Source organism: Aquarana catesbeiana, linkage group LG02 (assembly GCF_042186555.1).
Source record: "Aquarana catesbeiana isolate 2022-GZ linkage group LG02, ASM4218655v1, whole genome shotgun sequence".
NCBI classification, from domain to species: Eukaryota; Metazoa; Chordata; class Amphibia; order Anura; family Ranidae; genus Aquarana; species Aquarana catesbeiana.
The window spans coordinates 385,239,493-386,175,752 of NC_133325.1; the positions used below are offsets into that span (position 1 = coordinate 385,239,493).

Here is a 936,260-nt window from a genome sequence, read left to right on the forward strand (position 1 = left end):
AAGGGGCAAGTATATGTGGCTGGCTGTCGGCTTTGACAGCTTACTGGCAGGATAGCTCAGACAGGTTCAGACTTGTGGCCAAACATGCCCAGGCACATCACTTGTACTGAGGTACAGATCTACTATTATGGGGGTGAAAGAAGTAACAATGGACTATACATATGCTGTTGTTACCGCACTTGTGCTGCATTGAGATCTGTGAGTTGGGCAAAATGCAGAACCTTCTGCAGAGACCCAAGGTGGGCAAAGCCAGTGAGTACACCTACCTACCATTCAATCTATCCAGTGACCGATATACCTACCTACTGTGATGATAATCGGTTTAATAGGGTCAATCGTTAGATCAGATTATACTGGGCAGGAAAGGGGGGATCAGGACAGGCTGGGGGAAGGGGTGGACTGACCATTTTGGCACCCTGGCACTGCACAAGGGCCTGGGGCCAGTAGGGGGCCCCACTCCTGCAGAACCAGGTTGGAGACCCAGGACCCAGTCCTAAAACAGGTTCCAGCACTTGGATCCGCTAATTCACCTCCCACTACAGTGCAGGGGAGAATACGCTGCTGGGGATTACACTTGGGAGATTAACACGGGGTAGGGGGGTTTACAATGGGGGGATTCAACTGCGGGAAACATGCTGGGGGGGAGTTACATGGGGGGGGAACTACACTTGGGGGATTACACTATGGGGAAAGGACGAGTTGCAGAGAAAGGGGGGGAGGGGTTGTGATAGGAGATTTGAGGAAGAGGAGCGGTGCACACTTGCTGTGTTTTTCCATTTGAGGGTGGGGGTTTGTGGTAGAGGGAGAAGAGCATTTGGAAGGAATGAAGAAGGAAGGAAGATTTAGGGGGGAGATTTGTGCTAGAAGTGGGGAAAAAAATTTTGCTGGGAGGAGGATTATTTTTTCTGCTGGAAAATTGTGATGGAAACTTGGGGTGAAGTAAGATTTGTGCTAGGGGGGATGAGAGAGAAGGTATGTGCCGGGAGGGGGATTTAGGAGGTGGAAAAGGATTTGTACTGGGATTGTGCTGGGAGGACGGATCTGGGGTGAGAGGAAGGATTTGTGCTGGGAGGGGGGATTAGGGGCAAGAGGATTTGTTCTGGGGGGGATTGTTAGGGAAGGAGGATTTCTGTTGGGGGATATTTGGGGGGGAGAGAATTTGTACAAGAAAGGGGATTTGGAGTGGTTGTGGGGGGAAATTTAGGGTTTGTGCTGGGAGGGGTGAGTGCACAAAATGGAAGTGGGGACTTTTGCTGAAAGGGTAAAGTTGGGAAGAGTATTGCTTGAGGAGAGCATTTTGTTCTCTCCTGTCTCCTACACAGTATGTTACACTACCTTGATTTCTGTACTCTTTTTGTTGTGTAATCCCAACCCCTACTGTCCATTACATACTCCTGTTATGTACTCCCAGGGCTTTTTTTCAGCTGAAACTTGGTGGAACTCAGTTCCACCACCTCTGGCTCAGGTCCTCTGCTCCCTGCTCACCACTATTACTTGTAAACATTGAAGTCCAGCTTCTGTGTTTACAAGGGACAGCTTGTCTCTCAATGGCTCCCACTGATCTGATCTCCTGAGTGGACAAGGAAGATACAGGTGCAGAGCAGATCCCAACTCCCCCCCTGGATCATCTCCCTACAAGTGAGAGAGGAGCTACCTACAGTGTGTGAGGAGGTACTAGAACCAACAGGGTGCTTCAGTTTAATACAGCAACACAAGTAAGACAAGTAGAAAATGGTAGAGTTTTTAAGGACGGAGGGAGAAGATGGGGGCAGTAGAAGGGGAGTTGCATGCAGAGGTCAGAGCTGAAGAGGGGTGAATGTGAGCTGTGGATGGGGGATGCAGAGGTAAGCAGCTTCGGAAGCGACGGTGCGCGGGTTAAAATATTACCTGACTTATCAAAAGCTACCTTACAGCGTAGAGCCCTACTTCGTCCAATCCTAGACCAGATAAGACAATCGGGTTGCACATACCGATGGAGGTTCCCATTTGTGGTCACAATACAGAAAAACTCACCCTTTTTCACACTTAGATCACAAGCAGATCTTCCGGAACTTTTCACCTTTTTGGAAATTGAACCTTTTCCGGTACCGGACTGGCGGCATTTACTCCCACAGACAGGAGGTCGCAGGGGAGCAGTGCCCTTGTAGCCGGACATATCTATCCAATAAATAGAGATAGGGTAGGACTTGGTAGTTGCCATACTAAATGGACCGGAGCGAGTCCTAAAACAGTATATTGGTATAGATTGGTCACTTTAGATAGACCAACACATCTTATAAAAGCACACAAGAATAGAATAGGACACTAAGACTCTGAAGCATTAAGGATTGAGGGTATAATTTATCATTTGTTGTGTTTTTTTTTGTGCTTTTTGGATATTTGGATATTAGGGTATTGATTCTAGACGGTGATGGGGACTGATTAAATGACACATCAAGCAACTTAACAATCCCTTCACTCTGGATATGTGGACTATCAGGGAGGAAAACTTGGGTATAAGGTATACACTTGCTTTGATTTTTTTTTTTCCTCGTAACCAATTATACTCTGCCGTTGAAGCCACTATCGGTTCGATCACAAGGTCAGATCATGCGCCAATCTTTTTAAAATATAAGCTCTCAGATACTAATCGACCGGGTCCAGTTATGTGGATCCTAATGAGAGCCTCCTACAGGACCCGGTGGTTCTAGAGGAGGCCCAGAGAGAGGCAACATGGTTTTTCCAAATTAACGATACACGTGAATGTACCCCATGGGTGATTTGGGAGGTGCATAAAGCAGTGATTCGAGGGGTCCTGCTTAAACATGGTGCTAGGATAAAACGTGAAAGGGAAGCAAAGTTAACATCTTTATTAGCAGATATATATCGCTTAGAATCACTCCACAAACATGCCCCTACTCTGGATATAGAACGAGATCTGCTGACGGCCCGAAGGCATGTCACGAATCTGTGGCGCTATAAAGCTAAAAAGGTAATACAGAAAGGGCGTAAACAGACCTATGAGTCCGGTGATAAGTGTGGCAAGCTACTTGCTAGAGCTCTGCGGGAGTAACAATCAAGGACTCATTGATTATAGGCGCTGATGGAGAAAAATTTACTTTGCCTAGACAAATAGCCCAGAAATTTGGTGATTTCTATTACACATTGTACAACTCACACCTAGATGAACCCGAACAGTCTGTAATGGACTATTACCTGGAAACTTCAGGAATGGCCAGTCTAACCACTATTGCTCAACAGGAATTGGAATCACCAATTACATTAGAGGAAATACAGGCGGTAGTGAATTTGGCAAAGGCGGGTAAGGCACCTGGTCCAGATGGCCTCACCGTCTGCTATTACAAACTCCTGTTTCCTATTCTGTGGCCATATCTGGAGAAGATGTTTAATGGACTAGGCGACTCAATTTCCTTCCATACAGAAACTTTGAAAGCTCTTATCAAGGTAATACCTAAAGAAGGGAAAGACCCCACACAATGTGGGAGTTATACGCCAATCTCACTCAAACAACAGACCTGAAACTCTTCTCTAAAGTCCTAGCTTTATGACTACAACAATTGTCTTCGCGAATTAATCTTGACCAAGTAGGGTTTGTCCCGAAACTGGAAGCACGGGACAATACCATTAAGGCACTGAACTTAATCCATGTGGCCAATGCAACTAAAACCCTTTGTGTGTTCCTCGGAACAGATGCAGAGAAGGCATTTGACTGGGTCAATTGGAAGTTTATATTCAGGGTTCTGCGATATATAGGTCTGGGAGATAATATGCCCCGATGGATCTCAAGTATTTATACCTCCCCAGCCACACAGGTTAAAATAAATGGAGCGATGTCCTCTCCCTTTAAGGTTACAAATGGAACCAGGCAAGGATGCCCACTATCACCAATCCTTTTCGCCCTCTCCCTGGAGCCCCTTCGATGCAAGAGCTGGCAAAACCCAGATATTCAAGGACTTATGGTGGAAAGAACTCAATATAAGATCTCGATTTATACCCATGATATTCTTTTCTCATTAGCAAATCCCTCCCTAATATTTTTCAGGAGATGGAGATTAACAGTACCTTATCTTATTTCAAGATCAACCTTTCTAAATCGGAAGCGATGTGAATAGCGATCCCTGCCAATCTAATGAGAACATTGAAATATAGCTTTAAATTCAAGTGGACGGATCAGGCTTTGATGTATTTAGGGACCTTGATCCCAGTAGACCTCTCGCGTACATTTCGGATCCTCCTGAGATGGCATAAGGGATTCCAGTCTTGGTTCAGGAGATGTAATATTATTAAAATGAACATTCTACCAAAGTTCTTATACCTATTCCAGGCTATACCTATTGGTATACCTATGCAATACTTTAAACGGATACATGCACGTTTTACCAGATTTATCTGGGCACATAAAACCCAAGGATCAGCAGACCTCTGCTGATCCTTTATAAGCAACACAGTAGATTGTCGTAGCTGACCTATACAAATACTGCCCATTTGGGTCGCCTGATAGACTGGTGCCGGCATGGAGACATAAAAACCTGGCCTAATCTGGAACAGGCACAGAGCAGTGTATTGTTACACAGAGCCCCATGGTGCCTGGCCTAATCTGGATCAGGCACAGAGCAGTGTATTGTTACACAGAGCCCCATGGTGCTTTAGAGGCCTTACATTCAATATTAAGACTCATTGTTAGATAGGACCCACATTGCGGCAATGCACAGGGCTCTTCTCCAAGGGCAAGCTCTCATCACTAGATTCTCCACAATTTGCTCCGGGCCTGAGGGGGGGGGGTGTCGAAACTTCGATAGACTGATGGACCAGGGGCTTTATTAGGTTTCTCATCTTATATCATCTGGGGAATGGCCTACGTTTTAAATGTTGACCTCTGGAACTGGTCAATATCAATTGGATTTCTGGCGAGCAGCTCAACTGAGACATTTTTTACATACTTTAAACACTCCTGATGTGTTTGAGCACAATTTATCTCCTCTCGAAGACTACTGTACTGAGAGAGGACCACTCTCTCATACTATTTCAAAGATATACACTTTATTGGTAACACCTCCTGAAAACTTCCAATTGCATTTCTTTCGAAAATGGAAGTTGGATTTGGATATAACTTTTACAGAGGAAAAGCCTGCTAATATAATTCAGTCCATATTTGAATTCTCAATTTGTACAAAAATGCGGGAAACAAACTACAAGATCTTTTCCCAATGGTATCGAACTCCGGCCCTTCTTCATAGATATTTTCCAAATGCCTCTGATCGTTGCTGGCGTTGCCTGTAGGAGCGAAGGCCACTACTACATGTCTTCCGGTCATGTTCCAGACTTGAGGACTATTGGAGAGAGGTCCGAAGAATCACTCAAAAATTCAGTGATCATAAGATTCCAGAATATCCAACTTTTTTCCTTCTGCGTGACTTTAAAATACTGGGTAAGACTCACAAAAATGCCATTATATGTCACGTATTGAATGTGGCTAAATCTTGCATCCCCCTTATCTGGAAGCAGACTCGATCACCCTCAGTGGGATTATGTCTTAAAAAGGTGGAAGAATTGAATTGACTGGTAGACTTATTTTGGACAAGGCAGAAGCGAGAGATATATATCAAAACATGGAACCTTTTTATCAACTCAGAGGAGGGAAGGACTCTTATTGATGTGAATTCTATTAGTTAAGGATAGAAGGCAACGTCCCCCTTAATTTAGTCTGGTTCCTTGTAGGAGTGTAATTCTACTTGCTGGCTTTTGAGGGCAATGGGGAGGGGAGGAGGAAAATGTATTGGTCCCTGTCACCTCCCTATTTTCCCTTCTTTTCTCCTCTAATTTTTTTTTTGTTTGTTTGTTTTTTTTAGTAGGAAAAGGATAAGAGGGAAGGGAGGAGAAGGTTCAGAATTCTATTTATTACATATAGATACCCATAGATACCCTGATGGAGGTGTTACTCTAGAACTATGATTCTGGAATTAGGTTATGTTAGTTCTTGAGTTCGTGACCGAGAAGGGTAAGACATTTTGATATGGAATATAATGTTGTTGAATAAATTAGTCTTAGATATGATAGATATGAATGTATTATCTAATATTGAGGTCATTAATATCCAAAATATGCATGTTCTAATGATTGGAGCCTTTCTTTTAAAATACTGTGGGCACGCACCCACTGCATGAAGGGGGAGCCAATCCATGGGTGCGGCAGGCCCGATGTCTGCTGGTCATCAGCGATAACTCCACAGAGAGGCAGAACGGGTATCTGCCAATGTAAACAAGGCAGATCCCCGTTCTGACAGGGAAGTACACAGAGATTGTCTGTTCCTAGTAAACAGGAACGGTGATCTCTGTGTTGTTCCTGTCAGTCTGTCCCCCACACAGTTAGAAAACACTTGCAGGAAACACACTTAATCCTTTGATCGCCCCTGATGTTAACCCCTTCCCTGCCAGTGTCATTTATACAGTGATCAGTGCATTTTTTTATCACTGATCACATTATTGGTGTCACTGGTACCCAAAAAGTGTCACTTAGGGTCAGATTTGTGTTGCAGTTCCGGTAAAAATTTTTGATTGCTGCCATTACCAGTAAAAACAATGAAAAAAAGAAAAATCCATAAATCTATCCCATAGTTTGTAAACGCTATAACTTTTGCGCAAATTAGCATTTTTTTACCAAAAATATATAGTGGAATACATATTGGCTTAGCCTTAAATTGATGAAGAAATGTGTTTTTTAACATTTTTTTTGGATATGTATTATAAAAAAAAAGTAAAAATATTACTTTTTTTTCAAAATTGACGGTCTTTTTTGTTTAAAGCGCAAAAAATAAAAACCACAGAGGTGATCAAATTTAACCAAAAGAAAGCTCCATTTGTGGGTAAATAAGGACGTCGTTTTAATTTGGGTACAGCGTTACTCGACCGCGTAATTGTCAATTAAAACTACGCAGTGCCGTATCGCAAAAAATGGCCTGGTCATTAAGGGGGTAAAACCTTCTGGGGCAATTGTTTTTTTATCAGGACAAGTAGATTGTCATGAGGGACAAGTAGATTAGGACCCCGATTTAGTCCCTTGGACAAGTAGTAAATGCTCACATCCCTGATGAGGACAATCCCCGGTAGTCTCCACAACTATTGTCCCCCAGTGGAAGATTCCCATCTATTAGTGTTCTGAAGTCTACTCAAAGTTTGGGATCCCCTTTTATTTTCAATAATAGTAAACAGAACAAAGAGAGAAGGAGAATCTCCGTAACAGGGACACAGACAGCAATAAAAACCTGGCAGAGGTATTAATTCCTCTCCGCTTTGTCCAAACTTCAAAAAAGGTTTGCCAAATTTTTCCTACTCTATCCAAAAATCATTTTTAAAAAGGTGTACATAGCAGGCGAGAATAATTCTACACACATTGATGGTATTTGCTGTGGTGGAGGTCAGTCGGTATTGGTCACTAGAAAGGGAAATTTCTGGGGGGTTACCCAAATGCTGCGTGAGAATAGTTTCCAACATGTCACTTTATTCTGCTCTAGGCAGATAGCAACTTCTAGCATCCCTCCATCTCTTTACCGTTACCTCAGCCACCAACACCCTTCTTCACCGTCGTCACACCTTTGGAAGGCGCGGGTACATCTCCTGTCACTAGAGAACGTCATCTCATTCCATCGTGTCTGCGTGTACCTGGCCGAGGCGGCCATTTTGCCGAAGACCCGCCTAAAGATAATAGCAGAACACGCCACAGCCAGCAATGTAACATTGTGACAATGATAAAGCTACTTCTTCTGTTAGAATGAGGGTTTCCATACTTTAATGCGAACTTAAAAAACGGTCAGAACAGAATTGCTCGAACTACAGTCACGTCTTTGTATTCAAGTGTCGCTGTATTGGGAAGCGCCGGCCCCGCCCTCTAGTGGGCGTGGCTTGGTGATTTGGCGGCGGTTTGCAGGGAAGATCGGTGCAGGGTATGCAGCGGGAGGTGGGCAGCTTTCCTATCGCTCCATCCATCAGAGCGAGATTGGTGGCTGCAGGCTTCCATACACTGCACGATGTCATAGACTTGGCAGTCAGTGAAGTGGCTGGAGGTAAATGCTGCTGTCACCTGTATGGACGCTTGTCTGCAACTTTTCTCATCAGGACTTGTCATGGGGAACGTGGGGGTTGCCTTAGCTGGGCTACTTCTTTGGCTTAAGCAGACATTACCTCTCCCCAGCCATTTGTAGCCATCTCAACCATTATCCAACCTCTCTTTCTCAGAATAGCAACTTGCTTAACTATTGAATCCCCTTCTGGGGAATTCTTCCTGTGTTCTTGTCTAGGTGAGAAGGACATCTACTCCCCGCAGCCTCCTGGGATATCTGGCACTTGTTCCAGGGGCTGCGGGTATTCTAATGGGTATCATGTCTGCCTGTCTCTTAGGCCTCGTTTACAGGGGGTGGGGCGCAGCTGCCCCCCTCTTGAAGTGGTTGCATACCCTTTTTTTTTTTTACCTACAGGTAAGCCTATAATAAGGCTTACCTGTAGGTAAAATGAATATCTCCTAAACCTGTACAGAGGAGACCTGTACGGTGAAGGAGATTTGCATGCTGACATCAGCGGCGCATGCGCTGTGAAGGTCTGGCAGACGCTGCCGAACCTCGCCAGGAAGAAGTGACGTAATCGCGTCTCTGGCCACTGACAGCGCCGGAGCTGCAAACCCGGAAGAAATGCTGAGAAAACACGTCAGCTCCCTCGACATGGAGCGGGATCAGATGCCAAGGCCTCATTCTAAGGTATTTCATAATGAGCTAGTATGTGCTGCATGCTAGCACATTATGCCTTTGCCTTACAGGTTTTTTTGTTTTTAAAAAGTTTTCTGTGCGGGTATACAACCGCTTTAAGCTGCAAAGGAAGTACATTTGCTGTGACAGTGATGCTTTGCATTACATTGTTTCTGCTGTCACATTTAGCTTGCAGTGCTGCCTTCTGTACACTCACCGGCCACTTTATTAGGTACACCTTGCTAATACCGGGTTGGACCCACTTTTGCCTTCAGAACTGCCCTAATTCTTCGTGGCATAGAATCAACAAGGTGTTGGAAACATTCCTCAGAGATTTTGGTCCATATTGACATGATGGCATCACGCAGTTGGTGCAGATTTGTCGGCTGCACATCCATGATGTGAATCTCCCGTTCCACCAGATCCCAAAAGTACTCTATTGGATTGAGATCTGGTGACTGTGGAGGCCATTGGAGTACAGTGATCTCATTGTCATGTTCCAGAAACCAGTGGTGAGATGATGTGAGCTTTGTGACATGATGCATTATCTTGCTGGAAGTAGCCATCAGAAGATAGGTACAGTGTAGTCATAAAGGGATGGACATAGTCAGCAACAATACTCAGGCTGTGGTGTTTAAACGATGCTCAATTGGTACTAAGGGGCCCAAAGTGTGCCAAGTAAGTATCGCCTACACCAGGGATATGCAATTAGCGGACCTCCAGCTGTTGCAAAACTACAAGTCCCATCATGCCTCTGCCTCTGGGTGTCATGCTTGTGGCTGTCAGTGTCTTGGGACTTGTAGTTCTGCAACAGCTGGAAGTCCGCTAATTGCATATCCCTGCCCTACACTATTACACCACCAGCCTGATCCATTGATACAAGGCAGGATGGATCCATACTTTCATGTTGTTTATGCCAGATTTTGACCCTACCATCTGAATGTTGCAGCTGAAATCGAGACTCCTCAGACCAGGCAATGTTTTTCCAATCTTCTATTGTCCAATATTGGTGAGCCTGTGCAAATTATAGCCTCAGTTTCCTGTTCTTAGCTGACAGGAGTGACACCCTGTGATTGATCACATGATACAGACAGGACCAATCACAGCTAATCACAACAATATTTGATTCAGTAAAAAATGGTTGTTTATATTCACTGTCATAAACAATAATGGTGTGTAAAAAAAAAAAAATCCTGATCACCTCCCCAGAGTAGTACAGTGTTACTATGGTAACACTATATTGCTCTGGTCACAGTATGTGAAAAGAAAAATTTGTAAAAGAGAGGGAAAAAAATGTTGAAATAAGTGATTACATTTTTTTTTTTTTTTTTTCATATTCTCACCAGTCAGTGTCCCTGATCACCGCCACACCAATTATATGACGAGGCTGTACTGCACTGGTGACGGTATGCAAAAAATGTTTTAAAAACGTAAAAAGAAAACAACCACCTTTTAATGTGACCTATAAACTGTATACCTCGGTTGAACAACAAACTGAAATCTTTTAGGTGGAGGGAAGTAAAAATAAAATATGATTGCAGAATTAATACTTTGTTGAAGCACCTTTTTGATTTTTTTACAGCACTCAGTCTTTTTGGGTATTAGTCTATCACAGCATGGCACATCTTGCCTTGGCAATATTTGCCCACTCTTTTTTGCAAAAACACTCCAAATCTGTCAGATTTCAAGGGTATCTACTGTGCACAGCCCTCTTCAGATCAAGCCACAGATTTTCAATCGGATTCAGGTCTGGGCTTTGGCTGGGTCATTCCAAAACGTTAATCTTCTTTTGGTGAAGCCATTCCTTTGTTGGCTTGGATGTATGCTTTGGGTCATTGTCATACTGAAAGATGAAGTTCCTCTTCATGTTCAGCTTTCTAGCAGAAGCCTGAAGGTTTTGTGTCAATATTGACTGGTATTTGGAACTGTTTATAATTCCCTCTACCTTGACTAAGGCCCCTGTTCCAGGTAAAGAAAAACAGCCCCAAAGCATGATGCTGCCACCACCATGCTTCACTGTGGGTATGGTGTTATTTTGGTGATGTGCGGTGTTTTTGCGCCAAACATATCTTTTGAAATCATGGCCAAAAAGTTCAACCTTTCATCAGACCATATCACATGCTTTTTGGAGACTTCAGATGTGTTTTTGCAAAATTTAGCCATGCCTGAATGTTTTTCTTCATAAGAAAAGGTTTTCCGTCTTGCCACTCTACCCCATAGCCCAGACATATGAAGAATACGGTAGATTGTTGTCACATGTACCACACAGCCAGTACTTGCCAGATATTTCTTTAAAGCAATTGTATGCCCACAAAAAAAAAACCTGTAAGGCAAAGACATAATGAGCTAGTATTCACCGCTAGGATGACGTTATTCACGGGCATGCGTGTGGGAGTCCGGACCTTCAGAGCGCATGCGCTGCTGATGTCAGCGGCTGCATGCAAGGTCACTATCTCCTAAACCATACAGGTTTAGGAGATATTAATTTTACCTACAGGTACACTTTATTATAGGCTTACCTGTAGGTAAAAATGTGAAAGCGGGATATACAACCACTTTAATGTTGCTGTAGGCCTCTTGGCAGCCTCCCTAATCAATTTTCTTCTCATCAATTTTGGAGGGACGTCCAGTTCTTGGTAATGTCACTGTTGTTCCATTGTATATCTAATACCTTGGAAATTATTTTGTACCCTTCTCCTGACTGATACCTTTGAACAATGAGATCCCTCTGTTGCTTTGGAAGCTCTCTGCGGACCATGGCTTTTGCTGTAGGATACGACTAAGAAAATGTCAGGAAAGACCTACTAGAGCAGCTGAACTTTATTTGGGGTTAATGAGAGGCACTTTAAATGATGGCAGGTGTGTAGTGACTCCTATTTAACAAGAGTTTGAGGCCGAGTTCACTTCTATGTGAATTAGATGCGGTTTTCCCCGCATCCAATTCGCATAGCAGGAGAATGTGACTGGCTCCCTATGGAGCCGGTTCACATATCTCCGTTGCGGCTGCAGAGTGCACTGCACAGAAAGGCTGTGCGTCTTTGGCTCAGTTTCAGGGCTAAATTCAGGGATAGAATCAGCCCTGATTCGTCCCTGAAACGGGGAACAGGGACGCACAGCAATCCTGTGCGATCCGCAGCGGGTTACAGGTTGAACCCGGCCTGAATGTGATTGCTTAATTCTGAACATTACTACAGCCCCAGTTATAAGAGGGTGTGCACACTTATGCAGCCACATTATTTTAGTTTTTATTCCCCCCCCAAAAGATTTCAGTTGGTTTTTCAATTGAGTTGTACAGTTTATAGGTCATATTAAAGGTGGAAAAAGTTCTGAAATTATTTCTTTGTCTCATTTTTTTTTTTTTTTTACATCACAGAAACCTGACATTTTAACAGTTTGTAGACTTGTTATATCCACTGTACTGTATATACCATAGTCTGTGGACTCTATAACTTCCTACAGACTAATATACAGTGATTTGGGTTACTTTCACCAAAGAAATGTAGCAGAATGGATTTTGGCCTAAATTAATCAAAGATTATTTTTTAAAAATTTCTGTCTTTGTTTTGTTTAGCAAAAAATAATAAACCCGGCGGTCATTAACTGCCACCAAAAGAAGGCTCTATTTGTGTGAAAAAAAAATTATAAAAATGTATTTTGGGTACAGTGTTGCATGACCGCACAATTGTCAATTAAAGTGTGACAGCACTGGAAGCTGAAAATTGGCCTGGGCAGGAAAAGGGTGAAAGTGCCCTGTATTGAAGTGTATAAAAGCCAACCCTACATGGCATGATAATTAGTAACAACTGCTCATGTGTGTCTTATGATTTGCTGACTGGGTTGTGGTTCAGCTTCATTGTTGACCTCAAAGATCCTTAGAAAGTGTAGCTGAGAGCCAAAAGATCATTCCTTGCTGTATCCAGAATTCACCCATGACAATGAACAATATGAACACACTTGATTCTTCAAGACAATACAGATGTAATAGAACTATATAAATGACAGTATAGTATTAACAGCAGGGATGGGCGAATGGTTCGGCCCGAGCATGAGTTTGGGCTGAACTTTGGTTGTTTGGATGTTCTGCGAACACCGAACGATATGCGCTGTTCGGGGCAAATTCGAAAGCCGTCGGAACACCGTTAAAGTCTATGGGACATTAAAATGAAAAATCAAGTGTGTTCATTTTAAAGGCTTATATGCAAGTTATTGTCATAAAAAGTGTTTGGGGACCCAGGTCCTGCCCCAGGGGACATTTATCAGTGCAAAAAAAGTTTTAAAAATGGCCATTTTTTCGGGAGCAGTGATTTTAATAATGCTTAAAGTAAAACAATCAAAATTAAATATTACTTTAAATTTCGTACCTGGGGGGTGTCCATAATATGCCTGTAAAGTGGCGCATTTTTCCCGTGTTTAGAACAGTCCCTGCACAAAATGACATTTCTAAAGGAAAAAAGTCATTTAAAAGTACTAGCGGCTATAATGAATTGTTGGTCCCGGCAATACAGATAAAAGTCATTGAAAAAAATGGCATGGGATCCCCCCAGTCCATTGCCAGGCCCTTTGGGTCTGGTATGAATATTAAGGGGAACCCCGAACCAAAATTTAAAAAAAAATATTGCGTGGGGTTCCGTCCAAATTCCATACCAGGCCCTTCAGGTCTGGTATGGATATTAAGGGGAACCCTGCGCCAATTTTTTTTAAGAATGGCGTAGGGGTCCCCCTTAAATCCTGAAGGGTCTTGTATGGATTTTGAGGGGGGCCCCTACTCCATTTTTTTTTTTTTTTTTTAATTGGCACAGGGTTCCCCTTAATATCCATACCAGACCTGAAGGGCCTGATATGGAATTTGGGAGGACCCCCACGCAATTTTTTAATTTTTTTTTGGTTGGGGGTTCCCCTTAATATTCATACCAGACCCAAAGGGCCTGGTAATGGACCCGGGGGGGGGAGGGATTCCATGCCGTTTTTTTCAATGACTTTCATCTGTATTGCCGGACCCGACAATTCATTATAGCCGCGAGTACTTTTAAATGACTTTTTTCCTTTAGAAATGTCATTTTGTGCAGGGACTGTTCTAAACACGGGAAAGATGCGCCACTTTACAGGCATACTATAGACACCCCCCAGGTACAAAATTTAAAGTAATATTTCGCTTTTATTGTTTCACTTTAAGCATTATTAAAATCACTGCTCCCGAAAAAATGGCCGTTTTAAGACTTTTTTTTGCATTGATATATGTCCCCTGGGGCAGGACCCAGGTCCCCAAACACTTTTTATGACAATAACTTGCATATAAGCCTTTAAAATGAGCACTTTTGATATTCATGTTCGTGTCCCATAGACTTTAACGGTGTTCGTGTGTCGAATTTTTTGCCTGTTCGGTATGTTCTGGTGCATATCGAACCGGGGGGTGTTCGGCCCATCCCTAATTAACAGTACCAATTATTCCACTTCCCTGTAATACAGTACTAGATGTGTGGTAAAGATACGTTTTTACTTAACTGTTTCCTGATTCTGAAATGACTGTATGATCTATCATATTACTGTTTTCCTAACTAGCATTTATTTGTTTTTTTCTGGCCAACAGAAGCTGGGATATCTGAAGAAGCTGCTCAGGAAGCACTGCAGATTTTGAAAAGACAAGGCAGTGATTCACAGATACTAAAGCATACCACTTTGGAACTGCTTGAACAGGAACAAGCTCAGGGGTGTATCATCACATTCTGCTCAGCCTTGGATGAAATCCTTGGGGGAGGCGTGCCACTGGGAAAGATCACTGAGATTTGTGGGCCCCCTGGTGTTGGAAAGACACAGTTATGGTAAATGAGCTTGATCTGTCACACTGGTTCCATACTGTAGCGTGCAACATATTTTCCCTTACGTCTTTCAGGACAGCACCTTGAGAGCGTGGCTCCACCCACTTGACAGGAAACACACCTCCACCAAACTTTAAAAGGAGGCTCCTTCCCACTTATCATCAGTTTATGTGTTTCCTCCGGCGGGAACACATGTGGGAGTTTGGAGCTCTCAAGGTTCTGTCCTGAGAGAACAGGCTCCCTACTCCACTATTTTTACCTACCTCAGGAGAGCCAATTCCTCCCATTTTCCACAGGCTTACGGGTGCCGGGTGGATGGGCTCCTTCTCCCTCGTCAGTGCTCGGGGAGAGCCAGGACTGCTCCGGGTATTGCTGCTCCCAGGCAGAGGCGTCAGGCATGTCAGGCATTTCTGTTTGTTTTTTTCTTGCCTGCACATGTTTTTTCCCTGACGCCGCCGCCATCTTGGGAAGGGCAGTCAGAGGACTGCATCCGCCGGATGTGAGGTATCCGGAAGTGGGGCGGCATCCATGGAGCAGGCGCCAGGCGTCATTTCCGCCGGAAGCGCAGGGGGAGGAGGGAGGAATAGGTCTGGTGCTTATTTATTGCTGGTTCCGGTCCGGCGCACAGGTGCTATTGGAGTCCGGAACCGGCGTTTTCGCCACAGACATCACGCTGCTGCCTCAGCATGGATTCAGGAACCGCAGCGAGTGGCACAGGCACCAGCAAGGCCCAGGTAAGGAGCAGACTGTAGTTTCTGCTCAGCTTTACTGTGGGGTCTCTCTCTAGCCCTCTTCTCTCTAAATGTTAGTGAAGTTTGAGGGTATTTTTTCCCCCTGGTGGCGGAGGGGCCTGTCAGGGCACATGAGTCTGATAGCTTTTCTCACTGTGCACCTGTGGTGAGCAACCTTGAGTAATCAGGCTGACTCTAAAAGATGGTTTGTCTTTTTTCTCTCTCTTTTTTCCCTTATCATGGCAGGCCAAGAGCTCTGACCCTGGGATTAGAAAGAAATGTCCTTCATGCAAAATTAAGTTAAATGAAGGCTGGAAAAAGGCTTTATGTCAAGCATGTATTGACTCCTTGGTGAGGGAAGAAACCACTTCCGCATGCAGTGATCTAATCGCATCTGCCAAAAAGGAATTGGATGCTACCATTCAATCCTTCAGATCCTCACTCACCTATCCATCTGCAAGTCAGCCCACTACCTCACAGTCCTCTCAAGGCTCACTGTTAGTCCCGGCAGTAGAGGCGGAAATGGGTCCTCTGAACCGGGAAGGGCTTTCCCCATCCCATTCTAATGAATCGAATGAGGATAGTGATGAGCTGGAAAATATGTCTTCTAAGTATAAATTGTCTTTGGATCAAGTGGATGGCCTTTTAAAGGCTATTTATGCTACTCTAGGCCTTGAGGAAGAGCATAAGGAGATGTCTTTACATGACAAGATGTATGCAGGGCTTAGTGAGTCTAAGTCCCGTACCTTTCCAGTCCATGCAGTGATTTCTGAAACAATCAGAAAAGAATGGGCTGACCCTGATAGGAAACCATTTTTCTCTAGGGCTCATAAGAGAAGGTTCCCTTTTGATGAAGACCCAGCAGCTCTTTGGAATAAGGTTCCAAAACTTGATGCAGCCTTTTCTCAAGTGTCAAGATCTACTGATCTAGCATTTGAGGACATGGGGATCTTAAAAGACCCCATGGATAAAAAAATGGATCAACAGCTCAAGCGGACTCCCAAAGATTCCTAAGATTGGCGATAAATTTGGGAAAAGAGGTTCTGCACTTGCAATTCAGGGCCCTCCCCTTTGGCCTGTCTTCTACCCCACGAATATTCACAAAAATAATGGCAGAAGCGCTTGCACCTCTTCGCATGCAGGGGATTGCGGTAATTCCGTACTTGGACGACCTACTCCTTTTTGCCCCCTCCAGGGAAAGACTGCTAGACAACCTCGGAAAGACCCGAGGTCATCTAGAAACCCTGGGTTGGATCATAAATATGCAGAAGTCAAATTTCGTTCCAGCCCAGAAAATACTATTCCTGGGATATCAGATCTGTTCAAGGGAACAAAAGATTTTTCTCCCAGAAGAGAAGAAGGGGAAAGTCCTGAAGGTGGTAGCGTCCTTGCAGGCAAGCCAGCAATTATCAGTCCGACAAGTGATGTCATGCCTAGGAACCCTAACCGCAACCATACCAGCCATTCAATGGGCAAGGTTACATTTCAGGCCTCTCCAGAGCTTTCTCCTGAGAATATGGAATCACAGGTCAGAATCTCTGGAAGCAAAGATAAAGATACCCACCAAAGTCAAGAGATCACTTTGGTGGTGGAGAAGACAGGAGAATCTGTCAGAAGGCCTGCTCTGGTCATTTCCAATAGAAAAAGTGGTAACGACAGATGCCAGTGTATGGGGTTGGGGAGCTCACTTAGACCAAGACTTCGCGCAAGGAATGTGGTCTCGGACAGAGGCAAAGAGGTCCTCAAATTGGAGGGAACTAAAGGCAGTCGCCTTAGCTTTAGATGCCTTCTCTCCTATCCTTCAAGGTTCTCATGTCCGGGTCCTCTCAGACAATGCCACTACCATAGCCTACCTAAACAAACAGGGGGGTACAAGAAGCAAAACACTTCGGTTGCTAGCTTCAAAGATCCTGGTTTGGGCAGAAAAGCATGTTCGGTCCTTATCAGCAGTCCACCTCAAAGGCACCTTAAATGTAGTGGCAGATTATCTAAGCAGAAGGCGGATTCAGGAGTCAGAATGGAGCCTGAATCCGGAAATCTTTGCAATGATTACCAGGGCCTGGGGTCAACCGCAAATAGACCTATTTGCGTCACAGGAAAATACACAACTCCCAGTATTTTTCTCTATTCACAGAAACGACAAGGCCCAGGGGACAGATGCATTAATCCAGCCCTGGAACTTCCATCTGGGTTACGCATTTCCTCCTTTCCAACTTATCCCGTTGGTGTTAAGGAAGATACAGAGGGAGAAGGTGGCAGTAATCCTAATTACTCCATTTTGGCCAAAGAGGGCATGGTTTTCCACCATTCTACAGATGGCAGTCAAACCATTTTGGCGGCTGCCTCTCCGGCAGGACCTGCTCCTACAGGGTCCAATACAGCATCCGGGAGTGGCCAGTCTAAGCCTCACGGCCTGGTTTCTGAGGAGCAGTTGTTAAGAAACAAAGGTCTGTCACAACCCTTGGTAACTACCTTACTTTCCAGTAGGAAAATAGTGACCAGAAAAATCTATGCTAAATATTGGAAGGTCTTCAACTCTTTTTGTCATTTGACTAAGAGAAAAGTAAAAAATTTAGTGTCAATTTTGGAATTTCTTCAAGAGGGGGCAGACAAGGGATTGTCAGTCAGCACCCTTAAAGTTCAAGTAGCTGCTTTGGGAGTATTTCTAGAAAGACCAATCTCTTCTGAGCCCTTGGTTATAAGATTTTTCAAGGCACTTACCAGATCTAGACCAGCTCCGGCTAAGCACTTTCCCAATTGGGATCTATCAGTGGTCCTGCAAGCCCTTACAAAGGAACCTTTTGAACCACTACAAAGAATCTCTCTAAGGAATCTTACTCTTAAGACCTTGTTCTTAGTTGCAATAACGTCAGCAAGGAGAATTGGTGAGCTGCACGCCCTATCTGTTAAGAGACCCTTTTTAACTATCTACACAGATAGGATTGTACTTAAAACCGATCCGGGTTTTTTGCCAAAGGTAGCGTCAGCACACAATAGGTCGCAGGAGATCATCCTGCCAACCTTTTGCTCTAACCCTTCGGGGGAAAAAGAAGGCAAATTCCACAATTTGGATGTAAGAAGGACTTTATTACAGTATCTGGAGGTAACAAGTAACTTTAGATCCTCGGATTCTCTATTTATACTTTTTTCGGGTAAAAAGAAGGGCCAACAAGCTTCTAAGGGGTCTATAGCTAGATGGCTTAAATCAGCTATTCTAGCAGCATACTCTCAGTCGGGGCTCTCTCCCCCGCTGGGAATTAAAGCGCATTCTACCAGGGCTCAGGCCACTACATGGGCAGAAATGGCTGGTGCCACCCCAGATCAGATTTGTAGGGCGGCTACGTGGTCAAGTTACCTTACGTTTGTCCGTCATTACAGGCTGGATCTTCTGTCAGCCAGTGAACAGGCCTTTGGCAGAAAGGTCTTGCAGGCTGTGGTCCCTCCCTAAGTGGGTAAGTCTCTGTTATCCTCTCAAGGTGCTGTCCTGAAAGACGTTAAGGGAAAAATCAAGTTAGACTTACCGGTAACTTGTTTTCCAGGAGTCTTTCAGGACAGCAGCAACCCGCCCTTATTGTATTAAATTACTATGCTGTGACTAACCATATTCTGATTATGTGTTCCAGCTTGGGCCGGAGGTTCTCTACTACTACTGATGATAAGTGGGAAGGAGCCTCCTTTTAAAGTTTGGTGGAGGTGTGTTTCCTGTCAAGTGGGTGGAGCCACGCTCTCAAGGTGCTGTCCTGAAAGACTCCTGGAAAACAAGTTACCGGTAAGTCTAACTTGATTTTTTTCTTTACATAGGGGCTGATTTATAGGACAGAAGCTGATTGCCGGATCAAGCCACAGCACATCTTAATTTCCCATTCTTCTATGGGAAATCCAGGCCTCAATAACGTTTAGCACACTTACAATATAATAGCATTTGATTTGATCAGTAAGATGCTATTAATGCCTGGAACACCCCCACCTTTCCAACACACACTACTGTAGACATTCAAACTCCTTCAGAGAGGTAAAAAAGTTTTTTGTCTTTAATTCTCTACATCCTCTTCAAGGTCACCATATAAATAAACCTGCTGGACAAATGTGGACAGATCTAGGCCCCTCAAAGGATTTATCTTCTCTATAGTGTAGTTACAGTACAAAACATCAAAGAGATGTCTTGAACAAAAAAAAAAACTACCGGTAGTATATGGCTGCTCTGGTCCAAGAATTCCTATGCCGTGTGTGCTTGAATGGAAGTACCTGTTCCCTAATTATTGAAAAATAACCAATTTTCCCTTAGGGTTCGTTCACATTATATGTTATGACCTGCATTTTACTGCACAAGGACAACACGGGTCGCTTTATTCACACCACAACAGAGCAATGATGTGCTGTGCAGGCAAGTTTAATAAGGTACCATTTATGACACTTTAAAAATGTAAACCATGTGATGTGCTAAAGCACTTTTCTTCATGGTTGGCATACAACAGACCCCAATCCGTATACGGAAACGCTGCAGGCTGGTGTTAATAAAGCGTTATATTGGATGCAATATTTTTTCAGCGCTTCACTAGTTGAAATGGTTTCTGTATCACTTTCATTCCATTCTTAGAGCATGCTTTTATTTTTACTATCTCTTTATTTGGAAATAAAGAGATAGTAGCCCTAAGAAATACCATATTGTATAATAACCATTTAATGCATTTGTTACCCCAACACTTCACATTCTTGGTATGAGCCTGCTGTACCATATCATGTATGAGAAAGTGTCCTGTTCTCTTTGTATTGCTTTCCTTTGTGTGAAATCCCTGGTGTTCCTGCCAGTCCCTCCTGCTTTCCTCCTAAAAACTGACCACGCTAAGCAGGAGAGCACAACCTGCTCAGTTTTCTAGCTATGCTGGGAACTCAGCCTGCTCTCCTCCAATGATCAGACTTGTCCTGAAATGACCCTCACCTGCACAGCCTTTCACTGGGAAGCTCAGTGTACTGTTGCTTCTCCAGCTCCTCTGCAGCAGAGAACAGAAGAAATGTGATCACTTATAAAAAAAAAAAAAAAAAAAAAAACATTACAAATAACTTTTTTTTTTTTTTTATACAAACATGTTTCATTTCCATTTTAAACTGAATGGGTTGTGTTATAAAGTGATCGTTTCCAATCACTTTAAGAGTTTTGTCTATTTATGAAGACTAGGATGCTAATATGCAATAGAGATTTTAACCTACAATATTCACTCTGTTTTAAACATGTACATTTTTGCTTTCCCTCAGTTGTATACACAAAGGGCTAATTCACACAGGTGTCAACCGGATGGTAAAAATTGGTCTGCATTTATACTACCCCTGACCACCTTGCATTCCATTCCACTGTGGATCGTTTTTCAGAAGGTGGTAGTGAAACTGTGTGAAAAAGCCTTAATTCTATAATATACAATATATCACAAAAGTGAGTACACCCCTCAAATTTTTGCAAATATTTTATATCTTTTCATGTGACAACACTGAAGAAATGATACTTTGCTACAATCTAAAGTAGTGAGTGTACAACTTATATAACAGTGTAAATTTGCTGCCCCCTCAAAATAACTCAACACACAGCCATTAATGTCTAAACCGCTGGCAACAAAAGTGAGTACACCCCTAAGTGAAAATGTCCAAATTGGGCCCAATTAGCCATTTTCTCTCCCCGGTGTCATGTGACTCATTGGTGTTACAAGGTCGCAGGTGTGTTAAATTTGGTGTCATCGCTCTCTCTCATACTGGTCACTGGTAGTTCAACATGGTACCTCATGGCAAAGAACTCTGAGGATCTGAAAAAAAAAATTTTTGCTCTGTATAAAGATGGCTTAGGCTATAAGAAGATTGCCAATACCCTGAAACTGAGCTGCAGGACAGTGGCCAAGACCATACAGCAGTTTAACAGGCCTCGCTATGGTCGACCAAAGGGGTTGAGCGCACGTGCTCTGCGTAATATCCAGAGGTTGTCTTTGGCAAATTGATGTATGAGTGCTGCCAGCATTGCTGCAGAGGTTGAAGGAGTGGGGGGTCAGCCTGTCAGTGCTGACCCCCCCAATCAAATTGGTCTGCATTGCTGTTGTCCCACAAGAAAGCCCACAAATAGTTTGCTGAAGACAAGCAGACTAAGGACATGGATTACTGGAACCTTGTCCTGTGGTCGAATGAGACCAAGATAAACTTATATGGTTCAGATGGTGTCAAGCGCATGTGGCGTCAACCAGGTGAGGAGTACAAAGACAAGTGTGTCTTGCCTACAGTCAAGCACTGGGGAGCAACAGTTCATTGAGGAAACCATGAATGCCAACTTGTACTGTAACATACTGAAGCAGAGCATGATGCCCTCCCTTCAAAGACTGGGCCACAGGGCAGTATTCCAACATAACGACCCCAATTACACCTCCAAGACGATCGCTGCCTTGCTAAAGAAGCTAAGGGTAAAGGTGATGGACTGGTCAAGCATTTCTCCAGACCTAAACCCTATTGAGCATCTGTGGGGCATCCTCAAACGGAAGGTGGCAGAGTGCAAAGTCTCTAACATCCACCAGCCCTGTCATGTAGGAGTGGAAGAGTACTCCAGTGGCAACCTGTGAAGCTCTGGTGAACTCCATGCCCAAGAGGGTTAAGGCAGTGCTGGAAAATAATGGTGGCCACACAAAATATTGACACTTTGGGCCCAGTTTGGACATTTTTCACTTAGGGATATACTCACTTTTGTTGCCAGCGGTTGAGACATTAATGGATGTGTGTTAAGTTATTTTGAGGGGACAGCAAATTTACACTCCACAGACAGAAAGTAAGGATTAAGGAGCACATTCAAAATATTAAGAAAGGCAATCCCAAACATAATGTATCAAAACACTTTGCGATAGCACATAATCAAGATCCTTCGCAACTGCAATTTTGGGGGATCGAGAAATACAAAGGTTCATGGAGAGGTAGCCACAAAATCAGAAGTATAAGTCAAAGGGAGTCATATTGGATACACACTCTACGTACACGAACACCTAGAGGAATGAACGTAGAGTTCGAATAATTTTTAATAATTTTTGATAATTCTTGATGATTTTAACAATTATTGAATATTTTTTATATAATTTTTTATTTTTAGTATGTTTATTAGAAGAAGATATTTATTCCAATTAGAGAACATTGATATATACCGATTTTTATCCCAATTTTAAGGAGATGAACATAGTTATAACATGAATGATATTAATTACACACCTATATATTTGTGAGATTGAAAGTATAAATGTAGAGACATCTTCTTGGGGACTCAGGTTACGACTGGTGCCCCCGTTGTGATTTACCCTTATAGTTTACACATAGAATATAGACCTATAGTCTAACACCATTGTGTACAGTAACATGGCGGATCATAAATATATTTAACCACCCAAAAATGGCTGCCGTTCATATGAATCCGTTGCCATAGAGGAGACCACACGTTGAGAAAATATAAGTAACTACAAAAAAATGACCGACACATAACATTGCAAATATTTTTATATATTGTCCATATACCAATTGAGCAGTCCTAAATTCCATCAATGCTTCCCTCGTACCAAACGGGACTGATCTATATCATATTTATAAATGAAAGCACCGTTAGAGATTATAGATACTAGTGCGCATCATTTAGCTTGACCCTCCAAAATATGGCCGCCATCCCACACAAATTGCCACCTGCAAGATCGCCGCGGTAATAGAAATACATCAACCACAATAAAAATGGCCGCTATAGCATTTCCGGAAACACCATATAAATGACATCCCTCTCGGGCCAATCCGGTTCCCCAGATGAAGTCACGAGCGGTGACGTAACGCGTAGGGCGTGGCAGAGAGCAGACGTAACCGGAAGTCAGTAAGGAGGCGCCTCAGACGCCGCTTCTCAGTTTTTATGCTGTTTTAAAATATTTTAAATGTAAGAGACCACTTGAATCACTGAATAAATTTAATTTAAAATTACTACACTATTGGAGGCCTCTCTCTCTCTTTCCCTTTCCCGTTTATTCCACCGGATCGGTGGAGCCCAGTTGGGCAACCCCTTCTTCCTTTTTTTTTTTTTGATAGGGATTTGTATACCGGGATGATAATCCAACCATCAGAAAAGCCCTACCTGGATAACCGATAAGCGACATCACACAGTACCCACTAAAGCAACCATTTGATGCTCGCATTTGCTTCTCCTAAAGTGAGAGTTTAGAGAGCCCGGGTTTACCGGATCCCTCCATATAAAGATCATCACCATCATCTCCCCACACATTTGATCCCAGCTGATGTTACACATCATTATGAACTTTTTTTTTACCTATGAAGAGAATATTTTCACTAGCACACTTGGACTATTTTGTTTAAATTGTTTGTGTATATTCACGGTTTATATTCACATTTCTACAGCCATTGTAGCTGTACGTATATGGTCACATTAATGTCAGTATATATTTATATGTGATAGATTTGAAGCGCAAAGTCCTTTTATTGTTTAAAGCAAATTTACACTATTATACAAGCTGTACACTCACTACTTAACATTGTAGCAAAGTGTAATTTCTTCAATGTTGTCATATGAAAAGTTATAATAACATGATTACAAAAACGTGAGGGGTGTACTCACTTTTGTGGGATGCTATATAATTTTTCACCTGTAATATAATATTTTTAACTTCATATCATTTGTTTCAATGTATTTAGCTGTGATGTGGTGTTGTATTTTATTTCTTTTGTTTAAGTTCCCCCCTCTGATCTCCAGTTTTTTTCTTTAGTATGCAGCTGGCAGTGGATGTACAGATACCAGAGTGCTTTGGAGGCAATGATGGTGAAACTGTTTACTTTGATACCGAGAGTAGCTTCAGAGTGGAAAGACTGGTGGAAATTGCAAATGCTTGTGTTTTGCACTGTAGTCTTATTACTCAAGCGCACCAAGAAGAAGGTGTGTGTGTAATCTAATTGGCTTGATTTTTTTTTTTTTTTTTTTATCTTCTAGTGTTTATTTTTATTTTTTTAATGTACTTTGAACAGTAAAGCCGGCCATAGACTGTTCGAATCTCAGCTGGTTAAGCAGAGACTGTCTGAGAATCAAACCAAGTATGGACAGCCTGAATGTACCCAAGCTGATCGAACGAACAACTTTAGTACAACCAGCCTGTAAGATTTTTTTTTTTTTCCAAATAACATTTTATTGTAATATTTGTATTACAAGCATACATAATATGTTGAAAATGACAAGAGAAAAGAAGGAACATATAGCGGTGTACATGAATACAACAAATTCTCTCATTTTTCCCTGTTAAGTTACTCAAAATTGTGCGAGTCATTAGAATACTTGGGGTGTAGAAAAATAGAAAGAGAGAAAAGAAAATGAAGGAAGAGGAGGGGGGAGGGAGGGGGGAGGGGATTGTTGATGGTAGGGACTTATGTACTTATCATGGTGGATCCTCTCGAAGATGCCACAGCCCCCATACTTTGTCATGTACTTCCAGCCTGTCCTGGATCCTGGCCGTCATCTTCTCCATCAACTCCACATCCTTGATTCTGGCGTATAAAGCTTCAGAAGTGGGGGGGAGGGTTTTTTTCCAGTGTAGGGCGATGAGACATCGTGCTGCTGTGAGTATGTGGCGCATTAATTTTTTGCTGGGTGTGGGGATTTTTAGTCGCTGGACTCCCAAGAGAAATGACTTGGGGGTCATGGGGATCTGTACCTCTAAAAGACTTGCCAGCAGCTGCTGGACCTCAGCCCAGAAAGGGGTAATCAGTGGGCAGCTCCAAAAAAGGTGAAGGAGGGTCCCTCTTTCTTTTTGACACCGCCAACAGCGATCAAAGCTAGAAGGATATATGGTGTGAAGGATGTCTGGAGTCATATACCAATAGAGGAGGAGTTTATAGGTGTTTTCCTTGTATAGAGTACATAGGGAACTTTTGGCTGCCTGGGTCCATATCGTCTGCCATTCCTCCAAAGGGAGTTCCTCTTCGAGGGCTTTTTCCCATTTGATCATATATGCATGTTTACCTTTAGTTTCCAGGGGATAGGCATTTATTATTTTGTACATATCGGAGATTAAGCCCTTTTGGGCCGTGCCTCCCAGGATTATGTTTTCAAAAGATGTTGGTGTGGAGAATTGTAGGTCAGGCGATATGGACAAGGCGTAGTGGCGTATCTGCAGGTAACTGTAGAAAACTTGATGTGGCAGGCCATGTTTAGTCTGAAGATCAGCGAAGGACAATAGCCTACGGGATCTAGGATCTACTACGTGTCCATAGTGAAAAAGGTTCCGTGACGACCATGGGTGAGACATCTGGTGGGTGAGGCTATCTGGAATTTTGGGGTTGCAGACGAAGGACGTTAGTACTGATTTTTCTGAGGACAGTTCATGTAAGCGGGATAGTTTGATCCATAATTGACGAAGCTGGGACATAGTTCCCAGTAAGCGCTCCGGGGGGACGTCTGCCCTCGTGTTCCATAGTAAGCTATTTGGGTGGATGGGGGCTAGCCATAACTTTTCAATTTCCGTCCATCTATTGTAGGACTTTTGAGTGAACCACGAGGTTATTGCTCGTAGTTGGGTGGCTTGGTGATATTTAATAAGGTTGGGGAAGGCTAGGCCTCCATCTGAGCGCGCTGACATCATTACCGACTGGGGAATTCTATGACGTTTATAATTCCAGGTGAATTTAAAGAGCCTGTAAGATTTTACATGCGATTATCACTAGTGAAAGAAAATCGCTCCATCTATGGCAGGCTTTACATTATCAAAATGTATTTCCAATTAATGGGTTTGGTAATTAAAAAGAGAGCTCCACTAAACAAAAACTGTCGTTCGCTACTGTTATTATTATTATTCAGGATTTATATAGCGCCAACAGTTTATGCAGCGCTTTACAATATAAAAGGGAGACAATACAGTTATAATACAATACAATAGGATTAAGAGGGCCCTGCTCAGAAGAGCTTACAATCTAATAGGGTGGGGCAGGTGGTACAAAAGGTTGTAACTGTGGGGAATGAGCTGGTGGAAGTGGTAGGAGATTAGTTGGAGACGAGATAGGCTTTCCTGAAGAGATGAGTTTTCAGGGATTGCCTGAAGGTAGCAAGAGTAGGGGATAGCCGGATAGATGGAGGTAGCGAGTTCCAGAGGATGGGAGAGGCTCTGGAGAAATCCTGGAGACGAGCATGGGAGGAGGAGATGAGCTTGAAAGCAGGAGGTCTTGAGAAGAGCGGAGAGGTCGATTTGGGTGATATTTGGAGACAAGATTAGTGATGTAGCTTGGGGCAGAGTTGTGAATGGCTTTGTATGTTGTGGTTAGAATTTTGAATTTAATTCGCTGGGTGATTGGGAGCCAGTGTAGGGATTGAAGTAGAGGGTTGGCAGACACTGAGCGGTTGGTAAGGTGAATAAGTCTGCCAGCAGCATTCATGATAGACTGAAGAGGGGATAGCCTATGGAGAGGTAGGCCAATGAGAAGGGAGTTGCAATAGTCAAGGCGAGAGATAACAAGGGAGTGAATGAGGAGATTGGTGGTTTCATTTGTTAAGAAAGGGCGAATTTTAGAGATATTACGGAGGTGAATTCTACAAACTTTTGACAGCGATTGGATTTGAGGCTGAAATGACAAGTCAGAGTCTAGGATTACACCTAGTACCCTGGCGTGAGGGGAGGGACTGATGGTTGCATTGTTGATTTTGATGGAAAAGTCAGGAAGGGGGGCACGGCGGGGGGGAATATTAATAGCTCAGTTTTAGAGAGATTTAGTTTAAGGAAGTGGTGCGACATCCATGCTGATATGTCAGTTAGTAAGTTAGTAATGCGAGAGGAGACTGAAGGAGTGAGGTGAGGAGTAGACAGACAGATTTGGGTGTCATCAGCGTATAAGTGGTATTGGAAGCCGTGGGCAGTTAAGTGACCAAGGGAGGAGGTGTAGATAGAGAAGAGAAGGGGTCCAAGAACCGAGCCTTGGGGGACCCCCACAGAAAGGGGCAATGGAGAGGAGGAGACAGAGTTGTAGGTGACACTGAAGGAGCGCTGTGATAAATAGCCAGAGAACCAGGATAGAGCAGAATCTCGGAGGCCAAGGGAATGTAGTTTATTGAGAAGGAGCGGGTGGTCAACAGTATCAAAGGCCGCAGAGAGGTCAAGTAGTAGGAGTATGGAGTACTGGCTGTTGGTTTTAGCAGTTAGTAAATCGTTAGTGAGTTTTAGTAAGATAGTTTCCGTGGAGTGCTGCGAGCGAAAGCCAGACTGTAAGGGGTCAAGAAGGTTATTTTCCTTTGAGGTAGGAGCTAAGACGGTTGTAGACTAAGCGTTCTAGAAGTTTAGAGGTGAATGGGAGTAATGAGATGGGTCTTAAGTTGTTCAGGTCGGTAGGGTCCAGTGAGGGCTTTTTAAGAATGGGAGTGATCTGCGCATGTTTTAGAGGGGAGGGGAAAATGCCACTAGAAAGGGAGAGATTGAAGATGTGGGTGAGGGAGCATAGGATAGAAGAAGAGGGTGACCGTAGTAGTTGTGAGGGAACAGGATCCAAGGGACAATTGGTTAGGTGGGCATCCGAGAAAATTTTTGTAACCTCTTCCATAGTTGCCAATTCAAAAGAGGAGAGTGTTGAATGTGCTGCTGGGCAAGGTATGATGGGTGGGGAAGACGTACGCACAGTGGAGATGTCCTCAAGAATTGCATCGATCTTGTCTTTGAAGTGATTGGCAATCTCTTGGGCAGTGAGTGAGTTAGTGGGTAGAGGGGGTGGTGGACGAAGCAGAGAGTTAAAGGTTGAGAAGAGCCGACGGGGACTGGATGACAAGGAATTAATAAGAGAGACAAAGTAGGTTTGTTTGGCAGCATGGAGGCATGAATTGTATTTTAGAAGGGCAGATTTATATAGGGTGAAGTCTTGCAGGCATTTGGTTTTACGCCACAGTCGTTCAAGAGCACGGCAATGTCTCTTGAGATTTCTAGTGTTGTCAGTTTGCCAGGGTTGTAACGGTCGGGGCCTAATTCTGCGTGTGGTTAGAGGAGCAAGTGCATCTAGTGATGATGAGAGTGAACGGTTGTAGACAGAAGTGGCCAGGTCAGGACAGGACAGGGGAGAGATTATGTCATATAGGTGGTCAGTAGCAGAATAGAGAAGAGAAGGGTTAAAGAGGCGAAGGTTTCTACAAGTAATTGTTTGCTGCTTGGAGGGATGGGTGGTTGGAGGCAAGGATACCGTGAAAGTAATGAGGTTGTGATCAGATAGAGGAAAGGGGGTGTTGGTGAGGTTGCCAGGGTTGCAGAGATGGGAGAATACAAGGTCAAGGGTATTACCATTGGAGTGAGTGGAAGTATGTGTCCATTGGGTTAGGTCAAAAGATGAGGTTAAGTTGAGAAGTTTAGCTGTAGTTGGGCTGTTAACATTGACAGGAATGTTAAAGTCACCAAGAATAATGGTGGGTATTTCAGAGGAGAGAAAGTAGGGTAGCCAGGCAAGTCATCAAGAAAGCGCGATACCGGTCCTGGAGGCCTATAAATTGCTGCAATCCTCAGAGAAATGGGAGAAAACAGACGAATACAGTGCATCTCGAAAGAAGAGAGGGAGGGACAGGAAGGACTTGGAAGGTGCTTTGTGGGGACAGAAGGAAGCCAACTCCACCTCCTTTCTGTCTGTTGGGTCTGGAGGAGTGAGTCCAATGGAGACCACCATGGGAGAGGGCAGCAGGAGAAGCGGAGTCAAAATTTTGAAGCCAGGTTTCTGTTATGGCGAGTATATTCAAGCCATGAGAGATGAAGAGGTCATGTACAGATGTTAGCTTGTTACAGATGGAGCGGGCGTTCCAAAGGGCACATGAGATTGGTGGGCTGCTTTGAGGAAGCAGGGGGATAGAAATTAAACTGAGTGGATTGCGGTGGTTGCCAGAGGGGGAGGGGTATTGGATATGTGGCTTGCATTTGGAAAATGGCGGCCCAGGATTAGGAGAAATGTCACCTGAGACTAGGAGAAGGAGGAGGGTGAGGAAGGCAAGGTGGGAGTGGGATGTGCACGTGTCTAGTGGCCCTGGTGTTTATGTCAGCATGTGGGTGCAGCAACTGCAGGAGATGATGGGTGCCATAGTAGGGAGAGGGTAGGAGTGAGGGTGATATGTGCATGCTGCAGGGAAGAGAGGAGGGGTAAAGTAAAGATAATTTGAGGATAGAAGACACCAATGTGAGAAGGAAGAGAATAAGGAGCATGTTAGTGGATAGAGAGTGGGAAACTAACCTAATATAAAATAAATTTCAAAGGTTCTTTGCTTGTCGTCTTGCAGAGTGGAGCAGAGTTCCTGTTGTTCATGCAGCTTTAGTTATCCTGCTTTCGTTAAACTGCGTCTGTGAAACTGCGCATCACTCAGGACAGAGCCATGATGTCTGCGCCACCCCATAAGCTGCCATAAATTTATAGAGAGACTAAGCTGGGATGCATTTCTCAGTTGGTCATTATTGGGTCTGATGTGAAACACCTGAATATGGGGAGGAGATGGCCAGGGCCAGGCCAGCTACAGACACAGGCTAGGGTCGTAAAGCTAATTACCTCTCTTGATCACTCAAGCCACATGGAGTTGAGAATCAATCACCAGTAATATTGCTATTGCACTGTGTTTGTTATAGAGCTAGCAGGCAATATGGAAGTTTAAAGATATGGCAGCAGGAGACAATTACCAAAAATATTAATAGCAGACTCAGCAAAGTCCGTTCAGTAGGGATGTACAATTGGATCAATGTCAAAGCTGATCCGATATGATAGTAAAAAGGAGACATTTTCTTTTATTCTAGCTGCAGGGATTCACCATTGCAGCTTACTGTAAAAAAAGAAAAAAAAAATTATTACACTTCTAGTTTTTCTTTGAAGCTGTATTACACGCAGTACTCTACAGACAGCTTGTATTGTTCAGAGTAAATTGCAATGTGCTTATTTAGCAACACTTTGGGGACAGATTGGATTAAAAGTACATACTACCCAAGCCATGAGATCTTTAACCCTTTGTAAAGGCAGACAGTGTTAAAATATAGTTTACAACTGATAAGTAAGATCTGCCAGCACAGTACAGACAGGGTTACCTATGTTAAAAATAAGTCTTAACATTACATAGATGGAGAAGGCTGAAGCAGGAACCAACCAAATTCAATTCAGTGTGTGACCATTTCTGATCTGTTTGATCAATTTCTGTTGAAGGGACATGCTGGAAAACTTTTGTCGATCAGTAGCTGTAGCCAATGTTCAGTGGTAACTGTCAGAATACAATATCCCAGTGGGGGGGAGGGGGGATTTCTCTGTGCACCGTCTATGGCCAGCTTAGTTGAAATTTTTTTCTGCAACTAAAGAGGTAAACAGCAGTCCTAACCGTCCTCACCTCCCAGGTTCTGACTTTTCTTGGTAGTGTCAAAGCTTGCCTGCATCCCAGATGTTTTAATAGCCAGGGATACAGCCTGTCATAGTAATGCCAAACAGGCTGCTGCAGGAAAGTTCACCTCAAGGATAAAGTCTCTTTAACCACTTGCCGACCGCCTCACGCAGATATAATGATCGGACCGCACCCCCCGGTGCCCGAGGCGGTCGGCATCTGTCCCCGAGCGATCAGAGGTGAGGGGGAGGCCATCCATTCGTGGTCACCCCCTCGCGATCGCTCCCAGCCAATGAGAATCTTCCTCTGCTGCTGTATAGTAAACAGCGGCAGAGGAAGTGATGTCATCGCTCCTCGGCTCGGTATTTTCCTTTCCGGCGCCGTGGAGAGAGGACATCTGAGTAAGTGCACAACACACACACTTACAGTAAAACACACCAGACACACAGTGACACCAAGCAGTTTATTTATTTTTTTTTTTTTTGTGATTACTTCATTGGTGTCAGTTTGTGACAGCAGTTAGTGTTAGGCCCCCTTTAGGTCTAGGGTACCCCCTACTAAAGTTTTAACCCCTTGATCACCCCCCGTCGCCAGTGTCACTAAGCGATCATTTTTCTGATCGCTGTATTAGTGTCACTAGTGAGGCTAGTTAGGGAGGTAAATATATAGGTTCGCCGTCAGCTTTTTAAAGCGTCAGGGACCCCCATATACTACCTAATAAAGGCTTTAACCCCCTGATTGCCCCCTAGTTAACCCTTTCACCAGTGATCACCGTATAACTGTTACGGATGACGCTGATTAGTTTGGTTTATTTTTTATAGTGTCAGGGCACCCGCCGTTTATTACCTAATAAAGGTTTAGCCCCCTGATAGCCCGGCGGTGATATAACTTAAGTTTTAGGGTCTGCGTCACCCCAGGCAGCGTCAGGTTAGTGCCAGTAGCGCTAACACCCACGCACGCAGCATACGCCTCCCTTAGTGGTATAGTATCTGAACGGATCAATATCCGATCGGATCTATACTAGCGTCCCCAGCAGTTTAGAGTTCCCAAAAACGCTGTGTTAGCGGGATCAGCCCAGATACCTGCTAGCACCTGCGTTTTGCCCCTCCGCCTGGCCCAGCCCACCCAAGTGCAGTATCGATCGATTACTGTCACTTACAAAACACTAAACGCATAACTGCAGCGTTCGCAGAGTCAGGCCTGATCCCTGAGATCGCTAACAGTTTTTTTGGTAGCGTTTTGGTGAACTGGCAAGCACCAGCGGCCTAGTACACCCCGGTTGTGGTCAAACCAACACTGCAGTAACACTTGGTGATGTGGCAAGTCCCATAAGTGCAGTTCAAGCTGGTGAGGTGGCAAGCACAAGTAGTGTCCCGCTGCCACCAAGAAGAAGACAAACACAGGACCGTTGTACCCATAGTGCTCTTCTTGCTGCATTCGCCAATCCTAATTGGGAACCCACCACTTCTGCAGCACCCGTACTTCCCCCATTCACATCCCCAACCAAATGCAGTCGGCTGCATGAGAGGCATTTTCTTTATGTCCTCCCGAGTACCCCTACCCAACGAACCCCCCCCCCCCCAAAAAAGATGTTGTGTCTGCAGCAAGCGTGGATATAAGCGTGAAACCCGCTATTATTGTCTCTCCTGTCCTGACAATCCTGGTCTTTGCATTGGTGAATGTTTTGAACGCTACCATTCACTAGTTGAGTATTAGCGTAGGTTACAGCATTGCACAGACTAGGCACACTTTCACAGGGTCTCCCAAGATGCTATCGCATTGTGAGAGACCCGAACCTGGAACCGGTTACAGTTATAAAAGTTACAGTTACAAAAAAAAGTGTAAAAAAAAAACGCAAAATATATAAAACAAAAAAAATTGTTTTATTGTTCTCTCTCTCTCTATTCTCTCTCTATTGTTCTGCTCTTTTTTACTGTATTCTATTCTGCAATGTTTTATTGTTATTATGTTTTATCATGTTTGCTTTTCAGGTATGCAATTTTTTATACTTTACTGTTTACTGTGTTTTATTGTTAACCATTTTTTTGTCTTCAGGTACACCATTCAGCTGCAGCGCGGATTTATTTATCTTGACAGCAACAGCGTTTTCTCCCTCGATATATAAAGCCGTGACTCCAGCGGAGGTGATATATGCCGAAGCATGGGGGCAGCAGGGGCGGAGGAGCGATTTGCTCCTAACTTTTGGGGCGGATGCCCCCATGCTTCAGCATATATAAATGGTGCATGTATGCCCATCATTAGAAGTGGGTGGATGAAGGGAGGTATTCTAATGGTGGGCATACCCACCGATCAATCTCTTTTTTTTTTTTTTTTTTTTTTTTTTTTTTTTTTTTTTTGTTCAGCCCACAGGCTGCATGAGAAAAAAAGATTACAATATATGCCCAACAAGGACCAGCAACGTACTGGTATGTTGCTGGACTTTGAGTGGTTATACCAGAATGATGCCTGCAGGTTTAGGTATCATCTTGGTATCATTCTTTTCAGCCAGCGGGAACCTGAGAATGCAGCCGGTGATTCAGCCAGCTGACCATAGAGCTGATCAGAGACCAGAGTGGCTCCAAACATCTCTATGGCCTAAGAAACCGGAAGCTATGAGCATTTCATGACTTAGATTTCGCCGGATGTAAACAGCGCCATTGGGAAAGCATTTTATCACACCGATCTTGGTGTGGTCAGATGCTTTGAGGGCAGAGGAGAGATCTAGGGTCTAATAGACCCCAATTTTTTCAAAAAAGAGTACCTGTCACTACCTATTGCTATCATAGGGGATATTTACATTCCCTGAGATAACAATAAAAATGATTAAAAAAAAAAAAATGAAAGGAACAGTTTAAAAATAAGATAAAAAAGCATAAAAATAATAAAGAAAAAAAGCACCCCTGTCCCCCCCTGCTCTCGCGCAAAGGCGAATGCAAGCGTCGGTCTGGCATCAAATGTAAACAGCAATTGCACAATGCATGTGAGGTATCACCGCGAAGGTCAGATCGAGGGCAGTCATTTTAGCAGTAGACCTCCTCTGTAAATCTAAAGTGGTAACCTTTAAAGGCTTTTAAAAATGTATTTAGTTTGTCGCCACTGCACGTTTGTGCGCAATTTTAAAGCATGTCATGTTTGGTATCAATGTACTCGGCCTAGGAGCATTTTTTTTTATTTCATCAAACATTTGGGCAATATAGTGTGTTTTAGTGCATTAAAATTTTAAAAAGTGTGTTTTTTCCCCAAAAAATGCGTTTGAAAAATCGTTGCGCAAATACTGTGTGGAAAAAAAAAAAAAAAAAAAAAAAATGAAACACCCACCATTTTAATCTGTAGGGCATTTTGCTTTAAAAAAATTTATAATGTTTGGGGGTTCAAAGTAATTTTCTTGCAAAAAAAATAAATAATTTTTTCATGTAAACAAAGTGTCAGGGCTTTGTCTTCAAGTGGTTAGAAGAGTGGGTGATGTGTGACATAAGCTTCTAAATGTTGTGCATAAAATGCCAGGACAGTTCAAAACCCCCCCAAATGACCCCATTTTGGAAAGTAGACACCCAAAGCTATTTGCTGAGAGGCATGTCGAGTCCCTGGTATTTTGCTTTAAATGGAAAAAGTCCCTAGTTAAGGAAATCGGTTACTGAAAATGTTCAGACTTTTTCATCACCATAACATCCTGGCAACAACATCCTAGCCTTAGTAAAAAGATAGGAAGGTATATTATATTTATTTGTTTTAAACATTATTTATGCATTTCTTCAGTTGCTTCCTGGTTTCTGGCCTAGGCCAAAGTGTTATCATACATCCCAGCAGGAGCAGCCTGTCCATTAAGAGCGCACGGGCACCGTCCCCTTTATTTATGTGTCCGACCCCTTTCCGGACGCCGGATTCATGGATTCCAAAGCAGCGGGGTGTTTTTTTGAAGCACCTGATTAGAGCCAGAGGCTCTAATAGGCTTCAAAATAGGGTGGCCTTGGGGTGCAGAAAATGTAGGTATGTTACAATAGCGAATAAATATTTGCTATTAAAACACTGATCCTCCTCCCAGACAATCAGGAAGCGGGTCATGAGACTCATCACTCGGTTTGGATGAAAGGAGAGGCAATCCTATTGGACGCCTAGGAGGATGGGAGGAGACGCACAGCCGCTGAGATGGAGGTGATGCCCGATCCCGTTCCCCCCCAGGGCCCACTGCCGATGCCCACCACCTAGATGGGGTAAGACAGCGGGCTGGGGGGGGGGGTTGTTAGACCTTTGTTTTTCTTCCACTTTAATCTCTTAGGGAACTCTCTACGCTTCTGTTGCCTGTAGAAAAAGGAGTCCTAATAAATGAAATGTAATCGTAGTGAAATTTTTACTCCACAGTTAAAGCAGAAGTAAACCCAGTTTTATTTCCGGCATGAGCCGGAAATGTAACACTCCCATTGGTTGTGCTCTCAATTGTCAAACCATCCGATGGCTGGTGTCATAACTGATCACATGTGCAGCATCATGGCAGTTGTAGATTAAACAGAGGCAAAGATGGCAGCTTCCTTGGCTGAAAATAAGGGGGTTTACTTACACTTTAATAGTCATGCCTACACCCTATATACACATGCTTACGAACTGTGGAGCAATATTTTGTTCCGTTTTGTCCTAAATTATTTTTTTATAATGTATTTTTCAGGTCACAGACTAGCTATGCAAAGATTTACTGCTAATAACATCCTATCACAGATTTATTACTTTTCTTGTCAAGACTACATTGAGCTACTTGCTCATATACATACCCTCAAAGACTTCCTAGCAAAGCACTTAAAGGTTAGTAAGTTTATTTTATTTTAATCAAGTGTACTAAAACATCCTCTTTATAATACAGTCGTGAAAAATTAGGGACACCCCTTGGAAGTTGTTGACTTTGTCAACATATATGAAAAGGCAGACATTAAAGGAGAAGTCCAGCCTGAGCTTGTTTGGCTGGGCTTCTCCTATGGGTCACAGGAGTGCACTTAGTTTTGCACTCCTGTGACACGTTTTCAGTAGAGCGCAGCCTGAAGTCCACTCTCTGCTGATGTCACTGGAATCAGTCTAGACACCGCGTCATCACGACAAAGTCTGGATCCGCCAGGTGCCTGGACTTATGCCTGTCTCAGCGAGCCACTGAAAGACTGAGACTGCCTCTCCACAGCTCAGCGCTGTAGTGAGCATGGAAGAGCAGAGAGAAGAGCTGCTGATTGACCATCAGCAGCTCTCTGGTCGGGGATCTGTGAGAACCGAGCCATCAGCGGCGTTTGATCGCTCGGTTCTCAGTGCAGAGGCGGTAGGGGGCAGATGCAGCATCGGACCAATGCTTCATCCACCTAGGTAAATATAAATGGGCCAAAAGAAAACCATACTTTTCTTTTAATCCTTCATTCAACAGTGCTCAGATTAAGGTGATACTTGAATAAAAACTTGTCTTTTCAATAATTTTTTCTGTTTCAATATTTTTAGAGAAAGTTCACAAGAATAGGTTCCACAACGCAGGTGGAACATATTAAAACATTAAGAGCAGGCATGAAATGGGAATAAATATTATACCACCAGTTATTTCTGACACAAAGAGTTGCCATATAAAGTAGAAATTCAACACAAAAAAAGGTTCCTTTAAAGCAAACAGCAATCCCACTCAGAAAACACCCACTAGGGGAAATATTAGAACTCATGCTTCACCACCACCCATTGGCACGGGCTTTGAGTATACATAATGCGCAACAACAAGCGTAAGTAACACAACTAAATGAAAAAGGAAGTGCGAATTCAAAAAAAAAAAAAAAAAAGAGGGGGGAGAAGTGAGAATTAAAAGGGGGGGGGGGGGGGAGAAGAAACAAAGCGAAAGGAGAAAAAAGGACTGCCCGAATGCCCGCCTCTCAGTGGTGTCTGTAGCTTTCATATTTAGAGGGGGCACATGGGGGGACAGGGACAAAAGTAGGGGGGCAACTATAAAATGCAATTATATATATATCCTGGGGCCCTTTCACATGTTCTGCAGTGAGTTCCTTTCCTACTGTATTGGGGCCCCCCAGGGTGGCAGAAAACAAGAGATATATGTCACCAGCATACCAAGAAAATATAAGGGTCCAAAGCAGTGGGAGAACTATCAGGGTTGCAAAGGTTGTCTTGCCACCGGGCCCTGGTGTTCTGCCACTGTGGGGTTCCCCAGCCTCCTCTTGCTTTCCTGCCCCTGCTATTGACAGCGCTGGTCTGGCATCTCTTGGAATTTACAGGCTGGTTCTCCTGTCCTAAGGACGGGAGAAATCAGTCTGTTTTTTCAGTAACTGAGAGTCCTGGTGGAGTCCTTCCTGCAACTCGCTCTTCTCCCTGCCAATGAGGATGCAGGGGAAGGAGCAGATCGGGCAGCTGTGGTTGTGTGAGTGCTCGCATTATGCAGTGTCAGCAAGCAGAGGGAGGCGGGAGGAATCACCCGCAGGAGCTGACTGGGGACGCTCTCCCTCTCAATAGAGACTGTTACTCCAGCGGCGGCCCGAGTAAGATGTGGTGCACCTGCTACGAATGCAAACAAAAAGACATTGCCTTTTTGAAAAAAAAAAAAATGTTTTTTTTAATTGGGGGGGGGGGGGGCATATGTGGGGTACAGCATAATGTTGGGGGGGTCAGGGGGCCTCCCCCCAGGGATGCCATTGCCGCCTCCACTGACCACACTACTCAGTCAGCTGGAAGTTGGAGGTACTTAATCCATGGATCACAAACATGGTCAAACTTGGTAGTCTTATCCTTCAAGATACTGACCAGCTTTTCGTTGAGCATGATCCATGTTAGTTTATTTTTTATAATAGCTACCACTGGTTTCTTCCAAGTGGTCGCTATGTCTTTTCAATTATTTTTCCAACAAAAACGTCAATAGATCTAATGAGTGCTGTGAAAAAAGTAAGTATACACTTGCATTCAAAAGCTGGCATTGCCCCCTGTAACAGAAATTTTTGAACTGTTATTCAAAATTCTTTCAGTTGCAAGATGCTTGTGGGTCTCCTTGTATTGTCCATAAACCTAACATTCTCCTTTTTTGAGCCATTCCTTCATTCTTTGGATCAATATTTTGTAAAAAGACTCATTTCCAGTTCAGTTTCAACTTTTGGACAGATGGCCTTGCATTCCCGTTAACCGCTTGCAGACCAGGCCATAGCCGAATGACGGCTACAGCACGATCGGATAATTCTGGGAGGGCGTACAATGATGTCCTCCTAAAATCGCGCCCCCTAGGGGGCGCACACGGAAGTGTTCGTACTCACTGGGTTCTTGGGACCCAACACAGATCGGTGTAAAGTGCCAATCCCAGCGGACCTTTGCCATGTGATCGCTTCGTCCAATGATGGAGCGAACACTGTCAACAAACCGGCGTCATGTCTGGTTCTCTCCTCTCCTTACACTGTTCGTGTGAGCAGAGGAAGGAGAAGCTTGAGGGTTTTTTTATATATATATATTCCAAGTGCCCAGCAGTGGCACATCTGACACATATGTTCAATAGACTCATTATGCCTCATAGAATATATGTTGGGGTGTTTTCTTTCCAAAATGGTGTCATTTTGTAGGCGTTTCCATTGTCCTGGTGCTCCAGGGCCTTCAAATCTGTGGTAGGGTGTCAGGAAATTATATGTGTAATCTATGTCCCTAGAACGTCTGACGGCGTTCCCTGCATGTTGGGCCTCTGTATGTAGCCAGGCTGTGTAAAAGTCTCACACGTGTGATATCACCATACTTAGGAGGAGTAGCAGAATGTGTTTTGGGGTGTAGTAAGTATGCATATGCCATGTGAGAGAAATAACCTGTTAATTATGACAGTTTTGTGAACAAAAAAAAAAAATCTTCATTTTGCAAAGAAATGTGGGAAAAAATAAAAATGTGAAAAAACTCACCATGCCTTTTTACTAAATACCTTGTACTGTCTACTTTCCAAAAAGGGGTTATTTGGGGGATATTTGTACTTTCCTGGCTTGTTAGTGTCTCAAGAAATTAGATGGGCCGTCAGGTGTGATCAATTTTCAGTGATTGGCACCATAGCTTGTAGACTCTATAAAGTTCACAAAGACCAAGTAATATGCGCTGATTTGGGTAATTGTTACCAAAGATATGTAGCGATATAAATTTTACCCAAAATTTATGAAGAAAATGTACTAATTTGCAAAATTGTATAACAGAAACAAAGAAAAATGCATTTTTTTCTTTTTTATTTATAGCACAAAAAAAAAAACCCAGAGGTGATTAATTACCATAAAAAGAAAGTTCGACTTGCATGAAAAAAAAGGACGAAAAATGCATATGGGTACAGTGTTGCATGACTGAGTAATTATCAAAGTGTGACAGCGCTGAAAGTTGAAAATTGGCCTGGTTAGGAAGGGGGTTTAAGTGCCCAGTGGGCAAGTGCTTAATCACACTTTGATTATGATGCAGAATGTATAAGAAGTTTGTAATTTTAGCCCAATATGATTCATGACTAAGTACAATGATACCTCGGTTTGCGAGTAGCATGGTATATGAGCGTTTTGTAAGACGAGCTATATTTTTTTAAAATCCTGACATGATTTGTGAGCACTGTCTCACAAGATGAGCAGGACTCAAGCCGCTGGTGTATGTTTTATGGTATGTGGCCAGAGGTCCCGGGGCGTTGGAGAACTCGGAGACACACCCAGCTGGGTGGGGTGAGCGTAACGTGTGTCCGAACACCCGAAACTGTCAGCAGTTCCTGAGCGTCACCAGCGCCTCTGGCCACATACATTACTGCATACACGAGCAGCGTTCGTGGAATGAATGAGTTTACATTATTTCTTATGGGGAAACTCGCTTTGATATACGAGTGCTTTGGATTACAAGCATGCTTCTGGAACGAATTATGCTCGTAATCCAAGGTATTAATGTATAATTTTTGTTTGGGATAAAACTTTAAATGCTACTAACATTATAGTCTTTTCCTGTTGCTGATTCCTTTATTTAATAAATGAAGTGTTGTGAAAAGTGTATTGACCTATAGCAATCAATAAACGTTCAAACTGATTAAGAGGTAGTTTGCCTTTTAAAATGAAGCGCTGGGGATTTCTTTAACATTAAGGAGACCCTGCTGACTTAACCAAGGCAGTCTTTTAAATTAATTTACAGAAGCACTCTTCTGCAGCATTTGAGCTACCTAAGCAGGGGATATCAGTCCTGCAATTGTGACAGAAATTCAAAAGTACTGTCCTGTCATATCCTCAGACTTAATTTTTCCTCATATTGCAGAGATTTCCTCTTCCTATTGTGTTTCAGGGACAGGACCTAAGAGGACATCTCTTCAAAAAGACGTAGACAGCCCAAATTGATGGTATTTAACCCTACTTATCTAAAACAAAAATAAGGGCTTTGGATATATCATAAAAATGATTTGGGCTGAAGTTCAACTCTTGGCTACACCCTTTATGATGGCCCATATGTCAGTAAAATAAAGGAAAGAAGTAGGGATGCACCGAATGGGTTTTTTGGTGCCGAAACCGATACCGAAAATAAGTCTTCCTTGATCCAGAAAACCGAAACAACACCGATCCTGAAAGTGACTGTTTTTAAAAATATTTTTATACAGGAGATGGTCAGCGACTGGGGACATGGTACAGGAGATGGTCAGAGACTGAGGACATGGTACAGGAGATGGTCAGAGACTGAGGACATGGTACAGGAGATGGTCAGAGACTGAGGACATGGTACAGGAGATGGTCAGAGACTGGGGACATGGTACAGGAGATGGTCAGAGACTGGGGACATGGTACAGGAGATGGTCAGAGACTGGGGACATGGTACAGGAGATGGTCAGAGACTGGGGACATGGTACAGGAGATGGTCAGAGACTGGGGACATGGTACAGGAGATGGTCAGAGACTGGGGACATGGTACAGGAGATCAATGCAGCCTCACCAGTGCCCGTCAAATGCAGCCAGCCAGTGTCCCCGTTGCAGGGCAGCCAGTGTCCCCGTTGCAGCATAGCCAGTGTCCCCATTGCAGCCAGTGAAGGGAGAGGAGAGCCGCCGCCTGTTTGATTACAGTGCCAGGAACTTTACAGCTTTCATTTGAATAGCTGTGTGTTCCCCTCTGCGCGCCGTCACATACAGGCCCTCCCCCTTGTCCGGGGAACTTTGATAGACAGATCACCCGTCCCAGGATTGGACGGGTAATCTGTCTATCAAAGTGCCCGGACAGGGGGGAGGGGCTGTATGTGACGGCGCGCAGCGGGGAACACACAGCTATTGAAATGAAAGCTGTGATATTCCCGACGCTGTAATCAAACAGGCGGCGGCGGCTCTCCCCCCCTTTCAATGAGATAGGAAGTCCCCCTGATAGGCAGCACCAGGGACGGGGGCCCCGCCCCCCGCTCAGGCCCTGCCCCATTTTCGGCGCCAGTATCAGCAAAAATTCTCTTTCGGCTTTTTGCCGAAAAGGGCCATTTTCGGCCGATATGTTTCGCTGACCGAAGTTTCGGTGCATCCCTAGAAAGAGGTAAACATGTATATTGCAGGGGGCGTGTCCAAGATGGCGGCGTGAGCAGTCGCATGCTTCTGAGCTCCGCCGGAGTCCGCACTAATATCCGAGCCATCTGGGTTTAATTTCCCAGCAAACAGTGGACGGAGGTAGCCCAGGAAATCGCCTACCTGAGGGACTGTCCGGAGAGCCCTCCAGGGAAGATCACCCCTTCGTTCTTCCGAGGCCCGGTCCCGGACCGGTATCTCCCGGGCCTATAGCGGGACCGAGAGGCTAGCCTGACTGCCTGAGCGGGATCTCTGCTGAATGCTGCCGGCGCGAGTGGGCTCCCTCCTGCCTCATACAGCGGCCGCTGGCCACCTCCTCTCTTCCCGATCAGTATCCCCCATACCGCGGGGCGTGGAGGTCTGCAATCTCCACTAGGCCTCAGGTGAAGCCGCGGCCTCGCCTAAACAGATGGCCGGAGAACACTGGCGGACATTGCAGAACCGGCTGAAAGACCCAGAGCGCTCTCTCCCATCCTGCTCCAGCATCATCAGAGGCACACTGCCCGGACCCTGAAGTGTAGAGGACCACGGTTGTGCTGCGGCGGATCCTGAATGAGGCGCCGCCAGTCGGGCGCAACGGCCGGTAAGGGGAAAAAATATAAATTTCCTCCCTCCCCAGAGATCACCCCCCCACTGCCAGCACCCCCACAGGCCCCCAGGTCCACCCGCAGTGTACACAGGGCCTCATAAACTGCACTGATGGTGGTTGACGAGGCAAGACCCCCCCTGGCTAGCGGAGGTCATGGCGGCCATTGCCACCTGTCAATCCACACTCACTGCAAAAATAGATGCAGTCCAAATGGATGTGGGCCTTTTAAGACAAGACATGGATAAGCTCCAATCCAGAGTGACAGAAACAGAGCAGAGGGTCAGCAATACAGAGGACACGGTCGCAGAATACAGTGCAACACTCCAAACCAAGGTCAAGTCCTTGGAGTACAGAGCAGAAGACGCCGAGAATAGGAACAGGCGCAACAAGTTGCGCATAGTGGGTCTGGCGGAGGGGGCTGAGGGTAACAACCCCACATGCTTTGTGGAGGACATGCTACGTAATCTTTTGCCGGAGGCTCGCCTGTCCCCCCACTATGCGAAGGAAAGGGCTCACAGAATCCCACCCAAACCTGGGCCCCATGGAGCCCCCCTTCGCACTTTCATTTTAAGACTTCTTAATTTCCGGGATAGAGACGAGATTCTTCGCGCCTCTAGAATTGTGGGTGACTTAAGGCACCAGAACAACAAACTGATGATCTTTCCTGACTATTCGATAGAAACACAGAAACTTAGGAAGCCGTTCGACCATGTGAAAGCTGCATTGAGGGCGCGCAGCATCCGCTACAGTGTCCTATTTCCAGCGCGCTTGAGGGTTCAAGATGGAGAATCTTTTCGCTTCTTCACCTCCCCCAGGGAGGCATCCGCATGGCTGGAAACACTGCCCCACGATCGACAGCCGAGAGCTTGACATGTGAGTACTGATCACTTATGATTGAAACACATTGGGCCCTGAGTACAATCTCCTGTAATGACTAATATATCTCTTGACTCATTTCTCATTACGTTTCAGTTGCACCTGTTGTGGCTATTTCTAAAGTGACTGTCTCCATGAGAGGCCCACAGGCATCAAAACAGTGCCCCTGGACTGGTGATCCAGGAGACTTCTAAAATTGAAATGACGAGTACTATTCCCTCTCATATAGGGACTACAGGGAACCGGATTGCCGCACATAGTTCCAGATGGCTGTATTTCCCCTCCTTTTTTTTAAATTTTTACCCCTTTTTTCTTCTTTTTATTTTTTATTATTATTTTTCTCCTTTTTCATTTTATACGTAAGGGATAGGCCCAGCTCTATGCTCAATTATTTTTGTTCCATTTACCCTCCTTGTTGCGGGCCCTCTGGCGGGAGGAGATCGACTCGGCTCGGCTCACCTGAGATCCCCAAGGACTCTTGAGGGGTTGGAACGCCTCTTGCACAGGACCCCCCTTTTGCAGCCGGCGTGCTGATTTTTGTTGGGATGGATACCTGCCTCAGTTTCAAGGGGTTGGGTGGGGTGGGGGGGAGGGTTAGTTGCCCCATAAAGGCAGGTTTATTGTTTGGGGTTAAACTTTTTTTTTTTTGGAAAGTTTGATTTTACTATTATGTTTTATGAATGCATTGCAAATGTCAGTACTGTATGGCTTCACATGTATCCTCCGGGTTAGGTTGGCAGTCTCAGAAGGAGAGCATCTCTCAAATCCGATTTTTCCCATTCTAAAACACAATTATGGCATCCCTTAACACACCGTCCTGGAACACCAGGGGTCTGAACTCTCCAGTCAAGAGATCACTGGTGTTCCAATTTATCAAGGCCCCCAGCCCACACATCTGCATTTTCCAGGAAACCCACCTAGTGGGTAGTAAAACTATGGCCCTAAAGAAACCCTGGATTGGACATCATTATCACTCTACATATTCTAACTTTGCAAGGGGCGTTAGCGTCCTGGTCCATAAATCGCTCCCCTTTAGGCTGCTAGACCTAGTACTGGACTCGGAGTGAAGATATGTAGTGGTTCACGCTCAGATACTTTCCATGAGATGGGTTATAGCGGGTGTGTACTTGCCTCCCCCCCCCCAGCATCAATACCTCTCCTACATCAAATAGCCTCAAAGATAGCAGATTTTCAGAGCGACAACATAGCCATTTTAGGCGACTTTAGAGTTGAAAATGTTTTTATTGTGATAAACAACAGAAAAAATAATACAGTTTACATGAGATATGGTACATTGAGAGAACAATCAGCGAGCAAAATGGCTATCGCCCACAGCTAGGCTGATGGTTATTAAGTAAATTATAATATAAATAAATCATGTCAAGTATCTAGATAGAAAATCAGAAAAAAGAAGGAAGTAAGAAAGGAGAAAGAAACAGATAAGAGAAAGGGGGAAGGGAGGGGTGGAATAGTAGGGGGGATTCCGCTGGCTGGGACGGAAAAGGAGAGACCCCAAATCCTCAGACATGGTCAAGGGATCAGTGGATATTCAAATTTGTTGGGGAAGCTATAATCTGGGAGGAGGGAAGCAATGAAGACAGCGCATCTGAGGAGGAGAAGCGTCGCCACACCGACCACAATATCGTGAATTTCTCGTAGGTGTCATTGTCAAGCGCTAGCATCTCCTCCATGCGCATAATATCATTCATGGTGGAAGTCCAGAGAGTAAATGGGGGGATAGTCGTTGTCTTCCAGAAAAGGGGTATGAGTTGGCGAGCAGCAGACAGGAAGAAACGTAAAAGATTGCGTTTTTGAGAGGCTATTGAACCTGGTAAGATCGATAGGAGAGCTATTTCGGGGGTCAAGTGTAAAGGGTCATCGTAAATTTTTTCATACACCTGGGATACCTGATTCCATAAGGGCTGGATCCGATCACACTCCCACCAGATATGTAGGTACGACCCTGTTGTGAGAGAACAACGCCAACAAATAGATGAAGTTGAGGGGAAAATTTTTCGTAGTGAGACGGGGTCCCTATACCACCTCGCCATTACCTTATAGTTTTTTTCTTGAGAGTAGCATGAGATTGAGGACTTATGAGCAAAGTGGAATGCGGTTTGCCAATCCACTCTGGAAATGGTCTTTCCCAGGTCTGCCGACCATGCTCTAGTGTAGGTGGGTAGGTCTGTCTGTGTGAGAGATTGAATAAGACTATATATATGTGATAGCAAGTGCCTAGGTAATTCTTGCAGTGAACTGAGATGTTCAAAGTCAGTCAACGGGCGATGAACCTGGGAGGAAGTGAAAAGATGTTTGGTAAAGGTGGAAAGGTGGATGGAAGTGAGCCAGTCTCGATTTCCCGGAGGAATATTTGGTGTTTCATTGTCCGACCGAACGAAGAAGTGTGCTTGAGGCCATGAAGAGCGGGAGAAAGAGCCAATAGCATGAGCCCCTATGCCTTGTGGAAAGGCAGGATTATCGAAGAGTGGTGATAAGGGAGATGGGTCCGAAGATAGGATCTCGCATAAACCTCTCTTATACCAAAGTACAAGGGCAGCTGTAGTTAAAGGTGATGAATCAACCAAGGCTGATAAGTTACGTTTATAGCCCCAGAGTAGGGCCCTGAGGTCCACGGGGGACAAATCCTGTTCAACCATGACCGAAGCTTTTTGGGAAGGTCGTGGGAACCAGTCAAGGATACGAGCCATTAATGTGGCTTTATAGTAAAGCTCAAAGTCAGGTAGACCTGTGCCCCCTTGCAATTTTGGCCGGGTGAGTAACTTGAATTTGATTCTCGATAATCCTTTATTCCACAGGAAGCGGATGAAAAGAGAGCGCAAAGTAGAGAAAAAGGATTTGGGTATTACAGTCGGGATGGTCTGAAATAGGTAGAGCAATTTAGGTAAGATGTCCATCTTGAGGGTGTTTATGCGTCCAAACCAGGGTATGGGTCTGTCCCCCCAAGAGGCAAGATCTTTACGTAGTCGGGAGAGGAGGGGGATGTAGTTCAGTGTAAAGAGAAGTGATAGGTTAGTCGGTATGATTACGCCTAAATACTTAATGCCTTTGGACTGCCAATGAAAAGAATAATTGGATTTGAGGGAGGACAGAGTGAGAGCAGGGAGAGAGATATTAAGTGCCTCCGTTTTGGAGATATTGAGTTTAAAATTACTTAAACTTCCAAAACGTTGAAACTCCAAGAACAAGGAAGGGAGGGTAATATGTGGTTGGCGCGCGTAGATGAGTAAATCATCGGCGTATAGTGCAAGCTTGTGGTGTGCAGATGGAGTGTGTATACCTTGTATGGAGTCATTTTGGCGAATGGCACAGGCAAGGTGTTCCATTACTATAACAAAAAGGAGGGGTGAAAGGGGACAGCCCTGACGAGTCCCGTTGGAGATATCGAATGCTGCTGAAGAAGTACCATTAACCAGAACCGAAGCAGAAGGATGAGAATATAGTGACATAATTTTGGAGATGAATGGGGATCCCAACCCGATTTGCTCAAGGGAGAGTTTTAGGAAACGCCAGTTAACCCGATCGAAAGCCTTCTCGGCATCAAAGGAGAGAAGGCAGATCTGTTGATGGTAGCGTTGGGCATAAGAAATGAGGTTGATGGTTTTGGTAGTGTTGTCCCGTGCCTCTCTACCCGGGACAAAACCCACCTGATCCCTATGTATGATCCCGGGTAGAGAGGGAGAGAGGCGATTAGCCAGGATTTTGGCGAAGAGCTTCAGGTCAATGTTTAATAGAGATATCGGGCGATAACTGCTGCATTGGGAAGGGTCTTTGTTGGGTTTCGGTAGAATGGAGACATTAGCTGATAGGAGTGTTTTGGAGGGGAGCATGGTGTTGTTTATGGAGTTGAAAGCCTTAGTGAGATACGGTACCAACAATGGTGCAAAGGTTTTATAAAACCGCGGAGAGTAGCCATCGGGGCCTGGGCATTTACCCGGTTTTAGTTCCTTGATGGCGCCCAGGAACTCCGGTTCCAGTAGGGGGCCATCCAAGTCCGCGGACACCTGGGGGTCAATCATAGGTAGTGCCGTTTCCATTATGTAGGTCTGCATTGGGTCTTGGGATGGAGGCAAAGAACTATGAGGGGAGGTTTGAGGGAGATTATATAACTGAGCGTAGTATTCTTTAAATGTGGTGGATATGTCTTTGCAACTGTAAACTTTAGTCTGGTCCGATTTAGTGATAAAAGGGATAGGGAGGCGTGGAGCCCTGGGATGGATAACCCGTGCCAAATGTTGACCCCATTTATTTGCTATGGAGTAGTAGGATTTCCGAGCTCGGTCCCTAGCTATGAGAGAGGGGGAGTCTAATAATTGGAGTAGGTCCCTACGGGAGTTGGAAAGGGCAACAAAAATGGAGGGGTCTAGGTTTGACTTGTGTAGGGATTCTAGGTCTGAAATGTTGGTCAGGAGGCGCCGGATGTCATCAGACCTGATTTTTTTCAAACGAGAACCGTTTTGGATCAGAACGCCCCTGACCACACACTTCAGGGTCTCCCATTGATTCAGTGGAGAAGTTGTATCTGCTACGTGATCAGTTCCAAAGTTATGGATGGCTTTAGTAACTTCAGCGATGCATACCGAGTCCCGTAAGAGATTATCATTAAGGCGCCAGGAGCGCCCCCTTCGTGAGTGTGGGGGTCGGGCGAAAGACAGATAAACAGGGGCATGGTCAGAAAAGAGGGCATGTCCTAGGGAGGTTTGTAAAGGTGTATCTAAGAGAGATTGGGAAATGAGAAAATAGTCTAGTCTGCTATATGAGTTGTGTGCTATAGAAAAGTATGTGTAATCTCTGTCTGTAGGATGATGTATACGCCACACGTCCACTAGATGATAAGAATGTAATAGAGATTTTATGTGAGAAAGTGAGGTCGTGGACATGGAAGACTTACCAGTAGAGGTGTCGGCAGACGGGGAGAGAGCCACATTGAAGTCGCCTCCAACGATAACACTAGAACCTCCAAAAGAGGTCAGTCTGGTGAGGGTGGATGATAGGAAGCGCGCCTGATCTGTGTTTGGAGCATAGATATTGGCGACTGTAAAGAGAAAGTTATTAAATTTTAATTTGAGAAATATAAAGCGACCATGATCGTCAACATATGAGTCAATAACCTCAGGGTGAAAGGACTTATGGAATGCAATCGAAACCCCTTTGGATTTTGCAGCGGGGTTGGTACTATGAAACCAGGTGGTGTAGTATCAACTGCGCAGCATGGGTATGGAATCAGTCCTGAAATTAGTTTCTTGTAAGAGGAGAATATTAGTTTTCTGTTTGTGGAAGTGATAGAGGATCTGACTACGTTTCTGTGGGGTATTAAAGCCTCTACAATTGTAGGAGGCTAGACTGAGAGGTGGAGTAGTGGCCATATCAAGGAGGGTATAATGGGGGAAGGGAAAAAAGAAGAAACCATGGGAGTCCCTTGTAAGACTGCCCCAGCCAGCAGAGGAGGGGAAAAGGGGGGGGAAGTGGGAGGGGAAGGGATAGGTGTAGGGGAGTGAGCAGAGGGAGATGTGAGAGGTATAGAATTAATACTAGAAAGGAGTAAGGGAGGAGAAAGAAAGGGGAGAGAGAGTGAGGAGAGGAAGAGGGTCCCAGAATCCATAATTGTTAGGTCAGTATCACAATCTGTCCTTGAAAGATCAGAGAAGGGAGACTGGGACCCCGATCCTTGCAAATTAGACAATATACTGATGGAAGTAGGGTAAACCACAGGGTGGTACCAGTTAATCAAAAATTGAAAAAAAGAAAATGAAATACAATACAAAGAACTGTAAAGTATAAAACATCTAGAAACCATGGTACGGTGCAAAGTAAAAGCACCGAGTATTCCTAAGGGGGGGTTAGTGTTTAGCATGGAGAGAGCTCCCGGAGCCCCGGGGACCACAGGGCCAATAATATGTGGGAGAAATAAAAAAGAATCTAGGCTGTACATATGAATGTGATAGACAGTAGTAGGTATAAATAATGAAATAACATATTCATAATCAGGATGGAGGAAGGCAAAGGTTAATACAACATTATAAAACTGTTGAGTGTGCCATGAAAGCAATGGTAGGATGCAAACAGGTGTACCAGTCCCTGGTTAGAAAAGAAAGAAAAAAAAAAAAGGAAAAATGATAGTTCAAAGGTAGCAAGCCGGGATCACTGGTGTAGAGAAACAGGAGAATCTGCGGGGGCAGTTTCACGGCGGGTGGAGACCGCAACAGTACCAGGAGGCCGGGGTGAATCTTCCTTACATAGCTTGTGAGCCATTAAGCAATTTTTTGCAGAGGAACCTGGTATCTTCTAAAATATGAGAAAAAAAAAAATCCACAGAACGTGTATAACCATAACATGAGAGAAAAGGTTAACATCTTCCAGGTGAAGAAAGGCCGGTAACAGGAGCTGCTTGCTAGAAGAGGCGTGGGAGAGTGAAGGCCTTCAACAGAGGCTCAATATAAGAAAATCTTCAGAGATCCAAGGTGGTGCAGGAGGTATTCCTGCTCATGTAGACAGGCAAAAGAGTGAATACCCAGCAGGACCATAAGGCTTCAATCATCAGGATCTATGCGAGGTGAAGATCCAGGACGGCGTTTGTGGCTTTGTTTCTGCCACTGAGGGATATACGGCAGGCCTGGTGTAGTTGGGGAGAAGGGCCAGTCTGGCAAAGACACCTGTGGCAGCTCCAGGGTGCCCAGGAATGCAGGGAGGTCACCCAGCGTGCGGAAAGTGGCAGTCTTACCATCATGGAACACTCGCAGCTGAAAGGGGAAGCGCCATTGGTATTTCATCTGGCGTGATTGAAGGAGCTGTGTGAGAGGCTTCAGGGCCTTCCGCATGGTTAAGGTTAGACGTGAAAGGTCAGGAAGCAGCATCACTGGAGTGGTATTGAAAAGAATTGAGTCCTGCGTGCTGGCGGCTCGCATGATGGATTCCTTAATGTTGTAGAAATGCACTCTGCAGAGCGTGTCACGAACAAATGAGGGATCAGGGTTTCTGGGTCCTGAGGTTCTGTGAACCCGGTCCAATTCAAGTGGGTTATCTTTGGGTAATTGTAAGAGCTGATTGAAAATGGCTGTCACTGCCGCCCTCAAGTCCTTAGGTTCTACTGATTCAGGAATGCCGCGTATGCGGATATTATTACGCCTGTTTCTGTTTTCGATGTCATCTTGCTGGAACGCAAGGTGCTGTAGCATGGTAGTGTGAGAGTTAAGTATTTCCTCATGCTTCTGAACAGAAGTATGGAGTGTCTCTGCTGTGGCTTCAATATCCTCAATACGTACTCCAATATCCCTTTTAAGCTCTGATATCTCCTGTTTGTAGGTTTTCTCAATGCGGTGTACACACTGCTCAAAATCAGCTTTGGTAGGGAGAGACCGCATGTAGCTGTGCAGGGATCTCATCTGAGATTCTAGGTCCCAGCCATCCTCAGAGCCCACGGATGCGGTGGAACGGCACCTAGAGAGTCTGGGAGGGGAGGCTTGAGTCACAGGGGGAGTGTGGGATGCCTGGGAGCAGGCCATAGAGTCCAGGGCTGACTCGGAGCGGGCTGGGGATGGAGGCGCCGACGCCATCTTGGATCTCGGCTGGCGCTGGGCCGCGGCCGAAGATCGGGTAAAAAAGTTCCCCAAATCCCCTCCAGGACGAGATCCCCCCATTCCCTGCTGGTCCCGGTACTTAGCTTTACCCATTGGAGTCCTTATAACAGCCGGATTCGGGTCAGAAACGCCCTGTAGAGCCGAGGGGTCCGGGAGCTGAGGCGAAGCACGTCCTCTCACTCCATGCGTCAGGCCACGCCCCCCTCCATTTTAGGCGACTTTAACATGGCCCCCAACCCAGACGTGGATAGGATATCCAGTACTGGGCACTCCCTCCCCAGATCATTATAGCCAGGGTCCGTAGGGAGAGGAGAGCCGACTTGGATACTGCGGAAAGAAAGGCTGATCTGCAGCAAGCACAATTTCTTAGAACTAGGGACCCCAGAGACTATGACGCGCTTCAGCTTCTGAGTGGAGAGGTTGCTCGTATCCGCACCTCTCTCACTCAGAAACGCCTTCTTGCCCAGGCACACTGCATATTTGAGCAGGGGGAAAGGTCCGGGAAGCCATTGGCATGGCTGTCTAGGGAACAACAGGGAGGAATGTGCATTCCACACATACGAGGACCTGATGGTAATCTCAGTTACGCCCCAGATGAGATAAATGACTGTTTTGTTTCCTTTTATAGAAATCTCTACAGCTCTAAGGCCACGTACACAAGGGACGAACTGACCTCATACTTGGACCCCATTGACTTCCCAGTTCTGACTGCAAAATACCGTGACAACCTTGACGCCGCTATCACTACAATTACTGAAAGCCCTTAAGACTCTCCAATCAGGCAAATCTCCGGGTCCGGACGGCATACCTGTCGAGTTTTATAAGCAATATGCAGAGGAACTGACGGGCAAGCTGCATGCTATGTTAGCGGCGGCGCAAAGGCTGGGGACACTTCCAAACTCCTTGAGCGAGGCGGTGGTAGTTGTGATCCCCAAGCCAGGTAAAGATTTGTCCCTATGTTCCTCCTACCGCCAGATCTCCCGCATTAATGTGGATGCAAAGCTCCTGGCCAAAGTACTGAGACTTAACACGGTAATAACAGCCCTGGTACACCCAGACCAAACAGGGTTCATACCAGGGAGGGGAAGGAATATCAACATCAGAAGGCTTTTTACTCATATGGATAGGGCGCAGACGGACTCGGCGGGAGTGGTGGTCTCTCTCGACGCCGAGAAGGCCTTCGACTCCATCCCGTGGGGGGTCCTCTTGAAATTCGGATTTGGACCGAAATTCTTAACATGGTTGCGGATGCTATATGCCGACCCCAAAGCGAGGGTCCACATGAATGGCACCCTCTCTGAGACCTTCCCCTTGGGCAGGGGCACCCGTCAGGGTTGCCCCTTGTCTCCGGGGCTTTTCGCCTTGGCGCTAGAGCCCCTTGCCATTGCCCTGAGGGCGGAGGTAGGGGTGAAAGGCATATCAGTAGGTACAATTGAAGAAAAAGTGTCCCTATATGTGGACGACACCATACTTTATCTCGCTGACCCCCTCCAGTCATTGCAGAAGGCTCTGGACCTATTTGAGGTCTTTGTCCGTTTTTCAGGAATCCGTATAAATTGGGACAAGTCAGTCCTGTTCCCGCTTCACCCCTTGCTTCCCAAGGTGGACACTGCCACCCCACTGCAGTGGGTGGACGAGTTCACCTATCTAGGCATCAAAATTAGCAACACCACACATGAGTTCTTAGAAAAGAATGTGCAGCCTCTCATCTCCCAGCTTACAGTAAAATGTACAGCTTGGCGCACCTTACCGCTCACCCCAGTGGGCAGAATTAACTTGCTCAAAATGGTGTTCCTTCCTAAATTCCTATACTTTTTCCACAACACACCCTCCCATGTACCCAAGTCCTTTTTTAGACGACTAGAGGGGATCTTGACTTCTTTCATCTGGGCTGGGAGGCCCCCTAGAGTGGCGAAGAGGGTGCTATACCTTCCTCTGTCAGGAGGGGGTCTTGCCCTTCCAAACTTTTTGATATATTACTGAACTGCCGTACTGGTCACGGTACGTTGGTGGTTCTCCCAGCCCAGACAAAATCCTGTAGTGAGACTGGAGGCTGCCATCTTAGGCTCGTACGCTGCTCTGGCTAACTTAGTGTATAGGAGTCCTAGGGCCCCCCATCTCCTTACGACCCCTATGAAAACCACCATTAGAGCATGGAGGGAGGCCAGAGCAATATATGTTGAGCCGAATTGCATATCCCCACACACCCCGCTTTGGGGTAACCCCACTCTCCCCCATCTCTACGAAGTACCAGATCCCTCTCAATGGGCCAAGCGGGGAATAACCACCCTAAAACACAGTATAGCCGATGGTAAGATTATGCCCTTCCAGGACATTAAACGACAGCATTCCCTCCCCCAATCCTTTGAGTTCAAATACTGGCAATTGCGACATGCGATGAGGGCGCAATTCCTAGATAGGCTGACCCTGGAACCGGACTCAATCGAGCGACTTCTGACTTCAAGCGTGATGGGGAAACCCCTATCCACTCTGTACCTATACCTGACGGTAGCACACGACGTCAAACCCACCCGCTCGCTCGAAAAATGGAGGGAGGATATCCCGACGCTGGGGGAGGAAGAGTGGGAAAACTGCGTCTCGACTTGCATCCCAACCGTGATAGCAGCTAAGGACAGGTTCATACAGCTTAAATTCCTTCACAGGGCTTAATTTACGCCACACAGATTGGCCAGAATATACCCTCCTGTTGACCCCCTTTGTCCCCGGGGCAGGACCGGTGAAGGGACGTTCTGGCACATGGTATGGGCATGTCCGAAACTTGGATCATATTGGGAGGGAGTGACGGAGGTGCTTAACGACATTTGGGGAACCAGGTTGACACTTGACCCCATGCTACTTCTGAGCTATTTGGGTGATGTGGAGGGAGGTAGATACCCTAAACTCTCTATTACAATTCTGCTGTTCTACGCTAGGAGGGAGATAATGCTACATTGGAAGTCAGCCGAGCCCCCTACCCTCAGCTCCTGGAAGAAGGCAGTAGATTCAGTGCTGCCACTGTACAAACTCGCATATGAGAGCAGACAGTGCCCTGCCAAATTCGACAAAGTGTGGTCGACCTGGATGGCTGCGCGTGGCTGAGTGGCTGGGAATGGGGGACCTATTGATGGAATCCCCTCTGCTCAGTTAGGGACATTGTCCCCCCCCTCGGACATGCGGCACCGTCGGGTCACACTGGAAGATGATTGATCTCAATCTGGAGAGCTTGTCACACAAATATTGGCCCTCTGGGGGATGGCAGATGCGTAACCTGTTGATGTTCTGGGTAGGTTTCAAATGGAAATATCCTCAGATCCCCCTGGGTAAGAGAGACAGGGACTATGTAGTTATGGACTAGTGGGTAACTACAATAACTGTTAGACGCTTTGATTTAATGCTGTACCCAATATGTTACCTCATGTTGAATGCTGAATCTACAATACTGCTGATTTGTTAATTAACTATCCTTCTTTTTTTTTTTTTTTTTTTTTTTTTTTTTTGTTATAAAAGATATACAAGGAGTACGCTGATATGGACTTGTGAGATCTTGCATCTCTGAATAGATGCTTTACTATAGTGCTGTAATGTATGAGACACTTTATGTCGTATACTGACTGTTTTGTAATTTGTTAAATAAAAACCTTTTTCTGTAAAAAAAAAAAAAAAACATGTATATTGCAGACTTGCTTTATTTGCATAGTGAAGGCGCTAATGTGTTTTTAAATTTCACTTATGTGTTTTATGAGGAATGGTATTTTGTCATTGTACTAAATCATACTGTTTAAAAATACTTTAATATACTTTAATTAAATTTTAGTTTAATATAATTTAGCAAATTCTGTATGCAATTTAAGCACATATTTTACGCAAAATGTGAATAAGCCCTTAAAGTGTGACCTAAAAGACTTTGAAAAAAGCATCCCAAATACCAAAAAATAATAATGCGCCAATCCAAAGTGTAAGAAGCAGCCAACACAACAATCAGACAAATTGTGAATAGATAGTGTAAGTAAAGTGTGGCGCTAGAAAAAACTTGTTCTTTATTGGGCAAGACCCACCAAAATGGCAATCTGGGGGTCAAGTTTTGCACAATAAGGTGTTTGGTGAAACAGGACTTTTACTGATCCTGTATGTGATCAATAGCTATTCTAACAGAATATGTGTATCTGTGAAATGATCACCAATGTGATCACAACTATAGGGTGTCTATTTATACATAAACAAAAACTCAATAAAACATAAAATAAGAGTCAAATGTGTGAACCACAAAGAATGTGTCTCTGGGGGATGATCACCTGTATGATCACATCTATGGGATATCTATTTTTACATAAGAAGAAACCCAATGGAACGTAAAAAAATCAAATGTGTAGAACATAAAAAATGTGAACAAACATATAATACGTTCATAGACAAATCTGCGTGTCTGTTCCACTATCAGAAGTATATATCTAATTACCCTTAACAGGAAACATAATAGTGCATAAACCCCGAGTCAATAGGTGCGACTCTGTAAAAAAAAAAAGGAGAGACAGCATTCATACCAATAGTGTTGCTACCACAACTTAAAGTAAAAAGATATATGCAATAATGAAGTAAAAGTCTATAGAAAGTCTTCAAGACATGTATCTGAAGACTTGACTGATAAAGCTTCCACTGAAATATATTGTATGGGACCCCTGAATCCGAGAGTGGTTCCTGTGTAGTCTGATGATCAAATTTGTAATGTAGATAGGGATAGGTAAAAAAATACCCTTACCGGAGATGGTGGACTCACGGACGAAACGCGTCGGGTTTGATATGCCTGTCTTGCCACGATCGAATTAAGCGCTTATTTTTATCCATTTTGTACCTGGTCTCTAGTGTTGTCTATGAGCCAGAGTGCTTTTTATTGCAAAACTTTTCATTAAAGTTTTTGAAAGCGGATTCACACTATGTGGAGGTTTTTTCTTTAATTCTTCCATTTGAGGACCTACACCCATCCCATGAAGGATCGAGCACTGAATAACGGTATAATTCTATACCGTGAAGCCCGGTGACTTGTGGGATCGTAGGAGGTCGTTTTTTGAGTGATTCCACCGTCTGCTGTTCTAACCTACGGAGGATGCAGTACTACATCCACCATTTTCTGCTCCACCGTAAGCTCGTTTGACTCCTAAGCCGCTGGCTGGTGAGTCCACCATCTCCGGTAAGGGTATTTTTTACCTATCCCTATCTACATTACAAGTTTGATCATCAGACTACACAGGAACCACTCTCGGATTCAGGGGTCCCATACAATATATTTCAGTGGAAGCTTTATCAGTCAAGTCTTCAGATACATGTCTTGAAGCCTTTCTATGGACTTTTACTTCACTTCACTTTTTTTTCACTTTTTTTCACTTTACTTTTACTTGACCCCCAGATTGCCATTTTGGTGGGTCTTGCCCAATAAAGAACAAGTTTTTTCTAGCGCCACACTTTACTTACACTTTGAAAAAAGCATGACTATTGGAGCCAGAGCGTCTTTGAACAGCAATTTTTAGGTCTTGCCACAGATTCTCAATTGGATTTAGGTCTGGACTTTAGTCCATTCTAACACATGAACAATGGCTTTCTTCTTGCCACTCTTCCATAAAGGACAGATTTGAGGAGTGCACAACTAATAGTTGTCCTGTGGACAGATTCTCTCACCTGAGCTGTGGACCTCTGCAGCTCTTCCAGAGTTACCATGAACCTCTTGGCTGCTTCTCTGATTAATGCTCTCCTAGCCCGGCCTGTCAGTTTAGGTGGATGGCCATGTCTTGGTGGGTTTGCAGTTGTGCCATACTCTTTCCGTTTTCAGATGGTAGATTGTGCTCTGTGAGATGTTCAAAGCTTGGGATATTTTTTTATAACCCAACCCTGCTTTAAACTTATCCCTGAACTATCTGGTGTGTTCCTTGGCCTTCGTGATGCTGTGTGTTCACTAAGGTTCTCTAACAAACCTCTGAGAATTTCACAGAACAGCTATATTTATACTGAGATTAAATTACACACAGGTGGACTCTATTTACTAATTAAAGCGGAGTTCCACCCAAATTTTGAACAATATCTGTATGTATTCTCTTCCTTGCCTAGATGCTGACATGCCGTTTAAAAAAATTTAAATCGCCGTAATTACCTTTTATTTTTCTATTCTTCTTTGCACTTCCTGGTTCTCCTCCCGTGGGAGTAGGAGTGTTTCTAGCCTCTCCCAGACTCCTGGGAGCTAGTCTCAGGCTTCCCAGGATGCCACTGAGCATGTGCGGGAACGAGCGGTGAATGCTGGGAGCACAGCATTCACCACATCCAGGAAATAAATGCTTGTGGGCTTCAAATGCCCACAATGAAGATGGAAACCGCCTGCAGTGAATAATATAAGTTATTCTTTCTGACGAAATCTGACACAGGCGGACATATTACACACAATATGTGAGTATGTAATGCTGAGAAGAAAAGTTTGTGAATGAACTAAAAAAAAAAAAAAAAAAAGATAGATAGGTGGACCCCTGCTTTAAGTGACTTCTGAAGGCAGTTGGTTCCACTAGAATTTTAGTTGGGTTAGGGGGGTGTATTGGAGTAAAGGGAGCTGAATACAAATGAACATCACACTTTTGAGATATTTATTTGTAAAAAATTGTGAAAACCATTTATCATTTTTCTTAGACCAACACAAAGTGGCACATAATTGTGTAGTGTATCACATAAAATCCCAATAAAACACATTTAGGTTTTTGGTTGTAGAATGACAAAATGTAGAAAATTTCAAGAGGTATGAATACTTTTTCAAGGCACTGTGTGTGTATGTGTATATACAGTGTGTGTGTATATATATATCTATATATAGATATATATATATAGATATATAGAGAGAGAGAGAGAGAGAGATCTCTATCTATCAGTACTTTGTTTATTTTCATCAAATTACAAGATGCAAAGTGAGCAAAAAGAATGGAAAATCAAATCAATATTTGCTGTGACTACCCTTTGGCTTTAAACCAGCACCAATTCTTACACTTGCACAAAGTCAAGGATTTTGTCATTTCATGTGTAATTTATGTATGTACATGGACGCGTCTGAAATCGCATAGTATCCCATGGAAGTAACTAGTATAAAAAGCCAATGTTTATTGAGGAGTGGCTACAAATGGGTTATAGGATGCAAATAAATCAGAGTTGAGGTCAAGCTATGTGGGAACATGATGACATTGATGGACTTGACGCGTTTCGTGGCCAGTTGCCATTCATCAGGAACAAAAGCATAGCATATCTGGAAAAAGGTACCAAATAGGAACTAATGTTTTGCCCAGATAGTGAGAAAGAAGGTAGGGGCAAAGGGAAACAAGGTGTGTATCTCCTTGGCATACTTGCGTATAAAAAGTTCTAAATAAGCAGTGTTGCAGGTCAGGATCTGCAAGGCTATCCCGGGAGCTGAGGGAATGAACCCAAGGAGGAAGGGAGCGCACTGACACACCCCAGGAGCACCCTCTAAATGTAATAGGCAAAGGTGAAAAAATTCAGATATGTCTGTAGAGTAAATGATATTGGACCAATATGTGTGAATAGTACCAGTATATACATACAGTATTCATGAACTATGAACTAACACCCATTATTGCCTGAAAAGGTAAAAAGCATAGTAGGTACGAAGTGAAGAGAATCCTATATATCACAAAGAGAAAAGAACAAAAAGAAAAAAACTGAAAAATTGCATGAAAATCATGCAATAACCCAAAGGGGAAATGGTGAAGAAAAACAGAGGTATGAAGTCTTGATAGGAAATCACAGGGATAGTTACCTGGTGATATTGCACAGAGACATGCTCTGAGACATGATATGCATGTGTAAGGAAAAAAGCCAGAGTGTGAACAAGACTCTCAATAGGAGTATAAGTAACACCCGACACTCCCTGGGCTCCTCCCGTACGTAATCATGGATAAGAAGCCAACACCCATTGTTGCCTGGAAAAGTAAAAAGTGTAGTGGATATAAAGTAAAAGAAAACATATACCCCAAAAAAGAAAAGAGAATAAAAAGGTGAAAAGTCGCCTGAAGATCATGCAGTTTCCTAAAGAGGGGAAGGGTGAGGAAAAACAAAAAGGTGTGCAATAAACAGGAAATCACAGGGATAGTTACCTGGTGACATTGCACAGAGATGTGTTCTGACACATGATGTGCATGTGTGAGGAGAAAGCCAGAGTGTGAACAAGACTCCCAAGGCAGTATAAGTGACGCCCGATATTCCCCGGCTCCTCCCAGTGTCACGCTAAGCGTGGAAGATTGCCTCTCCACAGCGGCAACACCATCCGCTGGTGGCACTCAACCACTCCCCTTGTGTACCAGCTAGATAATTAACGCGTCGGCATCATAACGTCTGCCAAGACGCACAACACACAGCGATGGGTGTGGCGTCGATGCTTGTCAGGAAACCCGCCTGCCCCCCGTGTGAAACACAGCAAAGGGGGAAGGCACCTGACGTGCATCGCAGCCGGGTATATAGACAGAGACGCAGCCCAACAAGCAAAAACCACCTAAAATAGAAACTAGTATCCGGTGCATACTATCACATTATGACATTCCATTGCAGGGGGGCGGGAAGGTGTGTTTTTAATAGGATTTACCGTATTTATCGGCGTATAACACGCACCCCAATTTAGGAGGGAATTTTAAGGAAAAAAAAACTTTTAGGAGGGAAGTTGAAGGGAAAAAAACTTACATTTAAATGCCCATCATTGCAGCCTTGTCAGTGCAGCCTTGTCAGTGCAGCCTTCCCCAGTGCAGCCTTCCTATTGCAGCCTTCCCCAGTGCAGCCTTCCCCAGTGCAGCCTTCCCCAGTGCAGCCTTCCCCAGTGCAGCCTTGCCCCAGTGCAGCCTTATCCCAGTGATCCCTGCCATTCTGGGCTTCAAAATCGCCGACCGCGATTTGAAAATGGAGCCGCCGGCGCCGAAATACACAGAGCCGGTCCTCGGCTCTTCCCGGCGGCTCTCGTTCACTTTCGGCTCCACTCGTAGTCCCGAGCGGAGCTATCCGAACCTAGCCGAGTAGGTTCGGATAGCTCCGCTCAGGACTACGAGTGGAGCCGAAAGTGAACGAGAGCCGAGGACCAGCTTTGTGTATTTCGGCGCCGGTGGCGCCATTTTCAAATCGCGGTCGGCGATTTTGAAAATGTGACAGCTCGGGATCGCAGGGGATCGGCGTATAACATGCACCTGCGATTTTCCCCTGACTTTAAGGGGAAAAAAGTGCGTGTTATACGCCGATAAATACGGTACTTTAAGGTTAATTTGCTATAGTCTTCTTGCTTGTTTGCTCTTGTGTGCATATTTTGCCTGTCATATCGGAGTTCTGTTTTTTGCTAATAATTAAAAATAATAGTTGCACACCTCACTAGTATTTCAAAGATTTGAGCCAGATTGTAACTTATAAAGAAACTGGTGGCATGATGAGATGTGTAGCTCTCTGTATGCATGAACATGTGTGCTTCTATTACCCAAGTGTGCATATTTACAGTTGTGCTCATAAGTTAGTGTTTGGCTGAAGCCATTTATTATCAATCAACTGTGTTGACTCTTTTTAAATCACAATTACAACAAACTACCTAAATGACCCTGATCAAAAGTTTATGTACCCCAGTTCTTAATACCATGTATTGCCCCCTTTAACATCAATTACAGCTTGAAGTCTTTTGTGGTATTTGTGGGTGAGGCCTCCACTTCCTGTAAATTATTGGGCTGTCTTGCACGAACTGCACTTTGAGATCTCCCCAGAGTGGCTCAATGATATTGAGGTCAGGAAACTGAGATGGCCACTCCAGAACCTTCACTTTATTCTGCTGTATCCAATGACAGGTTGACTTGGCCTTGTGTTTTGGATCATTGTCATTTTGGAATGTCTAAGTACGTCCCATGCGCAGCTTCCTGGCTGATGAATGCAAATGTTCCTCCAGTAATTTTTTATAACATACTGCATTCATCTTGCCATCAATTTTGACCTAATTTCCTGTGCCTTTGTAGTTCACACATCCCCAAAATATCAGCGATCCACCTCCGTGTTTCACTGTAGGAATGGTGTACCTTTCATCATAAGCCTTGTTGACTCCTCTCCAAATGAAGTGTTTATGGTTGTGGCCAAAAAATTAGGTTGTGGCTAAATTTTGGTCCCATCACTCCAAATGACTTTGTGCCAGATAGTTGGAGGCTTGTCTCTGTGCTGTTTGGCATATTGTAAGCGGGATACTTTGTGGCATTTGCGTAGTAATGGCTTTCTTCTGGCGACTCGACCATGCAGCCCATTTTTCTTCAAGTGCCTCCTTATTGTGCATCTTAAAACAGCCACACCACTTGTTTTCAGAGAGTCCTGTATTTCACTTGAAGTTATTTGTGGGTTTTTCTTTGCATCCCAAACAATTTTCCTGGCAGTTGTGGCTGAAAATTTAGTTGGTCTACCTGACCTGGGTTTGGTTTCAACAGAACCCTTAATTTTCCACTTCTTGATTTAGAGTTTGAACACTGCTGATTGCATTCTCAATTTCTTGGATATCTTTTTATATCCCTTTCGTGTTTTATACAGTTCAACTACCTTTTCCCGCAGATCCTTTGACAATTCTTTTACTTTCCCTATGGCTCAGATTCCAGAAACGTCAGTGCAGCACTGGATGAAAGATGCAAGGGTCTGTCAGGTTTCCAGAAACTCATTGACCTTTTATACACACACACCAATTACAAGCAAACAGATCACAGGTGAGGATGGTTACCTTTTAATATCTATTCATCAGGCCAAAATCACCAGGGTATGTAAACTTTTGATCAGGGGCATTTGGGTAGTTTCTGTTGTGATTGTGATTTAAAAAGAGTAAACACAGATGATTGCTAATAAATGGCTTCAGCCAAACACTAACCAGGAGTGAAAAAAGTTGAAAAAAATGTGTTATCATTCATATTCTCTGAAAAATGGCCAAGAAATCATAAATTCTGCCAGGGTATGTAAACTTATGAGCACAACTGTATATCATGAGCTGTCATACTTCACTGCAAGCTAATCTGAGGAGTGTAATTTGGACTTGGACAAGAAACTCTAACCTGGCCTATTGACATTTTCCCTTGATATCAATCGCTCTGCAGTTTCTAATTACAGCAAAATGTACCCGTGGAAGTTGTGATCGTTCCCTGAGCCTGTTTGATCAGGAGATAATCATCTAAGTTGTATAAACAGAGTATTTATTACCGCTAAAATGTTACACTAAGGCTCGATTCACACCTATGCATGTTGCTTTTGGGCGTTTTTGGAGGTTTTTTTTTCATGCTTGCCACGTTTTTGAGCAGCGTTTTTGCCGCGATTTGCGTTTTGCGTTTTGCGTTTTTTTTTTTTACAGTCTAAAAAAAAATGTAAAAAAAATAAAAAAAAAAAAAACGGCAAAAACGCATCAAAAACGCTGCAAAAACGGTGCACTTGCGTTTTGATGCTTGTCCATTGAATTTTATTACATGCAAAACGCTGCATTTTGCATGAAAAAAGTCCCTGACCCTTTCCAAAAATGCAGAGAAACAAAAAGGCATTGATGTGAACATGTTGCATAGGAACCCATGTTAAAAAATTTCCGTGCATTTCTGCAAAATGCATCAAAAAACGCGCTAGTGTGAATGGAGCCTAACACCTCTGCCAGTCCTTTTATCTCCTGTTCTCAGAGGGTAGACTGAGGTAATACACCTGCCCGTAGTTGATGGTGAATATTATTCTTCCAAGTTTCTCCTCTCTGGTCTGCGTACAGTCACTTAACTGCAGAAGTGCATTTTTAGAATTAAAATGGACCTGTACCCTTTTGACTATCCTGAACGGCAGAAAAAGTACTTTTAAACATGCCCTCATTCTCCCTGGGCCCATAAAGAATCATAAAAAGATATTACATAATTTCCTTACAACTGCCAACCAGTACTCTTCTCCCCACTTACCATTATGGGTGAGTACTGTTGGGCCTCATTTAGACATGTGGTTTGGTAAAAATGTGTAGTTGAACCGATTAAACTACATGGCTCCATTCACGCCTATACAAGCATGCACATTTTTTTTGCTAATTTTGGTGCGTCATGTTTAGACTGCCCTACCAACGACAATCGCAGAAGTGCAAGCACTTTTGTTTTTAAATCGCACAACTGTAAACTGCATGCCTAGAAAAACTACATAAAATCTGGATCAAAAAACAGATGTGTGGATTTAATCTGGTTTATGGTCATGATTTTTATGTAATTTATATAGTTTGGTATTAGATCAATTATTTGGATAATTCTAGAGAAAGTGGTGTACTATTTGCATTTTGGTTAGTGGTGCACCAAAAACTGTGTCTTTGGTATTCGGGCGAAAGAAGAAAAATGCAGATAATGGAGCCAAAAAGGGGGCAGGGTCCGCCCCGGAGGCCGCCCATTGCGGGGTGTCATCCTGGTGTTGCCTCAGTCCTCCCCTCCCTCCCTCCTCTCCTCGCAAAGCCACGATCTCTGTGTGTCACGAAGCTGATTGTCCGGGCGTCCGTGGCAACAATGTCCCGCCTCCTGTGATAGACGGCATGCTGATCCAATGGCGGGACATTTAAATCAGTGTGATGTGATCACAGGAGGTGGGACATTGTTACTGTGGCCGGGAAATTCAAATCCAGCTCCGTGACACAGCAGGAGATCGCCGCTCTAATCCGGGCACAGGCAGCCTGCATCTGACGGGCACTGGTGAGGCTGCATCTGACGGGCACTGGTGAGGCTGCATCTGACAGGCACTGGTGAGACTGCATTTGATGGGCAATGGCGAGGCTGCAATGATCTCTTGTATCATATCTGCAGTCTCTGACCATTTCCTGTAGATATGATACAAGAGATGGTTAGAGACTGCAGACTGCATTTTTCTTGAACTTTCTTGCACTAAAGGTGCCAATAATGGCCAACAATAAATTCATAATAATTTAAATGAATGATATTACTTAAAAAGTTGAATATAATACAATTATATATAAAAATATAAATATTTTTTTAAAACTGTCGTTTTCGGCATAATGCATCCTGCTTTTTTGGTTTCGGCACCAAAATTTCCATTCAGTGCACCCCTAATTTTGGTAGTTTGGTATTCTCAATATATTTGGTTATTTTTCAATATATTATTGTTTCTATGTTGTATTTTATTAGTATGGATGGTTTATTAGAGTATAGTTTTAATTTTAGTTTTATTTGGTACTAATTGGTAATTTTATTGTGTCTTGTTCCGTTCGTTTTTGTGATCTTGTGTTGTCTTTGTTGAATGTGTACAGTGGGTAAAGAAAATAATCGCCCCCCCCCCCCCCCCTTTTAAAATAATTACATTTTGTTGCTTTGCATCCTGAAATGAAGACGGAAAAAGTTTTCATTTTATCCAGCTGTATTTACTGTATTTAAGTACTGCTTGGACCTTGAAGAAGGGGACATACCCCGAAAGCTTTCCTGAAAAATTGTATGTTAGTGCAAATAAAAAAAGTATCACGGACAGTACTCAATTTTCTCTGTATTTAAGCGAAACTTATAACATCCAAGTGAAAGGTATAACCAGGGCCGTCTTTAATTTTGATTGGGCCCTGGGCAAACATTTTCTTGGGGCCCCACCCCTCCATTCTGAGACATACAAAAAATAGCAGGTAGACTCAAAATCAGTTTACTGCAGCAGATCACGCAGCAATTGCAATTGTTTGCCAGAGGTTACAGCCTATCCTTACTGCTCACTGGCTGGTTTCTAGAGGTTACAACACATAATTTCTGCTTGCCGATTGGTTGCTAGAGGTTGATGTACATTATTAGCCCTCACTTGCTTGCTAGGGGTTACAGTACATCATTATCACTTACTGATTGGTTGCTAGAGATTAAAGCAGATCACTACTGTTCGCTGATTGGTTGCTAGAGGTTAATGCACATCATTACCTCTCACTGAGCAGTGGAGCAATCCCAAATAATTGAGCAAGTAAAGGGGCACATTAATACACATATTACAGGAGAGTGTCAGAGAGTGCAGACATACTGCAGGAGACAATCAGAGACTGTGGACATACTGCAGGAGACAATCAGAGACTGCGGACATACTGCAGGAGATTACCAGAGACTGCGGACTTACTGCAGGAGATTACCAGATACTGCGGACATACTGCAGGAGACAATCAGAGACTGCGGACATACTGCAGGAGATTACCAGAGACTGCGGACTTACTGCAGGAGATTACCAGATACTGCGGACATACTGCAGGAGACAATCAGAGACTGTGGACATACTGCAGGAGATTACCAGAGACTGCGGACTTACTGCAGGAGATTACCAGAGACTGCGGACATACTGCAGGAGACAATCAGAGACTGCGGACATACTGCAGGAGACAATCAGAGACTGCGGACATACTGCAGGAGACAATCAGAGACTGCGGACATACTGCAGGAGACAATCAGAGACTGCGGACATACTGAAGGAGACAATCAGAGAATGCGGACATACTGAAGGAGACAATCAGAGACTGCGGACTTACTGCAGGAGATTACCAGAGACTGCAAACATACTGCAGGAGATTACCAGAGACTGCGGACATACTGCAGGAGATTACCAGAGACTGCGGACATACTGCAGGAGATTACCAGAGACTGCGGACATACTGCAGGAGACAATCAGAGACTGTGGACATACTGCAGGAGACAATCAGAGACTGCGGACATACTGCAGGAGACAATCAGAGACTGCGGACATACTGAAGGAGACAATCAGAGAATGCGGACATACTGAAGGAGACAATCAGAGACTGCGGACTTTCTGCAGGAGATTACCAGAGACTGCAAACATACTGCAGGAGATTACCAGAGACTGCGGACATACTGCAGGAGACAATCAGAGATCGCGGACATACTGCAGGAGACAATCAGAGATCGCGGACATACTGCAGGAGACAATCAGAGACTGCGGACATACTGCAGGAGACAATCAGAGACTGCAGACATTATACAGGAGATGGTCAAAGAACTTTCAGCAATGCACAGCTTTACAGTTGAATAACACAGCTCAGGGTTTCAGCAGTCAGGCATTTTATGGGTGTAAAGACATACCTGGCCAGCCAAACTCACTACATACATTCAGGTGTGTGGGCGGGGCTTCCACTCTCTGCTCTCACTACAACAGTTCCACTGATGCTTTGTGTTGGGGGCTGCATCACCTATGAATTGGGGCCCCGATGACAGCTTTGCAGAGCGCACAGAGGATACAGGAGGATGTATTCCCGCGCTAGTCAGCTGAGAGGGGCGGGGCTGGGAGCTCCACTGACGCCGCCCACGTGCAGCCTGTGTACTCGCATCTGTAGTGAGAGCCAGTGATCGGAGTGGGAGTGTCATTGGAGCTCCCGGCCCCGCCCCCGGACCTCTGTATTCACCAGCCAGTATAGAGGAGGCGGGGCCGGGAACTCCAATGACACTCCCACTCCGATCACTGGCTCTCACTACAAGCCGTCACGTAGGCGGGGTCAGAGCGTCAGTGGAGCTCCCGGCCACACCCCCTCTCAGCTGGTTAGCACGGAATACATCCTCCCGTGTCCTCTGCGCACTCTGCAAAGCTGTCATCGGGGCCCCAATTCACGGCTAGCGCGGGCCCCCCAACAAAGATTGGGCCCAGGGCAAGTGCCCCGTTTGCCCTGCGCTAAAGACGGCCCTGGGTATAACACCAACAGGTCAGAAAAAATATAAAAAAATCAAAAATTGAATCACTGAGTTGAAAAAAGGATCACCCCCTTGTGTCAGTAATTTGTTGAACCACCTTTTGTTTTAATTGCAGCCTTTATTTTGTTGGGATATGTATCTACTTACTTTGCACATCTAGACTTTACAATATCTGCCCACTCTTCTATGTCTCTACTAACTTTGCAAATCTAGACTTTGCAATATTTGCCCACTCTTCTTTGCAGAACTGCTCAAGTTCAGTTAAATTTGATGGTGACAGTTTGTGAACTGCAGTCTTCATGTCATTCCACAGATTTTGAATAGTAATTTCACTTGGATCCTTCCTGATCCCCCGAGAGGCGATTGGATTTTCCCTGGATCAACTTTACCTGTAAATGTTAGTATTTAAGAAAGAATCCAGGCCTTTTTAAAGCAATCTACTGAGCTTGCCAGAACCACCTCTGGAGGGAGTCTATTCCACATTTTCACAGCTCTTACTGTGAAGAAACCTTTCCGTATTTGGAGATCAAATCTTTTTTTCTCTAGACGTAAAGAGTGCCCCCTTGTCCTCTGTGATGACCTTAAAGCGGAGTTACACCCAAAAATGGAACTTCCGCTTTAAGTACTGGTGACCCCCTGACATGCCACATTTGGCATATCATTTTTTTGGGGGGAGGAGCAGGTACCCAGTTTTGACAGGCACCCAGCTCCCACTTCCTCCCCTGACGCCGCAGTGCCGGAAGGAAGTTCACCTCTGCCTCCTCCCTCCCTGCAATCTTCTGGGACACGTCACAGGTCCCAGAAGATTGACCGGCCATTCGCAGAGCGGGCACCCACAGTTACAATGCCAGCTCTGCGGAGAGGGAGAGGAGCGAGGCTTTGTGTGCCTGCATCGCTGTACCATGGAACAGGTTTGTGTTTGTTTATTAAAAGTCAGCAGCTACGCTATTTGTAATTGCTGAATTTTAAATGGGTGGAACTCTGCTTTAAAGTGAATAACTCAACACTAAGTTCACGATATGGACCACTTATGTATTTGTACATGTTGATCATATCCACCCTTAATCCATTCCCTTCTCAAGAGGGAATGGATTTAGTTCCTCTAATCTTTCCTCATACCTGAGCCCCTCCATGCCTCTTATCAGTTTGGTTACCCTTCTCTGCACTTTCTCCAGTTCCCTGATATCCTTTTTGAGAACTGGTGCCCAAAACTGAACTGCATATTCCAGATGAGGTCTTACTAATGATTTGTACAGGGGAAAATGATATTGCTTTCTCTGGAGTCCATACCTCTCTTAATACAAGAAAGGACTTTGCTCGCTTTGGAAAACGCAGCTTGGCATTGCATGCAAATATTGAGCTTATGATCTACTAACACCCCCGATCCTTCTCCACCATTGATCCCTATTATGTATGATGCATGCATATTCTTAGCCCCCAAGTGCATAACTTTACATTTATCAGTATTAAACCTTATTTGCCACTTAGTTGCCCAATTGGACAGTGCATTGAGGTCAGCTTGTAAATTGGAGACATCCTGTAAGGACGTTATTCCATCACATAGCTTAGTGTCATCTGCAAAGACAGAAATGGTACTTTTAATCCCAGACCCTATATCATTTATAAAGATATTAAAAAGTAAGGCTCCCAACATTGAACCTTGGGGTACACCACTGATAACCTTAGACCATTCAGAGTAAGGGCTCTTTCACACGGGGAATCCGTATGTCCGTTTTTCATCCTTCCGTTTTCGGATGAAAAACGGACATACATGTATCCCTATGGAGCGTCGATGTCAGCGGTGACATGTCTGCTGACATCCGACCCGCTCCGATCCGAAAAGTGTAACGGAGGAAAACCCTACTTTTCCATCCGTTTTCGGATCGGGTGACGACGGACTCTACGGTCCGTCATCATCCGATCCCCCATAGGGGAGAGCGGCGCTCTGGAAATTCCGATCGTGTGTAAACAAATCCAATGGACAAAGTGCCACGCATGCTCAGAATAAAGAGATGAAAGCTATTGGCCACTGCCCCGTTTATAGTCCCGATGTATGTGTTTTACGTCACCGCGTTTAGAACGATCGGATTTTCCGACAACTTTGTGTGACCGTGTGTATGCAAGACAAGTCTGAGCCAACATCTGTTGGAAAAAATCCATGGATTTTGTTGGAATGTCCGAACAAAGTCCGACCGTGTGTACGGGGCATTAGAGTCATTAACCACTACTCTCTGAATTCTGTCTTAGCCAGTTTTCTATCCATTTACAAATTGATCTTTCCAAGCCTGTAGACTTTACCTTACACATAAGCCGGGAAACTGTGTCAAACACTTTGCAAAATCCAAGTTTACCACGTCCACAGCCACCCCTTTGTCCAAGGTTTTACTTGCCTCCTCCTTTGAGGTATGGCTGTATCACATTGTTCTATTGTTTGTCTGCCTTGAGAGCAACCTATTATGGGATGTGTATATGTTTCTAACATGTGGAGGGAGGCGGGAATACCTCCAACAGCCCTCCCTGCTGATAAGACGGTCTACTGCTAGAAAGTTGAATACACCTGTGTGTCTCTTGTTACTGAATGTAGTTTACCCCATTATGCAAAGCAGGGGGGTTGTCCCCTGAGTGTATATCTCTTTGTGTCTGTGTTTGAATAAACAGCCTTATGTTTGTTACCACCCTACACTGATGCTTCGACAAGTGACTGGGTGGACTAAGCGATCTTGGATCGCGCTGGTACCGGGCAAAGGAAGCTTATACGGCGGACAGACTCTTGAGTACGGGGGTCCGTGACACCGCTCTTTGTCATAAATTTCTGCAACTGCTTCAGAGTTGCTGTAGGCCTCTTGGTAGCCTCTCTGACCAGTTTCCTCCTGGCTCTTTCATTCAGTGGCAGTGTTACCTGCCAAATGCAACTGGGTGTAGCCTTTGCTATGGCATATGTAAACCCCTGTCCAGCTTTTGCAGCTTAAGGGGGGGTCAGTTAAAGGGCAGTAAAAATGCAGCTTAACCATATATTTTTTACTGCCTTCAACCGCAAATGTAAGCAAGCTCTACAACTCCTTAGTCTGAGCACAGGTGCACCTAAAGGACTTGTTCACACTAAGTGCGGTGACTGACATTTTTTCTGCAGTGGATAAACGCCAGTCACCACACAGGCTCAAAGAAATCATTGGTTTTCTATGTGCCCTATTCACCCCACAATGCCGACGTGATATGCAGTACAGAAAAATAAAGGAATGCTGCATTTTTCTGCATGGCACTGCACTGTGGGAGCCATTATTTAAGTGTCACTTTGTGCATTTAAAATACAGTTAAAAACATAAAATGAAGCGGAGCATTATATACCAGGAATCTAGTCATGCAGCCTGGTTTATCTACCTTACATATTGTTCTTCTGAGTTATTATAACACTGTCTAAAAGATTTCATAAATTGACTACTGTATTTGTAATGGTGGTGCTCTTTACACCATTGGTGCTGCTTTTTAAAACCTTGCAGGCTAAAAATGCAAAATTGGCATGCACACTGTACTCGAACTTAATTTTTATTTGTTACTATTTAAAAATACGTTTATCATGTAATCACTTCTGCCAGCAGAGAGCAGTAATACATCATTTATACTCTTGCAGCTTTGTCACGATTTTTATTTGCTGCGTTATAGTTGAAATATTTGAAATCTGGTAAGCCAAGAATGCAAGGATCATGTCAGTCTGTTAGATGTCAGACTTCTAGCTATTTTAACTTCTCAGCTATGCTCAGCTAATTTAGCAATTATCTTGCCATTTTTATGGTACAGAAGTGATGCATATAATTTGTTTTTGTTTTGTTTTTTGCAGTTGGGGCAGACAAACTTTGTTTTTGTTGGATTTATTTTTGTGTTTTTTATTATTATTATTATTATTTTTATTATTTGTATTATTGTATATATTTAAAAAAACATTTTTTTTTTCTTTTAAACACTTGTACTTTAAATGTAGCCTTTTTCAACCAGAGTGTCTTGAGGTTTCTTTAGGGGTGCTCTGCCTAAAAAATTGCCCAAAAATTGTATACAAGCCAGCGGGTGGCGCAAGCCTGCCTTTTAGTTGCACAAAACCACAGGTTTTTATTGTGCATCATTACAACCTTCTAGCCGACAGTGTCCTAACAACCAATGACATCATGGGTCGTCAAGGAGAACATTGTGCGCCTGCACAGCATCCTTGTTTGCCCCCTCTGTCTGCACTGGGGTCACATTAGCAGAGTGAGGGAGAAGAGAAACATTGGAATACTAGTCGGTACTAGGGTGCCAAGGTGTATTTACTTTAGAAGACTAAATCGCCTATAATGTAGGGTGTCCTACATGTGTTGAACTGCTTCGATATGTAAAATGATTTAGTTTATTTTCCTACATTTTAGAATGGGGTGCCTCAGGACTGTGCAGGTTTTTAAAAAGGTGCCTTGACTGAAAAAGGCAAGAAAACAAAAAACTTTTCAGCAGTGGCGGAATTACTGGGGTCGCAACAGTCGCACTTGCGACGGGGCCCGCCGGCATTCCGCCACTGTCGGGGGGCCCAGCGGGGTTGCTATTTACGTCTCTGAGCGGAGATCATGTCTGTCCTCTCTGGCAGGGGATAAGGGAGGACACACAGGCACAGCTGATCTTACGGCTCCCCCTTCTCCCCCCTCCTCCCTCCTATGTGCTCCGCGGGCAGTCAAGTGTGAAGCTAAAGAGCTCACATTTCCTGCGGAGCACAGAGGAGAGGGGAGGGGGGAGAAGGGGGAGCCGTAAGATCAGCTGTGCCTGTGTGTCCTCCCTTATCCCCTGCCAGAAAGCAGGGCCGTCTTTAACGCGGGGCAAACAGGGCATCTACCCCGGGCCTTGTCTTTGCTGCCCTGTTTGCCCCGAACTGTCCGCAAATTGTGGCCCCAATGATGGCACCGCAGAGTGCACTGGGGACACGGGCAGCAGAGCTGTATTAGCGAGCAGAGAGGGGGTGGGGCCAGGAGCTCCACTGACACGCTGCTGTGCCCTATGCAGCCTGTGTATTTGGGAGGGAGCGGCCTTAGTAGGAGCTGAGAGCCCCACCCCCCTGTATTCCTCAGCCAGCAGAGAGGGGCGGGGCCAGGAGCTCCACTGAAGCTCTGACCCCGCCCCATGCAGTCTGTGTACTCAGGAAGGAGCGGCTATAGAAGGAGATTTGAGTGGGAGTCCCGCCCCAGACCTCTAAAAGTGTATAAAGAGCCCAGCTGGCCAGGTATGTCCTTCCCCCATAGACTGCCTGAATGCTATCCTAAACCCTGAGCTGTTGTACAACTGCAAAGCTGTGCATTTCTGAAAGTTCTCTGACCGTCTCTTGTAGTATGTTCGCCGTCTCCTTTAATATGTCCGCCGTCTCCTTTAGTATGTCCGCCGTCTCCTGTAGTATGTCCGCCGTCTCCTGTAGTATGTCCGCCGTCTCCTGTAGTATGTCCGCCATCTCCTGTAGTATGTCCGCCGTCTCCTGTAGTATGTCCGCCGTCTCCTGTAGTATGTCCGCCGTCTCCTGTAGTATGTCCGCCGTCTCCTGTAGTATGTCCGCCGTCTCCTGTAGTATGTCCGCCGTCTCCTGTAGTATGTCCGCCGTCTCCTGTAGTATGTCTGCAGTCTCTGACCATCTCCTGTAGTATGTCCGCCGTCTCCTGTAGTATGTCCGCCGTCTCCTGTAGTATGTCTGCCGTCTGGCCGTCTCCTGTAGTATGTCCGCCGTCTCCTGTAGTATGTCTGCAGTCTGACCATCTCCTGTAGTATGTCCGTCGTCTCCTGTAGTATGTCCGCCGTCTCCTGTAGTATGTCCGCCGTCTCCTGTAGTATGTCTGCCGTCTGACCATCTCCTGTAGTATGTCCGCCGTCTCCTGTAGTATGTCCGCCATCTCCTGTAGTATGTCCGCCGTCTCCTGTAGTATGTCTGCAGTCTGACCGTCTCCTGTAGTATGTCTGCAGTCTGACCGTCTCCTGTAGTATGTCCGCCGTCTCCTGTAGTATGTCTGCAGTCTGACCATCTCCTGTAGTATGTCCGCCGTCTCCTGTAGTATGTCTGCAGTCTGACCGTCTCCTGTAGTATGTCCGCCGTCTCCTGTAGTATGTCTGCCGTCTCCTGTAGTATGTCTGCAGTCTGACCATCTCCTGTAGTATGTCCGCCGTCTCCTGTAGTATGTCCGCCGTCTCCTGTAGTATGTCTGCCGTCTCCTGTAGTATGTCTGCAGTCTGACCATCTCCTGTATTATGTCCACCGTCTCCTGTAGTATGTCTGCAGTCTGACCGTCTCCTGTAGTATGTCCGCCGTCTCCTGTAGTATGTCCGCCGTCTCCTGTACTGTCTCTGCAGTCTGACCGTCTTCTGTACTATCTCTGCAGTCTCTGACCATCTCCTGTAGTATGTCTGCAGTCTCTGACGTCTCCTGCAGTATGTGTATCAATGTGCTGCTTTTCTTGCTCAATTATTTGGGATTGCTCAGTGAGTGGTAATGATGTGCAATAACCTGTAGCAACCAATCAGTAAACAATAGTGATTTGCTGTAATCTCTAGCAACCAGTTAGCAGTAATGATGTGCTGTGACCTTCTTTCAACCAATCAACAAGCAGAAATTATGTGTTGTAACCTCTAGCAACCAGTCAGTAAGTGGTAATGATAGGCTGTGACCTCTCGCAACCAATTGCAATCACTGGGTGATCTGCTGCAGTAAACTGATTTTGAGTCTACCTGCTATTTTTTTTTGTATGCCTCAGAATGGAGGGCCCAAGAAAATTTTTGCCCGGTCCAATCAATATTAAAGATGGCCCTGCCAGAGAGGACGGACAGGCAAATAGAACATTAATGCCGGTGTCTCTGTGCTACTGTTCCATGACAGACACCGATCTCCGCTCAGAGCCGTGCTGTCCTGAGAAGGCAGACGGCACTGATGGAAATTAATAGCATTCACTGAAGAGCACTGATAGGAGGCACTGATGGGCACTGATAGAAGGCACTGATGGGCACTGATAGAAGGCACTGATGAGCACTGATAGAATGCACTGATGGGCACTGATAGAAGGCACTGATAGAAGGCACTGATGGGCACTGATAGAAGGCACTGATGGGCACTGATAGAAGGAACTGATGGGCACTGATAGGAGGCATTTATGGGCACTGATAGAAGGCACTAATGGGCACTGATAGGAGGAATTTATGGGCACTGATGAGCACTGATGGGAGGCACTGATGGGTACTGATAGAAGGCACTAACGGGCCCTGATAGAAGGCACTAATGGGCACTGATAGGAGGCACTGATAAAAAGCACTGATGGGCACTGATAGAAGGCACTAATGGTCAATGATAGAAGGCACTGATGGGCACTGATAGGAGGCACTAATAGGCACTGATAGGAGGCATTTATGGGCACTGATAGGAGGCACTGATTGGCACTGATAGGAGGCACTTATGTGCACTGATAGGCTGCACTGATAGCTGGCATTGATGGGCACTGATAGGTGGTACCGATGGGCACTGGGGAACACTGATAGGCAGAACTCAGGCAGTATTGATGGGCTTTGATAGGCAGAATTGAAGAGTACTGATAGGTGGCACTGATGGACGCTGTTTGGCAGCATTGATGAGCACTGATTAGCAGCATTGATGGGCACTGATAGATGGCACTGATGCTTGAGGCACTAATTATCAGTGTAAACTATTTACTGTCATTCTTGACAGTTAACGGCAGTCCTTTTCTAGCACAGACACAGCGTGGGAGGAAAGGGCTGCGGATAACTGGCAAGTCTGTTTACATTTGATCAGCGGATCACATGGTAAAAGGCCGCTGTGATTGTGCTGGATGTACGTCCCAGGAGTCATGCGGGAAGCACGGTTTTGGGAGGATGTCCATGGACACCCCCCCAAAATTGGAAGCCCGGGGCTCGGATGGAAGAGGGGCAGGGGGGCCCATCATGGTTTCTTGCACCGGGGCCCTGAAGGTTCTAGTTACGCCTCTGCTTTTCAGCTTTACTTTGGCAACTATAAAAAAAAATGTAATTGGTTGTATCTGAAAGCTGTAGTTGGCTACTGCGCATTTTTGTTTCAAATTTAACATGTGCTGCATTAGTCAGCTCAGAATTAACTTCTGTGGGCATCCACCTACAAGGGAGGGACTGCAGGACATACAAATAATGTCCTATATGCTTAACTAGCTAACTACTTATACAGTAGTCTGATGAATTATTTGCCTTTTTTCTTTTTAGATTTCTCTCCAGGGCTGATTTTAAGACCCCTTTCACACTGAGGCGTTTTTGCAGCGTTTTAGCGCTAAAAATAGCGCTATTAAAACGCTCATAAAACACTCCCCATGCATCTCAATGGACCCTTTCACACTGAGGCGTTGCGCTGGCGGAGCGTTGAGAAAAGTCCTGCAAGCAGCATCTTTGGAGCAGCTTTTGGGCGTTGAAAAAAGCAATTCAAAAACGCCCCTCTCCATTCAAATGATTTGAAAGCGCTGTAAAAACGCCTGAATCCGCCATGAGCTGTAAAAAAGTCACATGATCTCACAAAAAGGTAAACATGCAAGCAGAAAAGAGAGCATCCACATGTAGGGAGGTGGGGTTGTTCTTTGACGCCCATGCTTCAATAACGTTGTAAAAACGCTAAGGCTTTTTAGGGCATTTTTGAAGCGCCTCAGTGTGAAAGGGCTCTAAATCCAGATATTAATTAAATGTAGCCCTTATTAACCTGTCACAAACCAGGGATTAAAAACCATCAGATGGTTTTGGGTGCGCCTACCCATTAAGAGAATCTAGCGCCACACTGAAACTATTTGGAAGAGAACCACTGTAGAGAGACTGTCTCCAATGTGTGTTGCCAACATCCCTTAATTACATATATGAAACAAAAAGTACCCCCCTGTATTGTGGGACTTTATGGGCAGACTGTAATAGACACTTGTACTAATTAAAATATTTCAACAAAGTTTATTAACGTGTTAAAAACAGGAGTATTGGTGCCAACATTAACCATAGAAATACAGAGTATTTAGTACAATTGGAAAATACCAAGCTCATAAAGAGCTAATGCAAAAATACCAAGCTCATAAGGAGCTAATGCAGGGCATGAAAGTTGCTTCTCATGAGGCCCAGCGCGTTTCGGGAATGGGACATAGAAAAAATGCGCGTTTCGTTTTCAGGGACATAGAAAAAATTAAACATTTTGAAGACATTCATTGTCGTATCAAAAACAAAAATATAAGAGAGAAAGATGTAGCTGCATCGAATGGGGATCCCTATTGATATGACACCTAAATGAGTGGGGGACCCCTAAGGCCCGAGATGTCCCACACAAGGATCCAAAAAGGGGTATCAGCCAACCCAGACAGGGAGAGATGAGACTTCACAGAGGGAGCCTGTAGTTGCCAATGGGAGATCTTAAATCTGGAGATGCTGCTGATTTGAGGCCCGTGCACCGACGGGATTCTACTCATTCAGGACCCACTAACAAGGTTGAGCAAATCCACCTACCTACTTATCCAGATATAAGATCTCCCATTGGCAACTACAGGCTCCCTCTGAAGTCTCATCTCTTGCTGTCTGCGTTGGCCGCTACCCCTTTTTGGATTCTTGTGTGGGACATCTTGGACCTTAGGGGAGGCTAGTGTCCTAGTGTGTTTTTTTTTTTTTTCAGCTCTGCTATAAAAAGGCTTAGGTGTTTTTGTTTTGTTTTTTATCTAGCTTTCTTCTTTTTTTTTTTTTTTTTTGATGAAGACTCTTCCCTACATTGCTGCTGGAGTTCACCTCCAATTGCAGCTATCTGGCTTGGTTGTCTTTGGCCTAGCTCTTGGAATGTTACATCTGGTCCCCATTGGACATTGCAAAGATATCTTAGAATGGGCCTTCGGCACTGAGTTCCACACGGGTTACTCTGTTCTGGTACAGTCTGTTCTGGTACAGTTTAGTTGCAGACCACTTTCCACCTCCATGGGGATCTGTGCATTTTCTCCCTTGAAACGTCTTTCTCATTTGCGTCGCACAATCAAGCAGTCTGGTGATCCTCTGGTAGCCACACTGTCGGGGGGAGGGGGAAGGTTCTCTTAGTCCTCCTAGTTCCCCTTTAAATCAGATTCTGCAGGATTTCTCCTTACAGTGCAAGGGGGAACTCTGTGGACCCTGATGTAAAGGGGAATGCTGCAGACACTGATGTAGGGGGGAACTCTATGAACTCTAATGTAAAGGGGTGACCAGAGACCGCCTTACATTAGAGTTCCCTTTCACATCAGGGTCTGCAGAGTTCCCCTTCACATCAGGGTCTGCAGAGTTCCCCTTGCACTGTAAGGGGGGAATCCTGCAGACTCTGATGTAGAGGGAACTCTGTAGACTTTTGTGTAAGGTGGGGGGGTGACCAGCGAGTCGTACATCAGAGTCCACAGTGTTCCCCTTTTACATTTGGGTCTGCGATGGGGAACCCTGTGGACTGTAATGTAAAGGGGGAACCCTGTGGACTGTGATGTAACGAGGAATTTGAGACTCTCATGCAAGGGGGTCTCTGGTCACCAGAGCCCCCCCTTTGCACAAGAGTTTCCCTTTACAGCAGAGTCCAACAGTTGCTTGTTTTAACCACTTGCTTACTGGGCACTTAACCTCCCTGGCGGTTTTCCCGAGTGTGGCTCGGGGTTAAAATTCAGGACCATTAGCGGTAACCCCGATCCACACTCGGGATTACATCGCAGGATCCTGGTGTGTCTTTACTTACCTTGTCCCCGGGATCCTGCGATGTCCCCCGCTGTGTCTGCGGGCTCCGAGCTCCTCCGAAGCCTCTCCGTGCCAGGCTCCGTTCCCTGCGAGCGTCGCAACGCACGGGGGCGGAGCCTGGCGGCAAATTCAAAAAATTGTAAGAACATAACACAGTACTGTAATCTTACAGATTACAGTACTGTATGAAATTATTTCACATCCCTTTTGTCCCCAGTGCTTTGTCCTATGCCCTGCATGCAGTTTTATGTTATATATACTGTTCTTTCTGCCTGGAAACTGGAGATTGTCCATAGCAACCAAAAAGTGTCCCTTTACGTCAAAAGTGGCTTTAGACCAGCTAGAAAACAGCGATAGTAAATTAGAACACTTGCAGAATTGAACGATAGTGAATCGTGGGGAAATTTATTTAATTTTTCTTTTTTAATTTTTTTTTTTATTTATTATATTATAATTTATGTTTTTGTGTTTCAAACTTTATCATACCCGGGATATCTACTAGACTCTTGTTTGGACAGATTTAAGTGTGTTATTGTTAAGAATTACAGACCTACAATATGAAACGCCAAATTTCCATGCAAAATAATTGTACCGCTTTCAGCACCTAAAATCCAAAATAATCATACCGCCAGGGAGGATAAACCCCCCCTCCTGCCCAGACCAATTTTCAGCTTTCAGCGCTGGCGCACTTTGAATGACAATTGCGCGGTCATACAACACTGTACCCAAATGAAATTTTTATCATTTTTTTCCCACAAATAGAGCTTTCTTTTGGTGGTATTTAATCACAGCTGGGGGTTTTATTTTTTGCTAAACAAACAAAAAAAGATGGAAATTTTTGAAAAAAAAAAAATCATGTTAAATAGTTTGTTATAAAATTTAGCAAACAGGTAATTTTTCTCCTTCATTGATATGCGCTGATGAGGCGGCACTGGTGGGCACTGATAGGCTGCACTGATGGGCACTGATGGGCACGGATAGGCACAGTTAAGGCGGCACTGATAGGCACAGTTAAGGCGGTACTGATGGGGACAGATAAGGCGGTACTGATGGGGACAGATAAGGCGGTACTGATGGGCACAGATAAGGCGGCACTGATGGCCACTGATGGGCGTTGATGGGTGGCACGGATGGGAGGCATGGATAGGTGGGACTGATGGGCACTGATAGGTACCACTGATGGGCGGCACTGATGGGTGGCAGTGATGGGCGGCACTGATGGGCACTGGTAGGTGACACTGATAGGTGGCACTGATGTGCAGCACTGATATGGGCGCTGATGGGTGGCACTGATGGGTACTGATGGATGGCACTGATTGATGGCACTGTGGGCACTGATGGGTGACGCTGGCGGGCACTGGTAGGCGGCACTGCTGCCTATTGCTTTGTCACAGATGATCGCTGTGATCGGGACTGATGTCCCGATCACGGCCGCCGGTGATCGGGTTTTTTTTTTCCTCCTCACGCTGTCAGCGCGAGGAGGAAAAATAGCCGATTACCGGCTCTGTTTACATCACATGATCAGCTGTCATTGGCTGACAGCTGATAATGTGGTAAGGGGTCGGGACCGACCCCTTACTCTGATCTGTGATCAGGCGAGTCTCATAGACTCGCTGATCACCGAGCGCGCCGCGCGCGTCCAGCAGGGGGCGCGCAGGCCGCTCGTGCACGGGACGACGTCAATAGACGTCGTCCCGGCAATGTAGATCCGCGCTGTTGCTGTCATTTGGCAATGGCCCGGATCTCAAGAGGTTAATGAAGTTCCTCTTTAAGGTCGGCTTAGTCAGTCAGTCCTTTTTGTGTGCATGAAAGCTAGAGCTGAAACAACTAATCGATTAATCGACAACTAATCGATTATGAAATTAATCGATTACTATTTTCATAATCGATTAATCGGCCAGTAACATAATGGGGTTAAAAAAACCTAAAATGAGCCCTTTATAGTACAAAAAGAGCAAATAATCGCTACTGTAAATATTACTTTCACAGTTCTACAGTAAAAAAAAATGAACCCCTTACAGTAGTGTATATCTGCTTTTTTGTACTATAAAGGGCTTTTTTTTTTTTTTTTTAACCCCATTATGTTACTAAACATCTTAGACCTGGTTCACATCTATGTTTTTGCAGAAACGCACTACAGTTCATTTACATGGTTTCTATGGGACAAGTTCACACCTATGCTTTTTTCAGCCGTTGTGTATTTGGAAAGGGTCAGGGATTTTTTTTTTAACCCAAACTGTGCTTTTTTTGGTTCAATATACTTCAATGGAGAATCTGCAGAAAAGCATGTAATGCGTTTTTGCAGCAATTTGTGTTTTTTTAATCTGCCCAACAACAAATTGGCCAAAAAAAATGCTAAAACGCAAATTGCAGCAAAATCACGTGAGCAAAAATCAAAACGCACTGCAGAAACAGATCAAAAGCAAACTGCATAGGTGTGTACAGAGCCTTATGCTGGCCACACGGTCAATTTTCAGACGAGAATATTCAGACGAAAAATCTTTGTACATTCGCTGAATGAAAGAATGTTTGAAATTTTCACTTGTTTTTAACATTCTGTTTTTAAAACGAATGTCATTTCTGAACGAAAACCACATACACTGTCTGAAAATTCCTTTCACCAAGAAGTTTTCTATTTCCAAATTTTCCCATCACTGTGGTTGAAAATGAACCTCGATTTTGACCCCACTAATGATTAGAAAATCGAACGAATGTTCTTAAAATTAAATTTTTTTTGAAGGAAGACATGGTTTGTTCTTTAAATAAAAAAAAAATGATCTGAGTCTGATGATGATATATACCAGATTCACCCTTTAATAGTATATATCCTCTAATAGTATATACAGTATATCTCTCCTCTAATAGTATATACACAGTATATCTCTCCTCTAATAGTATATACACAATATATCTCTCCTCTAATAGTATATCTCCTCTAATAGTATATACAGTATATCTCTTCTGTCTGTTATTCTCAGAGTGGATTAGATATTTTGCTCCCTAACCATATAGTTGGTTATTTATATTTACCACTGCACAGAGATATTTAAGAATAAATTGCCTTTTCAAACTTTACATATTAAGTAAATTATACACCACACTTTTTTTTTAAGGTTATTAATCGATTCATCGAAACAATCGGCCAACTAATCGATTATGAAAATAATCGTTAGTTGCAGCCCTAATGAAAGCATATGCACTGGAAATGTTTACATTTTTAAAAAAATTATCTATTGTCCTGAGGTTTCTTTGTGAGGCTTTCAGTTGTGGTACAGTAATTAGGAATATCTTGTATAAGCACTGTTATATGTGTGCTGTGTAACGAGCGACTAGGCACAGATTTTGTTTAATAATCCCACTTTGCTGGTGGGGCGTGACCGGATGCTCTAGAGCAGGGGTCTCAAACTGGTGGCCCTCCAGCTGTTGTGAAACTACAAGTCCCATCATGCCTCTGCCTGTGGGAGTCATGCTTGTAACTATCAGCCTTGCAATGCCTCATGGGACTTGTAGTTTTGCAACAGCTGGAGGGCCGCCAGTTTGAGACCCCTGCTCTAGAGTGAGGGTTCCCCCGGGACCGCTGTGGTGGGTATCGTTGGGTGCTATTCTCTGCCTCCCCTTCTTTTCTTCTTAGCCTTGAGGTGCAAATGTTGTCCTGCCCTAAGTAGGGGAGGAGGTGCTGGGCTACCATAATATTTTGCCATGACTAGGAAGAGGGGCAGACCCAGCGCAACAGGATGGCACCAGCTCTAGTACACAGCCACAACGTACTGTGAAGGGGAACCAGCGAGATTTGCGCATACCCCGGGCCAGACACCCACAAAAGAAGGGCAACAGAACCCGCAAACACAACCTAAGTCACAGTCTGGGGCCCCAGACGCGAGAAAAAGCCAAGGCCAAGCAGTAAGAGCACCAGAGGCAAACCATACAGGAGGGAAACCTGCAGGGGAGGATATCCAGGATACCCCAGAGTCCCCATCTGGGGCTGGAGCCCCAACAGAAAGAACCATCGCTGAAGGAGGTCCTGGAAGCAATCAACTTCTGTAGGTTTTCTCCAACAGAATTGTCTGACCAGCTTAAAACCATCAGGGAAGAGCTATCCTTTGTTAGGCATGACTTACAAAAAGTGCAAAAAAGGACTGCTGCCTTTGAGGGGAGAGTTAGTCTAGTGGAGGATGACTTAAATCCCCTTAAGCAGGAAATATGAACTGTAAGAGAATAAATGGTTAACTATGAGCCAAAAATGGATGACATGGAAAACAGAATGCAAAGAAAAAATGTGAGGATTGTGGGGCTTCCTAAGCGAAGTGAGGGCCCAGACCCTGTAGCATTTCTGTAAAAGTGGTTTAACCTCTTCGGCGGTATTCCCGAGTGTGGCTCGGGGTGAGATTTCAGTACCATTAGCGGTAACCCCAATCCACACTCGGGATTGCTTCGCTGTATCCTGGAAGAGATGACTTACCTTGTCCCCGGGATCCTGCGATGTACTCCCGCTGTGTACGGCCGCCAGATCTTCCACTCGATCCTCTGTGTGTTCTGGCTTCCCTTCCCTGCGAGCGGGCGACAGATTCAAAAAGTGTGAGACACAACACACACCATACATTGTAATCTGCTTGGATTACATTACTGTATCTAATAAATTGACCTCAGTTTGCCCCCCAGTGCTTTATCCAGTGCCCTTGCCTGCAGTTTTACTGTACTTTCTGACTGGAAACTAGAGAATGGCCATGGCATCAAAAAAGCGTGCCTCTACCTTTAAAAGCAGTTTGACATGCTGGAAAACAGCAATAGGGATACAGAATCACTTGCAGAATTGAGTGATAGCGATTCGTGGGGAAGTTCGTCATCAGACACAGAGTGATTTCTGCGACGGTCCTGCGACTGACCTCAGTGATGTGCGGACTTGGTGCTCTGTTGACTGCGGTACAGATCACGTAGCGCCCCCAAGATTCCTGGAGCACCTGGTATCAAAGTGCATGTTGAAAATGACAACCCCTTGGCATACCTCCAACTATTTTTGACCGATGAGGTTTTTGAAAAAAATAGAGACAAACCGGTACCAAGAGCAAGAAGCTGCTACACATCAGAGGTTTTCAAGGAGCAGAAAGTGGGAACCAGTGACCAAAGAGGACATCTGGAAATTTCTGAGCCTAATAATTCTTCGGGGGGGGCGTGTCCGGATGTAGTGGGAACAAGATGTGTTCCAGAGGAGCTCCGCCGGTCCTGACTAAATCCGCAGCAATCTTGCCTTAAAAATCCTTTATTCTTCCATATACTGCTCCCTTGTGTTGCCAGGCACCATCTGCAGCAGGGACGGGGGTTATTGTGGAGGCCGGCCGACTGACGGAGCTGTTATAGGCCCTCGGCTGGCTCCACATTCCGTAGGCCATCTGCCATCTTGAGGCCTACGGAGCCTTCGCGATCCCCGGCCTCAGGTGCCGCAATCGGTGGGAGGAGGGCCACAGCACGCCACACATCAGCGCCATCCAGCTGAGGGACAAGGCGGGACCCGGAGGAGACAAGTGGGGACATCGACCGCACTACAGCGGCCTTCGGCTGGCTCCACACTCCAGAGGTAATCCGCCATCTTGAAGCCTATGGAGCCTCCGCGATCCCCGGCCTCGGGTGCCGCAATCGGCGGGAGGAGGGCCGCCACACGCCACACATCAGTGCCATCCGACTGCGAGACGAAGCGGGACCCGAAGGAGACAAGAGGGGACACCGAACACATTATAGCGGCCCTCGGCTGGCTCCACATTCCGGCCGCCATCTTACGGCCTTCAGCAAAAGTAATAATCCCTGAACTCAGGTGCCGTGGTCCACGAGAGGGGAGCCGCCACCCGGCCTGTGACTTATAAAGTGACTAAGAGGGGGCAACATTCAGCTTGCGGCCTAAAGGACAGACTACAGCATTTACAAAAAGGTACTGGCCTTTGGGGGTGTTGTATAGCTGCAGATTTAAACGCCCGAGCCCTTGCTGAGTGCTGCCCAACACTATAGTTTATCCCATCCAGCAGTGGAGGGCATCTGGGCATGAGAAGAGGCAGGTCTGGTTCCGCGAAGACAGGTGGGCATACCCCTAAAGCTTCCTCACAACGGAGGTCACAGGCCCCAGTGGGCCTGATCAGCTACACGCACATGGCGTCTCAGACCATCCCCGCAGATCCGGGTTCGGAGGAGGATCGCTTCCAAGCTCCAATGCTGGCTATTTCTGGCTGTCAGAACACCTTAACGGCCAAAATTGACACCCTGCAAATGGAATTCGGGCTCATGCGCAGGGATATGGACAAGATGCGGGATCACATGAATGAAGCGGAGCGGCGTATCCGTGACTCGGAGGATGCCGTTCGAGACAATCGGGCCTCTATCCATACCCTACAAGCCAAGGTAAAGATCCTCGAATCGCGGGCGGAGGACAGTGAGAAACGTAGTCGTAGAAACAATCTGTGGCTGGTGGGCCTTCCGGAGGGCTCTGAGGGTCGCGATCCTATGGCTTTCACGGAGACCCTTCTCCGCACCCTACTTCCACAAGCCCCATTCTCCCCGCATTTTGTGGTGGGGCCCCACCGCATACCTTCATCTTCTGGTTGTTGAATTTCCGTGACAGAGACTTGGCCCTCAGGGAGGCCCGGAAGATCCCGGAGCTTCGCTTCGAAAACACCAAGATCATGATGTTTCCGGACTACTCCGTCGACACCCAGCGGCTCTGCAGAACCTTCGACCACGTCAAGGCACAGCTCCGCCTGAAAGGGCTAAAGTATAACATGTTGTTCCCAACTCGCCTTAGAGTGATCGATGGAGAATCCTCTAGATACTTCACTTCGCCGGAGGAGGCTTCCCGATGGTTGGATACCCTACCCCAAGATCGAAGGGGACAGGAGTAGTATGTACAGAAATGCTTGTGTAAGTGCCCAGCGATGTATCCTAGTGCCTTAGAAGTAACTTTCCTGGACACAAATGCCTTTCACCTTCAATACTTACCAAGATGAACGTTTTTGTTCCTACTGTTGCTCACACAGCTTTAATGCCACCCCCCCCCCCCCTTGTTATCGGTTCTGGTTCACTAGAATGTGCCTGATGGGGCTGGGGGGGTGGATGGCTCCCTTGTTGGTTTTCCCTCTTCTTTTGCCACTGAGCTCTACATGGAGGCTTTACCCTCTACCCCCTTCAAGTAAGTTGTCGCTATGGCAAAACAGACACACTATACTTTTTGACTGAAGGGAATGGTGACCGATGGAGGAGAGCATTACTCCCCAGGGCCTCATTAAAAGGTCTATGGGGGTTTTATGTCACAGGTCTGACCAAAGTATGTGCCCCTAGCTGCGGCTAGGTGTTTTTCTTTTCAATGTTTCTTACCACGTATACTCTTCTAGTTTACAGCCTGCATGGATCCCTATTACGTTTCTTTTATCCTCAGGATACGGACGGATGTCTCTGGACTGCACCGAACTCTGACCGCCCCTGTGTTGTTTGGTGCGGTTGTCTCTCTGCCTTATTGGAGACTTTCCTAGAACTTAATGGGTTTTGTTTGGGGTTTGGGCATGCCGAGTTCCACAGTGGTTGTGCGGGGTGGGAGGGGCTTGGGTTTTTGTTCTTGTTTTTCAGTGTTACTTTTTACTACATTAGACAGATGAGTGACAATGTATGTTATACAAGGGTGCTGTGGATTTGGGCCCTGCCACCGCTCTGCCTAGCTCCGTGACGGACCCATATGTACAGTGTATTGATGATGATGCCGGCCTCTCAGGGTCCAGCTGACTGTAACTTAATCCTTGCATATTTATGTCCTCCCATGCTATGGCCCCCTTGAGAATTCTTTCCTGGAATGTCCGGGGCCTTGGCGATAAAATAAAGCGCTCCCTAGTGTTCGATTATATTAAGAGATATAACCCCCACATCTGCATATTGCAAGAAACGCATCTAGTGGGGAGTAAGATAATGAGTCTCAAACGCCCCTGGGTGGGGCGGCATTTTCATGCCACCCACTCTGGATACTCCCGTGGAGTTAGTATTTTGACTCATAAGTCCCTCCAATTCGAGTTGCTGGATGTTAAGCTGGACCCTGGGGGTAGGTACGTACTAATTCATGCACTTATTGACACGGTTGAGATGGTTGTGGTGGGCATTTACTTACCTCCCCCGGCTGACATTTCCCTTCTACATAATCTTATACCCCTCCTAGCTCAATACCCCACAGATAATGTCCTTCTGGCAAGGGATTTCAATATAGCGCCGGGTCCGTCCCGGGATAGACTCACCCCTGACCCAGCCACGGACTCTTCCTTATCCAGATGGGCGGGTATTTTTGGTTTTGAGGATGTGTGGAGATGGAAACACCCTAATGAACGCTCATACACATGCTGCTCCCTTTCACACAATACGCTATCTCGCATTGATCTCATCTATGCCAGTGGCAGTCTTCTGCCTAGGCTTAGAGAGATCAAGATCCTCCCCAGAGGAATATCGGACCATTCACTGATGTTCTGTGTTATACAGGCGGTGACACCCCCTACTGACGGAATCTGGTGTCTAGATTTTGGATAAATCACCCGACTATAGGGTTTGAGATGGCCACCTTGATTAAACAATACTGGTTGATAAATGCTGACTCTACTTCACCGGGTAACGACTGGGACGCATTTAAGGCCTCTATCAGAGGATGTTATATGTCTTCCATAGCTACGGAACGTAAAAATAACCAGATTATACTTGAGGAGGTGGAGGCCAAGGCTCAGACTCTTGAATCTGACTTTGCCCTTACTGCTAACCCCATCACAGGACAAGATATGAAAGCAGCGTACAGGGAGGTTTTGCTTCTTAGGGTGGCCAAAGTTAATAAAAGACAGTTGGTTCAATCACAAAAAATCTTTGAACAGGGGGAGAAGACAGGGAGACTGTTAGCCTGGCTTGCTAAAGAACAATCCACGACCCCTACTATAGCGAGAATCGAGGCGACAGACGGAATAGTAAAGACAGACCCATCAGACATAAACACATGCTTTATGGAATTCTACTCCAATCTGTACTCATCAAGAGCAGGATACTCTGAGGAAGAGCTATCTGGGTTCTTAGATGAAGTGGAATTTCCTACTCTTACCCCGGAGGCAAGGCAGTCCCTGGATAGCCCGATCACATTAGAAGAGGTCCAAATAGCCTTGGGTTTTCTACAACCAGGTAAGACTCCTGGGGCGGATGGATTCCCTCCTGAGTTTTATCAGCAATATACTGAGGAAATGGCTCCAAGAATACACAACATGTTTGTTAAGACGCTAAAAGAGGAAGTCCTCCCCCCTTCTATGGCACAAGCAATAATAGTCATGGTACCCAAACCAGGGAAAGATACCCAATTATGTTCGTCCTATAGGCCCATTTCCCTCTTGAATTCTGATGCAAAAATTTTAACCAAAATTCTCGCCAGACGTCTCAATGAGGTAATACTGTCATTAGTGCATGAAGATCAATCGGGGTTTATGCCGGGCAAGGGCACAGACATCAACCTGCGGAGACTGTGTGCGGTCTTGTCCTCGGGAGTTGGAGACGTTGACCAAGCGGTAGTGGCCTCCCTGGATGCGGAAAAAGCTTTCGATTCCGTGGAATGGAAATATCTATGGGAGGTCCTCCGCAGATTTGGATTTGGTCCCGTCTTCATCTCCTGGGTTGAGGCGGTGTACAGATCCCCGACGGCCAGGGTACACACTGGAATGGTCCTCTTTCCGTCTTTTCCCCTTCGTAGGGGAACGAGACAGGGATGCCCATTATCCCCGGGGCTCTTTGCGCTGGCGATAGAGCCCATGGCTATCCTTATTAGGTCCACCTCACAAATACAGGGTATAACTATAGGCCCACTACAGGAAAAGGTGTCATTGTATGCGGATGACACCTTGTTATATCTTAAAGATGACGGACAATCATTGACACAAGCGCTTCAGGTTATAGATAGATGCGGGCGATATTCAGGATATTGTATTAACTGGGGAAAATCAGTATTGTTCCCACTGCACTCTGAGGTTGCTCCCTTGCATTTGGACGCACAGCTTCGCCGGGTATCACAGTTCAGATACCTTGGCGTAGAGATACATAGAGACCTTCGCCAATTCATTGACCTGAATTTGGCCCCGGTGATGTCTCGGGTGACCCACCAATTTTCCTCATGGAAGTCTCTTCCCCTTAGTTCAGTGGGCCACGTAAATTTAATTAAGATGTCCATCCTGCCTAGATTCACCTATCTATTCAGACAAACTCCTGTACCCATACCTATTTCCTTCTTTAACAAACTGGACAGTATGGCCATCTCCTTTGTATGGAATGGAAAGGCCCCTAGAATCGCAAAAACAACCTTACAACTACCGGTTACATTGGGAGGCTTGGCACTCCCATGTTTCTTAAAATATTATTGGGCGGCAGTCCTAGTGACGTTAAAGTGGTGGTTGGCGGAGGAGCCCTCTAACCCGGCATCTGCTGTGGAGGCCACGTTGCTTGGTTCCTACTTGGAGCTACGAAATCTCATACATAGAGGGCCCCGCTCCAATCCAAAGATGTCTTTGCCCATGAAAACGACCATCAAGGTGTGGGATACGGTGATCACGAAACTAGGGAAACAAAATACGTGGTCCCCTGTGATACCACTTTGGGGTAACCCACGGTTGAGTCATTTTCAGTCGATACCAGATCCCATCATATGGGCTAGATAGGGAATAGTTGCCCTTAGTGATATCGTATCGCAGGGACCACTGATAACGTTCGATGATGTGAAGAGTAGAACAGGCCTCCCAAACCAGATGTTTTTTAGATGTCTCCAGATAAGACATGCTTTTCGCTCCCAGTTTCCCAATCCGGTAATCTTGCAGATGTCAGATTTGGAAACTGAACTTCGTGCACCTGAAGGCACTAGACTGCTCTCGACTATTTATAATAAACTTGCTCTGTTGGACACATCTAGAGTCTCACAATTAATGACAACCTGGCAGCGTGACATCCCTGACCTGACTGATGACTGGGAGGAGGGGGTGCAGAAATACCTAACTCTGACCACCTCCTCCAGGGATAGATTTACCCAATTAAAATTTCTACACCGGGCTTATTACTCCCCATCGCGCCTTGCCAAAATTTATACAAATAGAACAGCCACCTGCCCAGATGTGGCTCAGACGATGCAGATTTTTATCATACTGTGTGGACATGTCCAAGGATAGTGGTTTTTTGGAAGACAGTCCTGGATGATATTAACTTGGTGGGCAAAATCGGGGTCCCCTACAGTCCTATCCCCCTTCTGTTGGGCATATGTGACTCTCTTGAGGCCCCCAAAGGGAAAAAATTATTTGTTTTCTACAGAGCGATGTATGCCAGAAAGGCGATTCTCCTCAACTGGAACCAGCCTCAACCACCCACTAAACAACTATGGCTCTCTCTCATCAATGCAGCCCTGCCCCTATACAAACTAACATATATGTGAAGAAACTGTCCGAAGAAATTTGATAGAATCTGGGCGGGTTGGGTGGAGGCCAAACACATTCCATAGATAAACTAAGTACCCTACCTTACACTCTTGGCTATCCACTCATCCCTGCTTCATGTAATTTTGCCCCGGACATGGCCTGCACGATACACAGTTAATATATAACTAGGATTGGAGGATCCCTGCTGGGAATTCTGTCCTATATAAAGGAACCAAATTCAACCAAAAATACAGTCATTATGGAATGCCAACCTCTTCATTGCTGAATCAGGGCTATTGTGTAACTACAGACAATTTTTACACATCATCTGAACGCTATGATTTCCTTCTACAGAACAAAACGGATGCCTATGGAACTGTTAGGGCTTACCGGCGTGACATGCCGCCAACCTTTGGCAATAAGAAGCTCAAGACGGGAGAAATGGTTGCCTGGCAGAAAGGCAAAATGATGGCACTGCGATGGCATGACAAAAAAAGATGTGTGCCTAATGAGTACAATCCATAACACCTCCGCTGTCATGGTACACACAAAAGGTAGAAAAGACATCATGTAACCACAAGTGGTTATAGACTACAACAACACTATGGGAGGTGTCGACAGAGCCAACCAGGCAATGACATTTTATCCAGCCATGAGAAAACAACAAAAAAAGTATTCTAAGAAGAACTTCAGGCATCTTCTTGAGCAATGCCTATGGAATGCTTCATTCTACTAAAAAAAAAAAAAAAAAAAGAGTGACAAGCCTGTGGTTCATGCTGACTTTGTTTGGAAAGTTGCAGAACGTATCTTTCTGAACCACCAAACACCAACGGATGCAAACAGAGCTGGACGTCGTGCTGCTGGTGTTGTCAACGCCTGACTGGTCGTCACTTTATGGACCACATCCCACCAACTGAAAAAAAAGCAGCACCCACAAGGATTTGTTGCTCAAAGCGTGATGACACTGGAAGGAAATTCTGAACGAAAACCAGGTTCTATTGTCCTGATTGTGACGTTGTACTTTGTGCAGTCCCATGTTTCAAAATTTACCATACCTGGGATATTTACTGAAGCAATATGACTAGTAATATTGCACCCTTGTTTGGCCCAAAAAAATTTCAGTGTTTTTGATTCGATTATATTATTGACTAAAATTTATTGAATAAAATGTATTATTATTATATTATATTATTTGTTATTATTTATGGTTATTTTATTCTAATTTTATGATTTTGTGTTCCAAACTTTATCATACCCGGGATGTCTACTAGACTCTGGTTTGGACAGATTTAAGTGAGTTATTCCTAAGAATTACAGGCCTACAATATAAATGGTTAAATGGTGAACTGTATGCAGGTAAAAGAGTTAATTATATGCTCCTGGAATGTTCAGGGTCTGGAAGAAACCCGTGGAAAAAAAACGCAGTTCTCTCTGTAGCAAAAATGTATGGGGCGGGATTACTCTGCCTGCAGGAGACGCACCTTACCAACGTTTCTATACCCCAGTTGGGGTGGGGAAATTTCCAGACTCAATATCACTCTGTTCATAACTCCTATTCCAGGTGGGTGAGCATTTTGATTAGATCTGGGGTGATGTTCACTTGCAGGCAGATTAAGATTGTTGAACTGGGGCGATATATTTTTCTATATTGCATGATAGAGAATAGAACCTATGTGTTAATCTATATATCCCTCCACCTTTTAACACTTTAATTCTGTATAAACAAATGGAGTTTTTTCTGGACAAACTGGGTGTGCCGGTCATTATTATTGGTGATTTCAATACAGTCATGGACCGAAAAGCTGATAGGTTCCCTTTTGGGACACAGACGGACACCACAGTCGATAACCCACTGTCCCTATTCTTGGGTGAGGCTAATGGATATATGGAGAGTGCGGAATCCAGAAGCCCGACAATACTCCTTTTTTCTCCAGAACACACTCCACACTTTCCAGAATCGATTTGGTACTGGGGAATGGGGAAGCACTACATGTAATAAAGACTGTAAGCTACATGCCAAGAGGTCTTTCGGACCACTCTCTGGTGACATTGTCAGTAGAATTGAGGGAGGGCTATCGCTCTGGGGTATGGAAAATAAGTCCCTTTTGGATGGAACTGATAGGTGAGCTGGATGTGGTGTTAATAGCCCTAAGAGAATTTGTTGTTCTAAATAGAGGTACCACTTCGGTAGGGGTGATCTGGGACACTTTGAAGGCTTTCCTTCGTGGTATAAGGATACAAGTGTCAAAAATAAAAAAAAACAGACTAAGGATTGGGAAAAGGCGGCAGGTGAGAGGGTGGCAACAATGGAAGAACAATATGTGAATGACCCGACACCTGATACACTCAGGGCTTGGTCAGAGGAACAACAGATCTATAGGACAATGATGATTAGGAAAGCAGAGAATAAACAACTCTTTCAGAGGCAGAACACCTTTGGAAAGGGGAAAGGATGGGCGAATGTTGGCACACCTGGTTAAGACAAATTCATCTCCATCTGTGGTCCCCACAATTAGCATAGGGGAGGGTAGGGTTTCTTCTCGCACTCCAGAAATCGTAGATAATTTTTAAGAATATTATGAGGATCTGTATAGCTCCCGGGGGGAGGAAATGGATATTTTCTTCAGGCATTTGGTGATCCCGGCTCTCCCTGAAACCAACAGGGAGGAACTGGACTCACCTATAACAAAAGAAGGCCTACAGCAGGCTACAAGGGAGATGGCAAGTCAGAAGTCCCCAGGACCTGATGGCCTTCCAGCAGAGACTTTCAGGCGCTAATGGAAGGTCCTACTCCCGGAGTTGTTGGGGGTCTTAAACTGGTCACGGCAGAGGGGGAGCTTCCCTCATCTATGATGGAATCTACCATAGTAATGATACATAAGGAAGGCAAAGACCCACTTGATACATCCTCATATAGACCTATCTCTTTATTGAGTACAGATATAAAAATCCTGGCGAAAGTCTTGGCGGCCAGGTTAAATAAAATTATTCAGAAACTTGTCCACCCCGATCAGTCGGGATTTAAACCTGGAAGATCTACTAGTATACATATTAGACATATGTATCTGAATCTGCAGGCTCCGACGGATGGGGAGGGTTCAAGGGCAATTTTGTCTTTGGACGCCGCCAAGGCCTTTGATAGCCTTGAATGGCAATATCTGTAGAGGGTCTTGGCGGGGTTCCAATTTGGCCCTATTTTCATCAACTGGTTAAAAATGCTATATAAAACACCAGAAGCAAAAGGAAGAGTGAACAGTGAATATAGTTAATATTCCGGTTTGATGAGGGGGATGAGACAGGGGTGCCCTTTGTTGCCCCTGCTCTTCGCCCTCGCAATCAAATCTCTGGCATTAGCCCTTAGGTCGTCCCCTGAGATAAGAGGATTTAGAAGGGGAGTAGTGGAAGAAAAAGTGGCACTATATGCGGACAACCTTTTACTATTTTTAGGAGATACGCAGACCTCCCTGTTGAGGGCAATGGAAATAATTACAAACTTCGGCCGATTTGTTCCTAAACAGTACATCATAAATAATCTTGCCCCGCTCCTAGTTAAATTTAGGGGAAAAATTTAAATATGGACGCGTCTCCCATTATCGATAGAAGGTCGATGCAATCTAATTAAAATGCTATGGATGCCGCAGCTCCTGTATGCATTCTATAATTCCCCAGTGTGGGTATATAAAAAGTGGTTCCAAAAGATAGACGTTCCTTTTAGGGAATTAATCAGGAAGGGTGGTCCAGCAAGAATTTGCTTGCGTACCCTACATTTACAAAAACAGGAAGGAGGGGATGCACTTCCACACCCTCAGAGCTATTTCTTGGCGGCACAACTACAGTATATGGGGGGGTGTAATAGGTCAGAAGGGGGAAATGCAGGGAGGGAAATGTTGCTACAAAACACTCCACATAGATCAATGGTGGAAGCCATGGAGGCAGGTTCCTTTCCCTCTAGGCTCCCCACATTAAATTTGATGGTAAGAGTATGTGATACAGCGAAGATATTGCTGGGGTACAGAGGATTTACAGAGTACACCCCACTCTGGGGGAACAGAAACCTGGGAGAAATCCAGAAGATGGGGACAGTTAAGGAATGGGAACGGTGTGGAATAAATTTCATTAACCAGCTATACAAAGATGGTACTCTGAAATCTTTCCAGGAACTGAGAGAACAATATGCTATACCGAATAAGTCCTTCTTTAAGTACTTGCATGCATGCTTTGGGAGAACAGTTTAGAGAGAGGACACCTGAATGGAGCAAGATTACATTACTCCTGAAGGTAATTAATGCAATAACTTTAAAAGGCCTAATTTCGAGTCTATACCCACATATATAAATATATAAGGGGAGTTTGGAGGGGATAGAGGTCCCACCAAGTAGGAGGAGATGGGAACAAGATGTAGGAACCATAACTGAAGCGCAGTGGAGAAGAATCCTGAACTGGGCCCGTTGGTCTCACTCCCCCCCTCCCAGAAGATGTTGCATCTGTTCTTGTTATTTAGAGCTTATTACACCCCACAAAAGATTTTTCTGTTTAGCTGTAGATCAGATGCCAGTTGCCCCAGGTGCGGGGAAAAAGAAGGGGACTTAATCCACATGTTTTGGAGGTGCCCGAGGTATCTGGAATTAGAGGTCAGGTATTTAGAGGGCTCCCAAATCTGGACGTAAGACTATGCGTACTGGGTTTTGTAGAGGGGGAGGGAAGCTCTGGATGCACCCAGGTCACAATCCTTAGGTGCTTATTCCAAGCAAGGAAACTGATAGCACAAAGATGACAGTAGGTCCTACCCCCATTCAGCAGAGAGTGGGAACATGGCATGAATGAGACAATATTGAAGGAAAATACAGACGGCTGTATAAAGAAATATGAAGAGATCTGGAAACCCTGGTGGAACGTGAAGGGATACCCCCCTTATTAAGAAAGGAGGATAAGGAGGGAAGAGGAGATGGCAGGGGCAGAGGCACCAATATCTGGTAAAGGTGGAGATAAGGATAATAAAGATAGGATGTGACATACTGAGATGGCAGGGAAGCATGACTGAGAGTGAAAGGTGTGAAGTCGGGTAATTGGGATGGCTGAGAGAGGGTACTAGGATTGTGACCAAGGAGATGGAATGGAAATTTTCCATATGTTGTCATTTAAAAAAAAAAAGTTGTGGGAGGTTGACAACCCTGATCTAGACTATGAAATATGTTACTTGTCACAATCTCTAAACCAGCCTTTATCAACCAGTGTGTCGGAGCATACTGGTGTGCTGCCAGGGGTCCTTGGGTGTGATCATGGGAGAGAAGGGCTGTCACAAACTGTACATCGGAAAAATAAATAAAATGGGGTAAACGGTGCTACCCTGAGCTATACTCCTATAGTGATGGTCTAAAGTGTATAAATCACATATACCAACATATAATGTGACATATAATGATTGATTTAAGGTGCAAAAAACACAAACCATAAAACCTCTGCTTACACATTAATTAGGTGATTAGTACTTAATACCCTACACAAATAGCTGTATTCCACCTGTGAAAAATGGCACCATAAAAAAACTCAAAAGCAAATTGTGTATAACTATAAATAAAAAAGTTAGCACTGAGTTATCAAAACACGATTCTGATAATCAAAAATAAGTAAATATATAATTAATTGTCCATCAAAACATTAATATGTATGTTGGCATAAATAGTCCCAAAGAAGTGATGTGCATGCTGGCATAAATAGTCCCAAAGAAGTGATGTGCAATCTTGCTGTAACAAATGCCAAAATTTCCGAAGTGACCAAGTGCTCAGCAGATCAGGTGACTCTTGTGCTCCCCCTTAAGGGTCCCCACTCACCAGCTCCTCTTACCCCTGCAGGGGTAATTCGCGTGTATGGATAACCGGTGTGATGTCCCTTGGTGGCTTCTCCAACCGATTTACCAAACCAAGATGTCCAAGCGGTCTCCTGTTCAGCAATTCCCAATGGCAGTTTTCCAGAGAATACTTCAGTGAGATCCCGGGGTTAGATACTGCACAGCACTCAGGTGTGCAGGATTAAGATTTCCGGAGGGAAGAGTTCTCTACTTCCTGTGAAGAAAAGCACCAAATGTCCCTTGTTTAAAAACCCAGGGACTGCTTTCTCAAATGTCTCAGCGTCAGGGCGGTTCCGCTGCCAACTGGGCGCTAGGGCCAGGGGCAAGCCAGAAAAGGCCCTGGTTCCAAAATTCTTCTAAACCCAGCACCAAGCCCTCCTTTTGAGGGGACACCCCCACTCCATCGGGTGGGGGGAAGGCTGCTGCACTTTGCTGACATTGGGAAAACAACAATTCAGGACGAGTGGGTCACCTCAATTATATCTCGCGGTTACAAGCTGAAGTTAAGAGGGGTTCCCTCTCAGAGGTTTCTAAGATCCACCGTTCCCTCGGATCCTCCAAAAAAGAAAATTGTTTCAGACAGTACATCAAGGAGTGATTGAAGAGGTTCCTGTATTTGAAAGGGGCACAGGCTTTTACTCAAACCTGTTTACGTTTCAGAAACCAAACTGGGACACAAGGCCCATTTTGGACCTAAGGTCCCTGAACAAGTATCTTGATACAGTCCTTTTCGGATGGAGTCTGTCGGCTCAGTAGTAACCTCACTCCAGAGTGGAGACTTTTTAGCCTCCATCGATTATAAAGGACACGTACTCACACGTACCTATCTTTCAGCCTCATCAGAGGTTTCTATGTTTTGCAGTAGAGGAACGTCACTTTCAGTTTGTGGCTCTACCCTTCGGGCTTGCTACAGCTCCCCGGCTGTTCACAAAGGTCCTAGCACCAGTACTGGGTCTTTTGAGGGCCCATGGGATCCTGGTGCTCTGGTATCTGGACGACCTTCTGCTCAGAGATGACTCAGTACAGGCTCTAAAACATAATATACACAGTGAGGTATTTGAGAAGCTTAGGCTGGATCATAAATACTGAAAAGTCAATCTTGAGACCAGCTCAAAGTCTAAGATATGTAGGTCTGATTGTAAACACGGTCCAAGCAAGAGTATTCTTGCCACCCACAAGGATCTTTGCACTGAAGGATCAGGTGCGCCAGACAAAGGACAGCAGACAGCCCTCCATTCAGCTCTGTATGAGTCTTCTAGGGAGGATGGTATCTTCCTTCGAGGCAGTGCCCTATGATCAGTTCCCTTCCAGGCCTTTACAACAAGACATCTTGTCGGCTTGGAACAGAGGAAGAAAAGCCCTGGATTATCCAATGTGCTTCTCTCCTCAGGCATGCTTAAGCCTAAACTGGTGGTTGCAGGATCAGAACCTGTGAAAGGGAAAATCCTTCCTTTCTCCCGGTAACTTGGAGAGTATTGACTACAGATGCCAGTCTTTCACGCTGAGGAGCGACCCTAGACGGGCTCACAGCTCAGGGAAATTGGTCAGGGACAGAGCAGACCCTGCCCATCAATGTCCTAGAATTACGGGCAGTAAGTCTGGCCCTACGGTCCTGGACAGTGGAGCTTCAGGACTGCCCCATCAGGGTTCAGTCTGACAATGCCACTAAAGTGGCTTATATAAACCATCAAGGCGTTCTCAGGAGTCGTTCAGCTCTGAAGTAGTAGCCTGGGCAGAGGGACATGTGCCAATGATATCGGCAGTCCATATCCCAGGAATAAAGAACTGGAAGGCAGATTATCTCAGCCGCCAGCATATCTGCCCAGGGGAATGGTCCCTACACCCAGAGGTGTTCCAGGAAATTTGCCAACGTTGGGGCTGGCCAGAGGTCGCCCTACTGGCATCCAGGTTCAACAACAAGCTACAGCAGTTTGTGTCTTGAACGAGAGATCCTCTGGTAATTGGAGCAGATGCTCTGATAGTTCCATGGAGCCAGTACTCCCTGGTTTATGCTTTCCTTCTGATCCCTCCCCTTCCACATTTGTTGCGCAGGATTCAGAGAGAGGGGGTTCCTGCCATTCTGGTGGCACCAGCCTGGCCCAGAAGGCCCTGATTTCCGGAGATTGTGAGACTGACGATAGACGGGCCATGGACGCTTCCACGTCGCCCCGATCTACTGTCTCAAGATCCTATATTTCACCCCAATTTACAGTCTCTAAATTTGACAGCATGGGTATTGAAGCCAGGGTGTTAAAGGACCGTGGCATCTTGGTACCAGTGATGTCTACTCTAGTGAATCCTAGAAAAGCTGTCACTAGGAAGATTTATCATAAGGTCTGGAAGACTTTTATATTGCTTGGTGTGAAGCCAGAAAATGGCATCCTCAGAAATACGTGATTGGGAGAATTCTCTCTTTTCTACAGTCAGCTGTGAAACAACCATTTGAACCTATTAAAGAAATTCCATCAGACTTGCTGTCACGCAAGCTACCCCTCTTGATGGCTATCGCCTCAGCTAGAAGGGTGTCAGACTTGGCGGCCCTTTCATGCAGGGAACCCTACTTCATCCTTCACCATGACAGAGTCGTGTTACAATCTGTTTCATCCTTTTTGCCAAAGGTGGTGTCGGCCTTTTCTCTCAGCCTCGTTCGGCAGAAGAGAGACGACTGCATTCTTTGGACGTTGTCTGGGCAGTCAAGGTTTATCTGTCTAGATCTGCGGAGATCCGAGGATAAGACTGTTTTTTTGTTTTGTTTTTTGTTTTACCAAAAGAAGGGGCAGGCAGCTTCCAAAGCCTCCATTGCCAATTGGGTCCGTCAATTGGTCTTTCAGGCCTACGGTCTGAAACGTAAAGCTCCTCCCTTTAGGGTGAGAGCTCATTCTACTAGGGGTGTAGGAACCTCCTGGGCTTTTCACCATCAGGTATCTGTGGCTCAGATTTGTAAGGCTGCCACCTGGTCTTCAGTGCATACGTTCACAAAATTTTATCAAGTGGATGTTCGAGCAGCCGAGGATTCGGCTTTCAGCCACAGTGTACTGCAGGCTGCCGTATAAGTTCTGATGGCTATTGTTTGGTAGGGTGTTTCCCTCCCCTCAAGGCTATTGCTCTGGGACGTCCCAGCAGGTAATGAATATTAGCCTGACTGTCCCATGATGTATGAAAAAGAAAATAGGATTTTTACATCATACCTACTTGTAAAATCCTTTTCTTTGAGTACATCATGGGACACCGAGATCCCTCCCCTCTTTTTTGAGGATTTAGTGCTTGCTGCAAAACTAAAGTACTTCCTGTATGGAGGGGTTATATAGGGGATCACTTCCTGTCTGGTCTACCAGTGTCTGTTCACCTAATGATAGAGTATAACCCAGCAGGTAATGAATATTAGCCTGACTCTGTGTCCCATGATGTACTCATAGAAAAGGATTTCACAGATAAATATGACGTAAAATGACGTAAAAATCCTTTTTTTGTGCGTGTTGCGTGACGCACAGTAACGTGGACTAAGCCTAGCACAGGGGTGCCTCAAGACTGAAAATGCTATACAAGGGCACCCCAACAGGAAAAAGGTTGAGAAGCACTGCTTTAGTCCCAGTTCACACTGGTGCGCTGTGCCAAATTGCTTGTGATTCGCACTGCAAATCACATGCAATGTCTGTGCGATGCGATTTTAGCCATACCGATTGTATGGCTGAATTCACATTGGATTCGGACCAAAGTCATGCAGGACACTTTTTTTGGTCCGCACCAGAATTGGATCACATGGGTGTTCACACTCATGCGATCTGATTTATGTCTGAACTGACAGTTCGCACTGCGATATGCATACCGATCTGAGGGTGTCATTACCTTTGTATTGACACTCCCAGAGGTTCGCATAAGGTAGTGTGAACCACTGTGCAATTCAGGTACCCACACTGGATTTGCAGGGTTCTCGCATCGCACCAATGTGAACCAAACCTTAAACTGATACATGTTCATAGGAAAATCCACCAGGTCTTTTGTTTTAAGTTGCATCTATTTTGTCAGCAAAGGATTGAGAGGATTGGTGACCTATTGCAGTGTACTTTCCCTTTGTGGACATTGCAATCAGCTGAATTCATAGTATTGGGTTTTTCATTTACAAATATTTGCTTATGGATATATACTGTGTATATATAGATGTATTTGAACCATTTAAGAGAACAGTTGTTTTTGGATTACATCTTTGAGCTGCATAGTTGACAAAGCAGTGTGATAATATATCTGCACTCCGATATTGTAGTGGAGAGTTGAATAGTGCTGCAATCATGAGATAATCATTCTTTGAGAATTAAACACTATAGAAGCAGTTTTGGGGAGCACTGGCTTTTCTTTTGATTGTTTGATTAGGTAGTAGGATGGGCTATCAGGGGCTGGTCTACTATTTTATTATTTGCCAATTCTCCAGTAGGCAGCAGTATAAACCAAAGGTTAAAGGCTTCTTGTGTCCATCAATTAATTTCTAACCAAAGGATTTTATGGTGAGTATTAAATTCCTATTACTTACCACTTATGCAGTTGTTCCTTAGGTATTTACAGTGGAAACTCATAGATTTCCTTATGTCCTCTTTAAGTTTCTGACACTATTGCAGAAAGCTGGGGCCAGCTTTTAATGTTGTTCTCTGCGTAAATACTGCAGATAATTATATATAGCAGCACACCGAATCTAGTATAAAGTATAACATGGATTTGGACACTGAAAGCTTGGGTGGGTAAAATGTAATTAAACGATAAGTGCACTTTCAGGAACATGTTCTCACGTTCCACCCTTTTTTATAGTGGAACATGTAACCGCCCTCAATTAAAGAGTTCTATGAATGAATAGACTGCAAGTTCCAACAGGCTTTGCGACTGACCACTTGTAGTTCTCAATGAACTATGAGGGTGCTGGTGAGCATCCTCATAGTTCACTGAATCTTCCTGGACTGAAATAACTGCCTGCCTGTATTAAAAGTACAGGCAGGCAGCTACACTGACTGTCTGCAAGAGCCTGCAAGTGAGTATACCTGCAAAAAAATGTGCATTTATTTTATTTTTTTTAAAAGATGTACAATGGGGACGGAAAGTATTCAGACCCCCTTAAATTTTTCACTTTTGTTATATTGCAGCCATTTGTTAAAATCATTTGAGTTCATTTTTTTTCATCATTAATGTACATGCAACACAGGATTGTTGACATTTTTGCAGATTTATTAAAAAAGAAAAACTGAAATATCACATGGTCCTAAGTATTCAAACCCTTTGCTGTGACACTCATATATTTAACTCAGGTGCTGTCCATTTCTTCTGATCAACCTTGAGATAGTTCTACACCTTCGAGTCCAGCTGTGTTTGATTATAATGATCGGACTTGATTAGAAAAGCCACACACCTGTCTATATAAGACCTTTACGGCTCACAGTGCATGTCAGAGCAAATGAGAATCATGAGGTCAAAGGAACTGCCTGAAGAGCTCAGAGACAGAATTGTGGCAAGGCACAGATCTGGCCAAGGTTACAAAAAAATTTCTGCTGCACTTAAGGTTCCTAAGAGCACAGTGGCCTCCATAATCCTTAAATGGAAGACGTTTGGGACGACCAGAACCCTTCCTAGAGCTGGCCGTCCAGCCAAACTGAGCTATCGGGGGAGAAGAGCCTTGGTGAGAGAGGTAAAGACGAACCCAAAGATCACTGTGGCTGAGCTCCAGAGATGCAGTCGGGAGATGGGGCGGCACAGTGGTGTAGTGGGTAGCACTTTTGCCTAGCAGTAAGAAGGGTCGCTGGTTCGAAATCCCAACCACGACACTACCTGCCTGGAGTTTGCATGTTCTCCCTGTGCCTGCGTGGGTTTCCTCCGGGTACTCCCACACTCCAAAGACATGCTGGGAGGTTAATTGGATCCTGTCTAAATTGACCCTAGTATGTATGAATGTGAGTTAGGGACCTTGGATTGTAAGCTCCTTGAGGGTAGGGACTGATGTGAATGTACAATGTATATGTAAAGCTCTGCATAAACTGACGGTGCTATATAAGTACCTGAAATAAATAAAATAAATAAATGGGAGAAAGTTGTAGACAGTCAACCATCACTGCAGCCCTCCACCAGTCGGGGCTTTATGGCAGAGTGGCCCGACGGAAGCCTCTCCTCAGTGAAAGCCCGCATGGAATTTGCTAAAAAAAACACCTGAAGGACTCCAAGATGGTGAGAAATAAGATTCTCTGGTCTGATGAGACCAAGATGGAACTTTTTGGCCTTAATTCTAAGCGGTATGTGGGGAGAAAACCAGGCACTGCTCATCACCTGTCCAATACAGTCCTAAAAGTGAAGCATGGTGGTGGCAGCATTATGCTGTGGGTGTGTTTTTCAGCTGCAGGGACAGGACGATTGGTTGCAATCGAGGGAAAGATGAATGCGGCCAAGTACAGGGATATCCTGGACGAAAACCTTCTCCAGAGTGCTCACGACCTCAGATCAGGGCCGAAGGTTTACCTTCCAACAAGACAATGACCCTAAGCACACAGCTAAAATAACGAAGGAGTGGCTTCACAACAACTCCGTGACTGTTCTTGAATGGCCCAGCCAGAGCCCTGACTTAAACCCAATTGAGCATCTCTGGGAGACCTAAAAATGGCTGTCCACCAACGTTTACCATCCAACCTGACAGAACTGGAGAGGATCTGCAAAGAGGAATGGCAGAGGATCCCCAAATCCAGGTGTGAAAAACTTGTTGCATCTTTCACAAAAAGACTCATGGCTGTATTAGATCAAAGGGGTGCTTGTACTAAATACTGAGCAAAGGGTCTGAATACTTAGGACCATGTGATATTTCAGTTTTTCTTTTCTTAATAAATCTGCAAAAATGTCAACAATTCTGTGTTTTTCTGTCAATATGGGGTGCTGTGTGTATATTAATGAGGGGAAAAAATGAACTTAAATGATTTTAGCAAATGGCTGCAATATAACAAAGAGTGAAAAATGTAAGTTCAGTATAGCAAGGTAAATTAAATATTACCATAGCTCTCTCTCTTTCTCCCCCTCTCCTGGATAAGCAAATTTGATCCATGGAGGTGCAACCTCAAAACTTACAGGACTTAAAGTGGAGGTCCACCCTAAAAAAGGAAATGGCATTAAAATTCATTAAAAAATAAAAACATTTGAGAACATTTTTTTTTTTTAACTTACCTGAAACCCCTGTTGCTAGGCAGTCTTCCTAATCTGCCTCTTCCTATTCCGCGGCGCTTCTTCCTCCTAAGGTGAGCAGCCCCATTGCCTTCTGGGACATGTGTGTGTCCCAGGAAACAACGGGGCCATTCACAGAGCGCCGCAAGGCTCCACTGCCTGTTTCCCTTAGTTAGGATGGAGGCGCCGCTGGACGGCTCGGCCTGGGGGGGGGGGGGGGGGGGTGACATCGCGGGCACGCTGGACAGGAAAGTGTCCTTATTAAAAGTCAGCAGCTACAGTGTTTGTAGCTGCTGACTTAAACAAAAAAAAAAAACGGCCGGAACGCCCCATTAAAAGAGGGGTTCTGGATTAAAAAAAAAACTTACATACTCATCTAGGTGGATGCTGCATCTGTCCCCTGCTGAATCTAAGACTGAAAACTGAGTGATCAAAGACTGTTGATCCCTCGGTTCTTGGTCTTCAGTGAGCATCCGCCCCTCCAGCTCTCACTGGAGTCAGGCTATGCAGAGGGCAGGAGCAGCATGCTTAGTTTGAGCCAGCTGCCAGTCAGGCATCTTGGTTGATCCTGACATTTAAGTCAGGATCCCTTGAGAGCCTAGACCCACTGAATTAGGGTCACAGGGGTGCATAAGCAGGTACACTCCTTTGACCCACAGGAGAAGTAGGGCCAAAAGAGCTTTGGCCATATCTCTTTAAAGGATCTGCTACTAACAGCTTGATGCCAGATAGCACAAAATACCTTGGGTGGGGGGGTCTTGATGGGTCAGATCTGTTTTTGTGGAAATAGGGACCGTGTTGGCGGCTAAAGGGGGATTTACTTAATATTAGGTGGGTGGTCATAAAGTTATGGCAGAAAGGTGTATAAATTTACAATACTGGCTATCAGACCAACAAATTATGCAATACATTGGGCAATAATGTAAAAGTTAAGCATGCCTAGAATTGCCCTTATTGATTCTTGTTTTTCAGGCATAAAGTTTCTTAGTGGCAGGTTCATAGTACAAATGTTGGTATGTGTGTGTGTGTGTGTATATATATAGATATATATATATATCTATATATCTATAGATATATATATCTATAGATATATAGATATATATATCTATAGATATATATATAATGAGAAAATTGCGGGGTTTTTTTTTGTGGAATGCCAGGCTCTTAATGGCTCCCTCTAGCTCCTATTCGAACTACCCTTTAGAAGGAATATGCAAATACGTACCTGTTCCCAGGGCACTCCACTCCAGTCACGTGATCTCCCTAACGGCCAGCATCAGGAGAAAAGTGAGAAGGTTGACAACGGCAGAAGTGCCTGGTGATGACATCACTCATAAGTTTACTATGGGTCATCCGTTGTTGGTAATCCCTTCTCTTCACTGAATGCGTCACAGAGAGCTGATCACCTGACCAGACCAGAACTCGATGAGAACAGGTAAGTATAAGCATCTTTAAATGTACCTTTGCAGTGAAATGGACTATATGTTGGAATTATGCATGAAGTTAGTATTTTCTTTTGTTATCTGTTGCAATCCTCTAAATAAAAAAAAGTATAAGCATCTTCTTTCTACAGGGTAGTTCAAATAGGTGTTGGGAGGAGAGTGGGGTCCTTTTTAAGCTTACGTAAAGGAGAAGTACAGCCAAAGCTCGTGTCCATGTCCAGACCTGCACCCGACTCAGCCTCTCAGTGAACTGCTGAGAGCCTGAGTCGGCCACTCCCGCCCCCTCCACAGCCCAGCACTCCAGTGAGCAAGTGGGGTGGGGCAGAGCAGAGAGTGGTGACTGACCAATGCTGCATCCACCTAGGTAAGTATGTTTGTGGGGGAAAAAAACACATACATCTCTTTTAGTTAGAGCCAAGATTTCTACTTTTAATATGTCCAATGTGTTATTTGAAAGTGTTAAAGCAATTTGCTATATTTTATATTGATTTTGCGTCTACATGAAAACGTATACTTTTGTAGTGAGCTTGTTTAAAGTGGTACTAAACCCAAAAGCAAACACTGATTATATTGCAGCTTGCCAATTCTTAGATGTGATGGCTGCATTCACTTTTTTTGTTTTTTAAGGCTTTCTTTCTTGTATCTTATAACAAATGCCCCAAAAATAACAATAATGTACCAAGTTCCCAAAATTCATAAAAATAAACATAAGGCTGTTATCAGCAGACCTGTTATCAGCGTTGTAGACTCCCTATGCAAATAATAGGAGAGTATGCACTATTACTAAAAGTGGTTGTAAACCCTCACATATACCCAGTGAAGTGAATAGCCTCAGATGATACACAGAGATGAAACAACTCCTCCTACATAGGGTTTATCTGCATTCTTCTCCTCTCTACACTCCTTCAAAAGGACAGAAAAGTGTTAAAATCTTTCTTCATCTGTCAGGGGCAGAGAGGAGGGAGTGGAGAGGCTGCAGTAACAGCATGTGAGAGCTGATTGAAGAAAAAACACCCCCACCCCCCCCCCCCACACACACACACACACACAGGAGCTGTGTTCTGAATAGAAAAGCTGTCTGCTGAGCTCTCCGTCCCCTCCCGACAGGTTTATCTTGTGTCAGGAAAACTTGTCAGAAGGGACTCTTGCTGATAAAAAAAGGAATGAAGCACCAGAGAGAAATGACACTTAGTGCTATGTAGAGAGACAAGTAAACACTACAGATATACAGTATCTTACAAAAGTGAGTACACCCCTCACATTTTTGTAAATATTTTATTATATGTTTTCATGTGACAACACTGAAGAAATGACACTTTGCTACAATGTAAAGTAGTGAGTGTACAGCTTGTATAACAGTGTAAATTTGCTGTCCCCACAAAATAACTCCACACACATGTCCAAAATGTCCAAATTGGGCCCAAAGTGTCAATATTTTGTGTGTCCACCATTATTTTCCAACACTGCCTTAACCCTTTTGAGCATGGAGTTCACCAGAGCTTCACAGGTTGCCACTGGACTCCTCTTCCATGACGACATCACGGAGCTGGTGGATGTAAGACCTTGCACTCCTCCACCTTCCATTTAAAGATACCCTACAGCTGCTCAATAGGGTTTAGGTCTGGAGACATGCTTGGCTACTCCATCACCTTTACCCTCAGCTTCTTTAGCAAGGCAGTGGTCCTCTTGGAGGTGTGCTTGGGTTCATTATCATGTTGGTATACTGTCCTGCGGCCCAGTCTCTGCAGGGAGGGGATCATGCTCTGCTTCAGTATGTCACAGTACATGTTGGCATTCGTGGTTCCCTCAATGAACTGTAGCTCCCCACTGCCGGCAGCACTCATGCAGCCCCCACACCATGACAATCCCACCATGCTTGACTGTAGGCAAGACACACTTGTCTTTGTACTCCTCACCTGGTTGCCACCACACACGCTTGACACCATCTGAACCAAATAAGTTTATTTTGGTCTTGTCAGACCACAGGACACGGTTCCAGTAATCCATGTCCTTAGTCTGCTTGTCTTCAGCAAACTGTTTGCAGGCTTCCTTGTGCATCATCTTTAGAAGAGGCTTCCTCCTGGGATGACAGCCATGAAGACCAATTTTACGCAGTGTATGGCGTATGGTCTGAGCACTGACTGGCTGACCCCCCACCCCTTCAACCTCTGCAGCAATGCTGGCAGCCCTCATATGTCTATTTCTCAAAGAAAACCTCTGGATATGACGCTGAGCACGTGCACTCAGCTTTTTTGGTCAACCATGGCGAGGCCTGTGCTGAGTGGAACCTGTCCTGGTAAACCATTGTTTGGTCTTGGTCACCGTGCTGCAGCTCAGTTTCAGGGTATTGGCAATCTTCTTATAGCCTAGGCCATCTTTGTGTAAAGCAACAATTCTTTTTTTCAGATCCTCAGAGTTGTTTGCCATGAGGTGCCATTTTGAACATCCAGTGACCAGTATAAGAGAGTGAGAGCGATAACGCCAAATTTAACACATCTGCTCCCTATTCACAACTCGTAACACCAGGGAGGGAAAATGGCTAATTGGGCCCAATTGCCAATTTGGACATTTTCACTTAGGGGTGTACTCTTATTGTCAGCGGTTTGCCACACACTGCAAAAAATGGCTGTGTGTTGAGTTATTTTGAGGTGACAGCAAATTGACACTATTATACAAGCTGTACACTCACTACTTTACATTGTAGCAAAGCATCAATTCTTCAGTGTTGTCAAAAGATATAATTATTTACAAAAATGTGAGGGGTGTTATTACTTTTGTGAGATATAGTATGTACTTTGCTCAGATTCCATTACTGAGCTTTACAACCACTTAATATATAATTTATTTTTACACTTTATCTTTGGAGAGACCGTTTGTGTTTTTTTTTTGCATTAGGACTTTCATATTTTCTTTACGAAGGTTCTGACCATCATTCACTATATGATATACTGTGTGTATCGCCTTCCAGCCGAGTGTATGCGGCCTCCGATCTCGGGGGTTATACCGGGATGATGCCCGCAGCTGCAGGCATCATCCCGGTACCGTTTTTTTTTTTTAGAGCGCACGATTGGCTATCCAGGTATAACAACCGATGCGGCTAGAAGCCGCTCCATTGTTATCCCGGAGGAGCGGGAGGGGACGTCCCCCCCCTCCCGCTGCTCTGACCGGGCCTCTCGTCCCACCGGGAGACACGATCCTTGATCCGCCACTTCCGGCGGCTAGAGAGAGACTGGCACGAAGCCGGAAACTGCTTCGTGCCAGTCTCCTGAATGTAAACACGGAAGCGACGTCACAACGTCACTTCCTGTTTACTCGGCTGCCAATGGCGCCGGATTTTAAAAAATATACAGTATTCAGAATCGCCGTTTTCAGCGATCTGAATACTTTGAAGTGCAAAGAAGGGATTGGAGGTCTTTTAGAAAACTCAGACGGAAGTAGCGCACGCATATGTAAACGGTGTTCAAATCACACACATGAGGTATCACCGCGATCGTCAGAGCGAGAGCAATAATTCTAGCACTAGACCTCCTTTGTAACTCGAACCTGGTAACCGTAAAAAAATTGAAAGCATCGCCTATGGAGATTTTTAGGTACCGTAGTTTGTTGCCACTCCACGAGTGCGTGCAATTATAAAGCGTGACATGTTTGGTATCTATTTACCCGGCATAACATCATCTTTCACATTATACAAAAAAATTGGGCTAACTTTACTGTTTTGTTTTTTTAAATTCATAAAAGTGTCCCTTTTCCCAAAAAGTTGCATTTAAAACCGCTGCACAAATACCGTGTGACATAAAATATTGCAACAATCACCATTTTTTTCTCTAGGGTCTCTGCTAAAAAATATATATATAATGTTTGGGGGTTCTAAGTCATTTTCTAGCAAAAAATATGGATTTTAACTTTTAAACACCAAATGTCAGAAATAGGCTTAGGCGTGAAAGGATTAAATAATATATTTATATACACACACATACATACAGGGAACCTTTTTCAGCCATATGGTGTTTTCTAGGCACGATATATAATTGTATATTGTATATATATTACACATTTTCTTAATTTTTTTTTTTTTTTATACAGTGAGTAATTTTGTTTGGTGTAATACTAGTGCTAGGAGTATAAATAAGATAGTTTCCTGATGATTCACATAGGGGGGTTTCCACCACTATTTACACATATAAGCTGTTTATTATTTTTATTATTATACAGGATTTATATAGCGCCAACAGTTTACGCAGCACTTTACAACATTAGGGCAGACAGTACAAGTACAATACAATTCAATACAGGAGGAATCAGAGGCCCCTGCTCGTTAGAGCTTACAATCTAGGAGGGAGAGTCAAGTTATACATAGGGGTAATAGCTGTGGGGGATAAGCTCATGGAGAAAATAGTGCAGTTGTTAGATGGAGGCAGGATAGGCTTCTCTGAAGAGGAAAGTTTTCAGGGATCACCTAAAAGTGGATAAATTTGGAGACAGTCTGACAGATTGGGGTAGGGAATTCCAGAGGATGGGCGAGGCTCGGGAGAAGTCCTGGAGGCGGATATGGGAGTAGGTGATGAGGGAGCTAGAGAGCAGGAGGTCTTGGGAGGAACGGAGATGGCGATTAGGTTGGTATTTTGAGACTAGGTTAGTGATGTAGCTGGGGGCAGAGTTGTGGATGGCTTTGTAACTTATTGTTAGTATTTTGAATTTAATTCGTTGGGTTAATAATAGCCAATGGAAGGATTGTCAGAGAGGGGTAGCAGACACTGAGCGGTTTGTAAGGTGGATGAGTCTGGCAGCAGCATTCATGATGGACTGAAGGGGGGATAGTCTGTTTAAAGGTAAGCCAATGAGGAATGAGTTGCGGTAGTCAAGGCAAGAGATAACCAGGGAGTGAATCAGGAGCTTTGTGGTTTCATTGGTTAGAAAGGGACGTAGTTTAGAGATGTTGCGGAGGTTGAGGCGGCAAGCTTTGGAAAGTGATTGGATGTGGGGCCGAAAGGAGAGTTCAGAATCCAGGATAACACCTAGCACCCTGACATGTGGGGACGGGTGGATGGTTTTGCCATTGCTCTTGACAGAGAAGTCAGGGGAAGAGGCACGTGGGGGAGGAAATATTATAAGCTCGCTTTTGGACAAGTTGTGTTTGAGGAAGTGGTGTGACATCCATACAGATATGTCGGTTAGTAAGTTAGTGATGCGTGAGGAGACTGATGGAGTGAGTTGAGGGGTGGAGAGATAGATTTGTGTGTCATCAGCATAGAAATGATATTGAAAGCCATGAGAGGCTATCAGCTGACCCAGGGAAGAGGTGTAGATTGAAAATAAAAGAGGTCCAAGAACAGAACCTTGGGGGACCCCGACAGAGAAGGGAAGAGGAGTGGAGCAAGTAGAATTGTAAGTGACACTGAAGGTGCGTTGGGATAGGTAGGATGAGAGCCACTGAAGAGCAGTCACAGAGACCGAGGGAGTAAAGTTTTTTGAGGAGGAGGGGGTGGTCAACCGTGTCAAAGGCAGCTGAAAGATCCAGAAGTAGGAGTACAGAATAGTGTCCGTTGGTTTTTGCAGTTAGTAGGTCATTTGTGAGTTTTAAAAGAGCAGTTTCTGTGGAGTGTTGAGGGCGAAATCCAGATTGAAGGTGATCAAGAAGGTTGTTTTTAATGAGGTGGTCACTCAGTTGGTTGTAAACCAGGCATTCAAGGAGTTTAGAGGAAAAGGGGAGCAAGGAGATAGGGCGTAGGTTGTTAAGATTGGTAGGGTCCAAGGACGGCTTTTTGAGTATGGGGGTGACCAGTGCATGTTTTAGAGCATCGGGGAAGATGCCAGAGGTGAGGGAGAGATTGAAGATGTGGGTTAGAGAGTGTAGGATGGAGTCAGAGGGTGACCGTAGCATTTGAGAGGGAATAGGGTCCAGGGGACAGGTGGTTAGGTGGGCGATAGAAAGGAGTTTAGCAACTTCATCTGTAGTAGCAGATTTGAATAGGGGGAGTGTCAGTTGTACCTGTTGACATGGGGTCTTAGCTGGGGGAGATACCTGTAGAATGGAGATTTCATCACGGATTGTATCAATCTTGTTTTTGAAGTGATTAGCGATTTCCTGGGCAGTGAGTAAGTCAGTGGGTGGAGGCGGTGGAGGACAAAGTAGAGAGTTGAAGGTAGAGAAGAGTTTACGGGGATTGGATGAAAAGGTGTTAATAAGAGTTGTAAAATAGGTTTGCTTGGCAGTGTGGAGGAATAGTATTTTTGGAGGGCAGATTTGTATTGGTTGAAGTCTTGGAGAGACTTAGTCTTGTGCCACAGACGCTCAAGAGCGCGACTACGTTTTTTGAGAATTTTAGTGTCATCTGTTTGCCAGGGTTGTAGGGGTCGAGGCCTGATTCTGCGTGTAGTGAGGGGAAGGAGCTTGTCCAGGGTGGAGGACAGAGATTTATTGTAGATGGACGTGGCTTGATTGGGGCAGGACAGGGGAGAGATTTTGTCATAGAGGTGGTCAGTAGCAGAATAGAGGAGAGAGGAGTTGAAGTTGCGAAAGTTTCTACGGGTGATGGTTAGGCGATTGGAGGGAAAGGTGGTGGAAGACAGGGGGATAGAGAAACTAATAAGGTGGTGGTCGGCGAGAGGAAAAGGATTGTTTGAGAAGTTGCATGGAGAGCATAGGTAGGAGAATACAAGGTCAAGGGTGTTGCCATCAGAGTGAGTAGAAGCCTGTACCCATTGCTTCAGGTCAAATGAAGAGGTTAGGCTAAGAAGTTTAGAAGTGGCAGGAGTGTTTGTATTAGCAGGGATGTTGAAATCACCGAGAAGGATTGTGGGAATTTCCGAAGAGAGAAAGTAGGGTAGCCAGGCAGAAAACTCATCAAGGAAAGTTGATAATGGTCCAGGGGGCCGGTAGATCACAGCAATTCTTAGGGAAGTAGCAGAGAATAGAAGTATACAGTGGGCTTCGAATGATGAGAGGGAAAACGAGGGAGGAGGGTGAATAACCTGGAAGGTGCTCTGGGGGGATAGGAAGAATCCCACTCCACCTCCCTTGCGTCCATTAGGCCTAGGGGAGTGAGTCCAGTGAAGGCCACCCTGGGAGAGGGGGTGTCATAATCGTGGAGCCAGGTTTCGGTGAGAGCAGGTAGATTAAAGGAAGTAGTGACAAAGAGGTCATGAACAGCAGTGAATTTGTTGCAGACAGAGCTGGCGTTCCAGAGGGCACAGGAGAGAGGGAGGCTGGTGTTGGGAAAAGAGGAATGGAGACTAAATTGTGTAGATTGCAACTACTGCCAGAGGGTGTAGGGTGATGGTGATGGGTGTGTTGGGCACAGTTAAATAAGGGAGGCCCAGGGTTTGGGGAAATATCTCCAGCGATTAGGAGAAGCAGAAGAGTAAGGGAGGTAATATGGGGGAACATGCTTCAGTATCCTGGGGGGTTTGTTAGCAAGTGAGCTTAGAGTTAGAAAGAGGTGATGAGTGCAGTAATAGGGGGAGGGGAGAAGTGAGGTTGATATGTACAGATTGTGTGGTGGAGCAGAGGGATGTAGAAAAGAGAGCTTGAGGAGAGAGGCAGCAAATGTGAAGAGGAGGAGAGGTAAAGAGTGCATGTTTCAGAGAAGGTGAGATAATATGAAATTGAGGTCACCTGCAGTCATTTAGCAGAAAGTAAAAAATAGTGTGGTTTTTTTTTTTTTTGTTTTTTTTTTCAAAGTTGTCGGTCTTTTTTTGTTTATAGTGCAAAAAAAAAAAAAAACCGCATAAGTGATCAATTACCACCAAAAGAAAGCTCTATTTGTGGGAAAAAAGGGATATCAATTTTGTTTGGGTATAACGTCGCACGACCGCACAATTGTCAGTTAAAGCGACGCAGTGCCGTATCGCAAAAAAATGGCCTGGTCATAAGGGGGTAAAACCTTCCGGGGCTGAAGTGGTTAAACTAGATACATTAACTCTTATGAAATGAACATTGATATAGATCTTAATTGTTTCATCACGGACTATTGATATTTATTAATTCCTTGTATCCATAGACAAATTTTAGCTTTCCGTTACCTTTGGTCACATATATAGGGGTTGGACAAAAATATAGACTACATGATTTGCAGGTGTGAAAGTGATGACATGTTTTGTGTTGAAAGTGGAAGTGATGTAACAAGGGGACGGTAGGTGGGATAAACTCCACTCCTGGAATGGTCTGAGGGATCAGGTGACCTTAAATGACCTATCCTAGAGGACCCCCCCCTTAACATTCCCAATCAGCTGACCTTTTTTGACCTATCACAAATCCTCCCCCATTGAAATCAATCAACTGGGGAGGGCTTGAAACTCCTACTGCCACCATCCTATTAGGGGAAAGGGGGCCTTAAAAAAATGAAATCCCCTTTTCCTCAGTTTTTTTTGCTTCCAATGTGTAATGAGACACTTAACAAACAGGTGGGAAGCCTTTCTTTCATCATTAACTGGGTGTACTGCTAGTGATATGGAGTCATGTCAGAGCTTACTGAGTTTCAAAGAGGGCAAATTGTTGGTGCCCGCTAAGCTGGTGCCTCTGTGACTGAAGTTGTCAATTTATATGTGGTGTCGTGAGGTACAGTATCAATAGTTGTGATGGCATATACAGTTTCCAGGAAAACGTCTAATAAGCATAAGCGTGGTTGACATGGTCAGCTGGTATTAGATTCCATTATCCACCATCCAAGACTTTTATCTTCGTCAATTCCCAGTAGAATTCAGACCATCTTGCATGCCAAAGGTGGTCCAACACCATATTGGGTAACACTCCTACCTGGTGTTTCCATAGTTTTGTCCAACCCCTGTACCTTGATTTTATATTGATTTTATGTATTGTTTTTTTTTGGGAAATCATTATTATATAGTGACTATATTCTTAATGGCTATTTATGGGTTTTTAGCAGTAATAATTGTATATTAATAAAAGTTGGATATTTAGCTCTTTTTAATCTAAATAATGTTAGCGTAACCTGCAGAGAAAATGGTTATAAGGATGTGTCGCAGTATTTATATTTTTGATTTGGCGTCTTTCGAAATTTGTACAACAAAAGTTAAACAGGGTAAAAGTATATAAAGGGCGTAAGAGATGGCAGCCGACACGCCTCTTGATGACGTCCTGGATGTGACAAAATGCATAGGGACGGGAACTTCCTTCATTTGGAACGCAATCTGGCTCCACAATGGTCTGGAGTAGCGGCAGTTCGTTGGCTGGTCATTCCAGGTGCCAGGAGGGCACTCTACTTGTAAGTTTAATGTGGTTTCATTAAATAAGGTTTTTGTTTTGTTTTTTTTAAATAAACGGTGCTACACTATGATGGCTTCCCTGGTGTCTCTTTCATAATGCTATATGGGCATATCAAGTGTATCAAAGCGGTAAAAAAACATAAGGCTAAAAAGTTGGACGTTATGATTCAACATTAAAGTGGAACTTAAGTCAGAAAATGAAGTCCTTTGTCATATCTTGGTGGTTATGTGTGGAGAGGATTGTGTTTCTTCTGAGGAGGCGTTGTGGGTCAAGTTGGCAAGCTTCACAGGCACTGTTCATGTACAGATTTAATGTAATGCACTTCTCTTTTGTGTAATACTTGTTTTGTTTTACTTTTTTTTGGGACAGCCTACAGTATTGTGGTGGGCGGTCCTTAACTACTTGCCTACCAGGCCAATTCTGACATTTCTCTCCTACATGTAAAAATCATCATTTTTTTGCTAGAAAATTACATAGAACCCCCAAACATGTTTTTTTAGCAAAGACCCTAGAGAATACAATGGCGGTCATTGCAACTTTGTATCTCGCACGGTATTTGCACAGCAATTTTTCAAATGCGTTTTTTTGGAAGAAAAAACAGTTTTGTACTTAAAAAAAAAAAAAACAGTAAAGTTAGCCCAATGTTTTTGCATAATGTGAAAGATGAAGTTACACTGAGTAAATAGATACCTAACATGTCACGCTTCAAAATTGCACACGCTCGTGGAATGGCGCCAAACTTCGCTACTTAAAAATCAAAATTAGGCGACGCTTTAAAAATTTTTACTGGTTACATGTTTTGAGTTAGACGAGGTCTAGGGCCAAAATGATTGCTCTCGCTCTAAGGTTTGCGGCGATACGTGTGGTTTGAACACCGTTTTCATATGTGGGCGGGACTTACGTAAGCGTTCGCTTCTGCGTGCGAGCTCACGGGGACAGGGGCGCGGTAAAAATTTGTTTTGTTTTTTTTTATTGTTAATTTTACATTATTTCTTTTAGCTTGACACTTTTTTTTCCCAAAATTTTTTTTTTGACAACTTTTATTTCTATTACAAGGAATGTATACATTCCTTGTAATAGGAATATGGCATGACAGGTGCTCTTTACAGTGAGATATGCGGTCAATAAGACCCCATATCTCACCTCTAGGCTGGGAAGCCAGAAATGATTAAAAAAAAATGATCACTGTTTCCCAGCCGAATCGGCGGCATTTCTTTTAATACAGAGGCCAGGCGTGACGTCATAACATCGCGCCCGGCCTCCGAACGATCATAGAGACTCCGGCGACCATCTGGTCCGCCGGCAATCTCTATTCTGAACATCCGGGGTCGGCAGATCCTGTGTCCGACTCACCGATTGTAGCGGTGAGTCGGTAGAAGCACCGGAGGGCGGCGGGGGGCGTCCCCTCTCGCCTCCCGTAAGAATGATCAAGCAGCGGAAAAGCCGCTATGATCGTTCCTATGGTGCACAGATTAGCCGGCTCTAAAAGACAATATCTGAATTATATCTGTAGCTACAGGCATCATTCAGATATCCTTGCTCAAAGCCGAGGACGTCATTTGGCGTACGGCGGGCGGGAAGCGGTTAATGATTTGATTTATTGTATACTTGTTTTTTGAAAATATTAGAATTTTCCCCAAAAAAAAAAAAGGAAAATCTAGTCCTGCTTGATCACATCAGGGTGACCCCTTTTGCAGGTATAGCGATGTTAAACATAAAAAATAAGTTCCTATACAGTTTAAAATCCAGTAATATACTCTCACCCTGCTCTGCACATGCTCAGTTGCTCAGTTTTTAGGCACTGCCTAATTTATAGAGGCCGATCCGCTGACAGCCTTAAAGAGGAATTAAACCCCCCTATCCTTTACAGCCAAGGAAGCTGCTTCTGTTTGATCTGCAACTTGCTATGGTGCCGCACGTTATGACTACCAGCCATTTGATGGTTTGACAGTTTGGTTGAGGACACAAGAAAATGTGACAGTTAGCAACCCTGCATTCCAGGAATGTAACTGTATTTTGAATCCAAGGGTTTAGTTCCACTTTATAATTTACTGCTGTTAAGAGGCTCTGGGCTTCAACAAAATGGCAGCCCCCGGCAAGAAGAAACCGGAGCACTGCTAGAGGCAATTTACAGCACACACAAAGGGTCCATGCACACTGGGCTTAAAAAAATGCCAGTTCCATTGGCAGCAAAAAAAAAGCTCATATGGAGCATTTTTGTACACAGTTTAGATGCATTTAAGAGAGTTGAGCATTTTTTCTGCCAGTAAGCTCCAATCAGAAACGCAAACCAGAAGGTTTTTTTTTTCCTGCCTCTAAATGCTGAGCTTAAAAAATGTCTCTAATCATCATAATGTGCATGGATATATAGGATAACATTGAGTAGCTTCTACAGGCAAAACACAAAACTTCTATAACAGCAGCATTTTTTAAGCCAGTGTACATTGAGCCTTATTTTGGTAGCATAACTGTTAATGTGGAATGTATGTTCCTTACTACAGTACTAGTGAGTGCAGTCCAGTGTGGGAATGTTGTCTGATGATTTGCACAGAGCACTATTTACTTTAATGAAGGTTTCTCAAGATTTCAGCACTAATTCACTTTGAAGATTTCTTGCACTTTGAGGACATTTGCACATTTTGTAACATTGAATGAAGTTGTATATGAATTTTGACACTTTTTTTTTTATTGCTGTAAGAGGATTATCATTTGTAAGGGCCCTTTCACACGATCAGTTTTTCATTTTAAAAAAAGCGGAAGAAAAATAGGTACATCCTTTTAAACTTTATGGAACTCTACACACGTCATTTGCATTTCATTTGCATTTTTTAAAGGTCCTGCTTGCTGCATTTTTGGTGTATGTTGGGGCCCTTTCACATTAATCAGTTTTTGATTTTGTTTTTTCAGTTTAAAAAAAAGCAGAAGATCCTTCATTTTTGTAAGGGATTAGCGTGAAAGCAGCCTGAAACACAGCTGACCACTATGAAGAATTCCATAGGATTTAAAAGGATGCACTTTTCTTCTTTATTTTTTAACTGAAAAACTTATCAAAAACTCATCAGTGTTAAAGGGCCCTTTTATATTTATATAATATATAATTTTTTTTTTTTTTTTTGATTGGTCAAGCATGTATTTTTGACACTATAGCACTTTGCTTGTATATATTATAGGGTAAGCGCAGCTCTACTTGTATATGTTTAGTGCTTTTCAACAGCAGTCCTGCAGATTAGGGGTCGAGACAAACCATTTAATACTGACAGAGGTGCTTTCAGTTATTACCTTTTTTTTTATTTATTTATGTAAAACCTTTATCCCAAAAGGAAAAAAAAAAGTGTTAGCTAGGGTTTGGCTTCAATTTGTTGGTGTATTCAAATCTGCTAGTACATCCAACACTATCCTCCTCCCAGGCTGACAATGCTGTTGTCTAAAGGTAGGTGTTCCTCTCCTCCTTCATCTAGACCAGTGTTTCTCAACCTTTTTTCAGTCAAGGCACCCTTTAAAATTCCACACACTCTCAAGGCATCCTTAAAGTTATGGACAATCCCAATGCACCCTCTAAAATGATGGAGAGTCTTGAGGCACCCCATTCTAAAATATAAAAAACTATTCTAATCATTTTACAGAATACATCAACCTCCACACACATAGGACACACAGCATTAGAGGTGATTTATTCTTCCGAATCTAATACACTTTTGTACACTGGTAATAGGCTATATGGGTAGAGATCAGTGTTTATTAACTTTTTTTATGTATGTACCAACATCCCTGAAGTAGTAAACCAAAAAATATGTAGAAAATGGGATTTTAAAGGTACCCCTGATATAGGAAAAGACATTATCTACTAAAAATATATCAAATATTTATTAAAGCAGTTTTACAAAAAAAATACGATAAAATGTGAGAACAGTTTTACATTCACAGTCAAAGGTATACATCCTCAACCTAATATTGACAATGAAAAAAACTGTGGTCACCAAGAGTTCAAAGCATAACCACGTCCACATAATTTCAACATGTTTCGCCCAGAAGGCTTCATCAGGAAAATGGACGAGGCTTTTCAATTATTCAACAACAATATTCACGATAAAAACAACCTTGGATGTTCAAAAGAGAAAGAGAAAAAAGGTAAATACACAGAAAAAAAATACATAAAACATTAACATTTATGTAACTTGAAAACTCTTTAGCTTGTGCAACCATAACTCCACCAAAACCACCCTCCAGAAACAAAAACAAAAAAAAAAAACCAACAACCCCCATCACACAGGCTCACACCCAACCCTCCCCTAATACTCCCACCCAACACAACCACCGCGTCAACTCCATACCTTTGTAATAGAGTTCTGGGGAAGTCGCAACTGAGAGAAGAGGGGAGGAGGGGTGCCCCCAGAAGTGACTCCCCCCTGTGTAGTCCAGATGGGTGCTCTACACAGGGGGGAGTCACTTCTGGGGGCACCCCTCCTCCCCTCTTCTCTCAGTTGACGCCTTGTATCCTGCGACTTCCCCAGAACTCTATTACAGAGGTATGGAGTTGACGCGGTGGTTGTGTTGGGTAGGAGTATTAGGGGAGGGTTGGGTGTGAGCCTGTGTGATGGGGGTTGTTGGGTTTTTTTTTTGTTTTTTTTTGGGGGGGGGAGTGGGATGGGGGGGTGGGATGGTTTTTGTTCCTGTTTTTGTTTTTTGTTTCTGGAGGGTGGTTTTGGTGGAGTTATGGTTGCACAAGCTAAAGAGTTTTCAAGTTACATAAATGTTAATGTTTTATGTATTTTTTTTCTGTGTATTTACCTTTTTTCTCTTTCTCTTTTGAACATCCAAGGTTGTTTTTATCGTGAATATTGTTGTTGAATAATTGAAAAGCCTCGTCCATTTTCCTGATGAAGCCTTCTGGGCGAAACATGTTGAAATTATGTGGACGTGGTTATGCTTTGAACTCTTGGTGACCACAGTTTTTTTCATTGTCAATATTAGGTTGAGGATGTATACCTTTGACTGTGAATGTAAAACTGTTCTCACATTTTATCGTATATTTTTTTGTAAAACTGCTTTAATAAATATTTGATATATTTTTAGTAGATAATGTCTTTTCCTATATCAGGGGTACCTTTAAAATCCCATTTTCTACATATTTTTTGTTTTGCACACTGGTACTGACTAGTATTCCAGTGTTTATCTTCTCCCTCAGTTTTTCTCCATCACTCAGCTAATGTGACCCCAGTTCTGACAGAGAGGGGCAGGGGAGGGTCTTTGGTTGTTAGGATTCCGATGGCTAGATGGTCGTAATGGTGCACAATGAAAATCTGAGGCTTTGTGTAACTAAAAGGCAGGCTTCATCCACCTGCTGGCTTGTATACAATTCTGGGGAAATTTTTAGGAATTTTTGCCAAGGCACCCTTGAAACCTCAAGGCACCCTGGTTGAAAAAGGCTGATCTAGACTTTAGGCTCTCTGATACAGGCGAAGTGTTACTGGCCAGATCACCAAGTAAATACAGAGGGGAATCAAGCCTAAAAAGGAAGACTAATCCAGCCACCACATCTAATGATTGGTAAGCTGCAATATATTACATTTTTGGTTTTGGGTTTAATACTGCTTTAAATTGATTGTAACCGATCAACTTGTAAAACAAGTAGAAATGAAAGGCAAACCATTTTTGTATAGATATAAAAACACATTATAAATCCTTTTTTTTCCCCTTTTTTATAAGTGATCACATCCCTTCTGTTCTCAGCTGCGTAAGAGCTGGGGGAGGAGCTTCCCAGTGAATGGCTGTGGGGGGGAGCATGTCAGGACAAGTCTGATCATTGGAGGAGAGTATGCAGGGTTCCCTACATAGCTAGAGAACTGACCATGATGTGTTCTCCTGTTTAGTGTGGTCAGTTTTTAATAGGAAAACCGAGGGACTGGCAGGGACATCAGGGATTTCACACATAGGGAGCAACACAAAGAGAACAGGATACGTTCTCATACAAGTACATGGTACAGCAGGCACATATCAGTAATATGAAGTGTTGGGGTAACAAACGCTTTAAGGAACACGAACCTTATTTCATGCTGTAAATATAATCGCGCAAGTGCCAACAATGTTTGCACGCCTATGTATTTTTGCAATGCATTTACTGTTTTCAAGCTGTGATGTTTATTCCTTATTTTCAAGTGGCATTTTTCTACTAAAGGACATGTGTGTTTGTTACATTACCTATATGGTTACATAAACAAAACTGAAAGACTGATTTGGTCCATCTGATGGTTTCTTTGCTAATATACCAAAATAATATAGAAGTTCTATCATCTTTTTAAGAACTTTATTTATTTTTTAGGGCCAGTTCATACCATAGAAACCCAGTCCGGATACGTTCCAGATGCTTTTCTGCATGAGTTTTTTTTTTATGCCATCCAGTACGTTTTTGGTGTGTTTTTGATGCAGTCCAGTGCATCCCCCCCCCTTTTTTTTTCTTAACCTTAAATAAGGACATGTGGAGTCCAGTGCGTTTGCGTTTTACAGCGTTCCAGTGCAGGAAAAATGCAGCATGTTCTACTTTTTTTTTTTCTGGAACTGCAAGCACTGGTGTGAACTATGCCATTGAAAACTATATAACCTACTTTCCATGCGTTTTTGATGCAGAAAAAAAAAACGCACTGGACTGCATGTGGTGTGAACTTGCTCTAAGAGTTTGCTAGGTTTTACCTGTGGTGCATTGCTTCCTATACAATTTGACTATCACTATCAAGTGACAAACATATCTTATAATCGGATAATCAATAATGACCAGTAAAGTTCATGTCTTGTTCTCTGAGAAAATTAAGGAATCTAATTACTATGGGTAACTACTATGATGTGTTTCCCCTGTTATTGTTTATAAATGGGCATCTAAAATCAATTTTTGCATGACTTGTGGGTAGTCTTCTCAGTATTATATTTATCTCAATCTGAATATATGCTATTATAAGAGTGTAGCGCTAACTCACGGTGGAGCTGCTGATTTTTAGTGGGCTGTTACCATCACCTTGTTACCTGTAATTTCACCAATTCCGGGTCTAGGGTTCCTGTTGAGTTTACTATCAAACAATGTAGGCACCAGTCACTTGAGTACTTTTCCAATGCTTTAATGGGATATAACTGGAAGAAGTAGCAGGAAAGAGGTAGAAGAAGAGTTGCAGGGAAGCTCAAATACCTTTTCTTGATATAGCACTGAGTAATTGGAATCTTAAGGATGAATATACTTTCTTTTCAGGAGTAAATCTTTGCCCGTCCGGATAGGTCTTTCTCACCAACCTAGCAGCTGGTACGCAGCACGAACAAAAAGTCTCTGCCACAGACTTGAGTGAAATAAAACCCGTACGATCCTCTGCCACAGGATGTATTAGTTTTGATGAACAGCAAACACAGTACCAGAACCTTTAAGCTGACACGGCAGTACTTGTGCGGTAGGGTAGTTGGATACGTCCTCCAATCGAGTCACCAGGCCCTTCTTAAGACCAGCCTTGCATGGTCCCTTCCAAGATGGGTCCTCCCCTGGATCTTCCCGATTGTCCGGCTTCTTCCCGCAGGACAGACAGCACAGAACCATCCCAATGATAGCAGACCCCAGACAGGCCTCTGGGTACTACCTGCCCGGCTGCAGCAGCGCAACCCTCCAGGCCGGAGGGCCGCGAAGTAGAACTCACTGACACATACCTCTAGGCCAGGAGTTCCACAAGGCGGAAAAACAAAAAAAAAACCCTAAACATGGCGTCTGTCCCATAAATACCCTCTCCCAGAATGCAGCTCGGAGGACCACCTCCGCCAAGTTATCTCCGGGACAGAAGAGCACTAATTCACTTCAGCCTGTTGCCTTTCCAACACCGACCAATGGTGACGACACCCACAGGCACAGTGTGAAACTATACGCAACACAGCCAAACTGGAACAGAGGCCAAATCTGACAATAAACTGAATCTGAACTATGCTCAAAACATATGGCCCACTAAATGTACCTATAAGCGGTAGATTGAAAAATCTACCAGCGCTACAAAAGGGAGGCAATAACAATAGATAGTATGAGTCATTTGATCACCTTGCAATAATTTTGCTATAAACTATCACAGTTAGTAGAGAATTTGTAGATTATCTTCTGAAATATAACCCAGAGCCAACACTGTCATAAATTATTCTGAAGTTATTGTCAGAGGTCATTGCTCTTGCCCTCTGTAATTAATGCATGACAAAATGTCAATGCTTTGTTGGGGGGGGGCATGCTTGTTTGAATACAGTAAAGCCTTAAAGTGATTGTAAACGATCATCTTGTAGAACAACCCATTCAGTTTAAAATAGAAATGAATGACAAAGCATTTATGTATTGATATAAATAAAACTTTATAAATACCATTTTGTCTTCTTTTTTTTTATAAGTTATCGCATAATCTCTGTTCTCAGCTGCATAAGAGCTGCAACAGTACACTAATATTCCCAGTGAATGGCTGTGCAGGGGGAGACATGTCAGCACAAGCTTTAATTATTGGAGGAGAGCAGGCTGAGTTCCCAGCTCAGCTAAAGTACTGACTATGGTGTGTTCTCCTGCTTAGTGTGGTCAGTTTTTAATGGGAAAGCAGAGGTACTGGCAAGAGAACCAGGGATTTCACACAAAGCAAGCAATACAAAGAGAACAGGATACTTTTCCGTACAAGTACATGGTACAGCAGGCACATAACAGGAATATGAAATGTTGGGTTCACATATTCTTTAACCACTTCCCGCCCGCCATATAGCAATATGACCTCGTGAAAATGGTTCTGTTATCCTGACCGGACGTCATATGAAGCGTTTAGGAAGCCGGCGCGCGTCCGGGGGGGCACTCAGCGCAGCGATCGTGGTGCGGCGTATCAGTCTGACACACCACATCTCCGATCTGAGTAAAGAGCCTCTGATGGAGGCTCTTTTTTTTTAACAGAAAAGTTTTTATTTTCTCCAGAAGGAGAGTATTTGAACATATAACATAACAATAAAGAGCAACAGAGTGCTGCTACATAATATGCATATACAGTTGTGGTGAATAATTTCAAATCAGACTAACTTAAGTCATTCTAATACAGAGTTGTGTATAATTCTTAATAAATGAATTATGAATAATACATTCATAAATACACATCTTTAGGTTAATGACTTTTCAAGTATCTAGTGTAAGATGGCAATACCTTCGGTTGAGAATCAGGTGGTGGTGCTAATCATATTTATTTTATTTTATTAGAGGGGGGGGGAGAGAAAGAAAGGAAGGGGGGAGACACTTCAAATAAAGTATATAGATCTTACTTGTGAGCCCAGGCACCCCAAACCTTTGAGAACTTTTTTGGGCATTTGCGGTTAATATAGGTAAGTTTGTAAAGTGGTAGTGTGGAATTAACTAAGGCTTTCCATTGAGCAACCGTGGGGGGGGGGGGGGGGGGGTCAGGCTGCTTCCATTTAAGCAGTATAATTTTCCTAGCATAGAACGAGGCGTAGAACACAAACAATCTTTTATGGGTATTGGTTATGAGGTTATCACATATTCCCAAAAGTAAGACAATCGGGTTCACTTGTATATGCAGGTTACCCACCGAATTAATAACATTCACAACTTCTAACCAAAACTGTTGTATGACAGGGCACGACCAGACAACATGCATAAAGGTACCTAGGTCTCCACTACATTTCTGGCATCTGTCAGATAATGTTGGATATATTCTCTGCAGCATATAGTACGCTCTGTGGAGAAATTTGAGCTGAATATAGCGATCTCTTGCAGAAACCATGAGGGGAATGTACTGCTGCAGTCCTTCCTCCCAATCGTCAGCTGCAAGGGCAGACAAGTCCTCTTTCCATTTGTCAAAAAGCTTAGTCCCCCCAGATGGCTCCTCACTTAGTATCTGCAAATATAGGGAGGATAAAATGCGGTCCACGTTTCTGGAAATCGGGAAAGTCTCAAAACCATGTGAATGTAAAGGATGGAGGCTCTTTACCATGTGATCAGCTGTGTCCAATCACAGCTGATCACGGTATAAACAGGAAAAGCCTTGTATCTGCTTTTCCTCACTCGCGTCTGACAGACGTGAGTAGATTATCAGTGCAGCCCCATCCAGGACCACCAGGGATGCCACCCATGGCCACCAGGGATGCCAATCAGTGCCCATTAGCAATGCCTGCAAGTGCCTCCATAGCAGTGATGCCCATCAGTGCAGCCTTTCAATGCCCATCATTGCCACGTATAAGTGCCCATCAGTGTCGCTCATCGGTCCCACCTCATCAGTGCCCATCAGTGGAGGAGAAAACTTATTTACAAAATTTTATAACAAATGAAGAAAACCTTTTTTTTTTTTTTTTTTTTTTTTTTTTTCAGTCTTTTATTTGTTTAGCAAAAAATAAAAACCCCAGAGGTGATCAAATACCACCGAAAGAAAGCTCTATTTGTGGGAACAAAATTATAAAAATTTTGTTTGGGTACAGTGTTTACTGCACAATTGTAATTTAATCACTTCCATACCAGGCATTTTGACTCCCTTCCTGCCCAGGCCAATTTTCAGCTTTCAGCTCTGTCACACTTTGAATGAGAATTGTGCGGTCATGCGACGTTGTACCCAAATTAATTTTGATCATTTTTTTTTTCCCCACAAATAGAGCCTTCTTTTGGTGGTATTTGATCACTTCTGCGGTTTTTATTTTTTGCGTTATAAACAAAAAAAAAAGCGACAATTTAGAAAAAAAGAACACAATATTTATTACTTTTTGCTATAATAAATATCCCATTTAAAAAAAAAAAAAAAAATTTTTCCTCAGTTTAGGCTGATATATTTTCTACATATTTTTGGTAAAAGAAAAAAAAAATCGCAATAAGCGTATATTGATTGGATTGCGCAAAAGTTATAGCATCTACAAAAAAGGGGATAGATTTATGGCATTTTTATTTTTTATTTTTTTTTACTAGTAATGGCGGCGATCTGTGATTTTTATCATGACTGTGATATTGTGGCGGACATATCAGACACTTTTGACACTATTTTGGGAGCATTGACATTGACAAAAGGAAACGGGTTTAGCTTGTCAGGGGGTCTTTAACCTGAGTGATACTATTCTCACCCAGGAAGAGAAAACCATTTTAAATAAGGGTCTCAAGTTTGCCCCCCCGTACAAGCTTAATAAGTTCGATACATTTATAGACATTCAGAAGTTTATCAGGAAAATTAATGTTCAGAGGTATATCATTTCATATCCCTCTAGAAATGTAGCCAGGGCAGCAACATCTGGTACAGTTCATTCAGGTCTATCCAACCCTTCCCTTTTCAGTCCCCCAACACAGCTCCCACCAGCTATAAAACTGTTTAAATAGTTAGTGTTGAAAGACTTAACAAATATTCCATTAAAACGAAGATACTATAATCCCTTACCCCCAACAGGCCTAAAGAGTTTATGCGATAATAAAAATCTGGTTATTCGCCCCGCCGACAAAGGCGGTGGCATCGTTTTATTAAACAAATCAGATTATATCAATGAGATGTATCGTATTTTAGGAGATCAAGAGACATATATCGAACTATTTAGTAATCCCACACAGAAATATAAAAAGGATTTACAATGTCTGGTTTCTAAAGGTTTTAATTCTTGTATTTTAAATAAAAAAGAGAGATCGTTTCTAGTTCCCCTCGCTCCACGCATACCTGTTATGTACTACCTGCCTAAAGTCCGTAAGGACCCCCTACATCCTCCAGGTCGGCCAATAATTAGTGGCATCGACTCGGTTACTTCGAAAATCGGGAGATACATTGACTTTTTCCTCCAGCCATCTGTGTCAAAGATGCCGTCTTATCTAAAAGACACCAGAGATGTCATCAGAGTGCTTTCTAATGTTTCGTACTCTGGTGGCCTCATCATGGCAACTGCGGACGTTACATCCCTCTACACCTGTATCCCACACCGTCAGGGTATAGACGCTGTTAAATGTTTTCTTGATAGGGATGTCTCCCTCGCTTCACCCCAGGTGGATTATATCATCGAACTAATTGAGTTCGCAACTCAACACAATTACTTTTGGTTCGATGGTCGATTCTACCGGCAACACAAGGGGGTCGCGATGGGAGCCAAGTTCGCTCCCAGTCTAGCCAATTTATTTATGGCCAAGTGGGAGGAGGATGTCGTCTATGCCATTAACAACCCACACCTCTTGTTGTGGGCTCGGTACATAGACGACATCCTCCTCCTATGGACTGGTAGTCTAGATGATTTGGCTGATTTCATTGCGACTCTTAATAATAACAACAGGAATATTGTTCTGTCATTTGAATCAAGTACTACCTCAGTCCATTTTTTGGACTTGGTCATTGAAAGAAAAGAAAACCAATTTGTATTCAGCACTTACTTCAAATCCACCGATCGGAATGGGTATATACCCACCGATAGTTGCCATCACGCACCTTGGATCAGATCAATTCCTAAAAGTCAATTCCTACGATTACGTAGGAACTGTACTGATCTTAACACCTTTATGATCCAAGCTGCGTGTCTTAAGGATAGGTTCCTAGAGAAGGGGTACAACCCCTCCGATTTGGATAAGGAGATTTATAATGCCAGTCTGATAGACCGCCAATCACTACTTGAGGATAAACCTCGACACATAAATGAGGACTTTAAATGGTCTTTTCTGACGTCCTTCTCCATCCAACATAAGCATGTCAAAAAAATTTTTGAACACCATTGGGATGTCCTTAAAACTGACAAAGTTTTGGGCCCGTTGTTGCCTGAAACCCCCAAGGTTGTTTTTAGAGGCGTTCCATCTCTTCTAAATAAGCTTGCACCCAACGTTATCAACCCTCCAAGTAAACCTTCCTTTTTTCATAATTTGATCGGTTTCTTTCCTTGTAAAAAGTGTTTGGTTTGTCAATTTAACATCAGTGGTAGGAGGGCGAGTCACAGTTTCTCTTCCACTGTGACTGGCCGTTCCTATGAGATCAAGCGATTCTGTACTTGCGCTACCACTGGTGTTGTCTATCTTTTGACCTGCCCATGTGGTAAACAATATGTGGGACGTACTATTAGATCTTTTACCACACGAGTGTCTGAACATATTAACCTTATTAAAGCAGGTAGCACCAAGCACACCGTACCTCGACATTACAGGGAATTCCATAACAGAAATCCTGAGGGTACGCAATTTCTTATCATTGATAAATACGTTGCCCCCTGGCGTGGTGGTTCGACCCTTAGGGGTGTCTCCCGCCTTGAAACTTATTGGATTTATGAATTGGGGTCCCACTTTCCGCAAGGTATTAACGTGGAGTGGGACATTAATTCTTTTATCAATCGAGCGTAGTTATTTAGCTTTTAGTCTCTCTTTTTTAAATTAACAACTTTTTCCTATTTTTAGTCATTTTTTACAAATAAATTTATACATCCAATTACTATTATTGGTACCACTATTAAATCTGGATTTACCCATAGATATATTTAGATCAACACTTTGTATATTAATGTGAATTTATCTAATATTATGAGTTTTTTTTTTTTGTCAGGTTTTTGGTCCTTATGGTCCATAAATCATGCACGTGGTGCCCCTCATTGGCGGTGTCACTCCTAAATTTCATTTATTCATTATCTTCATTTATTGTTTGCCGTCCCCTTTATCACTCTAATTAGTTATGTCATCTAATTTACGTTGTTTCATTACCATTTAAACATTATTTTATTTGTTTTCCCCTCTGCTGACACTTGTATTATAGTCCTGTATCATCATGACCTCTTTCCGGGTCTCTTCAGCCTATCAGCGCCCTGGTTTCCCATTCCAGGAAGTGTTGTGGTGGCTGACACGAAAGAGAGGTCTGGTTCTAAGAGTGGAGCGCACTGGCGCCGCATTTACATAGCGGATGACGTCATCGCGCATACGCTGGATCTATTGGTCGGCGCGGGACGGCGCTTTGGCCAATGAGATCTGGCTATACCGAAATAGAGGCTTGGAACGCATTCGGTTCATTTCCGAACCTGTATACCTAGCGTCCGGCCTTTATTTCATAATTTACAACACAGAATTCATATTTTCTTCTGCTAATGATAGCAGTATTATACCGCTTATTGCTTCACTCTGCATATACAGATAGTTAATTATCACTGTCCTGTCTTATCAGGAAGTGACATCAATTGCATCACTTCCGGTATCGTGACACCCCCAGAGGGGGTCACTTCTTGTTTAAATAGCGGTGATGTGGGGGGGCTCCACACCCCAGATGAAGGCTTTGTACGCCGAAACATGTCGGGTGGACCCCTTATGATTACCGCAATTGATTCTATATAAGCTGTTTCTGATCTTCTACCATGTGAGTGTTTTATTTTTACCATTTTAATAAATTGTTGTTTTTAAACGATATCATGCCATGTGAGTTTTTCTTCTCGCATGATCTTTAAAACATCTACTGGGCCTGTTGGACTGTCTTGGGGACGATCAAAACTGTGGTGAGACCCCTTCCCCCTCCCTCCCTTTGGAAGCTGAGGATTATTTGACGATTCTTCTCGCCAGACCTGGTGGTCATCACGCTTTCTGAGACTTGTAAGACGTATGTCTTCTCAAGTCATCTGATTCTGGTAAGCCTCTTTTTGATGCTCCGGTGATGGTCCTGTCACTTATTTTGATCTTCCACCCATTTGCGATTTCCTTCTTATCCATCTGCCAGAAGTGAACTATTCCGTTTACGTAGAAATCCCAGGAGTTTTTTCTATTTTTTGGCACTTTAATATATATAGACTTTTTGGTGGTGGTTTTCTATCCCACTATTTTATCATCAATATAATTGTCAATTTTTTATGGACTATATCATTTGATTTATCACACATGTATGTTTTTTAAAAAAAACTCATTTTCTGATTTCATATTTGTCATATTTTTCACCGTAGTCACTTTTTACGTTATTTGCATCACTTATTGTTACAACATTGTTTGTGTGTTAAGGTAAAACTGACACATTATTTATATGTGCACATAGCGCTACACTATATTTGTATTATTTGTTGCCTTTGCCTGTGTCTAGAGGTGTGTTAGCTGCTTATTGTACACTATATAATTTGTTTTCTCTTTTCTTCAATACTATTTGGTGCAGCGCTGCACTTATTTCCATATAAAAAGCTTAGTCCCCCCAGATGGCTCCTCACTTAGTATCTGCAAATATAGGGAGGATAAAATGCGGTCCACGTTTCTGGAAATCAGGAAAGGCTCAACCCCATGTGAATGTAAAGGATGGAGGCTCTTTACCATGTGATCAGCTGTGTCCAATCACAGCTGATCACGGTATAAACAGAAAAAGCCTTGTATCTGCTTTTCCTCACTCGCGTCTGACAGACGTATCAGTGCAGCCCCATCCAGTACCACCAGGGATGCCACCCATGGCCACCAGGGATGCCAATCAGTGCCCATTAGCAATGCCTGCAAGTGCCTCCATAGCAGTGATGCCCATCAGTGCAGCCTTTCAGTGCCCATCATTGCCACGTATAAGTGCCCATCAGTGTCGCTCATCGGTCCCAACTCATCAGTGCCCATCAGTGGAGGAGAAAACTTATTTACAAAATTTTATAACAAATGAAGAAAACCTTTTTTTTTTTTTTCAGTCTTTTATTTGTTTAGCAAAAAATAAAAACCCCAGAGGTGATCAAATACCACCGAAAGAAAGCTCTATTTGTGGGAACAAAATTATAAAAATTTTGTTTGGGTACAGTGTTTACTGCACAATTGTAATTTAACCACTTCCATACCAGGCATTTTGACTCCCTTCCTGCCCAGGCCAATTTTCAGCTTTCAGCTCTGTCACATTTTGAATGAGAATTGTGTGGTCATGCGACGTTGTACCCAAATTAATTTTGATCATTTTTTTCCCCACAAATAGAGCCTTCTTTTGGTGGTATTTGATCACTTCTGCGGTTTTTATTTTTTGCGTTTATAAACAAAAAAAAAGCGACAATTTAGAAAAAAAAACACAATATTTATTACTTTTTGCTATAATAAATATCCCATTTAAAAAAAAAAAAAAAAAATTTTTTCCTCAGTTTAGGCTGATATATTTTCTACATATTTTTGGTAAAAGAAAGAAAAAAATCGCAATAAGCGTATATTGATTGGATTGCGCAAAAGTTATAGCATCTACAAAAAAGGGGATAGATTTATGGCATTTTTATTTTTTATTTTTTTTACTAGTAATGGCGGCGATCTGTGATTTTTATCATGACTGTGATATTGTGGCGGACATATCAGACACTTTTGACACTATTTTGGGAGCATTGACATTTATACAGCGATCCGTGCTATAAAATGCATTGATTACTGTATAAATGTCACTGGCAGGGAAAGGGTTAACACTAGGGGGTGATCAAGGGGTTAACTGTGTGTCCTAGGGAGGTGATTCTAACTGTAGGGGGAGGGGACTCACTAGGGGAGGAGACCGATCGGTGTTCCTCTGTAATGGGAACACACAGATCAGTCTCCTCACCTGACAGGACGTGGATCTGTGTGTTTACACACACAGATCCACTGTCCTGCTCGGTTAATGGGCAATCGCGGGTGCCCGGCGGACATCGTGGCCGCCGGGTATGCGCATTGGGTCCCAAGTGATGCGGCGGGAGCGGGCGCGCTTTTCACAATGCAGGGAATCCCAGAACGTCATATGATGCCCGCCCGGAGGGACAAAGGGTTCCTACGGGCGTCATTTGACAATAGAGCGGTAGAGTAGTGGTTAAACAGAGCTGAAAGCTGAAAATTGGCTTAGGCAGGAAGGGCCGAAAGTGCTTGGTATTGAAGTGGTTAAACTTTTATTTTTTTTATTGATTTTTTTTTTGGTTTGTGGATTTTTTTTGTTTAGATCTCACCAGTGGATCTTTGAAGTTTTTTATTTTTTTGTTATAGTACAAATAATCATGAACGTAAACCTAAGGTCTAGGAGATTTAAGAAAATAAATGTAATCATTAACTCCATTCAGAACTAAGCTTTTGCCTTTGGTTAGTTAGAGAGGTGGTAAACTTATAGACATTAAAACTGAACTACACAGCATCTGATCACCACAAACCTAAAACCCTATATAAATGAGAAGTAGGGCCACATTTCTTTCATAGTCTCCCACACGCATTAGTACTACCACACATTGGATAGAAAATAAAACCAATGCAATGGGAAAGACACATATGAAAGAGACCAAAGGAGCTGCACACCCCGAGAATGGTTTATCTAAAAAAAGCTTTGTTCCCCACTGGGGCTTTAAAACAGCAATGTACAGCATCACAGAGATTATTTCTAGATGGTATTGGAGAGACAATTTATTAACAAGATGTCCAATAAAATCATTTGGTTGAATACAGTATGTACATATAACAGTCTGATCCAATGATAGAGTTCATATTCCATAAAACGGTAGGAAACACATTCGACGCATCATTACATTAAATGGTGTTGTATAATATGCAAGCCCCGACGCGTTTCGACATAGATATGGTCTCTTCAGGGGGCATATTTGGAAAAAAACTTATCGTCATTCATCACATTAAATAAATCATAGTGGTGAATTTTACCGTTAAAGGATGAAATGAGTGTTTCAAATTCTAAGATGGTCGGAGCCATTGGAGAATCCGAAGGGTGCGCAGGCTGCCCCCACCTCCTCAGGAAAGAGGAGCCAACCCCAAGGGGCTTACAAGGAGCCACACTAGTACATGCCTCCCGGGGGGTGAAAGAGTACACACCTGCAACAAACACCCATTAATAGCCATTAATAATTAAATCATCATTGTAAGTGTTTCTAGTTGTATATATTGAGACTGACGGTATATGAAAATGTCAATGTATGGGTATTTCAACGTATTGTTTGCGTCCCATGAAATTAAAAATAGAATAAATAAGTAATCAAAGTAAAATAGTAATTTGTTAATGTATATATAAAAGTGTACTAATGTGAGAAGATGGTAGTACATAAATAGTAGTATTCAATAATACTACAAATAAAAAATAAGGTGCAAGGAAAAATGCGAAGTGTGTGTGTAAAGACGCGCACTGTGGATAAAATCATGAAGTGACTAAGGAAGTGCATCGTGTGATGGAAAGCATGGTGTATGCCAACCAAACACTGGCAGAACGTGAAAAAGTAACAATAAAAAATGAAAAACAAAAAGTGAAAAATAAGATGTGAAAAATAAGTAAAAAAGCAACCGAATGTGAAAGTGTGTGAGTGATGATGTGATGTGCTAAGTGAAATAGTGTGGTTCAAAAAAATATAGTTTACCTTATACTGTGTCGTGATTCGTATAAGCTGTAGATTGTATGAGGTTTGTGGAACTTGTTTGATGTTGAAAACCTGACTGCGGTTATACAAAAAAAGGTAAGAACTCAAATGCCAAAGGAAGGTGGATGTGTTTCCTACCGTTTTATGGAATATGAACTCTATCTGTTCAACCAAATGATTTTATTGGACATCTTGTTAATAAATTGTCTCTCCAATACCATCTAGAAATAATTTCTGTGATCTTGTACATTGCTGTTTTAAAGCCCCACTGGGGAACAAACCTTTTTTTTAGAAAATAAAACCAATAACCAGCCAAAATGTATATGTATTTTATCAAAGCGTATTTTATTTGTTCTATTAAGATGTCGTCATTGCTTTTTTTGCAGCTGGCAGTGATGAAAGCCAGTAATTCCCCACAAACATCAATTTTTAGAAGGTGTGGTTTAGCAACATATGTTAGCATGCTAGAATAATTTCTCTCTTTAAAAATGCAAAATATTTATTATATGTTAAAATGAAATGAAGCCAGAACTTTAACGTGGATGTATTTACGTTTACAAATTTTAATTACCTTGTTGACACTGTTATTTTTGTATATTATGGTGTTTTAAAAGAGATATGTTTTATCTGCTTTCCCCCCCCCCCCCCCCTTTAGGTAAAACTTGTAGTTATTGACAGTCTTGCATATCCTTTTCGGCATGACCTTGAAGACCTGTCTTTACGGACACGTTTGCTAAACACTTTAGCTCAGCAGTTGATCAGCATTGCTACTCATCGGAAATTAGCAGTAAGTGCATCTTTTTGAACTGGTACAGATTGATTAGCAATTATAATCAAATATAGGGGCAAAGGGCAAAACTTTTTTTCTTCCCATTTTGGCTAAAGTAAGGAAGGGTTATAATCCCCATTTATTTATTTATTTATTGCCATCTGTTTCTTATTGGGGAAATATCCCTTAACTTCCTGTCCCATATCCAAAACAGAAAGTGACAGGAAATAAATCCAAAGGTGTGTAATTTCTTATTGTCACCAGAGTTAGCAGAACTAGTGTCCCCATTGAGAGGTTTCCCTTCTATTCCTTTTCTGGGGACAACCCAAAATCTGGGATTTTCTTTTACTTTCAAAAAAAGAAAGAGAGAATCTTTGTAACGGGGGTACAGACAGCAATAAAAACCTGACTACTGTTCTAATCCCTCTCCACTATGTCTGAAGTGTTTTTAAAAAAGTTTTTTTCCTTTAGTATTACTTTACGATAGGGTATGATAACCATGTGACACTGGATATCAATACCAGAACCTATGTGCCCATAACCTACAGCATGGATACATACAGGACCCCATAACTTAGAACATAAGTACATACAAGTGCAAACATGTACAGAATCTCACAAAAGTGAGTACACCCCTCACATTTTTGTAAATATTTTGTTATATCTTTTCATGTGACAACACTGAAGAAATGACACTTTGGGGAGCTTTGACTTTACTCCCTGTCCATAGCCCAAACAGGAAGTGATAGGAAATCCCTCCAAACTGAGGGGATCCTAGTGTCACCAAAACTGTTGCCCCCATTGAAACATTTCCCTTATATTAGTGTTCTGTCAATGATGTCACTCCTGCACATGCAAACAGCTGCATAGGTTTATTACTACTGACAGACAGGGAGAAGCAGTTATGACAGTAAAGACAGGGTCTCTTCTGTCATTAAAAAAAATCCTTCCTATCAGCGGTTTGTTTTATTTTGTACCGCTTTAATTCTTAAATCATTTAGCTAATTGTTGAGTGAGTACAAAAAAAAGTGCTGATTAATGAACCTGGAGGCTTCATATTGATGGAGACATGTATATTTACTATTCACTAGACTTTGGGATAGAGGTTTATGGCTTGCTTATTGTCAGGTGAAATGTTTGTTTCTCAGCTTGCTCAACTTACTGTGCACATTATAAATTATTTAAAGGAAACAGTACAGGCTGCCATATCTGAATGTCTTCTAAGAATAATTGTTGCTTCTGTCTCTCTTTGACTTTTTGATACTTTAAATCACTGACCTGGAAAAAAAACTTGCAGATTAGAGAATCAAAGTAAAAGAAAAAACTGTGCTAAAGTGCCCAGGACTGATATAAATGTAAGACAGCAGCATTCACTATTGTTTGAAAAGCAGCAATGCAAAGCATATGAATCAAAATGTGTTGCACTATTTCTTTACCTACTTCAATACCGGACACTTTCACCCCCTTCCTGCCCAGGCTAATTTTCAGATTTCAGCGCTTTCACACTCGAATGACAATGTCATGCAACATTGTGCCCAAATATTTTTTTTTTATTATTTGTTTGAGAGAGAGCTTTCTTTTTGTGGTATTTAATCACCACTGGATTTTATCACCACTGGATTTTTTATTTTTAACTAAATAAATGAAAGAAGGTGGGAGGAATAGTGCCCCATCATTGGTGGGAGGAATGGTGCCCCATAATTAGTGTCAGTGGGAGGAATAGTGCCCCATCATTGGTGTCAGTGGAAGGAATGGTGCCCTATAATTAGTGTCAGTGGGGGGAATAGTGCCTCATAATTAGTGTCAGTGGGAGGAATAGTGCCCCATCATTGATCTCACAGGGAGGAATAGTGCCCCATCATTGGTCTCACAGGGAGGAATAGTGCCCCATCATTGGTCTCACAGGGAGGAATAGTGCCCCATCATTGGTGTCAGTAGGAGGAATAGTGCCCCATCATTGGTGTCAGTGGGAGGAATAGTGCCCCATCAATGGCCTTAGTGGTAAGAATAGTGCCCCATCATTAGTGTAAGTGGAAGGAATAGTGCCCCATCATTGATGTCAGTGGGAGGAATAGTTTGAATACCAGCAATGCAAAGCATATGAATCAAAATGTGTTGCACTATTTCTTTACCCACTTCAATGCCATACACTTTCACCCCCTTCCTGCCCAGGCTAATTTTTCAGTTTTCAGCGCTTTCACACTTGAATGACAATGTCATGCAACACTGTACCCAAATAAAGTTTTTTTTTATCTTAGAGCTTTCTTTTTGTGGTATTTAATCACCACTGGGTTTTTTTATTTTTAACTAAATAAATGAAAAAAGGTGGGAGGAATAGTGCCCCATAATAGGTGTCAGTGGGAGGAGTAGTGCCTCATCATTGGTCTCACAGGGAGGAATAGTACCCCATAATTAGTGTCAGTGGGAGGAATATTTCCCCATCATTGGTGTCAGTAGAAGGAATGGTGCCAGTGGGAAGAATAGTGCCCTATCATTGGTGCCAGTAGGAGGAATAGTGCTCCATCATTGGTGTTAGTTGGAGGAATAGTTCCCCATAATTGGTGTCAGTGGGAGGAATAGTGCCCCATCATCAGTGTCAGTGGGAGGAATAGTGCCCCATCATCTATGTCAGTGGGAGGAATAGTGCCCCATCATTGCTGTCCATAGGAGGAATAGTGCCCCATCATTGCTGTCCGTAGGAGGAATAGTGCCCCATCATTGGTGGTAGTGGGAGGAATAGTGCCCTATCAATGGCGTTAGTGGGAGGAAAAGAACCCCATCGTTAGTATAAGTGGAAGGAATGGTGCCCCATCATTGGTGTCAGTGGGAGAGATAGTGCCCCATCAATGGTGTAACTGGGAGGAATAGCGCCCCATTGTTGGTGTCAGTGGGAGGAATAGTGCTTCATTGTTGTCAGTGGGAGGAATAATGTCAGTGGCAGAAACTATGCCCCACTGTTACTGACAGTGGGGGGGGGGATGCCTCAAGGAACAGATAAAAGCAAGGAAAGGGCCACATTCGGCCCTCAGGCCACAGTTTGGAGGCCACTGATCTATAGTATATGCACTATATTTGAAAGTCTATTAGTCCTGAGGTATTGACTGCTTATCTCATTTCTTGAGGCCCTAAATGCCAGGACAGTACCAATACTCCCCAAATGACCTTTTTTTGGAAAGTAGACAGTCCAAGGTATTTAGTAGGAGGCAAGGTGAATTTTTTTGTCCTAATTTTTTGTCACATTTTTTTTTTTGAAAAGTGAAGAGAATTAAATAAAATTTGTGTTTTTTTTCACAATTTTTTTTTTTTTTTCACACTGTCACCAGAGCAGTACAGCATCACCATATGACTGTTGATCAGGGACACTGAATGATGGCAGTATGTAAAAAATATATACATTTTATTTTTTAGATTATAAAAAAATAATACAATTTTATTTTAAAATATTGTTTTTTGTGTGTTTTTTTTTTTTTTTATTTTGTTTTTGTTTTGTTTTTTTGTTTTTTTACAGAGCAGTACAGTGTTGTCGTAGTGACACACTACTACTCTGGGAAAGTGATCAGGATTTTCTTTTTAAACACTGTGATTGCTTTGAACAGTGATGATCAAAGCAATCATTTTTATGAATATCATCCATTCCATTCATTGTCTACTATTGTGAAGCTATGACTGGCCACAGCTATCACATAGAGCCAATCACAGCGTATCTGTACTATCTGTACCATGTGATCACTGTGACCAATCACAATGATTAACATATCAGTATACAATGGCCATGAATGAAAGCCATTTCTTGTCTACAACTGTCATGTACCAGCCAGGTAGAATGATCTGTCCATACTTAACAATTTAGCTATGTTGCAGGAAAAAAACAAAAACACAGAAAGAGGCTTCATAGTACAGTATTTAGGTTGAAGCATTCATTTTAAAAAAAGGATTGGTACTAAAAAAAAAATTATTACATAAAGTTTTTATTGAAAATTGAGAAACAGTTTGTACAAGACATGGCAGGAGTACAATCATCATAATATATTACAATCACAGCTCACATGAGTTTCCAGAAGAATATGCGATTGGAACAGAAGGCAATCTGACAGTAATGTAATGACATTAACAACCGATTGACATGTACTCGTGTTATTTCGAGCAGTGTATGGAAGAAAACAAAAAAAGCAATAAACTTACGAATATCATTAATGACATTAATACACAAAAACTTTTCTTTCACTCATGGTTTGTGTTTGGCTGAAGCCATTTATTATCAATCAACTGTGTTTACTCTTTTTAAATCATAACAACAACAGAAACTACCCAAATGGCCGTGATCAAAAGTTTACATACCCCAGTTCTTAATACAGTGTATTGCCCCCTTTAACATCAATGACAGCTTGAAGTCTTTTGTGGTATTTGTGGATGAGGGGTGGGTTTTTCTTTGCATCCCGAACAATTTTCCAGGCAGTTGTGACTGAAATTTTAGTTGCTCTACCTGACCGTGGTTTGGTTTCAACAGAACCCCTCATTTTCCACTTCTTGATTAGAGTTTGAACACTGCTGATTGGCAGTCTCAATTCCTTTGATATCTTTTTATATCCCTTTCCTGTTTTATACAGTTCAACTACCTTTTCCCACAGATCTTTTGACAATTCTTTTGCTTTCCCCATGACTCAGAATCCAGAAACGTCACATTCTGCACTGGATGAAAGATGCAAGGGTCTGTCAGGAGTCCAGAAACTCATTGACCTTTATATACACACACTAATTACAAGCAAACAGATCACAGATGAGGATGGTTACCTTTAAATAGCCATTCAAACCCCTTTGTGTCAACGTGGGTGATGTTATTAGGCCAAAATCACCAGGGTATGTAAACTTTTGATCAGGGTCATTTGGGTAGTTTCTGTTGTCCTTATGATTTAAAAAGAGTAAACACAGTTGATTGATAATAAATGGCTTCAGCCAAACACAAACCATGAGTGAAAGAAAAGTTTTTGTGTTTTCATTCATATTCTCTGAAAAATGGCCAAGAAATCATACATTCTGCCAATGTATGTAAACTTATGAACACAACTATGTGTGTGTGTGTGTGTGTGTATATATATATATATATATTTTTTTATAATGAAGTACCCCTTTCTGAGAGACATCTCCATCATCTATATGATATGTTGGGTGACATAGAGTGAAGGCATGTTCATTTGTGGTACTGTCTACATCTAAGCTTGTAAGTTTGTCTCTTGAATGTTTGTTGACTGAGCCTTTGAGTTCACGTTCATGTGTGACCAGTCCTCCTCTGAGAGTGGCAAATTTAGATATTTAGCCCAGGTTTAGCAGCTCTGTCATTAGGTTTGTGGGTGTGGAAGAGAATGGAGCAGATCTTTGAGGTAACATGTCATTGAGGGGTGTGTGAGTTACTGTTTTTCAAATTCTGTATGATGTCTGAGATTGTGTGAGCATTGCGTAGGGTTCTTCAGGAATTGTCCAAAAGGGAAAGGACACATTCAGGTTATAGTTTAGTAGTAATTGATATGTGCAGAGATTATTCCATCCAAAAAATATGAGTGCGGGGAGTAAGGGCTTTTCCTACCACATATGCAAAAACATTGGCAAACCAGGGTCCTCACAAAACTTTTGTGTACACCAAGGTGTACAAATGAGCATTGCATGAAAACGCTCCACCTCTCACCTCTCTGCACACGTGCATGATGATGTCACCACTACGTTCCACCCATCTTTCTCTTTGGATCACATATTGAGTGCTGTGATACCTCTTGATCTGTTGGGTCCATTGGTCTTGGTAAGAAGTTTAATGTGATGGTGGAGAAGCACCCGGAGGATTAATCTCTTAACAGAAGCCACAAGTTTTGAAGCATGGTGTGTGTCGACACTTATGGACTTTGTCACTGATTTAAAGCACTATATATGTTTGTGTGTGTTTTTATGACACTGTATGTGTGATTTCATATTTCTTTATTGTCAATTTCTGATTGTTATTCACACATGATTTTTCATACTTAAGAGTTTAAGGTGAGAGTGCAACTCATTTTTTAGATTAGAAAGTTCATTGTAAAGTCAGAAGCTTTGATCTGCTTACTTGTTTCACGTCAGTGCTCCAAAAGTGTTAAAGCCACTGAATTTGAATTAAGGCCAGGCAACTAGCATTCTCAGGTGGAGAAGAGAGCAACAGCAGCCTCTATTGTCTTAGTAAAGGTTTATTTTTTTTAAGATCATATGACTTTCTTATTAGCAGCTTTCAAAGCTTACATGGACAGCAAGATTTGAACCAATACATCTATCTCATAGGGTAATGTATTGGCAACCTACCATATATACTCGAGTATAAGCCGAGTTTTACAGCACCTTTTTTTGTGCTGAAAGTGCCCCCTTCGGCTTATACTCGAGTCACTGCCGTCGGCTACCTAATCAGCGTGTCATGCAGTCAGACGGTGGCCATTCCAGTGTACAAAAGCCACGCCTCCTCCTCGTCTGTTATAGGGGAACACTCAGTTTCCCAGCAGTGAGTCAGTGTTCCGCCTATCACGGACATCCTCTCATCCTCATCCCACGGACGAGGATGAGAGGATGCCCGTGATGGGCTGAACATTGACTGCTGGGAAACTGAGTGTTCCGCCTATCACAGACGAGGACAAGGAGGAGGTACAGCTTTTGTACGCTGGAATGGCTGCCGTCTGACTGCATGACATGCTGATCAGGTATGCAGATTGGCACAGGAAGGCTGCAATGGATGGACACAGAGAGGTTGCAGATCGGCACAGGAAGGCTCCAATGGACACAGAAGGTTGCAGATCGGCACAAGAAGGCTGCAATGGATACAGTGAGGTAGGCAGATCTGCACAGGGAGGCTGCAATGGATACAGTGAGGTAGGCAGATCTGCACAGGGAGGCTGCAATGGATACAGTGAGGTAGGCAGATCTGCACAGGGAGGCTGCAATGGACACAGTGAGGTAGGCAGATCTGCACAGGGAGGCTGGAATGGACACAGTGAGATAGGAAGATCGACACAATGAGGTATGCAATGGACACAGGAAGGCATGCAGCTGCAGATGGGCATTGTTGACCCTCTTTTCCACTTACAGTAGCTGCTGCTGCTGAGTATATACAATATATGGAGTTTGTTGGAAATCCTTGTTGAATCCATATCAAGTCTGTGACCAGGGGACCACAAAATATGATTGTTTATAATGGATCTCTCAAAAGTGTAAAAAATATTGTTCTAAATCAGGTCTGTTATTGGCAACCCCTACTAGAAGTCCTCAAACTAGCCGCCACATTACACACAAAAAAAAGCATTAACTTTTTGATGAAAAGGTGATTGTTAGCACTTGTGGAGAATGTTACAGAAATATTTGTACAGCATATTAAAGGGACCAATAAAGGAGATGTATGAGTTTTAAATATCTATACTAAACTCCATAAATACAGAAAGCCAGGTGCAAAAAAATTAAAACCAAGGAAGCCTTTATAATGGTGCTAGGCCGCTGCACCCAGACTCAAATGACCAAATGAGGAAAAGCAGAAAAAAACAAATAGTGGCGTGCTAATTCAAAGAGTGGAAAACAGTCAATAAAGGATAAAATCCATGTTACCATATGCACTTTATTGGTGAGATAAAAATAAGAGGTACAAATGTCATAGGCAATGATAATCAATGAAACAATTAAAAGTGCCTAAAGAGCACATGGGCTCACAGTAGCTGCGCCAAGCATAGACGCCAGAGGGGATGGAAGAATGGCTGTTTCACCTCAAAGGCTGTCTGGGGGAGGGGACGGGCACACCAGGAGACAGGGTTGCCAGATGGAATCCTTCCAGAGCGTGGTTACAAGGATCCTGGCCAAATCTCCAGGGAGTGTCAGAGGAGGGAGACTACTGCATCAGGCCGAGGCTCCAGATGACAGAACGCCCAGGAAGAGGAAGGAAGTAGCTGGTATCGTACCCAGAGGATAAGGGAGATGGTACATTAATTGAATAAATATATATACATATATAGCCTGATGAGTAAAAATGTATAAATTAATCATTGACTATCACATAGACGAACCAATCAATGATTACCAGCAATACCATAGACCAAAAAGTATAAACAAACAACATAAACAAATAGAAGAGAACAAGAAGACCTGGACAGCCGCACATCGGAATGGATAAATCCGTCTTTTTATTCAAAATACAGGATCATGGGGTACACAACACTAAGAAAAAGAAAACAAAACAAAAAAAAAACTGCGCTAAGAAATATGTGAATAAGTGATTCAAAATTAACATAAACTAATGACTGTGAAAAGCAGCAATTCAAAATGTATGACACCCATATACCAAATAAATAAGAAAACACCTGAATTGCGCTATTAATACGAATATTTGAAAATCTCAACCCAAATTAGAAATACCATATATCCAAGACTGAATTACTGAACTGCATAGAGTCATATGGATATATGAACCATATTAAATATCATAAAACTCAGTGATAGCTATTAGGGTGATCTATAACCCAATGGAATAGCAAATAAAAGTCTCTAAAATAGGTGATGAAAAATTGTCCACCCATGCAAAAATTGAAACAGCATAAAAGTCCACACAAAGAGGAATCTTCAACTGTTGTATACCAAGAAGTTGTGTGATCAGCCACCAGTGTGCCATCACAGTTGACATGCCTTCTATGATCCTCTGTAATGGGGGATCATCTCTGTCTGGTAAGGAGTAACCCCTTCTACACTGGTGGCTTATCACACAACTTCTTGGTATACAACAGTTAAAGATTCCTCTTTGTGTGGACTTTTATGCTGTTTCAATTTTTGCACGGGTGGACAATTTTTCATCACCTATTTTAGAGACTTTTATTTGCTATTCTATTGGGTTATAGATCACCCTAATAGCTATCACTGAGTTTTATGATATTTAATATCGTTCATATATCCATATGACTCTATGCAGTTCAGTAATTTAGTCTTGGATATATGGTAGTTCTAATTTGGGTTGAGATTTTCAAATATTCTTATTAATAGCGCGATTCAGGTGTTTTCTTACACAACACTAAGCTATGAGTAAGCACCTGGTGTAAGTGCGAAACGGGCCAGCTATTTTTGTACCACCCCACAGTCGTGTTGTGTACCCCATGATCCTGTATTTTGAATAAAAAGACAGATTTATCCATTCCGGTGTGCGGCTGTCCAGGTCTTCTTGTTCTCTTTTACTTGCATCAGCATTTAGCCAGAACCTGGGGCTCTTCTCTTCCTGGAGGTAATGAGACACAAGCACTCTGGTTTAAGCCCCTCTTTGAGCGGAGGATCCCATATCATCTCGTTTAATTTCTGAACATAAACAAATACTCAAGGGAACCATTCATAATCCTATTAGAAAATATTGGAGACCAAACAGGGGGGTGAGAACCAGAACTCATGAGTCAGAGGGTATGAGTATCCTTATCTTCATTCTTTTTTATGCTAACCTCCATCCTGCAGCATCTGTCCCACATTAGCCCTAAGACTGAAAACAGAGCAATCACATGACAGCCGATTGCTCATCTCTCAGTGCTCTCTACGCTTTCACTGCTTGCTGGGGAGGAGGCAGAAGCGGCTGGGTCCAGCTCTCAGCTGAATACTGGAAAGTGAAGCCAGCTGTCAATTCGGTATCCGGATGGGCTGCAACAATATTGTCGGCTTCCTGAGCCTGGAGCAGCTCTGTCTCATCACTTGATAGCGGGCTATAGCTAGGACTGTGGCCAAGTGAGCATTCAAGTATTGACATGTTCCTATTAAACAGTAAATGCAAGCTCTCACTGATCGCAGTAGCATCATGAAGATTATTCCTAATGTTCCCAGTAGAAGTCCTTTATTCTAGTCATTTTCTCAGCAGCTCAGCTTACTCTAGTTCTCTTCCCTGAGCACCTAGTGTGTGCTTGTATTAGAGATTAACCTAGCCACTGCTGGGAGGAGGAGCAGGGTGATCAGAGCTCTTGCAGAACAAATTGAGAGCAGTTACGTAGTGGGAAAACAAAGCAACAACACACTAATGAGATCATCATTTAGCTCACTTTGCTTTTATGTCAGCATGTTTATTTTATAGTCTGTGCTTGCAGCAGAACCTGATTGGCTGGTTCCCTGTTTGCACCTAGGGTCACCAGACCTAGTGTCCTAATTAGAAAATTTCCCATCTATTCGTGTTCTGGGTAATTTGGTTCTACGTTCACGCTTTGTCATATCAGTAAACAGGTCAAATAGAGAGGAGAGGGTGAGTCTCCCTAATGGGGCACAGAACCGTAATGAAGAAAAACTGGTGTTCTAATCCCTCTCCAATCTATCCAAAACCAAAAAACATTTTGCCTTTATACATTAACAAACCGTAAATGAGCAGTAAAACAAACTTAACCTGAAACACATTAGAGCAATTCATTCTCAAAGGTCACAAGAGAAGAAGCACAGTCCTTTGAGTCTGTTCTCCGCACTATGGTCCCCTCTCCTAGAGCACCTTCTTCATGTTTATAATCCGATTAGAAGGCTGGAAGGTTGTCAAGTCACTGCTGGGAGGCCTGGCAAAAAGAGGGGAGCTGCTGAAATGAAAATAAAAGTATTTCTGCCGTAAACTTGGAGGATGAACTTCATAGTGCCTTCAGCTACAGATGCAAGAGAGGGCTTTTTTTTTTTTTTTTTTTTTTTTTTTTTTAAAGCTCATTTACTGGTTGTTTTAAATATGTAAGTATCTGAGTGCCCACAGACTGGCTCACATTTCTACATGAAAGTAAAGTGTTCCTTACAAACAACTGTACAAAAGCCATTTTTAGAGATAGTTCTTGGCACCACTTTGTGTGTGTGTTTCAACCTGGTTTTCAATCTAATGCACCCATGGTGTTTTTGCCTAGTGTACCCAACCATCAATCTAGATTTTGACTTGCTTATGGACCTCACTCAACCTTGCTGTGTTAGATTACTGTTTGTGAGTCAATAATTGGTGGCACCCATCTTGAACTCTTTTCCTCCTGTAATCACACCTGAGTACCCCTCTCTCCTTCCCATCAAATGACATTGCCAACCCTCTCCTCCAATCCCTACACTGGCTCCCATTCACCCAGCGAATTAAATTCAAAATACTAACCACAATATACAAAGCCATTCACAACTCTCCCCCGAGCTACATCACCAACCTTCTCTCCAAATATCATCCAAACCGTCCTCTCTGCTCTTCTCAAGACCTCCTACTCTCAAGCGCTCTCGTCTCCTCCTCCCATGCTCGTCTCCAGGATTTCTCCAGAGCCTCTCCCATCCTCTGGAACTCACTACCTCAACCTGTCCGGCTATCCACTACTCTTGCTACCTTCAGGCGATCCCTGAAAACTCATCTCTTCAGGGAAGCTTATCACGTCGCCAGCTAAACTTTTACCACTTCCATCAGCTCATTCCCCACAGCTACAACCTATTGTACCACCTGCCCCACCCTATTGGATTGTAAGCTCTTCTGAGCAGGGCCCTCTTAATCCTCTTGTATTTTATTGTATTATAACTGTATTGTCTCCCTTTTATATTGTAAAGTGCTGCATGAACTGTTTGCGCTATATATATCCTGTATAATAATAATAATTGCACTCATAAATAGCCTGATTTCAGTTTTTAGTTTTTGGGTTAATGCAGTGTTAAGGCAAAGTTTGTATATTACATTAGCTGATTTTAGAATGTTTTTAAAACCTTAGAAGTAACATAAAGCAAGCGACAGGGTTTTTGTTTTGTTTTTTTACATCTAATTGCTTTTTTGGGGTAATTATCTTTGCATGTTGCTCTGGATGAATTATATTTTAAAAGAATCACTGATCCTGTTGATGGAAAACATTGACAGCAATAGTTCAGCATATTCTACTTCAATTTTTACAATTGTAACAGAAAAATTTTAGCTCAAGCCATTTGCAGAACGCTAAATGTTGTTGAAAAGGGTATAGTTGTGGCTTAATTACACAGTGCTTACTGATCAAATAGAAGACCCCTCTCTAAATCCTTCCTCCCTAAGTAAAACCCTTAGTTTTGCCTGCTGCAGTGCTGTACATGTATAAATAAATTGTACTTTCTGCTTTCATCCAAGCCTCCTAGGCTCTGATCAACTGAATTGCTGCTCTAACAGCAGCCTAAATATAGCTAAGATCTACCAGCAGGCAATGTAATGGCTTCAGTGCTGGAGGAGTTAACAGCATGATAAGCCTGATTAGCTAGTTAATGTGGAAGATATAAAAGGGGCCATGCTTATGCATAGTTTCTGTCATTGCGCCAGTTCAAATACATTTTAGCTGGAAACAACATGCAAGTCGCCTTGCTTGATTGGGCTTTTTGGATTCAGCAGATGCCTGCTTTATTCCATTACTCTTCGACCCTCAGATTCTATTTTATTTGTATAATGTATTTATTGTTCCAGAGATAATAACCTGGCAGGCTTTCAAATGAATAGTGCTGAGGTCTGAGCTGTTTTAGCTGAGACTCAAAGAAATAATGCAAAATTGCATTCTCATAATGCCGTCTGCTGAAAGGAACCACTCGCCCCTTGCTTCAACGTTTTACATGCTATTTGCACCAAAGAAAGGATTTGCATGATTGACATGATCCTTGTAGACATTTGCTCACAGAATGTTAACGTTAAAACAGCAGTACAATCATAGGAAGAAATAACAGCCTAATGGCTCCTTATTGAGATCTGTGCTGCAGCTACACTTCACAAATTTATCTAAATATTGAAGTGTTATAGAATCCCTTTTCTGTAAATATCTATGTATATCTGTTGTGATTCTTATATCAAGCGAACCTGTCACATTTATAGCCTTGTAGAGCAAAATAAGGGATACTGAAGCCATTTTTCCAAATGCTGACATTAAATAATCAGAATAAGTTGCTCCTTATATTTAGTAGATATAAGTAATCTTCTCCAGGACTTTTCCAGAGCTTTTCCAATTCTATGGAACTCCTTACCCCAATCTGTCCGATTATCTCCTACTCTATTAGCTTTTAGACGATCTCTGAAAACCCCCCTCTTTAAAGAAGCCTATCCTACCCCCACCTAACAACTTTATTTTCATTTTCTCCATCTGATCATCCCCCACAGCTGTTACCTTTTGTTCCACTTGACCCTCCCTTCTAGACTGTAAGCTCTAACGAGCAGGGCCCTCTGATCCCTCCTGTACTTAATTTTATTGTAACTGTACTGTTTGCCCCATGTTGTAAACCGCTGTGCAAACTGTTGGCGCTATATAAACCCTGTATAATAATAATGTAATGACATTTAATTTCCTAAAGCACAGTACTGTATATCATAAAATATATATGCTTGCCAAACAGCAATGGCTGCTTGGCATTTCTTAGGGCAAGCTCCTAATGGTGATAACCGTGGACCATGTCATCACTGGTTTTAGTGATGGCTGCAGAAAAAAAAAGCGCACATTATTTTTGAAGATTGAGTTATGTAAGAAGGCTGGCCAAAGGGAGGAGTCTGAGGGTTACATATCCCCCCTCCTCTGCGTATTCTTGGGTCGGCTCACATTCGGGGATGACGCGGCCGACGCACGTCACTTCCGGCTTCCCACAGATCGGCGGTCACCCGCCCGCTTCCCCCGGTGATCACGCCGGGGGGCTGTCCGTCCACCTACCTGCTTCTCCTGGACTCAATCCCGAATGGTCGGGGGGCCACTGTCCGCTTCTCCCGGTGCTCATGCCGGGGAGAGGGGCTGTCCATCCACCTACCTACTTCTCCTGGGCTCAATCCTGCATGGTCGGGGGCCGCCGCCCCCTTCTCCCTATGCTCAGAGCAGCAGCATGGTCGACCTGGAGTCTGGTGGTGGTTCACCTCTCCAGTTCCATGTTTCTGGTTTAGCGGGGGGGCACCAGATTCCTCTCTTTTCATCCTTTCCTGGGGCATCAGGGTAAGAGGAGTGGGACACCATAATTGTTCAGGTGTCAGCATTCCTAGTTGTTCTGACAACATGGGTCATTACCTTCAGGCATCAGGTGGGGAGCTCGAAGATCCCAAGTCCACCAATGGTAGGGGGGTGTCTGAGATTTCCGAGGGGAGCTGGGCAGTTTCACATGCATGAGGGTTTGCTTGCGTTCATCTTTGCAGTCCAGGTCGTGGTAGGTTTGGGGGTCTGATTGTCTGATGTTCAAGCTGGGGGGGTCTGGTTGACGATTCAGCTCCATTGTCAGTCATTTCTTGCGATAAATGCGATTTGTCATAGCATCCTGTTCAACATTTCAGTCTTTGCGTTTCTGTCATAACGTTTTGGTCATAGTGTTTCTGCCATTAGAGTGTCTGTCATAGCATTTCTGTCATTGGTGTGTCTGTCATAGCGTTTCTTTTTTTTTTTGTATATTCTCTTTTTATTGGTATAGGTTATTCAGGTTAAACAGCCTTGTTATTTATTACATTTTTATCTACTAAACTTTGAAATTTTCTTTTTAGGTTTTGTGATGAGGGCTAGTATGTCTAATATAGATTAATGTATTGAAAATGTAAGGCGGTCATAACATTTTCTGTCACAGCGTTTCTGCCATTAGCATTTCTGTCCCAGCGTTTCTGCCATTAGCGTTTCTGTCATAGTGTTTGTCCCAGCTTTTTCTGCCATTAGCGTTTCTGTCATAGTGTTTCTGTCATAGTGTTTCTGTCAGTGTTTCTGTCATAGCGTTTCTGTCATACTGTTTCTGCCATGAGCGTTTTGGTCATAGCGTTTCTGCCATAGCATTTCTGTCTCTGCCATAGCATCTCTGTCACAACGTTTATCATATTGTTTCTGCCATTGCGGTTCTGCCACAGCGTGGACCATGTCACCACTGGTTTTAGTGATGGCTGCAGAAAAAAAAAAAGCGCACATTATTTTTAAAGATTGGGTTGTTGGGATATAAGAAGGCTGACCGAAGGCTAGCCTGCACTTGTGGGAGGAGTCTGAGGGGTACATATCCCTCCTCCTCTGCGTGTTCCTGGGTCGGCTCGCATTTGGGGATGACGCGGCCGACGCTGTCTTAGCGTTTCTGTTCAGCGTTTCTTTCATAGCGTCTCTGCCATAGCGTTCTGTCCCAGCATTTCTGCCATAGCGTTTTGTCATAGCGTTTCTGTCATATCGGTTCTGCCACAACGTTCTGTCACGGTGTTTCTGTCATATACGTTTCTGTCGTATGCAACTACCCTATCAGACGGTTCGTTGCCTAACTTTCATCTAGCTTTCATCACACCTACTTCGTGTCTTTTTGCCCTCTTTTTCAGGTGTACTGACCAGCTAGGCCAAGGCACACCTCAAGCCTGGGTAGTTAGGGTATCGCATTTCCAATTGAAGACTCTGAGTACAAGTAAGAATGCTGGCCGAAGGCTAGCCTGCATTTGTGGGAGGAGTCTGAGGGGTACATATCCCTCCTCCTCTGCGTGTTCCTGGGTCGGCTCGCATTCGGGGTTCCCACTCACCCGTTTCCCCCAAATCTTCATTATTTACACATCATACATTTTTCATACTCCTACATTCAGGGTATGCCCTCTTTTTCAGGCGTACTGACCAGCTAGGCCAAGGCACACCTCAGGCCTTGGTAGTTAGGGTATCACATTTCCAATTGAAGACTCTGACTACAAATATACTTTAACCACTTGACAACTGGGCACTTAAACCCCCTTCCTAACCAGACCAATTTTCAGCTTTTGGTGCTCTCACATTTTGAATGACAATTACTCAGTCATGCAACACTGTACCTATATGAAATTTTTGTCCTTTTTTTCACACAAATGGAGCTTTCTTTTGGTGGTATTTAATCACCGCTGGGTTCTTTATTTTTTGCGCCGTAAAAGAAAAAAGACCGAAAAATCTGTAAAAAAAAATAAAATTTCCTTCATTTCTGTTATAATATTTTGCAAATTAGTAATTTTTCTTCATATATTTTGGCCAAAATTTATACCGCTACATATCTTTGGTAAAATTAACCCAAATCGGTGGATATTATTTGGTCTTTGTGAAAGTTATAGAGTCCAAAAGCTATGGTGCGAATATCTGAAAATTGATCACACCTGAAGTACTGACGGCCTATCTAATTTCTTGAGACCCTAACATTCCAGAAAAGTACAAATACCCCCCAAATGACCCCTTTTTGGAAAGAAGACATTCCAAGGTATTTAGAAAGATGCATGGTGAGTTTTTTGAAGTTGTAATTTTTTCCCACAATTCTTTGCAAAATCATGGTTTTTTTTTTACTTTTTTTTTTTCCCACAAAATTGTCATATTAGCAGGTTATTTCTCACACACCGCATATGCATACCACAAATTACACCCCAAAACACATTCTGCTATTACTCCTGAGTACGGCGATACCACATGTGTGAGACTTTTACACAGCATGGCCACATACAGAGGCCCAACATGCAGGGGAGCACCTTCAGGCATTCTGGAGCACCCAGGCCAATTCTGACGTTTCTCTCCTACATGTAAAAATCATCATTTATTAGCTAGAAAATTACATAGAACCCCAAAACATTATATATGTTTTTTTAGCAAAGACCCTAGAGAATACAATGGCGGTCGTTGCAACTTTTTATCTCGCACGGTATTTGCGCAGCAATTTATTTAACGCGTTTTTTTTGGAGAAAAAACTGTTTTGTGCTTTACAAAAACCAAAACAGTAAAGTTCGCCTAATGTTTTTGCATAATGTGAAAGATGAAGTTATGCCGAGTAAATAGATACCCAACATGTCACCTTTCAAAATTGCACGCGCTTGTGGAATGGCGCCAAACTTTGCTACTCAAAAATCCCCATAGGTGACGCTTTAAAATTTTTTACTGGTTACATGTTTTGAGTTACAGAGGAGGTCTGGGGCCAAAATTATTGCTCTCGCTCTACCGATCGCAGCGATACCTCACATGTGTGGTTTGAACACCGTTTTCATATGTGGGCGGGACTTACATATGCGTTCGCTTCTGCATGCGAGCACACAGAGACAGGGGCACTTTAAAATTTTTTTTTTTTTTTTTATTGTTCATTTTACTTTATTTATTTTAGTTTGATGCTTTTTTCCAGAAAAAAAAAAAAATTGACCACTTTTATTCCTATTACAAGGAATGTAAACATCCTTGTAATAGGAATATGGCATGACAGGTCCTCTTTACAGTGAGATATGGGGTCAATAAGACCCCACATTTCACCTCTAGGCTGGGAAGCCTGAAATTAAAAAAAAAAAAAAACGATCCTGGCTTCGATCGTAGCGGTGAGTCGGTAGAAGCGCGGGAGGGGGGGACATCCCCTCTCGCCTCCTGTAAGAACGATCAAGCAGTGGAACAGCTGCTATGATCATTCTCATGGTGTAGGGAATCGCCGGCTGAAAAAGCTGATATCTGAATGATGCCTGTAGCTGCAACCATCATTCAGATATCTCCGCACAAAGTCAAGGACGTTGTATGACGGCCAGCGGGCGGGAAGTGGTTAAAACGCTTTTTTTTTTTTTTTTAACACAAAGTTGTCCATTTTATACAATATTTCTACCACATAACATGTACATACCAAAAATGACACCCCAAAATATATTCTCCTGCTCCTCCTGAGTACGGCGATACCACATGTGTGAGACTTCCACAGCCTGGCCACATACAGAGGGCGAGTACAGCTGAGCATGGCTCAGCATGGCAGGGTATGGCAGGGTATGGCGGGGTATTGCGGAGTATGGCGGGGGCATGGCAGGGGCATGGCAGAGTATTGGGGGGCATGGCAGAGTATTGGGGGGGCATTGCAGAGTATTGCAGAGTATTGTGGGGGCATTGCAGAGTATTGTGGGGGCATTGCAGAGTATTGTGGGGGCATTGCAGAGTATTGTGGGGGCATTGCAGAGTATTACACAGCATTGCAGAGTATTACACAGCATTGCAGAGAATTACACAGCATTGCAGAGTATTGTGGGGGTATTGCAGAGTATTGCACAGCATTGCAGAGTATTGTGGGGGTATTGCAGAGTATTGCACAGCATTGCAGAATATTGCACAGCATTGCAGAGTATTGCACAGCATTGCAGAGTATTGTGGGGGTATTGCAGAGTATTGCACAGCATTGCAGAGTATTGTGGGGGTATTGCAGAGTATTGCACAGCATTGCATAGTAATGAGGGATGGCTGAGCATGGATGGATGGATGGCTGGATGTCTCTGTGCAGCACTGTGGGCACTACACATACAGCCCACAGCGCTGCAGACATCCATCCATCCCCCTCCCCGCTCACTGTGTACCGATCGGTACACAGGAGGGGAGGAGAGGAACCGGCATCATCAGATGACGTCGGTCTGTTTACATGTGATCGCGCCGTCATTTGACGGCGCAATCACATGGTAAACGGCCGCGATCAGCGGCCATTTCCCGGGATCCGTGATGCGCCGGGTCCTCTGGACCCGGCGGTCACAGATGTGTTCGGGTGCGCGCCCCAGGGGACGCACGAGAGGGGAATTCTGGGAGGACGTCATAGTACGTCCTCCCAGAGTTATCCAACCGCCCTGCAGCCGTCATTCGGCTATGGGCCGGTTGGTAAGTGGTTAAATCACCAACTCTACACGAGAAAGCTGCATGGAGTCAGGATTTCTAGTCCCTACTGTGCTTAGACTCTTTACATGATTATTAAGCATGGCTTCACCCACCATTAATTTAGTATGTTGTAGTAATTTTGGTATCAAACCGTTAATGGATATAAATTTTAGGCACTCTTTTCTGGTGAAATATTCTCTTTCAATTCCACTTCCGTTTAAATTTTTTCATATGTACAACTTTTTTTATGGTTTTAAAAATGAAACAAATGTTGGCGATGAGACATATCCCTCCTCCTCTGCGTGTTCCTGGGTCGGCTCGCATTCGGGGTTCCCACTCACCCGTTTCCCCCAAATCTTCATTATTTACACATCATACATTTTTCATACTCCTACATTCAGGGTATGCCCTCTTTTTCAGGCGTACACTTTGTAATAATGTAGGAGTGTATGGGTAATAGCTGGGTAATAACAAGTATCATATTCTTGTAAGAAATTTTCCAGTATGCTGCATCATATCTGTTGTTCAAGCTTAAATATAGAAATACATGACTCAGTGGCTGGCATTTACTGCTACAATAGGCAGCAATCATATCGTACCACTTAATTGTATGAATGACTTTTAATTTTTTAGCAAAGGTAGGTACATTTTCACTGTGGTGATCTCCCCTCCATACTACATCAGGATGTGTTGTAACATCTACTCCTACTTGGCCCATAGATATGTAAAAATCTATAAAAGCAATGGATCCCTTCCATTTCTCTGTGGAAAGAGATACATTATGTAGCGCTGACCCCCGAAGGAGCGGCTGATTTTATTCGGGTCTTTGCCATCACCCTCTTACCTGTATTTCCACCATATACAGGACTTAGAGTCTATATTAGGCCTTACGCCCACCAATGTATGCACCAGTCACTTTGTTCTGCTTCCAATGCTTTATTGCAAAACTTATTTTAGGAAGTAGCAGTAAAGAGGTAGAAATGAAGTTGCAGGAGAATTCAAATACCTTATGCAGATCACTGAGGAATTTAAGATCCTGAGGACAAACACACTTTCAGTCTACAGATCTTTGCCCACCCGGATAGGTCTCTCTTACTGACCTAGCAGCCGGAATGGCGCACGGACGAAAAGTTTCTGCCACAGACTTGAGCAGAACAAAATGGTTGTACGATCCTCTGCCACAGGATGTAGTATTAGATGAACAATCCTCTGCCACAGGATGTAGTATTAGATGAATAGCAACACAGTAACAGAACATTTAAGCCGACCCGGCAGTACTGTGTGGTAGGTTAGTTAAGATGCATCCTCCAATTGAGTCACCAGGCTCTTCCTGAGTTACCAGCTTTACGCACGGTCCTCTCCAAGATGAGTCCCCCCCTGGATCTTTCAATTGCTTGGCTTCTTCCCGCAGGACAGACAGTACAGGACCACCTCTGAACCAGTAGGCCCCAGACAACAGCAACATAGCCTCTGGCCAGCGTGGTCCCGAGACAGGAAAGAAGTTGTCACATACCTTAGGCCAGGAGAGCCAGAAGGCAAGAGAGCCCTGCACCTGGCGTCTGCACCTTAAGTACCCTTTCCCAGAATGCACAGCGGTGGACCACCTTTGCTGTGTTACTTCTGAGAAAAAAGAGCACTCAATACACTTCAGCCTGTTGCTCTTCCAACACTGACCTGTGGTGACGACACCTACAGACAACAGTGTGGAACTACACGCAACACAGCCAATGCTGGAATAGAAGCTAATTTAGCCACAGATTAAATCTAAACTATATACAGAACAGATAACCCCCTAAATTTACATGCAAGCGCCTGATCAACAGGAGCAGGGCGCTACACTATATTACCAAAAGTATTGGGACGCCTGACATTACACGCACATGAACTTTAATAGCATCCCAGTCTTAGTCTGTAGGGTTCAGTACTGAGTTGGCCCACCCTTTACAGCTATAGCCGCTTCAACTATTCTGGGAAGGCTGTCCACAAGGTTTATGAGTGTGTTTATGGGAATGTTTGACTGTTCTAGAAGTTAATTTGTTAGGTCAGGCACTGTTGTAGACAAGAAGGCCTGGCTTGCAGTCTCTGTTCTAGTTTATCCTAAAGGTGTTCTGTTGGATTGAGGTCAGGAGCCAAAAGGACTCAGAAACAGGCCAAGGCTGAGATTTATCCCTAATGGTACTCAAAGACAAATGCTGGTCCAGACCAGTTTAGAAAAAGGATAGAATATGTTCTGCTGAGTACTTTTCTAGGATGAAAATTCCTTGACTTGCTCCAAGCAAGATAGGTCTTTCAGGTGCGATGGTGGACTTTATGAAACTTTACAGCCATGCCAAGAAAGCCAATTACCAAGAGGCTGAACCAGAAGGACCCATGGAGTTTTTCCCAGGAGCTAGAATATGTAATCTTTACCATTTCCTCCCAGGCCAAAGGTGTTCTATCTGGTTGAGGCCAGGACTCTGTGCAGGCCAGTCAAGTTCCTCCAGCCCAAACTCGCTCATCCTGTCTTTATGGACCTTGCTTTGTGCACTGGTCCAAATCATTCGGTGGAGGGGGGATTAGAGGCTGGGGTTGTTTTTCAGTGGTTAGGCTTGGCCCCTTAGTTCCAGTGAAGGGAATTCTAAAGGCATCAGCATTCCAAGACATTTTGGACAATTTCATGCTCCCAACTTTGTGGGAACAGTTTGGGGATGGCCCCTTCCTGTTCAAACATGACTGCGCACCAGTGCACAATCAAGGACCATAAAGACATAAATGAGATAGTTTGGGGTGGAGGAACTAGACTGGCCTGCACAGAGTCCTGACCTTAACCCTGTAGAACACCTTTGGGATGAATTTGAGCTGAGACTGTGAGCCGGGCCTTCTTGTCCACATCAGTGCCTGACCTCACAGGTGTGCTTCTGGAAGAATGGTCAAACATTTTCATAGACATACTCCTAAACCTTGTAGACAGCCTTCCCAGCTCAAAATTGAACCCTACAGACTAAAGCCTCATACGCACGCTCAGATTTTCGAACGACCGAACGTCTGTTTTTTGTGGCATGCTAGTCTCATGTCGAAAGTGAAGAGGTTACTTACAATACAAACATTTTCGTACGACAGAATACGTCAGAAGTGATGTAATGTGTTGAATAGTTTTGTATGTATTCTTTCGTTTCTGAGCATGCGTAGTCTTGCTCTTATGTTTGTTTTTTGTATGAAAACCGCACTAATGAAACGAAAATCAGACGTTGAGTTCACATCCAACAAAAATTTTATAGTCTGCACATCCAGCTTTTTTCTGCCGAAAAAGCAAAACAGGCTGTCCCAACCAATCTATTCACACTACTTTACCAGAGACCTGATGCCGGAGTTAAAGTTTCTGTCAGAACAGAAAGTACATAGTACATATATTAGCAAAGGGCTTACTCATTAGTCATATTATAAATAACTGCCACTTTTTCATTATTTTAAGAATGTGTGCATCTGCTTTCCCTTTGATATTCTGTAAGGGGTTAACCAGTTTGACAGATGGTATTTCCCCACTGATTCTTTTAAAAGACTCAGCAGTTTGTGCCATAGAGCCCATGTTATAAAAAATAGTAAGCACAATTGACATCAGCACTGTCTCAGCTTATATCATCATTTCTGCAACAATTAAGATATTATAGAACTGGTAGGAGAGCAGTGTTTCTGACTTAATATGTGTTTTAAATTCACAGAGCATCATTTCTATTTTGACAAAAAAAATCAATTTCTACATATAATTACCCTGCACTGATATAACTTGCTAAACTGTGGACATAGAGGTGCTTGCATATTTAATGCAAGGGTATACATTTATACAAATCTTTACTTCAGCTAACAAAGTTAATGTGTTTGTTACCCCAACATGTCATATTCCTGATATGTGCCTGCTGTACCATGTACTTCTTTGAAAAAGTATCCTGTTCTCCTTGTATTACTTCATTTGTGTGAAATCCCGGGCATTCCTGACAGTCCCTCTGCTTTCCTTTTAAAAACTGACCATGCTATGTAGGAGAACACAGCGTGGTCAGTCCCATAGCTATGCTGGAAACTTAGTGTGCTCTCCTCAAATGATCAGACTTATCCTGATACACACCCCCTTCACAGCCTTTCATTGCAAAGTTCAGTGTGCTGCTGCTTCTCCTCCCCCAGCTCTTATGCAGCTGAGAACAAAGAATGATTATCACTTGTATAAAAAAGGGAAAAAAGGTATTTATAATGTTTTGTTATGTATACACAAATGTTGTGCCTTTTTGTTTCAATTTTAAACCGAATGGGTTGTTTTACAAGGTGATCGTTTACAATCACTTTAAGCTCTGGCATGCCCCCCTTCTTCCTTTCTAACGCACAGTCCCTGTATTTTATCAGTGCTAGCAGTTTAGTAAGTTTTGCTTTTATATACTTTAAACATCATACAAACAGGTAGAATCAGAAGAAAACTCAGTCAGTACAGTTCATAGGGTCAGCCCATAACATAAGGATTGGAAAACCATATAAGTTGAACATGGGTGTGAGCCGCTAACCCCCTGAGTTGGATACAATAAAATTGACCTAATCAGCACACATATTTTTGCAAGTCGTACCTAAATGATGGCTGGATCTGGATGTGTTGACTTTGTATTTTCTGGAGAAACAAATAAGAAAGATCTCAGACTTTACAGGTCACACATAGAGTCAACAATTATAATAAAAATACACAATTTTATTGATATCAAAGTTAAAAAATGTATCTATTGTACATCCAAAATTAAAAAAACACAAAATTGTTAGTGCTGATAGATCATGTGCACAATATGGATGATGGCCATTAGTAGCACTTAAAGTGGATGTTAAGCCACTCTAACTTGTATACACCATCAGCACTGCCTCCTATTGTAGTATCCCCCTCCTGTGTATGGTTTATAAAAATAAATGCTGCAAATACCTAATTTCACTGCTGAGATTGTGATCACATGACTGGCCAGCGTTTCTTCTTTTCTACTCTGAGAGATGCAGGGGGCTGAGATTCCTCTGTTGACGTCGTTTTTTAGTGGTAGGAATTCGGGGACCAGTCAGGATCGAGGGAAATATGAATGGGGAGGAGGAGAGAGCTGGCTGTTCATGTGATCTCAATCTTAGCTCTTAAATGAGGTATTTACAGCATTTATATTTATAAATCATTCACAGAGGGGGACACTGGAATAGGAGGTAGTGCTGATTGTGTATACAGGTTAGTGTTATGAGAGCAGAAGGAAGGGGGGAGGGGCGGCTCACACACAAGACAGAGAGGGGAGGGGGAGGAGGACACAGGAGCAGAGAGGAAAGCAGATAGCAGGCTGCTGATGACAGAGGCACAAATGACCACGGTGTCTGGTCTCAGCAGCCATGATACACTGTGGTCAGCTTACAGAGGGTTGGAGAGAAACTGTTAGGATGAGCCAGGTTTTTTAGGTGTTATAGGGGGACAAATGACACAGGACAAGCACTGTGAAATATAACATGCTTTAAAGAAGCAGGGTCCATTTTTTTTTGGGAGGGGTTAATTTATTTTAAAAAATTTAGTTTTTTCTGCTTTACAGTACCATTGCAGCATAGGGAAAGAAGAAATATATATGTGTGTGCGTGTATGTATAAAATATATATATATATATATATATATATATATATATATATATATATATATATATATATATATATATATATACCGTGTTTCCCCGAAAATAAGACATCCTCCGAAAATAAGACCTACTTACAGTTTCGCCTCTCGTTGTAATATAAGGCATCCCCCCGATAATAAGACCTCCCCGATAATAAGACCTCCCCGATAATAAGGCATCCACCGATAATAGGGCATCCACCGATAATAAGGCATCCACCGAACATAGCGTAAGGTACCCCCCGAACATAAGGCATCTGACTCTAGACTCTCGTACGGTAGCGGCAGGCACCGCCACACAGCTCACTGGCCGCAGCTGTTCAGGTCTCTTCAAATCAGTGAGCTGCGGCGGGCTCTCTGGATGACGAGCAACGTCCCTGATGTTGCGCAGGGGAACGTCGCCCGTCAGAGAGCCCGCGCCGCCGCTGCCAGACACAGGAGACACATTGTGTGTATCTCGCCGTGACTGAGGTGTGGGGGGGATGTCTGGTGAAGGTGGGAGGGGGGAGAGACTAAACTGTCCACTGGCACAGGGGTGGGGGGAGGGGGACTTAAAATGACACATGGTGGATTTGAGGGGGGGAATCAAATCGGCACAGGGGTGACTGAGGTGTGGGGGGGATGTCTGGTGAAGGTGGGAGGATGGAGAGACTAAACTGTCCACTGGCACAGGGGTGGGGGGAGGGGGGCTTAAAATGACTTAAAATGATACATGGTGGATTTGAGGGGGGGGAATCAAATCAGCACAGGAGGATCAGAAGGGGGGAATCAAAATGGCACAGGAGGTTCTAAAATGGTAATCCCCCCTCTGATCCTCCTGTGCCATTTTTATTGATTCCCCCCTCTGATCACCCCTGTGTCATTTTAAGTGATCCCCCAATTTCAATCCCCACTCTGATCCAGTGTGTCACTTTAGGGGGTGACTGCTTTTCTGCTGATACAAGAAATACTGGTAAACAGTGCTGGTACCGTATATTTTTACCCCTAGACATGAGCGCAAAAAGAAAGAGCTACTCCATGGAGTACAAGCAAGGAATCGTGGAAGACTCTTGGGGCCAAAATCTTACTGCTTTCTGCAAAGAGAAGATGTTGAATATCCGATTGGTCCGAAAATGGCGAGCAGAGTACGGTAACCTCATTGAACAAGTGGACAAGGGAAATGCTAAAAAGCGCAAGTGTGGATCAGGTCGGCAACCATTATTTTCTGAGCTGGAAGACCTAATCTGTGAATGGGTTGTTGACAGGAGAGCAAAGGCTTTGGTTGTGAATAGGGCTCAGATTCAAGAATTTGCTCTTGCAATGGCACCACAGTTTGACATAGCCCCCGAAGACTTCAAAGCATCACAACACTGGCTGGATAATTTCCTTCAGCGAAGTGAACTGTCTTTAAGAAGATCCACAACACTGTTTAGGCTGGAAGATGCTCAAGTTATTCAGCGAGCACTTGCATTTAAGTCCTTTATTGATGATGCTGACTTCTCTAAATACAATCTTTCCAACATGATTGCTATGGATGAAACTGCAGTGTTTATGGGCCAATCCTCTCAAACAACAATTGAACAGCGGGGTGTCTCCTCAGTGTACATTCCCTCCACTGCTTACGAAAGTGCACGTGTTACCTGTATTTTGGCAATTCGTCTGGATGGCACTAAAATCCCACCTTTAATCATTTCTAAGGGCAAGAAGGAAAAGATTGAACGTGTTTCGGGCATTTTTATTCTTGAAACTGAAAAAGCCTGGGCCACACAAGCAGTTATAACGAAGTGGGTCGATTTAATGCTGCCGCTTGTTATGCGAGGGAGCCAAAGAGGTCTGCTAGTCTGGGATGCAGCCAGCACTCACCGCGCTAAAGACATGAAGAAATTTCTTCACGAAAGAAAAATAGATCAAATAATGATTCCCGCAGGAATGATGGCCTATCTCCAGACTCTTGATATTGCAATAAACAAGCCATTCAAGGACAATTTGCGCATGGAAATTAACGACTACATTGAAAATAGAATGGAGAGAAATCAGCGTGGAAACTTTGTGAAACCTAAACTGCAAGAGGTTCATGGGAGAAAATCACTGACAGTTGCATTGCAAATGCGCTACGAGCAGGCTACCTTGACAAGAAGTACTCATTTAAGGACAGTGCTATTGCTAAACATGAGAGATTTGGTCCACTGATTCTGAAAGAAATGGAGTCACAAGAAATTCACCAGGAAATTCAGGGTTTGGATTGTTATGATGATGTTCCAGAAGATGATGACATGACTGTCGTTGAATAAATCTTACTTTGTGTTCATACGGTACCAGTAAATATCAGTATCAGTAAATGTACCATAGATTGCTGTACATGGAAATGGTAGTAACAAGAAATTCTTGATACCGTAGGATTCACAGTTTGTCTGGTTATGCTGGTTTGTGATGACCACTACTACCGTACCGTATACAGGTAATAAATTTACTTTTTTTTGTTCAACAAAAAATGTGTACCGTATTCTTCTTCATTGAAAAATAAGACATCCCCTGAAAATAAGACCTAGCGCATCTTTGGGAGCAAAAAATAATATAAGACACTGTGTTATTTTCGGGGAAACAGGGTATATATACATAATATACACACACAGTTGTGCTCATGAGTTTACATACCCTGGCAGAAATGTATGATTTCTTGGGCAATTTTCAGAGAATATGAATGTTAACACAAAAACATATTTCTTTCACTCATGGTTTAGTGTTTGTCTGAAGCCATTTATTAACAGTCAACATAAACAGAATAGAAACTACCCAAATGACCCTGATCAAAAGTTTACATGCCCTGGAATGTTTGGCCTTGGTATAGACACAAAAGGTGGCACAAACAGGTTAAAATTGCAATTAAAGGTTAATTTCCCACATTTGTGGCTTTTTAAATCATAATTAGTGACTGTGTCTAAATAGTCAATGAGTTTGTTAGCTCTCACATGGATGCACTAAGCAGACTAGACACTAAGCCATGAGGAGGTAGAAAAAGAACAGTTAAAAGATCTGCGTGACAAGGTAATGAAACTTTACAAAGATGGAAAAGGATATACAAAGATAAACAAAAACTTGAATATGCCAGTCAGTACTGTTCAATCACTTAATAAGAAGTGGAAAATTTGGGGATCTCTTGCTACCAAGCCAAGGTCAGGTAGATCAAGAAACATTTCAGCCACAACTGCCAGAGGAACTGTTCGGGATATGAAGAAAAACCCACAGGTAACCTCAGGAGAAATACTGGCTGCTCTGGAAAAAGATGGTGTGGTTGTTTTTAAGCACAATACGATGATACTTGAACAAAAGAGAGCTGCATGGTCAAGTTGCCAGAAAGAAGCCTTTACTGTACAAGTTCCACAAAAATGCCTGGTTACAATATGCCCAACAACATCTTAACATGCCTCATTGGCTTTTTTGTGGCATTGGCGCAGTAAAGGCTTCTTCTGGCAGCCTCACCATGTAGCTCTTTTTTGTTCAAGTATCGTTGAATTGTGCGCCTTAAAAACAACCACACCGTCTTTTTGGAGAGCAGCCTGTATTTCTCCCGAGGTTACCTGTGGGTTTTTCTTTGTATCCTGGGAAATTATTCTGCCAGTTGTGGCTGCAATCTTTCCTGGTCTACCTGACCTTGGCTTGGTATCAAAAGAGCCTATCATTTTCAACCTACGTGATTAAAAAGTACTGGCTGGCATATTCAAGGCTTTGGATATCTTTTTATATCCTTTTCCATGTTTGTAAAGTTTAATTACCTTGTTCCACAGGTCTTTTGACTGTTCTTTTCTACCTCCTTGTGTCTAGCTTGCTTAGTGCATTCGTGTGAGAGCTAACAAACTCATTGACTTTTTATACACAGACACTAATGGTGATTTAAAAGCCACAAATGTGGGAAATTGGCCTTTAATTGACAATTTTAAACTGTGTCACCTTCTGTGTCTGTACCAAGGCCAAACATTCCAGGGTATGTAAACTTTCTGTTGTCATTATAATTTAAAAAGAGTAAACACAGTTGATTTATAATAAATGACTTCAGCCAAACACTAACCATGAGTAAAAGAAATGTGTTTGTATTGTTCATATTCTCTGAAAAATGCCCAAGAAATCATAAATTCTGCCAGGGTATGTAAACTTATGAGCACAACTGTATATGTGTATATATACATACACGCCGTATGTGTGTGTGTGTGTGACAGTACCTACATTTTTTTTTAATTGCCAGCCAAATCAAATTCGCAGCCATATAAAAACGAGACATATACCTTGTAAGATTCAGGTTTTTTTATAGCAAGCAACCCTTACAATTTCATTGTAATGGTTCACCCAATACTTGATGTATTACCATAATTATCCAAACTGTTTGTTTAAAGGAATATTCTAGTCAAAAAGTAAATTTACCTTGAGAGGCATACATGGAATAAGTTTTTCCATTCAGTATTTTAGTCCTTCATCGAGAGATTGCTGGTTGTCCATCCCCAGTTCAATTTTCCTGTAATCTGGTGGTATTGGAACACAACTGCTAGTGATATTTATGTGGGTTTTTTTTCCCCTACAGGTAATCTTAACAAACCAGATGACTACAAGAATTGGACCCAGAGAGTCCTGTTTGGTACCCGCTTTAGGTATGTTGTGGTTATAAACAAAACTCTATATAAGCAACTGTATAAATGCACATTTCAATATAGTAGCATATGCAATAAATAATCTAAGCTAAATGTGGTAGCTGTTTTTGTAAAAATGTATTCCTGTCAGTAACAACTGCTACTCATAATATGATTCACATAGTCTACTGGGGTCCTCGGTTTGAATCCCCATCATGACACTTTTCTGCATGGAGTTAGCATGTTTTCTATGTGCCTTCAGGCAAACCGTTTCCTCCCACATTCCAAAGACATAAAATCTGAATTAGGGGATTGGCGCTGTTCACTAGTATGAGATAAAGAGATCCACTATAAACAAACTGCTACTCCAAGGAAAACATTTTACCCCAATTATAAATGAATGAAAAATGTAGCACAGTGTAAATGCTGTTAGAAAAAGAAAAATAAGTGCTAGGAATGGTCACCAAAATGTGCAGACTACCCAAAGTAAAAAAGAATATAATACATAAAAGATATGTAAAAAATGGAACTCCAAACAATGAGTGATCGGTCAAGTGTGTGTAGAAAGTGGTTGTCAGAGTCCACTGAGAATGAATGATGTTTATGCAATAAAAAGTGCGATAAAAAATATAAGTGAGTTATACCTAAGAGTGGGGGCAAACACACTGTTGCCCACTATAAATAAGTGTGTATACTGGTGTAGCCAAATATTAAAAAATTATATTGTTTGGAAAAAATGTGTTGAAAAAAATGCAAAACAAAAATAAAAAACAAAAAAACAAAAAAACATAGGAAAAAAACAAAGTCCAGGTAACCACAAAATTGTTATCAAAAAGCAACACAAAAACAACAAGTGCCGTGAATATTAGTTCTGTCGTTCAGTAAAACAGTTCTAGTGCAACAGGCTAGTGCATCTTCAGAGGTTACGGGTAAGTCCGTCCCAATAGTTGTATACTGTCCAGGGTGGAGTCCCCTCTAGTGCCCCCACTCACCAGAGTGCCCAACCCCTGCAGGGGTAATGAGCATGTAGATCCAAATCTGATGATCCAATCGGTCGGTGTCCCCCTCACCACCTTTTATCACTTGTGTCACCAGATCGTTCTCAGAGGACATCCATCCGGAACAGTTATCATGTGCAGGGAGAAGAGAAGAGCCTCATAGTGTAATTCCGAAAGTAAATTTATTAAACTTAAGCTCACAACAGGAATAAATAAAATCCAAAGATTAAAACAAATAGAAACAAATGGCACTCTGCCGGCTGACTCCACGTGAGAAGCCGCAGACAGAGCAGTGTGAGCGGCGTGCGTTCCACAGCCGTCTGCCGATGGGAACGCACGCCGCTCACACTGCTCTGTCTGCGGCTTCTCACGTGGAGTCAGCCGGCAGAGTGCCATTTGTTTCTATTTGTTTTAATCTTTGGATTTTATTTATTCCTGTTGTGAGCTTAAGTTTAATAAATTTACTTTCGGAATTACACTATGAGGCTCTTCTCTTCTCCCTGCACATGATAACTGTTCCGGATGGATGTCCTCTGAGAACGATCTGGTGACACAAGTGATAAAAGGTGGTGAGGGGGACACCGACCGATTGGATCATCAGATTTGGATCTACATGCTCATTACCCCTGCAGGGGTTGGGCACTCTGGTGAGTGGGGGCACTAGAGGGGACTCCACCCTGGACAGTATACAACTATTGGGACGGACTTACCCGTAACCTCTGAAGATGCACTAGCCTGTTGCACTAGAACTGTTTTACTGAACGACAGAACTAATATTCACGGCACTTGTTGTTTTTGTGTTGCTTTTTGATAACAATTTTGTGGTTACCTGGACTTTGTTTTTTTCCTTTGTTTTTTTGTTTTTTATTTTTGTTTTGCATTTTTTCAACACATTTTTTCCAAACAATATAATTTTTTAATATTTGGCTACACCAGTATACACACTTATTTATAGTGGGCAACAGTGTGTTTGCCCCCACTCTTAGGTATAACTCACTTATATTTTTTATCGCACTTTTTATTGCATAAACATCATTCATTCTCAGTGGACTCTGACAACCACTTTCTACACACACTTGACCGATCACTCATTGTTTGGAGTTCCATTTTTTACATATCTTTTATGTATTATATTCTTTTTTACTTTGGGTAGTCTGCACATTTTGGTGACCATTCCTAGCACTTATTTTTATTTTTCTAACAGCATTTACACTGTGCTACATTTTTCATTCATTTATAATTGGGGTAAAATGTTTTCCTTGGAGTAGCAGTTTGTTTATAGTGGATCTCTTTATCTCATACTAGTGAACAGCGCCAATCCCCTAATTCAGATTTTATAACTACTGGATCGCACCTTTGGGGCTTTCTTTATCTGGGGGGCTGCAGTTCAGTCACAAGCCCGTCCTAAGCGCAGAACACCACCATATACGTATTCCAAAGACATGTTAATTGGTTCCTTTCTATATTGGCCCTAGTATGTGTGGGTGCCTTGGTATATGAGAAAAGGGCTTGCGTTACATAGTAAGCTTCTTGAGGGCAGGGACTGATATGACTGTACAGTATATAAAGTGTAAAGTGCTGCATAATTGTTGGTGCTATATAAATACCTGTAATAAATGCTTTGCGTCCTAGAATGCATATCATCCCATCTAAATTCTAATTAATATATGGATAAGAGGTGGACAAAATAACATGTTTGTTACATCATTACAAAGATATTAACTGTGAAGTACCGCTCAAAATAAATCTACAGCTGAAAAACATATTGGTGTTGATTTACTAAAACTGGAGAGTGCAAAATCTAGTGCAGCTGTGCATGGTAATCAGCTTCTAACTTCAGCTTGGTCAATTACGCTTTGACCAAAAAAACCTGGAAGCTGATTGGTTTCTGTGCAGCGCTTCACAAGATTTTGCACTCTCCAGTTTTAGTAAATCTCTCTGTGCGGTGGCTGCCTTTTTTCTGCAGTAGATAAACGCCATTCACCACAAGGGCACAAAGAAAACATTGGTTTTCTATGTGCCAGTTCACCCCACAATGCTGGCCTGATACGCAGTGCAGCTGCATTTTTCTGCAGAACTCCGGATGTGCATGAGACATGGTTGCAATGCAGCCCTTTTTACTTGAATGGGTTGCATTTGGTGGCAGTACTGCCCACCAAATGCAACTGGGTATAACTTTTGCTATGGAATATATAAACCACTGTCCTGCTTTTGCAGCTTAAAGAGGAGTTCCACCCAGGGGGGCCGTCAAAAAAAAAAAAATTAAAAGTCAGCAGCTACAAATACTGCAGCTGCTGACTTTTAATTGGACACTCACCTGTCCCTGGGTCCAGCGATGCGAGGGATCGAGGCCCCGCTCGTCCCCCCCCTCCGCTCGTCGGCGCCGGCATTTCAACTGTGGGCGCCGGGCTGTGGCTTCACAGCCTGGCACCCACTGCGCATGCGCGAGCGGCGCCGCGTGCCGTGATTGGCCGCTCAATCACCTGGGACCTGTAATGGGTCCCAGATGATTGACAGGAGGGAGGGAGCAGAGCGGAGCCCTTCCTGTGCCTGGGGGGAAGTGATGTCACCAGCCCAGGCAAAGGAACAGGCAGACTATGAGGGACCACCTAGCAACAGGCATTTAGAGGTAAGTGAAAAAAAAAAAATATCCAAATTTTTTTTGTTTTGTTTTTTAGATTTTTTCCAGGTATTTTTGTTTTTTGGGTGGAACCCCACTTTAAGGGGGGTCAGTTGAGGGGCAGTAAAATTGCCGCTCAACCGTTTGTTTTTACTGCCTTCAACCACAAATATAAGCAAGCTTTACAACTCCACAGTCTGAGCACAGGTGCACCTGAAGGACATATTCACACTATAGGGTTAATTTATGAAAACTGGTGCTTCTAACTTCAGCTTGTTCAATTAAGCTTTGACAAAAAAAAAAATCTGGAATTTGATTGGTTTCTATGCAGAACTGCACCAGATTTTGCACTCTCCAGTTTTAGTAAACCATTCCATTGCCTTGGTTGCCATTAGTAGCATATCTCACCTATAAAGGTGGTGTGTCAACACTTTGATATATTTTCAAGGCAATAATGCCTCCATAAGATATATGTATACGAGTGGTGCACCGAAAATGATCGGCCAAAAACTGCGTTTTTTGTAATTCGGCCGAATGACAAAAACAGCCGATACCGGAAAAGGGGCGTGGTCCACACCGGGTGCCGCCCATTGCGGGAGTGTCCCTCTGGCGCACCCAGTCCTCCACTCCCTTCTCCTTGATCTCTGTGTGTGTTACAGGGCAGGCACTCTATTCCTCCCTGCGGCGGAAGTCAGGGCTGTCTGTGGTGAGAGTCGGGCGGGAGGAGGCCGCGGTGCATTGTGGGCAGTGTAGTCCGGAGGTGAGAAATGTTTGCCTGAATCTCACACCTCAGAGTCCATGAGAAGGATGAATTACATTCTTAACCACAAGGTGAGGGTGGTATATAGTATGAAAAGAGCAAGCTTTTGACAAGGATCAATTATATACATACCTGTCTGTCCAGTAAGCCAAAGAGCTATGTGCAAAGTGTAGTAATCCATAGCAAATAAGCAGAATTAAGTTTTCACTGAACTGACTTCAGTAAGCTGAAATCTGATCTTGCTGTTATTTCTGCTCTTTGCATTTTCCAAGTGTCCTTTGTGTTGTCTTACTGAAAAGGTCCCTTTTGTTCCATTTTGTAACTTACAGCAGAAAAATTACACCTGGAATGTAGTAGGTCAGTGAAAGCATCTTCACTTTCCTGTGAAGTTATACTGTATACTGCTGATTACCTGGCACTTTCACACACACAGCCATATATGTATGAGTCTCCAATGGATAGTCTCTGACCGTCTCCTGTACCACGTCTGCAGCCTCTGACCGTCTCCTGTACCACGTCTGCAGTCTCTGACCATCTCCTGCATCATATCTGCTAGGGGTGCATTGCATGGAAATTTTGCTAATACCATTAGCAATGTGTTATATAAAAATGTATATAAGTTTTATTTAAAAGATAAAAATACATTTTATTTAAAGTATATAAAATTAACAGTATTTATTAAAAACCGTCATTTTTGGTTTCGGTTTTCGGCCTAGTGTATTTTTCATTATCGGTTTCGGCACCAAAAAACCCATTCGGTGCACCCCTAATATACAGTTTAATAACTTCTGCCATAGGAATTCCCATATTTAGACACCTGGGACATGGATCTCCTGCCCAGTGCTCCAGGCCTAGCATCATCTTGGGCAGAGTGATATACTATTCCTTGTTGCCTGCATAGTCAGCGTGCCAATGTCACTCTGCTTAGATGCTGTAGACCACAATGAAGGACCTCCCATCTTCTTCTAGGAAAATATTTACTGAAAGCCAGTGTTTCTTACAGAGTTCACACTGACCTCTAACAAAAATGGACACCGACTGGACACCTGTGTTTCAGGGTGGATTGAACACTAGTTCCCTGGTTGCAATGCTGATGAAACAACTTCACTACCTTCAGAGTCTTTGATCCTGAACAAGTATGCAGATTGTGAATTCTGACTTTACTGCCTAAATGCTTGCTTTGGGTCACTGACTGAGAAATGGTTGAATACAGAGACAACCAGATAGATAGCATTTTCAATAGGTCAGCAGTGTCAGCCCGCATATTTCTCTCATAACAGGTTAGAGTCAGAGTGGAGTGATCTTCCTGGTTGTGCAGTGTGGCAGAGATCTGTGAATTGCAACAAAGGCTGAGAAATGAATAAATAATTGTGGCCTGGACATGAGACGGTGAAGACGTACATTGTGTGAGCTCCGGCGCCGGCACTTATTACCCCTGCTTTTATACATAATCCTCGGCGCCTAAGCAGACATGACGGGCACGGGCAAGAGGTCGGGTAAATCCCACTCCAAGAAGGCCACTCTAGCAAGCTCTATCAAGCGGTATCTCGCTATGGAACCCGAGGATCCCGGTGAGTCAGATGGCCTAGGCCACTCGCCTCGTGGGATGAATGTCAGCTCCGCCTCCCGCCACAGGCCCAAGACGAGGCACCGGTCTCCAGTATCCTCGTGCGGATCAGAGAGAGAAAGAAGCCCGAGGGAGGGCTCGAGGGTGTCGGACCTAGTGAGCGGACTCCCCACTAAATCTGACCTTGCCCTGATGCTGTCGGGCCTTGAAAAGGTGATTAAAAAGGAACTTTCAGCTGTGCGCACAGACTTAGCTCAAGTTCTCGAGCGAGTGAAAGAGACAGAGCAGCGGCTTGATAGACACGCCACCGCCATTAGAGACCTGCAAACCTCTACACGTAATCTCTTTATTGCTCACAGAATGGCATTATATAAGCTGGAAGACCAGGAGAATAGAAACAGGAGGAACAACATACACATCAGAGGGCTTCCAGAGGCAACAAGAGATGACGACTTGGCAGCATCTATTCGTGGCATCTTTAATACCCTTCTGAGAAACCCGGCAGATCACCCACTGAAGATAGATAGGGTGCATAGAGCACTTCGCCCGCGCAATCTATCTAACGATACGCCGAGAGATGTCATATGCAGACTGCATTATTTTGAGGAAAAGGAGATTATCATGAAGAAAGCAAGAGAGGCAGAAACTTTGGACTTTGATGGAGTAATTTTGTCCTTTTTCCCAGACCTGGCCAGGGAAACATTGGAAAGACGCAGGGCACTAAAACCCCTCACAGAAAGGCTGCGTAAAGCCTCCATTAACTACAGATGGGGGTTTCCATCCGCACTGATAGCAAATAGAGATGGGAAGACGGCTGTTTTGCGATTCCCAGAAGACTTGCCAGCATTTTGTATGGATCTCAACATGGAACCACCTGAACTCCCAGGATGGCAAGATGGTATCCCTGGGACATCGCCACACACACCTGAAGATCAGTGGCAGAAAGTCTCCCGTAAACGCTGCCCGGCTCACCTGGACTCTATTAACGGAGCAGACTGAATTCCTCAGGTCTTTAAACACTTACAGGAGGTCACAGTAAGCTATGTAACGAGTTCAGCAAATCTCTCTAATTATTATACATGCACTTTTGTTATACCTGTTTAGAGGTCTGGTCATAGCTCTAGTTTTACATGTTATGTGCAAGGTATAGCATTTACTAGAGATGTAAAAGCTGAAAGACATGACTTACTTGAAGCATGGGTTATATAACTTGTTTTTGTTAAGTTTGCTGGCGCTGGATCGCGCAAATGGATCCGAGTAGACCACACGTGTTTTGCTACCTAAGATGGGTACTCCCCTCCCCCCCCCCCCCCCCCCACAAGGGGCGACGGGGGGATCTCCTCAGTGGTATGGACGACCCCTAGGGGGAGTTTGTGTTGCTGGGGAGGTCCCATTGGGGCCCCTGTTTTTACACCGCAAGATTTTGCGTGCAAATCTTTGTCACTTTTATGCAAAAATTACTCAGGATTTTCTTTCCTGTGTCTCTTTACTTTTTCTCATGTTCTTAATTTCACACTCTGTTTCTCCTTCTTTACCCCCTTCCCCTCCTGTTTTTCTCTTTTTTTTTGGTTACTCCCACCAGCCTTGCAGATCTTGTTCACATGTTGGGACTCCCCAAAGAACCCGATGGCCAACACTAAGCTAATTTCACTTAATGTGAAAGGACTGCATGCTGCGGGCAAAAGACACTCGTTGTACAGGGAACTCCGACGCATGCAGGGAGATATTATTTTCTTGCAGGAAACTCACCTAACATACACTACGCCTGTTAACTTATTTGATAACCAATATCCAACATGGTATTATAGTCTATCAGACGTGTGAAAGGTGTGGCCATTGGGTTTCGAAGGGGTACTCCATTTGCAGTTGAGGATTTCCTTGCAGACCCTTCAGGTAGATTTCTCTTTATAAAGGACAGCCTGGGTGATTTTTCATGTACACTCGCTAATTTGTATGCCCCGAATCAGGGACAAGCCGACTTCATGACAACAACTTTAACTAAACTACAGGAATTTGCGCGCGGATGTATTATTCTAGGGGGAGATTTAAATATTCCCCTAGAACCACTAGTAGACGCATCTCAGGGGAAGTCATGCATCCCGCACAGACGCCTAGCATATATCCGTAAGTTACTGCATAACTCCCAACTTATAGACGTATGGAGGATGATGCATCCAGGCGCAAAAGACTACACACATTATTCACACGTCCATGACACCCATTCGCGGATAGACTATTCCCACATCCAGGATCACTATCTAGACATTTTGGTAAGATCACATATCGAAATCTCGACGATATCTGATCACTCCCCGATTAGCATGACGATTCAATCCCCGTCCTTACCCATAAAATCCACGAACTGGAAACTGAATGATTCACTTTTAATCGATGAAATCGATGTAAAAGAAATTGAGCAGAGTCTCTCCCTCTATTTCAGAGACAATGTTTCCCCAAAAACTTCACCAGGAACTCTTTGGGAAGTCCATAGGGCTCTTATTAGAGGTAAACTTATGGAATTGGGGGCTAGGAAGAAGAGGGAGAGAACGCACTTGCAATCTACCTTAATTAAAGAAATTGGAACCCTTGAACAGACCCACAAATTTAGTAACTTTAAATCAGTTTTCCATTCCCTCACCAAAAAGAGAGAAGAATTGAAAGCTCTTTTCCATTCTGAGTATATTTCCCACCGTAGAATTGTTGATCAACAGTACTACGAATGGAGTAATAAACCGAGTCGAATTTTAGCCCGATCTTTACAACAAAAGAAAACAGCATCATTTATTGCTAAGATCAAATCGACCTCAGACATAATGGTACACAAAACTAGGGATATAGCTAAGGAATTTTGCTCCTTCTACCAACAGCTATATCAGGTTAGCAGCGCACACTCTGACGATGGCACTAGAAAATCACAAATTGAGGAATACATATCAGGAGCCAAGTTGCCAAAACTCCCATCTTCCATTCTGGAAGCACTGGAAGATGATCTCACCACTGCGGAACTCAGGGGAGCACTTAAAGTGGGGTTCCAGCCAAAAAAACCAAAATACCTAAAAAATTCTAAAAAAAAAAACAAAAAAAATTTGGATTTTTTTTTTTTTTTTTTCACTTACCTCTAAATGCCTGTTGCTAGGTGGCTAGTCTGCCTCTTCCTTTGCCTAGGCTGGTGACATCACTTCCCCCTCGGCACAGGAAGGGCTCGGCTCTGCTCCCTCCCTCCTGTCAATCATCTGGGACCCATTACAGGTCCCAGGTGATGGAGCGGCCAATCACGGCGCGCGGCGCCGCTCGCGCATGCGCAGTGGGTGCCAGGCTGTGAAGCCACAGCCCGGCGCCCACAGTTGAAATGCCGGCGCCGACAAGCGGAGGGGGGGCGAGCGGGGCTTCGTCCCCCCGCATCGTTGGACCCTGGGAGAGGTAAGTGTCCAATTAAAAGTCAGCAGCTGCAGTATTTGTAGCTGCTGACTTTTAATTTTTTTTTTTTTTTAATGGACCCCCTGGGTGGAACCCCACTTTAAGACGATGGCCAACGGTAAGGCTCCCGGCCCTGATGGGCTGACAGTGGCCTACAACCGCGCTTTCGCAGATGTCTTGCTTCCATATCTGACAGTGTACGCTAATTCAGCACCTAATAATGGAGGTTTCAGGTTGGAAACTCTCCACGCACACATCACTGTAATCCCTAAACCAGGGAAAGATCCTACCTTGTGCGGTAGCTATCGCCCAATATCGCTGTTGAATTTGGATGCTAAGTTATACGCCAAGGCGCTGGCCATTAGGCTTCTACCCTTGATTCCGCAGTGGGTCTCTAGGGATCAAACTGGATTTATTCCGGGGAGGGAAGCGAGAGACAATTCGCTCAGAACACTTTCTCTAATATCCTATGTTCGTGGGTGCTCCCAGCCCACCCTTCTTCTGTCTACAGATGCGGAGAAAGCGTTTGATAGGGTGGACTGGGAGTACCTCATGGCCACGTTATCGCATTTCGGCTTGGGTCCAAATATGCTGGCAAAGATCTCTGCTTTATATCGAACACCATCAGCCCAATTAAGAATTAATGGTACGTTAAGCGATCCTTTTTTTCTTTATAATGGTACACGACAGGGATGCCCTCTCTCCCCCATCCTATTCGCCCTTTCCCTAGAACCCTTCCTAACAACAATACGCCACAATCCCAACATACATGGAATTACAGTGGGTACGACGGAACACAAATATGCGGCATACGCTGATGACGTCCTCTTTTATGTACAACAACCACTCATAACCTTACCCAACCTTATGACGGCCTTTACGCAATTTAGTAAAATATCTAACTTTAAAATTAACTTGTCTAAATCGGAAATCTTAAATATATCAATCCCTCACGCAACAGTGACTAGTTTACAAATGTCCTTCCCTTTCTATTGGCAACCATCCGCTATGAAATACTTAGGAATATACCTGACCCCAGACCCGGCCTCTTTTTTCCGTAAAAATTATATCCCCTTGCTGAATGCCATTCGATCGGACCTGCAAAAATGGTCGCAGATGGCGCATTCCTGGTTAGGAATAATTAATATTGTGAAAATGTATTACCCCGGCTGCTCTTTTTATATCAAATGCTTCCTTATAAGGTTCCTGTTGGGTTCTTTAAGATAATACAATCTGCTATAGGTAAATTTATCTGGAATCGTAGAAAACCTCGTATTGCTCACAGATGTTTAATTAGACCCAAAACGGAAGGCAGTCTGGCACTTCCGGACTTTAAAAAATATTATTTAGCCACGATTCTTAATAGGATTTCGGATTGGAAATACAACAAATCATCCAAGCTATGGGTGCAACTGGAAATAGACCTGAGTGGAGTTGACCTTTTCCCCCTCATATGGATACCTAACAAGTTTCGCAAGTTAGCTCCTTCTACCTCCCTACTAACCAAATCTTCCTTGGCTTCCTGCGACTCGTTATGCCACAGAATTGCTCCTATAACTCTCGGCTAATGCAACTTACAGGTCATAACTTCTTTCCCCCAGGGAATATGGACTCAAAATATGGTGATTGGATCGCGGACACGTCTTTCCTACTCGGCAAGGTAGTAAAGAACAAAGAGATCTTGCCTATATCTGCTTTTACAACAACTACACCATTTATGCAACAATGGCAATACCATCAACTATCTCAATTCATAAAATCTCTACCTCAACCTTTAAGGTCAGAAGAAGAAATGAATCCCGTAGAATTCTTGTTGGCAGGAGACCTCCCTTCAGACAAACCTCTGTTTAACTTTTATCACACTTTGATATCAATATCGTCAACGGAACACTCACCCTTCTTATCTAAGTGGGAACAGGATCTCCAAAAACCGCTTTCTGACCAACAACGCTCTGTGATACTCCGCCTGGCTCATGTCTCATCAATTGCATCAAAGGCAGCGGAGGTAAACTATAAAATGCTAACCAAATGGCATTATACACCAGCCACACTTCATAAGTTCTTCCCAACCACCTCAGATCTATGTTGGAGGGGCTGTGGTTATACGGGAACCCACGCCCATATTTGGTGGTCTTGCCCTTTTATAAGACCATATTGGTCCACTATCTTATTTTGGATCGAAAAAATACAAGGCAGTAAATTTTCAAATGACCCGTGGTTGTTATTGTTTCATTGTACAGATGAACCAATCGGATCATACAGAAAGTCAATTACACCCCATTTGTTGAATGCTGCTAAGGCTTTTATACCAAAATTATGGAAACCGCAAAAGATCCCCTCATTACGCCAATGGCTAATGGAAGTAGACAGAATATATCACATGGAAGATAGCACTTTAAAACTTAGAAACAAATCTGAATTGGCATCTAAGATATGGTCCTGTTGGTTCATCTTTAAATTTTCGTCATCATATGCTGAGATTATGGATGGTAAGGATGCTTGAAGGGTGAAGAAGAATAATAATTATAATAATGTGCCTGTGAGCGACATACTGTAATGGCTGGAAATGTCTCCTTCCCCCTCCCCTCTCTTTCCTTTTCCCTACTGCTCTCTCTTTTTCCACTTATTTCTTCTTTTTTCTCAAATTTTTTTTTTTTCTCTCGATTTAATTTATATGTGTTGTTAAAGATATGACATTTAGGAATTAGCCATCAGAGGTTCCTGGACCCTAGGAATCGTTTCCTATATGCGTGCCATTTAAGGTATGCAGGGAAACATCCCATATGCCAAATGTAAGGTGTACCATATGATTATTAACCACCTACCATTTGCTCTTTGTGGTTACTACAGACGAGATAAGTTCGGGACCAGAAGTATATAACAGAGGGTCAGTTTAGATAGTTTGACATTGTATAACTGTATAGAGATTCTCATTTCCTGATGTCTGTATCGTGATTGTTATCTGTTTAATATTTTTCAATAAAAACTTATTGAACAAAATGAATTAATAATTGGCAAATAAAATAGTTAAAGCTGGATTATTTCAGTTATATAGTTTTTGTTTGCACAGTGTTTTACTTTAAATCAACTTTAGAAACAACACATTCACTCAGAAGTCCATGTTAGCCTTGCCAATTATTTGCCATTTTATGTTTTTTCACCACAACTGTAATATTTGAGATTCTGCTTTTGTACTTGTCCATGCTGCCTGTAGTACATAACAAAGGCTACAAGCTGCCTCATACATTCATGTCTGTCATACTGTCAGGGAAATCTCAGCAGATCTCCACATCATACTTATTCAGAGAATTTATATTCACAGTCACATTGTCCTCAGGGATTTCCTCCCTTACGTACTAAATGGCGCTTTATTGACTGGGTGCAAGATGCAGTCCCCAGTGGAAACATTAATCTTTGCTCGCCTATTTAATTTGCCTGAAGTGGAAATCCTTTAATTATAAAATAGGGTTGCCTTGAGCTGACTAACTAGATGTTTTACAGGAGACACAATTACTTCCTGATATTTATTTAAATGCAAAATTAAATCACTGGGCTGGATATGTTTGCAGTTTTACTTCTGCTTGCTCGCTTTATTTTCCTGCTTGGCTTTGGCAGTGCCCATGAAAAAAAACAATATCAGATAAATCATCTGAACAATTACAGTAACCTTACAGAAGTTAAATCGTGTACCAGTGAGGTTGCCTGACATAACGAGGGTTTGTGTACTGTATAAAAATATAATTATGGGCATTTTAACTATGTTTGGTTATCCATTTTCATTTAACTGCTTATCGGGTAGAGTGTTAAGACTTCTTTTTCTTAAAAGACAAATACCGTTTTTGTAAATAATTCCCCAGCCGCCCAATCTAACCTAGAACTCCCCACCCTGGTGCATACCTGTCCAAGGCAGCCTGCCATGGTGTTTACATCTATGCAAAAAGCCGCTCTCGAGCTGGCCACGTCGGCGCTGAAACTTCTCATAGATATGAATGGAGCCATATATTTACAGTGGAGATGCTAAACACGTGTGGATTTTCAAACCAACGTTCATATGAACATTCATACTTTAAAGGGTGGCCCAAACAAACTATTTACTACTCTAACAGGTGCGCTTGCTGGGCTCGCTGCATTAACTGTAATGTACAGTAGTTTCAGCCACATACTTGTATATATTGCGCTGTGTTCCAGCACTGGGACAAGAATTTCCCATCTCACTCCCAGAACAGTACAGAGTCGGGCTGGCCCCTGCTCAGCCATTCACAGGCTACATACAGTTAATACAGTGTGCCCAGCAAGCTCTTCTGTTAGCGCAGTAAATAGTTTGTTTGGGCCAGCTTGGCTTAAACAATAAACAAGGGACATTAAATGTTAAGGCAGCCTTTTCATTTGAAAGGTCTACCTAATGTACCACAACAGACCAAAAATAGTGCATGCGACATTCTCCACAATGTACAGTAGTGCATTACACTAGCTTGTTGCATTCTAAAACTCAGGTGCGCTTGAAGGTTGTGTTGGAATTCCATTGTCATTGAAAGGCACTGTGGTGCACCAACGATACCATAGCGCAATGATGCAAACCCAAACTAGATTATAAGCATGTGATATACAGTGCGGCAAAAAAGTATTTAGTCAGCCACCAATTGTGCAAGTTCTCCCACTTAAAAAGATGAGAGAGGCCTGTAATTGTCATCATAGGTATACCTCAACTATGAGAGACAAAATGTGGAAAAAAATCCAGACAATCACATTGTCTGATTTTTGAAAGAATTTATTTGCAAATTATGGTGGAAAATAAGTATTTGGTCACCTACAAACAAGCAAGATTTCTGGCTCTCACAGACCTGTATCTTCTTCTTTAAGAGGCTCCTCTTGTCCTCCACTCATTACCTGTATTAATGGCACCTGTTTGAACTTGTTATCAGTATAAAAGACACCTGTCCACAACCTCAAACAGTCACACTCCAAACTCCACTATGGTGAAGACCAAAGAGCTGTCGAAGGACACCAGAAACAAAATTGTAGACCTGCAATAGGCTGGGAAGACTGAATCTGCAATAGGCAAGCAGCTTGGTGTGAAGAAATCAACTGTGGGAGCAATAAATTAGAAAATGGAAGACATACAAGACCACTGATAATCTCCCTCGATCTGGGGCTCCATGCAAGATCTCACCCCGTGGGGTCAAAATGATCACAAGAACGGGGAGCAAAAATTCCAGAACCACACGGGGGGTCTAGTGAATGACCTGCAGAGAGCTGGGACCAACGTAACAAAGTCTACCATCAGTAACACACTACGTCGACAGGAACTCAGATCCTGCAGTGCCAGACGTGTCCCCCTGCTTAAGCCAGTACATGTCCGGGCCCGTCTGAGGTTTGCTAGAGAGCATTTGGATGATCCAGAAGAGGATTGGGAGAATGTCATATGGTCACATGAAACCAAAGTAGAATTGTTTGGTAGAAACACAACTCGTGTTTGGAGGAGAGAGAATGCTGAGTTGCAACCAAAAAACACCATATCTACTGTGAAGCATGGGGGTGGCAACATCATGCTTTGGGGCTGTTTCTCTGCAAAGGGAACAGGACGACTGATCCGTGTACATGAAAGAATGAATGGGCCATGTATCGTGAGATTTTGAGTGCAAACCTCCTCCCATCAGCAAGGGCGTTGAAGCTGAAACGTGGCTGGGTCTTTCAGCATGACAATGATCCCAAACACACCACCCGGGCAATGAAGGAGTGGCTTTGTAAGAAGCATTTCAAGGTCCTGGAGTGGCCTAGCCAGTCTCCAGATCTCAACCCCATAGAAAACCTTTGGAGGGAGTTGAAAGTCCGTGTTGCCCAGCGACAGCCCCAAAACATCATTGCTCTAGAGGAGATCTGCATGGAGGAATGGGCCAACATGCCAGCAACAGTGTGTGACAACCTTGTGAAGACATACAGAAAACGTTTGACCTCTGTCATTGCCAACAAAGTATATATAACAAAGTATTGAGATGAACTTTTGATATTGACAAAATACTTATTTTCCACCATAATTTGCAAATAAATTCTTTCCAAATCAGACAATGTGATTGTCTGCATTTGTTTCCACATTTTGTCTCTCGTAGCTGAGGTATACCTATGATGACAATTACAGGCCTCTCTCATCTTTTTAAGTGGGAGAACTTGCACAATTGGTGGCTGACTAAATACTTTTTTGCCGCACTGTATATGAAAAGTCTAGTTGACCTATCAGTTTAAATCTGCTAAATACACTCCTGGTGCATCAAAATAAAAGGTATTCCAGGTATTTTAGGTAATTTTCCATTATAAAAGAGGCATACCCTGAGTCTAAAAGCTTACCCACTGATAGCATGCTGAAAAGAACCACCTTTGCTCTCTGTGTGGAAGCAGCAGCCTCTCTGCAGAGGTCAAATTTGCCCTCTATGAAGTCAGAGCTAGAGCTCCTCAGTCAGCTGGGAGCATGACTATTGCTGTTTGCAGAGCTGTATGTCTAAATCAGCAGGGGTTGTTGGACCTCAGCAGAGAGATCACTGTTTCCACACAGAAAGCATAGTTCCTTCTTTGCAGCATGAATGCAGGAGGCAGGTTTTTCTACTTGAGCTGTGGATGCTTTCTAATGCAAACAAGCTATATGTCTTGTAATACCCTATGTTTGGATACACCTAGAATGTACTTAGCCTATTCAAACTGAAAGTTCAATTGGGCTTTAATAAATATAATTTCTTAAATAAAAGGCCATGATTCCTACTCAGAAAGTATAAAATGAACATGGCAGTTCATTGGACTGGGTTTAAAGGAGAATAAATATGTTAATGATTGCATGCAAATACTATACATTAGATGGCTGTCAGTGATTGCTATGTTTTCTGGGTACTTAAATGTCTGTAGGCTCCCTAACTGATTGTTGGGAATAAGGAAAACTGGCTACTTTGGATCTTCCTGGGCTGGCTGCTTTTGTTCCCGCAATTTAAGTTATTTGAAAGAACAAACTATTCCTTCCTCTAATGTTTCATTTACAAGTTTAAATCCCCTCATGGCGCAATCTGAGTTCTGGTGTCACACACACCAACCAACTCCTTATGTACTTTCAAACACTAGGTGTTCCTCCTGTTATGGCTGTTGTCCTCTTAATTATACTTAAAAATAAATGGGTAATTTACTTAGTTCCAGTAAAGCTAAAGCACACTGTTGGGTGGGGGGTGGGGTAGTTCTAGTAGAGTGATCTTGGTACCAGTGTACCAGAGCATGTAGCAAACATTGCTTGCTTGAAGATGAGCTCCAGCCCACCCCCACCACAAATTAAGTCAGCAGCTGCAAATACTGTATTTTCAATTGGCTCTCAGGTGCTGCACCCCCCACCCCGAAAGGTGCCAAATGTGGCAGTGAAGTGGGGAAGGCAAATGAGTGGAGCTTCCCCTTTTGGGTGAAGATCCACTTTACACGCATCAGATTCTTCTCAAACTAACTTTTTCGCATTAGGTGGAGTTATCCATGAACACTGCCACAATTTGAACTCATATTTTATGTTTCTTCTTTTCCAGGGGACAGTTGGGCACATGCAGCAACCAGTCGTTTAACACTTCACTGGGATGGTATGCAAAGGTGTGTATATGTGTGTGTGCGCATGTGTATATACTGTATATATTCTATCATACAGTATGGTCACACTGTTTAGTTCTCTTTACCTGTTAGGTTAAATGTCTGGTCAAAGTTTAAATGTGAAACAGCAGTTCCGAAAATGAGGTAAAAAAATTATTATTTTTACGCAAAAGCTCTGCCTAATAGTAAACCTATTTTTCAGATGAAAAGAACTTCTGTGTAATTAAGCCAGATAATTCAGCCTGGGTTCACACTACTGCGCACACAGACACCGCATGTAATTCGCGCTGTGCAGATCACATGCGATGTCTGTGCAATGCAAATTCAGCCATACAGTTTGTATGGCTGAACTCGCATTGGATTTGCACGAAAATGCTGCAGAAACCTTTTGTTTCCCGCACTGGAATCAGATCGCATGGGTGTGAATTCCTGTCCGAATTCACAGTTCGCACTGCGATCTGCGAACCAATCTGGGTGTGTCATTAACTTTGTATTGACACCCTCAGCAGCACTGGAATCGTGCTGGTTCCCACATCGCAATACTTTGAACCCAGACTAAAGGAAAAAATTTTTTTTTTTTTTTTTGTTCAACTTGGGGAAAAAAAAGACTACGCTTTTTACTAGTCCACCCGCTATCCCCACTCACAAACCCCACCCCCAGCAAGAAGTGGCAAGGGAGCGAACTGCAGTCTTTTGCCACCTCCCCACTATGTCACCTTGCATCATTGCTCCAACAGTGCAGGGCTTCCTGGTATGGTTAGAGCTGGTTACAGTGCTTGGGCCTAAACGGCCAATCTTTAGAGCCCCCTGGTAAATAGGGTAGCAGGGCATGATGTCATTCACTTGGGGAGGTTTTGACACTACTTGGGGTTGACTTCTGTAGCGGTAGGCTGGGAGCTTGGATCCATGAATATACCTTTCTGGCAGCAGAGGCTATCAGGAGGCACTGCCACTTTGCCCTGAATAGACAGGTGACAGTGTCTCTTAAGGTACATTTCACATTTTAGTTTTGTGCACTCAAAACAAATTCTGCCTTTTTTGGTGCTCGTCCCAGCAAATGCATCCACCATAGAGACTGATGGTTCTGCATGTATAGCACATGAGTAGATTAGGGATTGTTGCCACTTCAATATCCCTGTGTATTTTTTATTACAGTATGATTTCCTTCTTTTCACCTATTCAGCTATGTATATTATTCCAAGCAAATTATTCCCAGAGTTTTTTCTTTTTGTAGTTTTTAATGCATACACTCTTCTTTTAAATTTACCGCTGTTTATGGTTTCTTATTCATTATGCATGGACTGTGGGATTTTGCCTCTTTTTGAAATGTAAATAGAATTTACCGAAGGTGTTTGTGCTCATTGAAGCACATAAACAACAGATCCAGTGTTTCTGTCTTGCTGTAGTCAGAGCATAACACTTGGTCCATTATTTGTTTGTTTCTAATTCAGTGATTTTAAAATGCACAAAACATCTTTCATCCTGACTTTCTTCTGGATTAGTACGTCTTTGTCAGCAATAAGTTGCCATGGAGTCCGCAAAAGAGGAAAGCTGTGAAAATGCTTTAACAATACATAATTTGTTCAGCTGAGTAGAATGCCACTCTCTAAGATTACATTTACAAAAATACTGTGCCTTCTTAACACGGTTCTCATAGGAAAGATGTTTAGCTCTTTACAATGATGAGTGGCGTCACTATATTAAAGAATTTCCATATTTTTTAAACAATTTGAGTCATGTAATTCTAAAATGGCAGCGTCTTTGCCAGTACATAGTACTTGAAAGTTGGCAACTCGGCTGTGAGTACACATAGGTACTGTGTTACATCTACAGGTGGAATAGTTACTATTATGATGCATATTTTTAAAGGTAGGCCAGAGGTTTATGTGTTGGCCATAGCAACCAATGAAGTGTCAAACTTCTTTTATTTAAAATGAAGCTTTTGTATATTCTCCCATCATGCATTGCCATTTTCAACTGCAGCTGGTTCAGACAGGACCACCACCTTGGGTAAAAGGCTGGATGAAAAACACTTCTACAATTAGTGCAGCGCTTACTCATACTCAAATAATTCCCATATTTGTTCATATCTGCATTAGTCTGAACAAACAAACTATATATATATATATATATATATATATATATATATATACACCATTTACATCTCTCCCTGTAAGTCCACACAGAAAAAAACAAGTGATCCTTATCACTGCAATAAATTATATTTTTTGATTGTAGAAAATATCATATATATATATATATATATATATATATATATATAATGTGTGTGTGTATGTGCATATATATATATAAATATATATATATATCAGTGGTTGCCTTCTGTATTGTCATTAGGTTCCCCAGTTTGATGCATCTGCAGTAGTCTGTGTTGAATTGTAAAAAAAAAAAGACTTGTGTTTGGCACCTTATATCTCAGCTTTACAAAAACAAATAAAAACTGACATTTCTTCCTAAACTCATTTACCATTTTCAAGTGCTACCAATTAGAAGTCCCAAGTTCTTCCCCCAGTCTCTACAAAACCAGATACTAAAATTTATATGTGGCTCCACAATCCCTAGAGTGAAGAGAACTACTCCATATTGCCATAAATTACAGAGGGGTGTGGGAATTATGCTCTTATGGAGTCTGTACCTTAATCTATACATTTTTGGGCTGTAACCCATGCAAGGAAACAATAGAGGCCTCCCTGAATAACCCCCCCCCCCCACCAAGATACCCCCAACTTTCTCTGATACCCATGAAAAATTATTTTAAAAATATAGTCCCTAGTTATACCGCATGTTTCAAATACCATGAGGTTCTATGCGGCCACGTTTAACCACTTCCAGACCTCCCCACATACTTTTACTGTGACAGGTTGGCCGCTCTGCAGAGGATCACGTACCTAGTACGTGATCTCGCATATCTGGGTAGGGGGCACGCGATTAGACACAGCGCAAGCCGATCAGTGGCTGCCGGCCAATGTATGTCTGCCAGCACACGCTGATCGGCAAGGAGAGACACAGAAAATAGCTCTGTGTGTAAACAAGGCATAGCTCTATTCTGTGAGCAGCCCTAGTAAACACAGCACACATAGTACACAAAAACACTGGTTAGATACACATTTAACCCTTTGATCGCTCTAGATGTTTTACCCCTTCCCAGCCAGTGTCATTAGGACAGTGAATGTGCATATTTTTCACGGTGATCACTGTATTAGTCTCACTGATTCCAACAAAGTGTCAGTGTCAATGGCCGCCACAATATCACAGTCCAGCTAGAATTCGCTGATCGCTGCCATTACTAGTATAAAATTAAATAAATACAAATTCTAGTATATATATCATAGTTTGTAGGCACTAAAACTTTTGCGCAAACCAATCAATATATGCTTTTAGGATTTTTTTTACGAAAATTATGTAGCAGAATACATATTGTCCTAAGTTTATGAAGAAATTAGATTTTTTTATTTTTTATTGGATATGTTTTATAGCAGAAAGTAATATAAAATTATATATATTATATATAATATATATAATCAATTTTTTTTTTTTTTTTAATCTTTTTTGGTTATAGCACACAAAAAATGCAATGGTGATCAAATACCACCAAAAGAAAGATCTATTTGTGGGGAAAAATACATAAATTTCATTTGGGTACAGCGTTGCAAGACCACGCAGTTGTCCAATAAAGTAACGCAGTGCTGTATCGCAATAAATGGCCTGGTCATGAAGGGGGGTAAATCTTCTGGAGGTCAAGTGGTTGAAAAAAGGGTCAGGGACAGCCCATTCACATGAATGGAATGCTGTGCCCATGCAAATGTGGCACGCACCAACCGTAACAGTGTGAACCTAACCTAACACTGTGCATTCCTAAGATATTAACCTACACTAAGATATATCACCTACAATTACATAATGTGTGCAATATATTTGTAACTGATATCTGTATACTTTCATAATACCATAAGCTTACAATACATCTTATGTATACTTGTCTTTGGATGTACCATATTAGGGCTTTCCCTCCTTTGCATTTGTATTGAAAACGTTTAATAAAAAATAACTGAAAGCGGAGGTCCACCCCAAAATAAAAAATTCATTAACATTCTCCAAAAAATCTATAAAAAAACATTTGAGAAAAAAATTTTTTTTTTACTTACCAGAAATGCCTGTTGCTAGGCAGTCTTCCTAATCTGACTCTTCCTATTCCGTGGCGCTGTTCCGTCACTTCCTCCTCTTCGGCGAGCTGCCCCGTTGTCTTCTGTGACCTGTGTGTGTCCCAGAAATTGACAGGGCCATTCACAAAGCACCACGCGACAGGAAACAGGCAGTGAAGCCACAAGGCTCCGCTGCCTGTTTCCCTTCGTTAAGATGGCAGCTCCGGCACCTGCTCCTATGGACAGATCGGCCTCAGGGGGGCCGACATCATGGGCTCTCTGGACAGGTAAGTGTCCTTATTAAAAGTCAGCAGCTACAGTGTTTGTAGCTGCTGACTTAAAAAAAAAAAAAAAAAAAATCGCGGCTGGAACACCGCTTGAACAAGAAAAATGACTCTTGTGTTTTGGTACTTTAATATATTTTTAGTGTAAAACCACGGCTGAAAGCTGACCTAATGTAATGCGTGCTGCAGATATTTAAAGCCCTTCTCAGAGATAGAATATGCTATATATTCATGATGTGATTACATGGTTACAGTCACATAAATGAATTAAAAAGAAATTATATAAGTAAAATTGATGAGTAGTGTAATTTTAGATAGATTAAATGAACAAGCAACGAGAATAGCTACATGATGATATTATTCAGCCACTACTGACTATCGTATCACACTTGGGGACAATTAGTTTAAATATGAATATAGCTGAGTGTGTACTCTTATGTAAACAGCGTAACTACGCAGGCAGCTTTTCTACAAAATCTCCATAAGGCTTTTATAATGAAGGTCCTCTGTGTGTGTCAACTGAATTTTAAAATGGTGCTTCACTGCTAGACCCATAACTGAATATGATGTGGAAATTGCACACTCTTAGCTTATCTCAGTAATTTCATTAATTGGTTTGAAAGCACAGTTCATTACGTTTCTCTCCATTTTTCAATTATGAGTTTGCTTTAAATCTCTTCACATTTTTGCGCTGTAAAACAATATTAACAGTGGAGGAATTAATCTTTTACATTGTATTCAGTGTTAAAGAATATAAGTATTCTTCTATTACTTATGCGTTTTTATTTATAACTATTTTAGTAAAATAAGGAGACATTTGTTCCTGCAGGGTCACAATAAAGTCATTAGGCATCTGGGGGGGCGTGGGGAGGCTGCACACATCATTCCTGCACATTTTAACTTAGATGGTGCCTGCATTCACTGCTACAGTGTGCAGTGACCCCCGGTCTTTGCTCAGTGATGGGAAAATAGTGGTTGCAGCCAAAGCACCAATCTCTAGTTAGATTGTAGCTGTACTGTATTCAGTCCTAGAACTGTATCAAATGTTTAAAAAAATCTACAGTTATATTTATGTTGTAGCTTGCCATGCTCCTCCTCCCCTTGTCAGTCCTTTGCATCAACATGATCATTCAGTCTATCCACTGAGGTGACTAAAATTACGCAATTGAATAAGAATCATAAACCTCAGACCCTCTATTCGAACAATTTATTGAGCTTTTGATCAATTTCAATGCTGACAAGTCATTCAGCCGCATCAGGCAACTGATCTTAATACAGATCGATTTAAATGATCATTTTCAGTTGATCACTTCTAATAGATTTGCTTCTGACACCATATGCATTGCATCATTTATTATTTTAAACAATGACAAATTGTGTCTTGTTTATGATCACACTTGCCTAGATCAATTACAGATTAGCTATGGCCACCTTTACACGTACTTGTCCTCAATCCACAGATATCGTCCGCAAAACTGCAGAGCTGGTTGTCAAAATGTGCTGGGTCTGGCTCTAAGGCTTTGTTGGCAATGTTTTGCTGGATCAGAGAGTATAAGAATAGCTGGGGGCATGGGAAGCTACAGAATACCAGCAACTGCACTAAAGGTGCAATTTTACTTTACTTAGCTTACATAAATCAGTGATGGTGTATGATCTCTCCATTATGGACTATTTTTTTTTATATACACTATATTACCAAAAGTATGGGACGCCTGCCTTTACACGCACGTGAACTTTGATGGCGTCTTAGTCCATAGGGTTCAATATTGAGTTGGCCCACCCTTTTCAGCTATAACAGCTTCAACTCTTTTGGGAAGGCTGTCTACAAGGTTTAGGAATGTGTCTATGGGAATGTTTGACCATTCTTCTAGAAGTACATTTGTGAGGTGAGGCACTGATGTTGATGAGAAGGCCTGGCTTGAAGTCTTTGCTCTAATTCATCCCAAAGGTGTTCTATCGGGTTGAAATAAGGACTCTGTGCAGGCCAGTCAAGTTCCTCCACCCCAAACTCGCTTATCCATATCTATATGAACCTTGATTTGTGCACTGGTGCGCAGTCATTTTGGAACAGGAAGGGGCCATCCCCAAACTATTCCCACAAAGTTGGGAGCATGAAATTGTCCAAAATGTTTTGGTATGCTGACACCTTAAAAGTTCCCTGGAACTAAAGGGCCAAGCCCAACCCATGTAAAACAACCCCACACCATAATCCCCCCTCCACCAAATGATTTGGACCAGTATACAAAGCAAGGTCCATAAAGACATGGATGAGTGAGTTTGGGGTAGAAGAACTTGACTGGTCTGCAGAGAGTCCTTGCCTCAACCCGATAGAACACCTTTGGCCTGGGAGGAAATGGTATTCATTACATATTCTAGCTCCTGGGAAACACTCCATGGGTTCTTCTGGTCCAGACTCTTGGTAAATGGCTTTCTTGGCATGGCTGTAATGTTTTATAAAGTCCACCATCGCACCTGAAAGACCTATCTTGCTTGGAGAATTTTCATCCTGGAAAGTACTCAGCAGAACATTGTCCAGTCTGGTCTGGACCAGCATTTGTCTTCGAGTACCATTGGGGACAAATCTCAGCCTTGGCCTTTCTGTTTGAGTCCTTTGGCTTTTCACTTTCAGGTTAATTGTAGAATAGACATAGAAGTCAGTATAAGTAGGAAGAAATGTGTTTATTATCCACCCCAGCTCCTGAAGGTTTTACCCCCTTCATGACCAGGCCATTTTTTTGCGATTTAGCAAAGCGCTACCTTAACTGACAATTGCGCTGTCATGCAACGCTGTACCCAAACCAAATGTATATCTTTTTTTTCACACAAATAGAGCTTGCTTTTTATACATTTTTTTTATTATTATTATTATTATATAAATGAAAAAAGGACCAAAAAAAATAAACAATATTTTTTACTTTTTGCTATGAAACATATCAAATCAAATTTCTTCATAAATTTAGGCAAAATGTATTCTGCTGCGTCTTTTGGTAAAAAAAAAAAAACAAAAAAAACAAAAGTGTATATTTATTGGTTTATGTGAAAGTTATAGCATCTACAAACTATGATATATATTTTTACTGGAATTTTTTTTATATACAGGGATTTATAATGGGACTGCGATAGTGCTGCGGGTAATCTGCCACTGACATCACCAGTGGCAGTAATACAGTGATCAGTGCTAATACTATACACTGTCCCTGTACTAATGACACTGGCTGGGAAGGTCTTAACATCTTGGGTAATCAAGGGTTTAAATGTGTGCCTAACAATGTATAATGTGTGCTGATTTTTACTAAAGATCTCTTTGTTTCTTATGAGAGATTGTTCCCTCTGTACAGAGCCCTTTGTTGATTGTCAACATGGGGCTCTGGGCTGTGATTGGACACCGTCGATCAGCAGGTCCGGGCCATGAATCATTGGCCGGCACCTGCTGACAGACACATGCGCACGAACTGGATTTTATTGCCAAAAATCATATTTTATTTTGTCTCTCCTCTAAATGTTTCTATGCTAAGCTGCCTGTGCTGTATTATTTACACTTTATATATGGCCATAAGATCTTCTTTTCTTAATTGTACATCCAGGACATAAGGCTCTACAGTGCATCCAGAAAGTATTCACTGCGCTTCACTTTTTCCACATTTTTTTATGTTACAGCCTTATTCCAAAAGGGATTAAATTCATAATTTTCCTCATAATTCTACAAACAATACTCCATAATGACAGAAGTTTGTTTGAAATCTTTGCAAATTTATTAAGATAAAAAACGCCTTTGCTCAATACTTTGTTGAAGCACCTTTGGCACCAATTACAGCCTCAAGTCTTTTTGAGTATGATGCTACAAGCTTGCCACACCTATTTTTGGGCAGTTTCTCCCATTCTTCTTTGCAGGACCTCTCAAGCTCCATCAGGTTGGATGGGTAGCGTCGGTGCTCAGCCATTTTTAAACTTCTCCAGAAATGTTCAATCGGGTTCAAGTATGGGCTCTGTCTGGGCCATTCAAGGACATTCACAGAGTTGTCCCGTAGCCACTGTTATTTTGGCTGTGTGTTTAGGGTCATTGTCCTGTTGGAGTTTGAACCTTCGCTCCAATCTGAGGTCCAGAGCACTCTGGAGCAGGTTATCATCAAGGATGTCTCTGTACATTGCTGCATTCATCTTTCCCTCGATCCTGACTGGTCCCCGAATTCCTACCGCTAAAAAAACATCCCCACAGCATGATGCTGCCACCACCATGCTTCACTGTAGGGATGGTATTGGTCAGGTTATGAGCAGTGCTGGTTTTCTCCAGACATGACGCTTGCCATTCAGGCCAAAGAGTTCAATCTTTGTTTCATCAGACCAGAGAATTTTGTTTCTTATGGTCTGAGAGTCCTTCAGGTGCCTTTTGGCAAGCACCAAGTGGGCTGTCATGTTCCTTTTACTGAGGAATGGCTTCCATCTGGCCACTCTACCATACAGGCCTACCATACGGGCCTGATTGGTGGAGTGCTGCAGAGATGGTTGTTCTTCTAGAAGGTTCTACTCTCTCCACAATTAAACGCTGGAGCTCTGAGGGAGATCCGCATGAGTTTTGACTCATCTGGGAGGCGAGCGCGCATTTTTACTGGTGGTGGAATTGTGTGGATACACTGATCACATGAAGAGTTTCATGTTTTATTTCTTCATTTTTGTATTTTATGGACTATTCATTTATATATAGGATTTATTTATTTTAGAGATTTGCACTTTATATTTATAATTTTACACATAGCGCTACATTTATTTATTTACTAGCCCAGGGAGAATGGTCTGCAACAGAAGCTAAAGCATCTTCAAACCTGAGAGAGTTGTTGGCGGTTGAGAGGGCTCTGTTAGCCTTTCAGCTGGAGGTGAAATGGCACCATCTTCAGATTTGTTCAGACAACTGTACCACTGTCTTGTATCAACAGGCGGGGGGTACAAGGAGCCTGGCCCTGCAAGCAATGGCATAAAACATCCTGAGTTGGGTGGAGTTAAACCTTTCCTCCATTACAGCCATTCACCTGAAGGACACACAAAATGCTTTGGTTGATTATCTCAGCCCTCACAGGGTGAGGCAAGATGATGCGCAATCCAAAGGTGGTGTTAACTCTTACTCTGATTTGGGGGGAGCTGGAGGCAGATCTCTTCTGCTCCCAAAACAATAAGACAAGTTTTTTCTCATTTCTCCATTAGATTCAGCGATAGGGATAGATGTGCTAGCAACTCCCTGAACATTCAGGCTCATTCCAGACATGCTCCGGAAATTTCAGGTGGAAAAATACAACCAAGTTCTAATCGTGCCTTTATGGCCCAAGAGAGCAAGGAAGGACCTAGTGTTTGAGGGTCCAGTTCTGCATCCGCAGATCACTTCCTTGAACTTAGTAGCTTGGTATCTGAATAACAGTTATTGAAGCCCCGGGGGGAGTTGCGGATAGAGTCGCTAAGACTTTGATCAAATGTCACAAGGGCAATCTACTCAAAAGTCTGGAAAACTTTTAATGCTTGGGATGTTGCAGTATCAAAGAATGTCCCCAGATATTACTTCTGTTTTGGAGTTCTTTCCGGATGGTGCAAGACCACTGGCTTTCCCTCAGCATGTTAAACATTTAGGCCACTGCTCTCAGTGTTTTCTTGCAGGATTCTCTTTTAGAAAATCTGGCAATAGCTAGGCTTTTTAAAGCAGATGCTGAAATGAGGCCAGCCACAATTAGTCAAGACCAGATATTCAGAAGAAAAGTCCTCCAGGCAGTCGTCCCTCCCTAGGCTGGTAAGTTCTTGCTTATTGTCTCTGGCTTTTCTGGAAGGCGACATGGGAGAACCGGAGTTAGGCTTATTGGTAACTCCATTTCCAGTAGTCTTCCAGGACAGTCCAATTCCCACCTTATCTGTTGTTGGTTTTTGCCTGTGTTTATTTTTTTAGTGCAGTCCTGCGGTTCTTGAGTATACTGAGGTGGAGGCCTTGAGGACTGCCTTTTACCTCTTGGGGGTAACTTGTTTCCTGTCACAATGGGAAGAGCTTTATGTTTCAGGGGCTCTGGTTTTCCACCATTTTAGGGGCACAATGCTCCAGTTCCTTTTTGTCTAGGGTGGAATTCTCTCCACCCATTTCTAGTTTGCAGGATCAGCTCTTAGGGGTTCACACTGGTTTGGGACACACGTATGGGTGCTCTCCTTCCCCCTCCTCCTCTTTCCTGGAGGGTAAACTGTCAGAGAATCATCCCTAGGAAGAGGAGGAAGCTGTCAATTCTCTGTAAACAAGTCCTCCCAGGAGGAATTTCAGGGTCTGGTGCTGTCTCAGTCAGAGAAGACAACAGTGGGCTTCCTGGCAGATGTGGTGTGTACTAACTTGAAATTCTCCTTTACGGAATTCTTTTCTCCAAAAGCTACTGGGTTCTGGCAGCTGCCAAAACATATTGAATCCTTCCCTGTGCACCCTCAATTGCAGAAAGTCATGTATACCAACTAGATACACCCAGAGAAGGTGTTTCTAACTCCAAAGAAACAAAAGTAATTTGTAGGTTTAGAAGAAGATGAGGGCAATAGAGTACTTTTTTTAATTAAGTATACATACTTGAATAGAATTTTCTTTTTTTTTAAGCCAGAGTTTAGTGTCACTTTAACGTTTCATAAATGGAGGCAAAATAAAGTTAATCCCTTCACGCCTAATGTTAATGCCTAAGCAAAATTTTGCAACTTTGTTTTAGTAAAAACCGTACATATCATCACAACTACTTTGTGGATTATACCTTGTTTTTTCAGGACAAATTGGGCTTTCATTTGGTGGTAAATGGTAATTGATATCTCCTGTTTTTTTTTACTTTAATTACCAAAGGAAAACTGGCCCAAAATAGTTTTAAAAAAATCTATAAAATGTACCTGTGTATTTCTTGTTACTACCATTACCTAACACCGAAGAACAACTCAAAATAAATTCTCCTGCTCCTGGCAATCACAGCGATACCACATATGTCTGTTATTTGTTGTTTGTACCTGTAGTACAGGCCAGAAACAATAGTGTACATTTTTATCCAATATATACTGACCATGACCTTTGACCCTGGCATTGACCTTTGACCCAAAAACTAACCCTGGCACTGACCTAGATAAAACCTTGATCTATGTATTTTTTATTATTATTATTTTACACACAGTTGTTCGTTTCTCGCTTTCTGCAAGGAGAGCGAGAGAGATACAATGTATCTTTCCTGTCCATTCACAGAGAGAGAGAAATGCAGGGGCGGGCTTCACAGTGACTGATCACTATGTAGCCAATCAGAGGCTATTACAGCGATCAGGTTATCTGAAACCGGGAGTTCCGGGTCCCAACCATTCGTATAGGACCCGGGGCTCCCGCTGAGACCCCAGACTCTGTGCTGGGATTGCACTGTAAAAAATAGTTTATAGGGCTAATAAGTAGTGGATGTTATTTTTGGAGAGTAAGAACATTTAGTGTCACCTAAAGTGATTGTAAAGTCTTGTTTTTTTTTCTATAAAAATAAAAAACATGTTATACTTACCTGCCCTGTTGCAGTGGATTTACACAGAGCAGCCCAGATCCTCCTCTTCTCGGGTCACCCGCTGGTGCTCCTAGCCCTTCGTTCCTGTCGAGTGCCCCCACAGCAAGCAGCTTGCTATGGGGGTCACTTGAGCCGAGTCACAGCTCCGTGTGTCTATTCAGACACAGAGCCACGGCCCGGCTCAGCCCCCCTCTCTCTCTCCCCTGATTGGCTAACTGACTTTTTTTTTTTTTTTTTTAAGATTTTACGGTCAAAGAAATAAAATACAAAGTCATAGCAAAGTGACAAGAAAAGTGCCACTCAGAATTTCACATTTTCATATATTGATTATTGTTTGCTACTATAAAAACTTGGGGGGGGGGGGGGGGGACGACACCGCTATGAATTACAGTATGTTAAAGATATACAAAATATACCAACAAGGTTGAAAAAAGATTGGATCTTGATTGTAAAGATAATGTCGGGGCAGGGGGAGGGAGCAGTGGAGGGGAAGTTGCACATCTATCTAGTCAGGTCGAACATGGGCTATTTGAGAGTTGCTAAAGACACTCCAGATAGCAAGTCTCTTAAAGGGTATCTTACTTGTCATAAAGTTTTTGGAGATAGGAAAATTATTCCTTTCTGACTGACTTTGATTGTCAGCAGCTAGAGCCAAAGGCGCCACTGCTGTGTCTCAGCCAATCAGGAGGGAGAGTCTCAGACGGCCGAGTGACCGACGTGACATCGCTGGACAGAGAGGGGGCTCAGGTAAGTTTTAGGGGGGCCGAGGGGGGCTGCTGCACACAGATGGCTTTTTATCTTAAAGCATAGAATGCATTAGGATAAAAAACCTTCTGACTTTACAACCCCTTTTTAATAGCCTACTAAAATCGTGATGCTATATCAGTGGGGTTGCACATATAAAATGTTTTAGATGTTTATTTAAAAAACAAACATTTTAAGAGGTGTTTTAGTTACCTTTTGTGTGTCAGTCAACTAGTTCTTAATTTTGTTGGCTGTTCCTAAAGTAACATATCTGTTAATGTAAGACGCTGTTAGTTTATAAATTAGCTGACACAGTTATCATTACAGATATGCAACACTCTGCAAGTCACCAAACCAGAAAGAAAGCACCGTACAATATCAAATCACGGTAAGCAGAAATATGTCGCTGACTTAAGTGTAAGCTGTACAATGTCTGTGCATCTAAAATCTATAATGCTGAGCTTAAAGTAGAACTATAGCCAATTCTTTTTCATTTTGGATAGAATAGGTAATTCCAGCTCACCCCCCCCAGCCTGACCACCAACATTCCCCATAGCTTGCCTATGGGCCATCCTAACGAATCCGCATGACCGTCCACTTCACCTGTACGCACTCAGCCCCCCCTCAATCCTGTATGTATGTCAGCCCCCCACACACTTCCCCCACACACTTGTATATTTGTAAACCCCCAAACCTGTATATTTGTAAGCCCCCCAAACCTGTATATTTGTTAGCCCCCCTCACACCTGTATATATGTCAGCCCCCCCCACATACACATACACCTGTATATATGGGCAGCCCCCCTCACACACACACCTGTATATATGGCAGCCCCCCTCACACGCCTGTATATTTGTCCGCCCCTCCAAACCTGTATATATGTCAAGCCCCACACACACTTCTGTATATATGGCAGCCCCCCTCACACACACCTGTATATATATGTCACCCCCACACGCACCTGTATATATGTCAGCCCCCCCTCACACTACTGGATATATATCAGCCCCCCCCACACACACACACACACACCTGTATATATATCAGCGGCCCCCACACACACCCCTGTATATATGTCAGCGCCCCCCCACACAGAGATTACAGATTACAGATATGCAACACTCTGCAAGTCACCAAACCAGAAAGAAAGCACCGTACAATATCAAAATCACGGTAAGCAGAAATATGTCGCTGACTTAAGTGTAAGGCTGTACAATGTCTGTGCATCTAAAATCTATAATGCTGAGCTTAAAGTAGAACTATAGCCAATTCATTTTTCATTTTGGATAGAATAACGTAATTCCAGGCTCACCCCCCCCCCCCCCCCCCGCCTGACCACCAACATTCCCCATAGCTTGCCTATGGGCCATCCTAATGAATCCGCATACCGTCCACCTCACCTGTATGCACTCAGCCCCCCCTCAATCCTGTATGTATGTCAGGCCCCCCCACACACTTGTATATTTGTAAGCCCCCCAAACCTGTATATTTGTAAGCCCCCCAAACCTGTATATTTGTTAGCCCCCCTCACACCTGTATATATGGCAGCCCCCCTCACACACACACCTGTATATATGGCAGCCCCCTCACACGTTTGTATATTTGTCCGCCCCTCCAAACCTGTATATATGTCAGCCCCACACACACTTCTGTATATATGGCAGCCCCCCTCACACACACCTGTATATATATGTCACCCCCCACGCACCTGTATATATGTCAGCCCCCCCTCACACTACTGGATATATATCAGCCCCCCCCCCACACACACACCTGTATATATATCAGCGGCCCCCACACACACACCTGTATATATGTCAGCGCCCCCCCACACACACACACCTGTATATATGTCAGTGCCCCCCCACACACACCTGTATATATGTCAGCCACCCCTACACACACACACCCCTGTATATATGTCAGCGCCCCCACACACTTGTATATTTGTAAGCCCCCCAAACATGTATATTTGTCAGCCCCCCTCACACCTGTATATATGTCAGCCCCCCCCCACACACAACACACACCTGTATATATGGCAGCCCCCCCTCACACACACCTGTATACAGTGGGGACTGGAAAGTATTCAGACTCCCTTAAATTTTCCACTCTTTGTTATATTGCAGCCATTTGCTAAAATCATTTAAGTTCATTTTTTTCCTCATTAATGTACACACAGCACCCCCATATTGACAGAAAAATACAGAATTGTTTTTGCAGATTTATTAAAAAAGAAAAACTGAAATATTACATGGTCCTAAGTATTCAGACCCTTTGCTCAGTATTTAGTAGAAGCACCCTTTTGATCTAATACAGCCATGAGTCTTTTTGGGAAAGATGCAACAAGTTTTTCACACCTGGATTTGGGGATCCTCTGCCATTCCCCCTTGCAGATCCTCTCCAGTTCTGTCAGGTTGGATGGTAAACGTTGGTGGACAGACATTTTTAGGTCCCTCCAGAGATGCTCAATTGGGTTTAAGTCAGGCTCTGGCTAGCCCATTCAAGAACAGTCATGGAGTTGTTGTGAAGCCACTCTTTCGTTATTTTAGCTGTGTGCTTAGGGTCATTGTCTTGTTGGAAGGTAAACCTTCGGCCCAGTCAGAGGTCCTGAGCACTCTGGAGAAGGTTTTAGTCCAGGATATCCTGTACTTGGCCGCATTCATCTTTCCCCCAATTGTAACCAGTCGTCCTGTCCCTGCAGCTGAAAAACACCCCACAGCATGATGCTGCCACCACCATGCTTCACTGTTGGGACTATATTGGACAGGTGATGAGCAGTGCCAGGTTTGTCTCTACACATACCGCTTAGAATTAAGGCCAAAAAGTTCTATCTTTGTCTCATCAGACCAGAGAATCTTATTTCTCACCATCTTGGAGTCCTTCAGGTGTTTTTTTTTTAGCAAACTCCATGTGGGCTTTCATGTGTCTTGCACTGAGGAGAGGCTTCCGTCGGGCCACTCTGCCATGAAGCCCCGACTGGTGGAAGGTTGCAGTGATGGTTGACTTTCTACAACTTTCTCCCATCTCCCGACTGCATCTCTTTAGCACAGCCACAGTGATCTTTGGGTTCTTCTTTACCTCTCTTACCAAGGCTCTTCTCCCCCATTAGCTCAGTTTGGCCGGACGGCCAGCTCTAGGAAGGGTTCTAGTCGTCCCAAACGTCTTCCATTTAAGGATTATGGAGCCCACTGTGCTCTTAGGAACCTTAAGTGCAGCAAAATTTTTTTTGTAACCTTGGCCAGATCTGTGCCTTGCCACAATTCTGTCTCTGAGCTCTTCACGCAGTTTCTTTGACCTCATGATTCTCATTTGCTCTGACATGCACTGTGAGCTGTAAGGTCTTATATAGACAGGTTGTGTAGCTTTCCTAATCAAGTCCAATCAGTATAATCAAACACAGCTGGACTCAAATGAAAGTGTAGAACCATCTCAAGGATGATCAGAAGAAATGGACAGCACCTGAGTTAAATATATTAGTGTCACAGCAAAGGGTCTGAATACTTAGGACCATGTGATATTTCAGTTTTTCTTTTTTAATAAATCTGCAAAAATGTCAACAATTCTGTGTTTTTCTGTCAATATGATGTGCTTTGTGTACATTAATGAGGAAAAAAATGAACTTAAATGATTTAGCAAATGGCTGCAATATAACAAAGCGTGAAAAATTTAAGGGGGTCTGAATACTTTCCGTCCCCACTGTATATGGCAGCCCCCCTCACACACACCTGTATATTTGTCCGCCCCTCCAAACCTGTATATATGTCAGCCCCACACATACTCCTGTATATATGGCAGCCCCCCTCAAACACACCTGTATATATATGTCACCCCCCTCCCCACACACCTGTATATATGTCAGCCCCCTCACACACCTGTATATATATCAGCAGCCCCACACACACACACCTGTATATATGTCGGCGCCCCCCCCACACAGCCACCTGTATATATGTCAGCCACCCCTCCACACACCTGTATATATTGTCAGCACCCCCCCACATACCTGTATATATGTCAGCGCCCCCACACACACACCTGTATATATGGCAGCCCCCCTCACACACACACCTGTATATTTGGCAGCCCCCCTCACACACCTGTATATATGTCAGCCCCCCACACCTGTATATATGTCAGTGCCTCCCCCCACACACACACACACACCTGTATATATGTCAGCGCCCCTCCACACACACACCCCTGTATATATGTCAGCGCCCCCCCCCACACACACACCTGTATATATGTCAGCCCCCCCCACACCACACTTGTAATATATGTCAGTACCCCCCCCCCCCCCACACACACACACACCTGTATATATGTCAGCCCCCCACCTGTATATATTTCAGCGCCCCCCCCCACACACACACCTGTATATATGTCAGCGCCCCTCCACACACACCCCTGTATATATGTCAGCCCCCACCCAACACCTGTATATATGTTGGCGCCCCCCCCCACACACACCTGTTTATATGTCAGCCCCCCACACACCTGTATATATGTCAGCGCCCACACACACACACCTGTATATATGTCAACCACCCCTCCACACACCTGTATATATCTCAGCCCCCCCCCCCCCCCACACACACACACACACACACACACACACACACACACACACACACACACACACACCTGTATATATGGCAGCCCCACATACACAAATCTGTATACACACAAGCCTTTGGCCCCTCCCTGTACACAAACAGCCCCCTCCCTTTCCTTCACAGCCCCTACTTGTAATTTCCTACCTGGTCCCAGCTCATTTCACAAAGCTGACATGTTGTTGAGATGCATAGTACAGGCAGATCACTGTCACACGAGGGTACACATGCACATAGTAGCCAGAGGTGGCAGTATTGAGCTCTATGTCTAAAATCAATGACACGAGAACTGCAGAAACTGTGAGATTGTTCCTATACTGCACAGCACGGATCCCCTTCACCTGTCCTACCTTCTTCTGCCCCGGGGCTCCTTACAGTTGTAACGGCTGTACCCCCCTGATGGCGGCCCTGAGGCCAAGCACACTCAGTATCTTCAACTTGGTATAGTGTAAAGTGCATACAGAATCCGCGTACTTTGAATGTAGGAAATATCCCTTAATTCAACCTGGGAAGTTCGCCCTGTGAAACATCTTTAAGGCAGCTTCCCAGCAGTGCGGACTCTGGGAGCAGTCCATCTGTTCAGCGGGGAATCTGTACACTGGTCCCCGCTGAGCAGGCAGATGGCTGGTCCATGTCTTCTCTGCTTACGCAGAGCGGACACAGACACAGCCTGCTCTCCAATCACCAGCCCTGTTGTCCATGTGGATGTATCAGGAAAGACTCTTCCAGGTGCATAATAATTTTGAGTTTGAATCCGAGAATCCTGTGTATAGAGATGTGCCTGTCTTAATCAAAAGAAATCCGGAATTCGCTGCAACACCACCTTTATTGATCCTTCATGCAAAAGACATCACAGACAGTGTGGGGTACAGTAAAAGTTGACTAGCTTGTCATCAATCCTGGGCACCAGGGCAGTTCCATTGATGTCTGTTGGGACACAAAAAACACCCATGTGGGTGCTTGTCCCCAAACTTACACTGTCTGCATTCAGGGACACGCACCCACAGGGATTTTATATTAGGACACAGCTGCGGTGTCCCAATAGCTATCAATTTGACTGTCTGCATGGGGATGTACGGAACACTTGCGCTTTGCAGTGCGAGTAAACCCAGGCATACGGTATAATATGTGTGGTGTGAACAAGGTCATAGTTGCTTTTCTATACCATGTAACTTGAGTGTTCACAGCTCTGGATGGGGTTTTGTTTACCAGCAGGGGCCACCTCCTAAACTGTCTTTTGTTTTGTTTTTTGTTAGCACAGCTAGTGTCCTGCTCCTGCAGGTGGGTGGTAATTATCTAACGCAGAGCTGTGTCCTGCAGAGAAAATTATTTTAAACTGAGTAAAACAAAACCCCACTTCTCCCAACAATCACATTTTGGTGTCTGACTTTTCAAAATTGCATTAAGAATTCAAAGATATTAAAGAGGAACTGAACTCTGCAATCTGTGCCCACAAAGAGGGAGGCAGAGAGAAAAGGACAAGTTTCCAGTATTGCCTATGGTCTCTCTGCAGTTGATCTTGTATGTCTTGTTCTGCACTGTGCCTGTGTGTGAAGGTGGCTATTTTGGTAGAGGCAGATCTTTGCTTGCTTTTATCAAAGCCCCCAACTAGAAAATGGGGAGGGGGGGCAGCCCCATGGTGATCATTAAAAATCAAATCTCACTCTATATCACCTGGGACTAGCAGCAAGTGGCAGCAATGCCTTAGGTCCACTTTAGATCACTTTTTTTTTTTTTTTTTTGGAGGGTCAGGTCCATTTTAACAGCATATATATGAAATGTTACAGCACACTTCGCGTAGACTTTAACCACTTCCCGCCCGGCCTATAGCAGATTGACGTCTGGGAGGTGGTTCCGTTATCCTGACTGGGCGTCATATGACATCCAGCAGGATAACATGCCGCCGCAGGGGTGCGCATCGCGGCGATCGGTGGAGCAGTGTATCAGTCTGACACACCGCTACACCGATGTTGGTAAAGAGCCTCCGGTGGAGGCTCTTTACCACGTGATCAGCCGTGTCCAATCACGGCTGATCACGATGTCAATAGGAAGAGCCGCTGATTGTTTATCAGCGTAGCCCCCCTCAGATGACCACACTGGACCACCAGGGAAGGGGGGCAACATGTGGATGACCAGGTATGTACCCCTTGGCCATCCACATGTGCCCAATCAGTGCCCACAAATGGGCACTGATTGGCACCATTATATTTCAGTGATGTCCAGCAGTGCCACCCATTAGTGTCATCAGTGCCACCCATCAGTGTCCATCGGTGCCACCTGTCAGTGCTCATCTGTGCCCACCTATCAGTGCCCATCCGTGCCACCTATCAATGCCACCTACGAGTGCCCATCAGTGCCACCTATCAGTACCCGTCAGTGCCACCTCATCGGTGCCCATCAGTTCCCGTCAGTGCAGCCATATCAGTGCCCGTCATTGAAGAAAAAAAACGTACTTATTTACAAAAATTTTTAACAGAAACAAAGAAAAACTTGTTTTTTTTCAAACTTTTCAGTCTTTTTTTATTTGTTGCGCAAAAAATAAAAACCGCAGAGGTGATCAAATACCACCAAAAGAAAGCTCTATTTGTGGGAACAAAATGATAAAAAATGTGTTTGGGTACAGTGTAGCATGACTGCGCAATTGTCATTCAAATTGTGACAGCGCTGAAAACTGAAAATTGGCCTGGGCGGGAAGGTGTCAAAGTGCCTGGTATTGAAGTGGTTAATGTTAAGGGCCACCTTGCTTGCTTTTTGTATTGCCTGTACACCCTCAAGAAATAGTAAAAACGAAAAAAAATGATAGTTTTTAAAAGTGGAAGTATTTAACCATTTATTGACTGCGCTATAGCCAAAAGACGGCTACGGCACGGTCGTCTAGTTTTGGGAGGACGTCCTGCAGCACACATCAGGCACACTCTGTGAGACAGATGGGGGTAAATGGCCAATCACAGCCGCCCCTTTACCATGTGATCAGCTGTGTCTATAGAAGTAAAGGAAAGCCGATAACTGCAAGACTGTCAGCATATCTTTTACACTAATAATCAGGGCCTATCAGTGCAGCCTTATCAGTGAAGAAGAAAAATTACTTAGTTGCTAAATTTTATAACAGAAACTAAGAAAAACTGAAAATATATATATATTTTTTACTTTTTGCTATAATAAATATCCCCCAAAATGCTTTAAAAAACTTTTCTTCATCAGTTTAGGCCAATATATATTCTTCTACATATTTTTAGTAAAAAAAATTGCAATAAGCGTATATTGATTGGTTTGCGCAAAAGTTATAGTGTCTTCAATCTATGGGAAAGATTTATGGCATTTTTATTTATTTATTTATTTATTTTACTAGTAAGCGGCAATTTGCAATTTTTAGCGTTACTGCAACATTGCCACAGACAGATCGGACACTTTTGACACATGTAACAAATGTAAAGTTATGCACTTTGGGGCTAAGAATATGCATGCATCATACATACTAGAAGGAGTGCAACTGGGGGAATCCATAGTGGAGAAGGATCTGGGGGTTTTGGTAGGTCAATAATAGCTCAAAAAAAGCTCAATAATAGCGTGCAATGCCAAGCTGCGGTTTCCAAAGCGAGCAAAGTCCTTTCTTGTATTAAGAGAGATATGGACTCCAGAGAGAGCGATATAATTTTGCCCCTGTGCAAATCATTAGTAAGACCTAATCTGGAATATTCAGTTCACTTTTGGGCACCAGTTCTCAAAAAGGATAACGAGGAACTGGAGAAAGTGCAGAGAAGGGCAACCAAACTGATAAGAGGCATGGAGGAGCTTCGTTACGAGGAAAGATTAGAGGAACTAAATTTATTCTTTCTTGAGAAGAGGAGATCAAGGGAGGATATGATCGACATGTACAAATATATAAGGGGTCCATATAGTGAATTTGGTGTTGAGTTATTCACTTTACGGTCAACGCAGTGGACACGGGGGTACTCTACGCCTAGAGGAAAAGAGATTTCATCTCCAAATACGGAAAGGTTTCTTCACAGTAAGAGGTGTGAAATTGTGGAATAGACTCCCTCCAGAGGTGGTTCTGGCCAGCTCAGTAGATTTATTTAAGAAAGGCCTGGATTCTTTCCTAAATGCACATAATATAACTGGGTACTAACATTTTATTGGTAAAGTTGATCCAGGGAAAATCCAATTGCCTCTTGGGGGTCAGGAAGGAATTTTTTCCCCTTCTGTAACAAATTGGATCATGCTTTGCTGGGGTTTTTCGCCTTCCTCTGGATCAACTGTGGGTATAGGATTGGGTGGGTATATGGGATTGTTTGATATTTTTTTATTTTTTTTTATTTTTTTTATTGTTGAACTAGATGGACTTGTGTCTTTTTTCAACGTAACTATGTAACATTGTTGGGACCACTGACATTTATACAGCGATCATTGCTATAAAAATGCACTGATTACTGTGTAAATGTCACTGGTAGTGAAGAGGTTAACACTAGGGGGCGATCAAGGGGTTAAATGTGTCTTCCCTCAGTGTGTTCTAACTGTATGGGGATAGAACTGAGTAGGAAAGGAGACATATCGTTCTACCTACTTACTAGGAACAAACGACATGTCTCCTCTCCTCCGACAACACAGGGATTTGTGTGTTTACACACACAAATCCCCTTGCTGGGGCTCGTTCACGCCCATGGCCGGTGGCGATCGCCGGCCCACCCCCACCCCCCCGTGCCGCGGGCATGCACGCCCTCTGGTGGCCGAAAAGGGGAAGGATGTAACCGTACGGGATTTTGCATAGGAAAGCCATTGTTCTGCAGTATATCTGCGTGAGCTGGTTAAATTCCACCAAAAGAAAGCTCTACATGTCTCAAAAAAAGGATAAAAATTAAGTACAGTGTTGCATGACTGTACAATTGTCATTCAAAGTGCAACAGCACTGAAAGCTGAAAATTGGCCTGGGCAGGAAGGGGGAAAAATGCCCAGTATTGAAGTGTTAAATACTAGGTAATCACAAAATATAGTTTTATCTTTATAGGGTTTATCATATAAAAACAGCAAACAAAGGAAATGTTACAGCACACTTTGTGTAGTCTCAAAGGTGACTGGCTACCTTAGTTGTTTTTTTATATGTTCTGTACACCCTCTATAAATAGTACAAAGCTGTGTTAAAAGAGGAAGTATTTAAATACTGAATGATCATAAAATATAGTTTTATCTTGAATGTGTTTACCATATAAAAAGTTTTTTTTATTAGCACTTTTACATGAAGTTACTTGATATTTTGCAGCACCAAGGGTTCCGTGATGTGCAAGCTGCTCATCCTGAGATGGACTCCTCAAAACCTGAAATAAATCCACGTAAGCGCCCTAGAGAAGACGACACAGAATAAGATAAAGCTCCATTTTGCTGACTGTCCAAACACATGGATTTTATCAATAACAAATGACTATATTTTGTAATCGAATAAATATTTTTGAAGTATTTATATACTGAAGGATCCTTTCTTCCGCCGATGCTCTAACAGACTGCTGTTCACTGTTGTTAATTAACTCTGTCACTACCAGGTGTAATTTTCTTAAGTGTGAAAGCAGGTTCCTTCAAATAGGACAATGAATGTGGTTGAATCAATAGGAATAATTCACATATATCTTTAAAAAATTACATGTAAAGCCATCATATGTCTTTGGCATTATATCCATTCAACTTGATGACCTGCCACCCCGGGGTCAGCTACATGAATGTAAAGTATTTTCTGTTAACATTGATTCCCAACTCATTTGAACCCACTCAAAAGGCTCTGGAGATCTGAGGCTAGTGATAAGTCATCTTTTCAGACATTCTGATATTGAAGCCCAAGTTATTTTTATGGTTTAGGAAAGAGGAAAAGGCTAAGCAGATCATGGTGCACTTATCCTGTTTGCCCCCTCTTCATCCTACCCAGCTCTTCAGAGATGCTTACTTTTTCCTACAGGGCACTACTGCCAGTTGCCTTGGCTATCTGCTCAGGGTAAGTATGCACAAAGGAGAGGGGCAAAAAGTATAAGTATATATCCTTTAAATCTCTGACTGTCTTCAGTTTTTGTCTAAGACAGCAATGGGGAGATTTTTTTTCCCCACTTCCTGCCCCTATGACATCCATACATGAAAAGGAGAGCTGTTGTACTCCCCAGGACAAGAAAGCATGGACAGCACTAAAAATGGTGAGAATTAATAATCCTTCCCTACTCAAATTAACAATGTGCTTCTCTTTGTGCCTTTGTTTTTACATCATATCTAGTCCTGACTAGGCTAGTGAGGAGAAATCTCCAATAAGGACACCAGAAGGCAAAAAAACTGACAGAGGCGTTTAACCTTCCCCTGCTTTTTAAAATCTGAAATAAAAAGTTTTGCTGAAGTTAGCCTTCAAATAATAAAGTAATATTTCAGACAGATTTTTATTTTTTTTTTACAACTAAGAAATATGTGAAGCCTGGTAACCCAGGGAAACCAATGAGCTATTTTTAATAGTTCTCGCTACGCAAATCAGTAGACTGAAATCTGATTGCTTACCTTGGATTACAACTGACTTGTCGTCCATGCTTTTTATAGTGCTTTATTTAGTAAGCCTGCTAATGTTCATGTAAACAATCATAACAAAATGTGTCAAATGTCTGTTCCATTATATCTCCTGTCTAAAACTAGCAAGTTTTACAAATCTGTTCCTGAAATTGTTTCATTTTTAAACTGATTTAAAAGTCTGTTTTTAAAAATAGTTTTAATTCAGCTGGCTTATTAATTACACGATTGGCTTTCAAAAATCTGTTGGTAAATAGAATGCTATGCTATTTTATTCTCTAATGCCGCATACACACGATCGGAATTTCCATCAGAAAAAACTTGGATGGTTTTTCCGACGGAATTCCGCTCAAGCTTGCCTTGCATACACACAGTCACACAAAAATTCCCTGAACTTTCGACCATCAAGAACGCAATGACATACAACACTACGACGAGCCAAGAAAATAAAGTTCAGTGCTTCCGAGCATGCTTCAAATTGTTTTCGAGCATGCGTGATTTTTTGCGCTTCCGAATTGCATACAGACGACCGCATTTTCGGATAGGAACTTTTCCCAACCGAAAAATAGAGAACATGCTCTCAATCTTTTGCTGGCTGGAATTCCAGCAAAAGACCGATGGAGCATACACAAGGTCCAAGAAAGAGCTCTGATCGGAGTATTGCTGGCGGCATTTCTGATCGTGTTTACGCGGCATTAGAGTATGTACTTATTACTCTCTAAGCATAAAGTGTTTCTAAAGCCATTTAGTTTTGTTTTTTTTTTTTTATAGAGTATGGATTAGGAGATGTACCCTTTTTCTTCCTGTCCTATAGACAAAAAAGCAACTGAAAATACATATCTCTAAATTGAGGAAAATCTGGAACAAGCGTCACCACATTTTAAATGCGTGCAAAAAGTGGCTTAAATTTACCTATATGAACCTAGATATAACTTTTTATTATTTTTTTGCTCTTGATTCTTGTTGTGCCCTTCACTTTACCTCAGCTGTTTGCCAAGCCCCCACTCAATCTTTCAGTGAGTTGGCTATCAGGCAGCAGTTAGGCCACATTAGGCATTGCTGTCTTGGGGGCAACACTGTCATCTGTGCAGTCATCCCGTTTTGTATTAGTACTAGGTTTTCTATAAATTTTTTTAAATTTTAAAAGCTTTGCGCAGTGGCAGTATCATAGCCAATGAGGTTCAACTGAGGCGTGATTATTGCTAATTGCTTCTCGGCCTTTTGGCTAAGATCAAGTGTAGTATCTGTTCTTATCAGTTTCCAGGAGGTGGCGCTTGCTTCTGTCCCTGATCTATGGCGAAATAGAGACGGGATTGCGGTTGCTATGCAAAGCCTGCTGGAGTGAAGGTGACCTGGAGCGGTTTGTAGCCGAAAGGGAAGCCTTCTGATGTGGATGGAGAACCACGGGGTCTGAACCGGAGGGTCGGGATCCTGGCCTTCTGGCCTGGATTGGGGCGGATCTAGCCCCGGGCAGTTATTCGGGAGAGAACGCTTACTTCCCTCTTACGGGGGGAGGGGAGTGGTTAGTACTTCCCGAATGTAATTAGGAGGGAGTGATGGGAGCGACGGCAGAGCCTGATAAAGGACTCTTTCTGGCTTCCTGATCTCCATATCCTTTCTGCCTGTGGTGGGGTCTGCTGTGGTCTGGGCTGGGGGGTCGGGGCTTTTTCGAAAAGCCAGTGGTGAATGTGCCCCTGAAGTGGCAGTTCAGGGGTGCCGTATAGTCACGGTGTGAAAGCACTTGATTTTATGGCACCATGGTCACTTCACCACAACACACGTTTTTCGCACCTGCCTCTTGGGCCGGGCCTTTTGGCCAGGACCAGGGGAAATTTTTATGCCTGGCCGGAGGGCCGGCCATTGTATAGCACAATGGCCACTTTCACTCTCCCATCTCACTATCTTCCCCACTCTTTCTTTTACCCCTGTTTGTCACCTTTTTGTCTTTTTTTTGGTTGTCTTTGCATACACGTTTTGTCACTGTGTGGCGAGTAGGGTGTGGGTCCTCGGGCCTACTCTGAAAGTCTTGGGAGGGGGTGGACATAGGCCTTTTGGCTTGGTTCGCCCTCTCCTTTGAGGGGTCTCTCTTCGGGAGAGCCCCACTGTACTTGGGTTGGTCTGCTTCGGCAGTCCTTCCAGTTGTGGGGTTCCGCCTGGTTTCGGCCGGATGGACCCTTTGTCTGAGTACCTCAGTCCCTGTCTGGAGCCTAACGCCCCGGGGGATCAGGGTAAGGTCCTTCCCTAGTGGAGGACTCTGTACACCCGTTGCACTTTTTTGTGTTTCACTCTCTATGTGTGGGCACTTTTTTTTGGCACCGGGTGGAAGTTTTTGAGGTGTGTTTTGCACGCCACTGGCTTTTCGGAAAAAAAAAAAAAAAAAAAACTAGGTTTTCTATAAATGGTATCTTTATGTATAAATAATATGTATAAAAAATGGACTAAGAACCTGCCATAAACATTTAATGACTGGCTGACCACAGTTGGATCAAGGCGCAGATATATGTGTGCCAGCAGGCTGCAACCACTCCCTGGCTGAGAGATCTCAAGAAATTACTTTATTGAAATGGATTTTCCTTATTAATCATCCTAAGACATAAGGCTAGAGGTTTCTTACACAAACACAAAAGCTGAGTCAAGCATGCATGTTTATGTCATTTTCATACTAAAGTATGATCATTTCATGGAGTTCAGATATTTCAGCCGTGATTTCATCTCTTTGCGCAGCTTCAGACCAGAGACTATAATCTTTCCCGACAGCAAATCTAATAGTCTGACAAATTTGCTTGCAACAGTTTGGGACTGCACACGCAACATGCACATTGAAATGTAAATTTCCTAGTTAACATTTTAGTGACCAATTTGGTGTTTAGAAATGTCTATTACTGAAATTTCCTTAGAGCAGAAGCCATTGGTATGTAAATAACTAGCGCTTTCACTCTTTAAAAACATTGGCAAAAGCCGATGCCTTTTGTTGCAAATGGTACAAAAGTAATTTCGATGCAAGACACGACACAGCTTCTGCTCCTGCACTTCTACCCTACTGAAATGCAATCTAATAGGGCATTTTCCATATAGATATAACTATATATTCCAAAACTGGTATAGAGGCACTCAAAGGTCTTGCAGAGGAGATAGATCCAAACAGCAGTATTTTTATTGTCGATGTTTAGATGAAGCGCAGTCCATCTTTCTCATGACACTACAACATGGAGGTTAAAAGACCAATAAACCCAAAGTCCCACCCACCAACAATACCCCCTAGTGATGACATCACAAAGTGCATAATTAGTAACATAATGATAAAACAACAAGTGATGTGCTAGGACAACATAGCAACAAATGAAAAATAGCCACAAATAAAATACAATGCAAAACCAAGAAACCACATGTGCCACAAGTAAATAAGTGTAAGAGTGTGAATAGCACCCCACAAAAGACAGACAATAGATCCACAAAAAACACAGTGCACAAAGATGGGAATACATACTGTAGAAATGTACATAATGTAAATCAATACTTCATAACCAGTTAAAGCGGGAGACCAATCTTTTTTTTTTTATTTAGGTCATTGAGACACTTTGCTAACCCCAAAATAATACTCACAGTTTGGGTGTAATATTTCCGCCTCTGTCTGTTTTTGTACTGAAGATTAACTTAAAAAATGTGATGCTGGCTGTTTCCATCTTGCTTGTGGGCATGTGAAGCCCACAAGCATTGATTTCCTGGATGCAGCGAATGCGGTTAATTCACAGCTTGTTCACACGCATGATCATTGTTTCCGCACTGAATCTTGGGAAGCCTGACACTAAGCTCCAAGGAGACAGTGCGGCGCTGGGGAAAGGCAATAAACATGCCTACTCCCATGGAAGGAGAGACAGGAAGTGCCACAATAAAGTACAATATAAAGGTAATTACAGCGATAAAAAAAAAATTTCGTGCGGCATTTGAACATCTATGCAATTAACTGAAGGGGGTAAGATTAAGTTAAAAATTTGAGTGGAAGGGGGGCGTGGTCTGGAGCTTCATGGAGTAGGATGTGCAGAGTGAGAGCTCCGCTCGAGACAGATCCTGTACACTGATCCTTGGGGTTATTTCCCCTGCTTACAGGCGCTGGAGAGCTGCAGATCGTCCTGTGAGACCGCCCTGTACTGTCATGTCCCCCACCAATGATCCGGTGCCATTGCTAAGCTGGACAAGTATCGCCATGAGGAGCGGGATTCGGGGGAGGAAGATGGTGCCGACCCGCTCCCTGAAGAGGAGGACTGGACCTCCGGAGACACAGCCAGAGTGCTGGAGGCCATCGCCCTGTGTCAATCCACCCTCACCTCCAGGATTGAGGAGGTGAAGGTAGACATATCCTTGATTAGGCAAGATATGCACAAACTAAGAGAGCGGGTGTCCGAGACTGAGCGTCGGGTCGGCCTTGTGGAGGAGGGCCTTCACCCACTTCAAGTCACCACTGAACAACTACAGTACCAGCTAAACGCAGTCCTCTCCAAGCAAGACGACATGGAGAATCGCCTTCGGAGGTGCAACCTGCGTTTTGTGGGTCTCCCTGAAAGATCTGAGGGTGCGGACCCCCCCACTTACCTAGAAAACCTCCTCATCAAAACGTATGGCAGAGAGGCCTTCTCCTCCACATTTGTCGTGGAAAGAGCGCACCGCCTCGCTGGGAAGCCCCCCCTGTTGGTGCGCCGCCGCGTACTTTCATCGCTAAGTTCCTGAATTAAAGAGACACCATCCTTAGACTCACCCGGGAACGAGGCAACATCCCCCTCGGCAACGTGACCATTGCGGTGTTCCTGGACTTCTCGGCTGAGGTCCAGAAAAAAAGAGCGAGATTCACGGATGTGAAAAGGCAACTCCGCGTGCAACACCTGCCATATGCGATGCTCTTCCCGGCGAGGCTCCGTGTGACGAGTGACGGCAAGGCACACTTCTTTGAAGACCCACAGGCCGCTTTTACCTGGCTTGAACAACGCCAAGCGGCTGGCCCACCTCGCACCTGAATATCCAGCTTAGAACCCGGACATCACGCACAGCGTTGAACGCCACACATCCTCCAGGACCCGGCCACCTGCCAACAACCCGAGAACCGTGAGTCAAACATGCACTGTGTATATTTTGCTAATTCCCCTTTATCACTGCCCTGCACAGGAGCCTTGCACCTGTTTTTCACCCCTTGCATCTCCCAGGCACAACACTGCATACCCCGCACAACTTGTTAGAGCTACGAATCTCGGGCGGTCCGCCTGCACCTGTTTCCCCTTAAGACTGGAAACCTCTCCTGCACCGTTGTGCGCTCTCCAGTTTGACCACCTCATTGACCTTGAGGGTCACCCCAAGACACTGGCATCTGTGCCACCCCTGTTTGTCACCTCACCGAAGATGTTTCCCTGGCCAGCCTCTGCCCCTGTTTTTGCAGCGGTTAACAGAGTGTTGAATCTGCCTTGCTGGACCAGTGTTTTTGCAGTTTACTTGCTCCCTTTTGTTTTTTCTTTGTGTTTTTTTCTGTTTTTTGAATCCACATTGATATACTGCATATACAATGCCGCTTTTCTCTTGAATCTATTGCATAACTGTATACTTCATGTATGTGGGCTTGCTCACCCCTCTCATGTCATAACTAGTGTACAATTCTACTGTGTTGGGCTGTGGGATATGACAATTCCAATGTATAATGTTGTTTGCCGCTATCTGGGAATCCGACTGCATATGCTAACTCCCCTATACACTATGGTGTCCCTAAAGATAATCACCTGGAATGTCCGGGGCCTCGGGGATAGGGCTAAACCCAATGCGGTCCTGTCCCATCTTAAATTTCTGAAGGCGGACATATCCATCCTTGTTGAGACTCACCTGGTGGGCCAGAAGCAAATGAGCCTCAAGAAACCGTGGGTGGGGTGGCTGTACCAGGCCCCACACACCTCCTACTCCCGCGGGGTTGCGATCCTTATCACCAAAACAACGCAATTCCAACTCCACACAATGCAGTCGGATCCCCTGGGCCGATCATTGTTTCTACATGCCACGATCGGAGGCCTGGAGGTTTTCCTTCTTGCTTTTTATATCCCCCCTCCATTTAACGTTGAGGTATTGCAGATGGGGATTGCCTTTATGACTCAGTACCCGATGGTGCCAGCTATATGGGCCGGGGACTTTAATACGGTCATCACACATAACCTAGATAGACAGAGCCTAACCACCCTCCCTACCCCCACACCCAGCACCACCAGGTTTGGGCGATTCCTAACGGAATTCAGCATCACAGACATATGAAGATACCAGCACCCGACTTCCCCACGATTCTCCTGATTTACACCCTCAAGATTAGTTATGTCCCGCATAGATTTTATTCTACTCACCCCTCCCCTCCTTTCTCACCTCCTAGATACAGGTTTTGACGCCAGAGTGTTATCTGACCATTCCCCATACTGGATCAGGCTTCGCCTGCCATCCCCCCCTGCGGTCCAGATCTGGAAGCTGATCCCTTTCTGGCTCACCACCCTGTCCGGCTTGGACGCCGTCCAGGTGGAGTGGGAGCACTTCTTTCGCACAAATGAGAGTTCGGCCCCGGTCAGTTCCGTATGGGAGGCCTTCAAACTACACGCTCACATGATCCTATCTACACGCATAACTAGGCATAAGGCCTCCTCCTAACTAGTGCTCCGCCAGGCGGAGGAACGCTTACAAACCCTCGAGCGGGACTTCCAGACCGAGCCAACAGCTGCCAACGCTTCCCTTGTGCGAGTGCAGGCTAGGCTCACAAACCAACTGCATACGGAGAAGGCCAAGCAGGGCATTTTTTTTTCACTAAACAACGTGTATATGAGCACGGCGAACGAGCTGGCAAGCTCCTAGCTTATATGGCCCACCTGGACCACAGACCCCCAGTAGTGGTTTCTCTCCAAACTGCCTCTGGATGCAAGATCACTGACCCTGCTCAAGTGGCTGAGGAGTTCAGGAGCTTTTACTCTGACCTGTACGCCTCCACCACACAATACTCTCAGGACTAGCTGACGGCTCTCTTACAAACTGTCACCCTCCCCATACTCACGGCGTCGCAGGTTGAACAGTTAGAGGCGCCCATCACAACTGACTGTATAACAGAAGCTCTGGCACAGTTCCCTACATCTAAGGCGCCTGGTTCGGATGGGCTCCTGCTCAAATTCTATAAGCAATTCAGTGAGACCCTCACCCCCAAACTCTGCACGCTCTACACACACATATTTAACTCTAATGCACTCCCGCCATCTATGAACGAAGCCCTTATTGTCCTCATACCCAAGCCGGACAAAAACCCATTATTCCCCTAATCTTACAGGCCCATCTCCCTTCTCCAATTGGACGTAAAAATATTAGCCAAGATAGTCGCCTTACGCCTTAATAAAGTAATTACCAGTCTTATACATCCGGACCGGGTTCATGCCAGGTAAAAACACAGCTTTCAATCTCAGGCGGCTCCACATGAACCTCCAATCCCAGCACACAGATGTGGGCTCAAGAGTAGTGGTCAGTCTCGACACCGCTAAGGTGTTCGATTCTGTGGAGTGGAGATACTTGTGGGAATGCCTTCACAGGTTTGGATTCGGGCCAAAATTTATTAAATGGTTACAGATACTATACCAAGCCCCCACGGCACGTATCCAGGTGGAGTGGAGATACTTGTGGGAATGCCTTCACAGGTTTGGATTCGGGCCAAAATTTATTAAATGGTTACAGATGCTATACCAAGCTCCCACGGCACGTATCCAGGTGAACGGTAGGATCTCCTCCCCATTTCCACTATCTCGTGGTACACGTCAAGGTTGCCCTATCTCACCCCTACTGTATGCTCTGGCGGTCCAACCTCTGCCCGCGGCTCTCAGGAACCACCCAGGTATTAGGGGCCTCCAATGTAATCAGCTAACAGAGGTGATCAGTTTGTACGCAGATGATATGCTCCTGTACCTGGCAGACGCCGGCCCCTCTCTCCATACAGCTCTCCAAATTATCACAACTTTTGGATCCTTTTCAGGGCTTCAAATAAACTGGTCCAAGTTCCAAATCCTCCCAATAGACCTAGGTGTCCCCAGTGCTGACGAGGCTGGGCTCCCCCTGGTTAGAGCTAGCAAAATTAAATACCTGGGCATCCACATTTCCAGATCCCTACTGGATTACGTCTCCCTCAACATTGAGCCCCTTTATGCAGTCCTGAAAGCCAAAACACAAGTATGGTCCCGTCTCCCCCTTGGGGTCATAGGCCGAATAAATTTAGTCAAGATGATTCTCCTCCCCAAGCTCCTGTATGCCTTCTGGCATGCCCCACTATATCTCCCTCCACGTATATTTAAGTCCATGAAATCCATCCTCAATACATTTGTATGGGGCACCTCCCGTCATAAACTGTCATGGCGAGCTCTGAAATGCCCGACCAGCCTGGGCGGCGTCACACTCCCTGACCTCTCCCTATACTACATAGCGTTCCAAATCTCCCATTTTTTCCACTTTAACCACACCGACAATGAACGCTACTCCACTATAGTATGCTCTCAGGCCCCAGGCCCGTTGTCCCACCCATTCCAGATTTTGTTCTGTGGACCCCGTGGTTCACCCCATACTGGAGACAGGAAACATATGCTATTCCATCACTGCAAGATTTGGCAGTTGGCCATGCAACTCGGGGAGGCACCATCTCCCCACTCCCACACACCCCTATGGGACAATCCACACATGCCTGAACTCGCCTCAATCGCCGACCATGGAATATGGATAAATAAAGGCGTTATATACCTATCTCAAGTCGTAGCTAACAGAATGGTTAAATCCTTCCAACTTTTCCCTGCCCAATCACATGTTTTACCGGTACCTCCAGCTCCCACACGCACTCAACACGCAGTTCAGGAACTCCATCCCAGCCCTCGAGGTGCCCTTGTTGGTGGACATCGTGATGGGAGAAGACCCCAAAAAGTTAATCTCCTACATCTATATGTACCTCATAACACCTTCAGCCACTGCCACCGCCCACCACCTCAAAACCAAATGGGAGACTGATCTGGACACGGTGTCGGAGGAGGCCTGGGATGAGGCCCTCGCCAACTGCAAATCTGTATCTCCAAAACTCTCTGACCGCCTTACTCATTTATATATTCTTCATAGATCATATCTTACACCACACCGCATATCTAAATACAGACCAGGACAGGACCCCAAATGCCCAAGATGTAGCCACCCTGAGGCCTCCTTTTTTCACCTGCTATGGACATGCCCCTCAATACAGGGATTCTGGACCCAAGTGGTCCAATTCCTCCATGACCGAATGGGCTCCCCACTTTCCCTATGCCCTCGCCAATGTGTGCTGGGACTCTTCTCGCTTCCAGAAGGCGAGAAATACCTCAACACATTCCTACAAGAGACATTGTTCCTTGCTAGGCTGCAGATAACCAGAAAATGGATGAGGGAACTTCCCCCCACACTACAGCAGTGGATCAGGGAGGTTAACAACACCCTCCCGTATAAAAAACTACTTTATACCCACAGGAACTGTCCCAATAAATATCATAAGGCCTGGGACCGATGGTTGGAAGACTCAGCCACATGTACAGCGGAGGATTAGGTGCACATCTCCTCGATGACACCACTGACCCCACTTGGATCCCCCAGGACCCACCCCCCTAACCCGCACGGTATATTGCTACCCACTAGAAAATGTTGCAAATGCTCCCCTAATAATGTACAGTATGCATATATGTATATCAATTGGATTGATTTGTATTTGTAGTGCCTGTTGCACTGTCTACACGTATGTTCAAATACTTTATATGTTCAATAAACGTCGTTTTGATTTAAAAAAAAAAAAATTTGAGTGGAACCCCGCTTTAAGAAACCTGAGGACTAGACAAGATATATGAATAGTTACAGAGGAGGAATAACAATGAGAACCCCAAGACTAACCACTGGAAAAAGAACATGCCATTCCAACCAAAAGGAGTGGGTATGGAAACCTAGTGAGGCTTCCGGTTAAAAAGGGTATAGACACCCAGAACACCACACAGAAGAATCAGTCTTTTATGAAACATGAATGGCAAAAAGTCAAAACATAGAAATTAGCACATATATGTCAGAGTTTGCCAAAGAGATCAGGATCAGAACACATACGTGTAAAGAAGACCATGAACTGGATATCCATCCAGTCGGGGAACATATATACCACTAACTGTTAATCCCATAATTTCTCCATGAATCAGGGTGCCAAAAGCACCAACAGGTAATCGCCCAGAACTTCCAAAGGATCATAGAAAGCAATTGAGGCTTAGCTGTTCATTAAGCCCCTTAGCGACCAATGTTTGTAATTCATGGATCCATTGTCTCCTTTTCAAACAGCAAGTGTTTTCCATCCATGATTAACATTGTTGGCCACTTTTGAACCAGTCCTAAACTCCTATTTTTTTTTTTGTTTTGTTTTTTATGTGTCCTAGATTTGGACCCTATGTATATTAGATATGACCTTAAAAGTGTTATACAAAATTACATTTCTTAATCTAACTTTTTATACAATTCAAGATTGTGTTTTCTTTTTCTTCTGCTGATTGCCATTGAATTCTGCCGCAAAGACATTGTCTAACTTTCCACCAATCTTTTCTTCTTTTTTTTTTTTTTTTTTATAGGGGTAATGCTAGTCCTGTGATATGTTCATTTCTAACTTAGCCGCTCATGTTGCCTTTTTTCTTAAGATGAATTTTCATTGGTTTTGAGGGGTCATGGTTGAGTTCCTGCACCTATTTTCTGAGAAAACAATTCCTGGTTTTACCTTTTATTTTGTAGCTGACAGGTATTGTTTAATAATTAGACTCTGTTGAACAACAGGACAATATACAAAACTCTTTCAAAAGATAGATACAGCTTTAATCTACTTTCGTCATTATGCTTTTTCCAAAAAAAAAATGCAACGCACAAGAAAACAGACCATAATTTTTGGCCTGGTGCAGACACTACTGTACTATTGAGAGACCCTAGTTTTTAGGAAGATTAAGCTAATAAATGGTCTTCTGGGTTGGATATCGATTGGATATCGGGCACCTTCCTTTGACTGCCCATAGAAAATTAAAACCAGAGTTTGCTTAGTCCTTGTGTATCTCACCTCCACTGTCACCTACTCATTCCAGAAGGCATCAAGGGGCTAAATAGTGGGACTTTGAGGGCACAACCATAATAGACTACAAAAAGTATAAAAAACTTAATTTTTATTAATAGCGTACAAAAACACAGAGAATAGACAAGGAAGTTTAAAAACGCATCTGATATAGGCATACAACTCAGTTACATACACCATAATGAATCCTATCCTGCAGTCTCCTAGATAATTCTCTATAACTATGTATAGACAATATAACCAGTAATTACGGGTAGAAGAAAGGGTACACTTCCCCTGTAAAGTTGAGTTTAAGAGAGTACTGCAGGTCTGGTGTTCCAAGGTGGTGTAGTCTCTAATTGCTCTACATGTTTCACGTTGACAAGGAACGCTTCTTCAGGAGCTAGAGGTTCAAATGGATATGAAGAAAAGGAAAATGCTCACAATAGTGAATTTGATCAATGCATCGCTGACAGCGATCAAAGGTAAATATATATATCTGAAAGGAGGTCGAATGGACAGCAAACAAGGAGCAGAGGCCTCCCAAATGTATATCACATCAGATGGTTATAGGTAAGCAGATTAGCTTGTATGGGCTGTAGTTCCCACAGTAACAAAAAAAAATAAATAAAAGCAGTCAGTGTAAAAAAATATCTGATCAACAAGTATAAAAAATGTATATATGCAGTGTCACTATGGTAAGATTGTACTGCTATGGCAGTGATTATGTACAATGGCACACTGCTCTCATATCACTATGGGGTAGATTTACTAAAACTGGTGCCCTCAGAATCTGGTGCAGCTGTGCATGGCAGCTAATCGGGTTCTACCCTCAGCTGGTTCAATTAAGCTTTGGCAATAAAACCTAGAAGCTGATTTGTTTCTATGCAAAGGGGAGCCTGATTTTGCACTCTACAGCATTAGTAAATAAATCCCTATTAGGTGTCCGTAATTACCACCACACCAGTGCAATGTTGCCTCTGTCTGTACTGACACTGACCTGGTTACTGACCATGTCTCTGCCTGCTGCCTATGGTTGCCACCTCATCCCTTTAAAACCGAACAGATATTAATTACACAGGTTCTCTGGCTGATTAGGGGGTAATTAAACTCACTTGGTGCCTTATCAGCATTAAATTAGCCTTAGAACCTGTGTAATTACTATGTGTTAGGGTTTAAAGGGATGAGGTGGCAACCCTACTGCTGCCTGAACTGACTCATCTGTCCAACTGACTATGTTCCTGTGAGACACCAGTCCCAGCCATCCCCAATGTCCAACCGCACCCCTGGAACTACAAGAACGCTTTTGTTCTTCCTTTCTTCAGCCTCCTGTACTTCCTGGCCAGTGGACATGGCATTCCTGGGGGCAGCAACGTACCAGTAGGCTAGGCCTGCTTGGCTTATGGAAACAGAGACTGCTATAGTGTCGTTACACTAAGCTATTTTCCCTGACTACTCGTATGAGGGTAAATGGAGAATTGATCCTCTTGTGGGACTTTAAAGGGAACAACCACTCATGAGTAGTGAAAGAGTATAAGAAATATGGGAGATGTTGGAATGAATTTAGGTGTTTATTGTGGTATAGATCTGAATAGGTCTATAGTACATAGGGTAAATATACACAGGATACAGTATACATGACATATACAAAAAGTAGCAATACAATATGCAGAAATCCACAATCATAAACTCCAGTGCACATGGAACACATATGCGGGGAGTATCCAACGCGTTTCGAGATATACTCTTCCTCAGGGGTATCAGATTGGAATCAGCAAACAAAAGATATGTCATATAGTATTGCTTGGGGGGGGCATGTGTCTGGTACTGCATCCATTAAAAACTCTCAAGGGGAAAGAGATGTTGGGGGGACATGACACCACTGAACATGAAGGTATGGCCTGCTCTCGGTCTACATCCGGCAAGGCTTGTGTGCCCAATCCCGGCAGGGCCACCAGGGAGATGCTCCCCAACAGAGGTGTCAAAAAGCCACCAATGACAGAGATGGTCCTGGAGGGGGGCTCCAATCTGGGTAGACCCTTTAGTATAGTGCTGGCGGATATCTGAGGGGTGTGTGGGGAGAGTTGCACGGATGAGCCTTAGCACGATCCTGTGTGGTAAGATGTGACACCCCAGCCGGGTGACCCCCAGGGTCAGGAGGTCCCTGGTGCAGCAAGCAGGGAGATAGTGTGGTGCCGGCCGGTGGGTTATCCAGGGCACTGGAGGATAAGTGCCCAACCAAAGTTCCAGGCCAGGGGATGCTTGGGGGGTCCGGTCTGGTGTAGTCTGGTACAGGGATTGGGATCGGCTAGGCTAGGCCGGATGATCGCAATCCATGGACTAACACTGCCCCCCAGAGGCCAGTTAGGGCAAGACGGTCCATATGATAGCCTGTTGAGGGAACGCCCCAGAAGTTCAATGTGGCCTGCGAGCTAAGGGGTTTAAAAATCAGTGGTAATATGGTAAGGCATTCACTAAGAGTGTGCCTGGTGTCTTGTAGGCTGTAGAGCTGCAAGGAACAAAGTTGTTTTTAAACGGCTTTTGAATTTGTTTTTTGTTTTTTGTTTGCTCTTGGTTGTGGAACTACAAATGAAAGTTTGCTTTCAAACAGTTTTATCTGTGTATGTTTTGTTGTCTAGCTGTGGGCATTGTGTAAGCAACTTCAGTGTAGCTAGGTGCAACTTAGCATATCAATGGAAGCCATTGAAGAATTTGTTAACAAGTATGGCTGTGTTAGATTTGAGTCTATACAAAAGAATGCATTAACAGGCCAATACAATGATCTATTAAAACAATGCAGTACTTATAATGATGCCATAGTGTATAAAAAGTCTTCCAAAAAAGGCAAGAAACAGAGAATTGCCAATGCCATATGCATGTTGGTGAAGATGAAAGACATTGCGGAACAAAAAGAATTAGAATGGTATAGTGAGAGGAAACAATTATTTGAACAGGTACAAAGTGTAACGGAGAATATATTGGCAATGGTTGCAAAAGCAGATGCAAATGTTGCTGATCACATTCAACAATTAGTGACTGAGAAGTGTGTATTGGAATAGAGATTAGATGAGTTAGAAAAAACATGTATGTTGAAGGAACAATGTATCGCATCATTGAATCAAAAAGAGGCTGAGAGTTTGCGTGTTATCACACTGCTTAGGGAGGAATTACAGGGTGCACAGGCAGCCATAATGGAGTTATCCTCCAAACATGCAAAAGCTGAATGTGCAATGGTGGAGGTACCCTCCGCACATGCACAGTGCTCAGCAAAGATAGAAGTGAAGCATGCAGAAAAAAGAGACGCTCTTATTGCTGCAAGTGATGTCGCTATGACAGAAATCAATGGTGGAGATGTAGATAAAAGTGCGATAACTGTGCTTGAAAGTGATTCAGGAGTTGAAACTTCTGATGACTCAGACAATGAAAGTGTAAAGTCTGCTTATTCCAAGCATAGTAATCGTAGTAATAATGTCCAGCAATGTGAGTTTCCACTGCCGTATGCTCAAAGAAGGGCCTATACAGAGAGACCAGCCCTCAAATGTTTTTTGTGTAAAAGGGGGGGGGTCACATCGCTAAGTATTGTTGGGCGGCGAATAATGGTATCAAAAGAAGATCGCAGTACCCCAAAACGACCCCAAGGCATTATGAAGGGTATTCTGCCCGATGGGGTAGCAACCCAAAGCATGGAGGCCATAGTAATCAAACCCATTTCCCTTTAAAGACCCAAATGCGGAGACTACAAACTGAAAATAACCAGTATGTAGAACAGTTACGTAAAGTCAAAATGGAGGTAGCTGCATGGTTATTCAAAGGTTGATGGAAAGGATAAGTACAGCGCTGCGCTGAAAAAAAGGGGGGAAAGCACCGGTAATGGTGGGAGGACGCTCCCCCATATAAGCTCATCACTTTGTAATAATGTTTTTATATTCCAAATTTTTTTGTAAACGTAACCTTTTATTTTTAACATTTTTTATTTTCCTTATTTCTTTTTACCAATTTATTTTCAATAATTTGAGCAATCCTCGCCCCCATACACTCTGCCATCTCCGCTCCCACTGCTGTCCACCTCTGCTGATACTTCAGTCTTTGAGGCCGGCCCCTTACTGAGGATGGGTTCTACTTCCTGAGGTGCAGCGGTGTCCCTATAGGGCATGATGGACAGCTGGCTGAGAGTGAGGCTCGGCTCTCGAGTCGGAGCGCATCGCCGCCGCTCTTGAGACACGGCAATGACGTCACCGCGCTATAAGGAAGTGAGGCTTGGATTCGTGTGTGGAGCGCGGCGGTGTCATTGCGCTCACGCCCACTCACACAGAGACTTTGAAAATGAGGCTTGGTTTCCGGACGGGCGATCCGGACCAATGCCTACTAAAATATACGAAATTACAATATTATTTGTGACTATTCATAAACTGTGTTGATTAATAAATAAAGTCTGATCCCTATAGCATATATATATATTTTTAAATACAAATGTCATAGCGACATATGACCCCTACAACCGGAAGTAATGGTCATTTGGTGTGTTTCCGGTATTTGGACACTCCCAGTGGGGGTCATTATTTGTTTTATAGAGCGGTGGGGTGAGAGGGTTCCACACCCCAGATGATGACTGTTTAGTTGAAACATGTCGGGTGGATCCCTCACTACTGCCGTTATATGATTTTTATGCTGTTCCATATCTTCTGAAAATGTGAGTTTGTTTTTTAATACTTTTTAATAAATCCAAGTTAAACGTTATCACGCTATGTGAGTATTTTTATTTCCATGCAATACGAATTTGGCCTATGGTGGTGTATCTATTGATGTGGATGCTGTGCGGATTTTCCTTTTTACCGAGAGGAGATGACATCTGACCAGACAAGCTACCTAGACCTGTTGGTCATCAAGCTTTTTTGACCTGTATGGCGTATGCCACTTCAGGCCATTTAACTCTGGTAAGCCTCCACACTCTCCTGGTGATGGTCCTGGCACTGATTTCAGCTTTTCGTGCACCTTCGGTTCTACCACGGTCCACTTACCTGCCTGATTGGGTCTAATCATCCCCCTGTGCATTTGGGAGGCATTCGCCCATCACCGCTTTTGCACTATCACCATAGACTTCTTTGATCTTTTTCACTTATATGATATGGACTATTATATTTTTTGATGTTATTCACCAATTATTTGAGGTGTTATATACACATATGTGTTATAGCTGTCACTGTTATATTTGTGTATCTAATACACCACAGTTTTATTTAGTAGTTGCATTAATTGTATAAGGTTTTTCATTTTTCACATTATTTTGATAGATTTATTTATCATACACATTTACTGAGCTTATAGCACTACACTTTTAATTTATTTTAGCTGCATGGTTATTCAAATGTAGCACTGGGGGAAACAAAGTTAGCAGCACTTAGTGAACTGCATGGATGCTAAGAATTTTATGGTCAATGTTTCCTTGCCATATTTTATTTAGAGTCAAATATGTTTTTATTAAGTTTGCAAGGTTATACAGAGCCATTAAACATTGGCAAAACGTAATATAAAACGATTAGCATGGTAGAAATCAGTCCGCCTGTGCACAAACTATACATATAAAAGAGCAGAGTATATTAAATTGAGTGAATATTAGTTTGGTTTAGTTTCGATCCCATGAGTAATATATAAACCATGTAACAGAACAGCTACAGTTCGTTAATTTCAACGTCTGCTGTTTATATCATAAGAAAGCGAGGAAGGAGAGAGTGGTGGAAAAGAGAGAAGTAGAGAGGAGAGGATAGAAGGTAGGGAACAGGTAAGGGTAGGAGGGTCAAGTCGAGCTGGCAGGCCCTGGGGCAACACATTGGGAGCTCTGGATGGGATTTATTGAGTCAGGTGGCTTTAGCAGATTTTTCAGAGCATTTGAGGTGGCATAATCAATCCAGATTAGCCACATAGTTTTGAATTTATCGTAGGTGTCATTGTCTAAGGCGATCATCTCCTCCATTCGCATGATATCGTTAACAATGGAGACCCAGGAGGACAGCGTTGGGTTGGTAGTAGTCTTCCAGTAGAGTGGTATGAGTTGCCTAACTGCTGAGAGAAAAAAACAAAGCAGGGTTCGTTTCTGAGAGGGTATTGAACCTGGTAACATGGACAACAGCGCCACTTCAGGCGTGGGCGTCGTAGGTCTATCGTAGAGGCTACTGTATACGGCAAAAACCTGTGACCATAATGGCTGGATGGCGTTGCAGTTCCACCATATGTGAAGATAACTTCCCTCTGGGTCACCACATCTCCAACAAGTCGTGACGGTAGAGGGAAAAAATTTTTGTAACGATTGGGGGTCACTGTACCATCGTGCCAAGAGCTTAAAATTTTTGTCTTGTATATAGCAAGAGATGGAGGACTTGTGTGTAAAGTGAAAAGACTTTTGCCAGTCATCTGGTGAAAGATCCTTGCCTAGGTCAGTGGCCCATCTCCTCGTGTAGGGTGGAAGTTGATTGTGAGTCAGTGAGTGTAATAATTTGTAAATGGTGGATAGTAGATGTCTGGGTGTTTCCGAGAGAGAACACAGCTGCTCGAAGTCTGTTAGGGGTCTATGAGTGTGGGTGGAAGAAAATAAGTCAGAGCAGAAGGAGGAGATGCGTAGGGCTGTGAGCCAATTACCCTTGTCACCAGGGAGAACCGGTGTACCTGTGTTAGGGTGTATGAATGAGTTGGCTGTAGGCCAGGCATCTCGTGAATATGGGCCCACTAAATTGGAGCCCATACCCTGGGGGAGGTCTGGGTGATCGAAGAGCAAGGTAAGCGGCGAGGGGTCAGTAGATAAAATTGTTAATAAACCCTTTCTATACCACAGGTGTAGTGCTGCAGTCATTAATGGAGAGCAATAAGCTAGGGTGGAAAGCCCTCGACCATAACCCCAGAGCAGAGCTCGAAGGTCAGAAGTGGAGAGGTCTTGTTCTATGGCAGTGGATGCCTTGGGGAATGGGCATGGGAACCACTCGAGGATCCTAGATAGGACTGCAGCCCTGTGATACATTTCGAAGTCTGGGAGGCCAACCCCAACCCGAGTTTTAGGGTATGTCAGCAGGGCATGTCGGATACGAGACATCCCCTGTTGCCAGACAAAGCGTATAGACTTAGATCGTAAGGAAGCAAAGAACCGCTGGGGGATAAGTATCGGGATCAGTTGGAAAACGTATAGAAGTTTAGGGAGTGTATCCATTTTTAATGTATTGATACGGCCGAACCAGGGTAGTGGGGTCTGATTTCATGTATCTAATTCTTTCCGAATTCGGGATAGGAGAGGAGGGTAATTGAGGTTGTAAAGGTTGGATGGGATGATGACTCCAAGGTAGGAGATGCCCTTTGTTGCCCACTGGAATGGGAAATTAGTCCGTAATTGTGTGAGGGTAGAGGGAGTTAGGGATATATTAAGGGCTTCTGTCTTAGACATATTGAGCTTAAAATTACTGAAGTCTCCAAATCTGCGGAACTCTTGCATTAAGGAGGGTAGGGAGGTATGGGGTTGTTGAGTGTAGACAAGAAGGTCATCTGCATAAAGGGAAAGTTTAACTTCAGATGATGGCGTCGGTATTCCCATAATGTTGTTGTTTTGCCTAATGGCCGTAGCCAAGTGCTCCATCACTAGAACAAAGAGCAAGGGAGACAACGGGCAGCCCTGCCTTGTTCCATTGGATATCACGAATGGGGTGGATGCGTGCGGAACCATTGACCAGCACAGAGGCTGTGGGATGAGAATAGAGCGCCATCACCTTGGATATAAATGAGGGACCAAGTCCAATCTGTTCTAGCGAAAGGCGTAGAAATTGCCAGTTAACCCGGTCAAACGCCTTTTCAGCGTCGAAAGAGAGGATGCAGGCCTTCAGGTTGTGTTTGCATATATAAGAAATCAGGTGGATCGTTTTTGTGGTATTGTCCCTGGCCTCCCTACCAGGGACAAAGCCCACTTGATCTCTGTGTATAATGGAGGGTAGGAGGGGTGAGAGGCGATTGGCTAGGATCTTGGCAAAGAGTTTAACGTCCACGTTATGGAGGGAAATAGGCCTATAACTAGTACATTGAGAGGGGTCTTTTCCGGGTTTAGGTATTACTGAGATGGTGGCAGACAGGAGGGATTTGGAGAGGGGATGATCATAATCTAGATAGTTAAACGCTGCTGCGAGAAGTGGAGCTAATGAGTGGGCAAATAATTTGTAGAATCTGGGTGAGAAGCCATCAGGCCCCAGGGCATTTACTGGATTTCAATCCTTTAATAGCCAATAGGAAGTCCGAAGACGTCAGGACTTCCTCTAAAGCTGTGGAAGTGGGGGGGTCTATTCGCAGGAGAGCAGTTTCTGAGATGTAATTTTCCATGTCAGGGAGTTGTGAGTCTTGCCGTGGGGATTGTTGAGGTCGTGTGGGGAGATTATATAATTGAGAATAATAATGTTGGAAAGCGTCAGCAATGCCCCTAGGAGTTCTGATCTTTTGTTGGTTTGTGTTGCAAATGAACAGTATGGGGCGTCGGGGGGGACGAGGGTGCTGGACCTTAGCTAGATGTTGTCCGCATTTATTAGCTAGCATGTAATGACGATTTCGTCCTTTGTCTCTGGCTATAAGAGTGTTTGCATCAAGGATGCGGAGTAGGTCTCTGCGGGCATTGGAGAGATCTACAAAGGTACTATGCGCAAGGTCTTTCTTATGTGTGCTTTCTAAGGTGTGAATAGAAGATAGTAGTTTGACGATGTCGGCCGATCTAGCCTTCTTTAATCGCACCCCGTGTTGGATGAAATTTCCCCGTAGCACACATTTCAGGGCCTCCCACTTGGTAAGGGGGTTAGTGTCATCTGAGCGGTGGTCATGAACAAAGTTCCGAATTGCCTGCTGAGTGTCTGACACACAAAGGCTATCTTTTAGTAAATTGTCATTTAGACACCAGGAAAATGTTTTGTGTGCTTTAGGTGGGTGGGCTAAACATAAATGGGCGGGGCGTGATCTGACCAAAGGATGTTTCCCAGGGAAGCTTGTATAGGGACATCAAGTAGGGATTGGGATACTAGGAAATAGTCAATGCGACTATATGAGTTATGAGCGGCCGAATAACAGCTATAGCCTCTCTCGAATGGGTGCTGAACCCACCAGACATCCACTAATTGGGCAGAGTGTAAGAGCGATTTGATATGTGTGAGGGCGGAGTGTGATATAGCAGACTTACCCGAGGAGGTGTCCACGGCTGGCGAAAGGGTCACGTTGAGGTCTCCTCCTACAACATAACAGGGGCCCCCAAACGAGATTAATTTGTCTATAAGCATGGAGAAAAAACTCCCTTGGTCCTGGTTTGGTCCGTACACATTAGCAACTGTAAAAATAGAGAGGTTAGATTTTAGTTTGAGAAAGATAAAACGACCCTCAGGGTCTATCAAAGTATCCAACACTTCTGGGTGAAAGGATTTGTGGAAAGCTATAGACACTCCTTTGGATTTAGTAAGTGGGTTAGTGCTATGGAACCATTTATGGAAATGGGGGTTATTCAAGGCTGGGATGGCCGAGCCCTTAAAATGCGTTTCTTGAATGAGTAAGATTTGAGTTTTGGCTTTGTGGAAATGATCTAACACTTGGCTCCTTTTCTCAGGGTTGTTAAAACCTCTGCAATTAAAGGAGGCTAAGGTAATGTGATCTAGTGGAGACATGAGAGCAATGGGGCGGAGGCAAGCCCAAAATCTCTTGCCAGAACTCCAATGATCCCTACTTGACCCAAGGCCTGCCCTGCATGGGGGGAGAGGGAGAGAGAAGGGGAAAGAACGAAGGTTAGGTAAAGAGAAGGAGTGGGAATAGATGAAGGTGGGCAGAAACCGTCTCAGACATGCGAAAACAAAACACATCCACCAGGTAGACGGAAAGAGCCACCATGAGAAACAAAGGTGGAAAAGGAGGTTGAAACCACGGAGTGGTAACCTAGAACAAATCATGGGGTATAATCGCATGTTAACTGGATAGAAATTACTAAATAACGTAAACAGTGCAGTAATAAGCACTATTGGTCCTAAGTGGGGTTCAAACGTGGTAAGCGCACAAAGCGCCCCCCGGTCCCGGGATCCCCACCGTATAGAAAGCACAAATAACCTGAGGACAACGCTCACAAACATCTCTAGCCATGGGCGTAATGTGGCGGTCCTAATATGACACGTCTGCCTTTCTTCCGCACCACTTTAAAAATGCTTTATGAAGCCCGGGAGTCCTCCGTGCACTCAAACAGCGCACGGGGAGTCACATTGGTGGAAGGAGGGGGAGGGGGGCGAAAACCACCCTCATGCTGGGAAGAATGGGATAAAGCCTAGTGTGGAAGGAAGGCACCAGTGCAACATTGTAATTATAGTAAATCAGAGGTTATCGTAAGCAGTACCAGAACAAATATATACTTCCCTCGTCCCTGCCAGTCCCCCCCCCACCCCACAGCAACAACAATTAACTTTAGGCATGAGGAGCGAGGAAAAAAAAGAAAAAATATTAAAGAAAAAGCTGGCGTGTACATGGGGATGCGCTACAAGGCCAATAAACAAAGAAACTGGAGAAAAAATTAGAAAAATTTGTGCGCATCGTCTGCAAACAATGTTGTGTTGGTAAATCTGGAAGTCCAGACATAAATTCGTCTCTTGTCGACGGAGCAAGAGGGAGGGAAAAAAAATGAGTGGTAACAGGTAGCACCCTGTTTCATGAGGGAACATCAGCCATCAGGTGATTTATGGGGTGAGGATCTGGGGCGCTTCTGCCTGCCGGTCTTCTGCCATTGCGTGCTGAATGGAAGACCAGGTGTGGTAGTTGGGAGAGGCCAGTCTGGTAGGGAAACCTGCGGAAGTTCCAGGGTACTCAGGAATCTCGGTAAGTCTCCTAGGGTATGAAAGATGGCCGTCTTGCCCTGTGCTGAACTCGTAGTTGAAACGGAAAGCGCCATTGGTATCTGATTTGTCTCTCTTGCAGGATTGAAGTAAGGGCTTTCAGAGAGCACCTCATGGCTAGCGTTTGGCGGGAGAGGTCTGGGAGTAGCATGACAAGGGGTGTTGTTTAGCCTGATGGAGTCTTGGGTGCTTGCCACTCGCATGATGTTTTCTTTTACCTTATAAAAATGCACTCTGCACAGGGTGTCACGGACATAAGCAGAGTCTGAATTGCGGGGACCGGAGGTCCTATGTACTCGGTCCAATTCAATGTGAGTGTCTTTGGGTTACTGAAGTAATTGATTAAAGATAGAGGTTACAGCCCCTGCCAGGTCTTTATGCTCAATGGTTTCAGGGATGCCGCGTATTCTAATATTGTTCCGTCTGTTACGGTTTTCAATATCGTCCTGGTGGTACATGAGCTGTTGGATTAGGACAGTGTGAGAGCTCAAAATTTCCTCATGGGATTGCAGGGTAGTACATATGCCCTCCGTGTTATTTTCCACATCCTCAATACGGATTCCCATGTCCCTTTTAAGCTCCGCAATCTCCTGCCTGTATGCTTTTTCCATGCGAGCGGTATAATGCTCAAAGTCAGCTTTTGTTGGGAGGGAGCGTATATATGTATGGAGGGATCGCATCTGCGATTCTAAGTCCCATCCGTCGCCCGAGTTCAGGTATGTCTGTGAATGATTGTAGGGGCTGTGTGGGCTGTGCTGGCTCTGTAGTGTGGGTTCAAGATCAGCTAGTGAGGCAGAGCGAGCCCTGGAGCGTACCTGTGTAATGTCTGAAGGCTCAGAGTGGGCGGGGGACAGAGGTGCCGGCGCCATCTTAGGCTGTCCCTGTGAGCTGTAGGCCGCAGAAGCTCTGGTCACAAATCTGCCCAGATCGCTCTGTGTACGATCGCCGATGGGCTTGGGGTGCTCCTTGGGCTTTCCTTTGCCCATCTGTGCGGTTTAGGAGCGGTGTGAGCCGGGATGTCCTTGTTGTAGGCTTCGTGGAGATCCGTAGGACCGGGAGCCGCTGTAAAGTGCGACCTACGGCTCCATGCACTAGGCCACGCCCCGCCATATTTTATTTAAATATGACGCTCACATCTAAACCTTATTAATAGCCATTGTTCCCCTGGCATTGCAATTAATGGGAAAAGGCTTGGGGGACTCAAAAAGTCAATTGTCATGATAATTATGTGTAATCACTGTCTTTGTTTTCCTTTTTCCAGAGACCTTGGAAGGAGATAAAACTGGTTTGGATACTAATGTCTGTGTTTGTTTGCAGGTCCTTTAAAGAGAGAACAGTGCGCACATTTAGCAGAACAAGGGGTTAGGTTATTGTAAATGCATAATCGATTATCAAATGGTACCATGAGCTCATTAATTAGTAATTGTTTGCAAACAATGAAAAAATAAGATAAACAATAGCCAGGCATTAATGAATTCAAGAGTTCAAGAGTTACAAGTGACGTTACAAATGTTGTGGTGAGGTACAGATGTTTTGTTTTTTGTTTTTCCCATTAACTAATTGTCTTTCAGATGGAAATGAGCACTTACTCTTCTCAGGAGGAAAATCCATGGATGTGTTTAGTTAAAAGTTGTGTGTTTGTCATTGTTTTATGGTGGTTGTCTTGTCATGTTGTTTTTGTGTGATGATGGCCAGAATTTTAATTTTTTTGTTATTAATTTTTTTTTAATTGTTTTATTTTTTTGGGGTTTTTTTTGGTATTTGTTTAGTCATCTATTTTATTTTTGTTTTGTTCAGGTGGAGAAATTATTGTTTAGTCCACCTGAAAGGGGAGTAATTGGCTATTCAGTCAATTAGCAGCTGAATAGATGGTCATGGGAATATGTCCTGCAGCTGAATACATTTTGTTGATTTAAGACAAGAGTTGGTAGGAAGCCATTCTAGCCTCTGGAGTTCATTTTTTTTTCTCTTTGTTTTATGTTCATTCAGCTGGAAAAAGTTACAAGGTGTACGCTTTGTCCACCTGAAAGGGAAGTTAGTGCATAGGTCTGAAAGTACAGATAATGCATAGTCTTTTTGAGGCTTAAAATTTTGAATTCTTGAGAAGCAACGTTCACGTTAATTTTTTTTTTTTTTTTAATTTTGATCAAACCATGGGAATCCATTTTAGAGTGGGTTCAGCGTAAAGAGGTCATGGTTGTTTTGATAGTTTGGTCAGAGTTGCAGAAACCAGGAATACTAAGTTCCTGGGTTCCAAGGAAGGAACTGTAAATAAACGTAGCAAGCGAGCAGATATTATGGATAAGAATTTGGTTCTGCTCTTGTTTTCACTTCCAGAGTCCTGGTGAAGCGTGATTGGAGAGGTCTCTGGAACATGGATGACAGATGTTCATCTGGTTGGCAGTTTGTCTGTGCCATACCACACCGCAAATTTGTTCTGATAAACATCAGGAGAGAAGGGACAAACGAAAAGATTCAGTTTACTACGTCTTTTTTTCTTATGGACAATTTAGTGCTAATCCTGAATCTGAAGGACTATGCCTATCAACAAGATTTGTGAAACATTTTTGCCGGAGTCTCTCCTGATGAATGCAAACGTGCTATTAATACATGTGCAATGGGTTGGAGGTTAGGGAAGGAATATACACATCCAATCTGTCAGAACCTGAAATGTAAAATATGTTTTTTTTTTTCGTTGAAGGGAGAAATTGAAAGAAGAAAAGGTCTTTAATGTATGACATGTATTTATGTAATGGAAGTAACATGGTGCAGGTACAAAGGAGACTGGCACTTATACATAATAAGGTGTCGGTTGGCCAGACTAGAGGTTGGCCAGGTGGCACATCAATGGGGTGAACATTTCCTTGTATGGGGGGATACGCCTGGTTGATGTCTCACCGGAGAGGTTGAAACCCTGCACAGGTAATGCTAGTGAACACACACAGGAGCATGCTCCATTAGATAAAGGGAACAAACGCTGGCTACCAGGGTACAATATGCCTTCACCACATGGCACAGCAACATCTCACAGTGGTTGATAAAAACCTATTACCCTATATGTGCTGAATATACACTGAATCAAGTGCGGTCATTGTACCAGTGACTTACTCCCAGAGATGCGCAGACACAGAATGAGGTCCTTGCAGGATGCTTATTTCTGAGGAGTAACCCAAAAGAGGAGGGATGTATTCAGCACTATATTGGGGGAATAGGAGCTGGGATGGGTGTTGTTCATGGAATGGACATCGGCCTCCTGAGGAACAAACTCGCAGCCATAGCTTCAGAGAATAAGCGGGGCTTTGTTGCTCAGAGAGATTGGTGACATCCATGATAGCATTCAACAAAGTCACATAAACACCCAGGTTAAAGTAGCTCAAGATTTTATCCGCCATTTTAAGAGGTTGGTAGATAGTGTGGTGGCACAGGGCAAAAATATGTTGTGGGCTCTGGCGTGCACGCAGGAACAGGCGGAGTTATCAACCAATATCAAGCTGATTGTACAGTCTCTGTATGGGGGGCAGTGGCCTTATGAGTTGGCATCACAGCTCAGTATGATTTTACCAAAGCACATCTCTTACACTAATCCAAGTTGGTGGTCGAATGCCTGGATGGGCTGTACTAATTTGGATTATGAGAGATGTTATGCTTCCTCATTGATCCCATATACAGAAGTGCAGACTCAATCTGTGTATTCGGTGATATCGATGGGCTTGCTGACTGGGGATTCTACTTTGTTGCATCTGAGGCTAACTTACCCACATGTGATCAGAGAGGACGGGAGCTGGAGGCACCCAGTAGGTGTATTATTTGGGACATAGGAGAGTTTGTTTCTTTGTCCTAAAGGATACTAATGTATCGTTAGTCATGGAACTAGGATGTTCTGTGAATCTGACAATAGCTAGAGGAGCATGGTGTACCCTTGGCGGTGTCTCTGAAATCCAGACACAGGAATGAAATTATGTGGTACCGCATATTGCCAATCTGTCTGTGGATGTCAACCAGAACCGCCCTGTTAATCTGAGAACCCTGAACCTTGGTATGGGAAGGAAGATACAGGAATGGTTAACAGATTGGGATAGAGATGAGAGCCTTATGAGGATGCTGCAGCAAGAGAGAGCTAATGCTACTATAGCCATCTACCATGACCAGAATGTAATAAAGGAGGTAGTACATCAACTAGAAAATGATGTGGGAGGGTCTTGGTGGGAGGTAATATTCGGACATTCCAGTAAGGCCAACAGTATTTTGAATTATTTGATACATCCCGTTGTAGTATTACTCATTATTGCTGCAGTTTCATCATTGGTTCGAGTTGGTATGTGTTGTTGGACTCGACATTAGTATAGGAAGGTCTCGCATTTATCTATACAAGTGGAGGGACGAATTGATGGTAAGGTCTCTTCATACATGGTAGAGGCTTTGCTGCCAGTTCAGAACCCTGAAATGCCACTGACGTGCCAGAATTGCGGTAGGAAAGGCCATTGTGAGCGAACCTGCCTAATCCCGGCCCGTATCTACAGTGAGGGGGTATAGGAGGTTGGGAATGGGATGTGTAGTCTGATGGATCATAGGTATATATGTATATATTATGGTAATGGGTTGATTTCATGTTATGGTATAGTGTGATAAAGGTGTATTTTAGACTAATAACATGGACAAAAGGCCCTCCTCGAGACTCTATATCGGAAAGCTGGTTGATAGGTTGCTCTGAATGTGTGGTGGTGAATGGTGAGTGAATGGACACCCCTTGCCTGTACTGCACCCCGTCCTGAAGATATCGGAGAGAAGAAGACACAGAGTGGTGACATGGAAGCTGTCACGGAAGAATGATGTTGGTGTGTCACCCAATAGCAAAGCGGCACGTGTTGGGAAACACAGCACGTTAAGACTGTTATGGACTGTTCCACAGGAGCTGGTTCTGAGGCCTATGTTGAGAGGCGCAACATGCAGTAAGACCCTTATGGACTGTTCCATAGATGTTCCTGTTGAAAAACGCAATACGTTACCACAGTTAAGGACCTTTCCATAGGTACTGGTTCAGAAACACATGTTGGGGAGCAGCACACGTTAAGACAGTTATGGCTGTTCAATAGGAGCCGTGTCTGAAGAAGGCTGGTATGCGCCCTTTAGGCGCAAAGCGGCATATGTTGGAACTTAACATGAATATCATATTTCTGGATGTTGTATACATATTTCTTTACTTCCAAGAGAAGCTAGACTTTGAAAGAATGAAGGTTTTACACTCCCGGGAGGACAGGATGCTGCCACCCAGGTGGGAATGTAACCTGTTAAGCTTCCATTGCGCATGACAATGCTGGCTCCGATCTGTCTATGGGAATTTCCTGATTAGCTACTATACACCCAGGCTTCAAAGACAACTAAACTGACAGGGATGATGGATGAGGTGAGATACAGAAAAGCAAGGGAAAAGGTATTTGTGGAATTTGACATCGGTCGGATGATGGCAATCCATGGACTAACACTGCCCCCCAGAGGCCAGTTAGGGCAAGACGGTCCATATGATAGCCTGTTGAGGGAACGCCCCAGAGACACTGTGATTCGTCCAAAGGCAAAGTTGGGCAGGCAAAAGGGGGGGGTCTGGATGAGGTATGTTTGTTAAAGGAAATGTTTGCCAGAGAAACGTTCTCTTTAAAACCTGAGGACCAGCCTGAGAGGATGTGCTAAGTATCAATCTTGTATTGTGTTATGATTGTAGGCCTTGTAATATTGCAATTTCTTGTAGTACCTTTATGTTAGTTTTCCTAATTCTGCTGTTTTAGTACATTCCTATTTTATTGGGAAATAAATGTAACTTGTTTACTAAGCAGAGGTGTTTGTTATATCATTGTGCTTATCAGACTCATACAGAATATCAACTATAGGGATTAGACAAATTAATACATGGGTGCAATAGTTATATAGGATATATTAGATTGTATAATATTGCACAGATTACTTCAACTCTGTAAAAAAAAAAAAAAAAATTTTTCTTTTTGCATTTTCCAAAAACTTGTGGCAAAAAATGGTCTCAAAAAGACTCACCATGCCACTTAAAAAATACCTCTTGAAAATGTGGCACTTTTGTGGGTGTTTCTGTTCTGGTTTCACACATGTGGTATTGCCACACTTGGGAGGAGTAGCAGAATGTGTTTTTGGGTGTGATTCCAAGTATGACTATAATGTGTGTTAGAAATTTCTTATTAATGGACAGCTTTTTGTATAAAAAATAAATTATTTTGTTTCCTACATTCTCACACGTGGTATCCCCATAATCAGGAGGCGTAGCAGAATGTGTCTTGAGGTGTCATTGGGTTATAACTTTCACAGAGCCTAAATAATTGGTTGTTTATAGTAAAGAAGTATAGCAGAATACATTGTAGCCTAAATTAATGAAGAAAGATTGCAAAACCTTATAACAAAAACTGTATTTTTTATTTTTGACCTTTTTTCCTTATATAGAAACAAATAAAAAACACAGTGGTGATTAAATACCATCAAAAGAAAGCTCTATCTGTCTTTAAAAAAATGATATAAAATTGAGATTATTTGGGTAAAGTGTTGCATGACTAATTGTCATTCGAAGTGTGACAGCGTCAAAATCTGCAAAATGGCCTGGGCAGGAAGGGAGTGAAACAGTCTGATCTTGAAATTGTTAAACATCAGCACAAAAGGGGAGTGTGAATGCATGTTCTAAAGTTAAGGTAAGGCTGGCTTTAAGAATTCATTATGGGATGGGACAATGAAAAAAGACCCCAGAGGATTTTACTTTTAGATTTTACCCCCCTTTCTTTATCTCCCCCTTTTTCCCTCCATCCCCCCCCCCCCCCCCCCCCATATTTTTTTATTGTTATTTTTTTTTGTCCTTATTTTGGTCTCGTAATGTTCTGTTTTGGTGTTGTATTGTTGGAATATGCACTGAAAATTGAAGGTACAGTAATGCCCTGTACACACGGTCGGATTTTCCGACGGAAAATGTGTGATAGGACCTTGTTGTCGGAAATTCCGACCGTGTGTGGGCTCCATCACACATTTTCCATCGGAATTTCCGACACAAAGTTTGAGAGCTTGCTATAAAATTTTCCGACAACAAAATCCGTTGTCGGAAATTCCGATCGTTTGTACACAAATCCGACGCACAAAGTGCCACACATGCTCAGAATAAATTAAGAGACGAAAGCTATTGGCTACTGCCCCGTTTATAGTCCCGACGTACGTCACCGCGTTCAGAAGGATCGGATTTTCCGACAACTTTGTGTGACTGTGTGTATGCAAGACAAGTTTGAGCCAACATCAGTCGTAAAAAATCCATGGATTTTGTTGTCGGAATGTCCGATCAATGTCCGATCGTGTGTACGGGGCATTAGAGTGGTAAGGACTTCAAAAGTTATACATATGCGTCGAGTCTGACTTTTTGTTCTCTCACAATGTGGTGTATAACATGGGTTGTATTTCTCAGTCAACTCTGATTACTGTTTTTCCCATGTCTGTCTGTACAAAATTTACTTAAATACAGAATAAAGCTTTATTTGAATTATTCTTGTGCCACAATGAACTGATAAAGGACTTTTACTAGTTCATAGGGGAAAGGTTCAGCAAATCTATCTCCTCCTAGTCTGTATCATCAGCATGACTATTTATGGAACAAGGTGGTGCACAATACATTAACCCTTTGTTCTCATTATTTTGTAGGACATACATCTCCCCCACACACTCTGGTGGTATACGTCATAAAGGCAGATAGCACTTTAGTTTCGTACTGCTCTCCAGCCCTCTTCTTGTAAAATACCAGCTTCATGCCTGCTTTACCTGGCTGATATCTCTTCAAGGAAGAGGGAAGGCAGACATGAATTATTAAAATATTTTTAAAGAAAAAAAAAAGTTAATGCAAGCTCACTGCTCAGATTATTACATCAATTTTAGCCTTATCCTAATCTAACTCCCCATTTTACACTTTGTATCTGAATACATTGATTGTGTTGCTTATTGTAAGGCCTGGTTCACACTAGTGCAAATTCTGATGTGACTTGAGTCGCACAGAATCGCAAGACAATGGAAATCACATTGTTTTCAATGGTGCTCGTTCACATTAATGCGAGTCAGCTCACAATGTGCAGTGAAATCAGAGTAAGCAATATTAGTACAGGAGAGGAGCCTGAGAGACTACAGGTAAAGCTGGAGGCTAACTTTAACAGTCTACTCATTCACCTATATAGGGGGTCAGCCCATGGATGCAGCTGTTGTACCTGCACCCATAAAAGAAAAATGGAATCCAGCCTGATCCACTGTCACCACCCCTCTCTGTGTGCCTGCTACTCATTCCTGTCAGGGCTGGCTCAGCCCTTCCTTCTCTGAGCTGGCTGCTCAGCTGTCGGCTAATTGCCAGCTCTCATCTCTCTCCACAGTTAACCAGCTGTTGTGGATCTGCTCGTCAGTCCCACCTACTTAAAGATCTCCAGCTCACTTCATTCCTGCCTTCGCCTTGGTCACATCACAAGGAACCATCTCCTGCGTTCCTGTTTAAAGACTGGCTTTGCTGACATCCCTTCTGGCTCCTTATCCTGCTTGCTGTTCCTCTACTTGAATCCTTGACTTCTGGCTTGGCTGTTTACCCGATCTGGTTACTGAACTCTGGCTTGGCTGTCTACCCGATCTGGTTACTGGACTCTGGCTATGCTTTGACTACGCTTACTGTATTTACCTTTTTATTTTTATTAATAAACAAGTGTGATTTTACTGTACTTCTGTCTCGGTCTGGTTCATGGTTTCTGACAATTCCATTATATATTTACTTCTCATTGATAGCAGCATGGTCAGACGGTGGTGGGGGGCAAGCTGTAACCATACTAGCTTAGCAAATGCATCACAAATCAGAATGGGATCATAATGTATTAGGCCCACATGGGGATTCGATCAGATTTAAAATCTATAGTGATACTTCTTTAAACATACGAGCAGAGCAAAACCTTGAAATGTTGCCCTTCGTACCAATTTGAATTTAAAGATAACTTAGACGGCATTGTAGGAGCAAATCCTCATTTTGACTTTGGAACAGCTTCATAAAGTGTCATCAAATATGGAAAACAAATGTTATCTATTATGCATCCATATTGTAACTTTAAGACCATTTGATTTCTCAAAATGTTTAGATAATTTTAGTAGTATAGAAATACATCTGCCAACAATAAGAATATGTACATATAAATGAAGAAAAAAAAGTGTGCTAACATCTAATTGTATTCCAGGAGTAAAACTTGTAATAAAGCGACAGCTAAATGTCAAGGTTGTAATGTTTACATGAATCAAGAATGAGAATAATACTGTGCATCTGCTTCCTGCTCACAAAGCCAGGAAGTGAAGGATGAAAAAACACAATGGTATATTTCGAAAAAAAAAAAAAATTGATGCAGAGGAAAACATTGCTGTCTTTTCTTGTTTTAAAGTGTCGTGTATAAATAATGCATGGAATGTATGTTATATTTGATGACTCTAATGCCCCGTACACACGATCGGATTTTCCAACAACAAAACCATGGATTTTTTTCACAAATGTTGTCCCAAAATGCCAATTGTGGGAACACGGTGATGTACGAGACGTATGACGAGCGAGAAAAAGGAGGTTCAATAGCCAGTGCTGCTCCTTCTCCTTGATTCAGAGCATGAGTGAACTTTTTTGTGACGGACTTTTGTACACACGATCATTTGACTCACCACTTCTTTAGGCGTTGGCTGAGCATTTCTAGGAGTGCTACCAGCCTAGTCTTTGAGTGCCATATTTCTGGCACATATTTAAGATCTTTCTAGACAAGGAATCACTATTCAAAAATAATGTGTCTGACCCAAAACCTTTGCCTGTATGTGCCTTAAGACTGGAATTTAAGTAAAATGAATGCAAAACTTTTGTTGTTTTGAATGATTATTAGAACAGTTGCACAATTTTGCCACTATATTGCCAAAAGTATTGAGACACCTGCCTGTACATGCACATGAAATTTAATGGCATCCCAATCTTAGTCCGTAGGGTTAAATATTGAGTTGGCCCATCCTTTGCAGCTATAACAGCTTCAACTCTTCTGGGAAGGCTGTCCACAAGGTTTAGGAGTGTGTCTATGGTAATGTTTGACCATTCTTCCAGAAGCGCATTTGTGAGGTCAGGCACTGATTTTGGACAAGAAGGCCTGGCTCGCAGTCCCCTCTTGAATTCATCCCAAAGGTGTTTTATCTGGTTGAGGTCAGGCCCTTCCATGTCTTTATGGACCTCTTGTTGGAAAACTCTGTGATCGAGATGATGGTCTGTTAGGTGAAGAGTGATGAAGTGTGATCCTGGAAGAGTGATGATGATCTCTTTCTTCTCTGAACTTTCCCTTTTTATTTCCAAAATTCCCTTATCTAAGAACAAGCCTATAGGGTGTAGTTCAGAATATTTATCTACATCTGATTGGAAGGCACATCTATAAATTAACACAATGTTTCTTTAGGCATTAACTGTACCTGTCCACCAGATGGCGCTCTAAGATTAGCTAGGAATTCCTATTTTAGGTCTTCTGGAAATAAAATTGGGGCTATTCAACTCAACCCTATTTGGGACATTAATATTTTTATCCCTGGATTAAATTTAAATATGTTAACCTTATTATAGGATGTTCTATCATTTCAATCATGTGATATTTGTTAAAGATGTGTGATTTATCCAGAGATCATTATTATTATTTTTTTGGTAATATTAATCCACAAAGGAGATCTGAATAAATATATGTCTTCATTTCCCATCTTACTTCTGAATCTATATTATGAAAACACACATAATTTTTTATTTTAGGTATTCTGATAATACATACATATGGTACTATAATTGTTGTCATCATTGAGTCCTTTAGATAGTAGGTTGTCCTACTGAAAAGTATATAAACACTTTATAGTTATTATTTTCCAATAGATATAAACTGTTTTGCCTTATAAAATATTGAAATACATTCATTTTACTGCCTTTTGATCACTCTTTTTTAAGTCACTTGTGGAAAGATTTCATAAGGTTGTACTTTGTTAATGACTCCTTGTGTCCCCTTCTCAGTTTATTACCAGTTTTGTCAACAGAATCACAATGAGACCAGCTGAACAGGCAGTGAGTATTGTTACTTGCTAGTTTAGCTAAATAGAGTCATAGACTTATCTTTCTCAGTTTGTTGGCATTTCTCAATGCTTCCATAATGCAAGAAACTGGCACTATGCAACAAGTGTGGTTTTGCCAGTTGGACAACAGACTTTGTGTATTCCCAGTAATAAACCAGTTGGTTTTCTGTCTGGATATCCCATCTATATATTGTCCCAGGGATTGGTGTGTCTTTGACCTAAACTTTCTACATGTCTCAAACTCTGGTCCTTCAAGGCCTTAGTTTTGAGGTTAGTGTAACACTGGGTTCATCGGAAGTTTAGTCTGCATGTGACATATTATTGATAGTTTTATATCAGAGAAACCCTAAAATTATGAACGGCACCCCAACACAATGTACTATACATTAGACAGCAACACCCAACACAGCGCACCATATGGTATGTTTGTTGAGTTGCTATAAATGGCCATGTTTGTTTTCTTGTTCTTTGGGGTGTGCTGGCAGCCCACTCATAATCCTGGTGCTTCGTTAACGCTTCCATATTGTAATACATAATAATGCATTGCAACAGAATGATTGTGAATTAGCCCTCTGAAAAAAGGGCATTTGTCTTGAGCCACTGGAAAAGAGGTACAACAGGCCTGTCACTAAAAGCCTGAGTAACAATTTATTTTTAGCCACCCAGCCTTAAGCAGAAGCGTCTTCCTAAATTTAGTAGTGCATGACTGTATTCAGCTAGAGCTCATTTGAAATATTTGTCTTTGGTTTTCCCTAAACCCAGCATAATGGTCTACTTCTGCCTTCCGATAGAAAGTGCCCCTGGTATGAGTGGAAAGAGACAATAGGGCTAGATTATGAATATGTATGTCCTTCCCTGGTTAACCATTAAGTTTTGTTACCAGTGGTTAGTGCTGGCAGAGGATAGTATTCCTTGGGGTGACCTTGTGAGTTCTCTCTTCCCCCAGGGCTCCTGCCTGGGGATGAGTGTGTTCTCGAAGTCTGGTCCTTCTAGGTCTGCTGACTGTCAAGAGCATCCGTGTGTTTACAAGACTAGGGCCAAAACTCACTCTGTCTTACCAGAAGAGACTTTCCCAGAAGGAATAGAGGCAGTCCTGTGAAGAAGCACAAGGCAGGAACTTCAGAGGTGGCCAAGAAAAACAGGAAATTGGCTTTGACCTCACAGTGAGTCTGGCGAAATGTATAGTAGTGATTAAAAACTCAACTTTACATTAAGTATAGCATACCAAGTGTAATGATCAGGCAACAGGTTAAACCAGCAGAATATTAACCGGATTATCCTGGAAACAGAGAGGTGAAAGTCAGAGGACTATAGATCCAGGGGTGCCAAATCTTATCAAAAGTTAAGTTCAAAGGTTAGTTTAAGGTTCAATACCTTTAATACATTTCTATTGAGTTTTATGGTAACAAGATATGAAATGCAAATGGTCCCTGAGAAATCCAAGACATGACATAAACAAAACAGAGGTGGTGAATAGGTTGAGCATACAGTCCTATTGTCCAACAGCAGATTAAGCTGCAACAAGGAGATTTAAAAAACCTGTGAATGTGCAGTGGCTCAAAGGATAATAATTCAACATAGGTAGTGGTCAATACAAATAGAATCAGCAGTGGATTCAGTCCCATTTTATGCAATTTTATGTTTGTGGTTACTATGATGAAAAACTTTTAAATTAATAATTTTGTCCTTAGAGGAGATTACCGATTTTTGGTAGGATCCCTGACAAAAAAAAGTTTTGCACTCCTTTTACTTTAATTTCAGTCTTTTTGTGAGTCATAAACAGACCAAGGTTTTGGGTCAGACACATTAATTTTGAACAGCAATTCTTTGTCTATTAAATCTTAAGAATCATGACACTCAAAGACTAAGCTGGCAGCACTCCTAGAAAAGCTCAGCCAATGCCTGAGAAATAAGTGAGTCTTAGGATTTCTAAGGACTTTTCAAATATAACATACAGAGCATGCATCCTTGTATACTTAGCATTTCAAAAACAAGGAATGAGCAATGTTTTCTCTGCATTCATGCAAGAAACATTTTCCAATCTGCTCCTTCGAACTTTCTCATCCCTGCAGACAATTTGCTAAGATCTGTGTTTTAATATAAATTATATACAGTAAATAAAAATAAATTCTGAACACTTCACAAGAATACAGTATATAATGTAATATATTCCTCTTGCTTCTTATAAAGAAGACAAATATTTGTTGTCTGCTGCTCACTTGACACATGTAATCACTTCTGATAACCAATGCTTTTCAGTTTATAATTGTGAGTCCCCTTATGAACTGTGGCCTATACAGATTTCTAGATGTAGCATTACAACACATTGGGTGCATTTCTGAAGCTGTGCAGATGCTGATAATTATGTTATCTGATCTACTAACCAGACACCTAGAATTCGTTGCTACCATGACTTAAAGCTCATCTCCAGGTATCATTTTTAGTGCAATGCATTCAAGAGCTTAATTTAGATTTTGCCTTTGTTTTGTAGTAACATTCCCTCTGGCTTCCAGTCTCTCTTCAGTGGATCCAGCAGGGCAACTCTGGGTGTCAACTGGTGGATAAGTGGAATCAGAATAAAAAATGGGTGTCCCCTGGGGTTTCTCAATGTCCATAATCATGGAAAACAGCTGCAACATAAATGTGTATAGGTAGGTAAGTAATTGCTACAAGATAGCATGGTACTTGTAGCTAAAAAAAAAAAGGTATCAAGTACAATGCAGCCTGATGAAACATGACATGGACAGAGAGATCAAAGGGGATAAGGTGGGGTAGGTGAAGATGCCAGCAAGAAAGTGACTAACATAAAATCAACCAAAAGAGACCAAGATGAAACGATGAAAAAAGTGATTCCAAACAGAATTGCGTTGGAGTGAAGGAGTCTAGAAGTATGGGCATCATACCAAGACATTAGTAGGTGCTTACCATAGGGGAGTGACCTCCAAATGTGCAATGAAGGAGCCAGAGAAAGGAGTACCCATGACACAATTCCTCCAATATATACCTCTCGGTGGACAAAGCGGGCTCCACCCCAAACGCCATGTGTGGATGGCTGGACATGCAGACGCTGGCGGCGTCCGCCGGTGTGAGGGGATGCAATGATGCATCCCCTCACGGTGTGGATGGCTGGGCCTGCGGTCGCTGACGGTGTCTGCTGCCATGAGGGGATGCAATGATGCAACCTCCATCCATCTATGATGACTTAATGCGTCCAAACGTAATGGCGTCACCGCGTTGCGGCAGTCATACAAGGAGCGCAAACCATGGCGCCGATGTACGGGTGGCCCCGCCTGTCAAAAAAGACAGAAGGGGACAGCAAGGGAAGTGGACCTCCCCAATAGTACATTGCAGCTCCCTAAGCTGTACAAAGGACCACGACCACCAGGGGGACCGGCACAAAAAAGCAACCTGAAGTATAAGCCTAGAAAAATTGGTTTCCACTATTGGAAAACACAACACATTTGTGCATAGGTAAACAGTGGGGACGGAAAGTATTCAGACCCCCTTAAAATTTTCACTCTTTGTTATATTGCAGCCATTTGCTAAAATCATTTAAGTTCATTTTTTTTCCTCATTAATGTACACACAGCACCCCATATTGACAGAAAAACACAGAATTGTTGACATTTTTGCCGATTTATTAAAAAAGAGAAACTGAAATATCACATGGTCCTAAGTATTCAGACCCTTTGCTTAGTATTTAATAGAAGAACCCTTTTGATCTAATACAGCCATGAGTCTTTTTGGGAAAGATGCGTCAAGTTTTTCACACCTGGATTTGGGGATCCTCTGCCATTCCTCCTTGCAGATTCTCTCCAGTTCTGTCAGGTTGGATGGTAAACGTTGGTGGACAGCCATTTTTAGGTCTCTCCAGAGATGCTCAATTGGGTTTAAGTCAGGGCTCTGGCTGGGCCATTCAAGAACAGTCACGGTGTTGTTGTGAAGCCACTTCTTCGTTATTTTAGCTGTGTGCTTAGGGTCATTGTCTTGTTGGAAGGTAAACCTTCGGCCCAGTCTGAGGTCCTGAGCACTCTGGAGAAGGTTTTTGTCCAGGATATCCCTTGGCCGCATTCATCTTTCCCTCGATTGCAACCAGTCGTCCTGTCCCTGCAGCTGAAAAACACCCCCACAGCATGATGCTGCCACCACCATGCTTCACTGTTGGGACTGTATTGGACAGGTGATGAGCAGTGCCAGGTTTTCTTCACACATACCACTTAGAATTAAGGCCAAAAAGTTCTATCTTGGTCTCATCAGACCAGAGAATCTTATTTCTCACCATCTTGGAGTCCTTCAGGTGTTTTTTAGCAAACTCCATGCGGGCTTTCATGTGTCTTGCACTGAGGAGAGGCTTCCGTCGGGCCGCTCTGCCATAAAGCCCCGACTGGTGGAGGGCTGCATTGATGGTTGACTTTCTACAACTTTCTCCCATCTCCCGACTGCATCTCTGGAACTCAGCCACAGTGATCTTTGGGTTCTTCTTTACCTCTCTCACCAAGGCTCTTCTCCCCCGATCGCTCAGTTTGGCCGGACGGCCAGCTCTAGGAAGGGTTCTGGTTGTCCCAAATGTCTTCCATTTAAGGATTATGGAGGCCACTGTGCTCTTAGGAACCTTAAGTGCAGCAGAAATTTTTTTGGAACCTTGGCCAGGTCTGTGCCTTGCCACAATTCTGTCTCTGAGCTCTTCACGCAGTTTCATTGACACCTTGATTCTCATTTGCTCTGACATGCACTGTGAGCTGTAAGGTCTTATATAGACAGGTTTGTGGCTTTCCTAATAAAGTCCAATCAGTATAATCAAACACAGCTGGACTCAAATGAAGGTGTAGAACCATCTCAAGGATGATCAGAAGAAATGGGGACAGCACCTGAGTTAAATATATGAGTGTCACAGCAAAGGGTCTGAATACTTAGGACCATGTGATATTTCAGTTTTTCTTTTTTAATAAATCTGCAAAAATGTCAACAATTCTGTTTTTCTGTCAATATGGGGTGCTGTGTGTATATTAATGAGGAAAAAAATGAACTTAAATGATTTTAGCAAATGGCTGCAATATAACAAAGAGTGAAATATTTAAGGGGTCTGAATACTTTCCGTCCCCACTGTATGCATAAAAGTGTGGCCAAGGGTAGCATGAGACCAGATTTGGGCATGTAGGTGTCTTCCACTGGGTTAATAGCAAAGCAAAGAATATGTCTAGAATAGGTCTTGCTGCCCCCTCCTGTCTTTTTTGACAGACCGGGCCACCTGCACATCGGCGCCATGGTTTGAGCTCCTCGTATGACTGCCGCAACGCGGTGATGCCATTACGTTTGGATGCATTACATCATCATAGATGTACGGAGGTTGCATCATTGCATCCCCTCATGGCAGCAGACACTGTCAGCGACCGCATGCCCAGCCATCCACACATGGCATTTGGGGTGGAGCACGCTTTGTCCACCGGGAGGTATATATTGGAGAAATTGTGTCATGAGTACTCTTATGGCAGCACCATCTTGGATTTAAACGCATTGTATGGTGTGCCCCCCAAATATGTTTTGTATATTGTAATAGGCCCAGACCAGGTCTTTTGGGCTGGAGCACCCCCCCCTCCTTATTACCTCTTATTTAGTGGCCACCAGTGTATAGGATGTATCCCCTTCAGTTCTCCCACATAGAGGAGTTCAGCTCCCATGGTTGAGACAAAGGATCTTCCATTCTATTACTAGAGTAGGACCCACTAATTCGGGGTACTTTGTCGCAGTAAGTGGGCTTAGCACTATATGACCATATAGTGTGACCAAACCCTCGTTTTTTTTAATATGTTCAGGTTTTTAACTAGCCCTGCAGGAAATGTCATTCTTGTATGTGTGCGCTGTAAAATATTTTGTCATGAGTACTCCTTTCTCTGGCTCCTTCATTGCACAATTGGAGGTCACTCCCCTATGGTAAGCACCTACTCACATTTTGGTATGATGCCCATGCTTCTAGACTCCTTCACTCCAACACAATTCTGTTTGGAATCACTTTTTTCATCGTTCCATCTTGGTCTCTTTTGGTTGATTTTATGTTAGTCACTTCTCACTGGCATCTTCACATACCTCACCTTATCCCCTTGGATCTTTCTGTCTATGTCATGTTTCATCAGGCTGCATTGTACTTGATACCTTTTTTATTAGCTACAAGTACCATGCTATCTTGTAGCAATTACTTACCTACCTACACACATTTATGTTGCAGCTGTTTTCCATGATTATGGACATTGTGAAACCCCAGGGGACACCCATTTTTGATTCTGATTCCACCTATCTTCCAGTTGACACCAAGAGGGGCCCCGCTGGATCTACTACCTCAGCTCCCATGCTATGCTCAAGCCACTGCCATTGTTTGGGAAGCCAGCCTGTTGCACCTTGGCATTGCCTATTGGTAAGTGTGGGACCTTCTACTCACAAGGTCCCCCTTCCTCACCATGTTGTCTAATGATTCCCATCATAACATATATGTACAATTGATGTTTTTCTATTTTGGATACACTGCTAATGTACTTACTCCTGAAGAAGCGAGCATTGACTTGCGAAACGTGTCGAGTTTTAGATGTGTATCATATTACATGAATCTTTGCAACAGATGTGTTTACATCATATTATTTATCCTACCGATTACCAACTGTTTTTTTTATTGATGTTAACCATGTATGATTACCTTTGTATACTCAATAAAGTTACTTTTCACATATGTTGGCCTCTCAGTGTTCACCTCAACAAAGTCCCGGGGCAAAAAATTGGTTTCTGTTGTGTAATTTTTAGGTGTATTTTAAATGATAGAGACAGAATATCAACCAAAAATCCAAATTAACACATGATACAAATGTTATAAATTAAGTTGCAGTTCAGTGGGTAAAATAAGTTTTTGATGCCCAAGCAAAACATGACTTAGTACTTGGTGCAGAAATCCTTGTTGGCAAGCACAGTGATATAGAGGTAAGATGTTTCTTGTAGTTGGTTACCAGATTTGCACACATCTCAGGAGGGATTTTGGTCCACTCCTCTTTACAGATCTTTTCTAAATCCTTAAGGTTTCTTGGCTGTCGCTTGGCAACTCGAAGTTTCAGCTCCCTCCATAAATGTTCTATAGGATTAGGTCTGGAGACTGGCTAGGCCACTCCATGACCTTAATGTGCTTCTTCTTGAGCCACTCCTGTGTTGTCTTGGTGGTATGTTTTGGGTTACTGCTATGTTGGAAGACCCATCCACAATCCATCTTCAGTGTTGTGGCTGAGGAAAGAAGGTCTCATCCAAGATTTCAAAATCCATTGGCCCCTCAATGCAGGAAATTTGGCCTGTACCTTAAGCAGAGAAACAGCCCCAAAGCATAATGTTTCCACCTCCGTGCTTGACTGTAGGGATGGGATTCTTAGGGTCATAGTCAGCATTTTTCTGCCTCCAAACACAGCAAGTCGAGGTAATGTCAAAGAGCTACATTTTGGCCTCATCTGACCACATCACTTTCTTCCAATCCTTCTCTGAATGATTTAGATGTTCATTGGAAAACTTCAAATGGGCCTATACTGGACATGTACCTTCTTGAGGAGGGGGGCCTCATGGGAGCTGCAGGATTTCAATCCATGATGGCGTATTGTGTTACCAATGGTTTGTTTGGACTGAGCCTTGCCTTGAGATTATTTACAAGCTCCTTCCGTGTATGTGTGGGCTGATCCCTCACTTTTCTCATGATCGTCCTTACCCCATGAGGCGAAATCTTGCATAGAGCTCCAGACCAAAGGGAAATGATGGTTGTTTTGTATTTCTTCCATTTGCGAATAATCGCTCCAAAAGTTGTCTCCTTCTCAAGCTTCTTGCTGATGGTCTTGTAGCCCATTTCAGCCTTGTGCAGGTCTAAAATCTTGTCCCTGACGTCCTTTGACAGCTCTTTGGTCTTGCCCATGATGGTGAGATTTGAATTGAGGAAAGAGATTCTGTGGACAGGTGTCTTTTATACACCTAACGAATTGTCGTTTGGAGCACCTTCTTAAACTTACAAGACTAATCTGTGAACCACATGAGCACATACTGTAGCCAGTCTGTGGGAGCCAGAATTATTGTTGGTTGGAAGGGGATCAAATATTTATTTTACTCACTGTACTGCAACTGCTATCACTTAAAATACACCTATGATAACAATTATAGACCCCTAATTTCTTTGTAAGTGGGCAAACTTACAAAATCTGCAGGAGATCAAATAACTATTTTCCCCACTGTAAAAAGGGAAAAAACTGTCCTTTAAGAAATACAAAGCCGAGGGGATGTTATCAGCATTTCAACACTACAAAGAATGTAATATGAAATGTAAGAGCGCAATCAGGGCAGGGAAACTAGACCATGAAAGATACACAGTGGAGGAGAGAAGAAAAGTATACCAAACATTTTTTAAAATATATAAATCGTGAGACCTGGTTCACATTTATGCGATTTGGCATGCAATTTGACATGTCAAATTGCATGCCAAATAGGTGGCAATTACCGGTAATGGCAGCGTCTGAATCACATTTGCGGCACCACACCGATTTCCAAAATTAGTTCCTGCACTACTCTTGGCGATTTCAGGGTGCGATTTCCATTGGCATCTGTGCAGAAATCCCCACAGATGTCTCTGAAATCGCCCCCGAAGTCGGGACTGACATGCGGGAATTAAATCGTGCGAGTTCAGCTGAACTTGCGCAATTTTATTCCTGCAGTCAGTGTGAACCTAGGCTAAAAGGGCAAAGTCAGAGCATGTCCAAGCATAGGCCCCATAAAAGATCAAGGAATGTTGGTTACATTACCAGTGACAGGGAGAAGGCAACTGAGTTAAATGCATTTTTCTCCCCTGTCTTTATTATGAAAAAGAAGGGGTATAATAGACAAGGCAGTATTGATAGTGACAGAGCAAGAAGTGCGCCCTTGTGGCTAACAGAAGTCAGTGTTCTAAAAAAAAACTTGAGAAACTTAATGGAACTGCAGTCTGCTCACATAATTTGTAATAAAAACATCTTTGCCATTCTGAAGCTTCCCTCCAACCACTTTGCATATTATATTATATATACTGTGATTCTGTACTTGCCAAATATGCTGCAGAAATATCCCTCCACTAAGTCTGGCTGCAGCCATTTTAACTGTGGGCAGCTGAAGCTGCTCCCTGTTCACTTTCATTGGCCCTCTTATGACTCATCCCCCCTCCTTTCCTGACAAACTCACAAGAGAGAGAGAGCTGTGCATGATGTCATAAGCCTAGGCTAAGAAACAGGAAGTGGGCTGTATGTTATTTAGTGGCAGAAAAAAAATGTTTTACTATCCAAAGTTAAAACAAGGGCAAAAGATTTAATAGATGAAAATTTGAAAAAATGACTGAAGGTCCGCTTTAATGTGAACAAAATTTTTAGGACCAGATGACTTACATCTGAGAGTCCTCAAAGAACTTAGCCGGGTCATTGCCAGACTGTTATACCTAATCTTTAAGGACATCTTAGTGACTAGAATAGTATCAGCAGATTGGCAAAATGCAAATGTGGTACCAATATTCAAGAAAGGGCTGAGATACGTACCCTAAAACTACAGGACAGTCAGCCTAACATCAATTGTTTGTAATCTACTGCAAGGAATGATAAGGGACCATATCATTATAAGAATAGTGTTATTAGCAGTAATCAGCATGGATTAATGAAAAATCGTTCTTGCCAGACCAACCTGTTAACATTCTATGAGGAAGTGAGCTATAATCTGGATAAGGGAAGGCCTGTAGTATATCTAGACTTCGCCAGAGCATTTGACACAGTACCCCATAAATGCATAATCCATAAATTGAGGTCTGCTGTCATTGACTAGTGCATGCATCTGAATAGAAAACCGGTTGCAGGAGAAGGTACAAAGGGTTGTGGTTGTGGTAGCGTATATTCTGAATGGTCTGGAGCTGCAAGATCCAAATCCAGGGCTCTGTCCTGGGACTAATCCTGTTTAACTTGTTCATAAACAATATATACATTGGGTTAAATGGTTCAGTCCCAGTGTTTGCTGATGATACAGCTATGCAGGGTAATAACCTCAGAACAGGATATAGCAACCTTACAAGTGGACCTCAGTAAAATAGAGGAAGCAACTACGTGACAAATGACATTCAATGTAAGAAAATGAACATGGATCCTTGTCCCTGCTTTGCAGGAACACAGGATCCATATCTCCCCTACTGACAGAATGGTGATTTGCCTTGTTTATATAGGCAGATCACCATTCCGCCTCTGTGCTGGATGATCGCAGGTGTCGGTGGACATTGAGTCCACGCTACCCGCAGATCAGCTCCCACTGTGTATAATCACAGTGGGAGCGGGTGGCCAGCAGCATGCGTCTGTGCCCCAGATGCGGATTGTGTACTAGGTACGTGATCTGGCACAGAGAGGCCACCCTGCCACAGTATATCCACAGTGGACGGTCCACAAGTGGTTAGAGATGGTTGTCTTCATGTCAAAAATAGCCAATCAGCTCCCAAAAAGCTGGTAGCCTTAGCTTCTTAATACTGTTAGGGCCTGTGTCAATGGACTTTTGTTCACTTCAAGCTGGTTTTCCATTACCATACAAGTCTATTAGAATGGAAAACCTGCTTGAAGAAGGCCAAATTCAGGTCAGTGGAAGATCAGTTGTAGGTCAAATGCACTTGTTAATAATCTGCACATGATCTCAGAACTGTTTCAAACTGAAGACAGTAACACAAGCATAAAACCCCTCAACACAAGTCCTTACAAGAGCTGACAATCAGCAGTTCTGAACAAGCAGACCCCTGCATATTGCCAGCAAGCAGAGGATATTTTCAGTAGAGTTTTTCTTTAAACCATCTACAAACATTCAAGTTTAAGACTAATTACTATGCTTTGCTATATGTGATTGCAGTGGTGACCCATCCATTGGGGGGCGCTGTAACCACCCCCCCACCTAGCAGTCACAAAAAAAAAACAGTTTTCTTTAAAAAAAAAAAAAAAATGAAAATGTTCAGGTACCAGACGCAGTGCACTATGGGAAGCGCCACGTCAATGCAATCATGAGATTGCAGACGAGGCGTTTCATTTACAGGCTTTTGACCTGCTTTGTAGCGCATCCCAAAGCACAGAGCAGCTTCCGCCCGTAGTGTTACTACAGGCGGGAGCTTTGTTGTTCAAGTTAAGAGGTTACTTCCAGTTTCCCTGTTCTAGAGGGAAACCCGAAGTGACGTCAGCAGCTCTGTGGAATGCACGGCCCGAGCAGAGATGCCTGTAAGGTAAGTGAGGCTGCATTTGATGGGGCACAGTGAGGCTGCATATGATGGGGCACAGTGAGACTGCATTTTATAGGGCACAGTGAGGCTGCATATGATGGGGCACAGTGAGGTTACATATGATGGGGCACAGTGAGGCTGCATATGATGGGGCACAGTGAGTCTGCATTTGATGGGGCACAGTCAGGCTGCATTTGATGGGGCACAGTGGCTGCATTCGATGCTGCACAGTGGCTGCATTCGATGGGGCACAGTGGCTGCATAAGATGGGCACAGTAGCTGCATTTGATGTGGCACAGTGGGAGCATTTGATGTGGCACAGTGGCTGCATTTGATGGGCAGAGTAGCTGCGTTTGATGGCACAGTGTCTGTGTTTGATGGTACAGTGGTGGCAATTGATGGGCACAGTGGCTGCGTTTGATGGCACAGTGACTGTGTTTGATGGTACAGTGGCGGTAATTGATGGGCACAGTGGCTGCATTTGATGGGCCCAATGGCGGCAATTGATGGGCACAGTGGCGGCAATTGATGGGCACAGTGGCTGCATTTGATGGCACAGTGGCTGCGATTGATGGTTTTTTTTTCAGAATTTTTCAGTTTGTTTGCGCCCCCCAAAAAATTTTGAGCACCAGCGCCACTGCATGATTGCCTGTAATTGCAAGTAAATAGACGTTTGTTATTCTCAGGTCATAGTTGTAGAAGTAGTAGCAGGAAATACTCGTTTTATGGTACTACACATGCTGTATTTGATCATTTTAACACTTTATCCAAGTGTTATGTTTTACAATTGCAGAAAAAGGTGTTGAGTTATTTCTGAATGTTTCCCATTAAACGCTAATGTATTGAATTCTTTACAGAGTATTTACTGTGTCATGGGATGAGAAAACTGCTATTGTGAAACATAGCAAATTAAAACATTCTAGCATTTTACAACAACCGAGTATCATAAAAATAAAGTTGTGATATGAAACATGTCTAGTACACACCATTTGTTAGAACTACAGCTTGACTATCTGGGCAATTTTTAAAGCATGTCCACATAAGTCAATGTAAATCTGTTTTGTATATCTGTATAGTCACAATTGCTAATGAAAACATGAATATACATTTTCATTTGTGTTTTATACCTACGTATGCTGCACCTCTAATGCCACGTACACACGATCGCACATTCCGACAACAAAATCCATGTTTTTTATCTGACGGATGTTGGCTCAAACTTGTCTTGCATACACAAGGTCACACAAATCTTGTCGAAAATTCCAAACGTCAAGAACGTGATGACGTGCAACACGTACGTTGGCACTAGAAAAGGGAAGTTCAATAGCCAGTGCGACTCCGTTTGGGCTCCTTCTGCTAATCTCGTGTTAGTAGAAGTTTGGTGAGAGATGATTCGCGCTTTTCAGCCTCGTGCTTTTCCAATCTTTACTACTCTTCAGTTTGCGCTTGTGGGTTCGTATCTGGTTTTCAGTGCGTGTAGTCAGTTCGCATTTGTTTTTCAGTGCGTATTATTATAGTACATATTTGATTTCTAGTGTGTTCTTGTCCGCTCGTTTCTGATTTTCAGCTCGCTCTTCTCAGGCCTTTCTGATTTTCAGTGCGTTCTGTTCGTTCCGAAAAGCCGACCCTTTTGAAGCCATGTTGCAGGTACGTACTCATCGTAGAGTTCGTGCTGTACTAGGGGCTTGGTGTTGGGGTTCTTACTTTTACCCAAGCCCAGTCCATGAACAGGGCCGGGAGGAGTTCATGGACCAAGAATTGGTTACTCCAACGTGACCAATTTTCTCATATGCCTTTGTTGCGGAAGATCCGTGAGAATAATCCTGATGATTTCAGGAATTATCTCCGGATGATGGACGCTGTTTTTCACCATTTGTTGGCTTTGCTGTCCCCTTATATTACCAAGAAGGACACCTGCATGTGGCAAGCCATCACTCCCGAGCAGAAGCTAGTCGCCACGTTGCGGTACTTGGCGACAGGAAGAAGTCTGCAGGACATCAAGTTCTTGACAGGCATCTCCCCCCAGGCTCTGGGGATCATTATTCCAGAGACCTGTTCTGCCATCATTCAGGTCCTGCGGAAGGACTATATTAGGGTAAGTTTTCTCCTTTAACATCACATTCTATGTATTTAATGTTTGCTAATGTATTGTATTTCTTTCATCATTCCCTAAATACCATGATTGTAAGATGCTGTGAATGTCCCCTTGTCCTCATGCATGCTTGAATTTTTTAAACTTCCTTTTGTCTCCTTCATGCATATTTGCCTTCACTAACCTCCCCAGCATGCTATCCTGGGCCCATACACACCTAGCCTAGTCACTTAACAATGTATTTTGTCAGCTCAATAGTACTGCTTTACCCTAAAAACCCCCTAAAATGTGTTTAAATGTTATTTGTGTCCTTAAATTCAGTGTGTTTGAGTGCCAGAGGCTTTTTTTGGGACCCAAAATCATTTGGAACCCTCCCTCCCCCCCAACTGCTAAGTCAACCGATACCAATCCTCTGCTGACTTTGCCAAACCCATACACAATATACCTACCTCTTTTGTGGTCAGATTTCTGTATGAATTCCCCAAAGCATGTAGTAAAAGGGCCTTCCAAAATACTTTCAAATGGTTTAAAGTTTTGTTCTCCTATTATCTTGATAAGTATTTGCAGAATGTAAAAAAGTGCTTCAATTTGTACAGTGTGTATTTATATTTTTGTATTATGACACTTCTTACCTGTCCAGTGGGCTGCCAATAGTAGTAACACACATTATTTATGCATTCAGCTCTCAATGAAGTCTGGAGAGGGTTACCTGTCCAAAACATACCCCCCCCTCAATTTTTTACACTGGGCCATCAGAGGGGGTGAGGAATCTGATAAGTGAACCTTATATTTTTTTTTTAAATACTCCTTAAAATAAATGTTATACTGATGTTGGCCAAGAATGTTTGTGTCTAATCTGCTTGCAATGTTTATGTGCAAAATTACTAATTTTTTTTTCTTGTTTGACTACACAGTTTCCTTCAGTGCCACAGGAATGGCAGACTGCGGCTTCTCAATTTGCCAGGCGGTGGGACTTTCCAAACTGCGGAGGGGCAATTGATGGGAAACACGTCCACATAGTCCCACCCCCCAACTCGGGGTCATACTATTACAACTCTAAGGGGTTTAATAGTAGTGTGATGTTGGCAGTGGTGTCAGCGACATATGATTTTGTCTATTTGGACGTGGGGAAGAATGGCCGGATGTCGGATGGTGGAGTCATCGTCCAGACGGAGTTTTACAGACGGCTCCAGAATGGTGGCTTGGGATTGCCATCTGCTGAAGAGACCGTGGAAGGACTCTTTTCGTCTTTGTCGCTGATGAAGCGTTTGGGCTGGATGATCACCTGATGCGGCCGTTCCCCATGAGGACCCTCACCCCGGACCAGAGGGTTTTTAACTACCGGCTGGCCAGAGCCAGGAGAGTGGTGGAGAACGTTTTTGGGATAATGGCCAGCCGGTTCCGCCTATTTCTTATACCCATACACATTGCGGAATATAAACTTAACTATATAATGCTTGCATGCTGCATTCTCCACAACTTTTTAGGAGAAATTCTATGAACTATGTTGCCTCAGTTGGGCCTGAGGCTGGACTTAACGAACAAACACTGACGGCGCTTGAAGCTGGCCGTCCTGGCTTGCCCCCCCAAAGTGCCCGCGAGTTCCGTATAAAATACATGGAGTACTTTGCGGGTAGGGGGGCTATTGATATGCCAGAAAAGGTTTAATAAACATTTTAAAAATAAATTTTAAGTTAAACTGAAATAATATTTCCTTTGATTTACTGCTTGTGTTTTTTTTACTGTCTCCTAGGTTCTCCAATGGGCTTTTTCTTTTTGGCCATTTTCTTCAATAATGCAAACGTAATTTATTTGATACACGAGGTGACAATCTCTTCTTCAGCGAACTATTATTATGTTGTGGGTCTGCTACACACACACACACCTTGTTTTTGTTGTTAATGTATGTAATGCATTACTGTTCAAAATATACATCATTTTCAGCACCATGAATGAATTTTGGTGAGTCACGAAAATGGCATGATTGTGGCAAATTATAAAGCACTGTGGGAGTTATTTACTAAAGGAAAATCCACTTTGCATTCCAAGTGCACTGCAAAAGTGCACATGAAACTGCACTGAAAGTGCACTTGTAGTGCAAAGTGGATTTGCCTTTAGTAAATAACCCCCATTTCAGTGTAAACACCATCTTAGTACAAAAAATGATATTGAGCATTGAAAGAAGAAGCCACACATTGTTGAGTAGAAAACTTTTTACTCTGTGCACATTCACATGTGCATTAGAAAAGGGTTTTTGAACAAACCAACATATTTTAGTAATAATATTTTTGTTTTTGACAGTACAAATAGCCTTTTTTTGTGTTAAAACAGGCATGTTTAAAACTATAAAACAATACACAACTCAGTAACTTACAAAGTACAAAGTTCAAGGCGATATCAGACATTAGTATGTCCAAACTGTGTTGATATTGCCCTCATCAGATTGGGTGATGTCACCCCTGTGAAAGCCAAATTTTGAAGATGCACACAAATTGAGAGTCAAAATGGGGATTTTCCTCCTGATCCCATGCCTAATGTCAACATGTTCTAGCTCCCATAATTGGTGATCAATGGACGTGTTTCGGGGGTGCAACCCCTTCCTCTCATCTACTTTAGTTGCAAGGAAGGAGTTGCACCCCCAAAACATGTACCTTGATATCCCGTGATGACCAATAGCACATGTTGACACACTGTGTGCATCTTCAAAATTTGGCTTTCTAAAAAATATTTAAAATGTGTGAAAATAATCAAAATACGAACAAACTAGAAGAATTTTGGGGTGTTTTAGATTCTGCCTAAAACATCAACGATGTTTTTGAGTCTTTTTTCCACATCATTGATGTCTTCCTTGATCTTCTATAAATCACGATTGCACACCATGATCTCCCCAATGAGGACATGTGCACCTGCACTTGTGAAATGAGATTCTTCTTCCACAACATCCACATCACCTAAAATAAAAGAACACACTATGTATTATAAATATGTAGGCATCCATCTATTACCTGAAGCTGTGGTCTCAGACACTCACCTGTTGTGGTCACTTCATAAACCTCTCCTTCCTCCACATCTTCTGGTTGTGGTGTGGGGATTTCCTTTTCTTTAGGAGGTGGGGGGTCCCTGGTGTCCTCAGATGTCCCGAGTTTTTTCTCCCCTATGTGAATAAAAAAAGGTATACTTCGCACACAGATATTTGATGCGAGAAATAGTAATATGAAACATTGCTTGAAAGAGTTCCAAGCTGAAGACATTATTTTTTTCCCTTTATAAAGCTGGAATACTTACCTTTTTGTACAATTTTCACACATGGAGACACCCCTAGTATCCACTGGAGCACCTGTGTGGGACACCCTAAAAAGGGTGTGCTGGTGTCCAACACTAGTGCTCCTGCGTCCAGATATGTAAACAGCTGCTGAGTGCCCTCTCCTTACACTGAATCAAGTTTGCATTTCATTCTAGTTACAAACCCATCTAGACAACAAACTTCTTTTAATAGAAACAGGGATGAACAAATGTAGTTAACCTGCATCTGCCAAAAATACTTATACCTCCATGCAGAGGGTTGTTTTTATGCCTCCTGTGAATGACAGGTCTTCCGAGCAGCCAGTTTGTTAAAATCAATGACACACTGGAAAATGCAGTGGCTGTACATATCTTAACGCATGTGCCAGTGTTTACATCTGTACAGGGACTGTCACACAGCTCTAGATGCAAATAATCCAGAAATGTGTGTCTATCCTCACAGCCAATCCATGTCTCAGCATGTCATGGATTTTGACAAGGTGCCTGCACAAAGATGCATGAAACACCTGTAATTCCCCAAGCACATAGAAAGAACTCTCTGCATGGAGGTATGGTTCTATGAGCCTGAGTGAATGAAGCCTTAGGATCTCATAGCTCCCAACTGTCCCTGATTTCGAGGGACTATGCCAGATCTGGAACACAGTCCCTCTGTCCGTCTTTCCTCCTCATTTGTCCCTCATTTTGGTCTGATCTATATAGTTGTAAAAAAATGCATCTTTCAAAAAGTGCTTCACAATGCTAAACCTTTCATCTAAATTGCTGCATTTGTAAACATCAAAAGCCACTATAAAGCAATAATAGTGATTCAAAAAGTAATAATAATTTGTGGATTTAACCAATCTTTTTGAATTTTAGAATTCTCCTTTAAGGGGGGCGTGGCAGAGGGTGTGTTCTATGTCTACATACTTTTGCTAATAGGTGTCCCTCGTTCCCATCTCAAAAATTTGAGAGGTATGGGATCTCTGTGATGATTTTATTGCTGTTTGTATCCTACTTGGGAAAATCACGCTCTCTATTTATTATTTCAGTTACTACTGTCACCGGGAGTGAAAGTGAAAATGTAAAATTTTGTATTGTTGCTGAAAAGGGAATAGAGGGGAAATCTTTAAATGGATAAACTTGTGCCAGGTATAATTGTCTGTGAGTTTTTTTTTTCCTTTTTAAAGACACCTATTATTCCTGTTGTGTCTGGTGATAGGAAGAAATCCAATAGGACACAGTTGGCAAAAAAAAATTCAAAGGGATCTTTACCTTTCCTTAGTCTTTCCAGAACTAACAAAAAATGTTTAGATATCTTTAGATATACTTTAATAGTTAACTGAAATGGAAAATAGAGCAAACTTTAACGGCACAAGGCCTTTTCTTCAGATGATGAGATAATATGAATGAACATGTGTCTAAAGAAAAGTAAGAGACCATATGCTGGACCAAATAATAGTTTTTGTACTGTACTACACTTTTATGTTGTTATTGAAAAATTCCAATTAAAACCATTGGAAAAGAAAAGTAAGAGACCGGGCTGACTTACCAGTGATTTCATAACACTTTAAGTTGGCCTTTTTGGACCGATTAGTGCATTGGCTACATGCAACAGAGACAGCCAGTATTGTCAAAGGGCTGGGGTGGCAATCAGTACAGTGGAAACCCTGCCATACAGTATGATACACTAACTAAATATCAGAGCCAAGTGTGTTTAAGGTTTACTTAAATCACAATGATTTTCAGTTAGCAGATATTGGGGAACATAACTGACCCATTGACTTAATCTCCAGTCTACCCTGTTTTTTTTTTCAAATATTTTTATTAACATGCATTGAATAAATGTACTCCTTTCCCTACCATGTGCTTGAGCTAAGGGCGGAGAGAGTGAAGGAGACAGTTTGCCCACTTTGTGTCAGGACACCCTGAAACCTCAAGATAAATAAAGGCAATCTGTGACTCTACTATTCCAACAGTTCATTTCAAGGTGTATGGACCCAGAGAGAGTGAACTATAAGTACAAAGTACACTATTTTGCCTAAAAAAGGAACAAACTATGGAGGGGCAGCCGGATGGCATTGTCTGGCAGAGAGGCAATTCGGAACCTTTGTTTCTTCGTGGGACAATTTTACTAATATGATGTGTAGGTAGCTGCGTGCTGCCCCTGGCAACCCTAACGCCCTATGGCATGACCTATTTTGGTTATGCTGGAATCTGGCTTGCATATTACACTAATGGGTGAGCTAAGGATATCATCAAGCAAGCACTGTAGTTTTATCTTTGTCTTAATTTTTCATAATCCACTGCACTGTGTGAACTTCTCACATGTGGATTGCATGGGTTCACTTCATGAAGGATTTTCTGTGAAGTTCTCTCTTCCTCTGCTTGCTGTATCACTATTGAGATTTTGATTTCCAAGGCAAGTCTGAATTTGTGGCTGTGAGAAACTTCTTAATAGGAACATCAAGCTTTCTGAGGGTAGGGGCAGCAATAATTCCGCAGTGAGTCTATATGGGAATACCTCTCCTGCTGTACAGGAGAGAGGTATTCCTGTATTGCTGTACAGGAAGCTAAGCCATAGCTCCCAACTGTCCCTGTTTTCAAACAAAGTCCCTCTGTCCCTTTTTTCTCTCCCTATTTGTCCTTCATTTTCGTCTGATATATACAGTGGGGACGGCCACTGTGCTCTTAGAGACCTTAAGTGCAGCAGAAATTTTTTTGTAACCTTGGCCAGATCTGTGCCTTGTCACAGTTCTGTCTCTGAGCTCTTCAGGCAGTTCCTTTGACCTCATGATTCCCATTTGCTCTGACATGCACTGTGAGCTGTAAGGTCTTATATAGACAGGTGTGTGGCTTTCCTAATCAACTCCAATCAGTATAATCAAACACAGCTGGACTCAAATGAAGGTGTATAACCATCTCAAGGATGATCAGAAGCAATGGACAGCACCTGAGTTAAATATATGAGTGTCACAGCAAAGGGTCTGAATACTTAGGACCATGTGATATTTCAATTTTTCTTTTTTAATAAATCTGCAAAATTGTCAACAATTCTGTGTTTTTCTGTCAATATGGGGCGCTGTGTGTACATTAATGAGGAAAAAAATGAACTCAAATGATTTTAGCAAATGGCTGCAATATAACAAAGAGTGAAAAATGTAAGGAGGTCTGAATACTTTCCGTCCCCACTGTATATGGTTGTATATAAAAAGAACTATTTATCTTTCAAAAAGTGTTTCACAGTGCTAAACCTTTCATCCGATATCTAAATTGCTGCGTTTGTAAATGTCAAAAGCCAATATAAAGGAATAGTAATTGTAAAAAAAAAAAAAACTTGTGGTTTAAACTAATATATTTTTTTTTTTATCTCCCAAGCCAACATGTTTTTGCTAATAGGTGACTTTTTTTTCCCATCTCAAAAAGTTGGGAGGTATGGCTAAGCTAAAGAGGTTCAGATCACCAACAAAAGGGAGTGAGGGAACTTGAGCATTACAGCTATGGATGAGAAATCAAAGTGCTAAACATGTTGGATGTGATACTGAAGGCTTCATTTTTAATTTTGACTGTTATCTATTTTAAAGTACTGTCTTCATAATTTCCACATTAGGATTAGCAAATGCCTGCATGCTTGAAACTACAAACTAGTACAGGCTGTGTAATGTTAATCTTTATTGAGGAACTGCAAAAAGCAGAGATAGTGGGAAAAGTAGAGTAACCCATATAAACCAATCACATTTGAATGTACTTCAGTGATCTCTATAAAAACACAACTGCTAGGGTTTATGACACTTTGTACATTGCTCTGTCCCATCAAGCCAGTTTGACATCTATATTGCTGCAATGTTTTGCATTTATACTATGTGACATTGCAGGCTATGTAAAATATTCAAACAGGCATATGTATACAGTACATTGTTCCACAAAAACCTTATCCCTTGCTAAGACAAATGGGTAATGTCTGAATTCTTTCGCTCCCTTTCACACTTGTAGTTTCCATGTCACCTGTCTCTATGGTTTCTAGACGCACAATCTCTTTTTTCCACCTCTAACAAGACAATTTGGCAGTAAAACAAAAAAATAATCTTTAGAACAGAAGGATTTATCTGCTAACATTTATCAGCAATGTGTTACAATGCTGAATACATTGCGTACCTCCAAGATACTGTCACTGAAGTAACCAGATCAGATGTAGTTATATATTTTTTAGATGTGTAAATGGTTTATCATTTTTATCATTTTTACTGAATGCTTTGTGCAAGAAAACATTAAAATAGCATTGTGATAAAAACAGTAAATTTCCTTTCTATTTTAATTATAGGTTTATCCAGATACCCAGCTGAACTGTTTAAAGGCTAAGAAATTAATGGTGGCAATTTGTACAGGTTTTGGATTTTATGTTATCACTCATCTTATGCCCCCATCCTTTTTAGATTTTTTTTTTTTTTACAGTGTTGGGCAGAGCCCTGCCTGTCCATGAACTGTATCTGTTGGCAAAACATTTTCTTTTCCATTTTGGTTGTAGGGATGGGTTAGAACTAGGGGTGAGCAAATGTGTCTGGATATGGTTCACAAACAGTTTAATGAATCTTGCTCAAAGTTCGAAGTTCATATCCTCTAGATAAAGTACAGTGTATGGAGGGTTGAGGGGGTAATCTTGTAATCCAATTCTGACAATTTGTAGGACTAATAAGCATGCAACTGGATGGCCTAGGGCGATGATCATGGGATTGTGTTTGTTTTTACGTCACACACTAAATATTTCCTATACCACCTCAAAGGTTGCAGGCTTGCAGTCTTTGTGTACATGTGTGATTGATGTGATTGGTGATTTTCGTTGTTCCTGTACCCGGTCATGTGATCTGCTGTGTCTGAGGAACACAGTGATCACCATGTTTGTCAGTGCATGCTCTAGGAGCTGCACATGAGCCACTGACTTATTGATACATCTACCTGCATTGTTGATGCTCTCATTTGGCAGTTATCTACATAGCCCAGACAGAAGGCGGCTAAATTGATTATGTCAGATTTTATCAAACGTCAAAGGCATTGTATATCAGCCAGGCCTTGTAAAACTATACTTGAGCTGGGCATAGATGGATCTAAAATTGGTCGTTCAGCAAGAACCGGATTATTATTTTCGACTCATCTATGGCCGTTCCTGCTCAAGAGAAGTCGATCATATTCGAAAGAAGACAAGTGTTCGAAAATCTTCTTTGTCTTTACACATGCAGCCAATCAGTTGCAGTGCTTATCAGCATAGTCTAACAACAGAAGAGAGCCCACTGTGAGAATACAATAGCACAGCTGGGAGGATTCCTACATCCACCTCGCTTGTGTGGATAGGGGCAATTGTGTTTTTTTCGGATCAGCCTGAAAAATTATCCACATATGGCCAGCTTTACTCTCCAAAGAAATGAAGGCAGGATAGGTTTTCCAGATCCCTTCTCTATCACACAGCTATAGGCTTAACCAGAATTGTTAATTTGTCCATACATAAGAATTACAAATTCCAAATCGCCAACAACAAACACATTTTCAGCTTTTCCATCAGAGGAATACCATGGACACCTGTCCAAATTCTATGTTCTATACAGTCTTGTTGTATAAAAATGTGTTGCGTTTATTTATGTCACCAACGTGACATAAATAAATGTACAGGTATCTTGACCGTTGAATCACTGACAGAATCCTCCACTTGTGATAAAACCACCACCAATCTAAGGATGTGCTCTTACCAGAGAGCATTGACCACCTATTACGGGGGGGTCAAAGAAGGCTCTTGTATCTCAAATGCTCCATCACCATTTGTTAATCAGCATATGGAAGACGGGGGAGATCACTCCAGGCAGCCAGTAGAGAAATCACAAATCCTCTTGTTCCAAGCGGAAGCACCAAATGGCATACCCCAACAAGAGATAAAACGCCACAATAGTGTAAAATCTTAACAACAGGACTTTTATTGAAAGTAATGCACTTACATGCCAGCAGATAAAAAACAGTGAGTGTGTAATGGGCACATTAGCATCCATGTGCTCTCATCCAAACCTGATGACCGTAAACGACACCTCAGCCCTTTTTCTTTCTTGACCAGCACAACCTCCTCTCCATAAATAATATATTTTAGATTTTGATTAGATTAATTATCTCTATGAATGCCTTTTTTTTATTCCTTCTCCCTTTGCTTTTCCTAGTGTTCTAGTTGTTCCTTCCTTCTAGTTATCATTTAATGCACGAACATGTTTTGTCCACACTCACAATTGATTTAATCACACTGCACCACACAGAAACACACAGTAGTAAAGACAGTTTTAGAGTCACCAAATAACAGAATGTAATCATTGCAGTGGCCCTTTCAATGCCATAACAGACATGCCTTTGCTAGATGATGATAAAGAACAGAAGGGTTAAAACCTATGTACAGACTTTTTTATATCAGTGTTACCAAATTATAGATGCTCTTTATCTCCTGACATGCCATTGGCACAAAGAATTAAGATTAAAGTGGTTGTATACCCTATAATAAAAAGTATGACTAATCCCAGCGATCAATGAATTAAAGTTTGTATACTGCAGCAGCTATTATAGACAATACAGAATATATAAAAATATGCAAAGATAAACTCAGCATTAACAGCGCTAATACATATCTAAAATAAATACATATATGCAGTTATATAGTTTGCAGTGGGCTATAAACAATATACACACATCTAGTGAGCTAAATGAACAAGTCCATGCAGAAATGTTGTAATAGTGTGAGGTGCCACATATCATCCGAAATATGAAACAGCAAAGAGTTCATGTACTGAATCCCGTCACCAATCCACCTCATGAGCACCCCTTTGGTGATGCACTCAACGAAATGCTGAAAAAGATGAGCCTGATAAATGCAAAAGGTAAATGGAACACTCTTCCAAGGGTTACCAAAGATGACTCCTATGCCAGCTCAGATTGATCGTTTCACCATAAAAAACCACAAGGGAATGCTCTGCATAGCGTAGTACTTTATCTATTTGGAGACTCAGCTCCCGCATATAAAATGTACCGTATTTATCGGCGTATAACACGCACAAGTGTATAACATGCACATTCATTTTAAGAGGGAAGTTTCAGGAAAAAAACTTAAATTTTAAATAAGGAACTTTGAAGCAAAATAAGGGTCAGTGCCAATCTGCAGCCTCACCATTGCCATCAATGCAGCCTGATCAATGCCCATCTGCAGCCTCACAAGTGCCATCAATGCAGCCTCATCAGCTCACATCAATGCAGCCTCACCATTGCCATCAGTGCAGCTTGATCGATGCCCATCTGCAGCCCAGAGGCGACAGGAAGGGGGACAGGACGAGCGCCGTCAGAGTACATACAGTGAGAATCTCCTATGATAGACAGAGCAGTGGTCCAAAGGCGGCCCAAGAGACGGGACTTCTTATTACAGATGCCGCCAAGTAAACAGGAGATTCTCGCTGTATGTAATCTGACGGCGCTCAATCTGCACCCCCTCCCTGTCCCCTCCGAGGCAGCTAAAATTAAAGTATTGGCGAATAACACGCACACGCTATTTGCACCCGATTTTAATGGTGAAAAAGTGAGTGTTATACGCCAATAAATACAGTACTTGCACAATAAACAAATAAAAGCCAGCATGTTTGAATTAAGCCTGTACACCAGAATCGTATCATCAGCTCACCGCTTCCTGGAATACCCTGATTCGCTGATCGCGGTGAGTCCCGGGATGAAGCACGATGTGATTGACAAGAGAGCCACGTGGTCACGCCCTAATGCTTTCGTCATCACGTCTTCCTTGTAGGCCCTCCGATGAAAACGTGATGATGAAACGCGAATTAGGGTATTTCCAGGAAGCAGTGAGCTGATGATACGATTGTGGTGTACAGGCTTAATTCAAACACGCTGTTTTTATCTGTTTATTGTGTAAGTACATTTTATATGAGGGAGCTGAGTCTCCAAATAAATACAGTATTACGCTATGCAGAGCATTCCCTTGTGTTTTTTATGGTGAAACGATCAATCTGAGCTGGCATAGGAGTCATCTTTGGTAACCCTTGGAAGAGTGTTCCATTTACCTTTTGGATTTATCAGGCTCATCTTTTTCAGCATTGTGGTGAGTGCATCACCAAAGGGGTGCTCATGAGGTGAATTGGTGATGGGATTCAGTACATGAACTCTTTGCTGTTTCATATTTCGGATGATATGTGGCACCTCACACTATTACAACATTTCTGCATGGACTTGTTCATTTAGCTCACTTGATGTGTGTATATTGTTTATAGCCCACTGCAAACTATATAACTGCATATATGTATTTATTTTAGATATGTATTAGCGTTGTTAATGCTGAGTTTATCTTTGCATATTTTTATATAGGTTGTATACCCTAATTATTAATTTTTACCTAAAGGTCAGCCTTTAAAAAGGCTGACCTGCAGGTAAAATGAATATCATCTAAACCTGTATGGTTAAGGAGATATTCACTTTGCATGCAGCTGCTGATGTCAGGAGCGCATGCACTGTGAATGCCTGGCTGGAGCTCCAGTAGATGCTGCCGGACCTTGCTGGGAAGAAAACTACTGTGCGCATGTGCGGGAGTGATGTCATCGCGGCTCCGGACACTCACAGCGTTGGACCTGCGAACCTGGAAGACACGCCGAGGGCAAAATGTCAGCTTCCTCAGCGTGGACCGGGATTAGATACTGACGCCTCGTTCTAAGGTATTTCATAATGAGCTAGTATGCGCTGCATTATGCCTTTGCATTACAGGTTTTTTATTTTTATTTTATTTTTATTTATTTTCCTGCGAGTATACAACCGCTTTAATCCTTCCAATGGGGACCTAGAAGTATATGCAGCATTTTAAAATGGTGGTGAAGGGTTACAATCTTTGTCTTTTTTTTTTATTTTATTATCTTTATTTTTTTATACTACATAGACGGTAAGGGAACACACAGTAATCAAAAACCTGACCCATGTTTCTAACCTTTTCCCATGCTATTCAAAACTAAATGAAGGTTTGTCTGGATCCTCTATTTGTCTGTTTGTGTTGCTGTCCGGTCCAGTGTACATTTAGTCACATTAGTCAGATGTCACTTGTTCTCTTTATGTGAATCAAGTAGATCATGTGGGTCAAGTCTCACTATAATCAAATGTGTCATGTGGATTAGCTGTCACTACAGTTGAGTAGCTCAGGTGTCACTAAAATTAAGTAGCCCAGTTGGGCCAGGTGTTGTCATGCTATGTAACAAGGGAGCACATCCATTTTTTACCTATTTCTGCCTGGCCCCCATTTATTGGCAAATTGGAAGTTTAATTCACCATTAATCCTATTAAGTTAAACAATGTACTTTTCACCTGGGAAAAGGAGACTATTCAGGAGTGGATAAAAGATGAAAATGCACAGTTGAAAGATATAATGAAAATGGGGAAATATGCACACTACAGGATCTAAAGCACAAAAAAGAATTGTTGGTGATTGATGATTGGCAGTATTTCAGTTGAGGCATTTTGTAGCAATGTTGCCACAACCAATAAGATTGGGAGATCATTTATTACCCTTAGCTAACAGCTGTGTATATCATCGAATACTAGACACAGCATCTCCGGATCTATAAGCTACTGATGACGTTAGCCCAACCAAAAATGCTGCCATACATCCAAAAATGGGAAAAGGAATTGGGAGCACGTATGAATGATCAACAACTCAAATTATAAAAATGGTACATAGCTCTGCTGTAGATATAAACACCATTGAAACAAGTTATAAATGTCTTTCTAGATGGTATATAACACCAAAAAAAGCACATAAATATCAAATAGGGAAATCCCCAAACTGTTGGAAAGGCTGTGAAAAAATGGGGAAATTGGCCCACATACTGTGGGAATGGCCAAAAATAAAGCAATATTGGAGAGAAGTGTTATTATAGATAAAGACGATTACAAGAATGGCGATTCCAGAAGATCCGTGGGTCTGTTTATTCCATGGTACAGAGAATGCAATAAAACATTAGTAGTGAGAGAGACTAGACTGAAAAATTTTCAGTTATATGAAAATGTTGAATTGAATTTAAAAGAACAAGGAAATATGCGGAAATGATTGGAGTTTGACAGAATGTGGTTGAAGGAAGAGAAGAGAGACACCGGAATAAAAGAGGGAATTGAGAGGGGAGGGGAGGAGAGGGCGAGGGAGGGGATTTGTACAATGATAATTTTGGATGACAAATAATTTTAATGTTTTGTATGTGAATTCATTGAAAATTAATAAATATATATTAAAAATAAAAGGAAACTTTCCACTAAGAAAACAGTTGTGGTAGTGTTTTTTTTTTATATAAATACTACAGAAAACAATATTTATAAGTTAGCACTAGTAAAGAAAGCAATATTCATATTTCTCAGCTGACAGGTCCTTTTTAAAGCAGTAGCCAGTAGCTGTGTATTACATTTATGCATAACTTAAGAAAATGAAGTACTATATTATTGATTTGGCTAAATCGCCTTTAACACGTTTTCTATCTCTGTTGATAGTCAGTGACATATCTGCTAATGGTTGCCTGGTACATGTTCTGTTTTAATGGTATAATATTTGTGTATTATGTTAACTGAAGTAGAATGAACATGCTTTATTTAATCCGACTATTCAGATCAGTCCATGCTTACAATCTAATGTCCTCAACAAAATAACCCCCATACTCACCAGGGACAGTTTGTGTTGCAGCCAATTAAGGCTAAAGCTACATGGGCAATTTTAATCGCTTGCTACTGAGAGATTTAACCACTTGTTGACAATCCTCTCATTAGCAGCATATTGATTTCAGTGTATAGCAAATTAGATGACTGGCAAACATTGTTTAAATCTCTTAGTAGCTAGAGATTAAAGAATATGTAAACCCAACTATTCATATTTCTGATATGTGCCTGCTGTACCATGTACTTGTATGAAAAAGCTTCCTGTTCTCTTTGTATTGCTTCCTTTGTTTAAAATGCCTGGTGTTTCTACCAGTCCCTCTGCTTTCCTATTAAAAACTGACTAATTTTGGCATGAGAGCACAGCGTGGTCATTTTTTTTGGTTGTACTGGGAACTCAGCCTGCTCTCCTCCAATGATCAGAGTTGTCCTGATATGCCTCCCCCCTTCCAAGCCATTTACAGGGAAGATCAGTGTACTGCAGTTTCTGCTACCCCAGCTCTCTGAGCATCGTATCCTTTTGCAGCTGAGAACAGAGGGTATGTGATCACTTACCAAAAAAGGGCTAAAAAAGCTTTTTATAATGTTTTGCCATTCATTTCTATTTTAAACTGAATGGGTTGTTTTACAATGTGAGGGTTTATATGTACTTTAAAACTGCCCATGCAGCCCTAACTTTGGGGCATAAATATGATTTTGTACTATAAAGGGAATCAGGGCAGCAGAAGGTAACACAGGTAGAACAAACTGCATTCCAAAGTCTTTCAAGGGAACCACATGTTATCTCCAGGGTCACAAGAACACCAGGCATAGCAGTAAAAAACAGTTTATCCAAATGATACAGTAAATATTTTGCACATAAATTGCCAGCTTGCCAAATTGGAACAATTTAATCACATACCCTAATACAGCGGAGTTAGGGGTGTATCCAAACCTGGTCTCATGGTATCGGGACAGGCTAGTGTAGTCTAGAGGCAGGCTAGGGTATATACAGACAGGCTAGGGTATATACAGACAGGCAAGGGTAGTATATAGACAGGCTAAGACATATACGAAAGGCTAGGATATACACAGACAGGCTAGGGTATATACAGACAGGCTAGGTTATACACAGACAGGCTAGGGTATACACAGACAGGCTAGGGTATACACAGACCAGCTATGATATATACAGACAGGCTAGGGTATACAGACAGGCTAGGCTAGGGTATATACAGACAGGCTAGGATATATACAGACAGGCTAGGGTATACACAGACAGGCTAGGATATATACAGACAGGCTAGGGTATATACAGACAGGCTAGGTTATACACAGACAGGCTAGGGTATACACAGACAGGCTACGGTATACACAGACCAGCTATGATATATACAGACAGGCTAGGGTATACACAGACAGGCTAGGGTATACAGACAGGCTAGGCTAGGATATATACAGACAGGCTAGGGTATACACAGACAGGCTAGGATATATACAGACAGGCTAGGGTATATACAGACAGACTCACTTGGCGCCACCCTTGCTCAGGAGCTCATGTGAGAAATTTCCTCCCAGCTCTATCAGATGGGCAAAGCAAGGAAGGAGACTCTCTCTCACACTGATCTCTAGCGTCTGGCTGTCACTGAAGTATCAGGTGCAGACTCAGTGCTGTGGCTGTGCGGAACAGTGCTGTGTCAGGTAGCCCACAACACTCTCATTGAGTCTGCACTCGGTGCAGATTGTGTAGGTAGCGGTGGACCTGCTCTGCCGCCCCTCCCCAACTTGCTGCCTGGGACCCATGGTAGGGCCGGCCCTGCCCTGCCCAGATGTGATGTCACAAGTTTGCGGAAACACTCCAATGGAAAGCCAATGGAAGGGTAATTTGCTGGACGGTCTGGCAGTAATCAATAACAAGTAAATGGAACGATAAGAACAGCCGGTTGTCTTGACTACATATTTCTGAGCATGCCACTTCATCATGTTTTCTGCATACAAAACAAACTGCATGCAGATGATATGCTCAGTAGAAATTAAGCCCATCTGTGATAAATAACTCATTCCTGGCTTTACTTTGTACCCTGTGGTATTTTATTTTTATGATGAGTAGCTTTGGGGAGGTGGCACCGCTGTGCCCCCTATGAGCGGGCCGCCACTGGTGGTACCCTGGTGAACGAGAAATTGACGGCGATGCCAACGGATACACATGATAAATTCTTATGTATCTGGCATCTTTGGCTAGATTTCTTGCCAATGAGGCAACCGCCTACATGCTTCCTGGAACTGTAATCTACACAATGTCTTGACATACCTATAGTGAGCCTCCGGAACAGAAAGAGATGGCCTCCTCTTCCCTTCCAAACCCCCCCTTTTTTTTTTACCCTCTTCCCTCTTTCTTATTTCCCTTTTCTCATCTTATTCTCTTACCTTTTTACCCTTATCCTCTTATCCTACCTGCCTAAGTATTGTCTTTAAGGCCATGAGTAAGAGTGTTAAAACCCCCCCACATTTTTTTTTTTTAACAACTGTATTGTTTTTGCTAACTCTAGGACCCTCAGTTGAAGAGCCTTCTTTAAAAACAAAGTGCATCGCGTTTTAAAGGAGGGCTCTGATAACTAATTATCTAACGATTCAATGTTGTATTGATCAATAATTTTTCATGTAACACAAGTAATCTGCGCTAACCCTGACTTACTATCATGTTTAGACAGTGATGTGAATGTAAAAGTGAACAACGAAATGTGACCACAGCGTTTTGACAATAAAAAGAAAAAAGAAAAGAACAAATTCAAAACAATTTTAAAAAATGACTAATAGTGCTGCAACCCTAACAAAACCGGAATTTTCAGTTTTAGCAATATGAAAGGTACACTACTACTGTCAAACCAACCAGACTGAGGGAACTCCCTTAGCCTGGGTGTGCATATGAGTCTTACTTAACACAATACTAATATCAAATATCAACTGAAGTGCCATCTAAAGAACTCCAAACAAGCAATAAATAAATGGTTACAGTATGGTACAGTCCACTTAAGGGATAAGTAGTTAAAAAAGGCAATTAGAAAACGTCCTGTAACTCAATGTGTGCTTTCTTAGGTGTACGGTCCTTTCTCTGAAAGCCAGGATCTTGTGAGAAATTGAAAAAAGGGGGCCGCTTACCGGATCTGTTGGACCCCTATCACAGGGGTCTTAAGGGCTCAAATGTATCGAATCCCGCAGGCAGGAACCGCTGATGGTGTTTTCCTATTCAGACTTCCATCCGCCTAAGATCCTCCACTGGCGCTGGGACAGCGGTATGATGTGGTCCCGTGGACTGAAACAGCTGATCGGATGGAACAGCTGATCAGATTGCACAAACTCCGATCCTTCACAAACGCTGTTGTGTCTGTATAGCCTGACAGGTCGCGGTAGTATCACTTGCCGTATGTAAAAGGGATTAAAAAAGCAGAAAATCCTCCATAGTGTAGTCAATCATTTTTCATGCCTTCATCATTGTTTAAAGTTCAATATCTGCGGAGGAAAACTTTTCTCGTTCTTGTTTAATAAATTAATTAATTATAACATCAAAATTTTATTTTCATCAAATCATTTTTTTAAACCAAAAATACTCAGCAATCAACCATACTTAAGCCCAGCCACTAAGACTCAAGCTGACTCAGCTTTTTATCATTAAACATTTTCTTAAATCTCCCCTTTGATTATCTTACCAAAGGGAGCCACCACATAAACTGGCTACAACGAGGGGGGGGGGGGTGCGGGGAGCTCTTTACGCTGTATCTTCTTTGGTGACTGGCAAAAACCCAATTGAGACAGCTCTTTAAATAGGCCCAAAATTACCTTTCAGAATGTTCTGGGAGGTCATCTGACATTAACTGACCAATCTTAGCCTGACCCACTGACCTTCTAGACCCTTCTATGACACCTGACCTTAACTAGCTGAACTCTGCCTGACCCATTGACCTTTCAGAACCCTCCATACCACCTGACCTAGACTAGCCAATCAGATTAAAAATTACCTCCAAACCCTTTTAATGTCCCTAAACCGCTGATGCCGCAGTCCCATGAGGCAAAGGGTGCCTAAAAAAGGCTTCCTCTTTTACCCCCCATGGGACCACAGGCATCAGGCAAAGACCAGCAAACATGCATAGAACAAGAATAAAAACACCAGACCATAAATTGGAATAAAATTGGCCACGGCCTGCTTTATTGGTTTAATAAATTAATTATAACATCAACATTTTATTTTCATCAAATCATTTTTCAACCAAAAAATACTCAGCAATCAACCATACTTCAGCCCAGCCATTAAGACTCGAGCTGACCCAGCCTTTTATCATTAAATATTTTCTTAAATCTCCCAACCAACAGAAGGGTTGCCAAAACAACCCTTCTGTCCACAGATAAAGAGTATTCCTGCGCTACCATATACGGGGAAAGGAGAAGAAAGAGTCAATTTGGGAAAAGCCGCCTACACCAGATGGGATACAACCTGCCCCAATATATTAGATAAATAGGTAAAAGTGTGGTGCTGCGCTAATCCTTGAAACGTATGCAAGTGTGTGAAAAATCTAAGTAAAATACCAGTATAAGTGTGACACAATCTTTGTAGTGACTCTGATGTATTAATAATAATCCTGGTCCCGGTCTATATAGATGCCTTCCCCCAACCGATCGTTTTTTTATACTGGTTCACCGATCTTACCACTTTTCAACATTTTTAATCATTTATTATGGCCAATTGTGGATAACCAGCTAGCCTGTCTAATCATCACTATTATAAAGTAAACGTTATTAACATGTCCGGATTTATATCAGTCTGTGTGTTGTTGCGCCTTTCGCTCCAACACACAGTATATTAAGTATGCCATTTCGCTGATGCAGCTACGTTCCCCCTCTGCTGACAGTGGTTACCAGTGTCAGAACTGATTGGCTAAGTCTATCATGGCCGTCAGAGACTGGCACCCGCCTCTGTCTGTGTCATTGGATTACCTACAACACGGCCGCGCCCATCCGCCTCTGGAAATATGGCCGCTATAGCACTTCCTTAAGGCCGCCCATTATAGCCTATGGGAGAGCTATTTAAGGACACTTACAATGCCTCCCTGCATCCCCTGATGAAGTCACCTGGGTCGTGATGTCAAGCGTAGGGACGGGACAGGCACTCTGTTTGACTAGTGTTACGAGCTCGCCGCTCGTCGGATCTCCACTCAGTACTAATGTTTTTAATGTGAGTATTTTGTTTTGCTTTAATAAAATCCGATTTTATGCCAGACGATATTACACTATTGTGGGATCTTCCTTTGATGTTTTTATCTTTGTGACCCCAGGACACTACTTGGAGAGACGTATGTCCCCAGAGGAGACAAGCCAGGAAAAGACTTAAATATTGCCGCCCCCACTACTGGTTGATGCTGTGGTTCCATTAGTTAAGGGCTGCCATGCCCAAAATTGGCTAACGCGAGTACCCCATTACCTTCAGGTAAGGGGCCACTGCCCACCATTGTGTGCTGTGTTGCATGAAGAAAGAATATAGATCACCATTGTATTTAGTCACTTTAATCAGCTCCAAATGGATCACTCTTACACACATTTTTTGGACTCTATGATTAGTTTTAAGTGGATCACTTCCCTATGCATGTTTATTTGTGGACTTTATTTGCTTAAATATCACACAGTTCTAGTGAAACTGTCACTTTTATTATGTTTTCATGAGCACCAGTCACTTTTAATGTACACTTGTCTGTTGTGTGCCTATCTATTTATGACTACTCTGCACAAGGTTCTTAATTATATATTGATTTATCACGTAATTTATTATTAATACGTCAGAGTCACTACAAAGATTGTGTCACACTTATATTGGTATTTTACTTAGATTTTTCACACACTTGCATACGTTTCAAGGATTAGCGCAGCGCCACACTTTTACCTATTTATCTAATATATTGGGGCAGGTTGTACCCCATCCGGTGTAGGCGGCTTTTCCCAAATTTACTCTTTCTTCTCCTTTCCCCGTATATGGTAGAGCAGGAATACTCTTTATCTGTTTATACATATACCTTCCACCAATTCCCACAGCAATCATGGATGTGTTTTCCTATATGGAGAAAAGGAAAGTTAACTTAGATGAAGTCTTTAGTACCACAAATGTAAATACTAATAGAAACCTAGATTTGGAGAGTCTGATGAGGAAGTTGGGACACAACATGGAAAAGAAGGTGAGCCTGTGGTGGGACATATGCACCTTTGAAACCTATTTGAAAGAAAATATAGTCCCAAGAAGACTAAGATGGGACGTCCCCCCGAACGATGGCCTAATGGATCAAGAATCAAATGAAGAATGGTTTAAATTCTTCAATGATAAAGGCCTAGAACTATTGACTTTCCTTCTAGAAAGAAAGCAAAGAAAGAACAAGAAGATTGACCAGAATATCCTAGAAATAAGAGAAGAACTGGAACCATACAAAGAAACGACTGAATTTAAAAATCTAACCACACAACTGAATAAAGACCTTATAAAAAAGGACAAAGAAGTCCAACAAAGGAAGAGTAAGAAACACATCAGGGATGCGAATGATTTTTGGAATAACCAAGTTTTTAAATGGCAAAGCCAAATAGGGAAAACCGATATATGTTCTACATACTCCACACCAGAGAAAGTGGTGAGGGTATACTCACAACAGGCTTATGCCCCATGTGGGCCAGATATTACATATCCAGACTATCAGGCTCAGAGAAACAAGAGTGTAGGTCCGACTCCAAGATACACAGATTATGTCGAGAGAAACACAGAATAACATCCACATACTCCATGCAGAGGTGATAGGAGACCTCAATATAATAACCAGACACCACTGAATGGAGGGAGGAGACCGCATAATTGGAAAAATAACAAGAAGCCTCCATACAGGAACAATTGGTATAGACCCCCGCACGATCAGAGGGACCAGCGTGGACCGCCATATGAATATAGAGATCAGAGAAGATCTACTCATGACCATAGAGACAATAGGGCACCACCCTATTATTACTATAGACCAAGGGATAGGAGCCCCTTCCAGGACTATGGTCAAAGTCAAAGGAGAGGATCACAACACAATAACTATTGGCAGTATGAACAGAGTCCAGTACCGACGTACAATTATTATGCCCCTCTAATGAATAGAGAAGAAGAAGAGAGACAAGGGAGACATTACCCCACACACTATGGAGACTCCGACCACAACAGGCCTTTTTTAGACAGGGACAGGCCAAACCATCCACCGAGAAACTCGGACAAGACAAGAAATCCCAGAAGGAGCCCAGAAAGAAGAGAGGACGGAGAGCCGGGAAGAGAGAGCAAAAGAAAAAGAGAATGAAGGGAAAAGGCATCTTCAATCTGAGTGGCCAGGTACTTACCCCGGAAGAGATTGGGGTTTTAGATAAAGGCTTAAAATATGCGCCGACTAAGAACCTGGATAAATTCGAAACGTACATTGGGATTCAAAAATTTGTGAGGAAACTAAACATTCAGAAATACATCGCAGGAAACCCTATTAGATACACAGAAATGGAAAATAGCAATATTTTACATAGTACATTGAGGAACAGTTCAGTTTTTAATCCACCGATTAAAGATAATAAATACATTGAGGTTTTTAAAAGAATTGTTGTAGATGAGATCAAAGATTTGAAGATCAAGAAGAGAGAAGACTCGAAACACACGAATGCCCCGTACACACGGTCGGATTTTCCGATGGAAAATGTCCGATCGGAGCATGTTGTCGGACATTCCGACCGTGTGTGGGCTCCATCGGACATTTTGCATCAGATTTTCCGACACACAAAGTTTGAGAGCAGGCTATAGAATTTTCCGACAACAAAATCCGATTGCGACAATTCTGACCGTGTGTGGCCTGATCCGACGCACAAAGTGCCACGCATACTCAGAAGACATTCCGAGACGGAACAGCTCGGTCTGGTAAACTTAGCGTTCACAATGGATACAACACTTTTCGTCATGGTGCAATGTTAAAAATGGTTTAATACAGCGCACTCTCTTCTTCTTTATAATGTGAGAAGAATGAAGTCGTTTTGCTGCTCATATTCACACAGACTTCTCACAAACTTATTTCTTTATTATTTATCGGGATTCCCTTAATATATTTTGATTTGTCACATCTGACAAAAATATATATATATTTTTTTTTTTTAAAGGCAGATTTTTTTTTTATTTTAGGTTTGTATTTTTTCCAAGGCTGATCTTTGTTTTATTTTATTTTTAGTTTTACTTCAGAATATTTTTGTGTGTCAAGTTACCACAACACCATTATTATCTTGTATTATTTAATCTCAAGGAGATTGTTTGTTGTTGGTGTCCCTTGTTAATTTCACATTGTATTTTTGAAATGTACTTCCTTTTTGAAGGAAAACACACATAGGCAAGTATAATTGAAACCAAAAATCCTTTATTAAGGGCTCAGAACCAAACAAAGAGGGAGGCAACGCTGGATAAACAGCAGACATTAGCAAAGCCTTGGACCCCCAGGGCAGACATCAATTCTTGAACATCAAAATTGGTGGCCTGAGGAGTCCATATGTAAGGGAGTGCAGTCTGGTCCAGAAGTCCCAGAGATCCGGAAAGCAGCAGATGACATCTGTGTCCCCAGGTTGTGGTATTACAAGAGGCTGCATCTTTTGCCAGACCAGACGGGATCCAGGGTCATCACTTTCTGGTCTTCCTTCCACGCTTCCTTCCTGGCTGTGGCTCTGCTGTTGGAGATGTGGCAGGAGGAGTAGGACCTGGAGGAGGAGGAAGACTAGTAGGACCTGGAGGAGGAGTAGTAGGACCTGGAGGAGGAGGAGGAGGAGGACCATGTGTGAGGTCACAAATGTGGGTATCAGATGTTATTTGGGCCCTCAACCCCTTATTGAGAGCTTCCAACATTAATGACTCACACATGAGTTGTTGGCCCTCCTCCATCCGCTGCATTTTACAGGCAATTATGGCAGCAAAGTCCTCCTCCACAGTGTGGGGGGCTGTCAGGACCTCTGTAGCCTCCCAAAAGAGGCCTATGGCAGCCTCCTCTAGGGTACTCCTCTTCCTGCCACTTTCTCTTTGCGGGTGTAGGGGAGGGACCTGCATATCAGGCAGCCTGCTCGGCCCAGCCACCTCCTGGCTGAGACTTCCCTGTGTATGAAAAAGGGACATGGTTTTAGTTTCTGCATCATCAATCACAATCATAAATTAGTACTCCAAACTAACATCTATTTAACATCATTGATTGGACAAGCAGAAATATTTAGAGGAATGCTATACCTGGCTCAAGCTGGGCTCCTCCACATGTTGCTGCCTGGAAGGCCCAGGGTGGGCGTCAGAAGCCTCAGCTGGGGGGTAAGGAAGCGTGGAAGGAAGACTGGAGAGTGTTGGCCTGGGTTCAGTCTGACCTGCCAGAAAATGCAGTCTGTCATAGTACCACATCCTGGGGACATAGATGTCATCTGCTGCTCCGGATCTCTGCGAATCCTGGACTTTCTTGCGCTCCCTTACATATGTGCTCCTCAGGCCACCAATTAGGATCTTCAAATAGGTGATGTCTGCCGTGGGGATCACCTGCTTCACAATTTCCAACAATTGATCCAGCGCTGCCTTCCTCTTTGTTTGGTTCTTATAATGTGGGTAGTTTATCTCCCACAGACAAGGCAGCTCCCTGAACATGTCAATGAACATTGCCATGAAGTCGGTATCGTTCAAGATATCCATTTTCGCTGCAAGACACAACACAAGACAAACCCTAATGTCAGCCAAAACTCTCCTAATCTTGTTACAATATAGGCCTCTAGAAGCAGTATAGGCCCAAGTTTGTCTCTTACCTTCGTTCTTGCGATCGGCGCCTCCGATGCTCCTTCCTCCGCTCACAGATCGTACGTAATACGCACGCGTGTTACGCTTTATACACACTGCGCATGCGTGTAACTCTGCCCACCCCTGACGTTCTTTCTAGTCTATTCCCCGCCCCTTTTCGTTCTGCTCAGTGGGGGAAGAAAGAGCACATGGCGGATACACAGCAGGTGCGTGCTAATTACAGGAACGAGGGGGAGGAGGAGGAAAGCCCGGATCCGAACACGTCCCGATCCAGAAGGAGATTTAAGGCCTCAAATATGTCCTTTGGGGAGATGTTGGAGATAGTGGACATCCTGAAGAAGGCCGACTATGATGGAAAGTATGGACCTTACCCCAACCCCAATGTCAGAAAGGCCAAGATCATGGCGAAAGTGGTCAGGAGTCTGCACCGGAATTTCGGGGTACGATGATCGAAAGATCAGCTCAGAAAACGGGGGTCGGACCTCAAATTATGAGAACATGAGCAGTACAGAAAGATCTGGAGAGTGCTGCAAAAAAGTAAGTAGTTGTGCTGTGTTCCTATTCTTTATGTTTATTACGTTCGTGCTGCTCCATGTGCTTTTCTTAAAAGTGTACATTTCAAAATGGCAACTTTCATGTTCATGGGCACATTATTCGTTCGTATCAAACATTTTTCTTTCGGCCTATAAAACACCATTGTTTTGGCCATATGCATTTGGCCACATTTTTTACGCCCTACTTGTATGAAACTAATTTGGTTGTGTAGATGGCTTTGTTACTAGAATGAAATGCAAACTAGATTCTGTGTAAGGAGAGGACACTGAGCAGCTGTTTTCACATATGGACACTGGAGCACTAGTGTGGGACACCAGAACACCATTTTTATTAGGGGGGGCACACAGGTGCTCCAGTGTATACTATAGGGGGGTCTCCATCTGTGAAGCTTGTACTAAACAGGTAAAGTATTGCAGCTTGACAAAGGACACTGAAAATGCTACATTTTGGAACTCTGCCAAAATTGACAATTGTACCCCACTTCCAAGCAATGTTTCCTATTTATAGTTCTGCCATCAAATATCTGATGGAACAGCCCCTCCTTAGTTACACTATTGGCAGCCCACTGGACAGGTAAGAAGTGTCAGAATACAAAGATAAATACACACTGTACACATTTGAGCACATTTGGACATTCTGCTATTACCTATCAAGATAATAATAGGATACAAAAACTTTAAACAGTACCATTTGAAAGTATACAGGCAGGCCCTTGCACTACATGCTTTGGGGAATTCATCCATACATCTGACCACAAATCTGATCCATGTGCTTTTCTGAACTGCTGTACAGTTTAAAATGGCAACTTTCATGTTCATGGGCACATTATTCGTTCGTATCAAACATTTTTCTTTCGGCCTATAAAACACCATTGTTTTGGCCATATGCATTTGGCCACATTTTTTACGCCCTGCTTGTATGAAACTAATTTGGTTGTGTAGATGGCTTTGTTTACTAGAATGAAATGCAAACTAGATTCTGTGTAAGGAGAGGACACTGAGCAGCTGTTTTCACATCTGGACACTGGAGCACTAGTGTGGGACACCAGAACACCATTTTTATTAGGGGGGGCACACAGGTGCTCCAGTGTATACTATAGGGGGGTCTCCATCTGTGAAGCTTGTACTAAACAGGTAAAGTATTGCAGCTTGACAAAGGACACTGAAAATGCTACATTTTGGAACTCTGCCAAAATTGACAATTGTACCCCACTTCCAAGCAATGTTTCCTATTTATAGTTCTGCCATCAAATATCTGTGTGCTAAGTATAGCATTTTTGTTTTACATAGGGGAGAAAAGACTCGGAGGACACCCCTCATCCGAGGAGACCACAGACGCCCCACCTCTGGAAGAAGGTGAAATCCCACCAACCCAAGAAGAGCAGGAGGAAGAAGATGTGGTGGAACTAGTCACCACAACAGGTGAGTGTCTGCGACCACAGGCTCAGGTAAGAGATGGATGCCGGCATATTTTTGATACCTGTTTTTGTTTGGTTTCTCTCTTTTTAGGTGATCGTGATGTTGTGGATCCAGATCCTTTCACATCAGAAAGTGCCCAGATCCTGATCGGGGAGATCATGGGGTATAATTTAGAATTGGAAAACCTCAAGAAAAACATCAATGATGTTATTCAAAAAAATAAAAACATCATTGATGTTTTGGGGCGAGTTTAAAACCCCTCCAAATCACTTTCTTCTTTTGTGTGCTACAAAGTTCAAAATGTTTTAGCAATTTTTAGAAAAGCCAAATTTGGAGGATGCACACAGTGTGCCAACATGTGCTATCTGCCATCACGGGAGATCAATGTAGGCGTTTTGGGGGTGCAACCCCTTCCTCAATAATAAAGTAGCTGAGAGGAAGGGGTTTCTCCCCCAAAACACGTCCCTTGATCCCCCGTGATGGCAGCTAGCTCATGTTGACATTGGCAAATTTGTGTGCATCTTCCAAATTTGGCTTTTCCTGGGGTGACTTCACCCCATCTGAACGCAATATCAAACACAGTTCCTAAATACTCATGTCTGATATTGCCTTCAAGTTCTACCAAATATGAACTTTGTAAGTTCAAGATTTGTGTCTTTCTTGTTGGTTTTACACATGCCTGTTTTATCTTAAATGGACATTTCTATTTTTGATAATGCCACCCCAAAAATTGTTATACAACAAACATGTTGGTTTGTTTTAAAAACCTTTTCTAAATGCACATGTGATTGTGCAGGTATTAAAACGATTGTTAATCAAGAATGTGTGGATTATTGTCTCAACGCTACAACACTTTTGCGGTGATGTAATTGCTGCTTTCTGTGAAAATGGGGGTTATTTCCTAAGGGCAAATCCTCTTTGCACTACAAGTGCAGTTTCAGTGCAGTTTCAAGTGCACTTGTAGTGCAAAGTGTCTTTGCCTTTAGTAAATAACACCCAACAGTGCTTTGTATAAGGATACACTATCACGCCATTTTCAGGACTCCCCACATTTCTGTCAGGGTCAGCTAAAACAAACACAAGCAGTAAATGTCACCAAAGATTTGTTTTTTTTTTGGATTTTATTTGATAAAGGCTTCACAAATTGTCTGGCATATTGATGGCCCCCCTACCCGCAAAGAACTCAAGGTATCTTAACTGGACATCACGGGCACTCAGGGAGGGCAAGCCAGGACGGCCACTTTCAAGCGCCGTCAGGGTTGTTTCATTTATCATTCCGGCCTCAGGCCCAACTGAGCCAGCATAGTTGGCAGAATGTTGGCGTAAAAAGTTATGTAGAACACAGCACGCCAGGATTATATGATTAAGTTTATACTCCGCCATATGGATGGGTGTCAGAAATAGGCGGAACCGGCTGGCCATGATTCCAAATGTGTTCTCCACCACTCTTCTGGCTCTCTGTTCCGGGGTGAGGGTCCTCATCGGGAATGACCGCATAAGATGGTCCCCCAGCGCAAATGCTTCATCCACAACGAAGACGAATGGGAATCCTTCCACATTCTCTTCTGGAGGTGGCAAGTCCAAGCTGCCATTCTGGAGACGCCTGTAAAACTCCATCTGGGCAATGACTCCACCATCGGACATCCGTCATTCTTCCCCACGTCCACATACAGGAAGTCGTAATTAGCTGACACCACCGCCAACATCACAATACTATTGAACCCCTTGTAATTATAATAGTACGACCCCGAGTTGGGTGGTGGGACGATGTGGACGTGTTTCCCATCAATTGTCCCTCCGCAGTTAGGAAAGTCCCACCGCTGGGCAAAGTGGGAGGCCACAGTCTGCCATTCCTGTGGCGTGGAAGGAAACTGTTGAGGAAAACAAAAAAAACTTAGTATTTTTTGCACATAAACATGGAAAGCAGATTAGACACAAACATTCTTGGCCAACATCCAGATAACATTTATTAAGGGGAATTTTACAACACCAAAGTATAAGGTACACCTATCATATTCCTCCTCCCCCCCTCTCATGGGCCATTTCTAACATTATGGGGGGGAGGGATCTTGGACAGGTAACCCTCTTCACTTCATTGAATGCCTAAATACAGGGTATTACTTGGAACAGCCCCTCCTTAGTTACACTATTGGCAGCCCACTGGACAGGTAAGAAGTGTCAGAATACAAAGATAAATACACACTGCACACATTTGAGCACATTTGGACATTCTGCTATTACCTATCAAGATGATAATAGGATACAAAAACTTTAAACAGTACCATTTGAAAGTATACAGGCAGGCCCTTGCACTACATGCTTTGGGGAATTCATCCATACATCTGACCACAAAAGAGGTGGGTATAGTGTGTATGGGTTTGGCAGATAGAGGATTGAGGATAGATAGAGAATTGGGATCAGCTGACTTAGCAGTTGGGGAGAGGGAGGGTTAATAAAAATGATTTGGGGACACTACAAAAAAAAGCCTCTGGCACTCTGCCTGAATTTAAAGCACAAATCAGATTTCTAAACATTTTAGGGGGTGTTTGGGGTAAAGCACTACTATGGAGCTGATAAAATACATTGTTAAGTGAATACATGAGGTGAATATAGAGCCAGGAGAGCATGCTGGGGAGGTTAGTGAAGGCAAATATGTACGAAGGACTAAAAAAATAATTACATAAAAATCCAGCATGCATGAGAACAAAGGGGACAATCACAGCATATTACAATCATGGTAATTAGGGAATGAGGAAAGAAATACAATATATTAGCAAACATTCAATACAATAAAATGTGATATTAAAGGATAAAAATCTTACCTTCATATACTCCTTCTGCAGGACCTGGATGAAGGCAGAACAGGTCTCTGGGATAATGATCCCCAGAGCCTGGGGGGAGATGCCTGTCGAGAACTTCAAGTCCTGCAGGCTTCTCCCTGTCGCCAAGTACCGCAGGGTAGCGACGAGCCTCTGCTCCGGAGTGATGGCTTGCCTCATGCAGGTATCCTGCCTGCTGATATAGGGGGTGAGCGAAGCTAACAAACGGTGAAATACAGGGTCCGTCATCCTGAGAAATTTCCTGAAATCATCAGGATTATTCTCACAGATCTCACGGAGCAAAGGCATATGAGAGAACTGGTCACGCTGAAGCAACCAATTCTTGGTCCATAAACTCCTCCCCACCCTGTTCATGGACTGGACTTGTGTCAAGGTCAGGACCCCAACACCAAGCCCACACAGCACGAACTCTACGAGGAGTACGTATACACAACATGGCTAGAAAACAGTCGGCTGCTCAGAACGAAGTAACAGAACGCACTGAAGAACAGCAAGGCCTGTAAAGAGCGACCTGAAAAACAGTAACGAATGAACAAGAACACAATGACAAAGTCACGCGTAGCTTGCTTGCACGCACTGAAGAGCAGATACAAACCCACAAGCACAAACTGAACCGCACAAAACGATCTGAAAGCCACGAGTCTGAAAAAGCGCGAATAGTCTCTCACCAAACTTTTACTAACACGAGATTAGCAAAAGGAGCCCAAAGGGTGCCGCGCTTGGTTCTGAACTGGCCTTTTCTAGTCTCGTCGTACGTGGTTGACGTCACCGCGTTGTTGGCGATCAGAAATTCCGACAACTTTGTGCGGCTGTGTGTACGCAAAGCAAGTTTGAGCCAACATCCGTTGGAAAAAATCCTAGGATTTTGTTGTCGGAATGTCCGATCAATGTCCGACCGTGTGTACGGGGCATAAGAGTGGAATATGCAAACTGATGAAAAGGAAAGAAATTGTGATCCGACCAGCGGACAAGGGTGGAGGTATCGTTATTCTGTCCAAAGAACAATACCATAAATCGATGATGAATATGCTAAATGACGTGAATACTTATACGAAATTATTAAGTAACCCTATGTTCAGGTGCAGGAAAGCGCTCGAACAAGTAGTACACTTAGGGACGAAGAAGAACATTTTAAGTAAGAAAGAAGCAAGCTTTCTTGTACCTGACTCATGTCGCACCCCCATTATATATTCACTACCGAAAGTTCATAAAAACAGAATAGACCCACCCCCGAGACCAATAGTGAACGGAATTGATTCACTGACATCGAGGATAGGTCAATACATAGATTTTTTTCTGCAACCTGTGGTCCAGAGCACAAAGGCGTATCTGCGGGATACCAAACACATTTTACAAATTTTGGATGAGATTCCACAAAGAGGCAAGACGTGCATTATGGCCACCTCAGACGTCGCATCTCTATATACGATCATACCCCATCACTTGGCGTGTGAAGCTGCCAAATGGGGTCTGAGGAAATACTCTAAGTTGTCATGCTTGCAGAGGAGGTTTCTGGTAAAATGCCTGGACTTCAGTTTAAAAAACAATTACATCTGGTATAACAATACGTATTACCATCAGCAAACCGGAGTAGCCATGGGAGCCAAATTCGCCCCCAGCATAGCTGGGCTTTTCATGGCTCAATGGGAAGAAGAATATGTTTTTAATAACCAACAAGGAAGAATTACTTATCTATAAAAGATACATCGACGATATTTTTATATTATGGGAAGGGGATGCCAATCAGTTGAATAACTTTCTCGAGAAACTCAATACAAATGAGAGGAATATTCGACTCTCATGGGACACAAGTGAGAAGAAGGTAACTTTCCTAGATCTGGACATTTTACAAGAAGAATTAATATTTAGCACACGAATGCACTTTAAAAAAGTCGACAGGAATAGTTATCTTCCAATAGAGAGCTGTCACCATAAAAATTGGCTCTACAATGTCACTAAAGGCCAACTGATGCGACTCAGGAGAAATTGCACCAAACTTCAAGTTTTTCTTGAACAGGCAGAGAAAATTGGAGCCAGGTTCACCGCTAAAGGGTACGATCAAGGTCATATAGATAAGAAAACTGCAGAAGTATCAGTAATGGATCGGAAAGCATTAATTGAGGATAAAGTGTTACAAAAACGCCCAATGGAGGGACCAGCACTTATCCTCGATTACAGTGTGCATCATAAGAAAATAGAAAAGATCATCAGACGTCATTGGCATATTTTGCTGGCAGACACACAACTACGGGGGAGTTTACCAAAAAATCCCAAATTTATCTATAAAAGAGCACCGTCGATTCAGGACAAATTGGTGAAAAGCGTGATAGACCCACCAAAGAAGACCTTCACGTTCTTTTCGGGCAAAGGATTCTTCCCATGTAAAAGATGCTTCACATGCGTAAGAACTAGACGTCCCAATGAATCAGTGTTTCACTTTTCATCTACAACCACGGGGGATACTTATGAAGTTCAAAATTTCATCTGCTGCAATACGGAGGGGGCAGTATATGCCCTACAATGCAGCTGCGGTCTGCAATATATTGGCCGGACAAAAAGACCGTTAAAAGTATGAATTAAAGGGGGCAGGAGGCGGAGCCTAGCGGAGCAGACATGCATTGTTAGAGCTCCACACCGCTGAGGAGAGAAGAGAAGGACAAAGCGGAGCCTGCAGACTCAAAAGGTATCCATTTGAACCTTTTTGCCCCTGGGAACAAACTGTGAAAGTTTGGGCAGGAAATATGGTACTGGGAGGAAACCGTGGCAGAAATAAAAATCACCTCACAAAGAGCTCACAGGCACTCACTGCAGCTGAAGCAGCTCCAGTTACCTCACAAGATACAGCATCAGGGCTCTCTCACAGACAGAAAATGTCACAGCAAGACTCTCCATTTGAGTCAGATACAGAACAAATCCTCTCACAAACTTCTCCACAAGCCTCCTCAGTATCCCCAGTAATATTATTACAATTTGAAAAGATGCTTCATAAGGCTTTAAAACAAACCTCAGACCAAATAACAAAAAGCCTAACCAAAGAAATAAGAGAGCTGGGAAACCGCACCGCAGCCTTAGAAATAAAAATGGATGAAATTGAAATTACAACCCAAGAAAATATAACAGAATTGGAACAATTAAAAAAAGAGAATTTAATACTTCAAACTAAGCTTGAAGATTACGAAAATAGAGCCAGACGTTCAAACTTGCGCATAAGGGGAATACCTGAAACTGTGACAGACCTGCAATCTACTATTACTGCTCTATTACAAGAACTAAAGCCAGATATCCCTATTGAACGTTTAGAACTGGACAGAGTACACAGAGCCCTCACAGCCAAAAAGAAAGATGGACCCCCACATGATATAATCACAAAATTTCATTATTACAGAACGAAAGAACAAATACTAATTGCTGCAAGAGAAAAAAAGGAACTTAATTTTCAAGGACACAATTATCAAATTTTTGCTGACCTATCCCAACTTACTATTACTAAAAGACGATCCATGAAACCCCAACTAATGGAACTGCAACGCCACAACATTATGTATCAATGGGGCTTCCCCTTTTCAGTCAGATTTAACTACCAAGGTACAATTTACAGAAGCAGATCAGCAGATGAACTACAACAAACCCTTTTAAAATTAAATCTGACAGAACCCACAAGCAGCAACACTCCCACACGCAGAAGAATGGCATCATCTTCACCTTCAGGCAGCACCCAGAAAATTTCAGAACAAAATGGGAATCATCATTCTCACAAAAGAGGCCGTTATGCCACATCATCCATGGACCAAGAAGATTCAATGGACTGACATCCTAATTCCTGATATCTCTTTATTTATTATACTAAGAGATGGTTCTCTATAAAAAACCTGTATTTATAACTGAATGTAACTGCATTCTGATAGTCACACACTGTGTGGGATCATGTTACATTCCAGTTATATTTCTTATTACTTCTGATTCATATAGCCTAATGCCGCGTACACACGGTCGGACTTTTCGTCTACAAAAGTCCAACGGACGCTGACGGACTAAAGCTGGCTGGTAATCCGATCGTGTGTGGGCTTCTCCGGACTTTCAACGTACTTTTTTAGCCTCAAATCCGACGTACTTTAGATTTGAAACATGCTTCAAATCTTTACGTCGTAACTACGACGGACCCCGAAATCCGCTCGTCTGTGTGCTAGTCCGACGGACAAAAACCCACGCTAGGGCAGCTATTGGCTACTGGCTATCAACTTCCTTATTTTAGTCTGGTGTACGTCATCACGTACGAATCCGTCGGACTTTTGTGTGGTCGTGTGTAGGCAAGTCCGTTCGTTAGAAAGTCTGCCACAAGTCCGCCGCAAGTCTGCCGAAAGTCCGCCGGAAGTATGTCGGACAGGCTGTCGGACTTTTGTAGACGAAAAGTCCGACCGTGTGTACGCGGCATTAGAATATATAAGTGAAATAAGGAAATTCTTGTTCAGTTATATATTATCAGGTAATAACAATAGATTTATTACTTTTTAGGACAAATATGTTCAATAATCCAGAAGTAATGGAAGCTTTTTCTTTCTTTTCTTAAAACAAATATATTATTACCTAACTAGTTCCTAGAATTATGTTTTTGTTTATTCTAATCTGAAGCAATACAACCTCAATTTTATGAGTTAACATATCTAAACAGTTACATATGAATAAAATATGTAATTGTTTACTCTAAAAGGGTTAAAATCCCAAAATAATTCAAACTATCTTCATCAATACCAAAGTTATTAACAGTACCTTTCTAACCTAATTATTTAGCCTAGGGCAAGACTAACCATATACAACCACCCTGGAATAAATAATTTCAACAAAAACTATATTCTGCACTCCAATTAATGAAACATCATTTTGATGTCTTTTGACATAGCACTTCTCTCCTGTAAGCGGAAGATCCGTGTACCCCCATTAGCCCTCCTCATTCTCCCAACCATATTATGTGGGAGTGTGACGAAGGCACTTATTCCCCTGAGAGAGATATTTATTCTCTTTCACGGGTAAATTGTGATTACTTGCAAAAATAATTTATACAATGTATCATCTAATCTCATATGTTTTTTGTTTACTCTTTACTCCAGAATTCACTGGTTTCTTTTCTATCTATTCATCTCTTCAGTCCACACAGGTTGATCTGCGCAGTCAGCTCTGCATAACAAAAAGTAAGTCAAAACTATTTGATCTATTGCCATGGCACCACTGAACATACTTTCCCTGAATGTTCAGGGAATAAATGTCCCTCAAAAAAGGACCAAAGCCTTCCGTACTTTCCATAACAAGAGGGCTCACATAGTATGCCTCCAAGAAACACACTTCACCAAAGATTCTACTCCAAAATATATTTCTCCTTTTTATCAACAAATTTACACGGCTTCTGCCTGTACCAAGCAAAGGGGAACTCTAATTGCATTTCACCGATCCACACCATTCACCTTATCATCAGAAATTAAAGACCCAGAAGGTAGATACCTGATACTCATGGGTTATATAATGGATACAGCAATCACGGTGATTTCCTACTACGCTCCTAACAAACAACCTACACCATTCCTCTCACATATATTACAAGTGATTAATACACACAAAATAGGAACAGTGATAATGTGTGGGGATTCGAACCAGGTCCTCCTCCCATTTCTAGATAAAGCACCTTTTACACCATCCAAAATAACCTCTAGATTACCTTTTTCTCAACTTCTTTCCAAATACAATCTGGTAGATTCATGGAGAGAAAGTAACCCAATGAAAAAGAAATTCACTTATTTCTCGCACCCTCATCAAACCTTCACCAGAATAGATCATATTTTTCTAACAATAGGAATGATACCAGAAATTATTGCATCAGATATAATTCCGATTCCGTGGTCTGACCATAATGCAGTATACACTACTATAGCCTCAGCCATACCAAAAGCGCATGACCCAACGTGGTACTTACCGGACATAATGCTCAAACACCCACTACATCAGATGGCCATTGAACAAGCTTTAAAGGAATACATATCAATTAATAATACAACAGACATCTCCCCAATAACACTGTGGGAAGCTCATAAGCCTGTCTTGCGTGGTACAATACAAAGACAAATGGCACTATTTAAACGGGAACGCAAAAATCTAGCAAAAAAACTAGAACTCAATTTTAATGCAGCCTACATATCATTTCAAGATAATCCATCTCAGAGTACAAAATCTCATCTGGAAAAATCTAGATTGGAATACGATCTATTTCTCACTGAGTCAGTTGATAAATCCCTCAAACGCTCCAAACACAATTTCTACATGAATACAAACAAACCAGGTACATATTTGGCTCGGGCATTAAATTCAACTAACAAATCTTTCAAACCAATACGTTTGAAATTATCAAAAAATGTTTACACTTGTAATCCAGTTAAAATAGTCCATAAATTTCACTCACATCTCGCAACTTTATACAAGACAAACAATGAATTTATTCCTACAGAGGCTGAATCCTTCTTCTCAAAAATAACCTTACCTAAGTTATCTCAGAATCAAAAAAGCAGTTTGGATGAGCCTATAACTATAGATGAAGTTGCTAACGCCATAAAAGACCTAAAACTTAACAAAAGACCAGGCCCAGACGGCTACTCGGCTTTATACTATAAAACATTCTCAGAAATACTCTCTCCCATTCTCACTGAAACTTTTAGCAAACTTCTAGATGGACATTCTTTTCGGCAAGAAACACTAATGGCAATTGTTTGTATGATCCCAAAACCCCTTTCTGATGATACTTCCTGTGTGAATTATCGGCCTATCTCTCTGTTAAACCTCGATATTAAATTATTAGCAAAAATAATAGCAAAACGCCTCAATAGCATTATAGGAAAATTAATACATAGAGATCAAGTAGGCTTCATGCCAAATAGACAGGCAGGCGATAATATATGCAGGGCAGTGTTATTGGCACATATTGCTAAAAAACGGAAAATCCCTTTATGTTTTCTATCTCTCGATATTAAGAGGGCATTTGACACAGTATCCTGGCAATATATGCAATATTCATTACAAAAATGGGGTTTTGGACCCCACTTTTTAACATGGATCAAAGCATTATATAATAAACCCAAAGCCTATATAAAATATGCTGGATACAAATCTGAAGCCTTTAATATCGAAAGAGGTACCCGACAGGGTTGCCCATTATCTCCCTTATTATTTGCCCTTATACTCGAACCCATGGCCCAATACATCAGAACAAACCAAACTATAACTGGCATTGAAGTAGGAGGTATTACACACAAATGATGTATATTTAGAGACGATATATTACTTTTTCTATCATCACCACAGGTCTCTGGTCCTAACTTAATACCAGCTCTTGATGGATTTGCAGCCCTATCCGGCCTTATGATTAATCCTAAGAAATGCCTAGTGCTTAATATTTCACTCACAAACATGGAATTGATCCCGGCTAGGGCTGCACTCCCATTCACATGGGCAGAAAAATCAATCCCATATCTTGGAATTCATTTAACAGCATCTCATTCTGACTTATTCTCAACCAATTATCCTCTTGTATTAAGACAGATCACAAATCTAATAAAACAATGGTCGCAACTTCCTTTATCCTGTATGGGGAAGATTAATGCAATCAAAATGACTATTCTACCCAAATTGCTTTATCTATTCAGAGTCCTCCCTATTCCAATTCCTTCCTATTTTTTGAGAATAGTACAAAAAAGAGCAACTTCGTTTATATGGGGCTCTTCTAAACCACGTATACCTATACACACACTACATCTTCCCAAAAATAAAGGAGGCCTGGGATACCCTAATTTTACTAACTACTACAGAGCAGCACATTTGGCCAGTCTGTCCAAATACCATGCAAAACAGGAAATCCCATTATGGGTATTTATAGAGGCTTCAGAAAATGACCCTCTATTAATATCAAATTTATTATGGCTTGATCCTAAAGACCGCTTTAAAATTCATAATCCCATAACTAAACACTTCTTATCTCTCTGGGATAAACTAAAAACCAAATATCAGTTACAATCTCCACACAATCCTCTCCTTTCTTTTATCCAAAATCCGGCCTTTTATCCGGCATAGATCTACCCAAATTCTTTTAAAGCTTGGACAACATCAGGCATTCAGACACTAAATGACTTCATAGCATCTAAATCATTCCTTTCATTCCCATCGCTTAGAGAAAAATATGATCTACCAAACTCTGAGATATTTAGATATCTCCAAATCAAAAATTTCTATACACCATTCCTAAAGGGGGATACACCATTATCCCAATTATCCATTTTTGAATCAATCTGTACAAAAAATCCATTTGCTAAAGGTACAATTTCATCACTTTATAATCAATTATATGGAGTAGCAAATCTTAATAGACCCTCTTACGTTCAGAGGTGGGAGGAGGACCTGGGACGAACTTTAGAAGACACGGACTGGTCTAACATATGGCTCACATCTAAGTCATCTTCACCCAACATCTTAGCACTGGAGACAAATTATAAAGTCCTAACTCGCTGGTACCTTGTACCCGCTAGAGTGGCAAAATATTCACCTAATACCTCAGCTCTTTGTTTTCGAGGATGCCCAGAAATAGGCACATATTTACACATATGGTGGACGTGCCCAGTAATCCAAACCTTCTGGAAGGAAGTCTTCGTGATTGCATCTAAAATATTTAAAAAAAATAATACAACCAGATCCATATTTAACTTTACTTAATCTAAAACCGGAATGGTTAACACTCTCTCAATTCAAACTAATGATCCAACTAATAACGGCTGCAAAACAAACAGTGGCCAAGGCATGGAAATCTCCTACATTGGTACTAGCAGAAACAATTCACAGAATGAATAATACAATGTCCCATGCTAAGATGGTAGCCATCGATCAAAATCAAATTCCAAAATTTGAAAAACTTTGGCATCCTTGGATAAAACAACAGTTCCTGTCAAACTTCAATGACTCTGTCCTGTTGCCATGGTAACAGATTAAATGACTTACAGAGACACCCATTCTAAGGCTTCAAAGAGAACTAAAAAGAATAATAAACTGACGAGCGGGACAACCTTGTGGACCATACCTCTACCTTTCAACCCTTTTTCTTCTTTCTCTTTCCTTTTCTCCACCTTACGATTAAAGCTCATTATCAGAATTTATTTGACCTATATACACTCTACTTGTAAACAATATGTATAGTAGGTATAAATCATTTAAATACCTACAAAAGTAACTAAGGAAATTATATATATCTTTAATTTAGGTTTACGTGAACCCAATGTTTAATATTTGAAATTTCATGATATTTACCTATATAAACCCTACTGTAAGCTTACTTTATAGATCCTTGTAAACTTACTTTATGTATCTTTATAACATTGTATACTCAATAAACTTCTTTTGACAAGAAAAGTATGAATTAAAGAGCATGTGAATAACATTATAAACGGATACGATAAACATTGCGTATCTAAACACTTCTTGCTGTGTCATAATAAAAATCCCTCCCATCTGAAGTTCTGGGGTATTGAACCATATATTAGACACTGGCGGGGGGACACAAGGTTAGGACCCTCAGCCAGTTGGAATCCAAATGGATTTTTACCCTGGATACTTTTTCGCCAAGAGGCCTGAACATAGAATTTGACTTGAACTGTTTTCTTTTTAATATTACTATTATTAATATTTTTTTAATATTTAGAAATTTTTAAATAATTTTTAATTTTTAACATTTCTATTCTGTAAACCTGTTAACACCCCCCGCATGAGCTCCGTGAGGTTATACATGCCCATATTTCTACGGTCGAGGTTTAGCTTACAGTTATCATATTTTATTTAGATTGTACCACTTTTCACAGATTAGTATCTGTTTCCACGATTATACGATAGATATACAATTTTCCCACATAGGATGTTTTTAAATATTATATTTTATGTTTATTTTTTATGTCTAATTGTATTTCTATGCTGTATACAGAGTACCTATCGCTTGATTTTGTATGGTAATGTATGTGTACTATGCACTAGCACTTTGGCGATTTGGTTTCCTAAGCGATAGATGTTATATCTGTGCTCTTCAGATCCCGGTCTATATAGATGCCTTCCCCCAACCGATCGTTTTTTTATACTGGTTCACTGATCTTACCACTTTTCAACATTTTTAATCATTTATTATGGCCAATTGTGGATAACCAGCTAGCCTGTCTAATCATCACTATTATAAAGTAAACGTTTTTAACATGTCTCGGATTTATATCGGTCTGTGTGTTGTTGCGCCTTTCGCTCCAACACACAGTATATTAAGTATGCCATTCTGCTGATGCAGCTACGTTCCCCCTCTGCTGACAGTGGTTACCAGTATCAGAACTGATTGGCTAAGTCTATCACAGCTGTCAGAGACTGGCACCCGCCCCTGTCTGTGTCATTGGATAACCTACAACACGGCCGCGCCCATCCGCCTCTGGCAATATGCCTGCTATAGCACTTCCTTAAGGCTTCGGGAAAATGGCCGCCCATTATAACCTATGGGAGAGCTATTTAAGGACACTTACACTGCCTCCCTGCATCCCCTGATGAAGTGACGTGGGTCATGACGTCACGCGTAGGGACGGGACACGCACTCTATGTTTGACTAGTGTTACGAGCTCGCCGCTCGTCGGATCTCCACTCAGTACTAATGTTTTTAATGTGAGTATTTTGTTTTGCTTTAATAAAATCCGATTTTATGCCAGACGATATTACACTATTGTGGGATCTTCCTTTGATGTTTTTATCTTGGTGACCCCGGGACACTACTTGGAGAGACGTATGTCCCCAGAGGAGACAAGCCAGGATAAGACTTAAATATTGCCGCCCCCACTACTGGTTGATGCTGTGGTTCTATTAGTTAAGGGCTGCTATGCCCAAAATTGGCTAACGTGAGTACGCCATTACTTTCAGGTAAGGGGCCACTGCCCACCATTGTGTGCTGTGTTGCATAAAGAAAGAATATAGATCACCATTGTATTCAGTCACTTTAATCAGCTCCAAGTGGATCACTCTTACACACATTTTTTGGACTTTATGATTAGTTTTAAGTGGATCACTTCCCTATGCACATTTATTTGTGGACTTTATTTGCTTAAATATCACACGGTTCTAGTGAAACTGTCACTTTTATTATGTTTTCATGAGCATCAGTCACTTTTAATGTACACTTGTCTGTTGTGTGCCTGGCTGCATGTATATATATAATTTTATGTTATTTTATCTATTTATGATTACTCTGCACAAGGTTCTTAATTATATGTTGATTTATCACGTAATTTATTATTAATACGTCAGTGTCACTACAAAGATTGTGTCACACTTATACTGGTATTTTACTTAGAGTTTTCACACACTTGCATACGTTTCAAGGATTAGTGCAGCACCACACTTTTACCTAATTAACTCTTCTGTCCACACACCCCCAAACCGCAGCTGACTTTATGCATGTTTGCAAATCTAAATTAAAAATCTAAACCTATGTCGGAGAGATGTATACCGTCATGCCTATACATACCTTGTACTCCCCCTTCCAGCTCGAAATGACGAAACGAGATTCCTAAACCGGGAACAAGAAATTCTTCCAATGCTCTATTGATCCTCTTACAAACCTTTTTAAGGGGTTTAAATACAACAGACTCCAACCATTGTAAACGGGGCACTATTTGGGAAAAAAAAACAAAACTGTATGTGTATAAGCCAATATAAGGAATCTAAACGTATCCTTCATATTAGAAATTAACTCAAAAGTTTTAATTTTTCCCAATGTCATTTCCCCCATGGTGAAATAATAAAAAAATGTAAAAAAAATGTTGCGCTAAACATGAGAAATCACAATTGAAGTGACATAAAATACAAATAAAAATGAATATTAAAAAAGTGAGCATTCGGGGGGCGTGTCCAACCTAGCTACAGAGAGGACGTGTGGAAGCTGAGCTCCGTCCTAAACATCAAAATCCACAGCCATCTCAGCTCATCTCAGGCTTTTCCAGCTTGCTGTCATCGCCTCGAGTGCCTGGCTCCCCTATCCAGCTGGTTTTGGAGGATATTTTATATATTTGGAGCACTTTCTGGGTCACGGCCTATAGACAGACTCAAACCCTGTATCTCAGCCACCATCTTGAGGCCTACTAGGAGGCCGAGGTCTGCCGCTTTTATCTCCCGCGGATCAAGGGATCGGAGGTGTCTTTCTCCCCTGTCCACCAGACCGGACCGCTGTGGGCTACAGGGAAGGCCTGTGTGCCGGCGCTGTATCGCTTGAGGCCCGTCGCTGCTGCCGCCAGCTCCCCTCATCTAGACGCCATTTTGCGGCCGGCTGCTCCGGCCTTGGAAGTTCTGGGACACTGTGAGTACTGCCCCATCCACACATCCATCCCCCTGACGGCTCTAGTGGTGGTGCCTACGGACTGCCTTACTAGAGGAGCTTTAATCTCTGGGCCCTATAACAGCGTTCTAGGCATATCTATGGCGGCGCTCACCTGGCCAGACACGGCCATTAGGAAAGTCCGCGGCTTCGGCCTACTACTGGAGCCCGGCGGCCATCTTGGTGCTCCAAGGACTCTCCTTTTCACTCTGCTTCACTGTCTGCCTTATTAGAGCCCTCTCACAGCACTCCTTCATTAGTAAGATCCTTCTATTATTGCACTGTGAACTATTCCTGCTGCTGTGACTCTGCACTGGTTCTTTTTACTGTTTGCTGAGACCTGCACAGTACTAATACTCCCAGCTGGCCATTACAGCTAGGAGAACCCACAGCTTCAGCCCAATCCTGGAAGCCAGCGGCCACCCTTCTGCTCCCAGTGCTACCTAACCCACTATTAGGTAACATATCAGCTACGCAGCTCCCTACACCGGGAAAAAAAAAAATCTACTCAAGATAATTTTTCTTGTTCCTCTCCGAGGCTGCTGGAGAATACTTAAAGATATCCGCTTCCAATGTATAAGAGATTTCCTCTACATGCTAGCAACAGTATGATGTCACAATATTGATTGGATGTGAGTAGGAGGTGCCCTTTGCAGTTATCGGCCATTTAGTTCCAGATATGCCCACCAAAACGCAGAAACTCCGGTCTGCCACAGTTAAACGTCCAAACAAGAGACCACCATCTACTCCAGCTTCTGCAGGCTCCATTCAACAATACTTAGCTAACACACGCGACAACCAAGCCCGAACCTCGAGAACAAGTGTTTCTCCATCGTCTCACGCTGCTTCGGTGAGAGAGAGCTCTCCGGCATCCTCTTATGGTTCGGACCTTGTTGACGATCCCGGTTCTCCCGCGGGTTCTGAAATGTCTACACTCATGAGCGGTCTTAAAAAAGAACTGGCTGGCATGTTTCATAGTTTGGAGAAATCCATCAAAAAAGAAATTACTGCTGTTAGATCTGATATGTCACATATCCTGGTCAGAGTGGAGGAAACGGAACAACGGCAAGACACACAGGCGGTAGCCATTAAAGAACTACAGGATACTGTTACCCAACTGGCATTTGCCCATCGGGCATCTTTGTACAAGCTTGAAGACCTCGAGAACCGTAACCGTAGAAATAATATACGTGTTAGAGGTCTGCCGGAAGCAACTGGAGATTCGGATCTTGAACCTTCCATAAGAGGCATTTTTAATTCCATTCTGGGTAACCCTGTCACTGCACCGCTACGTTTTGACCGTGTACACCGTGCTCTGAGACCCCGTAATGCCAACTCTGACCTGCCCAGAGCTGTGATCTGTCGCCTACACTACTTTGAAGATAAAAATGCTATCATGACGAAGATGCGGGGTCTGCCTAATATTGACTTCGACGGGGCTACCATCACCATATATCCAGATCTCTCTAAAGATACTCTGGATCGGCGTCGAACCCTAAAGCCGCTTCTTGACCACCTACGCTCTGATGGGATCACATACAGATGGGGCTTTCCTGCCTGCCTAATCGCCACGAAAAATGGCCGCTCCCATACACTACGGTTTCCTGAGGAACTCCCAACTTTCTTGAAGGATCTTCATCTCTCGCCCATAGAGCTTCCAGGCTGGCAGGATCCAATCCCTAAATTCTCATGCCCAATGGATCCTCTCTGGAAAAAGACCCCCTCAAAGAAAGGGCGTCCTTCCCTTCCGGGATCTGCACAAAAGCATGGTTGAAACATTTAATCTTTCACCCATACCAATGTCAATAATGTAAACAATCTCTCTCCTACAAGAACTTTAATTTAGAGTCCAGCTTTGGTTGCAGGTTTTTTCTACTTTTAGTTACATTTATATGCTCAAAGCGGACCTATCATTATACCGACCACTGTTCAAATTTTTTTTTCTTTTTCTTTTGTTTTTTTGGTTCACGTTCCCAGTTGGTCTACTTATATGTTTTCTTGTAGGATGTATACTGTTTATATTGATCCTGGATATATATGAATAGTGTCTCACACTTCTAACTGGAACTAATTATTTACTTGTAGTTACAAATGAATTGTTTTTTTTTACAGGCTGTGTGCTGTAGAGGTGCACCTCCCTTTCTGCCTCTCCCCTACAGCGCAACCCCGTCCCCATTTCCTTCTGGGGCTGGTGAGAGTGGGAGGCCCAGTAGTTATCCTATTTAATCCCTGATCAGGGAGTGGGATGGCCTCTCGCTCTCTCTTTCCCCAATGGGACCACTGCAGGTTTCTGCGTGATATTTATATGTTGCCCACAAGTTTTCTGATTTGTGTGTATACTCTATGTATACGCTTATTTTTTTATTTCTTTCTTCATCTCTCTCTCTCTATTTTTCCTCTCTCTCCCCTTCTCTTCCCCCTCCCTGCTGGCATGCATGGTAGGATAGGCTGAAAACCTACATTTTATTCTATTAATGGCTACGGTAAAGATTGTATCATATAATGTTAGGGGTCTTAATGTCGCTGCTAAAAGACATCAAATTTTTCGGGAACTGAAAAAAGCCACATGTTCCATTGCCTTCCTCCAAGAAACGCATCTAACCCACACGACACCCGTTAAACTAACATCACCTAATTTTCCGCAGTGGTATTATAGCCTATCAGACACCAATAAGGCCAAGGGTGTATCCATTGGTTTTTGTAGAAATGTGTCCTTTAGGCTGTCTGATATGCTGGCGGATGATTATGGCCGCTTTCTTTTTCTTAGAGGATTTATTGGAAATAATCAATGCACTCTTGCAAATATTTATTGTCCAAATTATAATCAACCCGCTTTTTTCTCCCAAATACTGACTAAATTGTCACACTTTGCCAAGGGACTAGAACACGTCACTAGACCCCACTATTGATACGTCATTGGGCCGCTCTAACATTTCTTTTAAACGACTGAAGTTTGTAAAAAAAAAGGCTTCTGGATCTTCAGTTAATGGATGTCTGGCGTCTCCTTCACCCCAAAGAGAAAGATTTTTCACATTTTTCCTCAACACACCAATCTTACTCTAGAATAGACAACATATTCTTAGACCATTTTCATCTCCCCCTTCTACAATCTACTCACATTGGCACTGCATCTGTTTCAGATCATGCTCCTGTGTCGATGACATTGACCATGCCTTCCCTACCGCGTCATATCACCAATTGGAAACTTAATGACTCCCTTCTTACTAATGAAGCAGAGGTTTCCATGTTGGCCTCTCACCTGTCGCAATACTTTAAGGAAAACAAACCCTCTGACACCTCCCCCTCTATTATATGGGAAGCTCATAAGGCTACTATTAGAGGCCGACTTATTGAGCTTGGTGCTCGGAGGAAAAGGGAACATGGTCAACAAATTGACCGGGTGCTACAACAGATAGCGGTTCTTGACAAGCAACATAAACTCTCTTTGCATATTGAACACCTCCAGTCCCTCACACTTAAGCGAGAGGAATTAAAATCTCTCCTTAATTTAGACACCAAGAGAAAGTTTCAACGTTTGTCACAGAAATTCTATGAGTGGGGGAACAAACCAAGTAGATTATTAGCTAGATCATTAAAGACTAAACAGTTGCAGTCATTCATCCCCAAAATCAAACTCTCAACAGGTGAATTGGCCCATGCAACTCAGGACATTGCTAAAGCCTTTAGAGAATATTATTCAGACCTATATAATGTCAAAAACGACTTATCAAATCTTCCTCACAAGGAGAAAAGAAACCGCATGCTTTCCTACTTAAAAGACGCCAATCTTCCTAAATTGCCCATCTCTGCCCTTAAAGAACTGGAGGAAGACTTTTCGGTTGAGGAATTCCAGGCAGCATTAAAGTCCTCCCCATCTGGTAAAGCCCCTGGACCTGACGGGTTCACTATTTTATATTATAAAACATTCAGCGACATCCTACTCCCTCGTTTTTCTGCATATGCAAATTCTATTTCTCAATCCTCCGGACTACGCCCGGAGTCGCTTTCAACTCACATTACTGTCATTCCCAAACCAGATAAGGACCCTACTCTGTGTAACAGTTTCAGGCCAATATCACTAATAAATGTTGACATTAAATTATTCGCCAAAGTAATGGCAAACCGGTTACTCCCCCTCATACCCAGATGGATCTCAGCTGATCAGTCAGGTTTCATACCCCACAGAGAAGCAAAAGATAATTCCCTTTGTGCAATCTCTCTAATCCAATATGTTCGGCGGTGCTCCCAGCCCACCCTACTCCTTTCCACTGATGCAGAGAAGGCTTTTGATAGGGTGGACTGGGAGTATCTTAAGCTGACTTTACGACACTTAGGGCTGGGTCCTAAAATGTTTCATCGTATCTCATCCCTGTATTCCAATCCCTCAGCACAAATTAGAATTAATGGTACGCTAAGTGACCCCTTTGTGTTACACAATGGTACTAGGCAGGGCTGCCCCCTCTCCCCTCTTCTCTTTTCTATTACATTAGAATCCCTCTTAGCTACAATTAGGAATAATGATAATATTAAAGGTATACAAATAGGCAACAGATCCCATAAATATGCAGCTTACGCAGATGATGTACTATTTTTCATCCAACAACCACGCATTTTGATCCCCAATTTAATGTCTGCATTTTCCACGTATCATTCAATTTCTAACTTCAAAATAAACTTATCCAAATCCAAAATCTTAAACATTAACATTCCTAAGTCCGAGGCTCTCTCTCTCAAGCCCCTCTTTCCCTTTAAGTGGGAAACAAAATGTTTGAAATATTTAGGTATTTATCTCACCTCTAACCTCCAATCCCTCTTTCGATATAATTATATTCCCTTGCTAAACAAGATTAGAGGTGACCTGCGAAAATGGTCTAGCCTGTCCCACACATGGTTAGGGAAGGTAAATATAATCAAAATGAACATACTACCTCGAGTCCTCTTTTTCTTTCAAATGCTCCCACTATGTGTCCCAGTGGGGTTTTTTACTATTCTACAATCCATGATTTCCCGCTTCATTTGGAGAAACGGTCACGCCAGAATATCCGGGGAGCTATTGTTTCGATCCAAATGCTCAGGTGGTCTGGCACTTCCTAGTTTTAAAGCGTATTACCAAGCAACAGTTTTAGCCAGTCTAGCTGATTGGAAGTACGCTCTTAACTCGAAGCTATGGGTACAAATAGAATATTTCCTGAGCGGAGTGGCTCTTTCAGTGGCTCCTTGGATACCCCGTTCTCACAGGAACCTCGATCGTAATACCTCAGTTCTTACCATGTCTTCTTTGGATGTGTGGGACGCCATACATAAAAAATTTTCCTGGAACTATGATTCCCCCCTACTACCTCTCCTTAATCACAAATATTTTCTTCCAGGCCTTCTTGACCCAGGCTTTAAAACATGGAGGCCGGAAGAGCCTCTCTTACTACATCATATTTTAGATGGCAATATACTTAAACCATTTCATATGATCCTCGCACCTAACCATGCCACGTTTCTAGATAAATGGAGATACCACCAACTACAACACTTCGTAAGATCTCTTCCTACTCCACTTAGGGGTGTCAGCGACTTAAATGATATAGAGATAATATTTCATCCAAAGGACCCTCCTTTACATAGTATTTCCTTATTTTATAAAGCTCTCATTGCTCTTCAAACTCCCGACTTCCCACCTTTCTTGACTAAATGGGAAACCGATCTAGATCTTCCTTTGACTGATAACCAAAAGGATAGGATTCTACAATTAGCCCACACTTCATCCGTAGCCTCAAAAATGTCAGAGGTAAACTATAAATTGCTCACTAATTGGCATTACACACCAGTTAAATTGCACCAAATGTTCCCCGCCAGTTCCCCATTGTGCTGGAGGAACTGTGGGAACAAAGCTACTCATGCACACATATGGTGGTTCTGTCCACTTATTCGATCATATTGGGATGGCATACGTGCTCTAATTGTCCAGATTGCTGAAGTCGATATACCTAATGACCCCTGGGCTATCCTTTTTCATGTTACAACAACTCCTATAAGGGTGTATAAACGCTCACTCATCCCTCATCTGTTGAACACTGCCAGTATCTCCTTCTATAAAAGTGTGGCTACATACAGTTGACAATGTTCACCTCATGGAGAGCATCACTCACAATATTAGAGGGACCTCCCAGAAACATTCGTTAATATGGGATCCATGGAAAAAATTTCAAACCTCCTCCTCATATAGAGACCTCATTGCACAAACCCCTTAAAACCTGTTATTCAAACTCAGCTATCATACATCTGACCTCTGATACCTTCCCCACCTTTTTAATATGTGGCTATGCATGCCGGCAACCCACCTTCCCCCTCTTCCTTCCTTATTCTATCTCTCCCTTCACTTCTCCTTTCTCTGCCCTTCCCTCTTCTTTATTTTTTCTTTCTCTCTACTTTCTCTCCACTATCCTTTTATACTCAGTACTTTCATTAAACCAAAGTTACATCTTTCTTTTTTCTGGTTTTAAAAGCTTTTGGATTATAATGCTCACATAGTAAAAATCCTCTTCCTAATTAGGTTGAACGTTAATTCTCTGTATATATATATATATATATATATAGAGATAAATACTGTATAACTGACTTACATGTATTCGCTGTCATCCATGAGTACTATAATCTATGTTTTTTTTTTCTAATATGAAAATGTTACCTACGTTGAGTTGTAATTTATATTTTTGCTATATTTTCCTTTAATAAAAATGTATTAAACAAAAAAAAAAAAAGTGAGCATTCAGAAATTGTCCATAAGCACAGATAAATAAGTGTAACAAAAATTAAAATAAATACAAAAACAGAAAAAGAAAATATTGAATGGATAAAAGGATGAAAAAGTGAACAACTAAGTCCAATGAAAATGATAATTTCCAAAGACCATCCACCTTCAACGAGAGGGAGGGATGAGGGAGGAAGAGAGAGGGTCTCAATCTGAAGAGAAGGAGCTCTGTAAGTGGGAACCCTTACCAGAACAGGTGGACCCCTTCAAGAGCGAGGTCTGATTTGCAAGCAGATTACGCCCTCTGCGGGGACTGATGGGCTTCCGACACCTCAGAGATCCTCCAATTACGAGTAGGAATCACTTCAGCGGGATACGGTAATGAACAAGCAGAGACTCCAATCTGGAAACATACACTTATGCCCCGTACACGGTCGGACATTGATCAGACATTCCGACAACAAAATCCATGGATTTTTTCAGACGGATGTTGGCTCAAACTTGTCTTGCAGACACACGGTCACACAAAGTTGTCGGAAAATCCGATCGTTCTGAATGCGGTGGCGCAAAACACGTACATCGGGACTATAAACGGGCAGTAGCCAATAGCTTTCGTCTCTTAATTTATTCTGAGCATGCGTGGCACTTTGTGCGTCGGATTCGTGTACACATGATCGGAATTTCCGACAACTGATTTTGTTGCCGGAAAATTTTATAGCAAGCTCTTAAACTTTGTGTGTTGGAAATTCCTATGGAAAATGTGTGATGGAGCCTACACATGGTCGGAATTTCCGACAACAAGGTACTATCACACATTTTCCATCAGAAAATCCTATCGTGTGTACAGGGCATTAGACTCAAAGCTGCAAGTGTAGAAGAGAGAAGGACTCCAATTGTGAAGTAACGTTTAAAAAGGGAAGCCTTTAATGCTTATAAAAACAAGCGGTAACAACCACAATGTAACAAATACAAATAAAACAGCAACACGGAAAACGGAACACGGGTGTTTGTCTGTTTTTAGCTTGTCGGCTGTTTTATTTGTATTTGTTACATTGCAGTTGTTACCGCTTGTTTTTATAAGCATTAAAGGCTTCCCTTTTTTTTTTTTTTTTTTTTAAATCATTATTTTATTGTTATTTGACATAAACAAACACATAAAAAGAAAAAAGGGAGAGAACAAAACATATCCATATAAAAAATAAACGTTTGTGCAATCGACCTCGCAGGGTCAAGTGAAGACATTTGAACCACTTGATTTGTTTAAGGCAAAATATGGTCATACTGTTACAGTCTCAGACCACATATCAAGTAGTCTAATAATGTGTGTCGGACATGGAGACCCTCCAGTATTTTTAAGGCTACTAAAGCCTCCATTTAATCTATCAGCTCACCAGGACCCTTTTTGAGAGCCTGAGTTAGTTTTGAGCTGGAAAGGTAAGTCTTTTATCTGAACATCAAATAACTTAACCTTCGGCCCACGGGTGAGGCGAAGGGGGGGGGGCCCTAAGGCTTCCATCATACCACCCTCCACCCCCATCCCGCATAAAAGGGGCCGTTAAGTGATAACAGTATGCTTGTCAGATAGGGACTACTGTAATTACGCTACCCATGGGGCAGCTTCACGTGGAGGTCTCACCGTCCATCAACGTAGAATCAATAACACAATCCACTATTATAAAATAAACCAGGTAAACAGAAAAGAAAGATGAAAAGAAAGTGGGGGGGAGGGAAAGGGGGGGAGCAGGATGGAACAAGCTAGACATACCCATGCTCTTTAGGGATGTGTCGTCCGTGTCCACGCCAGGCGCACCACAGCACAGGCATCCGTCACAACAATCAGGGCCAATCCACAGCAGCTACTCAAATTCCGGTATCTCTACCTTTCAGCATTTATTGATCTACGAGCTTTTAGTGAGGTATCTGCTAACTCTAATAAAGCTGCATCTAAGCTGGATGGGATCCAACGTGGGTCTGGGGAAAAGTCATTCCAGGGTGCCCATATTGCTAGGTGTTTCTCTTGCAAACCTCGGCAGGTCGCTATCCACTCCTCAGCCTCGCGTATTGCATTCACCCCTGCAATCCATTGTTCCCTTGTAGGGATGTTGGACTTCTTCCAGTAAATTGGGAGTAGTCGTCTGGCTGCATTCAGCAGGTGTGGTAATACACTTTTTTTATATTGTCTAAGTGAAGATGCGGGTATATGCAATATGAAGTGCTCGGGAGAGAAAGGAACCTCCAGTCCTAATATAGTTTTTATCTGCTCTTTTACATCTTCCCAAAAGGGCTTAATTATGGGGCAGGTCCACCATATGTGCAAAAGAGTTCCCCGGTGCCCACATCCCCGCCAACAGCGATCCGAAACCGAGGGAAAAATGCGAGCTAAATCTGCTGGCACACGGTACCAGCGAGACATTATTTTATAATTTGTTTCTTGGGTACGGGAGTCTACGGAGGATGAATGTGTCATATAATAAAGATGGTGTAGTTGTGTATCTGTAAGTTCGTATCCTAGATCAGCTTCCCACTTACGAATGTATGTGGGCTTCAGATGGGGATCCGCCTCTCCCAAAAGTTGGTACAGCTCCGACACCATGTGAGGAACTGGCTCTTCATCTGTGAAGAGGCGTTCATAAGAAGTGGGTGTAGACGGGTCTCTAATCAGATGGATATGTTTCTCAAAGAAGTGGTGCAACTGCCTGTATCTCCAAAAATTGAGTTGTGGGCCCTTGTGTCCTACTGGTAAACTTTCATAACTCATGAGCTTACCATCCTTCATGAATTTACCACAGCTAGCGTTCCCATCCTCTAGCCATGGCTCAAAAAATGCCATTTGTTCACCTGGAGGGAACCATTGGAATCCACCCAGCGGTGCCAGCGGGGATATAGGGGGAGCTAGTTTCAGCAATAAATTTGTTTTCTCCCAGACCGACAGAACCTGAGTCATCAGCGGGGAAGTTGATTCAGAAAGCCCCCTACACTCCCGCGGCAACCACGGAGCGTAAGCCAAATTTCTACCAGCCAGGCACTTCTCTAAGTTAACCCAAAGTTTGGATTCTGTATGGAAACGCCAGTTCAGAATTCTCTGAAGGGCTACAGCGCGATAATAGCGTTTTATGTCTGGGATACCTAAACCACCTGTTCGCTTAGGATGATTTAACAGACGCAAAGCTATCCTGGGCTTTCGTGAGTTCCAGATGAAATTTGAGAGCATTTTGGCCAGCTGATCAAAAAATGTTCTGGGTAGGGGGATCGGTAGCATCTGTAAGAAAAACAGTATGCGGGGTAAAACATTCATTTTTATAATATTTACGTGACCGAGCCACGTAAAGGCAGTCAGCGTCCACCGCGAGAGGTCGTCCCTCACCGTGGACAATAATTGTGGGTAGTTGGTCATATACAGGGTGTCAAAACGATCAGTTAGTCGTATGCCTAAGTATTTTAAGTGGGACGAGGTCTAAGTAAAGGGGAAGGCCGCCTGAAGGTTTGTTGTCAGTTGGGGAGATAAGCATATAGGTAGAATCTCCGATTTAGAGAGGTTAATTTTAAAATTGGATATTGATCCAAAGATCTTCAGTTCCTGCATTAGGTTAGGCAACGAGATCAGGGGATCTGATAAGTGGAATAAAATGTCATCGGCATAAGCCGATAGCTTGTGCTCCATATTTAGTCCCCTGATGTTCTGATTGGATCTCACAGTTCGGAGAAGTGGTTCCAATACCAAGGCGAACAGTAGTGGTGAAAGAGGGCATCCTTGCCTCGTGCCATTGCCAATGGGGAAGCGAGATGAGAGAGTCCCATTAACTTTGATCTGTGTGCAAGGTGTAGCTTATAATGCTAATATGGATGTCAGCATTCGTGGGCCTAATCCTAATGATGTAAGTACTGCTGTCAGATATGACCAATCAACACGGTCGAATGCTTTTTCTGCGTCAGTGGATAAAATCAAGTAAGGTTGAGGATCTGGACGGGTGCGTGCCCAATGTATAAGTTGTATTGCTCTAAGGGAGTTGTCTCTGGACTCTCTACCGGTTATGAAGCCTGTCTGGTCGGGATGGACAATGTTTGGTACAATGTGTTTGAGCCTATTGGCTAAAATTTTAGCTAGGAGTTTTATGTCTAAATTGAGAAGGGAGATGGGGCGGTAGCTCTGGGGCACGGTGGGATCCTTGCCCTCCTTTGGTATCACCATAATGTGTGCCAGTAACGCTTCCGAAGGGATTACAGCCCCTCCTGCTATGGCGTTAAAGTATTTACACATAGGTGTAGCTAATAAGGAAAAGAAGGTCTTATAGTAGTCTTTAGTGAACCCATCTGGGCCAGGACTTCTCTCATTGGGCAAGGACTCCACCATTGCCCCAATCTCCGCAAGGCTTCCCTTTTTAAACGTTACTTCACGATTGGAGTCCTTCTCTCTTCTATACTTGCGGCTTCAAGTCTAAGTGTATGTTTCCAGATTGGAGTCTCTGCTTGTTCTTTACCGAATCCCACTGAAGTGATTCCTGCTCGTAATTGGAGGATCTCGGAGGTGTCGGAAACCCATCCGTCCCCGCAGAGGGTGTAACCTGCCTGCGTATCAGACCTCGCTCTTGAGGGGGTTCACCTGTTCTGGTAAGGGTTCCCACTTACAGAGCTCCCTCTCTTCAGATTGAGACCCTCTCTCTTCCTCCCTCGTCCCTCCCTCTCGGATCTCCCATCCTTTCATCCATTCATCAATATTTTCTTTTTCGTTTTTTGTATTCATTTTCATTTTTGTTACACTTATTTATCTGTGCTTATGACAATTTCTTAATGCTCACTTTTTTAATATTAATTTTTATTTGCATTTTATGTCACTTCAGTTGTGATTTCTCGTGTTTAGCGCAACAAATTTTTGTATAAAATTTTTTTTTATCAAATTTTTTTATTATTTTATTTGCACCATACGGATATTTGATGGTTTTTATTGCAGCTTTTCTTTATTTATGTAGTGCTCTAGCGCGGTATTTTTCTGCTTTTTATCCTAGGTGAACTATAAGAATATCAGGTGCAGAAAACATGGCACAGAGTCTGCCTAATGCCGCGTACACACGAGCGGACTTTCCCGCAGAAAAGGTTCGACAGAACTAATCTGTCGGACATTCCGATCATGTGTGGGCTTCATCGGACCTTTTCTGTTGAAAAATCTAATAGACCTTAGAAATAGAACATGTTTCAAATCTTTCCGACTCGATTCCTATCGAAAAAACATTTGTCTGTATGCTAGTCCGACAGACCGAAAATGATGCAAGGGCAGCTATTGGCTACTAGCTATTGAACTTCCTTTTCTAGTCCGGTCGTACGTCATCACGTTAGAAACAATCAGACTTTGGTGGGATCGTGTTTAGGCAAGTCCGTTTCGTCGGAAATCCGTCGGAACTCCGTTGAAAAGTCCTTCGGAGTTCAATTCGACGAGAAGTCCGCTAGTGTGTACGTGGCATTATTCAAAAACCAAATCTTCTCAAACCATGCCCCTACGACCATGCCAATGGATGTGGAAAGAAGAATCCATTATGATGAGTACCTGAAACAAGACAACAAAAGTTAACAAGGACGAATATATAATTTTTTTTTTCAAATATAACTTTTATTGAACACTCGCAAGGGGCGAGATCCCATCATTTACAACAGAAACAGAAATATCACTGAGGCTACATTTTTTAAATTACCAAATGTAGTAACTGCGTACAAATAGTGCAACATCATCTTATGTGATAGTATATCACAGAAAACAACATAATCTAGGTTTACATATTGTAAATTCGCAAAATCTGGTCTCCTGCTCTCCTAATGTAATATAGAGTAAGAGGATCTTCCCCTTGTCTTTTCACCTTTTTCCTTAAAAAAAAAAAAAAAACATATAGGATTGTAGAAAGAAGTAGAATAGTGGAGACTAGGTAAGAAGAAGAAAGTAACAGGGAAGGGGGGGAGGCGACAGGCGTAGGAAAGGGACTGCGGTTTCAGGGTCCATGTAGTTTATGATTGTAGCAGAGATTGCCCCTCATCAGAAAAGATAAAGTTGTTGCAATGACTCCAGGTTTTTGTGTATTTCTCATGTTCATGTCTTGCAGTAAGGACTAAGTCCTCCATCTTGTTTATCTCTCCCACCTTCCACAGCCAACACGCAATGGTCGATGGGCACTGTTGTTTCCAGTAAAGAGGTATACATGCTTTAGCGGCATTTAGCAAGTGGTGTACTAGTTTTTTTTGTTTTTTTTTTTTTATTGAAATTTCTGAAAGATGTAGCAGGAAAAATGCTGCATCTTCCGGGATGTTGTAATTCGTAAATTTCTGTGTTATGTGTCTAATCTCACCCCAGAAATTACCCAGCTTAGGACATGACCAAAAAATGTGTAAAAGTGATCCCTCGTCTTTTCCGTATCGCCAGAAGCGGTCTGAGTTGTTTGGAAAACATTTGTGCAACCTAGTGGGTGTAAGATACGATCTAGATAATATTTTAAAATGTGGTTCTTGTATTTTGGTGCATAGGGATGATTTGGTGGCCAAGTTGATAATGTGTTGTTTTTGTGTCTCGGAAAACATACGGTTGAGGTCTGTCTCCCATCTTTCCAGGCAGGGTAGGTTAGGTTGTTTTGGTGGCGTATTCAGGAGGGAGTACATTTTGGATAATGTTTGAGATAAATGTTCAGACCCGAGCAGTATTCTTCAAAGGTTTCAGTTGGCAAGAGAAGTTTTGAGGTTCAGGGATGGAATGTAGAATGTGATGTAATTATGCCGATTTCCAAAAGGGGAGTCGGTAGTTACCTGTTGGCTCTGTCATTTCTGTAATCGACAGCCATCGTCCTGACATGACAAATTTGGATGCTTGGTCAAAACCCGACTCTCTCAGAATCAAGTATTCAGCTGGGTGTGGGCCTGGCGTGAAATTTAGGTGGCCTAGTATTGGGTATAGTGGTGCATCTTTCATCGTGAGGGATGTATGCATAGCGACATCGGTGCCAAGTCTTAAAGTGGCCCCAATCTGTGGGTGTGATTTCAGTCTTTGGGGTAGGTCATTATAGCACCATATCGCGCTCCTTAGAGGTATAATGGTTTGGGATTGCTCTATCTGTACCCAGAGTTTAGATGGCGTATTCCGTCTCTAGTCAAGTATGCGGCCCAGGTGAGTGGCCTGATAATATTGCCTAACATCAGGCAGGGCTACTCCTCCATATTGTCTCAGGAGCGACATTTGTATCCGGCGTAAGCAAGGTTTTTTATGGGCCCAGAAAAGCAGGTAAAGAGGGTCTGTACTAAGTTAAAAAAGAGGGAGGAATCTGTATGGGAAGGGCTTGGAAGAGATAGAGAAGTTTAGGAAGAATGCACATTTTTATAAGGTTACATCTACCAAACCAGGAGTAGAGTCCTTTCTTCCAGCTGCCTAGTAGGGTGCGGATTTTGATGGGTGGGAAGTTGAGGTCATATGTGTGTGAAATGTCGGGGACATGGGGGCGTGGTCATACCAGGTAATGTGGCCAATCGTAGATTCAACTACTAAGTGCAGTTGGCTGTGAGGGGTCAGGAAAAAGTCTATCCTGGTGTATACTTTGTGTGGGGAGGAATAGAACCTATAACCATGTTCTCCCGAGTGTTGCAAACACCATATGTGAATCAGTTGGGCTGTATGTAGGGAGTGAGCTATTAGTTTTCTGGACATTGGGGGAACCGCAGAGTGCCCGGAGGAAGTGTCTGTTGAAGGAATCAAAGGGACATTCAAATCTCCTCCCAGGATCAACTGCCCCTCCAAAAACTCTAGGAGTTTGTCTAAGGCATGTTTAAAGAATTTATCTTGGTTTTCACTAGGAGCATATAATGTCGCTAGCTTTAGTTGTGTTTCACCCACCAGGCCCTTGAGAAATACAAAGCATCCCTCAGGGTCTTTGCTCACTGCTTGGCATTGCCATGGAAGCTTATTGGATAACAGTATGGATACTCCGCTAGATTTGGCTGCGGGGTTAGTGGAGTGATACGTCAAGGGATAAAACCTGTTTTTGAGAATTGGAAGTTTATCATCCTTGAAATTAGTTTCTTGTATAAAGGCAACATCAGCATGCACACTCTTCAGGTCGTTTAAAAACATACAGGCATACCCCACTTTTAAGTACACAATGGGATTTATTTACTAAAGCTGGAAAGTGCAAAATCAGGCTCACTGCTGCATAGAAACCAATAAACTTCTAACCCCAGCTTGTTCAATTAAGCTTTGGTAATAAAACCTGGAAGCTCATTGGTTTATATGCAGACGTGAGCCTGATTTTGCACTTTCCAGCTTTAGTAAATAAACCCCATTGTGTACTTAAAAGTGGGGTATGCCTGTATGTCTCTTTTCAGGGATATTTAGACCTTTAGCATTCAGTGATACTACTTTTATAGATTCCAGTGCCATGTCGCAGAGAGGAGGGGGGTGGGAAGAGGGGAGTGGGGAAAGGAAGGAAAGGACGAGGGGGGGAGGGGTTGATGGACACACAAGGATAGGTAAAGATAAAATAAGGAGGTTAAGATAAAAGAAGAGTCAGGTCAGCAGAACCCAAGGAAGGAAAAAAACAAAAAAATAAAAGGGGGGAAAACCAGATAAAACTGAATCAGCACGTAATTTATTTGAAATAGCGCACCTTAAACCGGTTGTGTGCGTAGGTTTACGTGGGGGAGGGGTTAGGCAGTGACCAAAAAGAGAGGGCCCGGCCTTCCTGTCCACCCCAGCCCAACCAAAAAAGTAGCTAGAAGCGTGAAAATTTGAACAACTTAATCCAACTACTTAGCAGTTTATAAACAATAAACAGCATAACATTTGGTGTATATAGCACCACCATGCCACCCCACTCCGGCGAGGAATCATCTCTTCAGCACAAAAAGGCATCCCGGAGTCACCTATTCCTCAGTTCCGCCCAGTCACCCCACTCTAATGCCAAGCAAAGTGTCAGCTCTGGCCACTAATGACCTGCAACTCTTTATTACTGGCCGCATGGGGGTACATGTGCACTGCTCATGATCCAATTGAAAAAACTGCCCTTGGACCGTTTTAGGAGTGGTAGCAATGTTGCAAGTCTGTAAACGAGCTGAGTCTTATGCTTGGATCCAGGTTGTGTCCTAGTCCCTTTAGACGCTATGTTGCACAAGTAGTTCTTCGTCTCAGAGCTAGTGCCTCCTTTAAGTGTCTCTTCTCTGTGGCCTCATTGTCATGCCCTAGGATAAAGGGTCCCAAATTCCCCAAGGGGGGTCTTTCAGAAAAAAAGGTTGTACATCTATCGGGTTGAAAGTCATCCCCTGACCCCTAGTGGTTCATTTGTATTATTGAACTCTCCCAGATCATCGTCTAGGCAGCGATTCCAGTGAGTGGATTCTGTGTCTGATTCAACTCCGGACCATAAACATAATACTCCCCGGTCTAATAGCCACAATAGTTTGTCCCAGTAACAGCGGCTCCCAATACAGCCCAGCGGTGCACCTCTTGTTTTACCAGCATTATTAACATTTGTCTCTACTCTGGGGCCATAGTGGTCAAGTTGAAGCCAGTCAGACACAGATCTAGAGGCTTTTATGTACCAGGGAGGCAAGCCCTTTGAGGCTAAAGTGTGGTGGTATCCTGTGATGAGGTCTGTGGGAGCGGGGGGGGTCCATTTAACAACGGGGGAACTTGGCGAGGGAAGAACCTGGTAGTGCGAAGCTGCAGGGTAAGAAAGGGTTTGATCCTGGGGGTGGTATTTGGCCTTAGTGTTGAGGGAGAAGCGAACAGCGAAGCACACTGGGGAAAGTCAAGCTTCCTGTGTGAGGTCTCCTGTAGGCAAAGGGGGTGATCCCCTGTTGGGTGAACTGAGTCATGAAGCGTCAGTGTGGTACCTTTTATGGGGGCTACTCACGATTCTCTAGCTTCCTCGGGGATGGTGCTCTGGAGCGGCGGTGGCCTCCTTGGTATCTGGAGCGGGTGCCTCCATTCGGTGCCGCAGAACTCCTACGACCCTGGAGTCGCAGGAGAAAAATCAGCCAGTCTGGGAATTCAATCAGGCCTGCCACCAGGAAGGTGAAGAGTGCTGGAAGGGATTCCGGTGAGCATAATGTGAAAGACTGCTGATCCTTACAGAAGGTCACTGGTTCAGGAAAGCCCCAACGGTAGGTACAATTGTGTCTCCCGGGTAGGTCTAGCAGCTGTTTGAGGGGGGCTCGGCGCTGCACTGTTGCTCTGTATACATCTGGTAAAATCTTAATTTGCTCCCCGTCAAAGTTCAGGTCTCCCGCTTCCCAAGGCCTGCGGGCTATTATGTCCTTGTGGATATAGTGGTGGAGTCAGCAAATTATGTCTCGCGGCCTGGAGGGATGGTTCGATCTTGGGCCTAAAGCCCTGTGAATCCAGTAGGGTTGTCCCGATACCACTTTTTTAAGACCGGGTACAAGTACCGATACTTTTTTCCAAGTACTCGCCGATACCGATTACGATACTTTTTTTAATGTCATGTGACAGTGGCACGTAGTTTTTTGTTTTTGTGTTTACAATTTTATTATTTTATTTTTTACAATTATTTTTCTTTTATTATTTTTTACAATTTATTTTGTTATGTGTTTTTTACAATGCGTTATTTTTATAAGGGGGGGGGGGGGAGTGGACAGTGTCAGTGTGGTTTTTTTGTTTTTTTTTAATTATTTTTTACAATTAATTTCTTTTTATTATTTATTGCAATTTTTATTATTATTATTATTATTATTATTGGCCCTGTTGGGGGGCTTTGGTAAGATATCAGGGGTCTTAACAGACCCCTGACATCTCCCCTTTGAGACAGGGAAAGGGACTGAGGACACATGTTTCCGAGTCCCCTTCTCAGCAGCTTCAGCTGCACTGAAAATTAATGGAGAGGAGACATTCATAAACTGAGACATCGTAATCACAGGTTACGATGTCTCAGTTAATGGACAGAGTCAGTTATCACTGACTGTTCATTTGCAAAATGAAGGAGCCAGATTTACTGCCTCCTATCTCCGCTCCCCATCCTAAAGATCGAGGGGGACAAGGAGGGGGACAGAAAGGAGGGGGACACGGAGGAGAACGGCGGGGGACAGAAAGGAGGGGGACACGGAGGAGAACGAAGGGGCACAGAAAGGAAGAGAACGAAGGGGGACACGGAGGAGAAGGGAGGGGGGCAGCAGCACGGAGGGGGACATTGAGGGGGACAGCAGCAGAACAGAGGGGGACTGAAGGAGGATACAGGGATAGTCAGCGGTGATCGGTGCAGCTTTGGGGGCAGTTACAAGCACTGATCACTGCTGTGTAGATTTCACTATAGCAGCTGAAAGCCGGGGGGGGGGGGGAGAGAAGCAGAGAAACTGCTGTCAAGCTTTATTGAAATCTATACAGGGTGATCGGTGCTTGTAACTCCCCCTCCGCACCGATCACCCTGACTGTCCAGGTATCGGGTGAAGTATCGGAGCATTTGCCCGAGTACAAGTACTCGGGCAAATGCTCGGTATCGGTACCGATACCGATACTAGTATCGGTATCGGGACAACCCTAGAATCCAGTCCAGTTCTACCCATTCTGGTAACTGCTCACCCGCCACTCTCCTGAATATGGCTATGACTGTGTCAGCCAGATCGGCTGATCCTGTAGCCTCCCGTAAGCCACGGAGTGGCAAATTATTTATTCGGCTCTGGTCCTCCATCTCCTCATGTGTAGCTGTTGATCCACTGTTGCCCCAGAGTGGGAGCTCTGTTGTTTTTCCAAAGTGGCCACTCTCTGGTCCATAGATGAAAGGGAGGACTCACCCGCGATGAGTCTAGTGGTTAGCATTTGTATATCTTGTTTGACGGCCTTCAGTTCCTTTCTATGCACGGCCTCCACTCGTCCCACTAGAGCCTCTATGTCGGCTTTTGTTGGTAAGTCCTGTAAGATGGAGCTTAATTCCTCGTCTGCCCTGTAGGTTAAGAGTGAGTTCGGGAGGGAACAAAGGTCTTGTAGTGGAGCTTGTGAGGTGGAAGAATAAATATCCAGGCTCAGGGATCCTGTAGGAGAGGACGGTGCCGCTCGAGGCTCCAGGCCTGATGAGTGCGGCGCATGTGTGTCCGCCATGTTGAATTCCAGCGATCCCAATTGTGAGAGCCGGAAAAATCGTTGTATTTCACCCGGGGAGGGAGCAGCTGGTGTCAGATTAGTGTTTTTTCTATTTCGCTTAGCTGCACGCTTCTTAGATAAGAGCATTATAATCCAATGGAGCTGGATACGCTGGGGTAGATAGGGTTCAGCCAGGAGCTCAACTCACACACGTCTCCTCTCGGCCATGTCCAGACCACTCCCCCCCACGAATGTATAATTTATATGAGTTTGAACTCCATCCCCCTTTTTTTTTAATGGTGCTCTTCTCTAAACCAATCCGAGCAGCTTCTGTAGCTGCACTGATTCGAAAGGAATGAGTCGTTAGCTTTAAATGATCCAACTGTAGATGTGCCAAACATTTTTTTAATACTACTGAAAATTGATAAACCGTAACTGGCGAACCATATCCATGAATAAATAATAGATTTTAAGTTTAAGGCCTTATACCAATATATGACCGAAAAGCTTTAACTGGCCAAATGGTCATATCCTGGCACTCCTTTACATTTATCCAAGAACCAATACCTAAAACATCAGTCTTGCTAGATTGAAGAAAGATCCTTAAACCATCTTTAACCACTTCAATACAGGGCACTTATACACCTTCCTGCCCAGACCAGTTTTCAGCTTTCAGCGCTGTCGCAGTTTGAATGACAATTGCGCGGTCATCCATCACTGTACCCAAACTAAATTTTTATCATTTTGTTCCCACAAATAGAGCTTTCTTTTGGTGGTATTTGATCATCTCTGCGGTTTTTATTTTTTGCGAAACAAATAAAAAAAGACCGAAAATTTTGAAAAAAATAAAAGTTTTGCTTTTGTTTCTGTTAAAAATTTTTGTAAATAAGTAAGTTTTCTCTTTCACTGATGGACACTGATAAGGCGGCACTGACAGGCACTGATAAGGCGGCACCGATGAGGTGGCACCAATGAGCGGGCACTGACAGGCACTGATGATGGGCACTGATATGCGGCACTGGTAGGCGGCACTGATGGGTGGCACTGATATGCAGCACTGATGGGCATTGATAGGCAGGACTGATGGGCACTCATGGGTGGCACTGGTGGGCACTGATAGGCGACACTGATGGGAACTGAAAGGCTGCAAAGATGGGTTCTTATGGGTGGCACTGATGGGCACTGATAGGCGGCACTGCTGAGCACTGATGGGCAATGATAGGTGGCACTGCTGGGCACTGATGAGCACTGATACACGGCACTGATAGGCATCCCTGGTGGCACTGGCAGTGGTAGGCATTGTGAGTGGGCACTGATTGGCAGCTGCCTGGGCATTGATTGGCAGCTGCCTGGGCACAGATTAATATTTCCCTGTGGGTCTAGGGGGCATACCTTGTGGTCCATTGTGGATGGCTTCCCTGGTGGTCCTGGGCGGCTTCCCTGGTGGTCCTGGATGGGATCAGAGGGGGGCTGTGCTAAAAAACAATCAGCGCAAACCCCCCCCCGTCAGGAGAGCACCTGATCAGCTCTCCTCTACTCGCGTCTGTCAGTCGCGAGTGAAGAAAAGCCGATCACCGATTGGACACGGCTGATCACATGGTAAAGAGTCTCCGTCAGAGACTCTTTACCTTGATCGGTGTTGCAGTGTGGCAGACTGACACCTCGCAACAACGATCGCCGTGATGCGTGCCCCCGCCGTCATTCTGCTATATGGCCGTCATTCTGCTATATGGCGGGCGGCAGTAGTTAAGAACTACCACGTTGGACAACAAAATACCTGATTCCCTAGCCTTTGAAGTGGGTAAGATTTTGGAGACGCTAAATGCAGCAAAAAATGCCATTTAAAAAACAGAATTGAAAAGGATGGCTTCATAATTTGAAGAGCAAATCTGAAATGTAGCAACACAAAGCCTTGCTAAAATATTGGGCGTAATAGGGAACCTATTATCTCTTATCAAAGTGACCCTCCTATACCCCTTTAAAGCCTGTCGTACTAAGAAAAAACTGTGACACGAGGGCAGACTATAAAGGCACAAGTAAAAGGAGACACCTGATAAAATTTTACGAATATGAGACCAAGCATATTTCTGTTCCATTAAAATTTGAAGAAATGCAAGCACCATACTCTCATTCGAAACCATAACTTGTAATGAGGTTAAAAAAGTTGACCACAGTAGCCACTCAGATGTGTAATTCTTCCAAGTAGAAGTAGCCATAGAATTCTTAATGTTCTGAAAAATCAAATCAGATCCCATAAATGAGGCGGGCAAGGTGCCCCAATTATCTCTGCCTCTGGCATTAGTGTGAAAAATTGGTCCATCTGCAGGCAAGAGAGAGCATCAGCTATTATGTTGGTCTTACCTTGTTTTTAGTTAGCCTCTACCCAGATGTTCCACTTCAGGCATAGAAAAAACAAATATTGTAAATAGGAAACCACTGGAGGAGACTTGGAGGAAAGAAATTTTAACCGCGAATGACACACCTTTATTATCAGTGCTAAATAACCTTCTATTAGCAAAAGAAGAACCCCAGATCTCTATTGAAACAATAATAGGGAATAATTCTAAAAGCACTATGTTTTTGCAAAAACCACTAGCTATCCAGCGGTATGGCCAAGAAGCAGCACACCAATGGTTACTCCAAAACCAACTGAGCCAGCCGCATCAGTTGCTAGTTGAAATTCGCTATCCGTAATAAATTCCTGCTGCCACAACGTCCTTCCGTTAAAATGCACTACAAAAATTTTATCCAAACCAGCAAATCACTCTTTATATCTGATGTAATTCTGATATGTGCCGATGGATTTTTTAGACCGGAAATTGACATATATAATCTTCTGGAAAAAATTCTTCCCATGTGAAGTACCCTGGATACAAAGGCTAATTGACCCACAAGAGATTGCATCTCCTTTAAAGTCCTACTTTTTCTCTTGATAAATAATATTAACAACTGCATAAGTCCATATATATTTTTTCTCTAGGCAACCTAAATTCCATATTGACAGTATCCAATGTTATCCCTAAAAATTCCATACATGGTGTTGGAACGATTGTTTTATTCTCTGCCAAAGGAATCCCAAAATAATTGCATACTAAAATAAACGACTGCAGCAAGTCAAAACAATCACTTGACCCATCTGAACCCATAAATAAAAAATCATCCAAATAATGGATAGAAAATTGAGAATTTCCTTCCTGACTTACCACCCATTCTATGAAATTGCTTCAAAATAAAAGCAAGAAACAGTGCAGCCCATTGGCAGCGATTTATCAAAGTAGTACTGCTCCTCAAAAAAGATACCTAACGAATTAAAACAATTTGGATTCAACGGTAGAAGTCTAAAGGCTTCTGAACAGCTGATTCAAAAGATGCATATGTCACTGAAGCTAAATAAGGGTCTATCTGATCATTCAACGAATTGCCAAATGGAAAAGATGGATGAGACTGAATTCATTCGGTCCTTTTTTGGGGACTAAACCCAACAGGGAAACCCTGAAGTTCGTAAAAGGAGGGGAAGCAAAAGGGTCTTCCATCCTCCCTAATGACACTTCTTTAAGTCATTTTTGTCTTACCACCTGTGGAAATTCCCTAACTGAATTTTAATTACTAACAGTGTACAACCGGAACCTTCAAAAATTGGCAATTGAAAATCCTCTGAAAAACCTTCAATTAGTAGTGAAGCCATCTGCTGGTTTGGATAAATTTGCAACCACGGGAGCATTGTTTGAAAAATCACTGGTGTTGCCTTTTGAAAAACTGTTTTTTTGATTTGCTTGCAGCTTACGAAAACATTTAGAAATTGAGCCCTGGAACAAAAGGCACATTCATGCCTATATTTGCATGCCTTCATCCATTTACACTGGCTATCACTGAACGCAAAGCACAAACCTTTTTTTATAAATAGACTCTGAAGCATGAGTAGTAATAGTAGTAGCAGGATGCACATAAGGCTGTTTTTGTGGCAGAAATAAATTTAACCAAAGACCGACGTCCTGGGCCCCCCACTGCAGTGAAGGTTGGACTGCCAATTTTTGTCGAAAAGCCTCATCATAAGCCAACCATGATAAACCACTAAAACTCCGGTATGTTTCCAGGACTATATCAATATGCTGGAATAAGGATGACCTTTTTCCCCGAAATTTTTCACACAACACGCTAACGTAAATGCAAAATGCTTGCAACCAGCCATAGAAAGATTTAAGCACTGGCTTCTGTTCATCATCATCTGTTTTATCATCTTTTTTTCTCATATTTATTAGAAAACTCCCTTGAAAGAGGAAGCATCCTGCTTAAATCTATATACTCCTCATTACAGATTTTTCTTTTAAAGCTGCATTTAAATGAAAACCCAGAGGTGAAAGAAAACAGGGCATGCATTCTTTAAAACCTTTATCCTGTACTTTTAAGCTTGGAGCCTGAGGTGGAATAGCAGAACTCTGAGAGAAAGACGTTGGATCTGTCAGAACCGCTGACCAAACCCCCACTGCGCTGCTATCCATACTTCCAGAAACCCCAGCTTCTGAAACAGACTGCTCCCCAATAGCACTAATAATTTGCTCCAAAGATGAGGAAAGAGCAGAGAGCTGTGATAAAGTATTACACTCACCAGTATTATTAGGAGTGCTGATGGTCACTGGAGAAGGCACAGGTGAAGCACACCACACAGGTATCTGACCGCCGGCTTGCTCTTCCCTTGCTCCTTGAGGGAATACCAGTGGAGAAAAATGAGAGAAGATTGCCCCAGGGATTTTTTGGATGGGGGGGAGGGAGGTGAATAAATATGCAAGGTATTTGATTGGTATGGAGTGACTAGTGAATATTTGTAGTAAAAAAATATATACTTTATTCAAAAAATTACACAAAATGTTAAGTTAAAAACAATGAATAGCTAATACAGATCTTTCACTAACATCATGTTATTGTGGGTACTCAAAACAGAAGTACATACAGGCATGATATATTAAAGACCCAACATGTTTCGTAACATTATAAGCATAATTCCTTCTTCAGGGGTTTCCTGTGAAGATACACTGTATGATCTAAAAAGGATGCATGGATAAGATATACCAATCATGATTACAGATATAGGTCGATTGTATTATAATAGAATGATAATGAGAGTAAAGAGCAAGAGTTTTGGGAGAAAAGAGCAGAACAAAAAAAAGACAATGAATTCATAACACAAAAAACACGGGTGAAAAAGGCTTACTAATGCACGCAGCTGTATTCGTATCTTAGACCAATGCTGAATGGTAATTCAGCAGATGATACTTCCAGCTCTGATCTCCATAACGCAAGTTTAGGATTGCCTCTTTAGAAATGGAACAATATATAGGTATAGACATCCGATATGGGATGATTGGAGTATGTATACGATTGCTTCAATACGCTTGGATGGACAACAGCATCACACTATATGTGCACCGGGCACAGCAAACCAGCGGAGTCCACAAGGAGCAGTACAGAGCGAATGAAGAGGGCGCAGGTCCCTAGATGTAAATATGTAGTATAACATGTAGTATGAGTTTAGCTAAGAGGTCAAATGGTATTCTATATCATAGATAACAGTTGACTAAATAAAAAGACATGGGGGAGGCGAGAGAAGGAGGGCCAATGTATGTAATTATGAGCACAATAAGAGAGTTACTCAATATAAAATAATTGTGGATAAATATCCAGTTCATAGGCTATAATGAGTTATCTATACACTGACAAAAAACAGTTCATGTATAGACTAAGACATGGTAGCAAGAGGCACGTTCCATCATTAAGGTGGAATGGGGTAGGTGCAGCAATGGTTGAATTGCTGCACACACAGTGTCGGAGCAGCGTATCTGTAATGCCTTCAAGTATTGCTGTGTATACCACAATTATTAATAAATGACAATGAAAAAGACCAAAGATTTAGAACTCACTTGTTCTTAAATCAACATTGGGATGGCCTCATTTTCAGATATGGAGTCTGGGTGTGCAGCAAAAAGTTGCTAACAGACCCAGATTTAAATAGCAGCTGATTAGGGGAGAGGCCCCGCCCGATAAGGGCGGGGAATCTCAGGTGTTAATGATATGAGTAGGAGTGGAGAGAGAGGAGGAAGGTGCACCAACAGGACGAGTACGGTGGCATGCCTCCAACAGCTGACAAGTGTCAGCAGGGAGGTAATCAAGCCGCCGAGTGTTGCGTTATGGAGATCGGAGCTGGAAGTATCATCTGCTGAATTACCATTCAACATTGGTCTAAGATACGAATACAGCTGCCTGCATTAGTAAGCCTTTTTCACCCGTGTTTTTTGTATTATGAATTAATTGTCTTTTTTTTTTTGTTCTGCTCTTTTCTCCCAAAACTCTTGCTCTTTACTCTCATTATCATTCTATTATAATACAATCAACCTATATCTGTAATAATGATTGGTATATCTTATCCATGCATCCTTTTTAGATCATACAGTGTATCTTCACAGGAAACCCCTGAAGAAGGAATTATACTTATAATGTTCCGAAACATGTTGGGTCTTTAATATATCATGCCTGTATGTACTTCTGTTTTGAGTACCCACAATAACATGATGTTAGTGAAAGATCTGTATGAGCTATTCATTGTTTTTAACTTAACATTTTGTGTAATTTTTTGAATAAAGTATATATATTTTTACTACAAATATTCACTAGTCACTCCATACCAATCAAATACCTTGCATATTTATTCACCTCCCTCCCCCCCACCTAAAAAATCCCTGGGGCAATCTTCTCTTATTTTTTTCTATTATTATTTTGGGGATGTGGTGAGGGGTCGAATATACTCAGATTAAATCAATTGATATATTTGGCAGTCCGCCATTTTATTAAACTTGAGGGAATACCAGACCTGGTTCCCTATCTGGTCTGGCTCTATTTGCTTGCGTTCCCGGCTGAATGCCAGGCGTTCTTCATTATCTAGGCGACGCTGCTTCGTTCGTTGATGATGTAGTCAAGTTCCTCCCTTGTCTTCTCTCATTCGACAATGCCGCGCATGCGCCCTGGCCACCTATCGAACGTGCCGACCTCTCATGCCCACCGACGTCACTCGTTGGACTGAAGCTCCTCCTCTGCTGGTGCTTCCTCTTGCTCACTCTTCGCCCTTCTTCTACCCGAATGATGCCTTCCTGTCTCTCGTCCTACGGAACTACCTCCACCGGAAACTCCACCTCCTCTGCATCCTGACATGGCCGCCACTGTGCTCCACCATCTCTGCTTGTTCCCGACGCCGACCCCGATCCTCCTCCGAGATCTTCGGCATGTTGGCCCGCAGGTAAGGCAAGGCATTGCCGGATCCAATCTTCTCCTCCTGCCACCTCCGCACCTCCACCTGACCTAAACTTGCCGATCAGATTAAAAATTACCTCAAAACCCTTTTAATGTCCCTAAACCACCAATGCCACAGTCCCATGAGGCAAAGGGGGGCCTAAAAAAGGCTTCCTCCTTTTTCCCCCCATTCTTTTTAACCTCCCTGGCGGTATGATTATTTTGGATTTTAGGTGCTGAAAGCGGTACAATTATTTTGCATGGAAATTTGGCGTTTTATATTGTAGGTCTGTAATTCTTAACAATAACACACTTAAATCTGTCCAAACAAGAGTCTAGTAGATATCCCGGGTATGATAAAGTTTGAAACACAAAAACATAAATTATAATATAATAAATAAAAATAAATAATTAAAAAAAAATAAAATACATTTCCCCACGATTCACTATCGTCCAATTCTGCAAGTGTTCTAATTTACTATCGCTATTTTCTAGCTGGTCTAAAGCCACTTTTGACGTAAAGGGACACTTTTTGGTTGCTATGGACAATCTCCAGTTTCCAGGCAGAAAGAACAGTATATATAACATAAAACTGCATGCAGGGCATGGGCCAAAGCACTGGGAACAAAAGGGATGTGAAATCATTTCATACAGTACTGTAATCTGTAAGATTACAGTACTGTATGTGTTATGATTTTTACAATTTTTTGAATTTGCCGCCAGGCTCCGCCCCCGTGCGTTGCGGCGCTCGCAGGGAACGGAGCCTGGCAAGGAGAGGCTTCGGAGGAGGACGGAGCCCACAGACACAGCGGGGGACATCGCAGGATCCCAGGGACAAGGTAAGTAAAGCCACACCAGGATCCTGTGATGTAATCCCAAGTGTGGCTCGGGGTTACCGCTAATGGTCCTGAATTTTAACCCCGAGCCACACTCGGGAAAACCGCCAGGGAGGCTACCATTGCTATCTCTCTAAATTTTTTGCAGTCTTTAACATCAGATTCTATATAATGTAGCAATCTGTAACACTGCATTATCTCCAATCCCCTCCTTCCATTATACCCTGCAAGAATGAAGAACTTTCAAGACCTCTACACCTCAGTTGAACTGATGCCATGACAACAACTCAACTGGCTAACCTTAATAAAATCCTTCTGGATGCTCTATATATTTCCTATTGCTTGCAAAAATAGATAATATACCACTGCCACTGACATCCTTCCTGATGCCCATATTGTAATGCTCCTGTTTTCGAGGTTGGTGACACCTCTTTTCCCTAACACCTTGTCATAATTAATGGTTACACCAATTTCTATGTGCAGTAATACCGAATGTATATGTGTATTAAGGCAGTGATATTATCTGTATTACTGACTGACCATTTTTGCTATACCTTTTGTATATTTTTGGAAAAAAAACTATAAAAAAAATCTAAAATCCATCTTCCTTTATATTATAGGCACAAAATTTGTCTGACTGAATAGGTTAGGCTTCCAGGCAATGGATATAGTTTTATAGTACAACCTGTGCATAAATTCAGTGCTTGTGATGCTCTCTTTTATGCTCTTTATTCCCTAGCTGTCAAGCTAGCCTACACAACAGTAATGGAAAGTGGAGGATTTAATGGTACTCTGCCCATAATCCAAGTGAAAATGGGGTTTCACATGTTTTTAGACTATTAAACGCCTTCCTAAACTCTAGGATAAAACCTAGAAAAAATATTTTCAAATATAAAAAGAAGACACTCGTTACCCTTCCTACTTGTAACTAATACTATGACATTATATATTAAAAGTGTAGCGCTAAAGTGGAAAAATAAGTGTAAAGGTATAGGACAGAAAGGATATCTTTTTGAATTGAAAAAGCAAATGACCTTATCTGATCCCAAACCTGAAAGGTATGTGTGCTAAATGGTGCAGTGAATAAGGATATGACATCCAATAACAACACACCTGTGACCAAATGAAAAAGCTCTATCTTGTCAGAAAGAGCACAAAAAACGAAAAACATAAATATACTAATAAGCAATCAAAACTCATCTGTGGTGGAAAAGATTATATAATGTCAAAAAAACGTCCACAGTGCAAATGAGGAGATGTGCCTCCCAAATGAACCATAAAAACATAATACATTAGTCCATATTATGTATGGCGTGATCGACTCAAATTGAATCCCAGGCGGGTATACTATGACATACATTCTTTGCAGGAAGCACTGCTCCAGTCAATTTATACCTGCTACCTTGGTCTGGTCCCTGACACTAAATTAAACCATTAAAGAGTACACTTATGTTATCAGGTACTTTAGCCGTCATTGCAAAAGCCTTACAATCCTGTTGTCACAGATCTGCAACTTTGCTGCAGATCTGTTTCTTCTATTCCCATTGACCAACAGGCATGCTGGTACATGTAGTTCTATAACTTTACCTTGCAAGGTTCTGCTGCTACCTGTTATCTCAGACTGTGGGACACAGTTTCCATGTTTTAGGATATTGTCACTCAAGTTGCTCCTCAGCATTATAAACATAGATTGGAGTTGATTTACTAAAAGCCAAAAGACTGTCCACTTTGCAAAGTGCAATTGCATTATGCAAGAACAGTTGCTCCAGTGCTTAGTAAATGAGCAGAAGCTCTGCTGACTTCTACCATCCAATAATATGCAAGCAAAAATGCTGTTTTTTTTTTTCCTTGCACGTGATTGGGTATTCGTTGCAAAGTGAAGAGTTACCTTATTTATAAGCTCTGGAGCATCTGCACTTGCAGAGTGCAATTGCACTTTGCAAAGTGCACAGTCTATTTTCCTTTAGTAAATAACCCCATTGTCTTTCTGAAAACAAAACCAATCCAGTGAAAGTCTATACAATCGGATCATCTTCATTCTATCACGGTCTCTGTGATCAGAATTAAATCTGATTTGTAGGAATGCAAGATCATGTCATGTTGACTTTTTTCACAGAGTATTCAGTAAAACTCCATTGACTTAATGAATTAAATGATGTGTGCATAAAAAAACATTGGAACTAGGATGTGATGTGCATGGAACATATTATGCAGAGTTACAATTTTATAATACAGAGTTAACAGGATGTTTATAATCTATTTGTACAGTCTGTATGCGTTAAAACTTAATTGCTAAGTGTTTTTCAAATGCAAAGTAATGTAAAAGTCCTTGAAAAAAATTCTCTGTTTAATCGAAACTAATGTAAATACGGAGTGCATATATATTTTGCTGTTAATTTGTGTTAGGGAATAATTTACTTAGTAATTAATGTACATTTATGTTGTAAATTAAAATTAACAAACTCTCTTTGGGATTGACTTACTAAAGTCAAATCCACTCTGCACTACAAGTGCACTGCAAGTGCTCTTGAAATTGCACTTGGAAGTGCAGTCGCTGTAAATCTTAAGGGAAGATCTGAAATCAGGGGAAGCTCTGCTGATTTTATCATCCAATCATGTACAAGCAAAAATGCTGTTTTTTATTTTCCTTGCATATTCCCCTCAGATCTACAGAATCTGCACTTCCAAGAGCACTTGTAGTGCAAAGTGGATTTGCCTTTAGTAAATAAACCCCTACACACACTTTGCATACACATTTCAATTCCACTATGTAGACGAACAGTAAAAATTGTATTTTCTCAGCTGTGTTTTGAAAGTCCTTAAAAAGAGCCTAATTTCAGAGTCAGAGCTTCTTTCATAGCCTACACCTAGCCCCGGTCAGGTGTTTTTTGGTTGTCTACTTGCATTGGCTACCTCCCTTCAAGTTGTTTTTTTCTGTAGCTACTCCTTAGGACAGCAAGAACCTGGAATTTGATTTACTAAAGCCTTTTAACTGCTATCATAAAATAGACTTCCCAGTCTCTACAGTTACAGAATCTGTACTCAGAGCTTTCTTCATAACACTAGTCTCTTACATGACCTTATCGCCACAGCAACGTAAAATTAGCATGCAGTGGATCCATATACCCTTAGTAGTAGTCACTCCTTCAACAAGACTACATCCCATCAACAAGATAATATTTCCCACTAACATGACCTTATGGCCCCCAGTAGTTTTTAAAAAATGAATTTTTGCACCTGCCAACACCTGTGATGCCTCTCCTTCGCTGCATGCTCCTTCTGGTCAGTTCTCTGGATGGGGTGTCATGGATAATAGTATCTTAGCATCATCCTGCTAGTGTTGGGTTCCCTTGTCCTCTGTTCATGAAGGTCAAAGGGTGCACTGAGTGGCAAATTTATTTTTAGCAATTAGCTGATGTAGTAGTGCATATGCTTTCTCTCCCGGTCATTATCTTTCTGGCTGACACATGTGGTGAAAAACAGAAGAAAAAGACAGAATCATATGATGCAGTACAGTGTAAAAAATATTGTTGACCTCATTATGCCATCACAATATGGTTAGATTATGCTACATAGCCAATGCAGGTGCACACATGGCTGATACTGTAGGTGTGGCAAAATCTATAAAGTAAGGGGTTAAGTTGGGATGGCCACACTGGTCTCCGCTGAGCCCGCCAAATTTCCATCAGTGCATGGCCAACTTTAGAAAGTGTTCAACACAGAGAAAGCAGCCAACATATTTCTCTCAGCACAGGTTTTTCTTTAATATTAATATACAATTGTAACTAGGGTTGCACCGATACTAGCCACCGATACTAGCCATTTTCGCGAGTATCAGTACTCGCGAAAATGCTTCCATACTGGAAACCGTTACTGGAAGTGATGTCACTAGGGAGTGGACTGCCTCCTCCTCCCCTCTGGACAGTGCCATCCTCGCCTCCTCCCTGTCCTAACAGCCCAACAGCCCACCAGCGGCAGAGAGGAGGAGGTACAGGCTCTCTCCCAGCCTGTTAGGTGAGTGCTCCACTATAGAATACCTGTACAATGCCTGCAGTCTCTGGCTCTCTTCTGTACCATGCAGTCTCTGGCTGTCTCCTGTATGCCTGCAGTCTCTGGCTGTGTCTTGTACCATGCAGTCTCTGGTTGTCTCCTGTACCATGCAGTCTCTGGTTGTCTCCTGTACCATGCAGTCTCTGGCTGTCTCCTGTACCATGCCTGCAATCTCTGATGGTCTCCTGTACCATGCCTGCAATCTCTGACTGTCTCCTGTACCATGCCTGCAGTCTCTGACGGTCTCCTGCACCATGCCTGCAGTCACTGCTGTCACTTCTGCCTGTTGCCTCCTCCTTCCCTGTACCAGCTGCCACCTCTTCCCCCATGTCTCCCAATAACCCCCCCCAGCGATCACAGCCTTTTTCATCCCAACTCTCCCACCCCACAATCTCTATTTCACCCCACCCTCAACTACCTTGCCCTCACTTATCCTCTACTCCCACCCTGCCGTCACCCAACTCCCTAACAACAACCCACCTCCCAAACCACCCGTCTTCCTAGGCGATAGGTATCGGTAATTGGTATCGGCGAGTACCTGCAAAAAAGTGTCATACTCGGTCTTATAAAAATGGTATTGGTGCATTCCTAATTGTAACATATCATAATATGGTCTTATATGCCCTTTAAATGTCCCAGAACAATTTTCCATTTTAGTGTGGCAGTATAAAGATTTGGCTTTATAGCTAATGTTGAATAAAAAATAAGAAAACCTATAATAAGCATTACAAAGTTTTTTCTAAAACTTCTCTTAGTGTTCCTGGTGCCGCATTAAATCTAGAACAATCACTAACAAGCATATGCTACTTTTAGCCTTCACCCAACTGTGCCTTAAACACCACTGCCCAGCATGTACCATATGCTTGAGAGTAGCTTTATATGAAAAATTAATTATTGTTATATAAAAAATTTACTTGAAAAATGCTAGAATTACTGATATTCACACAAGAATTATTACATTCATTAGGTTCAAGATTAAAATATGATAAAAAATCCTAATTTGATTTAAATGTAAATCTTTACTTTTATAAATGCCTAAAAGTACAGTTGAACTAAGGATCAAAATTGCAGTATAAGGCAGTTTTTCTGTTTTTCGATGAGGTAGCTGCATTAACTTTTTTCAAGCTTTTCTCCCTTAATTTTCACTTGGTGATCCTACCAGTAACATACTTCCTATCCTAGGATTGACAATGCTCACTCACTATACTGTATTTTTGGAGGAGCAGCATTGTTACCAGGGGTGTTACTAGGATGGTGAAAGATGTGGGGCACCTTTGGGCACACCAAGGAGAGCTATAATGAACACTGAGTTTGGCCAAATTGCATTAACAGTGGGAGGGGCTTAAAGGAGCCAGTTTTAAGAAAGACAGAGCCCACCATTGTATGCACAGCACACGTATGCACACGTCTTTGTGCCCATAAAATACACAAAATACATAAAATAGCTGTGCCACAAGTGAGAGTCTCATGGACACATGTAAACCTCAGCACAGTCATTTTTTTTTAATGAAATGTGTTTTTTTACATATGCTTCATTTCCCCCGACAGACAGACAAACAGACAAATAGAGAGCCTACTTTTATTAATTTGCTGCCACAATGCACCCATGTTTAACCCCTTCATAGCCAGGCTCAAAACAAACCCTAATGCCCAAGTCCAATTTTGCAACATATATTTGTAAAACTGTATTTATCATTGCAACTACTTAGTATATCCATGTGGATTACACCTTGTATTACACCTTGTTTTTTTTTTCAGGACAGATTGGGCTTCCATTCGGTGGGAAATGTTAATGGATACTGTGTTTTGAAAGGAAATTTCATTATGAGAGGAAAACTGACCCAAAATAGTAAAAACTATTTTTACTTTTTTATTTTAGGTGTATATTTTTTATACTATTACCATGACCCACCACCAAAAAAAACCCTACAAAATAATTTCTCCTACTCCTGACAATTGTGGCGATACCACATATGTGTATGTGATTTGTTGTTTGTACTTGTAGTAGGGCCAAGAATCAATAGTAGGTATTTTTTGTCCTATCTAAATACACTGACACTAACACTAAATACAAAACCTTTTTTTTAATTTTACATTTAAAAAAATCTGACCCTAATACTTCCGCTAACTCCCACTATCACTGCCACTCACAGTTGTACTGCACTGACACACTGCCACTAACTGTCAGTAGATGACATTTAACACTGCCACTGACAGCAACTGATATCACCACGTTGTTCTAGAAGAGGACGGACTCCTGTGTTTGCCGGCTGGCATTTGTTTTTATATGCAATTTCTATCTACTATTATCTAAGTGCAATACTAATTTTTTATTAAATGTTTAAAACTGTATCACGCTATGCTCAGTTTTTCTTTCCTCTGAGCCCACTCTGAGTATACCATTGAAGTACGGCTACAAATTCTGTGAGACGCCTAGGATGGTTTTCAACTATAAGGTCCGGTTCCTGTGTGTTTCCAGTGGTCAACATTGCAAGCTAAAGGCCGAGGCTGGGTTACAGCCAAACGTCCCTTTTTGCTTGCTATCTGGTAAGCAGGCTTATGATACGGTGGTTGGGCACTCTTTTCTGTGTGTGGAGTCACTGTGGTGTCATCGGGGAACTGATCTATATGGACTATTCGTCTATCAATATTAATACACATATTGTATATTTTGGCGCAGCTCTCCCTTTCATTTTTCCTGTTTATTTATGTGTGTATCCCACATTTGAGCTGCTGTCTGTGTCGCTTTTTATTATTTATCAATGTTAGTCTAGCGCAGTTTCTTCTTTATCTACTGACAGCAACTGACTGCCACTGCCAATAACAGTAAATCACACACTGACACTAACTGACACAATGCCATCATATACCACTAACAATGACACCTACACTGTCACTGACACTGAGGCCTCATTCACACCATGGTGCAGAAACATCAGTTTTTCTGCATGCATTCTGCAAGGGCACAAAAAAAAGCAATTGTTCTCTATGTGCTCTGTTCACACCACAACACTGGAATCACATGCAGATTTTTTCTGTGCAGAAAAAAACTAACATGACATTAACATTGGTGTGAATAGGGCACATAGTGTAACTGACGCACATGAAAACTGATGTAAACTGATGTCTCTGCAAGTGAAATCTGAGCGGTTTTCCCTTCAGTTCCCATCAGTTTTCATGCATGTATGGTGTGAACGAACCCTGATGCCTACATTCACTAAGCTAGATCAAGCACTGAAGGAGTTAATCTTTATTTATTTTTTTCATCAACAGATTACTTTTTCAGAGATGCCCTCTAGCAGGAAGGAAAAGATGCAATGGGGTTGATTTACTAAAGGCAAATAAACTGTGCACTTTTGAAAGTGCAGTTGCCCTCTGCAAGTGCAGCTGCTCCAGAACATAGTAAATGAGGAAAAACTCTGCTGACTTCCAATCATCCAATCATGTGCAAGCAAAAATACAGTTTTTTGTTATTTTGCTTGCATGTGATTGGTTGTTCTTTGTAAAGTGAACCTTTACCTCATTTACTAAGCTCTGGAGCAACTGCACTTGCAGAGTGCAACTGCACTTTCAAAAGTGCACAGTCTATTTGCCTTCAGTAAATCAATACCAATGCATCTTTTCCTCCTCCCTAGAGGGATAGTGGGGGTTATTTACTAAAGACAAATCCACTTCGCACTACAATTGCACTGCAAGTGCACTTGGAAGTGCATTCGCTGTAGATCTGGGGGGACATGCAAGGAAAATAAAAAACAGCGTTTTAGTTTGGACATGATTGGATGATAAAAATCAGCAGAGCTCTCCCTTATTTCAGACCTTCCCCTCAGATCTACAGTGACTGCACTTCCAAGTGCACTTTCAGTGCACTTGTAGTGCAGAGTGTATTTGCTTTTACTAAATAAACCCCAATGTGTTGTTTATCCTCTTCACAGATGAAAACCAACACTGGGGTGGGCTACAGATTGAATGATTACTGTGACAGCCAATCAGAGGCTATCACAGCGAGCTTAAGATTGGGATTCAGTTCTCCTGGGTCCCAATTGTTAGTGGGAGACCTGGGGCTGTCACCAGCCCAATCTCTGTGCTCGGAGCGCATGATCGAGTGCGATTGCAACACAAACACAAAAACATGCATATGCGGCGCCCACTTTTAAAACTCACTTCCTGGGCGCTGCATATATATGTTACTGTGTTGTAAAAAGGTTCAACAATAATTTCAGGCCTTGTTAACTTTGACTTTGTAAATAACACACGACTCACCCCTGCACTCGGTACTTTACATACTCCTGACCCCTGCTCCACAGTGCTATTCACAGAATGGCAGAGACAGAGAATATTCAGCTAAAAGGTTCTACGATGATATTAAGCACTTTTGGATCCACATGAAACCTAAGTGGCAGACCAAGTGCTGCGCAGAGGCATTGAGACAGGTGCAATGGCATCTCGGAGTGGGATCCCACCTGCAGAAGATGATCATACACACGCATTACAGGGGACACAGACAGGGGCGGCTCCAGCCCAAATTTTTTGGGGGTGCTGTGCAGGTGCTGGAAGAAAAAGCGAGGGTGCTGATGTGGCACGCGCCGCAAAATTTGCATGTGTGGGCATGGTCAAAGGGTGGGTGTGGCTAAAATGTGAGTGGCCAAATGTGAGTGATTTTTCCCAATCTATAGCTTGTAGCGTGCCACCTTTCCCTCTTTCTATAGGCTAAAAAGACCCTGGAGGTACACTGCAGAGATTGTGAAGTAAAATAAGTTCCATTGAGGCCAACAATTATAGCCCCCAGCATATGTCAGGGCCAGCAATAACCTCAAGTCAGTGGGATAGTTAAAGAGGAGGGCCAGTCAAAAAAAAAAAATTAAAAGTCAGCAGCTACAAATACTGCAGCTGCTGACTTTTAATTGGACACTTACCTGTCCCAGGGTCCAGCGATGCAGGGGATCGAAGCCCCGCTCATCTCCCGTTCAGCGGCGCCGGCACTGCAACTGTGGGCGCCGGGCTGTGGATTCACAGCCTGGCACCCACTGCGCATGCTCGAGCGGCGCCGCGCGCCGTGATTGGCGCTCAGTCACCTGGGACCTGTAATGGGTCCCAGATGATTGACAGGAGGGAGGGAGCAGAGCTGAGCCCTTCCTGTGCCGAGACGGAAGTGATGTCACCAGCTCAGGCACTGAAAGAGGCAGACTACGAGGGACCCCCTAGCAACAGGCATTTAGAGGTTAGTAAAAAAAAAAAAAAATATCCACATTTTTTTTGTATTTTTTTTTTTTTTAGGATTTTTCATGTAGTTTTTTTTTTTTTTGGGTGGAACCCCACTTTAAGTATAAAAAGTCTACAGCCACAAAGAAGCCAGAGAACCATCTAAAGACTCACACATTGAAAACAGACCATGCAGTCAGGCACATTGTCCCATACTCCAAAAAAAACCCAAAATGTGCTAAAGGTAATTATCACACAATATACGCCACAATAATTCAAAGAAAGCAGTAAAAGCATAAAAAATATCAATAAATAATATATAAATTAAATATGTGATAAAAACAATAAAAATTTAATCTGTGCATACATCTAAAGTGCAACGTGCAGCACAAGTGACCCCTATTAGAATTTCACATCAACAAATCCTTTACAACCTATTAGCAGCTACCACCATCACCCACTGGGTGAGTTCAGCCTGCTTACTAGAGGATAAGGCCTTAGATAGCAGGCCCAACAATGCATGGTCATGTCCCACGGGCAATCAGCGTACCACCAACCGGACCTCAGATAGTTAATCTTCCTCCAGCATTACCTGCATCAGGGATTGTTACCACAATAACTCACAGCAGCCAGGCGAGCAATTGTACACGTACAAATACAAGAGCTGCCAAACAATTTCTAATACTGTTCAGCTAGCCTTATGATCCAGGCACCCCTGCCGGAGAGCAAAATCGGGTTGTGACCTTACTGATCTCCACTGCAGTTGAAGAAAACCTACCACCTCCTCCTCCTCCTCCTCAAATGTAAATGAGCCATTATATTGATTGGTGGCATATATATTTATCAGGTTAGAATTTTTTTTTTTTTTAATGGTAACATGAGGGAGAGTGTTCAGAGGGAAAGTTCACTTTTCTTATAATGAGGTATACTGTGACACCACACCAGCAATGTTGGGGCTCATTTGCACTAGCAGTTAGGCAATTGAATCAGCCTTTTCACAACCTGTCAAACATGCTTAGATCACTTTTTAGAGGAACAGTGGTGCCTGTTCCACCTGTAACACAGCCCTTAGCTGCATTTGACGGTGGTACGTGAGACTGGGGTTGGTAAAACCCTGTGATGAGTCACACTTTTACCTTCCCCAATCCCTACTCCCTTTAGCTGCAGAGGTAGCAGCCAAAGGTGTACACATGCCATGTTGTGCCAATATAGCTGATATTGTGCATCTGTATGGGCTCAATAGTATCTTTATGGGCTCAATAGCATCTTTATGCTATTGTGCCTATATAGCTGCTATTGTGCCCACATAGCTTTTACTGTGCCCTATCATGCCCACTGACCTTAACTTCTTGCAGAACTTCCAGCTGCTGTGGATCCCGCTACCAAGAATGAGAGGCGGACTGTTATTGGTATCACTCCACCCCACATTGCAGCAGGAACTATGGACAAGGCATTGGCTCATGAGGCAGGCTTAATGCCCCCGCGGCCGCTTGCTCCCTCCTGCCCTGCTTTTCTTGTTCTGTGGCTGGCCGCGGCCTTCATCCACAATCTGTGCCAGAAGGTCGGTAAGCCCAGGACCAATCTACCAGTCACCTGGATGCGATCGACTGGTAGATCGTGGTCCATGGGTTGCCGACCTGGGCTCTATAGTAAACATGATTTCTTCTGGGAGAAAGGAATACTAAGTGTCTGTGCTCCCTCTGACAACGCCCTTGAGCATTTTGTAACAACAGCCTCCCGGTGTGTAAATATATACAATATACAGTATATAGGGAATGCTTTCCTCTGCTTCCTTCACTGCCTACACTAAACCAAGGAGCTGTGACTGTCCAGGCTATTGCAGAATTTGGTTCTCCCCTCCCTGAAGCAATGTACAGAAAAAAAAAAAGACTCACATGGGTGTTTAAGAGCTGAGTGGTCATTTTGACTTCTTCTTGCTCTGGCATTGAAAATCATTTTTGGAGTGTGCTGCGAGTATAGGTGTATGGAAAACGCATGGAGTGTGTAGCGAGCATAGGAGGTGTATAGGAAATGCATGGAGTGTGCAGCGAGCATAGGAGGTGTATGTGAAATGCATGGAGTGTGCAGCGAGCATAGGAGGTGTATGTGAAATGCATGGAGTGTGCAGCGAGCATAGGAGGTGTATGGGAAATGCATGAAGTGTGCAGCGAGCATAGGGGGTGTATGGGGATGCATGGAGTGCGCCACGTTAAGAGTGCACAGCGGAGGGGTGCGCTTATTACATAAATTTACAAAGTGCAAGATTCAGGCTTGTGCTACTCACAAAGTGCAGGGTTCAGGAGTGCGCTACACACAATGCAGGGTTCAGGAAAGAGATGCGTACATAGCGCAGAGATCAGGAATGCACTGCGTATGCAATGCAGAGATCAGCAGTGTGCCACCTATGCAATGTAGAGTTCAGGAATGCCCTACGCACACAATGCAGAGATCAGGAGTGCCCTACGCACAGGATGCAGAGATCAGGAGTGCCCTATGCACACAAAGCAGAGATCAGGAGTGCCTTACGCACGCAATGCAGAGATCAGGAGTGCCCTACGCACACGATGCAGAGATCAGGAGTGCCCTACGCACACGATGCAGAGATCAGGAGTGCCCTACGCACACGATGCAGAGATCAGGAGTGCCCTACGCACACGATGCAGAGATCAGGAGTGCCCTACGCACACGATGCAGAGATCAGGAGTGCCCTACGCACACGATGCAGAGATCAGGAGTGCCCTACGCACACGATGCAGAGATCAGGAGTGCCCTACGCACACAATGCAGAGATCAGGAGTGCACTATGCACACGATGCAGGAATCAGTAGTGCGCTATGTACACAATGTGGGGATCAGGAGTGCGCTACAGAAACAATGCGGGGATCAAGAGTGTGCTAAGCACACAATGCGGGGATCATGAGTGCGCTACGCACACAATGCAGGGATCAGGAGTGCGCTATGCACACAATGCAGGGATCAGGAGTGCGCTATGCACACAATGCGGGGATCAGGAGTGCGCTATGCACACAATGCGGGGATCAGGAGTGCGCTATGCACACAATGCGGGGATCAAGAGTGCGCTACACACACAGTGCGGGGATCAGGAGTACGCTATGCACACAATGCAGGGATCAGGAGTGCGCTATGCACACAATGCAGGGATCAGGAGTGCGCTATGCACACAATGCGGGGATCAGGAGTGCGTTACGCACACAATGCGGGGATCAAGAGTGCGCTATGTACAAGAGCTCCGGTCTGTTATTAAAGTGTGGGAAATATAGGGTTAGTATAATGCCATCAGAATATCTTTAATTTGTCAATCTATTCTTCTTGTAGTGTGACACCAGCGATGAGGAATGGGTGGTCTGATGGATGAATGAATGGATAGATGAATAAATGGATGAATAAACAGATGAATGGATGAATAAATAGATGAATGGATGAGTGAATGGACAGATGCATGGATAAGTAAATGAAAGGCTAGATGAATGGATAGATGAGTGAATAGATGGATAGATGTTCAGAAATCCTGCATTTTCTACTTGTCAGTCTCTATAAGAACCATATGACTTGTGCTGGCAGGGAGGAATGCAGGTGTCAGAATACAGGATGGATACATAAACCATCTTGCTCTCCTCTGCTAACCTTCCCACACTGTAGAAACCAGCTTGTTCTCTCCATGCTGGCAGCAGTGCAGACAAACACAAGTCACTGTTTCTCAGTGCTGGGCTGAGGAATGTGTCCCCCATAGCAGGCTGTGTTCTCTCCTCTCCCCTCTTTCTCTCCAGCTGCCGAATCTCCTCTTCTCAGAAATCATAGAAGGCGGGCTGGGGGAAGGGGGCGGGTACAGTCTTTACCATTGGCTGAGGAGGCAGCAGAGAGGTGGATATCCATCCGCCTTTTAAAATTAGTCTGTGCCGGGTCTAGCTAAAGATTTTCGGCTTCTGCAGCCGCAGCTGTTGTATCCTTCCACAACAAAAAAAGAGTCCCCAGCTTCCAGGCAGCAGTAGAGAACATGCAGTTAAGGAAAAAACAAAGAAAAAACACTAACATCTGCAAATACAACCATGTGGATTTTGGGGGTGCTATGGGGGTAAATAATTTTTGGGGAGGCTTGAGCACCCCCAAGCACCCACCTGGCGCCGCCCCTGGACACAGAGCAGTTTGCATCTCCTTCTGGACACTTTACAACCTTGTCCCAGCACTGACAATACTGGTGACTAGTCCTTTGCCGTCTGCCTGGGCACAATTTCAAGAGTTTGACTTTTCAGAAAAGTAGCTTGCCCAGAAGCTTGCTGAGGGGCACCCGCAGGAAAGGAGGAGCAGACAACGCTGGTGGGAGCTCCAGAAAAGGATGTAAGGTATCACTCTGTCCAATGGTATAACAACTTTTTTATTTCAATTAAAAAAAAAATGCCTTTACAATCACTTTAAAATTTCTTATTGTTAAAATGTGCATGAACACCGTTTCAGCACCATGGAGAGCAGTTGCAGGCATTATTCCCTGCAGGGTCAATGCTACTCTCTACAGAAACTGCATAGTGAGACATTCGCTGGCTGCTGCATTCGCCTGGCACACATTTATCCTTTTGTAAAAGCGTTACTGGGCAATTTTTCCAGTGACTCCTTTAAAAATCTACCCTAATGTGTTTTTCTTGTCTTATTTGTGCTTGAAAAGCAACAGAACATCTCCCTCCCTTCAGTGTTAGAACTTTTAAAGGAAAAAAAGGTACAATGATTGCAGTATTTGCTGCCCCATCACAGTACTTTTTATCTATTTATTAGATAAAGTGTGCCTTGCAGATTTTATGATAGGTCTGACTGAGAAACTGCAAAAATAATACTTATTTGATTCCCTCCCTAAGGCTCGGTTCACACAGGGGCAACCTGACTTACAGTGCGACTTTGTAAGGCGACTTGGAGGCGACTTCAGCTCAACTTCAGCGCAACTTTGAGCGACTTACAACTCGACTTCAAGTCGCCTCCAGGACAGGCGACTTTGCCTGTGGCCAGCCAGAGCTAATCAGCTCTTGTGACATCTTTGTTGTTCCTGTTCTCTTCCTGGTTCCCTGTTCCCTGTCTGTGTCCTGTGACCACAATGTCCTGTGTGGCAGTATTGATGGAAGAAGAAGAGAGGATGAGAAGAATACGTCGCTACTGGATCCATCCAATTATTGCTAATAGAGATAACAGAGGCCAGTTCTGGGCCATGTATGAGAATTTGCGTGTTTTTGAGGACAAGTTTTTCAACTATACCCGGATGTCGATCGCAAGGCAAGTACATATGCTATATGTGGATCTACACATATGAACTAGCCTATTTTTCATATGTTTTTTTTTACTCCGTATCTTTTGCTATATAAAGTCTTTTTCAGCACCAAATTTTAGGTATATATTTTGTAGCATTGACCCTAGAGAATAAAATGGCGAACGTTGTTATTTAGCTGAATTGGTTGTTATCTACCTAATGCAAACCATCCACTGTAATCAATGTTACTGGGGTGGTTGGTTAAACTTGCATGCATCACCCCAGCAGAACCCCTTCAATTAGAGGCCTCGTATTTGCATATGGTAGGCTTAAAGCGGTAATGTGTGCGTGTAGCTACAAATTGCTGATATTTCTTTCATATTTTCAATATTTCAATATAGTAAATTACCTTTTTTATTCATTTTACAGTTTTGACGAATTGCTTCGTCTGGTTTACATCCATCTGGAGCGACAGAATACATTATATAGGAGGAGTATCTCACCTACTGAAAGACTGATTATTACACTAAGGTAAACTATCTATTTTTTGATGCACATTAGTATTATATTTGCAACATTATAGTAAAGTCCAGCCTGAGCTCAATTGTCTTGGCTTCTCCAAGGGGTCACACGAGTGCAATTCTTTTGCACTCCTGCGCCCCCTTTTCAGTGGAGAGTCAGCAGAAGTCCGCTTTGTGCAGACATCACCAAGATCAGTTGAGGCAGCGCATCATCCTCACTTCCGAAGTTCTTTAGCCACCAGCTGCTTGGACTGATGGCAGTCCTAACCTCTCAGCAAGCTGCTCTCAGCCCCTCCACATCTCAGCGCTCCAATGAGCGTGGGGGAGCAGAGCAGGAGAGCAGCTGACTAACAGTCAGCAGCTCTCATCTTGGGGAGGGGAGAGAACCGAGCCATCGACGATGTTTGTTGACTCAGTTCTGTGTCAAGAAGCAGCAGTGGACAGATGTAGCATTGGTGCGATAATGCATCCACCTAGGTAAGTATGATTCTTTAAAAAAAAAAAATACCGTAGAATAAATATTGCAAAATTTAGCACACAAACAACCATTAATTTTTGAAAAACCGAAAATGTTTAATCTTATATTGTATATTTAAGAAATATATCTAAAATAGAAACACTTTTTATTTTTAAATTTACAATTCTTGGTAAATTGGTTCGTATCCGGAGGTTGCAGAGCTGGTGGAAGGCCTTGGGGATGGTGTTGGTGGGAAATTGTTATTATGAGGAAGCAATGGTTGGTTCCGTGGTGCGCCAATTGTTGATGGAATTGGGGACGGAGACGGATAGGGGATTGGTGAATGGGCAGGATTCATCGCATTGCCATACTCATCAGAGTATGGACAGAAGCAAGGGGGATAGTAGGGGTGGGTTCTGGGTGGTGGAGGGTTTGGGTATGTATAGTAGGGACCGGATGGTGGTGGTGGTCCAAACATGGGTGAGGAGGGAATTGATGGCTCATTGCGCATACTGGGTTCAAGGAGGTCCATCACTGCCTTATTGACATCATGCTTCCGCTCCTGGGGAATTTTTTTAAGCATTCCTGCGACCATTAGACCAAATTTATGATCTTCGGACTGTAGATCTTCTAATTTTTGGTTCATTCGTTCTACAAGGTCCGCAAATCTGTCCATATTCTGACCGTGCCTTCCCCTTGGTGGTCTCTTTCTACGCTGGCTTCTGAGCCAGATAGGCTCAGCCGGCTGCTGTATATTTGATGAAGCCTCTCCTTGCTTGCTCTCCTGTGCTGCTTCAGAATCTTCCAGTAGAGAATGATCCAGCGACAGCGAATCTCCTGCTTCTTGGGATGCTGTTTCTTAAGATGCAGCTTCTTGCAATGCCTCCTGCCCTTCTTCACGCACTTCCAAACTGGATTGTGTTCTGCATTAAACATATAATACAGTTAAGGTACAGTTAAGGCACCCCCTTCATTAAAGAATTGTATAGTATCACTTTACAAATATGAAAGATGTTATCTCACTCTCTCAGATCCATGAAAAGCCTCAGAAACTCCAGTTCGTCTGTGTGTACGTAGGGTACCACCCTTTTTGTTTCTGATCCACTCCTGGCATCATTAATTTTTCGGAGGTACCGCTTGAAGCAGTAGCGCAATCCCTTCCATATATTTTGTAATATCGATACTGCAAAACATAAATAGGAACATAATGAATTATGTATTTTGTCTTTCAGATACCTGGCAACCGGTCATTCCCTAGTTAGCCTACATTATGAGTTCATGGTGGGCAGGTCGACAATCAGCTACATCATCCAAGAAACCTGCCAAATCTTATGGGATGTGCTTAACCGCATAGTTATGAAGAGGCCTACATAAGAGAATTGGCGGGATATTGCAAAGCTATTTTGGAGTCGGAGCAATTTCCCCAATTGCATTGGAGCTATAGATGGGAAGCATGTGCATGTCATTAAGCCTGTTAGTAGCGGAAGTATGTTCTTCAAATACAAAAAATATTGCTCCTTTGTACTGCTTGCCGTGGCCGATGCAAACTACTGCTTCACCTATATAGATATAGGATCCTATGGTAGTAGCTGCGAATCACGTATTTTTTCTAATTCCTTCTTTGGTGAAAGGCTATGAGATGATAGGCTAGATATTCCTGAGAACTGTTTTCTTCCTGGCACAACTGAACCCCCAATACCCTATGTGTTCATCGCAGATGAGGCTTTTGCATTGGGGGAACAACTAATGAGGCCTTACTTCATTAGAAACCTGACTACTCCTAAGAAAGTCTTTAACTATCGACTAACAAGGGCAAGAAGGGTGGCTGAGTGCAGTTTTGGAATTCTTGCCAATAAATGGCGTTTGTTACATACGCCTATTGCATTAAACATTGAAAATGCAATTACTGCTGTCAAAGCAGCTTGCGTGCTGCACAATTATGTGATGGGTACCGTTTTGAGGGTTCCCTTATGCATGAGATGGAAAGTGCACACCTCATTGCTACAAGGGGATCCTGCGATGGTGTCACTGTTCGAGAGCAATTTGCTTCGTACTTCCTTTCACCGGCTGGTGAATTATGCCCCGTACACACGGTCGGACTTTGTTCGGACATTCCGACAACAAAATCCTAGGATTTTTTCCGACGGATGTTGGCTCAAACTTGTTTTGTCTACACACGGTCGCACAAAGTTGTCACAATTTCCGATCGCCAACCACGCGGTCACGTACACCACGTACGACGAGACTAGAAAAGGCCAGTTCAGAACCAAGCGCGGCACCCTTTGGGCTCCTTTTGCTAATCTCGTGTTAGTAAAAGTTTGGTGAGAGACGATTCGCGCTTTTTCAGACTCGTGGCTTTCAGATCGTTTTCTGCCGTTCAGTTTGTGCTTGTGGGTTTGTATCTGCTCTTCAGTGCGTGCAGCAAGTTCCGCGTGACTTTAATTAGTCATTGTATTCTTCTTCGTTCGTTACTGTTTTTCAGGTCGCTCTTCACAGGCCTTGCTGTTCTTCAGTGCTTTCTGTTACTTCGTTCTGAGCAGCCGACCATTTTCTAGCCATGTTGCGTATGCGTACTCCTCTTGGGTTGGTGCTGTGCGGGGGCTTGGGGTCCTGACCTTGACACAAGTCCAGTCCATGAACAGGGTGGGGAGGAGTTCATGGACCAAGAATTGGTTGCTTCAGCGTGACCAGTTCTCTCATATGCCTTTGCTCCGTGAGATCCGTGAGAATAATCCTGATGATTTCAGGAACTTTCTCAGGATGACGGACCCCGTGTTTCACCGTCTGTTGGCTTCGCTGACCCCTTATATTAGCAGGCAGGATACCTGCATGAGGCAAGCCATCACTCCGGAGCAGAGGCTCGTCGCTACCCTGCAGTATTTGGCGACAGGGAGAAGCCTGCAGGACTACAGGACTACAGTTCTCGACAGGCATCTCCCCCAGGCTCTGGGTATCATTATCCCAGAGACCTGTTCTGCCATCATACAGGTCCTGCAGAAGGAGTATATGAAGGTAAGATTTTTATCCTTTAATATCACATTTTATTGTATTGAATGTTTGCTAATATATTGTATTTCTTTCCTCATTCCCTAATTACCATGATTGGAATATGCTGTGAATGTCCCCTTTGTTCTCATGCATGCTGGATTTTAATGTAATTATTATTTTAGGTCCTTCATACATATTTGCCCTTCAATAACCTCCCCAGCATGGTGTCTCCTGGCCTATATTCACCTCATGTAGTCACTTAACAATGTATTTTTTCTGCTCCATAGTAGTGCTTTACCCCAAACACCCCCTAAAATGTTTTGAAATGTTATTTTTGCTTTAAATTCTGGCAGAGTGCCAGAGGCTTTTTTTTGGTGGTGTCCCCAAATAATTTTTAGTAACCCTCCCTCCCCCCAACTGCTAAGTCAGCTGATCCCAATTCTCTATCTATCCTCAATCATCTATCTGCTGACTTTGCCAAACCCATACACACTATACCCATCTCTTTAGTGCTCAGATTTATGGATGAATTCCCCAAAGCATGTAGTGCAAGGGCCTACCTGTATACTTTCAAATGGTACTGTTTAAAGTTTTTGTATCCTATTATTATCTTGCTAGGTAATAGCAGAATGTCCAAAAGTGCTCAAATGTGTACAGTGTGTATTTATATCTTTGTATTATGACACTTCTTACCTGTCCAGTGGGCTGCCAATAGTGTAACTAAGGAGGGGCTGTTCAAAGTAATACCCTGTATTTAGGCATTCATCTCTCAATGAAGTGAAGATGGTTACCTGTCCAAGATTTCCACACACCCCCTATAATGTTAGAAATGGCCCATGAGAGGGGGGGAGGGGGAATATGATAGGTGTACCTTATACTTTGGCGTTGTTAAATTCCCCTTAATAAATGCTATCTGGAGGTTGCCCCATAATGTTTGTGCCTAATCTGCTTGCCATGTTTCTGAGCAAAAATAGTAATGTTTTATTTTTTCCCTCAACAGTTTCCTTCCAGGCCACAGGAATGGCAGACTGTGGCCTCCCACTTTGCCCAGCGGTGGGACTTTCCTAACTGCGGAGGGGCAATTGATTGGAAACACATCCACATCGTCCCACCACCCAACTTGGGGTCGTACTATTTCAACTATAAGGGGTTCAATAGTATAGTGATGTTGGCGGTGGTGTCGGCTACTTACGACTTCCTGTATGTGGACGTGGGGAAGGATGGCCGGATGTCCGATGGTGGAGTCATCGCCCAGGCGGAGTTCTACAGGCATCTCCAGAATGGCAGCTTGGACTTGCCAGCTCCAGAGGACAATGTGGAAGGACTCCCATTCGTGTTCGTTGCTGATGAAGCGTTTGCGCTGGGGGACCACCTGATGCGGCCATTCCCGATGAGGACCCTCACCCCGGAACAGAGGGTTTTTAATTACCAGCTGGCCAGAGCCCGAAGAGTGGTGGAGAACACATTTCGAATCCTGGCCAGCCGGTTCCGCCTATTTATGACACCCATCCATATGGCGGAGTATAAACTGAACCATATTATACTTGCGTGCTGTATTCTCCATAACTTTTTAAGGAAACATTCGGCCAACTATGCTGGCTCAGTTGGGCCTGAGGCCAGAGTGATACCTGAAACACTGACGGCGCTTGAAAGCGGCCGTCCTGGCTTGCCCTCCCTGAGTGCCCGTGATGTCCGGTTACGCTACCTGGAGTTCTTTGCGGGTAGGGGGGCCATCAATATGCCAGCAAATATGTGAAGCCTTTTTCTATTAAAAAAAAAAAAAGAAATTCTTTGTGGACATTTACTGCTTGTGTTTGTTTTAGCTGACCCTGACAGAAATGTGTTGAGTCCAGAAAATGGCGTGATTGTGTAACCTTATACAAAGCACTGTTGGCTGTTATTTACTAAATGCAAAAACACATTTCACTACAAGTGCAGTTGCAACTGCATTGCAACTGCACTTGTAGTGCCAAGAGGATTTGCCCTTAGTAAATAACCCCCATTTTCTCTGAAAACACCAATGACATCACCCCAAAAGTGTTGTAGCGTTGAGACAATAATCCACACATTCTTGCTTAACAAACTTTTTTATACATGCACTATCACATGTGCATTTACCAAAGGTTTTTCTAACAAACCAACATGTTTGTTGTATAACAATTTTGGGGTAGCATTATCAAAAATAGAAATGTCCATTTACGAGAAAACAGGCCTGTGTAAAACCAACAAGAAAGACACAAATCTTGAACTTACAAACGTCACATTTGGTAGAACCTGAAGGCAATATCAGACATGAGTATTTAGGAACTGTGTTTGATATTGCGTTCATATGGGGTGAAGTCACCCCAGGAAAAGCCAAATTTGGAAGATGCACACCAATTTACCAATGTCAACATGTGCGACCTGCCATCACGGGGGATCAAGGGACGTGTTTTGGGGGAGCAAGCCCTTCCTCTCAGCTACTTTATTATTGAGGAAGGGGTTGCACCCCCAAAACGCGTCCATTGATCTCCCATGATGGCAGATAGCACATGTTGGCACACTGTGTGCATCCTCCAAATTTGGCTTTGTGAAAAATCACAAAAACATTTTGCACATTGTAGCACACAAAAGAAGAAAGTGATTTGGAGGGGTTTTAAACTCGCCCCAAAACATCAATGATGTTTTTATTTTTTGGAATAACATCATTGATGTTTTTCTTGATGTTTTCCAATTGTAAATTACACCCCATGATCTCCCCGATCACGATCTGGGCACTTTCGGATGTGAAAGGATCTGGATCCACAACATCATGATCACCTTAAAAGAGAGGAACCCCCCAAAAAAATTAGGTCTCAAAAATATGACGGCATCCATCTCTTGCCTGAGCCTGTGGTCGCAGATACTCACCTGTTGTGGTGACTAGTTCCACCACGTCTTCTTCCTCCTGCTCAGTTTGTGTTGGGGGGATTTCCCCTTCTTCCAGGGGGGCTCTGGTCTCCTCGAATGAGGGGTGTCCTCCTAGTCTTTTCTCCCCTATGTAAAACAAAATGGTATAATTAGCACACAGATATTTGATGGCAGAACTAGAAATAGGAAACATTGCTTGGAAGTGGGGTACAATTGTCAATTTAAGCAGAGTTAAAAAATGTAGCATTTTCAGTGTCCTTTGTCAAGCTGCAATACTTTACCTGTTTGGTACAAGCTTCACAGATGTAGCCCCCCCCCCCTATAGTATACACTGGAGCACCTGTGTGGCCCCCTAATAAAAATGGTGTTCTTGTGTCCCACACTAGTGCTCCAGTGTCCAGATGTGAAAACAGCTGCTCAGTGTCCTCTCCTTACACAGAATCTAGTTTGCATTTCATTCTAGTAACAAAGCCATCTACACAACCCAATTATTGTAAGACAAGTATAGGGCGTAAAAATGGTGGCCAAATGCATATGGCCTAAACAATGGTATTTTATAGTCCGAAAGAAAAATGTTTGATATGAACGAATAATGTGCCCATGAACCTGAAAGTTGCCATTTAAAACTGTACAACAGTTCCTAAAAGCACATGGAGCAGCATGAACGTAATAAACATAAAGAATAGGAACACAGCACAACTACTTACTTTTTTGCAGCACTCTCCGGATCTTTCTGTACTGCTCATGTTCTCGTAATTTGAGGTCCGACCACCGCTTCCTGAGCTGATCTTTCGATCGTCGTACCCCGAAATTCCGGTGCAGACTTTTGACCACTTTCGCCATTATCTTGGCCTTTCTGACATTGGGGTTGGGGTAAGGCCCATACTTTCCATCATAGTTGGCCTTCTTCAGGATGTCGACCATCTCCAAATCTCCCCAAAGGACATATTTGAGTCCTTAAATCTCCTTCTGGATTGGGACGTGTCCGGATCCGGCCTTTCCTCCTCCTCCTCGTCGAGCTACAATTAGCACGCACCTGCTGTGTCTCCGCCATGTGCTCTTCCCCCACTGCGCCGAACGAAAAGGGGCGGGGAATAGACTAGAAAGAACGTCAGGGGCGGGCGGAGTTACACGCATGCGCAGTGTGTATAAAGCTTAACACGCTTGCGTCTTACGTACGATCTGTGAGCGGAGGAAGGAGCATCGGAGGCGCCGATTGTGATAACGAAGGTAGGATCTAAACTTGGGCCTATACTGCTTCGAAATGGAAGCCTATATTGCAACAAGATTAATGGAGTTTGGCCTGACATTAGGGTTTGTCTTGTGTTGTGTCTTGCAGAGAAAATGGATGGGTTCAATGACCACAATTTCCTCCCCCTGTTCATTGACAAATACAGGGAGCTGCCCTGTCTGTGGCAAGTGAGACATCCTCATTACAACCATAAACAAAAGAGGCAGGCAGCACTGGAGAAACTGCTGGAGTTGGTGACGCCGGTGGTCCCCACAGCAACCATCCCTTATTTAAAAGCAAAAATTGGTGGCCTGAGGAGCACTTATCTTAGGGAGCGCAAGAAGGTCACAGATTCCCAGAGGTCCGGAGCTGCAGCAGATGACGTTTATGTCCCCAGGCTCTGGTACTATGAGAGACTGTGATTTCTGTCAGACCACACTGAAGTCAGGGAATCCCTCTCCACCCTTCCTTCCACCCCAGCTGAGGCTTCCGATGTCCAACCTGGGCCTTCCAGCCAGGAAGAAGTGGAGGAGCCCAGCTGGAGTCAGGTATAGCATTCTTCTACAGATTTCTGGGCAATAAAGAAATGATGTTTACTATAGATGTTATTATTAATCACTAATTGCTGATTGAAAAAAGTGTTTTACATATCAATAGACAGTAGTGGGCACTCAAATTTGGGACAAGAATGAAAAATGCTGGGCTCAGAAGGATAGTCTGTTATATTTGTTAACATTCAATTTGCAACAGTCAGGAGGTGAAAATTGTGTGTGATTGATGAAAACAATACTAAAACTATGTCCCTTTTTCATACACAGGAAGACCTCAGCCAGGAGGAGGTTGTGGAATGTGGCAGTCAGGAGGAGGCGGGGATTAGTGGCAGCCAGGAGGAGGCGGGGCTAAGTGTCAGCCAGGAGAAGCCTGGGACAAGTCGCAGCCTGACTGAATCTCAGGTTCCTCCCCTCCCCCTTCCATATAAAAGAGCCAGGAAGACCACTCCGAGTCCCGTGCAGGATTCTGCGTTCAGGCTCATTCAGGAGGCTTTGGCGTCCCTACGAGCCTTACCCACTCCTGAAGAGGCCTTTGCCTGCATGGCTGCCACAAAACTGCAGGCCATGCAGGAGGGTCAACGCAAGCTCTGTGAGGACCTTCTGTATAAAGTCCTACGTAAGGGGGTGAGTGGGGAACTAACACCCAAGACCGACGTCATTGAGTTGGACATCCTCCTCCTCCTCCTCCTCCTGCTGCCACAACTCCACCACCACAGCCACCGCGTGGAAGGAAGACAAGAGAGTGATGACCCTGGGTTCAGTCTGGTCTGACAGAAGCTGCAGTCTCTTGTATGACCACAGCCTGGGGACATAGATGTCATCTGCTGCTTTCCGGATCTCTGGGACTTCTGGACCAGACTGCCCTCCCTTAGATAAGGACTCCTCAGGCCACCAATTTTGCTTTTAAATAATTGATGTCTGCCCTGGGGGTCCAAGGCTTCACCCACTTCTGCAGTTTCTCCAGCGTTGCCTCCCTCTTTGTTTAGTTGTGACCCCTTAATAAAATTTTTTTGGGGAAATTATACTCTCCTGTGTGTGTTTTCATCCAAAAAGGACAGTTTGTTGGTGACGATTCAGGTACATTTCTAACATAAAATGTGAAATTAACAAGGGACAACAACACCAAACAATCTCCTACAGATTAAATAGAACAACATATCAATGGTGTTGTGGGAACTTGTCACAAAAAACACACACAAACATTTTTCGGGAGTACAAATAAAAATCCCCCCAAAAAAATAACACCCTTCAAAAAAATACAAACACAAAAAAAAATCTACAATAAAGCCAAAAAAAAAAAAAACACAACAAAAATATGTTGTCAGATGTGAGAAATCAAAATATATTGAGGGAATCCCGATAAATAGTAACGAAATAAGTTTGTGAGAAGTGTGTGTGAATATGAGCAGCAAAATTACTATATTCTTGTCACATTATAAAGAAGAAGAGATTGCGCTGTATTAAACCATTTTTAACATTGCAGCGTGACGAAAATGCTGTATCCATTGCGAACGCTAAGTTTACCAGAACGAGCTGTTCCGTGTCGGAATTTCTTCTGAGCATGCGTGGCACTTTGTGCGTCGGAACAGGCCACACACGGTCAGAATTGACGCGATCGGATTTTGTTGTCGGAAAATTTTATCTCCTGCTCTCCAACTTTGTGTGTCGGAAAATCCGAGGGAAAATGTCCGATGGAGCCCACACACGGTCGGAATTTCCGACAACGCGCTCCAATCGGACATTTTCCATCGGATGGACTTCCCAGTGGGCTCTGGTCGACATTGTGTATACAGGTTGTTCACTAGTATACAGAGATCACTAGTATACAGAGATAACAGCATCCAGGAAGTACTCTGTGGGAAGGAGGGGGTTGCCTGCAGTGGGGAGTACCTGGGTAAATTATTTTCTTCTTCCTGTTAAGTCGCTTCACTATAGACCACGATCCGACTTGTAGGCTACTTCAATTGAAATCTATGGGTACAAGTCGCCTAGAAGTCGCCTTGAAGTAGTACAGGAACCTTTTCTGAAGTCGGAGCGACTTCAGTAGCGTACATTAAGACGGCTCCCGTTAACTAGAATGCATTTTCTGATGTCAAGTGACTTGGGGCGACTTGAGGTCTGACAAGTCGGATCCCAAGTCGTGGTAGTGTGAACCGAGCCTGAAATATGTAGAGGCAAATTCTTTACATTTTGTAGATGTTCTTTGAGATAAAACTAAAGTGCAACAAAAACACAAGTGGTTGCTTCCCCCCCCCCCCACAACAGTAATCTTTTCTCTTTTGTTTTTTACTATTAAGTATGTGTGTTTATTGTATACCTGAAAATATAGCCAACACCCAACAACCCTACTCGGACCCTCACTAACTAACAGACCTTAAAACTGGCCATTCTAACCTAGTTGCATGCACAATTCCAAATTCTCTATTGCTGAGTCACTTCTAGAAGTAAGGTAAAGTGATAATAGGGACAAAAGTTTGTGACACCGCAGTGGTCTGTTGACGCAGTGAAGATATTCATACGCAAGAAGTTCTGTGGTGGTCAAAAGTGAGAGGACCCAAACTTTACTAATCTAATGGCACAACTGAGAGCAGTAGGGAGGCAGGTGGTTGAGAGAAAGGACATTATTTGCATGGAGTTTGGACTTTATGCACATGTTTAGGTGGATATTCTCCATATGATTTGGTTTCCTTTCTACAATCCAAAAACATACAGCTAGATTAAGTATCTTCCACCTTAAATTGTGAGTTCCTTTGGGGACAAGGACTGATGCAAATGTTTGTATGTACATTGTGCTATAAAATATGTTGGAGCTATATATACAATAGAGGAGAACTATGTGTATATAATATATATATATGTGTATATTTAGACTCAAGGTATGCTCGTAGTGTATTCACTGTTAGGTCAGCGGCATGCACTTAAATATTTCTTTCTATCAATAACATGCCTATTTTACCATTCTGAAAGAATCAATACATGAATTCTTGGCTTGTGATGCATAAGTTAATTATTCAATAGTTGAATCATCTTCTTTTTTCATTTAATATATCTTAATTCTTTTTTCAAATACAGTTTAGGTCAACGCAAGTATGAAGATATAACCTTGTTAAGTGCAGTAAAATTTAACAACAATACAGTGAGCCAGAGTATTGATTTTTCTTTATTCAGTTTGCTCAACAAAGATTAAAAGAATACACAGTATATTTATCAAGTGCTGTATGTGCCACAATGCAATAATTGAAAAACACACACAGGATGGCACAAATTTTGGGTTGAATTTGGACCTGAAATTAACCAAAAAATGCACAGCGGTTTTCTGCAAAACGCAACAGACCTGCTGCAGACATATGTGAACTGGCTCCATAGAGAGCCAGTCAAAATCTCCTGCTATTGCGAATTTGGATGCGGTGATTCTGCATCCAATTCCCAATGGTGTGAACCCAACCTAAGCCCTGTGGGCAAGTCAAAACTTGTCGAGGGTGTGGCTGGGACAAAGATAGACTGAGGCTGCTATTATTTCTTTGATGTACAGGATTGCTTGGTGTGTGTCTCATGATTCACTACCCTTGTTTTCATATACAATATTGTAAGTAGTTTGGACGGACTTCTCACCCAGACTGCACCCTGGTTGGAATCCACTAGACATGGCTGTACAATCTGGAAGGGAGACCCAAAGCTTTCATTAGGTGGACAATCCATTTTTTAGTTGGAGATCTCCATTGGCAAGCAAAACATTAGTTCAGCATAAACCATGTTTGCAGTATATGTGCTACAATGCAATAGATAGTCAGGTGGACATTCAATTGGGTTATTAGCTTAAATTTGTCTTGAATGTTTACATTTTCCCCAAATTCCTAAAAAAAAAAATCAGATTTCAGTGAAATTTTCCTGTTTTGGTGAAATCCATGCACTTTCAATAAAACATTTTATGATAGCAACTTGGAGGCTGGCATTCTAAAAGTGAAACTTGCCCCTCCAACAGCAAAAATCAGTGCCACATGCAGCTCTGTATGCCAATATCAGAGGTTAAAAAAGGCATTTAGCAGCTGCACACATAAAATGAAATTGCACTTCCTAGTTTAAAAAGGCACTGCTGACATACTGCAGCACAGGGGTTGATTTACTAAAACTGCAGAGTGTCAAATTAGGTGCACTTCTGCCTATAAACCAATTAGCTTCCAGGTTTCATTGCCAAAGCTTGAAGGGTAACTCCACTTTTGTGGGGGAAAAAAATAGCAAATAAAGAAAAATTAGTATAGCGTGTACAATTGCGATACAAGTCATATTGTAATTGAATGTTATTAAATAATACCTTTTCTTTTCAATCTGCAGCCCCTGTAATTTTCTGTAAATGCAAAGCACTATGGCTACATGGAGTTGTTCTGTACACAGAATGTGTACTGACCACCCTCCAGAAACATAATTTCCTGCTTGTGTGATTGGCTCACCAATTTTCCCATAAGTCTGCGTAAGATACAAGTCAGATTTCAGGCATCCCCTGCAACAAAAAGGCCATTTTTGGTGAGATATTTCCAATAGGAACATGTCTAAAGGGATGCAGGCCCAGCAGCTTTACTCATTAGTGCCCTGCAGCTGCCATAGCTGACTGATAATTATGAAACCACTCCCATTAGACTCATTCAGCTCAGAGGCACAGACAAACACATGGATTTCTTCAGAATAACAAAAGGTAGGAATCTGCAAAAAGGTTGTTATAATCCCTGTAATGCACATAGATCACCAGATCACCCAGGGGGGAATGTTTTTTTATCAACAAAAATGGGCTTATGCTTTAACTGAACAAGCTGAGGTTAGAAGCTGATTGGCAACCATGCACAGCTGTACCAGATTCTGTGTGCACCAGTTTTAGTAAATCAACCCCACAGTGTCCCTTTTTCCAAAAGATGGCAATTGTACAGATAGACATGAATACATATCCATGTGTCATTTAGAACAGTGGTCATCAACCCTGTCCTTGGGGCCTACTAACAGGCCAGGTTTGCAAGATAACTTAAATACATCACAGGTCATATCATTTGCTGCTCAGCGATTGCAGTATTCTAGTCTGCATCTCCCCAAGGTAATACATAAAACCTGGCCTGTTAGTGGGCCCTGAGGACAGGGTTGATGACCACTGATTTAGAAGACAAGGGGCAGTATTGCAAGGTAAAATAACGTGGAAATCAGAACATGTTAAACTATATATTGGAACAAGATAACAGTGGCAACAACAATAGACAGCTGTTCTTTATCACTCGGGATTAGGAGAGCAATAGGAGAAATAAAACAATGGAATGAGAAGAAAGTTGAGGAGGGGGTGGAATGTCAAAAATTACAGGTGCACTGCTTCCCAACACAGCAGGTCTCCTTCTAGTCTCAAAATATATAATGTATCCATGGTTCCCATATTTTTCACTCACAGTGTCCCTTACCACCACCACCCACTCACAGTGTCCCTAATCACTGCCATCCACTCAGTGTCCCTAATCACCGACACCCACCCACAGCATCCCTAATTACCACCACATCAGTGATATAGCCTCTGATCACCACCACACTGGTCATATTGCCCCTGATCACCACCACACCAGTTACAGTGTGCCTGATCATTACTACACCAGTCATATTGTCCATAATCACCACCACACCAGTTACAGTGTCTGTGATCTATATAGTGATCTATAAGGAAACCCATTATATGGGTCCAGCACCCGTATTCATGCACTTAACTCTTTATGCACTGCTGTTATGAGTTTAATGTGCATTAGCTTACCTTTTGTTATACTAATTACTTTGTTCCTGATCAGGCACACTGTAACTGGTTTGGTGGTGATCAGGCACACTGTAACTGGTGTGGTGGTGATCGGGGACACTGTAACTGGCGTGGTGGTGATCAGGAACAATATGACTGGTGTGGTGATGATCAGGTACATACAATATGACCGGTGTGGTGGTTATTAGGACCACTGAGTGGGCAGTGGTGATTAGGGACACTGACTGGTGCAATGGTGATCAAAGACACAGTGGCTGGCGGCGGTGATCATGGACATTGTAACTGGTGTGGTGATGATCAGGCACACTGTAACCGGTGTGGTGGTGATCAGTGTTTCTGATCACTGCCGCCCCGGTTACAGTGTCCCTGATCACCACTACACCAGTTATTGTGTCCCTGATATATAAAAAAAGAACCCAATATATGGGTCCAACACCGTATTTATGCATTTAATCCTGTATGCACTAATGTTGTGTGTTTGGTTTGCATTAGCTTACCTTTTGTAATACTAATTACTGTGTCCCCGATTAACACCACACCAGTTACAGTGTTCCTGATCACCGCCAACCCAGTTACAGTGTCCCTGATCACCGCCACACAAGTTACAGTGTCCCTGATATATAAAAAGAACCCAATATATGGTCCAGCACCGTATTTAGGCATTTAACCCTGTATGCAGAGAAAATTGAGTACTGTCCGTGATACTTTTTTTATTTGCACTAACATACAATTTTTCAGGACAAGCTTTCGGGGTATGTCCCCTTCTTCAAGGTCCAAGCAGTACTGATTCACAATTTTTTAAGCAGCATGTTGAAGAAAAAAACAAAAAACAAAAAAAGGGAAAGCCAAACACATACAAATCAACGGTAATAAAGATAGCAGCAGAATTAGTGAGCTAAGACAGAGGGAGAGAGAGCTATAGAATGCAGTGGGGGATACTAGTCACAGAGGGGTAGTAAAACTTTAGCATAATGTGTAAGGAAACCAATATCTAAATTCAGGCCGTTATTTTTCGTGTCAAAAAGAACTAAAACATTGAGGTCTTCTATAGTGTGGTCTGGCTGTAAGAAATGATGTCCCACAGGTGTGCATAAACTGTCTTCTTTATGTTCTTTGATGGTATGTCTGTGCAAATTCATCCTTTCATGTTTTGCCTACACACGGTCGCACAAAGTTGTCGGAATTTCCGATCGACAACCACGCGGTCACGTACACCACGTACGACGAGACTAGAAAAGGCCGGTTCAGAACCAAGCGCGGCACCCTTTGGGCTCCTTTTGCTAATCTCGTGTTAGTAAAAGTTTGGTGAGAGACGATTCGCGCTTTTTCAGACTCGTGGCTTTCAGATCGTTTTCTGCCGTTCAGTTTGTGCTTGTGGGTTTGTATCTGCTCTTCAGTGCGTGCAGCAAGTTCCGCGTGACTTTAGGTAGTCATTGTATTCTTGTTCGTTCGTTGCTGTTTTTCAGGTCGCTCTTCACAGGCCTTGCTGTTCTTCAGTGCGTTCTGTTACTTCGCTCTGAGCAGCCGACCGTTTTCTAGCCATGTTTCGTATGCGTACTCCTCGTAGAGTTCGTGCTGTGCGGTGGCTTGGTGTTGGGGTCCTGACCTTGACACAAGTCCAGTCCATGAACAGGGTGGAGAGGAGTTCATGGACCAAGAATTGGTTGCTTCAGCGTGACCAGTTCTCTCATATGCCTTTGCTCCGTGAGATCCGTGAGAATAATCCTGATGATTTCAGGAACTTTCTCAGGATGACGGACCCCGTGTTTCACCGTTTGTTGGCTTTGCTGACCCCCTATATTAGCAGGCAGGATACCTGCATGAGGCAAGCCATCACTCCAGAGCAGAGGTTGGTCGCTACCCTGCGGTATTTGGCCACAGGGAGAAGTCTGCAGGACTTGAAGTTCTCGACAGGCATCTTCCCCCAGGCTCTTCTTTGTGGACATTTACTGCTTGTGTTTGTTTGAGCTGACCCTGACAGAAATGTGTGGAGTCCAGAAAATGTCGTGATTGTGTAACCTTACAAAGCACTGTTGGCTGTTATTTACTAAATGCAAAGACACTTTTCACTACAAGTGCACTTGCAACTGCACTGAAACTACACTTGTAGTGCAAAGTGGATTTGCCCTTAGGAAATTACCCCCATTTTCTCATAAAACAACAATTACATCACCCCAAAAGTGTTGTAGCGTTGAGACAATAATCCACACATTCTTGATGAACAATCTTTTTAATACCTGCACAATCACATGTGCATTTACCAAAGGTTTTTCTGACAAACCAACATGTTTGTTGTATAACAATTTTTGTGGTGTCATTAAAATCCAATGGTGTCCAAAATCAAAATGTGCATTTTATAGAAAACAGGCCTGTGTAAAACCAACAAGAAAGACACAAATCTTGATCTTACAAAGTTCACATTTGGTAGAACTTGAAGGCAATATCAGACATGAGTATTTAGGAACTGTGTTTGATATTGCGTTCAGAATGGGGGGAAATCACCCCTGGAAAAGCCAAATTTGGAAGATGCACACAAATTTCACAATGTCAACATGTGCTAGTTGCCATCATGGGGGATCAAGGGACGTGTTTTGGGGGAGCAAGCCCTTCCTCACCGCTACTTTATTATTGAGGAAGGGGTTGCACCCCCAAAACGCGTCCATTGATCTCCCGTGATGGCAGATAGCACATGTTGGCACACTGTGTGCATCCTCCAAATTTGGCTTTGTGAAAAATCACAAAAACATTTTGCACATTGTAGCACACAAAAGAAGAAAGTGATTTGGAGGGGTTTTAAACTCGCCCCAAAACATCAATGATGTTTTTATATTTTGGAATAACATCATTGATGTTTTGCTTGATGATTTCCAATTGTAAATTACACCCCATAATCTCCCCGATCAGGATCTGGGCACTTTCGGATGTGAAAGGATCTTCATCCATAACCTCACGATCACCTAAAAAGAGAGGAACCCCAAAATAAATTAGGTTTCAAAAAAATGCCGCCATCCATCTCTTATCTGAGCCTGTGGTTGCAGACACTCACCTGTTGTGGTGACTAGTTCCACCACGTCTTCTTCCTCCTGCTCATCTTGTGTTGGGGGGATTTCCCCTTCTTCCAGAGGGGGGGGGCTCTGGTCTCCTCGGATGAGGGGTGTCCTCCGAGTCTTTTCTCCCCTATGTAAAACAAAAATGGTATAATTAGCACACAGATATTTAATGTCAGAACTATAAAGATGAAACATTGCTTGGAATTGGGGTACAATGATCTATTTTAGCCGAGTTCCAAGATGTAGCTTTTTTAGTGTCCTTTGTCAAGCTTAAATACTTTACCTGTTTAGTACAAGCTTCACAGATGTAGCCCCCCCTATAGTATACACTGGAGCACCTGTGTGCCCCCCCCTAATAAAAATGGTGTTCTTTTGTCCCACACTAGTGCTGCAGTGTCCAGATGTGAAAACAGCTGCTGAGTGTCCTCTCCTTACACACAATCTAGTTTGCATTTCATTCTAGTAACAAAGCCATCTACACAACCCAATTCTTTGAAGCCAAGTATAGGGCGTCAAAATGGTGGCCAAATGCATATGGGCTAAACAATGGTATTTTATAGTCCGAAATAAAAATGTGTGATCTGAACGAATAATGTGCCCATGAACATGAAAGCTGCCATTTTAAACTGTACAACAGTTCCTAAAAGAACATGGAGCAGCACGAACGTAATAAACACAAAAAGAATAGGAACACAGCACAAATACTTACTTTTTTGCAGCACTCTCCGGATCTTTCTGTACTGCTCGTGTTCTCGTAATTTCAGGTCCGACCACCGCTTCCTGAGCTGATCTTTCGATCGTTGTACCCCGAATTTCCGGTGCAGACTCCTGACCACTTTCGCCATGATCTTGGCCTTTCTGACATTAGGGTTGGGGTAAGGCCCATACTTTCCATCATAGTCGGCCCTCTTCAGGATGTCCACCATCTCCAACATCTCCCCAAAGGACATATTTGAGTCCTTTAATCTCCTTCTGGATCGGGACGTTTCAGGCTCCGGCCTTTCCTCCCCCTCCTCCTCGTTGCTACAATTAGCACGATCCTGCTGTATATCCGCCATGTGCTCTTCCCCCACTGCGGGGAATAGACTAGAAAGAACGTCAGGGGCGGGCGGAGTTATACGCATGCGCAGTGTGTATAAATCGTAACACGCGCGCGTCTTACGTACGATCGGTGAGCGGAGGAAGGAGCATCGGAGACGCCGATCGTGCTAACGAAGGTAGGATCTAAACTTGGGCCTATACTGCTTCGAAATGGAAGCCTATATTGTAACAAGATTAGGGGAGTTTGGCCTGACATTAGGGTTTGTCTTGTGTTGTGTCTTGCAGAGAAAATGGATGGGTTCAACGACCACAATTTCCTGCCCCTGTTTATTGACAAATACAGGGAGCTGCCCTGTCTGTGGCAGGTGAGACACCCCCATTATAACCACAAACAGAAGAGGCAGGCAGCGCTGGAGAAACTGCTGGAGTTGGTGAAGCCGGTGGTCCCCACAGCAACCATCACCTATTTAAAAGCTAAAATTGGTGGCCTGAGGAGCACTTATCTTAGGGAGCGCAAGAAGGTCACAGATTCCCAGAGGTCCGGAGCTGCAGCAGATGACGTTTATGTCCCCAGGCTGTGGTACTATGAGAGACTGCGATTTCTGTCAGACCCCACTGAAGTAAGGGAATCCCTCTCCACTCTTCCTTCCACTCTTCCTTCCACCCCAGCTGAGGCTTTCGAAGTCCAACCTGGGCCTTCCATCCAGGAAGAAGTGGAGGAGCCCAGCTGGAGTCAGGTATCGCATTCTTCTACAGATTTCTGGGCAATAAATAAATGATGTTTACTAGATGTTATTATTGATCATTAATTGCTGATTAAAAAAAGTGTTTTACATATCAATAGACAGTAGTGGTCACCCAAAATTGGGACAAGAATGCTAAATGCTGAGCTCAGAAGGATAGTCTGTTATATTTGTTAACATTCAATTTGCAGCAGTCAGGAGGTGAAAATTGTGTGTGATTGATGTAAAAAATACTAAAACTATGTCCCTTTTTCATACACAGGAAGACCTCAGCCAAGAGGAGGTTGTGGAATGTGGCAGCCAGGAGGAGGCTGTGGAATGTGGCAGCCAGGACGAGGCGGGGCTAAGTGTCAGCCAAGAGAAGCCTGGGACAAGTTGCAGCCTGACTGAGTCTCAGGTTCCTCCCCTCCGCCTGCCATACAAAAGGGCCAGGAAGGCCACTCCCAGTCCTGTGCAGGATTCAGCATACAGGCTGATCCAGGAGGCTTCTGCGTCCCTCAGAGCCTTCCCCAGTCCTGCAGAGGCCTTTGCCTGCATGGCTGCCACAAAATTGCAGGGCATGCAGGAGGGCCAACGCAAGCTCTCTGAGGACCTGATTTATAAAGTCCTACGTAAGGGGGAGAGTGGGGAACTGACACCCAAGACGGATGTCATTGAGATCGACGATCCTCCTCCTCCTCCTCCTCCTGCTGCCACAACTCCACCACCACAGCCAAAGCCTGTAAGGAAGCGTGGAAGGAAGACCAAAGAGTGATTGCCCTGGGTTCAGTCTGGTCTGACAGAAGATGCAGTCTCTCGTATGACCACAGCCTGGGGACATAGATGTCATCTGCTGCTTTCCGGATCTCTGGGACTTCTGGACCGGACTGCCCTCCCTTAGATAAGGACTCCTCAGGCCACCAATTTTGCTTTTAAATAATTGATGTCTGCCCTGGGGGTCCAAGGCTTCACCCACTTCTGCAGTTTCTCCAGCGTTGCCTCCCTCTTTGTTTTTTTATAGTTGTGACCCCTTAATAAAATTGTTTTAGGTAAATTCTACTCTCCTGTTTGTGTTTTCATCCAAAAAGGACAGTTTGTTGGTGACGATTCAGGTACATTTCTAAAGTACAATGTGAAATTAACAAGGGACAACAACACCAAACAATCTCCTACAGATTAAATAGAACAACATATTAGTGGTGTTGTGGGAACTTGTCACCAAAAACACACAAACATTTTCGGGAGTACAAATCAAAATCACCAAAAAAAAAAAAAAAAAAAAAAAAAAGAGAAACACAAAAAAAGATTCTACATTAATTAAAGCCAAAAAAAAAAAATAAAATATACAAAAATATGTTGTCAGATGTAAGAAATCAAAATATATTGAGGGAATCCCGATAAATAGTAACGAAAGAAGTTTGTGAGAAGTGTGTGTGAATATGAGCAGCAAAACTACATAATTCTTGTCACATTATAAAGAAGAAGAGAGTGCGCTGTATTAAACCATTTTTAACATTGCAGCGTGACGAAAGTGCTGTATCCATTGCGAACGCTAAGTTTACCAGAACGAGCTGTCCCATTTCGGAATTTCTTCTGAGCATGCGTGGCACTTTGTGCGTCGGAACAGGCCACACACGGTCGGAATTGACACGATCGGATTTTGTTGTCGGAAAATTTTATCTCCTGCTGTCCAACTTTGTGTGTCGGAAAATCCGATGGAAAATGTCCGATGGCGCCCACACACGGTCGGAATTTCCGACAACACGCTCCGATCGGACATTGTCCATCGGAAAATCCGACCGTGTGTACGGGGCATTAGAGTTTCATCCTCTGTTATAATGGGTTGTAAATCTTTGATTATCTTTTTGATCCCTTCTAGTGCTGGGTTGTATGTGGTGACTAGAGGTACTCGGTTGTTTGTTTTTTTCTCTCTTGGCTTTCCCTTTTTTTGTTTTTTTGTTTTTTGTTTTTTTGTTTTTTTCTTTTACATGCTGCTTAAAAATTTGTGAATCAGTACTGCTTGGACCTTGAAGAAGGGGACATACCCCGAAAGCTTGTCCTGAGAAATTGTATGTTAGTGCAAATAAAAAAGTATCACGGACAGTACTCAATTTTCTCTGTCACAATTGCACTAATACGGCTACAATCAAATCAAGTATGATGTAACCCTGTATGCACTAATGCTGTGAGTTTGGTTTGCATTAGCTTACCTTTTGTTATACTAATTACTGTGTCCCTGATCACCGCCACACAAGTTACAATGTCCCTGATCACTGCCACAGCAGTGCAGTGTTCCCTCTGCCTTCCACCTGTACTAACTCTGGCCTGTTTATTGACCACATTTCTGCCTTCTGCCTGGGCTGATCCTTTGCCTGTTTGCTGACCATGTCTCAGCCAGCAACCTGAACTGACCCATCTGCACATCCCACTGACTACATTCATGTAAGACACCAGGCCAGTGGACATGGTATACCTGGGGGGCAGCCATGTATTAGTAGACTAGGCTTGACTAGGATTATAGAAACTGGAACTGCTATAGGTGATGCTATACTAAGTGATATTCCCTGACCACTCATATAGAGGCGACCATTACAGTACATTGGTTTTGACACAATTGATTTGAAGATACAATGTCCAGTACACAATCAGTCAAGACAGTTAAAAAGTCTAACGTGATGTCCCCAAACTCGGGAGGAGTAGCAGAATGTGTTTTGAGGTGTAATTCTAAGTTTGCTGATGCTGTGTGTGAGAAATATCTTATTAGATTGACAGCTTTGTGTAAAAAAAAATGCAATTTCATTTTCTTTCTGCATTTTCTAAAAACTTAAAAATATACTTAAAATTAAGTCTTAAAAGACTCACCAAGCCACTTAAAAAATATTTTGGGTGTTTGTCAAATGTAGTAATTTTGTGGGTGTTTCTACTGTCCGTGTGCCCCAGGGCCTTCATAAATGTGGTAGGTAGTCAGGAAATTAGATGCATAATTTATGTCTCTAGAACCCCTGAAGGTGCTTCCTTAGATTAGATGTGTAATTTATGTTCCTTGAAAGCCCAGATGTGCTCCTTGGATTTTGGGCCCCTCTATGCATCTAGGCCATGAAAACGTCTAATACATGTGGTATACCCATACTCAGGAGGAGTAGCAGAATATGTTTTGGGGTGAAATTATAAGTATGCCTATGCTGGGTGTGAGAAATAACTTGTTAGAATGACCACTTTGTGAAAAAAAGGCATTTTATTTTAATGTCTTAATTTCCCCAAAAATCGTGACAAAAAATGAACACTTCAAAAAACTTATCACGCCTCTTACTAAATACCTTGGATTGTCTACTTTTCTAAAATGGGTCATTAGGGGGTATTTGTTCTGTCCTGGAATTTCAGGGCCTCGGGAAATTAGATAGGCACTCAGTACATCAGGATTGATCAGTTTCAGATATACAGCGCCTTAAAAAAGTATTCCTACCCCTTGAAATTTTCCACATTTTGTCATGTTACAACAAAAAACTTAAATGTATTTTATTGGGATTTTATGTGATAGACCAACACAAAGTGGCACATAATTGTGAATTGGAAGGAAAATGATAAATGGTTTTCAACATTTTTTACAAATAAATATCTGAAAAGTGCGGCGTGCATTTGTATTCAGCTCAATACTTTGTAGAACTACCTTTCTCTGCAATTACAACTGCAAGTCTTTTTGGGTATGTCTCATATACATCTAAAGAGTGAAATTTTTGCCCATTCTTCTTTGCAAAATATCTCAAGCTCTGTCAGGTTGGATGGAGAATGTTTGTGAACAGCAATTTTTAAGTCTTGCCACAGATTCTCAATTGGATTTAGGTCTGGACTTTGACTGGGCCATTCTAACACATGAATATACTTTGATCTAAACCATTCCATTGTAGCTCTGGCTGTATGTTTAGGGTCATTGTCCTGCTTGAAGGTGAACCTCTGCCCCGGTCTCAAGTCTTTTGCAGATTCCAACAGGTGTTCTTCTAAGATTGCCCTGTATTTGGCTCCATCTATCTTCCCATCAACTCTGACCAGCTTCCCTGTCCCTGCTGAAGAAAAGCATACCCACAGCACGATGCTGCCACGACCATGTTTCAAGGTGGGGATGGCGTGTTCAGGGTGATGTGCAGTGTTAGTTTTCCACCACATATGGCATTTTCCTTTTAGACCAAAAAGTTCAATTTGGTCTCATCTGACCAGAGCACCTTCTTCCACATGTTTGCTGTGTCCCCCACATGGCTTCTCGCAAACTGCAAACAGGACTTCTTATGGCTTTTTTTCAACAATGGCTTTCTTCTTGCCACTCTTTCATAAATGCCAGATATGTGGAATGCACGATTAATAGTTGTCCTGTGGACAGATTCTCCCACCTGAGCTGTGGATCTCTGCAGCTCCTTCAGAGTTACCATGGGCCTCTTTGCTGCTTCTCTGATTAATGCTCTACTTGCCCGGCCTGTCAGTTTAGGTGGGTGGCCATGTCTTGGTAGGTTTGAAGTTGTGCCATACTCTTTCTATTTTCCGATGATGGATTGAACAGTGCTCCGTGAGATGTTCAAAGCTTGGAATACTTTTTCATAGCCTAACTATGTTTTAAACTTCTCCACAACTTTACCCCTGACCTGTCTGGTGTGTTCCTTGGCCTTCATGACTTAGGTGACTTCTGAAGGCAATTGGTCCCACTATATTTTAGTTGGGGGTATCAGAGTAAAGGGGGGTGAATTCAAATGCACGCCACACTTTTCACATATTTATCTGTAAAAGATTTCAAAACCCTGTAGCATTTTCCTTCCACTCCACACTTATGTGCCACTTTGTGTTGGTCTATCACATAAAATTCCAATAAAATAAATGTGTTTTTGGTTATAACATGACAAAATATGGAAAATTTCAAGGGGTATGAGTACTTTTTCAAGGCACTGTACACTCTCCAGCCACTTTATTAGGTACACTTTGCTAGTACCAGGTTGGACCGACTTTTGCCTTCAGAACTGCCTGAATTCTTAGTGGCATAAATTCAACAAGGTGTTGAAAACATTTCTCAGAGATTTTGGTCCATATTGACATAGCATCATGCAGTTGCTGTAGATTTGTCGGCTGCACATCCATGATGCAAACCTTGGTTGTAATGAGTGGTTATTCGAGTTACTGTACTGCCTTTCTATCATCTCAAACCTGCCCATTCTCCTCTGACATCAACAAGGCATTTTCATTCACACAACTGCTACTCACTGGATATTTCCTCTTTTTCGGACCAATCTCTGTAGTAGAGATGGTTGTGTGTGAAAATCCCAGTAGATCAGCAGTTTTTGAAATACTCAAACCAGGCCGTCTGGCACCAACAACCATGTCACGTTCAAAGTCACATAAATCCCATTTCTACCCCATTCTGATGCTCGGTTTGAACTTCAGGAAGTCATCTTTGTGACGGGAGGGCCCGTGGAACTCAGAATACATCTTATGTCTAAGTCACCCTGTGCCATCCTGGCACAGGGTGAGTGAGAAAATATATCTTGGACTACTTAAAATGGGACAGTAATATTTGTCCACAATATCTCCCAGGATGTATGTTAATTGAATGAGCTGATCACATTGTCCTCTATACAATGTAGGAGACGGGACGACTCCTATTGGAGTGCATGTTAATTAGGTTTTGTTTGTATTGTTAATTGTAATTAGCTCCAGCTATTGTGTTTATATTACTGTGTGAAGCTCGGTGCCCACAAGTCTGTCATCTAGTCTGGGTAAATTTTGTAGTAAATTAGCTCATGTTAATTAGGTTAGCTTTGAGTCATCCTGGTGTATAAATGTGTGTGATATCTCAAATAAAGAGTTAGTTCTGATGTACTCCAAGACTGGTGTTGTCTAGTTCTTGGGGTTCCTATAGCCAGATCCATTGGACTCGTGTTCCAGAACTTAGGAAGCGGTATATGACGGAAGCACTCAAGCGGAGTGTGGGACGTTCCGTGCCATTGGTGGCAAGCAGCGGGAAAGCTTCCTGCAGTCTGGGAAATCTAAACCTCCACCTGGATCCAAGATCAGGATAGCAGACTTCAGTCACCCCAGCGGAGATATGGACCTGGCATCAGAATTCCCGGGACTGCTGCGGATCATCCTTTCAACATACACCAGGATTGTGTCTGAGGATGAATACCTGGAGCTTAGGCAGCAAATTCGGGTGGAGCTCTGGATTGCAGCCCTCCGTTTCGCTGGTATAAAACAGGGCAAGTGCTTTCCAACCCAAGAGCAACGAGCCAGTGACCAACGGGCATTGCGGATGGCATTCCTGGGAGAGCAGCCCCAGGAGCAATGGGTGACTGAGTTGGACAGGTTGGTCCAGCAGGAGATAGAGCTGGACAATCGTTATTGGGCTCTGCAATGGCACGCAGAGGAGGGATATTTAGGGGAGACAACAGAATGCTCTCCAGAGGGATATGACTTTGGCGGCCCTGGATTGCTGTGGGAGAGCCTTACAGATCTTTTTATGTTTGGCGATGAAGGGGAACCTGACCTTGAGGACCTGAGAGAATATAGAGAGTCTATGCTCGGTTTTGCAGGGGTCTCAGAGCTCAAACCTGATCTGGACCATTTGCTAAGGAAGGAACAGCATCTGGAAAGGGCATATAGGAAACTGCTAGAACAAGTTCAGCAGCATGCCAGAGAACCGGCAGTGGAAAATCCGGAGATTGCCATCCCCAAACCTGAAGTGCTGACAACAGGGCAGAGCTCTGCTAACCTCTGCCCAGAAATGATAGCATCTTCTGGGTTCCATGGAGAGGAGATGGTGAACCTCTATCCCCAGACATCAGTTGCAGAGACATGGGATTTGATAGACTTTTCTGCTGAGGAAGAACATCCTGATGAGCCTCCAGCAGAAGAGCTGCTATCAGGGCCAAAGTTCACTGTGTTCTGCCCAGCACCAACAGTGGCTTCGGCCTTCTTGAGAGAAGAGGTAGTCGGCCTTTCTCCCACAACACTGACAGGGACATGTGATTTTCTGCCAGCAGCATCTATGGAGTTAAAACAAACTTCTCCAGCTGAAGATCTGGTAACTGAACAGAGGGTCCAAGACCTCTGTCCCACACTTTTACCAATTCCAGAGACTGGGGATTTCATAGATGTTTCTGTAGAGGAGGAACCACCTGGCAAACCCCCAGCAGAAGTGCTGGCAACCGGACAGAGGGTCCAAGACCTCTGCCCCACACCTGCAGCAATTGTGGAGGCTCAGGGTGAGAAGATGGCAATCACTTCCCAGCAGCAGATACAGGGGGAGAAGGGAGAGGAGGTGTGTGTTGTCCCTCCCCAACAGTTGGCCAGGGTGGAGGAAGCGGGCTTTCCTCCCCTGCAAAGATCCGTGTACCTGGGAGACAGTACCATCGACATGTCGTCCCAGCAGCCAGATGAGGAAATGGAAAAGGAAGCAGCCGGCTCACCTCCCCAATGGCAGGTACACAGTTTGGGAGTGGAGGAAGCCAGCCTCCTGCCCCAACGGTTAGCCGGAGCGGAGGATGCGGAGTCCCCAGCAGAAGTGCTGGCAACAGGGCAGAGTGCTACCAACCTCTGCCCAGCACCGGCAACAACTACAGAGTTCCAGGGAGGCAGGGCAGTCGGCCTCCCTCTCCAACAGTTAGCCGGAACAGATGGTGTGGGGTTTCCAGCAGAAGGGCTGGCAACAGGGCCGAGGACTGCTGGACTCTGCCCTCAACTAACAGAGGATGGATTTCCTGTGAAGGTGGATGGGACTTCAGTCTCCACCTGTATACCCCAGGGATTCTGGGCAGTGGGCCCAGATCCCCAACAGCATGACAGAGTGAGCCCAGACACCCTGTCTTCTCTCCAGCGGCAGAAAGGATTCCAGGGAGAAGGGCCAGTCCAGGCCTCTCCCCAGCGGCAGATATGTTCTCTGAGAGAGGCAGAGGTTGGCTGGGTGAGTAATGCTTTGTTTGGAACAATTTATTTAGGGTACTGTGTGGGTACAGGCAGTAGAGAACTGGAACTACTTACTAACTTCGGAGTCAACCCGTCTGGGGTCTCCTCCTGTGTTAGTCTTCTGCCGAAAGGGGAGAGATGTGACGGGAGGGCCCGTGGAACTCAGAATACATCTTATGTCTAAGTCACCCTGTGCCATCCTGGCACAGGGTGAGCGAGAAAATATATCTTGGACTACTTAAAATGGGACAGTAATATTTGTCCACAATATCTCCCAGGATGTATGTTAATTGAATGAGCTGATCACATTGTCCTCTATACAATGTAGGAGACGGGACGACTCCTATTGGAGCTCATGTTAATTAGGTTTTGTTTGTATTGTTAATTGTAATTAGCTCCAGCTATTGTGTTTATATTACTGTGTGAAGCTCGGTGACCACAAGTCTGTCATCTAGTCTGGGTAAATTTTGTAGTAAATTAGCTCATGTTAATTAGGTTAGCTTTGAGTCATCCTGGTGTATAAATGTGTGTGAGATCTCAAATAAAGAGTTAGTTCTGATGTGCTCCAAGACTGGTGTTGTCTAGTTCTTGGGGTTCCTATAGCCAGATCCATTGGACTCGTGTTCCAGAACTTGGGAAGCGGTATATGACGGAAGCACTCAAGCGGAGTGTGGGACGTTCCGTGACAATCTTCACCATGTCTAGATGCCTAAATGCATTAAGTTGGTGACATGTGATTGGCTGATTAGCAATTTGTGTTGCCAAGCAATCTGCCAAAAGTGTCTGGTGAGCGTATTATAGACCATAGTTTGTGGACTCTATGGCAAAATAATATACACTGATTTGGGTTATTTTTACCAGAGAAATTAAGCAGAATACATTTTAACCTACATTTTTGAAGAAATACTATTTATTGGCAAATTTTTATATGAGAAACATATTTTTTTGTTACGTTTTTTGTATTTTCTCATTTATATAGCAACAAATAAAAAAACCCAACTGTGAAAAAATATCAGCAAAAAAAACTGTTTTAAAAAATGATCAAAATGTCATGTGGGTACAGTGTCGCATGACTGAGTAATTGTCGTTTATAGTGTGAGAGTGCGGAAAGATGAAAATTGGCCTGGGCAGGAGGGGGGAGAACGTGTCTGGTACTGAGGTGGTTAAGCATGTACAATGGTAAGCAGCAGCTCTGAAATAAATATCATTTTTATTATGTAAGGTTATGTGAATGGGAATATGTAACAAGTATACAAGCAGGTGTTCTTCCATTTTGGCTGCAATGTGATTGGTCGTCACAGAGAAGAACTGTACATCTTCTCCCCCAGTATGGAGAGGTCGGGAATTTCTGAATGGAGCTCACTATGCCTACAATGCACGCTGTCCTCCTCATCCCCGGACTAGTCTGCACATCCACCTCCTCACAGATCAGCTCGACTCCCGCTGCGTGCGGTCACGCCCCCGGAGTCACGTGTAAAGGGCTGCTGTCGTCAGAGCTGTTCTCTGTACTAGGATGTGTGAGGAGAGCGCTCTCCGCCAGTACTAGTGCTGCCGCTACTCCTGTCAGCTGTCCGTCCTTTTCTCCAGTATCCCTCCAGCCAGGAATGAGAAGCGATGTCCGGGTCATCCAACGAGGAGAAAAACTGCCGCCGTTTTCTGGAGCTTTTCCTGGGGGAGTTCCGGGGACCGTTCGGGGAGGAGGACCCCATCTCGTTCCGTCCGCTGTCCGACCATATCACCCCGGAGGAGGTGGAAGGGGAATGCCTGGACCTGTGCCTGCAACAACTCTGCAAATAGTTAAGTCGTTCACTGTTCTCCCTTTCCTTCCCTTGTTTCCTTCCCTCCATCTCTTTCCTTCCCTCATTTCCTTCCCTGTATCCATTTCCTTCCCTCTTTCCTTCCCTCATTTCCTTCTCTGTATCCCTTTCCTTCCCTCTTTCCTTCCCTCATTTTCTTCTCTGTATCCCTTTCCTTCCCTCTTTCCTTCCCTCATTTCCTTCTCTGTATCCCTTTCCTTCCCTCTTTCCCTCTCTCATTTCATTTCCTTCCCTGTATCCCTTTCCTTCCCTCTTTCATTCCCTCATTTCATTTCCTTCCCTGTATCCCTTTCCTTTCCTCTTCTCTTTCATTCCCTCATTTCATTTCCTTCCCTGTATCCCTTTCCTTCCCTCTTTCCTTCTCTCATTTCATTTCCTTCTCTGTATCCCTTTCCTTCCCTCTTTCCTTCTCTCATTTCATTTCCTTCCCTGTATCCCTTTCCTTCCCTCTTTCCTTCTCTCATTTCATTTCCTTCCCTGTATCCCTTTCCTTCCCTCTTTCCTTCCCTCATTTCATTTCCTTCCCTGTATCCCTTTCCTTCCCTCATTTCATTTCCTTCCCTGTATCCCTTTCCTTCCCTCTTTCCTTCCCTGTATCCCTTTCCTTCCCTCTTTCCTTCCCTCATTTCATTTCCTCATTTCATTTCCTTTCCTGTATCCCTTTCCTTCCCTCTTTCCTTCCCTCATTTCATTTCCTTCCCTGTATCCCTTTCCTTCCCTCTTTCCTTCCCTCATTTCATTTCCTTCCCTGTATCCCTTTCCTTCCCTCTTTCCTTCCCTCATTTCATTTCCTTCCCTGTATCCCTTTCCTTCCCTCTTTCCTTCCCTCATTTCATTTCCTTCCCTGTATCCCTTTCCTTCCCTCTTTCCTTCCCTCATTTCATTTCCTTCCCTGTATCCCTTTCCTTCCCTCTTTCCTTCCCTCATTTCATTTCCTTCCCTGTATCCCTTTCCTTCCCTCTTTCCTTCCCTCATTTCATTTCCTTCCCTGTATCCCTTTCCTTCCCTCTTTCCTTCCCTCATTTCATTTCCTTCCCTGTATCCCTTTCCTTCCCTCTTTCCTTCCCTCATTTCATTTCCTTCCCTGTGTCCCTTTCCTTCCCTCTTTCCTTCTCTCATTTCATTTCCTTCCCTGTATCCCTTTCCTTCCCTCTTTCCTTCCCTCATTTCATTCCCTCCATCCCTTTCCTTACCTCATTTCCTTCCCTCCATCTATTTCCTTCCCTCATTTCATTTCTTTCTCTCATTTCCTTCCCTGTATCCCTTTTCTTCCCTCATTTCCTTCCCTTTCCTTCCCTCCATCCCTTTCCTCTTTCCTTCCCTCATTTTCTCCCCTCTATCCCTTTCCTCTATCATTTCCTTTTCTCTATCATTCCTTCCCTCCACCCCTTACCTTCCCTCTTTCCTGCCCTCATTTCCTCCCCTCCATCCCTTTCCTTCCCTCATTTCCTTCCCTCTATCCCTATTCTTCTTTCTATCCCTTTCCTTCCCTCTATCCCTTTCCCTCCCTCTTTCTTTCCTTCCCTCTATCCATTTCCTTTCCTCTTTCCTTCCCTCTATCCCTTCCCTTACCTCTTTCCTTCCCTCTATCACTTTTCTTCCCTCTTTCCTTTCCTTCTTTCCACCCTCTTTCCTTTCCTTCTTTCCACCCTCTTCCATCCCTCTATCCCTTTCCTTCCATTACTCCATCCCATACCTCCCTTTCCATCCTTCCCTCCCTTTCCTTCCTTCCCTCCCTTTCCTTCCTTCCATCTCTTCCCCCCCCCTTTCCTTCCCTCCATCCCTTTTCTTCCCTCCATTCCTTTCCTGGTGCTGGGCTCGGGGCTGGCCGGGACTTAGGGGAAAGTAGCACATGCCTGCACAGGGATTTCATGAGGACCTATAAATAGACAATAAAGAGCTCTCAGCGAATGACGGACTTTGCATGTATTATTACACTGTGTCATTGCAAGGATGGCGGTGGGACTGAGTGATGGGTAGGTAGGTGCTGGACAGGTGCACCCTTCTCCATTCCTCATATCATTCCTCTGCCAAGGCTGTTCTCCTTCCAGGAGGATGGGAGTAATGGGTAGGTGCTGGACAAGTGCACCCTCTATACTTACTCTGCCAGAGTTGCTCTCCTTGCATGAGAATGTTATTGGGAGTAATGGGTAGGTGCTGGACAGGTGCACCTTCTTCACTTCCTTTGAGATCATTCCTCAGCCAGCCCTGGGTTCCTCTCATTCCAGGAGGAAGGGAGTGATGAGTAGGCACTGCACAGGTGCACCCTCCATCATTCCTCGGCCAGCCCTGGGCTGCTCTCCTTTCATGAGAATGTCTTTGGGAGTGATGGGTAGGTGCTGGACAGGTGTACCTTACTCTCATCCTTTTGATATCATTCCTCAGCCAGCCCTGGGCTCCTCTCATCTTAGAAGGATGGGAATGATGGGTAGATGCATGACAGGTGCACCCTCCACCATTACTCTGATATCAATCCTTGGCCAATCTTGGGCGCCTCTCATCTTAGGAGGATGGGAGTGATGAGTAGGTGCTCCCTCCATCCTTCCTCTGATATCATTCTTCTGCCAGGGCTGCTCTCCTTCCAGGAGGATGTCATTGGGAGTGATGGGTAGGTGCTGGACAGGTGCACCCCCCATCCTTCCTCAGGCAGCCCTGGGCTTTTTTCATTTTAGTAGTGATAGCCAACCCGAAGCCTCGTCATCACTGGATGTGTGTCACCTTCTACAAGGTGCCACATTTTCTTCCCCATCAATTAACCTTCCTGTCCTTGCTCCTTGCATACCCAATGTCCATTCATCACAGAATACACATAGATAACAATGCTTCTCTGTATGCTCTCTTTTCACACAGTACAGGTTTACTGCTTAAAAATGCACCATGTCTATATTTCTAGGGCTGGTTCACATCACAGCACATGTGCTATGGCACCTGCATTGAGACATATTAAAATGCATTATTGTAACACCTTGCTGAATGTTTCCAATGCTGTGCTGCGTTATCTTGCATTGTGTAGGGATGATCTCAGGCATGTTCTGATCCTAGTCCAAACTGAGTGAGCCCACCAGGAAGCTTGTAATTATCTAAAACAGAGGCATTCCCCACCCCACAGCTGCACATAAACAAGGAACAGGGAATGCTTTTGTCGCAGATGATTGGCCCAATACAGTGACCGCTTCCTGGTGGGCTTACTCACATGGGTTTGGATTAGGGATTAACTCAAGTGTGTCCAGATTCTTATCCAAACTGTCACGATCTGGAGTCAGACTCTGAGGCCAGTAGCTATAGCAGTAGCGAGGCACTCACCGACCAGCTGGATAAGTACAGAAGCACGTCACCCTGAAGATTGACACAGGCTTACCTGAGGTGCAGAGTCTAGTACTAACCGGTGTTCACCAGAGCTCCTGATGGTGGAGATGGGTTTTGATGCATGTTAGTACCAGGTCGTGGTCCTCGGGATCGCCCCACCAGAGGGTGAGCAAGCCGGGGTCCAGTAGCAGATACAGCAGGTAGGAGGGATAAGCAGAAGCAGAGTAAGTAAACAAGCCAAAGGTCAGTAACAAGTGGTTGCAGGTTGGGATCAAGCAGAGGCGTAGACAAGGAACAAGAAAAAGGTCAGTAGCAAAGAAACAGACGGCAGCAAGAGTGACAGAAGTGAGATATTGGCTGGTTGGAGCATAATAATATGGCAATCAGGAAGTGCAAAGGCATGGCTTTATTAGGAAGTTCATGGGAGGAGCAAAGGGTTCAAAGTTCAAGACAAAAAAGGTTCAAGGTAGGATCATTCGAGGAATTGTCCAGGGAGCTGTCTAGCATTCCAGGTGGCTCAGCAAGAAAAGAAGTCACCAGACAACAGAGTTCACAGGTTCAGATCTGGGCCCTGACACAAACCTACCTGAGCTATGCTGTCGGGAAGCTGTCACTGCACACAGCCAATCATAACCAACCAAGGTATTTCCTGCCCCACAGCTGCATATTATACAAGGGTTGGGTAATGCCTCAGCTGCAGATGATTTGCCCAGTACAGTGACAGCTTCACTCACATGGGTTCAGGTTAGCGATGAGCCCAGGTGTGTTTGGATCCTCATCCAAACCCATCTGATCTATTCTGTTGGAAAGCTGTCACTGCACACAGCCAATCATAACCAGCTGAGTCATTCCCCACCCCACAGCCACACATATACAAGAGGCAGGGAATGCCTCTGTCGTCTGTTGCAGATGATTGGCCCAGTAGAGGGGACTCCCCAGTTGGGTGCTTTTTTCCTGTTGCCTCGGTTCCTTTGTGGTTGTTGATTTAGTGTAGTGTATAAAACCTGTGCTGTATAGAATAGCTGACAGGAATGAAGGACTCGCCGCTCCAGGTGGATTGATTAGTGCCTGATAGGAATATTCAACCAAGTGCTAGCCCCGGCCCGCCTCCGTGGGTATATGAATAGAAGAAGAAATGGCTGCACATCGATTGAAATCCAAAATGTTGTTTATTAATCACCAAGATGACACCAAAGGACACCAACACACAAGTCTTGTAGACATGTTTCACACAGTACAGTTGTGCTTTATTAGTCATCATCACTAAGTGAGGATAGTGTTATTTCCCTTGCTATGGGATTATAGTTGTTTTGGGCAATGCTGCCCAGCATTTTGATTTAGCTCTTATGCAACACTCAAAAACACATTTCAAGACTATGCACCTATCATAATGGAAAAAAAAATCTGACCTCCCCCACCCTTTACAACTGAACATTTTTTAACTTGTTTCCTTATCCCTGACTACACTCAACATTTGGAATATCATTATTTCTAATTGTTCCTGTTCACACTTGTACGCTGTGTACCCTATGTGTAAAAAAAAAAAAAAAAAAAAAAAAATAAGGTAAATGTTTTTTCTTTTAGTGTATGTTCGGCTGTTTTTGCCCCCCATAGACTTCAAAGAGTGCCACATGTGTTTTCACCTGAAAAACTCCTCTACACTCCTCCCCTTGCCCGGCCCAGGAAACAAACACCTGAAGCTTGATACACAAGCAAAAACGCTGTCACAAGGCTTGTAACACTCAAAATCAGTAGGGTTACCTCCCACTAAGGTGTATGCAGGTTTAGATAACCCTTGATGTAGCCTGTACAGAAAAAAGTAGGTAAACATGTAAATCAGCACAATGCATTAAAAAAGTCAATGTGCTTGCATTTTTTTGTGCATTGTTATGCATGTTTTGGTGCGAATCATCAGGCTTTCTAAAGCTAGGTCAATATCTTGCATAAGTGTTAAAAATGTGTCTGTTTTTGTGGATATGGGAGATTTATTGCAATTATAATTTGCATAAATATTGTATTGTCAGATTGTAATGTGTGTAGTAACAGTACAGTATTCCTAATTATACCTTTTCTAATAATAAGTTTCACAACTACATTTTTATATAGTCCTTAAACTACTGATTGTCAGTTGGGTTGGCTTTGAATATTATCTTCACTTGTGTACAGAGCCCTCTGTGTTTGCTGGCCCATAACATTTGCATGTGATGCTATTGCTAAGGTTATGCCCTTGCAAACAAAGCCATGAACAAAATTTGTACAATCAATACCTTGATACAAATCAAACTCAGGACCTCTCTGCTGCAAGTTGGCGGTATTGGTGTTGTTCATTTCAATCACGTAAGTAAAAAAGAAATGAACATTGCTTGATGTTTTTAAATTCAGCGTTACACACTTCACGAAGAATGCAAGAAGCATGTTGGCTGGTTATCTCTCTATTTCTCTGTGCCTTAAATAGCTGCGCAACCCTTTTTTTTTTTTATACAAAAGTGGCACCACAGAGAAACATACTGTTCTCTGTCCGTCAGCTCTTCTGGCATTTGCTTGGTGCATGTATGCTCGCTTAGCTGTTTCTTTCCAATATTATGCAAAGGCATGCTGTAAAATTCGGTAGAATTTTCGATGCTGTTATGTCATGACTTGTTGGTGAGAGGTGCTACTCTACCATGTAGTAAAAGCATTTGCAAGTATTGTTATTGGAGGTGTTAAACATGTATTCTGTTGCTTACATTGGACCTTCTTAAGTGCATAAATGCATGCAAATAACTGGCGTAGCACAGAGTCATCCTGTGTACCTTGGATTCATTTGGCTTGTGTTTTTTTTTCCTTTAACAGGTAACCCATTTGGCCTGGTTACTTTTGCAAGATAGTTATATAGTGTGTGTAAAACCTAAAAGAAAGTCAGCTGATGTATCAGTGATGCAACAAGAAAAAGTAGTGCCCAATGCTGGGGTTTTAGAGCACCTGACTGACATTGAGGATGTTTTTAATGGTGACAATGTAAAGGGCTCTCCTTCTCTACTCAACTGTGTGATAACACTTCAGTGATTTCACTGCAGGGGAATCTGCTTTGTCACCCTGTTGAAGACAGAAGTTGAAATTCTCAACTGAAAGTATGATGTTTGCTGTTTTTTCAACATGTTTCAGTAAGAATTTTTTTTTTCATATAATATCTGTCTAATCTGTCTAGTCCTCTGCATACGTTTTAGGAAGTGTGAAGAAATGCTGTAAAGTAAGAATGCTTTCAAAATTATATATTTTATTTTTATATTTTAATCAATTTACAAAATGCAAAGTGAGTGAACATAAGAAGAATCCAAATCAAATCAATATTTGGTGTGACTACCATAATTTCTTCTAGATACACTTGCACACAGTTTTTAAGGAATTTGGCAGGTAGGTTGTTCCAAACATCTTGGAGGACTAACCACAGATCTTCTGTGAATATAGGCTGCCTCAGATTCCTCTGTTTCTTCATGTAATCCCAGACAGACTCGATGATGTTGAGATCGGAGCTCTGTGGGGGCCAAACCATCACTTCCAGGACTTTACACAGAAGATAATTCTTAATGACATTGGCTGTATGTTTGGGCCATTGTTCTGCTGCAGAATAAATGTGGGGCCAATCATACCCATCAATGATTGATAGTATAGTAAAGGGTGATACGCTGGCTGAGCTGGGGTGTTTTTTTTTTTTTTAACTTAAAGCAGGAAACGCATTAAGGTTAAAAAAATGTATTGCCTTTAGAACCACTTTCATAACTGTTAAAAAAAGAAATGCCTCTATTTTTTACGCCCATATGCTTGAGGCCTAATTTGGCTTCAATTATGTGTATGTATGCATATGAGGTAGGGACCTGAGATTGTAGGCACCTTGAGGGCAGGGACTGATGTGAATGCACAGTATGTAGAGCACTGCATAAACTGTTGGCTCTATATAATTGTTATATATTTTAATGTCATTACAAATCTATAGCTATCATCTAAACCTATTATGATTGTCTGTAAAGCAGAGGGAACTTTTCTTACCGTGTCATACCCACCGTTTCAACAGATTGTCTTGATAGAAATTGGCAACAGAACTTAAAGGACTGCACAGAACAACAGATTTTATTCTTGCTTAAACACTACTTTAGAACCATGGTTGACTGTTTTAGGGCCTGTTCACACTGGAACATGGTTGGGGAAAGGCACACTCTGTGCGCGTTTTCCACATTGCATGTAAACACACTGCATTGCGAGACGCTCGCAGGTGCCAATTATTTGTTAATGGCACCAAAAGCACAATTTGCAAACGCAGCGAGTTTGCAATCTGACAAATGAATGGGCTGTCAAAACCAGGCTGCGTGGGAATGCATACATTTCAGTGTGAACCGGCTCTCATAGTAGAAGTCTCGTAACATATTTAAACTATAATTTAATCCCTTAGAGGACCAAGTGGTACATGTTGTTTGGATCCATTCTGCCTTTGCTAAGCAGCGTGATAGGACAGTTTGCCTGGCTGCTAGAAAGGAGATGGACTTGTGAGTGACAGTGCTGGTCTCTAGTAGCCAGGGTCACTTTGAAGAGTGCTGCCCTTCACAAAACTCACACAGTCTGTGGCATTTTGCGATCTGTTTGCTGTTCTTCTAATCCTTTACCGCCTTAATGAACAATCAGCTCTGTGGCAGTGTTCTACACCGCACTGGCCTGACATCACTGATTGTTAATTCAGAAAAGTGACTGATCACTTAACACTGTGGTGCTGTGTAATCCATAGACTTGGGCTGTGTATGTTAACAAGTAGCCACAGATAGATTACACAGCCTTGCAGCTCTGTGTGATCTTTTACTTTTATGAATGAACAGGTGCTATATCCATCTAGTTCACTTCAGGATGAAATGAGTTTAGAGTTCTTTAAGGCCCCTTGCACATGGCACCATCCAGCTGCAATTCATCCCTCCTGTCATTTTAGTGTACTCAGAAGGGCAGGTGAGGTGTCCAGCCCTGTTGCAGACAGCCTATCACAGTCTATGGTAGGCTGTGGCTGGAAGGGCTGAACACTGTACCGGTCCATTCCAGGAGAGACTCAGTACAGCTGATTGTCCCTGTGTGCAAGGGGTCTTAAAGTGGCTGTAAACCTCAGACATGAAATATGAACAAAGCATATCCCTCTATTGTGTGTACTTGTCTCACTTAAGAGCACTAAGTGTAATTTTTGTCTGCTGCTTTATTCCTCTATCAGCACAAGTCACTTCTAAAAGTTTTCCAGAAACTAAGCAAAACATGGTGACAGGGGAGGGAGTTCCAGCTGATTGACAGCCTCCACTTTATTCCTGTGTAAAAAGGGTAGAGCTGCGCGATTAATCGTTAAGAATCAAAATCGCGATCTTTTTCCCTTCCCGATCTTCAAAACAGCAAGTCACAATTTTTTCTAACAAGTGCAGAGTGTTCTCACAGCTGGAAAAAAAAATCCAGGCAGCCTGCCAAGATTTATCACAACAAGTGGATAAAAAGTATACAGATACAAAGTATCTTTTCATTCTTTTATTAAAGAAAAGAACTCCAGCGTGTAAATGAGGGAAGTTTAACCATTTAAAGACCAAACCTTTTCTGACATTTATTGCTTACAAGTAAGGCCTCATGCACACGAGACGCCGGTGCAAACTCTGCTGAACACATGTTTTTAAAAGCGGAAAACGGCGTTTAGAAACACCTGTTTTGCTGTGTTTGCATGCCGCGTTTAGCCGCGTTTTACTACGTTTGCGTCTAGAAGTGTCTGCAGAGCAGAGAATGACATTTTGCAACTCAAATTTGGGGCCCCATATCTCGGGGCCACTTGGTGCTAGGAACCCCAAATTTGGTGTGCGACCACACTACAACATATCCAAATTTGGGGTTCCTAGCACCAAGTGGCCCCGAGATAAGGGGCCCCAAATTTGGGTCGCAAAATGTCAACCACTTTTCTGCAGCAGAGAATGACATTTTGTGACCCGAATTTGGGGCCCTGTATCTCGGGGCCACTTGGTGCTAGGAACCCCAAATTTGGATATGTTGTAGTGTGGTCGCACACCAAATTTGGGGTTCCTAGCACCAAGTGGCCCCGAGATATGGGGCCCCAAAGTCGGGTTGTAAAAAATACTTATAAACGCAAACGCGGCTAAACGCGATACCGGCATTTAGCTGCGTTTAGCCGCGTTTGGCGTCTGAAACGTGGAAAACTTTCGTGTCTGAACCCATTTTTTTGTTTCTGGAAAAACAAGGTTAAACGCAACTGCCTAAAAATGCCAAAAAACGAGACACATAGGATAACATTGAATGAGTTCAGGGGCAGTTGAAAAAACTGTCCAACTGCCTCTGAATGCAAGTTGAACAGCGTCTCATGTGCATGAGGCCTAAAAATCATTATTTTCTGATAGAAAATTTCTTGGAACACCCATCTCATCTTATGAATTAGATCACCTAAAGGAAAACTTTATTTATTTTTCTTCTCCAAATTAAGGTTTGTTTTTGTTTTTTGTTTTTTTTTTTACTTGTATGAGATGCTTTTCTCTTCTTTTTATTAATTTCTCTGCCCCCCTTTTTAAACCCATTCTAGATCTCTTGTCAGGAAATCATCTCACAACAGTGCAAAAAAAAACGGGGAGAGGCAAGGGTGGATTTGATTTAAATCAACTCGATTTAAATCAACGGGATTTAAATCCTCATTTTTAATGAGCAACTGTCATCGCTGTCCTGCAGCCGCTCCTTCTCGGACCCACTGTTGACTTGCCGACAGTCCCATTAACATTAATGGGACAGCTGGTGATGCGGCAGTGACACAGGGACGTGGGCGGCAGCAGGTGAGTGGATGCCCGCTAACAGGCACTGCCATGATGAATCTGAAATGACAGGTGCTGTGTAAGTTCACCATACAGATTTTTCTTTATGTTTTACACTTTACGTTTTCTATTTAATATACATTTCTTTAGATCAATTTTTACTTCAAAAGCATTTTATTAAAATAAATTTGATAAAAATCAATAAATCTGATTAAAATAAAATCAGATTTTTTATTTATTTATTTTTTGATTCATTGATTTTTATCCACCCTGGGAGAGGCTGAGAGCAATAGAAAGTACTTTTTAAGTTAAAGTAGAACTAAAGACAACTTTTTTTTTTTTTTTTTTTTCAGTTTAGGTTCGAGTAGTGGGGAGGTATTAGAACATCTATTAGGTTTTTATTGCTGTATGTGTATTTTTTACTTAAACTTTGTGTTTCCTAAACCGTTGCGCTAATATTGTGATATAAAAATTACAAACTACCAATATTTTAATCTCTATGGTGTCCGCTTATATATATTATTAGTGGTGGAATATTGAATCTGAGCCAAGCTTTACATGTAATTTTGCTGTGCAATACTGTGTAGTACCAGCAACTCCTCCTCACCTACTGATTTGTACATTTTGTTATGGTTGGGGTTTTTAGGGTTTTTTTTTCATACTTTTTGCTGGCCACCATTACAATGGATTTATATTTGCCCAATGGCAGGTTAACATTTCCCCTGCAGGCTACAGTTCTTAATATTGCCAAAGAATACTCTTTCATCTCCAATGTCTAACTTGTCTGTAAGCAAAAATTTTTATTTCAGAGGCATTCTATACTTTGCATGCCTGCATGAAGGGTAACACTTTCCCCCCAGGAATCCTAAATTTATACTTGCTCTCCTCATATTCTTGTGTTGATATGCAAGCACCAAAGTAATGCATTTGTGCTTTTTGTGGCATCCCTATTTTCCCGATAGTGACTTAATTTTTGTCTGTAAATGCATATTTTGCCTATGAGGTATTCATGTGTGTTTTTTTTTTTTTAATGGGGCTTCTGTCCTCAGCTAATTGCAGGTATCTCCTGCTGGGTGTCCCGCATCTAATCACAAACGGCCCCTTCGCAAGGGTGAATAGGACCATACAGCTGATGGTTTAAGAAAGGTAAAATTCACCCAAATTTCACCTTTTCACCTTGACAAGTTTCCTTGTAAACCATGGTGGGACCAGAATGGGAATTACAACACCCCTAGAATGGGAATTACACTTGATAGACTTTTACTAAACCCAGGTCCCTGCATTTACTATATCTGGTCTCCCATGGTACACAGAACATGGAACATGCAATTATTTTAGTAAATATAAACTGCCAAATACCTTTTTTCATCAGCAGTTAGAGCAGTCTTGTGACTTCTATTAGTGTCTGGTTAAAGCTTGTAGGAGGAGTTTTCCTTCTCCTCTGACTGTCCTATGAGGCTGTAGGACCCCTGACTCTCTGTCTGGACAGTGCTGATTGGCCCTGTGATGATCACATGTATTTTCGTAAGAAATGAAAAACTCTCTAGCACCAAGATGGCGAACCTTGGCACCCCAGATGTTTTTTAACTACATTTCCCATGATGCTTAACTACACTGCAGAGTGCATGAGCATCATGGGAAATGTAGTTCCAAAACATCTGGGGTGCCAAGGTTCACCATCACTGCTCTAGCAATACACACCAAACTGAGCATGTGCAGCTGGTCCCCTAGCCTCTATTCTATCAGGAGATGGATTGGGGATAGTGGAAGAAGGGGAGGAACAGAGAAGACAGAATCAAACAGCCCTTTTACACAATGCAGAGGATTAACCCCTTGGATTCCACAGTGAGGATAACAAGCCTGCTTTACTGCATATACAGACTGATTCTACTGTTGTGGGTTTAGTAACTCTTTAAAGACTGATCAGTAGAATGTGATAGCACACATGTGAAGTTAGCATCAGTCCCTAAATACAGATGTAAGTTTAGTCTAGTCACTAAACACCGATGCAAAATGAACTTTACACAGACCATCGAAGCAAGACCAAGATTGACATTTAGGGCTCATGCGCAAATGCACATTCCTTGCTACAGTGTAAACATGCTGGCATATTTTGGTGGCCAAAAGCCCCTGGTGCTGTGCCCAGCCTTCCATAGGCATGAATGGGCGTGGGTGGCTGTACACAGGTATGCACCTCTAATTGGATAAAGTGTTGTATACTGCGTTTGGAAATGTACAGCTGCACAAATGTGCCACTTTACGCAAATAGCAGCCCATACCTGTGTACAGGCGGTCCCCTACTTACAAACATCCGACTTACAAAGGACTCCTACTTACAAACGGAACGAGACAACAGGAAGTGAGAGGAAATATCCCCCTAGGAAGGGAAATTCACTTCTGAAAGAGTTAAAATGGGGAAAAGGTGTCTCCACTGATGCTTTATCATCAGTCCATGTTCCCCTAACAGCCCAAAATTTTCAAAATCCAATTGTCATTGGGACAGAAAGTGAGGTGAAATCTTCTGAACAGGGACACAGACAGCTAAACAAATGTTACAGAGGTGATAATCCTTCTCTATGCTATCCAAAAAGCTTAAAAATTGATTTTTTGGCTGGAGCTACACTTAAAAAATGGACCTGTTCCGACTTACAAACAGATTCAACTTAACCTCCCTGGCGGTATGATTATTTCGGATTTTAGGTGCTGAAAGCGGTACAATTATTTTGCATGGAAATTTGGCGTTTTATATTGTAGGTCTGTAAATCTTAACAATAACACACTTAAATCTGTTCAAACCAGAGTCTAGTAGATATCCCGGGTATGATAAAGTTTGAAACACAAAAACATAAATTATAATATAATAAATAAAAATAAATAATTAAAAAAAATTAAAAAAAATAGTAATAAAATAAATTTCCCCACAATTCACTATCGCTCAATTCTGCAAGTGTTCTAATTTACTATCGCTGTTTTCTAGCTGGTCTAAAGCCACTTTTGACGTAAAGGGACACTTTTTGGTTGCTATGGACAATCTCCAGTTTCCAGGCAGAAAGAACAGTATATATCACATAAAACTGCATGCAGGGCATGGGCCAGAGCACTGGGGACAAATGGGATGTGAAATCATTTCATACAGTACTGTAATCTGTAAGATTGTATGTGTTATGATTTTGACATTTTTTTGAATTTGCCGCCAGGCTCCGCCCCCGTGCGTCGCGCCGCTCGCAGGGAACGGAGCCTGGCACGGAGAGGCTTCGGAGGAGGACGGAGTCCTCGGACACTGCGGGGGACATCGCAGGATCCCGGGGACAAGGTAAGTAACGCCGCCCCAGGATCCTGCAATGCGATCCCGAGTGTGGCTCGGGGTTACCGCTAATGGTACTGAATTTTAACCCCGAGCCACACTCGGGAATACCGCCAGGGAGGCTACGAACAAACTTACAGACCCTATCTTGTTTGTAACCCGGGGACTGCCTGTATGTCTATTTAAGTCTGTATGACTGTGCGCAGGACCAGGGATTCCAAAACTCCAAAATATGGCAGTGTGTGTACACTGTAAGGTGAAACGCCCCGTGTACATAAGCCATAGAGGTAAACTTTATTCATTTATTTAATATCTCTACAACTCTTTGATGTAGCTTAAGTTGGGTGAAAAGGTTGAAAGAGGCTGGCTAAGGCCCTGTTCACACATGCGTGATTTTCTGCTTGCAGCTTGTAGCTCTAAAACGCTCAACAAGCCAAATCCCATTCATTTTAATGGCCCCGTTCACATCTGAGCGTTCTGCAGCCTGAAGCAAAACACCTGAAGCTCAAAGTACATGAGCTTCTATTTGGCAGATTACGAGTGTTTTTGGCTCCATAGACTTCAATCGAAACGCTTGACTTGAGCATTTTACAAGTGTTTTTTGCTTAAATAGCAGCTCTCCACCCTAAATCTCCTCTCCCTCTTCTCCCCCCAGTGCTTTCTATTGGCTAAACAAAAATGCCTGAAGCTGTAAAACGCTTCTAATACACTTCTAAAACACTTTAAAAAAGCTGCAAAAAAAAGCTTAAAAAAAAAGAAAAAGCCAGAAAAACGCCAGTAAATTGAAACGCTCAGGTGTGAATGGAGCTTTAATGTGTTGTTAGACAACATAGAGCAAAGGGAAAAAATCTACCAGTTTTATCTCGGACTAAAAGTATTACTGCTCTGACAGTTGGATACCGAATGTATGTCTAAATTCTTAACAGATATTTTTGAACATTTTCCCCATGGAAACTCTGGTGAAACAAACATAGATTTGAAAGAGATTCTACCCAATACACAATATAAAATGTAAGCATGCACACAGTTTTTTCGTACACTCAACTTTGATCTTTCATGTGTCATTTTGACAGGTCTGTCGGTATAGTTTCATATTGCTGTCATTTCACTATGTAGCTAGCGAATTCAAAATAAAAGATCTTTACTGATGCCTTTTTTCATATTCTGAAGCTTCTAAGTACTGGCTAAAGAATGTCAGGAAATCATCGACTTTTTAAAAAAAAATTTTATCCTAGCACAGCATGTATAATTATAAGGCATATTTATAAAGATTAGCAAAATAATTGATCTTCATTGTGCTATGTTTTTGCCAAATTTTGCCATCAAATCTATTTTTCCTGTATGCTACACAATGTTCACAAAAGGAATGGGCAGACTTTGTCATCTGCAAATGTACAAAGCAATTTTTATTTAGCAATTGTTTTAAGATTGTTTTTAAACCTGGGTTTTTCTTTTATAACCTCCAATCTTAATCTGATTGGGTTATTAAAGTGTATTTAAAACCAATAATGTAGTTTACACCTTCTTCTGCTTAATTTTCAGCTGGTAATCCTGAAAATAACACTCTTCCTGCCCCCGGGTGGCTACTCCACTCCTCCACATTATCTATGGAGGAAGCCATTGTTGTCACCCTAGGCTGCTCATTATTTGGACTACAATGCATGCATAAATGGGTTACCACACTTCAATAAAACCAACTTCTTTATTGTAATATATTCAGATAGACACTACAGCCAGAATGCGTTTCATGCTATAGAACACCTAATTATAGCATACCCACCATGCTGCTCTCCCTCCATTTTAACAAACAAAATTAACTAGAGTATTATTTGCCACAGCTGAGTATCATTCATGGGTATTATATCTCAACAACATAAAAATATTTTTAACAGTGCACAGGACTTCACATTGAGCGGGACAAAATGTTATTTTCAAACAACTTAAAATGAAGATGCACAAAATGGTGATCGGTACAATAGTATAGCCCACATATAGCATAAGAACACCAAATAAATCCCAAGAAGAGATGCATGAAAACACATATTAACACATATCAACACTATTTTATACCATCAAATAGAGGTACACTGGTTCATTCATAAAGATGGGTCATATCCCACTCAAAATTAAACCTCTTGGAATTCAAGTGTGTAAATTTAATATCTAACATACCTTTCTTAAGAAGTAGAACACATCCCTACCTCTCCTGGGAGTTATAACTCTTTTTATTTATTGAATACATATAATAGAAACAACCCCCACATGACCTTTATTGATTTTTTTTTTTTTGCTACATTCGTAGAATGATTCTTTTCAATGTCATAGAGGTCATAGGGACTTCAAGCAGGCCTTGCCCCCAACACGTTTCGCTCTGCCCCCCGAAGCTTAATTATGGGGATCCCCTTGAATAAGCTCCGGGGGGCAGAGCGAAACACGTTGAGGATGTGGCCTGCTTGGAGTCCAGGCTGAGGTTGCCACTCTTATACTGACCATAGGAACACAGTGATGTGCAGGTACAGGGATCGCCCCCTTTTCCTTCTTTGAGTTATAGCAGGAGCTGGGACAAGCTCCATCCCATGCCGGAACTCCTGGCAGTGGATGAAAAGGGTTCCACACACCCCACAGCAATAGAGCCTGAGTGGCACACCAAGGTGTAATTGGTCGCAGCTTTCTGCTCTCTGAGTGGCTGCTGCTAATTGCATGTCCTGGCCATACCAAACCCAAGAATCCACAGATTCTTGTCGTTGGTGTCCAGAGGCTACAGGTAACTGGCCGTGTGAAAGAGGCCTTCATTATTGTTTGTCACAGTGTGGGGGGGGGGGGGTGGCATCTTTAGAGTTGTAGGCATGTTGTATACATCACATGATACAAAGCAACAAATGTCACCAGTTTGTTGTAGCAGAGGACTTTGAAAGCATACATATAGTGGCGCCATCAAATGATCAAATTAAAAACACACATGAATACTATGTCATATAACAATGGGTTAACCTAAATGTTCCGCATCAATGAAGATTCAAGCCATAATTTAGCTTGACACATTTTGAATAGTAATATAACTTCATCAGGAGAATTTGTGAAAGAAATCAAAAAAAAAAAAAAATAGACCTAATGGTTTTATAACTAGCTAAAAACATAGCTCACATATATAATCTGCTTAATACCAATATGCAAATCCTCATACCTATGCGGTCAAACCCCAATCATTAAAACAAACAGAGTGTGTGATAGCTTCTATACATCATCCTTTCCCAGCAGGGGATGGAACTTTCACAATAACTGTGGTCGGGAAATTTCAACTATCTTTAGGTAAGTGTTATGTTGCCATAACTGTTGATATCAACACCCATGATAAACTATAGGTTTTGGTGGATACACCAACATAGTGGGGGAGTACACTATTTGTCTATATACTGCACAACAAAGGATGCAAAATAGGGGCAGAATTAGATCTTGTGAGATAGTGTTAGAATTCATGTTTCCCACTTAGCAGTGGTGCTTCACCCATAAAATACATGTCCTTAGTCAATTCTTATGTGTGCAAGTTTTCCTTTAAAAGTTGTTGCAAGAACACAGGTAGAGTACAAATAGTTGTGACAAACCGTGTTGGATCTCACCGTGCTGCAAACAATATGGGGGAGATTTACTAAAACTGGTGCACACTGTATTTGATGCAGCTGCCCATGGTAACCAATCAGTTTCTAGGTTTTATTGTCAAAGCTTAATTGACTAAGATGAAGTTGGAAGCTGGTTGGTAACTATGTGCAGCTGCATCAGATTCTGTGTGCACCAGTTTTAGTAAACCCCCCCCCCATGTGACAAACGTGGTGTCAGATTCCACCATGCTGCCATCAACATGTGATGAACACAGTGTCAATTCATACTGAGCTGTCCTGATTACATGACAATGACAATCTTGCTCTGCACAAAAAGTTTCCAGCTTGCGGGACCACAATTTAGGTGCCAGCAGACTGAGGGCGATTGACAGTGGGTTTAGTTAACTATACAGTTAGCCTGTTATTCAGCCAACAGGTAACTTATTGGAAATCTCAACCTTTCACATTATCTGCAATAAGAATTTTGACTTTTAATAAATGTGTGCAGTACCCACTGTTATGGCAGATAGGAGTATTCCAGAGATTTACAATATAGTAGTGCTCTTCAAAAAAACAGGGATTCTTTAAGTTCTGCCTTAAAGCGTTTTTTATGATTTATTAAGTAAAAAAGGTTAAATGATGTAAACAAAACATTTCAGGCATTACAAAAGAAAATAGACCCCAATATAGCAGAAAACTAAAAAAGATCAAGAATGTAAGTACTTGACAAAAATCTTGGGTTCCTCGGCTCTTAAAAAGTTCATTTAATAGTTATAGGATGGCTCAGAGTGTTGGCTCTCAAAAAACAGACTCACTGATGTGCACTGGTCCAAATCATTTGCTGGAGGGGAGATTATGGTGTGGGGTTGTTCTTCAGGGGTTGGGCTTGGCCCCTTAGCTACAGTGAAGGGAACTCTTAAGGCATCAGTCTATCAAGACATTCTGGACAATTTGATGCTCCCAACTTTGTGGGAATATTTTGGGGATGGCCCCTTCCTGTTCCAACATTACTGCACACCAGTGCACAAAGCAAGGTTCATGAAGACATGGATGAGCCAGTTTGGGGTGAAAGAACTTGACTGGCCTGCACAGAGTCCTGACCTCCACCCGGTGGAACACCTTTGGGGTGAATTAAAGCGGAGACTGTGAGCCAGGCCTTTTTGGCCAGTGCCAGTGCCTGACCTCACAAATGCACTTCTGGAAGAATGGTCAAACATTCCTATAAACACACTCCTAAACCTTGTGGGCAGCCTTCCCAGAAGAGTTGAAGCTGTTATAGCTGCAAAGGGTGGGCCAACTCAAAATTGAACCCTACAGACGAAGACTGGGATGCCATTCAAGTTCATGTGTGTGTAAAGGCAGGCGTCCCAATGCTTTTTGTAATTTGGTGTGTGTGTATATGTATATTCACAAGAATGGCTGGCCAAAAATACAAAACTCTTTGCCAGATCAAACAGTTAAACAGTAAAATGGGATATATGTATTTCAATTGTTTAGCTTTTTGCCTGGAATTCCACCTAAATTCATGTGGTTTAAACAATAATTTTGATCCTATACAGATTGAAACAATGGCAGTTTTAAAACCACAAATTGTATAGTGTTAAACTACATTGTATTATTAAATTCACGCCCTCCTTGTGTGTCATTTCTAGACTAGGTTAGTGAGCTCATGCGTGGCCTGAGTTCTACATTTCTTGCGTGCTCTGAGGCTGTCTCAAAGCATTCATGCATGTTCTGAGAATCCCCCAGAGTGTCCAGGCTCCACATATTCAAGATTCACCTCCTGTCCTGGAATGGGGGAGCTCATGTTGAAGCTTTGAACTGCGTCTTTGAAATGTGTATCATGCACTATGACTGTACACAGATTTGGCCAGTCAAAGTCTTACTTTCTGCTTCTTGCACAGCAAGAGCCATTTCATGAATTTTCCTCCCACACTGAGTGCTGTAACATTTTCCTTGCAACAGGAAAAACATAAAGGTTATAACAAAATATGTTTTGTTTTGAATTTGGCTTGTATTCACCCATGCATTTTTAAATTTCTGTCATTTATCTCCCACTCCATTACTTTGTTTAAAAGTATGTACAGGATTTATGCAAAATTGAGGCACCAATAACAACATTTGTATTTATGTTTTGGTTGCAATTACACATGTTTGGCTGCTAGGAAGGATAAGACAGCAGGTGTTTGTATGTGGTCTGCGTAAGTAAAAATCCTCATCTTTCCCTCCTACCTTCCTTTTTTTTTTTTTTATTAATATAGTTTTTGGTGTGTAAGATTTATTCATTGGATCCTGGTTGATTAGTAATAGTGTATTAAGTGATTTTGTATAAAATCCATGCATTCTTGTTAAACATTTATGGTATCCAGAATTGCATAAACTGTCCAGTGACTTTTAAATCCTTTTTTAACCGGTTCCTGACCGACTCAAGCAGATATATTACGGCAGAATGGCTCTCCTGGGTGAAACCTCGGGTATGTCCTTCCCTTTTTTGGCCACCAGAGTGTGCGCCCGCTGTACAGCGGGGGACCTGATTTGCGTGGTCAGCAGTCGGGGTCGTCGCCGGCCACGCATGATAGCGTGCACGAGCGCCAGCACGTATGCAAGGCATTTCCCTGTTCTGCCTAACAAAATGACAGGGATCTACTGCTCCCTGTCATCGGGAACAGTGATCTCTGTCATGTTGTAGTGAGCCCATCCCCCCTACAGTTAGAACACATCCAGGGAACACATTTAACCCCTTGATCGCCCCCCCCCCCCCCCAGTGTTTAACCCCTTCCCTGCTAGTGTCATTTATACAGTAATCAGTGGCTATTTGTAGCTCTGATTGCTGTATAAATGTCAGTGGTCCCAAAATAGTGTCAAAAGTGTCCGATATGTTCGCCATAATGTCGCAGTCCTGATAAAAATGGCAGATCGCCGCCATTATTAGTTAAAAAAAAAATAAATAGAAATGCCGTAAATCTATCCCCTATTTTGTAGATGCTATATTGCTTACTTTTTTTTTTTTTTTTTTTTTACCAAAAATATGTAGAAGAATACATATCGGCCTAAAATTTGGAAGAAACTTGTTTTTTTATATATTTATTGGGGATATTTATTATAGCAAAAAGTAAAAAATATTGCTTTTTTTCCCTAAATTGTCTGTCTTTTTTTGTTTATAACGCAAAAAATAAAAAACGCAGAGATGATCAAATACCACCAAAAGAAAGCTCTATTTGTGGAAAAAAAGGACGCAAATTTTGTTTAGATACAACATCGCACGACCGTGCAATTGTCAGCTAAAGCGACGCAGTGCTCAGTCGCAAAAAATGCTCTGGTCCTTAAGGGGGTAAATTCTTCCGGGCTGAAGTGGTTAAAAAATAGATCCCCCTGAAGGGGGTTTCAGGGAAAGGTGAGGGGGATGTGATAAGGACAAGCTAGAATTCTTCTTTTATCCTTTTTTATAAAGACAAACCGCAGTCCAAACTGAAAAGGAAGATTGTGGCTTTAGGTTTTCATACAGTAGCTGTAGTGCACCAGGCAAACCTAGTCTTTTGTTGCTTATCTGGGAAACCTTTTTATTAACATGTTTTAAGGCTCTAATAGAACATGCACTGTAGGACTTACAGCAGCATTAAAGTAGAATTCCATGCAAAACTAACTACTAACCCCCCCCCCCCTCCTCCTACTCCTAACATCTATTCTGACTAAGCTGTCTAAGAAAGATTTGTATATATACTTATTTTCAGGCTGCTCCAGTCCAGTCACGTGATCCAGCTCCCCTGTGTCAGCCAGTGGGTGCTGCAGGGGAGAGGAGGGAGCAGGAGCAGGCTGCCCATTTTTTTCTTTTACATGAATGAATCTAGACTCGTGAAGGGGGTTGAATCGAGATCACGATTTTTTAACGATTAATCGTACAGCTCTACTCCTGTCTAGGGCTGCAACTAACGATTATTGTCATAATCGATTAGTTGGCCGATTATTGTTTCGATTAATCGATTAATCGGTTAATAACCTTAAAAATAAGTGTGGTGTATAATTTAGTTAATATGTAAAGTTTTAAAAAAAGGCAATTTATTCTTAAATATCTCTATGCAGTGGTGAATATAAGTAACCAACTATATGGTTAGGGAGCAAAATATCTAATCCACTCTGAGAATAACAGACAGAAGAGATATTCTGTACATACTATTAGAGGAGATATACTGTATATACTATTAGAGGAGAGATATACTGTATATACTATTAGAGGAGAGATATACTGTATATACTATTAGAGGAGATATACTGTATATGCTATTAAAGGGTGAATCTGGTAAATATCATCAGACTCAGAGATCTATTTTTTATTTAAAAAAACAAACAATGTCTTCCCCGACAAATGACAAAAAATGTCATTTTAAGAACGTTTGTTCGATTTTCTAATTGTTAGTGTGGTCAAAATCGAATTGTCAAAGGATCTGCGGGAAAAGGTAGTTGAACTGTAAAAAAAACAGGAAAGGGATATAAAAAGATATCCAAGGAATTGAGAATGCCAATCAGCAGTGTTCAAACTCTAATCAAGAAGTGGAAAATGAGGGGTTCTGTTGAAACCAAACCACGGTCAGGTAGACCAACTAAATTTATTTATTTAATTTATTTACAGTAGCGATTATTTGCTCTATTTGTACTATAAAGAGCTCATTTTAGTTTTTTTTTAACCCCATTATGTTACTGGCCGATTAATCGATTATGAAAATCGTAATCGATTAATTTCATAATCGATTAGTTGTCGATTAATCGATTAGTTGTTTCAGCCCTACTCCTGTCCATTCATCTTTAGTGCATCTGAGGCTGCTGAGAAAGGGACTGGGGAATATGTGTCCTCAGTCCCTTTCCCTGCCTCAAAGGGGAGATGTCAGGGGTCTATTTAGACCCGTGATATCTCACCAAAGCTGCCCAGCCCCCTCTCCCCCCCCAAACAGGGTTGAATAAAATAAAAAATTGTAATAAATATTTAAGAGTAAATTGTAAAAATAATAAAAAATAAAATTTAAACCCCCCTCCCCCCCAAATAAAAAGAAATTGTAAAAAAAAAAAAAAAAAAAAAAAATATATATCAAAAAATATATAAATTGTAAAAAAAATTATAATAAAAAAAAAAAATACTGACACAGTCCACGCCCCATTAAATAAAAGAATTGGTATCATTGAGTACTTGAAAAAAGTATCGGTATTTGTACTCGGTCTTAAAGTGGTATTGGTGCATCCCTATTTATAACCCTCCCTTATTCTATACAAAATGAAAAAAATGTTTTGCCTATACAGTGGACAGTGCTGCTGTCCAAGGGTGTCCCCATTGCTCCTTCATCAAGAATGGAGACCCCCTAAGATAGGAAATGTTTTACTGACCAGTTCACCAGGTGAAAATCAAGGCAAAGCCTTAGAAAACTAATACAGCCACTACATTTAGGCAAAAGCTTCAATATATAATATTTTTAGTTTAATACTGGTTTGCTTGTTGCTGTGTCTTATATGTACAGCCTGATATATATAAAAGTGTTGTTAAAGAGTATATCTAGTGAAAATTTTAAATCATGTATTTATTGGCACATTGTGAATTATTTGTAACCAATTCCTAATCCCTTAAAGTTTGTAAACTTGCATTGTAAAGATCCTCCCATATTTTACCTCTTGGAATTCTGTGACATGTATCCACCTTACCCTGCAACGTTTCAGAGCCTGACTTCTGAACTACAGAGGTGCTCAGACGAGAAGTTTGAGGTGCTGGAGTAAGTATAGGAATCACTGCTTGCAGGCAGCAAAGTACCATGGGATATGAAGCCTTTTAAAATTGAAAGTAAACAGCAGAGGAGAATCTGCAAAGCATACAGGGAATCCAGGAAGTTGTAGAAAGAGATGGGCAGCAGACAGGCAGCACTCACAACATGAAAGGAGATTTTTCATTTAAGTTTATACTGGATTGTCAAATATAACTATTGTTTGTATTGCTATTAAAATGTTGATGTTCTAAAAGGAAAGTGTATGATGTGACCATAGATCTCCTTTTTAAAGCAATTTTATGGTTGTCAGTCATATTCAACCTTGTCTTAGAAATGTGGATATATTGGTTATGAAACAGAGAGAGATGAAGTTGGACTGCACTGACTGAAGAAGTAGGCCAGCTCTTACACATGTGTGCAGCTGGTTGAAATTCTGGTTGAAATTCTTTACATAGAACTGTCTTTAATCATTTGCACTGATTGATTTTGTTTGATGCCTGCTTTAACGATGTCTTTCATTAAGAAGAATAGCTATAAGAGAAGCTTTACGTGGAAACTACAACAGATTATTGCAGCTTTTTACAAGATCTTTGGTAAATATGGATTCTAATAAACCAGGGAAAGAGACCTTAGAAGTGTGGATTGCTGCTATATTCTTTACTGTAGCTGTTAATATTTAATAAAAGTCCCATGATCCCTTTACTTGTTACATGTCATTGCATCTGAAAATATTAAAGCTGAAGTTTTAGGTAAACATTTTTTTTTCTCTACAGCTCTAGTTACTTATCTGTGATGAAGTATGTCGCACAACATGTGGGATGCTGGATTCTGAACAAAATCTTCACTGCAGGGCTGCCCTGTCCTCTTCTTGCTACTGAACTTCTAACAATGTTGCGGTTAACAGCTTCAGGTCTCCGGGCTCAGCTGCACTAAAGATGATACAATGGGGATACTCCCCCTTCTGCCCTCTCCTCCATTGGAAAAAGTTATTTCATTGATGGCACTGCCTTTAACACAATCTGTGAATGCAGTACAGTCAGATTAGTAGCAGGATTCTCTCTGGAGACCCAGAGCTGATAAGTCCCATATTGCCGGGGGTTCAGCAGCAGGATAAGGACAGGGCAGCCCTGCAGTAAACATTTCTGTAGAATCCAGCAGCCTGCACATCATGGGATGTGCTTTATTACAGGTAAGTAATTTATTCTCCAAGGTGGCATCCTCTGTTGGCACAAATATGCAGAATATTTATGTTTTTACAGAGCAACATGAAGACATTTCTGTTTCAAATCTAAATAGTACTGCGCTACAGTAACGGAACGATTATAATAACAATAATTATAAAACATTAAGGATCACAGTGCTGGATGCATCAAAATATGCATACATTAATCCAATATGAGTAGATAGTTTAAGTCAGTGCAAACAATAGATAGTCAATGCAAAAAAACTGTATAAATAATAAAAGTGAAATTGTTATGAAAAAACAAAGATGCAATATCATGCTGCAATATTCCACAGAGTGGATCCCAACTAGTGCTCAGACGAGTATTCCATTTCTCATTAGTGCTCAAAGATCACTCAACAGATCACCTCCGAGTGCTCCCCTCCAGGTATAATCTCACCTGAGGGAGTGTGATTTCTACAATTAAGTGAGATCAATACAGGCCTTTTAGCCTCCCAGGCTTTGAAATTCCTTGCTGTTGTCCTCTCAAATGTGGCTCATGGTGATTCATAATATCCAAAGTCCATGTATAAAGAACAACTAATAGTGCTTATATACTCCATAAAACTTAAATTTATTAAAGAAGTACAGGTTACTCACATTGCTCAGGTGCTTCCAGCGCACCAGGCTCTGACCAGCATTAAAATCCATGTTTTGATCACACCGCTCTCTCCACACAAGCCTCGCAGACAACGATCCGACTCACATCTCCACACTGGATGCAGATGTCGTCACTGTCCTGCCCCTCTCCATGTGCGTGTTGACACGCATAGGGGAGGAGCCAGACACGTGACCCTGTGTCGACATGTGCAGGGGATGGGCCAGGGTGGTGATGACCTCTGCATCCAGCGTGGAGCTGTGAGTCTGATTGTTGTCTACGAGGCTTGTGTGGAGAGAGCGGTGTGTTCATAACACAGATTTTAATGCTTGTCAGAACCTGGTGTGCTGGAAGCACCTGAGTGAGTACAGTGAGTAACCTGTATTTAATGAATTGAAGTTTTATGGAGGATATAAGCACAATTAGTTTTTCTTTGTATATGCACTTTGGATACTACGAATCACCATGAGCCACATCTGAGAGGAAAACAAGGAATTTCAAAGCTTGGGAGGCTAAAAGGCCTGTATTGATCTCACTTAATTGTAGAGATCACACTCCCTCAGGTGAGATTATTCCTGGAGGGGGAGCACTTGGAGGTGATCTGTTGAGTGATCTCTGAGCACTAATGAGAAATGGAACCCTCATCTGAGCACTAGTTGGGATGCACTCAGTGGGGTATTGCAGCATGATATTGCATCTTTGTTTTTTCAGCACTATTTCACTTTAATTATTTATAAAGTTTTTTTTTTCGCATGGACTTTCCATTGTTTGCACTGATTTACATTATCCACTGATATTGAATTCATTTATGCATATTTTGATGTATCGAGCACTGTGATCCTTAAAATGGTTGTGAACTCAAAAAAAAAAACCCTGCAAGACATAGGCATAATGAGCTAGTATGCATTGCATGCTAGCTCATTATGAAACACTCATAGCTCATTAGATTAAAGCTGTTGCAGCCCCCCCAGCACACCACTGTGACCGGCAACATGTCTCCCGGAGTTAATTCCGGGCTCGTGGGCTCTGGTGCTGTGATTGGCCGGAGCCACGTGACGTCATGCCGCCATGCACGGCTCCCGAAGAAACAGCACGAGCGGGCCGTTTCTTCAGTGCGCATGTGCTGATGATGTTGGCACATGAGGATATAGTGAATATCTCCTACACTGTGCAAGTTTAAGAGATATTCTCGGTACCTACAGGTAAACCTTATTATAGGTGTTTACAACCACTTTAATTTTTTATAATTATTGTTATTATAATTGTTTCATTACTTTAGTTACTGTAGCACGGTACTATTTAAATTTGAAATATACTTGGTACATTTATGAGAGTGTGAACAGTACCAGCAGCATAGGCAGCCTACCTTTTGGTTGTTGTTTAGTAGCTTGCGGGATTTTTACAATATATGAAGATATGCTAGTAATTGCAAACTTTTTGGAACATCAACAATTTTAAGCAATACATTTGCTTTTCTTTATGCACTGAAAACTTAGAAATGTAGCCATTGCAAGTGTTTATAAGGTCAGTTGAGCAGTAAGTTTGCAATGAGTCATTAACAAATCCTGGCAAATTAAACAGCAGCTTGGGCAGGACTTGAAACTTGTAGCTGAAGGTGTACAGTATGTGTGGGAAGAATGGATGTAAAGTCCGTACATGCTAACTTCAATTCAGAAAACAAACCTTCTTTAATGTGTCAGGGTTTTCCTAAACTAACATGTACTTCCTGGGGGGTCCTAAATATGGTAGATACACTGATGCAACATTGATATCAAATCAGATTTTAAATAAGCAAAATTCTGATCTAATTTGAAACTGTGTAAAGATCACAATTGCAAGAGCTTTTGTGTGATTAGCCTATGCCATTTGATATTTTACTATAATGGCTACTGACTGCTTGTATGAAGGTCTGTTCACATTTGCATACTTAAAACACAATATACATACAGTATAAACATATCCTAAGGGGAGTATATTGCCACTTTTTACTGTGTTAAAGAATTGAAAACTGACAGACAGCTGCTACTGCAAAGATTAGCCTTAGGGCTAATTTATGATTGGCAGAATAAAGTGATAATGACTAAAATAGTGAACTTAAGGGTACTTATATATTTCAGTAACTTAAGGTGGTTGTAAACCTCAGAAATGAAAAATGAACAAAGCATATCCTTCTAGTGTGTACTTGCCTTGATCCAAAGCACCTAGGATGATTTCTGTCTGCTGTACCATTCCTCTGTTATCTACATGAATCATTTTTTGACAGTCTAAGGCCCCATACACACTATTAGATTTTCTGCAGATTTTTGTCTTCAGATTTACCAAAACCATGTAGTGCAAGGGCCTGCCTGATTGCATACAAATTAAAACTCTTAAAGGTTTGACCTCATATTATGGTTTTGGTAAATCTGAAGACAAACATCTGCAGAAAATCTAATAGTGTGTATGGGGCTTTAGGGTGCATTCACACCTGCAAATGCACTCTGCCTGCAAATAAATAACAAAACCTCAACGGGGATTCCCAGGATAATTTGCTTGTAGGCCGCCACATTGAAAGAAATGGGAGGCTGCCGATTCTAGCAGCTAATCAAGCCCACTTGCATTTAATCACTCATGCAATGATTACATGTGAGTGGGCTTGATTAGCTGCAAGAGCTGGCAGCCTCCTATTTCTTTCAATTGGGCTGCCTTCTTGCAGCTAATCATGGGAACCCCCGCTGGGGTTTTCGTGTCTAATCGCAGGCAGGGTGCATTCTTAGGTTTGAATGCACAATAACGCCACACCAAGTAATCCCAAGAGATGGGCCCACCCCTGTCCAGCACACAGCAGGTGTTTGACAGCCTCAGCAGTGCATGTTTTCCTGTGTGTGTCTGTGTCTGTGTGCTTTCCCTCCACTCAGTCTTAGATTACACTTAGCTTTCCTTTCTGTGTTGTGCAGCGTGTGACATCATATCACTGTCCCCTGCCACTGGGAGCTTAGAAGTGGTGTGTAAATTCTGGATTTTAAATAGATCTTGAAAAGAACGGGTTACAAATAAATAGGTACATCTTATGTAGGAGGATTTGTTTAATCTCTGGGTATCACCTAAGGCTTGTGCTTGTCCCTTCAGTGGGTATATGTAAGTGTTTACAATCACTTCTAATAAACTTATTTACAATAAGCTTCTTTTATTTGCTACATTTTTGTCTGTTAGGCTCCTTTCACACATGCTGTCCGTTTGTCCATTTTTCTCCCATACGTTGACAGATGAAAAACGCACATCAATACATATCTATTGGTAGTGAATGTAAAAAAAACTGATGAGCACGGATGAAAAACTGATGAATACTTCATCCGTTTTGACGTGACTGAACTGATGAAATGAACGGTCCGCATGTGTGAAAGGGGACTTAAAGAGGAGTTCCACCCAGGGGGCCCATGAAAAAAAAAAAAAAAAATTAAAAGTCAGCAGCTACAAATACTGCAGCTGCTGACTTGTAATTGGACACTTACCTGTCCCAGGGTCCAGCGATGCGGGGGATCGAAGCCCCGCTCGTCTCCCCCTCCGTTCAGCGGCGCCGGCATTGCAACTGTGGGTGCCGGGCTGTGGTTTCACAGCCTGGCACCCACTGCGCATGCGCGAGCGGCGCATGCGCGAGCGGCGCCGCGCGCCGCGATTGGCCGCTCAGTCACCTGGGACCTGTAATGGGTCCCAGATGATTGACAGGAGGGAGGAATCAGAGCGGAGCCCTTCCTGTGCCGAGGGGGAAGTGATTTCACCAGCCCAGGCACTGGAAGGGGCAGACTACGAGGGACCCCCCCATATCCAAATTTTTTTTTTTTTTTTTTTTTTTTTTTTTTTTTAGGATTTTTTATGTATTTTTGTTTTTTTGGGTGGAACCCCACTTTAAATTTGCCATTGAAAATGTTTTGCCATATCTGGCTAATAAGTCCCATATACACCTGTTGATCCTACTAGAAATCCAGTGCTGTCCTGTGTCTTGTGCACTTTGCAGTGTAGTGCCAATAGTTTGCACAGCGCTTTGCAAAATAAATACGAAATAAATAAATACGAAAACAAGCTTACATTTTTTTATTTTTTTAATCTTTCCATACAAGCCCACTTTTCTTTTTATCTCTTTTAGACCAAAACCTTTTGGGTTAATATGTGGAGATAAGGAAAACTATGTCTTAGCAACATCCCCTTGACCCCAAACAAATATGATCAAAGCTCACTATTTCCCTGAACATGCCTCATGTACATGTGCGGTATTCCTTTGTCTATGGCTTTAAGGACATCTCTGTCCATAGAGACAACCATGGTAGTCTTATTATTTAATGACTTTTACACTGCTGCCTTTTATAGCTAGTCATTCACATCTGCAAAGAATAAATGGATGACCTTTGGTGATAGATGCAGGTAAGAATATGGAGGGGGGGAGGGATGGACTGCTGCCAGCTTTATCTACTAATTTACAGTCATTCACAAGCAAACTGTAAACATCTTCTAAATAGGCCTTGCATTTTGACTAGATGAGTGTGAAAAGTGTTTTAATTGATTTACAGAACCAGATGTGTACCTTGCTTTGGCTTGGCCACAGGGTGAAATCATTACATCAACATGCTTCGGAATGTCTGGAATAATCTGCAGGAAAATAATTAGGCTCTCATTTCAGTACTATGGGTGTGTAAAGTGTTCAGCAGTACATTGAGAATGCTAAAATAGGATGTACTGAAAAATGACATGCAAGACAAAGTCCATGTATAATATGTTTGCACAAGTATAGTTCTTTAACAGTGGCAAATGGTAATAATTTTTTAGCTTCACCAATTCTACTTGCATTAGCTATGTACTGCAACATGCAGGGAGCCCCTGGCCTGGTATTCCTACGCCTGCCAGATCAAGCGATCACTGAACTTGCAGCTTTACCTGCTCGTGAACCTGCTGCAAAAGCTAATAAAGGGAAGGGGTTCAGACACATTAAAGACTAAAACCAGTAATACATGGATTGAAGTTCTTCTGGTTTAGCAGGGCCCAAATGAATTTCAGTCCTTGTATGGGCAGAGAAGTCGATCTACTTCTGTAAAAGCGCCCTGTCAGATTTTCCCTGCTTGATCAACGCTGCTGTCAGAATACCATAGCTCAATGGGGAGGATTCCCTCATCCACATCCGGTGTGTGGGTGGGGGAATTGAGTCATTTTTTTTTTATTATTCCGTTCAGCGTGCTGGTTACTGGTGTTGCCTTAGCAGCACCAGTATTTTCATCACTACTTCAAGAGGAACTTTACCCTTATTTTAAAACGACAACAAAGGCACCTTTAGAAATGTTTAGTAATCTGCAAACAAATATTTACAAATAATTGCAGGATTTTTATTATTTGCTTACCCTATTTTTCCTTTCCTCCTTATTCTCCTCAGGGTGGGCTTTTTTTTTAAATAAGGATAAGCTAAGGTAAGCCTTAGCTCTTAAAGTGTTACTAAACCCACAACAGTAAAATCAATCTGTATATACAGTAAAGCATGCTTGTTATAATCATTGTGGAACCTAAGGGGTTAATCCTCTGTATTGTGTAAAAAGGCTGTTTGATCCTGTCTTCTCTGATCCTCTCCTTAATCCAGAGTCTCCAATCCATCTCCAGATAGTACAGACGCCAGGGGACCAGCTGCACATGCTCAGTTTAGTGTGTATTTTTTTTTTCCAGACAGAGGGTCAGGGGTCCTGCATCCTCATAGAACAATCATGGGAGAATGAAACTCCTCCTACAAGCTTTAACCAGGCACTGATAGAAGTCACAAGACTGCTCTAACTGCTGATGAGAAAAGGTATTTAGCAGTTTATATTTACTAAAACCGTTGCATTTCCATGGTCTGTGTACTGTGGGAGACCAGATATAGTGAATGCAGGCTCCTGGGTTTAGTAACACTTTAAGCTTACTTTGCTTATTACGAATAAGCCTTTTTCAGCACCCACAGTTTCTGTGTTTTTGTGCATAGTTGAGTCACTTAGTCTTGTTTCCATGTCCTATGCGTGAAAACCTAGAAACTGGGGTACAGAAAAATGGTAGCAGGTGCTCTGGGCTTTTGATTCAAAATATTTGTAGCAGGGGACAATTTGTTCACTGAAGGGCTGGAGAGCAGTACACTACTGTCTGCAGGCAACAGTGAAGCATGTGGAGTTGGACATTTGGTCAGGATCAATGGTGTCCTCGATGCTGAGAAATGCAGGCAGATACTTATCCATTATGCCATACCATAAGGGTTCGACTGGCCCCGAATGTATTATGCAGCAGGACAGTCACCTCAAACATGTAGCCAATGCCATAAAGAAGAAAGGAGTCCTGGAAGTGATGAATTGGCCCTCACTGATCTCAACATCGTCGAGTCTTTCTAGAAGTACATGAAGAGCCAGAGGGATTTGAGGCAGCCTACATCCACAGAAGATCTGTGGTTAGTTCTCCAAGATGTTTGGAACAACCTACCTGCCGAGTTCCTTCAAAAACTGTGTGCATTTTTTGTATCTAGAAGAATTAATTCTGTTTTGAAAGCAAAGGGTGGTCACGGCAAATTTTGATTTGAATTCCTCTTCTGTTCGTTTACTTTCCATGTTGTTAATTTGATAAAAATAAACTATTAAGGCTGGCCATGCATGGTGAAATTTTGAAATAATTTTCTTTTGAAAATCAGATATTTTGTGATCTGATGGTGCCACCATTGATTTCGAAATTCGACTAACCAAGCCTTCAATTTTACCTCATGTTGCTACAGAAAAGAATTTGTGGCTGGGAATCTTCTTTTCTTGCACTCATGCGCATTTATTTTTCGATTACATTTCTTGCACGATTTTACCATCATTGATTAGAAAATTCTTAATTTTTGAAAACATTTCCAACATGCCCAATTACTCAAATTTGATGGACACACAAAATTATTCTTCTTTCTTCTCCTCATTTTTTGGGCAGCTAATGACTCATTGGTTGTTAAGGATGCAGCGGCCAGCTTCCCGGCCCGCTCCTTATCAACCGGTTATATACAGTGAATGTAAAAAAAACCCCGCAAATTGTGGCAAACTCGCAGTAATACCACAGTACTTGCGCTTTGGATGTGAGTCCATTGAAGTCTATTACATGCAAAACGCTGCATTTTGTGGGAAAAAAGGCCCCAACCCTTTCCAAAAACGCAGGGGCACAAAAAATGCATTGATGTGAACTTGTTCCATAGGAACCAATGTTAAAAAAAATCCCTGGGGGTGTGGCCAAGATGGCGATGTGAGAGGCTGCTTTTTAGAGAGCTCCGCAGATCGCAAATACCAAATCCGGATCCATCGGCTTTAAAAATCCCACTGCCGCATACCTGTTGCCTGTGGGGGCTCTACAGATTTACTGCCTCTTGAAGGGGAAGGACAATTTTTGTTCTGGGGCTGCGATCAGGGCCCGTCGGACACTCCCGGCCTACGCCGTGATACTAGGCCGCAGCCGCGGCCTTTCCTGGCGGGCCGCGCCGAGCCTCGAGGGACCCCCGGTGCGATCGGCGCTCCGGTGGAGCATCACAGCCCGCTGCAGACCGCGGATGAAGGCCTATCAACAGAATCAGGCCTGGCCATAACTGCTGACTCGGCCCTGCTCTTCTCCTCACCCCCCACGGACAGCTAGGCCGCAACCGCGGCCTTTCCTGAGGATCCGGGGCTGACGGACAGGCCAGAAGAGTGACTGACACCAGAGGCCTAGAGGAGGGGACCCTGAGAAGGCAGGAGGCTTCTACCAGGTCAGTGCTGCAGACCCCAAACCTTCTCTACCCCTGATACCCTGGGTGGGACACACTGAGGATAAACTACAAGATCCTGTGGGCCTGTGGAAGTCAGAGGAGGATACCCCCGGTCTTACTAATTCTGCAGGTGAGGGGGTAGATTCTCTGGGGGGTACGTATCGCTCTACACAGACTGCCTGCATACCCCTGAACCCCCCCCCCCGGACGGGCTCCCCCAACCACCCACTGACTACTGCCCGGACCAGGGCTTTGACATTCTGAATGAGGCGCAGGTCTTCTTGTGCAAAATACAGCAAAGGGGGCAAAAGGTTGGCCTTTCCGCCACAGTCGGACTTCCCTCAGACCCCCACCTCTCCCACTCCGGGGGCTCACACTATACGTAGCGCACATAGAGCTTCACAGACAAGCATCATGGAGACTGACGACTCTCGTCCCCCCTGGTTGGCGGACGTCATGGCGGCCATTGCAACTTGCCAATCCACGTTAACTACAAAAATTGAGGCTGTCCACCTAGATATGCGTCTAATCTGCCAAGATATAGACAAAATTAGGTCACGAGTTACCGAAACGGAACAAAGACTGAGCACCACTGAAGACATCACGGCGGAACATGGAGTAACACTCCGTACGCTTCAAACCAAAGTAAAAGCCCTAGAATACAGAGCCGAAGATGCGGAGAACAGAAACCAGCGCAATAATCTTCACATTATCGGTTTACCGGAGGGGGCGGAGGGAAACAATCCTACCTCCTTTATAGAAGGCCCGATGGTCACCCTACTACACAGTCGAGAGGGCACACCGAATACCGCCTAAACCAGGGCCTCCTGGATCCCCTCCTCGCACCTTCATACTCCGTCTCCTTGATTTTAGAGATAGGGATGAAGTTCTTCGCGCCTCCAGAAATGTTGGGGACCTAAGATTCCAGAATACTAAATTGATGATTTTTCCTGACTACTCGGTGGAGACCCAAAAACTCAGGAAATTGTTTGACCAAGTTAAGGCGGCACTGAGATCACGCAGCATCCGCTATAGTGTACTTTTCCCTGCTCGCTTGAGGGTCCAAGACGGCGAGACGACACGATTTTTCACCACACCGAGAGAGGCCTCTGCCTGGCTGGACTCTCTGCCACGGATCCGCTGACCGACTAACTGGAATATGCCGAATGTCCTCTTCATTGTTTAATCATAACAACCTGGGACCAGGTCTGAGTTCACGTACGAACTGCTCCATGGATGAATTAGTTTTGTTGCACAGGTTGTGCCCAGTTTAACCCCATGGTGTGCTCAGACTTGAGGGGGGTAACTAACTATCCCCTATCAGGAAACTCTAAGTTAATGCCCCTGCCAAAGACTTTGGTCAGGAGACTGTTGAGATATGAAGCTTCTTGACGCCTACATATCCCCTTGGGGTTTACTAAAGTTCCTGTTCTTGGTATCCTTTTCACGATGGATCGACTTTACTGTGGGGTCGCAATATGGTTTACTTTTTCCCTGTTTGACTTTTAACACCTCACAGCCTGTTATAACCCATTAGCGGAGTTCTCACATTTGAAGGACCGCTTGAACTGCTGCTTACCCCCCCTTGAGAAGTCTCGGGGGGGCTGGGCTCGCCTCTTCCATGGACCCCTCGTTGGGGACCCCTCCATGGACCCCTGAATTGGTTTGGGATTGAAACCCACCTCAGTTTGGGGGGGGGTTGGGTGGGGTAGGGGGTGGGGAAAGTTCCCCATAAGGGGCTATTTTAATCTACGTTAAATGTTGGGCTGTTTTCAGTTTGGTTTTGTTTTGTTTTTGTTTTACATTTGTTTTTTTTTAAAAATTGACTCATCAGCATTGCAATGTTTTCAGGTGTGTCCGTTATGGGTCTGGGGTCCAATTCAGGTGCCGTGACCTACACTGATCCTAACATTATTATTACTCTGAGTAACCATGTCCTCCCTTAACATCATTTCCTGGAACACTAGGGGACTGAATTCCCCGGTCAAGTGTTCCCTGGTGTTCCAATTTATTAAAGCTTATAACCCTCATATATGTGTAGGTAGTAGGGTCCTGGCCCTCAAGAAACCATGGGTGGGCTATCACTACCACTCTACACATTCCAGTTTTTCCAGGGGTGTCACTATCTTGGTACTGAAGTCTCTTCCTTTCCGGCTCCTGGATTTGGCCCTGGACCCTGATGGTCGTTATGTCATCATCCATGCTAAAATATACTCTCTGACGTGGACTATTGTGGGTTTATACTTGCCTCCTCCGGCCTCCTTGCTGGTGCTCAATCAGATCACCGGTAAGATAGCCGAATTTGCATCAGATAACAATATAATATTGGGTGATTTTAATATGGTCCCTGATCCGGATCTTGATAGATTGGCTTCTGCGGGATATCATTACCCTGGGTTGATTGAGTGGGCGGATACGTATGGCCTGACTGATGTCTGGAGGTGGAGACACCCCCAGACCAGGGCATACACATGCCATTCGGCCTCCCATAGGACGTTCTCCCGAATAGATTTAGTCTTTTCGGGAGGCCCGGTCCTCCCGCGGGTCACGGATAGACGAATACTCCCTAGAGGAATCTCTGACCACGCTCTTCTGTTGTTGTCACTGGACCTTTCACTGGATCCTGTAGGCAAGATATGGAAGCTCTCGAGGTTTTGGATTTCAGACACAGATGTGGACTCCCAATTCAGAACAGAATTGCTTTAGTAAATGTAGGCTCGGCTGACCCCACAGTTGTCTGGGATGCCTTCAAGGCCACGACGAGGGGACACTATCAGACCATCATAGCCAAAGTCCGTAGGGAGCGCAGGGCAGAGTTGGTAAGGGCTGAGAGGGAGGCGAGTAGCGCAGAGGCACTCTTTGTTCATACCCGTGACCCGATACATTATTCACAATTACAACATATGACGTCGGAGGTGGTTTGTCTTCGTACTTCTCTTACCCAGAAAAAAATGTTGGCTCAATCCCAACGGATTTTTGAGCAGGGGGAGCGGGCGGGCCGTCTGTTGGCATGGCTCTCCAGGGAACAGGCGGGAGGGTTGAGCATTTCCCACATCAGGGATTCCTCGGGACAGATAGTCCACACACCGGAGGAGATCAATAGCTGTTTTGCGGAGTTTTACAAATCCCTCTATACGTCTAGGGCAGAATATAGGGAGGAGGATCTGGTAACATACTTAGATAATATTGATATCCCAACCCTTACGGTGACGTATTGTGATAAACTTGACGCCCCAATCACATCCTTAGAAATACTTCAGGCACTCAAATCAATGCAGACGGGGAAAACACCGGGACCTGATGGTGTCCCTGTAGAATTTTATAAACAATACGCTGCAGAGCTAGTGGATAAGCTTCAGGACCTCTTCTCTGCGTCGACGCGCCTCGAGAAACTCCTGGATACAATGAGTGAGGCGATCATAGTGGTGATCCCCAAGCCAGGGAAAGATCCTACTTTATGCTCCTCGTATCGCCCCATATCCCTCCTGAATGTGGATGCAAAAGTCCTGGCAAAAGTATTGGCCAATAGGCTTAATCTAGTTATCACTGCCCTGATTCACAGGGATCAAACAGGCTTTATGCCCGGGAGAGGTACCGACATTAATATCAGACGTCTCTATACTTATATAGACAGGGCAGATGTCGAGTGGGGCTACTTATGGGAGGTGCTCTCGCGATTTGGGTTTCGCCCGGGTTTTACGAAATGGCTCCGCATGCTATATCATAGTCCTTCAGCCAGAATACGCACCGGTTGTCTATCAGAGAAGTTTAAATTGTTTCGGGGTACGAGACAGGGGTGTCCCCTCTCCCCGGGCTTATTTGCCCTGGCGATGGAGCCCCTGGCTATACTGCTGCGAGCTGACCCCGATGTGAGGGGTCTTCAGGTGGGCCCAATCGAGGAGAAGATTTCGCTGTATGCGGACGACGCTCTGCTCTACTTGGCGGATGCGTCGTCCTCCCTACAGGCGGCACTAGGTCAGATCAACCAATTCGGTGGGTATTCGGGGATCCGTGTCAACTGGGATAAGTCGATATTTTTTCCGCTCCACCAGTCGACCCCTAGGGTCCCTCACGCGCAGCTTAAATGGGTGGAGGACTTCAAGTACCTAGGAATTAAAATTAGTGGTAAAGTCCAGGATTATATGGACAACAATCTGCAATCTAATGAACGACTTTTCACAAATGGGCTTGTTGGAAAATTTTGACAAAGATCAGCCCTGCAGCCGATTGGACTCCAGCTAACACTTTATAAGCAGTTACAGCAACAGTTTTGTTTTTTTTTCCTTTTGGGGTGAAGGTTTTACATAAGTGAATAAAAGCCAAACATTGCACTCACCCCTGTCAGTATTCAGTGGTTTGTCTCAACCCTCTAACTGCTACTTTGTCTGAACAGCTTGATCCATTGTGATAGCTTTGGACAGTACCGGGTATTCTTTATGGAGAGATCAGGAGTCTGTTAGTCCTCTGCCCTTCCAAGGCAGCTGATCAAACAGATCAAATGGCTGAAATTGGAAGTGACAAAATCCTTGTCACTTCTGGCTTCATTCATCACAGAGGAAATTGAGGAACAAATGTTCTTTTAAACTCCTCTGCGGTAAACTGACCCCAACAACTTGCAGTGGTCCTGAGCTCCTCGATCGAACAGCAGAGCCCTGAAAGGACAGCAGGTGGTGGAGGGAAAGGGGGGGACCCCTTTCGAGCCATTTAAAAGTGATCAGGTGGCTGTACAAAAGAAAAAGATCCTGATATAAGCACTTCCAGACCAGGGTGTGTGTGTGTATGTATGTATATATATATATATATATATATGGCCGTCTGGCCAAACTGAGCTATCAGGGAAGAAGAGCATTGGTGAGAGAGGTAAAGAAGAACCCAAAGATCACTGTGGCTGAGCTCCAGAGATGCAGTCGGGAGATGGGAGAAAGTTGTAGAAAGTCAACCATCACTGCAGCCCTCCACCAGTTGGGGGTTTATGGCAGAGTGGCCCGACGGAAGCCTCTCTTCAGTGCAAGACACAGGAAAGCCCGCATGGAGTTGCTAAAAAACACCTGAAGGACTCCAAGATGGTGAGAAATAAGATTCTCTGGTCTGATGATACCAAGATAGAACTTTTTGGCCTTAATTCTAAGCGGTATGTGTGGAGAAAACCAGGCACTGCTCATCACGTGTCCAATACAGTCCCAACAGTGAAGCATGGTGGTGGCAGCATCATGCTGTCTGGGTGTTTTTCAGCTGCAGGGACAGGACGACTGGTTGCAATTGAGGGAAAGATGGATGCGGCCAAGTACAGGGATATTCTGGAAGAAAACCTTCTCCAGAGTGCTCAGGAACTCAGACTGGGCCGAAGGTTTACCTTCCAACAAGACAATGACCCTAAGCATGCAGCTAAAATAAGAGTGGCTTCACAACAACTCCGTGACTGTTCTTGAATGGCCCAGCCAGAGCCCTGACTTAAACCCAATTGAGCATCTCTGGAGAGACCTAAAAATGGCTGTCCACCAACGTTTACCATCCAACCTGACAGAACTGGAGAGGATCTGCAAGGAGGAATGGCAGAGGATCCCCAAATCCAGGTGTGAAAAACTTGTTGCATCTTTCCCAAAAAGACTCATGGCTGTATTAGATCAAAAGGGTGCTTCTACTAAATACTGAGCAAAGGGTCTGAATACTTAGGACCATGTGATATTTCAGTTTTTCTTTTTTAATAAAGCTGCAAAAATGTCAACAATTCTGTGTTTTTCTGTCAATATGGGGTGCTGTGTGTACATTAACCACTTGCCGACCGGGCCATAGCCGAAAGACGGCTGCAGCGCGGTCGGCTAGTTCTGGGTGGACGTCCTCCCAGAATACTGCTCTTGCGCGCCCCCCTGGGGCGCGCACCCGAGAACTTCCGTGACCGCATCATGGATCACGGTAAACGACCGCTGATTGCGGCCGTTTACCATGTGATCGCTCCGTCAAATGACGGAGCGATCACATGTCAACAGACCGGCGTCATGTCATGATGCCGGTTCGTCCCTCCCCTCTCTGTACAGATCGGTACAGTGCGAGGGGAGAGGGGGAGGGATCGGATGGCAGCACCGCTGTGGGCTGCATGTGTAGTGTCCACAGCGGTGCTCAGTGACAATTACAGTCACATCCATCCATCCCTCCATGCTCAGCCATCCCTGCAATACTTTGCATAATACCCTGCAATACTCTGCATAATACTCTGCTATGCTCTGCATAATACCCTGCAATACTCTGCATAATACCCTGCAATACTCTGCATTATACCCTGCAATACTCTGCATTATACCCGGCAATACTCTGCATTATACCCGGCAATACTCTGCAATATACCCGGCAATACTCTGCAATATACCCGGCACTACTCTGCAATATACCCCGCAATACTCTGCAATATGCCCAGCAATACTCTGCAATATACCCTGCAATATACCCTGCACTACTCTGCAATACCCTGCAATACTCCGCAATTTTTAACCAGTTCCCGCCCACAGTCATATGACGTCCTTGACTTTGAGCGGGGATATCTGAATGATGCCTGCAGCTACAGGCATCATTCAGATATCAGCTTTTTCAGCCGGCGATTTCCTACACCATAAAAATGATCATAGCGGCTGTTCCACTGCTTGATCGTTCTTATGGAAGGCAAGAGGGGACACCCCCCCCCTTCCTGCCACCCTCCGGTGCTTCTACCGACTCACCGCTACGATCGAAGCCAAGATCGTTTTTTTTTTTTTTTTATTTCAGGCTTCCCAGCCTAGAGGTGAGATGTGGGGTCTTATTGACCCCATATCTCACTGTAAAGAGGACCTGTCATGCCATATTCCTATTACAAGGATGTTTACATTCCTTGTAATAGAAATAAAAGTGATCAAAATTTTTTTTGGGGGGAAAAAAGTGTCAAACTAAAATAAATAAAGTAAAATAAACAGTAAAAAAAAAAAAAAAATTTTTAAAGCGCCCATGTCCGTGTGCTCGCATGCAGAAGCGAACACATACATAAGTCCCGCCCACATATGAAAACAGTGTTCAAACCACACATGTGAGGTATCACTGCGAACGTTGGAGCGAGAGCAATAATTTTGCCCTAGACCTCCTCTGTAACTCAAAACATGTAACCAGTAAAAAATTTTAAAGCGTCACCTATGGAGATTTTTAAGTAGCGATGTTTGGCACCATTCCACGAGCGTGTGCAATTTTGAAGGGTGACATGTTAGGTATCTATTTACTTGGCGTAACTTCATCTTTCACATTATGCAAAAACATTGGGCTAACTTTACTGTTTTTTGTTTTTTTTTAAAGCACAAAACTGTTTTTTTTCCCAAAAAAACACATTCGAAAAATTGCTGCGCAAATACCGTGCGAGATAAAAAGCTGCAACAACCGCCATTGTATTCTCTAGGGTCTTTGCTAAAAAAAATATATATAATGTTTTGGGGTTCTATGTAATTTTCTAGCAAATAAATTATTATTTTTACATGTAGGAGAGAAATATAAGAATTGGCCTGGGTGCTCCAGAACGCCTGGAGGTGCTCCGTGCATGTTGGGCCTCTGTATGTGGCCACGCTGTGTAAAAGTCTCACACATGTGGTATCGCCATACTCCAGAGTAATAGCAGAATGTGTTTTGGGGTGTAATTTGTGGTATGCATATGCTGTGTGTGAGAAATAACCTTCTAATATGACAATTTTGTGAAAAAAAAAAATCTTGATTTTGCAAAGAATTGTGGGAAAAGATGACAATTTCAAAAAACTCACCATGCATCTTTCTAAATACCTTGGAATGTCTTCTTTCCAAATAGGGGTCATTTGGGGGGTATTTGTACTTTTCTGGCATGTTAGGGTCTCAAGAAATTAGATAGGCCGTCAGTACTTCAGGTGTGATCAATTTTCAGATATTGGCACCATAGCTTTTGGACTCTCTAACATTCACAAAGACCAAATAATATACACCAAGTTGTACTTATTTTTACCAAAGATATGTTGCAGTATAAATTTTGGCCAAAATTTCCGAAGAAAAATTACTGATTTGCTAAATTTTATAACAGAAACAAAGAAAAATTCATTTTTTTACCAAATTTTCAGTCTTTTTTTCTTTTATAGCGCAAAAAATAAAAAACCCAACGGTGATTAAATACCACCAAAAGAAAGCTCTATTTGTGTGAAAAAAAGTACAAAAATTTCATATGGGTAAAGTGTTGTATGACTGAGTAATTGTCATTCAAAGTGTGAGAACACCGAAAGCTGAAAATTGGTCTGGTTAGGAAGGGGGTTTAAGTGCCCAGTGGTCAAGTGGTTAATGAGGAAAAAAATGAACTTAAATGATTTTAGCAAATGGCTGCAATATAACAAAGAGTGAAACATTTTAGGGGGTCTGAATACTTTCTGTCCCCACTGTATATATACACACACACACACACAGTATCTCACAAAAGTGAGTACTCACATTTTTGTAAATCTTTTATTATATCTTTTCATGTGACAACACTGAAGAAATGACACTTTGCTACAATGTAATGTAGTGAGTGTACAGCTTGTATAACAGTGTAAATTTGCTGCCCCCTCAAAATAACTCGACACACAGCCATTAATGTTTAAACGGCTGGCAACAAAAGTGTGTACACACATAAGTGAAAATGTCCAAATTGGGCCCAAAGTGTCAATATTTTGTGTGGCCACCATTCTTTTCCAGCACTGCCTTAACCCTTTTGGGCATGGAGTTCACCAGAGCTTCACAGGTTGCCAGTGGAGTCCTGTTCCACTCCTCCATGACAACATCACGGAGCTGGTGGATGTTAGAGACCTTGCGCTCATCCACCTTCCGTTTGCAAATGCCCCACAGATGCTCAAAAGAGTTTAGGTCTGGAGACATGCTTGGCCAGTCCATCACCTTATGCTCAGCTTCTTTAGCAGGGCAGTGGTCATCTTGGAGGTGTGTTTGGGGTCGTTATCATGTTGGAATACTGCCCAGTCTCCGAAGGGAAGGGGATCATGCTCTGCTTCAGTATGTCATAGTACATGTTGGCATTCATAGTTCCCTCCAAGAACTGTAGCTCCCCAGTGCCGGCAGCACTCATGCAGCCCCAGAAAGTGTAATTTCTTCAGTGTGAGGGTTGTAATCACTTTTGTGAGTTACTATATAATATAATATATATATATATATTGGACAGGACGTGGTCAAAGTGATATTACGCACTTTCAGTAGCTGATTTAATCACTCTTCCTGAATATTCAGCTTCCTTAGGGTGGCTCTTTGTTTTTCTTGCGAAATCCTATGGAGACACTTTTGCATGCAGGGACTAGATTTGTCTCCCTACAGTGTGTACATCAATAGAAGCACAACAGCACCATAGCCTAGGGTGGCAAGGCACTTCTTGCTCTTCCCTTCTCCTTTAAAAAAACAAAATGTCATACTTGCTCTATGCAATGGTTTTGCACAGAGCAGTCTCTATCCTCTTCTTTTTGGGTCCTCCACTGATGGTCCTGGCTTTCTCCTGCCAAGTGCCCCCAATAGCAAGCAATAGCCTTTGAGGGGATATTTATTTTGTGTTCAATGTGTTAAGTTAAAAATGCTGAGGGTTTAATACCATTTTAAAAACTTCTCTTAACTGGTTAATCACCAGTTTCGAACAGGTTTGATGTTTTGACTCACACCCACCTGGTGCGTGGCCTTTTTTCTGTACACCTATATACTTTCCATTGTTGAGCTCTTGCCCTGTCCATCCAGAAGTCATGATGCCATTGGGGAGTGCCATTGTCCTCTTCTGGAGCTAAGCCTGAAGGCACCATTGTTATCCATAAACATGGCTGGACTGGGACAAAAATTTGGCCCACTTTAATTTTGCAAACGCACAAAAACAGTATATAAACTATACGCAATTGAGCAAAAAAAAAAGAAGTAAAAACATTCCACTGTAAGTATAAAACTATTTAGAGAAAAAGATGCATTCCAACATTAGACGCCTTTGGAATGACATGTGTAAGTTAGACTCCGTTCAGTGCACGGTGATTAGAGAGAAGAGCCACTGGATTACACAGAGCGGGGTTCTCCCGCTTACACGGCATGGCCGATGTGTGCAATCTATCATAGGAGCCTGTCCAGGAGGCGGGACTTCATATGACAGTGGCCTCCGTGTAAGTGGGAGATCCCCGCTCTGTGTAATCTGATGGCGCTCGCCCCCCTTCCTATCCGAGGCAGCCCAATGGGCCCAGTGGTAGGGTCTGCTCTGGGGGCCCCTCTCTGCCCCAGCTTGCGGTCAGTGGCCAGCAGGACCCACAGATCCGCAGCCAACTTCCAGCAAGACCCACAAACATATCTTGCTGTAGACCTGTGGGTCCTGCTGGCCGCTGACCTATGGATCCTGCTGGGAGCGGACAATAGCCTATGAGTCCTGCTGGCCAGGGCCTATGGGTCCTGCTGGGAGCTGGCCATGGACCTGTGGGTCCTGCTGGCCTGTAGGTCATGGCCAGCGGCCAGCAGGACCCACAGGTCCACGGCCAGCTCCCAGCAGAACCCATATTCCCTGGCCAGCTCCCAGCAGGACCTATGGGCTATTGGACAGGTCCATGGCCAGCTCCCAGCAGGGATCACAGTTGACTTGCCAGGAGGACCCACAATTCAGCGGCCAGCTCCTAGCAGGATTCACAGGCCATGTGCACTGGGGCAGGGTAAATGAGGTGTATGGGGGGAGATAAATGAGATGATCATGTGGGGGTGTCAGGGTCTCTCACAGGACCCACAGATCCACAGCCAACTTCCAGCAGGACCCACAATCATATCTTGCTGTAGACCTGTGGGTCCTGCTGGCCGCTGACCTATGGATCCTGCTGGGAGCGGACAATAGCCTATGAGTCCTGCTGGCCAGGGCCTATGGGTCCTGCTGGGAGCTGGCCATGGACCTGTGGGTCCTGCTGGCCTGTAGGTCATGGCCAGCGGCCAGCAGGACCCACAGGTCACTGGCCAGCAGGACCCACAGGTCCACGGCCAGCTCCCAGCAGAACCCATATTCCCTGGCAAGCTCCCAGCAGGACCTATGGGCTATTGGACAGGTCCATGGCCAGCTCCCAGCAGGGATCACAGTTGACTTGCCAGGAGGACCCACAATTCATCGGCCAGCTCCTAGCAGGATTCACAGGCCATGTGCACTGGGGCAGGATAAATGAGGTGTATGGGGGGAGATAAATGAGATGATCATGTGGGGGTGTCAGGGTCTCTCACCTCTCACCAGCTATGGGCCGATGGCAGCTGTCAGCTTAGGCTCGGAGCTTAGCAGGACAGGTCCTCCTCCTTGCACAGCCTCTGTCTCCTCCAGTCCTGGAGAGATAGGTGATGCTCCTGTCTCTTGGGGTCAACTTCTGGTGCCTGCAGCGTGCACAGTGTACTGCAGCCAACGATGTGCCCAGGCCAGCCATGTGTGTGTCCAGTCCAACTCTCCAAGATACGACCGCGGCGACCAGGAGTTGTAGCTATCTCACTAGGCTCAGGCTGGCTGCTCTCCAGACTCCACCCATCGGGAGCAGGGAGCTTGAGCATGCCACGGACTACAACTCCCATAAACAACAGCGGCGGCTGTCACGTGATGTCAGCTAGCCCTGACTTCCTCAAAGCTCCGAGACTGACAGACAAGTGACAAGTCAGCCAGACAGCCGCAGCGCCTGCCATTATATGAATGAGTTATACTTGGGGGGGACACTATAATATGGGGGGTCGTGGTCCCCTTAGCCCCCCTAGTGACGCCACTGCACAGCGGTGCTCAAATGAATGGCTGTGCGAGCCACTGAGCCATCAACCCACTGGGAAACTTCCAGTAGTCCCGATGGCCAGTACATGCCTGTCCATGGATGGTACTTTAATATACATTCAAAGGCAGAGCTTGTACAAATGGTTCTGCCTGTGCATTATTTGTAACCTTTTTGCTCTGTTCGTTGCTAGGCAAGGCTGTACATCGTAATAAAGGTTTGTTTTTCTTCACATGAATGCCTGCTAGCAAGAATGAGGATATGGGAAGCTATTTAGGGAAAAGTCAACAATCCACACAGTGTATATATTTATAGATCATGGCAGGTATTGCTTTTTGTTCTTGAATGCTGCTGTTACACAGTCAGATGCTATTTTAATTTCTGGACAATTCGTATTATGTACTTTAGATAAATGACATCACCGTTTTATTTTAAAAGAAAAATGAACTGCAGAAATGTATGTATTGATGTTGTTTAACCTTGATGTGCATGTGATACAGCTGTGAATCTTGTTTTATTGTATATTTAAGAAAATGTGATTATATATTGTACACAATACATCTGCCTGCATTTGGGCATCATATTGTAAAGAGACTATTTATGCAGTAAGGTAGTACACATAGCTGTGAGAGTGTGTCTTATCCAACAACAAGTGTGGGATACTACACATTCTGTAAGTAGTTGTTTGCCCCTGACAACCTATATTAGGAGCTGTTCCCCTGCTTCCTGAGCGCAACCTTTAAAGTGCAGACAGTGTTTATCATTACTCCTTTTCCTATTGCCTAGCCTCCTAAAAAGTATAGACCCCTACAATTAAAAGAAAAAATGGGTGGTCCAAAAAACAGGGGGGCCAGAGGAGGTATAAATCAGAAATCAGACCTGACAGTCATTGTTTTGTCACTTTTACTTGGTGTGGCTGTTGGATTATGAAAGAAAATCAACCAGCCCAACAAAAATACCTAATTACAGCAGCTGAAATACTGAGGGCCAAAATATCAAATCCCAAAATAGACAATAGAGAAAGGCAGTACAGCGCGAACAAATTACACAAAACTAACAAAAAACAATAAAATTAGCACCAAAAATGGATAAAGTACAAAATAAAAACAGTCCTTAAAAATTTCTTCATAAAGCAAGTTGATTGCAAGAGCGCTAGCAGGTATCCAGTGAAATGAGTGATGAGTAAAACGTGTACGGTGACTTATGTGACACCCTCCGCCAACAAGCGAAATGGCCCCTCACCTCATGCGGTGGACCCCTGAGTTAATCAGTCAGGTCAAAACAGCAATTCCCTCATGGGTAATTGGGTCAGCAAGCTTTCACAGCATGTAAAGTGCAGTGCCGGTATAGGTAGCTAGACATGGATTCCTCATAAACTCCGAGATTGGTACATGGAATAGAAGCAACAATATCTAGTGCTCTCTGGTTGATCAAAATGGTATTTATTTATTTAAAAAGATAAATTACACTCACAAATCACGCACTGTACCCCAGTGCTAGGATGAATGGCATCAGAAAACAGAGTATGTCCACGAAGATCAGCGTTGTGGGACGCGGGTGACGTCACGAACAAGGTCATGTGGTATCCGGGATACCCAGACAACTGCTGAAATCTGAAGGAACATCTGGAGATGTACTAAAGGCTAACATAGATGCTGATGTTGGAACATTTCATGGCAATGCTACTGGCTCTGGTCATGTACAAACCATATCTACCTTTGGCACTCTTAGAAAACAAGAAGTTGACATGTACCATCTCATGAAAGCTGTGCAAAACAGATCTGTGCTGTAATCCAGTGTGAAGTGTTGTCTCTGTGCAGGAGCATCCTGTAATAAAGACCAGTCACTGCTTCTCTCCTTTTGCAAGGTGACAGGTCATGTTTCCACCTCCTTCTCCTGCAGTTTTACTCTGCACAGGAAACACACTTAACTAAGGATACTGTTAGTTTATTACAGAATAAAAGGTACCCTTGCGTATGCAAGAGGAGCAAGTGTATTAATTTCTTCAAATCTTCAGTTTTCCTGTAGCATTATTGGGAGATCTTGGTGAATAGATTTCGTGTTTCATTGCACATGGAACTACTCCAAGTAATACTGATGAAGTGGAATCTATAATTAATACAACTAAGAACGGCTATCAACTAACCTATAATTGGGAAATTCTGTTAAACCTTTTAACTATATTTATCATAATGATACTGGACTACATATAATGGTTATATTCTATTTTTCATTCTAATTAGTATCACAGATGACATTCGGGACTTTATTATGTTTTGAGCACTACTGTATAGGTTTTAGTGTTAATGACTCAATCACATTCACAAGTTAATCAATTGGATGGATTTATATACACACTGAGTTTAATTGATTGGAAGGTTAATATTTAGCACAACACATTATTTTTCACTTGTTACTTTGTTTTAGGTGTCTGAACACTTTTAAGTTTTGCAGCTTTTATTATTTGGTTTTCTTCCCAGTCAAAATATTTGCACAGGGACACTACTAATCCCGTTAATTAGTGGTTTCATTTATATCCATTTCAGCGCTTTAGTATTTTTTTGTATTTTCCGCCTCAAGTGCTGCCACCCTCTCCTCAGCCCTTTGGGTTTCCTCCCTTAGATCCCTCCGGATCCTATGGATATGTGTTTGCAGGCTGCCCCTAGTGAAAGCCTTAAATGCATCCCAAGATGTGGTCAGAGTCACAGATTGGTCCAGGTCCCGCCAATAATGTATCGCCTCTCGGTTCAGAGATCCTTGAATCGGACAGCCAAAACCTGGACAGTCTCCACAGACTCTCCCCCGGTGCATTGGACACGCACAGCTTCAAGGCGAGCGGAGCATGGTCAGATATGCCACGGGGAGAATAGAGATGTCCTGAACCCTGGAGAGGACAGACGCGTAGGCAAGGTCTATACGTGAGAAGGTTTTGTGAGGCTGAATGACATGTGTAGGCCCGCCGAGAAGGGTGACGCCACCTTCATATGTCAGTCAGATTGAAGGCTTCGGCCCAAGAGAGCAGCTCTGAAGATGAGCCCATTCCAGGTGAGAGTCTGTCCACCCCAGAATTCGGAACCAGGTTAAAGACCCCCAGTATCACCACATTGTCTGTACCAAAGGCGCCAATTTTAGAGATAAGCTGGTTAAGTATTCTCATGGAGGCCGGGGGGGTAGGTACAGTCCCACCACCACCAGCTCCAATCTGTCCACCATGGCATGTAGCACAACATAACGGCCATCCGGGTCAAGTTTCAGCGACAGTAGTCTAAACGGTAGGGATTTATGTACAAGGATACTGACCCCTCTAGAGTAATTGGTATATGTGGAGTGGTACTGATGTCCCACCCAGGGCCGTCTAAGACTCAAAAGTTTACCACCCGTCAGGTGAGTCTCCTGCAGTATACCAATTTGGGGATGGTATGTTTTAAGAAATGGAAACGCCAGTGACCTCTTTACAGAGAAGTTCAAACCCCTGGTGTTCCATGAGATTATAGTACAATCAGCCATTTGCGCCTAGTGTTATATTTTCAAGCCACTGACTATCTTCCAAGGATAGGTGCAAGATCTGGACCACTATATAGGTCGAGACATGACATCCCAAATACCTCATAACATACATGGATACATCACTTGTGAAAAAATAGTAAGAAAACAAGTTATAACAAAACATTCCCAACCAACCCCGCCAGCCCCAACTGTGGGGAGGCTTAGGATCCCAACTCGGAACTGAGGCGAACACGCCTGTAGTGGGGAAAAGTGCGCGGAACGGCATTCACAGTTTAGCAGTCAGATGATGAACATCTAGTCTCTTGCAGGAGACCGGATCAAAAATGCGGGTGCAGTCTCCAGGCAGCTGACAGGGGTACAAACTTGAACATCAACGTTACAGAAGTAGTCATATTTTCCGGCCATGGCCAAAGGAGAAGAAAAGGAAAGGGGGGGAGAATGTAGCAAAGAATCAGTATTCACATGCTCCCCTGTGTGGGATGCCTCATCAAGCCATGGGAAGAACTGGGGAACAGTGGCCCACGGGCCCCTTGCCGTCTATGAGGTTAGGTGTTTAGTAACACATGGGGAATCTCCGGGGTCAAGGAGGAATGCTTAGGCCAGTGTGTAAAGGCATCTTTAGGGCAACAGATGGCCATGACACGTACAAAACATTTTCCCAGCTACAAGGATACTTATCTGCGTGGAAGCGTGTCGATCCACATGGAGTTGTAAAGAATCTCACTGATTCACTATCCAACACTCGCAATCTTGCCGGTAACAGCATGCTATACTTGTTATGTTTGGCTCAGAGTCTGGCCCTCACTGCGTCATAGGATTTCCGCTGCTTCTGAGTTTCCAGCGAATAATCTGGAAAGATCAGGAGTTTGGCGTATTCAAATCGCAGCTCACCTTGGGCCCTCGATTCTTTCATCACCTTGTCACGATCTCGAAAATGGAGCAGTTTGAATATGAAGGTGCGGGGCGGTGCTCCATGTGGGCCCCTGGTGGAGGGTATGAGATGTGCTCTTTCCACAGTGAAAAATGGGGAAAAGCGTGCTGAGGGGAGAAACTGTTTTAATAAACGTTCAGCAAATGCGGTGGGGTCAGTACCCTCTGCCCCTTCTGGAAGGCCCAGAACTCACAAGTTGTTTCCTCTGTTGAGATTTTCGACGTCTTCGACCCTGGCCTCCAGTACTTTAACTTTAGTTTTCAGCGTATGTAGATCAGCCCCCTGGTCACGTACCGTGTCTTCATTCTGTGAGACCCTCTGTTCCACTTCATGCATGCGACCACGTAGGGTATCAAAATCCTTTCTGATAAATTCCACATGCGTCTGTATATGATCCACTTTTTCTGATAGGGAGGTTATGGCCTGCATCACTGCTTTAAAATCGGCTGCCAGGCCTGGCAGCCACTCTGAACCCTCGGCCTGGTTCTTCATCTGGGCAGGAAATTTAGGCGAGGCTGCGGCTGCAGCCTTGTTCACGATGTTAGCCGTCGCAGCCTTTTTGCGTGATTTTTGCTGGGATTTCCTCCTGTGCATGCCCCAGGGGTGCTGCAGAGGCTGGGGGTGCACAGGAGGGTCGTTATATATGTCTCTGCACCCAAGAAAAGTAGGATTCGGCACGATCCGTGGGAGCTCAGACACTACATGCCTACTCCCTGCGCCATTCCAGACATGCCCCGGTGACAAACTTTTACCCTTAAAAATGTCCATATGCGACGTTTAAAAAATAATTCTACAGGTTGCATGTTTTGAGTTACAGAGGAGGTCTAGGGCTAGAATTATAGCTCTCGCTCTGCCGATCACAGCGATACCTCACATGTGTGGTTTGAACACCTTTTTTTATATGTGGGCGCTACTCACGTATGCTTTAGCTTCTGCACGTTAGCTCGCCAGGACGGGGCGCGTTTAGAAATTTTTATTATTTATTCATTTTATCTTTTATTTTTTATTTTTACGCTGTTTTTAAAAAAAAAAAAAAAAATGTGTCACTTTTATTCCTATTACAAGGAATGTAAACATCCCTTGTAATAGAAAATAAGCATGACAGGACCTCGTAAATTTGAGATCTGGGGTCAAAAAGACCCCAGATCTCATATTTACATTAAAATGCAATTAAACAAAAAAAACAAAAAAAAAAGTTAAAAAAATAATTTAAAAAAGTGGCCCTTTAAGAGCTATGGGCGAAAGTGACGGCTTGACGTCGCTTCCACCCAACATTGTTATGGAGACAGGTGGGGGCAATCTTCACCTCACTTGTCTCCATGCCCAACAAGGGTGAAGATCCGATCGCCTCTGCCGCTGCCGACAGATCCGGTAAGCAGCGGAGGGCACCGCGAATCCGCTGCAGAGACCACTTTTATATGAAACCGGACCACTCACTGAAGAAGAGGATACCGGGGTTATGGCAGCTAGCTGCTGCCATAACAACGATCTCCCTCTTCAAACAGCTGACGTATAACGACGACGGGCAGTCGGCAAGTGGTTAAATTGACACATTACTCGTCCGGCAACCAAGCTGACAAATTCTGGCCCGGAGGCTGACGGAACATATATCCCAATCAAAAATTCCTTACTTAATTCGTCCAACGGATAAGAGTAAATTTCTTAATCCAAAGGACATAGCTAATTTCCTTTGCTGAATATTACTCCTCCCTGTATAACCTCAAAGATGACACCACCACCCCTCAACCTACAGATGAAGCCATACAAATCTTTCCAGCAGATATTAAGCTACCCTCCTTATCACAGACACAATTGGAGTCCTTAAGTGCACCAATTACTGAGACTGAGATCCAAAAAGCGATCAAAACTCTTCCTTCTGGCAAGTCACCGGGCCCAGATGGACTAACAAATGACTACAATAAGATATTTCAAAACATCCTTTCTCCAACCTTACAATCAGTCTACTCTCAAGCCATGTTCTCTGCCTCATTCCCCTCTGAAATGCTGAATGCATATGTGGTTACAATCCCCAAACCAGGTAAAGAACTTACCACTCCACCTAATTTTAGACCCATATCGCTACTAAACATGGACGTCAAACTCTACGCTAAGATCCTCGCCCATAGACTCCTTCCTATCCTCCCTACGCTGATTATTCTTGACCAAGCAGGCTTTACTTCGAGGAGACAAGCATCAGATGCCACAGGCAGAGTTATTGACATCATTCACTATGCAAGGTCTTGTCGAATTTCTTCTCTGCTCCCATTTTTGGATGCGGAAAATGGCGTTTGACAGGATCCATTGGGGATATATGACACAGACTCTCAAAAAATTTGGATTTGATGGACCCATCCTTTCCGCAATCCTAGCCCTATACTTATCTCCCTGTGCACAGGTCTACACATCAAATATGCCATCCCAACCCTTCTACATATCTAATCGCACAAGACAAGGGTGCCACTTGTCCCCCTCAATCTTTTCTTCCCATAGAGCCCTTAGCGGAGAAAATCAGAGCACATCCCAGTATTTCTGGATTCTCTATTCAAGGCAAATCTCATGATATACATTTATTTGCCGATAATATCATCCTGTTTGTAACCTTACTGTCTCAATCCCTCCCTGAAGCAGATGATATACTCATAAACTTCAGCCAGATTTCATATTACAAAGTGAATTTTACAAAATCCCTTTTTCTAGGGATGGGAATATCTCCCTACCTCAAGTCTCAGCTGCAATCCTCCTTTTTCATATACCTGGACTAAATCTAGTATCCCATACTTGGGTCTACAATTAACAGCTGATCCCTTGAAATTAGCTGATGCCAACTATCCACCCTTAAAAGACAAAATAAACAAAGAAACGAAAAGACTAGCCAAAGTTGAGCTATCCTGGTCTGGACGACTGGCCTAGTTTAAAATGCTACTACTTCCCCAAGTCCTGTATATCTTCCGTACACTCCCCATCCCGCTTAAAACCTCTTACCTCAGAATCCTTAAACTCTCTACTTAAACAGTATATTTGGTGCTCCAACTGACCCAAATGCTCTAAAGCCCCTCTGACTAAAACACAGAAGAGCAGGAGGTATGGGACTTATCGATATACAAAACTACTACCATGCCTCTCTACTCCCCAGACATCCCCTGGTGTAACATTGAGCAAGCTCAGATTCCAACTTTGGACTTGTGATACATACCTATTAATATACTGATGAACGTGATATCAAACATTACATTCCTGTAATGGAGTAACAAGGGTATTGCCTATATTGCTGACCTATACAAAAACAACCACCTCAAAACATTTTCAACACTCAAAAAGGAATATAAACTAGACCCCACAGATTACTATAAATATTGTCAAGTTTCACACTTCCTAAGATCACTAGAGACCCATCATATATATCTCAATGACCTAATATGTCAATTCTACACATCAGCACCAGTGCCATCCAAAGGCACATCTCTTTTTTATAACCTCTTTCAACACAAACTCACCTTCATTAAAATTCCTCCCTATCAAAAATGGGAAGCAGATCTAGGTAAAAACTACACAACCTCTCAATGGCAATCCGCATATACAGCAATATACAAAGCTTCTAAATGTGTTAACCATTGGGAACTGTCTCAAAAAATAGCCCTGAGGTGGTATCTCACTCCATACCAAATATCCAAATTCTCCCAGACTAACTCCTGGAGAGAGTGCAGTGATGTAGGGAATATCATGCATGTGTTCTGGTCCTGTAAGCACTTAACCAGCTTTTGGAATAGCATATTTCGGCAAGTTTCAAGCATTACAGGAATCCTTACACCTCTGGATCCTGGGATGGCTGTATTAAATCTGGGTGTTGAGATATTCCCTCTGTGTTTTCTCACTGTGGTCACACATGTCAGCTAGGTCACTAATAACAAGAAACTGGAAATCCAACAGAGTACCTAACATAACTGAAGTTCTTGAAATCACACAGTCCCATTACATGTATGAATCCTTATTGGCCAATAATAGTAGCACTAGAAAGAAATTTGACACGCAGTGGAAAGTATGGAAGTGTAGCCTAGCAATTTGCTTATTCTCATAACAATCTATTGCTGATAACCATACCTCATAACAGTTGCCTTTCCCTATCCTACTGATAGGTTATAATGTCCATCTCCCCACTTTTTATTGTATTTTCACTCTAATTTATTTTTACTCTAATTTCCTTTCTACTTTCATCTTTTTATTCTTCCTAATTATCCCACCCTGTACCATCAGTTTATTACGATGTTGTTACTAATATAGCTCCATTCCTGTGTTGAATATGAATACATTTTGCATTTTATGTCCTTTGAAGTCCATTCCTTCTTTCTGTATCTCTGGTACAGTTTTGTACTTTGTATTTTGTACTCTGTATTATGAAAAATTTCTCAATAAAAACAATATAAGAAATGCCCAACTGCTCCTAAAAGTCCATTTTATCAGCTGCAGTCTACAAGAGGCCTAAAAGAAAAGCTATTTTTTTCCTTTTAAAAAAAATAAATAAAAAAGGTCCTAATAAAACCAATCCTATTAAATGAAATCTTCCTCCATTGTTATGCAAATTCCTAAAGTCTTGTTTTTTTTAATAGCATGCCTGTGATGCCTAGAATGGGTATGAAAATATATGTAACTAGCCATTGTAAAAAGGAGCTCATTGGAAGTCAGAACTATTGACTGTTAGAAAACGACATTCTATAATTGTGGAGATGCTCTTTGTATACAGTATTTTGTCAAATTCTGACCAAATTACAGTAAAGTGAATTACCGTACTCATCACTGAGCTTTGCAAACATGCTCTAAAGGGGAAAAAATGCAACAGGTCTTGGAGCACAAATAATAAACCAACCCAGATAAAATAAATAGCCATAATCAGTTATAGCTGAGGAGTAATTAAGGCAGGTTCACCCACATAATGTTCATGCTCAGCTTTTAGGAAGCTGGAAACATTTCTCAAATGTACAAAGTGGGGCTCTTCATGCAACATAAAATGAGTAGCATAACTTTACTTGAAGGACACTGTAATGAGTCAGTCATTTTATTTATCAAGTTACACAAAGGTATAGAATCTCAAACTAGAAGCCATTATCCATCATTTTCTAAAATGTGGGAACATGAAGTGACCTGATAGTCAGACATTTCCTGCTAAAAAGTACCGTACAGTAATTTTTTTCAAGTTTCTTATTTGGAAGAATTATTTAAAAATGATCAGCTCAATGTAACTAATCTTATCTATACATGTTAATGTTTTAAAACCATTGTTTGTGTGTAATTGGTAACTATATATATACATGGGGGGGGGGGGGGGGTGGAGTCATACGTGTTCATTAAATATACAAACTCTGCCTCCTGCCTTCAGTGATGCACAGTGGTTTTGCTTTACTGCTTCATCTCATAATATAAGCTTGTGAATCAGCTGACTCATTAAAAACAATGAGGTTTGCCACTGTTTTATTTCTTCCTGTGTGCACAGAGAATGAAACACATTTATAGAAAAAAAAGTACATTGTTAAAAAAAATACTAATTTTGATAAAAGTTTTAACAAAAAAGTTTACATTTTTGTCCATATGTTTGTTTGTAATAATGGATCTTGTCAGGGTATTTCTTTTTAAACAGAGTGGCAAATAAAAATCTTTTTGTCCTAAAAAAAAACAAAACAAAACAAAAAAAACAGTGTAGGTAAGGTTCATTAATTTTATACACCTAATTTTGCATTTATAACCTTTTTTTTTTTTATATATTTTTTTAAGAGGAGCAAAAAATGGCAGAACTGTAAACTGATGCTGGGTTCAAAATTTTCACAGGTGTTTAATAAAACTGTGTCAGTTTGCTTACTTTTTAAACACTAAGATCAGAGCAGTTTGCAGCTGAAGCTTATTGTAAGGTCTAAATAATGAACCTGGTGGACAGGTATGTTCTCCTACATAGAAGCATTTTACTGCCAAAAGCTGGGAGATTGGAAAGCTTAATTTTTTTTTTATCTGTAGGCTTTCTACAAAAATGTTTATGTAAATCTAGTTAACCTTATTTAAATTAACAATTTTTTTTTAGATGCAGTAAACCGCTTGACAGAGACAAGCACAGCAGGTAAATGTCAATATCCCAGTGCACCTCATGGAAGGAGCTTTGAGAAAATGTTATAACTACAGTTTTTGAAATAACTGTTAACATCTTATGTAATCAAAGTTAGATTCAAGGCATTCTCTACAAATCTATTCTAGATACACAAAACATTAGGTTTATTTAATTGTCAGTGTTCCCAAAAGGAATATTTTGTTTTTAGTAGATGCTAGAGAGAGATAAATCCTCTGACACTTTCCTATATCTTGTGAGGACTGATAAGTGAGTATTGTTGAGATATGTGTTTTTAAAGTGTTATTAAAACTTCTTATGTAAAAAGGATATTAAATACAAAGCTAAGGAAAATGATTTATTGAGAACTGGATTTGCATGATGATAGATTAGATAAGTTCACCTTTTGTAACATGTTACCATGTCACACCCCTATTTAGGGTGTAACGTGTTACAGATGCACCAGCCTCCGCATCCCCCAGATCCCCTGTTTTGATAGCATCTCCCCCCACTTGATGTCACAATCTAAAAAATCACATGGCTGGGCGGAGCTCTGCCTGCCCAGCTGCGTCATTCATTGACAGTGTTCCGTAAATGTGAAAACTACAAGTACCAACAGCTTTTACGGCTGACTGCTTTTAGTTCTCAATTAACTACCAAGGCAAGATTGAGCACTCTAGGTAGTTAACTGAGCTTCCTGTCATTGTGTAAATGCCTGCCTTTACCTGAGGTATGGGCAGAGAGTTACACACAGTCTGCAGGACCATGGCATTACACCCATGATCTGCTGATTATGGGTGCATTGCTTACAGGCTCCTAACCAAAAATATAATAAATGTATATTTTTTTACCTGAAAAAAAAAAGTGCACTTATTAGCCTATCCTTTTTAAAGTAAAAAAAAAAGAGATTTTGTTACTACGTTAAATATCTGGGTCTACACACCTGCTTTGACTATTGGGACAGAGGAGGTCCCAATCTCCCAGTTGGACTTTATTCATATTCATACTCACTTTTGTTGCCAGTGGTTTAGACATTAATGGCTGTGTGTTGAGTTGGACAGCAAATTTACACTGTTATACAAGCTGTACACTCACTACTTTACATTTTAGCAAAGTGTCATTTCTTCAGTGTTGTCACATGAAAAGATATAATAAATTATTTACAAAAATGTGAGGGGTGTACTCACTTTTGTGAGATACTGTATATATACACACACACATATATACTATATTCTCAAAAGTATTGGGACACCTGCCTTTACACGCACATGAACTCTAATGGCATCCCAGTCTTATGCTCCGTACACACGGTCGGATTTTCCGACGGAAAATGTGTGATAGGATCTTGTTGTCGGAAATTCCGACCGTGTGTAGGCTCCATCGGATTTTCCGACACACAAAGTTTGAGAGCAGGCTATAAAATTTTCCGACAACAAAATCCATTGTCGGAATTTCCGATCATGTGTACACAAATCCGATGCACAAAGTGCCACGCTTGCTCAGAATAAATAAAGAGATGAAAGCTATTGGCTACTGCCCCATTTATAGTCCCAACGTACCTGTTTTACGTCACCGCGTTCAGAACGATCGGATTTTCCGACAACTTTGTGTGACCGTGTGTATGCAAGACAAGTTTGAGCCAACATCCGTCGGAAAAAATCCATGGATTTTGTTGACGGAATGTCCAATCAATGTCCGACCGTGTGTATGGGGCATTAGTCCGTAGGGTTCAATATTGATTGATTGTTTGCCCACCCTTTGCAGCTATAACATCTTCAACTCTTCTAGGAAGGCTGTCCACAAGGTTTAGGAGTATGTCTATGGGAATGTTTGACCATTTTTCCAGAAGCTCATTTGTGAGGTCAGGCACTGATGTTGGATGAGAAGGCCTGGCTCACAGTCTTCACTCTTATTCATCCCAAAGGTGTCCTATCGGGTTGAGGTCAGCACTCTGTGCAGGCCAGTCAAGTTCCTCCACCCCAAACCCACTCATCCATGTCTTTATGGACCTTTGGCTGAATTAGAGCGGAGACTGCGAGCCAGGCCTTCTCGTCCATCATCAGTAGCTGACCTCCCGTCCCAATACTTTTGACAATATTGTGTGTGTATGGGTGTATGTATATATTTTTTTTGTGCATTTGATTGGGTAATTGAAGAGTAAATCTTAAAGCTATCTTGGACACTGCAAAAACAGTTTTGAATAAGGTCAACCATTTGCAGACAACTTTTTATGTTTATTTTTGGTACAAATATCTAACTCGTTAAGACAACTCTAGACAAGACAAATAGTGCATTGAGCTTAGTGGATATTGTGACCCTAAAGAGGGGAGATTGTAGTAAAGAAGCCACAGTAATAGTAGAACGCAAATGAATAAAAAAGGGGATGGAGTGTTGGGTGGGGTTATAGCTAAAGGCAAAACTTTTTTTTATTTTATTTTTATTTTTTTTAAGTTGTTTGAATATAATGGAGAGGTATTCAAACCTATCAGTTGCTGTTTATGTCCCCTTTAAGGAAATTTACCCTCCCTATTTGTCATGTCTACAGTTATCACTGAAAGTGAAATAAAATCCCAAATTTTGGGTTGTCCTCACAACAGGAATAGAGAGGAAATCTTCCAATGGGTACACTAGTTTTGGTGACCCTGGTGACAACCAGGCATGTCCTCTACTTGTTTTGGCTATGGGAGAGTATTTGAAATGAAATCTCCCCAGTGGGACAGAAGGCAAAAAACCTGAGGGATTATAACTCTCCCTTACTCTATCCAAATTGGAAATAAAAATTGGATTTAGTTCTGCTTTGAGGAAAGAGATGTAGTCCTTGAAAGCTCAGTTAATACTGACAAGCTCAGATGCATTCAGTGATAGTTGTTGGTACCACTACAGTGTTAAGTATCTTGTTTTGTTATAAATCTTTGTATATTTTTGTTTTACGTAGTTCATAATTCAGACAGAGGATTTACAGGTCCCAGCTAGTGTCTGTTTTGGTGCTTTGAATATAAAAGTTATAACTTTTAACTGATTTAATGCATCCTTCAGGCTTATTTAAGGGCCTTGTGTGGGATTTGTTAATACCCTTAGCCTTGCCCAAAATATCATGAATTATCTGGTATCTATTTCATAGAAGTTGATGGAGAGGGCTGTAGCTTCATATATTCTATTCCATTTTGCAGGTCACAAGGTACCCCATATCTAACTTCCAATTAGAAAACCAAAGGGAATTGGGGGGTTGGAGACGTTGTCTCTCCAATAATGGTTCCTAAATAAATTATATAAGGCAGACTAAAGCAAGATTATAGCCCTATTTAAGGTACTTCAATGACAGGGATATGGAGTAGTAGGACAAATGCTTGGATATTTTCTGTGATCTGCAAGACGGGAAGGTTCCGAACCATTTCTTAATATGTGCCAGGTAAAGATATCTGCCACACAGAATATTGTTTCAAGTGTATCATCAGAATTATATACCTACATTCTGAGAGGTGGATAACTGTGTAGCAACTACAGTGCAGAACCTGCACATGTAATGATAGTTGCCTCACAGTATATATAAAGTGACAGGCCATATATAGCAATTACTCACAGGGTTGTGCACCACCTACAGGTGATTGATAATCGCTCCCATACCGGAAGTACCTCAGTTTTTTGTCTGTGTCTGATGGTGATGGGCACTGCTATACAGTTTTCTGCACAACGTTACTAGATTCTCAATGGTTCCAACTCAGATCAGGAGATTGGTACTATCTTTCCTTTGTCTGGGAGCCAGGACAGTGTTTGCTTGTTATCTGCCCAGTCGCTCTGGTAAGGTAAAAGGAGAAATAGTGATGCACTCCACTTCTTCTCTAGTAGATACAAATATCTTATAAACTGATAATAAACCATCAATATATATATAATATTGCAGAAATATATAGAGAATAAATATCCTCTCAGTTAAAATGTGTCCAGTGAATAGTGCCAATAATTTCTACGTGAATCACACCCAACCTGCTGTGTATAAGTGATATCCACCATAGAAATAATGAATTAGCAATCATGTGAGGAGTATCAAACATACCACCTACATGCACCAATGGCTGTGTCCTCACCACCTGCACTGGACCTCACAACTAAGAGGTCTAATATCGCTTTAAAAGACAAGGCTCAATAGATCTCTTCCTGTGGGTAAAATCACAGTAGAGGTCTAGTATCACTTTCAGAAGCTGAATTCCACACATCTCCTGCAAATACCTTCATTCTTTCAGGAACTTGGGCATACACTTAGGAACACAGAAAAGACTTCACAGTGCATAACAATATGTTTATTATAAAAAACCTTAAAAACAGATTCACTCACATTAAGATATATAGATCCAAGCACGTATACACCAGTCAGTCTGCAACCATTACCAGCTTAGGAGATTAAATAATGCTGGCACGGCCAGCTTGATGACATCAGTACAACCAAGTCCACACATGTGCTGTCCTACACTTCCTGAGTTCTTTCCTCCTTATCAGAAGTTTTTAAGGTTTGTGATCAAGGACCATAATTTTTAATTCATGTGCCTATTGTTTGGTCTGTCCATGGCCCCCCATGCGGTGTCTGTACTGGGGCAACTAGATGATCTGCTACTGAGGGAACAATCCATTTATTGTCTGGAGCACAGCGTGTCTCTCAGGGTATACACTCTGGAAAGGTTTTGTTGGGTCTTCAATCTCCAGAAATCAGCAGTGGTTGGAATATCTGGGCCTGCTCCTGGACACTGGCAAACGTGATTCTCCCTCCAGGGAAGTGCATTGCACTAGGAATCAGGTGCTCTCTATTAGGGCCCTGAGCTATCTCTTAATTTGTCTCTGCCTGAGGGTTTTGGGGAAGATGGTTGCCTTGTTCAAGGTGATTGCCTTTTCTTTCTTTCTCTGCTCAGTTATATTAAATACCTCAGCAGCAGAATTTTCTGATGGCATAGCACAGGGAGGCACAGTCGTTGGACTCTCCATTGTACTTGTATCCCCACACTTTTTGGTCCTTGGACTAGTAGGCGGCTCCCCGTAGGTTGGAGGCAGGGAAGTCTTTTCTCCCCTTTTCTTGAAAGGTGTTGACAGTGGACACCAGCTTGACAAGTGGAGGGTAGGGAGCTCTGGATCACTTTTGGTGCAGGGAACTTGGTCTCTGCAGGAGAGGTCCCTGCCTATCAATGTTTTGAAGCTTCGGGTGGTCCAATTGGTTCTCCTGCATTGGTCAGATCCTGGTAAGTATTCAGTCCTCAGACAATGCCACAGCTGTGGCATATATAATTCATCAAGGGGGCACCAGGAGCTAGGTGGCCCAGAAGGAGGTGGAACTTCATCTTGTCATGGGCAGAGCTTCATGTCCCCACTCTTTCACAGTTCACATTCTGGGAGTGGAAAATTGGCAGGTGGACTTCCTCAGCCAACAGCAGTTGTTACCAAGGGTGGGCTCTCCACTTGGATGTTTTCAAGGCTCTCTGTTAACAGTGGAGTATGTTGGATGTGGATCTGTTGGCATCCTGGTTCAATGCAAAACTAGACAGGTTCATTTCCAGGACCAGTGATTCTCAGGTGTTTGCAGTTGATGCATTGGTGCAGCATGGGGCCGATTCTCTGTGATGTATACCTTACTTGCATTACAGCTTTTTCTGTGTCCACTTCACAATACTCAGAGTGAGGAAACACCGTGATTCTAAACACACTAGCTAGAGCCAGGCAAACATGGTATTCTGACATCGTCAGCATGTCGATAGACTTTCCTTGGGCGCTTCCCAGATAACCTTTCGCAAAGTCTGATCTTCCATCCTTCTTTACGGTTGATGGCTTTGACAGCATGGCTCTTGAAGGATAGGGAGTATCTGTTGCTATTATTCCCACACTTTTGTGCGCCAGGAAGGCTCCTTCAAGGAAGATTTATCACAGGACCTGGAAAACCTATGTGACCCGGTGTGAGTAAAGGAAGTTTCAGGTATGTTGTGGGCCATATTTTGCTTTTTCTCCAGTCTGGATTTGATATGCGACCAGCCTTGAATGCAATCAAGGGGCAGATTTCTGCCTGGCAGTTTTAAAAATTTTTTTTCAAAGGACAATTGCCTCTCATTCTTTAGTGCGTGACTGTGTTCAGGGTGTCAGGCATATTGTTCCTCTGGTCAGGTTGCTTTGACTCTGTAAGATCTTAATTTGGTGCTTTCAGTTTTTTATAGAATGCCATTTGAGCCAATTTAGGACCTTCCTTTTGACACAAAATATTGTGTTCCTGGTTGACATTACTTCAGCATGAACGGTTCCGCAACTGGCCCCTCTTTGTATTAAGGAGTTGTTTCTGGTACTTCACCATGAAGGTGGTTCTTTTTTTTCCAATAGATTTTTATTGGGTTTTACAAATTACAGGTTATGTGGTCACAGTGAGGAACAAAAACATGCAAGTATAAGCATACAGATTGGTTATTGCAAGTGTGGTCTGATTAGAGAGTATATGAACAACGTTCCTAAAGAAGAAATAAATTGTTAACAAAGTGTGTATAAAACATAAGTCAGAACAGTTAACCTGGTATGGTAGGAGGAGGGGTAGGGTAGGGAGGGGAGGGAAGGGGCACAAGGAAAAAGGAGCAGGAAGGGATAAGGAGGGGGGGGGAGAGAGCCCCAAGTGGATGTTTAGATGTGGAGCAAAACATTCAGTTCTTACATCATTTTAGTTTTGTACCAGAGAATCCATGGATTCCAACGGACCAGTGTCTTTGTGTGAGATTGTTTGCTGCGTGACAGGAGGGTTTCATACGTGAAATGAGTTTGAACTAAGTTGGTTTCTTCAGTGAGGGTAGGGATGTAGTCTGATTTCCAGTTTCTAGTGATCAAGAGTTTGGTAGCTAGGAGAACATGTGTGATCATTGATCTCTGGTATGGTGGAAAATCGTCTATGTTTAGATTAAGAATGGCTAGCTGTGGGGTAATTGTTATCGAGCAATTGAGTATTTCACGGAGCATTGTTTCCACATTTTTCCATAGTTGTGTTACATGTGGGCATGACCAAAGAATGTGGAGGAGTGTGCCTGAGTGGCCACAGTTTCTCCAGCATTCCTGTGGGGTGTGTTTGTGGAATTTGGCCAGTCTGATCGGAGTTAGGTACCATCTCATTAAGGTTTTTTGTGTGAGTTCCCATAGGGAGGTGCAGTTTGTTGCTTTGTAAATAGATGTGATTGCTGTTTGCCATTGGGCGTCTGTGAATTGTGTTTGTAGGTCATTTTCCCAGTCAAGGAGGGGTTTGGATTTGATGAACATACTTTTTTCTTGTAGATGTGAGTATATAAGGGAGGTCCCCCTTGTGTTAGAGTGTTCTGTAAAGCAGTAGTTCCAAAGTTTTAGGGGCAGTGCTCCTTCTATAGATGCGTGTGCCGTTAAACATTTTTGTAGTCGGAAGTAAGTGAGGAAGTCTTTGGAGGGTGCCTTTAGGTCTTTGCTGATTTGCGAAAAGGATTTGCAGGTTGTGAGGTCGCGAAGTTCTTGTGTGTGTTTTACCCGGTCTGTAATCCAAGATGGGATTGATAAATCAGGTGTAAGAAGCTTCAGGGTATTTAAAGGAATGTGTAATGGTTTTGTCGTCAGTCGTGCCCATTTTGTAATGTGCAGTGCATTCCAGACTTTAACTGAGGCTTGGACTGTCGGTGAGTAATGGAAAAGGTGAGTATTGTGTGTAGAGGTACTAAATAGCCAATTGGCGAGGTTTGTGCCCGGCATCATGTGATTTTCTATATCGCTCCAGAGAGTTGTGGGTGATGTATTCATCCATTCTTTTATTTGTGATAGAATAGTGGCATAGTAGTAATCTTTGATGTCTATATATCCCATCCCACCTGTGGATCTGTGTTTAATAAGTTTAGTGTGACTACATCTGGATTTTTTCCCTTGCCACACAAATTGGCTTAGGACGGATTGGAGAGATTTCAGGTAGGACAATGAGAGTGGTATTGGAAGTGTGTGAAAGATGTAAAGCAACCGGGGCAACACCATCATTTTAAAGGCTGCTAGGCGGCCTGCCCATGAGAATTCATGTTTAGAGAGTCTTGTGGTTTCAGTAATCATCATTTGTTTGGCGCCCGTATAGTTGTGTGCGAAAAGCCCTCTAGTGGATTTGGTAAGAGTAATGCCTAGGTAGGGAATACCATCATCCGCATACGGATAGGAATATTGGGTCTGAAGTAGATTACTAGTGGTTGCATCAATGCCTAGGTCTAGGATGTAGGATTTATGTTCATTAACCTTGTAGTAAGATAGAGTACTAAACCTTTTCAACAACAGTTGGACTGAAGCCAGGGAAGAGTGTGGGTGTGTGATCATCATTATCACATCGTTTGCAAAGAGGTTTATTTTATGTTCTATGGTGCCAATGGTGAATCCTGATATGTTGGAGTGGGATCTGACATGTTCTGCTAAGGGTTCCATGATTAGGTTAAAGATGATCGGTGAGAGTGGACAACCTTGTCGGGTGCCATTAGTGATGGGAAATGGCTTGGATAGCATCTCCGAGGTATATACCTGCGCTGATGGGGCGGAGTATAGGGCCATTATGGACGTCAGAATTGAACCTTGGAAGCCAAATTTGCCTAGGGTTGCTTCAAGGTATTTCCAGTGAACTCTGTCGAACGCCTTCTCTGCATCCAAGGATAGGAGCAGAGAAGGCGTTCGAGACATTTCAGCATGGTGGATTATGTTGATAATTCTGCGAGTAGCATCAGTTGTCTGTCTCCCTTTTGTGAAACCCGATTGGTTTTTGTGTATTAGAAGGGGCATTAGGTTAAGTAATCTGTGGGCTATTAACTTGGCATAAATTTTTGTGTCCACATTGAGAAGAGATATGGGCCGAAAGTTTTGTGGAGAGGTAGGTTCTTTCCCTGGCTTCGGTAATGTAACGATTAGGGCATTCAGCATTTCTGGGGGGAGAGAGGAGGATGAAGCAGCGTCATTGCACACCTTGGTCAGATAGGGTGCTAGTATAGTTCCGAATTGTTTGTAGTACTCTCCTGTAAGACCATCTGGTCCTGGAGATTTGTTAGTGGGTAGTGAAGAAATTATATTTCTGATTTCTAGATCTGTAAATGGGGTGTTCAGAAAGTGTCTAGTTGTTCTGCAGTTAGTTTGGGGAGGTTAATCTCGCTAAGGAATGCTTCTATGTCAGGTAATGACGGCTGGGTGACAGATACGTCATCTTTTAGATTGTAAAGTGTATTGTAATAGTAACAGAAATAGCTTGTGGTTCTATCAATTTCTGCTTAGTAGCTGGGTGGAATAGATGGGTAATTTTAGTTTTGGAATAGTGACCTTTGATTCTGTTGGCCATTGCCTTTCCGGCTTTGTTGCCCGTGGAGTAGTGTTGTGCTCTAAAATGTTTGTGTGCTTTCTCAAAGGATTCTAAAAGGAGAGATTTTAATTTTTGTCTAAGGGAGTCTAGTTTAGTCTTAGTTAAGGGATCAGGATTAGTTTGATTTTGGTGGTCTAATGTTTTGATATCTGAAGTGAGTGTGTCTAGACCCTGTGATTTCATCCTCCTCTCTCTAGCATTAAGTTGTATAAGGATCCCCCTTATGAATGCCTTATGGGCATTCCAAAGAAGAGTGTCATTGCTAACAGTCCCTGTATTAGTATCAAAGTACTCTGTTAAACGGTCCTTAATATAAGCAGAGTGGGCCGGTGAGTGGAGAATAGCAGCATTCACCCTCCAAATCCGTGTTCGAGAAGTCTTCGGTGAATCTTCTATGGTCATTGTGACCGGGGCGTGATCCGACCATGTAATGGTCGATATCTCCGTGGAAGAGATTTTGGGCAGAGTCCATTTATCCACTAGGAAGTAGTCAATCCGAGTATAAGAGTTGTGTCTAGGGGAGAAATAGGAATAATCCCTTTCGGTGGTGTGATGGCATCTCCACACATCAAAAAGATCGTGAGATCGGAGAAACGGTCCCATAGGAGATGTGAATCTGCTAGAGTGGGAGGAAGAGTCAATGGAGTTGTCAGGTACTATATTAAAATCGCCACAGATGACAAGATGACCCTGTTAAAAGCAATTGATTTTCTTCATCAATTTGGATAGGAAGTGGATCTGTTTCTTGTTGGGGGCGTATACTGATACAATGGTATATTGAACGTTATTTAATGAGCATTTCAATGCCAGATATCTTCCCGCAACATCTTGAAGACTGTCATGTAGGGTGAATGAACATGTATTTCTGACGGCTATCATGACTCCATTTTTTTTGTCAGGGCCTGAGGCTCTAAAGATATTAGAGAAATTTTTGTTGGAGCATTGAGGTTCAGCATTTGTCTGAAAGTGTGTTTCCTGGATGCACATGATGATTCAGGCCTTTCACGTTCAGTGACAGAAATTTAGGCATTTTGAGGGTGGTGTGTAAGTAAAGTGGAGTAATGTGTTACTTACAGTTCCACAGGTGGGTGAATTGCTCGAGGAGGTTGAGGTCAGCTATAAGTCTTGGATCCGATGTACTGGAGCTCCCGTGGATGAGGAAGGGAGAGAAACAATAGGGTGGTTAGTGGTAGACAAGAGGGTAGAGGAAAACAGGTGTCAGCAGTGTGTTAGGGACTGCTGAATGAAGATGAGGGTAAAGTTTGTAAACTAACTGCAACGAGCAGGCACTGAACCGGAGTGCTTTCTGATTTTATATTGACAGCATCACTGATTTGGAAGTCATTTGTGATGGTGAGGCGAATGACCAGAGTGGAAAGATTGCGAGTGTGAATTGTGGGTCACTGGGGTTGGAGTGTCACCATCAGGCATAATACCCCAATTTTTGAGCAATTGTATGCCTTCTTCTGCGGTGTGGATGTTGTGACGCACTCCATTTCTGGTAACCATCAGCTTGGTGGGGAAGCCCCATTGGTATGGGATCTTGTGATTGTTGAGGGGTTTTGTGATCGTTTGCAGTTGACATCTCTGTTGCCGGGTGTATTGGGAGATGTCAGCAAAAAGTTGCAGCTTTGCGTATGGATGTGGGAGCTGTCCCAGGCGTCTGGATTGTGTAAGGAGCATTTCCTTGGTGTGGTAGAAGTGGATGCGCATCAGAGTGTCGCGTGGTACTTCTGCGGGTAGATGAGGAGGTTTTGGTAGACGGTGGATGCGATCGATGATCGTCTCAATCAGTGGGAGATCTGGGAGGAGTGTTGAGATCAATTTCCTAGCATAGGAATTTAGATCTGCAGGCAGGATAGTCTCAGGGATTCCTCTGATTTTAACATTTTGACGCCATGAGCGATCCTCGAGATCCTCCATTTTGGCACGCACCCAGCAGTGCTCTTCTCTGGTATGATCATGTGCGTCTACTAGGTCATTAACTGTTTCTGTCATGACGCTCATTTGTTTTTCCATAATCCCCATTTTCTGCCCTGTGTGCAGCATTTCTGTTTTAAATGCTGTAAACATTGAGGAAATGTCAGAATGGAGGGAGCTGTGAAGGGACATCAGCATCTCTTTCATCATAGTGTCTATGACAGGCTGATTAGTAGTGGGGAAGGCTGCTATGGGGGAAGATGCAGGTGGATGTGTGAGGAGGTTTTCTAAAGCAGGCCTTACCTCCTGTAGCTGATCAGTTGTATCCAGTCGCATCCTTGCTTTAGCAGGGCTGTTGGAGGTGGATGAGGGGCCTGAGGATAGCTGGGAGCCTGAGGAGTTGTGCTGAGGTGAAATGGAGGATTCCTCATCATCAGGCAGGTCAGTGTAGGAATCCTCTGTGTGCTGTGCAGTGCTGCGGCGGCCATCTTGGATTTTATCTCCCTGAGGGAAGATGAGGAAATCTGTGATTTTCATGGGAATCCTGTATTCTTTTCTTTTCCTAGAGGTTCCGGTCTGGTTCCCCAGGTTGTGGGGGTCTGAGGGCTGCATTTTTGAGGGTCAGATGCTGTGATTTGGGGTCCTTTTCTCCGTTCAGTGCAGGAGCTGTGAGATCAGGCTTCCATTCAGCTCGGCTGTTAGCCACGCCCCAAGATGGTTCTTTTTTTTACCTCAGCCGTTGTTTTTGCCAAAGGTGGTTTCAGCCTGCCATCTCAAACTGGACATTTTTTTTTTTGCTTTTGGCTTTTTTTTTTCCCCAGGCCTCAGTTGCAGAGGGACATAGCCATCCAAACTTCAGATGTGGTTCCGGCTGTCAAAACGTATCTGAGATTGACTGACTGACTGACTGACAGACAAAATCGGGCAATGAAATTCTCTATTTGTCCTGTCCGAGCGTTAATTTCAATGGCCAATAAATTAAATTATTATTCTGGCCAATTACGTGAATTTACACCCAAGTACTTGACATGCCTAAATGAGTTACACAAATTTAAAGCGTCAGTCGTTTTTTTCTGCCAAAACCCTGCTGCCAGAAGGAAAGGATTCTAGGAAAGTTAGCTAAACATCCAGTGTGCACGAGGCCTTAGGCCCCTTTCATACTAGGGGACCAATCAGGGTTTTAGGTGGACCCAATCAGACTCTCCAGTCTCCTCTATGGAACGGTGGGTGTAAATAGATATGTGTCTGGTTTACACCTTCTGACATCCGACATCCGATCCTATCCGCTAAAAACAGACGGATGGTGATCTGTTCTCTATCTTTCTGGTGGTCCAAGTCAGATGGCAGTTGGGTGTAAATGGACAGGCAGTCTGTTTACATCCAACCACCCATAGAGGATAGTGGTCGGTGTCTGTGTCTGCTCTGTATAAGCAGAACAACACAGACCAGCAATCTGCCTGCTTAGCGGGGATCAACAGACAGGTTCCCCGCTGAGCAGGCGAACTCCAACGGAGCCCTCCATATGGAAGGGGCCCCAAACTTACATTATAGTGTCTTATCCTATTTCCCGGATATTCTTTCCTTTCTACTTTAGCAGTGGCAGCCTGTGAACTTCAGCACTGTAGCTTCTGTCATGCTTCCTCTCTAGTTGAGCCAAGACATACAATCAAGGCTGAAAATGCACACATTTTAATTTACAGGAAGTGACATGTAGTTTTTGAGACTAAGGCGGGCCATACATGAGCCATTTTCTTAAAAATAAATTGATTTCCGCCTGCTGAACCAGCTAAATTTCAATCCATTTATTGCCAGCTTAAGAAGGGGGGGGGGGGGTTCCCAATAAGGAAGTGACTGCTCTGGGAGTGGCCTCCAGCAAAAAGAAACTGGTGTAAAGCTGGAGGCAATTTACAGCACACTCTCATTTTGGTAGCATAATTATTGTGAAATGTATGTTCTTTTGTTAAAGAACATGAATTGTTCTGGACCTTGAATAACTTTCATTGTTTCTGTTTGGGCACCAGAATGTGTGGAATCTACAGTAACCTACAGTAATAGTCACAATTTCCCATAATTCATGTGATGATGATATAGTAGGTGTTGAGCATGATGGATGTTTTTAGGCTGCACAAAACTACTGGGATCACCTGTTGCTTGTAAAACTGTCTAATATAAAAGTGGTCTTATTTTTGTTAATGGCTGCTTAATACTTCTTAAGATAAAATCTTAATTGAACCAACATGTATGTAGTTGTATTCAGGATGCACAGTGTTTGGTGTCCCAAGGTGCAGTGACCTGTACAAAAACAGGACATGCTTTTTTTTTTTTTTTTTTTTTTTTTGTATTGTCACGCATAGATTCTGACCAAATGTTAGTCCTTGAAAATTGAGGTTGTTTCTAATATTTTGGAAGGACATTCTTCTTAGTGCTCAAAGATATTCAACCTTGGGTGTACCAGGTTAATTTAGACCAAGTATCTGCTGTCTCCTTGAGGATCCAGAGGCCAATAGATAAATAGAATTAGCGTTTTTCTCTGGTGAAAATTATGCAGCGGTGCATTTAAAGATTGAAGAGTGGAATCAACAGATTAGTGTGTACTGTAGAAAGAGGAGGGGTATACATCAGCCTTTTTAGTTTCTACCTGATATGGCTACAGTTGAAAAGTCTACATCACAGCAGGTTTTTGTTTATAATTTTGTAATCCATTTTGCTTACCTTTTTATTGTATATAGTAATAAAAAAGAGGTATATTCTTAAAGGAGAGTGTGGGAATTGCAAAAAAGTAAATAATAAATCATACTCTCCTAGATGGATGCAGCACCGATTGCAGCTGTCCCCTGCTGCCTCTAAGATTGAGAACTAAGCGATCAAACACTGCTGTTTGCTCAGCTCTCGGTTCTCAGCCTGCAGAAATCTGGTGACTGCCAGTCACTGTTCTCTGCTCTGCCCCTCCTGCACTCACTGGATTGCTGGCCTGTGGAGGGGGCAGGAGCGGCTGTCTCAGGCTGTCAGCAGCTTGCTGAGAGATTAAGCCAGCTGTTTGTCCAGGCTTCTTGGCAGATATTTTCAGAGCCAGGGTCAGCTCTCTGGCATCAGCCGACAGCAGACGTTAGCCTGCTGTTGGCTGAAAATGGGTCAGAGGAGTGCAGAACTAAAAAAGCTTTGGCCATACTTCTCCTTTACTCATTATCCCAAATGTATAAAATGTTCGATGTATCAAAGTATTCCTAGGAATCTTTTAGGTTTCCATATTTACTATATATTTTTTTTTTATTTTAAAGCCTTGATGAAGGGGGTTATTTTTTTTTTTAACCCTTAAAACATGTTGGAGCCAGACCTGCTTTATACAGTCAAATGGACATTTACATTGGAAATGTTTGTTTAGCTTTCTTGTGATTAAAAAGCGAATACTTCTCTCTCCTGTTGTCCAATTGCAGCTTAGATCCAGGAATTCCAGCTGAAGTCTTCCGTAAGGTTTACCACTTTCAGGAGTGTGTTTCCTGGAACCCCTCACAGCTCACTGGTTCCTCATGTCAAACTCCATGTCACTACCAGACAGTGATGTGGAGATCAGAAGGAGTTTGTGGCTCTCCTTTTGGGGTTGTCATTGTTTTGTTTTTTTTTTTAATTTTTTTATTTATAACAGAAAAGGAGGCCCACATGGACCGATACAGTACAACATACAAGAAACTGTCAACAAACAAATTACATAGCACACCAATATGCATTGTTCTTGAAAGATAGGTGTATACTTAATACATAATGACATTCGGCTCTCCCCCCTGGAGAGGAACCAATATGCTTCCTATTGTGCGCTATGTTAGGTTAGTACAGTCCCGTGAGCTCCTTCCCTTCCTTTTTTTTCATTTTCCAAGAGTTGTAGGAGCATCCTATGGATAGGAGGAGAGAGAGAATAATGAAAGAGGGGAAGTGAGGGGAGAGGGGGTAAGTGTGGGAAGGGGGGGGGGTAAGGGGAAGCATTCACCGCGGTCATGGAGTGTTCCAATAAGGTGCATCTGAGATGTAACTGTAGTGTCGTTATCTGCCCTGTGTGTATAGGTTAGGAATTGAGTTTACCTAATAAAAAATCAGTTAGTTAATGAAGCCTCTCGCATAGCTTGGCCTTCGCTTGAGTATATAAACACGTTCCACAGCTGCCATGTTTTGGAGAACTTCTCCTGTTTGTTTTGTGCCGTGTGGATGAGGTCTTCCATTCTTTTGCTTTCCTCTACCTTTTTCATCCAGAGGTCTATGGTTGGTGGAATTGTGGATTTCCAATGCAGTGGGATACAGGCTTTAGCTGCGTCCAGAAGGTGTCGGGTCACTGAATTTTTGTACGTCTTTATAGGGATGTCTGATGCGTGTAGGAGAAAGAATGCTGGGTCATCGTCCCTGATGTTGTAGTCTGTGAATTTTCGTACTGTTTCCTGTATTGTTTGCCAAAAGTTTGCCAGTCTGGGACACGACCAGAAAATATGCAGTAGTGTCCCCTGTTCTGTCTGGCATCGCCAACAGAGGTCAGATGTCGTCGGGAAGAATTTGTGTAACAGTGCTGGAGTTCTGTACCAATGAGTGAGAATTTTGTAGTTTGTCTCTTGAGTTTTGGCGCAGATAGAAGACTTGTGTGTAAATCTGAGGATTTGTTGTCTCTTGGTTATGTTAAAGTTGCAGTCTAGTGCTTTTTCCCATTTAAGTAAGCCCGGTGCGACAAAGTCCGTCGGTGGTGTATTTAAAAGGTTGTATGTCAAAGAGAGCGTGTGTGGTACTACCTCCGAGGTGGAACATAATTCTTCAAATGTGGTAAGAATTTGGACATTCGTGGGAGGTTGGATAGATTTTAGGAAATGGCTCAACTGAGACGCCCTCAGGAAGTCTAGGCGAAACAGGCCCATGCGGTCAGAGAGTTCTGTGGCTGTTTTCCAGCGCCCTCCAGAGTTAAAGTGAGATGCTTGATGTAGACCTGACTCTGCCAGACTCCCAAAGATCGCATCCTGCAAGCCTGGTGTAAATAATGGGTTCCCCAGTATTGGGTATAGAGGAGAGTTTGGCGAGGTTAGGTGAGATAAGCCTGGCACAGATTTGTGTAGTTGTCCCTATTAGTGGGTGTCTCTTAATCCCTAGTGGCATGTCTGAGTAACACCATGGAGCCCTCCGGAGAGGTACTGTACTTTGATCTTGTTCCATTTGGGCCCATAGTTTGGTTTCACGGTGACGACACCAATCCACCATTCTTCCTAAATTAACTGCCTGGTAGTAAGTACGAACATCCGGCAGTGCCAGGCCACCATATTGTTTGGGGAGGACGAGTATTTTGTTTGTAAGTCGTGGTCTTTGTTTGGCCCATGCGAATTCGGTGAATGTCGACTGTACTTGCCTGAAATAGGTTGTGGGTATGGTTACTGGCAGGGCCTGCATGAGATAGAGGAACTTTGGGAGTATGGACATTTTTAGTATGTTACACCGTCCCAACCAGGAGTGTAGTCCCTTGCCCCAGTTATTTAAAAGTCATTTGACTGACTTTAATAGTGGCGGGAAATTTACTGTATAAAGCTTCGAAAGTGTTTGGGGGATCCGTGTACCTAGGTATTTCAGTGCTGTATTGGTCCAATTCAGGTGGAAGCTAGATTGGAGATGTATAAGCCTTGAGTGTGGTATTCCCACCCCCATGGCTTCTGATTTGGTGAGATTGATCTTCAGATTGGAGAGGGTACCATATATGTCAAATTCCCTAAGCAGGTTCGGGAGTGATGTTTTTGGCTTCGTAATGGAGAACATAAGGTCGTCCGCGTAAGCAGACACATTATATTGGGTTTGGTTTATCATTACTCCCGAGATGTTGGGGTTTAGTCTAACGTGGCACAGGAAGGGCTCGATAGATAGTGCAAAGAGGAGGGGAGAGAGAGGGCACCCCTGCCTCGTCCCATTGGTAATTGGGAACAGGTCTGATGTTACTCCGTTTGACCTGACCCTAGCTGTCGGTGTGGTATAAACTGCTTTTATCCATCTCATCATGGAATTGCCGATACCTACATGTCGAAGTGTTTCAAACATAAAAGACCAGTTTACGCGGTCAAACGCCTTTTCGGCGTCAGTGCTGATGAAGACGCTCGGAGTGTTTGTGATGTTGGCCGTGTGGAGCAGGTTCAGAACCTTAATGGTGTTGTCCCGTGCTTCCCTGGTTGGTACAAACCGCACCTGGTCTAAATGTATTAACTGGGGCAGATGTAGTTGTAGCCTGGTAGCTATTATTTTGGTGAATAATTTGAGGTCTGTATTAAGTAGTGAGATTGGGCGGTAACTCCCGCATTGTGTCTGGTCTTTCCCTTCCTTAGGAATGACCGATATCTGGGCCTGTAGTGTGGAACTATGAAACATGTCCCCCTCACTATGATTATTAAACAGTTTTAGCAAGTGGTTTCCCAGGGATGGTAATAATGCTTTGTAATATTGAATTGTGAGGCCATCTGGGCTTGGAGCTTTCCCTGATTTTGTGTTACTTATTGCTAGTTGCACTTCAGGCAATGTAATAGGTTCTTCTAAAATGTCTCGTGTTTCAGTTGGTAATGTGGGCATTAGCGAGTTAGTTAGGTATTCTGTCATCTGATCCGGTGTCCGTGGCGTTGTGGATACGTTGTATAGTTTCTCATAGTAAGATTTGAATTTGTTTGTAATTTGTTGGGGTAGATTCATTTTTTGGCCTTCGGGGGAAGTCACGTATGGTATATAGGATGCTAACTTTTGTGTTCATAGGAATTGTGCTAGCAATCTACCACATTTGTTTCCTGATTCATACACTTTTTTTCCGGGAAATTTGCAGTGCCGCTTTAGCTTTAAAGTGAAGTAAGTCCGTGATCTGCATACGAATCGTGTCAAGCTCGGCTCCTATTTGTCTAGTCTAGTTCTGTTTATGTGTGGTTTCGAGCGTCTGTAGCCTGTTAATTAGTAAGGTCATTTGTGCAGTCCTCATTTTTTTAAGTCTCGCCCCATGTTTTATGAGAATACCCCGAATCACTGCCTTGTGGGCTTCCCAAACTAGGCCCGTGTTACCGTCTGAGAAATTGTTGGCTTGAAAATAATGTGTGATTTCCCTCGCTATATCAGTATAGTATCTCCGGGTCCTGTAGTAGGCTCTCATTAAGTCTCCAAGGTTTCCTTTGTCCCCTGTGAAAGTCCGTCAAAGCATATCGCATCATGACTGGGGCATGGTCTGACCACGTGATGGATCCTATAGTGGCGCCCCTGACTGCCTGTAACTGTCTATGTGGCACGAAGAGGTAGTCTGTGCGTGAGTAAGAATGGTGTGGGCGGGAATAAAATGTATAATCCCGTTCCCCAGGGTGCAAGAGGCGCCAGACGTCTATCAATTGTGCGGTATGCAAAGCTGCATGTATCATTTTACTTGCTCCTCGGGATGTGGAAGAAATCCCCGTCGAGGTGTCTTCTGAGGGGATCAGGGCGGTATTAAGATCACCACCCATAATGAGTTGGCCTTCTGAGAAAGTTTGGAGTAGTTTAAGATGTTTCCTGGTGAAGACATCTTGTTGGCAATTTGGAGCATACAGATTGGCTATAGTTACTTTCACTTCTCCTATCATGCCTTTAAGGAAGAGATACCTTCTCATGGGGTCTGTTTTTATAGCAAGCAGAGACCATGGGACTCTAGCTGAAATCTGGATGGACACAACTCTAGACTTGGTCTCTGAGTATGTGGAGTGGTACACTGTCGGGTAGAATCTATTTTTTAAAATAGGAAAAGCATTTTCTCTAAAGTGTGTCTCTTGTAGCAAGACGATGTCCGCTTTTATGCGTTTCATGGTGTTTTGTAGCATTCGACGTTTTTCAGGGACGTTAAGTCCTTTTACATTCAAAGTGACAATGTGGAGTTCGTCCATGACCGCAGCGGGGGTTGTCATTGTACCATGAGTATTCACAAAGGTGCTGGCTCCAGTTTTGGCTCTTTTGTGAGCCAGCTGAATTACCATTCTAAGGTATCTGGACAATCTGCTCCTGCAGTAGCAGTCTGGAGATGGCCCTAGGGCCAATGTGCAACAGACCGTGCAGGTATTGCAGGTACTGCATGATTTCAGCTGGTCCTTCAATATGACGAAGTTCACCCTAGAGCCACTGCCCCACCTTGAATATCTGGGCCTTGTCCTTGACACAGCCCGGGCATGAGTTTTTCTTCCACAGGAAAAGCTGTGGAACTGTCAGTATAAGATATGGGAGGTGAGCTCTTTTGAACACCCCTCCATTCATTTCTGAGGGTGCTGAGGTTGATAGTAGGGAGGCAGTCACATACACTCAATTTAATTTAAGACCAGAGCTGGATTAGTTTTAATCCTTTCTCTCTGTGGTGGGGAAAGTACGCACAAGGACGCCAGCCTGTCAGGCTGGGGAGTAGTCATGATCTCCTTGTCTTTTCGAGGGACGTGGTCATCGAAGTAAGCCTGGATGTAGGTTAACAACATCCTGGAGCTTTGGGAGATTTGGCTTGCCTTTGGCACTGTACCCCCTGCTCTGAGAAATTCCAGTCAGGGTCCAATCTGACAAATTCATGACAGCAGCATACATAAATCATCAAAGTGATACCAGAAGTTAGGCCGCTCTTCGAGAAACCGAGACCATTCTGATTTGGGCAGAACTACATGCTCCAGTCCTGTCCGTGGTGAATACTCAGTGTCAAAAGTTGGCAAGCGGACCTAAGCTGCCAACATCTTAATCCCGAAGAGTGGTCCTTCTATCAGAATGTGTTTCACCAACTGTCTTCTTTGAGATATGCCAGACATACATATATTTATCTTGCGGCAAGTCCCAACTTTTGAATTCCAGCACTGATTCACTCCATACTATTCACTACTACTGCTTTAAGAAAGGGATTGTGTTAAGAAATATTTTCCTTAAAGTTGAACTAAACGTTCCTTCAATATATTAAAGAGCTGCATGGAATTCTCCCTTTAGTGCAATTGCTAAACAATAAAGTAAACAAACATTCTGCAAATAGGATTTTAACTGCTCAAATCTTACCTGCATGCACAGTGAAATTTGTACTTCCTGTTCTGGGTCGAGTGAGGTTGCACTCTCAAAGTTACACACATCTTTGGATCGTATTACATTACCTATCTACCATAGAACATAGGCAAAAAAACGAAGAGGGTGTGGTGTAAGTGATGGGGTCACCCAGGGAAAGGGAATATGGATGGGCCTTGATATTTAGTCACAATTTGAACAAAATCAGACATTTATAATGTGTGTGCCATTGCGCAATTTTATATGTGCTTTAATGTAAAAATACAATAAACAAAAATTAAATAAACAAAACTTAAAATTTAAATTGAATTAAGGGCCCTGGTTGCTGCAGTAAAAAAAAACTATTCCTCCCACATGTGAAGAAATGTGTAAAATGTGTATATACCTGGTGTTGACTGCGCTACCTCCAATAATGTGATATCAAAACCACCACTTATCTAAATCAATCATCTACAGATACATCAGTGATTGTTCATTATCACTTAGTATCACCACTCAAAACTACCAATCTATACGTAAAAAAATAAAAAGTTGAAATGAATACAGTTCAGTTATAGTCCACTTGTGCTGGTGTGCCAATAAAAACGTGGATCCCTGGATGGGCTTTCCACTACAGTTGTGCTGTTGTTGTGCTTTAATTTCTCTTTAGTGATTATAGTGACTTCCAGTTCCAAAACCACCACCGCATAAAAATTGGCCACTCACCAAGATACTAATACATACAGGCCCCCTCGGTTCATTAAGGAATAACCAATCCGCTTTGTGCTGTCCCCAGTGCTGTGTAGCAAGTAAATCCGTCCTCATGGGAAACAAACAGCGTTCATAGCGCAATATGCTTAAACCGTTTATTTAAAATCATGCAAAAAAAGGTTATAAAACGCACATGTTACCGGTGCCCATGGGCCGGCACCAAGCTTATCCAGCAGTTTAAATGAATGAATGGAAGGGGTCGCCGTCTGTATCGTTCGCCGGCGTGCGGAGCAAGCCTCGTTCCCGCTCGTCTTCCGATTTGCGGCCCAAGCCTCACTTTCGCCCGACAGGAGATGACGTAGTGGCGTCGCGTGTGAATTCCCAGCAGCCTCTACGCGTTTCGCAATGGTAATTGCGTCATCAGGAAGCACTCTCAAAGTTACACACATCTTTGGATCGTATTACATTACCTATCTACCATAGAACATAGGCACAAGAACGAAGAGGGTGTGGTGTAAGTGATGGGGTCACCCAGGGAAAGGGAATATGGATGGGCCTTGGTATTTAGCCACAATTTGAACAAAAACAGACATTGACTGTAGGGATATAAAAGAGCAGGTAAGACAGTAAGGTTGGCAACACAGCAGAATGAAAAAATTGCCTTTACATACACTTTTAATATTTTTTTTACAAAATAATTCAATATGTTTTTCAGGAAAAGATTGATTATACAGGTCATTTGTTGTTCAGCAAGACATAACGAATTCTGGCTGTCTGCCTTTGAAATAAAACACTAGACATTGGTTTGCTTGCTTTATACTACATAACCACATCAGATGACAATTTTTCCCTGTCTACATAGTGTTGTGCCTTTTTCAGAGATAAAGGCAGGAACACCTGCTGGAAACACAAAAGAGCTTGCAGATGTACATAACAAAGAGAGTGTCTGTCATCTGCAAATGTTTCTCACAAAAGCAGCCCTGTAGAATTGAACCCTCACTAAGGGTAAGTGTTATGGGTCTTTGCACATGGCATAAAACACATGGCCCGAATAAGAATTTTTATATATTTAATTCTGCCTAACAACAAAAATACTGTTCTACGCCTACAACCCTGCTCATACAAACCATGACCAAAAATGTACTGCACACCTAATGTCTTTTTTTATCACTATTTAAAGTGATCAAACCTCCACACCTTCTAATTGCTGGTATTCTATCTTGTTAACAATGTTTCACTGCAACTAAAAGAACCAGGGAGGTTCTGTAAAGTGAAAGCAAGTCACAAAGCTCCCCGGTGGGTGGGGCAAAACAGGTCTGGGAGCATGGCCCAAGGAGCGGCATTGACGAATGCCGCGTACACACAACCGTTTTTTCCCTTAGAATAAACTCTGACGGAGTTCGGCTGAAACAGACTTGCCTACACACGATCACACCAAAGTTCGATTGTCGTTTTTGGTCGGAATAGCATACAGACAAACAGTTGTCCCGGAATTGATTCCGTCGGAAAGATTTAAAACATGTTCTATTTCTAGGTCTGTCAGAATTTTCGAAAGGAAAAGTCAGATGAAGCCCACACAATATCAGAATATCCGATGGAATGATTCTGTCGGACCTTTTCTGCCACAAAGTCTGGTCGTGTGTACGTGGCATAAGGCTTTCACATGTATACATCCATACTAGGAACGGCCACGGTGAGCTAAAATGTTCATTGCTCACTGGATGAGTTTTTCTTATGCTGGTGTGCCTACATCCTGGGTGCCAATGGGACTCTACACCTCAGCCTGGAGCAGCACCACCAAGTACTTATGGCCTTATCGCAAGTCACAAAGAGGACTAAATTGAGCTGATCTACATTCAGATTAGCTGCATCCTGTTCATTCTGTGTTTTTCTTTTGAATTTTAGCTTACGTGCAGTGTATGAATATTTTTTTCTGTTTTTCCTAAGGCTTGTTTTTACCAGTTCTTCACTCCTGGTATTATACAGACACTGGCTGTCGTGTGAAATTATTCGTTAAAAATTCGTATTCAGCATGTCACAGCCTCTTGAAAAATACATGTTTTTCATATTTACCTTTTTATGTGTTTATAGCTTATGTGTTTATAGTTTATAGTCAGTATTCTGACTTGTGCAGTATCTTGCATTCACTTCTGACTGGACAATTAATGACGAGTTATTGTGATGTGGTCTAATATAGTGTAGTACATCACCCCAGAAAGTTTTTAACTTCTGTCAACAACCAATAACCGTAGACCATTTTGTGGCTGATCTGAACAGTTTGACTTTTCTCCACTTGCAACCAGATATAAAGGAAGAGCAAATATGATTTACAGTGGATATAAAAAGTCACCCCTGTTAAAATGTCAGGTTTCTATGATGTAAAAAAATGAGACAAAGATAAATCATTTCAGAACTTTCTCCACCTTTTAATATGACCTATAAACTGTACAACTCAATTATAAAACAAATGCAAATCTTTTTGGGTGGGGTAGTAAAAAAAAATAATAATGTGGTTGCATAAGAGTGCAATACTTATAACTGTGGATGTAGCTGTGTTCAGAATTAAGCAATCACATTCAAACTCGTGTTAAATATGAGTAAGTACACACCTGCCATCATTTAAAGTGCCTCTGATTAAACACAAATAAAGGTCAGCTGTTTTAGTAGGTCTTTCATGACATTTTCTTAGTCGCATACTACAGCAAAAGCCATGGTCCACAGAGAGCTTCCAAAGCATAAGAGGGATCTCATTGTTAAAAGGTATCAGTCAGAAGAAGGGTACAAAAAAAATTCCAAGGCATTAGATATACCATGGAACACAGTAAAGACAGTCATCATCAAGTGGAGAAGATATGGCACAACAGTGACATTACCAAGAATTGGATGTCCCTCCAAAATTGATAAAAAGACGAGAAGAAAACTGGTCAGGAAGGCTGCCAAGAGGCCTAAAGCAACATTAATGGAGCTGCAGGAATATCTGGCAAGTACTGGCTGTGTGGTACATGTAACAACAATCTCCCGTGTTCTTATGTGTGGGCTATGGGGTAGAGTGGCAAGACGGAAGCCTTTTCTTACTAAGAAAAACATCCAAGCCCAGGTCATTTTGCAAAAACACATCTGAAGTCTCCCAAAAGCATGTGGGAAAATGTGTTCTGGTCTGATGAACCCAAGGTTGAACTTTTTGGCCATAATTCCAAAAGATATGTTTGGCACAAAAACACTGCACATCACCAAAAGAACACCATACCCACAGTGAAGTATGGTGGTGGCAGCATCATGGTTTAGGGCGTTTTTCTTCATCTGGAACAGGGGCCTTAGTCAAGGTAGACCCAATGACCCAAAGCATATATATAAATCAACAAAGGAATGGCTTCACCAGAAGAAGAAGATTTAAAGTTTGGGAATGGCCCAGACCTGAATCTGATTGAAAATCTGTGGGATGATCTGAAGAGGGCTGTGCACAGGAGATGCCCCCCGCAATCTTACAGATTTGGAGTGTTTTTGCAAAGAAGAGTGGGCAAATTTTGCCAAGTCAAGATGTGCCATGATGATAGACTCATACCCAAAAAAACTGAGTGCTGTAATAAAATCAAAAGGTTGTTCAACTGAGTTGTACAGTTTATAGGTCACATTAAAGGTGGAAAGTTCTGAAATGATTTATCTTTGTTTCATTTTTTTTTATTATTTATAAAAAAGAATTATTTATTTTTATTTTATTATTTTTTTATCACAGAAACCTGACATTTTAAACAGGGGTGTGTAGACTTGTTTTTTTATTTTGCTTCTTTTATCTCACTCTCTTTTTTCAGGCAAATAAATAATATCAGTCTCATTAACCAATACCCACTCTTCACCATTTGATAGGGGCAGATCAGCAATGAAACACAGATCACAAACTACGGGTGAAAAGTTGTATACTGTACAAAGAATTATTCATGGACCGCTTAGTTACTGGTCAGAAAATAATATGCAAAACGTACAAACAATCCAATTCTACCAAGTTTTTACTCAAGGGGGCTGAATACAAATGCACGCCACACTTTTCAGATATTTATTTAATATAAAATGATGTAAAATATTTTGAAAACCATGTATCATCTTCTTTCCACTTCACAGTTATGTGCCACCTTGTGTTGGTCTGTCACATAAATCCCCAATAAAATGCATTTACATTTTTAGTTGTAACATGACAAAATGTGAAAAATTTCAAGGGGTATGAATTCCTATTTCAAGGCACTGTATTTAATAATAAAACCCCTGCCCTATAGAAAACAAATACCTATAGAACTAAGGATTAAACACTTTACACCATCATAAACTGGATAGATAACTAGCTAACAAGCATATCACTTTTTACCAATCCCAGATGATTGAAAAATGCTGCTCTCTCTCTCAGGTTCCCCCTATGTTCCTGACCTCTACATCTTCCCCAAGTGCCTGTACCTGTCAGGTCCCCCTCTTAGTGCTTCTCCCATTCTTATGCTAGTTTCCATTTGCTATTAAAGAATCTCTGATTGGTCCAAAGTGCACAATCATATCTTAGTCATGAAAGTGATTGGATGGTAACTCAAGCTCCCTTTGATGTGTTAAGAGACCCATTTTTGAAGGATTAGCAGTTGAATAATCTTCAGCATGGCACATTTTTTATTTTAGCACACCACTCACCAAAACTCATCTCTTCAGGGAAGCCTATCCTGCCTCCACCTAACACCTGAACTTTTAACTCCTTCTAATGCCCTGTACACACGATAGGATTTTCCGATCGAAAATGTTCGATGGGAGCTTTTTGTAGGAAATTCCGACCGTGTGTAGGCTCCATCTTACTTAATTCATCGGAATTTCCGTCACACAAAATTTGAGAGCTGGTTCTCAGATTTTCCGACAACAAAATCCGTTGTCGTAAATTCCGATCGTGTTTAAACAATTCCGATGCACAAAGTTCCACGCATGCTCAGAATCGAACAGAAGAGCCGCACTGGAATTTTAAGTTCATTTTTCTCGTCTCGTCGTACGTGTTGTACGTCACCGCGTTCTTGACGTTTGGAATTTACGACAAGATTTGTGTGACCGTGTGTATGCAAGATAAGTTTGAGCCAACATCCGTCAGAAAAAACATAACAGTTCATCCCTCACAGTTATACATTTTTTTGTACCACTTTCCCCGCCCCATTAGATTGTAAGCTCTTATGACCCGGACCCGCCTAACCCTCTTGTATTGTATTATAACTGTATTGTATCCCTTTATGTTGTAAAGTTCTGTAAAAAACTGTTGGCTTTATATAAATCTGTATAATTAATAATAATTTTACCTGTGAATTGTTCACACTCATTCTGTCAAGGCATAGTTTAATTAACCCAAAGATAGTGGTCACTTACATAGCATAACTAAATAAAAATTTTAAAAAAAAGGACTTTTTACTTGCCTAAGGCTGGGTTCTCATTGTTGCGAATTGGATGCGGGTTTCCCCGTCTTCAATTTGCATAGCAGGAGATTGTGACCAGCTCTCTATGAAGCCGGTTCGCACATCTCCGCAGCGGCTCCGGTATGAATTGCACAGGAGTACTGTGCATCTTTTGGTCAGTTTCAGGTCTGAATTCAGCCAAAAATTTGGGCTGAAATCGGACATGAAACGGTGAATGGAGACGCAACAGGCTCCTACTGTGAGCCAAAGCGTGTTGCAGTGTGAACCCAGCCTGAAAGTCCTTCCATGCTCACCCCGCTTTGTAATGTGTAGGAGGGGCTATGGAGTAATGCTTAACATAATTAACCCTCTCTGTACAGTGTTTGCAGTTTTTCATTATCAGCTGTAAACCAGGTTTGAACACTGTGCTCACAAAAAGTAAAAAATGTAAAACCGCTATATATATATTTTTTTTAGCGTAACAGTTTGCTAAGACCAGCAAATAGTACTTCTAAATGTCACATAGGAACAACACAATGTTATATTAAGGGGTCAAAATAACCCCCTATCTTCATTTTTAAATCATATTGCACTTGTAGTGATCAGCTAGTCAAAATTGTTTCCAATTTCCCAGATACAGTGCTTCAGGAAAGTGTTCACAGCGCTTCAGTTTTTCCACATTTCGTTATGTTACAGCCTCATTCAAAAATGAATTAAATTCATAATTTTGCTCAAAATTATACAAACAATACCCCATAATGACAAGTTTGTTTGAAATCCTTGCAAATTTATTAAAAATAAAAAAACAAATAAAATCACATGTACATAAGTATTCACAGCCTTTGCCATGACACTAAAAATTGACCTCAGGTACATCCTGTTTCCACTGATCATCCTTGAGATGTTTCTACAACTTGTTTGGAGTCTACCTGTGGTAAATTCAGTTGATTGGACATGATTTGGAAAGGCACACTCACGTCTATATAAGGTCCCACAGTTAACGGTGCATATCAGAGCACAAACCAAGGCATGAAATCCCAGGAATTGTCTGTAGACCTCTGAGACAGGATTGTATAGAGACACAGATCTGGGGAAGGGTAAAGAAAAATTTCTGCAGCATTGAAGGTCCCAATGAGCACAGTGGCCTCCATCTGTAAATGGAAGAAGTTTGGAACCACCAGGACTCTTCCTAGAGCGGGCCACCGGGCCAAACTCAGCAATCGGGGAAGGCCATAGTCAGGGAGGTCACCAAGAACCTGATGGTCACTCTGACAGAGCTCCAGCATTTCTCTGTGGAGATAGGAGAACCTTCCAAAAGAAAAACCATCTCAGCAGCACTCCACCAATCAGGCCTGTATGGGAGAGTGGCCAGATGGAAGCCACTCAGTAAAAGGCACATGACAGCCCACCTGGAGTTTGCCAAAGGGCACCTGAAGGACTCTCACACCATGAGAAACTAAATTCTCTGGCCTGATTAAACAAAGATTGAATGCTTTGGCCTGAATGGCAACATCTTGTCTGGAGGAAACCTAGTTATGTTATGTACATTTTTTTATTTTTATTTTTTTTTATTTTTAATACATTTGCAAAGATTTCAAACTAACTTCTTTGACGTCATTATGGGGTATTGTTTGTAGAATTTTGAGACAAATAATTTAGTTAATTTTGGCATAAGGCTGTAACATAACAAAATGTGGAAAGTGAAGCACTGTGAATACTTTCAGGATGTACTGTATTTATGTACTATATATACCGTGTATATGTCATTCTGTGATATATTCATAAATGCGTTGGGGTTTATAGGAAATCAAATAAATAACTGATATTTGAAGATGGCTGCATGAATCTTCTCACTAAAAAAGCCAAGCAGGTTAAAGCTGCACTCTGCGCAGACTTTTTTTTTTCATTACTATAAATGTAATTTCTTGCCTTTCAGAAATTCCTGTGTTTCCAAATATAGGTTTTCCTCCACTGAAAAATCCTCCCTGAAAGCAGTCATAAGAAGGGCAGTGTCATAATTTCATTTTGTAAGGCCGTTCGCTGCTATGTCCATTATTTCTTCAGCCAACAATCTTGTAAAATTCCCTGTGTGGTAGGGGAGGGCACTGAAGAGTCACCTGGCCCTCTAGGTATACATTACTGTGTTAAGGTGGGGCTGTTTGTCCTATGCTGAAGTATAGTTATGTTAAACCAGCCTTTGCCAACCTTTTCAACACAGAGGAACCCTTGAAATAACTTTCTGGTCTCCGGGGAACCCTTACTAAAAATGACTGCATCTATAACTCATGATAGAATAATGTGATGGTCAGTGGGAAGAATGCTCCTTACACTTGAGGAGATTGGAAAGAGATCCCCCCTTAGCTAAAAAGATCAATGGTGTCAATGGGAACTTATCTGAGAGGCAGAAATTGATCATTGCTCAAGGAACCCCTAGTAACCTCTGGAGGAACCCTAGTTGAGGAACCCTGTGTTAAACTAACAACTTTGTAGAGACTGAGAAAGCAATAATTCACTGAGCTTGTTGATGTAATACAGCATCTGACATTCAGTGTAAAACTGGGCTTGTTAATAGTATAACATTTGTGTCAGTTTTTCCCACTGTGCTCCAATGGATCAGGGGTGACTACCAATGAAACTGGCCAGGAGCTCTTGCAATCAGCTCATTTATGTATTACGTTAATAGATTTTGTAGATTATTGCTCTCATATAACCAAGTGTTAAATTTGTTGAGTTTTTCAGTAAGCCTGTCTCAGTATTGATTCTATAGGTTTGACATTTTTAGATTAATAAACTCCATCTAAGAATAGTACTGCAGCACACCTGTATTAAGGATGGATAGACTTTAAATTCACCTTAAAGCGGTTGTATACCCCTCTTGCACATGTTTAACTAAAGGTAAGCCTAATAAGGCTTAACAGTAGGTAAAATGAATATCTCCTTAACCACCTCAATACAGGGCACTTACACCCCCTTCCTGCCCAAGCCATTTTTCAGTTTTCAGCGCTGTCGCACTTTGAATGACAATTGCGCGGTCATGTTACACTGCACCTTAATTAAATTTTTATCATTTTTTTCCCCACAAATAGAGCTTTCTTTTGGTGGTATTTGATCACCTCTGCGGTTTTTATTTATTGCGCTATAAACAAAAGAAGAGGGACAATTTTGAAAAAACACAATATTTTTTACTTTTTGCTATAATAAATATCCAATTTTTTTTTTTTTTTTAACAAATTTTTTCCTCAGTTTAGGCCGATACGTATTCTTCTACATATTTTTGGTAAAAAAAAATTGCGATAAGCGTATATTGATTGGTTTGCGCAAAAGTTATAGCGTCTACAAAATACGGGATAGATTTATAGTATTTTTATTATTTATTTATTTTTTACTAGTAATGGCGGCGATCTGCAATTTTTATTGTGACTACGATATTGCGGCGGACACATCGGACACTTTTGACACATTTTTGGGACCATTCACATTTATACAGCGATCAATGCTATAAAATTGCATTGATTACTGTGTAAATGTGACTGGCAGGGAAGGGGTTAACACTAGGGGGCGCTCGAGGGGTTAATGTATGACCTAAGGAGGTGATTCTAACTGTGGGGGGAGGGGACTGACTGGGGGAGGTGACCGATCGCTGTCCCTATGTATAAGGGACACGCCATCGGTCTCCTCTCCTCTCTGACAGGACGTGGATCTGTGTTTACATGCACAGATCCACGCTCCTGCTCTGTTACCCGGCAATCGCGGGTGCCAGGCGGACATCGCGGCCGCCAGGCACGCGCACCGGGTCCCGAGTGACGCAGTGGGCGCGCGTGCCGCCGGCGGCGCGCGCGCGCCCCCCCTAGTGGCTCGGGAGGGCGAGGACGTCATATGACGTCCTCCCAGAACAATAGAAGCCTCGTCCAGCCGTCATATGACGGTGGGCGGTGGCTTAGTGGTTAACCTGTACAATTTAGGAGATATTCACCTTGCATGCAGCCACTGACGTCAGTGGCGCATGTGCTCTGAAGGTCCAGCGGATGCTGCCGGTCTGGAGGATTCCCACGCGAGTGATGTCATTGCGGTTCCGGCCATTCACAGCACCGGAGCCGCGAACCCAGAAGAAATGTAGAGGGAATATGTCAGCTCCCTTAGCGGTGACTAGGAGGTGGTGTGGGCGCTTCGTTCTAAGGTATTATATGCGGTGCATACTAGCTCATTATGCCTTTGCCTTACAGGTGTTTTTTTTTTTTTGTCCCCAGGGCATACCACCGCTTTAATTTTTTTAAAATTGCATTATTCCCATAATATACTTGCTGATAGTTCATTTTAAAGGAGCACTCATTGATAACAGCAGTGTACGATACTGCTGGTTCTGTGATCAATATGACACAGCTGTGCATTTGTAAATAATTTCCATGTGTTTCTCAGCCCACACTTCACACCAAGCTTTCTGACAAGGTAATAAACAATTGGATAAATCTGATGTTGATTGCAACTTTTAAGAAGTCACTTGTTAAAAAAGACATGTTAAAATATTTTTGGGAAATTGGCTAAATAAAACGCTACATAGAATCAACTTTTACAGTGGTTGGTAGAGAAGTTAGTTGTCTTTAGGCCTGGTTCACACTGACTTACAGAATTGCATAAGAATGGAAATAAGGCCTGGTTCACATTAGTGCAAAGAGTTTTGAATATGATTTGAAGTGTGATTATGGCAATTTTGGTGCCAGTGCTTTAGGATTGTGATGCGGTTTTATTGCTGTGAGTGTTTGGACTCGATTTTCATGGATGACTACTACTACTACTCTTCGAAAAACACATGTACATGCATTTCCATTGAAGTCTATGGACACATAATTGCACTGCATCACACCAAAGTAGCATAGAACCCTTCAATATCGAATCGTATGAGAATAGAAATTCAATAGTGGCCATTCACATCAATGCAATGCAGCTGTGATGTGACTTTGGGGAAGGGGCCTGTGCTACTTTGGTGCAATGCAGTGTGATTTATTTTTTTATATCTATAGACTTTAGTGGAAGCATCAGAAACGCACGAACATGCTTTTTGATGCAATTTTGTTGAGTTTTTCCACGTAGTAGTATCAAGCCATGAAAATTGTGTCAAGACACACAGCAATAAAATCGGCAGTCACAAAGCACTAACACAAAAGTCGTACAGCATCTGCACTGCATAATTGCACCTCAAATCGCATTAAAAACTGATCGCACTAATACGAACCAGTCCTTAAAGTAAATAATTTTTCAGCACCTTTCCTTTTCATGAAATCTTTTGGGTAATTCTTTTTATTTCCTACAGAAGACATTAAAGATGCATACTTTAGTAAACATGCTATTTGGAAGGTGAGACCACACAAAGCTCATGCTGGGTTAATCCTATTCCTCTATTGATGCAAGTCATTACTGTTGAAAAGGTTACGGAAATAGATTAAAGATACCAACCTAATGGATAAACCAATTGATATAATAATGAAATAGTAGAGCGCTGATTTTTATTCCTTCAGAATGTTCTAACGCTGGGCAATGGCAGCTCCTGTATTTCCGTGCTGACAGGCTCTTACTAAGGATATTTTAAAGATGCAGACCTTTTTGTCAGTAATATTTCATTTTAGATAAAAAGTAAAAAAATGCTAAAATATTAGGAGTAATACAAGTTATTTTCAAGTATGGTTAAATTTTAGTCCAAGTACTTGTGGTTGATCATGGACTATTTTAAGCCTATTAACTTACCGCGTGAGTGCAAGAGTTATATACAGTCAGGGCCATAAATATTGGGACATCGACACAATTCTAATCTTTTTGGCTCTATACACCACCACAATGGATTTGAAATGAAACAAACAAGATGTGCTTTAACTGCAGACTTTCAGCTTTAATTTGAGGGTATTTACATCCAAATCAGGTGAACTGTGTAGGAATTACAGCAGTTTGTATATGTGCCTCCCACTTTTTAAGGGACCAAAAGTAATGGGACAATTGGCTGCTCAGCTGTTCCATGGCCAGGTGTGTGTTATTCCCTCATTTTCCCATTTACAAGGAGCAGATAAAAGGTCCAGCGTTCATTTCAAGTGTGCTATTTGCATTTGGAATCTTTTGCTGTCAACTCTCAATATGAGATCGAAAAGAGCTGTCACTATCATTGAAGCAAGCAATCATTAGGCTGAAAAAACAAAACAAACCAATCAGAGAGATAGCAAAAACATTAGGTGTCAACTGTTTGGAACATCCTTAAAAAGAAAGATCGCTCAGCAACACCAAAAGACCCGTAAGACCACGGAAAACAGCTGTGGTGGATGACCGAAGAATTCTTTCCCTGGTGAAGAAAAGACCCTTCACAACAGTTGGCCAGATCAAAAACATTCTCCAGGAGGTAGGTGTATGTGTGTCAAAGTCAACAATCAAGAGAAGACTTTACCAGAGTGAATACAGAGGGTTCACCACAAGATGTAAACCATTGGCGAGCCTCAAAAACAGGAAGGCCAGATTAGAGTTTGCCAAACAACATCTAAAAAAGCCTTCACAGTTCTGGAACAACATCCTATGGACAGATGAAGAGTATGGAGAAGGAAAGGAACTGCTCATGATCCAAAGCATACCACCTCATCAGTGAAGCATGGTGGTGGTAGTGCCATGGCGTGGGCATTTATAGCTGCCAATGGAACTGGTTCTCTTCTATTTATTGATGATGTGACTGCTGACAAAAGCAGCAGGATGAATTCTGAAGTGTTTCGGGCAATATTATCTGCTCATATTCAGCAAAATGCTTCAGAACTCATTTGACGGCGCTTCACAGTGCAGATGGACAATGACCGAAGCATACTGCGAAAGCAACCAAAGAGTTTTTTAAGGGAAAGAAGTGGAATGTTATGCAATGGCCAAGTCAATCACCTGACCTGAATCCGATTGAGCATGCATTTAACTTGCTGAAGACAAAACTGAAGGGAAAATGCCCCAAGAACAAGCAGGAACTGAAGACAGTTGCAGTAGAGGTCCGGCAGAGCATCACCAGGGATGAAACCCAGCGTCTGGTGATGTCTATGCGTTCCAGACTTCAGGCTGTAATTGACTGCAAAGGATTTGCAACCAAGTATTAAAAAGTGAAAGTTTGATGGATGATTGTTAATCTGTCCCATTACATTTGGTCCCTTAAAAAGTGGGAGGCACATATACAAACTGTTGTAATTCCTACACCGTTCACCTGATTTGGATGTAAATACCCTCAAATTAAAGCTGAAAGTCTGCAGTTAAAGCACATCTTGTTTGCTTCATTTTAAATCCCTTGTGGTGGCGTATAGAGCCAAGAAGATTAGAATTGTGTTGGTGTCCCAATATTTATGGACCTGACTGTACAAGCACTTTTCTTGTTCATATTGTAAGAGTTGCTTGCCCGATACATGGCTATTGCTGTACATTTTTTTTTTTTTATGTTAAAGTGGATGTAAACCCTCCATATACCCAGTGAAGTGAACAGCCTCAGATGATACACAGGGATGAAACAAATCTCCCTACATAAAAGTTTTTACATGTATATCTTCTGTCTTCACCTTGATATACTGTTTAGAAAGTGCACATCGTTTTAGAATTTTCTCTTCCAGATTCCCCTGTAGGAGGGGAGTATTGTTAGACACTGGGGGTTATTTACAAAGGCAAATCCACTTTGCACTACAAAGTGCACTTGAAATTGCACTGAAAGTGCACTTGGAAGTGCAGTCGCTGTAAATCTGAGGGGTAGATCTGAAATGAGGGGAAGCTCTGCTGATTTTATCATCCAATCATGTGCAAGCTAAAATGCTGTTTTTTATTTTCCTTGCATGTCTCCCTCAGATCTACAGCGACTGCACTTCCAAGTGCACTCTCAGTGCAATTTCAAGTGCACTTTGCACTTGTAGTTTGCACCTGTAGTGCAAAGTGGATTTGCCTTTCGTCAACAGCCCCCACTATGTCAGTAACTGGTGTAACCAGAAATGTGTGGCCTGCCACAGAGAATTACAGGCACAAATAGTGTAAAATAATATCATTTATTTAATAGATAAGTGAATAACAAAGATGTAAACGCACCTCCAACATACCAAACTGGGTAAAACAAACCAAATAGCAACACACAATGAACAACTGCCTAAACTAAGTTTATACAGCAGCTAGGGAGCGCAAAATCATAATCGTAGCCGAGCCAGGGTCATACACAGGAGATCAAGCAGAGGGAGCTGGGAGCACGACACGGCAGGAAAAGGGTAACAGGAGATGGAGAGAGCAGGTGGGAAGAGATCAGGCTGTAGGGCAGGTGTGTAGGAACAGATGCAGGATCACAGGTCAGGGGCACATGGAGACCAAAACACCAAGGCAACCAGAGCAGGACAGACAGGATTTAAATATACTTCCTGCGACGAGCAGCAGGTGATGACTAATGAGCTTCTGGCTGCTGGAAAACACCCGCTGGTGGACACTAACTACAGCCTATGAATCTGGGAGCCACAGTGCCACCAGCAGGTGAGTCCCTTCCTGACACACTGTGAGACAGCTGATTGGAGGAAAAGGCACACAACCCCTCCCCACACACGCAGAGGTTGCCTGTGTATAGATTAGCAGTTTGCTAATCTATTTATAGCAACCTCCCACAACATACATGTTGATAACAGAGGACAAAGCTACAGGAGTTAGTGCTTTGAAGAGATATAAAAAAACCACTGTAGATATATGTGCCCAGCTCAAATTTCATGAGTCGGGCTTACATCCACTTTAACCACTTGCCGACCAGCTGCCGTCATTATACTGCGGCAGGTGGGCGAGTTCCCGCAAATTGCTGTAGCTGTACATTGGTCCGTTTTACAGCTATAGCAGGCACGCGCACCCGCACCCGCTGAACGGTGGGGGAGCTGATGCGCATGGCCAGCGGCTGCGATGTCCACCGGTCACCCGCGATCGCTCCACAGAGAGCCAGAATGGGGATCTGTCAATGTAAACAAACAGATCCCCGTTCTGTCAGGCGAGTAGCAAGAGATCCTCTGTTCCTGGTGATCAGGAACAGCGATCTCTCTCCTCCTCCAGTCAGTCTCCTCCCCCCACAGTTAGAAACACCTCTCAGGGAACACATTTAACCACTAGTGTTAACCCCTGCCCTGCCACTATTTATTTATACAGTAATCAGTGCATTTTTATAGCACTGATCACTGTATAAATGTCACTGGTCCCAAAAAAGTGTCTGATCTGTCTGCCGCAATGTCGCAGTCCCGCTAAAAATCGCTGACCATTACTAGTAAAAAATAAATAAATAATAAAAATGCCATAAATCTATCCCCACTTTTGTAGACATTATAACTTTTGCACAAACCAATCAATATACCCTTTTTATTTTTTTATTTAGTTTTTTTATACCAAAAATATGTACAAGAATACATATTGGCCTAAACTGATGATGAAATTATTTTTTAAAATTTATTTTTGGATATTTATTTTAACAAAAAGTAAAAAATAAATATATATATATATATATATATATATATATATATATATATATATATATATATATATATATATATATATATATATATATGTGTATATATATATATATATATATATATATATATATATATATATATATATATAGTCTATAAAAAAAATTTTTTTTTTTTTTTCTAAAATTGTCGGTCTTTTTTTGTTTATAGCGCAAAAAATAAAAACTGCAGAGGTGATCAAATACCACCAAAAGAAAGCTCTATTTGTGGGAAAAAAAGGAACGTCAATTTTATTTGAGTACAGCATCGCATGACTGCGCAATTGTCAGTTAAAGCGACGCAGTGCTGTATCGCAAAAATGCCTGGTCATTAAGGGGAAAATCTTCCGGTCTTAAGTGGTTAAGTAAGCATAGACTTCGCAAGGAAGGCAGACAATCTGGTTGTGGGTAAAGTCTGAGTTTTAGTTTAAGATCCGTTTATAGGTGCTGTATCAAATTTTATTGCACACAACTGTTTTGAAATAAGGTTTGCCACCTGCCTCCAATAAAGGAAAGGGAGAATATAGTATTTCTGGCTATTTTAGGGTCTGTCCTATGATGTTGCCTGATATGGAGCTAGATGTACACCTGTCTGTAAAATGTTTCCTGCTTTCCTTGTCGGGAAAGAAAAAAAAAAATTGAAGTTTTGAAGATGATGATTTTATTCTAGTAAAAAATTTTTTTGTACATAATTTGATGAACTCTATTTGTTTTTCTCTTTAATGTTTTGAACTATTTGTATAAATGAGTGACACAAAATCCTAATTATTTCTAGGTTTTAACACAACAAAATGTGGTTGGGCTATTACTTATGCATGCACTTCAAATAAAAATAAAAATTATTTGTACTTGCTGCGGTCTGCCCAATTTCTTAATATGCTTACAGGTTTTCTTTGCAAACCACATATCCAGATGATTAGTTATTAATTGTGGCTGCTCTCTGTAGAAAATGGGGAGGTGCTATGTTCTTATTGGTGCTGCAGATTATGCACTTGGTGTATACAGCACCATCTAGAGGCTGAATTTGAGATTCAGTTCATATCAGTAGGGATGAAGGCGTTAATTTGCTTTGTTTGATTTAGACATACAAAAATGGAATAATGCATATATAAGTTCTTCTGCACCTCAGGGACCCTTGGAGCTATGTGGGTTCCAAAAAAGAGAAATGATTAAGATTAGCAAGGAGCTTGTAAAGAAAACAGAAATATTGCTCTTGGTCACAAGTCAAAATGAATTTATTTATCCTCTGGCAAAACTAAACAAAAATTCTGGTCACTCTGGACAGCATCCCACTTTTTCTACATTTCCTTTTTACCATATGGGTTGTCAGGTCTATGAAACTTCAGGTGACGGCATAGACATACATGGCTCTTTGTAGAATTCTTTCATTTGCTACAAACGGACTGTCAGGATTACTACATTATAGGTGAAAGAAAATGAAGCATTTAAAGGAGATATTGGAAATGAAGGTGCCGATACTTTTCAGTGCTGTGGGCATTCTGTACTTAAAAAAAAAAAAATAGCGTTTGATGAGTGGCACATGTGTGACCTGAAATATTTTGGCGTAATCAGAAACTCTTTACTCAGGGCAGTGTTTTATGTTAACTATGTGTATCATGGTTTGTCTTCTACCAAAGGACAATTTCAGGCTCAGTCATGTATTCTATAATTACATTGCCTTGGTCTCCAAACAGGATGATCTATTCTACAGGAAATTTAATGTATGTCTTGTGTTTTACGACTGTGAAAATATCCATAGAAACAGCTGTGAGGGGTATCTATATCTTCTATGTTTGATGCATACAATGGCAATGACAACTGTACATTAAATCCACAATATCATGTCACTTTCTAAATTATTTCAAAGTGCTTTATGTAATACATTTGTTACATATTCTAGAGTCTTTGCATTATGAAGGTATATATATCAGGGTGTTTTTTTTTTGTTTTTTGTTTTTATTTTTCTGAGGAGCACTGTTAGTCTGGAGAATAAAGGAACCATCTGTAGAGAACTTCACAAGAATCATTACTGCAAGTGTAGCTTCTGATTCACACAAAAGTTTATCAAGGATCAAGAGTGCTTCTATATTTAGTCCTGCAATCACTGGTTTGAGAGACAGGAGGATTGTAACATTTAAGAGTTTGGTGTTCTCTATAAGAAAGACAGCATGTGTAGATCAAGTACATTATCTTTTATGTAAAGTATAGAATAGTGTGACTGTCACAAATGCACAGTGCATCTGCTAATACCATAAATTCAGCTATTGTAAATTGCAGACCTTTTTATGGTGACGTTGAAAATACTGTAGAAGCCAAACTAAACACATAAAGAAAAATAAAAGCAATATTACAAAAATGATTATTAAATCGATCACTACCCAGTAAATTGTTTTGAAATAAAATAGTCATTGGAAAAATTAAGCAGACTCAATTTTGGTGTAATTATTGGGGCTTTTGCTGTCTTTAATTTTTAAATTGCAAGCTTTGGGCTTACCCATTTTTCACCACTTAGTGAGTCACTTACCGGGTACAAGTTTGTGTTTTATGTGTGTATGTATATTTACAGTGTGTGTGTATATATACATATTATAAAGTCTGAGATGTTCTAATACACTACTGTTTATTGATTGTTGCAGGTCAATGATTCATTATGTAATCTAGGAAAAAAAATGAAAGATTGGCTGCTTTACCCATACACGTTAAAGAATAAAGCTAGCCATAGACAGACCGAAGTTCGGCCAGTCCCTGCTGAGCTGAGCAAATTTCAGTCAGTGTGTGGCCGTCCCTGTTCAAAAGAATTCAATCATTGGATTGAATCCTGTAGGACAGACAAGTTGGCAAATGTTTGTCGATCAGCGGCTGCTGATCGGTGTATTCTGACAGCTCTGGGTCGGGATTCCTCCATCTACCTCGCTTGTGTGGATAGAAGAATTTGTTATTTTTTTATTTTTCATTCAACCTGCTGGCTGAACAAAAAAAAATCTTATCTATGGTCAGCTAAAGTGGCTTTAAAAAAAAACATAAATTATGTTGGCCCCCTCTTTAAAGAATACCGGTTATACATAGCCAATGATCCTCATCCAATGCTGAAGGTTAACATTTTCCTCCCAGATTTAATTCCTGATCAGTGGGAGGGCACATAACTTGCAGTGCACAGGTCTACACTGCCTTGGAACTATCACCACTTTGGAAAATAGAAAATTGGCAGGTTTCACTTCTGGGATGGGGCACCTTGGCAGTGACCATGAACAGTTTACTGGACAGGTTCACTTGAGATTTTGATCCCTGCTTTCCTAACAACTCGGTTTAGAAATGGACAGGGAATTTTAATAACCCTGAGAGTCTTATGCCCTGTACACATGACCGGTTTTCCCATCGGAATAAACTCTGAAGGTTTTTCCGACAGAGTTCCGACGGAATTCCGCTGAAACTGTCTTGCATACACATGATCACACCAAAGTCCGACCGTCAAGAACGCGGTGACGTACAACACGTACGATGGGACTAGAAAAAGGAAGTTCAATAGCCAGTAGCCAATAGCTTCCGTCTCGTACTTGCTTCAGAGCATGCGTCGTTTTTGGTACGTCGGAACAGCATACAGATGAGCGGTTTTCCCGATAGGAATTAGTTCCGTCGGAAATATTTAGAACATGTTCTCTTTCTAGGTCCGTCAGAATTTATGACGGAAAAAGTCCGATGAGGCATACACACGATCAGAATATACGATGAAAAGCTCCCATCGGACTTTTTCTGATGGACATCCCGCTCGTGTGTACGCGGCATTATTGCAGATTCTGAGACCATGATGGACTTTCAAAAGATTTTCTTAAGACCACTAGACATTGCTGGCTTTGACAACACACTACAATGTGAATTGGTTACAAGATAGAATTTAGGAATGCTAGCAACATAAGGATTAAAAATAGTGTTGATTGAGAGAGTGAAGTTCCACTTTAAGCAAACCATAGATTATACAACGGATGAAGGAAAGAAAACTGCTAGATTCCCCCAAGAATAGTCAGTGTTGAAGGGGGAATCACTCCCGCAGTGCTATCGTGTTCTGCCAGCGGGGAGCCTTTTTGGTTGTCAGCAGAACACAATGATCACTGCTAACGGATATTGCCATCAGCAGTAATCGCATGCAAAAAATCAGACAGGCTGATTGTACTGATGTATTGATGGATTGACTTCAGCACAACCAGCTTGTCTATAGATGGATCAAATCTTGGCTGGTCCCTGCTGGATTGGCTGAGATTCCATCCATCTATGGCCGGCTTTAGGTTTTACAAATGTGACTGGAGGTGTTTTCAGCCAGTACTGGCTTTATGTGAACATTTTCTAAATCCTGAGCATATCAGATCAACCACTTAATACTTTGGCAAGTTAAAATCTGCATTAAAACCTTATCTCATTACATGACGAGTTATCCTGCTATGTGTAAAGCAAGAGTGCTTAACTGTCAGTGTACTTGCAGCTTTCGTGACAGTAGATAGTTGATATTTTGAATACTTTCTGTAGAGCCAAAGGCAAGCGTCAACAGCACTGCACTTGGATGTTACTGAACACTACATCTGATCATCTATTGTGTTATGGCCCAGATGCACCTACTGTGAAATCCTTAAAAATCTCCAGGTTTGATTTAAAGTGGAATTAAACTTGGATGTATATTTATTTTTTAAGGTTGAATATATTTTCATTAACCATTTTTGGAAAAGCAGTTGTGGGTACAGAATAAAGAAAAACAGGTGGTATAAGTGGTAGTGATTGAAAGCCGCCACCACACTTGCGGTACATAGAATTGATTTATGGAATGCAGGTATCACATTGTAGTAGTTGCAGTCAATATCTCAAGCATTTAATATATCTAAGCAGTTGGGTATACAAAGTTAAACATAAACCTGAGGTGTGGTGGGAGGGGGTAAAGTAGGAAAGAGAAGAGAAAGTGGGGTGGGGGAGAGGCTATAGATATACATTCAGTGCGACTGTAGCTGTTTTAAACAACATGGATTGGCTCGGGTGGTTAGGAGGCCATTTACTAGTGTGAGGTCATCAAGACATCTGGACCATCTACACTGGTGTTGTTCCGGCCATTAATTCTAGGGTGCTGTTCAGCTCATCCTCTAGTAATTCTATTCAATAGTCTATCTGATGTAGAATAATGCACCCAGACATACCACATTTTCTTGTGTTTATCCCAGTCGTCTCCCACTCTGGCACGCATCTCCTCCATTAACATAATCTCATTGAGAATGGAGAGCTACCTATGGGGGGGGGTGTTTACCTCAGATTTCCAATATTTCGTGATCAGCTGTCGGGCTGCCAGTAGAAAAAAAATCTAAGGAGATTGGTTTTGTAGAATTTTATTGATCCCGGTAGTATCGGCAATAGGGCTATTTTAGGGGAGAGGGCCATGGAGACATCATACATTTCATTATAAATCGCAAATATACCTTTCCAGAAGGGGTGAACTTGAGCGCATTCATACCAGATATGAAGGTATGTTCCTTGTCCCCCGTGACAGCGCCAACAGATATCAGAAGCACTGGGAAACATCCTGCGAACCAAGACCAGATCCCTGTACCACCTGGAGAGTAGCTTATAGTTTTTCTCCTGCGTGAAGCTGGAGATTGAGGATTTGTGGGTGAATGTGAAAGAGGTCTGCCACTCCCCTGGAGAAATGTCCATGTCCAAATCTCTGGACCATTTTTGTGTGAAGGTGGGGGGGACGTTGTGTGTGTGGGAGAGGATTTCCTTGTAAATTATAGAGAGGGTGTGTCTGGTGACCTGATAAGTGCAAGTTCGAGCAGAAGGTTTTGAGGGATATCGTGGATAGCCAATTGGTTCGGGAGGATTGACTTCTATCCTGTGGTGTGAATCCGCCTGTTGTGTAGACAAATGAGCGTGCCGTTGGCCAGTCTGTCCTATCGTAGCCTCCTCTTCGGCCAGAGGCTTCATAGTCAGCGAGTGTCGGGTTATGTAAAAGCGATGTGAGAGGACTGGGATTGGTGGACAAAGCGTAGGTGGAATGACAGCATTACCACAGTGACAACGCTGCTGTGGTCAATGGGGAGAGCATGGGCATGGAGCGGTGTTTTAAGGTGGTATCCCCAGAGCGGAGCTCGTAAGTCTACTTGTGCCATGTCTTGTTCTACTATTGTTGTTGGGTTGGTTGGTGGTGCCATATGAATTTAATTGCAAGGGACCGTAATGTGAGGTAGAAGGAGGTTGCCTGGAACAGGTACAATAGTTTGGGGATGAGATCCATCTTAAGTATGTCTGAGCCATGGTAGTTTGAGGTGGTGCCACAAGTCTAGGGATCGTCGTATTTTAGTCAGTAAAGGGCTGAAGTTTAGGGGATAGATGTCTTTGAAATTACTTGGGATCTCGGTCCCCAGATATTTGATTGATTTAGCTTGCCAATGGAAGGGGAAGTTTTGTTGGATAAGTGAAAGGGTGTGGGTGGATAAGGATATGTTTAGGGCTTCTGTTTTAGACATGTTCAATTTAAAATTACTGTGGGAGCTGAATCGAGCTAGTTCATGGAGAAAGGAGGGGATGCTGATGTGCAGTTGTGTCACATAAAGTAATAGGTCATCGGCGTAGAGGGAAAGCTTACAGTGGGCTGAGGGGGTGTGGATACTATGTATGGATTTGTTACTACGTACTGCCTGGGCTAAGTGTTCTATGCTATGGTGATGGCGAAGAGGAGTGGGGACAGGGGGCAGCCTTGTCTAGTTCAGTTTTTAATCGGAAATGCCGCTGAGTGTTCACCGTTCGCCGTAACTTTCGCTGATGGGTTGGAATAGAGGGACATTATATTTGCTAAGAGTCTGGGTCCTAACCCTATCTGCTGAAGCATTAGTTTGAGAAACGGCCAGCTGACCTTGTCAAATGCTTTTTCTGCGTTGCATGCTAACAGGCATGCAGGGATGTGTTTACGCTGTGCTTAGGTGATCAAATGGAGAGTCTTTGGTGTTATCTCTGGCCTCACGGCCCGGGACAGAGCCTACCTGGTCACTATTTATTAAGTCGGGTAGTATGGGGCTAAGACGGTTCGCTTTTTTTTCTAGAACAGTTTGAGGTCTACGTTAAGTAGGGAGATGGGTTTGTAATTACCACAATTAGCTTGGTCCTTTCCTGATTTGGGGATGACCACTATTTGGGCCTGTAATATATGGGAGGATAAGGGATTGGAGTCATCCACTTCCTCAAAGGCTCGTGCCATGAACAGGGTTGGTTGCTGGGCAAATGTCTTATAAAAGCGTGGCGTGTAGCCGTCTGGTCCGGGGCTTTTACCGTATTTGAGGTTTTTAATCGCGAGTAAATATTCAGATGTGGTGATGGGTGCTTCAGGGTCCTCCATAGTGGCCGTAGGGATTGTGGGGTGGGCTGTTTCTAGGACGTATGCTGACATGTCAGTGTCCTCTGCTCTGGGAGGTGTGTGCGGCATCGAGGTGGAGGGTAGATTGTATAGCGAAGAGTAATAGCTATAGCTCTGGAATTCAGAGACTACTTCTGAGTTCTTATATAATTTACGGTTAGGGTGTGCCAGTATGTGTGGGATGGTCTGTCTACGTTATCTGGGGTGGAGGGTTTGCGCCAGGTGTTTGCCACATTTGTTAGACTGGGCGTAATGTAAATGTCTTCCCTTGTAAGGAGCCACCAAAGAGCGTTCTGTTATGAGGCGAAGTAGGTCCCGCCGCGCGTTAGATAGTTCTACCATTGTTTTAGGGTCGAGAGTGCGTTTGTGAGTTGCTTCAAGTGAGGCAATGAGGGCAAACAGACGCTTAATGTCTGCAGTGTGGGCCTTTTTTAACCATGCTGTATAAATATTCCTCTCAACACACTTTAGTGTTTCCCACTTGTTCATGTTTGAGGTCTCGTCTGTGGCATGGGTGTGTGTAAAGTCCTTAATTGCTGCAGAGATCACTGACGTGCAAGCCAGGTCAGATAGTAGGTTGTCGTTTATTCGCCATATGCGACGTGTGGGGGTCTGGGTAGTCTGCCTATTGTGAGGTGTACCGGGGCATGGTCTGACCAAAGTCTGATCCCTATACGGCACTCCTGGTCATAGACAAGCAGTGATTGGGATAGTAGGATGTAATCTATTCTGCTGTATGACTCGTGTGCCGAGGAGAAAAATGTGTAGTCTCTACCAGAGGGATTAAGTATTTTCCAAGTATCCACCAAGGACAGGTTGGTGAGTATGGAGCATATTTTGGTTAAGGTGGACGGTGTTATGTGGGACTTACCGGGAGAGGAGTCCAGTCTTTGCACCAACGGGGCGTTCAGGTCACCACCCAGTATCAAATTAATGGTTCCAAATGCTTCTAGGCGCGCTGTCACGGAGGATAGAAATGCAAGTTGATCCTGGTTAGGGAGATAAACGTTAGCCAACGTGAACATAGTTTGCATATGTTTCATTTTCAAAAAATATATAGCCCCCTAAGGGGTCAATATATGAGTCTAGGATCTCTGGGGTGAAGGAGTTATGGAAGGCTATTGATACACCCTTCGACTTAGCAGTCGGGTTTGTACTGTGATACCAGGTGGTGAAGTATTTATTTGGGAGAGAAGGTATGGAATGTGATCGAAAGGGAGTTTCCTGGTGGAAGAGTATCTGGGTGTGGGCTCTGTGGAAGTCGTATAGTAGCTGTCTGTGTTTCTCTGGGATGTTGAGTCCTCCGCAATTAAACAAGGAAAATTGAAGGGCTAAGGTGGATTCCATGGGTTAGTGAGTATGTGATGGTTGGCCATGAGAGGGAGACGACTACTGTATATCGGGTTAGCTGAATGTAGTATATCAGGCGGGGGGGTAAAGGATAGGGGGGAGAGGAGGGAGAGGGGGTGCAAAGAGCGGAAAAGAAAAAAAAGAGATGTTCCCAGCACTGATGATGTAGACCCGCATCTGGGGCCATCTTTCTGCTCAGACAGGGAGGTGAGGAAATATTGCAGAGTTGTCCAGATTGTCTGTAGACTGAGAGCTGAGCTCTGAGAGGAGGGAGAACAGTGCCCTCTAGTGAGTAGGAAAACAACGACGGTCCCCGAGAAAGGCCTAACTAAATCTAGCATTGGCAAAAAAATAGAAAAAAAGGACACTCCTATGGCCACATCCGTATAAATTGTATGTCATAGAAAAGAAAAAAGGAGGTTCAACAAGGACCCCCTAAGCAGACTTTAGAGGCACTATTTATTGGCTTTTTACTTGTTGGAACTGAACAGTTGATGGTCATCCATCTCTATTGTTAAGACCTTGACGTCTATATTTGAATAAATTTGAACTACCGTTTTTGAACTTGTTAAAGCCTCTTTACAAGTGAAACCCTCTTGTGTATTAACTGAAACCTGAATGTGTCCTGAAGAAGTTCTATACGAAACGCGTAGACACATCTGGGCTTGTATCATGTATATTTCTATATAGATGATTTTTTATTATCTTTTGTCAATGTCTTTGTATTTTATCTATTTATATTTAATTAAATTGATTTATATTGTTATTTTGATTATGCTTTCTCAGGTTTGTTGTGCCTCTAAAGTCCGCTTAGGGGGTCCTTGTTGAACCTTCTAAATCTAGCATTGAGAACAGAATCAATAAAGACTCTGTGGTTCCTAATGTGGGGAATGTGGCGGCACACGCAGGGGGGGCTCCCTGCTCCGGCCAAAGGGTAATGTAAACAGATGAAACAAAACGTATATGTCAACATATATATCTATGGAGACCCCCCGGCACCCCCAAAGAGGCCCCAAGGGGGGTGTCCCGGGCAGACCAGGGTAGATGGCCCCCATCAGGAGGGTCCCCCTCGTCCACTCGTGTGAGTTGCCATCTGGGTCTAGTGCAGTGCTGCATCAGACACAACGGTTTCGGCAGCACACTCAGCACGTCCCAGGGGACCCTGTCTAACCGAGGTCAGGAAACCATATGTGGGTTGCTAAAACAAACACACAGGGTCCCTGGAGTCAGGAGAAAATAGGGAGGCAGTCCCACCAGCTGGCGGGGTAATTATTGATATTATTAAACAGGATTTATATAGCGCCAACAGTTTACGCAGCACTTTACAACATGAGGGCAGACAGTACACTTACAATACAAATCAATACCAGCGGTATCAGGGGGCCCTGCTCGTTAAAGCTTACAATCTAGGAGTCCATCCAGCTGGGGATTTGGAGGTGGTGGAGCGGGAGCACTTTTGCTTTGTGAAGGTAGTCCATCCAGTTGAAAGTGGTAGGCCAGGTGTTGCTGCTTGCAGGGGCCAGTCAGGGATGCGGATTTAGCGGAGTCTAAAGGTCCCCAGAACATTAGCCAGGTCCCCAACGTGCAAAAGGTTGCTGTCTTGCCTTCATGGGTATGCCATGAGCTAGAAGGGGAATCCCCATCGGTACTTGATCTTTTTTGATTGCAGATCATCTGTGACCGGTTTAAGGGCCTTTCTCATCAGCAAGGTTTGTTTGGATAAATCTGTGAGCAGCATGACTGGGGTGTCATTGAACAAAATAGTGTCCTGTGTGCGTGCTGCTTGCATAATATCAGCCTTAACCTTTAAGAAGTGGATCCTGCAGATGATATACTTCGGGTATGCCGGGTTTGGATTGCGGGGTCCTAATGATCTGTGAACTCGGTCGATTTCAATCGGGTTATCATTAGTTTCAGCCAGGATTTGATTAAATATTGCTGACACTGCAGTGGCTAAGTCCTTTGGTTCGATCATTTCTGGGAGGCCGCAAATCCGTGTATTATTACATCTGCTCCTGTTCTCTTAGTCATCAAGACCATAGAACAATTGCTGGATTTGTACAATGTGCTTGTGGAGGATCTTCTCATGTTCTGTGAGTTTTGCAACTGAGCTCTCCACAGTGTGCTCTATGTCCTCTATGTGGTGGCCAATGTCCCTGGGCAGGTCGGTTCGCTCCTGCTTGTATGATCTCTCCAGTCTGCTAATGTATCATTCAATGTCATTTTTTGTGGGAAGTGCTTTGATATAAGCTTCCATATCCCATCCACCCCTGGAGCTGTGAGGGGAGGGTGAGGGGCTGTCAGAGTGTTGGGAGCCATGTTCTGAGCCCTGTGGGGAATGCTGTGTCTGTCGGGGGAGTACCTGTGAGGCAGCCCATGCTGTGGCTGCACGTGTCGCCACCACAGCACAGGCAAATTTGAAGTTTCTCCCGTTTTTTGCGCCCCGGTGGGACGAGCCTCTCCTGTTCATGAGGTGAGGTGTGTGCGGAGGATGGCGCTGGATTTGCGGTGATTAATGTGGCCGGAGCGGGAGCTCAGAGGAAACACGTCCTAATCCTTCATCTGCCAGGCCACGCCCCCATATATATTTATTTTTTTAATGGGCCCCCAGTTGGTTAATGCTGTAATGTACTGGTATGCACCACATATTCTCATACTATGCCAGATTTACCTGTCAAACAAATCCCTCCAGGAACGTGCTGTCAGCAATCCAGCTAGTCCTTGGTGCTTCCATTTTCTCCCGGTCTTCCATCTGGGTTTCCTATGTTTGGCTGCTTGAATAGCTGGGCCACAACAATGTCACTCCTGCACATGCATTTGAGAGTCATTTCAACATGGCACATGACGGTGGCAAAAATTTACTATGAGCTGCTCATGCGCAGTGTACATTGCTGCTGACATTCAGGGATAAGCATTTATGACCAAAGAAACCACTAGGGTCTCTTTGGTCATAAAAACCCTGCCTGTTAGTGTTTTTCTCCCTAATCACGTTATAAACCACAGTAAAAGTTACAGAATCACATCTACAATCACATACATAAATACTTTAAACATTCCAATACACTTTTAAAGCATTATACAAAAACATATGTCATCTAAGTGAATCAGATCAGAAGGGGAAAAAAATAAAAAGGGAGGGAAAGAGAAAGAAGGGAGGAAGCCTACCCATCAGTGTTCTCTCTTGCTGATTACATAAAGGCCTGTTCTCCGTTAGGAGGTACAAAAGAAGCAAGAAACAATATTGCTGCTCTCAATGAGTAATATATAACAACTTGCCAAACATCAGGTGTAGTGGCTGCATTCGTTTTCTTTTTTAGGCTTTTGTTCCTACGTATTTTCACCTGATGATCATTCCAGTAATGCACCCATTGCATGAGAGTCACTACAATCTGGATTAAGGAGCACCAGAGACACTTTTGGACAGCATCTGAGGTGTGGTGGTCAAACGGGGTCCAAAAGGTACAGTCGTAAAGAGCTTGCCAGAGACCTCTGGTATTGCTTGGAGTGTTCACTGAAAAAATAAATAAAAAGGAGGCAGAAAGAAATATAAAATGACTAGGAGTTTAAGACAAACCATTTATCACTGACAGGGCTGCTTACAATGGCCAGCTTGTATTTTATTTATGTAAAACCTTTATCCTAAAGGAACAAAACTGTTGCTGCAACTGTTTAAAATGTTCACCTTTACAGAAAATCTGTAAAGGTGACTTAACACTAGACCTCAAAAAATGAACCACCATGGAAAGCCATAAAATATTGCCAACATCCCCAAATCATGGGAAAAATAGGAGAATGAGTAACCCCCCTCGGTACTGATGGGGCTCTAAGGGCAACTTCGATCAGAAGGAGATAGACTGTATTGTATAAAACATGCAGCTTTATTTGTTACAATAATAAAAAAGGTGTATACATCACCAATAGTTTAAAAACAAACCAAATTATGAAACCACTGGTTTGTATGGGTACGTACAATATGATGATCCTTGTTTTCTCTGTAAATCTGATGCGTTTCAGGAAGGGTTCAATCCTTTCTTCAGGGGTTTAAGAGAAGGTCACATAACGTATCGAATTCTATAACAGAGCATAGCAGTTTATCAAAAAATGAGGCAAGGAGATAACCTTATGTCAATACAGAAAAACTTCCAAGAGTTTGTAATAGCATACCATCCACATGAACAGCAAGTCTAGGTCATCACAGATGTATGGAGAGGTTTCACCATGCCACAACTTGAGGTGTCCCTGGTGCCCCCCCAAAGAAACGACCGGGGCCCCACACACTAGACCTCCCCTCATCCCAGTACCCCCCTGTACTTGCCACCTATGATCCTGAGCTGTCAAGGCTTCCGTAAGCTGCTCCACCAGTCCAGGGATTTGAAATCCCCACTGCTCTCTCCTCTCCATCCAGTGCTGTCACTACAGACCAGTCGGATTCCGATTGGTCAGCTCTGTTCACCTGTAAAGGTGAGCTGACACTTTAAAAAGTCTTAGCTGGAGTATGGCTTCAATTTGTTGATAAACCTAAATCTGCTAATACATCCAACACTATTCTCCCCTTAGGGGAAAAAGCCTAAGAAAATTAAGACTAATGCAGCCACCACATCTAATGATTAGTAAGCTGCAATATATTATATGTTTGGTTTTGGGTTTATTATCATTTCAAATCATACGTGGATTTCAGCTTTAATGCGTGTGATTTTTATCTATGATATCAGAGTTTTACTACACTAAATGATTTTCCTTTATTATTTAATATGCACAGGGACTAGATCTGCAGAACTTTGTGGTTTCTGGTTGCCCTCTACCGATGTGTAAGGTCCATTGTGGCTGTACAGGGCTTACGTTTTTTTTTTATTTTTCATATTACCCTAATAATAGAGAAGAATCATGTGCCAGCATATGGGCATTCAAAGTAAAAGGTTTGGAAGTCTCCATTTCTTTGGAAAATTATTATTTTTTAAGATTACTGGGTCCAAGGAAAAGATAGGATTTAACGTTTCAGAAGGCTTCGGAGAATATGGCTGTATGTTATGGTTACGTAAACATGCCCTGTATAACTCTTTATGTTGCAGTTTGAAGATGACTTTCATTTTCACCTTGTCTGGTAGAAAAATTGGAGTTTTGGGGAAGTGCCAAATTTCAAGTGATATGTCTTCCAGCAAAATACAGGAAGCTGGTGTATTATGTGACCTTCTCAGAAGTTTACCCTTGCTTGGTCATTGCTTCCTAGTTTGCAAAACACCAATACTAATTCCTGACCTTGTTTAGTAAACAAACTAATGGTGGTCTTAACCTAATATCTTTACTGCTAAATAAAATAAATTTGTTCCAAGAGTAGCTGTGGTCAAAATTTGAAATTATATTCATTTCCACATTGAATTTCATAATATTTTGAGACTACTAATAATCTGAATGATACTAAATTTTGTAAACTAACTTTGTGAATAATCCCACAAATGTAATGCTTTGAATTCTGTGATGAGCATCCATGCCCTATGGATAGGCACTGCTGTATCACACATTTCACAGAGCCTACCTGCTTAACTACAGATGTGCTGAGAGGAGGAATATCAGAAGGTGGAGTCAGTACAGGAATTTGTGCAGGCAACAAGGTACCATGGGATATGTAGTCATTAGAAATTGAAAGTAAACAGCAAAGGAGAAGCTCTAAAACATGAGGGAATCCAGGAAGTTGTGGAATGAGATGACCAGCAGACAGGCAGAACTCACAACATTAAAGGAGATTTTTCAAGTAAGCTTATATTGGATAGTCAATAATAACTATTGTTTATACTATTAGAATGCAGATGTTAAATTAAAGTGTATGTTATGACCATAAGCACAGTGGCCAATGTTTGTGCAATTTGTTTGGTGAAAGCAGAACATACACACCTGCACATACCACCTTACAGTGGGGAAAATAATTATTTGATCCCCTGCAGATTTTGTAAGTTTGCCCACTTACAAAGAAATGAAGGGTCTATCATTTTTATCATAGGTGTATTTTAAATGATAGAGACTGAATATCCACCAAAAATCCAGAAAGAACACATGATACAAATGTTATACATTGCAGTTCGGTGAGTGAAAATAAGTATTTGATCCCCTACCAACCAACAATAGAGAAGGAGACAACTGTTGGAGCGATTATTAACAAATGCAAGAAATACAACCATCAAATGTCCTCAGTCTGGAGCTTCATGCAAGATTTTGCCTTATGGGGTAAGGATGATCATGAGAAAAGTGAGGGATCAGCCCAGAATTACATGGGAAGAGCTTGTGAATAATCTCAAGGCAGTTGGGACCACAATCACCAATCACAACAAACCATTGGTAACATAATACACCACCATGGATTGAAATCCTGCAGTGCCCGCAAGGTCCCCCTCCTCAAGAAGATGCATGTACGGGCCCGTCTGAAGTTTGCCAATGAACATCTAAATGATTCAGAGAAGGATTGGGAGAATGTGCTGTGGTCAGATGAGACCAAAATTGAACTCTTTGGCATTAACTTGACTCGCCGTGTTTGAAGGAAGAGAAATGCTGATTATGACTTTAAGAACACCATCCCTACAATCAAGCATGGAGGTGGAACCATTATGTTTTGGGGCTGTTTCTCTGCTAAATGTACAGGCCGACTTTAATGCATTGAGGGGCCAATGGATGGGGACATGTATTGTAAAATCTTGGATGAGTACCTTCTTTCCTCAGCCAGAACACTGAAGATGGGTCGTGGATGGGTCCTCTAGCATGACAGTGACCCAAAACATACTGCCAAGGCAGCAAGGGACTGGCTCGAAAAGAAGCACATTAAGGTCATACCAGTCGCCTAGCCGGTCTCCAGACCTTAATCCTATAGAAAATGTATGGAGGAAGCTGACACTTCGAGTTGCCAAGCGACAGCCAAGAAACCTGAAGTATTTAGAGAAGATCTGTAAAGAAGAGTGGACCAAAATCCCTCCTGAGATGTGTGCAAACCTGGTAACCAATTACAAGAAACATCTTACCTCTGTGCTTGCCAGCAAGGGTTTCTCCACCAAGTACTATGTCATGTTTTGCTTGAGAATTTTATTTATTTTGCTTATTTTACTCACTGAGCAGCAACTCAATTTATGACATTTTGTATCATGTGTTTTTTCTGGATTTTTGGTTGATATTCTGTCTCTACCATTTAAAATACACCTATGATAAAAATTATAGACCCTTTATTTCTTTGTAGGTGGGCAAACTTCCAAAACCTGCAGGGGATCAAATAATAATTTTCCTCACTGTACCTTAGCTTCAAAAAACATGCAGATATGGGCAAATGTCAAGCCATTCTGACAGGCAATCTTTTGTTATTATTGTATCTTGTCACTAAACCCTGGAAAGTGACACTGGGACTTGGAAATTACATTTTTGCATGTTGCTTCCAGGTCAGCAAGAAAAAGGGAAAGCAGACGCATATCCACTCAGCTCCCTCCGCTCTTCTTAGTGGCACCCGCTATGCCAGTCCCAGACGCATGCAGCGCTAGATACATGGTGGGGGAGCGGCCTTTACCATGGGTGTTTGAAAGCAGTCGGGCAGCTTCATAATCTCTCCAAGGGGGGAATCAGGCAGTCAAAGTTTTGGCTAAAGTTAGGCTTTCAGTACTGTACTCCAGCTATTATATTTTACAAGATAGAAATACTACTCCTAGCTTTAAATGAAACCACACTTGATGGAGACCACACTACCTTAACCGCAGTTGTACTGCGGTAACATGGCTCGCCGTCATGGTATGTCGGTGCCATAGGGGGCCCAGAGGTCGCGATCACGGCCAGGGTCCCGCGATCGCTCGGGGCACACCGAGAACTGGGATCTGTGTGTGTGTAAACACACAGTTTCCGGTTATCTGAGGGGAGAACAGACAGATCGTCTGTTCATACAGAGTATGAACAGACGATCTGTCATGTACCCTGCACAGTCCCCTCCCCTCTTCAGTTAGAACACGTACTAGGGTACACTTAACCCCTTCACTGCCCCCTAGTGGTTAACCCCTTCACTGCCAGTGCCATTTTTACAGTAATCAATGCAATTTTATAGCAATTATATATTGCTGAAAAAATGCCAATGGTTCCAAAAATGTGTCAAAATTGTCTGACGTGTCCACCATAATGTCGTAGTCCTGATAAAAATCGCAGATCGCCGCCATTACTTGTAAAAAAAACTAATAATAAAAAAGCCATAAAACTATCCCCTATTTTGTAGACGCTATAACTTTTGCGCAAACCAATCAATATACGCTTATTGCGATTTTTTTTTCTACTAAAAATATGTAGAAGAATCAGCCTAAACTGAAGAAAAAAAATGTTTTTTTTAAATATTTTTTGGGGATATTTATTATAGCAAAAAGTAAAAAATATTGCGTTTTTTTCAAAATTGTCGCTCTCTTTTTGTTTATAGTGCAAAAAATAAAAACCGCAGAGGCGATCAAATACCACCAAAAGAAAGGTCTATTTGTGGGAAAAAAAGGGCATCAATTTTGTTTGGGTACAACGTCGCACGGCCGCGCAATTGTCAGTTAAAGTGACGCAGTGCCGAATCGCAAAAAGTGCTCTGGTCTTTGGCCAGCCAAATGGTCCGGGGCTTAAGTGGTTAAAGAGTTGAAATCAACACAAAAATACTGTCAGATTGTCAGCAGCAGTTCTAGGAAAGCTAAAAATTGCCAGTGTAAAAGGTGTCCCTAAACGTTAGATCACAGTCTCCTGATAAAGCCTATCTATAGGGCAGCATTTGACGGCCTTGAAGTAGCTTTTCTGGGGAACAGATTGCCTTTGTTTTTCCTTGCTGCAGCACTCTCTGGGTCAGACCACCAACAATGTTATAAACTGGAGCACTCGTGCAGCTAAAGCTTGACTTGCACTTTGGGGGAAAAACTGGACAAAAATACATTTTGAGACTGCGGGATCATGCATACATTTCCAACAGTTCTCTCATGTATATGGTTAGCTTTAGTTGGGTTTATACTGTATGTTTACTCTGGTAAATTACATTATTCTTTATTTGTTCTTTATTATTTGAAAATGATTGTACATTTTAGTGTATTTAGGCTTCATTTTATTTTTCTTCAAATAGCTTAAAAAATTGCATGACTTATTTGTTAGCCTTGAACGCTTTTGTATTCTTCAGGAACACATTGCTTTTTGTTTGCTAAAAATAAACCGGTCAATATCACTCCAGTGTAAATACAGACAATCATCTGGGATAGTTAATCGCATCTTGGCTCTCAAGAATAGTTATACATTTTTAATTTTTAGTGTGTGTTTTGTATAGTTAAAAGGGTGTTTTCTTGAGGATGCTCTTATTGACAAACACAGTAATTCCATGAACCACTATATGTCACTCCCAACCTGTCAATAAGATACTGCAGTGTTTAACTGTGAAGGAAATTGGGTATTGGCTCATTAACTGTGAAGAATATAATCTTTTTTACCATATTTAATTGACATAGAATCAACAATCATCTCAGCCTCCTGGAAGACAAGCATTTCAAACAAGCTCATGATGGGAGGACTACAGTGGTTGGTCATATTGTAATAATATACCCTTCATTTGTTATTGAATTGCTTACTATATGGGATTTCCACATCTGACAGTCAGTCAGAAAGTATTGACCTAAATTCAGGGACATAATTTACCTACATCAATAAATTTTTCATTTAATGGAACTGAAGGCTGGGCATTTTTTACCCTGTGTTTTCCAGAATGGTTTATTTGGTTAGCTTAATAGTACAGTACAGGACACAGGCTAAGCATTCATAAACCCAGGGTTATAGGCTGGTACCTTCCCATGATTGGACACTGGCACGCTTAGAAGGGAATCCCCCCTATAACCCTACCAAACTCTGTGGGTCCTCCGTTTTTTTTCTCTAGTGTTTTGGACCTCTTCCATCCCCATGGAAAAATCACTCTTGGCTTAACTAGTTTATTATTTTCTTTTCGGATTCTTCAGTCAACTTTTTGTCTTCCAAAACAACAATAGAAGCAGTGCATCCGGAGTGTTGTAACCTTTGTAAAAACTTTGAAAACCATGCCTGGACCCCACACTGTGGAGACGCCCTGCAATCTTGCTTCGGACACTGGATCCTGCATGGGCCCTCACCTTGGCACTTTGTGCAAAATGTCCCTATACAGGGACCAGCGACATGGACAAGTAAGACAGGGTAATACAGCACCTCTGACCATTATTGTTACTGTAAAAGCCAGGACTGTTTGGAAGGTGTCCACTTTACAGTGTAAAGGTTTCAAACTTGGAGCTTATAATTCAACCTTTTGGAGCTCTTTCTCATGTGATCAACCACCCATGGAGTGATGGATTGAACAGATGGAATCCTGGACAGGCGGATGCCCTTGAGCTTTTTTAAGACTTCCATTATTTAGCAGTTTGGTGAGTGTATACCCTTAAGGGGAGAGTGACTCACGAGGTGCGGACTCTGGTGGCTGCTTTTTTATAATATATATTTATAATTTTCTTATTTATTTATTTACCTGCATAAGATTGCAGTTGTTTCCAGCAATAAGGGGTACTTCAAGGCACCATAGCGCTGAGTGTTGCGTGAAGGCCGTTTGTTAATTTATGCTTTATGCTTTATGATTGGTTTAATTCAGAAAATATGTTTACCCCTCTGAAAGTCATTGCTGAACTATCCAGTGGAAAAAGAAGACCATACCTTAATGGAGCAATTACCTCTTCTTCTCTTTTGTGTAAATGCCCTATAACAATTAATGACACAATTTTCCATTCACATGCGTAGAATTTTTTGGCTCAAAGCCTCAAAGGCTCAAAGACTGGTCAGCTGAAGCTGCCTGTCAAAGATGCCTCATATGTATGCCCTTTGAATGAAAACATCTGTTTGGTGAGGCACATGGTAAATTCATTAAAGATTTCACAGGAGAAAATGTTCTTACTCCACAGCGGAAAGTTCAAAAATCCTATTCATCATTAGGAGCTTAAACTCAAAACGCAAAGCAGCTCAGTGCTCTACCTCAGGCTTCAACTTCTAAGCCCTAAGTTCAGCCCTACCTTTTGGAGCAAGACTTGGCTCAAAGCCCATGTTTTTAACAAAGCTCTCTTCTCAGTGAAGGGGCGTCCTCAGGTATAAGAGTCGAAAGATGCCTGTTTGCTTCTCTCTGGGTCACAGACAACCCAGAACTTTGGGTTCAATTTTAGGTACAAAATAGAGCTCAAGACTCTACCCCTTGCTGCTTTCTTCTCAGACAAACCAAAATCTGCCTGAGAACTGTCAGGTTTGCAGAATGCCCTGAACTAGTTCTTGTCCCAGAAAGTCATTCCAGTACCCCCTAACAGCACAGATTCAAAAGATTTTATTAAAACCTGTTCATGGTACAAAACCTCAACAGGGTATTTATCTTATATTGGACCTTCATGGACTCCTCAAGGTCTGTTATAGCAAATAACGGCATATCTGAGATTATCTGAAAATGTTTTCAGTATTATTGGACTTGAGACCTTCTTTTCCAGGGCTAACTTCCCAATGTTCTGCAGTTACTACTGTACATCTGTTGCATGCATAGAAACTAGGGATGCACTGATACCATTTTTTTTAAGACCGAGTATGAGTACCAATACCATTTCTCAAGTACTCGCTGATATCAATTACCAATACCTATTTTTACAGTCATGTGACAGTGGGGTTTTTTTGTTTTTTTATGCCTTGTTCACACCATACATGCATGAAAACTGATGAAAACCACACAAATTTCACTTGCAGAGACATCAGTTTCACATCAGTTTTCATGTGCGAGTTCAGTTCAGGAGCAATTTCTAATCTTATACACTACAATTCGCATTGAAATCACACCTGAACCGCTGAACGAAATTGCACCGGACCGGGTTTTGAAGTCCATATTGCAAACTGGTCCACACATATGTGAACCGTGTCTGAAGGTATCGGTTTCCAGTATCGGAGCATTTGCACGATTACTATTACTCATGCAAATGCTTAGTATCAGTACTAGTATCAGTATCTGTGCAACGCTAATAGAAACCTTTCCTATCTAAAAAGGATGGACCAATATTTCTTCAAAATCCCCTCCACTTTTCTATAGTTACTATTAAAGTCTGTAATAAATGCAAATTATAAAAACTTTCCCTACCTACTCTGCCTTCATTCTTTTTAGTTATCATACTAGTTAACGGACTTGAAAAACCCCCTCTGATAATCTTTTTTTAGAAACTGTTTTATTAAAGCAGAACTAAAGGCAGAGATACTCCCCTTTCAAATGGTCCCTCCGGGGCTAGCATCTTTGGGCCTCTTCATTGGCTGGTGCAGAATGATGTCACCCTGGCAAACCTGATCAGGCTGTCGCTACAAGCTGAGCTGCAAATGCACAGCTCAGTTTACATTCTGGATATGACTGTGATCAGGCAAACAGGTGTAGTTTATTGTAAAGGAAACTTTACATGTCTTTTCTGAAATAAAAGCCTGTTTGCTCACAGTGAGTTATAGGAGAACTCCCGCTTTCAAATATCTGTCTGAGTAAAAATCAACTGAATCGTTGCAGTTCCTCCTAATCCTAACCATCTGGCCTTATAGGATTCAATTAGAGTGGGGGCAACTTAAAGCTGGTATAAAGCTATTTCTGTCTGTATCCATAAAATATGTTTTGGTACACATTTTGCTAATAAATACTGTTAAATCTAGAAAATTTGTAGATTTGTTTATTCCATACAATAGAAAAACTAATATTATAAACAACGTTATCTCTCTTAGCTCTCTAACTGCCCTCAGGCCCTCGCCAAATAATGAAAATATCCTCAATAAAGTACTGTACCAATAAAACATATGCCATGCTGGGAGCATATTTCACTCCCATCTAAACTCTGTTAAGTAGGGTATACAAATGCATTTTTATTTTTTTGGGTTGAACTCCCTTTACCCACAAGGGAAATCTTTTTTAGTGTCTTATTCCCTTTAATAATATCCCCATTCTCCCCTATACTCAAAGTTCTTACTATTGTCTTAACCACTTCAATACTGGGCACTTTCACCCCCTTCCTTCCCAGGCCAATTTTCCACTTTCAGCGCTCTTGCACTTTCAATAAGAATCGCGCGGTCATGCAACACTGTACCCAAATTAAATTTTTAGCATTTTGTTCACACAAATAGAGCTTTCTTTTGGTGGCATTTATTCACAAATCAGTTTTTTATTTTTTGCGAGATAAGCGAAAAAAAGTGGAAATTATGAAAAAAAAAAAAATTCTACTTTGTTTTAAAAGAAATTCAATAAAATCTAATTTTGTCATAAATTTAAGCCAAAATGTATTCTGCTACATATCTTTGGTAAAAAAAAATCCTGTTAAGTGTATAATAATTGGTTTGTGTGATCATGGACAGATGTACGTAGATGATCATATACAGATGTGCGCAGATGATCACTGACATATGTGTGCAGATGATCATTGGGACATATGATTTTACGGTTACATATGTGGGGGACAGGTATTTTTAATGTGTGGGGACGTGTGTGGGGACAGTGTTTTGGGGACATTGTGTGTTTACATTGTGTGGGAACACTGGGCCGGTGATCAGTGTGTAAAAAGCTGTAAAATGTAAAATGTGGGTCCCATGTTCGTAATAAAATATTTTTTGAATATTAAGTTTCCTAGCACGCTTTTAGGTGCATATTTCAATCCTAAATCTAGAACTTTACCCTCATCCTTAGTCAAAAATCCTCTGCATCCCCTCTTCCTGGTACCGCTCTCCAGCCATTGGTAAGTTCTCTGTTCTTGCCCCATGGTTTGTCTTTTGGGCTCCCACAATAATCCTGCAACCCCACTTGAAATCTCCTGTTCCACTGCCTTTATAGTCCAAACCTGTGGTTTTCTGCTAATTATATCCCTTTTAAAAAAAATGAGTGTCCTTAGAATTTTTTATTAAGTATTTTTTTCAACCCCCAATCCACCTTCTCATTTCCCCACTTACTGTTACTATCTTTATCGGATATTGACTGAGGTTTTAGCTGGTCCCAGTAAGCCCCTGGAGAGGAGGGTGTAGAACCCATAACTTCTGAGGCATCCCATAAATATTTCTTTATCTTTCTATTTATAGTCTCCAGATCTGCTTTGATAAGAAAATTCTGTAGTCTTTTGAATAGATCCGCACAATCAATTATCTACTTCTATAGGGCCAATGAAACACACTGGTCAGAGTTGGGACCTTTTGAGGTCATCACGCTCTGGAGGCTGCGTGCACACATCCTTAAGAAGTGGTGCAGACATCTCTGCATCCAATACAAGTCTTTCCTACTGGCTCTAGGGTTGGCACATGGATATGTGAGTGCATTTTTATGTTTTTAGGTTCTTTAATAAAAATTGTTGCACAGCGAATATGTACATATCTTGTCCCCTTCTTTCATGACTCCTGGGATGGAGTTTTATTTGGAAGCTGTATAAGGGGTCACAGGATGTGTACAGGAAGGAGGATTGGAGACTAATACATTTATGCTGTTTTGACTAACTTATTCAGCAAAGGGGTCCTTGTTTGGAGCATATTTGTTTTGGTATTACTATTAGTAATGTAGATAGTATTCAGTTTAAGTTACAAACTATATGGGTAACCTAAATTGTCTTGGTGTTGGTTTTTTGCTATCCCATGTACAGCAGACTCAGACTAGGAGAGGGAAAAGCAGTCAAAGGAGCCAGTCAGTTGTGCCCATGTACTATTAAAGAGCATGTTGATAGGGTTAGAGAGCAGAGTGACATGGGATAAACTTCTCATTCTTCTGCTTTTCCTTTTACTGTCCAGCCAGAGACCGAGGGAAAACACCTATGGCACCTTTCACACGGGCTTGTCCGTTTGACGGACTCAGCTTGCTCAGCAGAGGTCGATCCGCTGATCCCCCCTGAGTAGCCGGATGACAGGACTGTCTACGCTCACTGTGCTGAGATGGACCCATCAGAGTCCCAGTCTCCTCTATGGGGAGATAAGATGAAAATGGACCGCCTGTCCGTTTTCATCTGATCCCATCCGATCCGCCAGACGGATGGAAAATAGGGTCACCATACGTCTGGATTTGGCAGACAGGATCGGGTTGGATGTCAGCGTACATGTCACCGCTGATATCTGCTGCTCCATAGGGGTAAATGGAGTGTCCCATCAAGTCCGCCTAAAAAACAGACAGGCGGACCTGATTGGAAAGCCCTTGTGAAAGGGCCCGATCAGAATTACTGAACTGCAGCAGAAAAAAATCAGGCCTACTGTCCTGCCAGACAAGACTGTGGAATATGGTAAGACACAATGAATCTCGGAACTGAATGAACAGAAATAGTTTGTCAGGTACAAGAGCTCCGATATACAGTTGTGCTCATAAGTTTACATACCCTGGCAGAATTTATGATTTCTTGGCCATTTTTCAGAGAATATGAATGGTAACACAAAAAATTTCTTTCACTCATGGTTAGTGTTTGGCTGAAGCTATTTATTATCAATCAACTGTGTTTACTCTTTTTAAATCATAATGACAACAGAAACTACTCAGATGACCCTGATCAAAAGTTTACTGACACCAGTTCCTAATACCGTGTATTGCCACCTTTAACATCAATGACAGCAATATTTGACATCCAATATTTGTGGATGAGGCTGTTTATCTTCTCAGATGGTAAAGCTGCCCATTCCCCTCTTGGCAAAAAGCCTCAAGTTCCTGTAAATTCCTGGGCTGTCTTGCATTGAACTGCACGTTTGAGATCTCCTCAGAGTGGCTCAATGATATTGTGGTAAGGAGACTGAGATGGCCACTCCAGAACCTTCACTTTATTCTGCTGTAGCCAATGACAGGTCGACTTGGCCTTGTGTTTTGGATCATTGTCATGTTGGAATCTCCAAGTACATCCCATGCACAACTTTCTGACTGATAAATGCAAATGTTCCTCCAGTATTTTTTGATCAAATTTCCTGTTCCTTTGTAGCTCACACATCCCCTTAACATCAGCGATCCACCTCCGTGTTTCACAGTAGGAATAGTGTACCTTTCATCATAGGCCTTGTTGACTCCTCTCCAAATGTAGTGTTTATGGTTGTGGCCAAAAAGCTCAATTTTGGTCTCATCACTCCAAATGACTTTGTGCCAGAAGGTTTGAGGCTTGTCTCTGTGCTGTTTGGCGTATTGTAAGCGGGATAATTTGTGGCATTTGCGTAGCAATGGCTTTCTTCTGGCGACTCGACCATGCAGTCCATCTTTCTTCAAGTGCCTCCTTATTGTGCATACCATACCATACCATGTGTTTTCAGAGAGTCCTGTATTTCGCCTGAAGTTATTTGTGGGTTTTTCTTTGCATCCAGAGCAATTTTACTGGCAGTTGTGGCTGAAATTCTAGTTGGTCTACCTGACCGTGGTCTGGTTTCCACTTCTTGATTAGAGTTTGAACACTGCTGATTGGCATTCTCAATTCCTTGGATATCTTTTTATATCCCTTTCCTGTTTTATACAGTTCAACTACCCTTTCCCGCAGATCCTTTGACAATTCTTTTGCTTTCCCCATGACTCAGAATCCAGAAACGTCAGTGCAGCACTGGATGAAAGATGCAAGGGTCTGTCAGGAGTCCAGGAATTGACCTTTTTATACACGCACACTAATTACAAGCAAACAGATCACAGGTGAGGATGGTTACCTTTAATAGCCATTCAAACCCCTTTTTGTCAACTTGTGTGCATGTTATCAGACTAAAATCACCAGGGTATGTAAACTTTTGATCAGGGTCATTTGGGTAGTTTCTGTTGCCATTATGATTTAAAAAGAGTAAGCACAGTTGATTGATAATAAATGGCTTCTGCCAAACACTAACCATGAAAATTTTTTGTTATCATTCATATTCTCTGAAAAATGGCCAATAAATTATTAAATTCTGCCAGGGTATGTAAACTTATGAGCACAGCTGCAGTTAGGCCACGGTTCCCATGTTTGAAAGATGTTATATTTTTAAACATTCACTGCCCTGATTTCCATGGGGGCAATGGGGCAATTGCTATGTGCACAGGATCCCCTGGGGGATTTAACAAACTTTTTGATGATAGATTTTTAATATAACATGGTTTGAGCCAAATGCAAGTTCTTATTCCACAACACAAGTTAAAGTGTTTCTAAAGGAAAGATTTTTAAAAAAAAAATAACAAACATGTTATACTTACCTGCCCTGTGCAATGATTCTATTATTTTTGGGTCCCCTGATGGTGGTACTGGCTCTTCCCCTGCCGAGTGCACCCAATAGCAAGCCTCTTGCTGCGGGGGCATTCAAACAGGTTCACTACCTGAGCTGTGCTCTGTGTGTCCATTCACACACGGAGTGTGGCTTGCTCCCGCTCTCTCCTCATTGGCACACTGGCTGTGATTGAAAGCGGTGGAAGCCAGCAAGGAGTGAGAGACAACAGAGAGCCACTTATCTTGCGCACATCGCTGAATTGAGATGGAGCTCAGGTAAGTATAAGAGGGGGTTGGGGGGAGCTGCACCAGAAGGTTTTTTACCTTAATGCAGTAAGGTAAAAAATCTTGAGTCTTTAGAAACACTTTAATATAACCATGCAGTTGTGAGGCATAAAAGGACAGTATTGAAGAGCAAGATGCACCTTTAGATGTAAAGAGTAAAAAAGTGGTTACACAGACTGTATTCTGTTAGGAAACTCTCTAAACTTATCAATCAGGCTTACCTGTAGGTAAAATTATTATCTCCTAACAGTGCACCGTTTGGGAGACATTCACATCGACAAAAGCCGATGACGTCACCTGCACATGTGCAGTGATGCTCTACATTCAGGGCACACAGTATGCTGTGAAATGCAGAACATGGTGCTGCGGCTACCGAGGACATGTGCAGGAGTAACATCATTGCTGCCCCGGCCATTCAAATGGCCGGAGCCTGCGAACCTGAAAGGAAAACCGGGTGAAGATGGAAGCACCAGTGACAGCGCGCCGCTTGAGGGCTTTGTTTGAAAGAAAAGTATGTCATAATGTGCTGGCATGTGGTGCATTACTAGCATGTTATGGCATAAACCTGCACGGATCCAATTTTTTTGGATCTGAACTTCTGCTATTACATGGGGTAGCTGCTATCAGGGTAAAAAGATGGTCCAGCGTGATGTTTATTTAGGAGCTGTATTTTTCTAGCACAGGGTGTATATGTTCTGAACGGAATCGTGATTGTCAGCTAATGTGATAGCATATTTTGTGCATTAGGACATAAGGTTCTACATTGATGTTGGAGCTGATGTAAAGCTGTTTTCAAGGCAACCAGAAGTATCATCTGCATGATGAAGAACAGAATACTTTTCAAACAGTGTAACCTTGGCTGCCTTTATTTTTTTTCCTAGTCTTTTTAACCCTTTCAGGATATGTAAAGACTGATATGAAGTAGGAATGCACCGAATGGTCTGTCCTCCCTCCCTTTACAATATACCTGTGTGATCTCTGCCCCCTCCCCTCTCCTTGGTGTGCAGCCATTGCTGGAGCTCTGATTACTTACATTTGCAGTGTCCCGTCTAGATTGCAAAGTCTCCTCAGACTCCATGCCCTTCTGTTGTCAGTGGAAAGTCGGTGGAGGTGGCGCAGCTCAGGAGGAGGTTATATTTTCCTCCTCTGAATGCCGGGGCCTTCATGCACCTGATTGCCACTGGGAGGAGGAGGCGGCAGAAGATACAGCCAGTCAGAGGAGGAGGAGGCATTCTGCTTCCAAGCTGACCTTGCTTCAGGTATCCGCTTCGGGTATCGGAGCATTTTCACGAGGATGATACTCGCAAAAATACCTAGTATTGGTACTGGTATCGATACCAGTGCAACCCTAGTACATATGTTTACACACACACACACACACATACATTCATAATACAGGTGATACTCAAAAATTAGAATATCATGCAAAAGTTAATTTATTTCACTAATGAAACCAGCAGATGACTCTGAAACCAGCAGATGACATGGCTCCCCAAGTCAACACAGACTGTGGAAACTTCAGTGCTGTATCGCAAAAAATTGCCTGGTCATTAAGCGGGTAAATCCTTTTGGGGCAGAAGTGGTTAAAGGAGCTTTGGCTGGACTTCTCCTATGGGTCACAGAAGTGCAGTTCGTTTTGAAGTCCGTTATCTGCTGACGTCACAGATATCAGTCCAGGCACCAAGTCATCCTGACCATGGGAGTCTGGACCCGCCAGGTGCCTGGACTGACTCCTGTCTCAGCCTTTAAGCGAGCCGCTGAGAGCCTTAGACGGCCTCTCTGCCCCCTCCAGAGCTCAGCGCTTCAATGAGCAATCGCTTGGTTTTCAGTGCCGAAGCGCCGGGGGACAGACGCGCGGAAGTATGAATCTAAAAAATAAATAAATAAAAAAAAGGATTACTCTTACTCTTTTAACAACCAGCTATTATTTGTTAAATAGTGCGTGGCTTGAAGGTTTACCTTTCTTTTCTATGAATTTTACTTTTGTTTAACAAGGGTTAGGCAGTATTTACTAAATGTTTCTTATTTTTCGGTAAATTATATATATATATATATATATATATATATATATATATATATATATATATATATATATATATATATTACACATACACACCTACCTACCTACTTGAGCTTTTCAATATCAGATGCGATATTTGGATTGGATACATGACCCAAATATCGCTCCTTTAGCGAACCTAGTAACAATGTCAAATAATGTATGCTAGGAAGTATATTAGTATATGTAAAATATATAAATAATGCTAGGCAGTATTTTTTGTGGTGCATGTCCTTTTTAAACACATTTATAGACTAAAGAAATCCTTTTTGTGTTTAGTATGAATACAGTGGGAAAGAACAGATGACACGTAGGAGGTCAAGCAGAATTGAGAATTTAGCCCTTATGCTGTACACAGTATTATTAATTCCAGAGGAAAGCACACACAATGACTGCTTTATATACAGTGACCAATACTTATAAATGATACCTCATATATTATCTGGTTAGTTATGCAGGAAAGATGATGGCAACACATTGTAAATGCTGAATGATTTTAAAATGAACAATTATTTTTGGCTGCCGCTGTTTTTTCTTGTGGATTCAGAGTTTAGATTTTTTTGCATCCAATAAATACAAATAGTAGCATATGGAAATATTAGATAGGAATATTATACAGCTGTGGAAAAAGGTTTATGATTTCTTAATCATTTTATGGATTCCTGACTGTAAGCAGAAACCCCTGAGACTATCACCTTGCTTCAATAGGTAAATTCAATAAGGCAGTGCAAAATATGTAACCTACCAGAATTCAGTTTGGTTGTGATGCAATGTACTGCACTAAGGTTGTCCCGATACCACTTTTTTAAGACCGAGTACAAGTACCGATACTTTTTTCCAAGTACTCGCCGATACCGATTACCGATATTTTTTTTTAATGTCATGTGACAGTGGCACGTAGTTTTTTGTTTTTGTGTTTACAATTTTATTATTTTATTTTTTACAATTATTTTTCTTTTATTATTTTTTACAATTTATTTTGTTATGTGTTTTTTACAATGCGTTATTTTTATAAGGGGGGGGGGGGAGTGGACAGTGTCAGTGTGTTTTTTTTTTTTTTATTATTATTTTTTACAATTAATTTCTTTTTATTATGTATTGCAATTTTTTTTATTATTATTATTATTATTATTGGCCCTGTTGGGGGGCTTTGGTAAGATATCAGGGGTCTTAACATCTTAACAGACCCCTGACATCTCCCCTTTGAGACAGGGAAAGGGACTGAGGACACATGTTTCCCAGTCCCCTTCTCAGCAGCCTCAGCTGCAATGAAAATTAATGGAGAGGAGACAGAGGCTCCTTCCATTCATAAACTGAGACATCGTAATCACAGGTTACGATGTTTCAGTTATGTGAATGGACAGAGTCAGTTATCACTGACTGTTCATTCGCAAAAGGAAGGAGCCAGATTTACTGCCTCCTATCTCCGCTCTCCATCCTAAAGATCGAGGGGGACAAGGAGGGGGACAGAAAGGAGGGGGACATGGAGGAGAACGGAGGGGGACAGAAAGGAGGGGGACACGGAAGAGAACGAAGGGGCACAGAAAGGAGGAGAACGGAGGGGGACACAGAGGAGAATGAAGGGGGACAGAAAGTAGGAGAACGAAGGGGGACACGGGGGAGAAGGGAGGGGGGCAGCAGCACGGAGGGGGACAGCGGCAGAACAGAGGGGGACTGAAGGAGGATACAGGGATAGTCAGCGGTGATCGGTGCAGCTTTGGGGGCAGTTACAAGCACTGATCACTGTTGTGTAGATTTCACTATAGCAGCTGAAAGCTGGGGGGGGGGGGGGGGAGAGAGAAGCGGAGAAACGGCTGTCAAGCTTTATTGAAATCTATACAGGGTGATCGGTGCTTGTAACTCCCCCTCCGCACCGATCATCCTGACTGTCCAGGTATCGGGTGAAGTATCGGAGCATTTGCCCGAGTACAAGTAGTCGGGCAAATGCTCGGTATCGGTACCGATACCGATACTAGGATCGGTATCGGGACAACCCTATACTGCACTATGGTGTAATATGGGAGATGTTTAATTCAGTGGTAGATGCTTTTTATTGAGTTCCTTTCAGTCTGAAAAGTGGGCTGCCTAGCCCTTCTAGACAGCCCACTTTTTTGGGAAAAATTAAAAGCCCACAAATAATTGCCCACGCAGGGGTGTATTCATTAGTAACACACAATGGAAAATGCTAAGCCACCTGGCTCTCTCAGCAGCAGCACCGCTGCTCTTGATACCGTCTCTCTGAACTCTCCTGGCTCGTTTAACCTTTGTAGATTGCAGCTTCCTGCTGCACAGGCCCTTTCCTGGTCTCTCCGTAGGGGATTACAAAACCTGAAGTACACTGACAAGCCAGTCTTTTCTGCTCAGACATAATACTCTAGCGCTCCACACTCTGTATTAATGCAAACCCTGTGTGTCTCTTTCCTGTACTCATGCAGTCACAGGGCCTAGCGCTGTCACAATGGTTTCAGAGTGGTTGTTAAGGACCATTGCAAATTTAGAAAGGCTATCTTTCACTTTTCTAGCCACATACTTTGTAAAGTATTATTATACTGAAGTAACTGAAAGGAGAGAATCATAACATTCATAATGGCAGGTGGCTGACCTCAGAACTCAGTTGATGTCTAGCTGTTAAAGCTTAACTCCAGCTAATTTGTAAAAAGTCTAGGCATATTATGAGTTGAGTCCAGCAAGGTGCATGCCACCTCCTGGACTTATCTTTTTTTTTTACATCTGACAGGTTAATGGAGCTCCCAGAAGACAGCTATTCCTCTCCTTTTCCTGCCCAATCACAGAAGCCTTTGTACTATGTGAACTCATTTACCAAAAACAAAGGGTTCTGTGAATGGGCAGCAGAGGAGAGGGCTGGGCTGAGCTGCTGTGTGTGCTTCTCTCCTCTTAGAGCTCCAAGTGTCTGCTTCGAGAGCACCATAAACCTGTCAGATGCAAATATTTATTACAGGTACTTTTATAGCTGTGTCAATTTAGCAGCGCTTTACATATACAACGTATATATTGTATATTCACATCAGTTCCTCCCTCAAGAAGCTTACAATCTTAAGGTCCCTAACTCACATTCATACACACACACACACACAAACAAATATGCTAGGATCAATTTAGGGAGGAGTCAATTACCTACCAGCAGGTAGTGCCGTCCAGGCAGGAATCCAAACTCCAGGCAGGTAGTTTGCTTAACCACTTGACCACTGGGCACTTAAACCCCCTTAATAACCAGGCCAATTTTCAGCTTTCAGTGCTCTCACATTTTGCATGACAATTACTCAGTCATGCAACACTGTACCTATATGAAATTGTTGTCCTTTTTTCACACAAATAGAGCTTTCTTTTGGTGGTATTTAATCACTGCTGGGTTCTTTATTTTTTGTGCTATGAAAAAAAAAAGACCGAAAATGTTGTAAATAAAATGCATTTTTCTTAGTTTCTGTTATAAAATTTTGCAAATTAGTCATTTTTCTTCATATATTTTGGCCCAAATTTATACCGCTACATATCTTTGGTAAAACTAACCCAAATCGGTGGATATTATTTGGTCTTTGTGAAAGTTATAGAGTCCAAAAGCTATGGTGCCAATATCTGAAAATTGATCACACCTGAAGTACTGACGGCCTATCTAATTTCTTGAGACCCTAACATGCCAGAAAAGTACAAATATCCCCCAAATGACCCCTTTTGGAAAGAAGACATTCCAAGGTATTTAGAAGGATGCATGATGAGTTTTTTGAAGTTGTCATTTTTTCCCACAATTCTTTGCAAAATCAAGATTTTTTTTTTCTTTTTTTTTTTCACAAAATTGTCATATTAGCAAGTTATTTCTCACACACAGCATATGCATACCACAAATTACACCCCAAAACACATTCTGCTATTACTCCCGAGTATGGCGATACCACATGTGTGAGACTTTTACACAGTGTGGCCACATACAGAGGCCCAACATGCACGGAGCACCTTCAGGCGTTCTGGAGCACCCAGGCCAATTCTGACATTTCTTTCCTACATGTAAAAATCATCATTTATTGCAGAGTATGGCTTGGTATTGTAGAGTATGGCTGGGTATTGTAGAGTATGGCTGGGTATTGTAGAGTATGGCTGGGTATTGCAGAGTATGGCTGGGTATTGCAGGGTATTGCAGAGTATGGCAGAGTATTGCAGAGTATGGCACGGTATTGCAGAGTATGGCACGGTATTGCAGAGTATGGCACGGTATTGTGGAGTATTGCGGGGTATTGTGGAGTATTGCGGGGTATTGTGGAGTATTGCAGGGTATTGCGGGGTATTGCGGGGTATTGCAGGGTATTGCAGAGTATGGTAGAGTATGGCAGGGTATTGCAAAGTATTGCAGTGCATTGAAGAGTATTGCAGAGTATTGCGGGGGAATGCAGAGTAGTGTAGGGCATTGCAGAGTATTGCAGGGCATTGCAGAGTATTGCGTGGGAATGCAGAGTAGTGCAGAGCAGTGCAGGGTATTGCTGAGCATGGAGGGATGGCTGAGCATGGATGGATGGATGGATGGCTGGATGTGACTGCATTTGTCACAGAGCAGCGCTGTGGGCACTACACATCCATCCCACAGCGCTGCTGCCATCCGATCCCTCCCCCTCTGTACCAATCGGTACACAGAGGGGAGGGAGGAACCAGCATCATGACATGACGCCGGTTTGTTTACATGTGATCGCTCCGTCATTTGACGGAGCAATCACATGGTAAACGCCCGCGATCAGCGGCCGTTTACCATGTTCCGTAATGCGCCGGGGGGGGGGGGGGCATGAGAGTGGAATTCTGGGAGGACGTCATAGTACGCCCTCCCAGAGTTAAGCAACTGCCCTGTAGCTGTCATTCGGCTATGGGCCTGTTGCTAAGTGGTTAAGCAAGCTGGGTGTCATCTAGTTTACAATGTACCAAAAGCAGTTTTATTTTTAGGTTTTCTATCACTCTCTTTTTTGCAATTAGTAAACAGTTGCTCCCATAATATATCTTCCAATACTTAGTTATTGATTTGAAGTGCTTAATAATGTGTCTGTTGCTTTAGACATTGATACACCCAAGGTATTTTATAAGTCTTAAATGCTAAGAAAACTTTCCCACAATTTTTTTTTTTAAATCAAATAGTTGTTTTTATAGAAGTTTTAACATGGTTTACAAAAAGAGAGACCAACATTATTATTCCCCCACCCCCCGACAAACACCCCCCAATACTGTGGTAATAGTGTGGTTTTGTGGTACAAAAAATAATTACAAACATGTGCTTGTAGAACTTAAAGTGTTCCTGAAGGCTGAAAAACCTTCTGTTTGCAGCAGCTCCCAGAATGCTTACCTGCGCCCCATCTCGATCCAGAGATGTGCACAACAGCAGCGGCTCTCCCCGGTCTCTTCCTCCTCATTGGCTAATATAGCAGCAGAAAGTGGGTGGAAATAAAAATAAATAAATAAATAAATAAAGTTGGTGTAGTGCTAAGGGTGGTGTGGTCCAGAGTGGTAAAACACACCCTTTTATGTGATGTAGTAAGGCAGTGCATGATGGGATATGAAATTTCCTAAATGGTCACATGATGATACAAGAAGTGATGGGCTCAGAATGCATTTTTTTTAATTATACCAGTGAGGTGCAAATTCAAAGCTGCCATGGACCAGGTAAATGAGAAATACGCACATCGGGATGGCTCAGGCAGAAAAGACCACCGTTTAGGTGGAGTGGATTGGAGATGGCACAGTGTAAACAAACAGCAGAGTTTGTTTAATCCCTGCCACCCATAGAGCAGAGCAGGGTCTGCCCATATCCGCTCTGCAGATACTGAGCAGATGTTGATGTGTCATCCACCTGCTCTGCTCCAATCCGCTCACAGATCCCCTGCTGATTGCAGTGGAATCCACCCCGTGTGAAAGGGGCCTTACTAAGTAGTAAAGTAAGGATAAGAATGACAGCTTCTTGGCTTGCACAGTATACAGGTTTCCATAAAAGTTCTATAAACAAGACATGATGGAAAGTACAGTACTTTGCCAAAGCCTAAAATATGGTGTGCATTTCTTTTCTCCCAGCAGTTATTTTTGCATAATATTTACCTGGAATATTTCTCTTCATTACTGCAAAAAAAAAAAAAAAGTTTACTTTTTAATGTAAAAAAAACCCAAACTTTTTTGTTTTAGCATTTACCTAAAACCAGCATTCAAATAATTTTAATACACAGTATACTTAATCAATGAATGATAGTGAAGATTGTGAAAAGTTTAGCTACAGCCATTAGTGGAACACCTTACAGTACTGGCTTACTGCATAAAATGGCTTGCTTTGCTAAGCTTGGGTTAGTTTTAAAAATAGCCTTCGTTAATGTGAGCACGGGACTTCCCCTTTTAAAAGGATTAATTAGGCAAGCATTCTGACATACATTTCACTTTAATCTCCCTCTAGCATTATCACAATCCTAGCAGCATTACCATGATGTGTTCCCTTTTTGTGTGCAGTATTTAATCCAAGTACAATTTGAAAAGTGGCTTTAGGAAGATGAACACAATATGCACACTGTATTTGACATGTCAGTCACATAAATATTATGCTACATTCTACATTGCTATTTGCAGTTAGCAACAGAGATTTACTCTTATACAAGGCTGATTTGCAGAAGCTGAGAAAAATAGGGATATACGGCCTAATTCAGGGCCCCTTTACACCAAAACGCTGTGTGGGAAAGGTGCGTTCTGTGCGCATTTACTGCACGTGAAAGTGCTGCCCTTGCAAGATGCACACTGATGCCAATTTGTTAATGGCACCCGAAACACATCTCTGCATTTGCGCCCACCAAATCTCATGGGTACCACAGGACTATGTGGTTTGGTCCAGTGGAATCTAAAAAAAGTAGTGCTTGCACTACTTCTGTGTTCCCCTGCATTTTGCAGCCCATTTAAATGCAGGGGCTGTCAAAATTGGACTGCTGGGAAAAGCACGTGTTTCAGTATGAACCGACCCTCACACCATATGTGCATAAAAACTGATTAAAAAAAAACGCACAAATTTTACTTACATAGAATATTTTGGGCTTGTTCATGCGATGTGCAGAGACATGCGTTTTTCCAATGCAGGTCTCTGCAAAACAGATGAGCAGAAAAATGCATACATGTTGCATACTTCCACACAGAAAAAAAAAAAACTACACATGACACTAGTTTTGAGAAAAAGGAAGGTGGGACTTTGAATGAGGCTATTGATTTGTGGGGGTGAGATAATTTGAAAGTATATTTAATTGGCATATTGAGTCTGACAATACATAACAATGATGCACATAGTAGAAATGGTTTAATATGTATACACACACATACATGGTGTTGACTTCATGAATACATTACATATACATATCAAGACTGTGTAACCGTCAATGTTGAAAATATGTGCATTGGAAGCTATTTTATATGTTCAATAAAAACCTTTTTGATTAAAAAAAACATATGCATATCAAAAGGACGGCATATAAAATTGACAAGAGATTTAATATGGATAAAATGAATTATTGTAAATTCATATATGTACACATCATCTAAATGGCACTATGCAGTGTAATCAATGGTAAGAAACACAGTATGATCATTTGGTTATAGATGATGAGTCTATGTAGGTTCCTATCAGTAGGCATGAGAATGCATCCTAAAAGCCTGATACATTTCGTCGATAATACCACTCTTCAGGGGCAGATGCATGCAACTCTATAAAAACAACAAAACATGAGTAGACCAGTATGATCAAACGTTATACCCCTCAACGGGGAAGATGTGTACAAGAGAAAAGGGAGAGAGTTACTCATCCCTCTGAGTACTTACATCATGATAACTCTGGAAAATGGAGGACGAGGAATCAGAAGCTGTCCAAATTGGCTGTACTGGTGTTGTGGTGTGAACAAGGCACATAGAAAATTAAAATTGTTTTGATTGTGCCTTTGCAGAGACTGGTACAGAAAAACGCAGGTCTTTGCACATGGTGTAAACAAGGCCTAAGCTTCCATTTACACTTATGGGACTTGTCATGCGATTTTGGACACATAAACGATCAAATATCAATATTCGCCAGCACACCAAAGATCTTCAATTATGTCCTAACTTTTTTTATTAAAGAAAGATCACATCACAAACAGTGCAGTGTTTGGAAGCCAAGCAGGACACCTTCGTCAGGCATGGGACCAAGGGGTCCTGCGTGGCTCTGAAACAGTGCACTGCACTGTTTGTGATGTGATCTTACTTCAATAAAGCGTTTAGACGTAATTAAAGAGCCTTAGTGTACTGGCGAATATTTACATTTGACCGTGCATATTCCAGTATCCAGCTGGTGGTCGCTATAGCACCCGGTACCTCAAGAGCTCATTCCAGGAATGTGTGCGATGGGAATAAGGACTTTGGACACACAAAGTCGCATGACAATTCACAGCCCATGTATTTTAATGGAAGCTGTTAAAATCTATGCGACCTAAAGCAACTCCTGCACTACTTTGATGCGACTTGAGTGCCATAGAAATTGGCACGCAAAAATTCTCAAAAGTTTCATGAAAAGTGGCATCTTTATGTTATCAATGCAACAGTTGAAGCCAAAGTCGCATCCAAGTCACACCCATCCAAAGTTGTGATGGAAATGGCACAACTTTGGAATCGCACAATTGTGAATGGACCCTAAATGTCATTTGATTAATCACCGGTCACCAATGTAAGGAGCATTTTTCCTACTAGTCCCCAATTCATTCGTTTTAGTTGGGTTTCCAAGATCTGAAAATTATTTTGGGGGTTCCTCTGGGGTACAAAGGTTGAGACTGTTATAGTAATACTGTCCAAAGGTATTTTAACTGTCTTTATGCAGACAGAATGACAGCTGGATTCTAACTGGATACCATGCCAATTATCATAGCTTTCCTGAGCTTTGTTTGTTTAATTCATTCTGACAGGAAGAATCCTCACATTTGTTTGTGTTGCTGTTTATTTAAACTAATTTCCCCTGTTTTAATAGGCACATCAGTCATATATTTAATTTGGTGACACATCTATATGTAATGGCACAGATCCTTATTGCTTTAGTAATTCTGACACAGCAGGTGCTATTAATCTTCTCTCACAGTATTAATTAATCAAACTCTGAGACCAGAATCATTGCGGTTGTTTGGAATATTGATTTTTGAAGTCGTCTCTGATGATTTCTAGACAATTGATATTAACTGCCTAGAACCCTACACTATTTCATTGGTAGCATCAGTGCATATTTTGAAATGCTCTGTACAACTTTGTTTATATAGAAAGTATGTGCTTCCCTAACCTAGATTATTGTAGACTTTGTACTGTGTTTTCATAGGAACAGAGATGAGCAAATTAAATTTTTCAAAATTCCTCTTCATTGGGTTTGTAAGCGTTCACCTGCTGGTATTTAAAGGGGTACCATCACTTCCTAAAACAATATGATTACATGGCATGTTGTTAACATAGTAAAGGAGCAGTTGATTCAGTTTTTTTTGTTTTTTTTAGGCTAGGATCACACTAGTGCGGTTGCGATTTACACCGATCTACAGTGCGATTATGTAGTACAATTGCATTTTGATGCGTTTTTGATACTACTGTGACTCATCCCTGCGGTTAGCTAGCAGGGTTCAGTCATTAGTTGTTAAGGAGCCTGGCACTTGCCAGCGTCCTAACAACCAGTGACTTAATCCATGCTGTCTACAACAGGGATGAATCATTGGTTGTTTTAAGGAGCCAGGCGACTTAGCAACTGACTGACAGCAGAATGTAAACAAACGAGCTGTCAGTGCGAAAATAAAAAATGAGGGCATGACATTTTAGAGATTTTTGAGATTTTAAGGGGAACCCTACTCTAAAAAAAATAGGATAGGCCCCCCCCCCCCCCCCTCAAAATTTATACCAGACCCTTATCCACAAAAATAAATAAATAACAAAAAGACCCTTATTCATCAAAAAAAACAGACAGTAGTAAATAGACACAGGCAGTTTTTGCCAAGTCCTGTATTAAAAAAAAAAAAAAATTGCTCAATGCACATTCATTGTTAATCACCTCATCCAGCAATGTACATAGGTTCACATCAATCACAATGATGGTCACCAACCCGCACAAAATAGAAGACACAGAATCGTTTTACAGGCATCATTTAGGCCTCATGCACACAGGCATAAAAAATGTCTGGTAGACCAGATATAGTGAATGCAGGCTCCTGGGTTTATTAACACTCTAAGGTTAAAAACGTTCTGTCTTTAGAACAACTTTAACAACAATTTTTTAAAATTCGGTTTACTTATTATTGGGATACAGGCATTCTTGCAAGCCAGCACAACAAGGCTGTGATTAGACAGTGACCTCTTTAACTGGCTCATCTCTCCTTATGTGATGGCTTCTATGCAGATATTATAGGAAGCAGATATCAAGACAGATTCAGGTACTTTGGTTCTGTGTAAAAAGTATTTTTTTTTAAGAATACCTATCTGAATTAAATTGTATTTTATATATATACCTGTTTGTCTGGGGTTCGGCTTTAAACAACTGGTTTCATGATAGGTTTTGCTGTAGGAATATGTTTTTTTTTTCAATTTGACAAAATTAGTGAACATCACAAACAACCATCACATTTATCAGTGTTCATAAGGCGAAGCTTCACAGCTTGCAACATTCCTTTAGTTGGTGATGGACTATTCCAAAACTTTTGACAGTATTGTCACTCACTTTGGTGCTGTCTAACGCTGTAACATGGAGCAGGAAGATCTGTGAATATTGTATAGAGAACTTGCTGGCTGGTTTACAAGATATGGCCACTTGTTTGTAGGATACTATAAGCCGTATACAACAATTTGTGGCCTATTTCTGCATCTTCTTACTATCCATGCATATTTGTGAATGTAAGTAAAATTTTTTTTTGCTTGACGAAATTTAAAAGTGCCATGATTTAATTATAACCCCTCATGAAAACAAGGTCTTTGCCTATGTCTACAGTATGTATCGAGGCAAATGCAGCCATGCCATATGACCTAATTGTAAATTATGTATGTTTATTTATTGCAGATATTCATATAACAGCCTGGAGGGTGACACTGATTTTAGTGTATATCTAAAGGCAAATGTCTTGTCCTCCATACAGCTTTTGCCCCTGGCTACTGCCCAGATTGCTTTTATCCCTTTATAATCCACCTCCAATAAACTCCTGAAAGCGGAAGTAAAACCATAGATTTAACCATTTCAAAAATGCAAGGAATGTAACCGTGACATTGGTTGTGATCTCAACTAAACTGAGGCCAAAATGGCAGCTTCCTTGGCTGAAAACGATAGGAGGGTTTACCATAGTTGCCAACATTGAAAAAAAAATATGTGGGACACTTTTTTGGCTGTAGGCGGAGCCGATCAATAATTAGGAGGCGGGGCATTAGTTTGTAGGTGTGGTCTAGTAAAAAATAATAGTTGCGGCGCGCGAAGCGCGTCGCGGCGAAAAATGGGCTTGCCTTACGCGGAAAGTGGGCGTGGCTTACGCGGAAATTGGGCGTGGCTTGCATGAAAAGTGGGTGTGGCTTGCATGAAAGTGGATGTGGCTTAAATTGGCGTGGCTCAAGAGGGTGTGGTTAGAGTCTGAGATGAATGAGGGATGGAGAGGGAGAGGGAAAGGGGGAGCGGGAGAGGGGGAGAGAGGAATGACGGGACAGCAGCCCCAGGTCCTACACAACAATAGAAATATGTGTATTCTAGAAAGTTTAACAATCAGCAGATAAAGATACTCCAAACACCTGGTGTTAACGCTTCAATCATCCTGGCACCATGGTTGTTATGGTGTCAGGATGATTGAAGCGCATTATTTCTATTATTACATTGTAATATAAAATTAAATCATTCAACTCACCATAATGCCGAATCAGTGGGATACCTGAGCGAGTCACTAGCCACGTCGCCTGCCACCAGCAGAGTCTGTCTTTGCATCAGGTGCCCCCGGCAGAGTCTGTCCTTGCATCAGGTGCCCCCGGCAGAGTCTGTCCTTGCATCAGGTGCCCCCGCCAGAGTCTGTCCTTGCATCAGGTGCCCCCGCCAGAGTCTGTCCTTGCATCAGGTGCCCCCGCCAGAGTCTGTCCTTGCATCAGGTGCCCCCGCCAGTGCAGCCCCCCCCTCAGTTAGTGCAGCCTCCCCCCCTCAGTGCAGCCCCCCCTCAGTTAGTGCAGCCCCCCTCAGTTAATGCAGCCCCCCCTCAGTTAATGCAGCCCCCCTTAGTGCAGCCCCCCCCCTCAGTGCAGCCCCCCCTCAGTTAGTGCAGCCTCCCCCCCTCAGTGCAGCCCCCCCAGTTAGTGCAGCCTCCCCCCCTCAGTGCAGCCCCCCCCTCAGTTAGTGCAGCCCCCCTCAGTGCAGCCTCCCCTCAGTTAGTGCAGCCTCCCCCTCAGTGCAGCCCCCCCTCAGTTAGTGCAGCCCCCCCTCAGTTAGTGCAGCCTCCCCCCCTCAGTGCAGCCCCCCCCCTCAGTTATTGCAGCCCCCCCTCAGTGCAGCCCCCCCTCAGTTAGTGCAGCCTCCCCCCCTCAATGCAGCCCGGCCCCCGCTCAGTGGAGGAGCGGCCGGTGTTCTGCCGAGAAAGTTCCCCTCAGCAATGGCGGACCCCCTGTACTGCGCAGGCGCAGCGCTTGCGCAGTACGGGGCTGGGGAACTTTCAGGAAGACACGGCGCCGGCGCCGTGTGTTCTGCTCGCTTCAGTGGAGAGGGGAGGGGCCATGCAGCCAAAGAAGCCGCTTCATTGGCTGCACGGATCGAGCCCCCTTCCCCTCTCCACTCAACACTAGAGGCAGATAGAACGGCGGCGCCGGCCGCCATTTTGCTGGAGCCCGCTGCTCCAAAAAAAAAAAACAAAAACAACATTCCCGATTTTCCTTATGGAAAATCCCGATTCGGGACACTCTCCAATCGGGACGAGGGTCCCAAAATCGGGATTGTCCCGGGAAAATCGGGACTGTTGGCAACTATGGTTTACTCCCACTTTAAGCTGGCCATAGATGGATCGAAAATTGGCTGGTTCAGCAAGGACCAGCCAAATTTTGATCCAACTATTGCTATTTGCACTTGAGAGAAGTCAAGCTGATGTCAGCTTCTCTTGAACGTAAAGGTTGTCAATTTTTAATTTGATGATTGCATGCAGCCAATTGGCTCCAGTTGTGATATTGGTGTATTCTGACAGCGGAGGAGTCCCCACTTTTGGAATTCAATAGCACAGCGGGGAGGATTCCTCTTTCTACTTCCCTTGTGTGGGTGGTTGAGTATAAGGCCTCATGTACACTGCTGCTGGTAAACGGACGTTCAGAGGCAGTTGGATGCTTTTTTCAGCTGCCCCTGAATTCATCCAATGTTATCTTATGTGTACATGTACACAGGTTCCTTTAATGTCGTTTTTAGGCAGTTGAGTTTAGAGGCCTTTTTGGAAAGCAAAAACATGAGTTCAGACACTGAGTTTAGAGACATTTCAAGCACCAAACGCTTCTAAACACGGTAACTTGCGTTTCGTTTACAGACGTTTTTCATTTTTAGCTATTTTAAAAAGAAAACAAAAATGTGTTTTTTCAAACGCTTTTAAGCGCAAACACGGCTAAACGCGGCAAAACGGACGTTTTAAACGTGGGTTACTATCTGTCAAGTTAAATCATTCAGGAGAGGTTGTAAAAACGTTCCGTGTACTTTAAGCCTAAATGTTTATTTTTATTTTTTTAATTCCTATACTTCTCTTTTAATTAATACATTGTTTCAGTATAACTGTGTAGCACTGACCCCCGAAGGAGCTGCTGATATTTTGATTTGGGCTTACCGTTACCATCTTCACAGTGTTCGTCATAGGGGTCCCATAGTAGATACTCGATTGAAAACACTGGCTCCAACACTTAGTCCTTTTTCCAAGTTTTATTAAAGAGTGGAAGATATTCAGGTACCTTGAATCTTGCAGTTAGAGGTAATTTCTATATCCAGCGAGCAGCACTTCCACAGCTGGACTTAGCAACCACCGGATAGGTCTCTCTCACCAACCTAGCAGCCGATGTGATGCTCGGACACGGTCTCTGCCACAGACCTGACAATCTTTTTTTAACATAAAGTTTATTGATTTTATCAGACAGAGAATAAATCATGGTTTACATAACTTCTGGCATAATCATTTGACAATGAAACAAGCTATTGTGCAAAAAGTAATTATAGCATGTGCAACAATCGTTACAATGATAATTGGCAATTACAATAGTAACCTAGATAGCAGATGAGGACCTAGGGGCAAGAGGGGGTGGGGGGGGGGGGAGAGACATGGGGAGGGGGGGGGGGCGGGCGGGTCTTGCTCGGTCACTCCTTACAGTTAATTCCTATGAGTAGATTGAAATTTGATAATGATCGCTCAGGAAAGTGGTGCTAGAGGGGAGGTGGCGTGAGGGAGATAGAGCTACCAGGAACTATTCTAGAGTCAGATTTCTCGCTTTTACCCAATTGGCCCATATCTTATCGAATTTATGTGGGCAATTTCTTCCTAGGTAGGTTAGTTTGTAGAGGGGCAAGGCAGCATTCACCAGGGACAGCCAGAGTTGTTTAGTAGGGGGTTAAGTCTGATTCCATTGTAAAAGAATAGCTTTCCTCGCATAGAAGGACGCATAGAAGACAAATAGTTTCTTCCTCTGGGGGGCTTCAAGGAAATCACATATACCTAACAGGAGCGGAATAGGGCTAAATGGGACTGTGACCTGCCCTATAGAGTTAATATCAGTCAGGACTGCCCTCCAGAATTCCTCCACTTTAGTGCAGGACCAAACCACATGGATGAAATCTGCATCATCTGAGCCGCATTTAGGGCATATTGCCGATCTACCCGGTTAGATCTTTGCCAAGCATGCTGGGGAATAGTAGGCCCGATGAAGAAATTTCAACTGGGTATATCTGTCTCTGGCCAAAATCATTAGGGGTAGATACTGTTGAACACCCTCCTCCCAGTCTTCGTCAGTCAGGTCTGGAATATCGTTCTGCCATGTTGTATACAGTCGAGAGATCTTGGAGGTATCCAACACGGCCAGCCTATTATAAATATTAGAGAGTGCACCACCACCGTCCAGGGACCGCAGCATATTTTCTAGGTCAGACATTTGCAGATCTATCAAAGGAGGGAATTAGGAGCGGAATGCGTGATGTAATTGAAGGTACCTGAAGAACAACTGGTTCGGTAGGTCTTTGTTTCTTTTTAGGGCATCGAAAGTAAGCAGCTATCCCCCGTTACAATGTCTCCCAGTCTTATAATCCCATGTCTGGCCCATATACTCGGGTCTGGTATAGAAATAAAGTGGGGTAAGCGGGGGTTGCCCCATAGCGGAGTTGAGGGAGACCACGTGTTCGGTTTCCCCATCTTCAAGGTGACCATGTCCCATACCTTAATCGTCGTCTTCATGAGCGGAGTCACCCAGGGGCTAGATTTAGATTTTGTGAACTAAGTTGTTCAACTCTACAGGGGAACCCAGCAGCGCCGCCTCCAGTTTAGACGCAGGGTTAGTCGGAGTCTCGGACAACCACCATCTAACGGTAACTAGGACCCCTGCCCAATAATATTTCATGAAGCATGGCAAAGCCAGGCCGCCCAGTGTAACCGGTAGTTGCAGTGTTGTTTTAGCTATCCTAGGCATCGCTCCCTTCCATATGAAGGAGGTGAGTATGCTGTCTAGCCTACTAAAGAAGGAGACGGGTATGGGTATAGGAGTATGCCTAAAAAGGTAGGTGAATTTGGGTAGTACAGTCATCTTGATTAGGTTAACGCGTCCCACCGGTGTGAGTGGAAGAGATTTCCAAGCTACACATCTGTGGGACAGTTGGGAGACTACTGGGTTCAAGTTTAGGGGAATAAATTGATTTAGGTCTCGGTGTATCTCCACTCCCAGGTATCTGAACTGGGAGACCCTCCAGAGTTGCTCGTCTGGGGGGGGGGGGATCGGTGCCAGGATGAAGTGGGAACAGTATGGTCTTTCCCCAGTTTATACATACCCCTGAGTAACGCCCAAATTTATCAATAACCGAGAGCGCAGTCCGCAGGGAAGTCCCGTCGTCTGCAAGATACAGGAGGGTGTCGTCGGCATATAGTGATACTTTTTCATGGAGGGGACCTACTGGAATGCCTTGTATCTCAGGGTTGGAATGAAGGAGGATTGCCATGTGCTCTATCGCAAGTGCAAATAGCCCCGGGGAGAGGGGACATCCCTGTCTCGTTCCCCTATTCAGAGAAAAGGGTGCGGAGAGGACAGTACCGGTACGGACCTTGGCCGTTGGAGACCTGTACACAGCCTCGACCCAGGAGATGAAGACCGGACCAAATCCGCACCTGCGGAGGACCTCCCACAGATATTGTCACTCGACCGAGTCAAAAGCTTTCTCTGCATCCAGGGAGGCCACTTACCACAGGGCGGCCATCACCAGTCCCCGAGGCCAAGACCGAATACAGTCTACAGAGATTGATATCCGTTCCCTTGCCTGGCATGAAGCCCGATTGGTCTTCATGCACCAGAGTGAGTATCACCTCGTTCAAGCGTCTGGCAAGGATTTTTCTCAATATTTTAGCATCCGAGTTAAGGGGGGATATTGGCTGATATGAAGAGCATAGTTGAGGGTCCTTACCCGCTTTAGGAATCACTATTATAATAGCTTGGGCCATGGAAGGAGAAAGGGCCCCCGCCTGCAATGTTTTGGTAATCATGTTATGCAACCTAGGTGCCACCACCTCCATATTTTGTTTGTAGAATTCTGGTGGGAATCCATCTAATCCCGGGGTTTTACCTGATTGCATTGAACCCAGCGCTATTTGTACCTCCTCTAGGGTGATCGGGTCCTCCAAACTTTCTCTCGCTGAGGGGGTAAGAACCGGGAATGACACCCCATCCAGGAACTCATATAGCTCTCCAGCGGAGTAATCCGCCCTAGAGGAATACAGTTTAGAATAGTAATCCACGAAACAAGCATTGATTTCCACCGGGGCAGCCACCAAATTCCCGTCATCTTTTCTAAGCTGGGCTATAGTGGAGATTGGGGACTGCTCCTTAGAAATCCAGGCCAGCAATCTGCCTGTCTTATCCCTCTGCTCAAAGATTCTCTGGGATTGAACTAGTTGCCGCTTATTTACCTTTGCCACCCTAAGCAGCATCACCTCTCTATATGCTACCCTCATATCTTGACCTGTGATGGGATTAGCGGTCTGAGTATAACGGGACTCGAGGGCCTGGGCATCTGCCTCTGCCTGCTCCAATGTAGACCTGACAATCTTGAATAAACTGATTGCTGTGCTTGACACGGTCCCTGCCACAGACCTGACAATCTTGAATAAACTTATTGCTGTGTTTGATCCCAGATGCGTCTTCGACTGAGTTCCCAGGCTCTTCTCAAGATACCAGCCTTATGCTCGGTCCTCTCCTGAAGAGTCCTCCCCTGGTCGCTACTTTCCCTTGCTTCTTCCCGCAGGCCAGACCGCAAAGAGACCATCCTATGGACCAATAGGCCACTAAAACTTTGGGCCTTCTTCTAGTAGCTGGGCCTTGGGTTCGCCGACCCCAAAGCAGAATTTTAAGCAATAGCATTTCCCCAGGCCAGGAGGGCCATGAGGTCAGGAAGTGCCCACCCCAATAAGATGGTGTCTGCTCCTTAAATACCCCTACCCAGAATGCACGGTGGATGAACCACTCCCACCGAACTGTCTCTGAGCAAAGAGTATTCAATATGTCCAACCAGACTGTATTTACAACATCCACCAATGGTAACAGCACCACCCATGTTCAGATGGAAATTTGCACAGTCCAGCCAAATTGGTACAGAAACCTGTAAATTTGGGTAATAATAAGCTGAGCCGAACTGTAGCTTCAACTAACTTAAATTTGAAAAGAATAGCGTCTGCTCTTCAGGAGCAGGGCGCTACAACTGTATTCCCCAAATATATAATAATCTTGTGTAGAGTCTGCTCACTATAAAATACTACACTTGCTTTATTCTCTAAGTTGCAAAATTATATCTTTACTTTTACTGTAGGCTGGAGTCTATTAGCATTTCAGTAGCTTTAGAACAAGGACACATTTTTTCAACAGTGACCTGGGTGATATAGATAGAAAAAATGGCAAAAAACAAGTTTTTCTAGAAAACAACATTGATTTTTTTTTTTTTTTTTTAAATCTAACTGAGCAAAACTTTAAATTGCTTTTTTACAGCTCTAATGTTGCATAAAAGGTAAACCTTCAGGTTAAAAATAGCTTAAACTGTAACTTTGTTTTAAAAATTGTGTATATAGCAAAAACTTATATCCTTTTAGGGAAAATTCTGTTACAGTCCTGTGCTGGAGACACAACAGGAGGTGAGGTAATCTCTTCAAAGTGAATTGGATTTCTTTCTTGGGCCGGCCATAGATGATTTGAATCGATTTGAACCGTGTGTGGGCATGCTTAATGTACCAAGTTGATTGATCTTCAGCTGCTATAGCCGCTAGCAATAATCACTGTCTTACTCCGGCGGGGACAGCTTCCCCCAGCCAGGAGCAGACATTTGCTCGGCAGGAGTCATTTCCCTGTCAGCACTGTCTGTGAAGATGGGGGAATTGTGCAAAATTCGCACTGTCTATGGCCTGCATTAGTCAGGTTTGCCTATTGGAAGATTCCCCTCAATGTTTCCTAGTACCAGCTGTAAAATGTTTGATCTCTTATCTATTCTGTTTAGATGGTGATGGTCACAAGGACAAATAGACAACCCAGACAACAATTAAAACCTGGAGGAGTTCTAACCATATACATACACATACATGGATATACATACTTTACCCTATTTATCCCTTCTTTCAAGATGTTGCTTCTGCCATTTCCTGTCTTGGTTTGTCAATGCTACCCAAGCGGTTTTCTAAGCAGAAGCAGCGTTGTCCCCTTCGAAATGGGCAGTCCTTCTGGGACCTAAAACTGCCACGCTTTCAACTTTTGTAGGGTGGAGGAGCCCTACTGAAGTGGTAGTTTTGAGATTTTCCCATAGATCAGGTTTCAGGATCTTGGAAAGTATTTGCCAAAGGACAAAAGAAAAAAAATGCAATACAACATACATGGCAGCTTTCTAGTCCTTAGATGTGGTAAATATAAATCTTTCGGAGTGGTAATAGGTTACTTGGTGGCCTACCTCACTAGTTTCCTGCTTGCAGGGTCACTCAATTTTGTTGGACAGCCTGCTCTAGACAGATTTACACTTGTCTAAAACTCTTATAATTTTTAAATGGTAAAATTCAGTAAAGCCGGCCATACATGGATGGAAATTCGGCCGGCCCAGCTGAATTTTGATCCATGTATGGGCAGGCTGGTTGTACACAAGGCAACCAGCCTGGCAGGTGTTTGCTGAAGGATCAGTGCCGCCAGCTATAGCTGGCAACACTGATCAATGTATGCTGACGGCAGGGAAGTCCTTCCTTGTTGCTAGAATACAATATCTCAGCAGTAAGGACTCCACATTTGATGTGGATGGGGGAATTGGCTTATTTATTTTCCTTCAACCCGCTGGTAGAACGGGAAAAAAAAAAAAAAAAAGAATCATGTATGGCTGGATTAAATCTGGACATTTGCTTGTATTCATACCCTATAGGTTCTGCTTTTTGTTTACCTTTTCACAAAGTTGCTGGGAGTGTTCCTTTGTCTTCATGGTATGGGATATGCCAGTATCAGTAGCAGAATTACCAGGGTCGCAATAGTCGCACTTGCGACTGGACCCTGGAGTTCTGCCACTGTAGGGGGGGCCCAAAAGCCCAGAATGTGGCTCCAGGGTTTCTGGTTGCAGTTATGACCAGAGTGTGACTATTACACTCTCTCTCACACTGCCCAGAGCCAGCACTGACACCCTGCCCGCCCGTCCCTCCTCCCAACCCCTCCTCCCCACATGGGAGAGAAGAGAGAGCGCTGGATCTGCTCCTCTTCCTCCTCTCCTCCTGTGTGTGTGTCTGCCACGGCCCCGCCCACATTCCAATCCCCGGAAGCACTGTGCTTCACAAAGGGGATGGGTGGATGGGAAAGCCCAACAGCCGGAAAACTAGATAGCGGAGGAAATTTGCAGCCAGCCTGAGCCTCCATCTATGGTGAGTGAAGTACCCCCCTCTCTCCCTTCCCTCGCCAGCCTCTGACCACACTAATGTAAGGAGAGCTCTGTGGACTGTAATGTAAATGGGGACTCTGATGTAAGTGGGGGCTTTGGTGAGCAGAGACCCCCTTACATAAGGATTCCCAGAGCACCCCTTACATCAGAGTTCCCCTTTACATTACAGGTGACAGAGCTCCCGCTTAGGGCCCTTTCACTCTGCCGGCTCAGTGGGGGGATCTGTCAAACGGATCGGACATGCACACAGCATGCTGTTCTTTATTGGGCGGTCAGATGGAAACGGACCACCTATTTGTTTACATCGGACTGTTATCTGATCCGATTTGCCAGGCAGATCGGGAACGAATCCCCATCTGTATGTTTTCAGTGGATTGGATTGGATGCCGGCAGGTATAAACACACGTTTTTGTTTACATCCTCCTCCCCATACAGAACAATGGGTGCTCTGGTCCACCCATATGACAGGGCCTTTACAGTGCAGGTAAAAATTCTGCAGACTCTGAAGTAACAGGCTCTGGAAACACTGATTAACAGGGAATGCTGGGAATGATGATGTAAGTGGGGGCTCTGGTTATCAGAGATCTCCTTATATCAGAGTTGCCCTTTACAACAGAGTCTGCAGTGTTTTTCCTTACACTGGAGTTCTCACTATTCTTCCTTAAATTACAGTCCCCCGGGGTTCTGCCTTATATCCTAGTCTGCAGAGTCCCCCTTACAGTGTAAGGAAACTCTGCAGGTTTAGATGTAAAGGGGAACTCTGTGGATTCAGATTTAAATGGGAAACTCTGCGTATTCAGATGTAAAGTGATACTCTGTGGATTCAGATGTAAAGAGGGGACTATGTGGACTCTAATATAAGGGGAACTCTTGTGATTAAATATATACAATTAGAATTGTTATTTAACCACAAAATATAAGTATAGTGTATACTGCAAAAAATAAATTTGCTGTGCGCCGCTTAAGTCTTCGGGTTTGGCTTGAAGAAAAGGTGACAACCATACCCAAGACAGCAGGAAGGGGTCCCGCTGCAGGACCCTAGTAAGGGTCCCTGCGGCGGGAGAAAAGGACCTCGGGAGCAGTGGGAAGGGCCTCAGGACTAGAGGTTCCCATACCCACACCGCTGCCACTATGGGCCACTCGATCCACAGCGTTGACATCAGCAAACCGCTCACCCACACGACACCAACACCTCATGTTGTGGCATGATAATGCACGGCCCCATGTTGCAAGGATCTGTACACAATTCCTGGAAGCTGAAAACATCCCAGTTCTTGCATGGCCAGCATACTCACCGGACATGTCACCCATTGAGCATGTTTGGGATGCTCTGGATCTACGTATACGACAGCGTGTTCCAGTTCCTGCCAATATCCAGCAACTTCACACAGCCATTGAAGAGTAATTGACCAATATTCCACAGGCCACAATCAACAACCTGATCAACTCTATGTGAAGGAGATGTGCTGCACTGCATGAGGCAAATGGTGGTCACACCAGATACTGACTGGTAGAGTGGCCTTTTATTGTGGCCAGTCTAAGGAACACCTGTGCAATAATCATGCTGTCTAATCAGCATTTTGATATGCCACACCTTTGAGGTGGATGGATTATCTCGGCAAAGGAGAAGTGCTCACTAAAAGATTAAGGGCTCCTTCACACAGACATGTCCGTGTATGGAGCCCGCTCTGCTCAGCGGTGGATCGCTCCGTCGGTCCCCGCTGAGCAGGCAGATGACAGGTCCATTGCTGCACACTGTACAGCGACGGACCTGTCAGAGCTCTGCTCTCCCCTATGGGGGGGACGGATGACGACAGACCATAGAGTCCGTCGTCACCCAATCCGATCCGCAGATGGATGGAAAAGTAGGTTTTTCCTCCGTCACACTTTTTCAGATCGGAGAGGGTCGGATGTCAGTGGACATGTCACCGCTGACATCCGACGCTCCATAGACCTCCATGGAGTGTCCGTTCAGGTCCGCCTGAAAAACTGACAGGCTGACCTGAACGGATCGGCCGTGTGAAAGAGGCCTTAGACAGATTTGTGAACAATATTTGAGAGAAATAGGCTTTTTGTGTACATTTGCGTTCAGCTCATGATAAACAGGGGCAAACACAAAAGTGTTGTGTTTATAATTTTGCTCATTATATATCTCTCTATATTTATATCTCTCTCTCTCTCTCTCTATATATATATATATATATATATATATATATATATATATATATATATATATATATATATATATACACATCAGTATATGCAAATATTAAATCCAGTGTCCTTAGGTGTGTGCAGCCTATTGCATTTTCAAACACACATACCTTTCTCTGCAGCCTCAGCTGCACTGGACAGTGAATGAATGGGAAGTGCTCCATGCTGAGGGGCTTCCTGTTCATTCACAAACTGAAGCATAGTAAACAGTTTACTATGCTTCAGTTATGAATGAACACAGTGAGTGTGTTCACTGTGTTCATTTTGAAAAGGAAGGGGCCGGTAAATTACTTATTGAAAAGCCTTTTCCCCCCACTCTCCATCCTGAAACATCCCCCAGAGCAGCTAAGGGAAAGAAGAGAAGAGGAGGAAAGCCAGCAGTTGGCACTGCACAGATAAGCGTGTGCCCAGGCACACCTGCACACCCCCTGCGCACGCCTATGCCAGTGTCAAATGATGTTCTATGAAGTTCTCAATACATTTAATAGGCACTGTATGTAGTACATCCTACAGTGACTCCCTGAGTGTGCATTTGTGCCAAAATCAGCTATCAGTTTGCTAGCCAAAGCCCCAATCTCTAAGCAGAAGCCACTAATTTAATGACTGCAGAAACTGCTTGTTACAAAGATTGTTCAAGGTAAGTTACAATTAGGTTAAATTATTGCAACTTATTCGTACAGATCAGAGACTTTTTCTATGATTTCATTAAGCTTAATAATGGCTTTGCAATGATTTTTTTTTTCTAATTAGGCACTATGTAATTCCCTTTTGCTTTATTTTTTTTTAATTTGCTGTGGCTGCCAAAGGCTGTCTACCAATGGTTTAATGCGAAGCCCCATAATACAATAAAATTCAAATGGCCTTTTTGTTTAAACCTCCATTGAAAGTTACTTCTCATTCTTTCCTTGGTCTGAAATGGTTGAAAACATAGGACAGTATGTTGCAAGAGTGTATATCATAAATTAGGGTTTTCTTATGGTGTGAAACAAGTTTTTGGACATAATTATCCTGTAGGACAGTGATTTCTGGCTTTAATGTATATTTTTCTAACATAATATCAGTAATGATTCAATTTATACAGTATGGTGGTGAAGCTGGTTTGTGAAATACATGTTGTTGTACCAAGTGTTTCTACAGTAGGTGAGGGTTAAGGGTATGCAAAGCTGATTGCAACTTTTATATTTGCATTTTATTGTGCCGAGATGAATTCTGTTTTTGACTTGACTATCCAAACTGCAGCTACAGTATGTTTAATGATCTGATGCAGAGAACAGTAATGTAGGATAGTCTATAGAGATGAATCCAGTCTTGGCTTTCAGCGGGTTAATGTAATCAGATTCATGAAGACTTCATTGAGATTGGCAGTTATGTTGCTCCGTGTTAATGTTTTGGCATGGAATAATTAACTAATTTTTGTGATTTCTTTGCTAGATAAAGCCTGCTTCTTAAATGTTCTGTTTTGGTTAGCAGGTATTGGAGTGACACAATAGTCCTTATATAATTAAAAGATTCACCGCCTCATACTAGACAATGCTGACGTCATGGCACTTTATTTAGAAGCTGAAAGGGCTTTCTCCAGATTCTGTCTAAATGTATTCAAAGATGCCAGCGACAGACCTATATGTGTGCTTTTCTTAAACAGAAGCTGACGCAGGCCTGTCTTTAGGAATCCTTCACATTTCTTTAGTTAACATGTTGAGGCAGCTTCACAGAAAATAGTATTCGAAAAAAATATCTGGGGGGGAGGACTAGAGCGGTTCAGACAAATCCAGCTGTTGCATTTAAAAATAGCTGCACATGTCCGTGGTGATAAAGGGTTTCCTTGTGTTGTCATGGCAACTACAATTCCAGAGAATCTCCATATAATGTGATGTTGGGCGTTTTCCCACTGCATTTATATTTCAACAAATGTAATGTTGGCATTAACCCTTCCCTTTCATATTTGTTACAAATTCTTTTTTCAGATATTTTTTTCAGATATGGCTAGTAAAAAGGGAAAAACGTACAGAAACACTATAAATGTATGTACAGTATATGTGTGTATATATATATATATATATATATATATATATTATACAGTCATGGCCAAAAGTATTGGCACCCCTGCATTTTTGTCAGATAATGCACCACTTCACCCAGAAAATTGTTGTAATTACAAATGTTTAGGCATTCTCATGTTTATTTCTTTTGTTTGTATTGGTATGACACAAAAAAAAAGTGGAGAAACAAAAAGCCAAATCTGACACATTCCACACACAACTCCAAAAGCGGACTGGACAAATTTATTGGCACCCTTGATTTAATATTTGATAGCACACCCCTTGGAAAAAATAACTGAAATCAATCGCTTCATGTAACCATCAATGAGATTCTTACACCTGTCCACTGGAATTTTGGATCACTCTTTCTCCAACTGCTCCGGGTCTCAGATTGGAAGGGTTCCTTTTCCCAACTGCTGTTTTGAGATCTCTCCACAGGTGCTCTATGGGATTTATATCTGGTCTCATTGCTGGCCAGTTCAGTACTGTCCAGTGCTTTTACCTAAATCATTTCTGGGTGCTTTTTGATGAGTGCTTTGGGTTATTGTCCTGCTGTAAGACCCATGAACTCTGACAGAAACCCAACTTTCTGACACTGGTCCCTACATTGCGCTCTAGAATTCTTTGGTAGTCTTCAGATTTCATAATGCCATGCACACAGTCAAGAAATCCAGTGCGTGAAGCAGTAAAGCAACCCCAAAACATCAGTGAACCTCCACCATGTTTTCTGTAGGGACTGTATTCTTTTCTTTAAAGGCCTCATTGATTGAATGATGGGCTTTACCAAAAACCTGTAATTTTGTTAAGTCTGTCCACAGCATGTTCATTATTGGTCAGGGGCTGATCAAGCCCCAGTTCAAAAAGATTTAGACGGTTCAAAAGTCGACCCAACCTATAAAAATAAAAAGCAAGTTTGTGCATTTCTTGGGATCACAGGGTACTACAGGTGTTTTATACCCAATTTTGCCACCATTGCAGCCCCACTGAAGAAGGGTAGATGTTCAGTCATAATTAAGTGGAATCCTGAGGCAGAGAGGGCATTTCAAATGCTGAAGCAGGCTCTTTGTGCACAACCTGTGCTCATGAACCCAGATTTCACAAAGGAGTTTCTGGTACGGACAGACGACTCTGATGTGGGGCTGGGTGCAGTACTGTCCCAAATCAGAGATGAGGAGGAGCACCCAGTGGTCTACCTGAGCAGAAAGCATAACAGACATGAGAAAAACTATGCCATTGTTGCGAAGGAATGTTTAGCTATCAAATGGGCCTTAGATGCCCTGAAATATTACCTGTTGGGGAGATCATTCAAACTAGTCACTGATCATGCCCCTCTTAAATGGATGTGCAATAACAAGTATGAAAAATAGTCAGATGACAAGGTGGTTCCTTGCCCTTCAAGTTTTTAAGTTCACAGTGGAGCATAGCGCTGGGAAACTCCAGAATAATGCAGATACCCTTTTCTGTGTCCATTGTCTGGTTAGGACAGTTGCTAAGCCGCTGGGGCTTGAGCGGGGGGGGGGGGGGTGTATGTGACATTATGAAAGGCGAGGTGATTGATGGACGTCATGTTTCACCTCGTATGCGTTCATTTGCATCAGTGAACTAAGGTGGAATCCAGTCTGGGTTTTACCAGCCACCTTGACAGGGTTGGTTCCTGGACCAGATTTTGCGGTCCACTTGTGTCCACCAACAGGTGGTATAAATAAGGCAGGACTGGAGCAAATAATTGCTCTTGGCCTGGGACTCAGGAAGCCAAACCTGAGAGTGAGCTACTGATGCGATGTCTGCTTTGTGAGAGACGGACAGAAAATAGTTTGCATTATCTTTGTTTTGTGGGTGACTGGGAGAAGCCCTTCACCTGTGAGTTAGGATCCTGAACTGTTTAGTTAATGCCTGCATGGCAAGGATTTATTTTCTGTTTTGTTTATTTGATTTTCATGCAACCTTTTAAAAAAAAAAAAAAAAACGGCTATAAATCAGCCATTTAGACTACCCATTGAGAATCCCCCCCCCCCCCCCCCCCACACATACATATATATATATATATATATATATATATATATATATATATATATATATAAAAAATGTGTGTTTCTCATCCATTGAAGGACACTGGAAATTAGATACAGTCTGGGTATACTTTTGTTTTGCCTACAGGAGGTTTGAACAGTGGAAAACAGAAAAAAATGTAAGCCAGTCTCCTGTTACTCCTCCTGTACTCAGCGTGCCTTAGTTTTTTGCTAGTATTAGAAGGTTCTACGCCTTTTTTAGCTCTGCCGCAAAATCTCATTTTTTGGTAGCCTTCTTTCCTTCATGGAATACTTTTATCTTCGACTTCAGTCAAGATTCTGCACCACACTGCTGCTTGAGCTGGTCTCTGTATAGTAGCTATCCTGATCGAAATTTCCCCAGCCTAGCTTTTGAGACTGTACCAAGACCTCACTGAAATGGACATGCAGGGGATAACCTGAAATGTGATTGGGCTCCGAATTGTGGCTCATTGTTGCACCATTGTTACACAGCCCCAGGTAAGACCCTGTCTCTTAAGACTCGCTTTGTGAGTAAGGGTGTTCTGACTTCAGCCTTTAGAGCTCCAGCACTGTGTTCACTACTGCTGGTTTTACCACGGTAAAAGTTAAGGCTGAGGGAGCAATCACTAATGTCATCCACACACACACACACCCTATGCTCTTTTTTTGCCATTCAGCCTGGAGGAAGCACATCCCACTGCTGCTTATGCTTGTGAAGCACATGAATCTCCAGCCTGTATCCACTGCCTGCCTACAATGACCTAGTCACCTCTCGCCACCTTAAAACCTCATTAGCACCAGCTGACCAGGTTGGTGAGTAGTTGAGGCCTGCCTTACATTTGAGCCTAGTTGCATATCCCTGCACAGGCACAACATATCTTTGTTAAGACACAGAGGGTCCTGTTGCCACTTGTGACCTCAGCCCATACTTCAGTAGTGGGTCTGAGGGTGTTTTTTTTTTTTTTTCTCAAAAGAAACCAGTGTCTGTACTCTGAAATTTAGGACTCGTATTGTTATAGGATAGTCCTCATCAGAATTCTCCTCAGCTTCATCGTGTGAAACCGATTCCTCCCCATGTCCACTCATATTTGGCTGTATGTGAACAGTTATTGGGGTACCTTTCTAGCAGAGGCTATAAGCATGCTCCTGTAAGTTTGCCAATACAGTTGATCCCTGACCCTCCTGAGTCCTTAGATGAGGCCGGTCTCTGGTGGCTGTTACTATCTCTGGCTTAGATTCAGAGTCCCAGCAGTCTAATTCTGAAGAGACTGTTTTTGAGGCATCACAGTCTCCTGCTGTTACCTCAGATTTACTGGGTAGTTTTTCAAACTATATTGATGCAGTGTGTGCTGTCCTGCATCTGGAGGACCAGCTTGCTATTCCAGTCTTTGGGTCTTTTAGAGCTCCTGTAGATGCAAAGGCCTTTCCACCACACCCGCTATTTCAGACATTCTTCTATGTGAACTGGAAACACCCAGAAGGGTTCTATGTCCCATCAAAAGATGTGTCTGAAATTTTCCCATGTTAAATGAAATTTGTAAATCGATGATATGTGTCCAATTTAGACACACCAGTGATCACTAGAGTGGTTGTGGGTGTGCTCACTCTAGGGTCCTGATAAACCTTTTACCCCTGCCTATCCTTGTAGGGTTGCCCCTAGTGCATGTAGCACTGCCCCCCTGGGGGTTGCTTAGAATTGCATGTTCATCTGTGCCACCTTGACCCTGTGAACTTTCCAGCCTTTCGGACACTCTAGGTTCAGACATGTTGTGTATAACTTTTAAATAACACACTGACACAAGGTATATTGATAAGCTCTCTCTGGTTTTACTTACTCAAGAGGAGAGTCTTGTAACAGGGTATTAGTCTGCCAAATCCTGGATAAATAGCCAGGACTCCCTTGAAAAAAATCGCCCAAAACAATTAAATGACAATTGACAGAAATATGACAGAAATATAATATCAAGGCATACAGAAAGCAGACAATGAATGGATTTCAGAAGGGCTACTGGTAGCTGAATATAATACCACTGCTAAAGGGGAACCCTCAGGCCGGCCTATTATACCTTTATTATATCTTTAATCCTAATGAGAGATGAAGTAATATAGTGGCTAGTGGTATGTTCCTTTAAATGGAGATGGAATTAGCAGAGTTTAAAGATGCAAGGCCTTGCAGTGATCTTCACCGTCAAGTTGGGGCTCAAAGAAACAAGACTTCTAAATGCGGCACAGTGATATGCAGTCAAGGCAAACCAGCTGAGACTGACCAGTGGCAATCCTTCAGGTAATTTAGGGATAAGATGTCTGTATATAGTGTCCTGTGGAGTATGATAGTGACTGGTACTGGATTTGTGGGCAGGTGCCCTCTCACCAATCTGGAGACAGTGTAGGAGCTTAATGAAGAGCGATCCAAGTCGATTCTTCCTTCTGCAGAATGGGCTGAGATGACGGACTGCTGGAACAGTGAATTTGTCTGGTCCTGCTGGTTTCAGTGATGCTGCGGTTGTGCCCCTTGTGTAGCTTGTGGCGTTGGATCCGCCTGGGTCAGAGCTGGGAGTGCTTTGTTGCCATGTGGTAGGCCGCAGTCCTCTCGCACAGCAGCGAAGGGGGTGTTTACTTGATGAGATCTGGGAAGCAAGAGAGCTTGTGCCTTATCTGCTGACCCCTTTATAGCCTCTCCCAGAGTTATTTCCTTGGAGCAGATGGCTTTCTGGGAGGTGTGGTCCAGGGATAGCTCTTCAAATCAAGGATGTCTGTTCAGGAGACTACAATTCCCACAATGCTCTCGGCTTGGCTCAGGAAGATGATGCATGTAATCCGAGCCCAGCACTAGAGGAACACAGAGACAGTCTAAGACGGGAGAGGGTAAGTCTGCAGTGCCAGATAACTGTAGTCTGATGTCGGCTGCATGCAACTTACCCCTTTCAGCCAGGCTAACTTTGTGGAATTGTACCCTTGAGGACTGTGAAGAGGGATCTCACCACAGTCCTTAGGGGCTATTGTGCTTTGGCGACTCTTTGGGTATCTCATTGAGATTGGTTGCCTGGCTAGGCAGCCCCCTTTTTTATCATGGAATTTTCCATCCCTGAATCCTAAGACTTGGGAGTGTAAGCCTTTGGCCTTCCTGTGTAGATCAGCTGGTTTTGCAGACCTGTTTTTGTCTGATGTTCTCTCTGGGAACCTGTTCTCATGGGGGCTTCTCTCTGTGTTTTTTTTTTTTTTTTGTAGATCACATCATGTTGTGGGTCTGTTTCTTCCTTTATCAGGTAGTTATGATGTTACACCTGTTTTGGTGGGTGTTTTGTTTCTTGCTAGTTCAGGGTCAGTGTTCCTTCAAATGGAGTCCTTCCCCTGTGGTAGTGATCTCCTTTGTCCTGACCTATAGCTTTAGGTAGATTCTTTGTGGCTCTCCATTGGTTGCTTCAGCTTTTCCAGTCTCCACCATTAGGGGGCTTTACCTCATCTCATTCAGTTTTGGACATTAGTCTTTCAGGTGGTTCTGAGTTGCAGACAGGTCAGTTCCCAGTTCCTTCTTGTGGTCTTGTTCGGTGACTGTTGCCCTTTCGTCAGATGGGCTGCTTTTGGACATCCTGAGTGTATCTGGATTCCTGTTTTCAAAATGAAAATAAGATTTTTGTAGTTTTAAAATCTATTTCTTAGAGTTCTTTAAAGCGGTGTTCCAGCCGCAATTTTTTTTTTTTAAATTCAGCTACAAACACCCTAGTTGCTGACTTTTAATAAGGACACTTACCTGTCCAGGGAGCCCGCGATGTCGGCCCCCCAAGGCCGATCCGTCCATCGGCAGCGGGGGAGAAGGGGAAATGAAAAAAATTATAATTATCCAAAATCGAGTGGTGGAGGAGTGTTCTTTCCTATAAGACAAAGTAGTAAAAGTGGGTGGAACGCCGCTTTAGGGGACATGGGTCCCACCCCTCTGTTTTTGCATTAGCTCTGGGTACTACTTTTTGACATGACAGAGGCATGCTGGATAGAGGGAGAGGGTTATATGGGGTCTTAAACTTTTTCTGTTTACCGGTGTCCAATGTTCCTGTCGGTAGCAGTATAACCTGACCGTGTCTGAATTTCTGTGTCCCTCAATGGACTCCAAGAAATTGATTTCATGCAAAATTTGTATTTTATCTACAGTATATTTTTGCATAATGACAAATCATGAGTTTGGTTTTCATTTGAAAAATCTATAAAGAAGTGTTTAGGGCTGAAACAACTAATCGATTAATCGACAACTAATCGATTATGAAAATAGTTGTCAACTATTTTCATAATTGATTAATCGGCCAGCCGATTATTTGGCCTGCATACAGAATGCATTATTTGTTTACATATCAGGAAATACAGTGCAGCACACGTACAGCTCAGTACACCATCCATACATGTCAGGAAGTGCCTGAGAACTTATGAATGTGAATGTGTGAGGAGCAATGCCTCATAGAACATGTAGTCCTGGGCAGGAAGTGAGTGGGTCTAAAGGCAGAAGTTTTTTTTTAGCTTGCTATAGGGGCACACTATACTATAATTTGCAGCTTGCTATTGGGGCACTCTAAAGGCAGGAGGAGCCAGAGGCATCGGTGGGGGACCCCAGAAGAGAAGAATCGGGGCTGCTCTGTGCAAAACCATTACACAGAGCAGGTAAGTATACCATGTTTGTTTTTTAAAAAAATGACTTTAAAGACTGCGCAGGGAAGATCAGCATCTGAACACAGAGAAGGTGGAGGCTGATAGAGTGGAGTTAATAGAAGGCATTACTATTACATTTAAAGTAAACTTTTACATGGAGGCAGGGCACGTTATGTGGGAGCAGGGCACATTACATGTGCCCCAGTGTGAATGGGGTCTAAATAAAAAATGTGATCTCTGAGTCTGACGATATTTACCAGATTCAACCTCCAATAGTATATACAGTATATATCTCTTCTGTCTGTTATTCTCAGAGTGGATTAGAGATTTTGCTCCCTAATCATATAGTTGATTATTTATACTTACCACTGCATATAGATTTTGAAGAATAAATTGCCTTTTTTTTTAAACTTTACATATTAAATTATACACTACACTTTTTTAAGGTTATTATCCGATTAATCAATACAATAATCGACCAACTAATCGATTATGAAAATAATCGTTAGTTGCAGCCCTAGAAGTGTTTTCTTTGTAGATTTACAACTGTTTACTATTGTTTTACTCATTCAAGGAAAACATTTGTTACTTTTATTATTTGAATCTTGCATTATTTGGCCAATGGCCACCCATTGTGCTAGGCTCCATGTTTATGTTAAGAAACCTCAAATTGTTTAGCCAAAATAGGAACAAATGAGAGATAAACGTTTTAAGATGACAGAATTCCTCTGGTCAAACTGCTCATTGGTTTAAAGTTCAACTTTTACAGAAAATCGTCTATGTGCAGTCAAGGGGCCCCAGAAAATACTAAAACTGCAGTTTTGTAAAATGTTCATTGATTTTATTGTCATAACTGACTGCATAGGCTATTTTCTGAAAAAGGGGAACTTGGCCTTTAACATATATGGAACCATGCTGTTACAGCAAATTCCTGTTATACACATTACACACTGTAACGCTCCATTTGCAAAGGTATTTAGCCATGCTACGAAGCGAATCCCTGTGGCAAGCATCTGATCGCACTTTGTATGCGACCTTCCGCGATCACCGCAGGTAATTGCTGGCTGTACAGTCGCGAATAGCTGCTGCTACACTGTCATTGCAGTGTGGGGGCCTTCACAGCCACAGCTTTCCACACACAGCTGTCAATTGCAGCCGCGGAAATCAGTAGATTCTTGCTGCTGGGATACGAGTGTAGTTAAATGCCCGTGTGAATAAAGCCTAATCATAATATTAATTTCTAGAATTATTAGATGTCTGAAATGTTTAATTTTTCCAATTTAGTTGTACGTCGTGCTGTTTGTACCTGCAAGAATAGATATATGTAACCTATATAAAAAGTAAAGATGCTCTGGTGAATTGGACAAAGCCAGCCCTCTATGTACAAAAGTAGCAGATTAATAACCTCTGCAAGATATGTTTCGGCTTCAGATATTATGTTCTGTAAAAGCTTACGGTAAGGTGTCTTTGAACTTTCAATTTCCTGTATTAAAATAAAGGCATCTGTATATTGGACTCATATAATTTATATGAGTATGCACTGTAATGTCTAAAGGAAATGAGCTCTGGCTTTGCACTGGAAACTAGGACAGCAGATAAGCCTATCATGAGTATAGCCCAGAGCTATCTTCTGTGCTAGGGGCAGCAGTTTCACATGAAGAAACCTGAGTGTAAGGCTTACACAATAAAACTAACCAAGGACAATTACTGACATTTCTAAATCACATGTATTTAATCTGTTTCTTTTACCTTTGCAATGTATTTTTCTGCATTAACGCAACTATGTAGGAGACTTCTGTTACTGTTTTGGAAATGTGAATTTTACAAGTCAGCCTAATGTAAAAAATTAAAATTTTTCTATAACTTTGATCAGCTTTTTTCAACCAGAGTGCCTAGGCACCCTGGGGGGCCTTCAGGTGTCTTCCCTTGGCAAAATGCTTAAAAATTGGCCAAAAAATGTATACAAGCCAGCAGGTGGATCAAGCCTGCCTTTTATAGTTCTACCAAGCCTCAGGTTTTCATTACAACCTTCTAGTCGCTGGCATTGTAACAACTAATTATGTCATTGGTTGATAAGGAGGACATTGTGTGCCTACACTGTATCCTTGTTTGCCCTCCCCTGCACCTCTCCATCAGCATTGGGGTCACATTAGCTGAGTGAGGAAAACCTGAAGGAGAAGAGAAACATTGGAATACTTGTCAGTACCAGTGTACATAGGTGTATTCGCTTTGGAAGAATAAATCACCCCTAACATTGGGTGTCTGTGTGTGAATGTTGCTGTGTTATGTAAAACTAGTAGTTTCTGTTTTTTCATTTCTTAACAGGGTGTCTCAAGATTGTGCAGGGTTTTACAGGGTGCCTTGACTGAAAAAAGGTTGAAAAGCACTAACACACAAATCCTGGTTCTGTCAGGGGAGAGGAGAGAGATTATGTGTTCCTACTAAGTAGGAAGAACGATCTCTCTCCTCCTCTAGTCAGCCACATTCCCCCCACAGTTAAAAACACACATAGGGAACACAGTTAACGCCTTCCTTGCCAGTGACATTTATACAGTAATCAGTGGCTATTTTTAGCTCTGATCGCTGTATAAATCTCACTGGTCCCAAAAGTGTCAAAAGTGTCCAACGCAATGATGCAGTCCTGATAAAAATTGCAGAGCACCGCCATTACTAGTAAAAAAAACAATAATAATAATAAAAATGCCATAAATCTATCCCTTGTTTAGTAGACGCTATAACTTTTGTGCAAACCAATCAATATATGCTTATTGCAATTTTTTTTTTTTTACCAAAAATATGTAGAAGAATACATATCGGCCTAAACTGATGAAGAAATATTTTTTTTTATTTTTATCATAGCAAAATATTGTGTTTTTTTAAAAAATTGTCACTTTTTTTTGTTTATAGCACAAAAAATAAAAACCGCAGAGGTGGTCATGTTTGGGTACAACATTGCACCACCGCGCAATTGTCAGTAAAGCGAAGCAGTGCCGTATAGCAAAAAATGGCCTGGTCAGGAAGGGGGCAAATCCTTCCGGGGCTGAAGTGGTTAAAGGAGTTATAAGCCCTCCAGGTTTTTAATGCATTAAGGTGAAAAAACGCCTGTGATACAGCAGCCCCCCAGAGCCTGCCTTTTACTTACCTGAACCCTGTCTTTCCAGGGACAGGGACAAGCACACCAGCTCCAGCCGGTGTCTTGGGTCCTAACTGGATAGATTGATAGCAGCGCAACCATTGGCTCCCGCTGCTGTCAATCAAATCCAATGACTCGGGGGGACGGGGCCTAGTCCTGCTGTCTATGTCAATGAACGCAACAGAAGGACAAGGGCACTGAGGGACCCCAGAAGAGGAGGATCGGGGCCACTCTGTGCAAAACCAACTGCACAGAGGAGGGAAGTATGACATGTTTGTTAAAAAAAAAAAACTTTTACATATCCTTTAAACCTTTCCTATCCTTCTCCTTATGCTGCTTCTTGATTAAATCAGTCTTTTTTTTATCTTTCTTAATTACCCACATTGTTAGTCATAATTAGAGCTAAATTAGAGCTAAATTAGATCTAAAACAGTTCTTGACTCAGTTCAGGTAGGGTTGATTTTAGTTTTTTTACATGAAGATATTTAACTTGAAAGTCCTTGAAATACTCACACTACAGTATTTAAGGCTCCCCTTCATATTTACTTAGTTAAAACAGTTAAAAAGTAAACTACCATTAGATGTATTCCGTAAGAGTGTATAAATAATTGGCATCCAATCAGAAATGTATTTACTGTTATTATTTGACTAAATAAACTTCTATCTGATTGATGTGGGTTATTGCACAGTGCTTGGGGTGTTTACACAGATGAGGAAACAAACAGATTTGTGGGTAGATAAAGTGCTATTGGTTGGATCTAAGCACATTTCAGTTTATGAAAAATGTATTCTTATTGTACATTGTAAGTGCATCATCATATTCTTCTCATACATTGTAAGTACAATATGTCACCATAGTCTCTTGATCTGTGTTATCCATACAATTATTGTCCAGTTAGTAGGAATATATAATGTTACAATAATAGTGGAGCTCTCCATTCAGTAAAAGAAGAATTTAAACTGGGCAATTTACAAATAAAAACAACATTATGAAGAAAAGTGTTTATAAAATTTGAAGTTGAGTCTGCTTATGTTTTGCCTTCACTAAGTTCAATTTTGGCCTCATTTGACCAAAGCACCTTCTTCCACATGTTTGCTGTGTCCCCCACATGGCTTCTCGCAAACTGAAAATGGGACTTATGGCTTTCTTTCAACAATGGCTTTCTTCTTGCCACAGTGCCACTCTTCCATAAAAGCCAGAATTGTGGAGTGCACGACTAATAGTTGTCCTGTGGACAGATTATCCTACCTGAGCTGTGGATCTCTGCAGCTCCTCCAGAGTTACCTTGGTCCTCTTTGCTGATTATCTAATTAATGCACTCCTTGCCCTGCCTGTCAATTTAGTTGGTCGGCCATGTCTTGGTAGGTTTGCAGTTGTGCCATACTCTTTCCATTTTCGGATGATGTATTGAACAGTGCTCCGTGTGATGTTCAAAGCTTGGGATATTTTTTTATAACCTAACCCTGCTTTAAACTTCTCCACAACTTTATCCCTGACCTGTCTGTTGTGTACCTTGGCCTTCATGATGCTGTTTGTTCACTAAGGTTCTCTAAGAAACCTGAGGGCTTCACGGAACAGCTGTATTTATACTGAGATTATATTACACACAGGTAGACTCTATTTACTAATTAGGTGACTTCTGAAGGCAATTGGTTCCACTAGATTTTAGCAAAGGGGGCTGAATACAAATGCACGCCACACTTTTCAGATATTTGTAAAAAAAATTAAAAACCATTTATTGTTTTCCTGCCACTTTGTGTTGGTCTATCACAGTGATGGCGAACCTTGGCACCCCAGATGTTTTGGAACTACATTTCCCATGATGCTCATGCACTCTGCAGTGTAGTGGAGCATCATGGGAAATGTAGTTCCAAAACACCTGGGGTGCCAAGGTTCGCCATCACTGCTCTATCACATAAAACCCCATTTAAATACATTTATGTTTTTGGATATAACATGACAAAATGTAGAAAATTTCAAGGGTATGAATACTTTCAAGGCATTGTACTTTGGCTTGGAAATGAGGCATGCTTTATCTGACATCCTGCATCTTCTAATGCACATTGTAAGAGGTTTACAGATCTGAGTAAGCAATATCGGTACAGGAAAGAGCCTGTACAACTGTGCAAGACTATAGATAATGACTCACCATGTTGTCTTTTTTATATTTGGATATTCTAAAACAGCAAAAAAAAAACCCTTAAACTAAAAACAAGCCCTTATTCACCTTTGTTTCTAGGCTTTGTGGAGAAATCCATTTCTAAAGTTCACAACAGAGGTTCAGAAATCTCAGCTTTTGCTATGAAAGCAGAATCTAGGGAGCCTCTCAACATTCTAACGTATACAATCGGCAGGTACTTCAAAACTGTTAGAAACAGACTTCAGGGTCCTTTGTTGTGATTTTTTGAGGATCTTTGAAAATGAATAACGTCAACTTGCAAGCAGTTAAAGATCTGATGAGGGCTTGTTTTAAACCCGTTGCTCGTTATGTATATAAAAAATAGTTTATAGTCCAGCACAAGTGCACTTAAATTTGAAGTGGAAATGGATACATAGATATAATGAGAGTTCTACTTAAAGCGGAGTTCCGCCTATTTTTTTTTTTTAAAAAGTCAGCAGCTACAAATACGGAAGCTGCTGACTTTTAAAATAAGGACACTTACCTGTCCAGGGCGCCTGGGTGGAGGCTCCGCCATCTTCGGTTGCGGCTTCACTTCCTGGTTCCCTACTGCGCATGCGCGACTCCTGCTGCGCAATCCGACTAGTCCCTGCTGTCTTCTGTGACCTGTGCGTCTCCCAGAAGAAGGCGCCGGAAGTGGTGTAGATACCTGTGGGTGCCCGGAAGTGGGAGCAAAATACCTGTATTAGACAGGTATCTGCTCCCCCCTCCCCCCTGAAAGGTGCCAAATGTGACACCGGAGGGGGGGAGGATTCCAAAAAGCGGAAGTTCCATTTTTGTGTGGAACTCTGCTTTAAAGCATTTTCCTAAACATTAAATTGTGCTTGGAAACTAGCATAACGTTTCCATTCTGCAACTCTTTAAGTTGCAGAATTGTTCATGTTAAAATGTATTTTTGCTTACGTTGTGTTTAGTTGTTATGGCAATGAACTTCTCATTTTTCTACATTCTTTATTCTCCATTGCAAACCTATCCATGCTCTTTGTGTGTGTTTGGTTGTAAGAACCAAAAGTGACATAGGCTGATGAGCCTTGTTACTGTTGCTATAGTTACATACGTATGAATGTAAGAACTAAATATAGAATGGGCCTGCTGTTTAGTTATTGTTAATTTGCTGTGTTATAGCATTTAGAAGTAATTGGTTTGATAAGTTTTTAAATACAGAAATGATTTCAAAGTTAACCTGTCACTAACCTGACCAATACAAATGAGACGCATGCTGAAAAAAAATGTTTAAACAGAAGTTATCTTCAGTGAAAACTGTTCTGCAAAATGATCTGTAGAACCAGATTATTAATATATGCAAATTTCAAACAAGGTACAAATCGAGGACAAAGTACTAAGCACTGTATTGCCTGTAGGCTTGCCCCATTACTGATCTACAATGCCTTGTTATACACATTGGGGGTTATTTACGAAAGGCAAATCCACTTTGCACTGCAAGTGCACTTGAAAGTGCACTGAAAGTGCACTTTCAAGTGCAGTCGCTCTAAATCTAAGGGGTAGATCTGAAATGAGTATAAGCTCTGCTGATTTTATCATCCAATCATGTGCAAGCTAAAATTCTGTTTTTTATTCTCCTTGCATGTCCCCCTCGAACTACAGTGACTTTACTTCCAAGTGCACTTTCAGTGCACTTTCAAGTGCACTTGCAATGCAAAGTGGATTTTTCTTTAGTAAATAACACCCATTATCTATGTGTGAAGGTGACCATCTTGGTAGAGGATCAGGACTCTGTTTTCTAATGTCATTGCTACCCTCCAGATGACTGGTGATCTGATGACTGATCGGGAAAGCAGCAGTAGAGGGGCAGAAAGCAAAGATCCACAGAATGAGACAGAAGCAGGAGGATCCTTGCACTACAGGTCCTCAGATAAGGAGAACAGTGACCAGCATAGTAATAACATCACCAAATCTCATTCCAAATCTCGCAAGATTAGCAGTCACAGGCAAAGTACCTTACATGTCAGACTGCAGATATACAGCTCTAAGGTGTGCCTGGGCACAGGAAATGCACTGCTATTTTCAGGAGAAATTCAAGACAATGGGGTTTATTTACTAAAGTCAAATCCACTTTGTACTACAAGTGCACTGCAAGTGCACTTGGAAGTGCAGTCACTGTAGATCTGAGGGGAACATGCAAGGAAAATAAACAGCATTTTGCTTGTACATGATTGAATGATAAAATCAGCAGAGCTTCCCCTCAGATCTACAGCGACTGCACTTACAAGTGCACTTTCAAGTGCACTTGCAGTGGAAAGTGGATTTGCCTTTAGTAAATAAACCCCAATACGTACATGTTTCAGGGTACTACTTAGGCACGATTAACATTTCTGGATTTTCACTTTTTTCATATAGATCAACTTTAAGTGTTTCATAGGGATGCCCAGGAGGCAAGTTCAACTTTCATAGAAAAATGTAAGACTGGGTTATTTATACCTCCTTGATTTACTGATCTTTTGGGTAGTTTTCTCTGAAGGTAACCCCTGCTTAGTCTGAGTTTTTCAGGTTGCGAAATATTTATAGCGGAGACGTTTAGAGCAGTCAAAATAAAAACACAAAATCAGCAAAAGGGACATGACTTCGTTGAATGTGTCTCTTGTGCTGATGCAAACAGGGCCAAGGATAAATCCAAGGAAAAAAAACAAGCTTACTTACCGACCAGCCCACAGACAACCAAATCAACCTGTCTAACAGTATGCGTTAAAAACAGATGTTTAATCTGCACGCATCTGCAAATGCATGCTTAAGCTACAGAGCCTTGCAAAGGCACCCTGGTATCTGTAGTACCAATCACTAACTAATGAGTGACCCCACAGTGGAGGCACATGCATTCTGATGGATAGGTGGAGGGCAGATGGTCTGAAGGGGAGCCCCACCCCTCCTTAAAGGTACAGGAGCACACTGAGCACCCAGCATATAGCTCAATGGCTGCAAAGGTGTCAGTGCGTTGCCTGACCAATACACAGTGATACAAAAAAAGGTGACCACTGCCCCCACCTATAGCTGGCCATTGCAGTAAGCAGCATTGCAGGGCACACAAGATATAAACAGGGCCAAGGATAAATCCAGGAAAAAAACAAGCTTACTTTCCGACCAGCCCACAGACAACCGAATAAAGAGTATGCATTATAAACAGGGCTTTAATCTGTACGCATTTGCAAATGGTTGTTTGTTCTCAAGGTTGGTGTGTTAGACCACAAGGACAGCTGGTATTAGGCTGTGGCATTTAACCTTCAAGGATAGTGTAAGGGCACGTCATTAAGCCATAAAAGAGATTAGAGACCCACGGGTCTGCTCACCCAGTCTTGATGCAGTAGTTTCCCACTTGCGTTCCAGCCCTAAATGATCAGTTTATTCACACAGGCAGGGTGTAGGTGATCAGTGCGAGGCAGGGGTCAGTGTAGATGGCTTTCTTGAAGATTGGAGCGTTCACCGCTTGTCAGGTCTGATCTCGTGGAGCAGTGGCTTGGCGTGCCTATTCCAAGATGGATGCCATGGTGATCAAGGTGTTCATTGAGCATGTGCAGCTATGCAGACTGCATTGGCTGTGACTACGAGGCGTCACACACATGGTGTTGTGTTTTTTTAAAAACAGTTTTTTGTACTATTATTAATTTTGCATTAAAGATCCCTTTTATAAGCTGCTTAGTCCGTGGTAATTACTTTAGGTGGGGTTCTTACTCACCTGTCTGTTTCAGTAATTTTCAGTAATATGATTATCTGGATTACACCTTGACTGCTGAGTCAGCAAATAGAGGATCGCTGTGTCTATCTTTGTATTAAGTATCACAGCTCCTATACGATAGTGATAAAAGTGTGTATAAGGGCGCTCTGAGTAACAGACCAAGCAGATAGAGATAGAAGAGGGTCTTCATGCACTTCCAGCAGCACTTGAAGAGAGAAGCAAACTCTGGAAGTAAAATGAAAAGAAAAAAAAGGCGCCTCTAAGTGCAGAAGTAAAACTTTATATTTCCGAAAAGGGTTAAAAACACTTACAAAAGGGTAGATGGGTAGGATGATGTCATATTAGTAATAGGGCAGGTGGTCCGACATTCTGGTAGTCCCAAGGAGTCTTGGGGATATCCAGAGGTGTAATTCAATGGCAGCATATTCTGAAGTGGCTGGCACATGGAAGCCTCAACTCTCTTGGATACTGGGAAGACAGCTAGGCTGTCTGAGACAGCATGGAAGCCGAATCCAGTGGGAAGGGACCAGCAACACAAACAAACGCACATGGGCAGAAAACATGTATGCATACATATATACATACATACATACATATCTCAAAAGTGCATGGGATATTATTGTCCACTGTGGGACATGTGGAAAAAATTAATAAGCACTAATGGATATGAGCAGAGCTATATGATATGCGTATGTTACATAGTCATTGTGAGGTGAAAAAAAGGGGGAAACAATACTAGAGTAACGCACTAATCTCAAAATCCTCGTTTAACCCTCTAGGTGCCAGTACGTCTAAAGAGAAAATCCAGTACATTTCTCTTTGGCAGAGCTTGCGGGAGTGCTCAGCGGGAGGCAGGTCTCTAGGCATTGCCTCAATAACCCAAACTCTCAAACCATCAAGAGATTTGCTATGGTATTCGAGGAAATGCCTAGGGACAACGGCGATGTTCGCTGAAACGCTTCCGTAGTTTGCCCTACATAGAAAAGGCCGCAGGGGCATGTCAAACAGTAAACTACATGGTCAGTTGAACATATGTGAAAGCCCTTGAGAGGATATGTTTTGCATTTTAGAGAGAAATCCTTCTAGCCATGTTTAACAAAATGGCAAGTCTTGCACAAGGGTTTTCGACATTGATACATGCCCGTAATGGCTAAAAAAGTTGGAAGAGAATAACCTGGAGGTGGTGGTTTCTTTCTCAATTTACTAGGTGCCACCTTGCTTTTGATGTTGGGTACTTTTCTATAAGCAAATTTAGGCTTATTGAAGAGGGTGGGGAGGAGATGCTGGTCTTGTAGGAGCAAAGGCCAGTGTCTACACACAATATTTTCCATCTGTTTATGACGAGAATGGAATTGGGTGATAAAGTGTAGTTCGTCCTTATTTGTGTCTGTCTGGATGGGGAGACATGGTAAGGAAGGTGTATCTATGTAATGCGAGTAAGGCGTTTCCACAATATCAGCTGGAAAACCCTTTTAAAGAAATGTATCTTTTAGCAGCTTACTCTGGCTGTCATAGTCCATACTTCTGGTACAATTATTTTTAAGCCTACAAACTGGCTTTTGGCTATATTATTGAGCTATTGGGGATGGTGGCAGCTCTTATAAAGAAGGAAGGAATTGCCTGCCGTTGGCTTGGTGTAATTTCTGGCATGAATATCCTTACCAACAAAATATAATTCTAGGTCCATGACTGAAGTGAAGGTCAGACCCATGTTGTTATTGTTACAGTGTGCTGCAAAATTAGAAAATATAGATGCATTTCCATCCTAGATAATGATCACATCATCAATATACCTGCCATAAAACACGATGTTGGACGAAAAGGGATTGTTGTGCCAGATATGAGAGGATTCCCACTGTCCCATGGTGAGATTCGCGTATGATGGCGCAAAGTTTGTGCCCATAGCTGTCCCATTTACCTGTAGAAAAAACGCATCATCAAATTTAAAATATTTATGAGTGAGGCAAAAAGAAGTTGCCTCTATGATGAAGGTGGCTTGTCTAGGGTTCAAAATGGGGTCTTCACAGAGGAAGGACTATATGGCACATAATCCTATATCATGAGGTATGGAGGTGTATAGAGATTGGCCGTTGAGGGAGACCCAAGGGTATGAGGGCTCCCAAGAATAAGGGGAAAGGAGTTCAAGCAGATGTGTGCTATCCCTTATTTATGACTGAAGTGATTGAGCAAGTGGCTGGAGGATTTGATCTACATATTGTGAAAAGCCACTGGTAATGCTACCGATGGCTGCGACAATCGGTCGACCAGGAGGATTATCCAGGCTTTTGTGAATCTTGGGCAGGTGGTAAAAGTAGGGGGTGTAGTGAATAGCCTTGATCAAGAAGGAGGCTTCCTGCTGAGTAATGATAATATCACTAAGAGCATCTTTAACAAGGGAGGTGGCCTCTAGGGTGAATTGAGTTAAGGGATCAGTCTTTAATTTAGTATAAGTGTTAGTATCAGACAAGAGCCTAGTTGCCTCTGCAACATAATAAGCTCTGTTTTGTACCACTATCTCCCCTCCTTTATTCGCAGATTTAATGACCAAGTCATAATTATTCGTCAAGGTATCCAAGGCAATCTTCTCGGAGCGTGTAAGATTATGGGTCATCCTATTTCTTTTTTTGGCTGAATTACACATGTCCAGAATTTCAGCGTAGACAATGCGGTAAAAGGCATCAATGCAGGAGCCTTTGGAATGGGTGGGGTAGAACACAGATGTAGGCCTAAATTGTGTATTCTGGATGGGTGGTGAAGTCATAAGATGTTGCGTATACAAAAATAAGTCGCTCTCGGTGTCTGCCACAGGAAAAGAGGAACATGGGTGATGGTAACCGGAATCTGTATTATGAAAATAAAGTTCCTCCAAAGGGGCCAAACTGGGGGGATCTTAATCAGTCATATCGATAGTATCATCAGGTAGAGGATCAGCAGGAATGAAAGGGACCTTAAGGCTGCTGTTCTTATGTTTAAGAGACTGTATGTTGAAAAACCTTTTAAGAGTCAAGTGACGTGTTAATTTATTTAAATCTTTGAATAAAAGAAAGGGATTCGGCTGAGCGGAGGGTGCAAAATTGAGACCCCAACTGAGTAGCGAAGTCTCATCTCTAGTAAGGGGATGGGTAGAGAGATTAAAGATTTTTATAGTACTCTTTCTCCTGGGGTCTGGGCTTGGATCTGCCTCCTCTACCCCAGCATCCTCTAGTTCATGATTTCTTTTAGAGGTTTGGTCCGGGGGGAGGTCTGGCACTAAAAAAGAGACCGCAGTGGGGTCAATGGGGAGGGCCGTAGTGGTGGATGTTACAAGAAGAGAATTCGGACCAAAGGAAATGGATGGGCTGGATGTTGTATTTATCCGCAGTAGCAATGGGCATAGGTGTGGCATAAGTGTTTACTGTATCAGTACAGATAGAGGAAGACGAGCGGATTGCTATATCAGTGGATGCAGAGTGAGATGAGGAACTGGGATGTACCTGAGAAGCTGATGATGATGGGGCCAATTGTACTGGCCTAGGTTGTGAGTCTATTTTGAGTTTAGATAGGGAGGTTGGTCTTAGAAATGGATTGACCGTGCTATTTTTCTTCTTATGGGGTGTTTTCTGTCTCTGGAGTGTTTGTGGCGGTCCCTGATGTGTTGTAGATATCGAGCGATGGATGACAAGGGTCAATATCCATAAGTGGTGTGATTTTCACATGTGCGTTTTCATGAGAAAATTCTATTTTGACTATAATCCTCCAGGTCTCTGCGAAAAAACTCATCCGACCACTGTTGGTTGGCAGAAGTGATGAGTTTTTCCAATCTCTGAAACAAGTGGCATAAGTCACCATACTATGGCTGAGTGAATAAAGGAAGGGGTTAAATGTTATTTGGGAAGATAGCAAGAAGTTCATTGACTCTGAAATGTTGTCAAATGAGTCAATTTCTTGTAAAAGATCTATGGAGAACTAAAGCAAGCAAAGACAATATACAAAAAGACAAAAGATAACGAAACAACAGACAAAAATAAATAGATAAAGGACTGATGGGTGGAAGGGGAAAAAATAAATAAAAAAACAAACCTCTAAAAAGAAAACACGAAATAGAGGATGCCGGGGTAGTGGAGGCAGATCCAAGCCCATACCCCTGGAGAAAGAGAATACTATAAAGATCTTTAATCTCTCTCCCCATCCCCTTACTAGAGATTAGAGCTGCACAATTCTGGCCAAAATGTTTGGGGGTTCTAAGTAATTTTCTAGCAAAAAAAAAATATTTTAACTTGAAACCAACAAATGTCAGAAAAAGGTTTAGTGTTTAAGTGGTTAAACTTCCCTCATTTACACACCAAAGTGTATTCCTTTGACCTAAAGGACAAATCATTACAATGTTTATACTTAAATTTCACTTCTAAAGAAAGTTGTGATTCTTGGCAGACTGCCCTTTTTTTTCTCTTTCTTTTGACGGCTGTCGGCTTTAGCAGAGCAGAGAATTCTCTGCATAGAAAGAATCAGGAAATACTTTGTCAAGATCGCAAGGGGAAAAAAATTGCGATAACGATTAATTGTGCAGCTCTACTAGAGATGAGAATTCGCTACTCAGTCGGGGTCTCAATTTTGCACCCTCCGCTCAGCCGAATCCCTTTCTTTTATGCAAAGATTTAAATAAATTTACACGTTGATTGACTCTTAAAAGGCTTTTCAACATAGTCTCTTAAACATAAGAACAACAACCTTTAAGTCCATTTCATTCCTGCTGATTATCCACCTGATGATACTATCGCTATGACTGATGATGATCCCACCAGTTTGGCCCTTTTGGAGGAACTTTATTTTCATAATACAGATTCCGGTTACCATCACCCATGTTCCTCTTTTCCTGTGGCAGACACCGAGAGCGACTTATTTTTGTATATACTTATTATGACTTCACCACCCATCCAGAATACACAATTTAGGCCTACATCTGTGTTCTACCCCACCCATTCCAAAGGCTCCTGCATTGATGCCTTTTCTGCATTGTCTACACTGAAATTCTGGACGTGTAATTCAGCAAAAAAAAGAAATAGGATGACCCATAATCTTACACACTTCGAGAAGATTGCCTTGGATATCTTGACCAATAATTATGACTTGGTCATTAAATCTGCGGATAAGGGAAGGGGGATAGTGGTACAAAACCAAGCTGATTATGTTGCCTCTGCAACATAAGGGATGGCACACATCTGCTTGAAATCCTTTCCCCTTATTCTTGGGAGCCCTCATACCATTGGGTCTCCCTCGATGTCCTATCTCTATACACCTCTATACCTCACGATATAGGATTATGTGCCATACAGTGCTTCCTCTGTGAAGACCCCACGCTGTACCCTAGACAAGCTGTCTTCATCATAGAGGCAACTTCTTTTTGCCTCGCTCATAATTATTTTAAATTTGATGAGTTTTTTCTACAGGTAAATGAGACAGCTATGGGCGCAAACTTTGTGTCATCATATGCGAATCTCACCATAGGACAGTGGGAATCTTCTCATATCTGGCACAACAATCCCTTTTTGTCCAACATCGTGTTTTATGACAGGTATATTGATGATGGGGTCATTATCTGGGATGAAAATGCGTCTATATTTTCTAATTTTGTAGAACACTGTAACAATAACAACATGGGTCTGACCTTCACTTCGGTTTTGGATAAGGAGAAATTAATTGGCTTTCCTTGACCTAGAATTATATTTTTTGGTAAGGATATTCATGCCAGAAATTACACCAAGCCAACAGCAGGCAGTTCCTTCCTTCATTATAAGAGCTGCCACCATCCCCAATGGCTCAATAATATACCCAAAAGCCAGTTCTGTAGGCTTACAAATAATTGTACCAGAAGTATGGACTATGACAGCCAGAGTAAGCTGCTAAAAGATACATTTCTTGAAAAGGGTTTTCCAGCTGATATTGTGGAAACGCCTTACTCGCATTATATAGATACACCTTCCTTACCATGTCTCCCCATCCAGACAGACACAAATAAGGACGAACTACGCTTTATCACCCAATTCCATTCTCATTATAAACAGATAGAAAATATTGTGCGTAGACACTGGCCTTTGCTTCTACAAGACCAGCATCTCCTCCCCACCCTGTCCAATAAGCCTGAATTTGCTTAAAGAAAAGCTCTGAACATCAAAAGCAAGGTGGCACCTAGTAAATTGAGAAAGAAACCACCACCTAAGGTCATTCCCTTCCAACTTTTTTAGCCATTATGGTCATGTATCAATGTCGAAAACCCTTGTGCAAGACTTGCCATTTTGTTAAACATGGCCAGAAGAGGGATGACCCTTCCTGATTTATGTTCTTATTTTATGGCTTCACAGCTATCCTTTTTGCACTGGCGACTTTTTGCACAAGCGCCCACTGCCACTACCCTGTTAGAGGCAGCAGTTGCCACCTCACAAGAAACATTACAAAATATGTTGTACAGGAAAGGGATCCAGGGGAGGAAGGTGGGATCGGTTATGGCACTTCCTGGAAAAGTGTTTCACTTGTGCTCTCAACGGAGGAAAGATGATCCCTTGTGGCTATCTTCAAATAGCCAATACATAAAAAAATAAAAGTGTAGCGCTATATTACACATACACAAACGTGTGTATCACAATACATAAGTGCATATAAAAATAGTGAATACTACCAAGACATGTATGACCATAATATGGATAATGCCAAATAATTAAACAGTGTTGATCACATGAAAAATAAAATAAACAATAATAAAACTTAGTTGTCAGATGTGCCAGTGATTAGTAGAAACCCGTGGTGGTTCCATAAACCAAACATCAAACAAATAAAAAAATCATAAAGCATAACAGTCCATATTGAATATATAAAAATGTGTAGAAAAATAGTGAAGAGAACGTCAGCAGAGTTCTATGGGGGTGATGAATGGCCAGATGGTGGAAAGAAACTCCCAAATTCACAGATGGATGATTACACCAGATCTGGCGAGTGGGTAGAAAGAAAACCACAAGTGTGCATAGGTTGTACATCAGTGCCAGGGCCAACACCAGAAGTAGAGGAGGCTTACCGGAACAAATTGACCTGAAATGGCGTACGCCAGACAAGTCAGAAAGGCTTAGTAACCACTGGTTCTGAGAAGTGCGTCTTGTCAGATGTCATCAACAAATGGTGGAGAAAGGGGTACCAGCACGGCTTCCTTGAGGGATTTGATAGCCCCTAGTGTGGTGGATCCTCCTGTGCAGAAATTAAGAGAAAGATCTGTTCTTGGGCAGCCATGGATGACTTTGCTTTGTCTTTCAGAACCTCATTCTCATGATATTTAGAATCTTGTCAGTCTTGTATCTTGGAATGAATTTTCAGATTACATCACTTCCTTGTCTTCAAATAGCCCCCTGTGGTGTAATGGAACCCTGGAGGAATTTCTGAAATTCCCGGATGGGCAGAGCACCTGGGCAAAATACGGCATAAAATACTTACACCACATTTATGAGGATAATTATTTCTGTACTTTTACACAATTAAGAGAACAATTTGGAGTACCCAAGTCTTGGTTCTTTCGCTATGCGCAGCAGCGCCATGCAGCAATCGCACAGTTTGGGGGGGGAATTATGGTACAGAACACGGACTTGGAGAAGGTTCTGATTGATCCGGATCCAGCTAAGCGAATCTCTAGATACTATGGGGGAAGTGGGCCCGAGGGTAATGGCTTAAACTTCTAGGCTCATGGTGCGGTGGGAGGCGATTGTCCCGGGTTGTCGGAAGAATTATAGCAGGAGGTACTGGACACATATTTGGTGTCTGTTATCTCCTCTACGGATAAAATGATTCAGTTCCGTTACCTTCACCAGCAGTATTATACACCAGCTAGACTTTACTGAATGCACAGGAGGGAATCGGCTATCTGCCATAAATGTAAGGGGGCAGAAGGCAGTTTCTTACATATGGTCTGGGAATGCAAAAAGGTGAGACCATTATGGTCGCAGGTGACTGAATTTATCTTGGATAAGTTTGATTTGCCTAACATTTGCTCCCCGCTACATTGCCTCCTTGGGGTCTTTCATCAAGAGGAGATGAATGCATACACAAAACTGTTCCTTAGGATCCTATTCTTTGGTGTGAGAAAACTCATTGCCAGACGCTGGATACATGACGAACAGCTGACTCTGGGGAATTGGATAAAAATAATAAACGCAGATGTGCTGATGTATAAAATGACCTATGAAGCTAGAGGGGCTCCCAAGAAGCTTAGGAAGGTATGGTTTCGGTGGGTTGACACGTTGGAAGAGGAGGGGTGATAGACCATTAGACTGCTTAAGACCATTTTCACTTTTAAATCTATTGCAGAGGGAAGATAGTGAGTATACTTCTCTCAATGTGGACAGAGTTGGGTTCTTGTATCCTATTGAACACAACACTGAGTTCTGACATCCCCTGGGGAGGGAGGGGCTTTCTTTGGTAATCCGACTGGTTTTGGTTCTGGTTTAATGTTTAAAAAAAAAGAAAAGCACATATACTTCATTGTACGATGGGGTGGAGACCTGAGTTGCTCAGTTAAGAGAACATTGATATGTACAACGTTATTGTTACTGATTTGAACTGTATTATTACCGTATATACTCGAGTATAAGTCGATCCGAGTATGTCGAGGCTAATTTACCACAAAAAAAATGGGAAAAACTTATTGACTCGGGTATAAGACTAGGGTGGGAAATGCAGCAGCTACCGGTAAATTTCAAAATTAAAATAGATACCAATAATGTTTTTGAATATTTATTTCAAAGAAAAACAGTAAACTAGCTCTGTAATTGGAAAAGAGGGTCAATAAAAACTATATGGTATCAACAATAACTTTAAAAGTACAAAAACCTTAGCTCAATCAGCAACGCAGCTAAAACACAAGAGTTAAAATCCTTCAGAACTGGATTCCTCCTCATCATCTGTATGTCCAAACAGAGCTTCAGCATTAGCTAGTGTGAGGTTATCAGCATAGACATTGTCATCATCACTGAGTTCGCAGTCATCACCGTCACTGCTGTCAGTCTCAAACAAAGCGCTGTCTTCACTGCCATCCATAGCATTACTAATGCCACATTTCTTGAAGGCGTGTTGCACCATGTCCTCCGGAATCTCTTCCCATGCATCACGAACCCACGTTGCTATCAATTCTATGTCTGGCTTCATCAGATTTCTGTCTTTGAAAGGTTTATTTAAACACACATCTAGCGGCTGCAATACAGATGTAAGCCCACCTGGAATAACGGCCAAAGTAACTTGAGAAAATTTTGCCAATTTTTTATGTCATCAGATGTGTGGGCTCTGAACATATCCCAAACTATCAATGATGGTTTTTTCTTTAAGGCTGCTCCTGGTCGTCCGTTCCAAATTTCTTCCAGCCATTTTTTTGTTCCGTCTTCATCCATCCAGCCTTTTATATGTGCGCGCACTGTAATTCGTGGTGGGAATTTGACCTTTTTAGGCAAGGTCTTTCTTTTAAAAATAATGACAGGGCGCAGCTTGGTTCCATTAGCCAAACATGACAGAACGACTGTGAAATGGTTTTTGTCATTTCCTGTGGTTCTGAGAAAAATAGTTTTGGCTCCCAAACTTGCCACAGTTCTGTTGCTTGGAAGATCAAAGGTCATAGGTGTTTCATCCATATTTCCAATATCTCCCAGGTCATAGTTATGGATCCTTCTTTGTTTTATGATGAATGAATGGAATTACATCACTTTTTCTTCAAGGTCTTTTGGCAACTTCTATGAAATCTTTGTTCTTTGCCACAAACATAGGCCAAACCTATTCATGAAGCGGGTACACCATCCTGCTGACGCAACAAAATTTTCAATGCCTGGTGCTTTTAATTTGTCATCTGTAGCCATTTGAAGGACACGTAAGCAAATTCCCACGCGTGTTACGCAGTAACCATTTTGACGACACTCCATAACCCATTTATGCAATTCAGTCTCTAGAGCCCCATATGAAGTTGTTAAACCACGTTGAGCTTTTTTATCCTTTGGAATCTTTTCCAAGTCAGCTTTCATTTTCCGCCAGTCCCTCACTAGTTTTTCACTAACACAAAATTCCCTACTTGCAATACAGTTATTGCTTTCTTCTGCTCTTGACACAAACCAGCTTCGTATGAACTGCGTTTTTGTTTTGGTCCAGGATTACCGGTAGAAGTATTGGGATCCATTTCTAACAGGATAAAAAAAAAGACTTGTATAGTTTGAGGCCTAATGCAGGCTGATGATATTACAGAATGTGATGACATGACTGTTTGCATAGAGCAGCCTGTGTTAGGGCACATATATACATTCTACCAGTGCCCATGAAATGCAGCCTGCCAGTGCCCATGAAATGCAGCCTGCCAGTGCCCATTATATACAGCCTGCCAGTGTCCATTATATACGGCCTGCCAGTGTCCATTATATACGGCCTGCCAGTGTCCATTATATACAGCCTGCCAGTGTCCATTATATACAGCTTGCCAGTGTCCATTATATACAGCCTGCCAGTGCCCATTATATACGGCCTGCCAGTGTCCATTATATACAGCCTGCCAGTGTCTATTATATACAGCCTGCCGTGTCCATTATACCGGTATCTAGCCTGCCAGTACCCATTACCATATATATACGGTAGCCATTGTAAATGTCAAACAGTTTGTCTCAACCATCTACCGTAAATACCGGTACCACTTTGAAAGAAAGATAACACTTGGGGTAAAAAATAATAGGTAATAGGTAAAAGATAAAAATACACTTGGGGTAAAAAATTCTGTGTGGCCATAATACTCCTGTTGATAATGTGTGTATTGGGACCAGAGCTATGGTTGATACAGGTAGGAACCTGTACCAACCATAGCTCTGGTCCCAATACACACATTATCTGGTATAACATATACCGATATTTGGTTTCTGCACATGTATATTTCTGCACATGTCATACATTTATTGTAGTGGAGTAGTTCACTCACCGCATGTGAGATCCCGCTGTTGTCAGATCACCGTGCAGCCGCGGTAGTGATGTCCCGCCTCCTATCACATACGGCACAGTGATTCCTAGCATTGGAACACTGTGCTGTCTGTCACAAGAGGAGCCGGGACATCGCTGGGGATCTGATACAGCATGGGAGTGAGGGGTAACACAGGGGACATCGTTATGCGGCGGTGATTAAACATAATACACGGTGATCTGACAGCATTAGGGGAGGAGAAACACATGAGCATCACCCAGCGGTACGACCCCGCCCCCTTTTCTCCTCCATTTCTTGCATTTTTGTTCACTGACTCGAGTATAAGTCGAGGTGGCTTTTTTCAGCCCAAAAAATGGGCTGAAAAATTCAACTTATACTCGAGTATATAATAATACTCATGTGCGCAATAAAAACTTAAAAAAACAAAATCATGGCCAGAAGGATTTCTCTGTAAAAGGAAAAACAAATCCTCTCAAGGGCTTTCACACATGTTCCACCGACCATGTAGTTTACTGTTTGAAATGCCCCTGCGGTCTTTTCTACGTAGGGGGAACTATAAGTCTACTACGGAAGCACTTCGGGGAACATCGCCGTTTTATCACTGAGGGACTGGACACCCACAGTGTCCCTAGGCATTTCCTCAAATACCATAACAAATCTCTTGATGGTTTGTGAGTTTGGGTCATTGAGGCAATGCCTAGAGACCCCCCTCCCGCTGAGCGCTTCCGCAAGCTCTGCCAAAGAGAAATGTACTGGATTTTCTCTTTGGACGTACTGGCACCTGGAGGGTTAAACGAGGATTTTGAGATTAGCGTATTACTCTAGTATTGTCCCCCCCCCCTTTTTTCTCCCCTCACAGTGACTATGTAACATACTCATATCATATAGCGCTGCTCATATCCATTAGTGCTTATTAATTCCACATGTCCCATAGTGGACAATAATATCCCATGCACTTTTGAGATATGTATGTATGTATGTATGCGTACATGTTTTTTGCCCATGTGCGTTTGTTTGTGTGTATATATATAGATATATATCTATAGATATAGATATATATCTATATATATCTATAGATAAAGATTTATATATATCTCTATCTATCTATATATATATCTATATATCTATATATCTATATATATATATATATATATATATATATATATATATATATATATATATATATATAGATATAGATATAGATAATTATCTATATATATATCTATATATATATATATATATATATATCTATATCTATAAATATATATTATATTTTATATTGCCTTTTTATATGGTTTCCCTTTCGCAACTTTTTAATATACTCCTTTGAATATATCTTTTATTAATTCCCTTCCTCATCACATATATTCAATATAATATACCATAGATCCATTGATCCAGTAATATTAGCTAATTGCATTGCGCATCACTCTTGCTGTTTTTGCATCATGTCTTTGCATCAGTTTGCCCTGTATGTCAGTCTTCTGTTTTTCCTTTTTGTGTCCCCAGTACGCTGTTTTTATATTCATTATGTCATTTTATAAGCTCAGTGCTTCCCTTTGTCCTGCTCATGTCCGCCCATAGTTCAGCTGAAAGTCCGCCCACAGACCATAAGAAGCTCTGCTTAGTAACCTTTAGTCATTGCTTGAAGAAGGAACCAATTAGCTGTTCCAAAACGCTTCGCATGTTGATAACATCACTTCCAGTTTGCTGTCCACGCTGGTTGCTGGCCCCTTCCCAATGACGTCACTTCCTGGATTCGGCTTCCATGCTGTCTCAGACAGCCTAGCTGTCTTCCCAGTATCCAGGAGAGTTGAGGCCTCCATCTGCTGGCTACTTCAGAATATTCTACCATAGAATTACACCTCCGGATATCCCTGAGACTCCTTGGGACTACCAGAACGCCGGATCACCTGCCATATTACTATTATGATGTGCTCCTACCCATCTACCCTTTTTGTAAGTGTTTGTAACCCTTTTGGGAACTATAACGTTTTACTTCTGCACTTAGTGGCGCCTTTTTTTTCTTTTCCCTATACTGTACGATAGTGAGATATTGGCAAATAATTTTTTTTTGTCAGTATCTATACAGGCCCTATACCAATCTCTCCCTATGCTGTTTTTGTAAGTAGCACTCCATTTGCTTTCCTTTTCATAATAAAACACATTGTAAATATGGCTGTTGTAGCAAAAACTGAAATTTGAAGCGCATACCACTGGTAAGCCCTCATGCACACAGGCTGTTAAAATAACGTTATGAAAACGCCAGTATCTTTGCAGTGATTTTTTTAAACTTTTTTCAGCTTTTTTCAGCGTTTTTGCAATAGCGTTTTTTAGCGTTTTTGAGCGTTTTTGAGCGTTTTTCCGTGTTAGCGTTTTTTAGCGGTTTTTTTTTTCAAATTTTTTTTTTTTTCAATGGCCAAAAAACGTTAAAAAACGTTGGTGAATGATGTTTTTGAGTGTTTTTGAGCGTTAGAGCGTTTTTACAGCTGAAAAACATCTCTCAGAACCCACTGGTCCTGGGTTTTTTTTACAGCTTAAAAACGCCCATGCCACTTGCAGCTCAAAAACGCCTAGGTGGGCATGAAGCCATAGACTAACATAGACAGGCCTTTTTAAGCTGCAAAAAAACCCAAAAAAGCAGCTGTAAAAACGTCCGTGTGCATGAGGACTAAGAGGTCAAGATACAACTTTATTTTGATAAAAGTCAGGGGGCAATCCAAAAAGTATGCAACGTATTTCAGGGTTGCAAGAGGGCCCCCTTCATCATGGCTTAAATAAAACAATGTGAATAAACTAGAGGTAAACTGGATCTTTAATGTTATTTTTTTCTAGTGTGACTACAAGTAAAAAATTTTAAAACACAGTACTTGCAAAAGCATAGAGAGATGGCAAAAATATTAGGTAATTTATAACAATAATGCCCGGTACAGGCGATCAGAAAATCGTATGAAAAATACAGATTTTGGAGCGATAATCTGATCGTTATTACAGAGCTTTCGAGAGCCGATAAGGACAGTTCATCCAATGTTATTTAATCAGACGTTTCACAAAATTTTTTTTTGTACAATGCCAGATCATACGCTTTTTCGTTTAATCAGTACAGCTGTCGTTCGAAAATGCAATACAAATGCATTACAACACAAAACATCACTTCCGAATTTTTATTTTGTCCTACGCAAATTTTCGTGACTTTAGTAAACTCATCAGGGCATAAGTGTTTTTACAAAACAAAAATTATGTATCTTTTTCAGTTTTTACTTTGCAGTCATGTGACCTCTTGGAATTCGTTTGGGTTATTTTGCTAAACAGAACAAAGAAAAAAATGGTACCATGTTTACAAACCTCTTTACAGGAGATCTATACATGAAAACTTTTATCTTGGGGTAACATAAATTTAAGAAAATGTTAAAACATTAGCAGTTCACTAACAACTTGTTACATGGACTAACACTCTAATTAGATATAGCACATGCAAACTTTATAAAACAATGCTCTACTTAAGGCCAAGCCTCTTTCTGAGATTTGGTGTTTACAAGTAAAAAACATTTTTTTTTTGCTAGAAAATTACTTAGATCCCCCAAACATTATATATATATTTTTTCTAACACCCTAGAGAATAAAATGGCGGTCGTTGCAATACTTTCTGTCACACCGTATTTGCGCAGTGGTCTTACAAGCGCACTTTTTTTTGGAAAAAATACACTTTTTGAATTAAAAAATAAGACAACAGTAAAGTTAGCCCTATTTTTTTTTAATATTGTGAAAGATAATGTTACGCCGAGTAAATTGATACCCAACATGTTGCGCTTCAAAATTGTGCCCGTTTGTGGAATGTAGACAAACTTTTACCCTTAAAAATCTCCATAGGCATCGTTTAAAAAATTCTACAGGTTGCATGCCTTGAGTTACAGAGGAGGTCTAGGGCTAGAAGTATTGCTCTCGCTCTAACGATCGCGGTGATACCTCACATGTGTGGTTTGAACAACGTTTAAATATGCAGGCGCTACTCACGTATGCGTTTGCTTCTGCACGCGAGCTCGGCGGGACGGGGCGCATTTAAAAATTTTTTTTACCTTTTTATTTTTAAATGTGTCACTTTTATTCTTATTACAAGGAATGTAAACATCCCTTGTAATAGAAAAAAAGCATGACAGGACCACTTAAATATGGGATCTGAGGTCACAAAGACCTCAGATCTCAGATTTACACTAAAATGCAATAAAAAAAACAAAAAAATGTCCCTTTAAGAGCTATGGGTGGAAGTGACGTTTTGACCTCGCTTCCGCCCTGCAATGATATGGAGACGGATGGGGGCCATCTTACCCTCACTCGTCTTCATGCCAACAGGGAGAAGAACCCAATCGTCTTCGCCGCTACCGACAACTCCGTTAATCGGTGGAGGGCACTGGAGGGTGGGCCTTTCCCACCGCTGATAAAAGTGATCTTGCGGCGAATCCTCCGCAGAGACCACTTTTATCTGAAAGCGGACTACCCGCTGAATAAGAGGATACCGGGGTTATGGCAGCTAACTGCTGCCATAACAATGATATTCCTCTTCAAAGTAGCGATGTAAAGCGATGGCGGGCGGGCTTGTAAGTGGTTAAAATGACAAGTCTAATTAAATAAATATTTATCTACCTGGATTTTTAGAACCACACGTGGCTATGACCCCCTTTTGAAGATCTTGTTGTGAAAATGTCTAGCCTTAACAAATAGTTAAAGGGCCAGGAGTGTAGTTCCAGTTATTGACTACCCTTACCAATATGGTTGTGTTGGCTGGCCATAATTCCATGTAGGTAGATGGATTTGTAACGATTCCTTCTTGTAACCTGAGATAAGTTGGGCTATATTGATTTGTATCATTTATAATTTAGATGGCCTACTTTACCCACACACTGGAATTGGCTATAATTGTGCGCTGTGCATTTGTTTCATGGTATTCGGCCCCAGTGCTCACCCAAGGTACGGGCTTTTCAATCTCTTTATATTGTGTATTTTAACGCATGTGTTAATAAAAAGATATGTTTTAACTACATTTTGAGAGCCTTAAAAATCCACTATTTCTTTATTTTTAATTTTTTTACTTGCCTTGTGTAAAATGTCTGTTTTTGTGATTTTTGTATTTATTTTTTTTTTTTTACAGTAATTTGTATGATTGAATGTGACCCATAAACTAACACGATTAAGGTACCCACACAGTGGTTGTAATTTCTCAGAGCAATACACCAGTTTAAAGGAACTGTCCAATGTCCTGAAATTTTGGCTGGTGATTAAAAAGATAGTTACTGTTTTTCTATTTTGGCAGCTTGTGAAGGAGAGGAACCAGTTCCTGGTGCGAACATTTGTATGATAAGCCAATTTCTGATGGATAAAGTTGTATGACAAACCTATCCAAAATTCACTTTGGATTGGTTACAGGTAGTAAGGATTACATTTAGTAGTTGGGTAATGGACAGACTTTGTTTATTGCCCCTCTCAATGTGTTACAGCTATTAGACCTGATCCAAGCTTTTTTGCCACGACACAGGAGCATTAGTTTAGCTGCTTTTGATGTTAGTATGTTTAAAAGGTAGAAAGGGCTCAGAAACTGCATTAGGCACAGTGTCAGACACTGGGCTGCATATTAGGTCCTTTCCATTTACAGGGAAAGTAGAGAAATGCATGCAGTATTACTGCTTGCTAATTTAATGCATCCACATCCTGCTTATCTATTTTCCATAGCAATGTTAAAGTGATACTAAAGTCTCATATTTTTTTTTTAGTTAAAAATAACAAACATGTCTATACTTACCTGCAGCTCAGATCATCCTTTTCTTGGGACCCTCTTTGGTGCTCCTGGCCCCTCCCTCCTGTTGAGTGCCCCCACAGCAAGCAGCTTGCTATGAGGGCACCCGAGCCAATCCACAGCTCCCTGTGTCCATTCAGACATGGAGCTGCGGCCCCGCCCCATTCCCATTCACTCATTAGCTGACTGACTTTGATTGACAACAGTGGGAGCCAATGACGCTGCGCTGCTGTCTCAGCCAATGAGGAGGGTACACTCCAGCAACATCGCTGGATCTAGATTGGGCTCAGGTAAGTATTAGAGGGTGGCTGCTGCACACAGAAGGTGTATAGAATGTATTAAGATAAAAAAAACCTTCTGCCTTTACAACCACTTTAAGTATTCCTTTATAATATATCATATATATTGAAAAGCAGATGATATATTGAAGTGGCAAACTACTACTGTAGAGTATATCAATGGGCTAGATTTTTACTTTTAAAACAGTAAACATCAGTAGTTTTAAGCAGAACTACAACCAAAAATATTAAAGCCCACTAAAAGTAAACCTATAAAAAAAAAAAAAAAAAAAAAAACTTGCTGCATATTCACGTTTAATCCACAGCTTTCCCTACAGTACTTCCTTTCCACAACTAGATATCCTGTGTTATCCCGATTCTTTGCACTGATTTAGTTTTAGAAAGATGAATCCATTCTGTGATTAAATCTATTGCAGTATGGTGACCAACAATCTTTTAATTCAGCCTGACTGTTAAAAAAGCAGCCAAAATAACCCCAAAGTGTTCATTCCCAGTAAGGCTTTTTTTTCTGAAATTGATTTAGAATTACAGTATGTGATCAATGAAGTGCTAAGCTGAGGGCTGCTTAAGTTGCAATTTGATTGAAATTCTTGCCATTTAGGTTGCTAGGTACATCATTTGGGGATATGTACATCTTAAAGTGTATCTAAGCCAAAAAACAAAAATAAAATATATTGCCACAGTCCTTGGTGTGGTGGCTGCATTAGTGTTATTTTCTTCAGGCTCCTCTTGCTTTATTCTCACCTGGTAATCATGCAAATAAAACTTCCTGTCCCTGGGTGGTTTTGTTGCTTTTCTACTGTATCTATGGAGAGAGCCATGGTTGTCACCTTATGCTGCTCTCCTGATATGGATTACAAACCTGTCCTTATCTCTTCATCTCCATTACTTGAGGGGCAGAACAATTGGTAGTTTACAGAAGATAGCTACAAAGGAAGATATTTTCTGGTGCAGCTCACAGGAAGTGACAAAGACATTGTATGGGTGTATGGATGGGTATATCCATGTGAATGAGCCTGCCAAGAAATCAGAAGATAAACACTCTATTGAATGTTTTAATTTAATCTCTGTGAATAAATAAAATATTAATGAATTGTAAACCGATAACATGTTTATATTTGCAGAAAACTGTAGTGACATTGTATCCTGTAGAGGTCACAGCAGACTCTCCCTGATTAGATTCATCCAAAGCTACAATTTGCTAAGTGCTTTGTAAGATTTTGCAGCTGTACATATTTATAAAGCTAGCCATGAGTTTAGTCTCTCTAGATCAAATTAAAGTAAGTGCTGACATAGTTGGGAAAAGCAACAAAATTATGTTGAGATTGCATGGAGAAAATAGCGTCAAGGGTATTCTTGGAAAATGATATGAACAATGAAATGAACAAAAGGGAATCCAGTGGGGGTTTAAAATGAACATCAGCATTACTGTTAATTATTATAATGTCCATGTAATTTACAGTATATACCTGGCTTTGTGGGTAAAGTGCATTATCTGGTTTTAGTTAAGGTTTCCCAGAATGTTGAAGCATTTTTACCAAAGCCATACGTATTGAGCAAATTTCATTTTTATTTTGTATTGTCTTTACTACAAACTACTATACAGTCTTATTTACTGGATATACTGCAAAAGAAAATAGCACTGTGCAGTGCCGTAACTCACTAAAACCAATCAGATTTGAAGCCCAGTTAAAGTCACAGAAATAAACATGCAGTCAGATAGACATTGTGCTAGCAACCTCCAATTTCATAGTCAATATTTCCATGGCCGAATGGGAAAGGGAATGTATTAATGCTTAGATGTGGCCAAATGAGATTTCTTGCAAATGGTTTATTGACGACATATTCATTGTCTGGAAATGACCCCCCCCATGTTTTAAGGGCTTCATGGAGTTTCTTATTAATACTGTTTATGGCATTCGTTTTTCCGGTACTTGAAGCAATACAAATTTGTTTTTTGAATTTGGTTATACTGTATATAAAGATAGTAGTAAGATATGTATGAGGACCTTTTTTAGAGGACACTGATAACAACAGTTACATTCCAGTAAATAATTGTCACCCTCCAAGGTGGATCAATGTCCCCAAAGGACAGATGGTAAGGATCAGGAGGAATTGCTATAGTCTTGCAGATTTTTTTGATCAAATATTTTCATGCATGGATTCATACAAAAGGGTTACAAAAAAGATTTTTAAACTCGGTAATGCAAAAAGTGGCTGCTCGTAATAGGGTAAATGTATTGCATGGATAGTGGAATATTGGATGTAGGGAATAGAGAGTATACACTATAAACAGTTTGAAAGGATTTAAAAAAAACACAGGCCAATTCTATTAAAGGACAAACTTCTTGGTTATGTTTTACCTAGAAAGCCTAATATCATTTATAAAAGAACCACCAAGTGCCGATTCACACTACAGCGACTTGGTATCCAACGTGTAAGTCCTATCTTATGTCCAAGTTGCTGGACATAAGAAATGCCATAGAAGTAAATGAGAGCCGTCTTAATGTACACTACTGAAGTTGAAGTTGAAGTTGCTCCGACTTCAGAAAATTTTCCTGTACTACTTCAAGGCGACTTCTAGACAACTTGTACCCATAGATTTTAATGGAAGTTGCCTCCAAGTTGGATCTCCATCTATATTGAAGCAACTGTACAGAAAAAAGAAAATAATTTACCCAGGTACTTCCCATGTTTACCCAGACAACCCCCTCCATCCCACAGAGCTGATTATTTTGCGATTGGCCACAGCCAAAGTCACCTGTCCTGGAAGCAACTTTAAATTGTGCTTTAAGTTGCGCAAAGTTGCGCTGAAGTCACCTCCAAATTGCCTTGCAAAGTTGCGCTGTAAGTTGAGTTGCCCCTGTGTGAAGCGGCACTTAGATTTAATCACTTGCCTACTGGCCACTTTCACCCCCTTCCAGGCCAGTTTTCAGCTTTCAGTACTGTTGCACTTTGACACTTGCATGGTAGTGTAACACTGTACTATTATGACATTTTTACCATGTTTTTAAGAACTTTCTTTTGGTGGTATTTAATCACCACCGGGGATTTTATTTTTTGTGAAACGAAAAAAAGATCAATATTTTTGAAAAAACTATGTTTTTCTTTGTTTCTGTAATAAAATGTTGCAAACAGGTCATTTTCTCCTTCGTTGATGTTGCCTGATGAGACTGCACTGATGGGCATTGATGAGACTGCACTGACGGGCACTGATAGGCTGCACTGACGGGCACTGATAGGCTGCACTGACGGGCACTGATAGGCTGCACTGACGGGCACTGATAGGCTGCACTGACGGGCACTGATAGGCTGCACTGACGGGCACTGATAGGTTGCACTGACGGGCACTGACAAGGCTGCACTGATAGGCGGCACTCATGGGCACTGAGAGGTGGCACTAATGGGCACTGTTGGGGCTGTACTGATTATCAGTGTAGATGTCCCTTTTTACACTTGCCAGTTGCTGGCTCTCCTGTCTTCACACTGTGACAGCATGAGGAAAGGAATGCCAATAACCGGCAAGTGTGCGCCACAGTAGGTTACAGTGATCACAGAGCGCCTTGGGTGTGCGCCACAGTGGGCGTGCGAGGGGCGACGCAGTTCTGGGAGGACATCCATAGACACTTTCCCAGAACTGGATGACCGTGCTGTAGCCTTCATCTGGCTATAGCGTGGTCGGCAAGTGGTTAAACTGGTACCTAATGTGATGTGTGTTTGACTCTGCTTTTCTCCTGCCAGGAGAAAGGGATCCAGAAGAGCTGGGCAAACGCCCAGTGTGCATGAAGCCTAGACTTGCATAATTTGGCTACTCATCACAACAGAACACTGCTGATAGGTCTAACCTGGTCAAAGGGCATTTCAGAGATTACTACTAAGGAAACCATTGTTACTACTTTCAAAGTATGCTTCCACAGACCTACAAGAAGAATATTCTATGGAAAAATGAGACAAAAGTCCTTTATTTTTACCTGGTGATCTGGTTAGTATAACACTTCCTGTCTTAGGATGCCTCCTAAAGTTGCCACCTTCTTAGGATTCACCCAGACTGTCCAGATATTGAATCTTGTGTCCAGGTTTCAGTCCACCTGAAACCTGGACACAATAGTTAGACAGGAATGTGACTCAGGACAGAACTTGACAGGAGGGTGAGGGGGCACTATGTGCGCCACATTACTTTTCTCTTTGGAGTTCCCATAGGTGTCCCAGGTCTGTTACAATCATATAGTGTATACTACAAAAAAAGAAAATTACTGTGCGCCACTAAAAAGTTCAGGTTTGCTTTGAAGAAAAAGTGGCAACCCTAATGCCTACACTCTGGATGGAGAAACAACGAGAACACCTTTGGATAGCAGCATTGTCAATCTGGAGAGAGGGTAGTGTTAGATGCACTAGCACATTTTGATGGACTTGACTAACAAAACTAAACTGGTTAAAGGTTTTACATAAATAAAAAATGACTATTGTAAGCACCCTTGTCAGAGATAGATGGTTTGTCTCAACCCTCTAGCTACAGCTTTTACTGCCCAGCTTGGTCTGTTAAAGGAAGTTGAATAATAAGACTTACTAGCTAGATCACTGGGTGAAAATAAAGGACAAAAGCCTAAACAAAGAAAACGAATGTAGCCACCACATCTAATAATTGGTCACCTGGAACAAAAAACATTTTTGTTTTGGGGTTTAATACTGCTTTAGCTGTCCCCCAGTACGGAATACACCAGAAGCTGAAGATATATGTGCAGATCAGACAATAATGTGTTGGGTATCTAGCAATGCCCATAACATAATATATTCCGATGTATGTTGTCACTGCAGTATGTATCCACAGGAGTTAAAGAACAGAAAGGCTGAGATGAAAAATAATGTTGTACTGGCTGAGCAAACATTCTCGTTTAGATAAATGATAGTTTCTTTGTTGTGATTAAATGCTTCAACTGGCAGAATAATGGCCAGAGAGCGTTGCCACAGTGATAAAGCAATAGGGTGCTAATAAAGTCATAACCTAACTCAGGGAGTATTATGTCTAATGTGTTAAGACAGCTTTTTTCCCTTATGTACACTGGGAACTAGTTTGGGGTGGCTGCAAGCACCATGGAAACGTTTACATTGCTTAATTTTATTTTAAACCTGTATAGCTGTATTAAACCCAAAAGCAAACATTTTACTATGTTGCAGCTTATGCCGCGTACACACGACCGGTTTTGCCACTGGAATAAACTCCGAAGGTTTCTCTGACGGAACTCCGACAGAATTCCATTCAAGCGGTCTTGCCTACACACGGTCAAACCAAAGTCCAACCAAAGTCCAACTGTCCAGAATGCGGTGGCGCACAACACGTACAACGGGACTAGAAAAAGGAAGTGCAATAGCCAGTAGCCAATAGCTTCCGTCTTGTACTTGCTTCAGAGCATGCGTCGTTTTTGGTCCGTCGGAACAACATACAGACGAGTTTTACCGATAGGAATTGATTCCGTCGGAAATATTTAGAACATGTTCCATTTCTAGGTCCGTCAGAATTTTCGAAAAAAAAAAAAGATGAGGCATACACATGATCAGAATAGACGATGAAAAGCTTCCGTTGGACTTTTTCTGTCGGACATTCCGCTCGTGTGTACGCGGCTTTACCAATTCTTAGATGTGATGACTGTATTAGTTTCCTTTTTTAGGCTTCCCTCCTTTTGTTTTCATCGGGTGATCCAGCCAGTAAGTCTGTTATTTTTCACATGCCTAAGCTCTTTAGCAGAATGTGTCAGTTTACATGGATGAGACAAACACCACGTGACTGGTAGGGGTTATTACAATGATCAGCTTTAATTTATGCATGCAAAACCTTTATCCCAAAAGGATTGCTGTAACTGATTATACAGTGTGAGCAGGAATTGTGCTTAAATGTATTAATGGTTATAAATCTGCTAGTACATTTAACACTACCCCCCCCCCCCCCTCCCCCAAGACTGACACTGCCAGTTGTCTGCCATGCCTCCTGTGCTTATTCTGCTACAGGAGGTATGTTACTGGCCAAATCACTATTTAGAAACAGAGGGGAAAAAGCCAAAAAAATAAGAAAACAAAGGCAGCCACTGCAACTAATGATTGGTAAGCTGCAATATAGTACAGTTTTGCTTGTAATACCGCTTTAAATGAACTATGTGCTGTATCTATTACCAATGTGTCTTTCCAAAGGTTGGCATGCATAGTTGGCATTCCTTGCATACAAGTCTTATGGTAGAACAGTTGTACCGGTTAACCACTTAAAGTGGATGTAAACCCGAATTTTTTTTTTTCTTTTATGTCATAATGTAGAGTATAAGATTTCCTATCATTTGAGCCCAGTCTTGCCACAAAGAGTTAATCCAGCTCTGAGCAATCCTCTTTTATTGTTCAGTGAGATAAAACTTGACAAACAGAGAAAAACTTTGTCAAATCCTCCCCCTTGCTGTGAGTGACAGGTGATTTACATATCTCGTGCACTAGCCTAAGACATGCATTATTTTTTTAATTCCCTCCCCCACTCCTTTCTTCAGCAGCTCTGCAAGGATTCACCTCAGCATGATTTGGCATGCTGAAGTCATGTGGTTACTTTCCTGTCTTTTCACTGGATGTTAGAGATCATAGCAGAAGTTCAGTGTAAGAAATACACAGGAGAAAATGCATATGGACAAGGGGAGTGTAGAGGTGGGCGGGGAGTCTACTGGCATCACGACTCCACCCACCGAGCTCCAGACAACAGACCCACCCACAGAATCTGCAGTTTTTCAAGTCTCATAACAGACAGAGGGGAGACATTTGACAGGTAAAGATACATGCAGGAGGCATGTATATCCTTATAGATAACCCCTATGGCAGTAGTTTAGAAAGGATGACATTGGGTTTACATCCACTTTAAGGACCGAGCCTCTTTTTTAGATGTGTTGTTTACAAGTTAAAAACTGTTTTTTTTGCTAGAAATTTACTTAGAACACCCAAACATTATACATTTTTTTTCTAACACCCTAGAGAATAAAATGGCGGTCATTGCACTACTTTCTGTCACACCGTATTTGCGCAGCGGTCTTACAAGGGCACTTTTTTTGAAAAAATAAGACAATAGTAAAGGCAACCCAATTTTTTTTAATATTGTGAAAGATAATGTTATGCCGAGTAAAATGATACCCAACATGTCACGCTTCAAAATTGCGTCCGCTCGTGGAATGGCGACAAACTTTTACCCTTAAAAATCTCCATAGGGGACGTTTAAAAAATTCTACAGGTTGCATGTTTTGAGTTACAGAGGAGGTCTAGCATTATTACTTTCGCTCTACCGATAGCGGCGATACCACACATGTGTGGTTTGAACACTGTTTTCATATGCGGGCGCTACTCACGTATGCATTCGCTTCTGAGCGTGGGCTCGGTGGGACGGGGCGCTTTAAAAAACATTTTTTTCCTTATTTATTTTACCTTTTGTTTTTTATTTTTACACTGTTTTTTAAAAAAAATTAAATTGTGTCACTTTTATTCCTATTACAAGGAATGTAAACATCCCTTGTAATAGAAAAAAAGCATGACAGGAACTCTTAAATATGAGATCTGGGGTCAAAAAGACCTCAGATCTCATATTTACACTAAAATTCAATAAAAAAAATAAATAAATAAAAATTGTCATATACAAAAATAATTTTAAAAAATGGCCCTTTAAGAGCTATGGGTGGAAGTGACATTTTGAAGTCGCTTCCGCCCTGCAATGTCATGGAGACACTTGTCTCCATGCCAAGGAAGGAGGAACATCAGATCACCTCTGCCGCTGCCGACGGCTCTGTTAAGCGGCAGAGGGCACCGGAGCGTGGCGTGGGGGGGCCCTCTCCCGCCGCAGATAAAATGTGATCTTGCGGCGCATCCACCGCAGAGACCACTTTTATCTTGAAGCGGATCGCCGGCCGAACAAGAGGATACTGGGGTTATGGCAGCTAACTAGCTACCTTATCTTCTTACCTTTAATGCAGCTGTAGGTGCCTGAGTGGCCACTTGCCATGCTTGATGGCTGTCACCTATGGGTAGGGGGAGAGCCCTGTGCAAGCTGTTTGGCTTGCGGTTGTGACAAGTTAATTCTGTTAAAAATAGCCATCCCTCCAAAAAATATTGATTGCCGAATCCATATGGAAACCATGGATAGATCATTATCTCCCACCAGGCACAAATAAATCATTGATGTAAACACAATACTGTATAAGATAAATACTGTACTCTCTTTGATACATGTTTTATACTATACCACAATATATTACTCTCTGGAAGGTTTTTTTTCATCCCCTTTCTACTACTAACCCTTCCCTTTCCTTACCCCCTTCTTATAGTACAAATAGGGGCAGAAAATTTGCTCACCTACTATCCCAGGGAATACCAAGCCACAAAGACGGACCTTGGCCCTGATTGTAGTTTATAATCCATTATTGTTTTATATTGCTTTATATTATTATGTTATCGCTTCCCCTCTCTAACATTAGGTATTTATAATAATACCTGACTAATGTTCTTACACTTGTAATCTAATTTCAATTTTGTACATTCTATTTTATTCTTCAATGTGAATGTTCTAACACAATGCATTATTTATTATATAATCTATCATAATATAATACAATCATACCTTTATTGTATTATTTATATAAGAAGTTTTAATGTATGTTTTGACTTTATCTCGTCATACTTGTTTTCTTACAATACTGATTTATTGTAATTCATTGCAGTCTATAAAAATAAAAATTATTTAACAAGAAAAAATATTGATTGCCACCTGAATATCCTGAAGACTCTGCTTAGCCGCATTCTGAAAGGCGCTTTTCATGCTGTGCTGAAGTCTAGAGCTAAAAGACCTTTAGGGACCCAGTCACAACAGATGCAGTCCATGGCATAGACCATGCATTCTCATCTAGGATTCCTCCAGAGGTTGCTAGGGGTTCCTTGGGCTTTGGCTGACTGACCTCCCATTTGGTGGTGTCTGCATAGTTCTGGTTACAACACCACTTGGCAAAGCCAGCTGCATGGCACCGATAAATGTTTTTGCAGTCTGTAAGAGTGGCATTCCTGTACATGGGAGCATTCTTTCCACTGGCCACCAATGCAAGGGGAATTTCTCTCATTGACTGCCAATCGGGGCCGGGACAAGGGGTGGGTAGAAGGGACAGCTGCCCTGGGCGCAACGATTTGCTGTAGGGATGGAGACTTCCTCCTTCTGTTATAAGGATGACAGGAGTAGAGACAGCAGCATCACTACTTCTGTCAGCCCAGCGCTAAGTGTGGCGAGGAAAGAGCTGGCAAGCGATGCAGGCTCTCTTCTATCTCCCCCACCTTCCTGCAAGTGCAGTGCTTCTGTGTTCAGAAGCCGTTTGGCATCTTTACCCTGAGCACTGGATGACCTTGTCCTGGCACTGCTTCCAATGTATTGGTTTTAGCAGGTGTTCCTCAAGACTTGAACATGATTTCAAGAGTTTCTTTGGGGTAAAAAGGTTGAGAGGCGCTGGCATAGACAGTCCAAAAAAATGCTAGCTAATGAAAATAGTCCACACCATTGTATTATGTTACAGCACACTGAAAAAACTACAGAAAGCCACAATTTCTGCAATGCAAACACACATAAAAGAGCGTAAATGTGGCTCTGGGGATAAAAAAAACAAGTGTGTCTCCTTCGATGACTTGTCCTTCCCCATGCCAAAAATGCTTAGAAAAAAACGTACTATAAACAAACACATGAAAAACATGTAATTTCTAGTGTCCAGGGCCCTTAAACAAGCCACTCTTCACCTCTCTAGCTGATTGTGACGTTTGTTCCCTCAAACATCACCATAAAGGCTCTAAAATGTTGAAAGAACAACAGCAAGTAATGTAAATTACTGTGAACTATATACTGTATGCATTATACCCCATCTATGCAGCAGGTGTCGATGTAGTATTATAGTGTTATAGTGTATATTCTATGATAAGACAGGATGTACTGTCTATCTAAGTTCAGTGCACTTGTTTGTGGTTAGTTACTGTTTCATGTTTCTCATGCTGTAAGACATGCATTGTTAATCCTCCATAAAAGCAAAACCATTGCAGCAAACAACAAGCTTCCAGCGCATGATTTCTATACCCTGCACACAATAGTTAAGTTTCAGTCATTCACATGCATATGAGTGCTTTTGCACTGTTGCAATACATGTTTTGCATATGGCAGCCTATTCGTTTTAATGGGCTGCCCTATGCACGCCAAAAGTGGAAAAGTAGCTCATGCATCTTTTTGAGCTTCGACTGCCAAGATTTGGTTCTAAAGGAGCAGTGCCTGTGATCTTTGAAAATTATTGCTTCTCTATGCTTATAGCAGGCCTATCTCAATCAGGGTTTCTTCAGAGACTGCTGGGAATTTCTTAAGCAGTGGCAGACTGATCTCTAACCTGATGGTGCCTGCATATATCTAGGGCCAATGCCACTCCGCAGAGCTGTAGGAGTGGATCCAGTTGAGTTTCTCTTCCCATCTTTCAAATAGTAGATACTGACACCTGTGATTTTTTTTTTTAGATGTCCAAGGCTATGTTTCCACTAGTGCGTCCCCAAAGTCGCGCGATTTTGCCGCGATTTTTAACCGCGATTTTACCGCGACTTTTTACCGCGATTTGAAGCAATGCCTGTATCTATGGACCTCAAGTCGCATCAAAGTGGGACCAAAGTAGTGCAGGGACTACTTTGAAGTCGCTGCGACTTGAAGTCGCACAGATATGAACGGTACTCATTGGAAATCATGGGAAACAATTTGTCATGCGACTTTTCAGTCCCAAGTCGCATGAAAAGTCGCACTAGTGGAAACAGAGCCTTAGTGGAGCATTGTTCCCTGTAATCACCAAAATAAGGGAATTCCCTTGGTGATTGCCAATGCAAGGAGGGCATGCCTCCTTTCAGTGTCAGAACTCTTCTCTACTGACTTATAATGAAAGGGGCACACTTTTTTCTGTTATTATTTTTTTCAAATTTTACTATTAAATACTTCAGGTATGTGACATTCTTATTATATCTACAACTTAGGGATCATTCTAGTGTAATTTTTGCAAGGGGTTCCCTGAGACCTGAAAGTAATTTTAAGGGTTCCTCCACTGTAAAAAGGTTGAAAATTACTGGCTTAGAGATACAGAGATGGATGAGGGCTTGCTTTAAAGTGCATTCACTGATTGTTCAGAATATGTCAATTTAGCATGCATATTCTGTGCACAGGTTCGCTTTAAGCCAAATTATTCCTTTTTCCTAAGTTCCTAAAAGACCTTGGTAGCACATCCACAGACAGAACAGAAAATGGCACAGCAATTATTTTTCAGGTTGGTCACCCCAGTGGTTGGTCTCCCTAACATGTACACTATATTACCAAAAATATTGGGATGCACATGAACTTTAATGGCGTCCCAGTCTTAATCCGTAGGATTCAATATTGAGTTGGTCCACCCTTTGCAGCTATAACAGCTTCATCTCTTCTGGGAAGGCTGTCCACAAGGTTTAGGAGTGTCTATGGGAATGTTTGACCATTCTTCCAGAAGTGCATTTGTGAGGTCAGGTACTGATGTGGACGAGAAGGCCTGGCCCGCAGTCTGCGCTCTAATTCATTCCAAAGGTGTTCTATCGGGTTGAGGTCAGGACTCTGTGCAGGCCAGTCAAGTTCCTCCACCCCAAACTCGTTTATCCGTGTCTTCATGGACCTTGCTTCATGAACTTGTCCAAATCATTTGGTGGAGGGGGGATTATGGTGTGGGGTTGTTTTTTCAGGGGTTGGGCTTGGCCCCTTAGTTCCAGTGAAGGGAACTCTAAAGGCATCAGCATACCAAGACATTTTGGACAACTTCATGCTCCCAACTTTGTGGGAACAGTTTGGGGATGGCCCCTTCCTGTTCCAAAATAACCAGTGCACAAAGCAAGGTGTCCAGCAAGAGCCCTGACCTCAACTCGATAGAACATTTTTGGGATGAATTAGAGCGAAGACTGCAAGGCAGGCCTTCTTGTCCACATCAGTGTCTAACCTCACAGATGCGCTTCTGGAAGAATGATCAAGCATTCCCATAAACACACTCCTAAACCTTGTGGACAGCCTGCCCAATTCAATATTGAACCCTATGGACCAAAACCCCTATAGACACTATTAGATTTTCTGTAGATTTTTTTCTTCAGATTTACCAAAACCATGTAGTGCAAATGCCTGCCTGATTGCATACAAATTGAAACTCTTATGCCCTGTACACAAGATCGGACTTTCCTACAACAAAACCGTGGATTTTTGTTCGAAGGATGTTGGCTCCAACTTGTCTTGCATACACACGGTCACACAAATGTTGGCCAACAATTACGAATGTAGTGATGTACAAGACATACGTGATATCTCCATTACGAACGCTAGTTTTACAAGACCGAGCGCTTCCAACTTGTACTTGATTTTGAGCATGCGTGAACTTTTGTGGGACGGACTTGTGTACACATGATCGGAAAGTCTGACAACAAAGTTTTGCTGGTGGAAAATTTGAGAACCTGCTAGCCAACATTTGTGGGTGGAAAGTCCGCCAACAAATGTTCAATGGAGCGTACACACAGTCGGACTTTCCGCCAAAAAGCTCACATCCAACATCTCCCGTCGGAAAATCCAACCGTGAGTACGCAGCATTAAGGTTTGGCCTCATATTATATGGTTTTGATAAATCTGAAGACAAAAATCTGCAGAAAATCTAATAGTGTGTATGGGGTCTAAGACTGGGATGGCATTAAAGTTCACGTGCTTGTAAAGGCAGGCGTCCCAATACTTTTGCTAATATAGTGTATGTATAGGAGGTTACACACATGGGTTATACATAGATGTACAATAACTTAAACAGGCTATCAGTGGTGTTTGGTCAGGAAAACCCTCAAAATAACACCAACTGTCCTTTGCCAAAATAATAAAACAAACAAACCTATCTTTATAAACCAGTTGCTGGAAATAGCCACCCTAACTATAGCATACATTTTGCCTGCTCTACTGACAGTATACAGTATTCAGTACAGACAGAAAAGATGTAGTCTTAAATAAAAGGGGAGGGAGCTGGTCTCCTGTAGTGTGCAGGAGTGGAAATGTGCAGCCCACATGAGACTGAGATGCTGCTAGCACATGACAAGTGTTGACATTTACAGATATTTGAAGGCAAACTGGGAAATGACATTACGGAGACTGCTGTGGGCACCAAGGGAAGCTTGAACAGAGCTCCAAAGGAAAGATTACTGAAGGGGAAAAAAGTTATCATCTTGAAAAAGGTGAAGTACTGTATATTAAGTACTTAATATGTAATAAGTTAAATCAAATTTGTGTACGGCAATAGACAGTAATTATTCAAAGCATATGTATTACTCCATCAAGCTAACACATAATCTTAATACCCTTAAATCTTAAATGTAGGTTTTATCTTTTAGGTGAGCTATTTGTATAAGCTACATATATTTATGCAAATGCGGTATCTCAGATCTGAAGGGTTTTTGTTTGTATGCAAACCCAAATCATGAACTAATACCTCAAGCTTTATTTGTTTCAACCTCTGTGCTGCTGCAACTAATGTATCACAGCTGTATCAAGCATCTCTCCACCCACCCGGTGCCTCTGCATAACATTGCATCTCTGCTCGGCTCCAGAGGGCTCCATTAAAAGCTGTCAGAATGTCAATACCAGTACATGCCTCGGCCACACCTCCCCAGCTTTCAAGTGGAGTTCTGTGGATCCGAGCAGAGGTGCAATGGTTTTCAGTTTTCATTGTAGAAATTTTTTTTTACTGTGCGGTAGGTTTATTATTAGTAGCATATTATTATTGATAGACTCATTTGGTTTGGCAGTGCACTGCCTGATTTTTTTTATATGGTATATGCATAGGAAGTTTTTTCTTAACTAGCAAATAATGGTGGTAATGGTCTCTGTGTCCCAACACCACATCCAACTTCAACTAGTTGTTAATAAACAAATGGTTATATACAATACTTTTTAGGTGCTAAAATACTAGAACTACAGATATAAAGACATAAAAACGGTCGCTTTTTTTTGTTGTTGTACATTTACTGCATAAAAGAAACCCGTATAAAAAGATGCAGGCTCCTTGAATAATGGCAAATATATCACAAATATCCCATCTAGGTAACACACCTTAACCAGTATATTTTCTTTTACATGTACTCATTTAAGCTTTTGTGGGAACTTTTAGCTATATACTGTGTATATAGCAATTTTTTTGTAAAAGTACAAATTGGCCCTTTCAGAGTTTTAAAGGTGCCTCAGATGTCTGAACATTCAATGGGATTTTTAACAGGCTGCCTCATGGGCTCCAAATTCTGGAACCCTGTAAAATGCAACTAGCTTCCATGTGGACAGCACTACCCACCCTCTTTTGCCATGTGATCCTCCGTATTGGTTACCAAGATTGCCCATCACTGTGACAGATGGGTACAGTTATCTTTGCTCTGCTGAAGATGTGACAACTAGATGACTGCACCTGTAGGTGTCTTCTCTGTATAGTACATGGTGATCCCCATGACTAAGCTTTGGGGGGCGGAGTAAAATGTGTTGGGGGCATGGCCTGGTTGGAGTCCAGGCTGAGGTTGCCACTTTATTCCCCACTCCAGGACACCTAGATGTGCGACTCTTAGGGGCCACCCCATTGTTCTCTAGTACATGGTGGTCGTTCACTTTTTTTTTTTTTTTGTCTAATTTGTTCTTACCTTGCAGATGTGGTTTTCCCCAAATAAGGTTAAGGTTGGCATCACAATCATATTATGAATACATTTGATTGAAATGGTTTTAAATTGAAATGATACGGTTTTCCTAGCTTCAGTTTTTGAATGTTGGGTGGCATGCCTGTCTGTTCCACTAAAAGAGTGCTTTGTGATCAGAGTAGTCTTTAATATTGTCATTGCTTGCATGTCTATTGGTTGGTATTATTCATTTGTAAGCCCAGGTTCACACTGACTTCCGCGTCTTTCCCCAGCACAACCTCAGCACAACTTGCATGTGACTTCTTTAACAGAAGCCAATGCAAGTAGTACCAAAGGTAGCGCTGTAGCCTTTTTCTAAGTCGGAGCAACTCAAGTTGCACCGATTTAGAATGGTTCCATTGCATAGAAAAGGGGTCTGACTTCTGATGCGACAAGTGCTCCAAAGTCGGAGCGATTGTCGCATCAGTGTGAACCAGACCTTACTCATAGAACAGGGGTGGCCAACAAGCAGGAGTGCATTAAGCTTAGAGAACTCCATGGTTTGCCACAGACTCCACACCGCATCCGCCATTTTATGAATGGGCTGTTAAAAGCTAGCACCGTCGGATGGCAGTATCTGCTTTCTGAAATAAATAGCCCCCCAAGTCTTTATGTTTTTGTGTTTTGTTTCAACCCAGAGAACGTGCCAGTATTGCCTTATTTACTCCTAAAAGTATTTGTTTGCATGACTGTGCACATTCGACAGTGATAGCACTGGGACTGGGTGAAAATGTGGGACTATATACATAACTAAAAAAAAAAAAAACAGAATTCTCCTTTTTGGACATTTTATTTTACTGCCTCCAGTTCAAGAAGCAAAAAGGGAAAGGAGCAGCACCTAAACCAGAAATGGTACAACATATAAAGCAAAGACCCTTGGGAGCCTGCAGAAGGTTTGCCAAATTATTTTTCTGAGCTCCGTATATTGAAACTGCAGTAATTGGCATCATTAGTGGAATAGTGCCAGGAATATTTCAATTCTCTCCCTTGTTATGGCTCAGCTAAAGCTTAGTCCCCACAGTCCTTATCTGTTGACTGCAGGAATGATCACACATTGCTTGTATCACTGTGCAGCTTCTTAAAAACATTTATCATGGTGCTGACTAGAGCAGGGTTTCTTAAGCAGAGTATTCATGATCCCTTTGGGGTAAGGGATCCAAATGATTGGGGTAAAGGCCTGGATCCCTGAATATTCATAAAAAAAAAAAAAATAAAAAAAAAACAAGCTCACACATTATTAAACCAGAAATGAAAGTGGAGAAATTGATGCAAGTAACATTGTCAGCAACTGTACCTCAACCAACAGTGATCATTGCAGTTAGATCTTTCATCTTTTATGATTGCATTGTGATTGCAGCAGTAATGCTTCTCTGCATTGATGGTCTATGGCAGTCAAGAGCTTGTGACCATCAAAAAGTATTTTATTATTTATTATAGAACAGTCACATAGACATGGTTTTTGTAACTAACTTCATTTTGCTTTGCAAATGCTGGTAGGTTGTTGAAGACTCCTTGGTGGAATGTGTATCTGCAGGTATTTTTGTAGAGTAGTAGGAGATCCTGTGAGTGGAGGATTTGGCTCATTGACCATTGGAGTTGTTGGTTCACATCTTCTAGCAGATTCCTTGAGACTGAGCAAGTTGCTTGCAAACCTCAGGCATGCTACATGGCTCATTTTGTTTTCAATAAACTTTGCTTAGTTGCATACTTATTGTGCACTTTTATTCCATTATTTATTTCTGCATTACCTGACTGTGATTTGTTTAGCAAGATAATACACTTTTTGAAGAAAAAAAAAATGTATAGCTAAAAATACTATACTTCACACGTCTGCTTTTTTCATGTCATGTACAAGCCCTCATAGGCATTAATCTTTGCCCTCTCCACCACCAATAAACTGCTAAAGTTTTAAATATGAAATGATGTTAGAGACATGGCTACATGTCATGCAGTCAGTGTAGCCCCACTGGAAATGTGTAGTACATTCACAATCAATCCATATAACGTTTATGTGCGCACGCTACCTAAATATAGCAACACACTGCAGGCAAGATAAACGCTGCTGTGGGTCTGGGAGGCTCAAACTGTTTAGAAATTCATTTTCAGAATACTAGTCCATGGGATGACATTAACCCTTTCTGGGTCTTCACTTATAACCACTTTAAATAGAAAGTAGTGAAGGCATTGCTTTTCATACTGACGTATTAAGGATTTAGAACAATATGTAATTATTTTAATATGTTACTGGTAGGGATGCACCGAATTAGTTTTTTTGGTGCCGAAACCAAAAATAAATCTTCCTTGATCCCGAAAACCGAAACCGATACCGAAACAACACCAATACTGTTTTTATTTTTATACAGGAGATGGTAAGCGACTGGGGACATGGTACAGGAGATGGTCAGAGACTGCAGAGATGGTACAGGAGATGATCAGAGACTGCAGAGATGGTACAGGAGATGATCAGAGACTGCAGAGATGGTACAGGAGATGATCAGAGACTGCAGAGATGGTACAGGAGATGGTCAGAGACTGCAGAGATGGTACAGGAGATGGTCAGAGACTGAGGACATGGTACAGGAGATGGTCAGAGACTGCAGACATGGTACAGGAGATTATCAGAGACTGCAGACATGGTAGAGGAGATGGTCAGAGACTGCAGACATGGTACAGGAGATGGTCAGAGACTGGGGACATGGTACAGGAGATGGTCAGACTGCAGACATGATACAGGAGATGGTCAGAGACTGAGGACATGGTACAGGAGATGTTCAGAGACTGGGGACATGGTACAGGATATGGTCAAAGACTGCAGACTTGGTACAGGAGATGGTCAGAGACTGCAGAGATGGTACAGGAGATGGTCAGAGACTGCAGAGATGGTACAGGAGATGGTCAGAGACTGCAGACATAGTACAGGAGATGGTCAGAGACTGCAGACATGGTACAGGAGATGGTCAGAGACTGCAGACATGGTACAGGAGATGGTCAGAGACTGCAGACATGCTACGGGAGATGGTCAGAGACTACAGACATGGTACAGGAGATGGTCAGAGACTGCAGAGATGGTACAGGAGATGGTCAGAGACTGCAGAGATGGTACAGGAGATGGTCAGAGACTGAGGACATGGTACAGGAGATGGTCAGCGACTGCAGACATGATACAGGAGATGGTCAGAGACTGAGGACATGGTACAGAAGATGGTTAGAGACTGGGGACATGGTCAGAGAGTCACAGACTGCGGACATGATACAAGAGATCAGTGCAGCCTCACCAGTGCTTGTCAGATGCAGCCAGCCAGTGTCCCCGGTAGTGCAGGCAGTGTCCCCGTTGCAGCCTGTGTCCCCATTGCAGCCAATGTCCCCAGTAGTGCAGCCAGTGTCCCCATTGCAGCCAGTGTCCCCAGTAGTGCAGCCTGTGTCCCCATTGCAGCCAGTGAAGGGAGAGGAGAGCCGCCGCCGCCTGTTTGATTACAGCACTGGGAACATCCAATGGGACGGGTTATCTGTCTATCAAAGTGCCCGGACAAGGGGGAGGGGCTGTATGTGATGGCGTGCAGTGGGGAACACACAGCTATTGAAATGAAAACTGTGATGTTCCCGGCGCTGTAATCAAACAGGCGGCGGCTCTCCTCTCTTCTACGATATAGGAAGTGCCCCTGATAGGCGGCACCAGGAGCGGGGGTGGAGCCCCGCCCCTTCCCAGGCCCCGCCCCATTCGGTATCGGCAAAAATTCGCTTTTTGCCGAAAGGGCCATTTTCGGCCGATATGTTTCGGCAGCTGAAATTTCGGTGCATCCCTAGTTACTGGCACAGTAAAATACTTATAATGTTAACCACCCTGGTGTACATTTTAATTTAAATTTATACAAATTTATGTATGCCAGGCATGTACATATAGGAGATATGTAGAACTATGGCTTCCTATAAAAAAAAAAGATGTCCTGCGGTACTCAATTGTAATGCATTTACACGTACAGTGTTTTCTTAGTCACCCTGCAAAGTCTGACAAATACCTTTTGATTCCACCTTTTGTACTTTCTCTGGTGAGATGACCACCACCCTCCCTAATTCAGAGCAGCTTTATTACCTTCATATAGCCTGTGCCTGCTCACACTACAATGGGATGAGCAGACTTTGCAGGGGGGCGTGGCTATAGCAGCATTTTTGCTGTAGCTTGTCAATCAGCACCTGACCTGCCCATTGTTTTGTTTTGTTTTTTATTCACAGTGCTGTCTCTGCTGCTAAAACCCTCCCAGTGTGAGCTGCAGTGTCTGGGGAGAGTGAGCATATGAGATGCAGATGAACGATTTGGGTTATTTTGGGGAGGTAAAGGCTGAGGTGAGGCTTTTGCATAACATAGTAACTTACAGGAGCCTTTTAGATGGAGTAATGTGGAGTTATTGAGTAAAGTGAAATTTTAGAATAGAGTTGAACAAGAATGGGCCAGTACCTTTTAGCAATTTTTACTAATCTACTGGATGAGCTCACCATTTCCCTTATACACTTTTCCAATTTACCATTTACGCTTTTACTTAAATTGTACAATGTTTGGAGTTACATGTAGTACTTAGTTACTAAATGTGGTAAAAACATAAATAAGGGAAACTCATGCTGTAAACTAGAAATTAACAAAATATAACATTTTTGCAGCTGTTTGTGAACAAAATGGTGTGTTACCACTATATGTGGAGGGTGCAGGACCGATGAGGATTACTACTGAAAGAAGAAGAATCAACACCAGGGACACATCATACATACTGTAAAATGTGTCCCATGTGCTGATTTTTCAGGGTTTTTTTTAAACTATTTATAGGCTTTACGTTTATTTCCTATATTCAGACAGCTTTTTTTTTTAAGAAAGCAATATTATGAAAACCAGAATTAGATCCAATGATAAAGTAAATCAGTAAACCTTAGTGGGAATTTCCAGGCAGAAGTAGTTGTCTAACATTCTTCATCTCTTAAAGAGCCGGAGGCTTTTACTTCTTGTAGAATGACGCAAGAAATATGACAGCATTCTTGGATTAAGCCAGATCTCAAGGCAAAAAGCAAGGTTGTTTTTTATTAGGCTTTTACACCACTGCATTGTTGGGTTTTTCTTACTTTGGCCATCCCTTATATAAAATAAAAATAAATTTGGGTAAATTGTAGCTTAAAAGTAAAGCGGAATGTTTGACTTAGGAAATTAAAAATTTACTATAACCTGCACACTTTTAAGCTTTTGTATTTTGTAGAAATGTAGGCTATGCATTTTTTTTTATTCACCTCCACATTTTGTTGAGCAGTGCCTGTAACTGGCTACCTTTTTTTAATCCAAATACAATTATGGTAGAAGCGTTTTTCGATCATATTTATCAAATATTTTGGCACACGTGGATTATACTTCATATGACAGCATACCTCTTTTCATCAGTACCAACCCCTGCTTCCCTAAAACAGCACAGATTAAAAGATAAAAAGAAAAGATTTGTCCTTGCATGCAAATCCTTAAAGGCTACTACAGAATAATCCTTTTCATGCAGGTTGCTCAGCTAAGGAAGATTAATTTTTGCTTCTCACTCTTGCAAAACAAACTGAAACAAAAGAGATATTGTGTGTTCAGTGACCTTTTCAGATAACAGAGAGCGTGCAGGCCTTGCAAGTCTTATATGCTGCCTCTAGAATGGTGAAGGAACTGGCACTGTGTTTCCCCTAGCCTGCACATGATATGATATTGTTTAGATTGAATAATCATATAATGTGTACATTATATAGGCAAAGATCTTTAGAGTCAAATATGATTAGAGCCAGAGGTTTTAATGGGCTTCAAAAAAGGGTGGGCGCAGGGCACTGCGCTCCGAGCTCACACAGTTGTGTGACAATAGAGAATGAATATTCGCTATTGTAACACTGATTCTGCCTCCCAGCCAATCAGGAAGCATGTCCTAAGACCTGGTTCCCGATTGGCTGAAAGAAGAAGCTACCCTATTGGCCCAGGGAGGAAATGCACGGCGAGGACACCGCTGTGATGCTGAGGAGGAGATGCACAGCGAGGAACACAAGGGAAGCTGGCCGCCTGTCGCCCTGAGGGAAGTGTAGCCCAGGGTAAGTGTTGCGGGTGACCGACCAACCCCGACCGGGGGGTGAGGGATGGTGAGTTGTGGCTGGCTGTGCATGGTTTGCCGCCCCCCCCCCCCCCGAAGAAAATATACCACCGGCTGCCACTGCCACCCACCATTACGCTCTTAATGACAATAGCATGTCAATATTTATTTCACATTTACTTTATAATGTTACATTGTTACATAATAAGTGAGGTCAAAAAAAGACACAAGTCCATCAAGTCCAACCTATGAATGTATAAGGATGTTTATTCCTTTATGTTTTATTACATTTTCAAATTACTTCAAATAATAGGATGATTACATGGTTTCACAAAATTATTATTTTTGAGCAGAATATGTGTTTTTGTATACTTCCCCAGTCAGATACTTTGATAACACTTAATGCTGAAACATGAAAATGTTCAGAGAGATTGAGCTTCTGAGGCCAGCAGACAACCTATGGCACAAACTAATATGTGCAGATAAATTGTGCTTGTGTTAAAAAAAACTGTATGTGACAACAGTATAAAAACTACAACTCAACAATGGAATTTCTACCACTAAATCATAAAATCTAGAAATGCGCTATCACCAAAAAAAATGAATGAAAAAAACTAAATTAAAAAATTCAGCATATAGTGCAACCATTGAAATGCAAACCAACATGCTAAATCATTAAAGTCCACATGAATATATGAAATGAGGATATGAATAACTTGAAATATAATGTGAAGTGATCTTCTTTACAAAAAGTTCATAAATGCAGTATCCATCACCAGTGAAAGATATAGTATCCTTGTGCAGAACCTCCACCACAGTTAATATAAATGCACGCTCACTAAATGGATATGACCTTCTATCTCTAGAAAGGTCTACAGAGCTTAGATCTGAATGCACATGACACTGGTCCTAGAGGCAGCTCCAAATTACTCTCTACAAGAGGCAAGATACAGCATTCCTCTGCCAAAACCTTCTCCTCATGGACTGTGAATGGGAATATGGAAATAAAATCCACCAATTGTGTAAAATCTTTATATGCATTTTTTTAAAGTTTAAAAGTGCACTTACATTATTAAAATATCCAAAGCACCATAATAGTAAATACGTTTTTGCCGGCAAAAGTCAAACACCCGCATTTCTGGGATTGGTAGAACTCAAGGATGTCAGCATGCAGCTCCTCCCTATGCTTTTCATCATAGATGACATCGCCCGGACAAACTAACTTGTGCCATACACAAGCTGCGTAAGGAAATCTTTTGTAAAATTACACAAATAGCACCCGAGTAAACTACCACTCCACTACTTAAACATTTAGTTAGAGTGTAAATACACCCTAGAATTGCTCTATGAACAATCAATGTCCATATATCACATGTAGCTTAATGTATACAACCGTGTTTGGCTTCTGTTCATACTCTGAATGTCCAGCAATCTGCACTGAAAAGTGCCTCCCATTTACAAGTGACACCATGCAACTCATGGTGTCATTCAGCCTCCCTCCTGCTGTCTATATCTTTCAGGGCACATAGTAAGCATTCTACAGCTAGGCTTTGCAATTACATTACCATGGAGGCTGAGTGAAACCACAAATTACATGGTGTCCTTTGTAAATGACAGGCAGTTTTTAGTACTGATTACTGGACAATCAGATTACAGATAAACACGCTGATATGCATTCATCTTGTGTTATATGGTTGTTTAATATTCATAAAGTATTTCTAGTGTGACCTTCCACTTTAAGTGTACCTATTTTACTTTCAAGTCAAGAGTCCCCATTTGGTGAAAAACAAAGTTTGGAGAAATCCAGGCTTTCTGTCATTCTGCGTGGATTGAAGTCTTTCAAGTAAACCAAAGCTGTTCCAAAGCCTGTACTTAAGAGGTTCTGCTAATGCAGTAATGTATGTATGTATGTATGTATGTGTAAATACAGTATCTCACAAAAACAACAACAATTCTTTTTTTCAGATCCTCAGAGTTCTTTGCCATGAGGTGCCATGTTGAATTTCCAGTGACCAGTATGAGAGAGTGAGAGCGATAAAACCAAATTTAACACATCTGCTCCTCATTCACACCTAAAACCTTGTAACACTAACGAGTCACATGACACCGGGGAGGGAAAATGGCTAATTGAGCCCAATTTGGACATTTTCACTTAGGGGTTATTTTGAGAGGACAGCAAATTTATACTGTTATACAAGCTGTACACTCATTACTTTACATTGTAGCAAAGTGGCATTTCCTCAGTGTTGTTACATGAAAAGATATAATAAAATATTTACAAAAATGTGAGGGGTGTACTCACTTTTGTAAGATACTGTACATACTTCACCAAGTCTCTGCTGCAGTCTACAAGAGGGCACAAAGATATGTACAAAACACAATGGTTTCAACCTTTTGTACACTTGATTAATACATTTTCTAGGAGGTTGAAGCAATGATTGTGAGTGCAGAAATTATTTGGAGTTTGTACAGGTGACAGATCAGTGCCTGTCTTATTCCAGGACTATATAACTACTAAGGTGATATATAAAATCTTGTTTCATGTTGTTGCTATCTGTCCACTGGTCATCTCTTTTTACAACTTCCTGGATTTCCTGCATACTTTGTAGCATTAGATGTTTAGGTATGATAGATACAGTGAATCTCAAAACCTGTGATAATGATCAAAAAAATCCCATTGAATGAAAAGTCAATACAACATCCTAAGTATAAATGAAGTGAATCTAAAAAACATGTGATAATGGTCAAAAAAATCCCATTGAATGAAAAATCAATACAGCATCCTAATGGCTGCAAAACAGCAGCGTAAATATAAAACAAGTCCACGTGATAGTAAGTGTTAATCCGTGACAACAAGGGAGGGTCCACCACCGGGAATGGAAGGGGTTACTCCTTACCAGATGGCCGTGACCCCCCACTACAGAGGATCACAGCAAGCAGATAACTTTGTGAGCCGGAGAATGGAAACTGTTAGCGGCATCCACTAGAGGTCATCTCATCATCAGCCATACCAGCGAAACCCAGGGCAAGGGTACCATAAAATATATGGAGGAAACTCACATAGTGTAAAACTGACAAATTTATTCAAAGTTAAAAAACACAGAGTGCACACTTACAAACATAGTAGATCAAAAAGCCTAAAGTCCGGTTCCTTGGCCACAGGAGCACGGACAAACCCGTCCTACTGGAATGCGATTAGCTTGGGGGTGACGTCAGCGCGTCGTCTGGCTCCGCCCTACGCGTTTCGTGACATCATCACGTCTTCCAGGGGCACAGGCGGCGCACTGCGTCACCTCCTTAAATAATCCCAGAGCGAAACCAAGCCTCGCTGTGGATTACTACACGCTGCGAGTCACCTAAGACGCTATAGATACTTCCAGCATCCGGATGTACTTCACAGCGCAAGCAGTCAGCAAAGGTTGTCAGTTCCTATCAATCTATACGGACCAATACATGTCTGCAAGAGCCATATACATCTGGGTAACAAGTTCATGTACGGACATTTTGCAAATACATATCATATAAAGGTATCATGCAAATACATATCGAACTCAGTATACATATAAAACGAAACATGAAATGAATAAACTAAAATAGACAGTTCATATGTGTCCCAACAATAGTGAATTCCTACTTGGTAACTAATACTCCAGTTCCTGCATTTGTAGTACCCTGTGAGATCATGGAAAAAGGATCTATTAGTAATCGGTGGGTCCTGTACTGTAGGGGCTATTCTATTCCCTAATGTGGACGCACCCTTAAACACAATCCGAGGGTTTGTGGGTAGAATTGGACCAAGGACTGGGACTGGCACATTTTGACCACGGACCCAGTCCTTGGTCCAATTCTACCCACAAACCCTCGGATTGTGTTTAAGGGTGCGTCCACATTAGGGAATAGAATAGCCCCTACAGTACAGGACCCACCGATTACTAATAGATCCTTTTTCCATGATCTCACAGGGTACTACAAATGCAGGAACTGTCAAGTTTGTTCCCTAAATAGCTGTAGGGGAAGGAAAATCTGCCAGTTCATGTCCTCTAGCACCTCACGGACTTATCAGGTTAAACCATTTATAACCTGTACGTCCGTGGGGGTCGTTTATCTTATACAATGCCCCTGCGGATTGCAATATGTGGGCAGAACCAAGAGGGCCCTCAAGGTCAGATTGACTGAACATATTAATAATATCCGTAGGGGCTTTGATAGACATCCTGTGTCAAGACACTTCGACGAAGTACATGGAAGGGATCCCTCTAACACTCTATATGTTGGGATCGACAAATACAGACCTCATTGGAGAGGGAGCTCTCTCGTGAGGGAAATTTCCAAATGTGAAATGTCTTGGATCTACAGATTAAAAACGTATGCCCCTTTCGGGTTAAACATAGACACGGACGTAAATGCATTCATCAATAATTCTTAATGCATCTGGCTATCTGTGTTTACGGGGCCTAAGTGTATGTTACACATATCCAATTATCTGTTGTAGATCCCCTGTACGACACTGTTGGTTCTGACTGGTTCTTCTTTCTCCATTTTCCATACCATATTGTCCCCAATTCCTATTTTTAGCAATTGATTTTTAATTTTTATTCTTTAAATTTTATTCAATTTTTGCGTAACTTTTATACTTTAGGTGTTTTATGTCTTGCGATCTCTTTGACATCCATTGAAGTTGATTCACACTAGATGGAAACATCTCGATGGTTTTGTCCGCCACACAAGTGTCTGTAGCGCTTTTGGATATATCCACTAGATGGTGCTACCGAGTAGTGGTGGAGCCACTTAGCTGGAGACCACAATGATTAATTCACTCCACTTCCGGGTTTTTTTTTTTTTTTTTTTTTTTGGAAAGCCTAGGTTCAGAGTGGTGATGAATATTTATTATCCACAAAGAATAATTGGATAGAAGTTCTCTGGGGAACTTGTTTTCCTCTACAGTTTCAATTTTATCCATTAGATGCCACCTCAATTTAATTACGTGACTTTGACGGTTTATTAAATGATACATTCCCTGTAGCAGGCTTTTGGGATTCACCCACTAGATGGCGCTGCTGTATTCATGTGGGGTGGTTAGGTCGGAGACTACTATGCACCAATTATCCTTTTTCCGGTCCCTAAAGTTCAGACCCAGATAAAGGATGTGGGAATATAGGCACTCACACTTATATTCCCCTTTAAGGGGTTCGTTTTTGTGTTCCAGATAGGTTTTGTTAGTGCCCATATTAGATAAGCCTAAATCGTCAGATTTGGAGTATTAGTTACCAAGTAGGAATTCACTATTGTTGGGACACATATGAACTGTCTATTTTAGTTTATTCATTTCATGTTTCGTTTTATATGTATACTGAGTTCGATATGTATTTGCATGATACCTTTATATGATATGTATTTGCAAAATGTCCGTACATGAACTTGTTACCCAGATGTATATGGCTCTTGCAGACATGTATTGGTCCGTATAGATTGATAGGAACTGACAACCTTTGCTGACTGCTTGCGCTGTGAAGTACATCCGGATGCTGGAAGTATCTATAGCGTCTTAGGTGACTCGCAGCGTGTAGTAATCCACAGCGAGGCTTGGTTTCGCTCTGGGATTATTTAAGGAGGTGACGCAGTGCGCCGCCTGTGCCCCTGGAAGACGTGATGATGTCACGAAACGCGTAGGACGGAGCCAGACGACGCGCTGACGTCACCCCCAAGCTAATCGCATTCCAGTAGGACGGGTTTGTCCGCGCTCCTGTGGCCAAGGAACCGGACTTTAGGCTTTTTGATCTACTATGTTTGTAAGTGTGCACTCTGTGTTTTTTAACTTTGAATAAATTTGTCAGTTTTACACTATGTGAGTTTCCTCCATATATTTTATGGTACCCTTGCCCTGGGTTTCGCTGGTATGGCTGATGATGAGATGACCTCTAGTGGATGCCGCTAACAGTTTCCATTCTCCGGCTCACAAAGTTATCTGCTTGCTGTGATCCTCTGTAGTGGGGGGTCACGGCCATCTGGTAAGGAGTAACCCCTTCCATTCCCGGTGGTGGACCCTCCCTTGTTGTCACGGATTAACACTTACTATCACGTGGACTTGTTTTATATTTACGCTGCTGTTTTGCAGCCATTAGGATGCTGTATTGATTTTTCATTCAATGGGATTTTTTTGACCATTATCACATGTTTTTTAGATTCACTTCATTTATACTTAGGATGTTGTATTGACTTTTCATTCAATGGGATTTTTTTGATCATTATCACAGGTTTTGAGATTCACTTCATTTATACTTACCATCACTATCTTCTTTCATTGTAGATTCTTATGGTATGATATATAGGTATTAGCGCAATTCTTATTTTTTCTATGCTTTATTTACAATTAATGTTTATTGTCGGATTTGCAGCTTTTCAAATGATTTAATTATTCACTTGGTTTTTAGCGCAGTTTTTTTCAATTTTTTCATGATAGATACAGTGTAATAGCAAAACCTGGGATTGTAAACATTTGGAGAAATGAGTACAGCAGCCTGCTTGTCAATTGACAAAATGATAACTTCTTAAATCAGTATTCTAGAAGTGTGGCTTATTTAACATAAGATCCGAAGAGGAAATAGTGTGGTGGGGATGTTGGAAAAAAGACTCACTGAAGTTCAAAACATTATGGATTATGTCTCTTTATTAGTCTTTACTGTCACTTTTACATCCCTTCTTTTCTTCCTCCTTTCTTGATTAGCTCTAATTATTTTATTTTCTAATTACTGGCCACGGTAAAGGTAAAAAATAATTGAACATCCAAAGGAGGTATAGTATGTAGTCTGTGTATCCAGACAGACTATAAGCCCTGGTTCACACCAGTGCAGCATTGAGGTTCAGCTACTTCAGTACGACTTCAAAGCCGACTATCAGTGTGATTTTATGTGTGGCTTGCTGACATTTGTGTGACTTCGTCTAACAGATTTCAATGCTAGACACAATGAAATCGCACTAATTGTGCAGAAACCTTTTTCAAAGCCGAACAGTTCCATTGCCGGAAATGGAGGGCGACTTGTCATGCAACTTTGAACTGTCATGTCACATGACAAGTCGCACTGGTGTGAACCAGGGCTAAGGACCAATTTTATCTTCCAAAGTCTACTTTCAAGGTCTGAGTTTTCACACCTGCTATATATTTAGGTTGCTGGAAAGCTGTGAAACAGGAGAGGGAGCAATAAAAGGCTACAACTCTATATAAACAGTTACGGTTAGTTCAAACAGCAAGAGTCATGGCATGGGTCACTGTATGTAATTTCTTATATTTCATTTATTGCCTCCATCATTGTGTATTACTAAATCTAAAACAAAAACCATACCTTTATAACTTTTGAACTTGAGAATGAGAGACACATTAGGGAGATGGCAACCGTTGCAGCAAAGTGGGCATGGTTAAATTATGCAAAATATTGTGAGCGGATTAATAACTGCTACAACTCCCTTTTTGCACTAACCCCCTCCCCCTCTTCCCATACACACTGCCCCTTCCCTGTACTCCCTTTAGGGATAGGGTTTTCTTGGGGGGACTGGTTTCTGCTTTAGGTGCTGCTCCTTGGTATGTTGTGCAGCCTGTGGAGTTTGCCGCAGAGTGCTCTACTGGTCCATGGCAGTGCTGGTGGCACCCATCTCTCTGGTAATCTCTGCATCTTTATCCATCTCCTCTCAGTACACCTTTGTGTTATAAATTCCTTTGCACTGCCTCCTCTCCTTAACTCTACATGCCTCCTCTGCTCATCTTTGGCCCCCAACCCTCCCCTGCACATCACCTCTGCTCACATTTGTACTCCAATCTGTAATCTCTTCTCTGTTTACCTCTGCACCCCCCATCCCTTTCCTCACCTTTGCAAGAGAGGCTGGTGTGACAGGCAGGGCTTCCAAGCCTGCTCCTGACATCTCCCATGTCAGCAGCATTCAGCAGAGGTGATGGTGGACCGGGGCTCAGGGGGTTACATATCATTGCCACCATGATTTACATATAAATGCTGTTTGGTCTGCATATGAATCATGCGCTGGGTAGAATTACTGACAGACACAGCGCTTGTAATCTCTGGACACAAGGCGGGACACAGATTTCAAGGGACAAGTGAATGCAAACTGGCACTATTCCAGCAAATCCGGGACAGTTGGGAGTTATGAATTGCATCAAGTCCTTGTTCAAGCATATTCCCTAAAGGATTAGGATTGTTAAGGCCCACTCCACTGTCTGTGGAAGTTTATTGGGCCTTTTAGCATCAAGCATCTGTTTCACAGATTTTGTAAGGCTTCCAACATAGTCCTTTTTTCACACATTTCCTAAGTTTTACCAAGTGGATGGCCAAGCCTCTGCTGATGCTGACTTTGGCTGTGAGGTTCTACAAGCAGCTGGCTAATTTGGTTCTTGTTTGTATTATTTGTAGGCTTGTTGGCAGTTTGTTTGCTGTGTTGCCTACCCCTCTTTTCTGTATTGATTTTGAACATCCCAGTAATCTAAGAATATGCCTTTGTCCTGTACTGTACGACCAAGAAAAAAAGGATTTTTGACTTACCTGTAAGCTCCACTTTCTTGGATTACAGTACAGGTCAAAGGACCCCTGTTTTATATGTATTGCTTGCTAAAAAAAAATGAGGATAACTGTCAGTGGAAGGGGTTATATTTGGGTCCTTACTGTTCTTTTGCCAGTTTCCAGTCACCTGAATGTAGCAACCTATAGCCTAGTTATCTAAGAATATGGCTCCGTCCTATACTGCTCTCCAGGAAATGGATTTTACAAGTAAATTAAAAATATTTTTGTTTGTCTTTACACTTTCAATGTCTGTCCCTTGTTCCAAAACTCGGTGACCAGTAGCTTCAGGGCATGCTAAAATTTGGGTGGCGTGATTTTGTGGATGTGGCTAAAAATAAAGGTGTCTGGTTTTGTGGGCATGGTCAGTTGGGTGTCTCTGGATTTCATTATGAAAATCTATTAACCTTACCTTAATAGTAAAGTGCCACTACAAACACTGTGCACTCATGACATATGCCTACATTGAGCACTTGAACTAGCATTCCTACCAGTGGAAGTTAGGAATACAAATTATTACATTGTAAGTAGTATTTACTTACAAGTATCTTGCTGACTACAGAAAATAGTTTTGGAAGGAACGGCAAAAAAAATGTTAGCTGTGTAATTTGTGTTAATATCCTAAAAATCTGATTATTCTTGTTTTTAGAACCTGTGAATGGATGAACGTTGTTCATGTTATATACCCTAGCTGTAAGAGTCTGTTTTCGCAAGACAGTAAAACAATGCTTTAACTCTGCTGCTTTATCACTGCTAAGACCTTCTCCTGTCAGGCTAATATAACACATGAATCTTTGCAAAGAATTGGAGCAAGGGCTTATCTCTTGCTCTGACTTCACCTTCTGATATTGCTTGCTTCCCTTGGGATGCTGAGACAAGATGAATGCCACACAGTGTTCAGGATATATTGTGTAGATATTATAGGTATAATGCTGTTTTGGTGTGCATTTTTCTTTCATATTCAAGATTGCTGGAAAATACAGAAGTGTTCCAGTCACTAGGAAAACAGTCATAGGTATAATATGTTGCTTTTAAGGAAATGCTGCATGATATAAACATGGATAGAGGATTCTAGGAGACATGTGGGATTTGAGAAAAAATTTTTACTCATCTATGTAGGTGCAGCATCGATCGGATGCTCCATCTGTCCCCCGCTGCCTCTAAACCGAGAACTGGGCAATGAAAGCCCACACCTCGCTCAGTTCTTGGGTCAGCTCTGAGTCACTGGAGCGCTGGGTTGTGGAGGGGGCAGCATGCTGAGAGGTTGGACTAGCTGCCGGTCAGGCATCTAGGCAGATCCTGACATTATTGTTGAGATGCCTGCAGAGCCTGGACTAGCTTTAACCTGCTGTCAGCTGATTCTGGGTCACAGGTGTGCAGAACTAAGTGCACTCCTGTGACTTACAGGAGAAGTATAGCCAAAAGACCTTTCGCCATACTTCTCCTTTAAGGGTTGGTTAGATTTGGGATCAGGGGTTATGCTGTGAACTTTAAGGCTCAGTTCACATATATGCAAATCCGATGCTTTTTGAACCTTATCCGATTTGCAGAACCTGTAAACCAGACCAATTTCAGTGGAGCCAGTTCACACATATGCGGGCCATTTGTGGTGCGAATTTTAAAAGGGTCCTGTGCATTTTTCAGTCTGGTTCAGGTGCGATTTCAGTGTCAAATTCGCACCTGAACCACTGAATGGAAACTGCCTCTGCACCAAAATCGGACCCGCATATACAGTGGGGACAGAAAGTATTAAGACCCCCTTAAATTTTTCACTCTTTGTTATATTGCAGCCATTTGCTAAAATCATTTAGGTTCATTTTTTCCCCTCATTAATGTACACACAGCACCCCATATTGACAGAAAAACACAGAATTGTTGACATTTTTGCAGATTTATTAAAAAAGAAAAACTGAAATATCACATGGTCCATGTGATATTTCAGTTTTTCTTTTTTAATAAGTCTGGAAAAATGTCAACAATTCTGTATTTTTCTGTCACTATGGGGTGCTGTGTGTACATTAATGAGGAAAAAAATGAACTTAAATGATTTTAGCAAATAGCTGCAATATAACAAAGAGTGAAAAATTTAAGGGGGTCTGAATATTTTTTGTCCCCACTGTATGTGAACCCAGCCTAATGCCGCGTACACACGACTGGACTTTACGGCATACTTGGTCCGGCAAACCGGAGTCCGTCGGACAATTCGATCGTGTGTGGGCTCCAGCGGACTTTTTTTCCCCAAAAGTTTGACGGACTTAGAAATGAAACATGTTTCAAATCTTTTTGACGGACTCGAGTCCGGTCGAAAAGTCCGCTCGTCTGTATGCTAGTCCGACGGACAAAAACCAATGCTAGGGCAGCTATTGGCTACTGGCTATCAACTTCCTTCTTTTAGTCCGGTCGTACGTCATCACGTACGAATCAGTCAGACTTTGGTTGATTGTGTGTAGGCAAGTCCGTTCATTCGGAAAGTCCATCGTAAAGTCCGTCGAAAAGTCCGCAGGACAAAGTATGTCGTAAAGTCCGGTCGTGTGTACGCGGCATAAGGGTTAGATTTAAAAATGTTGGCTTAAAAGAAAGTGGTGGAATCACGTCAAATACTGTGAGATAAATAGTTTTTTTTCTTCTATGTTTGGGGGGTAAACATAATAGCCTATTATGATGTAGATAATCTTGACAGTTTGTGCTAATGTTTTAAAAGTATTCTTTTATAATTTTGTAATTGTATATGAACATTGGGGCAACCATATTTGCTTATTACAGATGTAGGATGTGCTCTTGCTTTGCAGTGCTACACAATGGTTGTGCTTTACTGCTCCATTTTTCAGTGGAAGTTTATGGATCGGTTGATTCACTGAAAACTGTAATAACTAAGAATATGCACTCACGGGAAATATTTTATATTCAGATAAAAGTTAGGTGTTAATGATACGTTTAGTGTAAGAATTAAATGATGGGTAGGTTAGGAGTTAAAGCAGTATTAAATGCAAAACTAAAAATGTAAAATTTTGCAGCTTATCAATCATTAATGATGTGATGGCTTCACCAGTTTTCTTTTTTTTCAGTGGCCAGTAACTCGCCTGTGTTAGAGTGCCCCCACTCTGGATAAATAAGCACAGGGGCACCTTTGGGCAGCAGCACTGTCAGCCTAGGGGGAGTGGAGAGTTAGATGTACTAACAGATTTAAATACCCTAACAAATTGAACTCCAGCTAATACTTTATAAGCAGTTACAGCAAATACTTTTTTCCTTTTGGGATAAAGGTTTTACATAACAAAAAGCTGATCATTGTAAGCACCCATGCTGGTGTTACACGGTATGTTCCTGCACACAATAGACTTAAAAAAAAAAAAAAAAAAAGTTATTGGTCCTTGCTGATGCACTATGAGAGATATTTAACCACTTCAGCCCCGGAAGAATTTATCCCCTTCCTGACCAGAGTACTTTTTGCGATTCGGCACTGCATCGCTTTAACTGACAATTGCGCGGTCGTGAGATGTTGTACCCAAACAAAATTGATGTCCTTTTTTTTCCCACAAATAGAGCTTTTTTTGGTGGTATTTGATCGCCTTTGCTTTTTTAATTATTTGCACTATAAACAAAAAAAGAGCGATAATTTTGAAAAAAAAGGCATTATTTTTTACTTTTTGCTATAATAAATATCCCCCAAAAAATATATAAAAAAAAATATTTTTCCTCAGTTTAGGCCGATATATATTTTTCTACATATTTTTGGTAAAAAAAATCGCAATTAGCGTATATTGATTGGTTTGCGCAAAAGTTATAGCATCTACAAAATAGTAGATTTATAGCATTTTTATTAATTTTTTTTTTTTTTTATTAGTAATGGCGGCGATCTGCAATTTTTATCATGATTGCAACATTATGGCGGACACATTGGACAATTTTGACACATTTTTGGAACCATTGCCATTAATACAGCGATCAGTGCAATTAAAAATGCATTGATTACTGTAAAAATGTCACTGGCAGTAAAGGGGTTAACTGTGTTCCCTGGGAGGTGATTCTAACTGAAGGGGGAGGGACTAACTACAGGAAATGACAGATCGTGGTTCCTAGCTAATAGGAACACAGAGTCTGTCACTCCTGTCAGTACAGAACAGGGAAGTGTGTGTTTACACACACTCGTCCCTGTTCTGTGTCTCCAGCTCACGATCGCTCATTGCCGGTGGTCATTGCGACCGTCGGCCCTGAGCATTGGCACCCCCGCTGTGCAGTGGACGCGCACCTGCTATCTGGACCCCGCAAGCCCAAGTATAGTTACATGGTTTCGCGCAGGGGAGCTAACCTGCCACAGTAAAACTGTGGCAGCTGGTCTGGAAGCGGTTAAAGTCATAAGAGGTTACCCATGTAGCCCTATTTGTACACCCTCTGCAGGCAAATGTTGTGTTATGGTATCACTAGTGTGATGTTCACTTAATCTGTGAGAACAGCACAAAATCACTAATAAGCTCCAGTGCCTCCTCTTAGTAGGGTCTTGTAGATAAAAAGTGCAGCCCCAATTAAGAAAATGTGCTGTTCAAAGAAGACAGTAATCCACGCAGCATTGTATCTGAAAGTCCACATACTGAAGAATAGTAGGTACAAGTAACATCCAGTGAACCATCAAACGTATTCCTTTACGTATTCCTAAAACAGGGACATGAATACATTGTACTGTCATCCTAGCATGTGTGGATGCTGCACCAAGTCTACCGTCTGTGCCAGTGAACAGAGATCTACTTTCCTCTATCTCTGTGCTTTCCTAGAGGGCTTGGTAAATAATCCCTTGGAATAGGTTGGTCACACTTGATGACCTTGACCTCATCACAAAGTACAGAGGGTACAGCAGCCATATTTGAAAGTGGCAAAACAAATTCACCACATCACAGATCAGTAGATACACTTAGGAAACCATTATCACATCAGGGGTGTTGTGAAGAGACACTGAAGCCCTGTACACACCACCACAACCCAGCAGGTTGAACGAAAAAACCCTGACAGCTCAGGTCTGAGCCTCTGTACTAAGTACTAACAATACAATGCTAGTACAGCAATCTCCCCTGCTTTGTTCTATTGTGTTCTGACAGGGGGACGCCCTCCACTCCCCCGACCCCACCCCCCACCCGAACACTCCGGTCAGTGGTCTCAGGAGGCGGTTGGCAGACCTTTTTTAGTCTTTTTTTCGGACCAGCTGCTATACACACGCGGCCAAATATTTGCCGGTTTCTATTGAACCGGCCTTGCCCGGTCATGCTACACTGTACCCAAACTAAATTTTAATCATTTTGTTCCCACAAATAGAGCTTTCTTTTGGTGGTATTTGATCACCTCTGGGATTTTTATTTTCTGTTAAACAGATAAAAAAAAGACCGAAAATTTTGAAAAAAAAAATGTTTCGTTTGTTTCAGTTACAAATCTTTGTAAATAAGTAAGCTTTCTCCTTCACTGATGGGGCTGCACTGACGGGCACTGATAAGGCGGCACTGATGGGCACCGATGAGGTGGCACTGATGAAGTGGCAGTGATGGGCACTGATAGGCGGCACGGATAGGTGGCACGGATGGGCACTGATAGGCAGCACAGATGGGCACTGATAGGCGGCAAGGATGGGCACTGATAGGTGGCACGGATGGGCATGGATGGGCACTGATAGGTGGCACTGATATACTGTAATGTATGGTACTGATGGATGCCAATTAGTGCCAAACAATAATGCCTGCCAATCAGTGATGCCCATTGTGGGCATTGATTGGCATCCATTGTAAGCACTGATTGGCATCCCTGGTCATCTAGGGTGGCATACCTGATGGTTGGCATCCCTGGTGGTCTGGTGGTCCAGTGTGGGCATCCTCGGGGGGGGCTGCGCTGATAATCGATCAGCACAGACCCCCCCTGTCAGAGGAGCAGCTGATCGCCTCTACTCGCATCTGACAGACGCGAGTGAGGAAAAGCTGATCGCCGGCTCTACCTGTTTACATTGTGATCAGCCGTGATTGGACACGGCTAATCACGTGGTAAAGAGTCTCCGTCAGAAACTCTTTACCTAGATCGGAGTTGCGGTGTGTCAGACTGACACACCGCAACAACGATCGCCGCAATACGCGCCCCCGGGGGCGCGTAGCGGCTTAATATCCTGAAGATGTCATATGACGTCCGGTCAGGATATTGAAACCACTTTGCCGCCGTAATTTTGCTATATGGCGGGTGGCAAGTGGTTAGACAAGTGTGATTTAACTGTACTTCTGTCTCAGTCTGATTCATGGTTTCTGACAGTAGGCAAAGGCCATGAATTCAGAAGATGCAGTCAATCCACTTGTTGGTAATATTTTTCCCAGATTGGTTGAGCAGGATCACTGCATGGATCAGTTTGCCAATGTGTTACAAACGCTCCTGAGTCGCACGGCTCACCTGGATTCTCCCACTGTGGCTACTCCTGTACAACCTGTGTTGCAGGCCGTCCCATCCAGCGATGTGGGGGGCGATCCAGTCCAATGCAGAGGGTTTCTCAACCAGGTAAAGATATACTTTGAGATGATGCTGCCCCAGGCGTTTCCCACGGACAGAAGTAAAGTAGGTTTTGTGATATCTTTGCTTTCTGAGAGAGCCTTGGCCTGGGCAAACCCTCTATGGGAGACACAAAAACCTGTTGTCTTGAGTTAGCCTGAGTTTGTGGCTTCTTTTAAACGGGTATTTGATGTTCCCGCACGCTCTGCGTCTGCTGCCAAGTGCCTCATGTCCATCAAACAGAGTATGAGAACTGTTGCTGATTACGCCATTGAATTCCGTATACTCTGGCAGCAGAGGTTGCTTGGAACAATGAGGCCCTCGTGGCTGCTTTTTCTCATGGTCTCTTGGATACCATCAAGGATGAGATAGCAGCCCGAGATATACCCACTGAGCTGGAGAAGTTGATCACGTTTGCCATCCTTATTGACTCCAGACTCAGAGAAAGACTTCTGTTTAAGGTGCGCTTGTAGAAGCCTCCTGTACATTTGTCTCTGAACTTTGCAGTCCCACCCTTGCCTCCCTCACCTCCCATGCCTCCTGGTACCAAGTCAGTCTGTGAAAATGAACCCATGCACTCGGGCTTCACGCGTCTTTCTGCGGACGAGAGAACTCTTAGGAGGAAGGAGAGATTGTGCCTTTATTGTGGCCAGGCAGGTCACTTTTTGAAGTCTTGTCCAACCCGTCCAGGGAACGCCCGAACCTTGAGGTCCTGTCACGGACAGAACTTAGGTGGCGTGGTTTTGTCCCCAGTTATCCAGAAGGATAAGCCCTTGGTTTTGGTTACCCTTTCTTGGGCTGAGTCGTCCATCGAGATACAGGCTCTAATCGACTCTAATCATTGATGCTGCCTTTGTATCAAAGCACTCGATTCCACTGCAGCTGCGTGACACTCGCCATTGAGGCTCTTGATGGGAGACCTCTACAGCCTACCCATGTGACTCATGAAACTGTTCCATTGTCCATGGCCGTAGGGGCTCTTCCCCATGAGATAATCCAAATCCAAGTTATTTCCTCACCTAAGTTTCTGCTGGTTATTGGTTATCCTTGGTTACAGAGACACAACCCCTTTTTTGATTGGCTCCGTGCTGAGGTTCTCTCCTGGTCGCCACAATGCAGTAATTCATGCTTCCAGAAGGTAGCCAAGGTCCTGTGCACCTCTTCACTCTCCTCCCTGCCGGAGGAGTAACGCAATTTTACGAAAAAAGGAAAACATAGGGGCAGTCCTTCCTTTTTTCTTCACCCCGTTTCTGCCTTTGTCACATATTATTTGATGTTTGGACTTTTATGGCCATACTGATACTACAGCCATCCCATTTTGAGACACTCCACCAGGACCATCTGCGCCCCTTACACCGACCAACAGCCTATCTACCTGTATATGCCGCTATTTCTGGGTTGAGGTATGTCCTCTCCAATAGAGTATCTATACTTAATTGGTTACATCAGTTCAGCCTTTTCATTCTTGTGCCTTTAGATTCCAGGTTCCCTACCTTTTGGACCCCAGCATGCACATAGGCACCCTACCCCAACCCGGGGTGTGGTGTTTTTGAACACTATTTGGTATTCTCTAGCCTAGCATAGTGTTCTATGGTCAGCCAGTGGATGTCACGTCCGTCGGGCCAGGCATGGGGTCATGAAATTCCCTTTCTTTTAATCATGTGGCTATTTATATACAGTGTCAATGAATATAATGTAAGTGTATTGCATCTGCCATAACACTTCAGGAATATTTTGGTGATGGTAATGTTGATCACTGATTGTTTTGTATTCTGCAATTCCAGATGTAAAGTTCTCTTTGTGAACCCTGATGAAGGAAAGATTTTCCGAAACGCGTCTGATTCAGGGAAACTACATGCTCTTTCATTGACTTTTTTTAACTTACCCACATTTATGTATTACTGTGTTCTCAATATGATATGTATTTTTCATGTTTTTTTATGTTTTTCTGAATAAAATTTTCTATACTTACATTTCTTATATGTGGTAGTATCTATAAAGTCCCACTTAGGGGTATTCCCTCCTCTTCCAAGATTTATTGGAATGTGGCACACCCTTCTATGGTACTCCCTGTCAGATTCTCCTCCTTTTTTTTACAAAACAAAATAAATTCAGCTTCATTTCAATCCAAGGTGCCCCTAACTTCTAGAAACATCAGAAAGTCCTGGAGATAACAATCTCTCCATTGTCTAGGCACATTCACCAGTCTATCCTAGCAGAGGCTCTGAAAATCATCATTGCTCTCTTTTGTGTGTATATACGAGGTGTGTATAATAAATAACGAGACTGTGATCCCACCTAGTAAACAAAGCAGTCCAGAACTGGTTATAACTGCATGCGTGGTGACCTTGAACATGTTTGAACCTGCCTGACGAGCAGCAACACTCTATGATGTTCAGTTGATTGTGAGTCGCCATTTAGTTTGGTTGTGTTTTCTGTAGTGTACCGAAAAAATGTTAAGTTTAAAATTGTCAATTTAAAATTTTTAGTAAAGTTGCACAAAACACCAGCAGAATGTTTTCAAATGCTTACTACAGCTTATGGGAATGACGGCCTCTCGTGCGCGTGAGTTTGCGTGGCACAAACGATTCAGCGAGGGACGTAAGAATGAATTCCCAAAAGTTAAATCAGTGCTTAAAGGAACACGTCTTGAGTCAGTTGATGCTGTAAAGAAGAAAACGATGTATGTGTTGAAACAGCTGACAGAAATTGATTTTCTCCATGCCTTCGACCAGTGGAAAACAAGACTGCAGCAATTTATTAGTGCAAACGGGGTATATAGTGAAGGGGACAAGCATTAAATTTGTAATACATATAAATAAAGGTGCGTTATTTAAACATTCTCGTTATTTAATGGACATACCTCGTATATATGTGAAAGAGGGCTCCCATAAACTGGTTTTAGTCAGTTCTAACAAATGAATGTGACCATTCATGGTGAGGTCAGAAAGATCAATATTTGCAGGAAAGACCTCCATAGCCAGTATACACGCACACGCATACATATATGTTTATATATTACACTCTATATTTTCAAAAGTATTGGGACGCCTGCCTTTAGCTGGGTCACCCTTTGCAGCTATAACAGCTTGAACTCTTCTGGGAAGGCTGTTCACAAGGTTTAGGAGTGTGTGAATGTTTGACCATTTTTCCTGAAGTACATTTGTGAGGTTAGACACTGATGTTGGAGGAGAAAGCCTAGCTCGCAGGCTCCGCTCTAATTCATCCCGGCGGTGTTTGGGTTGAGGTCAGAACTCTGTGCAGGCCAGTCAAGTTCCTCCACCCAAAACTCAAACATCTATGTCTTTATGGACCTTGCTTTGTGCATGGGTGTGCAGTCATGTTAGAACAGGAAGGGGCCATCCCCAAACTGTTCCCACGAAGTTGGGAGCATGAAATTGTCCAAAAAAAAATGTTTTGGTATGCTGATGCCTTAAGAGTTCCCTTCACTGGAACTAAGAGGCCAAGCCCAACCCCTGGAGAAAACAACCCCACACCATAATCCCCCCTCTGCCAGATGATTTGTACCTGATCACTTCCTGGTGCAGTGGACAGAATGATGTCACTTCCTGTAGCTCCAGCCAACTTGCGTTTCGTCGTGATGACGTCTTCAGAAGGTGTAATAAGATTAAGTTGTTGATCCCAGGTGCATACCCTTCAGACCCGCCTGCGCTGTACCCTCCAGACCTCCCTGTAGCAGGTCTTCTTGACCCTCCTGTACTGTGCCTTCCTGCCCCCCTTTACACTGCCTTGCTGACCCCTTGTCCTTTGCCCTGTTCTCTGCCCTGCTAACCCCTGTCCTGCTTACTCCTCTCATCTGCCCTATTGAGCTCTGTGCACTGCTGTACATACTTGACTAAGGCTCATTTGGGGCAGAAATACATCAACAGTCTGTCTGCGAGCTTTTACCCTGTGACTGATTTATAATAAGAAGATTTTACTGCACTCTGCTGGTGGTGGCGACCGATGTGTTTTCAAGTTACCTTTACAGTGTGTGGCTGTTGGTCTGGCACCCTCTTGTCTGCTGGATTCCGGTTGTAAGGTTGCAGCACTGATTTGTATATTTACTGCTGTTCATACTACTGACCACTGTACACTACTCTTCATACTACTGACCCATTTACACTGCCCTACATCCTTCTAACATCTGTACACTGCCATACATTCTACTGACCTCTGTACACTGCTTTACCTACAACTGACTTCTGTATACTGCCCTACCCTCTACTGACCTCTGGGGGCTAGCTAGTTAACTAGAAAAAAAAAGGCCGCACCACCCGGTAATCTTTGCTGTCTTTGTTGTCATGGTAGATCTCCACCTCTCAGTCTGCTTACCCCTGCTATACACAATGAATTAAGATCAATGTTAAGATCAATGTATTATCACTAAGATAGCTAGTAGTGGTTGGATGGGGATGAGTAGCAATACAAGGGCTTATAAACCACAAAAATAATGTTGCTATGAAAAATATTTTAAATAGAGCGTTTAAATTATATTAAGGCATAGCTCCACCCAAAAGGGGAACTTCCATTTGTTTGCACCCTCCCCCTCTACCCCCCCCCCGCACTTTTTGGGGGGAGCAGGTGCCTGGTTTTGACCAGTAACTGCTCCCACTTCCGGCTCAAAATGTGCCCCCCCCTCCCCTGCAGTCTTCTGGGACACATCACTGGTCCCAGAAGACTACGGGACCATTCACAAAGTGCAGCGCAGCATGAAACCGCAGCAGGCTTCACTTGTTTCCCTTAACTGAGATGCCATAGCTTGGGTGACAACATCGCTGAATCTCTGGACAGGTACAAGTGTCCTTATTTTAAAAGTTAACAGCTACAGTATTTGTAGATCCTGACTTAATTTTTTTGAGCGAGCCTGGAGCTCCTCTTTAATAGGATATATTTTTTACGTATGTGTTGTGATGTGGGTACCTTTAAAAGTCTGCTTGATAGTATTTCCCTTTCCTCCTTGAAACTCCCCCATTCTCTGCAACATTAAATAGCTGTATTTTTTTTTTTTACTGCCACTCGCCTAGTCATGCACCTGTTCCTGTACCTACGTGTACCCCACCGCTGCCTAAGATATGCATATCACATACCCGGGGAGGCTGCATAAACAGGGACTCAGAATGGCCAGGCCTGGGGCTCTAAACACTGGATTCACTGGGCAGGTGACTAAATTGAGGACATTCCTAGATAATGGATGTCACGGGCAAGGCCAGAGCGGAGGCTGTTGGAGAGGACTGTGTGCAAGCCTGTTGCCCACCGATTATGGGCCCTAGCATTTGAGGTGAAAGAAATCCAGTCTGAACTGTATTAATCGGACTCAGTCATGTATATATTGTATGGGGACTCCTTACTGTATATTTGTGTCCCTGAAGAGGGAGGGGGGATTCCTCCAGCAGCCCCCTGCTGATAAGACTGATTCATTCTGCTGGGACACATCCTGTGAGGAGATGCTGGTGTTATCAACATGTGTTTATGTTAATTGAGAGAGCTGATCACATTAGCCACCAGCCCTGGCTAATAGACGAATGGTCTAGGCTGAGGAGGGGGGAGATTGTTATTTGTATTGTTAATTGTATTAATGTGTGAAGCTCGGTGCCCACAAGACTGTCATCTGGTCTGGGTACATTTTGTAGTAAATTAGGTCATGTTAATTAGGTTAGCTTTGAGTCATCCCTGCTGTATAAAAGGTCTGTGAGATTTCAAAATAAAGGCAGTTCTGATGTACTCCAAGACTGGTGTTGTCTAGTTCTTGGGGGTTCCTATAGCCAGATCCATTGGACTCGTGTTCCAGAACTTAGGAAGCGGTATACTGACGGAAGCACTCAAGCGGAGTGTGGGGCGTTCCGTGACATTGGTGGCAAGCAGCGGGAAAGCTTCCTGAAGTCTGAAGTCTGGGACATCCAAACCTCCAACTGGATCCAAGATCAGCATAGCAGACTTCAGTCACCCCAGCGGAGATATGGACCTGGCATCAGAATTCCCGGGGCTGCTGCGGATCATCCTTTCAACGTACACCAGGACTGTGTCTGAGGATGAATACCTGGAGCTCAGGCAGCTGATTCGGGTGGAGCTCTGGATTGCAGCCCTCCGTCTCGCTGGTATAAAACAGGGCAAGTGCTTTCCAACCCAAGAGCAACGGGCCAGTGACCAATGGGCATTGCGGATGGCATTCCTGGGAGAGCAGCCCCAGGAGCAATGGGTGACTGAGTTGGACAGGTTGGTCCAGCAGGTGATAGAGCTGGACAATCGATATCGGGCTTTGCAATGGCACGCGGAGGAGGGATATTTAGGGGAGACAACAGAATGCTCTCCGGAGGGATATGACTTTGGAGGCCCTGGATTGCTGTGGGAGAACCTTACAGATCTTTTTATGTTTGGCGATGAAGGGGAACCTGACCTTGAGGACATGAGAGACTATAGAGAGTCTATGCTCGGTCTTGCAGGGGTCTCAGAGCTCAAACCTGATCTGGACCATTTGCTAAGGAAGGAACAGCATCTGGAAAGGGCATACAGGAAACTGCTAGAACAAGTTCAGCAGCATGCCAGAGAATCGGCAGTGGAAAATCTGGAGATTGCCGTCCCCAAACCTGAAGTGCTGACAACAGGGCAGAGCTCTGCTAACCTCTGTCCAGAAATGATAACATCTTCTGGGTTCCATGGACAGGAGATGGTGAACCCCTATTCCCCGACATCAGTTGCAGAGACATGGGATTTGATAGACTTTTCTGCTGAGGAAGAACAACCTGATGAGCCTCCAGCAGAAGAGCTGCTATCAGGGCCAAAGTTCACTGTGTTCTGCCCAGCACCAACAGTGGCTTCGGCCTTCCTGAGAGAAGAGGTAGTCGGCCTTTCTCCCACAACACTGACAGGGACATGTGATTTTCTGCCAGCAGCATCTATGGAGTTAAAACAAACTTCTCCAGCTGAAGATCTGGTAACTGAACAGAGGGTCCAAGACCTCTGTCCCACACTTTTACCACTTCCAGAGACTGGGGATTTAATAGACATTTCTGTAGAGGAGGAACCACCTAGCAAACCCCCAGCAGAAGTGCCTGCAACCGGACAGAGGGTCCAAGACCTCTGCCCTACACCTGCAGCAATTGTGGAGGCTCAGGGTGAGAAGATGGCAATCACTTCCCAGCAGCAGATACAGGGGGAGAAGGGAGAGGAGGTGTGTGTTGTCCCTCCCCAACAGTTGGCCAGGGTGGAGGAAGTGGGCTTTCCTCCCCAGCAAAGATCCGTGTACCTGGGAGACAGTACCATCGACATGTCGTCCCAGCAGCCAGATGAGGGAATGGAAAAGGAAGCAGCCGGCTCACCTCCCCAATGGCAGCTACACAGTTTGGGAGTGGAGGAAGCCAGCTGCCTGCCCCAACAGTTAGCCGGAGCAGAGGATGCGGAGTCCCCAGCAGAAGTGCTGGCAACAGGGCAGAGTGCTACCAACCTCTGCCCAGCACCGGCAACAACTACAGAGTTCCAGGTAGGCGGGGCAGTCGGCCTCCCTCTCCAACAGTTAGCCGGAACAGATGGTGTGGGGTTTCCAGCAGAAGGGCTGGCAACAGGGCCGAGGACTGCTGGACTCTGCCCTCAACTAACAGAGGATGGATTTCCTGTGAAGGTGGATGGGACTTCAGTCTCCACCTGTATACCCCAGGGATGCTGGGCAGTGGGCCCAGATCCCCAACAGCATGACAGAGTGAGCCCAGTCACCCTGTCTTCTCTCCAGCGGCAGAAAGGATTCCAGGGAGAAGGGCCAGTCTGGGCCTCTCCCCAGCGGCAGATATGTTCTCTGAGAGAGGCAGAGGTTGGCTGGGTGAGTAATGCACTGTTTGGGATAATTTGTTTGGGGTACTGTGTGGGTACAGGCAGTAGAGGACTGGAGCTGTTTACTAACTTCGGAGTCAACCCGTCTGGGGTCTCCTCCTGTGTTAGTCTCCTGCCGAAAGGGGAGAAATGTCACGGGCAAGGCCAGAGCGGAGGCTGTTGGAGAGGACTGTGTGCAAGCCTGTTGCCCACCGATTATGGGCCCTAGCATTTGAGGTGAAAGAAATCCAGTCTGAACTGTATTAATCGGACTCAGTCATGTATATATTGTATGGGGACTCCTTACTGTATATTTGTGTCCCTGAAGAGGGAGGGGGGATTCCTCCAGCAGCCCCCTGCTGATAAGACTGATTCATTCTGCTGGGACACATCCTGTGAGGAGATGCTGGTGTTATCAACATGTGTTTATGTTAATTGAGAGAGCTGATCACATTAGCCACCAGCCCTGGCTAATAGACGAATGGTCTAGGCTGAGGAGGGGGGAGATTGTTATTTGTATTGTTAATTGTATTAATGTGTGAAGCTCGGTGCCCACAAGACTGTCATCTGGTCTGGGTACATTTTGTAGTAAATTAGGTCATGTTAATTAGGTTAGCTTTGAGTCATCCCTGCTGTATAAAAGGTCTGTGAGATCTCAAAATAAAGGCAGTTCTGATGTACTCCAAGACTGGTGTTGTCTAGTTCTTGGGGGTTCCTATAGCCAGATCCATTGAACTCGTGTTCCAGAACTTAGGAAGCGGTATACTGACGGAAGCACTCAAGCGGAGTGTGGGGCGTTCCGTGACATTTTGAGGACATTCCTAGATAATGGATAAGTAAAAAACAGGGTTCAGTAAACCCAAAATATATTTGTCATTGTGTATATAAAACTATATTCTCTGCCTGCGCTTAACCTTTATTACTATTTACATTGCTAGTAAATACCTGGTTGATCAAGCCATTTCCCTGGTTTTATTTTTTCTGAGTGTCAGTGCTATTACAATCCTGTCTTTGAATTAGGGGTCGACTGATATAGTTTTTGCCGATTTTTCGGCCACCTTTCAGGCCAATGGTCGATAGCTGATATCAGGTGCTGATATTCTGTACTTTAAAGTTTTGAAAAATCAACACAATTTCTACACAAATCTGGTAGAAACTGAACATGTTTATTAAAATTTTAAACGTTAAAAGTAAACAACTGGGAAGAATAAAGTGCTTGAAAAATAATAACTTATTAAATGGCTTTCCAAAACATGGCATAAATGCCTATAAACTGCACACTGACCAATATCGGTAAGTTTCCGGCCGTTACCGATTATTTGAAAATTTGTGAATAGCGACCCTAACAATCGGCCGCTCCGATAATATGTCGCTCCCTGCTCTGAATTGTCCCTCTGTGTGCATGTTCTGGTTATCTATCTCCTGTAAAGAAGCCATTCACTTTGCTTCACCTTTGTAAGCCATGTGTCACTTTATCAGCCTGTGGATAGGCTCCAGCAAGGATGATGGACAGTGGTTCCTTCTCCCCAGATAGAAAAAGACACCTTTTTAATTCCATAAATACTTGTAAATAAAGCACATTGAGGGCATTCTTTTTTGAAAATGATAACACTTAATAAAACAAATGAAATATTTATGGTTAGACTAGTGAAGGTAGAGTTTTTACAGATTGTCAGCTCCAGTCAGTCACGTGGGGTGGCTAGCAGCAAAAAAGCTGCATCTGTCAATCACCCTTGCTGGAGCTGCCCCATGTGACAGATCCGAAAAAAAAGAAAATAATATATTTAAAAAAAATTTTGTTTACACTTTTTTTGGGGGGGTTCAGGATCTAGTCAGTGACCAGACCTTCTATGTAGCTGTGCACTAGCAGAATACTGCTGTATGGAGAGTTTAGAAACAGCTCTTCCCAAGACTCTGTACTGACAGAAAGTGCGGCAATGTACAATTGTCTTAACAATATGCTTCAGTAGAGTGATCTGTAGAAGCATCAGAAGTCAGAGAGTTGATTGTTCAGCTCTAGGATTAGTGCTGGATGCTGGCTGTCAATGACAGGCTGCAATTCTAGTTTGAACCCCTGTTAGGACCCGCAGGAGCTGCTGATTCTGATGCCTTTTTAAAATGGTGCTGGGATGAACAGCTATGTTCCCAGCTTTATTTTAAAACTGCAGTGACACTGTCACTTTTCCATTCAGGGCAAAGTGGCATTTTGTCTTGAAATGGCATCCTGTGACCATATATATTTACCTGTACTCCCTTGCGGGTCATTATTTCTCCACAGCCAGTGACATTACCTGGTAATTGTGGGTATAGAGGAGACTGATCTGCTCTCCTGTGATAATACCCAGGCCTACAGCCAATAACTAGGGTGCAGCACTGCCATGTAACCAAGAGAATAACATCCCTCAGGTCCCCAACACAGCCATTCACAGAAGTGACTGAAGAGGAGCAAGGAGCAATGACAGAACGCAGGTAATGTAAGTATATGGGAGTTGGGGAATGCCCTTACTAGAAACCATGTCACCTTGGCCTGCATGAGCAGGGTGACAATATCTCTTTAAGCATTATTTGCTATCTGTTGCTGCTTCAAAATGATTGAAACCTAAAAGTAGAACAGGGGGACCTCAGCAATCTGGTACTGCTAACTTTGATAGAAGTTTATCAGAATGCATACAGACAGCAGCTCAAATGTGCAGTAATCTTTAATCATGAACATTTATGTGCATAACACAGCTTTATCTGTACAATTTGATAATGCTATTCATTTTGGAATTCACAAAATGAAGTGAGCAAAACAAACCTGAGATTAAAATAAATATAAATCCCTGATGCTGTAAATTTTTCAAGGCCACAGAGCTGCTATATTTAGAGCAGAATCTGCGTTGGCATCTACGTAAGATGCTCAAGCAAAGCCTCCAGAAAGTATTGCTTCTCTTTTGACTGCAATATATTTCATATGTAGATGGATAGGGACCTTTTGTCAGACTAAAGTAGTTTTTAAAACTGATTTGAACCCGTGTCAGGTAGTAACAATAGTGATGATAGTTATTGTGTATGCATTCATAGATTTAGACGTACTTTTAAATGATTGTTTGATGTGTTCAGTGATTTAAGATACAGTATTATTGGTTAGAAGAAGCCTTGCATATGTTTCAGCTATGGCTAAAGCTGGCCATACATGGTTCAGTTTGGAAAAAAAACTGAATCAAAGGGGGGGAGACACCCGACTTTCCCAAAAAATAAACAGTGGGGGAGACTCACCCCCTATCAGAATACTCAGATCAACATTGCAACCGCTGATTGAGCAGCTTTTATCAGACAGGGCAGTTGAACAGAAGTTGATTGGTAGAATGACAGGGATTCAGTTTGATATATACATTATTTGTATATTGGAAATATTTTTTCAATTTAGTAGTTTATTTCAGATGAACACGTTGAATAAGTTCTTACCCAAATATCAGTTTTCTATTTCAAGAGGAATTTATACAGGGCTTCACCTTCTGCTATAAATATCTTGTGATCTGTTTAAAAAAAAAAAAAATAAGATATAGGCATACTATTAATTGAGTGACTAAAAATAGCGCATCATTGGATTTACAAGAAGGTGTTTGCAGTGCATTGCAAAGCATTTACTAACATAAAGCCTGCCCTGCTGTAAAAAAACAAAACCAAAGAACAAAGATGTAACTTCCAAGGCTTTATGCATGGGACCATACAGTGTGCCGAGCCTGCATAATGACATTCCCAGGACTAGGTGCCACAGAATATAGCCGCCCATTAAAGTTCATTAGAAGAAGTTGTTCTTCTGTGGTTGTGCACCGTGCTTTCGCTTAAAGCACCCTCATGAGCACTGACGTATGTTCCGAAAGCACACTAGCTCCATTCGGAGCATAGGTCCTTGCACATGTGCTTGTGCTGGATAAAGTAATTCAGGCTCATTTGGATTATGCTGCTGCCTTCAAGAGATTGGACAGGGGCAGGCAAAGCTGTAAGGACAGCCTAGTATAACCCCTCCCTCTCCCATCTTGTCTCTGTTTTTAGCTAGTATCTTAGGAGGATGGATGTCTTCTCTGGTGGAAACCATTCCCTGCAGACTGTAGTTGGTATGCCCGCCAGAGAGGCGAAGACTTTCATGAACAAATATGGCCATGTGACTCATTGTTTTGATGGCACTTGGCAAGAACAGACACAGCGTCATACCTGTCTGGTTTACTGAGCCAGTGTGGCTCCATTACTGTGTTGCAAGTCTTTGCAGCCTTTTCTATCAGCACCATTGCCCTGCTACTTACAAGACTTCACCCACAGTTTACCTGTTCCAGCTGTACAGTGAGTCACAGATGGTCAGGTAACCCTTATGGGGCGTACACACGGTCGGACTTTTCAGCTACAAAAGTCCGACAGCCTGTCCGACAGACTTTCGACGGACTTGCGGCGGACTTTCTAACGAACAGACTTGCCTACACACGATCACACAAAAGTCCGTCGAATTCTTACGTGATGACGTACACCGGACTAAAATAAGGAAGTTGATAGCCAGTAGCCAATAGCTGCCCTAGCGTGGGTTTTTGTCCGTCAGACTAGCATACAGACGAGCGGATTTTTCGACCGGACTCGAGTCCGTCGGAAAGATTTGAAGCATGTTTCAAATCTAAAGTCCGTCGGATTTGAGGCTGAAAAAGTCCGTTGAAAGTCCGGAGAAGCCCACACACGATCGGATTACCAGCCAGCTTTAGTCCGTCAGCGTCCGTTGGACTTTTGTAGACGAAAAGTCCGACCGTGTGTACGCGGCATTACTGTTTCAGCAGCCAGCTGAATACCCCCTTGTAAGACCCTTTGGTTCATGCCTGGCAGTGTTCTGGATCACTAGCACAAAGGGAGCTGTGCCAGGGGCCCTCTTGGCTCAATCTACCAAAGCATACTGTTGCTTCCTGCTCGCCTTGCTCTTCAGAACATAGCTTCCTCCTTAGGGAGGCATTTTTCTGTTATGACAGATTTTATGGCTAATTATTTCCATACTAGCTAACTAGCAGGGGACGTGGGTGCACTTTCAACTGCAGCTGTCTCTCTATCCCCAGCTGAGGACATTGGGGGAATGCAATCTCTCCTTGGAGGTATTAGGCCTGTAGAGATTCAGGCTACTGGTCTACTGTATACTGGTCCATTGGTCTATTACTTGGGACGCTTTATTGCTTTTTTTTTATTCATGCGGTGTATACATCTCAGCACTAAAGTATACTGTATTCAAACTCAAGATTCCAAGTTTGGACTTAAATCACGACAGCTTTCCCAGTGCACTTATTACTGCAGCCAGGTTGGTATGGTGGCTGACATGACCCTGTATGCTCACTATTGCAACGTCTTTTGTATAGTTATTGGCTTAATCCAGATGTGTCTTTATGACTCCCAAACATTTTGCAGAGCAAAATCTTATTGCGGAGGAATTCTGTGGTGGATCTAGCTATTTCTTGTCTTAACATGACTCTGACTGTCCTTGTTAAGGACTTCCCAGTGTTTAAAGACCTTGTGAATGAAAGGCTAGACGTCCTTTGTATGAACTTATTATTCCTCGCAGGCCCTGCAACCTGCATGTGCTGCCATGTCCATCTACCAAGGATATGTGTCGGATATATCACACCCTCAAGGTTCTGAGGGAGTTTAATTAACTGTTTGTTTCGTTTTCTTCTTTTGTACCTTTCTCTTTTGTACCTTTCTCTCTTATAAAACTTCATTATATGACACAGTACTAAAAAAAAACAAAAAAAAAAACGCACCTATAAGGTTCTGTATGCACTGTACCAAATGAAAATACAGAAATACGTTTTATATTGCTGTTTTACTATTGTATACTGAATGTCATATACCATGTACTGTGAAAGTCAAAATAAAAACTTTTTTCTGACTCAAAGAAAAAAGGATATGTGTCAGGATCCTGGATCTATCCTGACAGATCCTCCTGTTTTTCAACAGCTGGAGGTCACGCCTTAGGTCCTACTCTACTGTGTTGATGGGTTAGCTGATACTTTACACCCAAAGTCCAGCATTGGCCTCCTTTCAGTACACCTACAGAAGACCCTTTGACTCAAATGTTGGAAATGTTGGTCTGTGGAGCATCAATGCAAAAAACACCTCTTGCCTATGCCCTTTATGGGGAGCACCTATTTGGTGATTCTCTGAACAACTTTATCAGGGAGGTCACTGACGGGAAGAATACCCTTTTGCCCCAGAAAAAGAAGGCAAAAGCTTACTCTGGAAAAGCCTCTAATCTGAGACTAAGAAAAGGTCCTTTTGCTCTTCTCAGACCTTCAAGACAAAGCCTAGAACTTCCAGTCCTTGATTCCTTAAATCTGCCAATTAAGTGAACAGGTCATCCCTACAATTAGGAGGCAGCCTCACCCTGCTTCATGTTATCTAACCTTCCAGCGTTCCCTCAAAGAATTGGGAACCATGCTATTCTGATGCAGCTCCTCTCTTAAGGGGTCATTGCCATTGGCTTGGAAAGGTTCCAGGGTTTCTTTTCAAGCCTGTTTACTGATACTAAGCCAAATGGGCATCCTCCCCATGCTGGATCTTAAGAGGAACTGCAGTCTGCTCACATAATTTGTAATAAAAACATTTTTGCCATTCTGAAGCTTCCCTCCAACCACTTTGCGTATTATTTTATATATACTGTGATTCTGTACTTGCCAAATATGCTGCAGAAATCTCCCTCCACTGAGTCTGGCTGCAATCATTTTGACTGAGGGCAGCTGAAGCTGCTGCCTGTTCACTTCCTGGATTTACACAGAGGCACAGCTACAGCTCTGCAGCTTTCATTGGCCCTCTTATGACTCACCCCCCCTCCCTTCCTGGCAAACTTTTAAGAGAGAGAGAGCTGTGCATGATGTCATAAGCCTTTGGGTTTTTTTCAGACAAGAAACAGGAAGTGGGCTGTATAAGGTATTTACCGGCAGAAAAAAATGTTTTACTATCCAAAGTTAAAACAACAAGGGCAGAAGATTTAATAGATGGAAAGATGAAAAAATGACTGAAGTTCCGCTTTAAGGTTCTCAACACCTGCTTACAGATTAAAAAAATTATGAATGGAATTTGCTAGGTTAATCCTTGGTTCGTTCTATCCAGGAGACCACCTGCTCTCTGTGGACAACAAGGTGCCTACTTGCATGCACCCATCTTCCCAGTGCCATTGACCCTACCTGTGTTTTGTTGTGAGCACACAACATTACCAATTTGTTACCCTTGCCTATGGCCTTTCTATTGCACCTCAGGTCCTCACCATATTCTAGCACTGCTTTGCTCTTGGGGCATCCCCATAGGGCAGTGTTTCTCAACTCCAGTCCTCAAGGCGCCCCAACGGGTCATGTTTTCAGGATTTCCCTCAGATGAAACGGCTATGGTTATTACTAAGGAAGTGAAAGTGATCAAATCACCTGTGCAAAATAATGGTAAGACTGAAAACATGACCTGGGGCGCCTTGAGGACTGGAGTTGAGAAACACTGCCATAGGGGGATATCTGGCCAATCCTTTTTTGAGGAATCAGTTGGCACAAACTCAGCTAGTATCCAACAGGTTGTCCTATGTTTTCCTGTCACAGGATAAACTCCAGACCCTGCTTGCACATCATTCTGACTCTATTGCAGTGGCCTACTTTAACCATCAGGTAGCAACCAGAAATCTCACAGCTCAAATAGAAGGGCATCAGATCCAGCTTGGGCAAGATGTAAAGTTCCAGACCTATCTGCTGTGCACATCCCAGACATCACATCTAGACTACAGAGAATGGTCTTTATCCCAATGGTGTTTTAAGCCCTCTGCCCCAGGTGGGAGATGCAGCATGTGGCCATTCTGGCTTCCAGGTTCAGCAACAAACTGAGCAGGTTTGTTTCCAGGTCCTTGGATCCTCTAATCTTCACAGTGGATGCCCCAATGACTTTTTGGAATCTGTTCATTCTGATACTACACCTTTCTTGCTCTAAAACTCCATTCTCACAGGATTGAGATAAAGGTAATTCTGGTGATTCTGTCTTTTTTCTCCAGTCAGTTTCTTTTTTAAGACTACTTACCCCGCACTCCTTAGTGAGGGCTTTCATACAAAATGTGACTCACATTATTCCTCCTGTATTCCCCCTTTGACACGGGAGGATCTCAACTTAGTTCTGTCAGTTCTTCACAAACTGTCCTTTGAACCTATCAGGGATATTCCTCTAGCTACTTTAACTCACAAGATTGCCTTCCTCACTGCTATTACCTCTACAACAGCGGTTCCCAACCTTTTTGGCACCGGGGGCCAGCTGTGTGGAAGAAAATTGTGCGAAGGCACGCGTGGGGGGGGGGGGGGTAAGTGATTTTTTTTTTTCCTGCCAATTTGTCGGGGCAATGGCTGGTGTTAGCGCTTCAATCATCATAGCACCATGGTTTATATGGTGTCAGGGTGATTTAAGCGCATTATTTCTATTATTACATTGTAATATAAAATGAAATAGTTCAACTCACCATATTGCAGAATCAGTGGGAGCCCTGAGCATTTCACTTGCTACGTCGCCTGCCACCAGATGCGGAATGTCACTTGCCAAGTCACCTGCTACAAGATGCGGAATGTCACTTGCCACATCGCCTGCCACCAGAAGCGGAATGTCACTTGCCACGTCGCCTGCCACCAGATGTGGAATGGCACTTGCCACGTTGTCTGCTACCAGATGCAGAATGTCACTTGCCATGTCGCCTGCCGCCAGATGTGGCTTGTCATCTGCCATGTCGACTGCCTTCAGATGCAGCTTGTTACTTGCCACCAGACGCAGATTGTCACTTGCCACATCACCTGCCACCAGATGCAGATTGTCACCTGCCACGTTGCCTACCACCAGATGCAGATTGTCACTTGCCATGCTGCCTGCCACATGATAAGGAATGTCACTTGCCATGCTGCCTGCCACCAGATGAGGAATGTCACTTGCCACGCTTACTGTAAAATGATTTTCTTGCAGTACGTTAAGGGATATAGGTCCATCCGCTCTGTTCTCTGCTACAAAACTAAGACATGATGGCAATGGGAAGGGTTATACTATACTAGGCTGTCCTTTATGGCTTTGTTTGCCAGTGTCCAATCTCCTGAAGGCAGCAGCAAAACCCAATGTAAATTACGTCATCCATGATCCCTTAATATATATTTACTGCAAGAAAAATATTTAACAGTAAAAAAAATATTATACTGCAGTTCACCAATCCTTAGATGAGGATTGTCCCTTGCCATGCTGCCTGCCACCAGATGAGGAATGTCACCTGCCACTCTGCCTGCCACCAAATGCAGATTGTCACTTGCCACGCTGCCTGCCAGTGCTGCCAGATGAGGAATGTCACATGCCACATCGCCTGCCAGTGCCACCAGATGTGGATTTTTACTGCATCAATGGCAGCACCGGTTCATTTAGCAGTAGTCGTGTCTGAGCGAGGGCAGGAGAGTGGTAATGTGGGGTGGGCAATGTGAAGCTGCTGCTCCCATTCGCAGTTTCGACATTGAAGATGCCCGCGCTGTGAGGGCAGAAGAGCGGTGATGCTGGGCAGGCGGAGAGAGGTGTCATCTCTGCTCACCAGCCGCTTCTCTTATCTCCCTGCCCGCCTCCCTAAGTTTGAGTTCACACCATTGCGAATTGGATGCAGGATCCCCACATCCAATTCACAATAGCAGGAGATTTTGACCGGCTCTCTATGGAGCCGGTCAACATATCTCCGCTGCTCTGCAGCAGGTCCGGTGTGTTTTGCAGAAAAACACTGTGCATCTTTTGGTCCATTTCAGTCCGAATTCAGCCCAAAATTCGGGCTGAAATCAGGACTGAAATGGTTGGCCAGCACGCACCGGATCCCTGCTGTGAGCCGCATGCAGCTCATATGTGAACCAAGCCTGATCCACCCAGCTCTCTCATCCGTCCACCCGCCTGCCTTGCTCTCTCATGCCGGCCGCCCCCTGGCACCTGCAGTCCCGCTGCAGAGAGGTCACGGCCCGGTGGTTGGGAACCCCTGCTCCACAATACATGTTTTCGTGTTGGTGGCCTTAACTTGTATAGAACCTTTCTCTTGTACTACAGAGAAAAGGTTTTCTTATGGCCCGAAGCCTTTTTTTTTTTTTAACTTCCCAGGGAGGGTTCTTTTTTCACTTTACCAAAATATTGGTCGTCATGCTCCATTGCCTGGATGTGGTATACAATGTTTGAGTTAAACCCCCAGCTACAATGCTTTTTACACTGTTGGACACTGTTTTCTCATTCCTGAAGGTCCCTATTGGGAAAAGCTTGCTTCTCACTCTACTATCCCTAGGTGGATTCAGCAACTTATCAGTCAAGCCTTTAGACTTAAGGACAAAGTTTGACCATTCATGTCAAAACGTGCTCTATTAGACCAGTTAGCGCTTTGTTTCCTGGTATTTGGTTCATACATGCACATTTTCCCAGGTGGGCATTCAGGTGGTATTTGGTGGGTCTGTTGGTGCTTTGTTTGCTGTGTTCCATACCCCTCAGTTGGACTGCTTTTGAACATCTCAGTGTACCAGAATCACTTTATACCTGTGTCCCTAAAGTACGATGAACAAATTGGGATTTTTTGCTTAGTGTAAAATGATTTTCTTGCAGCACGTTAAGGGATATAGGTCCATCCACTCTATTCTGTGCTACAAAACTAAGAGATGATGGCAATGGGAAGGGTTATACTATACTAGGCTGTCCTTTATGGCTTTGTTTGCCAGTGTCCAATCTCCTGAAGGCAGCAGCAAAACCCAATGTACCTAAATTACATCATCCATGATCCCTTAATATATATTTACTGCAAGAAAAATATTTAACAGTAAAAAAAATATTATACTGCAGCTCACCAATCATTAGATGTGGTGGATGCAGCTACAATGACGCCACTCCTGTGCATGCGTGCGGGAACCGCCGCTTATGCCACAGGACTCTGAAGGAATGGCTTGTTACATATACGGTAAATATCTCCTAAACAGTACATGTTTAGGAGATATTTGCAGTACCTATAGGTAAGCCTTATTATAGGCTTCCCTATCCCTTCCATTTCCGGTCTTTCTTTTTAGCAAAAGATAGAAAACGCAACAGTGATTAAATACCACCAAAAGAAGGCTCTATTTGTGTGAAATAAATCATAAAAATGTCATTTGGGTACAGCGTTGCATGATTCTGCAACTGTGTGAGAGCGCTGAAAGCTGAAAATTGGTCTGGGCAGGAAGGGGGTTTAAGGGCCCAGTAAGCAAGTGATTAATATTTGCAAACAAAATGAAGGTTTCCTATTTAGAATAGAAAGCTGTCAGGTTAGTAAAACAGCAATATTAGAACGATTCAATCATATAGTTTGTAGTGTACATAGATTTGCAAAACAATGGGTTATGGGATATTCCTGAACTTTGTTTTATCTCATGGTTACTGTGAAATTTGTGTGAATGCATCAGTGCATGTTATCTCAGCTTGCAGAGCTTAGATTCATTGAATGAGTTTACCAAAAATGTAAATATTGCAGAATATACAGCTTCATGCTACATAACTAAGCTCCATTTCATGCTGACAAAACTAAATTATTTTGTATCTTAAATAGAAAACTATCTTTGAAAAGATTTTTACTCCAAAAGCATTTTAATAAAATAAATTAGATTTAAATAAAAAAATCATTGATTTTTTTCTACCCTGCGCCGTAATCTATCTACAAACGACTTTGTTGTGGAATCCACAATGTGCTGCAGCAGTAGCTCCTGTACAGTCAGCACAGAGTGTCTAGCGTAAATGTAGCGTGCGGAAAAAAATACTTGAAAAAAATGATATACACTTTGATGGCTCCATTGACCTATTTTCACAGAGTGGCAAAACCAAGATCATATACTGCACAGATTAGCTGTTACAATTAATCAAGCTAGAATCCTTTATTGGAAAAGTACAGTATTTAGTATTTAGCATTCATCTCTGAAAACAGGATAGTTAAATGGTTTGGGGGGATGAATGTGAATGAATCTGCTCTAAGATCACTATAGCTTTACTATTCCAAAAATATGTTTGTAACATTTGATTTTCATGAGATCAACTGGGTGTGTTGACTGTCTTCTACATTTATAGGATATACACCAATCAGCCATAACTTAATTACCACTGACCGGTTAAGTGAATAACCTAATCTCATTACCATGGCATCTGAAAGTCGGTAGGATGTATTCAGCAGCAAGTAAACATGTCCTTGAAGTTGATTTGTTGAAAGCATAAAATGGACATTGCAGTTTGTTGTGTAAGGGGCTGCGTAGCTGCAAACCAGTCAGGGCGCCCATGCTGACTTGTGTCCACAGCCAAAAGCACCTACAATGGGTCCATATGGATGGCCAGGTGTATATGCGTCGCTTGCCTGGGGAAAAGATGGCACCAGGATGAGTATGGGAAGAAGGCAAGATGCGGAGCCAGTGTGATGCTTTGGGCAATGTTTTGCTGGAAAACCTTAGGTCCTGCCATTCATGTTGATGCTACTTTGACACAAACCACCTACCTAAACATTGTTGCCTCTTTCAGCAGGATAATGTGCCCTGCCAAAATGTATCAAGAATGGTTTGAAGAACACAGCAAATTCTGCAAATCTCAATCCAATCAAGCATCTGTGGAAAGTGCTGGAAAAACAAGTCCAATCCTTGGATGCCCCACCTCACAACTTACAGGACATAAAGGATCTTCTGCTGACGGCTTGGTTCTAGATACCACAGCATACCTTCAGAGGTCTAGTGGCATCTATGCCTTAACGGATCATGGATGTTTTGGAGATAAGAGGGGACCTACTCAATATTAGATGGGTAGTTATGATGTTATGGCTGTTTCTGTATTTATTTTTATGGATACTAAACTAGTCACTAGTGGGGGGGAACTATAGTCCAAACAAAAATCAGCAAAGGATATGATTATAGAGCTCTATAAATTACATTAGGGTAAGGGTCATGGTCAGACAACAGTAGCTCTAGTTCTCCAATCTTGTCCGCCAGTCTCCTGGCATTTGTGAACATGCCACATAGTTTAGACCGGACGCATACTATACTGGGTGTTCTGAGGTTGCAAATAGGACTTGTTACTGTACTTACCTTGGGTTTAGGTGCTTTAGTCAACCTACCACTAATGCCCCCAATACTACCCTCTGGAATTTGTTCTGCGCTGACTATCCCTACCTCTGGACTCTCCCCACTGTTGCCTAGTTTAAAAAAGCCCCTCTAACTTTTCGGCCATCTTCACTAACAGCTGATCTGCACCTTTCCCATTTAAGTGCAGTCCGTCCCTTCTATAGAGCTGGTAACTATTTATTTTTTCTTTATGCACTTTCCATCCTAAAATCTGTTTCTTCTGTATCTTCCATCCTAAAAAAGTGTATAACTTATTTTGATAGAAAATAAATCCCCCCAGGGTTATTGGTGATCTTGTGTTACACACTTCCTTGACTACATAAATCTTCATTTCATTTTTAGCGGCTGATAGTGCCCATCCTGATGTCTTTTTCTTTATATATCACTCTCCAACTCTTGAAAAGGGCAGCTGTAAGTGTACTGAGTCCTACCCACACAGCACGTGTAATGAAAAGTAATTCATTTGCAAACAATTTACTTTCTCTAATGAGGTCTTTAGTGGCATTATAAAGGTTGGTGAAGGAGAATGCTAAGGAAAATTGAAGAAATGTGATGTATCTGCTTATTGGTTAGCAGTGCCTACCTTTCAGCATCTGTGCAGCTACCTCATCTGTTCTGTTTTAGTACAGTGTCTTGCAAAAGTATTCACCCCCTTGGCATTTTTCGTGTTTTGTTGCCTCACAACCTGGAATTAACATTGATTGTTGAGGATTTGCATCATTTAATTTAGAGAACATGCCCACAACTTTGAAGATTTTTTTTTTTTTTATTGTGAAGCAAACAACAAATAGGACAAAATAACAGAAAAAGCCAATGTGCATAACTATTCACCCCCTAAAGTCAATACTTTGTAGAGCCACATATCACAGCTCCAAGTAGCTTTGGATAAGTCTCTATGAGCTTGCCACATTTTTGCCCATTCCTCCTTGCAAAACTGCTCCAGCTCCTTCAAGTTGGATGGTTTGTGCTTGTGAACAGCAATCTTTAAGTCTGACCTCAGATTTTCTATTGGATTGAGGTGTGGGCTTTGACTAGGCCACTCCAACACATTTACGTGTTTCCCCTTAAACCACTCAAGTGTTGCTCTAGCAGTGTGTTTGGGTGGTACAGGTTTTGCTCAAGAATATCCCTGTATTTAGCACCATCCATCTTTCCTTCAACTCTGACCAGTTTCCCAGTCCCGACTGCTGAAAAACATCCCTACAGCATGAAGCTGCCACCAACATGTTTCACTGTTGGGATGGTGTTCTTTGGATGATGTGATGTGTTGGGTTTGCGCAATACATAGCGTTTTCTTTGATGGCCAAAAAGTTCAATTTTAGTCTCATCAGACCAGAGCACCTTCCTCCATACATTTTGGGAGTCTCCCACATGACTTTTCGCAAACTCAAAACATGCCATTTTGTTTTTTGCTGAAATAATGTCTTTCTTATGGCCACTCTGCCATAAAGCCCAACTCTATGTGTGTACGGCTTATTGTCATCCCATGTACAGATACTCCAGTCTCTGCTGTGGAATTCTGCAGCTCCTTCGGAGTTAACTTAGGTTTCTGTGCTGCCTCTCTGATTAATGCCCTCCTTGCCCGGTCCGTGAGTTTTGGTGTGTGGCCGTCTCTTGGCAGGTTTGCTGCTGTGCCATGTTCTTTCCATTTGGTTATGATAGAGTTGATGGTGCTCCTAGGGATCATCAAAAATTTGGATATTTTCTTATAACCTAACCCTGACTTGTACTTCTTAACAACATTGTGCCTTACTTGTTTGGAGAGTTCCTTGGTCTTCATGGCAGTGTTTGGTTAGTGATGCCTCTTGCTTAGGTGTTGCAGCCTCTGGGGCCTTTCAAAAAGGTGTGTATATGTAATGATAGATCATGTGACACTTATGCCTTGTTTCCACTGAGCGGATCGGTTCGGGTCGGTACAGTTTGAATGGCCTAGAATGGTCCGGTCTATTCTGGTGAGTGTTTCCACTGCAAGTGGGACCACAAGGGGCCATACAGGGTTTAGAAAAAATGCCTCAGCATAGCACAGCAGAGGGTTTTCTGTCAGCCAATCAGTGTAATGTATCGTAGCTCCGCCCTAACCGAACCGTTCCATTTTCTATGGCCCCACATCTGAAGCAGGACCCTGAATGGAACGGTTCGGTTGTATGGGCCACTTTCATAATGGAAACACCCAAAATAGCGTACCGTACCGAACCGAACCGATCCGCTCAGTGGAAACGAGGCATTAGATTGCACACAGGTGGATATCATTTCACTAATTATGTGACTTCTGAAGGTAATTGGTTGCACCACAGCTTTTTATGGGCTTCATAACAAAGGGGGTGAATACATACGCACATGCCAATTATCATTTTTTTATTTTTACCAACTTAGACTATTGTGTTCTGATCCATCACATATAATTCAGATGAAAAAAAAATTGAACTAAAGGCTGTAATGTAACAAAATAGGTAAAAAACAAAGAGGGGTGAATACTTTTTCAAGGCACTGTATGTGTTTTCTTACATAGTGCCATGTGAAGCAGTTTTCTTTTTTATGTTGGTTTTAGTTTTGCATCTGTTTTTACAATTGTTATTTTTCTGTCTGCAGTAAGTTAAACATGAGCTCAAGGCAAGCAGCTAAATGTGCAGATAAAATACATTCATGGACACTGGTTTACCTGCCAAAGAATGTGTATTGCTGTTCATCCAGTCCTAAGCTTTACACAGCTCTGCACACAGCACATCCCTGTCTGTTAGAAAGGGAATCCTGATTTTTTTCCCTCTGCAGTTTTAATAACACTTACAGGTATGCCTTTTAGCAGTAGAAGGAGAAGCAGCACATTGATGTGATCATCCCTCTGTCACTCTGCTTTCTTCCCTCCTCTCATCTTCTCCCTTGTTGCCACATGAGCACTGCAGCAAGATGCTTTGTCTATAAATTAATCACATATACTGAGCATAATTCTTCATTTTCATTCATAACAACTGGCTGCCAGTGCAACATAGTGCTTTTGGTTAAGCAACCAAAGCAGAAATATTTGGACACATTTATCTTTTAGTAAAGTACTCAATCACGTGTCTGTAACAGTCGAAAAATGTTACTGTTCATTAGGCAAGGAACAAAAGTTCCAGTGTAAATGATCAGTAAATAGATTCATTTTTTTAAAGCATAAAAATTGTCCTTTTTTTTTTTTTTTTTTCATTTCAATTTGCATTGAGATTGGAGACAGGAATAGGCATAAACAGACATTGTGACCAACCAATGAGTGAAAAAGATATCCATCATAATAAGGCAATGTTTCACATCCATTAAGCTGTCAGCGGTAGTGAATAATGAACAGAAGTCTAAACATGGGTCCTGAGACATAGAGGATAAACATCCCTCATATATTCAATAATGAAATAGATCCAGATAGGCGAGATGAAAAAGGAGATAAGGAAAGAAGAGGATAAGAAGTCGGAGAACATAAGGTTTTTTTTTTTCATTGTTTTAGCATTTGGTATATTTAATATTGGATTTTTTCTTCTTTTTGTATAAAAATGATTTGAGATGTTATTTGGATAGTTACATTTGTGGAAGGTTTATAATTATATTGACATTAAGACTCAGTTCACACTGCAGCGATGCGGAACCCTGCGAATCCACTGCAGGTTCCCATATCGCATGTCTCCCTGCGGCAGTTCACACTGCCCTATGCGAACTGCTGAGAGTGTCAATTAAAAGTTAATGACACCCCCAAATCAGTTTGCATATCGCAGTGTGATCTGCAAATTCAGACAGGAATCTGATCACATGGGTGTGAACACCCATGCGATCCGATTCTGGTGCGGACCAAGAAAAGGGTCCTGTACAAGTTTGGTCCAAATGCGATGTGAAATAGGTGATTGTAGGTTTCTAATCCAAGGGTTCCAGATTTTATCAAATTTGGAGTGTTTGTCATATAGAATGCTTGCCAACTTTTCATTAAGCATTATTCAAGAAAGATCATGTTTAGTTAAGGCCATGTTCACCACTGAAGTTTTCCAGCATTTTGCGATAGACATCTACGCAGCCAATAAAATGTAAAATATAAGGGATTGGGTACTGGTCTTTTTTTCAATGATATAAGTATTTAGTTGTCCTCAGGTGCAGATTTTTGGATTTTTTTGTTACAGCTCTGAATACAGTGCATATTCTGCACCTGTGTGAATATCTCCATTGAAAACAATGCAGCTGTGTTCAGATCCATACATTTAAAAAAATGGTTGTAAATGTGTTTACAGCTATGTGAATGAGGCATTAAGAGCACTGACTATGTACAAAATACTGTATTCCATAGCCACCATATTTCAGGCTAGTACAGTTAGCTTGAGTATTGTACAGATCAGTTTAAATGGGTTATTGCATTCTTTGCGTTTCTCTTTTTTTAACATGCAATCAAATGCTGGCTTTATTATATACCCTGCACAGCAGAAATAGATGACTGAAATCTAATTGGTGACCATTGAGCAGCACCCCACCTATGTTTTCTATCATATACATTCCTTGCCAGACATGCAGTTACATTTTTGCAGTGTAGCTCCCCTTTTATGACCAGCCATCATGGAAATTTATATTTAGCATGCCCTAGTTTATATTAGATACTATACAGTATATAATAAAGGCTGCTTTTTTTAAAAAAATTATCCTATAACTTTTAAGTTTGAAATGTAAGAGCAATGTAATCTATCTTTTTATATATAGAGTGCTTTGCAAAAGTATTCACCCCCCTTGGAATTTTACGTGTTTTGTTGCCTCACAACCTGGAATTAACATTGATTGTTTGAGGGTTTGCATCATTTAATTTACAGAACATGCCCACAACTTTGAAGATTTTTTTTGTTTTTGTTTTTTTAATGTGAAGCAAACAACAAATAGGACAAAATAACAGAAAAAGGCAATGTGCATAACTATTCACCCCCTAAAGTCAATACTTTGTAGAGCCACCTTTTGCGGCTATCACAGCTCCAAGTCGATTTGGATAAGTCTCTATGAGCTTGCCACATCTTACCACCGGGATTTTTGGAGGTTCTATATGAGTTAAGGCCGCCCACACGAAAACATGTTTTGTAGAACATGGGTTCCCAACCACCGGGCCGTGACCTCTCTGCTGCGGGTGCGGCGGGGGGGGGGTGGGGGTGGCATGAGAGAGCAAGGCAGGTGGGCGGACGAATGAGAGAGCCGGGTAGATTAAGCTCGGTTCACATATGAGCTGCATGCGGCACACAGCAGGGATCTGGCGCGTGCTGGCCAACCATTCCTCCTTGCAAAACTGTTCCATCTCCTTCAAGTTGGATGGTTTGCGCTTGTGAACAGCAATCTTTAAGTCTGACCACAGATTTTCTATTGTATTGAGGTCTGGGCTTTGACTAGGCCATTCCAACACATTTGCATGTTCCACTCAAGTGTTGCTTTAGCAATGTGTTTGGGGTCATTGTCCTACTGGAAGGTGAACCTCCATCCTAGCCTCAAATCACACACAGAGTGGTACAGGTTTTGCTAAAGAATATCCCTGTATTTAACACCATCCATCTTTCCCTCAAGTCTGACCATTTTCCGAGTCCCGACTGCTGAAAAACATCCCCACAGCATGATGCTGCCACCACCATGTTTCCCTGTGGGGATGGTGTTCTCTTTGATGGACAAGAAGTAAAATTTTAGTCTCATCAGACCAGAGCACCTTCCTCCATACATTTTGGGAGTCTCCCACGTGCCTTTTCGCAAACTCAAAACGTGCCATTTTATTTTTTGCTGAAAGTAATGGCTTTCTTCTGGCCACTCTGCCATAAAGCCCATCTCTATGGAGTGTACGGCTTATTGTTGTCCTATGTACAGATACTCCAGTCTCTGCTGTGGAACTCTGCAGCTCTTCCAGGGTTACCTTAGGTCTCTGTGCTGCCTCTCTGATTAATGCCCTCCTTGCCCGTTCTGTGAGTTTTGGTGTGTGGCCATCTCTTGGCAGGTTTGCTGTTGTGCCATGTTCTTTCCATTTGGTTTTGATAGATTTGATGGTGCTCCTAGGTATCATCAAAGATTTGGATATTTTCTTATAACCTAACCCTGACTTCTCAACAACATTGTCCCTTGTTTGGAGAGTTCCTTGGTCTTCATGGCAGTGTTTGGTTAGTGGTGCCTCTTGTTTAGGTGTTGCAGCCTCTGGGGCCTTTTAAAAAGGTGTGTATATGTAATGACAGATCATGTGACACTTAGATTGCACACAGGTGGACATCATTTCACTAATTATGTGACTTCTGATGGTAACTGGTTGCGCCAGAGCTTTTTATGGGCTTTATAACAGAGGGGGTGAATACATACGCACATACCAATTATCAGTTTTATATTTCTGAAAAATAGTTTTATGTATATATTTTTATAATTTTAATTCACCAACATAGACTATTGTGTTCTGATCCATCACATATACTGTATTTATTGGCGTATAACTTGCGCTTTTTCACCCTGAAAATCGGGTGAAAATAGCGCGTGCGTGTTATATGCCGATACTTCAATTTTAGCTGCCTCAGAGGTGACAGGGAGGGGGGAGGGATGAGTGCCATCAGATTACATGCAGTGAGAATCTCCTGTTTACTTGGCGGCCTCTGTAACAGGAATTCCCGTCTCCTGGGCTGCCATTGGACCACTGTTCTGTCTATCATAGGAGATTCTCACTGTATGTAATCTGTTGGCGCTCGTCCCGTCCCTCTCCCTGTCCCTTTTAGGCTGCAGATGGGCATCGATCAGGCTGCACTGATGGCAATGTTGAGGCTGCTGCATTGAAGGCAGTGGTGAGGCTGCTGCATTGATGGCAATGGTGAGGCTGCATTGATGTGGACTGATGAGGCTGCATTGATGTGGACTGATGAGGCTGCATTGATGGCACTTGTGAGGCTGCAGATGGGCATTCATCAGACTGCATTGGTGGCAATGGTGAGGCTGCAGAAAGGCACTGACCCTTATTTTTCTTCAAAGTTCCTCATTTTAAATTTACGTTTTTTTCCTGAAACTTCCCTCTTAAAATGAATGTGTGTGTATTATGCCTGTGTGTATTATACGCCAATAAATACGGTTATTCAGATTTAAGAAAAATTGAACTAATGGCTGTAATGTAACAAAATAGGTAAAAAGCCAAGGGGGTGAATACTTTTGCAAGGCACTGTATATATCTATAGATATAGATAAATATATATATCTATATCTATATCTATATCTATATCTATATCTATATCTATATATATATATATATATATCTATATATATATATATATATAGATATATATATATATATAGATATATATATATAGCTATAGATATATATCTATATCTATATAGATATATATATACAGTATAGATAGATAGATAGATAGATAGATAGATAGATAGATAGATAGATAGATAGATAGATAGATCTATATATAGATAGATAGATCTATAGCTATAGATAGATCTATATATAGATATATCTATATATACATATAAAATAATGATTGAGAGAATATTTTTATGTCTTTGGAAGACACATTTCTATATTTGAAATATATTGCTGCTTGTGTTATTTTAAAGATGGTCCTTTCACTCTGTTTGTTTCTCTGTCTTTTAAATGTATGCATGCCTGGGGCACACAAGTCACACAGCTCGGCCGCTGATATGGAAAATGACTTGTGCTAATGTCACAGCCCTGCTGTATTCTGTGGATGAAATTACAAAGGCCAGCTAGATGCTTTATCTTTTTGCTAAAAGCAAATGTTCAAGCAGTTCTTGAACTGCATACTATTTATGGATCCCAAGGGAAATAAAATAAAAAGAAATAAGGAAGAAAGAGGTCTCAATGGGTCTTTTATTTGGAGTATGTTTGCTGCTAAAAATGGCCACAGGAAAGGTGACAAGGAACTAGCAATGGCATAGCACCAACTATGATCATTTATATCAATGCACTCGGGTATGGTAACCTTTCGCGTTCATTTTTTTTTTTTTTTTTAGGTACAAGTGCACCTGAGCCCATGCAGGATAAATATCAGTAGATCCCCCCCCCTGCTGGATAGCCCAGGTGTTGCACACAGTTGTGCCATGGCTTTACTTGGGAATATGCCATTGCTGCGTAAACATGAGTATAGCATACATTAATATGCGCAAAATAGGAATAACATTTTCTTTGCATGAACCCATACTCTATACCTGTGTTTATGTAAACACTGGCGTATACCCAAGTACATATGCGCACAGTCATTCATGTCTATGGGCAGCTGTATGCATCATTTGGGCTTTCTGGGCAGGGAAATATGCCACAGTTTACGTTGCTCAGGCACCCATGTGCAAGAGGCCTAAACATTTTAAGGATATAAGCTACTGATTACAAAGTGATTATAAAGAGATACTTTTTGATAAAATCAGTAAAAGTAATATCTGCACACATCTCTGAAATCCCTGACACACCCACTCCTGATCCCTGCACCAACACAGGGCAGAGTACAGGGGTCAGAAGTGCACAATGCACAGAGTGCAGGTGTCATGAGTAGGTGTGGCAGAGAGTGCAGGCTCAGGAATGTGTTATGTACAGAGTGCAGGGCACATGAGTGTGTAGCACAAAGACAAGAGTAAGACGTGAATATCGCGTTGAATGCAATGGTCAGGAGTGGGTATTGCACAGAATGCAGAGGTCAGGAGAACAAAAATGCAGAAAGTGAAGGGGCCAGGGGTACAAAATGAAGAGTGCAAGGGTCATCAGGGGTCAGGTGGGTATAATGCACAGACTTATGAACAACAACAAAAAAAAGACCCCCTTCAGACACAAATCCTTAACACAGTAACCCCCTTGTCAACCACCTCCAGTGTAATGAAATATACATTATGCTGTGAAACTCAGGAGTGCACAATGCAAAGTGCAGGGGTCAGGAGTATGTACCACACAGGTCGGTGTATAGAGTACAACAAAACAAAATGACCCCCTCCTGCCAGTACTAATCACCCTCACACATATCCTTTAGTTTTTTCACATGTTTTTTTTCACAAATGTGGATATTGATTTTATGATTTATTGTATGGTGTTGAATCTCATGTAATTTGCAGTGATATTTTTGGAGGTACCATCCAGACATTGGTTGTAACACAGGTTATTAGTATTGAGGAGGAATAGCGCCTACTTTATTTTTAAATGTTTTGATAGATTGCAAGTAGCTTTCCTTCAGGAGATGCACGTCAGAGGTGCCTCAATGCCCAACCTTACAAACCACTGGTATCACACTGTATATCACACATCTTCAGGGCCTTCCAAATCAAATGGGTGGCCATCATTTTTCCAAAGACCTTCATTTTATGACTGACCAGCCTAGCAGGCCATGAGGTTCATGATCTTTTTCTAAAAGGAATAACGGACAATAAAACAGTCATTTGTGTGAATATTTATATCCCTGATGTAAAGCAAAGTACCTTTTTGGTTGACAAATTTGTAAAAGACTCAGAGTTTGTCAGGCATTCTAATATAAAAAAATCTTCTACCCTTGTGAGCTTTACATGACGTTAAACTCCAGCTTTCCACCCTGATCGTACCAATGCAAACAACTTTACCTATTTCTGCCATCCTCACCAAAAATACTCTATTTCTGTCACAATCTATCTATTCTTTCACAATCAGGTCTAATTTACCTTCAGACTGTGATCATTGAACCTATGTATATCGCAGATCATTGCCCAATCACCACAACTTTTTTTTTTTTTTAACAATCAGGAGTGCTTTATTGAAAAGTATAAAATGCAGTACAAAAAAAGTAGGTACATTCAGTGGGACATGTGTAGACAGGTACATCAAACAAGCGGATCATATAATCAATTATAGGTAAACTCTTACTCACATAAGATTTAACGTACTGTATCCAACGCCGCTATATAAATACATTTTGTATTGGATTGTTGATCATGCTTGCTATGCCTATCAGGCTTGTCATTACATCAATAGATATGGAGTCATGAGAGGCATCTGCTCGACCAGAGAAGGAGGCGTGTAATAGTTTAGTTACATCCATTATATCAGCATAATCGCAGGTCATTCATCCCCTCCCACCCATAAGCCAGTTACCCAACACCCCACTGAGAGAAATCAAGGACAGTATTATCCACCAATCCATGGCAGCCACCAATCACCACAACTTTACTCCTGCCATAGTAATGCCCTGTACACACGGTCGGACATTGATCGGATATTCCGACAACAAAATCCATGGATTTTTTCAGACGGATGTTGGCTCAAAATTGTCTTGCATACACACGGTCACACAAAGTTGTCGGAAAATCCGATCGTTCTGAACGCGGTGACGTAAAACACGTACGTCGGGACTATAAATGGGGCAGTAGCCAATAGCTTTCGTTTCTTAATTTATTCTGAGCATGCGTGGCACTTTGTGCGTCGGATTTGTGTACACACGATCGGAATTTCTGACAACGGATTTTGTTGTCGCAAAATTTTATAGCAAGCTCTCAAACTTTGTGTGTCAGAAATTCCTATGGAAAATGTGTGATGGAGCCCACACACGGTCAGATATTCCGACAACAAGGTCCTATCACACATTTTCCATTGGAAAATCCTATCGTGTGTACAGGGCATAGGATTGGAAATCTAAGATATGATCACTTAATTGCTCCCTACTATGTGACCTGATCATCCTCAAGGATATTCAGACCAGACTTAGAGAGTATTTCTCACAGAATGCAACACCTGACTCCTCAGTTCTATCATGATGGAAAGCACATAAATGTGTTCTACACATTTAGTTTATCGCAATGTTGACTAAATTGTATATATTGATAATTGCACATTATCGGTCCTCACTCAGGCCCATACTAACTTCCTTGAGTAACTGGGGAAACAGACTAGAATAAGGTTTGTTCTGTGCCAAAAACTGTTGTATGAGCTGACTAATAAGAGTGTTAGATTAATAGTGAAGTCTTTGCAGGATAAAAAAGCAGTGATGACAGCACATGCTATCCATGAATTCCTTGCCAACAACCCAAACCTCTCTCCACAAATATTAGAGGACCATCTAGGAGTGATGCATAAAAAGGGGAAATACCCAACGCAAGTAACAAATTGCAGGTTAATCTAGCTCCTTAACATTTGTGTAAACATTTATGCAAAAATCCTTAATTTCCTCCCCATTTTCCCATTCCTTAATTTCCTAGACCAGGTTTGTCCCCAGCAGAGAAGCCAGAGACAATACACTAAAAGCTTTAAATTTACATTACCAGTTAACTTAACATAATAAATAGGGATTTTTATGTTCCATTGACGCTGCAAAGGCGTTCGACAGGCTGGCCTGGGATCATATGGCCGGTATATTAACTTCTTTAGGTCTTGGGGACACAATGCATGCTAGAGTGAAAACTCTATATTCCAACCCACAGGCCAGGGTTTAACCACTTCAGCCCCGGAACATCTGGCGGTTCAATGACCAGGCCATTTTTTGCGATACTGCACTGTGTCACTTTAACTGACAATTGCCCAGTCGTGCAGCGTTGTACCCAAACAAAATTGACGTCCTTTTTTTTCCACAAATAGAGCTTTCTTTAGGTGGTATTTGTTCGTCTCTGCGGTTTTTATTTTTTACGCTATAAACAAAAGAAGAGTGACAATTTTGAAAAAAAAACAATATCTTTTACTTTTTGCTATAATAAATATCCCACATTTTTTATCAAAAAAACACATTTTTCCTCAGTTTAGGCCAATGTGTATTCTTCTACATATTTTTGGTTAAAAAAAATCGCAATAAGCTTATATTGATTGGTTTGCGCAAAAGTTATAGCGTCTACAAAATACGGGATAGATTTATGGCATTTTTATTACTATTATTTTTTTTTTTACTAGTAATGGCGGCGAGCTGCGATTTTTATTGGGACTGCGATATTGCGGTGGACAGATCGGACATTTTTGACACATTTTTTGGGCCATTGACAATTATACAGCGATCAGTGCTATAAAAATGCACTGATTACTGTATAAATGTCACTGGCAGGGAAGGGGCTAACACTAGGGGGCGATCAAGGGGTTAACTGTGTTCTAACTGTAGAAGGGATGGGACTGTCTAGGAGGAGAGAGAGATCGGTGTTCATACATAGTATGAACATACGATCTCTCTCTCTACTCCCCTGAGAGAACTGGGATCTCTGTGTTTACACACAGAGATCCCGGTTCTCGCTCTGTCACGAGCGATCGTGGGAGCCCGGCAGTAATCGTGCATGCCAGGCACTCGCATCAGCTCCTGGAACACGCTGTGGGTGCTCCTAGTGGCCAAAAGGTGAAGTGACGTAAGGTAACGTCGTTTCGCCCAGCCATGCCATTCTGCCGCAGTAAAGCTGCGGCGGCTGGTCGCAAGTGGTTAAAGTGAACAGTCACGCCTCCAAACTTGGCATGTGGCACACTTAACCCTACCCATAGATAGAGGGGGTATTGGTGCATGAGCCAGTAAAGATCTCAAAACACCCCCCCTCATTGGTGCATCCTTGCATTGCTTTCTTCTGGTATACAAGGCTGGACATAACATTTATAGGTGGAAAGGATGTATTTACTAGCCCCTTACTCTGATTACTTGATAAAAAAAAGGTCCATTAGACCCCTAACCCTTTCAGAAACCACAAAGTATATATTTTTTTTTATTTTACATGGAATTAATTGCAACTCTCCACTTTTTCCAACATACTTATTTTGAAGGAAAAAAAATGTCCCACTGGTCCATATGATCTGCTTCTTCTTTGCTCTAGACTAGACAGTATAAGGAAAAAAAAACTAGAGTTGTAACAGAGGACTGAGTGTGTTTTCACTGCATGTTTGTTCTGATAATTAGAGCTTGGAACTTCACCATATTCCCTTGCTTCAGATAACTACATGTTCAGCTCTGTGTAGTGCTATATAGTTCTCCATATAAACCTGTAGCATATTAGAAGATTGTCTGCACTAATAACTGAAGAATGATTGCTATCTTCAGTTAAGTCCAAATAGTTCTTTAATGAAACACTCAGATGGGATCAAAAGGAAAGAATATCATGAAGCATTAGGTAGGTATCTGTTTCTCAGTAATTCTTCTGTTAATAGTTTTCAAGTTTGTAGAATAAGTGGTAATAGTTATAGTCTCCTAACAGCATTTACAAAACAATCTGTTGGTGATAATTTACCATTTCAATACTGCTCGTGTAAAACGTTTTCAATAACATATCTGAGCTATGATCTAGCTCAGTGTTTCTCAACTCCAGTCCTCAAGGCGCCCCAACAGGTCATGTTTTCAGGATTTCCCTGAGATGAAACGGCTGTGGTAATTACTAAGGCAGTGAAACTGATCAAATCACCTGTGCAAAATAATGAAAATCCTGAAAACATGACCTGTTGGGGTGCCTTGAGGACTGGAGTTGAGAAACACTGATCTAGCTTATGACTTTAAAATGTTATATTTCAAGGGTCATTGAAATAATTAAAACTGGATAACTTATAACAGTCAACGAATAGACAGCAGTACAGCATGAGCTAATACAATTTTTTTGACAAATAAGGTTTGCATACAGACAAGGACCATCTAAGTTATACTGATGGCTCTTGATCCTTTTGTGGTGAGATCTGATTTGGGCATGTACAAGGAAAGGGAAGAGGACAGTCAGGAATAGAAACCATAACTCAATCTTCCGCGAGGAGTCAAGCAGGCTGCTAACCTGTAATATAATTTATTATGGTGTATAACTGTGGAATTGTATTCTTGACAGTTTTCCTTTGCCCTCTAGTTCCAGGAACTGAGAAAAAAATCCTTGTTAGCTTTGTATGACTAATGTCTTTTTCTGTCTTCTTTCTCCAGTAATTGCCCATCTTTCCTGGCTGCTGCTCTGGCGAGGGCAACGGCGGATGAGATCTTGCAAACTGACCTATCGGTATACTATCTGCCAAAACATGTGGATGGCACAGAAGGAATCATACGTAAGTAAATTATTGTCTTTTTTTGGTTGTATAATTTACATTAGGTTGCAAAACAAGGTTGTAGTCATAAAGTAGCAGTATCAGTCATCTCTTTAACCAGTACACCACTTGAAGTCTTTAATCTGTGCTCCCATTTGTACAGTGTGATTCAGCATATGAATCATGTTCAATGAGATCATTTGTTAGGCACCAAAAGAAAGGAAAGTTAAATTTCAACATCTAAGAGTGTGCTAAAACTCCAGAAAAAAAAAATTGAAATGTGCTTTTTCAGGGGTTTATTTTGTTATGCCCCGTACACACGGTCGGACTTTGTTCGGACATTCCGACAACAAAATCCTAGGATTTTTTCCGACGGATGTTGGCTCAAACTTGTTTTGCCTACACACGGTCGCACAAAGTTGTCGGAATTTCCGATCGACAACCACGCGGTCACGTACACCACGTACGACGAGACTAGAAAAGGCCGGTTCAGAACCAAGCGCGGCACCCTTTGGGCTCCTTTTGCTAATCTCGTGTTAGTAAAAGTTTGGTGAGAGACGATTCGCGCTTTTTCAGACTCGTGGCTTTCAGATCGTTTTCTGCCGTTCAGTTTGTGCTTGTGGGTTTGTATCTGCTCTTCAGTGCATGCAAGCAAGTTCCGCGTGACTTTAAGTAGTCATTGTATTCTTGTTCGTTCGTTACTGGTTTTCAGGTCGCTCTTCACAGGCCTTGCTGTTCTTCAGTGCGTTCTGTTACTTCGTTCTGAGCAGCCGACCGTTTTCTAGCCATGTTTCGTATGCGTACTCCTCGTACGGTTCGTGCTGTGCGGGGGCTTGGTGTTGGGGTCCTGACCTTGACACAAGTCCAGTCCATGAACAGGGTGGGGAGGAGTTCATGGACCAAGAATTGGTTGCTTCAGCGTGACCAGTTCTGTCATATGCCTTTGCTCCGTGAGATCCGTGAGAAATATCCTGATGATTTCAGGAACTTTCTCAGGATGACGGACCCCGTGTTTCACCGTTTGTTGGCTTTGCTGACCCCTTATATTAGCAGGCAGGATACTTGCATGAGGCAAGCCATCACTCCGGAGCAGAGGTTGGTCGCTACCTTGCGGTATTTGGCCACAGGGAGAAGCCTGCAGGACCTCAAGTTCTCGACAGGCATCTCCCCCCAGGCTCTTCTTTGTGGACATTTACTGCTTGTGTTTGTTTTAGCTGACCCTGACAGAAATGTGTGGAGTGCAGAAAATGTTGTGATTGTGTAACCTTATACAAAGCACTGTTGGCCGTTATTTACTAAATGCAAAGACACTTTTCACTTCAAGTGCACTTGCAACTGCACTGAAACTGCACTTGTAGTGCAAAGAGGATTTGCCCTTAGGAAATAACCCCCATTTTCTCATAAAACAACAATTACATCACCCCAAAAGTGTTGTAGCGTTGAGACAATAATCCACACATTCTTGATGAACAATCTTTTTAATACCTGCACAATCACATGTGCATTTACCAAAGGTTTTGCTGACAAACCGACATGTTTGTTGTATAACAATTTTTGTGGTGTCATTATCCAAAATCAAAATGTGCATTTTATATAAAACAGGCCTGTGTAAAACCCACAAGAAAGACACAAATCTTGATCTTACAAAGTTCACATTTGGTAGAACTTGAAGGCAATATCAGACATGAGTATTTAGGAACTGTGTTTGATATTGCGTTCAGATGGGGGGAAATCACCCCTGGAAAAGCCAAATTTGGAAGATGCACACAAATTTCACAATGTCAACATGTGCTATCTGCCATCACGGGGGATCAAGGGACGTGTTTTGGGGGAGAGAGCCCTTCCTCACCGCTACTTTATTATTGAGGAAGGGGTTGCACCCCCAAAACGCGTCCATTGATCTCCCGTGATGGCAGATAGCACATGTTGGCACACTGTGTGCATCCTCCAAATTTGGCTTTGGGAAAAATCACAAAAACATTTCGCACATTGTAGCACACAAAAGAAGAAAGTGATTTGGAGGGGTTTTAAACTCGCCCCAAAACATCAATGATGTTTTTATATTTTGGAATAACATCATTGATGTTTTGCTTGATGTTTTCCAATTGTAAATTACACCCCATGATCTCCCCGATCAGGATCTGGGCACTTTCGGATGTGAAAGGATCTTCATCCACAACCTCACGATCACCTAAAAAGAGAGGAACCCCAAAATAAATTAGGTCTAAAAAATATGCCGCCATCCATCTCTTATCTGAGCCTGTGGTCGCAGACACTCACCTGTTGTGACTAGTTCCACCACGTCTTCTTCCTCCTGCTCAGCTTGTGTTGTTGGGATTTCCCCTTCTTCCAGAGGGGGGGGGGCTCTGGTCTCCTCGGATGAGGGGTGTCCTCCGAGTCTTTTCTCCCCTATGTAAAACAAAAATGGTATAATTAGCACACAGATATTTGATGGCAGAACTATAAAGATGAAACATTGCTTGGAAGTGGGGTAAAATTGTCTATTTTAGCCGAGTTCCAAGATGTAGCTTTTTTAGTGTCCTTTGTCAAGCTGCAATACTTTACCTGTTTAGTACAAGCTTCACAGATGGAGACCCCCCTATAGTATACACTGGAGCACCTGTGTGGCCCCCCTAATAAAAATGGTGTTCTGGGGTCCCACACTAGTGCTCCAGTGTCCAGATGTGAAAACAGCTGCTCAGTGTCCTCTCCTTACACACAATCTAGTTTGCATTTCATTCTAGTAACAAAGCCATCTACACAACCAAATTCTTTGAAGACAAGTATAGGGCCTCAAAATGGTGGCCAAATGCATATGGCCTAAACAATGGTATTTTATCATCCGAAATAAAAATGTGTGATCCGAACGAATAATGTGCCCATGAACATGAAAGTTGCCATTTTAAACTGTACAACAATTCCTAAAAGCACATGGAGCAGCACAAACGTAATAAACACAAGAACAATAGGAACACAGCACAACTACTTACTTTTTTGCAGCACTCTCCGGATCTTTCTGTACTGCTCATGTTCTCGTAATTTCAGGTCCGACCACCGCTTCCTGAGCTGATCTTTCGATCGTCGTACCCCGAATTTCCGGTGCAGACTCCTGACCACTTTCGCCATGATCTTGGCCTTTCGGACATTGTAGTTGGGGTAAGGCCCATACTTTCCATCATAGTCGGCCTTCTTCAGGATGTCCACCATTTCCAACATCTCCCCAAAGGACATATTTGAGTCCTTTAATTTCCTTATGGATCGGGACGTTTCAGGCTCCAGCCTTTCCTCCTCCTCCTCGTTGCTGTAATTAGCACGATCCTGCTGTCTATCCGCCATGTGCTCTTCCTCCACTGCGCCAAACGAAAAGGGGCGGGGAATAGAATAGAAAGAACGTCAGGGGCGGGAGGAGTTATACGCATGCGCAGTGTGTATAAATCGTAACGCGCGCGTCTTACGTACGATCTGTGAGTGGAGGAAGGAGCATCGGAGACGCCGATCGTGCTAACGAAGGTAGGATCTAAACTTGGGCCTATACTGCTTCGAAATGGAAGCCTATATTGTAACAAGATTAGGGGAGTTTGGCCTGACATTAGGGTTTGTCTTGTGTTGTGTCTTGCAGAGAAAATGGATGGGTTCAACGACCACAATTTCCTGCCCCTGTTTATTGACAAGTACAGGGAGGTGCCCTGTCTGTGGCAAGTGAGACACCCCAACTATAATCACAAACAGAAGAGGCAGGCAGCGCTGGAGAAACTGCTGGAGTTGGAGAAGCCGGTGGTCCCCACAGCAACCATCCCTTATTTAAAAGCTAAAATTGGTGGCCTGAGGAGCACTTATCTTAGGGAGCGCAAGAAGGTCACAGATTCCCAGAGATCAGGAGCTGCAGCAGATGACGTTTATGTCCCCAGGCTCTGGTACTATGAGAGACTGCGATTTCTGTCAGACCACACTGAAGTCAGGGAATCCCTCTCTACTCTTCCTTCCACGCTTCCTTCCATACCAGCTGAGGCTTCCGATGTCCAACCTGGGCCTTCCAGCCAGGAAGAAGTGGAGGAGCCCAGCTGGAGTCAGGTATAGCATTCTTCTACAGATTTCTGGGCAATAAATAAATGATGTTTACTAGATGTTATTATTGATCATTAATTGCTGATTAAAAAAAGTGTTTTACATATCAATAGACAGTAGTGGGCACCCAAAATTGGGACAAGAATGCAAAATGCTGGGCTCAGAAGGATAGTCTGTTATATTTGTTAACATTCAATTTGCAGCAGTCAGGAGGTGAAAATTGTGTGTGATTGATGTAAAAAATACTAAAACTATGTCCCTTTTTCATACACAGGAAGACCTCAGCCAGGAGGAGGCTGTGGAATGTGGCAGTCAGGAGGAGGCGGGGATTATTATTGTCAGCCAGGTGGAGGCGGGGATTAGTGGCAGCCAGGAGGAGGCGAGGCTAAATGTCAGCCAAGAGAAGCCTGGGACAAGTCGCAGCCTGACTGAGTCTCAGGTTCCTCCCCTCCGCCTGCCACATAAACGAGCCAGGAAGGCCACTCCCAGTCCTGTGCAGGATTCAGCATACAGGCTGATCCAGGAGGCTTCGGCGTCCCTCAGAGCCTTCCCCAGTCCTGAAGAGGCCTTTGCCTGCATGGCTGCCACCAAATTGCTGGGCATGCAGGAGGGCCAACGCAAGATCTCTGAGGACCTGATTTATAAAGTCCTACGTAAGGGGGAGAGTGGGGAACTGACACACAAGACAGATGTCATTGAGATGGACGATCCTCCTCCTCCTCCTCCTCCTGCTGCCACAACTCCACCACCACAGCCAAAGGCTGGAAGGAAGCGTGGAAGGAAGACCTGAGAGTGATGATCCTGGGTTCAGTCTGGTCTGACAGAAGATGCAGTCTCTCGTATGACCACAGCCTGGGGACACAGATGTCATCTGCTGCTTTCCGGATCTCTGGGACTTCTGGACCACACTGCCCTCCCTTAGATATGGACTCCTCAGGCCACCAATTTTGCTTTTAAATAATTGATGTCTGCCCTGGGGGTCCAAGGCTTCGCCCACGTCTGCAGTTTCTCCAGCGTTGCCTCCCTCTTTGTTTATAGTTGTGACCCCTTAATAAAATTTTTTTTGGTAAATTCTACTCTCCTGTGTGTGTTTTCATCCAAAAAGGACAGTTTGTTGGTGATGATTCAGGTACATTTCTAAAAAAATAAAATGTGAAATTAACAAGGGACAACAACACCAAACAATCTCCTACAGATTAAATAGAACAACATATCAATGGTGTTGTGGGAACTTGTCACAAAAAACACACAAACATTTTCGGGAGTACAAATCAAAATCACCAAAAAAAAAAATTAAAAAAGAGAGACACAAAAAAAGATTCTACATTAAAGTAAAAAAAAAAAATATATGTTGTCAGATGTGAGAAATCAAAATATATTGAGGGAATCCCGATAAATAGTAACGAAAGAAGTTTGTGAGAAGTGTGTGTGAATATGAGCAGCAAAACGACTTAATTCTTGTCACATTATAAAGAAGAAGAGAGTGCGCTGTATTAAACCATTTTGAACATTGCAGCGTGACGAAAGTGCTGTATCCATTGCGAACGCTAAGTTTACCAGAACGAGCTGTCCCGTGTCGGAATTTCTTCTGAGCATGCGTGGCACTTTGTGCGTCGGAACAGGCCACACACGGTCGGAATTGACGCGATCGGATTTTGTTGTCGGAAAATTTTATCTCCTGCTGTCCAACTTTGTATGTCGGAAAATCCGATGGAAAATGTCCGAAGGAGCCCACACACGGTCGGAATTTCCGACAACACGCTCCGATCGGACATTGTACGGGGCATTAGTGTATATTCATATGCCTTTAACACAATCTCAGTCTTCATGGTCATGAGGCTCTCTTAAAACTTCAGTGTTTAGGAGAAGCAGTGATTTAGGGGGTTTATGTGCAAAATATCTACCTTTTTGAGTGGTCTGGTAAACAAGTCAACGGATCTACAAATCAACAACCATTTGTGATGCAGGAATCTCTCCTGCTGAGCTGTTGTATTCTGACAGGGAGGACTCCCCCATTCCCATCAGAATATACTGGTCAGAGCTGCAGCCATTGGTTGTTGGTTGTCCAAGTATACTTCACTTTGAATTGTTTCCTTGGAGTCATGAATAAATTGGGCAATAAATATGTGGGAGGGTGGGATCCTCCCAAAAAAACTAAAAAAACAATTCCTAGTGTGTCTAGAAGGTGCTATGTATATATGTTTTATGTTTGTTTATGTTTATATATGAATTTTGTATTCCCCTACCTTTTTATTATATTGGGTAAAGCATGGGAGTGTCTTCCAGGAGAGTTAAAACATTTGACTTTTTTTAATGCTTTTTGTCCTAATGACAACTGCATTCCCCTTTTCTTTTATATGCCTGACAAGGACAGGAAATGAGGGGAAATCTCCCCAGGCGGGGTCACAGACAAAACGTAAAAATTTACTCTGAGCATTGCTACATTTTTTGCTAGTGTCCTAGGAGACCCCTTGCTTTGGGGTCTATACCTGCACCCCACTGGAACAGACAATCTTGGGGCCTGTCTGCAATGTGACCTTCAGGCACTCAGATCTGCATTGTGCTGCTTTCCAGGACTTTGTATAATATGTTATATGTTGGTATGCTGTGGAATGCTTTCCAGGTCTAGAGTTGTGGCACGGCCTCTGGTGTGATCCAGTCTCTGAAGACTCATTTATGAGTACGACATGTGGGTTGAGCATCGGAAAAAAATAATTTTATTAGGCCCACAGGGTGCTATTATTATACCCAATTTTGCTCTGTTTTGCAAAAGGTTCCACCTTGATTGGTTCTTTAGTGGCATGTGGCAGTTTAAACCTCTTCAGCAGCTGGTTCAAGAATACCCAAGGTTTTACCTGGTATTCTGAGTCAAGTTGCCTATGCCAAGCAGTGCAACATGTCAGATACCAACCACAAGGGAGCGGTCCTGCTGTATCGGCATCTACAGTTGTAATTCCAATATCCATTTGGAGTGGCTTACAGTGCTCCCTCTCTAGAGGGAGCACTGTAAGCCACTCCAAATGGATATTGGAATTACAACTGTAATTCCAATATCCTGACCCTGCCAGCCTAGTATGTTATTCCATGCTTCCTTTGCTAGTTCAGATGTGGCCCACTCTTCTGCCTTATCCCGGGAGGATTTCACTGCAGTTGGGCAGGATTTCATGAGCCAGATTTCAACTTTGATTGTTGAATCTGACTGCAGAGGCTATAAGTGTATTATGTGACCTGTCTGCGGTTTTATTGAGTCTCTGAGCCTTCTGCTGCGGATGCTCTATCTGACGAAGAGTCCCAGAAAATCCTTGCCAAATGGTTCCTGAGGAGTTACGGGCAGCTGCCACTATGGCTTAGAAAGATAATTTCAGCTCTTGTTGATGTGGTTTTTGCCTCCCTAAAAATGGAAGAACATCCTGTCTACAAATGCTCTTACTTGTCTAGGATCTTTTAGAGACCTTGTATCCAGTGACGTAACCAGGGTATGGCACATATGGCAAGTGCCCCTCCCCTCTAGCTCTAGCAGGTTGTATCTAAGCCTCGCCCCTCTCCCAACTTCCTATCCAGCATGAGCAGCTTCTGTTAGTATACGCAGCAAAGAACAGAGAGAAGCACACCGCTCCAGGCAAACTCAGGTGCAGGATGGATCACAGGTGCAGACCTCGGCTCACCACCGTGGAAGATGAACAAGACAAGGAATTGGTCGCACACTGGAACTCCAAATTATCTCGATGTCATCTTTATTGTCAAAAAAGGGTCAGACAGATACAGGCAATGGTAGACGTTTCACAAGCGATAGCTTGCTTGGGTTGTGAACAAGCAAGCTGTCGCTTGTGAAACGTCTACCATTGCCTGTATCTGTCTGACCCTTTTTTGACAATAAAGATGACATCGAGATAATTTGGAGTTCCAGTGTGCGACCAATTCCTTGTCATGTTCTGTTAGTATATACAGGGAGAACACTGCAGGTGAATGTAAGGTAAGTGTATAGTGAGAGGAGGCTGAGCTCTGATTAGACAGACATGCACAGGAGGGACTTCAGGTCCCAGCATGTCAGCTGCTTTCTGGGGAGGTTTGTTGTTATGCCATCACTATGTACAGTGCTGAGGACATCACTTCCTGGGTACTACATTCCCCCCCACTGTGCTGGTGGGGGGGAATGATGTGTCAGGCTGCCCCCCCCCCCTGTATGTTCTGGTGGGATCTCTCGTTGCAGATACTATATCACAGCGCACTCCAACACATGGTACACGCTCATTTTTGTTGAGATTCATCTGCAGTAGGCAGCTCATAAAAACATGCATTAATGCACAGGCATTAACGCAGCTCATAGATGTGAACCTAGACCTAAACACTGCCCCCAGACATATATATACACACAAATTTCACATACAGTACATAAAGTACATGTGTGCACTACATACATTATGGTAGTGGACATTTTGTGTCGATGCACTGCGTTGTGGAAATTCTGGATTCCCTAATATTGGGGTTAGAGGGCCAGTTTAGGTTGAGATTTTATAGTTCCAGATTATAGAATCCCATAGGTCAAGGATTGATGAGGTTGGGGAGGAAGGTTTAAAAAGGTGGGTGAGAAGAGAGAGATGTAAGGGGTGTAGAAGAAGTGACTTTCTATAGTCACTAATTGTTCTGTGTGGGCATGAAATAACCAGTCAGTGTTCCAATTTAAGACAAATACACTGAGGTAAACTTATTTTGCCCTATAGAGGCCATGTTGGACTCGGATGGGTAGTGTCTGAAAGAGGTAAAGAAAACATGGCAGGATGTGCATTTTGCTGTGGGGTCCAGCACCCAGAGCTGATAATTGTTTTGACATCTCCCCATCCTCCAAAAATGTTAGCAATAAATGCAGTTGTGTTGAATTGTGTGGGAAAATTGCGCTAACAGTGGGAGGGGCTTAAAGGAGCATAGGTAAATAAGCCTGAGCTTACTATCCGCATAAGCAGCACTCATATGCCACGGTCCTTTACCCACAAAATATGCTTTAATGACTGCCACAAGCAAGACTGTAACAGATGTACCAACCTCAGCACACTCGTTTTTACTAAGTTTATACTCTTCCATTACATATCCTTTTCAAACACAGCCTACTTTAAAGAAGAATGTCAGGAGTAATGTACAGTTCAATATTCAGAAGTATGATATGTAAAGATATGTATTGCACAGCTCTGCGCTGTAGCACCGTGCCACACAGGAAAATATATCTGCTGCAGCACCCCAAGTGAGTCTGTACATTTAGTCTTCTAACATTAAGAGATCCAAATTGAATCCAAGTCATGAAGATCAAAGGGATGGGGGAAGGAGCCAATCATGCTTGCCAGTTTCCTATCGGGACCCTCCCCGTAAGTAAGAAAAGATTAGTAAGGGGAAAATAGGAATGCATGAAAGAACAGGATTATGAAATGGAGAGAAAGACATTACAATCAAGAACCCCAAAGGGGGCAACTAAACCTATGTGTGGTTTAGAAATGGGGGGAAGGAAAACAAATGGGATGGCCATACCCCTGACCCCTCTTCCGAAACACAAAATCTTCATCAATGAACCAGGACCTACAGCAGTCCATTAGACCAGTACATTTTGTGTAATTGTTGCAGGATGTACAAAATCAGCAGCTCCAACTTATTTTTCTATGGGTCCTGTTCTTTCACAAAATTTATGGTTTGGGGGTATTTTACAAATACAAATCTGGAAGTAAAAAAGTTGTGAAACATAATAAAAAAAAAAAAAAAAAAAATTAAATTAGCAATAATGGCTTTAAGATAATGCAGGACCTGGCAGGGAAAGGGTTAAAGGAGCCTGACCTGCAAGAATAATGGAGGTTGACCTCTCCTTTTGAGAACACCTTTTCCCTGGCTGTCATGCTAAAGCCAGACATACATGGATCGAAATTCAGCCGGTTCAGCAGGGACCAGCTGAGTTTCAATCCATGTATGGGCAGACTGGTTGTACAGAAGATAATCTGCCGATCGACTTCTGTAAGGCCAGCCTGTTGAAGAATTTCTGCATAATCAGTGTTGCTGGCTGTAGCCACAATACATCAGCGGGAGTAATTCCTATAACCAAACTGAATGTGTTTCATTCAAATTTCAAATTTGGATACCACCCAATATTGTTAGGTGCCACTACTCCACAGTCTAATGCCCGTACACACAGTCGGATTTTCCGACGGAAAATGTGTGATAGGACCTTGTTGTCGGAAATTCCGACCGTGTGTAGGCTCCATCACACATTTTCCATTGGATTTTCCGACACACAAAGTTTGAGAGCAGGATATAAAATTTTCCGACAACAAAATCCGTTGTCGGAAATTCCGATCGTGTGTACACAAATTCGACGGACAAAGTGCCACGCATGCTCAGAATAAATAAAGAGATGAAAGCTATTGGCCACTGCCCCGTTTATAGTCCCGACGTACGTGTTTTACGTCACCGCGTTTAGAACGATCAAATTTTCCGACAACTTTGTGTGACCGTGTGTATGCAAGACAAGTTTGAGCCAACATCCGTTGGAAAAAATCCTAGGATTTTGTTGTCGGAGTGTCCGAACAAAGTCCGACCGTGTGTACGGGGCATAACACTTTTGGCCAAAATTTTTTTTTTCTTATTTTTCACCCTGTGCATTTTACAGTGTTCTAAACCTTCATCAGCGCCGTTGGTATATAAATATCAGAGTGCTCAAGCCCCCCCCCCCCCCCAGAAAACACACACACACAGGCTAATTCAGTTTATTGCTATGGCTACTGGCATTCACATTGCTGGTTCTTAGAGATCCTTTACCCTGTTATTTGACATTGTTAAAAATAGAGTTAGTTGCATTATGTGATATGAAAAATCGGTGCAGGCAGAACTCTAGCAGTGCAAGGCTTACTAAATCTACCAAGCTTGCATTTGTTAAAATGGTTTGCCTAGCCTCAAATACATTCTTACATTTTATTTTAGCATTTGTACCAGATTCATGATCAGTATTTGTCACATGGTTTCTCAGATTTTTTTAACGTGCTAGTTTCCCACACTGTTATTCATGTTGGTTTATTTTAATGTTATTTCTCCCTGCATGGGGCATTTTGGACAATTAGGCTACATTTAGATTGCCAAATAGCAGAATCAGTAGATCAGTTGTAAGCGCTGCTTGCACACACTGTGCGTGAACAGCTGGAGTTGTCAGTGGCAGCTGTTAGATTTGCACTCTGTTCAAATGTATGACCGGGAAAAGTTGCTGTTCGCATATAACCACTCATCTGAGTGATTACATGCAAAGGGAGCCTCTGACCAACCCTGGACGCAGCCAGTGTGCATCTAGAATAGGTATTTTTGTGGACTTTTGGCTAACTGGTCTGCATTGAAGTTTCTTACCTGCCTGTCCGCATGCATTGTACATTTTTGGTAGATGAATGAACCCTTGCACATGTGCAGGAGGGATGTCATCTCAGCCTGGCCAATCAAAATGGTGTTACTTCTCTACACATTAGATAACACCAGATATTCTCTAACCTTTGAGGGGAGAAAAATGGGACTGCCTTTGCTGACTTCATTCCAATTCCACCTATCTCTAAACCTCCACAAATCTATTTAAATGCTTAAGGCTTTCGGTTGGGTAATCAACTTTCAAAAAATCTGTTCTCCAACCTTCCCTGCACCTGGAATACTTGGTCCTCATACTAGACACAGCCCAAGCAAAGCTCTTTCTTTCAGAAAACAAACAGTCTCTCTCACATCTCACGCTCTGGCCTTAAGGTTAAAGAGAAATCACTATAAGTTTCTCCATGAAAGCTGTGGGCTTCCTGGTGGCCCCCTTCCAAGCTGTTTCATTCACTGGACTCCATGCAAAGTCTCTCCAAACACAACATCTTGATGGCATAAATCAAAAATATCCCTTTTCTCAACTTTCAATGTCCTTTCTTCCCATATCAATGAAACATGATAACAACAGATCCCAGCTTCTCAGGGTGTTCCAAACAGTTCAGGGAACATGCCAAGCCAAGGAAGCCAAGTTTCCCCTCAACAAAAATGGCTCCATGTATGTTAACACCCCTGGGCCAGACCCCTACCAGACATTCGCTATTGTGAGGTCACTTTTCATTGCTTGTAAATTAATAACCTCTCGATGGGTTACCCCCCCCCCCCCAAAGTGAATAAATGGATATCTTAAATAAACAAATATGTTATGTCCGAAAAGCACACCTATACGCTATGGCAGGGGGAGGCAACTACAAATCCCATCATGCCTCTGCCTCTAGGAGTCATGCCTGTGATTGTCAGGGTCTTGCAATGTCTCATGGGACTTGTAGTTTCAAAACAGCTGGAGGGCCGAGGTTGCATACCCCTGCTCTATGGAATGTCTCCCACAAATTTAAAAAGATCTGAGCACATTGGATAGCAGTAATGTGTCATTTCCTTGCGTACAGGGGTGGTTCTTCCCACACTAATGTTCAGGGCTGTTGATTTATGAAAGGTTCAACTATACAGTGGGGAAAATATTTACTTGATCCCCTGCAGATTTTGTAAGTTTGCCCTGTTACAAAGAAATGAAGGGCCTATGATTTTTATCAATTATTAAATGATAGAGACAGAATTTCAACCAAAATCCAGAAAAAAACACGATAAAAATGTTTTAAATTTGAGTTGCAGTTCAGTGAGTAAAATCCCCAAGCAAAACATGACTTAGTACTTGGTGGAGAAACTCTTGTTGGCAAGCACAGAGGCAAGGCGTTTCTTCTAGTGACCAGGTTTGCACACATCTTGGGACTGATTTTGGTCCACTCTTCTTAACAGATATTCTCTAAATCCTTAAGGTTTCTTTGCTGTTGCTTGGCAACTCGAAGTTTCAGCTCCTTCCATAAATGTTCTATAGCAGAAGTATTGAATTAAAATTCACCAAGGTCTGGTCAGCAAAATTGTCTTCCAGCAGAGGTCCGAATATCATATCGGTACCCATGCTGCCTTTTTGCATGTGCCAAACCGCATGTTGCTGCAGCACCATGCGACTTGGTGCGGTGCTATTTTGGAGAAAAAAGGTCAAGGACTTCTTTCTCTGTGTTTCTTGCGTGTAGTGCAGCTCAATAAAATAGGCTGACCTACCCACAACGTATGCACCTAATGTACATGCACAGATGCAAACCCTTTCTTACATCAGCGTCCTCAGTCCCTAGTGCACATCAGAGTACCCTCCCTCTTGATGAGTGTCCCCAGGTCCCCCTTTACAATAATGTTCTCACACTTCCACATCAATCCCCCGACAGTACTGTGCTTTGCCCCTATTTACAGTATCCCCCCACAATACTGTCCTCAGTACCCCCGTTCCCCCCCCCCCACATTACAGTCCCCAGCCACCCCACATTACTATCCTCAGCCCCCTTCATATCACTGTCCTCATTGCCCCCCACATTATATTTCTGTGCCCCCCCCACATTACAGTTCTCAGCCTCCCCCAACTTAATGTCCTCAGGCCTCCCCCCCCCCACACACACACACATACATTACAGCCCTTAGCTCCCTCCACATTACAATCATCAATTCCCCCCACATTACAGTCCTTCGCTGCCCCTCCCTTTAGTGTCTACAGCTCCCCCCACACATCACAGTCCTTAGCCCCCCTTTAATGTCCACAGCTCCCCCCACACATCAGTTCGTAGCCCTCCACTTAATGTACACAGCTCCCCCCACACATCAGTCCTTAGCCCCCCTTTAATGTCCACAGCTTTCCCCACACATCACAGTCCTCTGCCCCCCCACTTTGATGTCCTCAGCCCACAACATTACAGTCCTCAGCCCCCCCACTTTGATGTCCTCAGCCCACCACATTACAGTCCTCAGCAACTCCACTTCAATGTCATCAGAACACATATTCCTCAGCTACTATTCAACTTTTCATACTAGTGTCCTTACTCCCTGTAACTTTGCCCCCTCCCTCACTGCCTTACCTTACACAGACCAAAGATCAGAGGGAGGCTCAGCATGTCTGGATGGAGGGCTGGTGTTGCAAGATCGTTTTTTCTGCTAGGGCCATCCTTCATCCTGGCAGCCAATCACCTGCTTGTTAACCTCGGGCAGCTCCGCCCTCCATCCAGAACTGTCCCGCTTCTTGCTGTGGGCTCTGTGAGGATTACAGAGCGATGGCGGGGGAAGAAAAGGCTGGTAAATGGCGGTACCGAATGGTAATGTCACGCGGTCCGCATATGGCTCACGGTCTGACATCTAGTGATGCCCGTTCTATATGATTAAGGTCTGGGGACTGGTTAGGCCACTCCATGATCTTAATGTGCTTCTTCTTGCGCCACTCCTTTGTTGCCTTGGTGGTATGTTTTGGGTCATTGTCATGCTGAAAGACCCATCCTTGACCCATCTTCAGTGTTCTGGCTGAGGGAAGAAGGTTCTCATCCAGGATTTTACAATATATGGCCCTGTCCATTGGCCCCTCATCGCGGGAAAGTCGGTCTGTACCTTTAGCAGAAAAACGGCCCCAAGGCATAATGTTTCCACCTCCATGCTTGACTGTAGGGATGGTGTTCTTAGAGTCATAGTCAGTATTTTTCTTCCTCCAAACATAGCGAGTCCTCCTCCTCAAGAAGGCACATGTACAGTCATGCCAATGAACATCTAAATGATTCAGAGACGGATTGGGAGAAAGTTCTGTGGTCAGATGAGACCAAAATTGAGCTCTTTTGCATTAATTCGACTCGCCATGTTTGGAGGGAAAAAAATGACTATGACCCTAAGAACACCATCCCTACAGTCAAGCGCGGAGGTAGAAACATGATGCTTTGGGGCTGTTTCTCTGCTAAAGGTATAGGCCAACTTTGCCGCATTGAGGGGCCAATGGACGGGGCAGTATATTGTAAAATCTTGGATGAGAACCTTCCCCACTCAGCCAGAACACTGAAGATGGGTCGTGGATGGGTCTTCCAGCATGACCATGAACCAAAACATACCGCCAAGGCAACAAAGGAGTGGCTCAAGAAGAAGCACATTAAGGTCATGGAGTGGCTTAGTCAGTCTCCAGACCTTAATCCTATAGAAAATTTATGGAGGGAGCTGAAACTTCGAGTTGCCAAGCGACAGCCAAGGAACCATAAGGATTTAGAGAAGATCTGTAAAGAAGAGTGGACCAAAATCCCTCATGTGATGTGTGCAATCCTGGTCACTAACTACAAGAAACATCTTGCCTCTCTGCTTGCCAACAAGGATTTCTACACCAAGTATTTAGTCATGTTTTTATTCACTAAACTGCAACTTTATAGCATTTGTTTAATGTGTTTTTTCTGAAATTTTGGTTGAGATTCTGTCTCTATCATTTAAAATACACCTATGATACAAATTATGGACCCTTCATTTCTTAGTAAGTGGGCAAACTTACAAAATCTGCAGGGGATCAAATAATTATTTTCCCCACTGTACCTTTGGTGCATTATATCTGTATCCTATATGTATTTGATGATTGTGGAATGTACCTCTTAGATTTGCTGTATATGTTCGATGCTATGGTGCCCTGCGAGGCAACTTGTTTTCTTTGACATAAATAAAATCTGATTGGAAGAAAAAATGCACCCCTGGACACCCTTCTTCAAGGACACCCAATTAGGGTGCAGACAGACACCGTGATGACTGTGGCCTACTTCAGTCACCAAGGGGCAACCAGGAGTCATGCAGCCTTGAAGAATCCAGCCTGATCATTTCATGGACCAAGAAACGCTGTCCACAATCCCTGAATCCCTGCTGTTCACATTCCTGAAGGACAGAATACCTCAGTCGTCACCACCTGGACCAAAAGAAAGGGGCCCTTCACCTGGCATATTCCGTCTGATATGTCAGAGATGGGGGACTCCAGATGCAGATATCCTGGCCTCTGTCATTGGGGTCTCCAGAATTCTTTTCAGCCTTCAGATTAAACAAGTTACAATGTTGCAACAAGGATGCTCTTATAATTCCCTGGACTAGTTTCAGACCCCGCACAAAATATTAAGTCAGCAGCTACAAATACTGCAGTGCATACCATGATGTCGGCACCCCAGCCAATCTTCGGATCGGCTGTCGGGTGCAGGTGCCGCCATTCCTAGTAAGGAAACCCAGCAGCGAAGCCTTGCGGCTTCACAGCCGATTCCCTACTGCGCATGCGCAAAACGCTCTGCCCTTTCAAATTGGTCGAGCGGTGGAAGAAGGGGGAGGGGGCCAGACTTCTGAGAGACCAGGCCGTGGCCCCATCACCCGGAAGTAGGGAATGGTACCTGTCAGAAACAGGTACCTGCCCCCCCTCCCCCCTGAAAGGTGCCAAATGTGGCACCGGAAGGGGGAGGAGATGGATAAGCGAAAGTATTCATAGGTCCTGGGTAAAAGGCTTGAACCTACAGGTGATTGGACACTGGCAGGCTTTCGAGGACACATCCACTGGGTGCCCTGCCTTTAATCCAACCCCACTCTATGAATCCTCAGTTTTGTGCTAATGTCCTAAGGTGATGGGTCTCTTCTCCATCACAGAGAAATCACTCTTAGCTTAAATAGTTTCTTTTTTTTCCTTTTTAATTGATCTTCAAATTCTTCAACAAACTTCTCAATGTCACTGCCACAAATAAAAGCAGCGTAACTGGATCAGCAGACCCTCAGTAAACCTATCTCTAACCCACACTGTGGGAAAGGCCTCTACTGTTTCTCTAGGCACTGGATCCTGCATTGGCACTCACCTTGCCATTTAGTGGAAAGCTTGTTGTCAATCACAGGGTGCTCTACAAGTCCAGGGCTGTGGTCCATCCCTATGAAACCCAGTCCCTGAAAACACAGTCCAGTGTCAAGGACAGATAAAACACAGTCACCCTGTATCTTTGACCTTTACTGTAAAAACTGGGCCTATATTTGAATTGTATTTACTACAGTGTAAATTGTAAATTTGGTCCTAAAACTCAACCACTCATAGCTTAGTTTCAGGTGGTCCAGGTGTTATATCATACCACAGGGCGTACATTTTACCGCCACTCTCGCCTAGGAACTCAGGTGCTTCCTCCCACCCTTTTATCGTGTCACATGAACAGAAATTCACACCCAGCAATGGACAACTGGCAAGTGGACTACCTTAGCCGCCACTGCTTGCATCAAGAGGATTGGGCCCTTCATTTGGACACCTTGAATTTGATATGTCAGAAATAGGGGACAGCGGATGTAGCCATAGCCTCCAGATTCAACAACAACTATATCTGTGGCACTGGCCTATGAAGCCTTTATAATTCCCTGGTCTCAGTTCAGGCTAATCTACGCCTTCCTTTCAGTGCAAATTCTGACTTATCTGTTCAAAAAGATAGAGCAAGAGATGAAAATGGTAATTCACATTGCACCAAATTGTCCCATAAGCATTTAGTACACAGTCATACTCAGACTTCTAGCAGATGAACCCTAGCCTCTTCCTAACAGTGCAGATCTGCTATCTCAGGGCCATCTGTTCCATCCTGCTTCTCTGACTCTGGCTTTAACAGCATAGCTTTGGAAAACCCAAGTTTTAAACCACATCCAGAAAGAATTACTATCCTACCTGGAAATTCCTTTTTGGCCAAGTGTGAACACTTCAGTCCCAGAGATTACTGTGTGCCTTGCAAATACTCACGGGTCTATTAAAAACAGGCATTCGGTATGGATTGTTGTTCAACGCCCTGGCGAGCGTGCTACATTCTCCGCCCAACGTACCTTTCCTTGTAAGAGATGTCATCCCTGGGACAATGGAGCACTTTTTAGTGCTGTTGTCAGTTCTGTTTGCCTTTTGTTGCTCCCCTTCTCATTCATTGCTTGGAGACGTCCAAGGGTCTATCAATAAATATTTTTTTTTTTCTGTTCAGCAACCGCTGGCTGAATGAAAAAGAAAAAGAGCCATCTATGGCCAGCTTAATATAAATAAGAGGTGGATGACCTTGTTTAAGACAAAGTTGTTCTTACTGATAAAGCTTTGAGTGTACTATTCGACACCTGTGCCTTTATAGACTGCTGCAAATGTGCAAAGGCCAACAGAAGTATTGTGTAATGATAATGTAAAATAGTGATGAAGAGAGGTTAACAAATTATCTCAAATTACTTAATACATTTATGTTATATATGTTACATACTGTAGGTAACAAATGTTACTGGTATTTATAAGCCCACTTATCAAGGTGACCTAAACCTTACTGCAGGTGCAAAGCAAACTAAAATAAGAAAAAAGTCTGACTGGTTTATTTTAGTATTTGGGACTAGCATCAGACTAGTCCTGAATCTTCTAACCAACTCTCTCTCAGAGCTCACTCACACCAGCAGTGTTGGACTGTGTTGCTCGAAGCCGGTCTCAATGCAAGGACAAGGCATGAAGCCTTATATCCAATTGTTTCAGTTCACACTGTGGCCAGGTGCACTGCTTCCTAGGGCGCCTGGCCACTAGTGTTCTTACTCTCTTCTGTCTGCAGCAAGCAACTAAGTCTCAGCATCAGCAGGCAGCCTCTGCTCCATTCACACATAGTGTCTGTGTCCCGACTCCCGAATGAATGGAAGCAAGCAAACATTGATTGATTGGGCAGTGGTAGGCTGCATTGATGGGTGCTGGTGATGCTGAATTTGATGGGTGCTGGTGAGGCTGCATTTTATGGGTGCTGGTGAGGTTGCATTGATGTGTGCTGATGAGGCTGCATTTGATGGGCGCTGGTGAGGCTGCATTTGATGGGCGCTGGTGAGGCTGCATTTGATGGGCGCTGGTGAGGCTGCATTTGATGGGCGCTGGTGAGGCTGCATTTGATGGGCGCTGGTAGGCTGCATTTGATGGGCGCTGGTAGGCTGCATTGATGGGCTCTGGTGAGGCTGCATTTGATGGGCGTTTCATTAAAAAGGTGGGGAATACATGCGCAGTGCAAAGAGGGTGGATCGAAGGGGGGGGGGGCAAAATGAGGTTTTGCCTAGGGTGTCAAAAATCCTTTCAACCAGCCCTGAATACAATGTATGAAAAAAAAGGATGTTGCAATTTTGAGCAGCACAGCACAAAGTGACAAACTAACACATTGTAATGCACTACACAATGCATACTATGTGCATAACACATGCACTATGGCATGAAAAAACCCTTCAGGCTCGTTTCCACTAGCAGTTTGGGGGCGTTAAAACCCTGCTGATGATCTGCGCTTTTAGCACTCCCCAACTGCTACCCCCTTTAGCTGCAGAGGCAGCGACCAAGGGTGTACACATGCCACGGCCACAATGCTTTGCAGTCACAGCAGGAATTACAAGTTGTGGCAATCTAATGTGGGGTTCAAGTGGTTAAAACAGACAGTGAGGAGACAGATTAATCTTCAGAAACCAAAGCTATCTGAACAAGCCCATACTCTTATCATGCTGGCCCAGCCTGATGCAGCATGCCTGTGTTAGTGTGCGTTAAGTGCACAAAAAAACAGTTGGTGGCAGTTGACACTACCATTTTCCAAGTGAGAAGTATGCCAATGGGAATTGGCATTTAACAAGCACACTGCTTTTAACTAGGATAATGGTGACTGAGAGCAGATCTAGTGCATGGATAGGATGTGAAAAGCACCAGTGCCTACTGAACATGGTAACCACTGTGCCCCTGCATCTATATGGGGGTGTATCTGCTAACACAACCCTTCTTGAACAGTTATAGGGAAGGCAGGCACAGGAGATAATGGGAGGGGGGCAACATGCAAGGCAGCAAGGGGGAGGCCACCAAATGTCACCTGGAAGTAAAAATGGTGCAAAGTCTATTGGCATTAGGTGAAAAGCCTTTGCAGATTCAGTTCAGATTGAATCTAGATAAGTGTGACTTGTGACATATATATGGTAGCATGCAATATACAGTATGGTGGATGATTAAAAACACTAATAACAATTACTTAAAGTGGAACTTTGGTCAACAAATTAAGTCCTGCTAGATCGCTTCAGGCTGGCCCCCTTTTCAGGTATAGCTGTGTAAAACAATAAAAACAAGTGCCTATACTGTTTAAAATTCAGTAGAGCACCAAGTCACCCTGCTCTGCACAGCCCCAGTTGTCCTGTATTCTTGGCACTGTGCTAATAATCCATGACTAGAGACAGATTAGCTGACTGTCTAAAGATTTACTCTTGTGGGGGGAGAAAAAAGGAATGACGCAGACTGTTCAGAGGAAATACAGATCAGGGAGAAAGAAAAGCGGGAGAGGTGACAGGACAAACTCTGCTGCAAGAGCGACACAAAAAAGTTAAATGTACAAGAATAGTGTTGTATCTTATCTCCCTAATATTCTCTCCTTTCTCCCTTATCAGTGACAGTGCTATGAACTTCAGCACTGTAAAGCTTCTATCAGCCTTCCTCTCTAGCTGAGTTAAAAAAAAGAATCAAGGCTGGAAATGCATATTTTAATTACAGAAATTGACACAAAGTTTTTGAGACCAGGAGGTGGGGAAAAGTTTTCAGTAAGCAAGAGACTGTTCTGGGCTTCAACAAAATGGCGGCCTCCAGCAAGAAGAAACAAGAGCAATGCTGGAGGCAATTTACAGCACACACTAATTTTAGCAGCATAAATATTAATGTGGGATGTATGTTCTTTTGTTAAAGAGCATTAATTGTTATCAAACTGTTATGGGTAAAGTTCCACTTTAATGCAGCTTATACCTCAGCATGGCAGAAATTCGGCAAACCCTTGCACTCTAGCTCTGTTCAGTGTCTGTGAAAATATATTCTAAATATATATACTTGCACTAATGGTGTGCAAAAATATGAATAAGTTTGTGCTGCTGTACACAAAGTGCTAATCACCAATATAGCGCTCGCAAACACAATATAGTGAAAAAAAAACAAATATAAATATATATAATAGACATAAAAGTCCAAATAAAGTGAAAGTGCTCCAATCCAAAGTGAAGAAAAAGCAAAATGCTTCAGAGATATTCAGGTGTGCAACAACACCCCCTCATGTGTCCCCACTCACCGTATCCGGTTGACCCCCAGCTTTTCAGTCTAGGGGTCACTTTAGACTTGATAATAATATCCAGGAATGGCGGATTTGGTGTCAGGTCATCAGATCAAAAGTTTTTTGTGAAGGTTCTCAGCCGGACAAACAGGTATGCAAAAATGAAAAAGGATTGGATTGATAGCGAAGCACCATTAAAAAAGTTTTTATTGCACATGAGAATGGATACTTACAAAAGGTAAGATAAAAACAGGCACAAACATGGAGTTGGGAATGCAAAAAACGCTGCTCCCGGCGTGCATTCTACGAGACCAGAAGTGACGTCAATGATGCTGGAAATTACATCAACACGTTTCGCCTTCCCACAGGGCGTCATCAAGGACGTAATTTCCGGCTAACTAAACAATCTTTAAATAGGGGGAGAGAGAGAAACTCCCCTTAGTAAGACCAGTCAAAATTGACATTGCGGCCATTTTGTTGGTGGGGTGAAAATTTCGCTCCTGGGGATAGAGCACGATCCACAAGAGAGACAAACTGCCATAATACTGGTTGGATAAAAACTAACACATAATTCCATAGAGCTTGACGTCAATTCTGGCTGAACAATGAAACTGATAACATATAAAGATTATAATTAAAATTAAAATACACCTACATACGGCAATAAAAATACTTAGCAGGAAAAATAAAAATACTTATTAGAATTAAAATTAAAATAAAATTTCAATCATACTGAAAGAAAATTGTTAGAACTTTTGATTTCATGGAAAGATCAGGAATTAAAAAAATTAGAGGCTAATATCAATGCTGTTAAGGCTAAACTAGCACCTTTGGAAAGGTCAGCGGAATTTAAAGAAAAAATTAAACATTTACATGATTTTGTTGGTAAAGTCGACAAAGAAACCCAAAAGAAAAAGATGAAAAATTATGTGAGGGACACTAATGATTACAAAGCTAATAAGGTTTATAAATGACAGGATGCCATATTAACCAAAGAAGCTACATCTCTGACCCCAACGGATGATAGAGATATTATCCCTGTAACGCCGTACACCTCATCAAATGGGCCAACTCCACAGTCATTTCCACAGGGTAATAGCAATGCTAGATCCCAGGTTGATCCAAATGCCTATGGAGTTCCCATATATAATCGATATGAACCCCTGTGTGGTCCACCTTCGAGAGCACAGAGAGGACACCCTGGTCCTAATTATGGGGGCGATTTTCAAAAAAGGGGGTATGGTGGCCCCCCATGGAGGGGGAGGGGACCCACATACACCAGAGGGAGGGGCATATGGAGGAGGGGTGTGGAAACCTTGGTACCCCATGGCACCCCCCAGACCGTATGGGGCAGATCCAGGCATAGTAAACGAAGAGGCTGCAGAGGAGGCAAAAGGAAAAGGAAAGAGAGAGACTCAATGCAGGGCATCTTTAATTTAAGGGATGCCACTTTTACTTTGGATGAGTTAAAAGTTTTAGAGTTGGGTCTTAAATATGCCCCAGATAGAGATTTAAATAAGTTTGATGTTTTTTATTGATTTCCAGAAATTTATGAGGATTAAGTTTGATGTTTTTTATTGATTTCCAGAAATTTATGAGGAAAATAAATATTAAGAAACATTTTAGCAGAGCAAAACCTCAAACAGGACAGGAACCATCCAATTATAGTCACACCAATCTGAGGAATAATTTTTGTTCAATCCTAGAAATCCTAACAGCCATTTCCCTGAGGTCTTTAGATCCTTGGTCCAACAAGACTTAGAAAGTCATTAAGTCCCTAGAAAAAAACAAATAGATCATCATTAGAAGTGCCGACAAAGGAGGGGGTCTTGTTATCTTCAACAAATCTGACTATTTAGCAGAACTCAACAGACTTGTCCATGATGCTGAAACATATGAAAAATTGTGAGGTGACCCTACCAATAAATTCAAAGCCAGGCTGAGACCTCTGGTTAAAAATGCCCTAGATGAAGGTATCGTCACTAAGAAAGAGGCTAGATATCTTGTGCCTGATGCTCCGAGAGTATCAGTTATTTACCAACTACCTAAAATCCATAAAAACCCGTCCAGACCACCCGGTAGACCCATTGTGAGTGGTGTAGGCTCTCTGTTTGCCAGAATTGGTGAATATTTGGACAGTTTTTTACAGCCCATGGCACAGAGTTGTCCAGCTTATTTTAAGGATAGTAGGAATCTCATAGAACTATTACAGCAGGTAGAGGTCAATGAAGATCACATATTGGCCAGCATTGATGTTAATTCTTTGTATACCAACATCCAACAGAAACATGCTGTTGAAGCTGTGGTATGGGCTTTGAACAACACCAAAATGAAAAATAAACAAAAGGATTTTCTTGTTCATTGACTTGGCCATGAGCCATAACTTTTTTTGGCATGATAAGCAGTACTTTAGGCAGAAAAGAGGGGTAGCCAAGGGTTCAAAATATGCCCCCTCAGTGTCTAATTTGTTTATGAGTTACTGGGAGAAAGATGCCATCTTTAGTGGAAACATACCTCCGCTTAAGTTTTATAAGCGTTATATTAACGATATTATTATTATTTGGCAGGATCAAATGAGTCGTTTTTACAGTTTTTGTCAAAAATTGGTGAGAACAGTTATGGAACATCTTTCTCGGCAACTTCTGACAATCAAAGTATCAACTTCCTCGATTTAGTCATTTTTAAATATAACCATCATCTGTCCACTAAAACCTATTTTAAGGAAGTGGACAGAAATGGTTATATCCTGTTGGTGAGCTATCATCACCCCCGATGGCTTAGCACAATCTCCAAAAGCCAGTTTTTGAGATTTAAGCGCAATTGTGCCAGAATCGAAGACTTTGATATACAGGCGAAAGTTTCGTTTGACAGATTTGTAGAAAAGGGTTATACCCCAAGTGAAATGAATAAAACTTTATCAATTGTATGAATAGAGACGATCTGTTTAGGAAAAAGGAGGTTGATGAGAGAGACTTCGGGATCGCCTTTATGACGGTTTTCACTCGTCAACATAAAAACGTGGAAAAAATTATTCACAAATATTGTCATCTTTTGTTAAAAGATGATGATCTAGCCAAAATGTTACCTAGTAGACCACAGTTTATTTACACCAAACCCCCCACTTTACGGCTAAAACTGGCACCTAATGTTTTGATCCCTCCAAAAAGATGTGTACTTTCTTGGATCAGGTGGGCTTTTTTAGCTGTGGGAGATGTGTAATGTGTAAAACATCTAAACACGGTGAGAAAAACAACAGATTTTACAGCTCATTCCTCTGGTGAGGCCTTCAAAATTAATAAGTTTATCACATGTGGCACCACCCATGTTACTTACCTTTTTGTGTTGTCCATGTGGGCTTCAATACGTGGGTAGGACCACCAGAGCATTGGGAGTTAGACTACGGGAACATGTTAATAGGATCAAAAAGTTTTAGTTTTAAACACCACAGCCTATCCAATCATTTCAGACTAGTCCACAGAAGGAACCCTAGTAGTCTCACCTTCTGTGGCATAGACAGAATTGAGGGACACTGGAGAGGAGGCAATCTTAAGCAAGCTATTTCTCGCAACAAGACCCAGTGGATCCATCGTCTTAGAACGATGAGCCCTCTGGGGTTGAACATTGAATTAGATTTGAATTGTTTTTTTGTTCAATTTTTAGGTTATTAGTAACTTTATGATTAGAATATAATTTCAAATACATTTTTAGTCTTTTTTCATCATTTTTATTTTTCATTTTATTTTTATTTTATTTTTTATTTTTCATTTTTATTTTTATAATAATTTTTTTTATTTTTTATTTTTTTATTTTCATATTCATTATTATTTTTCCATTTTAATCAAATTATTATTATTTTTTTTTTTATACTTTTGTATTTTTATTTTTCCCACTAAGTATTTTTATTGCCGTATGTAGGTGCATTTTAATTTTAATTATAATCTTTATATGTTATCAGTTTCATTGTTCAGCCAGAATTGACGTCAAGCACTATAGAATTATGTTTTAGTTCTATCCAACCAGTATTATGGCAGTTTGTCTCTCTTGTGGATCGCTCTCTATCCCCAGGAGCGACATTTTCACCCCACCAACAAAATGGCTGCAATGTCAATTTTGACTGGTCTTACTAAGGGGAGGTTCTCCCTCTCTCTATTTAACCACTTGACGTCCACGCTATAGCCGAATGACGGCCACAGCGCGGACCTGAATTTCCGGGAGGCCGTCATATGATGGCATCCCCTGTGCACACGCACCGCAGGGCGCGCGTGGGGCGCGCTGTGATCATTGAGTCATTGAGACTCGGGTGATCACCGATCCGAGTAAGGGGCCGGTCCCGGCCCCTTACAATGTGATCAGCTGTCAGCCAATGACAGCTGATCACATGATGTAAACAAAAGCTCGGCAATCGTTAAAAAAGCCGATCACCGGCTCATCTGCAAGGGACATCGGTCCCGAAGAGGAAGAGGCATTTATGCCTCATCTGTGCCACCTGCCATTGCCACCTGACAGTGCCCACAGTGCCACCTATCAATGCCCACAAGTGCCACCTATCAATGCCTACAAGTGCCACCTATCAGTGCCCACCAGTGGTGCCAATCAGTGCCACCTAGCAGCGCTGCCTATCAGTGTAACCGATCAGTGCCCATTATTGCCACCCATCAGTGCCCATCGCTGCCAACCATCAGTGCCCATCACTGCCACCTATTGATGTCCATCAGTGCCGCCTCATCAGCGTGCATCAATAAAGGAGAAAAATTACCTGTTTTAACATTTTTATAACAAAATATACATTTTTTTTTTTTTTTAAATTCGGTCTTTTTACATTTTTTTTAACAAAAAATAAAAACCGCAGAGGTGACCAAATGCCACCAAAAGAAAGCTCTATTTGTGGGAAAAAAATTATAAAAATGTCATTTGGGTACAGTGTTGTATGACAATTGTCATTCAAAGTGCATCAGCGCTGAAAGCTGAAAATTGGTCTGGACAGGAGGGGGCTTTAAGTGCCCAGTAAGCAAGTGGTTAAAGATTGTTTCGTTGGCCGGAAATTAGGTCCTTAATGACACCCTGTGGGAGGGCAAAACGTGTTGATGTAATTTCCGGCATCATTGACGTCACTTACGGTCTTGTGGAATGCACGCCGGGAGCGGCGTGTTTTGCATTCCCAGCTCCATGTTTGTGCCTGTATTTATCTTTCCTTTTGTAAGTATCCATTCTTATGTGCAATAAAGACTTTTTTAATGGTGCTTCGCTATCAATCCAATCCCTTTTCATTTTTGGGTACCTGTTTGTCCGGCTGAGAACCTTCAAAAAGAAGTTTTGATCTGATGACCTGACACCAAATCCGCCATTCCTGGATATATTATTATCAAGTTTAAAGTGACCCCTAGACTGAAAAGCTGGGGGGCCGTCCGGATCCGGTGAGTGGGGACACATGAGGGGGTGTTGTTGCACACCTGAATATATCTGAAGCATTTTGCTTTTCCTTCACTTTGGATTGGAGCACTTTCACTTTATTTGGACTTTTATGTTTATTATATATTTATATTTGTTTTTTTCACTATGTTGTGTTTGCGAGCGCTATATTTATATTTTTTTGCATCTGTTCAGTGTCTGCCATATTTTTTTCATTTAAGTATTGAAGAGACTGAGAGCAGTATTGCCTAAGGAAGCAGTTCTAGATTCTAAAAGGGGAGGGGGATGCAAGTCCACATGACAGACAAATTGAGAGCTGAATCAGCTCATCAGCACTGAGGTTTTAATACGTAGCCTACATCTGTGAGTGGGTGGTAATCATTTGCTTTGGGGGGGTTAATCTATTTATATCCCCTCTCCCCAATTTCTTTCACGTCTCATTTTCCCCTCTCTATTCTTGTCTCATCCAGTCACCACCACTCCTCTTTCTCTTCATTTTAACTGTAAGCCACACATTTCCCACAAAGGGCTTAGTAAATGCTTTATAACAATCGTGAGCCCACCACACTCAAACACTGATGATTGCCTGCAATGAGAGCTCAATAGCTGAAGTGACAATTAGGGATGTCTTTGTCAGCTGAGCTAAAACTGTGAAGAACAGCTACAGAACATTATGTAAAATGAATTCTTTATTTTTTGCTCATTAGAAGTTACTGTAAATATTCTAAAGTGTCAGCCTGACTGTGGATCGTCTAAGCCAGTAGGTAATATGGTAATAGCCTTTATGGACTGTATCAGCCTCTTGTTCTGTACAGCAGAATGTAGATTGGTATGGGGAGTAGCAGCATTAGGAGCAAATCGGGTGTGCTGCATGCACATGCACTTACTAAGGAGATGCTCACAGGAGGAGAAAACTAGCAAATGACTCATTGTTATTCTGCTATTTTATTATCCAAGCACAGGCTCAGGATGGGAAAATGACTCAAGGTGAATTACAGCAGAGAAAGGTCAGGTTTCCAGACAATGCTTACATAGCTCCCTACTGTCCCTGATTTCAAGGGACTGTCCCTGATTTGGGACAATGTCCCTCTGTCCCTCTCCCCCCCTCATTTGTCCTTCATTTTGATCTGATCTATATAGTTGTATATAAAATGCACTTTTTATCCTTCAAAAAGTGTTTTATAGTGCTAAACCTTTCATCCAATTTCTAAATTGCTGCATTGTATATGTCAAAATAAAAAAGGAATAATAGTGGTAAAGAAAAACACTTCTTGGTTTAACATTTTTTTTTTTTTGTATAATACTTCTTTAAGAGAGCGTGGCAGGGGCATGTGTCCTATGCATACATAGTTTTGCTAATAGGTGTCGCTCGTTCCCAACTCAGAAAGTTAGGAGGCATGGGCTTACTACTATATGAGGGTTTACACCGGCGCATGCATAAACTCACGCATGTCCACAGGCATCTTGGATGCAGACTGTGCTTCCAGGGTTGTAAGAACGCAGGCATGTGTGAGTTTACAGTGTAAACCCTTGTATAGCAGAGTACAGCCATTCATTGCAATAGGAGGCTGAACCTGTGACTCCCTATGCTAGCTATTTAAGCTCCATGCATGCTGTAATGCCAACTTGCTGCCATGTGCATGAAACCTAGATCTCAAGAATAAATAAACAGAAATATAAATCATTTGGCAGGTAAAAATTCCCATGAATGCATTTCAGTTGTGTATGTAGCTGTTTGCATTAGGTTCAATTTGAAATGTACTTGTGCTGAATAAATGTAGCGAAAATAAAGATTCTTTCGAGAAACTTAGGATTTTTTGGGGGAGATAATACGTCTATTTCCAGTAGGTATCAACAAAAGAAATTAGTTAAAATATTGTTTTTATTAAATTGCAGTAAAAAAGAAAGGAACATACAAAACAGATATCAAAATATCTGTGCAAGACCAGTATGACCATCCGGTATTATATTCAAATTCCATTCATGCCTGTCAGCCAACATGTTTCGCAAACCTTTAATTGCTTCATCAGGGCATAGATCGGCATCATTGTTTCTTTTAAACTATATAAACAACAGATAAGTACGCAGTTATGTAACGGTCATACACATACGGGTACAGCAAAAATCATATGACATTTGGTCAAAATATTTAATCTAATAGTCTCACCTACTGGTACAAGTCTAAAACCAAAAAGCACACGCTGCCATTGCCAGATATCATCCGACGTACCCACTGCCGCAAAAAATCCGGGGGTGCCAGATCCCAACCGGATAGTGCCAATAGAAGGACTGGACCGCACACTAGCCGAACAGGAATCTAGTATGTAGGAGGCAAGATAGGGAAATAGATAAGCCACTAGGCTACCCAGTCCAAAAGGATCATATAAATACTTAATCTATTTAATAAGATAGTCAGTATAACATAAAGTCCAACTCACTTAGCCACAGGTAAGGTTAGTATTGATTAACAAATTGTATAACACTAGCAAGCTTAGAAGTGGGGGTCTAATTTATTATGCACTTATACAGAGCTAGAGACTCTATGACATGGCGTAATTAATCATATCAAGAGATTAACAAGCAATCTGCCCATGATTCTGATTATAAACGAGTATCCATACTCCATTCCCAAAGTTAAATGGTGGAGATAGCACAGGGAAACCCCCAGAAATAGTAAGAGGTGAGAGTTAGGTTTGGAAATGTACCTGTAAGGCTCAGATATGGGGGCTCTTCAGTCACCAGAAATCGTCCTGTCAGCATAGACGTGTTAGGGCCGGCTGCGTCTATAAACACAGCGGCGCCTCCATCTTTTATACGGTCCCAACGGAAGTGAAAAGGTCAGTGATGACCTCCGGCATCACTTCCGGTCCGGACGTCCCCGCAAATGACGCGCGCGCACCACGTCAAGCGCAACCGCCATTGGCGGATGCGCGCGCACTGCCCACACAAGGATGACGCAGTGAGGGCATACGGAGCGGACAAAGAAAGCTCCGCCCCATTGCGCGGGGACGTCCGAGTCCCCCTATCTAAGGCAAACGCAACAGTGCGGCACCCGACTCATCCAGTATGTAGGGTGCTTAGTTCTTATATAGTCCCGCAGATGACTATATACATTTCTGTTTTGAAAGGTACTGAGGATATAAAACATTAAATGTCTTTAACATATTAAGCATGCTGAATAAATGTAATTGAAATTATAATCCCTTAAAGTGTTTGTTACCTTAAAAAAAAAATGGATCCTGTTCCCTTAAAGCATTTTATACAGCACAGTGCTTATGCTGTGTAATTTGGACCCCTGTATCACCTGAAATATCTGGCTGACCTGGCTGGTTCTTCCCTCTCCTCTGTAAAGTGACCACGGTTTATCATGGCTGCTGAGCCCTGACACCGTGGTCAGTTTATGTGCCTCCATCATCCACAGCTCTCCTCTGTCCTCCTCTGTGCTCCTCTCCCCCTTCCTCCCTGCCTGTCCATTCGTACCAGCGCCACTCTTCTCCCCTCCTGTTGCTATAAAACTATGCTTGTTTTCCATCCCCGTGTTTTCCATAACAACATGTGCCCTAGTGTCTTTGCTTTAGGTAGAAATCAGTATTTTTTTTTATTCTTTATTTGCAAACAAATAAGATAGCAACAGCAAACATACATTGGTACATAGAACATAGCAATTTTTGTTTGTGCTACAAATACGTCTCGACTGGTCAGATCATATAAATCAAACAATAAGGCATGACTGTTTTTATACACCTATATATTCTTGATCTGGGTAGCCAATCCTTAGGTTAAAAAGCTCGCTGTGTCCTGTGTAGTATTAGATTCCACTGTATAGAAAATTAATGTGGGGAAGATTACGACCTGTGGGTCGTCAGTCCTATCTAGAAGATAAAAGAGAATATTCAGTAAAATGAGAGTAAGAAAGCTAGAGAAGAGAGAAAAAGAGGAAAAAAAAGTATTGAGAGGGGGAAGAGGGGGTGGGGGGAGGAAGGAAGGATTGGGGAGGAGAGGGAGGAGAGGGAAGGGGGACCCTTCCTCCAGCCTCTTCTTCAGTTTCTCAGTGTTCATCCCGGGTTTCCTAAGTATTAGGTACTTATGCCATCAGCCTTGCATACTCCTTGGAATAGAAGAATTCGAGCCAATAGAACCACTTCTTGAGGAACTGTTCTCTGTGTCCCCTGTCGGTTGCTATAAGGTCCTCCATTTTGTGGATATCAGCTATCCTCCTCAACCACACTGCCACTCCCGGAGGCTCCGTCAGCTTCCAGAACAGGGGGATGCAACTTTTCGCCACTGTGACCAGTAGGGGCAGGATTGATTTCCTGTATGCCTTGCTCGGTATTTCATGGTGGTGTATTAGAAAGAACTTGGGAGTTCTGGGCAACTCCTGGTCTGTGAACTGTGTGATGCGGTGAACCTCTGTCCAAAAGGGTGTCAGGAACCTACAAGACCAGAAGATATGGAGAAGGGCACCCGCCTCCTCTCCACATCTCCAACAAAAAAGGCCTGAGCTCTGAGGGAACTTCCAGTGCAACCTTACCGGTGTGTTGTACTATTGTGACAATACCTTAAACCCTGCCTCCTGTTGGTTGGCACATATCGATGTTTTATATGTGAAGAGAATTATTCTCTCCACCTGTCTCTTGGTTAGCAGTATTCCCAGATCTCGTTCCCACTTGGCTAAGTAGGGAGGTCTGAACCCCTGGGGGGTGTGATAAGGAGTTGATAAGATAACGAGACGATATGACGCACTGGCTCTTGTTCTGAGCAGAGAATCTTAAAAGATGTCACGGCTCTTAACCACTTGACCACTGGGCACTTAAACCCCCTTAATAACCAGACCAATTTTCAGCTTTAGGTGCTCTCACATTTTGAATGACAATTACTCAGTCATGCAACACTGTACCTATATGAAATTTTTGTCCTTTTTTTCACACAAATAGAGCTTTCTTTTGGTGGTATTTAATCACCGCTGGGTTTTTTATTTTTTGAGCTATAAAAGAAAAGAGACTGAAAATTCGGTAAAAAAAATGAATTTTTCTTTGTTTCGGTTATAAAATGTAGCAAATTAGTAATTTTTCTTCATAAATTTTGGCCAAAATTTATACTGCTACATATCTTTGTTAAAAATAAGTACAAATTGGTGTATATTATTTGGTCTTTGTGAAAGTTATAGAGTCCAAAAGCTATGGTGCCAATATCTGAAAATTGATCTCACCTGAATTACTGATGGCCTATCTAATTTCTTGAGAACATGCCAGAAAAGTACAAATGACCCCTTTTTGGAAAGAAGACATTCCAAGGTATTTAGAAAGATGCATAATGAGTTTTTTGAAGTTGTCATTTTTTCCCACAATTCTTTGCAAAATCAAGATTTTTTTTTCTTTTTTTTTTTTCACAAAATTGTCATATTAGCAGGTTATTTCTCACACACCGCATATGCATACCACAAATTACACCCCAAAACACATTCTGCTATTACTCCTGAGTATGGCGATACCACATGTGTGAGACTTTTACACAGCGTGGCCACATACAGAGGCCCAACATGCACGGAGCACGTTCAGGCGTTCTGGAGCGCCCAGGCCAATTCTGACATTTCTCTCCTACATGTAAAAATCTTAATTTATTTGCTAGAAAATTACAAAGAACCCCAAAACATTATATATGTTTTTTTAGCAAAGACTCTAGAGAATACAATGGCGGTCGTTGCAACTTTTTATCTCGCACGGTATTTGCGCAGCAATTTTTCAAACGCAATTTTTTTGGAAAAAAAACAGTGTTGTGCTTGAAAAAAAAAAAAGAAACAGTAAAGTTAGCCCAATGTTTTTGCATAATGTGAAAGAAGAAGTTACGCCGAGTAAATAGATACCTAACATGTCACCCTTCAAAATTGCACACGCTCGTGGAATGGCGCGGAACTTCTCTACTTAAAAATCCCCATAGGCGACGCTTTAAAATTTTTTACTGGTTACATGTTTTGAGTTACAGAGGAGGTCTAGGGCCAAAATTATTGCTCTCGCTCAAACGATCGCAGCGATACCTCACATGTGTGGTTTGAACACCATTTTCATATGTGGGCGGGACTTACGTATGCGTTCGCTTCTGCATGTGAGCACACGGGGACTGGGGCGCTTTAAATTTTTTTTATTGTTCATTTTCTTTATTTATTTTAGTTTGACACTTTTTTCCCAAAAATTTATTTTTTGATCACTTTTATTCCTATTACAAGGAATGTAAACATCCCTTGTAATAGGAATATGGCATGACAGGTCCTCTTTACAGTGAGATATGGGGTCAATAAGACCCCACATCTCACCTCTAGGCTGGGAAGCCTGAAATAATAAAAAAAAAACAATCCTGGCTTCGATCGTAGCGGTGAGTCTGTAGAAGCACCGGAGGGGGGGGACATCCCTTCTTGCCTCCCGTAAGAACAATCAAGCAGTGGAACAGCTGCTATGATCATTCTTATGGTGTAGGGAATCGCCGGCTGAAAAAGCTGATATCTGAATGATGCCTGTAGCTGCAGGCATCATTCAGATATCCCCGCACAAAGTCAAGGACGTCGTATGACGGCGGGCGGGAAGTGGTTAAAACGCATTTTTTTTTTAACACAAGTTGTCCATTTATACAATATTTCTAACACATAGTATGTTGAAGTAATTGATATAATTATTAATATTGATTCTGTGTATTAATCTGTGTTGTCCCTATAATTAGTTGGTCTATTAAACTCTGAGCACATGTTATTGTTAATATCAAAATAATACCAGATTAGCTATGAAACCAAACACATGGTGCTGCTAGTAAAACATTATCTTATTTATTTCCCAAGGAATTAGGAAACTAACATAAAATTACTAAAAGGGTATTACAATGTTACATAGCTCACAATCAGAACACAATATACTAAACAGCATATCTCTAAAACATAGAACAACAATCAAACATGTAATACAAGAATATACTTATCACGTCCTTGGCTGTTCAATCATAAGATGTTGAAAAGCGAGAGCTCAATGCTGCATGGAGTTAAGGCTGAAACCAGCACCCAGAGCAAGGCCTCAAGATGGCCAAGCCACATGAGGCTTGCACAGACCAACATCCGCAGAGAGAGCAAGGGCCATAGAGACAGAATCATAATGTAAATAAGTGTGGCGCTAAAAATATAATATATGTACGTTATTGGGCAAAACCAGACCGAATAACATCTGAAAGGCAATATGCACAATAAAGTATATTAATGAAAATTGATCGTATAAGAACTGTTAGCTGACACTAGCATAAATAAGTACTGTGAAATGAAAAATACCATAAACCTGAAGGTGTATAGGTGAACCACATAAGTAGATCATATAAAAACTGTGGGCTGACAATAGCAGCAAGTAATTAATGTAAACAGGAGTGAAAAAAATGAAAAGGCAATGTCTGTAAGTATTGGAAAAACCACAAATCCCAACTAAGGGGAGGAGCCGTTATATGCATGTGAACCAAAGATGATGTGAAAATACTATAACATCACAAAACTGTGCTTCACACAAATAGGTGATTGTACATATAGTGAGGAGGTAGGAATAAAATAATAAAATGATGAGAATGTGAGTTGTGAGCACATAAACTACTAATAAAACTAAAAGTCCATCCTGAACTCATAGGTTACTGTCATAACTCAAAGTCCGAAAATGCAACTGAAACGATCAACAACAGCCGGAAATAGTAATGGGGGGGCCTTAAATCCGGGGATGGCATCCACAAGATAAGGTATCCAACATCTGTATGAAAGGGATAGGCAAAAATACCCTTACCAGCAGAGATGGACTCCCAGCCAGCGGCTTGGGAGTCAAACAGGCTTGTAATGGAGCGGGGGGAGTAGCTCTTAGTTCCCAAAAGCTGAAGATGGTGGAAAGACAGCAGCACTCACCGACCAACCCTCTCTGCTCTCGCTGACTTGCAGCTTTAAAGGTGCCAGTGGAGGGTTGCTCATCAAGGGTCCGGCTCCGTGGAAAAGATGTAGATCCTCAGATGTAAAGGGATTAGAAAGAAAACTTCCCCATGGTGTAAATCAGCTTATGGAAAGCTTTATTTAAAATAAAGTAATAAAACACACTCTGGCTCTTCAAAAAAAGACAGGTATGAAAGAGTATAAAAAGCGCTATAAAACAAATGGTGGCAAGACAGGCATAACAAACCCTACGCGTTTCGTCCGATGGGACTTCGACTGGGGTATATGACCATCTGCCACTTGTGCCTGTATATATGTATATAAACTTGTAATAGACAATTAATAACAGCTGTTCGCACCATGCATACCGCCACTTCCGGGTCGCTGGAAAATGGCGTCAGCATCCATCATGAGCCAATGACAATGGCTCTAATGTTGGCCTGTAGCCAAGCCTCCATATGGATATCCCAATCAAATGGTGCCATAAATCGCGTCACCTCACGCCGGACGGCGTGTAGGTCAGGTGATAATCTTCCTCCAATCGGAAATGAGCCAGAGGATGGAACACCCATTCAGACGCATCCCTCCCCCCGACCAATCCCGGACAAAAAAAGAAAAAAAGAAAAGGGGCGGTATGCAGCCTCCAATGAGGGATCGTGCTAAGGACGTATGACGTCACTACGGCATACGCCCGGAAGTGACGAGGACAGCAGCGGCGATGGAGCGCAAATGCGGACCACGCCTCGCTAGGGGAAGGCTGATGGGCGGAAGTGCAAAAATGCTGAAGCTTGGAACGCAAATGCGGTCCAACCATCAAAATAAAGGAATGAAGCCCATAACTATGTTTAAAAAAAGCTGACATGGCGCGAACATTGCTAAACAAACCAGAAATGATAATATGCAATAATAAATGGCCAATGTACTATATCACTGCAATAAGGATCCTTGATGGAATTAACACCATACATCAAATATAGTGATAATGACAAACCTCTGTGTAACCAATTATGGTGTAAAAAGGGGCATTTAAACATATAAATATAAAATATAAATCCCCACAACATACAATAACGAAACGAGCAGTATATATTAGTTGAATCATGTGAAACGGAAGGAACAATTATTAATCATCTAAAAACTAAGACTAGAAAAGTTGAATCATATAAAAAGGGAGTAATCATTATTAATATTAAGAGTAATGCAGCTATCTATAAGAAGACCAATCGGACAGTTGTAAAGCGGGTAAAGATCAAGAATCAAAACTAGGTGAAGAATATTTGGACAAATGTGTTGGGCATGAAAAATATAAACGTGAATCTATTTCCAAGTCAATCACTGCAAACAATGAGGGGCTGATCTAATAGCATAAAACGAGAACAATAAAACAAAAATTAAGACTGATTGATGAAGGCATTTATGTCCCAATCAATATTGAGGCTGAATTGCGAATATCATTTTAATTGGTGTATCCAAAAGGTCTCTAATCTTGATACTCCCCTCTTCATGGATTCACCCCTTCAATGGGGGGTGAATTTATCAATGACTTGGAACTGAGTTCCATTTGGATTTTGATTATGGCAGTGCAAAAAATGTTTGGGAACACTGTGGTTTGTAAGGCCTTTTTTGATGTTAGCTATGTGTTCATTACCTCTCACAGCAAATGTACGTATAGTACGACCCACGTACTGTTTTTTGCAAGGACACGTGATCAAATAGACCACGTATCTAGTTTCACATGTCAAAAAGTGCTTGATCCGATACTCCTTCCCTGTAGAAGTGGAGACGAACGTCTCAGTTCTCCTTCGTCCCACAGATATTGTGTAAACAAACGTTGCACCGTTTGCAAGGGAAGAACCCTTTCATATTATGAAAGAAGGAGCGAATCGCAGGGGGGTCAATAGTATTAGGAGCAATTTGACTTTTAATAGAAGGTGCCTCTCTATAAATTACACCACCTCGTTCGGGAAGAACAGGGCCCAATATTGGGTCATTTTTAAGGACTCTCCAATGTCTTGCTACAATTTCCTTAATCTGTCTGTGTTGTATGGAGAAATTTGTCAGGAGGGACCACTTATGCTTGTTGTCGAGACCACCTTTGGGTTTTCCAACCAGCAAAGACTCTCTACTTATCTGCGCAACACTACTAATTTCGTTGTCAATTTCTGCCGGATCATAACCTTTGTCAACAAACCTGGATTTCAGAATCTGTGTTTGGTGTAAATAATCTGTGAGATTGCTACAATTGCGTCTAATCCGCGTAAACTGGCTGCGTGGTACCGATTTTAGCCAGGTAGCGTGATGACAACTATTGACCGGAATGTAACCATTCCGGTCGGTGGGTTTAAAAAACGTTTTGGTTTCCAAACGGCCATTAACTACTGATGTTTCGAGATCTAAAAAATGAATTGCGGAAGAGCTGACCTCATACTTCAGCTCTATCCCAATGTCGTTGTCATTTAACCTGCATAAAAAAACATGTAAGGACTCAATACTTCCTCTCCACAGGAGGAGGATGTCGTCTATGTACCTCACCCAGAGAGCTAGCTCCGGGGGATCGAGGGTATAGACGACATCCTTCTCCCAACGGGCCATAAAAATATTGGCCAGGCTAGGAGCGAACTTAGCGCCCATAGCCACTCCCTTCTGTTGGATGAAGAAATCACCATTATACCAAAAGTAATTATGTTTGGTCGCGAACCGTAACAGGTCCATGATGAATCTCTGTTGGGTTCTGGGGATGGACTCCTCCTTAGACAGGAAGAGTTCTACTGTTGCAAAACCCGCACTATGAGGTATGGAAGTATATAATGACGTAACGTCAGCTGTAACTAAAAGGAGATCGCTACTGTAAGAAATGTTATTCAGCTTGGAGATAGTATCTTTGGTGTCTCTTAGATAAGATGGTATGGATTGAACAATGGGTTGTAAGAAAAAATCAATATATCTCCCTATACGGGAAGTAATGGAATCGATGCCGCTGATGATGGGGCGGCCGGGAGGCTGTGTGATACTTTTATGAACTTTTGGTAAATAATATATTACCGGGATTCTCGGGGCAACCAAAATCAAACAGCTTTTTTCTTTGTTGTTAAGGATACCCAACTGAAACCCAGTGTCAACCAAGTCAGTGAGTGATCTCTTGTAAGAAATTGTGGGATTAGTATAGATCCTCGAATAGGTGTCAGTATCACCTAGGATTCTAGTCATCTCTAGATGATAATCGTTTTTATCCAAAATGACTATCCCACCACCTTTATCCGCGGGTCGGATAATTAGGTCCTTCCGTTTGCACAATTTTTTAAGTCCAATTTTTAGAGTAGGATTATTGAAAGACCTTTTAATAGGTAATCTGTCCAGGTCTTGTAAAACCAGATCCCGAAAAACTTTAATGGAGGGAGCCGTGGGGCCAGGAGGGTTAAACAGGGAAGGGTTTGAGAGTTCTGAATGGACTATATGCGAATTAAATTCAACTTTCGGTCTCATGGGGTTAGAAATAATATATCTCTGCACATTCAATTTCCGTACATATTTCTGAAGATCTAAAAAAGTACTGAATTTATTCAATTTATTAGGTGGGGCGAACTTCAGGCCCTTTTCAAGGACTAGAAGTTCCGCCTCCAACAAATCAGCTTTACTGAGATTAAATATCCCACTCTCTTTTAAACCCGTTTTCTTTTGTCGGGAACGCCTCCCCCCTCTGGTCCCCCGTTTCCATCTATGGCTCTTTTGTATCTCCCTGGTTCTTTGGGAAAATCCCCTTGATAAGGGGGGACCGGTTGTTGTTGATTATAATTGAAAGGTGATCTATTATAATAGTTAGAATCAGTCTCTCTATAAGGGAAATAGGAGTTGTGGTTCTCCCGTGATCTTTCATCCCTTAGAGGGGAATACCTGTTAAACGTCCGTACGGGTGTTCTCTGCGGATAGAAATGTTCGTAATGTTCATTATATCTATCATGATGGTTTTCTCTTCTTGGTGTGGACCTCTGGTAGTTGTGATTAGAGGACATATCTCCCTGACCTTTACCTCTACCTCTCACTACTCTATCTCTACCTCTGGAATTAGCCGGAGGTCCCCTCCGATGAGTTTTAGGAGTATTGGGGGGGGCGGGTTGATGGTAATCAACAGCCCTATAGTCTGTCATACCCACACTTCTAGATGAAGGCGGTTGGGATTGGGAATACTGCTGCTCTGAGACGTCCATCTGACAAGAACTCATATCAGGAGCAGTTGATCCTTCATCCACAGTTTGCCAGGAAAAAACACAACCGTTTTTATAATCGTTAACATCCCTGGTGTACTTTTTTTGTTTTTTAATCTTTTGGTCCTTCTCTACTTTTTCTAAAAGATTCCTAAGGGCAGTTGAATGTGTGGCATATTCAGAAGAGGATCTAAAGGGAACCAATTTCTCTTTGATCTCCTTTATCTCTCTATCTATAGTCACCATTCTTGCTCTTTTTTTGTCTATCAGAAATTTCAGGAGGGAGATCCCAACCTCATTGAAATATCGGAACCAGGATTCTAAATCCAGGTCACCTTGTTGTGGGAATACATTCCACCTTAGTCCTCTAGGAACCATATGTTCCTTAGAGTACTGCTCCAAAAAGACAATGTCCCAATCAAGATGCAGTTCGGATAACATAAGATTCTTTAATCTAACAAACAGACCCCCTATCTCGGTGTCCATTTTCAAAAGCGTAAAGACACCCTCAGTATTCACTGAACGGCTAGTATGATAGTCAAATACATCCATAGTTATGGATATAGATGGTGATGAAATATTATGTGGAGGCAGCACTATATGCTTCTAAAAATAGCAGGAAATCAAAAATAATAATGCGCCAACAAGAGAGCAGAGCAGCCAACACAACAATCAGACAAATTGTAACAGGGATATAATGTAAATAAGTGTGGCGCTAAAAATATAATATATGTACGTTATTGGGCAAAACCAGACCGAATAACATCTGAAAGGCAATATGCACAATAAAGTATATTAATGAAAATTGATCGTATAAGAACTGTTAGCTGACACTAGCAGAAATAAGTACTGTGAAATGAAAAATACAATAAACCTGAAGGTGTATAGGTGAACCACATAAGTAGTCCGGCGTGAGGTGACGCGATTTATGGCACCATTTGATTAGGATATCCATATGGAGGCTACAGGCCAACATTAGTGCCATTGTCATTGGCTCATGATGGATGCTGACGCCATTTTCCAGCGACACGGAAGTAGCGGTATGCATGGCGCGAACAGCTGTTATTAATTGTCTATTACAAGTTTATATACATATATACAGGCACAAGTGGCAGATGGTCATATACCCCAGTCGAAGTTCCATCGGACGAAACGCGTAGGGTTTGTTATGCCTGTCTTGCCACCATTTGTTTTATAGCGCTTTTTATACTCTTTCATACCTGTCTTTTTTTGAAGAGCCAGAGTGTGTTTTATTACTTTATTTTAAATAAAGCTTTCTATAAGCTGATTTACACCATGGGGAAGTTTTCTTTCTAATCCCTTTACATCTGAGGATCTACATCTTTTCCACGGAGCCGGACCCTTGATGAGCAACCCTCCACTGGCACCTTTAAAGCTGCAAGTCAGTGAGAGCAGAGAGGTTTGGTCGGTGAGTGCTGCTGTCTTTCCACCATCTTCAGCTGTTGGGAACTAAGAGCTACTCCCCCCGCTCCATTACAAGCCTGGTTGACTCCCAAGCCGCTGGCTGGGAGTCCATCTCTGCTGGTAAGGGTATTTTTGCCTATCCCTTTCATACAGATGTTGGATACCTTATCTTGTGAATGCCATCCCCGGATTTAAGGGCCCCCCATTACTATTTCCGGCTGTTGTTGATCGTTTCAGTTGCATTTTCGGACTTTGAGTTACGACAGTAACCTATGAGTTCAGGATGGACTTTTAGTTTTATTAGTAGTTTATGTGCTCACAACTCACATTCTCATCATTTTATTATTTTATTCCTACCTCCTCACTATATGTACAATCACCTATTTGTGTGAAGCACAGTTTTGTGATGTTATAGTATTTTCACATCATCTTTGGTTCACATGCATATAACTGCTCCTCCCCTTAGTTGGGATTTGTGGTTTTTCCAATACTTACACACATTGCCTTTTCATTTTTTTCACTCCTGTTTACATTAATTGCTTGCTGCTATTGTCAGCCCACAGTTTTTATATGATCTACTTATGTGGTTCACCTATACACCTTCAGGTTTATGGTATTTTTCATTTCACAGTACTTATTTCTGCTAGTGTCAACTAACAGTTCTTATACAATCAATTTTCATTAATATACTTTATTGTGCATATTGCCTTTCAGATGTTATTCGGTCTGGTTTTGCCCAATAACGTACATATATTATATTTTTAGCGCCACACTTATTTACATTATATCCCTGTTACAATTTGTCTAATTGTTGTGTTGGCTGCTCTGCTCTCTTGATGGCGCATTATTATTTTTGATTCCCTGCTATATATAGAGACAGAATCGCCTGTGTGTATGTGCTCTTTCATTCAAACATACACGCCCACTCATAGCCACCCCCATTTGCCTTTCATCCAATAGATATTGCCGAAAGTATTCCTTCAAATGTCTTCCCATTCCCCAGGAAGCATGCTGTATTGTCCACTAGGGGCAGCTCCATTAGCCCTGTGCCTTCTCAGCTAGCTCTTATTCTCTTTGAAGCCTGTAATCACACATGTCACAGTAGGTGGGCTTGAGCCAAGCCATTGTTCTTCTGGTTATAAAGCTTTGATGTGTTTCCTTCCAGCTGAGGTTACCTGGCTGTGTCAACCAGGAAGTGAAATACCAGAAGTAAGATATTAAATCATGTTGCTATCCAACACATGTACATGCCAAAAATGGCACCCCAAAATAGATTCTTCTACTCCTCCTGAGTACGGCGATACCACATGTGTGAGACTTCCACAGCCTGGCCACATACAGAGGCCGAGTACAGCTGAGCATGGCCGAGCATGGCCGGGTATGACTGGGTATGGCAGAGTATGGCTGGGTATGGCAGAGTGTGGCTGAGTGTGGCTGAGTATGGCAGGGTATTGCGGGGTATTGCAGGGTATTGCAGAGTATTGTACAAGGTATTGCACAGGGTATTGCACAGAGTATTGCACAGGGTATTGCAGAGTTTTGCACAGGGTATTGCAGAGTATTGCAGAGTTTTGCACAGGGTATTGCACAGGGTATTGCAGAGTTTTTCATAGGGTATTGCAGAGTATTGCACAGGGTATTGCAGAGTATTGCACAGGGTATTGCAGAGTATTGCACAGGGTATTGCACAGGGTATTGCAGAGTATTGCACAGGGTATTGCAGAGTATTTCTGAGCATGGATGGATGGCTGAGCATGGATGGATGGATGTGGCTCTGTGTCACAGAGCAGCGCTGTGGGCACTACACATCCAGCCCACAGCGCTGCTGCCATCCGATCCCTCCCCTCCCCTCCACTGTACCGTTCGGTACACAGAGGAGAGGGAGGAACCGGCGTCATTACATGACGCTGGTTTGTTTACATGTGATCGCTCTGTCATTTGACTGAGCGATCACATGGTAAACGTCCGTGATCAGCTGGCGGTCACGGATGTTCTCGGGTGCGTGCCCCAGGGGGCGCGCGAGAGCGGAATTCTGGGAGGACGTCACTGTATGCCCTCCCAGGGTTAAGGAACCGCCCTGTAGCCGTCATTCAGTTGTTAAGTGGTTAAGAAAGGCACCAGTGGGGGTTGCGATCTAAGAAAATGAGCTAATTGGAGCTTTTGCCAGAAGGAGTGGCTCACTAAGAGAGGGTCATCCATGATGTCTTCCCTGGTTATCCACTTCCCATTACTGGTGAAGTGGCAAAGTTGACATCTGTCACTCGCTTTCAGATCTTGTAATCTGGGATCACTCAGTCCCGGGCTAAAAGCAGGCTTCCCAATTACTGGGGTAAGTAGCGAGGGGGTGGGTGCGATTGAGTGCTCATGAAAGGTTTTTTGGGCCATTCACCATGTCTCTCCCACCATAGGGTTGTCTATTACACAAGCTGGTATATTCTTCTGGCACCAAGGCAATCCCTCTAATTCCGCCCCCGACAGACATCGCTCTATTTAGATCCATTGTTTTAGTGTCCCGTGGCTACACCAATCAACGATTCTCGTCAAATGGCAAGCCGCGTGATAAAGGGTCACATCTCGCGGAGCCATTCCTCCTAGCGTTTTGGGTAAATGTAGAATTGACTGGGCCAGCCGCGGAGGTTTTCGAGCCCAAATGAACATGACCAATGCTTGATTTGCTGCTCTAAGGAAAGCGTTTGGAATCCTAATGGAGAGGGTCTGAAGGTGGTATAATAGTCTGGGCATAATGTTCATTTTTATTATGCTACACCGTCCAAACCAGGAGAACATGCCCGTCTGCCACTTCTGTAAGTCTTTTTTGATGTCCCTCAGAAGGGGGGGAAATTGAGAGAAAAGATATCCTCCGTCTTCCTCGGCAGACGGATGCCCAGGTATTTAATGTAGGAACCCGCCCACTTAAAGGGGAAATCTGCTCGCAGCAGGTTGTCTAAGGAAGTCGGCATGGAGACATTTAAAGCCTCCGATTTTTGGAAATTGACCTTGAAAAAAGACAGCTTTCCGTGTTTCTTCAGTTCTGACATTAGGTTTGGTATAGAGCATTTTTTTTTTTTTATAATTTCACAGCGACTCCTGGCACTTATGTGACTCCTCGGCTCTCTCCTCCTCTATTCCCCGACTGACGTCAGTGGGAGTTCTCGGCCCCGCCCACTGGAGCTGTCAGACAGGGAGAGGAGAGAGCCGAGGAGTCACATGAGTGCCGGGAGGCACCGTGAAATCCTATAAAGATCTGCATTTCTTTTTTTATAAAGCAAACAGAGGGGTGGTATAAACATAACATAGTGGATTAACAACCACTTTAAAGTGGTTGCAAACTTCAGACATGAAGTATGAACAAATCCCTCTATAGTGTGTCCTCAATCCAGAGCAGTAAGTGTCATTTTTGCCTGCTGCTTCGTTCCTCTATCAGCATGAATCACTTCTGACAAGTTTTCTTGACGCCAACAGATAAAAGGTGACAAGGAAGGCAGCTCCAGCACATAGCCTGTGATTGACAGTCTCATCTCTGTTCCTGTGTGCTGTGTGAAGGGCGTCCCTTCCCTTCAATCAGCTCTCATCTCTCCTCAATGAACTCTGCAGAGTGTAAATTCAGCTCCCCACCCCTGCTTTCTGGCAGCTCAGACAAGCTGTATAAATTCAGGATTTTTAACGGATGTAGTAAAGGGAAGACTGCAGATAAGCAGGTACAACTGATACAGGAGGATTTGTTTCACTTCTGTGTATCGCCCTAAGGCTAGTCACTTCACTGGGTATATGTAAGGGTTTACTACCACTTTAAAGGAAATTCTCACTGATGGAATATGTAGGCTGTAAATATTGATGTCCTTCTGAAAATGCTAGTTTTAGAAAGTTATAAACCCAGATCCAGAAAAAAACTATGCAAATAGGAATACTGATTTCACTCTGACTTTACTTGCTGTACTTTTATTGCGGGATAGTAATTTAAAGTGTATTACAGAAGCATTAGCTGCCAGACATGGCTGGAATTTTTAGAAGGCGGTCAGCAATGACAGATTCAAGGTGTCTTGCAATCTTGTAAGTATGTGGTCTCCAAAACTACTATTATGATGATGTATCTGACAGTATCGTTCTTTACCTATTCTCAGATGAGGCACTTGTTTATATCATGTGCAGACACCAATAGTTCCAGCCTTATCTAGGGGGAAGGGGCCACAACAATGATCAGCCAGGAGTCTCTGAAACTTGGATACAATTGTCACCCAATGTAGCTAAAATTGGCAGTATCCAATGATGACCATGTGATGTTTATGGGTATCTTTAGTTCTTTAGTACAGCTTAGCATCTAAAAGCAATTTGAGGAGAATTTAGAGCTTTGAGAGCAGCAACAGGAGGCATAAGGAGGAGGAGGAATGGAAGAGAAACAATTAGAACACTGTGCGCTCTACTTTCTGGTGCCAACTGAAGAGGAAGATCATTTATACAAATTGGGTTATTCAATCTGCACTTTGAAAAAGCACAAATCAAAAGAAAATATTTGAGTTACAAAAGAAATTAGTTTGTTTTTAAAGATGCACTCTATTTAGAACTAAAATTTAAGCCTACAGCTTAAATTTTAGGCATTGCCTACCTGCGTAGTTCTTAACCTGAACTCCAGAAAGATATAAAAGACACACATTTATGCAGTGTAATCATCAATACGTCATTTAATAGCAAGGTGTTGAATTTTTACTTTGTGCCAGTCTCAGGAAGTCTGTGTAGTCCCCGTACCATAGAACTCAGCCTATGAAGGAAGAAGCAGCTTAAAGTGATATTAAAGGCAGAATTTGCTTTTTAAATATCAAACATGTTATACTCACCTGCTCTGTGCAGTGGTTTTGCACAGAGTAGCCCCAATTCTCCTCTTCTTGGGCCCCTCACTGGTGCTCCTGGCCCCTCCCTTCTGCCAAGTGCCCCCATAGGAAGCAGCTTGCTATGGGGGAAACCAACCAAGCTTGCTCCCGAGTCACTGGCTCAGAACCCACCCTGCTTTCTCCTCATTGGCTCACTGGCTGTGATTGACAGTAGTGGGAGCCAATGGCTCGGCCAGTGAGGAGGAAAAGACTTGGAAGAGCCGCTTCTCTCATGCACATCCCTGGATCAAGATGGGACTCAGGTAAGTATTAGCGGTTGGGGGGCGAGGGGTTAATGCACAAAGGTAAAAAACTTTGAGCCTTTACAACCATTTTAAGGAGCCAGTCAGTTGGGCTGCAGTGCTCATGTGTCACCAGTGGGATACAGACAGGTGGAGAGAGCTGAGTGACGGAGAGATGAGCTAATCAGTATGCTGCTTTTCTTTCCAATTTGCATTCTTAGACTAGGGGACTAGAGAAAAATCTGCTGCGATGTGTGGCAAGGCTGTGTAAGGCTGCATAACTCTTGGAAGTACAGACATATTAATCATTTGGTAGGTAAAACGGACTCTTTATATTTATTGTAACCATGTGTTTAGCTGTTTCTGGACATAAAGTTGTTCTAAAGTTCAAAGGTTTTTTACCTAATGCAATATCTGAATTTTCTATTCCTGTGCCCATCTGTAGCCCTGCTCTCCTCTCTTCCTCTTCTCACAGGACACACAGGCAGTGGCAGGTTCTTTCTGATGTCAATGAGTGAGTAGGGAGCTGGGGAGTGGGCGAGCTGCGCTGTGTGTCTATAGACGCACACAACCTGGTTTGGGAGGGCGCCCACACAAGTGCCCCCATAGCACATAGCTTGTAATGGGAGCACATGAAGGAGAGGAATGTACAGTGTTGGCGGGGAACTCCAGGAAAGGAGGTAAGGGGCTGCTTTATGTAATATCCTTGCACAGAACAAGAGGGTATAAACCTTTTTTATTTTAGGGGAAAAAAATAAAGCTTTTACATTTTCTCAGTAAACTTTCACCTGCATGCCTGATATAACACATGGCCTGTGCAAAGTAGTTTTTCATAGCTATCCTTCCCATCCTTGCTTTGACAGTTTCAGGACGCCAGACGCATGGATTCCTATGGCGGGGGTGGTACTTTTTGAAGCACCTGATTAGAGCCAGAGGCTCTAATAGGCTTCAAAATAGGGTGGGCCCGGGGCGCAGAGAGTGACGATAGCGAATGAATTTTCGCTATTTTCACACTAACGCTGCTCCCCGCCAATCAGGGAGGCAGGTCGTCAGACCTGTTTCCCGATTGGCCAAATCATATTGGATGCCTGGCGCTTAGGAAGAGGTGGCATAGAGGAGACACAACGACGGACATCCCCGCCGCCACAGCTACTCTGGTGGACTCAGGACTGGCGGTAAGTGCCGGACCACCTGCGGGGGGGTGCTGTCAGACCTGCGTGTGGGGGTGCTGTCAGAGCCGCGAGCGGGGTGATGCTGTCAGAGTGGCGAGCGGGGGGCTGTCAGAGCCATGAGCGGGGGGCTGTCAGAGCCGTGCACAGAGGGGGGCTGTCAGAGCCGCGAGAGGGGGGTGTGCAGAGGGGAGAGGTTGCTGTACCCTGATCTGTATTCCCTGATCTGTAGTATACCCTAATCTGTATACCCTGATCTGTATACCTTTATCTGTATAACCAGATCTGTATACCCTGATCTGTATACCTTTTATGTATATACCCTGATCTGTATACCTTTATCTGTACATCCTGATCTGTATACCTTTTATCTGTATACCCTTATCTGTACATCCTGATCTGTATACCTTTATCTGTACATCCTGATCTGTATACCCTTATCTGTATACCTTTATCTGAATACCCTGATCTGTATACCCTGATCTGTATACCTTTATCTGTACATCCTGATCTGTACACTCTTATCTGTATACCTTTATATGTATACCCTGATCTGTATACCCTGAACTGTATACCTTTATCTGTATACCCGGATATGTGTACCTTTATCTCTACACCCTGCTCTGTACACCCTGCTCTGTACACCCTGCTCTGTACACCCTGCTCTGTATACCCTGATCTGTATACTCTGCTTTGTATACCCTGCTCTGTATACCCTGCTCTGTACACCCTGATCTGTATACCTTTTATCTGTACACCCTGATCTGTATACCTTTATCTGTACACCCTGATCTGTAAGGCTGAGTCATATACTCTGTCCTGTGATGCTGAGCTGTATACTCCTGACACTATGGGTAGAAGCAAGTGGATTACAGGGGACAGAGTGGGTGGATTCTATAAGGAGTGTGGCTTATGAGAACTGGGAGGGGTCAAAAAGAAAGGGCAGGGTCTGGCACCCCCTAATCCTAAAACTTCACCAGTCATCAGTGCACCTCTGCTAACTGGAAGTTGAAACACATGGTGTTCCCCTCAAAAGCTATTTCTTCTTTCTTATTCATCCAATTTCTTGGTGTACTGTTCTGAGCATGAGGAAGCCCCCATTGCATGACAGAATACAGTGTGGGTAAGGGGTGTAGATATGGAGGCCCGATTGCATTTGCCACCTCCCAGTTGGGTTGGGACAGTGTTTGTGAGACCAGTTGCTGTCAGGAGGACATCTGTAGCATCATTGTTGTGAGAGTTATTTGATATGGCTCCCAATTTTCCCTCTTTTGGAGGGACTGTCCCTCATTCAGCATCAGTTGTCCCTCTTTTTGATCTAATGTGTACATCTATATACAAAAAGTACTATTTTATTACCAAAAGTGTTGTTCTAAACATTTTTATCCAGCCTCTTTACTACTGCATTTGATATTTTGAAAAGTCAATATAAAGGAAAAATAGAGATCTAAAAAGCACTTTTGTGGTTTAGACAATCATTTTCTGCATATAAGATCCTTGTGGTCCTTGTAACTAGGGCTGTGACAGGGACAAGTCTTTTGCATACATACTGTGTGCTAAAAGGTGTCCTTCTTTATCATGTTAGAAAGTTGAGAGGTATGCTTTGGCTACCCTTATATGTTTCAAACTTGTTTGTTGTCACAGGGATTTGCTGCCATAGGTTGAGTTCTGCCAATACTCCTGATCCTTGTACTTTAAGTACATAATATATTCATGACCCCTGCACTCCTTATGCTATATTGTACAACAGCTGCTGGTTACTAAGAAGTCACTAATTATGTTAATGAAGCTGTACCTCAAGGTAGGCTGTGTTCAAAAAAGCATATAAAAGAGTTTAATTTTTTACAAATGATTGTGCTGAGGTTTGTCTGTTAGACTCATGACACAATAAGAAGGCTCAATTATTTTTTAAAGCAGCAACCCCCCCCAACAAGTGGTTACATCGGAATCCCGGTACCGTTTTTTAGAACTGGCGGTCAGCTCTCTAACCATCCGCTTGATTGCATTTACAAACAAAGGGAGGGGACTCCAGCCGCCCTCCGCAGCTTTCTCTGGCTCTCCCATCCCACAGGGAGAGCCAAGCCACCAGCCATTGCTTCCATCAGCTGATCGGAGAGCCGCACTAAGCTCTGATCGGCTCTCGGCTATGGTAACCTGAAAGCGATGACCTGACATCACTTCCGGTTTACCCAGATGTCAGCGACGCCACTTTGAAAAAGTATTCAAAAACACCAATCTTGGTTTTTTGTATGCTTTTAAGGGCAGAGGAGGGATTTGGGGTCTTAATAGACCCTTGATGTCTCCATAAAGAGTACCTGTCACATGCCTATTGCTGTCCCAAGACTGTCTACATTCCTTGTGACAGCGAAAAAAGTCATCAAAAAGCAACAGTGTAAAATAAATAAATACATAAATGAATAATTAAAAAAAATAAAGTACCACTGTTCCTCCAAGCTTGCATGCAAAGGCAAATGCGCGTGTTGGCCCCACACTCACGCAAACAAAGATCGTTCCACACATGTGAGATATCACCATGAACGCCAGATCATGGGAAGTAATTATAGTACTAGACCTCCTCTGTAAATCTAAAGTGGTAACCTGTAAAGACTTTTAAAGCGTCGCCTTATGAATAATAAAATTTACGTCGTTTGTCATTATTGCACGGGCGTACGCAATTTTCAAGTGTGACATGTTTCGTATCTATTTACTCGGTGTAACATCATCTTTTATATTTTATACAAAAATTGGGTTATGTATTGTGTTTTTTGCATTAAAATTTTAAAAAGTGAATTTTTCCTCTAAAAAAGTTTTAAAAACCGCTGCGCAAATACTGTGTGACATGAAAAATTGCAAAACCCACCATTTTATTCTCTATGGCCTCTGCTTTAAAAACTATATATATATATATATATATATATATATATATATATAATGTTGGGGGGTTCTAATACATTTTCTAGCAAAAAATACTGATTGTTACATGTAAACAAGAAGTGCCAGAAAAGGCCTGGTCTGGAAGTGGCTATTGGCATCCACAACATATCTTGGGGTGTGGCAGGCATGTTTTAGGGCTTATTCACACTTGACTACATTTCTAACGCTTAACAAACACTCCTATAGCATTAGCATGGGCGTTAGACTAATGTCATGGAGCTTTAAATGGGCATTTTACAAGCATTAATGACGAGTTAAAAATGCTCCCTAAATGCCCTATAGGCAGTTTTAAAGCATTTGATGAGCATTAAGGTGTGTTAAAAGTAGGGGTGCACTGAATGGAAATTTTGGTGCCGAAACCAAAAATGAAGGCTGTACTAGGCTGAAAGCCGAAACCGATACCGAAAATGACAGTTTTTTAAAAATATTTATATTTTTATATAGAGTGGGGACGGAAAGTATTCAGACCCCCTTACATTTTTCACTCTTTGTTATATTACAGCCATTTGGTAAAATCATTTAAGTTCATTTTTTTTCCTCAATGTACACACAGCACCCCATATTGACAGAAAAACACAGAATTGTTGACATTTTTGCAGATTTATTAAAAAAGAAAAACTAAAATATCACATGCTCCTAAGTATTCAGACCCTTTGCTGTGACACTCATATATTTAACTCAGGTGGACTTGATTAGGAAAGCCACACACCTGTCTATATAAGACCTTACAGCTCACAGTGCATGTCAGAGCAAATGAGAATCATGAGGTCAAAGGAACTGCCTGAAGAGCTCAGAGACAGAATTGTGGCAAGGCACAGATCTGGCCAAGGTTACAAAAAAATTCCTGCTGCACTTAAGGTTCCTAAGAGCACAGTGGCCTCCATAATCCTTAAATGGAAGATGTTTGGGACGACCAGAACCCTTCCTAGAGCTGGCCGTCTGGCCAAACTGAGCTATCGGGGGAGAAGAGCCTTGGTGAGAGAGGTAAAGAAGAACCCAAAGATCACTGTGGCTGAGCTCCAGAGATGCAGTCGGGAGATTGGAGAAAGTTGTAGAAAGTCAACCATCACTGCAGCCCTCCACCAGTTGGGGCTTTATGGCAGAGTGGCCCGACGGAAGCCTCTCCTCAGTGCAAGACAAATGAAAGCCCACATGGAGTTTGCTAAAAAAAACCACCTGAGATGGTGAGAAATAAGATTCTTTGGTCTGATGAGACCAAGATAGAACTTTTTGGCCTTAATTCTAAGCGGTATGTGTGGAGAAAACCAGGCACTGCTCATCACCTGTCCAATACAGTCCCAACAGTGAAGCATGGTGGTGGCAGCATCATGCTGTGGGGGTGTTTTTCAGCTGCAGGGACAGGACGACAGGTTGCAATTGAGGGAAAGATGAATGCGGCCAAGTAGAGGGATATCCTGGATGAAAACCTTCTCCAGAGTGCTCAGGACCTCAGACTGGGCCGAAGGTTAACCTTCTGTAATGGAAATTTGTAAGTTCTGTATATAATTGTATTGTATTTTGTATGTATTGCATACTGCCCTCACTGTGCACACAGCACTAATAATGTTTTCAGTACATGTTTACATTCTTTTGAGTCCTGATTAGAATTAGCCTGCATATGTAACGCCCCTTGTTACCATACAAGTACAATTGTAATATTAATGTGATACCTACGTAATCATGTGCATAAAAACCTTCAATTGCGTCATAATAAAGCAGAACAGTAATTTGGAAAGATGCTGAGCGTATCTTTTGTGTCTGTTCCCTACTGCAGTAGTTATTAATTTGGAACCACTAATCAATATGAAGATATGAGTTGCCTATCATCAATTTAACCGAGTCAGCATGGCGAGCCAGCCAGGAGGGGATTCCAGGTGACCCTGAGTATCCGAAACGAGGAGCTTGAGACGATCCGGGAATTTCTGATAATCAGCCGGCTGAGGTAAGCCTTTTGCTTACATTTGAGTTATCAGACTTCCTTGATCGGTAAGGCATTTTTGGGACAAAGGGTACCTATTTTACTCCCCTTAATCAAACTGTATTGATTGGTGGTTATATGTTATGTTGTCCCTGTCTATTGTCCATTGGAGTGTTATAGATAGGAAAGGGAAGAACAGAGCTGTTCACAGGTATATGTAGTAAATCTGCTAGATAAAGCAGTTTAGAGGCAAGAGGGTATAGGCACACGTAGAGAAGAGAGAAGACTGGCCAGTCATTATGGGCATTGAATTAAGTAAGGGAATGAAGGGTAAGAGACCCTCAAAAATGCCCAGCGCAAGAGGAGCGCTATATATGAACTGAAGGTGCGGTTCCGCCTATACTGAGCCCCTAGATTAATGGTTAAAGTGGACAGGGATCCACAATGGGTAACTGGGTTACCAAGGTCCACAGGGACTAAGAATCATGCAGAGTAAACAGCTAGAGAAACAGCTATCTATGTGAGCAGGATGGATCAAGGGTGACATTAACACTAGACAGAAAGGGACATTTTCATGTTAAGTTGTGGGATGAATTTGGGGTCAGGCACTACAACTATTAGAGTCAGAAACAGAGAAATTAGAGGTAAAACAGAATACTTTATATGTTGTCAGAGAGGGAAGATGGGATGAGCACTCTGACTGCCCGTCTGATCATAGAAGCTAGATATAAAAGATATCTGAACAAAATAAAGAAAGCAGAATTTAGGCAGGAAAATATTAATGAGAGTTAAAAGAAAGTGAGAGAATGATTTGCATGTGTTGTGTACAAATGGGAAAAAGTAAAAGATTTTAGAGAGATATTGGTGTATGTGTGTGTGAATGCTGGAACCTTTAGTTCTATTGCTTGTGTGTGTCATGTACGCAGATGTGACCCCCTCCTTTGTGCTCTCATGAACGAATGTGGCTGGGATGAGAGGTCAGTGATAAGCTGGAAGGACACCATGCCAATTCCAGTTTTTTTAGACAAAACATTTATAACAAAATGTGCCGAGTTAATAAATCTAATGGTAAACAATATGATCACAATTATTTTTTGAATCTTTTCCAGACATGGTAAAATGAAGGTTACATTTAACCGTGTATTACACAAATTGAATATCCTTTGATAGTGGAAACAGTGCATTTAAAAAAGGGAAATTAAGTAAAATTAAGTAATAATGAGTATTAATTTCTAATATGAGTTTAACAATTTTATTATTAATATAGATATATTGAAACTGGTTTAGACAACCTTTGGTTGGAAATGAAATCCAGGTTATTGGGGAAATTTGTAAAAATGGGATTAGTTTAGATTAAGATAACAATTTTGTAATTTTACATTTATACAATAAGTCCTTATTGAGAGAAAAAAAGATTAAGATGAGGTTGTTATTTGGAATAAAGCTGCCATAATATTTAACAAAGCCAAGATGGATGGGATACATAAGACGTTTTTCTACAAAAATGAAATTTCAAGGTTCTTGATAATAACTTGATGTCAGTCCATGATGTGAGAGTTATAATAAATCAAATTTAAATATAACAGACCCATCACATCAAGTCCACACACCCTGTTAGGATAGATGCCACCTGCAGCCAGTTGTTTTATAGTTTTTGATGCTTTCTGGTCCATCATACAGATTGTTGGTCCTTTTGTTTTTATTTATTTTTATTTTTGAAATCCAAAGCAGAATGTGTGGATTGTGAAATGATGTGCCCCTTTTTTTGTAAGTACAGTGGTATAAGCAGAAGAATATTTTGAATTTATGGGCATCTCTGCATGACCGCAGGGTATTGTTATCATTTATTATAATATTGCCAGAAAGAAGTTGTCTTTTGAAACATGAAACTGGAGTTCTTACACAAACAGCGTGATAGAAAACAAGCCATGGTAATATATTTATGGAAGCTGGACCCAGTAATGAAGGGTTCACCCCGATATATCAGAGCTGTAGCTTTTATGCAAAGGTGCTATTAGACAAAGTTAGATATTGTTTTGGTCAAACATTTAATTTTTAATGGTCCGACATTCTGCGCAGCAAATATACAGATAACGAAATGTTTGTCTAATGAAAGGTTTAAAATATGAGTTTATTTATGTACAAATCTAACAATGAAAAATGCGTCCATTTGAATCCAGCCACCTTATTGCCTCTATTGGAGGAGGCTGGAGACAAAGGAAGACACATGTGTTAAATTGATGACATAGGAATCAGCTGCTGTGAGCCCAGTGCAGGACACACTCCCTGAAGACCCAGATATTACATTTTTTGTAGATTTGAGTATGCGGTTTATCACCCAGAAGGATACTCTGTATTCAAAGTCATTGGATCCTTTTTCCCCAGCTCAAGAAGCAGAGCTTCATGTTTTAGCAAAGCCTGTAAGCTATAAAAAGAGTGTATATTTTTATAGATAGTCAAGATATAAAGAGCTTTTGGTTCCATTTAAAGGGCCAGAAGTTTGTTTTTACTTTGGCAGGTAAACCAATCAAGCATGCCAAGTTAATTTGATCGGCTGTTTTTAGCCTTCCAGGTTCTTGCTGAGGTAGCCATATTAACTTTCACACATGGAAGCAGACCAGGTGACTAAGGATGCTGCATTTACAGCCCCGGACACTTGATGGGTCTGTGCAACTCACAGATTCCACCCTAGTTCTTGCCCAGTATAGCTGGGATTAATAATTCAACTTTAAGGACCCCAGAATGAGAAGAACAAGTGGTCCACAGGGGGCAACTTCTTATGAAACAGGACTTTGGAAAAGGTGATCATTTATGTCTGCCAGCCACTTTTTTCCCTCCAGCTTGATACATGGACCGTGTCATCAGTCACAAGAAGTTATGGCTGCCTTACTAAATGAGCGTGGGATAGAGCCAGGGTTCTCCACAGTTGTTTTTATAACACACCACTTCTTGTTTTACCTGTTACCAAAGGTGTTACCAAAAGCTGAACATCCCTTCCAGAGATTACAAAAAGATATATCCAGATGCCCAAGTTAGGATCTTACAAGTATGCATTTTGTCTGTATGGACATGTTTTCTGGATGTCCCGTGGCAAATGCTACTGCAAAGGCCACAGTAAAAAGTGTTATCAGAAGTAGTTTGTAAGTACAGAGTGCCAGAAAGTACAGAGAGTAACAGAGGAAATCATTTTTTATAGGAGAGTCCTTACTAGGAGTTTTGAAGTTTTATTTTTACGCCTTGAGGCGATTCGGTTCGCATTTGCAGCGCTTTACAAATCATTCATTCATTCATTCACCCCCTACTGTCTACAATGTAGCGGACAAAGTAGAGTAAGAAACTAGAAAACTTTTGCCTAAATGTTTTCTTATATTTTATCAAGCCCCTAAGGGGGATGTTGGACTCTCTCCCTATGAGATTTGGTTTGGGAGTGTGTTACTTGCTTATACTTTGTCTCAGCAGCTGAAGTCCTCCATTCGGATCTCACAGAGAATGTTGCTGATCTTTTAAGGTTTTTTGACAAACTCATTTATGTGTTTTCTCCCCAATTCCAGATCCTGAAAGTTTGGAAGGATCTAAAACTAAAGCCAGGTGACTTGTGGATTGTTAAGAGACATTTATATATATATAAGGAAATGTTTGGAGACTCAATACAGCATCTATTTCATGTACAGTTTTTGCAAAACTTGAAGGAAAAGTCACCTGGATCCACACCAGACACTGCAAAAATGACTTAATTAAAGAAATCTCTGTGTTTGATCTGTTTCCCTCTTGTGATCACAGTCTAGGGTACTTTTTGATTCAATTACTTTAATTGTAAGGGATATATATATATATATATATATATATATATATATATATATATATATATATATATATATATATATATATATATATATATATATATATATTTGAAAAGTAGTTCAGCCATGTTGAAGTCATATTTGTCTTTTGTACGTCTTCCATTTTATGTAGAATTGTCTGTGTTTACATATGCTGATAAGTCAGCATGCCAACAATTCAGCTAGAAGGCCATTCTGGCCACAGGAGTGTACAGCCAGTACTCTGTAAATATGTATTTTCAATCATTTGTTTTTCACAATGAAAAGTCATTTGGTAATGAAAAAGTTGCTCAGCTATTATTTTCTCCACAATGGAGTTTTTGCCTCTTTGACCAGGACTACCTTCACCTAAGCGTGTGGAGGTTATAGGTTAAAGGTGATAGCAGGTATGGTTAGTGATCAAAATATTGATCAAAAGAGAGGAGACTGTAATGGAAATTTGTAAGTTCTGTATATAATTGTATTGTATTTTGTATGTATTGCACACTGCCCTCACTGTGCACACAGCACTAATAATGTTTTCAGTACATGTTTACATTCTTTTGAGTCCTGATTAGAATTAGCCTGCATATGTAACACCCCTTGTTACCATACAAGTACAATTGTAATATTAATGTGATACCCACGTAATCATGTGCATAAAAACCTTCAATTGCGTCATAATAAAGCAGAACAGTAATTTGGAAAGATGCTGAGCGTATCTTTTGTGTCTGTTCCCTACTGCAGTAGTTATTATTAATTTGGAACCACTAATCAATATGAGGATATGAGTTGCCTATCATCAATTTAACCAAGTCACTTCCAACAAGACAATGACCCTAAGCACACAGCTAAGATAACGAAGGAGTGGCTTCACAACAATTCCGTGACTGTTCTTGAATGGCCCAGCCAGAGCCCTGACTTAAACCCAATTGAGCATCTCTGCAGAGACTTAAAAATGGCTATCCACCAACGTTTAACATCCAACCTGACAGAACTGGAGAGGATCTGCAAGGAGGAATGGCAGAGGATCCCCAAATCCAGGTGTGAAAAAGACTCATGGCTGTATTAGATCAAAAGGGTGCTTCTACTAAATACTAAGCAAAGGGTCTGAATACTTAGGACCATGTGATATTTCAGTTTTTCTTTTTTAATAAATCTGCAAAAATGTCAACAATTCTGTGTTTTTCTGTCAATATGGAGTGCTGTGTGTACATTAATGAGGAAAACAAATGAACCTAAATGATTTTAGCAAATGGCTGCAATATAACAGAGTGAAAAATATAAGGGGGTCTGAATTCTTTCTGTCCCCACTGTACAATTGTATTATATTTGACTTTTTAATTAATATCATCAATTTAAATTAATATGAGTTTATTGTTGGCCATTATTGGCACCTTTGAACAGCTCAAGAAATTCAGTCTGCAGTCTCTAACTATCTTTTGTATCATGTCCTCAGTCTCTAACCATCTCTTGTATCATGTCCTCAGTCTCTAACCATCTGATACAGGAGATGGTCAGAGACTGCAGACATGCTACGGGAGATGGTCAGAGACTGCAGACATCGTACAGGAGATGGTCAGAGATTGCAGACATAATAAAGGAGATGGTCAGAGATTGCAGACATACTACTGGAGATGGTCAGACACTGCAGACATATGACAGGAGATGGTCAAAGAATGCAGACATGATACAAGAGATCAATGCAGCCTCACCAGTGTCAGTCATGCAGCCTGCCAGTGCCCGTCATGCAGCCTGCCTGTGCCCGTCATATGCAGCCTGCCTGTGCCCATCAGATGCAGCCTGCCTGTGCCCATCAGATGCAGCCTGCCTGTGCCCATCAGATGCAGCCTGCTTGTGCCCGTCATATGCAGCCTGCCTGTGCCCTTCATATGCAGCTTGCCAGTGCCCTTCAGATGCAGCTTGCCAGTGCCCTTCAGATGCAGCTTGCCTGTGCCCATCATATGCAGCCTGCCTGTGCCCATCAGATGCAGCCTGCCTGTGCCCGTTATATGCAGCCTGCTTATGCCCATTATATTCAGCCTGCCTGTGCCCATCAGATGCAGCCTGCCTGTGCCCATCAGATGCAGCCTGCCTGTGCCCCTCATGCAGCCTGCCAGTGCCCGTCATATGCAGCCTGCCTGTGTCTGTGGATGCAGCCTCACCCATGTCCGGATCAGAGCGGCGATCTAAGTGTGCCACAGAGCTGAATTGCCCAGGCCACAGTAACAGTGTCCTGCCTCCTGTGATCATGTCATGCTGATTCAATGTCCCGCCATTGGATCAGTGTGCTGTCTGTCACAGGAGGCGGGACATTGTTACTGTGGCCTGTGCATCCGTGTGGATCACTGCTCTGTGGGAGGGAGGGGAGGAGACGGAAGGACTGGGGCGAGCCAGGATGATGCCCCTGCAATGGGCAGCACCTGGGGGCACCCCGTCCAGGCCCTGCCCCATTTTTGGCTCCATTATCAGCAGTATTTTCCTTTTGGCAATTTACCAAAAACACCATTTTCGGCAGTTTATTTTTGGCCGCCAAAATTTTGGTGCACCCCTGGTTAAAACTTCTCCACAACTGCCTATTTCACTACAGTAGATGAACTTATCTTAACGCCCTGCAACTGCACTGCAACTTCCTGCCAGAGCATTTGGGAAGCGTTACCATAGACTTGGCTTTGAAATGTCTCCTGACTCAACATGAGGCTTCAATTTTGAAGCGACACTATGCTAACAATTTATGTTTTTCTAATGTGAACTTAGCTGTGCCAGTGTGAGCTTAGCCTTAAACTTTAGTTTCTAAAAAATAAAAAGTCTATGTTACCGTCACTTTTGGATTTTGTATGTCCTTAACCATTTCAATACAGGGCACATAGGCACCTTCCTGCCCAGACCAATTTTCAGCTTTCAGCGCTGTCGCAGTTTGAATGACAATTGCGCGGTAATGCTACGCTGTACCCAAACAGAATTTTTATAATTTTGTTCCCACAAATAGAGCTTTCTTTTGGTGGTATTTGATCACCTCTGCGATTTTTATTTTTTGCTAAACAAATAAAAAAGACCGAAAATTTTGAAAAAAATAAAAGTTTTGCTTTTGTTTCTGTTAAAAATTTTTGTAAATAAGTACGTTTTCTCTTTCACTTTTGGGCACTGATAGGCACTGATAAGGCGGCACCAATGAGGTGGCACCAATGAGCGGCACTGAAAATGGGTACTGATATGCGGCACTGATGGGCACTCGTAGGCGGCACTGATGGGTGGCACTGATATGCAGCACTGATGGGCATTGATAGGCGGCACTGATGGGCACTCATGGGTGGCACTGGGTGGGCACTGATGGGCACTAATAGGCGACACTGATGGGCACTGAAAGGCTGCAAAGATGGGTTCTTATGGGTGGCACTGATAGGCGGCACTGCTGGGCATTGATAGGCGGCACTGATGGGCACTGATACGTGGCACTGATGGGCACTGATACACGGCACTGATAGGCCCTGGTGGCACTGGCAGTGGTAGGCATTGTGAGTGGGCACTGATTGGCAGCTGCCTGGGCATTGATTGGCAGCTGCCTGGGCACAGATTAGTATTTCCCTGGGGGACTAGGGGGCATACCTGGTGCTCTAGTGTAGATGGCTTCCCTGGTGGTCCTGGGCGGCTTTCCTGGTGGTCCTGGGTGGGATCCGAGGGGGGGCTGTGCTGATAAACAATCAACACAAACCCCCCCCTGTCAGGAGAGCAGCCAATCGGCTCTCCTCTACTCGCGTCTTCCTATTTACATCGTGATCAGCCGTGATTGGACACGGCTGTTCACGTGGTAAAGAGTCTCCATCAGAGACTCTTTACCTGGATCGGTGTTGCGGGGTGTCAGACTGACACCCCGCAACAACGATCGCCGCGATGCGCGCCCACGCCGTCATATGATGCCCAGTCCGGATATTGAAACCACTTTGCCGCCGTTATTTTGCTATATGGCGGGTGGCAAGTGGTTAAAAACCCACTATTTTAGGCCCCTTTCACACTTGATTTTTCCGCAATTTTGGTGCGACTTGAAGCAATGCCTGTGTAATCTTGAAGTCTATAGGCCTCAAGTCGCATCAAAGTCAGACCAAAGTAGTGCAGGGAATACTTTGAAGTTGCACAGATATAAATGGTACTCACTGGAAATCATGGGGTACGACTTGTCATGCAATTTTGCAGTCCCACGTCGCAGGACATGTCACACAAGTGTGAAAGAGGCCTCATAAGTTGTAAACTAGGCTTCATATCAGCCAGGAAGGTGACTAAAAATAATAGCATACTAAGTATCCACGTTCTGGTAGCTAAGGAATCTAACGATTCGCTAAATGCCAGACAAGTAATCGGTTGAGGGAAGCCCTTAGATTTTCACTGGCAAAATGTAATCTGTAATTTGTTGTGCCATAACACACATTAATGAGTGGTGTAAACAGCTGCTCATATTATCGTTTATAAAAGGCATCTGTTCCCATGATCTCGCATACTATGTGTGCCCTAACTGCTTCACACAAAAGCTTTGGGATCAGCTGTAAATGACTGTCTCACTATTAACTTCTCTGGGGCCTGGTGCCCAGAGGTACACTTGAAATTGATTAGCATATAGATTAATCTACATTAGCAAATACAGACTCTGATGACCTAGACAGCTGTATTCCATGGAAAACGGCATGGGACAGTACAAAGAAGCTAATACTAAAATAAACGAGACTAACACCAAAATATATTTAATTGGTCATATAATGGCTGCAGTGTTTATTTAAGGGGTAACCCAAATTTAACACATTCAAATTAACCAAAACCAGCTTTCAGCATAGCATTAAATTTTAAACTTAACAAAATGATCCAATACCAGATCTCAATCACCATGTCACTCCAGACTTTTATACTGGAAGACGAACCCCACCAGCCGAAGCCAATTGTGAAACAAAAGGCTGAGGCCCCCCCAACACCGTGGCTTTTTCTATAATATGCTGTAAACCAATTTTGAAGATATCTTGACTCATGTAAGATAAATGTACCAGGTCTGATCTATAAAGATCTGAGAGAAAACCTTCCAAATCAATGTAGCGATAGGATAAGTCATTGGAAGCAACTAAAAAATTATGAATGGTTCTATTTAAATGCCTATGGATCCTGTCTAAATAAAACAAAGTATCGGAAGGAGACCAAAGTAACCTAGGAATCATCTCAGAAAAGGCGATAATTTTGGATGGAAAAAGGACCTTAAAAGAAAAAAGGTCCTGCTTCATCTCACATAGAAGATTCCAGGTTTTAACCTTACCAATGTCATTAGCCCCAGCATGGATAATTAATAAATCCGGGTTGGGCCAAAAGTTAGACAAATAAATCAACTAATTTCTTACATTCTTCCAGCGTAAACCCCTAAGGCTCGGTTCACACTAGGACGACTTGTCAGGCGACCTAGGTCGCCTGACAAGTAGCGTCCCGTTCAGTACAATGGAACCGTTCTAACTTGCCTCGCTCCGACTTAGAAAAAGGTTCCTGTACGACTTTGGGGGCGACTTGGGGCGACTTGCATAGACTTCTATACAGAAGTCGTTTTGCAAGTCGCCCGGGCAGTCGTGTGCAGGTCGCCTCGGTGAGGCGACCTGCAAGTCGTGCCGCCTCTGGTGTGAACCGAGGCTTACACCATGCCAAAAGATTTGCAAAGCATGAACATTGAAACCCAAAGTCTCTGAGAAATTCCTTGCCTCAGTGTCAGAAACCATGAAATCAGACTGAGACAGAAGTACAGTTAAATCACACTTGTTTAATAATATAAGGAAAAAGAACAAACATAGTCAAAACATAGCAAAAGTTCAGTAACCGGAACGGATAGTCAGCCAAGCCAGAAGTCAGGGATCAATGTAGTGAAACAGCAAGCAGGATCTGGAGCCAGAAGGGATGTCAGCAAAGCAAGTCTTTAAACAGGAATGCAGGAGATCGTCTCTGTGATGTTGACCAAGGCTAAGGCAAAGATCCTCTGGACTGGATGGCCTAAGTAGGCAGGACTGACGAGCAGGATATCATCAACAGCTGAGTAACTGTGGAGAGAGATGGGAGCTGGCAATTAGCTGACAGCTGAGCAGTCAGCTCAGAGAAGGAAGGGCTGAGCCCAGCCCTGACACTCGGCTCTTTTGTAGGCCCAGTGAATAAATGAATGGCCTACAATCCAGACCTTGAACCTAGGAGAATCTTAAAAAGAAAATTAATTAATAACTAATTCAGGTCAAATGTAAGACTTATACCTACAACTCGTCCCAATGCTGTAAGCATTGACACTGGCAATACTTAAATTGTACGTAGAGCAGAAATTGCTCCATCTCGACCAAGCCTGTAGATAGTTCTCCCATGTTCTAGATGAAACAGAGTCCTTCAAATTGACAGAGATGAATCCCAAATCAAGCCCCAGAGGAATTACAGGCATTGGGAGCCAATTGGGTCTGCCTCCGGAGCCAATTCGCTGAACCAGGAAAACTGAAGACGAGACAACGAGTCTGCAATGCTATTGGTTACACCTGGTAAATGTTTAGCCTTAAGCCAAATATCAAACTTCATACAATGTAGAACTAAAAAAAGAAGCAATTTAATCACAAATTCAGATTTAGAAGATAAACAATTGACTGTGAAGAGGGCGCCTTTATTATCAGTGTGACTTAATACCCTACAATTTTGAAACAAGTTGCACCAAATAACTACAGAAACCACTACCGGGAATAACTCTAATAAGACTAAAGTATGAGAAATTTACGGGTTCCTCCAAGATGTGTGCCATTCTGACGCACACCAGTGACCTGCCAAAAAGGCACCAAAGCCTATAAAACTCGAAGCATTGGTGAAAAGGCCAAGATCAAAATCGTCTATAAACTCCTTCTGCCATACTGTTGAGCCATTAAAACCTAACAAGAACTCGTCCCATACTTTTAAATCATCCTTAATGGCTTTTGAAATAGTGACATGCGAAAAATAATTTTTTAAATCTTTCGTAGCCCTAGCTAACCGGTGAGAATAAAATTCTATCTACCGGAATTACTCTAGCAGCAAAAGCAAACAAGCCCAAAAGAGATTGAATGTCCTTAAGCAGAACTCTCCTTTTGGATAAAAAAAGAGGATATTTAATTTAGAAGATCTAATTTTGAACAGCTTGGCAAGAGGCAATCTAAACTCCATGGCGTCTGAATCAATGACAATACCCAGAAATTCCAAACTAGTACAGTATATGGAAAAACTGTTTTCTCCTGGGAGAGGGGAATACCAAAATCCTCACAAATGTAAACGAAAGCTGACAAAGAATCAGAGCAATCAGAAGGACCTATAAAAAGGAAATTGAATATAACCAGCATCTGGATGTACCACAGACAACACCCATTGAAGAAAAGAAGAAAAGGATTCAAAGTAAAAACAAGATAAGAAGAAACCCATTGGCATACATCTATCGAAATAATAAAGCCCATTAAAATGAAAACCTAAAGAACGAATACCTTGGGGGATGCACTGGAAGTACCCGAAATGCAGACTTAATATCAGCCTTGGCCATTAACACTTTTTTCCCAAAATGCCTGAGCAGGACCAAGGCCTCATCAAAAGAGGAATACGTGATTGAAGCATCAAAATCCACTTCATCATTGAGAAAATCACCAGCAGGATAAGATAAATGATGTATAAGGCGGAAATAGCCTGATTCTTTCTTAGGGACTATGCCTAAAGGTGATACTCTGAAATTGGAAAAAGGAGGCGATGGAAATGGACCTGCAATACTGCCCCCTGTCAAATCCTTCTCAATTTTATCTTTAACAACCTCTGGATGTGAATGGACCGATCGTAAGTTATCAACCAAAATACAACCTGTCCCTGAAAATCCAGGGACTAAAAAAACATCCTTAAAGCTGCTAAGAAGTAGCTCAGCCATCTTGATGCTTGGATAGATTTCTTGCCAGGGCAGCATTCTTGACAATTTCACTGGTGTCAGACCCTTTTGAAAACCCATCCCTGGACTGAGGCTGGCCTGATATGGCAGAGGCTTTGAGATAACATCTACAAGCAGGGTGTGTCCCTGTACAGTATGAGCAGTCATGCTTGTATCTACAGTTGGACAAAAACTTACATTGCCCCTCATTAAATGCAAAGCAGAAACATTTGCAAAATGAATTATTAGAAGAACTGAGCGTTTTATATTGCAATTGGGGTTTTGGAGGCAACAACAGATTTAGCCAAAGTCCAACGTCCTTTACACCCCAACACAGAGAAAGATGCACTGCCAATTTCTGTCTAAAATTCTCATCGTAATGAAACCATGAGATGCCACCGAAATGCCTGCAGGCTTCCACAACAATATCAAGGTGCTGGAATAACCCAGAACATTTTTCTGGAAACTTTTCACCCAATACTGAAGCGAAAACACAGAATTTTTGTAGCCAATTTTGGAATGTCCTAGGTATGGCTCTCCTATCCTCCTCCGAACGATCCTCTGATTTCTTATCCAACTTGGAAAGAAATTCTTTAGAAGAGAGCAGGAGGGACAATAAGTCAACAAATTCTCCTCTCCAAATTTTCTCCTTAACTGAAGAGGATAAATGAAAGCCCAACGGAGAGATTTTGCACAGAGGAGCTTCTTTCATTCAAGCTTCTGCTACCTGCACAGGTGCAGTGTTACAGGAAATAGGCTGAACAGGACCATAAGTATTAACCAGGGTGTTCTTAGTTATGAAAGGGTTAAACTGTTTGTCAATAGGAATAGTAACAATACCCTGAGAACGCATAGCGTTCCAAATGGCTAACCTTTAATGAATCACCAGTGACTGATTAAACATATGACCATTATCTTGATAAGCACTAAAATTTTGTGCACTTGAAAAAAGTGAAGGCTGCACATCCTGCCTTATACCAGCAAGTGGAGCAGTATTAACATTCAAAGAATTAATTAAGCTTTGACCCCACATTGCTCCAGCATACTGAGCTCCTGGCACTGCACCAGAATACTGTGCACCTGGCTGAGAAATATAGGGAAAAGTACTAGAGGACTGTACACCTGTTGAAGTATTAAGAGGAGCACCAGCAAGCTGTGTCTCCTGAGATGCACCAAATACACGTGCCCCTTGTAAAGTACCAGAAGGCTGTGCCTCCTGCACAGGGAGAGGTGATTGACTTGTAGCATTCAGTAATTGCTGGCTATTCTGAAAAGAACAGCCAGCACCTGCAAACAGAGCCCAGGCAATGAGAGAGGGAGAGGGAGACCCTTGTTCCTCTTCTGACAGGCTAGCAAAAGCTTTAGCTAAAGAATTAAGAATAAAACCTAAGTCAGACATAGAAGTAACAGAATTCTCACCAGATGGGATATCCTACAGAGCATTCTGTCCTATAGGAGCTGCAGCGCTAGGTAGGCTGAGGAGGGTAAAGTTGCAGCATCTTTCTGGTACCTAGAACGAGAAGCAGAGGTGAAAGATTCTTCCTTGGGATAAGGAACCGCTAGGGCTGCTGTCTTCCTCTTTCTTTTTCCTCCTACAGGTGGGCAGGAGCTTCCAGCCACTTCAGAATCCATGAGTTCCCCTGTAGGAATAGTAGGCATGGGCGTCAGACAGGCAGGGAGAGCTGAACATGAAGGTGGGTCTTCAGCTAAGCAACGCCTTAGCCACTTCTCACCACCGAAGCTTTCTGCTTTTTCCAGGAGCTGACAAAGGAGAGACTCCATGCTGACGAGCGGCACACAGGAGCGCAGACCGGTCCTCCTCAGATGGCTGGCAGCTGTGGGAAAATCTGGCTTTTTATAGGCAAGCAGAGGGTGCAAAGAACAGCCTGCCAAATCCCTCCAATGGCAGCTTGTTGCTACAGGAGATTCCACCAATAGTACCTGCCAAGAGAAGGGAGAGAACAGAACAGGGGAACAGCCCTTTGCCCTGTCCCATGCAGGCCCCCGGGTAAAGCCGGGGACCGAACATTATGGAGAGGGGGATGTTGCTAATCATTTCTCTTCTCTAACTTTATTTGACATATATATTGGGATATGTGGTCATCAATTCTTCAAGAAATAGTAATATTGCAGGAATAGGCTGGTGGTATCTGTATACAGGGCCTCTGATAGGGGGGGACCACCAGCCCTGGTGTAGGGGGTCCGATAACATAGGGGGGCCCCACACAGGGAGGGGGATTAGTGACAGACAATTTTGTTTCTTTTCCTCCAGTAGATGAAAGCTGCTCTCCTCCCCTTTCCCTGCTGCCAGTTTTTATCTGCTAAAAAAGAGACAGTTGTCCTTCACTAATCCCCCTCCCTGTGTGGGCCCCATTTCTCAGCACTGGTTTTTAAGGTTATTTCTGCTCCTGAATTTATCTCTCTAACTTAGGCTCCATGCACACTGATTTAAAATTCAGCTCAATGTTATCCTATGTGTCCATGTACATTAGGCTGTTTACAGGCGTATTTTGAGCTCCTCGTTTAGAGGCAGGAAAAAAAAAAAAACCTTCTGGTTTGCGTCTCTGATTGGAGATTACTGGCAGAAAAAAATGTAAAACTCTCCTAAACTCGTCTAAACTTTGTACAAAAAATACTCTATATGAGCATTTTTTTCTGCTAGGTGAATTGGAGTTTTTTTTTTAAGCCCAGTGTGCATAGAGCCTAACTTTGTTTCTCTCCCTCTGATCCCGCAGCCTGTATATTTTTTTCATCTAGCCTTCATTTTTATTTATTAACCCAGTTTTATCTTTTAGATTTTACAGGAATTCTGTGAGTTATGTTGTATTTTTGTCTGCTAATAGTTTTATTGTATTTTTTGTGAAATATAGCTTTAATATTTTCTTGGGGGGGGACCTGTCAGGTGGTCTGTACGGGGCCTCGTGATTTCTATCAGCAGCCCTGTCTGTATATGCTGCAATAAAGGTGCATACAGTATATTTGGCAATAATCTTGAAGTATATGTAAACCCTAACAATTAACTTTTTTTTTATTTGCTCCCAATGATCTACTGAATATACCATTTGAAAGTTCCTTACTAGATCTGTTCATTGAGTGCAAAAAATACCTGTTGATTTTGGCAGAAATTGTGTGCACTAATAACCTCCTGTGCTCTTGATGTATGCACAAGGAGGGGTTATGGAGATGAGGAAGTGGGAAAAAAAGGAGCAGAGGTCTGTGTTCTTTGTAATTTATCAGAAATAAAGTAGACAGGACTGAGAAAAAAAACTTTGTCATGTGAAAGAGGAAGGTAGGAGCATATTATATTTCCGGCACATCTTCTTTTTCTGTACTTGCAGCATGTTTAACCTCCCTGGCGGTATTCCCGAGTGTGGCTCGGGGTGAAATTTCAGTACCAAAAGCGGTAACCCCGAGCCACACTCTGGATCACATCGCAGGATCCAGGCAAAGTTACTTACCTTGTCCCCAGGATCCTGCAATGTCTCCCTGTTGTGTGTGCGAGCCGTGTCTCTGCTCGATCTAGCACAGTGCCAAGCTCCGTTCCCTGTGAGCGTTGCAGTGCACGGGGATGGAGCACGGCGCCAAATTCAAAAAGTTAAAAACACATTACACATACAGTACACTGTAATCTTACAGATTACATTACTGGATCACATTTTTTCACATCCCTTTTGTCCCTAGTGCTTTGTCCAGTGCTCTGCATGCAGTTTTATATTTATATATACTGTTCTTTCTGCCTGGAAACTGGAGATTGTCCATATCAAACAAAAAGTGTCCCTTTACATCAAAAGCGGTTTTAGACCAGCTAGAAAACAGCGATAATAAATTAGAATCACTTGCAGAATTGAGCGATAGTGATTTGTGGGGAAATTCGTCATCAAACACTGAAAGTAATGATAGCGACAATTCTGCAACTGAGCAAATTTCAGTGTTTTTGCTTTGATTACATGACTATGGGATGTGGCATATAGTGAGGCTCCCTTAATTAACCCAAACTTATTCACTACCTATTTCTTATCCAATGACCAGACGACACAATCTTCTTTTTTGGAGTCGATTGGCCATAGCAGCCTTTTATTATAACAAAAATACCAAATATCAACATTCTTCAACATATAACTTAAATACTTATAAATACATTTTTAAATAACATTAAACCAACTATACAGCATAACAACTTTCTTTTTTCTGGAGGTCTTTGAAGGCCAACTCTAACTTTTCCCAACCCGTTGCATCGGTATACCCATGTAAGGCCCCACGCCGTGCATTACGCAAGCTCAGGGACAAGCACATTATTCCTTCCAGATACAACTTTTAAACCACCAATGTTGCCATTTTTTCTGGGAAAGGTCGCCCATACATCCGTATGAGCCCAACCCCCATTTGTTAAACCTCCATTATTCTCATCACCGCCTTCAAAGACCCCCAATACCTACTGCCACGGGACACACACGTGACAACCTTACGTGTGTGTCCCCCTCCAAACTCTAACTGCTCGCTGCACACCGTCCTGTAATCCCAACTGCCACAAATCAATGCCAATCGCGTTCAAATGCACCCCATCCGAGCGCAAAAAACGCCATGTCTCCTCCTCCAAATCCCTGTGCCGAACAGCCAAACCCCCATTCCTTACAAAAAATTTTTGCTAACGCTTTATTAACTTTTACTCGCGCTCTGTTCAATCCTGCCACAGAGCGCGCCAAACGCCAAGCTGTTCTGGCCACAATATCCGACCACACAAATATAGTATCAGGAAAACTGGATTGCAGCCGCAGAAGATCAAATTTTATATCCCTAATCAACTCCCGAGCACACCTCACTCCCAGATCATTGCCCCCCACATGTAATACCACTACATCCGGAGGGCGGTCAAGACAAGCAAACCTGTGCATTTCCGGAACAACCCTAGACCACAACATCCCCGGAAAACCAATCCACTGCACCATCCCTTCCTCCCCTGCCAAACCCAACAACCTGCCATCTTTTCTGACATCTGCCCTTCTGGCACCCCAATATACATAGGAGTGTCCAAATATCCACACCAGGCAGGTTGTTGCTCCTGAAAGACAAGAAACAAAACAAAGAGAAATATAGCAAATCAATTATAACGCTCCCTCTGTAAAACAATCCCCAAAACAAAAAAAACCCCCCCATTAACTCATGTAATGAAAAACAAAACCACTCCTCCCTAAAACAACCCCCTTTTTCCACACTCCTACAACAAGTTAGGGCGAACATAAAGCTTAAAACGTGCTGATTCCCAACGCCCAATACGCTGCACCACCTTTTCATCTAAACCCCAACGAACCGCTTCGGTAGCCGCCCCAATGCGGAATGAATGGGAAGAATATTCTTCCGCTTTTCGCCCAGTCGCCCTCAAACATTGTCTAAGCACAGCCTGAAACTGAAAACGGGACAGGGCTGAACCATCCTCATGACGAAAGAATGTCCCCCCCCCCGGCAGGCCTAACTCTACAAAATTCCCCCACAGCCGTCACCGGACACAAGGAGGAACCTGGAACTGACTGCAACTCCACCCATGCCCCCTTTCCCAATTGATCTGTCTTTGACTTCCTGAGGAATACTCCTAAAGCATCCCCCTGCACCCATACATCTTGGACATCCAAACCGCCTTCCCCTCTTTTATTCTTACTCACCATTTCACCTACCCTAAACGCACCGAAAAAAGCCAATACAAATACCGCCCGGAACAACACACACTCAAACCTTGACAAACAAACATTTTCTAACTGTGCCACCACTTCGCTTAACACAGCAAATGAAACTGGGCGTCTTGTGTCGGCAGCCGCTCGACCAGCGCGATATCCGCGCATAGCACGCCGTACCATAAAATCTTTTGTAACATCCCGCTTGCCCGCCATTTGGAACATGAACGCCAAACCAGCCAACTTACGAGCCATATAGGACACCGATACCCCCTGCTCAAAATTCCGTCCTATAAAGTAAAGAAGTAGCTGCACCTTGCTCGCCTTACCAACATCGGCCCCTACTTCCCGCAATAACACCTCCCATTCCATCCACACCTTACTGTATGCTTGCCAAGTAGTTGCCGAGACCGACCTACGAATCAACAATTGCGCCGTGGTAACACGATGCTCCACAAACTCTCTGGGCAAGGACTCCCCTGCACGTCCGCTTCCGGCACCAGTTGACGAAATCTGTCCCACTGGAAACGAGACAATGCATCAGCTACGGTATTCTTAATCCCAGGAACATGCACAGCAGTCACAAAACAGTTCTTACTTAAACAAAGCAAAACCATATGACGCAGCAATCGCACAACCGGTGGCGATGACGCAGTGTTGTTATTAATGGCCTGTACCACCCCCATATTATCACAATGAAACCTTACCCGCCTATTTAATTCTTTGGCCGAGCGGAAGCCAGTGGAGGGATTGACAGAGAGGAGTGGCAGACACAGAGCGATTGGTAAGGTGGATGAGTATGGCAGCGGCATTCATGATAGATTGAAGAGGTGATAGACTGTGTAGAGGCAAGCCAATGAGAAGGGTGTTGCAGTAGTTGAGGCGAGAGATGACAAGCGAGTGAATTAAGAGCTTTGTTGTGTCATTGGTTATAAAGGGGCGTATTTTGGAGATGTTGCGGAGGTTAAGGCGGCAGTATTTGGACAGTGATTGGATGTGTTGCTTGAAGGAGAGTTCAGAGTCTAGGACTACACCTAGAACCTTGGCATGTGGGGATGGGCTTAGAACTCCTTGTCACTTCTCTCCTGTTCTCTTTTACTTGCTAAACTCAGTGCAACAACTATTGGACACAGCTGGAAACACAATGTGATGATGGCCATTAGCATTGCTCTGCATGTGCAGGGTAGCCTTAAAGTGACACTAAACGATATCCTTATTCTCGCAAAACATCCATACACATCGCCTAATGTTATCAATTTCTCATGAAACTGTTTTGTGTTTTTCTGTCTCTTTGTAACTTCCTCCATGAGCTCCTGAACCTCTCCCTTCCCCCCCCTTACTTCCGTTTGTTTGGAATGAGCAGTGCATGTTAGTTGCGGTCATCTGCACTGCTCTATGCACAGTACAAATCTCATAGTCTATCTCAGGAGCAAGCAAGAGTGCGGCTATGCTCATACATATTGGGACCATGGAGAAAGAACGTAGCCACCCCCTAACAGGAAGTAGGAACACCGCAGGGAAAAAAAGGCTGAAAGCTATAAGAAGGTTACAGGCCTTTTTCATTTTTGGCTATTTTGAAAAAAAATTTTTTTTTTTGAACGTTTCTAAATGCAAACGTGACAAAATGTTGCTAAGCGTGGCATGTAAACACGGCAAAATGGATGTTTTAAACGTGGGTTACTATCTGTCAAGTTAAATCATTCAGGAGAGGTTGTAAAAACATCCCGTGTACATTAGGCCTTAGTGGGCTACCAACCCACTATTAGTTTGATTCTTCCTCCAAATCCAACCGTCATACCATCCATATCACATTGTACCCAGACAGCATTTAAAAAGATTTGCAGTGCTTCAAATGGTGTTATACCATTAAAAACACCTTTTTTTGTAAATTGCAAACAAAAACACCACAGTTACCTGCACTCTCTTTTTAAGGTGCAACAGTCTGCACACACGTGACAAGCTTCATTTGATTCAACCTCTGTGCTGCTGCAGCTAATGTGTCACAGTTGTATCAAGCATCTCTCCAACCACCCAGTACCTCTGCATAACATTACATCTCTGCTCAGCTCCAGAGGGCTCCATTTAAGACCCTTTCACACTGGGGCGGTGCCGGCGTTAGCTGTAAAGCACCGCTAGTTTTAGCAGCACATTTACCCCCCAGAAAGGGTTAAAAAGGGGTTAAAAGCACCCGCTTAGCGCTGCTTTCAAATCGCTTTTAAGGCGCTTTGAAAGCGGCGCCCATTCATTTCAATGGACAGGGGCGGTGGAGGAGCGGTGTATAGACCGTTTTTCCACTGCCCCAAAGATGCTGCTTGCAGGACTTTTTTTTATCCTGTCCTGCAAGCGAACCGCCCCAGTGTGAAAGCACTCGGCCTTTCACACTGGGGAGGCATGAGAGGCAGTTTACAGGTGCTATTTTTAGCGCAAAAACGCCTGTAAAGCACCCCAGTGTGAAAGGGGTCTAAATCTAAAGGACACCCTTCATTGTACAATCTGATTGAAAAGTCTCCTTTAGATCTGCATGTAGTATGATGGACTTCCTGATTGATTGGATACAAGTTGAAAGTATTATTTTGGTTTGTAGGTGATTGTACAGAATATGTATAATATATGGTCAGCTAGAGTAATACTCCCTTTTTACCCGTCTTTTTGCAATCTGGAGCTGTGACCCCTTCAGTGGCATGGACCATTGTGGAAAATAACATGTCAGTGATTTACAAGCTCCTCTGGCAGGATATGGACTCACTACAAGGAAACTCTGACAATAATAGGAGTAAATAAGCTTGACCTTGGCAGACGTGTCAGGGTCACAGAGCTCTGCAGCCAGCTTTGTCTTTCTATTCTAATGAGAGAAGAAACACATGAATAGAGGCTATTATGTGTCCTGTTCTTTCTTCCTTATTATTACAAAGACTGTGCAATTAGAACTATTCAATGTCTATAGCTTTGTGAAAATATCTGAAGACAGTGGGGTGAGGCAAGTTCCAAGTATAAGATATGTTTTCTTTTCATTTGTAGTTTACTAGTAGTGCAGGGTAGGCAGTGATGTTAAGAGTTTGTTTAAGCATACCTTTACCCCAAATCTTTCCCTGCCTTCTGCCCCTTCCTCTTTTACATTTTGATTTTTTTTTTCAAACATCGGTATGACCAGGCCATTTTTTGCTTTTTGGCACTGCGTTATTTTAACTGACAAATGCGCAGTCATGCAACACTATACACAAATTAAATTGATACCATTTTATTCAACAAATATAACTTTCTTTTGGTGGTATTTGATCACCACTGGGCTTTTTATTTTTTGCTCTATAAATGAAAAAAATACCGAAATTCTTGAAAAAAGAGCAATATTTTTTACTTTCTGCGATAAAACATATCCAATAAACAAAGTTTAAAAAAATATTATTTCTTCATAAATTTAGGCCAATATGTATTTTGCTACATATTTTTGGGAAAAAAAATCCCCAAAAAATGTATACTGTCGCACTCCTATGTGAGGTGGTCAGCATAGGAGTGTAGTGAAGAATACAGAAATACAACAACTCATGTACCATCACGGTAGCTCACTACCTGAACTACTGGAAAGAAGAAGAAAGAGAGTAGAAGAAGGTATTACCTACTAACTATTACCCAGTATGATAAAGTCTGATAAGTGGGATAAATCATAAGGCTAATCTGGTTCAGAACATACAAATAGGTTACCATAAGTCATAAAAGAGGATATACTCCATCATATGGTATGTTTGGTGAATAGTACATCCACCGCAATCAAATATAAAAAAAAAATTCTTATTGATTTCTAGCAGTGTGTACCCAGAGCTTTGCCTCCATAATGGCATCCGCAGATTGCTTCCAAAATCTAGGGATTAGGGATTTTTATACATTCAACAGATGGGGTGGTACACTTCTTTTGTAAACCTTCATAGAAGATGGGAACCCATGGAAGAGGAACTGAAATGAGGAGCCAGTGATCAGTCTAAGGGATAATTTCTTTATCCAGGGTGTAATGGCTTCCCAAAACACTCTAATTTTAGGACAAGACCACCAAATGTAGAGGAATGTGCCACGTTGATCACATCCCCTCCAGCAATGGTCACTGGCGGTAGGGAACATTTGGGCCAAGCAGGAGGGGGTCTTATGCCACCTAATGAGGAATTTAGAGGAGGACTCTAGAGTGCGGGAACTAATGGAGAAAGTATGGGTCAATTTAATGATACGCTGAATCCGTGGAGCGGTAGAGTCTAGTCTAAGCTCCTTCTCCTATTCCCATAGGAATAAGGAACTGTCATTGAACAAGTGCTTAATACCAGTTTGTACATTTGGGATAATAAATGTCTGGATTCAGAAAGTTGTCTACACATAGATTCAAACAGTGTGAGGTCAGTCATAGAGCATGGTTTCTGTTCTAATTTTGAGATAAAGTCGAGCAGTTAGCGATGCCTATAGGTCACGAAAGGAACGAAACCATAAGAGAACTGCAAGACCCGAAGGGGTAAAAGGGTTCCCTGAGGTTGCAATTTCACACATGTAGTATCTCCATCTGTTCCCCAGGAACAAAGTGGCCAGTCCCATTTATCCTGTCCCTGACAGCCAGAGTTGACCAAGTCAAGGCGGAAGTCTAGTCAGAAAGACCTCTGGACACAGCTAGGATCCAGGGGATGCCTGTCAGGTTCCTACCTGCCATTGATTTCTCCAGAGGGACCCACAATTTTGACGATGTGTCATGGCACTAATTTAATATGCGTACAAGGGCCATAGCCTTGTAATAAAGGGCAATGTCAGGGAGCCCAATTCCGCCATCTAGTTTATTCCACCGTAGGATATCATATGACAGCCTAGGGTATTTATCGTGCCAAATAAAAGGCAAAAATGCTCTACGCAGATGTGTAGAAAAAAAGCCTGGAGAAGGGAAATGGGTACAGGGTATATGTGATCCTCAGAAGGACCATCATTGTAAGAGCATTCACCCTTCCAAACCAAGTCAAAGGATGGACCCTCCACTGCTGTAGATCCTTCAGGACACTAGTCAGTAAGGAGCCATATTTAAGGTCATAAAGAAGTTTGGGATCTGCAGAAATGTGGGTTCCAAGGTATGGTAAAGAACCTTTCCTTCACACAAAAGGGAACGATTGTTGTAAGGATTCTGCCATCGGGGAAGGAACATGGACTGGAAGAAGTTCAGATTTACGGTAAATGTCCAACAATGGGCCAAATCTATTCAGTTCCAACATAAGAACCGTGAGGGAAATTCTATGGTCACGGCATACCCTTTAATTTTATAGCATCAACATTGTAATAGCAATAAAAACAATCATTACATTTGACAATTCAGTATAAGCTCACTTGATAATTCTCCTTTCATGTTGAGAGTGCTGCCTGTCTGCTGGCCATCTCTTTCCACAACTTTCTGTATTCCCTGCATGCTTTGCAGCTTGTCCTCTGCTGTTTACTTTCAATTTCTAAGGACTACATATCCCATGGTACCTTGCTGCCTGCTAGCAGTGATCCTGTACTGACTCCACCTCCTGAAACTCCTCCTCTCAGCACTTCTGTAATTCAGAAGGCAGGCTCTGTGAAATGTGCGACACAGCAGTGCCTACCCACAGGGCATAGTGACTACATGTCACAGAATTCAAGGAAGTAAGTGTGTGGGTATCTTCACAAAGTACGTTTACAAACTCCAAGATTGTTCAGAATAATAGGAGTAGACTAGGAATAAAATATAATGTGGAAATGTATATACAATTACATTTTGACCATAGATGCGCTTTAACGTCTCCAGGCACATTTGTTTTTTTTTTCTAGCTTTTGTTACAGTGCAGAAAAGTAAACATTTCTATCAGAGTTTTTAATTTTTGTCTAACCCCATTGGGAAGAGTTCCCTTATTTCCTTCCACTGTGACCGCAGGACAGGAAATAAAGGGAGTGGCTGTCATCAGGGCAGGAATTCCCATACTGCAATAAAAACATTGTATAACAAAATATGAACTTAACAGACAGATGTAAAAATGGGTTCACAGACCGACATAATAATTGTTTTTTTTTTAATAATTTTTTATTGAAACACAGGATGCTCACAAAAAGAAAAGAGTTACATCAAGACATCATATTATATGCAGATATTTTCAATGTCAATATCGCATCATCTCAGAGGAAGGTCATCAGGGTCAATTAAGTACTTTATCTTAAGCACTATATTATCTGAGAAAACAACGACCTTAGTCAGAGATATTAAATCCTGTCAAATTTTTGATATATATAAAAAAAAACGAAAAATAATAGAGAAAAAGGAAAGAGAAAAAAAAAGAGAGAATAGGCAAAGATGGAGACTGAGAGAGCAGGGTGAGGTATGGGAATAAGGGGGGATGGGGAGGAATTGCCGTCTGTCTCAGGAGGATTCACCCTACATTAGATCTCCATACATAATGTACATCATCTAGATTCCATAATTTCCGCATATGCGGTTGTGTATTTAAAGGTGAACCAGCAGGACCACATTTTTCTCTTCATTTCTGAATTTCTTTTATTGGAGTATGTTAGGTCCTCCATATAGTATATATGATCTACCTCCCTCAGCCATTGGCGTAGGGAGGGTATTTTAGCAGTTTTCCAGAACTTAGGGATAAGAGCTTTAGCGGCATTTAGTAAATGCGGAGTAATAGACTTTCTATATGATCCCGCTGGCTCGCCTGTACAGTGCAAAAGGACGTACCAAGGGTCATTAGGGACTTCAGAACCCTGAATCTCCTTAATCCAATAAAAGATGGTAAGCCAGTAAGGCCTTATCAGGGGGCAGTACCACCAGATGTGAGCGTGCGATGCGATATCTCCGCAGCCACGCCAGCATAGTGGTGATTCTTGAGGGAAGAGCTTGTGTAGAGTTGCTGGTGTGTAATGCCATCTGGTCAACAATTTGTAATTTACCTCTGCAATTTTGGAGGCGATCGAAGTTGAGTGGGTTAAAGAGAGAATGGATGACTTTTCTTGATCCGTCAGATTTTTGTTTAAGTCCCTCTCCCAATTGTGAAGAAATGTAGGGTAGCTAGCAGGGGTGAGTGAGCCTAGTGCTTGATAGAAATAGGAAAGCGGTCTTTCTACTGGCATGTCTCCTACAAATGCTGATTCAATTGGTGATAGGTTAGTTGCATTGCGTAGAGGTTTTGGAAGGGATTGGATGAAGTCCTTTAATTGCAAATATCTCCATTGATCCAATAGTGATGGGGATGCGTCGAGGTGAGCAATGATAGTGGTACAATGTTCGAGGCGTCTACGACTTGGTGTAATTGAATATTGTTCCCAAGGTTCCAAGAATGGAGTCCGGGATCCATATTACCTGGTGGGAAGAACTTGTGTCCAGTTAGAGGCATAAGGGGGGAATTGTATTGCCACTTCTGAGTTCTGTGTAGCAAGTCCCAGCATGCGAAAGTGGATCGGGTGAGTGGGGATGTGGTAGAGGGCAGCGATCGAAATTTCCCAGGAATCCAGATCAGCTTGTAAAGGTCACTACCCCCTAATGTCATTTCCAGTGATACCCAGAGTTTTGATGTCTTGTTGTATTTCCAGTCTGATATTCTTGATAAGATTGTTGCCATGTAATATCGCTTAATGTCTGGCAGAGCTAAACCTCCTAACCTTTTGGGTCTAAGCAATACTGATCTAGAAATTCTTGGGTTACGTCTATTCCAAACATATTTGCTTATAATTTTCGTTACGCATTTAAAGAAACTAGGCGGGATTTGGAAAGGTATCATCTGGAACAAAAATAGCAACCTGGGCAGTACATTCATTTTGATCACACTGATCTTTCCTAGCCAAGAGTGTGCGAGCTGTGACCATTTTTGTATGTCCGATTTAAGTGTATTAAGGAGGGGCATGAAGTTAGCATGGAATAGGGATGATAGATTAGGAGTCAGAAATATACCGAGATATTTCATTGCTGTTTTCTGCCAGGCGAATGGGAAAGATTTCTGAAGATTGCTAGCTGTCTCTTGGGGGACTGAAATATTTAAAATTTCGGATTTGGACATATTGATCTGAAAATTTGAGACTTGATTATATGCGGAAAAGGCTTGCAACAGATTGGGTAGAGTGATTATAGGTTGTTGGACATAGAATAATATATCATCCGCATATGCGGCATATTTGTGTTCAAACTTGTCTATCACGATGCCATGGATGCTTGGGTTGTGCCGAATTGTGGATAAGAAAGGTTCGAGTGAGAGGGCAAATAAAATAGGGGAAAGAGGGCAACCCTGACGCGTACCGTTGTGAAGTGTGAATGAATCGCTTAAAGTACCATTTATTCTCAATTGTGCCGTAGGATAGTTATATAGGGCAGATATCTGACTTAGGAGAGAGTGGCTGATACCTAGATGGGATAAGGTCACTAGCAAGAACTCCCAGTCCACCCTGTCAAACGCTTTTTCAGCATCTGTTGAAAGTAACAGGGTGGGCAGGGAGGTGTCACAAACATGTGCAATCAAGGAGAGAGTACGTAGGGAATTGTCTCGGGCTTCCCTGCCTGGAATAAAGCCAGTTTGTTCCGTAGAGACCCATTTCGGTACTAAAGGGAGGAGTCTATTTGCTATTAATTTTGCGTAAAGTTTAGCGTCCAAATTCAAAAGAGAAATGGGGCGATAGCTACCGCAAACGCTCGGATCTTTTCCTGCCTTCGGGATTACGGTAATGTGAGCATGTAGGGTTTCAGGTCTGAAGGAATCACCTGAGGTAATCGAGTTAGCGTATTTAGCCAGGTTCGGGAGCAATATATCAGCGAATGAGCGGTAATATGCGGATGTTAAGCCGTCCGGGCCTGGGGTCTTACCGTTGGCCATGGCCTTAAGAGCTTTACGAAACTCATCAGTGGTAAATTCCCCGTCTAGGGTAGCTAAAATGTCTTCCGGTAACTTAGGAAGATCGGCTTGTTTTAGGTATTCCTGTATAAGACGACTACGGGACTCCTGGTCTCCTGTATGGTGATGTACATTGTATAACTGCTGGTAAAACTTTCTAAATTCCGCAGCTATGGCAGGGGTGTGATGAACTGAAAAGAAAAATGTATAAAGGCAACTCAAGTGAGCCTGCCAGGAGATCTCTCTCTCTCCGCTTCCTCTCCTACCTATCCTCCTCATCCACCTTCATTTTCTACCCCCACTTATAATACAGGTATACATGCAAAACTAAAAAGAAAAAAAACAGCTAAATAGGGGTGGGCCTATCATATGAGGTAGGAGATCATATTCTAGATTAGAACACCTTAGTAAACTAACTGGGAATATAAAAATAAAACAGTGGTTATTCCACAGCTGTGTGGAAGGTGTAACCATAACATAATCTAGAACAGTATACTTGCAGATACAGCGTTTATGAAGAGTCTCCTGGGTAGCTTAAATAATTAGTCACCCAAATTGCGAAGATGCAAATTGCGAAGATGCATCCGGGGAGCCCGATCCACGTTTGTGTTGTACTTTTTGCCAGCTTGCATCCGGAGGGACACTGAGAGAGGAAATGGAATCTTGCCATCCTGGAAGATCCGGAGGCGAGATGTTGAGATCCGTGCAGAATTTTCCCAGGTCCTCCAGGAAGCGGAAGATAGCCGTCTTGCCGTCTCTATGGACTATCAGAGCTGAAGGAAAGCCCCAGCGGTAATTAATAGAGGCTGAACGCAGTTGTTCGGTTAAAGGGCGCAGGGCCCTGCGTCTCTCCAATGTCTCTCTAGCAAGATCCGGAAAGAATAGCAAAGATGCGCCATCAAAGTCCAGTGGTGTTTGTTCCCGGACTTTCCGCATAATTCTCTCTTTTTCCTCAAAGTAGTGTAGCCTGCAGATTACGTCGCGTGGGATATCAGAGGCTAGGTTGCGAGGCCTTAAAGCCCTGTGGGCCCTGTCAATTTTCAAAGGAAAGTCCGCAGGCTGGCCAAGTAGGCCATTGAATATGCCGCGAAGGGAGGGCAACAGATCATCATCACCTGTGGCTTCCGGCAGTCCTCTGATCCGTATATTATTCCGCCGATTGCGGTTTTCTTGATCCTCGATCTTATATAGAGCCATGCGGTGTGAGATAGAAAGGGTGCGGGTAATCGTCTGCAGGGATCGTATTGCAGCCGCGTGGCGATCAAGGCGCAACTCGGACTCTTCCACCCGTTCCAACACGTGGTTTAGGTCTGATCTGAGTGCTGAGAGCTCCTTTTTAATGGAGCGTTCCAGGCCAGAGAACAGAGAGGCTAGCTCCGTCTTGGTAGGAAGGTCACTAACCAGAGCCGCGACCTCCGAGTTTCTGGAAGTGCTTTCTTCCCCGTCTGAGCAGGCTGATACTGCCGGAGAGTGTCTCCTGGTTGTAGGCCTATGTCGGGAGGCGGAGCTCGGGCCGCGAGGCGAGCGGCCTAGTCCGTCCATGCTGATGGAGTCCTCTGTTTCCGCGGCTAGATACCTTTTTATGGAGCCTGACGGGGTTCCTTTTTGAGGTAGGGATTTGCCCGTCCTTTTCCCCATGATGTCTTAGGGTGATGCAGGTAGATTCTCAAGGTAATAATAGTTATAAAAGGTGCCGCCACCGGAGCTCAGGGAAAACACGTCCTTACTGCTGCATGCTGAGACCACGCCCCCAGACCGACATAATAATTTGACAGTAACTTTAAAGGATACCTTGAAAAGGTATTCATATCCTTTAAAATTTTCCACATTATGTCATGCTGCAACCAAAAACGTAAATGTATTTTATTGGGATTTTATGTGATAGACCTACACACATAATTGTGAAGTGGAAGGAAAATGATAAATGGTTTTCAATTTTTTTTACAATTTTTTTTTTCCATTTTTTTACAAATAAATATCTGAAAAGTGAGGTGTGCATGTGTATTCAGCCCCCCTGAGTCAATGCTTTGTAGAACCACCTTTCACTGCCTGCAATTACAGCTGCAAGTCTTTTTGCAAGATTGCCCTGTATTTGGCTCCATCCATCTTCTCATCAACTCTGACCAGCTTCCCTGTCCCTGCTGAAGAAAAGCATTCCCACAACATGATACAGCCACCACGTTTCACGGTGGGGATGGTGTGTTCAGGGTGATGTGCAGTGTTGGTTTTCCGCTACACATATCTTTTTGCTTTTGGTCTCATCTGACCAGAGCACCTTCTTCCACATGTTTGCTGTGTCCCCCACATGGCTTCTCGCAAACTGCAAATGGGACTTATTATGGCTCGCCTTCTCCTCCAAACTTCTTGAAAGACTGGTCTACAACCGACTAAGCGACCATCTGACCATGAATAAACTTCTTTATCCCTTTCAGTCTGGATTTCGCCCTCAACACTCAACGGAAACTGCTCTCCTTAAACTCTCAAATGACCTACTAACGGCTAAAACCAGTGGACACTATTCTGTACTACTTCTCCTGGATCTCTCTGCTGCCTTTGACACAGTGGACCAGCCCTTCTTCCTCAATAAACTCCACTCCTTTAGTCTCTATGACTGTACTCTTCGCTGGTTCTCATCCTACCTATCCCACCGCTCCTTCAGTGTCACTTACAACTCTACTTCCTCCTCTCCTCTTCCTTTCTCCGTTGGGGTCCCCCAAGGTTCTGTTCTTGGACCACTCCTTTTCTCAATCTACACCACCTCCCTGGGTCAGTTGATTGCCTCCCACAGCTTTAAATATCATCTCTACTTTGATGACACCCAAATCTATCTCTCCACCCCCCAGCTCTCTCCATCTGTCTCCTCATGCATTACCAACTTACTAGCAGACATATCAGCCTGGATGTCACATCACTTCCTCAAACCCAACCTATCCGAAACCGAGCTCATGATATTTCCTCTCTCAGGTGCCGCTTCCCCTGATTTCTCTGTCAATATCAACGGCTCAACTATCAATCCATCCCCCCACTCCAGAGTCCTAGGTGTAATCCTGGACTCTGAACTGACCTTTCGGCCCCACATTCTATCACTATCCAAAATTTGCCACCTCAACCTCCGCAACATCTCCAAGATATGCCCCTTCCTAACCAATGTCACCACAAAGCTTCTAATCCACTCCCTGGTCATCTCCCGCCTCAACTACTGCAACTCCCTCCTCATTGGCTTATATCTAAATAGGCTATCCCCACTTCAGTCCATCATGAACGCTGCTGCCAGGCTCATCCACCCCACAAACCGCTCAGTGTCTGCTATACCCCTCTGCCAATCCCTCCATTGCCTGCCACTCAGTCACCGAATTAAATTCAAGATGCTAACTATAACTTACAAAGCCATCCACAACCTGACCCCCAGCTACATCTCTAACCTAGTCTCAAAATACCAACCTAATCGTTCTCTTCGCTTCTCCCAAGACCTCCTGCTCTCAAACTCCCTTGTCACCTCATCCCATGCTCGCCTTCAGGACTTCTCCAGAGCCTTTTCCATCCTCTGGAATGCTCTACCCCAATCCGTCCAATTTTCTCCTACTTTATCCACTTTCAGACGATCCCTGAAAACACATCTCTTCAGAGAAGCCTATCTGGCCCCCTCCTAACAACTGTACATTTATCTTCTCAATCAGCACATCACCCACAGTTATTACCTTTTGTATCTCTTGACCTTCCCTCTTAGATTGTAAGCTCTAAGGAGCAGGGCCCTCTGAGTCCTACTGTATTAAAGTGTATTGTATTTGTACTGTCTACCCTCAAGTTGTAAAGCGCTACGTAAACTGTTGGCGCTTTATAAATCCTGTATAATAATAATAATAATGGCTTTCAGCAATGGCTTTCTTCTTGCCACTCTTCCATAAAGACCACATTTGTGGAGTGCACGACTAATAGATGTCCTGTGGACAGATTCTCCCACCTGAGCTGTGGATCTCTACAGCTCCTCCAGAGTTACCATGAGCCTCTTGGCTGCTTCTCTGAATAATGCTCTTCTTGCCTGGCCTGTTAGTTTAGGTGGATGGCCATATCTTGGTTGGTTTGCAGTTGTGCCATGCTCTTTTCATTTTAGGATGATGAAGTGAGCAGTGCTCCGTGAGATGTTCAAAGCTTGGGATATTTTTTATAACCTAACCCTGCTTTAAACTCGACAATTTTATTCCTGACCTGTCTGGTGTGTTCTTTAGCCTTCATGATGCTGTTTGTTCACTAAGGTTCTCTAACAAACCTCTGAGGGCTTCACAGAACAGCTGTATGTATACTGGGACTAAATTACAGGTGCACTCTGTTTACTAAGTAGATGACTTCTGAAGGCAATTGGTTCCACTATATTTTAGTTAGGGATATCAGAGTGAAAGGGGCTAAATACAACTGCACGCCACACTTTTCAGATATTTATTTGTAAAAAATTTGAAAAACCATTTATCATTTTCCTTCCACTTCACAATTATGTGCCACTTTGTGTAGGTTTATCACATAAAATCCCAATAAAATACATTTACGTTTTTGGTTGTAACATGACAAAATGTGGAAAATATCAAGGTGTATGAATACTTTTTAGAGGCACTGTAGGTGCATTTATTATTTTTTGCCCTGTACCCCTGACCTAACCAAATCCACCCTCCACCGATGCATACTTACTGATCTGATGCCAGTGGCCTCCTGGGTTTGTTGACTTTCAGTGCCACGAATCCTATCACTCCTGGCTGTGCATGCGTAGCACAGCTTCATAGGCTAATCTACCTCTGTCTGCTGACCAGGAGATTAAGGTAGTCGAGGCTTATAGACTTCTGGGAGCCAGGAGAGCATGAACTGGCAATGCTGGATGTCAAAAAACACAAGAGGCTGTGTCCTGCAAAGTCATATAATTTACAAGATGTGCAAGCTTCTTTCATTGGGTCCCCATTATAGCATTACTCTATAATAAAGGAAATAACACGGATTTTCATTTCATGCCCCCTTCTATAAATTCTTGGCTATTATGCTGAAGCTATTACTTTAATTTGAGAGTCCTTTGACCCTTAACAGATATACAGCAAGTTAGAACGTCCATAGTTGCCAACATTTAAAAAAAACATTCCAGGTGATCCCTTATTTTGCTGTACATTAGATACATTATTGCAGCCAATTATTTTGCACAGTAAGGAAAAGGAAAACACTACATACATAAAAATTAAGCAATGCCTATGTATATCTATTGGGCATGCAAATAATACGTTGGCCTTGTTGATACTTGAAGATCTAAACTGTAGTAACTAGTATATGGTATGGCAGCAGTACCTAGAATAGTTGACAAAATGATCGTACAGAAGTTGCACTTATTTTCATAATAACCATGAAATTATTACTATTTATGGGCAGAACTTAATTAGAAACAGTGAAGATTTTCTTTATCTGCACTTGCAAAAGTGAGCAACATTGGGAATATTTGAAATAATGTTGAAGAACTGTTGTAGTGGGTAAAATGAGTGTGTGTGTATGTGTGTGGGGGTTGTAGAAGGTATGGCAATAGGTTGTATTTACAGAAAGAACGATAGCAGGCAGTTCCTACAGGGCATGAGTACAGAAGGTATGAAGGCAGGCAGTATGTGCAGGAGAGGAGTGCAAAGGTTAAGACTGCAGACAATATGTGCATGAGAGGAGTGCAGAGAGTATGACAGCAAACCAAAATGTACAGGGGAGGAGTGCAGAACGTTTGATAGAAGGCAGTATGTATAGGAGAGGTGTGCAAAAGGTATGACAGCAGTTAGCATATACAGGGAAGGTATGACAGCAGATAGTATGTGCCCAAGAGGAGTGCAGAGGGTGTGACAGCAGCCAAGCATATAAAGAGAGAAATGTAGAGAGTTCGACAGCAGGCAGTAGGTATAGGAAAGATGGTATGAAGTGTGCAGTATGTGCGGTAGGAGAGTGTCTGTCAGTTGAGGGGGCTGCAGCAGACTGTTAAGGATATCTGTTATCTGGGAAAGGGGGGATGTAACGGGTTGGGATAGGATGTTCATGGACTGCGTAGTTGTGGAAACTGAAGTGTTAAGTCTGTCTGGGAGAGATGTCTGTCAGCAGTAAGGTGTGTGGGGAGCCTTGGGAGGCTTACAGTGAGGGAAAAAAGTATTTGATCCCCTGCTGATTTTGTACATTTGCCAACTGACAAAGAAATGAGCAGTCTATCATTTTATTGGTAGGTTTATTTTAACAGAGAGAGACTGAATAACAACAAAAATATCCAGAAAAATGCATTTCAAAAAAAGTTTATATATTGATTTTAATTTTAGTGCGTGAAATAAGTATTTGATCCCCTATCGGTCAGCAAGATTTCTGGATCCCTGGTGTCTTCTATACAGGTAACGAGCTGAGATTAGGAGCACTCTCTTAGGGTCGGTTCACACTACAACGACTTGGGATCCTACTTGTACCCATAGATTTCAATGGAAGTCGCCTCCAAGTCGGATCCTCATCTATAGTGAAGCGACTTTACAGGAAAAAGAAAAGAATTTACCCAGGAAGAGAACAGCAACAACAATAATGTCACAAGAGCTGATTAGCTCTGATTGGCCACAGGCAAAGTTACCTGTTCTGGGGCCGACTTACAGTCATGTTGTAAGTCGCTTGAAGTCACCTTGCAAAGTCGCGCTGAAGTCGTGTTGCCCCTGTGTGAATCGGCACTTAAAGGAAGTGCTCCTAATTTCAGCTTGTTACCTGTATAAAAGACACCTGTCCACAGAAGCAATCAATCAGATTCCAATCTCTCCACCATGGCCAAGACCAAAGAGCTGTCCAAGGATGTCAGGGACAAGACTGTAGACCTACACCAGGCTGGAATGGGCTACAAGACCATCGCCAAGCAGCTTGGTGGGAGGGTGACAACAGTTGGTGTGATTATTCACAAATGGAAGAAACACAAAATAACTGTCAATCTCCCTCGGTCTGGGGCTGCATGCATGATCTCCCCTTGTAGAGTTTCAGTGATCATGAGAATGCCAAGGAAACCCAAGAAAGCACATGTACAGGCCCATCTGAAGTTTTCTAATGAACATCTGTATAATTCAGAGGAGAACTGGGTGAAAGTGTTGTGGTCAGATGAGGGGAAAATCAAGCTCTTTGGCATCAACTCAACTCGCCGTGTTTGGAGGAGGAGGAATGCTGCCTATGACCCCAAGAACACCATCCCCATTGTGAAACATAGAGGTGAAAACATTATGCTTTGGGGGGTGTTCTTCTGCTAAGGGGACAGGACAACTTCACCGCATCAAAGGAGCGATGGACGGGGCCATTGATGGGTCATAGATGGGTATTCCAGCATGACAATGACCCAAAACACACAGCCAGTGGTCAAAGATACAAAATCACCAGGGGATCAAATACTTTTTTTTCCTCGCTGTATTTGTCAGCAGGGAGATCAGAGGTGGTCAGGGAGGGATATGAGTCAGCAGGTGGGATATGGTTGTTTTGTTTTATGTGGGGCAACTAAAAAGTGATGTCTTTTGAAGTGGTGATAGGGGGTGTAAGGATATCTGTTGGTAGGGTTGAGTCTGTTGGAGAGGGGTTTATTGAGCAACGCAGTCTGTGGGGTGACCAGGGAGGTATGTTGGGAAGGTAGGCAATGGAAAGTGACCATGGAATAATGGCTATCATCTGGGGGGTTAGGAAGTAGTTAGGAGTGAATTTAAAAATTATTGAAAGCCGAGAATTAATATGACATTCAAACAACCACAATTTTCAAATAAAGATCACATCAACAGTGGTAGCCTACATGTTTCTTCCATGATAGGTTTACTTATTAATATTGCATGCTAACTAATTATTCCACCTGTCTTGAGTATTTTTCTGTATAATTGAGACAGAGAGATGGTCTGTAAATGTAATAACATCAGACATATTTTTCCTTTTTCTAGAGTTAGAGTCTGTAAAGCTGGCCCGGGCTGTACTCAGCAAGCTTCATGAAATCTGCTGTAGCTGGGTAAAAGACTTTCCTTCGTGCCGAAAGCCACACTTGTACTATGATACCTCCATACATGCAATCAAGAATATGCGAAGGAAGATGGAGGATAAGCATGTCTGCATTCCTGACTTTAACATCCTCTTCAACCTAGAGGTAAGTCGCAAAGTGTAAACAATTACAAAGACTGTTTAGACCTAAAAGTTACGTTAATGTAATAGAAATTATACAGCATTTACAAATCTCCTACACAGCAGCACTCAGATTGGGAGAAGGGTGGGGTGGGAGGGTCAGTTTAGTAAACTAATCATTTGCTGCATACACATGTGCTGAAAGAAGAAGAGAGCAGAGTGAGCAGAGCTAATGGCCGAAGTGTGTTGGTCATTCATTGTCCAATATGCAGTCAACAGACCGTGTTTATAACAATATACAGGCAATCTTTACAGTGCACGGGAACATAAACAAGCATTCATTACAATACATGCAGTGCCTCGAAAAACTATTCATACCCCTTGAAATTTTCCACATTTTTCATGTTACAACCAAAAATGTAAATGTATTTTATTGGGATTTTATTGGGACAAAGTGGCACATAATTGTGAAGCTGAAGGAAAATGATAAATGGTTTTCAATTTTTTTTACATATAAATATGTGAAATGTGTGGCGTGCATTTATATTCAGCCCCCTTTACTCTGAAAGACCTAACTAAAATCTAGTGGAACCAATTGCCTTTAGAAGTCACATAAATAGTAAATAGAGTTCACCTGTGTGTAATTTAATCTCAGTATAAATACTGCTGTTCTGTGAAGCCCTCAGAGGTTTGTTGGAGAACCTTAGTAAACAAACAGCATCATGAAGACTAAGGAACACACCAGAAAGGTCAGGGATAAAGTTGTGGAGAAGTTTAACCACTTGACCACTGGGTACTTAAACCCCCTTCCTAACCAAACCAATTTTCAGTTTTCGGTGCTCTTACATTTTGAATGACAATTACTCAGTCATGCAACACTGTACCTTTATGACATTTTTGTCCTTTTTTTCACACAAATAGAGCTTTCTTTTGGTGGTATTTAATCACCGCTGGGTTTTTTATTTTTTTGCGCTATAAAAGAAAAAAGACTGAAAATTCTGTAAAAAAATGCATTTTTCTTAGTTTCTGTTATAAAATTTTGCAAATTAGTAATTTTTATTCATAAATTGTGGGCAAAATTTATACTGCTACATATCTTTGGTAAAAATAACCCAAATCGGTGTATATTATTTGGTCTTTGTGAAAGTTATAGAGTCTACAAGCTATGGTGCCAATCTCTGAAAATTGATCACACCTGATGTACTGACGGCCTGTCTCATTTCTTGAGACCCTAACAAGCCAGGAAAGTGCAAATACCCCCCAAATGACCCCTTTTTGGAAAGTAGACATTCCAGTAAGAGGCATGGTGAGTTTTTTGAAGTTGTAATTTTTTTTCTTTTTTTTTTCACAAAATTGTTATATTATCAGGTTATTTCATATGCATAGCACAAATTACACCCCAAAACAAATTCTTCTACTCCTGAGTATGGCAATACCACATGTGTGAGACTTTTACACAGCGTGGCCACATACAGAGGCGCACCATGCAGGGAGCACCATCAGGCGTTCTTGGAGCATAAATTACACATATAATTTCTTGACTACTCTTACACTTTTGAAGGCCCTGGAGCACCAGGACAATGGAAATGCCCCAAAAATGACCCCATTTTGGAAAGAAAACAAGCCAATGTATAATCTATGAGGCATAATGAGTCTTTTTTCTACAAGTTTTTGGAAAATGTGTAAAGAAGATGAAAACGCATTTTTTTTAAACAAAGTTGTCCATTTATACAATATTTCTAACACATAGCATGTACATACCAAAAATTACACCCCAGAATAGATTCTCCTACTCCTGAGTACAGCGATTCCACATGTGGGAGACTTTTACACAGCCTGGCCACATAGAGAGGCCCAACATGCAGTTAGCACCATCAGGTGTTCTAGGGGCATAAATGTCAAATCTAATTTAACTACCTATTACACTTTTGTGAGGCACTCTAGTGGCTTGGATGAGCATGAATGGGGATGGATGAGCCGTGGTTGGGGATGGCTGAGTATGGATGGGATGACTGAGCATGAATGAGTATGGCTGGGTACAGCCGGGTATGGCTGGGTATGGCTGAGTATGGCTGGCTACGGCTGGGTACGGCTGAGTATGGCTGGGTATGGCTGGGGGTGGATGGGATGGCTGAGCACAGATGGATGGATGATTATTGCTGAGTATGGATGGATGGCTGAGCATGGATGAGTATTGCTGATTAGGGATGGATGGCTGAGCATGGATGGATGAGGATGGATGGATGAGTATTGCTGAGTTTGGATGGATGGATGAGTATTGCTGAGTATGGAAGGATAGATGAGTATTGCTGAGTATGGATGGATCGTTGAGCATGGATGAGTATTGCTGATTAGGGATGGATGGCTGAGCATGCATGGATGAGTATTGCTGAGGATGGATGAGTATTGCTGAGAATGGATGGATGAGTATTGCTGAGTATGGATGGATGAGTATTGCTGAATATGGAAGGATGGATGAGTATTGCTGAGGATGGATAGATGAGTATTGCTGAGGATGGATGGATGGATGGCTGAGCATGGATGGATGAGTATTGATGAGGATGGATGGCTGAGTATTGCTAATTATGGATGGGGATAGATGTGATGGCTGAGCATGGATTGATGGATGGCTGGATGAGGCAGGAATTGTCACATATCAGTGCTGTGGGCACTACGCATCCAGCCCACAGCGCTGCTGCATCTGATCTCTCCCCTCTCCACTCACACTGTACCGATCGGTGCAGAGAGGGGAGATAGGAACCGGATATGACGCAGGTTTGTTTACATGTGTCAAATGACAGAGCGATCACGTGGTAAACGGCCGCCGTTTAGTAATAAGAATGATATCATTAGCAGTAATCAGCATGGATTCATGAAGAATCGTTCTTGCCAAACCAATCTATTAACCTTCTATGAGGAGGTGAGTTGCCATCTAGATAAAGGAAGGCCCGTAGACGTGGTGTATCTGGATTTTGCAAAAGCATTTGACACAGTTCCCCATAAATGTTTACTGTACAAAATAAGGTGCGTTGGCATGGACCATAGGGTGAGTACATGGATTGAAAACTGGCTACAAGGGCGTGTTCAGAGGGTGGTGATAAATGGGGAGTACTCAGAATGGTTAGGGGTGGGTAGTGGGGTTCCCCAGGGTTCTGTGCTGGGACCAATCCTATTTAATTTGTTCATAAACGACCTGGAGGATGGGATAAACAGTTCAATCTCTGTATTTGCAGACGATACTAAGCTAAACAGGGCAATAACTTCTCCGCAGGATGTGGAAATCTTGCAAAAAGACCTGAACAAATTAATGGGGTGGGCGACTACATGGCAAATGAGGTTCAATGTAGAAAAATGTAAAATAATGCATTTGGGTGGCAAAAATATGAATGCAATCTATACACTGGGGGGAGAACCTCTGGGGGAATCTAGGATGGAAAAGAACCTGGGGGTCCTAGTAGATGATAGGCTCAGCAATGGCATGCAATGCCAAGCTGCTGCTAATAAAGCAAACAGAATATTGGCATGCATTAAAAGGGGGATCAACTCCAGAGATAAAACGATAATTCTCCCGCTCTACAAGACTCTGGTCCGGCCGCACCTGGAGTATGCTGTCCAGTTCTGGGCACCAGTCCTCAGGAGGGACGTACTGGAAATGGAGCGAGTACAAAGAAGGGCAACAAAGCTAATAAAGGGTCTGGAGGATCTTAGTTATGAGGAAAGGTTGCGAGCACTGAACTTATTCTCTCTGGAGAAGAGACGCTTGAGAGGGGATATGATTTCAATTTACAAATACTGTACTGGTGACCCCACAATAGGGATAAAACTTTTTCGCAGAAGAGAGTTTAATAAGACTCGTGGCCACTCATTACAATTAGAAGAAAAGAGGTTTAACCTTAAACTACGTAGAGGGTTCTTTACTGTAAGAGCGGCAAGGATGTGGAATTCCCTTCCACAGGCGGTGGTCTCAGCGGGGAGCATTGATAGCTTCAAGAAACTATTAGATAATCACCTGAATGACCGCAACATACAGGGATATGTAATGTAATACTGACACATAATCACACACATAGGTTGGACTTGATGGACTTATGTCTTTTTTCAACCTCACCTACTATGTAACTATGTAACTATGTCAGCGGCCATTTACCGTGATCCGTGATGCGCTGGGTCCTGAGGACCCGGCGGTCATGGATATTCCCAGGTGCGCACCCCAGGGGGCGCGCAGGAGTGGGATTCTGGGAGGGACGTCAATGTACGCCCTCCCAGAGTTATCGAGCCACTCTGTATCCGACATTTGGCTATGGTGTGGTCGGCAAGCGGTTGAAGCCGGGTTAGGTTATAAAAAAAATATCCCAAGCTTTGAACATCTCATGGAGCACTGTTCAATCATCATCTGAAAATGAAAAGAGTATGGCACAACTGCAAACCTACCAAGACATGGCCGTCCACCTAAACTGACAGGCCGGGCAAGACATGCATTAATCAGAAAAACAGCCAAGAGGGCCATGGAAACTCTGGAGGAGCTGCAGAGATCCACAGCTGAGGTGGGAGAATCTGTTCACAGGACAACTATTAGTCGTGCACTCTACAAGTCTGGCCTTTATGGAGGAGTGGCAAGAAGAAAGCCATTGTTGAAAGAAAGCCATAAGAAGTCCCGTTTGCAGTCTGCTAGAAGCCATGTGGGGGACACAGCAAACATGTGGAAGAAGGTGCTCTGGTCAGATGAGACCAAAATGGGACTTTTTGACCTTAAAGCAAAACGCTATGTGTGGCAGAAAACTAACACTGCACATCACCCTGAACACACCATCACCACTGTGAAACATGGTGGTGGCAGCATCATGTTGTGGGATGTTTTTCTTCAGCAGGGACAGGGAAGCTGGTCAGAGTTGATGGGAAGGTGGATGGAGCCAAATACAGGGCAATCTTAGAAGAAAACCTGTTATGGGGCGTACACACGGGCAGACTTTCCGACCGGACTGGTCCGACGGACTTTCCGACGGACTTTTGACAGACTTCCGACTGACTTTTTTTATGAACGGACTTGCCTACACACGACCGGACTACGGACAGACTTGCCTACACACGACCGGGCTTTCCGGCAGACTATGTCCACCCGTCTCCCCGACGGAGTTACGACGGACTTTCCGAATGAATGGACTTGCCCACACACGAACAAGTCCGTTCATTTTGAACGTGACTTGGGTATGACGGGACTAGAAAAGGAAGGCAATCTCGCCGCTTTTATCGGCAAGATTGACACCTTGCGAACCCCGTTGCGGGGCATACCAGACCCTTAGGTCTGGTATGGTTTATAAGGGGAACCCCCTTTGCCGAAAAAACGGCGTGGGGGTCCCCCCAAAATCCATACCCTTATCCAAGCACGCAGCCCGGCCGGTCAGGAAAGGGGGGGGACAAGCGAGCGCCCCCCCTCCTTAACCGTACCAGGCCCCATGCCCTCAACATGGGGGGTGGGTGCTTTGGGGAAGGGGGGCGCCCTACATCATACCCCTACCCATTCACCTACGGAGAAAGTGTCAATAAAAGACAGCTCCGGGGGTCTTCTTCCGACTTTGGCGCTCTCTCCGGCCTCTTCTCCCGGTGTCCGGTTCTTCTCCTGCTCTTCGGCCTCTTCTCCCAGTGTTCGACCTCTTCTCCCGGTGTCCGGTTCTTCTGCCGGCTCCTCCGCTATCTTCTGCCGCTCTTTTGCTAGTGGTGTCCCGGACATCTGCGTCGTCTTCTTCCCTCTTCTCTTCTTCCGATCAAAATCATCCAATGACCACGCCCCCTTATGACTTCACAGTCCCAACATGCCCTGGGACTGTGATGTCATAAGGGGGCGGGGTCACCGCCTATATAAGTCATTGTGGAGCGCTCACACAGCATTACAGCGGGAGAGAGCGTCGTGTCAACATCGGAAGAAGAGAAGAGGGAAGAAGACGACGCAGAAGTCCGGGCTACCGCTAGCAAAAGAGCAGCAGAAGATAGCGGAGGAGCCTGCAGAAGAACCGGACACTGGGAGAAGAGGTCGACCACCAGGAGAAGAGACCGGAGAGCGGGAGAAGAACCGGACCCCGGGAGAAGAGGCTGGAGAGAGTGGCGCAGTCAGAAGACCCCCGAAGTTGGAAGAAGACCCCCGGAGCTGTCTAATAAATTACTTTAAATACCTGTCTACTGTTTTTTTTTTTATTGACACTTTTTCCCTAGGTGAATGGGTAGGGGTACGATGTACCCCATACTCATACACATAGGGTGGGGGGCCGGGAAGAGTCCCTTGTCCTCATTAACATGGGGACAAGGTGCTTTGGGGGAGGGGGGGCGCAGGTCGGTTCAGGGGGGGCGCTCGCTCATCCTCAACCCCTTTCCTGACCGGCCGGGCTGCGTGCTCGCATAGGAGTCTGGTATGGATTTTGGGGGGACCCCAAGCCATTTTTTCGGCATAGGGGGTACCCCTTAAAATTCATACCAGACTTGAGGGACATCGTCGCCTGCCCCTCGAGCTCGCCGCAATAGGAAAATTTGTTTTTCCTATTGCAGCGAGCGCGAGATGTAGTACCCTGCCCTTGCGTCGTATCTGGTGCGTCGGACCAGCATACAGACAAACGGCTTTCCGTTAGGAACTGAGTCCAGCGGAGTTACGACGTAAATATTTGAAGCAGGTTTCAAATCTAAAGTCCGTTGGATTTCCGATGCAGCCCACACACAGTCGGATTGTCCGCTGGATTTGGTCCCTCAGACCAGTGCGGTCTGAAAGTCCGCCCGTGTGTACACGGCATTAGATGTCGGCTTCAGTCATTAAAATGGTTCTAAAGGCTCAAGGTTTGATCTTTCTCCAGCACTGTGCACAGGAGCCTTGGCTGTGCTGGATCTCTCCCTCCTCGATGTCCGAGACAGCAGCAGAAGCCATTGGTTTCCGCTACTCTCAATCACAGCCAGTGAGCCAATGAGCTGCTTGCTCTGGGGGCACTCGGCAGGAGGGAGGGTCCAGGAGCGCCAACGGTGACCTGAGAAAAGGAGGATTGGTGCTGCTCTGTGCAAAATCGCTGCACAGAGCAGGTAAGTATGACATGTTTGTTTATTTTTTATGAATTATTGCATTTATTATCACTTTAAGTTCTTCAGGTGGCTCGATGAGCTCTACTAAGCTCTTCCGTTATCTGTTGTTCATGTGGGGCTGTTAGCATTTACTGTGTTTCAGACACCTCCATTGTACTGCTTTTGGATGCCCCTATGTACATGAGTTACTCATCCCGTGTCCCCAATATATGATTAAGAAAATAGGATTTTGACTAATATAAATTTCTTTTCATGGAGTACGTTGGGGGACATGGGTCCCTCTCCCCTGTTCTCATGACCCACTCCTACTAATGCTCTGGAGTATGATTGGAGTGGAAGGCATAACCTAAGGTACCTGAATTACTCATCCTATGTCCCTCCAAGAAAAAAAAATTATGATAAGTCGAAAATACTTTAAGTGCTTATTTAGCTGTATGTGTGGACTTTAGCTTTAATGCAGAGAGGAACAATAATGTGCAAATAACAGTAACACAAAGCAAGCAAACAAAAGTAGTGATTAGTTATTGTTGTGTTGGGTTACTCTATTTTGCAAACTGCTCTTTACCTTGATGAATAAGCATGATATTGTTAGAAGCATGTTTTTTTGTATGGTACTTGGGCATTTGCAGGCTTCCAGAGAAAGCTCTTTGGTCCTGCTCTTTTCCTCAGAAGTAGGAGAGGAGGATACTTTTTCCATTAGACACCCTAGTTACCTTAAAGTACAACTTCCTATCTGATTTTCTATAGTGTTTCCACTACCAAGGGCCATTAGTCATTAGAGAGCATGCTGTTAAGTGGCATTTATAGTTCAAACAGCTGCATATATAGTTTTTGACAACAATATTATCAGCAGGTCTCAGTACTGGTTTACAAGATATCTGTCATGTCAAACTAAGTTAATTGCTTTCTGAGGAGAAAGTACTGCATTGGATGTTCTTTATTTTGCTAGTGTTAGTTTGCTGAGCTTTTCAGCATGAAATGTTCAAAAGATAGAAGCAGATTTTTTTGGTTCCCAGTTTTTCTTTTTGTTAGCTGGTGAAGGGAAGTAAAAGCAGTGTTCTGATCAAGAAACCCACACATAAATGTTGGATTAGAGGTAAACAAAGCTGCAAATTAAGAATAGTCAGCAGCTCATAATGCAGTGTTTGCGTTGATATTAAAGTGTTTCTTCTAGCTTTATTTATGTATAACCTTTTGATATTTTTGATTGTATTGGTCATCTAAAAATAGATTTGGCTTTAATATTAACTGATGTTATAATATCCCCAGGAGAAATGAACAAATGAAAAATCTGCTGCACTATGATCCAATTCCCTGCCTCTCTTTTTTTTTTTATAATAAGGATCCACCAGTCTATGCTGACATTGGTTTCCATTTTACTACACAGGTAGGTGAGCAGCTTCAGAAATAGGTTATAGAATCGATTTTAGCTATGACTAAACCTCAATTAAACAAGAGTTTACAACATCCAAGGATTCCACATGAGGAAATACTTCTACTGGTGGAAGTAAAATATAATAAAGTGAACCTATTAACAACCTGCTACATCTGCATAAATTATTTTCTGACATCCTAATATACCGTCTTTATCATTTAAAAGAAATCTCTAAGCTGCAGGCAAATGACTTGCCTAGGTTTAGAGGTAAAGTCTGCTGTAGGCAGGAGGAAGCATGTTCTCACTCTACTTTCCCTCAGTGATCAGACATCACTTTCTACCAAATTGCCAAGTGTGTGGCTGTAGTAAATTTCAGTACACTATCACATTACTTGGCAAATATGCTTTAAACCTGTCCAACATCAAGGTAAGGCAGCGTTTTTAGATGTGAGCAGCTGGCAACAAGGTGACCATACAAACTTTAACATGTATCAAATAGAAAGGTGCAGCACTCCAAATGTAAAAATGAGATAAACAGAAAAAACTCATAAACAACAAAAAAGTGATATACAAATAATCAAGTGTGCAAATAGTCCAAAAAGACATAAAAACTAATGCTGGCCATACACTATACAAAAAATCGGCCGAAAAATCGTTCGTATAGACACTTCGTTCGTTTTTCGGCAAGTTAATGGGCACAAATCGATAATCGTTTGTGACGTTTTTGTGGAAAAAAAACGAACGGGAAGTTTGGAAAATTTCTGCCGAACGTACGATAAATTGCAAGGTTAATGTGTTTCCCGTCCGAACTGTCTGCACTAGGTATATGTAAAAAAACGAACAAAAAATTATTTATTCATGTCCACTGAACAATTTATCGGTCATTACATGATGGCACGATCGTTTGCGGTCACGGTCGAACGTTCGTTTTTCGAAAATGTGTTCGGCCGATTTTTCGTATAGTGTATGGCCAGCATAAGTCTGTAACGCATGTCTTAATAAAGTTTGCAGTGTCTTCAGCAACGAACCGTGACCATCCACTGTGTAGAGCTGAATATTAGTGCCGCTTGTCCACAACCATATATGCACTCACCAGACAGTTAGCTGTGAATAAACGCAGCAAACAGCTGTTGGTTGTCCTAATGAATTGGGAGATGTGCAACAGAGGCTGTGTTTGCTGTGTTTATTCGTGGCTAACCGTCTGGTGAGTGTATTTGTGGTGGTGGACAAGTGGCACTAATATTCAGTTCCACGCGGTGGATGGTCACTGTTCTTTGTTGAAGACACTGCAATCTTTGTTAAGACATATGTGTATATGAGGTGTGTCCAGAAAGTAATGAGAATGATATTTGAAAAATTCTTGTACTGAAAAATTTTACAATTGAACATTTTCTCCTTCAAAGTAAGCACCTTGTGAGTGTACACAATGCTCCATTTTTCATAGCATCCCTGGAAGTCTTCAAGTGGGATGGTCGTTTAGAGCCTGCATAGTGGCTCTTTGGATGTTATACACACTACCAAAATGGTGTCCTATTCCTTTCTCATGTTTAAATACTGAGTCACAATTTCATGAACAGTGGGGACAAAAAGTATTCAGATCCCCTTAAATGTTTCACTCTTTTAATAAATCTGCAAAAATGTCAACAATTCTGTGTTTTTCTGTCAATATGGGGTGCTGTGTGTAAATTAATGAGGAAAAAAATGAACTTAAATGATTTTAGCAAATGGCTGCAATATAACAAAGAGTGAAAAATTTAAGGGGGTCTGAATACTTTCCGTTCCCACTGTAATTCCCGTTTCCTCTGCAATTATTCTGAAAGTGAGCTGTCGGTCACGGTTGAGAACAGACCTCACAGCATCCATTCTGTTCTGTTTTTGGACCACCGCTCACTATCAGAATGATTGCAGAGGAAACAGGAATTACCAAGTTACAACTTACCAAGCGTTGTGTACACTCACAAGGTGCATACTATGAAGGAGACAATGTTCAATTGTAAAATTTTCAATAAAATAATTTTTACAATATCATTCTCATTGCTTTCTGGACACACCTCATATCATGGACTTAGTTTTCACATCATTGTAGACTATTTACACACTGCTTATATAACAATTTTTTTGTTTTATTTTTAGATATTCTGTTTATTTCATGTTTACATTTGGAATGGGGCACCTTGCTTTAAACATGACCAAATACATCTGATGCAAAGTCTGCATAAAAAGAAAACCAGTAGTGAGGGAAATATGGAGGTGGCCCCTGCTGACCTGGCTGTCATACTGATTTAATGACTTCAAAAGTGGCTTAGAACAAGTTGGCAGATGAAGATCCAGATATCACTTTGACTTCACTTGATGCATGCTTGTGGATCAGAAACGCAAAGTAACTAACTGTGCTCTCCATGTTACATGTTTAATCGTTGTGTGTTATAACAATTCAAAGCGTTATTAGACCAATTAGGTCTTTTTTTGTAAATAATATTTAAAAAAAAAAATAAATTAATAATTGGAATCAACCAAGTTCATATTAACTTATTTTGATACAATATATGCCTAGCTAGGTATAGATTATCTCTCTCCTTTTATTTGTTTTTGTTAGGCTTCAAAACACTATCTACAAAAAAAGATAATATTTGTAAGTAATTGTTTTTATTTTGTAAATATTTTTGCCATCGGAATCCAAAAATAATGTGTTAAAGTCATAGTAAAGATTAGTTTGTTATTTTATAAAAAAAAAAAAAAGTCATACTTACCCGCTCTGTATAGTGGTTTTACACAGATCGACCCTGATCCTCCATTTCGGGTTCCCCCACCTGTGCTTCTTGCTTCCCATAAAACCCTCCTCTCCAGGTGCTCCTAGTTCCTCTAAATGCAGATTATCACACTCTTACAAGGCTCCATTTTTTTAAAGCCTGAGTTCAGGCATCAGGCTTAGCCCACAAAAGCTACCAAGCCCTTTTCAAAGTCTTTTTCACAATGAAGGGGTACCCTTTATTCCTTAGTGGATGTCTTTTGCAGTTTGCATCCCTCTGGACCACATACAATATCTCACAAAAGTGAGTATACCCCTCACATTTTTGTAAATATTTTATTATATCTTTTCATGTGACAACACTGAAGAAATTACACTTTGTAATTACGCAATGTAAAGTAGTGAGTGTACAGCTTGAGTGAGTGCACCCTTAAGTGAAAATGTCCAAATTGGGCCCAAATGTCAATATTTTGTGTGGCCACCATTATTTTCCAGCACTGCCTTAGCCCTCTTAGGCATGGAGTTCACCAGAGCTTCACTGGTTGCCACTGGAATCCTCTTTCACTCCTCCATGAGGACATCACGGAGCTGGTGGATGTTAGAAACGTTGCGCTCCTCCACCTTCTGTTTGAGGATGCCCCACAGATACTCAATGGGGTTTAGGTCTGGGGACATGCTTGGCCAGTCCACCACCTTTACCCTCAGCTTCTTTAGCAAGGCAGGGGTCATCTTGGAGGTGCGTTTGGGGTCGTTATCATGTTGGAATACTGCTCTGCGGCCCAGTCTCCGAAGATATAATAAAATATTTACAAAAATGTGAGGGGTGTACTTACTTTTGTGAGATACTGTATATCCCAGACCCGTGGGTTCTATCAGTGGTTTCAGAAAGGATACAAGAGACTTCAAATCTCTACCACCTTTCCTCTGTCAAATCAACAAAGTACTGCCCAAGGCCACTCAGATCTGCAAAAGGCCCTGAACCACCTCTTGTCCCAGGGAGTCATTGTACCAGTGCCACCACAGGACAGGTTCAAGGATTCTACTTGCTAGCCAAAAGATGTTTGAAGAGGACACCTCACGGTCTCAATGTGCCAGGAGGAGGTGAATACCTCGGATCCTGTAATCACATCCATTGCTGTTCACCCCAGGAGGGACACAAGTTTCCGGACACCCCAGGGTCTGATAAACCAAGGAGGAGGACCGTTCCAGACATATCCCCACTCTATGCGATTTACCCCTGCAGGGTTATGAGGATCTGGTGAGTGGGAAACTGAAAGGGAGCACGTACTACACCCCATGTTGTTTGCACAAGATCTGATTTTTGAATAAGTCTTGCACAAGTCACTTTGGATACTTTCACCTGTCACTTGGGAATAGTTAAATTTGCACTATAAACTGGACTTATACATTTACTTTTGCACATGATACTTTTTTCTTTTGGATTTCCTGATGAATTTATATGATGAAATTTGTTGATTTTTTTATTATTTATTTATTTAATCTATTCAATTTAACTCTACCTTGGATGCACGTGTATTTTCTACACAGGTTAGCACACCATTCTACACACTTTGTATGGTATACATTATATATTTTTCCCCATTTGGATTTCCTATATGATTGCATTTTTATTCATTTAATCTACTCAGTGCACTATATTACACACTCTGTATGATATAGCCTATTAGGGTGACCTCATCAATTGATTGATTTATTTAAACATCATGTGCACATTACACTCCCTGTCTTATACATTTCACGCAGCATTTGCTGAATGTCTATTACAACAAATACTTCCCTCAGCACGTTTTCCCCCATTTTTTACTGTGGAAAGAGCCCATCATATACCCTCCACCAGGGGGCCACAAGGAGCACCACCCTGCACTGTCATCTTCAAGCTGCTCCACTTCTGTGATTGTGATACGGTAATGAAGTAAGCGAGATCCCAAGGTGAACTGCGATTTGAAAATGCTAAACTCCTGATCTTCCCAGATTATTCGCTGGAAACTCAGAAGCAACGGAAATCCTATGACGCAGTAAGGGCCAGACTCTGAGCTAAGCATATCAAGTACAGCATGCTGTTCCCGGACAGATTACGGGTAGAAGACGGTGAATCGGTACGATTCTTTACATCTCTCAGGGAGGCCTCCATGTGGATCGACACATTACCACGCAGATAAATATCACTACTGCTGAAAAACTGTTTTACATGTGCCACGGCCATTTGTTGCCTTATAGACGTGCCTCCTTTATACACTGGCCTAAGCACACCTCCTTAACCCCGGAGATCCCCATGTGTCACCAAACACCTTATCTCATGGACTGCAAGGGCCCGGGGGCCATTGATCCCTTGTTCTTTCCATGGGTTGATGAGGCACCCCGATTGGAGGATTACATGACTGACGATCCTTTGCTACATCCCCCCCTTCCCTCTTCTTTGGCTAAGGCCGACAAATCTAACAGCTCCTGCAACGTTACCGTTGAAGTTTGTGCCTCCGGCAGAGACTGCCCACATATCTGATCCGGTCTCCAGCAAGAGACTAAATGTACATCATCTAACTGCTGAACTGTGGATGCCATTCCACATGCATTTCCCCATTACAGGCGTGTTTGCCACGGTTCTGAGTTGGGTTCCTAAGCCTCCCCAAAGTTGGGGCTGGGGTTGGCGGGGTGGGGGGGTTTGGTGGGAATGTTTTGTTATAACATTTTTTTTGTTTTTTCACAAGCAATATATTCATGTATGTCATTAGGTATTTGGGATGCCACGTCTTGACCTGTGCAGTGGTCCGGACTCTGCATTTAACCCTGGAAGATAGATTCTGGTTTGAAAATGTGATACTAGACGCATATGGCTGAATGTACTATAATATCGTGGAACACCAGGGGTCTGAACTCCTCTGTGAAGAGGTCGGTGGTGTTTGAATTTCTTAAAACATACCGTCCCCAAATTTGCATACTGCAGGAGACTCACCTGACGGGCAGTAAACTTTTGAGTCTTAGGAGGCCTTGGGTGGGACATCACCACTCCACATACAGCAATTACTCCGAGGGGTCAGCATCCTTTTACACAAATCCCAACGGTTCAGACTGCTGGCACTGGATTCAGATCCAGACGGCCGTTATGTTATACTACATGCCATAGTGGAGAGATTGGAGCTGGTGGTGGTGGGACTGTACCTGCCCCCCCGGCCTCCATGAGAATACTCAACCAGCTGATCTCTAAAATTGTTGCCTTTGTCACAGACAATGTGGTGATACTGGGGGACTTTAACCTAGTTCCGGACTCTGAGGTGAACAGACTTTCACCCGGAGCGGGTTCATCTTCAGAGCTGCTCTCTTGGGTGGAAGCCTCCAACCTGAGTGTGAAGGTGGCGTTACCCTTCCTGGCGGGTCTTTAGATGTCTCACTCAGCCTCACACAAAACCCTCTCACCTATAGACCTTGCCTATGCTGGGGAGTCTGTCCTCTCTAGGGTTCGGGACATCTCTATTCTCCCCCCGTGGCATATCTGACCATGCTCCGCTTGCCTTGAATCTGTGCGTTTCCAATGCACCGGGGGAGAGTCTGTGGAGACGGTTCAGGTTTTGGATGTCGGGCTCGAGGATCTCTGTGCCATATAGATCAAGGACCACTCTGTAACCTTGACCACATACTGGGACGCATTTAGGGCCTTCACTAGGGGCAGCTTTCAATCACACGTCCGTAGGTCCAGGAGGGATCTGAGGGAGGACACCCTGAGAGCTGAGGAAAAAGTGGCCGCACTTGAAGTGGAGTGCTCAACAACCAAGACCCCTAGGGTGTACTCAGACTTTCAGGCAGCATTGCAGGATTTTCTCCTACTTCGAACATCGGCCACTAAAACTAAATTCCTACACCAATCCCAAAGAATATTTGAGCACAGAGAAAAGACAGTATGTTGGCATGGCTGGTGAGGGAAAGCTCCTCTCCGGTGACTATCTCAGCTATATGCGACTCGGATGGGACGGTTTTGACCGACTCCACCGCTATCAATGACAGATTTGCATCATTTTATCAAGCGCTTTATAGCTCCAGGATGTTGTGCACGGATGAGGAGCTAACAGCATACCTTGAGGAGATAGAGCTTCTTGCCTGACATCCACATACAGGGAAGCATTAGATGGTTCTATCACGTTAGAAGAACTTCAGAGGGCGGTAGCCTCCCTGCAAAATAGCAAAACACCAGGCCCAGACGGCATCCCTGCCGAATTCTTTAAAACATATGAGGAAAAAATACTCCCATCATTTAAACTAATGCTCCAAAATACCATGGAAAAAAACTCTCTTCCCCCGACAATGGCTGAGGCGGTTATTGTCATCATTCTTAAACCTGGTAAGGCCTCTGAACAGTGTTCCTCGTACCGACCAGTTTCTCTCCTTAATGTGGATGCCATACTGCTGGCCAAAGTACTGGCCGGACGACTGAACACTGTGATCACAGCACTGGTGCATGCAGACCAGTCTAGATTTATGCCGGGCAGGGGGACCGATATTAACATCCGACACCTCCTCACACATCTCTCCAGGGCAAGCGGGGACGGTCCAGAGATAGTAGCCTCCTTAGACGCTGAGAAGGCTTTTGACTCGGTTGAGTGGCCGTCTTATGTAAATTTGGGTTTGGCCCCCGATTTATCAGATGGGCTCAGATGCTATACCACAGTCCCACGGCCCGCATACGCATAAAAAATTTGCTGTCATCGTCTTTCCCCCTGTCCAGGGGTACCAGACAGGGCTGTCCACTTTCCCCTGGTCTGTTTGCGCTAGCCATGGAACCCATAGCGGCCCGCATTAGATCTGCCCCCTCAGTATGGGGAATTCAGCTAGGTGTAATCACGGATAAAATATCCCTATATGCAGATGACACCCTCCTCTTCTTCAAGGATGTTTCCTCCCTTCCACCAGCACTTCAAATAGTAGATGTGTTTGGCTCGTTCTCAGGCATCTAGGTCAACTGGGGGAAATCACTCCTCTTCTCACTACACTGTCGGGTCATCACCCACCAACAGGCACCCCCCTAAACTGGACGCCTGAATTTAAATACCTAGGAGTAAGGGTTGGAACTCTGCTGTCCTCATACTATGAGCTGAATCTCCAACCACTACTCAAAAACTTCTTGCAGAAATGTATGGCCTGGAATGCTCTTTCACCGGTGGGCAGGGTAAACTTGGTTAAGATGGTATACTTGCCTAAATTTCTTTACTTCTTTTGAAACTCCCATCTAATTCCCCCTGCCTCATTCTTTGCCAAATTAAAAAGTATAATATCCTCCTTTGTCTGGAACGGGAGGCCCCCACGACTGGCCATCTCCACCCTTCAGCTTCCCATCACCCAGGGGGGCTTGTCCCTACCAGACTTCCAGGTCTACTTCTGTGCTGGTGTCCTGGTGACGGTTAGATGGTGGTTCTCCCAACCCCATGATAACCCAGCAGTGACTCTAGAAGCAGCCATAATGGGGTCATACTCCTCCCTTAGCAACGTGGTGCTCAGAGGGATGAGATCCCACCCTGGCATCACGGAATTGATGCGTACAACAATCACGGTATGGCACAGGGCTAAGATCCGCTTTAGCTCCCCCGAGACATTCTCCCCTCACATCCCCCTTTGGGGTGACCCTAATTTACCACATATGAATACTGTTCCGGATCCACAGATCTGGGCGAGAAAGGGAATAGTGAAACTAAAACACATTGTCATGGGAGGTAAGCTGAGATCTTTCTCCGATCTCAAGGATGCCTACTCACTACCCGGATGGATGCTGTTCCGATATTACCAGCTCCGCCATGCTTATAGGAAACAGTTTCCGCCATTTTTCACACTGGACTCAGACTCTGAGGAGGGATTACTTACTGCAAAAATCATAGACAAACCCCTATCCTCCCTATATTTCCATTTGTCCATAGCTCCCACAAAGAAACTTGAAAAAACCCTGGACAAATGGAAAACGGACATTTCTGGCCTGTCTGAGGACGAATGGAAAACATGTGTATCCTCCTTTGTCAACAATATGATCTCGGCTAAAGACCGATTTATGCAAGTCAAATTCCTCCACAGAGCCTACTACACCCCGAAACGGTTGACAATTATGAATCCTAGCACCCCGGTGGCCTGTCCCAAATGTGACCTAAGGTCTGCCTCCTTTTTCCACATGGTCTGGTCCTGCCCCCACCTCGGGGACTATTGGTCGGGAATAGTTGACAGCTTTGATCAGATTACCTCCCTGGATCTGGGAACAAACCCTAAACCGATGTTGCTAAATGTCTTTAACCCTAGTGTACGGGGCAAATACACTAAACTATTCCTAAGTTATGCTACATTTTATGCCCGTAGAGAAATATTCCTCCACTGGAAGGACGCTACACCTTCCACGGTATCCTCATGGCGCTCAATATTGAACTTGGTGCTGCCACTGTACAAGATCACCTATGCTAATCGAAACTGCCCTGCTAAATTTGACAAGATATGGTCGGGATGGATAGATGCTTGGGGTACAGAGTTAGCAGATGACAATTGAGACATTTATGATGCACCTGCTTCATGATAATGAATCACTGACATGATCTCCCGAAAGCCATTTGCTATCTATATTATGTGAATCCAACTACCTAGATGAGGTCCCCCCCTCCCCCCCACACTTTTCACTCCTCCTATTCCCCTCCCCCCCCCCGGACCTCCTTAAGTAACTTTACTGAGTTCTCTTGCTTCCAAACCAGTATCTCATGGTAATGATATATATAACAGCTTTGAACACCTCTCTCCTGTTAACATCAACAAACCAACTATCTTATGACAATTTATACAATAATGTATCTGTGATTAACTGTGTATATGCATCACTTGTTCTGTAAACATTTGAATAAACATTTTTCTTGTGAAAAAAATAAAAATAATAAAAAAAGGTAAACAGTAAACATAGTCAAAACATAGCCAGAGTTCATGAACCAGAACGGATAGTCAGACAAGCCAAAATGTCAGGGAGCCAGAGATGAGCATAGTAGAACAGCAAGCAGGATCTGGAGCCAGAAGAAATGTCAGCCAAGCAAGTCTTTAACAGGAACACAGGAGAGCGTCTCTACAGATGTGACCAAGGTGAAGGCAGCGATCATCTGGGCTGGATGGCTTAAGTAGGCAGGACTGACGACCAGGATATCATCAGCAGGTGAGTCACTGTGGAGAGATAGGAGCTGGCAATTAGCCGATAGCTGAGCGGTCAGCTCGGAGAAGGAAGGGCTGAGCCAAGCCCTGAAGTACCCCGTCCTCAATGACCCCTCCCCCTTGGAGGACCACCAGGTTTGAGGGGAAAACGTCTATGGAAATCACGGAGGAGGATAGGGGCATGTACATCCGAGGATGAGACCCAAGAGTGTTCCTCCGGACCGTACCCTTTCCAATGCACCAGGTACTGTATGCGCCCACGGAACCTACAGGAGTCAACAATGGACTGTACTTCATACTCCTCATGGTTCTCAACCTGTACAGGGTGAGGACGAGGCACAGTGATGGTAAGGCGTGTGCAGACCGAAGGTTTTAATAAGGAGACATGATATACATTTGAGATACGCATATTAAAAGGAAGGTCTAATGCATAAGCCACTGGGTTAATCCTGCGAAGAATACGGAAAGGCCCAATAAACTGAGGTGTGAACTTCAGAGAGGGAACACGAAGTCCGAGGTTGCGAGATGACAGCCAGACCCTGTCCCCAACCATGTAGGAAGGCGCGGGCAGGTGTCTGCGGTCAGCATGGAGTCTGTACCTATCATTAGCATGTCGCAAAGCCTCCTGGACTTGTGCCCAAGTGGAACGAAGACCACGGAGCTGCTCCTCTAACGCAGGAATACTCTGTGGAACAAATGAGTCAGGCAACATAGAGGGTTGGAAACCATAGTTCGCCATAAATGGGGACAATCGGGAAGCAGAATTTAAGGCATTATTGTGAGCAAACTCTGCCCACAGTAAGAGGCCTGACCAGTTGTTATGATGGTCAGAAATATAGCAACGTAGGAATTGCTCCAAGACCTGATTGGCTCGTTCTTCGGCCCCATTAGACTGCGTGTGATACACAGAGGAAAAAGAAAGCTGAATTCCCAACTGTGCACAAAAGGCTCACCAGAACCGGGACACAAACTGACTACCCCTATCCGAGACAATCACCTTGGGTAGCCCATGTAAGCAAAAGATCTCCCGAGCAAAAATGGAAGCCAGTTCCTTAGAAGTGGGCAACATCTTAAGTGGAATACAATGAGACATTTTCGAGAACCGTTCAACCACCATAAGGATAACTGTGTTGCCCTGGGAGTTGGGTAACTCCACAATGAAATCCATAGACAGTTGGGTCCAGGGCCTCTCTCCATTGGGTATGGGTTGTAGGAGGCCCACTGGAAGGTGTTGTGGAGTCTTACTCTGAGCACACACAGAACAGGCAGCTACGAAGGCAGTTACATCAGCACGTAGACTAGGCCACCAGAATTGTTGGGAAATGGCCCAAAAGAGTTGATTCTTCCCAAGGTGGCCAGCAGCCTTGGGAGAATGGTAAGTCTGGAACATGGCAGTACGGAGACTCTCTAGGACAAAGCAGCAGTCACAAGGTTTCTCAGGATGAGCATGAACCTGAGCAGCAAGAATTTTGTCACCCAAAGGAGAAGTGAGACTGGTGCGAACTGTAGCCAGAATACGATCAGGAGGAATCACAAGAAGCGGAACCGACTTAATCTTGAAAGTGGAGGAAAATTGTTGTGACAAAGCAATTAGTCAATTAGACATTCTTAGTACCGGGTAAGAATGATACATGTGTAATTGAAACTAGACAAGAAAAGACCCCATTGCACCCTTCTGGGAGAGAAACGTTTTACTTCAGATAAGAATGTGAGATTCTTATGTTCAGTAAGAATGAGAACCGGCACAGTGGTACCTTCGAGGAGATGTCTCCATTCTTTCAGGGCTAAAATGATCACTAACAGCTCTCTGTCACCAATCTTGTATTTGCACTCTGCAGGTGACAATTTCTTGGAAAAGTAGCCACAAGGATGCATAGCGCTCTCAGAAGTAGGACGTTGAGACAAAAGGGCACCAAATCCAGTCTCAGAAGCATCAACCTCAAGGATAAAAGGTAGCGTAGGATCAGGATGTGCCAACACAGGAGCAGAAACAAAGGCAGCCTTGAGACTCTCAAAGGCCTTAATGGACTCCGGAGACCTACACTGTGGGTTACTGTCCTTTCTGGTCATATCAGTCAGGGGCTTGACCAGAGATGAGAAGTTATGAATAAACTTCCGATAATACAGTCAGGTCCATAAATATTGGGACATCGACACAATTCTAATTTTTTGGCTCTATACACCACCACAATGGATTTGAAATGAAACTAATAAGATGTGCTTTAACTGCAGACTTTCAGCTTTAATTTGAGGGTATTTACATCCAAATCGAGTGAACGGTGTAGGATTTACAACAGTTTGTATATGTGCCTTCCACTTTTTAAGGGACCAAAAGTAATGGGACAGATTAACAATCATCCATCAAACTTTCACTTTTTAATACTTGGTTGCAAATCCTTTGCAGTCAATTACAGCCTGAAGTCTGGAATGCATAGACATCACCAGACGCTGGGTTTCATCCCTGGTGATGCTCTGCCAGGCCTCTACTGCAACTGTCTTTAGTTCCTGCTTGTTCCTGGGGCATTTTCCCTTCAGTTTTGTCTTCAGCAAGTGAAATGCATGCTCAGTCGGATTCAGGTCAGGTGATTGACTTGGCCATTGCATAACATTCCACTTCTTTCCCTTAAAAAAGTCTTTGGTTGCTTTCGCAGTATGCTTCGGGTCATTGTTCATCTGCACTGTGAAGCGCCGTGCAATGAGTTCTGAGGCATTTTGCTGAATAAGAGCAGATAATATTACCCAAAACACTTTAGAATTCATCCTGCTGCTTTTGTCAGCAGTCACATCATCAATAAATACAAGAGAACCAGTTCCATTTTCAGCCATACATGCCCACACCATGACACTACCACCACCATGCTTCACTGATGAGGTGGTATCATAAGCAGTTCCTTTCCATCTCCATACTCTTCTCTTCCTATCACTCTGGTACAAGTTGATCTTGGTCTCATCTGTCCACAGGATGTTGTTCCAGAACTGTGAAGGCTTTTTTAGATATTGTTTGGCAAACTCTAATCTGGCCTTCCTGTTTTTGAGGCTCACCAATGGTTTACATCTTGTGGTGAACCCTCTGTATTCACTCTGGTGAAGTCTTCTCTTGATTGTTGACTTTGACACACATACACCTACCTCTTGGAGAGTGTTCTTGATCTGGCTAACTGTTGTGAAGGGTCTTTTCTTCACCAGGGAAAGAATTCTTTGGTCATCCACCACAGTTGTTTTCCGTGGTTTTCCGGGTCTTTTTGGTGTTGCTGAGCTCACCGGTGCATTCTTTCTTTTTAAGGTGTTTGGCCACACCTAATGTTTTTGCTATCTCTCTGATGGGTTTGTTTTGTTTTTTCAGCCTAATGATGGCTTGCTTCATTGATAGTGACAGCTCTTTTGATCTCATATTGAGAGTTGACAGCAACAGATTCCAAATTCAAATAGCACACTTGAAATTAACTCTGGACCTTTTATCTGCTCCTTGTAAATGGGATAATGAGGGAATAACACACACCTGGCCATGGAACAGCTGCGCAGCCAATTGTCCCATTACTTTTGGTCCCTTAAAAAGTGGGAGGCACATATACAAACCATTGTAATACCTACACCGTTCACCTGATTTGGATGTAAATACCCTCAAATTAAAGCTGAAAGTCTGCAGTTAAAGCACATCTTGTTCGTTTCATTTCAAATCCATTGTGGTGGTGTATAGAGCCAAAAAGATTAGAATTCTGTCGATGTCCCAATATTTATGGACCTGACTGTAGTTGGCAAAGCCAAGAAAACGCTGCAGTGGACATAAACCCACGGGTCAGGGCCACTGTAGGACTGCTGAAAGTTTCTCTGGGCCCATTGAAAAACCAGCGGTGCAAATGACATAACCCAGAAATTTTACCTGTTCACAATGGAATTCGCACTTCTCCAATTTACAATAGAGATTGTTCTCTCTTAGTTTCTGAAGCACATGACAGACATCTGTGTGGTGGCTCTCCAGGGACTTGGAAAATATGAGGATAGCCATGGGCGCCAAGATCGCTCCGAGCTTGGCAAATTTATTCATGGCCTTTTGGGAAAGGGAAGTCATCGATGCTGACCCCCCAAGTGAGTTACTCTTTTGGAAGAGGTACATCGATGATGTACTTCTTCTTTGGGAAGGCGATCGATCCTCGCTTGAGGCTTTTTTCGCCAGACTTAATACCAATGATAGAGGAATCTCTTTACAATACGAGATGAGTGAGTCACATATCCACTTTCTTGATCTTAATATTATGATAAAGGATGGGCGTATAATTACCACTACCCATTTTAAAGAGACCGACCGTAATTCCTTTATACCTTTGACCAGTTGCCCTCATCCAACTTGGCTCAATGCAGTCCCAAAAGGACAATTTCAAAGGATTAGGCAAAATTGCACTTTTGTTTTAGACTACCATCAGCAAGCTCTGATTTTAAAATCTAGATTTTTGGAGAAAGGTTATAAGGAATTAGATATTGACAAAACGATCAAAAATATTGGAGATATGGACAGGGATCTTATGTTGAATGGTCCTGGTAGAGCCAATATAATGCCTGGCATCAAATTCAGTTTTTCCATGATTACTAGGTACTCCAATCAGCATTTTTCAGTTAAAAAATTTTTTAACCACTTCAGCCCCGGAAGGATTTACCCCCTTCCTGACCAGAGCACTTTTTACAATTCGGCACTGCATCGCTTTAACTGCTAATTGCGCGGTCATGCAATGCTCTACCCAAACGAAATTTGCGTCCTTTTCTTCCCACAAATAGAGCTTTCTTTTGATGGTATTTGATCACCTCTGCCGTTTTTATTTTTTGCGCTATAAACGGAAAAAGACTGAAAATTTTGAAAAAAAATGATATTTTCTACTTTTTGTTATAAAAAAAATCCAATAAACTAAATTTTAGTCATACATTTAGGCCAAAATGTATTCGGCCACATGTCTTTGGTAAAAAAAATGTCAATAAGCGTATATTTATTGGTTTGCGCAAAAGTTATAGCGTCTACAAACTAGGGTACATTTTCTGGAATTTACACAGCTTTTAGTTTATGACTGCCTATGTCATTTCTTGAGGTGCTAAAATGGCAGGGCAGTACAAACCCCCCCCAAATGACCCCATTTTGGAAAGTAGACACCCCAAGGAAATTGCTGAGAGGCATGTTGAGCCCATTGAATATTTATTTTTTTTGTCCCAAGTGATTGAATAATGACAAAAAAAAAAAAAAAATTACAAAAAGTTGTCACTAAATGATATATTGCTCACATAGGCCATGGGCTTATGTGGAATTGCACCCCAAAATACATTCAGCTGCTTCTCCTGAGTATGGGGATACCACATGTGTGGCACTTTTTGGGAGCCTAGCCGCGTACGGGGCCCCGAAAACCCAACACCACCTTCAGGATTTCTAAGGGCATACATTTTTGATTTCACTCCTCACTACCTATCACAGTTTTGAAGGCCATAAAATGCCAAGATGGCACAACCCCCCCCCAAATGACCCCATTTTGGAAAGTAGACACCCCAAGCTATTTGCTGAGAGGCATGGTGAGTATTTTGCAGCTCTCATTTGTTTTTGAAAATGAAGAAAGACCAGAAAAAAATTTTTTTTTTTTTCTTTTTTCAATTTTCAAAACCTTGTGACAAAAAGTGAGGTCTGCAAAATACTCACTATACCTCTCAGCAAATAGCTTGGGGTGTCTACTTTCCAAAATTGGGTCATTTGGGGGGGTTTTGTGCCACCTGGGCATTCCATGGCCTCCGAGACTGTGATAGGCAGTGAAGAGTGAAATCAAAAATTTACGGCCTTAGAAAGCCTGAAGGCGGTTCTTGGTTTTCGGGGTCCCGTACGCGGCTAGGCTCCCAAAAAGTCTCACACATGTGGTATCCCCGTACTCAGAAGCAACAGAATTTATTTTGGGGTGTAATTTCACAAATCCCCATGGCATGTTTGAGCAATATAACATTTAGTGACAACTTTGTGCAAAAAAAAAAAAAAAAAAAAAAAATTTGTCTCTTTCCCGCAACTTGTGTCACAATATAAAATATTCCATGGACTCGACATGCCTCTCAGCAAATAGCTTGGGGTGTCTACTTTCCAAAATGGGGTCATTTGGGGGGGTTTGAACTGTCCTGGCATTTTATGCGCAACATTTAGAAGCTTACGTCACACATCACCCACTCTTCTAACCACTTGAAGACAAAGCCCTTTCTGACACTTTTTGATTACATGAAAAAATTTTTTTTTTTTGCAAGAAAATTACTTTGAACCCCCAAACATTATATATTATTTTAAAGCAAATGCCCTACAGATTAAAATGGTGGGCGTTTCATTTTTTTTTTCACACAGTAATTGCGCAGCGATTTTTCAAACGCATTTTTGTGGAAAAAACACACTTTTTTCAATTTTAATGCACTAAAACACACTATATTGCCCAAATGTTTGATGAAATAAAAAAGATGATCTTAGGCTGAGTACATGGATACCAAACATGACATGCTTTAAAATTGCGCACAAACGTGCAGTGGCAACAAAATTAATACATTTTTAAAAGCCTTTAAAAGCCTTTACAGGTTACCACTTTAGATTTACAGAGGAGGTCTACTGCTAAAATGACTGCCCTCGATCTGATCTTCGCGGTGATACCTCACATGCTGTTTACATTTGACGCCAGACCGACGCTTGCGTTCACCTTAGCGCGAGAGCAGGGGGGACAGGGGTGCTTTTTTTTTTTTTTTTTTTTTTTTCTTTATTATTTTTTTGCTTTTTTATCTTATTTTTAAACTGTTCCTTTCATATTTTTTTTTAAATCATTTTTATTGTTATCTCAGGGAATGTAAATATCCCCTATGATAGCAATAGGTAGTGACAGGTACTCTTTTTTGAAAAAATTGGGGTCTATTAGACCCTAGATTTCTCCTCTGCCCTCAAAGCATCTGACCACACCAAGATCGGTGTGATAAAATGCATTCCCAATTTCCCAATGGCGCTGTTTACATCCGGCGAAATCTAAGTCCTAAAATGCTCGTAGCTTCCGGTTTCTTAGGCCATAGAGATGTTTGGAGCCACTCTGGTCTCTGATCAGCTCTATGGTCAGCTGGCTGAATCACCGGCTGCATTCTCAGGTTCCCTGTTGAGACAGGAGAGCCAGAGAAAAACACGGAAGACGGTGGGGGGGGGGGCATTCCCTCCCACTGCTTGTAAAAGCAGTCTAGAGGCTAATTAGCCGCTAGGATTGCTTTTACATGAAAGCCGACCGCTGGCTGAAAAGAATGATACCAAGATGATACCTAAACCTGCAGGCATCATTCTGGTATAACCACTCAAAGTCGTGAATGGCGTACCTGAAGACAAAAAAATGGTTAACAATAAAGCACAGTAAACGGTAAAGTATAAAAAATTGCATACCTGAAAAGCAAACATGATAAAACATAATAACAATAAAACATTGCAGAATAGAATACAGTAAAAAAGAGCAGAACACCAGAGAGAGAATAGAGAGAGAGAGAACAATAAAACGACAACTATTTTTTTTTATTTTTGTTTTTGTTTGTGTTTTTTTTTTTTTTTTTACACTTTTTTTTTGTAACTGTAACTTTTATAACTGTAACCGGTTCCAGGTTCGGGTCTCTCAAAATGCGATGGCATCTTGGGAGACCCTGTGAAAGTGTGTCCTAGTCTGTGCAATGCTGTACCCTACGCTAATACTCAACTAGTGAATGGTAGCGTTCAAAACATTCACCAATGCAAAGACCAGGATTATCAGGACAGGAGGGACAATAATAGCGGGTGTCACGTCTATATCCGCGCTTGCTGCAGACACATCTTTTTTGGGGGGGTTCGTTGGGTAGGGGTACTCGGGAGGACATATAAATGCCTCTCATGCAGCCGACTGCATTTGGTTGGGGATGTGAATGGGGGAAATACGGGCGCTGCAGAAGTGGTGGGTTCCCAATTAGGATTGGCGAATGCAGCAGGAAGGGCATTATGGGCACGACGGGCCTGTGTTTGTCTTTTTGGTGGCAGCGCGACACTACTTGTGCTTGCCACCTCACCAGCTTGAACTGCACTTATGGGACTCGCCACGTCACCAAGTGTTACTGCAGTGCTGGTATGACTACGACCGGGGTGTACTAGGCCGCTGGCGCTTGCCAGTTCACCAAAACGCTACAAAAAAAAGTGACAGTGATCGATCAATACTGCACTTGGGTGGGCTGGGCTGGGCCGGGCGGAGGGGCAAAACGCAGGTGCTAGCAGGTATCTGGGCTGATCCCACTAACACTGCGTTTTTGGGAACCCTAAACTGCTGGGGACGCTAGTATAGATCTGATCGGATCAGATATTGATCCGATCAGATACTATACCACTAAGGGAGGTGTACGGTGCGTGCGTGGGTGTTAGTGGTACTGGCGCTAATCTGACGCTGCTTGGGGCTGGTGCTTGCCAGTTCACCAAAATGCTACCAAAAAAACTGTTAGCGATCGCAGGGATCAGGCCTGACTCTGCGAACGCTGCAGTTATGCGTTTAGTGTTTTGTAAGTGACAGTGATCGATCGATACTGCACTTGGGTGGGCTGGGTGGAGGGGCAAAACGCAGGTGCTAGCAGGTATCTGGGCTGATCCCGCTAACACTGCGTTTTTGGGAACCCTAAACTGCTGGGGACGCTAGTATAGATCTGATCGGATCAGATATTGATGCGTTCAGATACTATACCACTAAGGGAGGCGTATGCTGCGTGTACGGTGCGTGCGTGGGTGTTCGCGGTACTGGCGCTAATCTGACGCTGCCTGGGGCGACGCATATCACCGCCGGGCGATCAGGGGGCTAAACCTTTATTCGGTAATAAACGGCGGGTGCCCTGACACTAAAAAAAATAAACGAACTAACCAGCGTCACCCGTAACAGTTATACGGTGATCAGTGGTGAAAGGGTTAACTAGGGGGCAATCAAGGGGTTAAAACATTTATTAGGTAGTATATGGGGGTCCCTGTCGCTATAAAACGCTGACAGCGAACCTAAATATTTACGTTCCTAACTAGCGTCACCAGCGACACTAATACAGCGATCAGAAAAATTATCGCTTAGCGACACTGGTGACAGGGGGTGATCAAGGGGTTAAAACTTTATTAGGGGGGGTTAGGGGGGTACCCTAGACCTACAGGGGGCTAATACTCACTGTCCTACCACTGCTAACTGTCACAAACTGACACTATGCAGTAATCAGGAAAAAAACAAAACAAAACAAAAAAACCTGCTTGGTGTCAGTTTGTGACAGGGGGGGAGGGTGATTGGGGGGGGATCGGGGGGCGATCGGGGGGGGATCGGGGGTGTTTAGTGTGCCTGGCATGTTCTACTGTGTTGTGTGTGTGTGTTGGTGCACTTACATGTCTTCTCTCCTCGGTGCTGGAACGGAAACTGGCCAGCCGAGGAGAGATGACATCACATCCTCTGCCTCTGTGTACTATACAGAGGCAGGGGATGTTTCTCATTGGCTGGGAGCGATCGCGAGGGGGGGGCCACGATCGGATGGCCTCCCCCTCGTCTCTCAACTCTCCCAGCCAAACGCCGACCGCCGATGGCACCGGGGGGGGGTCCGATCGGACCCCCCGCCCGCGGGAAGGCAATCACGTACCAGGTACGTGATTTTGCCTGCCCGTGCCGCTCTGCTCACGTATATATGCGTGAGGCGGTCGGCAAGTGGTTAAGAAATATTGGAGTATCCTACAAAATGATAAGATCCTTGGCCCTGTTATTCCTGACCGACCAGTAGTCATCTTTAGGGGTGCCCCCTCTTGCGTCATAGGATTGCTCCCAATGTTATAGATCCTCCTAAAACATTGTAATTTTTTCAGACCATGACAGGCTTCTTTCCTTGTAGGAAGTGCAACATCTGTCAAATTAATTCCTTTAGAGGATGTAAATGTGAAAATTTTCAATCAACCCAGACCAATAGATCCTAGAATATCGAATCCTCTACGGAATGTGTGGTATACCTTATCCAAGGTCCTTGCTCTAAACAATACATTGGACGCACTAAAAGAGCTTTGCATGTGCGTCTAGATGAGCATGTGGGTAATACTAAACGTGGTTTCACTAAACATAACCTTTCCGGGCATTATGCCAAACATCATGGCAAAAAGCTTAAAGGTACCCTCTTTTTACCCATCGACAAGATAAAACCAGACTGGAGGGGGGTTAATAAGATCAGATCAATTTCAAGACTTGAAACAAAATGGATCTTTGACATGAAATCTTACGTGCCCTTTGGCCTAAACGTCGACTGGGACATAAATTGCTTTATTAACAATGCATAAATCTTTGTTCAGCAACCTTTCCTCCTTTTCTCGTTTTAATTTTTAATTTTTATATTTTTTTTATATTTTTTATACATTTTTTATTTTTATAAATACATTTTTTAATCAGTGGACATCTAGATTGTACAGGTGGTTTATAATTTACAAGTTTTTCATGTTTTTTAATATATATATCTCTAGCAGGTTGTATTATTATATACATTTGATGTTCACGTCTGCTTGGGCTTCCAATCCCTGTTCGTTGCTGTGACCCATGGTTTATTTAATTATTTTTCTCTTGCCATATTTGATTCCGTTACTAGATGGCGGTGGTGTTTTTATTGCTTCCTCTTCCTATTTAGTAATAGTCAGTTTGCCATTAATCAAAATGGCACTGGCTTCAGCGCTCCATCATCACCATTATCGCGGCCCTCACTTAAGATGGCGCCGCGCTATTATATATACAATGTGCGTGATGACACAATCACAGCAGCCAATCCCCCGACGACGTCCTATCGTGACGAAACGCGTAGGGTGGGCCTGTGATCCTGACGTCATCACGTTTTGTCTCTTCGGAGATTTTGGATTGATGTTACAGCAAACAACGGGCGGAGGAAGCCCAAGGAGACGCCGCTATTTTTGATTACTCCAACGCGCTAATACCAGCTATATCTTGTAAGTGCAATCTTTTTGATTATAATAAATCTTTTTATACATATTGCTTTTGTTTCTGAGCGTTAAGGATCCATCAGACCGGGACATCCATATAGGTTTTTGGGAGACTGCATTCCCTGAGCTTGGTGAGACCGCCATTGCGGTCATCCCTGCGGGTACGGAGACTACATACTCACCCTGGGTGTTTAATCTGTCTGGAGGAAGGGACCTTACTACTTTTTTCTTCACGGCATCATGCTTAATACATGGTTCTACACTTGAATGGACACTTTTTATTCACTGTCACATTTATTTGGATTTTCATTTGGAAACTTTGTTTTTAGATTTTCATACTCATATAAGTGTTATTTTGTATAACTCTTTAGGATAATCTTTTTGGTGTATTATCATTTAACGGTTATGACACTATACGATTTACATTTGCAGTTCACATGATTCATTTCTGTTTTCTTACTCATGTCATTTTTATTTTATTTTTTCACATGATTTGATTCATTGGATTGTTTTTGTCAGTTTCCCTGTTTTGAGCAATAGGGACTCTGCCTTAGTTTTTCATTCACATAACGTTTTCACCATTACTGAATATCTGCTATATTATTCAATTTCTTTTTTCATTTTTTGATTTTACACATTTAGCGCTGCACCCACCCCATGTTTTCCACTGTTTTGAGTTTAGTATTTAACTGCTTTTCATATATACATTTTTTATTCACTTTGCATTTTTCAAGCGCAGCGTTAACCATTCGGTTATCTTACCATTCTTTTTTTTTAATTAGCAAAAGGTTTTTATTGATGAGAACAAAAGGCACTACATGGTATCATTGCATAGGTATACATTCAGTGGACAACAGTATTTTGTATAGTCTAAACAATTTATAGGTATTTGTAGATGTATAACCATCTTATTTATCTTATATCATAAAGATTATTGTATAATACCCTGAGTTCTCTCGGCACCCGCAACCAAAAGGGGTGCAACCTACAAAAAGAGCAGTAAGAAGAAGAAATACATAAAAAAAAAATCGTAAGAAAAAAGAACTCTCTTCAGTCCAACTGGCACTGTGTTTGATAGTAATCATAATATTCAATTACTGGCAGAGCTCATTTGATGGGTCACCTGTCTTGCCATTGTCAGGGCTGGGTTCAGCCCTACCTTCTCTGAGCTAGCTGCTCAGCTGTCGGCTAATTGCCAGCTCCCATCTCTCTCCTCAGTCACCCACCTGCCTACTTGAGCTGTCCAGTCCAGAGGAGTTCTGCCTTCGCCTTGGTCACATCACAAGAAACTATCTCCTGCGTTCCTGTTTAAAGACTGGCTTTGCTGACATCCCTTCAGGCTACAGATCCTTCCTGCTGTTCCACTACTTTGATCCTGGACCCTGGCTTGGCTAACGATCCGTTCCGGTTACTGAACTTTGGCTATGTTTTGACTACGTTTGTTGTTTTTACTTTTATTATTAAACAAGTGTGATTTAACTGTACTTCTGTCTCGGTCTGATTTCATGGTTTCTGACAGTAGGTGAAAGCCATGAATTCAGAAGTTACAGTCAATCCACTTGTTGCTAATATTTTTTTCCAAATTGGATGAGCAAGATCACCGCATGGATCAGTTTGCCATAGCGTTACAAACGCTCCTGAGTCGCACGGCTCACCTGGAATCTCCCACTGTGGCTGCTCCGGTACAACCTGAGTTGCAGGCCGCCCCTACTGCTGCTCCAGTCTCTGTGCAGGCACCCGCCTCAAGTATTACCTCTATAAGAGGTATGTCTGGTTCCGCTTCCCCAGCGATTTGGGGGTGATCCAGTTCAATGCAGAAGGTTTCTCAACCAGGTTGAGATATACTTTGAGATGCTGCCCCAGGCGTTTCCCACAGACAGAAGCAAAGTAGGTTTCGTGATACCTTTGCTTTCTGAGAGAGCCTTGGCCTGGGCAAACCCTCTATGGGAGATGCAAAAACCTGCAAAAACCTGTTGTCTTGAGTTACCCTGAGTTTGTGGCCTCCTTTAAAAGGGTATTTGACGTTTCCGCGCACTCCGCTTCTGCTGCCAAGTGCCTCATGTCCATCAAACAGAGTACAAGAACTGTTGCAGACTACGCCATTGAATTCCGTACTCTGGCAGCAGAGGTTGCTTGGAACAATGAGGCCCTTGTGGCTGCTTTTTCTCATGGTCTCTCGGATTCCATCAAGGATTAGATAGCAGCCCGAGATATAGCCACTGAGCTGGAGAAGTTGATCACGTTTGCCATCCTCATTGACTCCAGACTCAAAGAAAGACTCTCTTTTAAGGAGCGCTTGCGGAAGCCTCCTGTACGTTTGCCTCCAAGCTTTGCAGTCCCACCCATACCTCCCATGCCTCTTGGTACCGAATCAGTCAGTGAATTTAAACCCATGCACTTGGGCTTCACGCCTCTCTCTGTGGATGAGAGAACCTTTAGGAGGAGGGAGAGATTGTGCATTTATTGTGGCCAGGCAGGTCACTTTTTGAAGTCTTGTCCCACCCGTCCAGGGAATGCCCGAACCTTGAGGTCCTGTCACGGACAGACCTTAGGTGGCGTTGTTTCATCCCCAGTTATCCAGAAACATAAGCCCCAGGTTTTGGCCACCCTTTCTTTGCTGAGTCGTCCATCGAGATACAGGCTCTAATCAACTCTGGGGCTGCAGGCCTGTTCATTGATGCTGCCTTTGCATCGAAGCACTCCATTCCGCTGCAGCTGTGTGACACTCCACTTGTCATTGAGGCTCCTGACAGGAGACCTCTACAGCCTACCCATGTGACTCATGAGACGGTCCCGTTGTCCATGGCTGTAGGGGCTCTTCTCCATGAGATAATCCAATTCCAAATTATTTCCTCACCTAAGTTTCCGCTGGTTTTTTAGTTATCCTTGGTTACAGAGGCACAACCCCTCTTTTGATTGGCTCCATGCTGAGGTTCTCTCCTGGTCACCACAATGCAGTGAGACATGCTTCCAGAAGGTAGCCAAGTTCCTGTGCACCTCTTCACTCTCCTCCTTGCTGGAGGAGTACCGCGATTTTAGCGATGTCTTTGACAAAGGTCAAGCTGGTAGTTTGCCTCCACACCGACCATATGATTGTGCAATTGACCTTCAACCTAGTGCTATACCCCCCGTGGCCGGGTTTACCCTTTGTCGGTCTTGGAGACTAAGGCCATGGAGGACTATGTTGCAGACGCACTTTCTCGAGGTTTCATCTGCAAATCCTCGTCTCCTGCTGGTGCTGGTTTCTGCTTTGTGAAGAAGCAGAGCGGTGAACTGAGACCTTGTATTGATTATAGGGGTCTCAATCATTTCATGATTAAGAATGCCTATCCGATTCCGTTGATTACAGAGTTATCTGACCACCTCAAGGGAGCAACGGTTTTCACGAAGCTTGATTTGAGAGGGGCATACAATCTCGCGAGGATTAAGGAGAGCGATGAGTGGAAATCTGCATTTAATACCAGAACACGCCATTATGAGTACCTCGTAATGCCTTTTGGCCTTTGTAACGCCCTGCCAGTTTTCCAGGAATTTATTAATGTTGTCCTCCGAGATTTGTTGCAGTTATGTGTGGTGGTTTATCTCAATGATATTCTCATATTTTCCAAATACCTGGAGAGCCACCACACAGATGTCTGTTGTGTGCTTCAGAAACTACGAGAGAACAATCTCTATTGTGAACTGGAGAAGTGTGAGTTCCATCGTGAACAGGTTAAATTCCTGGGCATGTCATTTCCACTGCTGGTTTTTCGATGGACCCAGAGAAACTTTTGTTAGTCCTGCAGTGGCCCCGACCCGTGGGTTTACATCCTCTGCAACGTTTCCTGGGCTTTGCTAACTATTATCGGAAGTTTATTCGTAACTTCTCATCTCTGGTCAAGCCCCTGACTGATATGACTTGAAAGGACGGTAACGCACAGAGTTGGTCTCCGGAGTCCATTAAGGCCTTTGAGAGTTTCAAGGCTGCCTTTGTTTCTGCTCCTATGTTGGCACATCCTGATCCTACGTTACCTTTTATCCTTGAGGTTGATGCTTCTGCCTTGTGTCTCAACATCCTACCTCTGAGAGCGCTATGCATCCTTGTGGCTACTTTTCCAAGAAATTGACACCTGCAGAGTGCAATTATGAGATTGGTGACAGAGAGCTGTTGGTGATTATTTTAGCCCTGAAAGAATGGAGACATCTACTCTAAGGTACCACTGTGCCGGTTCTCATTCTTACTGACCATAAGACTCTCACATTCTTGTCTGAGGCTAAATGCCTCTCTCCCAGAAGGGTGCGATTGGCTCTTTTCATGTCAAGTTTCAATTACATTGTCTCATTCTTACCCGGTACTAAGAATGTAAGGGCTGATGCCTTGTCACGACAATTTTCCTCCACTTCCAAGTTGGAGTCAGTTCCAGTTCCCATGATTCCTCCTGATCGTATTCTGGCTACGGTTCGCACCAGTCTCACTTCTCCTTTGGGTGACAAAATTCTTCCTGCCTAGGTCCATGCTCCTCCTGAGAAACCTTGTGACCGCTGCTTTGTCCTAGAGAGTCTCCGTACTGCCATGCTCCAGACTTACCATTCTCCCAAGGCAGCTGGCCACCCTGGAAACAATCAACTCGTTTGGGCCATTTCCCAACAATTCTGGTGGCCTAGTCTACATGCTGATGTAACTCCCTTCATAGCTGCCTGTTCCGTGTGTGCTCAGAGTAAGACTCCATGACACCTTCCAGTGGGCCTCCTACAACCCATACCCAATGGAGAGAGGCCATGAACCCATTTTGGATTTCATTGTGGAGTTACCCAACTCCCAAGGCAACTGTTATCCTTATGGTGGTTGACCAGTTCTCAAAGATGTGTCATTGTATTGCACTTAAGAAGTTGCCCGCTTCTAAGGAACTGGCTTCCATTTTTGCTCTAGAGATCTTCCGCTTACATGGGCTACCCAAGGTGATTCTCTCGGACAGGGGTGTCCCAGTTCTGGCGAGCCTTTTGTGCACAGTTGGGAATTCAGCTTGCTTTCTCATTTGCTTATCACCCACAGTCTATTGGGGCTGCAGAACGAGCCAATCAGTCCTTGGAGCAATTCCTACGTTGCTATATTTCTGACCATCATAACAACAGACCTATTACTGTGGGCAGAGTTTACTCACAACAGTGCCTTGAATTCTGCTTCCCGATTGTCCCCGTTTATGGGGAATTATGGTTTCCAGCCTTCCATGTTGCCTGACTCGTTTTTTCCGGAGAGTATTCCTGCGTCAGAGGAGCCTCTCCGTGGTCTTCGTTCCTCTTGGGCAGAAGTCCAGGAGGCTTTGCGTCATGCTAATGATAGCTACAAACTCCATGCTGACCGCAGACACCTGACTGCGCCTTCCTACCAGGTTGGGGACAGGGTCTGGCTGTCATCTTGCAACCTCTGACTTCGTGTTCCCTCCCTGAAGTTCGCACCTCGGTTTATTGGGCCTTTCCGTATTCTTCGCAGGATTAACCCAGTGGCTTACGCATTAGACTTTCCTTCTAATATGCGTATTTCAAATGTATTTGATGTCTCCTTATTAAAACCTTTGGTCTGCAACCGCTTTACCACCTCGGTGCCACGTCCTCACCCTGTAGAGTTTGAGAACCATGAGGAGTATGAAGTACAGTCCATTGTTGACTCCCGTAGGTTCCGTGGGCGCATGCAGTAACTGGTGCATTGGAAAGGGTACGGTCCGGAGGATGCTCTTGTGTCTCATCCTTGGACTTACATGCCCCTGTCCTCCTCCGTGATTTCCACGTTTTCTCCTCAAGCCTGGTGGTTTTCCGAGGGGCAGGGGTCGTTGAGGAGGGGGTACTGTCAGGGCTGGGCTCAGCCCTTCCTTCTCTGAGCTGGCTGCTCAGCTGTCGGCTAATTGCCAGCTCCCATCTCGCTCCACAGTTATCCAGCTGTTGAGCCTGCTCGTCAGTCTTGCCTACTTAGGCCGTCCAGTCCATAGGAGTTCTGCCTTCGCCTTAGTCACATCACAAGAAACTATCATCTGCGTTCCTGTTTAAAGACTGGCTTTGCTGACATCCCTTCAGGCTACAGATCCTGCATTCTGTTCCACTACTTTGATCCCTGACTCCCGGCTTGGCTGACGATCCGTTCTGGTTACTGAACTTTGGCTATGTTTTGACTACGTTTGTTCTTTTTATTTTTATTATTAAACAAGTGCGATTTAACTGTACTTCTGTCTCGGTCTGATTTCATGGTTTCTGACAGCCATATGTTTCCCTGGAATAATTGCGCTAAAGTCACTATTTTGGGTGCATTTGCCGAGAGCCAAAGATGGACAACCAGCTTTCTTGCGATATATAGGAGCCTCGTGAGGGCAGTGCACGCCAAAGGGGTGTACAGTTCCTCGTTAAGGCTCCCCAACAGACATGACAATGGGTCAACTGCTAACTGCACCTGGAATATGCTATTGATTTTGGCTACAATGGTTCTTCAATATCTCACCAATTTAGGACATCTCCAGAGCATGTGAATAAGATCTCCTGATTGGGCTTGGCACTTCAGACAAATAGGGGTATCTCTCCTGCCCCATTTGTATAACTGCACCGGTGTACGATACACACGGTGTAATATGAACAGATGGGATATTCTCTGCACTGCAGATACTGACACTAATGGTCCCACCTCCAAAATCTGCCCCCATTGTTTGCCATCAATGGGGCCAACATCTCTCTCCCACCTCTCCCTACAAGGTAAAAGGTCAGGAGCTGGTATATGCGATAATAGATAAGTATAGATTCTAGAAATAATTCCTTTCTTCTCAGGTTCAGTGAATATGGAGTCCAGGAACGCTGAGTCTTACAGTTTCATATTAGAGTGTCTACTTTGGCACCTCAGAGCATAATGTTGTTGAACATATTGGTAGTGGTGGCCTTTGAGTACGGGGAATTCCCTTAGCAATTGAGTATGGTTTCAGTGTGGGTCCATCTAGGATTTGGTATAAGAATTTTCGAAGAGAAGGGGGACACTTGGGAGAGGAAAGTGGCTGCACACCCCAAAAAGATTTTAAAAACGGGAATTTTCCCCCAACGGTATAGGGGTTTTCTAGGCAGCAAACAACAGATGCAGATATTTTATGGTTTAAAAGGTAGCTTTAATAGACGTAGGACATTAGAGTAAAAAACATGAACTGTATACAAAAGATTATAAAAAGCACAGGACCCTGTACAGAGCTATACATGAATTATACAATACACAAGCGCTTGGATATTCTGACGCGTTTCGACCCCATCGGGTCTTCTTCAGAGGAAATGCATGCGCTGTGGGAGAATTTTTTGTATGCATAAAAATAATACCAATGTGATTGTACACAATTGTATATAATAAGAATTTTAAACATAATTACCAAACATATGTGTATAGCCACATCTCCTGAGCCTACGGTTTTCAACAAAGCCTCCACCATCTGGTCTCAGCACCAGAGCCCCCAGGTCCGCCAACACCCCAAAAAAGGAAACCAAGCAAAACCTGCGCAACTTACGATGAATTATATCTGGGAAATGCCCCGCATACGGCAAGGGGCGTGTGGATCAGCAGCCCCTGTGGTCTAAACATCAAGCAGCAACGTCAATGAGTGTGTTTAGAAGGGGTAGTGTAGTCTATTTGTGTACACTTATATAATCAAGTATAATGGTACTAGTAATATCATAAAGTTTTTTATGGCTATTTGGCCTAAATTTTAGCAGTAGTTAAAATTTGTAAATTCTAGTCGAAGATTATAAAGTGTGTATAAATATATGTACACTGTAAATTGAAAGAAGAATTGGTAAAGAGTAGAGGGAAAAAAATAATCTCTCTCCCAAATTAGGTGTTTGGGAACCTTAACTACATCTGTGTAGAGGCGATTGTGCCAAATGGTGGTTTGACGCATATAGCCTGTTAATCCGAGTGTTTTTTTACCCCCTTCCATACTTCCATTAGTAGCTGAGTTGTGGGACAATTAGAAGGGACTTTAGGGAATCCCATTTCCATATGGGATAGGGCGGTGTAAGCTGCGTCCAGGCCGGCAAGAAGACTCCTAGAGGGGTCCCTGTATATTCCAAGGTCCCACCCCGTGATGTGTTTTAGCTGGGCTGTAAAGTAATACATTTGTGGGTGTAGCACAGCCATTCCATCTTGATCTTTTGGTAGTTGTAGAGTGGCAAGTTTGATACGTGCCACTCCACCTCTCCAGATAAGGGCCCTGAATTGTGAGTCAACCCACTGCAACCAGTACTGTGGTATCCAGACTGGGGCATTATGTAAAATGTACAATAGTTGTGGTGCCCAGATTATCTTGATAAGATTTACCCGTCCAGTTATTGATAGTGGTAGCCTACTCCAGCTGGCCTGTTTTTGTTGAAACTTCCATAATATCTGTTTTAGGTTCAATGTAATGTAATCCCCTGGGTCTTTTGTCACCACTATACCTAAATATTTGAATGAGGTAATAACCTGTATATGAGAGACATTGTCTGGTAAAGGAGTTAATAGAGGGTCTAGTGGTAGAAGAGCGGATTTATGCCAGTTAATGGCAAAGCCTGAGAGCTGCCCAGATTGATCGATTAGGGACATTACTGCCCTTAGGGAGTCCCCAGTATCTCCCAAGTACAGCAGTGTATCGTGTGTACAATGAGATTTTTTCCTCATTTTGACCACGCTGGAAGCCCACAATGTTAGGAGAGGCCCACACCATAGCCGCAAGAGGCTCCAATGCAAGGGCAAACAGCAGGGGCAACAATGGGCACCCCTGCCATGTGCCACGGAACAAAGGAAATGCCTCTGATAGGGTGTCATTAATCCTCACTTTTGCTGTGGGGGCAGCGTACAACAGCTGCACCCAAGAAATAAATTTATCTCCCAAACCAAACCAAACCAAAGTACCTCCCACCGATATTTCCACTCCACGCTGTCAAAAAGCTTTGGCAGTGTTGAGGGAAAAGATGGCTCTGTCGGGGTTGTCAACTGGAATCTGAGTGTTGAGGAGTAGTCTGTGGATATTCAGCGCCGTAGATTGGGTGGGGATGAAGCCGGACTGGTCAACATGGACCAGGTCCACCACAACCCCCGATAGTCTAGTGCCCGAGCTAGTAATTTCACATCTGCATTGAGAAGCTAGATAGGCCTGTAGGAGTCAAGTTGTAGTGGGTCTTTACCAGGCTTTGGAATGACTACTATGATAGCCTCATTCATAGAAGCAGGTAAACTGCCTTCCTGAAGGGCATCATTCAAAGTTGTTAATAGGGTGGGTAAAAGAATGTCACCATATTTCCCATAGGTTTCCGTAAGCAGACCGTCGGCTCCCGGTGATTTATTGTTTGCCATCTGTGCCACAGCTAGAGTAAGATCCTCTATGGTTAGTGATTTATTGAGGGCAGCAAGGCCCTGTTGTGATAACTGAGGGATAGAACACTGGTCCAAAAATTGGTCCAGCTCCTCTTGTGTGAGGTGCACCTTAGACGTGTACAGATCTCTACAGAAATCCGAAAACACCTCAGGGACACGGGTCTGATCAGTAACCGTGTCTCCTGCTGTGTTCTGGATGGCATCAATATGTGTGGTGCCCTGTTGGGCCCTAGCTATTATGGCAAGTAAATGGCCCTTGTTTTCCACTTCGTTAAAGTATTTTTGCTGCAGAAAAAAGCGTTTGTTTTCTGCTGCAGTAGTGGAAACCTGTTGGTACAGGGCCTGTGCTTCCTGCCATTTACCTTCTGAATCCAAACTGGGGGCAGAGATATACCTTTCCTCAGCCTTGGCAGCCTCACTCATCACTAAATTCTCCCATTCTTTAGTCTTAGTTTTGATTGAGGTAGTCTGTGTAATGATTAAGCCCCTTAAGTGAGCCTTCAGAGCATTGCACTGTGAGATTTAGGTCCCTCCACACATCTCGTAGGCCAGGTTCTGCAAGGAATCTAGCAAAGGGAGTAGGGCCGCCCGATAGGGGATTACCGCTAGTTCCAGATTTAAATTTGTCCATTTGTTTATCCATTACATTATTATAGTCACCCAGTACCCAAATAGGGATATTGGAGTGGAGTGCTATAAATTGTGCTAAACATTTCAGGCTATCAAATGAGAAGGGTGGAGGGATGTAAAAATGAGCAACAATACATGTCAAACCTGCTAATTTGCATAACAAGAAAATGTACCTTCTGTAGTCGTCAATCAGGGATTGCAGTAATTGGAAGGGAATATTTCGTGAAAAAAGTATGCTGACTCCCCTGGAGTGAGCAATGTGGGTGGAGTGAAACGGAGTGGGATAGCTGCGGCTCTTAAGTGTGGATATGGAGGTAGCCTGCAGGTGAGTTTCCTGCAAACACACCACAGACAGTTTGTGAGCCTTTATCTTTGAAAAAAAAGCCACTTGTTTCACTCCATCACTCAGCCCCTGTACATTTCATGAAACTAAAGTACACACACTAGACATCTACTAATAAATTGGTATGAAGCTTGTAGTAGCATATTCAAGTATATGGGTATGTCTAGAGACTCTTCACATCTCCATATAGTCGGACTATGAAATATGCGTTCCCAGTTCAGGTTCAGGGAAGCGGGTGGTGGTGAGCGCCTGAGTCATTTTTCCCCTTTGGGGTTACCAGTGGACAGAAGAAAAAAAACATGCTCCTGCAACCGGCAGGGGTCAGATTAGAGATTAATACAACAAACATGGAGCAACCAAAAAAAATGAAGAGGGGAGAAAAAAAAGAAAAAGAAAGAAGTTTGTGCATCCTGGTGACAGTGAAGGAGCTCAGTAACAAAGAGCATGTCCACGCAGGAGTCTAGTGGGGGGGGGGGGCAACGTCTCAGTTTAACACTGATTCAAAGGGACTTGCGAGTCCAAGTCATTGGTAAATTATAGTGCAAACAAAGTTATTTCTTCCTCTCCGCCTGACAGGAAGAAATAGGGAATGGGAGAGTTTCCTTGGTTCTGCTCCCAGGGGGAATACCTTAAGCAGGAACAAAGAATAAGAGGTAGGATACAATTATTCCATAAGTGTTGGTGCCTTCTTAAGGGTATGCTCCACACAATCCAGCCAATGAGATGCATTTGCAGGGTTAACAAAAAACTGTATTTCACCGTTTGCTGCGATTCTAAGCTTGGCAGGATACAGCATAGCATATGCAACATCATATTTTCGGAGGCGCTTTTTGACTTCAGTAAACTTAGCCCTGCAGCGTTGTAGTTCAGCGGAGAAATCTGGGTAGAATAATATGCGGGCGTTATCTATTTTCATAAGATTTCCTTTGGTTTTGGCCTGAAACAGGGTGGCGTCTCGGTCCTTGAAGTTCAACATTTTATATAGGAACGGTCTAGGTGACTCTCCGGGTTTAGGCGGTCTGGGTGGGACTCTATGGGCCCGTTCCAGTGCGAACTTGGGGGAGAAGGCGTCTTTGCCAAATGTGTTGATCAGCCAGTTCTCTATAAATGCCACAGGGTTCTTTCCCTCTGCCCTCTCAGGTATGCCCACTACACAGACATTATTGCGTCACTGCCTGTTCTCCATGTCCTCTGAATGGGCTGAATGGCCTGTAATGATCGATTGCATATGGTGTACTTCTCTCTGCAGTGGTACAGCATCATCCTCCACATTGCTTACTTTGTCTTCTAGGGCTGCGGTGCGGTCTCACAACTTCTGCATGTCCTGTCTAACTAAATTCAGCTCCAATTTCACCCCTTTAATCTCAGTAGTTAGGGTAGTAATAGACATGTTGCGTGAAGTAACTGCTGCAAAGATATCCCTAAGGGTTGGTTCAGGGGCAGGGGGCTCTTGGTCTGTCTTAGCTCAGACATTGTTATCAGGGCCTAGTGTGCTCACTGCGTCCCATGTGGAGGTATTTGCAATGTCCTAGGGCCAGGCATGCTCCTTCAGGGAGGGTGTCCTGCTCTGCAGGGTCCAGGAGAAGGGAGGGTGGTTTGGAAGGGGTGCCTTTCCCCAGAGCACCACCAAACATCCTCATGGCTGCTTCTTTAGCAGAGCGCTGAGAACGGGCGTCATCTTGTCCTCCATGCTCTGCTGCAGGCAGAGACTCTCTGCCTCCCTTGTGGGACATGTCCATTGCCAAATTCCGGATAAAATAGCATTGGATCGGGGACAGTGTGGGGGTCCCTCCGGTGTGTATCAAGAGCAGATTAGGTGCAACAGGATATCTGGATCAGGATAAATGCACGGAGTTTCGGCGGAGCTCACACTCCACGCTGCTTACTCCATAAGCCATACCCCCCCTGGATAGGCATTCTTAATGGTGGAATGATTGAGACCCCTATAATCAATACAAGGTCTCAGTTCACCACTCTTCTCCAAAAAGAAGAAACCAGCACCAGCAGTAAACAAGGATTTGTGGATGAAACCTTGAGAAAGTGCGTCTGCAACATACTCCTCCATGGCCTTATCCTCCAAGAGCAACAAAGGATAAACCCAGCCACGAGGGGGTATGGCATCAGGTTGAAGGTCAATTGCACAATCATAAGACCGGTGTGGAGGCAAACTACCAGCTTGACCTTTGTCAAAGACATCGCTAAAATCGCGGTACTCCTCCGGCAGGGAGGAGAGAGAAGAAGTGCACAGGACCTTGGCTACCTTCTGGAAGCATTTCTTGCTGCATTGTGGAGACCAGGAGAGAACCTCAGCACGAAGCCAATCAAAAGAGGGTTTGTGCCTCTGTTACCAAGGATAACCAATAACCAGCGGAAACTTAGGTGAGGAAATAACTTGGAATTGGATTATCTCATGGTGAAGAGCCCCTACGGCCATGGACAACGAAACAGTCTCATGAGTCACATGGGCAGGCTGTAGAGGTCTCCTGTCAAGAGCCTCAATGGCAAGTGGAGTATCACGCAGCTGCAGCAGTATCGAGTGCTTTGATACAAAGGCAGACAATGAACAGACCTGCAGCCCCAGAGTCGATTAGAGCCTGTATCTCGATGGACAACTCAGCCCAAGAAAGGGTAACCAAAACCAGGGGCTTATCCTTCTGGATAATTGGGGACGAAACAACGCCACCTAAGGTCTTCTGTCAGTGACAGGACCTAAAGGCACAATTTCTCCCTCCTCTTAAGGGTTCTCTCATCCACAGAGAGACGCATGAAGCCCAAGTGCATGGGTTCATCTTCACTGACCGACTCGGTACCAGGAGTCATGGGAAGTGAGGGAGGCACGGGTGGGACTGCAAATCTCGGAGGCAAATATATAGGAGGCTTCCGCAAGCGCTCCTTAAAAGAGAGTCTTTCTCTGAGTCTGGAGTCAATGAGGATGAGGAACGTAATCAACTTCTCCAGCTCAGTGGGTATATCTCAGGCTGCTATCTCACCCTTGATGGTATCCAAGAAACCATGAGAAAAAGCAGCCACGAGGGCTTCAGTGTTCCAAGCAATCTCTGCTTGGAACACTGTGCAGAATTCAATGGCGTAATCAGCAACAGTTCTCGTACCCTGATGGACATGAGACACTTGGCAGCAGAAGCAGAGCATGTGGGAACGTCAAATACCCTTTTAAAGGAAGCCACAAACTCAGGGTAACTCGAGACAACAGGTTTTTGTGTCTCCCATAGAGGGTTTTCCCAGGCCAAGGCTCTCCCAGGAAGCAAAGATATCACAAAACCTACTTTGCTTCTGTCCTTGGGAAACGCCTGGGGCAGCATCTCAAAGTATATCTCATCCTGGTTGTGTAACCCTCTGCATTGGACTGTTTAAAGAGACCCTCTACCGCAACCAATTGCTTGATCTGATCATGAACCACATTCCTAATACATAGAGTCAAAACATAAATTCCTCAAATTGTGACTTTAAACTTGGCCACAAACAGTTTGATGGTAAATAAAATTACAAAATTTATTACACATTGATAATATATAGCAACATGAACATGGGAATATACGCAACAAACACAGCAGAAATGGAAACCAGCTGCAAGGAAAAGCCCAGAGCTTTGTCAGACATATGTTGATGCTCCACCTATAAAGACAAAGAACATAACTCAAAAGTGAAAAGAAAGCTGTGTCCGTAAGAGCAGCGCACAAGCAACAGAGAACGTGAATGACATCAGCCAGGGGTCCATATATTGGGGGGTGGTCTTATTGTATAACTTAGTGGTATAACTCTATATAGACAGTAGCCATAGAGGAGAGGTCGAATAGTACTCTCCCCTTGATGCAGGTCCGGTTGATATAGAGTGTGTATCAGAAGTTATTAAACCATCCAGAACATCAAGGGTTAAAGATGGTTGTATCCATCAGCCAGATATCTGGATGTGCCTTATGGATCTTAAAGTTGGAGTCAAAATGATGTGGCTGGTGGTGTCTGGCAAGGTAGAGCAGAGGTGCCCTCTGCTCTACCTTGCCAGACACCACCAGCCACAAAGCTGTCTGACAAAGCTCTGGGCTTTTCCTTGCAGCTGGTTTCCATTTCTGCTCCCGATATTTGTGTTTGTTGCATGTATCCCCATGTTCATGTTGCTATAGATTATCATTGTGTAATCAATTTTGTATATTTTTTACCATCAAACTGTTTGAAGTCCCAATCTGAGGAATTCATGTTTTGACTCTGCATTGGACTGGATCGCCCCCAAATCGCTGGGGAAGCGAAGCAGGACCAGGCATATCTCTTATAGGGGTAATACTCGAGGTGGGTGCCTGCACAGAGACTGGAGCAGCAGCAGGGACGGCCTGCAACACAGTTTATACCAGAGCAGCCACAGTGGGAGACTCCAGGTGAGCCGTGCGACTCAGTAGCGTTTGTAACGCCATGGCAAACTGATCCATGCGGTGATCCTGCTCATCCAATCTGGAAAAAATAATACCAACAAGTGGATTGACTGCGTCTTCTGAATTCATGGCCTTTGCCTACTGTCAGAAACCATGAATCAGACTGAGACAGAAGTACAGTTAAATCTCACTTGTTTAATAATTAAAAAAAAAGGTAAACAGAGTAAACGTAGTCAAAACACAGCCAGAGTTCAGGAACCGGAACGGATAGTCAGACAAGCTAAAATGCCAGGGAGCCAGAGATGAGCATAGTAGAACAGCAAGCAGGATCTCGAGCCAGAAGGAATGTCAGCAAAGCAAGTCTTTAACAGGAACACAGGAGAGCGTCTCTATAGATGTAAACAAGGTGAAGGCAGAGATCATCTGGGTTGGACGGCTTAAGTAGGCAGGACTGACAAGAAGGATATCATCAACAGGTGAGTCACTGTGGAGAGATAGAAGCTGGCAACCCTTTGCCCAGTTCCATTCAATGACTCCCCAACTTAATTTTTTATCAACATGGAAAAAGCAGGCTCTTTTCCTGGATCTACCCATACTTATATCCCCCAAATAAGAAACCCCTTGTCCCCTTGGATCACCACTTCAGTTCTGACAGTGAGAAAATTCTTCCTCCCCTACAATTGGAAGGTTCTTACAACAGTCTATCAGGCTGGGGAGGAGCCTTCCATTCCATTCCTTAACGGTTCAAGGAACATTGGCAATGGAGGAGGCCAAAGTCCCCATCATCATCTTGAAGCTTAGAGCTGCCAGGCTGTCCAGCTCTGGACCCCCTTTCTAAAGGGACACCCAATTCAGTGGCAGTCAGACAGTACCAACACAGTTACTTATACCAACTGTCAAGAGGGCACGAGGAGCTTGGCTGCTTGAAGGAAGCAAACAAGATTATTTTGTGGACAGAAAGTCAACGTCCAGTGATTTCTGCAATCTCCACATCCTAACAATTGACAGGAAAATTATCTCAGCCGCCTCCACCTGGACCAAGCAGAAATGGCCTCTTCATCCAGTTGTGTTCAATCTGATATGCCAAATAGGGGAACTCAGGATGTGGGTATTCTAGCTTTCAGATACAACAAGCTACCTCTGTTTGTATCCAGAGCCAGGAATCCTCTATGTCTGGCCTAGGATGCTCCAGTTACCCCCTGGTCTCAGTTCAGATTAGTTTATGCCTTCCCTCCATTAAGCATTTTACCTAGTCTTCTCAACAAAATAGAGCAAGAGATTGTGATACGTCTGGCACAAAACTGGCCCAGACAAACCTGGTATACAGACATACTCAGTGTTCTTGCAGAAGACCCTGGCCTCTTCCCAACACACTGGATCTACTATCTGAAGGCCTTCTGTTCTACCCTGCTTCACAATCTCGCTTTAGCCGCATGACTGTTGAAACCCAGTTCCTAAACAATAAAGGGGTCTCTAAGTATGTTATTGCTACCTTGCCGAAGACAAGAAAAGCCATACCCTGGAAGATTTTCTGAAAAGCTTACTTTGCCTGGTGTGAGTGAAGTAAGTGGCTAACTTGGATGACATTGGAGGGGCATGGCCATGCGCAAGGCAGTGTCAAAGAACGAAATACGCTGGATATACGAATTATATACTTTGAGTCCGGAAGGTTTGAATATCGATATGGATATAAACTGCTTCATATCAAATCAATCAAGGGTTTATTGTAATTTATGTATTATATGAATGACTATTATGGAGTTACAATAATGGTTTTCAATTAGTCATTTTATCACATTCTTATCAAAGTGGGCAATTTTTTATTTACATTTTAATGTTATTTTCATTTTCTTACATTTATATTTACTATTATTTTTATTTTCATTTACTTTAATTCGTTTTTCTATTTTTACTTTCATTTTATCCCTTCCATTTATTTTTATTTTCATTTCTATAATTTCATTTTTGATATATATATATATATATATATATATATATATATATACATTTTTTTTCATTCTAATATTTATTTTTCATATCGCTCCAATTTGGTATAACAAAACATATACAGTATATCTTTAGCTCACAAGATGACAGCACACCCAGCATTTGTAGCCCCTACGGGTGTTATTTAACATGCAGTTTTGAACATAGTCTTAGTCGGGTATTGCTACATAGTGTTTTTAATGAATAACACTGCCTAATTGTCCTTCTGACTGTGAATTCTTTGTAATTTTTGCATATGGTTTGGTGGAATTGGCGATACTTTCTTGGTCCGGGTATTACATTTAAGATGGAGGCACGCACTGTGACTTTCTGCTTCTGAGGACATTGCATGATGATGAAATGCGCTAAGAAGTGTGAGTTCCTGTCAAGGTGAAACCTATGCAAACGGCCTGCGGCGGTCTAAACCGACCGTACATATTGGGCATATACGTTCCTGTATGTTTTTTATTGTTGGCTTTGGAAGCAAATGTTTTTTAACAATAAAGAAGCAGTTTACACTATGGGAGGATCCCTCTTCTCCCTTTTTATTGTTTTTGGATTCTCTATTGTCTGAGCCATTTGATTGCTGATTGTTTTAACCACAAGAAGAGAAGTTTCATCCCAGATACCAACCTAGTGGCATGATCTGGCCCAGCAGTGACCTAAAAGCGAGGCTGACTTTTCTTGTCGTACAAGTAAGTCAACGCTGTCTGGTGAGTGCGGATTTTTATAAGGGCACATGGTGAAATAACATTATCAGGGTATTCTTCAGGTGTCAAGACACAAAGCACTTTTTTACAACTACAAAGATGGACACTGTCGTTTATGACTTTTTGTAAAGATTCCCTGTTTGTCCTCTGCTCAGGCCCTCACAAGAGGCACCCTGCAAGGGGCACACTTGCTAGGTAAATAAGGAGATTTATTGCTAGTGCTTATGCTCTAAAACAACCTCCTCCTGCACTTTTACATGCACACTCCACCAGATCTGTTGGAGCATCCTGATCCTTTAGGCGCCAAGCCTCTGTCACCAAACTCTGTAAGGCTGCCACCTGGCCTTCTGTTCATACTTTTTCAATGTTTTAACAGGTGCATGTTCACTCTCCAGTCCTGAATTGTATTTATGGGACTGAAGGACACTGACATCTGCACTGTATAATGATGCCTCTTGACATCAATTTCACCCTCTCCCTTGACATTAAGAATCCACCCACCCCCACAGGAGAGTCCAAGCCCTATGCTTATCAGAGCCCCTTTAGAAAGAAAAAAAACGTACCCACCCAAAACAAGCCAAATCCTCCATTTGCATCTCACATGCCCCCCATTCCCGACAACGCAGCTTACAATAGAAGGGTTTTAAGAGCAGAAATGGTGACGTCAACCTAGAAAGCAGTGAGTTGGATTAGTTGTGGCCAGGTGCTAACTAACAATCTACAGCCTTGTGAATCAGCAATGACAATGCTGAGAACTGCACCCCCTGCTACATCTTCTCATCCCACAGTGGGTACAGACTATAAACTAAGAATTCAGGAGCAGTGCAGCATTGTCACCCCAGGAATCTGCATAATGTGGACTAGTACGATCAACAAATATCTGTAGAACTTTGCAGAAGGCCCTTATTTTAGAGACAAATGCCATATGTTTTTATTGTACATAAATATAAAAGAACAATTGAGGTATATCCACATAGTCATCAATACAAATAGTATAGTACAAATTATGTATCGAAAGTTAGCTAGAATACAATCATAAATAGTGTAACAATAAAGGTATGTACCTTAGGCCAGTAAAAACAAAAGAAGGTCATATTTAAACTTAAGCAGAGAGCTGTAGTGTGGAGACTTTTTTCTCAAAATGTCCTCTGAAGATTTTTTTTCATTGATGACCATAAAGAATTCTTTAACTACTACTCAATTTTTTAATTCTCCCCCAAATTTATTTCACTGTAGCTTTGTGACCAGGTTCTCATTACACCTCTATATTTCTGTAAAAGTGTTGGGCAGAATACCAACCAAAGTTCATCTAAAAAAAACAATTTATCCAGCTGTACTTTCCTCCAGAGTTCTTCTTACAGTTCCACCGCAATATCTTTCTCATTTACATCAGTTGGGTAATTTACAAGCAAACTGATAGATACAGGCAACCATATTAGTCCAGGAAAGAGATAGATGGTGAAACGTCATACTGTTAAACTTTCAGAGTGAGATCCAATGGTCTAAATGCCCACCTAGAAGTGTTATCAGTTATTGGATTTAGACTATAATAGACTTTGAAAAACTGTCAATATATTCCAGTAAGACATGTTTTAGTAGCTAGATATGGATGAATGGGTGGATGGGGGAATATATGGATGGATGGATCGGCAGACATCAGTAAATTGATATTATTGATGTAAAAACTGGCACACAGTCTACAGAATATTGTAATTAGACATTTCTTCTTTTGAATTCATATTACTCCAGGCTAAAATGTGTTCTAAAGCACCTGCTCTGTGTAGACAAAACTCAAAATATTTTTTGGTAAATAGAATGTCTTCTATATTAGACTTTATTTGGTTGAGATGTGCTATATTTTGTATTTAATCACATCCTGTATACATTTCAACCCTGACGGTACCCAGCAGCAGACACGCACATTTCAAAAGAGATATAATCAGCATATTAAACTCAGACAGCTAAGGGGCGGAGATGTGACAAGTGATAGGCTCAGGAAGTAATAATTCACTTTTCATTTCATTTCCAAAATAAACTGTTACAGTCTAAATTAACATGAGGATGAAAAGCCAATTACTTCAATCATCAAGCATTTACAGATGGAGTAATTTTATTTGTAATTTGTTCGAAAGTGGTCAAGTATACTTATGTTTTGAGATATATATATATATATATATATATATATACAGTATCTCACAAAAGTGAGTACACCCCTCACATTTTTGTAAATATTTTATTATATCTTTTCATGTGACAACACTGACGAAATGACACTTTGCTACAATGTAAAGTAGTGCGTGAACAGCTTGTATACAATATACATTTGCTGTCCCCTCAAAATAACTCAACACACAGCTATTAATGTCTAAACCGCTGGCGACAAAAGTGAGTTACAAAAGGTTACAAAAAATTTCTGCTGCACTTAAGGTTCCTAAGAGCATAGTGGCCTCCATAATCCTTAAATGGAAGATGTTTGGGATGACCAGAATGCTTCCTAGAGCTGGCCGTCCGGCCAAACTGAGCTATCGGGGGAGAAGAGCCTTGGTGAGAGAGGTAAAGAAGAACCCAAAGATCACTGTGGCTGAGCTCCAGAGATGCAGTCGGGAGATGGGAGAAAGTTGTAGAAAGTCAACTATCACTGCAGCCCTCCACCAGTCGGGGCTTTATGGCAGAGTGGCCCGACGGAAACCTCTCCTCAGTGCAAGACATATGAAAGCCCGCATGGAGTTTGCTAAAAAACACCTGAAGTACTCCAAGATGGTGAGAAATAAGATTCTTTGGTCTGATGAGACCAAGATAGAACTTTTTGGCCTTAATTCTAAGCGGTATGTGTGGAGAAAACCAGGCTCTGCTCATCACCTGTCCAATAGAGTCCCAACAGTGAAGCATGGTGGTGGCAGGCCAGATCCCTGACTTAAATCCAATTGAGCATCTCTGGAGAGACCTAAAAATGGCTGTCCACCAACGTTTACAATCCAAACCTGACAGAAATGGAGAGGATCTGCAAGGAGGAACGGCAGAGGATCCCCAAATCCAGGTGTGAAAAACTTGTTGCATCTTTCCCAAAAAGACTCATGGCTGTATTAGTTCAAAATGGTGCTTCTACTAAATACTGAGCAAAGGGTCTGAATACTTAGGACCATGTGATATTTCAGAGTGAAAAATTTAAGGGGGGTCTGAATACTTTCCGTCCCCACTGTGTATGTATGTATATATATATATATATATATATATATATATATATATATATATATATACACACACACACACACACAGAGTGGGTATTTGACCCCCCGCTCATTTTTTACGTTTGCCCACTGACAAAATGATCAGTCTATAATTTTAATGGTAGGTTTATTTTAACAGACTAACAACAAAAGTTTCCAGAAAAACACATTTCAAAACAATTACAAATTGATTTGCATTTTAATGAGTGAAATAAGTATTTGACCCCTACGCAAAACATGACTTAGTACATGGTGGCAATCATGGAGGTCAGACAATTCTTATAGTTGGCCACCATGTTTGCACACATCTCAGGAGGGATTTTGTCCCAGTCCTCTTTGCAGATCCTCTCCAAATCATTAAGGTTTTGAGGCTGACGTTTGGTAACTCGAACCTTCAGCTCCCTCCACATATTTTTTATGGGATTAAGGTCTGGAGACTGGCAGGACCATAATGTGCTTTTTCTTGAGCCACTCCTTTGTTGCCTTGGCCATGCATTTTGGGTCATGGTCGTGCTGGAATACCCATCCATGACCCATTTTCAATGCCCTGGCTGAGGGAAGGAGGTTTCTTACCTGAGATTTGACAGTACATGCATCGTCCCTTTCCCCATAGCAAAAAAAACTCCCAAAGCACAATGTTTCCACCTACATGTTTGACGGTGGGGATGGTGTTCCTGGAGTCATAGGCAGCATTCCTCCTTCTCCAAACACGTTGAGTTGATGCCAAAAAGCTCGATTTTGGGCCCATCTGACCACAACACTTTCACCCAGTTCTCCATGGAATCATTCAGATGTTCATTAGCAAATATCAGACAGGCCTGTACATGTGCTTTCTTGAGCAGGACTATGGTCCCAGCTGCCTTGAGATTGACAAGATTCTCCAGTGTAGTTCTGGGCTGATTCCCCACCATTCTCATGATCATTGAAACTGCACGAGGTGAGACCTTGCATGGAGCCCCAGACCGAGGGAGATTGACAGTTATTTTGTGTTTGTTCCATTTGCAAATAATTGCACCAACTGTTGTCACCCACCCTCTCACCAAGCTGCTTGGCAATGGTCTTGTAGCCCATTCCAGCCTTGTGTAGGTCTATAATCTTGTCCCTGACATCCTTGGACAGCTCTTTGGTCTTGGCCATGGTGGAGAGATTAGAATCTGATTGATTGCTTCTGTGGACAGGTAACAAGCTCTCTTAAAGAGAGTGCTCCTAATCTCAGCTTGTTACCTGTATAGAAGGCATCTGGGAGCCAGAAATCTTGCTGATTGATAGGGGATCAAATACTTCTTGCATTGAAATGCAAATCCATTTATAACTTTTTTAAATGTTTTTCTGCATATGTTTGTTGTTGTTCTGTCTCTCACTCTTAAAATAAACCTACCATTAAAATTATAGACTGATCATTTCTTTGTCAGTGGGCAGAGGTACAAAATTAGCAGGGGACCAAATACTTTTTCCCCTCACTGTGTGTGTGTCTGTATGTGTGTGTGTGTGTGTGTGTGTGTATATATATATATATATATATATATATATATATATATATATATACATATATATATATACATACATTATATATATATATATATATATATATATATATATATATATATATATATATATATATATTTTTTTTTTTTTTTTTACATGTACACCCACACTTCCAGAATATGTACATCAGGAAGTTCAAACTTCTTTTTGGTCCCTTATAAGAGTTGTTGACATTAGTTTATATTGAGCTGTTCCTTATTTGCTCTTTAAAGATAAACTCCCATATTTTAGAGGTGTGTGAGGTAGGTGTAATTATGTGCATAAAACTTGACTCTTCTCTCCCAATCTAGAGATCTTTAAGAATAAAGTTCAGAAGCCAGCATGCTTCTTTTTCCAGCGTGTTGATCTGCTGGGAACCAGAATTAGTTGTCAGCCTTATACAAGTCTAGGAGGGTTTCTCCAGAAACTAGCTCCTGGCATAGTGGGGTGCTGAGAGAAGAAGTCTTCTGACTACTGAACGTTAAAACAAAAGATCTGTATATTAAGGGAACAGAAGTATTTTACACCTTACAACACTTACCTAACCTCCACTCTCTTTAAAAACATTGTGTTTGTTTTTTTATCTATTGTATGTGTTCTAAAAGTAGGTGTTTTGTTTTAGTTGATTTCACAAAGAGCTGGAACATGTATGTTGAAAGAAAATAAAGATAAATCCGATGAAAGGTGCACAGTTTAGTAGCTTATGGCCGACCCCCCCTCCTTTTCTTATCTCCCTGTCATCTATCATACCTTCTTAGCTTTGTCTGAGACCTTGTTGCTGTACTAGATGGGCATAGTGAACTAGATCTGCAGCCTACCAATTCATAAAAAGTAATAAGAACTACACTTTCACTTCTTTACTGTAGACTGCATGCCCCCCACCCCTCAACTAAGGTTATTGTGACTTTCCATTCAAATCTGTGGTAAAGTGCCATGCATGTGCAGTATAGCAGAGGTGGTGGCTGCAACATCACAAGCAGGAGATAATAGGTCTATGTTATGGCATATGGAAATAAGAAGTTTTGGGATTCAAATGGTCTTTAAAAGTATACTTGTTCTTTTAACATTTGTTTATTACTATTCATTGGGACTTTAGATCAATATTGTGAAAGTGTTGCTGGAAAATATTAGACAACATACAGTAAGTGTAAAGCTTTGAGATTGAGCGTAATATGTTGTAGTGAATACGTTAAACTTTAAAATCTACCATTTAGAAACCTGTAAACCAAGAGGGGATCGTTGTTTTTTCTCGTCAAATTTGTTTATTATTTTTTAAATATAACAAAGATTGACAAATTGAGTACATACAAGGATGGTGGCACAATATTCAAATAGCAATAAAGCTAAACATATCAATTTATGAACAGGATGAGTACATAAGAATGTAAAAATGTAACGAGTAGAGCAGCGAATAAACCAATAAAGTATTACATTGAAAGCATTAGCAAATTCCATCAGAAGGAAAAAAGTAAGCTAGTGACTATTGGTTCATTTTGCAAGAGCAGTAATAAGATCAATCTAATAGGTATATGTTAAAAACAGAAGAGATAATGTGTTTATTAGTACCACACAATATTAAAAGAAAAGTAGAAATAAAAAAAAAAAAAGTAGTAGATAGAGAGAAGAGGGTAGAAAAATGGGGGGAAGGGAATGAGGGGGTTTACAAGTGGTGATGCGATCCCAAATGAATAGAGAGTATAGGCAAGGCAAATAGAGTAAAATTACAGAGGCAATATTAGTGTGTCATCAAAGTCTGGAGGTAAACCCAAGGAAGCCAGAGTTTCTCAAACTGACTGATTCAATCTCTTTCGATTGGTTCCATTTTAGCATGAATAAGAACTTTATTAGTTCTGTGTATGATTTCAGCTAGAATTAAATATTGCATTTTCAGTGCCTTAGCAATTAATTGTTTTGTGGCTGTTAGGAGCTGTAAAAGAAGTTGAAATTGATTCTGTGTGATCCCATCGTGTTTAAGGTTTAATAGGGCTGTAGCAGGATTGGGCTGTATAGGTTTATCAAAGATTTTGGAGGTCAAGTCAAAAACTGCCTTCCAGAATTTTTGGCCAATCCCACCAAATATGAAGTTGAGTGCCAGACTTTGAACAGTCACGAAAACAAGCTCCAGAGTAATCAGAAGCATATTTCTATATTCTAGCGGGGACCAAATACTAACTGGTTAGCACCTTAAAGTTAGTTTCCACAGCAACAACATTAGAAGAAGCAGACTTGGTGGCGGACCATATGCTAGACAATTCGGTAGCATTAAATGAGCGATTAAGGTCTGGTTCCCATTTGTGGACAATGGAGGGGGGACCAGTGTTAGTACTATCTAAAATTTGCTTATAGAGAAACAAAGCAAGTCCTCTAGCATGAGGGTCAGAAATACATATGCATTCAAAATGCGACATCTGGGATAGTTGGAAGTTGGAATTGAGGTAAGATTGGAAAACATTTTTGATTTGCAAATATCAGAACAGTCCTGATTGAGGAAGTCCAAATGTATCACACAAAGTAGGAAAATAATGTATGGAGGAGGCAGATTTTAAATTATTTAAACAGGATAAATTAGCTGTATTCCATGCTTTAAAAGAATTAGGAGCAATCCAGGCTGGGTAAAAAGTGGGATTTTTAACAAAAAAAAGGAGCGCTAAATGAGGGGATTGAAGGCCAAGAGAAGTTTTGAATATGTCCCAGAAGGATAAAGAATATTTTGTGATAGGATTGAGAAAAAAAAAGTACATTCAGTTGGTCTTAACCATAACATGTTAGATAGCGAAATAGGGTCACAGTTGATAGACTCAATTGTTACCCATAAAGGAATTTCTTTGATCGCATGGTATTTTGGTAAATGTGCAAGTTGTGCAGCATGATAGTAAGCAGAAATATTTGGGAGACCTAAACCTCCGCAGCATTGTGGGAGACAGAGTGGATTTAGAGGTTTGTGGTTTTGTTTTACCCCAGAAAAAGGAGATACTGTATTTATTGCCATATAACACTCACTTTTTCACCACAAAAATCCGGTACAAATAGCGTGTGCGTGTTATACGCCAATACTTTAATTTTAGCTGCCTGGGAGGGGACAGGGAGGGGGCGGGCGAGCGCTGTCAGAATACATACAGTGAGAATCTCCTGTTTACTTGGCGGCCTCTGTAATAGGAAGTCCCATCTCCTGGGCCACCCTTGGATCACTGTTCTGTCTATCATAGGGGATTCTCACTGTATGAAACCTGTCGGCGCTCATCCCGCCCCCTCCCTATCCCCTCTAGGCTGCAGATGGGCATCATTCAGGCTGTACTGATGGCAATGGTGAGGCTGCTGCATTGAAGGCAATGGTGAGGCTGCAGTGATGTGGACTGATGAGGCTGCATTGATGGCACTTGTGAGACTGCAGATGGGCATTGATCAGGCTGCATTGATGGCAATGGTGAGGCTGAAGATGGGCACTGACCCTTATTTTGCTTCAAAGTTCCTTATTTAAAATTTAAGTTTTTTTCCTGAAACTTCCCTCTTAAAATGAATGTGCGTGTTATACGCCTGTGCGTGTTATACGCGTGTGCGTGTTATATGCCGATAAATACGGTAATTTTGCAGTGTATAAGCCGTCAAAAATGAGATGGAACTAGGATGGGCAAGACTCTAAAAAGATATAAAATCTTGGGCAATATAGCCATCTTAATTACATAAATTTTGCATATCCTGGATAGAGGGCTAGAGCACCATTGTGATAATAATCTGGTAACCTGTTTTAGTAATGGAGGGAAGTTAGCTGAGTATAAGTCAGTTATTTTAGGAGTGAGTTGTATTCCTGTGGTGTGGAAGTCTATGAGGCGTACAAGAGAAGGCCAGTGAATCTTTAGAAAGCTGAAGGTCTGTAGGAGCCAAGGAAATGTTGAGTGCAGTTATTTTTTTATAGTTAACTGTTAAGCCTGAAATGTGTGCAAAACGGTTTAGGACAGAGGAGATTAGGTGCTGTGATATGGGGAGTTGACATGGAGAGTAAGATGCCATCTGCAAAAAGACATATTTTATGATGACATCCAGCTAATTCAATACCTTTTATGTTTGGATCAGGTCTAATTAAATGGGCCGAGGGTTCAATGAGGAGTGCAAATAGGTGGGGGGAAAGAGGACATCCTTGACAGGTCCTCCCCAATAGGGAAAGGGTTTGATTTAAAACTAGCATATTTGATAAATACATTTGGCTTGTGGTATAAGGATGAAATCCATTTAAAAAAATGAGGTCCAAACCCCTATTTTTGAAGAATATATTATAAGTATGGCCATAAGACAGTGTCAAATGCTTTTTTTATATCGAGAGATAAAAAACATGCATTTAGACATCTAGATTTAGCGACATGGACAAGTAAAGAAGCTCTAGGTGTATTATCACTTGCTTCGCATGAGGGGATAAACAGAACTTGAACTCGATGAACAAGTTAGCCTTTTACTTGATTCAAGCGGGTTGCAAGTATTTTAGCTAAAAGTTTAATGTCAATATTAAGAAGCGAAATAGGATGGTAATTTGTCCAAGAAGTTGTATCAGATTTAGATTTGGGAAGCATGGTAATTATGGCCATTAAGGATTCTGAACGAAAAGAGTGTCCCCTCAACAATGTATTGAAGGCCTCAGTTAGGATCGGAGAATATATCAGAAAATTTCTTGTAGTAGAAAGCAGAAAATCCATCTGGGCCGGAACGTTTATTACGTTTTAAAGCCTTAATAGCCACAATGACTTCTGTTGTAGAGTTGAATCGGTGGCATCATGGTCAAAATTATGGTTGAATATAATTTAGTAAGATTTGAGCGGAATGTGTGTCAAATTTTGACAGGGTTACTTGTGTGTGAATCGTGCTTTAGTTTGAGTCGCACAGATGTTGTAGGTTTTTGCAGTGAGCGTAAGGTTTGAGCTAATAGGGTATCTGGTTTGTGTGCTTTGAGGTAATAAAGGTGTTGTGATTTAAGTATTAATTTATCTGCAGAGTCAGTGAGAAACAGGTTGAATTCTAAGCGGGAATGCATTCTGACACAGATCGAAGTCATTTTCAAATTTTTGGTGAAGGAGCTTATGCTTGCGTTTTGAGAAATGATGCTTGCCGGATAAGCGTACCTCGAATTACAGGTTTATGGGCTTCCCAAAGAGTGAGAGGGGTAATATCTGCAGAAGTGTTATTAATGAGATAGTCATTGAGAGCATGTTTAATATCTAGACAATAGGACAAGTGAGTTAGAATAGAATCATTAATGCACCAACACTAATCCTGGGATCTCGGGATAGGGGAGGAGTTGGTAGTACAAACTGCACTATGATCAGACCAAGTAAAGGGCGTAATAACTGATGATAGGATCTCTGGGGCAATGCCAACACTTAGGAAGATATGATCAATCCTAGAAAATGATTTGTGCGTTTACGAGCTGGATTGAGCTCACGCCAAGAGTCTAAAATGTTATGCTTAGAGAGAAGTTGCTGAAATGAAAGCTTAGGGGAACAGGAGGTGGGAGAAGGGGGAGTTTTATCCAAGAAGGGAAAAAGGTCTTGGTTCGAGTCTCCAGATATCACTGTACCTAACTTGTGTGAATCAATTACATGAAAAATATGGAAAATAAATGATGATGGATGTTTATTAGAAGCATAAAATCATACAATGGTTACAGCAACATCAGAAATGTGCCCAACAAGAATGAGGTAGCGGCCTTCAGGATCTTTCATTTCAGATGAAAGTACAAATGGGATTGTACAGTGCATAGCTGTAAGAACCCCTCGTTTTTTAGTAGCTGCCAAGGCTGTATATACCTGTGGATAAGAGGAGCTGAAAAACATAGGTGTAGATTGTTTAGTAAAATGGGTCTCCTGTAGGCAAAGAATGTGGATTTCAGCTGCAGCAAATGAGCAGAATGCTTTAGTGCGTTTTGTGGTATATTAAAACCATGGACATTTAGGGTCAAAATGTTTAGGGGGGCCATATTGGTAAAATAAGGAGTTGCATAATAAAAATGTTAAGTTCTGACAGAATAGGATCACATACAATTCAGTATAGGGGTAGGAAAAAGGAAAGGCTGTAAGAAAAGGAAAGGAATTGGCTCTCGTCGAGCAGATATTACTAAGATTTGTAAAATAATAAAGAGAGCTAATAGCTTAACAGAAGGGCATTATGGGGGAGCGACAAGTGGTCCACCAGAGGCCAAAGAGCTACCGTCAGAAGCCCACATAATAATGGGGATCCAAGGGTAGCAAACTGGAGGCACAAAAACACCACCAAAAGGAACACTGCCAACAATAAAAAGTAATACAAAAATAAAAATGATACCATTGTCCCATTAAGTTCCATACCCATCAATGTGTCATGAGAAAGCATATGAAGCGGGATGGAAGGGATAGGGTAAGGTGTATACAAGTACCAAAAAACATCACAGAAAACATTAAAAAAACAAATAGCGTATAGGCTATATAAAGAAATATAGCAAACAACTCGCTGCTGTCAGTAAAAAAATAAAAATAAAATATATATATATACCAGCAGAAAAGTAGGGAGTTAAACAATAGAAAAAAGTTTGCATCAAGTGAGTTCTAAACTGGTAAGACAAAAAAAAAGGGGGGTTTTACCATACATCTAGTTAGTTACAGCTATAAGAATACCTGACATAAAGTCAAACAAAAAGAAAAAAGTCAGTCCATAGAGTCCTCAGAAGTTGGCATAGGAGAAGAAAAATTACCACGTTTTGATTGCCCCTGGCGAGAACTTTTATTTCCTTCAGCACCAGCTGAATTTTGAGGGAAAGGGGAACAATTTGACTTTGTGTGTTGCTTTAGTTTAGAGGGCATTCTAGAATCTGGATGTTTTGTGAAGATTAGAGTTCTTTAGCAGAACGGCAGACATATTTAGATCCTTGGTAGGTGAAGCGAATCGAAAATTGAAAGCTCCATTGATAGCTGATTTGATGTCTCTGTAAAACTTGAAGAAATGTCCTCAAATCCCGACCCTTACAAATAGTGAGCTGAGATCAGTAAAAAGTTTGCTCTAGCTGCAGCTAGAAGTTGTTCCTTGTACGGAAATAGTGAAATTTGGCAATAATATCATGCGGTGGTCCATCAGCTTTGTGACTGGTGAGGGCTCTATGAACCCTGTCCATCTCCATTCGTTCAACTGGTATGGAAGGCAGTAGTCCTTGAAATAGGGATAGCATGGTGGCTTGCAAATCAGTGACAGATTCAGGTATTCCACGTCTATTATTGGAACGCCGGGCCCTATTTTCGCAATCTTCTAAAAGAGATTGAAGGATTAAGTTTTCCTCTTTGAGGTTTTCAAATTCAACTGCATAAGTCTGGGTGTTATTTTCAAGTTCATCAACCCACAGTTCAAGATTTGCAGTGTGTTGGCCCAGTTCTCTGATTTCCATAGTCAGACTGTCTGTAATTAGATCTGAGGTCTCTAGAAGAGTTTTGTGAAGCATTTTTTCAAATCACCTCAGAACAGAAGAATGAGCAGGGTCTGTAAAAGATGTAATTTGTGTATCTGAATCTAAGTCATATTCCCTGTGTTGCCACATACACCTTAGATCGCTGAGAGGATTTCACTGAGTGTGAGGTAACACGGGGGGATGAAGCTAGTGCCGTTCTGACTGAAGCCTGAGGCAGCACTGCTTTGTTGTTTTTTGGCTTCATTTTCAGGCAAGAACTCCCAAGAACCATTACATTAAGTGGCAGGGGTTATTAGCAAACTGAGTAACAATATTTACTGGATGAAGCTGAGCCGGGACATGGCATAATACAACAGAAACGTCCCTTTAGGACCAGAGTTCTAAGCTGGCATGTCTGCTCAGTCAGGCTCCACCCATGCGCCTCCCAGGGATAGTTGGTTTTTCAAGCTGCATTGGGTTTTATTTTGTTCCCCTCCAAAATCCCAACAGTACTTTCCCCTACAATACTGAATTTCATGATGATGCTGTGTTATGGGTTAAATAATTATTTTTCTGATTTAAAAGTATTGCTGTAAACTGTCAGACTGTGTTGTCTGGGTAGATGCTTTTTTTTATAGCTACTATGGTATAACCTCCTTTAATAGCGGACTAACTAAACTTTCTTTATTACACCAAATAATTATGGTGCTTAACCACTTCAACCTCGGACAATTTGGCTGCCGAAAGAGCAGAGCGTTTTTTGTGATTCAGCACTGCGTCGCTTTAACTGACAATAGCGCGGTCGTGCGACGCTGTACCCAAACAAAATTGACGTCCTTTTTTCCCCACAAATAGAGCTTTGTTTTGGTGGTATTTAATCGCCTCTGTAGTTTTTATTTTTTGCGCTATATACAAAAAAAGAGTGACAATTTTGAAAAAAATGCGGTATTTTTTACTTTTTGCTATAATAAATATCCCCCAAAAATATTTTTTTCCTCAGTTTAGGCCGATATGTATTCTACATATTTTTGGTAAAAAAAAATCGCAATAAGCGTATATTGATTGGTTTGCGCAAAATTTATAGCGTCTACAAAATAGGGGATAGTTTTATGGCATTTGTATTTTTTTTTTTTTTTTTTAGTAATGGCGGCGATCTGCGATTTTTATCGGGACTGTGACATTATGGCCGACACATCAGATATTTTTTACACATTTTTTGGACCATTGTCATACAGCGATCAGTGCGAATAAAAATGCATTGATTACAGTGTAATGACACTGGCAGTGAAGGGGTTAACCACTAGGGGGCAGTGAAGGGGTTAAGTGTGTCCTAGGGAGTGATTCTAACTGTGGGGGGGTGTGGCTTCAACACACAGGACAGTGATCACTGCTCTCGATCAGAGAGAGCAGTAGATCACTGCCCTATCACTAAGCAGAATGGGGAATGCTTTGTTTACATAAGCATCTCCCTATTCTTCCTCTCCGTGACACGATTGCGGGCACCCGGCAGACATCGAGTCCACGGGACCCACAATCAGGGAGACCGCGGCAAGCATGTGCTTGCGACACCGCTTCTTAAAGGGGACGTACCTGTATGCCCTTTTGCCTGCCAGTGCCATTCTGCTGACGTACATCAGCGTGCGCTGGTCGGCAAGCGGTTAAAAGCTTTCAGAATGAATCTATATCCTCTAAGGCTTCATGTACTTGGGACATTGTTCAACCTCTCTTAAAGAATTTAACTTTAGTCGCGTTTAGCCGCATTTGTGTCTAGAAGCGTTTGTAACAAAAAAATTATTGTTTTCTTGTTAAAATGAAAAAGTCTGTAAATGAAACGCTGCTAAATGCGAGTTACCGCATTTAGCAGCGTTTACAAGCTGTTACAGGCATTTGGTGTTTCAAGTGCCTATGAACATCCGTCTGAACCCATTTTTTTACGTTCCAAAAAAAGCTTCTAAACTCAACTGCCTAGAAACGACTATAAACGACCCTGTGTACATGTACTGATAAAATAACATAGAGGAGAATTCAGGGGCAGCAGAACAAAATGCCCAACTGCTCCTAAACATCCATTTACCAGCAGCAGTGTACATGAGGCCTAAATTTAAAAGGTTGAATACTGATTTCTGTTATATAATCTGTACTTGCTTACAGATTGCTAGATTCTGGAATGCTGTCCTAAAATGTGGTTATTAATATTAGAGAAAAGAAAATGAGAAGCTGTTGCCCACTGTGACTTTTCTGATTTTATGTTTCTGTATTGCATGCTCTCTCAAATTGATTACACAAATTTTAGTTGTACCTAATCTGTGCATTATGCTTGAATATATACTGTAGTTTATACTATTTCTGAGCGAATATCTTTATGTGGATGTGAAATATAAAGCTGCCCGTATTTTCCTTAATGAAAAATACATTTTATTAGTAATAGAATTCTGTATTAAAATACTATACCAGTGTAAAAGTACACAGGTACACTTGGACAATTTTGAAATGTATGAACAGAATCACAAATGTCTGTTGTAAACCCACTTAAAAAAAAAAAAAAAAAAAACTAACACCTGCAAGACAAAGGCATAATGAGCTAGCATGCATAGCATACTAGCTCAATATGTTATACTCACCTGTGATCGAAGCCCTCGCTGCGGTGCCCATACACCGGTCCGGCAGCCGACATCACTCCGGGGGGTTACCTCTGGGTATCGCGGCTCCGGTGCTGTGATTGGCCGGAGCCGCGATGACGTCACTCTCGTGTATGTGCGCGGTAACGGCACACTCACTGAAGCAACGGCACATACGTGCCGTTGCTTCAGTTTGTGTCAGTGCGTATGTGCCAATGACGTCAGCACATGCAAATACAGGGGATAGCTCCTAAACCGTGCAGGTTTAGGAGATATCCTGGGTAGCTACAGGTAAGCCTTATTATAGGCTTACCTGTAGCACAAAGTGGTCTGTAAGGGTTTAAAACCACTTTAATAACTGCACAGGGAATAAAGTGATAATGTAACACATAATTACAACATGAAGGACATATTCATATTGTGCCCTTATATTCAGTGCCTTAAAGTATTAATACCCCTTGAAATTTTCCACATTTTGTCATGTTACAACCAAAAACGTAAATGTATTTTATTGGGATTTTATGTGCTAGACCAACACAAAGTATCACATAATTGCGAAGCGGAAGGAAAATGATAAATGGTTTGCAAATTTTTTTACAAATAAATATGTGAAAAGTGTGCCATTTGTATTGAGCCAATACTTTGTAGAACCACCTTTAACTGCAATTACATCTGCAAGTCTTTTTGGGTATGTCTCTACCAGCTTTGCACATCTTGAGATTGCAATTTTTGTACATTCTTCTTTGCAAAATAGCTCAAGCTCTGTCAGATTGGATGGAGAACGTCTGTGAACAGCAATTTTCAAATATGTGTAGGGTTTGTTGTCCTGCTGGAAGGTGAACCCGCGCCCCAGTCTCAAGTTAGTTGCAGACTCTAACAGGTTTTCTTCTAAAATTGCCCTGTATTTGGCTCCATCCATCTTCCCATCAACTTTGACTAGCTTCCCTGTCCCTACTGAAGAAAAGTATCCCCACCACATGATGCTGCCACCACCATGTTTCACGGTGGGGATGGTGAGTTTGTTTAGGGTGATGTGCAGTGTTAGTTTTCCGCCACGCATAGCAAATTGCTTTAAGGCAAAAGAAGTTCAATTTTAGTCTCATCTGACCAGAGGACCTTCTTCCACATGTTTGCTGTGTCCCCCACATGGCTTCTCGCAAACTGCAAACAGGACTTCTTTTGGCTTTCTTTCAACAATGGCTTTCTTCTTGCTACTCTTCCATAAAGGCCAGATTTGTGGAGTGCAGGACTAATAGCTGTCCTGTGGACAGATTCTCCCATCTGAGCTGTGGATCTCTGCAGCTCCTCCAGAGTTACCATGGACCTCTTGGCTGCTTCTCTGTTTAAGGCTCTCCTTGCCCGGCCTGTCAGTTTGGGTGGACGGAAATGTCTTGGTAGGTTTGCAGTTGTGACATACTATTTCCATCCAGTGCTCACTGAGATGCTCAAAGCTTGGGATGTTTTTTTATAACCCAACCCTGCTTTAAACTTCTCCACACACTTATCCTCCCTGACCTGTCTGGTGTGTTCCATAGCCTTCATAATGCTGTTTTTTCACTAAGATTGTCTGATAAACCTCTGAGGGGTTCACAGAACAGCTGTATTTATACTGAGATTAAATTTCTTTAGGGGTATCGGAGTAAAGGGGGCTGAATAAAAATGCACACCACACTTTTCACATATTTATTTATTTAAAAAAATTGAAAACCATTTATCATTTTCCTTTCACTTCACAATTATTTGCCACATTGTGTTGGTCTATCACATAAAATCCCAAAAAATACATTTACGTTTTTGGTTGTAACATGACAAAATATGGAAAATTTCAAGGTGTATACAAGGTGAATACTTTTTCAAGGCACTGTACCATTGTTTCTTGTAACCATTACAGATTGGATGGTAAAGTTATATTTCAGTCATAGTTGAGTTCTGGCAACCAGTCACTGCACTAGATTTTTATACCATTGGGGTTTAAGTAGTGATATCTTACCACCTGGACCGTTTTCACCCATATAGGCGTCCTGCTTTTTCTTCAAAATACATTTCCACTCCCACTGCATCCTCCATAACATAAAGTGAATTAAAAGTCGAAAGTGGCACCTCTCTGAATTGCCATGGTAAGTGAACAAATCTTAACACTGAAGGTCAAAATTCTTTTAACTTGTCTTATGTCCCTATAAGACATGAACAGCTTGTTATTTAGTGAGCCGGTATTTAGCAAACAATGAAATTTTAGCTTTGGATGGATTAGCCCTTTAATATCATTTACTAGTATAACCAGAAAACACTAAAAGCATATTTTATCTGGTAAGATTACGATGTTAAGAACCCTATGTAGGAGCAAAAGCATACAGAAACATAGAAGTTTTACTTATGTAATCTCTTCATTTCCAGGACCAAGAGGAGCAAGCTTATTTTGCTGTATTTGATGGGCATGGAGGAGTAGACGCTGCCATCTATGCCTCACTTCACCTACACGTTAATTTAGTACGTCAAGAGGTATTCCCCCAAGACCCAGCAGAAGCCTTGTGTCAAGCATTCCGCATTACAGATGAAAGCTTTGTAAAGAAAGCAGCCCGAGAGGTCAGTTTTTGCTGTGAGTTTAACTGGTTTCATACAGTTGTTCAATTATCATTATTGAATATTAGAAAACTGTTTTGTTACACAAGATATTAGAACTATATTCACATCCATGGATGTTATTTACCGTAATTATCATAACAAGGTAATAATTTGTCATGTAATTGAGGATCCAAATAATACGTCATGAGCTCCAGATCCTGTAACAGATGTGCTTATACTGTATGTTGTAGAAAGCCTTTGGAATTCCTGTTTGCTCACATCACATTTGAATTTCAGAGATGTAACAAAGGGTTGTTATGCAGGTTGTTTTAGTAAGCCGTTAAAGGTTTCTATAAAGTAGTAATTCTACAAAAATAGAACATTTAAAATGAGTTTAGTTGGGTCTGGTGTTAACACATCAAGTGGTCATAAAGAGCTTGATCATGTCATAATGCATTGTCCAACATGATGCTTTGGTGAGGTTTGAGCCATTTAACGCTACCCAGGGGGTTGAAAGTGCTTCTGACCATAGAAAGTTCTCTTTGCTGCTTCTCCTCCTGCAAGTTAAATAAGCAAGAAATGCTGTGATTCATTTTCTTTTCTGATTGATTTGCTGGATTGCAACAAACCAAAGCACCAGCCAGGGATTTTGCAGTGGAGCCTGTGTTGAGCCACTCAACTTGAGTGGTCTACACTCCTTTTTGCTTGAGGAACAGCAGCAGTACCTGGTACTAGAGAATATCAGGTAGATGTCTCCCTAGCACATAGAGGGAACAGGATTTTTTAAAATTTTTATTGGGCATTAATACTCAAAGTAGTCAGGCAGGCATATATCTGTGCTTTGCATGTAGGGCAGCCCATTTATTTCAATGGGCTTCCCTACGCACAACAAACATGGCAAGTCTCTGACTGCCAAAAATGCGAGGCACCGTATGGTTTGATGCATATGTTTTGCAGATGCATGGGGGATTCTTAACAACTAATGGAACTGCCACGCTTCTCCTAAATGGCAGCGCGTTTCTGTGCATTTCTGAAAAGCACGCAATTTCATGCATGTTTCCAATATGCAATACTGCGAACCTAGCCTTACTCTGGTATGTACACGTACAGTGGGGCAAAAAAGTATTTAGTCAGCCACCAATTGTGCAAGTTCTCCCACTTAAAAAGATGAGAGAGGCCTGTAATTGTCATCATAGGTATACCTCAACTATGCGAGACAAAATGTGGAAACAAATCCAGACGATCACATTGCCTGATTTTTGAAAGAATTTATTTGCAAATTATGGTGGAAAATAAGTGTTTGGTCAATATCAAAAGTTCATCTCAATACTTTATTATATATCCTTTGTTGGCAATGACAGAGGTCAAACGTTTTCTGTAAGTCTTCACAAGGTTGTCAAACACTGTTGCTGGTATGTTGGCCCATTCCTCCATGCAGAACTCCTCTAGAGCAGTGATGTTTTGGGGCTGTCGCTGGGCAACACGGACTTTCAACTCCCTCCAAAGGTTTTCTATGGGGTTGAGATCTGGAGACTGGCTAGGCCACTCCAGGACATTGAAATGCTTTTTACGAAGCCACTCCTTCGTTACCCGGGCGGTGTGTTTGGGATCATTGTCTTGTTGAAGACCCAGCCACGTTTCATCTTCAATGCCCTTGCTGATGGGAGGAGGTTTGCACTCAAAATCTCATGATACATGGCCCCATTCATTCTTTCATGTACACGGATCAGTCGTCCTGTTCCCTTTGCAGAGAAACAGCCCCAAAGCATGATGTTGCCACCCCCATGCTTCACAGTAGGTATGGTGTTCTTTGGTTGCAACTCAGCATTCTCTCTCCTCCAAACACGACAAATTGTGTTTCTACCAAACAGTTCTACTTTGGTTTCATCTGACCATATGAGATTCTCCCAGTCCTCTTCTGGATCATCCAAATGCTCTTTAGCAAACCTCAGACGGGCCTGGACATGTTCCTTGCTTAAGCAGGGGGACACGTCTGGCACTGCAGGATCTGAGTCCCTGGCGGCGTAGTGTGTTACTGATGGTAGACTTTGTTACGTTGGCCCCAGCTCTCTGCAGGTCATTCACTAGGTCCCCCCATGTGGTTCTGGGATTTTTGCTCATCGTTCTTGTGATCATTTTGACCCCATGGGGTGAGATCTTGCGTGGAGCCCCAGATCGAGGGAGATTATCAGTGGTCTTGTATGTCTTCCATTTTCTATTTATTGCTCCCACAATTGATTTCTTCACACCAAGCTGCTTGCCTATTGCAGATTCAGTCTTCCCAGCCTAGTGCAGGTCTACAATTTCGTTTCTGGTGTCCTTCGACAGCTCTTTGGTCTTCACCATAGTGGAGTTTGGAGTGTGACTGTTTGAGGTTGTGGACAAGTGTCTTTTATACTGATAACAAGTTTAAACAGGTGCCATTAATACAGGTAATGAGTGGAGGACAGAGGAGCCTCTTAAAGAAGAAGATACAGGTCTGTGAGAGCCAGAAATCTTGCTTGTTTGTAGGTGACCAAATACTTATTTTCCACCATAATTTGCAAATAAATTCTTTCAAAAATCAGACAATGTGATTGTCTGGATTTGTTTCCACATTTTGTCTCTCATAGTTGAGGTATACCTATTATGACAATTACAGGCCTCTCTCATCTTTTTAAATGGTAGAACTTGCACAATTGATGGCTGACTAAATACTTTTTTGCCCCACTCTATTTCCAGGCAGGCCAGGATTTTGGAAAGTTTTAAATCTCTAGGATATATAATATACAAAATTTTGGGTTTTTTAACCACTTGCCGACCACCTAACGCATATATACGTCGGCAGAATGGCACGGGCAGGCAGAATCACGTACCTGCCCCCCGGTGCCAGCGGTGGTCGGCATTTCACTGGGAGCGTTGGGAGGCGAGGGGGAGACCATCCGATCGTGGCCCCCCCCCTCGCGATCGCTCCCAGCCAATCGGAATCCTCCCCTGCCTGTGTGTAGTTTCACACAGGCAGAGGATGTGATGTCATCTCTCCTCGGCTCGGCAGTTTCCGTTCCAGCACCGAGGAGAGAAGACATGTAAGTGCACAAAACACAAACACACACAGTAGAACATGCCAGGCACATAAAACACCCCCGACCCCCCACCGATCGCCCCCCGATCCCCCCCCAACCACACACCCCCCCCCCCCCCCGTCACAAACTGACACCAAGCAGTATTTTTTTTTTTTTTTTTTTTTTGATTACTGATTGGTGTCAGTTTGTGACAGTTACAGTGTTAGGGCAGTGAGTAGTAGCCCCCTTTAGGTCTAGGGTACCCCCCTAACCCCCCTAATAAAGTTTTAACCCCTTGATCACCCCCTGTCACCAGTGTCACTAAGCGATCATTTTTCTGATCGCTGTATTAGTGTCGCTGGTGACGCTAGTTAGGGAGGTAAATATTTAGGTTCGCCGTCAGCGTTTTATAGCGACAGGGACCCCCATATACTACCTAATAAATGTTTTAACCCCTTGATTGCCCCCTATTTAACCCTTTCACCACTGATCACCGTATAACCGTTACGGGTGACGCTGGTTAGTTCGTTTATTTTTTATAGTGTCAGGGCACCCGCCGTTTATTACCGAATAAAGGTTTAGCCCCCTGATCGCCCGGCGGTGATATGCGTCGCCCCAGGCAGCGTCAGATTAGCGCCAGTACCGCTAACACCCACGCACGCAGCATACGCCTCCCTTAGTGGTATAGTATCTGTACGGATCAATATCTGATCCGATCAGATCTATACTAGCGTCCCCAGCAGTTTAGGGTTCCCAAAAACACAGTGTTAGCGGGATCAGCCCAGATACCCACTAGCACCTGCGTTTTTCCCCTCCGCCCGGCCCAGCCCAGCCCACCCAAGTGCAGTATCGATCGATCACTGTCACTTACAAAACACTAAACAAATAACTGCAGCGTTCGCAGAGTCAGGCCTGATCCCTGCGATCGCTAACAGTTTTCTTGGTAGCGTTTTGGTGAACTGGCAAGCACCAGCCCCAGGCAGCGTCAGGTTAGCGCCAGTACCGTAACACCCACGCACGCACCGTACACCTCCCTTAGTGGTATAGTATCTGAACGGATCAATATCTGATCCGATCAGATCTATACTAGCGTCCCCAGCAGTTTAGGGTTCCCAAACACGCAGTGTTAGCGGGATCAGCCCAGATACCTGTTAGCACCTGCGTTTTGCCCCTCCGCCCGGCCCAGCCCACCCAAGTGCAGTATCAATCGATCACTGTCACTTACAAAACACTAAACGCATAACTGCAGCGTTCGCAGAGTCAGGCCTGATCCCTGCGATCGCTAACAGTTTTTTTGGTAGCGTTTTGGTGAAATGGCAAGCACCAGCCCCAGGCAGCGTCAGGTTAGCGCCAGTACCGCTAACACCCACGCACGCACCGTACACCTCCCTTAGTGGTATAGTATCTGATCGGATCAATATCTGATCTGATCAGATCTATACTAGCGTCCCCAGCAGTTTAGGGTTTCCACAAACGCAGTGTTAGCGGGATCAGCCCAGATACCTGCTAGCACCTGCGTTTTGCCCCTCCGCCCGGCCCAGCCCACCCAAGTACAGTATCAATCGATCACTGTCACTTACAAAACACTAAACGCATAACTGCAGCGTTCGCAGAGTCAGGCCTGATCCCTGCGATCGCTAACAGTTTTTTTGGTAGCATTTTGGTGAACTGGCAAGCACCGGCCTAGTACACCCCGGTCGTAGTCAAACCCGCACTGCAGTAACACTTGGTGACGTGGCGAGTCCCATAAGTGCAGTTCAAGCTGGTGAGGTGGCAAGCACAAGTAGTGTCCCGCTGCCACCAAAAAGACAAACACAGGCCCGTCGTGCCCATAATGCTCTTCCTGCTGCATTCGCCAATCCTAATTGGGAACCCACCACTTCTGCAGCGCCCGTACTTCCCCCATTCACATCCCCAACCAAATGCAGTCGGCTGCATGTGAGGCATTTTCTTTATGTCATCCCGAGTACCCCTACCCAACGAACCCCCCCAAAAAAGATGTTGTGTCTGCAGCAAGCGCGGATATAGGCGTGACACCCGCTATTATTGTCCCTCCTGTCCTGACAATCCTGGTCTTTGCATTGGCGAATGTTTTGAACGCTACCATTCACTAGTTGAGTATTAGCGTAGGGTACAGCATTGCACAGACTAGGCACACTTTCACAGGGTCTCCCAAGATGCCATCGCATTTTGAGAGACCCGAACCTGGAACCGGTTACAGTTATAAAAGTTACAGTTACAAAAAAAAGTGTAAAAAAAAAAAAAAAAAAAAACACAAAAATATAAAATAAAAAATAATAGTTGTCGTTTTATTGTTCTCTCTCTCTCTATTCTCTCTATTGTTCTGCTCTTTTTTACTGTATTCTATTCTGCAATGTTTTATTGTTATTATGTTTTATCATGTTTGCTTTTCAGGTATGCAATTTTTTATACTTTACCGTTTACTGTGCTTTATTGTTAACCATTTTTTTGTCTTCAGGTACGCCATTCACGACTTTGAGTGGTTATACCAGAATGATGCCTGCAGGTTTAGGTATCATCTTGGTATCATTCTTTTCAGCCAGCGGTCAGCTTTCATGTAAAAGCAATCCTAGCGGCTAATTAGCCTCTAGACTGCTTTTACAAGCAGTGGGAGGGAATGCCCCCCCCCCAACGTCTTCCGTGTTTTTCTCTGGCTCTCCTGTCTCAACAGGGAACCTGAGAATGCAGCCGGTGATTCAGCCAGCTGACCATAGAGCTGATCAGAGACCAGAGTGGCTCCAATCATCTCTATGGCCTAAGAAACCGGAAGCTACGAGCATTTTATGACTTAGATTTCGCCGGATGTAAACAGCGCCATTGGGAAATTGGGAAAGCATTTTATCACACCGATCTTGGTGTGGTCAGATGCTTTGAGGGCAGAGGAGAAATCTAGGGTCTAATAGACCCCAATTTTTTCAAAAAAGAGTACCTGTCACTACCTATTGCTATGATAGGGGATATTTACATTCCCTGAGATAACAATAAAAATGATTTAAAAAAAAAAAAATGAAAGGAACAGTTTTAAAATAAGATAAAAAAAAAATAATAATAATAAAGAAAAAAAAAAAAAAAAAAAAAAAGCACCCCTGTCCCCCCTGCTCTCGCACTAAGGCGAACGCAAGCGTCGGTCTGGCGTCAAATGTAAACAGCAATTGCACCATGCATGTGAGGTATCACAGCGAACGTCAGATCGAGGGCAGTAATTTTAGCAGTAGACCTCCTCTGTAAATCTAAAGTGGTAACCTGTAAAGGCTTTTAAAGGCTATTAAAAATGTATTTAGTTTGTCGCCACTGCACGTTTGTGCGCAATTTTAAAGCATGTCATGTTTGGTATCCATGTACTCGGCCTAAGATCATCTTTTTTATTTCATCAAACATTTGGGCAATATAGTGTGCTTTACTGCATTAAAATTTAAAAAAGTGTGTTTTTTCCCAAAAAAATGCGTTTGAAAAATCGCTGCGCAAATACTGTGTGAAAAAAAAAAATGAAACACCCACCATTTTAATCTGTAGGGCATTTGCTTTAAAAAAATATATAATGTTTGGGGGTTCAAAGTAATTTTCTTGCAAAAAAAAATTATTTTTTTATGTAATCAAAAAGCGTCAGAAAGGGCTTTGTCTTCAAGTGGTTAGAAGAGTGGGTGATGTGTGACATAAGCTTCTAAATGTTGTGCATAAAATGCCAGGACAGTTCAAAACCCCCCCAAATGACCCCATTTTGGAAAGTAGACACCCCAAGCTATTTGCTGAGAGGCATGTCGAGTCCATGGAATATTTTATATTGTGACACAAGTTGCGGGAAAGAGACAATTTTTTATTTTTTTTATTTTTTTTTGCGCAAAGTTGTCACTAAATGATATATTGCTCAAACATGCCATGGGAATATGTGAAATTACACCCCAAAATACATTCTGTTGCTTCTCCTGAGTACGGGGATACCACATGTGTGAGATTTTTTGGGAGCCTAGCCGCGTACGGGACCCCGAAAACCAAGCACCTTCTTCAGGCTTTCTAAGGCCGTAAATTTTTGATTTCACTCTTCACTGCCTATCACAGTTTCGGAGGCCATGGAATGCCCAGGTCGCAAAAAACCCCCCCAAATGACCCCATTTTGGAAAGTAGACACCCCAAGCTATTTGATGAGAGGTATAGTGAGTATTTTGCAGACCTCACTTTTTGTCACAAAGTTTTGAAATTTGAAAAAAGAAAAAAAAAAATGTTTTTCCTCGTCTTTCTTTATTTTCAAAAACAAATGAGAGCTGCAAAATACTCACCATGCCTCTCAGCAAATAGCTTGGGGTGTCTACTTTCCAAAATGGGGTCATTTGGGGGGGGGGGGGGTTTGTGCCACCTGGGCATTCCATGGCCTCCGAAACTGTGATAGGCAGTGAAGAGTGAAATCAAAAATTTACACCCTTAGAAATCCTGAAAGCGGTGATTGGTTTTCGGGGCCCCGTATGCGGCTAGGCTACCAAAAAGTCCCACACATGTGGTATCCCCGTACTCAGGAGAAGTAGCTAAATGTATTTTGGGGTGCAATTCCACATATGCCCATGGCCTGTGTGAGCAATATATCATTTAGTGACAACTTTGTGCAAAAAAAAAAAAAAAGAAATTTGTCACTTTCCCGCAACTTGTGTCAAAATATAAAACATTCCATGGACTCAACATGCCTCAAAGCAAATAGCTTGGGGTGTCTACTTTCCAAAATGGGGTCATTTGGGGGGGTTTTATGCCATCTGGGCATTTTATGGCCTTCAAAACTGTGATAGGTAGTGAGGAGTAAAATCAAAAATGTACGCCCTTAGAAATCCTGAAGGCAGTGATTGGTTTTCGGGGCCCCGTACGCGGCTAGGCTCCCAAAAAGTCCCACACATGTGGTATCCCCATACTCAGGAGAAGCAGCTAAATGTATTTTGGGGTGCAATTCCACATATGCCCATGGCCTGTGTGAGCAATATATCATTTAGTGACAACTTTTTGTAATTTTTTTTTTTTTTGTCATTATTCAATCACTTGGGACAAAAAAAATGAATATTCAATGGGCTCAACATGCCTCTCAGCAATTTCCTTGGGGTGTCTACTTTCCAAAATGGGGTCATTTGTGGGGGTTTTGTACTGCCCTGCCATTTTAGCACCTCAAGAAACGACATAGGCAGTCATAAATTAAAGGCTGTGTAAATTCCAGAAAATGTACCCTAGTTTGTAGGCGCTATAACTTTTGCGCAAACCAATAAATATACACTTATTGACATTTTTTTTACCAAAGACATGTGGCCGAATACATTTTGGCCTAAATGTATGACTAAAATTGAGTTTATTGGATTTTTTTTTAGAAAAAAAAGTAGAAAATATCATTTTTTTTCAAAATTTTCGGTCTTTTTCCGTGTATAGCGCAAAAAATTAAAACGGCAGAGGTGATCAAATACCATCAAAAGAAAGCTCTATTTGTGGGAAGAAAAGGACGCAAATTTCGTTTGGGTACAGCATTGCATGACCGCGCAATTAGCAGTTAAAGCGACGCAGTGCCGAATTGTAAAAAGTGCTCTGGTCAGGAAGGGGGTAAAACCTTCCGGGGCTGAAGTGGATAATACAACATGTTAGTTCTTGAGTGTAATCTATTATTGCAGTTTATACAATCACAGTGACAGTTTTAAAAATAATGATTTTAATGTCCTTTTGCTTACAACAAATTGATGTGGATATGTATATCTAATGCTTATGTACACATCAACTTCTACTTTGGTAATACATTTACTGACTGCTGATCACTATGGACATCTCTTGGCCATATTTCCTATAGGGCTCATCCTTAAATTATGTTATTGGTTAAGCCTGTGCAGAATGAATAATATAAACAGTAAGCCTGAATTAAAAATACTTGTTTGAATTGACTTTGGAACCACATTTTAGATACTTCAATGTACCTGCACATCTGTTTTGTTTTTTCTTCATTGTTATGGGACATGAAATCCTTATGCCCACTCTGGCATGTAAATATTAACCCAGATTTTTTGGTTGAGAACCTGGCCACACTCATTCTTAACTTTGTAAGCCTTATTATTGAACCACTATCGTAATAGAAGGCCCTGTTGGACAGTAATGGGCTTATGAGGTAAAAGGGATGAGGTCAGGTCCTTCTTTGGTTGCCATTTATATTGCTGACCATCCTTTGATCTTAAAATCTTAGCATCCTGAAGCGGGACACTCGATGTGCAACTTTCTAGAACTGCATGCTTTGTGGTACAAATTCACCCTCCAATAAAAACTTTTAAAAATTCTCATACTCTAATATAATACATTTCTCAGCTGCCTATGCACTTTAAGAAGTTAAGCACAGAGTCAAAATGTACAACCCCATTTCAGTGTTACGTTGGAGGAGTGTACATACAACCCCAATTTTAACCCTTTCATGACTAAGCCTATTTTTGAAATTTGGTGTTTACAAGTTAAAATCCGTATTTTTTGCTAGAAAATTACTTAGAGTTCCCAAACATTATATATATTTTTTTAGCAGAGAATCTAGAGAATAAAATGGCGATTGTTGCAATATTTTTTATCACACGGTATTTGTGCAGCGGTGTTTTAAACGCAAATTTTTGGAAAAGTGACACTTTCATGAATTTTAAAAAATCCAAACAGTAAAGTTACCCCAATTTTTTTGTATATTGTGAAAGATGATGTTACGCCGAGTAAATAGATACCAAACATGTCACCCTTTATAATTGCACGCACTCGTGGAATGGCGACAAACTACGGTACCTATGAATTTCCATAGGCGACGCTTTAAAAATTTTTTACGGTTACCAGGTTTGAGCTACAGAGGAGGTCTAGGGCTAGAATTATTGCTCTCGCTCTGACGATCGTGGCAATACCTCACATGTGTGGTTTGAACACCGTTTACATATGCGGGCGCGACTTCCGTATGCGTTTTCTGCGCTGCGCGAGCTTGCAGGGACAGGGGCACTTTAAAAAAAAAAAAATTTTATTTATTTATTTATTTTATTTATTTTTTTACTTTAAAATTGTGTTTAAAAAAAATTTTTTTTTTAACTTTTATTGCTGTCACAAGGAATGTAAACATCCCTTGTGACAGTAATAGGTGGTGACAGGTACTTTTTATGGAGGGATGGGGGGTCTAAAAGACCCCCCATCCCTCCTTTACACTTCAAAGTATTCAGATCACCGAAAACGGCGATTCTGAATACTGTGTACTTTTTTAAATTCGGCGCCATTGGCAGCCGAGTAAACGGGAAGTGACGTCATGACGTCGCTTCCGCGTTTACAACAAGAAGGCTGGAACGAAGCCGCTCACAGCTTCGTTCCAGCCCGCCCCCAGCCGCCAAAGATTCACGATTGGACACCGGGCCTCCCGATCGCACGGGAGGCCCGGTAACAGCGGCGGGAGGCGGCGGGAGGGGGGGATGTCCACTCACGCTCCTCCGGTATAACAACCGAGCGGCTTTTAGCCGCATCGGTTGTTATACACGGGTAGCCGATCGCCCGCTGGAAACAACGGTACCGGGATGATGCCTGCAGCTGCGGGCATCATCCCGGTATAACCCCGGAAAGCCGAGTACGCATATCTGCGTACGGTCGGCGGGAAGGGGTTAAAAAGGTTGGGACGTAAAAGCTACATGAAAACAAAGTAAAATGATTTGCAAATCTCATAAACCCATATTTTATTCACAATATAACATAGAAAACATATCAAATGTTTAAGCTGAGAAAATATACAATTTTAAGAGAAAACTAAATTTGTTTTTGATATTGATGGCAACAACATGTCTCAAAAAAAGTTAGAGCAGGGCAACAGAAAGCTGGCATAGTAAATGGTTCTAACATGGAAAAGCTGAAAGAACAGTTTGCAGCTAATTAGGTAAAAATGCAAAGATTTGATTATATCATCATCTACAAAACATTACTGTATATACTCGAGTATAAGTCGACCCGAATATAAGTCGAGGCCCCTAATTTACCACAAAAAACTGGGAAAAACTTATTGACCCGAGTATAAGACGAGGGTGAGCAATGCAGCAGCTACTGTAAGTGGAAAAAGAGGGTCAGCGATGCCCATCTGCAGCTGCATGCCTCACTGTGTCCTGTGCAGCCTACCTGTATCCTGTGCATGTGCATGTGTCCTGTGTCCTGTACATGTGTCCTGTGTCCTGTACATGTGCATGTGTCCTGTGTCCTGTACATGTGCATGTGTCCCTGTGCAGCCTACCTGTGTCCTCTCCATCCTCCCTGTGGCGATCTCCATCCTCCCTGTGGCGATCTCCATCTTCCCTGTGGCGATCTCCATCCTCCGATCAGCGTGCATTAATACTATTCGGCGGCCATTCCACTGTTCAAAAGCCGCGCCTCCTCCTCGTCTGTGATAGGCAGAACACTCCATTTCCCAGCAGTCAGCGGTCAGCCTATCACGGACATTCTCTCATTTTCATACCACGGACAAGGCTGAGAGAATGTCCGTGATAGGCTGTACACTGACTGCTGGGAAATGGAGTGTTCAGCCTATCACAAACGAGGAGGAGGCGCGGCTTTTGAAAGCTGGAATAGCCTCCGAACAGTATTATCACACGCTGGCCGCAGTCTGCCTGCATGACACGCTGATCATGTAGGCAGACGGTGGAGACTCAAGTATAAGTCGAGGGGGGCACTTTCAGCCTATAAAAAAATAGCTGAAAATCTCGACTTATACTCGAGTATATATCAAAAGATTACGAGAATCTGAAGAAATGTGCAAGGGACAAGGCTAAAGCACATCTTTGGGCCCTCAGACTGACACTACATTATAGTGATTGTAAATGTTCATCATTTTAAATTAAAATAACAAACATGGTATACTTACCTGTTCTGTGCAATGGTTTTGCACAAAGCAGCCTCGATCCTCCTCTCCTCAGGCCCCCCTCTGGTGCTCCTGGCCCCCCCCCACCGAGTGCCCCCATAGCAAGTTGCTTGCCCTTGGGGCACTCATGTGTGCTCGCTCCCAAACTCAGCTCTGTGTGTCCGTTGACACACACAGCGTGGCGTGGCACGGCCCTGCCCCCGCTTCCTCCTCACTGGCTGTCTCTGAGCCAATGAGGAGGGAGAGAGCCACTGGTCTCTTACACAATTCTGGATCGAAAACGGCTTGGGTAATTATAAGGGAGGACTGGGGGGAGAGCTGCATGCAGAAGGTTTTTTACCTTAGCGCAGGGAATGCATTAAGGTAAAAAACCTTCTGCCTTTAAAACCACTTTAAAAACAGGCATGATTCTGTGACAGACATCACGGCATGTACTTCCAAAAATCACTGTCTGTGAACACAGTTCGCTGTGCCATCCAAAAATGCAAAGTAAAGCTCTATCATGCAAAGAAGAACCCATATCTGGACATGATCCAGGAATACTGTCATCTACTCTGGACCAAAGCTCTTTTTAACTGGTCTGTTGCAAAGTGGAAAACCGTTGTGGTCAGACTAATTGAAATTTGACATTCTTTTTGGCAACCATGGGCACCATATCCTCTGAACTAAAGAGGTGAGGGAACTTTCGGCATGTTATCAGCATTTAAAAACCTGCATGTCTGCTGGTATGGAAGGGCAGCTTGCACATCTGGAAAGGCACTATGAATGCTGAAAGATATATCCAGGTTTTAGAGCAGCATATGATACCATCCAGACAAATTGTTTTTCAGGGAAGGTCTTGCATATTTCAGCAGGACAATGCTAAACCACATACTGCATCGATGACAACAGCAAAGCTTCTTAGTAGAAGAGTCAGGGTGCCTAACTGACCTGCCTGCAGTCTAGACCTTTCACCAGCTGAAAATATTTGGCACATCTTGAAATGCAAAATATAACAAAGAAGACCCAGGACTGTCGAGCAGTTTGAATCCTATATCAGGCAAGAATGGGACAACATTCTTCTCCCAAAACTCCAGCAATTGGTCTCAGTTCCCAGACAGTTACAGTGTTTTGGAAAGACACAGAATTTGGGACTTTAAAGGTGCAAATCATTTTCAAAATAATATTAAATATAGTATAATTTTTTATTTTATTTTGAAGAACAAAATAAGAATTCATTCATTTAAAAATGGAAAAGAAGATACACTTACTGGCTAGTACAATAGTTTGTAATAACAACAACACAGCAGTAATGATGGACTTCCCAACTTGTTTCGCCCATAGGACGGGCTTCCTCAGTGGATGCTGGTCATGTGCAACGTAGAATGCCTTCTATATCTCCTAAACAGAGCGGGAGAAACCAAGGACTACCGGGATGACTAAATGTTTGCTGCATTGAAGAAACCATGTGCTAAAGTGTCCGTATATGGTATATGGTAAATACAGACCACAATAGTAGGTTCAGCAGCTGGCTAAATACCAGGGGCCACACAGCTTCATACCATCAGATAAAGGATATCTGAATGAGAAGGAAAAGCGTGCATGTGTGCCCTGGTTCCCCCGGAAGCCCGTCCTATGGGCGAAACATGTTGGGAAGTCCATCATTACTGCTGTGTTGTTGTAATTACAAACTACTTGCCGTAGTGTATCTCCTTTTCCCTTTTTAAATGAATGAATTCTTATTTTGTTCTTCAAAATAAAATAATTTTTTATACTATATTTGATATTATTTTGAAAATTATTTGCACCTTTAACCACTTAAAGACCAGCCTTGTTTTGTATTTTAGGTGTTTACATGTTTAAAACAGTTTTTTTTTGCTAGAAAATTACTTAGAACCCCCAAACATTATATATGTTTTTATTTCTAATACCCTAGAGAATAAAATGGCGGTCGTTGCAATACTTTTTTTGCACCGTATTTGCGCAGCGGTCTTATAAGCGCACTTTTATTTGGAAAAAATGCACTTTTTTGAATAAAAAAATAAGACAACAGTAAAGTTAGCCTAATTTTTTTTTATATTGTGAAATATAATGTTACGCCAAGTAAATTGATACCCAACATGTCACGCTTCAAAACTGCGCCCACTCGTGGAATGGTGTCAAACTTTTATCAAAAATCTCCATAGGCGACATTTAAAAAATTCTACAGGTTGCATGTTTTGCGTTACAGAGGAGGTCTAGGACTAGAATTATTGCTCTCACTCTACCGGTCACGGCGATACCTCACATGCGTGGTTTGACCACCGTTTTCATATGCGGGCGCTATTCGCGTATGCGTTCGCTTCTGTGCGCGAGCTCGTTGGGACGGGGGTTTTTTTTTTTTTTTTAATTTTATTTTTATTATTTATTTTACATTATTTTATTTTTTTTAACACTGTTTATAAAAAAAAAAATTGTCACTTTTATTCCTATTACAAGGAATGTAAACATCCCTTGTAATAGAAAAAAGTATGACAGGACCTCTTAAATATGAGATCTGGGGTCAAAAAGACCTCAGATCTCATATTTACACTAAAATGCAATAAAAAAAAAAAAAAAAAAAAGTCATTTAAAAAAATGACATTGAAAAAATATGCCTTTAAAAGGCGTGGACGGAAGTGACGTTTTGACATCGCTTCCGCCCAGGGGTGTCATGGAGACGAGTGGGCGCCATCTTAGCCTCACTCGTCTCCAGATACAGCATTGACAGGATGCGATCGCCTCCACCGCTACCGACGGCTCCGGTAAGCGGCGGAGGGCACCGGATCGCGGCGGGAGGGGGGACCCTCTCCCGCCACAGATAAAAGTGATCTCGCGGCAAATCCGCCGCAGGGACCACTTTTATCAGAAAGCCGACTGCTGCATGAAAACGGGGATACCGGGGTTATGGCAGCTAGCTGCTGCCATAACCCCGGTATCCTCCGCCAAAGTTTGGACTTACATCATCGTGCGGCGTTCGGCAAGTGGTTAAAGTCCCAAATTCTGTGTCTTTCCTACTATTTAATCCTGTGATGTGGTGCTAAAGAATTAATTGGTGTGTTCGTAAAAACCTGTATAATTTACAGAGTGTTGTTAAAAGAAGAGGGGATGCTACACTGTGGTAAAACTGTTCCTGTCCCAATTTTTCGGAAAGTTGCCATCAATTTCAAAATTACCTTATTTTTTTCTTAAAATGGTACATTTCCTCAGTTTAAACATTTGATATGCTTTCTATTGTGAATAAAATATGGTCTTATGAGATGTGCAAATCATTGCATTCTGTTTTTATGTAGATTTTTTACAGCACCCCAACATTTTTGGAATTGGGGTTGTATAAAGAGGTTGATCTGGTAATATTGGAAGAATTGCATTTGAGGGACTTTTCAATGCTTCTGGTGGTATGGGAACAAATTCATACTGTCTAGTTGGAGAAGCTCATAGTATGTTTGATACCATTTATGAACCACTAAGTAAAGCCCAGGGAGTTCTTGAAGGTGTTTAGGGAATGAAGGGTTATAAAGAATGCCTGAGAGTAGAAGGTTGAGCGAGATTAATTTGCTGGAGTACTTGATTGAGTCCCCTTTTTTTAATGATTGTTGTAGAGTGGGGTCTATTATGAGTGGTCTGAGGTTTAGGTAGTCCAAATCGGACTGTAAATAGAACCCTGATATAGTAGAAAAGGTTGGGGGGGATATGTTTTTTTGATAGCGTGTATTCTGCTGAGGGAACGGCATGCAGTTAGAAGGCACAAGAGTTCCCTAAGTAGGGGTGGATAGTTTGCTTTATATAGGGAGTCAAAAGAGAAGGTGATATTGACATCCAAATAAGGTAGAGATGAGGTTGACTTGAAGTTTTAGTTTTGCCTAATTTTGTGGCATAACTGGGAATTTAGGGTGCTATCCAGTTATTTGGACTTGACTTCATTATCTTTGAGTCTTGAAGTGAAAATCTGATATGGTATTAAAGAGGTTTGGTGAGTTAAGGTGGAGAATGGAATTATTTAATAAGTTGTTATTTGTGAATAGCACGAATTTGTGATGGGTGTCTGTGAACTCAAGACCCGGAATCATACTGTTCACTAGGATTGCAGCAGCGAGAGGTTCCATGTCCAAGACGAAGATGATCGGGATAGTCGGAAAACCTGCTTTTACATTGCCTTTATGAAGATAGTTGACTTGGCTACAAGGAGTTCTATACAATTCTTTAGTGTTCTGAGAAATTGGAAGCGTTGAAAGAATTTTTCTGCTCTGCCAAAAAGGAAGGGGACAGGGGAGGCATAGAGCTGAGACAATGAGCACTGGAGTTCGAGAACTATTTAGACTAAGTTGCTAGTGAATCTACTCTGAACAGTTAAAGGGTAATAGGGAGTGTTTTCTGTTTAAAGCATTGCAGGCATTTTGCTAGCACAGTGTTGGGTTTGGTGCTTTGTGTGTAAAGTTTTTATTTTTCTGCAATATAAGTTAGGCGCGGATTTGATTTTGTCTTAATCTTATCTAAGTGGTTACAATTACGAAGGGTTGGATTTGTTGTGTGAGTACAGAGGCTCACTAGAATTCTGATTTGAGTTCCAGTATGTCGTGTTGAGAGGCGATTTGGAATAAGTGGCTAAATACTGCCTTATATGCTTTACACACCATGACGGGCAAGGAGACAGAGTTAATGTTTAAGATGGGGGTCGGCAACATGTCGACCACGGGCAGGTGACAGGTAGATCGCATTCTTTCCTTGCAGACCCCAAAACCTGGACAGGAGCAGAGGCGGCATGTACAGGAACTGATCCCCTGTATTTTCCTGCCGCAGAAACTAAAAGCCATCTTCTCGTCCTCACCCTCATGCTGGCATTCAGCTGCTGAAGGAGGAAAATTCAGGGGATCGGTTCCAGTAAATGCTGCCCCTGCTGCCTCTTCTGTCTAGGTTCCCCTTCCTTTTGCTGCCTAGGCCCCCCTGTGTGATCCCTTGGTCCCCCTCCCTCCACAATGCCTGCTTCCCCTCCTCTCCTGCAGGGCTGCTGTGTGGGATTGTTTCTAGGTTGGGAGCATAGGAAAGGGGCCAGTAAATGTCATTTACCGGCCCCTTCCTTTTCTGAATTAACACAGTGATTGGTACCAATCACTCACTGTGTTCATTCATAACGGAAGCATAGGAAACTGTGTTTTCTATGCTTCAGTTTGTGAATAAACAGGGAGACCGTGCAGAGTGCTTTCTGTCCTTTCATTCTGTGCAGCTGAGGTTGCAGAGATGCAGATTGAGGACTGTGTCCTCAGTCTCCTTTCTCTGTCTCAAAAGTCAAACATTAGGGGTCTGTTTAGACCCCTAATATTTCACTAAAGCCCCCCAAAAGGGCTGCTAAAAAAAATGTAAAAAAAAAAAATTAACAACTACTGATATGGTTTACTGCCATACTGACACCGCCCCCTGCTCTGACCGACACCATCCACTGCCCTACTGACACGTCCACTGCCCACGCACCATCCACTGCCCTACTGATGCTGTCCTCTGCTCTACTGAAAAAAAAAGGGTGCCGAACCCCTGGTGTAAAGTGGTTCTAGCAATGTGAACAAGAGCAGAGGCTCTGTCCGCTCTCTTTCTCAGGAGCTAGGAGTGCCACAGGGGACACAAGAAGAGAAGGATTAGGGCTGCTCTGTGCAAAACTATTGAACAGAGCAGGTAAGTGTATTATGTTTATTTTAAAGAAGAAAAAAATGTAAATTTTAGAAGCACTTTAAATAGGGTTCTGTGGTGGTTAATTTAAGTTTGTCTAGGATTTCTGGATGAGTTGGTAGCAAGTCATTGAGGGACCAGGTTGTTTGTGACCTACAGTGGGGACGGAAAGTATTCAGAGCCCCTTAAATTTTTCACTCTTTGTTATATTGCAGCCATTTGCTAAAAACATTTAAGTTCATTTTTTTTCCCTCATTAATGTACACACAGCACCCCACATTGACAGAAAAACACAGAATTTTTGACATTTTTGCAGATTTATTAAAAAAGAAAAACTGAAATATCACATGGTCCTAAGTATTCAGACCCTTTGCTGTGACACTCATATATTAAACCCAGGTGCTGTCCATTTCTTCTGATCATCCTTGAGATGGTTCTACACCTTCATTTGAGTCCAGCTGTGTTTGATTATACTGATTGGACTTGATTAGGAATGCCACACACCTGTCTATATAAGACCTTACAGCTCACAGTGCATGTCAGAGCAAATAAGAATCATGAGGTCAAAGGAACTGCCTGAAGAGCTCAGAGACAGAATTGTGGCAAGGCACAGATCTGGCCAAGGTTACAAAAAAATGTCTGCTGTACTTCCTAAGGTTCCTAAGAGCACAGTGGCCTCCATAATCCTTAAATGGAAGACGTTTGGGACATTTGGGGCTCTGGCTGGGCCATTCAAGAACAGTCACTGAGTTGTTGTGAAGCCACTGCTTCGTTATTTTAGCTGTGTGCTTGGGGTCATTGTCTTGTTGGAAGGTAAACCTTTGGCCCAGTCTGTGGTCCTGAACACTCTGGAGAAGGTTTTCGTCCAGGATATCCCTGTACTTGGCCGCATTCATCTTTCCCTCGATTGCAACCAGTCCCTGCAGCTAAAAAACACCCCCACAGCATGATGCTGCCAGCACCATGCTTCGCTGTTGTGACTGTATTGGACAGGTGATGAGCAGTGCCTGGTTTTCTCCACACATACCGCTTAGAATTAAGGCCAAAAAGTTCTATCTTGGTCTCATCAGACCAGAGAATCTTATTTCTCACCATCTTGGAGTCCTTCAGGTGTTTTTTTAGCAAACTCCATGCGGGCTTTCATGTGTCTTGCACTGAGGATAGGCTTCCGTCAGGCCACCACTCTGCTATAAAGCTCCGACTGGTGGCGGGCTGCAGTGATGGTTGACTTTCTACAACTTTCTCCCATCTCCCGACTGCATCTCTGGAGCTTAGCCACAGTGATCTTTGGGTTCTTCTTTACCTCTCTCACCAAGGCTCTTCTCCCCCGATAGCTCAGTTTGGCCAGATGGCGAGCTCTAGGAAGGGTTCTGGTCGTCCCAAACGTCTTCCATTTAAGGATTTTGGAGGTCACTGTGCTCTTAGGAAACTTAAGTGCAGCAGAAATTTTTTTGTAACCTTGGCCAGATCTGTGCCTTGCCACAATTCTGTCTCTGAGCTCTTCAGGCAGTTCCTTTGACATCATGATTCTCATTTGCTCTGACATGCACTGTGAGCTGTAAGGTCTTATATAGACAGGTGTGTGGCATTCCTAATCAAGTCCAATCAGTATAATCAAACACAGTTGGACTCAAATGAAGGTGTAGAACCATCTCAAGGATGATCAGAAGAAATGGACAGCACCTGAGTTAAATATATGAGTGGCACAGCAAAGGGTCTGAATACTTAGGACCATGTGATATTTCAGTTTTTCTTTTTTTAATAAATCTGCAAAAATGTCAACAATTCTGTGTTTTCTGTCAATATGGGATGCTGTGTGAACATTAATGAGGAAAAAATGAACTTAAATGATTTCAGCAAATGGCTGCAATATAACAAAGAGTGACAAATTTAAGGGGGTCTGAATACTTTCCGTCCCCACTGTATGTGGAGTAGCAATGTAGTATGATAGGTTTGTGGTCAGACCATGGTACAGAAAAGAATTTAGCTCTTGAAAACTCTGGGAGGAAAGATTGCTGGAACCAGACATGGTCTATATGCGTGTACAGGTCATGTACAGCAGAGTAATAAGTGTAGTCCCTGAGAAAGGGGTTTGGTTCATGCCAGGCATCTACAAAGTCTGATTTTATGATCATGGCCTGGAACGTCACTGTGTCTTAAGGCAGATATTTCTTGAGATAAAAATTATTTGATTAAAAAATTGGAATTCCATGTTGGTCAGCAAAACAAGGGAAGTTATTATATGCGTATATTAAACTTCGGCTTTAACAAGTCATTATCACCGTATTTAAATAGGTCAATACCAAAAATACATGTCATTACTTAATGACATGTCTAATTAAACATGGCAATACCCCAATTAATTACATGAGCCATTGCTCCCAATTAACTGTGTCAATGTACTCAGTGACTTGTATCTATTTCCTTTAATAAAAGCATAAACACTCCAAATAAGTATTCAAATTCCCAAATTCATGAAATATGCCAATGCCCAGAAACTAAAAATTAATTTTGTCAGTGAACTAAACTGTGATCCGAATCCCATCAATGAAAAATATATATATAGCCCAATTTTGTCAATAAGGTTATTCGCTTTCTCTTTGTGTTATTTATTAATATTGACTACTTCTTGACTTATAGAAAAATTGATTTATTACTGCTTTATCCACTTTAACTGCTTATTTACAACAGCCAGACAGCTTACTCCTAAGGGTGGGAGGCAGTTTTAAAACGGCTTTTTAGCACCCCCTAGAGCTATGTTATCTCTGTGATCAATCAAATTAATTACACATGAAAACAAAGGCTGCATGTTGCAGTCAGTGTTCTTTTTCCCAATTAGAAAGGAATTGTAAAAGGAAACAGTGTTTCCTACAGCAATTGGCACTTTAGGAAACACTCTGATCTTTTATTCTTTTTTTCACACAGTCACAGCCAGCCTGTGTCATAGTGACACTGTACTGGAGGGCTAGTGATCAGGGACATTGCCTGGCTGCTTTGGTGACACTGTATGCCAGTGCAGCCAGCCAGTGTCGCTGATCACTAGCCAAACCAGTACAGTTGTCACTATACCAGCGTAACCAGTGTCCCTGACATCTGCCACACCAGTACAGTGTCGCCAGACCAGTGCAGCAAGCAACAGGTTTCAGGACTGCGTTATGCTCACAGTGCAGAGTTCAGGACTGCATTACGCACACAGTGCAGAGTTCAGGACTGCGTTACGCAGTCCAGAAAACTGCAGGGTCATTCACAAAGCACCTTTCACGTGCTCAGTGGCCAGCCAGCTGTGAAGCCAAAAGCAGCCTAGCCAGCTGCCCACAGTTAGGGTGCCTGCGCTGGGAACTCGAAGGCTAGTGAAGAACTAGCCTGGGTGTGGGCGGTGCTGGATTCCTGGACAGGCAAGTGTCCTTTTATTAAAGTCAGCAGCTACAGTATTTGTAGCTGCTGACTTTTTACATTTTTTTTCCTAGACTGAACAATCGCTTTAATGTTGATTGACAGAGTAAAGTTCCACTTTAAGTTCTGGGTAGCAGTCATCCACTCCATCTAACTGCTTGCCGGCTTCCAACCAGAAATGATGACCTAGCAAATACAGAGTCCAAAGAAATGGTACCTCAGACTGTAAAGTAGTCATACATTCATGCAGAGTAATTAAAGCCATTAGACTGGTCTAAGGCCAGGCCAGTTACTCATTCATATTTGAGTGACTGACAGAGATGGGGAAAAAAATGGTGGGGGGAGAAGTGGGGAGGGAAGGGTGGAAAAAAAAGGAGGCATGGTAATGTAGTGTAATGCCTGGTACACACGATCCGATTATCGGACGAATGATCGTCCGGTTTATTTTGCATGCTAATCTCACGTCGAATCTGATGAGTTTACTAAAGTCGCGAAAATTACGACAGCATAAAAATTTGGAAGTGATGGCATGTATTGTAATGCATTTGTATTGCATTTTCAAATGATAGGTGTACTGAATAAATGAAAATCGTACGATCTGGCATCGTACCAAAAAAATTTCCGTGCATGTCCGATAGAATAATATCGGATGAACTGTCCTGATTGGCTCTCGAAAGCTCTGTACTAACGTTCCGATTATCGTACGATCGATTTGAATGCGTCATTTTTCGGACGATTTTCAGATCGTGTGTACGGGGCTTAAGGGAGGAGGGAACAGAAAAAAATGGAAGGGGAAGGAATACTGAAAAGAACGACACACTAGTGCAATTTCAGATGCTACTTGAGTCACACAAAATTGCATGACAATGGAAATCACATTGTTTTCAATGGCACCTGTTTACATCAATGCAACTCAGAACAGTGCAGAACATTTTGGAAAAGGTGTGATTCCGGCACAATTTTTTCCCCATAGAACATGCAAATCACATTCAAGTTGCACTACATAATTGCACTGAAAATTCAAATCACAGTAGTGAAATGGTTTACTCTGTATTTAAACCCCCTGAGGTTGGAGTATCCAACTTGTACGTATATACATATTTTCTCTTTTTGAAGGAGGATAGTATCAAAAACTTCTTGAGGATAGTTTTGTTATATAAATCCCTTTAACTTGTAGTCCTGTTAGCTGGTCATCGTGTGCCTATAAAAATGTTCTGCCACAAGGCTTTTCTTTTTCCTTTTTTTAATATCTCTATGGTGTTCTCCCACTCCCACCTTTTAATTGGTGTTTTGTCTTACTGATATAATATTTCTGACATGGGTAGTCAAGCATTTAGATTACCTTAGTTGTGGCACAATTTGCAGATTAATTTATCCAAAATCTCTCATTTCCATCAGCACTAATAAATTCTTTAGCCTTCTTTACAAAGGGACATATTTGTCATTGTCCGCATGCTTACATTTCTTTAAATCTTGGGATATCCATTAACCATATTTTCTACAAATTCAAACTAAACCAGGTTCCTTTCTCATTTTGAGTTCCTTTCTCATTTTGCCTTTTTGCCCAGGACCAACCATTTCTGCTAGTCTTGGGCCCTAGCATAAAATGTGCCAATAGTTGTTAGTATCCACTTTAGTTCCTGCCAATGAGAGCTGAACTGAGTGAGCATTCTTGTTAGCTTCTGGTTTATTTCTAAAGGTCTTGGTAAAAAGACTATCTGCCTTGATGGATATCATACAGTCCAAAAAGGAAATCTGATTTGTATCCATAGCAAAGATCAACTTGATATTGCTTTTGTTTAGAATCAACATGAATTTCTGCAGTTCCCTTTCCAATTGCCACCACAACATCAAAACATGCAATGAGTGTGCTTTTTTAACAATGCTTTCACTGAACACCCCGAAGCCCCTTGTCCCTCTGATTACTTAGTGTGACTTATTTGCTTTATAGTACATTGGGAATTGTTGTCACTGTGATTAGAACGATGATCGTTGGTTATGGTGGCATTTAATTTGTTTAAGGGGTTACTAAACCCACAACAGTAAAATCAGTCTGTATACACAGTAAAGCATGCTTGTTATACTTATGCCCTGTACACACGGTCGGACATTGATTGGACATTCCGACAACAAAATCCATGGATTTTTTCCGACGGATGTTGGCTCAAACTTATCTTGCATACACACAGTCAAACAAAGTTGTCGGAAAATCCAATTGTTCTGAACGCGGTGATGTAAAACACGTACGTCGGGGCTGTAAACGGGGCAGTAGCCAATAGCTTTCGTCTCTTAATTTATTCTGAGCATGGTGGCACTTTGTGCGTCGGATTTGTGTACACGCAGTCGGAATTTCCGACAACAAGGTCCTATCACACATTTTCCGTCGGAAAATCCGACCGTGTGTACGGGGCATAACTGTGGAACCTAAGGTGTTAATCATCCGCATTGTGTAAAAATGTTGTTTGATCCTGTCTTCACTGATCCTTCCATTCTTCCACAGTCCCCAATCCACCTTGATAGAACAGAGCCTTGGGGGCACTCTGCACTTGCTCAGTTTGGTGTGTATTGCTAGAGAGGTTTTTTTTTTTGGGAGGGTGCATGTTATTGGCACAGGGTCAATCAGCACTGTCCAGACAGGTCGTCAGGGATCCTGCAGCCCTATAGGACTGTCAGAGTAGAATGAAAATTCCTCCTACAAGTTTTAACCAAACACTCATAGATGTCATACGACTGCTATATACTGCTGATGAGAAAAAGTATTTAGCAGTTTATATCTACTAAAATAATTACATTTCTATGTTCTGTGTACTGTGGAAGACCAGATATAGTGAATGCAGGGTCCTGGATTTACGAACACTTTAATTTGACAGCTGTGGTGTAAGTGATATAAACAATGTGGTGACCAGGGATGAGCTCAGGCACGCATGTATACATGGGGCTGCAGAGCGGAGAATGCCTTCTCTGCCTACGATTGGCTGTCCACTTTTACATTTTCAATGCAGGATAGCTCGGTGGGTTCAGCCCCCTGTCTGAACATGCCTGAGCTTATCCCTTGTGGTGATTTTGTGACCACTTTGCCATATAGGATATTACATGTACAATATACTTTGGCCCCTTATATATGGACATGTCGATGCAGCAATGCCAGGCAGTTGATCTACATTTATAGCATACCTTAGTCACCTATTACAACCCAGCAATGGCCACTGGACAGCCCTATCTACATCATTGCTGTCGCAAAGCATTACGTTGCAGCAAAAAAAAAAAAAAAAAAAAAAAGGGCATTTTGTGTTAGGCATGCATCAGACCTATAGACCTGGCCTGCCACATTGTGTGTTGGGGCAGTGATCAGACTCTGTAAGGTGTTATAACTGTAGCTGCAGCACCTACAAAGTAAACAAAAAAAGAAACGGGGAGCATATTGTATATGCAGCCTGACTGCATTACAATAATATACTCAAAACTTTAATTCAGCCTCAAAGTGTATCAATCCCAAGGAACAACATTTCATGTATTTTAGCTCACCAATCCTTAGGTGTTTTGACTATATTCATTTTCTTTTATCAGACTATGTACATTTTCTCCAATTACAGAAAAGCACCTGTTGATCCAGCCAGGAATTTATTGTCCTTGTACCTCAAACAATGTTAAAGGCCTTGCCAGTCATCTTCTATGAATTATAGAACACCTCATCCCATGTTATAAAAGGTAAAGAGAGGTGTTTTAGCCCAAATCAAAGGAACGGCCTAGGGTGACAATTCTGCTCCTCAGTAGATTTCAACAGTATAGTAAGTGAGCATTGTCATTGTAGGACAGGAAGTGTGTTAGATTTTTTTAAACCTTTTTTGGAGTTGAAGTGATTTTTTATTTTTTTAAAGTAACAAACATGTCATACTTACCTGCTGTATGCAGTGGTTTCCTCCTTGGTTCCCCTGCTGGTGCTTTTGGTCCCCCCTCCTGCCAAGTGCCCCCATAGCAAGCAGCTTTCAATGGGGGCACCGAAGCATGCTCGCTCCGAGCTGCTGCTCTGTGTGTCCATTTACACATGGAGTGTGGCTCGGCCTGTTTCCGCTCTCTCCTCGTTGGCTCACTGGCTGTGAATAACAGTAGTGGGAATCAATGGCTCCTGCTGCTGCCTCCTCCAATGAGGAGAAAGAGACCCAGGAGGGCTGCTGCTTTCATGCACATAGCTGGATTAAGATGGGGCTCGGGTAAGTATTGGGGGGCTGTGGGGGGAGCTGCACACAGAAGGTTTTTTACTTTCATGCATAGAATGCGTGAAGGTTGAGCCTTTAAACCTCTTTAATACGGCTTTAAAGGCTAAGCGCACCAAAAAATTAATGTTTACTCATCAATACCAGCATGGTTATTCATCTCTAAGAAATTGTGGCAAAAAATGAAATCGCCTTTAGTGGTGTTCATAATATCTTGGCATTTGTATTTGCTATGTTTTGTACAAGAAAGTATGGAAAACTGTTTTTTGGGTTTTTTTCTCACATTTTTCAGTGTTTTTTTTTTTCTTCTATATAGTAAACAATAAAAACCCAGTTTTAAATACCAGAAAAAGCTTGGTCTTGAAAAAACTATATGAAATTAATTTGGGGTACAGTGTTGCATGACAGAGAACTGGAAAATTGCCTGTACAGGAAAGGATTGTAACAACCTGCCTTGGTTAAATGTTTAAATATAAACACATCAGAAGGTTAAGGCCAGTTTTACACTATTGCTTTGCAGTAGCAAGTGGTAATGCACTATGTATGTGTTTGTGCTTGGCAGAGATATTCAAGGCACTAAGACAATGCACTGTGCATTGCATTCCCAAAAAAAAGGTTTGTGGCATGGTTTAGACTGTACTGGGTTGCATTGGCAGTCTATTCAACACGATTGGCTTGCCTTTATGCAATATACCTTAAAGCGTGCTGTGTGCGACCATGTAAACCTGGCCTAAGGCTAAATATTAATAATATCCACTTCTTGACTGTCCCATAGCAGAAATACTGCTTTATGGTGGCCGTTCTGTACAGAATCACATATATACAGTATCTCACAAAAGTGAGTACACCCCTCACATTTTTGTAAATATTTTATTAAATCTTGTCATGTGACAACACTGAAGAGCTGACACTTTGCTACAATGTAAAGTAGTGAGTGTACAGCTTGTATAACAGTATAAATTTGCTGTCCCCTCAAAATAATTCAACACACAGCCATTAATGTCTAAACCGCTGGCAACAAAAGTGAGTACAACCCTAAGTGAAAATGTCCAAATTGGGCCCAATTAGCCATTTTCCCTCCCCGGTGTCATGTGACTCGTTAGTGTTACAAGGTCTCAGGTGTGAATGGTAGCAGATGTGTTAAATTTGGTGTTATTGCTCTCACCCTCTCATACTGGTCACTGGAAGTTCAACATGGCACCTCATGGCAAAGAACTCTCTAAGGATCTGAAGAAAAGAATTGTTGCTCTACATAAAGATGGTCTAAGCTAAAAGAAGATTGCCAAGACCCTGAATCTGAGCTGCAGCACGGTGACCAAGGCCATACAGCAGTTTAACAAGACAGGTTCCACTCAGAACAGGCCTCGCCATGGTCGACCAAAGAAGTTGAGTCCACTTGCTCATCGTCATATCCAAAGGTTGTTTTTGGGAAATAGATTGCTGCCAGCATTGCTGCAGAGGTTGAAGGGGTGGGGGGTCAGCCTGTCAGTGCTCAGACCATACGCCGCACACTGCATCAAATTGGTCTGCATGGCTATCATCCCAGAAGGAAGCCTCTTCTAAAGATGATGCACAAGAAAGCCCGAAAATAGTTTGTTGTAGACAAGCAGACTAAGGACATGGATTACTGGAACCATGTCCTGTGGTCTGATGAGACAGAGATAAACTTATTTGGTTCAGATGGTGTCAAGCGTGTGTGGCGGCAACCAGGTGAGGAGTACAAAGACAAGTGTGTCTTGCCTACAGATAAGCATGGTGGTGTAAGTGTCATGGTCTGGGGCTACATGAGTGCTGCTGGCACTGGGGATCTACAGTTCATTGAGGGAACCATGAATGCCAACATGTACTGTGACATACTGAAGCAGAGCATGAGACTGAGACTGAGACTGGGCCGCAGGGCAGTATTCTAACATGATAACAACCCCAAACACACCTCCAAAACGACCACTGCCTTGCTAAGCTGAGGGTAAAGGTGATGGACCGGCCAAGCATGTCTCCAGACCTAAACCCTATTGAACATCTGTGGGGAATCCTTAAACGGAAGGTGGAGGTGCACAAGGTCTCTAACATCAACCAGCTCCATGATGTCATCATGGAGGAGTGGAAAAGGACTCCAGTGGCAACCTGTGAAGCTCTGGTGAACTCCATGCCCAAGAGGGTTAAGGCAGTGCTGAAAAATAATGGTGACCACACAAAATATTGACACTTTGGTCCCAATTTGGACATTTTCACTTAGGGGTGTACTCACTTTTGTTGCCAGGGGTTTAGACATTAATGGCTGTATGTTGAGTTGATTTGAGGGGACAGCAACTTTATACTGTTATACAAGCTGTACACGCACTACTTTACATTGTGGCAAAGTGCCATTTCTTCAGTGTTTCCACATGAAAACATATAAAATATTTACAAAAATGTGAGGGGTGTACTCACTTTTGTGAGATAATGTATATGTATATGTAATTCTGCACTGCCGCCTATGTGCTGTGATTACTCACAGAAGAAACCGATCTGCGAGTACCTGGCAATGGATTGGCACCCACCAATCATCAGGCAGAGACACAGGATGGAGCTCTGCCTATGTAAACAAGGCAGAACTCCGTTCTGACAGGGGAAAGTAATGGATTTTGTGTCCCTACAAAGCATGGACTAATATCCATCACTTCTCTTAGTGAAAGGAGCACACAGTTCACGCAAACACACTGATTAGGCACACAGTGAACCCTTCGATCACCTTAGATGATTAACCCCTTCCCAGCCAGTGTCATTAGTCCAGTGACGGTGCACATTTTTAGCACTGTTCACTGTATTAGTGTCACTGGCTCCCACAAAGTGTCAGTTAGTGTCCGATTGTCTGCCACAATATCGCAGCCCTGCTATAAGTCACAGATCACCACCATTACTAGTATACAAAAAAAATTCCAGTATATATCCAATAGCTTGTAGACGCTATAACTTTTGCATAGGCCAATCAATATACGCTTATTGGGATTTTTTTTTTTTTTTTACAAAAAACATGTAGCAAGATACATAATGGCCTAAATTTATGAAGAAATTTTACATTTTTTTCCCTTTGTATTATTGGGTGAGTTTTATGCAGAAAGTAAAATAGATTTTTTTTTCAAAATGGTTGGCCTTTTTTTGTTTATAGCACAAAAAATAGAAAATGCAGTGGTGATCAAATACCACCAAAAAAAAGCTCTATTTGTGGGAAAAAATTACATAAATTTTATTTGGGTACACCATTGCATGACTGCGCAATTGTCAGTTAAAGTAATGCAGTGCTGTATCGCAAAAAATGGCTTGGTCAGGGGGGTAAATCTTCCAGAAGTCGAATAGATATATTATATTTTTCTGATTGGTAAAAAAAAAAAAAAAAATGTAGTCCTGAAAATAACTAAATATATTTACAAAAATTGGGATAACGAGCGCCAGTTTTTCAAAGCACAAAATAAAAAAATCATGTCATGTTCTTTTATTATATACACCAGGCATCATTAAATATCGGACCGCGGTCCAGATCCAAACCGAGCCACGGTCCCATCCTGACCCGTGGTCACACAATTTAAGAGCAGCTTCTATTCCCCAGCCTTGTCTGCTGTCATTCTCTGCATGTCGGGAGGCAGAATGGTAATAAGCCAGGTGCGGGAGGCACAGCTCTGCATTGGGGGCGGGTAATAAGCTGAGTTCGGGAGGCACAGCTCTGCAAGGGCCAAGTAGTAATAGCTAGACATCTGGGTCAAAACTGCAGCTCTTTTGAGATGTTCCTGGTCTGAAGTGGTCAGGACCTAAAATGGTCCAAAGAAGGAAAACCAGTGAACTGGTGAGAGGGTCATAGGTAGCCAAGGCTCATTGAGTGATGGAGAGTGATCGGGTCTCTTGCAAAATCAAAGGTTTTTTGACCTGTTAAACATAACAGAAGAACCCTTACCATACACTTGGGCACCTGTGCTGGTATCACTGAAATTTAAGACATTGGCCATTGGCTTGTAATAGTTCCCCTGAATGGCAGTGTAGATATGCCATTGCCCACTCATCGAGTGCAACCAGATTCCAACCAACAGAGAGGAGATCCCTACTCCTGCAGCTGCCTTTCACCACCCTCACTTCAGAGGCATAGTTGACTACATACCAGCTCTTGACAGAAACACTGATAATCTCCTGCTTTTCAGCAGAGATATCCCAAGGGTACACAAAATTGGCCAGCAAATCAGTGGACCACATGATGCACCACATGCCCAACACCTAGACGTAGGCCGGGTCATCACTGGCAAAATATGTCGAGGTAATGTTAGGAAGTCTTCCATAGTTTCTTCTTTAAAGACTTCCCTTCAGCCAAATGGTTGCATTACCGGTTTCAAAGAGTACCATACCAAAGAAATACTTTGCTCTAAAGGCATGCAACAGTTCTTCACACAAGGTGATAACAAGGCTCTTCATTTCTGGGATGATCGTGTTGGGACCACAGTGTTTGATGTAACATCTAAAGAAAATGAACTGACCGCCACCATGGAAGACAGGGAGTTCCTAACAACCATGAGTAAAGAGTTCTAGCAGGACAGTTCTAACAGCTGGGTATCAGTAGTACCATTTCATGCCATAACAAAAGACTACCAAATAATAGTCAGCATGCATAAGCATGATTTATTTATTTTTAATGCAGTCTGAACAGAAAACCTGAGATGAAAAAACTTGACTGTTTACTTTATTTAGAAGGTGTTTGGGAGAGATCGTTCTGAGCTTGCACCACCTCAGCCAATCAGGGGAGGGGGCGAGGCCAAACCACAGCTCCGTGTCTGAATGGACACAGGGCGCTGTGCCCCGGCTTGGGTATCCCCATAGCAAGCTGCTTGCTGTGGGGGCACAGAAGAGTGACCAGAGAAGAGGAGGATCTGGGCTGCTCTGTGTAAATCCACTGCAACAGAGCAGGTAAGTATGGCATGTTTGTTAATTTTATAGAAAAAACAAAACAAGACTTTACAATCACTTTAAGAAAGGCTCACTTTGTTTTTTTACTTTGATATTTGTTGTCATTGCATACTGTGACTGTTGACCGTAACTTTCTTTGGTAATAAAGGAGTTACAAAAAAAAAAAGAAAAGCTCACTTCATCTGTATTGGACTTAAGTTATCTGTAGGCTGTATATGTGGCCTTTCCTATATATCAGTTGTTTGATATTTATATTCAGAGGGTATTATTCTTTCATAGTGATGCTTTTATTCCTTTTTATGATTGTGCAATAAAGTTTATATTTCATTTAAGTTTAGTGTGGTCTCCCTTGCTGTGCCACTATAGTTCATACTTTTAGGTTGCTGGAGATTTTTTTCTCCATTTTGTACCTATTTTTATTTGTATTCATTTGGATGAGGCCTAAAAGTCTCTTTTATGTATGTCATTTTACTGTCACCTCCATACAAGTCATCTTTATTTCAACACCCAACAAATATTCATTATGGAGATATTAAAGTGGTTGTAAAGGCTGAATGTTTTTTTTTACTTTAAAGTGTTCTCTGCATTAAAAAAAACTTTTTTACATGCAGCTCTCCCTCTTCCTCTTCACTGGACTCATTGAGAGCAGCAGGAGCCATGGGCTCCCACTGCTGTTAATATAAATCTAGTGCTGAGGGATACACTCTATGAACACTCAACCTGGAGACACAATAGCCTAGTAATGTTTGATTTAGCCCCCATTCACAAAAAACAAATGTACATGCAGTTTCACAGGACAAATAGTTCTGCACATATTCTATAAATACACCCCGTTAGGTTCTCCGTATTGCTAATACAGACACTGAGTTGCTTTGTTCAGCTGTTTTCGACTTCATTGACTTCAGTTTCACAATCTGCCATGATATTCTTGGAGAACTTATAGGAGTGTGGATATTAATAGTGCGCCTCCGTTTTGAGAGTCCACAAACGCTTAAAGGAGGGAAATAAATTCAGACGGGTCCTAATTCTTTCATTTATCATTTTCTTTAAAGAGCTCTTCGTGCTCTTTCTATCCTCCGCCTAGCAGTTAATTATATCTCAGATGTCAAGAGTGATTAATATGGTGCAGAATTCAATTCTCAAAGAAGATTATAAAACAGTCCTGCTCGTTCATAGGCTGTAAAATCCAGGAACTTATATGAAATTTAGCTGTTGCAGCTTGTGTTGCCTTCATCTTACAGTAAATTGGGAAAAAAATCTTTGCCAAATGTATGATCTCTATATATGAATATTTAAAGCATAAAGTTTGCATGTTTGTCAATCATAATACAAAGACAAATATATAAAATACTTTCGTCTGGTCAGATTTTCTTGAAAAAAACAATGGCTTTTTTAAATGCTGCAAGTATACCTGCCTTAAAGCAGTATTAAACCCAAAAACAAACATTTATTATATTGCAGCTTACCAATTCTTAGATGTGATGGTTGCATTATTTTCTATCTTTTCTTCTTTCTAACTTTTATCTTCATCTGGTAATCCAGCCAGTAAGGCTGTTTTTTTTCAACAGATCAAACTTTCCTGCAAATGTAGCAGTTAGTGTTGAGACAAACCATTTACCAGTGACAGGGGTGCTTACAATGGTCAACTTTTATTTATTGGTGTAAAATCTTTATCCCACCCAAAAAACAGTTGCTGTAGCTGCCTTTGAAACTGTAGTGTGAGCTGGAGATTGGCTTCAATTTATCGTTTAAATCTGCTAGTATATCTAACACTCCCCTGTCCCCGGACTGATAATGCTGCTGTCCAAAGGTGCCCCTGTGCTCCTTCATCCAGAGTGGGGGCATTCTAAATAGTGGAGGTGTGTTACTGGCCATATCACCAGATAAACACAGAGGAAAAAAAGAAACAAAAGCTAAATGACACCTCGCTAGAAAAAACTAGATCATAAGTCATTACTTATTGACCTGCAAGGGCTTTTATACCAAGTATGTGAGAACAGACCCCTCTTTCAGGGGCACAATGGAATGCCAGGATGAACAACATAGAATGGATGGAACATTTTACTTTGGACCTTGAGAGATAAACTTTGAAGCTCCTACAACCAGATGTTCTATGGGGAACTGCTTCAATAGTTTAACGCAGGGATAGGCAACCTTAGAGGTGGAGGATATACCTGAACAACATGGGAGAAGTCAAAGATCATCGGGCACAATGTTCCCTCCTCATACCTGATTTAAACCTCTAATTGCCATACTACCGCATCGCAATCACTTGCAGAGCATGGCAATCATGAATTTAAATCAGGTGATGCTGAGGCAGCAGCCAAAGGTGTACACATGCTGTAGCAGGAATTAAACCCCCTGTTGCTTTGGTGGGTGCTAGCGCCTGCCAATCGTCACCCATTCAAGTAAATGAGGCCACTCTGCAAGCGCCCCGCAACTGCATGCTTCTGCGGGGTCCAAGGGGTTAAAGCAGATGGTGAGAAAGCAACACAACGCTGCCTTCTTTAACTCCTTATTTGCTGTATTGCAAAGTTGCAGGGCATTTGCAGAGTGCCCTCATTCAATTGAATGGGTCATACTTGGCAGGTGCTATACCCACCAACCATGACAGGGGGTATAACTCCTGCTGCGGCTGCAACTGGTGTACACCCCTGGCCACTGCAGCTAAAGGGAGTGCGATTGGGGCGGGGGTGGTAAAAACACCACCCCCCAAACTGAAAATGTAAATGAACCCTTATTATTCTGAGCACCCTATAATGCTGCTGGGTTAGCTGCACTTTGCTATAGAATTCTATTATATCCTGCAGGTGTGGTGCACACTAAACCTCCTGCATTCAGATGGCACGGGAGCTAGCGCTACAGAGGAGTCATCAGCTTATGCGACTCTTGCTTCCTACTATAGCTTCAACTTTACAAGTAGTCCCTCTGCATTGCACTGATGCTCTGGAATGGCGATTCAGCAAGCCCAGACCGCAATCTACCAATCACCTGTCCGCGATCTACAGGTTGCTGACACCCGGTCTAATTAATTCTTACAATTTTAAATACCCATCCTTTTTATCATGTCTATCTGCTCCTAGAGGCACCTTCTGTGAATACCCTCTCTGCCCTCTTTTTCCCTGCCCTCTTCCCCTTGCCCCTAATTCTTTAACTTTTTTCTTCTTTCCCTCAGTACTTGAAATCCTTATCTATCATTTCCTTCCCCTTCACTTAGTAGGATCCCCCTCTCCTCTTGACCCATAATTTCTTTAAAAACATGGTGCACATTGGATTCATTCTGTGCCCTTGTGGTTCTACCACTCTAAGGGGAGCTATGATGTTTGATGTCTATCACAACGAATTGTAACAAGTACCATCTTTATTCATCTGTGTGCTGCTTCATGTCCCTTTCTGATTGTACTTTAAATGTAATTAATTGTTATGTTGAGGCCTGCTGTGTGACTCCTAAATAAAAAACCAAACAAAAAAAGCTAATACTGATCAAATAACAAAAATCGATGACTATATATTGCATTGAATAAAAAATAATTTTAATGACTGTAGAAACACTTTAAAGCAGGGATCTCAAACTGCAAGTCCCATGAGGCATTGCAAGGCTGACAGTTACAAGCATGACTCCCACAGTCAGAGGCATGATGGGACTTGTAGTTTCGCAGCAGCTGGAGGCCCACCAGTTTGAGACCCCTGCTTTAAAGAAAAGAGTCTTCATTGTTTGGGATGCCTATTGGCCGAGATATTCATGTTTAGGATTACTACTTTCCACTCAGCTGGGGCAGAATTCAGGGGCTTTATTCTTTTTGCTGGGTGAGCAAAACTAGTTATTTCAGGAATTCTTGCACACAAAAAAGGGTAATGAAACCTTTCTAAATTTCTCTTATCGTTATTCATTTTTTAGTCAAATATAGCTTCTAAACAGGTGCTTTGTTCACACAGTATATTATTATTATTATACGAGATTTATATAACGCCAACAGTTTATGCAGCGCTTTACAATGTATAAGGGGGACAACACAATTACAGTACAGTTCAATACAAAAGGTACCGGAGGGCCCTGCTCGTAGAGCTTACATTCTAAAGGGTATATGACTTTACTGAGACAAAATGATTTTACTTCTGCATCTCCCACCGACCATTATAACAACACTTTTAGCAATATAGTTTGGAAAGTAGGCTGTGAATCTGTTTTAGTATGTGTATCTAAGTATTAATTTTCCAACCCAAAGAATTAGGATTTGATTTCAACCACTGAAGTCCACAAATAAGCACCACCACACTACTGGCACACCTCTATGGCTATTTTGTTTGTCGGTTCTGCTGTGGGTTGAAATACTTACATTTTTAAATAGCTATCTGCATGCGATTCATGGAAAATTTTAGTGTATTTCCAATTTTGCAGTCCTGGGATAACCCCTCCTTTACATCTTTACATGCCCCCATTCACAGAGCATAACCTAAGAATAAAAATTCAAATTGCAGCTTAAGCCGGGTATGCACTACAGCTCCATTCGGAGCCACTGTACTAACCATGCAAGGTTAGTACAGCTATCTCCTCCGCTGAGCTGTTGTGTTCTGACAGGTCTGACAGGGGGATGCAACCCCCCCGCCAGAACACAACAGCTCTGCGCTCTCTGCCATTGACCAGCTTCTGTCAGACAGACCAACATACACACAGGCAGAATGTCAGTCGTTTTTTTTTTTTTGAACTGGCAAATGTCTCCCGATATTCTGCCCCATGCACAGGGCTTTACCTTTTAAAGATGCTCTACTCTGGACCTTCCAGCTAGGAAAGCTGGACACCTATTTTTGTCATAATAAACCCTGTCTGTATTGTGCAGGCAGATCTTTATTATCAATTGTAATTAGATTAGAACACTGTCTGTTCTAACGAGTTAAAAGTTTAAGCTGGCCATACATAGATAGAATTTCAAATGAAAATTTTTAGGAAGTCTTATGCCACGTACACACGAGCGGAATTTCCTTCGGAAAAATCTTGGATGGTTTTTCCGACGGAATTCCACTCAAGCTTGGCTTGCATACACAAAAGTTTGCTGAACTTTCGACCGTCAAGAACGCGGTACGACGAGCCGAGAAAATTAAGTTCAATGCTTCCGAACATGCGTCAAATTGTTTCCGAGCATGCGTAGGAATTTTGCGCGTCGGATTGGAACTTTTTCCGACCGAAAATTTGAGAACATGCTCTCAATCTTTTGCTGTCTGGAATTCCGCCAGCAAAAGTCAGATGGAGCATACACATGGTCACATTTTCGGACCAAAAGCTCTCATCGGACTTTTGCTGGTGGAATTTCCGCTCTTGTGTCCGGGGAAAAAGCAAATTTGAATGAAAATTCTCAGAACATTTGATTTCCATTCAAATAATTTTGTTTGATTTTGGAATAAAGGGATTTTACCGAACACATACACTGTTAGAAAATCATTCATTCGAAAAAAACATTTCCATCCTCCACCTTTTATTTTTATTGCCACTGAGGTTGAAAACAAATGTCTTTTTCACCCACTAATGATTAGAAAAACAAACTTTCTTTGAACATTCTTTTCCTAATAATTTTTGTTCAAAAGTTTACCCATCTATGGCCAGCTTTAGAGCAGGGGTCTCCAAGCTCTCTGAACAAATGGCCAGTTTGCTGTCCTTTAGACTTTAGGTGGGGGCAAACTGTGACCAGTGGGAGATAAAAATGATGCCCCAGCATCAGTGGGAGTAAACCATGCCTCAGGCTTGGTGGTCAGCAGGAGTAAAACGATGACATAACACCTGTGGTCAATGGAAGGAGGAATAGTGCCCTATTATTGGTGTCAGTGGAAGGAATATTGCCCCATAGTTGGTGTCAGGGGAAGGAACAGTGTCCCTGGGAGGAATAATGTCCTGTCAGTGGTATGATGAATGCCCATTGTTGGTGTCAGTGGGCCTCATCCTTGGTATCAGGCAGAGAACAGTGCCTCATTGTTGGTGTCATTGGGAGGAATAGTGTTCATCATTTAAATAAGTAGAAAGATTATGCCCCCATTATGGTGCCAGTAGAACAAGTAGTGCCCCAATGTTGGGGTCAGTGGGAAATATTATGCCCCACAGTTGGTGTCAATGAAAAATTGGTTTCTCATTGTTGTCAGTAATAAAGGCAACCAAAAGGTTGAATCCAGCCTGTGGGCCACAGTTCGGAAAGCACTGGTTTATAGGGTGGACTCCTTGCTTTGTATATTAACTACTCCAGCTCCCAAAGGTTTTTACGCACTTCCTGACCAGGCCATTTTTTCACTGCGTTGTTTTAACTGACAATTGTGTGGGCATGCAACACTGTACCGAAATAAAATTGATGTCCTTTTTTCCCCAACAAATAGAGCTTTCTTTTGGTGGAATTTGATTACCTCTGTGGTTTTTATTTTTTTGCGCTATAAACAAAAAAAGAGAGAGGTTTTTGAATAAAAAACAATATTTTTTACTTTCTGCTATAAAACATTCCCAATAAAAAATGTAAAAAATCTAATTTCTAAATTCTGCTACATATTTGTGGTAAAAAAAAAATCCCAATAAGCGTATATTGATTGGTTTGCGCAAAAGTTATACGGTCCAAAAACTATGGGATATTTTTAAGGACTTTTTATTTTATTTTTATTGTTTTTACTAATAATGGCGGCAAACAGTGATTTTTAGCGGGTCTGCGAAATTGTGGCAGGCAAATTTGACACTAGGTAACACTTTTTGGGGACCAATGACACCAATACTGTGATCAGTGCTAAAAAAAATGCACTGTCACAGTATAAATGACACTGGCAGGGAAGGGGTTAATACCATGGGGTGATCAAGGGGTTAAGTGTGTGTCTGGGGGGTGCTTTCTAATGCCCCATACACATGATCGGATTTTTCAACAACAAATCTTGGATGTGAGCTTGTTGGCGGAAAGTCTGACCGTGTGTATGCTCCATCAAACATTTTTTGTCGGACTTTCCACCAACAAATGTTGGCTAGCAGGTTCTCAAATTTTCCACTAACAAGTGTTTGTTGTCGGACTTTCCGATCATGTGAACACAAGTCCGTCAGACAAAAGTCCACTCATGCTCGGAATCAAACACGAGCCAGAGATATAACTAGCGTTCGTAATGGAGATATCATGTACGTCTTGTACGTCACTACGTTCGTAATTGTTTGCCAACATTTGTGTGACCGTGTGTATGCAAGACAAGTTGGAGCCAACATCCTTCAAACAAAAATCCACAGTTTTGTTGTCGGAAAGTCTGATCGTGTGTATGGGGCATAACTGTGTGGGAGATGGATACACTGGAGGAAAAGAGATTGTGTTTCAGCTTAGCTGAAACACAAGATCTCTCATTTGCTCCCTGACAAATTAGCAGCTTGCCTTGTTTACAGAGGCACAATGCTGCTCTGTCTTTCCACAGAAAGATCGGCGGGTCGGAGAGCCCCGTACACTGCATGCCGTGCCGCCCTGCCACGGTATATATGCAGTGGGCAGTCTGGAAGTGTTTAATGAAGACAGACTTGGGACAGACTCACGCTGACATTGTTTGAAGAACTCTGCAGTCAGCCATGACACCTCCTCTTGAGAACAGGGCCGGATTAAGAGCATCATGGGCCTGGTGCTGAGGATTATGGTGGGGCTTTTTGTTTAAAAAGATAAATAAATAAAATAATAATTAAAAATGCAAACAATTTTTTGTTATAACAAATTAAATTAAATAGAGAGAGGGAGGATGAGAGAGAGAGGGAGGATGAAAGACAGAGGGGGGATTAGAGAGAGAGGATGCGAATGAGCATGTGTGGAAGTGACAGCAACACAGCCCGGCCAAGGCAAGTGACCGAAAGCACAGAGCCCGGAAGGAAGACAGTGTAAAGATGAATCAAAAGTGTGCCCATTCTAGAGCTTGTAACATTGAGGATATTCAATATCATTTTAAAGAACTGTTTTTGTGTGTAAGAGGCATAGGGGAGGAGTATGGATGGTATAAAAGTGGGAAGTATGTGCAGGTGAGGGAGAGGAATGTGGAGGGTATAACAGTGGGCACTATGTACAGAAGAGGAATGTGTAGGGTATGTTAATGAGCAGTATGCACAGGAGAGGAGTGTGGATGGTATGACAGTGGGCAGTATGTACAGGAGAGGAGTGTGGAGGGTATGACCGTGGGCAGTATGTACAGGAGAAGAGTGTGGAGGGTATGACAGTAAGCAGTATGTACAGGAGAGGAATGTGGAGGGTATGACAGTGAGCAGTATGTACAGGAGAGGAGTGTGGAGAGTATGACAGTGGGCACTATGTATATGAGAGAAGTGTGGAGGGTATGACAGTGGGCACTATGTATAGGAGAGGAGTGTGGAGGGTATGACAGTGGGCACTATGTACAGGTGAGGAGGATGTATGAATCTGGGAAGGAAAAATGTAAAGGTTTGTGGAAGGATGTTTAGGGACTGCGTAGTGGTTAAGCGGGCCATACATGAATTGAAATTAAGCCAATTAAGCAGAGACCAGCTATAGTCGATCTATGTATGGGCTAGCTGGTTGTACACAAGTCAATCTATTACTCGACTTGAGTACAACCAGCCTGTCAGGTTTTTCCCAAAACAGTCAGTGCTGCCAGCTATAGTTAGCAACACTGATCATTGTATTCTGTGGGTAGGTAAGGCTCCCCACTGGCAGAACACAATATTGCCCTGTACACACAATCGGACATTGATCGGACATTCCGACAACAAAATCCATGGATTTTTTCCAACGAATGTTGGTTCAAACTTCTCTTGCATACACACGGTCGCACAAAGTTGTCGGAAAATCTGATCGTTCTGAACGCGGTGACGTAAAACACATACGTTGGGACTATAAACGTGGCAGTAGCCAATAGCTTTCGTCTCTTAATTTATTCTGAGCATGGCACTTTGTGCGTCGGATTTGTGTACACACGATCGGAATTTAATCCGACCGCGTGTACAGGGCATGACACTGCGGGAGTGATTCCCCCATCCGCAGGTCAGCAGGTGAGAAGGTGTGTGCGGACAGGCTGGGGAGAGAGGTCTGTCAGCAGGGGGGTGTGAGGTTTTCATGGAGGGATATCAATCAGCGGGTGGGGGGAGTAACTGGAAGTATCTTTTGGAGTAGGGTCTGTCATCTGCAGGTTGGGAAATGCTCACCTGTGATATAAGTTGAAGGGAGGTGGCTAACATGGATAGTGGCTGGAGAGTGACCTGGTTGGTGGTGATTGTGAAATGGATGATGTGTTTCAAGTTTCTTTCACATTTGCAGTAATGCTTACTGCCCTCTGAAAAGTGATCTGTGGTGTATTGCTTTTCAACGAGTGGTATAGCAGCAGTTTGCAGGCGTTCATGAGGTGCTACTGCCACCTCCTTTTTTTTTTTTTAACATTGCTGAATGGCAGTTTTACATTGTTGGACTATGCTGCTACTGCGAGCGAGTGTAACAGGCGGTGCTGCCTGTCGAACTCTGCAGGCTCCAATCTATCCATTGAGCTCAGTGCCTCTGACAAGAAGTAAGGAGAGGCACTGTGAGCTCATCCTCTCAGTCTGCTGCAAACAGAGTGTGCCAGCTTGTATTTAAACTGGCCGCTCCGTATGTAGCTCCTGACAGGCTGCTCAAGGAGCCCCGTATCTCCAGGACCATAGGTGATAGGAGCCCTATTTTTGACCAGTAGTGGGGTAGACCTTCAGCTACCTACCCCTTAAATTTGGGCTCTATGTGACCCCTGGTCGCCGAGCCACAACCCTCAAAGTCAGTCGTTCTTTTTTTTTTTAAATGGGCCTATCTTAAGGTAAGGGGCCTGGAGCTGCAGCTCCAATAGCCCCTATGTTAATCCGGCCCTTCCGGAGAAACATCTAAAATGTAAGAATATTTTTTAAAAACATTTTTGGCATGCTGTGTGAATTTCTCTTCTTCATTACTTATAACCGTATAACATAAAGGGTGATTTTCTCAAATTTGACTGCAGAAGTGGAAATATAATAGTATAATGGCAATACAGAGAAAAGTTCCTTTGTTTCTAATGCCCATAGGCTCAGGCCTACTGGGTCTAATGGTAAATAAGAGATGCAGAGAACATAGAGCATTAATAGTAGGAGGTAGTCTGCTCCTGCCTGGCAAACCTTGTGGCAGAGAGGAATATAAAGTATGTAGCAGGCAGGGAATATGGGAAAGGGTGGGTGCTTAAAGGGGCTATATTAGTTCTTTGAGGAAAAACACTTCTTAAAAATTTGATAAATTATAGGAAGAAATGTTTGCTTCAAATATATTTTTTTATCAAACATGTTCATCACCTTACACACAATATACATTTGACTTGGCACTTTTGTGAAAGTTTGGAGTTGCAGCCCAGGAGCATAAGCTCATACTCCAGACTAACTCTTCATAGAATTGAATAAAAATGCATGTATGGACCCTGCTGGTTTGGGGATTGGTGAGTAAGTCTGGGGGTGGAGTTCTGTAAACAAATTAACTGCGCCTTTAGTGCACTTTAGATTTGTACTTTTCTGAAAGAAATCCTATAAAATTCTGATTTAAAAGATAGCTACAAGCCATTGTACTAACCATTCTAAATATCCTTCAAAGAATTGTCCTAATAGCATCCTGTCTTAACAGCCCTTTAGGCCTGGTTCACACTTGTGTGGCATTGCAAGCCGCATTTTGCATGGGCACGGCAGTCTCTTCATTTAAATGCCTCCTGTAAATGCAAGGAAAAGGTCCCTGCTCCGTTTTTGAGATTGCAGCCCGCACAGAAACCACAAGTTTACTGCGGTTCCCAATGCAGGAAGCAGCTGCTGTGATTTCCAGTGTGTGCGAGTGTCATTAGGATTAATGGTACCCATACACATCTTCTGCGTTTTTCTGTGCCGTTGGTTGTGGCCGGGGAAACAGGTGCAGACCCGCAGCGGGAACCACCCACACAAATGTGAACCAATACTTACAGGATCCCAGGAGGAACTCCAAGAAACATGGCTTAGAGAAAATGGGGGAAATGATTAAAAGCGTCTGAGACAAACTTTGTATTAACCTTGTCTCAAAACTGGAGCACAGGCGATCATCTTTTAAATTTTCATCTTCTAAACTATGTGGAATATATATAAATATATATATATATATATATATATATATATATATATATAGTGGGGACGGAAAGTATTCAGACCCCCTTAAATTTTTCACTCTTTGTTATATTGCAGCCATTTGCTAAAATCATTTAAGTTCATTTTTTTTCCTCATTAATGTACACACAGCACCCCATATTGACAGAAAAACACAGAATTGTTGACATTTTCGCAGATTTATTAAAAAAGAAAACTGAAATATCACATGGTCCTAAGTATTCAGACCCTTTGCTCAGTATTTAGTAGAAGCACCCTTTTGATCTAATACAGCCATGAGTCTTTTTGGGAGAGATGCAACAAGTTTTTCACACCTGGGTTTGGGGATCCTCTGCCATTCCTCCTTGCAGATCCTCTCCAGTTCTGTCAGGTTGGATGGTAAGCGTTGGTGGACAGCCATTTTTAGGTCTCTCCAGAGATGCTCAATTGGGTTTAAGTCAGGGCTCTGCCTGGGCCATTCAAGAACAGTCACGGAGTTGTTGTGAAGACACTCCTTCGTTATTTTAGATATGTGCTTAGGGTCATTGTCTTTTTGGAAGGTAAACCTTTGGCCCAGTCTGAGGTCCTGAGCACTCTGGAGAAGGTTTTCGCCCAGGATATCCCTGTACTTGGCCGCATTCATCTTTCCCTCGATTGCAACCAGTCGTCCTGTCCCTGCAGCTGAAAAACACCCCCACAGCATGATGATGCCACCACCATGCTTCACTGTTGGGACTGTATTGGACAGGTGATGAGCAGTGCCTGGTTTTCTCCACACATACCGCTTAGAATTAAGGCCAAAAAGTTCCATCTTGGTCTCATCAGACCAAAGAATCTTATTTCTCACCATCTTGGAGTCTTTCAGGTGTTTTTTTTAGCAAACTCCATGCGGGCTTTCATGTGTCTTGCACTGAGGAGAGGCTTCCGTCGGGCCACTCTGCCATAAAGCCCCGACTGGTGGAGGGCTGCAGTGATGGTTGACTTTCTACGACTTTCTCCCATCTCCCGACTGCATCTCTGGAGCTCAGCCACAGTGATCTTTGGGTTCTTCTTTACCTCTCTCACCAAGGCTCTTTTCCCCCGATAGCTCAGTTTGGCCGGACGGCCAGCTCTAGGAAGGGTTCTGGTCGTCCCAAACGTCTTCCATTTAAGGAGTATGGAGGCCACTGTGCTCTTAGGAACCTTAAGTGCAGCAGAAATTTTTTGTAACCTTGGCCAGATCTGTGCCTTGCCACAATTCTGTCTCTGAGCTCTTCAGGCAGTTCCTTTGACCTCATGATTCTCATTTGCTCTGACATGCACTGTGAGCTGTAAGGTCTTATATAGACAGGTGTGTGGCATTCCTAATCAAGTCCAATCAGTATAATCAAACACAGCTGGACTCAAATGAAGGTGTAGAACCATCTCAAGGATGATCAGAAGAAATGGACAGCACCTGGGTTTAATCTATGATTGTCACAGCAAAGGGTCTGAATACTTAGGGCCATGTGATATTTCAGTTTTTCTTTTTTAATAAATCTGCAAAAATGTCAACAATTCTGTGTTTTTCTGTCAATATGGGGTGCTGTGTATACATTAATGAGGAAAAAAAATGAACTTAAATGATTTCAGCAAATGGCTGCAATATAACAAAGAGTGAAAAATTTAAGGGGGTCTGAATACTTTCCGTCCCCACTGTATATGTATATGTAAATGACACTATGCTACAATGTAAAGTAATGAGTGTACAGCTTGTATAACAGTATAAATTTGCTGTCCCCTCAAAATAACTCAACACACAGCCATTAATGTCTAAACCGCTGGGAACAAAAGTGAGTACACCCCTAAGTGTAAATGTTCAAATTGGGCCCAATTAGCCATTTTCCCTCCCCGGTGTCATGTGACTTGTTAGTGTTACAAGGTCTCAGGTGTAAATGGGGAACAGGTGTGTTAAATTTGGTGTTATCACTCTCACTCTCTCATACTGGTCACTGGAAGTTCAACATGGCACCTCATGGCAAAGAACACTCTGAGGATCTGAAAAAAAAGAATTGTTGCTCTACATAAAGATGGCCTAGGCCAGTGATGGCGAACCTTGGCACCCCAGATGTTTTGGAACTACATTTCCCATGATGCTCCACAACACTGCAGAGTGCATGAGCATCATGGGAAACATAGTTCCAAAACATCTGGGGTGCCAAGGTTCGCCATAACTGGCCTAGGCTATAAGAAGATTGCCAAGACCCTGAAACTGCGCTGCAGCACGGTGGCCAAGACGGTTTACCAGGACAGGTTCCACTCAGAACAGGCCTTGCCATGGTCGACCAAAGAAGTTGAGTGCATGTGCTCATTGTCATATCCAGAGGTTGTCTTTGAGAAATAGACATATGAGTGCTGCCAGCATTGCTGCAGAGGGTGAAGGGGTGGGGTGGTCAGCCTGTCAGTGCTCAGACCATACGCTGCACACTGCATCAAATTGGTCTGCATGGCTGTTGTCCCAGAAGGAATCCTCTTCTAAAGATGATGCACAAGAAGGCCCGCAAACAGTTTGCTGAAGACAAGCAGACTAAGGACATGGATTACTGGAACCATGCCCCATGGTCTAATGAGACCAGGATAAGCTTATTTGGTTCAGATGGTCTCAAGCGTGTGCGGCGGGAACCAGGTAAGGAGTACAAAGACAAGTGTGTCTTGCCTACGGTCAAGCATGCTGGTGGAGTTTCATGTTCTGGGGCTGCATGAGTGCTGCTGGCACTGGGGAGCTACAGTTCATTGAGGGAACCATGAATGCCAACATGTACTGTGACATACCGAAGCAGAGCATGATCCCTTCCCTTTGGAGACTGGGCCGCAGGGCAGTATTCCAACATGATAACAACCCCAAACACACCTCCAAGACGACCACTGCCTTACTAAAGAATCTGAGGGTAAAGGTGATGGACTGGCAACACTTCTTTTATTTAGATCCTCAGAGAGTTCTTTGCCATGAGGTGCCATGTTGAACTTCCAGTGACCAGTATGAGAGAGTAAGAGCGATAACACCAAATTTAACACACCGGCTCCCTATTCACACCTGAGACCTTGTAACACTAACGAGTCACGTGACACCGGGGAGGCAAAATGGCTAATTGTGCCCAATTTGGACATTTTCACATAGGGGTGTACTCACTTTTGTTGCCAGCGGTTTAGACATTAATGGCTGTGTGTTGAGTTATTTTGAGGCAAATAGGAAAAAGTTGGCGCTTTGCATCAACTTAGGAGGAGATCCACCTGGCTAGTTACACACTTTAATATAGAAAGCAAAAAAAAAAATGTTTTTGTGATATTGTGAATGAATACAGTCCATAAAGTCTGTAAAAAAGCACTTGAAGGCAGCTTCAGTGAAGTATTAGAAGCAGAACAGTTTCCGCGTCTTTGCGGCTGACGGACTCTCGGCTGGACAGCCTGATGGACTCCCTGATGGATTCCCCCTGGACAGCTCAATTTTGTGATATGCCTACCTGTCACATACGTTTGTAAATACAATACATCCTGTGCCCAAATAAATTGTGTCTAATACTGCACTTAGAGTGGCGCTTTTTTTTGCTTTCTCTCCTGGGTTATTTTGAGGGAACAGCAAATTTACACTGTTATGCCCCGTACACACGATCGGACATTGATCGGACATTCCGACAACAAAATCCTAGGATTTTTTCCGACGGATGTTGGCTCAAACTTGTTTTGCATACACACGGTCGCACAAAGTTGTCGGAATTTCCGATCGCCAAGAACGCGGTGACATAAACCACGTACGACGAGACTAGAAAAGGCCAGTTCAGAACCAAGAGCGGCACCCTTTAGGCTCCTTTTGCTAATATCGTGTTAGTAAAAGTTTGGTGAGAGACGATTTGCGCTTTTTCAGACTCGTGGTTTTCAGATCATTTTCTGCTGTTCAGTTTGTGCTTGCAGGTTTGTATTTGCTCTTCAGCGTGTGCAAGCAAGCTCCGCGTGACTTATTAGTCATTGTGTTCTTGTTCGTTCGTTACTGTTTTTCATGTCGCTCTTCACAGGCCTTGCTGTTCTTCAGTGCGTTCTGTTACTTCGTTCTGAGCAGCCGACCGTTTTCTAGCCATGTTGCGTATACGTACTCCTCGTAGAGTTCGTGCTGTGCGGGGGCTTGATGTTGGGGTCCTGACCTTGACACAAGTCCAGTCCATGAACAGGGTGGGAAGGAGTTCATGGACCAAGAATTGGTTGCTTCAGCATGACCAGTTCTGTCATATGCCTTTGCTCCGTGAGATCCGTGAAAATAATCCTGATGATTTCAGGAACTTTCTCCGGATGACGGACCCCGTATTTCACTGTTTGTTGGCTTTGCTGACCCCTTATATTAGCAGGCAGGATACCTGCATGAGGCAAGCCATCACTCCGGAGCAGAGGCTCATCGCCACCCTGCGGTACTTGGCGATGGGGAGAAGCCTGCAGGACCTCAAGTTCTCGACAGGCATCTCCCCCCAGGCTCTGGGGATCATTATCCCAGAGACCTGTTCTGCCATCATCCAGGTCCTGCAGAAGGAGTATATTAAGGTAAGATTTTTATCCTTTAATATCACATTTTATTGTATTTAATGTTTGATAATATATTGTATTTCTTTCCTCATTCCCTAATTACCATGATTGTAATATGCTGTGAATGTCCCCTTTGTCCTCATTCATGCTGGATTTTTATGTAAGTTTTTTTTGTCCTTCATACATATTTGCCTTCACTTACCTCCCCAGCATGCTCTCCTGCCCCTATATTCACCTCATGTAGTCACTTAACAATGTATTTTATCAGCTCCATAGTAGTGCTTTACCCCAAACACCCCCTAAAATGTTTTTAAATGTGATTTGTAATTTAAATTCAGGCAGAGTGCCAGAGGCTTTTTTTAGGGGTCCCCAAATCATTTGGAACCCTCCCTCCCCCCAACTGCTCAGTCAGCTGATAACAATTCTCTATCTATCCTCAATCATCTATCTGCTGACTTTGCCAAACCCATACACACTATACCCATCTCTTTTGTGGTCAGATGTATGGATGAATTCCCCAAAGCATGTAGTGCAAGGGCCTGCCTGTATACTTTAAAATGGTAATGTTTAAAGTTTTTGTATCCTAATATTATCGTGATGACACTTCTTACCTGTCCAGTGGGCTGCCAATAGTGTAACTAAGGAGGGGCTGTTCAAAGTAATACACATTATTTAGGCATTCATCTCTCAATGAAGTGGAGAGGTTTACCTGTCCAAGAGCCCCCCCCTATAATGTTAGAAATGGCCCAGGAGAGGGGGGGGAGGGGGAATATGATAGGTGTACCTTATACTTTGGTGTTTAAAAATTCCCATTAATAAATGTTATCTTGATGTTGGCCAAGAATGTTTGTGTCTAATCTGCTTTCCATGTTCTAATGTGCAAAAAGACTAAATTCTTTTTGTTTTCCTCAACAGTTTCCTTCCACGCCACAGGAATGGCAGACTGTGGCCTCCCACTTTGCCCAGCGGTGGGACTTTCCTAACTGCGGAGGGGCAATTGATGGGAAACACGTCCACATCATCCCACCACCCAACTCGGGGTCGTACTATTATAATTATAAGGGGTTCAATAGTATTGTGATGTTGGCGGTGGTGTTGGCTACTTATGAGTTCCTGTATGTGGACGTGGGGAAGAATGGCTGGATGTCCGATGGTGGAGTCATCGCCCAGACGGAGTTCTACAGGCATCTCCAGAATGGCAGCTTGGACTTGCCACCTCCAGAAGACAATGTGGAAGGACTCCCATTTGTCTTCGCTGCGGATGAAACATTTGCGCTGGGAGACCATCTTATGCGGCCATTCCTGATGAGGACCCTCACCCCGGACCAGAGGGTTTTTAATTACCGGCTGGCCAGAGCCAGAAGAGTGGTGGAGAACACGTTTGGAATCATGGCCAGCCAGTTCCGCCTATTTCTTACACCCATACATATGGCGGAGTACAAACTGAATCACATTATCCTGGCGTGCTGTGTTCTACACAACTTTTTACGGAAACATTCTGCCAACTATGCTGGCTCAGTTGGGCCGGAATTCAAAATGAACCAACCCTGACGGCGCTTGAAAGTGGCCGTCCTGGCTTGCCCTCCCTGAGTGCCCGTGATGTCCGGCTAAGATACCTTGAATTCTTTGCGGGTAGGGGGGCTATCAATATGCCAGACAATGTGTGAAACCTTTATCAAATAAAAAAAAATAATTACCGTATTTATCGGCGTATAACACGCACCGACGTATAACACGCACCACAATTTAGGAGGGAATTTTAAGGAAAAAAAAACTTTTAGGAGGGAAGTTGAAGGGAAAAAAACTTACATTTAAATGCCCATCATTGCAGCCTTCTCAGTGCAGCCTTGCCCCAGTGCAGCCTTGTCAGTGCAGCCATGTCAGTGCAGCCATGTCAGTGCAGCCTTGTCAGTGCAACCTTCCCCAGTGCAGCCTTCCCCAGTGCAGCCTTGTCAGTGCAGCCTTCCCCAGTGCAGCCTTGTCAGTGCAGCCTTCCCCAGTGGAGCCTTGTCAGTGCAGCCTTCCCCAGTGCAGCCTTGCCCCAGTGCAACCTTCGATCCTCTATCCCTGCCATCCTGGGCTTCAAAATCGCCGACCGCGATTTGAAAATGGCGCCGCCGGCGCCGAAATACACAGAGCTGGTCCTCGGCTCTTCCCGGCGGCTCTCGTTCACTTTCGGCTCCACTCGTAGTCCCGAGCGGAGCTATCCGAACCTAGCCGAGTAGGTTCGGATAGCTCCGCTCGGGACTACAAGTGGAGCCGAAAGTGAACTAGAGTCCGCCGAGAAGAGCCGAGGACCGGCTCTGTGTATTTCGGCGCCGGCAGCGCCATTTTCAAATCGCGGTCGGCGATTTTGAAGATGTGACAGCTCGGGATCGCAGGGGATCGGCGTATAACACGCACCTGTGATTTCCCCCTGATTTTAAGTGGAAAAAAGTGCGTGTTATACGCCGATAAATATGGTAAGCAAATCTTTGGTGACATTTACTGCTTGTGTTTGTTTTAGCTGACCCTGACAGAAATGTGTGGAGTCCTGAAAATGGCGTAATTGTGTAACCTTATACAAAGCACTGTTGGGTGTTATTTACTAAAGGCAAAGACACTTTGCACTACAAGTGCACTTGAAACAGCCCTTATGAAATAACACCCATTGTCACAGAAAGCAGCAATTAGAGCACCACAAAAGTGTTGTAGCGTTGAGACAATTATCCACACATTCTTGATTAACAATCTTTCTAATACCTGCACAATCACATGTGCATTTTGACAAGGTTTTTAAAACAAACCAACATGTTTGTTGTATAACAATTTTTGGGGTGGCATTAGAAAAAGTTGAAATGTCCATTTAAGATAAAACAGGCATGTTTCCAACCAACAAGAAAGACACAAATCTTGAACTTACAAAGTTCACATTTGGTAGAACTTGAAGACAATATCAGACATGAGCATTTAGGAACTGTGTTTGATATTACGTTCAGATGGGGTGAAGTCACCCCAGGAAAAGCCAAATTTTGAAGATGCACACCAATTTACGAATATCAACATGTGCTAGCTGCCATCACGGGGGATCAAGGGATGTGTTTTGGGGGAGCAACCCCTTCCTCTCAGCTACTTTATTATTAAGGAAGGGGTTGCACCCCCAAAACACGTCCACTGATCTCCCGTGATGGCAGATAGCACATGTTGACACACCTTGTGCATCTTCAAAATTTGGCTTTTTTACAATTTGACAAAAAATTTAAAAATTGTAGCACACCATAAAAGAAAGGGCTTTGGAGGGGTTTTAAACTCTCCCCAAAACATCAATGATGTTCTTATTTTTTTGAATAACATCATTGATGTTTTTCTTGATGTTTCCCAATGCAACATTACACCCCATGATCTCCCCAATCAGGATCTGTGCACTTTCCGAGGTGAAATGCCCTGGATCCACAACATCACGATCACCTAAAAAGATAGAAACCAAAAAAAACATGTATTATAAATATTCCGGCATCCATCTCTTACCTGAGCCTGTGGTCGCTGACACTCACCTGTTGTGGTGACAATTTCCACAATGTCTTCCTCCTCCTGCTCTGCTTGTCTTTGTGGGATTTCCCCTTCTTCCAGAGGTGGGGGGTCTCTGGTCTCCTCGGATGAGGGGTGTCCTCCGAGTCTTTTCTCCCCTATGTGAAAAAAAAATGGTATACTTAGCACACAGATATTTGATGGCAGAACTATAAATATGAAACATTGCTTGGAAGTGGGGTACAATTGTTGATTTTGGCAGAGTTCCAAGATGTAGAATTTTTTGGGTCCTTTGTCAAGCTTCAATACTTTACCTGTCTTGTACATGCTTCACAGATGGAGACACCCCTATAGTATACACTGGAGCACCTGTGTGGGCCCCCTAATAAAAAGGGTGTTCTTGTGTCCCACACTAGTGCTCCTGTGTCCAGATGTGTAAACAGCTGCTGAGTGTCCTCTCCTTACACAGAATCTAGTTTGCATTTCATTCTAGTAACAAACCCATCTACACAACCAAATTATTTTCATACAAGTAGGCCCTAAAAAATGTGGTCAAATGCATATGGCCAAAACAATTATGTTTTATAGGCCGAAATAAAAATGTTTGATACGAACGATTAATGTGCCCATGAATATGAAAGTTGCCATTTTAAACTGTACAACAGTTCAGAAAAGCACATGGATCAGCACAAACGTAATAAACACAAAAAGAATAGGAACACAGCACAACTACTTACTTTTTTGCAGTACTCTCCTGATCTTTCTGTACTGCTCATGCTCTCTTAATTTCAGGTCCGACCACCGCTTCCTGAGCTGATCTTTCGATCGTTGTACCCCGAAATTCTGGTGCAGACTTTTGACCACTTTCGCCATGATCTTGGCCTTTCTGACATTGGGGTTGGGGTAAGGTCCATACTTTCCATCATAGTCGGCCCTCTTCAGGATGTTGACCATCTCCAACATCTCCCCAAAGGACATATTTGATGCCTTAAATCTTCTCCTTCTGGATCCAGACGTTTCCGGCTCCGGGCTTTCCTCCCCCTCCTCCTCGTTGCTATAATTAGCACGCACCTGCTCTGACTCCGCCATGTGCTCTTCCCCCACTGCGCCAAATGAAAAGGGGCGGGGAATAGACTAGAAAGAACGTCAGGGGCGGGCGGAGTTACACGCATGCGCAGTGTGTATAAAGCGTAACACACGTGCGTAGTACGTACGATCTGTGAGCGGAGGAAGGAGTTAACGAAGGTAAGAGCCAAACTTGGGCCTATACTGCTTCTAGATGGAGGCCTATATTGTAACGAGATTAGGAGAGTTTTGCCTGACATTAGGGTTTGTCTTGTGTTGTGTCTTGCAGTTAAAATGGATATTTTGAAAGATAACGACTTTATGGCGTCTTCATTGATATGTTCAGGGAGCTGCCTTGTCTATGGGAGATAAACCACCCTGAATATAAGAACCAAACAAAGAGGAAAGCAGCACTGGATCAATTGCTGGAATTTGTGAAGACGGTGATCCCCACGGCAGACATCACCCTTTTTGAAGATCCTAATTGGTAGCCTGAGGAGCACTTACCTAAGGGAGTGCAAGAAGGTCCAGGGTTCCCAGAGATCAGGAGCTGCAGATGACGTTTATGTCCCCAGGCTGTGGTACTATGACAGGCTGCATTTTCTGGCAGGTCAGACTGAACCCAGGCCAGCACTCTCCAGTCTTCCTTCCACGCTTCCTCCCCCCCCAGCTGAGGCTTCTGATGCCCAACCTGGGCCTTCCAGGCAGCAACACGTGGAGGAGCCCAGCTTGAGCCAGGTATAGCATTTCTCTAAATATTTCTGCTTGTCCAATCAATGATGTTAACTAGATGTTAGTTTGGAGTACTAATTTATGATTGTGATTGATGATGCAAAAACTAAAACCATGTCCCTTTTTCATACACAGGGAAGTCTTAGCCAGGAGGTGGCCGGGCCAAGCAGGCTGCCTGATATCCAGGTCCCTCCCCTACACCTTTAAAGACAAAGTGGCAGGAAGATGAGTAACCTGGAGGAGGCTGCCTTAGGCCTCTTTTGTTTGGAAGGCTACAGAGGCCCTGAGAACCCCCCACACTGTGGAGGAGGACTTTGCTTGCATAACTGCCTGCAAAATGCTGCAGGTGGAGGAGGGACAACGACTCCTGTGTGAGCCCTTAATTTTGGAAGCTCTCAGTAAGGGGTTGAGGGGCCAAATAACATCTGCTACCCACATTTGTGACCTCACACATGGTCCTCCTCCTCCTTCAGGTCCTACTACTCCTCCTCCTCCTCCAGGTCCTCTTCCTCCTCCTCCTCCTCCTCCTCCTCCAGGTCTTACTTCTCCTCCTGCCACATCTCCAACACCAGAGCCACAGCCGGGAAGGAAGCGTGGAAAGAAGACCAGAAAATGATGACCCTGGGTCCAGTCTGGTCTGGCAAAAGATGCAGCCTCTTGTAGTAGCACAGCCTGGGGACACAGATGTCATCTGCTGCTTTCATGATCTCTGGGACTTCTGGAGCAGACTGCACTCCCTTAGATGTGGACTCCTCAGGCCACCAATTTTAATGTTAAATAATTGATATCTGCCCTGGGGGTCCAAAGCTTCGCTAATTTCAGCTGTTTCTACAGCGTTGCCTCCCTCTTTGGTTCTGAGCCCTTAATAATTATAATAATAATTATTTAATAATATATAATAATAATAATTATTTTTTGTTTCAGTCATACTCGCCTATGTGTGTTTTCCTTCAAAAAGGACAGTTTGTTTGTGAGGATTCAGGTACATTTCAAAAATACAATGTCAAATTAACAAGGGACACCAACACCAAGCAACCTTCTTGAGATTAAATAATATAAGATATCAATGGTGTTGTGGTAACTTGACACACAAAACACACACAAAAATATTAGGGAGTAAAACTAACCAAAAAATAAAACAAAGATTAGCCTTGAAAAAAATACAAACCTAAAAAACAAACAAAAAACAACCTTTAAAAAAAAAAAAAAAGAAAAAGAAAACAACCCAAAAATAATTTTGTCAGATGTAACAAATCAAAATATATTGAGGGAATCCCGATAAATAATAAAGAAAGAAGTTTGTGAGAAGTCTGTGTGAATATCGGCAGCAAAACTACTTCATTCTTCTCACATTATAAAGAAGAAGAGAGTGCGCTGTATTAAACCATTTTTTGCAGCGTGACGAAAGTGCTGTATCCATTGCGAACGCTAATTTTACCAGACCGACCTGTTCCGTCTCGGAATTTCTTCTGAGCATGTGTGGCACTTTGTGCGTCGGAACTGGCCACACACGGTCTGAATTGACGCGAGCGGATTTTGTTGTCGGAAAATTTTATAGCCTGCTCTCAAACTTTGTGTGTCGGAAAATCCGATGGAAAATGTCCGATGGATCCCACACACAGTCGGAATGTCCGACAACTCGCTCCGATCGGACATTTTCCATCGGAAAATCCGACCGTGTGTACGGGGCATTATAGAAGCTGTACACTCACTACTTTACATTGTAGCAAAGTGTTATTTCTTCAGTGTTGTCACATGAAAAGTTATAATATATTTACAAAAATGTGAGGGGTGTACTCACTTTTGTGACATACTGTGTATATATATATATATATATATACTGTGTATATATATATATATATATATATAAACAGTATGTCACAAAAGTGAGTACACCCCTCACATATATATATACTGTGTGTATATATATATATATATAAAATCTAACCGATTGCTATGGGCAGCAACACAAGTGGAGATAGAATCCACTTTTTTTTATTATCACTACCTCTCCCCCTCCCCCCCCCCCATTTTGTTCACTGTGCCCCAGACTGACTATTACATGACAATATTGGCTGTTCCCATTGTGGTTCTGTGCCTCTAAACCTTCTCTAGATGTTTTGGTTATGCCCTGGAACCGTGTATAAACCAACCTCAATGTTGGTGCATTCATCATGCGAGGTGTCTGCCTACTAAGCATGCTAAGTGAATATGCAGTATTATTCTATGTTCTTATTCTAGAATGTGGTGTATTAGTTTCCCTGGAAATACTCACAAGCCCAATTGTATCTAGCCTTTATAAGGGTGAATAATACTATACTTAAAATATAATTTGATGTTTGCTAGCAGGACTTGTCGGTCAAAAGTTTTTGTAAATTATGTCAGTCCTGGCTGGGCTCAAAGTAGAGTTTTGTATGTGTTGAATCTGTGGAGCAGCAGAGAAGTTTGGGCTGGATGTGTATGATGCTGCTTAAATGCGTAGGCATATTTTGTTACCCATTTGTTATTTGGTAGGCAGTCACTGCATTTTACTGCATATTTTTTGCTGTTTGCATAGTTGTTTGTGTCCAGGGTAAAACCAAATAAAATATTTAAACCTAAAGTTTAGTCTACTTATGTTTCACTTATTCCCTCCCTCATCAACAAAATGAAAATGTCAAATTAAACCTTTCTCAATTTATCATATACCTTATTTTAGACCCAATTATGTCATCACTGGGTCTCTGGGCTGCTCTTTGCAATGAAGGCAGATTATGGCTGGTGGGAGGGGTGGATAGCATGCTCTACGTAGCTCTCTAAAAACATCAAAGGAGTCCGTACCTCTCTCTAGAGCCCTCAGCCCTGGTACAAGTAGTGGGCTGGCTCTTATGAGGAGTCATACAAATATCAAGATCCCCTGATGAATAGATGTCAATCGGGAGGAGTGGGCATTCCAAGGCAGACTGCATTTGCATGCAGATAACTCTAGGTAATGTCCACATGTGATGTTGAGTTTCCATAATTGAAATAACTGAAGTCCAATGAATGAGAGGCAGGCAAGGGATAGTAGAACTGGGGAGCAAAGTACTGGATAATGCTGGATGAACTCCAGAATGTAAATGAGGCAAGGTCTCATATCTGACTTGCTGCATCTGTTTTAAGATGGATTCAAGTGGCATATTGTCTACTTGCAAGATATTCTATAAAGCTGGGTGTTGTCTATAAGTGTTTTAAAGGCCAACAGTGGTTTCCAAACTTTACAGAGTAGCTGTGTACAAGAATTGTTTGTTTTTTTTAATCTTGGTTAGTAACACTGTGCAATGAGCAGTAATGTTAAAGGGTTAGGTTTTGCCAGCTGTCTTAAAATAAATAAGAGCTTTATGAGCTTCAGAGTGTTTGTAACCCCAGCATTTCATATGATCCTGTTCTATTTGTATTGTTTCCTTTGTCTGAAATCCCAGATGATCCTGCCCGTCCCTCTGCTTTCCTAGGAAACTCCGCCTGCTCTCCTAAAATGATCAGACTGGTCCTGACACCCCCCCCCCTGCACAGCCAATCGCTAGGAAGCTCAGTGTACTGTTGCTTTTCCTCCCCCCAGCTCTAATGCAGCTGCGAACAGAGGGAATGTGATCACTTATATAGAGGGGGGGAGGACTTATATTGTTTTTTTTTTATATATCTATATAGAAATGTTTTGCCTTTTGTTTCAGTTTTAAACAGAATGGGCTATTTTACAAGGTGATCGTTTACAATCACTTTAAGCTGAAATTCAGGCAGCTGTAAAGTACACATATTATTGCAGGTCTGCTCATCAATGCAGCATTATATACATTTTTTTAATGCCAGCGGTGTAAGTACCTGGGTGGATTGGCACAAGGATTCCATTGTATTGCAGGGCAAGGAGCTTGCTGATGGGGCAAAGCAGAATAACATGCAAGATGTGCCCTTCGGTCTGCCACTTCTTATTTTACTGTCTGGTCACAGGCTGGGGATTGGACAAGACTTGTAGGTGTTATTTAGCTGCAGCAGCGAAAAATCAGGTCTCCAGCACTGGCAAGGATCTTATCTTAAATTCTTATTCTTAAATTAATTAAATTAATTAGTTTAATTAATGTAAATTGTAACTACATTTCATCTGAGCACCAAAAATTGTATTTATTTCATTTTTAATATTCAAAGCAAATCCCCCCCCCCCCCCCCCAACCATCAATTTCTCTATGCTTTTGTTTTGCTGAGAAATCACTTTGAAAAACACCCCTTATCATTTCTGCCTGTGGCCATCTTGAGTTAGGGTAGATGATTCATGTAGCATTTAATTCCTGGAATCCACCTGCCCTTAGTTCAGGCCTGCAGGAGAGGGCATGCTAGCTGAGAAAGGCCCCCCCCCCCCCCAATGAAGACTCCTGGGATGTATGACATAATTTCCCTACACATGGAAACCAGGAAGTAACTGATGAAATGTAAGAACAAAAGTTTAAAACAAGCAAATATGATATACTTTTCTATTCATTTACTAAGGCTAGTAGCATAAAGATTAAAAATAGTCAATGTTGATTTGAGAGAGTGAAATTCAGCTTTAAGTAATCTATACTAAATAATAGAACAGTTAAAGCATCTCCTTTAAATGCATTTATTCTGTGTATTGAGCTAGTTGCCCTGTGTTAAGCTGTAATATAGATTCACCTGCCTAACCTCCACAGGTCCTCATATTTGCTTGCCTTTAAAAAAATGTTTGTTTTTTTCCATACGTGTAAATTGGGACAGTGAATGTTAATTATCATCTACCCTGCGCATCATTGAACTTATTTATGAAATCATCCAAACAGTTTATTTTATCCTTGTAAAACATACCATGGGTAGCTTAAAGTAGAGTATAGCTATTATCGCCATAATGGGCACTTTGCAGCATTCCACAATCTTCTTTATTCTTTCCCAGCTGACCCATATTTCATGGCTTAGTGGGGGAAATTGATTTAGAAAAGGTACTCCTGGTAAATGCCAACTCATTTTTCATCTAGGCACAGGTATACAATATGTGGGTTCAGAAGAAATGCATATACTTGACTAGAACTAAATGGCTTTATGATTTCTTGCTTTCAAGTGCTGTGCATGAAGCAATATAACTGGCAGGAGAGAGAATGAAGCAGATAGAATGAGGCGGGGAAATGGATGGTAAATTATTCCATGCACGAGCAATATGCTCTCAGATTGGAGCAGCTGTGCGCGTGACACAGCAATGTCTATCACAGTGACAGCAAGCTCAAGGTGACATTGGGCTGAAACAAAACAGCATCAAGCTGTCACTATACTTAAAGATGATAAGCTTTGTGCCACACCAACTGTATCCAAAGAAGTTGTTCAAGGGAGAAAAGTGTCCAATTTTTTTTTTTTTTTTATATATGACACATACATGCATTTGCTGCTTTGGAAAAATCAGTAATCGTTTCCTTCCTCATCCAAAACTGAGCTGATTTGACCAATTTTGGGAGTATGCTGGCATATTTTTGTAATCGCAGTAACCGTGTCCTTTCAATATCAGTATTGAATGGAGTTCAAAGGGTTCAAACCGCTGTCAGTTTATTTCTGTTTATGTCCTGTTGAGGAGAATTCCCTTTATGTACTATCCCAGAAAAGCGACAGAAAACGATAAGAAATGTCTACAAAGTTACAAAGTCAGGAAATTTCCCTCTTAGTTGTCACCAGAGAGAGGAAAAACATCCATTGGACGATTCTTCACTTGTTCTACAGCCGTGAATCTCCCCACCAGGGACACAAAGCAATGAAAACCTGCCAGAGGTTCTAATCCTTCACTACTCCATCTAAAAGTATAAAACATGTTTTGCCTGTACATACACTTTAATAGTCATGGATGAGCTGGACTGATTATAGATAGCATGGCTGCAATTCTGTTGCATACATCTGGAAGTCACTGGGCTACCAGGAAATGCTGGATATTTGTTTTCACTTTGTGAGCGTTTTCTAAGCAATGTCATGCATTTAGCTATGTTGTCATAGAACTGTTCTCATTTACTTTTAGACTGTAGATCCTCTTTAAGAAACATGCTTCACTGCATTTTTAATCTACAGGTATCTCACATTTAAAAATCTTTTGTTGAAAAAAATAAGTTTTCACCAAAGTGGACATTTTCATATATAACATTTTTTAAAAATATTCTTTTGTAATATTTATTTCCCTTACACACTAGAGATATATTGAAGTAATTACTCATGTCCTTGCCTCTTCTTCAGAGTCTGTAGTGTAACTGCCTAATAATTGCCATTTGTATATATTTTTCTTATCTAGAATCTCCGTTGTGGTACAACAGGTGTGGTGACCTTTATTCGTGGCAACATGCTGCACGTGGCTTGGCTGGGAGACTCCCAAGTAATGTTGGTACGGAGGGGACAAGCAGTGGAACTTATGAAGCCACATAAACCAGACAGAGAGGTAATGTCCTCACAGTTCAGTTTCTCATATCATATTCACTACATGAACAAATCAAATGTGTGAAATAAAATGCCTTTCATCACTAGGGTCAGGTGCTTCCACGTGTTTGCTAGTCCTGTGCTTGGGGAAGTATCTGATAAACCCCTGATGTAAATCTTTCTATAATTTGCTAGCAAAGCATTTACCGACAAACATGACACTTCCTTCAGATTAAATATACTGTTTATAACTTACTGGAGTGATGAAATTTATCACAGGTTTATGGTCCAGTCACCAGTCTAAAACTTTACCTGTAGCACTTTAAAATGTTTCAGCAAAGAAGATCCTGCCAGTAATACACTTTCTGTCCTAGAATGACTATGCTTACTCACTGTACTGTATCTGTGGAAGAGCAGTGCTGTCATTCTATATGACTACAGAACACCTTCCTTTAGAGTGGTTGGAGGCCATCTGAATTTTAGTTTCTGCCCTTTCAAAAGCATGACCTTATACAATGTCTCCTAGCTTCTGAGTGGGTCTAACACAGGACACATAAAAAAAAAAAAATAATTATGGATTTCTTTAATTTGACCCTGATATGCGTGCTTAGGAGTAATAATTACCTAAAGACTAAGTATTCAGATTGTTGAAAAATCTAGCTTTAAAGTGTATGTAACCCACAACAGTAAACCCCTCTTAATTTCTCCCTTTTGATCTTTTAAATATTGAAAGTGTCTTGTTATACCTGTTTCATAATGGCAAAACAAAAAAGGTACCTGTTGATCTTGCCAGAAATCCAGTGAGCTTCTAACTCTGAGCTCTCTCCAGTGTTATCAGCCCTGCTTATTTCACCTTGGTGAACATATGCCCCCTATGTTATTGAGGGGGGAGGTAACCATGCTGCTTCTCCATAGAGTACAGTAAGCCAGGACAGGAAGCATGTTGGCTGGATCACCAGGTGAAAATATTTTTGTGCATGATAAGCATTTGCATTTTTAATAATAAGTGGGTAACCGCAAAATGAACACATGGAGTGTGTTGCTCCTCATCCAACCATCCCAACACACATAACTTCGGATCAGGTTGTAGATTCATTGAAGAAATGGTGGTGATGGTGTCTAAGATTAATGTCCAATATTGAAAAAGCTTGGGGCATTTCAAGAGTATGTGGATCATCGTACCTGTGTCTAATGTGCATCTAGCACACAAGGGCAAATCTCTATTCATCATCCGAGATAGGCAAGTCAAGCAATCGGTGAGGGAACCGTCACAGACTATACACTAGACCTAGACTGCTCTGAGATTGCATGCCGCATTTGCAGAAATTGATAAAAATCTATTAGAAAATCTAAACTGCCTTTTTAATGACTGAAAATCTTTAAGGACTTGTCTATTATTCAGTTGTGCAATATAAATAAGACCAAGCATCAAAACCTTCCAGTTTGAAAACCTCAGAATAATTAAAATTATGAATAAACATGGTTAATTACTAAACCCCAGGTAACATAGGTGTTTTTGTTTTTTTTTAAGTAATACTAAAGTCTCGTTTTTTTTCTTTAAAAATAACAAACATGTTATGCATACCTGCTTTGTGCAGTGATTTTGCACAGAGTGGCCCTGATCCTCCTCTTCTCGGGTAACTTACCGGTGCTCCTGGCCTCTCCCTCCTGTCGAGTGCCCCCACAGCAAGCAGCTTGCTATGGGGGCAGCCGAGCCGCAGCTCTGTGTGTCCATTCAGATATGGAGCCACGGTTCGGCCCCATGTCTGCTCTCTCTTTTCATTGGTTAACTGACTTTGACAACAGTGGGAGCCAATGGTGCTGCTGCTGTTTTTCAGCCAATCAGAAGGGAGAGTCCCGGGGGGTCGAGGCACTCGTACACATCGCTGGATCGAGATGGGGCTTAGGTAAGTATTAGAGGGGCTGAGGGGGGCTGCTGCACACAGAAGTTATCTTATTTTTTATCTTAATGCATAGAATGCTTTACTATAAAAAAAACCTTCTGTCTTTAGAACCACTTTAACTCTGGGCCCTAAATCTGCCAGCTTTAAAACTATCAAGTGGACATTAGGAAAAACGGTCACTCGGACAAGCTGTGTAGTTGTTGTAACTGCTAAAAAGTAAATCTTCGTGATTTTGCAGTGTTTACAATGAGGCTTAGTTTTTTCCAATAGTGTCAAATAGTGGAAATTTATTTTTAAAACATTTATAACGGAATCCAAAGGGCAGCATTATGTCGTTCATTTAAAAATTGAGGGGCCCAAATAATTTTGAGAAGATTGACACATCCCACAACTGTCAGCAGTAGTTTACACCAATTTGCAGATTTTTGCTTTTAAATTTGGTGATCAAGGGAAGGTTATTAAGGGAGACATACATAGATATACACAGGTGTATAGTTATACACAGGTAAACAAAGGAATCCACTATCATACTCTCAGGGATGTTAGAGCCATTTTTCTGACACTGTCGCCAGTCCATACTTCCCTTCTCTATTAAAGGAATCCACTAGTTTCATTTGGGTGGCAGAGCTTGGGATTTACCTAGATATTGGATCAAGAGGTAAGAGTGGATGTGTTACAAATAATTGTAAAGCCTGAAAAGTTCCCAAATCTCCCTACTAGGCTTATTAGGCTCTCAAGGGAAGCACATGTATCACCCAAAAACGACACCACATTATCTGTGTATAGAGCTTTTTTCTCTTTCCCTCTTTTAAATTCTACTGTAGATGGTTCTAGGCATATAGTGGCTGTCAATGGGCAATGGGTCAATGGCTCAAGGGCCAAGGCAAATAGATGACTTGGATCTTTTTTTTCTTCATTCTTTATTTAGGGGTTTTCAGGAAAAAAAAACGTTAAAAATTTAACATCATCCAATGGAAAAATCACTGAGTCTGGAAGACCGGCTCGGGCTAGGCGTATAGGTGGGGTCATTTCTGGGAGGACTTGCATTTTTACAATGTCAGCCTACTCCTGGGCAGTGAACAAAATCATCAATTCAAAATCCAGTACGGCTTGGGCCCATACAAATATGCAACAGCTGTATTCTTTATTACTGTCAAATATTGCCAGAAGGTTACATTCCTTTAGGGTTCATAAATTTGTTAGTCGGTAAAGTAGGCTCTAGTTCAGTCTTAAAAGAAATCCTAAATACTAAAATAAACTGGCCTATAATTGTAGACCTATAAGGTCTATAGTTATTCTTCTTACATGTTATGCAAGGATTTTGATAGTTAATAACCCTGTGTTTGTGTGTCCAAAGGATGAAAAACATCGCATAGAGGCCTTGGGAGGTTGTGTGGTCTGGTTTGGGGCATGGAGAGTTAATGGAAGCCTGTCTGTCTCCAGAGCTATTGGTAAGCGATATGACTTTAATTCATTCTTTCCTCGTCTCTTTATGACTCTGATTTTAATTAAGTGTTTGATGGTCTCAAGCATACAGACAGCTAAAGAAACACCAAAGAGAAGATAAATTACATAGGGAAATCCTTAGTCATCTTACCTACAATGCAATTAAATTGCAAAGGCCCTAGGCCTCTATTAACTAATCGGAATAATGTCCTTAGCATTTATTCAAAAGCCATAGGCTTTATTTACAATGTAGGTCTGTAGAGGCCCATGCACAGGTAGCATGGTACTTAGTAAGTGAGCTGGCATTGCAAGTGAAATGTATTGCCCTTGACTGATCTGATTACTTATTGTTCTGTTCCTGCTGAATCTTTGTATAAAACCTGGCTCCATGTTTTAGTGAACTTTAAATAGTTTGTATCAAGCTGGTCCAAATTAACTATTTCCTTCAGTAACAGTTACAGTGGCTGCACTGTATACAGCCCTGGTGACTTCCCATCCTGCTCCCAGAACAAAATCAAGTCAGCCATTCACAGGCAGCTTTGTATTTTCTGAATGAATACAAAGCTTCTGATTGACTGAAGCGGAGATCATGATGTCGTCCACCAGCCCATCAGAAGAAGAACGACTCAGTTTTGTTTAAGGAGCTAGAAAAGAAGACCCCATTTCGCTGTAAAAAGGACATGCTGGAAAACCAGCACCTGATCATCACTCACAGCCAATGGCTGGGGCACTGATTAGTTTGTTCTGGCGGGGGAAGGAGTCCCCCTGTCAGAACACAATGGCACAGTGGGAGAGATCGCTGCACTAAAATTGTTGTGTTAATACAGCAATAATTGAATATGTGTACCAGATGTATGAACTGGTAAACTGCAGTATGTTAAATGTATTTTTTGGGATTCGATACAATTTAATAAGTAAAAGGAAAACAAAAAACAGTTATCAATCTGCATGTAAGTACTGAGCCTATTCCGTAACTGAGGTATTTGTCGTAATTTTTTTTTTTTAAATCATTTTTATTCAGCAGAGACAATATACACATACAGAGTATCAGGTATTTTGAAACATCAGATGCAACAAAAAAAAACATTGCATAATTGCATAGTGCATAATAATCCGGTCCACAGAACCGCTTCCCCGAATAGTCACCATAGACCACAATGGTCCCACCTTGGCACATTCCATCCGCCCCCAAACATTTATGGCAAGTAGCGGAATCTCTCCTGTTCCAACGGAATAGTCTGACCGGTGTATAATATATCTGATGTAGGTATCGTAGCTGTATCATCCTATCCGTTGAAGAGATGACAGAGCCCAGATAAGTATCCAATGCCTCCTGCCACATCTCCTCTGACAATTCCGGTATAAACATTTCCCAACGAGATCTGGCCCTCGCTATCAACCCGGAGTCCCCTGGGCCCACTTCCCTATAGTATCTGGAAATTCTTTTGACTGGGTCAGGATCCCCCAGGACCCTTTCCAAAGAGGTATTCTGTACCTGTATTTCCCCAATACCGAACTGCGCCACCGCAGTATTTAGCCCACACTCTCCCACCCCCTTCCTAAATACCATATTCAGCAGAGTCTCCTGTGAAGTAGCCACCACAGATTCCAGCAACATAGTAGCATTAGGGATCTGAGGAACAAATCCCTAATGGAGGAAGGACGGCTGTGCTGCAAAGAAGTAGGCTCGCAAATCTGGAAGGGCCAGTCCTTCCATCGTAACGAGCAATTTCAATACGGCCATGGGCACCCTGGGGGCTGGAGATCCCCATAAAAATCCCACCACCACAGAGTCTATGTTCCTAAAGGTCTGCTTCGACAAATAGACAGGTGAGTTCAAGAGGATGTACAAAAACTTAGGGAGAAAAATAATTTTAAATAAATGTATTTTACCCATCATTGTAAGTGGTAGCTTCTGCCAATTTTGTACCTTCTCCCGAAGAGCTCCTATACCCTGTGTCAAATTCAGCTCCAAAAACCTAGAGATGGGGAGTTGTATCTGAATCCCTAGATATTTAAAAGATCCCAACAGCGGAATGGGGCAATCAGTAGGGGCCACCGCATGTTCATCAATGGGAATTAGAGACGACTTGGCCCAGTTAATCCTGAAGCCAGAGAAGTCCCCAAAATTCCTGAATCAACCCACAGGCCGCTGAGAGTGAGGGACCCGGATCCTGCAAATACAGCAACATGTCATTTGCATAAAAGGACACACGTTCCTCCAGCTGCCCCAACCAGAGGCCAGAGAAAGTTTCACTAGACCTCAACTTAGTCGCTAGAGGTTCTATGGCCGGCGCAAACAGGTGTGAAGACAATGGGCACCCCTGTCTAGTCCCCCAAAAAATACAGAAAGGTTCCGAGATAATACCATTAACCCGTAATCTTGCTAATGGTTAGGTTTATAGAGGTTTCTCCCAGGAGATGAATACAGGGCCAAACCCATAGGACTCCAGAAGCCGAAACAGGTAAGGCCACTCCACTGAGTCAAAAGCCTTCTTTGTGTCTAAGGACGCCACCACCCGTGTCCCAGAGTTGTCGTGTTTAGCCTGAAGATTCAGAAATGGTCTCCTAATATTCATTTCAGCATACCTACCTGGGATAAATCCCATCTGATCCGCATTCACAAGCTTTAGTATCAATGTCTGTAACCTCCCTGCTATAATTTTGGCCAGTATCTTTGTGTCCACATTCATCAGCGAGATCGGGCAGTAGGAGTCACACAGTCTAGGATCCTTCCCCCCTTTTGGGATTGGAACCACCAGAGCCTCTCTCATGGAAAGTGGCAGTCTACCATCCGACCTGGCCGCTTCAAACACTCTCAACAAACGGGGTGCCAAACTATTCCTAAAAGTGTCATACCACTCCGAGGGGAGACCATCCAGACCAAGAGATTTTCAGGGAGCAAAACAGGGGATTGCCACTGCCACCTCCTCCACAGTAATATCTTTTTCCAGAATGGTGCTGTCTTCGGTACTCAGTACTGGCAGATCAATATTTGATAAGTAGGTCTCCAATGCTCCCCCCCTCAGAGGTGCACGAGACATACAGTTCCCTGTAAAATTGAGCAAAGACGTGTAAAAAATCTCCTGAGTCGCATACTTCTGTCACGTTCTTGTCACACTTTTTATATATATAGGGACATATTCCAGTCGGGTCATGTACGCCAGCAGTCTACTGTTCTTGTCCCCAAACTCAAATATGCGCTGCCTTTGAGCAAGTCTGTGTTTAGTAGTCTGATCAGTCAGGAGGACACGATATTTCCTAGTTTTCCCCTGCAAGTCCAGCAATCCCTCCCCAGTCGGGGTCCTAACATATTCTGCCTCCGCCAGTGATACCGCTGCTTCCTTCTCTTTCACCTCAGAGGTAAGCTGCTTCTTAAACCCACTCACTTCTATCATGAAAAACCCCTCTTAGTGTGGCTTTGAAGGCCTCCCACTGAAGGAGGGGGGGAGCCCATCTTCTCATTCTCAACCCAAACGGTACCAATAGCTTGAGTTCATTTAATTTTCAAATATTCCTCCTGTAACCAACTAGCTTCCATGCGCCAGCGTCGGATCCCAGGTTTAGGCCCAACCTAAGATCTAGTATAATGGCAAATATGCCACCTTGCTCACTAACTCCAATCCATCCCCTTCAGCAAGGACAGTGTCTATTCTGGACATTGATTTATGAGTTTCAGAGAAGCAAGAATATTCCTTGGTGTCCAGATGATGAAACCGCCATACATCCGGAAGCCATAGGTAGACAGCCATCCCGCCAAGGGGGCTGGAGTCCCAGGAGATGCTCCCAGCCTACCCAAAGCCGGATCCTCCACTGCATTAAAAACCCCCAAAATGAAAATCCTGCCTTCCGCTATCTCTTATGTAGTTTGTAACATATCATCTAGATGAGAAAGCGTGAAGGGATGAGGAACATATAAATTAACACTTATTCATTATTTTGACGACCAGAATAACATATCTTCCCTTAATATCCGATTTAATCGCCTGTATAGCTATGGGCATTGCTTTGGTAACCAAGGTAGAAACCCATCTGGCATAAGAGGAGAAACTAGCATGGTAAGCCCCAGCAATATGGATCCTCCTGAGAGAGAACCCTGGCACCCTGTCTCAGTCTCCTGCAGCAGAATCAAATGTGGCTTATATTTCTTGATATAGTTAAAGACTAGAGAGCATTTACATTTGGAATTGAGGCCTCTGACATTCCAGGACACCACTCTAATGCCCTGTACACATGATCGGACATTGATCGGACATTCCGACTACAAAAAAAATGAATTTTTTCCGACGGATGTTGGCTCAAACTTGTCTTGCATACACGAGGTCGCACAAAGTTGTCGAAAAATCCGATCGTTCTGAACGCGGTGGCGTAAAACACGTACGTCGGGACTATAAACGGGGCAGTAGCCAATAGCTTTCGTCTCTTAATTTATTCTGAGCATGTGTGGCACTTTGTGCATCGGATTTGTGTACACACGATCGGAATTTAACCGATCGGATTTTGTTGTTGGAAAATTTTATAGCCTGCTCTCAAACTTTGTGTGTCGGAAATTCCGACGGAAAAAGTCAGATGGAGCCCACACACGATCGGAATTTCAGACAACACAATCCAATCGCACTTTTTCCGTCTGAAAATCCGACCGTGTGTACAGGGCATAAGATTGACTTCCATTTCTAATGATTCCAGCACAGCCCGAGAGCAGGGCACCTATCCCCCCCCATGAATGCAGGGGAGGATACCAGGGCCCCAGGGCCTCCCTCGAACCAGGAGCCCACCGAAAACAAGGGAGACATTCTGTAACATAGCCAAAAGATGAAATACACTTTCCCCATAAACCCCGAAGAACTTGAGTCTCGGTATAAAAATCTTGCCCATGAAAAACAAAAACTCCAGCACAGAATATATCCACCCCCCTCCCCCCACCCTGCACTCAGCCCCAACTTGCCAGGCACTTATATCCCGTAACAGTCAACCAAAAAAATGAGGTAAGCGGATGTGAGGCTTATTCAAAACCCCACAGGTCCCAGCATCTGAGAACAATCCTGTCCCTAGGGCGATACAAAAAAACAAAACCCAACCAGAAACTCCCCTTAAAAATAAAAAGGGGGGATTAGCACACTAATTGTGATGTACAGAACAGTCCCTAGATCCCATTTTTGTAGAAGTGGGCCTAGAGCAAAGCAACCATTTAACATGCCCTACTGGTTTCCACTGGCATGAGCATCACCTCCTAAATAAACTTTTTCGTCCTATCAAAGTAACTGTGGCCAGGCTATGGACATTCAAGTATTTACCTATACTTAACCACTTGCCAACCAGCCGCTCCAGTTGTACTGCGGCAGAGTGGCATGGCTGGGCGAAACGACGTTCTGTAACGTCTTTTTGCCCTGTGGCCACTAGGAGCGTGCGCCCCCTGCTCGCCCACGGACGCGATGTGAGTGCCCGGCGGACACGATCACCGCCGGGCTCCCGGAATCGCTCGTGGCACACCGAGAACCGGGATCTGTGTGTGTAAACACACAGGTTCCGGTTCTCTGAGGGGGGAAGAGACAGATTGTCTGTTCATACAGAGTGTGAACAGCCATCTGTCATCATCCCCTACACAGTCCCCTCAGACCTTCATTTAGAACACACACTAGGGAACACAAATAACCCCTTGATCACCCCCTAGTGTTAACCCCTTCCCCTGCCAGTGACATTTTTACAGTAATCAATGCATTTTTATAGCACTGATCGCTGTATAAATGCCAATGGTCCCAAAAATGTGTCAAAATTGTCCGACGTGTCAACCATAATGTTGCAGTCGCAATAAAAATCGCAGATCGCTGCCATTACTACTAAAAAAAAAAAAAGAATAATAAAAATGCCATAAAACTATCCCCTATTTTGTAGACGCTGTAACTTTTGTGCAAACCAATCAATATTTGCTTATTGCGGGTTTTTTTACCAAAAATATGTAGAAGAATACATATCGGCCTAAACTGAGGAAAAAAAATTTTTTTTTATATATTTTTGGGGGATATTTTTTCTATAGCAAAAAGTAAACGTTTTTTTTCAAAATTGGCGCTCTTTTTGTGTTTATAGCGCAAAAAATAAAAACCGCAGAGGTGATCAAATACCACCAAAAGAAAGCTCTATTTGTGGGGAAAAAAGAACATCAATTTTGTTTGGGTGCAATGCCACACGACCGCGCAATTGTCAGTTAAAGCGACGCAGTGCCGAATCACAAAAAGTGCTCTGGTCAGGAAGGGGTTAAAATCTTCCGGGGCTGAAGTGGTTAAAGTGGAACTTCAGTCATTTTTTTCATCTTTCTATCTATTAAATCCTCTGCCCTTGTTGTTTTAACTTTGGATAGTAAAACTTTTTTTTCTGCCAGTAAATATCTTATACAGCCCACTTTCTGGTAAAAAGCCTAAGCCTATGACATCATGCACAGCTCTTTCTCTCACTCTCGTAAGATTTTGCCAGGAAGGGGGGGGGTGAGTCATAAGAGGGCCAATGAGAGCTGCAAAGCTGGAGATGTGTCTGTGTAAATCCAGGAAGTGAACAGGCAGCAGCTTCAGCTGCCCACAGTTAAAATGGTTGCAGCCAGACTTAGTGGAGGGAGAGTTCTGCAGCATATTTGGCAAGTACAGAATCACAGTACATAAAAAAAAATATGCAAAGTGGTTTGAGGGAAGCTTCAGAATGGCAAAGATGTTTTTATTACAAATTATGTGAGCAGACTGCAGTTCCTCTTTAAGTTAATGAGCTTTAAAACAGGTCCTTAATGGCTGCTGTCACTGTAGTCACTGTGGAGTAATTCATCCTTAAAGTTCACAACAAGAGGCATGGCGGCGGGATGTAGAGCGGAGCAGATGCTAGACAATGGAGCTCCGGGGATTCTTCCTTATCATCTTCTCATTTCTGTTTACGGTAAGCCGGAACCTGCTCCAGACCCTCAGGGAAGGTTGCTGCTGCACTCCGTTATCCTGAGGTAATGCCTTCTAAACAACGCTCCTTCACACAGCCACAGGGGAATAAGCTTGCTGCTGCTCCTGTCTCACCTGCTGACGCCATCTTGGCTGAATGGCTGCATGCTCTGCTGGCTAAGATGGAGGTGGCAGGCACTTCAGCCCCAACTACTCCTTCCCCAGACCCGGCTCCCCCCCGATTACACCACTTATTCTAGCAGTTATTGAGCACAGCAAGACATCCTTATTGGTATGTATTGATAAGCAGACTGAGGAATGCAATTTGAGAAGGAATGATAAGATTTGGAGGCACTTATCTAAGATGGTCCAGCATATCCGCTACTGAGGGTACAACTGCTCAGCACTCTGATCTCCTCCATTCTCTGCAGTATAAGGTACAAACTCTTTTACTCAATTGGATTATGCAGAGAACAAACTCCGCCGGAATAATGGCTGTGTTCTGGGCCTGCCAAAAGGGGCTGAAGGGGACAACCCGATGGAATTTGTGGAGTCCTTCCTTAAAGAACTGTTGGAGTCATGGGTCTTTCTCCCACATATGTGGCAGAGAGAGCCCACTGAGTCCCAGCAGTCAGCAGGGTGCCCAGAACACCCCCGGAACCCTTCCTGGTCCACTTCCTGAATTACCGGGATCGGGATGGAATCCTCCGTGAGGCCAGGAAGCATCCCACATTGTCCTATGAAAACACCATAGTGCACATGTTCCCGGACTTCTCTGCTGAATTACAGAGGAAACGTAAGACTTTTCCTGGATGTTCGTCAGCAGATGCAGGAGGAGGGCATATAGCATTATCAGTTAAGTTCTTCTTCTCTGTGGATGAAGTGGACACTTGGCTCCAGCTTCTTTGGTGAGCGCCTGGCAGCCCTACTGTTTTTTATGTTTGAACTGGTACCCCTGAATCCTCCTACCATTTATGTGGCAGCCCCAGGGCCACCACAGTATTGCTTCTGCCGCTGCAAACGATATCCTGTGACAACCCTGCAGCTCCTGGAGCTCTCTGGTGTCCCTCTCCTACTTTTACTTTGTCCTCTCCCATGAGCTTCAATCTTTTCCACTTGGATATCTAGTCGCACTTTTTCAGGAAATCCTCTCAGGTCTACTCTACGATGGAGTTTGGACGATTCAGTGCAAATTATACTCCTCCATTGTATCTTGTTAAACTGAACTATTTTGTTTTAGTTGTAGACCAAGTTTCTACAGTTTCGGGCTATAAAACTGACTGGTTAATGTTATGTCAGTAGGGATTTTTTTTTTTAGTTTTTGTTGTTCTTTTAACTAGGTTTCTCATATTTGCAATGCTTTGGGTTATCCTGTACATGTTGTTCCCTGCGGGGCTCTCCCACAATGGCTCTCCTCCCTCTACTGCTGGGTATTGGGCACCACTAGCGGTGGCTACCTACATCTTTTATTGGTGGATTCATTCCTCACTTCTTTAACTGTCTTTAGACCAGGTCCTCTTCTATAGCAAACTGCTTAGAGTGCAGGCAAGGACGGAGCTTGCTCCAGCTCCAAAAGTCAAATGAGAAGAAAAAAGTCCTATGAGCTGCAGATCACTGCAAGGCCTGTACATGGGTGTATGACAGTCTCAGCCTGGGCTCCAGGCAGGCCACACCCCAGAACTTAGTCATTGGGAAAAGCTCTGGGGCAGAGCGAAACACGTTGGGGGCATGGCCTGGCTGGAGCCTGGGTTGAGTCTGTGGTACACCCACGTACTGGGTCTTGCAGTGATGTGCAGTTTGTAGGACTTTTTTTTTTTCCATTTGTCTGTGGACCTTAACCACTTCAATACTGGGCACTTTGACCACCTTCATGCCCAGGTCAATTTTCAGCTTTTATCGCATTGCATGGCCATGCAACACTGTACCCATATGAAAATGTTGTCATATTTTTCACACAAATAGAGCTTTCTTTTGGTGGTATTAAATCACCGCTGGGTTTTTTTGTTTTTTTTTTGCTAAACAAACAAAAAAAGACTGCCAATTTTAAGAAATAAAACCTTTTTTTTTGTTTGTGTTATAAAATTTTAGTAAATAATTGTTCTTCATAAATGTTTAGGCCAAAATGTATACTGCTACATTTCCTTGCGAAAATAACCCAAATCAGTGTTTATTATTTAGTCTGTAGGAAAGTTATAGAGTCCACAAACTATGGTATGTATATACTGTATATGTGTAAATCGATCAGTCCTAATGTATTGACAGCCTTCATTTCTTGAGGCCCAAAAATGCCAGGACAGTACAAATATCCCCCAAATGATCCCTTTTTGGACAGTAGACAGTTTAAGGGATTTAGTAAGCGTCATGGCTAGTTTTTTTAAATTGTATTTTTTTTTTGTCCAAATTTTTTGAAAATGTTTTTATTTTTTTTACATTTTGTCACCAGTGTAGTACAGTGTCATAATATAACTGGTTTGGTGGTGATCAGAGATACTGACTGGTGACAGTATATTTTTAAAAAATGTATTAATTATAATAAATGTTTTCAATTTTTGATACGGTGTGTGTGTATATATACAGTGGGAACGGAAAATATTAAGACCCCCTTAAATTTTTCACTCTTTGTTATATTGCAGCCATTTGCTAAAATCAATTAAGTCTATTTTGTTTCCTCATTAATGTACACACAGCACCCCATATTGACAGAAAAACACAGAATTGTTGACATTTTTGCAGATTTATTAAAAAAGAAAAACTGAAATATCACATGGTCCTAAGTATTCAGACCCTTTTCTGTGACACTCATATAGTTAACTCAGGTGCTGTCCATTTCTTCTGATCATCCTTGAGATGATTCTACAACTTCATTTGAGTCCAGCTGTGTTTGATTATACTGATTGGACTTGATTAAGAAAGCCACACACCTGTCTATATAAGACCTTACAGCTCACAGTGCATGTCAGAGCAAATGAGAATAATGAGGTCAAAGGAACTGCCTGAAGAGCTCAGAGACAGAATTGTGGCAAGGCACAGATCTGGCCAAGGTTACAAAAAAATTGGCGCTGCACTTAAAGTTCCTAAGAGCACAGTGGCCTTCATAATCCTTAAATGGAAGACGTTTGGGATGACCAGAACCTTCCTAGAGCTGGCCGTCTGGCCAAACTCCCCCAAATTGGGGGAGAAGAGCCTTGGTGAGAGAGGTAAAGAAGAACCCAAAGATCACTGTGGCTGAGCTCCAGAGAGGCAGTTGGGAGATGGGAGAAAGTTGTGAAAAGTCAACCATCACGGCAGCCCTCCAGCAGTTGGGGCTTTATGTCAGAGTGGCCCAACGGAAGCCTTTCCTCAGTGCAAGACACATGAAAGCCCGCATGGAGTTTGCTAAAAAAAACACCTGAAGGACTCTAAGATGGTGAAAAATAAGATTCTCTGGTCTGATGAGACCAAGATAGAACTTTTTGGCCTTAATTCTAAGCGGTATGTGTGGAGAAAACCAGGCACTGCTCATCATATGTCCAATACATTCCCAACAGTGAAGCATGGTGGTGGCAGCATCATGCTGTGGGAGTGTTTTTCAGCTGCAGGGACAGAACAACTTGTTGCAATTGAGGGAAAGATGAATGCGGCCAAGTACAGGGATATCCTGGACAAGGGTGCTCAGGACCTCAGACTGGGCTGAAGGTTTACCTTCCAACAAGACAATGACCCTAAGCACACAGCTAAAATAACGCAGGAGTGGCTTCACAACAACTCAGTGACTGTTCTTGAATGGCCCAGCCAGAGCCCTGACTTAAAAGAGCATCTCTGGAGAGACCTAAAAATGGCTGTCCACCAACGTTTACCATCCAACCTGACAGAACTGGAGAGGATCTGCAAGGAGGAATGGCAGAGGATCCCCAAATCCAGGTGTGAAAAACTTGTTGCATCTTTCCCAAAAAGACTCATGGCTGTATTATATCAAAAGGGTGCTTCTACTAAATACTGAGCAAAGGGTCTGAATACTTAGGACCATGTAATATTTCAGTTTTTCTTTTTTAATAAATCTGCAAAAATATCAACAATTCTGTGTTTTTCTGTCAATATGGGGTGCTATGTTTACATTAATGAGGAAAAAAATGAACTTAAATGATTTTAGCAAATGGCTGCAATATAACAAAGAGTGAAACATTTAAGGGGGTCTGTATACTTTCCGTCCCCACTGTGTGTGTATATATGTATTTTTATATATATATATATATATATATATATATATATATATATATATATATATACACACACAGTATCTCACAAATGTGAGTACACCCCTCATATTTCATATTTTTGTAAATATTTTATTATATCCTTTCATGTGACAACACTGAAGAAATTACACTTTGCTACAATGTAAAGTAGTGAGTGTACAGCTTGTATAACAGTGTAAATTTGCTTTGCCCTCAAAAGAACTCAACACACAGCCATTAATATCTAAACCGCTGGCAACAAAAGTACACCCCTAAGTGAAAATGTCCAAATTGGGCCCAATTAGCCATGTTCCCTCCCCGGTGTCATGTGACCCGTTAGTGTTACAAGGTCTCAGGTGTGAATGGGGAGCAGTAGTGTTAAATTTGGCGTTATCACTTTCACTCTCTTATACTGGTCACTGGAAGTTCAAAATGGCACCTCATGGCAAAGAACTCTCTGAGGATCTGAAAAAAATAATTGTTGCTCTACATAAAGATGGCCTAGGCTATAAGAAGATTTCCAAGACCCTGAAACTGAGCTGCAGCATGGTGGCCAAGACCATACAGCGGTTTAACAGGACAGGTTACACTCAGAACAGGCCTCGCCATGGTCTACCAAAAATTGAGTGCATGTGCTCAGCGTCATATCCAGAGGTTGTCTTTGTGAAATAGACGTATAAGTGCTGCCGGCATTGCTGCAGAGATTGAAGGGGTGGGGGTCAGCCTGTCAGTGCTCAGACCATACACCGCACACTGCATCAAATTGGTCTGCATGGCTGTTGTCCCAGAAGAAAGCCTCTTCTAAAGATGATGCACAGGAAAGCCAGCAAACAGTTTGCTGACGACAAGCAGACTAAGGACATGGATTACTGGAACCATGTCTTGTGGTCTGATGAGACCAAGATAAACTTATTTGGTTCAGATGGTGTCAAGCGTGTGTGGTGGCAACCAGGTGAGTACAAAGACAAGTGTGTCTTGCCTGCAGTCAAACATGGTGGTGGGAGTGTCATGGTCTGGGGCTGCATGAGTACTGCCGGAACTGGGGAGCTACAGTTTGAGGGAACCATGAATGCCAACATGTACTGTGACAAACTGAAGCAAAGCATGATCCCCTCCCTTTGGAGACTGGGCCACAGGGCAGTATTCCAACATAACGACCCCAAACACACCTTCAAGACGACCACTGCCTTGCTAAAGAATCTGAGGGTAAAGGTGATGGACTGGCCAAGCATGTCTCCAAGCCTAAACCCTATTGAGCATCTGTGGGGCATCCTCAAATGGAAGGTGGAAGAGCGCAAGGTCTCTAACATCCAACAGCTCCGTGATGTCCTCATGAAGGAGTGGAAGAGGACTCCAGTGGCAACCTGTGAAGCACTGGTGAACGCCATGCCCAAGAGGGTTAAGGCAGTGCTGGAAAATAATGGTGGCCATACAAAATATTGACAATTTGGGCCCAATTTGGACATGTTCACTTAGGGGTGTACTCACTTTTGTTGCCAGCAGTTTAGACATTAATGGCTGTGCGTTAAGTTATTTTGAGGGGACAGCAAATTTATACTGTTTTAAAAGCTGTACACTCACTACTTTACATTGTAGCAAAGTGTCATTCCTTTAGTGTTGTCACATGAAAAGATATACCGTATTTTCTGACGTATAAGACAAACTTTTACACTTAAAAAACAGCCAAAAAGCGAGGGTCGTCTTATACGCCGGGTACAAAATGCCGCTCGCTGGATGCCCACCAAGCTTTGGCTACATACAGTATACACCACTGATCCAATCCCGGTGAGTGATGTATTCTATTAATGAATACAGAGCCTGCTCAGATTAGAGTAACAACCTCTGCCAATCCGAGCAGGCTACATACAGTAGCCTGCTCGAATTGGCTTTGAGAGTCAGAGAGGCACGGGCTAGTGATGTTACAGCCTCTGCCAATCCGAGCAGGCTTTGTATTCATTAATAGAATACATCGCTTGCTTTGATTGATTGGCCCAGCACGTTATGGTTCCCGCAAGAAGGAAATATGAAGCCTCGGAAGGGGGGTCGTCTTATATGGTGAGTATAGGCAAAAACTTGAAAAAGAATGGAAAATTAGGGGGGTCGTCTTATTCGCCGGCATACACGGTAATAAAATATTTACGAAAATGTGAGGGGTGTACTCACTTTTGTGAGATACTGTGTGTGTGTGCGTATATATATATATATATATATATATATATATATATATATATATACACACACTGAGCAAAATTATGAAAGCAACACTTTTGTGTTTGCCCCTATTTATCATGAGCTAAACTTAAAGATGTACGACTTTTTATATGTACACAAAAGGCCTATTTCTCTTAAATATTGTTCACAAATCTGTAGAAATCCGTGTTAGTGAGAACGTCTCCTTTGCCGAGATATTCCTCTCCTTTGCCGAGATATTCCATCGACCTCACAGGTTTGGCATATCAAGATGCTGATTAGACAGCATGATTATTGCACAGGTGTGCCTTAGGCTGGCCACAATAAAAGACCACTCTAAAATTTGCAGTTTTACTGTATTGGGGGGGTGGGGGTCGGGGGGGGGTGTTGAAAACCAGTCAGTATCTGGTATGACCACCATTTGCCTCATGCAGTGCAGCACATCTCCTTCGAGTTGATCAGGTTGTTGATTGTGGCCTGTGGAATGTTAGTCTATACTTTTTCAGTGGCTATGCGAAGTTGCTGGATATTGGCAGGAACTGGAACACACTGTCGGATGTTCTATCGGGATGTTATTCCTTTGTATTATTTGCATCTTTACTGTACATTGGAAGTCTATCATCTATGTATTTTTGAGCACTCAGCACTTTAGATTGTTTATTATCATTTTGTATATATACTGTGGTTTTTCTGGAGTTCATCAATTATGATTTTGACCACTTTTGAAGTTTATTATTTATGAACACTTAGCACCTTGTAAGTAGTGCTCAGCAATTTATAGTACCTGTTTGCCACCACTTATGCCCTGTACACACGATCGGACATTGATCGGACATTCCGACAACCAAATCCATGGATTTTTTCAGACAGATGTTGGCTCAAACATGTCTTGCATACACACGGTCGCACAAAGTTGTCGAAAAATCTGATCGTTCTGAACACGGTGACGTATAAACACGTACGTCAGGACTATAAACGGGGCAGTAGCCAATAGCTTTCATCTCTTAATTTATTCTGAGCATGCGTGGCACTTTGTGCTTTGGATTTGTGTACACACGATCGGAATTTAACCGATTGGATTTTGTTGTCGGAAAATTTTATAGCCTCCCAAACTTTGTGTGTCGGAAATTCCAACGGAAAAAGTCCGATGAAGCCCACATAAGATCGGAATTTCCGACAACACAATCCGATCGCACTTTTTCCGTGTGTACAGGGCATTGGAGTGCAGCACCATTTATTGATTTTATTTTATAACAGTGAATATCACTGTTATAAACGACCACTTTCACTGAATGAAATGGAATAATTCAGTGTTTACTAGTATGATTAGCTGTTATTGGCCACAGCTAATAACATGGCACAGATGTGCTGTGATTGGCCCTGTCTGTACCGTGTGATCACTGTGACCAATCACAAAGATAAACACAATGGTACACAATGAATGGAAGCCATCTATTGTGTACAATTGTCATGTCATCTGCTGTGATTGGTCAAAGCGATCACATGGTACCGGCAGTGGGACGGTACACTGACCTGTCATCTGCTGTGTCAGATGGACACAGCAGGTGACAGATCATACCGCAGCCTGCGAAAGATGTCATTCGGGGTCCACCCAGAACTAGAGCGGTCCCGTCTGGCCTATAGTACAATGACAGCCAGGTGGGAACTGTCATTGTACTGTAGGCCAGGCGGGAACTGGTTACGTAATCTCGTGAAATGTTTGGGGTCTCGATGACAAATTTAAAAGATCTTTTAATGTTCAAGTTTCTTACTCATAGATCCAATGTTCTGTTTCCATCAAGAGACGCATTTATTGGGAAAATAAAACCCTGGCTCTTCTCGGGCCTTTCCACACCCCATATTTCGCAAATGCAAGAGGAATTGCTATATGCTGGTCAATAAATCCCTACCGTGCAAGGTGGAAAGGGTCCTTATGGATCCAGGTGGGCAATATATCATATTGATTCTGCATATATATGCTAATTTATATGCTTTTGTTAATGTTTACATTCCTCCTCCCTTTGATCAGTCCTTATTGTATATGCTATGTGACAAAGCTCATTTCTGAATATCTCTGATTGTAATAGTGTGGGGGGGGGGGACTTTAATAATATCCTTGATAAAAGTTTAGACAGTTCTAACCTCCAGCACATAGTTACTTCTGATCTGTTGCATTGGGCTAGCTTCCTTAACCGCCTCACGCCAGCTGGCTGTCAAATGACGGCTAGGCGGCGCGGCTCTTGTTCTGGGAGGCCGTCATATGACGTCCACCCAGAACGACCACTCTCATATCGCAGCGATCGGTGGTGCGTTGTGTCAGACAGTCACACAGCTACAACGATCTTGTTGAAGAGCCTCTGACGGAGGCTCTTTACCACGTGATCAGCCGTGTCCAATCACGGCTGATCACAATGTAAACAGGAAGAGCCATTGATCGGCTTTTCCTCACTCGCGTCTGACAGAAGCGAGTAGAGGAGAGCTGCTCTGCTGACAGGGGGGGGTCTGTGCTGATTGTTTATCAGCGCAGCCCCCCCTTGGATGCCCACCCAGGACCACCAGGATGCCGTCAGGACCACCAGGGATTGGCACCACCCTGGACCACCAGGTATGCCACCCTACACCACCAGGGAAATGCCAATCAGTGCCTGGGCAGCTGCCAATCAGAGCCCATCCCCAATGCCTGCCAGTGCCATCAGTGATGCCTAGCAATGCCATCAGTGCCCAGCAGTGCCGCCTATCAGTGCCACCCATGAGTACCTATCAGTGCAGCCTTTCATTGCCCATCAGTGTCGCCTATCGGTGCCCATCAGTACTGCCTATTAATGCCCATCAGTGCTGCATATCAGTGCCACCCATCAGTGCGCCTACCAGTGCCGCCTGTCAGTGCCCATCATCAGTGCCCACTCATTGGTGCCACCTTATCAGTGCCCATCAGTGAAGGAGAAAACTTATTTACAAAATTTTATAACAGAAACAAAAGAAAAACTTTTGTTTTCAAAATTTTAGGTCTTTTTTTATTTGTTTAGCAAAAAATAAAAAACGCAGAGGTGATCAAATACCAGCAAAAGAAAGCTCTATTTGTGGGAACAAAATAATAAAAAATTCTTTGTGTACAGTGTAGCATGACCGCGCAATTGTCATTTAAACAGCGACAGCACTGAAAGCTGAAAATTGGCTTGGGCAGGAAGGGTGTGAAGGTGCCTGGTATTGAGGTGGTTAAAGTGGTTGCAAAGTCACATGTATTAATTACTTTGATCCTCGCTGTTTTAAGTCCCTGTTAAGTACAGTGTGTGTTTTTTTTTCCCCTAAAATCATAATGCTAAATATCTTCTTTGCAGAGCCCTGCTGTCCTGTTATGTGACCTCTCTCTGCTTCCCTTCCTGAGTAAAAGAGTACAGTGGGAGGGACTGAGATTTTCCTCTGATGAATGCTAGGGAGTTCACATGACAGCACAGCAGGGCTCTGCAGAAAAGGCATTTAGCGTTATAATTTTAGGAAAACACATGCAGTGTACTGAACAGGGACCTAAAACAGAGAGGATCAAAGTAATTAATACCTGTTTCTTTATTTTACAAGCACTGGACCAGCTGCAGGGAATAGAATTACACATGCATGAGAGGGGGGGAGATCGGCTTTCACACAGACTAGAGAACTGACGGAGAGAGGGAGGGGGAGTGGAGGAGATGCAGAGATGCTGAGGAAATAGCTGGATGACAGAGGCACGTGAACTGACCACGCTATCCGAGATCAGCAGCCATGATAAATGTTGTCCGTCTACAGAGGGGAAGACCGGAACAGGCAGTATCAACCAGGTATTGTACAGCATAGAAAGGGACAATTGATATGGCATAAACAATGAATTATATTTTGTGCCTTAAAGGGATAGGAGAATTTTTTGTTTTAAGGGTTAACGGTGCAGTTAGAGGCAGGGGAGTTGGAAGGAGCAGCGGCCTTTGCAGCTTCTCCAACGGCTGATGCTTATTTACAGTGGGCCCAAACATGGCGAGACCCGGCTTTACAATACACCTCACTGACCCGGTCTGATTTTACACTTCTAGCTAGCAAGCTTTTTGAATCTGGAGACAAAAATGGAAGTCTTCTGGCTAGGGTGTTTTCAAACAATTGTACCTGAAATCAGACCTGCTTTTAGAATCTTGATCTCTGACCTGGAGGGCATATTTCAGACGTTTAGAGAAATTTATAGCCCCTGGTACAGCCAACCCCAGTTATGCTCTCTGCCTGATCTCCATGATGAATCGGCTAATCTTTCCTTACCCTCTCTTACGGAGGATGAGGTCAAGTTGTTGGATGATGATGCTCCTTGAAATTTAAGCTCCCATTCATAGGCGTGCGCACGGGGTGTGCCGGGTGTGCCTGGGCACACCCTAATCACCCCGTGCTGTGTCCAGAGATTTGCCCCAAAATGCTGCATCTAAGAGAGTGTGTGGCCCGCGCTGCCTGTGAAACAGTTTCACAGGCAGCAGATCGTGAGAATTGCCAGAGCTGTTAAGTGTATGAAAGTGTCAGATAATGACACTGCATGCAGGGAGAGACACCAGCTGTCAAAATGTCGGGGTGATGTCGGGGGTGGGCGGGACAGAACGGCCATCAAACACCAGCCAATGGGATGGGGTCTGGGCGGGCCGCTACATTTATGTGGCCCCGCCCCCTCTCTGAAGCAGCTCAAACATTGGCTGGTGTTTATAGCGCTTGGTCCCGCCCACTCCCGACATCGCGGCTGAGTTGTAAGTCATCACAACTCAGCTGCGATGTCGGGGGTGGGCGGGATCAAGTGCCAACACCAGCCAATGATTGGGCTGCTTCAGAGAGGGGGCGGAGCCAGAGAAATGTAGCTGCCCGCCCAGACCCATCCTATTGGCTGGTGTTTGGTAACTGTTCAGTCCCGCCCACCACCAGCATCACCGCTGACTTTTAACAGCTGGTGTCTCTCCCTGCATGCAGTGTCATTATCTGACACTTTCATACACTGAACAGCTCTGGCAATTCTCACGATCTGCTGAATGTGAAACTGCCCCTCTCTCCTATCTGTGCCACCCAATGCTGCCTATCAGTGCCAACCAATGATGCCAATCAGTGCCAACCAATGCTGCCTATCAGTGCAAACCAATGCTGCCTATCAGTGCCAACCAGTACTGCCTATCCGTGCCAGTGCTGCTTATCAGTGCCAACCAATTCTGCCTATCAGTGCCAACCATTGCAAACCAGTGCTGCCTATCAGTGCAAACCAGTGCTGCCTATCAGTGCCAACCAATGCTGCCTATCAGTGCCAGTGCTGCTTATCAGTGCCAACCAATGCTGCCTATCAGTGCCAACCAGTACTGCCTATCTGTGCCAGTGCTGCTTATCAGTGCCAACCAATTCTGCCTATCAGTGCCAACCAGTGCTGCCTATCAGTGCAAACCAGTGCTGCCTATCAGTGCCAACCAATGCTGCCTATCAGTGCCAACCAATGCTGTAAATCAGTGCCAACCAATGCTGCCTATCAGTGCTGCATATCAGTGCTCATCGGTGCTGCCTATCAGTGCCAATCAGTGCCCATAAGTGCTGCCCATCAGTGCTGCCAATCAGTGCCCATCAGTGCTGCATATCAGTGCCCATCAGTGCTGCATATCAGTGCCCATCAGTGCTGCCTATCAGTGCCAATCAGTGCTGACAATTAGTGCCCATCAGTGCTGCCTATCAGTGCCACCTACCAGTGCCCATCAGTGCTGCCAGTCAGTGCCCATCAGTGCTGCCTATCAGTGCAGCCTATCAGTGCCCTTCAGTGCTTCCAATCAGTGCTGCCTATCAGTGCCAATCAGTGTCAATCAGTGCTGCCAATCAGTGCTGCGAATCAGAGCCTATCAGTGCCCATAAGTGCTACCAATAAGAGCCCATCAGTGATGCATATCAGTGCCCATCAGTGCCACCTATCAGTGCCAATCAGTGCCCATTAGTGCCAAACAGTGCTGCCTATCAGTGCCACCTATCAGTACACATCGGTGCTACCAATTAGTGCCCATCAACGCTGCCAATCAGTGCAGCCTATTAGTGCCCATCAGTGCTGCCTATCAGTGCCCATCAGTGCTGCCTTAGCAGGGATGGTGGAAACCCCTCTACAGATAATTGCAATACAAATTACCTTCGAGTGCAACAACTTTTTAGTTGGGAGGTTCACACCATTATAGCACTTTGGATTTTTTATTTTTTAGAGTGTTACACTTAATTTTATATGTTTTAATTACAGTTATAATGTGAATTATTGCACTTGAAGTTAATTTCCCACCACCCCTGCTAAGTCCATGTCTTTATGGACCTTGCTTTGTGCACTGGTGAGCAGTCATGTTGGAACAGGCAGGGGGCGTCCCCAAACTGTTCCCTCAAAGTTGAGAGCATGAAATTGTCCAAAATGTCTTGGTATGCTGACGCCTTAAGAGTTCCCTTTACTGGAACTAAGGGGCCAAGCCCAACCCCTGAAAAACAACCCCCCACCATAATACCCCCCCCCCCATCAAATGATTGGACCAGTGCACAAAGCAAGGTCCATAAAGACACAGATGAGCGAGTTTGGGGTGGAGGAACTTGACTGACCTGCAAAGAGTCCTGACCTCAACCCTATAGAACACCTTTGGGATGAATTAGAGTGGAGACTACGAGGCAGGCCTTCTCGTCCAACATCAGTGCCTGACCTCACAAATGCCCTTCTGGAAGAATGGTCAAACATTCCCATAGACACACTCCTAAACCTTGTGGACAGCCTTCCTAGAAGAGTTGAAACTTTTATAGCTGCAAAGGGCGGAGCCAACTCAATATTGAACCCTATGGACTAAAACTGCATTAAAGTTCATGTGCGTGTAAAGGCAGGTGTCCCAATACTTTTGACTATATATATATATATATATATATATATATATATATATATATATATATATGTATGTGTGTTTGAGCTTTCGGGTGCACACCCTAATGCAATAGGCTGCGCACGCCTATGCTCCCATTCATTCTTTTCCAGGCAATAAATCCTCTGGTCCAGATGACTTCCTTGGTGACTGGTACGCGGAATATGCCTCAATTATAGCACCAAAACCTCAATGCCTGTATGCCAAATTTTGAGGAGGTTGGGGAGTTACCAGAGTATCAGGCTCATATTATTCTGATCCCCAAACCTTTTAAAGATTTTCTCAATTGTGCCTCATATAGGCCAATATCTTTGATGTTAAATCATGATATTAACATTATGACAAAGGTCCCAGCTACTAAGTTGATGAAACTACTTCCATTGGTAATCAATATAGATTAAACTGGCTTTATGCTGGGCAATTCAACTAATACAAACCAATGTCAGGTCTTCACCCATTTCCAATTGCCATCTGAGATGTCCAGCACTAGGGTCCTGGTTGGTCTTGATATAGAGAAGGCCTTCGACTCCATGCATTGGCATTCTATGAGCTGTTGTCGGCCATGGGCTTCTGTCCCATTTTTTAAACGTGGATAGAAATACCATTGGCCCAGATTAAACTTCGGGCGACACTCTCGCCACTGTTTTCCATACATGGGGGTTCGAGGTGGGGTGCCCATTATACCTGGCCCTGTTTGCTCTGGTCATGGAGCCCCTGGCCATGGCCTTTAGGTTGACTACTTGCATGGAAGGGATCAGGGTGGGCTGTATATGGATGAAGTTGCATATGATTTGGTACTCTTGCTTAATACAAAATCATCTCTGCAGGAAGCCTTAAGCCTTCTTTCCCACTTTGCCACCTTATCAGGATTAAGAGTGAACTGATTTTGCCCATTGACCCTGGGGCACGAGTGCTGGCCGATCCACAGCTTCCATTTCATTAGACAAATACCATCTGATACCTTGATAAAAAATATCACATCGTATGTCAAGCAGTTCTGTACTCTAAATCTGCTCCCTTTGTTCACTAAAGCCAAGCTGAAACTTAAGGTGTGGAGTAGTTTGCCCCTGTTTCTGATTGGCAAAATAACTTAAAATGAAAATATTGCTTAACATATTGTATGTACTCCATCACTTCCCCATTTGGATTCCTAAAACAATATTTAAGCAACTTAATTCACATCTCACTGCATTTCTTTGGGGTACGCGCCTCCCCAGATTTCGCTTGGCAATACTTTGTCAACCATGGATCCAGGGGGGGCTTTGCCGGATCTATACTCCTATTACCTAGCTGCACTCCTTTCTCGTACTCATAACTGGGTGACTTCAGATGATTCCAATGACTTTGACTCTGTAGTACTGGAAGTGACTTCACAGGGCTCCAATGAGGCCTTGCACAACCTCCTGTAAAAGGGAGTTAAATCCCCTCATCCCTTTTCCCACTCTACAAGAGCGGTGGTTAAGGCCTGGCTCCTGTTCAGTCCCAAGCAGATTGGGGGCTCTGTGAGTTGGTCCCCCGACACCCCACTATGCCTGAACCCTATTTTACCAGAATTTTTGTCTTATGCGGACCCCTTGATTTTTTTTTTTTTTTAACAACAAGGGTGGTCTTTATTGAAGAAAAGTCAGTACATAATATACAGTTGTAAAGAAACAATATGGTAGGTACACAGGTATCACAGGTATCACATGTTCTGCATAGGTAGGGAACAATGAACAGCACAAGAATAGTTGACCAAGTTTATAAAGACATTAAACAAAAATGGGGGGGGGGGGAGCAGGGGGGGCGAGAAATGGGGGGGAGGGACCGCCCGGACCACATCATATGACACACGATCATAAACAGCTCATGTAGGGTCAGTCCATGGCTGCCACACTCTTGTGAACTTCCGAGGGCACCCTCTATTCATATAGGTCATCTTGTACATAGGCAGGACCGCATTGATCGAGTCCTCCCAAGCCTCCACTGAGGGAGATCTAGGAGAGCTCCATTTCAATAAAATTTCCTTTTTTGCATAATAAAATAACAGTGACACCAGCCAATTTGTGTATCTAGGCCTCTGATCATCCTCATGTATACCCAGCAAGGCCATCTCAGGAGTTAGAGGTATTTGTAACTGTAGACGGGTATTAATAGCTTCCCCGACAGCAGCCCAATAGCGGGACAGTTTAGGGCAGGACCAGAACATGTGGATATAAGAACTGTCAGGAGATTGGCAGCGTAGGCAATTCGGGGATCTCTGAGGGTATATTCTATGCAGTCTCTGAGGCGTGAGATATATCCTATGTAAAAATTTTGTTTGAATTAATTTATCTTTAGAGGATATTACCAGTCTAGAGCTATCTTCGAAGCATTCCTCCCAAGCCTCTCTATCTAATGTTGGGACCTCAGCCACCCACTTGTTCCAGAGTGTATCCATCTTTGGGGAAGTTCTTCTAAGGAGGGTCAGATAAATTGTGGACAGGGGCTTGACTAAGCCCTCCTGAGCCAGCAAAGTCTCAACCTCATCAGATTCGAGAACTGGAGGTATGGGGAACTGTGCCCGGAATGCATGTTTTAGCTGATGGTAGCGGAATATCATCCACCCAGGCAGATCATATTTGCCCCTCAACTCCTGAAAAGATCTTAAGGATCCATTCGACATAATATCTTTCAGAAGTTTAATATTGTACCGGGCCCATATCCTTGGGTCAGGGATTGTTCTAAAGTGCGGGAGCAATGGGTTCCCCCAAAGTGGACAGAAGGGGGACCAACGGTTGGGAGAAAGAAACCTCTTCCTAGCCACGTTCCATGCCCTAAGAGTGGCCCTGGCTGGGGTCGGCAAGGAAGGATAGGGCGAGGCTCCTCGATATATCAGGTTACCCAATTCCCTGAGCGAGCCCACAATCGCTGCCTCTAGGCAGACTGCGGCATTCGCTTTAGATTGCTCCAGCCACCACCTAACCGTAACCAGCATGGTCGCCCAATAATACAGCAGCAGATTAGGTAAAGCCAGGCCGCCACACTCAACAGGGAGCTGGAGAGTCGATCTAGCCAACCTAGGAGGGGATCCCTACCATAAAAAAGTTCCAATACAGCTATCCAGTTCCCTGAAAAAAGATTGGGGTATCCATACCGGACAGTTCCTGAAGATATAAATAAATTTTGGAAGATAGATCATCTTCAGGATATTTATCCGTCCCAGTAAATTCAGTGGTAGATTTGCCCATCTAGAGCAATGCTCCTTGAGCCTGGTCACTACTGGCTGGAGATTGAGACGCCGAAAAGATTGGGGGTCCCGTGTAACCCTAATACCCAGATATACAAATTCATCCACCCATTTCAGTGCGGTCTGTGCCGCTGATTGTCTGGCCTGGGTATCAAGCGGGAACAGAACAGATTTGCCCCAATTGATACGGATGCCAGAAAACTGTCCAAATTGATCAAAGGCCTCCAGGGCGGCCTTCAAGGAGGGACCAGCGTCTTGTAGGTACAACAAAGTGTCATCCGCATATAACGAAATTTTCTCCTCCAGGGGGCCGACCCGCAGACCCTTAATAGTGTCAGATTCCCTGACTAAAACTGCTAGGGGTTCCAGGGCCAGCGCAAAAAGGCTGGGAGACAGAGGGCATCCCTGTCGGGTCCCCCTCTGGAGGAGAAAAAAGTCTGAGCGGGTGTTATTTACCCGTATTCTTGCCTTAGGGGTTTTGTACAGCAGCTCCAGCCAGCGTAAAAAACGAGGCCCAACTCCAAATCTCCGCAACACCTCCCACAGATATTCCCATTCTACGGAGTCAAAGGCCTTCTCCGCGTCCAGAGAGGCTATGACTCTAGTGCCCACATTACTGTGAGAGGCTGCTAAGTTCAGAAACAACCGACGGATATTGATATCCGTGCCCTTCCCCGGCATGAACCCCGTCTGATCCACATGAATGAGATCTTCAATTACCTTACTAAGTCTACGGGCCAAGACTTTTGCTAGAAGCTTAGCATACGCGTTAATCAACGAGATAGGCCGGTAGGAGGAACACTCCTCAGGATCCTTGCCAGGTTTGGGCACCAATACCACTATTGCCTCAGACCACGACTCCGGTAATGAGTCTAGGTTAAAGGATTGCTGCATTAATGAAGTGAACTTGGGGGCCAGGAATTCCTGGTAGACAGTATAAAAATCGATGGGAATTCCATCAGGCCCTGGAGCTTTCCCAGGTTGCATAGAGCCTAGTGCTTCCTGTATCTCTTCAAGTGATATATCTCTATCTAGTTCCATACTTTTATCCTTCTCTAAGGAGGGGAGCGGGATCCGGTCTAGATAACTAAGCAGTTCAGAGCTGTGAAAGTTTACTTTAGAGGAGTAGAGGGTTGGTAAAAAACAAGGAATCTAGCACTAATGTCCGCTGGAGCTGTTAGAAGACTACCATCCAGGTCTCTTAGTCTACCAATGTGAGTCGTGGTATATTGGCCCTTGGCCAGCCAAGCCAACAGCCTCCTGTTTTTGTCCCCATATTCAAACACTCTTTGGGCACTATCGAGCATAGACTTCTTAGTAAGTTCAACTCTAAATAGGGACAACTCACGCAAGGTATCCTGCCATGGGACATAATGCCCCTGATCGGGGGATCGAACATATTCGGCTTCTTTTATTTTTGCTTGTTCCTCCAATTGCCTCAGGGACTGCACAGACTGCCTTTTTTTTTAGCTATACGAGACATATATTCACCCCTGAGCCATGATTTAAGAGTATCCCATAACACTAGAGGGCCAGCAGAATCTATATTAGTTATCCAGAAAGCACAAAGAGCCTCCTGCATCTCTTCTTGAATATCTGGATCTGCAATCCAGTATTTGGACAACCGCCACACCCTCACCCCCTCCATATCCGAGATCCTAACCGTAACAGACACCGGAGCGTGATCCGAGATTCCTCGGGAAAGGATCTCCGCCGAGACCACTCTGCGCAGCAAAGCAGGAGAGGCAAATACCAGGTCAATGCGGGACAGGGTCCGGTGTGTTGTGGAAAGGCAAGTGTATTCCCTATCTGATGGGTGGAAATGTCGCCAGACATCCGTCATGTGAAAGTTAGAGGCCCAACGGGCCAGACTCGGCTGTTGTACTCTAGAAACGTGCTGCCTGTCCATCTCCGGAAAGGGAGCCATATTGAAATCTCCAGTAATCAGAACCTGGTCCACATTATATAGCGTGATCTGTTGCATCAGCTTGTGTAGCACATCTATGTCAGCTGGGGGGGGGGAGATAGACCCCCACTATTACAACTGGTATCCTCGATATTAGAGCATGCAGGAGCACATATCTACCCCCTGGATCCAGCTTAACATCTAAGAGCTGAAACGATAGGGCCTTATGCACCAATACGCTAACTCCTCTAGCATAATTGGAATAGGGAGCATGGTAATGTGCCCCGACCCAAGCTCGCTTGAGGCTCAATATTCGGGAACCCATCAAGTGTGTTTCAACAAGAATACACACCTGCGGACGCAATTTCTTCAAATAGTTGAGCACCAGCGAGCGCTTTATAGCGGAGTTAAGGCCTCGCACATTCCACGTTATCACTAAACAGTCATCCATATTGTATGCACGGCAATATAATGGAGGGGGGGCATGCACGCCGCCCACCCACAGCTTCTCGCGAGAGTACTCCGTGCACGGCTCCACCCACAGCACAACCCCCATAAGGGCCACCCACATAAGTATTACCATCTACACGAACACAGTAAGCACCAAGCAAATTCTTCAAAAGACCAACTTTAAGTACATAACATATGTATAACTTTAACACCCAAACCAGGACATCAAATGTCCCCACCGCGCACACCTCTAAACAGTGAGGAGTGCTTGGATCCCAAAAAACCCATAGTCAATGACTATAACAGTAAAGTTGGGGACGTGAGTCCGAGATTAGACGCTACTGCATCAAGATGCCAAGGAGGCGCATCTGAGTGTAATAAAAAAAAAAAGGGGAGAGAAATAAGGGGAAGAAATAAAGAAAATATATAATAAGGAGGGGAGACTCATCCCTGAGCAATGGAGTAATATATACCAGAGGGTAGATCACCTGAGTAAACAGGGGCACATTCTTGAACGTTTATTGCATCTTACATCCAGCTGAGATTTGCAATAACAATAGTCTTGAAAAAACCAGCAGGGACCCAAATTAACAGGAGGAATAGTCATATAGATCTATGACCGACAATATTGTCCGGGGGTCAGAGCGTTACCAGACCTAAATTCAAAAAGGAACAAGCCCTTCACATGTGTATCCACCACGAGGGTATTACATTGGAGTAATAATACATGTAACAGAAGAAAAAGGGCACAGACATCCGAAGGAAAGAAAGAAAAAACAGGCAGGTCTGTCACAGTAACAGCAATTAGGAAGGATGATCCAAACATCAGTAGGACGGTATAACAGCACCTTACGTGGGTAGGGACTCCAGCCAGGCAGACGCATCTTTAGGGTTGGTAAAAAAACGGACCGTCTCGCCATCCACGACCCGGAGCTTCGCTGGAAACAGGATACTGTATTTGATCCCTTTCTTCCGTAGGTCAGCCTTGACAGCATCGAAGGAGCGGCGTTGTCGCTGGGTTTCTATAGTGTAGTCCGGGAACAATAACAGTTTGGTGTTCCGATATGGTAGCTCACCCGCTGCCCGGGAGGCTCTCAGCAGTTCATCTCTATCCCGAAAATTAAGCAGTCGGAGGATGAGCGTGCGGGGAGGGGCACCTTCCGGACCAGGCCGAGGAGGCACGCGATGGGCCCTTTCTACTACAAAGTAAGGGGAGAGTTGTGCAGAAGGTAGCAGGGACCGCAGCAGTTCTTCTTTGAATAGGGCCGGCGTTCTTCCCTCAACTCCCTCTGGCAGCCCCACAATCCTTAGATTGTTTCTTCTACTGCGGTTCTCCGCATCCTCGGCCCTATACTCAAGAGCCCTCACCTCCCTCCAGGAGCTCACAGGGAACACGTCTGCTCAGTTCGCCATGCCGGCCACGCCCCCCACCCCTTGATTTTGGCTGTGTAGGGGATTAAACTTTTGGCACATATTTATGAAGGCTGTATTCTGAAGACGTTTGCTAGGCTCCAGGTGCAATTTAACCTCCCTAACTCCTATTTATTCAGGTCCCTACAACTTCATCATGCATATTTTGCCCAGTTCGCATTGATACTTTCAAATATTCACAAGCCTCTCCAACCGTCAGTACATGATGGTTTGGAATGTCTACAATCTGCTTGACAGGCAGAGGTGCCAGACCTGGATACTGAGGATTGGGAGGAGACCTGGGAATACCCCTTTCTACAATTAGCTGGCCATAGATGGTGCAAATTTCTTTTCTGTAACCACTGTTTGCAGGGAAGAAATTTGTACGATTGCCCCATCAACACAGATAGTGTTGACAGGGGAATCTCTCCTACCAAGCAATTGTCTTCTCCCAGCAGTGGGGCGGTAGCGGGGGGGGGCCTTCCCTGCTGGCTGAAGACAGTAATTATCGCCAGAGGCTATAGCAGCTGTTTGCAATAATCATAAGCGAATTCGGCAGGCTGGTTGTACCCAAGTTGATCTATATGTCCGGTTCCTGCTGAAGTTGGTCCTTTTAGCAGCCCCCTCCCCCCCCCCCCCAGTGTACCAGTTCTATGTATAATTGAATAACCTGGACAACTTCAGTGCTTCTGTTGTAGTCTTTGAGGATTAATTACTCTATAGAGCCTGCTATTATAAAAGTGAGTTATGGGTCAGTGAGGACTTGATTAAAGCGCTCATTTACTGCTTGTTAAGAATATGAAAATGAATTTGAATGGCCACAGCCTGAACACTGTTACAAGCTGTAAGGCAGACGAGTAGCTGAATACAGTTACAACTACCACTTCCCTACTGCAATGCAAAAGTATCCCTTGGAGAGAGGCATATAGTCTTAAATATCTGAAATATAATGACTTACAAAATAAAAATTCAAGTTGGGTGTGATGAGGTGGGGTGTTTTATTTTTTAAATTACAAAAAAAATTAGGCACTGTAATTGGTTCATGTCTTCTAGTTCACACTCTAGGGAAGAGTTACTGTTGCTTGGTTGCTTGCAGTTCTGTTCTATCAAAAAATTGTAGAAAGCATTGAAGGATATATAGAAAATCAAAATCTGTTAACTAGCAATTGCATATGAATTTCTATTACGATAAACAGAAGTACCCTAATATAGAGCAGTAGACAGTAATGTATCTCTGGCATTACTTTTTTCTAAAGCCAGCTGTCCCCAAACTTTTGGTTGTACAGTACTTCAAATAGCTTAGGCCATGGTGACAGATGTTTCTCCTTGAAACAGTATCTTAGGAAGTTATAAAACACAGAAGAGCTAAGAAAAAAAAGCAAAAGCAGGAACAAGGACAGGTGCTCCTCCTCGCAAAAATGTTTTGTTATTGTGAAGTTTGATGGTTCAGAGAAAGGTGAAAAACAAGTGAACATGCATCTATGGTAGGCTGATTAAAGCATAGTACATTTCATAAACCCTTTGTGTTTAAAATATGTCAGGAATTTTTTGTAGATATTGTATTGTTGCAGGAAATCTATTCAGTTAACAGTGTGAACAGGGCTGTTAATTTTTTTTAATTTTACCAAAGTGAAAAGAATAGATGGAAGCGTATCCCTTCATATTGCTCAGCTTTAAGCTGGAATTTAATGCATAATACCTGTTCTAATATTCACGCCCCCATCCCCCTTTTAAACTAGCCAATGACCTACAGACGACTGCTGTACTGGACTGCTGTCAATGTTTAATTGATAAGTGGAGCCAGTGTGGGCAGTAAAACCCCAAGGACCAAAACACACTTTTCCAATGTGGTGAAACACAGTAATTCACATTAACGCAATGCATGTTAAAAAAATTGCATGCACTGCAACTCCGACGCGTGTGCATTGAAGCCCAACACAATGCATTGTATTGCGCTACCATGCATTGAGGTGCGTGGTGTCAGAAAAAATTGTGTTTGTACAATATCTTTTGTCTGTGTTTAGGGTACATTAAAAATGAATGGGCTGGTTTAATGCAGTGCACCTCAATGTAATTCACACGAAGCAAAGTCTGAATGGGTCCTAAAACACCTTTGGCTATGATACCATTACAATTTATTTTTTAAACTGCTGGCTTGTGAAGGGTTTGGAGTGAGGCTTAACCTTTTTGCTCTATGTTCTGTATACCTAAAATCTCTGTATGGGTTTCCAAGTTGTTTACACTGGAACATAAGCCAGTAAACGCTGAACTGGTACAGGAGTGCTCATAGGTGCAGTGGAGGCAAGTGAAAAAGTGCACATAGGTAAAGTAGTGGGGAGTGCAGAAGTGCTAAGAGGGATATGATAATAGTCGGTACACTCTAAAAACAAGCCTGCAGATGATCAAAATTTAAAGTAGAACTTCAGTTTCCTATAGGGTATGCATTTGTATGTGTTCGAACACCCAATTAAAAAAAGCGAAGTAATATTTTGTAAGATTAATCATGCTTCTAGCAGCACGGCTTAGCCCTGGGTTTCCAGCCATCTATGTTGTAAACTGGCTGTTCCAGGCCACCACTAGAGGAAGCTGTTTGAAGACAAAAGATTGCTCATTCAGCTCAATGAACAGCAATCTATTTACCTGTAGCAGATATTTCAAAGGATGTAGGATGTACATAGAGCCAGGAGGTGCAGGCAGCACAACAAAAAAGACATATGCAGTAAACACATCACATTGGCATTTTTTTCTGTGGCTTCTAGAACAACTACAAATGCATAATTTTTAGTGAAAGCAGGAATAAAAGAAATCCTGTACTTAGAGAAACAAGTCTACCATTACTGACTTCCTTCTGAAAATTAATTGCTTGTCTGTCGCTGGTTTAAAATATTTTGCTAACCTGGAACCTTTATACTGCCATTCATCGGATTTGCATACCAGTTTCAGACTGATAAATTCAAAAAGTACTGAAACCATGAAATTAACATGAGATGATTAACAACAGTAGCCTAGATATTTTAAGTACTGATTTCCTTTTAGATAAATGAACGTTATATCAACAAATGGACGATTAACACTGGTATCATATTTTTCCACTTCTGTACATTGCGATAATGCTTGTTATACCACGCATTAATGTGCATTGCATTAAGGTAGCCCATTCATTTTGAATGGGCATTCCAATGCACAGGAATGGACCAGGGTTACCCTGTTTACTAAACTGTTACTGTAGCCTCCAGTCCTGAATAGTATGTGTTTATCTGTAATGGCTTTCAGAAAACTGGCACTATATTTGGAATGTAGTCAGTTATCAATGTAAGCTTTTGAAAGTTGGTGCTAAAAATGTATCCACTCAGAACTTATGCCCTGTACACACGACCGGTTTTCCCGTCGGAATAAACTCTGAAGGCTTTTCTGACGGAGTTCTGACAGAATTCCGCTCAAGCTGTCTTGCAAACACACGGTCACACCAAATTCTGACCGTCCAGAACACGGTGACGTACAACACATACGACGGGACTAGAAAACGGAAGTTCAATAGCCAGTAGCTTCCATCTCGTACTTGCTTCAGAGCATGCGTCGTTTTGGGTACGTCAGAACAGCATACAGACGAGTCGTTTTCCCGATAGGAATTGGTTCCGTCTGAAAAATTTAAAACATGTTCTCTTTCTAGGTCCGTCAGAATTTTCGACGTAAAAAGTCCGATGGGGCATACACACAATCGGAATATACGATGAAAAGCTCCCATTGAACATTTTCTGTCGGACATTCCGCTCGTGTGTACACTGCATAAGTCTTGTGCCCCGTACACACGGTCGGACATTGATCGGACATTCCGACAACAAAATCCATGGATTTTTTCCGATGGATGTTGGCTCAAACTTGTCTTGCATACACACGGTCACACAAAGTTGTCGGAAAATCCGATCATTCTGAACGTGGTGACGTAAACGGGGCAGTAGCCAATAGCTTTCGACTCTTAATTTATTCTGAGCATGCGTGGCACTTTGTGCGTTGGATTTGTGTACACACGATTGGAATTTCCAACAACGGATTTTGTTGTCGGAAAATTTTATAGCCTGCTCTCAAACTTTGTGTGTCGGAAATTCCGATGGAAAATGTGTGATGGAGCCCACACACGGTCGGATTTTCCGACAACAAGGTCCTATCATACATTTTCCGTCGGAAAATCCGACCGTGTGTACAGGGCATTAGGTGGATAATCAGTTATGTAGATATGCTTACTTCTGTGTGCAAAAGCCTCAACATGTGAATCTGCATGTGAGTCTTACCGTTCCCTGGATACAAAGAGACCTGATAAATCAAAGTCATTCCCCACTCATAAACAGATAGAAAGCACAATTTATTATGATTGGGTCAATCAAGAAAAGATTTTCACCTCTCCAAAGATTATTGCTGAACTCTACCCAGTAGAAAAAGAGTTTACTAAGAAATAGTCTGTTCCAGTGGTACACCCTGCTCTCATTCTTAAACATCTCACTATACCAATTTTGTTGATAGAAAGTTAGAAATGCTCTTATAGGCTCTCTTTACTCTTGCAAGCCCAGCTCTGCAACCAGCCATCTCTACAAATTTGTTCTGCCAAACCATAGCTAACTGGACTAGGAAAATAGGCAACCAACACAATCCCGTCTTCCAGGACAGTACTTTAACTGAGCAACTACAGCAGTTAACTTCTGCCTTGCTTTTTTATGTTGATGCCCTAGAACGGGTTATGACACAAATCTCCAGAATGACTCTGATTTTCATTAACATGCACAGAATTCTTATGCAAACCTGGTCACTGAATCTGGCTCCTCACATGGATGCCATTTGAAGGAGAATGTCTGTTTGGTGAGGCATTTGGTGAATTTATATAAGATGTCACAGGAGGAAAAGTAGTTTCTCTACAGAGCAAAGTAAGTTCCAAAACCTCCCTCCTCAGAAGCCTCTACCTCCTCAAAATGAAGAGCACCTCAGTGTTTTAGCCAGGCTTCCACCGTTTAGGGGCAGTAGAAAAAAACATTAGAGCTGCACGATTCTGGCTAAAATGAGAATCACAATTTTTTTGCTTAGAGGATAGATCACGATACTCTCACGATTCTCGCGGCGTAACATCATCTTTCGTTTTTTTTTTTTTTATTTATTGAAGTGTATTTTTTCCAAAAAAATTGCATTTGAAAGCTGGGCAAATACAGTGTGACATAAAATATTGCAGCAATTGCCATTTTATTCCCTAGGGTAAAAAAAAAAATATATATATATATATATATATATATATATATATATATATATATATATATATATTTGGGGGTTCCAAGTAATTTTTTTTAGCAAAAAATACTTGAGAAAGAAGTGTCAGAAAAAGATTTAGACTTTAAGTGGTTAAACTTCCTGCATTTACATGTGGTTTAAAACTTGGCAGATTGCCCAGGTTATTTGTTTACACAGAGAAGTTCTATCCCTTTGATCTAAGAAGGAAGTTAGTTACAATGTTTCAAGTTCTAAACTTGGCAGACTGCCTGATGCTTTCTTTTGACAGCTGAGTGAGCAGATAATCTCTCCACTTGTTTATATGAAAGAATCGGCAAACTCAGCAGGAGAGATCGTCAGGGGAGGTGAATCGAGATCACGATTTTCTAACGATTAATTGTGCAGCTCTACTGTGCGTCCAGGAGCAGAGGCTGTTGTACTGTAAAAACGAAAAACGGCAAGAAACGCTGCTAAATGCTGTAACAAGCATTTTGCCGCGTTTGCCATTTTTACATTATAGGGAGTGTTTTTACTGAAAAAACGCCAAACACCGCCCATAAACGCTATTGAAAAACGCTTCTCCTGGCATCAGCGCTGGCGTTTTTTAAATGTCCTGTGTCCATGAAGCCTAATGCATGTTCATTAGTGCAAGAGCTTCATCAGAAAATACCTCATGCTCCAAACCCCCTCCAGGTACAGGTTAGCGTAGGCCGAGGCACAGCAAGTGCCCATAGCCACGCCCTGTACCTGGAGGTAGTGGGACCAAAAAAAAAACAAACTAGCTATGTGTCAATAAATGAAACAATACAATCAGCGCAAACCTTAAAATCTACTAAAATTAAATAAAATACGCCAGCTGAACACCTGGGAAATTCTGAGGCCCAATAGAAATGTAAAAATCAAGAAGGTGCAGCGCATGCAATTATAAACTGTCCATATGTAATAAAATTTACAAAAAACAGAAGGATGTAGATATATAATGTAAACAGTCCACAGCCAAGAAGGAATCCACAAAAGGAAGAATCAAGATGAGTAACCCAAGGTGCAGGAAATAATGTACCATTAAGTGAGTATAATCCACCACCAAAATGCGTGTTGCTTCGCTCAGCTCAAAGACTGACCCCTGTACCACAGAAGGTCATAATGTGCCTTTTTCCCACTATCCCGGGGAATTGGGTGTAAAGGTGATGACTTGTCTCAGCTAATAAGGACTTTATCGACCTCCAAATGGCATTTAGACCCCTTTCACACTGAGCCACGCCCCAGGCGTCAGAGGTAAAGCGGCGCTATTTTTAGCACCGCTTTACCGGCGTTTTGGCGGCACTGTTCGGCTGCTAGCAGCGCTGCCCCATTGTTTTCAATGAGGAGGAGCATTGGAAGAGCGGTGTATTCTCCACTCCTCCACTGCTGCAAAGAAGCTGCTGGCAGGACTTTTTGGTGACGCCCTGCCAGCGCAGCTGAGGCTTTTTTCAGGTGCTATTTTTAGCGCTGTAGCGCCTGAAAAACGCCTCAGTATGAAAGGGATCTTAAGAAACATGAAAAAAGAGAGGATCTAAGTGCTCACTGTATCATAAAGAGTTACCATGCTTTATTGAGTATAACTTACAAGATTTCTCGTATTGTTTCCAGCAAGTAAACAGCTGACAACGGCTGAAGGAACACACGTTCCACTCGAGTGGCAGCAGGTGATGTCAGAATGAGTGGCTCCCCAGCCCCGCCTCCTAGCCCGGGTACTTTGATAGACAGATCACCCGTCCAATGCTGGGATGCGTGACGTATATCAAAGTACCTGGGCTAGGAGGTGGGGCTGTATGTGACGGCGAGTGTGGGGAACACTTGGCAATTCTAAGACCCCTTTCACATTGAGGCACTTTACAGGCGATACAGCGCTAAAAATAGCACCTGCATAAAGCCCCTCCTGTCTTTCCAGTGTGAAAGCCCGAGGGCTTTCACACTGGAGCGGTGCGCTGGCAGGATGCTAAAAAAAAGTCCTGCAAGCAGCATCTTTGGAGCAGTGAAGGAGTGGTGTATACACTGCTCCTGCCCATTATACTAAATGGGCACTGCTTCCGAACTGCCGGCAAAGCGCCGCGGCCGCTAGTGGGGCTAAATCCACCCTGATATCGGTGGAAACCCCCTGCAAAAATGTTGGTAAAAATAGCGGCACTTTACTGCCGATGGCGTCGATGCCCCAGTGTGAAAGGGGCCTAATGAAAGCTTTTACAACAATGTTCCCCCTCTCTGATGATCTGCCCGGCAATCCTCTTCCTCTCCTCTCTTCCCCTGCACAGGTAGGCTGCATTGTTGGACACAGGTAGGCTGCATTGTTTGGTACGGGTAAGCTGGATTGTTGGGCACGGGTAGGCTGCATTGATGGGCACGGGTAGGCTGCATTGATGGGCACGGGTAGGCTGCATTGATGGGCACAGGTAGGCTGCATTGCTGGGCACGGGTAGGCTGCATTGCTGGGCACGGGTAGGCTGAATTGCTGGGCACGGGTAGGCTACATTGATAGGCACGGGTAGGCTGCATTGCTGGGCACGGGTAGGCTGCATTGCTGGGCACGGGTAGGCTGCACTGTTGGGCACGGGTAGGCTGATTGATGCTCACGGGTAGGCAGCATTGATGGGCACAGGTAGGCTGCATTGATGGGCACTAATAAAGTTGTTGTTAATATTTATTTTTGTAACTTAATTCTACATAAAACATTTGCGTGTCATTTCATAAAGTAATCCATGAGGGCATGTTTAGGGGCGGAATTAAGGGCAGGGTAGGGGTTGGGTGGGGCAGCTGGTGGCGAGCAACCCTTAAGGTAAGGCCTGGCTAGTAGCTCATTTTGAGCCCTGGTATAAAATTAGAAATTTTGAGCCCTGTTATAAAATGTTGGATCACGTGGAAACTAAGCATAAAAAAATATATGTATCTTGATCAATGAGGCCATCACTAAAAGCCTCTCCCAGTAATGCTTTAAACTCGGCATGAAATTAAGCCACCATAGGGGCTAAAATTGGTCGATACCAACTGTCATTATTAAGGACATCATAGCACATTTTCTCATACTGTACTCTAGTCATAACCACGTTACCGCCTTTGTCAGAGGATTTAAATTATTATGTCAGGTTAGCTCTGTAATTTTATTAACCCTCATTTTTGACCTGGGGTAAGATTAGATAATTGTGTTTCCTAGCCTCTTCAAACATGAATTTGAAGGCTCCTGGCAAAATAGATCCTTAGTTATATTTGCCAAAAAGCATAGTAGGGCAAAAGCTTAACCATTTCGCTGCCAGGCCCTGTGCTCCATTTTGTACACTCAGGTGGCCAGACCATTTTTGCAATTTTTCCTTTGTTTATTATTTTTCAATTATAGCTTTCAGAATTTGTGAAAGACCCCCCAAACCATATATTTTCTGAAAGCACATAAGTAGAATAAAAACAAGGTGCTCCTGATTTTTTAGACCTCGCGATATTTGCGCAAATGTTTATCAAACAAATATATTTGCAAAAAATACACTAAAACCATTATTAACAGATAAAAACACAGCAAATTTTACAAAATTCCTACTAAATATAAAAGCTTAACCTGTATTGAGTGAATAAATAACAAATATTTGTAACTTTTAAATTGCGCCTTTTGTGAAATGGTGAAAATTCAACAGACGCAGTGTAAATATCCAAATTTCTATAAAAACCTGAAGGTTATCAATTTTCCCTTACAGCTTTCAGAATTTGTGAAATCCCCCCAAAACCATATATTTTCTGAAAGCATATGACCTCTAGAATAAAAAGAAGGTGCTACTGATTTTTTAAACCCCGCGGTATTTGCACAAATGTTAATCGAACCAATATATTGGCAAGAAATACACTAAAACCATTATTAGCAGATAAAAACACAGCTAATTTTACAATTCCTGCTAAATCCCTACTAAATGTAAAAGCTTAACCTGTATGGAGTTAATAAGTAACAAATATTTGTAAATTTTAAATTGCGCCTTTTTGCAAAATGGTGAAAATCAAACGTACCCTCAAATTTCTCTTAAAATCTGGAGGTTTTCATTTTTCACTTACAGCTTTCAGAATTTGAAAAGACCCCTCAAACTAGACATTTTCTAAAAGCACATGGCCAGTAGAATAAAAAAAACTGCTACTGATATTTGGGTTCCGCAATATTTGTGCAAATGTTCATCATATTGCTATTTTCACTAAAAAATACACTAAAATCATTAATATTGCACATAAACACAACGTAACTTACAAAACACCTGCTAAATTAGTATGAAAGCCTTGTTCACATGTGGCATACTAAAGTGTACGCCCATGGGGGGCCATGTTTACCCGCACAGGGATGCAGAGGTGTTCCGTGCATCCCTGTACAGGTAGTCCCATTTCTGTCAATTGGGATGCAGCGGCTGCACAGGCATTGCTGCTGTTCCCAATCCTTGTGGGTGTGGGTACGTGACGAACGCAGACAGTGTGAGCTCAGGGACATGCATGGGGACCTACATGGATGTAAAATTGGGAGCAATGGCACTGTTTGTGCAGGTGCTACATCCCAAATGACATCAATGGGATGGCCTGCACAGAGATGCATGTAACACCTGTGCATCCCTGTAAAGGTACGCTGTGTGTGCCCTGTGTAAACAAGGCCTTAGGCCCCTTTCACACAAGCACACTGATCGGGTCTGCCTGTCCATTTTTCAGGCGGGCCCAATCGGATCACCCATTGTTCTCTATGGAGAGACTGATGTAAATGGACGCCTGCATCTGATCCAGTCTGCTAAAAACAGACGGATGGGGATTCCATTCCCCATCCATGTAGCAGATCGGACGGCATCCGATGGAAAAGGACAACCGGTCCATTTCCATCCAACCGCTGCATAGAGAATAGCGAGCTGTGTTCATGTTCGCTCTGCATCAGCGGAACAAACACGGACCTGTCATCCGCCTGCTCAGCGGGGATCAGCAGACAGATCCCCCACTGAGCAGGCGGATCTGCTTTTTCAAAGTCCGCTCCATGTAAACGGGTCTTACCAGGAGCAGCTGGTCCATTAGGGGCGCCTTGGTGCCGATCCCCTGCAGGGCCCCAGACTCATACATTTGTATAAAAAATTTTTTCAAGCCACATGATTAGAGCCTGAGGCTCTAATTGGCTTGAAAAAGATAGGGCTTGGGTGCATAGCATTGCACCCCGAACCCAACCACTTTGAGTTGTGACAACAGTGAATTAATATTCGCTATCTTCTTCCGGTTTCTCCTCCTGGCCAATCAGGACAGATTGGGTTGGCCGGGAGGAGAAGCTGAGGTGTCCGTGGAGGGGTGAGTGCGGGGGGGGGGGACCAACACCCTGGAGGGGTGAGAGCGGGCGGACCTGGGGGGGTCTTACTATGTTTGTGTTTTTGGGTTTTTTTATTTACTTTTTACATGTTTTTTTTTAGCCATTTAAAACGGGAGGCATTTTTTCAGGCGTCTTAGCGCTAAAAAAACGCCTGAAAAAAGCCTTATCTGCAATCCCAGTGTGAAAGCCCGAGTGCTTTCACATTGGGGTGCTGCGCTGGCAGGACGTCAAAAAAAAGTCCTGCAAGCAGCTTCTTTGAGGCGCTTTAGGAAAGTGCCCCTGCCCACTGAAATCAGTGGGCAGTACCGCCGAAGCGCCTGCAAAGCACTTCGGCCGTGGCGCTTTGCGGCGCTTTTAACCCTTTACTTGGCCGCTAGCGGGGGGTTAAAAGTGCCCCACTAGCGCCCAAAAAATAAAACTAGCGGTGCTTTACCACCGACGCCCGGGCGCTGCCAGTGTGACAGGGCTCTTTGTGTTTACATTTACTTTTTAAATTTTTTTTTTTTATACAGTCATTTAATTTTTTTGTTTTTGGGGGGAGGGTCTTTGGTGAGATGTCAGAGGTCTCAACAGACCTCCATATCTCTTTTTTTTGAGACAGAGAAAGGCACTGAAGATAGTCCCTTTTCTCTGTATCACTTTACTTGAATGAATGAGAATCTGTATAGAGATTCTATTCATTCATAAAATGACAGTCTGATACATTGTAACACTCGCGGTTACAATATATCAGCTGTCAGTGTCAGTGGGCACATAGCATCAATCAGTAGTGATCACTGCATGTGCCCTCTCTTCTACAGGGGGGAGCTTAGTAAACACATGTTCACTACAGCCCCCCAAGGCCCAACTTCACCCCCACCCGCACCGCTCCTCGCCGTGCTCTCCAAGCTGACAGGTCATGGAGATCTGTGCAGGGAGAAGATGCAGGCAGAGGGAAGGGAAGGAGAGATGCTGCTCGGAGCGGCCATGGATCGGGGGTGCGGGGGCAGTTGGGGAGCGATCTGACTGGCGGGAGGGCACATCTGGACCTCCCCTAAGCCCCATGCAGCACCTGAAGCCGGCAGAAGTGGAAGAGGAGGGATTCCGGCTAATAATGGTGGCTGGGGGAGCGGGTTTGCAGGGTGGTTGGATCGGGTGGGGGGATAATCAGTGATGGGGGGGAGAAGGGGGGTGAAGGGGATAGTAGAGGACAGTAGGGGGGGAAGTTTTAGATGAAAGGGTGCGGCAGGGATGCGGCAGGAGAGGCAGGGAACAGGGAGGCGTCGGCGTGGGTGGGGTCATATTAGGGGTTAATAACTCTGATCATCGGGTTGTAATCCGCTGATCAGAGTTATAGAATTGTTCAGCAGAGTCTGCTGAAAAATTCTGATATAAGCTTATGGATATTGAAATGACCATAAGCTTATAGGAGAGGGAGAAATTAGGTCCATACGCCGTACTGACCTGGCCACCTGCGGGCACTTCTGTACATCCGTATGGGCCTGGCAGTGAAAGGGTTAAAGGATAAGGTCAACTTGGGGAACATGTTACATGTTCCACCTGATTTTAGGGTGGAACATGTAACCTATTCCCAGTGCTAGAGTCGCCGCTCACTGCACACCCCCCCCCCCCCCCCGAGACAACAGTACAGGGAGGAGTTCCCCGTACTAGCTGCCAGTTTTTGAAAGCAGTACAAGCATTTCAGGGCTCCACCCACACGGCTGCATCATTCATACACAGAGCTCTGTGTATGAATGAACTACAAGTCCCAACAGCCTTAGCGGCTGCCGGCTTGTAGTTCTCAATTAACTACAAGCACTGTGGAGTGCTTTGGCAGTTCATTGAGTTTTCCTGTCAGCGAGTATTGGCTTATCTGTACAGGATGTACAGGTAAGCAGATACACTGACAGTGTGCAGGAGACTTGCATGGCATCGGCAATCTTCTGATGCAATCCCTGTCTCTCCTGAAGAAAAGCATTCCCACAACATGATGTTTCACGGTGGGGATGGTGTGTTCAGGGTGATGTGCGGTGTTAGTTTTGTTCCACACATAGCATTTTGCTTTTAGGCCAAAAAGTTAAATTTTGGTCTCCTCTGACCAGAGCACCTTCTTCCACCTGTTTGCTTTGTCCCCCACATGGCTTCTCGCAAACTGCAAACCGGACTTATCATGGCCTTCTTTCAACAATGGCTTTATTCTTACCACTCTTCCATAAAGGCCAGATTTGTGGAGTGCATGGCTAATAGTTGTCCTGTGGATAGATTCTCCCACCTGAGCTGCAGCTCCTCCAGGGTTGCCATGGGCCTCTTGGCTGCTTCTCTGGTTAATGCTCTCCTTGCCCAGCCTGTATGTTTACATGGATAGGTAGGTAGTTTTACTTTGTAGGTTTGCAGTTGTGCCATACTCTTTCCATTTTTGGATGATGGATTGAACAGTGTTCCGTGATATGTTCAAAGCTTGACATATTTTTTTATAACCTAACCCTGCTTTAAACCACTTCAATAACAGGCATTTTTGCCCCTTCCTGCCCAGGACAATTTTCAGCTTTCAGCGCTGTCGCACTTTGAATGACAATTGCGCGGTCATACGACACTGTACCTAAACTAAATTTTTAACATTTTCTTCCCACAAATAGAGCTTTCTTTTGGAGGTATTTGATCACCTCTGGGGTTTTTATTTTTTGCTAAACAAACTAAAAAAAGACCAACATTTTTGAAAAAAAAAGTTTTTCTTAGTTTCTGTCATAAAATTTTGTTTTCTCCTTCACTGATGGGCACTGATGAGAAGGCACTGACAGGCAGCACTGATGGACACTAATAGATGGCACTGATGGGCAGCACTGATGATGAGGTACTGACAGGTGTTACTGCTGGGCACTGTGGTGGGCACTGACAGACGTTATTGATGGGGCACTGACTGGCAGCTCTATGGGCTTAATGATCAATGTGCTGATTATCAGCACAGACCTCCCCCTCTGACAGGGAGAGCCGCCAATTGGCTCTCCCTGTGAGCGCAATCCGAGGAATGCCTGGTTCACGTGATGATCAGCTGTGATTGATCACAGCTGATCACGTGGTAAGATGCCTCTGTCAGAGGCTCCTTACCACGATCGGAGATGCGGTGTGTCAGAATGACACACAACACCTCCAATCGCCGCTCCACGTGCCCCCCTCCCTCGGCGGGCGTGCCGGCATGTTATCCTGCTGGACGCCGTATGATGCTTAGTAAGAATAACAGAACCACCGCGGCGGGAACTGGTTAAACTTCTCCATAACTTTATCCCTGACCTGTCTGGTGCGTTCCCTGGCCTTCATGATGCTGTTTGTTCACTAAGGTTCTCTAACAAACCTCTGAGGGCTTTACAGAACAGCTGTATTTATACTGAGGTTAAATTACACACAGGTGGACTTTACTAGTTAGGTGACTTCTGAAGGCAATTGGTTCCACTGGATTTTAGTTAGGGGATATCAGAGTAAAGGGGCCTAAATACAAATGCACACCACACTTTTCAGATATTTATTTGTAAAAAAGTTTGAAAACCATTGATCATTTTCCTTCCACTTCACAATTATGTGCCACTTTGTGTTGATCTATCACAAAAAACCCAATATAATACAAAATTTCAAGGGGTATGAATACTTTTTCAAGGCACTGTGTATATATGTGCTTGTGTGTGTGTGTGTGTGTGTGTATATATATATATATATATATATATATATATATATATATATATATATATATATATATATATATTTATATTTATATTTATTTATTTATTTATTTATTTATTTAGTAAGGGTTTCAGCAGATATTGGATAGATGCTTATTTTCTTTTTTAGAAAAACTAAAAGTGTTTACTTTGTGTTCTGCAGCTTACTGAACCTCACGTGTGATTATCTGGTGAGCTTCAGAGTGGTCAATACTTATACAGTGAAGAAGTATTCATACCCCTTAAAATTTTCCACATTTTGTTATGTCACAACCAAGAAAGTAAATGCATTTTATTGGGATTTTATGTGATAGACCAACACAAAGTGGCACATAATTGTGAAGTAGAAGGAAAATGATAAATGGTTTTCAACATTTTTTACAAATATCTGAAAAGCGTGGCGTGCATCTGTATTCAGCCCCTTTTACTCTGATACCCCTGACTAAAATGTAGTGGAACCAATTGCCTTCAGACGTCACCTAATTGGTAGAGTCCACCTGTGTGTAATTTAATCTCAGTATAAATACAGCTGTTCTGTAAATCTCTAAGAGGTTTGTTAGGCCCCTTTCACACGATCGGACCGTTCAGGTCCGCCTGTCAGTTTTGACGGCGGACCTGAACGGGCACTCCATGTTAGCCTATGGAGCAACAGATGTCAGCGGAGACATGTCCGCTGACATCCGACCCGGATGTCAGCGGACATCTGGGTCGGATGTCAGCGGACATGTCTCCGCTGACATCTGTTGCCCTACGTCCAGGTCCGTCGCTGGCGGATCGGATCGGGTGAGATCTGATGAAAACGGACATGCTGTCCATTTTCATCCGATCCCTCCATAGGTGGCAGCGGTGCCTGATAAGCCCCTCCCCGCTCAGTGAGCAGAGAGGGACCTGTCATCCGCCGGCTCAGCGGAGATCAACGGAGAGATCTCCCGCTGAGCCGGTGGACCGAGGTGGACTCCGTGGAAGCGGAGTTCTGCCTCGTGTGAAAGGGGCCTAAGAGTATCTTAGTGAACAAACAGCACCATGAAGGCCAAATAACACACCAGACAGGTCAGGGATAAAGTTGTGAAGTTAAAGCAGGGTTAGGTTATAAAAAAATATCCTAAGCTTTGAACATCTCATGGAGCACTGTTCAATCCATCATCCGAAAATGGAAAGAGTATGGCACAACTGCAAACCTACCAAGACATGGCTGTCCACCTAAACTGACAGGCCGGGTAAGGAGAGCATTAATCAGAGAAGCAGCCAAGAGGCCCATGGTAACTCTGGAGGAGCTGCAGAGATCCACAGTTCAGGTAGGAGAATCTGTCCACAGGACAACTATTAGTCGTGCACTCCACAAATTTGGCCTTTATGGAAGAGTGGCAAGAATAAAGCCATTGTTGAAATAAAGCCATAAGAAGTCCCATTTGCGGTTTGTGAGAAGCCATGTGGGGGACACAGCAAACAAAAAAAAACTAACACTGCACATCACCCTGAACACAACATCCATATCGTGAAACATAGGGGTAGCAACATCATGTTGTGGGGATGCTTTTCTTCAGCAGGTAAAGCTTCATATTCCCATCGTACACATTCCTGGATGAGCTCACAAGTATGGGTGCTGCAGCAACAACCAGCTGGATACTGGTTCAAGTCACAATGAAAATATTTGCCAGCACACCATGGAACGATGCAGATAGCGTCCAAATGTGTAATTTATTGCATGATCACAAGGAGAGTGCAACGTTTCGGAGTCACGCAGTACCCCTTCGTCAGGCATGTGATAAATGTGGGGAAACAGTGGAAAGTATTTAAAAAAGACATCAACCAATCAGAAAAAAGAAAGAAAAGGAAAAAAAAACAAAGCTCCTCCCACCCCAGACTGATATGACGTCACAAATCCTGCCAAAAACACTGCAAATGTTAAAATATTTGAGCATAAATGACAAAAAAAATAACAAAAGAAGGTTTAGAAGAGAGTATTATGAAAATGTTAGTATGGTACCTTTTCAACAGTGTTGCAAACCATTATGGGGATGAAACAGCTGTCAGGGAACATCAGGCTGCAGCGCACGATCCTGCAACGGCACCAGTGCAGGGATCAGAGGCTGTGGGGCGAATTCCAGTAGTAATCGTGAGACGCGCTTGCATCATGCGGCCTTAGCTGGGGCAACAGGGGACGCTGAAATGCCATAGTATGCCAGCGTATGAAGGAGATGGACTCACAACAGCCGCCGCCGACCATGCATGCACGTTGGGCCGGCGGTAGCTGAGCAACGAGGGACTCTGCTGTGCTGGGGCCGCCGATGTCATGGAAATGAGTAACGTCGGCAGACCCCGCCCCTAAGCAAACGAAGCGAAAAAAAAATAGACATAGACAGTGGGGAAATGACACTAGGAAAGGATGCTAATAAAGTGCAAATAAAAAATAGAGAAATAAAAAATAAAGAAAGCGATGAAATAAAAAAATAGAAAAAATAGAAAAGAATAGAAAATAAAGGGAGAAAGCAAATAAAGAATAATAAAAAATAAATAAAAATAAAAATAGAGAAATAGAAAAATAAAAATAGAAAAAAATAGAAATTAAAAAAGAAGAGACAATAAAGAGAGAAAGAAAATAAAGAATAGTAAAAAAAATACTGAAAATAGAGAAATAGAGAAATAAAGAAAGTAATGAAAAAGATAATAATAATAATAATAATAAAATAAGATAAAAAAAGAAATGAAAAATAGAATAAAAATATGTAAATATGAATGAAAGTAGAAATGAAAAATAGATGAAGTGGAAAAAAAGATAAAAAAGAATTACAATAAAAAGAAAAGGAAAAAGAAAAAAAGAAAAGAAAAAAAAAAAACGGAAAAAGAACAAAAAACTCAGAGACTGAAAAGAGGGAAGGGGAGGGGGTGGGGTGGGCTTGGTAAAGAGTCGTGACAAGTGGGTGGGGTGGTGGTGGTGGGGGGGATTGTAAGAAGGGGAAGTAAAAGAAGAAAAAAGGGGGGACAAAAAAGAGGGGGGGAGAAAGGTTATGATGACAATTACGGAGAACCTGTCAGGCTACATTCAAAAAGAAATTTAAAGTACGTGCATTGCAGGGAAAAAAATGCAGGTGAGATAGTCACCGCAATTATATGATAATCCCTAAATAAACCCATGGCATTTTATTTAGGGATTATCATATCATATAATTTTCCTTTTCTTTTTCTTTTTATTGTAATTCTTTTTTCTCTTTTTTTCCACTTCATCTATTTTTCATTTCTACTTTCATTTGTATTTACATATTTCTATTCTATTTTTATTTTTAATTTCTTTTTTTATCTTATTTTATTATTATTATTATTATTATTATTATTATTATTATCTCTTTCTTTTTAATTACTTTCTTTATTTCTCTATTTTCAGTATTTTTTTTCTATTTTTTTCTATTTTTATTTTTCTATTTCTCTATTTTTATTTTTATTTATTTTTTATTGTTCTTTATTTGCTTTCTCTCTTTATTTTCTATTCTTTTCAATTTTTTTCTATTTTATTTCATCGCTTTCTTTATTTTTTATTTCTCTATTTTTTATTTGAATTTTATTAGCATCCTTTCCTAGTGTCTTTTCCCCACTATCCTTCTATCATCTTTGTTTTTTTGGCTTCGTTTGCATAACTCTTTGGTCCTATTTCCTTCCCCTATCCCCTCTTACTCTCTCTCCTCTTTCTCGTTCTCACTTCTCTCATTCACATTTCCCACTTCACCCCTCCTACCCACCTCCCTCGATTGGATGTATCCCGGCTCAGGGGCGGGGTCCGCCGACGTCACTCGTTTCCATGACATCGGCGGCCCCAGCACAGCAGAGTCCCTCGTTGCTCAGCTACCGCCGGCCCAACGCGCATGCGCGGTCGGTGGTGGCTGTTGTGAGTTCATCTCCCTCATACGCTGGCATACTATGGCATTTCCCTGTTGCCCCGGTTACCGCCGCATGACGCAAGCGCGTCTCATGATTACTACTGGAATTCGCCCCACAGCCTCCGATCCCTGCACTGGCGCTGATCCGTTGCAGGATCGTGCGCTGCAGCCTGATGTTCCCTGACAGCTGGTTCATCCCCATAATGGTTTGCAACACTGTTAAAAAGGTACCATATTGACATTTTCATAATACTCTCTCCTAAACCTTCTTTTGTTATTTTTTTTTTGTCATTTATGCTCAAATATTTTAAACATTTGCAGCGTTTTTGGCGGGATTTGTGACGTCATATCAGTCTGGGGGTGGAAGGAGCTTTGTTTTTCGTTTTTCCTTTTCTTTCTTTTTTCTGATTGGTTGATTTTTTTTTGTTTAAATACTTTCCACTGTTTCCCCACATTTATCACATGCCTGACGAAGGGGTACCGCGTGACTCTGAAACGTTGCACTCTCCTTGTGATCATGCCATAAATTACACATTTGGACGCTATCTGCATCGTTCCATGGTGTGCTGGCAAATATTTTCATTGCTTTTCTTCAGCAGGGACAGGGAAGCTGGTTAGAGTTGATGGGAAGATGGATGGAGCCAAACACAGGGCAATCTTAGAAGAAAACCTGTTATGCCCTGTACACGCGACCGGTTTTCCCGTCAAAATAAGCGCTGAAGGTTTTTCTGACGGAATTCCGCTCGAGCTGTCTTGCATACACAGGGTCACACCAAATTCTGACCGTCCAGAACGCGGTGACGTACAACACGTACGGTGGGACTAGAAAACGGAAGTTCAATAGACAGTAGCCAATAGCTTCTGTCTCTTACTTGCTTCAGAGCATGCATCGTTTTTGGTGCGTCGGAACAGCATACAGACGAGCGTTTTTTTCCAATAGTAATTTTTTTTAGAGAAATATAGAACATGTTCTCTATCTAAGTCCGTCTGAATTTTCAACGGAAAAAGTCAGATGGGGCATACACACGGTCGGAATATACGAATATACGATTGGACTCATTCTGTCGGAAATTCCGACCGTGTGTACGCGGCATATGAGTCTGCAAAAGACGAGTGGAGGTTCACCTTCCAGCAGGACAACAACCATAAACATACAGCCAGAGCTACAATGGAATGATTTAGATCAAAATATATTCATGTGTTAGAATGGCCCAGTCACAGTCCAGACCTAAATCCAGCTGAGAATCTGTGGCAAGACTTGAAAATTGCTTTTCACAGACACGCTTCATCCAATCTGACAGAGTTTGAGCTATTTTGCAAAGAAGAATGGGCAAAAATTTCACTCTCTAGATGTGCAAAGCTGGTAGAGACATCCCCAAAAAGACTTGTAGCTGTAATTGCAGCGAAAGGTGGTTCTACAAAGTATTGACTCTGGGGGGGCTGAATACAAAGACACGCCACACTTTTGACAGATTTATTTGTAAAAACTTTTGAAAACCATTTATCAGTTTTCTTCCACTTCACAATTATGTGCCACTTTGTGTTGGTCTATCACAGGGATATGCAATTAGCAGACCTCCAGCTGTTGCAAAACTACAAGTCCCATCATGCCTCTGCCTCTGGGTGTCATGCTTGTGCCTGTCAGTCTTGCTATGCCTTATGGGACTTGTAGTTCTGCAACAGCTGGAGGTCCACTGCATATCACTGGGCTATAACACTATAATCCCAATAAAATCCATTTGCGTTTTTGGTTGTAACATGATAAAATGTGGAAAATTTCAAGGGGTATGTATACTTTTTCACTCTGTGTGTGTGTGTGTGTATGTGTATCTGTATATATATGTATATGTGTGTGTGTGTATATATATATATATATATATATATATATATATATATATATATATATATATATATATATAAAACATTTTAAAAATCATTTCTACAAGGGTACCTTTTTTTTTTTAACAAAACAAAGGTGCTTTATTGGACTTTTACAGGGTAAAATCCAGGATACAAATTGACATAATGCAATGCTCACCGTACCTTACAGTAGGTAAATTAGACAAATATACAGGGAAAGCACACATTGGCACTTAAAATCTAATGACAGTGGAACATGTAGGATAGTGTCACGAGTAGATCAATCAACTCTGGAGGAGCAGGGAAGGTGAGGCTGCAAAAGGAGGAGAAGAAACACGAGCGGGGGGGGGGGACCCTACATGAAAAGAGAGATGTAAACTATAGTGCAATATAGTGTACAACAGATAATATGCTCAGGCGGAGGTCCAAGGAGCCCACACCTTATCATATTTCCACTGACACCCTCTATTCATGTATGTGATTTTAGGCTGCATCTATCAGTGCTTCTCAGAAGGAGAGAGGCGGAGGGGATGGCAAATTTCATTTAATAAGAATCTACTTTTTGGCATAAAACAAGAGATAAGAAATCAGCAATTTAGAGTGGTGGGAGCAGTGGACATCCTCATGGACCCCCAACAAGACCAGCTCTGGCAATACCTGCAGGGACCATTACAACCTAAGATTAATCTCTGTAAATATTGTTTTCTAGTAGGTTGAAATGACTGGGCAATCACAAAACATATGGATAAAGGAACCAACATGCAATTTACACTTTGGGCAAACAGGGTCTCTATCCGGAAAAAATACGATGGAGTTTCTGGGTGGTATAGTAGATTCTATGTAGGAATTTCACTTGAATATGTTCATCCCAGGAAGAAATAGCTAGTTTGGGGCCATGTTCAAGACAGTCCTGCCAATCCTCTTTGTCTAGTGATGGGATGTCAGTACGCAACATTTCCCACAATCTGTCTAGCTTAGGAGAGTCATTACCCAAGAGGGCTCCATATAGGGTTGATAGAGGTTTACTTAAATCTCCCGGAGATAGCAATTCCTCTTTGGGATCAGCCTGGAGGAGAGGCAACTGAGAAAACTGAGCCCTGACAGCATGTCGTAGCTGTAGGTACCGAAAGCGTATCCAGTGGGGAAGATGGAATTTAAGAGACAGTTCAGAGAATTATAACAATACTCCCGCAGGCAAAACATCTATTAAGGATTCATTCAGTATCATGCCCAGATTTGAGGATCCAAGAGCGTACGAAACAAACTAGGCAAACTAGGGTTCCCCCACAAAGGCTGCGCCTGTGACCACTGATTAGGATTCAGCCCCCGCCTGAGCAGCTATCCAAACTCTCCAGGTGGCACTTGTTGGACCTGGAACTGCAGCATACACCTTTGGCCCTCTATATGTGAAATTCCGTAGATCAGCTAAGGAGCCTAGACACACTGGGGGTCATTTGCTATAGCGCCAGGAAGTACTGGGCACTATTGCAATTAATAGCGCCCATTTTAGCCAAATATAATTTCAACAGGCGAACGTGCGAATGAAAAAGAGCGCTATTAGTGGCGAACATCCGTTAGTAAATTCGAAATCAGCACTAATCAGCGCTTCCGCGTATATGCCATTGCCAATTTCTACTAAGTTGTTATATAGCACTGCACTGTAACCATGATCCATGTATGTGAAAGAAACATTTTTATGTGAGATGTGCTCTACCTCGTGTGCATCTATTGATGTATATTGCAATTAGTATTCCTATTTTTTTTCCTTCTTTTGCTAACGAATGCAGTTATTATTACAAAGTAATGTCTGCTATTCTGTAAAGTTACATGTATTAAAATTTAGGTTACCTATTTGTTGTATGTTGTTTTTTTTTTTTAATTTAGGTGACTATAAAGCTGTAATTATTTTTGTTCATTCTTTAATCATACTGCCCTATTATGCGGGTCTCGTACTTAGCACAATGGCTTAGTGGTCTGCTCAGATATCTCCACAGCACTCACGGTACAAGTTCAAATACCAGCCAACCTACCATCCACCAGCTGTGTTTATTTTTACAGTGCACAAGCAAATTAAAATAAACAAACAAAGAAATGTAAACTGCCTGTTAGCTAGTGTGTGGTGTTTGGAATTTCACACCATAATATTATTGAATACTTACATATCATTGCATGCATTTGAAGAGTTAATATAATGAATCAGCCAAACTAAAGTGCATTGGCTAATTGGCATTCTCCTATTTTCAGCATATGCTGCTTTGGCTGAGCGTCATTTGTCTTTTTTTCATCAATACAATCTTTTAGTATCTCTCTGTGGGGTTTGAGTCCTTCAAAGCCTACATTTTTCAAGGTAGAAGTGCTGACCACTAGGTTATTGGGCGTAGCACAATCAGACATAGAAAATACATTTACTAGAGTTTGATGTTTCTTCTCCCCGAGCTGTCTCTCCTGCCGCCGCCGTCTTCTCCTGCTGATGTGTTCTTCCGCACAGCCGGTTACCCGCTAATAAAAAAAAAAAGCCACTCTTCTTCTGTGGCGGTCTTTGGTGGCCACTCGACTTGTCAAAAACCGGCTATTGATTTTTTTTACATTTCACTGCTTTTTTTGGTGAACGGGTAGGGGCCATACCTAATCACATGGGGGGCAGGATCTGGGAGCCCCCTTGTTAAAGGGGGCTTCCAGATTCTGCTAAACCCCCTGCCTGCAGACCGACAACCACCGACCAGGGTTGTCGGGAAGAGGCCCTTGTCCCCATCAACATAGGGACAAGGTGCTTTGGGGCATGTGGCCTGGTACGTTTCAGAAGGGGAGGGTGCTCGCTTGCCCCCCCCCCCATTTTTACCTCCAGGCTGCATGCTCGGATAAAGGGTCTGGTATGGATTTTGGGGGGCCCCACATCAATTTTGTTTTACATTTTGGTATGGGGTTCCCCTTAAAATCCATACCAGACCCGAAGGGCCTGGTATGTACTGGGGGGGACCCGACAATGTTTTTTTCCTTGATTTTTTTAATTCCACACCATAATATTATTGAATAACTACATATAATTGCATGCATTTGAAGAATTAAAATAAGGAGTAAACCAAACTGCTGAGTACAATGCACGCTTTCAGGAGGTGACACTGTCAGTGGGATTTGAACTCATGACTTGAACCTTTGAGGGCAGCAGGGCATACCGCTATGCTACAGAGCTAAGTGATACCAGCTGTGTGATTTTCAGCCATATGAGCACAATTATATTGAGAACATATGTTTTACTAGTGTTTGATTGTGGGACTCCTTTATACTTTAGGTATAATAGTACTCAGCACAGTGACTTAGGCCCCTTTCACATTTATGCGACCTGAAAGTTGCACGATTTTGATGCAACTTAAAGCAATGCCTGTGTAATCTTGAGGTCTATGGATGCAGGAGTTGCAAGGAAAGATTTTCCCGCAATTTTGCGTTGGCAATTTTGCCGCAATTCCAGGGAATGCCTGTGTAAACTTGAGGTCTAGGGACCTTAACTCGCATCAAAGTCAGACCAAAGTAGTACAGGGACTACATTGAAGTCGGTGTGACTTGAAGTCGCACAGATATGAATGGTACACATTGAAAATTATGTATGACTTGTCATGCGACTCTGATGTCCAAAGTCGCACAAGTGTGAAAGGGGCTTCAGCCCGACTTTGTGAGCGATTTCAGAGACATCAGTGCACTTTCCTGCACAGATGTCTAGTGAAATCACATAGGTCCCAACTGTCCCTAATTTGGAACAAAGTCCCTCTGTCCCTCTTTCCTCCTCATTTGTCCCTCATTTTGTTCTGATCTATATAGTCGTATATAAAATGCACTTTCCTGTCGCATAATGGCAGCATACACGTTGGGTTGTGACTCCGCCTCCACAACCTGATAGGACCACATAGCTATAAATTAGAGAGTAGACACCTGCCCCAGTATTCTCTTATTTTTCCTCACCTGTCAGGATTCACGGATCAGCACCCCCTTACCGCTTCGCCCCAGCCAGGTTCTAGCCTCTCCTGGGTGGAAGTCCTTCTTGTACAGCCTCTAAACGAGCTAAATGGAAGGAGCCCCACTCTGGTGATCTCAGGGGCACTCTCTCATCTCACTCAGCTGTCTGACCACAATATAAGCCTTAAACAGGCTTCAAGTGCAGCAGCCCACAAAAGCCTTAAACAGGCTTGCTGAAGGAATGGCCAGGGAAGCTTCGGTGTGGCCTCATGAAATAAGCCTTAACAGGCTTAGTTGTGTGCAGCGGTCTCCATCCCCCCTCTTTTCCCCTCTCCTACCAGTATCTCTGCCCATCTGCTGGGCTCTGTGGTTCTCCAGTCTGCCGTCCGGGAGCGCCGAGCGTTCTCGGCGTCCTTGCGCATGCGCAGTGCGTCGTATGGGCACCTCTGTGCCGCTTTCCAGCTTCCAAGATGGCGCCGGGTGTCCCGCGGCGCTACTGCGCATGCGCGAGCGTCCGACGCTGATGGCGGCGGATTAAAAAAGCCGAGCATTAGCTGTATTTGCTGCTGCTGGTTGTCTGTGTATGACAGATCGTTTTTGACTGCAAAAGCGCTCTACAAAGGTAGGTGGCCTTCCTCTACTCAGCTTTTAAGTCAGGATTCCTGCTCCCTCTGCATAGCTCTGCTTATTTTTTCTCCCTGCAGGTTTCCAGTCCGCTTTCTCTCCATGGAGACCGCTGCCCCAGTAGATCACCGCCAGCCTATTAGGTAAGGGGGGGGGAGACAAGTGTAAGTATTGAAGATTGAAAAAGAGAGCACTACTAACGCTGCCTAAATTGGTCAGCCCTACCAGGTCTTCAAGAACCTCTGCTTCAAGACAAAGAGAGTCCTCACGCAGGAGGAGTCGCTCCAGACACAGAAGGAGCCGTTCCTATCATAGAAAAAGCCGCTCGAGAGGAAGCCGCAGAAGAAGCCGCTCCAGGTCGCACTCTAGACATGGCCGATCCCGCCATAGAAGATCGCCCTCACGCAGACATCGTTCCCCCGCACGCCACTCCCGTCCTGTCGGGAACGCATGCTGGGTTTGCGGCACAGCGGCTCTTCCGGATAAACTGGTCTGTCAAAAATGCCTGGAAGAGGCCACAAGAGAGAGAGTCTTGGAGGTCGGAGATTCAGCTGGGGCTGTAGCCCCCCAGGCCTCGATATCAGATGTGGATTTCTCCACTACTACCTCTCCAGCCCGGGCTAGCACATCAAAGGAGCAAGACTCCCTGTCTGATAATGAGGGTCTGGAGGTATCGGCCGGATTCGACTGCGGTCTGATAGAGCCGTTTGTTAAATCGGTTAAGGAGGCAATAGGATGGGAGGAACCCCAGGAAGCCCAACCGAAACAAAGGAAGTATTTTCCTCAGCTTAGAAAGGATCCAGAATCTTTCCCGTTCATTGACGAACTAGAGGACCTAATCAAAGAAGAATGGCAGAGGCCAGAAAAAAAGTCTAGTCTGAATAACAGACTCCTGAAGCTATATCCACTCAAGGAGCCTAAGGTGAACCCTCTGGTGTCCCCTCCGGTAGTGGACGCATCCCTGATGCACCTAGCGAGGCATGTTACCCTCCCGTTAGAAGACGCGGTAACGTTTAGAGATGTCCTCGACAGAAAGATCGACACGGATCTCAAGCGGGCTTACCTGTCAGCTGGAGGCGCCTGCAGGCCTGCAATAGCACTCGCTGCAGTAGGAAGAGCCATCTCGAGCTGGTCCACAAGCACAGAAAAGCTTGTATTAGAGGGTGCAGACCAAGAAGGAATAGTGAAGGCGTTGCAAGAGCTAAGCTTGGCTGGTGACTTTGTGGCTGAAGCTGATGGTCGACACCATCAGGTCTGCGTCTGAATCTATGCTGGCCTCAGTAACGGCCAGAAGAGCATTGTGGCTGAAGCCCTGGACGGCGGATCCAGCTTCCAAATCTAACTGGTGTCGTATTCCGTTCGATGGTGAGCACCTCTTCGGAACAAAATTAGACACAGCCATCTCCAAAGTAACCCTGTGGCAAGTCCGGGCTCATCCCCTCAGACAGGAGGCCCAAGCAGCAGAGACCTCCTCCCTTTAAGCGGAACCTCCCAGAGAGATATAGGAACGCGAGAGCGTACAGACCAGGGAAGGAGTATCGAAGGAGCTAGAAGAACCCTCAAACCTCCTTTATGAAGTTTCAGAAGCCTAAGGCTCCTGCTTCCAGTGACCAGAAGCCCTTTTGAAGGTGCGCCCGTCCGGCCAGCGGTAGTGGGAGCAAGACTTTCCAGTTTCAAGCTGGTCTGGGCGGAAACCATAAAGGATACCTGGACCCTGGCCACTGTCACCTTCGGCCACAGTTGGTCCTTCAAAAATCGAACCCCAGGGGATCAGTTCTACCCAACCCGTATTCCTCCATCTCGGGAAAAAAAGTTGTCTCTTCTGAACTACATTCAAGATCTTCTCCAAAAACGAGTGATGATAGAAGTTCCGCCAGCACAACGAGGCAGGGGATTCTATCCTCCATTATTCCTCGTCAAGAAGAAGTCGGGGGACTTTCGACCGGTTCTAGACCTAAAGAACCTCAACAAGTCCATCAGAGTGGAGTCATTCAGGATGGAGAGCTTACAGTCTATCCTCCAGGCCATAAACCTGGGAGACTGGATGCTCTCCATAGATCTCCAGGATGCCTACCTGCACATTCCAATCCACGTGGCATTCCAGAAATTCCTGCGATTCTCGGTGGGTCAGGGGCACTTCCAGTTTGGAAGCCTTCCCTTTGGGATCTCAACAGCCCCCAGAACATTCATGAAGGTTTTACTACCAGCAATAGCCTTTTTGAGGGAGAAAGGTCTAAGGGTTCACCGTTACCTGGACGACACCTGGGTGTCTTCCTGCTGCCATGATGTGACAGGAAAACAGAAAATTGTATACTCACCTTTCCGTAATTTTCCTTTCCTGTCGCATCTTCATGGCAGCATACAATCACCCACCCTCTGAGGTGACGTGTATATATTTACAGAGAATACTGGGGCAGGTGTCTACTCTCTAATTTATAGCTATGTGGTCCTATCAGGTTGTGGAGGCGGAGTCACAACCCAACGTGTATGCTGCCATGAAGATGCGACAGGAAAGGAAAATTACGGAAAGGTGAGTATACAATTTTCCATTTTTTATCTTTCAAAAGGGATTTCCCAGCGCTAAACCTTTCATCTAATTTCTAAATTGCTTTGTTTGTAAATTTCCAAAGCCAATCCAAAGGAATATTATTGGTAAAAAAAAAGCACTTAGAGGTTTAACTAATATTTTTTTTGAATAATTCTCCTTTAAGAAGGTGTTTTAGGAGGTGTGTTCTATGTCTACATACTTTTATAGGTCTACATAGGTGTCCCTTATACCAATCTCAAAAGGTTGAGAGGTAAGAAATCGCACCCCCTGAAGTCGCCCAAAGTAGTGCAGGAACTACTTTTGGGAATTGTTGTGGCATTGCACCAATTCGGACAGTTCCATTGCCGTCAATAGGCGCCGATTTGGCCTGCAATTTGACACGAGCTATGTGAACATCGGTGAAGTTGTATAGATATTAGAGCTGCACGATTCTGGCCAAAATGAAAATCACAATTTTTTTGCTTAGAATAAAAAGATCACGATTCTCGCGTAAAATCTTTCACATTATCCCCAAAAAATGGGGCTAACTTTACTGGTTAGTTGTTTTTTTTTTTTTTTTTGTTTGTTTTTTTAATTTATTAAAGTAATTTTTTCCAAAAAAATTGCATTTGAAAGACCGCTGCACAAATACAGTGTGACATAAAATATTGCAACAACCACCATTTTATTCTCTAGGGTCTCTACTAAATATATATATATATATATATAAAATGTTTGGGGGTTCTAAGTAATTTTATAGCAAAAAAAAAAAAAAAAAAGGTTTTTAACTTGAAACCAACAAATGTCAGAAAAAGGTTTAGTGTTTAAGTGGTTAAACTTTCTCCACTTACACAGAAGTCTATTTAATTGACAAATTGTTACAATGTTTCTAGTCAAGTTCACTGATAAAGAATGTTCTGATTCTTGGCAGACTGCCAGTTTTTTTTCTTCCTTTCTTTTGATGGCTGTGGCTTCAGAAGAGTAGAGAGAATTCTTTGCATAGTAAAAATCGTGAAACACTTTTTTCAAGATCGCAAAGGGGAAAAAAAAATCGCGATAACAATTCTTGACGATTAATCGTGCAGCTCTAAAAGATATAAATGGAAATCATGGGGGACAACTTTTCATGTGACTCTGAGTTCCAAAAGCTGCATGAAAAGTCACCTAAGTGTGAAAGTAACCTAATGAGATTAATTGATAACACCCTTGAATAAGGCCCCATTTGCACTTGTGCGACCTTAAAATTGCACAGCTTTGCCATGACTTGAAACAATGTCTGTGTAATCTTGTGGTGTATGGACCTCAAATTGCATCAAAGTCAAACCAAGGTAGTGCAGGGACGAATTTGCCACACAAGTGACAATAGTACCAAATTCAAAGGTGTTATCCTTGAATCTCATTCACACTGCTGCAACCTGAAAGTCACACTATTTTGCTGCCACTTTGCCGCTGCAACTTGGCCCCAACTTCTGGGAATGCCTGTGTAATATTGCACCCTATGTATCTCAAGTCACACAAAAGTAGTACAGGGTCTACTCTGAAGTTGGTGCGACTTAAAGTAGCACAGATATGAATGGTTATCATTGAGAATCATGGGGTACAACTTGTCATGCAACTCAGAGATCCAAATTTGCTGGAAAAGTCACCCAACTGTGAAACAAATCATATATATTTTAACCACTTGACCACTGGGCACTTAAACCCCCTTCATAACAGACCAGTTTTCAGCTTTCGGTGCTCTCACATTTTGAATGACAATTACTCAGTCATACAATACTGTACTCATATGAAATTTTTGTCCTTTTTTTTCACACAAATAGAGCTTTCTTTTGGTGCTATTTAATCACCATTTTTTTTTATAGCGCAAAAAATAAAAAACCCAGACTGAAAATTCAGTAAAAAAATGAGTTTTTCTTTGTTTCTGTTATAAAATTTAGCAAATTAGTAATTTTTCTTCATAAATTGTGGCCAAAATTTATACTGCTACATATCTTTGGTAAAAATAAGTACAACTTGGTGTATATTATTTGGTCTTTGTGAATGTTATAGGGTCCAAAAGCTATGGTGCCAATATCTGAAATTGATCACACCTGAAGTACTGATGGCCTAATTTCTTGAGACCCTAACATGCCAGAAAAGTACAAATATCCCCCAAATGACCCCTTTTTGGAAAGAATACATTCCAAGGTATTTAGTAAGAGGCATGGTGAGTTTTTTTGAAGTTGTCATTTTTTCCCACAATTCTTTGCAAAATCAAGATTTTTTTTTTATTTTTTTTTCACAAAATTGTCACATTAGCGGGTTATTTCTCACACACAGCATATGCATACCACAAATTACACCCCAAAACACATTCTGCTATTACTACCGAGTATGGCGATACCACATGTGTGAGACTTTTACACAGCCTGGCCACATACAGACGCCCAACATGCACGGAGCATCTTCAGGTGTTCTGGAGCACCCAGGCCAATTCTGACATTTCTCTGCTACATGTAAAAATCATCATTTATTTGCAAGAAAATTACATAGAACCCCAAAACATTATATGTTTTTTTAGCAAAGACCCTAGAGAATACAATGGCGGTTGTTGCAACTTTTTATCTTGCACAGTATTTGCGCAGCAATTTTTCAAACACTTTTTTTGGAAAAAAAAAACAGTTTTGTGCTTAAAAAAAAAAAACAAAACCGTAAAGTTAGCCCAATGTTTTTGCATAATGTGAAAGACGAAGTTACGCAGAGTAATTAGATACCTAATATGTCACCCTTCAAAATTGCACATGCTCGTGGAATGGTGTAAAACTTTGCTACTTAAATATCTCCATAGGCGACGCTTTAAAATTTTTTACTGGTTACATGTTTTGAATTACAGAGGAGGTCTAGGGCCAAAATTATTGCTCTCGCTTTACCGATCACAGCGATACCTTGCATGTGTGGTTTGAACACCATTTTCATATGTGGGCGGGACTTATATATGCGTTTGCTTCTGCATGCGAGCGCACGGACAGGGGCGGTTTAAATTTTTTTTTTTTTTATTGTTCATTTTACTTTATTTATTTTAGTTTGACACTCCCCCCCCCCAAAAAAAAAGTTTGATCACTCTTATTCCTATTACAAGGAATGTAACCATCCCTTGTAATAGGAATATGGCATGACAGGTCCTCTTTACAGTGAGATATGGGGTCAATAAGACCCCATATCTCACCTTTAGGCTGGGAAGCCTGAAATGAAAAAACAAAAAACGATCCTGGCTTCGATCGTAGCGGTGAGTTGGTAGAAGCACCGGAGGGGGGGGCGTCCCCTCTCGCCTCCCGTAAGAACGATCAAGCAGTGGAACAGCTGCCATGATCATTCCTATGGTGTAGGGAATCGCCGGCTGAAAAAGCTGATATCTGAATGATGCCTGTAGCTGCAGGCATCATTCAGATATCCCCGCACAAAATCATATGAGTATTGCGGGGTATTGCGGAGTATTGCAGAGTATCGAGGAGTATTGTGGAGTATTGCGGGGTATTGCAGAGTATTGCGGGGTATTGCAGGGTAGTGCAGGTTATTGCAGAGTATTGCAGGGCATTGCAGGGTATTAGAGTATGGAGGGATGGCTGAGCATGAATGGATGGATGGATGTGACAGAGCAGCGCTGTGGGCACTACAGATCCAGCCCACAGTGCTGCTGCCTTCCGATCCCTCCCCCTCTCCTCTCACACTGTACCGATCGGTACAGAGAAGGGAGGGAGGAACCAGCGTCATGACATGTGATCGCTCCGTCATTTGACGGAGCAATCACATGGTAAACGGCCGCACCTGAAATCCCGCTGACCTTGCTACTTTGAAATCGGGCTACTTCAAGTGAAGTAGCCCAATTTCAAAATAGCATTAATGTGAACCAGGGTGAAGAGACTAGCTTTTTTGTGCACAAATACATATAGAATTAAGATATAAAAAGATATTGCACTTCCCCAAAACCACCACCCCCAACAAACAAGCTGAATAATGTACTTTTATTTTGCCAGCAGAAACAAAATTATGTACATTAATTTACTAGCTTCAAAAAAAAAATAATTATTCTACAGATATATGGTGCTACATTTAGCAAAACTGTTAGCAATTGGATTTTAAGGGCCCCGCTCATAGGAGCTGACTCGGTTAAATTGATGATAGGCAACTCCTATCCTCATATTGATTAGTGGTTCCAAATTAATAATAACTACTGCAGTAGGGAACAGACACAAAAGATACGCTCAACATCTTTCCAAATAACTGTTCTGCTTTATTATGACGCAATTGAAGGTTTTTATGCACATGATTACATAGGTATCACATTAATATTACAATTGTACGTTTATGGTAACAAGGGGCGTTACATAGGCAGGCTAATTCTAATCAGGACTTGAAAGAATGTAAACATTTACTGAAAACATTATTAGTGCTGTGTGCACAGTGAGGGCAATGTGCAATACATACAAAAATAGAATACAATTATATACAGAACTTACAAATTTCCATTACAGTCCTTACAATCTAAAATTTGTCTAAACCTTAGGGTGGACACAGCTTTACTTTCAGTGTATAATGGGAAACACATCACATTTTTATCTGCAAGATTATAGAAACATACTTAACAGTCATTATTCTTACAAAGCATTCCAACATAATATTACAAAAGGCGCTTATTCAAAACATAATACCCACGACCCCACAATCCACACATACATACATTGGTGACCATGTTCTGCTGGAAACTGCATTTCTGTGTACATGATTAAGCAATGAGACCAAAGAGTAGAAGGTCAGCACATGCTCCCAAACCATGTATGCATGGTCAGATAGGAACAATACACACACAACATTGACAGCATTGCCACAAAAACACACTTTTGATGGAAAAAATGCACAAGAATTTCAGCAACCAACCATAGTTGGGCACTTGCCAATATGCACAATTTCATTCCTTCTCCCCCACAAATCACAGCAAAAAATCTGGCCTTCTCAGGCCAAACCAACCACCCCTACTGCAGCCCTTTATATAAGAGAGGTTGTATTGTTAGCACACTGACACACGCCCAATAGAAGTACATGCCCACCGGTATCTTTCAGTCTGTCTCTTCGTGTATGTCTGAAGTGATTTCACCTGATGAGGAACACATACAGTGGGGCAAAAAAGTATTTAGTCAGCCACCAATTGTGCATGTTCTCCCACTTAAAAAGATGAGAGAGGCCTGTAATTGTCATCATAGGTATACCTCAACTATGAGAGACAAAATGTGGAAACAAATCCAGACAATCACATTGTCTGATTTTTTTAAAGAATTTATTTGCAAATTATGGTGGAAAATAAGTATTTGGTCAATATCAAAAGTTCATCTCAATACTTTGTTATATATCTTTTGTTGGCAATAACAGAGGTCAAACGTTAAGTCTTCATAAGGTTGTCACACACTGTTGCTGGTATGTTGGCCCATTTCTCCATGCAGATCTCCTCTAGAGCAATGATGTTTTGGGGCTGTCGCTGGGCAACATGGACTTTCAACTCCCTCTAAAGGTTTTCTATGGAGTTGAGATCTGGAGACTGGCTAGGCCACTCCAGGACCTTGAAATGCTTCTTACAAACCCACACCTACGTTGCCCGGGTGGTGTGTTTGGGATCATTGTCATGCTGAAAGACCCAGCCACGTTTCATCTTCAATGCCCTTGCTGATGGGAGGGGGTTTGCACTCAAAACCTCATGATACATGGCCCCATTCATTCTTTGATTCGATCAGTCGTCCTGTTCCCTTTGCAGAGAAACAGCTCCAAAGCATGATGTTGCTACCCCCATGCTTCACAGTAGGTATGGTGTTCTTTGGTTGCAACGCAGCATTCTCTCTCCTCCAAACACGACGAGTTGTGTTTCTACCAAACAGTTCTACTTTGGTTTCATCTGACCATATAACATTCTCCCAATCCTCTTCTGGATCATCCAAATGCACTCTAGCAAACCTCAAATGGGCCCGGAAATGTACTGGCTTAAGCAGGGGGACATGTCTGGCACTGCAGGATCTGAGTCCCTGGCGGCATAGTGTGTTACTGATGGTAGCTTTTGTTACGTTGGTCCCAGCTCTCTGCAGGTCATTCACTAGGTCCCCCGTGTGGTTTTGGGATTTTGGCTCACCGTTCTTGTGATCATTTCGAGCCCATGTGGTGAGATCTTGCATGGAGCCCCAGATCGAGGAAGATTATCGGTGGTCTTGTATGTCTTCCATTTTCTAATTATTGCTCCCACAGTTGATTTCTTCACCCCAAGCTGCTTGCCTATTGCAGATTCAGTCTTCCCAGCCTGGTGCAGGTCTACAATTTTGTTCCTGGTGTCCTTCAACAGCTCTTTGGTCTTCACCATAGTGGAGTTTGGAGTGTGACTGTTTGAGGTTGTGGACAGGTGTCTTTTTTATACTGATAACAAGTTGAAACAGGTGCCATTAATATGGGTAATGAGTGGAGGACAGAGGAGCCTCTTAAAGAAGAAGATACAGGTCTGTGAGAGCCAGAAATCTTGCTTGTTTGTAGGTGACCAAATACTTATTTTCCACCATAATTTGCAAATAAATTCTTTCAAAAATCAGACCATGTGATTGTCTGGATTTGTTTCCACATTTTGTCTCTCATAGTTGAGGTATACCTATGATGACAATTACAGGCCTCTCTCATCTTTTTAAGTGGGAGAACTTGCACAATTGGTGGCTGACTAAATACTTTTTGTCCCACTGTAATACTGTTTGCAATTGTGTTAGCTCTTGGCTATGTGTATCAAATCTCCAACTACAGGCCAAAGATTTGCATCCATTTGCATCCACATAAACAAGGCAACAGTTTTCTAAGTATATGTACCTGTGCAGTGTAAACCCTACAATTTTAAATGCCCAAGTCCCTGGGCATGATTAGTGCTAACAAACATTGGGGGTTATTTACTAAAGGCAAATCCACTTTGCACTACAAGTGCAAAGTGCACTTGAAAATGCACTGAAAGTGCACTTGAAATGCAGTCGCTGTAGACCCCAGGGGGTCATGCAAGGAAAATAAAAAACAGCATTTTAGCTTGTACGTGATTGGATGATAAAATCAGCAGAGCTTCCCCTCAGATCTACAGTGACTGCACTTCCAAGTGCACTTTCAGTGCAATTTCAAGTGCACTTTGCACTTGTAGTGCAAAGTGGATTTGCCTTTCGTAAATAACCCCCATTAACATCAGTCCATGGCTGCAATGAGCTTCCAATCTAAAGTCTAAAATGAACTTTTTTACATTAGAGATTATTTCAACAGGAGACAAATAAAATGCCAGCACATCTTTGGATTGTGGGGAGAAACTCACACAGGGAGAAAATATAAACTTCAACACAAGAATTAACATGTTGGGGATTTGAACCAGCAACCCCAGTGCTGCTAGACAGAATTGCTACCCACTTGGCCAGCCTCACACATGGTGTCTGCATCTCTGTGGTGTGAACCAGCCCTAAGTCTATAGCCATGCTCAGTGTCATAAGCAATATACAATATATTGGCCTAAGTATTGGGACTTTAAACGCACATGAACTGTAATTGCATCCCAGTCTTAGTCGTAGGTTTCAATATTGAGTTGGCCCACCCTTTGCAGCTACAACAGCTTCAACTCTTCTGGAAAGGCTGTCCACAAGGTTTAGGAGTGTGTCTATGGGAATGTTTGACCATTCTTCCAAGTGCATTTGTGAAGCCAGGCACTGATGTTGGACGAGAAGGCCTGGCTTACAGTCTCCACTCTAATTCATCCCCAAAGTGTTCTGTTGTGTGGAGGTCAGGACTCTGTCCAGGCCAGTCAAGTTCCTTCACCCCAAACTCATTCATCCATGTCTTTATGGACCTTGCTTTGTGCACTGGTCCAAATCATTTGATGGAGGGGGGGGGGGGGATTATGGTGTGGGGTTGTTTTTCAGGGGTTGGGCTTGGCCCCTTAGTTCCAGTGAAGGGAACGCTTAAGGCATCATCATACCAAGACATTTTGGACAATTTCATGCTCCCAACTTTGTGGGAACAGTTTGGGGATGGCCCCTTCCTGTTCCAACATGACTGCACACCAGTGCACAAAGCAAGGTCCATAAAGACATGGATGAGCAAGTTTGGGGTGGAGGACTTTGACTGGCCTGCACAGAGTCCTGACCTCAACCCGATAGAACACACTTTTGGCTGAATTAGAGTAGAGACTGCAAGCCAGGCCTTCTCATCCAACATAAGTGCCTGGCCTCACAAATGCACTTCTGGAAGAATGGTCAAACATTGCCATAGACACACTAAACCTTGTGGACAGGCTGCCCAGCCTTCCAGAAGCTGTTCTAGCTGCAAAGGGTGGGCAAAATCAAATGTTAACCCTACGGACTAAGACTGGGCTGCCATTAAAGGTCATGTGAGTGTGTAAATGCAGGTGTCCCAATACTTTTGGCTAGATAGTGTATCTGGCAAGGGTTACAATGGTGGTGAAACCCTCCTACACATAAATACTACATTTAGACATAGTTTTAGGACCTGGGAGATGAGACAACTTCTCTACATGAAGCAGCATGTTTGGGATACAAACCCAGATGCTCAGGGATACTAAGCAGAAGTTCTAACCTCTACGCCATGGAGCTCTGCCACATATGAGAACCTCCTACACATAAATACAGCATTTCTTTGGACATACAGATGATGGAATTACATTACTCAAGAGTTATTCTTCTTGGTTTATTCTGTGATATCTGGTGGTTCTTTGTGGGTGAGTGTATTATATTAGTAATGAATAGTGATATTATCCTCAAATTTTGGGGAATTACAGTTTGATTTCTGATGTTGGTACACATATCACATTTTTTGGACTCGAGTTATGAATATTTGGAAATAATAAAACGCACAAAAAATGTGACTCATTTTAAATTTGCATCAGCTATGGTATTGTTTGTGCTTTGTAAAGACACCTGTGTGAGTTTGGGTAAAGACTGTTGTGAGATGGAGAGTAACAAGTGAAAGTAACAGAGAAAAATATATTTTACCAAAACATTTCACTTTCTAGCATTCTTAAAAACAAAATAGATGAGAAAAAAACAAAATAGAAGCAGCAACAATGTTGCAAGGAACATTTATTTCAGAGAAAGATACATTTCAACATTAAAAGTATTTATTTATTGTACCATTAGAATTAATGGCTGAAACTTGCATTGGAATATAATAATACTGATTTTCATTCTCAAAAACACATTTTAGCCAAGCGCTAATTTTGGCATTTACTATAGCACCTGGTAAAAAAGACTCTGGAGCTAAAATGAGAGCTGTTTGCAGGTCTGAGCATGCTCAGTTGTGTTGGCACCTAGTTGTGCAGAAACTGGGAATCTCTTCTCAGACTTTTAAAAATATTTCAAGGTAGAAATCACTTTTTCACACAGTTTAAAAGCAGATTATCTTTAAATAATATACCGTATATTTCAGTACCAGTTAGACAATTATATCATGCTCTAAACATTCTTTCCATGTGCAATTCTCCAGCTTTTAGCAGAGTAAGGATTTGGGCGCTATTTAGTTTCAGGGAACTATAGTAAATTCGATTTTGGGAGTATTTTCTCACCAGCACTATAGTGAATATCATTTTAGCGCTAATTTGCACACATTTGCGCGAATTAGCACCGCAGCGCCATAGTAAATGACCCCCACTGCCTCTAAGCAAGCAGCTGCATTGGATTTAGAACCCCTAAACCACCCCTGAACTGAGACCAACATCGCTGCCCAATAATAAACTTGAAAGTTAGGGAAAGCTAGTCTCCCCAGGTGGGCAGGAAGCCAAAGAGTGGATCTTGCTAGTCTAGGAACTGCACCATTCGAGATGAAAGAACCCACACATTTATCAAAATCTTTAAAAAAGGAGATAGGGATTCATATCAGGCAGTTTCTGAATATGTAGTTAAATTTGGGCAGCATCATGATTTTGATGAGATTAATACGCCCTAATAGATTCAGGGAAAGATTGACCCAAGAAGAACATTGTGTCTTTAGGGTTGATAACAAGGGGAGAAGGTTTTTATCAAAGTAATTAGAAGCCTGTTTGGTTACCACAACCCCAAGGTAGCGAAATTCAGATACCCAACGCAAGGGAGAAAGGCTCGCCGCCCTAGCAGCATCTCCATCAATGGGGAATAGAACTGATTTGGACCAATTTATTCTGATCCCTGAAAAGGCGCCAAAGGTGTCAATTATCTGCAGGGCAGCCAGAAGCGAGGGCCCAGCATCATTGAGGTACAGCAATGCGTCATCTGCATAAAGGGACAGTTTTTCTCCAGCTTCCCCATCCGCAGGCCCAAAACATCCGGAGCATTCCCTACGAGGGTACCTTTGCTTCACCGTTATTTACCCAATGCTGTTTAGGCACTTGCTATCCGCCCACAAAACATTTATTGTGGGAGGGCTGCAGCTTTAGGCTAGGAGACCTGGGAACGTTTCAGCGTACTTCATGGTTTTTGTGTGCGCTGTTAACACCCCCTGCTAATTCGCCACAACACGAGTCTCTTAGCAGGTTACAGCCAATAATTTGGGCTGTATACCTGCTTACTGGCTGTGGCTAATCACAGCACAGACCTCTGTGTGTTTGTAACCATAACACACAGGATCTGGCCAGCTTGTTCCTCCCTGAGCTCTTTTCAAACAGGGAGAGAAGACAGACCGATTCTGTGTGAGTACAAGCAGCACAAATACTCTTACATACACTTCTTAGGCACATTTAATCCCTTTTGATTGCCCTGTTACCCAGCCAGTGTCCTTAGTACAGTGACAGTGTATGGATCAGTATCTTGATCGTGATCAAATCTATATTAGTGTCCCCAGAACCACAGTGTTGGATGTGGGATTTTTAAAAATTTTTTTTTTACCAAAGACATGTGGCAGAATAAATTTTGGCCTAAATGTATAAAGAAATTAGCTTTTATTCAATAAGTTTTATAACAGAAAGTAGAAAATATCTGTTTTTGTTCCAAATTTTGGTCTTTTTTCGTTTATATAATAAAAAACCTACACAAATGTTAAAAATTGAATTTGGGTACGGTGTTGCATGACTGAACAATTTATATAAAATATAGGGGGGTGAGTGATTACCAGTTATATTTAGCCAATGCAACTATGTATATAAAAACTGCATCTATAAAAATATATAAAAGTTAATTCATATATATATATATATATATATATATATATATATATATATATATATATATATATATAAAAGCAATAACATGGTTAATGTGATAGAAATCAATGCGTGGCAAAAGTGAAACAATGGTGATTAAAATGTATAAAATACAAATACTAATTAATCAAAAAATTGGTGTCACCAAAACAATATGTGTGCTAAACACTTAACTAAAAGTGGTCAATGTGCACTTAATTCTGCTCCTCGCATATTCAGGAAAACCAACTTTGATGTAAACTTCTCCTTCTATATGCCTCTCATATATACCAGAAAATGCCCCAAAAAAGGAAAGGTTCTTGTAGATGCATAAATAATGCACTTATACAGTCCGCAAGTGAACTGGGAACTCACACTGGCACTCCGCCGTAACCAGGAACTAGCATGCGTTCCAGTTACCAGTTACCATGGCTGAAAGGGACCTGCAGGAAGCTCCACCTCCTACGCCTTTCGTCACGACTGCTTCCTAAAGACATCATCACACATTATGTTCACTGGGTGTCACAGCATGGCATAGAAAGAATACTTAGATTGGATATGTCCTATGGACTTTGCTTTTTGGCTAACTCCCTTGGACTGTTGTTTTTTTGCACATTTCTTGTAATGACATGCTTTAGTAACAAATTTTTTAAATAATTAGTATTTGCAATTTGTAAATTTTAATTGCCATTGTTTCACTTTTAGTACAGATTGATTTCTGTCACATTATTCATGTTATTGCTATTGTATATATTTATGAATTAACTTTGATATATTTATATATGCACTCGATAGTGTTTTTATATATATAGAGAGAGAGAGAGAGAGAGTTGCATCGATGGAACAGGTAATCACTAGCGCCTCTATATTTTAAATCGCTTATTTCAGTGTGTACACACTTATTGGGTGGTGACACAAGTTTTTGATTACATTTTTTAACCGATTTGCATTTATTATCGATTTCTGGTTTCAGCATAGTGGTACCGTGGTGCATAGGTCTATCAATTAATAATGGCTGAACATTTGGCAAAGTAGCACAGTGCTGAATAACAAAAAAATTTCCTGAATATGAAGGAGGTAAAACCTTCCGATGGTCAAGTGGTAAAAAATAACAATATAAATACCACCAGGTGGCTATTCTGCTTGCTAATTGCTGAGTAAAAAGGCACCATCGGGTGGCTCGGTACCCAGAGACACTTTACCGAGTTTATCCGAATTCCTGGGTATTATGTGATCTGTCATCACAGCAAATGCTTGCTATTGTTTACATGATTGATCCCTTCCCTTCATCTTACAACATAGTAAGTCATTTGTGAATGAGGAAAGAATGAACGGATCAGCAGCAGTAGGTACAAATCTATTCATTTATTTTCCCTGACCCCTCTTCTCCTAATGCAATCTTTTTAGTGAACTGTATATTAACCCCCTCACCTCCCTTTACCTGAACATTAAAGTGATATAATTTTTTTTTTTGTTTAAAAATAACAAACATGTTATACTTACCTGCTCTGTGTAATGGTTTTACGCAGAGCTGCCCCGATCCTCCTCTTCTCGGGTCCCTCGCCAGCACTCCTGGCCCCTCCCTTCTGCCCAGTGTCCCCACAGCAAGCAGCTTGCTATGGGGCACCTGAGCTGAGTCGCTGCTCTGTGTCCATGGCGCCCAATGCTGTCTCAGCCAATGAGGAGGAAGAGTCCCAGACAGCCGAGGCTTTCATGCAACATCGCTTGATCGAGATAGGGCTCAGGTAAGAGCACAGAGAGCACAAGATCCTCCATCAGGTTCAGCTTACATATTTATCCAGAGTAGAATTTCCAATTGCCAATTAGCCCCCCTCTCTTTGCCCACGTCTGTCCACTGGGAGACGTCACAGGTCCCAGAAGGCTGCCGAACCATACACAAACTGCAGCGTGGCACAAAGAGAAGCCGGCTGTGAAGCTGCAAGTAGATAAAGCCGGCTTCCCGCAATAAACATGCTGGTGCCAAGGACCCAAAGACCAGTGAAGAACCAGGCTGGGTGAGGACTGGATCCTTGGACAGGTAAGTGTTCCTTTATTAAAGGCAGCGGCTACAGTATTTGTAGCTTCTGGCTTTCATAATTTTTTTCTTTCTAGGGTGACTCTCTTGTCTCTTTAAGACAAGTGTCCTCAAATAGCATAAATGTGCAGTAATTTACAGAAAATTATCATATTTTATGTTTGATAAGTTGAGAGCAGTCTGATGAAAACAATATTGATTTTGTATGAGTGACTATGCATCACACTTTTCTTTTTTTAACTATGTAGTCCGTGTGTAGTTGACATGTTGTTGTTGTTTTACAGGGGATGCTGAGCATAAGCCATATATTTGTGGTGATGCAGATTCCGATTCCGTCGTCCTTGATGGTTCTGAAGATTATCTCATTCTCGCTTGTGATGGTTTTTATGATACAGTTAACCCTGAAGAGGCAGTAAAAGTTGTGTCTGACCATTTAAAGGAGAACAATGGTGATAGCAGCATGGTTGCCCATAAGTTGGTTGCATCCGCTCGTGATGCTGGCTCCAGTGACAACATCACAGTTATTGTGGTGTTTCTTCGGGACTTTAATGCACCATCTGACACAGTTGAGGAGAACAACCAAACAGAGAGCTCATTCGATGGCGGGCAGGAAGACAATGGAGATAAGGAAAATCAAGGGGACTGCAAAGGATCATGGCCACTCCATCAGTGTTCAGCACCGGCTGACCTAGGCGGTTATGAAAGTCGAGATTCTTTCACAGACAGAACTAGTTTAAACTTTGGTCCTGGTATACAGGTTTTAGAGAAACAAGACTATTTAGACCCGTTACATGGAGGAACTGGCAAGCCACATAGTGCCACATGCTTGCCATGCTCCCAAGTATCCAGAGCTAGCTCACCAAAGAGAGCCAATGGAAGCAAGGATTCTGTGAAAAAGGAGCCTTTAGAAAGTCCTCCTTCTCATGGAGAGAAAGAGTGTGATAAAAGAAGTGTTTCAAATATTGGCTTGGGATATGTGAATATCTTGATGCCCCAAAAAGAAAGCATTATCTCCTCTCAGGAGCTAAAGGATGAATGTTTGGGAGTGGTGGTGAATGGTCCAACTTTTAAATCTCCTTTACGCTTCAGAAAGAGGAAAGGTGGGACTAAGGCCAGGCCAAGCTTTTCAAAGCTTCTATATTCCCAAAAGCCTTCTCACAAAGCATGGTCCACTTTATCAATGCCAGTGCAGCACATTGGCAAACGTAGAATATCAGTACATTGCCCTGTAGCTTCTAGGAAAAATAGTGTTAGAGTCCATTTGATGAATAGAGCATTGCTTAAGGAGAGCAATTGTATAGCACTGGCAGACCTGCATAGGACCTATCAAGTGTAAAAGAAAACCCAAATTCTTCTGTGTGTTATATAACTGTAGTGCTCCAGTGAATTAGGTTAGATAGATCCAGAATTTAATGGCATCCTTCTCCTATTTTAGTGTGTTGATCTCACCCCAAACAGTGCACAGCGTGGTACTCAATTTTCATACAGATGGACATTTCCACAGTTGTCTGAGGTGCCAGCTTGATTATATTGATACTAGAAGGCATAACTGCTGCCATGTTTGTATCGCAACATTTAAACATTTCCCCAACCACATACAGCAATTAGGAGAAAAAACAAGACAATGTATATTATACTAAAAAATAGAATACAGTTTGTGCCCTTTGCTGTGAGCAGTTAATTAGATGGTGACATTATGTGGTGCCAGAACCACAGTGTAACCTATATTAAATGTAGTACAAAATGTGTTGACATCAACCGAAAATGTATTTTGCGTGAGTCTCTCTAGGTTTTAATGAGTACCCCTGTGGTGTTACGATCCTGGCCATTAGCAAAAAAAAAAGGTCCTGTGCTCAATGCCTGCTGGTCCTTATGAAGGTTTAAGTCTACGGCGCTGACTAGATTAGTTCCAGCAACTGATAGATCAGGTCAACCAAGAGAGTACACCAGATAGTCATACAGTGAGCATTGTGGATGTCACTTGAGACATGATTTCCAAATATACACATGTCCTCAATCTCTTTGTCCCCAAATTACCACTGCATCTGTATATTTACCTACAAAGTGTACTTTATATTTTAAGTGCTAAATATTACTGTCCGTTATTTTTATAGTTTTTGGATAGATGTCACACTTTATAATGGCAATAAGGCACTGCTGGAGTACAGTGAGCTATAGCCAATATTGAATGATTCCTGCGGATAAGCCAACCTCTACATTGTGAGGAAACTCAGGTATTATAAGGCATGCAGTCAATAGAATTATAACATTATAGAAATTATCCTATTTGGTCTAGGAGAACTTCATAATCCACTATTCATTACCTCCATTGAAAGTGAAGAAAATCAAGAGGAATCTGATCTGAGGTCAGCCGTTTGTGTCTTTTGTTTCCAACCCCAACAAGAGAACAATAACCCTCACAATAAGTAGCATCCATACCCCTTATTCTAATCAATCGGCAAAGAAAATGTTTATTCCTATGTTAGCACTTCATGTATATTTAATTATTTAGAACAGCATGTTCTTTTTCATATGGGTTTGTTGACCTTCAGGCTGCCTTAATTTCATGCATCATGTTTCCATTGCAAAACTGACTAGTGACTTCACAAAACTATTATACCATAATGATCTTTAAAAATCTCTAATTGTAATAGCTACAGGCACAGTGTTGTTTTTCAGTCAATAACTAATTAATGAATGCATAAATTTAGCCTCTCTGTCCATTGACTATTTTAATTCAAACCCAAAAGCAATGTATTGAGATACATTGTGACACTTGCAGTGAAATTTAAAAGCATAATTTGTGTTAATGAAAACTAGATTTACTTGACATAAAAAAAATGAATTCATATGCAGTTTGTCTAGAAATGCAAACCAACTTTGTACCACAAACTGACAAGCCTCCTGTGTAACAGAATATCATAGGAATGGGGCAACATTTGAAACATGTTGTGTTGCACTTGTGGTATATCCCCAGTTTGTCATGCATGAAATATCATTATAAACTTATGCAATAGGACAGGCCTTATTCCCTGCAATATAATATACATACAAAAGATAAATAGACTCATATATGGTTTTACATTCTTTTATTGTTGCAAAATAGCATTTAAAAAAAAATTTTTTTAATTTTTAGCTATAGGATTCTCTGCGTGGAAAACGGATATGCAGAGTGTTAAAACGACAAAGAAAACTGAAATAAACATTCCATTATTCTAAAGTCCATACTCCCAGACCTAGTCAACAAACATTCTGCTGTGTAGTAATGGTGAGGACTTGTTGCAATTAGCGGTCCTCTCTTTGCCAGGTCATGTTTTGTCACTTAAGGAGGGAACAAAGGACACATCGTGGAGGGCTGTAGTTCTTTCAGACAGAAAAGCTGCATACATGGGCTGGAAATAAATGGACTTCAGTAAAGGTTCAGGAGAAAAAGCACATAATACTCGCTCCTACCTTTTTTTTTGTCAGCACTATGGAAACTGCTTATCTATCAATACATAAAGAACTGAAGTTCTATATTTTGTTCTGTTCTGCTCTCTACCTGTCCAGTGACAGGGTAAAATGCAGCAAATAACTGTCCTGTGAATGTAGCCTGTGGGATACACTGGACATAAGATTCAAAACGTTGCCTAAAGAGACAGTAAATCACTTAGGGCCATACAGGGGTCAGCACTGCATGACAACATTTCTTCACATTTGCTAAAGATAATCCTGATATTTACTGTAGAATCTAGAGAAGGTTCAAAGCTCAGAAAAGTGTAAAGCTGGCCATAGATGGGTAGAAAATCAAACAAAAAATCGAGGCAGTAGACCAATCGTTTGATTTTTGTATGGTTAGTGTGTTTACTGCAGCAGTCCATTTCTGTTTCAAGATCAAAAATGAATGAACAAACTAACCTTATGGAATTTTTTTCAAACAAATAATTTTTTTAATTGTTTGCAGGTCAATCTTTGGGGGAAAAAAAATCTTAAGTGTAATGCACATAAGCAGTAGTAGTAAAATAAATCGGTCAGAAAAAAAACAGTAATGTTTAATGCTGAAAATGATTGGAAAAATGTTGAAGTTTGCAGAAAAATTTCAGATGCAATGATTGGGCCATCATATTAGATCAAAAGAATTCAATTTTTGTTCAGATATTCATTTGTTTTTCTACTCATCTATGGCCAGCTTAAGGCAGCCTGGCTGCTTGCATGTACTGTACCAGAGAAATCTAGTGTCCCTCCATATTACCCATTTGGCCACTATACTAGCTGTATTAGAACACCTGTAATGAAATAAACATGTGGGCAGCCACCACTGACTTTTTGAAAATGCTAGTTAGCTGTTATACAGATCCTCTGGTTTTTATACTGGCCTGAAACCAAGCATGCCAAAATGATGATAAAAGACCTTGGGGTTGATTTACTAAAGGCAAATCCACTCTGCACTACAAGTGCACCAAAGGTGCACTTAGAAGTACAGTCGCTGTAGATATGAGGGGAAGATCTGAAATGAGGGGAAGCTCTGCTGATTTTATCATCCAATCATGTACAAGCTAAAATGCTGTTTTTTATTTTCCATGCATGTCCCCCTCAGATCTACAGCAAGTGTACTTGCAGTGCAAAGTGGATTTGCCTTTAGTAAATTACCGCCAAGTCTGACTGTGTTCAGTGACTTAAAGCATTGAAGAAAGACTTGCAACACATTCTCAGGCCGACAATGGCAGCCTTGTATTTTCTTTAGGTGCTCAGATGAGCCCAGGCTTTACTGAAAACTAATGCAAGTAGGGGGCCTAAATCTGTCAAGGAATTGTAAAGTAGAGCAGAATGAGGATCCTTCTTGCATACAAGTAGATTAGACTGAAAAGAGAAACCCTTGGTAGGGTATGCAGTACAAAATTTATATCAATCTGACCTGCCAAGAAGGTATAAATACAGTTCACTGTGGAGTGCTTATAATAGAAAAAAAGGGTAAATAAATTATCAGTATTTGTACATTTAAGACCTAAAATGTGAAACAACTCTTTTAGTTACTTGTTCTTACCATTTCTGTGCCTTTGAGAGTAACCAACTACCCTCAAACAACACATACAATTGTGAGAAGTGTTTTGCTTGCTAAAGGCTGTGTGTTACATAAAAAAAAAAAAAAAAAAAAAAAAAACATATTTGTTTTTTGCATATTTAGGAAAATTTCAAAAACGCACTTTAAACTATTACATTGTATCGGTTTTTGCTTTCTAAATTTATATTCTCATAATGTGAACCTATGTCAGTTTTGATCTTATGTGTATAGACTTAAAACCAAAAAAGTGTACCACTAAAGTCCCTTTAACACATCAGATAATTTTTTTTAATTTTTTTTATCAACAGAAAGTTATATAATTTTTCAAAACAAAGTGTCTGTAAATTAACCACTTCTCCTTAAGTAGACATCATATGATGTCCTGGAGTTTAAGTGGTTAAATCTGAATATCTGATATTTAGATATCTTGTTTTTCTGCAGGCGATTCCCTATCATGTAAAAACAACCATATCAGCTGTTCAGTCCCTTGATTGTTTTTACAGGCAGCGGGAGGGGACATTTACCATAGAGAATACCATGGACCAGATGGTCATCAGCCATCTCTATGACCTTTGGAAGCCGGGCACAACGTTATGTCATCATGTCTGGCCTCGGCGGATGTAAACACTGCCATTTCCTCGGCTGGGAAGCCGAGACCATTTAAAAAAAAATTATTATTATTTCAGGCTTTTCAACCTAGAGGCAAGATCTGGGGACTTATAGACCCCAGATCTCAGTGTAAAGAGGACCCATCATGCCCTGTTCCTATTACAAGAGACGTTTACATTCCTTGTAATAAGGATAAAAGTAATCAAAAAAAATTTAAAGGGAAAGGTTTAAAATAAAAGTAAAATAAATTAAAAAAAATAAAAAATAAAGTGCCCCGTCTGTTTTTAAAGCGTCGCCTGTGGAGATTTTTTAAGATCGGAAGTTTGTCGCCATTTCATGAGTGTGCACGATTTTAAACAGTGACATGTTGGATATCTATTTACTCAGCATAAAATCTTTTACATTATACAAAAAAAATCAGGCTAACGTTAGTAGTTTTCTTTTTTTAATTCATGAAAGTTTTTTTCCCCCCCAAAAAAAAACGTGTTTGAAAAATTACTCCGCAAATACCATGACATAAAAAGTTGCAATGACCACCATTTTATTCCCTAAGGTCGCTGCTAAAAAAAAAAAACATATAATGTTTGGGGTTTCTGAGTAATTTTCTAGCAAAAAAATTATGATTTTTTATCGCCCCTATAGTCAAACTACACACACCTTTATGGACACTTTTGGTATTCTGGACACAGATCCAATTCCCCTTTCTTCCATATCGTGGATCCCTCCCACGCACCGTCCCAAAGCCTTTAATCAGATCCTGGCCCATACCCTCACAGTTTGGGATTCCGTTAAATACTCTGCGCCTCGGTTCACACTGGGACGACTTGTCAGGCGACCTAGGTCGCCTGACAAGTAGCGTCCCGTTCAGTACAATGGAACCGTTCTAATCGGAGCGACGCAAGTCGCTCCGACTTAGAAAAAGGTTCCTGTACGACTTTGGGGGCGACTTGCATAGACTTCTATACAGAAGTCGTTTTGCAAGTCGCCCCGGCAGTCATGTGAGGCGACCTGCAAGTCGTGCCGCCTCTGGTGTGAACCGAGGCTGCATGTCTGATCTCACACCTGCCACTTTTATAGCTGTTCAACTATCTGCTATTTCCACCAGGGTTAGAAAACTCCCGCAGTTTTCAATGGTGGATACACAAGGATCTTTCCATGGTCCATTCTCTGCTTACCGTTAGGGGAATTTGTTTTTACCAACACTTGCGTGACTCTTCTGAGATCCCTGAATCGGAACGTTTCCGATATAAACAAATCACTTTATGGAATCATTGACAAAAGATCATGAATTCCCATTACTGTCAACCGCTTTTGAATCTAGATGTCGTACCAGCCCTACAACTCAGGGTCCGATCTTTTTGCTGTATTCTTCTATACTGAACAATACGGGAACATCAACCCCCTTATACTGTGATACGTGGGCGAAAGACCACGGCTCTGCCCCTCTACCCGAAGACTGGCGTAAAATATGGGAGGCCTTGTTATGATCCCATTGATACTTCACACCAGCTAGGATCGCAAAATGTGTACCGTCATACCCGGCCAACTGCTTTAGAGGTTGTTCAGATTTGGGCGACATGAAACACATGTGGTAAACCTGCCCCAAGGTTTGGAGGTTATGGATTAAGGTGTACACGCTGGTCAATACTATTCGCCAAGTAAATATAAGGAAAGACCCATGGGAAGCCCTTCTGCATAAACCTATTGCGGATGTTTCCCATCAGGAACGCACCCTAATTACGCGTATATTTATGGCAGTGAGGCGAACAATCGCGTGGTCATGGAAAACACCACTTCTAAATTTTGAAGAGGTTAAAAATCGAGACCTCGGAATGCTCATAAATGAAAGATTGATCCTGGGGGATACGTACAACAAATTTAAATGGATCTGGCAACCCTGGTTAGACCTAGGCCTTATGCTCAAATCTTATTTGGGTTACAGAATCGCTAGGATGCTCTGCTTCCACTAATGCATACTTATTTCACTTATCCATCTTCTGTGCAAACACCCTGCACTGGTTGTGCTCTCACCTTATATTTATGACCCACACATCTAATGTTAAATCATAAAAGGCTTGTGCCCATTTAAATGGGATCCTTTTTATTCCAGCTCCCTTGTTTACCTTTTTTCACTGTAGGGGGTATCTGGTCCCTTTAAATGCAATTCGCTTGCCCCCAGCTGGTGATCTTTCACCTCTGTTCCTCCAGTACTTTAAAAAGATTACCACAAAAAAGAAAACCATATCGTGCTTTACTTTATAAAAACAATTTATTCATGCCCACTTTACATACATTGCACTCACATTACAACGTGCAAAAATGCACTACTCCTTAACAGCCACCCAATCTAACTGCCGATATTTCAGACGATTAACTAGATCCTGCACTTCTGGGTTCAGTACAACATCTGATGTCATCCAAATTATCTAGTAAATAAGGCATAGTATTGGCAATAACAATGGGTGGCTGTTAATGAGACTTTTGCACGTTGTAAAGTGGGCATGAATAAATTGTTTTTAAAGAGTAAAGCACTATATGGTTTTCTTTTTTGTGCTAACCCTTTAATATCTTGGCATAACAAACTTTCATGATTGCTGGATGGGGTAAGACTATTGCATTTAAAAGGGACCAAACAACCCCTACAGAGAAAAAAAGGAGCTGGAATAAAAAGCATCCCATTTAAATGGACACAAGCCTCTTATGACCCTACAATAAGTGTGTGGGTCATAAATATATAAGGTGAGAGCACAACCAGTTGAAGGTGTTTGCACAGAAGGGAGTTAGGTGAAAAAATGAGGCATTAGTAAAAGCACAGATCACATGAGAGACATATATATATATATATATATATATATATATATATATATATATAGACACTTTGTTTTGAAAAATTATGTTATGGTATAAAAAAATATTTGATGTGGTGTTAAAGGGACAATAGTGCTACATTTTTTTTTTTTATTAAGTCTTATACGTATATATGAGATATGTTCTAGGTGTTGGCAGCTATGAGTGATTGAATAAGAGTATTTCATTATACAGACATTTGGAATAGCAGTGCAAAGGTTTTTTTTTTTGGAAATTGATCTTACATGTATTTCCACTTTTGCAGCCAAATTGGGATAACACGTACTTTAGATTTTTTTACATGTTTCCATTCACATAACATAACATAGCAAAATATTTAAAAATTGCCACTAACTTTTTTACCTGATTAAAAATCCTACCTAGGTCTCCCCTGCTATGAAGTGGGCTGGGGAGTGATACTTCCCATAATTAACCCTATCTGTACTGTGCTGGCAGATTTTATTAGAGGTAAACTAGATACATACACTCTGTCCTAACAGAGGGTTAAATATCTCAAGGCTTGGGTTGTACATTATATGTTAATGCACCTTTCAGAAAACTGTCCCTCAGTCTGCCCCTAATTGCATCTTTATTTTTCTAAACAAAAGCTGCCTATAGAGTTCTATGTATAATCGTGCTCCTAAGAAAAAGAAAGGTAAAAATAGTTTGGGTATACTGTGTGAATTGAAAGGCAAACATATAGTGGGGGGTTCTCAAATTTCACTTCAAAAGTCGAAACACACTTTAAAGGTAGGCATTAGAAGACAGGTTTGGTGTGTCAACAAAAACTCTCAAAAGATGGAAAAAGCTAGTCCTCTACCATGTGACCTAAAACTGGCAGATTGGCCGTGTTCTATAGTAGATGTGCCTGGCAGGGACAAATGTGCACTGTCTTCATCAGCGTTTACTGATGTCAGTGCCCCAATCCACCAATGTCACAGCTTCAAACGAGGTAACCTGGAACTGGGGTGTCGGTTAAAGGTTTTGCTGCCTTCTACATACTCTTATGCATGCCCGTATGATTAAAGTGCACCTTAGTGTTGATGGGCAAATTTTAAATCTCCATGCCCAGGGAAAGTGATCTTCTTATTTAAATACCACAACGGTAGGGCAGATGAATACGCAAGATGGAAATGACGCTCTGTGTTGCTGTATTAGAAACTCAAATAGTCATCTAAAACATGTTATGCCATAAAAAAAAAAATTTAAATACAGCACTGCATAAAACTTAACAGCATTAATATTCCCCTTTGTTTATTTTTTTACATCTACAGTATGTTCATTTGATCTTCAAAAATGTAAGGTCTATTGGGCACCTTTAGGTATGGTTAGCTGGGGAATAATGAATGGAACATTTAGAAAACCTTGCTTACCTGATAAGCTGTCACTAGAGGTATCTGCAGCACAGCATCTTTATCATATTTTAGAGAGTTAAAATGTGATGGTCAGCAGATTTGTTGGCTTATGTTTAGGAATATGCTGAACTGACAGTTGTGAAGCTGGTTTGGTTATATCTGCATATCTGACTACCCTGTTTGTTTTGGATTGAGTGTAGCTGGGCTAGAACCTCTATCAGCTTTTAATCACAGTCTATATCCCCAGAGAGGAAATTCCCCTTGTTTCCTGTCCCAGAGACTGATCACCAAGGGGTAATTTGATAAACTCAGACAGCAGTACAAAGCTGACAAAGATTTTAACCCTGCCCCACTCTGTTCAAAACACAGGAAAAAGTTGAGACTGAAGATTCAATTTAGGCCCAAATAAAAAGATACTTCAGCTGACAGATTTGTATGGCTATATCTTATCACCATCTAGATGTAAGGGTCCCCCTATGACACAAGTCAGCAAAAGCACCTTTAATAAAATGGTAGCCAGCCTTGTCAGCTATACATCCCGCACACTAAAGTTCTCAGCAAATCCTTCATAACTGCATCTATGCCAAAAATTATTCTGCTGATAGTAAACAGCACATATGCACATTAGCAGCCTGGATGTGCTTTTCATTGTTGTGGGGTGACAACACACTCATTCCCCAGCAGTAGAGAATGCTGTAGTGTGCTGATAATTGTACTGGGCATCATACTGTGCATGTTCAGCATTTTAACGCAAGCAGGGGACAGATGCAGCTACCTGGTGGAAGAGCCAAGGGACGTAACAAATGATTGGCATTTTAGATGCAAAATAGGAATCCACAATGGAGGCATTATATTACAGTCATATAGTGTATGCAGGTAAATATGTTAAAGATGAGGATTGGTTTGGTTCCACTTTAACACCCAGTGTACATAAGGCATTAAACAGAATTAAAGTAAATTTAAGTGTCCCCTGCCCACCCTCTGAGTGTTGCTAGCCATTCAGAGACTTTAGGTCCTTGTTAAGATGTATATGATATTGCTGCTTGTATTCAGTCAAGAGTAGGTGAAAATGGCCTGTTCTTACAATTACAGTGTTTGAGGATTTGTCAAATGTCTGCTTACCAAATTAAGCCCTTTGGAGAGCCCTCAAAACTATGGGACTAGCAAGTTGCTTTTAACAAGCAGCTGTTAACACTAATAGTATTTTTCAACAAGCCATAGATACTAACTAGATGGTCATGTGATTAGGAAATCTCTGACCATCTTCAAGTGAAACACTTGCTCCCGAATTTTGGAAAAGCCAGCAGCATCAGGGTGATTGGATAATTATTTTGCTAATACCGAAACAGACTTCAGTTTCAGTTCACCACTGCGAGTTCACCTGTATGAAATTGACTATAGTGTATTAGTGGTGTGTAACTTGACAGGAAGATCAGAGTAGCTTCTAAAATATTAGCAAATGATGTGTTGTTCATAGCACTGTTATGCAAATTATCTTGAAATGTAAGTGTAGGCCCTTTAAATGTAGCCAAGCTTATTTCTTTTCTTTAAGTCAGTGTAAACAATATCTAGCAGTTTTGCGGATGTCCATAAGGGATGAACAGGTGTTAGATAGGAAGTAGTTAAACAGCTGCTGACAGACTGTTTTTGCCCAAAACTTCTGTGGAGGCAGATATATGAGCCTTCTAAAATCTAGAGAATGTGTGAACAGAAAACCAGCCTTGCAGTTTATAGGTCTGATGATGAAAAGTCCAAGAGGTACTGGACCTGCACAGCAACCTGTCAAATCCACTTTGAAATGGTGGATCTGGAAGCTGGAGAACCACTTTTAGGACAACAAACAGGAATTCAGTTTTCCCAAAAGCAGTGACCGGGAGGAAAACCTCATGATTCTTACTACATCTAGACAATGTGAAGAGATCTCCTTGAGATAAACCTAAGCTGCACACAACAAAAGTAACAAAATATCCTAGTTAAGGTGTCAAGCACCTTATAAGCTTTGTCTTTTATCTTCAAGACCCTTCTAGCCAAAGTGATGGACACCAGGAAGGTTAACTTATTGGGAGGCTTTGTAACACTCGCAAAAGAAAAGTTTAAAATCCCATGGTTAAAGTCTGTGGCTACACAGGGGGAGCAATGTGTGCAACCCCCTGAATGTGAGTACCAGTTAGTGAATCAGTAGCAAAAAGATGTTAAAAAAAAAAAAAAAAAAGATAGGACAGACTTCTGGCCCTTGATGATGCTAAGAGCTAAATATTGTTCGACCCCCAAATGAAGTGTTTACCCCTGTACTATATTGGAGATTTATTATCTCTCAGCTTTGATTTTGGTTAAATGAGAGTTCTTTGACCATGAGTGAAAGCTTTAACACAAAAACAACATTTATTGGTGAGTAGTTGAAAGTCTATCTATCTAATACACAACCATCTATAATATACACCAAGGAAGAAAATATTAGGTTAAAATAAGAGAATTACATGAAGGAAAACAGAGTATATTCCTTAAAACATTAATCTACAAACATATTTAGTTACAAGTAAAATGCAGACCTTTCCCATAATTACCCTTTTCACCAAGGTTCCATTCTGATGGCTGCTCTCCCATAAAGTGTGTCTTTCCCTCCAATCTAGTCTGTGTATATCATTACAGGCTGATACCTCATTGGTTGGCATAGCGTGGCTCTGATTGGCGAGTTTCCCTATTGCTGGTTAAGGACTGGCTACATCTCCAATCCCTTTACTTTGCATAAGTCAGCCCCCTTTAATGCAAATCCTTGTGACTATTCTGAGCAGGAGATTAACTTGAATGTTCCTGGGAAGTTAAATATTGATTCCAGGTTGGCCTCCTTTCATTGCATATCCCAGCATGGGATCCTTTGAAGTGAGTATGTGTAGTATGTGTAAAACAATGAGGTTTCCCATTGTTTGTATACATAAGCCTAGGCACCGAATTGTCTGGTCTACCAGAGATTTCTATGAAGATAATGCTACGCCCTACATAGATACAAGCTAAATTAACTATATTCATAATTACAATATTTTACAGCTATAATGGAGATTTCACATAAACTCATAAGGCAACAGAAGGAAAGAAAGACCCATCAAAAAGGTACATGGGGAACCACCACCAAAGACTCACACCAGTGAAAATAAGCCTTCTAAGTTTGATGATAAATCTTTTGAGAAGTAGATTTACAAACTTGGCCAGGAGAACAGGCACTGTGTTTCAACAGCCAAGTGGTCAAAGCCAGTGACTAAGAAGCACGATGGAAGATAAGGAAAAAATCTGGCAGAGGGCACAAATTGTTGACTAACAGACAAATAAGGTTAGCATACCACTCTCTGCAAGCCCATTCAAATTTCAAAAGCTGAAATGTCCTTGCTTTTGATCCTTTGAAGCAGACATAGCTTCAGCAGTGGAAAGGCATAGATAAGGACATACTGGTCCCATGGTGCTACCAGTGCATCCACTGCATCATTCATCAAGTCCTTTACCCTGAAGACGGATCTGCCCAGTTTCCAGTTGAATGAAGATGCTAGCAGATCCACATTTGGCATCCGCCAATGCAAATACATATGTTGAAACAGAGAATATTTCCCTGTTTTCTGCCACTTCTTCAGCCCAGGAATGTGCATGGGGGGGGGGGGGGGGTGTCAGTGAATACAAAGCTCTGCCAAGGACAGTATAGATTCCACTTACATTGTAGCCATTACACTACTGATTACCCCCCCCATGACAGCTGTGGCATTGTCCGACTAAACCTGGACCAGATGCCTGGTCAGAAGGGAGGTCCAATGAAGTGATGTCAGAAGAATTGCTCACAACTCAAGTATCTTGTTCAAAAGTTTGGAATACTTTGGATACCAACAGCACTGAACTGTCCAGAACTCTGCTCTAACCCAGAATACTGGCATTTCTCAAGACTATCTCACAATGTAAGGAAGCAAAAGCTTGCCATCTAATAATGCTGGGGATAGAAGCCACCATGACAGGGACATGCTGGTTAAACACCGTAACAGAATTATCATGTCAAGAAATAGACTGGACTTGTCCATGCTGTGAGGATGTCAAATTCTGTCTTAGAACCGAGTGAATGGAACTTCTTAGAACGTGGATACCTTCAGTGGGATTGAAGTTGCCAAATCTGGCCTTGCAGTTTTGACAACTTCTCATAGGATCAGAACAACTTGTATCCAGAAATGGGATGTTAATAAAGGCAAAGATGACTTCTTTATGTTCAGGATTCATCCAAAGTGGTCCAAAGTCCACAGCATGATTGATTACATACGAGTTCAGGGTCAGAGAGGTCTGTTTGCACAGCAACAGGATTATCTAGATATTCGATGAGACGAAAAAGGCCCGGAACTGGTGCAAGAACCTTTGAGAACACTTCAGAGTCAAGGAGCAAACTGTCTTCCACCCCAACGTGAATAAATTGCTGGGACATGGAAAGAAAGGAATGTGTATGTATGCATCCTTTATGCCACTACGTGGATGCCAAAAAGCTTCTGGGGTAAAGGGAGAGAATAACTGAATAGATTCCATCCAAATTTTTTGAGAGTGCATGAAGGTGTTGAAAGCCTTCACATTCAGGTTGAGACAGGGGCCTCCTTTGGGTTTTGAAACTGTGAACTAGGATGAGTAAAATACTTGAAAACTTTTGGTTGAAGGTATGGGAATAGGAACTCCCTGGTTAAACAATCCTGGAGCAGCTGAAAGGCGGTCCATCTGAAATTGCTGAGACAAAGGAAGTCCTGCCAAAGTGTTGGCAATAGAAGCTTCCCAGACTTCCGCAAAGGCCATAAGATGTTTCCCCACCTAAAGTGAAACTGAAGAGGAGAATCTTCATGGGGCACATTTATCTGCAGAGTTCTTGGTCTGCACATATGTCTTGAAGTCCTGGAAGCTGAGGAGGTGGTTGAAGACTTGTTGGTCCAAGAACTGCAACCTGACTTAAGGGATAAGCGTACTCACTTTCTATCCTGCAATAAAATGTTCCTTTCATTCCTCTGTCATCTATTAAAGATATCCAACAAAATAAAGAAAAAGGCACCTCCCACAAAGAGTAGTGGCAACAAACATTTCTGTTTTTCCAACAACCAATACTTAAGAACAGATCGCTTTGTGAATCAAAACCAAAAAAGGGTACTCGCTGTGAAACTAAACTGACTTTAAGGTCTCTGCTCCGGCATCTATGTCCCCCATTTGGTGCATTCCACTGAGGGTGCAGGTGAGGCTAAGACACCATACACACTATTAGATTTTCTGCTGATTTTTGTCTTCAGATTTACCAAAAACATATAATAGGGAGGTCAAACCTTAAGAGTTTCAATTTGTATGCAATCAGGCAGGCTTTGATAATGGTTTTGATAAATCTGTAGCCAAAAATCTGCAGAAAATCTAATAGTGTGTATGGGGCTTGAGAGTCCGCATTGACTCCATGTAATCCACAGAACAAGAAGAGAAAAATCTCAGCCACCACACACCATGCAAGCCTAGCTTGTAATAGGTGATAGGCTCAGCCTAACTCCATCCAGGCCTCCGTGACTAAGCATCATGGGGGGTGGGCGAAACATGTTGGGGGAAGAAAGGCCTGGATGTAGTTAGGCTGAGCCCGTTATCACCTCTCATAAGCCAGGCTTGTATGGTATGTGGTGGCTGACATTTTTCTCTGCTTGTTCAGCAAAAAAAAAAAAAAAGAAAGGGTACTGCTACACATAAAATGTGGCCAGGTGTCATCTTATCAAGGCAATCAAAGTGAGGACCAACAGCAGCAGCTGCTCAATCGATTTAGACCAAGTAGATAAATTGTTTACATATCTTTAGCTGTTAGCTTTCTAGTGGGATCAATCCTCCTAGAGCCATTATTGGCGGTTGACTCTAAATTAATTACTTGCAAGGGCTTTTAAAGCATCGCCTGAGGGAAAATTTGGGGTTTTGTTTTTTGCAGTTTCATGGCTTGACATTTTTGGTATCTGTTTACTTATTACAACCTCATCTTTTATATTTTACCAGAACATTGGGTACTATATTGTGCTTGTGTGCACTAAAATTAAAGTGATTGTAAAGTCTAGTTTTTTTTCTATAAAAATAATAAACATTTTATACTTACCTGCTCTGTGTAGTGGTTTTGCACAGGGGAGCCTAGTTCCTCCTCTTCTCTGGTCCCTCTTCAGCTCTCCTGGCCCCTCCTTTCTGTCGAGTGCCCCCACAGCATGCAGCTTGGTATGGGGGTACCCGCGTCGAGTCACAGCTCCCTGTGTCCATTCAGACAAGAAGCTGCGGTTTGGCCCCACCCCCTCTCTCTCCTGATTGGCTGACTTTGACAGCAGCGGGAGTCAATGGCCTGCTGCTGTGTCTCAGCCAATCAGGAGGGAGAGTCCCGGATGGCCGAGGCACTCATGGACATCACTGGATAGAGATGGGGCTCAGGTAAGTATTAGGGGGTGCTGGGGTGGCTGCTGCACACAAAAGGCTTTTTATCTTAATGCATAGAATGCATTAAGATAGAAAAAAAACCTTCTGCCTTTACAACTACTTTAACTTTAGTGTCGTTTTTTTCTGAAAATATGGGTTTGATAAAATAGTTGTGATATCATGTGACAAAAATCTACCGCCATTTTATTCTCCAGGTTGGTCTGCTTTTTTATCCAGGTTCTCTACTAATCTTCAGGCCAATAAAGTGCATTTTAAGATGTGTAATGTGTGAAAAAAGGCAAGAATGGCACAGGTAATGAAAGACTTAATGGGCCAAGCCTTCAGTTTTTAAGTGCTTAGTGTTGCTCTTTTCTGTAGGCAGCAGTATAACCCTACATTGCTTAATTACCATCAAGCTGTGCCCCTCAATAGACAATATAGAAAAATTAGCTGTGCTGATAGTAATTTGTAAAAGCACTAGTTTAGAAATGGAAAAGACAACCAGAAGAAATTAGAAATCTGTATTACATTCCAAGCATTTTAGGTCTAACTCACATTACACAAATCTCACATTAGACACTGATTTAGACTACTTGGAACTCTAGTATGTGAGCCACCCCTCAGGCTAAGCGAGGCAGAAATACGTAATCAGTATTTGTTCTAGAAACCAATATTCTGACATTTACAGCATACTATATCTCAATTTTTACTGCCAAACAATTATTAACTAATCAGAAATATAATAGGCTAATCGCGTATGAAAAAAAGGGTCTCAAGGTAGAACAAAGAAAGCATTGTAACTACAGGCACAAATGTGGTTTTAGAATAATGTAATCTCAAGACTGGAAGCAGACACAAAATGGTTACAGTGGTCAGGACATGCATCATAAAGTATCTCTGGGCCAGGACCTATGGTAGCAGAGTAGGAGGGAGTACCACTTTTATTTTTATTTTTGGCAAAAAAAGTACAAAAAAAAAAAGAAGGGGTTCATTCATTTGTGCCTGAATACAATCCTGGTACTATCTTTCGGACAGCTACTGTATCTGTGAAAAAAAAGCATGCAAGTTTTTACTGGTGGAAGTGTTGCTTTTGCAGTCTGCTTAGAACAGATCTGTGCACATTCCTCCATAGACCTAAGTAACATGATTGTCACTGTACCGCTCGTAACTCCTAAGATAACTTTTAGACTACTTTCACACTGAGGCGTGCGGGCGCTGGCGGTACAGCGGCGCTAAATATAGTGCTGCTTTACCGTCGTTTTAGCGGCGCTAGCGGGGCGGTTTTAACCCCCCCCGCTAGTGGCCGAAAAAGGGTTAAAACCGTGCGCAAAGCGGCGCTTTGCAGGCGGGTTTGGAGCGCTCCCCCATTGTTTTCAATGGGAAGGGGCGCTTTAGGAGCGGTAAATACACCGCTCCTACAGCGATCCAAGGATACGGCTTGCAGGACTTTTTAGACTGTCCTGCAAGCACACCGCTCCAGTGTGAAAGCCCTTGGGGCTTTCACTTTGAATTGCATTGAGCGGCTCTTTCAGGGCGCTTTGCTGGCGCTATTTTTAGCACTTTAGCTCCTGCAAAGTGCCTTAGTGTGAAAGGAGCCTAAAAGTAGCTCTTAGTCACTGGTGGAAAGCATGGCTTACCTTTTTTCCACTTACCATAACCCACTTTGTATGACCCTTCTTTCTACCACTTTGTCATTCTAACCATTGTTAAACTTGGCTCAGGTTTCAACTTTTCATTTTAATTTCAGAAGAATGGGATGCAATAAGGAGAGCTAATAAGGATCAGGTGAGACTAGCATCATCTATCTTTCTCTATAGGCTTTTTCTACTCTATTACCTAGGGAACCATTTATAATTTATGTAAATATAAGTTTATGTGCTTATATCTATTGAAAACGCTGCTGACAAAAGATACTCAATGAGGAATATGAGTGATTATTTTTAGTTACAATACATATGTATTTTAATATTTTACAGAATAACTAAATCATATTTTTATGACTGTTTGATATATAAATATATAAAGACAAAAGGCTGCGTGCGTAAAACCCTTGACACACATCACTACCTTCCTGGAAGGACTCACAAATTTGTCATAGATTAGAAAGTATAGATGCTGGATTTACAGGTAGAAAAACAGAAATAATTAGAGCAGAACTGCCAACATCTGTTTATCACATTCTGAATCAGGTCTGTTAGATTGGCGTGAACCTAGGAGACTCTTAGCAATGTCCAAACAGCAAGGCAAGTTGGGATGATGCAATCTGAGAGTTTTTCAGTCAAGCTTCAGAATGTACATAAATGGCCTACACCAATAGCAAAAGTTTTATTCAACTTTGGTCAAAGCTGCACAGTTTGGTTTATCCACTGATGCCCCTTACCTGCAAAGGCAGTTTTTTGTTGTAAAGGTGATTAATGCCTTTAAAGTATAACTATACCCAAGAACAAAAATGTAATATATTGCAACTTACCAGTCCTTTAGAGAGGATAGCTGAATTAATGTTCCTTTTTTTTCTCAGGCTATTATTTTCTGCAAGTATAGAAAATTCCTGATGAGCTTGTCACAAATGCTGTGTCCAGTTAACTTCCTGTGAGTGTACCAGGAAACAAACAACCTTATCTTTCTTTTGTAAACTACTATTCCCATTATCCCCAAGGTAATGAAAATGAGGTAAAGACAGTCATGTTTGAAGTTCAGCCTGAGCAACAACCATGGCTCCTCTCTTTATAGATACAGTGGAGTTGTAAACCTAGTCAACACAGGACAGGAAGTGTGTTATATTTTCAGGATTATTTCGTGAAAATAAAGGGAAATGGCATAATAAATTAAAAATTTTGCAGCCATCACATCTAAGGACTTGCCGTCTACAATATATTACTTTGGTTGTGGGTTACAATATGATTTATATAAACAGCTTTAAAAAACAGTGACAGAAAAGAGCAGTTACACTTAAAGTGTAACTATGGCAAAATAAATAATGACACATATGATGCAGACTGTGACTAGCATTAACAAAGCAATCTTTTTTTTTCTGAGTTCCTCCTGTAACTGTTTTATTTCCTGGTTTACAGCCAGTAAAGTCTGTTTTTCAACTATCTTTAACAGACCAAGCTGTCCAGCAAAGGTGTCAGTTAATGTGTTGAGACAAATCATTTAACACCAACGGGGTCAGCATTTACTGATTTATGTAAAAACCTTTACCCCAAAAGGAAAGAAACTACAGCTGTAACTGTTTAATAACTGTTTGCTGGAGTTCTGCTTTAAACTTTTAGTCACTTATGTGAATTCCATCAAAATCTGCTAGTCCATCCAACACTACTCTCTCCACCGATTGAAAATGCTGTTGTCTGTGGGTGCCTATGTTGCTACTCTATAGATATAGTGGAGGAGTAAATGTAGCCACTCTAAGACAGTTTTATTATTGGCCAATTACCATATGAAAATAAAGTAATGGAATAAAGAAAACAAAGGCAGCCACCATATCTAATGATTGGTAAGCTATGATATAAGACATTTTTGTTTTTGGGTTTAGTTATGGATTTAAAGTACAGGGAATTTGCAGACTATGCTGGAGATTTACTAAAACTGGAGCAACTAGGTTCTAATTGCAGCTTATTCAATTAAGCTTTGACATTAAGCCCCTGTTCACATCCGAATTGGTTCGCCACCAACTTTCCAGCGCCGCACTGATTCCCAAAAGTAGTTCCTCCACTACTTTTGGCGACTTTGGGGCTGATTTCAATAGACATCTGTGCATGAACCAGCAAAGATATCTTTTAAATTGCCCCCGAATTCGCACTGAAATGCAGGTTAGAAATCACGTGAGTTCAGTTGAACTTGCACAATTTCAAACCCGCCCTCAGTGTGAACGAGGGTGAAAACCTGGAAGTCGATTGGTTTCTATGCAAAGCTGCACCAGATTTTGCACTCTCCGGTTTTAGTACACCCCCCTCCTTCCCTATTGTGTTGGAAAATAATGGCATTAAAAACTCTGTAAATATTTTACATTTATTATAAATACAAACATTCCAGATAGTATTATTTTATAATGTGACACTAATGCAAAGTCTTGTAATGTTTTTGACCATTTTAGGATTTTTGATCTGTATTATGGGCCACTGAGGATAGTTACTTTTTGCACATTCTATGTCAGTTCAAGGATGTTGGCATTTATACATATTTGAGTATTCTATAGTCACCACTTGCTTTGTATGCACCAAGTTGCCATTAGGTGATTATTGAAGCAATATAGCTGTGATGCATGGTTCTTTGTAGGTTTTGAGGGCAGCTCCATCACTAGTGTTGTAGAACACATGATGCACATTTGAGAGCCTTTACACTGCACAGCACATCTGATGGCCTTTGAGGGGAATTATAAACTATGTTGACATATCCTCTATTGGTGGATACTGTTCTTTGTCCAGTTACTTCATTCCATTTGCTCTTTACTTTCACAGAAGCTACAGTATTGCTGGACATAACTCAGATAAACTATGCCTATAAATGGCCAGTCTATAAACGAATTAACGCTATGCAGATATGTACAGAACAGCTTCAGATTACCAGGCTTTGTTTATCAAAGTGTCTTGAGTGAGAAATAGTCTTGTGCAGTCGGTGTTGTTCCACAGTAACCAATCCACTTTTTTCCTTTTGCCATACTGAAAAAGTGGAGCAACACTGATTTATCCCTTAGGCTGGGTTCACATTGTTGTGCAGAGTGGCTCACAGCAGGGGTCCGGTGCATCGCTGTTCTCCATTTCAGGGATGAATCAGGCACGAATTTTTGGCTGAATTCGGACCTGAAATGGTCCAGAAGACGCACAGGAATTTTCTGCAAACCGTTCCGTCCAAGAGATGTGTGAACCGGCTCTATTGAGACACATAGGCACGTAATAGGAGCTAGTCTATATGATTTAGAATTGAGGATTGTTTATAAAGGTTTTCTTGCTGGGTAGTGAAGTCGTTTTCACAAGTACAGTGCTACCATTTCTGCCACATCTTTAGATTTACGTCAAGAAATAATCCTGAACTAAATATGTTTTTGGTGTAGAACACATATGATTAAAAGGAATCTGCAAGGTCAGAATTGCTCAATGGAAGTAGAGGAGGACAGTTTGAACCACAATGAACAGAAAAGAAAAAGTGGGGCAGAATGTTAGGGGTTCTGAAACAAGATATTTTTATAGTGTATTCCATAGGAAGACTGGTGTTAAATGCTAGCTATGCCACATATCATTTCTGTGACTTGGACATTACAGTATAAATCTATGATACCTATGTATACTAACAGTAGTGGTTTACCAGTCCGATATATAACGCTCTATTCTGTGCTTTAGATGACAGAAGTTTTGTGAAATACTGTGTTCTCTCAAACCCACTGGTGACTAGAAATCTGTGCCCTTATTTGCTGCTTGCTGATGTAAGCAATAAGTACCCCTATAACTAATAATATATAACATCTCTGTATATTGTAATTGATGATGGTATGACTTGGTGATAATTAAAAAAATAAAAAAAAAATAAAAAAATTAGACCATTATGAAACTATAAAACATTGTATTTATTACCTGTAAATGCAGAAGCGTATTCCTCAAGTTCTGTGTTATGTAGTGTGTTCCTAGTAGTGCTGGCGTGATTTAAAAAAAAGTGTATAGAAATCCAATAAAAAAAAACTGGAGTATCCCTTAATAACATATGGTAGGAATTAAAGTATAGTGTTGGTTTCAAGAGATTATATATCCAAGCCATCAACCTAACACTGTTAAGAACTCGCTTGAAAATGATTCACTGTGAGTTGATAGACACCAACGCCTGTTGGTATGCTTGTACACACATTAACGTGTTTTAGTTTAGAAGGGGTCCTGCATCCCTCTCCCATTGCTGGGAGCAGTACTTGGCTCGAAGACACGTTCTTATACATATGTAAATATTATGTTTGCCTAGAAGTGCCATCAGTTGAACTTGCAGAAAACAGCATCACAGACTGTAACAAAAATAATGATCGAAACTTGAGAATCTGCATTCAATATTAAAATTACTTCTGGCCTATTATTTCCCTTTCTCTTCCATAACAACATTTGGTCACTTAGTATTAAACATTTTATGAGTTGTAAATTGGTTTTCATACCGAGCTATGCTCAGCTCTTGAATGATCAGCTGCTAACAAATCTTTTTATTAGCACAAACACAAAATTAACAAGGCCTGGTAGAAAATTATTATACACTAAAGCATACCAATAAGTTTTTTTTCCTCTTTGTACATTTGGTCTCCTGCTTACTCTAAGAAGAATACACATAATACTGTAAATAAAACAAGACTACATATATTCTAAGTCATGAATATAGCTATTTCTCTACTACAGTGTTGTGTTTCAAAATCTTCATGTATGGTATACAAAGAGTCTAATATATGTTAAAAATTTATTTTCTTTTATTTCCAACTTTTTTTGAAGAGTTTAATTGCACTTTTTACTGAGACTTAATTTGTTTTTGTTTATAAAGCAAGGGCACTCTACACTAATTGGATAAACTAGTTTTGTTTTAAAAGAGAAGACCCATCTGTGTATTAACTAAAATGCAACTTGTTCTATCAGATAAAAATAAACTGTTGTTGGGATTTGACCAGTATAGTAATAATAAAATAAAACTATAAATAATTTTTCATGTGTACTCGCTTTATTAAAGTGTTTTGTGATTAGATACATATTAGCCTTAAAGTGGTTGTAAAGGCTTTTTGACTTGTAGGCCAAGAGGCTATGGTCCTGCTGGTGGCTTTCAGGCTTTTACGCTTTCCATTCAGAACAATGAACAGATGTTCCACTTTCCAGATACCGGCTGTTGCATCGATATAGGCTCTTGCTCTCAAGGTATGGCCCACATCCAGCTGGCTCACATCCTGGGTGTTTCCTGAAAGGAACATAGGGAATACAATCTCTTGTATAATGTGAAGCCTGGAGGTCACAAACCCAAGCATTGATCAGAGTACAACCCATCTGGGAAGTCCATGGGAAAGGATTCTTTAAACCCTAGGGCTGCCAACTCTGACACCCTCCTGGTTGACATGAATGCCACCAAAAACATTGTTTTTACTAAAAGATGCCATAGAGAGTTAAGGCTGATTGAAGGTGTCTGTCAGAAAGTCCAGTACCAATGGAAGATCCCATTTCAGGATCATAGGGGATCTAGTCAAATTGCAGCTTTGAACAACTGTGTAACCAAGGAATTAGATGCCCATTGGGTAACAATGAAGGCAGAGAGAGCTGAAACAGGGCCTTAACAGCATACTTACACAAAGGCACAACTCAAGCCCTGCTTGCAGGAACTCCAGAATGTGCCATACTTGTGACTGAATAAAGTAGGAATCCATAGGCATCTCCCCTACCTTCTCCATGAATGCTGGTCTTTTGAAGGGGTTGGCATAACGGTGCCAAATGCTGCAAAGAGAATATCAGATGCCTCAGGGTAAGTAAATCCACACAGCCAGCAGCATAGAATACTCACGAATAACCTTGCTGAACCTTGTTACCTGCAGGGGGGTTAAAACACACACCTGCAGGCTGCAGAGGGAGCGAAGACACACTTTTTGGCAAGGCAGAAAGTGCATCTTGCACAGAAGTATCTTTAAATTTGGATCCCATAAGGCTTGCACTGCCCCCCAAATGGGTAGGTTGGTGGCACACATGCGCAGAGGGGAAATCCACCATGCATTCTGTCAGAACTATTGAGGCTAAAAGTCAAAAATCATTATTTTACCCATGTTTTGGTGAGCATGAGAAAAGCCATTTCCTGGTGCATCATGGCAGCATACATATGGGGTTGTGACTCCGCCCCCCACAACCTGATAGGACTGGTTAACTATAAATCAAAGACAGACCCGGCTCACAGCATTCTCCTTTTTTTCCTCACCTGATCAGAACTGAAATCGCGAGGTATCCCTTACCGTTTGTCACCCCAGCCAGGTTCAGCCTCTCCTGGGTGGAAGTCCTTCCTGTAGTCTCCAAATGAGCTATATGATTGGAGCCCCATTTTGGTGGCCTGGGGGGCATATTTCAGCCCTTTCCTGGGTGGAAGTCCTTCCTCTACAGTCTCTAATAGAGGTATATGGTTGGAGCCCCATTCTGGTGGTGCAGGCTTCTCAAAGAAAGCTTTAAAAAAGCTTTAACGTAAGTGACAGTGTTTCCTTTTGCTTTCCATATGCTTTTTACTTCTTTTCTCTGTGTTATGGGCATTTGCCATTCCCAAGATGGCTGCAGCAGTGCAAGTACACTCTGAGCATGAGAGGCAGGAAGTGATGCGGCCTCTGTTTCCTGGCTAGAGCTTTTCCAGGATGGTGATCTGAACAGGCACTGATATCATGACTAATGGCAAATGTGAGTTCTAAATGGTTTTATGGCATTTTTGGGCAACAAATGGTGGAGCTGTCTACTCATGCATGCTGGATGCTTATGTGGTCATTGTTTGCAGGTATGTTTTCCCTTTTTATGGCATTCACCTGTGTTTTTCCTATCTCCTTTTCACAGTGTTGCTCTAGGATCATTGCGCTCTTTATGGCATTCACCTGGGCTTTTCCTATCCCCTTTTCAATGCTTGCTCTGGGATCACTGTGTTGGGCTCAGTTTCCACTATTGCGACTTGTCACTGCAAAGTCGCATGACAAACCGTACCCCATGATTTCCAATGAGTACCGTTCATATCTGTGTTCATAGACCTTAAGAATACACAGGCATTGCTTCAAGTCGCATTAAATTTGCGGCAAAATCATGCGACTTTCAGCTCGCAATAGTGGAGACTTAGCATTATGCTTTTTTTAATTTCAGTCTGCTGCTTTGCTCTGTTTCTATGGGAAACGCTGTCCAGTCAGACCACTCATTGCTTTTAAGGTATAGGGATTAGGTAAGTAGTGAAGATTGAGAAAAAGAGAGCCAATATCTATAGTCCTGTAAGGACTACAAGATGGAGGGAGCCTTTTGATGGTTAAGACAAGTCACCATCTAAGAACAGACATCCAGGCAATGTTGATTAAGCTCATCATCTCACCCCTCATTATCATTGCTCCCCATTTACAAACATCACAAGTTACCAGCCCTAATAGTCACTGCATTTGTTGTGGAAAGTCTTTGCCTGCCAAGCTAGTATGTCAAATATGCCTGGAACAAGCACTATACAGCCCTGCAAGGACCTCAAGATGGAGAGCCTGCTAAAAGCCAGAAAAGTCACCATTCAAGCACAGACATACAGGCAACATTGATGAATGTCATCATTTCACCTCTCATTTTGTTTGCTCCCTGTTTACAAACACCACAGATTACCAGCCCTAATGGTTGCTGCATTAATGGTGGAAAGACATTGCTTGACAAGCTACAGTGCATGAATTGCCTAGCACTTCCAACCAGAGCCAGTAGGTGGTGTCCAAATAGGAAAGCTTGCAATGAGAAGAAAGCGTTAAAGGGGCCACAAGCTTTGAAGATTGCCCAATAGAGACTTTTTTTTGCAAGTGCAGCTAAGGACGCAATTGCCTGGGTTGAAGTGGATACTCTCCACAAGGTCAGAAAGTAAAAATTTCCTTCACTGAACAACTGGAAGAGTTAACTCCCTGGCAGTATTCCCGAGTCTGGCTCGGGGTGGATTTTTAGTCCCCATATGTATGCTGCCATGATGCAACAGGAAAACAGAAAATTGTAAACTCACCTTTCCCTAATTTTCCTTTCCTGGTGCATCTTCATGGCAGCATATAGATACTCACCAAAATGGTGAGCGTTACAGAGAATACTGTGAGCCGGATCTGTGTTTGATTAATAGTTAACCAGTCTTATCAGGTTGTGGGGGCGGAGTCACAACCCCATATGTATGCTGCCATGAAGATGCACCAGGAAAGGAAAATTACGGAAAGGTGAGTATACTTCTACCTGCAGTATGAAATAATTATTCTAAATATTAAGAGAAATACACATTTTTGTATGTCTCTCCAAAAGCGAATACCAAAGTCTGTACAATGGTTTTGTCGTGATATGTGTTTAAAAATAAATTCATTCAAAATGTATTTTTATTTAAAAATAAGTCTTGGTAAAATTACCAAGCTTGTATATGGTGGAAAAGAAAAGTATAAATTCCGCACCTAAATTAAGTGAAATTAACACACCTAGTGAAATAGGTGATAATGGTGAAAAAAGTAAATATATAAAGCAGCTACACCCTAAGTGAAGGATCACTAATGCACATGTGAAAAAAAGAGGAATGGGGAGCGCTAAATCAACAAAGTGATAATATATTATTAGATTAAATATATAAAAAAATAGTGCAAAAAATGCAGCACACCAGCCTGCCTATATATAACCAAAAACAACAAATTTTGAGTGTTTATATATTGTGCCTAGACAAATAAGAGTGATAGCACTGGCAAATTGCTTCAATTCCTGAACAAACAAAATAATGATCATAGATGCCCCAAATATAATCATATGACATAATAAATCATAGAACATAACTCATAACATGTGATTCACACGTGAAACATAAATCCATAAAAGTCCATGTGTAAAAATAAGTCCTTGTCTGAGTCTGGAAATCAAATCCGAACAGTGGAACCCCTTCACCGTCTAGAGATATCACCCAAAAAGTGCTCATGGAATGGGTGTCAGCTTATCAGATGTAGTTGACTGATTTAATGAAAAAAAAAGGTCAAATAGGCTTTAGCAAGATAATGCTTGCTGCAATGAAGAAATGTAGACCGTACTCCTGTCCTCACATCACAGGGTCTCACGCATGGGATATAAAACAAATGTAGAGGAACCGAAAATAGTGTAATACCGTTTATTGTAAAAAGTTAAAAACAAACATAGCCAAATGGCTACTTACATAGAAAGTGCCATCGCCCGGCACTGAGGCTAGAAAGCATGTAGTATCAATGGCTATCCCGATTGAGGTAATGGTAGCAGCGGCGTACCACGGGAACTGGATATGATGTTCCAGTTCCCGTGGTTGTCTGTCGTAGGTGGAACGCACGCCACTGCTACCATTACCTCAAGCAGGATACCCATTGATACTACATGCTTTCTAGCCTCAGTGCCGGGCGATGGCACTTTCAACACCTGCCCCACCTCTTCCCCTCCTGGGGAGCCTCTACCTCCACAAAATGTAGAGTATCTAACCACTCTAGCCAGGCTTTAACTTCTAAACCTAAGTTCAGCCCTTCCTCTTGGAGAAAGACTTTGCTCACAAAACCCGCTAAGTCTTCCCCAAAGCTCTTTACAATGAAGGGGTTACTCGCTCCTAAGTGAGGGGGGGGATATAAGTTAGTTTGGCTCTCTCTGGGTCCCAGACCTCTGGTTTCAAAGGGGCACAAAACAGAGTTCAAAATTCAACCCAAAAATATGTCTGCCTTGCAAGGGCATGTGTGTGAGGTGCTTTTTTCATGCAGCTTCCAGGCATTACCCACCTCCAGCGTAAGGACATCATATGACGTCCTTGAATATCAGTGGGAATATCTCAATGATGCCTGCAGCTACAGGCATCATTCAGATGTCCTTTTTCAGCCGGCAATTCTGTGCACCTCAAGAACAATCACAGCAGCAGTTCAGCCACTAGATCGTTCTTACAGGCGACGTGAGGGGATATCCCCCCCCTCCTGCCACCCTCCGATGCTGGATGATGATCATAGAGATTTCCGGTGACCAGATAGTCACCAGTCATCTCTTTGACCATCGGAGGCCCGAATGCGACGTTATGATGTCACGTCCTGGCCGTGCTTGTAAACAAAGCTGCAATCGTGGCTGGAAAGTAGGGGATCGTGTATTTTTTTTTTTTTGATCTCATGCTTTCCAGCCTGGAGGAGAGATGCGGGGTCTTATCGACCCCGCATCTCTCCATAAAGAGGACCTGTCATACACCATTCCTATTACAAGGGATGTTTACATTCCTTGTAATAGGAATAAAAGTGATAAAAAAATAAATTAATTAAAAGAGAAAGTGGAAAAATAAAAAAATAAAGTAAAATAAGCAATAAAAAGAAAAAAAAATGTAAAGGCCCTGTCCCCGGTAGCTCGTGCACAGAAGCGAACGCACACGTAAGTCCCACCCACATATGTAAACGCCGTTCAAACCACACACGTGCAGTATCGCAGCGTGCGTTAGAGTGAAAGCAATAATTCTAGCACTAGACCACCTTTGTAACTCAAGTTTGGCGCCATTCCATGAGTGTGTGCAATTTTAAAAAGTCACATGTTGGGTGTGTATTTACTCGGCGTAACTTCATCTTTCAAATTATATAACAAATTGGGCTAACTTTACTGTTTTGTTATTTTTTAAATCATGAAAGTTGTTTGTCCCCAAAAAAAGTGGTTGAAAAATTGTTGCGCAAATACCGCGTGACATAAAAAGTTGACTGCTGTTTTTTTCCCTAGGGTGTCTGTTAAAAAAACATATATAAATTGGGGGTTCTGCGTAATTTTCTAGCACAAAGGTTATAATTTTTACATGGAGGAGAGGAGTGCCAGAATAGGCTGGTATGGAAGTGGTTAAGCCACAAGATTATGTACATGTGCATATGAATGGAGATTAGAGACATCCTGTAAATTTGTCCCATGTTCTAGGCAACTGATAAATTAATGCTGGAGCTGTGCATCATTCTCTGTGCAGACCCCACTAAGCGCTAAAACAGAACTTTTTTTTAGCTGTGTATGAATAAAACATATGTTGGCAAAAATGTAAAAAAAACAAAAAAAAACAAACATTAACATGCAGGGGGTAAAAAAAAAGAAAAATCTGATAGGGGTAATCAAAATGAGTTTTCCATGAAGAAGAGGAATATTCCTTTTATGTCTAAAAACTGGTCATATTAATGAATGCTTCCCATACCAGACTTTTTTTTTACAATTTTACTCTGCATCCCCTAATATTATAAAGCACATCAGAAAGTGAGCACCCCAAACGAAGCATGTTTTACATATAAAAGGGTTAATTGTACCATACATATTTAGATTCATGCCATCAATTTTCTTTGCACATTATTACCAACGTTTAACAGTTTCAAGTATGTGACTTTATTTATAGGAGAGTCACCAGAATAGATGCACACAGAGAGAATCATCAGACAACAAGCATAATCAATTTATTCATGCATAAATGGTGGAATTGTAAAACCTTCATGAAGGCCTAAAGGGGCCCTAGATCACAATCTAAAAATCCATCTACCTTCGGCTCTCAGGAGCATTCTATCCAAATCATCCTCTGTCCTGCACAACCCACATTTTTAGATCATTGGGTTTACCCCCATGTTTATCCCAGAAGTGCCTCGCTACTGGTCTGTCCATCTTAAAAAAAGTATATAATTTACATGTTTCAGGGCATGTCCCCTTAGTTATCTAATAGATTTCTCAACATTGTATAGTGGGCAAGGACAATTGGCAATATATACGGTATAAGCCCACTGGAACTACAGTTATAAAAAAAAGACCTTATCTGTATACTTTTGTAGTTTTTTTGGTTTGTGAACTTCTTCATGTGAAAACCCAAAGGACATAGTTTACAATGGTAACCATGAAAGGAGCCATTCGGTTTCTGTCGCAGCCATGTTGACAATTGCTTGCCCTCGCTATCCTGTTCAAAATGACAATGCACTAACAAAACTTTGCTCGCCACTAGGTGACAGATGGAGTAGTCTCTCATATCGTTATTGTCCAGAAGAACCAACCAATATTTTTGTAAGATGTTATAAATTTTGCCAGATTGTCAAGAGTAGGTGCTTATCAATCACATCACATTATTATTCTTTTTTCCTTTTATTCATTGGTAGTACATCTACTGATTGATATGACTCTGGCTTTACAAAATGACCTAAAAAAGGATCTCTTTTGGGGTAACCCCTATCCATGAATTTTTTATAAACAGTCCTGCTTTCATTCAGAAAGGCTCCCTATGATGAGCAATTACATCTTGTGCGTAAAAATTGCCCAGTAGAACGGTCCTGTTTCAGAGACTCCTTAATGGGCTCCAAAGACCTCGATCATCTTACTCATCAAGTGTATATATATATATATGCAAGAAAAAGGCAACATATATAGTGCTCTCAGTTTGAGGAAGAGGGCCCCTTGCTGAGGAAGTCAACGCCCTGATGACACGCATCTAGGGGGCAGAGCTTGCGGACTGACATCACACCGTGGCCATCTTGTGATTTCAATGCTTTTCAGCTTGCACAAGCTTATTTTGCTATCCTTGTGAGTGTATCCATTACTTTTATCAAATGGAGAGTACTATATGTTGCCTTTTTCATATATATATATATATATATATATATATATATATATATATACACACATATATACACACACACACACACACATATACATATACATACACACATATACATACACAAACATACCTGATGAGTGAGATGATCGGGGACTTTGGAACAAAGGAGATCTTTGTATCCAGAGTGTCCTGGGTTTTTCCTTCATTATCCCCACATGGGATAACTGCTGATTTTACCTGTCTATGAGGTGAGCGGCTTGTGATAAAGGTAAGTGCTCTCCACCACAGGTATCTGCACTTGGGGTGGAATATGGCTGAGTTTTCTTCAGTCACTTTATGCATGAACTTTTGAGACGTATATTTATACTGTTTTTTTTGGATAATACACATTTATTTTGAATATACACAATATTTGTTGATTATATTGTTCTGAAGATTAGTAGCGCAGCTCTGTATTTTGTATTATTATTGCTTATGAGGTGAAAGTAGAATCACTTAGTGACAGCAGCGTACTTACAATCACATATTTATATATTCACATTATTGCGCCAATCGTTTTTCAGTCACGTGTTTTACCCCGTTGGTGCACACGCTGTGTCAGTTATCTGCCAGTGCATGGTCCTACTGCTCAGGAAGTAATTATGTTCAAGTATAAATTGTAATAGTTCAAGAATAAGGGAATTATGCTTTTGAAAATCCCTTCCCCCAGTTTGTAAAAAGTATGCACTCCCAGGTATTTCAAGATGGTGTTTGATGTTACTATATAATGCTTTCACATCCAGACTGGCAAATAGTGTATCTGATATGGTAGCAAGGCCAGCTATTTTCTTAACCAAGTTGTGAGTAACCTCTATACTGTATATGGGTATAAAGAATAAACATGGGTGGAATATCCTGTCCACATATTTACTCTTACGGTTAAATTCTGATTGCCTAATATAATAGAGGCCTGGCAGACCTTTTTTATTTTTATGTACCTTTGGTAAAGCATAAAATGTTGCAATTGTCAGATTGGGATTAACCACTTGCCGACCGGGCCATAGCCGAAAGACTTCTACGGCGCGGTCGGCTTATTCTGGGAGGGCGTCCATGGACGTCCTCCCAGAATCCCACTCTGGGGCGCGCACCCAAGAACATCCGGTCCAGAGGACCCGGCCCACCATGGATAATGGTAAACGGCCGCTGATCGCGGCCATTTACAGGGGGTAAGTGGCGAGAAAGTGTGTAGCTGATTTACTTAAACTGGAGATTGCAAAATATGGTGCAGCTGTGCATAAAAATCAATCAGCTTCTAACTTCAGCAAGATATATCCCAGGGGAACTACAGACCAGTTAGACTAACATCAATAGTCTGCAAGCTATTGGAGGGGATAAGGGACTATATACAAGATTTTAGTAATGAAAATGGTATCATTAGCAGTAATCAGCATCGATTCATGAAAAAGTGTTCTTACCAGACCAGTCTATTAACCTTCTATGCAGAAGTGAGCTGCCAACAAGATAAAGGAAGGCCTGTGGATGTGGTGTATCTGGAGTTTGCAAAGGCATTTGATACAGTTCCCCACAAACGTTTACTGTACAAACTGAGGTCAGTTGGCATGGACCATAGGGTGAGTACCTGGATTGAAAACTGGCTGAGTCCAAAGGGTGGTGATAAATGGGGAGTACTCAGAATGGTCCAGTGTGGAAAGTGGGGTCCCCCAGGGTTCTGTCCTGGTACCAATCCTTTTTAAATTTATTCATAAACGATCTGGAGGACAGGATACACAGTTTAATCTCAGCGGTGAGGATGTGGAATTCTCTTCCACAAGCAGTGGTCTCAGTGGGGATCATCGATAATTTAAAAAAAAAAAAAAATTGATTGGCATCTTAATGATCAGAACATACAGGGGGTATATATTGTACTATTAACATAAATGCACGCGCACACACAGGTTGAACTGGATGGGCGTGTCTCTTTTTTCAACCTCACCTCAGGGTTGGATCCAGAGTCTAGTCTCAGGAGGGGCACTGCCAGAAAATCAGTTTTTTTTGGGGGGCAATTTATCGGGGAAACGCTGGTGTGGGCGCTTCAATCATCCCGGCACCATGGTTGTTACAGTGTCAGGATGATTGAAGCGCATTATTTCTATAATTACATTGTAATATAAAATGAAATAGTTCAACTTCACCATAATGCAGAATCAGTGGGAGCCCTGAGTATGTCACTTGCTACGTCACCTGCCACATCTTGTGGATTGTCACTTGCCTGCCACCAGATGCAGATTGCCACACCTTGCGGATTGCCATGTCACCTGCCACACCTTACGGATTGCCACTTACCACGTCACCTGCCACACCTTGCGGATTGCCACGTCACCTGCCACACCTTGCGGATTACCACTTGCCTGCTAAGGTGGTGTTTTGGTTGTCTCTTGCTGTGTCCCAGACTCCCAGAGTCAGGCAGCAGAGAGATAATGTAATCTCCCTGCTGCCTGCCCAGCCCCAGTCACTGGAGCCAACACTAACTCAGGGGTGGCGGAGGCCTGTAGTAGGGAGATCCTTCAAGTGATTGTTATATAAATACAGAAACTCAATGTTTGTCCGGTTCTTCCCCTGGACGGCGTCCGTAATTTCCAAAATTCCAGAGCTGGAGAGGTCCAGGACCCGAAGACCGGGCAGTGAGGTGAATATATTCAATTCCAGGGTGTCAACGCTGAGACTGAGGTTTACACAGCAGTGATCAGACATGAGCAGGGACCAATCGTACTCCTCCACTATGAAACATTTACAGGGTTCCTCCACTGTGCTGCCCAATAGCTGCAGCTCCTGTCACCTCACCATCACGTCGGCTCTGAGACTCGAGTCCGACGTGACTCACTGACCACACTCGTTGCTAAACGCTAGGCGGCCCAGGCGTTAGCAACGAGTGCAGGGAAGAGGCTCCACCCACCCCTTTTCCTAGTATCCTGGTCAGTCAGTGCGGCCGTAACTACATTAGACAAGACTCTCTCGGCGCTGCTGATTGGCTGATGTGAGAGAGAGACTCGGGCAGAGGCAGCGAGTGTGACAATGACATGTGAGATTGTCAGTGCGATTATTTTGGGGGGGGGGGGGGTAATTGCCCTGTTGCCCCCCTGGATGCACCCCTGCCTCACCTTCTATGTATCTATGATTAAAATAGGTTACTCACTGTAGAATCCCTTTCTCTGAGTTCATTGATGAACACAGCCTCTTCTTATTCTTGACCAAAGGGTCTATAGCACCACCTCCAGGAGTAGTACACTAGGCACCACTTATGAGCAGTCTTGGCTGGTATAAATCCCCTCTCTGCTATAGACAAACCAGTTATAAGCAGTGTCAGAAGGTGAAAAAACGTCAGTAGAGGGATAGGTGGTGTGTGTCGACAAAAAAAAAAAAAAAAAAAAGAAGAAATCCCATTTTCTGTGTTTGTTACTTACTGTATAATCCTTTTTTCTCTTTCTTTCATTGACTGACACAGCCTCTTCTTATTCTCAACCATAGGGACATCCCAAAGTGTCAAAGAACACAGAGGGATAGCAAAAACAGCCAACATGCCAACAGGGAAACGGGGAAAAAAACCCACCCATATAGAAACCCGTTCAAAAGGAACAGAAACACTTAAAACAGTGGCTTGCAAAACAAAGGACACATACAAAGATGCACAAACATTCACCTTTTAAAACTTAGTCAATGTGTGCACAGACGAGGTAGCCGCCCTACAAAACTAGAGACGCCAACACACGATGTCGGAATGCCCAGGAGGCACAAAGTGCCATGGTAGAATGTGCCGTAACAGGGAAGGGAGGAATCTGACCCTGAATGTTCTAAGCCTAAACCACCGTCTGCCGGATCTATTCAGAGATGGTGGCAGAGGAGGCCGCCAGGCCCTTCCTTGGCCTGTCCGTGACCACAAAGAGAGTCTGATCTCTGAAACTAAGCTGTAACCGGAAGATACACCTGAATTGCCAGGAACACATCCAGGGAATGCAATGCAACCTTCGCAGGATGTGAGGGCCGCAGGCACAGGGAAGGCAGGACAATGTCCTCATTCAAATGAAAATTAAACACCGCCTTCGGGAGGAAGGAAGTACATGGACAGACAGCCACCTTATCTTTAAGCAAAATCCAAAGAAGGAGACCTACAGGACAAGGCCGCCAGCTCAGACACTCTGCACGTGGAAGTGATAACCACTAAAAAGGCAACTTTGAGACCGCGTAAGTAAAGGAAGATCCCTGTTTCAAACATAGGCTTCTGAAGGATCTAAAGGGCCAGGTTCAGGTCCCACAGTGGCAAAACAGTGCGTATTGGAAGAGGTAGATGTTCATGACTTCAGCATGATAGGGATCACTGACCCCGACAAGCCTCTGTCTCTCAGAACTTGGCTTTAAACATTCAAGCCATCAAAGTCAGCAAAGGTAAAGCAAGGTGGAAGATTGGCCCTGGAGACAGCAGATCTTCCCTGACGGGCAGTCACCGGGGGCGTTTGCGACAAGCCGAACCATGTCAGAGTACCGGGGTCGGCAAGACCAATCCAGGGCCAGCAGAATGACTGGAATCCCTTTGACTTCTAACCTCCGCAGAAGATGGAGCAGAAGCTTGAAAAGAGGGAGGGCATAAATTACTCAATACCAACTCCATGGTGCCACCAAAGCGTCTGTCATGGGATCCTTTGCCCTTGTCATGAACCTTGATACCTTCCTGTTAAAATAAGATGCCAGAGAATGCTCAGCAATTCAAGCTTTCTGGGTGGAAGTTAAAACTCAGATCCAGCAAATGGTGAACATTGATCTCCATCGCCACTTTACTTCCTCCACCATGTGCCCTCTATCCCGCTTAGGTAATATAAAATATGTGCCCTACCACATCCTTTAAATGCTGCCAAACGAGTAATACCTATATATTGGAAGTGGGTACAGGTTCCTGGTTGAGAGGAATGGGTTAAGAAGGTAAATGAGATCATGGAGGCAGACGAGTGGATAGCGAGTTGCAGGGGTAAGTCAGAATGATTTTGTACGACTTGGGCGGCCTGGCAAGAGCATAGCAAGGATTTGAACTTTGTTTCATCCAGCCTTGATGTTGCTCTCTTGAAGTTAGCAGACCCTAGCTTTGGATTACCCACCTGATCTCTGTTCATTCATCTCTTCATGTAAGGTATTGCATAACAATTTTCTTGTCTGCATAAAGGTGCATGCGAGTGGTCTTGAGCTTTTAACTGGGTATAAGTAGGCTACCAATCCTACCCTATACCCCTGTTTTTCTTCTATTTTTTTGGTTTGTCTATTACATGCATTCCACTCGTGAGATAATAGGCACTAGGGGAATAATGCTTAATTGATGTAGATAATTAACTATTAGTGTTTTGGTGATACCTGGCACCTGATGGAATGTACTATGGGCACCAAGGTAAACCTCCCGAGTGGTGCTCCCATTCTGGGTTCCGTCGACTGTCTTTATGACTATCAGGAGGGTCAAGGCAGCCTCCCTATCCTGCTGGGTTGGCCCTTTACCAACATCGTTACTTGCAAGGTCGTCAATTCCTGGCTCCTATCCCAGGCCAGGCAATATTTTAGAATATTTACTCTTACATTCTTCATGTTATTCCATTTATTTTATATTATTTTTCATACTTTATATAACATCAAGGTGATTTATGATATATTTGTTTTAATTATATATCTGGCATGGATGCACATGGTTGATGATCATGATTACCTTGATCTTGTTTGTACACTTTGTATAAAAGTTTTGAAAGTAAAGATTATAATATCTAAAAAATAAAAAAATGCCAGAAAGTCCACGTCCGGAATGCCCAACCGAAGACAAATCTGATGAAACGCATGCAGAGGCAGAGACCACACTGCTTGATGCAGTGCGTCGGCTGAAGTAGCCCACCTGACAATTTTCCATGCTTGGAATGTGTATGACGGACAGCACCTGTACGTGGCACTCTGCTCACTGGAGAACGCAGAAGGCCTCCAGTGCCGCTGCCACACTCTTCGTTCCGCCTTGATTGTTGACATAGGCCACCGCTGTGGCATTCCTGTGAGATTCCTCCAGCATCCAGCGACCCCGGGCCGAGTTCAACCCTAGAACTCACCACCCCCCTCAGCTGGATAGGCTGGCATTCATCATGATTACAGTCCAGTGTACAGGAAGGAATGACTTTCATGCCTGAAGGGCAGGGGACCGCAGCTATGAAAGCAGAGATGCTCTGGTCTTTTTACCAATGCAAATCTGGGCATCCAAGGAGGTAGGGGACTTTTTCCACCCTGACAATATTTCCTTCTGCGGGACCCTCATGTGGAACTTTGCATATGGAACCACCTCAACGGTAGACACCATCGGGCCTAGAACTCGCATGCAAGAGCAGATGGAGTACCATGTGTGGGACATCAGCAGATGAATTGCTGATTGAAGCTTGTCCAGTGGAAGAAATATCCTGGGGAGTGAGAAATCGAGAGGGAGACCAAATATTCCAAAGTCAGAGTGGACTTCTAGATGTTCAGGATCCACCCGACGTCCCACAGGGTGCAGAGTGTGATTGCTACATTGTCCATCAGGGCCAAGTAAGATTCTGCCCTCAGGAGCAGGTAGTCCAGATAGCCAATCATGGCAATCCCCTGTTGTCTCAGCAGGGTCAGAAGGTGAGACCAAGGGGCAGCGACACAAACTACTAATGTTTCTCAACTACCACAAAACAGAGGAAGCATTGGTGCCCAGCACATTCTTGACATCCATAGAGGCCAGGAAATCTCCCTGATGAAGGTATGCCACCACAGACTGGATGCATTCCTTCTTTAACTTCTGCACCCTCACGTAGCATTTGTGGTCCAGAATCAGGTGAACTTTCCTTCCTTCTTGAGCACCGTAAACAAGTTGGAGAAAAACCCCCAAAACCTATTGGAAGCCAAAACTGGAAAAAACACCCCCTGGGATAGTAGGACCTGTCCTGCCTCATAGGAAAGGACTGGAACAAAATTCTATTTTGTAGCAGGAAAAAAATCAGCTTGTGGACCCATTTGTCAGAAAGAAGCGAGGTCCAGGGGCTTCAAACCAGCATAGATGACACCCCCATCCTGGAGATGGGTGGGAAGCAAGCCTTCACGCCAAGGAGGACTTGTCCGCAGGCTTGGTGGATTTGGTAGTCCAGGGTCGCTTGGTGTCTCCAGGAGGACTTGGGAAGGTTGCTGCCTTTGTCTGTGGATGCAGGGGAACAAAAAAGCTTCTTGTGAGCAGAAGGATCACGTTTTTTGACAAGGTTCCTTCCTCTTCCTCAACTGTGGAAGAAAGGTACCTTTCTCCCCGTTGAGTTTCTTAATGAAAAGGCGTTTGCATTGAAAGGGCAAATCCGCAAAGGCCTTTTTGGACGTCTGGTCTACAGACCAACTCTTGAGCCAAAGCACACGTTGAAGCACCACCGCTGAAATGGAGAGCTTTCGAAAGTAAATGGGTCACATCCAAGGATGCATCACACATGTACTTAAGGCGCTTGCTTTCCATTCAAGCCATGGCAAAGGAGCTTAGCCCATTTAGTGAGAGAGTCTGAGACACCAGAGCCCTGGCCAAAAACGGGCTGTAGTGCAGAGCCAGCAATGAAAAACATAATGCAGACGACCGATTCCGCCCTCCTGTCCCCATATCCTTAAAGGAAGGAGGAGACTCCTTGGCCAGAATTATGTTTGCCTTATTCAACCTAGAAATGGGGGATCCACTTTTCAAAAAGGTTTCCTCAAAAGGATAACCCACGAAAAAACGATTTGTGACCACAAAGGGACACTTCAGTCTTTCTCAAGTCTTGTAAATAAATTCCTCCAAATAAGTGGGATAGGAAAACACCTTACCTGCTTGTGGCAGCTTGTGCGTACCAGTGATGGGGCATTGTGTTGATAGACAACACAGCAAACAAACCAAGAGGTCCATATAACACAATTGTCACGTCTACTCCTAGCGTAGGTGGTCAGGCACTATAGCCGGCTCTGTGTTTTTAAACTGTAGCAGCCCCCTTTCCCATAAGGCAAGCAGGCCTACCGGTACTCAGTTGCCACAGGTCTTATACACAATGCTATAGTGCCTGGCCACCACGCCAGGGCAGGTGCAAGCATAGCACAGTAAACAGGTACCTGCGGTTGGCACATAGGCAGAGTGGTCCAAAGGCAGTCAATGTTCAGACAGTAGTCGGGTCAAATCCTTGTTAGAAAGGCAGGCAGAGTTCAGAAAGTAATCCAAAGCCAAATTTGAAATTTGATGCAGAGGAAATTCAAACTAGCTGGCAGGGTGGGGATCGGGTGAAGGTAACAGTCAAGGAGCAAGGCAAGTAAACAGGGAGCTTCAAGCATGTGTTGCAAACACCATCATGACACTAATACCGCGTACACACGAGCGGACTTTACGGCAGACTTTGCCTGGCGGACGGGATTTCGTCGGACAATTCGATCGTGTGTGGGCTCCAGCGGACTTTGTTTGCTCAAAAGTTGGACGGACTTAGATTTTAAACATGTTTTAAATCTATCCGTCGAACTTGAGTCCGGTTGAAAAGTCTGCTCGTCTGTATGCTAGTTCGACAGACAAAAAGCCACGCTAGGGCAGCTTTTGGCTAATGGCTATGAACTTCCTTGTTTTAGTCCGGTCGTACGTCATCATGTACGAATTCGACGGACTTTGGTGGATTGTGTGTAGGCAGGTCCGTTCATTCAGAAAGTCCGTCGAAAAGTCCGCCGGGCAAAGTCTGCCGTAAAGTCCGCTCGTGTGTACGCGGCATAAGGGCTTGGCACCAATCACCCTGCAGGTGAACAGTCGGACAGGGAAAGTCCAGCAGCTGCCATGGAACAGGAGCATTACACGCTTCTGACAAAAATGAGGAGAATAAGGGCTAGAAAATTCAAACAACCTGAAGCACCTTATATTTGAAACTGGCATTAGAAGAGGCCTGAACATCCACCTAGTAAAATTTAATGTGTGAACAGAGGACCAGGTGGTAGCTTTGCAAAACTGGGAAACACATGCTTGATACTGAAAAGCCAGCTAGCAATAATGGAACAAAAGGCGGGATATCCCCAACCGGTACCCCTTTGCTTTTACACATTCATATTTACTCTGTCATTCCTGGGCATAGCTGAGAGGTAGATTTGCACAGCATGTACCACATTCAGAATGCTTCATAGAAAGGAAACAGAGGGGAGAACATTGAGGAACCTACTTTGGGAAGAGAAGAGGCCTTAGGCTGCAAGACACTCTAATCCCTGTGTTACACTAGAAAGGAATCCTTACAAGATAAGACCACTAATTTGAAGACTCATCTTGCAAAGGATACAGTAACAAGGCAGATAACTGAGTGTAAAAAGACAGGTTAATATGCCGAACTGCCAAAACAAGGTGGAGGTATCACAGAAGAGTGTACCGGGGGAACAATGTGAGCGGCACTCAGAACAGAAGCTTTCAGCAATGAGACGCAAGTGATCTTTAGAAAACAATGGTCAGGGCTGAAGTATTTCAAGATTCCTCGGGCCAAACGCTAAAAAAGACTGGGTTGGAGTAAAGACCAAATTCATCCCACAGAGTACTTTCCTGGTACAAAATTTGCTTGCCATTCACAATGCAAAGTAGGCTTTCCAGGTGCGATGAGGGACTTTGTGAGTAGACTATTTTCTAGCTTTTGGGAGGGTCGGGATGACTAGATTCGATAGGCCCCTGTCCCTTATGACCTGGGCTTTAACAGACAGGCTGGTAAATCCAGCAACAGAGAAGTAGAATGATGGACCGTTTCTAGGACTGAAGATCTGACAGAGCCCATAGAAAATCTGCCAGGAATCCGAGTACCACATCCTCCTAGGCCAATTCGTTGCAATGAGGATCACCAAACTCCCTCCCTCTCAACCCTGCAAATCAAACATTGAAAAGGCTTTGGTAGGGGAAAGGCATAGATCTAGTTGAACTAATCCTGTTGAGTCACCAGGGCATCCAATGTGAAGGCCTGAAAATCCCTGGTTCTGCTGAAAAATCTGTCTAGTGAACGTGCATGCCTGAAGGTCCCTGTCTGGTGTCCCCCCAACGGTGACAGAGATCTTGAAACACCTCTGAGTACAGATAATATTTTTCTGAAATGTGCATTGTGGTCAGGGCCAGAACCTGGATTTCTGCCCAGACTAGAATGAGGTTCTTACCTCAGCAAGGTTATAAGGCTAGGCAACGTTTTAAGTTCAGTCTGTCACCAAGATCCCTACGCTCCATATTAAGGGACGGAAGCAGACAGTACCATGGACTCCCAGATAGGACTGCAACCATGACTTACCGCAGAGATTCTGTGGTCCCATCAGCTGACAATGGATGTTAGTGACTAAGCCCCATCCAGGTCTTTTCCTTCCCAGTGGGCATAAGGAAGTCTTCAGGGACAGGGCTCAAACGGCAGATAGACCAAAACCCTGGAATAGTATAGCACTCTGCAGCTAACGCATCATGCTGTACTAGGTGAAAAGGTGAGTGCCAAACCCAGATCCTCTTCCTGAAACATTACAGGCCAACCCCACATCTTCCTGGTGGGGTGCAGGTTCAGTCCCTCAAAGTGCAGATGAAGAGTCAACTGGTAGAGTTTTTGCACATACCATACCGCCTCAAATGGTATGGTAAAGGCCCAGAACCTGCATTTAGGATTTCAGTGAAACCCGCCTGCGGAACAGCAGCAGCTGAATTGCCGACTGGAGCTTCCAGAATTTTTCCAGGGGAAGGAACACTTTGGCCTACGCCAAATCAAAGATGAGACCTTAGTACTCCAGCCTCCTGGTCGGGGACAGAGTGGACTTCTGGAGGATCAGGACCCGTTCAAATACCACATTTTCGATGGCAGAATGACTCTCCACTCGCAGGAGGTGGTCATCCAGACAGCCAAGCACAATTCCCTGTTGTCTCAGCAACACCAGGACCAGAGCCGGCACCGTGGTAAAATCCCAAGCAGCGGAGGACAGGCCGAAGTGAAGCGATACAAACTGATAATGTGCGTACCCAACCACAAAGCATAAAAGGCATTGGTGCCTGGCACAGATGGGCATGTGCAGGTACTCATCTTAGATGTCAATGGAGGCCAAGAAATATCTCTGATGAAGGGAGGCCACCACCAAATGGGCGGATTCCATCTGAACCTCTGCTCCCTTACAAGGCAACAGAGAACCTTAAGGTCCAGGATTGGGCAAACTCCTTCCTCTATCAGGACTGTAAACCGGTTGGAGTAAACCCCCCAAAAACTTCTCTGGGTCCGGAAAAGGGGAAGGTTAGTTAACCCAAAAAAATAAAGATCCTGTTCCTTTAAAGCATGTTATACAGCACAGTGCTTGTGCTGTGTATTTTGGCCCCCTATATCGCCTTAAATACTTGGCTGATCCTACCAGTTTCTACCCTTCCCCCTGTACGCTGACTCTGATATATCAGGGCTGCTGAGTCCTGACACCATTTGTCAGTGTACGTGACTCTGTCATACGCTGCTATCTGCAGCTCTCCACTGTTTCCCTCTGTCCTTCTCCTCTCCTCCCTGCCATCTCTCACGATCGCTGATCTGCTCCTCTCCCTGCTGCTTCAAGACTAACTGATCTGTATATAATTTCTTCAGTCAGATAAAAAGCTGTGTCCTAGTGCCTGTGCTATCTAAAAAAAAAAAAACCCAAAACACTATTTCTACCTGTTTTAACAGGGTCCTACAGCGATCACATGAGTTCTGGCTCTCAGCTCCTCCTCCCCCCTCCGCTGACGTCAGCAGGGAAATCCCGACCCCGCCCACTTGAGATACCACACAGGGAGAGCTGAGAGCCTGGTAGAAATAGTTTTTTTTTTTTTATAAAGCAGGCACTAGGGTGCAGCTTTTTATCTGACAGAGGGGATGATATAAAGATGAGATGGTGGCTTGACAAGCACTTTAAGTAACCAATCCTGCATTGCCATCGAAAGAGGCAGGAGAGGGGAAAATTGAAAGGCAAGAATTTCTCTGACGGCCAGACAAAACAGTTTGTGGAACCAGTTGGAGAGCAGGAAGGTCAACAGGCCCGCTAACCAGTAAAGTCAACCCTCCACCCTGGAAACGAGGGGGCAAGTTTCTCACACTGAGGAGTTCTTGGCAGACTTCATGGGCTTGTAAGGCCTGGAGCGCTTTGCAGCCCCTGGGGAGCCTTGAGGGGCGTGGAGCTTTCGAACCAAGGGAGGGGGAAAAAAAAGCCTCTAGTATGTAGAGAAAGGGCCGTGAGGTTCCTTTGGCTACTTAAGACTGTGGGAGAAAGGCACTCTGCTCACCAGTATGGAACAAGACATCAGCCAAGGTAGTCCCAAAGATGTTCTCCCTAGGAGGATAAGTCCACCAAGACAATTTTAAATGCCTAGTCGGCAGACCAGCACTTAAGCCAAAGAACTTGCCGAAGCACCACCGTCAGGATGGAGAGCTCAGAAATAATGGAACTGCATCCAAAGAGGCTGCACACATGTGCTGGAGGCCCTGGACCACTTGGTCTGCCACTTCCGCATAAACCAGAGGCACCTGCCATTAACGTTGACCCTGGTGTAACAGCATAGCCCAAGCAGTAAGCGTTTGGGACACACGAGCCATGGCCAACTCTGTATGCAGTGCTGGACTGGCAAGTATAATAGTGGGACACCCTGTGAAATTTAAAAAACTTTGGAAAGGCTGGTTGACTACTCCAGGCCTTACCCCACTTGATTTGGTCCTATACAGGTTGTGAAGGTACCCATTTCTCTTATCTAGCCCAGTCCTTTGCCATCTGATACTTTTACATACAGCTCCAACTTTGAGTTGGGTGGTTAAGTTGCCTTCTCCTGTGGTGCTATTTTGCATGTAATCTGAAATTTTTCACTTTACTGTATACTGTTAATGGTTATATGGAGGGCCGTATGCACTGGAAATCTTTTCAGTTTCTATGTTGGACTGTATGTCCATGTTTAATAAAAAAAATTTGGGATAAAAAAAAAAAAATAAGTGCGGGCGACCAATTCTGCCTTCTGGTCCACCGGATCCTTCAGAATCATGGTTGGCTGATGCAGTCTAGAAATGGGGGACCCACCACAGGGGGAGAGGTCCACTGCGCAGAAGGGCATCATCAAAAAGGAGAACATACAAAAAAAAAAAAAAGAAGAAAAAGAAATGCTACAGAACGACGAAGGGTGCTTTGTACATTCTCATTCTGCAAACAGAGGTTGCAGGACTACAGGAGGACACTGCAGACGTTGTCTAGGTGGAAGAAAGAAAGACCTTAGTGGTACGAGCGGCTAGGATGTATCAAAAGCAGGACAGCTATGTCTTCGGTAGCCCCTGACATATCAGCAACCTCAAAATTTCCAACACAAAGATAGGGAGTACAGCGGCCAACGCCTTTTATGTATCTCAAGTGTGGCAGTCTTTGCAGACGATGCCAAAACTACGCAGTGGAGTAACTTCCTTACACGAGGTCTCCAACTCACAAGCCAACCGCAATGCACTGTTTAATTGGGCAACTGTATGGAAAATGAGGTTTATTGTTGATAAATGTAAAGTATTGCACTTGGGGGCTAAAAATATGCATGATACATACTGGGGGGAGGGGTACAACTGGGGCAATCAATGGTGGAGATGAATCTGGGTGTTCTGGTAGATTATAAACTTAATAATAGCAAGCAATGCTGAGCAGCAGTTTAAAAAGCGAGCAAAATGCTCTCTTGAAATAAAAGATTTATAGACTGCAGAGAGATATCATTTTGCCCCTGTACAAATCATTAGTGAGACCTCATCTGGAATACACAGTTCAGTTTTGCCAGCAGTTTACAAAAAGAATATTGAGAAAGTGCAGAGAAGAGCAACCAAACTGATAAGAGGCATGGAGGAGCTCAGCTATCAGAAAAAAATTAGCTGAACTGAATTTATTCTTTCTTGAGAAGAGGAGAGTTTTTCACCTTAAGGTCATCACAGAGGACAACAGGGTAGTCTACTTCTAGAGGAAGATTTCATCTCCAAATACAGAAAGGTTTCTTCACAGTAAAGCCCCATACACACCATCAGATTTTCTGCTGATTTTTGTCTTCAGATTTACCAAAACCATGTAGTGCAAGGGCCTGCCTGATTGCATACAAATGGAAACTCCTAAGGTTTGACCTCATGTTATATGGTTTTGGTAAATCTGAAGGAAAAAAATCAGCAGAAAATCTGATAGTGTGTATGGGGCTTCAGAGCTGTGAAAATGTAGAATAGACTCCCTCTGGCCAGCTCAGTAGATAGTTTTTAAAAAAGGCCTGATTTTTTTCCTAAATGCACATAATATAAGGTGGAATGGAATATACGGTGGGAAAGCTTGCCAAAGGCAGAAGGGGTAGCAGGGCAGATGCCCAAAGAAAAAATGGTGGCATCACAGCCAACCCTGTACCTGCTCACCATAGCTCAGCCCCCTTGCAAGATGCCGGGCTGCCAAGCAGGGGGAGCATAGAAGGGAGAGTGTCTAAAGGAAAGAAGGTGGGCACCAAAGGCACTCAGCAACTGCCCACCGGAAAGAGCGCAGGGATCCCAGGTAAAAAAAGGGCAGTATGCAAGAGCAATGCCCTTAAATAAGATAGTGGGTGCCACAGCCTGTCCCAGTTGGCCACGAATTGCCAGCTTAAATTGCCTTTCAGCATGACCGTGTGGTGTGGACACCTGTGGGAGGGTCCTGGAGTAACAAACCTAGACCCAAGCAGGCAGCCAGGAGAATCCACTGCTGCCCCAGTCCAACAGACACAGGCCCAGCCCAAAGGATGCAAGACAGAAATTAGCCCCTTGTGCCCCACACAGCTGCTGAACACACACACCAAGGAAGGGGGAGGGATATGCACAATCCGGCAGTGCTATCCCAGTACCAGTGGACCCCTTCCAGCTGACACCAGGATGCTGCCCAGCTGGAAACAATGCAGGAAGAGCCTACCCATCTCAGGTTGTCTTCCCAGGGAGGGGGAGAGGAAGAAACAAGGTAGGGGATGGCATGGAGACTGACCCCCTAGACCTGGAAGAATGGAGGAGACCCAGCAACACACTAGAGAGTACTAGCTGCTGCACCCAAGGGAAGGGGGAGTGGAGGCATCTACTTACCCATCCAGCTGCTAAACCTAAGGAAAGGGGGAGCGGTTGCATCTACCTACCAATCCAGTGAAGGTAATGGGTAACACTCCTGTGACAGAACCTCGTCTCCAAGTGGGGGGGCTGTTGGCTAGGGTAACACTGACATATATTTCCAGTGCCCGGTCAGAAGTTTAACTCAGCCTTCCCAGTCCAGGATAGGGCTGTTGCAGCTGATCCAGCGCGTAGCAAAAGGCCTGTGTGAGCTCACTGCTCAGACTGGGATGACCAAAGAATCTAGATTATCCAGCTCATCGCCCAGCTCAGCTGTTGATAGAAGATCTCCATAGAATAAAAATCCCAGGAAAAAAAAGCATGGAAACACAGGCCACAGCAGGGAACTAGGCAGAAAAAAAAATGGCTTGCCTATAGCAGAGAGGGGGTTTATACCAACTGGGACTGCCCATAAGCAGTGCTAGCTTCTTTTGCCTAGTGTCCTACTCCTGTAGGTGGTGCTAGAAACCCTATGATCAAGAATGAATAGAAGCTGTGTCCGTCAATTAATGTAAGAGAAAGTAATTTTGTACTGCATCTTTTTAACATTTTAAAATTAGTCTTCAAAATCTACAAACTACCATCTACTGTCTAGATGTTTAACCAGATAGTTATACAGCAGGGATAAACAACCATAAAGAGGTGGAGATCTACCTGAACAACATGGGAGAAGTCAAACATCATTAGGCACAGTGTTGCCCAGTGTCACCTACTTACGCCTGATTGCCGTACTACCACGTCGCAATTGCATTCACCGCACAGCAATCATGGGTTTAAATCAGGTGGTGAGGAGGCAACATATCACATCCTCACCACCTATCAAACACACTGGGATCACTTTTCAGAGAAGCAGCAGTACCTGCTACACTTGTAAATCAGCCCTTCATTGCATTCGGCAGCAGCTCCCTTAGGGCTCATTCACACAAAGTTGGGGGTTGGTAAAAACCTGTGATTGAATCGCAGTTTTATCGCCCCAGTCGGTACCCCCTTTAGCTGCTGAAGCAACAGCCAAAGGTGTACAGATGCTGCAGCAGAAATTAAACCTCCTGTTGCTTTTGTTTAACTGCCTGCCAATCACGACCCATTCAAGTAAATGGGGCCACTCTGCAAGTGTCCCGCAACTGCATGCTTCTGCAGGGTCCGAGGGGTTAAAGCAGGTGGTGAGAAAGCAACACAATGCTGCCTGCTTTAACACTTGCAGAGCAGCCTCACTCACTTGAATGGGTCATGCTTGACAGGTGCTACACCCACCACCCATGACAGGGTGTATAAATCCTGCTGAAATGTGTACACACCAGGGGACTGCAACTAAGGGGGGTGCGGTGGGGTGGTAAAAACACATCTTAACCAAGGGGTTTTACCACCCCCAAACCAAACTGCAAATGTAAATGAACCCTTACTGTCTTAAGCCCCTATAAGGCTGCTTTCCCACTGATGTGCTGCGGTTTACCTGCACCGCGGGTGCAGCGCAGTGTATCTGCGTCTTTCCTGGGTTTAGCTGCGCTTTGCCATAGACTTCTATTATATCCTGCAGGTGTGGTGCACTTTCTGAAAGCACACCAAAACGCCTGCATTCAGCAGTTTTGGTGCGCTTTCAGGAAGTACACCAAACCCGCAAGATAGAATAGAAATCTTTGGCTAAGCACAGCAAACCCTCAGGAAAGTTGCAGGTGCACTGCACCTGCAAGGGAACAAAAAGGAAGCGCCACCTAAGTGCAATAAGTAAGATTTTAATGACACAGCAACTAATGCACTTACAGGAAGGTGAATAAAATCAGGCTCATCTGGGCTGTGGGCACAAGGGGCAGTCCAGTCACTGGTCCATCCTAATCCACGGGGAGGTGGTCGTGGGACAAGATGGGACAAGATGTGCAGTCTTTTCCTGTGGGCACCAGGAAGAAAGCCAGGTCCGACGTGGAACGCAGGTGGAAAGCAGGCGATGACGTCACAGGAAGTGGAACCAGGGGAAGCAAGTGAGGAAATTCTGGAGGGAACAAACAAGCTACGCGCTCGGAATCTACTGCTCTTTCTACAGGCCTATGGAGGTACTGCTGGTGAGGAGCTATTTATGTGCCAAGCTGCCTGTGGGACAACAGGCACCAGCACACCAAGATCCCACTGACAGCAACAAAATTCAAAACAAAGGAATTGGATTAAGGTTGATATATAACTAAAGGAAATATCATAATATTAAAATTAAGAGAGTGTTGTATTGGATTATGTATGTTTATACGATCAGACCGAGGAGCAGGGGGCGGGGCCAAAAATGGGACCAAGGGATGTTTAAGGCTAGAAACACAATGTGTCAAAATAAAAGCTCATGTATAAAACTAAAATCGGGCTTGTATAGGAAAGATGCATACATGCATACATGCATGCACCTTCACCAAAGGGTGCACGCGTGTACCTGCGTCTGTATATAGAATGCATGGGCTCATATTAAATGTAAAGTGCATCAAAACATATATATGTATAAACACCGGGAGGACAGTAATAAAAGCAAATACAATATATGCATAAAAAAACATCAAGAAACTCCCATCATTCATAAAAAATATATGTGAGAGAAAAATATATCTACACACACAGGTATAAACAAGTGAATAAAATAGTTTAAATTAAAAATTGTTATACATATGAATCTGTGTGTGAAAAAGGGATATGTGATGCCAACAGGAATCCTATTGGATTTATCCCTTAGGGACTTTGGCACCTGGAGGGCTAAATTAAGAAATTGAGGTTCATACCCTCCTGTAACTATAGTTTGTGTTTCTCCTGACGGAATTACTCACAATATTTCCATCCTTTGTTTTTTTTCACAGCTGACCGTTATGGTCCATTTTTCACATTCGGTATCCTTCACATAGTAAGTACCATCCCATGTAACTATTACTTTTAGTATGCTGTACACATAAGTTTTATTGATATTGATAGCAATTATATCCTTTTCCAAAATGGACACGGTACTTCTAGCATTATCACACCATAAGACTCTTACCATCCTTTTTGCATACGATTGCCTTGGCTTTTTCTGTATATGTATATTTAGCCTACTACCATGCAATGTGAGTACATGACCATCTCTACATACACCCCATCTATGTGCGTGCGTATGTGTATCCTAGAGTACCATCACCTGTACGTAACATTTTTCTGTATGGACCTTAACAGCTTTTACGCTCTTTGATCCCTGTTTACGTATTCACTTGTTGTTTATACCTGTGTGTAGATCTATATTTCTCTCATATATATTTTTTATGAATGATGGAGTTTTTTGATGTTTTATATGCATATATTGTATTTGAATTTATTACTGTCCTCCCTGTGTTTATACATATATATGTTTTGATGCACTTTACATTTAATATGCGCCCATGCGTTCTATATACAGATGCAGGTACACACGTGCACCCTTTGGTGAAGGTGCATGCATCTTTCCTATACAATCCCGATTTTAGTTTTATACATGAGCTTTTATTTTGACATATTGTTTTTCTAGCCTTAAACATCCCTTGGTCCCGTTTTTGGCCCCTCCCCCTGCTCCCTCGTTGTTCAGATCGTGTCATAAACATACATAATCCAATACAACACTCTTAATTTTAATATTATATTTCCTTAATAGATTACATCCTTTAGTTATATATCAACCTTAATCCAATTCTTTTGTTTTTAATTTTGTTGCTGTCAGTGGGATCTTGGTGTGCTGGCGCCTGTTGTCCCACAGGCAGCTTGGCACATAAATAGCTCCTCACCAGCAGTACCTCCAAAGGCCTGTAGAAGGAGCAGTAGACTTCGAGCGCGTAGCCTGTTTGTTCTCTCCAGAATTTCCTCACTTGCTTCCCCTGGTTCCACTTCCTGTGACATCATCACCTGCTTTCCACCTGCGTTCCACGTCAGACCTGGCTGTCTTCCTGGTGGCCACAGGAAAAGACTGCACATCTTGTCTCCCATGACCACCTCCCCGTGGATTAGGATGGACCAGCGACTGGTCACAGCACAGATGAGCCTGATTTTATTCACCTTCCTGTAAGTGCATTAGTTGCTGTGTCATTAAAATCTTACTTAACTTATTGCACTTAGGTGGCGCTTCCTTTTTGTTCCCTTGTCTCCCTATTATAGAGCTGGCTGCTCTTTAAGGATAGCTACCACCCACCATCATTTCCTTTTAGGATATGCCATTGTTTAGCTTATCATATGGACTAATGAACTGTGACTGTTGCATGTATAGAGGTACACATATCTCTGCGCTTAGACTTTTCCTGTTTGTATATTGTACACTGCACCCGCAGTGTGGATAAACTGCAGCACAACAGTGTGAAAGCAGCCTTACTATAATGCCCAATGTATTGCTTCACACTGACCTGAAGACCTCTTCTTTCCTGCTTCTGGCACCAGAGCTAGTGGAGACCGCTAGCCAGGATAAGAGGTGGAGTGCAGTTGGTATCACTCTGCATGGGACAAGCCAGTACTACAGAGGAAGCAACGGCTTATGCGGCTCTTGCTCCCTTCTACAACTACAACTTTACAAGTAATCCCTCTGAATTGCACTCTGATGCTCTGGGATGGTGGGTCAGCAAGCCCAGATCACTATCTACCAGTCACCTGGCCGCGATCTACAGGTAGATCATGATCTATGGGTTGTTGACCCCCAATCTACAGATTTCACATACAAATAAGTGTAACAGCAAAAAGTTAAATACAATTGTTCCCATGTTTAGTTTTATTAACAAAAAGTGCAACAGTTAAATGAACATTCAAAATAAAATGTAAACCAGCTATAAAATGAGAATTCACACGTAAAAGGACAGTGACCATGACAAGACAAATTTAAATACATATATCTCATATATAGCCTGTACTTGTACCAACTGTTTAGGCAACAGTAACAATACAACCAGCAGCAACAAGTTTGGCAATTTCAATGTTCAGCTATAATGGTCAAGGAAAGCTGTAACCATCCTTGAATCTTGTTATAAAAGTAAATGAAAAAGGAGCTACTGAATATATTACCAGTTAAATCATTTTTACATTTCAAACAAGACTCATTTTTTTACTATATGATGGTACAAAATGGAACCACCTCAAATAGTTCAATATAGCAATGACAAGAAAGTGATACAATATAAAATATGCCACCGCATGTGTAAGATATTTACTGATGCCTTGTCTTAGTTATATAATGCCCCCTAACATTAAAGAAGCAAAATGAACTGGTCATTTAGACAGCTATTTTCTAGTCAATGAGCAAGGCGAATGTGGTCTTAAGGAGGAAAGCATTCAATGCACTAACACAGTGAGCTATATAATAGAACATGTTCTGTAAGTATGAGATCACAAATAGAGTAACAAATGAAGATCCTCCCAGCACATGTTTTACCAGTGCCTAAGCCCTGCAACCAGATACAGTATATGGTACTGGCTATACACCAGTGTTTAAGATCACATGCTGGCTACTTCCACAGAAGACCAAATATGGTGAGGTATTTCTGGAGTTCAACAAAGCTGTAGGCAGGTGGCCAATGAGAATATTTCAGCATCTACACAATACTAGTGAATTAATATCAGAAAGGACTAAGCCTGTAAAAACGTTAACATGTCAGAAAAAAATACAATTGCTTCTGCGGAGATGCAAAGTGCATTAAAAATTCAGTCTGTGAAAGTTTCATAAATATTATTTTGGGATGTCCAATGATGTGTAGTGTTACAACTGTTAATGATCATATTTGTAATACTACAGGTCAAGATACAAGGATGTACAGTAACTCACAGCTACAAAATCAAAATTGTTTCCTTGGTCTGACCATCCTAATCTTTTCTAAACATATCCAATGATTGTGTAGGTAACGGTACATTGTTCTTTGCACAAGGATGGTAAGTATAAGCCATTGAGTAGAACACGGCTGGGTTGTATGGTATGAAGTCTCATTGATGCACTTTCTTCCTTTACCAAAAAACATCAACACATTCTAAAATCTGGACACCCTAATTTACCTCAAGTCACATATGAAGGCTCCAAACAATATAACTGAAAAAAACACATCTTGACCCTGTAGAGTCACAATATCACATGTGGTCAAAACATTTAAATCCGTAGCACAGAAATACAATTGTATTACGCTTTAAGTGAATTTAAAAAGCGATTTGATAACTGTATTCCTAGAATGAGCGCAAGTCTACCAACATCAGCTTACATGCATCAGTCATAAGCACCAGGTGTTATTGCAGTCTACTCTACCCTACAAAGTATACTAAAGTGAAAATCTTTGAGCTTCATAACAAACCACAGTAGAAGAGGACTGAAACATGATCAGTGTCATATGTGCCATGGCAACCTATCACCTTTTATCTATCAGTTTGGTAGTGAAGGTTAAAGCAAGACAGTCTGATTTGTTGAGACTTGTAGATATTCATGGCTCACACTTGCATCTCAATGTCAACATTTTAAAATGTACATGTATGCATGTATAATAATGCATTTTCAGGCATTGCAAATGTACTCATCATTTCTCAGTATTAAACTATTTAGAGAAAAACCTCAGTTTGAAAAAGGATTAACAAAGCCTAGGAAGGTTTAAGAATATTCTTTGTTCGGTTATTGCTGATAATATCAATCTTTTAGCACCTCTCTAGCATTGTTATGTGTACTGAAAGGGCTTTCATATCATTTCATTTTAACAGATAGAAGCATTTTATTATTGCCTTTACGATGCCTCGAGCCACTTTTAATAAATACTCACATATTTTGCACAATACAGACAGACACATGTAAAAAGTAGTCATGCCGATAAAATAGGAAATCTGAGCTCTGTTGTGATTAATTCAGTGCAGTAAAGGAACATACATATAGTAATGTCCGTTGGTGGCAAATGCTACAAACAGGTAAAACAAAAATAAACAGTGTATATATATGTATGTATATATATATATATATATATATATATATATATATATATATATATATATATATATATATATATATATGTATGAGAGAGAGATAGAGATGGCATTTATGTTGTTCTCAAAAGGGGGTCGGCATATAAAAACAAAGGTTCTGTCACTAGGTTACAGTGATTCTAAACTGTAAAAAAACATGGTGCAATATCTACCTGCTCTGTGCAATGGTTTCACAGAGCAGCCCTGACCCACCTTTGCTGGGGTTACCTGCCGGTGATCCTGGCTCCTCCTGGCTTCCGAGCCCCCCCCCCAAGTTGCCTGCTGGGGGGGGGGGGTACTCCTATGGGCTTGCTTCCAAGCCCTCTGCTGCTGCTATAAATCTGCTCTGTGAGGAGTGAGAGATCAAGATCTGATTCAGGTAAGTATAAGGGGGACTGGGGGAAGGGGGAAGGTGAGCCCTTGGACACAGAAGTTTTTTTTACCTTAATGCAGATAATGCATTAAGGTAAAAAAAAAAAAAAAAAAAAAAAAAAAAAAAAGGCTTTGGAACCACTTTAAGACACTGGAGCTAGGGGTACCCTGTAAATAAATATTACCAATACTTACCTGTTACTTGTGTGACCACTCCAACCTCTGCTCTGTTCTTGCACTATGGCCCCCACCCACTGTCCCCAACACTTCTGGTGTGCATTGGATAGCTTGTAAATACGAATATTCCGCGCTTAGGACAGACACAAATAAGAACTGCAGCCCCCCTAAAAAAGGAAAACACCAAGGTGAAGTCCAAGTGCTGAAAATTCAAATAGGGGAATTGGCGCTGTTCACAAATCAGATGATTATTAAATATCTCACCATGAGAAAATGTATGTGCAACAAGGTGCATCATCAAACTTGGTGAAAACCCTGTGAAAAAACTAAAAAACTAATTAAAAAAAGAAAAAACTTTCTGATGTTAATTGGAACAATCCAAAAAGTGATCCAAAAAATAATAAATATATACCAAAAATGAATAAATTCTATGGTGAAAATGAATGTGATAATCTTCCGTGCAACCAAATACTCCAAAAAAAATATACTGTGCAAGTCCAAAAATTGTCCTATGTATGAAAAAAACCCCTGTGAACAAAGGTGTATGCATCCAAACGATCCCAGATAGGTTTGCTGTAGCTGGTGTTAACCGTCTTGAGTGGAACCCCCACTTGTGCCCTCACTCACCGGAACGCCCAACCCCTGCAGGGGTAGTGGGCATGTGAATGTAGATCCAGTAACC

At 42.6% G+C, this 936,260-nt stretch overlaps 2 protein-coding genes and 1 pseudogene across 8 annotated transcripts; all 3 read left to right on the top strand.

Moving 5' to 3' along the window:
* Positions 1–7,871: 7,871 nt before the first annotated feature.
* RAD51C (RAD51 paralog C) lies at positions 7,872–199,243 on the top strand. Of its 7 annotated transcripts, XM_073615160.1 has the most exons (9): positions 7,872–8,059; positions 14,322–14,553; positions 24,047–24,213; positions 35,288–35,421; positions 130,638–130,769; positions 159,454–159,520; positions 176,406–176,466; positions 189,499–189,559; positions 199,046–199,243. In XM_073615160.1, the coding sequence occupies exons 1-9, from the start codon at positions 7,942–7,944 to the stop codon at positions 199,145–199,147; spliced, it is 1,074 nt and encodes a 357-aa protein (XP_073471261.1). In that variant the 5' UTR covers positions 7,872–7,941; the 3' UTR covers positions 199,148–199,243. The 7 variants fall into 7 exon arrangements, 5 of the variants coding, with proteins under 5 accessions (XP_073471261.1, XP_073471262.1, XP_073471263.1 ...); XM_073615161.1 differs by lacking the exon at positions 189,499–189,559; XM_073615162.1 differs by lacking the exon at positions 35,288–35,421 and having other exon boundaries at positions 7,886–7,939.
* A 2,215-nt stretch (positions 199,244–201,458) lies between these two features.
* Positions 201,459–201,523, top strand: LOC141130200 (U4 spliceosomal RNA; annotated as a pseudogene).
* Positions 201,524–357,847: 156,324 nt separating this feature from the next.
* PPM1E (protein phosphatase, Mg2+/Mn2+ dependent 1E) lies at positions 357,848–888,331 on the top strand. The gene is made up of 7 exons (XM_073615165.1): positions 357,848–358,154; positions 604,621–604,739; positions 689,970–690,169; positions 754,014–754,202; positions 811,495–811,638; positions 814,878–814,971; positions 882,764–888,331. The coding sequence occupies exons 1-7, from the start codon at positions 357,973–357,975 to the stop codon at positions 883,813–883,815; spliced, it is 1,980 nt and encodes a 659-aa protein (XP_073471266.1). The 5' UTR covers positions 357,848–357,972; the 3' UTR covers positions 883,816–888,331.
* Positions 888,332–936,260: the final 47,929 nt, after the last annotated feature.

Bases quoted from the DNA above. Each gene is read 5' to 3' on its own strand.
- PPM1E (XM_073615165.1), top strand. From the start codon at position 357,973: ATGTCCGGGTCATCCAACGAGGAGAAAAACTGCCGCCGTTTTCTGGAG. The intron at 358,155-604,620 runs GTTAAGTCGTTC...TTCTTTCTCCAG, and splicing joins CTGCAACAACTCTGCAAATA to TAATTGCCCATCTTTCCTGG. The intron at 690,170-754,013 runs GTAAGTCGCAAA...CTTCATTTCCAG, and splicing joins ACATCCTCTTCAACCTAGAG to GACCAAGAGGAGCAAGCTTA.
- RAD51C (XM_073615160.1), top strand. From the start codon at position 7,942: ATGCAGCGGGAGGTGGGCAGCTTTCCTATCGCTCCATCCATCAGAGCG. The intron at 24,214-35,287 runs GTGTGTGTGTAA...TGTATTTTTCAG, and splicing joins TCAAGCGCACCAAGAAGAAG to GTCACAGACTAGCTATGCAA. The intron at 189,560-199,045 runs GTAAGCAGAAAT...GATATTTTGCAG, and splicing joins CCGTACAATATCAAATCACG to CACCAAGGGTTCCGTGATGT.